General features: G+C 41.7%; 1 protein-coding gene across 1 annotated transcript; it reads left to right on the forward strand.

Moving 5' to 3' along the window:
- The first annotated feature begins 181,435 nt into the window (after nt 1-181,435).
- On the forward strand, nt 181,436-955,624 carry PLXNA4 (plexin A4). The gene is made up of 32 exons (XM_088468696.1): nt 181,436-181,585; nt 284,671-285,908; nt 320,855-321,037; nt 585,530-585,661; nt 650,618-650,718; nt 730,740-730,863; nt 747,412-747,565; nt 767,926-768,025; nt 773,175-773,289; nt 814,483-814,683; nt 823,678-823,774; nt 824,695-824,885; nt 830,251-830,402; nt 831,112-831,229; nt 840,562-840,698; nt 845,508-845,675; nt 849,864-849,957; nt 861,742-861,981; nt 862,642-862,788; nt 867,045-867,279; nt 870,660-870,802; nt 877,172-877,440; nt 879,997-880,063; nt 884,524-884,670; nt 892,286-892,445; nt 899,038-899,141; nt 908,082-908,181; nt 922,286-922,476; nt 930,725-930,894; nt 934,707-934,919; nt 939,644-939,794; nt 949,373-955,624. Exons 2-32 carry the CDS (start codon nt 284,733-284,735, stop codon nt 949,466-949,468), a joined length of 5,676 nt encoding a protein of 1,891 aa, XP_088324822.1. The 5' UTR covers nt 181,436-181,585; nt 284,671-284,732; the 3' UTR covers nt 949,469-955,624.
- Nucleotides 955,625-1,153,433: the final 197,809 nt, after the last annotated feature.

A 1,153,433-nucleotide genomic window follows, 5' to 3' on the forward strand; every position in this document is an offset into this window, starting at 1 on the left:
CATTATTGAAGTGCTGAGGGTACTTGGGATCTGAAAGGCCGTTTGTGTGCCCCTGATGTATAGTTGGGCTGAGAGGAGAATAAAAGGTAGAGGGGGAGTAAGACCCCCTGGAATGGCAGCCTGCAGACAGTGCTGCTTCAGTGCTGCTCAGAGCATCCAAAGGACACGCACCATTCAGTGTGTACAGTACATTCACCCGGAGCATCCGAGCAGCGCGCCACTTTCTCCTGCCAGTGGCCCCATCCCCTTGTGTGATATCACGTGTTTGGGGTGGCATAGGAAGGCTGTGAGCCTTGCAGCGGCAACAAAAGGGTTATACAAAGGGGAGAGATATGTGCATACATACATAAACCACAAATACAACAAATACTATTCAATAACTCATATGTAGTGAAAACTTTCCAGCCCTTTTTTCTGACATTTGAAATGAATGATATGCATAAGTGGGGCCAAGAATGCTAACTCTTGGAATGATCAAGTTACCACCATTAAAATAGTCTTTCCTATATTTTGTATAAACTTTGTATGTTACCAATAACAATTCTATTATTCAATTCTGGATGGGAAAGCTATCTTGGTTATAGCTCTTACAAAATACTACTACTGTATGCTGCTCACATAAACTAATTGGTGGCCTCATGTTCCCCTCCTACAACTACTGTAGCTAATTCCAAGTAGAGCCAGCTAGTATTGCTGTAACTTCCCTGTTATACATATCAGACTCTCTTAGAGGTGTATTTACTAAAGTGTGGGTTTTTAGAAGTGGAGATGTTGCCCATAGCAACCAATCAGATTCTAATATTATCTTCTAAAAGGTGCTAGATAAATGTTAAGTAGAATCTGATTGGTTGCTATGGGAAACATTTCCACTTCTAAAAACCTGCACTTTAGTAAATATACCCCTTAGAGTCAATAGGTTAATGGCTTTAATTGATGAACCCAACTCAAATCCTCCTGTAATCTTTTAAATATTGTATTTGAGTGCCACAAAAAAAACACTATATTTGGAATTAAGTCTAAAGTCTAAACCCTGCTTTCAGGTGTCTTTGGTACATAAATTCAGTAATCTCAATAGTCAGCATGCCTGTCCTCACCAATCCCTACATTTTATCAGTCAATCTAACAAACTGGCATTCCATATAGAAATGCGACAAAATCAGCTATTGCTAAGCACTGAAAGCATTTAGTAATTCCTTCCTTCCAGACTGTTTTGCATAAAATCATTTTTTATTTTATTTTGCTTCTATGAGGAATGTATCCTACTCTGGGATACTTCCCTTTTCTAAATAAGTTTAATCTTTATAAACTTTAATAATGTGTTCCTCTTTACAACCAATGTACCAATCTAATGTTCATTAATATCACCTTAGAGTACTTACTTTAGAATTTAAGGGGTATTTCTAATTACTAAGCAGCAGTTTTGGCTTTTTGGAAGTATTATAATAGTTTCTATTGGTTTTTGGTCAGTTGTACAGGTGCATTTGAACGAAGATTCCATCAGAAGGACAGCGTAAGGCAGGTGCAATCTGACTGAGCCAGTTTAAACCCTGTGGTTATGGTAGCAGTATACATTTAAGGACTTTGATGTTGGTGTCAATCATTAGTCTTAGCCTATAGGGATCCTTGGGGGTTTGGCCTTGCTGGTATATTAGGTCTGTTGTCACGGCCAGGGTTTCTCGGCATGGTACCCACCGGGTATTACCTGTGAGGTCGTTGTGGCGGGGGGTCTCTGGCAGCTGTGCTGGCATTTGGTGAGGGGCATTGGCTGCACATGGTCCTGTGTGGGCACATTGTCACTAGGCCTGGTGAGGTCTGGCGGTGTTTCCGTTCCATTGGCATGGGCGCCGCCATCTTTCCTGCGGCCATGTGATCCCAGCTGTCCAATCCTGGTAGGTCATGTGCTCATTCCAGCCAGTCACAGCGCAGCACTGAGTATTTAGGAAGGTCCAGAGTCTTCCTTCCTTTGCCAGTGCAACGTGTTTCTCAGCTGCGGCTGAGAGAGAGTACCTGTGCCGTATCTGCCTGCATGTCGGTTACGCTACTAGCCTGAACCTTGCTTGCTCCAACCTGCTGGACTTACCCTGCACCCTCCATATGCCTTCTTACCTGCCTGAGTACCTGAACCTGCTGTTTCCCTGCACCTTGCTTCATTTCACTCCCAGCTGGACTTTACTACCTCTGTCTGCATCAGTTACAGCTCATCAAGCCTGCATTTTGTTACAGCTCATCATACCTGCATTCTGTTTTTGCTCACCATACTTATACTGGACTGTTCCTGCCTGTCACTATCTGGAAATTTGTTCATTAACCCTCATTACAGTTATCAAGTGCACTTTAGTGCTATATCTGGACATTTTGTTTGCCATTCCCATGTCTTCTCAGTCACTTATTAAAAACCCCACTTTTTCATTTAAGTCTGCTCCTGTGTCTGTTTCTATCACCACCCTGGGTCCACAACAAATTCAGAAACCTCACAGTTTGCACTGGCCCCATGGATCCGGCCATGGAACAGGAGTCTGGAGTGGATTTATTTCGCTGTATTGCTGGTCGTTTAGAAAACCTGGAAGCTATGCAACATCAAATGGCCCAGTTCCTACAGGAGATGTCTAAATACCAAGATACTCTGCAAACCTTGTTAATCACCCCTGGGGTATCAGCAACCACCTCCTTCTGTGCCTGGTAATACAGGGACCAGGGTATCCCCTCGTCTACATCTACCCATGCCAAGCAAATTTGATGGCAATCATAAGCTCTGTCATGGTTTTTTAAATCAGTGTGATATACACTTTATGGTACAGCCTGATAACTTCCCCACCGCTAGAACCAAAGTGGCATACATCGTGTCCTTGCTGACCAGCTCAGCTCTGGATTGGGCTTCCCCACTCTGGGAGCGTTCAGACTCGCTCCTGGATAATTATACAGACTTTGTATCTTCACTCAGGAGGATTTTCGATGAACCTGGACGCACAGTGTCAGCATCGTCCAGCATCATGACCCTGGGACAAGGAACCCGTCCTGTCAGCCAATATGCCGTACAGTTTAAAATTTTGGCATCAGAGCTTAAGTGGAATGAGGAGGCCCTCACCTCAGCCTTTTGGCATGGTCTGTCCGACCGATTAAAAGATGATCTGATTACCCGCGAGCTTCCTACCAAATTAAATTATATGATCTCACTCTGCAACAAAATTGACCTACGCTTCAGAGAACTTCAGGCTGAAAAGCACAGAACTGACTGGCAAAGGTCATTTATGTCTCCCTTGCCCACCCGTCCACCCCATCCTCCTATAGATGAGGAGCCCATGCAGGTGAACCAAACCCATCTCTCCAAAGAGGAACGTCAGAGAAGGATGTTAAAAAACCTCTGTCTGTACTGTGGAGATTCGGGTCACCTGGTGGCCTCCGGCTCCCGCAAGTCGGGAAATGCCCGTTCCTAACTGACCTTGGGGACATCAAGTTAGGAGTTATTTGCCCGTCCCCAAATACTAAAGATTTCAAGATTTCCTTAGCTTTGGATCTAAAGCCCAACCCTGTCTTTGTCTCTGCTCTATTAGACTCTGGAGCAGCCGGATACTTCATGACTTCCAGTCTAGTTGATAAATTACAGATTCCTTGTTCATCTCTCAAGCAAGCAATTTCCCTGACTTCTGTAGATGGACGTTCTCTAGCTAAAGGAGTGGTCATCAAGGAAACTTAATCAGTATTAGTTCATGTTGGGGCACTCCACTCCGAGTCTTTAAAGTTCTTAGTGATACCAGAGGCTTCTCAAGAAATCATTTTAGGACTACCCTGGTTACGCCAACATAATCCCAGGATAGACTGGTGCTCAATGCAGATTCTTTCATGGGGATCTGACTGTCAGAAATCCTGTCTTCCCAAAATACGACCTGTAAGAAAGACAGCTTCGTTACCATCTCCAGCTATACCCGTGGAGTACCAGATGTTCTCTGATGTTTTTCCCGAGCAACAGGCGAACATCTTACCTCCCCACAGAAAATGGGACTGTCCTATCGAATTGCTGCCTGACAAGATGCCACCCCATGGTCGCACCTATCCTCTATCCATGCCTGAGACTCAAGCCATGTCAGAGTACATCCAGGACAACCTAGCAAAGGGGTTTATTCGACCTTCCACCTCTCCCGCTGGAGTTGGCTTCTTTTTTGTTGGCAAGAAAGACGGAGGCCTAAGACCTTTATAGATCACCGGGGCCTCAATGATATAACGATTAAGAATCGGTATCCTCTTCCCCTGATCACAGAATTGTTTGACAGAGTTAAAGGGTCCATCATATTCTCTAAGCTGGGTCTGAGAGGGGCTTATAATCTCATCCGCATTCGTGCTGGTGATGAATGGAAGACCGCCTTTAAAACTAGAGATGGGCACTTTGAATACCTTGTGATGCCCTTTGGCTTGTGCAATGCCCCTGCCATGTTTCAGGGCTTTGTTAATGAGATTTTCCGGGACCTGTTGTACGTCTCGGTTGTAGTTTACCTGGACGATATATTGATTTTTTCGTCATCTGTAACAAAACATCATGAACATGTGAAGGAAGTATTGTCCCGTCTGAGAAAGAACCACCTTTATTGCAAACTAGAGAAATGTGTCTTTGGGGTTCCCATTGTACCATTCCTTGGTTACATCATCTCTGGCTCCAGCCTAGAAATGGACCCCAAGAAGGTGCAGGCGATTTTGGATTGGTCCCGTCCTCAAACTTTGAAAGCCATCCAGAGATTGCTTGGGTTCGCCAACTACTACAGATGTTTTATTAAAGGATTTTCATCATTGTTGGCTCCCATTACTGCATTGACCCAAAAAGACGCTGCCCAATGGTCACCTGAGGCAGAGACTGCCTTCCAACTTTTAAAACAGGCGTTTATTTCAGCTCCAGTCTTACGACAACCAGATCTGGATAGGCTGTTTCTAGTAGAGGTGGATGCGTCATCAGAGGCCGTGGGTGCAGTTCTCTTGCAGTGTTATGATGATAATCGAGTTCATCCCTGCGGGTTCTTCTCTAAGAAGTTTTCTCCTGCCGAGAGAAATTACGCCATTGGTGAACAAGAACTTCTAGCAGTAAAATTAGCATTAAAAGAATGGAGATACCTGCTGGAAGGGGCCAAGTTTCCCTTCACTGTCTTCGCGAACCATAGAAATCTTCTCTTCCTCAAGAATCTTCAGTGCGTGAGTCCTCGTTTGGCCCGATGGGCAATATTTTTTGCTCGGTTCCAGTTCACCCTGACCTTCCGGTCTGGAGCCCTTAATCAAAAGGCAGATGCCCTGTCCAGATCTTTCCTCTGTGATGACAAGTCAGAGAATCAACAAGATGCCCCTGTTTTGGAGTCAAGAGTCTTTGCCACTGTACAGATACAGCCTCCTACAGGGAAATCCTTTGTGGCCCCGGAGTTAAGAAAGCAGCTCCTCACCTGGGCTCATTCCTCTCGCTTTGCAGGTCACTCAGGTACTCGGAAGACCTTGGAGTTTTTAAAGAGAGGCTATTGGTGGCCATCCATGAAAGCAGACCTGTTGGAATTTATTTCTTCATGTTCTTCGTGTGCCCAGCATAAATCTTCATGTCAGGCACCGGCTGGTGAGTTATTGCCACTGCCTATTCCAACACGTCCATGGACGCATCTCTCCATGGACTTCGTCACAGAGCTGCCGAACTCTCAAGGGTTCACTACCATCTGGGTCGTAGTAGACCGATTCTCTAAAATGGTTCATTACATCCCACTAAAGAAATTGCCTTCTGCTCCTGACTTGGCTCACTTGTTCATTCAACATATTTTCCATCTCCATGGTCTTCCTGCTGAGATAGTCTCTGACCGTGATGTTCAGTTCACAGCAAAATTTTGGAGAGTCTTATGTTCTGTATTGCAAGTAAAGCTAAACTTTTCTATGGCTTATCACCCACAAAGAAACGGTTCCACTGAGAGGGTTAATCAAGATCTGGAGACCTTCCTGAGGATTTTTATGACATCTTCCCAAGACAATTGGTCTGTATTGCTGCCATGGGCTGAATTTGCGCATAACGCCTCCCACCACTCTTCCATGAACCAAACACCATTCCAAGTGGTCTACGGCCTACATCCACGGGTCCCTGAATTTCAGAGTCTGCCCGTCTTTGACGTCCCAGCTGTAGAAGACACTGTACGGAGATTTGCTTCAATCTGGTCTCAAGTTCGTTCTGACCTGGAGAAGGCGTACTCCCCTTACAAATTTCAAGCTGATAACAGGCGTAGGAAAGTACCACATATGCGACTTGGAGACCAGGTCTGGTTGTTCACCCGGAACCTACGACTTCGAGTGCCATCCATGAAATTTGCTCCACGCTTCATCGGGCCCTTCTCCATCATAGAGGTCATTAACCCCGTGGCTTATCGCCTTCAGCTACCCCCTTATCTGAAAATCCCCAATTCCTTTCATGTCTCCAAGTTGAAACCTCTGGTGCTAAACAAGTTCCACAGAGTCCTGCCTGCTTCTCCCCGTGTCCGGACTGAGAGGGGCATAGAGTTTGAGGTCTCCCAGGTCTTGGATTCCCGTCTCCGCAGAGGACATTTGCAGTACCTACTAGACTGGAGGGGATACGGCCCAGAGGAACATTGTTGGACCGATGCCCGAGATGTCCATGCTCCTGCACTCATCCAGAGGTTCCATGCTGTCCATCCGGAGGAGCCTGTTGAGTGTCCTGAGGCCACCCATAAGGAGGGGGGGGTACTGTCACGGCCAGGGTTTCTCGGCATGGTACTCGCTGGGTATTACCTGTGAAGTCGTTGTGGCGGGGGGTCTCTGGCAGCGGTGCTGGTGTTTGGCAAGGGGCATTGGCTGCGCGTAGTCCTGTGCAGGCACACTGTCACTAGGCCTGGTGAGGTCTGGCGGTGTTTCCATTCCATTGGCATGGGGGCCGCCATCTTGCCTGCGGCCATGTGACCCCAGCTGTCCAATCCTGGTAGGTCATGTGTTCATTCCAGCCAGTCACAACGTGGCACTGAGTATTTAGGAAGGTCCAGAGCCTTCCTTCCTTTGCCAGTGCAACGTGTTTCTCAGCTGCGGCTGAGAGAGAGTACCTGTGCCTTATCTGCCTGCATGTCGGTTACACTACTAGCCTGAACCTTGCCTGCTCCAACCTGCTGGACTTACCCTGCCCCCTCGATATACCTTCTTATCTGCCTGAGTACCTGAACCTGCTGTTTCCCTGCACCTTGCTTCATTTCACTCCCAGCTGGACTTCACTACCTCTGTCTGCATCACTTACAGCTCATCAAGCCTCCATTTTGTTACAGCTCATCATACCTGCATTCTGTTTTTGCTCACCATACTTATACTGGACTGTTCCTGTCTGTCACTATCTGGACATTTGTTCATTAACCCTCACTACAGTTATCAAGTGCACTTTAGTGCTATACCTAGACTTTTTGTTTGCCATTCCCATGTCTTCTCAGTCACTTATTAAAAACCCCACTTTTCATTTAAGTCTGCTCCTGTGTCTGCTTCTATCACCACCCCAGGTCCACAACAAATTCAGAACCTCACATCTGTTATCCAAAGGCTTAGCTTCTTTGTTTCTGGAAACTTCCAGCCCAGGAGTCAGGGAAGTGGTCTGTACAATTTCAGACCCTCCAACATGACCCATTCCATTAGGTACAAAGGGCCCCATTTACAAACGCAGGGAAATACCAGCGGGAATTTTCGTTTAGTATCACTGTGATACAAACGAAAATTCCACTGGTATTTAGTAATACTTACCCCTCTGACGAGGTCCCGCGAAGTCCAGCGGAATCCTCGTCCTTGACGAGGTCCTCTTCTGGGCTGCTGGCAGCCTAACGCTGCCAGCGACGGTCCATCTGCGCATGTGCATGACAGGGAGACCTGGCAGTGCCTGGAAGGCTTCGTTGAAGCCGGAAAGGCACCGCCGGGTCTCCATTGCCAGCAATGGGGCCCGCATCGCTCTCGCCATCTTTTAGATGGCAAGAGCGATGCTGTACAAACAGCGGTAATCTTAGATTACCGCTGTTTACTAAATACAGCAAGAAGGTATAACCCCTTTAGCGAGCACTAAAGGGGTTATATTTAGTTTGTAAATGGGGCCCAAAATGCTCTGCTCATGGACTTCCCTCTTAATTTATGATTGCAGACACCTGTGGTGAAACACCTGTCTCATCAATTACCTAGCTCAACACAGGTGGCTGCAATCATTAATTAGGTGGGAAGTCCAGCAGCAGAGTAATTTGTACCTAATGGAACGGGTCATGTTGGAGGGTAGGCAATTTGCTTGTATAAAGTTTGTGCATAGTCTGTTTTTCTTGCCCTTTATTTCTTTTATACCCTTTCTATTCTCTTCTTTCCTCTTGTTCCAGTCTTTTTTGTGCCCAGTCTTTTTGTTATCCTCTTTCCCTTACTCTACCTTTTACCTTTTAGTGGGTTGTACTAAACGGATGATCACAAAAAGGGATGATTAGGATGATTGCATGCAGTTCACCTCCAAGACACTACGTGGCAGGTTTTTTTTACCTTAATTTCAAATGTTACAACCTACAAAACACATATTATATCAAATTATATATTAGACAGACCCCTTAGTGATTTACAATATCCTTATTATTTCAGTAAAAAGTGCATTATCCATAATTTATTATATATTATAGGGGTGAGCGGGTTCGGATTTCTGAAATCCGAACCCCCCCGAGCCCCCCCGATCCGAGGCAGATCCGAGTCAGGCTCGACTTTTCCCGCCTGACTCGGATCTGAAATCGAGGCAAAACGTCATCATCCCGCCTTCCGAGTCTCGCAGGTTTTGGATCCTATATAAGGTACCCGCGTCGGCGCCATTTTCTCACTCGGCTGTGGACAGTGAAGAGGGAGGGTGGGAGTTAGGGCTGGCTGGGCTGTATAGTGTAGTGTAGTGCAGAGTAGTGTTGTGCTGTGCTGCGCTGTGCTGCTGTTGTCCACTACTTCAAAGTCCATAGGGGCTGGCTGTGTTGTGCTGTGCTGCTGTTGTTAATAGGGGCTGTGTCCACTACTTCAAAGTCCATAGGGGCTGGCTGGACTGTGTTGTGCAGTCAGTTCTCCATAGGGGCTGTGTCCACTCCAAAGTCCTGTGCAGTGTCCCAGTCCTAAAGGGGTGCTGTAGTGTTGTCCAGGGGGTGCTCTGTCCATCAGGGGTGCTCCCCCCAAGTGCTAAAAAAATAATATTTTTTGTGTGTTTGTGAATTGTGTGCGCAGTAGCCGCACGTCCATCAACAAAGTAGTGCCAAGCGTGCGCCTGTGTCATAAGTAAAGGGCCAGCTGGCTTGACCGTTAAAGGGTGCTGTAACCCCCAAAGTACACTCCAAACCAAAAAAATTATATTTTCTGTGTTTGTGAATTGTGTGCGTAGTAGCCGCACGTGCATCAACAAAGTAGTGCCAAGCGTGCGCCTGTGTCATAAGTAAAGGGCCGGCTGGCTTGACCGTTAAAGGGTGCTGTAACCCCCAAAGTACACTCCAGTCCAAACCAAAAAAAAAATTATTTTCTGTTTGTGAATTGTGTGCGCAGTAGCCGCACGTGCATCAACAAAGTAGTGCCAAGCGTGCGCCTGTGTCATAAGTAAAGGGCCGGCTGGCTAGACTGTTAAAGGGTGCTGTAACCCCCAAAGTACACTCCAAACCAAAAAAAAAATAATTTTCTGTGTTTGTGAATTGTGTGCGCAGTAGCCGCTCGTGCATCAACAAAGTAGTGCCAAGCGTGCGCCTGTGTCATAAGTAAAGGGCCGGCTGGCTTGACCGTTAAAGGGTGCTGTAACCCCCAAAGTACACTCCAGTCCAAACCAAAAAAAAAATTATTTTCTGTGTTTGTGAATTGTGTGCGCAGTAGCCGCACGTACAGCAACAAAGTAGTGCCAAGCGTGCACCTGTGTCATAAGTAAAGGGCCGGCTGGCTTGACCATTAAAGGGTGCTGTAACCCCCAAAGTACACTCCAGTCCAAACCAAAAAAAAAATTATTTTCTGTGTTTGTGAATTGTGTGCGCAGTAGCCGCACGTGCATCAACAAAGTAGTGCCAAGCGTGCGCCTGTGTCATAAGTAAGGGCCGGCTGGCTTGACCATTAAAGGGTGCTGTAACCCCCAAAGTACACTCCAGTCCAAACCAAAAAAAAAATTATTTTCTGTGTTTGTGAATTGTGTGCGCTGTGGCTGCACGTGCATCAACAAAGGAGCAGCGCCAAGCGTGCGCCTGTGTCCCATAAGTAAAGAGCCGGCTGGCTCATTTCTTAAAGGGTGGTGTAACCCACAAAGTGCACTACTCTCCAGCAAAAATAAAAAAATATTTTCTGTGTTTGTGTGCGCTTTAACCGCACGTATATATCAATATAACATAAATGGAGGACCAAACTTTCTCCGATAAAAATAAAATAGGGAAAGATCAAGAACCACTTCCTCCTAGTGCTGTTGCTGCTACTGGGAGTTGTTCATCATCCCAGAGAGGAAGTAGGAACATCACTACTTTTACTAAACAATTGACCCTCCAACAGTCCCTAGCGATGAGGATGAAGTACGACAGCAGTCATCCTGAAGCAAAACGTATAACTGAGGCCTTGACTGCTATGTTGGTGTTAGACGTGCGTCCGGTATCCGCCATTAGTGCAGTGGGATTTAGACAATTGATGGAGGTAGTGTGTCCCCGGTTCCAAATCCCGTCTAGATTCCACCTGCATCCTCAAAGTGCGCTCCACAAACAATAAAAATATTCTTCTTCATTTTTCTGTCTTTGTGAATTGTGTGGGTTGTAGCCGCACTTGCATCCTCAAAGCAGCAGCGACAAGCGTGCATCTGTCTGTTAAAGGGTGGTGTAACCCTCAAAGTGCGCTCCACAAACAATAAAAATATTCTTCTTTTTTTTTCTGTCTTTGTGAATTGTGTGGGCTGTAGCCGCACCTGCATCCTTAAAGCAGCAGCGACAAGCGTGCATCTGTCTGTTAAAGGGTGGTGACACCCTCAAAGTGTGCTACACAAACAATAAAAATATTCTTCTTTTTTTTTCTGTCTTTGTGAATTGTGTGGGCTGTAGCCGCACTTGCATCCTCAAAGCAGCAGCAACAAGCGTGCGTCTCTCTGTTAAAGGGTGGTGACACCCTCAAAGTGTGCTCCACAAACAATAAAAATATTCTTCTTTTTTTTTTTTTGTGAATTGTGTGGGCTGTAGCCGCACTTGCATCCTCAAAGCAGCAGCAACAAGCGTGCGTCTGTCTGTTAAAGGGTGGTGACACCCTCAAAGTGTGCTACACAAACAATAAAAATATTCTTCTTTTTTCTGTCTTTGTGAATTGTGTGGGCTGTAGCCGCACTTGCATCCTCAAAGCAGCAGCGACAAGCGAGCGTCTGTCTGTTAAAGGGTGGTGACACCCTTAAAGTGTGCTACACAAACAATAAAAATATTCTTCTTTTTTCTGTCTTTGTGAATTGTGTGGGCTGTAGCCGCACTTGCATCCTCAAAGCAGCAGCGACAAGCGTGCGTCTGTCTGTTAAAGGGTGGTGTAACCCTCAAAGTGCTCCAAAAAATAAAAAACTATTTTTTTAATGTGTTTGTGACTTGTGTGCGATGTAGCCGCACGGGCATCAACATAGTAGCAGCGCCAAGCGTGCGCCTGTGTCATAAGTCAAGGGCTGGTTTGGACATCTGGTCCGGACTGAAGGACGTGCCAACAATTTCTGACAAGTCTACTGTCACTGCATATGATACTGTCCTCAAAGCAGCAGCTACAAGCGTGCGTCTGTCTGTTAAAGGGTGGTGACACACTCAAAGTGTGCTACACAAACAATAAAAATATTGTTCTTTTTTTTTCTGTCTTTGTGAATTGTGTGGGCTGTAGCCGCACTTGCATCCTCAAAGCAGCAGCGACAAGCGTGCGTCTGTCTGTTAAAGGGTGGTGTAACTCTCAAAGTGCTCCAAAAAATAAAAATCTATTTTTTAATGTGTTTGTGACTTGTGTGCGATGTAGCCGCACTTGCATCCTCAAAGCAGCAGCGACAAGCGTGCGTCTGTCTGTTAAAGGGTGGTGACACCCTCAAAGTGTGCTACACAAACAATAAAAATATTCTTCTTTTTTTTTCTGTCTTTGTGAATTGTGTGGGCTGTAGCTGCACTTGCATCCTCAAAGCAGCAGCGACAAACGTGCATCTGTCTGTTAAAGGGTGGTGACACCCTCAAAGTGTGCTACACAAACAATAAAAATATTCTTCTTCTTTTTCCGGTCTTTGTGAATTGTGTGGGCTGTAGCCGCACTTGCATCCTCAAAGCAGCAGTGACAAGCGTGCGTCTGTCTGTTAAAGGGTGGTGTAACCCTCAAAGTGCGCTCCACAAACAATAAAAATATTCTTCTTTTTTTTTCTGTCTTTGTGAATTGTGTGGGCTGTAGCCGCACTTGCATCCTCAAAGCAGCAGCGACAAGCGTGCATCTGTCTGTTAATGGATTACATCGGTGACAGCATCCAAGTAGGCATGTCAGACAGTCCGTACCTGTACTGGCAGGAAAAAGAAGCAATTTGGAGGTCCCTGTACAAACTGGCTCTATTTTACCTGAGTTGCCCCCCCTCCAGTGTGTACTCCGAAAGAGTGTTTAGTGCAGCCGGGAACCTTGTCAGCGAAAGGCGTAGGAGGTTGCTTCCACAAAATGTGGAGAAGATGATGTTCATAAAATGAATTATCAACTCTTCCAGGGAGACCAGCCTCCAGAACGTACAGAGGGACCTGTGGTTGTGGATTCCAGCGGGGACGAATTAATACTCTGTGAGGATGAGGATGTACACAACACTGAAGAGGGTGAGGAATCGGTGGATGAGGAGGATGAGGACGACATCTTGCCTCCGTAGAGCCAGTTTGTGCAGGGACAGATTAATTGCCAGCTTGTTTTGTGGGGGCCCAAACGAACCAATCATTTCAGCCACAGTCGTGTGGCAGACCCTGGCGCTGAAATGTTTGGTTTGTTAAAGTGTGCATGTCCTGTTTATACAACATAAGGGTGGGTGGGAGGGCCCAAGGACAATTCCATCTTGCGCCTCTTTTTTTTCTTTGCATTATGTATAGTTTGGGGTCTAGTTTTTCAAACTGCCATCCTGTCTGCCACTGCAGTGCCACTCCTAGATGGACCACGTGTTTGTGCCGCCCACTCGTATCTCTTAGCATAGTCATCCAGCTACCTCGGTGCAACCTTTTGGACATAAAAACACTATTGTGAGGTGTGAGGTGTTCAGAATAGACTGGAAATGAGTGGAAATTAAGGTTATTGAGGTTAATAATAGCATAGGAGCAGAAAAACCCACAAATTCTGTGATTTTAGCTGTTTTTATGCTTTTTTTCCAAAAAATACAGATCCAAAACTCAAAACCCAGAACCCAAAACACGGAAGGGTGGTTTTGGCAAAACCAATCCAGATCCAAAACACGAAGAAAGATCCAGATCCACAACCAAAACACAAAACACGAAAAGTGGCCGGTGCACACTCCTAATATATTATAATATATGTACATATAACATTGAATAGTGTGATATAGCACAATTTACTAATATTTTCTGTTCTGTAAAGAGTATACAAATCTATTTAAATTTACGTGGGATGATCACATTTTATATCTTTACCTGGGAATGTGTTCTATATGTTACCAGTGGGTAGATGGCTGTATCTTTCTTATTTAGGTGGGATGATCACGTTTTTAGTGCATATAACTATACCTGGGAATGTTTTCTATATGTCACCAGTAGGAAAATCGCTGTATCTTTCTTATTTAGGTGGGATGATCACGTTTTTAGTGCATATAACTATACCTGGGACTGTTTTCAATATGTTTCCAGTAGGAAGATGGCTGTATTTTTCTTATTTAGGTGGGATGATCACATTTTTAGTGCATATAACTATACCTGGGAATGTTTTCTGTGTTACCAGTGGTAAGATGGCTTTATCTTTCTTATTTACGTGGGATGATCACGTTTTTATCACATATAAATATACCTGGGACTGTTTTCTATATGTTTCCAGTAGGAAGATGGCTATATCTTTCTTATTTAGGTGGGATGATCACGTTTTTAGCGCATATAACTATACCTGGGACTGTTTCCTACGTGTTTTAGTAGGAAGATGGCTATATCTTTCTTATTTATGTTGGATGATCACGTTTTTAATGCATATAACTATACCTGGGAATGTGTTCTATATGTTACCAGTGGGTAGATGGCCATATCTTTCTGATTTAGGTGGGATGATCATGGTTTTAGTGCATATAACTATACCTGGGAATGTTTTCTATATGTTACCAGTAGGAAGATGGCTATATCTTTCTTATTTAGGTGGGATGATCAAGTTTTTAGTGCATATAACTATACCTGGGACTATTTTCTATATGTTTCCAATAGGAAGATGGCCATATCTTTCTTATTTAGGTGGGATGATCATGTTTTTAGTGCATATAACTATACCTGGGACTGTTTTATATATGTTACCAGTAGGAAGATGGCTATATCTTTCTTATTTAGGTGGGATGATCACGTTTTTAGTGCATATAACTATACCTGGGACTGTTTTCTATATGTTTCCAGTAGGAAGATGGCTTTATCTTTCTTATTTAGTTGGGATGATCATGGTTTTAGTGCATATAACTATACCTGGGACTGTTTTCTACATGTTTAAAGTAGGAAAATCGCTGTATCTTTCTTATTTAGGTGGGATGATCACGTTATTAGTGCATATAACTATACCTGGGACTGTTTTCTATATGTTACCAGTAGGAAGATCGCTATATCTTTTTTATTTACGTGGGATGATCACGTTTTTATCGCATATAAATATACCTGGGACTGTTTTCTATATATTTCCAGTAGGAAGATGGCTATATCTTTGTTATATAGGTGGGAAGATGGCGTTATAAGCGCAGATATGTCAATTTGGGACTTTTTTCTATGTTTTTCCAGGAGTATTGGCTTTTTCTCTTTTATTTACAAAGGATGAGAGCATTTTAAGTGCAGATATTTAGAATACATTACAAACCCATATGTTTCTATGAAATATACAATAATACATACCTCCAGTGGTAAATAATCGATATCCAAGGCATACTGCATCTCTTTCTAATTTATGCTCCAAATTTACAATGCTACCCTCTCCCTTTTTGATCACTTTTATTTCAAGAACCTCATCTCCACCTATATTCTTTTTGCCCCCTCCTCAATCTCTGGCCTTGACTTTGCCATACACTTTACATCTAAAATTGACTTCATGGGGTTAATTTATTTTGGCGTGAGGTTTACAGATGTAAAAAATTTAATGTACCTTACGCATAATTTTGGATTACTGCATTTATGTACACTCCAGATACCATACCTCACAACTTTTAAAGAAAGTGAACAGGAACATTATAGGGGCGTGGCCTATCAATAATGGGTGTGGCCTCACGGGAAAATCTATGCTCCTGTTTTCATCATGCTGGAGTCTTGCCGTGTACTCCTGGACTGTCCCCCAGCCTCATCCAGACTCGGCATATTATAGATGGATGACGCGCACATGCTCTCAATGGTGAGAACCACAACGGTAACAAGGTTGCTTTCGCGGTTCTCACCATTGAAGTCAATAGTGGGAACTGTTCATTGGCTGAGATTGAGCTCCAGCCTCTGGCTGCCGCAGTGGGGAGGGAGCCTGGTGCCCGCTGATAACAAATCTCAGTGGGCGCCTGGCAAATAGAGCCTTCCTGAGGTGCCGGGGTTAGGTGGGCCGGCGGAGGCGGAACTGATTCAGTCTCCTGGTCTGGCCCACATTAACACCGGTGGGTGTGGGGGCACTTAATGTGTGTTAATGTGTGAGGGCCAAGGGACAAATGCCTCTGTTGCCCCCCCCGTTAATCCAGTTCTGCGTCCATAGAAGACAGTACTATTGTCTAGTGACTTGCAAACATTATTTTTGATTTTTGGCCATGTCCAGGGATTGCCTATATGGAACGGGATACAGTCAGGAAGCCGATGGTCGAAATGCCGCCCGCCGGCTTCCCGACTGTGCAGTCCCAACAGGGGACTAATGATAGTTGTCGAAATCCCGACGCCTATCATTATCCCTACCCCGGGAGCCCGACGCTCGGCATACCAAACGAAGGTAAGCCGGGCAGCAGGCGCGGCTTACCCAGGGGGAGGTTAGGGTTAGGCACCCCCCCCCGAGGGTTAGGTTTTAGGCTTAGGCTGTGGCGAAGGTGGGGTTAGGTTTAGGCACTTACGGTGGGTTAGGGTTAGGCACTAGAGGGGGAGGAAAGGGTTAGGCACCCCTAAAGGTGGGTTAGAGGGGAGGAGGTTAGGGATAGTTACTCACTTACCTTGTCGGGATCTTCACTGCTGCCGGTCTTCCGGCGTCAGGATTTGAAAATTCATACCGATCCAAAGAGGTCCCGAACTTTGCATAGGAGACGGTTAGTGTGGTATTTTTTTTTTTACAGGTACCCTATGGATTCTTCTTGGAGAAGAGGACCGATGGGTTACAGGGATACATAGGTGAGTATGCGAGATAGTGTGAGTACGTGTATGTTTAATAAAATTTTACTTTGTACGGTGTGTGTGTGTCCTGTGTTTATTTTAATATTACTTTTGCTGTCCAACTACAGGTACCAGCGAGCCCATAATGCCCCACATGCTGGTACTTGTGTTTCTCCAAGTACATAACATGTGGGGGAGGCTTGCTGGGACCTGTAGTTCTCCAGCAAAAGACAATATTGTTTTCAGGGTCCATAGGGTCCACAGGAATACCATGGGGTGTATGTGGTTGGAGTGATCCAGGCACCAAACAGTTAATACTTTAGCTCCCAGCTTTAGCTCCCAGGATGTATTGGTCCTTCTCCATATATACCCCATTCCTGGCTACAGGTACTCCATTTTTTGTTTGGTGCAGCAGGATTCAGACGCACCGTTTATAACAGAGGACTGCTCAAGCAGTCCTAAGCATTGATTTTATTTAGTTTTTCTACTAGAGTTAGCAGCGCTGGGTGTTCAAATAAGACTTCCTGCACTTCGACTCCATCTACCTCCTCCGGCGCCGTGACACCAGTAACATCACGTGATTTCGGCGGGTCACAGCAGAGCTTGCTAGCGGCATCGCTGGGGCCCGGACTGTGGCCGGATACACTGGATGGCAGGTAAGGTGATTCCCCGCTATTCAGGGAATCGCGTGTGGCAGTCCTTGCTTCTGGTGATGGAGTCGCAGCGGACACCGCTGTAGTGAGGAACCGGGGTTGTCCACTCCACCACTAGACCACAGGGACCTGACTGGCTGGTTGATACAGCATAAGGGGAGATGGGCTCCTACCCGGCAGCCCCTCCCTCGACCCAGACGCTGATTCATTAAAGTGTTTACCGTTTCTGGGTCACTTCTCCTACCCTCCTTGTGCATATGATATGCTCTCAGACCATTATCAGTGCTCTGCTGAAGCTGTTAGGCTCAGGAAGTTTTGGGTCTGGTCTCCCTATATACTTCTCCCCAGGGCCAGGTATACACCAAGCCTCGTGTTTTGTGTAGTTGATCCATAGCCTATTGCAAGTAAATTGTATATGCTTTGCATGTGAGTATTGTTAGTTCTGCTGTGTTATTTTACTGCCTTTAATTCTATACTGTCAGTTTATAACTATCACTGCTTTTTTTCCTCATCCCGCTGTACAGGTGTGTGGGGATTTTGTTGTACTTCACATTTTCTAATATTTGTGGTGTCACATTGTATTTTTACCTTTGTGCTATTGATATGCCTAAAGCTAAGAGTAAACAGGAGGTTGAAGCCCTAGTGCTTTTTACATGCAAATCCTGCTTGTAAGGCTTGTCCTCTCAGGATTTCATACTGGACAGCCACCTCAGGCCAGTGTACCAGCTCATGTAGAGGAACCACCCTGGGTGTCTTCCTTGACTTAGGTTAGGACGCAGCTAGTGGACCACTTGTCTGGTCTCATGCTGCCCCCCCCACCCACAATGGGGTACCCACAGCAGTTTCAGATTGCTTTGTTTATACCACCCCTACATCCTTCCTGGATGGATGCATATGGAGACTCAAGTCAGAGTATGGGTCAATCATCTGTAACTGGTCAGCAAATGTTGCAGACTAACAGACAGGTAGCCAATAAGGCTCATAGGAGGATGGCACCATCAGATCAGTCTGCTCAGATGGGGAATTCTGATTTATCATCAGAGGAAGAGGGCTCTTCTCAGGAGTCTATCTTCAGGGAAGAGGGCCATCTTTCTGTAGTAGTTGTTCCTTCTCTGGTCGGGGCGGTCAAATCTGTCCTTAATTTTAAGGAAGATGGCCAGCCCCTAGGTATAAGGCTCATCGCCTGACTCAACAAGGAGCGCAAGTGAGAGAACGCACGCACTCGGCCAATGTTTCTGCACTGCGCATGCGCGAACTACCAACTGCGATGGGAACTGCGTGAGCAGAGGCTACACAGACCCAAGGCAGAGTGATTGAAAGGAAGTGCCGTCTGTGGGTGGTGACGGGGGTGGTGGTTAGGCAAACGCAGGCGTGCCAGTGCATTGGGATGCTGTTACAGGGGAGTGCATAATAAAGGCAGTGCAGAGGCATATGCAGCCATACCATAATCTGTACACAGGAAGTGGCCATAATCTGGCAGGTCAGGTCAGCCACTAATATGCTAATGGATCCGATGGTTATCGATGTTACTGATGTTTATGCAAACTGATTGCGTACTGATCAGGCTTTCAGTAAAGGGAGATGGGCGGCTTAATATAGGGCTGGGCGTCTGCATCTTGGGCTGCAGTCTCTGGGCCTGATTCAGAGCCGCTCGTAAGCGGCCGCTCGTTCGCTCTGAGCGATGTTCGCACAACTGCGCATGCGTATGGGTCATAATGCGCATGCACAAACCAGTCATTGTGGTCGGAAATCGAGCGCTCGCAAAACAGCGAGGGGCTGCTAATTTGATTGACAGAATGTACCGTTTGTGAGTGGTAACAGCGAAAGGTGCTTGAAAACGGGGGAGTGGAGATCCGAATGCAGACGTGCCTTACGGTAAAAAGGGCGTTTAATGGGAGTGCATAATTAGTAAAGGAGCGTCATCGACCACGTCACTTGGTTGTCTTTTAAACTGAGCTGCTCGCAGTGACTGCGGTAGGACAAACCTACCACAAGCACTGCGAGCAGTTCAGATGCCTTTCGATGTACCCGATTAATCAAATAAATACCGGAGATGACGTGTGATGCGAACGGCAAAGGGGCGGGGCGTCTTTACAAAATAGCGAGCGCATTTTTTGTTCGCTTGCTCAGACATATAGGCGGCAACAAACCGCAATGAGCGAGCGCACAATTTAAATAGCTGGCCCCTTTTTTGAACGACCGTCCGCATATAGCGTCCGGGTCTGAATCAGGCCCTCTGTGCGTATGCATTGATTAGCATATTCTCGCAGTGGACCAGTGCGTGCGTTCTCTCCTGTGCGTTCCTTGGTGTATCAGGCCCTCAGTTGTTTAAACGCCCGAAGGTGGTGAAGACTGAGTTTTCCTGAGTCTGAACAGCTCACAGAAATTATGAAGGAAGCATGGAGTACACTGGATAAACGATTCCATGTTAGCAGTTTAGCATCCATGTACCCTTTCCCATCTGGTGGATGCACAAGTGGGAAGTCCATCCTATTGTAGATGTCCTTGTGCCACGATTAGGTAGGAGTTCTACATTGCCCATTCCATCCGTTTCCTCTATTAAGGATCCTACAGATAGAAGACTTGAAAATTGTCTTAAATCAGATTTTCTATGTCTGGAACTGTGATTCGACCAGCTAAAGCTATATCCTGGGAATCCAGAGCCATGGAGGAATGGATTAGGGCACTGGAAGACTCTTTGCCAGATGATACCAGAGAACAGCTGATATATGATATATATATATCCAAACAAAGGCAAGTGGCACTCGTAGGGCTTTTCATCAAAAGGTACAGACGGTGTGCTGACACCAAATCATCTGCTACTGGTCGTGTAGGTCAGTAGCGGATGATTTGGTGTCAGAACACCGTCTGTACCTTTTGATGAAAAGTCCTACGAGTGCCACTTGCTTTTGTTTGGATATGTTGCACACTTGTGTTTTGGAGGCACCGAGGCAGGATGTTATTTGATTACTATTGAGTGCCGGCCTGCTCTGTCTGATATATATATATATATATATATATATATGTATATTATAAAAGAAGCTGCTTCTTATTTGGGAGAGGCTGCAATAAACACAGGACTTTTGAAGCAAAATTGGATAAGATAGGTGCGACTCTGGCTGCCTCAGAATCTGCAGGTCTGCCATCTATAGCTTCCTCTAAGAGCCGGTATGGTTTCCCTGGACATTCAGGATGCGTATATCTACATGTGCCTAATTTACCACCCCATCAACGATTTGTACAATTTGTGGTTCTGCAGAAGCATTACCAATTTCAAGCACTGCCCTTTGGTTGGTCAACGGCCCCTAGGGTCAAAATAATGGCAGGTATGACTGCCCACCTGGCTTGTCTACAGATGCACGGCTGGATCATGTATTGGATGAAGTCATCCCCTTTTCTAATACAGCAGATGGTATATCTGGGGGCACTCCTGGATTCATGGGCACAAAGAGTATTTCTGCCAGTGGACAAGATTTCTGCCTTACAATTGCAGGTGCACAAATTTATCTTACAAAGGGTCTCCATTCATGCAGCGATGCAGGTCCTGGGATCAATGGTATCCACTTTCGACATGGTGGAATATGGAAGATGGACAACCCAGGAGAGTCACCTCTCCATAAACATCTTGGCACTTAGGGCAGTGGTCCCAATTCAGACCCATTTGCTAAGCTGCATTCGCACACTGCTGGCCGATTATTGTGATCTGCGCATGTGTAAAAAAAGCAGTGTGTGTGCACGAACCAGTCATTGCGATCGGGAAGAGAACGCAGCGAGTACACAGACGGCCCACAAGATTGAGTGACAGAATGTGTCGTTTGTTTGTGGTGACAGGGGGAGGTCGATGGAAACGTGGGTGTGGTGGTGTGAACGCATGCGTGCCTGAGTGTCAAAACGCTGTTTCTAGGTCGTGCATAAATAAGTCACAGTGTCATAGTACACATCACATGTCTATTTAAAACACTGCAGCACTCGCAGTGCTTGTGGTAGGGTATGGTCAACTACAAGCGCTGCGTATGGCTCCGATGGTACTCGATGTTAACGATTGTTGCATACACTTCCTGGAGATGACGTGTGTTACGAAGGGAAAGTGGGCGTCTTAAGACAGGTTGGTGGGCGTCTAAATACACACCACAATCGCACAAGATATAGTGGAAGTGCTAATGTCTTGCCGTGCGATCGCGGGATTTGCATACTATGGCAGCTGATGGCTGCGTGCAAACGCATCTAGCGAACGGGTCTGAATCGGGCCCAGTGTATGAAATGCTCATCCTGGCACAGGACCTCCTCCAAGGCAGATCGGTCCAGATCCAGTCCGTCAACGCGACCACAGTAGCCTACATAAATCATCAACGAGGCACGTGAAGTCGGGCAGCCATGAGGGGAGTGGCAAACATTCTGGTCTGGGCAGAACATAGTTTTCCAGGCAATCTCTGCAGTATTTATTCCTGAGTCCTCAACTGGGAAGCGGACTTCTTAAGTCGTCATACACGCCAGAGAGTGGGCTCTTCACCCGGATGTCTTTCAGCTCCTGGTGGACAAATGGGAACTTCCAGACATAGACCTGATGGCCTCTCGTCACAACCACAAGGTCCCCAGGTACGGGTCCATGACCAGAAACCCCTCAGCCACTTTCATGGTCACTCTGGCAGTAAAATGGGACTTCGAGCTGGCATACCTCTTTCTACCAAGATCCGTCCTACCAAGAGTCCTCAAGTTTCTTCTTCCTCTATGGCCAGATCTGTTAGCGCAGGGTCCCCAGCCTGCATCCGGACCATCCTTATCTGTCTTTGACAGAGTGGCTCTTGAGTCTTCCATCTTAAGAGCCAAAGGTTTTTCTCGCTCTGTGATTCAGACAATGCTTCCATCTGCCCGCATCTATCACAGCGCTTGGTATTCTTATTTTTAATGTTGTTTAAACAAGAGTTTTGACCATACTGTTTTTAGGGTTTCCCGGGTACTTGTTTTTCTCCAGGCTGGGTTATACTTGGGTCTCTGCCTGGCCACTTTGAGAGTTCAGGATTCTGCGCTGTAAGTCTGGTTCCAGCGTAGGATTGCCCCTCTGTCTGATGTCAGGACATTTTTTCAGGGTATTCTCCATGTTCAACCTTCTTTATTCCTCTGGTAGCACCGTGGGATTTGCCTTTGATTCTTAGGATGCTACAAGCTCCCCCTTTTTGAACCACTGGACTCAGTAGACCTCAAATGTTTGACTGCGAAGACAATTTTTCTCCACGCTATCTCCTCTGCCCGTAGGGTCTCTGATTTGGCAGCACTCTCCATTTTTGATTTTTCACCTGGATAAAGCTGTTCTTCGTGTCCGGGCAGGTTATCTGCCTAAGGTAGTACCCCGTTTCATGTGAATAAAGATATTGTGGCTTCAGCCTTCCAGTCTTCAGATCTTTCTGCAGGTGAAGCTTCCCTGGATGTGGTTCATGCTCTCCGGATCTATGTGGAGCGTACCAATGCCATCAGGAAATCAGATTCTCTCTTCGTGTTCTATGGCTATCACAAGTAGGGCTGGCCATCCAGCAAAAAGACTCTGGCTAGATGGCTTTGTATGACAATCTCTCAGGCTTACACACAGGCCGATCTCCTGGTTACTAACACAGTGACATTCTACTCGGTCTGTGGGACCATTGTGGGCTTTTAGACATGGCGCCTCTGCTGATCAATTGTGCAAGGCAGCCATGTGGTCTTCTGTCCACACCTTTTTAAAGTTTTATGCTTTTGATTCTTTTGCACCTTAGGAAGCCTCCTTTGGGTGGCGGATTTTCTTTTCTGCTCAGGAGCATCCTCACCCTTAGTGGAAACTGCTTTGGGACATCTCAGTGGTATCCCTGTGGACCCTATGGAACCCGTAGAAGAAAATAAGAGTTATGGTAGACTTACCTTATGTAACTCTTTTTCTTCGAGGTTCATAGGGCCCACAGGGCACCCACCCTGACTCACCTGACTTCATTGGATAATCTTTTTACTCATGTTCATTGATTCCCTCTTCTGTATGAGAGTGTCTCTGATGTACATTGTTCTTCCTTCTCCTCTTGTCTTCTCCTGCCTTGGTTACAAAAGTGAGTACCTGTAGCCAGGGGTGGGGGTATATATGGAGGTGGACAGATGCATCCTGGGAGCTAAAGCTTTAACTGTTTGGTGCCTGGATCACTCCAACCACATACATCCCATTATATCCCTGTGGACCCTATGAACCTCGAAGAAAAAGTTACCCAAGGTAAGTTTGCCATAACTCTTATTTTATCTCTTTCATTTGCACTACACATACTTATCAACCTGGTACCCACTGGCAATTGATGCTGGGGATAGCTCCCCAGGGATCCCCGGCCTGGGCTGTCTAGTGATCAGGGTTAGTGCTTCGGCCAGGGGATCCGGTGAAAGGGCTTCTCTGACTGTGGCGTTAGCCCCATTAGAAAAAGTTTGGTGCTGGTTATGGTAAATACAGGGGAACCCTACACATTTTTTCCCCTGTATTTCCAGAACCAGTACCAGATCAGAGCCTGGTGCTGGTTGTGCTTAAATACAGGGGATACCTACGTCGTTTATCCCCTGTATTTTGCACAACCAGCATTGGGTCAGAAAGCCCAATGCTGATTGCTCTTTTGTTCCCCGTAATTGTAGGTACCAGGACAGGCTGGCAAGTCCAGGGCTGGTTAAACTTTAGGGGGGGACCTTATGTCATTTTTTATATTATTTAACCCGTTTTTTATAGGTCTTAACACACAAGCAGCTTACACATATCTTACTGATATGTGTAGGATGCTTGCTCAGATGAGTTTGGAAGAGAGAAAACACTGCAATCTCGGGTGAGTAATCTCCTCTAAACTCACCTGTAAACTCTCCTCTAAACTCGCAATTTGGAAGAAACTCGATCTGCTTCACCATCAAAAACTCACTTTTGTCACGGCTGCCGACACTTGAGACTCCTGGAAGGAGTCAGGCCTACTGGGCACTATAAACTGAGGTGGTTTTAGGAATTACCTTTTCATGAAATCTCAGTAACACGGAATGAAAGTAAATAGAATTTATTCACAGGCAGAATATTATAGCAATGTATCACATAAAGTCTCAACAACACATAAGTTCAGATAGGCAGTAATCAATATAGGAGTAAACCCCTATATGTAAATAAAGTCTCTGAGAGTGCAATATGAGGCTAAGACCTCAGGATGGTAAATGGACCTTACTAGGGTTGAGCCCTGTAGTGTAATGAAAATCCGGAACCGGGTTGAGCACTGCAATGTAGTGAAGGTCTGGAACAGGGTTGAGCCCTGAGACGTGGTGAAAATCCGAGGCAGGGTTGAGCCCTGAGACGTGGTGAAAATCCGTGACAGGGTTGAGCCCTGTGATGTACTAAAATTCGGAGCAGGGTTGAGCCCTGTGATGCAATGAAGATCCGTGACAGGGTTGAGCCCTACAATGCAGTGAAAATCCGGAGCAGGGTTGAGCCCTGTGATGTAGTGAAGATCCAGAGCACGGTTGAGCCCTGCAGCATAAATAATCCAGCAGGGGATGCAACCACAACAACGGAGCAGAATAACAATACTTAGGCAATGGCAATGCTGAGCTCTGCAGTGCGGCTGGTAACCAGTATCAGAAGTTTAACCGGAACACAGGCAGGAATATAGCAAAGTCCACAGCAAACCACAGGAACAGCAGAGATCTGGCTGGAGTCCAAGAAAGACCTGAAAGTAACATTGCACAGACACTGAGACACAGTTAGTAACAGGCTTTATACTATAGGTCTGTGATCCATAGTAAGTTCAGAACATGTGACCCAAATGGAATCAGGTTTGAAATAATAAGCAATCAGAAATCCCACAACCTGACAACACCTTTGAGACAGATGATCATTTTAACTTTCTATACCCTGTATGTGGAGAACGCTAGCAACCAGGATAGCTCCTCCAACGACCACAATGGAACTTTGGCAAATGTAGTTTATCTTTACGTACTGAAATAGTCACAGTCCTGACAACTTTCACCTAAACTCACTTCTTAGTAAATTTGCGAGTTGTTAAAGGGAAAACTCATCCAAGTTTTGGTGAAGTAAAGTGAGCTTAAAAACTAAAAACGTCACCAAACTTGATTCTTAGTAAATTTACCCCTGTCTGTGTGTATGTGTGTATGTGTATGAGAGTGTGCGAGCGACGACCCAAGGTGTGTGTGACACCCCCTGTGTAATGAATTCCTCCCCCCAGATGCAACAGTTGGGAGATCTACATCTCCCAGTAGACCTTGCACCAGCCAGCAGCCTTTGCACCACACAGCAGCCTTTGCACCTCCCAGCAGCCCCCAAGACTTCCAACAGCCCACTCCCCAATGTAAAGATGGGAGAGAGACCCCCAGAGACAAGGGGACAGGTAAGTACCTTTTTTTTTCCAACACTGCAACCGTTTTATTAAACTAAATAGCACGGGTATCACATACCTCCAACTGTCTCGATTTCATCGGGACAGTCCCGTTTTGCAGGCACCGTCCCACCCGCAGGCCACAGTGTGAAACACTTGGGAAGGACACCTTGCAATGCTGCTCTTCATAGCTAGCTGCCGAATCTGGATGAGGCTAAGGGACAGTCCAAGAGTGCAGGGCAAGACCCCAACATAATGAAAATAGGAGCCTGGCTTTTAAACAAGGCAACACCCATTATTGATAGTCCACGCACCTGTTTTCAGGCACACAAATGTTCCTGTTCACTTTTTTTAAAAGTTGTGAGGTATGGTATCTGGAGTGTACATAAATGCAGTAATTCAAAATTAAGCATAAGGTACATAAGGTTTTTTACATCTTTTTTAAACCTCATGTCAAAATAAATTAACTTCATGGAGTCAATATTAGATGTAAAGTGTATGGCAAAGTCAAAGGCAGAGAGTGAGGAAGGGGGCAAAAAGGGACTTGAAAGCGATCAGAGAGGGAGAGGGTGGTGCTGTAGGTTTAGAGCTTAAGGGCGGGATGTACTAAGCATTGCTTCCGTGAAGCGGTACATCCCCCTTGACTTCGCGTACATACCACGGTTAAACACCCAGAAGACCTTCTGCGCATGCACAGAAGGCCACGGGGGCTCATGGGAGGGATCCGATCGGATCACTCCCAGCCAGGAGTGTCGCATTAAGAAGCTCATAGGCTTCTATTGGGCAACACCTGAAGGTGGAGTTACCTAGCAACGCAAAGCAGCAGAATGCAGGGAATGCGGTAAAACCCCCAAAAACTGCATTTACTTTTATCGGTGCAGAGGGTAACGCCAGAAAAACCTGGCGTTACCATGTAGAAGCCTATGGGCTTCTTACAGCGCCCTGCCGTTGCCCAGTGCTGGCCCCTACTCACCTGCTCTCCAAGGTCACCGTCCCGCGCTCCTCCTATTCTTCTTCCGGGTGCAGGGAGGAAGATGAGGAGCCCGGGGCTTCCTGCACAGGTGACCAGCAGGAAGCTCCTGGGGCTCAGAGGAAGCGGGGTCCCCGACACACGGCGTCGGCTGCTTCGCAAAGGGCAGCTCTTATTGCAAGAGCTGTCCTTTGCGATATTAATCGCATATGTTAGTACATATGTGATTAGTAAGGTTGCGGTGACTGGCGGAATGTTCACCGCAACCTTAGTACATACCGGCCATAGTGCCAAGTTTACGTATCTGCGCTTATAACTTCATCATCCCACGTAAATACAAAAGATATAGCCATCTTCCCACTATAAAAACATAAAACACATTCCCAGGTATAGTTATATGCGCTAAAAACTTCATCATCCCACGTAAAAAAAAAGATATAGCCATCTTCCTACTGGAAACATATAGAAAACAGTCCCACGTATAGTTATATGCGCTAAAAATCTGATCATGCAACGTAAATAAAAGCATATAGCCAACTTCCTACTGGAAACATATAGAACACAGTCCCAGGTATAGTTATATGCGCTAAAAACGTGATCATCCAACGTAAATAAAAAATATACAACCATCTACCTACTGGTAACATATAGAAAACATTCCCAGGTATAGTTATATGCGCTAAAAACGTGATCATCCCACCTAAATAAGAAAGATACAGCGATCTTCCCACTGGAAACATATAGAAAACATTGCCAGGTATACATTTATGCACTAAAAACGTGATCATCCCACGTAAATAAACAAATATAGCGATCTTCCTACTGGTAATATATAGAAAATATTCCCAGGTATACATTTAACATATAGAAAACATTCCCAGGTAAAGTTATATCCGCTAAAAATGTGATCATCCCACGTAAATAAGAAAGATACAGCCATCTACCTACTGATAACATATAGAAAATATTCACAGGTATAGTTATATACGCTAAAAACGTGATCATCCAACGTAAATAAAAAAGATACAACCATCTACCTACTGGTAACATATAGAAAACATTCCCAGGTATAGTGATATGCACTAAAAACATGATCATCCCACGTAAATAAGAAAGATATAGCCATCTTCCTACTGGAAACATATAGAAAACAGTCCCAGATATAGTTATATGCACTAAAAACATGATCATCCCACGTAAATAAGAAAGATATAGCCATCTTCCTACTGGAAACATATAGAAAACAGTCCCAGATATAGTTATATGCACTAAAAATGTGATCATCCCACCTAAATAAAAAAGATACAGCCATCTACCTACTGGTAACATATAGAAAACAGTCCCAGGTATAGTTATATCCGCTAAAAACGTGATCATCCCACGTAAATAAGAAAGATACAGCCATCTACCTACTGGTAACATATAGAAAACAGTCCCAGGTATAGTTATATGCTCTAAAAATGTGATCATCCAACGTAAATAAAAAAAGATACAACCATCTTCCTACTGGTAACATATAGAAAACATTCCCAGGTATAGTGATATGCGCTAAAAACGTGATCATCCAACGTAAATAAAAAAGATACAACCATCTTCCTACTGGTAACATATAGAAAACATTCCCAGGTAAAGATATATGCGCTAAAAACATGATCATCCCACGTAAATAAGAAAGATATAGCCATCTTCCTACTGGAAACATATAGAAAACAGTCCCAGATATAGTTATATGCACTAAAAACGTGATCATCCCACCTAAATAAGAAAGATACAGCCATCTACCTACTGTTAACATATAGAAAACATTCCCAGGTATAGTTATATGCACTAAAAACGTGATCATCCAACGTAAATAAAAAATATACAACCATCTACCTACTGGTAACATATAGAAAACATTCCCAGGTATAGTTATATGCGCTAAAAACGTGATCATCCCACCTAAATAAGAAAGATACAGCCATCTTCCTACTGGAAACATATAGAAAACATTCCCAGGTATAGTTATATGCACTAAAAACGTGATCATCCCACCTAAATAAGAAAGATACAGCCATCTTCCTACTGGAAACATATAGAAAACATTCCCAGGTATAGTTATATGCACTAAAAACGTGATCATCCCACCTAAACAAAAAAGATACAGCCATCTTCCTCCTGGAAACATATATATGGGCTTGCTGTAGTTTTTTAATTCTCAGATGGTGTAAAAAATATAGTGACATCTATAGCTGTGATTTGGAACTGCAGGCGATCATCCCGATCATCCCTTTTTGTGATCATCCTTTTAGTACATCCCCCTTTTAGTTTGCTGGAGCTTGTTGCATTAACTGTCCCCTATTGTGCAGTCCCTCGCGATGCCCCGCCGTCCATTCAAGCGTGCGGCCCGCTCGGCTTCCTTGGCAGGAGCGAGCCCCGATGAGACCCGCGTGGAGGGTGGTCACGTGGCCCGGCGCAACTCAGGGTCGCGTCGCAGGTCACCGCTTGTGGTATCTGCGCCAGGGTCGGAGGTTGCTTCAGCAGCCCCAGCTCCCGGCAGTGTTATACAGCAGCGATGTGTTCCGTCGCGCAGCATATTGTTGAGGGACGCGGCCCACGCGGCTGCTGTGGGTGTATCCCTGGGGGCTGGCTCAGGCATGGCGGCGGGGGCAGAGGTGCTGGGGTCGGGGGACAGCGGTACCGGTCGCTGCTGTTCCCAGCAGGGGTCAGCGACATTTCAGGCAGGGGAGCAGGGCTAGCGGCCACTGCTGTCATGGCGCATAAGGGTTTTTAGGTCAGAGGGGGAGTAGGGCGGCTGTGCAGGGCTCTGTTGGGCGACCTGCAGGCAGTGCCAGATTAAGGACTACATGGGCCTGGAGCTGAAATTTATGAAGGGCCTATTGTGTGCTGCCACAGTGGGTTTGACTAGCATGGTGGGGGTGAGGTCGGCCGAAAGCAAATTGATTAAGTAAAGAGCATCACCTCCTGAGTCCAACTGGATGTACTGTGCCCCCATTGGATGCTCGTAGTCAACATTGTGGGAAATAAACCATCATACTAATCGTGATGAGCACCTCAATATAATAAACATTCATGGAAACACCAGATACCACCAGAGAGCACGGCAAATCACAGCGTGGAGGTTGGCATCTCATAACATGATGTAACGGTTTAGAATGATCATTGATTACATTATGAGTAAACTGTAAGTTAGAGATACTGTAAACAAGATAATCAGTGTTCGGTTTAGTAACTGGCAAACCAAAGGTTAATGTAATCCTTCACTAATATCAGAGCCAAACAGCCTTTCTTTCTATAAAGAAAGGCAGCATCAAAGTACCCATCGTGGAGGCCAATAACTGATCTGTAAATACAGCAGATCAAGTGGCTCGGCGTGGCGGCCAGTGCAGCACATGTCAATGCAGCATACCATATGTTCATTGACTGGGCACAGCGGCCAGTAACATACCTGTAAGTGCAGAAAGGCGCATTTTAATGCCACACAACACTAACATGGCATGGCAGCCAGCAATTACAGTGTTAAAACAAAGTACAACTGTCACAGCGCACTAGTCGACAGAGACCCAGGTCAACTTTCCAAAAGTAGCCTGTAGTGCCCAGTAAGGAATTGATGGACTATATAAGCATAGTGTATGTGGCACCAAAGCCAATCTTATCATAGATAAGGATAACAAATCTCACAACAGGCAACAGGGTTACTCCACCACTTCAGTACATGTTAGTTCTTTCCTCAAGGATACAGGGCCTGATTCAGTTGTACGCCATCGCTCTTGCAAATATGTACGCAGAGGATCTCTGAATATAGGCTAATGCCGCAGTTGTCTTAATACGTGTTGAAACACCCACCTGCAGATTTGCAAATCCAAGCGTCTGCGTCCATAGATATTACCATTAGCAGCTTTCAAGTAACCTTTTGGCCGCACAGAATAGCCTCTTGAACTGAGATGCCATTGTTACTGCGCATGGGATCACAGTCACAGGCTGCGACCCTTCCCAAAAAGTGCTGCAACACGCCTGCGTTTTTGCCGTCACTCCCCGTTACTTACCCCAAACAGTCCTTGCCTGTAAATTACATTGCGGGTAAAAAGTTGCTGTGAGCGACTACAGTAATGTACTTTTATGCATGCACTGTGAGACTTAGGGTCCTATTTACTACATTCCGCATTAAAATTAGGGATGTTCAGGCTCGGATAGGTTTGAATCTGCACGCCGAGTTCGGATTTTTCCCTCCAAAAATCGGGTCTCAGAAAGAGGCAAAACGTCATCTTTTATGGACAGACATCATCTTCCATGGTCTTTTGTCCAGGAATGATGATGTTTGTCCATGAAAGATGACGTTTTGCCTCTTCCGAGACCCGATTTTTGGAGGGAAAAATCCGAACTCGGCGTGCAGATTCGAACCTATCTGAGCCTGCATATCCCTAATTAAAATGCAGATCTTAGTGTGAAATTTCCAACTGAATTCGCATTGCGAATTCAGGAAATATCACAAATACCACAGGGATTTATTAAAAATCCCTTGCAGGGACAGAGCTTGCGATAAAGCTCTGTCCCTGCGAATTCCCTCCGCGGCCTTATCACTATATTTTTCGTAAAATATACAGTGACAAGGTGGTGCGCATGTACTGACCATACACAGCTACCCCAGCTGTTCTAGCAACTGACCGGCTCACAGTGCAGGATGGGAGACCAGCTGACCGGAGCCACGGAGGATATCACCGGAGCCCCGATCACTGGTCCTGGACTCGGGTACTGTATACTGCATATGTGTTAGTGTATGTATGTGTTAGTGTGTGTATACTGCATATGTGTATGTATGTGTTAGTATACTGTACTGTATACTGCATATGTTAGTATATGTATGTGTTAGTGTGTGTATACTGTAAATGTGTATGTGTTAGTGTGCATGTTATATAAAATATATATGTTTGATATAGATAAATATATATATATTATACGAGAACTGCTGTATTCAGGGATTAATAAAAGATGACACATCCAACGATAGATTATAGACAGATAGATAGATATATAAGAAACCCCCCAGAAAATCCTGCGTTTTCCCCTGGCTGCCAGGGATGGAGTAGTAGGTTCCGTGTGACTTAAGAGGAGAGGGTGGTAGATCCCCTGGGGATTGTGGGGGCCCCCACAAATTAGTTGCCCTGGGGCCCCCACAAGCCTTAATCCGGCCCTGGCACTATGTGACACATATAGTGGGTTACTGTGATCGCTGGTCCTGTATATGCTGGGGTTGTGACGCGCAGTGCACTATGTGTGACACATAGTGGGTTACTGTGATCGCTGGTCCTGTATATGCTGGAATTAATGGACACAATATAATTTGTATGTCGCATGTTAAAGCGGGATAAGTGCTAATTATACTCACTTCATGAGCTGGCCACACTCACTCTAAAATCATGCATTTGGAAACCCCCCTCCAGAAATCCTGCATTTGCCATTGGTGGGGGTTACTTGGTGCTGGGTCTCACCTACACCCCGCCATTAGCACAACGTGTGCGGCCAGCGCGCTTACGCAATTCACGTGTTTTGCCCGGCGGCTTTTGGTAGGTGATGCTTGCCCCACCCAGTTCTCAGCCTTCCCTACCTGCGGCAAGCGCGGATCCTATGGCGGCAGCTAATGCGTTAGTGGCTTTAGCAGGTGCTTTGGCACCTTTGCAGAAGAAAGAGACAGAGATTCCCGTAAGAGTGCACAGTCTTGCAATAAATTTCCGTTAAAACATAACTTTTAACTTCTTATTCATATCCACATATGTGGTTCCTTAAAACACAGCGAAATAGAGAAACAAAAATAAGGACATACAGAAATACACAATATGATTTAAAATAGAGTAGTGCTCAGTCACAATGTCTTTTATTTATACACTTTATAGTGTTTTATTGTGTGTGAATTCGATATATTTAATTATCTAGTGGAGTATATCCGTATTTCTGCACTTCTATCGATGAATGTAATAATAGCGTGACACAGCTCTGGTTTAGCCACTCTTCATATTATCCAGATATCTGTAATGTCTATTTGGTCAGAAATACCTACTAGGTATTTAAATATGAGGCTATTTCTTCACATTCTTCTGTTAAATATCATAAAGCTTATAATGATTCATCATGACTCCTTGTATCTGGAGTATTGATTCATCTATAATAGTCTCTCCCCATATCACACGTTCTGACCTCATATTCAAAGGATGTATGGCTAGAATTATCAGGACCACTATCACCCAGAACGTTATATAAACAGCGTTCCGTTCGTGATGAAATTATGTTACATACATTGATCTCCCCGTTGACATCCCTACAATCAGGTGATATGTCAGCCTCATATTGTACATGTGTTTCACTTTAAACCTTTTGGAAGTGCTTTAACATTTATTTCAATTTCATGGTATTCATAATAACAATTTAATTCACTCCAATTGGGTTTCTATATTATTGCATACTACTACAATCAGGTTAGGTCCGAAACAGGACACTGATTCAGCTCCTCTTATTATCTTTTGTTATTGGTACCTTTGTTGGCAGCGCAGTCCACGTTGGCCTCCCCAGAGTCAGCACTGTCGTCCACACACTTGCAGGAAGATTTGCCCCCCCCTGACAGGTCAGCTTTGGCGTGCTTTCGGTTTGCAAGGGGTTTTAAGCCCTGGTGCTGCGCCTTTGGTTTCTCCTTCAACGTGTGTGAATGTGGCTATGAATTCTGTGCCTGTTATCCCTTCTTCCTCCTCTGCAGGTGTTGCTGCGGCTATGACCTCTGCTGATCAGATTGATGGGGCGGCGTTGCGCACTACGGCCATATCGCGCGGTTTGCGCAAGCGTGTGTGATCGTATCAATAGGGGTAAGTACGTGGATGTATTCACACTTGTCTCTGAAGGCACAAGTCCACAAGCAGACCTCAAAGCAACTGCACGATTGCGACATTGTGGTCGTGCGGGCGTTTGTCAGTCTGTGGTGTGCCTGCCTGAACGAGCAGTCGTTCAGTGTGGTCACATCAATCATCACCTAACATGTTGAACCTGACGATATCATTGGGTTGTACGGCATGTCTGCACGATGATGGATGTCTAAACGGCCAGGGGGAGCGCGCATCGCTGGTCATTTTTGGGCAATTTGGCAAACTTTGCAAACGATTTGTGAGCACTGGTGATATCGTTGTCGTTCGGTTGCTCAAATGAATCGTCTGGTGGATGTGTGCCTTATGGTGTAAACACACGGCCGGATTTGTCAGATCGACGATTGGAACGATTTGAACGACTCCGTCAACAATTTGAACGATTTGAACAATTAACGATTTCAGACAGTAAATCAATGAATGAAATCCTCTAAATAAATTATTGCAGTTTGAAATTCATTTGGTCAAATTGGCGTTTGCAATGGCGTTTCATGGTGCATTTAGGGTTAGTAAGTTGGTGGCTCCTGCGCGCGCTTCGGCATCTGCGCTGCTTCATCTTTGTTGCGCAAGATGCGTCGCTCTAAAACTGACCAGATTGGGAGGGGTCGCTGGCTAGCTTTGCAGAAGTGTCAGGACACCGGGATCTGCCCAGTGTTTTTTGGCGCATGAATATTTGCGACGGCTTCCAGAGTGTGGGGAAGCATGGTTGGTGCATTAGGATGGGGTTCCAGTTAGTACATACCAATTTGGTTAGTTTTTGCAGCAGTGTATTGCAGCTATCGGTCTCCCTTAGCACGAATATGGCGCTCGTTCATTCCGAATCGGGGCTGCCACGTCTGCTGCCGCTTCCGGTTTTTCAACGTCAGAGATTCAGGCTCTGGGTGGGTGGAAAACCCGGAGCATTCCGTCGTTATGTGCGACCGGGCAGGGTGCTTGCTAGCGCTTATTCGGCATGCTAACCAGGGGTTTAGACTACTCGCTTTCAGGGGTTTGGAGAGATTTTTATTTTTTCCTACGGAGGCAACAAATAGTTTCCCCATATAAGTAGAAAAGATCCTAGTAGGTTTTTGTTTTTACCTCCAGCCTGGTTTAGCATGCTTGTGTTTGTCACTAACATCGTTATTGTTGTTTTTATGTTGTCCTGTCTGCAGATGGCAGGTGTGCATGGTGTGGTTTGAGTGTTATATTTTGTTCGATACCTTTCTTAAATAAACTATATTATTTTCTTACTGGATTGTACGATGACAGGCCAGTCTGGATTATTGGCCATTCATTCATTTGGGCCGCTACCTCATCCGCTGCACATGACTTAAGCTCTTTTGTTTAGGCCCATGGTTTAGGTGGTTGGGTGTTAGAGAAATGCTGTGGCGTGAATCAAAGGGGTGTCTCATGCTATGGTGCGAATGTTTGGTTGGCCTAAGGTGTTGATCGTGCACTTAGGTGGAAATGATGGTGGATTTGTGGTTCATCGTGCAGTCAGGATCAAAGACGTTCATTTGTTTAGGTCTGACGGGGACCATTTGTCAGAGGCAGTTTTGCTTCTGTTTGTGGAGGAGTTGTTAAGGTGATAGTGGAGTTGGTTTAGTTTGTTTGGTGGAGGGCTGAGGTTTGAGTTGCCTCGCTTTGGCTGAAAGAACGGTAGTGTGCTTTTAGTTATACAAATTAGATGGGTGCGCTCTCCTTGTTCAATGATAGGCCAGGAACGTCCCTACCGGGAAATGACACAGTCCGTCCGGGCATGCTTTTTGCTGGAGAGTTGAACACCAACGGTGATATGTTTGATCTGTGTGTGTTTTGTGGGAGTGTCCGTTCTTTGTTGTCCACCAACATACTAACTTTATGCTCATAATCAAGTTCAATGGGCAACATCTAATTATCTAATTCAATTGCCTAAATTCAAAATTTTCTTAATTATTAATAATCTGATGTCAAATAAATTTTACCTTTAATTTTAAATCCAACTCCTGTTGTCCGTGTGTTTATTTTAGATAAGTTTTTAGTTGTGTTAAGTCTGTAAGGTATAGTATACATATCAACCATAGGGAGTTTAAAAAGAAATCAATGGGGCTTTTAGACTTCACAAACCGATGACAACTAAAATGCTGATTCTATCTATCTATCTATCTAGCTATCTATCTGTCTGTCTGTCTATCTACTGGTATATTGAAGGGATCATGAAACAAATTATATAAAATAACATGGAACAGAAGCTAAAAATAACCTAGCCCAGATGGGTTTACAATCTGATATGTGTGACTTGATAAATATGGTGTAGAAATAAAAATTGTAGTTGCTAGTGGGTAAAATGCATGTGGTTATTTAGAGCATTATCCGCTAATAATAATAAAGCAGCAATTGGTGACTGGCATTTCTGTTCTGCTACTGGCCGGGCCAGATTAACAATGGGGCGAATGGAGCCCCATCTCCAGGCCTCCAAACAAAAATACACCCATCATCATGAGAGCATGATGACAACCAGCCACACAGCTGGCCATGTGGGCGGCCATGATACTTAAGTATTAAAATTATACAAGTAGAGACAGTGAAAAATAAAGACTCAAAACATCAACCAGTCACTGTAGAAATGTTTAAACAGACATCTCCTGTCATCCATAACTGTCCTTCACCATATTTTCAACAACATCTCTTTTGTCTGGCTCAAGACACCACTTTTCCTTTTGTGTTACATGGGCACTCTTGTGAATACCTGCCAGTGTGAAATAACTGTGTGCCTTTAGTGTTTCTATTTTCCCCAGTATAATTCTTGCTGCTGGAAACAGAAGCCAGGACAGTTGTTTCACAGGATTGGCAGACATCACCAAAGGAGAAACAGTGATGGCAACAGCAATGACAGTTGAAGATAATGACAACTGAACTAATTGGGCACAGTAGCTGCGCTGAGATGGTATTCAGTTCATCTTCTATAACAACTTTGTTCTGGGTGCTATGACACTTGTTAGTACTACCATGAAGTTTCATACTGCTTTCACAAATGTTTAACTGTTAACTATTTGTTGGAAGATGATTGTGCGAGTGGGAGGGCAAAGGGCTAAGCTCATGTGCAGCCATGTTAAATTCCGCATGCGCCATTACTTTTCTATTGGAATATGTGAGTACTTTATGGTGGAGAAGTTGTACACACCAGCGGATGCCCTGAGTCAGTGAACAGCCCTGTACTTAACCAGTGGGGTGGTTTATTCAGCAGTAAAGTGATTGTACAGCTATACTCACAGACTTTCACATCCTGTCCTACTGCGGCGATCCAGCACAGTATGGAACACAAGATGGCTCTGTGTATGTGCAGAAGTACAGGCGGCGACCATCTGGGTTAGGGACTGAAGCCTGTTTACCTTTCACTTCCGATGTGGCCTGCTGTCCCCACACACTAGTGTGGGGACAGAAATTCATCAAGCTCCGACAATACAATTTTTTCAAAACTTGATTGCAGGAGCATTCACCATCTTCAGATGGTGTTTGCTCCCACTTGCAGTGCACATCCCTATGGGAAGGAGTCCCGGGTTGTGAAGAGGGATCCTTTAGGATCTCTCTGCCCCTGTTCGGCTCCTCCTGCATGAACTCTAGTGAAGCCAGCTGATTTTCGGATCAGCTGTCTTCGCACTGTAGCAATGATGAATTGGCAAGTTAGAATGTTAATTATTGGACCCCAATAATTAACATAATGAATAGACCCCTAAGGGGAGCCAATATGAAGTATGTGCAGTAGCGCTCTCCGGCTTCAACATTGTGTTCTAACACTGTTAAGAGAGCATGCTCCTTTCCTCTTTTCCATTTTGTCCTTCCCTTTTGATAATCCTTCCCTACCCTTCTCACCCCCTCACTCGCTTTGTTTTATTATCCCATAAAATACTGTAGTTAACAAATGTGTCATTTTGCTCATTTTAACACCTTCATACAACCATTATGTAATTGTACAATGCCACTTCAGTTAAAAAAAACTTTCTTAACATACTCTGCTATAGAAAGCATAAATTATATAGTAGCAGCCTTTTGTTTTCTCTTGTTTGTTTCTCTTCTTTTATACATTGTGTAAACCTTTCTTGTATGTGTTTTTAATTTATTTCAAGTCAAGGGTTCAATAGCAGCAATCATTTTATTTTTCTGCTTTACTATAGAGAAATCCTTTGAAAGAAATAAACAATTCCACTGTGACACAACATGTTTGTACACTAAGGGCTCTATTAACTACAATACGCATTGCAGGGATTTACTACAAATCCCTTGCAGGGACAGAGCTTGAGATAAAGCTCTGGGCCTGATTCAGAGCCGGACGCTCTGACCAGAGCGCTCGCTCTGAATCAGGGCCCTCCTACATGAAAATGGAGCGGCCTCTTGGACGCTCGCATAGCTGTGGGTGACCACCCACAGCTATTGCGAGCGTCCATGATGATGGTCACGATGGTCAAGACCATCGCGACCATCGGGCTTGCGACGGAGACCCTGCGGTAGGGTCTCGCTGCAGCAAGCCCTGGAGTGAATCACTCCCACTGACATCACTACTGATGTCAGTGGGGCCGGCTTCAGACGGTAGGCGTTCCCATGGGAACGCCTCCATCTGGCAGCAACGCCCCCGGCACGCCCGCCAAAGGGGGCGTGCTGTCAATCAACATCGACAGCACGCCCCCTTTGGTGCAAGACCCGGAGCGACGGCTACCCTGTCGCTAGCCGGGTCTCGCGCATGTGCACGACGCAACTCCCTCCGTCGTGCGCATGCGCAGTAGGGCACCATCGACCCGCTTGTGAGCATCCTGCGCTCGCGAGCGGGTCTGAATCAGGCCCTCTGTCCCTGCGAATCCCCTCAGCACACTTATCACTGTATTTTTGAAAAAAATACAGTGACAAGTGCCGACGCATGCGCCGACCGTTGTGCATTAAGCCCAGCCCCCCGGCGCTAAGCCCCGCGCCCCACGACTCCCCCTTCCATAATTACACTTACCTGCAGTCACCGGTGCTCCGGTGATGTCCTCCATAGCTCCGGTCAGCACTGGGACCTGGTCAGGTGACGAACAGGTACCAGTGCAGGCTGGGAGACCAGCTGACCGGAGGGAGGACATCACCCGGAGCCCTGATCTCCGGTCCCTGGACTCTAGTAAGTTTTTTTTTTTTTGCTTTTTTTTTTGCTTTTTTTTAGCAGAGATCAGCGTGTTGTCTGTTTAAACCACACAGCTGATCACTGGGGCTGGCTCTGGGCTCTGCTCTGTCCATTAGAGCAGAGCAGGAGTCCGGTAACCGGGGAATACCCTGTATAACGCCACCTCCAGGTGGCGTTATTATCACAGGGTTTTCCCTGGTATTTTTTCACAATTTATTTTGAGTAAGTTTGGCCAGTTCACATTTCCCATTACAATTATGGGAAATGCGATCTGCTTACTAAAAATAAGTGATAGGCCTTGGGGTAGAATTTTACGAATTCTACTCCAATTGCCCTGTAATAACTACAGGTGATACTAAAATAATGTGAAAAGGGTCCGAAAACACCCTTTTTCACTTTATTTTAGTAAAAATAATGTTAATAAATAGAGTCCTAAAAAACACAAATGTGTAAACTAATAGTTGCATCAAATTAGTTTTTATGCAATTGTATATGTGAAAAGGTACTGAAGAACGTTCCAAAGCCAAAGTTTCACCTCTAACACTATTATGGATAATCTACAAAATAATCTTAGAACTGACTGTACACACGTTAAATCTGAAATACCTTCCTGATGTTGCACATTAATTACAGCTCTATATGTTTCCTTCTCTTTCCTCTATTTCTCTTCAAAATTATAACATGAAATAACATCTAAAATATAACATGAAATCCTTTCATGGCTGCACAATGGCATACACAAGTCCCCTAATAGTCTTTTGTTACAGACAGTAGCTGCCAATGACAGCCTGAGTTCCTGAGTGCAGAAATCACATTGATTACTGATCATATCATATGTAAGGAATGGGACTGCAATGCCGGCGGCCCGACAGCGGATGTCCGACAGGATCAAGATCCCGACAGACAGGTAAGTACCCTAACCTCCCCTGCCCCCCACCCTCCCTTAGTGGTGCCTAAGCCTAACCTCCCCCTCTAGTGCCTAACCCTAACCTAACTCCGGGGGTGCCTAACCCTAACCCCCCTTACCGTTCCCTAAACCTAACTGTCCTGGGGGGGTGCCTAGCCCTCCCCCCTAAGGGTGTCTAACCCTAATCTCCCCCTGCCCAAACCTAACCCCGGTAGACTCCCTAATCCTAAACCTCCCCCCTTAATGCTAAGGGCGCCCCGGACTTATCTTCGTTCGGGATGTCCTCTGCATTCCGACGTCGGGATTATGATAGGTGTCGGTATTTTGACGTCTATCATAGATCCCTAGCCGGCATTCCGCTGTCGGGATTGTGACCGGTGGCCTTGCGGCTGCCAGTCACATGAGTACATCCCGTTTGAAATGTCAAAATCTAAAAACATCACTGTGTAGTCAGGTAGATGCATTGGAGATATGAATCAAGTATATCCAAAGATGTCCTATTTATTCCAGTCTATCTGGATCTGCTTGTGCTGAGTATAAAATAATTTAACAAAATAATATTTCATCTGATATTGCATTACCTTATTTGTACAGAATGCAAAAAAAATACAGGAGAGACACACATCTATATATATAAAAGGCTAACACTGCTCCTTACCTCTATGGGAGGAATTCAAGTGTGTCGCACAGCCCCCTGAGACCAGGTTACTCACATAACCAACTAAATGAAGGCTCACCCTTGGGACTGAATCCCCATACTAAATCTAATAGGAACCTCTCCCCTAGGATTTTGACTAAGGTAGGTCAGGAAGATCAGGCTGGCAGGATGTGAGGCCTAAGATCCCTAGAAGGAATATAAATTTACTAGTGAATAAACACCATTCCCCAAATAAGCATAATGGTCATTTTTTTAGAAAAGGAAAGGGTGGTAAGAAGGGACGACCCTTTAAAAACACTGTATCCATTGCTAAAACAAAATCGGTATGTAACACTGTTCCAATCTCCCAAAAGAGTCAGAGACCTAGATCAAGAGGTAGACTGGGAAGAAAAGGAAAGAAAGAATTGAAAATGTCATTAGATCCCAAGAGAGTGTTTAATCTCTCCTCTAAGGTGTTAACAGAAGAGGAAATCAGAGTGCTATCTAGAGGTTTGAATTTTGCCCCCACCTCACAACCAAACTTTTTTGAGCTTTTTGTTGAATTGAACCGCTATGTTAGGGGGTAATGCAGAAAAAGATATTTTGCACCTAAAAAATTGTCCAAAATGGGAATTGATCGAAACCCTATTGTATTAGATCAGAGTGACCAGGAAGGGATCGATAAGCTAAATAGTCTGCTAGCTGATAATGGGAGTCTAGATATAGAGAACACACAAATGTTTGATGTTAATAAACCATCTTTGCGGAGGTTTAAGAACAAATCAAATTTTTTTCCGGTTCAACATAGGAGTAGTGCAAATGATACATTATATTTTACAACTCTTGATAACTTTTGGCAGTTATATGAAAGTAAGATACTTCCATGTATGCTTAACCTAAATGCCAATGAGAGAAAGACCCTCAAAACATTATCTAATGACCCTTTAATCACAATTAAACCCGCCGACAAGGGCGGGGGAGTTGTGGTACAAGACTCAGCCGCTTATCTGCTAGAGGCACAGAGGCAGTTGTCAAATGATCACTTTTATAGGGTTCTCCCCTATGACCCTACTAAAAATTATCAAAGAGAACTTAAAATGTTATTAGACAATGCCCATGGTGTGCTTACGGAGGAGATGTTTGACTTCCTGTACCTCCTCCACCCTATCACCCCCATATATTATCACCTCCCTAAAATACACAAGACACTGCACAATCCCCTGGGATGTCCTATAATTTATGGTATTGGGGGACTCACATCTAATTTGTCATCTTATGTAGATTTCTTTTTACAACCTCATGCTGCCTCTCTGAGATCTCACGTCCGTGACACTACACAGTTTATTACTCAAGTTGAGGGCTTTAAATGGAAACCAAATTATTTGTTAGTCACATGTGATGTGCAAGCCCTATATACCAAACATTCCACATGATATAGGTACCAACACTGTAGGTATGTACCTTCTTCAGGACGATGGGATCTCTGAGAGAGAGCGTGGGTTCATTTTGTCTTCTATTAAATTTTTTCTTTCTCACAATAATTTTTTGTTTGATCACGTGCACTACCTACAGGTCCTCAGTACAGCGGTGGGTAGTCGTTTCGCACCGAGTTTCGCTAATCTGTACATGGGCCGTCTCGAACAACAATTTATATGGGACGGTGCCTATGGTGCAAATATAGTACACTACTGTCGCTATATCGATGACCTGTTCTTTATTTGGGATGGGGATGTCTATTCTGTCACAACTTTCGTTAATTATTTAAACACAAATGTTTTTGGTTTATCCTTCACTAGCACACACGATCCATCTCACATTAATTTTTTGGACATTACGGTGGAGGTGGTACAGGAGGTCATTTGTGTCTCCTGCTTTAAGAAACAAGTGGATGTGTGCAGCTACATCCCATTTTCTAGCAATCTTGACAAAAAGTTGCTGAACGTTCCAAAAAGTCAGCTACACCGCATTCGTAGGAAGTGCACATTGGATGAGGATTTTGAAGTATAGGCTTTGAAATTAATTGAGGAATTCAAAAATAGGGATTATCAATTGGATACTCTTGATACGGCTCTTAAATATTCTAGTGCACTGGATAGATCCATCATTTTGAGTGACTGGAATAAAGAGAAGGGTGCTACTAGGGAGGAGAAGATACAGGATTCTAAATTTATACACAAAAATAGGAACAAGCATGTAAGTCGGTGTAATGGTTAGCGTTACTACCTCACAGCACTGAGGTCGTTGGTTTGATACCCACTATGGCCCTAACTGTGTGGAGTTTGTATATTCCCCCTTTGCTTGCGTGGGTTTCCTCCGGGTACTCCGGTTTCCTCCCACACTCCAAAAATATACTGGTAGGTTAATTGGCTCCTAACAAAAATTACCCCTAGTGTGTATGTGTGTGTGTGTGATAGGGAATATAGAGTGTAAGCTCTACTGGGGCAGGGACTTATGTGAATGGGCAAATATTCTCTGTAAAGCGCTGCGGAAAATGTGTGCGCTATATAAATAACTGGTAATAAATAAATAAGTGATTGTGTAATGAACGTTCCAAAAAGTCAGCTACACCGCATTCGTAGGAAGTGCACATTGGATGAGGATTTTGAAGTATAGGCTTTGAAATTAATTGAGGAATTCAAAAATAGGGATTATCAATTGGATACTCTTGATACGGCTCTTAAATATTCTAGTGCACTGGATAGATCCATCATTTTGAGTGACTGGAATAAAGAGAAGGGTGCTACTAGGGAGGAGAAGATACAGGATTCTAAATTTATACACAAAAATAGGAACAAGCATGTAAGTCGGTGTAATGGTTAGCGTTACTACCTCACAGCACTGAGGTCGTTGGTTTGATACCCACTATGGCCCTAACTGTGTGGAGTTTGTATATTCCCCCTTTGCTTGCGTGGGTTTCCTCCGGGTACTCCGGTTTCCTCCCACACTCCAAAAATATACTGGTAGGTTAATTGGCTCCTAACAAAAATTACCCCTAGTGTGTATGTGTGTGTGTGTGATAGGGAATATAGAGTGTAAGCTCTACTGGGGCAGGGACTGATGTGAATGGGCAAATATTCTCTGTAAAGCGCTGCGGAAAATGTGTGCGCTATATAAATAACTGGTAATAAATAAATAAGTGATTGTGTAATGAAATATCGTATGGAACTCAATATAGGAAGCTGTAAGGAGACAAGTACTAGTAGAGTGAATGTCAGAGAGGATGATAATAAAAATAGGAAGAATAATAATAAGAGTGAAGACTGTATGGGGACATATGGAGACTCTCTTTCACATCTAAATATAATGTATCGGCTAATAAGATTACCAGTATAATGAGAAGAAATGATAGATTATTATTCACTGACCCTGTGCTGGGTAATTGGAGAATAAGCCTACAGTTGTTTTTAAGAAAGCTAGAAATGTAAGAAATATGCTAGCACCAAGCTTCTTTATTAATCCCTGTGACCGGAAATTAGGATCTAAACAGAGTACAATCACAGGGAAACAAATTTTTAGTTTCTATAGATGTAATTGTTGTAAGTGTACTACAAGCTTGCATGTAGTTAATAAAACAAAATCTGTCTTTTCAAGGAAATCTAATAAGGAATTTAGAATTGATTCATTCATTCATTGTAATTCGAATTTTGTTGTTTACCTATTGTGTTGTCCCTGACAATTGGACTATGTGGGTCGCACTATGAGAAGTCTAAAGTGTAGATTTATGGAGCATAGAAGAAATGTTCAAAACAAATGTACAAACCATAGTGTTCCTAGACATTTCCTTGGATATCATGAGGGTGACCCCTCTGGATTACGATTGATAGGATTAGTACATATCCTCACCACCAGCAGGGGGGGTGACAGATTTAGAACTTTATGCCGCCAAGAAACAGCCTGGATCTTAAAACTACAATCGTTAAAACCACAAGGGTTAAATGAGACCATTGACCTTGAATTTATTTGAATTGTATCTAGTTCCTTATCCAGTGTGGAAATATATTCTCTCTTCAGGAGATAGAAACATTCTCTGTATGGTATAAAGACTCCCATCTAGATGCCATGTGATTTATTTAACTGTAATATAACTCAGCTTGCTATATATTGTTAGGATCTTATTTGCCATCTCTATGGGTTTACTATAGGATTTGGCACGTCAAGTTCATATTCTAGAGATATATACTCATTTACTGATATATCTAGGTTTTTGAATTTTTAATGTTTATATGTATATATTTCTTTTAAATGTATTTGTTATTACACTAATGAGTATTTGCATTATGCCAAAATGGCACTGTGATTAATGTTACCTGATTCACCTGAGTATATTAATTACTAGCTTTATTTAGTTGAGATTTGGCTGACTGATTGGCTGATTCCGCCTCTTGAAAAAGCCGCCCCAGTGCAGAGAAACGAGTTGAGGGTACGGAGTTATTCGGCTGTGTGGCAGGTTCCTATCAGACTTATTAGACCTGTGGCAGGATTTCATCATCTACACCGGGTTTGTTGCAGTTAACTTCCCTGTGAATTGCAGTTGCCGGCACCCACATGACTCCGTCTAGCCCTGAGGGGGTGTGAGACTCACAGTGCTAGCTTTGGAGTGACCACGGAGAGAGAAGCCGCTACACTGCGCCGGGACATACATCCATATGACCGGAGGATTTACAGCTTAAGAGCTGCTGGAGCGGTGCTCTCACACCAGTGGATTGTGAGAACTGTGGAGGGCTGCACCTATTTGACCTGACCCTCACTTGCCAGTCATTTAAACTCCGGCTGTTCTGACAATTATTCACTGAAATTATTGGAGACCACTATTCTTATCTGCTACAGTGTCACAACTCACCAGCGCTGTACTGCTTGAGAATTGCTACATAATATAATTTCTAACTCTTAAAGGGGTCCATTTGCTAAGCAGTGTTAGGAGACCTAGGGCCTGATTCAGACCCGGTCGCAAGCGCTGAGCGCTCGCAACCGGGTCGATGGTGGCCCAGAGCGCATGCGCACGACGGAGCTGGCTCCGTCGTGCGCATGCGCGAGACCCGGATAGCGACGGGCAATCCATCGCTCCGGGTCTCGCACCAAAGGGGGCGTGCTGTCGATGTTGAGTGACAGCACGCCCCCTTTGGTGGGTGGGCCGGGGGAGTGGCTGCCCAGACGCCTACCGTTTGGGGCGGCCCCATTGACATCACAAGTGATGTCAGTGGGAGAGCTTTCGGCTCTGTTGGAGCCGAAAGCTCTCTGGGGCTTGCGACCACGAGACCCTACCACAAGGGTCTCGTCGCAAGCCCGATGGTCATCCTGGCTGCTCGCAGTAGCTGTGGGTGGCAACCCACATCAATGCAAGCGGCCAGGAGGCCGCTCCATTAAAAAAAAAGACGCCCTGATTCAGAGCGAGCGCTCTGTCAGAGCGTGCGGCTCTGAATCAGGGCCAGAGTGAAAAGTGTTAAGAAAGTGATAAGGTGCCAGCCAATCAGCTCCCAACTGTCATTTTTCAAACACAGCCTGTGAGATGACAGTTGGGAGCTGATTGGCTGGCACCTTATCACTTTCTTATCACTTTTCACTCTGTTTCCTAGCACTGCTTAGTAAATAGACCCCAAAGACTTTGCTGGATAGTGTGATTACCATTACAGGTTTTTTACTCTACTACACAAATTATATGCCACACGTGGATTTCTGTGTGTTGATTTTACTGGATGCATATGCTATTTATTTTATTTAATTCTTTCATCATTAATAAATAAATTTAATTGCTACCCACTTTTGGGATAATTTAATAATGCTGATTAATTGATTACTGAGTATTGTTTTCTTCTAATAAATATCGGTACAATGTCCGTTGCTGTGAGATATAAGCGACGCCTATTATTTTGTTTTTCACCTGTGCTGGCAAGCAGAAATTACCGAAAAAAAGTGATCTGTTTGAGTTCTCAAACGGTACTTTTCATAGGTGCAACAATGTCCTGTCATTTCGAAGGGATGCTAACTGGTTTTCATATAAAATACAATTAGCAACAAATACAAAGTGCAAATGAAACATACCTTGTTTCTCCCGTAAAAAATCAAATGGAAATATATTTTTTCCTGCCGCTGTCCAAAAGGAAATATCAATTAAGTGTAGAGAATGGACAGCAGCAACTTCATGTAATGTATATGATTTAGCCAACTGGAAGCGGCTATCTATTGCAGCCAATTGTCATGAACATTATTGCTCCTTGTTGCACCAGCGCACAGCAAGTAATGTATCTGGTTTGGCGGCCAATTTACTGGTGATATGTGCAGTAGAAAGATCTCCTGGAAAATGGTCACGCACAGTGGACTCTGGCACAGCGCCAGAGCTACTCACTTGTGCCACCAGTTAGCGAGGAGGGAGCCTGGACAGAAACCACACATGGGCCCTCTTCCTTAATACGCCCCTGCCTCCAGATAGAACACCTGATCAGGGCTGCCAAGAGCCGGCTCGGGTGAAGGCGGCGTGGACTAATCGCGGGAGGCATGGCCATGCCCCCTTAAGAAAAGAAAAAAGAAACCCCTTGTTGTAGCGCGCGGGGGGGGGTGCTGTAAGCCCCTCAGCCCAGCGCATATCCGGGGGGGGCGTGATCAGGATGATCACTCCCCACCACAGGCACAGTAGACTGCATGTTGCTGGGCTGCTCAGCTGACAGGAAGGAGGGGGCCCTCGCCTCGTCACCCCCCGAGCCCTCGCCGGGCCCCTCCAGCAAGCATGGGCCGGGGTAATTAGTACCCCCCCCTCTCGGCACCCCTGCACCTGACAGGTGAATATGTGTAGGCGTCTATATTTACCTCTGTCATAATTATGTGAAACCTTACCTCAGCCCTCCACGTGGGTGATAAATCTAATGTGAGGAATATTTTAATAAATTCTTTATAATTCCCTGGTAATTTTCTTTAGATGATTTTCTGGTACAGTTCCTAAATTGTCTATGCATTAATATGCTATACAGTATATACACGATATGGCTAGTATCAGATGGGTGTTTTGTTCCTGTGCATTATTCCATTAAAATAAACCCAGCATTTCTATAGTATAAGTGCTATCCCATTGCAGAAATTCAGACAACTCGCTGAATAGAATTTGCCATTTAAAGCTCCTGATGTTAATGCACAAAAAGTCAGCGTGACACCAGATTTTTTATGCGTAGGTATATAAACCTGAACTTCATACTCCTGGCAGGTGATAATATATCTGTGCCTGGGAAAATTGCTTAGAAAGTTATCTTTGTGAGGAGTGGAGATGAGATGAGAGGAACATTTTGCCAATTTTCTAATTTCTTTGAATTTCAGTGTTTTTTAGTTCACTAATAAGTACGTGAATGTCAAGATGAAAAAGTTCAGGAAAAGTTTTCTAAATAAAGAACAGACAATAAGAAGACAGGGATTTGTCAGGCATCCCTAGATTTCAATAACTTCTTTATTGCAATTCTAGCGTAAAGTAGCAACAGGGAAGCATTGTACTTGCTATTACTATTATACTTTCCTGTAGGCATTTAATTAGCAAAAATAAGTTGGTGATGGTATGAAGGACAAGGGACAGGCCTAGAGGAGGGGGAGTGGGTACTATGGGGTCTATGGGCTTGATTCAGAGCCGAACGCTCTGACCAGAGCGCTCGCTCTGAATCAGGGCCCTCCTCCACGAAAATGGAGCGTCCTCCTGGCCGCTCGCATAGCTGTGGGTGACCACCCACAGCTTATGCGAGCGTCCATGATGATGGTCGCAATGGTCAAGACCATCGCGACCATCGGGCTTGCGATGGAGACCCTGCGGTAGGGTCTCGCTGCCGCAAGCCCTGGAGTGATTTTGGCTCTATCAGAGCCAAAATCACTCCCACTGACATCACTAGTGATGTCAGTGGGACCGGCTTCAGACGGTAGGCGTTCCCATGGGAACGCCTCCGTCTGGCAGCCACGCCCCCAGCACGCCCACCACAGGGGGCGTGCTGTCAATCAACATCGACAGCACGCCCCCTTTGGTGCGAGACCCTGAGCGACGGAGAGCCCTCCATCGTGCGTATGTGCAGTGGGGCAATATCGACCCGCTTGCGAGCGTCCTGCGCTCGCGAGCGGGTCTGAATGACCCCCAATGTTCTAAGCCTTGGAATAAGATAAAGTGAATGGAGATAAAGTACCAACCAATCTGCTCCTGTCACTTTACAGGCTGTGTTATATTATATAAAGACTCTTCAAATAAAGAAGTCTCCTAGAAGGAGATTTTGATGGTGATCAAACATCTTCTAAGGCCAGCGGCTCTGGAACCTGATGGCTTCACAGACCTTTATTGTTAAAAAAAAATGTTATGGTCACCATGCTCCAACTATCTGCTTCAAGGTAATAAGCTTGATGAGGCCACCACCAGAGCCAATATTGTATTTGGACCTAAACCTTTAATAGTGCAGATTCTAGATAATTTGGCTCCCAGGGCGAAGAGTTATAATGTGCACCCTCTCACCCTGGATATTTAGTACCCGCCGCCGATTTAGGAAATCCGAACCCCCCCAAGCTCCCCGGCCCAAGCCGGGAACCAAGTCAGGCTCGGGTTTTCCCGCCTGGTTCGGAACTGAAATCGAGGCAAAACGCCATCATCCCGCTGTTGTATTCTCGTGGATTTTGGATTCTATAAAAGGTCCCGCGATCACCGTCATTTTTCATTCTGGCTGTGTAGCATGTGTGCAGAGGGAGCTGGGAGCTGGGAGCTAGTGTTGTGTGATATACTGTTTGTTCAGTTGCATGATACATTACATAATGGGCTGGCTGGCTACTGTGAAGAGGCTGGCTGGCTACTGTTGTCAATACATAGGGGCTGGCTGGCTACTGTTGTCCATGTAGGGGCTGGCTGGCTACTGTTGTCCATATAGGGGCTGGCTGTTGTCCTGTCCATAGGGGCTGGCAGAGGGAGAGAGCTGGGAGCTGTTGGGTACTAATAAAAATAATAAACTTAGTAGTACACTACTACTTATAGTTATATACATTACAATACTGGGCTGACTGGCTACTGTGAAGAGGGAGGGAGCTGTTGCTGACGCTGGCTGGCTACTGTTGTCCACTCCATATACATATGGGGTGGCTGGCTACTGTTGTCCATATAGGGGCTGGCTGTTGTCCTGTCCTTAGGGGCTGGCTGTAGTGCTGTGTTCAGGTGGTGCTCGTCATTCAGGGGTCCTCTCTTCACCTACCACCCCCACCAGTGTTAAAAAAATATATATATATTTTCTGTGTGCATGCCGTGTTAGCCAACCACACCTGTCATCGGCGTAGGGGTGCTGTGCTCCTATCAAGGGGCTGCTGCCCAAAATTACAAATAATTGTTACAGGTGCTGTCCAGTGTGTTGTGGTGTAGGCCGCTGCCCTTCTTACATTACAGGTGCTGTCCTGTGTGTTGTGGTGTAGGCCGCTGCCCTTCTTATTCTTACATTACAGGTGCTGTCCTGTGTGTTGTGGTGTAGGCCGCTGCCCTTCTTATTCTTACATTACAGGTGCTGTCCTGTGTGTTGTGGTGTAGGCCGCTGCCCTTCTTATTCTTACATTACAGGTGCTGTCCTGTGTGTTGTGGTGTAGGCCGCTGCCCTTCTTATTCTTACATTACAGGTGCTGTCCTGTGTGTTGTGGTGTAGGCTGCTGCCCTTCTTATTCTTACATTACAGGTGCTGTCCTGTGTGTTGTGGTGTAGGCCGCTTCCCTTCTTATTTTTACATTACAGGTGCTGTCCTGTGTGTTGTGGTGTAGGCCGCTGCACTTCAATAAAAATAAAAACTTTTACAGGTGCTGTCCAGTGTGTTGTGGTGTAGGCCGCTGCCCTTCTTATTCTTACATTACAGGTGCTGTCCTGTGTGTTGTGGTGTAGGGTGCTGCCCTTCTTACTCTTATATTACAGGTGCTGTTCTGTGTGTTGTGGTGTAGGCCGCTGCCCTTCTTATTCTTACATTACAGGTGCTGTCCTGTGTGTTGTGGTGTAGGCCGCTGCCCTTCTTATTCTTACATTACAGGTGCTGTCCTGTGTGTTGGGGTGTAGGCCGCTGCCCTTCTTATTCTTACATTACAGGTGCTGTCCTGTGTGTTGTGGTGTAGGCCGCTGCCCTTCAATAAAAATAAATAAAACTTTTACAGGGGTTATTCACTCCATAAAAATAATGGAGGATAAAATAGGGGAAGATCAAGAACTGCTTCCTCCTAGTGCTGAAGCTGCTGCCACTAGTCATGACATAGATGATGAAATGCCATCAACGTCGTCTGCCAAGGCCGATGCCCAATGTCATAGAAGAGGGCATGTAAAATCCAAAGAGCCAAAGTACTATAAAATGACCTTAAAAAATAAACTGAAATCGTCTGAGGAGAAATGTAAACTTGCCAATACGGGGGAGACAGTTGTTGTCTGTGGGATGAAAAAGCCCATCACGGTCATGCCTGGGCAGAAGACCAAATATTCCACCTCTTTGGTCTGGAAATATTTCTGTCCAAATCCAGACAACTACTGTCTTGCCATATGTTGCATATGTAAACGTGTAATAAGTAGGGGTAAGGACGTTAACCACCTAGGAACATCCTCCCTTATATGTCACCTGCAGCGCATTCATAAAAAAAAGTTACTGCCAAGTTCAGAAACTGTGGCTAAGGCCATAAGCAGTCCAGGGACACCTAAATCCCTTTGTCCTGTTGTATCCAAGAGCCTGCAAACCACACCGGAAGTAATCCTGCAGGCCATGTCACTGGCATGACTGACTCCTCACCTATCCGGGATTACTCCGGAGGATCCTGCATTGCTACGCCAACTACTGCCGCTGCTGCTGTTGCTGCTGGGAGTCATTCATCATCCCAGAGAGGAAGTTGGAACACCACTACTTCTTTTACTAAGCAATTGACAGTCCAACAGTCCTATGTGAGGAGGATGAAATACGACAGCAGTCATCCTGTTGTAAAGCGGATCACCTTATGCAGCAACAACAGTAGCGTCACCAGTAGAAGCATCTCAGAAACACCAGCTCGTTCCAAGGCAGGCTATGTTGTGTATCACCGGTTTCAGTAAGAGGCACACCGCCGACAACCTCTTAGAGAAACTAAGGGAAATCATCGCCCAATGGCTTATCCCACTAAGACTCTCCTGGGGATTTGTGATATCTGACAATGCCACCAATATTATGCGGGCATTACATCTGGGCAGATTCCAGCACATCTCATGTTTTGCTCACACAATAAATTTGGTGGTGCATAATTTTCTGAAAAACGACAAGGGCGTGCAGGAGACGCTTTGGATTACCCAAAAAATTTCTGCCCACTTTTGCCATTCAGCGACTGCGTGCCGAAGACTGGAGCCCCAGCAAACACTCTTGAACCTGCCCTGCCATCACCTGAAGCAAGAGGTTGTGACACAGTGGAACTCAACCCTCTATATGCTTCAGAGGATGAATGAGCAGCAAAAGGCCATTCAAGCCTATACATCCACCTATGACATAGGCAAAGGAGGGGGTATGCACCTGACTCAAGCGCAGTGGAGAATGATTTCCATGTTGTGCAAGGTTCTCCAGCCCTTTGAACTTGCCACACGTTAAGTCAGTTCAGACACTGCCAGCTTGAGTCAGGTCATTCCCCAAATCAGGCTTTTGCAGAAGCAGCTGGAGAAAGTGAAGGAGGAGCTAACATGGAGCATTTCCGCTCGGTATGTGGGACTTGTGCATGAAGCCCTTCTTTCGCTTTGCCAGGAATCAAGGGTAGTCAATCTGTTGAAATCAGACCACTACATTTTGGCCACCGTGCTCGATCCTAGGTTTAAAGCCTACATGGTGTCTCTCTTTCCGGCAAGCAGACACAAGCCTGCAGAAGTGCAAAGACCTGCTGGTAAAAACTAGGGGTGTGCACCGGCCACTTTTCGTGTTTTGTGTTTTGGTTTTGGATCTGGATCATTCTTCGTGTTTTGGATCTGGATTGGTTTTGCCAAAACCACCCTTCCATGTTTTGGGTTCTGGGTTTTGTGTTTTGGATCTGTATTTTTTTGAAAAAAAGCATAAAAACAGCTAAAATCACAGAATTTGTTGTTTTTTCTGCTCCTATGCTATTATTAACCTCAATAACCTTAATTTCCACTCATTTCCAGTCTATTCTGATTACCTCACACCTCACAATAGTGTTTTTATGTCCAAAAGGTTGCACCGAGGTAGCTGGATGACTATGCTAAGCGACACGAGTGGGCGGCACAAACACGTGACCCATCTAGGTGTGAAACTGCAGTGGCAGACAGGATGGCATTGAAAAACTAGGCCCCAAACTGTACATAATGCAAAGAAAAAAAAGAGGTGCAAGATGGAATTGTCCTTGGGCCCTCCCACCCACCCTTATGTTGTATAAACAGGACATGCACACTTTAACAAACCAATCATTTCAGCGCCAGGGTCTGCCACACAACTGTGGCTGAAATGATTGGTTCATTTGGGCCCCCACAAAACAAGCTGGCAATTAATCTGTCCCTGCACAAACTGGCTCTACGGAGGCAAGATGTCATCCTCATCCTCCTCATCCACCGATTCCTCACCCTCTTCAGTGTGTACATCCTCATCCTCACAGAGTATTAATTCGTCCCTGCTGGAACCACAGGTCCCTCTGTACGTTCTGGAGGCTGGTCTCCCTGGAAGAGTTGATAATTCATTTTATGAACATCATCTTCTCCACATTTTGTGGAAGCAACCTCCTACGCCTTTCACTGACAAGGTTCCCGGCTGCACTAAACACTCTTTCGGAGTACACACTGGAGGGGGGGCAACTCAGGCAAAATAGAGCCAGTTTGTACAGGGACCTCCAAATTGCTTCTTTTTCCTGCCAGTACAGGTACGGACTGTCTGACATGCCTACTTGGATGCTGTCACCGATGTAATTCTTTAACAGACAGACGCACGCTTGTCGCTGCTGCTTTGAGGATTCAAGTGCGGCTACAGCCCACACAATTCACAAAGACAGAAAAAAAAAAAGAATATTTTTATTGTTTGTGGAAAACACTTTGAGGGTTACACCACCCTTTAACAGACAGACGCACGCTTGTCGCTGCTGCTTTGAGGATGCAAGTGCGGCTACAGCCCACACAATTCACAAAGACAGAAAAAAGAAGAAGAATATTTTTATTGTTTGTGTAGCACACTTTGAGGGTGTCACCACCCTTTAACAGACAGACGCATGCTTGTCGCTGCTGCTTTAAGGATGCAGGTGCGGCTACAGCCCACACATTTCACAAAGACCAAAAAAAAGAACATTATTTTAATTGTTTGTGTAGCACACTTTGAGGGTGTCACCACCCTTTAACAGACAGACGCACGCTTGTCGCTGCTGCTTTAAGGATGCAGGTGCGGCTACAGCCCACACAATTCACAAAGACAGAAAAAAGAAGAATATTTTTATTGTTTGTGTAGCACACTTTGAGGGTGTCACCACCCTTTAACAGACAGACGCACGCTTGTCGCTGCTGCTTTAAGGATGCAACTGCGGATACATCGCACACAAGTCACAAACACATTAAAAAAATATTTTTTATTTTTTGGAGCACTTTGAGAGTTACACCACCCTTTAACAGACAGACGCACGCTTGTCGCTGCTGCTTTAAGGATGCAGGTGCGGCTACAGCCCACACATTTCACAAAGACCGAAAAAAAAAGAACAATATTTTAATTGTTTGTGTAGAACACTTTGAGGGTGTCACCACCCTTTAACAGACAGACGCACGCTTGTCGCTGCTGCTTTAAGGATGCAGGTGCTGCTACAGCCCACACAATTCACATAGACAGAAAAAAGAAGAAGAATATTTTTATTGTTTGTGTAGCACACTTTGAGGGTGTCACCACCCTTTAACAGACAGACGCACGCTTGTCGCTGCTGCTTTAAGGATGCAGGTGCGGCTACAGCCCACACATTTCACAAAGACCAAAAAAAAAGAACAATATTTTAATTGTTTGTGTAGCACACTTTGAGGGTGTCACCACCCTTTAACAGACAGACGCACGCTTGTCGCTGCTGCTTTAAGGATGCAGGTGCGGCTACAGCCCACACAATTCACAAAGACAGAAAAAAGAAGAAGAATATTTTTATTGTTTGTGTAGCACACTTTGAGGGTGTCACCACCCTTTAACAGACAGACGCACGCTTGTCGCTGCTGCTTTGAGGATGCAAGTGTGGCTACATCGCACACAAGTCACAAACACATTAAAAAAAATTTTTTGATTTTTTTGGAGCACTTTTAGAGTTACAACACCCTTTAACAGACAGACGCACGCTTGTCGCTGCTGCTTTGAGGATGCAAGTGCGGCTACAGCCCACACAATTCACAAAGACAGAAAAAAAAGAACAATATTTTAATTGTTTGTGTAGCACACTTTGAGGGTGTCACCACCCTTTAACAGACAGACGCACGCTTGTCGCTGCTGCTTTAAGGATGCAGGTACAGCTACAGCCCACACATTTCACAAAGACAGAAAAAAAAAGAACAATATTTTAATTGTTTGTGTAGCACACTTTGAGGGTGTCACCACCCTTTAACAGACAGACGCACGCTTGTCGCTGCTGCTTTGAGGATGCAGGTGGAATCTAGACGGGATTTGGAACCGAGGACACACTACCTCCATCAATTGTTTAAATCCCACTGCACTAATGTCGGATACCGGACGCACATCTAACACCAACATAGCAGTCAAGGCCTCAGTTATACGTTTTGCTTCTGGATGACTGCTGTCGTACTTCATCCTCATCGCTAGGGACTGTTGGAGGGTCAATTGTTTAGTAAAAGTAGTGATGTTCCTACTTCCTCTCTGGGATGATGAACAACTCCCAGTAGCAGCAACAGCACTAGGAGGAAGTGGTTCTTGATCTTTCCCTATTTTATTTTTATCGGAGAAAGTTTGGTCCTCCATTTATGTTATATTGATATATATACGTGCGGCTAAAGCGCACACAAACACAGAAAATATTTTTTTATTTTTGCTGGAGAGTAGTGCACTTTGTGGGTTACACCACCCTTTAAGAAATGAGCTAGCCGGCTCTTTACTTATGGGACACAGGCGCACGCTTGGCGCTGCTCCTTTGTTGATGCACGTGCAGCCACAGTGCACAAAAGTCACAAACACAGAAAATATATATTTTTTTGGTTTGGAGTGTACTTTGGGGGTTACAGAACCCTTTAACGGTCAAGCCAGCCGGCCCTTTACTTATGACACAGGCGCACGCTTGGCACTACTTTGTTGATGCACGTGCAGCTACTGCGCACACAATTCACAAACACAGAAAATAATTATTTTTTTGATTTGGACTGGAGTGTACTTTCGGGGGTTACAGCACCCTTTAACGGTCTAGCCAGCCGGCCCTTTACTTATGACACAGGCGCACGCTTGGCACTACTTTGTTGATGCACGTGCGGCTACTGCGCACACAATTCACAAACACAGAAAATAATTTTTTTTTTGGTTTGGACTGGAGTGTACTTTGGGGGTTACAGCACCCTTTAACGGTCAAGCCAGCCGGCCCTTTACTTATGACACAGGCGCACGCTTGGCACTACTTTGTTGATGCACGTGCGGCTACTGCGCACACAATTCACAAACACAGAAAATAATTTTTTTTTTGGTTTGGACTGGAGTGTACTTTCGGGGGTTACAGCACCCTTTAACGGTCAAGCCAGCCGGCCCTTTACTTATGACACAGGCGCACGCTTGGCACTACTTTGTTGATGCACGTGCGGCTACTGCGCACACAATTCACAAACACAGAAAATAATTTTTTTTTTGGTTTGGACTGGAGTGTACTTTCGGGGGTTACAGCACCCTTTAACGGTCAAGCCAGCCGGCCCTTTACTTATGACACAGGCGCACGCTTGGCACTACTTTGTTGATGCACGTGCGGCTACTGCGCACACAATTCACAAACGCAGAAAATAATTTTTTTTTTGGTTTGGACTGGAGTGTACTTTCGGGGGTTACAGCACCCTTTAACGGTCAAGCCAGCCGGCCCTTTACTTATGACACAGGCGCACACTTGGCACTACTTTGTTGATGCACGTGCGGCTACTGCGCACACAATTCACAAACACAGAAAATAATGTTTTTTTTGGTTTGGACTGGAGTGTACTTTGGGGGTTACAGCACCCTTTAATGGTCAAGCCAGCCGGCCCTTTACTTATGACACAGGCGCACGCTTGGCACTACTTTGTTGATGCACGTGCGGCTACTGCGCACACAATTCACAAACACAGAAAATAATTTTTTTTTTGGTTTGGACTGGAGTGTACTTTCGGGGGTTACAGCACCCTTTAACGGTCAAGCCAGCCGGCCCTTTACTTATGACACAGGCGCACGCTTGGCACTACTTTGTTGATGCACGTGCGGCTACTGCGCACACTATTCACAAACACAGAAAATAATTTTTTTTTTGGTTTGGACTGGAGTGTACTTTGGGGGTTACAGCACCCTTTACCGGTCAAGCCAGCCGGCCCTTTACTTATGACACAGGCGCACGCTTGGCACTACTTTGTTGATGCACATGCGGCTACTGCGCACACAATTCACAAACACAGAAAATAATTTTTTTTTTGGTTTGGACTGGAGTGTACTTTGGGGGTTACAGCACCCTTTAACGGTCAAGCCAGCTGGCCCTTTACTTATGACACAGGCGCACGCTTGGCACTACTTTGTTGATGCTCGTGCGGCTACTGCGCACACAAGTCACAAACACAGAAAATAATTTTTTTTTTGGTTTGGACTGGAGTGTACTTTCGGGGGTTACAGCACCCTTAACGGTCAAGCCAGCCGGCCCTTTACTTATGACACAGGCGCACGCTTGGCACTACTTTGTTGATGCACGTGCGGCTACTGCGCACACAATTCACAAACACAGAAAATAATTTTTTTTTTGGTTTGGACTGGAGTGTACTTTCGGGGGTTACAGCACCCTTAACGGTCAAGCCAGCCGGCCCTTTACTTATGACACAGGCGCACGCTTGGCACTACTTTGTTGATGCACGTGCGGCTACTGCGCACACAATTCACAAACACAGAAAATATATTATTTTTTTAGCACTTGGGGGGAGCACCCCTGATGGACAGAGCACCCCCTGGACAACACTACAGCACCCCTTTAGGACTGGGACACTGCACAGGACTTTGGAGTGGACACAGCCCCTATGGGGAACTGACTGCACAGCATAGTCCAGCCAGCCCCTATGGACTTTGAAGTAGTGGACACAGCCCCTATTAACAACAGCAGCACAGCACAACACAGCCAGCCCCTATGGACTTTGAAGTAGTGGACAACAGCAGCACTACACTACACTACACTACACAGCCCTAACTCCCACCCTCCCTCTTCACTGTCCACAGCCGAGTGAGAAAATGGCGCCGACGCGGGTACCTTATATAGGATCCAAAACCCGCGAGACTCGGAAGGCGGGATGATGACGTTTTGCCTCGATTTCAGATCCGAGTCAGGCGGGAAAAGTCGAGCCTGATTCGGATCGGACTCGGATCGGGGGGGCTCGGGGGGGTTCGGATTTCAGAAATCCGAACCCGCTCACCCCTAGTAAAAACACTGTCAGCTGAAGCGGAACGTGACACATCAACAGCTCCTGCTTATTTTCTCCCGCAACTGGGGCTGTCAGGAAACAACTTAGATACCAAGTTTGGACATCTGGTCCGGACTGAAGGACATGCCTACAATTTCTGACATGTCTACTGTCACTGCATATGATACTGTCACCACTGACAGAATGGTGGAGGATTACATCAGTGACAGCATCCATGTAGGCATGTCAGACAGTCTGTACCTGTACTGGCAGGAAAAAGAGGCAATTTGGAGGCTCCTGTACAAACTGGTTCTATTTTACCTAAGTTGCCCCCCCTCCAGTGTGTACTCCGAAAGAGTTTTTAGTGCAGCCGGGAACCTTGTCAGTGAAAGGCGTAGGAGGTTACTTCCACAAAATGTGGAGAAGATGATATACATCAAAATTAATTATCAATACTTCCAGGATGACCAGCCTCCAGAAAGTAAAGAGGGACCTGTGGTGGTGGATTCCAGCAGGAACGAATTAATACTCTGTGAGGATGAGGATGTACACAACACTGAAGAGGGTGAGGAATTGGTGGATGGGGAGGATGAGGATGACATCTTGCCTCTGTAGAGCCAGTTTGTGCAGGGAAAGATTAATTGCCAGCTTGTTTTGTGGGGGCCCAAATGAACCAATAATTTCAGCCACAGTTGTGTGGCAGACCCTGTCGCTAAAATGATTGGTTTGTTAAAGTGTTCAGGTCCTGTTTATTCAACATAAGTGTGGGTGGGAGGGCCCAAGGACAATTCCATCTTGCACCTCTTTTTTTTCTTTGCATTATGTACTCTTTGGGGCCTAGTTTTTCAAACTGCCATCCTGTCTGCCACTGCAGTGCCACTACTAGATGGGCAACGTGTAGTGCCGCCCACTTGTGGTGTTTAGCATAGTCATCCAGCTACCCTCGGTGCAACTTTTTGGCCTAAAAACAATATTGTGAGGTGTTCAGAATAGACTGGAAATGAGTGGACATTAATATTATTGAGGTTAATAATAGCGTAGGAACAAACAAAAATAAATACTGTAATTTTAGCTGTTTTTATGCTTTTTTTAAAAAAAAACAGATCCAAAACACAAAACCCAAAACACGGAAGGGTGGTTTTGGCAAAACCAATCCAGATCCAAAACACAAAGAAAGATCCAGATCCAAAACCAGAACCCAAAACACGAAAGTGGCCGGTGTACACCCCTACTATTTACCTATGCAGCACTGACTGTGTATGCCACCTCCTAACACAGATTGTGTTCCACTTATAACCAGCTACCATCTGCATTGTGTGCAAATCCTCTGGGGGTTGAGAACACCACCATCGACGCCACATCAGACGTACATTGACTCTTCAAATGAGTCCTGGGCTGCCCAGATTCTTGATCAACTTTCTTTCTAAATATGGTCTCTGAGACTTTGGTTCTGTGATTGGGAATGCAGCCGCAATCACAGACACACTCCTGGAACTTCAATAACAAGCCCACAGACTGGCCTCTTTTTGTGAACACTGTTGGCAATCTCCCCAAATCCACCCAGAAACGTCCATGGATCAAAGAGGTCAATTCAGGAACTTGCAATCACAAAGACTTGAGATAAAAATCACTCAACTGCGAAGTACAACTCTGAATCAGGTCCAGACCCTTCAACATGACCCCTTCTATCAGGTACAAAATGCTCTGCTCCTGGAATAATGTATGATTGCCGTCACCTGTGTTGAACTAGTTAATTGATGAGAAAGGTGTTTTAACACAGGTGACAGCAATCATAAATTAAGAGGGAGGGCTAGGAGCAGGGCATTTTGTACCTGATGGAAGGAGTCATGTTGGAGGGTCTGCAGGTCGTATATCTTTGTTGTCCCCAATATCATAAAATTGCATTTTCTGGTGAAGATGTTATTCTGACCATCACAAAACCACATCTGTTGCTCCTGAATCTTTTCTGGAAAATACAGGCTTATAGCCTTCTCTCCAATTATATAATTATTACAGATAATTCAGAAATACTGAACTTCAATATACCCCCAGATGTGTTACGTACTCTAAGTGGCATATCCAATTAGCCGCGGGGTTTACCCCGCGGGTAATTGTCGCGCTGGAAGGGATTCAATTAGCGAGGAGTCCCCGCTGTTTGACTTTACCTCGCACCTCATGTAGGTGCGAGGTAAAATCAGCGTGAGGCCGCCCTATTCGGCCTCGCACGAGAGGGTATTACACACTGATTCCGCAGTTCTCGCGGAATCAGTGTGTTCTCGCACGGGAGTCCCGGTCTAATAATGCGGGGAAATAGCTATTTTATTGAATAGCTAAACCCCGCGTCACGGGACTTTTGCCAGTCAAGCAGCCGCGGGTGAAATCCTGCGGCTAATTGGATATGCCCCTAAAAGCTAATTCAGAGGCAACCCCATAAAATTAAGTGTTTGGGGATATATTTGACAGAATTTTAATCACAATTGTATGAGGCCAACTTGCCTTGGCTGTTTGCATCCATGTGACACTCCCATGAAACTCCCACAAGATGGAAATGTTCTGTTCGATTGCATGGTCGCTGCCCAGTTACTGACCAGGCATTTCACTGACAGTTTGGGCCATCAACAGATGGATCAATCTATATACACTAGTGATCTCCCACCATTTGCATATGCCTGATCCAGTGTATGCGCAGCCACCAATTTCTTACTTTGAGGCAGGCACTGTATACTGAAATCCATGAGATCCACTTGTGTTTGACTCAGCATCAGATCCTAAGTCTCTTAAACATTTGCAAAGGGCCACATCTGATTTTATCTGGGCAGCCAGAAGGCCTATGGTTAAAATGAGGGTGTTATCAAAGTAGAAATCCCTAACTTAGTGAAATATGACAATGCCACTTACCTAACTGAGAGTATCTTGTGGCACTCTCCACCCTTCTATAGGTCCTGATCTACTATATATAGGCCTTTCACTTTATTCCACTTACTGTCTATTGTGGTACTGGCCTCATTTCACCCTCCTACGGCGAAACTCTTTCAGTGGGAAGTCTGCTTTTCACGTGCAATTTAGAATTATATTGAACTCACTTATTTGCACTTGTCTAACCCCTCTAAGTTCTATTGTGGAATAAACCTGCTTTCCATCCAATACTAGTCCATAGGGATGTCCACATTTGGACTAAGTATAATATACTTTTTCTCCTTGATCTGGCCTCTTTGCTTTCCTTTCCTGATTTTAGGGGGCTTTGCCCTCAGTTTTCCTTTTACAACAAACTGTCTTATTTCAGTACTTGCAACTGCATCATTTCTACCACTCAATTCACATTTCACTCTCCACGGATTGCTGAAGGTCAAGAGAGAGATCACAATGTTACAGCTTATGAAGCAGCTGGTACTAACAACTAACTGCAAGGATATTTTATCTTCACCACACTTGAGCAATAAAGGGCCTTATTCAGAGATACATGCTAATCCTACCGCAGCTGCAAATATGTACTCAGCACCTGTGTGAAAATATGCAAATCTTGCAGCTGCCTAGATTTGTATTGAGACGCAAATCCAAGCGACGGTGCACACAGCATCGGTTGCGGATCAGTCAATAATCGGGCGTTTGAGTAACCCTATGGTTGCGCAGAATGACTGCCGGAACAGAGACGCCGGAGCCCTTTTTACTGCGAACGGCATCGCTGTCACAGGCTGAGACACGCCCCTAATACACTTATGACAGGCCTGCGTTTGAGTCGCCACCCTCTGTTGCCACCCACAAGTGGTCCCTGCCTGTCAATCACTTTGTGAATAAATCCTCACTGCGGGCTTCAGCGAAAATGAAACTTGTTGCATGCACAGTGCGATTCAGGCGCATGCACAGATTATCGATAATCTTTCTATTTCGTAAACATTTGCGCCCATCTCCGAATCAGGCCCAAAATTCTGAACTTTTTGAAAGTTCCAAATCGTAAATAATTTTACTCACAGTCTATAGGAAATGAGTGAACTTCATGCCAGTGAATAAGAAGAAACAGGAAAATAGGGATTGGTAAAAAAAACTATGATAATATTAGTCACACCAATAGTTTGTGTCTGAATGTGCTTATGAGACACGCTGCTTTAGTCCTTGGAACAGTTTTTCCTGCAGATGCTACTATCATACACATAAGTGCATAAATACAGTGTCAGTGAAATATTGGTCACAGTACATTTTTATATAATTGTCAGTAAAGAATTTTTAATGGCTGCCAACCTGCTAACTGATTTGAAAGTCAGGACCAATTAGGTGAAGTCTCCTACCCTCTCAAACCATACCAGGATTGTCCATGTAATACCCAGTTTTTGAAAGACCATAGCCCATTTTACGACTGTGAAAATCTTTATTTTACCTCTTAATCCATAATTCTTTAAATGTTATGTTTTTAATGTGTATTAAAGATGCTCATCTCAGTCACCGATCTTATTATACCAATGTAACACATTTCAATAGAAATGTCACCTAGTTCAAAAAACAATGTAATAAAAGTATTAAGCTACATCACAGCAGTTTGTAGGTGTCTGTACAGACTGAGGGTCTGATTCCTAGGTGGACGCTATTCATGCGCGGTTGCGATTTCTTGCGGATTTGCCCTTGTGCAGTAACATGTGACGGACTGAATAAACCCTGAAAAGCCCACTTTGCATATCTGAGCAATGCTCAAGTTCGCTGGTGGATCCGACCACTCCACCATAGACGCACCATAGGTAGGAACATCATCTCCTTGAGAAAACTTTGGCTAGCGCAGAGTCTTCCTTTCAGCTTTTTCAAAATATGGCCATTGTGGCGGTTATGCTGTGAAAGAGAATGGAGCCACATGCATCTACATGCCAATGACACTTCCAAAACTCGCTCATGAAATGGCTCCTTTTTGTGTCCACTTCTGGCCACCTTCCAATCTCCACCCTGAAACACCCATGAAGAGTAAGTGCCATCTCTAATCATTGTGATGTTGTACGCAACTCCATACTCCATCTGAATCAAGTCCTGGGTGTGATTTATTTAGATAAACTGCAATTGCACTATGCCCTCTAAAAATCCCTCACTACAAGAGTCAATAGTTTTAGTAACAAAGGGCTAGGCATATTTTAACTTAATTGATAGCATCCTCTACTGCTGTCTGACACTATACAGATCTGCCCAGCTTCAGTGTTGCTCATAGCGCAGCGAATTGCACTATGCATGGCACGAGATACCCTCCCGCGATCGGGGACGTGCAATAGCGTCTCCATTCAATCCTATGGAGACACACTTCCGCGATCGGGGACGTGCAAGTGCGTCTCCATAGGGTTGAATGGAGACGCACTCCCGCGATCAGGGACGCACCATAGTGTAGCGTGGCACATATCGCGATTCACAGGCACGTTTGTGCCGCGATCGGCAATAATGAACCTGGGCGCATCTGTACATGAACTGCCAATTTTTCACCCAAAATAACGTCTAATAGAAACATTTGCAGATAAGTTTAATTCATTATGAAAGACAAATATTGTCCCTTTAATTAATATTAGATGTACAACAAGTAGAAACTAATTTAAGCTTCTTAAATACTGTAAATGTCCTACATTTGGCTGAACTCCAAAATCCTGCTACCTGTGTCTGCTGCTTTGTAGACACCAACCCTGCATCCTCCCACACACCAGGTGCTAGACAAATCATGCTTCTTCTGTATTTAAGTACACATAGGGCTAGTACATCTAAACTGGATGTTTTCAGAATTCTAGGAAAACTTTAATAAAGGGCAGGTTTGAAATAATGGCAAGATCGTCATGTTTTACTGATACGATTGTACTAAACTGAAAACCACCGCAAATCCACAGCGAAAACCATACTTTAGAGAAGAAATCGCCATCCTAATTTCCCCCATTAAAGTATTAAAAATACCACATTTACTAAGAAGTAGTTTTTGAACAAGCTCCAAAAAAATTAGTTGCCCCTGAAAGGCGTTTAGTTCAGAATCACTGAACAGAGGCCCTGATTCAGAGCCGGACGCTCTGACAGACCACTCGCTCTGAATCAGGGCCGTCCTTCCTGATTTTAGAGCGGCCTCCACAGCTATAGCGAGTGGTCAAGACCATCGCGACCATCGGGCTTGCGACGAGATCCTTGTGGTAAGGTCTCATCTGCCGCAAGCCCTGGAGTGCTTTTGGCTCTATCAGAGCCAAAAGCACTCCCACTGACATCAGTGGGGCCGGCCCCAGACGGTAGGCGTTCCCATTGGAACACCCACCAAAGGGGGCGTGCTGTCACTCACCATCGACAGCACGCCCCCTTTGTAGCGAGACCCATAGCGACGGCTTGCCGGGTCTCGCGCATACGCACGACGGAGCCGGGTCCGTCATGCGCATGCGCACTGGCCCAACATCGACCCGCTTGCGAGCGCTCAGCGCTCGCGAGCGGGTCTGAATCAGGCCCAGATTCCCTATAATCTGTGCAGCCTTCACAAGATGATTTTAATATAAAAATGTAAAATCAAAAAGAGAACATCTTTCAGTTTGCCCCCAAAATTCAAAATCAGCACTAGGCCTGTGAGCCTTGGCTGGTAGTGTAAAACTGGGGAAGTACAAATAGCACAGAGACCCTCTTCTAATTCTGACTAAACAACTTCAGACTGCCACCAGGGCTGGAGACACTAGGGGACACATGGCATGGGGTCCCCCCACCATACTGCCAACCAGCTTCAAGCCGGTCAGTACAGGGTTGGAGCCAAGCAGGCCTAGGCCAGACAGTACAAGGCTAGTGCCAACCATCCCTAGGCTGCTCAGCTGCAATCTCTTGGACCTAGACTTTGCCACCAGGGCTGGTGACACTAGGGGACACATGGCAAGGGGTCCTCCGCCATACTGCCAAACAGCTTCATGCTGTCAGTACAGGCTTGGAGCCAACCAGCCCTAGGCCAGTTAGTACAAGGCTGGTGCCAACCAGCCCAAGGCTAGTCAGCCGCACTCTCTTAGACCTAGTGTTAGATATACATTTTTTGGGGGATCCCACATTACTTTTTTCATTTCTTTAGCAAAATCATCTAAAGAAGGCTGCACTGATCCCTCCAGTCAGTGGAGGTTAAAAGATCAAAATGACCTTTAGTAAATTCAGTGAATTTTGCGATCAAAACGCTGTTAATCTGCAGCCATGTCTGAACAAGCCGTTTAGAAAATTTGTACGCTACAGAAGCAGCTATCATTGGTTAATGATAGAGGAGAGTGACAGGATTTCTGGCCAATCCTGTGATAAGCACAGATAGCAATACATCCCCAACGTCAGAGGACTACAGGCCACAATGTCCATTATATAGGCAGGAGGGCTACCAGAGTATGCAGAATCTCCTGGTTACTTCTTTATCAGGATTAATTGACCTTTCTCAGAACACAGATATCACTGTATGGCCCATACATTCAGATGTACAATAGATGCTAAATCAGTTTTTATTCTAAAAACATAGGGCCTGATTCAGACCCACTCGCGAGCGGCTGTCCGCTCGCAAGTGGGTCGATGTTATGCACTGAGCATGCGCACGACGGAGGGAGCTCCGTCGTGCGCATGCGCCAGACGCGACGAGCGAAGGAAAGTCCTTCGCTCGTTGTGTCTGATCAAAGGGGGCGTGCTGTCGATGTTGATTGGTGGGCGTGCCGGGGGCGTGCCTCCCTGACGGGGGCGTTCCCACGGGAACGCCTCCCGTCTGAAGCCGGCTCACTGACATCACTAGTGATGTCAGTGGGAGTGATTTTGGCTCTGATGGAGCCAAAATCACTCCGGAGCTTGCGGTTGAAAACCTCAACCGCAGGCTCCGGCTCGCAGTTTCGATGGTCGCGATGGTCAAGACCATCGCGGCCATCAAAATGCACGCTCGTATAGGCTGTGGGTGGTGACCCACAGCTATACGAGCGTCCAGGAGGACGCTCCATTTTCATGGAGGGCGGCCCTCATTCAGAGCGTGCGCTCTGCTCAGAGCAAACGGCTCTGAATGAGGGCCATAATTTACAGGCTCAACAGGGCATGCCAGAAGGCCATCATTATAAATACCCCGCTTCCTGGTACATTTATGTCTGAAATTGAAAGGGTTGTTTTGCTATTAAAAGCATTTGCCTTTTACATTTTGTGGTTATCTCAAAGTGGTGGCTTTTACATGCCACTTCTTAGTAAATAAACATCTGGAAGTGGTGGCTTTTACATGCCACTGCTTAGTAAATAAACCATTAAGTAGTCTGCCCCCACTGTATCTCTTCTACCTTCACTGTTAAGTCACTGAGCTCTTCATAGAGGGATTAAATGCAAGGTGATCTGGCTGTATTCCACAGTGTGTCTCCTGTACTAACTGTGGGGTCTACATACTAAGCCTTGATGAGAGATAAAGTAGAAGGAGATAAAGTACCAACCAATTAGCTCCTAACTGTCATTTTTCAAACAGCGTGTATAGTGACAGTTAAGAGCTGATTGGTTGGTACCTTATCTCCATCCACTTTATAGAAAAACCACATGAGGTAAGGTTCAGGGGAGGGAAGGTGTGGGGTAGAGAGAGGTAGAAAGCACATCTTACAACAAAGTGGTACACCAAGGTGCTGCAGCGTGTTACTTTCTGAATATTCATTGACCCAGTCACATCAACACATACTTCAGATTTCTTGGGGAAGCAAGAAACAGGGTGGGAGATGAAAAGCACAGGGGTTTCTGGCTGCCAAAGAGGCCGTCACCCCACCCCCATCATGGATTGGCCATCATTGGGCCATGCCCCCTTCAACAGTGCACCTACAGTGATGGAGGCTATTTACAAATAAAGGGTGGCCATGCCCCCATATGACTTGATCATGCCCCCTACCCTACACTCCTCAATATTAGGGCCAGACATTCTCAGACAGCCCAGGCAAATAGGAAGCATGTCAGTTGTGAAGATTGCATTTTGTATGATTGTGGTCCATTTTACAGTAAGAATGCATATGCGGAGTGTCCTATTTAGTATCCCATATATAATTCTCTGTAGAAGAAATTGAATTTTATTGCAGCTTGGCCCATAAACAGCGTCTCCTACTCCCCAGCACATATCATCAGAAGGGGGTAACATTTCTTTCTCCACAGTAATCACTTCTGTCTTGATGCATTAATGTATCCCCACAGGGCCGTAACTAGGGTGGTGCAACCGGTGCCATGACACAGGGCACCGCAGGGCAGGGGGCGCTGTTTGGGCCTGTCAGTTTTCCTGTTTATTATCATCCTCTCTTGTAGCTTCCTCTTTTTTTATCCCCAGCATCTCCTGTCCTCCCCTAACTCTTCCCTGGCCCTTTCTCGTGAGGCCATGGCCCTTTTTCGGGTGTGTTATGTCCCTATTTAATAAATAGGGGGGAGCCATTGATCTTTCTGGCACAGAGCAGCACAAATTCTAGTTACGGCTCTGTATCCCCATACAAACAATTCAAATATGCAATAGTATTTAATTATGTTATAATTGGGGGAAGCTACAGCACTATATTATTCTGTATTCATAGTGATCGTCCTTTAAAAGGATACCTTCTCTGAACCTGTAAAGGATACCTTCTCTGAACCTGTAAAGGATACCTTCTCTGAACCTGTAGATATTTCTACCTTTGCTGCATTTAGGCACCACAAGACAAGTAAAGATTCAAGTTGTCTGTGTTTAAAATAAAGTATCTAAATGACACATTGAAATGTAAAATAAAAGTGCCATCTGGAGTAAATAAACCACAATCTCACATGAGGCTGCAGGAATGATACATTATGTCAATAGCATTCAAGGCTGGCTGCTTCCTTGGGAGACGTAGTGATATTAGAATGTATCCCTACATAGTGATAGGGTCAATTTCCTGCAAATATTTATGGCGCGTGAGACACATTCCATTGTAAAGCTGGATACATTATAACCGGCAAGACTTAATTATTTTGACAGGACACTGTTTTTAAAGATAGATTTATTAGTAAGTGTGATTTCAGTGCATCTTCTGTAGATATCTTCAACGCCTGTACTGGTTGGAAAAAGAAACTAAATACAATTTCATATTTGGAGAAGCCTATCTTAGGAAAAAGAAACTTCATATTTGGAGAAGCCTATCATATTTGGAAAAAGAAACTAAATACAATTTCATATTTGGAGAAGCCTATCTTAAGGTTGCATACTGTAGGTCAAACAGGTACTATGTTGCATGTGTGTGCTTGTGCTAGTCTTTGTGTGTGTTGTGCTTGCAGGTGTCTGTGTGTAGAGTGAATATACCTTTAAGGGATAAATGTTCATTAGGTAGGCTGTTATTAATAAGACAATAATGATTACTTCGGGATGTGAATCATATACCTGACCTGCAGAGGTCTGTCTGTAAGTGATTATGAAGAGGAGTTGTGTGCTTTATTGGTGAGTCTGTTTGCCAACCATAGAGTGTCCAGGGATTTCTACAGATTAGGTCAAAGGACACCAGGGGCCAAGTGTAATAGGGTGAGAGTTTACCAGTAAACTCTCACATTTTTAAACTGGGCCAATGTAATAGAGTCCGAGAACATACAGACTTGCATGTTTTTCAGACTCAAAAAGCTCTAACAAATTAAACTCTCATTCAGATGTTTTCCCATTTTGAAGATACAACTTGAGCAATGTAATAGTGAGAGGTTACTGCTAAACTCTCACATTTTCTAAACTCTCACCCTATTATATTTGGCACCTAGAATCAGACAGGTATAAGCAATATATTGTATACTGGGCTATGTTTTATACAGCAGACTGGACTTTGGACCTCATTCAGAGTCGGTTGCAAGCACTGAGCGCTCGCAACCGACTCGATGTTTTGGTCCTGCGCACGTGCAGCGGCCGCACTGCGCGTGCGCAAGACCCGGAGTGAGAGAGAAACTCTCTCGCTCCAGAGCTCACTACAAAAGGGGCGGATGTCGATGTTGATCGACAGCTCGCCCCATTTTGTAGGCTGGGCAGGGGGGGTGGTTACACAAACGGAGGCGTACCTGATGGAACGCTTGCCGTTTTGTGGGCGGCCGCACTGACATCAGCAGTGAGGTCAGTGGGGAGTTTCCTGCTCGATCAGAGCAGGAAGCTCCCTGGGGCTTGCGGTTGCCGAGACCCAACCTTAGGGTCTCGTCAAAAGCCCCGATGGTTGCGATGGTCTTGACTTAGCTAGTGACCAGGAGGCCGCACAAAAAAAAAGAAGCGCCTGCTCTCATTCAGAGAGAGCGATCGCTTCTTGCGACCGCCTCTGAATGAGGGCCTTTGTTTGATACACTGGCCACTTGCAATGGATTCTATTGTACATTGACCATCAAGTAAAGACCTTTATTTTATACACTAGTCACTACGCATCTGTATAATACTCCCACCAAACCAATTAAAACATGCTCTTATTAATGTGCTCTCCAATATTTCATACACTGTGTTTCCCATATGACCAGCATAAGTGTATGCAAATTAAATACCCAACGGTCCATGCTACATGAACTGGCTTGCATATTTGTCATATGGAAAAACAGCATTAAAATGTATTTCTTACATTTTTTTTAGTTTTAGTAGGTTAGCACAATTGTACACCCCTGAGTTTAATAATATACGTTGCTCTCAACAGGGTAAATAATTTAGGGGTAGTAATTAAGCACCAGACAACATCCTACCAGAGAAAGAAAATAATGGTACCTACAAATAATTGAAAATGGTTAATGAATGATTAATACCTTAAGAAAAATACTGTCACTAAAGGGATAAAAATGGAACAGTCAACTGTTAGATTAATTAACAAATATATGGACACAGCACAAGGAAAGATGCTCTGCAAAGCATCAAGAAAAAACAAGGGAAAAACCTTTAATATAAATATAAGCCATTCACAGTCAATATGTACAGTATCAATTATAAATATATTTTTATAAAAAATGTTTAATAACAATGATAATAACCTACCACATGCCTTTATACTGAATTCAACTGTAACTGCTGCTAGCACCTAGAGCACCTCGGCTAATCAGCTATATATTGGGATTCTGGGAACTGTTAAGGGCCCCATACATCAGGCGGCTGTTTCTCTGATTACTCGATCCGACCGGAAACCACCAATCTGCCAGTCAGAAATGTATATCGGCAGCCACCGATGATTGCCGATCCATCGGGGAATCAGGGAGATTTTTCATGCTAAATATCCCCAATTTGCCTATCCCGATCGTATATTGGTTGGGATCAGCAAAGCAGGGAAATCTACCATTTTGGATTTCACCAATGCCCTGACCACGGCATCTGTCAAACAGGGAATTGCAACAATCCGTCGCTGATGTATTGGGCCCATTAGCCTAAGGGAATGGAAAAAAGCTGCTGGTTCCTGTGGGTGGGGTAATCAAGGCTGGACCAGCTGGACAATCTGATCGACTGTTTTAGTTTAGTGCTAGGGATTGCTAAGAAAGGTACTGGATTGCCTGCGTGAGTTGTCTGCTGCTCTGGCAAATAAAACAGACTATTACCCCAAAGTTACTGTGTGAGTGTAATTTCAAAGTGATGTTAAAAATGAGAAGCTTAATGGGAATGGGATTGAAGTGCCGGTGGCTGTTTAGGCGGTTGAAATCCTGACAGCAGCTGCCTGACAGGATCAAGATCCTGACAGAGGCAGGTAAGTACTCTAACCTCCCCTGTCCCCCCCCAACCCTCCCTTAGCCTAACCCTAACCTCTCCCCTAGTGCGTATCCCTAACCTACCCCCTGGGGTGCCTAACCCTAACCCCTCCCTTACCGCTCCATAAATCTAATCCTTCTGGGGGGATGCCTAACCCTAACCTCTCCCTGGGGGTGCCTAACCCTAACCCCGCTAGACTCCCTAACCCCCCCCCACGGATAACGCTAAGGGTGCCCCGGACTTACCTTCGTTTAGGATGTCGTCCTTGGCGTTCCGGCATTGGGATTATGATAGGCGTCGGTATTTTGACGCCTTTCATAACCCCCTAGCCTGCATTCCGCTGACAGGATTGTGACCGGCGACCGCCAGTCACATGACTCCAACCCACTTTGGGATGCCAAATTCCGCTTCTGACCCCAGAAAATAGATAAAATGGACAATATGCAAAAATGGATTTTGAAAGTTGCTGCTGTCAGTAGCCCAGAAGTAGATCACTAGACTACTGCAAGCACAACCGACCCTATCAATACAGAAACAGCAAGATAAGGGGGTGCAACAAACTATGCATAAAATTATGCCAGTGGATGATGTTGAAGCATATCTGGGGTTGTTTGGAAAGAACTTAAAGTTTACTAAATGGATAGTGGGTAGTTGGTCCAAGATATTAGGATCCCATTTAACAATGAGACATTGTCACAAACCACACTACAGTCACCGGGTCACTTACCTGGTTCCTCATTCCATGATAACCAGTACCATCGGTTCCATTCTGATATCCTGTATCATTGGTTCCACTCCGATAACCAGCATCATTGTTTCCATTCCGGTGATCCAGCTATCTGGTCGCATTCCAGTTCCATTCCGGTGCTTTAGCATTCAGTAAAGTCTAGTGCTATCCTGGCTGTGCTTCTAGCATCCTTACTCATCAGCAGGGGTATAACTAGGGAACCGAGCACCCCTGGCAAGGTAATGGACTGGCGCCCCCCTACCCCATAATTTCAGGAAGTGCCCCCAGTAGTAGTCCCCCCTATGCAGTGCCCCAGTAGTAGTCCACCCTATGCAGTTCCCCCAGTAGTAGTCCCCTCTATACAGTGCCCCCAGTAGTAGACACCCTATACAGTGCCCCCAGTAGCGGCCATCCTCCCCCATAACGTGCCCCCAGTTGTGGCCCCCACAATTCAGTGCCCCCAGTAGCGTCCATCCCCCCATAATGTGCCCCCAGTAGCGGCCACTCCCTATACAGTGCCCCCTAGTAGCCGTACTCCCCCCCTGCTGTGCTGTGCCAGAAAAAAAACACACAGACAGAAAATAAAGCAACTTACCTGATCCCCGCTCCTGCCGACGACCGCCGCTGTCCACTCCTCCGGGCCCGATCTTGCTCTGCACTATGGGATGGGAGAGATATCATGATGTCTCTCCCATCACCCGCTGCAGAGGGAGCCGGAAGATGGAGCTCATGAGTGAGCTCCAGCCGGCTCCCTTCGTGGACGACGCAGCAGCCAATGAGAGTCTGTTTGACTCTCATTGGCTGGCTGCTATAACAAACAGACAGCCACCTCTGGTGGCTGTGTGTTTGTAACTGTGTAGGGCAGACCGCTCTTACTGCGGTCTGCCCTGCACTTGGGGCCCGGGGGACTAGCGGGGCTAGTTCAAGCCCCTGGGGTTGTCCACCCATTGGCTGCTGGTGGCACCGCTGGACGGCACCCCCCCCTTTGGCCGGTGCCCCTGGCGAGTGCCATCCTGGCCAATGGGTAGATACGCCTCTGCTCATCAGCTCCAGATGAGATCCTATGAGCAGAAACTACATCACACCAGCCAGTGTCCAGACATCCACTCCAGATCCCACTCCTGCCAGAGACTCAAGTCCGGACCCACAGACAAATCTGATAATGCCAGTGACAAACATAACTCCTTAAGCATTTGCCAAAGGGGTTATGTCCTCCTTTCAATATTTACCAAACAGAGCTAAGCTTAGTTTATCATTGTTTGCTTCTGTACTTCTTACTCCATCTGTAGATGGTGAGAGTGATACTGTCCCCATTGCCACCAAGTGCGACGCAGCAGCAGACTTTTCAACCTCAGCAAAGCCTTCCATGCATTTCCAGGTATAAGTGTGATGCACGTGCGCAGACTGGCCATCGCGCATAACATGACACAGCAGCCCGTCGCTGACAGGATGCTGCCGAGGAGGGGGACATCACTGGACCTTGCCGGAGGGGTAATTAATGTTAAATACTGATGGAATATTTGTTAGTATCACTGCAATAATAAGCAAAATATGTTGTTAGTAATAAGTCTTGTTGTTAAATGGGGCGCTTAGTACTGTACCTTATTTGTAATATGAAGCTTTGTCAACACCTAAAATGAGAAATTTTGGATTGCACTGGACTTAACAGCTGCTGGGAGAGCCTGACAATTTCATAATTGGTGCTTTAAAAGAGACAACCCAGTAAGATTCCAACTCTCTAATTGGTCTAAAGATCTTAAGAAATGGGGAGCATGGTCAGATTGAGCATGGAGTAGCATGAATCTGGGCAAGCTCCCCAGCTACATTAGCCTTATAATAACCCATCCTGAATCGGTGCATTTCTCTATTTAGCTGCTCTGGACATTGGACCTCATTCAGAGGCGGTCGCACGGAGCGATTGGACGTAGCGAGTGATGTTTTTTTCAACTGCGCATGCGTGTACCTGGCAGTGCGGGTGCGCAAGCCTGTCTTCCCGACCGCAATCCTCTTGCTCGCTAGTCACTACGAGGTCGTAGCTGTGATTGACATTTCGTGCCGTTTGTGGGTGGTAACGGGGGAAGGTGCTTGTGAACGGTGGTGTGGTGGTGCGCACGCTGGCGTGGTTGACCTAAAAAAGGGCGTTTTAAGGGCATGCTTATATTACTGAGCGAGTCATCACACACGTCATCTCGTTGCAATAACGATGCTACTGCTCGCAGAGCTAAGGGTAGCCCAGGGTTTACCTTAAGCATTGCGAGTGCTGGCGATGGTTACTGCCTTAACCGATGTTTGTAGGCAATTAACAATGTAACAGGTGTTAATCGTGCTGACGTAGGTTGCCTCCTGAGACCGACTCTGAATTAGGCCGTAGAGATAGGAGGTGTGCTTTTATTGTTGTGGGTGTTTCCGCGCTTACGATGTGCTTTGCGACTGAGCGCTCATTTTGCATACTCTCGGTCACTTTGGGTGCGACCTATCGCTCCCGAGTGACCGCCTCTGAATGAGGTCCATTGTCTCCATGACTGCTTCCTGAGATTTTTGACTGAGAACCTGCACTTGGGACCTGTCTCCGTGACAAAGATACCCAGCATTTTGTATCCGCTGTGGCTGAAAACTACTGCCACATCTCTACCCAGCTGTACTGGGGATTAGGTGAGACTATTTCTTATGTTCTGGTCCCCCCTGTTCCCCTGCTTCTATCCCCCTATTCCTCACTCTCAATGACTCTGCTGTTTTGTGCCATTTACAGTCTGTTGGTGCTTGCTGTCTCAATTCCTCCTTAATACACAGTCACTAATGTCATGTTTTGGTGATGCTGTAGCAGATCAGCTCCAGGCAGGGGCTCCAGCAGTGGCTACAGATGAGATAGGGGTTTCTAGCAGCCAATCTGCTTACTGGCATCTCCGAACACGAACCCGCCCCATGCCAACAGCCTCAGCAACTGGAGGAAAGATTACTGCAGTTTATATGTTATACATAGCTGTTATACTAGATCCACCCTTGAACCAAGTACATGGATTATGGCATAACCATACCCTGCTCTGTGTCCCTCCTAGTCCAGCCTTCCCTGTCCTGTTCCCTTCCATTAAGGTCCAGCCTCCCCTGCCCTTTACTACCCCCCCAGGTCCAGCCTTCCCTACCGTTATTGGGGGACTAAGGTCCAGCCTGCCGTGTCACCCCCCACCATGTCTAGCCATCCTTGTGCCCCAAATAGGTCCAGCTCCACCTGTCCTGCACTTTTCCTTAGTCTAACCCTCCCTGCCCTGTGCCCCTCAGGTCAAGCCCTCTCTGCTCTGTGTCTCCCCTAGGTCCAGCCCTCCCTGCCCTGCATTCCCAGGTCCAGTCTTCCCTGTCCTGTGACCCTCCAATTGCAGCCCTCCCTGTCCTCCCATATCCAGACACACAAGTCCCATATGTATATTGCCTAAATGTGGATCCGGCTTTTTCAATGTATTTTATGTGAATCCGGGTTTCCTTATACAATATATATATATATATATATATATATATATATATATATATATATAGAATCAATCTGGCTTTCCCTTTATCTTTAGTATATATTCTAGCTTTTTGTGTGTGTGAATTTACAGCAGTTTTCTCTCCTATATTTATATTTTTTAAACTGGCTTATGCACCAATTGATGCTCCACCCCTGCTGTAGCTCCACCCACATTATCAACAGCTCCTCCCCCATGTGTCACCCCTCCAGCCCACCAGGGGGACACTGCCTATTTTGTCAGTACCGGGCCCCAGAATTTCTGATGGTAGCCCTGATCGTGGCCTACCATGTGTGCCAGAAAGTAAATTACATTTATAAAATAGTTCCTCTATACTTCTAAGATTTTGGACAGACACCCTAATATCTCCCTGAAAAGGTATTGTTTTATATCTTTGTGCTTCTCAAATCTGATCTGGTAATCTACAACAACTTAAAGGGCATGCTTCTGGCACAGATTCTTGGGATTGTATTTCATGCAAATACTATCCTACCCATAGGTAAAACCAGGGCAACCATCATGAAGGTACAGGGGGTACATGAGTAAGGGGCCCAGAGTGTTTTGAGGGCCTGCTGGTGTCTGATCTTTTTTCTAAATTATTTTTTTAATATTTCTATTTAACCAGGGGAAAGAGAGTGTGCTGCTGTGGCTCTCCATACCCACCAGGGCCCTTCCTTCTGCAGTGACATTATGCATGACATGAACCTTCAGTCTGCACATTGGTGTAGTGAGCAGATAAGGATAATCTTAAGAGTCTAGCTTCCCTGCTCACCACAATGACGTATAGACTGCAAAGGCTGACAGCTCTGTGTGGCCAGCCAATCTTATTCACTGCTAGCCTGCCTGTCATGCATAAAGTCTCTTCTGAAGGGTGGGCACTGGTGATTAGGGACAGATACCACCAAGACTCCCTCTACCTCGACACTGGTTGTGTGCAGAAATTCTGTATGCAACTCCTTGACCCCTAATCCCCACCCTCTCTCTCTCCCCCCTCCCCATGTGTGAGGCATGTATCTTCCCTTTCTATGTGTGCCTCTGACCACCCTACCATGTGTGATTCAGCCACCTCCACAGAATTCCATCTGACTACCCATTGTGTACTTCCGCCCTCCCCCCATGAATGGCAGCACCCTTCATGTGATATTCAGCCTGCCTCACCATGTGTGCCTCTGCCTCAACTCCCCACCCCTATCTCCCCAGTGTGTGCTTCAGCTTGTTTAATTTGTACTGGGCAAATTCTGATGGCAGCCGTGTATAAAGCAGATATGCTGATAAACTATACTGTTATATGCTCAATATAATAGATAAAGATCTAGATTAGTCTGTTAATTTTAATATCCAATATCCAATATTCTTACATACAGAGTTTGCATTTAAGAGAATATAAAGTTGTTTAGTGATCTTGTCTAATATATGTGCTGACAGCCATTATTAGCTTGGTCTGCAAAGAATTAAAAGCGAAAAGTGCATGCAGAATACCTAAGGATGAGTTTGCAAAACAGCTGCTCGTATCTTTTTATTTATTGCATGCCTGTTCTAGCTTTCTCTGCACTTTGGCTTGTGTAACAAAGGGTCTAAATTAATGTACAGTATAAGTCTTGTGATAAGTACAAAACAGTGTCAGCACTTGGTAGACAGTTTGTTACAAAAATAACATTTTAAATATGCACTGCGCCTGGAACTTCTAATCCATAATCAATCCACATAGCTAAAGACAGAGAACTGTCCTTCTACCATCGCTTACTGTTTTTGGCAGAAACATTCTGTATTTTTTATAAGTAGTCACACATTTTCTTGAGAGAGCTTTCAGGGTGTCTTAAAGCATAGATTACTGTTAAAGAATGTTAAATCTTGACCTACACATTTCTACTATTATTTTGGACCAGTCATTTGCCTGGTCACTAGCTATTGTTCCTGGCATTGCAGGGGTTTTTCTTTCCTCTCAATCTCTGTCTACCCCTCTTCCTCCCAACTCCCCCTCTGCCACCCATCTCCCTCCCATGTTCCCTTTTTCCTCCCATCTCACTATCTCTTTCTTGTTCTTTCACTCTGTCCTTCATATACTCACTGTAGGAGGCGTCATGTTTGCAGATAAGGCGTGGCCATAGTCAGAGCGGTCTGCAGAAGATCGGAGGGGTCTTTACTTTTGGCTGAGTGAATGGTCGGCTGTCGTTGACATAGCGTATAGAAGGAGCTGGTACATGCATGGAAGAGTCTGGTTAATGCCAGAGTGGTGTGGAGATGTTTGGAGAAGGCTTTACTTTGTGCAGAGGGGGTGAACACTGTTAGCTGTGAACATGGCTCACAGTGGGAGGGAGCACATGCTCAGAGGGGGTGAGGTCATGGGCAGCGGGTCTGCAGTTGATTGGAAGGGGCTTTACTTATGGGGGAGGGACAAGGTCATTTATCCACTGTGAGCTTCCTGCAGGTTCCTTTCAGCAGCTTGACTGGCAAGTTAACTTAAGTTTTTATTTACATTGCAGGAGTGGAAGTGGGTGTGTTCACAGAAGTCGGACACATGTCATGGGATAGATGTCTAGTATCGTGTAGGACTCCCTCGAGCCCGGCGAAGTACAGCAACTTGATATGGACGTGAACGGAAGGCCTCTGAAGAGATGATGACCCATGCCATTTGGAAAGCTTACCACACCTCCCTGATATTTGTAGGTGCAAGTTCTTGGGTGCAAATGGACCTCTCCATTACGTTCTATAACTGCTCGATTGGGTTTGTGTCGGGTAAACGTGGAGGCCACACCATTCGTCAGAACTCTTTAGATTGCTTCTCAAACCAATTCTGGACAACTTGAGACCAATGATACATTGCATTATCCTGCTAGAAAATTCCATCGTTGTGGGGCTACATGAAGTCCATGAAGGGCTCCAAATGGTCATCAACCAATGCAACGTAGCAGTTACCAGTCAATTATGTGTTCAGGTGGAACCAGTGCTATGTAACACACCCCACAACATTATGGAACCACCACTTCTAGCCTGCACACTGTCTTGCTGACAATTGGGGTCCATGGTCTCAAGGGGGTCTGCACCACACCCGAACCCTACCATCAGCCCGAAACTACTGGAACCGTGACTCATCGGATCACGTAACATGTTGCCAGTCCCACAGGGTCCAATTAGCAACGTCACAAGCCCAGGTGAAACACTGTGTCCAGTGTCGTAGTGTTAACAGGGGCACTCTGGTAGGTCTTCTGCTCCCATATCCCATAGAAGCTAAAGAACGCTGCACTGACCTGCTAGATATAAGTCTGTTACCTTCTGCGTTGAATGTGGATGTGATTTTAGCCAGTGTTGCTTGTCTGTTATCACAGACAATTTTGGTCAGACACCGCTGGTCATGATCCTTAAGCACCCGTGCCACTGCACTGTCCACGGTGAGTGGTAATGCTTTCCATGAGGTATTCCCGGAACACACGTGACACTCAGGGGTGCTGACAGCCGTGGCAGGCCCGGGTAAAATGGGGTGTGGCCTAATCGGGGTGGCGTGGCCACGCCCCCTTAGAAATAAAATAACTTTTGCAGTGCCGCATAGCTGGAGAGGGGGGCGCTGTGAGCCCCTCAGCCTGGTGCAAAGCCAGGAGGGGGTGTGATCAGTGTGATTGCTCCCCCCCACAGGCATAGGAGACTGCTGCGGCTGCTGTGAGGTAGGAGGGAGGAGGGGAGGTGCCAGACACGGGCCCCTCCAGCAAGCCCCGGGCCTCTCCCCCTCTCGGTGCCCCTGGTGACACTGTAGATCGAAGAATGTTGAATGTCCTCACAACTTCAGAAATGCAATGGCCATCCATCAGGCATGTACTATAATGCTTAGTTCGAACTTCGATAATTCACATTGCCTTGCCATGAGCAGCCTAGCCAGTGTTTAAAGTGACTCACGAGATGTCAGATTACAACTGATGCAGGTTTGTGCATTTCCATAATTTTTACATACTGCTATCCCATGACTTTTGGCACTTCAGTGTATGTTATATTTTATCCTTGTGGCTGGTGAGCACAGAGCATGTTAGTGCCATCGTGTGACATGATGACCTAATTTTAGTTGCTCATCATCTTTATATACTGTGATAGATAGATAGATAGATAGATAGATAGATAGATAGATAGATAGATAGATAGATAGATAGATAGAGAAACTCAAAAGGTTAAATTCTTTGATCAAAACTGAAATCTCGAAAAATCAGACTGAGAGGCTAATTCAGCATTGCAACGTATGTGCAACGCTGAATGCAGGACCCGTTCTGCAAGTGTGATTGACAGGCAGAGGCATTTAAGGGGCGCTGCGGGGTGGGGAAAGCCGGCGTGCCTGGGAAATGGGCCATGTAGGCCCCGTGTTCTGGGAGTGCTAAGGCCAGGGGCTGTGTCAACGGATGTCAACGGAGCAAGAAGCTCACTACTGACATCACTAGTGATGTCGGTAGTGCCGCCTCCAAACAGCAGACGTTCCTTCGGGAACGCCTCCGTTTGGCCAGCCACACCCTTCCCCGCCTACAAAACAGGGCAAGTTGTCGATCAACATCGACAGCCGCCCCGTTTGTAGCGAGCCCCGAAGCAAGAGAAAATTTCTCTCTCGCTCCGGGGCTTGCGCACGCGGCGTGTGTGCACTGCCCGGCCATCGACCCGCTTGCGAGCGCATAGCGCTTGCGAGCGGGTCTAAATCAGGCCCCAAGGCCCAAAATGTTTACTTTTAAATAGGGATTTTCCACAACTTTTTACCTGGTCAGGAGTTGGTAAAAACTAATTTGCTGGAGAATTTGGAATTCTCTATGGAGAATTTGCACCTGCGAATTTTGTGGCTAATGTGATTGAGTAATAAATATTTAGTCACGTCATAAGCCATTTTTCTTGAAAAAGGGTCTTATTGCAGCTAATAGGAAATCCCTCACAGTGTTACAGCTGTACTTCTTAAGCTGGGTACGCACTATACAATGTTTGACCCAGCCAACTGTGTGATGCGATGTAACAATACATTGTGCACTGCGTACAGCACCGTACAGCACAGCACACGGGTCATTCACCACATCGTCCCATCTGCTGTGCAGCACAGCAGACGGGAATATACAATGAAAGTGCAATCGGGTATACACATTATACAATGTGTATGATATATTGTTCAGATTCGCGTCAGAACGCTATATCATACTATGTACAGCAGTGGCAATTTAAAGAATTGTGAGTCGGGGATAAGAATTAAATGACATGTGTTGCACGGTGGCATAGACAGTATATATTGGAGCAATAAGTGGGTCTAACCAACTACACCATTTTACTATTCATATTCTATGTGCTTAATAGAGTCTGGTCAGGGCTGTAACTAGGGTGGTGCGACCTGTAGCATGGCACAGCAGGGCGTGGGCACTGTTTGGACCTATCAATTTACCTGTTTATTATCATTCTCACTTGTAGCTTACTCTTCATTTATCCCCAGCATCTCCTGGCTGCCTCTATCTCTTCCCTGGCCCTTCCCCATTAGGCCACGGACCTTTTTTAGGTGCATTATCTTATGCCCCTATTTAAAAAATGGGAGGGTGGGGGCGCCAATGCTCTCTCTGGCACAGGGCACCAAAAAGTCTAGTTACGGCTCTGAGTATTCCATAGAGGTTTTTTCCTATATTCTAAATAATACTACACATAATAAGTTCAGTTGATAAAATAATAACCTGTCTTATATAAAAAGTCCCGATTTTAATACGGCACTGGTACAGTGAGTGTGTATGAAGCTGTAGTAATTATATTATTTACAGTATGTGACTCGTACCAATGTCTGCCTACATGTTAAATATTTGTCCAAAATATTTAATTTAATAAAAAGGACTAAGCACTTATGGGTAGCAAAGACAAAAAAGTATTTACAAACACATAAACCCATTTTAAGTAAATCTAACCCATCTTTTGCAGTGTCAGGGGAGTGTTATGGCAGTGTGTTGTGGATGTGTCAGTGAATACTGTACTTTCTTACAACCAGAGCCGCAGCCACAGAGGCCATATGCTAGCATCGATGTTGCACCGATGGTGGAATGTTCAGAACCACCAGTGGAGTTGCACCATCCATAGGGGTCTATTTACTAAGCAGTGTTAGGAGACAGAGTGAAAAGTGATAAGTCTGTGATAAGGTGCCAGCCAATCAGCTCCCAACTGTCATCTCACAGGCTGTGTTTGAAAAATGACAGTTGGGAGCTGATTGGCTGGCACCTTATCACAGACTTATCACTTTTCACTGTATCCGAACACTGCTTAGTAAATAGACCCCGCAGTCCTTGAAAGTGGGCCTCTCAGAGCTTGCACTCTGAGGTCTGTGCTAGTACACAAGACATACTTGCCAACTCTCCCTCATTGTCAAGGAGACTCCCTGAAATAGCAGCAATCTCCCTGTCTCCCTGAAGAGTCTACCAATCTCCCTCATTTCACCTTACCCCCATTATGACACTGTTATATAAAAGAAAAAACAGAGATATATACATTCAAATTGAATCATTAGTATAATTTCCCTGCATTGGTTATAATTCACAATGATCCCTATGGTTACATGTATTTTCTGAGAAGTATCAGTGTGTTTTCAATTTTCATCAACAAGTAGATCTTACTAACTGCTTTGGGGCTCACATGTGGATGTAAGTAAATTTTATGACACGCCTCTCAGATGTAGCAGTACACGCCCACTTTACCGCGGCGCCGATAGGTGCTGCTGTCACAATCTCCCTGAAATGCTTTTTCAAAAGTAGGCAAGTATGACAGAAGAGGAGGGCTAAAACTAGCATTTGCGTTATACCACCTCTGCAACTAGCCAAAAAGTCACAGTCGCAGCTCTATAGCATGCATCTCTGAGCCCTTTATATAGTATTTTACCTTTTAAAAGGTATCCTTTTTGGCAAGCTCTGCTGTCTTTTTAACAATGAACCGATGTACATTACTTAAAAGTAGTGAGACTGAATTTTTTTTTTCCATTAAGTTCACCAGCTTTCGTCATTTGTTTAGCATTGCATATACTAAATCTTATTAATAAAATGCACAGGTTATGCATGAAAAAAGTGTTGTTATACACTATAAAAAGTGTAAGCCTCAAATTAAGGGTATATTTACAATCGGTCAAATTTAATCGATTTTTATTGATTTAAAAATTGATCAAAATCAATTAAAATTAATCTCTAATAAATATACCCCTAAGAGTCCAAAGTACTACAATATTAAGAGAGTCATGAGGCGTCATTAGCAATGTCTATATATTATATTATATTATATTATGGGTACTTAATGCTTTTTTTTAACATTGGACAAAGTCCATCTAGAAATGTGCTTCAGATGTTTTTAGTCTAGAACTGCATCTAGGTTTGCAGAAAGATGGAACATCAGAAGAAACACACTGTATACCGGGATGCCAAGGGTGAGAGCTTGGGTCGTTTTCTGGAGGCCTGGGAGTGCAGGTGAAACCTGCACAAAACCCAGGATAGCATGGCCACATCCCCTTGACATCCACAAAGCGTACACAGATGTGGCCATACCCACGAAGTACCATGTCTTAGTGACCCTGACTGTGTAATGCTATCAAAGACGACCAGCAACCTACCCCCATGCAAAAACACAACTTTTGAAAAATAAGCATTTTAATTGCAAGCAGAGCCATTGGATGTCTACCAGTACACATTATAAACATGCATTTGAGGGCATTGATTGTAAAATAGGGCCAACTGCCCAGAGCCAAGAGCTAATACTCTACATATCAACTAGCTGGAGGCAGAAATAACATGTGCATGTCTGATACCCTGCATTTAGCAAAGTATCACTTTAACTCTTTCTCAATGCAAACATTGAGGTTTCAGGGAGCCGTGGTTATCAGAAACTACATGCCCCAGGATGCATTGCAGGATAATAAATGACAGTTGGAGGAAGGACACAAGTAAAGGGGGGAGGGCAAGTGGAAACGTAGAGGAAGCAACTGAGGGGTAGAGAGAAAGTGTCGGACAGTGTACTGGACAGTAAAACAGGGAGTTAAGGGCAGTTTGTGTCGCATGTGAGAGAACAGGGAGACACCATGTAACGCCTTCAGTTTCATGTAATTGTATTTAATTTGTTTATATTCACCTGAGTGTGTTGCATAATATGTTGCCACTTTATCAATAAAAGATAATAAATAATACTGCAAATCTCTCAGTAGTCTATTATATTACAGAGTTACTGTGACGTATCAGTTAAGACAGTTCAGTGTCTACCAGTTTAAATTGCCTTTATTGGTAATTATAGGACTACCAGGGCCAGCCTGACCATTACGCATACAATAGCGTAGAGCGCCAGCCAGCAGAGGGCACTGTGAACAGCTTCCTCCAGTGAGCCACAAGGTCTCAATGTAGTCCCCAGTGCAACCACACAGAGTAGAAAGGACCCCTAGGGACTCCCCTACACTCTGCCTCTGGCCGCACATGCTGGAATATTTCTCATGCCCAACAGAGAGATAATTGGTACTTGGCCATACACTATGCAGTTTACATCCCAATCAGCCAAAAATTGCATGATTGAGATGATAATTGCATACATACAATACATACTACTGCAGTGTATGGCCGCCTTTACTACATGGTGCTTTTGTGTCAGTGAAAAACACTTGGGGCCAAATGTAATAGGGTGAGAGTTTAGAAAATGTGAGAGCTTAGCAGTAAACTCTCACACTTTTTAAACTCACCCAATGTAATAGAGTCCGAGAACATGCAAACGCGCATATTTTTAGACTCGAAAAACTGTCACGATTTAAACTCTCATCCAGATGTTTTTCCATTTTGAAGTTAAACTCGACCAATGTAAGAGATGACTGCTAAACTCTCACAATATTACATTTGGCCCTTGGTGTATAGTGATGCGTTACTGTCAGTGTTATGACAATTAACTGTATAAAGTTATTTTAAACATTACTTTTGACTTATTTATGTTTTTCTACAAATTTCCAAAAGACCTCTTCTCAGCTCATTTCCTCCTTCTACTAGATTCACTATCAACATAGTTATGCATTTTCTCTCTACAATCATTTAACTCCCATGCCCAATACATTTCTGCTTACGCTGCATTGCAGTCCCATTGCAGCAGCTGTTTTCACTCCACTTAGCTGCCGCACTAATGTTTAGTAGTTTCTTTTCTAGAAAAGACTTTCTTTGGCAAAATGTACATTACTATTTTCATTATTCCAAATATTGAATACAGCCTTACTTTATATTAGTTTATTTACAATACAGTAAACATTCCCTTTTGTGTCCTTAGAAAAATAAGAACCCCACCCCCTTGCTGTAGTGTGCACAACCCACGTACCAGTCAGATGACCATGCTGCGTGTGCAGACTGCAATATGGGCGCAGCACACTGATGTTGTGTAGTGACCTAGGTTAGACCTAGTCTACATTATTTATTTATGCTACAACTTTGTATGATTATGTTTAGAAGCAAAAACATAAAGTGACAAGTGCCTCATATTTCAGGAGAAATGATATGCTTCATTAGCGAATAAGCCAAGGGTGTAATGAAGGAGTACAACATGAGCTGACAAATGTTTCTAGGTATGATTTTTTTTTCTTGTTTTGTTAATAGCTTACTAGATCTAGTTGAAGAATAGTTGTGTAAATTGCTACCATGTTCAATAAGTTGGTGAAAAAGTTAATACTTAGGAATGACCATGTGGCCCAGTTATGTGCAGTTAAAATCAATCAGATGCTCACTGACAAAACCACTGCATCAACCAGGCCTCCAAAAAGGAGGAAGTGATATGCAGATTGCAGAGATGAGCTCAGCAAAGTGTCCTACTGGGGCTGGGAAACGGTCAATATTCCAACAAAGGGAATGCCAGTGCTTAGAATACCGGCACAAAAATCTTGACACCTGTCAAAATCCCGGCTAACATCCAGACCGCTGGCATCTTGAAGGTAAGCAGGGTTAGGGGGAGGGCTAGGATTAGGTTTAGTGGTTAGGGTTAGGCACTAGGGGGAAGGTTAGGGGGGGGTGGGTTAGGTTTAGGGTGTGGGGAGGGGAAGGTTAGGTTTAGGCACTAGGGAGGGTGGGGTAGGGGTAGGGTTAGGAAACCTACCAACAGGTGTTTGTATCCTAACCCTGTCAGGATGCCGGTGTCGGGATTTTGACCACCAGGATCCTGAGCGTCGGCATTCTGTATCCAACCCCTGGGGCTAGCCCCAATCGGGGCTGGCAACAGACATCTTGGAGCCCAATGCAATGATGTCTCTGAGGTCCCCCCCCTCCATAGAGAGGTGTGTGTGTGTTCCCTACCGACTGCAGCCAGGAGGATTCACTATAACACAGGCACCAGCACCTCCATTCTCAACCCCTGCAAGGGCCAGGCGCCGGCACTCTCCACAGCAGCAGCAACAGACTAAGTAGCAGACACTCTCATCACCCAGCACCAGCAGATCCCCGTCGGTGACACCACATCCCTGGGCGTGCTCAGGGTTGCAGGCACTGTGGCCCTGTTTGGAACCTTGGGGCCCCACCAAACCTTCGGGCCAGGAACAGGAGTACCCTTTATACCCCCTGCTGCCGGGTCTGGCCCCAATCATGCCACTACTTCAATTAGCATATGTAGGTCCTGCTAACACAATAAAGCAGTGGCTTCAGGAGTTGGAACTTTCCAATGGAATTATGTTGCAAAATATTAAGGGGCATAATATCTAGGGCTGGTGCTAGCACTGGGGGTAGCCTAGGCTCCTTCCCCCTCGGAAATGGCTCCAAAATTTGGGTATTACAATACTTTTCTAAATGTCACCCAAACTACTCAAGTTATAATCTGTACTTAGAACCCCCATTTGTGAACTCCTCTGAGATGTGTGCAGCTGCAAACAGCTATTCCATCAGGCACAATTAGTTCATTCTCAGTAATGCAGCCACTACTATGTGTATTGCGGCATAGTGTACATTCTTCTCCACCACACAGCAAATCTTGGTGAGTTGCCACTAACTTTGCTCTGCAAAGGGATTGATAAGTAAATTGATGACTTCACATTCTTTTTAAAATATGTGACATTAGCCAGCTACTGTACAAGACAGAGGGTGGAAGTTTGATTAGGAAAAAAATAAATGTTATTAAATACAAAGGTTAGCGATTTCACAATTAGTCAATATTACATTATATCGATTTTCAAATTTGCTAAAACCTAAACAGGTCACTGCAAAACTTCAAGATAAGAGTTGGCAAAAGGGCAAATGTAATCAGTTACTGTATCTCATTAGCCCTTAACAGTTCCCATAGAAAACTACAAATACTGTACATGCTAAAATATTGCCTTAAGGTGGACTTTCTGAGCAGCAGATTCTATTAGTGGTGTGGTGTACATAAATTAATGATATAAAATAGCACAATCTAAGCCAGCTAAAGTCCTAAATTCAATGACACAACTATCATGAGAATTGCTTAAACTCCCACTCTGCAGAAGCAAACCTCAAAGTGCCGAGTCATTAGCCTCACCAAGCAAAAGGCAGATGTGTAGGGAAAAGAGGTTTCAACCGTTTCATGTATGTATTTTTCCTTTCTTCAGACATTTTATTATCAGCACAGGACATAGATGATAATTAGCTTTCCAATGAAGTTAGTTTCATTGTAGATACACAGACCGCCTGGTCTCATTCCCACAGGAGAAAACTTTCAAATCTTCTATTATTCTCTATCCCTACAAATGTGGTCAGTCTTCTTTTTTACCAGCCAGAAGTCTTCTTTATGGGCAGCACAGATGGAGTAATGGTTAGCATTACTGCCTCACAGCACTGAGGTTGTGGGTTCGATACCCACTACGGCTCTAACTGTGTGGAGTTTGTGTATTCTCCCTGTGCTAGCGTGGGTTTCCTCCAGGTGCTCCGGTTTCCTCCCACACTCCACAAATATACTGGTAGGTTAATTGGCTCCTAACAAAATTACCCCTAGTGTGTATGTGTGTGTGCATGTGGTAGGGAATATAGATTGTAAGCTCCACTGGGCCATTACAATACTTTCCTCCCACACTACACAAAAGGTTAATTGGCTCCTAACAAAATTATCCCTAGTGTGCATGTGGTAGGGAATATAGATTGTAAGCTCCAATGGGGCAGGAACAGATGTCAATGGCCAAATATTCTCTGTAAAGCGCTACAGAATATGTGTGCGCTATATAAATAACTGGTAATTAAAAAATAATAATAAACAAACTAAGGAAGGAGAAAAGCATGCACTCCAATTTTTGTTTTTCATTTTTTTCTTTACAAATTATTACCATTCATTATTTGGTTAAATACATAGCAGAGACAAAGCTCTACCTTTTTTCACTTTAAGCAGATAGAAAGCAAAAATGTTTTATTAATCGCGAAGCAAACCCAACAATAGAACAGCAAAATACATTAAGCTAACCACTTGAATTCCTGTTTGAGATGCATCACAGTGAAATTACTGTTCAGGGCTGATGCAGGGCTTGTCGCATCTATTACAATATTAATAGCAATACTCAGTAAAAGCAAACATGAACAAAGTTATGTCGTTCAAGACTTCCAGGGAAAGTCTTAGCTTTAAAATTTAAATGCATACTTGCTTACTTTTGAAAAAGCATTTCAAGGAGATTGTGAAAGCAACACCCGTGCGCATGCATTAAAGTGGACGTGTACTGCTACATCTGAGAGGTGTACCATAAATTTGATTTACATACAAATGTAAATGAGCCCCAAAACAGTTAATAAGATTTACTTGTTAATTAAAACACACTGATACTTTTCAGAAAATGCCTGTAGCCATAGGGATCATTGTGCATTATAACCAATGCAGGGAAATTATACTAAAGATTTCATTTGAAGGTATATATCTCTATTTTTTTCTTTATCTAACAGCTTCATAATGTGGGTAAGGTGCAATCAGGGAGAGTACTAGGGGTAAATTTACTAAGAATCGAGTTTGGTCAAGTTTTTTTTTTTTTTAAACACTCTTTACTTTATCGAAACTCGGGTGAGTTTTCCATTTTTCAACTCGCAAATTTACTAAGAAGTGAGTTTAGCTGAAAGTGAGGGTCCCCCCCAAAGTATAACCAGTCCCAGACTTGTCAGCCAGTCCTGGTTCCTAAAATTATGGGAACAAAACGAGTAGGGTTCCACCATAATTTAGGAACCAGCACCAGGCTGAGGGTCAGTCCTGGGTTTAAATATAGGGGAAAAAATTGCGTAGGGGTTCCACTATATTTAAAACCAGCACCGGACCCAAACCGACTGGGGTGTAATGCCACAGGCAGGAGACCCTATTACCGTGTCTCCAGGGCCAAAGCATTCTCACCAAGCTGGTCAGGCCAAGCCGGGGATCTCAGGGGAGGTGGGGACCCACTGAAAAAAGGGCTACCCTCTCCTGAAACCATTGGTTTGGTCTGAAAAACGGGGCTCTTCCCAGCACCTCTGGGCTGTGGGTACGGGAGTAATAAAGTGTAAGCTATTGTATTTTACAGTGGAACTACATGTGCCAGCATGCCTGCCCTTTGGCACTTGTGGAACTACAAGTGCCAGCAGGCAGCTGGCACCTGTACCTCCACTGTAAAATAAATAGTTAAATAAAGACACAACACACACACTACTATTTTCCACTTTATTAACCCCCTACCCACAGCCCAGGTGTGCAGGGAAGTGCCCCGGGCTTCAGACCAAGCCTGGTGTTTTGGGAGAGGGGGATCTTTTATTTTGGGGGGTCCCCACCTCCCCTGACATCTTCGGCTAGGCCTGAGCGACTTGGTGTGAGAATGCTTTGGCGCTGGAGACCCGATAATAGTCTCCGGGCTGTCGCATTACACCTTTGTCTTTTTGGGTCCGGTGCTGGTTTTAATTATAGGGGGACCCCTACGCATTTTTTTCCCCATATAATTAAAACCAGGACTGGCCCTGCAGCCTGGTGCTGGTACCTAAATTATGGTGGAACCCTACTCGTTTTCTTCCCCGTAATTTTAGGTGCCAGGACAGGCTGACAAGTCTCTGGCTGGTTATACTTTTAGGGGGGACCCTACATCATTAAAAAAAAAAAAAAACCTTTATATTAGGTATACAGGCAGAAACATATACAAATCACACTGATCTGTGTATGTTTCTAGCAAACTCGCAGCTCAGGAGGTGGTCTATTTGAGATTGTAAACTCGAATCTTAGTAAATTCATGAGTTGCATCTTTTTCATGAAAAGTACTTCCTAGTTTGGCCAATGGTGAGTTTATTCGAGTTTGCAATCTCACATGAGTTTTACCAGTGAAAACAGAGAACTCACTTCCAAACTCACTTGAGTTTGTCTTTAGTAAATTTGTGAGATGAAAAACATGCCTAAACTCATATGAGATTGCAATCTCACCCAAACTCAATTCTTCATAAATTTACCCCTTAGACTCTTCAGAGAGACAGGGAGATTGCTGCTATTTCAGGTAGTCTCCCTGACAATCAGGGAGAGTTGGCAAGTATGTTTAAATGTTGTCACTGGGAGTCATTGGGCAAAATTTAGTAAGCGGCGGTTTTTAAATTATACCAAAACCGCTGCCTAATAATTTTAGCCTTAGCCCTATTCTATTCTATTCTAAAATGTGTTTTGACTGTGGTTTGATGGCGGTTTTCCATCGGTTTTGAAGCAGTTTTGGTCTTAGTAATCTGTAGATAGCAAAACTGCTACCAAACCGCCATAGTTTAGATGCGCCGGTTAGTAAATTTTGCCTATTGTCTCCGCAAATGTCTACATTTTTTTCAGCAATGCCCAACTTGTGCTTCAATATCTGCTGAGACAGTATTGCCGTTACTAGACATTTTGATGACCTGGGTAAGAGAGAACACTGGCACCACCCCTCAATTTGTAACCATTATTTATACAAAATATATTTTAAATGAATCAATGTGTGAGTTTGTCTTACCATCCTTCTCTTCATGATGGGCTCTAAATGAGCGGTCTGTTCCACTGTTCGTTGATAGGTGATACGTTTATTTCTTCTTCCAAGGTGAACTTCAATATGCATAGAAAGATAAATACTCTATCTGTGGGAACAATAAAATTCTAAAAACATTGCTAGTCTTTAGACTGTTAACCACACTAGCATAACATCACAAACCAGAGAATAATATTGTTGGGGCATTTGGAATGGATTGATGGCACATAAGGTACATGCATAGGGGTCTGATGGCCCATTAGGGGCATGTGCAGGGGGTCCAATTGCATATAATGGGCATGTGGAGAAGTCTGTTGGCATATAAGAAGCATGCTGAGAGATCTAGTAGCACATAAACTACATGTGGGGAGGCATTTAAGGGGCATGTGGAGAGGTAAATTCTGACTCCACCCAGAGAAGTTGAGAGAAAAATCCACATTTTTTATATGATGGGACCAACACTATTATGAAATCAGTGCACTCCTTGGGACACCATGACCATTCTACACATTTATTCTTAATAATTCTAATTATTGCAAACAGTTTAGTGATACTGTAATGTTGTACTATACTGTACTTGTACTGAAGAACTTTTCTCTAAAAATTTCCTTGAGAACTTGAAGTCGGCATACCTTTAACTACATTATGTGTTTAGTAATTTAGGCTCAGTAGGCTTAGCGAGAGTGTGTTATACAAAATAATGCCTTAAGTTTGTTAGAACCAGTGTTAATTTGACAAGGATTTTAAGTTTAGTTTTAGCTGCTTATTTAAAATGAAACACAGATTTCATTGTAATATTCATTATTAAAATGCTTATTTTTGCTATTGTTACAATTTAGTTCTCAAAAAAATGTAGTCGACGACTACTTTTAGTCAAAAGTTTCATCGACAAAATTAACACTGTGCTCCAGTACTACACCGTCAGCAGGGTCGTAGGCTTATGCAACATGTGCCACATGTGCTGTGGGCATTGTATAAGGGGCACTGCTACTCCAGAGCCGTAACGAGAATTTTTGGTGCCCTGTGCCAGAGAAAGCATTGGCGCCTCCCCTCCAGTTTTTAAATAGGGATATAAGATAGTGCACCTGAAAAAGGGCCATGGCCTCATGGGGAAGGGCCAGGGAAGAGATAGGGGAGGCCAGGAGATGCTGGGGATAAAAGAAGAGGAGAATCATAATAAACAGGAAGATTGACAGGCCCAAACAGCGCCCCCTGCCTTGCGGTGCCCTGTGCCATGGCACTGGTCACACTACCCTAGTTACAGCCCTGCTGTGGGCATTGTGTATAAGGGGCACAAATGTGGGCATTGTGTAAAGGGGCACTGCTGTGTGTCATACATGAATAAGGGACACTACTATGTAGTGTAGTGTGAATCGGGTGAATCAAGATTGTACTACTGTGTGGCGTAATTTGAATTGGAAATACTATTGTGTGACCATGCCCTTTCTTTTAAGACCACACCCCTTTTTTTTGGCGCGCGAGCTGTCCCTTTTTTAAAAAAAATGCAGAGGGGGGGGGAGTTCCACCACTTCGCTAGGACCACTTTAAGCACTGGGTGTCAGTATAGGTGTTGTATAAATGTGTCTATATATATATATATATATATATGTATATATGTATATATATATATGTGTGTGTGTGTTTGTGTGTATGTATGCATATCATGTGGTGAACGGAATTGTGTGTATGTGGGGGCACCAATGCTCTTTTTGGCTTAGTGTCCCAAAAACTCTAGTTACAGTTCTGACTGTCAGATGAGCAGCACTATTGTGGGCCAGGGGGTGATGGAACCAGCCGCAGTGTTGCGAACTATGGTTTTTTTGGAGATCATTAGAGCTGTAGATACAGAGTTGTACATTTTTGGGAGTGATCTATTAACGAGTTAAATTCCCTAAATTCTCCAATATATTTAACATCAACTTATTTTAAAATCAGGCACTTTTTCTAAAAAAAAAGTTGCTCCCGTGAGCAATTTCACTGTTTATTCCCATCCATCTAAATAGGATAGAAGGGCTGGCTGTGCAGAGATGGTATCTTAACCACTTAACTGGCTAATATTTTTTCCAAAGACCACTCAGAAATTGTCAGGTTTTTTTTATAATTTAATTAGTTCAGGAACATCTATTTATCACATATTCAACACAATTTTATTTTAGAAAAAGGTGTTTTTTTTTTAAACACATAACATTAACATCATTTTATTAATTATCGGTCAACAATATATCAGAACCTCGTGATATTGCTACTTTGCGGGGTCTGAGTGCTGGTTTGTTTACATTTCCCCGGCAGCTGCTCCTCTCTGGAGCCACTGGGTTGGGGGGTCCTGCTGGGCTGCCCGATCAGCAGTGACACTAGGTGAGAGTACAAGGGGCTGGGAGGTCCCTCTGCCATTGGTGGCTGCTGGAGGATTATGTTACGGTACCCGCCCACTGAGCGTTTCTGACTGGTCTCATTGTTTACGAACATGTCATGTAACACTGTGCCTTGTGTGTTCGCAAACGATGCAACCACGTCAGGCAAGTGGTTAATAGTATTCAGGAAAGGTTACTGTTGCACTGGTTATTGAAGATTGTAGTATTAATGTCAAAACTTCTTCAATTTGACTGTCATTTGTGTTTTGAAACCTACCAAGTTTTGTACTATGTACTAAGCCTTGGAGAGAGATAAAGAGGTCAGAGATAAAGTACCAACCAATCAGTTCCTAACTGCCGCTTTACAGGCTGTGTTTGAAAAATGACTGTTAGGAGCTGGTTAGTTGGATAATTATACTAAAAATTACAGACAATAACACAAACAGAAATATAGAGCAGTAAAATACTAAAATATGAAAGAAAAGTGTAATTGAAATGTGTAGTCAAACTGTTTCAGCTATGGTAGGTGTCCTTATTGTGTCTCATTAATGCTATATATTGGCACTATAGGGCTGATTCTGAGTTGGGAGTAAAGCAAAAAAAAAAAGCAAATAACTTTGCACCTTGGCAAAACACTAGTTTGCAGGAATCTATGACCTGCAAACTGAATTTGTTCTAGGGAACAGGGTTGCCACCTAGCAACAGCAGGTGGGTTAGGCAGCAGGTATACATTTAGGAAGATGGCGGACGGAATGCCGACCGCCGGCTTCCAGACAATTTAATCCCGAGGAGGGACGAATAACAGGTGTCTAAATCTAGACGCCTGTCAATTTACCGACGCCGGTGCCCAGCATCCCGATCGAGCAGATGCCGGGCGCCGAAGCGGACAGCCGCGGGGGGGAGGGTTAGGTTTAGGGCTCTCGGGGGGGACTTAGGGTTAGGCACCCCCCTGGGAGGTTAGGGTTAGGCTAGGGGTAGGGAGGGTTAGGGTTAGGCACCCTCGGGGGGAGGTTAGGGTTAGGCACCCCCCCGGGGGCCTCAGGTTTAGGCGGTGGGGAAGGGGGGGTTAGGTTTAGGCACAGAGGGGGGATTAGGGTTAGGCACAGGGGGGGAGGTTAGGGTCAGGTACCCTAAAGGAGGGTTAGGGTTAGGGGGTAGAATAGGTTAGTTTATACTTACTTATGGGACGATCTGGATTTCCTCCTCTGTCGGCTAGCCGCTGTCAGGGTTCCAGTGGTAATTCATACCGATTCCAGGCAGAAAACTCCTGAATAGCGCTCAGGCAGAGGAGAGTGAAAGAATTAAACCATGAATGCTTCGCAACACAGAACAATTTTATTTAACTGTAACTTACAATTCTTAAGAAGGAAAAAGCTGTATTATTATGTTGAGATCAGAACTGGTTAAGGAGTCTATTTACTAAGCAGTGTTAGGAGACAGAGTGAAAAGTGATGTCAGTGATAAGGTGCCAGCCAATCAGCTCCAAACTGCCATCTCACAGGCTGTGTTTGAAAAATGGCAGTTGGGAGCTGATTGGCTGGCACCTTATCACTTTTTTGTCTACTAACACTGCTTAGTAAATAGACCCCTCAGATAGAAAACTGGGAAGGTAGGATCTGCTTTGAACTTTAGACAGAGGGTTTAATGCTGGGTAGATTACTTCTGTTCCTTATTGGTGGCTGCCTGAGGTTTCTTTGGGTCCCTTGCTGCACCTTGAAGGATGACAGAAAAAAAAAGGTTATAAGTAACCTGGAAGAAGGTCTTCAGTGAAAATAACAGACCTAGCAAATGATAAGGTAGAAGGGTGGGTAAGGTGGTAGCTGTTGCTAGGTGGCAGCCCTGTTCCCTAGAACAAATCCAGTTTGCAGGCCATAGATTCCTGTAAACTTGTGTTTTGTTCTTCGGGAGGCTTGCTGCCTAGCAACAGCAGGTGGGCAGACTACCACATACCTTGTGGTTGCTCTGAGAAACTCAATCTTTTGTAGATTGGTTGGTCTCCAATAGTGTTTTTTGTGAAGGTACTGTATGAATGGAGGACCATCTTGCTGCTAGCATGATCGATTGCAAAGATATGCCTAAAGTTGCTGCTCTTTTCACTGCTGCTCCCCGTAGGGAATGGCTTTTGAAGTGGTCGATATCTATCCCAGCTTCTTTCATGGATGCCACAATCCATCCTCTAGTAGTAGAGGATCTTGCTGGGTGAAATGGTTTCCTGTGAGGAGGAGCTGGGTGATATTGTCTCTTTTTGGCGCTGTGAGGACCAAGGAAGATGATAGGCATGAAGTTTTGAAGAATAGTGTATAACATCGAATTCCACTATTGGGCTATTGAATGAAGAAGTTTGGGTGTGACCAAGGGTGCAGAGAGGGGGGGGGAGAGCGGGTACTATTTACTTATGCCCGGCTTGCTGGAGGGGCTCGGGTCTGACGCTGCCCCCCCTACCTTTTACCTGACAGCAGCACAGCACATGCTGCTGTGTGCTGGGCTGCAATGGGAGACTGCTTGTTGCTGCTCTCAACAAATTTAGGTATACTGTAGTTTGTTATCTGTTAGGTTTTGTTTCATGATGGCAGAACCGTATGACTTTATGGTAGCAGATGCTCGGCCTGATTGGTAATTAGAAGCAAAGAAATCCAAAGCTAAATGGAGTAGTGAAGTTTGGTGAGATGTTGTCTCTAGGGACGACCAGAGGTCGAATTCTTTAAAAATTGCACAGTATGTAGCCCTTGTTTGGGGTTTTAAGGAAGTATTAATTTAGTGCTTTTGGGGGAGACGCTAGGGCAGGGTCTTTTAGCAACCTAGTAATGTTGCCATCCACATGCACTAAAGGAAGTGTTTCCAATATATATGGAGTCCCTTGGAAGGATCTTGGGTCCTATATGTAGCTGACTGATCAGGGGAAACTATTTTCTGGATGGCCATACTGGGTACACTATCACGATTTAGGGTACTCAGGGGGCGATTCAGACCTGGACGCAATGCTGCGCTCGTACACAGCCACCAGGGGGCAGAGTATGCAAATCCTGTGATCGCACAGCAAGACATAAGTACGCCCTCTATGTCTTAGCGTGCGGCAGCAATGCCTTTGCAAGCCAGTGTAATGACGCCCACTTGCCCTTCATTACACAAATAACAAAGGAAAATTCGGAGCGCTACACCATGTGCAGTCAGTGTGTGCTTGAAACAGAAAATCGCTCTACTGGGTTAAATCCAATGGTGCATGTCAATCAATGCAACAGTACAATGGAGTATTTATGAACATATCAATGTTTACTGTATCAAAAATTAAGAACAATATTCCAGCACTAGTGTCATGAAACCACAGAAAAACCTCACTGATGCAGTGACGATAGTGAGTATGTGGTATTGTGGCTCAAACAAAATAACAATAAATCACAAATCATGAATGACATAACATAGGTCAGATGCACTGATGATAATCAGCTGTATGGGTAGTGACCACGGTGGGTCACAGGTGTAGAGGGATTGGGGATGAGGCAAAAAGGGGGGCCAAGCAGTAATAGTTGAATGTTAGTTCCAAAGTCTCAAAAAAACGTAGTAGCGGCGTCCCGCTGGTTGATGATTTACAGGTAGGTGCCCCGGGGGTGTCTTCCCGGAGAGGGAGTACGGCTACACACTCTGGTGCCTGGGGGCTAGGTCCTGGACGTGACTGTCGGCTTGCCGTGTATGTGGGCGCGGGCGTGCAGGCCGGGTGAGCCAGCCGCCCACCCGCGTCACGGGACACGGAGAGAGCCTACATGTCTGACAGGAGGGGACACAGCAGCAAAAGCTCCGGTAAGCCTAAGCAGTCACCGCTGGGCCCCTCCAATATACAGGACACTTACCTCCCTCAGTGGTTGCCAGGCGGCCGCTCCTTCTCCTTGCCGGCTCTTACCTTCCTTCGGGTGTCGTCTGGGATGTACGCGGTCCGGGTAAAACCTTGTGGCTGCCTCGTCATATGCTGAAAAAGCAGGTCTCACTGGTGTGTGATCACACACACCAAGTCAGGCACGTGTCTCCAGCGGTTTGCCCACACCAGTGAGACCTGCTTTTCCAGCATATGACGAGGCAGCCACAAGGTTTTACCCGGACCGCGTACATCCCAGACGACACCCGAAGGAAGGTAAGAGCCGGCAAGGAGAAGGAGCGGCCGCCTGGCAACCACTGAGGGAGGTAAGTGTCCTGTATATTGGAGGGGCGCAGCGGTGACTGCTTAGGCTTACCGGAGCTTTTGCTGCTGTGTCCCCTCCTGTCAGATGTGTAGGCTCTCTCCGTGTCCCGTGACGCGGGTGGGCGGCTGGCTCACCCGGCCTGCACGCCCGCGCCCACATACACGGCAAGCCGACAGTCACGTCCAGGACCTAGCCCCCAGGCACCAGAGTGTGTAGCCGTACTCCCTCTCCGGGAAGACACCCCCGGGGCACCTACCTGTAAATCATCAACCAGCGGGACGCCGCTGCTACGTTTTTTTGAGACTTTGGAACTAACATTCAACTATTACTGCTTGGCCCCCCTTTTTGCCTCATCCCCAATCCCTCTACACCTGTGACCCACCGTGGTCACTACCCATACAGCTGATTATCATCAGTGCATCTGACCTATGTTATGTCATTCATGATTTGTGATTTATTGTTATTTTGTTTGAGCCACAATACCACATACTCACTATCGTCACTGCATCAGTGAGGTTTTTCTGTGGTTTCATGACACTAGTGCTGGAATATTGTTCTTAATTTTTGATACAGTAAACATTGATATGTTCATAAATACTCCATTGTACTGTTGCATTGATTGACATGCACCATTGGATTTAACCCATTAGAGCGATTTTCTGTTTCAAGCACACACTGACTGCACATGGTGTAGCGCTCCGAATTTTCCTTTGTTATTTACCTTTTGGGAGATAGGACATCCCCATTTCTTCGAAGCAGCTCCCCTGTGTAATATACACTTATCTTGAAGCGCAAGGTCCTCTCTTTCTTCTAATTACTTCATTACGCAAGTCATCTCCAGGAAATGTATATCACAATCAGTAACATCGGGAACTATCGGAGGCATACGCAGTGCTTGTGAGTAAACCCTACCCTACCGCAAGCACTGCGAGTGCTTCAGTCAAAAAATAAACCAGGTGACATGTACAATGATACAATGACACAGCCTTGTAATTATGGATGCCCATAAAATGCAGTTTTGCCGTTCAGACACGCCTGCGTTCGCCAGAGACATAACTAGAGTTTTTGGTGCCCTGTGCCAGAGAGAGCATTGGTGCCCCCTCCCCCATTTTTAAAATAGGGACATAAGATAGTGCACCTAAAAAAGGGCCATGACTTCATGGGGATGGGCCAGGGAAGAGATAGGGGAGGCCAGGAGATGCTGGGGATAAAAGAAGAGGCCATGGCACAGGTCACACTACCCTAGTTACGGCCCTGGTGTTCGCACCACCACTCCCCCGTTTTCCAGGATAGAGAGTTGCAAGTTTGTTTAGCTCTCCTGGGACATACGTTGCAATTAGAATTATGTTCCTTTGGAGTACCCAATTCCAGACCTCTAATGTTTCTTTGCATAGGGATATTGACTTGGTACCCCCATTCTGTTTATATATGACACTGCAATCTTATTGTCCAAGCATAGACCCCTCTCGTGTGAGAAGGAACTAGAGCTGTTAGTGCCAGTTTTGCTGCGCGTAATTCTAGAACGTTTATAAACATCCTGGTTTCTTCAGGTGACCAGGTGCCCCTTACTGCTTTCTTCTGTGAGAAACCTCCCCAGCCTGTTAGTGAGGCATCTGAGGTAACTGTCATACAAGGGGTGGAGTCTAGGAGGGGGCGAGGAGGAGGCATAGGAAGACTCTTCCATTTGGACAGTTGTGTTCACCCTTCTGGAGAGAAAAATATTGTCTGTCCAGGCATAACGGGCATGAATCAGAGTTCTCAGGAGAACTTGGAACTCTCTGCATGACAGAGGGGCATTTCGGAAACCATGAGACATTGCAATCATCTTCCCAATAATCTTTGCTAGGGTACGGAGGGATAATCTTTGTTTTTGGGAAGCCTTTTGTATGTATTCTTTTGTATCTAGCCATTTTTCTAGTGGGACTGCTAGGGAGAAAGAATGGGTGTCCAGATCTAACCCTAGAAATTTGATAGTTTTTGACAGGGTTAAAACTGACTTCTGAGTGTTCACTATGAATCCCAGGTCTGTTAGTTACATCTCTGTGTCAGGAGGGTATCCGAGCGTTCCGAATATACTAGTATTATGTAGTCTAGGTAAATAATGCATTGAACACTCTGCTGACGCAGATTGGACACTACAGCTTTCATGACCCATGTAAAGGTATAGCAGGCGGAAGAGAAGCCAAGCACCATAACTGTCCACTGAAATAAGCTGTCTTCCCAATAGAATCTGAGGAGATGCCTGTGATTTGGGTGAACCTACAGTATAAAGAATGGAAAGCTTCTTTTAGGTCTATTTTTATACAGAAGCAATCTCTTGTGAGAAGGTAGGGGATGTCTGGGATACCTTCCATGCAAAACTTTTTTGGTTTCAAATATATGTTCAAAGCTTTGATGCTTACGACTGGTCTTTTGGAGCCATCTTGCCTTATTATAGGGAATAGGTGGCTGATCCAGACCTTCGCAGTTGTGTTGGCCAATTCTATTTTTCCCTGTTGGAAGGCTGTTGTCAGTACCTTGGAATAATAAAACAGCGGTGTTGACAATTATGGCACTCAAATAAATAAAATAAAATGTCATAAAGATAAAAGCATTTAATAATCAATTAATAAGTGATAATATTTGATCATAAAAATAACATATAAAGAACATGTAAAAATCTGAATGCTGGATTTGGTAAAACAAATATACAGAATATGAATAGGTCCTACCCAGCTGGAAATGTGGAGCCACAGGTCTTAATATACAGGGTAAATCCAATAGGCATGTAGGTAGAAAAATCCTTTTAGATAGTACCAACAGCATACACAGTCCACCAACGCGTTTCAAGCTTCTAATCAGCTCTTTTTCAAGGTAGAACTAGTGCATGCTAGGAGCCCGCTATTTATACCCTCTTCCAACAGTAAATTTTTATGACCGGAAGTCCACGAAACCTTGGCTTCCGGTCCGGCAGTCTCCACGTGGTCTGCGAGTGTCACCGGAAGTACGTCTTGTGTGACTTCCGGTACTTGCGAGATGCCCAGCCAGAATAAGCTTTGCGGAAGTGTGTTCTCGGTAACTTTCCGTGATCGTGGTGCACATGGTCAGACAGGGTATTTGGTCTCTAGGGTCCACGATGAGGTTCTATTGCATTACAGGCCGGCCATTTTTCTCATGAAGTACCTCGAGGAGATAAAAATTACATTAAATATAACATATAAAACTAACATATAAAATATTAAAAAAGAGACATATTTTAAGAAACCCCTAAATCAGAATAAAAAAGGGGGAAGTTTAAGAAAAGATTAAAAGACACTATAAAAACCATTTAAATTCAAAGTCCTTGTTAAGACCACCAGGTATAAGAGTTTTCATTTTAAAAATCCATTGCATAGGCCTCTGAGCCAAACGGGGTTCCATATCTCTGTTTTTCCAGGAATCTTTAATGTTGTCAATAGCCAAGAATTTTTTTATTTGATTGGGGGAACAATTATGAGATTTCTTAAAATGCTCTGATAAAGAATGTGTTCCTAATTATTTTTTTATATTGTGTAAATATTCATTCATACTGGTCTTAAGTGCCGTTGATGTCCTTCCAATATATATGAGTCCACATGAGCATTCTATTAGATAAACCACATTGGGTGCATCCATTTGGAGCTGATTGATTATGTGTGGTATAAATAAGCTGGTCTCTCAGAGGAGAGGTACTTTACTGTCTTTTGAAAAAAAACCTGGGAGAGGGGAGAAACGCATCAAGGGTTTAGACACTGTGGACTGCCTTAATCATTATATTTGCCTTCTGCTATTAGATTACAATTACTTGTGGATATCAGCGGCACCACTTATTGCTAAAGACCGTGGAGCACCATAAGCAGCAGCACATTTGTAGCCGTTGGAGACGGATTTTCCAATCCCTGTCTGCATACACTTGGTACCTCTGCAGACGCTGAACACGGAGGGCTGGGAACCACGGCCCAATACTCATCTCACCTGGTCTGGTTGGGAGCTGCTGGTGTGGTGCGACTGTAAGGGAGACGCTGGAGTGTGGAACAAGCCCTGAGTCTTCTAAGCTAAACAAGCTACAGAGGAAACGTGTTGCGAGTATACACAGCCGCAAAGGAGCTACACTACATCGGGGAGCCGTTTGCTGGACCCTCATCACAGTGTCCTCACTTGGTGACTATACATCAATCTATTTCTTGTGTCCTGGAGGTCTTTTTCTACTTATGTGAACATCACTGAATAAGTGTTACAGTCAGGAACAATCCATTAAATTATACACATCTGTCCTTTATACTAATTGGGACTTTTTTTGATAACAGTCACATTGTATCATAAATTGTTACTCTGTGATTTATAGTTTGGAGGCATGGTAACAGTGTTATTTATTGCTAATTTAGTGCATATGCTTTAACAGGTTGAACTGCAGTTCATTTGTATGTTTAGTAAATTTTAAATTGTACTATTAATAGCCTTGGGAATTTATGTATAGATACTAGCGCAGACACTATTTTTGTTTCTAGCGCTGTGTTCCAGCATGCCCAATCTGACAGGATATGCTGGGACTTGAATTTTCTCACAAGACCCCATGACTAGTAACAATGGGCCGACTGGGCTTGCTGGGTCCTGTAGTGTTATACTAGTATTTCGTCTTTTTTTAATATATATTTATTTACTACACAGGGCACATTCAGTTGGTAATGTATGGGCTTTCTTTGCTAAATCAATTGCACTGTCCAGTGAAATTATATAACTCATCTCACTGGTTTTCAGCCAATATTATCCGTCTGAAATCAGTGAGCTTCATGGTGATTTTACAAATCGCCTTTTAATTAGAGATGAGTAGGTTTGGATCTCAGAGATCCGAACCCACCCGAATTTCGGGGATCCGGGCGATCCGAGCTAAGCTGAGTGCATAAATGAATGATTCATGTGATTATTAGATGTATGGCAATTTTTTTGGAGTTGAACCAATATACCAAATTCTCCACAAGTAACATGCTAATTGAGAACACCAGCCAACCTCTATGCTAACGACACCTAAATTAACTTCTCTTCCCCTGATATTTTCCTTCGGTCCTCTCCAATGTCAACTCCTGTCAATCGGCCACCTTCTCCAGACTATCACACTGCTTTCTGAAACTCAGTATTTCAAAAACCTAAGTAATGGTCTTTCACCCTGTCATGGTTCCCTCTCCTCTTTCCCTCTTTGTTGAAAACATATTCTTTAAGTATTAATAAATTAATATGCATTGACAGTTGTTACAGGCTTCTCAAATTTATAACCCATCTGCATTGCGAACAATGTGCAAATAGTACAGGCAAATCCAGACTTATGTATCAAGCAGTGAAAATAGTGGAGAAGTGGAGGATTGCAGAAGTTGCCCATAGTAACCAATCAGCTCCTACCTATTATTTTATAGACTGTACTTTATAAATGCTACATCACAGCTGATTGGTTGCTATGGGCAACTTCTTCACTGTTTTCACTGCTTGATACATAAACCCCTTATACCCCTTTCACACCGGAGCTAAAACCCGGGTTATTGCAGGGTTAACCCGGGCAGCTACGTGGTGTAAAAGGGGAGAGAGTTGGATCGCCGGGTAGTGTGACCCGGCAATCCAACCCAGGTAAATAGCAGGGTTTAACACGGGCGTAGCCTGTGAAACCCTGCTGTGAGAACAGCGCACTCCGGGTCACAATGACCCGGAGTGCGCTGCAAGCTGGCCGATTGGTCCGGCTGCAGTAGCGATTGGAAATGACGTCATCTTCAAGCGTCCACTTTCACGCTGGGAAAGTCGGGTCTATGCAGATCCAACTCCGGTGTGAGTGGCGCCGACTCGAGAATATCCCGAGTCGGTGCCAGCTAAATTCCGGGTCTGATCCGGATAGGAACCCTGTTCCAACTCCGGGTCAGACACGGAATTTTGGTGGAAAAGGGGTATTAGAGTGTGGAAGCTGTGGGTATAAACTATAAATATGGTAATGGTGCTGGGTCAGTCAGAAAATCCATCGTGGAGGAAGTACAAAGGTGGAGTAGATATTGGCAGTGTGATGGCAATACAGGATACAAACAGGTCCAAGGGGGTATCTAAAGGCCTTATGCATTGCATTGGTACTCCCAGCGCAGGTGGTCTCCAAATGTAGATTCCAGGTGGATACATTGGTATCTATTTATCAAGGAACACCTATCAAAATTTTGAAGCAGATTATATCTTTGAATATGTGGCATCTATGAATCTTATGCTCAAGATATGTTTTAATGATTTTTGAATGTGTGGTAAGGTAACACCCTTTTATGATTTACTAAATTTGTTATTAATTTACATGCAGTTGCTCTAGCAATTTGAAAATGCACTATTCAGCATACTTTCCTATGCGCTGTGAAATTTTGTTTAGCTTTATATTTCTCCAAGACAAGTAACTATCCTGCCAGTGACAACTGCTCCTAATGTTACAAGTCTATATAAATTAATTTAACCTCTCATACAAAGCACCAATAGGATTTTCTTTTTGGAAATTTTTAGTTTTTTTATGATTTCAGCGCAAAGACAAACCTGCATCATTGCAATAAGCTGCGATCAGGATGTTTCTTAGTGCTGAGAAAATAAACAGCTTAATATAGCTTCCCCAAACTGGGTGTGAGTGATACGGGAGAACGCCAGTCAAAAGACCGACAGCGGCATCCCGATGCTGAGAAATCCTACAGGGGCTTCGTAAGTATCCTAAACCTCCCCCTTTCACCCACTAATCCCCCCACAGCCTAACCCTACCCATTAGTGCCTAAACCTCACCTTTTCCCCTTGGTATCTAGACCTAACACTCCCTGGTTCCTAACCCTAACCTTTCCACCCAGCAACCAAACCTTAACCCCCCCGGTGGTGCCTAAACATAACCCTCCCTCCCCACGGCGTAATCCCTAACCCTAACCCTCCCCCTCCCTTCACCCCCAACCCTAACCCCCCTCCCGCAGCCTAACCCTCCCCGTTAGTACCTAAAGCTAACCTTCCCCCTTGGTGCCTAAACCTAACCCTCCCCCCTTAGTGCCTGACCATAACCCCCCTAGTGGTGCCTGCCCTCAGCCTAATCCCAACCTTCCCCCCTCGCAGCCTGTACCTAACCCCCCTGGTGGTGCCTAAACCTAACCCTCCTTCCCCGCGGCGTAAACCTAACTCGGCTCGCTATACTTATGTTCTGGATGCCGGCTGTCGGGATTCCAGCATCTGCATCTCAAGTGAGGGGTCGGGATTCCAATGCCGGGATTTCAACAGCCGGCATACCGAATGCCGGCATATTAACTACATCCCCCCACAAACTGCCTACCTCCTTCTTCATTCTGCTAATTACCATGTCATCCCTGATTACCTTCTCCCACTCTTGTCTTCAGGCCTCGTATGCTGCTCTCAACCTCTGGAATGTAATCCCACTCTTAGACTTGTCTTCCAGCCGTTAAATGTGCCTTTAAAATGCATCCCTTCTGTCACAGCACCGTGCCCCAGCCTGCACTCAGAAAGCCAACCTGATGCAGGTGGGCGGTTGTGACGTGGGTTTTACTCAAGCTGCCACCACGAAGAGTATTAGTATAGTGCTCTTGCATTCACCAGACACTTAAATCACACTTAATTCACAATTATTACACAAATGTAGCATGGGCCTCTCCAGGTACAGTATGTGAATTCATAGACCCCATAGGTACACTGAAACATTTTTAGGATTTATTGAGAAAATATCTCCAGGGTAAGTTACAAGGAAAAACAGGTAAATAAACAAGAGATACAGATATAAATGTACAGATTGATTTCAAATAAAAGAAAAGGATTAAAAGTTTGAACCCTAAATTGTCTTACTCTGAAGTATTAGGCGATCTGTGTTTAGGGAGACCACAGGAGACAGAAGATGGGGGAGCACTCCTAGCACGAAGCTGCTCCCTTGTAGAGTGAACACCAAGTAGTGTGGCCTTATAGTTCCACTACTCCTCTCTCCCCCAGCAGCCCACACCCTTTTCAGGCTCAAAAGGACTGGCCCTTTGTTCTCCCAAGGTCTGTGTATATGTAAATAAGAACAGCTACAGGAACCTATGATTCATATAACTCTCTGGGCTCTATTGTAGGAAGACTGATAAGCTAAGGTGGAAAAATTACACTCTAGCAGCCTGTGTGTCTGTGCACCGGCTTGCACAATGGCCCACTAGGGTGAAGAGCAAACACTACTTCCATGAAGCTTTTGTCTTCGTAGCACCTGGCCACTTGGTTCTGAGTAGCTGATGTAACCCAGTTTTGACATACTGTACCAATTCATAGCAAGCAAACATTCCTGAAATATATATTTTAAGGGAACTATAATAATACACATCACACTCATGGTCAGGTTGTTACTCATAGTACCATGATCACACTTTACCCACGGCACACAGAATGCATACAGTCATGACATGTGACTTTGAGGAATCGCCGTAACCCATGGCGATGGTCACACGTACATTTAGCCTACCCCCCTCCTCTTAATCTCCAGGCTCTGTACTTTTCAACTCTGTTCCCCTTACCCTCTTTTTGCCTCCCTACCTATAGCCCCTCTAGAATGTAAGCACTCATGTAATTAGGTAATCTGAGAAGAGCAATTGTGTAATTATGTATATATGTAAAGTTATGTTCTTGTCTGTACCTTTAGACACTTTGTTGTATTACCCCATGTGATGCGCTGTTGAACATTTGTATCACCATATAAATAAAATCGAATATTAAAAGTTGCAGTTTGGCTATAACTTTCCTCTGTTTTAACCAGTAGACATAATCCCATATCAATTCCACTTGCAATTTTTTTTTTAAACACATAGGTCTCTATTTATTAACATTATTTTGACTAAAATAAAGTGAAAAAGGGTGTTTTCACACCCTTTTCACATTATTTTAGTATCACCTATAGTTATAACAGGGCAATTGGAGTAGAATTCGTAAAATTCTACTCCAACCCCTAAGTATCACTTATTTTTAGTAAGCAGATCACATTTCCCATAATTGTAATGGGAAATGTGATCTGACCAAAGTTACTAAAAATAAATTGTAAAAAATATCGGGGAAAGCCCTGCGATAATAACGCCACCTGGAGGTGGCATTATCCAGGGTCTCCCCCGGTTACCGGACACCTGCCCTGCTCTAACGGGAAGAGCAGAGCCGGGAGTCGGTCCCAGTAATCAGCTATGTGGTCTAAACAGACCGCAAGCTGATTACTGTAAAAAAAAGAAAAAAAACTGGTAAAAAAAAATTTACTTACCTGACTCCAGGGAACGGTGATAGGGCCTCCGGTGATGACTCCCCTCCGATTAGCTGGTCTCCCATAGTGCACCGCTGCCTGGTCATCAGGTGATCGGGTCCCAGTGCAGTATGGGAGATCACCTGATCGGAGGCATGGAGAACATCACCGGAGGGCAGGTAAGTGTAATTAAGGGAGAGGGGGGGGTCCGCGATCACGGTGGTGGGGCTTAGCGCCGGGGGGTGGGGCTTAGCGCCGGGGGGGTAGCAGCGGCGGCCGGTCGGCGTATGCGCGGGCACTTAGTCATGGTATTTTTTGTGAACATACCGTGATAATGCTCCGAAGGGTATTCGCAGGAACGGGAGCTTTATCGCAAGCTCTGTCCCTGCAAGGGATTTGTAGTAAATCCCTGTGATATTGCCTGAATTCGCAATGCGAATTCAGTCGTTAATATCACACTACAATCTGCATTCAATATACGGATTGTAGTAAATAGAGCCCATAAACTCACATATTAATGCATGGATTATACAGTAGATATTTGTTTTGCTTGTATGTACATGCCATTGTAGTTTGCCAGAATGATGCATAAGCAGCCTTTTTCATATAACTGGGCTGCAATAATATACTAATGACTCGCCTGCCGTCCAGTGCTTTCAGATGCAGTGGCTAATTTACGCATGCCCTGAATGTTTAAATAGTCAAACACGCATGCAGTTTTCTAACCATCCCCAGTTATCTTCCCTTAAACGCTGACTACCTGTCACTCACTTTGCGAGTGAATACTCTGTGTCTGCGTGATCACAAAACAATCGGTGCAGTGCAGCTTTTATGCATGCGTAAACATCGGCATTATGTGCGGATCTGAATCATGCCCTTGGTTCAAAACATTATGTAGAATCATGCATTTAAAATACATTATGCTAATGTATATGGGGGAGATTTAGAAATTACCTTGCTCACTTTTTCAGCATAGCATTTCAAAATGTTTGTATTTTTCAGAGCTTCTAATGTTGACAAATGACACTCATCCTGCAGGTGGCGCTAGGATGTAGGTTTTCAGAATCTTACATTGCTGCTAAAGTTCCCAAAGCAATGCACAGTTCTGCACAACCAACAGCAATTTGATTTTAACAAGCAAACGTATCTGCTACCAGGCTAAATAACATCTCTGTTAGCTCAGAAAAAACAAACTTGCTTTTGCTTTTCCAATTGACTCCTACACCCAGCAATTAGGAATAATTGAGAAACGAGCTATGAAAATGTAATTTTATGAGCTGTAACCCAAGGTAGAATTGTATAATGAATGATGTGCACTGCACTGCCCTCCCCATAACTGGATCACAACACATAGAGAGAAAACACACCTTTATCTTCAGCAGATTGTTACCCAGTAATCAGACAAAAGTGAAGCGAGAATAGGCATGGCATTCAGAGCCCCTCAATTTATGGCATTTATTAGCAAACTAAACTGTGTGTCTCTTCTGCATCATAAAGATCAGATAACGTGCATGTCGTATCATAGAGATAGACCCCAGGCATACAGATTCATCTTATTACAGCAAAACAAGGGGAGATGTTTATTGACTAATGTCTCATTTATGAAAACCTGGGGAAATCCAGTTTATTAAAGCTGCACAATGCTTATTAAAGAACAGACATATCGATTTTATTGGGTTGTTTTTTTTCTATAAGTGAGGTATACAGAGAGAAGAGAGCTCAGGAAAATATCAGGACCTAATCACAAGTTGTCTGACTTAATTCTAAAATATTTTATATTATTATATCAATTTTAGGAGCTAGTGAGCACTGTACCCATAGATAAAAACAAAATAAAAGGAAAGTATGTGAAATTGATAATATATAAATTATTTGTTTTTATGTTATACTCACTACTTATTTTACTCTTTTCCTAGATAAGCTCATTAGTTACTCACACCTGTTCTACACTTTACCTTGTGGTATCTATGCCAATGGCCATTCTAGTTCTTTAAACCACTTAATGCACAAAATTCTTCAGGAAGCTACACTTGAGGTCCCTATAACCATCTCTGCCGTATACACTTATAGCTGACATACAGTATATAGCTCACAATCACAGCATACTGTACTTGCCAACTCTCTCAGAACCTGCGAGAGAATCACACATTTTTGTGGAGTACCCCTGGCTTCCAGGAGAGTGGGAGCTTCTCCTGCATCCCGCCCACTTCCTACCTAGAGAAGGTGGCAAGATGAGGAGAATAATAATAGGAATTGCGGTCCATTGGCAGGGGGTGGGCCAATATGGCACAATTGTATGATATCTACGTTGTTTGACCCTGCACCCTCATACGTGGGATTCGTTGCATTTTTACCTCGAGGGGGCTGGGCCTAATGACGGTCCCATCACCACCTGCAACGACAAAAAAGGCGGTATTTATGAATCACAGCGCAGATATGCTGTGTATGAAATTATCTTTTGAACACACAATAACTTTAAAATGATGTAAACAATCCATATATAGTAGGGACTGTAGCAAAGTAAAAAAATCAAGTAACTTTGCACCTGGAGAAAGCATGCTGCAATGCAAGGGGTGCACATACATTTTCTCTTCATGCAGGGTAAATACTGGCTGTTTTTACATGTAGCCCACAAATGCTGGACAGCTTTATTGTATCAATGGCAATTTAGTATTGAATTTGGCCCTATTACTGTGAAAATGCGTCATTTAGCTCTGCCCACAGCTCACAGTCCCGCGATTCTCGATAGTTTACCGTGACGGGGGCAGGGCCTAATGACATAGAAGCCCTGCCTCGCCCCCCAAAGTGACCAGCTTTTACTCCTCTCCAGACTTCTCCCGAGAGGAGACATAAAAAGTCAGTCAGTTTGAGATATGCTACAATACTAATGTATTACTCACATATGAGTTTGTAGTCCATCACTGTTCCTTTCCTTCTCTGGTTTGTTTGTCTGATGTGTTTGTTATATATTGTCCTGATAATCGACGCTGCATATTGAGGCAATTAGAAATTCTTTATCTGGGCAATGTATTGAAAAACACCGGCAGGAACATGGGTTCTGATAGGGGTTCGTCCCTACAATGTGTAAAAAGAAAAGTGATTGATAAAGTGATTACTTCCGGAGCAGACCCGGCATAACAAGTGCGCATGCCTGGATGTACCATGTCCATTTTTAATATATTCCCCTGAATAATCATTTCCTATTGCTGAGACATGCAGAAATATAAAAATGTACTGTGGGCAGGGCCGCAACTGGGGGGGGGGAGCTAGGGGGACACGTGCCCCAGACTCTGGACTTGAAAGAGGGGCCGAGGAGATGGGGCCCGGGTGGATGCAAGTGTTGATTTGGAGCCGCACTGGCACTGCAGCCAGCTGCCTGCAACAGCCCTTGTGATTCTAATATGGCACCAATCCAATCAGAGCTCACGGACCTGCAGCCAATTAGCAGTGGCTGCCGGTCCGCGAACTCCGATTGGCTCGCAATCAGTACCACATTAGAATGATAGCGGCACTGTGTCTCTAGTCTCAAGGGCTGCTGCAGGTGGGTTGCTGGCTGCCAGTGCAGCTCCAAATCAATATGTGCTGATGCAGGCACACAGGGTGTTCAAGGTAAGAGGCTGCTGGAGGAGGGAGGGGGAGGGTAAGAGGCTGCTGGAGCGGTTAGAGCATAATATGTAAGGGGCATTACTGTGGCATAATGTGTAAGGGGCATTACTGTGTGGAATAAAGTGTTATAAGGGGCATTACTGTGTGGCATAATGTGTCAGGGGCATTACTGTGGAATAATGTGTAATAAGGGGCATTACTGTGTAGCATAATATGTTATAAGGGGCATTACTGTGTAGCATAATATGTTATAAGGGGCATTACTGTGTGGCACAATGTGTTATAAGGGGCATTACTTAATTACTTAATGTGGCATAATGTGGAAGGGGCATTACTGCATCATGAAAGCACACACCCTTATCGGAGGCACATGCAGAAGAAGGTCTTCTTTGTTTTTTGGGGATTTTTTTTGGTGCGGGGCACCAAATTACTGTCTTGACGAAAATCCTAGTTTCAGCCCTGCTGTGGGACATAATAAATCTGCCCATGTTTGTGTGTCTCTTCTACCATAATGTGTATCTACTTACCTTGGTACGTCCTCTAGTTAATGACATACTGTACTTGCTTATAAGTATTGTTATATTTAAAGTCCTTGTCATTTGTTTACATGGAAAATTACTATTTTGCACCAACATGGCTAATTTGTATTCATTTCACACATTTTTTTACTTTCCTTAGTCTTAGTATCTTCTCATAGATCGCTAAACTTGGACAAAGCTACAATATGCTGCTACTGTTATCTAGGTGTAAATGTCACTCTCGATAGGCTGTCACTGATCTTATTGCCTACTTATCCTCTTTACACATGTTTTATTTATTTATTTTTCTCTTAGTTATGTTTCACTAAAACATGTTCTCTTATGGCACTTGGGTACATTTATAAAAAATGAGCTAATATGAATGATGGATGATACAGTAAAACATATAATACATGGAGTCAGAGGGCTGAGGGATGGTGCGGCCAGATGGGTATTATGAATTATTGAATAGAAAGGTTACATTTTAAAAGTCACATATTACTTTAAATTAATATCATTCATCATTTTATTATTTATCAGCCCTTATCTTCTTCTTCAGTATCTTCTAATATCCTTGTCCACTGTCTGCTCAGTTTCACACAGGTAGCAGGACATTTGCATAGCTGAACCCAATGTTCTGGGGAACTTTTAATTTCCCAGTTAATAAAAAGATTGTTTTTTTTTAGGTCTTGTTATGTTGTGGCTGAAAACAAACACGTTTAAATATTTCTGCTTCTCTATAATACTTATGCTGGGCATCAGTGGCCGTTTCTACCATTTAAAGTCTGGGGGGCTGCCCAGGCTGCAACTTAGGTCAGCGCTAGTCCCTAATCTTGTATTGCGCAGAAGCTGGGCTCGTGGAAGAAAAGAAAAAAAATGTGCATGTGCAGCCCTAGAAGCACTTCACCATCAGCGATTAGTACAGAGCAGACTTTCTGCTGGAATTTCTTACTGTGCTATCACACTCTGGACTGGCAGTCCCACAGGAGGAGGAGTTTCCTCCCCTGAGACTGCCAGCCCTCTGTGAGATTAGCAGGTAGGGCTTCCAATAGGAAGCCACTACATTGCCAATTCTTGCTGGACAGATCTACACAAGGAGACTGTCTCCTTCTCCCTGCTGTGCCTGCACTGCTAGCGATGATCATGCCGGTGAGTGGGGGGTGCCGGAGCCAGGACCGGAGCTCACTAGGAACTTGCAGTGGTGGATTTTTACTGGGGACTGCAGTCCCGCAGCCCCTAGGTAGAATCCGCCACTGCTGGGTATACAGTATACAATTACCTGGGCCGATCGCCCAGATAATTGTACAGTGTATGTGCACAACTAATCTGAATATATTGAAAGGTCCGGCATGTTGAATCATCCAGCATGTCCGTCTGATGCGATATTTTGAAGTTACAGGTCAACCGCATCGGGCAGTATATGTGCTGCCGCGGCCGACCACAGTACCACTGCTCCTTCACTAGGGTGGGATGTCTTTTCCCAAAGGAGGAAGCCAGAAATTGTGGCCAATACATTGTAAAATATCTTACAGTCCATGATATCTGCTGAGTGCAGGGGCATATCTATAATGGGTGCATATAGTTTTATACTTACCCGTCCGAAGTCACCAGAGTGCTGCTCTGCAGCGCTGGGCTGGTGCGGCAGAGCAGCAAAAATCACTGGGAAAATGGTGGCGGTTATTTTCCCAGTGACTCGCGCATGCGCAGTATACTGTTGTTCCTGGGAAAACAGCCAAGGCACCATTTTCCTGGAGACCGCGCATGCGCAGTAGATTCTGGCGCAAAGGGCCATATTCAATTGCCGGCAAAAAGCCATTCCCGGTGAAAAGTTTTCACCGATGACGTCATTTTGCCTGTCATAAACTTTCCGCCGTAATCAATTGCAAAGACTTTTTGCCGGCGCGAAAAGTCTGCGCCTTGTAACCAGCGGAAAAGATTCACCTGTGAATGAAGGCGGAAAAAAGTGCAGAATTAGGGGTTTGGGGTGCAAAGTTGCGGGAACACCCCTGCAGCCTTGGAACAGTTTCCCAAAAGTAACTGCATCAAAAAAAGTAAAAAATGTACTTAAGATCACCCCCAATAAGTACTTTCGTTTTGGGGGCGAAAAAAAAACAAAGTTGGGGGATAAAGTTAAAAACTAGCAAAATAGACTCCAGGGGGTCCGCCAAGTATGCCCAAGCTTTGTTTTTGATTGCTGGTGCTTGCTGAAGGTGCGTTTTTTACGTTTTTTGAAAACATCACTTTAGCGATTATTAACCATGCTTGCACCCATTTTCATGTACACCAAATTTGCTGGGACTACTTATTTTTGCCAAAAAAAAAATTCTAAATGCTATTCTTCATCACTTGTGCAAAGACGCTAAGTAGCACCAATTGAGAGCATTTAAGCACCCCAAATGCCTTCAGCAGGGCTATTCGGGGGTATCCATAGTGATCCCCATGTCAGTGCATCTTTTGGGGTGTGTCAGGATGATTTCCCCATTTCTGACAGGACTTTTCACCGATTTGAGTTCGCCGGGACGTGTTCTCGCATCCTTTGCAATTGAATAGGGCGAAAAAGGGGTGACGAGCGCCATACTTTTCCGGAGGCAAAACAAGCGATGACAGCGAAATCTCCGGCATGCGAAAAGTCAGTGACTTTTTGCCGGCAATTGATGCGGCCCTAAGTCAGAATCTACTGCACTGTGACTTCGCGACACCGCAGGAGAGAGGAGGGGGCCCGCACTGAGTCCCACGGGCCCCCTCCTCTCCCATATAAAATGTCACACAATTATGACCCATAACTGCCCCCTCCTACAATTTTAATTATGTCCCATAACTGCCCCCCTCTGCAGTGCCCCTTATACAGTGCCCCCAGTAGTGGTCCCCCTATGCATTGACCCCAGTAGTGGTCCCCATTACGGCAGTACCCCCAGTAGTAGTCTGCCCCCTGCTGTGCCCCCAGTAGCAGTCCCCCCCCTATGCAGTGCCCTCAGCAGTGCCCCTTATATAATGACTCCAGTAGTAGTCCCCCCTTTGCAGTGCCCCCAGTAGTGGTCCCCCTTATGCAGGCCCCCAGTAGTGCACCTTGCGTGCTGTACTGTGCACTGTGCAGGGGAAGGCTGCCACTGCTGCTGCAGACACCGGAGAGGGGGGCGGGCTGATGTAAATGCCGGAGAGAGGGCGGGCTGATGTAAATGCTGGAGAGAGGGCGGGCTGATGTAGCCGCCGGAGAGGTTGGCGGGCTGATGCAAATGTCGGAGAGGGGGGCGGGCTGATGTAGCCGCTGGAGAGGGGATTGGCTGATGTACATGCCGGAGAGAGGGCGGGCAGCAAGCGGAGCCGTCAGTGGTTACTGACGGACTCCGCAATGGCCTATGGGAGGAGCTGCTGCAGTTGGGCATGCGCAGCAACTCCCCCGTCGGCCATTTTTTTTGTACAGGGGCCTCCAAATTGCCTCTTTTTCCTGCCAGCACAGGTACGGACTGTCTGACATGCCTACTTGGATGCTGTCACCGATGTAATGCTCCACCATTCTGTCAATGGTGACAGTATCATATGCAGTGAAGTAGACATGTCAGAAATTGTTGCCAGGTCTTTCAGACCGGACCAGATGTCCAAACTTGGTCCTGCCTTTCCTGCATCACCGCCAGCGGGTTGCTTAAGATACCTAAGTTTTTTACTGGCAGCCCCAGTTGCGGGAGAAAATGAAGAAGGAGCTGTTGACGTGTCACATTCTCCTTCAGCCTACAGTATTTTCACCAGCAGGTCTTTGCACCTCTGCGGGCTTGTGTCGGCCAGAAAGAGAGACACTACATAGGCTTTAAACCTAGGATCGAGCACGGTGGCCAAAATGTAGTGGTCTGATTTCAACAGATGACCACCCTGGAATCCTGGCAAAGCAAATGAAGGGCTTCATCCACAAGTCCCACATGCCAAGCGGAATCGCTCCGTCTTAGCTCCTCCTTCACTTTCTCCAGCTGCTTCTGCAAAAGCCTGATGAGGGGAATGATCTGACTCAAGCTGGCAGTGTCTGAACTGACTTCACGTGTGGCAAGTTCGAAGGGCTGGAGAACCTTGCACAACACGGAAATCATTCTCCACTGCGCTTGAGTCAGGTGCATTTTGCCTATGTCATAGGTGGATGTATAGGCTTGAATGGCCTTTTGCTGCTCCTCCATCCTCTGAAGCATATAGAGGGTTGAGTTCCACCGCGTCACAACCTCTTGCTTCAGGTGATGGCGGGGCAGGTTCAAGAGTGTTTGCTGGAACTCCAGTCTTCGGCACGCAGTTGCTGAATGGCGAAAGTGGCCAGAAATTTTTCGGGCCACCCAAAGCATCTCCTGCTGGAATTTGCCCAGATGTAATGCCCGCATAATATTGGTGGCATTGTCAGATATCACAAATCCCCAGGAGAGTCTAAGTGGGGTATGCCACTAGGCGATGATTTCCCTCAGTTTCACTAAGAGGTTGTCGGCGGTGTGCCTCTTACTGAAACCGGTGATACACAGTGTAGCCTGCCTTGGAACGAGCTGGCGTTTCTGAGATGCTGCTACTGGTGATGCTGCTGTTGTAGCTACGTAAGGTGATACATCTACCTAGTGGGCTAACACAGTCATATAGTCCTTAGTCTGCCCTGTTCCACTTGTCCACATGTCCGTGGTTAAGTGGACATTGGGTACAACTGCATTTTTCAGGACACTGAGGACACTTTTTCTGACATTTCTGTACAGTCTCGGTATCGCCTGCCTAGTGAAGTGGAATCTAGATGGGATTTGGAACCGGGGACACACTATCTCCATCAATTGTCTAAATCCCACTGCACTAATGGCGGATACTGGACGCATGTCTATCACCAACATAGCAGTCAAGGCCTCAGTTATACGTTTTGCTTCAGGGTGACTGCTGTCGTACTTCATCCTCCTCGCTAAGGACTGTTGGAGGGTCAATTGTTTAGTAAAAGTAGTGGTGTTCCTACTTCCTCTCTGGGATGATGAACGACTCCCAGCAGCAGCAGCGGCAGCAGTAGGCGTAGCAATGCAGGATCCTCCGGAGGAATCCCGGATAGGAGAGTCAGTCATGCCAGTGACATGGCCTGCAGGACTACTTCCGATCCTGACTAAGGAGGAAATTGATGAGGAGGGAGTTGACGGTGTGGTTTGCAGGCACTTGGATACAACAGGTCAAGGGATTTAGGTGTCCCTGGACTGCTTACGGTCTTAGCCAAAGTTTCTGAACTTGACAGTAACTTTTTATGAACGCGCTGCAGGTGACGTATAAGGGAGGATGTTCCTAGGTGGTTAACGTCCCTACCCCTACTTATTTCACCTTTACATATGGTACATATGGCAAGACAGTTGTTGTCCGGATTTGGATAGAAATATTGCCAGACCAAAGAGGTGGAATGTTTGGTCTTCTGACCAGGCATGACTGTGATGGGCCTTTTCATCCCACGGACAACAACTTGTACCCCGGAGCCTGATTTAAACAAACCATATCACCATCAGAATCCTCCTCGCCAACTTCCTCCTCAGCGCCAGCTACACCAGTATCCTCATCCTGTTGTACTTCAACAGTGACATCTTCAATTTTGCATATCAGCAAGTGGACTGTGGGTGCTCCTTTCAGCACTTGCAGAGGGCTTGCAAATGGTGGAAAGAGCCACCTCTTCCCGTCCAGTGATGGGAAGGTTAGGCATCGCAACCTCCACCACACTTGGACTCTCCTTGGGGATTTGTGATATCTTCTTAGAACGCACAGTTCTTCGCTGTGCTTTTGCCAGCTTAACTCGTTTGCTTTTTTTAGTGGGATGAGGGCTTCCACCGTCATGTGAAGCTGAACCACTAGTCATGAACATAGGGAAAGACCTTAGCCGTTCCTTGCCACTCCGTGTCGTAATTGGCATATTGGCAAGTTTACGTTTCTCCTCAGATGATTTAAATGTTTTTTTTAAGGTCATTTTCCTGAACTTTGTCATTTGGGATTGTATGTGCCCTCTACTATGACATTGGGCATCGGCCTTGGAAGACGACGTTGATGGCATGTTATCGTCTATGTCATGACTAGTGGCAGCAGCTTCAGCACTAGGAGGAAGTGGTTCTTGATCTTTCCCTATTTTATTTTTATCGGAGAAAGTTTGGTCCTCCATTTATGTTATATTGATATATACGTCTGGCTAAGGCGCACACAAACACAGAAAATTATTTTATATTTTTGTTGGAGACTAGTGCACTTTGTGGGTTACACCACCCTTTAAGAAATGAGCCAGCCGTCTCTTTACTTATGGAACACAGGCGCACGCTTGGCGCTGCTCCTTTGTTGATGCACGTGCAGCTACAGTGCACACAATTCACAAATACAGAAAAAAAAGAAGAATTTTTAATTTTTTGTGGAGCGCACTTTGAGGGTTACACCACCCTTTAACAGACAGATGCACGCTTGGTGCTGTTGCTTTGAGGATGCACGTACAGTGCAGAAAATTCCCAAAAACAGAAGAAAATGGTTTTTTTTTTGGAGTGCACTTTGGGGTTACACCACCCTTTAACAGACAGACGCACGCTTGGCGCTGCTGCTTTGAGAATGCATGTACAGTGCACACAATTCACAAACACAGAAAAAATATATATATATATTTTGGAGTGCAGTTTGGGGGTTACAGAACCCTTTAACGGATGAGCCAACCGGGTCTCGCGCATGCGCACGATGGAGCTCTCTCCATCGTGCGCATGCGCATTTGGGTACCATCGACCTGCTTGCAAGCGTCCTGCGCTCGCGAGCTGGTCTGAATGAGACCCACAATTCACAAACACAAAAAATTATATATTTTAATATTTTTTTGGGAGTGCACTTTGGGGGTTACAGCACCCTTTAATGGACAAGCCAGCCAGCCCTTTACTTATGGGACACAGGCGCACACTTGGCGCTGCTCCTTTGTTGATGCACGTGCAGCCACAGTGCACACAATTCACAAACACAGAAAATATTTTTTTATTTTGTTTGGAGTGCACTTTGGGGGTTACACCACCCTTTGATAGGCGAGCCAGCTGGCCCTTTACTTATGACACAGGCGCACGCTTGGCGCTACTTTGTTGATGCACGTGCGGCCACAGTGCACACAATTCACAAACACAGAAAATATTTTTTTATTTTGTTTTGGAGTGCACTTTGGGGGTTACACCACCCTTTAACAGGCGAGCCAGCTGGCCCTTTACTTATGTCAAAGGCACACGATTGGCGCTACTTTGTTGATGCACATGCGGCCACAGTGCACACAATTCACAAACACAGAAAATATTTTTTTATTTTGTTTGGAGTGCACTTTGGGGGTTATAGCACCCTTTAACGGTCAAGCTAGCCGGCCCTTTACTTATGACACAGGCACATGCTTGACGCTACTTTGTTGATGCACGTGCGGCTACTGTGCACACAGGGCCTGATTCAGAGCCGGATGCTCTGACCAGAGCACTCGCACTGAATCAGGGACCTCCTACCTCAACTTGGAGCGGCCTCTTGGATGCTCACATAGCTGTCGGTTACCACCCACAGCTTATGCGAGCAGCCAAAAAGATGGTCGCGATGGTCAAGACCATCGCGACCAACGGGCTTGCGATGAGACCCTGCAGTAGGGTCTCGCTGCCGCAAGCCCAGGAGTGATTTTGGCTCTATCAGAGCCACTAGTGATGTCAGTGGGGCCGGACCCAGACTGTAGGTGTTCCCATGGGAACGCCTCCATCTGGCAGCCACGCCCCCGGCACGCCCACCAAAGGGGGCATGCTGTCAAAAACCATCGACAGCACGCCCCATTTGGTGCGAGACCGGGAGCGACAGCTTGGCTGTCGCTATCAGGGTCTCGCGCATGCGCACGATGGAGCTCCCTCCATCGTGCGCATGCGCATTTGGGTACCATCGACCTGCTTGTGAGCGTCCTGCGCTCGCGAGCTGGTCTGAATGAGACCCACAATTCACAAACACAAAAAAATATTTTTTTTTATTTTTTTTGGAGTGCACTTTGGGGGTTACAGCACCCTTTAACGGACAAGCCAGCCACCCCTTTACTTATGGGACACAGGCGCATGCTTGGCGCTGCTCCTTTGTTGATGCACGTGCAGCCACAGTGCACACAATTCACAAACACAGAAAATATTTTTTTATTTTGTTTGGAGTACACTTTGGGGGTTACACCACCCTTTAACAGGCGAGCCAGCTGGCCCTTTACTTATGTCAAAGGCACATGATTGGCGCTACTTTGTTGATGCACGTGCGGCCACAGTGCACACAATTCACAAACACAGAAAATATGTTTTTATTTTGTTTGGAGTGCACTTTGGGGGTTACACCACCCTTTAACAGACGAGCCATCTGGCCCTTTACTTAGGACACAGGCGCACGATTGGCGCTACTTTGTTGATGCACATGCGGCCACAGTGCTCACAATTCACAAACACAGAAAATATTTTTTTATTTTGTCTGGAGTGCACTTTGGGGGTTATACCACCCTTTAACAGATGAGCCAGCTGGCCCTTTACTTATGACACAGGCACACAATTGGCGCTACTTTGTTGATGCACGTGCAGCCACAGTGCACACAATTCACAAACACAGAAAATAATTTTTTATTTTGTTTGGAGTGCACTTTGAGGGTTACAGCACCCTTTAACGGTCAAGCCAGCCGGCCCTTTTCTTATGACACAGGCGCACGCTTGCCGCTACTTTGTTGATGCACATGCAGGTACTGTGCACACAATTCACAAACACAAAAAAATATATTTTTTTATTTTTTTTGGAGTGCACTTTGGGGGTTACAGCACCCTTTAACGGACAAGCCAGCCGGCCCTTTACTTATGGGACACAGGCGCACGCTTGACGCTGCTCCTTTGTTGCTGCACGTGTAGCCACAGTGCACACAATTCACAAACACAGAAAATTATTTTTTATTTTGTTTGGAGTGCACTTTGGGGGTTACACCACCCTTTAACAGATAAGCCAGCCTGCCCTTTACTTATGACAGAGGCGCACGCTTGGCACTACTTTGTTGATGCATGTGCGGCCACAGTGCACACAATTCACAAACACAGAAAATAATTTTTTATTTTGTTTGGAGTGCACTTTGGGGGTTACACCACCCTTTAACAGGCGAGCCAGCTGGCCCTTTACTTATGTCACAGGCACATGATTGTCGCTACTTTGTTGATGCACGTGCGGCCACAGTGCACACAATTCACAAACACAGAAAATATTTTTTTATTTTGTTTGGAGTGCACTTTGGGGGTTACACCACCCTTTAACAGATGAGCCAGCCGGCCCTTTACTTATGTCACAGGCACACGATTGGCGCTACTTTGTTGATGCACGTGCGGCCACAGTGCACACAATTCACAAACACAGAAAATATTTTTTTATTTTGTTTGGAGTGCACTTTGGGGGTTACACCACCCTTTAACAGGCGAGCCAGCTGGCCCTTTACTTATGTCACAGGCACACGATTGGCGCTACTTTGTTGATGCACGTGCGGCCACAGTGCACACAATTCACAAACACAGAAAATATTTTTTTATTTTGTTTGGAGTGCACTTTGGGGGTTACAGCACCGTTTAACAGATGAGCCAGCCAGCCCTTTACTTATGACACAGGCGCACGCTTGGCGCTATTTTGTTGATGCACGTGCGGCTACTGCGCACACAATACACACAAAAAAATATATATAATTTTTTTTTGGAGTGCACTTTGGGGTTATAGCACCCTTTAACGGACAAGCCAGCCAGCCCTTTACTTATGGGACACAGTTGCACGCTTGGCGCTGCTCCTTTTTTGATGCACGTGCAGCCACAGTGCACACAATTCACAAACACAGAAAATATTTTTTTATTTTGTTTGGAGTGCACTTTGGGGGTTACAGCACCCTATAACAGTCAAGCCAGCTGGCCCTTTACTTATGACACAGGCTACTGCGCACACAATTCACAAACACAAATAAAAATACTTTTTTTGGAGTGCACTTTGGGGGAGCACCCCTGATGCACAGATCACCCCCTGGACAACACTACAGCACCCCTCTAGGACTACAGCCTTTATGGGACACTGCACAACACAGTCCAGCCAGCCCCTATAGACTTTGGAGTGGACACAGCCCTATGACTGTAACTGACAGCACAACACAGCCCAGCCAGTCCCTATGACAGCAGCACAACACAGCCCAGCCAGCCCCTATGGACAACAGCAGCACAACACAGCCCAGCCAGCCCTAGTTCCCACCCTCCCTCTTCACTGTCCACAGCCGGAGTGAGAAATGACGCCTACGTAGGGACCTTTTATAGAATCCAAAACCCGCAAGATCCGGAAGGCGGGCTGATGACGTTTTGCCTCAATTTCAGATCCGAGTCAGGCGGGAAAAGTCGAGCTGACTCGGATACGACTCGGATCGGGGGGACTCGGGGGGTTCAGATTTCAGAAATCTGAACCCGCTCATCCCTAGTTTAAATGAGAAGCGTTATGTTTGGAGAAAGGAGAACACTACATTCCAGCATAAAAACATCATACCATCTGTGAAACACGGTGGGGGTGGTATCATGGTTTGGGCCTGTTTTGCTGCATCTGGCCCAGGATGACTTGTCATCATTGAAGGGACAATGGATTCTTAATTATACCAGAATATTCTAAAGGAAAATGTCAGGACATCTGTCCATGAGCTGCATCTCAAGAGAACGTGGGTCATGCAGCAAGATAACGACCCAAAGCACACAAATCATTCAACCAAAGAATCGTTAAAGAAGAATACATTTTAAGTTTTGTAATGGCCAAGTCCATCGAAATGTTGTGGAAGGACTTGAAGCCAGCAGTTCATGGGAGGAAACCCACCAACATAACAGAGCTGAAGCTGTTTTGTGTATGGAGGAATGGGGTAAAATTCCTCCAAGCCGATGTTCAGGACTAATCAACAATTACCGGAAAGGTTCAGAAGCAGTTATTGCTGCACAAGGGAGTTATACCAGATACTGAAAGCAAAGGTTCACATACTTTTGCCACTCACAGGTATGTGATATTGGATCATTATTCTCAATAAAAAATTAGTATGTCTAAGTTTTTTGTCTCATTTTGTCTCCAGGGGGAATCCCTACTGTAATACAATGAAGTGATATGCCATTAACATACAGTATATTATGAAAATTATGCATTTGGAGGTAGATTTACTATCTGTCAAGTTTACAAAGACACTGATGCTCAGCGGTTTTGACCAATGAATTTCAAAGGGCCATAGTAATTAATGCTAAACCACTGTGATCTGACTTTGAAGTATCTGCATTGAAATGGAAGATTTGTTGAGGGAATAGGGAATTCAGGGCTCGATTCAGACCCTCTCGCTTGGATGTGTTCGCACGAAGCCAGCCAGTTGTTTGCATTCTGCGCATGCGTACTCATCGCAATGCGCGTACGCGAACCAGTGTGAGTGATCAGGAAGCGCACACTCGCTGACCATAGACAGCCCTGCAGAATGAGTGACAGGAGAAGCCATTCGTGAGTGGTGACAGGGGCTGGCCACTAGAAACGGGGGAGTGGAGGTGCGAACGCAGGCGTGCCTGAGCATCTTAATGCTGTTGCAGAGACGTGCACAATTAAGAGGCAGCGTCATAGTACACATCACTTGGCTGTATTTCACACTGAAGCATTCGCAGTGCTTGCGGTAGGGTATGGTCAGCCACAAGCGCTGCGTTGGCTTCCGATGGTACTCAATGTACCGATGGTTGTATGCACATGCTAGAGATGACGTGCGCAAGTGGGCATCTTAAGACAGGCTGTTGGGCGTCTACATACACAAAGCGATCGCATGCCAAGACATAATGGGCGTGCTAATGCCTTGGCGTGCGATCACTTGCCTTGCCAAAATTTGCATACACATCTAGCGTGCGAAAGCATCTAGTGAGCGGGTCTGAATCGAGCCCCCAATGCAAAGTATGGAGTATGCACTGTAGTCAAGATAAGAATAAACTGCAACACCTGACTAATATTTGGTGCAATTGATATTCTAGTACGCTATATATAATACCCAGAGCATTTTAGAAGCATGTAAATAATACAGAGAGCATTCTAGTAAACAATACAAAGAACACTCTAGTAAAATCTTTAAAATACAGAGAACATACCATTGACTTACTGTATATACAATACACAGAGCAACCAAGTGACTTCTATACAATAGCATTCCAGTGCCTCAAAACAATATAGAGAGCAGCCTAGTAATTTTGTATTGCAGATAGCAACCTAGTGATTGATATATAATGCAGAGAGCCAAGGCCATCAAATCTTCTGGTGGACGTGGGTGTTGGGGGGTGTGGTCAGAGGAGGCCATGGGTATGCCCCTCGTTTAGTATGTACCAATGGTAGTATGTACTGGAAGCATGGGGATGGCATCACGAGGGGTGGGGTTATGCCTTCCAAACAATCTAGCAGACTAGAAATCTATATTGTATATTGTTTAGAACAATGTAGTGACCAAAATATAATGCATATCTTCACAATACAGAGAATATACTTATATAATAAATTCACAAACTACCCAGACAGCCTGGCCATTTATTCTATGCCATAACCAGTATCAATCCTAGAAATGAGCTCATAACAAAATGCAAACTGAGGATCTAGGAAGCATATCCCCCTACAAACTAATGGGGACAGATTCCTCTTATGAAGATGATTTCCAAAAATTAAAACATGTCCTATTGAAACAAGTGAGACACATCTGGGTCCTTATGTATCTGATAAACTATTTAAAACAGGAAATTGTTCTCAGAGAGTTGAGACCAAAAGTTTTTCTCGCCTTTAGCCTCATTACAGATTATTTTAAGAATGACTGTGAATCCAGTCATTTAAAATGTACTCAAAAAATTGAAAAGAATATTCGTTACACCTAACCATCTTGTGGAGGAGTGCGGGAGGGAGACAACAACATTGTATAAGAAACTTGTTTCATGGAAACAAAAGAATACCTTTCAGAATTGATTGAAAAAAGCATATGAGGCAACAATAATTAAAAGAAAATGGAACAAGTTCACTAAAGATTAAACTATTTTCTCAACAGGGAGAGTCTTCAAATGGAATAATTAGTCATGGAGAACTAACAATACAGAATATACAGAACAATGCACTTCATTTGAAACAGAATTGCCTGAAGTTGAAGATTATCTAGACCCTTGAAGTAAAACTACCTTCTCATTTAGAGGGAAAGAGGGTGCAGGTTTGTCCTTCCCAATGCCAACCACGAGAGGAAAGAAAGGTGGTGAACAAGAAGTGAATGCCAATGATGGGAGTCACAGAAGAAATGACCCGCCGACCTCTAGTCTCAAATCAAAAATCATCAACCTCTCAGAACAGTGCCTAACTGAAGAACAAACCAATGTACTAAGCAAGGACTTGTCATTGTTTTCATTGGGAGAAGAATTTGCATCAAACCTTTGTTTGCATCCACATAAGATATCCAGAGATATTCTTCCACATATGAGAATGCCTGAGGATAACATGAACCCAAAAGATGAACTCCAGGGTCTAACCTACTCCTTGGTGGATACACGTGGGGCTTTGTTGGCTTTGTTGACTAAAAATGCTACAAATGCTAGAAGCTCTCAAAATTTTGGAGTAATTATAAGAGGGATCTGGAGTGAACATAGATCCATGCAAGAAAAGACCAACTTGCAAAAAATATCTATCAGCCTGAGGAAGCAGACAGAGGCTCTGTGAAATGCATTGCTTCACACCCTATTTGAATATTAAGAATTATCCATTTTTTAAATATCATCATGAGCTTTCTATTTTAAATAATCCCGGATTGGGCCAAAGACACCAATGGACATCAGGTTTTTAGAAATAAATGTCCAAAGCCCAAATGATATCCTACAGAAGGTGAGTACAATACTGTACTGGATAATATTTGGCTCGTGAAACACATTGATTGGCACCATGGAAGTGTTTTCAATGTTTTCTCCTCCCCTCACTATTTGAAGACATCGAGCTTAATTGCCAACGACATCATCATTGCAATCTGCAACCACTGCGGTGACTACTAGGTCCAACGTTATACACTCAAATGCAAAGGGTGAGTGTGATTCTTATCTCTTATTCACTAGCATTGCGGATTTACACTATATATTGTTTTTTCTCTTTTTATCACATGAGGGGAACTTCTAAATATTCATAGTCCCCAAGACAGTGCCTGAACCAACTTCTCCTTTTGTTCATTGTTTATCTGAGGAGCTCTGTTGAAAAGTTCCTGTGTGCATGGCTGCACATCTGATGGGATCCTCTCTTCTATGATACTTAGCGCCAGTCAAACATTCCACAAATGGACTAGAGATATGTCAATCACGATCTCCAGTCACTGCCATTGGTGGAACCAGGGTGTTTATCTATCAAGCAATGAAAAGGGTGGAGGAATGGAACAGTGGAGAAGTTGCCCATAGCAACCAATTAGCTCCTACAGATTATTCTATAGACTGTACTTGATACTTGGAAGCTGTTTGATTCCTATGGGCAACGTCTCCACTGGTCCACTTTTACACTCTTTTCACTATTTGATAAATTAACCCCATGCTACCTTACAGGAAACCTGGGAAATCCCTTCAACCACCACAGGGACACCATCAGCATAAATTAATTTTGATAGTGCGCACTCTCATCATGTGAAGCATTTAGCCCCTACAATGTTTTTGATATCAGGGGCAATCCATATTCCCCTGGGGACAGCAGATTCCTGAGTGAAGTGGGTAGTCCAGGTGGCTGTTAATTGTTGACCTGTGTCCTGTTTCACAGTGCCAGTAATCATGGTATTGTATAGCAGGGGGCAAGAACATGATGAATCTGGGGTTCGATGGTGAACAAGCCTGCAATAGGCGAAACGCGCGTCCAGGGACTTTGATGAATTTTGGTCGGGCTAGTGCACTAGCCGACCATCTCACTCCACTCTGACTCATCTCAAGGGTGATTGTATCACATTACGCAGACCTCCGTGCCTGCACCCCAGACTGTCATGACTCTGTTATCATATTTTTTAGTTGGACAAGCATAGAATCCACACATATTGCGGATGTCCAATAATGATTAGGACATACTACTCTGTACATATGTTTGAATAGAAACACCATATAGCGACTGTGTTTCGGAGGTGTGCACTGTATTAGAAATGGAACCCTCTCTTTACTGTCATTCAATATATATCACTGTCATCCAGGCGACTGGACAATTTGGCTTTTAAGAAGTATGACAGAATAAAATCGATTCACTATCATATGCTTATCCATCTATACAATTATACTTAAAATATTGTACTATAGCAGTTCATGCATGAGTTAATCTCAGTATATTGCATCATTATTTGCCCCCCTTTTTTCGAGGGGTTCTAAACATGGATAACTATAGGTAGTTTGCGGATGTGAGAGACAGATGTACATGTGGGTGGATATATACACTGTACATACTGCAGAAATATTTTTCATGGTATTTATTACTGCTGAGCATTTGCATATCCCTTGTCAAAAAAGTATACTGGAGGTCTATGAATATTGTGAACAAACTGTTCTAAAATATGCTCTAATATTTTTGCTCCTCGCTGTATTATTTATGATGTTGCACATATGTCCTAACAGTGATCAACCTAACCAGTAGAAGGAATTTATGTGGATGTAATATTTCTACTGTGTATCAGATAATACACTCCTGTCTATTTGACTAGGAATCTGAACATATTTATATTCTAGGACACAGTATCAATATATTGCGACACAAGATTTTTATGTGTTATGTTACTTGTATTGTAGTGTTTTGTATTGTCTGTGTATACCTTGAAGTTCAAATTTTAATGGATTATATTAAAAGTTACATTTTATGTTACCAAATCATACATAAAGAGTGCCCCCAAAAAAGAGCCTTCTTCTCTCTTTTTTCCTCATTTACAACTATGATACATAGTCTTGATAACCTGTTAAGATTTATTTTTTACACTGCACACCTTTACAAATTTGGCTGGGCACATATACAATATTATTGTGTGCAAATCTGCAGTTTGACAAACAAAAGAGCATAATATATGAGAATGTGTATATATATATATATATATATATATATATATAATGAAAATGAAGAGGCGGCACTGGAGGGCTTAATTGCAAAATGTTTACTCCAACGTTTCGGGGCATATACAGCCCTTTTGTCAAGGTAACCTTGACAAAAGGGCTGTATATGCCCTGAAACGTTGGATTAAACATTTTGCAATTAAGCCCTCCAGTGCCGCCTTCTTCATTTTCATTGTCTACACCACCTTAAGGAAGGCATGGAGGCAAATATACTGAGAGGACAAGAGTGCCGGATCGTGTGGACTTTTTTTATATATATATATATATATATATATATATATATTTATTTTTTATTATTATTTTTTTATTATTTTTTGTTTGTTTGTTTGTTTTGTTTTGTCCGTCCTGATTATGTGGTGACAATAAACGCTGTTGAAGATATCCTGTGAGTGCCGATCTCTTTTTGGACGAGCATATGATGTTATATGATATGGCACCGGGATCAGTTGATTACACTGCAGCAATTTGTGCTTGAGTGCCGGCAGTCTTGGATTGATATATATATATATATATATATATATATATATATTTATTTTTTATTATTTTTTTTAATTATTTTTTGTTTGTTTGTTTGTTTTGTTTTGTTTTTTTTGTTTCTGTCTAGTAAACTCAAATTGTAAAGCAGGAATTTTATACGGGACTGATCATATGACACATATAATTGGTACATATGTGTGAGTCAGAAGTTCTGACTATTATAAGGTTCTGAGGTAACAGTTTTGATTGTTGATTGTGATGATAGCTATGTGTTAGTTTACTCCTAATTATATCCCATTCAGACATAAACCCCATCTTTAACCCGGCTCAGACCCTGGACACTGAACACTGTTTGAAGCCAAGATTTCAGTACTTACCCCCTTTCACACTTTTGTGATGAACCCAGGTTATTCCAGGGTCGTCACCCTTCACATCGGACCCAGGACTTCCAGTGACCTGGGTCTTCCGACTAACAGTGGATGCTTGGAGATGACGTCATCTCCAAGCGCTACTGTACCCATCAATCAAGTCCTTTTAGGTATGACCTGGGTCATGAATTTCAGACCAGCCGGGGCACTGACACGGATTGCAAGTCCCACAAATAACACTGGTTGATTGCACGGTCGCAGATCCGGGACTGTCAGCCTGGGTCAAACCCTTTTAGACATAAGCAGAACCCGGGTTGACTTGCTGTGCCCCAGCAAATTCCCTGGTTTTTGCTTATGTATGAAAGGGATATTACTCATATGTGGATTTTCCTATGTATGGGATACTATATAATGGACTAAAGATGAATAGAAGATTATATCCCTAGACCAGAGGTTCCCAAACACGGTCCTCAAGGCTCCCCAACAGTTTAGGTTTTAGAGATATCCATGGTTGAGCACAGGTGGTTAAATCAAGTTGACTAATTAAGTCACCTGTGCTCAACTATGGTCGTCGCTAAAACCTGAACTGTTGGGGAGCCTTGAGGACCGCGTTTGGGAACCTTTGCCCTAGACTGAAACTTTTATTAGCCCTTTAGTGTTTACATAGTATCTGCAGTATACACGCTCAACAGAGAGAGATGTCAAAACCCTTATCCATGTGATTAAATATCCCCATCACCAGTATAATCTTGATAACTGTGTCAGGTTTGATCTCCTACCCTATTAGGTGTATGTACTTCATTCATTTATTAATTGTATTTCAGAATGGAATATTTCCCCTTCTACTATATTGATTATATTACAGTCTTTAAACTTTATTTGTTTTAAGGAGTGGTTTAATAAAATACTATATTGTGATACCTTTAATTAATTGTATTTAGGATTATAGTATATCAAGTACCACCAAAAGCCTTTATATTAGTCATGTATTTCATTAAAGGTATATTTTAACATTAACAATTAGGCTCGTATTCAAAAAGTTTTGCACCCGCAGTAAAGTTTCGCCTGCCGCACTTTTCGTCTACAACGTGTGTTTTGGCCGTGAAAACTTTTAGTACGTGCCCCCGCTATTCGCCGTATTCAATTCCGAAAGATGTGAAAATGCATCCTGGCGAATGGCGAACAGGTGAAAAGTGCTGTCAGATTTGGGGAAATCAGCCTGACACCCCCCAAAATCTGCACAAACATTAGGGATCAATATTGATGTGCCCGAATAGCCCTTATGAAGCTATTTGGGGTACTTAAGTAGTCTCAATCGCTTCTAATTAGCGTCTTTGCACAAATGGTGAAGAATAGCATTAAGTAGTTTTTTTGGTGAAAATAAGTAGTCCTGTCAAATTTGGGGTACTTGAAAAATGGGTGCTAGCATAGTTTAAAGTCGCTAAAGTGAGGTTTTAAAAAACATAAAGAATGCACCTTAAGCAAGCACCTGCAATCAAAAAAACACCTCACCCATACTTGCAGACACCCAAAAAGTCTATTTCACTACTTTTTATGTTTGCACCCCAATTTTGTACTTTTTCGCCCCCATTTTCAAAGTAATTTTTTAAGGTGTTCCTCACTTTTTTTAGGGATTTTTTGACGCACTTATCCTTTGGGGGACTGTTCCAAGGGTTCTGAGTGGTTTCCCCACCTTTGCACCCCCCAAAAAAAATCCCTTTTTTTCTCCTGCTGTTCGGAAGCGAATCTTTTTCGCCTATTACATTGCAGTGCGTTATCGCGTACGTGGAAATCATTTGGAATTGAATACGGAGATAAGTTTCCGCCTGGCGACAAGCCGCAATCGGCAATACTTTTTCACGGATCTCTGCTTTTTGATTCTAATTGAATAGGGGTCTTAGTTGGAATACAAAAGTGTGCACTAAAAAAAGTTGATTCTTTGCAACCCACCAAGTGAATCATAACTTATTCTACTCTTGGGAACACCTCCAACATTGTTACATTTCCTGATATAAACAGTTCTTATAATTTTTGATACTTCTATATTACTTTTCTACCTATGGGGCCTATTTATCGTCGGGGGCCGTATTAAGTCTTAAAAAGTGGAGGATAGTTTACACCGGAGCAATTCATCAATGCTCCGGTGCGGGGACAGCTGCTCCGAAAAGCAGCTGTCCTCTCCAGAGGCATTTCTAGAGAGGAGGGGGCCCATGTGGAGTCTCCGACACGGGCCCCCTGCTCTCCGCCCGGCAGCCTGCAGGTGGCCGCACACTGAGCTGTGCGCGGCCAGCGCCGGAGAAAAAGACTCTGGGCACTAGAGTGTGCCCAGAGTCTATAGTGTATGCACAGGTCACAGGGAAAATGGCCACAGCGGCCATTTCCCTGTACTGCGCATACGCAAATGATGGGAAAATGGCCGCTGCGGTCATTTTCCAGTCGTTTTACAGCGCTGGCGTGGGACTTCGGAGAGGTAAGTAATATTATGGGTTTAGGGTGTGCGGTGCGGGGCACCTCTGGACCCAAGGGCCTGTGTTCCCCGCACACCCTGCACCCATTATAGATACGCCCCTGGTCCTCTCAGTTAGTATCGCATCTATCGGACCCCTGATGATGAATGGCCCAGTAACTAAAATATGCTGCAACTAGTATTTCCGCATGATTACCAGGTCATTAATCGATGATGAATAGGCCCCTAAGTCTTGTGTGGAATCAAAAATATCCCCAAAACACAGAGCACCCTAATGACTACATTACAGAAGACATTCTAGTGTCTCTATACAACACAAAGAGTATTCCAGTGCATTTATACACTAGAGATTTTTCTTGTTAACTCTATACAATATAGAAAGTATTGCAGCAGCTGATATACAATGCAAAGAGGATTCTAGAGTATATTGGTAATTAATATATAACAAAGAGAGCATCTTATTAAACAATATATAATACAGATAACCATCTATTGACCACTATACAATACAGAAAGTATTCTCATGACCATTAATCAAAACCTTGTTCTGTTAGGCCAGAACAATGCAATTTTTTTCTTCAAGAGAGTGAAAGAAATCCCTGATAATAATACTGACATTATTTATGTATCATGAATAATAGGGGGTGTTATCACTGACAATTATAAAGTACCACAATATACGTATAAAGTGATCAGCAGTGAAATGTGCATAAGCATTCTCCTGCTGTGCATCTCCATGCTTCAAATGTGTATCTGAATGTCTATTTAAGCTTAGCAGTAGTCAGAAGGTGGGTTTAGCCTGAGAGGGTTTATCTGACAGCAGTATATTTGTGTATGGGATGTTTTAATTCATAGGGATATTGAACCAATAATTCAATATACACTTTATGTGATAGCATATCACTAATATATGAATATATCTACAAGGATGCTATTCACTTGAGAATGCTATTAGTCACTCAGCTTGAGATATTAGAGTGGATAATTATTAGATTTTCTGCCATAATTAAATATAATATTCCTCTAATTTGTCTGATATTTGAGAGTGTTAGATCTATATGCAAAATATGTAAGGGACTAGAAGGTATATTTATCAAAGTTCGATTTTACATTCGATTTGATGTTCGATTTAGCTCACCTCAAATCGAATCAAATCGAATGTACAAATCCCTGTCAAAATCCCACATTATTCGATTTTAGAAGGCTTTTCTAAATCAAATTTGATTTGGTTGTATTTTGAACAGTGATATGATGTTTGATTTTGCATGACGGTATAGTTCATGGTTCGGGCTGCTCGTTTTTTTGTTATCAGAAGACCGTGGATGCCTACTTGGAGAAGAGGACTGGTCCAGGTATTGTAGGTGAGTATGTGTGAGTGTGTATGTGTGTAATAAACTTATACTGCCACGGTGTGTGTGTCTTGTCTCTATTTTAACATTTCTTTACAGGTGAACTAGAGGTACCAGCCGGCCCTTAATGCCTCACATGCTGGTACATGTGGCTCTCCAAGTACCAGCATGCAGGGGAGGCTTGCTGGGACCTGTAGTTCTACTGTTAAAGACAATGTTTTTACATCTATTTTTACACTACACTTTACACTATAAACCCGGCATCCACTGCCCAGGGGTGCTGGGGATAGCCCCGGGCTGTCAGCCCAGGCTGGGGGTGCCCTGGTAGGGGGACCCCTTTATTGTGGTGTCCCCACTTCCCCAGGGATCCACAGCCTGGGCTGACTAGTGGTTAGGCGTAATTCTTTGGCCGGTGGGACCTGGTGAAAGGGTTCCCTTGGCTGTGACATTATACCCCCGCTAGAAAGAGCCTGGTGCTGGTTATGGTAAATACAGTTGACCCCCTACTCATTTTGTCCCCTGTATTTCCAAAACCAGGACCGGCTAGCTTAGCCCAGTGCTGGTTGGGCTAAAACACAGGGGATCCCTATGTTTATTGTCCCCTGTATTTTCACAACCAAGACTTGCTCTGAAAAGTCCGGGGCTGGTTGTGCTTTTTGGGGGGGGACCCCACGTCATTTATTTTTTTATTTTAACACTTTTGAAGCATTTTACACACAAATGCATGCACAAGTCTCACTGATCTGTGCATGCATCTGTGTCAATTAGACCTGCTCATGCTAAAATCAAAAGCATGAAGCAGGTCTATTCATTTGGAGATTTGGTGCCAAATGTAATAGGGTGAGAGTTTAGAAAATGTGAGAGGTTAGCAATAAAATACTCACACTAATACATTGATCGAGTTGTATTTTCAATACAGGAAACACCTGGATGAGAGTTTAGCTGTTGAAAGATTTTTTTAGTCTAAAAACCATGCAAGTTTGCATGTTCTGTGACTTTAATACATTGGTTGAGTTTAAAAATGTGAGAGTTTTCTCTCACATTTTCTAAACTCTCACCCTTATTACGTTTGGCCCTTGAAGTTCGATTTCAAATTGAATATTAGTCAGTAAGGGATTTTTTGCATTGGTCTATGTAAAAGTACCAATGTTTGATCTTGAGTGGGATTTGAGTGAAATTCGGTTTTATGTTCGACTTGGCATTTGATTTTGCCTTTAGTAGATGTCCAAATGCAAAATCGAATGAAAATCAAATTTGAAATCACACTAAAATCAAAATCGAACATTAGTAAATATACCCCTAGGAGTTTGTGGTCAATATACTAACTGCCACATGATTCCCTAAGCTGATCAAATACAGTATATTAGGATATCAATTAACCTATCCCTGCCCATAATACCTGGCATTTTCGTGTATTATTAGGTACTTAGCAGTTTGAATGTTTTATATTTTGCGACATGGATACATGGTGTCCGTACACAACAAACTAACATTGTTATCTATAATTGTGTTACTACCTGTCTACCTGTTTACATACAAAGTATTACTAGATACCTTTTTGAAACAGAGTGTAAGTAAACTGTCACGACTGACTCAGGAGGATCTCCTACTGAGAAGCTGAAAGCTGAGGTCCTGGGTTGTGGAAGGAATCGGATGGCGAGGGGCCTGGATGTATGTCTTCCTCATCCACAAGTATTGGATATTGGCATGACCTGACCAAAGGCGCGGACTAACCTGCTGGGAGGTGTTCCACAGTGACCCCTCCAAGTGGGATATCGGTTTAAACTGCACCTAGCAAGCAGGTCGCAGCCCTTTGGTCAGGTATCCGATACAGGTGGGAAATGGAGGGAGGTAACACTGATGAGGCCCAGGAGAGTGTACTTCTGAAAGAACCACTAGCGAGGATTCTGTACTTGGATATTGTACTGAGTGTGCAGGCAAGGTATCAGACGCACCACTGGCACAGGAGAGTAACTAGAAATGACTCGAGAGCAGAATAGCAAGGGAACCTGGAACAAAGTGATGGCAAGCAAACACTAGTAGAAACAAAGTTGTACAGGCAACTTCCTGTTGTCCAGAGCCCTGTAATATACCCCAAGGTAGCAGTCCATTGCAGGACAGTGTCAGCTGACAACAACCCTGTTACCATTGGATGAAGGATCAGTCAGGTGATGAAGACTGACAAGGTTGCACCCATGGTGGCAGCTTTGGTAGCCAAATCACAGAGCAGCACATAGATGTCCAAGTGCACCTAAGGCATAATCCTCAGTGTGTCACTCGCCGCCGCACCTGACGTCTGACCGCACGAGAAGTCAGAGGAAGTTGGCACTGTGGTGAATAACGGCCGATTCTAGGCCGAAACTTGACATAAAGTAACAATCTTCCTAATAGTCTCCCCTGCAGACTTGAAACCACCTTAACCCTCATATATGGCTGTATAAATTACTATTGAAGATATAATTCTACTCATTTAATCTATTAAGCAATTTCGATTAAGGAATATGCACAGCATCTTGTTTTATTCACATTATTCAAACTGTTTGAAACACTTCTATATCTATATCTTTGTTTTAACTATTTTGCTGATTTGTTAATAATCAAACTATTTTAAACAATTTCTGTAAGAATTTAATTGTTTTGTTGTGCATCACCATAAAACTATTACTTTCTTCTTGTATATACAGGTTGAGTCTCCCATATCCAAATATTCCAAAATACGGAATATTCCGAAATACGGAATTATTTTGGCATGACTGAGATAATGAAACCTTTGATTTTTGATGGTTCAATGTACACAAACTTTGTCTAAGCACAAATTATTAAAAATATTGTATAAAATTACCTTCAGGCTGTGTGTATAAGGTGTATATGAAACAAAAATGAATTTCATGTATGTACACAAACTTTGCTTGAGCCACAAAGTTATTGAATATATTGTATAAAATTACCTGCAGGCTGTGTGTATAAGGTGTATATAACACATAAATGCATCCTGTGTGTATATTTGGGTCCTATTCCCAAGATATTTCATTATGATATGCAAATATTCCAAAATACGGAATATTCCATTATCCAAAATACCCCTGGTCCCAAGCATTTTGGATATGGGAGACTCAACCTGTATATCTGTTGGCCAATATAAAATGCAGACCCACAACCGTCATGTAGGTTTACAATGCAGTTCCCAACATCTTTGGTGCTTTTTGCAATGTAGGCCCCCAACTCTCTGGTAGTTTTCCAATGCTAGATACTCTCTGGCTGTTCTCATTGTGTTTATGATAAAGCATAATCAGAATGGACACGGAGCATCCATTGTCTGCCTCTTGGTTGACTATGACCCTAAATTGTGGAGCCAAAGGAAGGCCTGCCCAAAAATATGACTGACCGGAAAGACAGATGCCCTCTGTTTCCCTTTAGCCATTTATAATGTTTTGACAAATATGCTGGATGAGATCATTTATCCATTGCTGTGGCACTTAACCTCAATTACCAAACTACTATTTTCCAAGAGATTGTTAGCCAATAAGAGGGCTCGGCCTCCAAGCTATTTGTTAATAACCACATTCTTTATTACTGTGTTTGTTCATTACTGTAAAATGCTACAGGGTATAATAGCACTATATACGTACATAATAGTAATAATAATACGAAGAAGAAGAAGAAAAAGAAGAAGAATTCCCTTTTTTGTGTTTAAAATGACAACATGATACGAATGTGTAAATTATTATCTTGCAGCATATACTGTATGATTGATACTAATATGCACAACGTGCACATATTTCACTGCATCACAAATGTGTTTGTAAATGCTTGTCTAGGGCTATTCATGAAACCTGTAAGAAAACTAACATTAAGAAATTGTCATTTACATTAATTTGCTAATTGTTTAAAACTGTACTTCAGCTTGTCCCTAGTATAAAATTGTACATATAAAACCTCCCAAATGTATGTAAAGTCTGAACATAACTGTGCGGCTTCAAAGTCTGGTGTGCTGATGACATAATCTCTTAAGAAATCAGATCTAGACATAACCGAGCCGATAACCTCTTTTAATCTGATCATTTCAGTATCCCCTGAAATCCTGATTATCTCTGAGCTGTTCAACAGTCTAATTCTTCATCCAGAATTCTGCTTTGCACTATATTAACTTTTCACGAAATGATGGATTGTTAACCATAACTTAACGGTGTGAATTGTACTGTAGAATGATAAGCATTTAGAATTGATGGTACTGTACATTTTGCCTTGAAAACAAAGCACTCAAATATTTGAATAGCTGATACTGTATAATAAATTGTGTGTTCAATGATTGCATTGATTTATAAATGGCCTTCCTGCATTTTAATTTATTTTGTACACAAATTGTTTTTTTTTCAGTAACACCAGAAGAAACATTTTTTAATTTCCTTAACATCAAAGAAAATAAATGACTGCTTCCACTAATCTATTAAATTTGTAGTTATTTTATAAAATAATATAAAATATGAATAAAGTTTATCCAAGCACGAACATACCCCAGGGTAGAAAAAGGACTTTTATGATTGTCAAAAGAGGTTGCCTTTCCAAATTTACTATCTGAAACATAGTATAGAGTAGACATGGCATTTGCCACTGTAACAAAACACATGTGAAATACAGTATGTTGGCTTAAATCTTCAGGCACAGTTTTCTCCAGTCAATGTCTAACAACCCGGCAGAGAGCGTTCCCCTAATCTACTGTTCCAGCTGTCATGCCAGGAGGTGCATGTGCAGGCTGGCTTAGAGTCCCTGCAGCTGAGGGGCTCCCCGCTCTGAGATCTGTGCAGTTTTTGGGGGAAGGGGAGTTTAGCATAAGCATTTGTAGACCATTATGCACTTTCTCTATTCACTCCTGTTAAGATATTGTGAGCAGGAGCAAGTGTAACAGTGTAGGAGCAGACGATTTTGTGGGATCCAGTAAATAGCCTAAATGTTCACACTGCCATTAAATAACCCGAGTTATTGCAAAAGAACGCGCAGCAACCCGGGTTACTGTGCAGTATGAAAGGGTCCAGTTGAAATAACCCGGGTCGAGCATTTCATCCTGGGTAACTAGCAGGGTTGTACACGAGTTCAAACCGGCTCGCGGTGCGGTGTGAATGGCTCCGCGTTCACTGCATAGGGAGAGCTGGATCTTGGAGATGATCTCATCTCCAAGCGCTGGCTCAGCAGCGATGGCGGTGACATCATCGACCCGGCATTATTGTCGGGTCAGGCCACTAGTCTGAAAGGGGTCTCAGGCGGGTTGCACTATGGATCGACACGTGTACTGTCGGGTCAGGCCACCAGTCTCAAAAGGGGTCTCAGGCAGGTCGCACCCTAGATCAACGGGTGTACAAATCCCAGGTGCGTCCTGCCAATAGCGATGTCAAAGGGTAATTCTTTCGGACTTGGTTTTACCTAATATGCCACCAAAACTGATTTTTCAGATATAGGATATTAGTAGTGGAATCACTTGTAGTTGGCACCAGCTCATTTGGAACATGGTGCCAACTACATCTTGTCTTCTCCCAGTATCTCTGCCAGGAAGTGATGTAATTTGCTGATACCAGCTTTGAAACCTCCATGGTTGCATGTCCGTGTCCCTTTAAGGCCCCACCCTTCTCTACCAGGAACCAACAACTTTCGAGACCTCTCCTATTCCTCTACTGGAAAGGCAAGCTACGAGTAAACATTTTATGCTGCTCTCAAGCAATATACAATTAAGGGCACTGACATTAAATTAATAGCACCAATATTTAATAAATAGTCTTCCTTTCCCCCAATTAGCTCACACATTCAATTATTAGACTTCACATTTAATTCAGACCCTGAATCACATTATCAGCCGTTACAATATTACAAATGCCCCTATCAATCCCACACTACATTAATAGCCCACATATTTAATAAAAATAGACCTCCTATTAAATTATTAGCCCATATCTACTGCCTCAGTATATAAACAGCCCTCACTTTACATAAATAGTGACAACCAGGGGCAATATTACATGAATAATCCACACTACATTCAATAATCACCAATAACCAGATTATATTATAGCCCACATTATATTAATAGCCCAAAATTATATTAATATCCCCAGCAGGGATGCAGTCAGGAAGCCGATGGTCGAAATGCCGACCACCGGCTTCCGGACTGTCTAATCCCGGCAGGGGTCTAATGATAGGCGTTGAAATCCCGACGCCTATCATTATCTATAAGCCGGCAGCCGTCGCCCGGCATACCAAACGAAGGTAAGCCAGGTGCGGACAGCCACGGGAGGGGGGAGTGTTAGGTTAGGGGCTCCCGGGGGGGTTTTAGGGTTAGGCACCCCCTAGGAGGGTTAGGCTAGGGTAAGGGAGGCTTAGGGTTAGGAACCCTCGGGGGAGAGGTTAGGTTTAGGCTGCGGGGAAGGGGGGGGTTAGGTTTAGGCACTTACAGGGGAAGTTAGGGTTAGGCACTTGGGAGGAGCTTAGGGTTAGGCACCCCTAAGGGAGGGTTAGGAGGAGGGTAGGGTTAGTAATAGTATAAATACTCACCTGTCGGGATCTTCTGTTGCCGGTCTTCCGGCGTCGAGATTTGAAACATGAGTTCGGTGGTATTTCATGCCGATCCCCCCCCTCATTACATTAATAATCCCACTACATAAATCTAATAGCCCACACTACTTTACATTACTGTATATTGCATGATGTAGGATTCAGGGGCCTATTCATCATCACTTAATTTTCACCTACTTTTGTAAAAATTAACATTTTCACCTGCAATTGTAAAAATTAAGTTATCGGGCCATTCATCAAGTATGTAAAGCAGGAGATATCGCAGATATCTCTTACTTACCTTCCTTTTGCGGAATGACCCGCTGTCCCCATACACTAGTATGGGGACAGAATTCATCAAGCTCCGAAAATACAATATTTTCGGAGCTTGAGTGCAGGAGCATTATCCATCTTCAGATGGAAAGGAGTCCTGGGTTGCAAAGAGGGATCCTTTCAAATCCCTCCGCCCCTGTCCAGCAAGCGCACTCCCGTCACTGCTCTGAAAAGGAGCAGCGAAGTCGCTTGCGGGGACAGCTGATTTCGCATCAGCTGTCACCGAGGTCGGAGCAATGATGAATTGCTCCGGATTCTGCGGTGAGTTAGAATGTTAATTATTGGGGTCCGTTCGGACCCCGATAACATCATGAATAGGCCCCTTAGATTCATGTTTACTACCTGCATGACCAAGGGAGAAACTTTCCCAAGCATAGGGTAAGGAGAAGTGGTGGACAAGAAATAGAAAGTAAGAAACAGAATGGATGGAAGGAGAAGAGCAAAGGGGAATAAAAGGAATAGAATGGGATCCAGCCAGATCTTAAGGGAGAAGGAGAGGATCAGTCTCTCTGTCCTGACTCGCTTTACACGCTGTCTGCTAGCGTAGGCCCTTGTAAACTAGACCAGGGAACTGTGTCCTCCTATTAACCATTTGCCTGGCATGATTGCATCCTTTGCTACCACACCAGGCTGTTCGTTATCTGATCTGGTCGTCTATAATGCGATCAGTCAGATACACAGTGTGTGCGGCTGCAGGAAGAGAATCTTCCTGCAGCTGCTGCTCTCAGAGGGACCTTCCTGTACCTCTGCTTCCCTGCACCCTCCCCCAGTGTCTGCCGTGCTGTCAATCACTGCGGATCGGTCAGCAGAGCAGGACCCCCCACCCAGCAGCTGCGGAGATTAGCAGCCACTGGGGAAATATAAATTAACCCCCCACCTGGTGGCTGAAGCCGCTGGGAAATGGAAACTCGCAATGGTTGTGATGTTCCCGAAGTTCCTATGGTGGCGATCCCATGTTCCGAAAAGCCGATTTTTTTTACAAATATTTAAAAAAAATACATGTTTTACACCTGATTCACTCATTAAAAAAAAAGCAATTTCTGAGTGGTTTTTAGTTAAGTGGTTAAATGCCAGTAAAAAGGAGTATTTACCTTTTAAAGTAAGTAAGGTACAGCTTGTCTCCAATTATGAAACCAACAAGGAAGGTTTGTTGGCTCTGCTTTTCACTATAAACAATGGGCTGGGTGGGATGAGAGACAGTGTGGTTTACCAGGGATTTCCTTTTACACTTATGGGACAGTCTGAGCCTGGTTATAGGTATGTAGCCACGCAACACTGCACTCAAGTTACAGTCTGAGAACCCCTTTCAGACCGGGTCGCAAGTGCTGCGCGCTCACAATGGGGTCAATATTTTGGTCCTGCGCACGCGCAGTGGCCGCTCTGCGCGTGCGCAAGCCCCGGAGCGAGAGAGAAACACTCTCGCTCCGGAGCTCACTACAAAAGGGCCGGCTGTCGATGTTGATCGACAGCTCGGCCCGTTTTGTAGGTGGGGCGGGGGGGTGGCTACACAAACGGAGGCGTTCCTGAAGGATCGCTTGCCGTTTTGTGGGCGGCCACACTGACATCAGCAGTGATGTCAGTGGGGAGCTTCCTACTCGATCAGAGCAGGAAGCTCCCTGGGGCTTGCGGTTGCCGAGACCCAACCTTAGGGTCTCGTCGCAAGCCCCGATGGTCGCGATGGTCTTGACCATTGCGACCATCACTCTGGTCAGTCGCTAAGCTGTGGGTGGTAACCCACAGCTTAGCTAGCGACCAGGAGGCCGCACTAAAAAAAAGAAGCGTTCGCCCTCATTCAGAGAGAGCGATCGCTTCTTGCAACCGCCTCTGAATGAGGGCCTGAGTGTGGAGTCAGTATGTCTCCATATTCTAACAACTTGCAGTTTTCCACTTCTATTTCCCTAGAGTAGTAGAGTTGCAAAGATTATATAAGTGGTGTAATATCTTCGTTTGGAATTTTAACTTTCTTATATCCCTTTCAGACATAGACAATAACCTGGGAATTTGCTGGGGCACACCGTGTCGACTGGGGTCCTGCTTATGTCTGAAAGTCAGACCCGTGTTGACAGCCCTGGGTTCGCGAAGCTGCAATCGACCAGGGTTAGTCCCAGGGCTAGCTACCTGCGAGAGTGCCCCATCTTATGTCTGAATGGTGCGACCCTGAGTTGGATCTGAGTGGCTGTTCGGGCCTGCCTGGGGCTTTTACTGATGAACTCATCAGCTGCAGAAGGCAGAGGACGGCAGAGGGTGTAAAATAGTCATTGAAGAGATGAGGAGGTGCGGGAGCAGTGGCGTAACTAGGGTATTTGGAGCCTAGGACAAGATGAAAAATGGAACCCCCCTAGCTATGTGCGCATGCACCAGACGCGTGCATTGAAAAAGTGGGCGTGGCCACATGCCAAAAGAGGCATGGTCATTGAAAAACATGACACACCATCATTTCTCGTCACTCTGAGAACATTCCTTTCCATTCCGTATGCACCTTAGTGACCCCAGTAGTAGTGTCCCTAATGCAATGCCCCCAAGAGTAGTGTCCCTTATGCAATGCCCCTAATAGTAGTGCCCCTCATGCAATGCCCACTGTAGTAGTGCCCCTTTATGCAATGTCCCCAATAGTAGTGCCCCTTATACAGTACCCCGAGTAGTGCCCAATATATAGTGGCCCCAGTAGTGCCCTTATACAGTGCCCCCCAGTAGTGCTCCTTATATAGTACTGACAATAGTACCCCTTATTATATAGTGCTACTTATTCGGTGCTCAATATATAGTGCCCCTTATATAGTGTCCCCAGTAGTACTCCTTATACAGTACCCCCAGTAGTGCCCTTTATACACTGCCCCCACTAGTACCCTTATACAGTGCCCACAGTATTTCCCCTTATACAGTGCCCCCAGTAATGCCCCTTTTACAGTGCCCCCAGTAGTGCTCAATATATAGTACATCCAGTGGTGCCCAATATATAGTGCCCCCATTAGTGCCCAATATATAGTGCCCCCATAAGTGTCCCTTATATAGTGCCCCAAGTAGTACCCCTTATGTAGTGCCCCCAGTAGTGCTCAATATATAGTTCCCCAAGCAGTAATGCATTGTACACATAAGACAGAAACACACACAGCACATAATTTACTTACCAAAATCCCCACTCCTGTGCCCGCCACTGCTGTCCGCTGCTCCAGTCCCGCTCGGCACTGTGGGAGAGACGTCATGACGTCTCTCCCTTCACCCAGTGCAGAAGCCAGAAGGTGAAGCTCATAAGTGAGCTCCAGCCCGGCTCCAGTTTTTCTGACTCTTATTGGCTGCAGTGTTAAAACAAACACACCGCCCACACCGGCGGTGTGTTTGTTTTAGTGTGTAGTGCCAGCACGGACCACACATGCCCTGTACTGCGGCCGACATCGCCCAGGGCAAGCACCCTGATCGACCTCCCCACGTTACGCCACTGTGCGGGAGCCTTTGGCAGTGCAGGGAGAGGAGGAGATAAAGGCACTAATAACGAGCACAGTGAAGGATGTCACCATTTATAGCTGCATTAAACTCTCATTTGCTGTGTAAAACATGTGTAGCTCGTCGGCCATGATTACAGCAATGCAGTCTCCACCCTTCCCCAAGCACGCAAGTCACCACCCAATTTGCAGTACCTCATTTTTGTGAGCCAAAGAAGCATCCCCTTTAAATGACTTTGCACTGAAAGCCAGGACAGACATGACTTATGTTTGAAGGGGGTCGACCCAGGAAAAACCCAGGTATGTGGTGTGTGAAAGGGGTTCTCTAAACTGGGACCCGGATTACACCGGCTTTGAAAAACCCGGGTCGAAGCCATGTATTTGCCAGGGCATCTGTCTGGAAGGGGTATTATTGATCTGTTGCTGTCCTGCCTTCTAATGACCTATGGCAATCTAACCATTTTAACCATAAATTGTTTTAGCGGATTCATATTCGGCCAGGAGAACTGTTAGCTCATAAAGACAAGAACCAGTATTATCACTGGATGAGAGTAGACTTGAAAACAAGCAAGCTGTCAAACTAGTTACATGTAAATCAATTCTTATGTAGCTACAGTACTAAACCTGAGCAAACACATTGCATTCATCTATTTTCCTGAAAGATACAAATGACACTATGTGAAATCAGAGAGAGATAAAATCTAATAAATACATTTCATGCACCAACTGAAAAAGGGGTTTTCAGCTCGTATCTATTCATCAAAACACAAAGACGTGTTTGTTAAAGTACAAATACAAGAACACAGAGGGGAAGACATATACTATTTTCTACATGAAATCATACACCCTTTTTGCTTATGGTTGCTTATGGATACTCTGCAAGTAATGGGTAACCACTATACAATCTAAAGCCTGGTGCTTAACTGTATATCAATATACTTATTTCAAAGGACTCTGATGTAGCAGAATAAAAAATTTTCCAAGTCCGTGGCCAATCCCACATCCTTGGAACTATCCAGGGAATATCAATCTTCACTAGATTTCATGGGTTGTGGATTCATCTGAAAATGTGCCTAGTAGAAAGAGTAAAAACATCACTCCAACATCAAAGTCCTATGTATCTAACCTAATACTTTAGGACCACTTCTTTATTAACTGTGACTTTTATACTTTTCTCCTAAACCAGAGGTTTCCAAACACAGTCCTCAAAGCACCCTAACGATCCAGGTTTTAAAGATTACCATGCTTGGGCACAAGTGACTTAATTAGTACCTCAGTCAATTTGATTTAACCGCCTGTGCTCAACCATGGATATCCTTAAAACCTGGACTGTTAGGGTGCCTTGAGGACCAAGTTTGAAAACCTCTGTCCTAAACTAAATAAATCATGGAAGTCAGCGGACATTGGAAATGTATTTATTATGTTTCACTTTTGTGTTTTTAAGTGCCAATATTAAATTGGTTGAAATGGAAAGAGGGCTAGTAAATCATTATGCATCCTCCATCGGTTAATAGTATTTTGGCTGCTGGATAAAAGATGCAGTTATTACTCACTTCACTCCATTGACTTACCTACTCATCAAAGTGTTTCTTCAGGATTTCTAGCTCTGGCACATCCTCCCATCCACTCTCTGTCTGTTGGGGTCCCACACAGCCCTGATTTCCTGATTTTCTTACTGTACATCTCTTCTCTTGGTGAACTAATTCATTAATTTAGCCTCTAGCACAACCTCTACATTGGGGTCGCCATCAGGGAGGTAGAGCAGTGGTGATGTACTGGGCCCAAACTGTTGAGGGGCCCCACCAACACTGATGATCCTGGATGCTAACTGCTTCTCATTCACTGACAGCCCTTTGATTGAGAGGTAGTTGATGACCTACTGGAAGGGATCATCGGCACTGCATGAGTCAGGTGAAGGAGAAGGCACATTTACGGGGCCCTGTGTGGGTGGCCTGCCAAATCAGGTGCACACACTGCCGCCTTAGAAACAGATAGTGGAACTCACTCCAAGCTACCCTACGTGTCTCTGCTTACACACTCCTCCCCCTCCACTACTAGTTCTTCTGATCTAGCTTCTTCTTGTATGGACCGGTCTCTAGTGATGCTGAGGTGCTGATGGTGGTTATATAGACCTTTCTGTAAGTGGAGACACAATATATGGAGCTGCTGCATATGTCTCCTAAATAGGTCAAGGCTGACCATGTAGAGAATAGTCCCATGTGTTTTGGGTAACGATATATGCAATCTGGATATTACACTATATTAATACTAGAAGGATATAGGTTCTACAGTTCTGCACCACGTAATGCTGATATTCCTGATATGATATTTGTTATTATAAGGCATTAATGGCACCTATTAGGTTGATGAGATTAGCGATTAAACCAGACTATTTGAAATAATCATTCTACTGTCTTACTTACTCAGTATATTATTACAGGAGTATGGGTATACTGTCCCACATCATTTAATTAATGTTGAATTTGGCTCACACACAACAACACACTATTAAGCATATAAATAAGAGGCATTGGGACTGAGCACGACTGTAAATGTTAAACTAATCTTCCTACTGTATTCTTTTCTTTATTTTGCTGTATTTTTACGTAACCACTTAAGTAGCTACTAAGTTTCAGAATAAAAGTTATGTTTTAATTACAATTTATTGTGAGACATTTCTGATTAGGGTGGTCTTGCGTACACATTTACTTCTGGTGCGACCCCCGTTTTCCGTTTCCCTTTCCCTTTCTATTTAGAAGCTCCTACAAGATGGTGTCACGCATGTGCAGAAGTAAGGTTGGTGGCCATCTTGGTTAGGGATTGAAGCCTTCATGTAGGAGCCAATATGGGTATGCCATTCAGTGGCGGATTTTGCCTAGGGGCTGCAGGGCTGCAGCCCCCCCAGTAAAATCCACCACCTCAGTGTAGTCAGTGCAGTTTGTGACTGCACTGGCTACACTGTGACTGGCAGTGGTTTCCTATTGGAAGCGCCACCTGCCAGTCACATATACATATACATCTCCACCCCCTGGGACTGCCAGTCCGGGTTGCTATTAGCTGCTACTGGAAGCCGCTACTCTGATTTTCCACTAGCCCTAACCGGCTTCTAGTGGCTGCAGATGATGCAGCCCTTTGGAAGCCAGTGACATGAGCACGCGTGGCTCCCCGCCACTAATGTGCATGCACTGGTCCCAGTGCCTGACAGCTCAATTGCGCAGGTGCCGGGACCCGGCCAGAAGGAGCCGGTGAGTGACCATCTCGTTTTCAGCGGTGGCAGCTCCTTTCATCTTAGAGGGTAGGAGCCGCTGCTGATGCTGTCCAGCTTCAACAGAAACAGTAGGAATACCCAAAATGGGAATGGAATAGAGAATGCCACAAACAGGATAGAAGTAAAGAAAGGAAGACAGTGACAGAAACAATACAGTAAAGAAATATGCCCGTGCTCAATTTTATTCATATTGCACATGGTGCCAGCTGCATAGTCATATTAATGCTATATATTGATACAAACAGAAATATATTGTCAGCGCTATCACTGGTACTGCAAATCTGTGTTTATTCACTACAACACTACACTACAGAGTCTCATTATGAATGTGAGTGGTACAGAACCGGGATTTATCACTAGAGACCGATCCCATCTGCATACACTGTATGATCAATTTAGGGTGTAATGTATATTTGAGTAATTCCACAGACGCTACAGTATATGCTCACACAGGAACCCAACTAGTTGCCTATAGTATACTATGTATTCCGAACAGGTGCAATTAAATCTGTGCCCAACAACAACGTACACACAGGTAAACAGCAATCTATATTATATGATATATGTACACACGTATATTGCCACCTTAGCCCACCTGTAATATACTTTACTGACACCAGATATAGACCCCCATTTACTAACGAGTTTTAATACCAAAACGAGTGATAAATTTCACTGTGTATGATAAATGGTGCTCCAGGGAATCAGCTCCCAACTGTCATTTTTCTAACAGTTGACAGTTGGGAGCTGATTGGCTGGAGCACCATTTATCATACACAGTAAAATTTATCACTCATTTTGGTGATAATACTTGTTAGTAAATGAGGCCCATAATGTGGTGCATATAGACACACACAACCTAGCTGTCAGCCCTTATAATATGCCAATGCCATGTACACATAACCAGTTATACCACTTTAAAATACTATACTGACACCAGATAAAGGGTCTCATTTGCTAACAAGTTTTATCACCAAAGCAAGTGATAAATCTCACTGTGTATGATAAATGGTGCTCCAGCCAATCAGCTCCCAACTGTCAACTGTTAGAAAAATGACAGTTGGGAGCTGATTGGCTGGAGCACCATTTATAATACACAGTAAAATGTATCACTCATTTTAGTGATAAAACTTGTTAATAAATGGGGGCCATAGTGTGGTGCATATACTGTACACACACACAACCTAGCTGTCAGCCGTTATAATATGCCAATGCCATGTACACATAACCTGTCAGTTGTACCACTTTAATATACTATAATGACATCTGACAACCTACTAGTAAGCCCCTAAAACATGCCAATGCTATGCATACACGACCTGCCAATTAGATCACCTATAATATAGCTGATACTTGCTTATAATACTATGTATATACAGCTTGGCGGAAGCCTACTTATAATTAGAGATGAGTGGTTCAGTTTTCCTGAAAACCGAACACATCCGAACCTTGGGGTTCCGAGTCAAACTGAGTCCCGGCTCGGATAACTTTGGGGTTCCGAGTAGAACCAAGTCACTGCTCAAGTCTACCTGTAAGTTTGGATAAAAAAACAGGATCTCGGGTTTTGGATTGCATGTAAACAGGTCCAAATTACATGATTTTAGCACTTTTTATCAATTTTAAAGAAAACCAAAACTGAAACTGAACCAAAACACTTCAGAATGATTTTGCCAAAAACAAAACCATGACATTCCAGGGTCTTTTTGCCAAAACTCAAACACGGAGGTCCGCGCACATCTCTACTTATAATGGGTTATATACATAAAACCAGCTAGTTAGACACATACAACATATCATATATACTCCCTCGTAGATTGACAATTACAATTTACCATATAAGATACTGTACATACTGTATACTAATATGCTTATATACCATCTATACAGAGCCTGGCAAGTACACTCTGTTCCATCCTGGGATCTCCACTTTCTGGCAAAAGGTAATCTCAATTTCCAAAATTGCTGCTGGTCCAGACATCCATACAGATTTTGGCCCTCATTCAGACCCGGACGCAAGTGACCGTTCGTACGTTCGGCGTCCGTAAAAAAATATTTAAATTCAAGCACACGCTCGTATTTTCGCTCGCAGCCAAACATCCTCCCCAAACTCAGGCGACCCCTCCTCTAACTAACGAGCGTGCCAAATAGCGAGCGTACATCCCCGAAGTGGCTTGAAGGGAACGCACGCACTAGTACTACCCGGAAGTTGGACTGTCAGATTTCGATTAACTGCTCGTTTATTCTGCCTACCTCCCTCAATCGTAACATGCCAATCAATATATCAATTAGCTTAATTGTTTTTTTTTTTTTACACAATGCAATAAACTTTATTCATGTCCGTGTTTGTGTTTACCCGCAGAATACGTACGGCTTAAACATTCGCTTTTAATTGTCAAAATACATGTTAGCCCCAATTAAATAATTGTTCTATTTGTTTTTCTACCAGCATATTTCCCGGAGTTCATTTCTTTATGTAAATTTGCTTACGCATGTCACTGCATCAAGCCTATCATAAGTCTCAAAAGATTTCTGGCCCTGTCGAACACATGACTCATACACTAACCAATAGAATTGCTCCTGTTAATTTCCCAAATACATTAGCCAATCATAAAATTTGGGTGCACTTTATCAAAAATGATTTTTAAGAAAAACACCATTGCCATCATGAGAGCCTCCGCATACACCAGGCGCGAGCTGCTGGTGCTTACGGAGGTGATGGATAGGCGGATCACCAGCCAGCCTCCACCCATCACCAACCGCGAGAAGCGTTCCGCATATGCGGAGGTACGGGCCCGCCTGCGCTCCTTCGGCTCACGCCGCCATATCGGGCTGCTGGAGCGCAGGTGGTCGGACCTGCAACGGCGGACGCCCCGCTTGCTGGCATGCTTTCGCATGCAGATCGCAGAAAGTAAGTTTTATGGATTGTGGTTTTCATGTTTGTCTTTGTGGCCCTAACTGCATGTGCATGTTTTCCCTGTATTTCATATTTATTAATTCTCCTCATATCTGCAAGGCCATGTTTTCCCTGTATTTCATATTTATTCATTCTCCTCATATCTGCATGGCCATGTTTTCCCTGTATTTCATATTTATTCATTCTCCTCATATCTGCATGGCCATGTTTTCCCTGTATTTCATATTTATTCATTCTCCTCATATCTGCATGGCCATGTTTTCCCTGTATTTCATATTTATTCATTCTCCTCCTCATATCTGCATGGCCATGTTTTCCCTGTATTTCATATTTATTCATTCTCCTCATATCTGCTTTTTTTTTTTGGGGTGGATTTGAAATTGTTTTGTGGCGCGGATTTGTGTTGAAACTAACCACAATTTGTTTCACATCTTGTAGGGGCCCAGCGAAGACTACGCCGTCAGCGTCCGGCCAGACGTCGATCACGGCCACTCTCCCCAACCCCCAGCCAGCACTCCAACTCCAGTCATTCCCCTATTCCCCACTCCTCCCCAGCCTTCCTACACCCTCAGCCTGAAATTTCGGGCCTCCTTCCCCTCCGTCCCAATTCCCCCTCTCCTCCAACCACCCCTCTTAGAATGACCCCCTCCCCGGAGTCGGTCATTACCCCGCCCCGATCTTTGGGGAATGGAGCCACCTCCGAGGAGGACGATGGAGGACCTTCCGTAGCTGGCGTTGGGTCTTCCGGTATGTTTTTCTTTGCGGTTTTTTATCGACACAAACTGTTTGTATGTAATCATGGGTGGTTCCTTTTTTTGGGTTTTTTGGCTAAACTTTTGGGGTTTTTGGTGATTGCCTTTACCTGTTACTGCTGTTTTCCACATACACATATCACACCTGTCGGAATTTGTACATAGGCCTTGTATTTTTGGCCTACACCATTTTAGTTTGATGAGTTTTAATGCTGTTTTTTTTTTTTTTTTTTTTTTTTGGTGGAGTTTGTTTTTGGCTTTTTTTTTAATGTGGTTTCACTATTGTTGTATTAATCCCCACACTTTTCTCACCCACAGAGGAACAGAGGCGTCGGGCCGAATTATCCGCCTGTGTGGCCCAGATGCACAGCAATATCATCGGGGTGCTGGTGGTCCTTGACCGTATGTCGGTCCTCCTTAGGGATTAGTTGTTGTTTTTTGGACCATTATGTAAATAAATTGTTATTTTTGAAGTAACGTTCTGGCTCATTCGTTTTTTCTAAAGCACAGATTGTTTACCCTGACATAAGAAGACTGTTCCAGCAAGGATTTCCATTTTTTTACACTAAGAGTGTGTGTTGTATTTTTATGTCAAACAGCCACAAGAAACACATAACAGTAACAATCTGAATTCCCTTTTTTGGTGTAGTCACAATTAGATATTTCTACATTTTACAGGTTCCTAGTTGGTGTGCAAGCTGCTTAGGCCAATCTTACAAAGCAAAATGATTGTACAGGCTTCCTTTTGGTGTTGGTTTTGACCCTGAAAAAAAATTACATTTTAGCTCAACTGGCGTCAGTACTGGATTACCCCTTAGTCAAATGTAACGTGTGTAAACCTGGTTACACTTGCTGGTAACGTTCCAAATAAGGTACAACATTTCACTCTCCAAACATTTATTATCAACATAACTGAAAAATCAAAGTGGTCACTCACAAACAAAACACACAGTGATAATCTCAAATACAACACATACCAAAAAAACAACATCACAAAACAAAAATGCAAGAACTGGTTGACGAAGGTCCATGCCAACATGATTCCACATATATAGCGTTGCAGTAAGGGTTCCAGAATATATCCCCAAAATGTTCACATACAGGTTTTGTAAGGGTAGCAGGAAGGAGTCATCGTTGGAGTGCCAAAGATTATGTGAAAAAACAGAAGATGGATAAAAAAATTAGCAAAAAATTTGATGTTCTCAAACAAACCCAACCACATTAGGTATCAACACTGGTTTTTTTCAAATAATTACCTAAAAAATCTGGCCACCACATCATCGTGTATGGCCCCCCCACATACTGACCTCCGACCAACCTCGGGGGGCCATCCTCAGGTAAGGCATCCTCTGGCTGCATTGGGACACCACTCCTTATGGCGATGTTGTGAAATATCCCACACAGGACCACAATTTTCGAAACCATATCCGGCAAATACATGAGTTCGCCACCAGAGCGGTGGAGGCATCTGAATCGGCCTTTTAAAAGGCCGATACAGTGCTCCACCACTTGCCTGGTGGCTGTAAGTGCGGAATTATACTCACTTTGTGGCCCTGGTGTGGGAGCCAAATAAGGAGTGAGCAGCCAGGGCGTGCAAGGGTAGCCACTGTCTCCTGTGAAAAAGAATAGTCAACATCAGGCTCACTCTGTATGAAGCTTAACATTGTTATGTACTAAAGGTCTCCACTTACCCAGAAGCCACGCATCACCAGCTTGTAGGTTGGTTAATTTGTGCCATATCCCTGATTGCCGGATGACGAAGGAGTCATGTGCACTTCCTGGTAATTTTGCATTCAGGGACAGGATCTGGAGGGAGGCATCACATACCACCATTACATTGAGGGAGTGATAGTGTTTCCGGTTTCTAAATATTGCCTCCAGCCGTGCTGGAGGCTGAAGTGGTATGTGAGTACCATCCACAACCCCTATGATGTGTGGGAAGCCAGCTATTTGGTAAAAATTGGCCTTGGCCACACTAAGGGCACCCATATCCAAAGGCATTTGAATAAAATGATGGAGGTGCTTGAAAAGTGCCTCCATCACTGCCCTCAGGATCCGGGAAAAGGAGGATTGTGAGATGCCCGCCACTATTCCCACCGTTGTTTGGAATGATCCTGAGGCACAGAAATGTAACACTGCCATAAATTGCGTAAGTGGTGGAATTGCTGTTGGACTGTCAATTTGCCGCTCAAGATCACTCTCTATTAATGAGAGAGTGTCTATGATGATTTTTGGAGGAAGACGGTATCATCTTAAAACCTCATCATCTGGCACTCCAAAAAGGGTGACACGTGTTTGAAATATCTGGGGCCTTGCACGCCTACGATGCCTATGCCTGGGACGAGATTGAGGTTGGTTGGCTTCCGGGAGCAGGGCCAGAACAATCCGACCCATATCAACCTGAAATGGCAACATTGGAATGTCAGGCTTTTTACCCCACCCATTAAAAATAAATTTTACTTAGCTTGAAAATACCATCCATTGATGCTTACATGCCGGGGTATTGTCATGATATGTTGTAACTGCAAATAATCACATCAAAAATATACATCATTTTATGCTGGCCATGTCATTATCAAAGACATAGACAAAACATAAAAGGGGACACACACACATTTGGGCAAAGAGCAAAATGACGTTGCGCACACTACGTCAAATTGAGGCCAAATGTAAGCAACCAATGCTCCCAAAAAAACACAAACAATTTTAAGGGATGAATAAACATTTCACAAAGCGCTAATTAGTTCGCAAATACAAGTCACAATCGTAAGTAGTAAAAATGCGCTAATTAGTTCGCAAATACAAGTCACAATAGTAAGTAGTAAAAATGCGCTAATTAGTTCGCAAATACAAGTCACAATAGTAAGTAGCAAAAATGCGCTAATTAGTTCGCAAATACAAGTCACAATAGTAAGTAGTAAAAATGCGCTAATTAGTTCGCAAATACAAGTTACAACAACGCCGCGTAAATAAAAAAAAAAAAAACACAGATTTCGAATTGGCAAAAACAAACGTTACATGTGTAAGGCCAACCAAAGTTGCGTAAAGACAAACAAGAACATTTCCAAAACAGTTTAACAAATGAACTTACCAAGAGATAATATATAAGAATCCGGAACAAAATGTCTTTGGGGCAGAGCCAAAATAAAACCTAAGAGAGATGAAATGACGGGAAAAACTTATTAGAAAAATCGACAACAGAATGAGAGACAAATTGACCCAAAGTTAGACTTCCCCAAACTTACCAAAACTGGAAACGACCAAAAAAATTAAAATGGAAAAAAGACGAACGGAAATCCAAAAAAAAAAAAAAACCAAACGCAATCTCCTACACCAGCCAACAATCAACTCCAACCGACGTAACCTCCAACATTCAATAAACGCCACCTCGATTCGAGACGCCCCAAGCCATAAATAGTGTTTCGTTTCCCGCACAAATTAAGGAAGGATCATAGGAACGCACAATCAATGATGCGGCCTCAAAATAAGGACGCATGTATAAATACGTCACGAGACAAAAACACAATTCTGGTGTATTTCTAGTTTGAAGCTCACACATGGCTACAGACCAGGGAAACAATGGACAACAGTCAGGCGGTAAGTATTTAATGCATTTTGACTCAATGATTAATTAGAAACATAATATTGTGCAAGTTGTGAAGTTGACAATTCTCCAAAATTACACACATAGGTGAGGAGGATGACATGGAAGAGGCTGCTGGGCCCAGTATTCCGGGCAAAGTTGCCAAAAAGAAAAGGCAGCCACAATTCACAAGAAAGGAGATGGAGGTTTTGATTCAGAAATGTGTGGACATCCTGCCACAGGCAGACAGGAATATGAGTGCTAGCCAGAAGTGGAGAATGTTGGAAGAGGTAGCCGTGGATGTCAATAGGGTGGGTGATTATGTCCGTCTAGCCCGGGATGTCAAACGGCGGTAAGTAACACTTGACCACCCTATAACCCACAGATGGCAAGACTTCAAATATCGCCTGAAACAAAAAATGGCGGACAGGGCTAGGCATGCAAGGGGGACAGGTGGGGGTCCCACCCCTGTGTCATTGGAGTTTACTGATTTAGAAGAGCTGGCACAGGGGTGTGTGCAGCCTGTGGGGGGCGTGTCCAACATGGATACGGACATGCCAGACTTTGCGGCTCCTCATGTTGTCCCAGGTAAATGTTGTGATGTCACCAACTCTGAAATGTTATTGTGCCAATATGTAGATTATAATGTGAGTCTTTTCTAATTTTTCCAACAGAGACACAGGTGGATGAGTCTGCCACAGAGGGGAGCCTTGGCCACAGAATTTCTGCTGGCTCTGCAGGGGAGGAACCAGTACATCTGGCTGAGGACCCTGCAGAAGCCAGTCCAGGGCAATCCCCCTCGCAGGCAGTGTCCCTCCTCACAGAACTCAATTTTAAATCGGATTTCCATACGGAGATTCTGCAGAGGATGGACGCCAGTCTGGTACGGGTGGCTGAGGCCCTGGAGCAAAATGCTGCGGCCAACGTGACCATTGGTCAGGCCCTGGCGGAAAATACCAGGGCCAACATCCGCATCGCCACTGCCCTGGAGCAGCTCGTTCGCCAGCACATGGTGGAGCCGACCTCCCTTCCTGCCGGAACATCAGGATCCTCCACCTCTGGCACAACATCAGCCAATCCTCCAAATGTGCCTAGCCCTGTGCCTAGTCCAGAGGCCACAACATCTGCCACTGGACAGGCCAGCCCGATGACATCCCGGACCCGGTCTGGCGCCCTCCCTCCCCCAGTCAAACGGGCGAAAAAACGGTGACACCATTGGCTACTTTTCCCACATTCCTTCTGTGCTTGGCTCATATTCCTTTCTGGCCAAAACTTCCCTCTCCTTTCTTGTGAATTGTTTTTAATTTTTGAATTTTCGTTTACCAAAAAATTATTGTTTGCACAATTAATAAATATTGTGGAACACTGCCAAAAATGTTTTAGTTAAATATGTGTATTTTTTTTTGGGTGGATACCAATAAATTTACCACAAATGTACGACTTTGTATTCTGATATTATTGAAAAAATGGGTTACATTTAATCCGGGCACACAAGCCTACAACGTTCAAACTAAAAAATTACACATTGAAAAAAAAGGGCTCGTTAAGGAACGTTTAAAACATTACCTAAGGAGGAAAAATCACCTTGCAAACACAAAATGAGGGACCAAACCTAAACATGATGACATTATTGTTACAATAGTCCAAAAACGAACACATTGCAGCCAAAATACACCCCCACAAATGTACGCTAATTGATTGTGTAATCCAGACATTAGCAGCTATGATTTTCACCTGCGTTCGGTTTTGTGCTATCCAAAAAAACTGCTTTCAAAACACATACCAAGCCGTTTTTCAATCCAACACTAATTGAGTTTCTGACAAGCCGTGATTAATCGATGCTACATCGTGGAGTGCCGGGACGGAGGAGAAGGCCATCGCCACTGTGGTCGAGTTATCCAGCCCCTAAGCTGTGCAAGCATTTTGAAGGGAAAGAGGATCATCCAGTGACGTATGAGTTGGTACGAACACATTTGACGTTCGCATTTGTTAATGTATGTACGCCCAAAAAACGCCTCGCCACGCCTGCGTTTTTCCATCTCCACCCCCGTCAACGCCCAAAAACGGCCTGTTCTGTCAATCACATTTGACATGTCACTTCCTGTACGCTATTTGACGAACGAGACAAAAAAAACTCGCAATCTGCCGTACGGACATGCGCAGTGTAACACCGACGCATGCGTGGCTACTCAACATCGGAAAGCAACGAGCGTACTGCTGTTAACGAACGGCTCTGAATCAGGGCCTTTGTCTTTTCAATTAATCCCCGATGCCTATTTCGAAATACAAAAAATCACTACTTAAACACCTAAATAATGCCGCGAAGGCAGTGATCCCTGTGCACTGGAAATCTCCTCTGGCTCCTTCTATCATAGAGTGGTTCTCCTGCATAGAACAATATAAGGACATGTAAGACATTACCCTTTCTGTCTTAGACAGACACTCTGAATTTATTTGTATTTCTATGGGTACTGATACACACTAATTGCGGGAAAAAAAACTGTGACATTTTCTGGGAAAATCCAATAAACAAATATTAAGAACCTGGAAGCAATAGGTAATTATGACGACCTGTACACTTCAGCTAAATACAAACTTCTAGTATGATATGAATGCAATGCATGGTTGAGTCTGAAATGGAAGAAAAATACATTCTGTGAGATGAGACAATTAGATCAAGTAGCCCTTACCATCCATGTAGTAGAGGTTATTGTGTATCAGTTTGGTGAGCTGACTGGCTGCAGGTGGTGCAGAGAGAGTTTGTTCACTTGTTAGATGCAAAAAAATGTGGAAATTTGGGAAAAATTATGTAACCTGTCATTCCCAGTGATAGTTTACAGGGTAGATGTTTCATGTCTTAGAGAGAGAGAGAAAGTGGTGAAGTTGCCAGAAGCAACCAATCATCTTCTAACTATTATTTCTCTAATACCGTCTTTATAATGACAATCAAAAGCTGATTGGTTGCTTAGGGCAACTACTCCACTTTATCTCTCTCCATGGCTTGATATGTCTCCCCCTATGCGTTTTTCAATTTTCTTAGGACTATTTCAGGTCATGGAAAGGACTCTAGCAGCCCTTTGGGGCTTTGTTACATTGTGGCAAATTATAGATAAAATACAGCATGTGCAGGGCTGCCGATAGTTCTGCCAGGCCCTGGTACTGGGATGGGGTGTGACCAACCAGGGAGCTGTGGCCAGACCCCCTCCTTGCATAATAGAAAATGTATGTACGTGTGAGCCGGTGTCCAGGGGTGGGTCGCGATGGTTATCCCAGCCTGTGACTGTGCTGGGATCGCAAATGCAGCAGGGGGTGTCAGCCACGCATTTGCATATGTGCAAGTACGGAATTGCAAAACTGTTTGTGTGCAGTTCTCCAATTTCGTCCTGCGCTGAATCAGCCCCCCTGTTCAAAGTAAAAACCGCATCCCCCAATGATGGGGGGAAGCTGCAGGATCAGGGCCCCTGCCGGACCCCTCCAACAGGCCCGGGTAAAGAGTACCTGCCCCACCCCCTCTCGGCGCCTCTGAGCATGTGCACCCTAATCTGGAGTCAATACTGCAACACTGAGTTAAAAGGGAAACACAGTGACATCATTGTCGTGCCATCTAAAATTTTCAATTAGGTTGGTCACACAGACAAGTGCCCAAAATAGACGTGATCCAGGCGTTTCATGTACATGCTTCAATTTACTGTTATATCAAAGTTTTTTTTAATCCAAACAAAGAATTAGGAAGAGTGCACAAATCATTCCACTTTGCAGTAACTTTTGAATATAGTAGGCATATCATGTTTCACTGAATTGGAATATTTAATGGAAATGAGTTGTAGAGGTGAAATGTAAATTCAATGCACTATGCTATTGCAGCTACAGGTGCCTGACCTGAATTAATTAATGAATGTTTAAAAATAGCTGTAACATCAATTATAGTAATTATTGTATCACAGGTAACTGCAGTATTATATTAGGTGGGAGGTTCAGGAGTAGGACATGCTGTACCGAGTGAAATACAGTAAGTTCTGTTGGAGGATCTGACAACTATACATATTATTACACACTGGACTCTTCCCAATGCTTGTGTAGACGGGAGGCAATCGAGAAGCCGACTGCCTAAATACCGGCAGCCGGCTTCCCGACTGTCTTATCCCGGCAAGGGTAAAATGCCGGGCGTCTAGATGTAGACGCCCGCATTTCCCCGATGCCGGGAGACCGGCGCCCGGCATCACGATCGTAGTGATGCCGGGCGCCGCGAGCGGACAGCCGCGGGGGGGGAGGGTTAGGTTTAGGGCTCCTGGGGGGGAGTTAGGATTAGGCTAGGGGAAGGGAGGGTTAGGGTTAGGCACCCCCGGGGGGGACTTAGGGTTAGGCACCACCCCGGGGGACTTAGGTTTAGGCAGCGGGGAAGGGTGTGGTTAGGGTTAGGCACTTAGAGGGGGGATTAGGGTTAGGCACTTGGGGGGGAAGTCAGGGTTAGGCACCCCTAAGGAGGGTTAGGGTTAGGGGGGTTAGGTTAGTGGATACTTACCTATCGGGATTTCCAGCGCTGTCGGGCTTCCGCTGCGTCGCACTCTGCTCCTGTCGGCCTGCCGGTGACGGGAATCGAACCGCCGGCCATGCGGCTGCCGGTATTTCATACCAATTCCTGTGTAGACTAATCCTATGCAGTGGTTACACACTTACAGTATAGCATCACTCTATGTCTCCCTATACACTGTCTCATCACTCCAATGATGTGTAGCATATAGCAATAGAGTACTAGGGGCTTCTTCAATCTATATTTTAGAAATCCCGATTGAGCAATATGTTCACCACGTTATTTGTACGTGACTGGCATAATTTTCAAACATATCAGATAGAGTATGATTATTTTTAAGTATTATTTTACACCTTTAATGTCTCTATGGCAACCAAATGCTCTGGAGTGATATTTACAATCCATGTCTAATGTATTTGGTGATATGCATAGAAATTGCTTGTTACAGAAACTTCTCATAATACTTTGCTTTATTAATATTTTTGAGGTTTATTATGACAAACAAAGGAAGGCAAGAACAAACCAAATATAGACTACAAAATAAACAAAAGGAAAAGAGATTGCCTTTGAATATACCCTGCTTTTTTTATGTTAAGCAGAAAAATAAATGAACTTATAAGTATCTTGGAAATAATGAAAAACACAAACAATGTTATTGGAGATGAGTGGATCTCCTGTGGTTTTGTTTGCGGGGTGATTTACTATAATAATATAGTGGTAGCTTTAAGGGTATAAAAGTACAGTACATTTGCTCTGTTTTCCTATAGCTTCTATCTTCTAGGCTACTCATATAACTATTGTATGCTCCTGCTGTTTCCCCATATGTCTGGGTGTATTTAGCCTACATTTATACTGTAACCGAGTTACATTTGGTTATATTGTTTCTCTCCTGACACTTTGGCTTGCTTTAGTGTCTTTCCTGTGAACTTATGTTTTGTGGGCAACTAAATGCATAAAGATTATTATCACAATCCGCATTATTAATGCAGATGTTATATATTTGTTAGTGTAAATTCAAACCGTGAAAATTAATATTTTCCCAGGAATTTACCAATAATCTCTTGCTGGGAGAGTGATATGGCGTCCGTGGTCTATTTGAGCATGCATGTCCGGCGGCCAATGTATGTATCAGTGAAGGGACACAGAGAAGGTTCCGCAGGATCCCTCTCTGAAAAAATCCCCATTACAGTAGCCCACAGGCTACTATAGGCATCTGCAGATTTTATCGGAGCTTGGTAAATCCTAGACACCAATGGGGGCTGCATTATCGGAGATATTTGCTGCAGTCTCTCCATGGTACATCTGGGGGATACTTTACATTTGCGGTTGCGGGTACCCCTCAAAATTGGTGTTTTCAGGGATAGCACAAAAATATTACTTGATAAATAGGCCCTATACCTGAATAGAAAGTGGGTGCTATTATTCTTATAATAATGTGCAATATCAGACATGTCTTTTTGGCCAGTTGCTCTTTCTATGCACATAATTACAATACTTTGTAAACGTTACATAAGTAGGCATAACAATCACAAGTGATCACTAGGCAATAACACATAATTTGAAAGAGTGAATTCTCCTCTTTCAAATGTGGGTGCCCCTGAAATAATTGAATCCAGGATGGAGGAGATCTTTCCCGATCCCTAGACTAACTTGAAAACAAGGGTCCCACATTTTTCTAAGTGCCAGGATAGTGGAAATATTGGGACTAGCAGTCCTTCCCCCTATTCTCCTGCATTACTTAACATACCTTTGCTGGGAACAACACTTGGGGCTCTCTTCTGCAGTTTAATGGTATATGTGCAGGGTTTAAAGCAGGGATGGGGAACCTCAGGCCCTGGGGCCTTATAAAGCCCCCAGAATCATTTGGTCTGGGTCTCGATGCTTTTTTCTGCAGATATCAGAGATAAGTCTATGGAGGGACTGTAGCAGATATCAGAGATAAGTTTATGGAGGGACCGCAGCAAATATCAGAGATAAGTCTATGGAGGGATCGCAGCAGATATCAGAGATAAGTCTATGGAGGGACTGTAGCAGATATCAGAGATAAGTCTATGGAGGGACCGCAGCAGATATCAGAAATAAGTCTATGGAGGGACCGCAGCAGATATCAGAGATAAGTCTATGGAGGGACCGCAGCAGATATCAGAGATAAGTCTATGGAGGGACCGCAGCAGATATCAGAGATAAGTCTATGGAGGGACCGCAGCAGATATCAGAGATAAGTCTATGGAGGGACCGCAGCAGATATCAGAGATAAGTCTATGGAAGAACCGCAGCAGATATCAGAGATAAGTCTATGGAGGGACCGCAGCAGATATCAGAGATAAGTCTATGGAGGGACCGCAGCAGATATCAGAGATAAGTCTATGGAGGGACCGCAGCAGATATCAGAGAGAAGTCTATGGAGGGACCGTAGCAGATATCAGAGAGAAGTCTATGGAGGGACCGCAGCAGATATCAGAGAGAAGTCTATGGAGGGACCGCAGCAGATATCAGAGATAAGTCTATGGAGGGACCGCAGCAGATATCAGAGATAAGTCTATGGAGGGATCGCAGCATATATCAGAGATAAGTCTATGGAGGGACTGTAGCAGATATCAGAGATAAGACTATGGAGGGACCGCAGCAGATATCAGAGATAAGTCTATGGAGGGACCGCAGCAGATATCAGAGATAAGTCTATGGAGGGACCGCAGCAGATATCAGAGATAAGTCTATGGAGGGACCGCAGCAGATATCAGAGATAAGTCTATGGAGGGACCGCAGCAGATATCAGAGATAAGTCTATGGAGGGACCACAGCAGATATCAGAGATAAGTCTATGGAGGGATCGCATCAGATATCAGAGATAAGTCTATGGAGGGACCACAGCAGATATCAGAGATAAGTCTATGGAGGGACCGCAGCAGATATCAGAGATAAGTCTATGGAGGGACCACAGCAGATATCAGAGATAAGTCTATGGAGGGACCGCAGCTGATTTCGGAGATGCAGTTGAAGTGCAGACTCTCAGCTTTATTTAAGGGGGTCAAAAAAATGAAATGTTTAGGAATTGTAACCATTTTTCTACACAGTCCCCTATTTTCTGGGGCTCAAATGTAATTGGACAAATTAAGGAAACCATAAATAAAATGGTAATTCTTTATACATTGTCGAGAATCCTTTGCAGGTAATGGCTGCCTGAAGCAGGGCCGGCTCCAGGGGTAGCCACGCCCTGTGCCTGCTCGGTGTAAAGCGCTTCTAGAAAATGGGGATGTGGCCTAATTACCATATGCCACGCCCCTAAGTGTCATTATTTGGGGGCATGCCCGCATTGCACACCTCCCGTGTAATGTCAGGCTGGGGGAGAGCCCAGCACTCTGTCACTAGCTGGGCTTCCCCCAGGCCTCTCCGGGCACTGAATGGATGCCGTGCGCAGGCACCCAGCATCCATTCAGCTACTCAGGGGTCCAGCACTGCCACACAGCTGTGGCAGTAGGGGTGCCCAACCTCCCAATTTGACCACCCGAGGGACATTTCAGCCCACTGAAATAGGGATGTTGGGAGGGGGAGAGCCCTCTATAGGGTGGCGTCCCTGTTCGACTACACTGGTGGAACATGCCAAGAGCTGGCCCTGGCCTGAAGTCTGGAACCCATTGACATCACTTAGGGGTCCATTTATCAACAATCGCATTTGCAATATGATTTTGGCGTGTTACGAGCACATTGCAGGATATTATCTTACAATAGCTCCAGCATGTATCAAATAGCTCCTAAAGGAGCCCGTCCCTGCAAGGTGGTCGGAGTGAAGAGACCGTCTCTTCACTCTTGTGCCGGGCGGACCACACATGCACAATGGTCATTGCTGAGGAGGGAACCTTCTCATGGTTAGTTTTGCAATGTGTAGCCCGTAGGGTACAGCAGCACAACGCCATCTTTAGATGGTGTTAGTTGTGGGGGCCGAAGCTTGGTAAATCTGACAGCATCTCATCCCCCATAGAAACCTACGGGGGCTGCGACTGCTGTCGGAAATGGAGGGATAGCATCTCGGGATACTAAATATATGCAGCTATTCCCTAAAAACAGGTGTTTTTCGGTGAATATGCTCCTTTGTTATGCTTTGCCAGGCCTTTACTACAACTGTCTTGTTGTTTGTTCGTGGACCTTTCTGCCTTTAGTTTTGTCTTCAGTGAGTGAAATACATGCTCGATTGAGTTAAGCTCAGGTGCCTGACTCAGTAATTGCAGAATATTCCTCTTCTTTACATTGAAAAAAACTCCTAGAATGATTTTGCACTATGTTTTGGGTCTTTGTCCATCCACACTATGAAGCCGATCTATTAACTCTGCTGAATTGGGCTGAATCTGAGCAGACTGTATATCCCTATATTCATCCTGCTACTTCTGACACATCATCAATAAACACTTGTGACCATTGGAAGCCATGCATGCCCATGCTGTTTTCCTGCCTGAACCGTGTGTTAAAGATGAAAGGTATGTTTAAAATCATGAACCATTCCAAGCCTTCTCCATAATTTGTTCTTCCCATCATTCTGGTATGGATTGATCTTAGTTTCATCTATCCAAAGTATGCTGTTCCAGAACTGGCCTGGCTTTTTTAGATGTTTTTTAGATTATTTTTTGGCAGTCTACTCTGGCTTTTCTATTCTTAAGGCTTATAAATGGTAGCACCTTGTGATGAATCCTATGTATATGCTTTTGTGAAGTCTTCCCTTTATGGTAGACTTGGATAATAATATTCCTACCTCCTAGAGAGTGTTCTTCACTTGGCTGGATGTTGTGAGGGGTTTTTCTTTACCATGGAAAGAATCCTGCGATAATCCACTACTGACATCCATGCCATTTTGTGTTGCTGAGTTCACCACTGCATTCATTTTTCTCAGAATGTACCAAACTGTTGATTTGGCCACTCTTAAGGTTCTCACTATCTCTCTAGTGGGTTTTTTTTGCATCAAGAGCTCATTTTGGGTTCAAAGCAACAGCTTCCAAATGCAAATGCCACACTGGGAATCGACTACAGACCTTTTGCCTGCTTAATTTATAAATGAATAGCGAAGGAATCAACCACACCTGTCCATGAAACAGCTTTTAAATCAACTGTGTTATTACATTCAGTCCCTTGAAAAAGAGAGGGTTACATATTAAACAGCCAGGGGTGTATTTATAATGGGTGCAGGGTGTGCGGTGCACACGGGCCATCAGGCAGGGGGGGCCCGCTCCGCACATCCTGCACCCATACTTTTTTTTAATACTTACCTCTCCGATGTCCCTCGGAGTAGAGCTGATGAAAACCCCTGGAAAATGGCCGCTGCAGCCATGTTCCCGGCGTTTTGCGCATGCGCAGTTGGAAATCACGGGGAAAATGGCTGCCGTGCACACTCTAGTGCTCGGAGTCTACTGCTGCTGTAAGTTCACTGACGACAGCTGGGGAGAAAGGAAAGGGCCCTAGACGGGTAGTGAACACGAGCCCCCTCCACTCTTAATACGCCCCTGTAAACAGCTGAAATTCCTAAACTCTTTCTCCAATGTGAATACCCTCAAATTGAAGCTTATAGTCCGCACTTTAAAACCATATCCATTATATAACTGTAACTTGAATTTTTTTGGCAAACAGCTAAATAACAAAAATGTGTCAGTGTCTAAATATATATATATATATATATATATATATATATATGTATGTATGGACTGACTGAAGTATGTGTGTGTGTATATATATATATATATATATGTATATATATATATATATATAAATATATATATATATATAAATAAATCACAGGGGCTCTGCACTCACCATAATAACTAATAATAATAATAATAAAATAATAAACAGTGGGGTTTTGGTTCATGAATTGATCAATGCATTTAAGCTTGCAGCCCATCGTCACGAGACCCCACTTTACTGCAAGTCCCTACTCTATTGCTCAGAATTATAACATGGACATAGCCATCACATTAGTGTTAAACTCAGGGTATGCTATCAAGGTTTAAAGTTCACAGCAACTTTGCTTTTAAATGTGAGACAGTTACCAAGCACACCTGTTGCAAAGCACCTAGGAAAACAGCTGACAGAAGTTAGATAACTAGTTAAAAGGGGTGCATGAGAAAATGTGATCACAAAAATTATTAATTATAAAAATTAATCATAATAAACAAAAAGCACTAATCCATGGCACTCACCATTCCTAGTTTTGGGGTGCAACATGGTATGTGACCACATTGTTTAAATAGAAATCACAGGGGCTCTGCACTCACCATAATAACTAATAATAATAATAATAATAACATAATAAACAGTGGGGTTTTGGTTCATGAATTGAACAATGCATTTAAGCTTGCAGCCCATCATCACGGGACCCCACTTTACTGCAAGTCCCTACTCTATTGCTCAGAATTATAACATGGACATAGCCATCACATTAGTGTTAAACTCAGGGTATGCTATCAAGGTTTAAAGCTCACAGCAACTTTGCTTTGAAATGTGAGACAGTTACCAAGCACACCTGTTGCAAAGCACCTAGGAAAACAGCTGACACAAGTTAGATAACTAGTTAAAAGGGTGCATGAGAAAATGTGATCACAAAAATGATTAATTATAAAAATGAATCATAATAAGCAAAAAGCACTAATCCACGGCTCTCACCATTCCTAGTTTTGGGGTGCAACATGGTATGTGACCACATTGTTTTAATAGAAATCACAGGGGATCTGCACTCACCATAATAACTAATAATAATAATAATAATAATAATAACATAATAAACAGTGGGGTTTTGGTTCATGAATTGATCAATGCAAGCTTAAATGCATTGATCAATTCATGAACCAAAACCCCACTGTTTATTATGTTATTATTATTATTATTATTATTATTATTATTAGTTATTATGGTGAGTGCAGAGCCCCTGTGATTAAACAATGTGGTCACACACCATGTTGCACCCCAAAACTAGGAATGATGAGTGCCGTGGATTAATGCTTTTTGTTTATTATGACTAATTTTTATAATTAATCATTTTTGTGACCACATTTTCTCATGCACCCCTTTTAACTAGTTATCTAACTTGTGTCAGCTGTTTTCCTAGGTGCTTTGCAACAGGTGTGCTTGGTAACTGTCTCACATTTAAAAGCAAAGTTGCTGTGAGCTTTAAACCTTGATAGCATACCCTGAGTTTAACACTAATGTGATGGCTATGTCCATGTTATAATTCTGAGCAATAGAGTAGGGACTTGCAGTAAAGTGGGATCCCATGATGATGGGCTGCAAGCTTAAATGCATTGATCAATTCATGAACCAAAACCCCACTGTTTATTATGTTATTATTATTATTATTATTATTATTATTATTATTATTATTTTTATTAGTTATTATGGTGAGTGCAGAGCCCCTGTGATTTCTATTTAAACAATGTGGTCACACACCATGTTGCACGCCAAAACTAGGAATGGTGAGTGCCATGGATTAGTGCTTTTTATATATATATATATATATATAAATGTATTAGAGATGAGTGTGTCCGGTTCTACGAGAACCGGGCCCATCCGAACATTGCAATTCCGAGTCGGATCCAAGACCGGCTCGGGTTTTCCCGCCTAACTCAGATCTCAAAACGAGGCAAATCATCATCCTCCCGCTGTCGGATTCTCGTAAGTTTTGGATTATATAAAGGTCTCTGCAGTATATAAACTTATAAAGGGGGGCTTCCTTCAGTGGGTGCTGCAGCTGCTGTGTCACTTGTCCTGTCAATTAACTGTGGCTGCTGCTGTGTTGTTGTCCTGTCCATCAGGCTAGGGCTGTAGTCCATAAAGGGGTGCTGTGTTGTCCAGGTGTGGGTGCACTGTCAATTAGGGGTGCTCTTCCCCAGAGTAAAAAGATAAAAGTGCTTTTTTGGTGTGTGTGCATTAGCAACTTAGCTGCGCTATTATTGTTTAGTGACACTGCCGGCCAGACTGTAGTTTATCGTCAACGTATTTGTGACTCTGCACTGGAGGTTGCCTGTCCGGACTCGGCAGAGGTGCTTTCTTGTCCATAAAGAAGGCATGCTGTCTGTGTTGTTCATCAAGCAGCTGCTGCCTCGTTCAGAGGTGCTCTTACCCAGTATAAAAAAAAACTAATATTATCCACAAAAAAAATATATATATATATTTTTTTTTTTTCTGTGTGTGCATTAGCAACTTAGCTGCACTATTATTGTTTGCTGATTCTGCCGGCCAGACCGCAGTTTATCGTCCACGTATTTGTGACTGCACTGGAGGTGGTCTGTCCGCACTCGACAGGGGTGCTTTGTTGTCCATAAAGAAGGGGTGTTATCTGTGTTGTTCATCAAGGGGCTGATGCCTCGTTCAGTACTGAACAACTTGATCCTAGATTGATCTTCCCTCTGAAAAAATTTTAATAACCAAACATTAAAATAAATTAAAAACTAATCAATCCTTCCGTCCTTTCCCTGTCTTCAATCCATAAGTCTATTTCAACTCCGTCGGGCCTCTGACCTAGTTAAGGAAAACATTCTTGGCTATAAAAATTCCTAGGGGTCCTATAGTTTATTAAACTGCCATCCTGGCTACCATTGCAATGCCACTCTGTGCCATGTTGGAAGCTGAACTGCCACATGTTAGTGCCGCCCACTGCTGTCGCTTAGCTTGGTCAGCCAGCTAGCTGCATGCAACCTTTTGGCCTAAACTAGATGAAATCAATATTGTGAGCTGTGAGCAGAGCCGACCCTAGGCATAGGCATTATAAGCAAATACCCCAAGGTGCTCTACCCCAAAACTCTCCCTCCCTACCCCAGGCATTGCCCCCCCCGCATCTGCAGCGATCGGAGCTCAGCTGTGTGTATATATATATATTATATATGTGTATATACATGTACATATATGTGTATATGTGTGTATATGTATATATACATATATGTGTATTTATACAGTATGTATATATGTATATATAAATATGTGTATATATGTATATATACAGGTATATATATATATACACTACCGATCAAAAGTTTGAGTCACTTAGAAATTTCCTTATTTTTGTAAGAAAAGCACTGTTTTTATCAATGAAGATAACATTAAATTAATCAGAAATACACTTTATACATTGTTAATGTGGTAAATGACTATACTAGCTGCAAACGTCTGGCTTTTAAAGGAATATCTACATAGATGTATAAAGGCCCATTTCCAGCAACCATCACTCCAGTGTTCTAATGGCACATTGTGTTTGCTAAGCGCGTTAGATGACTAAAGGATGATTAGAAAACCCTTGAAAACCCTTGTGCAATTATGTTAGCACAGCTGAAAATGGATTTGCTTGTTAGAGAAGCTATAAAACTGGCCTTCCTTTGAGCTAGTTGAGTATCTGGAGCATCACATTTATGGGTTCGATGATACTCTCCAAATGGCCAGAAAAAGAGAACTTTCATGTGAAACTAGATAGTCTATTCTTGTTCTTAAGAATGAAGGCTATTCCATGTGAGAAGTTGCCAAGAAACTGTACATTTCCTACAACGTTGTGTACTACTCCCTTCAGAGAATAGCACAAACATGCTCTAACCAGAGTAGAAAAAGAAGTGGGAGGCCCCGGTGCACAACTGTGCAAGAAGACAAGTACATTAGAGTCTCTAGCTTGAGAAATAGACTCCTCACAAGTCCGCAACTGGCAGCTTCATTAAATGGTACCCGCAAAACACCAGTGTCAACTTCTACAGTGAAGAGGCGACTCCGGGATGCTGGCCTTCTAGGCAGAGTGTCCAAAAAAAGCCATATCTGAGGCTGGCCAATAAAAGGAAAAGATTAATATGGGCAAAAGAACAGACATTGGACAGAGGAAGATTGGAAAAAAGTGTTATGGACAGACGAATCGAATTTTGAGTTGTTTTGATCACACAGAAGAACATTTGTGAGACGCAGAACAAGTGAAATGATGCTGGAAGAGCAGGCGGGCCCGGGTAACAGGGGGAGTTGCCTAATCGTGGGAGGAGTGGCCATGGCCACTTCGGGAAAAAAAAATGATTTTCAGCGCCGCAAAGCAGCGCTGTGCGCTGGCGAGGGGGGCACTCTGAGCCCCCTCAGCTCGGCGCCAAGCCAGGCATAGGAGACTGCTGTGGCTGCTGCTCAGCAGCCACGAGCAGTCTCCCATTGCAGCTCAGCACACGCTGTGTGCTGGGCTGCTGTGAGGGAGGGGGGGCCGTGTCGGACCCGGGCCCCTGCCAGGCCGCTCAGGAAGCCCAGGCCCGGGTAATTTGTACCCGCTTCCCCCCCTCTCGGCGCCCCTGTGGCAGAGTGCCTGACACCATCTGTCAAGCATGGTGGAGGTAATGTGATGCTCTGGGGCTGCTTTGGTGATGGTAAAGTGGGAGATTTGTACAAGGTAAAAGGGATTTTGAATAAGGAAGGCTATCACTCCATTTTGCAATGCCATGCCATACCCTGTGGACAGCGCTTGATTGGAACCAATTTCCTCCTCCAACAGGACAATAGCCCAAAGCACACCTCCAAATTATGCCAGAACTATTCAGGGAAGAAGCAGGCAGCTCGTATTCTGTCTGTAATAGAGTGGCCAGCGCAGTCACCAGATCTCAACCCCATTGAGCTGTTGTGGGAGCAGCTTGACTGTATGGTACGCAAGAAGTGCCCATCAAGCCAATCCAACTTGTGGGAGGTGCTTCAGGAAGCGTGGGGTGAAATCTCTTCAGATTACCTCAACAAATTAACATCTTCAATGTCAAAGGTCTGCAATGCTGTAATTGCTGCAAAAGGAGCATTCTTTGACGAAACCAAAGTTTGAAGGATAAAATTGTTATTTTAAATAAAAATCATTATTTCTAAACTTGCCAATGTCTTGACTATATGTTCTATTCATTTTGCAACTCATTTGATAAATAAAAGTCAGTTTCCATGTAAAACACGAAATTGTCTGGGTGACCCCAAACTTTTGAACGGTAGTGTATGTATATATATATATATATATATATATATATATATATATATACATATATATATATATATGTGTGTGTATATATATATATATATGTGTGTATGTATATATAAGTATGTACATATAAATATATATATATGTATAAATATATATATATATAATAAATATATGTGTGTGTGTTTTATATATATAGATATATAGATATGTATATATATAGATATATATAAAATAAAAATAACAGGGGTGCACTCACCAGTCTTCATAGAAACATAATTATTTATTCCATACAAAAGTGCAATTAACAGCAGCATTGACGTTTCGGTCCTATGCCTGGTGGACCTTTGTCAAGGTATTTTATCTTTGCAAGGACCCTTTTTGAGTGTCCTATATGGGTAGCTACCCCAGCAAACTGGATCATTAAAACGTGAGTGTGGACCTCTTTGGAAGTATATATATATATATATATATATATATGTTGCATTCAGTCCGGCACTGGATAAATTCACTGGTAATCTTGAGGACATGTCCTGATGAAAAGACCAACGGGTCTTGAAAAATAGACAGCATCTACTGAAGAGTACCGCCTGTTTTTCTCCTAAGGGGCTGTTCATCTCGGTATGGGAAATTGTTTATATATATATATATATATATATATATATATGTGTGTGTGTATAAGATTGGTGGTGGGATTATTTGTTAGGGGGAACCAGTCAGAATTTTGACTAGGACACCAAATTGGTTAGGGCCGGCTCTGGCTGTGAGGTGGTCAAAATTGACTGGAAATTACTGGAAATAAATGTTATTGAGGTTAATAATACTATAGGAATAAAAACAGGGCCAAATTATGTGATTTTAGCTGTTTTTATGATTATTTTAGAAAAAAATACAGACCCAAAACCAAAACATGCAAGAGGTGGTTTTGGCAAAACCAAATCCAGATCCAATCCAAAACACGAGGAGATACAGATGCAAAACCAAAACACGGGGGGCCAGCGCACATCCCTAATATATATATGTGTATGTATATATATATATTCATTCATTATTTTTTTATGTATATTTGCAAACATACTCCCGCTTAATTGATTAATAGCTTAATATTACAAGACTCTATCTGCATTGTTCATACATTCAAGAGAAATAATGCACTTGGATCTCTCTCACAAGCTGCACTGTGCACAGACGGCTTTCATAATGACCCAATCTGCCTGCGGAAGATAAATTCCTAAAATCTATAAATTGAAGCCAGGCACGTCTCCTCCAAACAAGCAGTGTAGGGTTTATGGTTATCCAAAGGCAATGCCTTTTTTGGCCATTTTATGCATGAGCTGGCCTGACTGAAATGCAAATGCACTTGAGGGAAAGAGTAACATAAAATTTATTAAGATGAACTCTGACTAATAAAATTAACTACTAATCGCATGAGCTGTTTGAAATTTAAATGAAGGGGTCTGGTTCTCTCTATAATATCCCACTATTTTCCACCTCCAAAGAACATTCTTATTCATTGTACTATATAGTATTAGTAACATTAGGGAATATATTAGGACAAAGATATGAATGCAGTGACTAACATACAGTAACTGAACATGCTTGATATATATATATATATATATATATATATATATTATATATACAGTACATATTATGTTGCCATGCCTAGACCAAAGTAGGAGAACATCAATGTCATTTAATCATTTAGTGGGATAAGATGTTGTGAATATAATTTGCACAAATGAGAAATCAGGTAGAGCAGGAACATACGACAGCAACAACTTATAATGAAGTTATAAAATGGAATATAACAATTAGGTGTTGAAGTGCACATACAACTACATGTCTTAATAAGTGATATTCAGTTTTTGCCAGTGCTATGAAAACTAGTCTTGTTTTCCCACAGACAAGCAAACAGATTGTGACTTTGGCACTAGGCTATTACTATGTTTGAAATATAACAACGTTTTAAAGTCCAAGGCTCCTATTTACTACAATCCGCATTTCAAATGCGGTTGTAGTATGATATGTTTGCCTAAATTCGTATTATGAATTTAGGAAATATCACAGGAATATATCAAAATCACTTGCAGGGACATAGCATGCGATAAAGCTCTGTCCCTGTGAATTCCCTCCGCACACTTATCACTGTATAATCGCAAAAATATACAAATATAGGGAGAAGTGTGCGGACGGGATTTGCAGGGACAGAGCTTTAACGCAAACTCTATCCCTGAAAGGGATTTTTGATACATTTCGGTGATATTTCCTAATTTCGCAATGTGACTTTAGCCGGAAGTATCACACTGCAACTGAAATTTAAATGCAGATTGTAGTAAATAGGGCCCCATAACTACTCCAATTGCCCTTTAATACATTTATGTGATACTAAAAATAATATTGATAAATACGCCTGCATGAAATTTGATATGAAAATGCATACTGTAGATGTAGCGCAGTAGTATAATTATATACAGTTGAAAACTGACAAAGTGTAAACTAGCTAATGGTTAAAAAAGTGCTGTCTGTGAGAGTTTACTGAAGAAACATACTAGGCAAAAATTATAGGCCGCTGAGTCTGATGCTGTGAAATGACAGATCAATGACACTAAGAAGGCCAGTAAATGAGTAATAGGATCATCATTAGGTAGGACTATTACACTGTTACTTTGCTACCGGGCAGTGATGTGATGAGTTGATGTGTCCTCATACATCTAGCCTCAATACACCACGAAGTGCAACTTTTCAAGCATCTTTGCCTAAAATGCAACTAAGTTGCAATGCGATTCAACCAGGGGCGCCGAGACGGGGGGCGGAGCGGGTACTAAATACCCGGGCCCGTGCTTGCTGGAGGGGCCCGGCGGGGGCCCGGGTCCGGCACTGCTCCACCCCCCTCTTACATCACAGCAGCCCAGCACAGAAGCAGCCACAGCAGTCTCCTATGCCTGTGGGGGAGAGCGATCAAGCTGATCGCGCCCCCCACTGGTTAAGCGCCGGGCTGAGGGGGCTAAGAGCGCCCCCCTCCCCAGCGCGCAGTGCCGCTTCGCGGTGCTGCTAAACTTTTTCGTTTTTAACCGAAGGGGGCGTGGCCACACCTCTCGCGATTAGACATCGCTCCCTTTACCCTGGCCCGCCGTGGCTCTTGGCTGGCTTGCATGCGACTAGGACGCACCAGCAGACTGTGCTGATTAATTGAATATGTGACACTTTTATATCTGGGTGCACCTGAGTCTCTATATGAAGCACAACAGAACTTAAAATGTAAAAAGCTGCTGCTGTTACATTGTAGCATTTCGTATACAGATTCAGAGGCTCAGTCGCACACAGATATACAAGTGTCACATATCAAATGAATCAGCACAGTCTGCTGGTGCGTCCTAGTCACATCACATTGCAACTTAAATGCATATTCTGCACAAAAAAGAAGCAAAAAAGACACCTGGCGCTAGCAGAGTCTCACAGGACATGGCGAGCTGAGAGGGGCTTTTTGGTGTGACTGCAGCAAAAATGTGTAAGGACACATCTGTATTGCTCCCTTATTGTCTACCCTATCACCCTCTCAGGTTCTATTAACTTACTTGCACGTATAAAGAGATGTAACTAGATATTTCTGTGCCCTGAGTAAGCGAGAACACTGGCATTCCTCACCGATTGCTCGTTCCTTTCCATGACACTGGACTCCAGGACTGTTACCAACAGTTATGACCTCTACAATAGCAAAAGTCACTGAAACATAATTTAGCACACAAATAACCATTGCAGGAATACTATACATCTAATACATCTATACATCTAATCTGCAAAAATAACATGTTTGTGTGGAGCGACAAGATTTGCACGCCTTGCACACTGACCTGAAAACTACCAACTTGAATAAGATGATATTCAAATTTTCCAATGATTTTAACTAATATGAACATGGAAACCAATGAATTTAAAAAAGTAATTAAAACATTTGTCAATGGGAATAAGGCAGAATGTCTTAGAAATGAAAAACAAATAAGGGGCAAGCTAGCAGTACATTTAAGGAAAACAAACGTAAATTAATGGAGAGAGTCTACGGGGCATATTAATTAATTAACGGGTCCTAGACCCAATAGTAATACTTTTCTATCACTGCTATTCGCGGCAGTAAGAAATCAATTTTCGCACACCCGCAGGAACAGGGGCTCTGAAAGGAACCCGTCACTGCAGTGTTGTAGAAGTGATCAATACTGCGATCACTTCACTTCTCTTTTAGTGCTTCTGTGCATGTGTGGTCACATCTGTTTCAGTGCTACTACCACGGTCAGACTGGCCCACAGGGGTACAGGGGAAATCCCCGGTGGGCCCCACTGCCTGAGGTCCCCATCTACTCTTCTAATGTCAGGTTTCAGACAGTGTACTCAAATTATACATTGTTACTCTATTACAGGGTCAGTTACCTGGCAGAACAAAGACATGGATGAATAGACCATGCACTGTAGTATCTATGTTTTATGCAGGTTATGTCCTCTATAATGGTTGGCCAAACCGCTGTGGTGGCTAACCACAATCTTTAAAAATGGGCCCCTACCACTGCCTTCCCCTGGTGGGCCCTTCATGTCCCTGTCCAACACTGGCTACTACCATGCATGAGTGGAGAGTGCTGGGGAGGGATCCGTAGGATCGCTCTCCTGGTAACTCTTGTGATCTGTAGCCCATGGGCCCCAGTGGCTAATGCCATCCATAGATGGTGTTAGCTACCGGGGCAAAGGATACATTCCAGATCTTGGTAAACTCAGCAGACAAGCAGCCCCTATAGAAATCTATAGGGGCTGCTATTGCAAGCAAAAACTGGGGACCTCATCAGATATATCCATCTGCTGCCTTCCCCCCTTAGATACAGACAGGAGATACTGTAAATTTGCGGATATCCCTCTAAAAAGTGTGTTTTCAGGGGATAGCCCACAAATTTAGTTTGGTCAATAGGCTCCTAAGGCTCCTATTTACTACAATGCGGAATGTAGTGTGATAATTTCACCTAATATCGCATTGCCGAATTTAGGAATTATCTTGATTATGTATCCACATTCTCAAGCAGGGACAGAGCTTGCGAGAAAGCTGTCTGTCAGAGAGGAGCAGGAGTCCGGGAACCAGGGACTCCCACCCGGTATTTTTTTAACAATTCTCCCTTAGTAAATTTCAAGCAGATCGCATTTTCCATTACGAGTATGAGAAATGCTATCTGCTTGCTAAAGAAATGCGAATTAAAGGGCTTGGAGTAGTTTTTCATAAAAACTACTCCAGTTGCCCTCTCATAAATTTCAGTGAAACTAAAATAATGTGAAAAGGGTGTGAAAACGTCCTTTTCACTTTGTTTTGGTAAAAAATAATGTAAATAAATAAACTACTAAGGGGTCTATTGAGCAATGATTTTTTTACATACAAAAATGCAGAAATCATCATATCCGCATTTTTTATGTAAATCCCCTATTCAGCAATGGGTTAATGGAGAAGATAACGCAATTATCTTCTCCATTTATTCCCATCTCGCACTGTAGAGATCAGCCATTGATCTCTAGAGTGCTTTAACGCTTTCTTCTATTCAGCAGAGCAAAAAGTGTTAAATTGCTCAAAAATCATTATTATATAACGCCATCTTAGAATGACATTATATAAAGAAAATGCATTAAATTCCCCGAAAACTGCAGGGACAGAGGGAAATTTTCCCATAAGTCCCTGCAGCATCGTGTAACATTGCTCAGTCTCCGTCCCTGCGTCCCGGTGACCGCTGACAGGTAAGTCCAATTAGAGCCTGTTAAACTTTGCTAAATTGATTGACATGTACACAGGCTTTATATTAGTGTGTATACATATATATTTATGTCTTATTATATTTAACATTTATATCTAAATGTTAAATAGAAAAGCACATAAATATATATACATGTATGCAGACTCATATAAAGCCTGTATACACATGTCAATCACTTTGGACAGGCTGTATTTGCACTTACCCGTCAGCGGTCACCTCAAAGCAGGGACGGAGACTGTTCGGAAGTGCATGACTGAGCATTCGCAGTAGCAGTAACAGAAGGTAGTATTTTCGGAAACCGTTATCGATGCCTTCTGTAACATCGCAGGGACAGCGTGTTACCGCAACCGCTGTCCCTGCTCAAAATAATGCTGAATAGCAACCATAAATATTTATAATTGATAAAAAATCGTGACAATGTTTCCCGATAATATTCTGGGCAACATCATCACTATTGCTGAATAGACCCCTAAGTGTGGTAGTAGAGATGTACGTGGACACCTGTGTTTTGTTTTTGGTTTTTGCAAAACCATCCTCAAGTGTTTTGGTTTTCTTTAAAATTGATAAAAACAGCTAAATTCATATAATTTGAAACTATTTACATGCAATCCAAAACCGAGATTTGGTTTTTAAATCCGAGTTCCAAACTTACAGCAAACCCAAGTCAGGAATAGGTTTTGCTCGGAACCCCCAAAGTTTGGGTGTGGTCGGTTTTCAGGAAAACCAAACCGCACATCTCTAGTTCTTACATATGAGCTCTAGAATGAGCCAACTGTCATATCATTATCTTAGCAGCACTTGGCTGACAGCTAGTCTACCTCACTTTCATGGGACTATTTATTATAAGCCTAAAACCATGCAGAATCGTCTGTTTCCAACTGTTTTTCCAATTTTCAGTGACCCTGCAAATTTAAAAAATTGCCTGACGCAAGAAGTAGTGTGGCTTTACAGCTTATGCCATCTTCAAATGTCATTACATAAGCTACAGTTATGCCTTCTTCTTCTTCTTCTGATCCCTTCCGGTTTCCTGCTCTGTACGCATATGCAATTGGGGTCTGTGCAAGCGCAGTAGGTAAGTCAGGGCAGAACCAAAAATATACTATTTACTCTTCACCACAATGGGCTGTAATTAGTGCTGCTGACCCAGCAGGAGTTTCCATAAATTCTATAAATATATATCATATGGTCTATGATCTGAAGGCCTAAAAAGGGAATTGTGCAATTACATGTGTTAATTATTTTTTGTTGATTGTTGTTATGATCTCAATTGTGACTATATAGGACGTATGTATTAACCTATAGAACATATCAATTGTAACTAATATAGTATATTTATTAAACATTCATGTTTGAAGATTGATTCCTGAGAATATATATAGACTAGTGCATTATTCAGGATTATTGACATATTAATATATTTTTCGCCACTAATTATTCACTAGAATGTAATATTTTAAATAAGTAGGTAATAAAAGTAAAGTTTTAATTAAATTTAAACATTACATCACCATTTAATGAGTGCCCCAAAAAAGGAATTTCTTTTTTTTTGCCCTCGCAATATATTTATAGATACCTATACTATAATTCCAGGGAGCACCACCAACACACTGTTATTTATATGGTTCATAACCAAGAACAATAACATGCTATAGTTGGTCTTTAATTAATACATATCTATATATTCTATTTTCCTGTGCAGGGTCCTTTTTCCCATTCCCCCATTCCTTTTACATAATAAGTTTCCATAAATTGTCTAGAATAATCATTTCAGCAATAAAAAAATAATAATATTTGTGGCCAGAATGCAAATAGACCCCTCAGCTGCCTATTATCAGAAATATAAGCAAACATTGTCAAACCACCTCCTAGAATTTAATTGAAGATATGGCAGCTGGACTGCTAGATAAGCTTTGCACCCTGGTTCTCATTGACAGCCTGCCCCAGGCACTCAACACAAGTGCTGTGGGCAGGTTGTCATTGATGTTCTGGGACAGTGTAGCAAACTTCTGGGAGGCTGGCTGTCAGGGGCGTATCTATAATGGGTGCAGGGTGTGCGGGGCACACGGGCCCCTGGGTCCAGGGGGGCCCCGCACCGCACACTCTGCACCCATAGTATTACTTACCTCTCCGGAGTCCCACGTCGGCAGCAGGGGACGGGCGCTTTAAAAACAGCTGGAAAATGGCCACTGCTGCCATTTTCCCATCGTTTGCACATGCGCAGTACAGGGAAAACGGTGACCTGCTCATGCTTTATAGACTCTGGGCGCACTCTAGTGCCCAGAGTCTATAACTCCGGCGCTGCGGCGCTGGCCACGCACGGCTCAGTGCACTGCTGGCCGCTGGACAGAGAGGAGGGGGCCCATGTCAGAGACTGCACACGGGCCCCCTCCTCTCTAGAAACGCCCCTGCTGGCTGTATAATACAGCCCAAAGACAGCCAGTCTTCCAGCAATGGGAGACACAACCAATGTCATGTGTGGTAAGTTACCTTGACTTATGGCAGGCCAGGCACAACCATAGTCATTAACTTGCACAAAAGTTAGGCATCTATGAATGAATGAATCAGCATTACATGGATAATCAGTGCTGTGTAATTGTTCCTTATGTAAAATGTTGATTCATTTTGCATTGAAAATTATTTTAAATGCACATTATTCATCAAAATTAAATATGATTATCTTATGGTCGTGTTCAATGGTTTAGTCATTAGCAATGTATACATAAATGCACTGCGTGCTATTTGTATAGATGAACCATCCATTGTCCCTGAAAATTATTTTCAGATGTTAGCAAATATGGATCAGGCCTCGTTTAAATTTTACCTTAGGCCAAACATTTTTCTGTGCTGGCTCTGCACATACATACACCGTGACACAAACATTAGTGCCTGTCAGGCAATCACCGGGTTGCATGTGTGATCACTTAAATTACATTAATATAGACTCTGAGCTAGTTTTTCTTTTCTTACATGTTCATTATAAAACAATGCATGAAACATACACAAAGTTGATTAGTATACATAGCGCACCATATACCTCATGAACTGTAATCATCTACAGGAGCTTTATAAGTGGATCTGAAACATAGATATACCGGTATCAAGTCCCCTGCTCTTTCCACAACTCTATTTTACACTAACTAGTATATATTTTACTTATTATATTACTAACTGTATTTTAGCATTTTTATTTTGTATAAAATTCCAGTTTTCAGTATTTGTAGACAATAGTCAAAATTAAATATATTAATAGAACTTTGAAACTGAAGCTGATTCACAGACTTAATTTAAGTTCCGGCTGAAGATGATTACAAAAGCTTCATCTAGAACAGAAGTTGGCAACCTGTGGGTTAGAATGCTAAAACCAAATTTTCCTGCAAAATAAGCCTCTACACAAGCTAAACAATTTTAAGTTAGACTTTTGTTTCAACATTCCAATGAATGTCCCACATTGTGTTTGTATTATTCAGAATTTGTAGCCTATAAATAGAGCTGGAGTGCTTGAATTAAAAATTTTCGGAACACATACAGTAAATCAAGTTTCAGAGAAATGTGCAAAATTCTGCACCCAACTGCGGCACAGTTTAGATAGTTTATCTATCTCTAGTCGGATCTCAGACCCCTCCCAAATGCCCCTCATATGCCATCAGACTCCACATTATAGGCCAACAGACCCCTCCACATGTTGCTTATATACTGCCAGACCCATCAAAATGCTTCTTACAGATATCCCCCATATCCAGTGGCGTAACTAGGGCAGGGCGAGAAGGGTGCGTGCCCTGAGCGCCGTGGGACCGGCGGCGCTGGGAGGCGCCACCGGCCACGGTCCGGCCCGCCCTAGTTAGCCACCAGTGTAGCGCCGACCGCAGTGAGTGCGGTCAGCGCTACACATTTACACAGGACCGGCACTAGGCTTCCAGTGCCGGTCCTATGCTGCACACCTGAGCCCGTTCCCTCCCCCTGAGCGCTTGCCCAATAGCCCCAGGAGGCGGGCTCAGGCTGTGCATAACACGTGCAGTGCATAACAGTGCTGGCGGCGATACGTGTGTTAAACAGCAGCCAATGAGAGTCAGATAGACTCTCATTGACTGCTGCAGCACCCACTGCAAGAGCCGGGCTTCCGTCCGGCTCCTGCAGTGGGTAATGGGACAGACGTCATGACATCATGACGTCTCTCCCATTATGCTGAGCGCGCCAGCCCGGGAGGACTGGCTGGGCGACGGCGGCGGCGGGAGCGGTGTTGCGGTCCGGAGCAGCAGCGTGGATTCAGGCAAGTATGTTTTATATATATTTTTTTAAAAACCTGTCAGCACTACTGGGGGCACAACGGGGGAGGGGGGTGGCTACCACTGTGGGGACCTCTACTGGGGTGGGGGCACAACGGGGGGGCTATTACTGGGGGCACCATTATTAGGAGGACCTCTACTGGGGGGGCTATTACAGGGGACACTTAATTGGGAGGGGGAACCTCAACTGGGGACCACTACTTGGGAGGGGGAACTACTACTGGGGGTATTATAAAAGGGGCCTACTACTAGGGGCACTGCACTGGGGGGACCACAACTGGGGGCAATAACAGGAAGGACCACTACAGGGACCACTGGATAGGGGGGGTCACTACTGGGGGCCTGCATCAGGGGGACCACTACTGGGGGCACTGCATGGGAGGGGGGGAACTACTGCTGGGGGCACTATATAAGGAGCTTACTGCTAGTGGCACTGCGGGGACCACTACAGGGTGCACAAGATAGGGGGGGATCACTACTGGGTGCCTGCATAAGGGTGACCACTACTGGGCAAACTGCATTGGGGGGAACTACTGCTGGAGGCACTATATAAAGGGCACCGCATAGGGGGGGACTACTACTGGGGGCACTATATAAAGGGCACTGCATAAGGGGATACCACTACTGGGTGCACTGCATTGTGGGGACTGCTACTGAGGGCACTGCATTTGAGGGGACCACTACTGGGGGCACTGAGTAAGGGGAACTAATTGGGGGCTGTATAAGGGGGACCACTACTTGGGATACTGTATAAGGGACACTACTATGGGCCTGCATAAGAGGGACCACAACTGCATACTGGGGGTACTGTATAAGGGGTACTACTGGGGTTAAGGTGCATATGGATAGGAATGTTCAGCGTGAAAATAAAGGGGTGTGTCATGTTGACACGCCCCATTTTTAAGTGACCACGCCCACTTCGGTGCGCGCACACATCGGGATGTGGGGGGGCTCCCTTTTCAAATTTGCCCTGGGCTCCAAATACCCTAGTTACGCCACTGCCCATATCCAATTTATAATCTCACCAGACACCTTCATATATCCCTTGTATGCATTCAGACCCCTCCACGTGTCCTTTATATGCCATCAGGACCCTCCACATGCCTCTTATATGCCATCAGACCCATACACATGCCTTTTATATGTCATTAGACCCTCAACATATCTCTGTTAAGCTATCATACTCCACCACATGCTTCTTTTATGCCATCATACCCCTCCACATGGCCCTTATTAGCCGCCAGACCCCTCCATATATCCCTTTTGTACCACCAGCCCCCTCCACATGCCTCTTATATGTAATCAGAACCCTCCACATGCCTAATATGTGCCATAAGACCTTCCATATGACTCTTTTTAATGATCAGACTCCTCCACATGCCTCACTTATGCCATCATACCCCTCCACATGCCCCTTTTATGCCATCAGTTTACTCAGCAAGTTCCTTTTATGCCATCAGATTCCTGTACATTCATACCAACAATCTCTCCACATACCCCTTATATGCCATCATAACTCCTCCACATGCCCCTTAATTGGCATCATACCCATCAAGATGCCCTTTATAATCCATATATGCTCCCATTAACCTATAAAGCTGGAGCACATGCAGGAAGGTGGGAATGATACAGCACACTTTCCTCTTCCCAGCATACTTCACTGGAGTGCAGCCAATGCAGCACTGACTGACAGATTGTGAACTCCCCATGTTGTGCAGGAAAGGAGGTACTGTAATGTGACATATCCACAGGTTTTCTCCCCAGCCAGCAATAAAATAACTGTACAGCTACAAGCGACCTTACTTTTGCTCTCAGTCCCAACCAAATTTCTGCTTCCAGTCCCAACTGTGAGCAAGCCAGTGCTCGATGTGCCCCTTGAAAGAGCTCTGTGTAATGCATCTGGCACTCGTGCTGGTGGTGCTGACCCCTGCTATAGAATATGTGGCTGATTCAGCGTTGTACACAAGTCCATATTGCAGATAGAACTGGGGAGGCTCAATAGCCAAGCATACATAACTTTGAGCAACTATGAGCGAGTTATACGCAAGTCAGTAACATCTTCACTTGTGGGTAAAACTGGGCGTCACTTAGCCATTCACATGTAGGCTGTGTTTTGAAGACATTTCATGGGTGTGTAGCCAGAAATACGAGCTTTTAAAGTTGAACTACGCAGATATCAGTCTAATTTCAGGCAGTACTCTTTCACCAGGTACAGGACAAGTGTAAATGTGTGCTGATAGTCATGACGGCCCCTTTCCTAAGTGGATGGATAGGAACAGTGTGACCGCACAGATGCATACACCCCTGCATCAGGCCCTATAGTGGTAACTAACTTTTCTGGGATTTCAAAACAATAACACAGTTGGGGTGATTCAGATGTGAACGCTATTGCAGTAGCGGCTGCATCTTTTGTTGCAGCAGCTACTGTGTCTATATTTTAATGCCGTGAACGATGGGCATCCTATTGAGATGCTTACTGGCAGAGGCACAAATCTGCCGATGTACATACATGGACACACTATTGGTGCTCTATTGGCAACACCATTAGATATTGCACCTGCCCTATGACCGACTGAACATGGCTGCCGGTGGCAGTGCACCTGCATCTGTAGGCCAATGGCATATCCGGGGGGGGGGGGGCGATCAGGGTGATTTCCCCGCGTGCACATAGCCCTGATTCCCAAAATCCCTGACCACTTATTTGAAAAGATACATCACGCACAGGCTCAGCCGGGCAGCTGTTAGTGCGGCTGCTGCCTGTCATCAGCAGTGCAGGCGCGCAGGTGACCGCGGCCGCCCAGCACCATGATGATGTGCATGTGACAGACTCTCTGCAGCCAGACACTCTGCTAGAGGGTCTGTTACCCGCACGTCACGCTGGTGCTGATTGGCCGTGGCAGGCCCCCTGAGTTACATAGTAGTAGAATCTATTCTCTTCCATGGCTGGTGGCTGCCCCCCCTCCTATCCTCCTTTACGCATGAGCAGTGAAGACAATGAGGAGTGACACTGAAGATCCGTCAAGGCGGGCGCCATCTTGAGCAGTGGGCAAGACTGGGCTGTGATGGACCGGTGGTCTGCTGGTAAAAGCAGATTCTTTGTTGCTGTGAGTCATTGTGGAATGTGGAGCATAACATTAGGGTTCAGTGGGTGGGTCAGGTGCACATGTGGGGCTGGGGAGAGTCTGCTTGTGGAGCATATTATTAAAGTGGGGGGTCTGGTGCATATGTGTTGCTGGAGGGAGCCTGCTTGTGGATCAAATTGTTAATGTGGGGGATCCAGGGTGGGGGTCAGTATTATTCTTAAACCGCCCCCCTAAAAGTAAAGTCTAAATCCGCCACTGCTGTAGACGCAGTCCCCAGAAATGCCCAGCGAAATTGCATGTATCTGCATGTTTCTGTATGTATCTGCATGTATCTGCATGTATCTGTATGTATCTGCCTGTATCTGCATGTAATCGTGATATATTCTTTGTGCGGTAACCATCAGGATGCATGTACAGTACGGCTCGGAAGCATGCACAGAAGGAAACCATCAGCCGTTTGCACCCAATGGCGTCCCTGTGTCCACCTCTGATTCCCCCCCAGTGTGTGCTTGTATGTGTGTGATTATGGGGCCCATTTATCATTGTATATTTGCGGCTTAAAACGGGTGTTTTCGGGGGTTAAACGCAAATATTACGTTTCCCCCGGCAATGGTGGCCGCGCATGTACAGTCAGCGGGACTGAGCATGTGCAATGGCCCCGACAGCACTCCGGGCACATCGCAGAGGTGGGCTCCTTTCTGAGCCCTGTGCCTGCATGTGCAGGATGATACATCGCGGTGATATGACCGCATTTTACAATGCAATCATAGGCTGTAATGTCATGCCCAGATCGCAATGCAAATCCCATAATTCATAAATGGGACCCTATGTGTGTGTAGGCAAAAATAGCATCAGGATCAGAGGGACTACTGTCCACTCATTGATTTATTAAGGCAGCAATACTAATTCTGCAGCTACTGAGACTAATGGCTACGTGCATACCTCAGGTACCTCTATCAGATGGGTTAATTATTAGTGTGCTGCAGTGATTCTACGCCGTTAGAAATAAACTTGATCTGGGGAGATGGTTGGGAGTATTAAAACCCTTATGACATATTTCTGTGAAGCTCTGCTTGTATGCTTATCTGTTTATGCCTGTCTCAAATGATGACACTACTAGATAGTAAAAATGTCAATTATTTTTTAATCATTCCCATTTTATGAACAAATATTTAAAGTTTGCCTGTGGTGCATGCCACAGTGACATAGTTTGATATAACAATTTAGATACAAAATATTGCAATCCTAAACCATTCTTTCACATAACAGGTACAAAAAAAAGAAAAAAGAAAAACATATGCGTCTCCTTTTCCTGAGATCTTGCCTCTGTGATGGCAATAAAAATTTACAATTAGCCCAATCAGGCTGCAGATCCTAGATGTCACTGGTGAGTAAGAAGGAGGGGGAGGACTCTGGAGCCCAAGCCAGGCAGCTGGAAGTTGCAGCAAGCATTGGTAGTATCACTGTGCAAAAGAGCACATACATCCAGACACCACAGTCGCACACATACATACACAGTTCGGTGGCTGCAACACCCTTCCAGCAAACTTTACTGTACATGCAAAATAAAGGAGGCAGCTTGGTCCAGGAAGCTGAATGGGGATCTAGGAAGGTGTCAATGTAAGTGATAGGAACGAGCAGGGAGAGGCGCACCTTGTGCAGAGGTGGGAGCAGGACCTGTCCGCATCGGTGCAGTTGAGTATCCTCATCATTTTATCATTGCAGGGGATCTGATCAGGAGATCCCTGTGTATTTTGGGAAACCTGCGTTTATTGGCTGGATCTACAGTATCGCCCCTGTTGGAAGTAGGAGAGCAGAACGGATCTGTGTGGAAGAGGCAGAGCAGGGGAACGGAGACCAGGCGCTGCGAGCAGCCGCTGCACATGCTTTGAGAGTCGGATACAGCTCCTAAAGGGAGCCAGAGGATCCGGAGCCTCAGGGATCGGCTGCCTACATTGCGATCCGCAAAAAGGGTCATCTGTAACCGCCAAGGGCATTACCTAGTATCCCCTCCATTCATACAGTATATATATCCTGATACACCAAAGGTGTGCTCGTTGCTGCAAGGTTGCTGCGTACAGAAGAGGCACCTGCCTGCTGCTGCTGTTGGTGATCGCCGGGGATCTGGAGATTATATAGCGCTGTTTCCTGGGAGTATGAGGGGATTGTGATGCTGGGAAAGGAACCATCTGCAGTGTCAATGCGGCTGCACTGAGAGAAGGGGAGAACACGCTCATCTCCCAGGTAAGAGCTGGTGGGGATGCGCGGATGGACAAGGTTGGAAACACTAGTCACTATGCCGGCTAAGTACTATCCGGGGAGGGGGGGAGATACCTGCGCGTTACCCTGGCGACCCGGTGCACCTGGCTTGTTTCCCTGGGATCCTGGAGAGACCTCACTCCCCGTGTGCCCTGCTCCCAGCCTCTGATGCCTCGCTAGGCAGGCATGGCTTGCTGTAGTGGGAATTCATTGCTTTTCCTGACCACTGGAGTTACAGAAGCAGTATTGCGGTATTACAGGAGCCCCTATACCATGAGCACAGTGCTGTAACAAGCTTATCACCATCCTAAAAAGCAGGATTTATTAGTATTTCTGTATGACTGTAGCACTCACTGCGTACAAGTATGAACACAACTAAATGAAACAGTGCCTTTAATGTCCCCTAAAAAAATGCATGTCTGCACCCTATCCTGGAGCTACTGTACTGTAGTAGTCAGTGATAATTGCATAGAAAGTCAGTGAGATAACAATGTATAAGTATTGTAGGGGCCTATTCACTATCCCTTAATTGTTAAAAAAAAGTAGGTGAAAATTAACATTTACAAATTTGCCCATCATGTAGACCCATGAAAAGACACAGCTTACTGCAGTGTTATTACATTATAGACTAGCTGTAAGGACTGCATGTGAGTATGTGGTACTGTACACTGTGATCCTCATCCAAGGCTGTGAGCCCAGTGTGGTCCTCTATTATGCAGTGAGTATAGCTGCTGAGTCTACTACATTCACTGTGACTGTATGGAATCCCTGTATTGCCCTGCACATTGTTTGTGCTACTCTCTCCCCAGAGCAGGATAGAGTATTATTTACAGTTTATCTGACCTACTGTAGGTGTAATGATTTTACTTGGAACAGACTGAGGATGGATGTGTCTAGAATGGATGATCCTCCTCAGCAACACCATACATAGAGCATAGGGGAATACTGGTGTCTGGAATCACCCTTTCATATCAGATATATTGAATGGGCTGATTTACTGTAGAAAAATAAAACATACAGTAATTTCTGATCCCTCCCTGGTTCTTTTTTTGCAGGGCAAATGTGTAGACATATTTCCAGGGTAAGATATCTTCTACATAAGTAACATTTTGTCATATTTAGTAATACTTGTAATAGTAACACAGGTAAAAAATATTGGTGTTTCTGTGAATTTGGAAGGTGGAATTCCAGTGCATGCCCCTGACATAAGTGCATGCCCCTGACATAAGATATACCAGCCACATTATATGAGAGGAAAGTTTTATATTGTATTTCCATAGCGCTGGGAGAATCACATGTTCAGATTGTGATTAGAAATGTACTCTACACCTGGAAATACAAAGTGTCTGTACAGCTGTGCCTTAGCTACATGGATACAGTTGCACATAAACATGTGTACATGCTATTTTTGTTGGTAGAACACTGTCATAGAAAAGCATAGTAGAACTTAATTTTTTATGTATTTTATACTATAATTGATTGCATCATATATTTATTTGTTTGTATTTATTAATTTTGGACCGATTGTGAAAATGAGATGTATCTGTGTATGTATCTATATTAATTTGTGTGTGTTTGTGTGTGTATATATATATATATATCTATACATATACACACATAAAGGTGTGTGTGCACGCTAAGGGATTTGTCACTAGCTCCTGGTCATGTTATTTGAATGCCATGGGTGACTATATACTACCAGACCTGCAGTATATGTCTTCCAAAGCATGTATTATATGAGCCCATAGTTAAGACTTCTCCAGAGATGGCTTGTATAAATAGATTGGGGTGTACTTGTTAGTACAGGAGGGAGTATGGACTGTAATGCTATATTGGCTGCTGCTGCAGGATCTTCTGCCCATAGTACAATGCCAGGGAAATGCTGTAGATGGAAGCCTATAGTTCCTGTATTCTCTTTTACTGCGGCATGCTCATTGAGTATAGGCTGGTACAATGTGATGCTGTTTTTCAAACATCCCACAGATCTGTGACTGCTGCACTGGTGGTACAGAAAGCTTCACTTGCTTACAGCTTCATTAAATCCTTCTCTGTATTAAACCTACTAAGCCATGGTGAGCAGTGTGCGTTTTATCCCTCTATTTAGTGTCATACTATATCCTGCTTTATGCTGATTTTCTTATAGATTTCACTCATGAAAGATGATTGCAGTTTAAAGAGAAAATGTATAGAACATATTCACTTCCATTTATATTAGACATCACTGCCCCCTCTCTGTGTATCTTTATTCCTCTCATGCAGTCTGATGTAATAGATACACCAAACCTTCCCTATACCAAAGAGACAATAACACACTGACCAATAGGCAGAACTGAATTCTTTGTGGGTCACACTGGCAGCATTAGGGCATTACATGTGACTATGGGCATTTACCTGTATTTATTGGGGTTTTGGCAGCTTCCTCCTCACAATCTTTGGTTATTCCAGTCAACTGATGTCTCATAGCTAAGCATGGTTGCTGTGTTGAGAATACATCCCCTGTACAGATTAGTTCCATTTACACTTTAGTATGATGTGGATAAAGGCTTTAAGACTGTGCCAGGGACTCAGCAGTGTGTTTCTGCAGTGTACTCTTAAAGCCAATCACCTCTCAGCATTTAAGTTGAACCTGGAATAAATTATTCGAAGGATGTAATGTAAATCTTTAAGATTTGCTTGTTTGTCGGTAAGTGCTTGGCTAATAGATTGCCCCTGTCATTAATTGGAGAATAATGTGTATTCGTACCCTCAGACATGCTTCAGTAGCTCCCCAGCCTCACAATCTATATGATGTGCGATTAGTGGATATTACTGGCAAAGATAGCAAACCACATGTTCGAACCCTGAGCTAAGAAATCACTGTGCTTGGTGCTTCATGCAGCATTAGCCTAGATTAGTTATTAAATCAGTCCATCAGTTCTTAAAATGCAATTAATAAAAAGATGAGCAATAAATTAATTTTTACCTTTTGCACTTCCATTTTTGCTGTATAATTTTTATGTATGTTATTCTTCCTGATGATACTTCAGTGGCTTTCATTTTCAAATACTGTATCATGTAGTCAATCATCTACTTTTATTTTCATTACAGTGACACAAATAACATACCCAGAGCCACTATAAGTTATAGATAATAATTTGTGTCCCAATCAATAAATGTACTGTAGAAAAGAAATAACATATTATAGTAAGTGTAATTGTCCCAAAGACTTTATCATGTGTGTGCATACTGTAGTATTCTTACACATGGTGCTAGCAAACTAGGACCTTTATTGGATTTCCAATAACATAATCCAAATTGCATAGGTGCCATAATTTTGCCATATGCTTTAAGAAACATATACATTGGTGCAAGGTTAGGCCACATTTCTGTGTAAGTAGGTCTGATATAGTCACATTTTCTTCTACACATAAAGCAGAGTTTACGTTTTAATAGAGGCTCTTAATGTGCTGTGCCGCAGTTTAGCAGAGTCTGCATCTCTAGCATGTTGTTGAGAAAATGATCACTGTTACTGCAGTAAAATCTTTGCTACATGTTGGCTACAAAAGGGAAAGACAGAGCACTCACCCTTTCCCATAAACATTACAGTATAAGCCCTTGTCACATGTTTTGCATAAGAAACCATCAATGACATGCCAATGGATGCATAATTGTTCTACATAATCTTATTACTTCTCTATGGTGTCCAACAGTACTCATAGATATTGTATATTAGGACTAAAGTATATAGTTGTTCTGGTATTCCTCGATAGCTTTAGCAGTATGTAATGGGCTTCATATATATTATTCAAACACTCTGTGTTCCAGTAATACATACAGTATACCAAATGTAATATACAGATGTACATTATTTGTATATAATACTTTAAGTTATACTGTGTTCATTTTTAGTGAAAGATACATTTTAAAGTACGGATGGTAATCCCCAGTCTATTCTAATAAACTTCTCAGGAAAGTCAGTTGAAGAAGGGCCCTGGCTTTTTGATAGTTATTTGATCTTTACAGTAATGTTTATACTTAGTATCAATTTTAATGTCTGTAAGTATATAAGTTATACAATCTTTATCATACCTGGATGTTCTCAATCGAACATGCCATCTAAATTACATACACAAAAAGCTTGTTTAGTATGTTAAGGAGCCAGCGCAGGAATCAAATTAAGATGTTATGCTTTGCATGAGAAATTTGTATCTTAAGTTTTAATCTGAAGGATTTCCAATAAATGAAACTTTAATGGAGATCTGTGAGGAGAATACTTAAATATATATTTCTCATGCTGCAGAAAGCGTTGCTGAATAATGCAGTTGAACTTGTTATAAGTCACATTATTTCACCTCACCAAAAGGGATGGGTACAATGGGGATTAGTGTACCTCCAGCTGTAAAATACTAAGCTATAGAGGAGTTCCATGACCATAAAGAGCTAAGAGTTTGTAGGCTGATTGCCTTCTATTACCCTCTTCATCTTATAGCAGAGTTTGTCATTCCTAACAATATATAAGTTTAGGTCTTAATAAGACTAATTGTATGATTTGCTCATATCTGGTCGTACTTTACTAATACTGGTGTTTGCGCTTTTGTTAGACGCTCAGAATGAGTGATTTACACTAAGGATATCACTATTCTTCGAATGAAATTGGTGACTTTGCTGCACTCCAATGTAAGTGATGGCTTTGCTATTTATCAAATGTAAGGACATATTTTGCAGTAGTTTTTACTTATATCAATGTAATATTTTAATGGAATGGTACATCCAACAAGTGAAGTGGTGCTACTATGTGACGCACACTCTCAATAGCTACTATGAATATAATACACATTTAAAGGGAATGTCCTTATATTTCTTGGGTTAACATTGCAATAAATAAAATTCAAATGTTGATACATAACACTTCATGTTCATTGCATTAACTGGTGCAATACAATTGGCCTTATCTGTATGTCTGCTGATCGGGTCATAAGGTCATTAAACAGGATAATGGAAAGTCTGCCTTGTAAATGTTTATTGCATTCTAATGCAGTGTTTTACATTAGCATTGGATCCTTGTAGGCAATCCTTTTCTATAATGAGCATACCTTTAGGTTTTTAAAGTGACGGTTTATTGAGATAAAGGAGTTGGAGGCAGTTTCTAAACAAAATATATGGTCCTGGATTTACATTTATGGTCATGATCATTATTAACAATATCTGTAGTAGAATTAACTTCTGCAGGTTATCCTTAGTCATTAGTCACACTTTTGGTCCAAGGATTCATACTCTGACCTTTATACAGTATTTGGAAAGCATTTTGCATGATAAAATACTAAAACATACTTGGATGTCAAAGGTTGTAATAAACATGGGCCGTCATATGGCAATAGGAGGGATTTATTTAAAAAATATTTTTTATTTCGCCTTTGAGTAATACAGTGCAAGATACAAAAAAGTATTCAGTAAAGACAGCGTTATAGTCATTGCATAAATCATTGTGATAAAATGCATATCAGTTTACTGAAGTTTATATCTGTACTGAGTATAGTGTCTCTTCTGATGACTGCAGATTATCTGCAGATGATTGCAGATACTGTGATTTTATATCATATAGAAGAAGTGCAATAAAGCTAACATAATAACATTAATATACAATTGTTGTTCACCCTGTCTCGATCAGTGATACTTACATGTAGTTTGGCTGTAAATGTAGAGCCTATGTTAGTGGAGGTATATATGGAATTTTCACAGGGGTCTTTATGTATAGGAGAGGTTAGATATTGATAGAGGGTCGGTCTGTAGTATTTGGTAGGACTACCAAAATGTGTGCTGGAAGATTTTCTAATTTCTTGCTTGATGGGAGAGATAGTATAAATTTACCCCAACATTAAATAATCCTAGATGTTCTTTATTGTGTGCTATTGCAAGCCATTATAATTATAAATCCATTATAAATAGATGGAGTAGCCTGGAGATTGCCTTCTCTAACATTATGAGTTCTGTGAATCCATTGTTGGAAGATGGCTCTGCATCATACAGACATTTTGTATCCATTTTCAGAATACTTGGCTGACCTACAAAGTGGCGAAAAATACCTATTATAGAGTGCCCCTAAAATCTATAACTAATATTCTATGATCTAGTCAGTCTTGTCAAATGACCTAATGAATTTCCATTGTCAAAGAGTGGAATTCCGCAATTAAGGTCATACATTTCCGTCTGTAGTCTCTGAAGAGAGACCAATCAGATGAGAGTTATGTATGATATAAGATTTCATGCCTTCTCTTGTTAGCTACATGCTGGCAAATTTTTCAGGGTAAAGTGAAAGAGTTAAAAGGATGTCAAACACTTTTTATTCAGGGAGATACACTTCCCATTTCTTGATTGTTCTCCTTGAAGATTTATTTCTGGTTTCATTTTTGCATATATGGCAGACATGGAGGACCATTCTATATGAAAGTTGAATGCATCCCGCTGCCACAGCACATAATGATATTATTTCAGTATAAAATAAAAATATATTGAGATAAACAAAAGCAAAGATATATGGGTTATTGGCATATACCTGGTCTAGAGGATCATATTGCTTAGGGGGTTCCAAAGCAATTACTACCTCCAAGGACATTCACATTTTATTTCAATGGTGGGATATACCCTGGGACTTATCTTTCCAATTCAGCAGCAGTACAGATAATCCTGCCAATGTAAAACAGACCTACTCCCTTATATGAGCTCTCACGCTTTCGATTATCAGCTGACTATAAACACAGTACTCAGCTTAGAAAGTAATGATAAAGATCAAGCATCTTGAAGCTCCAGCACATTAGTTCCACAGGAGCGATCTGTGTGTGGCAAAATGGGGACTATTCATCAAATTGTTGATATATAATTTTTTTTGTTTTTCAAAATGTTTTTCATTGATACCAAAGCAAACAAAGAAATACAGTGTATTCAACAGATACAAGTGGTGATATGAAATTATAAACCACACCAGTACAGTACCCATGTAAGGAATGATAAAGTATAAAATGGCACCCCACCACCTTGTTGTTTTTTCTTTTTGTATACTCATTGCTGTCCTTAAAAATAGACAGAATAAATATTAAAAGGATAAAGAAGTGTATTACATTTATGAGCTTGCACTAAATTGAGACATCATATTGTAGTACTACAATGTGATATGTCTGTTATCAAAACTTGCTGCACATAGTGCTCACCCCCAAACGCCCCCCCCACCCCAAACACACGCCTTCTAAAAGTGGGTAGGAGGCTCTCTAGTTATGATCCTTAACTCATATCAAGATGTGGAAGGGAAGCATTTTTAGAACTGCACCAATTAATCTTCCATAGCCTGCTTTGCTTTCCGACCGTGGGGTCCAGCCCGGTCAGTCCATGTGAAATGTGAAACTGTACTTCAAACTATTAAAATGAGGAAATCGGTGGCTGTTGACACACCTGTAGCACATTTTCTGCACTTATGGCAAGTAAGAGTCTCCTGGCTTCCTTTGCAACTATTTGTCTCTGAGAATGAACTTCTAGGGGTATATTTACTAAAGTGAGAATTTTTAGAAATGGAGATGTTGCCCATAGCAACCAATCAGATTCTACTTATCATTTAACTAGCACCTTCTAGAAGATAATAGCTAGAATCTGATTGGTTGCTATGGGCAACATCTTCTAAAAACTCTCACTTTAGTAAATTTACCCCCTAGAATTGCCCATTCAGGCATAAAGGGGAGAACATTTGAAAGACTTTCCATTGTGTATCTCCAGAGTCAGAAACCCCTAATCAGGGGACAACCTCATAGATGGTGGAACAGATCTTCCTCAGCTTCATGGCATCTGTTACAGTTTTCATATACTTAAATATTGCTTTATGGTAATGCAGTATCTAGAATACATTACTACCATGCAAAAAAGATTAATTATTTAATTTGTTTCATGAAGAGTAAGTCCCCCTATGGTAAAACACATAACCATTACTAGTTCTATACAACATAACATGCTACAGGATTTACTGTACATGAACATTATCTTGATTTTTGTCTTATTTTTATTTTATTTTTATAACAAGGAATATATTTTCCCTTAGATGAAAAAACTTTCCCAATATTGCACTGAACTGCAATATTACTTTATGGAAGTTGTAGACATTGTACATTGTTGGTATTATTATTACTATTATGATATGTGTTGAATTCTGGGTGTGACAGCCATCGGCAGACGATTGTAGTATGATACAACAGTATTTACTATGTATCAGTTTTGACTAAAGGACTGCACAGACCACTGTGATCTGTACATGTTTTGTTTTAGTAATAATCTATAAAAGTATAAATTAAATGGTGTAGAGTCCCTCCCCAAATCATTAACCAGCCCTGAGCCTCTGAGCTATACTTGCCTACCTTTAGTTTCTCCTCTGGGAGGAGCCTGGAGAGGAGTCGCAGCTAACATTAGTATTTTAGTTTCATCCCCTCGCTACGGACACGTGATATCTCCCTATCCTGCACACTTCACTAGGAAGTGGGCGGGATGTGTGAGACATGGCAACTCTTACGGTGGTGCAGATGACTACCACACAGCGTGTGGTCCCCCCTATTTTCCAATAATAAGCACTAAACTGAACCGGCCGGGGCAGTTTACGCTATAGCAGGGGGACACACAATGACGGGTCCCCCTGTGATAACGACAATCAGCCCTCGACTGGTCAGCCCAGGGCTGGAATCCCTAGGAAAGTTGGGAAACCACCAAAAATGGGGTCCCCACAATCCAAGGACAACCAGCCCAGGGCTCTTCTCCGCAACCTCCTGGGTTTTGGGGCTTTAATAAAAATTATGACTGTGCAGATTATAGTGGTCTGTGCAGTGCTTCATATAAACTCGCCTGGTTCTAAATCTGCTACACAGTAAATTTAGAGTTTCTGTTCTACTAATTAAAAAAATATATACTGAGCTGATGTTTTGTGTTCATTTTCAGCAGATTCCCGTTGGATTTGGCTTTAGTAAATCAGCAGATTGTAATTCCAACGCTTATGAAATCTACCCCCTGGTATTCTTTACAAGTTGTCAAAAAGTTACAAATAATTACCATTTGTGGTGATCACTTCTCTCTTTTTTGTACTAGACAAATCAAGGAATTACAGACTATGGACATGATTCTGAATTGCACACTATGCACACAGCAGCTGCGTCTTTGGATGCGCTTGCTGTGTTCACATATGCTAATTCTGCCGGGGCGTATTTGAAAGAAAAAAAATGCTCCCAGCATCTCAGATCCAGTGCCAATCGGATCAACATTGCAATGTTTACAGCATAAGCCTAAGCTTACTCAGAATGGCCGCCTCAACTGCACTCCCAAAAGATGCCCCTGCTTTCGTGAACGTTGCCCAGTGCCGCCCCTCCCCCCCAAATGGGGCACTGTGAGCGATTTCGCAGTACCCGTTCTGCACATGTGCAGAAGGACAGGTCTTGCGCATGCGCAGTCTCTTGCCTTCAGAGATGTATGGAAAACCATTGGGTTTGCGTACATCTCTGAATTAGGCCCTATACTCGATGAATTTATTTTTCAGGGTTTTACACACTGTTTGAATAAATGCTATACAGTATAGTCCAGGTCACTCACTCCATCCTACTTGGTACCAGAGTTTCTGTGTTCTTCTAATACTACATATGTGGTATGTTTAAAAATCTTTGAACATATTCATACAGTATTTAGCTCATAATTATTGTGTTGACAACTGACCAGATATAATGAGGGGTCATAAACATTCTTTCCGGTGTTTAATTCCTTCAATGAACAAGTATTTTTCTTCATTTCATGAAGAAGTCTGTTTTTAGTAAATCATATTTTTTGCCATAATTACCTTGAACTACTTAATACTGAGTGCGATCATAAATTACAGTATAAAGGTTTATTGATTTTATATGTACTATTTAGTATATACAGTATGTAATGTACATAAGTGTACACCTATAGAACTCCATTTATGCTTTGTTTAAACCTGTTACTTTTCTGTGAAATTCCCAAAGGCTTTTAAAATGGCAGTTTTATTAAAGTCAAAACCCTGCGTGCTCGTGTGGAGAATAAATAAACCAATAACGGGTTTTGCCTTCAATAAAATTGCTATTTTAAAGCCATTGAAAAAAAATCACAGAAAATCTGCGAGTTTAAAAAACCACTGATCAACAAATCAGACCTATAATATACTGTAATAAGTGCAATAATTATTGAAGCATTGTTAAAAACATTTTTTAGGGATCTCCTTGCTGAATAAACCACATGCATCAACATGTGTGCAGAGTATAGTAAAATGTAATAGCTTGGCAATGTACTGCAAGAATTCTCCATATCTAAGTATAAGTTAACCTCTAGGGATACTGGGCCTGATTCAGAGCCAGACGCTCTGAAAGAGCCCTCGCTCTGAATCAGGGCGTTTTTTTTTGGGGTGCAGCCTCCGGGCCACTCGCATAGCTGTGGGTGACCACCCACAGCTATTGCGAGCGGCCAGACCATCGGTTGAGACCATCGTGACCATCGGGGCTTGCAATGAGACCCTTGCGGTAGGGTCTCGTTCCCGCAAGCCCCAGTGAGCTTCTGGCTCTCAGTGGGGCTGCCCCCAAACGGCAGGCGTTCCGTCGGGAACGCCTCCGTTTGGCCAGCCACCCCCCGTGCCCACCTCCAAAACGGTGCGAGCTGTGGATCAAAATCGACAGCCGCCCCCTTTTGGTGCGAGACCCGAAGCAACGGAGCGCTCGTCGCTAGCCAGGTCTGGAGCCGGCTCCGGCGTGCGCATTCGCAGTGGCCAAACATCAACCCGCTCGCGACCGCATATCGCTCGCTTGCGGGTCTGAATCAGGCCCACTGTTACATTTTTCAATTGGTAATTATAGAATAATAATGCTCAAGTATCTAGGATATATTGTCATATTAAAGAAGGACTCCAACCAAAAATATAGTTTTGACTGTTTTTAAAGAAGTTCATATAGACACCAAATACATAGTTACTAGGATGCATGGCACCAGTCCCTAGAGGGTACCACTGAATCCACAGCAATGTGTACAGAAGACCACATTGATGAGGCAGCAGGGAAGGACAGTGATGCTCGCTCACCCCTGGCGCCTGTTTAGCTGTGCCTGGTGATGCCATGGATGTGTGGCATTGCTATGTGTGAGCCTGGCTGTGAGTGCTAGTGCGGGCAGAGGCTGAGCAGTCATACTGGGTCATACTGCAAGCAGCACAGTGGCGTGTCCATTGGAGCACGTGCTCCAAGCACAGACCGAGGTGGAGGGCACTGTCCGGACTGTGCCCTTGCCGTGCTCCTGTGTAGGATGTGCTGTGAGTGTTGGGGAGAGACCGGGGTATTGTTGCTGTGTGTGCGGAGGGTGATCTCTGATCTGTAGTCACTGCTTAGTTTTGCTGCTGCTTATTATCTTCCACAATTTTGTTAGTGCACAGTCATGTTCCCCAGAGTGTGCACCCCAAGTCCGCCATGTGCCCGCTCCACGGGCAGGGGAAGCAATAGGGGCTGCTGTCCTTTGCTGCTATTTTGGCTCTCACTTGTTGCTATGCTTACTTGGGTTGTGTATGTGTACATGTGTGTTACCCTCCTGTGTGCAGGAAGCACATGTCCTTAGTACACAGGGGGGCTTGGCTGAAGCTTTGGCTAGGGTGCAAAGAGAGCTTGCAGCGGCCCTGGGTACCTGATCTGAAGAGTTCCACCTTGGTGCTAAAATTCCCATGTCTATCATTTACATATATAATGTATACAAAATAAAAACTCATGTTGCAGGACTCTGGCAGTTGGATCAAATGCATGCTACATAGCAGTCATAGAAACAGAATTTTACAGCTGATAAGAACCACTTGGCCCATCTAGTCTGCCCCTTTTTTAACCTTATGGCAGTGGTTTCCAAACTGTGCACCGTGGCTCCCTGGGGTGCCTCGAGATACTTGCAGGGTGCCTCAGGTTGGTGTTCCAGCACCAAATCACATAATTTATGGTCAATGTTATGTAAATATGTGGACAAATAGAAGCGCAAACCTGTCCACCACATAATTGACCCTAAGGATGACAGGTAGCACAATTTATTTCACTTTACTACTTTTTTTTCTGAATTTCTCAATATCAAACTTTTGGCTTAGGGGTGCCGTGAAAACAATGCTGATACCCTACAGCGTCGTGGTTCAATAAAGTTTGGGAACTACTGCCTTATGGTAACCTCAAGCCTTATTTGATCCTTAGTTCTTTGTAAGGATATCCATATATATATATATATATATATATATATATCCCAAGCATGTTTAAATTGCTCTACAGTATTAGTCTCTACCACCTCTGATGGGCGGCTAATCAACTTATCCACTAACCTTTCTGTGAACTAATTTTCCTCAAATTTCCCTTGAACCTTCCTCCCTCCAGATTCAGTTCATGTCTTCGTGTTGTAGGACTTCTCTTCCTTTGAAGAATGTTTCCCTCTTGTACCTTATAAAAACCCTTTCTATCATGTCCCCCCACTCCGTTTACTGTTCCAGACTATACATATTAAGATCTTTTAGTCTTTCCTGGTAAGCTTTGTGATAGGCCATGCATCATTTTAGTTGTGCTTCTATGTACTGTCTCTAATGTATTAATATCCTTCTGGAGATATGACCACAAATGTATTTACAGTGAAATCATAAAAAATTTCAGCATGGATAAAACACCACAATGCCTATTTATCACAGGATGAAAAGCACTATGGCTGGCCAATTGTGTGTTATACAGTCTCCTCCCTCTCACTACCCCTGTGACCAAATAATTCTGGTTTGGAATGAGTGCTCCTTGAGTGGCTGGCCTATCACAGTTAAGGGTAATTACTATACTCCACAGTTCAAGGCCTACTTTCCGCTATTGGATGAAATTGGTCTGCAACCTAGAAGTACACGTTAGTGTGTGAACTGGATATGGCCCTATTGACTTCCTTGAAATATTGACAGGAAAGCTTCAATTAAATTCTGTTACACTGAAAAGTTGCTGGATACATACTGTGAATTAGTTGATGATGGTTACTTTAGTATATATGTTGATAGCCATTTATATGTTTTACTCATACTTGCCTACTTTTGGAAAGTAGTTTCAGGGAGATTCTAGATGGTATGAGTGTTCACACGCCATGCAGCTGAGGGGGCAGGTCATGTCCCGCCTAAAGGACATATCCAGCTCCACATATGGGTGTGTCTATTGCCGCTTATTGGGGAGTACTGCAGTGGCAGGTGAATACTAAATCACTAAGTGTAACATGCTGCCAGAGGGGGTTTGTGTATGGGTGGCATAAGTATATGTGCAGTCACAAAATATTGCTAATTTAAGTGATCATAGACTTAAACCAAAATGAGTCCTATTACAAAGTGTTTTTATAATCCCCAGTTTGGTACACACTCAGTACCACCATACACACACAGGGGTCAGTGCCAGTCTATACATACACACACAGGTTAGTACCACCCTACACACACACAGAGATCAGTGTCAGAGTTACCCCGTGCATGGGGAGAGGGGGAGGGATCCGCCGCTGCTGCCATGGTCACTGCCCCTGTAGAAAGACACTGTGGTGTGTGGTCTCCATGCATGCACTGTGGTTGACCACTCACAGGCTCTGCTGGGCTGGGCGGCCGACGCTGCCCACGAACCCGCAGTGCTTGGACAGATTATTTTGTATGCTCGCACCAAACTCCGCCCCCATCGTGGCCGGGCTTGCGCATAAGCAGTCTGGATTTCAGATGGGGCTGAGGATTCCAGGGGATTGGTAGGGCTTTGTGGGGCAGCGGGAGTCTGATTGGTGGAACAGGAGCCTTCCGCAGGATACGGGATGCGGGAGTGTTGGCAAGTATGGTTTTACTATGGTTTACAGCATTGCAAATATTTCATAATTTGCATGTCAAAAAGAGCAACTCAGTATTATGTGCTGCCTAGAGTCAGAGAGCTCTCTTTAATGGGCTCATTACAAAACAATGGATGGAAGTGTATTCAACAGAGTAATATTTCCAACAGCCGCTTTCAGCCAATTTATTCAGAATCAGAAGATGGAAAACTCTCTTTATTAGGCTGCTTCATTTAAATGCCTTTTGTTGGAACATTTTAAGATAATCATTAAGCTGTACTTTTTTAACCCCATCATGACCAGAGATAGTTTGCACCATAATGACCAGAAACATTTTCGCATTTTCATTCTGTGCTGACTTTGTTGAGATGAGCTTTTATCTACAAAATCTAACTAAACACATTTTATGTTGATGTATTTTTTTTCAGGTGAAGTAGGCCTTTTATTTGGAGCATAGTGGAAAAAATATATTATTATTTTAGGTGTATTAGGGTGTTCATTACTGTTTTTTGTTAGAGTTAGGGAGTCTCCCTAACTATCAAGACCCCCGACAGCAAAACAATTTTGACAGATTTTGCCGACTAAAGCTTCCCCATGGCAAGAGAAACCTATTTATAAAGGATCTTAACATTATCACCCAAAAAAATATTTATATAAAGCATTTTTTTACTAATAAAATGTACAGCTTAATTAATATTTCATATTTAAATTATTTTTTTTACATTTTCTTATTCTTGTTAATTTTTTTTTTTGGAGGGTGGGGGCGAAAGTGGAAATGGAAGCCAAAGTCAGGGCTTCCAGTTTTACTGTGCATGGGTGAACCTGCAAAGCTAGAAATCCAGTATAGCCAGAGTGCTCCCATGACATTTTTTTTGTGATAACTGGCTTTCTATCACAATTATAAGTGGTGATAGTAAATCATTGTTATGGTAGTATGTTGATGAAGTCAAAATTGGGCACAATCAGACAACCAAGGGAAAAAACACTTTTAATGCATTCTTCACGTAGTTAATTTTACCCAATCAGCATAGCTTTCACACGTAACCCCAGAGTGTTATTGCCTTTATATTCTGAATATGAGAATACTAGATATAAATATATACTTTTTGCAAGGTTTTAGATAGTTATAAGGCCTGGAAGGACAGTCCCGATATTTAAGGACTATCCCGATTGCCAGGATTTTTTCCTGATTCAGTTACAATTGGGAGGCATGTTGATGATGGTGGTTCCTCCCCAAAACCACCATCTGTTGATGGTGGTTTTGGGGAGGAAAGGGGTCCGGCCAGGCATGCCCACTGAGACATGGCCTTACTACCTGATGGGATGCAGCCATGCTACCTTTTGGCCATGTCCCTCTTTTGAGTTTATAAATGTGTAGGGATATACAATAGTATGATTTCTTTCTCACTAACCTATATTAATAAATAACCCAAAACTAACCTAAAAGGTAACCCAGCAACTAATAAATCCCCAAGATAGATAATGGGTAAAAAATTATATATATATTTTGTTTTATTCTGTAATCATGCACTACTCCAATAGTCAAAGTCTCTGTAAGGATAGAAAGGAGCAACATGGTAATTAAACTTTATATCCATAAGCATCGGGTGATGGGGCGAGGATTGTATAGGTGTGTAACTAGCTTTAATCATAAATATGTACACACTATACCCATGTCACTGTAAATGTTATTACATTGAACTGTAGCTGGTAATTGCCTGTTTAGATGTTTAGAAAAAAAATTATAGATTTGAGTAATGTCTCCAATAATGAATTGCAGTAGTTCCAGGGATACTTAATAGGAAGCAGTTAGATTCTTTCTATCTTTCTAAGTTCAGTTGTCTTCTTGCTACATGATGTAGTATGTAGGATAAGTGTGAGCAAAAGAGACTGAAGATTAATATCTGTAAAACGAATAGTCGGATATCCAACTCCCTCTTATACCAAGATACTACAGCAAAAAATATATCTGCTTATTCCAGTATACCTCAATTACACTTACTAAAGATATTTCTCTATATATATATATTTCACAACCTAATTTATTATATTTCCCACTGCTAAAATAATCTAATAAGCACGCAACGAGATGTTTTGTTGCAGGAGGGACTAACGGCCTCCCACCAGCTGGCTAAGCCTGTTGGTTAACATCAAAGGATACAGAGCTGTGAGCGCACATTGGTCATTTAAAATATCCTATTTATTCTATTATATGGAGCTTTAAATCTGAAATCCGCAGCTTAGGAATATAAATTTTGTAGCAGCTGTTTCCTTTTCAAAAAGTTTGCATATGAGAATTATTACATTAGTAGATAAAATAGTTCTTTGCATTACATGGTTATATATTAACCTTTTATCATTAATTAGAGAACCTTTCAAAATATGCTTAAACTTATGTACCTTGTGTTTTCTCTTCTTTTTATATGAATTTATTTTATTAAGACCTCCAGGATGAATAAGGCAATGAGTTCTTTATAATAACATGCATTGAACTACTACGTTTCTCATCAAATAAAAATGGAGGTTTAAAATCAGTATGATTTCCTCTTCTACTTTTGCACCTTTTAATTATTTTGTATTGAGTACCAGCTTATTAAGTATATCTTCTTAAGCAATTATCTTGTCTGATCAGAAGAGGTAAAATGAAAAACCTTGCACAGCAGTAGAGCAGATGTTTCCAGAGAAGAATGCTTAGATCAGTGGTTCCCAAACTTTTTTGAATCACGGCTCCCTAGAGTATCCACATTTTTTCCACAACACCCCTGGGCCAAATTTTTTTTTGTGAGAAATGCAGCAAAAATTAAATTTAGTAAATTGTGCTTATATGTCACCCTTAGGTTCAGTTATTTGGTGGTTGACAGGGCTGCGCTTCTTTTTGTCCACATACTGTATTTTTTGATTGCCAGTCATTAGCACTGGTTTTGCCTATCACACTAGCTAAAAATAATTTTATTTGGTACTGTACCACCAACCCAAGGCACCCCTGCAAGTGCCCTGAGGCACCCCAGAGTGCCACGGCACACAGTTTGGGAACCACTAGCTCAGAGTATACTGGTCATTTAACTTTTAGGTGTGAATCGGGTGAATCACTTGCAAGGTCCATCTGTATGTCCATAATCACCTAAGGAACAGACTACACCCACTTACATAGAGTTTGGAAGTGAACCACAGTAGTAGGTTTAACAGAATTGGATAAGAAAAAAACAGACGTGGTTAAAGGGGTATTTTCAGTAATATGTGCCTCCCAACAATTTGAATGATGTTTTGGATCTGTGTTTTGCTACCTGGTGCCACTTTAATGGAGGACATAACAGCGGCTACACTGAAGTGACAATTTTAGGGGGCCATCACACTGGTGCCGTCAAGCCTCATCCAGTAAGCAATGAATGTCAAGGGCATGATGACATAATTCACATCATCTCTCAATCCAGGAGAACTGCCTGGGTCTAGCAGGACTCCCCCTAGTTTGTGAGTCTCCTGTTACTTCAGGGATAGTAGGCAACTATAACACATCTATGACAATAGGACAATGTAGGAAATGGAGTTTAAGAATGCTGCATGAAGCATATTTCCCAACACTTACAACTAGCTGGGATACCCGGAGTTGCCCGGGTTGAAGACTGGACCCTAAAGTACACCTACAGCCTTTATTTGTTTACATTGTCCTCACCTATAACCCCATTCCATTGATCCTGAAAAGGACCCCACTGTTTGCTAACTTTCATGCAAAAAGTGGCGTAACTACCGTGGGTGCAAGGGGTGCGACTGCTATGGTGCACGAGCTGCCTCTGTTGTCCTACACTCCCCCTGCACCCAGTCATGCACACAAGGTGGGCCCGGTCCAGTCAGGGCCGTCGGGGGGGGGGCCCAAGTGTCAGCGATGTTGATTTGGTGCCGACCCACCAGCTGATTACAGCTGGTGCACTGGCAGGCTGTCATGGAGAGACAGCACGGCAATCGGAGTTCACGGACCGGTGCCAGACTCAAATGGCACTGGTGCTGTCTGTCCATGTCTGCTGCTGCCTGCCGGTGCACCAGCTGTAATTAGCTGGCGGCCCGGGTGCAATTCCTCACCTGCTGGCTGCTGATGGCACACAGGGGGAGGTAAGAGGCTGCTGGTGGGAGATGGGGAGGTGAGTTGCTGAGGGGGTCATAATGTGTAATGGGTATTACTATTGTGTGGAACAATGTGTGACATGGGGCACTACTACTATGTGGCATAATCTATAAATGGCATTAATATGTAAGGGGCATCACTGTGTAGTATAAGGGGCATTGCTGTGTGGCATTATGTATAAGGGGCAGTACTACTGCATGGAATAATGTGTATAAGGGGTACTACTGTGTGGCATAACCTGAATGTGCTTTGTGTGGCATAACATGAATGGGCTCTGTATGGGGGCAAATGTATGTGTTATTTTTCCTCTGTGGGGGCCCCTATTAAGGTCTTGCTATGTGGCCCACAAAGTTCTAGTCACGACCTTGCATGCAAACACAGAGTGCCTGGATTTAATATGAACTTGCATGAGTCATCAAGTTTGCTCAGACTGAGGTTAAAAGGATACTTTTGTAGCTTTCTCACAGGTTTTTGGCTGACTGCCAATTTACACTGGAGCCAGCCTCGGAACCTGTGTAATTTAAGAGTTTCCACACTTTTAGGGTTTGTGTGAGAATGTGTGGCCCTGACGAAGTTCAAACCTTGGGAAAAAACCTAATCCTGGTCAAATTACACCACCATGCCAAATTTGGTGGAGCTAGGTCCAAAGCTCTGGCCGTGCATAAAAGACAAACAGATGGACAGACAGACACGCTTTCTCGCTTATTATATAGATTTCTAAAATTGAAAATTGCTAGGTCCAAAGCTCATTTGAGGCCAGGGCTGGACTCGGTCTTAATATCGGACCTGGAATTTGAAGCACATAATACATAGAAACATATCATTTGATGGCAGATAATAACCACTTGGTGCATCTAGTCTGCTCTTTAATAGGCCCCCCTGCAGTGGGCTCCATGCACTATATAGTTGCACACTGATGGCGTGTTACCAGTTGGTGGAACAACTCCTTAAATGTTTGTGGCAGTGCTAAAACAGTTTATTACTTGATGAGTAAAGGCCCTTATACGATATTGCTAACGATTTGGCTGATTCCGACGCATCGGAGTGACAAATTGTCAATATTGTCCAGTGTGTCTGCACTACATTGTGTAGTGCGCGCTCCCATGGGGTCGTCAGCCACATCGCCTGATCTTTTGTACATCAGGTGATGCGGCTGACGTTTCCATGCAGTGCTATATGGCGGGGGCCAGCATATCGGGTGGATGGGCACCGGGTTGCCCAGTGTGTATGGACCACCTGATATATCGGCCTGTCAGCGCTGGGATTGTGGGTACCATCACTAGGTACACAATCGTTAAGTGTGTACCCAACTTAAGATGATATAAAAAAGATTTAATAACAGATATAGTCAATGTGTTGATCTTTACTTGTTATGACTTTTTACTTTTTTTGCAACCTAATCTTTGGGAGTAAATCACTTCACTATATTTAAAGCTAACCTTTTCTGGGGACAAAGATGAGCACTATCTGTGACAACCTCTTGTACTGGATTGTTAATGAACAGCTCCAGCAAACTTCTAACTTTAAACCCGGCTACACTTTAGAATAATGTTAAGGCACTGCAAAATAATGACAACTGGGCCGACCCATTATACCATCTGCCCATCTGACATTCTCTATAAGTGCCAGAGCAGAGCCGTAACTAGACTTTTTGATGCCCTGTGCCAGAGAGAGCATTGCCCCTCCCCCCCTCCCCATTTTTTAAATAGGGACATGAGATCGTGCACCTGAAAAAGGGCCATGGCCTCATGGGGAAGGGCCAGGGAAGAGATAGGAGAGGCCAGGAGATGCTGGGGATAAAAGAAGAGGAAGCTTCAAGTGAGAATGATAATAAACAGGAAAATTGACAGGCCCAAACAGCACCCCCTGCCCTGCGGTGCCCTGTGCCATGGCACAGGTCACACTATCCTCGTTACGGCCCTGCCAGATGGACAGTCCCTGGGTGATGCACACAAGGATCTAATTAAGAAACACTGGTGGTGACTCTTGTGAAGTGGATCTACATATGGGGTCTAAAATAAAACATAAGTATTTTTTGTGATATTATTATGACATTATTCATCAGTCCTCAGACAGCCACTAGTATACTGCTGCTGACAGCTGATTCTGAGTCACAGTCCTAATTATGCTAATCTGCCCTTACTGTAGTTGGACTGCAACTCTCCTGACTCTCATATTCAGTCATACATAGGTGCAAGGGTAAAATATGATGAAATCTGCATACAAACATAAGAATGATTTATTTTCTGTGGACATGTGCAGTATCAATTTATGTATTTTACACTAAAAAACAGACGTGCATTTTGTTATGATTTATGTGATCAGAAATCATAATGTTTTTGCTTAAATCCCAATGTTAGAAAATGAAAAAATATATTTTCAAGGTCATTTATCTAATGCTGGGCATACATGGCAAGATAAAATGTCTGTCAGACCGACAGACATTTTATCTGGCCGGCTGCCAGCCGCAGATGTCCGCGGCATACACTGTGAGAGAAATCTCACAGTGTATAGCCCGACATCTGCGCTCCGCCCCCGGGGGAGGAGACATTTCCCTGTTCCTTCCGTAGGAAGGAACACAGGAAATGTCTGTCTGTCGGCCATACACTGCCCGATGCGGCCGACAGTTACCGGGTAAATATCGCATCGGACGGGCATGCTGGACAATCCAGCATGCCCGACCGAGCAATATTTAACCCTCGGTCCCCCCCCCCACGCTACAATTATCACGGCGATCCGCCGATATCGGGCGGATCGTCCCGATAATTGCAGCGTGTATGGCCAGCATTAGATTTACAATATGGAATATTCAGTTATAAATATTATAAAGAGGCACTAATCATAAACAGACACTGAATAGTAGTACCTTACACTGATACACAAACCCAGTGTGTACATACCGTATAGCTGTGACATAATGGTTTGTAGATTGGGCATTATAACTGATTACACTAGTGATTTTATCGACGTTAAACTGTTTGTGGTGCTCAGAAGGAGGGGATGCAGGGCAATGAATTAGCAGTGAATCAAGTCCCAGCTGATGTAATGAGAGCAGGAGCAGTTTACTGTAAATTAAAAATATCTGGCAGGACCGAAGGGAACATAACTCAGGTCCTGGCGTTCTCATAGCTTCAGTTAAGTAGCTCCTCTCAAAGCAAATCCTGACACTGGTAATGATTGATCCGATCTATTATTAGGAAATAGCCATTTAATGCTGCAGTTCCACTTTCATCATTCCAAAATAAAAAAAAGCACAAACCCTTTGCGTGTTTAACATCTAAGCCACACATCAGAGTAATTACTATCCACCAGTGCTCATTTGTTCTGGGTTATAAATGTGTGTTTATTATAAAGTATGACACCACAATATGTAATATAAAAGAAAGTGTTGTCCTTCTTCACTTTATGTTGCTAGGAAGACATAATGTGCATGTGATGCGTTAGGGCTCAGTTACTAACACTGCATGTAGCTCTGATCCCTAGCAACCAATCAGTAATTGGCTTTTATCAATCATTATTAGACAATTAAATAAATGTCTTATTAGCCCCAACAACAAGCTTCCCTTACGGTCCATGTATGTTCTAGTATAGTCATTATTGTATATATATCGCATATAATGCTTTATTCTGCAGGGTTGTTGCAGCCATCAATTTATATAGCTTACAAAATTACCAGTTGTAAAATTGGAACAAAGTATGATTTGCACATAGCATATCCTCCTGTACAGTAGGGAGGTGTGCAATCAGCTGTTTTCACCACAAGGGGGGGGAAAATCAGGATAACTGCTGCAGGAAAGTGAGTTGTTGTAGATGCTCCAAGGGATAGTATCCGGATGGAAGCTGTTGTGGACTATACAGTTACATAATACGTGTGGACATCTCATTTCCTGATGTCAAAGCAATTTAAACAAATTTTGATGTTCCATATGGAATGAACAACATAAAATAAATACAGAATATTAATTAATATAGATAAGGCCAGCTCGAGGTACGCTCAGTGTGTGCGGTCGCACAAGGGCGCAAGGTGGCCGGTGCGGTCGCACAATGCAAAATCCGGCAGCCGCCGCAACCTGGGCAACTCCAGACTAAACCTGCCATCCACCCTCCCGCTGTTGTTATTAGTAAGCTCGGAGATGGAAGGGTTGGGGGCAGGAGGAAGGACGGCGCTTGGTGCAGAGAAAGCAAGCACCATCCCTGAATATACAAGAAAAAATAGGGGGCGATGTATTAAGCCTTGGAGAGAGATAAAGTGCAGAGAGATAAAGTACCATCCAATCAGCTCCTGTCATGTTTCAAACAAACTGACAGTTAAGCGCATTGATTAGTACTTTATCTCTCTAAAATTTATCTCTCTCCAAGCTTTAATAAATCTCCCCCTGAGTTTAATATCAGGATTTGTAATTAATAAATATGATTTTATGTAACTATTGAGACTCAAATCAGAAAAAAATATCCAAGAAGATGGATCTTCAAAAGGGTTTTCCTTTTTTTTCCTTCCATCCTCGAGAGGAATACAGTTCTGAAAAATCCAAATGAAACAATTTTCATTGATACCTCTAGGGGGACAAATAATTTCTAAAGCTGCCCACACACTTAGCAATATTTTACACGATTTGGCCAATTCCGACGCATCGTGACGACAAATCGTGTAAAAAATGCCCAAATCTTGAGTGTTCACTCACGATCACGATGCCGATACGCGTCCCCGCAGGTCGTATATCGCTTCTTCAGATCTGCCGTGCTGTAGGGCCAATTTGCCAATCTGGGACACGATGCACTGGAAAAAGTTACGGATGCAATATAGGTCGTCTGTCACATTGGACACTTTTTACACCAAATCGTGTGCAGGACTGCCGGGGAGCTGCTGGGGGAGAGTTTAAGGGAAACCGTACACGATGTCGGGTCGTGAGCACATCGCCAAGTGTGTAGGCACCTTAACTCCCAACAAATGATTTCTCTCTGGATTAGTCATAAGTATGTATGGTGACTAACTAATCAGAGCCATCCTTTTCTCAGTTTGGGGCCTATTCATCATCAGGGGCCGTATGTACCCTGATGATTAAGTATTCATCTCGCTGCGAGGGATACATAGGTATCCAAGTCGCAGTGGGGAATACTTTACACCAGAGCAATTTATCATTGCTACAGTGCGGTGACATCTGCCCTGCAAAGTAGGAGTCTCCGCGGATGTAGCTGCCCAGTGTTACTTTCATTTCCGTTGTCGGCGCGTCTACGCATGCCTGACCCAGGGTCACGCATGTGCAAAGCCAGCAGGGAGTCAGTGAATAGGCAGCGGAGGGATCTTCTCAGATCCCTCTTCGCATCCCCGGAACTCCTTCCCTTAGGATGGAGCAGGGATCCGAGAACAAGCGCCATCTGAAAATGGTGCTTGTTCTCGCAAGAAACTCTGAAAACTTTCAGTTTTCGGAGTTTGCTGAATATCAGGTGGTCATATTCGGACACCTGATGATGTATGACCCTGTAACCTATATATGTGTAAAACTAGCGTTTCCGCATGGTTACTGAGCCATTTATCGTTTGATGGATAGGCCCCTTTCTGTCTTGTGTAAATATGATATTGGTATGCAGTAGAACGCAGATTATCCAAACACCAAAATAAAAACAAAATATATATGCAATGTGCAATTATCTGAAAACTGATTGTCCAGACTACCCGAGATCTAAATTACTTATCATAATCCGCATTCTACTGTATATTGTTTACTGGGCAGCCGGGGTTGGTGTAGCAGGGGGCGGCGTCTGCGTAAGTGACCCCCCCCCCTTTACAATGCCAACATTACCGGCATGGAGCAGGCTAGGATGACGCAAATCATGTCATGCCCCCCCCCCAGACCGCCCACTTTAGCTTGAATAATTTGGTGCAATCAGGAGGGGATGGGGGGGACGGAGGCAGCGGCCAATCCGGAGAGAGTTGCCTTCTGTTTTGGGGGGCCGGGAGTACCACCCGAACAGGGAGGGTAGGCAACCATAGTTATCTACCTATAATCCAGCTTTGGTTATATTTTGAATTTTCTTCAATGTGCAATTGTGTGTAGGTAACAGATATGTTCAATTTAACAAATTTGTGTTAAATTAAAATAAATAAAAAAAACATTTTGCTTGCAGATTATATCATTATGGCCAATCACAAATATTAATATTATTGAATATACATTTGACATAGATACTGGTCTGAAATCAATTGCTATAAATAAGTTCACAATTTTCACATTTTCCTTTTTTGTGAATTAATTCCTAAAGTTGGATTTTCTGGAATGATAAGAAGATATTTGCATGTAGGGTGGTGTCGGAGAGGCGTTTTGAATGCTGGAACGTTCCCAACTAGAAAAGTGCATACTTGCACAGCTATCAGCTCACTCCATGCTGACACAATGAAGTGAACGCGAACGCTCATCCCCGGTCACATGGGAACGCTTAGACACAGAAAAATATAGCATGCAGCGTTTACTGAGCGTAACTGCTCCCGATTTCTTTAAGCGCGTCATTACGGAGTCATGTGAGCACTATGAATGCTAGCACTTTTCTAGCTGGATAAGTGCCAACATTCAAAGTGCTTGTATGACACCACCCTTCACATGATGAATAAGCTTCCAATTTATGTTTAATGTACAGCTGATAGCTCTTAAGTATTTAAGGTTGCCTCCATTTCCTTAAGTACAGTGCCTTGCTCAGCTGCTTTTTACCTGCACGACAGTCCTCAAGGGTGATTTAGTGAGAGGTCAGGCATCCCAGTTAGTAATGTTATGGCCTCTCCATTATATGAAAGTCCCAGTCCAGTAATAGAGCAGCTGTATTGATAATCATCTGCTGCCATGCCTGGGAATGGGTTAATGTCAAACAGCCTAATTTTTAGCTAACACACACTTGTCTGGGATTCCTCCGAAACAACCATACTACTTCTGTACTTCTGCCCTCTGTGTCCCCGGGGATCTCTGAGTAAACGAGGCTTTTAGAGGAAACGTGGCCTTCCCCTTAGGGAGAGAATAGAAGACACTAAATAATTAAATAATCCTTTTGCTGCTGTATGACTGTGAGCTTTACTATTCTGAGAGAAGCAGAGGAGCCTCCCGCACCATCTGGGCTGACTGCTAATCTTTTGGTAACCCACAAACCCATATTAAACACAGCATGGTACACTGGGGCTCACATACATGCAGAATGGACACTGGATGGTATGTATATGTCTGTTATCCTCTATATGTAATGCTCCAGACTGATAGATTTACAGAATTTACATGAATAAAATGGTACTTATGTAAGTCTCTGATCACTTCATTTACAATGCCAAAAAGCTACTCTATATTACTTTACTGATGTCTGAGGTTACAGTCTAGACCAGCAATAATTTCATATTCAGACTTAAAAAAAGGCATTTTTATAAGATTGGACATGCATAGTTTAATCCCTTTATCTGGATGAAAAATGTATTAAATGGATATTTTTGATTTTCACTGAATACTAAATAATTTTGTGATGATTTCTGGAGAATATCATACCAAATAACCTTATATAACCTATTACTATTATTACCATTGTTAAAGAGAGAGTGAATTATTAAATATCTGTAATTTTAATGAATGAAGGAGAAAACTAGAGTTGAATGCAAATTGTCTGTAATTGCTCCTGCATAGTGTGCACAGAAGAAAAGGTGTACATATTCCCACATGCAGAGGGGCGTAGCTACCGTTGGTGCAGTTACTATGGGGCCTGCAGCGCCTCTGGGGCCTAGGCCCCCTGCTCACCTCAGCGGCATTACAGTGAGAGAAGCCGCTGATGATCCCTTCTGCTAACTTCTTCTTAGTCAAAGGCTCACTTCAGCCTGTGACTAGGCAGCAGTTTATTGCAGGGATCATCAGAGTTGTGGGCCCCTTTCCTCTTATACGGCTCTTCTCACTGATACTGGGAGGAGACATGGTTGCGCTGAGCCTGCTGGGAAATCCCTGAACCACGACCACGCCTCCTCCCAGCATCCGTGTGGAGAAAAGGCGCCCTGGGCTCCTCAGGTGAGTAGAGCAGGGGTGGGGGGGGTTCATAGCTAGACCATTGGGGCCCCGTGGAAATTTGCTATGGGGCCCACATAGCTCCTGCAGAGACGTATGCATCTCTGTGGCCAAATGGCCCATATCTGTAAGCTTGGTTTCATTTCCATCATCATTACCAGAGTGCACTTGCACGGGCCTATCCCTGGTGCAAAAGATCCATCTGAAAACATACATAATTAAACTTACACACTTCATAGACCGCAGTTCCTCTAGATGTACCCTCTCCAGCCCTGGAGAACAACAGAAAACTGTCCACTACAGCTTGCAGTTCTGTCAACACACCCATACTTACCATTACCTACATGAGAACGCCCCATTACAGCCCAGTTACGCTTAATTAGGTACAGTGGCAATGTGATAGAGATGTGTATGACTCCACATCATTGTTGTCCCTCCCTGCGGTGTCACCTGGTGTGAGGAGGGACGCTTGTTTGTGCGACCGAAAAGGGGACGTGGCCACACAGGAAGGGGCATGGTCTCATTGCTCAAACCCCCGTGCCTATTACTTGGATGGGAAGGGGGGGGGGGTGCAGGAGGTCCCTGTGTGGAGTGCTGGTCAGCTCCCTCAGTATCAGGAGCCGAGTGCTGCACGCAATGCTACAGTGTAGCACCCGTCTCCTGTCAGTGAGGGGGAGTCTGTGACACCTGGGTGCGGACTATACCCCCCGAACCCACCTTATGACGCCACTGCTACTTGCATAGGCTTAATTGCGGAGAATACATTTCAAAAACTTGCTGCAAGTCAGAGCGGGAAATATTACAAATCACTTCATGAAGCCCTGCTCTCTAAGTAAGCAAACACTTGATGACACTAATTGTAACTCCGGGATCCACCCGTTTGCTTTCCTACCTCGTCTCTGCATCTCCTGGAAGCAAGGCAGCAAAGTAGGCATAGTTTTACTTTATTCACTTTATGATATTTATGTCCCAATAACATCGATTTTCTGTCGCTGCCGATTTATCAACAAAACTTTACTGGAGCGACACTGGCTGTCAGCTTTAAGTCTGGGTCCCCTTTATAATTGTGTGACCCAGCGTCACTACGTCACTCATGCACTCTGCACAGGAAGCCTGGACTTGGGCTTCCAGTAGTAGTTTCTCCAAAGATAAAAAAAAATAGATAGAAAAAAAAGTATTATAACGAATAACAGAAAAAAGTGTTTTAAAATAAAAAAAAAAATTTTTTATATTATTTTCAAATGAAAAAAAAAAAAAGCTTAATATAAATTAAGAAGCATTTTTTCATTCCCGGCAATGGCACCGGCTATAGGACACAAGCCCGTTTTTTCATGCTTTGCCATTGCAGGCTGCTACTCATGTTAGATAGACAGAAGCCTATTTATGTATTTTTTTCATATTAATAAATAGACCCCTAAAATCTATAAGTTAGTACGGCACAACACATAGTATAAAATGTATGTGCTATAGAGTACAACAATTACAGATGACTATCTTAGTGTCAGGCCACTATATGCCATTCATACCCCAGTCTAACATTGCTTTATAGGAATCATATCTTGAGAGCAGCCAGCTGCCTCATTGGACAGGCATAGGTCCCTTCTGTCATTTTCTTCTGATACTGTGACAGAAAGAGCTTATTCTGTTTCAGATGAAATCCATGACTTATGTGCAGAGGTCAGGCCTCAGATGGGAATAAGTGTAGAAGTGTATATGGACTCTGTTTGTGAGGAATGAAGAGATGGGTATTAGACCAGACTACATACTGTATATATTCTGTATTTCTGTCATTGGTGACATGAATGATAAAGCATCTCCTATTTAGGTTTCAAGTTGTATTATTTGCACAACAAACTCAACTTTACAGCTACAGACACGGTATATTTTTGTTGTAATGCTCCACTGTACCAGCTTTAGGCATCATGTGTTTTTTATAAACATAATTTAGATCTATTGAACAATGCTAATCTGTAATAACCCATTCATTGCCAGTAGGAAGCATTAAACTGCCATGTGCTGCCACCTATTGACCTCGTTTTTCATAGCCTGCAGGATAAATGTAATAGTGATCCATGCACAGTGAATATTGTAAACTGTTGCTCATGGAGTATTAATACTTAAATATTATTTTAACAAAAACATTTCTCAGTACTTTACTAAGATGAATTGTGCACAATCCTTCTATTTCCTCTGAGGGTGGATGAACATCTCTAGTCTCTTGTGCCTACAGTCCAAAATGAATTTGGGAATTGATAAAATACCAATAAGTGCTTCCAGCTGTAGAGTTGTCTGAGGGGACCCAGGGGATATGTAACTTCACGTCCAGTGTTTTTACATTCTCTATAAAACAGAATAGGGTTGATCACTGGTTCCTTTAAACATAGAAGATGTGAAACTTGCTTGACACTCATCTGAAGGGCAGCTTTATAGTATATAAACTTTTCTATTCCTGCAATCATAATGTTTCTACATCCATTACATCATTTGTTCTTGTTGTTTGCGAAAATAGAGGTTCAAATCACATTAGTCGTACCCTTATGTGTTTAGGTTTTCTATTGCACTTATCACAGAGATAGAGGGGCTTATATAATAGGGTGCGAGCTGGATCCGCTGTCGGAATTCATGCAAGTATTCCTGTATTTTTAGAGCAGCAGTCATTTTAAAAGGCAAAACCAAGCTGGTTTTGCTTTCAAAACGATTGCCGCTTTAAAAATACGGGAATACTTGCATGAATTCCCGCAGCGGCTCCAACTTGCACCCTATAAGCCCCTGAAAATCTGTTTTTGCCCAATTTGAGAAGGAAATATTGCCAGGCCGCTGAGTGATAATCAGCTCCTTAGCAATTCTCTTACCACATTGCCATAGAGTCACGGAATCCTCCACTCATGTGTGGCACAGTTTTACCAGTTCACACACGCACAATATCTACAGCAAATAAAAGATTTCTCCTTAAAACACTAATCAACTATTTTTTTGTTTGTTTCCTAGATTAATTTGTTTTCCTTTATTGATTTGCATGTGGTAAGTAGAAAGATAAATATAAAAAAATTTATTTGCTAAAGGATTACAAACACCCATTCTGTCTTATATAGTATAAATTTAAGGTACAGAAACATAAAAAGGGTAAATAAAGAGCATCCAAACATACTAACAATAATATTTTTATTAAAATGACGAGCAGAAAACCCCCCACAAAAGTAGTATATTATGAAAATGTTTTTGTTAGTTTTTAAAAAAAGACAAATACTATTTGGCTCTAATTTTTCTGGAAATTCCAAATTGGGGAAAATTTAGTAGGTGGTGGGTTTGCATCCTGCTCAAACCACCACAAAATGAGTTGCCTTAGAGAGGAGTGTTTGTGTAAAGTGCTGCACAGATCGGGGAGGACAAAGAGCGTGGGGTACCCCCAAACTTTCCACTAACTAGCACTAAACTTTGCCAGCCAGCACTGATGGCACTATAGCAGAGAGGACACATAGTGTGGGTTCTCCCTGCCATAGTGAAAACCTGCCCTAGGCTGGTTAACACAGGACTGGACTCACAAATGTTGGCACCCCCTGAGGAAGATCCTGCCCGTGCTGATAGCACTAATGTTGTTTCACACACCCCTGGTGTGGTGGATGTGGCGTTATTAGATATTGTTTAATAATATAAATAATAGTTTAGTGGCACACTACTGGTACTGGGGAGCCCTGTCATACCCAATTTAAATGGCTTTCAGGCATTCTGACACTTGAAGAACCACAAGTGTCAGCATGTCCTGCAATGCACCTCTAAAAAAAAATGATAGGACACAAACTTTGAGAAAAATCACTTCCCTTGTACACCACTTTATTACGCACATCCATATGGAAAGGGTTCTCTTTGTTCCATGTAGGCATCCGGGAACACAAAAAGATGCCACACTACTATGCCTAATGGACCCCATTGCCATTCAAAGTTCACTCCCGTAAATGCCATAGGAATGCTCTGATCAGTCAGATCATGGGAACATTTATGAAGCGAGTTTATAAACTGATGACCATTCATTGACTTTAGAAGATCAAAATGACCTTTACTAAATTCGATGGTTCTGAATATGAACTCACCATTAATGATGGACTATGCTCATCAAAATGCGGGTGATACTAATGGTTAGTAACAGTGTTCTCCCCAGAAAATGTTGCCAGCTGGGTAGCATTAAGAAGTAGCCAAGTGGGAGCAATGTAATCTGAGTGGACACATACAAATTTTAAAGACTCTTGCTGATGTTGCACACTTGCTTGCTGGATACAGATACAGTGTAATCCACAAAGGCACGCTGAGACACAGTGCATGTCTGCACTCTCCATCTACCCTCTCTGCAATGTTCCCGCTGTCCAAAACATGCCCTGCCCCTTAAAGAAGGGGGGTCTCTGTTACTGTGTCTGTCACAGTAACGGAAGCACAGATAGTGCCACACAGCATGTTAAAAAAAGCCAGGTGTACTCCTGAGAGACTTAATAAAATGTTCCCATCTTCTGCACCCGATTGTTGGGGGGGCTGTGGCTGCAGGGGTACTATGATCCATATCTGGTGGACCTGTCCAATTGTTGTCCCCTTCTGGGACTCGGTTCATGGCCTACTAAATTCCCTTCTGGAAGCTCCGATCTCAAAAGATCCCTGGATATTTTTATTGTGCTACCCACCCCCAAATATTGGCAAGTTTTCTAAAAAATTGGCTGCATAGCAGCGGAAAAATCCCTTATCGCTCTAAACTGGAAAAAGACCTCCCCACCACTCCTCTCTACACTTAAGAATCAGATTTTGGCATGTTGCGACCATGGAGGAAATAACTTATGACCTCCATTATTGAGGACATGTTTTTTCTCAAGTTTGGGCTCCCTGGCTGATTGCTGAGCACAGTCCCCCTCTTTCTTCCGCACACTCTGTACATGGACCCATGGGCAACGACTGATGTTTACCGTCCAGAAGATGTTTGATATGTATTGATTGTTTGGATGATGTGTCGTCTTCTCCCCCCTCCCCCCCTACTTGCCCTCCTCCTACCCTCTGTTTACACCTCTCTTTTCTACCAAGTATTTTGAGTAGTTTTTTCTTTGTCTATTATTGTTTCAAAATTTGGTCTGTATTGGGTTTTTGTGACCCCTTTTTTTCCTGTACTAAACTGTATTTTGATTGACCAATTAAAATAAAGAATTATAAAAAAAAAATGGTGGAGCTGGAGCACCTGCGAATTGGATCCTGGGGAGACCACTTAGTATCTTAGGTAATGGGCGTCTATCAGATCAATTCAATTGTTTGTATGATAGACGCCCATTAGCTGCGACAGCTCTTTGTTGTTTATATTTGCAAATATATGGTTAAGCGCCGGGCCACGTCAAGGCTCCTCTGTACTGGCGTCCCTAATGCTACATGATAATAGCACCCACTCTGGATCATAATTGCATACTGTTGTGCCACATGATAACAGCACATACATAAGTATATTTAAGCTGAGAGCCAACTCACCTAGGAGGTACCCCAGAAACCTCCAAATAGCACTACAGGAACCAGCACACCTTCCCAATGTTGGTCCCATCCATGCCTCTCAGAACAGCAATACAAACAGTGGTTGCTCATATCAACTTAATGGTTTTTCACAGGTGCTTGTAAAGGGAGGGGTTTACTCTGTACTATAGAAAAAAAAAGAAAAAAGTTTCCTTCCAGCAAACTGCAAAAAAACAGCAGAAAGGCTTGAATACTACATGATAATAGAAATTCAGAGGTCTTTGTTGCATGTATTTACAAATATATGGTTAAGCGCCGGGCCACGTCAAGGCTCCTCTGTACTGGCGTCCCTAATGCTACATGATAATAGCACCCACTCTGGGTCATATAATTGCATACTGTTGTGCCACATGATAACAGCACACCCTCCCAATGCTGTTCCCATCCATGCCTCTCTGAACAGCAATACAAATAGTGGTTGCTCATATCAACTTAATGGTTCTCACAGGTGCTTGTAAAGGTTCTTTACAGTTATCTACTATGGGCCTGATTCAGAGCCGAACGCAATTAGCGCTCGCTCGTCCAGAAAATAGGGGTGGCTATTCAAATGAACCGTTCGCTCTTTGCGGTCTGTTCACGCCTCTAGGTCTGAACGAGCGTACAAAACTTGCGGTCGTTTTTTGGGAAACTACGCCCCCTGGCCGCTCGCATCCTACGTCATGTCCGCTATTTATTAGATTAATCGAGTACATCGACCAGGGTATGAGCTGCTCGCTATTCTTGTGGTTGCTTTTTGCTACCACAATTTTGCGAGCAGTTCTGGCTATAAAATAACCCAGTGACGTGGTCAATGACGCTGCTGTTTTAAATATGCACACCCATAAAACGCCCGTTTTGACCTTTAAGCACGCCTGCGATCGGATCTCCACTCCCCGTTTTCAAGCACCATCCCCTGTTACCACCCACATACGCCTCTTTCTGTCACTCAAAATAGCAGGCATTCACTATTTTGCGAGCACATGAATTTCGGCCGCACTGACTGGTTCGCGCATGCGTATAACGATCCGTACGCATGCGCAGTTGGGCAAACATCGCTCAGAGTGAACGAGCTGCCGCTTATGAGTGGCTCTGAATCAGGCCCTATGTTGTTCCCCAAAGACCTGGTTGCTACAAGCTTCAGTGTTTCCCAAGCCATTTTGACATTACTCCGAATGATCAAGTATCTGTTAGCCAATGAAAACACCTTTGTTTCATTTTGGACACCTATAATAAGTCTAGAAATTTTTTCCTTAAGGTATCTGAATGCTGATCCGTCTTGATCCAAGCGTTTACATAAAGCTTTATAAGTCCCATTATAATGTGCAGTAGTGGTTAAGAATCTTTCTTAGCACCCCTAGTGGACTGTAATGGAGACATTTTACCCCTGGGTCTAGTGACTGCCTTGAAGGCCAAACTTTTCTTGTGTAATGGGAGAAAAACTAAAGCAAGAAAACTATAGAAACTCTGCAAAGACTCTCTAAGGGGCAGATTGACTAAGTCGCGGGTTATGTTGCGCTGTATTTTATCCGGATAAATTGCCTAGAACTATTCAATTAGAGTCCCGCAATTAAAATGCAAGCAGCCCAAGGCAGCAGTTAACGCTTATTTCCACTCCCACCCTCTGGAGGTGCGAGCAGAAATAAATATTAGTAACTGCCATGGGTCTCTAACTGAATAAAACTGTCTGTAATAGTGTAGTGTAATAAATAAACCTGTTAGACTATGTCACTACAGATGTGCTCCTAATGCATTTCTAAACTCCTATCTATTCACTTAAACGAGATTCTTAAAAATATAAGCTCATAAACATCTATGAGCATATTTCTTTAGGAAACAAAAGGTGCAATTGTTTTTGGGTGCAACAGGAGGGAAAAATGCATATGGCCAGGGCCGCCATCAGGGGGGGGACTACCGGTACTGGAGTACTGGGCCCAGACACTCGGGGGGCTCGCCCAGCACCTGCTACATACTGCCCGCCACTACTGACCCCTGGCCGCAAGTGGCACAGTGACAAGCCTGGCGGCATCCTCTACTATACACCTGGCCCCGCCGCCGCCGCACATTAGTCACAGTTAAATGACTTGTCAATCACCTCACCCAGCCGCATCCGGCAGCCGTCCTCCCGCTCCGCCTCCCACCTTACTGGATTGGCCAAATAGCAGTGCCCGGCACTGCTGTCAATAAAGTTTTTCTAATTTCTGATGTCACCCCGCTCAACGCTGAATGACAGAGGAGCTGCAGAGGGCGAGTGGTGTGAGGACTGGGGAACCGCCCGGAGAAGAAGTATGGAGCGAGCGAGGTAAGTTAAAGTGTGTGTGGACTATATATATAATATATATAGTATACTATACTATATATATAATATTGTTTATAGGTACGGTAGCGGAGGAAAGGAGGTTGTAGGAAGTGGTGTGGATTTGTGAAGGTTGAGGGGGGCCCTACCTATTATGACAGTCCCGTTCATTTTAAGCCACTTTTAAAAATTTGTTAAAAACACCTGTAACTCCCACCTGCAAGCTTAAAAACACTTTTTCCATCAATACAACACCCGCATATACCTGCCACACATAATTTAACCCATTATTCTCCAGTTTGCAGAATATCACCCCAAAAATTACGTCATTATTGGCCAAATTATTCTAATTGAAAGCTTCTAAGTGCTTACTTAATCATATGGGGGGTGTCCCAAGAGTCCTCAACCAAGCCCCAACATCTTTACCTTAACATAGGGATTTTCCTCAACTTCTCACATGCTCAGGGGCTGCGAACAATGAGCTGCGTTATTATCTATGGAGCGTTAATTGAAGTGAAAATTTTGCACCCAGGCGTGGTAACTTGCATTTACCCGCGTAAATGGGTTAACGCTACCTATTGAATTCCGCCATATATGTCTAGCCTTTTCAACCTGTGAATCATATATTACATTTTTAGAAATAATTCTGTTTTAGTTACTGCTAATATAATATGTATTAGAACACACTGGCATAATTTTGGGAGATCCTCGAAGGAAGGTTCAAGTGGCAATTGCAGTGGGCTTGTCAACAAGATTCATGTCTTCGTGACAATGTCGTGATTTGAGACATCATGCAGTGATGCCCCTTTTTTCACTGGGGGGATAACCCGGTTTATTGCCGGGACAAGCCTGCGGATCCTGACTCAGTGTGAAACGGTTTATCCAAGTCGTCCATCTCGGGTCTGTTATCCTGGCTACCAAGCAGGGTTAATCCCGTTTCCGACCTGGGTAGGCGGCAGTGTGAAAGCGCTATCTGGGTCATCCAACCTGGGTCATGCTAAAAATAGCAGAGAGTTGGATCATGATGCTTGGGAGATGCTGTCATCTCCAAGCTCCAGGTAAGGGACGAACCGGCAATAACTCGGGTCCAGCCTGTGGTGTGAACATGGTTTCAAGCAGCTGTGACACAGCTTCTAAATCATGTTCAATAATCCATGTTGGACCCAGGTTTTAGGTGTGAAAGTGTTATTACAGGAAATTGTGTCATCAAGCCCCAACCCATTCACTTTACTAGGTGTTCAGCTTTTGTTTTTCCTTTGCTGATATACAATCTCTAGCAAGATGCATCTAACATTGCCTAACTAATAAACGTATCCTCTTCTTGGCATACATGCTTTTCCACCCAGTACATTATCTGCCTTACGTCTTAGAATTTGGAGTTCACAGTACATATAGCATTTTTATTTAGTGATTTGAAACCTGCTGACGTTGGAACCTTTCAGGGCTACTACTAAGGCAAATCTGGAAAAAATATTTTTTCCTCCATATTTGCATGGAAGAGGATTTTGGGCATAGTTGTCGAAACTTTAAAAATGCCGTCAGGAGGGTAGGCACATGTAGAAGGTGTGCGAGAGCCCTGGAGAGACCAAAAATCTGTCCGACATTCTGGGTGAGAAGGCAGATATGAGGCCAGAGCTCCAGGACATCCTCCATCCCCTTCTCCATGCAGTATAATCCTTTACCTCTAATTCATTGCATAGAAAAAAACATTTCTTTAATATGGTACCGCTCTGCTTCAAAATTGGAGCACTGTTAAGTCTTATATAGATTACACAAAGGTAGACTCTTTGATATGTACCTGTGTACTTGATATTATCTGAGGACAACATGCTTTGCAGAACTGTTTTAATACACTGTTGCCAAGCGTTATTACAACAAGTTGCCAAAAACTTATTGCGCTCCTTATAAAATTAGCCTCTAATAAGTGTGAATTTAAAGGGGTAAATTTACTAAAGTGAGAGTTTTTAGGGGTGGAGATGTTGCCTATAGCAACCAATCAGATCCTAGCTATTATCTTCTAGAAGGTGCTAGTTAAATGTTAAGTAGAATCTGATTGCTTGCTATGGGCAACATCTCCATTTCTAAAAACTCTCACTTTAGTAAATACACCCCATAGTGTTTAAGCATCTGACATCAGGGTCATTTTATTCATGGATTTTTATCTTATGCCTTAGACTAGTGGATTGAAGTATAAATATAACACCTCTGAAGGCTGTGATGTGTATTGGGAAGCGTGATGTGATAGATGGAGAGGAAGCAATGTTCCTGTTCTGACAATTAAGCCCACATGGGAGATTATCTGGTTCTTCTGCACACAAAGCCAGCAAATAAAAGGGTTATATAGTTAAGTATCGAAATCATAATCCTGGCACTGACTTGTGTAATCTGCATTTGATTTTCTACTTGCTATTCCCTTTCATTTTACCCAGGTTTATTTATTGCCTTAATAACTGCTGTCGGAATCAGAGCTTGCCTTTCCCTGTGTGTTAGGCAAATAAAAGTGTATTTAAACTGTGCACCTTTTAAAGTACAGTCACTAACAGAGAACCAGCACAACATTGCTTTCATCTGCACTAGAGATATGAGTTTTAACAGACTGCAAGGTCTGAAAGTCTGGGTAAATTTATCCAATTTTTTACACCTTTAGGAAAATATCCGCTACACGATTCACTCCATGAGCAATATCGTGTAGTGTGGGCCTGATTCAGAGCCGCTCGTAAGCGGCCGCTCGTTCGCTCCGAGCGATGTTCGCACATCTGCGCATGCGTATGGGCTGTAATACGCATGCGCGAACCAGTCATTGCGGTCGGAAATTGTGTGCTCGCAAAATAGCGAGTGTCTGCTAATTTGAGTGACAGAATGAGGCGTTTGTGGGTGGTAACAGGGGAAGGTGCTTGAAAACGTGGAGTGGAGATCCGAACGCAGGCGTGCCAAAAGGTCAAAACGGGCGTTTTAAGGGTGTGCATAATTAACAAAGCAGCGTCATCGACCACGTCACTTGGTTGTTTCTTAGCCTGAACTGTTCGCATGATTGCGGTAGGAAAATCCAACCACAAGCACTGCGAGCAGTTCAGATGCCTTTCGATGTACTCGATTAATCAAATAAGTAGCGGAGATGACGTAGGATGCGAGCGGCCAGGGGGCGTCTTTACAAAATAGCGAGCGCATGTTTCGTTCGCTCGCTCAGACATAGAGGCGTCACCAGACCGCAAAGAGCGAGCGCTCAATTTAAATAGCCGGCCCCTTTTTCTAAATGAGCGAGCGCAAATAGCGTCCGGCTCTGAATCAGGCCCTGTGTCTCCATCAGTGGCATGCTCAATGACATTAAAGACATTGAGCACCCACACTGAACGATATCAATCACGACAATATCGTCAGGTTGCCCTGCAAGTACGGGCGATGATAGATGTCGTCAACGACCAGCGGGAGCGTGCATCGCTGCTTGTTGGCGGCATATGCACTGGCCCATGTAATGAACGATTGAACAATGATGATATCATTCATTTTATCAGCTAGTGGATACACGGCATTAATGTATTTACTTGCATGGCACAGTAAGGGTTACAGGCATAGACAGACATTTTTGAATCTTATAGTACATAGGGCCTTTAAGAATGCTTTGGGTATAATTCAGAGATGTACGCTAATGCAATCACAGCTGCAATCCCATACGCAGCTGCTGTGGGAAAATATGCTAATGCTGCAATCGGCTGGAAATATATTGAGATCCTTAGAAATACATCGGCTGCTGACCATATCTGTACTGGACGCTGCGTCCACTTGTTATGGGGTGGATGCCTGTGATCTCAAGGTGATTTTAACCCCGCAGAGAGAACCATTGGGTGAGTAACCCATTTTAAACAGAGCTATTGTTATAACAAGGAAAGACTTGCGGTGGACACAGGAGAGGAACTTTAAGGGTCCTGGATAACATTATACTCTTTAGTGTTCCTGAATACTGATATAGCACTGTGTTACATGTTTAAGTGTATATTTTCTATGGATCTATATGCCTGATTAGCTGTGAGCGGATTATTGCGCCTACATTTAAACATGTTTTAATTGATTGTTATTAAAAACATTTCTACTTTCTCAAAGAAGCGCTCCACGTTTTTTGGATTGTGTTTTATTTAGCAGGTTGCAGATCCTGCTGTTGGAGCTGCTATTTTGATTAAGGGCTATATAGTCTGGTTGAATGACGCACCTTTCCATATACTGATTAATATAACCAACACACTACAAAACAAGTCAGCATACCCAGTCTCCAGACCACCATATTAGTCTTTGCAACCATTCTGATGGCCTGCTGGGCATGCACTGTCTGCCCAGGCATGCCCCTATTGTATACATCATGAAAGAGAATGGTTTTGGATAGAACCCCGGGATAAAAGAACCACATTCCTTTCTTTCTCGCCACTGTTTCCTGTTTTTTACTGTTGTATTTTCACTTCAAGGTTTAAATTGCCTATAATGTTCTACAGTATTGTACAAGATAACATTACATACTAACAATTTTACTCTTAATATTAATTACTGTATATAGAAAACTTGCATTTTATAAGAGGCTATAATTAATTTTATACAGTGCTTAGTTTTCATAGCATTGATCATTAAATTTGACAAAGGCTGTGTTATTTTATGACCTATTACTCCTGTATCTAACTTTCTTAGAGGTATGGTTTCCATGAATTGCAATGGCCCACTAGTGAAGCATAAAAAAATGATGTCCACTGGCAGTATGCCTATATAACTCTTCTCCTTGTATTCCTGATATGTATTCTCAAATTTACAAACCCAGCTAATCCCAAAGCCACCAGTACTCATGGCCAAGTGTTTTCTGAAGGGTGCCCGAAGCATTAGAGACTTACTGTAGATTAATATGTCTTACCTCCATTGCTTCAGGTGCCACAGGCTTCTTATAAAAATGGATTTCTTTCTGTTCTTGCTCCAAGTGCTGGGAGGAAGCGTTTATATTATTTATCTGTGACCTTTTAGAGCTCAGTTGGATCCTGTGATTTCTCGCTCCATCTCACTGGTGTGCATGACAATACATGTAGTAAAGAATGTTGGCTGTCTCTTTATGTGCATGCCCAGTATAGCCTCAATCCTCCATCCTGATCGCAACTTCTGGAAATGAGTGGAGAGTTCCCAGCATGCAGTTTTTTTTAAAAAGTGCAAAATACTTACATCTAGGAATTGGGGTAACGATAGGAAAAAGGGCACATTGTATGTAATGTATCTTGCAGACATTATTGTATTGAAATAAATCACTGCAGAGCTATTTATAAAGTCTATAGAGAGACGTTTCAGCTTGGTACATCTCATTTTTAGGAATGGAAGTAAAGATAGGAAAATGTACACATTGTATCGGTCTTACAGACATTATTGTAGCGCAATAAATTACAGCAGATCCATCTATGCAACTTAGAGAGAGCTGTTTCAAATCGTTGTAGGTCTCATTAGAATAAGAAAAGGAATTTAGCTTCTGCAGGTTTGGGATGAAGAAATTAAAAGTATCTAATACTTTTTCAGCGGCCAAAATGTAGTTGTTTTTAGTATAAAGCTACAGTATGTTTAGATAGATGTTTTCTCCACTTCTGATATAGGCCACAAATGTTTTTTACCCCACACTGTGACCTCGATTCAGTTGTTATAGACCCCCCTGCTGGCCGCTTATACTAATCGGCGCCTGACGGTGCAATGAAATTGTTTCTCCATTTAGGGGCCCATTTATCAAAGTGAATTTGAGGTAAATTCCCCGAAAACACCTGCTTTCGGGGGTTTACCTCAAATACTAAGTATCCCCTGGATGTATGAAGGAGGGACCGCAGCAGCTATCTCCGATACCTGCTGCGATCCCTCCATTGCCGCCGACAGCCGCCTCCCCCATAGGTTTCTATGGGGGATGCGATGCTGCAAAATGTATCAATATCGGGAATGCGAAGCATTCCCCATATTGGCCCCAGCAGCTAACGCTATCTAAAGATAGCGTTAGCCGCTGTAGTCTATGGGGACTCACCGCATATCAGCCAGCGGAGGGATCTGCCAGATCCCTCCGCCGGCAATGGGCGCCGCTCATGTGCAGTCCGCGGGACTGCGCATGCGCAGAAGCCCCGACTGCCCTCCGGAGACATCGCAGGGACGGGCTCTTTTCGGAGCCCGTCTCCCTGCATGTCCCGGATAATACATCCGGCAGATAGGATCGCATTTTGCAATGCGATCAGGGGCGGTACTGCATGCCCAGATCGCATTGCAAAATGCTATCATTAATAAATGGGCCCTATTAGGCACTTAGTAGTTATCGCAGGCACAAGCACTGGGCTTAGCCACTCACAACGGCTAAATCCGTCTAAAGTAGTGGTTAGGGCGCCCAAACCACCATCAGGGTGCCCAAACCACCATCAGGGTACCCAAACCACCATCAGGGCGCCCAAAAAAACAGACTTTAGACACATTTCTTTTCGCTCCTCAGCAGGCTCTGAGAAGGTATGTGTCTCCCCACAGCTTTAGGTGTCCAAATGGAGCAACAATTGAATTTCTCTGTCTGGTGTCTATTTGTATAGACCCAGAGCAGGGTGTCTATAACAACTGAATCATTGAATCACCTCCTATATGTCCACTGGTGTAGGTTTTTATCAGCTTTTTTTTTGTAGATTACTGTTAAAATTCTGTAGCATCCAAGTTCTTAAATCTGGATGTAGCCTTATTATTTATTTATTTATTTAATTATTTTTTTTAAAAAAAAAAAGGTTATTACAGTAACCAACAGGTACATTATAGTTAGATTTTTGCACACCTGAATGCTGTAATACCAAGTACATAATGCGCACAAAAGACAGCACTAAAATGCCATGGAAATAAAACAAGTGCAGGAGATTTCAGTATCTTATATGACTATAATGCTTTTCCTGGCATTTTCCCATGAACAGTATAGGAGCCTTAAGATCCTGTACTGTAGCTTTAGAAGTTCTGCAACAAAACTTACTCCCATGTTCAACATTGGAAGAGGGTAAAAGCCGGAAACATAGTAAATGCATTGAAAAAGCCGGAACTCCATAGTAAGTGTATTAGAAAAGCCAGAAATCATATTACATGTATTAGAAAAGCCGGAAATCCATAGTAAATGTATTAGAAAAGCCGAAAATCCATAGTAAATGTATTAGAAAAGCCGGGAATCCATAGTAAATGTTTAAGAAAAGCCGGAAATCCATAGTAAATGTATGAGAAAAGCCGGAAATCCATAGTAAATGTATGATTGCCGTTTCTTTCAATGCATTTACTATAATTTCCAGCTTTTTTAATGCACTTCACAATGATTTACGCCTTTTTCAATACATGCAATATGATTTCCGGCTTTTCTAATACATCTATGGATTTCCGGCTTTTTCAATACATTTACAATGATTTCCGGCTTTTTCAATACACTTACTATAGATTTCCAGCTTTTTCAATATATGTAATATGATTTCCGGCTTTTCTAATACACTTACTATAGATTTCCGCCTTTTCAATACATTTACTATGATTTTCGGCTTTTCTAATACACTTACTATGGATTTCCGGCTTTTTCAATACATTTACTATGATTTCCGGCTTTTCTAATACACTTACTATGGATTCCCGGCTTTTCTAATACATTTACTATGGATTTCTGGCTTTTCTAATACATGTAAAATGATATCCGGCTTTTTCAATACATTTGCTATGGATTTCCGGCTATTTCAATACATATAATATGATTTCCGGCTTTTCTAATACATTTACTATGGGTTTCCGGCTTTTGTAATACACTTACTATGATTTCCGGCTTTTTCAATACACTTTACATTGTTTCCAGCTTTTTCAATGCAGTTACTATGTTTCCGGCTTTTACCCACACCCTTGAACATTTTACATCTCAGTGTGTTTAATGATATACATAGAACTATACAAACTATATAAAGTTTTATGTTATGTCTTGGGATTTTATACTAACTTGTTAATAGTAAAAAGTTTATAAAATCTAAGCAATAAGCTGTCATATTTGTCTTATTTCTTTTTCTTTTTGTGTTTGCATTTAGCTTTATACTAAGATCAATGTCAGCCACATTTTTCTTTCTGTTGCTAATCCGGTCTTTTGCTATAATGGCAGAGTGTTGTTCACCAACGGCATGCTGCCAGTGGAAGTGTGCAGTAGTTACTAGTCAGCAAAACAGTGACTGGTGAATAGAACACACTGGGAACCGTAAAATAGTCTGAACGCTGGACCACAGCTAAGTAATCTTTTGCAGGCGAGTAGGGTTGGGTAGGATGTTTCCCCTGAAACTGAATCCTCTGTTTTGGGTGTAGTTATGTCATTTGAATCTGTCCTTTAGAGTCATGTTTGCAGACATGGAGGTCCCGTGGCTTTATGAATCTATGACACACTTGATGCTTTATTGTGTGTAGAATGTCGCACTGAGTATTGTTTGAGTTGCAGTCCACACTACCTACTTATATATTCCAGCTTGGTGGATATATGAAAAAGATATCACATGCCCACAAAACAAGCCACACTTATATCACTTGCATGCATTTGACACCTGCATCTGCTTGTGGCTGGAGAGGTGAGATATGGGAAGGAAAGTGTGATCTAATATGGGCTGAGTACAGGATGGAACATTTTTACACAGTTGTGAACAGATGCAGATCTACACGGAAATGAATATACGCCTTCAAGTACACGCTGATGATGATGATGCTTGCTGGCACTATCTGGCCACTTGAAAATTGCCTCTTAAGCTAATGCGTAGTTTGTTCATTGTTTGTGCAAATTCTAGAATTTTGTGTGCATATTTTAAAAGTAAATTTTTTGCTAAATTCATTTATATGAAAGAAGAAATATATCTGTAGTATTATAGAGGTTTTCTTTTTTTAAATCAAGACTATAATTTGGTTGTGCGTATAAGTGTATGTGGGTGTATATGGGGGTATTCAATTAGCCGCGGGGTTTTCCCCGCGACTAATTGCCTGCTAAACTCCCCGCAGCGTGGACAAAGGCTATTCAATTAAACAGCCTTTTTCCTGCACCAAAAAATCGGGACTCACATGCGGAAACACATTGATTCAACGTAAACTGCGGATTTGGTGTTTTTCTGCAGACTTTACCTCACTGCTCCATGAGCTGCAAGGTTCATTCCGACTGTGGGGGCTCGCATGCAATGTTAACCTCCCTAATTGAATAGCTCCGGTGTGGCAATTAACCGCGGGGGTAAGCTCCGTTGCTAATTGAATACCCCCCAAGTGTCTGACGTAACCCTGGCACACAGAGCCGGCCCTAGCCAATTTGGTGTCCTAGGCAAAATTTTGACTGGTGCCCCCTAGCATATAATCCCACCACCAAACATATTATTTATACTTGGACGCCAAAAATAACATATTGGTTTATACATTTTTATTGCTTTTAAGTCGTCGAGAGTGCCGCCTTCATCGATGTACATATGCCCTCACTTGCTTAGGAGAGGTAACACGGAGGGCACCGGAGCAAGTTAATATTGAGCAGGTTGGGAGTGCCGGCTATCTGCATATTATATAGATATATATATACAATGTTATATATATATATATATATACACTGTTATATATATATTTATATACACTGTTTTATATATATACATACATATGTGTACACGCAAACATATATATGTCCATACACATATATACACACACACACATATATATATATATATATATGAGTATATATATATATATGTGTATATATATATAAGTATATATATATATATATATATACATATACTCATATATATATATACATATACTCATATATATACATATACTCATATATATATACATATATATATATATATATATATATATATATGAGTGACCATCATATATATATAGCTGACAGCTGTGCTTCATATTATTTGTCCCACCCTGAGTCAGACTCAGTCTTCTTACCTGCGCAGCGACCGTTACAGTGGCTGTTGTACAGTGACTGTGGGCTGTGGCTGGGCCAAGATGGAGGCGGAGGCGGTGCCATGAGTTGTTGCTCACGGCTCTGCTCCGCAAAGGCCCATGGGAGGTGTGGCAGCGGCTGGGCATGCGGAGCATACCCTCCCGCGGCCATCTTAGCTCCTCCGACCTGTACTGTCAGAATGAGCTTCTATGCAGAAGCTCATTCTGACTAAGGGGCCGGGGCCAGGCGGATGCGGATGACGGTCACATGACCGGCCGCCGCCTGGCCATCCGCTGCGCTGCCCGATTGGAGAGCTCCGATCGTGGCAGCGCGCTGGGGGGTTAGCTGTGCCGGCGGGGCGGGCTCTCCCGGCTCCAGGTAGGTGTCGGTGGGACTGGGAGGGAGCAGCGGCTAGCGGCAGTTGCCGGCGGCGTGGGGCAGAGCTCAGCCGGCCCTCAGCCCTGCTTGATGGAAAATGCCCCTAGCATGCAGAGTCGCCCCTAGGCATTTGCTTATCATGCCTATGCCTAGGGCCGGCTCTGCTGGCACATATACTACTGATGCTGAGTTGGATGTTCCTTGAGATGCGTGGCCACTCGGACTTTGCTTACAACTAAAGTAGCATTACAAGTCGGTCAGTGAATGTGAGAATGCTGTATGATCTATTAATACTGGGATGCCAGTTTCTCTTTTTATAATACCAGCTTGCAGAAATAAGAGTGCTGAATGAACTCATTTATTATATTTACATAAAGAGATACATTAGTATCAAAATAGAAAATGATGTGTATTATATGAAACTATCTGGAAACATAAGATCTATTTGCTATATGAGAGGAGAGAAATGCATATACAAATTGGATACAATTTTCAACCTTGCAGTTTTATACATTTTATTGTTGTTTTCTTTTTCTTTTTTATGCTAGTAATGTTAATAAAACCTTTTGTATGATAAAATCAGCCTCCTGTGCGCTATATCAGAGAGCAGACAGCTATTTTTGCAAAGAATTGAATGGCTAATTATTCACCTTGCGCAGTAACTATTCAATTTACTATCCATGACAATATGCTTATTTTCAGATTTGAGTTGCATATCATCCATTTTTTTTTCAATTAATAAAAATTATTAATTAGCATTTATTACTGGTTGGACATTCCTCATTATTGCCATCTCAAAAATAAGGGATTTTGGTTCACATTTTACACAGTGGCACAGACACAATTGCATTACTGTGATACCAGCTAAGGTTTATGAATAAGTATCATATCAGTGCTCGAGAACACTTATTGCATTAGATTATCCTTAGGTTTCTTTTCTCCCATAGGTAGCAGATTAAAGTTCACATTCCTTGGCGCCTTCCTGATTATTGTTCTCACAGTTTATAATCTTGCTGTTTTACAATCCGTCCAAAATGCTGCTGAAATAATTACTGTATCAATTGCTTTTATTGCTTTTCTCACTGTTTCTGCCCCTGATATTCTAAAAATGCCTGGCTTGTTTATATTGACCTATTAAATAATCCTACTACAAATATATTCATTGTTCTGCTCCTTACTACACATTGTTTTTACTCAGTTGTAAAGATTGAGTCGGGCACTGTGGGCCTGATTCAGACCCGCTCGCGAGCGCTCGCAAGCGGGTCGATGGTGCCCTAGTGCGCATACGCACGACGGAGGGAAGCTCCATCGTGCGCATGCGCGAGACCCGCATAGCGACGGCCAAGCCGTCGCTATGGGTCTCGCACCAAAGGGGGCGTGCTGTCGATGGTGAGTGACAGCACACCCCCTTTGGTGGGCGTGCCAGGGGCGTTGCTGCCCAGACGGAGGCGTTCCCATGGGAATGCCTACCGTCTGGGGCCGGCCCCACTGACATCACTAGTGATGTCAGTGGGAGTGCTTTTGGCTCTGATAGAGCCAAAAACACTCCTGGGCTTGCGGCAGCAAGACCCTACCGCAGGGTCTTGTCGCAAGCCCGATGGTCGCGATGGTCTTGACCATTGCGACCATCCTTTTGGCCGTTTGCATAAGCTGTGGGTGGTCACCCACAGCTATGTGAGCGGCCAGGAGGCCGCTCCAATTTTAGGTAGGAGGGCCCTGATTCAGAGCGAGCACTCTTGTCAGAGCGTCCGGCTCTGAATCAGGCCCTGTGTTCCCTTCTCTTAGTGATTCCCCCTTTATTTAGTTTTCCCACATTTCTTTGCATGAATTATATCTTGCAATTGTGCCTTGACCGTATCCTGTAATTTTGTACAGTGTTCCATGTTCAGAGGAGAAATATAAATAAAGCTTACAGTACATACATAATAGACATTTTTTCTAATATTGGCTTCATTGTATTTGAAAGGATAGTGACATGAATAGGGCTCTCTGTTAGCAGAACTAGTACTGTGAGCATGATCAGAAACATTGCTTTACTTTGCCTGAAGCTATGACCAATAAATATCAAATTGTGTCTATTAAGAATAGACCCTGAAAATGTCTTATCACCCGGCAGGACAAAAGCGTCTTTGTGACTCAAGAACTCACAGTTGTCACCATTAAATCACATATATTTTTCTTGTTTAAAAGCAAAATGATGCCTTGATACCTACAATTGTGTTCTTCCATAAGAGAAGGTCTAGATTTATTTAAGAGGGAAGAGGGCATTGACTGCTTAGTTACCCAATAATCTGCAGACATATGCTCTGTATTTAGCATTAACCAGTTAACCTTATTCCTGGTCTTTATTACTATATCATTTCATATTTTGGATTGCAGCTGTCTGGAAACTTAAAATGGTCAGTTTTATGAATTGTTTGCTAATGTGTTCCCTGGCAATAATAACCGATATGGACACTGGGTTTATTTGCTGTCCCTGACCCTGGATATAAACCAACAAACAGGTACTCCAAGAGGGGGGTACTACTTACCCGGGTCTGTTGGAGGGGCCCGGCTCAGTCGGAGGGGCCCGACTCAGTGACGGACCCCACTGCTCTACCCACTACTATGAGCGGGGTCTGTATAATAGTACAGTCGCAGCAGCACATCAGGCAATGAGAGTGCTGAAACTGCTGCTGCAGTTTGGCTGGCGGAAGCAGGCAGATATAAGTGTTGCAAAAGGAGAAAAAAGTGGGCGCTACCAATATAAATCACCAATTACGCCAAAATTTATACCACTCCTGCTGCCCCCACACAGTGGATCTGGAGGTCCACCTATTTGCAATGGGAACACAATAAGAAAGGAAATGGGAGCGCTGGCAGTGGCTGCTGATTTAAAAAATCATTTATTTTAATTGCACATAATACAATCTCAAAAACTTATTGTTTAAAATATCAAAATTAATAAAAAATACAGATGGATTCAATCAATTAGGCTACTAGTGCCTTACTGTTAAAATGCTAAACCGGTTCCACCATACAATATTATTACATATCAATATATAAATCACTCTAGAGGCTAGTATAGAGATCTCTCATATAGACATATATATATTGGAATAACGGAGCATCAATCGAAAATCATTGGTCACAATTTGCCAGCATAGATTCAATAGCTGTCGATATTTTTGTCCACTTATACCCAATTAATAGAAGGTTAAATGTATAAAGAAAAAGCAGCACAGCTCATTCAGCGCGGATTTGAGTGTTAGTATTGCAGTGTTAGTAAATAGGTAGTTCCTAAAATAGGTACATTATCATCCAACCATTTAGGTAGAAAAACAAAGTATATTGTGGCAGTTAACCTCTACCCCAATCCCAGGTGGAGGATGCTTATGTACTGATCGCCTGCTCACAAATAAAGAACAATATCAGCCAAAGATTTTTACCACTTTGTGCACCATGTGGTCCAGAGGCGCTTTGTGTCCTCAGGCAGAGGGACCTCTTATTCCTGAATCCTGGCACTTGTAACCGTTCACGGTGAACCAGTAGGCTGTATGAACAATCTGTTTTCCGCCGCTGCTGCACGCTGGCTGCTACACGCTGCTACACGCTGGCTGGTGACCGCTCTGTCACTTCCGGTGGTGAACTTCCGGTTTCCAGTATGCGTGCCACCTGCGTTCCACGAGTCGCCTGACGCGTTTCTCTGCCCAATGACGCGGCGGTTTCATCAGAGGAATCCAGCCAGCGTGTAGCAGCGTGTAGCAGCCAGCGTGCAGCAGCGGCGGAAAACAGATTGTTCATACAGCCTACTGGTTCACCGTGAACGGTTACAAGTGCCAGGATTCAGGAATAAGAGGTCCCTCTGCCTGAGGACACAAAGCGCCTCTGGACCACATGGTGCACAAAGTGGTAAAAATCTTTGGCTGATATTGTTCTTTATTTGTGAGCAGGCGATCAGTACATAAGCATCCTCCCCCTGGGATTGGGGTAGAGGTTAACTGCCACAATATACTTTGTTTTTCTACCTAAATGGTTGGATGATAATGTACCTATTTTAGGAACTACCTATTTACTAACACTGCACTACTAACACTCAAATCCGCGCTGAATGAGCTGTGCTGCTTTTTCTTTATACATTTAACCCTCTATTAATTGGGTATAAGTGGACAAAAATATGGACAGCTATTGAATCTATGCTGGCAAATTGTGACCAATGATTTTTGATTGATGCTCCGTTATTCCAATATATATATGTCTATATGAGAGATCTCTATACTAGCCTCTAGAGTGATTTATATATTGATATGTAATAATATTGTGTGGTGGAACCGGTTTCGCATTTTAACAGTAAGGCACTAGTAGCCTAATTGATTGAATCCACCTGTATTTTTTATTAATTTGGATATTTTAAACAATAAGTTTTTGAGATTGTATTATGTGCAATTAAAATAAATGATTTTTTAAATCAGCAGCCACTACCAGCGCTCCCATTTCCTTTCTTATTGTGTTCCCAGATATAAGTGTTACAGGTGGGGGCGATCACACTGATCTTCCCCCTACCCTGGAGCCCATCCAATGAGCTGAGTGCACAGCGTTGTGCATAGTAGTTTCTTAAGGATTTTTGAGGGGGTGTGGAATGCCTCCCAGATTTGACTACGGCCCCCCGAGTACCCGGGTCCTTCAGAGCTCTCGATGGCTCTGTCTACAGATCCCTTTAACTTTCCTAGACCAGTGGGGAAACAGTGACAACAGAAACAGACTCATACCATCCATGTGTGGACCCAATCACACTCTTGAAGTCTGCTTTCTTCCCACATTATACTTTAAAGATTACACGCAATGTAACTTATTAATAACGTATTCATATTTATTTATTACATCAGCATACTCCGCATCTCTTTAGAATTGCAATCTTGCAGACTGAAACCTGTTGCGTTATGCATATGCCAGTTCATAAATCATTGTTGTAACCTACTGTATAACACTTCACTGTAGTTAGTCTGCATTTAAATGGCAAATGGTGCTGGATGATGGACCAACTTGATGAGATCTACAAACAAATGATGCTTTGGATGGGACCAGGGCCGGCTCTAGGGGTGTTCGACCAGTGCGGTTACACAGGGACGCCACTCGTAGAGGGGCAGCACCCCTCCCCAGCATCCCGATTTCAGCCGAAGTAGCCCGCGGGTGCCGGACCCCCGGAGTGTGAATGGGCGCGGCAACCATTCACTGACGGAAGGGGGCTGGTGGAAGCCCAGCCAGTGACGGAATGCTGGGCTTTACCCCTAGCCTGACGTTATTTGGAGGCGTGCCGTGCGGGCACACCTCAAAATAACGTCACACAGGGGCGTGGCCTATGGTAATTAGGCCACGCCCCCAAATTCGGACGGCCGGCACAGGGTGCTCTGAACCCTGGAGCCGGCCCTGGATGGGACAGTCCCAATTTTAAGAACTGTCCTGTGTTTTTCCAAATTCATGAAGGGGTGGAGGGTTGGAAGGTGCTCTACTTCTGTATTCTATGAAGGCAGGTATTGAAAAACTGGATTTTTCTTTTAAAAATAATGCTCACAGTGGCTGTGGTCTCACTGCAGAAACCAGCGATGTTGGGAGTCATGTGTTTTTGTCCTTTATTATGTTGTTTTGTGCCGTCTTTTACATTTTTATAATTTTTGGTGAAGATACATGAATGACTTTATGAATCCTGAATTACTTTAGGCAAAAGCTGAAGAATATAAACTGGTGACATTACATTTGTTGATAGCTATAACTTTTTTCAATATGTAATCAAATTATTATAGTTAATCTAACAAGTATTTGGTGCAATTTTATACCCTGACATTTTTCAGCTGACTGTGTTTTGTAGGACCAGTAACTGTTGCTATAAACATTGCAGCCAAAATATCTATTCCATTAATATTTGTGTTCTTTTGAATGCGAAAAATAGCTTGGCTAAGTTGTAATTCATGTATACTTACCCTCCCACAAAGCAATCCGGTATCCAGGTCACCGGCGGTCCTATATTCAGCTATGATCCTCTCTGGGAAGCGTGGAGTCGGCATCCAGATCTTTTCTGCGCATGTGCTAGGTCGCAGTTCAGGAGAGGCTGCAGTGGCTGTTGGGATGTCAAGGGGCAGAGCCAGTGCCGGGCAGAATACATGGAAGTAAGCAACTTCCCTGCCCATTTCATCACAGTGTTCAGATGACACCATCCTGAGATGGCAAAAATGAACACGCAGGAGAAGCGGAAAGCTTGGCCTTCCGTTGTTTAATGAATTGCACTCACCTTACTAAAGTATGGTGATGTGATTCAGCCACAGAACGGGGGGTAATGAACTTCTCACGGGAACCAGCTTTGTGAATAGCAACAAGCAAAACAGGGCTTTTCTCTACTTTATGACTAAACCCCTATAAAATATAAATACACCCTCTAATTGGTTTTAAAAAGTCTCTATCTTATCTCCAAAGTATGTTTAGACCTAACCAGTATGTGTATTTTTGGAAGCTAACTGATTTATGATATTCTGTGTGCTGATGTCGGCCAAGCTGTGTGCATGCATTATATTTATAACTAATATTTTATTTATTTTTCAATTTGTTGTTCAGCCATATGAATTTTAAATAACAATCAGAAGGCATTTCAGAGACCTTAAGCTGTCAGAAATGGGACTGAGGGGCCTATTCACCATAGATAAATGGCCCGGTAACCATGCGGAAACTCTAATTTCCACATCTTTTACTTACCGGGCCATTCATCATCAGGGGTCCGATAGGATCCCCTAAAATTCAGCAAACTGTTTTCGGAGTTTGCTGCCGAGAACAAGCGCCATTTTCAGACGGAGCTTGCTCTCGTAGGAGTTCCGGGGATGCGAAGAGGGATCCCTCTGCCGCCTTCTCACGGACTCCCCGGCGGCTGTGCGCATGCGTGACCTCGGGTCACACATGCGTAGCCAGGCTGACGGGGCAGAGGTAAGTAACGCAGCTACATCTGTAGCTGCGCTACCTACCGCGTGGACAGCTGCTTCTGCTTCTGTCCCCGCACCGGAACAATGATTGTTTGCTCTGATGTAATCTATCCCCCACTGCGAGTTGGATACTTAAGTATACCTCGCAGCCAGATCAATAATAAATCATCGGAGGCCAAATGTCCTTCGATGATAAATAGGCCCCATAATTTGAATAAATGTATACGTTTTGTAACCGTTTGAATTACCGTTAAATATATCACGTTACACCTTATACATGTCATTTCTGGATAGATTCTATGCTACATAATTACAATACTTTTATTTTGACCTCTTTATTTTATATTATTCTTCAATGCAGATTAAATAAAAAGTAATTTAAGAGAGTCTCCAAAAATTAAATTTGAGGACACAGGAATGAGCAGTCTGTGTTTGTCCAGCTGTTGGTGAACTACATATCTCATGATGCCCATCCAGCTATTCAGAACATTAATGTAATGTCCGTACAGAAGGGATTAATGCACCCTGCTGGTCTCTTCCTGATTCTCTCTAATTTCTGCTTGCCAAGCCATTCCTATTGAAATTAGTTTGGACTGATTATTCTATTGTACGCGGGCTAGCAGCAGCGTGAAATTTTGCATATAAACTTTCATGTTGCTCTGTTATTGCTTGCTTGTCGAACTGTCAGTCTAATTGTATGACATCACACGGCTGGCGAAGGCTGCTTTGTATAGTGCTGATTTTAAATTGTCTTGTGTGAGGTATCATTACAGTACTTAGTAAAGCATCTTTCATTTTTACCATATTATTCTTCTTGACTTCCTATTGGTTGGCCATTTCATATAGTGTTAAAATAATCTATTATTGTTGGACACAATCTGATTAGTTTCTGTACATTCAATTAATAGAAATACAGAAGATCACAGTACTTTGTAGTATTGTTAGCTATACTAATATTATAAGATCGTTGTGTCTGTTTTGTTCCAAGTTGGCGCAAAAATTGCTGAACTGATTTTCATGAAAACCGCATAATTTTGTAGTGGGAACTCCTAGAAATAACCTGAACTTTGTTTCCTTTCGATCCGTCAAGTTAAAGGTGATCAATAATAAAAACAAAATCTACAGACATCATCAATGCAAGAGATAGGTGTGGCTCCATGTGCTCGGTCGGTAAAGGGTGGGGGGAGAGATGCTTTGGTCCGGCGGTCACTTGAATAGGATAGGCTACATAGCAGTCTGTGCACAGTGATATGGGTGTGAGTGGTGGGTGAAGACACTGCTGTCACCAGTCTGTATAGCGCTGCTGGTCAATTGGGCCACTCCCGCAACAGGGCACTTATGTAAAGCAATACATCTAGAACACCTCAAATAAAAAAATGTTGGCAGAAGCGATTTCATTGTGGGCGAAGCCGCAGGCAACAGCTTGTTTATTTATAAGACATGTGGTGAGAATCTTTATAGATGCCGTGAAAAACATCTTTAGCAACAATTAACATCACTAGTCATCAAATATATTGATATAGCCTATATTGTTACGATGGACATGGAAGGACAGTTCTCATCCATGCCAGAAAATGACCAATATAATATACTTCGCATTTGATTATACACTGTATTTAAACAAATATACATCTAGGGCCGGTGCTAGGGTGTTCGGGGCCCGCCTGCAAACTATAAATTAGCGCCCTCACTCCCATTTTTTATAAAGGGACAGTGCGTGCAAAAACAGGGTGTGGTCTAATAAAGAAGGGGCATAGCCCAATTCAAATTACACCACACTGTAGCACAATCTGATTCACATTACACCGCACATAGTGCCCCTGATACACCACATAGGTAGTGACCCTTATTCATGTCTCAACACTCAGTTAACACATTATGTTAACAATAGTGCTCCTTATTCACATTATGCCACAATAGTGCCATTATACACCTGCCATAGTAGTGTCCCTTATTGGCATGTGTTGCATCAGAGATGTCAGACATCTCCTCAGCAGAATCACTGCTCAGGCTCTTCCCAGTTATGGGTGCTGGGATACAGGCTCTAAGCAGCAGCACCTGGCTCAGGCCTCCCCTCAGCAGCAGAGACACAGCCACCATGTTCTGTCCTTCATGCAAACCAGGCCAGCTGATGTCAGGGCCAGGATAGTAGGTGAAACCCACCTCACAGGTGGAAAACAGAAGTAGCTGGGGGTGATGATGGGAGGGTACTGCCTCCTCCACCCTCTTTGTTATTGCCTGTGACTGCACAGGGCCCCACGAAAATACCGCCTAGGGCTCCATAACAAATGTATATTTAAATACATACAGCTTATAAAATTCTCACACAGCGCTCCCCCCTCACATAGCTCTCATCCCCTCACTCAGCTCTTCTCCCCTCAAACACACAATGAACCCCCTCACTCGCTACCCCTTCCCCCCAGCTTTCCCCTTCAGCTCATCTCCCCTAAAGGTGCCCACACACATACCGATGTCCTCACGATACGATTTTATGGCCAATTTCCTCATGAACTTTCACTGGAGCTCCTTTGCCGTCGTGATCACGATTTTGGAAAAAAGACACCCAATCTGTCTTACGATCTCACGATCTATCGGATCGTACGCATCGTGAGATTGGCCATAACAAATCGTGAGTTTAATAAAAAAATAAACAGGCTCTTGACTATTGATGGGAAATTTAAATAGCCATAACAATGGGAGGGGCTAGCTTGGGAGTATAAAAAAAGCAGGCACCCTAAACTCTGTGTACATTCTGCTCTGCTACTAGATGAGGCTAGGTGTATTCCTGCTGAATCCTGTACATTGCTACTGTGCTCTTTGTATTTGGCTTGCCTTTTACAAAGTTTATTCTACCTGCAAGTGTGTGCTACCTACCTGCATTCTATCCTGTTCCTGAATTCTGTGCTGCTGCGTCCCTATCAGTATAGAGTGTTGGTCGCTGAAGCTGGGGTCCGGGAGATTAGAAAGAGGGCCCAGCGAAGAAGGACGAGAGCATGCTGGACCATGGAGTGGCTGCTACAAAGGGATACCAAGCTCTCAAATGTCCCTGCTGATGGAGATCAAGGAGAACAACCTGGACGACTATCGGAACTACCTGCGCATGGATGACGCCAGCTTCCAAGAATTGCTGCATCTGGTGACCCCCCACATCGAGAGATAGGACACAAGGTGGCGGAGGGCAATCCCTGCTGATGACAGACTGGTGGATACCCTAAGGTACCTGGCTACAGGAAGGTCACTGGAAGACCTAAAGTTTGGGACACTCATCTCACCTCAGTCCTTGGGCGTCATCATTCCGGAGACCTGCAAAGCCATCGTAAAAGTGCTACAGTACCACTATTGGTAAGTTAAAAAAAAAACACCACACATTGGGTTCTTGTGCAAAGAAAATTTTTTTTTTTTATTTTTTACTCAACATAAAGCAAAAAATTGCCTTCTTTTAGTACAATGTGCACTGACCTGCAGGCAACTGAAAGTGTGCACTAAACTGTGTGCAATATCCTTTTTTTATAACAGTTTTACAAAAGAACATTATCACCAAATTTTATGATTCCCAATAGGTAGCTGGCTGTATGTGATAGGGTGGGTCAGACGCCAGTTTGAACAGGCCAATACACACATGGCACAAGTACACATTGTGGCCCCGGCTTCCAGCAATGTCTACTTGTGCCATGTGCGTAGTGACCTTGTCCAAATGGCGTCATCACCACCCTATCCCATGCAGTAAGCACCTATTAGAAATCATAAAATTTGGTGATATTAAAAGAAAGAAAAAATTTACATCTCTGTATATTGGGGCGACTCATCTGCTGCATCCAGCAGAGCATTACACAAGGTGGTGCTGGTGCTTGGTGGGGGAGTAATATCTAACTGGGCAGGGGGGGGCGGATATACCTATTTGGGGCAGGGGAAAATAGCATTGGATCTGCAATGTATGTAGAATTTGAGATATTTTTGCTCATACAGCGACTCAAGAGGTCGTAGTTTAACCTTAAAAAATTTCTTTGGATATCTGTATCCAGATTTCTCAATGTGCTGTTCACATGAGCTGTGAAATCATCTATTGCATCTGGGGGTTTCTGCAGCAGCCGTTCTGCGTTTTGTAAAAAATGGTCCTCACGTTCAGTAAGATTCTCCTTTCTCCCTTGTTTTTCTTTCTTTTTTGGGGTTGTTGAGAAGATGAGGGTCCAGGTGGAAGTTGAGTTTCCACTTGTGTGCTATTCTCCGCATCACTGTCACCACCGAGCAGACTGAGGTCCGGTGTGGATGCTAAATCAGGGTCTTGGGTGGGAGTCTATATAGGGAAAAAAGATATAAAAAATATTAGTCATGTTTTAACCCCTTTTTTACTATTTTTACAGTTTCCTAACACCGTGGAGGAGTGGACCAGCATCGCGGAAGATTTTGAACAACGTTGGAATTTCCCTAACTGCGGAGGAGCCATCGATGGGAAACACATCCGCATCAACCCACCTGCCAACACCGGATCATACTACTACAACTACAAAGGATTGTTCAGCATCGTTCTCATGGCAGTGGTGAATGCCAACTACGAATTTCTGTTTGTGGATGTCGGCAAGAATGGGCGTGCTTCGGATGGTGGGTCCTTCTAAAAGATGGCTTTCTACCAGAGACTCGCCAACAAAACCCTCAACCGGCCCTCACTGGACTAGACAAAGCACGGCCTAAATTAGGTTTTCGTTGCAGATGAGGCTTTTGCATTACATGAACATGTGATGAAGCCATTTGCACACAGGGGCCTGACCAGAGAGAAAAGGATATACAACTACCGTCTATCCCGGGCACGGCGCATTGTGGAAAATGCGTTTGGAATAATGAGCAACTGCTTCCGCATTTTCCACACCACCATCAATCTACATGTGGAGAAGATAGACTGGGTCGTGATGGCATGCTGTGTGCTGCACAACTTTCTGCGAAGAAAATCTACTCAACGAGGACCAGTCCCAGCTAGACCAGAAGATGTAGGACTCCTGGAGGACATTGAACATTTGACATCTGTGTCTGCACCACCAACTACAACAACATCCACCGCACATGCCAAAGAAGTGAGGGAGGAGTACATGACCTATTTCAATGGACCAGGTGCTGTACCATGGCAGGAGGACTGTCTGTGAACTACTGACTAAATTGGACATTTGGGATTTAACAACAAAAACATTAAGGATTTTGGTTTAAACTGTATCACTACTTACCAAGACTTGTGCAACCTCCTCATCTCCCTCACGCTCAGACATCAAGATGATTGATTCCCTTTGAGGCTCTTGTTCACTGATGAATGACATCATTTGGTAGTACCACAGCGCAGGAGTATAAATTTCATTTGTAGCCGCTCCTGAGTCACCCACCTTCTTTTTTTCTTTGATGTACACTGTCCTGAGATTTTGAATCTTTTGCCATACAGTTTTCAGGTCTGCATCAGATATGTATTTTTTCGTATACACCAAAAGTTCCTCTAGTGCGGCCAACTTGTGCGACTTATTGTGGTACTTCCGAGAACTGATCTTCCACAGACAGTCTTTCGAGTGCAGGATTTCAATGAATCCTGTAACGAATTCACGTTCAGAATCCATGGACATTATCTATGAATAAGAAAAGAAAGGACATTTAAATATTTGTGTATATAGTTTTGTTAAATGTAATGTATTTAAAGGTTTGTTATGGTATTCTAATCATGTTTTCTTTTACAGGAATGTTATGTGTTTATTTCTTGGTAATATAATGTTTTTCTTTGTTTGACAGTATGGGTTTTCCACCTTTGGGCCTGTCGTTGTGGTAGAACTACAGATCCCAGGATGCCCTAAAAACAGTTTCAAAGGTGGGTGGCAGGTCATCCTGGGATCTGTAGTTCCACAACAGCTGGAGACCGAAAGGTAGAAGACCCCCAGCTTTAAATAATGTGTGTTTTTAAATGTAATGTATGGTGATTTTTTTGTAAAATACGTGTTTATTTTTTTTTTTTTTGATGTATTACACACATTGGTGGGCAGTGGGGGAGCTTAATGCATGACCCAGCCACTGCCCGCCTCAATACGGCGGGCGGTGGCTGGGTCATTCATTTATTACCTGGGGGCACACATTGGTGGGCAGTGGGAGCTTAATGCATGACCCAGCCACCGCCCGCCTCAATACGGCAGGCGGTAGCTGGGTCATGCATTTATTACCTGGGGGCACACATTGGTGGGCAGTGGGAGCTTAATGCATGACCCAGCCACCGCCCGCCTCAATATGGCGAGCGGTGGCTGGGTCATGCATTTATTACCTGGGGGCACACATTGGTGGGCAGTGGGGAGCACATATTGGTGGTTAGTGTGGTTGCAAACTGTACAAATACTCACCAAATATCCAACAAAACAAGACTTCAGTGTGCAGGCTCCCAAAGTGCGACTGTCTTGCTCCATACACGATGCTGCACAAGATGGCGATGGGGCGTGTCCAGGCTTCTGTCAGTCAAATTCCGCATTGTGTGATGAATCGTACGATTCATCATGAGGGAAAAAACCCTCACGATCGGCGTCCATCGTGTTCATGGTTGGCTAATCTGCCCTACAGCACGGCAGATCAGAAGATGCGATATACGACGAGCGGAGACGCGCATCGGCATCGTGCTCGTGAGTATAAACTCACGATTTGTACTTTTTTACCCGATTCGTCGTCACGATTCCTTGAAATCGGCCAAATCGTGTAAAATGTCGCTATGTGTGTGGGCAGCTCTCTCCCCCCTCACACATACACAGATCTCACTTGGACCCACCCACAGCTCTCTCCTTCCCTCAGCTCCCATTCTCAACTCAGCTACCCCCTCACACACACACAGCTTTCCTCACTCAGCCACCCCCTCACACACACATACACACACACACACAGCTTTCCTCACTCAGCCACCCCCTCACACACAGTTTCCGCACTAAGGCCCTGATTCAGAGCCGGACGCTCTGACCAGAGCGCTCGCTCTGAATCAGGGCCCACCTCCATAAATATGGAGCGTCCTCCTGGACGCTCGTATAGCTGTGGGTCACCACCCACAGCCTATACGAGCGTGCAGGATGATGGTCACGATGGTCTTGACCATCGCGACCATCGCCAGTGTGAGCAGAAGCCTGCGGTTGAGTTTCTCATCCGCAAGGCCAGGAGTGATTTTGGCTCTATCAGAGCCAAAATCACTCACACTGACATCACTAGTGATGTCAGTGGGGCCGGCTTCTGACGGTAGGCGTTCCCTTGGGAACGCCTCCGTCTGGCAGGCACGCCCCCGGCACGCCCACCAAAGGGGGCGGGCTGTCAATCAACATCGACAGCACGCCCCCTTTGATCAAACACAACGAGCGAAGGAAAGTCCTTCGCTCGTCGCGTCTCGCGCATGCGCACGACGGAGCTCCCTCCGTTGTGCGCATGCGCAGTGCACACCATCGACCCACTTGCGAGCGGACAGCCGCTCGTGAGTGGGTCTGAATCAGGCCCTAAGATTCCCCCCCAACACAGCTTTCTCCCCCCTTACTCAGATCCACCACCACACACACAGATCTCCCCTCCTTATACATTCCCACTCCCACACACACAGCTCCTCCCCTTAACAGAGCTCCCCTCCTTTCACACACACATCACCCCCCTTACTCCGATTCCCTCCCCCCCTCACCTCACTGTAGCAGGGTGCAGCCATGCTTCTGAGCTGAGCCCTGAAGCACATAGACAAGAGATCAGAGTGCCTCCATGCTGGGGCCGTGTTGTGGGCAGTGCCACAAGCACCGCTCCGCCCACGCCTTCAGGCTTAGCTCAGCAGACACTCTGCCCTAGTCGGATAGCTGTTTTCCAGCACCCGATCGCTTACTGACTGCTCTGCATGGAAGCTGTCTGAGTGGGGACTGGTGGAGGCAGGAGCTCGTGGCTCAGTGCTCCTCTGCAGGGCGGGCCACTGACCGGCAGCCTGCCTTTCATGAGGGTGACCTGCTACTGGGGGCGGGGCCATGTGCATCAGACGGCCGCTCTGCCTGACCCTGTCTCTGCCAAACAATCAATTTGACAGGTCAGGTAAGGTGCAACACAGCACAGAGGGGAGAACCGGTAGAGGGGAGGAAGCAGGGGACCCGGCCTGGGAGAACGGCAAGACACTGAGGCAATCATGGTGGGGTGGGTCTGTGTGAAGAAGAGCCGCACAGCAACAATTGTCTCAGCAGTAGCTACGGGGAGAGCGCCTCTCCAGGAGCTTGGCGCTTCCCCACAGTACAGGCTTTGCTGAGTTGGTTGCGCTGGCCCTGTATACATCTTATCCTTTATTCCTGTTATATTCCTTCACATTTAACTCAGTTAGACATTACAGTACATACAGGGGCATCCCATAGGAGGACATCCACCCCCCATACTTGCTCCGACTGCACAACTATCTTTTCGGCGATCGTGTAATAGGAAAGATGATGCACATGCAGAATGAGAAAATACTTGGTGCCAGAGGTTTTGCTCTCTGCTGTTTCTGCTTACATTATCACTGGAAAGATGCCCGTGTTGGCCGAGCAAGTATGGGGAAGGGGCGGGGGACGCATGGATACCAATAAGTCTCTCCAGGGTGCAGGGTGTGATGTGCACGGGGCCCCCCTTGACCCATGTGCACCACACACGCTGCACCCATTATAGATTTGCCACTGAATACATGAGACAACCTTTATACCTGCCCCCAACACATTGGTAATAATAAATTGCTAAAATGATTTATTTATCTGCCATAAACTAATATTTCTTTTAAATTATAATATCTTTCTCACTTGAAATCTAAGGATAACAGAAATCACCAAAGCATTACATGACCATACAGTAAATGATCTTGGATCTCAGTGATGATGTCTAATATCTATAATAACTTATTTTATGTGTAATTTCTCTTCAGTTCGCTCTCTCTCCGAAACTAGGTGCTGTGGCACTCTGGAGTGCCTCTTGGCACTTGCAGGGGTGCCTCAGGTTGGTGGTCCAGTATCAAATAAAATGCTAATTAGTCAGTGTAATAGGCAAAACCAGTGCTAATGGCTGCCAAACACATAAAATGTGGACAAAAAGTAGCGCAGCCCTGTCAACCACCGCACAGCTGACCCTAAGGGTGACATATAAGCACAATTTATTTCATTTAATTTTTGCTGAATTTCTCAATTAGAAACTTTTGGCCCTGGGGTGCTGTGGAAAAAATGCTGGTACTCTAGGGCACCGTGATTCAAAAAAGTTTGGGAACCACTGTGCTAAGGACAAGAGTGAAAAGTGCTAAGGACATAGGGTCTCATTCAGACCCGGTCGCAATCGCTGAGCACTCGCAACCGGATCGATGTTGACCCACTGAGCATGCGCACGTCGGAGCCGGCTCCGACGTGCACATGCGCGAGACCCGACTAGCAACGGGCGCTCCGTCGCTACGGGTCTCGCACCAAAGGGGGCGAGCTGTCGATGTTGAATGACAGCTTGCCCCGTTTGGGAAGTGGGCAGGGGGGGTGGCCGGCCAAACGTAGGCTTTCCCAATGGAACGCTTGCCGTTTGGGGGCGGCCTCACTGACATCAGCAATGATGTCAGTGGGGAGCTTCCTGCTCGATCAGAGCAGATAGCTCCCTGGGGCTTGCGCTTGCCGAGACCCAACCTTATGGTCTCGTCGCAAGCCCCGATGCTCACCCTGGTAGGTCGCTAAGCTGTGGGTGGTAACCCACAGCTTAGCTAGCGACCAGGAGGCCGCACTTCAAGATGCAAGTGGCCGCCCTCATTCAGATCGACCGCTTGCATCTAAAGACCGACTCTGAATGAGGGCCATAATCCCAGTTCAATGAACAGTTATATTTGTTATCTCCTAATCAAAGTAACAACTATATTGTTACAGCTATTTTATAGCCAACTGGATAGTTTAACTACTAACTGACCAACACTTTTTTCCAAAAGCATTGCCAAAATTGGCGATTTTTTTCCTTCAAATTATGTAAATTATAGCTATTAAACTTGATTCAATATAATTTTATGAACAAATATGCAGATTAATAAGTAAAACAGAATAAGGGGTAAACAGCTATTATTAACATAATTTGATCATTTAAAAAAATCAACAATTTTGTGACATTTTTAAAAAAAAATAGCTTTACAAAAAAAATTTTTTTTTCTTTTAACAATATAGAACATCATTTTTTCTATTTCACAGTCCTGCAAGAAGAGCAGATAGCATCAGGGACTGCTGGCTTGGAGGGGTGGATGGCAGAGGGAGGTAGGGCTGCTGCAGTGCAGTGAGCAGCCCAGGCTCATGGGCGATTATATCAGGATCACCCATCACAGCCGCCCCCTAGCAGTGACTGTAGCCAGAGAAGGGAAGCTGCAGCTTCCCTGATCTCCCTAAACTAGGGTTGCAGGAAGACTATCTTCCTGCGGCTCCCCCCTTTTGAAGCCCGGCTGGCAAGAGGGGGCTGAGGAGAGGTTTCTACGGCAACTAAGAGGCCAGCTGAGTGGGCTGTGACTGGCAGTTAGTGGTGGATTAGCTTACAGCAGCTGTCGGCAGGCTCCAATGACAAAGTTGCATCAGATGTGACCGTGTCAGTAAAAGCCCTGTCTGGAGTGGTCGCATCTGATACGACCATGCCAGGCAAGTGGTTAACCTTGATGCTCAACACATATAAGACCTCTGTATGTAAACACAAGTTGCAGGGTTTTTTTAAGGCAACTTGCAGTTGCGACTCCTTACAACAAGGGTGCTGGGTCAGGGTTTGAGGGTGCACATAGATGCAGACAAAATACAGTAGTGTGTTGAAGCAAATTGCTCTCAAGAAGGCATATGTGCCTGTTTAGTGGGTCTAGGCTTGAGGGTACTGACACCCCAATTTAAGTTGTAAACTGATGATGATAATGGCTGCAACCTGTGTTTGACATGTATTATGCATCTAAAGGCGCATATCCACTACACGATTCGCTCCATGAGCGATATCGTGTAGTGTGTCCCCGGCAGTGGTGTGCTCAATGCCCTTAACAACATTGAGCACACACACTGACTCTTATTTGGGAAGGGAATACCATTTTATATTTTCATTCTGTTCAATTAAAATCTCCGATGCTCCAATCAAAGCGGGTACTTATTATCTGCAGTCGCAGGCCACTTACTGTAATGTGTTTGCATTGTGTACTGTGATTTTTAGCATATTTTGTACTCACGTCAAGCCATACCTCCTATCGTATTTCTGGCACATCTACTCCTATTACTTGCATTGAGAAGTAGCTGCATTTGGAACCTATGCAGAGTTGTTTGTATTTTGCGTTTGCGGCCAATTCAGTGGTGAGGATGAGGAGTTGGGAGGCTATCTGTCACTATTCACTGGAGAGAAGGACATAGTGCGTGACTAGCAAGTACAGCATTACTCACAAGGCTACGCCCCTTTGGATTGCCCGATCTCCCTTGCTAAAAATTTGGGAGGTATACTTTAGTCATAATGATGATAAGAATAATAAGATGACATGATGCTCTTTAATGATATCCATAGAAAATAATAGTAGAAAGATTATATTTTGCATGTGTGCTGTTTTATAAATTACATACTGTGATGAAACAAACATATTCTGGACTTCTTTTCATTTATTATAGTAGTGGGTTTGAGTAGGGTGTATGCTCCCCTGGTAGCCAACTGCGATGGGGCTCAGTCCCCTCTCTCTCCTCTCTATCGCTCTGTTAGTTGTGTTGTGAGATGTAATCCAAATTTGACTCCAAGAGGGTTGGAACCAGATTCCTGATGCATGGCTGTGCTGTTTTGACCTTCCAGGACTCCATTGAGTTCTACTCTTGCTCTTGACCTCCTGGGAGTCCCAGAAGGCAACGTTCCTTCAGAACTCTACTGGTTCTTCAGCAACAGTAGGTGGGATACTAATATAAAACCAAAAATGAAAAAGCATTTGTAAATTAATTAGTGTTATATGTTGTGTTTTTAATCTTTAAAATATTAATTAATCTTGTCAAGCGCACTATAAATGTTTTTGGGCTCATTTAGAGATAGACACTTTCGCTATCCAAATTTAAAAGATAAGACCATTAATTGCATTGTTAAGTCAGATGCATCAGTAGCACTTGCAGCTGGTCTTGCAATGTTATATATATATATATATATATATATATATATATATATACACAAACTCATCATAAGGACATATATATACAGTGCCAAAAGCTTACCTTATATATACTATATCACCCCCAAGCGTCTGGCGCGCGTCAACTCTGCTTTCGGCTCCCGTCCACCAACCGCCGATGATGTCAGGGAACAAGGAGTCATCACATCACCATGGCAACCAGACGCCAACACCCGTGAACTTATTAAAACAACTGTTTATAAAATCTAAAAGACAGTATCAGGTCCAATCATAATAGCTCTCATCCCTAGATTATTTTCACCAATATTGTAGTCATCAACTAAGTCAATATAATATCAATATTATATGTCCTACATGTGTCCAGATACTTTTATCAAATGGTATGCTGATGTTTCTAATCAATGCATTGCAACAAAATAAATCAAATACACAGACAATACATCCCCCGCAATATCACAAAAAGGAATTCATATAGTGACAGTCAGTTGTCATCCCACTTTAGGGACTGAGAATTTCTACTTAGAGCGAACACATATCATGATATAATAGTGAAGTGGCAATAGATGTTTTTTTTATTATTCAAGAAATGCAGAGAATGTTAGATGGTCATATAGGCCTCTGGACTTTACCGTATCTAACATATAGATCCTTTTGGTTTCTAATAGGGATGAGCAGTTCGGATTCTGTGGAATCCGAACTGCTCCGAACAGCGGGGATCCGAGTCCACCCGAGCCGCGGCTCGGTGTTCCCACCTGACTCGGATCCCACTGCGAAGCCGAACGTCATCCTCCTGTCGTCGGATTCTCGCGAGAGTTCACCTTTACATAAGACGCTGAGACCGTGACTCGTGCCATATCACTCCCACACTCTGTACGCTGCACACTGCTCTGCTGATAGTGATACCCTGTACAGGGACTCACAAGTGGCTGTGCTGGCAAAGTGACTGTGTAAGGGGAAACACTGCACGCTGATGTATGCTGTGCTATACTTTGCTGATTAAGTGGCTGTGTCCAGAGACTCACAAGTAGCTATGCTGGTAAAGTGACTGTATAGGGGGCACACTGCACGCTAATGTCTGCTGCGCTATATTCTGCTAAAGTGTTGAGACTCACAAATGGCTGTGTGTACAAAAAAAAGTTTAAAAAACTAAACAAAACTTTCAAGAAAGTTAAAAGTTTAAAAAGTAATAAATAAAATAAAAAATTTTGGTGCTGTACCCCACTGTGTATACAGGCACCGTGACTCCGTAGACCTTAGACCTCTGTGTATAAAAGCACCATGACCCGTGGACCTTTGCCCTCTGTGTATAAAAGCACCGTGACTCCTTAGGCAGTAGCCCTCTGTGTATAAAAGCACCGTGACTCCTTGGGTCGTAGCCCTCTGTGTATACAAGCACCGCAACTCCTTGGGCCTTAGCCCACTGTCTATACAAGGAATCAGGTTCCAGACTGTGCACTTGAATTATACATTATACATATGTTACGTTATACTGCACAGGACTATGGTATATTTTATACAATACATTGCTGTTATTAATCTGGTACATTATTAGGACGGCTCCCTCGACACCAACACCCATGATATATTTATTCGCCTGACACTGGCACCCGGGCAGTTGCTTTCTACTACAGTCAGAGTGCCGGACCTCTGCCTGATATATATATATATATATTCCACAATAACAAAGAGGTATGGCTTGTCAGTGTTAAATCCTAAGGTAGCATTACCATTTTGTACACAATTTATTAGTGCAATCATGTGTCATATATACAAGAAAGGATATTGCCTTGACATCTATTACTAAATGTGGCATTTTCATTATACAATGTAATTAAATACAAAAATAAAGTTTGAATTGAATTAAATACAAAAATGTTCTGTTTGCCCTTTTAAAGATCAAATTGTACATTTTCTTTCCTTTATAGTCCAAATATAAATATGAATTTAGTTAGACGAGTAGATGGCTGCAACTATATATAATATAACCACAATACTGCACATCAGTTCAAGGAATTAACACACAATCACCCAATCAGAAGCAGCTAGATAGTGCTGATGTAAGGCGCTGCTATAGCCATCTAGCACAAACAATAATACACCTTTTAAAAGGCATATCTGCTGATATGTCCATGACTGCTTGTGTTGTTTTATGAACACTCCCTTCTTGTACTCAAGCTTTGCATCCCAGCCCCTGTTCCACCTCTCTAATCCTGTGGAGATACACCAAACACGGCATATGGATGTATGAATATGGAAATGCATATTGAACACAAACAAATTGATGTACATCCATCTCTAAATGAGCCCCATTATGCGGTAGTGCATAGACTATGACAAATATGATTGTCCTCTATAAAAGTCCTATAACGAAGCTTCACTTTTCAATGCTTCATGCAGTCTGGCTGTACACAATTTCATTTAGTCTCATATTGATCGGGAAGATTTAATTTATTCATTGAACAGGATAACACAAAAACAAACTATGACCTAAAAGACAATGATTATTCTTCTCTTAAAATCCTAGGTAATCCTTAGAGATCAGGACTAAGGGCGACTAATTATAACTATTCTACAAATTATTTCATAAAATCCTTTTAGCTATGCAGCATTTGTAGATTAAAGTGAGCTAATTGTCCTTATCTCTTCAGTGTTCAGTCCCCTGTTGATTAATTGACGAGCACACGATTTAAACTGATTATATCCTGTCATCAAGGTGAAAAACATGATTAATAAATTGCATATTTACATAGTAGACCCTTCCTATTGTACAGTGATCTAAGTACTGTAAATGTAGTTACTCCTGTGACATATTTTTGAACTGTACATATGAAGACATAGGGGCATATTCAATTAGCTAATTGCCACGCCAGACCTATTCAATTAGCGGGGAATCCTCGCGCATGAGTCCCCGAGACCCCGCACGCAAGTCCCCGCAGTCAGACTTTACCTCTCAGCTCATGGAAGTTCGAGGTAAAGTCGACGTAAAAAACACCAAATCGGGCTCGCGCGCGGGGAAAAAAAACATTGATTCTGCTGTTTACGTGGAATTGGTGTGTTTCCGTGCGTGTCCCGATTCTCCGGTGCGGGAAAAGGGCTATTTTATTGGTAAACCCCACGGTTAATTGAATACCTACCATAAGCTGTAAGTATTTAAAAAGAAAATCTGCAATCTCTTTCGCAGCAATTCTGTTTGCTATATTGTAATCTATTAATACGTGCTACGACTTGAGTAAATAGTACTGTGTGTTCTCTGAACTCCTTTAGAGGTCTATTTATTATCCCTTAGTTTCAACAAAAGCAGGTGAAAATTAACATTTTCACCTGCTTTTGTAGAAATTAAGTGTCTGGGCCATTCATCAAAAAGGTAAAGCCTTTTTGATGAATTTCACTTGCGATGTGGCCCGTTGTCCCCGTACACTAGTATGGGGACAGAAATTCATCAAACTTGGAAAATACAATATCTTTGGAGCTTGACTGCGGGAGCATTTACCATCTTCAGATGGCGTTTGCTCCTGTTTGCAGCACAAATTCTCAGACTGTTATTCCCTACCCTAATCATACATGGCTGAGATGAGACTAGATTGCGCCAAGAGGCGTTGCTTCACTGTTAGCAGCAGCACACACCCCACTAAGGGAAGGAGTCCCGGGTTGTGAAGAGGGATCCGAACGCCGGGTCTGTGTGAACTCTGAGTAAATAGTAGCTGTATGTTCTCTGTACTCTACTAGTGAGTAAATAATACTGTGAGTAAATAGTAACTGTATGTTCTCTGTACTCTGCTAGTGAGTAAATAAAACTGTGAGTAAATAGTAACTGTATGTTCTCTGTACTCTACTAGTGAGTAAATAATACTGTGAGTAAATAGTAGCTGTATGTTCTCTGTACTCTGCTAGTGAGTAAATAATACTGTGAGTAAATAGTAGCTGTATGTTCTCTGTACTCTGTTAGTGAGTAAATAATACTGTGAGTAAATAGTAGCTGTATGTTCTCTGTACTCTACTAGTGAGTAAATAATACTGTGAGTAAATAGTAACTGTATGTTCTCTGTACTCTGCTAGTGAGTAAATAAAACTGTGAGTAAATAGTAACTGTATGTTCTCTGTACTCTACTAGTGAGTAAATAATACTGTGAGTAAATAGTAGCTGTATGTTCTCTGTACTCTACTAGTGAGTAAATAATACTGTGAGTAAATAGTAGCTGTATGTTCTCTGTACTCTACTAGTGAGTAAATAATACTGGAACTTATGCAGAATCATTCTGAAACTTATTGCAATTTGCAACGTATTCAGACCGAGTCTTAAAAGAAATTCTCAGACTGTTACTCCCTACCCTTGTCATACATTACATTAATGGTCAGATAGTGCATCTAATAAGTACCCAAGTACCTTGCAGTATCTAAAATGCTCAGTGAAACAGATGTAAATATAAAAAAAATTATAATTTTCAATTCAACACTTCCCCTACCCAATTGTGAATAAATCAGTCCTTTTATTCTGAAAAAAAAACAAGGAATACTTACAGTGTAAAAATACTTCTTAAATACTGATCCTGCTTTTATGCTATATTTGAGTAAATGGGTGTGTTTTTCACAGTTCAGCACAGTCATTACTATCAAGCGCAGTCATCACTATCAACTTTTACATTTACACCAGGGTCAGAGCTGATGCGAGGCAGACCCCTCCAGGATGCTGTGTTTGAGACTTTTCAGTGACCATGTTATTCTCAATGTTTCCTATTACATGCCCACACCATGCCCTAACTGTACTTTTACTGCGACTGCATGTCCACTGCAGTCACATTCCTGGCCGATTCCTGCGATTCCACAGCCATTACAGCCTCGGTCTAAGCCCCTTGTTGCAGAGGTGCATAAGTCAGATGAGTAAAAAAAAGGTGACTTTTTCAGTAATATATGCAGTGCAAAGCAAATAATATATGAGACATAATTGCATTTAAGACTGACTGAATAAGACCGACTGTGGGTTAATAATAGTAAATGTGTGTTCTACTAGTTCATAGTAGTTTGATATTATACTATCATACTAGCAAATGATTAGACTTTCATGTAGTAAATGATTAGACTTTCATGTAGCAAATGATTAGACTTTGCATAGGAGTTTTTTTCCCATAGGGTCTATTTTCATATTTTACCTCTACAAAAAAAGTCAACCAAGATGGATTTACTTAGTTTAGTCACTGCTTAAGGTATAGCCCATATAGTATTATAAACCAGTTATTTGTATCATTTTAAAATGAACTTTATTTTTACATACATATTTGGGTTGTGATCTTTAGTGCTGCCCATGCTCTGTACCAATGCATAATAATCTAGGTTGTATATATCCACTTGCAGCTGAATGTGGATTATAGCATTGTCAATTGGCATATAGGTTAATCTAAATGAGGGCGTGTCAGGGGGAGGGTGTACTTGGGGCCAGTTTGTGTGCAGCTCTGATTGGTCCCAACACATAGGGGTATATTTACTAAAGTGTGGGCTTTTAGAAGTGGAGATGTTGCCCATAGCAACCAATCAGATACTACCTAACATTTATCTAGCACCTTTTAGAAGATAATAGCTAGAATCTGATTGGTTGCTATGGGCAACATCTCCACTTCTACAAACCCGCACTTTAGTAAATACAGTCCATAGTCTTCATTTTCAATTATACTTTCGTACTAATATTCTGACTTTTGACGTCTCTTTACTCTTAATAACTAAAGTCATGGTTCATGTGTGTCATGTTCATTCTGGGTTGTGTACAGATGTGTCTATATACACCTATACTCAAATTGTCCCCTTTACCATGCCTCGGACTTTGCTACTTGGCCATGACATAATACACTAATCCGGAGTGCCTAGTGCACTATAAACCAATTTAGAATTGAGGAAAAGTACACAATCTAGGGTAAAATGTATGTTATGTGTGTAATCTGCAACTTTATACTAATTCCTGTGCTACAAGAACCTAGTAGAATACCGGCGGTATTCAATATGGGTGCGATAACATCGTTTTTGTGTTAATATCGGAGGTATGATGACATTATCGCAGGTTTTACTTTTACACCGTATTCAATTTCAAAGACTTATCGCAGTTTTGAAAAGTCTTTGATAAAAAACGGGGATAACTTTTCACCATTGAATAGGTGTAAAAAAAAAGTACAGAATTGGGGTTTAGGGGTGCAGGCTTAAAAAAAATAGCCTGCACCCCTGGGAATGACATTTAAAAAAGATCTGTGTCAAAAAAAGTAAAAAAAAAAAATAGGGACACCCCAAAAAATTAATTTAAAAATTGGGGTGAAAAAAAAAAAATGGGAAAAAATTGTTAAACAATAGGGAAATAGGTTCAGGGCTATTCTGCAAGTATGCGGCAGATGTTTTCTAGAATAGATTTATAGCGGCAGGTGCACAAATGCAGAATTTTTAAAAACTTACTTTAGGACTTAAAAATATGCTAGCACCCATTTTCATGTACCCCAAATTTGATGGGACCACTTAAAAAAACGAAAAAAATAACCTAAGTGCTCTTCTGCATCACTTCTTCAATGTCGAGAAAAAAACACCTGCTGCGGCTATTTAAATCCCTGACTTTCAATTAAAGACTAAAATGGGGGTACCCATAGTGTTCCCCCATGTTTTTACTACTTTAGGGGGGGTCTTACAATTATTTTAAGGAAAAATTCGTAACTTTACTCAAATCCAACTTTGGAGTTTCCCGTTTTCGTTAATTTTATATTGAATACGGGGATAAGCGGGAGCGCGCACCATACCTTAACGCAGAAAACAACTCTGATATGAAACGTTAACTTCGACAGTGAAGTTAACGTTTCATATTGAATACCCCTCTATAACTGGTACGGTAACACAGTAAAGGTGCGTATCTACTACTAGACATAGAAACGACAGCACGATTATGACATTGTAATCGTGCTGTCGTTTCTATGCCTGTGATGTGCCTACACTGAACGTTCAGTCGTTCAGTCCTGGCACATCCATCATCCCCGTACATGCTGAACCTGACGTGATCGTCACGTTGACCAGCATGTATGGGCGATGATAGATGTTGGAAACGACCAGCGGGCGCGCGCTTAAATTGCCAGATGCATGAACGATTTGCATGCGATTCAATGATAACGACGTAATTATCGTTCAATCGCCTGCAAATATCGCTAAATGGATAGGCCCTTTAAGACTCAACATTGAGGAACAAGTAGCAAAATTGAGGAAAGGGTATGCAGTGTGTGTAAAAAGACAAAACACAGGTCCGATACAAGTGTCCACCATGCAACGTTCTGCCTTATATGCGACTTTAGTTTATACTAATCTCTTTTCAACAAAAAGAACTAAACCTAAGTACCTAGTACACTACTGTATTTGCAAACTAAGGCCTGTATTCAATTGGTTTCACGTATGTAATAAAGTTTCGTATGCTGGACTTATCGCCTACATCATGTATTTTAGCCGCGGAAACTTATCGTGCGCATACCCGCGATTCGCCCTATTCAATTCCAAAAGACGCAAAAACAGAGAATGTTTTCTTGGAGAAAAGAAACGCGAAAAGCGGATGGAATTGAATACGGAGATAAGTTTCCTCCTGGCGAAAAGTCGTAATTGGCGATACTTTATCACGGATCTCGGCTTTTCGCTTCTAATTGAATACGGCCCTAGGAGGCAAATTTGAAGAAAAAGTGCATAGCACGGGAATCGCACCTGGCGTTTCGCGCCATGCGGCACAAAAAGGATCGGTGTATGAGAACACAGCTGTAGTTCCTATGTACTTATAGATTTTGCATAAATGAAACTATAGCAAAACTGTATTGTTGTTTGCGATGACTATTTGTCTCAATGTGTAATTTGGCCAATTTTGTAACACCACATAAGCTTCCTGGATATGACTGATGATAATAAGTAAATGAAGAGGCTTCTTCGACTGGCTGCTGGTATACACAATACCCTGCTTCTCTAAGCTCCATGTATTTTATTGCCATCTGACATCCCTGGCCCAATGAGAACATTAGATTAAATGTACTTTGTATTGCTTTATGAGATGTATGTGACCATCTGGACCAAGATTCCACTCAGTGTCATTGTTACTTCACCTTTGTTCACCTTATAATGATATACTGTATATATGTGTATGTGTCCGCTCAGCTATAATAGCACACATGTCTACCTGCTCCTGCAGACCCTCTGTGCCATGCATGTGCTTTGTCTTGCTGGAAAAAGAGTTGTTTGACCATTGGGAGCACTCAGTATGTATTTTGAAAATGATTTGCCATGGGAGCAGATGGCTATAGAGATTGAATAGAGGAGCAACTCTCATTTAACATCGATATATTTCAGAAAAAGAGAGATACTTCACATAGAAAACATACTAATAACATTATTCTTATCATATTATTATTGTTTATATATCCTTAAAATACAGCAATTACAAAGACAAAAATAAATATTTGCTAAATCATAAAATGTACGGGTTTTGCCTACAGTTTAATGATGCTCCATGATGTGCTGTCTGCAGTTTGATTGTAAATGCCTGTAGATGCAGTTTTTGGAGCCACTGGAATACATTTTATCTACTGCAGTCAAAATGCAGACAACAGCCTTTGTACCCTGGAGCAGCACTGGACCAGGGTGCCCCTGTGATTCTGCTTGTTGGACTTTGTGTAAAAAAACCTGTCAATATACTTTATTTTAACAATCAAGGAGGTACAAACAAGGCCATCTATTAATCTCAGCACAGCGTCATCACTGGGGATGTAGTTAGCAGAGGCCACTGGTCTAAATCCCGACGGCTGAATCCCGACAAGGGAGTTAAAATATGTTAATCCTGAAGCTGGAAGGCAGAAGGATGGCTGCCCAAAACGAGGTAAGTCCCGGTTGTCCCTAGTGTTAGCCGAAGGGGGGGGGGGGAGGGTTAGGATTAGGTTACATAGCGGGGTTAGCGTTAGGTTTTGGGGGGGAGGTTAGGGTTAGGCACCCTAGAGGGGAGGGTTAGGCACCATTGGGGGGGGGGGTTAGGCACTTAAGGGGGGAGGGTTAGGTTTAGGCATGAATGGGGGAGACTTAGGTTTAGGCACTAACGGGGAGGATTAGGGATATTGTGTGGAGTAGGGAGGGTTAGGGTTAGGCTACAAGCAGAGAGAGTTAGGGTTAAGGGGAGAGGGCAAGTATACTTACCCGACCCCTGTCTGGACACCAACCATCGGGATGCCACTGTCGGTATTGTGACAGGAGTAATCCCGACAGCCGGCATGACATACCCATTCCCATCACTTTATGCATGATAGCATTGCAGCCATTTGCATGCACTTTGCTCTTCTTTACGATACAAATAAATAGCACACAGATGCTAACAGATTGAGAAAAATGCGTACAAGGATAGCAATAGCATGTCAATGTGTGCTGCCTACTGTAGACATTTGTAAAGGATTGCAAGTAAGGTGGATGTTCTACCAAACAGCACGTTCAGGAATTATATTAGTATAAAGATATACTGTGCAATATCCATTTGTCTGCAGATTGCTTTATCCATCTCTCTTAAAGTCAGTGCCCTACCATGTCTTATTATATAAACAGGAGACCATTTTTACACTCGCAGAACTGTAAGAAACAGATGGAGTGTAGCAGCATGAGGGGAAAAACAACAGAAAGATAGAAAGATGTTATAATGCGCTGCACATTTTCTATTCTATACTTTCTATTTCTGTAAACATCAACTGTAAGAAATTCCAAAATGTGATTGCGACTTTTATCAGATGAATGGCATTTTTATCTAATGTAGCATAAAAATCATAAATCGCCTTCTCTATTTTATTAAAGGAGCATTGCACCCTATAATGGGTCAGATACAATATATTGCACTACCTACCACCTATGTATGCTATATCCAACACCATTGTCTGTAAAATATGTATATTTTCTGCTTGAGGTGACACAATGTTCTGCACAAGATATATATTCCTCCTCAGTGACATGTATTCAACCTTGCATATTTAGTAAGATATTCTCACAAACCCACACAAAGCACATTGTTCTTTTCATGTCATGAATACAATTTGCCCAGTATTTAATAGCACTTCCTGCATTATTCTCACTATTTATCATTGATGTTTATACAGAAACTAAGGTCCAGAATCTACACCAGGATAATGTCAGTGGGTCATAAATATGTATCAAATAATTTTTTTTAACTTATAACTAATTATTAGAATTTTTTTAAGCAAATGTTTGTGATTACAGGATACTGATGCTATCAGTGTGGCTAACACTATTTATATACTGTATAACCTTCAGTTATACTAGATGTTAACTTTTTAATTGAAAGGTTGTCATTAATAAGTGATGAGTTTTGTGTTTTTGTTAAATCCTGGGCTAATGGTTGCCGCTATTACTGACATTTATGCATATGTCTTGTTTCAGTAGTAAAATGTGTTCCCCTATTGCATTAAGAATAGTTGAAGAGAAGGAAAATGTGCACACATAGGCCGGTCTCCAATTAGCCCTGAGATTTTTTGCCAATAATCCCCATCTTTCACTGATTTTTTTCTTATAACTGTATCCTATTTGATCAGTCGTACAAATAAGATTATTCCGCTGAAAATACATAGGTTCCGTGATAAGGTCACGGACGTATGTGTTTTCGCCATTGCGGCGGCAAAAACACGGCACTTTTCGGGGATTAATTTTCGGGACACATTATGTCCCTAAAAAAAAAATCCCAGATAAGTACTGGCGTTGGGCCGGACTTCAGGGCTAATTGGATAGCCTCCGAAGGATCCATTAGCAGAGGTAATTTACCGCAGCTAATTGGATACCGGCCATAAACTCTGTTTTTTTTTCCATAATTCTGCTTATTTTTTATTCTATAACCCAAATAAGAGATATGCCCCTAAAAAATTGGTTGCTAGTTCTTTAATAGTGAGAGAAGTAGGAAAAATTGAGAGCTGTACATATGTAATGATGGTAGGTGGTCTAGACCCCTGTGTAATGTATTCCAGTCAGTGAATCAATATTTCCTAGGGCATAATTTAAACATTGTTATTTGCTTCAGGCATGTATTGCTTTATGTAACACCAGCGTAAACTGTTGCTTTAAGCAGTGTAAACTGTGCTACAGTCCCCTTGATTTATTCAGGATTTCCTTTTTAGAATCTCATAAAATTATCAGTGTAGTTTATGAAGCTATTTATATTTATGAAGATTGTAAGTCATCATTTTCATTGACAAATGTTCCAAACGTATCTCTGATAATGATAAGTATGGCAGTGCATGGGATTTGTTCATCTTGGTGTAGGGATATTACACCTGCAACATTTCATCCAGCACAAGAGCCTCAGCTTTTCCCACTTATTTTCCCACAGTTTTAAAGATGCATCAGTTTCAGCAGGAACAACTTAATATTTAAACATTATAATTTGGCTAAACTAAAGCTGGCCACAGACATAGCGATGTACTCAAGATGAGCCGATGTGTACGATTTCCCTTGAAACTCTCCCCGGCAGCTCAGCACACGATCTCAACACTATCTGCACACAATTTGGTGTCCAATCTTCATACGATCTCTCCTGCATCCAGACTTTCACAGTGCATCGGGTCCTAGATTGTCAGATCTGCCCTACTCTACTGCAGATCTGAAGATTCGATGTGCGACCAGCGGGGACGCGCATCACATCGTGATCGTGAGTGGGGACTCACGATCTACTCTCAATTTGGCCATATTTTACACGATCTGTCGTTCCAATGTGTCGGAATCAGCCAGATCGGGTAAGATATCGATATGTGTGTGGCCAGCATAAGTCTATCTATCTATCTATCTATCTATCTATCTATCTATCTATCTATCTATCTATCTATCTATCTATCCGTCTCTTCAGTCTGTCTGTCCATCTGTCTGTCAATCCTTATTTTAATATTTTCATGAAAGATCCTACTTACTGTATCTTGATATCATTTATAATACTTACTTTGAAGCCAGTTCTGACATTATTAGCCCCACTGATCAGCTATTTTTCACTTCTTTATGAATTGTTCTGCTACTCCTAGCAGGCACACAATTGAACAATATATATTTTTGTGTAATCGAAAAATTCTAAAAATCTAATAAAGACTAAACTTAATATCTGCCTAGAAGCAAGATGGAGAATGCAATTTAAACAAACACACAAAAAGAAGAATGTAAGCCAACAAAAGCCTAGAGCATTAAAATCAATGCTGTTAAGTTCTGGGTTTTCTGAGTAAAGTGTGATTTACTAAAGCAAGTAAGTTTTGACAGGTTGGCAGAGACAAGATGACTTCCATCTTGACTAGTCAGACATAAAAAAGGTTTCATTTATTTTTTTAAGCCTGATTTGACAGAATGCTAGTGAGCATTGGTTAGGCCAAACTGCTGAAAATGAAATACTTCGGTAAATCACCCCCAAAGACCAGACAACATTTTCTTAGTTGTGGCACAGCTTTGGTTATATAATGTCTACAAGCACATTATGGAACAATGGATCTCAGTGGTGACCAGTTTCGATTTCAGCCACATACTAACATGCCCAATAATAATTTGGATTATTATTAATCAGTGTGGTGGTTTTCAGGCCACAAATTCTGAGATATGAGGCCAGTTGCCCCATCTCAACTGCGATATTGCAGCATACATCGCAATTATAAGTTATAATTAATGAGCTACTGGTACACACTCCCATGCTTGGTATGATCACCCTAAAGGTGCCCACACACTAGTTGATCTGGTCATGAGCTGATATCGTGTCCGATTTCTCCCCCGGCATTTGTGGGCACAATTTGGTGTTAAAAGCTATTCAAATTGGCCCACGATCTATCATGCTCCCTAACTATTCCAGTGCATCGTGACTGAGATTGTCAGATCTTGCTTGTAGCACGGCAGATCTGAAGATGCGATGTACGACCAGCTGGTATGCGCATTGGCATCTTGATTGTGAGTGGACACTCACGATTAGGACATATTTTCCACGTTCTGTCGTTCCGATGCGTCGGAATCGGGCTGATCGTGTAAAATATCACCATGTGTGTGGGCACCATAATAGTCTGGGCTTTATCTGGCCACGATGAGCTACATGTGAGAACTTTGCTATTTTACATAGAAATATAACCAAAAGACATTAACTCAAATTCAGTGGTGTTAAGCTTTACCTTTGTCTTTTGTGCCAAGTATTATGTAACACAAGAATAACAAAGTGTTCCCTGCATGTTTCAGCTTGTGTGTTCTTTACACAAACCTGCATAGTTCACTAACTCTCACACTACATGTCATGTTAATCTTTCTGGAGCTAGAGATTGTATCTAAAATCTATTGATTTCACAGACTATCAAAATAAAATTGATCATTGTCTAACAGACAGTACTCACTACATTTATAAAAGGGCCACCCTGACAAACTCTGCTACCGCCCATACAGAGAAGGTAAAATGTCCAACATTTGCAGTTTGAACTAATTGTATTTCTCTCTGTCATAATAGCAAAGCTCTCTGGCATGATAAACACTCTGCTTCAAGCAATGTTAATAAAGAAGACACACTCGCAGCTAATGTATATTTATAATTTTTGTTCAAATATAAGGAGATAAAATGGCAAATATGCATAATTTCTGAGCATTATGCACTACTGCTAAATTGCATGCTCCAACATTTAACTATTGCAGTAAACACTCTATTCATATAACTGTGCCTGCGTTCTTCTACACAAAATGTGAATAATTACATTTTTTGACGATTAATTTATCAGACCTTTTTTTTATTAAATTAACATTTATTATCACTAAAAATATATGCCTGATGATTTTATTTATGAAAGCACTGTAAGATATTTAGAAGTCATGTTTCTAACATCAGTATAACCACTGCATGCAGTAGTATACTATTGTTATACATGTCTACAGCTTTTATAGATTTTAAAAAGGAAATATGGTTATGTTTCTAGTAGCAAAAGTTAAGATTGTTATAGGAAAATGTGATACTTGTGATCCCTATGAATTATGTTGTCTCTTTGGCTTCCAAGTCAGTGATGGGTCAAAGGCAAGACAGGAGATGTAAACTGAATGTAGCAGGGCTTGGAGTCTTGCCGGATGATGTGTTTGGAAGAGATTAAGTCAGAAGGTTACAGGTTAGAGGGAGTAATAAAATAAATCTGAGAATTATAGAGTATCTCCCACTTTAGTAGTGGTCAGTGGTATGCCAGATACTGTACTGATGACGTAGCTCTCATTCTGCTCTGGAGCAAGATAGAAAATGTACCTGCTTGCCTAACATTGCCAAGATACTCCACCTAAGACATTTTAGATTTTAATTTGCTACTGCAGAGTCAGTACAGTTCCGAGACCGAATACTACAACCCCTATTGGAAAAACAAGACCACCTTTACCCTGTTTTTCATTGGGTACAAAATGAGAAAAATAATTACATATACAGTTTACATCATCCTCAGTAAGTAAATCTGCATACTTAGGGTTCTTCTTGATTTCAGTATTTCAGATCTGCAAAAAATAGAAGAAATTGGAAAACTGGTGGTAATTCGATATATTTTACTTTATATTTAATCCATTTTTGTTCAAATCTTCCTTCACCACAATAAATGACCTAATAATTCTGTGAACTCATTATTTGCTTTAGTCTAAAGGCCCTTTAATGGCAATGTTGTCAGACTGGCCTGATTCATTTCCTTTGTATTTGTTGGTTATAAAACTTCTCCCAAGACTCTTTGCTATTGTACACAATATTTTTGTGCCCTGTGCACGAGTAAAGTGGTTTTCTAGATGATGCTCCAGCAATGTAGAAATCTAACCGCATAGATAAATGTATTTATCAGTGAGGATAAATGATCTTTTCAAATTCAAAAGCCATTAAAAATATAGACAGCTTAGTAAATATGTGAGTGGCTGGGAGCCAGGACATTCATTGGCAGTGAAAGGAGCTTGCTCCAAGCAGTCTGCAGTCTAAACACAGCAGCCACATCACTGCAGCATCTCCACATTTCTTTTGTTTGGCTTTCACAGCTAATGATACTCTTGGCACATCTGACCTACTGTAGTTCTGTTTAATTGTAAAACAAATCAAGTTTCTCTAGTGTAGTATTATAATGCAAATCATAAAATGAAGATAGAAACATTGTTTTGAAGATGAAATGGACATTTGTAGAAGCTTTTGTTCAGTGGCTGTAATGCTGGGTACACACTAGACGATATGTTGTCTGATATGGCAAATCGGGCCAACATATTGGGCATATTGTTTAGTGTGTACGGACTATTGGGCGCTCCCACAGGTCTGTATTTGCATCTTGTGATCGGCCTGCAGTGCAGCATGATCAGAAAATATCTTGAACAACACCATGCTCCTGGATGTGGCCATTGAACGAGATATTGTTTAGTGTGTACCGCGAACCGACATATCGTTCTGTTGGTCGTGACGTCGGCCGCGATTCAGGATCATGTAGTGTGTACCCAGCTTAAGTATCAGCATGGTGCTCGGCAGCTTCCCTATGCCACGTGTGCCAGCATTTACGTAAGTACAATAAACATTCTGTAAAGTATTCAATATGAAGGTATTCTTTACTATTGTTCCATAAACAGTACTACGTTCCACAGTCTTGTGATAACGGATTAAATAATAATTTCGTATGAGAGAAAATGTGCCCTGATCATGAATACTATCACTAATGAAAATAGGTACTGTAAGTTCATTATTTTCAGAAATGTTGCAAAAGTATCCTAAGTGTTTGTTCTGTGATTGCCAGGCTGCGCCAGGTAGGGTTAGTTTTAGAAATGCAAAACTAATAATTGTATTATCTGCGCTAATTGGGATGAAAAGAAGACCTGACTGAGAATAAAACACAATACAATTTATCAAAATATAAAAGGAAATTTAATATCCTGAAACAACAATATGACCTGTCATAGAATATCACATATAAGACAATAATATTATTAACTACAGAAAATTATTATAAGCTAAATAAATCAATAATACACTACAATGTACTGTATAATAAACCCTAAAGGAGGTGGATCCTAAAAAACCTGGTATTACCAGTATAAGGATTGTATTGTGTGATACTCTAAGAATGTAATTTTACATCAATTGATGCAATATATTTGAAGTCCTGTAGCTAGTTCAATAGAACTCAATCAAGGTCCTGTGGAGTTCTGTGGACATCCGTAATAGTAATGCTGGCTTTGAGGTATAATCATACGCTGTGCACACAATGTATGGAAAGGGGAGACAAAGGGAGGCACTTCTCCAAACGGAGGTACCAGGCATCAACTTTCTGTCAGATAAGTACAGTCCTGTAACTCACTTGTTGTGTCCAGCCTCAACCTTAACTGCAACAATGTGTCAGCTGTGCAGTACACTGTCTAACAGGGGAATTCAATATGGGTGCGAAAACTCAGTTTTTGCGTTAATATCGCAGCTATGACGTCATTATCGCAGGTTTCAGTTTTACACCGTATTCAATTTCAAAGACTTTTCGCAGGTTCGAAAAGTCTTTGATGAAAAACGGGGATAACTTTTCACCATTGAATGGGTGTCGAAAAAAAGTGCAGAATTGGGGTTTAGGGGTGCAGGCTTAAAAAAAAATAGCCTGCACCCCTGGGAATGACATTAAAAAAAGTACTGTGTCAAAAAAAGTTTTTAAAAAAATAGGGACACCCCAAAAAATTTATTTAAAAATTGGGGTGAAAAAAAAAATGGGAAAAAATGTTTAACAATAGGGAAATAGGTTCAGCGCTATTCTGCAAGTATGCGGCAGATGTTTTCTAGAATAGAATTATAGCGGCAGGTGCACAATTGCAGAATTTTTAAAAACTTACTTTAGGGACATCAAAATATGCTAGTACCCATTTTCATGTACCCCAAATTTGATGGAACCACTTAAAAAACCGAAAAAAATAACCAAAGTGCTCTTCTGCATCACTTCTTCAATGTCGGGAAAAAAACACCTGACGCAGCTGTTTAAATCCCCGACTTTCATTTGCAGGCTAAAATGGGGGGACCCATAGTGATCCTCCATGTTTTTACAACTTTAGGGGGGTCCTACAATTTTTTAAAGGAAAATTTCGTAACTTTACTCGAATCCCACTACGCAGGCTACCGTTTTCGTTAGTTTCATATTGAATACGGGGATAAGCGGGCGCGCGCCTGATACTTTATCCCAGGTAAAAGCTCCGATATGAAACGTAAACTTCGACAGCGAAGTTTACGTTTCATATTGAATACCCCTCTATGTCTCCAGGGCTCCACAGTAGTTAGGTGTGCACGATCTTGTAGATCTCCTGATGTGCCCAGTTTCCACTGGGACAGTGGTAGCGTGTCCAGCCGCACAATAAAGTAGCCGAATCTCCTGGTCTCCACAGCAAACAGCAAGTGTCAGCGAGTATACACAGTGAGCCCAGTAATTAGTAATTTAGAAATGGACATTCAAGAAGAGTTTAATTCTTAATTCTGTGAAGTGTGAATTAGTGAAAGAGAGAGTGGAGTCGTAGCACTGAGAATACACACTAACAGGCCTATTTCTCAGTCTGCAGTGATAATGTGGATTTTCTATTGCTGCAACTCATTGGGCATTTGAGGGATATTGAGTTGCCCAAGCTGCAATACTGGCTAGAATTGGTTAGGCTCAACTGACCTCTTCGTTGGGCCTGTTTTGCGTGAGATATGCATGCATGACCCAACTGGCTGCTTCCTTCACACTCAGTGGAACTCAAAGGCCAGACTTGGATTTTCAGGTCCACTGTTTAGAAAAAAATTAAAATAAAATTATATATATATATATATATATATATATATATATATACACCACACACAGTGTGTATCCTGAAGACGGGGACTTGATTATTAAAGACACCTTTTTTCACTTTCTAAGAAGACTTTGAGTGCCGCCCTAATTTTGTGTAATATATATATATATATATATATATATATATATACATATATATCATACTTGCCAACTCTCCCTGATTGTCAGGGAGACTCCCTGAAACAGTAGCAATCTCCATGTCTCTCTGAAGAGTCTAGCAATCTCCCTGATTCTACCTTACCCTCGTTATGAAGATGTTGTATATATAAATAAACAGATATTTACATTCAAATCAGATAATTAGTATAATTTCCCTGCATTGGTTATAAGGCACAATGATTCCTATAGCTACATGCATTTTCTGAAAAGTATCAGTGTGTTTTCATAAAAAATAGATCTTACTAATTGCTTTTGGGCTCGTTTACATTTGGATGAAAGTCCAAAGAGGTGGCACACCTCTCAGATGTAGCAGTACACATCCACTTTAACATCACACTCATAGCTGTTGCTTTCACAATCTTCCTGAAAAGATTTTTCAAAAGTAGGCAAGCATGATATATATATATATATATATATATATATATATATATAAAATATCTTAAAAGAAATAATACAAAAATATATTATTTTATTGCTATTAGCGATTGAAAATAAATAAATGCTCCACTGAGATTATAAAGCATTTTTCATTCATTTTCTCACCATCCTGATCCTTTTTTAAAAGGCTTTTCAGCCCTAATCCTAATACTTACCGTTGGGATATCAGTGGCAGAGGCATAACTAGGGTATTTGGCGCCCAGGGCAAGATGAAAAATGGCGCCCTCCCCAACTCTATGGGGCCAAAAATGGGCATGGACACATGCCACAAGCGGTGTGACCACTGGAAAATGGGGGCGTGCCAACATGACACGCCACCGTTTCTCGTCACTCTAGGAACATTCCTTTCCATTCCAGTTTGAATCCCTGGTATGACTGTATTTTAGATTATGGATAATGTGAATAATTAGAATTCACAGGCTGTCACTGTAGTAACAGATGGCCCGATTGGTAAGGTGACTGAATGCAAAGCATAAAGGTGCTACGTTTGAATCCTAGATACAGTATGACTGTATTTTAAATTAAGGAGACTATGAAGTAGCTTGATATAGTTAGAATTCACAGTCTTCCCTTGTAATAGTAGATGACTCTTTGGCAGGGGTGTATCTAGATATCCAAGCGCCCCTGGCAATGTAATGGACTGGTGCCCCCCTTATGCAGTGTCCCCAATAGTAATCCCCCCTATGCTGCATTGCCCCCAGTAGTAGTCCCCCTATACAGGTCCCCCAGTAATAGTCCCCCCTATGCTGCATTGCCCCCAGTAGTAATCCCCCCTATACAATTCCCCCAGTAGTAGTCCCTTTATACTGTGCCCCCATAAAGTGCCCCCAGTAGCCAGGCTTACACACACACACAGAAGAAGAAAAAATACAACTTACCTGATCCCCGCTCCTGACCAGAGCCAGATTTACACTTCATGGAGCCCTAGGCAAGTAACTGGTCTGGGGCCCCCCACCCGCTCCTACAAGAAAAAAATAAATACAAATTTGACAAACTAAACATATTCTGCTAGGACTAAAGCATTTTTTAAGTGATTTTAAACTGCTGAAAGAACATATATTGTGATGATACAAGAAGCGCCATAATACCTGTGCTGTTCAGGGTTTTCATCAGCAACAGCAGCATTATAGAGAAAAATAATAATTTAAATAGAAGATTGTGCTTATCTGCCATCCTCAGGTTTCTCCTCACCACTTCTGATCGTCGACCAGCAGGACTCCATCACCTTCAGTAGAAAAGGAAGCGGAAAGTAAGGGGTGAAGGAGGGACAAGTGAAAGAAGAAAGGGGGTGGCAGAAGGAGGAGCATGGTGAGGGGAACAGTGGTAGGGGCACATTGGGGGATAGAAGACAGAATTTGGTGGGGGACAGATATAAAAGGAGTCATGGAAGACAAATAAAGAAAGGAGAAAACACAAAGGTCAAACACTGGGGCCTGGGGAAACAGACATACACACCTGTGACTGGGGGAAAAAGGGAACATAAAAAAATACACACTGGTGACTGTGGGGCACATGGAGACACACACACTGGTGACTGGGAGGGACATGGAGACTTACACATTGGTGACTGGGGTGGGGGAAGGGGGACATAGAGACGTACACACTGGTGACTGGGGTGGGGGAAGGGAGACATAGAGAGATACACACTGGTGACTGGGGGGGCATGGAGACATACACACTCGTGACTTGTGGGGAGGAGTACATGGAGACACAATGGTGAGTGGGGTGAGGGGGACATGGTGACGTACACTAGTGATGGTGTGGGGAACATGGAGAAGCACACAATGATGAATGGGGGCATGGAGACATACACTTGTGACTGGGGGAAAGAGGACATACACACTGCTGGTGGGGGGGAGGGGGACAAGGAGACATACACACTGCTGGTGGGGGGAGGGGGACAAGGAGACATACACACTGCTGGTGGGGCAGGAGCACATGGAGACATAATGTTCTGAGAGGGGCATGGAGACATAAACACTGCTGGTGGGGGAGGAGGACATGGAGACACACACAGCTGGTGGGGAGGAGGACATGGAGACACACACTGCTGGTGGGGGAGCAGCACATGGAGACATACATACTGCTGGTGGCGGGAGGGGGACACGGAGACATACACACTGCTGGTGGGGGAGCAGCACATGGAGACATACTTACTGCTGGTGGTGGGAGGGGGACATGGAGACATACACACTGCTGGTGGTGGGAGGGGGACATGGAGACATACACACTGCTGGTGGTGGGACGGGGACATGGAGACATACACACTGCTGGTGGAAGAGGAGGACATGGAGACATACACACTGCTGGTGGGAGAGGAGGACATGGAGCCATACACACTGCTGGTGGGGGGAGGGGGACATGGAGACATACACACTGCTGGTAGGGGTTGGGAGGCAAGGAGACATACACACTGCTGGTGGGGGAGCAGCACATGGAGACATACATACTGCTGGTGGGGGGAGGGGGACATGGAGACATACATACTGCTGGTGGCGGGAGGGGGACACGGAGACATACACACTGCTGGTGGGGGAGCAGCACATGGAGACATACATACTGCTGGTGGTGGGAGGGGGACATGGAGACATACACACTGCTGGTGGTGGGAGGGGGACATGGAGACATACACACTGCTGGTGGTGGGACGGGGACATGGAGACATACACACTGCTGGTGGAAGAGGAGGACATGGAGACATACACACTGCTGGTGGGAGAGGAGGACATGGAGCCATACACATTGCTGGTGGGGGGAGGGGGACATGGAGACATACACACTGCTGGTAGGGGTTGGGAGGCATGGAGACATACACACTGCTGGTGGGGGAGCAGCACATGGAGACATACATACTGCTGGTGGGGGGAGGGGGACATGGAGACATACACACTGCTGGTAGGGGTTGGGAGGCATGGAGACATACACACTGCTGGTGGGGGAGCAGCACATGGAGACATACATACTGCTGGTGGGGGGAGGGGGACATGGAGACATACACACTGCTGGTTGGTGGAGGGGGACATGGAGACATACACACTGCTGGTGGAAGAGGAGGACATGGAGACATACACACTGCTGGTAGGGGTTGGGAGGCATGGAGACATACACACTGCTGGTGGGGGAGCAGCACATGGAGACATACATACTGCTGGTGGGGGGAGGGGGACATGGAGACATACACACTGCTGGTTGGTGGAGGGGGACATGGAGACATACACACTGCTGGTGGAAGAGGAGGACATGGAGACATACACACTGCTGGTGGGAGAGGAGGACATGGAGCCATACACATTGCTGGTGGGGGGAGGGGGACATGGAGACATACACACTGCTGGTAGGGGTTGGGAGGCATGGAGACATACACACTGCTGGTGGGGGAGCAGCACATGGAGACATACATACTGCTGGTGGGGGGAGGGGGACATGGAGACATACACACTGCTGGTAGGGGTTGGGAGGCATGGAGACATACACACTGCTGGTGGGGGAGCAGCACATGGAGACATACATACTGCTGGTGGGGGGAGGGGGACATGGAGACATACACACTGCTGGTTGGTGGAGGGGGACATGGAGACATACACACTGCTGGTGGGTAGAGGGGGACATGGAGACATACACACTGCTGGTGGGGGAGGGGGACATGGAGACATACACACTGCTCGTGGGGGGAGCGGGACATGGAGACATACACACTGTTGGTGGGAGGGGGAACATGGAGACATACACACTGCTGGTGGGGGGAGGGGGACATGGATACATACACACTGCTGGTGGGTGGAGGGGGACATGGAGACATACACACTGCTGGTGGGGGAGCAGCACATGGAGACATACATACTGCTGGTGGTGGGAGGGGGACATGGAGACATACACACTGCTGGTGTTGGGAGGGGGACATGGAGACATACACACTGCTGGTGGTGGGACGGGGACATGGAGACATACACACTGCTGGTGGGAGGAGGACATGGAGACATACACACTGCTGGTGGGGGGAGGTGGACATGGAGACATACACACTGCTGGTGGGTGGTGGGGGACATGGAGACATACACACTGCTGGTGGGGGAGGGGGACATGGAGACTCACACTGCTGGTGGAAGAGGAGGACATGGAGACATACACACTGCTGGTAGGGGTTGGGAGGCATGGAGACATACACACTGCTGGTGGGTGGAGGGGGACATGGAGACATACACACTGCTGGTGGGAGAAGAGGACATGGAGACATACACACTGCTGGTGGGGGGAGGGGGACATGGAGACATACACACTGCTTGTAGGGGTTGAGAGGCATGGAGACATACACACTGCTGGTGGGGGAGCAGCATATGGAGACACACACTGCTGGTGGGGTGAGGGGGACATGGAGACATACACACTGCTGGTGGGGGGAGGAGCACATGGAGACATAATGAGTTCTGAGGGGGGGACAAGGAAACATACATACTGCTGGTGGGGGGAGGAGCACATGGAGACATAATGAGTTCTGAGGGGGGACATGGAGACATACGCACATGACTGGGGGAGACAGACATATAGAGTAAAGGAAAGAGAGCAGGGGCATAAAGGACAGAGGGGAAAAGGAGCACAGCACAGTGCAATCACACTTACCTTAGAGCATGTGGCCAGTTGTGGGTTTTACACTTCCACTGTTCCTCCGTGCTGGGGACGGGACTAAAGGTGATGAGCAGAAGGTATTACTGTGCCCTCCTCCAACTCCTTATCAGCGTTGGTGCTTCTGCCCACACCTCACCCCCCTGCGTGAAGGTAGCAATGTCCGCTTACTTCAGGGGGTGGATTCCCTCCTACCCCACGCACTTTTTATTTTATTTTATATGACTGGCAGTCTGGCAGGGAGAGGACTGTCTCCCTGTGCTCCTCACTTTAGTGTGTGCTGGGGTTGGGCTGGCTGAGCCTGGGCTTGTCTGCACTATGCAGAGATGCCAGGACTCAGTGGCAGTGCGGGAGTGTTGGGTGGAGCCACGTGACGTCATGATGCTCTGCTGGGAGATGTTTTGCAGAGGCTCAGTAATGGAGCTCAGCGCCAGTATTAGTGATATTACTGGCCTGAGCCCCGAATGAAGCCTCTGTAAAACACTACTACATCAACAAGAGAAGCCTGCCTTTCTAATGGTCAGGGCTGGATTTCGGGGGGCCCTAGTCGGGTGCCTAGGTTGCCTAGCGGTAAATCCGGCTCTGCTCCTGACGCGACCGCCACTGTCCGCTCTTCTCTTGCACTATGGGAGAGATGTCATGACGTCTCTACCATCACCCACTGCGGGGGGAGCCGGCAGACGGAGCTCATGAGTAAGCTCCAGCCGGCTCCCTCCGTGGACGACGCAGCAGCCAATGAGAGTCTGTCTGACTCTCATAGGCTGGCAGCTATAACAAACACACAGCCGCTGCTGGCGGCTGTGTGTTTGTAAACTGTGTAAGGTAGATCGCTCTCACTGCGGTCTGCCCTACACTTGTGGGGCCGTGGGACTAGCGGGGGTAGTCCACCCCTTGGCTGCTGGTGGCACTGCCGGATGGCGCCTCCCCTTTGGTCTGTGTCACTGGCGAGAGCCAACCTGACCAATGGGTAGATACGCCCCTGCTCATTGGTAAGCTGTCTGACTGCAAAGCATGAAGTGACAGGTTCAATTCCCAACTATGACTGTATTTATTAAAATGTGAATATGACTGAAGGGGAGGAGATGTGATCAGACGCATAGAGGAAATGCCGGGACTCATAAAGCATGAACATGTTTCTTCTATAACGGCAACACGTTGCTCTGGCCGGCAGCGCCCCCTCTGCTGGGCCTGCCACGGCGCTCAGAGCACATGCCCTGCTCTACCCCACCCCCAGTTATGCCACTGGTCAGCGGTTGAGATTCTGGTGCCAGGATTCCGACTGTTTCTTTTTCAAACTGTTGTCCGGATTTCAGCACCAGTATTCTGACTGCCGGGATGCCAACTACATCCCATTTTAATGGGGCGTGCATCAGTGTACTACAAAGACAACGTAAATAGATCAGCTGTTTACCTGCTCTCCTCATACCCCAAATCTCTCTTCCACAACCTCCAACTCTTCCCACTCTCCCTGATTTGGCAGTTAGGCAACAGGCACAACTAATTTTGTTTTGTTCAAAATAATGTATTGGCTTTGAAGCCCCACAATACTCCAATGTCAGGTAAAGATGGGTACACACCCGCCCTCCTCCTCGCGGCTGCCGCTGTGTGTGTACGGGCAGTCTGCAGACCGCCCGTACACACCTGCCGATGGACAGATATGTCTGCAGATAGATCTGTCCATCGGCTGTGCAGCGCAGCCAATGCGATATGTCTGTGAGCAACGTCGTTCACAGACATATCGCTGGTACACACTGGCAGACGTGCAGCAGATATATTGAACGGCCAATATCTGTGTACCCAGCATAAGTCAGAACAGAGACAGATAAGGAACATGTTGGAGGTAAAGATAAGAGATTATAGCAATTCAAGCCAGACGTAAGAAGAATATCTCTATTCTGTTAGTACTGCACAAAATAGTAGATAGGTTTAGAAAGCATATTGTTTGGAATTTCATTATGTGCATGATAGGTTAATAATTCAGTGTGAATGCATTTTAGATATTGAAAAATATGTAATAAAGTAACATAACCAACTAATATACTCAAATATTTGCTCATGGTTTGAAAAAGGAACAGGCTTTGCTGTATTGGGAGAAAATAAATGAATGCACTTGGGTGTTTAAAAAGCATACCCAGTTGTCAGCTATTAATTCCTTGCTCTTATTACAAGTAAAACTGTCTAGCAGTCAGTTCACCTCATATGAATGAAACTTGACAAGCTTGTATTTATTATAGGTCTTTTACACTTTTAGCTTTAGGGAATATTGCACCTTCTGCTTATCGAATTATTTCATTATTTTTGGCATCTCTTAGACTTTTTCCACACAGCTTTACTCACATGCAATTTTTAACACTAATTCTCACACTATGGTTTTTAATTCATGCTAATAGATCTCTTTGACAGCTGTCACTATATGTTTTGGGCTAAACTTGGTGAATGACAGATTTTATCACTTGGAGATATTGTACATAATTTGTTGCCATAATAATTTAGAGGAGCTTTTAATACTATATTCAATGCTATACACAAGATTGTCAATTAAATATTGTTCCCCCAAGATAGAAAATAAAATGAAAAAGAAACTTTCTGAAGCCCTTAAGAATATGCGATCATTTGTCTAGGCATCCAATCATCAAACATATTTCTTATATATAAGGCCTAGTGTACCCTCCATGATACAATGTTACCTGCACCTTTTGTATAATTTGTAGATACTTCATTCATATATATTTTGTATTTTTCCCATTATTACACCAGAAAGCATGTGATAATCAGTAGATAGAGCTTCCATCAAGCAGCTATAGAGGACACATCTAGTAGGACAGTTAATAAGTGTGAGCCAGTACTAGAGAAACCCTACTTTACAATTCGGTATCAGTATTTTAATGCTGTCATTTTGTTAAAGACCAAACTGTATTGAACGCTATGCACATTCTTCCAACAACATTGTTGCTGTAAAGGGGACTATGTTTATTCCCTATTTGAAAGAGCATATAATCTTTTAAAGTGTTATGATATGGAGAGTAAATGGTTATATATGAAGCTGGATTGTATTTGCAGACATTCAGTAATCCAACTACGGGAGGCGATTATGAGTTGGATACTGTAGCTATATAGAAAGAGTCATGTTATACATATAATAAATATATACAGTATATGTATATATGTGTCTGATTTCTAAAGGGCAGAATGCGCCCTGCCCATCTTGGCGGCACCCCGCGAAAACAGCCTGTGGGTGCCAACCCCAGCCACTGGCTGCAGTGTCCTGCAGGTGGGGAAAATACGGTGCAGCGGTCACCGCTGGTGAATGGATCTATTCACTGAGACAGGTGCGGTTGGGGGTAACCCGCCATGCCCCCAAGAGTAATTGAAAGGGGGAGCGTCTTAAAGAGACACACACTTTTCTCATGACCATGCCACATTTTCGGGCACGCGCGCAGAAGTGCCGATAGAATGAACACTATATATATATATATATATATACTGTATATATATATATATATATATATATATATATACACACTCTGCTCCTGCTAGGATTGAAATGTGAGGCACCCTGGGGCCCTTTCTTTCATGCTTTATGTGGGCATAAGATTACTATGGCTTCCATTCCAAAACAATGGTCCTAAAAACAAAACTGCTTTGCAAAAACTAATCCTCACCACCTGCAGACATGCCACAAATAAACCCTCACACAGTGAAGCCTCTCTTTTGGCGTTCATTAGAGTCAGTTATATGAAGTTTGGGAAGTTTGGCGCTTAAAACAACACTGATTCACACTTTTTTACTTTGTTGGAGTGTGAAAAAGGTTATTTATTGATATCAAATAAAAGGATCCATTGTGGATAAAGACAAAATATAGATAAGAAATTTATACCTTTCTGCTGCCAATTAAAAAATTTCCGTTTTTGTGGTACTTTTGATTTTCTATTTTTGCTTGCGATACAGCAAATAAATGCTGTGACACTGATTGTTTGTGATTTGCATCAATGCTGAGGCTGCTTGTTTGTCTCCTTAGACAGTGATAGACACTCTCATAACAAGGTACTGCCTGGGGTACACAGAGAGATTTCCATTCCAGCAACATGCAGCTGCTATATTCTAGAATGACCTAGAGACACAGAATGACTGAGCTCAGCCCTTAGCACAATCCCGTGGTCCTGAAAGGGCCATCTCATTTGGATGCTATGAACAATCTCTGTTCTTACTGTAAAACTCAGCATGATATCCAGCCTTTATGTTTTTCCCATCATTTTATTCTCAACAGTAAAATATTTTCAGTTTAGTTAAGTGATCTGTCAGTAAAATAGAATTGATTTCTGCAATAAAATAAATACGTACAATTTTATTATATTATATTTTTCATTTATTGGTGTCAAATTAAATGATTCCCACACAAATCAAAATGGCTGCCAAAACTTCCTGCAGACTAACAGGAAGCTGCAATGTCACTGCGATTTCCAGCTGGGCTGGTTAGGCTACATCAACGTTTTTTTTTGCAAACACTATAAGCATTTTTTTCTTTTCCACAACACTTACAGGAGTGTATAAAATGCACTTGGCACTTGTTTAAAGAAAAAAAAAGTGCTCAAAAGTATTTTTAAGCATTTTTATTTAGAATTCTATTTAAGTGAATGGAAGGATGATTCAAAACCATTAAAATACTATGGGGTCTATTTACTAAGCAGTGTTAGGTGACAGTGAAAAGTGATAAAGTGCCAGCCAATCAGCTCCTAACTGCCATGTCACAGGCTGTGTTTGAAAAATGACAGTTGAGAGCTGATTGGCTGGCAGCTTATCACTTTTCACTCTGTCTCCTAACACTGCTCAGTAAATAGACCCCTGTATGTTCTGAACCCATTAGGACTTGCCATTTTGGTATTACTTAGAGCTGTTATTTGCCAATATCAATATTACTATAATTTTGAAGAAGTATTTGTTTTAATAATATATTAGTTTATTTACTTTGAAATGCTTAGTTGCTACCCTATGATCTGTAATTATTTTGCTTTTCTGCTACCCTTCATGAGATTGCAGTGAAGAGCAAACTTTGGCCCAAATGTTATAGTCTAAGAGTTGCAAGCAGTGGCACAATTTTAGTGGTTTAGCCGCTAGATTTAAATCAGCAATAATTTGAAAGAGAAAACCAGGTTGGGTTTGGGCATCCTCTAACCATCAAAAGGGCTACGCATTACCCTTAACCTCAGTAATAGGTTAAATAAGTAGAATTAATCAAAGAAAGAGACACATATCTCTAATAATATTAAACTGATGTTACAAGCTGTAACAAACAAATCTAACAATAAAGCAGGAAGGTTTTGGGGTACACATGTGACTGCTCAGAGTCTCATCAGTGATCTAGTGGCAGATACACAAAGAAATGTTTAACTGGTTTCTATGGAGTTTTTTTTTATTATATTTTGTACATCTGCACTTTGCTACTAAATAAACCGTTCTGACTTCATTATCTGATAGAAGATTAGTTAAAGGATTCAATATCCTCATACACAGAAGTCAATCATCTTATTGCATCAAGATAGCAACTTTATTTCTGAAAGGTGTAAAAACATCCAAACCATCAATTTCAATGAAATTCCTTTCAAATGGATTCGTAGTAACTTTTATAATCATAATGTGCAGTAAGGATGTTGAGTTCTCATACTGTGGTGATATTGTAGGGCTATTTTCCAGCTGTCTGTCTGGCATATATATCTACCACGCAGAGCCGTAACTAGTGATGTCATACGGAGTGGGCAGGGCCACAAACGCCGGGAATTACAGCAATGCCCGGAGCATCTTCAGGATGCTCCAGGGGGCTGTATGGGCAGTGGTGTGCATGCCTGAAGTGTCCTAAAGATGTTCCAGGCGGCATTGCTGCAGAGACTCTGGCTGCAGGGTGCCCGCTCTGTGCGCCAGCACTTCTCGCACACCTCTAGTTATGGCCCTGCTACCATGTGTTTAGCTCAGGTTTGCCGACATTTAGCTCCCTCCTTCTGGGAGGGATCTGTCGGGCTTACACTGCTTGGGGTGTGACAAGGTGAAAGGGGACGGGGCCCAGCCGGTGACACGTCATTGGGGTGGAGCATGGGGGCGTGAAAGCATGATCGCGTCATCGTGGCTCCGCCCCCTCTTCACAATGCCGTGATTAATGGCATTGTGCAGCCGGGGGCTGAGCCACGATGACGCGATTCAGCATGAATCGCGTCACCGGCCCCCCACTGCCGGGGGATTATACTTACAACCAAGGGAGGGTGCGGACACGTCGCCGGGGTCCGGGAGACTTGCCTGCCTTTCTGGGGGGCCGGGTGCGGCAGCCAATTTTCGGGAGGCTCCCGACCAAATCGGGAGGGTAGGCAAGTATGGTTAAGCTACACACAGATGCAAGTGTGAATAAAAAAGTATGAGCAAATGGGTTTTACATCTGTATGCTTTACACATAAAACAGGCACAAGGGGGTAGTACCACCATATTCTTCTAGGGTGTGAGCTGTGTTAAACAGATGTGGGTGGGGCATAGGATGCCAAATGTGCCTACAGGATATAAACCCCTGTTTATTATGGTCCCTTTATTGCCCCTATTTGGCCTTCTCATCTGTCAATAGGGAATTAGGAGATGAAACGTTACCTGAACTATAGAACCATGAAAGCATACAGTTATTGCTAAACCACCAACAGTACAAAAAGGGATACATTCAGCAGCTAAAATAATGACATTCTTGAACTGTGGTATGTTTGTTTGGGTTGGGTACGGGATGCCAGCACTCATTATCCCGGCGGTCAGAATCCTGATGCCGGCATCCCGATAGAGTTAGGATACTGAAACCTGCCTGTAAGTACCCTATCCCTACCCCTAACCCTCCCTACCTGCAGCCTAACCCTAACCTCCCCACTCCGCAGCCTAACCCTAACCCTCCCCCCTGCAGCCTAACCCTAACCCTCCCCCTAGTGCCTAACCCTCCCCCTAACCCCAATACTTACTGTCAGGATGCCAGCGGTCGGGATACTGGCGCTGGGATTCTGACTGATGTCGGGATTCCGGCGCCGGCATTCTGAGCACCAGCATCCCGACAGCTGGGATACTGACTATATCCCGGTTATTTTGTGCCATGCAAAGTAAATAGTGCTGTACAAAATTACAAGTAAAAGACCATTAAGCACTTTGAGGGCACAAAAAAAAGTAGGATTGAGATCCCATCTCTGAAGAAGTTACAATGTAAACCATAAATATGGTTTAGGTTTAACTGTGTGGCTTACCTTAAACTGTGCTTGAAGGTCGTTGGCAAAAGCCAGTCACTTTCACGTATAACCTGGGTCAGAGGTGGATGTGGACGGAAGAGAGAAGGATGGGGCCAGAGCACCCACAAAATACAATTAAAAGATGTATGAGATTTTCCTATATCTCTTTTACCACCAAATGTAAATCTAGTGCCTGCACTCTTGTCCCGGTACTGCCCCCTTACCACTGGCTGCCCTCCTGACGCTGATGGAAATAGAAGCATTTTCCTCTTCTCTCTAGGATTTCTCTCTCCAGTGGGTTGATAAATGATGGCAGAAAAGATACGATGGCTCTTTTGTTATATTGCATGGAGAGACCTGCCTGTGCATTTCTGTGTGAAATTGGTAGTGAGATGTGACTGAGAGAATAGCTTGATCCAGATAAAAAGTTCCGCCTTGAATTTCCCATTCACAGAGCTGTGACAATATACTCAGCCTGTCACTGTGTACATGTCATCTGGGCAGCTGGGAAAACATTAAGTAACAGAAAAAAATAAGTTAAGACTCATATGAGATATAAGCAGGTTTAGTCCCTATGCTCCTAAAACTGAATAAGCTTTGCAGAGTGTCTTCGATAGTACATATACAAGTATGCAAATGTGGGCTTGTTATGCTATACTGTGACTGAAATGTGAGTTATGCAGCTGTATACATGCAGACAAATTGCTATAAGCTTGGGTTATTCATTACCAATATGTTTCTTTAACACTGCAGCAGCTGTTAAAGGTATATTCTTAAATATTTAGAAAATTAAATTAAAACATAAATGCTAAAAATGAATGTCTTATTTATTTTCTGCTATAAGGGGACCTGCACACGCTAAAGCTGGGTACATACTAGTCGATATATTGGACGATTTGTTGTTTTGAGGCGAATCGGAACAATAAATTGTCCACATCGTGTGTACGCACTATTGTGCGTTCCTGTGTGCCGCATCTTCAGATCTGTCTTCAGTGCAGGCAAATCTCAAGATCCGGTGACCAACATCATGTTTGGATGCGGCTGGAGAACGATATACAGATGTTTCCTCATACATCTAGCATCCTTGCACGTTAAACAGCCCTTCTAATCATGCCATGCCGTGGCGTGATTCAGTAGCACCGAGCATCTTTCATGTGACCTTTTACCTTCAAATGTGTCTTATTCACACAGCGAATAACTAGCATAAGCATCTTCTGCTGATTAAAATGATATGCAGCATGCCAATGTTTTCTGTGCGCCCGCGGGTGTATCTGCATTCGAAACGCTATGTTACAGTGTTACAGACACTTTGAACAAGACGCATTTGAAGGCAAAAAGCCACACCGAGGCACACGGATCTCCCGCGTTATATGTGGCGCAACTTGTAGCGCATGGAGGATAGATGTATGTGGACACATCTGTTTTGAGTGGTCGTACACCAGATTGTGCAGTGTGTACGGACCGCCCGATATATAGTGCCACCGCATATGCCGTCGCTGCGTAGACACATTGGCCCTGATTCAGACCCACTCGCAAGCGGCTGTCCGCTCCCAAGTGGGTTGATGTTGTGCTCTGCGCATGCGCACGACGGCGGGAGCTCCGTCGTGCGCATGCGCCAGACGCGACAAGCGAAGGACTTTCCTTCGCTCGTTGTGTCTGATCAAAGGGGGCGTGCTGTCGATGTTGATTGACAGCACGCCCCCTTTGGTGAGCGTGCCAGGGGCGTGCCTCCCTGACGGGGGCGTTCCCACGGGAACGCCTCCCGCAGAAGCCGGCCCACTGACATCACTAGTGATGTCAGTGGGAGTGATTTTGGCTCTGATAGAGCCAAAATCACTCCGGGGCTTGCGGTTGAAAACCTCAACCGCAGGCTCCGGCTCGCAGTTTCGATGGTCGCGATGGTCAAGACCATCGCGGCCATCAAAGTGCACGCTCGTATAGGCCGTGGGTGGTGACCCACAGCTATACGAGCGTCCAGGAGGACGCTCCATTTTTATGGAGGGCGGCCCTCATTCAGAGCGTGCGCTCTGCTCAGAGCGTACGGCTCTGTATGAGGGCCATTGTCTACTGTGTACCTGGCATTACTTCTAAAATCCCTGGATGCTGCCATATTTTTGTAAAAGTGCATATCACATCCATCTTCACTGATTTAGCTACAGCAGAATTACTTATTTTGTCTTTTTTTGAGCTATTGATACCTCCATGCAGAATATTTTATTCATCACACTTTGCACTTTTAATGCACTTGTGATGAAATATTATGAAATTTCTCTTGCTGGGACATCTCTGATAACATCCCGTCCTGGCGAAGAGCTGGAAGATGTGCGATATCTTACACTATCACTTTACTTCAAGGTATGGACCTAGCGAGCGTAATGCGCACTCGCAGCTGTCTAGTTGTGTATCCGCCAGTACGGTCTGGCAGAAAGGAACCAGGAACCCATGGGCCACCATGGGCTAACTCAGTGGTTCCCAAATATTTTCGAATCTCAGTGCCCTAGAGTATCGGCATTTTTTCCACGGTGCCCCTGGCCCAAACGTTTTTTATTGAGAAATTCAGCAAAAATTAAATTAAGTAAATTGTACTTATATGTCACCCTTAGATCATACTTACCTACTTTTGAAAAAGCATTTCAGGGAGATTGTGAAAGCAGCACCTATGAGCGAGGTGGTAAAGTGGACGTGTACTTCCATATCTGAGAGGTGTGTCATAAACCTGACTTACAACGAAATGTAAATGAGCTCAAAAGCAGTTAGTAAGATCTATTTGTTGATGAAATTACACTCATACATTTCAGAAAATGCATGTAGCCTTAGGGATCATTGTGCCTTATAGCCATAAGGATCATTGGGGCAGAGAAGTGATAAAGTGCAGAGTGATAAACGACCAACCAATCAGCTTTCATCTGTCATTTTTCAAACACAGCCTGTAACATGATAGTTAGGAGCTGAGTGGCTGACCGTTTATCACGCTCTAATTTATCACTTTCCAGAGCTTCATACATCTGCCCCAATGTGCCTTATAACTAATGCAGGGAAATTATACTAATGTATATATCTGATTTTTTTTATTTATAACAGCTATATGGGGTAAGGTGCAATCAGGGAGTTTGTTAGACTCTTCAGGGAGACAGGGAGATTGCTACTATTTCAGGGAGTCTCCCTGACAATGAGGGAGAGTTGGCAAGTATGCTTTAGGTTCAGTTATGTGGTGGTTGACAGGGCTACGCTACTTTTTGTCCACATATTTTTTGATGGGCAGTAATTAGCACTGGTTTTGCCTATCTCACTGACAAATTATCATTTTATTTGGACCACCAGCCTGAGGTACCCCTGCAAGTGCCATGAGGCACCCCAGGGTGTCACGCCATCCAGTTTGGGAACCACTGGGCTAACTCCATCTTCATATGCCGGAACTTGGTAAATTTTACAATTTAGCAGCTAACAAATGGGGACTACTTTTGCTAGCAAAAATGCAGGTATCACAGCAGATATTGGAGAACCTCCTTCTTATATCCTGGGGATGCTTACATTTTTGCAGGTATCCCCCAAAAACACTGTGTATGATGTGACTGCAGTAGTCACATGGTGGAAAAGATAGGACAGCAGAAAAGACAGTACCTGTTGGTCTGTCATCATTGTACCACTCTGCCCACCAGCCTTCATTAACTCTCAGCCACGGGATGGGTGCTGTGATCTTGCTTTGGACAAGAGTGTGGGAGTAGGTGGGGGTGGCAGTAAGTCAGTGGCGCCCCTCAGGTCATGGTGCCTTAGGCAGCTGCCTAAAGCAGCTTAATGGAAGTACCGGGTCTTGCTTATTTTACAGCTTTTATAGGACATTTAGATTTGAATTAATGTTCCACTTCTGCTCATTAACAACACACTTCATGTTAGTACGTTCTAATTGGTAAAGTCTTTGGCCAAAATTAACTAAGCGGCAGTTCGACGGCGGGTTCTATTCTATTCTAAACCCCGGTGGTTTGGTGGCGGGTTCTATTCTGTTCTAAACCCCGGGGGTTTGGTGGCGGTTTTGTAGCGGTTTCTAAATGACAGCCCTGTTCTATTCTATTCTAAAATGTGTTTTGATGGCAGTTTTGCAGCGGTTTTGGCCTTAGTAAATCTGCAGATAGCAAAACCGCCACCAAACCACAGTCAAAACACATTTTAGAATAGAATAGAACAGGGCTGTCATTTAGAAACCGCTGCAAAACCGCCACCAAACCGCCGGGGTTTCGAACAGAATAGAACCCGCCGTCAAACCGCCGCTTAGTAAATTTTGCCCTTTGCATCAGTGCATGGAAAGGCTGTGATTTCCAGAAAGAAGGCTGGGTGATGACATCACTGGTCTGCAGTTGGGAATTCTTTAATTGCTAAATCCACAAAAGACATACAATTAATTTTACGGTTTCTAGGTAACTTCAGCTGAGATAAACTATATTTCTTAACAGAAAATGAACACATCAGTGTGACATATAGTTAGTTTAAAATGACCATCCTACTCTGTTTCTCCCTTCGAATAATAAAAACAGAAATGCTGCTATACTGTAGGTTTCTCAATGTTCCTGTTAAATTCTATGTAATTTCCAAATGTCAAATATCATCAATTATGTAATATCTGCCTCCATCAGGACTAAAGGCCCATTCTATGCAGCGGCTATCATTATTGTGTGGAAGTGAGGCTTAAAGGGACCAGTATACTTAGGTGGAAGGAATTAAGGCAGCGCTGTAAAAGGATAATGGAGGTGTATGTGCACATGTGAATATAGTCCTGGCATTCATAGAATTAACTTAAGTGGTATAAAAGCCCAATGTGCTTTCTGCAATATATATTTTTGTCATGAGCTATTGAGGACGTTGTGCTGGGTTTCCACTATGGATAATGAATTTGGCCGGTGTAATTCACTGCATACATTGCTAACTAATATTCAAATGAACCTTTAGGTTCTATAATTACTGCTAACATTAGTGGCAACATATTCTGCATTGCTACTCATAATATATTGAAGGCTATCATTCAAAATCAATTTGTTATTGATAGAGTGACTCAATATCATTCCTATAAGAAATATGTATGTTATATAAATATAGAATATGTTAAAACTAAAAGTCATAATGAAGTATGATATACAGTGTATAAAAAGAGTTGTTTGTGTAAAGACATTAACTTCTGCTTGGTTACACTTGTCTGAATTATCAGTGTCCTCTAATATATTTCTCTTTCTGTATCCCATCCAAATTCACAAATACATTATTCTTGTATTATTCCATCAGACATTTAGATCCATGGTTCCTATGGTCAGGCCCATCAGCATAATCAGCAATTCCCGCGGTATCTGTAGAACTATCATTTAGGGCAGCATAGACGATGTAATGGTTAGCATTACTGCCTCACAGCACTGAGGTCCTGTGTTTGATTCCCACTACGACCCTAACTGTGTGGAGTTTGTATATTCTCCCTGTGCTTGCGTGGGTTTCTTCCGTGTGCTCCGGTTTCCTCACACACTCCAAAAATATACTGGTATGTTAATTGGCTCCCAACAAAAATTAACCCTAGTGTATATGTGTGTGTGCATGTGATAGGGAATATAGATTGTAAGCTCCACTGGGACAGGGACTGATGTGAATGGTCAAGTGCTCTCTCTAAAGTGTTGCAGAATATGTGTGCGCTATATAAATAACTGGTAATAAATAAATACATTTACACACCACACCTATATTCCTGCCCTGTGTGAATAGTCTCTGAAATATGTTGACAGACTGGATTGAGGAAAAAAATATTTTCCCCTGTAGGCCTACTGTATGGATCTGATAAGATCTGCACACTATAATAGTGTCTTTTATCAGGCATCCATTGTGAATGTATAGAGACATATACATGCGTGTCATTTCTGCAAGTCCAAGATACTCTTGCTGAATAGCTTCTGAGAAGTGAATATGTAATAAAAATGGCCCAATGTTCATGTAAAGTAAAGTGACCATTTGCTCTTTACGTTATATTATGTGTGGGAAGGTAATCTAAACAAGAGAGGTACCAATGTCCCATAAGTTATGTTAGCATTGTGTGTTTGCATTGGCAGTAATGACACTGCAGCTGGGACAGAGGTCAGTCAGCCCAGCAATCATCCATTCACTGCCTTCTGTGTCCCAGGAAACTACATAGCTATGCAAGCAGAGGGTGAAAATAAACACTATAATGTACTGGCAGATTAGCAGTAGGCATACTGCTGGGTTTTATTTACTTCATAGCTCTTGCCTTAGGTGTCCTCTGGCAGAGCCACTAAGCTCCGTCTCTATTGCTCGCTGGAAGTGATCTGAAACCGATCCTCAGTGTGCTTTCCCAGGAACAGCTGGGCACTTTCTGGCATTGCCGCTTCCAAATGCAAACTGGATACAATCAATGTTTGGTGTCTTTAGCATCAACGTTTTTATTTCCCATACTGAATAGCTTCAGTTTCCCGGATGTGATTGAATGATTTTTTTTTTTTTAAATATAGCAGTATCTTGGGTAGGTTTTACAGTATCCTCCTGAAAAATGGTTGCATTACATCTTTATGTCATTTTTTAAAAAATATTTTGCATTGTGAGTAATAATGTGTCTTCCATGAGCTTGAATACAGTTACTAATATCAAGTAAATCACAACTCACTGTACTGTCGCTAGAAATAATGTCTAGCCAGATTATAACTGTTTCTGTTTCTTTTTAAGTACAGCAAGTAGCATAAGGCTAAACTTGTCCTGGTGTCACTGCTTGTTTTCAGGGTTTTACTACTGTATTTCTTCAGTGATTTAAAACTCTGACATTTGTTGCTTAGGGAACTGTCTCTTCAAAGTGTGACCTCCACTTTACATGATGTGGTTTTACAGGCCCCACTCGGGACCCCTCTACTGACCCACAGCCATTCTTGACACATAGAAACCCAGGGAACAGACTAACCTTATGGAAAAGAGGGATGTTTTAACTGCGCAATAACAATGCTACAGGGATCCTTGCAGTGATACATAGCCTTAGAATGGCACTCTAACCCTTTCACCCCAATGCCCATAGCATCTGTCTAGAGTTGCCTGGCAACTGAGGTTATTAATCTTTCGTGATCTGTTACATCTAGCAATGTTACCATCTGGTTCCTTAATAATGTACCATCTCTATCAAGAGAAGAAAGGTTAATAAGTTTGCTGAGATCTTTATTACACAACTGAAACCGTCTGCACTTGGTATTTGTCCAATGAGAGGATATATCTTCGCACAAAACAGTAAATTAATGCTTTTTGATTATTATTATTATGTTTAGTGTTTTCCACTGTATATTGTAATAGAACATTTCTATTATGTTAAATATTGACTAATAGTTTCAGTGACAGTTTATAATAACAACTTTTAGGGGTTTATTTATGAAGCTTAGAAAAGTAATTTTTCCTGTGTTTTCACCAGTGAAAGGACTATGCTCACATTCTCTCAATTTATCAAAATGATAGAACTTGAGAAATTAGAGGTTTCTCCAGTGCTCACCCTTTTAGTGGTTTTTATCACTGGGTAATTGCATCTGGAGATGGCATTACCCTATTTCCCACAGTGGGAGACCTGCAAAGCCAGGAAGGCTTTGCTTCATCTTTGCTAAGTCAAACTACTGTCTACGTACTTATTTTACTGTGACACTGCCTCTGTAGGAGAGAAATCCCTTCTGATCAGTACATTTTTGCATTACTGAATCTGTTTTGATACAGATTGTTAGTTAGCGCCAACTCTTGAGAAATAGACCCCACATCAACATCTGCTGCGCCATTAAGCTTTATTAAACATGTTCACGGATATATCCTGCGTACATTATAGACCCAATGTGTTCCACGCAGTCCCCATACTCTAGTATGGGGACATCAAATTGATACAATTCGTCAAGCTAAACTAAGCATTACTGTGTGAACTAACATGGTGTTAGCCCGCTAGTCGTGCTTATTCCTATAGGAAGATGATCCAGAATGTGAAGGGGGATCCATTTGGATACTTCCGCCTCCCCTAACCCTTGCATTGCACATGTGTGACTTAAGGGTGCGCATGTGCAGTAACACAGCTGTGTAAACTTTCGCTGTTACTTTTAGCGACAAATGTGCTCGTGTTAGGGATTCGCGGGACAACTACTTTTCAGAGCAGCTGTCCTGGCAGCAGCACAATGATGAATTGCTCTGACAGATTTTGGGTTTTTTCCCACAAATGGCAGCAAGTTAAAATCTTATGGGCCTTTCAATTTACTGATAAATAGATCCCCTAGTCACTAATAATAGGATATAGTAACAGCAATAATGACCATTTTCTAATTTACAAAAATGTCTTTTAAATTATGGCTAAAGAGTATAATTATATCATTAAGAGCAGTGTTTGTACCAATTATCTTAATTAAAGCCATTTGTTACATTTTTCCACAGAAATAGACAACTTGCTAATTAGTAATGTACATTTGATTAAAGTAACTTCCCTTAGCTTCACTCTCCTTTCTCTAGGAAAAGAAGGTCCCCAAACTTTTAGATAAAATACATTAACTACCTAGGAGCCCCTGATATCTTCATATACTCTGTTCTTTTTATTGATAGTTGTTTTCATATAAATCAGCTTGGATTTTTGCTGTAGAGGTACTTTAAGAACCTGGTATATCTGATCCTGAAGTTGTCTTGAGAATGATGGGCTAATAGGAAACATTATAATTAGAGGAAGCTGTATGGTTACACAAAGTGGAGGGCTCTGTATTGGAAGTTCTCGGGTGTGATTTGTTGCATTTTAGAGGAAGATAAAGTGTAGAGAGATAAAGTACCAATCAATCGGCTTTTAACTGTCATTTTACAGGCTGTGCTAGAAAAATGATAGTTAGAACCTGATTGGTTACTATGGACAACTTCTACACTTTATCTCTCTCCAAGATTTAATAAATCTCCCCGAAAGCCGGGTGCGCACTATACAACTATTGGGCCGATCAGCCGATAATTGTATGATCGGTCTGATAGTTGTATAGTGTATGCAGGAGCATTAGCCGGTAAACAGCTGCAAATGCTACTGCAAGAGTCAGATCGGGAGGTTGGGATCTGATGTGCTGCAAACACTATCTCGTTCCCGACCTCCCGATACCAGTGAAGACATCTGCAGACATTACACACTGAGCTAAAATATGCTCAGTGTGTACTGATGTCCACCGATGCGATAATCACTCTGTCAGGTCATTTGTCGGATCTGCAGAATTTATCTGCAGGTGTGTACTCAGCTTTAGTTTGAGGAAAGGGAGTACAAAATGAAAAGGTGTAGCAATTCCTTTTTAAAATGTATAGTATTACGCACTATTACGCATTATCACTTGCATATTCCCTTGTTCTCCTGAGTTTATTAAAAGTGAATGCATGTTGCTAATTTAATTATGATGATGTGAAAGTGATCAATACCTACAACACTTCTGCACTGTAATTATGTTGATAAATATGGATTTTTGACCCTTTTCCTGATAATACCTTCACATTTCATGTATTGTTCTTATAGCTAAAGATATATTTAACTTAACTTTTATTCTAAATGTAGCAATAACCAAAGTATAGTTTTGAGAAATTAAGAGAAAAAAATAATCTTTGGCAGAAGGGATTACCGAGTGTCAAAAGCTGTTGTATTCGTTTTGACACATTTATTGAAATACACTCTTATTTCTTGGCAGGACAAAAAGGAGCAGACTTATTATCGTGAAGATCACACAAAATAAAACATTTGGTTACAAATATGGCATCTGTGAGATGGAGCTGGATTTGTGCAATTGCCCAATTTACGCTATTAACCACAGTGTCGACTATCTCCCCAAAAACTTCCCAGCAAAAAACCCATTTTACCACTTTCTATGCTGAACAAGCTGACTGGACTTTTAACCACTTGGTAGTTGATGAAAGGACTGGGCATATCTACCTAGGAGCTATTAACAGAATCTATAAACTTTCTGAAGACTTAAAGGTTTTACTGACCCATCAAACTGGACCAGATGAAGACAACCCAAAGTGTTACCCTCCTAGGATAGTTCAGCCTTGCAATGAACCATTGGTGAATACCAACAACGTAAACAAAATGCTGCTAATAGACTACAAAGAAAATAGGTTAATTGCCTGTGGAAGCCTTTATCAAGGTATTTGCAAGCTTCTCAGGCTTGAGGACCTCTTTAAACTTGGTGAGCCTTTCCATAAGAAAGAACATTACTTGTCAGGAGTCAACGAGAGTGGCTCTGTTTTTGGAGTCATTGTTTCAAACAACAATCTTGATGATAAATTGTTTATTGCCACATCAGTTGATGGTAAACCTGAATATTTCCCCACCATTTCTAGCAGAAAACTTACAAGGAACTCGGAAGCTGATGGGATGTTTGCATATGTTTTCCATGATGAATTTGTGGCATCAATGATAAAGATACCCTCAGATACTTTTAATGTTATTCCAGACTTTGATATCTACTACATATATGGTTTTAGCAGTGGTAACTACGTTTACTTCTTGACACTGCAACCAGAGATGACATCTCCACCTGGTTCTACCACTAAAGAGCAGGTCTATACATCTAAGTTAGTACGTTTATGCAAAGAAGACACAGCTTTTAACTCTTATGTTGAGGTTCCCATTGGATGTGAGAAGAATGGTGTGGAATACAGGCTTCTTCAGGCAGCTTATTTATCCAAAGCTGGATCAATACTTGCTAAATCATTAGGAATCAAACCTGGTGATGATGTTCTATTTACCATTTTCTCTAAAGGGCAGAAGAGGCGAATGAAATCACTGGATGAATCTGCCTTATGTGTATTTGTTCTCAAACAAATCAATGATCGAATTAAAGAAAGACTACAGTCTTGCTACAAGGGAGAAGGCACTTTAGATCTTGCATGGCTTAAAGTGAAGGACATTCGTTGCAGCAATGCAGTAAGTAATATTGTTTATTGATTTGTTTTAAGTAACTGTACATGTATATAAGTAAGAAATATGTAAAATATATATGTCAGTAGTAGTCCACAAAATGTATTTAAAGTTCTCTATACAATTCATTTGAAGCCTGGGTAAGATATTATTTTGTTTATAGATCACTCAGGCTGTAATCAGGTAGACATGGCACCTGAATAATTATTACTGACAGTACTTCAATACCCTATTTGAGGAGTTGAATACCTTTACGAATACCATCTTGTTTGTTTGTTTACCCTCTTTTGCCGTCAATGGACAGGACATTTTTAATCAAAACCTCCTAAAAAGCCCTGCTTTCCATGCAAATGTCTGTTTATTTGGCAGAAGTAATACAACTCCTCACACTGCTTATTACAAATGTACTTTAATGAAATATCTGATGGTCATAATAATTTGGCCACTCAGTGTCTGCCTGTCTATCTGTCTGTCTGTCTATCTATCTATCTATCTATCTATCTATCTATCTATCTATCTATCTATCTATCTATCTATCTATCTATCTATCTATCTCTTTCTGACGAAAGTGCCACAAATGCATAGGCACTGAAACATTGCCAATCACCCATTTCTGTGCGAGAGCTTATTTGAAACTGGAGTGCTGCACCTTGTGGAGGTTGTATGTATATATATATATATATATATATATATATATATATAAATATATACAGTCAGGTACATAAATATTGGGACATTACCAGAATTTTCATATTTTGGCCTCTGTTCACCACCACAAAAGCTTTGAAATGAAACAAACAAGATGCAAATGGTTACCATTATCATATACCTGTATCGCATTGCAATCACCATCACGACCATCAACCTGGTCGGTTGTTAAGCTGTGGGTGGTAACCCACAGCTTAACGATCGACAAGGAGGTGGTCGTTCAGGATGCAAGCGGCCGCCCTGATTCAGGGCGACCGCTTGCAACTAACGACCGCCTCTGAATGAGGTCCTATAAGCTTGGGCTCACCCTTTTAAAGTGGAAACCAGTATCAAGCTACAAAAGGTTGGATCAAACATGTGATACAAGGGAAACCCACACTGTGGGTCAGTATAGGGCAGGAGCCTTTATGAAGGAGAAGGGACAGCTAAACAATGAGCAGGCTTCTCCCTGTCAGAGACTTGCGCTTAAAAGCTCTGGGGCTTTTCCACACGGGGTAGTGGAGAAACACTGGGTCCCAGTATATTGGGTACACGGTCTCAGTCTAAGGCATATTCCCATTATAGAAATATAGTTTAAAAATTAAATAACACACATATTTGAAATAATAAAGTTTCAACTAATAAAACAGTTCCCATGTGCTACTTCACTTCTCTTTTACACAACCATAATCCAATAATTATTCTTGAATTTCTGCGCTCACATAGAGGTCAATGGATATTTCCATGTATAGTGACATTGCTCTGAATGCAGTGAAATGGAACTAACAGGTTCTAAAAAACAACCAAGATGCAATGGAAAAACAGCAATATTAAAGTATTTGTGCAAATGGTTCTGAACAAATAGAGGGCTAATTTTAAGGAGTGGGTACTTTAAAGGCGTTGTTGTCCAGTTGTCCCTTCAAAAGGCTGAATTTCTAGGTAGAAAATTCAAATTGCTAGTGATATGCAGCCATGTGTGATAGGTTTGTAAGACCAAGTTCGACGAAGTTTGTCTCAGATTACTGTAAAAAAACTGCAAGCAAAATGGCTCTGACTGGCAAGACTGATATCTGCTTGGCTAGAGCCCAATAAGAATTCATGTTCAACATATATACTGTATTACGCTTTTAATAATACTTAATGAAGGGGACAAAACAATTAATACATATATTTATGGGTACACAAATATTTAATCTATTTAATATTGTGGACAATTTACTAATAAATGATCATTAAAAAAAAAAATAATAATAATGCAGATAATATAATAGTTAAAAATTATGGGGCCAATATTATGTTTTGATAAAATCTCAGCGCACTATGGGCCTGATTCACTATGGATTACTATTGCGATCGCAGCTGTGCTTATGCACGCATACCCGCTGCAAAAATATGCTAATGAATGCATTCGCAATGATGTCGCAGGGCATCATAAATACGCCCACTTCCCCTTACACACATCTGTAATACCTTGCAAGTCTGCGAAAAAATCAATACCATCAGGTAACATTGGAGCCTCGCCCACAATTACACTCAGAAATTGCTAACCTTCCTGTACGCAGTGAGAGCTCATGCTGCGTATGCCATCACAGTGGCTAATTTATGCACACGCCTGTAACGGCGTTCAAATGCACTGGCACGCCTGCGATTTGCAGACCATCCCCTTGTCTGCACCCCAAACGCTTACTTCCTCTGCGACGGGTCTGAGTGGTCTCTGCGATCGCAGTGCAATCACAATGATGCCTTTGCACATGGACACTATGATGCATACGCATGCGCATTCATTACGCAACAATTGGCTGTCTGCGTACACTATCGCAATAGCGATCCAAGCTGATTCAGGCCCTATATTCCTCCATAGAATATAATGGGCTTTATTTTTAGAAGCATTTGCATACATTGCCCATGTAATTAAAACACAAGCCACTGTCAGCTGAATACTAGTGGCTGTGACAGCACTTGTCATTCCAGGTATTTTATCTGTCTACTCACCGTGTTGGTGCCCCCTTTATACTACTGATGACATATTTAATGACACAGACCACTGACATGTATATTATATTTGAATGTTATGTTTCAAATATTGCAGGTAATGAAACAATTTTAAGCCAGAAATATATTTTGTTCACAAAGCAATAGACACTGACTGACGTGTCATTTATTCATGTTAATCTTCAGGCCACACCGCTAAGCAGATAGGTGAGCACCTCCCACATGCTGAAAGCCACTTTTATGCTTTTTAATCTTATAATAGACAAACAGAGGGAAAGAAAGGGAAAGCAATCAGTATGGATACTGACAAGCAAGCCAGGGGATATAAAGATTGGAAGCTGAAATGGAAATATATATGAAACCAAGCAGACATTTGCTTGAGGTTTATTTACAGAATAAAACATGCTTAAGTAAGAAATCAAAGCTAATTTTCCAATGATATTGTCCATTTAATGAAGGCATTACATTTACCTTTGCTTGACTGGAATATTGAGACTCCCAAGAGAGTGAGGATACCATAAATTCACTTACAGACAGTTCCCTCTGGCAGTAAGGGGGTATCGCTATTTAGGGAAAAGATGGACTCTGTTTAGTTTATCTGCTGTCAATTTCTCTGTAATGAGATTATCACCTCTGGCTTCTGTGTCTCCCTGGGGTTATCAAGGTCACATCAATTTGACGATGTGCTAAAGATATCTGTCCATACATTTCAAGTGCTAATATGGAAGGGGTAAGCGCAGCACCACTTTGATAAAAAGCTATTTGTTATTTCAAAACATCCTAGGAAGCACTGAAAATGTTAATATTCCTATCTGCGTAGACACCGATGTGCCGCTAAAAATGGGAAGTTGAATGCAGACAATGATTATAATGACCTGTAATGCACTGTAAGTGGAAGGTAAATGAGGCTGGCATCATAAATGTATTAAAATAAGCCTTGACATGAGTGTAGAAAACACATTTACTTCTTATTTAATGCATTTTTTTTTCAAATAAAAGTCCTTGTGGGATAATGAATGCTACAGATATAAAGTTGGATTGGAAGTGATCTGTCAGATATCAGATTGGTAATGTCTGTCTCTCCCTCCACAATATTAATCTGCAGTTTTGACTTTGGATGCTACAGCCATCTCTATACTATATTCCATCACTGTGCAGTTTGATAGCATGATAAACCACTAATGTGAGTATAGAGTTTTGTATTATTTGGCTTATTTTGTACCAACATTTTATAGACTGAAAGAAAATGGTTGCTTAGTTAGTAAATGTATTGAGTGCCTACATTAAGTTTTCTGAACCATTATCATTGAAAAGCCATTCACCCTCACTTCAGTTGTGCGTGGAACATTGTGCTGATATGCCACCAGGTTTTAAAAGCAGAGTAGGATTGTAATTGTCCCACGTCAATACGTATTGCTTTGCAATGTGTAGCCGTCCCCACTGGTAGATTAAAGGTTACACATAAAACTGCTGTTAATCCCAGTTGAATCTCTCACTTTCATTAATGTCCATTCTTTGTCCATAAGACCTGGAAACTCACAAGGTTTATGTTGCAAAGTAATTAATGATATATACAAAGCCAGTGATTTAACCCTTATGGTCCAAGTTCCTGTCTGTAAATGTTATTCCAAAATGATTAAATCTGTAACATCTGGATAATCTCTTCATCTCCTGCTCTCAATAGGCCTCTAAATTGGTTCCACTGCAAGTTGCCTGTAATAGTTCCAGAAAAGATTGTATGTTCTAACCCATACATACACAATGCACTTTAAAGATATTAGTTATGTGATTTTATTCATTAAATTTGATATCAACGTTTAATGGCAAATATTTAAGAAAATGTTAATTTGCCATTTGTATATAGACAACATTATTATGGGAAAGAGGTTATATATTGTTGTGCAAATGTAGCATCATTTAAATGTAATGCATTTACATGTAGCATACAGTTACATATTTATATAGGCCTAATACCTAATAGAATTATTTATCTACTTTAAATTGACAACTTTTTTGTGCCAAGTGGCACAGTCCTCCGTGGCTGTAATACACTCACTGCAATCTCTTGGCTACACAACTTCTACACCAACACTATTTTCCTAACATTAACATTTGTGTGGGATTTGAGAGGCATGTCTTGTGTCCCCCGACCTAGAAAAATTCAAATAACATATGTGCATAAGATAAACTTACTCTAACCAAAAGATAGCAAACTTCTTTAGCCTCAGATTAGTTAAGTAATGCCATTCTTATGACACATTACACATGTTACAAAAGTGTTTTAAAGGATTTATTAACTTGACAGACGGTTGCTATGACAACAGTGGTTCAGCTGGAACCAAATCAGCAGCTGGCTGTGTAACATATATGCCACTATACCCTAGGCATCACCTGCCCATTTTACTGTTTCTTACATACTGCTTGGATCATTGCAGGCCAAGTTAAATCATTATAGAGCTCTACTATGCCAACATTCTGTGAAATTAACAAAAGTATATGAATTATACTTGTTATTCTGTTTCAACATAAGACATGCAACTCCATTTACTAGTCAGGCATGGAAAGCAATAGAGGCAGCTACAGAAAGTGCTTTGAAAGCAGTTGGAAACATAGGAAATTCTTCTGCAGAAGAGAGATACATATAATATAATTTAACGGGGAGTTGAGTTTTAAGATGAGAAGGTGTCACCTTTCTGCTTGCTAACAGTATTCTCTAATGATGCCTTGTCCGAGTGAATCACGCGTCGGTCATAAAAATGGTACAACAAGTGCACAGTTCCTATTTTTCCAGCAAGAAATCAGGTTTTGACAATTAAATTACTATATTCAAGCCTTTTCTGTTTTCGAGAATGCTGCAGAAATATAGTGAAGTTGTTAAATAAAGGAAGATGGGAAAAAAAGCAATAAAGGCCACGAGAAGAATGGAAAAAGATTAGCATAAAAATAGTAGGAAGGTTTGTTTTTTAAAAATTAAGTTTGTAGGTTAAAAGGCAATGAAAAGAAATCAATCAAGCTTAAAACAAAAAATGTGTACAGAGAACCAGTGACACAACGTACAGTAAAGCAATAAAACTAAGCTGCAGCAATAATATTAAATGCAAAAAAACAGGTGTTTTTTGCTTTTTATATTATTGCTGTATTAATTACGTTGTCAGAATCGACAACAATCGTCAGCTTTGAAAAACAAAACATGAATAACTGCGCTCTTATACTTGTATGGTGACACTAGTAAACACAAATAATATCAGAAAACGGTATTTTTAATAGCAAATACATTACATGCGTCTATTGTCAGAAAAACCTAGCCAATAATGCAATAGGAATACATATTCCTTGGAGTAAGGATGTGAATATCCAACATTAAAAAACAATATAAATAGAAACTACAGCCAACACAGAGCGTTGGTGGAATTAAAAATATGTCCCGTATAAAACAGCTGTATCTGAGCTAATGTAGCTATTGGTAATGGATATTCCAAAGGGTGGTTAGATTGTATCCATACAGCTATTACTGTAGCAATTTACTCAATGGTATTTCCTTTGAGATTCACTCTGCACACAAAAGCACACACTAGCTTTAGATTAATACCCCAAATACTGGAGAATAGCCAGTCACCATAGATTGTTAATTGAACAGGCTGGATGGCTGGACATGCAAGCAGGCGTCCCTTCAGCCTATCTGGTGTAAAGTTCTGTACATAAACAGACTAGTGCACAAGAACGTGAGTAATGCACAGTCAATGGCAGCCTGTATGAAATGATATACCTACATTTGCGGTCCGGTCACTGTGCAGGGAGATGGCTTGATGATGCAAAACCCTGTATGCCAGGTGGCTCCCGTGCCCTTGACACCTGCAGCAGCGTGGATGGGATGTCAGCGATCAGCGCTCACTGGTATCAGCGCTGGTTTCAATCAGCTCCTATCTCCACACTGCTCGAGCCGCGTGGTGCTGCGGTGAATAGAGGCTTGTATTAGTCACCTGCCAGGTTGCCAGGTGGTAGTGGGGGATGAACGGCTGGGCGCTGAGGCAGATAGAATCTCAGATGTTCCAAACAGAGGGAGCAGCAACGCGTTTCGGCTATCTCTATAGCCTTTTTCAAGCTTAAATTCTCACCTGAATCCATTAGCAGTTTAAATAGTGCAGAAACAGACATGATTGAAAAACAACCTCTTTTTTTTTCAAAAACATTTTATTGAATTTCACAAGAAAATGTTCGAACATGTATGGAGGTATAATACATATCTTCAAAAACTTGCAGAAATTGTATGTGCAACAACTCCACATAAAATGTATTATCTAAACAACAGTTTTACATATAATAATAGTATTGTAGAAATAAAATTAACATAAAAAGCTTAGTACAAATGGAGACATATAAGGGAGGGGGGGAGACATTTTGTATTCCGTTATTTATGGCTTATTCCCAACGTCTAAGACGTATGTATATTTCTTTTTATAATTATAAAAATATAGTCCTGAAAATTCCTCCTATGAGGTCTTGGAATCCAATTGTCTATGTATAAACCAAGAGGTGGGTTCAAATAGTTTGTAAATATGAGTTTGGAACGACTCATCCAGGGCTGCGATGTATTGCCCCCCATTTCTTATGGCATCTTATAATGCCATTTTCTATATCAGGAATGGTGGCCCTGAAAACCAACCTCTTAGTTAATTTACCTGCAGGTAATAACAAACAAAGGGTCTGATTCACGTATGTGCAATGCTTATTGCAGTTTCCTGGTTATCGGGAATCTGCACATGCGAATGTGCAGAACGGGTCATGCATGATCGCATGCAATCCCTGCTATGCCTCTGCCTGATTGACAGGCAGAGGCATTTAAGGGGCGGTGCAGGGGCAGGGGCGGGGATGGCCCGGCTGTCCCGGAAACGGGGGCGTGTCCTCCCCATTTTCTGGGAGTGGTGAGGCCAGGGGCTGTGTCCATGGACGCAGTTTCCTGGCCTCGCAAGCCAGCCAGCTTGAGTAAGCTGAGGCTTACTCAGCTGGCCGAGGCTCGGCGCCATCCACCATCATGACCGATGGTCACGATGGTGATACCAGCCTGCGACCTCGTTCACAGAGTAGGGATCGCAAATGCAGCAAGGGGTGTCGTACATTTGCATATAAGCAAGGACAGAATAGCAAATCTGCCTGCGTGCAGCTTTGCAATTCCTTCCTAAACTGAATTAGCCCCAAAGTTTTAAAAGGCTTTGCTTCTCTATGTGAGAATAGGTATAAAGGTTAATTGTCACATAATACATATTGGGCTATTCGGAATGGTGAAAACTGCTTAGTAGACTATGGGGCCTATTCATCATCACTTAATTTCTACAAAAGCAGATGAAAATGAACGTTTTCACCTGCAATTGTAGAAATTAAGTGTCCGGACCATTCATCAAAAAGGTAAAGCATCTCCTGCTTACCTTTCTCTCCCGAAATGGCATGCTGTCCCCACACAATAGTATGGGGACAGAATTCATCAAGCTCCTAAAATACAATATTTTCAGAGTTTGACTGCGGGAGCATTCGCCATCTTTAGATGGCGTTTGATCCTGCAACCCGCTCCTTTCCTCTTTCCGCTGGGTGCCAGGGCTTTTGTGCACATGTGTGACCTGTAGGTTAGGCAGGCGCACTAGTTTCACTGCTCCGAAGGAGCAACGAAGCGCTTCAGGGAGACAGCTGATCTTTGGTTCAGCTGTCTCCAACCCGGAGCAATGATGAATTGCTCCGGCGCTCGTATCGAGTTAATATGTTAATTATCGGAGTCCGTTCGGACCCTGATAATTAACATAATGAATAAACAACTATATGATCTTACAACAATGTTGGTTTGGAGGTCTCTGGTTGTTTGAATATGGAAAGAAAATAAACACGGGTGTATCAAGGAGAACAAGCTATGGAGGTTAAGAAGGTGGTTCTCGAATTGATACACTTGTCTAAAGAGGTGTGCTTTCAGAAAGTGATTGAAGTTGTGAGGGCTGGGGGACAGTCTTGTTGTACAAGGGAATGAATTCCACAAAGTGGGTGTAAGTATATAAAAAGTAATGTAACCGAGAATGGGAGCGAATAATGAGTGTGACTGAAGGTGGGTATACACTGCAAAGATATATCTGTAGATCTACTGATTTGCAGATAAATCAGCAGATGATGGTTGTTTATACACACTGACCAACCGTCATTGCCTCTGGCCAGCTGCTGCTGAAAGTGTATGGGCGGTCTTGTGACCGCCTGTACACACAGCACGATGAGCAGATATATCTGCCATCGGTTGTGCTGCACAGCCGAGGTTATATGTCTGTGAATGACATTGTTCAGAGACATATGGGCTGTACACAACGGCCGACGTGCACAGTGTGTACCCAGCATGAGACTTGCAGATCTTGTGCCGAGAGACTACATATTTAAAGGCTTGTTTATACTACTTAAATGAGTTGTGAAGGTATTCATTTTTAATAAAAGTTAGTTTTGTATGTGCTGTACAACTTATTCTATTCTATCAGCATAACTTTGTGGGTTTGCTAATTGATAATAATCAGCAATGTGATCCATTTCTACATTCAGTCATTCCTATGTGTATGGCCATTTTTGAACCCTAACCAGGGGCGTTAGAACGATTTTATGTTGGTGGGGCAACATTAAATTGTTCTGACGCCCCTGCGCCCCCCTCCTTCTCTCTTACCTGTTGCTGGGTGCGCAGGGACTGGAGAAGTGGCAGCTGATGGTCAGGTGCTGTGTTTTATAGCAATAGGCTGCACAGCCCCTGTACTGCATGGAGGAGGTGTAATGTGTAGTCTTTTAACTTAAAGATCGCACATTACATCTCCCCCGTACAGTGCAGGGGCCATGCAGCTTATTGCTATAAGGCACAGCCCCTGACTATTCGCATCCGCCGCACCTTTCTAATGTTTTTTTTGGGGGGGGGCAGACCACTCCTGTGTAACAGCAGTCTTATAGTTTGAAAAGAAATAAATTGGTTAGAAAGAATACATTACTTATCAATCAGAATGAAGAGATTTGTGTCAGGAAAAGTCATGCCTTGTGGTCTCTAAATGCCAGCATTCATTTGCAGCCATTAAAATTGGGAATGACATGGCTTGCTGGGACCTGTAGTTCTCTAGTAAAAAAAATGTATTCTAATATTAACAAAATGTTTAACCCATCACCCCCAACCCTATGAGGGGGGTTTGCATTTTTATGTGGGTCAATCTGAGTGACAAATGGATTAAAAGTATCCTGATAATACCAATTAGCTATCTCAGCAGACAATCTCAAGCTACAAGAAAAAATAGATAGATAACTGTACAGTGAAAAAATAAATAAAAGGTATTGTATTAAAAAATAATATTTTTTCTCCACACTCCTCTGGATATTTCTCCGTGTTTGATCCAAACCACATATATAAAGTCACAGTCTGCTTATATCATTGACCATTTAATATGGTTGGTAGAAAAATGTATAAAGCAGTGCTTTCCATTCCTTATTCTTTTTTGGAAGGATTTGATCATATGCTTGTGTGAACTCACAAAATTTTCAGTTTATCCACTTGCAATAGAAAAGCCTCTCAGCAAATACTAGGGATCTCCCCAAGCCCGGGCTCTTTAATCCACATCTCCACATACCAAACAGGGCGCTCTGTTGGAACACCACACTGTGTGAAACCGCTTTGGGAACTAGCAGTGAGTACCAATATCTGAATGGCTCTTATTCTTGAAAAGGCTGGTATAAGGACATTGAGATATTTGCATTTGGCTGAAAGTCTTCTAAAGCTTTTGAACGGTAGTGTAATTGCTGTTAAAGGGGATGCAGAACCTCAATAAAATAATTTACCACCAAAGACAAACCATTTTTCAATTATAAAGCTAATAAAATACTCACTGTTTAGAAGATGCAGCTGTATATTTCTTAGCTATGTAACCCCTATAGGCTTATCTGTATTTTGCTCAGCCTTCCCTGGCAACCATCCCCATGGTACAAATATCAGCAAACACCCTTCATTATAGTACAGGTTGAGTCTCCCATATCCAAATATTGCAAAATACGGAATAATTTTAGCACGACTGACATAGTGACATTGTTGCTTTCTGATGTTTCAATGCACAAAATTATTAAAATATTGTATAAAATTATCTTTAGGCTGTGTGTATAAGCTGTATATTAAACATAGATGAATTTCATGTATACACGCAAACTTTGTTTGATGCACAAAATTATTACAATTATTGTATAAAATTACCCTCAGGCTATGTGTATAAAGAACATAAATACATTATGTGTTTAGACTTGGGTCCCATTACCAAGATATATATTCCAAAATACAGAATATTCCAATATCCATAATACCCCTGGTCACAAGCATTTTGGATATGGGAGACTCAACCTGTATTCCAATTGTCTCTACCTCATGCTTGTTATTCTTCATAACCATTAGGAAAGTTACAATTTTCTGTCTGTAGTCAGGATCACTGAGAGTAACCTGGGGCCATGGAGCTTCTGTTTCTTCTGCCCCCACATGCAGCTATCAGACGTAGAGATCACATAGACCCCCAGGCTGCAGCCTGTGCAGAGTTTCACCGCGTGGATCAATAAGAAGCTATTGTTTCATGTAGACACTTTGCCGGCCTTTAATGTGGCGCTGTTGGGGTGGCAGATGAAGCTGGAACATCTGATTTTGAACATCTGATTTTATACATTGATTATTCTCATCTTTTGAATACTTTATGTATCAATGTGTGAAGTAAATTACTATGAGCGCATGGGTCATTACATGATATTACCTATACCATCTATGAACTGTATAAACTCCATTGATATCAGATGAATATTTGTAATTAAAGGTGCCAGGTTTTATTGGTACAGTAGGTGCCAAATTGGACAGTTTACTTAATTCTATGATGTAATGAATAATAAAAATATTAAGACAGGGAATGATAGCACTGAATATTTATTTCATTGTAAAACTCTGCATAATATGTTGGTGCTATTAAAATAAATATAATGAGTATTAATTTCAATACAACTGATTGCATAATTATTGCTGTTTACATTATAGAATTCTATATTGGAAAAATACAGCATATGGTATATTAATTCTTTGCTTTATTTAGATACATTATTAAATTATATTGATTGCAAAAATTGTATCCTACTAGTACTGTAAATGTACAACCACTAGTGTATGACCATAGTCAATTGAGCACTGTTTAATGCTGTATACATCAATTATTTGCATAACATTGTACAGATATAATAAGTCATAATCCAATTTATTTCTACTAATGAGGAAATGATATACAAGAGTCAGAGTGACTGTTTGGGAGGTCAGCCCAACAACCATATAATTTAATTACTGCAGCCACCCTGAATCTAATTATTTCCCTAAAGGCTTGTGTTGTATGTCACAAATGCAACAATAGAAACATGTTAAAAGAAGGGACTGTTCCAATTTGATGCCTGGAAGCCAATAATTATAGTATTAGATGACTCATTAATGCACTAAAACTATTATTAACAAGATCTGTATTTTTTCTTCATAACTTTTGTTACAAAAAAAAGTTTACGGAAATAAAAAGCCCATTATGATGTTGCCACTAAAACAATGATCTGTGTGTTACCTGTCCGACATTATTTACACCTCCACATACCTGTCCCACATCATTAACACCTCCACAAACCTGTCCCACATCATTTACACCTCCACATACCTGTCCCACATCATTTACACCTCCACATACCTGTCCCACATCATTTACATGTCACCATACCTGTCCCACATTATTTACACCTCCACAAACCTGTCCTACATCATTTACATCTCCACATACCTGTCCTACATCATTTACGTCTCCACATACGTGTCCCACCTTCACATACTGTACCTATCCCACATCATTTACACCTCCACATACATCACATACCTGTCCCATTTGAAAATCACCTCAACACTGACATGTTTTTATTGGACAAATTATTCTATTTAAACCCCTACACTCCCATGTGCAGAATTATTCTTGGTGGAGGGGGTGTACCAGAGGTTCTGCACTGTATCTCAACATTTTTCCCTTTAAAATAAAGATTTTCCTTACCTTTTCTCCTAGTCAGGGGAGTGTACACAAAAAAAACACAAATTTCCCCTGAAAAATCAGTGCGAGTTTGGAATTGGCTTGCAAATGCAATTTGGAGTGGGAGCTCGCCATGAGATTGGTTCACAGTTCCCAACTTGCACCTAATAGGATTGATCCCTATCACTGTAATGAAATGTCATACAAATCAATAGAATAGTCTCTGTACAGTGTGATTAATAAATGCAATAGGTACATTTACTATGCAAAATACAATTTAATACATATTCAGAACAAAAGCACAAACTAAGGGCGTGATTCAGCAAGGATCGCAAGTGCAAAAAACGCACGGACCCAGTAGATTGTTGCATTCTGTGCAGGCATATGCATCGCAGTGTGCTTGCGCGAAATAGCCACTGCGATCCAGGACTGTGATCGCAGTGACTACGCAGACCCATCACAGAGTGATTGACAGGACGTAACATTTGGGGTGGTGACAGGGGGGTGGTCGGCAAAACGCAGGCATGCCAGTGCCTTTCAGCGCCGTTACAGGGGTGAGCATAATTAAGCCCCTGCGATGGCATATGCAGCCTGAGTTCTAGATACCAACAGGAGGCTTAGCAGTTTGTGAGTAAGGTCTGACCTGCCTTAATTGTGCGTGAGGCTCCGATGGTACTCGATGGTATCGATGTTTTCGCAGACTTGCCAGGTATTACGGATGTGAGTAAACGGAAGTGGGCGTCTTTATGTTGTGCTGCGGCTTTGTGATCACAGTCATTTGCATAATTTTGCAACAGAACTGGGTATGCGATTGCTGCCGCGATCGCATTAGCGATCCTTTCTGAATCAGGCACTAAATGTAATTAAATACAAACATGCGTTGACTTTCTCTTTAAAAATCAAATGGAAATATTCATAGCTGCCGTGGCCAGAATGCAAATATCAATTATTGCGAATAGATGGCTACAACTTCATATAATATAGAAGCCACACTAATGATATGTACAGTGGGATAGTCCAAACTCTGGCCTGATTCAGAGATGTGTGTTAACCCGATGGTTACTGTACATCCTCAATATTTGTGGGTCTGCGCAGGCGCTTCGGAGGTGGAGCGAACAAACACTCATGACTCTATTCAGGTCTACATCAGTTATATTTGTATAAACTCATCCTTACTGTACTTGCCCAACAATTGCCCTTCTCTTTCCACCCATGTTCCTCCTCTGTAAGTGCAGGGAGTTGTAAGTGTAAGTTACCATGTATTTGCGACTAATCCGTCTTGAAGGATCTATAATGTTGGTAGGTATGGGTCAGTATATATACTGACCTCCATGGCCTCATCCCTGCATTTATAATGGAATGCATTCTGAAATTTCCAGTTGAACTTTTCTATGTGCACTTCGAATATAATTCAAAACCTTTAATGAGGCTAAACCAAGCATTATTTTAGCAGAAAATCAAAAGAGTTTTAATTGTTTAAAATAATGAGAGAAACAGACGGTTCTGGAGTGGAAGGAGGTTGGACTTCAATGTGTAGTAACTGAGTCCTAATAAAGCCATTTTCTCAGGGATGGTACATGAAGCTCAGCAATTGATGGAGTCTATTTTGCATGATATACCAGCAAGGATCATAATCTGGTGGGCATGGGTAGAATTCTATGGCAATAAATCCAACAGCCCTGTAGCAGACAGGTTTAGAAATTGTAAAAAAATGGGTAACCAGGGTCAGAGGTTACAGTAATGGATGCATAAACACAGAGTACAGTCAAGGATAGAAAGCCAAGAGATCAATAGTACACATACTGTAAGTACAATGACTATGGATAATGAGAATCTGTATATAACATCCCATTTCCCCCAGAGACATGTCAGGTGCCCCACAACAACAGTACAGAAGATCAAACAGATCAATTAAAGTTCAAAAGTTAGAGCTACAGTCATGATTGCACTCACTATACTGTCAGGTAGACTTTATTACAAGCATATTACAGTGTTGTGCGGCTGAGGACAGGTGGTCGGCAGTTCTCATATACACTTTTTATTCCTACTGTAACTAATATTTCAGTGGGAATAAGTAATCTTTTTCACATACATAAGTGGTTTATTGCATTTGTACCTCAGAATAAAGGAGAGGACGGTGGTTTATAGTTTGAGAAAACTGCCCACTGCCTGTATGTTTTCTCTTACAGGGGTCTATGTACTAAGCAGTGTTAGGAGACAGAGTGAAAAGTGATAAGTCTGTGATAAGGTGCCAACCAATCAGCTCCCAACTGTCATCTCACAGGCTGTTTTTGAAAAATGACAGTTGGGAGCTGACTGGCTGGCACCTTATCACAGACTTGTCACTTTTCACTCTGTCTCCTAACACTGCTTAGTACATAGACCCCACAGTATTATGTATCCCTAACAAAGAAGTAACTGGACACAGCCTGGAAACAGCACCGTCTCCAATCTTTTATCTTTCTATCCATAGACCTGCAGCTGTAGGCAGGATCACCAATCATTTCATATAATCAACTTGTACTACGTACTCAGGGCCCAATTGGGTAAATATAAATATAGTTAGTGTTCTCTGCATTATACCCAATGGTGTGATATATAACACAAGGTACCCTTGACTGATTATGATGAGTGGTATTTATTGACAATACTACTGTACATCATTCATGGTATTATAAAGGAAATAGACCAACTAGAGGAAAAGGAATACACTTTCATTTCTAAGGCATGTTATATTACTTTGTTTTATATCATTGGCTATAGTAACAACAGAACATACTGTATGTTTTAATATTATACAAATAAAAGTTTTGTTACCAGTGTAATAGAGTTTTCTTTCTCGATTTTTGTAAATGAATTTGTATGACAAGTCTAAGTAACAATAATCTCAGCAAACATAATAAGGGGGTGTAGGCGGCAGCACTCCTGGGGCAACTAATCACAAATGACAATGGCAGTAGTTCCAACGTTTCAGAACATTTACGTTCATCAATGATATATATATACCCAACAGCCATAACATTAAAACCACTTGTCTAATATTGTGTAGGTCCCCCTCATGCCACTAAAAACAGCTCTGAACTGTCGAGGCATGGATTCCAGAAGACCTCTGAAGGTGTACTGTGGTATCTGGCACCAAGACATAAGCAGCAGATCCTTTAAGTCCTGTAAGTTACGAGGTGGGCCTCCATGGCTTGATCGAATTGAGATGCAAATTGAGAGCTGGGGAATTTGGAGGCCAAGTCAACACCTTGAACTTTTTGTCATGTTCCTTAAACCATTCCTGAACAATTGTTGCAGTGTGGCAGGGCACATTATCCTACTAAAGGTGGCCATTGTTATTAGGGAATACCATTGCCACGAAGGGGTGTAAGGGTGTACTTTACAATGTTTAGGTAAGTGGTACTTGTCAAAGTGACATCCACATGAATGCCAGGACCCAAGGTTTTCCAGCAGACTATTGTCCAGAGCATGACACAGCCTTCACCAGCTTGTCTTCTTCCTATAGTGCATCCTGGTGCATTCTCTTCCCCAGGACACAATGCACATGCACCTGGCCATCCACATGATGTAAAAGAAAATGTGATTCATCAGACCCGACCACCTTTCTTCATGGCTCCATGGTCCAGTTCTGACTCTCACATGCTCATTGTAGGCGCTTTTGACAGTGTACAGGGGTCAGCATGGGTACAGCAATGCACTGTTCATTCTGACACCTCTCTATCATAGCCAGTATTAACTTTTTGAGCAATTTGTGCTACAGTAGCCTTCTGTGGTAGCGGACCATAGAGACTTGTCTTCACTCCTCTCGCATAGCAATGAGCCATGGGTGCCCATGACCCTTTCGCGGGTTCGCCAGTTGTACTTTCTTGGACTACTTTGGTAGGCACTAACCACTGCATATGTGAATGGCCAATAAGACCATACACACACACACACACACGCACACATGCACGCATAGCCTGAACTTAGTGGTGGACCCACACCCCAGTGCTTCTAGAGAGATGAAGCAATTGTTCCTTTTATGCCCTATTGTAGTGCCCTAGTTAATTTTTGAACCATTGCAGTGCTTTAGTTAATGTTATGCACTTCTTAGTTCACATTGAACCACACAGTGTACTCCATATGCCACATTGTAGTGCTGCCAGCTCACATTATGTCACGTTTTAGTTCTCCCAGTTGATATTATGCCACACTGTAGTACCCATTATGTCACACTATTTTGCCTCCAGTTCATACTGTGCCACATTACAATCCCCCAGTTCATAATATGTCACATTAAAGTGCCCCCAATTATATTGTGCCACACCATAGTGTTCCCAGTTCATACTGTGAACATTTTAGTGTCATCAGTAAATTTTATGCCACATTACAGTCCCTTCCTCAGTTCATATTATGTAACATTACAGTGCCCTCCAGGAGATGGCTCATGTCAGTGTGGAGCTTACTGAGAGGGAGAGACAGAGATCACCATCTAGTGTAGACAATTCCTCCGTTTCAGACCGGGCAACAGGCCGGAACAAATTGCTCAACAAGCAATTCCGTGAACTTGGTAGATAACTATATGACTTGGGCCCGGGGCCCCCAAAGCCTTATTTTACTTGTCTGTTATTTTAACAAAGCTAACTTTATTTATTTATTGCCATGGAATCTAGAACTGGACGCTTAAATCCAGGGTCTGGTACCAGCATGAATTCTTGACAACTACTTGGGGGGGACCCACAACATTACTAAATAGAAAGGAAATAAAATTAGAAATGACCCAGGCATTGCCTGGTACATCCACTAGTATAATATAAAATGCATCATACATATTGCTCTTTGTAAGTGTTTAAATATTTAATTTTATTAGAAAATTTATTTTAATACAAATTAAAAGTCCAAACTTGGGCTTTCAGTCCAAATGCACGTGCGTAGCAGAAAGCTCCCAACATACAGAAAATATGCAGATATACAGCACATGTTATGTGCTACAGTACTTTAAACACCTTGTACATACATAACATACTCTAAATTTTTGCTTTCAAGAAAAACTACTGTGAAGAAGCTTTGCAAGAATTATATTTGATTGAAGTCCTTCACGTCTTTGTTCTTGGTCCCCCGCTGTTCTCTCTTTATACCTCTTCTCTCCTTGTACTAATATGTTTCTTCAGCGTCCACTAGAAAATCTATGCAGACAAATCTTCCTCTCCTTTCCTCATTCTCTTTTATCCCATCATATTTACTAACTCACGGTTTGTCTAAGCCACTGATGATAGTCGGCTTTGACAAACCGCGGGTTAATTAATATACCCCCATGTGTCCAATTGCCTCTCTGCAATCTCCATGTGGATGCCCCAATGCTATCTAAAGTTCAAATTGTTTAAAGGTTAGCTTATTTTCTTCCCCCTCCTAATGTTACTACCTCTCTTCTAATCTCTTTAATTAATACTATAACTATACTCTGTTTTATAAACTTTGGTGTCATCATTGACACCATCCTCAGCTTCACCCTAGACATTCAGGGGTCTATGAACTAAGCCTTGGAGAGAGATAAAGTGAAGAGAGATAAAGTACCAACCAATCAGCTCCTAGTCATTTTTCATACCCACCACACAAGGGAAAAGGAAAGGGAGCTAATCTGACAGCTCGAATAATTAATATAATTAAACTGTTGCTTCCCCTAGATGAATTGCTAGCTTCTAATATAAACAATAATACCAAAAAGTGTGGGAAGGAAAAATATATATCTCTCCCCCGCCAGGGAAGCGCTGCTCAATCTGAAATGTAAACAATAATATATTTAATTGTATTACAAATACATATTAAAACACAATAAAAAGCATAAAAATGAAAAAATGTAATATCATATATCTATAAATCCATAATGTCATATAATCTTCTCAGTATTCTCAATAATAATCTTGTTAAATCCACGTAAAATGTTAGTATTTGTCCATATTAATGGTTCAGCCATGTAACATTAGTAAAGGAAAATCCAGCCTTTGTTAGTAGTGAGTAACAGAGCTAAAAATAAGGCTTAGTTAGTATAGAGCCGTCATATACCACAGTCAGATGTCAGGCTCAATTATGCAGTCTTCCCCCATAGTGTTCGCTACAAACGTCAACATGTGGCTGTTGATATTCAACTTTGCAGGGAACTCCAGTCTATGCACGGTTCATTGAACCTTTAGTTGTTTCACACATGTACTAAAGAATGGGTCTGCAAACTCCTTAGCCAACGGGGAAGTCAGAATTCAATATAACGCATTTCTCCGCCTTCTATTTTATTAGCGGCTTCCTCAGATTTTTCAAAAAGTCTGTAAAGTGACAGGAGAAAATTGGTTGGTACTTTATCTCTGTCCACTTTATCTCTCTCCAAGGCTTAGTACAAAGACCCATTATTCACTTGCTCTGTCTTGTTGCATCCTCCTTCGAGATATTGCCAGAATATGACCCTTTCTCTTTGAGAACACTATCAAAGCCTTAATTATTCTCTCAATATATCCCACCATCACTAATGCATCTTCCTACTATCCGGCCTCTTCCTTATCTGTCTTTTCCTAACTACATACCATCCTAAATTCTATGGCAAGACTGAACGTCCTCTATTGCAACTCAACATCTATTGCACCACTCTGCAAATCGCTACACTGGCCCTATTTCCTCCAGTATTACATTTTCACTGCACTCATTGACTCCTTCCCTTCATACATCTCTGACCTCATCACAAGATACTGTTCCACTCACCCTCTCCCTTTGATCTACCTACAGTATGACCTATGCCTCTTCTCTTCTCTAGTGACCACCTCTTATTCCCACCATCAAGGTTTCTCCCATGCTGCACTTCACCTATGGAACTCAGACTCTCTTCCTAACCTTCAATCTTTCACGCATCTCTAGTACATTTGTGTGGTGTTTTGCTGCATCAGCAATGCGAATAAGGAGCAAAATTGAAAGAAAACTATGGTATGCTACTCATGTCAGACACCTCATGCTGCGTTTGCATTTAACAAGGACGGAATTGCAAAGCTGCTTGTGAGAGGCTTTGCAATTCCGTCCTCTGCTAAATCACCCCCACAGATATGTCCTCATACACTGAAGCTGCAGTCGCACCAAACAGCCCTTCTCAATGCGATGTGCAACATTTGTATGTCTCTGCAAATCTGAATTTGTATACAAAGTGCTACAATGCAGTGGGCATGGTTTGTTCTCATGCCAAGCGCCAGTTGTCTCGTGCCATATGACGTATAGTTGTTAGGTGTATGAGGACACATCTGTAGGTTATGCTTCATTGGCATTTGCAAATCAGGATAGTCCTGCATCAAGAGGTTTGGAGTGTCCATGGTCATTATATAATGTGGAATAGAAAGTGTTAAATCACTGACTGCAATTCTTCATGATTGTTCTGTAGCGCTGAGATTTAAGTGCCTTTAATATCTCTAGAAGTAAAGTTTGTTTTGATGTGGTGTATCAGTGCGGCACTAGTACTGCTCAGGTAATAATATACAGTGAATACTATAACATTATATGCAGTTACATGTAATTACACTCTATTATGCTACTGAACTGCACGATCTGAAAAGACTGTATGTAGGCTTTACTGTTTGTGCCTGTGAATTCATACTCAATTATGCTGTAATGGCTATAACATTTGTCAGTCTTAACTGCATAGCAATTTGTGGTTACCAATGGAATGAAAGTGCTGCACTTTTAAAAATGTTGTGTAACCTAATGAAGACAAATAAATGCAGTTGTCTTCATGCGTTTCTGAGGAAAACATTTCAAATGCATGCAGAGGAAAGGTTTGTTATGTATGCTGTGCCAGATGATACATACTGTTATAAGTTTATGAGGAGGGTCACATTAATGATTTCCTGGCATACATTCCTTCCTCTTTTGATTCATGAGGATCCAGATCATCACAGTGATTTTGTGAGAATGTTTCAACTTTCCATGTGTCAGCTAAATAAGTGTAAGGCTGCATAACACATGTGTACAAAGCTGAAAGCATGGAAATGGAAGGCTTTGTGGGGCAGTAGGATATTGAGGAGTCTATATATAAATATGCATTGTTTGCAAAGATTTTCTAATGCAGTTTATACAGCAATAGAAGATCTATAGTCGCAATTTAGCAATAAAAGATCCCCGGGGCAGCTGAATGATGCTCAGCTCCCGTAAGGACTATCACAAGAGGTCGCCGACTACACTATAGCCATAATAATATCCGACAATAGCTGTTGCCGGGCGGGGGCTCCTTATATTGGGAGAAGAAACCATATCTCAGGTGTAAACACCTGTTTTCACAGGACTTAGGGGCACATTTATCAATTATCACATTTTCAATGAGATCTGGGCAAGATATTAGCACCCAAAATTACAATGCAGTATGTGATAACAGTAATACCACTGGTATGTATCATATAGTACACGCAGGAACAGGGGTTCTGAAAGGAGTCTGGCTGCACTGGCTGCCTGTCAGATGGCGAATTGTTTTAAAGATTGGCTTACTAACTTACAAAGCCCCACATGACCATGGCCCAAGGTACCTAAAGCAGCTTCTGATTCCTTACCGTCCCACATAAGTACTGCGATCCGTTGACGAAGGGCTATTAACAGTACCAAGAATCTCTCTGAATTCGTCTGGGGGTCGAGCTTTCAGTTTTGGGGCTCCAACCTTATGGAACTTAGGCCCTGATTCAGAGCCGGACACTCTGACAGAGCGCTCGCTCTGAATCAGGGCCGTCCCTCCTTCAGTTTGGAGCGGCCTCCTGGCCACTCGCATAGCTGTGGGTGACCACCCACAGCTATAGCGAGCGGCCAAAAAGATGGTCGCGATGGTCAAGACCATCACGACCATCGGGCTTGCGACGAGACCCTGCGGTAGGGTCTCGCTGCCGCAAGCCCAGGAGTGCTTTTGGCTCTATCAGAGCCAAAAGCACTCCCACTGACATCACTAGTGATGTCAGTGGGGCCGGACCCAGACGGTAGGCATTCCCATGCGCACTTGGGCACCATCGACCCGCTTGCGAGTGCTCAGCGCTCGCGAGCAGGTCAGAATCAGGCCCTTACTTTCCCGCACAGTTCGAGAGGCCTCCACTCTAGAGTCCTTCAAAAATAGACTCAAGACTTACCTCTTCACCCAAGCATTTCACTAATGTCCCTTGTTTAAGCTTATTTTGTGTTTTGTACTGTAAAGGCAAATGTAAAGCACTTTGAGTCATTTAGGAGAAAAGCGCTATATAAATAAAATTATTATTATTATTATTAAGTAACCACAGCGGTCTCTTCACTCCTCTATCGGGACTCCTGTGCTTGCATGGTCTACTGATCACACATGTGCAGTGATGAGAGGTTACTCCGGAACCCTCTCCGGGTAAATTTTGCGAGGTATAGCTTATAGGCTAGCGTTAGCAGTGGTGGCCAAACTTGGTAAATGTGACAACTTTGCAACCTCCATATAAACTTACGGGGGTTGCGGCTGCTGATGGAAATGGAGGGACTGCAGCAGATATCAAAGATACATTGGGGTAACACTTAATATTTGCGGATGTTTTGGGGGAATATGCTGCAAATATCAGTTGTTAAATAGAGCTATTAATGACCAGGAAAAGTAATAAGGTACATTATAACAGACACCATGAGGGCATGATTTGGGGAAATAAATCATACAGTTCAGACAGAGCAGAAGAATGTGGTAGGGCCTCTTCTGCTTTCCCCACTCCATTAACACTCACTTCATTACCGATATAAATAATGTCCATACACCCTCAGTTCCCTTCAGTATCACTCACTAGGATGTTCCTAATTATCTGTGTAACACAAACACGTCCATCACGTTCAACCTTTTCTAAGTTATAGCTGTGTTGTTCCAGAGAAAGGCTAAACAAAGCCCCAGAGACAAAGCTGGCAATATTATCTCACAGGTGGAATAAAATGTCCTGACCCCATAAATGGCATTCTGATTAATTCCTTGAATCAATCATCCCAATAATGATATCCATTAATAAGAGCGAGAGATACCGCGCCTTGCACGAAAGGCATCAAATCCATTTTTAAATCCAATTAAGGAAACTGTCATGACTGCCTCCCTTGGTAGAGAATGAATATGGTGTAACTGTCTTTCCTCTAGTTGCAGTGGATGTCCTCTTGTCACCTGCACAGTTCTGGGTATGAAAAGTTCATTATTCAATATTTGCATTCGCTAGGAATCTATTTATATATGGTAATTATGGTCACCTTTAAAGTGACTTTTTTCCAATATAAGCACAGGCAAAAATATGCTGCCAGCACTTAGTGAAGACAGATATACACATTGCAACAGTTATTTTGCCAGCGCTTGGCCAGGAGAGCTAAATAAGAAACAATCAGTGAGGTACAGCATGACTGCATACAGCCAATCAAGTGCTGTGTGTTATGTTATTCACTCCACCTTCTTCCAAGCTCTCCTGGCCAGTTGCTATATAAACCAGAATTTAGCTTTTAATGCCAAATAACTATATATCCTCTTTAATGATACAGACTGACATTGTCCCCGACACAGCTTTCCCTTATTCTTCTCCCCTTATTTTAACATTACCAACTGTTCAAGTTTTGATGATGCTGTTAACAACCCTGGAGCTTACTCTGCATATTTCACTAGGGAAGCAAGAAGGATGCTCTGCTGTTACTTGTTACTGGAGCATTGGAGGTCTCCCTCGATTCTGACATCCCGGGAGAGTAAGCAAGCATGGTTTGATGTCATACAAAATATTTTAATATTACATGACATATGGTACCTATGATATCACAGCACAGTGTATATCCTGCAGGGCATAAAGGGCCTGATTCAGAGATGCACCCAATGCTTATTGCTTTTGCAATCCTGCATGCAGTGGACTTGAGAACATATGCTACTGACAGCCGCCATCTTTTGCACAGAGACGCCCACTGTTGGCCGCCGCTTACGTACAAAAGTGGAAACATCGGTCGCACATTGACCCTCTGAGCAAGCCTATGCTGTCTCAGAATGAGCATCTCACCTAAGACACCGGACCCCTCCAGGGGCATACAAGTTTGCAGGCTCACTAGAGCATGCCCAGAAAACAGTTCTGACGTATCTGCCTATTCCTAGCATCTCCTTTACTTCCCCCAAATGCTGACTACCTGTCACTCACTTTGCGAATGAATCCTCAAAGTAATCGAAGCACGTGTGCAGTAGCAAAAAGTCCCTCCACTGCATTCCACATCGACAATGTATGTGTCTCTGATACAGGCCTAAGTCACTTCCACACAAATGTCATCTTCAACTGCTCTCCAAAAGAACAACTCAAGGAAACTGTCTAGGAAATGGCATGACATATAGATCTGTTGATATGCTGAGCTGCCTATGCTGTCTATATAAACAGCAATAAAATACACGACTTGGAGGTTACAATAAAATGATGTCAGATTCTGTTTGGAACATACGAGTATCTGGTGTGGATGAGAAGAGAACAACACAATTTTTATTTTATAGTTCAGGCAGTACATTGACGGGGTCCCGAAGGGCACATACAACTGACAGAGGTTGTATGCCTTTATAAGTTATACCCTTTTCTTATCCTTATTCCAATCTCTATTCCAGAAAGTCAAAGCAATGAGAATAATGCACTTGAAAAGGAAGCATCACACAATACTAGCATGTCATGTTTCTTAGATTCATCTTTATATCAGTTTTAAGACGGTATAATGCTATACTTCACTGACAGACTGTTACATATATCATACTGAGCTAGAAAAGATAATAGCAAGAAAAGTATGGTTCAGTGTAACAAATAGTTGTAAGTCTAGCCTCCCTTTGAACACTATTAGCCATTTCTATAGTATATATGTTTTTTATATGCATTTGATTAGGGTCATCTGTATCCCTTGCTTGTCTGCATACCTGCTTATTAGCCAATCAGATCATTGGAATACTGACAGCAGAGAGTATATCAGGATGTAAGTTCTGGTCTTGCGGGAGCAGTGCCTTGCCCAGTCATGGGATAATGTTAGTGATACTTGCATGTATCACAATGTGATGAGGGTGACAGGATCTGTGGTTAGCAGATCATCTTGGTGGCAGTTCCCAGTCATAGTTACTACTGGGACCAGGGCCGAATTATTGGCGGGGCGACAGGGGCGGCAGTCCCGGGGCCCCCACAGATTGTCTTCCAGAGTTATTATTAAAACCCAGAGTAACCGCTCTGGTCTGCGGTCTCCTCCTCGGTGGCCCAGCTGTTCCCTGTGACACAGCAGCCGCCAAGGAGCTTCACATCGGGAGTACAGTCTCGCGAGATGTAGGAGAGAGCAGCAAAACTGAGATGCTCAAGGCTTTCTTCTCTCTGTTCCCTGGCGGGCATATCGTCCTGATGTGAGCTTAGCTACGTAGTAACGTAGCCCGTTGTCCCACTCATTATAAACATATGAGGCATATATATAAAATTGCCAAGGGGTACTGATGATCATTAAGCATTTCGGATTGTCCACTCTGGCTGCTAGAAGAGGAGCAATGATAAGAATTTAGAATGCCAGGTCGGAAATCTGAGACCCACATCTAGAGGTCGGGGAACTGTGAGTGAAGGAAGCATACCTAAAGATACCTACCACATGGGTGTGTAGGAGCACTAGTTTGTGAAAAAAACAAATACAGATTATAGGTAAAACATGAAAATGTAATAACAATAAAATACCTAAAGAAGCAAATGACAATATCAACATAGGTGTTAGATGTACAATGTTCTGTGCAATATTCAGATCATCCATGAACACTATTGTAACCACTGCTAGTAAAATGGTAAGTCTTTTCCAAGTGGAAACAATGTTTTGAATAGAGATGATCCTAAATAGTGTAGCAATGAACAGTATATTATCTTGTCAGTGTGTTTGTCCTGATAACATGGAGCCAGAAATGTTATGATAACTATTGCAAAAAAGGGACAAATTATGTAGAAAGATAATAAGTCTACCGCTGCCAGCAGGAGTATAGTTTGCAAATAGGCAGGATAGTTACCAATGGATCTCTCCAGTGTCCAAATGTCCCACAGGGAGAAGCTGCGGATATAGGGCCTCATTCAGAGGCGGTCGGAGGATGCAAGCAGTCGCTCAGAAACTGGGCGGCCACTTGCATCCTTACCGCCCGCCTCTGTTGTGGTCGTTAAGCTGTGGGTTAACACCCACAGCTCTAACGACCGCTCGGGTGATGGTCGCGATGGTCAGAGACCATCGCGACCATCGGGGCTTACGACGAGACCCTAGGGTAGGGTCTCACTTGACGTAAGCCCCGGAGAGCTTCTGGCTCTGTCTGAGCCAGAAGTTCTCCACTGACATCACTAGTGATGTCAGTGGGGCCTCCCCCAAATGGCAGGCGTTCCCATAGGAACGCCTCCGTATGGGCTGCCACCCCCCCGGCCCGCCTTCCAAACGGGGCGAGCTGTCAACATCGACAGCTCGCCCCCTTTGGAAAGAGACCCGCTACGACCAGCGCTGTCGGTCGTAGCGGGTCTCACGCATGCGCACGAGGGAGCCGGCTCCCTCGTGCGCATGCGCACTGGCAAAACATCGAGGCAGCCGTGCGGTCATAGACCGTACGGCCGCCTCTGAATAAGGTCCATAGTCTCTGGGAGGAGGTAGACTTACCATTTTGCTAGCAGCCGTTACAATAGTGTTCATATAGGATGATCTGAATATTGCACAGAATATTGTGGATCTAACACCTATACTGATATTGTCATTTGCTTCGTTAGGTATTTATTGTTATAACATTTTCATGTTTTACCTATAATCTGTATTTGTTTTTTTCACAAACTAGCGCTCCTACACACCCTTGTTTTTGTCTCCCTTATTTAGCAGGTAGCAGATCCTGCTTCTTAGGAGCTGCCAGTTTGGAATTGCATTGTGTTTTTGGTTAAATAGCGCACCTTTTTCATTTTTTTTATATCTACTACATGCCTACTTATATACTATTTTGGGGTACGCATATTGGATTACTCCTTATATAAAAGTTAAACATTCCCATAAAATAGTACACAATAAGGCGCTTGTTCTCTCACCTTTTATCTTTCATATATACTGTATATATAAATATATATATATATATATATATATATATATACATATCCATGTATTACCCGCACTCTCACTCCAAATCAGTACAGCTGCTGGGGTGCTATCCTCAGTGTTAGTCCCATAAAGATGGGGACACGTGAACAGAACAAAAGAATAGAGTGCACTCTCCAGGGTTTTCACTTAAAGAATTAAAGCACAAGGTTTTATTCCATCATCACATCAGAATCAGTCAGTCAACGTTTCGGTCCTCCTTGGGACCTTTCTCAAGACATTGTCCAATAGAACTGGTACCAATATATATATATATATATATATATATATATATATTTATATATATGTATAGATGTATGTATATATATATTTGAAAATCCAGGTTATCACATTTCCTTTAAAATGTTATAAACTATAACTATATATATATAATCAGAAAGATCTGAGGGCGCTAGAAAGGTGCAAATATATAAATGTAGACCCAGTTTCTGATTAGTCAATTAGTTCCTTGTTGTGGTGAACACGTCTTTAATTGATTCTGATTCCTGAAACCAATGAGGGTGAAGTCTTCTTTTGCTAGTTCCAGGAATAATCTATCAATGGATTAAATGAAACTTCCTGGAATTAGACCCTCTCACCAAAAAAGTCACCCGAAAAATGTCCGAAAGGCCTCTTGTTAGTAAAATACCAATTTGTTTATTTTTGATAAAAAGGTTTTCAAAAATTTTAATTTGCTTACATCCAAAAAAATGGTGACCAATACAAAACGCCTATGTGGGGCAGATGTAACTTCACGCCATCACCCCAAAGGGTGTGAGCTCTATGGTTGAAAACCTCACTGGTGGTGGATGGATTTTGGCACCAAGACAGACCATATGCATTTCGTCCCCAGCATGAAACTTCTTCAGGGGTATAATCTTTAAGCGGGTGATAAATATATACATGAGAGAGTGAATTTTTAAAAACAGTTGGTATGTCAGCTAAATAAAGCATACATACAAATATTCATACATACCAAAATTGGACAAATTACTCCACGGATTCATACAGAGAACAATGCCCCCAAAACGTGGCCTAATAAAAAAAAAACTATACAAACATGCACGAATGTACATCAAAACCATATGTATACATAAATATATAAAAGTCCCAATATTTATGAAAAGTTTGGGGTCACTTTGAAATTTTCTTATATTTGAAAGAAAAGCACAGTTTTTATCAATGAAGATAACATTAAATTAATCAGAAATAAACTCTATACATTGTTAATATGGTAAATGACTATACTAGCTGCAACCGTCTAGTTTTGAAAGGAATATCTACATAGGTGTACAGAGGCTCATTTCCAGCCACCATCACTCCAGTGTTCTAATGGTACATTGTGTTTGCTAAGCGCGTTAGAAGACTAATCGATTATTACAAAACCCTTGAAAACCCTTGTGAAATTATGTTAGCACAGCTGAAAACGGGTTTGCTCATTAGAGAAGCTATAAAACTGGCCTTCCTTTGAGCTGGTTGAGTATCTGAAACATCACATTTGTGGGTTCGATTAAACTCTCCAAATGGCCAGAAAAAGTTAAGTTTCATGTGAAACTCGACAGTCTATTCTTGTTCTTAGAAATGAAGGCTATTCCATGCGAGAAATTGCCAAGAAACTGAACATTTCCTACAACGTTGTGTACTACTCCCTTCAGGGAACAGCACAAACAGGCTGTAACTAGAGTAGAAAGAGAAATGGGAGGCCCAGGTGCACAACTGTGCAAGAAGACAAGTACATTAGAGTCTCTAGTTTGAGAAATAGATGCCTGAGAAGTCCTCAACTGGCAGCATCATTAAATGGTACCCGCAAAACGCTAGTGTCAACGTCTATAGTGAAGAGGCGACTCCGGGATGCTGGCCTTTTAGGCAGATTGGCAAAGAAAAAGCCATATCTGAGACTGGCCAATAAAAGGAAAAGATTAATATGGGCAAAAGAACACAGACATTGGACAGAGAAAGATTGGAAAAAAGTGTTATGAACAGACGAATGAAAGTTTGAGGTGTTTGGATCACACAGAAGAACATTTGTGAGATGCAGAACAAGTGAAAAGATGCTGGAAGAGTACCTGACGCCATCTGTCAAGCATGGTGGTGGTAATGTGACGGTCTGGGGCTGCTTTGGTGCTGGTAAAGTGGGAGATTTGTACAAGGTAAAAGGGATTTTGAATAAAGAAGGCTATCACTCCATTTTGCAACGCCATGCCATACTCTGTGGACAGCGCTTGATTGGAGCCAGTTTCCAGCTCCAACAGGACAATGACCCAAAGCACACCTCCAAATTATGCAAGAATTATTTAGGGAAAAAGCAGGCAGCTGGTATTCTGTCTGTAATGGAGTGGCCAGCGCAGTCACCAGATCTCAACCCCATTGAGCTGTTGTGGGAGCAGCTTGACCGTATGGTACGCAAGAAGTGCCCATCAAGCCAATCCAACTTGTGGGAGGTGCTTCAGGAAGCGTGGGGAGAAATTTTGTTCACATTACCTCAACAAATTAACAGCTAGCATGCCAAAGGTCTGCAATGCTGTAACTGCTGCAAAAAGAGCATTCTTTGATAAAAGCAAAGTTTGAAGGACAAAATTATTATCTCAAATAAAAATCATTATTTCTAAACTTGCCAATGTCTTGACTATATGTTCTATTCATTTTGCAACTCATTTGATAAATAAAAGTCAGTTTTCATGTAAAACACAAAATTGTCTGGGTGACCCCAAACTTTTGAACGGTAGTGTATATATATATATGGGCCCTGCAAGTTTGTTGCCTGGGGGCCCCCACAGTCCTTAATCCGACCCTGACTGGGACACTGCATCATGTCTTGTCCTTGTTCTGGCTGTTTTCAGCTAAGCTGTATCTTACCTGTCTATGTGCAGACTTCAGCTGCTAATAAATTGTCTCTCTGTGCTGATCCCAACTGTACACTAGTCTTTCATTCGGGAGGCTTGCAGGGTTTTTCTCTGATTGGATCCTGCATCTGTTAAGTTACAGCCAGCCCTTCACTCCATGCTGGTTATACTGCTTGACTTCTAGAGTATGTGGTCATGTATTCAGCAACCTGAATTCTAGCCGGTTTACCAAGTTCTGCTGTTCCACTTCCCAGTGCCTGTTTGTCTGATCTGGATCTGCCGGTGTGTCATCCAGCCTGTATTCCTGCCGTGTCTGAGTGCACCTGTCTGCCATCTGGTTCCTGCATCTCAGCCTGCTAGGCCGCATCACAGCCTGCATATCCATTGACTATCAAGCCATGTCTGTTAATGTTCACCAGAGTCAAGTTTGCAGTGTTCTCATCCGCGCTTCTTCCAGTCACTGTTCCTGCCGTGTCTAAAGTTCATCTGTTTACTGTCCTGTCTCATTCGCATCATCTAGTTCCAGTCACGCCATGGCCCTTAAAGCTGCTCCGTCCTGTCACAACAGCATCCCCTTGTTCCAGTCTCACCACGGCCCTCGAGGCCACTCTGTCCTGTCTCAGTCACAGCACCTAGTTCCAGTCGTCACGGCCCACAAGGCCACTCCATCCTGTTTCAATCCGTACTTCGGCCCTCAAGGCCGCATCACCAAGTTCCAGTCACCACAGGCCTCAAGGCAGCTCCGTCCTGTTTCAAGTTGCCCATTGGCCCTCAAGGCCGCTCAAGTCCAGTATCAAGTTGCACTTCAGCCCTCAAGGCTGCATCGTCTATTTCTTGTCTCACAATGGCCCTCCCGGCCGTTCCGTCTTGTCTCAAGTTGCACCTCAGAACTCTCGTCCTGTTTTGCCTGCCTTGTCCTTGTCAGTCCAGTAATGCCTGTTTTGTCCTTGTCAGTCTAGTCTTGCCTGTCTTGTCTTGCCAGTCCAGCCTTATCTGAAATCTTGCATATCATAGTCCTGGTCACTACTGCCTTGCAGCTCATACCCTGTGTCTAGTCAGTCGCTGTCTAGCATCCTAGCTGCATTATAGTCCCTAGACATTTCTCATACCATAGTGACCTGCTGCTGCTTGTGTTGTGTCATCTTTCTGCAGCCTCACTCCAGCTAGCTCCAGTTGTGGAAGGACTGCCACTCCTCTACCCAGTCTTGTCCATTGTCAGCAGTCCTGCGATCTCATCATCGAGTGAGAATCGTAACATTGGGGAAAGGAAGCCACCATGAAGTCACAAACTGACAGATGAACAGTGGAGGAAGCAGTAAAGTGAGGCCACAATGTGCATGTATATAGTGGTGTGACAAACACACCTGTTCGTGAGCCACTTCATACATCCGTTTTATTTTTCAATTTATGTTTTTGCAGTACTTACTCATTGAGTAGGGGTATCTCCCCATGCTTAAAACAACAGTACTTAAAACAGCAGAGTATGCTGCATATCATCCCTGCTCTCTCACTGTGCAGTATTAATATCCCAGGTTGCGCATACAGAATACATACTGTTGTTAGTATTCTGCCCTGAAAGACTACAGTCCCCCAAGTCTTGCACCATGGTTCTACTCAAGACAAATATTTAAAATCCTGAAAGACAAAATAACTTCAGTTTTAACACCTTCTTCTGAATAAATCTAGACTGTAAAACCATCTCTTTGTTCAGCGTAGTTAGGGGTCTAGTATATATCCAATGGGAACGTATAAATCTGTTTTTTTTTCTAAACCTGTGCAATGTATAGGTTCTCAATCACACCATGCATTGCTCAAATTCAGACATGGTTTTTTTAAGGACTAATTTAAGTGATGACTTTAAATCATGCATAAACTTGAAGATGCTGCAGCAAGTGATATAATGTTAGTTGGACTGATGTTTACCAAAGATTTCTTCTATCTAGAAAAATATGGATATATTTTATAATATATGTTTATCAATTGTTTCTAATCTAGTGGATTAAATCTACCATGAGCCCTTGGTGGTTCTTAAACAAATACATTTTGCATAACTGACTCACAAAAATATATTATTTAGTATCCTTATGGAATATATTGTTTTAATAAATATAGCAACTCTGATACTTCAAACATTTTGCAATAAGCAGCAAACAGTTCTCAAAACATTCAGTGCTATATAAGGCAGGCTCCTCTTCCCAAGATAACTGTATTTTTTCATACTTGATTAACACTATGCGGTTTATTTATTAAGACTCCTCCAAAATGAAGTAAGGATGGGACATCGAAAGAAAACATCAGTAGTACCAATGTTTTTAACATTGGTCAAAACACATTGTGTAGACCTAAGCACTGGTGTTAACCAATGTTTCTCCATGTTTGAAGTAAACTAGCTACTTAACAACACTCCAAGTAAGGGATTTGAATATGAAACCTCCTATACTATATTCTGCTGTGTGTAAATATGCTAATGCTGCAGGAGGCATATTGTGTAAATAGACGCCTCCTGCAAGCTTCTGTGATCCAAGGACGCAGCATCAAATCACTTGCGAGAACATAGACCATCCGAGTAACCCTCAGAATGGCTGTCTCACATACATAGCTGAAGTCAGTAAATCTGCATCAGAAGATGCAGACACTGGCCTCAGCACTCCCAGAAAACATGGGCAACATCGCTACCCATTGCTGCCCCCCTCCCGTCCCCAAACGGCCGAAGCCTGTCAATCAGGCTGTAGCTTATGGGGCACTAGATGCGATGATGCAGTACCCAGAACAAGTCATGCATGTGTGCAGTTTCCCCGCTATCAGAGTTGTACACAAACCATAGGATTTGTATATAGCTCTGAATCAGGCCCTTAGTCATATCGCTCAGTATTTATATCTGCATAGCTGCAATGGTTTACTGACAATTACAGCTAGCTTCATATAGTTACAATTACAAGGCTCCCTAAGCAGGAGAAAATAGCTCCATGTGTTAAGTGTCTGCCTCGAGTACATGAGGTTGAGAGTTAGTGCCGTGTATGGTAAGCTGAAAAAGGTGTGTTTTAAATATAGGGTGAAATAACTGAAGGTGCAGATATCTCTTTTACATACGAATACAATTATAGAACATCTGAAAAAAAACAACTTGCAAACATTGGATTGTAACCATTGCAGGGTTGGCCATCAGAACCAAACCATTGAAGGTTCCGATGAAATATCATTCAATTCCCATCCTTAGAAAGAAGATTTTTAGCCACTGCTCATTGCAGATATAGAAAGTATTCTTTGCTACAATTTACAAATATCCATAAAGTTTAAAGACTAGTTCCACATTTTCACACAGTAATCCCCCCCCTTTGGTTCTTCTCTCCCCAATTATGGTGGGTCACCCAACTGCTTTGTGCTACTGGAGTACCTGATGTAATTCAGTATCAACAAGAGCAGGGCCGGCTCTAGGGGTGTTCGACCTGAGCGGTCACACAGGGGCGCCACCCATAGAGAGTGCAACCCTGCCCAACATCTCGATTTCAGCGGGACATTACTGTCCTGCTGTTCCACCCGTGGGCCGAAGTGGCCCGCGTGTGGTTAAATCGGGAAGTTGGTGACCCCCCACTGCCGCAGCTGTGCAGCGGTGCCGAACCCTGGAGACTCTGAATGGATGCTGCGCGCATGCGCGCGGCATCCGTTCAGTGAAGAGAGAGGGCTGGGGGAAGCCCCGTTAGTGAGGCTCCCCCCAGCCTGACGTTATTTGGAGGCAGACACGCCTCCTAATAACGTCACACAGGGGGCGTGGCCTGTGGTAATTAGGCCACACCCCCTTTTTTGTATAGGGCGCACTGGAGGGGGCCAGCACAGGGTGCTAGAACCCCTGGGAGCAGGCCCTGAAAAAGAGATTTCTTGTTATGCAAATAGGCAGAACGTTGTGATTTTGGTCTGGCTCCAGGCAGCTGGAGACAATGACATCATGCTCTGACTTTGAAATGTAACAAAATGTGTTTGTTTTTATCTCATTATATTGTGTTGTATTTATGTAATTTTATTATTTAATCTACTCTTACCTTTCTGAACAATATATTTTGCCACGTTTAAGTAGATATGTATCAAGAAAGGTTTTTTGGGAAAAAAATGTGTTTAAATGGAAAGCCATAACATTTTCACAATAAATAAGTATTGTCAGAATGTAAGAAATCGTTTTGCTATAATTTTCCCATTTTCTCCCTGTAATCAGGCACTTTTATAATTCTGATCGGAAGTTTCTGTTTTGTATAGGAAGTGAGAGGGAATTGTATGTATCATTCTCAGATTGTGAAATCTACCCGATGCTTAATGTGTATTTTTAATGGCAGCTACTGCTGGCATTAATAGGAAAAGACCCTCTGTGATTTATCAGTAGATAGATTTTAATTTGCAAATACTATACAAATAAATAATTAATAATAATTAAATGCCCATTGGCTTGTAATATCTGATGAAAGAGTTCACTAATTAAGGATGTTCCTTTTGTGAAGTACATGAACTACAGCAGATAACTTATTACCAGGAAGCAATGGGGAATTGTACGGAAAATAAAGAAAAAAACACAGAAATTGGACAGAACTAATGTTCACAATTCTATTTCATCAATAAATATTCTAAATATAAAAACTTTGGCACCGCTGATATATGAATTAAAAACAATTTTGTCACCTTTTTCTTATGAAGATTGTGGAAACCATCCGTTCGGTCTGTAACATTCATAGGACGCTGACACACAAGCAGAGCATGCACAGTTCACTTTTCTTTATAGGAATCATAAAACTAAAATGCAATGTTATCACATTTCAGGGAGTTTTTCGCATTCTTATTCCCGATTAAATATATTTGATATACATGACGATAAATTTTACAAATATTTGGAAAAATTTACACAATGTTGATTGGAAAGCCTTGGGGATTTACAACATTTTTGAGACATATCCCCCTTAGTGTAAACATTCTTAATTTAAACACCCCTTTGAGAATCATTCTGTCCACATCTGAGTACAAATCCTCCACACGACCATTTGCACCTAATTTTTCCAACTAATTTAATTAACTTAGTCTAGACGTAGGTTCATGTTTAGGCTTAATATATTGATTAAGAAAAAGTGTTAAGAAACACAAGCATTTTAAAAAAAACTATTTTTATTATATACATTTCTCTCTTTAGAATGTCATAAATATGTACAGTTCCTGTTTCTTTATGTCTAGCAAATGCCTATTAACCTAAAATTATTTTTCATGTAACTGTATTGCCTAACATAATAATAACTCTCCAACTTTCTTATATTTTGTATAGCTCATAACAATTGCTGATGATTTCTGCGGTTTGGACATGAACGCCCCTCTGGGAGTATCTGAAATGGTCCGGGGGTACCCTATCTTTACAGAGGACCGTGACAGAATGACTTCTGTTATTGCCTATGTCTACAAAAACCATTCACTTGCATTTGTGGGGACCAAGAGTGGCAAACTGAAAAAGGTAGGACTGTGGTGGATCTTATGGCATTTTCTGTGTTTTATTCAGTAGATGAAGAAAAAAGAATACAATAAAGCAGTAGGTAACAGAGCCTTGTATGCGGCCTTGTGGTGTAATATAGAAGAGTAATACAGACACTAAAGTTAGGCCAGGAAATATAATGGAGACATATGGGAAACTGATCACACACCGTAATCCTTTTGGCCATAGTGGCTACAATCACAACCATATAAACAACATTCAGTTTTTGACCATATTGACCAGTAAATCTGTCCCACCACTAGTGTTGACAATATTTTTCAATTAACTAGTATTTTAGAAGGCGGAATTTTACTGCCCATTTTCTTACTAATTAATAATATTTCCATGGCACTTTGATTCATTTTCAGTAAGCTCCACATCCTATCTGGCTACTGATATGGGGGCACGATGATTGGGCCAAACAGGCAAATGACACTGTTTGTAGTCTGTGTATGTGTCACCTTAAATCACTGTGGGGTGAATTAATTTCCAAGGAATGTACACTCAGTGCCACCTTAATGGTGGGGCAAAGACCAATATCTAATTTTTCTTTGCACCCCATAGAAGTGTACAGGAAAATGAGTGACGATTGCCTACTGTTTTAAATGGTAATGTACACATCTGAATTGATTCTCCTCCATAGAACAGTGGGGAACACGGGCTTGGACAGTAGAGATCCTCTTGGGACAATTCAATTATCCTCAATGCAGTAGATGTGCCATTGGAACAGAGCAGGAACACTTGTAAGAGTGGCACATCCCGACCACAATATATATGTACATGGGTAGAATCATATCTTGGTATCCTGGTTTCATATTTTTAGTTGCATACATCTCCTGTGTTGGTAAAAGAGATCAAATAACAAAGTGTATGAGTGTTACATGACATTGCAGTAATGTTAATCTAGCATTAGAGGAGTATAATACAATGACAACAATGAGGAGGACACTGTATGCATATTTTATATAAACAGCATTTGATTTTACAAGAAAAACATTTCAACAAGGAATTGCTTGCATTGCCCATATGACAGCCTCTAAATGTCTGTTCAAATGGTTCTTTGTACACCACACCGTTTGGATGTCTCTGATTTATTTTTGACCTACTTTTGGGATAAATTGGCATAACCACTGTATTAAAAAAAAGACCTGCTGTCTAATGAGCTACTTCCTGTCATAATGGGTATTGCTCCAGCTTCACAAACAAGGAAGGAAAGGAAGGAGGAGGTAATTCAATTTACTCTGCAGCTTTCCTCCTGCATTCACAACTGTTTCTCTTTCAACTGATGTCGCTTTGTCTGATACTAAGAGGAAATCCTTCAGTGATTTGTGTCCTGAGTGGATCCATAGTGAAATGTTCTGAAGATGTACTATCCATCTAAATAGGAACAGTATACGTAAAATTTGCTGTACTGTAGTTATACCTTTATTCATTCTCTAGTCAGTGGGATAAATTAGTGAAAACACAAACTATAAAGGAAAAATGTGGTGTTGCCCATAGCATCCAAAGCAACAAATCAGATGTTTGCTTTCATAAACTCTGAAATAAAAGAAATGACAGCATTTGATTGGTTACTGTGTGACTTTAACTTTTTCTTTCCATCATTATTCATAAATGGTTCACAATTTATATTTTCTGCTATTTCTAATAAGTCCTCTTTTGAAGCTATTAATCTTACCATAAGGTTTTGAAAATTCTAATATGATAATACAGTGTAGGTCAATGTTCTAATGACACTCAGCTTATGTATTGGTTATGTCCCGGGATGTTCCTCAGGTTCACAGTGAGCATGGTCATGCCATAGTATATGGGCTGTTCACATTCTCATTACCACTCATGAATATTCATACCTGCCCACATGATGAGCACTTTCATATTGACATGTACAGTGGTGAATATGGAAGAAACTATACACCTATAAACCGGGGTTGCCTTCAGAAATTTTCGGGCCCAGTACAGACAAAATAGACAGGGCCCCATTTTGGGGGGATGGCAGGTGGGATTTCTGTAGGCGCTGGGAGCTGTGTGGGTGTAGGGTGGGTGTAGGTTGCCCATTGGCTGCGTCCACCTCTGAATTACCCCCCCTATATGCTATGCAGAAATCCCCCAACCCCTTCCCATCTCTAAATCTTGACTGACCGTCCCTTAACTGATATTAGTTTTAAGCAGTGCCCCCTCTGCTCTCTTTCAGGGGCAGGCAGCTGTGCATCATTTGTATATACATATATATATATATATATATATATATATAAAAGCAAAAGGAATGGGCGGCACTGTAGTTCTTAAAGTTTGATTTATTGTGTCAACATTTCAGGGCTTGACGCCCTTTTATCAAGGTTACATATATATATATGTGTATCAGTAGCGGCTCCAGGCACGCGCAAGTCAGTCCATCGCCCAGAGCATCACTGTATCTGGCGGGCGCAGGAAACGCCCACCCACCCACCTTCCCGGTGGTACAGTGCATATGTAATCTCGAGGGGAGGGAGCGGAGGAGGGAAGGGCCGGTAACATAGGACGACACTGGGCATACCAAAGCTTAGCGCCTGCCCTAATATATATTTTTATATATATATATATATATATTTTAAATATATACACATTAGGCAGCTGACCATGCACAATAAAACTAGAACTCATTCAATTAAACTAAATAATTTCCCCACATGACAAAGGGGCTTCAGTGTGCCTCACTCTAGGCAGCCTCAAATCCATTTGTCAAGATTGTTTTTCAAAGGGTCTGTCTTTGTGCAGCAGCAAGTGACAGAGGTTACCTCTGTATGACTCACTTACTCATGAGATTCGGCGTCCTACTGCTTCTGTTGATTTTGCACTGCTCCGGCTCCTCTGCTCTTCTTCATGGGCATGTGCCACGCAGTCAGTGAAAAGAACGCACACTACACAGGGTGACATCGTCATGTCACGTGTGTGTCATTGGCAGAAAGCCCATTGATTTGCGGAAGTGCGCAGGGGAGGCGGAGCTCAGGTTGGGAGGGGGCAGCTCCTAGTTACATTGCAGCCTCTACTTACCAAGTGCTCCCGTAAGGTCCTGAGTCTGACCGGGCGGGAGCGGGACACGGAGGTTAGTTCAATTTATTTTATGACTATCTAGGTAATGGGTGGTCCGATGCACTACCGGGCCCCATCATTTCTGACAAGTGTCTGGGCCCGGGACTACAGTCCCGGCAGTCCCCCCCTGATGGCGGCCCTGCCTATAACATAGAGTGAATGTAAACAATTGTTTACATGTCTGCCCAGTTATGTGTTAAATATGGTGTTTTGTGTAGGTAACAACCACACTGTAAAAGCTCTCACATATCAACCAAATTAATCAGGGGAATACAACCTAACTTTTCACTTTTTTCATAAAATCTCATATAATTAAATATCAATTTGACCAAGTCTCTTCCTCCACCAATAATAATACTTTTTGGGGTTCCCTCCCAGGGACCCCTCAGTATTCACTGTATTGAGTATGGTTCATGCACTTGCATACACACTATGTAGACAAAAGTGATTGGACACTGACAGAAAATAGATCAACAAAATTTTATTGAAGGTCGACCACATGCAGTGATTAAAACCTCTATCGTCCTAGGGTCTGTTTAAACTATCGCACTTAATTATAGTGAATAAAGACACAGACAACCAGATTGCCAATTAAAATTGTTAACTTTTATTTTTTATTATAAATAGGAGTATGGTGGCAAAGAAGGGACGGCCTAGGTGAAAGAGTATGTGTGGTAATTTCAAAAATAATACTCATCATAAGAGGATGGGCCCAAGTACCAGCCCAACCTCACCAAACTCTAGAAGGGGGATAAGCGGTCAACTGCAAAGTTGACACCAAATTCAAGGGACAGGAGGGTGGGTCAAAATCTTAAGCAGAAGGGAACCACCCAACTCAGAGTTCAGAGGGGAATTGAGCAGCCATTACAGCATTATCCTTCACACCTTATTGGCTAGTGCCATAAAGCCTGTTCATAACACATCTCCTTCCACCTCAGTGCTCATTCCACACAGACCCATGCCGTACAGTTTTATGCCACTATGGTCATATAAAATGCCATTCCGCCTTAAGTACAGTGACCAACTGTGACACTGAAGAGGCTTGAGTCGCCCTAGAACTCACACGTCGCTCCAGTCTGTCCCAGAGGTTCTCAATGGAGTTAAGATCTGGACTCTGAGCTGGCCAGTCCATCCGGGTTACCAAATTTTCTGTATACCAGTCCAACGTCGCCATAGAAACATGGCAGGTGGCATTGTCATCCTGATAAAAAACATTTGATGTTTCTGCAGAACTGAAAGTGCATGGGCCTCCCTGCGAAGTGTTCTTGTCAAAAGTGCCACATTAGTGGCTATTTGGAACTCATGTGCAATGGTGCGAATTTCACTTGCGTCCAATCACTTTTGTCTACATAGTGTAGCTGGGCTCTTATAATGTTAGACATCCCCGTGCTACGGAGAGCGTAGACTAGTTGCACTTGTAAAGCTGGCCACACATCTAAAGATTATCTGTCCAATTAGCCAACTAGTTGATTGGTTGGAATGAAAATCTGGTAAGGTGTGAAAGCAAATGACAATCGGAATTTGCTCCCAAACATTGGAAAATGGAGAAAAACTGTTGTTTGAACAAATTGTTTAGATCAAACATTCAACAAACTTGTCTGACGACCATTTTCATCTGTTTTCTGGCATTTAGGAGCAAATTGCTGATCATCAGTTACTCCCATACATTACCAGGTTTTCATTCCAACCAATCAACTAGTTGGCTGGTTGGATGCAAGTTGTTCTAGTGTGTGGCCAGCTTAAGACAGCGGTCTCAGTTACAAGTACAGTAAGTGCTGGAATTCTACTAAATATTATGAAAGAGCATTAATGACACTCAGTTTTCAAAGATGTTCCTTGTGCCATGTATAGCGATGTATAAGCTGTAGTTTTACAATATCTTTCTTTAAAAGTTATGAACCAACTTTGGCGTTGTGTCTTTATTTTCATCAGTTACATACCACAGACATTGTATTGCAACAAGTACAATTAGAGGGCACTAACTGATTAAATATTCATTTATGTATTTATTTGTTATAACAAAAGTTAGACAATTTGTACCCACTTTCTACAGTTCAAATAATTTGTCTCTGATTCTAAAATAAAAACTGGATTCCACTCTAGATCAAATAGCTTCTGTTCCAATTTTATACATGATAATGTGTCATAAACTTGTGTCATTAAATTTCTACATGGGGTAAATTTACTAAGGAGCGGGTTGTCAGAGCTGCTGATTACCAGTTTTGACCGATAGTATTAAGACGACAATATGAATAAATGCTAATCAGGACCGGTTTAGCATTTATTCCTATTGTCATTCTAATACTATCAATCAAAGCCAAAGATGATCAGCGGCTTTGACAGATCTACCCCCATGTCTTACTTGTACTGCTTTGTTAATAAAATGCAATATACCTTCCAAGACATTGTCAACTACATTATCCATTGTACATTTCTAAATTTTACCCGGAAAGCCCATATCCATTACATAAGAACCATTATGAAAAAAATATATATAATTACATATTTTGGTACTGTAGGGAGAATGCATTAGCATTTGAAGGTAGAGAGATGATTTGAGGATAATAGACCTCTTGTCATATGTGATAAGAGATGTTGACGCACAGGGAACATTACAACCAGGCTGTTGGGAATCACAGAAGAAAGGTTAATTGACTTTAATGCTTTGTAAATGTGAATGATTTTTCTGCACCCACAAGAGTGCTTTGGATGGGAAATAGTTATTAAATAGTGTGGCAGATCCATAAAGTCCAGTTTATCAGGCAGCTAAATGTATGCACTTTTTTACATTTGGTTAGCTAATGCTTGAACTTGTGCATATTGATCATTGAAGAGTGGGTGTAAAGTATTGTAGAGTATTTGATATAATGCAGTGCTATGAAATTCAGGCAGGCTGAGAAAAATGTTTTATTTTCGAAAGTTGGGATTTTTTTTCCTTAATGTAAATGTTGCATTCATAAGACAAGCTACACAAAGGGCCTGATTCAGTGGTAGACACAATGCCGATGTTTGCTGAGTTGAGCGATTGTTTTTGTAAATGCCCTATGGATGTCTCCCGATGGATTACAAATGGCGTCCGTAGTGAGGATGGCGATTTAAACGCAGGAGTGTTACAGCCATTTCAGAGTCATGTTTCAGCCAGCGACCGCATCTGTGTTTGAAATTCCAATGGCTCCGATGGCTGACCATAGGGTGGCACAGAGGATGGATTGTGTGACCGATATGCGACCAATGGTGCATTTCTGCATGCAAGCAGCTGATCAGAGACACCACCAATGGGCATCTCAGCACAAATCCTGCTGGCTGTAGCATTTGCATATTTTTGCAGAACTGTTGCTTGCAAAGTCGCACCCACAACGGGATTAGTGTTCACCTCAGGCACAATATGAGTAATTAGTTGTCCACTGACAACTTGTCATGATTAGACTGCATTCAGTAGAATGGTCTGTGGTCTGCACTGCTGTTACCTTTGCCGCTTTGCTTATTCACATCACACATTTATACAGTACTTATCATCTGTCCCATCTAATTCCAATCTATATCCTTCCTTCATTTATTGTGTTTTCTATAATGTGGATACATTTATCGATAGACATTTCCTACGTACAGTATTGAAGTCTAGCTTCAGTTTCTCACCCTCCTCTCTGCCTTATTTTTAGTATAGCTGGACATAAATGCTACAATATGGCTATTTACAGTCCCAAGAGGAAGACTGCCTAAAGGCGGGTATCCACTAACTGACAGTGAAAAGACTGAACGATAACGATATCGTTATCGTTCAGTTGTTCACTACACTGCACAGTGCCTACAGTGAACGATATATCGTTCAGTGCAGGCACCCTCCCTCATCCCCGAACATGGTCAACCTGACGATATCGTCAGTTTGACCAGCATGTTTGGGCGATGAGCGATGCCGGCAACAACCAGTGTGAACGCGCACCGCTGGTCGTTGCCGACATTTTGCTACCTGATGTCGTTATCATTCAATCGCTCTGTGTAATCGGGTAGTGGATACGCACCTTTAAGACACATCCGAGATATCTTCATACTACGGTTTACTTTTCTTTTTCAGTTTGCCAAAGGTTCACATCCTCATATACTGTAGGTTCTAGATGTAACTGTCGTACCGTAATCAGGCTATCTGCCAAATATATTCATTGTGACCAAAGCATCTCAGCATGCAGTATCCCAGGAAAGGTCACACATCTAAGGTGCTGTTTTAAAGACAAGAGTTTTATGTTATTTTGATGTTTTAACTGTTTCAATTAGGTTTCTTAGTGTTATGTTATATCACATACACTATAGAGTGCTGAAGACACAACTAGGCTTTAGTGCAGCTGTCAATGTAAGAAGATGATGTCACTTGCAAAGAGTAATGGGTGCAGGGGCACACGTGCCTTATTCAACAACCACTAAAAGGAATTAGCAGAAAAGGCTGAGTTATTATATTCAACATTACATTTGTGGTTGAAATCTAAATGTGCTTATTGCTGATAGCTCCCCGTACTTCGAAAAGTGCTACACTGTTCATAGACTTGGCTTGACTCCATGCTGTTTTATATGCCTTTACAAACTTGGGAGTTGATTGCATTCTAACAAAAGGAATTGATTAAGCAAATATTCACCAGGGATAAGAGCACAAACTGCAGATGGGAATCCAGTGACGTAGGGGAAGAGGTCTTACTGGGAACACCTTGCATGATGAAAGGGCCAAGCACACACCATAAATGTTCGGTTACTGTATAAAAAGCAGACGGGCTGCATTTGTGTAATACATACACGTTCGCAGGCCACACATATATATGTCTTGTAGAAAAATGACAGCTGGTTGGTTGCTAGAAAATCACCTTTTCTGCGGTCACTTACTGTATAGTTCTCATAAATATCCTTGTCTGTGGTCTGCTGTTGTTTTAGAATTGCGAACATATATCACCATTAAACTTCTTAGCAGGTCACAAAATACAGACCTTCAAATATCTACTTTCGTAGAATAATAGTATGGATTATCCTAAAATAAATATATCATTTGTTTTTACATCTGATAATCTTATATCCTATTGGGGAAAAAACTGACTGCATATTTAGTTATGTAATGATTTATTTATCACTTTCATGTCTTTCGCTGTTGTATACAGGCAGGTTCAGAGATTTTACTAGTTATGATAAAAACATGGCATCTACTAAGGCTGTGTGTCGTACTTTCTTGAAACAAGAAAGATGTAATTGGCTCAGTAGTTATATAAATCTGAAATAATGTGTAACAGTGATACTATAATCGTGTGTAAAAGTATCACATTTGTATACATAGTAAGTGAGATTATTTTATTTCTATGTGTACTAGGCACATCAAATGTATTTTATTTATTTATTACCAGTTATTTATGTAGCGCACACATATTCCGTAGCGCTTTACAGACACTATGTAGTCATTCACATCAGTCCCTGCCTAAGTGGAGCTTACAATCTGTATTCCCTATTACATGCACACACACATACACACTAGGGTTAATTTTGTTGGAAGCCAATTAACCTACCAGTATATTTTTTGGAGTGTGGGAGGAAACCGGAGTACCCGGACGAAGCCTACGCAAGCACAGGGAGAATAAACAATACTGTGTATTAATACAAACAGAGAGAGGTTATAGAGCCCTGCTCACAAGCTTACAGTCTATAGGGAAAAAGGAATTTGATTCATGAGATTAAGTGCTTAGTCGGCTGTGTGATCCAGTCAGGCAGCAATTTTGGCCTTGTGTCAGAGGGTTATTTGAGTATGGAAAGAACACATGTAAATTTTGTTTGAGCTGTGCATAGGGGAGGTAATTAGGTAGAATAGCATAGGGAGTTTAAGTGGGGAGTTCTGTGATTTGATAAACTTGCCTGAAGAGGTGAGAATTCAGGGAACTCTTGAAGGTTATGTTTGATGGATTGGAGTATAGTGGAAAGTCTTATGCTCAAAAGGACTGTAGATTGTAAACTGTCGAGTGTGTCCTTTTTACATATTTGCCTGTCTGTTATTACCCAGTTTCATCTAATTACTGTTTTGTTCCCAATTGTAAAGAGCAGCGGAATATGCTGACACTGTATAAATAACTGTTAATAAATAAATACATCATTTACATACATACGTAAATTAGGGCATTCTAAAGAGAGGGCACAGCCCAATAAAAGTCCTATAATTGGGAATAAGGCCATAAGCCGATATTTTGAGACAAGGGAAGTGATATATGTTAGTGTCATAGGCATATTTATTACAGGTGCAGAGTGTGCAGTGTACACTGTTCTAGGAGGGCCCCACACCGCACACCTTGCACCAGCATTACACTTATCTTATGCCGGCAAGCGGGGGCCCTTCTCCACTGCGCCATCTTCCCAGTGACATCTTCGAGAAGATGGCGTCACGCAGTGAAAGCAATGACTCTGACACTGGGCCTGATTCAGACCCGCTCACGAGTGCATTGCGCTTGCAAGCGGGTCGATGGTGGCCCAGTGCGCACGTGCGGCGTGCGCGAGCCCCGGTGTGAGTGAGACCTTCACTCGCTCCGGAGCTTGCAGCAAAATGGGGCAGCTGTCGATGTTGATCGACAGTTCGCCCCCTTTTGTAGGCGGGTAGGGAGGGTGACTGAGCAAACGGAGGTGTTCCGGAAGGAACACCTGCCGTTTGTGGGCGGTCCTACTGATATCATTCGTGATGTCAGTAGTGGACTTCCGGCTCTATTAGAGCTGGATTGCGAGTGCTGAGACCCTACCACAAGGGTCTCCTCGCAATGCCGATGGTCGTGATAATCGCAACCATCGCCAGGCCACTCGCACAAGCTGTGGGCCCACTGTGCCAAAGCTTTTGCTCTCTTGTGTGCATGCAGCTTCTTCCCGTATGTCAATAGAAAGATGGTGCCGCAGGGATGGAGGGATCCGCTTGTCAGCACAAGGTAAGATGTGGAGCTTGGTGGCTCAGAGGAGGAGGCCAGATTCAAACGGGCCCCCACGGATGTTAATATGCCTCTGGTTGGTGTACTCTTGTTTATGGGTGTGTATGTTAGTAGAGAAGCCTATTTTATATTGAATTCTGTAAATACAGGCAACGAAAATAAGGACTGACAGAGCGGATTGTCCATAGTAAAACATTTTTCTAGGAAAATTAGTCTAGTTCCTGCATTCAAAATAGATTATAGAGGTGATATTCTGTTTAGGGGTAGAGACCAGTAAGGAGGCGATTGCAATAGTCAATGTGGGAGATAATGAGTGCATTGATTAATTTTGCAGTGTCTTGTCTGGAAATATTTTTGAAATGTATGTAACAGAATATATTAATTTGTTACAGATTAATGTGTAAACTCATATACTTGTGCATATATTAGTCAGATGACTAATAATTATTACTGTTTGTCTGGAAACAATGTACTCTTAATACATTTATTTAGATGTAAGTTACATAACACACACAAACGTTATAATGGGGACCTAAAAAACTGGCACAAACGGTCCACTTCACAAAAAGTATAAAACAATACACCCAAGGGAGTGCAAGACCTGACAAACACACTCTGCTCTGCTGCTCTGCAAAGGCATCAGTGGAGCCATAAAAAGTTTTATAGATAGACGTGCTGGGAGGGAGGTAAGCAGTCTCCTGCTAGCAACTTTCACAGAACTGTCATCCACAAGGTGTCCCATGAGAGCTATGAAAGGTGTAGGATTCCTGAGTCTCTATATATGCAGGAATCAAGCGGTGCACTTCAATAGTCCGGGATCACTGTGCGTCTCTGCAATTAGCAGCAACCTACAATCTTGTTCTGACAAATTAGAGCATTTTCATGAGCTCATTTTTTACACGCTGTCACTCTCATAGAAAAGAGATGGGGGTGGGGAATGTGCTAAAGTATTCTTGCTATCATTCACTGCTGGGGGGGGGCAGATTGCTTTATGTGAGCTTGGAATAGAAACTGTGTATGACTGTAGTATATGTTTTCAGCACATAATATAAGCATATTAACACAGCGGAATACAATGACTTAAGGGTAGTGAATTATAAAGCGCAACAGAATATGCTGGCGCTATATAAGTAAATGTTAAGATTCATAATTAGTGTTGCTTGGTCTCAAACTAGCACGCTGCTGAGCATATCACTGGCTATCTGTTTCTTAGTATACATTCTTATGGTAATTTGTACGGCAACCTATATTACCTTATCCTGTCCTCTGCTTAGCAGAAGGTGAAGACAACATGAGGGTTTTCATCACAGGGACACTTGGTTATGAGAACTGCACTATCACTACTCCTAGTGCACCAAACACCCGATATAACCCTGGTACTTTAGTACCGTGATTGTTAATGCTATGAGTAGGGATAGTGTAATCCAGAGTTATTGATGATGGGCCTTATTCAGAGATGCACGCTATTGCAGCTGCGATACAGCCGCCAATATATGTAATGAGGAGCCCACCAACGTCTTTGCTAATTCAAGTATCTGCATACAAAGATGCAGCATCGTGTGCGACGCAGTGTGAGCGATCGGGAAGCGTACGCTCGCTGCGCATACACTACCTGGCTGACTGAGTGACAGGAGAAGCCGTTTGTGGGTGGTGACAGGAGTTGGCCACTAGAAACGGGGGAGTGGAGGTGCGAATGCTGGCGTGCCTGAGCATCTTAATGCCATTTTAGAGGTGTGCATAATTAACAGGGAGCTTCATAGTACACGTCACCTGGTTGTATTTCACACTGAAGCACTCTCAGTGCTTGCGGTAGGGTATGGTCAGCCACAAGCGCTGCGTTCGCTTCCGAGGGTACTCGATGTACCGATGGTTGCATACACTTCCTGGAGATGACGTGCGCAAGTGGGCGTCTTAAGACAGGCTGGTGGGAATCTGAATACACAATGCGATCGCACGCTAAGACATAGTGGGCGTGCTGATACCTTGCCGTGCGATCGTCTGCCTTGCCGAAACTTGCATACGCATCTAGCGTGCGAACGCATCTAGCTAGCGGGCCTGAATCAAGCACACAGATCATTTGATGTCAGCAGTCCTGAGTAAGTTTATGGTCATGCAGAATGGCTGGAGACGCCAGAGCAATATTTCTCAGACGATCGGAAATGCAGAATGTGGCACCCCTCCTAAATGGTTGCGATTTTAGCCAACACTCCTCGTTACCTTCCGCAAATGCACCGTGGCTGTCAGTCACACTGCGAATAAATAGTCGTTGTGTGCGACTACGGTAATCTAACTTGATGCATACGCAGAAAGCCGATAATTGCTGGTCTGCAAAAACATCGGCATAGCGTACAGCTCTGAACCAGACCCGAAGTACCTTCATGCTGTCATAATGTACAAAGGGAACTTTTACAACAAATAAGAGAACATTCACTTAAACTATCAAATTAAGTAGATGCAATAAAAACAAATTAATACTTTAGAAATTTTATACTACGAGCCTGTTAGTAGAACATACTACACTATTTGATCTATAAATGCAAGGCCATGTTTTGTGCCATGTGTACTGTGTATGGATTATTGCAATTCCTGTTCCTGGCCTTAGCTTTAAGCTTTTGACTCCTGGGCCGGTGGAATATAGACGTGTACTTAGAATAAGAATGGTTTAGCAGCTGATATGTTTTTATGTGTATAAGCTGCAAGGTAAAAATAAGCATTTTATACACCTAAAAAATTATTATATTGACCTCAATAACTGTTGGAATGTTTATGAGTGAAATTGCAGTGAAAATATATTGTCCCATAGAACCATAAATTTACCTTTTTTTAAGATCATTTTATTGAGGTTTTACATCAAATAGGCAATAGCATACGGAGATATTACAATATGCAAGTGACATCAAATAATGAACATTGAAATCCCCATACAAAAATAGCGTTATACAGTGAAATAGCATTATATAAAAAAATATCAAAATATTTTGAATAGGCAGAGGGGGCAGGTGAAGGTAGAATAGTAGGGTATAAAGAGGAAGGGGAGGCAGGAAAGTAGGGAAGTGTTAGTAAGGGGAGAAGGGAGAGGAACTGTTGACATGTTGACAAGCCATGCTTGTGATGAGGAACTATGGATTGTCAAGTACGAGCCTCATGATAAGAAATCCAGGAGAACCAGATTTCAGTGAATTTATGTGGGCTCTCATGTATGTGGCTAGTGATATGTTCTAAATGGTAAGTGTGCCAAATTGAGTTGTGTAGAGCAGAAGAGGAGAGTGGGTCTACTTTATTCCAGTGGGCCGCAATGGCGCAGTTAGCTGCATTAAGGATGTGTCGAATAAGTGTTTGAGTATGTCTATCACCATTGGGAATGGGCCACGGTAGGAGACAATAGGAGAAGCAACGTGGGAGTGAGATGTTCATGAGGGAGAGAATCAAACTGTGGCCGGATTCAGACCCGTTCACTATCTGCGTACACTCGCTGGATGCGTATGCAAATTTGTCAAAGTGACGCCACGGGAAGTGATCGTTCGCCAAGGCATAAGCACGCCCACCATGTCTTAGCGAGCGGCCACTTTGTGTATACGTACGCCAAATCGCACAGGCAGAGCCGCCCACCAGCAACACGTCATCTTCAGAAAGTGTATTAAAACATTGGTAAATCGAGCACCATCGGATGTGAACGCAGTGCTTGAGGTAGCTTTACCCTACTGCAAGCATTGCGAGGAAATCAGTCTAAAAAAAAGGCAAGTGACATGTACTATGACGCTGCCTGTTAATTATGCATGCCTCTAAAACGGCATTGAAACACTCAGGAACGCCTGCGTTCACATCTCCAACACCCTGTTATTAGTGTCCTGCCCCTGTTACCACCGACAAATGGCCTCTCCTGTCACTCATTACCCTGGGCGAGTGAGAGGGATGCGATTGCAGTGTGTAGTTCGCGCATGCGCAGAACAAAACGTGCACATGCACGTACGCAGAACATCAGGTCGCTTGCGAACGCACAGCGCGAGCGGCTATGAATCAGGCCTTATGTACTATGTCCCAGAAGTTCTTAATTTTAGGGCAGTGCCACCAAATATGAGCAAGGGTGCCCTCTTCACCACAGTCCCTCCAGCATCTATCCGACGACTGGGGAAATATAGTTCGAATGCGGATAGGTACTAGATATCATCTATATAAGCGTTTATAGGTGTTTTCCCAGATTCTGATGCAAATAGAAGATTTGGCAACAATTTCACGAATTTTAGCCCACTCCTCTGGCTCCAGAGTCTCTCCAAGGTCTCTCTCCCAGGCCAGCTCATGAGTTTCTTTGAGGGGGTTGGTTGTGGGCAATCAGGAGACTATAAAAAGTAGATATGAAACCCTCTGAGTCAGTTCTAAGAAGACAAAATGTTTCTAAGGAGGTATACATCGGACAGGATCGAGATCCCAAATGCGATGTATAGAGGAGGCGGATTTGGAAATACTGATGAAAACATTTGGTAGGTAATACGAATCTATCTTGAAGGGCAGAAAACTCAGGGAAGACTTGCAGAGGGGATATGTCTCAAAGAAATTTTATTTTGTGATTAGTCCAGGGAGCAAAAGGTTTGGGATCGAGGCCAGGTGAGAACTGTTTGTTGTAGAGGGGTCATAGGAAGGTGGTTTTGGACCAATGAAAAAGCTCTACTGCAATAGTCCCAAATTGACAAAGAAAAGTGAAGAGTAGGAGGGAGGTTAGCCGAGCGGTGTCTATGCCTAGGCTGCATCCAGTAAAGTGAGTAAGAAGAGAGAAAATTGACATGGCGGGCCTCAAGATTGACCTAATCTCTAGAGCAAAGATCAGCTTGAGCAAGAACCACTTGGGTTAGGTGGGCTGCTAAGTAATACTTATGAAAATTTGGGAGGTCTAAACCGCCGTCTCTAGTGCAATGACATAATAAACGAAATCTCACTCTGGGTCTTCTGCCTGACCATAAAAATGTAGATACTAATTGATAAAGAGTGGTCAAGAAGAGAGAGGGGACTCTGACTGGAAGCGCCTGGAAGAGATATAGAAATCTCGGTAGGACGTTCATTTTAGTGGCGCTAAAGTGGTCAATCCAAGTGCGTATCTATAATGGGTGTGTGGGGCCCATACTGCACACCCTCCACCCATATAGTCTTATGCTTACCTGTCTGTAGTCCACAGTACTGCTGTCCCTGGGAAAAAAATCGCCATTTTCCCAGAGACCTGCGCATGCGCAGTAGATTCTGGCACTAAGCCAGAATCTGCGGCACCGCCATAGAGAGGAGGGGGCCCACACTGAGGCCCTCATTCAGAGGCTGTCGGAGGATGCAAGCGGTCGCTCAGAAACTGGGCGGCCACTTGCATCCTGACCGGCCGCCTCTGTTGCGGTCGTTAGGCTGTGGGTTAACACCCGCAGCTCTAACGACCGCTCGGGTGATGGTCGCGATGGCCAGAGACCATCGCGACCATCGGGGCTTACGACGAGACCCTAGGGTAGGGTCTCACTTGTCGTAAGCCCCGGAGAGCTTCTGGCTCTGTCAGACCCAGAAGCTCTCCACTGACATCACTAGTGATGTCAGTGGGGCCTCCCCCAAACGGCAGGCGTTCCCATGGGTACGCCTCCATTTGGGCTGCCACCCCCTGGCCCGCCTTCCAAACGGGGCGAGCTGTCAATCAACATAGACAGCTCGCCCCCTTTGGAAAGAGACCCGCTACGACCGGCGCTGTCGGTCATAACAGGTCTCACGCATGCGCACGAGGGAGCCGGCTCCGTCGTGCGCATGCGCACTGGCAAAACATTGAGGTGGCTGTGCGGTCGTAGACCGTACGGCTGCCTCTGAATAAGGTCCTGAGTCTGCACATAGGCCCCCTCCTCTTTTAAAACGCCCCTGGGCCAATCCAAGATATGAAGTGAGTTTCCCAAGTTCACGACAAACTTTCTCTAAGAGAGGGTGAAAGTTTGCAGCAAACAACCTGTCGTAAGAGTTGGTGAGCTGAACCCACAGGTATTTCAAGGAGTAGAACCATACATTTCTATTGGCCACCATCAAATAAGTTACTGTAAGTCTCATTCCAAAGAGGTTGGTGAAAAATATCTTTCAGCACCCATGTCGGTTGTGGCCCTGCCAGCCTCTATATCTGTATTAAGTAATGCAATTCTAACTTGTGCCTTTGGCTCCATATCATGTTTTACATATGATGATGTTTATTTATACTGTACTATATGTAATTTCCATTATGCTAAATTCACTTTTTTTTTAGATTCTTTTCTGTTATCTTTTAAATCCAATTTATTTAAAGGTTTTTCTACAAATATAGGGCCTCATTCAGCTTGGATTGCACGACTATGTTTATTTTCACCTATGTATATAGAAACAATATATTTTGTAGTAAGGTTTACTAAGAAAATTGTTCAGGAACCTCAATCAGTGCGCCAGGGAAACGTGCAATCTGCTTTCCTTACCAGAGTAACACAAACAGAGGCACACTAAGGCCAATTTAATCAGAAGTCAGTTACACACTACTACTGGACTGTGGGAAGAAACTGAATTACATGGATAACACCCATGGAATTATTCCCAGGGCTGTGGACAGCTATACTTGCCACTGAGCCACCATACCACCCTTATGATGTCCACCCAGAAACTACAAGAAAATGTTACACCGCGCTGCATATATCCGATCATTGCAGACACCAGAGATTGCACAACACCGACTGCTCCCTGTCCTGCTCTATTTTCCCCATGGCCTTTTTGCTATGCATTCCTTTTGGAGTAGAAATTCTCACAGTGTTTAGCCCTGGTTACATAAATTACATTTAATATGAAGAATCACAATTATTTACATTTCTTTGATAAATAGACACCCTCAATATAAGATAAAATGTTGGTGTAACCTAAAGTGTTGGGTAACTCTATTGTTTTACCATTGTCTCAAGTTGTGTTAATTGCAGCACTTACAGCAACATTTGTCTTTTGTGCTTGTGATGGAAAATGATGTAATTATACTTGCAAGGACTTTTTCTCTTAAGAGAGAATGCCATGAGTTCAGTGTGTCGTAAATAACAAGCTGCACAAAGTGAGAAATGAGCTTTGAAAATACAAGATATTTTATTTCCTCAGACATGCCAGTTGAACGGAGTCTATATCTTCCCAATAGACTATCATTAGCATATTTGATTAAACTTCATACTTATCAGTGAGTTGGAATAGCACAAAGACAGAGATAAAACATCCGTGTCCCAGAGCTTGCTGTGTCTCCTTATCCGTTGATCTGTTTATCCTTGGCTTACTGTTGACTTTCTCGCCTGCTTCTTCCTCACATTTATTTCATTTTTTATCCACTTTAGCACTATTCTAATAAGCTGTATGCTGTTTATGCATCTCTGGAAATGTCTTTCTGCTTGAAGATGAGGCATTTTTAGAAAGCAGCAAACATCTCCGTTATACCCCGGCTTTACCAATAGTTAAAACAAGATTTCATAGAGCGCCATAGGGACTAAATTCACAAAATTTTTAAAAAGACAAACAAACAAGGATCTTAACCGCATTACATAAGGGCATATGTATCAAATAGATTTTTACATAAAATTATGCAGAAACTGCAGTATCTGCATAATTTTATGTATTGTTGCTATGTACTAATAGCACAATGCAGGAGATTTCACAGAAACCTTCAGCAAAGTGCTAATTACCACTTCAGATCGCAGTCCCCATTATTGTCAAGCACTTCATTTTTAGAAAAATAGGTGAAAATCTAAATTTTCACCTACTCTTGTAGAAATTAAGTGATAATGAATAGACTTCTCTTAAACCCAATAGTGGACCTGATTCAGAGTTGCATATAAAATGGTCACAATTGAGGCCACCTGACACTCTCACAATATTGCAACCACTTAATCCGCATCTATTCACTGGTGTAAGTACCAGTCATCATTATCAGCCCTATCCTCGATTTATAGCTGCTGGATCTCTGCATACGCTCATCTATGAACAGACTGCAGTTCCTTAAACATGACGCGCCCATGGAAAACTTATCCTAAATACGAACGCCCCATTGTAACAAGTGGGGATGCAGCTGAGATATGTACTACTCTTCCTAAAGTTTTGGAATTGATCCGATAACAATTATAATACGACAACAAGCATATTGCTATTTCCAGAGCCATAATTAGGGCACCGCAGGGCAGGGGGTGCTGTTCGGGCCCGTCAATTTTCCTGTTTATTATCATTCTCACTTGTAGCTTCCTCTTATTTTATCGGGTGCTCATCTTTAGTCCCTATTTCGAAAATTGTTGGGGGTGCACCAATGCTCTTTCTGGCACAGGGCACCAAAAAGTCTAGGTTACAACTCCGGCTATTTCTCCGTCTGTCTTTTCCCTAAAGGATGATACTGGGAAATAATACATTTGTGTAATCACACATTGTTATTGTATTTTTATTGTGTATGACACAATTGGTGTCACTCTCTAAATGTTTGTCCTTAACAGTCTTGTGTACAATTTCCTTTCTGGATTTTAGGTGTTAATACTAATAAAAGTTATGTTTTAATATATTTTCATTTGCAAGATTGCCCCGACACAGGAGTCTTCTTTACCATCCTGCTATACAATGCCAGTGCGCTGTCTACTTTGATTTCAAACTGACTTGATACATCATCTGAAACCTCCAGTTCAGGAGTATGCAAGTTATAATAAAGCAGAGCCGTAACTAGACTTTTTGGTGCCCTGTGCCAGAGAGAGCATTGCCCCCCCCCCCTCCCATTTTTTAAATAGGGACATGAGATCGTGCACCTGAAAAAGAGCCATAGCCTCATTGGGAAGGGCCAGGGAAGAGATAGGGGAGGCCAGGAGATGCTGGGGATAAAAGAGGAGGAAGCTACAAGTCAGAATGATAATAAACAGGAAAACTGACAGGCCCAAACAGCGCCCCCTGCCCTGCGGTGCCCTGTGCCATGGCACTGGTCGCACTACCCTAGTTACGGCCCTGTAATAAAGTTTAACATTTGCTTAATTTTTTCCCAGAATGCAACAGTAAACTTAATAATAGAGGGCAAATAATCTATTAGCTACCAGGATATATTATTTTTCTATTATTATCCGTAGTGTCCCCTTTTAAATTTTCATATCTCCAATTAATGATCGGTACAATGGTGCTAGGAAATGAGTTCCAGGACAGGTTCATATAGTAGTGCATGGATTAAGGAGAGACAAGTTTCAGACATGTATCCTGTATATCAGGTCCTTATAATGACAGGCTGCTGAGTGTGCAAAGCTTCAGAAACATTTATCAGCTGACATGAGAAAGGCGTTGACGTGGGCTCACAATTTGTATGGTAGGGGCCATAGACAAAGGGAAATTTGACTTCCTTTTAAATGTGCGTGATGACTGCATTCACTATAATATAAAATTCAACCTTTTTTCAGTACACAAATACATGTGACGTGTATAAATGCTTGGAGGTAATGTAACTCTCTGCATGCTCAGATGTTATGGGATGTTATTTGCCCAGTCTTGGCAGATTGCATAAAAATTCCACGATGGGGCTAATTCAGTAGTGCACGCAAGTGCAATGCTGAACGCATATTCCCGATTATCAGGAATATGCGAATGCGCAGGACAAATGTGCAGAACAGGTCCTGCGTGATCGCACACAGCCCCTTCTATGCCTCTGCCTGATTGACAGGCAGAGGTATTTAAGGGGCGGTGTGGGGGCTGAGGCGGTCGGGAGTGGCAAGGCCAGGGGCTGCGTCCATGGATGCAGTTTCCTGGCTTTGTATGCTACCCAGCTTGAGTAAGCTGAGGCTTACTCAGCTGGCTGGCGGCTCAGCGCCGTCCACCATCGTGACCATCGGATCCCAGCCTGCGACCTTGGTTACAGTACACAAATGCAGCAGGGAGTGTCATACACCTCCTGCTGCATATGTATGTTTGCAAAGACGAAATTGCAAAGCCGCTTGCGTACAGATTTGCAATTCTGTCCCAATCTGAATCACCCCCAATATTATGTGCAACTAAACTTATGTATTTCCATTAAAATTGGATAACTGTTGCACTTTCATTAGATTGGAAAAACTAGGTTAATCAACAAACTCTGCAAGAAACTTGCAAAGCACCATGAAAATGCAGAAGGGGCATGCACCTAGGTATGCATAATTTTATACAATCAGTTTTACACTTTGTAAATGACCCACAATTAGAAGAGAAGAGAGGTGGCTGGGGCAGGTACTAACTGCAATGGTCCGGGCTTGTCTGGTAGGCACAGGCCAGCCAAGGAGGCAGAGGAACGCCTCCTAATGATCATCTAAATTTCAATACAGGCCATTTACAATAATGCAGTGCAGTGCACTTACAGTAGCTATAAATAATTCATACACATGGCCCATCTAACATCCAATCATTGCAGTTTTCAGTGTGGAACTTAAAAGCACTTATCTTGTACAAGCAAATACATTTTGCCAACACTCCCATAATTGCTTAAAGATTTACTAGCTATATACTGCTCATTTAACCTTATTTATGTTTCATATAACTTAGGAAAGTTAGGGTACATACAGACTTGCTTTCCAAGAGATAAATATTTTATTGTCCTTTTTTAAAACATTGAACATTATGTGCATATGGATGTGCTTTGTACATGACTTGAGGCAACATTTGTACTTTATCATATGATAACTCCATAGTATCATCTACAATGGAAGGCAAAGAGGTAATTTACAAGTGTATTCAAATGAACTAATCCAGCAATATCAAATTACTGTCTGGGGTGTGCAGGTCTTACTGTACTGAAGATGTGCATGATGGAAAAAAAATCTGGACCATTCCAAAGAGTACAACTCCCTCCCATTAGCAAATTTGTCATTATGCACACTTGCAGATGCTGCCATGTAAAAACAATGTTGTGCGCAAATCACCTATTAGTCCTAACGTACAGCATGTAGACATTAACACACAACCAGTAGTCACTGTCACAACTGAAATATTTATTTTTGTGGTAAAGAGAGCGGTATTGGATACCTTCTCTGTAACATAACCATGGCAGCTGTCAAAGAACATATCAGAGTAGAGTTAGTGTCATACTAAGGAGAAAAGGTTAAGTATTAAAAAGTAACATTGCTGGATGACAGTGTTATTTTTCATGATTTACTGGCTGTCGGCAGATGTTACTTTATCACTGTGTTTGTTACAATAAAAATGGATTGTTTTTGGCTTTTCACACATGAGGGAAGTCATAGCCAGCTGGTATAAAAAAGTGTTACCTTGCAAAGCCACAACAGAGTTCCTGATCACAAATGTAACTGCTTTCTTGGAAAAGAAAAGATTTAACAGCCAGGCTACATCCCCCCTCCTCAAACACACACACAGTGCAAATCCGATTAGAGGGAACGGTTGGAGACAGCATGCCTTCTGTAGGTTGTGGGAACAGAGGGACCTATCACCCTATTAGATAGGTCTCATAGATCAGATGTCAGTTGTGCTCAGGAGCGTGCCATGGCAGAAATGCATTAAAACATATTAGTGGCAGTGGCGACAAAATGACACACTGCCAATAAGCAGATGGTAAGACAAAACAAAGTTAGAATATATATATATATATATATATATATATATATCTTACACACCGATCAGCCAATATATTAAAACCAACTGTCTAATATTGTGTAGGCCCCCTCATGCCGCCAAAACAAGTCTGACCCGTCAAAGCAAGACCTCTGAAGGTGTCCTGTGGTATTTGGCATCGGTCACCGACATGATGTAAAAGAAAAAAGGTGATTCATCAAACTAGGCCACCTTTTACCATTGCTCCATGATCCAGTTCTAATGCTCATGTGCTCATTGAAGGCACTTTTGGTAGTGGACACGGGTCAGCATGGGCACTCTGACCGATCTGCAGCTATGTAATCCCATATGCAGTAAGCTGCAATGCAATTTATGTGTTGACACCTTTCTGTCATAGCCAGCATTAACTTTTTCAGCAATTTGTACTACAGTAGTCTTCTGTGGAATAGGACCAGACAGTCTAGAGGTCGCTCCCCACATGCATCAATGATCCTTGGGCTCTCATGACCTTGTCTCCGGTTCACAAGTTGTCCTTCCTTACTTTTGGTAGATACTAACCACTGCATACCAGGAACACCCCACATGACTTGCCATTTTGGAGCTGCTCTGATCCAGTCATCTAGCCATCACAATTTGGCCCTTGTCAAAGTCACTCAGATCCTTACACTTGTCCATTTTCCTGCATCCAACACATCAACTTAAAGAGTGTTCACTTACTGCCTTATATGTCCTACTCATCAATGTGCAATCAATGTTAATATCATGGCTAATCGGTATATATATGTGTGTGCATATAGATATACTGTATATATATATATATATATATATATATATATATATATATATAGACACAAATTACTGTATTGTATTGTGTCCAGTCTTATAATCTCGACCAATACAAATGTGTGTACCTTCTGCTCAGTTTAAAGTTTGGGTATATTAGTGCACCTCACATATGAGTTTCAGACATGCCCACAAATCAGCTGCTTAGTTTCTATAAGTTATTCTTGCACATGCCAATCATATTGGTGCCACACTCGCTGCTAACGGATCAGTTTGCTGATATCTGTGTGTTTCACCTGCTTCAATATACATTATCATATAAAATAGATACAATCACATCTGTAGAATATCCCATTTTTTAGTTACTGCCAAGCTCTCATCCTACTGTGGGTAGATTTGAATCAGTACCACAAGCATTGGTTGAAAAAATGAGGTCCTAGCGAGTTATGGTTAAAGACTGCATTTCTACACCACTCATACATGTCTGGGCTTCATCAAGTTGTTTTGAGAGAAGTTGAAGTTCATTTAATAAGAAATGCATACACTCTCCAGAGAGGTTACAGGAAAGGCCAGCAGAAATCTCTCCTATATTAATTTTTGCACCTTTCAGATGAAATCTAATTAAAGCTATGACCTAGTCATTTTAAAATCTCTTTGTGTTTGCTTCTCTTGTCATATTGATGGGGAAGGCACGTATGTACCAGGGCAAGGATTAGAGTCTCCAAGATGCTCCAGACATACAATCAATGGACCCGGTGCTATGTCTCTTGTCTGTGATTCTATCTTTGGATGGTAGATCACACACCTTAGGAGACACTGGCAAGAAATAAAATCTTGTTTGTGTACTCAAAAGTCAATATCCAATATCTGTGTGGCAGCATTATGCCAACACTAAGAATGTTATGACCAAATAAAACTTGGAATGATTTCTCACCAATGTCTCCTGCATTATGATGGCATTAAAGATTATCCCAAGGATGTATTAATCACACATGCATACATACATGAACACACACAAATGCAGAGAAGTGTTTCTGCTCATGTGACACCCATAACCTAGATCAATTTAATAAAGCATTGTGATACAATGTACGAGGGCTGATTGAATAGTAATGAGACTGCCTCTGTTTTTCTGTCCCATAGGTAAATGTGGCAGCGCGATGCTGGTATTGTGAGGCTCATACATCGATGTGTCTGGACCTGCGGTTGGACTACCAAACAGGTCACGCTGAGTGGAAGATCTTTGTAGGTCATGGCGGATGAGGAAGACATGTCAGTGAGATTGCGTTAGAGATGTGTGATTGAATTTTGTGTTAAACTTGGAAAACGTGGAAATGTTTCCATACACTGCACTGTTGTTTTATTCTGGATCATAATAAAGAATCTACGATTCGTCGTACGTCATAATCAATGTCAGGAAATCGGGTATCCTCTCCGACATTTGAACTGTGTTTTTGCACGATTTAACTTGTCACCACATCTGCTCTTCTGTGAGATTTCTGGGTACCCACCTGGCACACACGCAATGCATTCTCAGTTCCTTTGTCACAATATGCTGAAACCGGTCGAATGAGATGCCAAGTGAAGCCGAAAGTTTGCATAAAGTTACCCTTCTGTCATTTTGTAACATCTCCGCAGCTTTGGCGATGTTGACATCTGTAACTGCGCCGGATGGTCTCCCAGTCACTCGCATATTACCCTCTCTGAAGTGAGTCCACCACCAAAATACTGCAGCACGGCTAATGGTTTCTCCACCGCATGCTTGCCGTAACATTTCATGAGTTTCATTTCCGCTTTTCCAAGTTTAACACAAAACTCAATCACACATCTCTGACGTAATCTCGCAGCCACGTTTCCTCATCCGCCATGACGAATTGTACGAAAATCTTCCACTTATTGTGACCAAACAAAGAAGATTATGGCAGTCCAACCGTAGGCTCAGGCACATCGATGTCTGATTATTTCTCAATTAGCCCTCGTACATATCTATTATAGATTTTGTTTTACATTCCTTGAGGAAATAACGTATGCCTCCCTTTCATTTACTTGTCTTGTCTTTACTTCACTTTTTCCCTCTTGCCATCTTGTCAGCATAATATGCTTTCTGAAACATGTAATTTTTTGCTCCGACGTGACATTGATTTGTGCTTAATGTTAAAGTGCAGTTTCCCCAGACAATAAATATTTGACAGAAGCAAAGAGACACATCTGCAGCCCTAAAAATCTGTAAAGTACACAGCTTAGCTTTATACTAGCCAGCAGTGGTGCATTCTGGGTAGTGACAAACAGAAAAGATGTGGTTTGAAATATGTGTAAGCAAGAGCAAGATGCTGTGAAATAAGGTGGTTATTCGCACATGTAACTAAAGGTAAATAGCATATTGTTTGCAGGGCTTCATCTGCCCTCAATCCATCACGCTAGAAATGACATCCCAAGCTTTTTCAGGCATCCCATAAATTAGGTTAGGTGCTGGGAGATTCATGTCAGCCTAAACCCTGCACGGCCACATCTGTGCTACCTCCTGCGGTAATGGCTGGGAGAGGAGGAGTAATAAAATCTATCATGGCTATGTTTTAACCTCTCGCCCCTGTTTTATCTTACAATAGAGCTCACTGAGCATTATAATAATCATATAAAATCTTCAGCATTTAAAAGAAAAAAAAATGAAATCATGTGTAAATTTTCCATTTATAGACGGAATTGTCTGCTTAATGTTTCAAGAGGGGGTTTTATTGTAGCACTTACTGTAGCACTGCAGACAGAACAGTCTTTATTTTATCGAAAAGGGAAATTAATATGAAATTGCACTTTTGATCTTTCTGAAAGGGATATAATCTGTGGTATAAATTTAGTTGTGAATATCAGATATTGTCATTAGGAATTTAGCACTCTATACTCTACATTTAACCTATTCACTCACATATAGACATTATGCTTTTTTATATATATACCGTACATACAATACCTAAACAAGGTACTGCAATGGTCTGCACAGTTGTTTACAATGCTGCAAGTGATATATTGCAGGTTATAAAGATTAAAAATAAAGTATCTGATTTACAGCCTCAGACAAACGATGATGGATAGATTTAGAAGTATCTTGATTTGTTAGCAATGCGAAATGGCAGTGTAATCAGCTCACCCACCGTTCTACCTGTAGGGTGTTAATATTGACATCTTCTTTTGGCAGACAGTGTATTTCTTGTCTCTTACAAAACTGAATAAAGTTTGCTTTCATTTTTGACATTTTTTAGACTATTGTCTTATTTAGTACATATATAAATTCATAGCTTCTGGCTTGAGATATGATTCATGCCTCTTTCTGACAAAAAAAAATTAATATTTTTTAAGAGTATCTTTAGTAGTAAAAATCAGTAAGCTATTTATCAAAATAATGTTTCTTTAAACAAATAGCTACTCTGTGATTGGAAACTAGTTATCAGATCATTATTGGATGGCACATATATTGTAACCTTGTGGCACTACTGCACTCATGTGCATTCTGATTCTTGTAGTTATCGGTTGTCAGGGTATGCTTGCACTTATAGTGCCACAATAGTATGACATTTTATTTAAAAATTACCTAGTATCCAATGGTCCGGTGTACTAAGAGGTCCCCAATGCAATAGGTGCCCAATGCAATTCTGCATTGCCACAGATCTCTTTCGGTGAAGGGCTCAATAGTTTTTTCATGCTTCCTAGTAGAGGACCCCCCAACACTGATCAGGCTGTGCAGTTCAATTACTTTAAGTGAGGGGGTCATTTATACACTTTTTTTTCACATTACTGACAGGCGAGAAAGCTCAACCAGCATGTGATTTGTGCCATCTCACTTTTCAGTACCACATATTTTTGTATTAACTATTCAGTGGTGGTTTGCCGAATGATTTGGCATACTGCCACTTGATAAATGGGACTGATTGTATGCCCGTAAAGTGTTCATGTGGTTTGAGACATTGTTTTTTTTATTGCACATCAAATAGCAAGAAAACTGGTGTCAGTAAATTTCTCCATAAGACGTATTTCAAATCCCCTAAGACTTATTCCGCACAGAAATGTATTAAACTCTCAGCAAATGTTTTATAAAACAGGAACATCTGCTTGGAAATAAGGGGTTAACACTTGCCTCTGCATAAAAAATGAAAAGTGCTGTAGAGTTTAGAGGTCGCCCAGTGTAAGTGCTCTGTTATGATGTCAGGTGCCTGCCAGGCTCACCATGAACAAACATCAGAGATGCTCTTTATGACAGCATGAAATATACACTCCGCAACCTCCACACCAGGGGAGCCCCTGGGGAGCTGCACAGCTAACTATGAATGGATGGCAGCTCCTTACTGACAGAGAGGCTGGAAACATTCTCACAATCACAGCAACACTGCTACACTTGTAAGCTGTTATTTGAATAGTTTACCTCAATTTCTATGCAGCAAGACTGTCCAACCTATATGCATTTTTGTGGTCACCTTTTTCCATGAAAGATCCATATATACTGTTAATTAACATGATTTTTTACAATAGTATCTACTTTATCGAATATCTAATCCTATCTGAGGTTGCAAACAATTTAGATGTGTCAATAAGAGAGTGTGACGTTTCCCTTAGCAACTAATCAGTGTCTGACATTTTTCTAGTGCAGTTTAGAAAATGGAGAAAATGAAAGCAAACATATGATAGGTCACTGTAAGCTATATCACTCTTTCCATTTACATCACTATTCGTAAATGTTCCCTAGGGCTCTATTCCTTATGTTAATTATCGGGGTCCGAACATACCCCTATAATTAGCATACTAACTCGATGTGAGCGCCAGAGCAATTCATCATTGGTGCGGTGTGGAGAAAGCTGACCCGAAAATCAGCTGTCTCCTTGAAGCGCTTCACTTCTTTTTACTGCTGGACACTAGTGTGCCTGCGTGACCTACAGGTCACACATGCGCACAAAAACCCCAGCGTCTGCCAGGGTTGTCTTAACAGCAGTGTGGGCCCTGGGCAAAGCAAAGCAATGGGGCCCCTACCCACCCATTCATGGGAAAAAATGTAAATGGTCAATAAAATTAAACCCTCCTGCATGCCCATCAGACCTCCCACACATGCAGAGAGACTCTGTCTGAAAGGTCTGAAGCTGGTGGATGCAGTGAAACTGGGACTGAGGTGAGTACTCGCGGCTGTAGGGGGGCGGGTTGGTGGGCCCCTACAAGCGTCGGGCCCTTGAGCAACTGCCCAACAAGCCCAATGGAAGAGATGGCCCTAGCGTCTGGCTGAAGGAGTCAGACAGGGGCGGAGGGATCTGTAAGGATCTCTCCTCACAACCTGGGACTCTGAGCGTGTTGTCGGAGCACTGCGAATAGTCCTGCAGTCAAGCTCCGAAAATTTTGTATTTTCGGAGCTTGATGAATAATGTCCCCATACTAGTGTATGGGGACAGCGGGCCATTCCGGGAGAGAAAGATAAGCAGGAGATATCTGTGATACTAGTGTATGGGGACAGCGGGCCATTCCGGGAGAGGAAGATAAGCAGGAGATATCTGTGATACTAGTGTATGGGGACAGCGGGCCATTCCGGGAGAGGAAGATAAGCAGGAGATATCTGTGATACTAGTGTATGGGGACAGCGGGCCATTCCGGGAGAGGAAGATAAGCAGGAGATATCTGTGATACTAGTGTATGGGGACAGCGGGCCATTCCGGGAGTGGAAGATAAGCAGGAGATATCTGTGATACTAGTGTATGGGGACAGCGGGCCATTCCGGGAGAGGAAGATAAGCAGGAGATATCTGTGATTTCTCCTGCATTACTTTTTTGATGAATGGCCCGAAAACTTAATTTCTACAAAACCATTTCACCTGCTTTTGTAGAAATTAAGTGATGATGAATAGACCCCCTAGTGAGTTGTCTACAGAGGTTCAGTAATCTTCAGCTATTAGAATCCACTGTGAGATCATGTGGTGATAGGATGAACTGTACTTTACTGCTATTCACACCTTCCTCACCAAAGCACCATGCAGCACAGCAATAGCAAGGGTATTATAAGGCAAAATGGGATCATATGTGTTACCTACTTGCCAATCCTTTTGGTTTAAAGCGTGATAGGTTTAAGTCTGAGAATTATTTTGTAACATTACCTGTATGAAATGGTAGTGCTTGACGTAAAATGAACACAAGTTCATGCTTGACTGTAGCTCTCAGAATATGTAATGTGCAGGATGGAGTAGATGTTACATGTTCGGCAGATAGAGCCTTCGGGAATAACACATTTTTGAAGGATGTCTGTGCTAGATATTAGTGCCAAATCTCACATCTGCCACATTATCCTGTGCTCCATCAAACTTTATCTTCGATCAGTGTAGATTTGTTCGGAGTAGAGATTAACTCTGTCATTGCTTGTGCTACAGGGTACTGCAAAGAGGCAAACATTCTGCTACTACAATCTGCTTGTCAGGCAGGCGATACGGGTGATTATATATGTAGCTATTATCGTTTGTGATTAGCACCAAAGCAAAGTCTGCCTATGTAACTTGTTCAATGCTACAAATCGATGTTGAGCTTTGCAGCCTGTGGTGGCACAATACACAGAATCCAAAGTGACAGTGCAGCATAGCACTTATGTTTTTAGAGAACTTGAGCTTGAGAAAAAACACAGCCACACAGGCACAATCGGCAGCACCATTGCAGACTGCACCAGCTCTATGGCAGGTCCAATTTCTTGGTCTGCACATGGCCGCTTGGGTCAGTGCAACTGCATCTTAAGATGCAGGCGCTAACCGCGACATGTCTGCATCTGGCTAGCCACCCCCCCTGTTATCACCCAAAAACACCAACTAAATTCGCCTCTCTCTGCGTCCAAATGTGTTCTGCGGTTTTCGGCTGTAACCATCGGTAAGCATGCGCAGAGCGAATCGGACACATGCGCAGACTGAAAACATCGGCCTCTTGCTCCTTGTTTCGACATAAAGTAGCATACACTACTAAATCAGGCCCATTATGTGCTACTCATGCCCGAATTCAATTTGGAGCGAAAAGCCATGATCGGCAAAAAAATTTAGCCGATGACATCATGTCGCCAGACGGATAAGTATCGCCGTATTCAATTTCAAAGACTTTCCACCTAGGCGGAAAGTCAATGAAATGTAATAGGCGAAAAAGTTTTGCCTATGAATAGCAGGCGGAAAAAAGTGCAGAATTGGGGTTTTGGGGTGCAACGTTGCGGGTGCCCCCCAGCAGTCTACAGACTGTCCCTCAAAGGTAAACTGCGTCAAAAGTAAAAAAAAAAAACACTTAAGAACACCCCAAAAAATCACTTTCATTTGCTGGGATAAGTTATTTTCAGCAAAAAAACCTCCAGAATACTATTCTTCACCACTTATGCAAAAACGCAATTTAACAACTATTGAGCCCATTTAAAAACACCAAATACCTTCAGCAAGCCAAATCGGGGGGTACCATAGGGAACCCCCATGTCAGAGCATATTTAGGGGGGTGTCAGGCTGATTTCCCCAAATCTGACATGACTTTCCGATTGTTTCAGTTTCGCCGGGTCCCGTTTTTCACGTACTTTCAAACTGAATACGGGGATAAGCGGGCATGCGCGCAATACTTTTCCACCTCCAAAACAAGCGGAAAGTCCAGGAGGCGAAAAAGTATCGCGGGTGCGAATCAAATTGAATACGGCTCTTAGTCTCTGCCTCATGTTTGTTCATTATAGTACGATTAATTATTTAGAGTATAGTAATTGATAAATGCTCTGACAACACAATTCCTACATTTAAATATCTTAAGATCTATTGCCATAGTTTCTATACAATAACCAGATGATCAGTTGTTGGGTAGTTTCCTGTTGCCAACAGTGACAGCCCCTGCACTCCTCCTTACCTATACAACCAACAGATCCCAGTTTCTCCTGCACGCCGACTACACTTGATGACTTGCATTCACACTGAGAACACAATACTTTGTTGAACATTGTGTCCTGGAGAACATTTTGTGGTTGCCAACCCCAGTCATTGTGGATGCACCATTCTGTGTTCAGTAACCCTGCCCCCTTCTTTGTATTTTAATCTTTGCTTGAATTCCGCAATTGATGTCCGAGTTCACATATGTTTACCTGGTATGTACATGAAAATATATGTCATAGCTCATGAAAGCATGTAGTGCGCATAGTACACTTTGTAGTCTAGTTCAGATATTTGCTGCTATTCAGAACTGGTCATGTAAATATGCTGCAGTGAATGCAGTAATGTACTTTTCCCATTAGAATTGAGAGGGTTAAGCTGATAGAACTCCACTGTGTATAGGAATCCCTTAGCTGTGCTTGGCAGACAAGGTAGGGCTGGAGACAGTCCCCAGGTGTCATCACGCTGTGCCTCCTGTGTTAAGCTGTCACATGAGTGCAGTGCAGAGATGCTGCTAGGTGTCACCTAGAATTCACATGCTTGTCACTTGACGTGATTCCCATCTTGAAAGCGCGTGTCAGCTGGATACTGTTGAGGATTAGCAGTAAAGACTTATCATTTGGAACCCTGGAGCACGAGACAGTGTTGGTATGAGAAGATGGAGTAGCAGTAAGGTCACCTCGGCTAGTTGTTTGGGTATCAAAAACAGGGCATGTCATGCCTTAGATGTCACATTTTGCCACTTAAAGTGACGGTATTGCCTTACAAGCTATAAATCAAGTGGGCTTAATATCTAATAGACACAGAATACATGTAATCCTGTGATTGTTTCTAGAACTGTTAGCATTTTATTGCAATACGTCTAACACAATAATCTTATATCCTTTCTACTGTCAAATGTAGTTTTACATGACCATGATAAATATTTATTGCTATATGCAATATAGTGTGAATAAAATGTTTAATCTTTGCCACCTTTTATTTTGTAATTTGCCTTTGTGGGTCCCATTGAAGTGTACGTGTTTATAGTGCCAGAAGTTAGGTGATGTCTTAATATCAGGGATATTTTATACAGCATTCACACCGCATACCGCCTGCTTCCAGTAAATATTGGAAGGTATGATACAATGCACAAAAGGATGCTAAGGACAAAATAGTTGCTGCACCATTGTTTTACATTTCAGCATATTTTAAATGTATTTATCAATGTTTGTTATCACATAAACTAACTAGCCTCTCATCACATCAAAGCTATGCCGAATAAGCAATAGTGTGGTGCTTATTCCTTTGGCAAAGCACCTTTGCTTCTCTTGCAGAACAATAGAGTAATTGGTATTTGAAGGGGCAGTCATACCTTTTAAGGCCTTTAAACAGTTATAGCCAGACTGGGGATTCACTTGGCAGATGGAGATGTTTGGTAATCATAAGCAAAGATGTGAGGTTAGAAGCCCTCTGCAGTAAAGCTATAATAGACACATACAAGAAAATATCATTTTTGGATTGAACAAAAGTTTAATAGAAGAAAACCCATAATTTTACAGTCATGTTACAATACGAGCATCATCACATAGATGTTACGTAGATATATTTGAGAACACAGTTTTATCTGCAGTCTTAAAACAATTATGATTACACTGTAAGATGAAGAAATACTTCATTTGTTTCTTTTCTAAAATAGTCATACAGGTTGAGTCTCCCATATCCAAATATTCCGAAATACGGAATATTCCGAAATACAGAATATTTTTAGCATGACTGAGAAAGTGAAACCTTTGTTTTCTGATGGTTCAATGTACACAAACTTAGTTTAAAGCACAAATTATTAAAAATATAGTATAAAATAACCTTCAGGCTGTGTGTATAAGGTGTATATGAAACATAAATGAATTTCATGTATGTACACAAACTTTTTTTGATGCCCAAAATTATTGAAAATATAGTATAAAATGACCTGCAGGCTGTGTGTATAAGGTGTATATAAAACATAAATGCATTCTGTGTGTATATTTGGGTCCCATTCCCAAGATATTTAATTATTTTATGCAAATATTCCAAAATACGGAATATTCCGATATCCAAAGTACCCCTGGTCCCAAGCATTTTGGATATGGGAGACTCAACCTGTACTTTACTAATTTGAGGTCAAATGACTTCAGAATGTTTTTATTGGTTTTAGTGTTTGAGCTATACTACTTGCACTATGTGTACTTCAGTAATATAGTCATAGTGAAAAGCAAATTTAAAACAATCTGACTTTTTTTTTATATAACATAAATAAATTGTTTCAATTCAGCAGTCGCAAATTAGAACACAAAACGAAAAAACATAGAGCAACCGAAAGTACCATTTCATATAGTGCCCTATTGATGAGAGCGCTCTTTCTTTACTTGTCGCTTATACGCCTCTTCTGGGGCATCTGTTGTCACTGTCCAACAGTAGTCAGGAAGCATAGCAGCGTTCTACCTGCCCTGATATCTTCCTTCCATTGCTGATATGCTCATCACTCACTGTCCCGTAGTTGTCAGGGAAGATATCCAGGTGAGAGTTGAGAAAGTAGATTTTGAGTGACCTGTTGCAGCCTAATTGATGATACTTTTTAGAAGGTTGGTCACAATCTCAACGTTGTTTCCAGCTCTTCTCTTACCCAAGAAGCCATGTACAACACCTTTAAAGTTTTAACAAGCCACGTTCTCATTACCCTGGAGGACTCGGTCAAAGTTTTTATCCTTAAGAAGTTGACGAGTTTGTGGACCAACAAAGATCCCTTCCTTAACTTTAGCATCACTCAGAAGTGCAAATTTTCCTTTCAGCTACTTGAAAGCTTCTCCAACTTTGTTCAATCCCTTTACAAAGTTCTTCATAAGTCCGAGTTTGATGTGTAAAGAGGGCAGAAAAATTTAGCATCGATAAACCAGAGGACTGCAATGGACAAAACATGTCCTACAATGACCCAGCATTCCTGTATTTAGGTCTGCAAACCTTTATATTCTCTAAATGCTAAAATTCCCTAGTATTTAACAAAATACCCCTACATCATCATAAATGGGTTCTACAGTATCTCGGAACTGAGAGCTAGATGAGACTTTTAAAAATCATATTCAATCTTCACATGCTGAAATCAATTAGAAGTAACTATTTTCACTGTTGTGAAGTGTAATTTATCATGAAACAATTTAATAACCTTAGCGTTTCATAAAGCACAACTTTTTACATAAGGAGACATGCTGTAGATGTACTGTACTAAGTTGCATGGCCAAGCTTCTGGGGGGCATGGCCTCATCCCATGGTAAATGCTAGGGTCCTCTGCAGAAGAAGCCCATGCCGCTGAAGGGGACGTGGTCACAACATGGCCCCCAGACTTGGTCTCCCCCCTCTCCCCCACCAACACTGTTTTTCCTGGTTAATGCAATCATTATCTCCTCCTGGAAACTCTCATTAATTAAAGTTTGTGTGACATTGTTGTCCCTGCTCTTGAGATCTTTTTGTCTGTGATGGCAATATAATTTTGGTGTCACATGTTCAGTACAAATTGCAATACATAATAGATTACAAAGCATGTTACTGACCAAACCATTTTTAAAGTTTTGAGCCAGTTAAACTAGTTTTCTTAGTTATTGATTTATCTAAACACCTGTCAGAATCCCGGCATCGGCATTCCGACTGCCGGAATCCCAAAGGTAAGTAGCGGGGTTAGGGGGTGGGTTAGTGTTAGGGTTAGGGGTTAGAGTTATGCACTAGGGAGAGGGTTAAGATTAGGCACTAAGGGGGGAGGGTTAGGTTTAGGGTGCAGGGAGGGGGAGGTTAGGTTTAGGCACTATGGGGGGAGGTTAGGTTCAGGCACTGGGGAGGGAGGGTTAGGGTAGGGAGAGGGGGAAGTTTAGGACATTGACTAACAGGTATCTGTATCCTAACCCTGTCGGGATTCTGACTGCCGAGATCCCGAGCGCTGGCATCCCGTACCCCTTCCGTTTTTTATGATATATATGCTTTGGATTGGATTAGGAAATAATTATGCAAAAAAAATTCTAACCTTCTATTCCATAATTATACTATATTAATACATTTTAATTTCCACAGCATACAAATAAATCTCAATTTGCACAGCATACCAAATAGTTATAGATACAGTAACTGCATCATACAACCAAAGTAAGGGATTGGCTACTCTGTACTGTAGACTATGTGCCAATATTCACAATCAATCTGTGATTGCCTCTGAGAAACAGGATTATCAAATATTAAAGGTGAAGGAAATTAGGTTATCAGGTGAGTACCATTTACATTGTTTCACATATTTACCAATACAATCCACAAATAATTTTATTAAATAAATCAGTATTAAGCCATTTTGACTGAAGTAAAGGTATCTCCTTTTGTATTGTGTGCAATTTTTTTTAATTTAAAATAAAACACCAGTAAGTAAAAACATATACCTATACATTACAAACTGTTGTTTTGCATCCTAATGACAGGTATTTTTATTACAAACTGAAGTAACAAAAACTTAGAGAAATTATTTGTTTTTACGATTGCAGGGGGGTTGTTATAGGTCATATTTTAAAGGGTTTTTTAAAGGTGTCTTTAAATAACGCAAATATATACAGCAGGGCCGGCTCCAGGGGTCGGAGCACCTTGTACTGGATCTTAACAGGGCGCGACCGAAAATGGGGCATAGCCTAATTACCATAGGCCACGCCCCCTACATGACATTATTTGGGGGTGCGCCTGCATGGTACGCCTTGAAATAACGTCAGGCTGGGGGGAGCCTCATTAGCTGGGCTTCCCCCAGCCCCTCTCCCATCACTGAATGGATGGCGCGCGCATGCACGCAGCATCCATTCAGACTCAAGAATGCCCAACCTCCCGATTTGACCACCCTCGGGCCACTTTGGCCCTCGGGTGGAACAGCAGGACCACACTGGTCGAACACCCCTAGAGCCGGGTCTGATATACGTTAGGTATTTTTATGCACTCCCAATTTAAAAACAACATTTATTTTGCCAAGAAAACACTGTTAAAGAAATTTGCATAAAACAGTCATTTGACACAATTTAAGAACCCCAAATACTTTTATTAGAACCACTAATACACTCCTATATTGTTATCCTATATCACATTGCATTTTTTTGAGGTACAGGCAAATTTCCCCATTTTCACTTATACTTATTGCCGGTAAAACCAGGAAGAAGTTTCACAAGAATGCAACATTGTGACTTTTGCATATGGATTGCACGAAAAACTGGAACGCGGATAGATGCGATAAAGCAAAATGCGCATGCGAACGGTACAAAAACGTATCACATTATCGCGGCTAATTGAATTCCCCCCCCCCTATGCTATTTAATTTAGAGAAAAAATGTGAATGGAATGCTTCAGCGTAGAAACGATAGCTACTTGAAGTAAGTGGTACCGCTGTTTAACACTAATGCCAATCATCGATCAGTGTATTCAATGCCTGAGTGCCTCTTGGTACAGTTTTGTTACTTTTTCGTAAACAGTAAAAGTCAAAATGGAATTATATACACATCAAAATAAATATAATAAATATACTCCTGTTTTTACATTTTTCTTTGAAAGCATTCACCTTGGTTCACATACTGTAAGTGCAGAGAACTCTTATGCTGGATACACACTTGTCGATAGTTTGTTCGTTCGGCCAACGAACAATATAGTGTGAGTGCATCGGCTGGTGTGTACAGCGATATTCCTTTGAGCGCAGGGCCTTTTCTGGAAAAATAGGTTCAGGAACTGGGAGGGGAGCTATAAAAAAACAATTATATATATATATATATATATATTATTTAGAAAAGAAGGCACTCAGAAGGGACTTTAAAATAAACTTATCTTATGGAGAATATATTTTGGCCCAGGGCATTACATCATAGTTAATGAGAGGTTCAAAAACTGAGTTCCTGTTTGTTCCTGGTGAAATATAGCACTGTGTGAACAATATATTGCAAGGGCATCGGCTGGAGTGTATCACGATATGTCTGTGAACGATATTGTTCACAGACATATCAGGTTGACCCTGCAGCACAGCCAATGCCGACACTGACATCACAACTGGGTGGGCAAATTTAAGTGAGCGCCCAATTGTGATGTCAGACCAGACACACTGAGCGGCCAATTGGTAAGTGTGTATAGCTTACCAATCGGCCGCTCGGACAGTGGATCAGTCTGCTGACCGATCCATCATGATAGTGTGTATCCAGCATAAAACATGATTAAAACTAACCTGTGCTCTAAATTGGATACAAGTACAGAAAAGTTGCTACATATTAGAAATACACCCATGTTAACCTAATTTAAGTAAATTATGGAAAGACACGCTACCCTTTGCCTGTGGCGCTGTAATCCTATCAGTTTCAGTACGAACTTGATTTGGAAAGTATGCACCCAACATAAAAAGACACATTTCAGAGATTGCAATAATGTAGGAAAAAATATTTGGGCAAGGGAGAAAAATGAAAGGTTATTGTATGAAACCTAGTTACAGAAGACCTGCTGACAGAGAAAACGTAACTGAGAGGGTGGTCGTGAAAGTGATAAAGACTTTGAGACAAATAAGAGACAGAAAGGTCACATTCACTTAGCACCATTGTACAAGGGATGCTGGAGCAGTTGCTGAGGTGGTAAATGGTCGTCAGATTTATGTCTCAGTATTGCAATTCTATTTCTAGAAAAACAGTCATTTTCCAGACAGTCTATTCAATGAAATATAAACATAGTGTGTGCAGAAAGTAGGGTAAGTATGTGGTGCTGATACCAACAGTTCACTAATTATTCACAATGATAAAACATACAGTATGAATAGCAATAACCAACAATTTAATAATTCAGTAAAAGAAAGTCCAATTATTTTCTATATTAAGAACATTTCTCGTAAATAAAGGGTGGCTGCTTAGCCTTGCGTAAATAGGTTGATAGCCCAATAAAATGGAATGAAAACAAGAAAAGAGGAAAAGTGCTTATAAGTGCATATTCCAGAGGTTCCCAAACTGTGCGCCGCGCACCCTGGGATGCCTCAGGACATTTACAGGGGTGCCTCAGGTTGGTGGTCCAGCACCAAATCAAATATTTTATGGTAAATGTAAAGTAAGTATGTGGACAAACAGAAGCGCAAACCTGTCCACCACCACATAACTGACCCTAATGGTGGGTACACAATTAAGCGATATATCTACAGATCAAATGATCAGCAGATATATCTGCAGATGATGGTCGTTCATACACACTGAACAACCATCATCTGCATGCTGCAGTGGGTCCCGGCAACCAGGGGATGGATCAGGGGTGTATGCCGATGGACGGGGGGGCGTGTCCCGCCCCTCTCCCCGTGGCTGCCACTTTGTGTGTATGGGCAGTCTGCAGACCGCCGGTACACACCTGCCAATGTCTGCAGACATATCTGTCTATCGACTGTGCAGCGTAGCCAATGCGATATGTTTGTGAACGGCGCCGTTCACAGACATATCGCTGGTACACACTGGCAGTTGAATGGCCAATATATCTGTCAGTGTGTATCCAGCATAAGAATGACAGGTAAGCACAATTTAATTCACTTTACTACATACTATATTATTTTCTGAATTTCACAATAACAAACTATTGGCTTAGGGGTGCCGTGAAAACAATACTACTAATTTAGGGCGCCGTGATTCAAAAAATTTTGGGAACCATTGGCATATACATTTTTGAGGTGAATGATTAATAAATATGTGTGCCAAAAGAAAAAGGTGATTCAGCTTATCTGTGTGTTTTGGACCTCTTTTCAGTTCTTCGGTGTGTCTGCGGTTACCGCTCTGAGGGGGAGATGTATGAAGGGGAGATATGGGGAAGAAGTGGTATCAGCGCACTTTATGTATGCTGATACCACTTCTCCTCCTTGTACTATTGAGGGCTACGGTGTTAAATGACAGAGGTGCTATGCGCCACTGTCTTTATCGATAGCAGATAGCAGACCCAATGTTTAGGGCAATGTATGGACAATCAGTGGTACTGACTGTTCTGACAGCTGCAGCTATCGATATCAACAGCAGCAGCTGTCTTTGCCCTATCACCACAGCAGTGTCAGAACTGTCCCTGCTGCAATGGCTGCTGGATCCGGGGGCTGCACGCGAGATTTTGCGATGCTTGCAGGATCCCTTGCATGCCCATTGGATCCGGCAGGGAAGGGAGACAGTGCATCAGCACATTAGACAGTGCATCAGCACTAGGCTGATGCACTGTTTGCTCATGCAGGGATCACCGGAGGGGGGGAGTTTTCACTGCCCCACTCCGGCAGATGAGATACATCTCATCGTTAGTGCTTCCTGCTTCTCCTCCGTAAAAATGCGAAGCTGGAAGAGTTATAGCGGCATGATCCCTGCCACTATATACAGTACATCCTCCCCTTTGTCCCAGTTGTCTCACTGCCATTTGCTGCCAGGGGGGAGATGTATGAAGGGGTAATATGGGGAAGAAGGAATATCAGTGCACGTTATGCGTTACGGTAATACCACTTCTTCATGTATTATTGACTATGCACCCCTGTCATTATCGGTGCTGCTAACTGCAAGATAGCAGTGCCGATGTGCAAGATAGCAGTGCCGATGTGCAAGATAGCAGTGCCGGGTTTGCATACAACATACTGTCGTAGCACCGGGTTTGCGTACAACTCTGAATCAGGACCATAGCACATAAAGTACTTACTGGAGTACATGATCACACCTGGGTGAAAATGGTCCCAGGAGAGCCCTGTTTTTTTTTTATTAATAATTCAGAAGTAAAGTAATGAAATGGTGACAGTCCCTCTTTAACAAAACTACATAACTCAAGCTAATCCAGCACACTAAAAGTTGATGGAAGGTTAGAAACCCCTTTAAAAAGTGCATTTTGTGATCAGTGCTTATTTTGTTTCTTCATGTTTGTGCCCAGGAGCTCTTTGATTGTTCAGAGGACCAATATCTCAATCCATTTATCTGCTAGATAGATTCATCTCCTCAATCCGCCCCCAGCCCTACCTCTATTTCTTTGATTACTTCTTAAATGCATCTTATGTTGGTTCTGCCAGCGCAATTCCCTCTCTCTTATCATCTCACCACACATTCATCTTGTAGCTGTAAAAGCATCATAATAGTGTTTGTCATCTGCTTTAATTCCATCACTGTCAGGCCCATCAGATTATATTCCTCCTTCCTCTGTCTCCTGCAAAATTGACCTTAACCTCCATAATGTCGCATTGTAAAATCATGGCTTTATTCAATAGAGGTCTGCTGCAATAATATATAGGACAGCTAATGCTTATATCTTGCTTCTTACAGGATCTTGCATAAATGTATCTTAAACCAAAACACACAATGATTTCATTTGGATGAGCTAGGTATTGGGGAAGGCTCTGAATGCACCTCTCCTATCTAATTATAGCTGTGAGACGTGTATATTACTCAATACCGTTATATACCAGCGTATACCAAATATATGCCTTCATATACTTAATGGTCACTGGGCTTCTTCTTCCCATCACGCAATTTATTCTGTATATACCGTATAATCTTACAGGTTCAGGATTGCATCATTCTATCTGGGAAAGTGTACATTTGTCATATAAGTATGTATACCTTAAAAGTAAAAACGAAATAAAAAATTAGACAAAAGTTTCAGCTAAAAACAGTATTCTGTATAGGGATAGACAGGGTGCAAAGGGGGGAGGGTATTAATTACCTGGGTCTGTGCTTGATGGAGGGACCCGGGTCCACCGTCTGACCCCCCTCAATAACCTGCCAGTGGCTGCAGCCTGTGTCTTCCCAGCCCAGCACACACTGCTGTCTGCTGGGCTGCGGTTGGACCAGGGAGGCTGGTGCCACCAGGAGTGCAGAGAGGGGAGCAGTGGGTAATAATTGGCTTGATGAAGGGGTCCACCTCCGCCTGCCCACCTCCTCCTTACCTGTCAGTGGCAGTGTCTCCCCAGGTCAGCGCATGCTGTGTACTGGACTGTGGTGGTTGCAGGGAGAGGCTGCTGACACTGATCAGCAGCAGCAGTCTCTCCTCTGACTGTGTGTGTGTGTGGGGGGGGGGGGAGGGGAGGGACGGACAATCGCACTGATCACACCCCTCTTGGCTGAGGGGCAGAAAGGTTTTGCGATGCAACAAATGCTGGGGCTTTATTTTAAATTTTTTGTAAGGAGCCATAGTCACGCCTCCTTACATTAGGTCACATCCCCTGGCAGTACCTGACACCAGACAGGCTCTGGGTGCCACTGTTCAGCAGCAGCAGTCTCCTGTGGCTGTGTGTGTGTGTGTGGGGGGGGGTTGGGGTAGGGGGAAGCAATCTCACTGATCATGTCCCCTCCTTCATTTTCCCCTTGCTGAGGGGCACACAGCAAATACTAGGGTTTTTTTTTTTCTAAGGAGGCATAGCCACGCCTCCTTACATTAACCACACCCGCCGGAAGTACCAGGGCCCTGCACAGCTCTCTACAGAGCATTATGCAGTTGCATCACAGTGCTGCCTAAAATTTACTGTAACACATACTATTCCATACTGACACATTTAATTCACTTCACTGACCATGCTCTCCTGTGTATTTCTTTATATACTGTGCAAATACAAAGTCCATGTTTCACAAAATAAAATCTAGAATCAGTAGAAATATAATTCTCTGGTTATTACTGAAATTCACCTCTTCCAATCTCTAGTATGCACTTAAGTACGGTGCTTAGCCGTTTCTGTATTTACTGGGCCAAAGGGCATGCAGTATGTTTTCTAAGAGGTTACACAGAGAGTGATACCAAAAGACTTACAGGACTCATCTTCTTGCGATTGCATCATAGTTCTGTTATAATCCAGGCACAACTATTAGCAGGGCCTGGCTTTGATATTTAGATAATTTCCAAATTATCTGGCAGGGACAACATGACGAGCAATTTTGTGTACAGCACTCAGTACTTTGGAAATGCATTAATAACTGGCCGCAGAGAGGACTGGTTACATACTGTAGACTCTCATAATTATCTGCAAATAGCTAAAATGATCCATGGACCTGTCATCAGGTGTTTTATTTTTAAAGTTGCTTCATTGAAGAATACAGGATTTTCTGTCCACTTACATGAGGTTTGGCCGCTGGTGAAGCTTCGGGAAATGTATTCTAAAAATAAGTTGTACTTCTGTTTCATTTTGTAGCCCTGTGTAATAAAAATAGTATTGTATTAGTTAGCCATACAAAATAGTGATTGGATGGAGAGGTCTATAGGGATATACCGCATGGCTTCCAGTATTTAAAATATTCCATAACAGCTATAGAAGTGGGTCTATAGTAAGGCTTTTTTGTTCATTTAAATTCTGTAAGGTATGATTCCATGCATTACTGTTACAAAGTGTCTGTCTCTGAGCAGCTGATACAGTATGTGATGTTCCAGAAATAAATCTAGGATACCTTCACTGAGAATGTCATTGCTTTGGTCTGCAGCAGAGTGTATTCATTTATTCTCCTATCGTTTCCCTCAATAAAGAAGTGGCTTCTGAACTATCATACTGTATAAAGTTGAATAGATGAAATATTGTAGAAGACATAGCACACAGTAAAGAATACAATAGGCAGTTTAACTCTCCAGCTTCCTGCCTGCCAGGTCCCCTATGGGCACCCTCAGGAGCAGCAGCAGTTTACTGTCATATCTATTTGTTAATTAATTGCATGTTAATTTGACAAGCTGCAGGCATACTCCTTTCTTGTGTTGTAAGACGCTATGGCGGCACTGTATTAAATTGACGGTTTATCCAGAGATCAGCATTTAAATGAATCCAATTAATGGAGTTCATCATTCATTTATGAGGAAAGAAGCTGTCTGTGGAAAAAGTTTTAGGAAGGATGTGATCAAGAGGAAGGGATGATGTAAATGTACAACTATTAGGGATTACATATACATATTTCTGTCATTCAGCAGCTCTGACTGCATATCGCTCTAGAGTTATTCCTTTCACTGAGAGTACCATGAAATCTGTAACATTAGTACTTGCCTTGCCTCTTGCTCTCATTACCAAATTTATACCTCCAGACACAGAACCTGTAGTGCCCTAAGCCCAACAACTGCACCAATGCGCTTGGGTTAAAACATTATTTTGTGCTAGATTTTGTAGGAGAAGACGAAGCCTGTCAGCGAATTGCATGTAGCAGGTTATTGCAGTGTGGTGGAGGGAAGGCTGAGCAACATTCATTTGTTTCCACAGTGATAGCTCTCATTCAGTTTTTCCCCTAGATAGATACCTGACATCCCTCAGGTGTGCAGCTAAAATATTGGCTGAGCAAATGACTGCAGTTGATCTTCTAGCAATTACTATAATAACAGAAAATGCTGCTGGCCAGAGACACGTACGTGTTCCCAGCACAAGCATAAGTTTTTTCTATCCTTGGTGTTCTGTAGTTTTAACTGGGGATATCACAAATCAAGTCTGATAATGTAAGATATTACTGCACATCAAACGTTATTTATTTTCTCTGAAGAAATGAAGCTTATTATATACAGAATGGAAATATGGTTACACAATTGATTATTTGTATTCATATTCCAGAATGAACCATTTAAAAGGAAATTGATATGGGATTGATATGGGATAGTATGATTCCAGTCCTTTTATCTAGTATAATAATAATGAATTCATGCAGCCTAAACGTGTTATTGAGTACAGTGCAGTAGCCATTGCTTTGTAACTGCTGCATCAAGGAGGTATCAGAACGAATTCATGCGACAAACTCTATCCCCCACAATTAGTAGAATCTCAGATGCAAGATTGCTCATCAAAAAAACCCTACATGCATTCTTGGCAATGATACCAAATTTCTCAGGTAGCGCCAGGATTTCTGTTCTAGTCCTTGGTCTGCTGTACTTTGAGAAATGCCCCAGATGACTCAACACTTGTAGTTTAGTTTATATCTAACTCCTCAAACCCAATAGAATAGTTTTTGGAAGGCAAAAGAGAAGTCTCCAGGCGGAACTCTGGTACAGGTGGATGTAACGTGCAACCATTAGTTTCTAATTAGCTATGGGAAGTGACCAGTTAGAACCAGCACAGCATGCTCTAGTATCCCTTCTAGTTACACAGTAAGCAGGTCCAGGACAGTGCTGTTATCAGATATATGGCTTAGGAGAGTGGATTAAGCGGTGCAGACATTAGTAGGTTGGTGGGTACCGTGGCTGATTGTTTCTGGCCATTACCACTGGGCCTACCACCTTTCCTGGAATTTAGTAGACAACTTATTGGTCATAACTAGCAACTAATATATATCTTGTAGGTTGTTACTACTTCCTAGTTATCTAATTAGGCATTAGTTTTACTGCAAGACATATGAATGGCCAATAGGGCAGCTAATGATTATCTTGCTGGTCACTAATGCTACTATTGAGTATTCTACTGGACATCACTTGTGCATTACTGCTATTAAGCACCTGGCCAGGCATTACTTTTACTGATTGTAAACTTATGGGGCATTACTGGTACTAATAGGCAACTTACTGGCCATTGCTGCTAAAGGACATCTTAATAAGCATTATTTTCAGTGATGGCTAACTCTTGGGAAATAACTGTTATTAATGGGTAGCTTACTTCATATACTGGAATTAAATGGCATCTAACTGATCATCACTGCTCCTATTGTATATTACTGATACTTAGCATCTCACTGGGCATTTCTCTTATGGCTGGGCACAATCACGGGCAGTATCACTGGCATATTTGACTTTGCTGGACATTATCATTTACATTATATTTTGGGTTATAATCTCTAGCAGATTAAATCTGGACACTATTAGTAGGACTGTAGATGTTGCAGGGCATTAACAATTATATTAGGTAATGTTGAGCATTGTCTGGGACATATCGGATCTTGCTGGGTGAGCATTTCCACAGACATATAATAATATTGTGGGGAATGTTATACTGTTCCTGACTACAGGGTGTCAGTTGCAGCTCTCCCTGGTTACTACTACAGGACAGTTTCTACTATCTGTGGCTTCATTAAAAGATGCAGATTTGCAACATTTTCACACAGTTGTCTGGTGAGTCACATTTTTGTATAGTCTTCTGTTTTATACACTAATTTACATAACCGCATCCCCATAATTTACCATGTCTGACTTTTGCTTTGACTTCACACCAGAGAGGTGTCCCTGGCATTTTGTCCCCAATGTTTGCAACTAGGAGAATGCAGACTTTCTGTGGGAACCACTGCCTGACTACAAATGGGTTAGAAATGGAGACAAATAATGAATGTGAATGCTCTTTGTCCACCACACAGGCTCCACATTGACCAAAGCTCCTGTAGTTCTTGGATTATCAATCATTGTCATGCAGTAGTGTTATGTGGCAGAGGGGGGAGAGGAGAGCAGATCCGTTTTTGGAAGATCTGTCCATGGAAAATGTAGTCCCTGTTAATACCCTCTTCCGTCTGAGTTGAACAACGACACTGTTAAAAAAATGGATTAATTCGCTAAAATGCCATTTTGAAGGGTTATGCTGAACAGCAGATTCCCAATTCATTGGAGTTCTCATTAGAGTAATCTTTTCATTCTTGATTGACAGGTTGCATAGCTTGAAGGAAAGCATTGTCAAATTGATCAGTATCATCTGTTTGTTTGTGTTCTTAGATGCAGTTTTCAGTATGCTTTCTCACATTGTATGCTGTATAACATATCATTTATTAATAATTAATATTGATAGAATTTTATGCACACAGTGCATACAGATGTTCTAGCCAGATTGCCAGATCAGCCAGTTATTACCAGCCCTATATGGAATACTCATCCTGATGGTTGCACTGACATCAGTTTAGATCAGGGATGGGGAACCTTTTTTCTGCCGAGAGCCATTTTGATATATATAACATTATTTGCGGGCTTGTTTCAGGCCACGCCCCCTCTGTGTGACATCACACGAGGTGGGGCCACAATCACCGGTGATTACAGCAATGCCCGGAGCACCCTGAGGATGCGCCGGGGAGCTGTAAGGGCAGCGATGTGACCGTTTGAAGCGTCCTAAGGACACTCCAGGCGGCACTGCTGCATAGATTCTGGCTGCAGGGTGCCATTATAGGCACCCTACTAGCCAGATGAGGCTAGCAGGAAAAAGCTCAGAGGTCCAGACAAAATGATTCCACAGGCCTCATATGGCCACCCGAGCCTGAGGTTCCCCATCCCTGGTTTAGATAAACACTGTTTTATATATATGGCCAGTTAATCAATTCTATTTGCCAGGTCAGAATTATAAACTGGACACATGTAAAATACAGGATCAGCATGGCAATCCATTTGGATACACATTTGCATAGTAATATCTGAAGTCATGTAACATTCAACTAAACTTGCAAAGATACACAGCAGATAGCAATGGGTGTAACCTTACAGCTTCTGGGACATCTTAGGGAGTTATTCTGTATAGTAAGTAGCAATGTGAGTGAGCATTGGGGGTGTATGAATGTAATCTGATTTGCAGAGCTGCACCTGGAGCTGGAGAAAAGAAACGATGCAGTGAGTGCATGAGTATACTGATGTGATTTTTCAGATTATTACTTTTATTTCCAGGGCTTGTGGAACATAAGTGCTAGGAGCGTTGTTATAACAATAACATTGAAGAGATAGAATGAAAGGGAAATGAGGCAGACTGGGCTGACTGAAATACTTTATCATATTCCCTCTGCCGTAGCTGCAGTTGCTTAGAAGAATTTATTCCTAGGCACGTTGGGGGTGATTACCAGTTTCCATCACTTTCATTGCTCCTGTTCATTCTATTTCTCAACAATAATGCTCCATGTAGTGAATTATTGGTTACTAAATGATCACAGTGATACTGTTATTATAATCATTTTATTATTGTATTGGGCTAATGGTGTGTACATTGCACTTTGCCAATTCTAATATACAGTTAGTAATATATTGAATTGCATGTCAAAAATTGTGGAATAACGGGCACTGTATTATGGGATATTCAGTTATTTATTACTTTTGCTGAAGCATAAAATGTAAATAAATCCTATTGAGTGCAGGGAAGTTCTATAGCTGGGTTCTCTTTAGTGAAGCTAGATTTTGCTAGACATCTAAAGCTGGGCATACACTATACAATTATCTGTCAGATACCTGTCCAATCTGGCTGGTTGGAATGAAAACCTGGTAAATGACAATCGACCATTTTCTCACAAACACTGGAAAACAGCCAAAAATGGTCGTTTAGACAAATTGGTTAAAACAAAGGAATTTAACAAATTTTTGAACAATTGTTTTTTATCCTTTTTCCAGTGTTTTCCAGTGTTTAAGACCATATGATCGACTGTCATTTGCTGCCATACATTACCAGGTTTTCATTCCAACCAGCCAGATTGGACAGATATCTGACAGATAATTGTATAGTGTATGCCCAGCATTAGTGATTTATAGGAGACAGGCTTTTTTTTTTTAAAGGGACCTTTTGCATCACGGAATATCTGGGAAATCCTGCTTGCTTTAGCTTGTACCTCATAGCAGTGTGACCAAAAGAAACGAGAGACTTACATACCGTAGTGGGCAGAAATTGGTGCATCGGTAGATAAACAGAAATGAGTGGTGCAGACATATATAGGATGAGTGAGATGACTTTCATGCTGTGCCATTAATTGGTTGTGCCAAAAATCTTGGTGACCAGTACATTCATGTTATTGGACCAACCCCATTGTGGTAGATACAGGACAGTAGTGGCGTAACGAGGGTGGGTCGAGTGAGGCACATGCCCTGGGCGCTATGACAGGCCTGGTAGAGGAGGGGACCTCCGGCCAGAGCAATGTACACATCAGTAGCTGGCTCTGTCTGGTACAGTGTGTCTCTTCCCAGCACCGGTCAAGGAGCAGGAATTGGCAAGCCAATTACAGTGAGCAGCATCTTTGCTGGCCCCGCCCACACCATCTGACGTCAGACGCCGCTGGGTGAAAGAACCAGATCAGTGGCGGGCAAAGGAGAGGCCAGAAGATGCCAGGCTCAAGAGAGAAGAGCTCCGATGGCGGCAGAAGAATGCGGCTAGTGCTGCAGTGGTGGGAAAGTAAAAGAGCTAATGAAGCTCCCCACTGCAGCCTCTCCCACCGGGCAGGTAGGCTGAGGCCTTCCGATCATTAACTGCTCCCTAGACCTTCAGGTTGTCAGGCTCTAGGCTCTTGGGGGTAATCAGGCCTTAGGCCTGGCACTGATAGATGGGCATTAAGCCCGTGCACCTGTAAGTAACCCTGGGCAATAGGCACAGGTCACATAATTTGGGGGGGCGTGGGCTCCAAAACCCCTAGTTACGCTCCTGCAGGACAGTATTTTCTTACCTATATGGTGTTTCTCTGCAACTGGGAACCTCTGCAGAAATGTATCCTCCCTAGGTATACATTGTCTTCAGTCCTCGTTAAATATTCATGTATATCACATAGTCCGGAAGACACCTGTTTGCATAGTAATATAGCCAATGTCATCATCATACAACAGAGGGTTATCCAGATAATGCATAGTAACAGAAGTTTGAAGCAGTGCACTTCTCTGATCACACAATTTTATTATCAAACTGTGGGCCTGATTCACTGTGGATCACTATTGCGATCACAGTTGCGAGTACGCATGGAGGCCTACTGTGAAAATATGCTAATGAATGCAATTGCAAAGCCATCGCACAGCCAGCATAGAGGCCCACTACCGCTATCTCATATCCGTAATACCTTGCAGTCCTGCGTAGGCATCGGGAACATTGAGTAACATCGGCCCCTCACACACAATTACAGTAGCCCTGACCTCACTCGGAAATTGCAAGTCTCGTTGAGTAGTTAAGTGAGTAGTCAAGCTACGTATGCCATTGCAGTGGCTAATTTATACACGTCCATGCAACGGCATTCAATCGGACAGGCACACCTGCGTTTCTTCGACCACTTCCACGCCACCACTTCCAAATGTTAACCTCCTGTCACTCACTCTGGATGGCTAATACTAACTCACTCATGGGCACTGTGGAGCATACGCAGTACGCACCATCAACTGATATGTGTACGCTGTTGCAGTTTCGATCCATGATGAATCAGTCCCTGTATTTGCTAATTTGCTAAACCATTTGTCAGCTATACACAGCTTAAAGAAGATCACAGTCACTCCAAGCTTTTGTAATCATGCAAGTTGTGGATATTCTCCAGCGCCTTCCTCCAGCCTCACCCCCTGTTTCTTTCCAGCGCTCCCACCTGTGTCTCTCAAGTCTCATCCCCCATTTCTCTCCAGCAGCCTCGTCCCTCTTGTGTCTCAGCAGCCTCGTCCCTCTTGTGTCTCAGCAGCCTCGTCCCTCTTGTGTCTCAGCAACCTCGCCCCTCCTGTGTCTCAGCAGCCTCATCCCTCTTGTGTCTCACCAGCCTCATCCCCTTTTTCTCTCCAGCACCATCCCCCTGTGCCTCAGCAGCAATCCTCCTGTCTCTCCAGCATTATTATCCTGTGTTTCAGCAGCCTCATCCCTCCAGTATCTCTCCAGTCTTATCCCCCTATGTCTCTCCTGCTCATGCCCCTTGTGTTTCTCAAGATCCAGCTCCCCAGTCTCCCTCTTGCTCATGCCCCTCTTTGTCACTTCAGCTCCAAATCCCCTGTGTCACCCTGGCTAAAGCTCTTATGTCTCTTTGTCTCCATCCCACCTGTATCTCTCCATCTCCAGCCCCGCTGTGTCTCTCCAGCTCATGCACCTGTGTCTCTCGGACTCTAGTCACCTGGTGTCTCTCTGGTTCCAATCCTCCTGTGTCTCCCTGCCTCACCCCCTGTCTCTCCAGGTATGCCCTCTGTGTCTCTCCAGCTCTAGCCCCGTTTTTCTTTGGCTCATGCTACCATCCCCTTTTTTTGCCAGCTCCAGCCCTCCTGTGTCTTTTCAGCTCCATCCCCCATGTCACTCCAGCTTCAGTCCCCCCCTCTGTCACTCTATCCCTCCTGTGTCACTTTGGCTCCAGGCCCCCTGTGTCCCTCCAGACCTGTGTCTTTCTGGCTCCGGCCCCCTGTGTCTCTATGTGCCTCTATGCCTCGTGACCCCTGTGTCACTCCGGATCCAGCCCCCCTTGTGTCACTATGCCTCCAGCCACCCTGTGTCACTCTGGCTCCAGGCCCCCTGTGTCACTTCAGCTTCACCCCTCCCCATGTGCCCCTTTGGCTTCACTGTTTGCTCCAGCTCCTTGTGTCTCTCTGGCTCCAGCTCCCCTGTGTTACTACGGCTCCAACCAACAACTTGCCTTCTTTGTCTTTTAACTGATCCTCTTTGCAGGTTGCAGCTCATCTGCCCATCAGTGTCACAAAGTCATGAAGTTAGGTGCGCTCCGAAAAAAAAACTTTTTTGCATCCGGCCACGAGGCGTAGAGGTGAAAAGCCTAACAAACTCATGCCTGCTCCCTACTGATTACTGCAGCAATACAGGAATGGTCAGAAACGAACTGGCCCTAGGGGGAGATATACTGCATCAATGGGCCCCTAAATGGCTGGGTGGATCGCTATGAAATACAGTTGGGATGCTGGCGGTCAGAATCCCGAGGCCGGGATCCCGACAGGTTTAACATACCAAGACTTGTTGGTCAGTATGCTAACCCTCCCCCTCTCCCTATCCTAACCCTCCCTCTTTGGTGCTTTACCCTATCCTCTCCCCAACCCCGTTACTTACCTTCGGCATCCCAGCGGTTGGGATGCTGGTGCCGGGATTCTGACCTGCGCCGGTATTTTGGCGCCGGTAATGTAAGCGTCGGCATCCCACCCGCCAGGATGCCAAATGCATCCCATGGCTGGGTTCTCTTGGAATCTCAGGACCCGTTACAAGTGTTCCCTTGTCCTCCACTGTCACTGAGCTTGTTTTAAGCACATCTTTATATTTCAAAGTACTCGTGAAAATGCACATATAAATCATATTATATAAATATTGCCATAACGTATAACAAGTTGTCAGCAAACAGCAGACATTTATAATATTTTAGGTGTTTAATGTATTTGCCAGAATAGGCAGCCTCTATGTACAGTAGTTTCTATAGTAACCTTCTTTTAGAGAAAATACTTTAATTGTTTTTAATATTATAAATGTCTGTGTTAAAGCAAGGTCATAGTACTTTGATAAGTGACACTTTTTCCCTTCTGTGATTTAGGGGCCAGTGTAGCAGCTGCTCATAGGTGTCAGCTCTTGCCTGTTTTACCACAGGTCAGTGCATATATTGGATATATTAAGGCTGAACATGAGCTGCAGTTGGGAAACAAATACTCCAATCACCAAAGATATATGAGCGTGTCTACCACAGCTGTGATCTGGCAAATTAAGTGAAGTGTTGCACCAGAGTGTTCCTATACATAGATTTTAGGCACAAAGGATCACATTGGCAATTGCTTGATTTTCATTTGAGCCAGCTCAGACGCTGAAATAAGTTATAGACGTATTGCATGAAGTTGGAACGCCCATCAGTATAGAAGCCCAAGAGGTAAAGCAAAAATCCGTCATTTCTATAACTTTACTATTATCGCTTGAGAGATAATGTTCTCACTGGTTCTCATTTTACTTGTCATTGTATATTGCTAATGTTTTTTTTCAATAGAGAGAGAGTTTAAAGCTGGGTACCCACTTGTCGATACTGTATATTGTTCGATAGACGAACAATATATAGCGCAAGTGCATTGGCGAGGTGTGTTCACAGGCATATCAGGTCGCCCTGCAGCACAGCTGATGGAGATATAGCTTGCAGACATATCAGTACGTCTGGCTGTGGGTGGGCGACCCACCGATCGACCGTACACCGGCTGCAGAGACCACCGACACTGTCATCACAAATTTTAATGCCCGTCCAGTTGTGATGTCAGGCCAGATATATCGAGCACCCGATTGGTAAGTTTGTATTGTATGGCATTTTAGGCTTTTTGCTATTTTACATGATATGGTGGGGACCCATAGGCATCTTTATAATGGGTGCAAGGTGTGCAGTGCACACGGGCCCCTGGGACCAGGGGTATCCACAGCGCACACCCTGCACCCATAGTTAATTAATAAATACTTACCTCTCCGCAGATTCCAATGTGCTGCTCCATCGGAAATGACTGGGAAAATGGTGGCAGCCATTCTCCTGGTGACCTGCGCATGCGCAGAAATGATTGTCCCCGGGAAAATAGACATGGGCACATGAAGCCACAATCTACCATGCTCAGTGCGCTGACAGAGAGAAGGGGGCCCAAACGGAGGCTGCACATGGGCCCCCTCCTCTCTTAAAACACCCCTGTGGGAACCAGAACAATGAATGGATTGAGACAGTATAGATCCTAAGCAGCCACTATTGGTTCTAGTTTAAAATGTGTACAGTACTGTATTAATATTTCTTTTGAGTTGAGCTGCTTGCTGTCCTTACCTATGCTTTAAATACTCTAGCTGTGGCTTGGCTTAGCACAGGCAGCCCCAGACTTTGTTACTTTTTAATGACTTAGAAGTGTTCTCCGCTGCATGGGACACCGTATTTTCATAGATGGGATGTGCACTATATACTGTATATATAAAGAAAATCATTACCTTTGTAGTGTACTGATGTTGCAAGTGCATTATTAGTCCTTCCTAAAGGGTTCTGCATACTTTACACCTTCTGATAAGTACCCATTGTTTATCTCTACTCAATGCTCGTTGTTTCTTTGCAAACTTGCGTTGTGTTATTGTGCTGCTTTTTGTGCCTCCTTCACAACTCATCATCATCATCATCTTCATTTTGCCACTGTGCCACAATGTTTGTGTTATGGAACTCACACTGTGGGCGGGATTCTTGACACATCACTATGAATGCGATGCATCCCGCCTCTAATTACAAGCATAATGGCGTTTACTAACAGCATATGCTTGAAGAAAATCACAAAGGACAGCTCTCCCGGTAAGGTTGAGGACCCGGGAGTCCATCTGCGCATGTGTCGAGTGCCTCACACGCCGTGGGGAGTGCTGCGAGGGATTCCTCTCAGGGGGAAATGCGAATAGAAGCCCATAGGATTTTATTGGATAATGCCATCTAAAGATGGCGTTGCCCACCGCATGCAAGCTCTGGCATGTATTGCATTCCGGAGCTTGGTGCATATGCAGTAAGTGGCCAAACCTCCGAAAAACTTCATCTTTTGAGGTTTGACCACAAAATATGCTTTGATGCATCCCGCCCTTTGTCAAGTCGCAGATTTATAAAAATTTTTGGCTGTTTTTTAAAGTGCCAGATTGGACAAAACTACCATAAAATCGCTGCAAAGGGTCATTTTCAGACCCATCACGCTAGAAAAATCACCATCATTTTTTTTTGCATTCAAAGAATACAAATCTTAACTTGCAGTTTTACAAACTGTAAAAATTGCAAATAAAAAAAGAGGTGATTGTGACCACTGAGTTAGCTAATGCCACAGCCAGTTAGAGCAATCTTGCCTGTCGGCATGTGTAGAAAACAATAACTAAACCAATCCGTGCTACTTGAGTTCAGGCCCCCACACCTAGAGATGCGCGATCCAATACCATGTAGAACTGGGCTCCTCCTGGTACCCATGGCCTGTGGGTGCCAGGGAAAGAAAGTAAATATTCGAGCTCCTGTAGATATTGTTGTTAAAAAATAGTGCTCCAATATGTATTTTAATAAATAATGTTGCTCCCATATTCCCATATGTACTGTAATAAATGTTGTCACCTTTTTGAGTATTATAAATAATATTGGAACCATATTGAGTAGTATAAAGGGGATGTAGTTAGCAGACCGGCGAATGACATGCCGCCATTCTAAATCCCGGTGGTGCAAGCCCGACATGGGACTTAAGATAGGCAACAAAATATTGAGGCCTATCTTAATTCCAACGCCGGAATCTAAATATGGGGGGGGAGGGTAGGTTTATGTAGCATAGCGGGGTTAGGTTTTGGTGGGGGAAGGTTAGGTATAGGCACCACTGGAGGGGGGGGGCGGCAGGTGGGTTAAACACCAAGGGGGGAGGGTTAAGTTCAGGCATGAAGGGTGGAGACTTAGGTTTCAGCACTAATGGGGAGGGTTAGGGTGCAGGGTGGGGAAGGTTAGGGTTAGGCTACAAGAAGGGAGGGTTAGGGGGAGAAAGGGGGAGGCAATCACTGTTGTGGAAGTATCTAAGCACTGATTGGTGGATGGCTGGAGCTATCCACCAATCAGAAGAAACTGCAAATGCACTGGGAGAGGAAGAGTCTGAGGGGTATCACAGCATAGCAGGAGGAGATGGCCACCCCCATAGATCTGAGGTCTGAATTTAAATGGATTATTTTTGCAGGGAGGCAAGGAGGGGGAGAGGTATGGGACAGACATTGTGGTTATAGCTGTATAAGGAGGGGGAGCAATAATGGGACAATCGTTTCAGTAGGGGGGCAATTATCAGACATAATTGACGGAGGAGGACGCAGTTATTGGACATAATTAAAATTGTTGGAGGGGCAGTTATGGGACATAATTGTGTCAGGAGGGGGCAATTGTGGGAAATAATTATAATTGTGGGAAGAGTTATGGGACATAATTCCTACCCTCCAACATAACCTGTTCCATTAGGTACAAAATGCTCTGCTCCTGGACTTCCCACCTAATTTATGATTGCAGTCACTTGTGCTGAACTAGTTAATTGTTGAGAAGAGTGTTTCACCACAGGTGTCTACAATCAAATATTAAGTAGGAAGTCCGGGAGCAGACCATTTGTACCTAATGGAACGGGTCATGTTGGAGGGTCTGATAATTATAATTGTGGTGGGGGGACAGTTATCAGATAATTGTGTGAGGAGGGGGGCATTTATGGGTCATTATTACAGTGTGAAGACTGGCCTGTATCTGCCAGGAACCAGCAGATGGGGGGCCCCTAAAAAAAAAAGTGCCCCATGATTTATATTGCCATCCCTGATGCCAGAGGGGTTTATGTTAAAAAGAACAAATCATTTTTTCATGGGGTGCATTTACAGTAATGCCTTTCTGTGCTTGGTATCTTTATTTATTTATGTTTTCAATTAATACATATGAAAAGAATAGCGATTTTTTTTTTTCAAGTATTTTGATTATTCTTCTCAGTTCTGTAGCATTTTGGGGATAGAAACAGCTATAGTTTCCTTACATAAATGACATATACTGTAAGATTTCATAACAGTAAATACGGCTTAAATATAGCTTTTCTTCTCAATCAGAAGATGCAGCTATCTCATCTATCGCTTGCTCTGTAGCATCAGATTCCATGATCACTAAGGCACTGTCTGCTATACCAGCATGGCATGTTTGGTCTCTGTCCCAGACTTGTGCTTGGAGCTAGCACTGAAGTGGGTGTTTAGAAATGTGAGTGTATAAAAATAGCAGACCAACTGTGTGACATCTGATACACAAAAACTGTGGTGTCCAAAAAGCTCCAGATTGTATAATTTAGACCACCATGATCTTGTTTTATAATCCTCCCAATATCTCTACCAATGACAAGATGGCATTTATTACAAGCATTCTGGTTTAATCAATGAAACCGTGATACTTTTGTATAGGTAGATAATATTGTGAGTCTCAAAGCCACATGGGCCTCATTTACAGTTGGATGTCCATTTATGTGGCATAAACATAATAATTTTTGTGCTGCACATGAAAATTCCCAGTATGTAGATTTCAGCATCTTAGACTTGCAGCCCCTCACCCCTGGAGAGCCAGAACGGAGGAGTGTAAGAATACAATTAGTGCAGTAAGGTGCAGTGACCTGCGGTGAGGTAAATGGCTGGGGAGGCTCGGGCTAGTATCAGAGCAAGATTTTTCAGATACATATATGTACCCGAGGGTTCATGTGGGCATTGTACAAAGGAGCAGCAGTATATATGCTGGAAATTTGGTGTGTTTTGATCAGGGATGTGCGGAAAAGGTAGACAGGGGAGGCAGTGCCTCACCTGCCATACACTTTTTACTCCAGAGATTTGACTATAAAAATTATTAGACTAATACAAAGAAGATATAATATTTTCTTTAATTTTTACTATATTTTTTATAGTGAAAACTCTGGAGTATACCTAAGTATGACAGTAAAGGCTCTGCCTCACCTGACCGCACATCACTGGTAAGGTCATGTACACGCAGTTGTAGCACGGCCCTTATAATCAATCTAATGAGACTTGGACACATCCTCAGACACAATACATAGGAGGAGTATAAAGAGCAGATACTGGGGGCCTGGTGTAAATATGTGTGCTAATAACTATTACACCAACTTCACTATTAACCCAATTCTGATTGGCTGCTTTCACATTGATTCCTCCAAGTGTTATTTCATCCATTAATATTGTGGCTATATTATGTCAAGTCACAGTCATCAATTTGGGTGTCATGTTTTATAATACCTATTTGTAAGACAGTAGTGAATAAGATTACATATGAGTTTTAAAGCAGTAAACTTTGCATGGGAGGAGTTTAGTGTTTAATTACATTTTATTTACAAAATACAAATTTCACATTAATTACTAACACTGTCAAGACATTATTCTCTTTTGTATATATAACACCATATGGAATTATTGTGTACTACAAATAGGATAATGCAACTATAGTATTTACTACTAACAGGAACAAGCAACATCTCTATGCTATTGTGAAGCATTTGTATGCCTGGCGGACGCTTGCTGCTGAAAAACTGCTGTGTTTTGCATTGAATGTATTATGAAATACATATGACACAACATACACATACAAGTAGTCTACATGTTTTTTGTAACAGAATGTACATGGTTTTATTTAGGGCGCTAAATTTGTCAAACTCTAAATGCAGCCGTATGTCTTTAAGCATATATTATGGCATTGTATGCTTGTATTTGTAGAAAATATTTGTCATACACATAGACATATAACATCCTATCATGCATAAACTAGCTTCGTGGAAAACAGACTAATCACACTGCAATGTCAATGCAGTTCAGATATCAGAGCAGGCCGAAGCCTTCGTTAATGTGAGAATGAATTGTTGTCATAGCAACAGGTTTTATGGCCTTGTGTTTTGTTTTACTGTACTGTTTTCTCTTTCTTTAAATCAGAACATTAAAAAAACTGTACTTGACAATAGACATAAGACATGTAGCACAAAAGTGCCTGTGTGGAGGTTTACTATTTAACCCTTTTATTTTATGTTACTAAACATTGTAGTCTGCATTTTAATGGCTCTATTTTATTTTTGTTTATAAAGGAGTGAGAACAGGGGCGTTTCTACAGAGGAGGGGGCCCGTGTGCAGTCTCCGACACGGGCCCCCTCCTCTCCGCACGGCAGCGCACTGAGTTGTGCACGGCCAGCGCCGGAGTTATAGACTCTGGGCACTAGAGTGTGCCCAAAGTCCATAAAGAATGCACAGGTCACCGGGAAAATGGCCGTGGCGGCCGTTTTCCCTGTACTGTGCATGCGCAAATGACGGGAAAATGGCCGCCGCTGCCATTTTCCCGTTGCTTTTTCAGTGCCAGACCCTCGCGTCGACGTGGGACTCCGGAGAGGTAAGTAATATTATGGGTGCAGGGTGTGCGGTGCGGGGCCCCCCTGCACCCAGGAGCCTGTGTTCCCCACACACCCTGCACCCATTATAGATACGCCCCTGAGTGAGAATGTAACAAAATCTGTATTAGCTTATACTTGTTAGTGATGGAACGCTTTTAATAGGAATAAAAAGATATTTATTCATACTTGCCAACTCTCTGGCTGCCCCCTCCAGGAGGGGACTGCCAAGGTGAGACAGTAGGGGGTGTGGCATAAGTGTGCAGTGCAGGGGCATGATGGCATGATCGCACCATAGTGGCCCCAGCCCCAACTATACAATGCCCAGATTACCTGCATTGTAAAGTGGGGTCAGGGCTACGATGATGCAATTCAGCGCAAATCGCGTCATTGGCTGCAGGCGGGCAGCCTCAGCTCCATACTTGGAGACTTGAATACTCTTTTGGGCGACCGGGAGCACCACCTGAGATTTGGGAGCCTCCTGGCCGGTCCTGGTGGAGTAGGCGAGTATGTGTTTATTACTTGACTTAAATTCTGCTTAGTTAGGGGAAATGATTTTCATTCTTATTAAAATACATATACTACCATACCTGCCAACTTTCACAGATCTATAGAAAGTGTCACAGTTTCACAGCCTTCATATTAAAAAAAATTCCATACACACTGACACACAATCCATTCTCAATGGAACTTGGAAATTTACAATTACTTGTTTCAAGTAGTGCCAGTGATACCAGTAGGGGAACCTAATATGAAGCTACCAGCTGCAGCTCTTCCATGTCTGTGATGAGCTGGGAGTATGCTGCTTGGTTATGATATCTCAGCCAAGCACTATACTCCCACTCTGAGTGACAAAGTATGCTGCTAAGCTAAGAAACAGGAGTGTTTGGGGCACAACGTCTGAAGATGGTGCATTTATCAGAGGATTTGGGCACAGCCTAGGCTGCAACCAGGGCTGACACAGTCCATGCATTCTAGTCATGTCTTCTGAACTTTATTATTATAACCCCCTCTGCAAATAATTACAATTTATTAAACTTAGTGAATAAGAACAATAATAAAAAATACAAACACTTCCAAGTACAAAAATGTCTAGTAATGTCTGGTCCTGATATTTAGTACAGTATAGATGCCGATTATGTGGTGATCAGAGCTTTTTGCATGGTGAACTCTGATGAGTGATGACATTCCTTTTATATACTTTTTAAACTTAGTTGTCTTGTCCCCACACTCTGTATTGAAATATGTAGAGGCAGGAGCAGGGACAAGTGGACAGAAAGTAAGAGCAACAACTCCAGAGGAGAGGGACGGGTCATTACTTTAGGTCACAGAGGCAGAGGTTAGTAACAGGAGACTATGGGCCTGATTCAGACCCACCCGCGAGCGGCTGTCCGCTCGCAAGTGGGTCGATGGTGTGCACTGAGCATGCGCACGACGGAGGGAGCTCCGTCGTGCGCATGCGCGAGACGCGACGAGCGAAGGACTTTCCTTCGCTCGTTGTGTCTGATCAAAGGGGGCGTGCTGTCGATGTTGATTGACAGCACGCCCCCTTTGGTGGGCATGCCGGGGGCGTGCCTCCCAGACGGGGGCGTTCCCAAGGGAACGCCTACCGTCAGAATCCGGCCCACTGAAATCACTAGTGATGTCAGTGGGAGTGATTTTGGCTCTGATAGAGCCAAAATCACTCCAGGGCTTGTGGTCGAAAAACCCGACCACAGGCTTCTGGTCGCACTGGCGATGGTCGCGATGGTCAAGACCATCGCGACCATCATCCTGCACGCTCGTATGTGCTGTGGGTGGTGACCCACAGCTATACGAGCGTCCAGGAGGACGCTCCATTTTTATGGAGGACGGCCCTCATTCAGAGCGAGCGCTCTGCTCAGAGCGTCCGGCTCTGAATGAGGGCCTATTGGGTCTGTTTACTAAGCAGTGTTAGGAGACAGAGTGAAAAGTGATAAGAAAGTGATAAGGTACCAGCCAATCAGCTCCCAACTGTCATTTTTCAAACACAGCCTATGAGATGACAGTTGGGAGCTGACTGGCTGGCACCTTATCACTTTCTTATCACTTTTCACTCTGTCTCCTAACACTGCTTAGTAAATAGACCCCTATATGTATATATTGATTATGTGTATGTGTACTGTACATTTTAGCAGTGGGTACATATTGGCTATATATTGGTGTGTGAAGCTAAATGAAGGTATATTGAATATCTGGTTGCATGTGAGGCTATATAGAGACATACTGGCTATATGGGTTGGTGATGTGTGAGTTATGTACTATTGGTCCTATAAGGGATATAAGGCTATAGGCCTGATTCAGAGCTGGACGCAGATCCAGTGATTTTTTGTCATCGCACATGCACACAAGTCGCACTGCGCATGCGCAGCAATCGCATTGCGACTATGAACGCACAGGGGATTCCATCACAATGTGAGTGACAGGCTGTCAGCTTTTGGGGGTGGTGATGGTGGCGTGGTCTGAAAAACGCAGGCGTGTCTGTTTCATGGGCGTGCATAACTTAGCCACTTCGATCTACTAAGCAGCTCTGCTTGTCAGGAGAGCTCCCAAGGCTGGAGGCGATGTTACCGATATTAATGCACGTAAGCAACGACATACGCATATGAGGGGCATCCCTATGCTCGGGTTAGCTTTGCAACCATTAGCATATTTTTACAGCTGAGATGCATATGAAATCGCAGCTGCGAACGCATTCATGTCTGTCTCTGAATCCGGCCCAATATGGAGGTTTTGAAGGACATTTATGATGTATCCATGTATGTTAGTGACATTTTTAAAGGAGTTTCCTTTACTTTCACTAACAATTTTGATGAGATTCCATAATATTCATGAAGGGGATGTACTGAATTAAATAACTCCGCCAATTAGGTTGTTGCAGAAGTTTTACGCTACCACTGCACAGATTTCTGTTCAGACTTCCCGTGTAGAGGATGGTAATTATGTAATTATTTCTCGTTATTCTCTTAATTGTTCTCTGCACCAATTCTTAAACTGATTATAAAGCGCCCGCAGCACAGGAAAAGACAGGAACATAAGACAACTGTGGGGCATTGTGCCAGCAGTATACAAATCACTCAGGGGTAGTATATTATCTCCTGATGGCTAGTCAGCTATTTGTGGCATACCAGTGCCACACGGGAGATGGTGAGGCTGGTGCTCATGACTGAATTAAATCCAGCAAATGCCAGATCTGAAAGCTCTTAATGTTTTTGTCTTCTCCCTAATGGCTCAGTGACGTGGTTTGGGTCCTTCAGGATCCCATCTATTGTCCTGAGAGATTAACATTCTAGCCTCTTGCTGTTGTCTTGTTTGTGTTTTCTAGCCAGGGAAATCGGTCTTCCTAATGCCTGCGGGAAATAAGCTATGCAAAAAATCAGGTGTGCCACTTCTGTTCTTCTTTGTTGTGATAATTGATAGGATGGACACATCAATTCTTCTAGGAACAGTGTGCTCAATAGAAGACTGGCAGTTATTGTGCCTTTCATAAATTGTGCTTTCTCGCGATAGGCACAGTAGATATTTACATTTATACTTTTTGTGTGCTTTATCAATATGCACATGCCAGATAAGGAATGATTAATGCACCCAATGTGCACACCTTGCTGAAAACCTTCCAAAATCAACTCTTGAAAAAGATGCTTGCTTTTGGGTGAGCTCTCATAGTGGTTTTGAAAGATTGCTTACTCACCCAGAAGACAAACTGTTTGAGAGGAGCTACAAAAGTGGTCCCTCAACTGATCTGACAAGGATGTGAGAACTTCTGGCACTTTGTTTCATTTTCGTCTTTCCTTCATTTGCTCTACTTTTATCTGTTTTGCTTGTTTGGTTTTGTTTGGTCTTAAAGACTAAAGGTATTCAGTGACATTCACTTCAACTCACAAAAGCAATTTTTTTTTTATATCTCATTGTGTGCACTAATACATACACACACACATATATATTTTTTAACAGTATTTACTTAACATTAATAGTAATATATTTCCGAAAAATAGCTTACCTCTGCCATGTGATACTACTTAAGATAATTTATGCTAAAATAGTCCAACAATAATGCTAAAAAATTATAGTACAACATCCACACTAAATTGGAGGCTGTAACTTACATGAGCTAAACTGGAGAAAGTGCAGTTTAGATACTTTAGAATTTACTATTTAAACATAGTGTTAAATAAATGGAAATACATTATTTGTGAGTCATTTATGCTAAAATAGCAAAATATTATCATTGGCATATAGATCACTTAGGAATGCTACAATTTGAATACTGACCCAGAGAGAGATTTTGTAATTACAGTAAAAATGATTTGTCTAACTGCTTAACAGGGTGTAATGGTCATGCCACGTATATGGCTGGTGACAGAAAGCATTTTAAAGGTAATTGTATGTAGCAGGTTCTAAGTGCAATGCCGTGTATATAATGTAATGCCGTGGACAGCATTGTTCAGAAATACTTACAAGTTCATAAATGGCAAATTGTGAAACTGTTGTATAATGTTAATTAAATATATATGCAGTGAGTAAAATGGCATATTGATATCCGTAGGAAGAGTGATCTGAGCATAAACTAGGTGATGGGACGATCATATGACCATATAATATGATTAATAACTGAGAAATATTTTTTCTGTAAAAAAAAACAAAAAACAAAATTTATTTGGTGACTTTGAGCTCTATTTATTAACATTATTTTTACTAAAATAAAGTGAAAAAGGGTGTTTTCACACCCTTTTCACATTATTTTAGTATCACCTGTAGTTATTACAGGGCAATTGGAGTAGAATTAGTAAAATTCTACTCCAAGCCCTGAGTATCACTTATTTTTAGTAAAGCAGATTGCATTTCCCATAATTGTAATGGGAAATGTGATCCGACCAGAGTTACTAAAAATACATTGTAAAAAAATACCGGGGGAAGCCCTGTGATAATAACGCCACCTGGAGGTGGCGTTATCCAGGGTCTCCCCCGGTTACCGGGCTCCCACTCTGCTCTAACGGGGAGAGCAGAGGCGGGAGCCGGTACCAGTAATCAGCTATGTGGTCTAAACAGACCGCAAGCTGATTGCTGTAAAAAAAAGAAAAAAAAAATTGAAACATTTTTTTTTTACTTACCTGAATCCAGGGACCGGTGATCGGGCCTCCGGTGATGGCTCCTCTCCGGTCAGCTGGTCTCCCATAGTGCCCTGCTGCCCAGTCATCAGGTGATTGGGCCCCAGTGCAGTATGGGAGATCACCTGATCGGGAAGCCCGGAGAAGATCACCGGAGGCCAGGAGGATGCAGGTAAGTGTAATGAAGGGAGGGGGGGTCGCGGGGAGGAGGGGGGGTCGCGGGGGTCCGCGATCGTGGGGGGCGGGGCTTAGCATCGGTGGGGGGTAGCAGCGACGGTGGGTCGACGCATGCGCGGGCTCTTAGTCGCTGTATTTTTTCCGTAAATACCGCAACTACAGTGCGGATGGGATCCGCAGGGACAGAGCTTTATCACAAGCTCTGTCCCTCAAAGGGATTTATAGTAAATCCCTGTTATATTGCCTGAATTCGCAATGCGAATTCACTCGGTAATATCACATTACAATCCGCATTCAATATGCGGATTGTAGTAAATAGAGCCCTTAGAATGGCATACAAATTCCAGCTGTAGAATTATACAAAATAGTGGCACTGAGCATGCTTCAAAAGACAATTTAGTTTTGTGCAAGTGTGGTACTGTACTTGCAGATGCAAATTAAGTGCACATCTTATAGTAGCTTTGAAACATGTTTGTTACCAAGTATTAATTCTGCATCTACATAAGACCAGTGCAGTTTTTGAACTGATGATGATGATTGCTATATATTTGTCCCAGAAAAGCTATTTGTTAAGCCGCACACACTAGACGATTTTTAAGAACGATATGAACGATATCGTTCAGCGATATATCATTCATACTGTTCAGTGTGTATGCAGTGAACGACCAACGATGCGCGCTCCCGCCGGTCGTTACCGATGTCTTTTGTCGTCTGTACGTGCAGGCCAATCTGGTGATATTGTTAAGATTTGCCTGTTCAGAGATGTGGCAGGATGACTTCACTGAAATATATCAGCAATATCGTTCATACAGCACATCGTCTAGTGTGGATGAGCCTTTAGATCTAATAGTAAATGTATCAAAAGCAGGGGCTGGCTGGCAACTTTCAGCCTGGGGGGCAAACATAAGAAAGTGGCCCCGGCTTTTCTACCATTATGAAACTCTCCAGAGCTTGGCCCCGTTAGGGTAATGCCCAGCCAAAACTCCTGGACCTAGAAACATAATGGCCGGCGAAAAAAATCTTGGAGCCCGGCACACTGAAAGCTCTGGGCCCCCCACTCAACAATCGACCCCCCCATTCACACATCCCTCCTTTGCATGTGCCAATAGCCTGTTAAATCTATAGCCACGCTAGCAGTGTCCGTGGCTATGCATACTTGAAAACACATCAGCAGTGTAACAACATTCCAGGCCGAACTTCCGGTGAACGGAACCGTCGCTGAGAACAAAAGAGCACTCCAGATTGGGATGCAGTCAAGAAGTCAACGGTCGAAATGCCGACCGCCGGCTTCCCGACTGTCATATCCCGGCAGGGGTGTAATGATAGGCGTCGAAATCCCGACGCCTATCATTAGCCCTATGCCGGGAGCCCGACACCCGGCATACCGGACTAAGGAAAGCCGGGAGCAGACAGCCGCGCGGGGGGGGGGGGGGGTAGGGTTAGGTTAGGGGCTGGGACTTAGGGTTAGGCATCTGCACGGGAGGGTTAGGGTAGGGCTAGGGGAAGGGAGGGTTAGGGTCAGGCACCACCGGGGGGAGGTTAGGGTTAGGCACCCCCCCCGGGAGGGTTAGGTTTAGGGTGCGGGGAGTGGGGGTTAGGTTTAGGCACCTATGGGGGGAGGTTAGGGTTAGGCACTAGGGGGGGAGGTTAGGAATAGGCTCCCCTAAAGGCGGGTTAGGGGGGAGAGGGTTAGGGATAGCCTAGTTACTTACCTGTCGGGATCTTCACTGCTGCCGATCTTCTGATGTCGGGATTTGAACCACGTGCATAGGTGCAGTGGTCATTCATACTGATTCACTCCAGATTATCAATAAGACACGCAACTCAGTGTTATTGCTTCAACCTTTGAGAACTTTATTCCGGGAACCAGCAAAAAAGTTTACAATATTAACTAAAGGGCAAACAAATCGCTGAAATTAAGAAACAATATATATATATATATTAGGTAAACAAGAGTGCACTTACCAGACTTAGGGCCTGATTCAGAGCCGAACGCTCTGACCAGAGCGCTCGCTCTGAATCAGGGCCCTCATCCCTAAAAATGGAGCGACCTCCTGGCCGCTCGTATAGCTGTGGGTGACCACCCACAGCTATAGCGAGCGGCCATGATGATGGTCGCGATGGTCTTTGACCATCGCGACCATCGGGCTTGCGACGAGACCCTGCGGTAGGGTCTCGCTGCTGCAAGCCCAGGAGTGATTTTGGCTCTATCAGAGCCAAAATCACTCCCACTGACATCATTACTGATGTCAGTGGGGCCGGGCTCAGACGGTAGGCGTTCCCATGCGAACGCCTCCGTCTGGCAGCCACGCCCCCGGCACGCCCACCAAAGGGCACCCACCATCGACAGCACTCCCCCTTTGGTGCGAGACCCCGAGCGACGTATTCCTTGTCGCTCGCCGGGTCTCGCGCATGCGCACGACGGAGCTCCCTCCGTCGTGCACATGCGCATTCGGCAAACATCGACCCGCTTGCGAGAGTCCTTTGCTCGCGAGTGGGTCTGAATGACCCCCTTAGTCCAAAAGAGAGAGATATACTCACCACTCTAATCGTTGCATCTGTATAAAAGACAGTTGTTTTTGGTCGACGTTTTGGTTCACGCAGGGACCTTTCTCAACACCCACAACCTGCCACACAATATTCTGGCTTCTTCATCCCAGTAGCCTGAGTTTGGCACCCGCGCAGATGCGTTATGACAAGTGAGTGCTACTATGCTCCCTACAAAAAAATATATATATACATATACATATATATATATATATATATATATATATTACATATACACATATATATATATTAATATATATATATATACACAAATAAATATATATATATATATATACACACACATATATACACATTATATATATATTATATACACATCATATATATGCAGTATGCATCATATATATAAGCAGCAGCAAAAAATGCACTGTTATCTACTTGCTGCCAGTCAGTCTGCCTCATTCAGTAACTGGGTGTGGGGGGTGGATTTTGTAGAGGGATCGGTGCTATGATGCTGCTGACATTGTGATCGGTGGCGGTTCCATTCCGCTCACCACTTGCCAGGCTGCCTGTTGTTCCCTTCTTATCTTGGTGGCCTCGGCGACAGGGCAGACCAGGAAAGGGCCGGCGCAGTGTCATGTGTCATACACGTTGTTGCCAAATCGTGTGGTGGGGTTACCGGAGGGGTGTAACTGGAGGCGGTGCTGTCGCTCCTCAATGGCCAACGGGAGGAGCTGTGGTTGGGCATGCGCTGCAGCCCTCCCACGGCCATTTCCATGTCATGTATTATGGATGAGCTGCTCTTGGCCACTCCGATTACGTTAGCGGCCATTAGGGGCGCCGGTAAGTCTGTCAAGCGGCAGCGGCACAGCAAAGGGGAGAGGGGACCGGCTGTCACTGGTATATACACACAGAGTGCAGTAGCGGCCCTAGTGCTGCACAATTGTACCGGCCCAGGGGGCAGCTGGCACCCTGCCCCCCGGCCCAGTCCGCCACTGATCAAAAGACACGTGTAACTCAAAATATGAGGAAACTTACCTGGACAGATGCAAACTTTACATCTTTTCCATTGAACTCTATATAACATCCTTAGTGACAATGAACGTTTTGAAACTTTGTCAAAAATGCATCTACAAAACCACACAAAATTAATTTGGAAAATGAGAACAACGTTTGCATAGTACCCTGTTTATTTACATTATAATCACAATTTTAACAGCACTTTTGTATATACCAAATCATTGTATCTTTTTAAGTAGATGCTTTGCTGAATGCTATTGAACTATTACAAATAATTACAATTAACTGATAGAATTAGGTACTGATGATAAATGCAGTTATTGTTTATTATTAGTTTTACTTGTTATAATTCATATGTTATCCTATAGCACTTCTTCCCCATGTTGTAAATATCTACACAGGGATGCTAAGAGGGGCAGGTTCTAAAGTATCCTGTCCTGCTACTAAAAAGATGTCACACCCTCAAAATAGCATGACCACACCCCCTTTCAGCTGCTACCGCCAGCAGAAGGCCTTAGGTGGGGGTACACATTAGGCAATATATTGGACAATATATCGTTCCAACACTGATAGGAATGATGTATCATCCATATTGCTCAGTGTGTATGCTCAATTGTGCATTTACATGCGTCTTCAGTGACGTCGTCCCATCTGATGTACTGCATGTCAGATGGGACGATGTTGCTGTGACCGCATGCAGGTGAATGCAGGATGGAAGGTAATAGCGTGCGGCCATACAGCAGTGTGTACGGCCACCCGACATATGCCTTCTTCGGGATTCGGGTTGGCTGGGATACACGTCATTCTGATGTGTACCCGGCCTTAGTATTTGCTAACAGTTGTGGCCCTCTAACATCTGCCCACATGTTTAGTACTGGAGCCTTATTGGTTGAGGTCCTCTCATATTTGCCTGCACACCTAATACTGGAGCTTTATAGGTTGAGGCCTTCACACATTTCACTACATCCATAGTACTAAAGCCCTATAGGTCTCCCAGCAGCCCGTGCACTACACCCGGATTAAGAATCACGGTTCTTTTTGAACACAGTATTCTACCTTGTACTAATCGGATCAAAAATAACGTGACTGTGCTATATACCCAATGTTATTAAATGATACTCAACACTGAGACCTTTTCTCATATCAGCATTCATATTGGGTTATTTGTCACAGTCATTAGGAGGTCATTGTCCAGTACTTGTATTTAACCTTTTCCTGATATACATCTGTGTTAATCAAACATTGCTGGTGCAGTTCTACAGGCAGAAATGTAATAACAAAAGCTCTACAGTAAGTGCCCAGGTTTTATGATGGATCTCCCCATGACCTTAGCTTGATCCTTGAAAACAGATCATATGCCTACAATATATTTTGTCATATCTTCGTCTGTGACAGGCTGTGCAGTGGTACAAAGCCAGGCCACCTGTCACATTGTGGCAGTAGCTGTGTATGTGTGTTTTTTCTTGTATCAAACTGACTATGGAACAAGCAAAATGTGAGATTTCAGATCTTGGAGACAAACTTAGGATGCAGGCTGGTTGGACCTGACTTTAGGTTCAGAGGCCAAGAAACAAATACATGTTGGAGAATCCAATTAAAATGGAATATGTGGAGAAGCAGGGAGAGAACTTTTTGATTACTATTCACATTTTTTTATGCCAAATTAGATCAATGAATAATGCATTTTCAGCTCACAGAGTGGATATCTTCCTCTGTCCTCAAAGCCTTTGATTTGGGAAGGTATAAAGTGCACAATAGGCAGCATTGTGACCCAGAGCTTTATAGAAATTTTGTGAAGACTACAGGTGCTTAGTTGAAATAATCATAGAGTTTGCACAGGATTTGGATCCCTTCACATTTTCTGTAACAATCTGCAGCAGTACACAGAGACATATATCATGCTCAACTTTAGTAAGGATGGGAGAACTGGAAAGTCTGAACACACCATCTGTGATAAAAATCTACATTCATGTATATTTTTATCCTTCGTTTAGAATGAATGTTTCCATTCACAGATTCACTTGTATATATGTACGGTTGTAGAATTATTTAGATTTTCATATAATTCTATTTAATTTTCATACATCTGTGAGATGCAGAGTGGAAGTTTGAAAAGAAGATATGCTTGTGATTTGATGATGACATTTGTGTCATTAAGTGGCCTGGGTCAGCACACAATGAAGCATACTTGCCGACTTAGAATTTCTCCTCCCCGGGTGAGGCCTGGGGAGGAGAAGCAGGTGTGCAGAGTTAAGCCATGGGAATTTGCCGCAACCATGCATATTTTAATTAGTGGGTGGGGCTAAATGACACAATTCTCATAGAATTGCGTAATTAGGACCCGCCCCCAACACACGGACCCGCCAATCGCCGCTAATAGTCTCCCCACTCTGTCTACTTCACTAGGAAGTTGGCAGAATGTGATAGAAATGCATACCCTTCCGGGGGGTGCGGGGGGTTACCCGAACAATCGTTAGCCTCCCGCGAATTCCAGGAGGGTAGGCATGTATGCAATGAAGGAAGATCCAAAGTACCAAGGTACACACTTCGGCGCTAAAAGACCAGTAACTTCAACACAAAATGTAATAAGCAATATAGAGACAAATAAAAGTGGATCGCAGCTACCTATTGTGAGGTGCTAAGCCCCACCAAACAAAGGACTAGATAAAGAGACACAAGGACCGCTATCCACAGTTATTTGGTATAGTTTAATTAAACATAATAGGTAGATAAAAAATCAGGGAAATCCCACATAAAAATATCTCACAAAATATTCCATAAAAAGATAAAAAGAAAGAAAAATAATATTATCAAATCAAATACATATACTAGGGGGGGTCGGGCAGGGTGCGTGCCCTGGGCGCCGTGGGACCGGCGGCGTGGGGGGGCGCCGCCGGTTACAGTCCGGCCCGCCCTAGTTAGCCACAAGTGTAGCGCCGACCGCAGTGATTGCGGTCGGCGCTACACATTTACACAGGACCAGTGCTAGGCTTCCAGCGCCGGTCCTGTGCTGCACACCTGAGCCCGTTCCCTCCCCCTGAGCGCTTGCCCAATAGCGCCAGGAGGCGGGCTCAGGCTGTGCATAACACGCATCGCTGCCAGTGCTGGCGGCGATGCGTGTGTTAAACAGCAGCCAATGAGAGTCAGATAGACTCTCATTGACTGCAGCAGCACCCACTGCAAGAGCCGGACTTCCGTCCGGCTCCTGCAGTGGGTAATGGGACTGACGTCATGACGTCATGACGTCTGTCCCATAATGCTGAGCGTGCCAGCCCGGGAGGACTGGCGGGCGGCGGCGGGAGCAGTGGCGCGGACCGGAGCAGCAGGTAAGTATGTTTTTATATATATATATATATACATATATATATATATTTTTTTTTTTACCTATCTGCAGAACGGGGGAGGAGGGTGGCTACTACTGGGAGGACCTCTACTGGTGGTTGGGGCACCATTATTGGGAGGACCTCTACTGGGGGGGGCTACTACTGGGGGCACTTAATCGGGAGGAGGAACCTCTACTGGGGACTACTACTTGGGGGGGAACTACCACTGGGGGCATTATAAAAGGGGCCTACTAGCAGAGGCACTGCACTTGGGGGACCACTACTGGGGGCAATAATAGGAAGGGCCACTACAGGGCACATTGGATAGGGGGGATCACTACTGAATGCCTGCATAAGGGGACCACTACTGGGAAAACTGCATGGGGGGGGACTACTGCTGGCGGCACTATATAAAGGGCACTGCATAGGGGGGGGACTACTACTGGGGGCACCATATAAAGGGCACTGCATCAGGGGATACCGCTACTGGGCACACTGCACTGTGAGGACTGCTACTGGGGGCACTGCATAAGGGGCAACACTACATTGGGCACTGCATTTGGGGGGACCACTACTGGGGATACTGTATAAGGGGCACTACTATGGGCCTGCATAAGAGGGACCACAACTCCATACTGGGGGTACTGTATAAGGGGTACTACTGGGGTTAAGGTGCATATGGATAGGAATGTTCAGTGTGAAATTAAAGGGGTGTGTCATGTTGCCACGCCCCATTTTTAAGTGACCACGCCCATTTTTTCACACATCGGGGGGGGGCTCCCTTTTCAAATGTGCCCTGGGCTCCAAATACCCTAGTTACGCCACTGCTAGCAGGGCGCCTGGAACAGCACCATGCAGCCTGGATTACTGCTGCAGTGCCACCGGAGTGTCCTTTAAATGCACTGCAGGCAGATCTCAAGATGCGTTAAACGACTCACGGGAGCATGCAATAATTCGTACACACTGAACAATATGCAATTCCGATTTGCCTCAAAACAACAAAACGTCCAATGTATCGTCTAGCACAGGCATGTCAGGCTCAAAATCCCAACCGGGCTGAATAGTCATGGGCCACAAGAAAAAAAAAAAGTCTTTTATGCAATTTTGAAAGCTTTATTATTAAGAAAAACCAACAATAAAGGTTAAGCAAAGAGATGTCAAGTATCGGGAAGAAACATGGGGCCTGATTCAGAGCCGTTCGCTATTTGCGGTCGTTCGTTCAAAAACAAGGGGTGGCTATTCAAATGATCCGTTCGCAAATTGCAGTCTGTTCACACCTCTAAGTCTGAACGAGCGAGCAAAACATACGCTCGTTTATTTGTTAAAAACGCCCCCTGGCCGCTCGCACCATACGTCATGTCCGCTATTTATTAGATTAATCGAGTACATCGACCAGCGTATGAACTGCTCGCTATTCTTGTGGTTGGTTTTTGCTACCACAATTTTGTGAACAGTTCTGGCTTAAAAAAAACCCAGTGACGTGGTCAATGACGCTGCTGTTTTAAATATGCACACCCATAAAACGCCCGTTTTGACCTTTAAGCACGCCTGCGTTCTGATTTCCACTCCCCGTTTTCAAGCACCTTCCCCTGTTACCACCCACATACGCCTCATCCTGTCACTCAAATTATCAGGCATTCGCTATTTTGCGAGCACATGAATTTCGGCCGCACTGACTGGTTCGCGCATGCGTATAACGATCCGTACGCATGCGCAGATGTGCGAACATCGCTCGGAACGAGCGTACTGCCGCTAGCTAGCAATGAGGGCCATTAACTTTAATGTTTTCTTCCCAATTTGTGACACTGTCGGACCGTATAAAATGTGCATTTGGGCTGCATGTTTGACATGCATGGTCTAGTGTGTACCCAGCTTTACTTTTAAATGTTAATGTACCTTCCCAATAAATTATATAGCAAGAAAATAACTTCTGTAATTTGATTTTTTTAAAAATGAATTGGTTCAAAACAAGATATATGCATACTAAATACTCCTGTGTAATTCTGATTAGTAATATATCTAATTTAGATGCTTATGGCAGTCCTGCATTGCATGTATATAAACTAGTGATGTACTTCTTTCATTTCATCCACAGTCTGGATGTTGTGCAGTGCATGTCTCCGGGGATGTGAGAGTGAGGAAGTTAGGAACGTACATTTCTCACCTTTAATAAGCATGCTTATTAGGGCAGCAACCTTGCAGTTATGTGACATTAAATGATGTAGTGTTAAGCACTGTAAGTTTTTCCTATCTCACTGATAACTGCACTGGTGAAGATTAGTCAGAAAAGATAAGGGTATGTAGGGAATAGGACCACAGACATAAATAGGATATTGAAACTTGAAAATACAGTACATTGTGAAAAGAAGTTGCTGAACAAGAAAAAATGTATCACTGAATGAAGTAATGATCGTGAAATATTCCTACTTGCATAAACATAATACTTTCTGTCCAGTGCCTCTGGGGAATACTGTTATGTTTGCTGCTACAGGATAGCACTGCTGCTACCTCTGTCTGCCAATAACCTGGTATGGTCGAGAACAGGAAGGAATGTGTGCAGGAGCATTGCACATCAGATTGATGGAGTCCCATAGTTTTATATGACCAATTATTTTATATTTTAGCTACAGGCTTTGAGGAAGGGCTTTTACAATTGATTGAATGTTAACTTATTGTTTTTTTCTCTTTCATCCACTAGGGGACACTGGAGGTGCTTACGCTGGGTATAGAGACGTGGATAGCTGGAGCTGGCACTTTAAATAATTTAGAAGTGTGAATCTCCTCCCCCTCTATGCCCCATCAGCAATCAGTTTAGAAAATGTGCCTCTAGGAGCTGGTCACATCATGCTGTGCTCCAGCAATACATTTATTTTATTTTATTTTAAAGCATCTTTTACATTCCTATAGGTACCCTTCGCCACCTATCTGAAAGGTGGGGTCCGGGTACCTGGCGCCCTGATGTTTTGACAAACATCAGGAAGGATTGTACAGGGCTCATTTCCAAAGAGCTCCTGACAGCTCCTTACCGCCACAGCAAGGGGACACGCAGTGAGTAAGAAACTGCACATCCCCCGGCTCCTGCTGTGTTAGGGAGGATGTGTGTAATCACTACACGCAGCTCCCTGCTTCTCCCCTCTCCCTGCTGTCCAGCGCGAGCACATGTCAGCGCTGTGTTTAATTATGCATAGCGCGGTGGTAACAGTGCTACAAGCGGCTCCCTGCCTCTCCCCTCTCCCACTGTCCAGCGCTAGCACATGTCAGCGCTGTGTTTATTTATACATAGCGCAGTGAATCAGCGCTACAAGCGGGTCCCTGCTGCTTCTCCCCTCTCCCCACTGTCCAGCGCTGGCACAGGTCGGCGTAGTGTTTAATTACTATAGCGCAGTTGAAACAGCGCTACATGCGGCTCCCTGCTTCTCCCCTCTCCCCGCTGATACACGCGGTGTAGCGCGGAGGGGGAGGTAATGGCTCATAACAGCCATAATGGTGGCCCTTTGAGGCATGAAGAAGGGGGCGGAGCCTAAATCTGCAGATGCTCTCTCTTTCTCTATACGCGGCAAGCAGCTGTAGAAAACAGCGTGGCTGCCGATCTTTAACTGTTAAATGCCTGCATCTCTCCCTTATACAGGAAGAGTGCAGCATTCAGAAGGCTGGATTCTCTTGCTCCCCATTTCTGGCTACATAATACACTGGGGTTGTAAGTGCAGGGAATCTGATCAGTGGGAAGGGAGTTGGGTGTATCTCCTCCTCTGTGTCCCAAGCCAGCCTTCTGTTTTCATTACTTCTGTTTGTACTCTGTCCCTCTGTGTGTGGTGACTGTGTGTATCCATGCCAAACAGAAAAGGCGTCACAAAGGATGTTTGTCGGTTCTAAGGGTAACAACAAACTATCTAAGCCGAATGCCGCTGGGTCCACGTTATGTGATGCTTGTATAGCAATTGATCCACCTATGGCTAGTACTGCCTTTGCTTGCACCTACATGGGCTGCTGACATGGTAGGAGTAATGACGGATTTAACGTCTGAGTTAGCTGGGACCGCAAGTCTCAGCCTCCCTGGGTTGCTGGGCTAACAAAGTCTATTGACACCCTGGTACAGGTAAGGGGTACAGCTGGGTCCGCACCCTCCACTTCCTTACAGGGACCGACACAAAAGCGTCCTTTATCGGCTATTATCCAGTCAGAAGAGTCTGACGAGGAATTCCTCGCTACGGAGGATACTGAGGAAGGGGAACTGGAGGAATCATTACAAAACGATACCCCTCAAGAGTTAGAGTCCATCTCTCCTGGGGTGAAAATTCTAATTTTGGCAGGCCAGAAAAATCCTTAACTTACCTGAGGATGTAATTCCTACATCACAGGAGTGTGAAAGCGCTCGGCGGTTTTGCCGTTCTCACTGCAGCTTCAACAGCAGTTCTCAGTGGCCTGGAAACAACCGGATAAACGGTTCCAAGTTCCGTGCCCGTTTCCATCTAGCTACCCTTTTCCATCATCCATGATGGAGAAGTGGGAAACTTCCCCCCTCCAGTAGATGCGTCCATCTCCCATCTCTCTAAGAAGCACTCCCAGTAGCCAGGAGCTACAGTACTAAAAGATCCTTCGGATCGTAAATTGGAGACAACGCTAAGATCTATTTATACTGCAGCAGGTGCTCAACTTAGGCCCACCCTTGTTACTACTTGGGTTAACAAAGCGGTGGTTTGCTGGGCTGACCAGTTGATTACAGGTACGCCTACTAGCAGAACATATCCGTGAGTCTGCAGTTTACCTGGGAGAAGCGTCAAAAGATATCAGTCAGATTAGTGCTTGCATATCTGCTTCTGCTATTTCGGGCCGCAGAGCCCTCTGGTTGTGCGCCTGGCAAGCGGACGCAGAATCCAAGTGTGCGGTAGAGGGTTTACCATTCAATGGCGACAGGCTGTTTGTCTGGGAATTAGACAAATGGATATCTCAAGCCACAGGGGGGTAAGTCTTCCTTCCTCCCGTCTACTGCACCGGCTCCCAGAAGACCTTACACTGGACCTTCGTTTCATTCCTTTTGTACGCCACATTCCTTTTGTGGTAGAGCCAGAGGTGCTCCCTTACAAGCAAGAGGAGATAGAGGTCACCCACACACGGTTGCATGTAGACATGAGCCTAAACCAGCTAAAAAACAGGTGGCATGATGGTCTAACGTCCCTCCTGGGACCATCTACAGTGGGAGCCCGCCTGCAAAAAAAAAAAAAAAGGAAAATTATTTTTTTTTTTTCAGTATCTGTGGGAGTTCCGGTTCCAGAACGAGGTATGGGGTTTTTTACTCAGACCTGTTTGTAGTACCTAAGCCGGATGGTTCGGTCAGGTCCATCTTGAACCTCGAGTCATTGAACATGTATCTGAAGATGTATCAGTTCAAAATGGAGTCTCTGCAGTCTGTTATTGCGAGCTTGGAACCAGGACAGTTCCTATTATCCCTGGATATTAAGGATGCCTATCTCCACATTCCCATTTGGGAACCACACCAAGCCTTTCTGCGTTTCGCCATATTGAAAGATCATTATCAGTTCGGGTATTGCCGTTCGGGTTTTCCTCGGCTCCCAGCATCTTCACCCAAATCATGTCAGTCATGATTGCTCTCCTTCGGTCAAAGGGAGTGAACATAATCCCTTATTTGGACGACCTGTTACTCATGGCGAAATCAGCCTTACTGACATATCAGAGTATGATCTTAGATACGGCATCACAGAGGATCTTTCTTCCAAAAGACAAAGCTCGGGATATTCGGTTGTTTGTTCAGCTGGTCCTCAGACCAAAGAAGGTTTCCCTACTTCTTTGTAGGCGACTCCTGGGGAAGATAGTAGCTGCTTTCGAGGCACTACTGTTGGGGCGGTTCCACTCAAGGTTGTTTCAGCTGGACCTACTAACACAGGGATCAGGATCTTATCTGTTTCTACATCGACAGATCCGTCTGAGCCCAGCTACCAGAGTAGCCCTTCTCTGGTGGACACAATCCACCAATCTTTTAGCGGGCCGAAGATTCAGAGTGTTGAACTGGATCATCGTAGCAATGGATGCCAGCCTTCAAAGATGAGGAGCAGTAGTCCTTGATTATCACTTTCAGGGTCAATGGTCCCATCTAGAAGAAAGGTGGCACATAAAGGTGTGGGATAGAAGAAATAAGAATTCAGTCGCGACGGCCATCGCGTACATCAACCGCCAAGGAAGGCCTCTGAGTCGCATGGTCATGCGAGAAGTCAACTGGGTACAGATTACCTAAGCCGCCAGGATATCCATCCTGGGGAATGGAAGCTTCATCCAGGTGTGTTCAACGCGCTGATACGTCGATGGGGATGTCCTCATGGTGTCATGATTGAATCGTCCGCTCCCGGTTTACGTGTCAAGAATTCGACATCCGCAGGCAGAGGCAGTAGACGCTCTGACAGTTCCGTGGACCTACGAGTTCGTTTACCTTTTTCCTCCGATTCCATTTCTTCCTCGACTGCTAAAGAGGATAAAACACGAGTCAGCCTCTGTCATTCTCGTGGCTCCGAACTGGCCAGGGAGAAGTTGGTTCTCGAAACTTCGGTCCCTGTTGTCAGATGATCCATGGTCCTTTCCTCTGCGCCCAGATCTTCTATAGCAGGGTCCTTTCGTACACCCCAGCTTAGCGCAACTGCGCTTAATGGGGTGGCTCTTGAAACCGATATCCTGAACGCAGAGGAATCCCAGACAGTTTTTCCTACCATGCTATGCGCCAGGAAACCAGTTTTGGCTGCACATTATCTTCGCTTCTGGCGTTCTTATATCTCGTGGTGTTCCAGTCGGGATCTTCCATCTTGGATTTTTCAGTTGTCCCGGTTTTCTGTTTTTATCTTCAGACGGGTTTGGATTCTGGACTTCGTCTTGGAACTTTAAAGGTGCAGGTTTCTGCCTTTTCCATTTTCTTGCAACGGAACTTGGCCCTCATTCCTGAGGTGCATACGTTTCTTCAAGGGGTCTTGCGCTTGCAGCCTCCTTTTGTACCTCCGGTAGTTCTCTGGGACTTGAACTTAGTGCTTCTGTTTCTTCAGTCGTCCATGTTTCAACCTTTGGAAGAGGTGGATATTAAGTACTTGTCTTGAAAGACGGTCCTCCTCCTGGCTTCGGCTCGTAGAGTTTGGGAATTGAGTGCTCTGTCCTATAGGCCACCTTACCTGGTGTTTCATGCAGATAGGGCGGAACTCCGGACGGTGGCCATCTTCCTTCCCAGGGTAGTGTCGGCTTTTCATATTAATCAGATTATTGTGGTACCGTCTTTGGTGGAGGACTCTGGATGTTCTACCTTGGATGTGGTTAGAGCTCTCCGCATCTATGTTGTCAGGACTGCTTCCCTCCGTAAGTCTGAGTCGCTTTTTGTCCTCTCTGATGAGGTTCGGAGGGGTTGGCCAGCGTCTAAGCAGACTTTGGCACGTTGGATCTGGCAGACTATTCATCAGGCTTATGTTAGTGCCGACCGTTGACCTCCTTCATCCATTTCAGTTAATTCCACACGTTCTGTGGGTGCATCATGGTCGGCCGGTAGGGGAGCCTCCACGTCACAATTGTATCGTGTGGCAAGTTGGTCTTCAGTTCACACATTTGTAAATTTTTACAGATTTGACACGTTTGCGGATTCAGCATCGTGTTGGATGTCTTGTTCTGCAGGTGCCGCAGAGCGCTCCCGCCCGTGGGGAAAACTTTGGAACGTCCCCAGCGTAAGCACCTCCAGTGTCCCCTAGTGGATGAAAGAGAAAATGGGATTTTGGTACCTACCGGTAAATCCTTTTCTCTGATTCCACAGGGGACACTGGACGCCCACCTCAGCGCTCTCTGCCTGCCTGTTCGGTTGTTCCGTATGTTGTATGTTTTGTTTATTGTGTGTTCTCTTCCTTTTACTCTGCTTGTTCTCCATCTCCTCTCGGTCTTCATTTTCTAAACTGAGGGCTGATGGGGCATAGAGGGGGAGGAGCTTCACACTTCTAAATTATTTAAAGTGCCAGCTCCAGCTATCCACGTCTCTATACCCAGCGTAAGCACCTCCAGTGTCCCCTGTGGAATCAGAGAAAAGGATTTACCGGTAGGTACCAAAATCCCATTTTTTTTATAAACCAACTAATTGGTATAGCTTGTACTGTACAAGGTATTATCTGGATTGGAAATTGACACCAACCAATGCCCGTTTTCTAGCATCCTTAACTACTATCAAACCATATATCCAGACACTAAACTGAATTAAAAAAAACAAACAACCAAACAAACAAACAGCATATTAACAGCATCGCATCAAACAATAAAACCACTCTCTGCATAATTGTATTCATTTTGAGAAAGTCCTTGGCTTCATTGTCATATTTACCTGTGTTTGCTCCCAGTAAACACTTACAGATGCGACCAAGTTGATTTTGGCCGATCGCTATGGGGGGTCCCCGATCACGGGAATGCGTCTCCATTAAGTCCTATGGAGACGCAAATATGCGTCCGCGATCGTGGGAGTGCATCTCCATTAAGTCCTATGGAGAAGCAAATGCACGTCTCCGATCGCGGGAGTCCGTCTCGCGTCTTGCATGGCGTGAGACACTGCGCTACAGACAAAGAAGTAGCTGGGCAGATCTGTACAAGCAGCTTAGAAGCCAGGTTCTCAGTCAGTGGGAAGAGCTACAGAAACAACATAAAGCAGCTTAGAAGTGTGGGAAAAAGCAATTGCTTGTTGTTTGTAAATTGAATTAACAAAACTTATTGTGACAGGTAACAGTTTATATTGTATACACCCATAGATAGTTTTTTATGGGTGCACAAATTGTGGAATTAGCTCTCAGAATAAATTTTTTAGCAAACACCAAATCAGTCTTGTAGCCATATAATTAAGAGTAGCATGCCTCCAAACTGTCCCATTTGTCAAGTAGTTTGGGAGATGTGACCATTCATTGTTGCTCTGGTGCGTGTGCGGCATAGAAAGAGTGCATAGGATGGGGACTAATGACGATAAGCAACATGCCCCCTCTGTGACACAGGAACTCCCTTTGGCAGGGGTTAAAAGGGATGGAACTGCATTTCATCACTTCTAATTGGGAGACAGAACCAGTTATTATTATTATTATTATTATTATTATTATTATTATTATTATTATTATCAGTTATTTATATAGCGCACACATATTCCGCAGCGCTTTACAGAGAATATCTTACCATTCACATCTGTCCCTGCCCCAAGGGAGCTTACAATCTATATTCCCTACCACATGCTCACATACACACACACACTAGGGTCAATTATGTGGGGAGCCAATTAACCTACCAGTATACTTTTGGAGTGTGGGAGGAAACCGGAGTGCCCGGAGGAAACCCACGCAAGCACAGGGAGAATGTACAAACTCCACACAGTTAGGGCCATAGTGGGAATCGAACCCATGACCTCAGTGCTGTGAGGCAGTAACGCTAACCATTACACCATTACACCAGCTTTTCCGCCTCCTCCGGGCCACCTCAGCTTGGCGCCACAGGGATGCTCTATTTCCTGGGCGCCTGCTGAGATTTTGTTACCAGCGCCAGTGGCAGCTGGAAGCTGGAGTTCACTACTGAGCTCCGGCTTCCGGCTCCCGCAGTGTGCACTATGGGAGAAACATCATGACATCTCTCCCATAGTTCCGAGGAGCAGATCGGATGGTTGTGGATGCAGGAGCTGGGCTTAAGGTAAGTTTTTTTGTTTTGTTTTTTGTGTAAGCGGTACTACTACAGGAGGCATTACTATTGGGGGCATTACTACTGGGGGCACTACTACAGGGAGCACTACTACTGGGGGCATTACTATTAGGGGTCACTACTACTGGGGGCATTAGTATTGAGGGGATTACTATTGGGGGCATTACTAGTGAGGGCACTTCTACAGGGGGCATTACTAGTGGGGGCATTACTACAGGGATCACTACTACTGGGGGCATTACTATTAGGGGTCACTACTACTGGGGGCATTAGTATTGAGGGGATTACTATTGGGGGCACTACTACAGGGAGCATTACTATTGGGGGCACTACTATAGGGGGCATTACTATTGTGGGCATTACTAGTGAGGTCACTACTACAGGGGGCATTACTATTGGGTGCATTACTACAGGGAGCACTACTACTGGGGGCATTAGTATGAGGGGATTACTATTGGGGGCACTACTACAGGGAGCATTACTATTGGGGGCACTACTACGGGGGCACTACTACAGGGGGCATTACTACTGGGGAATTACTACTGGGGTACTACTACAGAAGCATTGCATAGGGGGCACTGCATAAGGGGCACCACTCCTGGGGGCACTGCATAAGGGGCATTACCACTGTGGGCATTGCATAAGGGGCACCACTACTGGGGACACAGCATAAGGGGCACCACTCCTGGGGCACTGCATAAGAGGCACTACCACTGTGGGCATTGCATAAGGGGCACCACTACTGGGGCACTGCATAAGGGTCACCACTCCTGGGGCCACTGCATAAGGGGCACCACTCCTGGGGGCACTGCATAAGGGGCACCACTCCTGGGGTTACCGCATAAGGGGCACCACTCCTGGTGTCACTGCATAAGGGGCACCACTACTGGGGGCACTGCATAAGCGGCACCACTGGCTCTGCAAAAGGGGCACTACCACTGTGGGCACTGCATAAGGGGCACTGCCACTACTGGGGGCACTGCATAAGGGGCACTACCACTGCAGTGTAAAAAGTGGAACTACTGTGTGTCATAACATGAATAAGGGACACTACTATGTGGTGTAATGTGAATCATGGGCACTATGTGCGGTGTAATGTGGATAAGATTGTGCTACTGTGTGGCGTAATTTGAATTGGGAATATTATTGCGTGACCATGCCCCTTTCTTTTGAGACCATGCCCCATTTTTACGGCGCATGCTGTTCCTTTATTGGAAAAGCACCCAGGGAGGAGGGGGTTATTTCCACCACTTCTCTAGGACCACTTTAAGCACTGCCCCTTGGTGATTTGACCACATCCATGTGAGAAAGCGGTTCCATAGCATTGTAGAGATGTGAGCATTTTTACAATGATTGAATCATCTCATAGCACCACTTTATACTCCGGGTTCATTTCTTTCACTTTCATGAATGGAAAATTGCAGATTCTATTATAATTAGGTTTGTCAGGTTAACCATTTAAAACAGGACATATTAAATGCACATGTTGCATGGCTGCAGTGGGGTAAGTTCATCCCAGACACACGGAGGCAAGTTATAATTCGGTGCCCCCCCCATCACAGCCGCTGACACTATAATGTAGCAATTTGCGTGCAGACAGGCTATAGATAGACGAAGGCAGCAGCTGATGGTCTGACATGGAGCCCTCCACTAGTGTATGGTGGCTTCTCAGGTGTTGGGAAGAGGTGCCATGTATTGGGCGACTGTGTCGGTACACTCCGGGTATATAGTTACAGCCTTAATTGGGGTGAATATATTGTGGGCAATGGAGGAGTTGCCCCTTCAGAGCTGGAGTCCGGTGGCAGGCGCCTCAATTGTCTCCCATAGTTCTGCCCCTGCGGCTGCACCGCAACTGGTTCACATGCATGCTGCATACCTGCAGTTTTTTAGTGCAATCATGCAGCATGTGTGTAACGAATAGCAGTGCAACCGTGCATTCTGTATTTTGTATGTGTAAGTATTTTCATGACTAATCTGGTATGCATACTCTTGTCTATTTGGGCCTCCCCACCCGGGCAAGTGAAGGAGGTGGCATGATAATGTGATATAATGTGATTCATGTCATCTCTGCCTCAACTTCAGCTACGATTTGTGTCATTGTGCAGTGTTAGGTTGGGCTATTATGATGCAGACACCAAGAATCACGTCATAAGGTTTCTGCCCCATTCCCTTCCCAAGAAAGGGAAGCAGAACTTGGGGTGGTAGCCTATACTACTAAGAGGCCAGAAGGATTCACCAAAATCCATTGACCATAATCAGCATGCTCATATATTATATAATCTGTGCTGCAGAATACTGTATAGATTATTTTAATTAGTAATAAACTAGGCATCCAAGAAAAGCAGGAACTAAAGATTGAATACAGTCAGGTGCTCTAACCACCTTAAAAACACATTATTGGCACACCTCCCATTGAACATCCCTTTATGAAGTAAAGTGTTCAGCTTTCTCCCCTTAGCAGTTTGCTTACTTTTCACAAAGTCTTTTAAAGACAGTTTGAGCGGCACTTTGCTTCTTACAGTGCCAGGAAATGAGTTTAAGAGGTGTCTTTTCTATATTTAGCATTACAGTTCTCTCACGTTCTCTACGGAATACATTTTCCAGGGTCTGTTTACAATTACTAGTTTCTCAGCTGCCTGAGGTTTTAACAGTTCTTTGGGTCTTGATATTACTTATCACAACATCGAAAAACGTATCATAGATGTATTACATTGTTATAAAATAGTTCAGAATTTGGTCATTACTTAATATCACAAAGAGATTAGCAACTGTGTAATACTCATTTTACTCCCATCAGGGTTGGACTGGCCCACATGGGTACAGGGGAAATCCCCGGTGGGCCCAACTCCCTGTGGGCCCACCCCCTCCTCTCTGTGTCAGTTTCCGGACCTCAAATTATAGATTGTTACTCTATTAGACGGCTAGTTACCTGGTGGAGCAGATCCACTGAGCAGCATGGGACTTGGTTCCCTTCTATAGAAACTACACCAAGACTTGCCTAATGGGGCTGGCCTCACCCCTTTCATGCCCCAGTCCGACACTGACTCCCATACACGACACTCAGTATTATATTAGACAGCTACTGCTTGCAGAGATTAGAGAACAAACAGCTAAATTGTCAGGTTATCACAAAAACCGAAATATGTATTTTTCCATGTGTAATATTAAATCATGACCATATTTGAAAAATATATAATTTTGTTGTAATGGAGATTAAGATCAAGGTGGTATTGCTGTGAGGTGCCATTGTGCTTCAAAAATTAAGTTAGTTTGTTTACAATTTATAAATAGTAGTAAGAATTTGGGAGTTAGAATATTTTCTGTGGGTGACACCACCGCTAAATGCCCTATAATTTATGTTATACATATCAAACTTAAATTGCATGTAGAGAAAAATCAACCTTACCGGTGTATTTAATGGGAGCACACCTAAAGATCACATCCTCTAATAAGCAGCGCCATTTTCACCTTCTTTTGTAGAAATTAAGTATTGGGGCCATTCATTTTAAAGGTAGCGCAGGAGATATTACTTTCAGCCCGGATTGTCCCGTTGTCCCCACTAGTATGGGGACCAAATTCATCAAGCTCCAAAAATACATCATTTTTGGTGCTTGACTGAGGAAACGTTTGCCATCTTCAGATGGAGTTACTCTCGCACCCCTGCTCTTTCCCTATGGGAAGGAGTCACGGGTTGTGATGTGGGATTTATTCTGATCCATCTGTTCCTGTCCGGCTCCTTCCACCAAATGCCGGGGCTTTATGTGCCTGCGTGAACCCTAGTTCATGCAGGTGCACTACCACTGCCAAGTTAGACTGCAGTAGCAGTGATAACATTTGTGAAGAACATAGCTGATTTTTTGATCCGCTGTCTCCATGCAGGAGCTATGATGAATTGCACTGGTGCACGCCATGAGTAGGAATGTTAATTACTGGGGCCACCCAACTGCCCATAATTAACATAATGAATATGCCCCTTAGCCATCTGGAGATTGTAAGTAAAACAGAAACAAGAAGTCTCCGTTATACTCTGAATCGCTCTCCCCATACTAGTGTATGGGGAGAGCGATTCAAACACTAATCAGGGGAACCGATGGAAAAATCTTACATTTCTCCACATAAACCCCTTCTCTGAATAAGATGAAGAAGTGAAAAGCCCTATTATCAGTAAAAAAGGACTTTTCACTTCTTCATGAATAGAGCCTATACTTACATATACTCAGTGGCGTAAGTTCATCCCATAAGCCCGGAGGCAAGCTATAATTTGATGCCCCCTAAAACAATAGGGAAATTAAATATGGTGCATATCTATCTATCTATCTATCTATCTATCTATCTATCTATCTATCTATCTATATCTACCTATCTATCTATCTATCTATCTATCTATCTATCTATCTATCTATCTATCTATCTATCTATCTATCCATCACATATGTACAAAAACACTAATATAGAATAGCCTTAAGTAGGGTGAATATATTGTAGGCAATGGAGGAGGTGCCCCTTTAGTGCTGTAGCCCGGCGGCAGGCGCCTTCATTGTCTCCCATAGTTCTGCCCTTGCATATACTTGTATATATTTCATATTTGTCTGATATTTACTACAGCAGGAGGAACACATGGGTCTCTATTTACAGCAGCTATCAAGCAAATTTGTTGTTGTCTATTTTGCACATTAATGGAAAACTTGCATTGTATAACATTTCATTTACTACTGTAGTTATTCTTGAAATGCTGACCTAACATCACAATGCTCCAAGAATTCTTTCTTTTCTTAACAGGAGGCATTTCTTACTCTCATATTGTTTTTAACACTTAACCTGTTTTCTCTTTTCTGTCAAGCTGTGAGCTTTTAGGCAGCAGCATACTAAAATGTATTGTATCTTTGGCTCCAGGGAGTGTGCTGGGTATTTGAGGTACCCTATCAGATCTTGCTGTGCTGTCCGTTATCTCACATGCAACAATACCTATTAGCAATAACTACCACAGCAAGTTAGTAGGTGCTGCCTATCGTTACATTGTTTCCATTTAAGTTTCAGCAGATTGAGTGGGCAAATGAAACCAGTGACAACCACCACTTTGTTTTATATTAAATTGACATTTAAAGGTTGCTATTAAATGGAGAAGTAGACGACAAAGTGTCAGAAGCAGCATAATATTTACTGCAGTAATATACTGGTAAGATACTTGGAAGTAAGCTAGTGGGAGTGATCAAGGCAAATGCTTTGAAAAACTTCCACACTTTAGGTATTAACTATTAATACAAGTTGGAAAAAAATAAAAAACGAAATGATACATACCAGTTAATTCAGTGGGTAAAGGCCGACCCACCGACCTATCTGATGAATGGTAAGTGCATACACACTTACCAATCATCTGCCCGATGTGCTGGGCTTGACAGCTCAACTGGGCAGATGATTTAACTGCCCGCCCATTTAAGCTGTCAATCCCCGCCATGTCCTTGCAGCATGTGTACGGGTGATTGGTGGGTCGCCTGTACATACCAGCAAATGACCGTTATATTTTTCAGATATATCAGCCATCTGCTGTGCTGCATAACAGATCGGATATGTCTGTGAACTACGTCGTTCACAGATATATCCGCTGTACACACCTACCAATGCACTATAGATATATTGGCCGTTCAATGGATCGGGTGATATATCCATCAGTGTGTACCCAGCTTTAGGTTATATGTCCATAAGATGTTTTATGGATGTAATTTACATATAGATTATGATGGACATATTCAGTCACAGGAGATATAAATGTTTGCAAGGCTATCAACAAATGTAATTACATTTTGATCTTAACAAGGTATCGCTCATTACATTTAAATATTTATATTTCATATAGTTATTTTTAGTGTTTCAATCAAATGTTATAGTTGGACTAATACCTAAAAGACTGCAATTGTATTACACTACACTGCTATCTAACAGTTGGTAGGTAATATTATCAATATTTATAGCTATGTTTTTCCAAATTATAGAAACTAAAAATTTTTATTCAAATAATGATCATAGTTAACATTAGTAATTTTATTTTAATTTAGTAAGAAGTGTTAATTCTATACGGAAAACAGATTTACAAAATAATGAAAGTGTATAATATGCAAGATGAAACATCAGTCATCGCCCGAACATGCTGGTCAATCTGCCAATAACGACAGATTGGCCATGTTCGGGGATGATGGAGGGTGCCTACACTGAACGACTAATCGTTCAGTGTAGGTACTGTAGGGGATGGGGAACGACGGTATGATTATGATGTTGTAATCGTACTGTCTTCCTTGGGTCGCGTAGTGGATACGCACCTTTAGGCCCACACAAGTCCACAAATTGGTTTGCGATCCTCAAAAGTAATTGCCTGGCTATCCAAATACAAGGAACAACATATACAAAAATCAATATCAGAAATCTTTCTTAAACCTTTAACAGCAAAAAATAGGGTCATTTTGGTTGACTGGCTGAGATGAATGTTGGGTTAGTTCTGATTCTGTTCGGATTCTGCAGCATATTGCAAGTTGATGAACAGTCATTGCTCAGGTGGAATAAAGTGGCAGTTTTAGTAGAGTTACGAAGTGGAACATCAGTTCCATTGTAGGACTTAAAGCCTAAGTTGCATGCAGGAATAAAATACAGGCCACAGTATTAAAATAAACATTCTATATTGGAGATACAGTTCCACCATACTAGCACCACCACCCTAAGGTCTTCATGCACATATGTTCTGATCAGGGCCAGTGCAAGGTTTATCTGCACCCCAGGCAAAACTTTAGCCTACTGCACCAAACCACCACCTATACCCACTTCCCAGCTCCTCAGGTGAAAGTGCATCTTATAAATTGCACAGCTGCTACCTGAATTAAGTACAAATTTGTGGTAGGCAAACTCAGTGGCACCCTCCAGAACCTGGAGCCCTAGGCAGCTACCTATTGATAGAGCCGGCCTCAGCTCTTATGTACGGTTTTATTTTCTAGACTTGTGTCTAGAAAATAGTGTGTTGAAACAAACTAAAATTGGCAGCTTTTAGGAAACTGCAACAGCTATTCATTTCTTTGATAACATATTAATGGAGTGTGTGTGTGTATATATATTTATATATTATATATTTATTGTTGTGTCAGCTTTCAGCTTTACAGTTTGTAAAGGAGATCTGTCTGGCAGGTTGCTTCTAAGCTCCTTGTTCTCCCTCTGCATGCAGGAAGTCTGGGGTTACTAGAACATTTATAGCTGTCGTCTACTCCAGTCGAAGCGTGTTCAACGCCGAATAGACTATAACAAAGGGGTTGAATTTCACCGGAGCTGGCGTTTAATAGAAATTATAAAACAAAAGCAGGTCTGAAATTCCAGATGGGACCTTCCTTTTATGTTTCCCCCCTTTTTCACAATAACCCTTTCTTCCTTTTGTGCTAATGAACAGGAGCTGGATAGAGATGATTTGGATTATACACATGCCAGGTACCAAGTGCCAGGGAAGAGAGAGAAATATCAGGCGTTTATTGTCCATGTCTTGCTGTTCTTTTCCTAAAGTATTTCTCCTGTCACTATAATTTTTATCAAAGTTCAGCTCATGATAGTAAGGAGGTATCAGGAGTGACTGCTCCTGAATTTCGGGAAGTTCTCACAGGCTCCAGGGAGAGTAGGCCCCCATCCTGGATCTCACCTACGTCTCTAGATGCATTGTGTCATTATGGAGCCACCCCCACCTGTGAGGTGACCCGAATTACAATATTGCACACCAGAGGGCAGGGTAATGGTAATTCACGTCTAGACAGGAGGTCTAAAAGCTAGTAAATTGTGTTCTACTTCTATGAAATCTCTGTTACTGACTCTCTTGTCCATGTTCCAAATGAGTATTTTGCTGATTAAAATGTAGATTTATGAAATATTTCGGAGTGCAAATTTTTAAGCCTGCATGAGGGTTCCTAAAGCTTTATGGAGACATGTAAATTCAGATATATACAAAATCTCCCCCCTTTACTGTACATCTAAATATCTTCTGCATTAATAGGAAATCTCAAATCTTGTGTATACGTATGTCAATCTTGCAATTAGCCCATAGAAATAAGAAATGTCTTGGTCAACCCATAGGAAGTAGCAAGATGTACATGTGCAGTAATGGCTGACATCTGGGCATGCAAATCCATGCATGGTCCTATACAATTATGCAAATTACCTGGGAATGCTGTTCCCATGTGCCACAATGGAAATTGCTGATTTAATGACTGCAGCTGGACACATTTCCACCAATGACTATTAACTGTGGGGAGGAGCAGGAAGAAAATAAAGACAAATCTTTTCATTTTCATATTCACAATGTGACTCGGTTAATTTGGCTTTCTGACTCGGTTACTGTTTTTCTCCTTTGCATATTCACTTGGTGACTCTCAAGATTTATGTTGGTTGGAAAAAAAATCCAAGAATGAAATTAGAGAGAAGATAAATTATACCACTATTTGTCCCTAGTGACCCAGAGATCAGACAGCCTTCTCCACATTATCCAGATTCTCTTATCTGCAGCTCTGAAAAACTAGTGACAATGGGCCTGATTCAGAGCCGCTCGTAAGCGGCCGCTCGTTCGCTCCGAGCGATGTTTGCCCAACTGCGCATGCGTACGGATCGTAATACGCATGCGCGAACCAGTCAGTGCGGCCGAAAATCGTTTTGTTCGCTAAATAGCGAATGCCTGCTATTTTGAGTGACAGAATGAGGCGTATGTGGGTGGTAACAGGGGAAGGTGCTTGAAAACGGGGAGTGGAGATCCGAACGCAGGCGTGCTTAAAGGTCAAAACGGGCGTTGTAAGGGTGTGCATAATTAATACAACAGCGTCATTGACCACGTCACTGGGTTATTTTATAGCCAGAACTGCTCGCAAGATTGTGGTAGCAAAAACCAACCACAAGAATAGCGAGCAGTTCATAAGCTGGTCGATGTACTCGATTAATCTAATAAATAGCGGACATGACGTAGGATGCGAGCAGCCAGGGGGCGTATTTTTTCAAAAAACGACCGCAAGTTTTGTTCGCTCGTTCAGACATAGAGGCGTGAACAGACCGCAAAGAGCGAACGGTTCATTTGAATAGCCAACCCTATTTTCTGGACGAACGACCGCAAATAGCGTCCGGCTCTGAATCAGGCCCAATGTTTTAGTTAGGTAACCAAATACTTTACTACAAGTACAAAACCTGAATTAAAACCCGACTGCAAGGTTCATCAGTTGCATTAAGCATATGAAGAACACTTTGGCCAACCTTTGCGTTATTCGTTGTGTAGTTCTCTTAATAAGGGAAAACATTTTTATGTATAAAGTATAATTAGCATTGTTCTTTCAATTACAGTTTTCAGAAATCTAGCTAATTAGCTGATTACAAAATCACAGTCACAGATTTATATTTTGGTGGCTCTAGATAAGTATTCTGCATGTGATTTAACCCTGTGCAAGCTGAATCATATATTTTTTTGCTGTTGTGGAGAACTTATATACAACATTGTCATTTACATGCTGGAAAATAATCTATAGGATGTAAAAAGCATATGAAATAATATCCCTAAAATATCAGATGAGTTTATACCTAACTATATTTGTCCTGCATGCTACTTGTACTGTCCTTTCATGAAAACTAAAATTACTTTGAGTGTTTCAAGGCAGAGAAGTACCACCCTCCTGAGTCAGTGGAAAGCCAGAACTTCTGTATTTGTCTTGGAGTCTCTGTACAGACTGCATAATGATTCATATGTAGAGCCTTTGTTAGGGAAATAATCATAAGCATAACTGACATGCTATGCTTTAGGATTTTAGCTTTTTGTCTTATGTAAAATCAGTTTAGACATTTAGCTATTTGTAACAAAGGAGGGAGAAATTAAAAATCTGCAGTATTACATTTAGGTTTTAACTGAACAATGTGTCTTACCTTTATAAGATGTTAGCCTTTAAGAAATAGTGGGTAGGGGGGGGATTCAGCCAAAAAAATTCAGTACTTGTCTGTGCACATTTGAGGTCCATCTAGAATATGTGGAGAATGCTATAATAACTACAATCTGAAATTTCTCCAGTGATTGTTTATGAATTTACATTTTAGTTTGTGGTCTGTTAAGAAAGGCACGTCTCAATAGTGAACTAATTAATGCTGAAGATCTTTTTTACTACACTGAGAAAGAGCTCCACATACCCCCCACCCCATCTGTTGTTTTATTTTCTTTCTCCAGTTCATTAGTGTGACTTTATATCGAATGGTACTTTTTTTGGTTTCAACTGTAACAGCTATGGAGCAATCCCTCCTGTGCCGTATTCTGCTTCTCACTTCTAAGGATGGCTAAGATCCCTAATTAAAAGAAAAAAAAGAAGAATAATATGCTATCCATCCCAGCACCGGCTAATGATTCCAACTCGTTTACCACCGTTCGCAGAGTCCCTCTCTAATTGCTGGCAGGAAGCCAGACTTTGTCTGCTGTAAAGAGCAGTTTGTATCACTAACTGAGGGGCATCTGAATTCACCTGCATTAAGAACTGATCCTGAATGAAATGGCTACATGTGCATATTGTATGTACGGTTATAAATGTGCGTAGGCTTACTGTAGACTGTCTTACATGAAATTTGTGGCCTTATATTCAAATTTATAGCCTCCAATCTTAGCAGCTGAAATGAATGGCACTTAAGAATTGCTATATATTAAGTAAAACCTATTGGCAAGTTATTGTGCACAGAGAGCCATATTTCTCTGCATTCAGATGTGTCCCTATTGCCACAGTTGCGCCAAACAGACCTCCTTGGTGTGCCAGGACCCACGAGACTTGGCTTGCACCGAGAGTCTTTTTCACTAGAATGTACATTTTAGTTGCAACGCATTGTGACAAAATCGCTTTACAAGACAGCACTGATTAATGTGATATGTGACACTTGTATATCTGTGTGTGACAGAGTCTGAATCTGTATATGAAGTGCCTAATGCAGCAGTCGCAGCGTTTTTCTACGTACAGATTCAGACTTGGTAGTACACAGATATACAAGATATACAAATGTCACCTATTAAATTCATCAGTGCAGTCGCTTGAAGCTGTTTTGTCGCATTGCGTTGTTTCTAAGATGCACATTTGAGTGAAAAAGACACAAGACTCTACACCGCTCGGCCGCATGGTGTATTGAGGACACATATGTATGTGTAATAGCATAAGTGGATGCTATAGGTACAGTACTGACTATATTAAATACCAGCCATAGACTCTTATGAAATAGCACCCATGGTGACGAAATGATCATTGCACGAATAATAAGGGTCGTGTACTAAAATTAATAAAAGGTGCAAATATGCACTATAGTCATAGCAGTCTATCAGCAAATGTTTATTTTTGCAGTGTTTCCCAATCTCGTTCCTCACGGAGCAGTAATGCCGCGTATCCACTATGCGATATTACTGAGCGATTGCATGATTACGATATCGTAATCATGCAATCGCTCAGTAATCGGGCACACATCGGGGATGTAATGTCGGAAATGACCAGCGATGCGCGCTCCCGCTGGTCATTGCTGACATCAATCAGCACCCGAACATGCTGGTCAACCTGACGATAACGTCAGGTTGAGCATGTTAGGGGATGATTGATGTGCCTACACTGAACGACTGAATGTTCAGTGTAGGCACAGCGCCAGACTGTGAAACGACTGCACGATTACAATGTTGTAATCGTGCAGTCGTTTCTATGTCTGCTAGTGGATGTGCCCCTACACAGTACATGGTTTCCATTTGTCCTAGTTGGTGCACATGTGTGTGCATTACTGGCTGACACATATTAAAAGAGCTACAGGTGTACCTGTGGATCTTTTAAAATGTGTCGGTGAGTAATGAGTACACCTGTGCAACTGCTGGGTGACCTGGAAAATGTGACATGTGTGGGGTCCTGAGGACCGAGTTTGAGAACCACTGTACTACTTAATAGCCCTTTCTGCAAAAGGACATTGATCCTTGCAGTAGATTTGTGCTTAAATATCTATATATGTATGACATAGTAATAAGTGATCATTGTTCCAAACTGGTTCTTGGTTAATAAAGCAATTCCCATAACCAGTGGCGTATCTAAAATAGGTGCAGGGTGTGCGGTGAACGCGGGCCCCCGGGTCTCTCAATGCTGCTCAAAACACCGGAAAATGGCCGCCACGGCCATTTTTCTGGAATTTTGCGCATGCGCTGTGCCCAGAGTCTACTGATTCTGCGGTGGCTGGCCAGCTGCGTCGGCTGCCAGCCGCTGAGGTGAGAGGAGGGGGCCCGCGACAGGAGGGGGCACATGGGCCCCCTCCTCTCTAAAGACGCCCCTGTCCATAACCTACCTTTACGTATACCATTCAAACATTTCTTGGTGTGTTTTTTTTAGATTGAGACTTATGCAATGGTCAATGAAGTCTTTCCCCTGCTATAAAGGCTTAAATGCTTTTTTGTCTACTGTAAAAAGAAATGGACTACTTATTCCTGTGAGCTGATTAGTCATTGTTGTCCATCAATAACATTGAATACTGGCACGTAATGTAATGAAGAACTTTCTCAATTTATAGAACTTCTTTTAGACTCAACTTTGATTTTAGTCAGGACCACCCATGTCCTTATCTGTGATCTGTAGCAGTGTGTAGACCAGAGGTTCCCAGACACAGTCCTCAAGGTTCCCCAACAGTTCAGGTTTTAGAGATATCCATGGCTGAGCACAGGTGACTTAATTAGCATCTCAGTCAATTTGATTTAACCACCTGTGCTCAGCCATGGATAGCTCTAGTCATTGAGATATTCTCTGCTTTACTCATAATTTGGTGACACTTGATAAATATAAAATGGATGAAAGGAGACTTGGAAGATCTGTGAATATAATGAGATACTTTGATGACATAGCTGATACAGAGGCTAGCTGGTAAATCCAAATAGCAAAATTTATAATTTCTTTCTATCACTAACTGCATGCCAAATCTTATTCTATTTATAACTGATGAGACATTAAAATAATGTTATATGTTATATAATATGCAGAGCATATATCACATAATTAAACGTTTGCTTTGTTTACATGCTTGAGTTGAATAGTAGGTATGTGCCATGACAGAAAAATGTTAATGTAGGGTCTTACTTAATGACTTTTCAGAGGTTTCCTTCCAGGTGGTTGGTGTGTGGGGCTTGGTGCTATGAATTACATCATCGTGGCCCCACACTGTGCAGTGGGGAGGGAGGGGGCGGTACCACAATGATCTGATTCGCTGCAGATAGTGTCAATAAGCTCTGGTATAAACCCACTTCACTGGAGAAGCGACCCGGATCTACTGTAGGAGGCTGGTCTACTTGCCTGGGAGTGCGGGAGAACTTCCCTGAATTCAACAGTTTAGAAAAGTATATATATATATATATATATATATATCTCAATGGATGCTAAATGCATATCCATGTCACTAAAGCAAAATGGTTCTACTGAAAAGATAATTGCCATTAACCTTGTTTAGCTGGATATACAGTAGCTGAGTATAGTCTCTGACCTACCTAATTCAGTGCTAGTTACACTTGGATAGCATTGTCAATAAAAAGGTTAATAAGTCTAGATAGAAAACTAGTGTAGGTGTACAGTGTCTAGAGGATGCGCACATTTTTCCTGCCCACTGCCAGCTGTCTGTCCAAAATGCCAGTGGAGTTTTAATGATCTGCCAGACTACTGGAAAAATGCCCTGTCATTAAGCCAGTGTCATGAGCCATGACTGCTGTTCTCAGAGACCCTCAGCTGCTGACTTCTGTTGAGTCTATATTTGGAATGATTGTTGGTGAACTGGGACTGAGTGAGAAAGGTATGGGCTGTTCTGCTAAAAATAGAAGTTGTTATCATAACTAAATGTCTCCCAGAAACAAAAAAAATGAAGTGCTCATCTACACATATAAGAAAATGAAAACATGCAAAAACAAAAGTGCTTTAGATATGTTTCTGTCTAGCATTTGAATGCTTTTTTTCATGCATTTCATCCATTGTACTAATATAGCCTATTAACACATGAGAAATATGGTGTGCTGTGTTCAGTAGCCAGTTCATGTAGAACTGGCTACTGAAAAATATCACTATATATCAAATCACATCGATGTAATATATAGTGATGTTTCGTAGCATTCATGTACACTTACCTCTCTGACGTCTTAGTGCGGTATCCGGGTCCTCCCTGGGGGCAGTGAGAATACAGACATATCGGGTGCCCGATATGTCTGTATGCTCACTGTGCATGCACCGGTGTCTGAGTGCAGCAGGTCACATCAGACCTGCTGCAAAAGACGCTGGGCTACAGGAGCAGAGCCAGCGCCGGGTGCCGGGCAACTTCCCTGCTCTTATCGTCTTGCTGTCCAGATTGCGCCATTCTGAGATGGTGAATCTGTGTGCGCAGTAGAGGAATGGAAAGCTGAGCTTTCCATTATTCTATGAATCGCTCTCCCCATATATGTATGGGGGAGCGATCCAGCCATGGAGCGGGGGTGCCGCTGGAGAAGTCATCCACTTCTACACAGTAACCTACTTCATGAATAGAATGAAGCAGTGAAAAGCCCCTTTTTCAGTTAAACAGGGCTTATCACTACTTCATAAATAGACCCCTAAATATTTTAAGCACAATAGTGTGAACAATACCATTCACTCTTATATGTCATACTTTAATGAGCTTTCCATGCATTAATTAATGCATGAAAAGCATATTAAAAGCAGATATGTGTGAGCATGCCCTCATATTAAGAATGAGATGAAGTTAGAATACACACATACAGTTTATAAATAAGTTAATGACTGTGCATAAATGTTATATATGATAAAGGTACATATTTTAATGTTTCCATGCTCTGGTATATGAGCTTGGCTGGTGGTCTCATACCATGAGCTGGAACTGTATAAATAGGTAATTCTGTGCATCAAGAAGGCAGTGGCCTTTGCCTTCTTGTTGGGTACAAGAAGCATCTGCACCAGATTATTCTCAGCGATCAACCCTGGTTACAGATACTTGTTATTGTTACCTGTAACTTGAGGTGGTTTTAGGGAAAATGTTAGTTAGTTTAGAGGGAATATTTTAAAGCAAAAACATATAGGTATAAGTATGCCAAATATATGGCAATAATGCAAATACAAAACAACAACAATTATTATCAGCATTAGTCACCATTACAGGTCTGTGTTTCTAGCTAAGTGGATGCATGAGGAAGTACAGTAGTTCATATTTCAATCAAAATATTTTAGTTTGCAGTGCATTAGGTTGCCACCATTCAGGGATTACTTTGGACAGTCCAGAAATACGGACATCTGTCTGGACTCTGCAGTGCCCATTCTTCTGCAAGGGCAGCGTCCAGAAATACAATTTGTTTCCCCCACACTTACTGCTGATTCCTCTGTTGCCGCTTGCACCCCTTCCTCAGTTGCCACCTGCCTCCTCTGTTGACACCCCCAGCCTGCCTCCTCTGTTGCCACCCCCAGTCTGCCTCCTCATTTGCCACCTTCCTCCTCTGTTGCCACCCCCAGTCTGCCTCCTCTGTTGCCACCCCCAGTCTGCCTCTTCTGTTGCTTTTTGTTTTTCAGATTAGTGGGAATGTTATATTCAAATGGTAGAAAAGGTGCAACTAGTCTGTAAGGACTAGCTTCCACAGGATTATAGGGTTTAGCATTAGTTTACTCCTAACCAGGTAATCACTTCTAGATGAATTTGACAAGTGTCTGGAAATCTTAAAGGACTGTGACACCTCTTTTCTAGCGATGTTTTGTTGATGGCGGTTAGTGGACGATGGGTGAAATGCTCCCTTGTGCTGCTTCCGGATCTCTTTTATCACATTTTGCCTAAATTACCAAAATCTTTATTTCAGAGTTATAAGCAAGAATCATTAGAGCAGGCACTCATGCTGACTTTGTTAAGGTCACATTCACTTGTTTTAATATTTAGAATTTTGGTAGTAAAAAATATAACTGCCCAATGAATAACCTTGTGGAAATACCTGTCTTTAATACGCTTTTCATTGTTTTACTCACTTGTACTTATTTGTGCCAATATTGGAGCTGTGTTAGGAGCAAAACAAGAAGAGCATGTAACTTTGTTCCATGGCAAAACCATGTTGTACTGCAGGTGGGGTAGATTTAAGGGATTGGTATGTCATACCGCTGTATCTAAGCCCGGCGGATGAAATACCGGTGCCGGAAGGCCGGCAGCAGAAGATCCCGACGGAGGTAAGTAAACCACCTAATCCCACCCTCTCCCCCCTAATCTTAACCCTCCTTTAGGGGTGCCTAACCCTAACCTCCTTCCTAGTGCCTAACCCTAACCTCCCCCCTGGAGTGCCTAAACTTAACCCCCCTCTCCGCACCCTACACCTAACCGCTTTGGGTCGGGGTGCCTAACCCTAACCTCCCCCCAGGGCTGCCTGACTCTAATCCCCACTTTCCCTAGCCTAACCCTAACCCTCCTGGGGGGGTGCCTAACCCTAAGTCCCCCCGGGAGCCCCTAAACCTAACCCTCCCCCCGCGGCTATCCGCTCCCAACGCCCGGCTTACCTACGATCAGGAAGCCGGGCGTCGGGATTTCGGCGTGGGGCTGATGATAGGCGTCGGGATTTTGACGCCTATCATTAGTCTCTTGCCGGGATTAAACAGTCGGGAAGCCGACTGTCGGGCACTTCTATCGCCGGCTTCCTAACTACATCCTGAGATCTAAATATGCAGAAATATTTAGATTTGAGATGTACGTGACTAAACTCAAATCTGAATTGCAGTGTTAAAAAAAAGCTGTCCAGCATTTGTGGGCTACATGGAACAGCAGCTAGTATTGGCATAATAACAATGTTTTTCCCCTCTTGTATTGCAACATGGTTTGCCCAGGTGAAAATTCACTGTTTTTTTTTTTTTTTGCTTTGCTACCAAATCAGAATCAACCCCAATTTGTCTTTATGTATATACTTTCTCATGTTAGTATTAATATATTTATTTATTACTAACTGTAGTGTAGTGTGTTCGCCTGGACTACAGTATCAAAGAACTCATATCAGAAACTAGTAAGGATCATCTGTCATTCATGTGTACAGTTGGATATAACTTTTTCATTTGCCACTTTTTTTAAAAATAGTGTCTCTCTCTAAAAAAGCATCAGTCTTTAAAATGAGCATATTACATGCATATATTATGTTTACTTATATGGGCAGATTTTCAGGCCACAGGTGTAGTCCCTGCAGCTGAATGGGCATTGAGTCAGGTAGAACTGTTGGAAGGTATCTGCAGCTACCCAGAGTCTGATGGCTGATTCCCCAAGGATGTGAGATAAATGAATGGAGAGAGTCACATTTCCTGCAGGAAAACAAAGAAATCTGCTTCTTGTTTGCTGCCGAGTAAACACATCCATCCTTGCCAACTTTACCTACAGTCTGGGACTTGGTTTTAACATACCGCAGCTGCCTGGATCACGTGCTTGTATTCCATTTAACTCACCCTTGTAACTAGGCCGTGTAGAGAAAAATAAAGCGATTTTTGGGGAATTTAGATCAGTATCTTATATACTGCACCTGCAAGGTCCCGGATTATACAGTGCTTTCAGTAATAGACACAACATTTTATATTTATTATTTTTAAACAATATTATATTATAGAAAGCATATATTAAATAAAGTGTTGAATATATAGTATTAGACCCCAGAATATATTATATATAAAAGTTACATCCTGTAGGTTATGTTGGTATCATAGCTGCTATGAAAACACCTAATGCAGCACTGAATGTATGTATGTATGTATGTATGTATGTATGCTAGTTTATCACAAAGTACTAAAGAGTTCCCTGCTGGTGGAGTCTGACAGAATCAAGATATTTTTAATTTGTAAAACAGACTATAGAGATATTTGTATATGTTTATTAACAATTACCAGCTCTGTGGGTTTTTTATGTTCTTGTGTTTCTTATATATATTATTACTAATTAGAAATAAACAAGTACATTAGTTTAAGTTACATACTAGTTAATTCAGACCACTGATGATGTGGTGATTTTACAATGCAGACCCCTAAATCTCAGATGACCTTACAGTACAAATCTCCAAATATCTGGTGATGGTACATTGCAGACCCCAATAGCATACTTACCAATATGTGATCCCATGATGTCTCTCTGTGGTACACTGCAGAGGAAATGCCACTTTGCTATGATACCTACCACTAGACTGATTCCAACATTATTAATACATCATTCACCAATTGCCAGGACCATCTAGTTTTAATGGAGAATCGGGAGGAGGGGGTGTTCTGAAGCATACTGGGGTTATGGCTGCATCATAATTGGTGTGGCCACACTAGTAAGTATACCCTCTTCCCCCTGCCACATATTGCAATGTCTGTACTGATCACAGGACAGTCCCTTGAATCAGGATGGTTGAGTAGTATGAAATATACAATTCTTTATGAGGTAAAAAGCTGCTACTCTCCTCCAATCATAATGCAGAACCCATCTAGCGGGTATCTGTCACTCTGTTGAATTGTTGGAGCTATCCACCATTCAGGGTTCAAGAAGCCATTCCTTGGGTGCAAAGGTTTCATGTCCAACTATCCTTAAAGTCAGATTCAACCCACTGGGACCAGATAAAAAACAGTCCTGCAGTGTCCACCTCAAACATTTGGGTGGGTGCTTAGGTCTTTTGCCCCAATCAACGTAATTTGGTGTTCTCTTATATGCACATTCTATGATAATTATCCTTGAAGGTTTTTAAAAACATTCTCAGGTGATTCAATGTATTTTACATTAAATGCTTGCAAATAGCTGAGTGAGACCCATTATCATTATTTTTAATTGAGGCAAAAATGTGCTTCCTCAGCAGAATAGTTATGCATACCTGTGATATGTTACCATATGCCAGACAGATCAGAGCAGCAAAATTAGCTACATAAAAGTATCCTGTAAATAAATGAACCATACTTCTCATATGAGTTGTTCAGTCAGTGATGCTGGCGTTGTTACCTCTACATGCCTGAGTATTAACATCTATAGCACCAATTGCAGGATGAGGGAACAAGCTGAAATGAGCTCACAGGTGCCAGCTGGCACAGTCGGTAGCTAGGCCAGAAATTCACACCAAGCATATGTTAACCCGTTTACCCATTGTTGATATTAATTATAGAATTAATTATGGGATTACAATTATAACAGGATTGGTAATAAAGCATCGTTAAAAGGAATTTATGCCTTGTTTCATATTAAAAAATAATCATATTATACTTTGAGGAACCACCTTTACTGCCCTCGGAAAATGTTGATCTGCTGCCAGCACTCAGAAGTTTGGTGGGTTTGGTTCAATATGTCTCACAGGAAATTTACACATTGTCCATTTTTCAGTGAAATACAATGTTTTGTGATGTAATACTATATATCCTTACTATTATTCAAGAAATCTATTCTCCTTTTTAAAGTATTATTTACTATAGCTAGAGTTTGTACACCCTTTTAGCTGGGTACACAATAGCCGATATGTAGACAATATGTAGTCTGATCCAGCGGATCGGACCAACACGGCCAGTGTGCATGCACTACTAACGACCAAGAGCGCTCCCGTTTGTTCGTCAGTCGCATCGCCAGGTCAGCCCTACTTGCAGCTGAATCAGACAATCCGACTGATGACTCCATGCAGTGGAATGCGTCTGGTGCCGACATATCAGGCGGTCAGGCACCATTTGTGTAATGTGCACTGGTCGACTGATATCTCGGCCCGTCGGTTGGTGCAGACGTCCGTCGCATCGCTGGGTACACACAGCATTAAGTGTGTACCCAGATTTCGTTTCGGTGCAGTTTTATCAGTTAGTTGTAAGATGTTATAACCATGTAATATAGTTAGTAGGTGATCATTTGCAACAAGTGGTTGATTCTACTTTCTGGTCTTTATGGACCTGATTTTGGCCCTGATTCAGACCCACTCGCAAGCGGCTGTCCGCTCGCAAGTGGGTCGATGGTCTGCACTGAGCATGCGCACGACGGAGGGAGCTCCGTCGTGCACATGCGCCAGACGCGACGAGCGAAGGAAAGTCCTTCGCTCGTTGTGTCTGATCAAAGGGGGCGTGCTGTCGATGTTGATTGACAGCACGCCCCCTTTGGTGGGCGTGCCTCCCTGACTGGGGCGTTCCCAAGGGAACGCCTTCCGTCAGAAGCCGGCCCACTGACATCACTAGTGATGTCAGTGGGAGTGATTTTGGCTCTGATAGAGCCAAAATCACTCCGGGCCTTGCGGTTGAAAACCTCAACCGCAGGCTCCGGCTCGCAGTTTCGATGGTCACGATGGTCACGACCATCGCGGCCATCAAACTGCACGCTCGTATAGGCTGTGGGTGGTGACCCACAACTATACGAGCGTCCAGGAGGACGCTCCATTTTTATGGAGGGCGGCCCTCATTCAGAGCGTGCGCTCTGCTCAGAGCGTACGGCTCTGAATGAGGGCCTTTGTACATAGGACCTGTATGCCATAGAGAAACATTACTTACTGTAAGTAGCCTTCAAAAGCTTATTGTATATGATTTGTGTAGAAAGAACAGCATGATACATGTATTCTACATTATAATTCAAGGGTTTTACTTTATATGAATAAAATATTAGTGGGTGAAAAATGAAAGAACACAAGTGTACTGTGTTTTATTAATGTGTGTTATTAATTCCTTGTATTTATGAGCATGTGAGCAGATGGCTACAATATCAGTGGAGTTGTATTATATCTAGCACCAGAAATCTGAATCACTGCAAATGTAGGCAGTAACCATGTTTAATGTTAGGCATTGCATGCTACCATGTGGTGTCAGCAGACACTCTAGTCCCATATGCTTTTGTTAGCAGGCAGTTAAGTGGCAAGTTCCAGAGATATCAAATGTAAAGATATAGAATGGGGGTTTTAGCCTATTTTTACACCCAGTGTATTACTGTGTGTAGGTACAACTGTGCCTGTTCTATTTTAAAAATCAAAATGCATCACAAGGGACTAACAATGTATGTGTGATTGGAAAAAGGAAGCAACATGATACATTAGAGCTAGTGTCTTGCAAAATGAATGTTGCCCACTTGTGTATTTTAAATGGCTTCAGGGCACTGACATTTTTATTGTATGAGATCATTTCTTTTAAAGGATCTGGTCCACTAGTGTGCATTTCCAATAGGGAAATGATTATCCTGTATTTATATAGTAGCAATATATACAGCAGCACTGTACTATCAGGGGGGAATATAAACTGAATTCAGTGGTTAATAAATACCATAATAATGATGAAATAAAGGTGAGAGAACTCTGGGCCTGATTAAGCAAGGATCGAAGTTGTTAATATGCACGCAGTCAGCTGATTATTGTGTACTGTGCATGCGTATGCAGCGCAGTGCACGTACACTAACCAGACGCTGCGATCACAGTGGTGACGCAAGCCAACGGAGAGTGATTGACAGGAAGTGCCATTTGTGGGTGGTAACCGGGGGGTGGTCAGGTGAACGCAGGCGTGCCAGTGCATTTCAACGGCATTGCAAGAGCCTGTATAAATTAGCCACTGCGATACCATATACGAATGTGAGTAAGGGGAAGTGGGCATCCTTATGTTAAGCTGCGATCGCAAATGCAAATATTTATATATCACCGCTGATGTTCGCAACTGCGTTGCGTGCGTTTTAGCAGAATAGCGATCCTTGCTGAATCAGGCCCTCTGCTTGCTAGGCAGTGAACTGTGTTCTACTGCATGAAAAGAGTTGGACAACTTTCTTTGTGTCTTTAACCTAGATATTTTGCTTATTTTATTTTAAAATATCAATAAATATAATCTGTTACATGTAATTAAAAGTTACTTTCCTGTACAAAATGGAAAAAGCAGATATTGGGATTGCTGGAACAAGTCCCAATGGCAACTATAGTATATGTAGGTGATTTACAGTATATTAAAGGGAGATGGGTACTGGAGATTTTATGCCAAGTCAGATATTTAACAAGTTACCCAGTGCCAGTGACAACATAAAGGCACAAGGCCAGTAAACTAATTCAAGACCACACTTCACTTGCTATGACATTCTGATATGACTTGAGGTGTACTATTTTTGCAAACTAAATTAAGGAGTGTGATTTTTTTTCCTTATATTAGACAAATTTTTAATGTTTTGTTTATATTTTATACGTGAACCACAAACAATATTATGTAGGGCTTTGGTAGAGATATTATATATAATATAAATGTGTCACACATCAACCATCCCACATTTAATATGGAAACTATTCCCAGAGGAGCCTATTCATCACTTGTTATGGGCCCGTCACACATGTGGAAATGTTTTTAGTATGGTCCATTCAGAGGCGTTGTAAGAGAGGAGGGGGCCCGTGTGCAGTCTCCTTTTGGGCCTCCCCCCTCTGGCAGCCGGGAAAATGGCATCCATGCTTTATTCCCGGGGACATCTTTTAACTTCAAAAGATTTCAGAGTTTACCTACAGGAACCTGCTCCATTTTCAGATGGTGTTGGTTCCTGGAGCCCCACTCCTTCCTATGAGAAGAAGGCCCAGGGTTGCAAAGAGGATCCCATCAGATTCTTTCACCGCCTCTGCACCGTGTGCCTTGTGGCGGTACGCATGCATGAACTCAGGCCACTCATGCGTGGTTGGCTGGATCAGTAATGTTATCACTGCTACTTAAGTAACAGTGTTAGGCATACTTACCGACTTTCTGGCAGCCCTCCGGGAGGGGGCTACCAGGTCGGTGTGACAGAGAGGGTGGGGGGCGGCTGACTTGGGCGGAGCGGACGCCCCATCCCCCGCTTTATAATACCGACGCATTTGGAGGTAAAAAGTTGCACCAAAAGCAGAGCGCGGGGCTACGATGACACGATTTAGCATAAGATGTGCATGCAAATGATGGGGCTAATTTAGCATTGCACACAAGTGCAGTGTGCAGAACGGGTCCTGTGTGATCGCACACAGCCCCTTCTATACCTCTGCCTGTTGGTTGTGATGGTTATCCCAGCCTGCGACCTTGGTCGTAGTGCTGGGATCGCAAATGCAGCAGGGGCTGTCATACTCATCCTGCTACATTTGCATATTTACAAGGACGGAATTGCAAAGCTGCTTGCATGCAGCTGTGCAATTCCGTCCCAAGCTGAATCACCCCCTATGTTTTCATCACAAGATGATGTTTTCCTTCTTACTGACCACAGCTGAAAGTACAGTTTAAATGCATTGTATAACTTCATATTTGCATTCTATTTCATGATTGCTGTTGGAATTGCATCCTCAGACTGGCCTGATTATGTGATGCACCACTCTCAGTTCCAATGGCAGCTTGCAGGTGCAGCACCTGATCTCCTTACCGCAGTGTATATCTCCAGACCTACTTCTAGTGATTAATAGCACTCTCTTCTCCATTGTTCTTATCAGCAGCACACATCTCGCTCCTCCTTGTATGCAGACCATAGCAAAATAACAGCAATGCCTGGGGATTTTTTTTCCTTTGCTTCCAGCTATTTTCAACTTATATATTTATTTTACTCTGCAACATATAAAGAGTATGACAATATATTATAAAGATACTTTCTCTGTTTGGTGTTTGATCATTTACTAAATGGCTGCAGAATTGAAGACTGTTATTGACGTTATAAGTCCATACGCATTTGTAGTCCCAAATTGCTGTACAGATATGTCCACATACATCTTACCTACTAGCGCTACAAGTCGCATCACACATAACGCGTGCATGCCGTGTGACTCGGTAGCGCTGAGCATCTTTCTGTGCAACTCTTTCCCTTCATATTCGCACAGTGATGTAAATAGGACGCACAAGCAGTTCATGCTGATTAAAGTGATATGTGGCATGCCTGTATTCTGTGTGCCACTGCGGGTGTATCTGCATATGTAATGCGTAGTGTCAGTGGCTGTGATGCACCTGCAGTCGTGCACAGAATATATACATGCCACATATCATTTTAATCAGCAGAAGCTGGGCGTGCTTCCTATTTGCATCAATGTGTGAATATGACGCATTGGAAGGTAAAAAGTTGCACTAAAAGCCGATCGGCGCTACCGAGTCTCGCCACGGCATGACACGACTAGAAGGGCTGTTTAACGCACAAGGAGGCAAGATGTATGAGGACACATCTGTAAGTTAATTTGACTAAGCTTAGAGTCTGAACGTTTGTGAATCTTGTGCCTACACTGACATAAAAAAGTTCCGCATTCATTTACTTTAACACATCCCTAGTACTGACTCATGCTCCTTCCATAAAGGAGACCCACAAAATGGAAAATGCCCCCTGCCAAGTGATTACATGGCAGGGGTTCTATATCTAGGATCCTAGAGTATGGGAGAAACTCATCCCTGCTGTGCTTTAGTTAAAAGGAGTTCCCAGGCAACTCACATAGATAGAACCAGCTTCAGCCACTGTGCATTACAGCCAAGAGTCGGAGCAGTGCAGGAGAACCAGCTGTGATGGACAAGGTAAGTATAAGGTAAGTATTGCAATGTTTTGCCCACTGAAATATTAAAGCACAAATACTATGCAGAGATTGCTGTGAAGGATAAGCAATTCCTGTATGTGTTACTGAGCTATACAGATACCTAAAATAAAATCTAACCATTGTATACATAAAGTGTATGGGGCAAATTCAAATTTTGCCCGGCTGCTGAATTTGGATGCAGTCACCATGCTGACAGTTATGAAGTCAACATTGTTCAAATGTTGTCATGGAACATGTCAATGTCTGCAAAATGTTGACTTGTCCACAACGTCGACATCTGAAATGTCTGCACAATGTGGATATTAGGGTTAGGCTGCAGGAGTGGAGAGTTAGGGTTAGGCTGCAGGAGCAGAGAATTAGGGTTAGGCAGTGGGAGAGTTATGGTTACACACAAGGGGAGAGTTAGGGTTAGGGAGGGTTATCAACAAGGGGGACGGATAGGGGTAGCATACGTAATGCTGGGTCCGCTTCATCAGATAGATCTCCTGGAACTCAGCTGTTAGCTGACCGCCGGACCACTGCACCATTTAATCAGTGTCAGCATGACGAATGGTGACATGGTCAGTATCTGGTGCTGACATTACGACCATGTCAACAGTCCAGATGTCGAATTTTGACATGATGAATGTCAACAAAACTAGCCAAGCTCACTGAATTTGCCTTATGAACAAATCATTGCAAGAGGTACAAATGCAAACATTTCTTTTAGCCTCTATGGGCCGTATTCAATTAGCAAAAAGCCCATTCTGCGGAAAAGTATGGCCAGTGACATCATTTCGCCAGGTGAAAACTTATCCCCGTATTCAATTCCAAAGACTTTTCGCCGGTGCGGAAAGTCAATGAATTGAAATAGGCGAAAAAGATTAACCTATGAAAGTTGTTGAAAAAAAGTGCAGAATTGGAGTGCAAACTTGCGGGAACCACCCTGCACCCTTGGGACAGGCCAACAAAGGTAAACTGTATCAAAAAAAGATAAAAAAAATACTGAATAGCACCCCAAAATATTACTTTGGAAAAGGGGGCGAAAAACTACAAAGTTGGGGGACAGACTTCAAAACTAGCAAAATAGACTCCTGTGGGTTCCCCAAATATGCCCCAGGTGTTTTTAAGTTTGCAGGTGGTTGCGGCAGGTGGATGTTTTATGTTTTTTAAAAGTTCACTTTAGCAACTTTAAAATATGCGCACACCCATTTTCATGTACCCCAAATTTGCTGGGACTACTTATTTTTTCCAAAAAAACCTGCAAAATGCTATTCTTCACCACTTGTGCAAAGTCGCTAACAACCAGCTATTGAGAACATTTAAGAACCCCAAATACCTTCAGCAGGCCTATTCGTGGGTATATATAGTGATCCCCAATGTCAGTGCATCTTTTGGGGGGTGTCAGGTGGATTTCCCTAAATCTAACAGCACTTTTTCACCAGGTCCGTTTTCGCAGTGTCCCGTTTTCACCGATCTCTAACTGAATATGGGGATAAGTGGGGACGAGCACGATACTTTTTCCCATGGAAAACAGCGTTGTCGGCGAAAAGTCCAGCATGCGAAGAGTAGGGGACTTTTCGCACCTAATTGAATATGCCCCTATGTATTTTACAGTGATTGGCCATTATAAAGGAATGTAGCATTATGAACTATAATTGGATTATGTACATAAATCTGTGAGTCCCGTTGTATCAAATGATGTCGTCAAAATCCCAATATGCCATGGTCCTTTCAAGTATCTCCTGGTCTATCACAGTGAAACACAGCAATTGGCTTTAGAGTTGCCATGTGATTCAAGAACATCTTTAAATGTTCCATTCATCCAGCTGTGATTGACATTTCTTTTGCATTCTCTACATTTCATACATATGATACACAGCTGAGTAGGGCGCCACATAGTGGAGGGCGCCACATAGTGGAGGGCGCCTCAGCTGTGACCATGCAGGCTGCGGGCAGACTGTGTCTCTGTGACACAGCTGCACTGCGCATGTAGCGCTGACCTCACTCATGAGCTCCATCTTCCGGCTCCCGCAGTGGGTAATGGGAGAGACGTCTCTCTGATAATGCAGAGCGGCCCGGCCCCGGAGGACGGACTGAGGAGTGGATGGCAGCGGTGGGAGCAGGAGCCGTAGTGGGGATTCAGGATTACATGTGTGTCTACTCGGGGGGGGGGAAAGGGGGACTACTATTAGGGGCACTACAAGGGGGTGGCTACTACCGGGGGCACTGCATAGGGGGGGAACCTCCACTGGGGGCACAACAACAGGAGTCTGCTACTAGGGGCACTACAAGGGGGTGGCTACTGCTGGGGGCACTGCAATGGGGGGACCTCCACTGGGGGCACAACAAGGGGGGACCACTACAAGGGGGGGCTACCACTGGGGGCACTACAAGGGGGGGGCTACCACTGGGGGCACTGCATCAGGGGACCACTACTGGGGGCACTATATAAAGTGCAATACTGGGGGTACTGCATAGGGGGGAACTACAACTGGGGCCACTGTTTAAAGGGCACTGCATAAGGGATACCAGTATTGGTGGCACTGCATGGGGGGGACTACTTCTGGGGGCACTATATAAGGGGCACTGCATAGGGGGTACCACTACTGGGGGCACTGCATAGAGGGACTACTATTGGGCCACTATATAAGGGGCTTACTACTGGGGGCACAAGGGGCACTGCACAGGAGGGACCACTACTGGGGGCACTGTAAAAGGGGCACTGCATAGGGGGTGCCAAAAAATATACTCGCTTACCAAAAAATTAGGGCTGGGGCCGGCCCTGCACTCTCATACATATTAGTAATATTAGTGTCTCTTCTGTTGTCTTTGTTTGGTTCCTGGCATTGTGTAAAATGTATAAGGATACAGAAAATACTGATTTGAACTCTCTTTCCGTCTAGAAAAACCTGAAGGATATATATACACTTCTAATATTTTTGCAAAACAGTAAAAGCTGTGAACTATTCTCTAAAAGCATTGTTTACTGTGTTTGGGGAGACTCACAATTATATTGCAGATGTTATGTTTTCTGGTCATGATAGCAGGCTTGAGTAATGCGGAATAAATATCTATACAATATCTTAATTTATTAACAATACTATAGCAAAGAGCAAAATAAGAACTAGCAATGGAAGAGGTGTGGAAGGACCCTGAAACAGTTTTAGACCATCTCATTTAAAGATCTATTAATTAAAAAGGTGCACTTATTGTGGTAATACAGATTTTTATTGCACCATAATTTCCCAATCCTACATCTCTTCTAGTTCTAAAATGTGCGACCAGCAGACACACATGCAGACAGTAGCTGGACCCAGCCGAAACAATATAAAGTATTTCCTGCTTCACAAGTCCTCATTGCCAAGTATAGGGTAACGCTATCTCAAGATGGCATTACTCAGCGATGAAATGCTCAGATGTTTATAGCTTACTAAATTGTACTAAGCCTCTGTCCCTATACAAGTGTACAGTATAGAGATGGAGGTAAGCAAATTTAAAGTGACTGGAAGTGGGAGAAAGAATCAGTGCTGGGATCTGATGAATCATTGTCACTCACCAATTTGCTGATAGAAATAGATAAAGGTTATTTTTACAATAATTTGCTGTAATTTGGAGTAGAATTCTGGCAAAGTGAATTTTGGGAGAGTCATAGGTCTATGTATACAAGACTTGTCCTACAATATCAGTATCTTAGTGTAGATTAATTGTAAGCACATTTTGCATCCCACACTTGTTTAAAAAAACATTATTATTACTGAAATCTAATAAAAGCTGAAGCACTGAGAAAAGTGACGTAAAGCTGATTTCAGGCTAAACATGCTGGTATATGAAGTATTGCTCATTCTTACAGACTGTTACTGGAAAACTTAAGAACAGATTTTTTAAATTACTTTTTTCTCTCTCTGTCTACAAATTTTGTCATTGTATTCTCAACAATTAGCTCAACAATCAGAAATCCCTTTTGGCTATGCTGTGCCAGTCACACAGGCATTTTAGAGCTCTGTCTGGCGGCGTTTGAAACTGCAAACTTAGATAGGAAAGGATTATGTAGCCTGGGGTTGAAGAAATATCTTGCTTTCTCAAAAGGTGGTATCCAGATGTAAGATCGATTTTTGTGTTGCAGGGAAAGCAATAAAAGGATAGAGCAAAACTCTGCATTTTTATTGGGAGCTTTTATTCAATGAGCAGCAGGTTAAAAAGCTGTGCATTTACTCTTCTTGGCTCCAGCCTGATTTAAAAAAATAACATCATCCATTTGATGTATGCAGAGCTCTCACATTGACATTAGTCTGTCTGAATGGTTTACTTTCAGTAATTTTATTAAGGGGAAATGAAGGACAAGAAATGTTGCTGAAAAGTCAAGAGACCAATTTGTACTAGTGCCATGACTGCCTATTCTCTATCACCCACAACCATACAAACAAATGCCAAAAAGTTTCCAATGCTTACTTTGTGGTGAAGGACAGACACAATTATGAGCCAAAAATCATTAGTCTTGGATTTTTATGGAGTGACATGGATAACATGTCAATGTCTACATGCAGCATGTGCACAGAGTCAGTCCAGTTCTCCAGGCAACAAACTTTGGAACATCAACCCTTATCCAACATATGGGGGGAATTTTAAATTGATTTTTGGGCGCCTGTTAATAATAGGCGCCCCACGGAGCTATTCAATTGTTGCTCCGATGGGCACAAATGTCGCGGGCACTCAGATTTCTGCTTACACTGTCCTGAGGTAGCAAGCACAAGTCTGCAAAAAAGTTGGCCATTTGGATGACCACACTTCTGTTTGGGCACGTTACACAGTACTTTAGATGGGTTTTAGCTGCTTTATGTGGCTATACTCAGTGCATTTGTCCACTAACCATAGCACTCGTGTCCGATCGGAGCATCGATTTAATAGCTCCATTGGGCGCCCAAAATACAATTGAATTCCCCCTATGGAAATACATAATTTTCTCCTTTAGGAGTAATGTGCAAGACCTAACAATCTGTCTAAATGTTCCTTCTACATCCCAGTCAGCTCCTATCAATAATCTTGTCTGGCAAACTAGTGCACGTCTGGTCCGCATAACTTCCATTGGCAGGTACATATACACATATATACGGATTTCCACAAAACTAGGTACACTTGTGCAAACATAGGTATCTGACATCACAATAGAGCTTGCACTTTTGCACAGCGAGAAATGGGCTTTTTTGTCTTAATTGGTCAAAAATTCCACAAACATGGGTTGTCAATTTTTCTTCACATTACCCACACTGAGCCTATTGTCTTTGTTGGCAAGCTACTTGTAACTCATATATATAATATTGTGTTACAGTATCTATTGCCAGTCACTGCAATGACCCACAATTTCCAATGCTAAATATTTAGAGACCCATCATGTGCAATCTGGTTTTCTCTATCCTACTGTTGATCCATGGAACTTTCAATTTGTCACAAAGATATGTTATAAACCATACTTGCCTACTTTAGAAGGTTGAGCTCAGGGAGGTCTGTGAAGAGGATGGTCTAGATGAGCAGTCTCGGGGAAAGACACCACAATTTGCATCATTGCTGCCTCTACCCCACAATATAATGATGTGGGTAGTGGTATTAATTATACCATGTATGTGTTTCACAGCAAATCATGTAATCACACGCCCTCCTTGCCCACCTCATGGGAGAAGTGGCCTGGAACTGTGAGGGTTGTCAAATATGTTGAATCCAAACTGATTTGAACAACATACATATGGTTTATAATGATCTGTATGTACTCTGTTATTATCAGGGTTGCACGATTTCAATCAAATGATGTAGCTGTAGCTCTGGATCGTGCACAAAGATGCAACAGCACAATCAGTGATGTCGTACAAGTGTGGAAGAAGCTGTTAGATGATCTTGAAGAGATTGGACACCACAGCAATGTAGTAAAGATGGCAAAGGCAATAGCTAAAATTTCACTTGCTGGCTAATCTACTTGATCCTAGGTATAGGGGAAAAAAGCTTAGTCCTGCTGAAATTGAGACTGCTATAGAGTTTGCTCATGCCAATAATCGTCAAATTATGCCGGTCATCATCAACTTTCATGCATCCATTAAACCATTTGCACTATACGTGTTTGAAGTAGATGTCAAGTATCTCCTCTAGCCTGGTGGATGTTCTATGCAGCTCAACTTCAGTTAGACACTTCTGTAGTAAATCTTCTGAAGCAGATGTTCACCACAGTTTCATCAAGTGCAAGAATTGAAAGGATTTTTTCAACATATGGTTGTACAATCCAAAACACGCAACTGATTGGGAAATGAAAAAGCCGCTAAGCTGGTTGCATTCTACAGAGCCTTTTCTGTTGAGGACAAACGTGAGGACGTGGACAAAGACATGTACATGTTTGACTCAGACTCAAACAACTGATTGAGTGAAATTCAGAGCCTAATTGTACTTCATGATGCAACTGTTTAGTGTGTATTTATTCTATCATTGTGTTCATTTTGTTACTGTTCTCACTTCAAAAATTGTTCATTTATTACTAAAGCAAGGTCTTAACCTCTAAAGTTAAACAGTTTACTTCAAAAAAATGTAATAAAAAATCCTATTAAAATCCAAAACAATCTGATTCAAATCAAATAAATCCGATTTTTTTTTATAATTTTTTTAAAAAATGCGATTTTTTTTATGCAACCCTGGTTATTATAGATGCATTGCTCATGGGATGAAATAGATTTTCATATCCGCAATGTATGCAGTATATATAATACACACATATTATCCTGTAGGCGTGAGCTACTCTCATGTCTTCATGGCTAGTATTACTAATTACTTTTACTTCTTACCAGAATTGTGATTCCCATCAAATTATTTCTACAGCATCATACTGAGTTAGTACCACAAATGTTATCTTTTCTGTAAAGTGTTAGCTAGCAGGGGTGCTTTCCCACCAGACGCGTCCTGTTAGATGATAACAGGAGCCTTGTTCAGCTGCTGCTTTCAGGACTGGTAGACGTAAGTCCATCTATAGGTTACAATAGAGATCTATAGAGTCTTATTGTAAATCTACCAACAGTCTGCTCTGCTGTTGCAAGGGATACGGACATGACCTGTGCCGCATGGCCACTCTAGCGTATCTAACAAAGGGGTTCTCCATGGGTGTATGCATGATGAACTTAGTTTGAGAAGTGGACAATGCCTTTTAGATTACATAAGCCCTTATCTGCCTATACTAAGTAACATCTTTTTTCCTTTTCAATAGCCTATGCTGATGCTTTTTGAAGGCAAAATTTGTCATCGCCTGACAGGAATGCCTTAAGAGCTTGGCGTCAAAAGCAAAATTGAAAGAGTTATATTCTATACTCATCTCAAGGTCAATAAAGACTCAATAAAAAAAGTCATGGGCCCCATTCTGAACTCTGCGGCACTCCACTTACAATAGTTGTTTACTTTGAAAAGATCCATCCATTAGTCTGCACTGCATCATTAATCCTGTTCTCCATTCAAATTCAAATAATTACTCAGTCTTCCAGATTTCTTAAGTTAAACAGCAGCACTTTTTTTGCGGCGTACTCCGGTGCTGTTTATTCATATGTGATTACAATAGCGAGGGAAGCTGATGCACTGATCGCCAGCTGCATCTGGACAGATAAACGAAGTTGGGTGTGCAATCTGTGTGGCTTTTTCTTTAGTAACGTTATGGACATCTCATAGCTCTCTGGGTTTTGACTTAGTAATTGAAATAGTCAGATATGTTAACTAGTCTAATGTGTTTGAGCGCAATAGTGAAATTATTCTTAAAAAAAATTATTTATTAGAACAAAATAGACATTTGTGAGAAAATCAGTACATAATGAGTACCTTCCTTTCTTCTAGAAGTGGATTTATTTTATACCAGGAAGACTGAGAAAATGGCAATGTTCTTAAGATGACATAACCCCATCTGTCTATGAACAGTTCTACAGCCAAGTGTTCCCGTTGTATAGCTGTTGTTTATCATATGATGAAACTACCACAAGCATATTTAGAGGCAAATTCAATGAGCAGATAGTTTTGAGGTTTAACTCTAAGAGCTATTCAATTATAAGCCCATTTCCTCCTGCAGTAAGTTTGTGGCTAACGCTTATCAGCCCATAGATTCCACTGTCCATAACTGTCCAGTGGCCGCACTAAGGGGAGAAAGTCTACTCACCGCGGATTTCTGTTTGCTCCTCAGAAGGGGCAAACAGAAATCTGTGACAAGTGCAGCCTGTGGGCTTACTGCGGGCTGCAATTGAGTAGCCCCAGGCACTATTACAAGCCCGTGGTAAGCACTGCGGCTAAATGAATATGCCCCTCAGTTTCAGTAGAATATTTTACACAGTACATAATTCTCAGGACACTGTCTCATCAGTGTTCTGTAATAATATACATGCTTCACTGGGGTACAACTCTAAAACAGTTTGATAAATACCTCAAACTCCTCCTGAATGACGTAACTGATGATCTAGTTAGTAGCTAAAGAGTCAGAACCCTATTCTAACTGGTGAAGGTGTAACAAAGCTTTGTAATGGAAAAAAAATGCTCAAAGCAGTCCTGTTACTGTAGTAGAAAGTGGACATGCCTTTTCTGTCTACTAGAGATTACCAGTGGAGTAATGTCTAATTAGAATGGACTTTGCCTTATAATTCAATGAGCTCAGTCAGGCTAGTGTACAACTGCCATGTATTCTGTGTGGAACATATTTGGGGGTTTTGAAAAAGAAATGCTGACACTGCTATAGCAACAAGACCAGCACTTCTCTTCTGCCCTGTGTTCTCCATGTGTCCATCCACAAGTCATGGCATGCTATGTAGAGTTTGAGTCATTAAATCCTAGCGATCATTGTATGCAAGTGTTTTGTTTAATATCTTTAAGTCACCTTTACATCCCTAACATGGTGGAATTGATATGTCATGATTCTTTTCATCTATTTGGATTTTGTAATTTGATGAACAGATCTAGTAAAAAGTATTGTTTATATGTCAACATATGAGAAATTCTAAATTAAACTTGGAATTTTTTTAGACTTTGATAAATAAAGCCATTACTATCACTTAACATCTAAAAGTGCAAATTGTTTTCCATTCACACCCTATCAAATTCATGTTCTGTAGAAGCAAATATAGATTTGAATAAAAACAAATTTCTCTTTAAGAACATCCCCACCTTCCTTTGGTCGTAGAACAATGCCGCCGTCACACCTGTTATCCATAAACTGCATTGTTGTACTAGTGTTTGTGTCTGGTGCGGCCGGCATTTCTCTATTTCCTAGCATCTTTGTGCTTTTATGAAACAGCTTCTGTAGTTTGCTGGCTGTCTGGTCCAGGAGGAGAGATTGCCAGCTGAAGCTGGCTGGGAACCAGCTCTGATATATCGGACTGCTGACAAGAAGGGCAGCTGAGAAATGAGCAGGCAGGCAGCAGATTGCTATTGTGTTGGGTCAGACATTGCATTTGGCATAGAATTCTGAAAAGGCCTTTGGCAATGTCCTCTCCTTCGTATAACACCCACTGTAATGACTTTCTATGGTCAAATCCATAGAGATTAGATGTGCAGAGCATGGAGGACTTACTGTTCCTGATATCTTAGTTCATTCTTATGTTATTCTTCATGTGGGAGTTCCCATTGAAATTCAATACAATTCTAAGAGACCTGAAGTCTCAGTAGCAGTGTGAATAATGCATATTTTGGTGTGTACTATATAAACCATACTGAGTTGTTATCAGCATGTAGCGATCAAAATACCTTTGTTTTTTTTACTGAAATACCAGATGTCATTCATAAAAGGGCACAAACAGGGGCTTGTAGTGCATGTAAGCCATTGTGTTTTGTGACTTTCAATCTTAGTTCGGCAGCTGTATTCACATTCTACAGATTTAATATGATTTGTATAAATAAGTATGATCTTTATAAGTAATTATCAGATTTATCTGAATTCTGACCTATAGCTTATATAGGCTTAGTTATGTATTCATCTACTTATAGGCGACACATATCCATCCAGCAGAAAAACGGTGACAATATGCTGAAACTACTGTATATGGTAGTATGTGACATAGTAGCTATATAGTCTATATGGAAGATGAATACAAAGAGCGTTAAAGCTACTTTCAGTATATGTAGAAAAGCAGAAATAGATCTACTATGGTGATACCTTTGCTTTAATGTCTTATAAATGATAATGTTGCAAACTTACTATTTCTTACTCAGCCATGCAAAAGTGTACTGTATATTCCTGATTAAACGTTTGGTGACGTCATGATGAGACGTCATAAGAAGTGCAGGGTAATCATTTTTTCTGACACCTAAATGAGCATAGTATTGCATCCTTTTAACTCCCTATATTTCAGCAACATCACTGACACATGAGAATTCAACCTATCACTAGAGCTTAGTCAAGTGATATCACTTAGACATTAGAATGCAGCTGTTCCAACACCTTCTCACACCACTGGAAAAGTGCACCTGAGTATACTGTACCATATGGAATGCAAGGAAGCTTATCCCTAAGCCAATGAGGTCTACTAGTTACTATGATTTTTGATATCTAGGTAAAGAAAGGGCATTCATCTACTCATTCTGGGGGCATTACTACTTGGTCTGGGAACTTTGCATTAGGCTGTTTTCTAACTTTAGAGCATTTTAAGAAATATTGTGAATATTAGCCTTCCAGTTACCTTGACCTTGAGCTTTCATGTTTTCTGCTTGAAGTGACTTTGGAATGGATTTTAAATTTGACTTTTCCCGGTCTGCACCTTGCCTTTGCAGCATAGTACATACATTGACCATTAAACGCACTTCTAGCCAGTCACAAGTGCAGGGGGAATGGTGATGCAATTTGGATCATCATGGTCCCAACCCAGCAGCATAATACCATGAACCCTGGCATCAAACAGTAGTTCCATGATGAATTCATAAAGAATTGCATCATCAAGCCCTGGCCAATTTCTTAGGGAAGTGGGTGGGATCTGGGAAGCTTCACTTCTCTCCTGGGAATCAGGGAGGACTCCACACTATTCGAATAGAGTAGGTATGTTTTCCATATACAGTGACTATCACTGCACCAGGAACGCAGCATACAAGGTCATACCTTGCCACTTACATTAATGTTATGCATACCTCTCAACTTTTAGGGTCCATGAAGAGGGACACTTTGCTCGCCGAAGGTGAGTGCGTCCAAAAAGGGGATGGGTCTTAGCGGAAAGGAGCGGGACCTCTTGAAAACAGGATGGTGCCTCGCAACAATCCCCGTTTATGACATCATAGGGGTCGTGCCCAGCATCTGTTCTCCCCAACTTCCCCCCTACCGTGTGACACTTTGGTCCGCGGGTGGGACAGCGGGACATTTCAAGGAAAACTGGACTGTCCCGCTGAATGCGGGACAGTTGGGAGACGGGTAATGTATGAACGTGCTCATGCAGTTTACAAACTGTATAAATAATATCAATAAATAAAGATAGGAAATTATACAGCATAACATGTTCATTGCAATTTGCTACAGACTTGTTCAACAGAAGGTTTCTATGATTTGAAAACACTTTGCCATCCTGAATGATTTCAAATATGGTGTCCAGTGCAGCTCAGTTCACAAGACTGAGCTTCAGTGGGAAGACTTTGAAGCTCGTGTTCTGCCACTGAACATCTCGTCACAGAACATAAAAACATGACAGCTTATTTTGCAGTGATTTCTGTCCTTTGCGTTCATGTGCTGTGTTGAAAATGAGACATTTGTCTGAATGTGTAATATGCCGGCTCATAATAAATTAACAGACAGAGCAGCCTGAAGGTGGTGGGGTAAAAATCTATATAATCACTTCTTGTTTGCCTTTATTTCAGACTTCATGCTAGAACATAGTGGCTCATGAGAAATGGGCAATTAAAATCAGGGACATGTACAAGAGTCTACAGACTCCAAAATATTAAAAGAACAAAACATGTGAGGTTAACAAGATGTATAAAAATGTAATGTAATGCTCTGTGGGATGTTGTTTTATGAAGTGTGATCTTTTGTGTACAGAATAAATGTAGGCTAGATCAGTCACACATAGAGGGGTAAAGCACAGTAATTGGGGAGTAAATTATTCAAAAGGAATGATATTGCAAAATAAGCATATCTCCGCACATAAGATACACCGAGATGCGCTAACCACTGCATAGGCAGTATATGTGGATATTTGCCGTCAAGTCATCATCATCAGCACATACTTGCGCCTCCATTTTGCTGGTGCAGGAGATACACCTACAGACTAGGCCATTTGCACTTATTTGCAGGTCTGCATTTGTATGAACACGCCCACACGTAACTTTGCCAATTGAGAATATATCTTCCCATCCCGGTTCTGCTTCTTCAGCTGTAAGGATCAATATGTCCAAAATGTGCACGTCTCTGCTTAGTCTCATTTGGCTGCGCTCATTTTCTGGGCATGCACAGAGAGACGAGATATGCTACATAAAAGGATGTGCGTTCAGTTCTGCATCATGAAAGAATGCTGACCCATTCAGTAAGTCAGCATGGAAAGCTAATTGTTTATAAGAAAGTGCCATTGTCATTTCAATGTGTATGAAGCTTAAGGGCTCCTCCCTAGCTCTGATAGAAGTGTGCCTTTGCTATGGATGTTGTGTGTACAGGTTTTGTTGCCTTGTTTCTTACCCCATGCTAATCACATAAACTTTTTTTATAAGGATAAAAAAACATTGCTTTATATATGAATGCAAGAACCATATACAAAAGTTAATGTTGAACAAGCAAACCTGCAGATATAATGTTGGCAAATGATAATGGCACTCAGACCAATCAATTTCCCTTACACATGGCTTCACAGCCTCGTAACCCGCACAATGAAATTATCCCCTCTATTTGCATAATGAGACAGCAAATGGAACCTCAGTTTCTGTTAACATTTCTGCTTCCACTTGACCTTTGGATGTCACTAGAATTGTGAGAACCATTTGCTGTCTCTATACGGAGTAAGGGAATGGATAATTTGCTTGGATAATAATAGTATCGTTTTCACTATACGCCCCTGCGATCCATTGGCCTAACCTTCATCTTTGTTCCATGTATTTTTATTTTGCTCATTAAACAATAATTAGAGTGATATTTATTCAAGCTGTATGAAGTAACCCCACCTTGGTGATATGTGTAGCATTGATTATCCGAATACCAGCATGTTTTGCTTATATACAACTGTGTCTCTGGCAGTTTGTCTTTACATGATATATTCTTACTATTAGTGTCACTGCTGGTGAGTCTGACACCTGTCCTATACTCGGTACTCAATGCTGTTGCATCAGCCAGCGGTCTCCGTGTATAAACCATTTATACCTTTTCGCATCCGCTCATGATGAAATCATAGTGTTCTGAGAGTGGCAGGGTTGAAATATAAAAAAATAAAATTGTACAAACTAATGTTGGGGATTTTTTTCATTTTTTTTTCAATATTTCCATTTTTATTAAAGTCCCTTTCTTTGCCCAGGTATATTTCCCACAAGCTATCAGTCACATGGCCCGAGTTTGATCTGTGACCAGTCACATGACTTGGATGTCCTTTTGAAAATATAACACTGTTTTGATAAACTGTGTGCCAAAAAGTATTCATTTAGAAAACTATATTATTGATAAGAATTAGTTCACATTAAAGAGTCAACAAAATTATTCAAATAATTACTTTTTGTTATAATATTACCGGACGTTTGCGCTTAGTTTCAGTAGGCACGGATCCTTATCTCTGTTATGTGTGAACTTGACCTGTGTGAGTATAATGACTCCAGATCCTGCACACCAATCATTTTTATTCACTGTAGAGCAGTCCTATCAGCTATAATTCCCAACTGCGCGTACGAAGGAGTCGCATGTGCACAATCCAACAACTGAAATGAGGAGAGTGCGTACATGAAGATAATGTACAAAACACTATACACAGGTTATAGAAATCAGACTACAGGCCATTTATTTTCAGAAGCACCTTGGTCTTGATTAATCTCTTGTAATGAAGAGGTCAATTAGATCAAATGACCACAATATAGGGTATCTGCCCACACGACAATAAAGAAAACACTAGAACTATCATGGCAGGCAGAAGTACTGCAAACAAAGAATAATGTGTAACTTTAATCAGTCTACGTACCTGTCCTATAAAATATACAGGATATATATATATATAATGTCAGAAGTGTAAATAAAAACAGCAGACTACAGTATATACAAACTGTTTCTTATAATGTAGGATATCATTAAAAAACAATAAAGCGATACAATATTAGACAATTACTTCTTAAAATATGCTTTCAATGATTCTGGATTCTCTCTGGTAAATATGCTGTAATGTATTTTGTGTATATATTGTTTAGTAAGTAGATATGTATGTGCAAAATACACAAAAGAAGGGTGAACAGCGCTATTAAACTAATGACCATAAATAAATCTAGATAAATTAGATAATCAATAGGGTCTCACAATAAATGAACTAAATATAAAAACAAAATGAAACCAATCTCCTAGTGCATAATATGGAGCTAGAGCCTGATTATCAGGGAGACTCCCTGAAATAGTAGCAATCTCCCTGAAGAGTCCAGCAATCTCCCTGATTGCACCTTATCCCCTTTATGTAGCTGTTATATTAAAAAAGCAAACAAAAAACCAGATTAGAAACGGATCATTAGTATAATTTCCCTGCATTGGCTATAAGGCACAATGATCCCTATGGCTACATGCATTTTCTGAAAAGTGTCAGTGCATTTTCATCAACACGTAGATCTTAGTAACTGCTTTGGGGCTCATTGTATTGAATGTTAATCAAGTTTATGACACGCCTCTCAGATGTAGCAGTACACGCCCACTTTACCGCCGCGCTCGTAGGTGGTGCTCTCACAATCTCCTTGAAATGCTTTTTCAAATGTAGGCAAGTATGTTCTGAGCACCCCACTGGCATCGGCTAATTCATCACTGGGGTCTCATTTGGACATTTCCTGGACCAGCACCAGTCACCTTAGTTCAGTCTTATTGTTTACTTATCCAAGCACTCCATTGCAGCCACACCTGCATGTTTATCGGAACGTGATCTTTCTACACAAGTCTGGTAAATACTTACAAGCTGGATAATATTCCAGATCACTCTATTGAGACCAGTGACTGAGCTTTTACTCTATGTTGATTGCCCACTTGGAACTGAGATTTGCTAACAGTTATAGCTTATTTTAGCATTTTTATTCATATTTATTTCATTGTCTTTATACACCTACAATTTATTAATTTTTTATAATTATTTTTCCGCAACTACATCTATTTATTTTTTCATTATTCCTGGAACTGTATAGCAAATACTTGGATGATTTATCCATATATCCTATATTGCATGTTTTTAACTTTTTTTGTATGAAATTGCAGCAATAAACAGCTTATTTCCTATTCAACCAAGCCACTCAGAGTCATCTACATGTGTTTTATATCTATCTCCATATTATGCACTAGGAGATTGGTTTAATTTTAATTTTGTTTTTATATTTAGTTCATTTATTGTGTGAGCCTATTGTTTATCTAATTTATCTAGTTTTATTTACGGTCATTAATTTAATAGCGCTGTTCATCCTTCTTTTGTGTATTTTCTGTATCAGGTTAACCCCATCCATTTGAACCAGCTGCTTAGTGACAGCGCTGTACTGATCTCTTTCCTCCATTGTAGATATGTGCAAAACCTTCAAATCTGATTTGCAGAGTATTGCACCATTGCAGGAATTCGTTGCATAATTTTGCACGTGGAATCATGTACTAATATCCCAACTACAACATAGAGCAGAGTGATCTGATACCATCATTGTCACAGCTGGTTTTATTAGTTATAAATTACATGAAATGTAGAATTTGCAAATAAAGGGCCTCATATTACAGTTGGATGCATTTTTGTGGTCTGAACGTATATGTAAAAAGACTGCTACATATTTTTGATCTTACCTGTGCATTTTAAGTAGAGATGTGCACGGACCCCCATTTTTTGGTTTTAACAACACCACCCTCAAAATGTTATGATTTTGGATTTGGCAAAACCACCCTCAAGTGTTTTGGTTCGGTTTTGGTTTTGAATTTTTTTTTTTAAGTTTATAAAAACAGCTACATTTGTGTAAAATGGTCCTGTTTTTGTTCCTATAGTATCATTAACATCAAAAAGATTATTTTCCCATCATTTCCAGTAAATTTTTACCAATTTTGGCACCTGAAATATCAAGACAGGGACTTGCAATTAAATAGTGTGGTCCAGTCTTTAAATCTGACTTGCGGGAAGACCCAAGCCAGGATCGCTTCTTCTCTGAACCCCAAAAGTGATCTAAGTCGGGACTCTGTTCGACTAGGTAGCCCAAAGTTAGGGGTTGTTTCGTTTTTAGCAAAACCGAACCGCTCATCTCTAATTTTGAGTCACATATATCTCAACATATGTTCAACTTAAAGCACAGCAGTATTTGTATATCAGGAAAACAAATGACTATACTTACGCTATAACATAGAGATGCAGTGTCCTTTATAAATACAAAAATGACATTACCCTATTCAAACAATTAATGAAGTGTTATATACACGGTAGTGTATAGGGGGCGATTGTACGCTATAAGCATCATTGCTTTATTGTCGAATGCAGCAGCGATGGAAAAATATGCTAATGCAGCAGGAGGCTGAGAACAAAAGATGTCTCCTGCCAAATTCGCATATATACGCCAGAAATGCTCAGCCGGGGCCAGGAAATCTGCATCGGAAGATGCAGACCCTGGCCTCTGCACGCCTACAAAATGGGTGTAACATAGAATGGGTCATGTGCATATGCAGTTCCCCCGCGCATGCACAGTCCCCCCCGCCATTCCATTTGCGTACCAATCTGAATCTAACCCATAGTGTCTTCATAGTTTTATTAATAATTGTGAACATTTCCATGTAAGATGTAATTAAGTACAACACCTCCACATCATTAATTTACTGCTTTATAAATCCAATAGGGATTTTCTAACCTGCAGTAGTCCAAATGGCAATAACAGTAAGAAATCTGAAGAGATGGCTGAAATGTAAAGTCTATGAGCATAAAGTCTTGAGGCAGGCAGCTCCAAGGATCCCAGCAAATATCAGATGTACAGACATATGTATTAACAATAGGCAATAGGGCTGGATTTCAGTCACCCTTTATGGCAGCTCACCTATCACCTTCATTTATCAATAATATGTTGCTAAGACAGCTGAGTGTTCCTAAGCTGCCTCTGTGATACTGGGTCAGTCACCGGGGATATGCACTTGTGTGACCTGAGTCTGACTAGCTAGGACTTGGGCTTTCAGTTCCACTTGCAGAAAAATAATAAGAAAATAATAAAAAAAATCAATAATAAAAAAATCTAAATGTGTAAAAAATGTGTAAACAAAATGTTAGAAAAAAAATCAATGTATTCCCATATGAAAAAATGCATTTTTTCTTAAATAATAATATTTAATTGAATTTCTTCTGCTGTCACCATCTTGTGTTGGAGATAACAGGAGAAAGGATATTTGTGGTACTTTTACTGCTGTAATCCTTCTTAAGTAGGCTTCCCAGTGCTTTGCAAGACTGTGTGTCTCTTTTCTCCGGCATCGGGCTCCGTTTAATGATAATTAGAAGTTAGTCTTGTCTCTGGTGATTTTTATAGGATCAGCTGAACACACAAACAGCCAATCAGAAACAGCCAGATAGTGCTACTGGGGTCATCCTCATCAGTACTTATCTTTACACCAGGCCTCCAGTACCTGCAAAAGATGACTCATCTGAAACTTATCTGGGGATGCAATCACGTTTAATTAGGCAGCATGTCCAGGGGTGTGCTACACGGACTTGATATGAAATCCCGGCAGTCGGGATGCCTGCTGTCAATATACCGACAGCAGCATCCCGATGTTCAAGAACCCGACAAAGGTCGGATAAGTATACTTACCCTCCCCCCTTCTCCCCCTAATCCTCTGTTTCTACATCCTAAAACAAACTCTCCCCCCATCCTAACCCAAACCCTCCCAATTAGTGCCTAAACCTAACCCTCCCCCCTTGGTGTCTAAACCTAAACCTCCCCCATACTGCCTAATCCTAACCCCCCCCCTAGTGGTGCCAAACCCTAACCCACCCCTGGGGGTACCTAACCCTAACCTCCCCCTCCCCTAGCCTAACCCTAACCTCCCCTGTAACACCAAAACCTAACCCTCCCCCTCCCAGCGCCTAAGTCCTAATCATTCCCGCTATACTTCTGTTCGGCATCCTGGCTGTCTGGATTCCTGCATCGGGATGTCACCTTCTGTCTGTATTCCGGCGCCGGTCTTCTAGCCGGGTAGTGGCATCCGGTACCGGGATTTCTTCGGCAGGATGCCGCATGTCGGTATAATAACTACATACCATGCTACACATATCTATATATATATATATATATATCTATACACACCATTACTGAACTAAAATTAGGCCACAAGTCTTAGATAACTCTAGTACAGAAACTTTCTGGTATGCACGCCCAAATCGGAAATACTTATTTTTACACCTGAGAATTGGAATCATGTCCAACTGTAATTAAATAAAGGGCCTGATTCATTATGGATCGCAACTGCAACAGTGTACACAGATCAGTCGATGGTGCGTGCTGTGTATGAGTATGCATCGCAGTGTGCGTGCTTGAGCTAGCATTGCAAACACGCATGCTGAAAGAAATCCATCACAGAGTGAGTGACGGGAGGTCAGCGTTTGGGGGTGGTGACTGGGGAGTGTTCAGAGAAACCCCGGGGTGCCAGTCAGTTTGAACGCCATTGCATGGGTGTGCATAAATTAGCCACTGTGACGGTATATGCAGCTTAAGTACTCACTGCTTGCGATGGGGTTAGCAATTTCTAAGTAAGGTCAGACCTGGTGTAAATGTATGAGGGGCCGATGTTACTCGATGTTCCCGATGTATACACAGGACTGCATGGTATTACGGATGTGAGATAGCGGTAGTGGCCATCTCTATGCTGGCTGTGTGACGGCTTTGCGATTGGATTCTTTAGCATATTTTCACAGCAGACCTGCATGCATAATTGCGGCCGCAATAGTAATAGCGAACCATAATGAATCAGGTCCACAGTTCAAAATGTTATTTAGCAACTCATGAACTGCAATTGCTGCTATCCTTTGCCATCCACTGATATAGAACTGTAAACTAATTGCAAAGGTATTGGTAAATGTTGGCAAAAATATTAGTGTACATAAGTTTCTGCTTCCAGTAGTTTCTTTCATTTCTTTTTTGCTTTAATAAAGGTATATAACTCTATCCTCAGCTTAATTATAGAGAAAACATCAAGGCACTTATTGCTGTGCTCTGTTCTTCTTACACATATTGATCCCGTCTCTTGAGTATCAAAGCATCTGAAGTACAGTACATGTCCTTGTAGACTACAGCTACAAGTATCATGTGTTAAATATAATGCTGGAAGAGGTGCATGGGACAGAACAGTGATATTTCCTTCAAGAGAATATTTTCTAAACTCTTACAACACGTATTCTAGCTTATGAGTCCCCAGTTACTTGCTACAAGGGAGAGGGTTGTTTTCGTATACAGTATATTAAAGCCGTGTTGTCTGAAAGAGCGTAAGTTCTTTAAGGGGTAAATTAACTAAAGTGCGGTTTTGCAAAGCAACATGGTTTTTGCCACTTTGATGTTCTGTTTCTGAAGCATGAGATTTAGTTTTAGAAAATTTTAAACCGAAGTCCTGATTTTTACACATGGAAGTTATAGACAAGCAGCAAATTGCCAATCTGTAAGGTAAATCTCTGCTTATTAGTAAACAATTCAATGGTCAGATAAGAGAGATAACTCAAACCAGAGGCGTAACTATAATGGGTGCAGTGTGTGCGGTGCACACAGGCCCCTGGGTCCAGGGGGCTCACACCACACATTCTGCAACCATATAGTGTAATACTTACCTGTCCATAGTCACCAGAGTGGCGCTCTGCAGGGCTGGACCGGTGCCGCAGAGCCGCAAAATCACAGGGAAAATGGTGGCGGCTATTTTCCCGGTGACTTGGTCGTGTGCAGTGTTGATGTCCCCAGGAATAAGGTGCGGGCGCAATTTTCCTGGAGACCCGCACAGACGCAGTATATTCTGACACCAATCCAGAGTCTACTGTGCTGAGTCTCATCTCTTAAAACACTCCTGACTCAAAACACATCTCTTTGAGCAAGAAAGAAAGACCACTACTCTTGGAGAAATGTGTAGCCCACATAAAAACTCAAATAAAGAGCAACTGAATTAAATAATAGTGCTCCGATTACAGAAATATATAAATAGTCCTGACCCGGTAGAAAATAATAAATTAAGTATTATTGCAAAGTGTGGTGGTTTGAAAACTGCATTCAAACTTGCCCCTTGATAAACCTCTTTCTAAGTGGACTTGTAAGAAACCGCCTGCTGTGCAAAGCAGTATTGTTTAAATATATTTTATATTCTCCTTTTGCACAGAGATGAAAAATGTTTGCACTTTATAAATAATTGATCATTTTAGCAGTTCGATATTTACAAAGATCAATAAAATGTTTTAGTTGGATGTTCACTTGCCCTAGCTATCTTGTGAGAGTAGTGATATTGAATGGAGAAACTAGCAGTGCAGGGTTGCATTTAAGCTACAATTCCCTGGCTCAAAACTGCTCATCCTGGTAATGATGCCAAATGCTACACTGTGGATAATATCAACGCATTGCTAAAGTATGCTTATGTCTTTGCTTTCCATTTCTCTTGCATTTGCTTCATACAACAAATGTCAAAAAAATGTAAGCAATCAACTTTCTTTATAACTAGTAACTTCCGTAGTGAGTAGGACTCACTGAACCGCTTTTCACTTATCACACCAGCAATCTCACTAGTTGGAGCAATGGATAATGAAATCAAACAGGTTGCCATTTACATCTCAGATTTCATCTCACTTCACACTCCTGCCCACCCACTTCACTTAACAAATGTATGCCGCCTTTCTTGCCAATTGATTGCTTCCTCCCACTCCCGCCTCCGAGATTTTGCCCGTGCTGCTCCCTACCACTGGAACCCTCTCCCTGTCAGACTCTGCACCTCTCTACATATCTTCAAATGGGCTCTCAAGTCCCACTACTTCATCAAAGCCTTCCAGCTCTCACCCGCTGCTCCATGCGTCTTCCTCACTCTGTCTACCCCATCTGTGTCACCCCTGTCTGTCTGCCCCTCCCCTTTAGAATGTAAGCTCTCATGAGCAGGGTCCCTCATGTGTTTCTCCTTCCCTCACTTATACGATCGTCTACTCAAAACCCCCACAAGGGCACCTAACACTTGGTTCATGACACCCTGCTGCTTTTTTGAATGTTATGATCGCTATCGCAGCAATGTGTATAAACTACGTCCTTGTCCTGCATTGATTTGGACTATAAGTAGCTGTTATCTTGTTTGCGTGTTTGTTTATACACTTTGTAAGACGCTACGGAACCCTTGGTGCCATATAAATAAGGATAATAATAATAATAATAATCACAGAAATATTACAGGTGCTTTGAAACTCCACCTCTCATTAAAGTATAAATATGTTGTGTTGCTCTAATTTTTACCACTGTAAAACTTATTGTTAGTGGACTTTTCCAGAGAGGAAAATGTACAGAATCGTATAGAATACATATATTTTGGTGAAAAATATATTTGAGATGCACACTGTAAAACTGTTGCAGGTAATGTTGGGCATAGTGTTCTATTTTTTTTTCTTCAATTTGTCTGTAAACTGCTTTTTTATGACTTATCTATTTTTTTAAAGCACTCACATAAAATACTGTGAGCAAAACCAAAGCAAAACGAGATGAGGAAAATGGAAAATGTTCCTGTTGGGTGTTTTAATACATCACATGCACAGAATGGGATCATTGCTGTTTTATTACAAACAGCATCAGCTGCAGCTCACAGAACTGGAAAACCAGTTAAGGCAGAAATATGCTGCATCCATCTTCTGTGACTGGGGAAGAGGAGTGTCAGCCGGGGCTTAATATAGAGCCCATAACCTCTGTTTCTATCCATGCAAAAAATAAAAAATTTAAATTAGAAAATAGCTGATTTTCTGCATTCCTAAGAATGATAAACAAGGGGGGAAACACAGATCAGGAATGGATGTCACCTGAATTTGGTATAAATGAGAAGGTTCCAATACTGTATATTTTGATACCTTCCAAGGGATTATGGGGAAAGGCTGAATGCACCTATAAAGCGTTATTATGAACAGGGATGGTTCTAGACCAAGTGGAGCCCATGGTGAAAACTTACATTGGTGACCACCCGCCCTTCCCTCTCATTGACCAAGAATTTAAATCTCAGGACAGTGCTTTGGCCAAACATAACAACCCTTCCCACCACTACATAACTGAGGTGCAGCTGGGCTCCTTTTAACAGACATTGATATGTAAATGTTTAACAGATCTTCCAATTAGTCATTTAAAAAAAATATTTAAAGCACTTTGGACCTCATTCAGACCCGGTCGCAAGCGCTGAGCGCTCGCAACCGGGTCGATGTGTAGGCCCTGCGCACGCGCAGCGGTCGGACTGCGTGTGCGCAACCCCCGGAGCGAGAGAGAAATTCTCTCGCTCCGGAGCTTACTACAAAAAGGGCACCTGTTGATGTTGATCGACAGCTCGACTCGTTTTCTAGGCGGGGCGGGGGGGGTGGTTTCACAAACGGAGGCGTTCCTTAAGGAACGCCTGCCGTTTTGTGGGCGGCCGCACTGACATCAGCAGTGATGTCAGTGGGGAGCTTCCTGCTTGATCAGAGCAGGAAGCTTCCTGGGGCTTGCAGTTGCCGAGACCCAACCTTAGGGTCTCGTCGCAAGCCCCGATGGTCGCGATGGTCTTGACCATCGCGACCATCAACCTGGTCGGTCGCTAAAGCTGTGGGTGGTAACCCACAGCTTAGCTAGTGATCAGGAGGCTGCACTTGAAAAGTCAAGCGGCCGCCCTCATTCAGAGCGAGCACTCGCTTCTTGCGACCGCCTCTGAATGAGGGCCTTTGTCCTAATGCAAAATCACATAAATAAGAAAATATTAAATGAAAGATATTAAATGATATATGAGATGAGGTACAAACCACTTGAAACAAGACATTAACAATAATTAAGTAGTGAGGCATAATTAAAAATAAGGACTAATTAGTTTTTTGCAATTTAAGGTTTACTTAAAAAAACAACAACACATTAATATGCAAAATTAAGCAAATAACAAAGTAAAAAACCTCACTCTGCTGAATGTACAGTATAAGGCATATATGTAACATACAGGACTTCAGTAAATAAAGCCATGTACTCTTGTGCTTACACCACAGAACCACTTTATACACCCATAACAAACACAGTATATTAGGCAGTGACACAGAACAGCAGCAACACTAAGCTTAGAAGCACTGCTGACCACATCATCTACTAAATGCCAGGTTAGGTCACTCGCCACTGGAATAGTTATTAACCAATATGATATTGCCAATATCACCTCCTGTTACAAACGTTACCCTACACTTTACATTAGGAGTCCTAGAGATTGATATACCTTACCTGGCTGCTGTAACCACCTGGTGCTGGAGCCAGGAGTGAGTGTGACCATTCAGTCAGAACAGCCAGGGATGCTGCGGTCACCGCAGCCAAGTCTCCTGCAGCACTTTCAATTCCTCCCAAGTCCCTCCAGGGCGGCCAGCTCTAGACTGTCCCACTCCCTCACTGAGTCTGTGACTCACAGTATCAGACTGTAATGGTGCATACACACGGTCAGATGTGTCAGATGAACGACTGAACGATTTGAACGATTTCAGACAGTATTAAAATGAATGGAATCGTTGAAATCTGACTGCAAACACATGAAATGTCAGATATCGTTATCTGACAAACGGGAAAGCGCATCGTTCATCGCTGCAGGGACACATGTCAGATTTTCTTTCAGATATGAACGATTGAATGTTTTTTACAATTGTTATCGTGCAGATCTGACAGAAAATCTGACCGTGTGTATGCACCATAAGACACATGGCACACCGGGCACTTAGGCACGGCTCTTCTCTATGCAATCCTCACGAATGTCGGGAGTAATGATGTCACGTGGCACGAAGTCATCACTCCTGACATTTAAGGAGAGAGAGAGGAAGATACCTTCTCCCCTTATTTCTGGGTTTGACTGGGGAAGTACAGCTGCACCCCGGCCGCTGGCTAGTACAGTGCTGACTAGGTGACTACGGCTGTGCCCCCAGGCCACATCGCCCCAGGCGAGTGCCCTGTCATCCCACCCCTTGAGCCAGTCCTATCTATGAACACAGCATGCAGTATTTTATTCTGTCCATTTTGTACTCACTCTCTTTTGTATGCATTAAGTCCATCAATCAGTGATCACTAGATTTATGTGGCTCTAAGCACATGGCATCAGTTAGAAGGAAAAAGCTCATGGATAATAGCTTTTAGGGCCAGATTCAGATGTGCAGGCAAATCCCGTTGTGACTAAAATTCGGTATGTAGCAGTTCTGCAAAAATATGCTCACATCCACTGCTTGTGCACAGAAGACGAAACATCGAGAACATCGGTCACACATCGACCATCTGAGAAACACTATGCTGTCTCAGAATGCTTGCCTTACCTAAGATGCCGTGGTTCTAGAATGCATAAGAATTTGCAGAGGCTAACTAGGGCACACCCAGAAAGTGGTCCCAACACCCCTGCATATTTGTAGCCACCCCTGTTACCTCCCCCAAACACTGACTACCTGTCACTCACTATGTGCAAAAATCCTCAAATGCGACCGGCATCTCAAACCCATCACTGAGTGTGCACAGTGGGTTATGGAGCATGCCTAGTGTCCAAAAATTGCTTAACTGTGTCCGATATTGACACTTCGTCCATCTCAGAATCAGGCCCTTAGTTTCTGCCCTCAGAGCTTTTACATACTCCTTAATGGCATAATGTAGCACTACACCTGTACATGCAGTTACTTCACTCTGCAGTACGTAATAATGGAGTTATATTAATCTTTCAGTGCGAGAATAAAAACACCACAGGAATGTGATACAAAAATGGAAGTCTGTAATAACGCGTTCTGTTTCATTTGTTGGCACAGTAATCACAAAAAAGCTTCTTGGGTTTCTCTGAGGTGACAAAACTTCCCGTGGACATGATTCTGCTAATAATGCCTATTCTAAATTATTAGACTGATTTAACAGGAGCAGGAGTGATTTTAAAATGGTTTTATGTAGGGTCATGTTAAACACCCTTCATGAGGGTCTCTCTAATAGTCTTGAACATTCTATCAAAGCTAGGTTCATTATGTCCTTTATAAACAATCCTTTCCTACAATGATGTGACTTGTTTTATTTGACATTGGCTATGTCTGTATGTGTGTATGTCTATGTATGATATATGACATTGGCTATGTCTGTTTGTGTGTATGTCTGTGTATGATATATGACATTGGCTATGTCTGTATGTGTGTATGTCTGTGTATGATATTTGACATTGGCTATGTCTGTATGTGTGTATGTCTGTGTATGATATATGACATTGGCTATGTCTGTATGTGTGTATGTCTGTGTATGATATTTTACATTGGCTATGTCTGTATGTGTGTATGTCTGTGTATGATATATGACATTGGCTATGTCTGTATGTCTGTATGTCTGTGTATGATATTTGACATTGACTATGTCTGTATGTGTGTATGTATTTGTATGATAGATAACATTGACTATGTCTGTATGTGTGTATGTATTTGTATGATAGATAACATTGGCTATGTCTGTATGTGTGTATGTATTTGTATGATAGATAACATTGGCTATGTCTGTATGTGTGTATGTATGTGTATGATATATGACATTGGCTATGTCTGTATGTGTGTAGGATATATGACATTGGCTATGTCTGTATGTGTGTATGATATATGACATTGGCTATGTCTGTATGTGTGTATGATATTTGACATTGGCTATGTCTGTATGTATTTGTATGATAGATAACATTGGCTATGTCTGTATGTGTGTATGTATGTGTATGACATTTGACATTGGCTATGTCTGTATGTGTGTATGTCTGTGTATGATATATGACATTGGCTATGTCTGTATGTGTGTATGTCTGTGTATGATATTTGACATTGACTATGTCTGTATGTGTGTATGTATTTGTATGATAGATAACATTGGCTATGTCTGTATGTGTGTATGTATGTGTATGATATATGACATTGGCTATGTCTGTATGTGTGTAGGATATATGACATTGGCTATGTCTGTATGTGTGTATGATATATGACATTGGCTATGTCTGTATGTGTGTATGATATTTGACATTGGCTATGTCTGTATGTATTTGTATGATAGATAACATTGGCTATGTCTGTATGTGTGTATGTATGTGTATGACATTTGACATTGGCTATGTCTGTATGTGTGTATGTCTGTGTATGATATATGACATTGGCTATGTCTGTATGTGTGTATGTCTGTGTATGATATTTGACATTGACTATGTCTGTATGTGTGTATGTATTTGTATGATAGATAACATTGGCTATGTCTGTATGTGTGTATGTATGTGTATGATATATGACATTGGCTATGTCTGTATGTGTGTATGATATATGACATTGGCTATGTCTGTATGTGTGTATGATATTTGACATTGGCTATGTCTGTATGTATTTGTATGATAGATAACATTGGCTATGTCTGTATGTGTGTATGTCTGTGTATGATAGATAACATTGGCTATGTCTGTATGTGTGTATGTATGTGTATGATAGATGACATTGGCTATGTCTGTATGTGTGTATGATATATGACATTGGCTATGTCTGTATGTGTGTATGATATATGACATTGGCTATGTCTGTTTGTGTGTATGTCTGTGTATGATATTTGACATTGGCTATGTCTGTTTGTGTGTATGTCTGTGTATGATATATGACATTGGCTATGTCTGTATGTGTGTATGTCTGTGTATGATATATGACATTGGCTATGTCTGTATGTGTGTATGTCTGTGTATGATATATGACATTGGCTATGTCTGTATATGTGTATGTCTGTGTATGATATTTGACACGGAATACAGAGCCTGATTCAGAGGTGGACATAGTGTCGGTTTTGGTTGCAAGTGGGCAATCTTTGCAGTCTGCACATGATTTAGAGTCCCATTGGTTACCGCTGGGGACGCAGAACAAATTTGGATGCAGAGAGAGATAATTCAGTGGGCATTCCTGGGTAGTAACAGGAGGGTGGCTAGCTAGGCGCAGGTGTGTCGCATCCAAAGACTGCAACTTTTTTTGCAGTTGCACTAGCACCAGTGGCCATGTTCCAAAGGGCATTCTAAGCAACCATTGTGCTGCTCTATCGTCCGATAGTGCGACTGTTTTGCGTCCAATGGTGCAACTTATTACACAAAGCGGTGGATTTGCAAAGCAGTCAGTGGCAGTATTACCGTCCACCTCTGATTTAGGGTTAGGCCCATAGTTTATTTGGCATTGTATATACATTTGGATACTAATAAGTAAGCATTTTAATTGAATGCATTCTTATCGGATATGCTGGCTTTCTAATTTGACGTTCTAATCTAGGCAGTTAACTGGATCTTTATTGGAGCCTCATAGCATTATAAAATAACAGTGATACTGTTTCTTTTTCATACAAAACAACATTTGAATCATGCCAAATTTACAGCAGATCCAAAAGGTTAAAAAACAGAATTCATTAACTTTGCAAATGACTAACATCAAAGACCATTACCGTTATTCCATTGAAATCTAGTACTAATTAAAAATGTAAGCATTGTATATTAGTAATGTTGTGGTACAAAATTGTAGAACAATATTGCATCTGGTGCATTGGATAACACTGTTTTCATGTAGCACTTTGTTAGGACCCTTACATCTCTACTTTGTGTTGTTTGGGACCCTTCTCCACCGACTATCTTTCAGTCTATATATTCCCATCACTGCCATATACATTACTGACTTTGATTATCAGATCGCCTAATGCCTGCAGTAGGTTTAGGAACAGTAACCTATGTAATATTAATTTTCATTCCCAGCTGCTTTGTTTCCACATTAGTCTATTTGGTGTAAATAATACTTCTGAATGGACAGCTAGTTCTTTGAGTTAAATTCGGTACATACCGTACCTGAAAGATTTTACTCACAATTCTTGATTGTTGAAACAATCTTGATAACATTGGATTTCTGTTCCTATCTAACGATTATATGTCCTAAAGGTTATCAAAGGTGATGTTTTTAAATGAATTATGTTGGACAGATCATGTACACACTACAAAATGTGATTGCTCGTTTCTGGCAAATGTTGTGCAGCAGGCCAAATCAGATGAGTTTTACTTTTCGGAGTTTGGCCCCATAGGTTTACATCATCCAAGGATGGCGTAAACTGCTTTAAGCCTATGGAGGTATATTCACAGGAGAGGGGTCTTCGGATCCCCCTCCCGCAGCCTCCAGCCAGCTCCTGAATCTGACACTGTGTGCATGCACAGTGTCAGATTCCCCAGAGGAGTCTTTCAGAAATGTGGAAAACTCCTCCAATATGCCCAGGGATGTAACTTGCAGGGACAACGGTTATCAGTACTATTGTCCTTGTGAGTTAACTTTAGTACATAGCAGGGATATTCCTTCAAAAGGAAAATATCCATTGCGTTGCGATACAGACTGTTAATAATTGCAGCAGTGCCCACATTATTACTAAAACATTACACAGATTAGAATTTCAATGAATTTAATAAGATATTAATGTTATTTTATGGGAATTTGCTGTATTTTATATTATGTTATATAAGTATAATATACAACAGCTGACAAATTAATCAATGGGAGAAGTTTGCTAAGCAGGGGGTTTTGCATGCAGTTTGCAAACAGCCACGCATTGGATGTGGTTTTCACAGCCAAAACCACATCCAGTTTTTGCAAATTAGCAATCCATATGCGGTGTAGAGCAAAACTTTCAGTGTAAAGCCACACATCAAAATTCAGAGTTACCTTTGCATGACGTCTTTGTAAAGCTCTACATTTTGTATCTAATGGTGCATATCCACTTGCCGATAGAGGAACGACAGTACGAGTACAACATTGTAATCGTGCAGCCATTCCTCATCATGTATAATGCCTACACTGAATGATATGTCATTCAGTGTAGGCACCCTCCCTCATTCCTGAACATGCACAATCCGTCGTCATTGGTAGATTGATCAGAATGTCCATGCGATGATTGATGTAAAAAACGACCAGCGGGAGCACGCATCGCTTGTCGTTATTGACATTAAACTGCACAATTATTGAACTATTAATGAGCGATTGAACGATTACGATGTCGTAATCGTTCAATCGCTCACTTTAATTGTCAAGTGAATATGCGCCTTTACACTGAAAGGTATAAGTATTAAAAATTATTCTTTAGCAGCAGAGCCAGCTCTAGGTATAGGCAAACTAAGCAAATGCCTAGGGGTATCCAAGCCTGCCTAGGGCCGGTATAGGTTTGGGGCCGTGTAACCTACTGTTTGTTGGGCAGAAACTCTGGCAGTTGCTACTGCTGCTGTGCATTATCCACGATCGGAGCTCAGCTGACAGCTCTGATTGGGCCCTGCAGCAGCAAACAATGAGCGGGCAGTGGTGAAACAGTAGGCGGCAGTTTGTGAGGACGGGGCATCTTGATGGCGGCTAGTGGTTAGCGCCAGGCTGGCTCTGGGGTGGCATGCACTGGGTCGATGGATGGCGGTGGCCACGTACCGTGATCAGAATGAGCTTCTGCGCATGGGCAGAGGCTCATTATGAACTATGAGTAAATGGTGGTGGGAGTGCTGCTGCACGTTCAGCGGCACCTCCCATGGGCCTTTGCTGAGCTCGGAGTAGTGAACAAAGGTCCAGGCTGGCTCCAGGCTCCGCTTCCAGCAATCATCACACACAGCTGCAGCCTGCCAGCTTGAGTCTGGAAAAGTGGGAATAAGTCTGGAACTGGGAGAGGGCCGGGGTGCTGTGATGCTTACTGCTGGGAGAGAAGTGCTCTACTGGTATAGGGGTAATGGGAGAGGGGTGCTGTGAGCATAGCACAATGGGGGAAGGGGCCACAGCAAGTGAGACCACCTCCCTTCCATGAGGCCACACCCCTTTTCAGGATCCCACGAGGGGGGGGCACCTCCCAAAATTTTGACTAGGGCACTAATTTGGCTAGGGCCGGCTCTGTTTAGCAGTATATTAAGATTAGACAAAATGTACATGTGCACATAAATAGACAACCGCAAAGAGAAACAAAATACCCTGGAGCTGATGCTGAGTAAGTAGCTCTCCAGTTTGCAAAGTTTAACTGACATGAAATTGCTCTGTCTATGCTCACAAAGCAAATAATCGCATATGCTGAAGTGCAGACCCGTGCATATCTGCCATTTGTGACTATGTACCACTGGAACTGCGGAATGTGGGAGGGAAAGGGTGGTCTGATGTAGACTGAGTTCATGCTAAAGATATGGGTCATACAGGCCTGCAGAAATACACATATGCGCAAGTTAGAAGGTATATCTCTACACTCTGACGATAATGTCTTCTATAAACCAGGCACAAATACTGCCAATGTGGAGCAGGAGACATCTCAAGGTCTGTACAACTCTGCTTCTGGAGTGAACCACTTATTTGTACAGTACATGTACTTTTTCTCAGAGTGTCTATCCTCTCATGTATATCAGATAATGATTTTCATTGTTTCTCACAGTTTCTAAAATGATGCAGTAAATCGCATGGTTTACCAACTGCACATAAATTGACAAAAATCATACAGTTTGGTGAAAACACACTTTAGTAAATCGCCTCCAAAGTGTTTTATTCCAATACTGGTGCAAAACAGCTGACTTTGCTTTATCTAGTATACTTGCTCTCATTTTTTACATTAACATTAGATGTTTATGTATTTTCAATATTAGAACTAGAACTGCGCCAATTATTATATTTCTAACATTTAATTTATTACATATGATTATTCTTTTCTGTGGCAGTCTGCAGCTAAACTGTTTATATTGCAACATTAAGGAACTAGAAATTCAAAATGAAGTAATGGTCTTTGTATATCGGCTTCCTAAAGAAAGAAATATTTTGATTAGCTTATGTGTGTATCTCTGAAGTCTGTAATTCCAGTGACTGTGTGGCTGAATAAAAGTGTAGTGGAAACAGATGTAAGAATGGTAGATTTTAAAAATGCAGTGTAATGGTTTGGTGAGGCTTCGAAAACAAGACAAACAGTGACAGCAGCCTGAGCGCAGGCCTGGAATACCACGCTCGGAAGGACCGGTGCAAAGTGATGCTAATGCGGTAATTGCAAACAGTTTGATTCCTCTAAGCTGACTCTTTAATGATTCATGTGGCACAGGAGAGCTGCAAGCACAATGCGATACATACCATCTTGCTGGCATTAAGAAGTATGAGAAAGACACAAGCTCTTACTGCAAGAGCATATTAGTATTTCTAAAGCTCCTGCACAGTTCATTAGTATTTGCATTGCAAAGTGTAACATACTTCTCTCAGCATCATCGTTTTATGTGTGTTTAAATATATATATATATATATACTCTGGCGTTTTAAGAGAGGAGGGGGCCCATCTGCAGCCTCCGTTTGGGCCCCCTCCTCTCTGATGGTGGCTCAGCGGCACTGAGCGCTGCAGATTCTGGCTTCATTCGAGAAACTACAGCGCATGCGCCGGTCACCGGGAAAATGACGCCCGTGCCTACTTTCCCGGGCACATCTTTTCTGCGCATGCGCAGATCATGGGCGCCGCCATTTTCCCAGTGTGTTTGCTGCTCTGCAGCGCCAGTCCGGCGCTGTGGAGCAGCACTTCGAGAATCGTCGGAGAAGTAATTATGATTACCTGTGGATGCGGGGTGTGCGGTGTGGGCCCCCCTGGACCCAGGGGCCCGTGTGCACAGCACACCTTGCACCCAATATAAAGACGCCTATGTACATACTATATATATATAACTATACATATGTTCACAGTACTCCTCTTATATACCAATACCTGATACTTTCTCAGCAGATATGTAAATGATATCTATCTATCTATCTATCTATCTATATTTATACATACATACACAAGCACGTGCACACTAAAATAAAAGGTTTTAGAACACTCCCATTTTTTATTGAAATGTGTGCAGTTTAAATATCTTAGTGTATTCTGAAATTGAAGGATAGAAATAATAAATAATTGGAGATAAAAAAAATAAATCATACATTCATTATGTTTTACAAAACCACTTTTATGGCATTCTTTCTACAATAAAAAATCACAGCACTGTTGCAGAGTTCCCACTTATGTGATGCATTTGCAGGTTGCTTTGCCTTCACCCTTCTGTCCAGTTCATCCCAAACCAGCTCAATGGGGTTTAAGCCTTAAGACTGTACTGGCCATTCCATTATTTGAAGCCTATTGTCTTGTTATTTTCCTCAAAGGTAATTCTGACAGAGGCTGGAGGTTATGTGTTGGGTCATTGTCTTGCTGTAGGATGAATCCTTGACCAACTAGATGTAGAACATAGGATACTGCACAGCACTACAAAATGCTGTGGTAGCTCTTTTGGTTCAGTGAGTTCTAATATTGTAATTTTCTCATAAGTTATATAATGCTGATAAAAGATTAATAAACATAATTATTTTTGTGCTGTAAATGTGCTTTTGGGGAAAGAATAGAAAGATAGAAGAGTTACATAGGTAAGGGGGACACATCGCTGGCTGGGAGAATTCTGTATCTGTAAATGTATGGACCATTTATAAAAGGGTGACGGAAATATGCTGAAAGGGTGCTATAAGAAGTGTGATAAAGTGCAGTATATGGAATTGGCAACCTTAGGTGTATTTGCTGCAATGAGATGTCACTTGGAACAATGGGTCACTGCCCTGCTGAATCCACTACCTCTGATTGAGTTACAGACATGATGGCAGCCCTGTAGAGCCACATTGCTCACATTACCCTGTACAACTGCCACCAGTTCTATAGGAACATCTGAATGGCCACCACAGTTTGAGTAAATAATAGTGTGTACTTGAAGTGGCAATCTGTTGAATCTTGGATTTTGGTGGGCCAGGAATTCAGCCGCCGATAGTCTACCCTAAACATACTACTATGCAGTATTATATTTTGTTAATAATATGGCTGATAGTAATATATATGTGCTATGTATCTGTGACATCTCTTGTGACTATTCTAGTCCACTTGAAAAGCTAAAAATACTATTAAAAGCCTATAACCAAGGAACATGTATACAGATGTGTCCTTTTATACTGTGGCTTAAATCGCACCGAATAGCCCCTTCCAGTGCTCCAGATCCTGGGTGACTTGGCCACGATGAGTGTCATTTTCACTCAAGATGTGCATCTCATTTACACAAATAACATTACTGAAAGCAGCAAGCTTCATTGCTGGCGTATGCAGGCCACTGGAATTTGTGACATTTGTACATCTGTGTACGATTGAGTCCAAATCTGTGCAAAATGGACTCTGATGCTACAAAAGCACTGTGTGAGGCTTTTGCCCAGTTTGCACTGCGAATAAGATGCAAAATTTAGAGAAAAATATGCTACGCATCTCAGAGCATCAGGAGTCTCATGCCGCATGGTGTAAAGAAGCTCAGTATATGAGAACACCAGTATAATATTCTTTGTGAGCGGTATATACAGTGCTTATTGTGCCAATAGGAAGTGTGAAGAAAGTAACCTCCGAAATTGTTGAATCCGATTAAGTGCCCCAGAGAAGAAAATCTAGAAGTCAATACATTCTATTAGCTCTTCAATGGAAGCCATGCTACCTTATGAGGATGGAGTAGATACAGTGGTGAATGATTTGGGGGGAGATTTATCAAACCTTTTAAAGAGGACAAATGGAGATATTTCCCATAGCAACCACTCTGATTTTACAGTAGCTATAATGTATCCCCAACATTTATCCATTGGGGGCCTATTCATCATCACTTAATTTTTACAAAAGCAGGTGAAAATGCATTTTCACCTGCAATTGTAAAAATTAAGTTATCGGGCAATTCATCAAGAGGGTAAAGCAGAAGATATCACAGATACCTCCTACTTACCTTCCTCTGGCGGAATGGCCCGCTGTTCCCATACACTAGTATAGAGACAGAATTCATCAAGCTCCGAAAATATGATACTTTTGGAGCTTGACTGCTTGACAGCTTGAAACCCCTGGGTTTCGAAGAGGACAGGGGCGGATCCCTCCGCCGTAGGTCGCGCATGCGCAGTCCCGTCACTGCTCTGAAAGGAAAAGTGAAAATATTCACTGCTCCGAAGCATTCAGCAGCATGGCATCGCTCACGATATCCCCAGATTGGGCTGCATGTACAGCCAACTGGGGATATCATTAACGACCCACGGGAGCGGGCATCATTGGTCGTTCAGAGTATAAACTAGGGATGTGCGCCGGACCATTTTTGCCGGATTTGGATTTGGTTCTAATTCGTCGTCCGGCTTTGGATTTGGATTTGGATTTGCCAAACTGCGGTGACTGGCTTTGGATTTGGATTTGGATTTGGATTTTTTTACAAAAATTGACAAAAAAAGCTAAAATCACATAAATTGGTCTTTTTTTTCTTCCTAGAGTATTATTAACCTCAATAACATTAATTTCCAGTCAATTTAGACCATATCACAGCTTATAATATTGTTTTCAACATTATTGGCCAAAGGTTGCAGTGAGCTGACTGGTTACTAAGCGACAAAGCAGCGGCACAACGACACAGACACCACAGTATAAAGCACATCTATGACACATTGCCACACAGCAGTGGCAGAAATGAAAAGTAGTGCCCCCACCCAGTGGGGTACGGCCAGCAGAGTCACAGTACTTGTTTACAAAGTGGGCTACGGCCCTAGGAGTCACAGTGCACAATCTTATTAGCATTACACCGCACATAGGGCCTGATTCACATTACACCATAAAGTAGTGTCTCTTATTTATGTTACGACACACAGTAGTGCCCCTTTTACACAATGCCCACAGTAGTGACCCTTTTACACAATGCCCACAGTAGCGGTGTCCCTTACACAATGTCCCCCAGCAGTGGTGCCCCCTATGCAGTCCCCTTAGTAGTACGGTCCACTATGCAGTGCCCCCAGTTGAATGCTCCCCAGTAGTATGCCCCCCATTAGCAGGCCCCCCCAGTAGTATGTCCCCCATTAGCAGGCCCCCCCAGTAGTATGCCCCCCATTAGCATGCCACCCAGTAGTATGCCCCCCCAGTAGTATGGCTCCCCCAGTAGTAGGCTGCCCCAGTAGCAGGCCCCCCCAGTAGTAGGCTGCTCCAGTAGTAGCCCCCCCTGTAGTATGGGCCCCCCCTGTAGTATGGCCCCCCTGTAGTAGGCCCCCCCAGTAGTATGGCCCCCCCAGTAGCAGACCCCCCCCCAGTAGTATAGCCCCCCCCAGTAGCAGGCCCCTCTGTAGTATGGCCCCCCCAGTAGTATTGCCTCCCCCAGTAGCAGACCCCCCCCCAGTAGTGCAGACCCCCCCCCCAGTAGTATAGCCCCCCCAGTAGCAGGCCCCTCTGTAGTATGGCCCCCCCAGTAGTATAGCCCCCCCCCAGTAGCAGACCCCCCCAGTAGTGCAGACCCCCCCCCCCCCAGTAGCGCCCCCGGACCTTTGACAAGTAAAAAAATAAAAAAAATAAAACTTACCTGTATCCCCGCTCCCGCGCCGTCCGCTCTGTCACACGCTGAGGAGGGAGCCGGAAGACGGAGCTCATGTGTGAGCTCCAGCCGGCTCCCTCCGTGCAGCAGCCAATGAGAGTCTGTGTGACTCTCATTGGCTGCTGTAACAAACACACAGCTGCCGCTGGCGGCTGTGTGTCTGTGTCTGTGTAGGGCAGAGCGCTATCACTGCGCTCTGCCCTACACGCGAGGAGACCTGATGTCGGATTCTCTAGTGAGAATCCGACATCAGGCGGCCGCCGTTCGGCCCCGAACGGGGATCCGAGTCAGGCGGTGAACACCCGAACAGGGTTCGGGTGGACTCGGATCCCCAATGTTCGGAGCGGTTCGGATTCCACAGAATCCGAACCGCTCATCTCTAGTATAAACACGATATATCGTTGAACGATGTCGTCATCGTTCATATCGTTCAGTTTTATCGTCTTGTGTGTATGCCCCATTATAGAAAGGATGCCCGCTCCCTTTAGCCCAGCTTCCATTGCAGCAGGTCTGATGTGACCTGCTGCTCTCAGACGCCAGGGCATGCACAGTGGGAAGCAAACATATCGGGCTCACGATATGTCTGTCTTCTCACTGCTTCCCAGGATCGCGGAGGGGCCGGATACTGCACGAAGAAGCTGGACAGGTAAGTCTACATGAATGACCACTAAACATCACTATATATCACATCGATGTGATGCAATATCATACCTCCCAACATTTGCTGGGAGGGAGTCGGGACCTGCGCGCGCCCGAATAGGGGGCGTGGCCTAATCATCAAGGGAGCATGGTCAGATGACACGCCCCGTTTACGTCACTAATGGGGCGTGCCCAGCATCTCCAAGATCTCCCCGGGCTTCCCCCCCCGTACTCTCAATAGATGCTGTGCGCATGCACACAACGTCTATTCTACCTCTTCATACACGCTGCTCTGCATAGCAGAGCAGCGTGTATGCTTCCCCCAACTTCTCCCCCACCGCGGGACACTGCGGCCCGCGGGCGGGACAGTCCCAGAAAAACGGGACTGTCCCGCTAAATGCGGGACAGTTGGGAGGTATGCGATATATAGTGATATTTTTCAGTAGTCTGTTCATGTTCTTTATGAAAAAACCCCTATATATCACATCATATTGATGCGATATATAGTAATGTTGTGTAGCCATTCATGAAAAATTATCTGTCCGGCGATATTCTCCAATAAATGGCCCCTCCGTGACACACTGCACATGCATCGGAAGTACTTAGCGATCCAATGTCTGCCCACATCACAGGTTGGACACTGGACACAAGGGGGTGGAGCGACAGAGAAGGAACAGGATCAGTGAACTTCTCCGTGAAATTAAATTGAAAAGCGAAACGTAAACATGAATTTCCATTCTTCTCTGAATCGTCTCCCCATACTAGTGTATGCAGAATCCATATTTAAACTAATCAGGGGCATTGCTGGAGAAATCTTCGACTTCTCCATGGTATACCCCTTCTTGGATACAAGGAAGCAGTGAAATGCCATGTTTTTCTGAAGTGCTTTGTGAAACAGAGCTTTTCACTGCTGCATGAAAAGACCCCTTAATGTTCATTTTGCCAATAATGTTATTTTTGCTTTCAGTAAAACAAATGGAGACATTTTGCAGACCTATAATGACGTGGAAACCTTGATCTAATTCTGCAGCATATGTACATTTTAAAAGTTCTGAATAATATAGGAATTCCGAATCCCAGCTGGCTTAATTCAGTAAAGCAAACCCAGTTTCTAGGCAACGGACCCTACTGACCTCCATCTTGTGGTAGAAAGTCATTATATAAAATGCAGCAGAATGAGCTAATATTTAGCTGTCCCCACACATTTTTATTGTTAATTGCAGGCTGTCTTTGCCAGACTTGAATTGCAAGGGCACAGGTGCAAGCAAGTTTTCAGAGACGGCGAAACTTAGCAGACAGGAAGATTTTTATAGTATGTTTTATGGTGTTGAAAATGGCACAGTAAGTTATGTTTTCAAATCATATAGCATAAATGTGTTAGCAAGACATTAAGTCTGTAATAAAAATGTTAGTACTTAACATACCTTAAAATCCACAGTAATATAGTTGGAATAATTCATTTAAATTTTATTACACTCGTTTACCAGAGGGTTTACTAATAGAACTCTGCTAAACTAATCTCCATTTAAAACATTCTCGCAAACAAAATGATGATAATTGATACGGTACTAAGGGGGGGATGTAAGTTTTGGATGGAGATAAAGTGAACGGAGATAAAGTACCAACCAACCAGCACCTAGTTGTCATTTTTCAAACACAGCTTGTGACATGACAGGAGCTGATTGGCTGGTACTTTATCTCCATTCACTTTATCTCCATCCAAGGCTTAGTAAATAGACCCCAAAGAGCACCATTTACAAGTTTTAACACTCATTGTGAAAGATAAAACTCGTTGATAAATAAGGCCCTTAATAATCTAACAAGTAAATGTGGAGGTATCAAGTCCGATTCTAGCTATCATTCTATATATTAGATAAATGATAGTTAAAGTCTGATTGGTTGCTATATTCCTTTTTTAAATATCTATTAAATCTACCCCTTTATAATGTTTCCATTCCACTCAGCTTTCCTCTACTCTATTCTATTTCTGGTCTTTACTTCCTATCCATCAATGTCCGACTGATACAATTTGAACAGCTAGACAAATACTGTAATACATTTAAATGAACGTATATATGATCTTCCACCCACACAGCACTGACTTTCCTTGTAATAACCATATATTATAATTCCAGATTTTTCATATTTAGATTGCCCTTAGGTACATGCCATATTATATTCTTTCACTGTCTAATCAGTGTCTCTGCCTCTTCTAGCCTTGGGCACATTAAAGCACATATGTATAGGCATTTAGAACAATTGTTGACACAATGTGGCAAGCTCATATTAGCCATGAATACTCTTTAGCATATTTGTCATACATGTCCCTAGAGATTGCACACCGTAGACGTGTCATTATTTTCTGCATGTTCTTCTTAATAGTGTATTCTAACAGTTGTTGTTATAATTATTATTATTATCATTATTATTAAATTGGGACATTTATTTTATTTATTCTAAACTATGTAGGATAGTTGTTCTTGGCTTTAACTACAGTAGATTGAGAAGCGCATAAGCTTTTTCCTAAACATTTAATGGGGCAAGTAGCTAATAGTACACATGTTAAAACAGCAGGGAGCAAATGTGACAATCATAGACAATCGTGAGAATAGAATGAGGGAGCAGAAGGCCACAGCATAAATAATATAATTAAGCCTTCGCTGACACCAGTTCTGGTAAAGGAAAGCTTTGTGTCAGGTGATCTGCACCTCCATGCTCTGCCTGTCACTGACCTCATATTAAGAGCCGACATTTGCCGATGCGTGGGCTTAACAAATGTTCAAATGCATATTCCCCAGTTTTGAGCAAGATATGTATGTATTTTAATTTAGCTTTTCTAAAAGACTTATCCACACAGAAGGTAATGTAGATGAAAGGCATGCTGCTGTAAAGGCACTGCATCTTTTAAATGGAGATGAGCGGTTCCGTTTTGGCTCAGGTCTTCTTGCCAAGTTCGTATCTCAGAACGAGGCAAAATGTCATCTTTTGCAGACAATTGTGCCGAGATGTCCATAAAAGATGACTTTTTGCCTCATTACTTTTAATGCATGTGACACATGTCGAACTACAGTGCAGCACCTAAAGGGCTCATACTTGTTTTTCCTGCATCACTGGTACCTTTACTCCCAGCTGCTTTTACTACTTGCCACGACCAGCTTAACGCATCAGTGAGTTCTTTAAACCCTATGTATAAAGTGCAGATTGTTCAGAATGAACGTCATGCACTGACTGTTTGAGGAAACGTATTGCATTGTGTTACCAAAGTTCTGGCGAGGATCAATTGTCATTTCCTACCTGCATTACCCTATTTCAGCCTCCAAATGACAATCATGAAGCAACAGAACTGCACATGTGTTAAATGTATCTATGACAAAAACAGGGAGCGTTGTCTTGCGGATGCAGCAATTTCTGAGGCCACGCCCCTTGTCACAAGGCCATGTCCCTCTTTATGGCATGCACAAATGTCCTGACCAACTGACCACAAAGGTTAGGAGGTATTATTTTTTTTTACTGTGTTGTAAACCTGACCTCTGTCTGATCCCATTTATGATGTGACTAACCAGTCCTCTACTAAGAAGATTGGTTTTGTATTTTTTTTTTATTATTATTATTATTAATAATAATAATAATAATATTGTTCATCATAATAATTGTCACAAATTGACAGCTGCCATCTGAATATGGCAATACACTAGTACTGGAATAAAATAGTTGCAAGAGAGTAGTGTTGATGGATACAGGGAAAGAGATGGGCAGAGCAGAGACACTCCCAGGAACAGGCACAGAATTGAGCCTCATTTTACAGAGCATAGCAGAAGCAAAACTGGATGCTGTGGCTGGCATATTATAATGTGAGGGTGTAGATTTAGGTCCGTTTCCTACAGTATTTGGCCATTACCGCTCTGAATTCTGAGCCAGTTGAGTGATAACGGAGATCAGGTCTCATCTTGTACTGTTAATAGGACAATAAAGTCCCCCCACAAGGTGAAATGTGTAAAATAAAAATAAGTAAAATAATAAAGTGTGACTCTACCCCTCCCTTCCAAATCTTCAATCATTAATCAAGTAGATTCCTCTTCCATAGTTGTCAGCACATGTCGGCTGCCCTAAGACCCCTGCCCATATATGCTAACTGTATAAAAAAAAAAGACCTTCGGGAGACGAATGCATTTCTCCATGCACTCCAAGTGTAATTATAAAATAGTTCAACTGTCCCCTCACACGTGATTTATTAAAGCTGTAAATAAGGCTAAACCAAGCAGTTTTTAGGTAAAAAAAGTACAGGGTAGGAGCTAGGACTTTGATATGATATTTACCCTTTGTATAGTGTGTTGCCTTCCACTGAGGCACATATACTGTATACTGTAGTTGCAGAGCCTGTTGCAAATTGTAGATAAGTATGCACTTTGAGGTACACCTCTTGTGAGCTTTGCAAATGGCCTCTAATGTAGAGTATTATCGTCACTAATAAGTCCAATGCAAATTGGATTTAATAATAACTATTACAACAACTACTATTACATCCATTTTGTAAGGATCTATTAGTAATACTTTACATGCGTGGCTTGATTTACGTCTCGACTCCCATGCATTTAATAGTGCTCAGAAAGCACTGTTATGCAATGTGATGTGTAATATAGAGGTGTCACTGTTTCTACTTCATTGTTGTGGCAAGAATAAAGGTAGAATGTTTCCTATAGAGAACAGTAGCAACAGTTCCATCTGTAATGTTCTTCAGTCCATTACAAAATACATTTTACATTTTACTTCTGTTTAATTAAATAAAAATATTTAAAAATAAAGTTTTCATGAAATTGTGTTGACACCACTGAACCTCACTGACCTTCACTGTGTGAAACAGGGTTATCTGTACATACATGTTAAACTTTGAAGTCAGCGAACAGACACTGCTAACTACAGAAAATAGGACTGACATGCTGCTCTGCTGTAATCACCCTATCAGCGTAATCTACTATCACAAGAGAAACATCAATATTTCCCTTTCTGATTAGTGGAAGAAACCAATGATGAAACATAATGTAAAGACCAGTGTTCCTGTAATTTAGGCTTCATTTGTTTACATCTAATGCTCATTGACCATCACCATTGACTTTCTGTGTGCTTGCCTGACACTGAAGCTCATGAAATCACATTACTGCTCCCTGTAATTGACCATGCTTTGAAAAATCTCATTTAAAAAGGATGCTATATGGGACACAACAAGCCATTGTCTTTAATTACTGTCCATCATTACAGTATCCCAAGAGAAAGTACATTGTTATCATAATAGCTTATGTCTTATTAGGTTGGTGGAAACCAGGTTGGAAGAATGTGTTAAATCAGTGGGATCACAAATTTACAGTTCACTTGTTAGAAATGTCACCAGAAGGGATCATTACACTGTGACAGTGAACAGCATCGTCACGTAATCCCTCAGGATATTTTATTGTACACTTCCAAATGACATGTAACAAGCTTCTTTTTAATGTGGTGTTGTTTACAGCTAACAACTGTTGCCAAAAAAGCAGCTTTTCTAAATGTTTACACTTCACTATTTCTGTAAAGAAAACATTCCAAGAAACTACACAATATAATGACAACCAATACTACAACACAATAAATACTGTGTAATAAATAACATCTTAATAAAAGATACCATGCATTACTGTGCACACCCCTTTCTATACATGTGCAGTACTGTTCTGCTGTGTTTCACTGTTATTGTTGTTGTTTTCTTGCTACTAACTTTTAAGTAAACCTAAGTTGTCTAAAATCTAGATTAAATATAACAAATTTATGTATTGGACACTGTATGTGGATTTATACTGTAAATAAAAAAAGAGTTGCTTGTAGTTTCAGATAGATGGCCAAGAATGTAATATGTAGAGGTATTGATCACGCTGTGTTCTGTTTCAGAGTGTACCAGTGACAAGGATTCCATACAGGATTTTCTCTACATTAAGAGAAGCTGCATTAGCTCTACCCGCAGTGCTCTGCACAGTATTTCTAATGGCAGTGGTTCATCAAAAAGTTCTTGAAGTGCATAGGGCAGACAGTGTGTCTGAAATGCCAAGTGAATTGAACTTTTTGCTCTTTATGCCCTGGCCTTGCAGTTTTAATTGCAGTGGATTTAGTTTAATTGAACATCTAGGAGCCAGGAGTGCCATAGATAATTAGACAAATTAATGTCAAACCATGTAATGCCAAATGCCAACTGAATCTACTACTTGAAAGGATAGTTATCCTACTTATACTTGACAAGATGAAAGAAGGTGCAATTACTGCTTTGCATTAAGTGGGTTTGTCAAAACATTTGGGCATTTTGTGAATGCTTTCTCAATAAATAGTATTTTGATGCTGTTCAGACCAATTGCAGGTGTCAAGCTACAAAACCCACTGCACAGCTGAACATTTTACATGAAAACTCATTCCAAATACATGATATGTACTTACATTTCTTATCCATTGCATTTCTTCAGTATTGCGAAAGTTACTGAAAGTCACAGCATTGACAGGTGCATTGTGACAGGTGCAATGTGACAGGTACAATGTGACAGGTGCAATGTACAGGTGCATTGTGACAGGTACAATGTGACAGGTACATTGTGGCAGGTGCAACGTGACAGGTACATTGTGACAAGTGCAACGTGACAGGTGCAATGTGACACGTGCATTGTGACAGGTACATTGTGGCAGGTGCAACGTGACAGGTACATTGTGGCAGGTGCAACGTGACAGGTACATTGTGACAAGTGCAACGTGACAGGTGCAATGTGACAGGTGCATTGTGACATGACATGTGCAATGCGACACTTTAGTCGGAGAATGCCAGTTCTCACGACTAAACACCCAGGTTAAGTCGTGAGAACTGGCATTCTCCAACTTAAGACACACTAAGTAATGCCCCTTATAACACATTATGCCACACCATAATGCCCTTATAACAAACTATGCCAAACAGTAATGCCCCTTACACATTATGCCACACAATAATGCCACGTATAACACATAATGACACACAGTAATGCCCTTATAACAAATTATGCCAGGCTATAATGCCCCTATAACACATTATGCCACACTGTAATTCCCCTTACAACACATTATGCCACACAGTAATGCCCCTTACACATGCCCCTTATAACACATAATGCCACACAGTAATGCCCTCTATAATACATTATGCCACACTAAGTAATACCCCTAATAGCACATGGTGCCACACAGTAATGCCCCTTACACATTATGCCACACAGTAATGCCCATTACATCTGACCCAATCTACTTCACCAACCCTCCTCTTTGCTCCTGCCACTCTGTCACCTCAGCTCAAGACAAGTTGCACAGTTTATATGTCCGTGTAGGGCCATATTATTTGGAACAAAGCTTATAACCTGTAAACTCTGCATGTATCAAGTTAGTACCACTTATACAGTGCCCCCTGTAGTTGTGCCCATTATGCAGTGCTCCCTGTAGATGTCCCCATATGCAGTGTCCCCTGTAATTGTGCCCATATGCAGTGCCCCCTGTAGTTGTGCCCATATGCAGTGCCCCCTGTAGTTGATCCCATATGCAGTGCCCCGTGTAGTTGTGCCCATATGCAGTGCTACCTGTAGTTGAGCCCATATGCAATGCCCCTTGTAGTTGAGCCCATATGCATTGCTCCCTGTAGTCGTGCCCATATGCAGTGCCACTTGTAGTTGAGTCCATATGCAGTGCCTCCTGTAGTTTTGTGCATATGCATTGCCACCTGTAGTTGATCCCATATGCAGTGCCCCCTGTAGTTGAGCCCATATGCATTGCTCCCTGTAGTTGTGCCCATTTGCAGTGCCTTCTGTAGTTGAGCCCATATGCAGTGTCCCCTGTAGTTGAGCCCGTATGCATTGCTCCCTGTAGTTGTGCCCATACGCAGTGCCACCTGTAGTTGAGCCCATATGCATTGCCCCCTGTAGTTGTGCCCATATGCAGTGCCCCCTGTAGTTGTGCCCATATGCATTGCCCCCTGTAGTTGTGCCCATATGCAGTGCCACCAGGGGCGCCGAGAGGGGGGGGGGAGCGGGTACAGATTACCCAGGCCCGGGCTTCCTGATGGGCCCGGCGGGGCCCGGGTCCGGCGCCGCTCCCCCTCCCTCACAGCAGCCCAGCACACAGCGTGTGCTGAGCTGCAGTGGAGACTGCTCGTGGCTGCTGAGCAGCAGCCACAGCAGTCTCCTAAGCCTGTGAGGGGAGCGATCACACTGATTGCGCCCCCCCTGGCTTTGCGCCAGGCTGAGGGGGCTCAGAGCCCCCCCCTCCATAGCACGCAGCGCTGCAAAGCGGGCCTGAGTGCCACCTGTAGTTGAGCCCATATGCAGTGTCCCCTGTAGCTGTGCCCATATGCAGTGCCCACTGTAGTTGAGCCCATATGCAGGGCCCCCTGTAGTTAAGCTCATATGCATTGCCCCCTATATTTGTGCCCATATGCAGTGCCACCTGTAGTTTTGATCATATGCAGTGCCACCTGTAGTTTATCCGATATGCAGTGCCCCCTGTAGTTGAGTCCATATGCATTGCCTCCTGTAGTTGTGCCCATATGCAGTGCCCCCTGTAGTTGAGCCCATATGCAGTGCCCCCTGTAGTTGAGCCCATATGCATTGCACCCTGTAGTGGTGCCCATATACCGTGCCCCTGTAGTTTTGCCCCTTAAAGTAGTGCCACCCCCAGTACTTACATTATGCCAGTACTTACCTGACTCCACGCTGCCATCATCGGGGCTGTCACTCGCGCTGCCATGCTGACTGGATGGAACTTGATCCAGCAGGCGTGGCCGCTAAGGCTCCTCACATTGCGGGTGACGTCACCCGCGCACTGCATCACTGAGAACGCTGGCCTCTGAAGTGATCTGAGGCTTCCTTAGCCTACGATCACTTCAGTGACCAGCATTCACAGTTGCAATGGTGAAAGAACGGCCCCCAAGCAACCTCAGGGGCTGCGGGGGCTGTTGTTATGCCACTGGTCTAGTTTGTCACTAACTTTGGTCCTACAGGGCTTCCGTAGCCCTGTAGGACATAAAGTAACTGAAAGCCGCCCACCGGTTACTGTAATGTTAGGTTACGGGAATGTGTGTGATGCAGCAGGATCGGGCGACCGTAAATGCCGACAGTCACAGTGACAGTCGGATCTCGGCCGCGACCACATCAACCACTGGTTCACCAGGGTTTTTCTGCTGGGGAGGTGGCCTGGGACACCAAGTGATGGTGCGGCGGGGGGCACATGGCACCCTGCCTCCCGGTCTAGCCCGTCCCTGAGTGCAGCATGGTCACAAATCCGATGTCCTTATGTAGACAAGGCTTTAAAGTTCCAGAACTTGGATGGGTCCGCTGGTTAATGAAAAAAGAAAGAAACAGACCTGGAGTTTTTAATATTCATGCCACAGATTATTTCCTTTCTTCATTCAGTTGTACTGTGCAATGAAGATTCTGATCTCCTGATGTAGATGTTAAGAAGTTGTTAATGTTATGATACACCAGTTCAATGTTATAGCAAGCATTAAATAAACTGTGTACAGATGTGTCCACATACATCTATCCTACTACTACTGGGGGCATAACTACTGGGGGCATTGAATAGGGGGCACTGCATAAGGGGCACCACTACTAGGGGCACTGCATAAGGGGCACCACTACTGGGGGCACTGCATAAGGGGCACCACTACTGGGGGCATTGTATAAGAGGCACTACTACTGTGGGCATTAAGTGTATTAGGGGCACTACTACTGTGGGAATTGTGTAAATGGGGCACTGCTGTGTGTCAAAACATGAATAAGGGATATAATGTGAATCAGGGGCACTGTGTGTGGTGTAATGTGAATAAGATTGTGCTACTGGTGAGTAATATTTCATGTGGGTGCATATATGTGTTTTTTTTTTCTGTGGGTGTATATTGTGTGGGTGTTTTTTGTGTGTGTGCCTGTGGTTTTTTTTTCATGTGGAGCCCATGGGCCCGATTTCTCAATGAGACATAACTCCTTTAGCACTCACTAAAGGGGGTAATGTCCTCCTTTCAGTATTTAACAAACAGCGCTAAGCTTAGCTTATCGCTGTTTGTCAATGTACCGCTTACAAGCGATACAGTCCCCATTGTGCATACCCCCATTTCGTCCATATTAAATAGGGGCCCCCACATGTTTGTTGCCCAGTGGCCGCCACAGACTTTAATCCGGCCCTGTCTACAAGTCGCATTAGACACAACGTGTGATCACCATGCGTCTCTGTAGTGCCGAGCGTCTTTTCGTCCAACTTTTCCCCTTAAAATGCATCTTATTCACAAAGCGATGTGAATAGGAAGCACAAAATAAAATGATATACATCATACCTATATTCTGTGTGTGACTGCGGTTATATCTGCATGCGAATTGCTATGTTACAGTGTCAGTTACTGTGAGACTATAATGTAGCGTTTCGCATGCAGATACAGCCCCAGTCACACAGAATATAGGCATGATGCATATCAGTTTAATCAGCATTTTCTGCTTGTTTGTCTTATTCACATCACTTTGCAAATAATACCCATTTTAAGGGAAAAAGTCGCACGAAAAGATGGTCAGCACTACCGAGTCTCGCCACGGTATGGGGTGACTAGAAGGGCTGTTTAACGTGCAAAGAGGCTAGATGTATGTGGACACATCATGTGTGTCTTGTCCCAAAGTATAGTAACCTGATGTAGATAAACTTCAGGTTCCAAAACTTGTATACAACTTTAAGATATGGTTATTGGTCAATTTATTTTGTCTTAATTTAGGTAAATATTGCTAACTCCAAAATAGTTGACTTTAAGTGACAGATATTTACATAGTACAATAAGAGCCTTATTGTAATATATAATTGCAATCTATTTTTTAACACAAATTGCATCAACAGTTTTTTGAGAGATCAGGGGGAATTGATACTTTTAGAATGTATTCTGCTTGAACAGCCCCATTTTACACAATGCTGCATATGCAAAACTGTTCTTTCAAAAGAAACACGCGTTCTTCCGCACACAATGGGCATAATGTACATCCTTCTGCACACAATAGAGCCATAATTGCAGCAAAGGACCTGATAAGTGGGAAAGTGAACTTCAAATTTAATCTGAGTCATGAAAACGTACCATAGATATTAAAGCCACCTAACTACACTGTTATGGATTCTACGAACATTTATTTTATTTGTTTGAGATTCCAGTTTACTTCTATTTACCTTTTCCACTCTTCTTAAGAAGGTCGGTCTAGCTACAATTATAAATGAGCTACATTCTATCTATTAGTACCTCCACTGGGACATTCAAACACTGATGCCTCTCCTCAACCCAGCACAGAATGGTGCAGTTTGAATTACCATTTAAGTCCTTCACTGTAGACAGGTCTAGATTCAGATATGGCCACTAAATGCACAGCTGCTGTGCGGAAATATATAGCAAGAAAGTGGGGACAAAGCTCATTTACTGTTTTATTTTATTGTACTGTAGGTAGTGTCTCCCTAATCTGCATCTCTGTACCCACAAAATCTCCCTAAATAAGCATCTTCTCAGATAGCTATAGACTGCATGAGCTTCGCTCCGGACTTTAGTAATAAAATACATGATTGAAGAACTGGGTTTGTAATTTTTGTCATGAAATATATGTGGTGCCGATGGAGTATTCTGCCGGCATTGAATGAAGTGTACTTTATAAAAGCACTGTTATACTGCAGTTCTGAGGGCAGTGTTTGATGCTGCTTACACATCAGTGGCAGATTATCACCTGCAATGGACAATTGACCTGTTGGATGCAGCTGATTATAATGTTCATTGTGCATTCACCATACAGAAGTGTAGACCAGGTTGGAAGGGAGGTAGATTTTTTTCTTCTCCTTGGATATGTTTTGATGTTCACACTCTGCAAAGTTATGCAGTCATCTTTAGTAGTGTAACTAAGTCATATCATTCTGTTTAATCCTAATAACATATACCTTTAATGTATGTGTGTCTAGCATGATCACAATAACATGAGTTACAGCAAATAGTACTTTTTATAGTGTGTAATCAGTGGAGCTACTAGTAGGACTACTGTTTTGTAGGATAGTACTAGCTATCTAGCAATCAAGCATCAGTCAGGGTATGTGCAGGGGAGTATTCTAATAGCTTTAATGCTAATAGCTGTAGTGGAATCCAGACATATGTTTCAGTCAGGAACATTGTAAGACAGGTCACGGTCATTATCAGGAGTAGATACAGTATGCAGGAATTCTGAGAGCAATCTCAGGCCCTGGTGCGAAGATTCTTGGGCGTTTCTCTGCAAAAGTCAGCTACAACCTGGGGGGGAGGTTACATTGTGGACACACCCAGGGAGCTTGTGCAAATTTGTCAAAAGTTATTGGCCCAAACATTAATTTACGCTTGCCCTCAATTGTGCTAAAGTGTGGGCAAGATTATCACCACAACCGGGCTCTAAAGATATGATCGGGTACAGATACTTTTTGGGGGGAGATTTAATAAAGCTTGGAGAGAGATAAAATTGGAGATAGATAGCACCAACCAATCAGCTCCTAACTGTCATTTTTCAAACACAGCCTGTAAAGTGACAGTTAGGAGCTGATTGGTTGGTGCTATTTATCTCCAATGTTATCTATCTCCAAGCTTTATTAAATTGGTACTGCAATGCTAGGGAAAGAAAATTTTAAGCCACTTCTTAACCCTATATAGGTATCTCCAGGAATTCACAGTGATTGATTCTGATGGGTGACCTGGGCATTAGTCCTCCCCACCAGAACAGGGAAGGAGTCTGACTGCAGTCAACCTCACCACCAGGATAGGGAAGGAGTCTGACTGCAGTTGACATCACCGCCAGAACAGGGAAGGAATCTGACTGCAGTCGACATCATCGCCAGAACAGGGAAGGAGTCTGACTGCAGTTGACATCACCGCCAGAACAGGGAAGGAGTCTGACTGCAGTTGACATCACTGCCAGAACAGGGAAGGAATCTGACTGCAGTCGACATCACCACCAGACCAGGGAAGGAATCTGACTGCAGTCAACCTCACCGCCAGAACAGGAAAGGAATCTGACTGCAGTTGACCTCACCACCAGGATAGGGAAGGAATCTGACTGCAATTGACATCACCCCCAGTACAGGGAAGGAGTCTGACTGCAGTTGACATCACCGCCAGAACAGGGAAGGAGTCTGACTGCAGTTGACATCACTGCCAGAACAGGGAAGGAATCTGACTGCAGTTGACATCACCGCCAGAACAGAGAAGGTGTCTGACTGCAGTCAACCTCACCACCAGAACAGGGAAGGAATCTGACTGCAGTTGACATCACTGCCAGAACAGGGAAGGAGTCTGACTGCAGTTGACATCACCCCCAGTACAGGGAAGGAATCTGACTGCAGTTGACATCACCCCCAGTACAGGGAAGGAGTCTGACTGCAGTTGACATCACTGCCAGAACAGGGAAGGTGTCTAACTGCAGTCGACATCACCACCAGACCAGGGAAGGAATCTGACTGCAGTCAACCTCACCGCCAGAACAGGAAAGGAATCTGACTGCAGTTGACCTCACCACCAGGATAGGGAAGGAGTCTGACTGCAGTTGACATCACTGCCAGAACAGGGAAGGAGTCTGACTGCAGTCGACATCACCGCCAGAACAGGGAAGGTGTCTAACTGCAGTCGACATCACCACCAGACCAGGGAAGGAGTCTGACTGCAGTTGACATCACCACCAGAACAGGGAAGGAATCTGACTGCAGTCAACCTCACCGCCAGAACAGGAAAGGAATCTGACTGCAGTTGACCTCACCACCAGGATAGGGAAGGAGTCTGACTGCAGTCAAACTCACCGCCAGAACAGGAAAGGAATCTGACTGCAGTTGACCTCACCACCAGGATAGGGAAGGAGTCTGACTGCAGTTGACATCACTGCCAGAACAGGGAAGGAGTCTGACTGCAGTCAACATCACCACCAGAACAGGGAAGGAGTCTGACTGCAGTCAACATCACCGCCAGAACAGGGAAGGTGTCTAACTGCAGTCGACATCACCACCAGACCAGGGAAGGAGTCTGACTGCAGTCGACATCACCACCAGAACAGAGAAGGAATCTGACTGCAGTCAACCTCACCGCCAGAACAGGGAAGGAATCTGACTGCAGTCGACATCACCCCCAGTACAGGGAAGGAGTCTGACTGCAGTCGACATCACTGCCAGAACAGGGAAGGAGTCTGACTGCAGTTGACATCACTGCCAGAACAGGGAAGGAGTCTGACTGCAGTTGACATCACCCCCAGTACAGGGAAGGAATCTGACTGCAGTTGACATCACCCCCAGTACAGGGAAGGAGTCTGACTGCAGTTGACATCACTGCCAGAACAGAGAAGGTGTCTGACTGCAGTTGACATCACCGCCAGAACAGGGAAGGAGTCTGACTGCAGTCGACATCACCACCAGAACAGGGAAGGTGTCTGACTGCAGTCAACCTCACCACCAGACCAGGGAAGGAGTCTAACTGCAGTCAACATCACCCCCAGTACAGGGAAGGAGTTTGATTATGGCAAGTCCATTGCAAGATGCTCACAGCAAACTTCACCACACTACCTAGCACAGTGGAATCTGGCAGTTCCTCCTTGCCAGATTTATGAATTTGGATAAATAAAGGTGCCTCATATGTTGATTATGTGCACATTATGGGGCTGATACTAAGTTAGTAACAAATCAAAGAAAGCAAATAATATTTTATCTAAAACAAACTACATTGCAATGCAAGGGGTGCAAATACATTATTTTTTGCATGCAGGGTATATATTGTTTGCTTTTGCAGTTAGTCCACAAATACCGGGCTGCTTATTTTTACACTTTAACTTAGATTTTAATTCTTTGCACATTTTAAATCTGCCCCAAATGCAGTGCAACATGGTTTTGCCAAGGAGGAAAGTTGCTTGCTCTTTTTTGCTTTGCTCCCCCCACAGAATTAGCCCCTATTTGCTTTGGCTAGTACATGTATATCTCCTACCACCGACCTCTCCTTACACACGATTAGCAGAAAAACCTGAACATTTTAAAACATATAAATGGCATTTCAATAAAAACAATAAAATGACAACTTTTAATGATGGTGTTTTGGATCTGAGAAGTCAGTGATTCTTTCCTCACAGTTGGTAACGCTACTCAGAGCATTACCAGATTCATTCAATGTAATATCCTAGAGGTATTATTGCCATCTGGAGGTGGTATGTTTACCCTCTGCTGACAGAGTGACAAATGATGACACTGGTGATGAGATGTTGACAGCTGCTTATCTTCGTATGCCCAATAATTTCATTACTACACATTAATTAGTTTGCATCTGTTTTTATAACTGCACAGCATCTGCTCCTGGTTACTGGCTGATGCTGGACTGGCAAAGATGAAGAGGACAGACAACTGGAGCAAATGTGGGTTATGAGCACTAAATGTGTTTCTGGATTGATTCGTAATTATAGCAGGCCCACAGGAATTGTGGGACACTTTTCCAGGCAGTCATTATACAGGAACATTACCATGAGCATCACAAACATTCCTTGCTGCCATTTATCTTGCTCTGAACTCATTCGGCATTGGAGATGCAGTCTGCCTAGACCAGAGTCAACTGTAATGGACCGTGTCACTTCCTCCTAGCTACAAGTTTGCTATATCCGGGAGCCAATGCAGAGAGTTTACTGCACAAACAGTTTTCAATCTGTAAGGAGTCAGGGACTGATGTGAATGCTTACATCTTCTCTGTAGAGCGCTGTATAACATGGTGGTGCTATATAAGTAAACAATAGTAACAGAGTTATTATTAGAATTGTTTTACTTTCTCCTATGTATTTTTGCCGACATAAGACCCGTGTTGACATTCTCATGTCAGTTTTATGAATGTTGACAAAAATATACCGAGCCCGTTCAAGGAAAATACAAAAAAGTAAATATTTAAAGAGACCGTTTAGTTGAAAAACTTTAAAATATTTTATTTCCTTAACATCTTTAAAACATCACTGTGGCGGAAGATTGACGCATCATTGTTATCACCTTGATAGTGATAGAGAAACTTTGTAGGTTCATGTGTCCTGCTGCCCACCATTAATCTAGAAAGTTTCATATTGTACGTTCACTTCTAACTATATATTATGTTAACCTAGACATATTAAAACAATCTGCGTGAATGCAGAGTGCCTCAGCCCTCATCAGTGGTAGTATTGTAATATGCACTGTCCTTTGAGATAAGGCAGGAATTCAATTAACCGCGTGGCTTCAACTCCCGGGTTTAATACCTGGAGCTATTCAAATAGCAGCTTACTTTCTCACACGGTAAGCTCAAAAGCTAATGAGCGGTAACCCATAGTTTCTGGGTTAAGTGCCTGTAGCTATCGGTTAACCGCTTCCACGCACCCACAAATCCCCCAAAGCCCTACTTACAGCAAATTTCTGTTCACATCTCGCTTACCGTAGGCTGTAATTGAATTGCCCCAAGCACTTAACCCAGAAGCTTCAAGCCTGCGGTACGTGCTGTGGGGTAATTGAATTTGGCCCATTGTCTATGGAACTTTAATAGCCTTGTCAGGGATGTACCTAATAACTATTGGGAATCTGTACCTGTAGCCATTGCAGTCCATGACATTGTTCCAACTAGCACAGGAGGCTGCTTGGTAACACTTAATATGGCTTCATAACAAATTTATCCCAGCAGTTACATATGCTTTGAAAATAGTAGGGCTAGAAATGGCTGTACAGTATGTATTAATTAGACTAATGCTCTAGATTGCTACTAATGTAGTTAGTACTTTCCCATACTGGGAACTGACTAAAGATGTGGGTATAACCTTATGATGGGCTGTGGGCTCATTTTAGTATATTGTCCAGGCATTTCTAGTTACTCCGCTGACCTCTGATTTTGGTTTGCACAGTTGACAACTGATCCAATGCTTACAGTTTGTTTTATAATGTTTTGAAGTACATGCCAAAATATTTAATATTGTATCTTTTTTTGATAATCCTTGCCACTTAAAGGTTGAATATTTGCACCTGGACAAACCAAGCAACAGTGAAAATTTCATTTTTTTTAATTGTTTGCATGTAATAGGGATATAGTCAAAAGGTTATGATAGCAACATTGTCTAAATGTCAGCAGGTAACGTGTCGACATGTGAAATGTTAACATTGTCAGAATTTTGACATTAGGGTTACACTGTGAGGGGGAGGTTACTGTTAGGCTGTGGGGGGATTAGGGTCAGGCACTAGAGGAAGGGTTAGTGTTAGGGGTAGGGACTAGGGTTATGCTGTGTACACACTGGATGATATATTGGCCGATCAATTTATTGTGTGCCCGTCAGCCAGTGAGTACCAGCGATATGTCTGTGAACGACGTTGTTCACAGACATCACGTCGGCTGTGCTGCACAGCCGATATATCTGAAGATATATCTGTCCATCGGACAGTGTGTACGGGCGGTCTGCTGACCACCCCTACACTTGCAGCAAAGGCCGCGGGGAGGGGGGCGCGACACGCCACCCGGCCAGCGAGACCCGTGGTCAAAAGACAGATGATGGTTGTTCAGTGTGTATGAACAACCATCATCTTCAGATATATCTGTCAGGTGTGTGTCCAGCTTTAGGGATAGCAGAAAATTACTTACCCAACACCAGAGTATTAAATGTCTGACCAGGAAGTGACGGTCATATGACCGCTGAGACTTGGAAGCCACACTGGAGCTGCTGCAGCTGCCCTTAGCAGGTAAGTCACCTCTGTATCTCCCCTCTGGACTTCTCACGGAGGGGAGAAATCATATGTAGGCAAGTGTGATTTACATGTAGCACATAAATACTGGGCAGCCTAACACTGTGAGTGAGTGTACTAGAACATGGCCCTTCCCATCTCTAAATCGTCTGCACATCTGACTCCTCAGCAGCACAATAGGATTTTGCCAAGATGCTAAACTTCACCCTCTGGCTGGATTTTAACTGTAAATGAGGCACTGTATTTCTTAGAGTTATGTTGGTTAATCAATATGTCTATTATGTTACTTAGAGTAATATTATTACACTGCCTGGTTTGTACACACAGACATAAACTGTGATATATGATGATTGCTATTGACAAACTCATATGGAAGCAGATTGCCAAAGGCAGAGCAAAATCAACATGTGATGAGATGAATTAGAATCTTCAAGTTCTCCTATTAGGCTGCTGGTCCCCTGATCCTCAGTTCTAATGCAGAGGACAGGAAGATAATGTTGGCAGAAAATGATGAATACAACATTGGAGTTATTTAAGAATCTTTGATGCTGATTTTGTAGAAATGTTTATAGAAATATAATATTAAAGTTTGTATGTTACTGCTCCACTAAGGTGCAAGCATTGCATGCCAGATTTTGTTGTTGATTGTATCTGTGCAGTAATCAATGCAGTGCCCCGAAATATAGTCAGTTTGCAACTAAAGATTTGCTTAGTAATTGTCTGGGACTGAATGTCCAGCATATGATGGTGTGTTATGGTTAGAAACCTAGTAAAATAACAACTAAAGACCATGTTAGGTTAGTAGTCCTACCTGGGACAACTATAAAATTAAATGAAATGGTAACTAGCCTACTACATTTCCTTTTCTTAACATAGAAAGCACCTGATAGGAAATAGCCAGTGGGTTATAGTAGTGTGCTTGTTACAGGTCCTGGTACCGCTCTGTTATCCTGGGAAGTGTTGTGGGTTCAGGTGAATGAACTGTGAGATTTCCCCTAAATGATGAATAGAGGAGATGTTGTGGGCTTCAAGAAGTCCTTGTGTAGTTGAAGGGGAAGGAGAAGTAAGACCGGGCTGAGCAGCATCACGTACAGCTCTGAAGGGATAGATAAAAGCAAAAGGCATGCTCACTTCTCCCTCTTTACAGTAAATGGTCATAACTCCACCCATTCCATCCAGCAAGGAGTATGGAGGTAGAGGGAGGCTTATTATATGCCCCTGGAAAGGGCTGTAACTATTTGGATTTATTTGGGGGTAACCTCGCACAGTGGGCTTAGGGGTTCCTTCCTAATGTTCTGGACAGAGCGTCAGGCAGACAATTGGTTGATCACAGTATATGTGACCTTTCTAAGTTGGAAGTTAGGCATGGGATCCATGGCCTTGGTTGCCTGATACCGCCCCTTCACTTAGTGTAAAAAGGTTGGAAATGTAAATAAAGGCTGTGGCCATCATCTCTCCACTGTTTAGTGTTATATCTTTATTTCTAAGTTGACTTGACACAGTAAAGATAATTTTTTGTGGTTGATAACTTCCCTGTCTACTGTCATGCGTATTGCACAATACAGTATGTCATTTTCCAGATATACTAAGTTAAATCATTATTAGATATATTTACTCCCACTTTCTGCATATGGCATGTCAGATTCCTGAGGGCATAAAAATGTTAGAAAGTAGCAATTGCTGCCCTTGTCTTGTGTATAGACATTGTGGTGGGGTAAACAGCAAAGGATGGCTCGATAGATATTTTAGGGTTTATCTTTGATGCTTCCTGAAAGTACCTGTATATGTCATCATGATTATGCAGTAATCAATATCACAAAATAATATTTTTTTCTGGTTTTAATAGAAATATTGTATTGTTATTATAATTGCTTCACAAAAGAAAAAAATATGGTCGGTAATGGTCTATTTATGTAGATGCTGTACTAATTGCAAATCCCTACTGACGCTTTTTGCGGCAATGCAGATTTTTGTTAATTTGCTTAACGCGTATGCGCTTTGGGCTGTGACCCAGAGGGGATCTTGCAAAGCCTCTCTGGCTTCATCAGTCCTCCAAAGACAGGTATAGGGTAATGTCATCTCTAGATAGTGTTACCCACTACTGTATGACCCCGTAGAGTTCTATGGGGTTAGAGATAAACAGCAGGTGCTAACGTGTTGGTGCACAGAGAGACACTACAGGGGCAAACGCAGGATTTGTAAGGGGGGGGGGGGGGGTTTCTGCATATGTATGTATGTATGTGTATACAATTATATATATTTATATATACATACTGTACATACCACCCACATGCCTCTCACACATGGACAGTTACATTTTTACAATGTATTGTGTAAGTATAGTTGTATGCCCTATTTGAACTGCCCCCTCCTCCCCTCCCATACACAGACACTCAAAGCAGATTACACAGACACTTACACTGCAGATTACACACACTACACATTACACACACTGCACATTACAGACACTTACACTGCACATTACAGACACTTACACTGCACATTACACACACTTACACTGCACATTACACACACTGCACATTACAGACACCTACACTGCACATTACACACACTGCACATTACACACGCTGCACATTACAGACACTTACACTGCAGATTACACAGACACTTACACTGCAGATTACACACACTGCACATTACACACACAGACACTTACACTGCACATTACACACACAGACATTTACACTGCACATTACACACAGACACTTACACTGCACATTACACACACAGACACTTACACACATAAAAACACTGCACATTACACACTGCACATTACACATACACAATGCCCATTACACACACAGACACACTGCACATTACACACACATACATACACACACTGTACATTACACACACAGACACTTACACTGCACATTACACACAGTCACACTGCAGATTACACACAGACACACTGCACATTACACACGCACATTACACACACTGCACATTACACACAGACACTTACACATTACACACAGACACTCAGAGCACATTACACACAGACACTTTGCACTGCACATTACACACACTCGGACTACAGACCATCTCCCCCCACACCCATGGTATAAAAAGAGCAGGCAGGTACCTGTGACGATGTTTGTGGCCGTCCTAATTACATGCTGATCAGCAAGTCCGGACTTGAGCAGGTGAGGAGGAGAGCAGTGAGTGACATCACTGGCACATGGGAGCTGTCAGGGAGGAGCTGCAGCCACAGCAGCTCCCCAGTACTGCAGTGCTTAGCCATCTCCAAAGCTACGCGGAAGCTGCCCAGTCGGAACTCACAGACCGGCCTGATGAGACAGAGACAAAGCTCTCTGTCTCACTTTGGAAAGACAAATAATACTTATGCTCTGCAGGGATTGATTGGCCTGGCAGGGGGGGTTTCTAGGTACTCAGAAACCCCCCCTGCGTGCGCTACTGCACTAAGAAAAGCCCTTTCTCCAGTGAAAACACTTTTTTTTCAATAATGATCTTCAATTAAAAAATATGGGAAATCAGACCTTTGTATAATTGGAAACTGCTCATCCTCAGAAAGGAAAATTAGGCCAGATTAAAATATCTTTGATTGATAAAAACATATGGAAATGATTTCCGATTGCACAAGACAAAAAATAGTTATAATAATAATCATACGTTGAACAAGCAGAACTCGGACATCTTGAACTGAATTATTTGTGCATGAGTAGGATTATCATGTTTGCTGTTTCCACGGAAACAGTATTTTTCACTTTTAAAAGAAAAACAAATTGTAAGCTTAAACAAAGCCTAGTGTGAGTCACAGGCCTTCCACACAGCATGTGTCTCAGTTTCTTTAATTGACTTCCCACAACTATATTAAATGCTCAAAACCAAAACGATATAAGTAGTATGAATATTTTTATATATTATGGGCCTGATGCAGTTGGTAGCATATTGGGCATAATGCAGTGCAATGCAGGGCAATTTATGCTAAAAATTTAATATATAAAATGATGTATTTATGCCAATATCCCTGCTGTAATGTATGCATCATAAGACGCGCACAGATCTGCACCAGTAGCATATGCATCTGGTAATGCCAGGGATATGTCATATTCACTTATGCCCATGTTTTTAAACATTTGTTTTGCTTGCAGAAACTATTAGACAACAATAAACCTTCTAAAACCCTATGTAATAGATCAGAAACAACTCTCCATCTTGTTTACAGAAAACAATATTATAAAACATGCACATACTGTATATGCCTGAGAACTGAAAAGAGCTGCTATCAGCGTCAGTGGTGCATTCGCAAATAGCTAATCACTAGCAATTCATCAGCACTGGTGACCGCCACCATCATTATCAGCAACTATTTGCATCTGTACTCTAGCAATGTTAGAAAGCCTCTTCCCTCCCCTTTCCTGCCTCTCCAGGTACAAGCGTACATGAATGCCAGAATCAAAGTCTGCATAGATGCACAAGTCTGTACCCTTTTTCTGGGCATGCACAGAACAATTCCACTCAGGATACACTCCACAGACTGTTGTTGGTCTCACTCTGCTCCAGGTCCTATATGTGCAATAGAAGTGTTACAGAGGCGGTATTTCCATGTGCTGCACAACAGCTTTAATCCTAATATTGCAATACCAATTTTTGTTAACTGTTTTTTTTTTTTTGCCAAAAAGAAAGCAAATAATTTGAGATTTCCGTTTAGAGGTATGCCAAGCTCTTATGTATTTTTGAAGCACCAAAATAGTTCGGTATTTATAAATGACCAATATACAATACATGGAACATTCTAGTGACCCTTATACTATACAGGGAGAAATTTTTATTACCAGTATATAATATAGAAAGATATATAGAAACATAATAAACAATATACATACACAGAGCATCTTGATGAATAATACACAATACAGAAAACCATTCCAGTGACCATTAGTCAAAGCACAGTGCCCATATTAGTTATTATTATTCAATGCCAGCCCTGTTCTTGAGCCTACTATAATATGCAACCCCCCATATCTGTTATAGTTTAGGAAGGTGGGTCCTCCATATTTTTGGTGGCTTTACTGTACAGACCCCAGTTCACTGGTGCTTTCATGTTACAGACCTCTATAGCACAGTAGCCATAGTTCCCCTCCCCTTAATCTCTAGTGGCTTTCACTGACCACTATAATGCAGACCACACCCATTTCTCTTAGTGACAGCATCAGACCCTAAATATCTGTTGAAAGGAACTCAAATATATCACTTACCCCTCCTCCCAGTATTCCGGCATAACACAATAGACAGCTTCCTGCATTCTGATTGGTGGATTGCTACAGCCACCCACCAATCATAGTGTGTGTGTGTTTAGACTTGTTAGGTGCTGTCTGCCATATTTGTCAGAAGACTGTCCAGTACAGTGACTTCTTGAGCCACAGCCACACAGGCTACGTTCATGTTGTCCTTGCAGCCTAGTGGTGTGTGACCACACTGTCCATTGAAAATCCATTTGTCTATGCAGCTAGCTTCCCCCAGGAGGGTGCCTAACAATAAGTCCCCCTGGGAGCCCTAAAACCTAACTCCCCCCACGGTTGTCCACGCCAGGCTCACCTTCGTTCGGTATGCCGGTCATCTGGCTTCTGGCATAGGTCTAATGACAGGCGGCAGGATTTCGACGCCTGTCATTAGTACCTTGCCGGGATTAGACAGTCGGGAAGCCAGTGTTCGGTATTTAGACCGTCGGCTTCCTGAATACATCCCCTTGCAAATTGTAACAGACTTTTGCATTCTCTGAAACATAATAAACAATAGTATTGAGGATGGCCTTGTATGAATATTATAACATTACATTATAAATACAGTATATCTGATTGTATCCAGTGTTGGTTAGTTGTGTTAACCAGTTTAGAAGTTAGAGCTTTTCTTAACATTTACTTTAAGGAAAAACATATATTATTGTTTGACTGAAACTATATTTCCATCACTATAATAGATTATATTTCTTTGTTTGTCTTGCGTGATTTAATAATGGTCACAACTGAGCACAGAACTGATTGGTGGCATCTACATTGATGCGTCCTAACAAATAAACATGATATTATATTAATGTCAGTATAACTTCTATTATTTTATTGTATCCTAAGTAATGGATAATCTTTGTGCTCAAATTTACGTGGGCATTATAATGTAATAACTCATTATAGAAACATTTGAATGTAAATTTTAAAAAGCTGTTGCATGTGGTTAGATAATCTACTCTGTAGAAAACCTTTGTTTATGTATTACTAGATAGAGTGATTTATGTGTGTTTATTCCAGTCTTATGTTTCACCTTTTTTGGTGATTATATTTCTCTTAGAATCCTATTACTACAGTTCTCGCTTCTTATATTGACTATATTGAGTCTGGGTCAGATATTTAAAAGCAAAGACCTTGCTTGGCTGCTTTCCAGTTAGTTCAAATATGTGTTACAGGGCTGAATCTAAATTCCAATACAGAAATGTAACATGTGTAATCCATATGCGTCTGGATTTAAATTGCTAATAAGGCACACCTTATGGGTCATCTGGCAACCCTAAAGCGCCCATTGTGCAAAGACTAAATGTAGTTCTCACCCAGGTTCCTCTGCAGAGGCTGCTCAAGTGGCAGTTTCTGTCTGACCCCTGGAGTGTAGAACCGTACTGCCTAAATGATGCGCCTGGGGCCAAAAAAGTTTACAATTTTTTATGTCCTTTAAATTGAAGACTGTTGCTAAGCATATACAGTATGCTGTACTGTATGCTTCTTTTGAAAGTTATATTTCATTTTTCTAATTCAAGTAAAGTTATTAAAGACAAACTAACCATAACTAAAACAATAGTGTTCTCTCTCTCTCTCTCTCTCTCTCTCTCTCTCTCTCTCTCTCCCATAATCCATATGTTTTTCCTTATTTAACCTGTTGGGACACTAAGCTAATTTTTGTTCAGCCTCTCATAAGGTAGAAGTGTGGAATACAGCCTGCAGCAATGTTTGTTTAAAGAATAAATCTTACCGCATGTTCTCTATTCATCAAACATGAATGTCAACAAAACCTCAATTTCCAGACTCATGCATTTTGCAAGCATACTTTTTTCTTCCTTTTTCCCTGTAGAGCTACTCATATGAAATCTTGTATGACTAATAGACATAAATGCATATGTTTTAAATGAATAAAAACTGTGTAATCATGATACACACTTGATCATCAATTACTAGTCACATAAGTCCATATATATGATAACCCCAAGACCAGTTTTCAGATTTCAGCAAAGTGCCAATGTCACAGATATATCTTTTCTTAGTGTTTTTAAAAGGCCAGCAAATATTATACATGCAATCCCATTTTGTGAAGGTATATAAAAGAAGTGAGTGGCTCATATCAATGTGGAACGATAAAAAATGATTATCTGAACCAATGAAGGACACTCTGGCTAATGGTCTCTTTGTACATTTCGAATTGTAGCTCAAAAAGAAGTAAAGCTGACCATAGAGCAGTATGTTTAACAAAAACACCAGTTTAATAGTTTAATAAGAAATAGGTAATGCACGTACACTGTAATAAAATAGATTATCTGTATTTAACCACAAATGCAAAAAGTTCTTTAGAGGCCATGCAAAAAAATGTCAATAACCCTTGGGGTGGGTGCATTTTGACTGTTTGCACTGGGAGCCATATCGTCTAGAAACATATTGTCTAAAAACAAATTTCAGTTATAAACAACAGCGGCTTCTCAGTCACAAAGCAGTACAGTAGGTTACGCAAGCTTACAAAATGGGACAGCTGAGTGTGTTGCAAAAAATCAACTATCCTCGGGTGCTATACTTGTTACCTAGTTCCAACCTGCCTCAGGAAGCAATATCAGCACAAGTACTGTTTGCCGGGAGTCTCATGATTTAGGTTTCCAGAGCCAAACAGCTACAGATTACTATACACAATGCCAAACGTCGACTCAAGTGGTTTAAAGAACACTGCCACTATACTCTGGAGTGACGAATCACGCTTCCCCACCTGACAGTCTAATGGACCAATCGCAGAGACTATGAGGATGCTTTCCTGCCTGAATGTATATTGCCAACTGTAAAAGTAGGAAGATATTATAGTGAGGAGTTTTTTTCAATCTGAGCTCTGTAGTTACAGGGATGGAAAATCCTAATGCTACAGCATACGGTGAAATTCCATAGATTTCTCTGCTTCCAATTTTGTGGCAACAGTTTGGGGAAGGCCCTAGTTGCTGTGTTTGGAGTGGAGAAACTTGACTGGCCTGTAAAAAGCACTGATCTCAACCACATAGAACCATATTGATGGAAGTCACCACTCTATGTTGGTGTTAATGGTTACATGCTTGGATTGGCTACATGTTGGCCTAGTACCTCTGACTGCCAATGTGCTTAGATATGGACATGCATAAATTGGCTGAGCTGACATTTTCCGTACCATTATTTACATTCCAGTGGCTATAGGTTGTTATAACTCCACATGTATCATCTCCTTATTTGTGTCACCAGCTTTGATAAATTAATGGAATAGGCAATTAAGCAAACCTAAAAAGACATAATGAAAATAATGAAATGGGATCTAGAAATGACAAAATAATTGCAAATTAAATCAATCTGGTACCAAGTTTACCAACTTGATGTTTGACCTTCAAACTATCTGGGATCCCTGACCCTGACACACCTGTAATTGCCAAATTGCTGAACTCTATCCTGCTGATTTTTATGTCACACTGAAAGCTTGGGTGAGTATGCCGGAGCAGAGAAAATACCAGACAACCTGAATGTGGACCTCAGGTAAGTATCCTTATAGTATCCTATAACTGCATTTAGAGCCTTGGGAAATGAGCGGGGGCCTTTTGATCTTGATGTAAATCTCGGCAATAATAGTTTGTAGTATTTGAATGGTCACATCATATTGTAAGTAGAGATGTGAGAACACTACCATATTTTGGTTCTAAATCATCACCATGTTTTGTTTTTGGCAAAACCACCCTCAAGTGTTTTTATATTGGTTTTCTTTAAAAATTGATAAAAACAACTATAATCATGTAACTTGGACCTGTTTGTGTTCCTATGGTATTATTGACATCAATTGAATTAATTTCCAGTCATTTCTAGTCAATTTTGACCACCACTCAGCACCTGAAACCATGAGGGAGGGACTTAAATGCAATCTAAAATATGCAAGATCTGTTTTTTAGATCCAAGCTCAGAACTTAGTGAGAAGACCCAAGTTGGGACTTGGTTCTACTTGGAACCCCAGAGTGATCCGAGCTGGGACTCTGTTTGACTTGGAATGCCAAAGTTTGGTGTGTTAGTTTTTCAGCAAAATGGAAATGCTCATCTCTAAATGAAAGCATACAAACCAATAATAGGTAACAATATAAACCATCCTTAGATTTACACTCATAGCCTTTTCCACACAGATGAATTCAATAAGCAGGAAGTTCTTCAACATCTTGATTTTGTTTATTTATTGCTGTAAACCCATTGAAGCCTCCCAAGGTATAATATCTCATGTCAGACCCTGAGATAGGAATGGAAGAGCTACATTTCCTACCTTCAAAGGCTGCAGTTTGGTTTATGATGTAAAAGCTTTGAACGCCATTTATATGTTTGAGCTGAGCTGACATCTCTAAAGCATGTGTCCATCTGAATCATGTTCTCAATAAAACATTGAAGATACAATGATAAAGGGGGAAGGATGGTAGAAATAGAAGCCCATGCCACTTGTTAAGTAGCTTAACCAATCATGTCAGCTACTGTGGCTGTGCCTAGGAAACTAATAGGGTGTAATGTATGTGTAGTATAAATGGCATTCTAGTTTGTGAAAAATATTCACTATTAACAAATATTTATTTTTACTTAAGTATACAGTATTTCTCCCTCCATCTTTCTCTCCTTTCTCTCTCTCTCTCTATCTCTCCTTTCTCTCTCTCTCTCTCTCTCTCTCTCTCTCTCACTCTCTCTGTCCTTCCCTTTTCTCCCAAGTTTCTATTACTCTCTTTTTCATTTATTCTCCCTACCAACCTGCACTCCCTCCCTTTACTTGTCTCTCTCTACCTCTCTGTACGCCACTGTCTCTCAGCCCAGACCAGAAAGTGCAAACAGTCACTTATGAGGAAACGTTTGTTCAGCCTACGTCTAGTCTCACATATGTGAGTGAGCAGAGCAAATGCAGAAGATATGGTGTTTATCCTTTACTCTGACAGCAGATTGTTCCATCTGCTCATAAGCCTATTGCTCCATGTACATGTGCATCCATGTTTTTGTACATTAATAGATTATCTGGGAAGATAGAGGTCATAAATACATTTTTAGAGGTTAGCCTACAGTAATGCTAACTTATACCACTTTTCCCAAAAAATCCCTGGTCCAGCCTGGGACACTGAACAAGGGTTTCAAGCCATGTCACAGCGTCTTGAACCCCGTTTCCACCGCAGGCTGGACCCAGGATATTGCAGGGGCTTATCTCTGCCGGCGCTTGGAGAGTCCATCACCTCCAAGCCCAAGGAAATGTGCTCTCCCTATGCTGTGAATGGGACCCTGGTCGAATGAACCGGGATACTCGTTTCCACTGAGCTTTACCCGGGTTTTACCCGCACAAAATCCTGCTTTAGACCTGTGAAGAAGTGGCGGGTCTGGCGACCAAGGATTTTTTCCTAGGAGCCGCGACCCGGGTTGACACACCAATAACCAGAGTTTTTGCGGTGGTGGAAAAGGGGTATTACAATACGCAGGTTATGATGCAATATAAACATTTAGAGACTTTACATATGGTTCCTGTAATTGACAAGTGTGGAATCGCCCAGTGTTTTGCTCCTTCGTCTAATGCAAGACATTGAGAGCACACATAGTTTACAAAATACAAATGTGACTACTGACAATATTCCCAATAAAACAACAGTGGTCTCCTTCCCACAAATACCAATGATGCCTAAACTATGACTTTAGTAATGTGCTCTGATACACAGTTTTAAACCACTTGTCTTAATTGTACAACAGTACATGTACATACTGACCTTGAAAAACATTCTCCTGTTATTGCAGGATCAAGCTCTCCTAGACACGCCAGCAAGTTTACATTGTGGGCAAAGTATTTAAATGAACCTGCACAGTGGCGCTTTAGTGGGAATTATAATCAAAGAGGTGGATTATTGTGGAGATTAGTTCAGTCTGTGCAACTGATTTTGCCTAGGGGAGAAAAGGGGAAGTTGAAAGAAGCTGCAGCAGTCGCAAACTGTGGAGAGAGATTTCCTTCTCTTTGGAAAACCTTTCAAAGATGGTGCTACATTGGGATCACTTACACATCAAATTGTCACCGCTTGCTAAGAATCTTGATGTTTTTTATTCCAGAAAGAAATATATTGCTGAAATGTATGCTAAATGTGATACAGTATAATGAATACCTCTCAGTTATATCTCTGCTACTCTTTTTTTTTTCTTTTTAATAATTAGATGTAGTAGTTATACCTATTGTTTATTGAATAGTATACCATATGTAGAATGCAGATTCATAGAGTAGCAAAAGGTCACTAGTGGTTCTAGAGTAGGAGAAGGCGGGTTAGCTGTTACAAAACTACAGAAATTCAAATATCTCTAATATCTTTGATCACAACCAAACAGAAAAATGTACAAACAAAACAGTATTCTTTCTTCTATTTATTTTCGGTGTAAGTTACTTCCAATAATTATTATTAACAATGAAAAACATGTTTTTCGGAACAAATATAATCGTAAAGGGGTTGGGGCAAATTGTTACCGATTAAAGAATCTATACAAAATCTTAATATAAAAAGCGTTCATTAGAAAACTTTGTATGTTTATCACAAAATCACATTTGGCATATAGACATCACTCATCGTCTTCACTAACGATTTCTGATTCGCAATCAGTGTAAGTAAATGCTACTGCATCACCTCTTACACAAGCAATTTGAGCCCTCCCTTTACATGCAATACACTGGACCCACTCCTGGCCAGGTTTCAACAGCAGCCCTGCTCTGCTCCATCCATGTAGCTCCGCCCCCTGCTCACAAGGAAGTCACTCTCCCTCTCCTGGTAAACAAAAAAAGTCTCGCTGCCCAAACTTATTCCCAGTCGCAGGAGCCGTGGCGTGACGTGGGCGTGGTTTTAGATTCATTGTAACAGCTTGCCTCTGTAACAACTAGCCCTGCCTTCCCCTACCGATAAATGCTTAAGTCCAACTTTAATACATTGAATACCATATTATGTTTGCATGCACTGTACTGCCCATTTCCTGCGTATTAGCCTATTCATGGCTCTTTGTTGTGGTTGGTAAGAAATATGTTCTGCCTGTATTATTTTGTAAGAAACGTTAGTGGGATGACTAAGTAGACAACATACGGAAAGATCAGAGAGATTGCTGACAAAGTTCATCTAATAAGCATCTACCATCTGAATTCGTAAAAAAGAATTTTAAAGTAGAAAGCAGTCACACTTAGATCTGAAATAACTATGCCTTGTTCTCCTGGGAAGGGATAACAGTTTTACTGACAGATTTCAGGCTAAGTTTTAAGAAAAATATAACAGATGGTTCCTGCATGGAACTTGAAGCAGATATTCCTCTGATTTCTTTCACAATACAGGCACACTGAGTTGTTATGCTGGATGTGGGTATAGAATACAACTTGAGCAGCAGGTACACATAGCATAGTCATGTTGCTGACCAAATTTCCCTGTGTATATCTAACATTCCTGTTCATCTAAAACATGTTATCCTGTCCAACAGGTAGTGTATAGCAAAATACAGAGATGCTTCACAGATCTGAAATGTACATGATTGGAAAACAGCAACTTCGAAAGGAAAATTATTACGTAAAATGACTTTATATATTAGTGTAAATATTAGTAATAATAATAACTACATAATGTTATTTGATTTAAAAAAGAAAAACATGTTTGGTGTATAATGTGCTTCAGAGCACACAGAAAGGCTGGTGTTGCCCACGATAACCAGTTTGAGGAGTGTCTCCAATTTCAACATAAATCTGCATAAATCACAGATAGAATCGGGTTGGTTGCTTTGAGCATCTGTGCTTGTCTTTGTATGCATTTGTTTTCAGAAAAGTATGTCATTGGGGGAAACCATACTTGCCTACTTTCAGCTACCTCCTTTCGGGAGTCCATGGCAGGGGGGCATGTCGCATCTGAAAGGGGGCGTGATGCGGCGTTCACGTCATCATGGCCCTGCCCACTCTTCACAATATCGAAATTAATGGCATTGTAAAGCATGCCACTGCCCCTCCACGCTGCGGGGGTTTCTAGCGTAACCGCGCAAGGGGGGCTGGACGGATTGGCTTGCCTGCCTTAACGGTGGGGGGGGCGAGAGCAGCACCTGATTTTTGTGAGGCTCCCGGCCGAATCAGGAGGGTAGGCAAGCATGTGTAAAACAGTATATAATAATAATAATAATAATAATAATAATCTTGAAATGAAAAATGAAGCTCATTTGGGAAGTGCCATTTTTACTTTCTGTTTCATGTCATAGCATGTAAATTGTTTGTATAATAAAAATAATAATAATATTAATAAATAAAAAAACAAATACAATTATACTAGAAAATAGTAATACAGCCGGATAAAAGGGTTGTCAATCCCTAAATAAGTCAATAAAAAGAAAAAAGAAGTGTATAACCAGCATTAGAGAACAATGAAAAGATGATGGATGGTTTTAAAATAAATAAACAAATGTTTAATAAATCATATAAAAAGTCATATATAACCTATCATATCATGTACTGATAATCTGACGGTGTAGATGCATCTAGAAAAATACACAGTTTAGAAAAAATTATAACAAATGAAAAACATACATAAAAGACACCATTAAAGTCTGCTCCTGTAACAAATGATTGTTGGAAAGGGAAATTCTCTTTTATCTGTCCCCAGGGTGATAATTATTAGCAGCAAATAATTTAGCCACTGATGGCTAAGGTAACTTTAAGGGAAATCCTCTGGCATCCAGCAAGTCCAACAGGGAGGCTGAAGCACAACCCACAAGGAGTAATCCAAGAGCTGCAACAGATGATGGCAAAGGGGATAGAGAGTCCAAATAGATCCAAATAAATCCAGGAGTACGGATAGTGTGTCAGGAGACATTATCCGGATTCCTGGAATTATTTGGCTCTATTTGGATTTGGAAGTCCAAAAGTCTAGCCATCCCTGAATTATGGCATAGTAACATAGTGGCATTAGTGGTTCAGAATAGGGCTTTTCAGAGCCATAACTAGACTTTTTGGTGCCCTGTGCCAGAGAGAGCATTTGCGCTCCCCCATTTTTTAACTAGGGACATAAGATAGTGCCCCTGAAAAAGGGACATAGCCTCATGGGAAAGGGCCAGGGAAGACATAGAGGAGGCCAGGAGATGCTGGGGATAAAATAAAAGGAAGCTACAAGTGAGAATGATAATAAACAGGAAAATTGACAGGCCCAAACAGCGCCCCCTGCCCTGTGGTGTCCTGTGCCATGGCACAGGTCGCACTGCCCTAGTTACGGCCGTGGGGCTTTTGGTGGTTTTCTGTATAAAAATATGGCTACCACAATCGTCCAATCAGGATCAGGTAGAGAGCCTGGCCAATACAGTAATACATTCCCAACACTGTTACTGGTGACTAGTGAATATGTTCTCTCTTCTGTGTCTGAAGAATGGCATATATACCAGGGAAGAATGGTTGTGCTATAACAGCTATTGAGGTGAGCATCCTTTTAAGGATGACCACTATTCCTGCATATTTATTGTTACAGTGCATTTTAATTACCAATATAAATAATATAGCTGAAATATAAGTTAATTAAATATAACAAAAGTATGTTGTACAAAATGTATTGGTATGTACATATATATAATGTGATGGAATTTAAGATATTTGGAACTGCATGTATTCTGCAATGTGTCTGTATAGATGAAATATTTAGGTACTATATATTTGTTGGTTTGTAAGTTGCACGGTTTAGTGATTTTAATATATAGTGCATTTTAACCAGGAAACTAGCGGACTGACAATTTGTAAACACCAATCCATGGCATTATTATGAAAGCAGGCCTCCACACACTCCAGCATATGGCATTTAAACCACCTTCCTGCTGATATTTGCAGACGGAAAGGTCAAGGAATTTGCAGGATTTCTCTGTTCCAAGTTAGGATTTTCTGATGTCTGCTGACCAACTGGAAGCTTTCTTTTTTGTTGTTCTCTGACTTTAATCTGCTTTTTGTGTAACCAAATGAGTTTTCCCCACGTTTGGTTTATAGAGAGTAAGCTACATATAATACATTTGTACCCTATCACCACCACCAGGTTGTGGCTACATCACAGCACCAGTTCCTTTTAGCTTTTCGGCATGTCATATATTAGTGCAATGTTTTACATCACAGCGCTGAGCAGTATGCTTTGTGTGATTAATGGGCACACACAGACCACTCATATTTGGGCTGATGCAGAGTTGGAAGTAAATCAGGCATACGCCGTACGCGGCCAGCCCCGGAGTTATAGACTCTGGGCACTAGAGTGTGCCCAGAGTCTATAGTGTATGCACAGGTCACAGGGAAAATGACCGCGGCGGCTGTTGATGTTCGCTCGTTCCGGGGCTCGCGCACGCGCAGTCGTGCGCACTGGGCCACCATTGACGGGCTTGCGAGTGCATAGTGCTTGCGAGCGGGTCTGAATCAGGCCCTGTGTCACACAGCAGTAATGCCATCTGTTTCATGCAAATGATGTTAAGCACTGATGCTACCCTTGATGGAGACCATTGATGGTTAACCCTTCAATGACCATCTCTAATGTCATATGATTTTCGATACACAGCAGCAGTCGTGATCTTTGTTTTTACTACTATAACTAAAATTTCTCATCTGTAGCACATTTGTAAAAACTCCTAGCCATGAAATTATGTCAGTTTTTAAATAGGTTTCTAATTAAACTATTAATCTATAATATTGAGGACGTAGAATATAACTCACAAGTGGATTTAACACTAACCCATGACTATTGTTTGTAATTGCATTCCATGCTTTTAATTTTAATCAGTTTAAAATTAAATAAAATAATTTTTTAAAATAAATAATTTCATAAGCACACTTTCTAATTTTGTTTTCTTTTAACCTTTTACTGTGCATTCTGTAGGTGCCCATGACAGACAGTATAGGATATAATATAGTTGCTTTGGTTTTTATACAGGAGATATCGATAGCATTCCGCTTTAGTATTTTTTTTATCAAACAATGGCATTAAATTTGTTAATTAATTGTGAAAAAAACAGGGCCGGCTCTAGGGTTGTTTGACCAGTGCAGTCACACAGGGGAGCCACCCATAGACGGCGCACCCATCCCCAACATCTTGATTTCAGCGGGACAATACTGTCCCGCTGTTCCACCCGTGGTGGTCAAATAGGGAGGTTGGGCACCCACCGCCGCAGCTGTGTGGCGGTGCCGGACCCCGGAGACTGAATGGATGCTGCGCGCATGCACGCGGCATCCATTCAGTGACTAGAGAGGGGCTGGGGGAAGCCCATCTAGTGAGGCTCCCCCCACCCTGACGTTATTTGGAGGTGTGCCATGCGAGCACCCCTCCTAATAACTTCACATAGGGGGTGTAGACTATGGTAATTAGATCACGCCCCCATTTTTGGTCGCACGCGTAAGGGCGCCCTATTAAAAGTCGGCACAGGGTGCTCCAACGCCTGGAGCCAGCCCTGGAAGAAAACATATTCATACCCCTTGTTTTAATACTTGGTGGAGCCAAATTTAGCTGCAAATACAACTGTGAGTTTATTTGGGCCTCTGCCAGTTCTACACATCTGGACACTGCAATTTTCAACCCATCTTCTCAGTATTGTTCAAGCTCCATTAGGCCAGATGGTACCGTCGGATCCATCTGACCTGGAATATAAATCTTCCCCCAAGTCCTACAGTAGGTCTCTTGCAGACTGCAGCAGATTTGTCTATATCTACATACTTATCCAGGGCCTGAAGCAGAGACTTTTTATGCTAACACCACCATACATCATGGTAGGGATAGTGTTCTCTGGTTGATGTGCAGTGTTAGGTGTGTACTATACTACATATGGGCTGATGCAGAAAAGGATGTAAAATTGGTGTACATTACTCAAGAGAAAAGTGCACGTAAAAGTAGTATATTTATTTATTTAGCGACTGGGGCGGGGCTTAGCAACAGCCGTCGTCGCATTCGCGGGCACTTGTCGTGGTATTTTTTTCGAAAATACCGTGATAAGTGTGCGGAGGGGATTCGCAGGGACAGAACTTTATCGCAAGCTCTGTCCCTGCAAGGGAATTTCAGTAAATCCCTGTGATATTGCCTGAATTCGCAATGCGAATATCACACTACAATCTGCATTAAAAATGCAGACTGCAGTAAATAGAACCCTTAGTATTTTCAGGTATGTATTTTGGTTTGGGTACGGAATGCCGGCGCATGGGATTCCGGCAGTCAGAATCCTGAAGCCAGGATCCCGACAAGGTTAGGATACCGACACCTGTCGGTAAGTATCCTAACCCTACCCCTAAACCTCCCTTCCCGCAGCCTAAACTTAACCTTACCCCCCCCGCAGCCTAAACCTAACCCTACCCCTCTAGTGCCTAAGCCTCCTCCTGGTGCCTACCCTAATCCTCCATCAGTGCCTATCCCTAAACCTAACCCTAACCTTGCCCCTAAACCCATTACCTACTGTCGGGATGCTGGCGCCGGGAGTCTGACTGGTGTCGGGATTCTGGTGCCGACATCACAACAGCCGGGATTTAAACTACATCCTTGTATTTTCTATGATTCATGTTCCTAATGTAGTCATAGGTTTAAGATTAAGGAGATGCTGAGATTGCTCCACAAACTCCTTGGCAAAGTTTGATAGGAGTTCAATAATGGGCGGCTCACATAGGGATATGATGCGAGATATCTCAGGGTTGGGCAATAACTATTATTGTAAGAACTTAGATTACAAAAAATACTTTTGATAAAGAGGTTTATGACTCAAAGTATCCACCATTTGTTTTGGCCACCCCAAAGCTTAATTAATTATTGCTCTAAACTTAATTTTATTAATTAAATGATTAAACACCTACACATCTCAGCATCAAACTCACAAAGAAAATCTGGATGAAGAATTGTTGGTGGTCCGTAACTCCTAATGTATGTTCAACCCTGGTCCAGTATATTTCAACAAAAAATGAAAGGTAATAAGAATTCTTAGTTGAGTGTGCAAGTTTCTGCGTGAGTAAACATATCACCCTCTGCTTGGAGCCAAATAAACCATTAACTGTCATTATTTTGCTGTGATCTACAATATCTAATGATATGGATCAGGGGAGTGACTTGATTCTGTTCACTGAAAGCTCTGAGATTTTTCCCTCTGGATCAGCAAATGTGATCGAACAAGAGCCAAAAGACTGAACTCCATTAACCAAGTGTGTTCTTTGGATCAAGTTACAATATTGCTAAAAATCAAAAGCCGTAATCAAAGACCCAAAGCAACCTGTGCCAAAAAGGTCTTTCTAGGGGTAAAGAACTCCCAGTCTGGGCTCTTGTTCAAACTCATAAACCATACACAAAGCATAAGGCAAATGCAAGTAAGGAAAAAGAGCTTGTCATAATAACATATAGAGTGTCTGTCTTTTGGCTATATTGATTACCACCACCAACAGATTCTCTTAAGTATTCACTTATTTTGAATGTGGGTGCACCCATCTAATGTAACTAAAGGTATTATACAGTCAGGTGCATAAATATTGGGACATTGACAGAATTTTCATATTTTGGCCTCTCTTCACCACCACAATGGCTTTGAAATGAAATAAACAAGATGTGTTTAACTGCAGACTTTCAGATTTAATTTGAGGGTAATTACTTCCAAATCAGGTGAACGGTGTAGAAATTACAACGGTTTCTATATGTGCCTCCCACTTTTTAAGGGGCCAAAAGTAATGGGACTATCAACTTAAAAGCTATTTCATGGACAGGTGTGGGCTATTCCCTCATTATTTCATTATCAATTAAGCAGGTAAAAGGTCTATAGTTGATTCTATGTGTGACATTTGCATTTGGAATCAGTTGCTGTCGACTCTCAATATGAGATCCAAAGAGCTGTCACTATCAGTGAAGCAAGCCATCATTAGGCTGAAAAATCAAAACAAACCCATCAGAGAGGTAGCACAAACATTAGGTGTGGCCAAATCAACTGTTTGGAACATTCTTAAAAGAAAGAACGCACCGGAGAGCTCTGCAACACCAAAAGACCCAGAAGAACATGGAAAACAACTGTGGTGGATGACAGAAGAATTATTTCCCTGGTGAAGAAAAACCCCTTCACAACAGTTGGCCAAATCAAGAACACTCTCCAGGAGGTAGATGTATATGTGTCAAAGTCAACAATCAAGAGAAGACTTCACAATGAATATAGAGGGTTCACCACAAGATGTAAACCATTGGTGAGCCTCAAAAACAGGAAGACCAGATTAGAGTTTGCCAAACAACATCTAAAAAAGCCATTACAGTTCTGGAACAACATCCTATAGACAAATGAGACAAAGATCAACTTGTACCAGAGTGATTGGAAGAGAAGAGTATGAAGAAGGAAAGGAACTGCTCATGATCCAAAACATACCATCTCATCAGTGAAGCATGGTGGTGGTAGTGTCATGGTGTGGGCATGTATGGCTGCCAATGGAACTGGTTCCCTTGTATTTATTGATGATGTGACTGCTGACAAAAGCAGCAGAATGAATTCTGAAGTGTTTTGGGCAATATTATATGCTCATATTCAGTCAAATGCTTCAGAACTCATTGGACGGCGCTTCACAGTGCAGATGGACAATGACCCGAAGCATACTGCAAAAGCAACCAAAGAGTTTTTTAAGGCTAAAAAGTGGAATGTTATGCAATGGCCAAGTCAATCCCCTGACCTGAATCCGATTGAGCATGCATTTCACTTGATGAAGACAAAACTGAAGGGAAAATGCCCCAAGAACAAGCAGGAACTGAAGAAATTTGCAGTAGAGGCCTGGCAGAGCATCACCAGGGATGAAACCCAGCGTCTGGTGATGTCTATGCGTTCCAGACTTCAGGCTGTAATTGCCTGCAAAGGATTTGCAACAAGGTATTAAAAAGTGAAAGTTAGATTTAGGATTGTTTAGTTTGTCCCATTACTTTTGGCCCTTTAAAAAGTGGGAGGCACATATAGAAACCGTTGTAATTCCTACACTGTTCACCTGATTTTGATGTAATTACCCTCAAATTAAATCTGAAAGTCTGCAGTTAAAGCACATTTTGTTTGTTTCATTTCAAAGCCATTGTGGTGTTGAATAGAGGCCAAAATATGAACATTCTGTCAATTTCCCAATATTTATGCACCTGACTGTATGTTGTGGGTCATTTCTTCAGCTGTACATCATATCTCTACTTTTGAATAACCTACAAGAAAGAAAGCCTAAACTGCTGGTACTCTACACAGTTCTGATGATCTCAGCCTTAGGTAGCATGTAGCTTCAGCAGACTGATAGGGATGCACTTCTCGCACAAGTCATTTGCCCATTAACTTTTGTTTTAATGTATTTTTTATTACAGTCCTTTTTATTAATTTAGTGAATATGTATGCAGTATTTTTTGAGGGTGACAGATCACAGGAAGCTACCATTCCAATGAAACACTGACCTGCAAGGTTAATGGTCTGTAGATGCTGAAACCACTGTACTGCTACCGTGCATGTAAATGTATGCCTTAGCATAGTCCTTTTTTATTTATTGTTATCAATTACCATGTAAACTTAGTGGTGGCATTATACTGTATGTTGCTGGGGGTGAGACACATAACATGCCCATAGTACCAAATGTCAGATGCTTATTTACCAATGAGAAAATGCACACAACATATTAGACACAGTTACTGTAAATTAAGTATTTAATGTATGATTGCAGTATACATCAACTCATCAACACGGATTTGTTTTCAGCTTATCATAAAAAGGAACATGACATTGTTGCTCTAACAGCAGGTAGATTGGTCATACATATTATACAGGAAATAGAAGGACACGGTTTTAAAATTCTGATATATAAATAGAAATTCCCCATTGAAATGGGCAGGACAGCGATAACGCGATTCACAGTGAATAGTGCCCCTTGGTCATCTCCTCTGGGAGATACCGGAGGATAGATGTAAAAAGTAGCCAATCGTCACCACCTATGCAGCATATCAATTTGCTAGGAAATAGGATATTACAGAGGTTACTAATACCTTCATCCATACCGCCCAACAGTGCCATCATCCTTTCCCTGGACATGTCTGTCCAATTTTGGGAGGTATGTCCTGGTCTTGCTCTGCATAGCAGTGGAAAGGTGTTTGGATGGAGGAAAGGTTATGCACACCCACCATGTGATGAACCCACACCCTCACTGCAATGTGACCATGCTCCCACCAGTCCCTATTAATGGATCTAAAATGTTGGTAGGCATGCTTAACATTCTGTAATGTCATTACAAGTCAATTGAAAAGCCACAGTAGCAGCAGTGACCCCTACGTTCTAAAAACAGATGTACATAAATACTAAAAACATGGAGCATCATTGCACACAATTAAAATGCAGAATGTTATCAATCCTATTAACCATTATCTCTTTTGTGATATCTGAGAATGTTCCATGTACAGAATATATCTTTATTCCAGCCAGATCAATTCATTTCATTTTGAGATCATGGAAGTGGCATATTTGAATATATATCCCTCATGGGAATGTGTTTGCTAAACATTATAATTAACCTCCAGTGATGAATTTCTCATCTCATAAATCCACAATGGTACACATTACCATGTTTAGGATAGAGTCTATCATTTACATATGACACACAATTATACATCTTGATTAGGTCACTGCTCTCGAGAGGCTGTCTTTATTAACTAGGGTTGGCAAATAATGTTACAGCTCGTATACAGTAAACATGAAAATGCGTTACAGTTTTGGATGACTTGAAACCACTACCATAATTTGTCTTTTATGCCTGTAAAGCAGGAAGTGTCATTTGTACTGCAAAACTCCTATTAAAGTAAAGATCTGGTCTCAGCCTTCAGCACAAATTTACATAGTTTATGAATACTCCAGTTCCACTTGAATCAGTCTGAGGGACCTCCTTGCAGGTTTGTAGATATCATTCATTTCAATAGACATTGAGTCACTATAAGTTGCTTTAGAAAGGGTGTTTAAAATTTGATTATGAGAGAAAGTTTATGGATCATTTTGCTATTCATACGGCACTTAGTAGTGTTTACTATAGTATAATTGGCATCATTAAGCTTAGGTGATGTTATTAATATTACTAATTAAAATGCTGTAAACCTCACCAGCAGACAGAAACTTTTTTACGATGTTACATTTTGACTAAGAGGTGTCTGTTGTTATGGTAACTGGAGTGAAGCACACTAGGGCACTCCGAAATGTGACCACAGGGATGAGGAATTGTGACAGGTCTGCTTGATATCGGTCATCCAGAGCACAAGAGCTTGAAGCTGTGGTTTCTGATCATTAAACCATCACTTATGGGCAGGGTAATGAGTTATTTTCACTTGGTGGGTGGAAATCAGTACATGGAGGATGTTTTTACTGTGTGTTGCTGTATTATAATAAACACCAATGTCTCTTGAAGTGTGATACTTTATATAATTTATTACAAGCCACTTTGGAAAAATATAACATTGTAATATATTTATATTACTGTACTGGAAGAACATTTTGAGTAGGTACAGTATATGTTTTAAGAGCTGTCACAGAGGTTAGAGCGTCTTGGGTGTATCTACTGTATGATGGTTCTCTGGGTCCAGGGGTGCCCATCTTCATCACCTTACACCCATAGGCTATATGTACATCTCTGGTGACACCACGCAATATGCCAGGAAAATGCACAGGTGCCATTTTTACAGAGATCTGCACATAAGTGGTAGAGAAATAACAGGCAAATGAGGTTTTGCATGTGCAGTAGACTCTAGCACAGTGCCAGAGGCTTCTTGGTTGAACGAGCTGGAGAGAGGGTGGGCCAGCAGAAAATCTACCCATGGGCCCCCTCCTCTTTTAAACTGCTCTTGGATAACTTAGCATTGCTGTCTGGGCTTGATTTGAATGAACTGTGTGAATTTAGTATGTTCTCCCAATGTTTGTGTGGGTTTCCTCCAGGTGTTCCAGTTTCTTCCAACATCCTAAAAACATTCTGTTCGGTTAATTCTTTTTGAAAAAATTAGCACTAATAGATATTTATATACCATATACTGTATTTATATGGAATCGGTATGAGATCTTGGTGCTCGGGATCCCGGCAGTTAGAATCCTGATGCCGGCAACCTGGTGTCGGGTTGCCTAACCCTAACCCCCCCCCCAGTCCCTGACCTAACCTCCCCCTCCTCGGTTCCTAACCCTAACCCTCCCCCTAGTGCCTAATCATAACCCTGCACCCTAAACCCCCCATAACACCCCGAGACTTACTTTCGGTATCCCGGCGGTCGGGATGACAGTGCCGGGCCTCTGGCGCCGGTAAAAGGAGCGTCGCCATCCAGGCCGCCGGGATGCCGAACGCATACCATTTATATATTTATGTTGCATTACTGTGTGCATGGTATTGCCTGCAAAAAGGGGAAATGCTATCTATTGTATAATCGTTAAAGTCACAAGTTGACTGCCTGCTCTGTGTGATGGTATCAGGTACAGCCATATACAAGAGCTGGTGTCACGCTGCATTAAAGGATTGCATGTCCTTTTTCCCGGGTATCAGCGAATGTTATTTTTGTACATTGAAAGTATTAGACATGTTTACACAATGCTTTATACTTTTTTTTATTACATGTTTTCTAACACTTTTTAAAATACTACATAAAAAATGGGTAAAATAAATAAAATACTACAGTATCTAATTTTTGGATCTGTTATCCAAATTTTTTTTGTGGGTTTTTTTGTTATGTGGTTTTTTTTTTTTAAATCTTTTTGAAATACATCTCAAAAGCATTTTTTTAAAGGCAGTTAATAGAGGTGCTCCACTTTATGAATGTACACTAACCACTATACTGTACACACCATCCACAATAGCAAATACAAGCCCAATTTAAGACAGTTCATTAGTAATAGATGAGTTCCACAAGATCAGCGTAAGGTCAAACCCACCTTTGCAATATGCCACATATCCACCTCTTCATTTTTAATAAGAACCCAGTCCAGGTCCATAAACTACATATATTTTCCTTTTAGCCTCAGTATTGGTCAATTCCTCTAAAATAATATTCCGCCATGAGCCACATTGTTCCTTACATACAATCCCCATGCTTCTAGGTCCATGGACTGTTATGGCTATATGTATGTATGTACAGTCTAAGGCTATATGTATGTCTGTAGACCAATTACAGTTTGTCACCTTCTTTGTAAAGAAACAAAATAAAAAGTGTAAGCAAGTTTTTAATTATTCCGTTTTCATTATGCTTTTTCATGTTTGCAACAAGGACAGTACAATTGGTAGTGGTTTAAATATACATTATAACATGTTTTTTTTTAATTATTATTATTATTATAGTCCAAATTTTCACAGGATAGTCCTGCTTGTGAAGTGGCCAACAAAAATGTAGTCTGTCTTGAAGGGTATAAATTGGGTATGACATGGGCAGATTGAGCAAGGCTCCATTTGTCCTTATCTTATAGTGTAAAATGTTTTATGGTACATTATTATTACCTTAAATAGTAGAAAGGTGGTATTTTCACATATGGAAAACTCACCATGCCTGTGCAGAAGTTCATACTCAAGAACTCAGTTTCTAAGGACCTCTCTATTCATAGAACTTGTGATGTATTTTAAAAAAATGGGACCTATCATGTTCATTTTGCACAATGTTTTTTTTTATTTTATTCTTTGGGCCTGATTCTGTGTTGCATGTTATGCAGTTGCAAATCTGGTTGTCTCCAGCGATAGGAAGTCCTGTGTGACTATTTGCCTGTATTCTGAGTCACATGAATCCATGCAACAGCAACGACACTCCAGCCGTAAAAGCAGCTGTCATCACCACATTCTGAAAATGGCTACTCTCTGTATATGCACAACTCAGAATACGCCTGATGGATTCACATGTATTTAATTTGTGCTCCTATACGTGGGATATTTTTGTTATTCAGATGATGGAAAGATAGTAGATAGTGTCTGTAGACCAAAAATGTTAATGTCAGACAGAGAATTCTTTGTCTTTAATGTTAATTCAAGACAGAGAATCTTTGGCTGTCTCCTGAAAAATCAAAAGATTTTGGACCCATCCGTTTGGCAAAATATTAGTTTTACAGGGACATTATTTATTAGGCCACAGTCATGCTGAAACAGCTGCATGATTAAGGCAAATTTTTAGAACTGTGGCTATCTAACTGCTGAATGTAGCGTTATGAAAGATATCAGGGACATCTCCTACATTCAGCTTAGTACTGCAGTCCCCATAATTCTCAATAATTTACTTAGGTGTGAAAAGCAAACTTTTTGGAACTTGGCTACCAGATTGCTAATGCCATTGTAGTCTGTTCGCTACTTTTTCGCAATTTTTTTAGAGATCTTGGAATCCCTTCCCAGCAGGCTGTACTTGCACATATGCCACCCAACGGGAGTTTATGCACTGTAGTTAACCTGGGTCTGAAGTCTGAACCTGGCAGTAATGTGTAGCTATATTGATAAATTACCACCTAAAATTATTTCCTATCACCACAATATGTGGTTATAAGAAATTATAGTTTACAGGGCCCCACGGTGTCTGGTAGATATTTCTATTGCATAGTCAAATGACGACCTGGATATCAATAAACCTTGTAAGCTCTATTGTGCATAACTTTTCTGGAATGTTTTTAATTGCTCTATTTGGTACAGTATTAATCAATTGTCAGAAAAATGGCATCATTCTTCACCAGAAGCTTGCAGTTCTATATAAGTAAATTGCTGGTTCAGCTCAGCACTGGAGGAAGAAAAGACCTTTTGAAGATTTTTTTGTTCTTCAAAAATAAAAAAAACAAGGACAAACTAAAATAGAGAATATGTAAGAATTCCCTTGTGTGTTTTCTTGTGACTGCAATGTGATTAAATAAACAGTCCAAGTCATATAATATGGAACAGCTCTGTTATGCATTAGTCTTGCCAGTGTACTCTGTGGTTTCATTATGTAAGGATATAAGAATTAACTAGCTAGACAGTTAATGTAATCATATGTTAAGGTAAATGACATCATTGCATGTCCTTCTCTTAATCATATTTCTGTCACATGCAGGAAATTTCTGCAATTAAAATAAAGCAGATAAACACATTAATGTCCTATAAGAGTAAATTGTATATTTTGTTGTCAAATTATTTTATATTATTTATCTTACAGAATACAGATTATATATATATATATATATATATATATATATATATATATCTGTTTTAATTTAATTAGTAATTCAATTACTATAGTACTTTTATCTTTCTGCACATTACCTTTTGTTTCATTGGTATGAGAATTGGTGTAAAGGCCTGTAGCTACTTCCGTATAGTCTGTAGGACTGAGGTGTTATTATCACTCTTTTGGAAATATACCGTACGTTATGAGTAAATAAAGAACAATGGAGGTTTAACCTACTGTATTTGAAGTGTAAAATCAGTAGCTCCAGGGTCATACAGTTCCTCCTCAAACTAGGCTATAGCTCCAGTACTGGCATATCCAAAACTGGTCTCCTTACAAAGTCTTAGCTCACACTTCGGGCTTAGTAAAAACATGGTTTTCAGCCACACAATACTGTAGGAAATGTCAACATGGAGTACAACACAAGTTAGCTGAAATCAGAACCAACAGCATTGGAGTTAAGAAATGGAAGTTTCTTGTAGTAGTGTTCACTAAGTTAGTGAGAACTTGTTTGTTACCTTTCATTATTTTTGTTGTCCTAAAACTGTCCTGCCAACTCTGGGCCTGATTCAGCAAGGAACGCACACAAATTAATTCGCACTTCACATGTGTATGCATCGCAGTGCGCGTTCGCAAGCCAGACGCTGAGGTCAGAACTGCATATGCAGAGGCTACGCAGACCCATGTAAGAGTGATTGACAGGAAGTGCCGTTTGTGGGTGGTGATGGAGTGTGGCAGAGTGAAGAAAGGCGTGCCAGTGCTTTTCGACGCCATTGCATGGGCGTGCATAATTTAGCTACTGCGATACCAGACGCCTCCTGAGGTATCATAGCATGCACAGAAGTTAGCAATTTCTGAGTGAGGTCTGGGCTTCCTTAACTGTGCGTATGGGTCCGATGTTACTCGATGTTACCGATTGTTTCGCTATGTTGCCCTAGTATACAGATGTGAGTAAGTGGAAGAGGGCGTCCTTATTTCAGGCTGCGTGCGCAATGTGAATGCACACATTTAAATAGCACCACTGATATTAGCAACTGCGGTGCATGCGTATACGCAGAATAGCGATCCATGCTGAATCAGGCCCTTTGATGGATGATTTTGGACCATTGACTTTCTACCTTGCACTTCACTAACACAGCTTATGAAATATATCCACAAAAGCATCATAAAGTAATAAATACTTTGTTTTGTATAGATTATAATAATTGTTTTCTATTGCTGCAATACCCAAACTGCCTGTTCCAGTGTGTGTGTGTGTGTGTGTGTGTGTGTTTCACATAACCCACAAATATGTGTATTCTGTTGTCATAAAGCAAATTGGAAAGAGTCAGTAAGTGTACTTGCCTACTATCCTAGAATGTATGGGAAACTCCTGATTTCTCCTGCTGGACCACATGAAGAGTGGGTGGATCTCCCACATTCTGCCCACTTCATAGTGAAGTGGGCAATACAGGGAGTGTAATGCCAGGAATTAATATGCCCCCTACCTAGTCTCCAAACTCTCCAGTCTCAGATGGTAGTCCTGCTTAATTTTTGCGGTGACTGGCCACTCCCCCAAGTCCAGCCACCATTGACCAGTGAACCTTTCAAGGCAGCCTCTCCTGCTCCTGGCTTCCTCTATCCTCCAGGACACAAAATGACAAAATGTGCTACTATATGTGATTGCGCCGCTAACGGTGCGTACACACTAGATGATTTGCTCCATGAGCGACATCATCTAGTGTGTCCCCGGCAGGGGTGTGCTCAGTGTCGTTAACGGCACTGAGCACAAACACTGAACGATATCATGAACAATATCATTCAGTGCTGGGCTCCCTCCCTCATTCCCGAGCATGCAACAACCTGACAGTATCATCAGGTTGGCCTGCATGTTCGGGCGATGAACGACAAAGACAAACGACCAGCGGGAGCGCGCATCGTCGTTGGTCATTATCGTTTATCCTTTTTACGCAAAAAATTAACAATATTTTGGACGCCTGAACGATAACAATATCGTTATCATTCTGTCGTCCAAAATATCGCCCAGTGTGTACGCACCTTAAGGGTGTGAATATGTGCCCCCCATGTGTTTATGTGTACCCCTGTGTGTATATGTGCATCCCTATATTTTCTGTATTGTGCTTCCCCCCCTTTGTCCCGAATAGTGCCTCCCTTTCTGTATTGTTTTTTTTTGCTCTATCCGCTCCCATCTGTAAGTTATGTAATGTGCTCCAAACACAACCCCTGAGCTATGTATTTTTTTCATTGCCCCCCCTCCCATTGTGTTCTGTATTGTGCTCCCGTCTGATTTGTTAACTTCTTAAATGTGCCCCATGTCTGCAAATTCTTAAATGTGCTCCACACAAATACCTACACCACCCCTCTGTATGCTCTGTATTTAAATGTTTCTCGACCCCAACTCTCTGCCAGTTCTTAAATGACATCCACATCCAGCTATGCTGTGCTCCAGCACCAAATGTACTCGCCCATCACTGTACTTCTGAGTCTCTGCGCTCGCTGACTCTTCTCTCTGTAGTGTTGTGTCGTCGTTAAGCAGTTGCCGGGAGCAGAGCAGTGTACAGCCGGCAACTATCAGCCGGGATTAGTGCCCGTGGGTCCTCTATCAGTGTGGGCACCTTACTACTGTATCCCCCTGATGGTGGCCCTGCCGAGCAGCATTGAGGACATGATGTAGTACACTGCGATACTGCTGGAAACCAGCCAGGGAAGGTTCAGAGGGCCGGGTCGGGACAATGTTTTCCGCAGTGTGCGGGGCCCTGGTCGACTGCCCCACCTATAATATGCCCAGGAATTGTGGATGTGTGGGGAGGGGATATGGTCAATTTGATACATTTCAATGAGAATTGCTTAATGAAACAGAACTAGGGATAAACATCGGAAGTCCGGCATCAAATGGTTGCTGGGCTTCCGACATCAAATACAGTGATGAAATGGTTACTAGCGATTGCTTCATAACCATTCGATGGTATAACCATTGATGGCTATACTCTGTACATGTGAAGAAGCAGTCAAAGCTTCACGCATACGCACTTTAACTGAGCTGCGGACACCACTTCTGGGTGTCCGCATCTGAAAAAGAATAACCAGCCACTGGATGGGCATTGGCAAGCTGCATCCAATGACAACCATCAAATACCTGCAATTTGATAGAAAAAGTACTTCCAATGAATCGGGAACATTGGTGGTTGCTAACCATTGGCTTTCAATCTCCATCCCTACACAGAGCTCCTACCAACTCAGTGGCCACCTGCAGCTCCAGCTTAATTGCTGGATTGCTAAATAGCGCCTCTACTAAAATCTGTATTATGACAAAAAGCGTTGCTTCAGATTTGCAGTTAGTATAGGGTCTACAAAAATAGACCCTCTTTAAGTTTAATACGTCCAAATATTCATGGTGCTTATTGTAGTAATATATATGTATTACCGCTATAACTATGCCAATTATTCAGGCAACTATGCAAATAATACAGTGTTTCATATAAAACAGTAATTAAATGTGTTAATGCATTTAACAGATATGTACATTATGTTTATTAAAGTTTGATTGTGTTGTCTCTGTTCTTTTTACTTCACTTCATATAATTGACGCCATCATCTAGTTAATAAAGCATAAAATATCACACTTTTGAATAAAGATCATTTGCATTTATATATGCATATAGTTTACATCTCACTTGTTGTGCTTGGAAATCATGGATCTGTAGAATAACCATATGGAAAGTGTATTACGTCATTTAGAGAGTTTAAAAATGATGAATCCATTAAGAGAGAAAATAATAGTGTAAAGCAGGGGTATTCAAGAAGCAGCCCTCCAGCTGTTGCGGAACTACACATCTCAGAATGCCCTGGGATGTTTGCTAAAACTGTGGCAGGGCATGCTGGGATGTTTAGTTCCACAAAACCTGGCGGGCACCATTTCGCATACCCCAGGTGTAAAGTAAATTATAGTACAGTTTAATTTTCTCTTTACTAATGCTATTAAATGGATATGATTTTCTAGCATAAACTGCTTTGTGTCTCTGCACATTATAATGGTAGCTGGAGAAAAGTTTAAATTCTCTATGGCTAGTAGTATACAATATGGGTACACGCAAATAGCTGGCAGCTTTGAATTGCACTGCAGTTAATGATCATATCAGTGCTTGTTGAGAGCTACTGTAGGTAATCTTTATTATCCATGGTTTGTTCAGCACTGCAGCTGTTTTAGTCCCAGGCGATGAGAGATGAGATGAATTTTCATTGTTAAAGCTCCTTCTTTATGCTTTCTGTGAGCAGCGTGTTAATCACTGATGACAATGTATTGCATGATCTCATCTAATTCAATGTATAATATCAGCTAATGTAAGGTCAAGAGGAACCTTGAATATTGATACCAATACATATTAAAATATCAATTATCCGCGCATATCTGTGCATCATACTTGTCAACTCTCCCTGATTGTCAGGGAGACACCCTGAAATAGAAATCTCCCTGACTCCCTGAAGAGTCCAGCAATCTCCCTGATTGCACCTTACCCCCATTATGAAGCTGTTATATTAAAATAAAAAGCAGATATATACATTTAAATGGTATCATTAGTATCATTTCCCTGCATTGGTTATAAGGGACAATGATCCCTATGGCTACATGTATTTTCTGAAAAGTATCACTGTGTTTTCATCAACAAGTAGATCTTACTGACTGCTTTGGGTTTCGTTTACATTTGGATGTAAGTCAGATTTATGACACGTCTCTCAGATGTAGCCGTACACGTCCACTTTACCACCACGCTCATAGGTGCTGCTTTTGCAATCTCCCTAAAATGCTTTTTCTAAAGTAGGCAAATATGCTGTGCATATTATTTCTACTTCCTTGTATAAAGAATAGATTCAATGAAAAATAAAAAAAACAGGACATTGGGAAACAAGAACCAATTTTCATGATATATAAATTGATAGATAGATAGATAGATAGATATAGATAGATAGATAGATAGATAGATAGAGGGGCATATATATAATGGGTGCAGGGAGTGCGGTGCAAATCATTTTTTAAATAAACATAATTGTGCTCTTATTTACAAATAATAGAAAAGCTACTTGCTAGGTAGATTATTCAGATACACTAACAGTCCGCTCGCAGTGTCTTCCAGCTGCAACCTGACTGACAGACTGCAGCGTTTGGAAGGCGGAGCGGGCGCATTCCCTTGCAGCGTTCACGGAAATGGGGGCATGTCGCCCACATTTTCCTGGAGGGACGAGGCCAGAGTCTGCATGGGTGCATGCAGACTTCCTGTCCTAGCAAGCTGCCAGGACCCGGCCAGGCCGCAGGAAGCTTTAGCTCCCGCAGCCTGGCCAAAGGAATATCGGCAACAAGCGCGACCGGTGGTCGGGATTGTTCCGATGGTGACCTCAGGCTGCCATCTCGGTCGCAGCGCTGGGATCACGCAAATGCAGCAAGGAGGTGTGTGACACCGCCTTCTGCAATTGCATCTTAAATGGACGGAATTGCACTGCCGGTTGTGTGTGCTTGTGTGTAGCTGTGTAATTCCGTCTATCTCTGAATCAGGCCCTGAGTCTGCACACGGGCCCCTTTCTCTCTTAAAACACCCCATGATAGACAGATGATAGATAGATAGATAGATAGATAGATAGATAGATAGATATGAGATAGATAGATAGATAGATAGATATGAGATAGATAGAAAGATAGATAGATAGATATGAGATAGATAGATAGATATGAGATAGATAGATAGATAGATATTGATTGATTGATTGATTGATAAATACATAGGTAGAAATACATTTTTGTAGATTGATATAAACAGTATATTACATATATAGTTATATAGATAGATAGATTAGATGAATAGATAGATCCATGTCTTTGAAAATCCTAATAAAACCATCATGTTGTCCCCAATTATTTATACAAACTAGGTGCACTATACCTCAAAAATGCACCATTAATAGTGAAAGCAACAACAAAATGTGACAGTATAATTTTCACATTTTACAGTTTTTACAATCTTTTCATACATTTTGATTCATTTATACAATTTTTCCTCAAACATATATCTATTATTGCTTAACTCCCAAATGTCTCCATTTGTCTGAACAGTCCAAATTGGCGGACAGTGAAAGAGGTGAAACTTAATTTAAAAGTGGTTGTCTCCAGTCAGGCAGCGTTTGGATACATCTGGGCGTGGGTCCTGCTTTTCAATATGATAAGGGGTGCCCAACGATATGACTTAAAAATGGCATGCATAGACATGAATAGTTACAGCACAAATATCAGGACATGCTGAAGCACCCAGAGCACCCGCAGAGCTGGCACCTATGGATCTGCGGGCGGGGGTTATTTTGTCCCGATTTCCCATATCTAAATGTTGGGAGGCAGGTTTACTGTTTATAACATACTGTTCTTACATATCTTAGAAAGGTGTGATCTACCCGCTCTTGTTTTTTACTGTTTTGTTCCCCAATGTAAAGCGCAAAGGACTATGCTGGCTTTATATAAATGATTGTTTGTTAATAAATAATACACTAGTAATCATTGGAGATGTACAGTTCGGTTTTCCTGAAATACGAATACCCAAACTTAGGGGTTCCAAGTCAATAGAGTCCCAGTTCCAAATCCCTTTGGGGTTCCAAGTGGAACTGAGTCCTGGCTCGGTCTGCAGTCAGTTCGGAACTAGGATTTTTTTAGGTTTTTGTATTGCATGTAAACAGGTCCAAATTACATGATTTTAGCTGTTTTTATCGATTTTTAAGGAATCCAAAACCGAATCCGAACCAAAACACTTGAGGGTGGTTTTGCCAAAACCAAAAAACTATGAAGAATTAGAACCAAAACCAGAAAGCGGGGGTCTGCGTACATCTCTAGTATTTATTAGTGAAAATTTAGCTTAAGGCGGTGTTCTGAATAAATTAGTTTGAAACAATTGTATTGACTACAAAAACCCAGTTCTCCAGGTTATTTCTTCCTGCCCTGAATAAAGGCCTTTCACGACATTTACTCTGCACATTATGGCTTATATAACGTATACAGGAAATCTTGTGCAATGTATACTAGAATCTACTGCACAAAATGAGGCCAGGATTAATTTGTTGCTATTGTACTGACAATATTTGACAAGTGAACAGGCTTGCTAAATGGAGTATAAATTGAGTTTCTGATATAATGCAGACACCTCCTGAAATTAGGGGTTAAGAACTGATTGGGCTTAAATGAAGCTACTCTAGCTCGTATTCCAATTAAGCTTCTATATTATGTCAGGAGCAATGTATGTCAATCCTAATATAGTATAATAAACCTTAAAATAGAAGTCTGCTATTAAAAGCCACAAGGTTTAATTGGATTTTCAAGATCAGTAAGAGTGTAATAGGAGTGAATTAACCGCTTTTCTCTGTACTGGTCACTATGCTGATAGACAAGGGCAATATCAAAGTTTTGTATTGTGCAAGTGTTGACAAATATATTATATACAAAAGACAAAAAGAATAATAAAAAAGTGAATCCATCCATTCATCCATCCCCAAAAGTTATATAGAGTAAATCCAGTGGCCTTCTGTAATGTTACGAGTGTGTGAGTAGATTTCTACCTTTTGTTTGGCTGCTCACAGAATATATATGCAGAGTATGAATACATATGTGTTTTATGAAAACAGGGTGGAAAAGGAAACGCGCCTAATTGTGCAGTAGATGTAAATAATTTTATGAGAGAGTTTCATATATTCTGCGTACCATACATTCACTTGTGCCAAAAGCGTATCACCAATTTCTATCATCCAACTATGGTGCTCCATAAAAAACCACCATCACTTAGAACCTTGTTCTAAGGCCCTGATTCAGAGGCGGACGCTCTGACAGAGCGCTCGCTCTGAATCAGGGCCGTCCTTCATTTTTAGAGCGGCCTCCTGGCCGCTCGTATAGCTGTGGGTGACCACCCACAGCTATAGCGAGCGGCCAGGAAGATGGTCGCGATGGTCAAGACCATCGCAACCATCAGGCTTGCGACGAGACCCTTGTGGTAGGGTTTTGTTGCCGCAAGCCCTGGAGTGCTTTCGGCTCTATCAGAGCCGAAGGCACTCCCACTGACATCACTTGTGATGTCAGTGGGGCCGGCCCCAGATGGTAGGCGTTCCCATGGGAATGCCTCCATCTGGGCAGGCACGCCCCCAGCACGCCCACCAAAGGGGGCATGTTGTCACTCAACATCGACAGCACGCCCCCTTTGGTGTGAGACCCGGAGCGACGGTTTGCCCGTCCCTATCCGGGTCTCGCGCATGCGCACGACGGAGCCGCATCCGTCGTGCGCATGCGCACTGGGCCAACATTGACCCGCTTGCGAGCGCTAAGCGATCACGAGCGCGTCTGAATCAGGCCCTAAGTCTCCTTAGCCACATATGCTCACAAGCAACCATACTAAAATAAAGAGAGTACCTTCATAGCACAGTATGTATGTCTAAAAAAATGGGTACATTTATGAATACAATACAAACTACAGACAGGTAACAACGTACAGAAAAAAAAATGGTGCTTATCTGGTAGTAGCAGAGAAAGTCCAAATGTGTAAAGGTGCATACACACGTAACAATATTTTGAACGATTTGTCGATAACGACGTTGTTATCGTTAAATTGTTGAAAAGAATCGTTCAGTTTATGAGTTATAACGATAATCACAAATGCGCGATCCCATTTGTAGTTTGTAGTTATCGTTCATCGTCCATTTCAGACTGTCACACATGACGATTTTCATTAAGGGAAGGAACATTATTCGTTCATCGTTCAAAAAAATCGTTCATTAAACTTCAAAAAATTGTTCACTTTTTCAAGGGAAAATCTGACAGAAAGTCTGACAGAAAATCGTTGGTTACAAAATCGTTAGGTATGTATGCATCTTTAGAAAGTGCTTAATGCCGGTGGAGGGTAGTGGAGGCACTGTAAGTGGTCCTAACGTGTTTCACCTATTTGCAGGCTTCCTCAGAGGTTAATATATGTATTGTAGTATATCCCTGTGCAGGGGCGTCTTAAGAGAGGAGGGGGCCCGTGTGCACTCCCCTTGCAGGGCCCCCTCCTCTCTCCCCCGGTGGCTGGCAGCCGACTGACGTGGCTGGCCAGCCACCGGAGCCTTAGTAGACTCCAGGCACTAGAGTGTGCCCGGAGTCTACTGCCCATGTGCAGTACACCGGAGAAATGGCCGTGGCGGCCATTTTCTGGTGATCTGAGCAGCGCTGATGTCCGACGCGGGACCACGGACAGGTAAGTTTAAAAATATGGGTGCAGGGTGTGTGGTGCGGGGCCCCCCTGGACCCGGGGGCCTGTGTGCCCCACACACACTGCACCCATTATAGATACGCCACTGTCCCTGTGACAATACCCACATATTGAAGGGTTACAGTATCATAGGTATACTGTAGATAAATGTTTGTCCCTTAGTGATTACAGAGTCACTAATCAGCCAGTTTGACCCTTTGTGGTACAATAGTAGCAGATACATAAAGTACCTTATTTCAGCAAGGGATCCCAATCATATCAGTAGTTGATGAAGAATATATTAGAAGGGATTAATTTGTTAAGGCAGTGGTTCCCAAACTAAGTGCCATGGCACCCTGGGGTACCACTGGGTGCTTGCAGGGGTGCCATGGGTTGGTGGTCCAGGAGAAAGTTACATTATTTATGGTCTATATGATAGGCAAAACCAGTACTAGTAGTTACTAATAAAAAATATGTGGACAAACAGAAGCGCAGCCCTGTCCTCCACCACATAACTGACCCTAGGGATTACAGGTAAGCACAATTCACTGAATTTAATTATTTCTGCTGAATTTCTCAAAATTAAACTTTTGTCCTAGGGATGTCGTGAAAACAAATGCTAATACTCTAGGGTGCCGTGATTCAAGCAAGTTTGAGAACCACTGCCTTAGGGAATGAGTTTCACCATTTTACAGGAGATTTTAAAAACAAGTTGATTACACTGGTCTAGCCAAACATACACAGGGTGAATATATACATAGTAAGACTGGCTTTACTCCTGGACTCAATACCCACTGATTCACCCTCTTATTTATCTATGGTATGGCAATGGATAGAAGCAGATATCTCCCTGCTTTTGGTAGGCTAACACCAATAGTCAGACCTATGAACTAGCACTGATTAGGTCTTGACGCCTGAGTTTTTTATAGTTAGATATACATTATTGCTTGATCTAGCAGTATATTTCTTTCAAAGTCAGTTCCTTTGGGTTGAGATCATCATACCTACTCAGATTGCCTCCATTTGGCCTTCTAAATTTTGAGCTCAGATTCCCATTTGTCAGGGACCCTAGAATGTGTAACCTCTCAACTTCCTATAGAGTCAGTTCCTTCCAATAAGTATGTTAGGTAGTTTCAGAGGACAATACAGAGTAAATCAGGAAGACAATAGCCACATAATACCAGGAAAGGGGATAAACTGCATTGGATGACTGTTAATGGAAATGGCTGTTCTTTCTGACAGCATACTAGGTGTACACTTTAACATGCTGATTGGTTTTGACAAGCTGACACAAACATAAAACATGCTGTGTTCATTATAAAGAGACTTATCAACCTGACAATGAAGCACTGTGATACCACCATTTAATTTGCAAAAGGGGGTCCCATGTGGGGTGAACCCGTATTGACCATGCCTGGTGCTCAACCTCTTGCCACATTCCTAAATATCTAAAGTTTACACAAACTTTTGACAGTTTTAGACCTATATTCAAGAATGTTAAGAGGTCCTACAGACAAAGTGTTGTTATTATCTTTAATTATTATGCTCTATAAACAAAACATACTATAGTTATCCTCTCTTAAAAATATACTTATTGGAGGCTAAGAATGAATCTAGTTCACTTGCTGTAATAGCCATAATATGACATTATTGTTCCCTACATATCAATCATTTGCAAGCATGTTTAAAATAAACTGTGTTCATTTAAACTGGTATGTTTAAATCTATAGCATCCGCATGAGTGTTTAATGTTATAACTCCTGTGTCGGGCTCATGGACCCGTCATTGACATGCTCGCTGTACACATAGTGAGTGTCGAACTCTCGCACCCACTACAGTTCAGCTTTGGGACAACATCCCAATACAGGTTAAAAAGCTGCCATTTGTGATACTGTGATATCACTGATCCTCTGCTGTGTATGAATGGAGAGTAGGTCTACAAAAGTGACTTGAAAACTGTCTGCTCAGTTAGAGAAACATAGTAAACTACTGTAGGTGGATGAAAGAGAGCATGGTTAAATATAAATACTCCAATTATTTAAATAATTTTAGTATTATGCTGTGTTAATGTGCATAGTTAATCTTTGAATTAATATGAAAACAAAGCTAATTTTCTACTGCATCCTAAAACCTGAAAAGAGTCAAAGATGTTCAACCAAACTAGAATTATCAAAGTACAAATCCAATGGAACATAACAAACTGTGGAAACAGGTGAAACAATAGTAGCAATTCCATTTGTCACCATGGCGCCATGGTGTGCTGGCCCTCCAACATTTTGTTGAAGCTCTTCGTATTAGAGACTTAAAAATGTGTTTCGCTATCAGCAGTGTAACACATCTAATTCAGGTTGTAAGTCCAAAAAGGCAAAAGAGAAAAATGTTCGCATTGGCCAATTATTCCATGTGGTGACAAGTAGAGAAATGAATTAGATGTAGCTATGTAATCTCAGTAGTACATTTCTTTTGTAATCCATGCTCAGCTCAGCTGGAGATCAACAAAAATATATATTTTTTCGCTTTCTCCTTTTGGTGTTTCTCATGTTTATAATAATGTCCTTCAATGCCTAGTCCTTAATTTCTTGCAGTTCAGAGCAAAGCAATGGCTGTCAGTGTATCTGAATAATCTACCTAGCAAGTAGCTTTTCTATTATTTGTAAATAAGAACACAATTATGTTTATATGATACCATTTTTTTTTCTGTATATTATCTGAGTGTGGAAAACCTTCCCCTATATTCTTCTGAAGATCTCATGCCTTTGTCCCCTACCCTACTGTATAGTCATCCTTCCATTCTGTATACATGTCCTTATACAGTCAGGTCCATAAATATTGGGACATTGACAGAATTTTCATATTTTGGCCTCTATTCACCACCACAATGGCTTTGAAATGAAACAAACAAAATGTGCTTTAACTGCAGACTTTCAGATTTAATTTGAGGGTAATTACATCCAAATCAGGTGAACGGTTTCTATATGTGCCTCCCACTTTTTAAGGGGCCAAAAGTAATGGGACAAACTAAACAATCCTAAATCTAACTTTCACTTTTTAATACTTTGTTGCAAATCCTTTGCAGGCAATTACAGCCTGAAGTCTGGAACGCATAGACATCACCAGACGCTGGGTTTCATCCCTGGTGATGCTCTGCCAGGCCTCTACTGCAAATGTCTTCAGTTCTTGCTTGTTCTTGGGGCATTTTCCCTTGAGTTTTGTCTTCATCAAGTGAAATGCATGCTCAGTCAGATTCAGGTCAGGAGATTAACTTGGCCATTGCATAACATTCCACTTTTTAGCCTTAAAAAACTCTTTAGTTGCTTTTGCAGTATGCTTCGGGTCATTGTCCATCTGCACTGTGAAGCGCCGTCCAATGAGTTCTGAAGCATTTGACTGAATATGAGCATATAATATTGCCCAAAACACTTCAGAATTCATTCTGCTGCTTTTGTCAGCAATCACATCATCAATAAATACAAGGGAACCAGTTCCATTGGCAGCCATACATGCCCGCACCATGACACTACCACCACCATGCTTCACTGATGCAGTGGTATGTTTTGGATCATGAGCAGTTCCTTTCCTTCTCCATACTCTTCTCTTCCCATCACTGTGGTACAAGTTAATCTTTGTCTCATCTGTCCAAAGGATGTTGTTCCAGAATTGTAATGGCTTTTTTAGATGTTGTTTGGCAAACTCTAATCTGGTCTTTCTGTTTTTGTGGCTCACCAATGGTTTACATCTTGTGGTGAACCCTCTATATTCACTCTTGTGAAGTCTTCTCTTGATTGTTGACTTTGACACATATACACCTACCTCCTGGAGAGTGTTCTTGATTTGGCCAACTGTTGTGAAGGGGTTTTTCTTCACCAGGGAAATAATTCTTCTGTCATCCACCATAGTTGTTTTCCGTGGTCTTCCGGGTCTTTTGGTGTTGCTGAGCTCTCCGGTGCATTCTTTCTTTTTAAGAATGTTCCAAACAGTTGCTTTGGCCACACCTAATGTTTTTGCTATCTCTCTGATGGGTTTGTTTTGATTTTTCAGCCTAATGATGGCTTGCTTCACTGATAGTGACAGCTCATTGGATCTCATATTGAGAGTCGACAGCAACTGATTCCAAATGCAAATGTCACACCTAGAATCAAGTCCAGACCTTTTAACTGCTTAATTGATAATGAAATAACGAGGGAACAGCCCACACCTGTCCATGAAATAGCTTTTGAGTTGATAGTTCCATTACTTTTGGCCCCTTAAAAAGTGGGAGGCACATATAGAAACCATTGTAATTCCTACACCGTTCACCTGATTTGGATGTAATTACCCTCAAATTAAATCTGAAAGTCTGCAGTTAAAGCACATCTTGTTTGTTTCATTTCAAAGCCATTGTGGTGGTGAATAGAGGCCAAAATATGAAAATTCTGTCAATGTCCCAATATTTATGGACCTGACTGTATATCCCACAATAATCCATGTCCTCACTACTATTATCCTGCCCTTATATTCTTCTTAATGCCACATATCCTTATTTCATTCTCTGCTCTATACAAGTCCTTATATTCCTCTCAATACCCCTGTAGTGGGGTAGTTTTAAGTAGAGTCTTGACACAGTTGAAAATAAACACTATGGACCTTTATAAAGTAGTCACAGCAGCACAGTAGTGTTTCAGCAGTAATTAGGCATGTTAGAGCATCAGTTTACAGTATTGCAGCATAGTATTGTCAGGATAGTAGTATCACAACATAGCAGTATTGTATCATAGCAGGGATTACAGCATACCACATAGAGGTTCACAGATATAGGTCCTTCCTCCATAACAGAACAAACATCATTCAATAACCAGGCCTTTAGTAGGCCTTGAATTTACAAGAGGGAGGGGTACAGTCACCACCTGAATCCCAGAAGATTAACCCCTTCCTCACATGGGGCAGTCTGTCACTTTTCTACAAGTCCTTATATATATCTCAATATCACATATCCCTCTACTGTATACTTGTCTTTACAGTATATGCCTCTCAGTACCCTACCTCGTTCTTCCTTTCTCAACTGTATACCTGCCCTTAAATGCCTCTTAATACTCTGACTCTTTCTTCTATTCTCTACTGTATACATGTCTTTATATGCCTCTCAATACCCTACCTCCTTATTTCCTTCTGTACTGTATACCTGTCTTTACAGTATATGCCTCTCAGTACGCTACCTCGTTCTTTTATTCTCCACTATACACATGTCTTTATATGCCTCTCAATACCTGTCAATTAAATTCAAGTATTATTATTACCTATTCATTGCTCGTTATTGCTTGTGCATTTGTGTAAAATACTGTTGAGTCCCATTTATCTGGATTTATTGGAAAGAACTCTTTCACACATACATCAATATTGTAGATTTAGTCTCAATTCTAGACTTATATGGGAATACATGTAAAGTATAATATGTAATCATTTTGTGGACTTCAGAATGTTGACACCAGGATGTACATTATGCCGACAGTTTGAATGTCAACAGTCAAATTGTCGACAATACATGTCAGTGTTAAGCTGCATGCACACGGTACGATCTGTACAATGAATGATATCGTTGAAGGATTTCCCTTGAACTTTCTGTAGAGCAGGACAAACAATAATGGGTGTACACACTGAGTTATATCTATCAGTGAAGTCACCCTGCCACATCTCTGAACAGGCAATTCTTGACCATATCATCCAGGTTGGCCTGCATGTACGGATGACCAAAGATATCGTTATCGTCTAGCTGGAGCACGCATCGTTGGTCGTTCACTTCATACACACTAAACGATATATCGTTGAACGATATCGTTATCATTCATATTGTTCAAAGATATCATCTCATGTGTATGCCCCTTTAGGTTTAGAGTTAGGCTGCAGTTAGAGTTAAGTTTAGGGCTTAAAGACTGTAAAAAATTGTATGCCAACATGCCGACCATGTTGCCATAACATCAGTGTCGACACTGTGAATGGTGACATTCAGACCATGTCGACATTCTGGTGCTGACATTCAGATTGTTGACATTTTGTAACACACCTGTGAAGTATATGTAAATGGGTAAAAATGTATATCTAAGACCATATGTACACTGTTTAATATGGAATTGTACAGTAAGGGGTGTATTTACTAAAGTATGGGTTTTTAGAAGTGAAGTTGTTGCCCATAGAAACATCTCCACTTCTATAAACCCGCACTTTAGTAAATACACCCCTAAGAGTCAAAATTCCACCACTGCAAAAGTGCGTATAAAAATAAATTGATTGGATAGATGCAAATTTCTATATATCTATTTTTAAAGAAAATTCATCTCTTTGGAGTGAATACAGCTTTACATAGTTGTTTATTTATCGCCATATAAATGAAAATAAATCCCTCAAAAAAACAATGGGACTCTTTTGGAGAGAACCAGGTTTTTCCTGCTTGTACACTTCATACACAAGGCACTATATAGAAACAAATTTACTTCCACGGGACAAGATCTTGATTACCATTCTAGTTATTTCAAGTTCTTAAATGTATAAAACATTACTATATATTCTGTGCGCCGTCCAAACTCATTACATTTATCATTTTTAGAAGAAAATTGCATTCTTATACCTGTATATGTTTTACATATGCAATACCATGCACAATAAAATATAAATGTTACAATAGCTCCTAAATGCAAATAAAATAGCTATGAATGAGTGCAATATAATGCTAGCTTAAGGTGTGTTTCATTATTGACCTATATTAAATAAACATAAATAGAATGCATAAAAAATAATCCATACAGTATACTCAATAACACTACAAATTAATATCATGAAGTCAGTACAAATGAAAAGCACAGGGAGGCAAATTAATTGCTTAATAAATCTATTTTGCCATTTACTATAGTAAAGATATATCAGTTCATTTACTATAACATTGTGTTTGCTATTGTATTTTATTTTTCCTTTTACATAAGCATATTCTGTTAGATTCACATATAATTTATTTAGTTTGGTCTTTTAATTAAAAAAAAATGTATAGCTTTCTGAAGAACATGTATTTGGTAATTCCAATGAAATGGTGCAAAGATTCCTACTGTATGTAATTTTTTTGTATCGAATCAAGCCCCATCATATTGATATATATATAACGTACACCATTGAAGGCAATAAAAAAGAAAGCCATTTTAATTGATTGGCAAGTAAAGAATGAAGTATATGGGCCATATTCATTATGTTAATTATTGGGGTCCCCAATAATTAACATTCTAACTAGCGGCGAGCGCCGGAGCAATTCATCCGAAAATCAGCTGTCTCCCCAGATGTTTTTAATGCTCATTTCGGAGCTGTGAAACTTAGCACTGCCGAGTCTGACTAGAGGTCACGCAGGATCACAAGGTCCCGGCGTGCTTTGGAAGGATCCGGACAGGGGTGGAGGGTTCTAAAAGGATAAATAAATATACGTACTGCGCTCAGCTTAACCTTAATCTAGGCTAGGAAGATGGTCTCGTGTGGACTGATATATAAACCGTGAGAATCAGTATGATTATGAAACAACGAGGGGTTTTAATGCAAAAAACGGGGAAGGTGATAATATATATCACTATTTATAACAAAGACAAATAGATGGGTAGATAAGTGATAAACATTAATCAAATACAATGATCAATAAAGATGGGCATGCATAGGAGATCATGAATGAGACATACTGCTGTTTGTACAGATGGTTCAATATCAAAGCTCAGAATGTGTCCAAAGTCATGTAGTTGGACAGATCGGTCTTTAGGAATGGGGTTGTAGCGGCGTCCCGCTTGTGATATGGTATAGTATATATATTATCACCTTCCCTATTAATTTATTTGTTTTTGTACATTTTGTGATATATACATATGAATTGTATATGCCCCCCCGTTTTTTGCATTAAAACCCCTCGTTGTTTCATAATCATACTGATTCTCACGGTTTATATATCAGTCCACACGAGACCATCTTCCTAGGCTAGATTAAGGTTAAGCTGAGCGCAGTACGTATATTTATTTATCCATTTGCCTATTTACAGTGTCAGCTGTACCACTTACTGCAGCTCGCCAACCATACCCATTCTCAGTGCGCAGATATCCTTCCTCCTCTTCTTCTAAAAGGATCCCTCTTCCCATAGGATAGTAGCGGTGTGCGGGAGAAAACGCCATCTGAAGATGGGAAATGCTGCCGTAGTCAAGCTCAGAAATTTTTTTTTTTTTTTTTTTTTTTTCGTGCTTGATGAATTTAGGTCCCCATACTAGTGTATGGGGACAGCGGGCCACCTCGGGAGAGAAAGGTAAGCACAGACAGACATCTCCTGAGTTATCTGTATGATGAATGGCCCCAAAACTTAAATTCTCCCAAAGTAGGTGAAAATGTTCATTCTCACTTGCTTTTGTAGAAATGAAGTGATAATGAATAGACCTTTATATGATTTGTCTTATCTCCACTACTCTCTATTTATAAGAGGTTAACACTATAAATCAGAGATTCAGGTGCTAATATATTCTTCGCTCCTTACTGCTGATCCTATAGACCTCTGTAGGTAATACAAATAGGAAAAGCGGAAAGTCTTTGCTTGATCCCTGCTGTGTCAAACTACTATGCGTCACTGACCATCATGTATGATCATTTTCTTTAACCCTTGTTTGTATAAGAGGAGCCTTGGACTAGTATATACTGGTGTAACTGCATTATGTATCCCGAGCGTCTTTTTGTGCGATTTTTTACCTTCCCAGCCGCTGACACTGTAACATAGCATTTTGCATGCAGATACACCCGCAGTTGCACACAGAACATAGGCATGCCGCATATCATTTTAATCAGCAACATGCATTTGAAAGTAAAAAGTCAGCATACATAGGCATATCTCCCAATATTATACAGTATATAGTTTGGAAATTTCGATAGGGAGTATGTAGAAAGGGGTCATGCCATGCTTAGTGTATGACCATGCCATGTTGCTGGGAAGCATGTCTAACAAATTGAAAAGACAAGACCATCTACAAGTCCCTCTTCTCCCTTAAATATATCTTTTTCATTATAGCATGCACCAGTCCTGGCAGTTCTTGACTGTTGGGATGGCATATTATTCCCCTAGATCAGGGCTGGGGAACCTTTTTTCTGCTGAGGGCCATTTTGAGGGCAGACCACGCCCCCTCATGGGCACACTTGGGCAGATGTCACACAGGGGCGGGGCCACAATCGCCGGTGATTACAGCAATGCCCGGAGCATCGTCAAGATGCTCCTGGGAGCTGTAAGGGCAGCGATGTGACCGCCTGAAGCATCCTAAGGACTATCCAGGCCGCACTGCTGCATAGATTCTGGCTGCATTGTGCCATTCTAGGCACCCTGCTAGCCAAATGAGGCTAGCAGAAAAAAGCTCAGAGGGCCAAACCAAATGATTCCAGGGGCCTAATACGGCCCCCGGGCCTGTGGTTCCCCATCCCTGCCCTAGATTATGAACTGTCCTACCTAAATTGATACTGTTGGGAGTTTAGTATGAGGAGAATAGAGGAAACTTGGAGGAGATGTATGAAGCCTTGGAGATAAAGTACCAATCAGCTCCTAACAGTCACTTTGCAGGCTGTGTTTGAAAAATGACAGGAGTTGATTGGTTGGTACTTTATCTCTCTCCACTTTATCTCTCTCCATGATGTCATACATCTCCCCTTTAATACCTAATACCTAGACAACCTACACACAATAAAGAGGGGCAAAAAAGTCAAGACACGCTGGTTAATTTGAAAATGATTTGCCTGAAATCAACTGTTTTTTTGTACTTTTAACATTACCCAAACAATGAAGACATCATCCATAATCTGGACTTTAGTCATATTAACAATTATTATATATTAACACTGTATTTCCAGTTACCATGAACTATATTAGTTTCTAAATGTGGAATCCGAACACAGTCAAGTGTCTGTGCTGTGTCCCCGGTCATTCTGAAAAAGAATGTCCTGTAGCTGTACAGTAAATGACTGACATTTTTACAACATTAGTTTACAACTTTATATTCTTTCCCTGTCATTCTGGAACAAAGATCAAATGGCAAAATATATAAAAACGTAAATACATTGAGAATAACAAACAGAAAATATAAAAACTGCTTATAGACATGATACTACAAAACAGATTTTAATGTTTAATTTGGATGTTAACAATGTATTTAATTTTTGCTATATCCCATATTTTTACTGTATTTTGGCAAAGAAAGCAAACTGGTGCGCAAAGTGCGCAATGCCAGACAACCTCTGTGTCCTTAGAGACATGACCCTAAATTCTGCTCTGATGATTGAATATCAAATGGCAAATATAACAGCTGAAGACATATCTGCTTTCACTCTTCTCCCTTCTACTATTGTGATGTGACATTACTTATCACAATATTGTTCACTGTTGATCTAATGTTGCCATTGACAGTAATTAAATGCATTACTTATAACATAAAAACGTCAATAAAATCATTGGAGTGTAAATCTAAGTGTATGATAGGTTCAAAATGTAATTCTACATACATTTCTATTTGGCCATTGCCAACAAGTGTCATACAGAAAAGAACCCTGTGTACAGGGTAAAGTTTAGCATCTTGTTTTTCATACTATTACCTGAAGACATTATTATTACAGCCCCTGTTTGCAGGTGTGCATTTAAAGAGCGTGTTCTGCGTATCTCCTATTAGGTATTCTACTTAAGTTGGCTATCTGGCCAGGGATGGACTAGGGCTGTAGAACAACCTTGGCAGTTCCCCCTGTGCGCATGGCATAGGCGCATGTTTGCTCGCAAAAGGGGCGTGGTTAAGTTTCACAGGGGCGTGCCCTGAGTCATAGTGGCCTGGCCTCGTGGCATGCCCTCGTCACACTCCCGGATCAGCCCATCATGTGCACCGGTCCATCACGGCTGCCACCCCTTCCCTCCCCCTGAGCTCATACCATGAACTCCAGTGGGGGAGAGGGGGATGGCGGGGACACCTCCCGATTCGGGCAGGTGACTTCTGCCCTCTGCAGCAGCAACCGCACTCCTCAAGCCGGCCCTGAGGCCATCGGCCCTCCTGGCATTTGCCAGAAGTGACAGATGGCCAGTCCGGTCCTGTAGCTCAACCTCTCCCTACAACATGTTAGTTAAAGTTGGTAAACAGGTGTCCCTGCATATGCAGGTTTGATATAAGTAGAACAGGTGTAATGCAGATGCAGCATATAGGGTAGACACAACTATGATAATAATTGCTATCTGGACATCTTTTTCATCTTCTTTTGATAAATAACTATTGTAGATTGACTGCTGTCGGGATTCCGGCACCGGCATTCTGATCGCTGGGATCCTGACAGCCGGGATATAAACTACATCCCCTAACAGAACCAACCAAATACCAAATTAGTGTCCTGCTAAAACAGCCTGCTTTCTGCCTTTGTCCCTGCCTTCTGCCTTTGGACACGCCCCCTCTCCATTCAACCACGCCAACTTTTCTGGCGCACGCGTCTTTTGGCATGCGCTGATACTCAGTCCCCGGATTCTCCCTGCTCTGCCGCCAAGTGGGCCTGTGTGCTATAAATGCCAGGGCCTATTTTTAGTCCCAGTCTGGCCCTGTGCTCCATAGATGGTGTTGCCTTATATAATCTAATAGGTTCCCTGCAGTTCGCGCATGTGCTGGCTGATGGGAGCACATGCACAGAAGGACTTCTGGGTCATAAACCTGGAAGCCCTCACACCACAAAGGACAGATCTTATTGGAAGAGCTTACTTTTGCGGTTTTAATCTCAAATCCACTTGCATGCACCATTAATAAACACCGCTATGCATGCAGTAAGTGGTGGAATGTATCACAACATCCCACCCCCAGCGTCACTGTTTTCTGTTAGTATTGGCAAGGCCAAATTAAAAGTGGGGCGGATGAAGCTGAAGCTCCAGGTCTCCACGTACAAATAGGTCCATCATCAGGGCAGCATGATGATGACCAGCTGCCTAGCTGGCACACAGTCGGACATAAATCATCCTTGCCTCCAGAGCTAACACTCACTTGTTTGCTGACTGCTCTCTATCAGCTTATCTCCTCTCACTCGTGTACTGGAGCTTTACAGTATTCATGTTTTCCCTAACCCTGCTTCTGGAATAGACGTGGCTTATCATACTGGTAAGGGCAGCATGAATATCCTTACTCACTGACATGTACTTTCATATTGATAATTCCCTTACACCCATGGTGTAGGACTCTCTCCTAACTAGTACACAACTGTAATTATAGAACAGTTAACTGCAGACAATGTTTAAATCTCTCAGTTACTTCTAGCATGCTCCAGTGCTGTAGTTCAGTTTAGTCGATACATGCTCTCCCTTCAATTGTTGGCCATTCAATTGTTTGGCCGGCAGTTATTTTATTAAGACACTCCACACGGCTAAACCCGGTCTAATAAGGCGTGAAAAGGTCGATAATTAATGAGTGCCCAGAACTATTGAATTGCAAAACTGGGCGCTCATTAATTATCACAGCCCACTCAACAATTGAATCGCCCCAATTAGGATCTTAACATTTTCGTAGTGCTCCTTCTGGGAGCATTGTCTTGAACCCTTACTCTTGAACCATCTACCTCAGTGCTCAGGCATAAATCATCTAAGCTATACTCCACAGGTTCTCAAACTCCGTCCTCGGGACCCCAAACAGGTCATGTTTTACAGGTCTCCTCACACAATCACAAGTGAAATAATTAGCTTCACCTGTGGATCTTTTAAAATGTGTCGGTCAGTAATGATTACACCTGTGCACCTGCTGGGTGACCTGGAAAACGTGAACTATGTGGGGTCCTTAGGACCTAGTTTGAGAACCACTGTTCTACTCAGATGAACATGACTTGCTTGATTGTGGAACTAACAAATCCTCCCACATGAACTGTCACACAAACCTATGTCCTCAGGGGGTGGGTGCTACTTTAGTTATGCCTGACAATGTGTATCATTTATTGTTCTAATATAATTGATTTTCTCTTTTTATGCCCTGTTATGATACTTTGGAGCAGCAACAGACTGGAATGAGTAAGGTCATTAACACCAACATCTGTAGTTTCTCTCTTCCTCCAACATATTTAGCTTGGCGGAATGGAACAAGTTAGACTTGAGGACAATTAAACACAAGGAAATAATATAATGTCTTGTGGTTGGATGCAAGAAATACCAGACAATGGTCTGACATAAATTAACAGTAAACTGAGCCAGATGTATTAAAAAGAAGAAAAATCCTGTTAATTTTAATTAGATTTTTAATATGCTTTTTATTTGCTTGAATGTCTTTTTCTTATTTTCCTATTCATGGAAACTTTACAGATAAAGGCCCATTCACACTTGAGGTCTTTGTTTGGTTTTTTATACAGCATACTGGACTCAATTTTTGATGCATTGTGTTTCTTCTGGAGATCACGTGAATATATGTACTATAAAAACACCACAGTGTAAGAATCAAATGAAACTTGAAATGTGAACATGCCTTGATGGAATAATGTAATTGTTCCTATGTATTCCTTACACACCATTTTTATAGTTGATGGAAAAATGAAAGATTAAAAATATTTATTATGTAACCAATGATTTATGGCTACTTTATGTAAACAGCTACTTTGGCAGAAATGATAGGGATATTTATCTAGGAGTTATTTATGTAACGTGTATACATCTGTTCTGTACACATACTGATATGGGTTATCGGATACCTTCATACGGCTACAGGAAAATAATTGAGGAGCAACTTCTGACTTGCGACCTCTGTTCACATGATACATTTTATTATCAGTACAAGATGCTATTGTCATGTATCTAGTATTGTTACATGTTTCCCCATCTCTCACACTCTTCTGTTTGCTGCACTGCCTCTTTCTTATAACATTAGTGTCTCTAGATGGAATAAGACTGGGAACATTTACTGCCCCTTAGTTCCTCTTAGTTGCCAAATATCCCTGAATCCTTTGGGCCTATAAATTCCTGTCTTTCCTTCTAAATTGTTTCTTTTTCAGTCTGTTTGTAAAACAATAGTTCACAATCTGCTTTCTAAATGCAATGGTATGTCATTTATCTCTCTGTGCAGAGAGCCGATTCACCACATTGGCAACCTGTTTTTAGCCAGCTGCCAAAATTCATGTGCCAGTCTTTAAACGCAAGAATAAAGGAGTTTGTTTCCACTAGTCTTAACCCTAGTGAATTCCATGTATCCTTGACAAATATGAAACCACCATTACTGGCTTTTCGCATTACATCAAAGAAATTATATAGCTACAATAATTCATGCTAATAATACCCCTTATTTTGTTACGTTGCTTCTAATGCTTACAGGGGGCCTTACTATAGTGGAGTTCTATATGACTGTCTGCATTATTATTTTTATTTTGGAAAAACACTAGCTTTATTCATTTATTTGATGTTAATAAAATAAACAGGTACATCACAGAGTTGTTCCTGTTATATGTGGCACACATTTGAAATAAAGTACTAGGTAACTTAATGACTGTCTATAAACTTTCTGGAAGTTGTGCTATTAGACGAGTATATATACAAGGTGTCCTGAATACAGTAAGCACAACATATCCCGTCTATCGGTGGCTGTTAAGTACCCAGCAGCTGCCTAGAAGGAAAGGTGTGATGTTGTAGGCAGACCCTGTGCTGGGCTGTGTGCTTTTTCATGTTTGTAAGGAAGTGTTAGGCTGCTGAGTAAATGCATGCATTTGTCATTGTCAGGACGATTTATTGTCAAAGCAGAACCATTCACAGGCCTCCTCCTCTTCTCCTCCTGCTTTTCAATTAATGCTGCAGTCAGAAAATGGACTTAGCCAAAGTCCTTTGGGAATAAAGTGTTACTGTCCCTGATAAACCAGCTTTTCTCATTTTCTTGTGCAGAATCGTGTGTGTTAGAAAATATGTGTAGGGTGGATTAACCATGTAAGGTATTTGGTTGGTTGCTAAGATATTTTCATTTTTTTTTCAATTTTGTTTTCATGTGTATTTTTTGTTGATGGAAATAGACATTGTGCCGTAAATATAATGGATATTATAGCAGCAACTATATAACATTATGAGTTTGTTTTTACACTGGCAAAGCAGTAGTACATTTTTTATATTCTTATAAATAGAGTTAGTAGCAACATATTCCAACAATAGGTATTTAATTACCATATAGCGATGGGACTTACATGATCTGTTCTTCACCTAAAATAATCAAATGTAGTCACAAAAACCCATCAATTAAAATATGTGCTTGCAAGCAAAACTGTGGCTGCTCATGAGCGTCTTCTTATTATAAGAGTAATGAGAATATTTATACTTTTTATCCTTTTATTGAATTGGTAATCTAATTGTTAACTAATTTATTTTTTGTAGCTTCAGTTTAATGCAATTATTGAGAAGTATGGCTCATTCAATTGCATCTGCTCGGGTGCTTTACAGATCAATGGCACATGTAGAGAACCTTCCCTTAGGTGACATTTTAATAGAGGTAGCAAGAATACACTTCATCTTGCTTCTCCTTATTGCTGTCCACCTGGAGTGGGGAACAATTAACTAAAAATACTCAGCCACTGCAGTGAGGCAGTTGAGGAGACCCTCTCCTCAGCACACAGTATGTAAACTGAAAGGGTATGTCATTATGGAAGTTTTAACAATGACTGCTGAAGGCAATTTGAGTGGTTATCAAAATACTAATTCATTGATGGCTATGACAATTCTGCATCTATAATCAAGTATGTTACAACAGAACCTGGACAAATCATAGATACAGCTTATTTGAACAATTTTGATGTATGTCTTGGACCACTGTACTAAAACACATATAACATGGGAATAATAATTGATCACATTATTTACAGCTTGTGTGTTCCAATGGATCAAGCCCCAAAACCGTGCATGCAGCCCAAGTTAGCTGTCTTGTCTGCCGACTTACACCTAGCACCAGTGGTAGCTATTATGCCTGCAAGCTGTGTTATTTACAGGATAGCACACTCTGCCAGCAATGTTACACAATGTCTCTGTCATACTGCACTGATGTAATATTCCTAAAGTCTGTTACAACGGAAATATCCACAGTGCACATCAAAGGCTTCTAACTTCCTGGCCTTCACAAGCACTTCTAATTGGTTTAAAGACATGTAAAAGGCGATTTGTTTCCATGAAATAAATGATTTGATTTAATGTCATGTGTCTGCAGCAGAGGATAGATTATGCTTCTCTTAGGGATTGTGTGTGCGCCTGAGGGTCAGTGTTATATTCAGCCAGAGACATTAATAGTTTCTCTGCGGCTTTCATAGAGCGCGAGAGATCACTTAGATTTTCATGAACAGTGACCTTGTTGCAGTTGTGCAGTAATCCCGTGTGACTCAGCCAAGGATATTGCATTAGTATGCTGGGGAACTTCAACCTTGTGTTTCTTAAATCCCATCTGAAATGAGAGGTTCAGCTCTAAACAATCATTGTGTGAGATATTGAGAGGGTAAAGGAGAAAAGCTATGTATCTAAAGGAAGATCAGAGCAGTATTGCCTTTGTATTCCTCTAAGTGATGCAATTGAGGTTTGCAAAAAAATAGTGCAGGTGGCTCCCCCCCCCCCTCCCCCCCAAACATTTGAGAGGTGCCAGTCTGAGGAGCGGCGGCCACGGACGGTCAGGGGCTGTGCATTATAGGAATAAGCTGTATGGCCCTTGCACCGCACAGAGAAAGAGGTGTAATGTGCGGTCTTATAACTTAAAAGATCGCACATTACACCTCCTGCGTGCAGTGCAGGGGCCATGCATCCCATTCCTATAGTACACATCGCCTCCCTCCTGCTCCGCTGTGGTCCTGCCCTCATCTTCTGTGGTACTGCCTTTGCCTCCCCGGTGGTCCCGTCCTCCTCTTCTTCCATGGCTCCGGCCTCATCCCCCCCCCCATCCCATGATACCGCCTCTGTGACAGAAGACCCAGGACCAAGTAAGATGGAAAAGGGGGCCCTATCTATCTTGCCCTACAAGCCAAAACCTTTCTGATGCCCCTTTTCTCATCTATAGAAAATACAGCATTGGAAAACTACTAGTAATTGTATACATTGACCCTACAGTTTATTAAATATCTCTGCTGTACATGGCTAAGCAAATACATTGTGAGAATAGGTTTGCTCTGCATTATCTACTCAATTTTCCACTTATATCAGGCCTGTAACAGGGAGGAACTGCGCCCTGTGCTGGTCCTGCCCCCTGAGAGCGTGATATCATGACATTGCAGTGAGGGGGGGGATCGCCAGCACCGGGAAGTACGGCACTCCAGGCAACTGTACAGACTGCAGGGTGCATGGCCGGAGTGTCCAGGCGGTTTGGGCGGTACTTCTGCAGTGATACTGGTTGCAGGATGCCATTTCTAGATGCACATACATGGCATTGACTAACATTATATTTTTCTAATTCTCATCCCCCTCCCAGAGGATGTTCATTTACTATACGATAGTAACGATGCTCACCTTGGAAACGCAGCCCAGTTCCTCGCTGTAAGCTGTTTTACTTACAAGATTTGTCTTGCAGGGTTTGCTTCACCATGTACTCTTGTCAGTTAGAATGGTTTAAATGATAGACTATCGTAATGAGTTCTTATAGTAAAGCACATTGTTATCATTTATAGGTGGCAGAAGACTACAGTGACATGGGAAGCAGGGTCGAAACTAGAATTTTTGTCACCCGGGGCAAGGCAGTAATTTGGCGCGCCCCCCCCCCATTAACTATAGAATCTGTCCTTCCAGACTTCCAGGCCCCCCCATGTGCAATATACTGATATAGTGTTTTAAACTATATTATATATATATATATATATATATATACACACACACACATATATATATATATATATATATATATAAAAAAAAAAATATATATAATATATATATACAATGTATATATATATATATATATATATACATACACGTACTTGCCCCATGCCCTCCTTAATCCAGCCCTGCAGTTATATACATAGGGGGTGGGGGGCTCAGCTAAATATATAGATGTGGGTCAGCATTAGTTGTATACATTGGGTGGTCAACTGTATAGGGGGGTTTCGGCTTTATACATAGGTTGTCCCAGCTGTTTATTATACACAGAGCAGGCACTCAGGCACTTTCCAGCTCCCCAGCTGATGTGGTACTACATGACCCAGCATGCCGTGGCACGTAGATTATGTTAGGACATGCTGCTCTGCCTGCACCCGGCCCTCTGACAACGCACCTGCCCACAGCCTCACACCAGATAAACATCCAGCTCCAGCAGTCACTCAGTGCCTTTCGCTGGAAAATACACTACACCCGAGGCCACTGCGTCCGGGAGTGCCATCAGCAGTCCCTGCCGGGGGAGGCGTCAGGGCAGGAGACTGACAGTGGGATAGCTGTGGTTGTTATGGCCACCTGGTTTCCCTTTCTGTCTGGGACTCTCATGCCTGTGCGCTGCCAGTGAGGAGGAGGCGGGAGAGAGGGGAGCGCTGTCATAGACACGACTCGGAGCCGCAGTAGGAGTGAGTAGATGTCATTGTTCACATGACATTTCCGACCATCTCTGCTCCCCTCAAATCTGGTGCCCGGTGCCCTCCTAGCCCCCCCCCCCTAGTTGCGGCCCTGTGGAAAGACACAAAGTCTGTCAGTGTTCTACATTAGCGCTATGCCACAGTTGTAAAATAAGTGTCTCTAATTGAGACGAGGGGAGAACAATAGAGTAAAGAATCTCTAATTACAGAATAGGGGGTCTATGTACTAAGCCTTGGAGAGAGATAAAATGAATGGAGATAAAGTACCATCAAATCAGCTCCTGTCATTTTATGCAGTCTGTAAAGTGACAGTTAGGAGCTGATTGGTTGGTACTTTTTCTCCATCCACTTTATCTCTCGCTAAAGCTTAGTACATAGACCCCTAAGTTTTAGTTGGTCTGCTAATTTTTATTCTATTGACATAATAAGAATATGTAATATGGTAACTTTCAATACTAAGGACCTTAAAGTTAGGAGTACACTTAGCTAAAAGTTTCAATTTTGCACCTTGGCAATACTTTTATTTGTGCTGTGGCGGTGAACCTAAAATGTGCATACAGACTTAGAGATGGCAGAGGACAGCATCATAACTAAACTCTATTTATCTTTTAGCACAATCTATCAAGGGATCAATACCGGCGGTACCCCCACCTACGATAAGCATGGGAAGCCTGCTAACAAGGATCACAACAGATGTCAATAACATAATAAAAATGAATTAAATAATGCTTTCATATTTGTATAAAATATTTTTTGGCGGAAATAATTTTCTAATATTTTATTATATACATATAATTTGTGTGCTATCTGCAAAAGCAGAAAGTATTCTCCATGTACGCAATATAAACTCCATTCGCACACCTTTCATCACAACATGGTTTGACAAGGTGCAGATTTGTACATTAAGGAGTCTGGCCTCCATGTGATGCTGTGTTCCTGTGATGTCGGGTTGGAGTTTTGGTGAAATCCAACATAGGACAGAGCAGACACTGGGGAAAGGAAAGGATATGGGGGACAGGTCACAGCAGCAGGGAAAGGAGAGAGGTCACTGGGAGGGAAGGTTGGACAGAACGGACACCGGGAAACGGGACACAGCGGCAGGGGGAGGACAGAAGACACTGGGGGGTGGGATAGGACAGAACGGACACCAGGGGAAAGGGACACAGCAGCAGGGGGAGGAGAGAAGACACTGGGGGGTGGGGTAGGACAGAATGGACACCGGGGAACGGGACACAGCAGCAGGGGGAGGAGAGAAGACACTGGGGGGTGGGGTAGGACAGAACGGACACCAGGGAAAGGGCCACAGCAGCAGGGGGAGGACAGAAGACACTGAGGGGGTGGGGCAGGACAGAATGGACACCGGGGAACGGGACACAGCAGCAGGGGGAGGAGAGAAGACACTGGGGGGTGGGGTAGGACAGAATGGACACCGAGGAACGGGACACAGCAGCAGGGGGAGGACAGAAGACACTGGAGGGTGGAGTAGGACAGAATGGACACCGGGGAACAGCACACAGCAGCAGAGGGAGGAGAGAAGACACTGTGGGGGGGGGCTTGGACAGAACGGACACCAGGGAAAGGGACACAGCAGCAGGGGGAAGAGAGAAGACACTGGGGGGTGGGGTAGGACAGAACGGAGAACGGACACTGGGGAATGGGACACAGCAGCAGGGGAAGAGATGACACAGAGGACACGGGGGATGTTACACACTGCAGTGATGTTAACGGGGGGCACAGATGTCAGCGGCTGCAGGCTGGGGGCACAGACACCGGCGGGGAAATCCATAGGAACACAGCAAGTGTAGAGGTAAAAGTATCACTTTTCCAAAAAGCTGACTCCGCAAAAAGACCAACTTTTCGGAAGTGATACTTTAGCTAATGAGGTATGATGAATGCCTACAAACAGTTTTTTAAACTTGCAGTGAGATTAAAACATAATTATCACAAGTTATAATTATGTAATGATCAATAGACCCCATCTCTCACCTTGAACCAGTATGAGTTGGCTGCTTGTGATGCTGTCTTCTCTGGGTCATAGAGGATCCAGTTTAGTGCTAGAGAGCTATACCTAATATAGAATTTGATGGTAGGACATGCTACCGTATACTGGCCCCCTTCGCACTTCGACCACTGTAAATATACTGTATGTCAAGTCTGAATGATTCTCCAGGCACAGCAATCACTCCCCAGCTGCAGTCTGCTCATTCGTGTGTCTTTGCTTAAAGCAATTTCTTAGTTTCTATTTTATTTATTTTTAATGTATAAAGATGTATCTATAACTTAATTAGAAACAAATGCATCATCATATGTCCTATTGATTTGGTTGTTAGAGCAAATATTTCATATTCTACATGTAAGCCTTAAAAGGAGCTATTTCTACAGGAGGAAATCAAAGTATCCCCTTACAGAGCTGCTGAAAATAAATTGAGTTTGTGTCTGCAAGGATATGGTTTATAGTAGTTTATTGGTGTAAGTTAAACATTCTCCATCTGGGAATTATTAGTTGCAATAAAAAAAATCTTCACTTCTGCCCTTTTCTGTTGGTTAAGGGGGGGGGAGGGCACATTTCTAAATTAAGATTCAATTTGCAAAATAAACAATGGAGAATCACATAATAAGTTACATTTGTAGAAAGCAATGTACACATAAATAGATGGGATTTTGTTTCCGGAAGATATTATTAATGCCTCTGTTTTGTCACATTCTTAAATTTATTATATTTTAAGGGAAGGTAGATGAAATGCCAGCTGTCGGGATACGGGCGCTCAGAATGCCGGTGCTGGAATCCCGACACTAGTTGGAATCTTGGCGCCGGCATCCTGAACGCAGGCTTCCCGACGGTAAGTAGTGGGGCTAGGGGAAGGGATATTTAGTGTTAGGCTCAAGGGTGAGGTTTAGGGTCAGGAACTAGGGGGGAGAGTTAAGTTTAGGCACTAGTAGGGGAGGGAGGGTCAGGCACTGGGTGCGGGGAGGGAGGGTTAGGTTTTGGGGTAGGGGTTGGGTTAGGGTATTTTAACCCTATTGAGATGCATGTGTTGGGATTCTGACAGCCAGGATCCTGAATGCAGGCATCCAGTACCCATCCCCATTTTAAGCCATTAGCTGGACAAGAAATGGAACACTGTAATATTTAATTTTTTTTAATGTTATACTGTATTTATGAGTTCCTACTCACACCTGTCTTGCACACTTCATAAAATCATCTTATGTTAAGGTGCATTATTTGCATGATTGAACTTGCTAGATGATGTTTTTAGGTAAGTCTCTTTTTCTAACAATTAATTTTATATTATATAAAAATCATGTTTTGCAAGTTGACATAACAATATCAAATAATATTCAAAGCAGTATAAATATATATATGAATGATGGAACGTCATCACCGAAATGACCAAAACTTCACAAACAATGTAAACATGAAATGATATTATTTGTATACATAAGATCAACAATGATTATGTAGGAGACTGCTGAATTTTGGGGAGTTCTCAAGGTCTCCTAGAAGACTAGGTCACTCTCCTGGGTCATGTCATCATGACACAAATAATGACACAAATTGCGGCACAACAATGTACCGGACGTCTGTACTTACACGTGCATGGCTTAATCTTTGAGACAAGCATATTCTACTGGCAGGATCAACCAGGTAGCTCTCGGTCTGTGTTGTTTAACTCGAGATGAGGTGGCACCATTTGTATAAATAAGGCAGCACTCATGGTATAAATGAGGCAACACCCGTTGTATAAATAAGACAACGCTCAATGTATAAATGAGGCAGCATCCATGGTATAAATAAGGCAGCACTCACTGTATAAATGAGGCAGCACTCATGGTATAAATGAGGCAGCACCCATTGTATTAATAAGACAACACTCATTGTATAAATGAGGTAGCATCCATGGTATAAATAAGGCAGCACTCACTGTATAAATGAGGCAGCACTCATGGTATAAATGAGGCAGCACCCATTGTATTAATAAGACAACACTCATTGTATAAATGAGGTAGCATCCATGGTATAAATAAGGCAGCATTCACTGTATAAATGAGGCAGCACTCATTGTATAAATAAGGCAGCAATCACTGTATAAATGAAGCACAACCCATTGTATAAATAAGGAATCATTCACTGTATAAATGAAACTGCACCCATTGTATAAATAAAGCAGCACTCTTTTGTAGCACTTGGAATTTTTTTTTTTATTATTTATATAAACATCAGTTTTTTCTTGTCCTTGGGCGCATAGGATAAATATAATATGCAAAATGTATGCTTTTACAAAACATTAGAAGCAGAAGCATGTACATTTTAATTTCAATGCAGTTTTCCTGTGGGAACATTTGTTCTTTCTTTATGCTGCAATAGTACTGTAGGGATACTGTTTTGCCATGGGTTTCTCTTTACCTGATGCACAAGCATATTTGTTGCATTATTGTGCCTCAACTTTATTATGACACTGAAAAACATGGAACTTGTAGTTTGCTTTAGGCTTATTGTTGTTAAGAATTGAGTCTAAAGTGAATTGTGTGGTAGAATCATTTGGGATATGTTGTCAATCCTGGTCAACAATGTTATCTTGGAGACTTGCTGTTTATCCAGCCTGAAGTGCATGCAATACAATTCCCTAAGTCTATAAAGTAGAGTTGTCAAGGGATGTTGAACAATTAATACTTGATAAAAAGCCATCATGAACATTTTTTCATAGTTAAAGAGTTGTATATTCCCCATATATGATTATGATCACAAATAAATTCAGTTTGCAGTGTAATCCTGTATTTCACAGCTTGTGATATGTAGGACTGATCTCACTGAAACTGATTTACTAGATTTTACAGTATTATGCCACTAGGCACACCTCGGAATTGTCATCTCTACTTTCAGGCGTTGCATCAAGGCTCCTTAGACTTGAAGTTTGACCCTTGGCTGTGACACAATAGCGAAGTTGTACACTTCCAGCATTACACTGACATGGAGGAACAGCAGTCATCAGCTTCACATGTAAGAAGCTGCCGGCTGCTTCAACTTAATCTCATTGCTCAGTGTTCTGTGTGTTGAGTTAACATGGTGGTATTAAAAATACTGGATGAGTGATACCAAACAATTGGTGCCCGAGACACACACCTAGATTTACCTAATGGTAGCTCCGGCCCTGACCACAATAGACCTGCATCGGTTTGACAGGCGCTCTTGTGGACTTGCTATTTCTGTTATATAACATGTGGCCTCTTGCTTGTCTCCCCACACCATGACACTACTATTGTCAGATGTTGCTGTGCTCTCATTAACATTATAACACAAATGACAGGTTACTGACTCTCACACTCACACCAACACACTTAAATCCTAGAATAATCTGTTCTGCTATTAGCAGTGTGATCATTTGATTGGTTACTAAGCGATACATAAATTAGGTCTACAGTCACTATGGCAATATGAGTACGCAGACACCAGAATGCCAGCGCCAGTATCCTGACATGGTTGTAATGGTCCTTAAAGCATTTTTAACACTGCTGGCGTTATGAAATACAACTTTAGTAAATGAAGTAAACAAAGTAGCTCCTGGATGTAAGAAGGAGGGACTGCAGTAGGTATCTCTGATATCTAGCGTGGTTCCTCCATTTTTGTTTGCAAAATTAGCTCCTATAGGTTTCTATGGGGACTGCTTGTGTTACCAAGCTTCAGTAGCTAAAGCCATCGTCAGTTGGCGTTATCCCATAGTAGACTATAGCCTACTCAAATGCATTTTATTGGAAATGGATCCTTTGGATCAATCCCCACTGTCCCATTCTGATGTATATCAGCCCAACAGGCACTCATGCGTATTACGCTGGCTATTAGGCTGCCTGGGGCCAAACCCAGAAGCAAAGTGATAGCACACCACAGCCACATATTAAAAGCAGTTTGTGGTAAATATGCCCCATAATTCTTTTCACTTACTTAATATATGATCGACCACTAATTTACAACCTACTAATTTTGTTAAATGCATGAAAAAATATTTTATCATTTGTTATATAACATTCATTGCTTCAAGTAATGTGATTGTGGTCTTTCCATTTCATAGCAGTATTACCCTCTACAGATACTGGGGTCAAGAATGACTGTGCAGAACTTCTCGCTGTTTGATGATAGGCTTCAGCTAGTACTTTTTATCAACTCAGAATTGGCTGGCATAGGCAATGCTGGCAGCGCTCCAAGAGAAAAGGTTTGATTTATACAACACGCAGGGCAGGCAAGCAGGAATATGGAGTGCTACAGAGAGAATGTAGCATAGCCGAAAGGCAATATTTTCTCTCTCACACTGAGAAGTCTTGGATTTATCCTTTTCTGAAGAAACTATATATATATTTCCCCTATTGTTTAATCTCTTGTAGGATCCTATGCTTCGTATATATTGCAGAACTGTATTCTTTTTCAGGGCACCGGAGTGGGTACTGAATCTGTGAAAATGATTACTTTTGTAGATGATCTCTTGCTATGTCTGTACAGTCCAGCTTCCTTACTGTGCACTACATCCTCTTATGAATCGGATTGCGGATATAAATTGGCATCAGGATTTCAAATACATTTTGACAAATCTGTAACAATGTTTTTAAAACCTGGTGTAACTTGCCCGTCTTGGGCTGTAAGTCTCCCCCTGTCCTAGTCACCCCAATCTCTTTCCTAGGCATACAAATCCCTAAAAACGTGCTGAATTTATATAGATGTAATAACACCATGTGTATACACACGTTGAAATGGTGTTTGCATGGTTGGAATTGTCACTGCCTTAAGATGATGTATTTTCCCCCTTCAGTCTCTGCCCCTCTTGCTTACGAACTATGATGCTCAGTTAGTTGATACCTTGTTTCGTTCCTTTATATGGCAAGGTAAATGGCAAAGTATTAGCCTCATTAAATTGCAAAAACCATTCACAAATGGATGGGTAAATCTTCCCCATATTGTGAATTATGGTTATGGTCCCCAATTGTGATACCTCTGCTATTGGCTTTTCCATTGTAATATATATGCAGATACAAGTTTGGAGATGTATTTTTTTGTCCAATGTGAGTTTTCCAGCTTTCCTGCACCTACAGGGAAGGAACTCCCCGATAATATTCTTGAAAATCCTTTACCAATGCCTGTGCATTGCGTTTGGTCTATCTTCCGTTGTAAATATTGGTTAAACCCTGATAAATCCATTCATATGCCTCTTATCAACAGCCTTGATTTTCAGTCTGGCATGGCGGCCCTTCCCTTCACTTTCTGGGCTACTCAGGTATTGAGGTCTGTAGGTCATTTGATAGATTAACACTCACAATCACCTCTCCATTACTCTTTAGCTGTAGACCAGTTCCGCTGTATTGGTTGCTCTACTTTTGCTTTCCTTCAAACCCAATACTTTGCTCATTCTTCAGTTTTTCTCAGTAATTGATTGGGACAATCCTTTTGACAAATTATTGTTACAACCCTCTCCCACAAATAGGTCGTAGCCTTAGGGGCCAGCTCAATACATGTCCCTAGAGGTGGTTCCTGTACAGGAGTAGTGGCTCAGTACAACAGAGCTGATGTCCAAGTGGCAGAGATCACCAGAGTGCAGTCCATTGAGGGAGGGCGCCGGCTGCCTATGAAAAGACAGATCTCCCACGTACCCTTTTATATTATTCCCAGTGAGAAAATAATTAATTTTCAATTAGAAAAATGTATATAAATTCTCAATTTAGTTAATGAAACCTAGCAGTAAATGGCCAATCATTGCCACACTGTACTCTCCTCTGTCGCATGCTACAAAACATTCTTGTGTTTTGTCTACCAGAGTCTCCCTGACAATCAGGGAGAGTTATATGGTCAGTGTTGAGTCATAAGAGAAGTGACTCAAAGAAAGAATTTTCCTGTGTTGGTGCACTCTTGATATTAGATAATTATAACATTAAATATTAATACAGCATAAAACTTAACTTTTAATTAATTAAACAGACAAACATAAAAAGACATACACAACAGATCTGCTCGCAATTGAAGCATATGATGCTGCAGATCACTCACTCCCATTAGGAGCATTGAATGTAAAGCTGGCTCAAAAAATAAATGTAGGTATATTATATGTGTACCTTCTAACAGGGGTTAATTATGAGGATGTAATTAGTCTTGCTGTATATAAACCACACCCATATTTGGACTACTAGCAAAGTCTAATATAGGATTGATTTATTGGAGTGGTTCTTTTACTGATATATTTCACTTTTGCTTTTCTTGTTCAAAAGATGGTCTATCAATTTGGAATTAATGCAACGGATAATTGTGTATTAAACAATTAGCACACATTATGTCACAGCCTAATGGCATAGTTATAGTCCCACATTTATTTTTTGAGCCAGCTTTACATTCAATGCTCCTAATGGGAGTGAGTGATCTGCAGCATTATATGTTTCAATTGCGAGCAGATCTGTTGTGTATGTCTTTTTATGTTTGTCTGTTTAATTAATTAAAAGTTACGTTTTATGCTGTATTAATATTTAATGTTATAATTATCTAATATCAAGAGTGCACCAACACAGGAAAATTCTTTCTTTGAGTCACTTCTCTTATGACTCAACACTGACCATATAAGTACTATTTGTACTTTTCCAATGGTGCACCACCAGCAACCCTTAGTGAATTATTAAGAAATTATATTCTATTTTCATTTTAAAATATGCTGGTTTTTGATTATTATATCACACTGATTGCTTTAAATAATTGATTTCTCTGTCCTGTGCGGTTTCAAATAATCCCCCCCCCTCTTTCCCTGGTTTACTAATCAGGGAGAGTTGGCAAGTATTGGTGTAACCATCTTCCCAAACAGCACATCCGTTCAGATTGTAAAAGGAAAATTTTTTATACAGTTCCATCAACTTTACACAATAAATAAATATATGCTTAAACCATTCTGGATCTAGAATGTATATTACTTTGACTATATTTCAGTGTGTGGGGCTGTTTTTTGTTGTTGTTGTTGACTGTGCAAAAATCCCAGCATCTGTTGTTGCTCGAATTAAAGATCTTTGGAAATCTACTTACGTTTGTTATAACTTCCTGAATCATACTGCAGCACCTAATTACACCATAACCGTTACACAATCTTCCTATTGTGAGAGAGGAAGACAGATCCATGATGTCATGTAGGAAGCAGGGATAGATGACTGCAGTATAGTCAGTAGAAGCATGCCGTGATATAGCAGGAAGTCCTTGGGTTCTTTACTATGATAATTCTATGCCTATGGCTAAATATTTCTCTTTCTATATTGTGGTCTATTTTTAACTGAAAATCTCTAGTACTAAAACATTTTCTGTCTTTGTGATCTGCATGACCCGTTGTCTTAAAGGGAGATTCAGTAATATTTTGTACCATTTGGTCTGGAGTATGTTCAATGAAGACTAGAACAGTGTAGATGTTGTTATCAATACTAATCTAGATTATCACAAACTAATTTTTAAATCTAAAGTACAGCAGTGCTATAAACCCTTTAACCTGGTTGGCCTTCAATATTATGTTTCACACAAAACATCTATAGAACATCAAACCAATGCTTGTGTAACTACCTTCTTTCTTCCGTACAGTGACATCACTGACACTTCTCTATATGGGCAACATTTATAAAGTGACTGGAATAATACAATATTGCAGAGAACAATCACATTGTGTATAATTCCTCAGAAAACCTGTATATAGTTAGGGGGGAGATTTATAAAATCTTGGAGAGAGATAAAGTGGAGATGTTGCTCACAGCAACCAATCAGCTTCTGTAATTTTTCTAGCATAGCCTGTAACATGTTAGAAGCTGATTGGTTGGTACTTTATCTTTCTCCGAGTTTTGATACATCTCCTCCTTCATGTTTAATTATCTGTTGATTCCAAAAACAGAAAAATTCTACTTGCAGATTCTCCCTGAAATAGTGGTGATCTTCACCAGTTCCGGGAAACTCTATCAGTCTCCCTGATGCCGAGCCAGGTGGGAGCAACACAGTGACAACAGGGTTAAAATTGGTTAAAAGCACAGCCTTCTGTCACATGTGCACTTTGCTCCCATTACCTAACTGTTGTAAAAGTTGGAAAAGCTAGAGCTGTTTGTTTGTGCATGTGGGTCTGCACGTGTGCATCACGCTATGGGGGAGATGTACTAAGCTCTGTAAAGTGATAAATTGGAGAGTGATAAACTGCCAACCAATCAGCTCCTAACTGTCATTTTTCAAACACAGTCTGTAAGATGACAGTTGGGAGATGAGTGGCTGGTAGTTTATCACTCTCCAATTTATCACTTTCCAGAGCTTAGTACATCTCCCCCTATTTAGCTAATTTGGTGCTTATTCCTCAATGCCGTGCACATAGGTGTTACTTTCTCTCTTGAAATGCCTTTTTCAAAAGTAGGCAAATATGATGTAAATGTTACAAAGAGGGATGAGGATAATTTCCAGGCACCCCTTGACCATAGCTAGAGTACAATCAGATTACTCTTCTATTTAGGTGTCTAGAAAAATAACAATGTACATTGAAAGACAGCTACTGTACTGTTAATATTACATACTGAGCTCAGGTTTACACCCCTAAAATAATTGGAAATAAGAGTACATTTTACAATTTGCAATTTCTATAAACAAGTTTCCATTTTGCTTTAATCTTTTCTATAAAGATATGTAATGTGTTTACACAGGACTCCTTATGCCAGTCAATATATATCACTTACAGATAATCGCAAATGCTGTGTAAATGTTACAATGTGGCAATGGCACGAAGCTGTATTAACAGGCCCCAACTTTGCGTGGTGTCACAGGAAATCTGCGGGCATGTAGTATAGACAAATATTTATTAGGTGGGAGTTCCTTTTTACACAAAGTACAGCATCTTGGACTTGTTTGGCTTGAAGAAAAAGCAAAAAACTTTACATAACATTTCTACACTTACCATGTGTACAACATATGTCCACAGCTAAGCCCAGTAATAATGGCCACCATTTCTGCTTTACACAAAAGTTTAACTTTGATCCTTCCAGAAGATCTCATATGCTTGGTAAACTTCTCATCTGCCAGAAATACAGTACATGAACTTTATCTAAAAAAATAAAATTAAAATAAAATACAATTCCTACTACTTACGTATATGCTGCTTTGCATGTGTCTAGCTGACTATGGGCCTGATTAAGAGACGGATGGTAATGCAATCGCAACTGCATTCTCTCATGAATCGCAGTTGCTAAAATATGCAAATGCCTTCCAAAGCACAGCCATGCATAGGGACACCCACTGCTGCCTTCTCATATCCGTATGACAACGTGCAACAGCGTAAACAACGCTACTATCGACGCGCATCGGGAAACTATGCAAAATATGCGACAGGTCTGACTAACTGCAAACATTGCAGCTCTCATGACACCAAGAGAGCTCTCATTTTGTACAGTAGATTGCAATGGCTAATTTATGCACTCCCATGTAACAGCGGTCAGACACACCTACATTCTTCTAGTAACCCCCCCCAGCCCGTTACCACCCCCCAAAGGCCGAAAATAGCATGCATGCCAGCATTAGCAACACTTGTATGCATGAAGAACACTGCAAAGGACCGCTCTCTCTGTAAGAGATGCCCTTTACAATGGAGGGACTTCCGGGTCATGCACAGAAGGATGCAAGCGCCGTGGGGGGTGCTGGGAGACATCCGATTGGATCCCTCTAACAGCACTCTCCCAATAGAAGCCCATAGGCTTCTATAGGGTAACGCCAATCACGCCCTCACACCCTTTTCACATTATTTTAGTTTCACTGAAGTGTATTATAGGGCTTTTGGAGCAGTTTTTGTGAAAAACTATTCCAAGCCCTTTAATTCCCATTTCTTTAGCAAGCAGATGGCATTTCTCATACTTGTAATGGGAAATGCGATCAGCTTAAAATGTACTAAGGGGGAATTGTGAAAAAATACAGGTGGGACCCCTGGGGATGGCGTTAAGTAGGGTTTGCCTCGGTTCCCCAACTCCTGCTCTGCCCTAACAGGCAGAACAAAGCCAGGAGCCGGCCTCCTGTTATCAGCTTTGTGGTCTAAATAGACAACACTCTAATTACAGTAAAAAAAAAAAGTTTAAAATAAACAAAAAAAACAACTTACCTGCAGCCGGGGGTCCGCAGGTCATGTGACCCCTGTCAGCTGTACTGTAAACCGGCATCTCAGTTTACAGCACAGCTGACCGGGTTCACAGACCAGGAGCCCGGAGACCAGCTGACCGGAGAAGAGAGCTCACTGATCACCGATCAATGGGCAGGTAAGTGCAAGGGCAGGGGAGATGGGTGGGTTCGGGAGGTAGCGCTATACAGCGTTGGCGCATGCGCAAAGGCACTCTCACTGTATTTTGTGCTAAAAATAAAGTGAAAATGGTGCAGTGATGATTCGCAGGGACAGAGGAGCTTTTGCGGAAGCTCTGTCCCTGCTTGAGAATGTTAAAACATTCTCGTGATAGTTCCTAAATTCGCAATGTGAATTTAGGTGAAATTACAGTATCACACTACAATCCGCATTTGAAATGCATATTGTAATAAATAGGGGCCTAGCACGTTTATCATAACAATAAGACTGATATGGTCAAAACAGATATTTTTTTATAAAATAAATTAGCTATTTACAATCTGCTTCCTTAAATAGTAAAAGATAAGTGAAACGGGAACTAATGGCATCGATAGGTCAAATTTTTGCTACTAATACCAAATGTCAGAGACATATCACGGGCACGTCTCCCATCTCACCACAACAAGGTGTGCAAGTTACAATGGCTTACTGACCTGACTAGGTGCAGATTTACCTTCCTGGCACCACTGGCCTTCTTCTCTCACCTTCTTGTTATCCATTCATTGCTGATGAGCTCCATGGCTTCAACTTTCACTTTGTCCTATCTGTGATAAAAATAAATAAATACACATATTTTACCACAAATTATAACAGATTATATGAATTGTATAGCATGGCTGCAATAGATCAGAAAATAATGTGGTAGGATGATGAAATGTTGCCCCTGCAATTCTGCCACCCCAGACCTACGTGCCCTGTGCCGCAAGTCCGAGCCTGGATGCGACCCTGCTTCTCAGACTGATGACATCTTCTACCAGCCTCCTGTGCACTCCACTCTGCCCATCAGCACATTTTTCACATACACTTGGCAGGTGGGCAGTACAGTGCTTAGTAAATTATGCTAATAATCTCACAAGAAACCTGCTCTGTGGTCTTCATGTTTACATTTTTTTTCCTCTACCTAATTAAAATGGACAAATTAAACACAGGGGACCAGCCAGCATTAAGGCTGCTACAGGCCAGACATGAAAAACACAGTAATCTGCTAAACGTTAATGGCACAGAATAAATTGATATATGTGTAATATTAATAAGTTATCGCCTATTATCTTCCTTATAATAAAGCTATACTTCTATACTAAAGGGTCTCTTAACAAAAAATCTTTTTATTGTAAGTGGCGCTTACAACATCACACGGGTAGCGAGATGCACCTTAAATGTTTGATCATTTAGACCAAAGCAAGCATTTACAATCACACTATACAATTGGATTACGATGCTTTGCACATTTAAGAGCATTAACCTCTGGACAAGCATTACAAAGCCTTAAAGATGGTAATGAAGCTGAGCTTACCATGCATTCACTAAGAGCAGAGGAAAGAGATTTTGTAACACCTAATGCTGTCATTCACATAGAGTGCAGCATTTGTGTAGTCGCATGCCTTATAGTACATTTGCTGTGTGACTTGGTATATAGATACATCTACAGTAGCATGCATTAGGATATGTAACATACAGACTTTTTGTGCCACAAAGAATTTGAGAGAACCATTCATTTACATTTCATGCTGCAGTAACACAACAGATGCACAGTAAGCTGAATAAACAAGCATTTCGGCATAGCAAATTAGAATGTCAGCACCTACTGTAATTATTATTCAGGCCAGAGATGTTTGTGTTCCTCCACTTTTGATGTCTACATAGACAGGGTTGTGCGTGCTTCATGTTTTGAGCATGTCCCTTTAATTCATACATGCCTACTCTATGGCCTGGAGGCTCCCAAAATCGGATGTTGCTCCAGGCCACCCGGAACAGTAGCCAAGACTCCCGTAACCGGTTGCCCCACCCCGCCATTGCATCATCATAGTCCCACCCCCCACTTTACAGTGCCTGTAATATTGACGCTGTACAGTGGAGGTGGGGCAACGATGACATGGCTGAACTGCCACGCCCCCTGCACTGCCCACCTATTGCCATGCCATGCCCCCCTGTTGTGAAGAGGAAGCCAAGCTGGCAGCCCCCTCCTGGAGGGGGCAGCCAGAAGGTCGGTTAGTCTGCTTTAATTCCATCAAGAGTACACCTCAGTGCATGGAAAGTGTGTCACAAATGTACCTGCAAAGGATGGCTGTGAAGGCTTTGAAAATGTAACATAAATAGTGTAATGTTTTACTTGCATAAGGTACATAATATTAAGGGGGAGATTTATCAATTATCAGGTTTAGGTCAGATAATTGTAATTTCTTATTGCAGCTATTTTGCGGCATTAACAAATGAAATACTGTCTGAATGTATCAATATACAGCCGCAGGGACAGAGGCCCCAAAAGGAGCCCATCCCTAATATGTGTTCGGAGTGAAGTGACCCCATCAGTGGTGTCTTCACTCCTCTCTCGGGACTCCTGTGCATGCGGCGGCCATTGCCAGGGAGGGTTCTGGTGATGCCTCTCCCAGTAATTTTTGCGAAATGTAGCCTATAGTCTACTATAGGATAATGCCATCTGAAATTTACTTAACTATCTGAGCCATCTCGGGAATGCTCCACCTTCTAGACCTTGGTAAATCTGGCAGCTTAGCAGCCTCACTAATCAAACAAAGAAGAGGAAAGTACCTATGGTGGCTGCGACTGCTAACAAAAGTGGATGGACTGCAGCAGATATCAGAGATATCTACTATGGTCCATCCATGGTACATTCAGGGGATGCTTAATATTTGCAGGGAATATCCTGCAAATAGTATTTGATAAATAGGCTCCCAGTGTGAAATTGCACATAAATGACATTACATTACATACATTTACTGCAGTACATATAATAGGTAATGATCAAAAAGTGCAGTAGGAACACTTCTAGGAGCTGGCACATTTGAAATGTGCTTTGTGGAGCTAGCAAAATGGGGTGTTTACAAGGCGGTGTATAATACAGCTGTCGTGACATTGGAGGTGAATGGTGCAAAGTCAGAAATGAAGAGAGTTGGAGAGCACTTGGAAATACAGAAAGTGATTAAACCTTGGATATTATGTGAGGCAAGAGAGTGGATATTTTTCAAGGAATAAGTAGCAGCACTGGTACATCGCCAATGCAAAATAGCAGAAGGCTGTAATACAATTTACCAGATGCACAATCAAATTCTCCATGTTTTTACATTCTTAGAAACCAGCTGTACCGACAAGCAAGATATCAGATTTCCTGAGCGAGTGGGTTTTATTATACTGCTTACATTTCACATTAAGTAAGAGGAACCATTCTTGATCTAAAGGAAATTGAGCATCATCCACAAATAGGGTGTGACACCTAATACTGATATCTGTGCATACTGCTTATAACAAATTCTGGGCAGGAAAATTTTATAAATAAATACACTCAAATAAACAACAAAGTAAAGCATAGGGAACAGAATCGTATTTCCTGACAGATTCTTGTTTATTAATATATATACTGGAGATTTCTGGACATTTTTGAAAACTTTTGTGTAACTTAGCCAATGCTTAATGCAAATCCTGTTACTGCCAAATAAGCATTTGTTTCCATCCGGATCCGGTCAATATATATCGATGTGCTTTGAATGCCGGCGCCGGAATCCCAACACCTGTCAGAATACTGGAGCTGGCATCCCGACCGCTGGCATCCAGATGGTAAGTACTGGGGTTAGGGTAAGGGTTAGGGCTTAGGCATTAGGGGGAGGGTTAGCTTTAGGGTGCAGGGAGGGAGAGGGTTAGGTTTAGGGTGTGTGCGGAAGGGGAGGTTAGGTTTAGGCACAAAGGAGGTTTAGGCAGCAGGGATGGGTAGGGAGAAGCTTCAGCTTGGTCGTGATGGTTGCTATGATGACCCCAGCCTGTGGCGTTGGTCGCAGTGCTTTGATCGCAAATGCAGCAAGGAGGTGTCTGACACCTCCTTCTGCATTTGCATCTGAGATGGATGGATTTGCACAGCAGCTTGTGTGCAGCTCTGCAAACCGTTCTTCTCTGAATCAGGCCAATAGTACTAGTGTTCCGGCTATGCTGTTTTAGCGGGGCGCTTCGCCCTGTTCAATTTTAAAGTGGCAAAATGCACCCTGCCCTTATAGTGTTGCACCGCTAAAACAGTGTGGTTTGTGTCTTCCCCACCTGCGGACCGCAGTGTCCCGTGGGTGGGAAAAGTTGCCGCTACCGAACGCTGCCGGGTGAATATTCACAGTGAGGGGAGAGCTTGAGGAAAGCCTAGCACCTCCGTAAGTGCTGTGCACATCCCCAAGTGTGACAAATAGGGGGCATGTCACAAGGACATGCCCCTCCCCGGTTGACCACACCCCATTTTTGGGAGTGTGCGGGCTGAGCATCTCTGCCCACACCGCCGTCTAGCGGGAACACTATAGTATCAAACACTAAAAACTCGTACTGTTCACAAATGAACCTCTGAACCATTAGTTTGATTTGCTATGGAGTAATTGGATGGATTAATACTGGATTTTTCACTGTGTCTCTCAGTAATTAAACACATACTGAGGTGGTCACCTCAGGGTTGGATGTGGGCAGATCACATGATGCTTACATCCAATCCTGGGATGACCTTCTCAGCCTGATACATCCTGCCAATGGCCAGTCACCATCCGTATCGCTAGAAATGCTGCGAGAAGGCTGGGGGTTTCCTACCCTTTAAAAAGAAAGCATTATTTATGAAATTGTGGGTAATAAAAACAGTATACCTTGCAGAGATTACAGGTTGTTATTCAAGTACATGATCAGGAGCAGCAGCAATAATAATCACTTGTAATATTATTATAGCATGCTTGCACTCCATACACATAGGTATCCCCATGATCTTATAATAACACACAAGCACTTGGCATCTAGTTGAGAAAAAGGAGTTTTATCTTGAAACATTATAGTGACGTATACTGAGAGCTGGCAGTTATCACAGGAGGATGCAACCATTCTTAGAGCGCCTCTGGTTGAATGAAGAAAAATATACATTCAAACTATGTGTAAATTGTTGTTTTAATGCCTGAATTCTTTTCATTTGTGGAAAAGAGAATCAAGTAACTTTCAGAGAAAATATGTTTTGTATGGAAACCTTTGGGCTCTCCATGTGAAATTGATGATGCAATGTTTGTGATACTGTTCACAGCACAGAGATAAATGAGCTTCATAGATGTTGTGATATATGAGCTCTGGTGTGTGCGAATGCCGCATCGGAGAATGTGATAAGTTAGGGACAGAAGGCTAGTGAATGGGACCTGTGAATAAATGGTTCCCACAGCGCGAGTCTGAATCACTGTCAGCTGATCCCATATATCTCCAGCACAGGCTTTCTTTTCATGCCAGGTTATAAATTTCCAAATTGTAAGAAAAGTGAAGAGGATATTATATTTCAATGCTGACTGCATATTAGGTTTTTACTCACCTTATGGGATCAAGGGAAGTGATAATTCCCAGTATGCCAGCTTCAAGAGCAATCCCATTTATAATAGTGAGTTAATTGTTGTTCCAGCATATTGAGGTAACTCGGCCATGTAGAAATATAGTTATCCTGGGAGCTTGCTGCTCCCACACACTAGACAGGATGTGAATGAGATGGACACAGAATTAAAAATTACAACTATTACATAGTCTTTCACTAAACTGGACAAATGCTTTGATTCAAGTGATAGGCTCACATCCTGACCTGGTGACGGGTGCAATTCCCTGCCAGTCTCTTGGCCGTAGTGCAAAAAATATTGCAAGATGGTTGTATTGGGTTTCCATAGCAAAAGTTTGTAAGGGCCCCTATGTACCACCCAATGATGAAACATGTATAGAACACATGTAACTTTGACAAGGAAGATGCCCCCCCCCCCCGTTAGCTCTGTGCCCCACAGCAGCTGCACCCCTTGCACATACGGTATGGTAGTTACACCCATGCCTGTAAATAAAATATATATATATATATATATGTGTGTGTGTGTGGTTGAGGTCAGAGAAATAGAGCTATTGAATGTTGTGCAGAACTGCTTATTGCAGAATAGTAAAAGTAGAAATAGTAAAGGCTACTGGAGAGGAGTGCACTCCTGTGCTGTCTCATTCTCAACTGTGCAGTGATCCCAGCAGGATGACGTTACAGCATATGTGCGACCCTGTGCATATTACTGTGTTGAGTGTCATGGTGCTGCATGGCTGTACCTACTGTAGCTCCTGAGAGCGATTATCGCTGAATACTGCCTGCATTATCGATTATACAACCACTGCTGTTATCACCACTGTGTACAGCTGTCACCACTGTGTGTGTTATCGCTGTAAAGTGCCTGCATTACCACCAGTGGCGGATCTTACCTAGGGGCTGCGAGGCTGCAGCCCCACCAGTAAAATTCGCCACTTCATTGAGCCAGTGCAGCACTGGCTTCACTGTGACTGGAGGTGGCTTCCCATTGGAAGGGCCACCTGCCAGTCACGCTGAAGACAGGCAGACAGGGGGAGGTGTCTCATCCCCCTGGGACTGCCAGTCCGGGCAGCGATCAGCAGGGAGCGGCTTCCAGTGGAAGCTGCTGCTCTGCCTTTCGAGTAGCCCTACAGGACTTCTCGGGACTGCAAACAATGCAGCCCCGAGAAGCTGGTGTTAAGCGTGAGCATGCGCAGCGACACCGCCACTCATGCACATGCGCTGGTCACGAAGCCTGCCATATTCATTGAGCAGGTGCCGGGACCCAAGCCAGCAGCAGCGGCAGCCCCCTTCAGGTAAGAGCGCAGGAGCCGCTGCTGATTACCACTTATATAGTCACCACTGTGTGTGTTATGGCTGTATATTACCTGCATTACCACTGAAATAGTCACCGCTGTGTGCCTATGTCACTACTGTGTGTGTTACCGCTGTTATTACCTACATTACCACTGATATAGTCACCGCTGTGTGTGTTACCGCTGTATGTTACCTGCAGTACCACTGATATAGTCACCGCTGTGTACATCTGTCACCACTGTGTGTGTTACCGCTGTATATTACCTGCAATACCACTGATATAGTGACCACTGTGTGTGTTACCGTTGTATATTACCTGCATTACCACTGATATAGTCACCACTGTGTGCCTCTGTCACTACTGTGTGTGTTACCGCTGTATATTACCTGCAATACCACTGATATAGTGACCACTGTGTGTGTTACCGTTGTATATTACCTGCATTACCACTGATATAGTCACCACTGTTCGCACCACTGTGAACCTCTGTCACCAATGTGTGTTACCGCTGTATATTACCTGCATTACCACTGATATAGTCACCGCTATGTACCTCTGTCACCACTGTGTGTGTTACCGCTGTATATTACCTGCAATACCACAGATATAGTCAGCTCTGTGTGTGTTACCGCTGTATATTACCTGCATTACCACTGATATAGTCACCACTGTGTGCCTCTGTCACCACTGTGTGTGTTATCGCTGTATATTACCTGCATTACCACTGATATAGTCACCGCTGTGTACCTCTGTCACCACTGTGTGTGTTATCGCTGTATATTACCTGCATTACCACTGATATAGTCACCGCTGTGTACCTCTGTCACCACTGTGTGTGTTATCGCTGTATATTACCTGCATTACCACTGATATAGTCACCGCTGTGTGCCTCTGTCACCACTGTGTGTGTTATCACTGTATATTACCTGCATTACCACTGATATAGTCACCGCTGTGTACCTCTGTCACCACTGTGTGTGTTACCACTGTACAGCATATTACCTGCAATACAACTGATATAGTCACTGCTGTGTACCTCTGTCAACACTGTGTGTGTTACCGCTGTATATTACCTGCAGTACCACTGATATAGTGACCGCTGTGTACCTCTGTCACCACTGTGTGTGTTATCGCTGTATATTTCCTGCATTACCACTGATATAATCACCACTGTGTGCCACTGTCACCACTGTGTGTGATACCGCTGTAGTGTTCACTCTAGCTCCGGCGGCAGGCAGGGCGCCGGAGCTAGAGAGGGCAACCATGTGTGCACGCTGAAGGCGCGCGCGCATCCGAAAAGGGGCGTGGTCATTAAAAGGGGGCGTGTCTATAAGACGCGTCCACTTTTCGTAATACTTGGGGGCGTGCCCGGCACTTACGGACACGCCGGGCAGCCCCCAAGCGCTGCAGAAAGGGAGAATAGATGCTGGGCACATGCGCCCGGCGTCTATTCTCCGGCGGTGACCGGGTCACCGCACATTTTTCCACCCGTGGGACACTGCGTCCCGCGGGTGAAGATGGCACCCGCAGGCTGTGAGGGCAGGGCGCTTTTTGCCCTCCTTCTGGAGGGCAGGGTGCTTTTTGCCCTCCAGAAGGAGGGCAGGGCGCCATGCCCCGCTAAAACAGCCTAGCGGGAACGCTACCGCTGTATATTACCTGCATTACCACTGTTATAGTCACCGCTGTGTACCTCTGTCACCACTGTGTGTGATACTGCTGCATATTACCTGCATTACCACTGATGTAGTCACCGCTATGTACCTCTGCCACTACTGTGTGTGTTACCGCTGTATATTACCTGCATTACCACTGATGTAGTCACCGCTGTGTGCCTCTGTCACCACTGTGTGTGTTACCGCTGTATATTACCTGCATTACCACAGATGTAGTCACCGCTGTGTAGCTCTGTCACTACTGTGTGTGTTACCGCTGTATATTACCTGCATTACCACTGATGTAGTCACCGCTGTGTGCCTCTGTCACCACTGTGTGTGTTACCGCTGTATATTACCTGCATTACCACTGTTATAGTCACCGCTGTGTAGCTCTGTCAACCACTGTGTGTGTTATCGCTGTATATTACCTGCATTACCACTGATGTAGTCACCGCTGTGTGCCTCTGTCACCACTGTGTGTGTTACCGCTGTATATTACCTGCATTACCACTGATGTAGTCACCGCTGTGTAGCTCTGTCACCACTGTGTGTGTTACCGCTGTATATTACCTGCATTACCACTGATATAGCCATTGCTGTGTAGGCTCTGTCACCACTGTGTGTGATACCGCTATACCTGAATTACCACTGATGTAGTCACCGCTGTGTACCTCTGTCACCACTGTGTGTGTTACCGCTGTATATTACCTGCATTACCACTGATGTAGTCCACGCTGTGTACCACTGTCACCACTGTGTGTGATACTGCTGCATATTACCTGCATTACCACTGATGTAGTCACCGCTGTGTACCTCTGTCACCACTGTGTGTGTTACCGCTGTATATTACCTGCATTACCACTGATGTAGTCCCCGCTGTGTACCTCTGTCACCACTGTGTGTGTTACCGCTATTAGAATTGTTTCTCATTTCCACATGCATTACAGCATATTTTTCAGAAAGTTAATTGTTCCATGTCTATGTATTTCTGTGCTTTATTATAATAGTAAGTCTAGTCTACAACACTGGTAAATATGGTAAGTACTGTATGTCGAGCACTGAATTAACTTGTTGCATATTTCAAATCATTAAAAAAGCATGTAGAATGAAAATGGTATAAAGCCTTAGAGATCAGGGCCATCTCTTCCATTGGGCTTGTTGGGCAGTTGCCCAAGGGCTCGAAGCTTGTAGGGCCCACCATACCCACCCCCCTGCAGCTGCGGCCAGTTGGTAAATTTGTGATATTTTTATAAGCCGGCCACCGGTGCACTGTATACTGATCTAACTTCCTCCACCACCCCGGTGACGAGTACTTACCTCAGTCCCAGTTTCACCGGCTTCAGACCTGTCAGACAGAGTCTCTCTGCATATGTGGGAGGTCTGATGGGCATGCAGGAAGGTTTAATTTTATTGACCATTTACTTTTGTTTCCCGTGATTGGGTGGGTAAGGGCCCCAGCGCATTGCTTTGCCCAGGGCCCACACTGCTGTTAAGACAACCCTGTTAGAGATAATGATTATATGAATTATACCTACCAACTTTTAAGTTAAAGTTATTAGGACAAACGCAAACATGCCACTTCTCATTCGTGAGAAGGAGCATGATAACAGCAATCATGTCGTCCCATTCACCCTCCCCTAAAATAATCCTCTGATATTTGTTGTGAACACTATGGCAGGTACCAGCAGCACACATGCAGAACAGCAGTGAACGAAAATTACCTACCAAGCTTTCCACTCGATCAGGACAAAGCAGTGTAGATAGGGATGGAGTTCTCAATCAGGACTGTCCTGCTGAAATCAGGACAGTTCAGAGATATGTGTAGTGAATAGTTACAAAAACATTATAGCAGAACATTATTATGAGTTTCTGCATAATCCTGCTTTCGGTATGTGTTGCTAAACCTTGCTTTGTTTAGATAGATGGACAGATATTGTAAATACATTTAAAACTTTTTTTTTACCCGACAAGGCTAGGTTCAAAGTACAATATATAGAGAACAATTTCCTGTTTATTTACTTGAACATCTTTTTTTATGCTACAAACAATATGGAAATATTACAGGAAAGCAACAATGCAGCAAAAGCCTCTCTTTCCATAACTAACATTCCTTTTGTGTACTGGAAGAAGCTTTTTCAAAGAAATTTAATTACAAAGCCTTTGATCAATTTATTTAAATCAAAGGAAAGCTAAGGCAATTTAGACCATTTTATATGCAATTAATAGTATGGCAGCATTACCCAGGCTTTGCCAGCCCTGTGTCAAGATAACAAATTGAAGAGCTTTTTGGGGGCAGCTTAAAACACTACCATGTTTAGTAAATACCACTTTTAGTTTTATTATTATTTTAGTATAAATATTTTAGTGTCAACTGCTTCTGCTTTGTGACTACAGGCATTTTTCATCTGTTTTTCTGCTTGAATGTATGGTGGCAAAGGGGGTACTTTGCCACGTTCTGATGTCCAGAGCAGTACTCATTCCTCAGGAAAAGGGCCAGACAGGAATTCAGATACTGCTGTTACATGCAGGAAGGTTTCTACACACAGGTGCACAAATGTCCCGCACTCTCGTCCCATAATATCAACAGCGGGGTGCAGCCTCTAAGAACACCGTGGGTGTATGTATATATATATATTTATATATATATATATATATATAGTCATAGTTACTAAATAATTACACCAAAATTGATTTGGACTGTTTACATGAGTGTACTAATAAATATACAGTACATGTACTTTACCCTGGAGCCATCAAGAGCCAAGCTCTAGCAACATTGCAGCTGCTAATTGGGGTGCCCCTAGGTTGTGCACACAGCCTTGGCAAGACCTTGATCTGCTCACGCACAATCTGACTCAGTTGTGGCATTTGATGGGCAGGAGAAGCCACAGACCTCATTGCAACGCCATGACCCAAAAACACTTTGTATCTGCTTCTGTTCTTGGCACTCTTGTTATACTGACATTTTAAGCCAGTTATAGAAAGTCGAATAAAGTACTGAAATTTTATTTTTGTTCACTATTCTCTAATATTTATAAAAATGTTATTCTACTAAGCATGGTTCCTAATTCTTCATTATTGTCATTTTGTATGTCAATAAATAACTTTATAATTTCTTGAGTGTATCATTTCTACTATTGAAAATGCTTAAGAGGTTCAATGTTAGGTTATTCTGTGATTTGCTGGTCATTTTCATGCATGAGCTGAGCATTTGTATCGATGATGGATATCCATTTGCATTATCTTTGTAACATGCATCTCAAAAGGCATAATTCAGTAAGAGGAAGGTCATTCAAACATTTTAATTTTAAATCTATGCAGTGGATTAAACATATTTTATCAAAGAAGCCACACAAGACACCATTGTGTTATGCTGTGCGATTTCTCATTATGGAAGGAAGCTATTCTCCATAGGATACATGGTAAATTTGTGGTAGAGCTTCAAAGCAAAAGGGTCAAATACCAAAGACTAAAAGTGAAACGGCAAGTTTCCAAAAACTAATATGGAATATATCATGACATCACTGCATGCTTCCTACATATCTCACATCTCCAACATGCTTGTGTCTTGTTGTAATTTTAACTCTCTCTATACCTAACTGGGCTTTTGCCTCAATGCAAAAGTATAGTAGAACTAGAATAAATGGTGGAAGTTAGCATCTCACCTCCTGCATGAAAAGTGGGTGGTGACAGCCTCTGATTTCAGCACAATTCAATAGATTTATTAAAGGATACACAGCCCTAATAACGTCACCGGCAGTAGAGCTCATTTTCACTCTGCCCAATAAAAAGAAGGGGTTACCACTGGTAATATGATTGCCTTTGCATGAGAACCCTATTTAGTATTATTATAATTATTATGAACTTTTATTTGTAATATGCCTCAAAGCAATGCTATACAGGGTAAAAGAAAACAAAAAACATTAAGTGGGTATTAGAGCAGAAATATCATGCACAATGGGAGACCAAAGCATAAGTGCCAAATATTAATATCACACCACAGACTAGTTAGGATAAATAACAGGGGCACCCAATATACAGCAGCCAAGCAAAGTCAGAGTCACTGAAGGAAAGTAGAACACATGGAAGTACAGCACTGGGAGTAGGTATAAAGGGAGGTAGAGACAGAAAAGGAGCATTTGGTGAGGTAGTAGTTGAACCATGATAGCACAGAGCCATGGAGGCCAATGGAGTGAAGAGTGTGGACAACACAAGGGTGATCAGCAGACAGACCAAAGAGGAAAGGAGAGAGAAGTGGCTCTTGAATTTGGCTGCGAGAAGGTCATTGGTGACCCTGGGGAGGTCATTTTCAGTGGAGTAGAGGGAACAAAAGTATGACCTGATTAAGGGTTCTGAACACCCAAGGTAATGCACTTGTAGCACCCCCTGTAATGCTTCTAAACCCTCATACTGCACATGTGCATATAATAAGGGTTATAAAACTGACATTTTTGATCTTGGCATCTAATAAACTAATGATGTTTGTGGACTTTGGATTTTGGGGAATGTGTGTCAGGGGTGTATTTACTAAGCAGTGTTAGAGAAAAAGTGAAAGGAGATAAGGTACCAGCCAATCAGCTCCCAACTGTAATTTTTCAAACACAGCCTGTGACATGGCAGTTAGGAGCTGATTGGCTGGCACCTTATCTCATTTCATTTTGTCACCTAACACTGCTTAGTAAATAGACCCCTCAATCTCTAGAGATAATTGCATGTAGCTCTTCAGGCTACCCAACTGGTGCTGTAGTGTAATGTATATTGAGCAATGTTACATGGTCATATTGGCAAAGACATCTGATTGTCACTTTAAGAATTTCCCACAATACTGCATCGGGATAGCTGGATAACTAACATGCTTTTTACATACAGTGTAAGCTGTGCAGATGCCACCAGCATGGAATGCATTAGATCCCCAAATTATTCCCCCGCTATATTTGTCCCCCCCGCTCCCCCCCAAAGAACTTGGGCCCTAGGCTTCTGCCTTATCAGCGATTGATCATGTAGTGGATGGAAGCCAAATTAAAGAGGGTCAAGAAGTGAGTGGATGGAAAGGAACAAAGTGAGGCAGATATAGATAATCCTCTTCAGGGTCAAGGTCAAGTGAAGGTTTCATAAGGATGGATAAGACTAGGGCATGTTTAAAGTTATTATTGCAGCACTATGTGTATCATTTTGCTATATCTGTTTCGTTAGCCACATGATAGGATGGTGATAACAGAACAAATGTATGTAAAATTATGCTTTATTTCTAGAACTACACACTTTTTTAATCCCTGAATGTTTTAAAATATATTCTGTTAGACACAGCTCCTTTAAGAAAATACAGTTTCTTATATTGTGTGCTTGCAGTGTTACTAATTGCATTCCTCTTTTTGACTTAAGCAACCAAATAGTGATTAATTAGAAACACACCCACAGCTGTCGCCTGACCACATCTGAGTGTAATCGAAATGTTCTGCTTCTCTGGCACATTGGTTGTAAGACTTAAAAGTAATAACTGCTAACAGACACATACCATATAACCAAACACAAATGAGCTGGAGAAGGCAATCCGTAAACAGTGAATAATCTTTAAGAAACTTCTAGCTAGTGCTGCTTATAGTGGTCATCATCATCAGCAGCACCTATATTACACCATGGCTGAGTACCTGTTAGAGATATGCTTCAGTAGCATTTACAAGACCAGTGCCTCACTGTATTCGCCCTACGCATGCCTGCCTTTCTCTCCCCATTCTACCTCTCTAAGCATAGAGCTGTAAGTGTCAGATGCAACCTAATTTGCAGCCTGACTAATATATAGAACTCTGAAGGGGCCTATCCATTACACGACTTTATGCACAATCTGACCAAAATCAGGAGGTTTTGGTTGCATCGTATACAACGTGTAATGGATAGCCGGCAAGGAACAGCGATGCACATGTACGCTGGGTCCTTGCCGACCCCGACTACGGAACATGCTGGTAACCTGATGACGACCATCAGGTTCCACATGTTCCCAGATAGGAGGTTGGACTCCTTCACTGAAAGACTTCCAGTGAACGTCTTTCAGTGCGGGGTCCACACCTCGGCGACCTGAAGGGCTGAACGTTAGACATTCAGACTTTCAGGTCTGCTAATGGATAGGCCCCTTTAGGTCGGTATCCTATTATCCTATCTCCCCAAAAAAACCTGCCTTTTAACACGATTTTTGCCTGATGACCATTATAGGTTATCTAATAGAGCACGTACTCTAGCGAGAAAAATTACCTGTTTTCATCTGTAAACACACAGGGACCGTAAAACCTGTGTGTTTTCGAGATCACAACAATGAAAATAGGGCTGATTTCAGGGATTTTGTTTCGCCTGCCTGAGGCAGGTGAAACGCAATCCCCGATAAGTACCGGCCTTCGGGTCTAATTGGATAGCCCCCGTCGGATCAATTACCAGCCTACGTGAGCCCCAGAGTGTTTATTGTGACCGCCGTTACCAAGTTCTAACCATATACTATATATGTTTCTTCTTTCATACCTCTGTAGTGACAGATAACGTCAACCATCATTTATATGATTACTACAGGATTGTTACAAATACATAAATTGCTGCTTCCCATTATTATGTCAATATTTCCCTTGTTATATCCTTCATAAGTCCCATTTAAATAATTTAAGTATTAGTGCTCTGCTTGTGTGCTCGGCACTATTTATTAGTCATTGTGGGCAATTCAATTCAGAGCGAGGTGAATAGCGCAGGGAAGTTGGTCCCAGAGCTATTCAATGCACCTCGCAGTTTAGTCTGACCATAACAACTTAATTCAGAGAATGTCGCTTCTCGCAACTTAACCTGGGACTAGAGACGTGCTCCTCACTGAGAATTTTTAGACACCTTTTTACCACAAATAGTACAGTATAACATTTACCAAAGTATTCCATTTTTCCACTATTCCCTTATTTTTATTTTTATTGTTGCAACAATATTTTTTGTCTAGGTACCAAGCATGTGAGCAGTGCTATATTACTCTACATCCACAAGATATATGTCATTATTTGATATTAAATCATTACCCTGTGAAAGTTTTTTTATTGCTGTACATCATTTGTATAATATGCTTATGTTTTATCAATGTTGTAATTAAATAGTATGTTTTTTAACCTCAGAGTGCCTGGGTAATTGTTCACATAGATGCATGTATGCACTAGCACATGTAATACTTCTCTAAAATGAGTCGGTTCTCACGACTTAAGCTGAGTGTTTAGTCGTGAGAACAGTGCCAGCCGCGAGGCTGTTAGTGCCGCGTTAAGCAGGCAAACGGTGGGTGGGTGAACTCAGTAAACTCAGGAGGGTACGAGAAGAAATCTTTTAGTCAACCTAACAGCGCCGTGAAATGAATAGCTCTGAGAACTCCTTCCCGGCGCTATCAACAGCGCAGTGAATTGCAACGGCCCCATTTAATTAAATCAATAGATAAAAAGTTAAATGTGTAACTTTACACCACATAGCCTGCGCGGTTCTTCCCACCTTTCAGTACACAGGTTGGTACTGCTCTCCATTTCCCTCCAGTGAATGCACTCATTTCAGGCAGGAGGGAGCACCTTTTTACACCAATCACCTTGCCCCCCTCCTGCACCCACTCCATTGCAATAAGAGGTGACTGAACTTAATAACTGTCTCCTATCTATTTCTCACCAGTCCTAACATTTGTTAAATATAATCTAATTTGATGACTAACCCCTAAAAGATGTTACTCTGTCATTATGTATTAAATACAATATATGCCAATATGAAGAATCCAGTTGTGCAAATAAAAGTTATAGCAGATGTCTAATTGACCTCATTAGAAAGAGTTTATACCCCTCCAATTATAAAGTAAAGTGGAAAATAGACTATAAAAACTGTAACTTTAAGGCAGGAAGTATTATGAGCAAAATCTATGGAATTGGTCAAACAATTGCATTAATTAGGTCAAAGATCAAACAACTTACTAATAGTAATAGCCAAAGAACGAAGTGTTCAAAATATCTAATCCACTATATGTAATTAAGAGTAAATGTAGATATAGGTATATAATAACAACAATTTGATGGTCTGATATCCACTGTGAAGCTATATTATTGCTGTTTGATACAAATTGGTCTTTATTTTTTGCATCATAGAAAAATATGTGGAATCACTCCTAAAATATTGCTATCTAGAAAATAAAGTAATAGTTCAATAGAATGTACTGTTTTGAGGTAACGTTGAAGATATAAACCACAGTTATGAATTTTAAGGTTTTCTATTGTAGCATTTTGCAAACGGGCTTGCTCAACGTTATACATTTTCATATTTGTTTGTAAAGCTTCCTGGATGTACTTAGCATGCATGCACAGAAACGTTTTACTTGTGCTGGACATCTGGCATATGTGAGACCTCTAGTGGTCAGACTATGGAAAAAAACATTTGCACACTGAAAGGATTATTAGTAGATTTTGTATTATAGACAGAGCTTAGATTTCTAATGATTTCTATATTTGTGTGTTTTTAATTTTTTTTCCCAATGTCAATACAGTATATCCCATTTTACACTGCTGTACTTTATAATGCTAAACAGCGGAAGTCCTTTACCAGCACAGGTGTAAAGTTTCTGTAAACAATAATGAATAGCAACCAATTACTCTGTTGCTTTCTATAAGCCATGCATTGTTGTAACGCACATGGTCGGCGGTTCAAATCCTGGCAGCTGCAGACCGTCAGAGGAGGAAATCCTGATCGTCCTAAAGGTAAGTATAAACTAACCTAATTTTACCCCCTAACCCTCATTTAGGGTGCATAACCCTAACCCCCCCTTCCCCTTGCCTAACCCTAATCCCCCCTCTAACTGCCTAAACCTAACCCCATCTTCCCCGCTTCCTAAAGTCCCGCGGGGGTGCCTAACGCTAACCCCCCTTCCCCTAGACTAACCCTAACCTCCCGGGGGGGCGCCTAACCCTAAGTCCCCTCCGGGAGCCTTAAACCTAACGCGGCTGTCCACGCCCGGCATCCCTTCGGTCTCCCGGCGTTGGTAAAATGACCGGCATCTAGATTTAGATGCCTGTCTTTTAACCCTCGTCGGGATTAAGTAGTCTGGAAGTCGGCATTGCGTCCGCCAGCTTCCCGTACGTATACGGTTGTAAGATAAGCGTGTCATAAACAAATGCATTGTTGTTAACTGTTACTTGCATTTTTGGATTCAGAAGGCCAATGGAGATCATTCCATGGATTACAGTGCATGTAACTTGCAATAAACACATTTAATAAAGTAATGTTGGGTACACACTGGCCGATATATTGGCCGATCAATTGATTGGCCAATATATCTTCTGGCCATCGGCCAGTGTGTACAGACGATATGTCTGTGAACGACGTCGTTCACAGACATTTCGCATTGGCTGTGCAGCACAGCCGATGGACAGATATGTCTGCAGACAAACAGTATCTGTCCATCGGCAGGTGTGTACAGGTGATTAGCCGATCGCCCGTACACACACAGCTGCAGCCGCGGGGGAAGTGGGCGGCCTCGCCTCCCGGCCAGCGGGACCCACGACTGTCTGCAAGATGCTGGTCATTCAGTGTGTATGAACGACCATCATCTTCAGATATATCTGCAGATCACTCGATATGCAATAAACTGCTAACCCCCAATAAATGTAAAAGGGGTTTGTATTTCCCGCATTGACAGGCCACACTTACATGTAGTGTCATCACAACGCATTTCACTCATTATTTGCTACATTTTAATAAAACAATTACAGAAACATTCTCATGTTTGGCAAACGAAGATGTCCTTAAATGATGCAGCAGCTATGTGCCTTGTGCCTCATACCCACTTCTGTTTGTTTTTCACTAAAAAAAAGACAGATATAAATGCAAGTGAAAAACTGTTTCAAAGGCTTTATTTTTGACATTTGTTCACTATATTACTAGAGCTCAAATGCGGCTGATATATGTTTACTCTCTTCGGTGTCTGTGACATAACAGGAAGTTTCCATCTTTCTGTAGCCAAGCACATAAAAGAAACACATTTGCAAATGCAAGTGTTTGTGTTCACTGTGTGTTCCCATTGCAATGAATGGACTTTTTCTAGTGTGTTGATAGACATTGAACCTATTTAAACAGAGAAAAAAAATGACCAAAAAAAACCTGCACAAAGCAAAACATCTGAAGTATTGTAGAAACATTTAAAACGCAAATGATCTTGGTCCCATTGAATATAATGGTTTTTATTGTTACATACATCTACTGTACAGAGTGCAGAGAGCTATTGTCATTAGAATGGAGCAATGTGTCGATTGTAGAGCTATAGTACAACTTGTAATTACTGTGGAATTGTGTATACAACAAAACAAAACACGGTTATTTATGGATACAATTACACCTCCAAGACTTGTTCACATTACAAACTGATTCTATGTCAATAATGCTAATAAAGACTCAAAGATAATGGAGGAACAGCAGAAAGTGCAGCCTAATAAACAATGAGTGGCAGGTAAGAACATTAACATCCAGAGTCTACATTTACATCCTTTCTAACAGTTGTCACTTCAACATGCAAAATGTAATTGTAGTGTACTTATTACTGTGTATGCTGAGAGTGCTCTTATGTGGAATACATTATGTTTTAGGAAATGCCAAATGCTTCTTTAGAGTAACAATGTGGCAAGTGGTATGCACTAATGCAAGCGCAGCAAAGAGCTTCTCTAGACCCTCAGTCATATCAATAAGATAATAGAAATAGCCAAAAATATCAGTCTGCTTTATTTATCTGGAATCCACAAATGGATACACAATCACGGACATTTGCACAAAGGCACAGAGGCAAAACTTCTGTCACTTTAGATATACTGTACATATCCATAAACAGTAAATATTGGCGCACATTTACAGGGGCACAGATAATAGGAAAATAACACACAAAGATTGTTACTGTTACAGTTTATTGCTGTCTTACTCCTTTCAGTTGCAATTTTTTGCAGGTTTTTTTAAATCTCTTTTGATATAATAGCTTCAGGAATGACCATATCTATTCTATTTGTGCTTTGGGGATGATGTGGACATAAATACAAGTCCATTTCCAGAGCATATCTTGCATATTTTTGCTGTGTACCAGGACCAAGCATGTACAATTACAGGCATATATGCGTATAACACAAATTCACTTGTCACTGATGGGGCGTAACCATGCAGTAATTCATACTGCATTCTCACATAGGCTGATGTCATTAGGGGATAGGCAGATCCTTTGCACCTAGGATAGGACTGGTGCAAGTGTGCATTGATAATGGAGATGGCTATGAAACCATGCATACGAATGAGAGCGGTCCAGCCACATGCGTTCAATTTTGCATATGGATAATTATACACAATGAAAGATTAATTATGGCCACGTTGCGTTCAACCCAGCATCAGGGATATATTTGAAAAGCAGCCAATTGTTGCTGGTTTTGTCTGCAGGATTTAAAAGGACAATATTATTAAATGCAAAACACTCATGGTTTTGCATTTAATATTATTGCCTTTTAGATATAACCATATGTGTTTATTTGAACGTATTTACCTATGGTTCTATTATCCAACATTTTCCAAACAAAAATAATACTATCTGTCACCTGATGACCTCAACTCGACACTCGATCACAGATTGGGTTTGAGTCCCACTGGTTCTTGGAGTATCAGGGATTCCCGCTAACCGTCAGTGACCGCCTGTCACTGACTCTGCCCAGTGCACCGTGAGCGTATAACAATGCTGCCACCACCAAACTCTACAATCAGCATTTGGAACCGCTTCTTATGTACTCAGGCTCCTACCTCCAGCACCTGGAACCGCTTCTGCTGCGTATGTGTCGACTAGCTACGGCCACACCTCCTGAATAGTGTCAGCTGATTCCTCCTGATCCCTCACAATGGACTGGGCTCTGTACAGTAGCTGGCAAATGGCTTGAGCTTTGGAGACACTTGGCTCAATTCAGAATAGCAGGAGAAAAGAATAGCGTTTTGCGCAATTCTGTTGGTCACAGCATGCAGATGCAGTCGAATAGGCAAAGGTGTTTATTGCTCATGGTCTTTAAAAAGACCCTTCCCTCAGCTTTAAGGGGTACAGCATACAGAAATCTTAACAGCATTCTTGAGCTTCAAAAGCTATACAAGGATGTACACATACAGGGTTCACATGCCCTTCTTTTATGCCACTCCAATACACATTACCACAGGGGGTAAGTCCGCCATGGGTTCCTCTTAGCCAATCATGCTAGCTCACAAATCATAAATAAAAACATCTTACATTTCACAGAAATTAACTAAATTTCCTCGTTACCACCCAAAAACATTTGGCTTTCCTAAAACACACAAACGTAACATAGACTGTCTCTCAAACAGTAAATATAACATTTCACAGGAACTGATAAACTGCATTAATTCTTTCAAATACAAGGAACAATGCATAAAACCAGTTTGGCTTTCCCTGTCTTAACACCTCTAGTTCTTAGGAAGTTCAATCCAATAATAGCTTCTTAAATACAAAAAAATTGTTTTCCCCAAACTTGCTGGGTATATTACCCAGAGACACACAGTTCGCATTTCAAAGAAAAAGCTTGTTCAGTCAACACCAACCCTCTGCTGCCAGGCTAGGGCAATTACCATATCAATTCCTAGGTGAAGATGTCTAAAGAGCAGTTTGTCTCCTAATTACATTTCTATAAGTGCATAGCCTGTACATTCAAACACGTTTCCCCAATTTCAAAACTACGCACAGCACTTTAAATGATAAAATGCAAAATCACCCATAAATCTACAGTACATGGCATCCTGCGCCTGCATTACATTTAAATGGGTGCCTAGTGCCTATAACCATTCAAAGATGGCGCCTTGGCACAGGGTTAACCCCTTCATTGCCGTGGCCGCTATTGACCACAAGGAGGGGACGGTGCAGGCTACGGGACTGTGACCCGGCCACACTATTAATAAGACATTATAAATTCAAAAATTGGCCACACACCATACTTATGGTAAACATTTAAAAACTGTACAATGATCAATACACTGTTACTGTAACAGTATAACTTGTACCACTGCACAATGTTCATACGTTGTTTGCCATACAATATAGCAGCTACTCAGTTGAAAAAAGCATCGCTATGTACAGAAATTGACTGTACAATAGTTTCATGTAAAGTGCACAAAAGATCTAAGATTAATAATGTAAGTAAATAGTTGCAAATGTATCTAACACTTGAAAACAGTCTCACTGGTTTTCTTTTAACTTGTTTGGAACCTCTCAGGCCTCCATTATTGGCAGTGCAAACAGTATATAAAAACAGCTGTAAACCATTAGATCGATGGAGAGTAGACCTGAGACAGACCTCAGTTGCAATTCCATAGGATGCTGTACATTGGAGGAAAAGGCTAATGATGTCACTATAGTGACAACAACATATTTCAGATAATCAATAGGAAGGTCCACACTTCTTTATTGAGTTATACATAATGCTCACTTTTTGATTACTATGTGCAGTGATCGGATGGGCAGGAATCACAGGAAATAGTTCCTGGTCACTTACATGTAATCCAAGGCTGTCAATTACTGCTGGCACCTGGCATCCATGTATTAGGCAGCACGTCATCATATTAAGCTGACACAATGGCTTGCTCAGCCCAAGGGACCCATCCGTCTCAGAAATTTATGTAACAAAGGTGGGTGGTAAGGGGTTAATCCTCTCAGATGTAAAATACAAGAATGAGGCCCCTAACAATGGTTATGATATCTAAATAAGGGAGGCTTTGAACTTGGCTTTGGCTAAGATCCTGCAGCTGAGTAAGTTGTAGTAGCCGACATTATAGTTACAGTCTGCATTCAGGCACTAATGCAGACAATCTGACGTTTCTACTGCACTTAATAAAATGTACCTGTTAACCCTTATTGTATGCTAATGTTATCTCTGTGACTTAAGCTGCTATTAAAATAATATTATTGTAACATGAAACTTTAAAGTACAGGTTGAGTCTTCCATATCCAAAATGCTTGGGGCCAGAAGTATTTTGGATATTTGATTTCTCTATATTTTGGTATATTTGCATACCATAATGAGATATCTTGGGGATGGGACCCAAGTCTAATCACAGAATGCATTTATGTTTTATATACACCTTATACACACAGCCTGCAGGTCATTGTATACAATATTTATAATAAATTTGTGCTTCAAACAAAGTTTGTGTACATACACAAAATTCTGTTATGATTCATACAGATCTTATATATACAGCCTGAAGATCATTTTTTACAATATCTTTTATAATTTTGTGTATTAAACAAAGTTTGTGAACATTGAACCTACAGAAAGCAAAGGTGTCACTCAGTCCTGCTAAAAAATGTCCGTATTTGGGAATATTTCATATTTCAGAATTTTGGCTATGGGAGACTCAACCTATACTGTATTGTATTTTTTGCATTGTAGTTTGATGCTATAGTTAATGTGCAAACCTCACATTTATTTAATAGTGTGATAACAAGCCTTTAATGGGGAGAGAGTGCTGGTTAGGATGTCATTTACTGGTCTTCAGAAATGGGCTTTTAAAAGCCGCACCATATATCTGTAATTAATGAATAGTGCAGAGAAAGCACTATAGCAGGTATAAAACACATCACAGAGTAAAGATCTTTTGAGTGATCTAGGAAAGGTTGTAGCCACCATACTGAATACATCAATTAGCTCGCATGTCAACAAACTGCGCACAGGCATAAAGCTTTGAATATTTTCTATGTGCAGCCGAAAATGTAAAGGGCCATAAAAGATGTATTGCAGGATAAAGCTACTGGTAATATCTAGTAATATATACATGCTACAGCTTACATTCTGTCTATGCCTGGAATCTTTACCATATATATTTATATATCTGTAAATGGTACATTTTATGCATTTATATGGTCATTTCTGCATTTCCCCAATGAGATATTTGCTGCGATGCCCCATAAGGAGGGAGATTACAGCACTTGCCTCTGGCTATGCCATTTAAGGGAAGACAACACCATTTTTTTAGTGGCTACTCTGTTGGTGATAGATATCATTTTGAATAATGAAGTGATTTAATACCTTGTTTCCCTGAATATTTCAAGAAAGTGTTCTTCAAGTCTGCTAACCCTTGCCAGTAAGAAAATAGTAGTATTTATAACATACATACATACATACATACATACATACTGTACATACATAAAATACATCTATACATGATTTCTACTTTCAGTGTGACAGAGGAAAGTCAAACGACACTGCTAAGTGATGCTGCATACTTTACAAGGAACAGGATCTGTGGCTGGGGATTTTACAAGGTCTCCTCTGCTGTGGCTTATGTAAAACGCTGGGTGAGGGGCCATCGATAACTGATAAATATACCCCCCTGTGACAATCAGGAGTTCAGCTCTGCCCTATGTCAGAGAACTTTCTTGGACAGTGTATGTCCTTTTAGGTAGTAGGGGTACAGTTAACCTACTATATTACCGCTCTTAGTAGCAATAAGGATTTGTTTCACAATTTTGTATATAGACCACAGCCATCCAGAGGTTCATGTGCACTGGAGTTGATTACTGCTCATTTGCCTTTAATAGGAAACATCATGATGACTGTAGGACACCCCCTTATTATACAGGCTTAGCTATTGGATATCTCAAAGCCACATGTCTAGGGATGGGTACGGGATGCCAGCGCTCAGGACCCGGCGGTCAGAATCTCGATTGCCGCATCCCGACAGGGATAGAATACAGGCACTTGTAGGTCAGTATTCTAACCCTCCCCCTCTCCCTACCCTTGACCGCATCCCCCCGAAATACATGATAGAAAACTTAGCTTGGATAATAAAAAGTTACAAAATTATTCCTGATAAACTCAACACACCTGAAATAGAGGACAGTGCAGCAAACTGGTACTGCAGACCAAGACATATTAGATAGGCAGCACGTTGTCCTTCTGCACATGGTGCCTGCAGGTGGGGGAGTAACAGGACTCTGAGATTGTAGTTGTTACATCTCAAAATGACTGAAGATGACCTCTGAAGTGTTCCATTAAACACTCAGTTTGGAGTTTTGGTATTTTTTTCTAGAAACAAGTGCAGTTGAAGAGCCAGTGTCCAAGCAACTACTGTAGGGTGTGTAAGAATGAGTTTATTTAGAGAGGCCCTAAGTGAGTGATGGAAACATGTAAGAAAACTGCATGAGCCAGGGACAATCTGAAAAGTCTCTTATGGTAACAAAGTCAGCCATTAGGTGTAAGACTAAAAACCTTTTCACTTATAGGCAGCATTTAATAGGTGTATTCAATCCTCCCGAAGCCTTTGTACAAGAGTTACTTGTGTTGTCTCTGAACTTCTGACCTTGCCTTGTCTGTCTCTGACCTCATGTTAAAACCACTTTGTCTTCAGTTACACTGACCGGGTTACTTCAATGGCATGTCTGATAGAGGATCTCTGCCTTACCCAGGGTTCACTCTGTAACATATACTTCAGTTGCAATAAGGTGAAAGCATTTGGATATTTAACACTTTCTCTAGCAGTATTAATTGATGCAGGTGTAAAATGTCAGATTGCTATTAGCGGCATAATATACTAGCTACAAATGTAGACAACATACAGTACATTACTTGTTGTTGATATTGCTGTAGAATCGGCATGGTAATTTAATGTGATGCTGTTTTTAGATTGTCTAGCCCCTTTAGACAAAAATCAAATTTTTATCTATTGATTTCTATTGGTTTTATACCTTTTATCCACAGCCCTCCTAGAGTAAGCACACATTATGTAGTATTATTAATTTGTGTGTAATTCTGATTTGACATGAATTTGCACAGGCAATTCCAATCTTCTCCAGCACCTTTAGCATACAGTATTTGACATACCTGGAACTGAAGAACAGACACCAACACTTGCCTGGAAGCAAATTGGCCACAGCATTTATCTATAATTGTAATAAAAAAAAAAATAGCAATGCATATTTGTGTAATATATAAATGTCCACAATATCAAAGGTGTAATTGTTAATGTCAATAGCCTGCTGCCTTCTGTTTTCCCGAATGTCCAACCAGCACTGGACCAAACTAAGAACAACCTGTAAAAATAGGACAGAAGGGTGCACATAGTGCACTATCAAAATGGATAAGGTCAAATGATACTCAGTAATAATGCACATACATCAATGAATATATATAACCATCAGGGCCGTAGCTAGGGTAGTGCGGCCGGTGCCATCGCACAGGGCACCACAGGTCAGGGCACACTGTTTGGGCCTGTCAAATTTCTGTTTATTATCATTCTTGCTTGTAGCTTCCTCTTATTTCATTCCCAGCATCTCCTGGCCTCTTCTATCTCTTCCCTGACCCTTCCCCATGAAGCCATGGCCCTTTTTGGGGTGCATTATGTCCCTTTGAAAAATGAGGGGGACGCCAATGCTCTTTCTGGCACAGGGCATCAAAAAGTCTAGTTACGGCTCTGATAACCATATCTCACTACTTCACATGTTGCCTTTTGTAATAACATTTTTATTTTTAAATATTTTCTTATTTGGGGTTGTACTTGGGGTTTGTCTGAGAGGTCAGCACCAGTAAACACCACCATGTATGTGCTTTATTAATTGCCCTTCCCTCAAAACTTACCTTTGGAAGTACCTATTCCGTAACCATCATCCCCTTCTGACTTTGACATTGAAGGCACCTCCTCCATATCACTGGACTCCTTTACCAACAAAGGGATTGCCCATCCAAGTCCTTAACACAGTATGGCTCTACATCTTCCCATACCAGACTTGTTCAAACAGGGAAAATGGCGAGCTATTATCTAAGAACTTCTCGTCTGTTCTCTGTATATAGCTCACCATGTGCGTATATCTGTACCTACTTACCTCAGCGAATATCTGCAATGCACCTTTTCCAATTAAACCCTTCCTCACCCAAGTATTTCAAGCTCAGTAGTGTGTATAAGGTCTGCATGTACCTTGGGGATCTTGTATATGATCAGGCATATCCTATATGCCAATGTTGGATGACATCCAACTGTTTTGGAAGTGTCAATGATTTTCCTTTACTGTACAATAACTAGCTGAATAATTCCACTCATAATTATGATTTATCAAACGGACAATAGTGCCTTTACTGCTGCATAAAATACAATCAAGTCATCAAAAACCAAGAATTTTACTGTGTCCTATTCATCCTCGGAAAGTTGTTGCATGTTAGTTTAGGGTGAGACTTCTTAAGAGCTGTAACCTGCTAAACAACATTAATAATATTTGAACGGGATTAGGAATGTGTAGAATTTCCATTTAGCTGTTAAGCCGCCACAATCTCTATGAACGATATGGACGATAATGATAATGATAATGATATATTGTGTGTATGCAGTGAATGACCAACGATGTGCGCTCCCGCTGGACGATAACGATATCTATGGTTGTCCGTACATGCAGGCCAATTTGGACGATATAGTCAAGAATTGCCTGTTTAGAGATGTGGCTGGATGACTTCACTGAAAGATATCTTTAAAGATATCTTTAAGTGTGTACACCCAATATCGCTTGTCCTGCATTACAGAAAGTTCAAGGGAAATCTTTCACCAATATCGTTCATACAGCACATCGTCTAGTGTGTATGAGTGTTAAGGCTTGTAGCGGTTAGACATGACAGAGGAAAGGGGATGTTTCTTGTGATAGTATTTCACAGTTAACAGCCTGTGGAACCTATATAAGTTCACTTAGAAATCAAAATCATTAAAAGGTATAAAAGGTATAAGGGACCATATAAAAGCCTCTATGGGAGGTGTGTTCCTTATTAGGGGGAAGTGTATGATGTCTAAGATTAGAAAGTTACAGTGTGGTGTATATGTATAAGAATATTCTGTACATAGGAGGAGGGTTGTAGATAAATAAGAGTATTGCAAGTCAATATAAATGTAAAAATGTAAATTGTGTAATAAATCACAACATCTTAGAAGGCTAAGGCTCCTTTAAGTTCTTGTTCAGTTTCGAGTCACCTTTAATTAGACCAGACCAGATTGTGACATCATGTTTTCCTGCTAGTTTAAATTTCCAAAGACAAGGGCAATGAGGGAGAAACAGTATGCTGGGCTTGACTCTAAAGACGTCTTGTGTTTTGAGATTTGGATTGAGTGACGGAAACACGATCCCAGTATTCACGGAGTACCGCATAGTGCATTAGTCTTATACCAGAGCACACTGTGGATCCGCTTTTGAGTTTGCAATGTTTTCTTCACAACACATATACTTTATATGAATCCTAAAACTAAGGTGTTTGCTTTACAAAGCTGTTTTCAATGTTAAATGCATCTGTTTTAATTAAACACATTTTAATACCAAAGTTATAAGCATAAACACTGTTTAATGGAATTTTAAGCCAAGTGCATCTTTCCTTCGCTGAGAAATTACTGAATGATAATAGTTATTTTATGCTGTTTTTTTGCATGTTAAAGATGTTGTCCACTAACTATTATTAAATACATTGATTGATTATCTCTAATGTATGTCACCAGTTATTTAATAAACTTATATAGTAGAACTGATAATCCAGTTTTCACTTGTAGCAGCCCCTATTTCATATAGAGGTGGTCACCGGTATTCAGTTGTCACAGGTTTTATATACTAAACATTAGTATCCTGAAACATGCTAAGCAAATACCTCATGTCGGTAAGCAAACTGAACATAAAAGGCAGAATAGTCAAGTGTAATTAAAAATAGTAGCATGTGGTAAAGAGAATAGCAGGGGTCACAACCCATGGTCAGGGCAGGCAGCAGACACGGATGGTCAAAAACTAGCAGGGTCATCCAAACGGATATTAAATATGCTACTGACAGCCTCATAAAGCCATCTGGAACCAATCCTGATGTTGAGCAACAGAGTCATTACAGTTCTGATAAGTGATGCTAAGCACCTGAGTGCCAGGGATGCTAAATTATATCACGGCAGTGGAAGCATTGGAAGTGGGCTGACATGTAGAGGAATGTCTATATTTTACAATCCCATAGATGGTAAATTTGCAAGCATCTCTAAGTCTTGTTTTATTACTGTAATTGCTTCCAAATGGAAAACACAATGAAATATGCTGGCACTATATAAACAAATGTTAAAAAAAATATATAATAAATAAGGTTTTCCCCTCCCACATACGTCTTCTATCAGTTGATGTCTATGTTGAACCTACATGTAGCTAAACATTGTTGGCTGTGTGGGCCTGAACCCTTACCAAATTTTACCAATAACCAGCTCATAGCATAATTAAAGACACTGACCTGATTCAGCAAGGATCGCAATTGCGATTATGCACATAGACGGCTGATGGTTGCGTACTGCGCATGCATATGCATAGCAGTGCGCATGTGAGAAGGTGCCACTGCAGACGCCACGCAGGGCCATCACAGAGTGATTAACAGGAAGTGAGCATTTTGGGTGTTGATGGGGGAGTGGTAGGAGGAACACAGGCATGTCAATGCGTTAGAATACTGTTACAGGGGCATGCATAAATTAGCCACTGCGATGGCATACGCTGCTTGTGCTCTCACTGTGTAGCAGAAGGTTAGTAAATTCAGACATGTTGTAATTGTGTGTGATGCTCCTATGGTACTCCATGTTACCAATAGTTTTGCACACTTGCAAGGTATTATGGATGTTAGTAAGGGGAAGTGGGCGTCCTTATGTTGGGCTACGACGGCATAGTGATCGCAAATATTAGCATATTTTCGCAGTGGGTCTGCATGCGTAGTCGCAGCTGCAATCCGTAGTGAATCAGGCTCACTGACAACAGCATTGGCATGAAAAGGACACATCATTTATTGATTGATAAAGAATGAAATAAATGTGACAAGAAGGTACTAAGACCGCCATCAACAACCTCTCAATAGTACCAAATGGACGAGGGGCTGCACTTCCTGTGTGAGCAACTTATTAGTACCTATACGCCCCACCCTTGCACTAAAAAAGCATTACCAGGTCAAACTCATACCACCTGCAAGTCATTACCTACAACAAAGCAACACCTATTCACAAAACTAGGAGCTTATAGCCGTTTGCTCCTAAATGGCCCTAACTTGCTCACTCAGATGGCCAAACCCTTATAAAATGTATTATCTATATTTATTGCTGGATTTATAGTGTAGGACAGTATTTCCAAAATACGGTATGTACCAGGATACACTTTGGTGTCACAGTGCTTGGCTCAAAAAAGGTCACAATAAATAGGTGCGAGCGATAAAAGTTTAATAATAAAAATATAGCAATATGCAATGGGGACGGCTATAACAAAGATTTGCTGTAATCATTCTATGATTTAAATTCTATGTTTTACCGATATTTTAAAACAAGTGGCACTGCATCCTGCCGTGTAACACATCTTGTGGAGCTATACAGATGTATCGTCATATAATTAGCCTCAATATGCTATGTGGCACAGGTCGCCTGGTATGAGTAAGCCGCACCCAGTGGTGTAGCGTAGCAACTTTATCTTTACATTTGCATCTTATTCGCCCGGCAGATGCAGCAAAACACCACTCAATCTGTAGCAGAAATGCTGGGCTGCGACTTTAACTGAACAAGAATTAGTTTTAAATATGTACAAAGTCACAGATGAAACACAATGGAACCTGGCTGCGGCTGCTGCATCGTGACACTTTGTATACAGATTTAGACACACACAGATGTGTTTATCAAATTAATCAGTGCAGTGTCGTTAAGTGGTTTTGTCTCATCAAGACTAACATGCACATTCTAGCGAAACAGATGCTAAAAAAGATGATAGAGGACATATATAGTGATAAAAGCACATGAAATTTGTAAATGGGAGCTATGTGTGCCCTAGGTTCTTTGCTTCTGTCAGGCGGACAGAAGCTAATTGGCAACATTGATTGCCAGAGCACCTGTGAGAGGCTGATATAAGGTGTGTAAGTTGAAAGTCTCAGGGGCCTATTCATCATCACTTCATTTTTACAAAAGCAGGTGAAAATGCACATTTTCACCTGCAATTGTAAAACTTAAGTTATCGGGCCATTCATCAAGACGGTAAAGTAGGAGATATCACAGATGTCTCCTGCTTTCCTTCCTTTTGCGGAATGGCCCACTGTCCCCATACACTAGTATGGGGACAGAATTCATTAAGCTCCAAAAAAGCTCCAACCCGCTCTTTTCCTATGGTACGGTGGTCCAAGTTTCGAAGAGGGATTCTTTTGGATCCCTCCGCCCCTGTTCGGCTCCTTCCACTGGATGTCGGGTCTCTTGTGCGCATGCGTGACCTGTAGGTCGCGCATCCGCAGTCCAGTCACTTCTCCAAAAGGAGCACTGAAAAGATTCACTGCTCCGAAAAGGAGCAGTGAAGCTGCTTGCGGGGACAGCTGATTTTGCATCAGCTATCACCGCACTGGAGCAAGGATGCATTGCTCCGGCAGCCGAGTCACATATTGAAACTGTTGTAATTCCTACACCGTTCACCCGATTTGGATGTAATTACCCTCAAATTAAATCTGAAAGTCTGCAGTTAAAGCACATCTTGTTTGTTTCATTTCAAAACCATTGTGGTGGTGAACAGAGGCCAAAATCTGAAAATTCTGTCAATGTCCCAATATTTATGGACCTGACTGTATATATATATATATATATATATATATATACAGTATATAATTATTATTGTGTTGCTACTAGCTTTTTGGCTCAAAGTTTTCTTTCTTTTCCCAGAGCAGTTACTTATGTCCAGTTTAACAAAGAATATCCCAAACAACATATGAATATGATACATTCTCTTTAGCAATAACATCCTCCATTTCTATCATGAGAAAGTACATCTCTTTGTCTGTATTGTGGCCAGTAGCTTACCACCTCAGTTAGTGATAATATGAGATGTGCGGTAAGTACATGTATTTGGAAGTTAGGGGTCAGGCTAGTTTATACCTTCTAGCATAAATCCACCACTATCACTGTACTGTATTTGAGATGTTTACATTAGAGGGTATAGAGGACATTTGCTGAGTACTATCCCTTGGCATACAGCTGTCTTTTTGTCTTAAATACAATATTAAAGAGATAAGCCCTTTGCTAACAGTGGCTAAGCACATATTACAAAAGGTTAAGAAGACTTCAGTAAATGTATTTTTTCCTCAAGATCTGATATTTAATGATAGTAATAGGTCACCTTGCACAGTTTATTTTAGATCATGGGGTTTTTTGGGAATTGGAGCACATTTAACCTTTTCATTGTTTGAGTCTGAACAAAGACACTTTTATCCTATTTCCAGTGATGGCCACTATTGTATAAACATCTACTATATTAATCATCTCTCATTTACTTCTAAACAGGTTTGTTAAGCCAGGGCCATAATTACTGGTTTGCTGCCTCACTGTGAGTCGGGGTATGCAAGATATATTTGGCTTTAAAAGTTACCTTTCAATGTTTGACCTTTCATGTTTGATGTGAGTTGGGGTACGCATTTCCCATTGGGTTACAAAGATACCTTTATAGACCTTGCATCTTCATATTCTGTGTGAGTTTGGGTATGCCATACTAAGTTACCTCGAAAGATACCTTGATAGGAATATGTGTGCCCCCCCATTGCAAGTTGGGATACGCCCTCCTTAAAGATTGTTTTGAGGACTTTCACTGTAATTTACTACAAGTTGTAAGAAAGAGACCTTCATGTGTTGATACACCTCAACTCCATTGTGAGTGGGGTACGCTATTATTTAAATATTGGAAGAACATATTTGTCTCATCAAAAGACATTACTACACACCGTGGAATCAATTAACGGAAGAGCCTTCAATTGACATCTCAAAACCAGGACGTCATATAACTAAGGGACTTACCAGTATTGTGTGTATATTTCTGTTCATCAGTGCCGTTTATGGTCTTTTCACATTTTTATTTACTTCTAAAGAAGGCCAGGTACCCACCTGAATTAAGATACATTTATTTATTACCACTAGTAATATCTCAGGTCAGGAGCAAACACGTATAATATGATTTTGCTAGCATGTTCATTATCGTGTGGCGCTCACTGTTGGGGAGATGAATCAAACCTTTGAAAGAGGTAAACCGGAAAATTTGGTACATCTCCCCCTCTGAGCTCACTGTAAGCTTCCCCAATGCATATACCTGTGGTAAATGCAGATGGATTTAACAAGATGTGTTCTGAAAACATTCATACCCTTTTACATGTGTCTTTTTAACGTTAATTATTGCATGTTATTAACATCAATGGCTATGATATCTAATGTGTGATATGACTGAGTGAGAAGAAAATAATGTATAATGGTGTCTGTACCAGATTAATATATGGCGACATAGCCACATAAGTTTATAGTTTTAGTTACCTTTTTCTTGGAAATATTAAAATTAAAAGTTTGAAAATTGAGCCTATACTGTTCAATTGTTCTGACTATGGGCTGTTTCACACTTGCCAGTTTTGGCCGGCCGGCAAAAAACCGCCCTGTTTTTTGCCGGGGGTTAAAATTATTTAATCATGGAAGCGGGTGGCTCCTTTCAGATGCCCCGGGGCACGGCACAGTCGCCGTGTTACAGCCGGGAATATCCACTGAGAGGGACAGCTGCCGTGCCGTGCCCTGCAAGCCAGTGGTGTATAGGAAACAATGTTTCCTTTCACACTCGCCGACAGGCTTTTCTCAGTTTCCTGCTGCTGCCCATGCCCAGAAAAAATCAAAACCTTAAAAATGTCTCAAAGCTGCTGCATGTGAAAGGCACCGAGTGCCTGAAAAAAAATGTCTGGCTTCTACCTGGTTTTTTGCCGGCTGGGCAAAACCGGCAAGTATGAAATAGGCCTATGAGAGTGTTCTGGCAAAATAATCTTAGTGGACTTTGCATAACAATCTCCAGGCTGAGGAGGAAAATTGGGCATAATGGTTGGATCAATAGTAAAAGAAAATGGAACTGAAATCAATAAAGCAGCATGAATTCATCATCATAATAATAATGTTCTGACATTAGATTAGAACACAGTTTTGTTTCTCGTAGCCCATTGCTCACCTGTTCTCATATACACGGAAGTAGACAATAGCTAGATTGGATATTTTATAAAAAAAGGCAATTAACTGAAGAATGTCTGATTTCTACATGTAGCTGCAAGATCTTAGTGTAAGTTACACTATGTTCAGAGCAAAGATGAGCAAATGTTATGTATTTCCTGCCAAATCCAATCACATATTAATGCTAGGACTAATGTAATTTATTTTTTTTATTTTGGGAAGGCAGTCTGTAAAAATTAATAAAAGTTTTTGTTTGTCAGTATAAAAATATTAAACAAGCTTCCTAAATCCATATTCTCCAGTCGCCTGTCCTAGACATGATCTACATTTTTTATATCATATATTTCCATATTACGTAGCTGTCAGTTGATATTTCTAAAATTGCCCGTATGAGTTTTGCTCTTTTAAAAGTTAGCTTTTAAATAGCACATTTATATGTATCCTATACTAAAATGTATACTGTAGCAACCAGAGACTCCCGAATTGTAATCAGCTAACAGCTTAAATCAGTAATCTATTAGTTGCGAGTAAAGTGCATACTGCAGTATACATAAACTGTTTCCATTACAATCACCTAGTAGACATTGACACCTCTTATTGTTCTCTCAAACTAAATACCATGATTATGATCAAAATATTTTAAAATGTTATTGTGTCTTGGCCATGTGCTGTGATCCATTGGTTTGCCCATGTGTATTAAGAAGCAGGCTGCACCCAACTCGGTACAGTAACAACTCAAGAATGCAAAGCACTTAAATAAGAAGTCCATCTCATATTAGAAAATTGTATTATTTAATCAATGATATGAAATGTCGTGCCTCTTTACTTTTTAACCAAAACAAGGGTGAATACTTTTCTGGAGATCACATGAGGTTGATTTTCTGGTACTTTTTAAAAAAATACTTGTTAAGTTACCTAGAACCTGTAGAAATTCACTCCTAAATGAACCCAATCGCTGCAGAGGACAAGTGGCGCTCGTCATCCACATATACCTTAAAATTACGGATGACAAGCCCCACTCGTCATACGCAGTGAATTGCCTCCCAGTTCACTTACGTTCTCTCCGCTAGCACTAATCACCGGTGTGGAATCCTGAGGATCAGTGGGGCTGGTCCAGGAACTGTGACATCACCTTTTTTTCTTCTTCAGACTTTAAAAACATTGCCAGAGAAGTTGGAGAAGTCTATCTATCTCCCAAACCCTTGCATCTAGAGATATGGGAGCTCCCTTGGTTTGAAAGAGGGAATCCGCTTTTTCAAACCGTGTGTCCTATAGAGATTATTGGCTGGTGATCAGTGTGATCACCCGGCAAAACTCCCTGCACTGCAGAAAAATAATGGAGTCCAAGGATGGGGCATGGCATCCATGAAATCAGGGGCACCCATTATAGAAAGCGGGGAGTTCCCTTTTTAAAATTATAGGTCCCCTTATTGCTTATTGTCTGGTGATTACCTATGATCACTGTAGAAATTTAGGAATGCGCTAGGGAAAATATATGTGTTTGTGTATGGGGGGAGGGCACTGCATGCCCTTTCACACCCATAGTGACATTGGCAACTTTGTGGGCACCTACATTTGAAAAATGGGATTCCACAAGCAATAAATCTAAAACTTATCCCACTCACTGCAAAAAGTCAAGGTATTGAATGATTCAACTCATTTTATCTTTATCTTTATCTGTGACAGCGCTTTGACTTAAAACCATTAGCCAAAGGGACATGTCCTTACAGTCACTATTGTTTTCCATAGGCCACTGTGAAATCTCATCACTGTCTTGCTGTAAATATGTCACAATCTCTTACTTGAAGGACACATGATAAGGAGACAACTTTGATGCATAAATCGAGTGAGGCAGGAAATTATTGCTACAGTATCTGTTGAAACTCTAGAGTTCAATTACGAGAAAGTAGACTGACAGGACTGTTAACTTTTTGAATGGCCTTTTCCATCATGGAACCTTTAATTAACAGTCATATTAACCTTTTTCCGAGACTGAAATAGCTGTAAAACAGCGGTGCCACTTAGTCATAGGTAGAACATTCATTCATGCATAGTCTACCTGCTGGTGTTACCATTTAAGATGCAATAGTATATAACATAGCAGTAAATGGTTAAAACAATCTCAGTTGCTTGTCAGTGATGTCCCTGGCTAAGAAATGAGCATTTGGTTTGGAGCATGTTACTCAATTTTAACAGTATCATTGTAAATAGATGTTTTCATTAAAGGCTTAAAGGAACATTTGGAAACTGTGATACACGAGCCCACTGTTACAGTAGGTGGCCAGGGTATAGGAGTGCCATGCAGATTCTTTTTATACTACTAAAGGTATGCACACAGACGCTGCTCCACCTCATCCCTCTCCACACCCTCTGTCAGCTGCTCCTCGGCTCTTCCCCACCCCCGCTCTGTACCACTTGTCCAATCTCTGCCCGCCCCCTGCTCTGTCCCGCTCTGCCATGCTATCTGTCCACTGATCTGTTCCATTCTTACATATGTATGCCAATTCTTTGCATTTTCCTATATGTAGAGATCTGTGGATTGTTTCGAATGTTGAATTTGGATCCATCAGAGTGCATGAACAAATTCTGCTTTTCATTCTGTTTTGTCAGTTGTAGGTACATTTTTCAAATAACACTCCTTCATATTTTACCTTCAGCCCCATTAAAAATAAAACTTTTAACTTAAACATCAGTAAGAACAATTCTCTATTATATACCAGATACTGGCACCATCCACAAAACAAAGCAGTGTAACCATGACTGGCAGCAGTGAGGCGGTATTCAGGTCAGAGACCCCGGTCTGGTTCACTAGAGGCAACTTGAGAACACAAAGCGAGACGCAGAGCAGGTGTTCTCTCAATGGGCACATACTTTTTCTTCTGTTTTCATCAAATTCTGAGCATTTCCCACAGCTTATACAGCTCACAGAGTTTTATGTATTATTGTCCTTTCATATTTATTTTACTGCATGGCTTACAGTGCGCTGATGAGCTGTATCAAGGCATAGGCGACTCAAAATAATCATGTTATGTACTCTAATAATGCAAATTACATCGGTAATTGTCACAATGCAGTAAAACATCCATTATCCAGCATTCACCATACAGGCTTAGGATAATATGTAGTCAGCAGTTGGTACCATAAGGCAGAGTGAGGTGGCAAAGTATAGCAGCATATCGAATGCATGGTTTACTAAAAGGTTAATTGGCTACTGCACCCTGGCTTATAAACAGTTGTTTCAGACAGTGACTTTATGATAAGTTTAAGAGTAACATGAATGACATCAAGCTGAACCAATCACATTCCACTTTGTAATTTCCCTCCCTGTAAAATCTCTAATCAATAGCAATTGGACTTAATATTGTCAGGGTAGCATGCACTATGGGGTACATGAAAACAGTGTATAGATTCATATGAGAGAATACAATATGTATATTAATTCATCTGCATTTCCCAAGTGGGTTGTGAGTGATCCATATTTGTTTAAATACATGTGGAAGCAGCTAAACCAAAATGAGCCCGATAAACCAAATGTTCCATACAAGCTGCGTGTTCGAATGCGATATAAAAACCACACACTTTGTTATGTGCTGCTGACAAGTTTGATTCTTCAAAATCCCAGTTGTGTTATGAAAATCACATTTTTTAAAATTCTGCATCATTTACTTTATCACATTCCCAGTGTTGATCTAGTCTAAATGTAACAGTATACTCTACTCCATTGAGATCTCAGTAACATCATGACTTACCTAGGAAAAGAAGATAAGTAGTCAAAAACCCTGAAAGATTTTGCCCCTCATGCATTTATACCAAAGGGATAATAGAGATGAGTCTACAGAAGCAGTTTGCAATACTTCCCCATGGATCACAAAACAAATCACAGGGCGCTGCCTCATTGGCGACTGTTCCGTAACTGCCGCTTATACAGTAGACATTGCAATGTAAAATGGCATTTTTAAATTTAAAAAAGTAAGTTAAAAACATCAAAATTAACATAGAATGTAACATTTTCCTTATAAATGTCTTTGTTACAATCATTTTAAATAGAAAGCATGGTGGTCGCTAAAATCAGCTTAATGATATTGCCCAGGTGCTTGTAAAGGGCGGGGTTTACACTGAACCAGAGAAAAAAAAAAAGGGATATTCCTTCCAGCACACTGCAGCAATATTGGAAAAAATACTTGAATCCTACATGATAACAGAATTCAGAGGTATTAGTTGCATACATTTGCAAATATATGATTAAGCGCCGGGCCAACGTGAAGGCTCCTCTATACCGGCATCCCTAACATTAAGGGGTTCACGTCCGAGGCGCAAGGCACCCCAATAGAATCCAGCCAAGGACCATTCCCAGGGCATCACACAAAAATGGAAGAAAGGTGATAGTGAAGTGTAAAGTATACATGTGTAAAAGATAAATCAAAAAGTGTTAATATAATAAGAAAGAATAAAAATTACATAGATAATAAACACATGTATACTTTACGCTTCACATATTGCTGCAGTGTGCTGGAGGGAATATCCCTTTTTTTTTCTCTGGTTCAGTGTAAACCCCACCCTTTACAAGCACCTGAGCAATATCATTAAGCTGATTTGAACGACCACCATACTTTCTATTTGTACTTCTGAGAGGCATGAAGGGAGCCAGCATTGGGAGGATGTGCTGGTCCTTATAGTGCCATTTGGAGGTTTCTGGGGTACCTCCTCGGTGAGTCAGCTCTCGGCTTATATATGTGCTGTTATCATGCAGTACATTAATTGTAATTATATGACCCACAGCGGGTGCTACTATTTGGTAGCAATAATTATTTTGGGGTGAGCGTTTGAGCGTGGGGCCCCCAGGGTTATTCTGGCTGGGCCTTTTTCAGGGCATCACCACTTAATTCACATAAATACTTTTTCATCACTTTTCTATTTGTTTGTTTATTATCTATGTAATTTTAATTCTTATTATATTAACACTTTTTGATTTATCTTTTACACATGTATACTTTACACTTCACTATCACCTTTCTTCCATTTTCGTGTGATGCCCTGGGAATGGTCCTTGGCTGGATTCTTTTGGGGTGCCTTGCGCCTCGGACGTGAACCCCTTAATGTTAGGGACGCCGGTATAGAGGAGCCTTCACGTTGGCCCGGCGCTTAATCATATATTTGCAAATGTATGCAATTAATACCTCTGAATTCTGTTATCATGTAGGATTCAAGTATTTTTGCCAATATTGCTGCAGTGTGCTGGAGGGAATATCCCTTTTTTTTTTTTTCTCTGGTTCAGTGTAAACCCCGCCCTTTACAAGCACCTGGGCAATATCATTAAGCTGATTTGAGCGACCACCATACTTTCTATTTGTACTTCTGAGAGGCATGAAGGGAGCCAGCATTGGGAGGATGTGCTGGTCCTTATAGTGCCAATTTTAGGTTTCTGGGGTACCTCCTCGGTGAGTCAGCTCTCAGCTTATACATGTGCTGTTATCATGCAGTACGTTAATTTGTAATTATATGACCCAGAGTGGGTGCTACTATTTGGTAGCAATAATTATTTTGGGGTGAGCATTTGGGCATGGGGCCCCCAAGGTTATTCTGGCTGGGCCTATTTCAGGGCATCACAACTTAATTTACAATCATTTTAAACCAGAAATAAAATGTATGTAATGTGGTTTGACTAAAATAGAACTAATAAATCAACAAAGCGAACAGAAGTAGAACCATTATCACTACTGATTACTTGATAAATGCTTTGTAGTCATAAAGCGTTCTTACACATTTTACTTAACAGACTTTTAAAATAGCTGAGTACCTGCAGATTGCTCGCTGTTTCTATGTGATTCCTGTCCCACTAAATAACCTATTTATTGATTTGTAGAATAATTGCTCTCTTTTCTGCAGTAGCATCATACTGTATAATAATGAATGAGCCAGTGATGCGCTTCTGTCAGAAGCTTTATTGTGCTTTGACCACAGAGCTTCAGAGTTCATTTACATTTTGTAATCAGATAGTTTTACCTGCTGAGTTATATTCATATGACTTTGGATTTTACCGCTTATAAACTTATTAAGGGACTATGAAACATTTGAGTCATGCTTTAAAGTGCTGACAAATTATTTTGGCTCCAACAGTAAGAAGTGACCTCTCTAACTCTTTAAGAGTTGACATGAGTTTGACAGTAATTCTTTTTATGTTGCCAAGCACAAGGAGAGCCAATGAGAGCTCAGTGCAGTGAAAATGCGGTACCTATTTGGCATTCTGCAAGAGCTGCCAAGTTAATTTATTCACCTATTATAAAATACTGTCGATGAAAACGTATTGTGGAAAGGTATCAGTGTCACCTCTCAACATTCAACTATTTCTGTATTTTCTGTACAATTACTCTTTGTTAAATATACTCTTTGTTCAAATATTCTAACACAGAATGCAATAGGCACAATCCCAGATCACCGAATATAAAGGTCAGCACAGACCGGCCTCTGTGTCAGTTGAATTGTACTAAAATGACAAATACCTGGGATATAGATACTTCTGCTGTAGATAATTCAAGCAGTGTATTTCTGCCTTGTCTGCAATGGAGTTTGCTTAGGATACCCTTGTCACAATGCTCTTATCTTCTGTAACAAAACTTTTCCAGCACTTTAGGTTTTATTTGTAAAAGGGTGAGAAGCCTTGTCTTCACCTAAAACTATTTGTTCTATCTACCCTTTTGATTTGCTTATTCTCACTAGCAAAAGCATCCCCGTGCTAACAATGGGAAACTTATATAACAAGCATCAGGGTGGTACAAGTACATTTGCAATCCTTATTGTGATTGTGCCATCTCAGGATGGCCATGGCAGACAAAAAGCAATAACAAAAATGCCTTTTCATTTAAATAAAGCATTTTTTTTTACATAGCAATTCATTTGCATTTTTTTACATATTATTCCACTTTTTGTTTTGTTTTACATTATTTCTCAACAAATGGAACTAAAATCATATGCTCAACCCTTCATTTCCATGTATGAATCGATTTGCCGGTCATGCATGCACTTATTCCCTGTGACTGTCCCAGTGAATCGGGAATTGAGGCCTTTCTGCTATGAGCCAGTCTTGTAGAGACAGCTGAGTAGCAAGTGGCAAAATGTTATTGATACATTATGGCCTCATTATTGTGTATTTTTTAATCACTTTTATAACCAAAGGTGGAAAACCATCTATATCACCATATATTAATGAATAGGCCACATTATAATCAGGGCTGTAACTAGGGTGTGCAACCTGTGCCATTGCAGGGTCCTCGGGAAGCAGCGTTGCTGCCCCAGAGCACCTGCATGTGGCTTGCAGGGTTCCGTTCCAGGAGTGCTACTGCAGAACCACCCGGAGCATCCAGAGGACACTACAGAGGACTACAAAGGACACTCTACAGGCTGCAGGGCAGACACCCTGCAGCCTGTAGAGCGGGCAGTGCTCTACTTCCCCGAGCTAGCGGCCCTGACTCCTAAGTGTGATGTCATGATATAACAGGTTTAGGGGTCTGTCACAGGGTGCACTGTCGTCCTGTTATGTCGCTGATTATAATGCATGGTTTGTGCAGGTTTAACAGTTTCTCTGACACTTAGATCTAATACTGAGATGTCTGTGTATTTTGTTGTATTTTAATATGAAACAAACTTAATTTTCATATTTCTTTCTCTGTTTAGATCCGCGTAGATGGTCCTATCAGTGGAGCTCTGCAATATGAAACTATCCAGGTGGTTGACTCTGGTCCTATTTTGCGGGATATGGCATTTACAAAGAATGAGGAGCAGCTTTTCATCATGTCTGAGAAGCAGGTTGGTTCTGCATTATGCATTTTGGGGTGCATGATAGCACATGCACTGTATGATGTTACTGTTGCCATGTTCTTTAGTTGCTGAACTTCTCTGTGTGTAGAAACATACATGATTACTGATGAACAATTATATGGTGTTGACCCCTATGTTCTGGATTGGTGTTTCTCTATTTTTTTTTTGTAGTCATTTTGTCCTTTGCCAGATGCTTGTGGCTAAACATAACAAAACACCATGTGCTGGGGAGAGTCTGCAGCTGGCAAGAATCCAGCCATGCCTTCTGTACTAGGGCTAAGACACATGGTTTTACTCTTATCATCTGCTTAAAACTCCAAACAAACATGACAGCTGATCTCCTGGCACCAACAGTGTTGTCATTGATGGAAGCTGATGGGTAGGAGCTCTTTGCCCTACTATTACAGAAAAATTCCAGCTCAGGTCAGAGAGCCAGGATTGGGAATAGTTTGGACACTATTGCTAATGAGATGTTTGGAGCATATGTTCAATAGGCTATTTTACATTGTACAAAAAAGTCTAATTCTTCTGTGAGAGTAATGGCTCTTCAAGTATTGCCATGGTTACTACACGCAGTCTGGTGAGAGGAATGATGAGGTGTCAGGAATGGGAAGGACACAGTGGTGTGAACAGTAGGGAAATGTAACAGAATGTGTTGCATCCAAAGAAGTTTTAAAATTAATGAGGACCTCAGAGTGGAATAATTGCTGCTCTGTATTCTGGCTCTTTTTCTCTTCATAATTAATAATGAAGGGACCCTTCCTACCTGTGATATACAAAGTACACTGATGGCTCACTGTGAGCCCTTTCTACACAGGATCAAGAGAAAATGTTGTTCGTGATTTACAAACAGCATTGACTATAGCAAAAGCAAATGTATCATGTTTGATGATTTTATGCATTTCAGGGGCCTAACTGTTTTTAGTTTCATTGAAGGCAAAACCTCAGAATTTCTCTCCAAAGTCTGAGCGTTTTTCACTACGATGCTCAAAATCTTAAAGCAATTTTCCTTTGCAAAATAAATCTGCTTCTTTGTAGTAATAGGCTATGTGTTATGTACATTGTACAGTATTATATGGCAATTTGTTAATTAAACTAACAAAGCCATGAAGATAAGAAATAAATGCAAAAATTATAATATCATAGAAAAAAAGAATAAATATGTGTGTTTAGATTTGCATATCTGAATAGTTTCAATTGTTTAATTGTAAATATGTTTTCAACCACTGTAAACCTCAACATACAGTACTACTGGTGGAGGGCCAACTTCATAATCATATAGTGGAGTAACAGAACCAGTGACTCACCAAACATACATGATACTCTCACCTGTGTATACAAAGAAAGTACATGTCATTGATGGAGTAGAGTACAATACAGTATATGTTTGGTATACATTTGTTCCTGCACAGGGAAACTTGCTCCTCTGCAAGATCATACCCAGTTGTAGAGCTCTATATGTTCAACTGAGTTGTACTATCAAGAAACGAATCCAAAGCCACACAGTGAAAATTGTCAGTTCTATTCTTCCCATGTTATGTTATGGGTTCACGTCGCAGATAAGTGTCCAAGATAAACAGGCATTTCCCCGATAGAATTCTAGAAACTAATCAGCTTTGACATTGTTTGTTCTGCCCTCAGGATTAGTTGATGTTACAGACATAAAAAAATAAAAATATATAAGGATATTGCAAAAATGTACTGTTAAATCTCAGGGAAAAGAAGCATTGGGAATTGTCCAGCAATGCTTATATTTAATATCCTCCTTTAATTGTTAATACAAAAATATCCAACTATGAAGTTAGTTTTTATCCTATGAGAACAGTCTGCAGAGAATAAAGATCTGACATAACCAACCTGTTAGTGTCACTATTTAGTTCACATTTTATCTGTAACACCACTTTTTCCTTTCCTTAAACTCCATTTCTGTATACACGTGCAATGTTGATGAAACAATGGAGAAATGATTTAAAGGGAAGTCCATTTCATATGATGGGGTAACGAGTATAAAGGTCTCTGTCTAGTGATATAAAATTACATGGCTTTTTCTTAACATGAACTTAGCCCTTCTAGGAGGTGTATGATGGTCGACTATCCCTTGGAATCTCAATACTTTGTAATACGGGGATCCCTGATAAAATAGGCCTTCTCACCATGCTGTGATGCCCGCCTGCTGTGCCATGATGCCACTCTATGGGGTCCCTTTGAAGTAACATAATGCTGTTACAGTGAATGGACCCTGCATGCTACAGACTCTGAAGATCAAGCCTCCTACATTATCAGGGGTCTCCTCAGTGCAGGGTAAGGTGATCCCAGAGGAGGGACCCCTACCAATTATCTACCATAGAGGGCTTTGTCCATTTTATTTACACAATATAAAATACTATAAAAGTGACAGTAGATACAATCAGGGCAGCAAGTTCAACTGAATAAAGAGCAATTTCATATGATGGGGTAACGAGTATAAAGGTCTCTGTCTGGTGATATAAAATGACATGGCTTTTTCTTAACATGGACTTAGCCCTTCTAGGAGGTGTAATGAAAATTCTTAAAGAGTAACTAAGTGGTCTATTTATAAAACCTTGTATGGAGAGAACGTGTATGGAGATAAAGTACCAGCCAACAAGCTCCTAACTGTCATTTTTCAAACACAGCCTGTGACATGGCAGTTAGGAGCTGATTGGCTGGTACTTTAACTCTGTTCACTTTATCTCCATCCAAGAAATAGACCCCTTAGTATATTATTGTGTCAAATTAAAATCTTTATAATGAGATTTACTGGAATAACTGCTGGTACCTGAAATAGGAGTCTGCCTGAAAAAGTCTGTTGAAATCTGAGAAACGCACTGTTATTACTATCTAACACATTACCTGTGAGAATCTGACATTCATTATCAACATCTGTAAATATGCAAACAAATTGTTGACTGCAGTTATTTCTTTATTTACATACAGTATTCATAAATGTACTGTTAGCACCTTGCACTCTTTGTCAGTGCATTTGACTAGGATATTGGCCCATTTTTCCATGGAATATTCAATTGGGCAGATATAGTGAAAAAGTTAATTTAGAAAAATGAACACAGGAGCAAATGAGTGTACTGATCTTGTGGCAGGCACTCTCCTATTATTGTTGGTGAGGTCAGGGCTTCATTGTGTCATGGTGTGATGGTGTGATGAGGGGAACAGAGACAAGCAGTGTCACAGAGTGAGAGTTAGAAAGTGGTTCTTTAACAGTGTAATGATGTAAATTACAACATGCATGGACCACTGGATTGTATAGATGCAGTCATTTGGCACAGAAAGGTGTTTGGTTGTTCAGAGCAGAAGTACAAATTGTGAGTTTGATAGGCAAATTGAACATGTGTGTCCAGCATCAAAGTCTATATTTGTAACATCTATGTAATTTTAGAATACTGACCAATATATAAGATATTAATTTACCTATACAGCCATTGTATTAGTTAATGTATGGTAGTTTCTATTTGCTGTTTGTAACAAAGGAAATGTAATAGTATATGACATTATGGAGATCAACATTTTAAGGTCAAGGTTAAGATAACATTGCATTTTAACTCATTTTTATGTTTAGCTGCATATATACTGGGCTTCCATGTTATGTATGTAAATTTTGCATTTAGTTGTTAATGGTTAATGTTTAAATATAAAGGCCAGCTGTCCTAATGTTTAATACAGCTCATGTGCAACTCTATGTTAAATTTATATTATGTGGCAAGTCTTAATAGATATACTTAGCTCCAATCTGAAATCAACAAATATAAAATGAATGACCACATTTCTCTCTTTCCTGGCAGACAATTATCTCTTCACACGTTTTTAGGATGAGATAATCCTGATTCTCAGCAGAAATTTCCCCTCTTCACCTTTTTATTTGCCCTCAGAGAGTCATCATAAGGGACCCCGCAGGCTTGATTTATCATATTGGACGGTCATGGTGTGATAAGATATGCCTGATTAATCTTGTAGAGCCAAAATCTAATAATTAAGCTACAGAGTTTCAATTCCATTCAGAGAAATATGCTAATGTGTATTGACTGCAGACTGGGCCTTTCATTTTATTAGCACATTGTGAGTAGAGGATATGGAATTTTAATTGATGGAAAAGCATAATAAAATGACTAGGACAATGGGTGTGGGGTAAAAACAGGCACACATGAAGTCACTTTTGGAATCACTTGCTACTTATAACACTATTGGTATATCTACAGAATTAACATGGGGTATTTATTGTTAATTCTATTTAGTTATTTCATCAGAAGGCTAAATGCACAATTGGTGATATCCTTGTGTTAAGAGAATACATTTTCTTAGTCTTTATTACAATATTTAACTTTAACAAAAGAAGGATCCATTGGATTTTTAAAGCTAAGCCAGTGCAACATAACGGGATTACCGTGCTGGTTTAATAACATACAATACGCAACACATGTTACACATGTTCCATTTCTCATGAATCATTTCCTGCTAATTCAGTGGTAGTGCTATGTAACCAGTTTGAAATTCTGTGTAAGTGATCTGGTTACTGCTCTCCCTGCACAGACAGCTCCCAGGTTTGCCAATGAGACTCAGCTTTGATCTTACTCTTTCATCTTGATATGTGACTACTGATTTCATATATCCATGGTGTACAATGTGAACAATGCTAAAAGATAAGATTAATTTACATTATTCACGCAGAGCTCAATTCAGTCTCTCTTGCTAACCTGCAGAGAACATCAGGGGAAAGGTGGATTAATTGATGGATTATAACTTTTTTACATACTGGTCAAAGTAGTGGAGGCGATGTGTTAAATTTTAAACTAGTGGCATAGTTTATTCTTAAAGAGGTTTTCTACCTTCAGAGCACTTTTGTTAATATATACACAAAACTTTTATTAAATACTTATTTATGGCTTCTGTCTGTACTTTTCAGACATGTATTCAGATCATTAGGAAAAGTTGCGTATTGTTTTTGGCCTATACATTACTGTGCTTTACTGTGCATACGATTTATCCATGGAGCAGCTTTGTAAAACTGACCCTGATGATATAAATACATGACTAAATAGCACAGAAGTTTGCTAAAAAATAAAACAATGTATTTAGGAAAGCTGCAGGGTGATATGTAAATATAAAAAAATAAAAGTCATCTGAAGGTGAAGTTATTTTAGAAGACACTGACATTTTGTGATTATGCTTTAGTATTGAGTTGTGTGGAGAAGTGTAACAGAAAAGTGAGTGAGACATCTAATAGACATAGCAATTAAATAATCAGTAAAGAGTATGTAAGTATCCCCAATGTAAAGTTATGTAACCGAGGTACTATTTATCATTGAAGTCATTTCAGCACCTTAACTTCAGGACAGCTCCTAGAAGTCCTGGATCATGGGAAGCTCTGTATGTGTCATATTTTTTCTGTATGTCCATTTGTAATACGTAGACAATGGAAAATACCTGGAGATGAGCCTTATACAGTGAAATCTATGCCTAATATAATTTATGTTAGGAATTATTTCACTGTATGTTATTCTTATCTGTTGGTACCTGCATGTTTTTAGCTGTAGTTTAACTAAAACTTCTGAGTGTTTGCAGGAGAGAGCTTGTAGAGCATGTCAATCATTGCAGTTTAATCACTATAGTGCTAGGTACACACAACTATATACATTGTTCAATCGAACAATGAATGATATATCAGTAGCGGATGGGCAGGTGTGTACACCTGATATGTCTGTGAAGGCATGCGGTTAACATCCCGACAACCAGGATGCCATCTGCTGGAACCCCAGCATCAGAGTCCTGATCGCCGAGACAACACCTTCACCAAAATCCCGACATGACTTGGGATGCAACTGCCCACCCAGTTGTGATGTCTGGCCTGACCTATCAAACAGCCGATTGGAAAGTCTGTATAGAGTACCAATCAGCTACTCGGTCCGCATGACAGACAGTTAGCCGCAATGTCTTTAAATTGCGTACCCAGCTAAAGATCTTTATGATTTTTAATGATAAATAACCTATGAAACCAAAAGTGTTTTTGGACAACAAATCAACACTAAAATAATGCAAAACTTAGTAGGAGATATAGAAGAATGTATGCCTTTTTGTAAAACATACCTGGCATGTTTTCTCACCATGAATGCTCCACGACTGCACAGTCATATGCTTTTATAACCACATAAAAGTGTACAACTTAGAGCTGTGAATTAGCTGTGATGGAGCGATCTCAGTTAAGCAGACTTCAGTGAGGACACATCGGGAGATATGCAGGGTTTGACATAAGTATAAATATGGGTGTTTGAAGGTTCATATTTTTGCACCTAGTATAGGCTGGTGCAAGGTGCTCGTTTATGATTGGTAGATAACCAAATTTACACATAAGGAATGGGTGCACTATAAGACAACTCTGTATATGGGAGAATATACTGTACTCACTGTTGTCATGCACGCAATGCAGAAGCACATACATTCTTCCGATTTCTGTCCAACTTTGTGAGGTCTACAGTTCACAATTTTACTGTCAATTTGGTGAAACACAGAGTAGGACTTTCCGCTATTGTAAGCTAGAAATTGCATATTCCACTTCAAATCAGAAACAATTATACCATATGGAAAGACCATAGACTGCAAGTTCTTCTGAGCAGTGCTACCTAGTTTTGCTAGTGTGTGTATTGCCTGCCTGCATCATATTGTACAATACCCAGCTTACGTTTTACAGACATACTGTATTACTGCTAGAACACTACCCCTGTAAAAACAATATTCTGTTTATAAGTCCCTGTCACCACAAGCACTCATGATAAATTGAATGTTTTTATTGATTGGTAATTTAACCCCGAAAAATGTCTCAGATGCAAGAAACCTAATGCTCTGTGTATGATTTTTATTGATTTTCAGTTAACAATATTTAATGTTAGAGAAGCCACAAAATAGAAAAACATTTTTTATGTATAAAAAAACAAAGTCCCTGGGGGCAGATATCGTTGGATGCTATTTTTACATCAACTCGATGCCCTGCAAACGTCTTACAGCTTACATGAAGGAGCAATGCTTTTTTTCTTTGTTACGTACAGTCATGCATTATATTCAGGCAAACTGTAGTAACAGGGGGAACAATTCACAGTGTTGTCTATTTAAATGCACTTCTAGAGAGGTGATTCATGCGTGTATACACAGGGAGAAAGTAATAAGTGAATCCGAATACAATTACAAGCATGGCATTATTAGGACAATCATCTTGCGCCAGACTATAAGGAGCAGGTTAAGCTATTTCTGGCTTTGTTCTATTCTGTTACATTTTACCTGGGGGGAAACTGCAGCAGGTTCTATTGAAGATAATTGTTTCAAAATCAGGATGTGAGCAGCCTAGCACTGCTAGTCATACAGTGATCAGATTATCTGTATGTGAACTTTGTAACACACATTACAGAATGGTGGGTAATAGGGTTATTAAGTTAGATAGTATAAGCATACACATAGCAATACACAAATGATTAATGTATCTGTATAAACTTCTGTAAATAATATCTGTATAAATGGAGAGTTCAGATTTCATTGCTTATGCTTGATGAGTTCTTATGTCAGCACTTTAGTGTTCATTAGGAAAACTTGTCTATTGCAATAATGTGCCCACTGTTCCCTACTATAAATTACAAATAGTAGCAGTTACCTCACTTTTTATGTGGCTAGAATAAAGGATTTGTGCTTTTACATGTGCCTTGGATACAATATTTAACAATATAATTAGTATAGAACATGGTTGTTGTCCACCTTCAGATCACTTCAATTTCTTGGCTTGTTCAGTATATACAGTACCCACCATTACAATCACAAAACAATGTGTGACCCTACTACAAAATGACAGTTAATTAGTTCTTTTGTTACCTTCAGAAGAACTGCCTGTAAGAGAGGTTGCTGTCCACCTTCACATGATGTTAATAACCTGGTTTGTATATAGCCTCCTTTGACTTTTACTTAATACATTACCTTATATTTCAGGTTCTGTCTCACATAAGTCTTAAGTCTTTGGTTCTCATTTAGAATTGTACATTAGTGTATTTTGTGCAATGTAATCTTTTGTGTGAATATGCAAACTTCTGCCTGCGCTCTAAGGTGCACTTACAGCCCTTATGCATTGAATGGCATATCAGAGGTATTTATGTGTAACTGCATACAATAATGTTGTGCAGGCAGATGATAACCACAACCTGTTGATAATGTGGTTCTATTTTGGGTAACATGTGTATTTAGCAGGGGCGTATTAGAAGAGGAGGGGGCCCGTGTTCACTCACCATCCGGGGTTCCCTCCTCTCTCCCCGTTTGCAGTCAGAGAACTGACAGCAGCAGTAGACTCCGGGCACTAGAGTGTGCACTGAGTCTACTGCGCATGTGCAGATCACCGGAGAAAATGGCGTGGCAGCCACTTTCCCAGTGATTTCCTACTGTGCATGCGCAAAACATGGGGGAAATGGCTGCGGTGGCGTTTTCCAGGCGTTTTCTGTACTGCTACTCCGTGGGACATCGGAGAGGTAAGTATAAAACAAAAAAAAGTTTGGGTGCAGCGTGTGCGTTGTCTGCTGATGGGTAGAAGATCTTTGGTGCATTATCATCTGATCCACTATGTGGATAATTAATGTTGCATTGCTGCTCAGAGATGGTGATCCACTGTCTCTAGCAGTTACCTGTATTAGAAACTCCTTATGCTGCTCATAATCCATTGATCTCTGAGCATAGAGAACTCCAGTCTCTATATTGATGGACGGATTAGAGGACACTGGAAGATCTTCTATATTATTGCTGGAAAAGTGGGGGCCCCTGTGCACCGCACACCGTGCACCCTTTATAAATACGCCCCTGATATTTAGCTATAATCTTGATGTGTCCTTAAGCCATGTACAGGTCTCTGTGTTAGAGATGATCAGGGCCATATTAACAATGGAGTGGATGGAACTACAGCTCCAGGCCTCCACATAAAAATAGGCCCATCACCATAGCAGCATAATGATGACCAGCCATCCTGCTGGCCTCATGAACAGTCATGAATAATTATTAACATTTTATTTCTATTTTCCACACAAAATTATGTAATTTTTCTATTTCTACGTATTTAGGGAGACTTTGGGGTTGTTAGTGTATGTGGTGTATACACCCACAAGGCACTGCCCACAGTTGCACAGCACTGGTCATAGTTCATCCAATTCTCATAATAAGCCTTTGATCATTTTAAACTCCAGACATAATCGGCCCTGGAGATGATGGCATGTCTTTTACTCTCTATGCATCTATGCTCTCTATTTTAGGGTGCTACTGCTAATATATTAAGGTACATGCAACTCAAAATACAGATATCTTTTTTGATACACTTTTAAATTAACACTTTTACATACAATTTTAAATGACGCGCATTATATCATCTTGAGAGAGTAGTTTAATTTAAGCTGCTGCTTTTGCATAAATAAGGGTGATATTCTGCAGATGCATAGCCAGGAGAAAGAGAGGCAAATTAGTCTTAAAATAACAGCAACATATTAGAATATAGATAACCCCACCACCACTACCTCCATTTTCCCTCTAATTCAGAAAAGTGAATCTGACTTGCCCTTAAAATGTTTGTAAATTAACTCCATATTACAAGTGTATATATATATATATGGGATCAGTATGAAATACCGCCGGACGGTTCAAATCCTGACGCTGGAAGACCGGCAGTGAAGATCCCAACAGGTAAGTATTTTTAGCATTCACTAACCTAACCCTCCCCCCCTAACCCTAACCCTCCCTTAGGGGTACCTAACCCTAACCTCCTCCCAAGTGCCTAACCCCCCTCTAAGTGCCTAAACCTAACCCCCCCTTCCCCTAGCCTAACCCCAACCCTCCCAGTGAGTACCTAGCCCTAAGTCCCCCCGGGAGCCCCTAACCTAACCCTCCACGCGCGCCGCATGGCTTAACTTTGATGGTATGCCTGGCGTCGGGCTCCCAGCATAGGTAAAATGACAGGCGTCGGGATTTCGACGCCTGTCATTAGACCCCTGTCGGGATTAGATAGTTGAGAAGCCGGCGGTCGGCATTTCGACCATCAGTTCCTGACTGCATCCCTTTATATCATAGGATAAGTCTCAGTATGTGATAGTGGGTGGAGCTAATGCACAGTAGTGTTACTGGATACTGTGCAGCTTGAAATATTACACAGGCAGACTCTTTGTGCACAGTGTGTTTTACTGTACATGAGTAATCCCTTATACTGGCAGTCACTATCTTGAGTGATTTCAGTAGGCTTTGTGTCACAAGTCTGCTGGTTCAAGAATGCTTTTATGGTACTGCGAGTTTAAATTATTTTAATTACATGATTTGGTAGAATGCAATGCCAGATACAGATTTTTTTTTAATTTAATCGCAGAGAAAAGGTCAAGTAGATCATAGCTAATTCTCCTGTCAATCTTATAACAATTCTTGTTTTGTATCCTGCTATGCCCTGTTTTGAAGTGAATAGATTCTGCATTTCATCATGAGATAGCTAATGAGAAAGGGAATGAGGACTCAGAAAGTTAGCACTGGTTATCCAAGTCAAGGAGTTAATGAGTGTAGGATAAAATGATGTCCAAGATGATGTGCTGTCAAATACTCCACTCAAATGAAGTGGTTTATTTATTTACGACAAGAAACTTTCCCTTATACAGTACAGGAGGTCATCACCGGCAATAGCAGTGCTGTCACTGGCGACAGCCCACCGGGCAAAGCATGGGTAAGCTTAGTTAACAAGAATCATGGTGGTATGAGTACCCCCCGCAATTATTATTGCCATCTCAGGAATACGATAATAAAAATATGCTTTATTTTGTGGTTTGTACAAAGTGGAACTGAAAGACCCAATGTGAGCTTATGTTTCCACAACACATGCATAGACTGGTTAGCCAGATCATGCATGGGCAGATCCCCAGAGACTGGCTCAGTGCAGAGGTGTAGCGTATTGCTCAGCTGCTGTATGGCTTTAGACAGTTTAATAAATAGGCCCCATACTGTGTAGGGAAAAACAGATCGAAAAAATATGTATGCAATGAGTTACAGTATATGTTTCAAAGTGTGGAAGAGTGGAAAATCGCATTTGAAATTGAGCAAGACAGGTGGTGGAGGAGAAAAACTTCCAGTCAAAGAAAGTAGAGATGCTAATTATCAGGGTACTTACATACATGCTTATTATAAAGCAGGATCTCACCTGAAATCCCAAACATACTCCTATAGCACTGGTTGCTCCCTAGACGTAAAACCCCCTAAATACACTTATCTTAAAAAATGCATGACTAATTGTCTACATTAGTCATGAGCCTGCCCATAAATCAAAACCCAGGCAAACTTGGGCATACACACTGTAAACAGCAGGTCTACAATGTCCATTGTAGTTAAGGCACAAATAGGAGACCATACTGAGCATCAAATCTAATATTTATGCAGAAAAATGATAATGAAATGAAAGGTAGTAGCAGACTCTAGTCCTGTAAAATTACTTTTTTTTCTATGGCTTTCCTTCTCTTTTTTTTTTCCAGTAGTTTTTAATCTGATACAGTAAGTGTAATAATAATGCATATTGATAAACAGATCAGATCAGAATACAAACAATGCCTAACACCCTAGTCTGGTGATTTCAATAGCAGGAGTTCAGGTATCTGGCTTCCTGACAGTCATGTATGTCATCTCTTCTACATGACTTTTCTCAGAACCCTCACTGTAGTGTCCAGCTTGCCACCTCCAGGGCAATAACATACAAATGAAAATAAGAATTAGAAATATGGAATTACCATGCATTTGTAAGAGAAATCCATTGTAAAAAATAAGGAACAAAAATGAGACATAATGAATAACCTGATAAATGTGTATGCCCATGTATTAACTGTGCCAGGAAAGTGCAACAATGTGAGGAGCTGAGTGGAAGGAGGGGACTATGAGTACATTCCAAATGATCGGTGTCCCATATGGCTTATGTATAGTTTTAGTGAAATGTCCCTGTAGGAAATTTCTTTTGAAGCCCTTTTTCAAAATTTTCTTGCCAGGGCAGTAGCTCCAAATAGAGCCTGTCCTAATGCAGACTAAATAGCAAAGTGATAGCTTACACTATCACATTACTCATGTAATCAGAGCTGGGGTATGCCCTGGCATTCCTCAGTCTAAGCATGCTGGGTGTGCAGGGCGCCAGGAAGCAGGGCTGCTCGGCCAGGCCTTCTCAAGTCTGGACCAGCCCATCTGGCCATCTGGCAAATGCCAGAGGTGTCAGATGACCAGTCAGGCCCTGCAAGGAGGAATCCAAAGATCCCTTTCTGGCAAAAAAATAAAATGGCCTTCACTATCAGGGAAAAGATTGATAAATTCATTGAGACACTAGTTGTTTCATTATGACAAATGAGGACTGTGATATTCTGTGTTACTTAGTTGAATGCAAGCAATATCTTTGATATATCATGTGCTCAGCCTTTGGTAAATTGATATCTCAGCCCCATGTCCAGAGGGAGATAATGAAGTCTCTGAGAGAAATGTGTTCTGGATGTCAAGTTCTGTATAGCAAATTATATCCCTTATTGTTTATTATGTACAGAAAGGGATTTACTTGACTCACGTCAGTATCTAATAATCATCCAAACTTTACACTGTACTGTTATTGTATTTATCATCATCATCATCATCATCATGGTATCATTGTATTTGAATACAAAAAAATGCCACACTAGTAACACATAGGTTAGCCTAGCTTCCAGACTAGGCATGTATACATCGTCAACACCTTTTAATAGCTTTGTGGGCTTCTATGCCCATAAGTTGCCTAGCACTTTAGGACTTCAAGAAAGTACTAATGATAACCAAACTAGGACTTAAACTATCAAAATAAACAAAACGAACACAATATGAAATTATAAAGTCACAGTTTTTATTGATTTACAACATCTGAATGAAAAGGTGGCCAAAGAAAGTATTGCAGCTCCCAGCACTAGCATTGCTTCACATATGGGGGGGCAGACGTACACCCCTGACACAACCGGAGGTGCGAAGACCACCCCACCTTTTATTGGTTTATTACTACTGAGCCCAACCTCAGGGAAGAAGCCAAGGTCCTATTTTAGTGCACAGACAGCTCGTCCTGTAACTACCAATTGCAGCGGAGAACCAATACTTTCCAGCCTTGCTGAGTCTCTACTTAAAAAAAGTTTAGGACAAAAAAAATCACAAACATATACCATGAAACCAAACAACAGAAAAACCATTGTCTCCAGCTAAACTGATACCTTTTCTCAACCCAAAACTCATGTTGCCTTCAGCTAACTTAGCTACAGTATGTCACCACTTGTGCATACAACAATGAATAATATATTATATATAATATAATTAAAATCCATGGGATAAACATACAGTGATATTTTATTCAATATATTTTTTCCAGTGCCCCTTGACTTTTATTTGACCTTCTTCTTGAAGACAAACATTTTGAAGAAAATAATATATTGAGGTAAACGCTAATGAAACAATCCACATAAATCCCTGAAAGCCTTTAGTTATATTTTATAGATAACCAACTCTTCTTCCTGAGTGGCTGTTCAGCTAGTCTAATCACATGTTTACGCTTTTTCTCTTACACTATAAGCAATAGAACATTCCTGGTGCATTTTAGTGGTTAAAGCAATACATGGTTCTCATTTCTACAAAACTCTTCCTCCAGAGCACTGAAAGAAAAAACATATTTGTTGGCAAATACACTATATTACTGTATTGATTTTTGTTGTTGTTAATTTTCATGTACAGCATTTCCTTGTGAAAATTGCTGTATTCAATGTATTTCCTAAACTATTTATGAAAATCATGTGTTAAATGTTTATATATATATATATATATTAAAGAAGAGTGGTATAGGGTGTATCCCTTTCTGCTAGAGTGGTATGCAATTAATCCTATGATGAAGATGATGTTTCTGATTTGGGGAAATAGATAGTGTTTCGAACGGGTGGCACTCCCTCAAGTGTAGGGTGGCTGCTATTCTCCATTTGCCTGTTGTTCAGAAAGTACCATGTAAATTTCTTTAAAAAAAGGTGAGAAAAAGAGCGCCTCCTAGTGCAGTATCTTAAATATTTTTTGTTCCCGTCACCAGGTGATAACACCCCAATATTGGAGGTGTACCTATTATGGTAGCATATATTACCACTTTCTTAACCACTGTAGAGATTTTTCTCTCAAAATGGATTTTCCACAACCGATAACCGCAAAGAATATCACCGTCAGGGGGTCACTCCATGAATTCCATTCCATGTAAATATTGTTATAGAATATGCCATAAAAATAGAGAAAACATTTTGTAATATAATTAACACCATTTATTTAGACACAAAAAGTAAATATAAAGTATAAAAAAACAAATAGAGCTTATCTGGAGGAGAACTGTCCAAATTCTCTATGATTCCAACATCAGAGGGATAGAGATAAAACTTCAACGCGTTTCATCCATTCGCTATCTGCTGTGCTCAGATTGTCATTAATCCTCAGCGGGACCCGCAGGATGTACACCAGGAAGAGCATAAAGAAGATAGCGCAAGGATGGAACAAGGAACAATTTAATCACACATAGAATGTAAGCTCTCACGAGCAGGGACCTCTTCCCTCATGTGCTTCTCTTTACATTTTCTTCTACTCTTTACTCCCCATAAGGGCACCTAACAAGTGACTGCCAACTCCCTGCTGCTTATTGTGAGTGCTTTAATCGCTATTGCAGCAATGTATATAAATCGTGTCCTTGTCCTGCACTGTAATGTACTGTAAGTTACTTGTTTCTTGTTCACTTATTAGTTCTATGTAATATGTAAGGCGCTGCGGAACACTTGTGGCGCCATATAAATAAAGGATAATAATAATAACATAGGTACTTTTTTGTTGGATCAGGCATTGCTATACCAGTTCAGGGACATGGCTTAAATTGTGTAAGTTTTCCAATTAAGGGATAGGCTAATTGAGTTACAGCACACCCCACATCCCTATGGCTCTCTACCCAACACCAGTGATGTGGTTGAAAGAGATGTGGCAAGAAAACAATAATGAATTAGGAAGAGTAAATCATATCAATATAAAGCCATTACTACAGTGTCCCCTAATTACTGCTGCTCTGGGCATTTGTCGTGTGTGCTTCTTTAGTATTACAGTTATTACAGTCCGTTAATCTAACACATCAATACAGTTTACCAAATTTCACTATTCCAGTCCAGGTTTTAAGGCTATCCATGTTTCACTCCAGATGATTAAATGAAATTGACTGAGGTACTAATTAATTAACCTCTTAACAATCATGGATATCCTTAAAACCTGTACTATAATGGTGGAGTTTAGGAAACTTTGCATTAATAGGTGTCATCATTATAATTAATTTCCTGCATAAGCACATGATTCATAAATTTAATGTCTTGTCTGCTACTGTCACTGTGCACTTTATACCGTATTTTGTTTTTTCTTTTACTGATTGAACAGCTTTTACATTGATTTGTGTTTTTATTTTTATATTTATATTTTTCTATTATAAACACCAAGGTAAATAAGTAAATATCTATCTTAAAATATTTTTTGCAGCACATAAATAGTAATCCATTGAGCTCGTTAACTCTCATGGCCAGGGCCTTTCATGTTATTGTTTTCACTTAAGAGACCCTTAAAACTCTTTAAAGCCTTGAAAATTCTCCTTTAAAATTGGAGGAGTACTTCAGTTTTATTCTCCATTCTTTTTCCTTTTTGTAATTTGGCCAGACGGAGACTGTAATATGTTCCTAATACTGACAGAACTGATGAAAACCTGGAAATTGACCACTTGCGATGAAAATATTGCTTGCCCAGAATAAAACCTTGAAATCAATAAAATCTTGAACTGGCTTTTATTGATTTTTTGATCATCCTCCGGTTAGAAGCAAGAGTCGGGGAAGAGAAATGATGAATGGTGTCCTTCTCTCTCTAGTAAAAGTTGTGTGCAGTGTAGAAAGATTGCTATAGTGCAAAAAGCTAAGAAAGCAATAAAGAATAGCATTAGGGAAGTGTGGGGATTTTCATGTGATTGGGTATGGATAAGAATATTATTTGCTGTTAACCTCTTGAGTCATGGTTAAGGTTCTAGCTAGCTCTTTTGAATGTAGAACATATACAAATATGTAGGAGTGCTTATATTGTGGGTGCTGGCTTGTTGTGTGAAAAAGTGTTCATGTCTATAGTATGTGAAAATAAATATTCTAAAAAATAAAAATAACATGTAATATGATACATATACAATATACAATAAATATTTTTTAAAAGTGTTAAAAAATGTAAACATTAGAATGTAATGGTGCATACACGTGGTCAGATATGTCAGATGAACGATTTTACCAACGATTTGAACGATTTTACCAACGATTTGAACGATTGAACGATTTCAGACACTATTAAAATGAATGGAATCGTCCAAATCTGACTGCAAGCACATCAGATGTCAGATATTGTTATCTGACAAACGGGAACACACATTGGGGGTCATTCAGACCCACTCGCGAGCGGCAGTACGCTCGCAAGCGGGTCGATGTTCCCCACTGCGTATGCGCACGACGGAGGGAGCTCCGTCGTGCGCATGCGCGAGACCCGGGGAGCGACGGGCTTTCCATCGCTACGGGTCTCGCACCAAAGGGGGCGTGCTGTCGATGTTGATTGACAGCACGCCCCCTTTGGTGGGCGTGCCGGGGGCGTGCCTGCCAGACGGAGGTGTTCCCATGGGAACGCCTACCGTCTGAAGCCGGCCCCACTGACATCACTAGTGATGTCAGTGGGAGTGATTTTGGCTCTGATAGAGCCAAAATCACTCCAGGGCTTGTGGCAGGGAGACCCTACCGCAGGGTCTCCATCGCAAGTCCGATGGTCGTGATGGTCAAGACCATCGCGACCATCTTTTTGGCCGCTCGCATATGCTGTGGGTGGTCACCCACAGCTATACGAGCGGCCAGGAGGCCGCTCCATTTTCATGGAGGAGGGCCCTGATTCAGAGCGAGCGCTCTGGTCAGAGCGTTCGCTCTGAATCAGGCCCATTGTTCATCGTTGCAGACACACATGTCAGATTTTCTTTCAGATATGAACGATTTTTACAATTGTTATCGTTCAGATTTTACAAAATCTGACCGTGTGTATGCACCATAAGTGTGAAATATACATATTTAAACTTTTTTTTTTAAATATATATAAATAAGAATAAATGTGGGATTAAATGTATACATAAAAAATAGTAAACTAGAATAGAAGATGTAAAATGGACAGTAGGCATAATGAGTATAATGAGAACTATGGGCCTGATTCAGAGCTGCTCGCAAAAAGTGAGCGCTTGCTCTGAATCATGGCGGCCGCTTTTATAAAAAAAAACGGCCTCCTGGCCGCTCGCTAAGCTGTGGGTGACCACCCACAGCATCGGGCTTGCGACGAGACCCTCGTGGTAGGGTCTCATCTGCCGCAAGCCCCAGTGAGCTTCCGGCTCTAATAGAGCCGGAAGCTCACTACTGACATCACTGGTGATGTCAGTAGGGCCGCCCTCAAGCGGCAGGCGTTCCTTCGGGAACGCCTCCGTTTGGTCAGCCACCCCCCCTCCCCGCCTACAAAAAGGGGTGAGCAGTCGATCAACATCGACAGCTGCCCCGTTTGTAGCGAGTCCCAGAGCGAGTGAATTTCTCACTTGCTCTGGGGCTTGTGCACACGCATTGCGCACGCCACACGTGCGCAATGCACAACCATCGACCCGCTTGCGAGTGCATAGTGCTTGTGAGCGGGTCTGTATCAGGCCCTATGTGTATATAAATATGTATCTTAAATCATACACATATTTGTATGTAGAGCATGTTTCTGATGAGTTCTCTCACAGAGGGCTCTATTTACTACAATCCGCATATTGAATGCGGATTGTAGTGTGATATTACCGAGTGAATTCGCATTGCGAATTCAGGCAATATCACAGGGATTTACTATAAATCCCTTGCAGGGACAGAGCTTGCGATAAAGCTCTGTCCCTGCGGATCCCATCCGCACTCTAGTCGCGGCATTTTCGGAAAAAATACAGCGATTAAGAGCCCGCGCATGCGCTGACCGACCACCGCTACTACCCCCCTACCGACGCTAAGCCCTGCCCCCGGTGCTAAGCCCCACCCCCCGCGATCGCGGAGCCCCGCGACCCCCCCTCCCTTCATTACACTTACCTGCATCCTCCTGGCCTCGGTGATCTTCTCCGGGCTTCCCGATCAGGTGATCTCCCATACTGCACTGGGGCCCGATCACCTGATGACCGGGCCCCAGTGTACTCTGGGAGACCAGCTGACCAGAGAGGAGCCATCACCGGAGGCCCGATCACCGGTCCCTGGATTCAGGCAAGTGAAAAAAAAAATGTTTAATTTTTTTTTCTTTTTTTTACAGTAATCAGCTTGCGGTCTGCTTGGACCACACAGCTGATTACTGGTACCGGCTCCCGCCTCTGCTCTCCCCGTTAGAGCAGACTGGGAGCCCGGTAACCGGGGGAGACCCTGGATAACGCCACCTCCAGGTGGCGTTATTATCACAGGGCTTCCCCCGGTATTTTTTTACAATTTATTTTTAGTAACTGTGGTCGGATCACATTTCCCATTACAATTATGGGAAATGCGATCTGCTTTACTAAAAATAAGTGATACTAGGGGTTGGAGTAGAATTTTACTAATTCTACTCCAATTGCCCTATAGTAACTACAGGTGAAACTAAAATAATGTGAAAAGGGTGTGAAAACACCCTTTTTCACTTTATTTTAGTAAAAATAATGTTAATAAATAGAGCTCAGAATCTTTAAGGGTGGTTACTGAACAGCATGAACCATTATCATGTAGAAATTTACCCTGCAGCTGCACTGTGTTTAGGGGTACAAGTTAAAGAAGTTTAGGTAAGATGCCATGCTAGAAGGTTATTCTTTGTATTAGAGATGTGTGGTTCGGTTTTCCTGAAATACGAACACACCCAAACTCAGGGGTTCCGAGTTGAATCGAGTCCCAGTTCGCAATCACTTTGGGGTACCTAATCTAAAAGAGTCCCAGTTCGGTTCTGTAGTCAGTTCGGAACTCAGATCCAAATTACATATTATAAGAAATAGGATGTAGGTTATTAAGGCATAAATCCTACATATATAATGAATATATACAATGATACTGTTGTTGTGATAAATTAAAATGAATTTATTATGTGAATTCATATTACATGATTTTAGCTGGGTTTTTTATTGATTTTTAAGGAAGCCAAAACCGAACCAAAACTAAATCAGAACCAAAACACTTGAGGGTGGTTTTGCCAAAACCTAAACTAAAATAAAATGATGAATGTGTCTGTGCACATTTCTACTTTGCGTAAAGTCTGATTTTAATTGCTTGTCATATTTCATATACATTTTTTTGCACTATGCTTGTGATCTGAGCACTAGTTAGAAATCATATTTATATAAGCTTGAGAAAGTAGTTTGGATTCTCCGAAACGTCGCTGCTGAGCCTTCACTATATTTAAGATACTGTAAGTCCTCAACAAGTCCAGTTAGAGTGCCTACTTATTTTCTTTATAAACACATCCTTTGTTGGGTATTTGCTGTACAGGGGCCATTACTTACAGGGAGGTTTGTGACTGTCTATTATTTGCTGATATATACTCATGTATATGCAGGGCCGGATTAAGGCCCACATGGGCCTGGAGCTGAAAATGTTCAAGGGCCTATATTGAGAAGGGGAAGAGCTGTGATCAGTGCTGTGTGGCTGTGGTCAGAGTCACCTTGGTGTGTACACCCCCCTACACTATGAACACAATGTCTCCCTAACTACATAGAAATAGAAAAATTGCATTTTTTTTTTTTGGGTGGGGGGAACTAGAAAAACAATTTAAATACTTAAAATGTATGGCCAGTTAGGCACCTGGTAATCATGCTGTCATGTTGATGGGCCTATTTTTATGTGGAGGCCTGGAGCTGTAGCTCCATCCGCCCCATTGTTAATCTGGCCTTGTGTATATGTATGCTGTATATATATATATATATATATGTATATATATATATATATATATACTGTATACCTCCCAATTTTTGAAATTGCAGACTTCAAAAAGGATGTGTATCCTCATGGCGAAGGGGCGTGGTCTCACAACACATCCCCTTTTCAGCACTCTGGGGGCAAGACCATCATCCATGGAGATGCTGTGCTGCCCCCAGGGCTCTCCCCGAATAAAGAAGAGATGCCGTGCGCAGAGCAGCAGTGAGATTTATTTCCCCCAACTTTCCCCTAACTGCGGCCCGCGGGTGGGATATTGTGGCCTGCGGGTGGGACGGCGGGACAGTTCCTGAATAGAGGGACTGTTCCACCAGAAGCGGGACAGTTGGGAGGTATGTATATATATATATATATATATAGAGAGAGAGAGAGAGATGCGGTGTCTGTTAAAAAACAGCAACAGGCGGCACTCCACGGGCTTTGTTAATGAAGAAAAATGACTTTATTATATATATATATTACATTCAGAGTAAGCCGGCACTCAATTATGTTATAGGTCCATCTTGCCTAAGTGCCTCCAGACCAGGTAGTATACAAGCAGGAACAAATTCAGTGGCACTCACAGGATTTGAAAAAGTGGTACTAGTGGTGTATTAACGGGATGCAGTCAGGAAGCCGATGGTCGAAAAGCAGACTGCCGGCTTTGTGACTGTCTAATCCCGGCAGGGTACTAAAGACAGGCGTTGAAATCCCAACGCCTGTCATTAGACCTATGCCGGGAGCCCGACGCACAGCATACCGAATGAAGGTAAGCCTGGCGGCAGGCGCGGACAGCTGAGGGGGGGAGGGTTAGGTGTCAGGGCTCCCACGGGACTTAGGGTTAGGCACCTCCTCGGGAGGGTTAGGATTAGGCTAGGGGAAGGGGGGGTTAGGGTTAGGCACCCCCCCTGGAGACTTAGGTTAAGGCTGCGGGGATGGGGGGGTTAGGTTTAGGCACTTAGGGGGGTTGGGGTTAGGGTTAGGCACTAGGGGGGAGATTAGGTTTAGGCAAACCCTAAGGGTTAGGGTTAGGGGGGGGCAGGGTAAGTAGTACTTACCGAAAACCTCTGTCGGGATCTTCACCCCTGCCGGGCTTCTGGGGTCAGGATGCGGCCGGCGGTAATACATACCGATTCCGTATTCCGTATTAACACCTAACACCAAATGGTACCACGTGGAGATAGTTCCACTCTTTCAAGTCCTGTGAGTGCCAATGAATTTGTTCCTGCTTATATATATATATATATATATATACACATATACACATATCTGTGGGGTGATTTCATAGCAATCTCTAGTGTGAGTTGCATTATTCTTTGTAATGTAAATGTTTTTCTTACGAACACTGCAGCAATGACATCAGGACTCACAAAAGCAAATACTGTATATATATATAGTGAAATCAGGTATAGTGGCACTCTCAGGACTTGTAATCCAACATATCCATGGTGTAATGACACCTAACACACAACAGGTACCTCCGTGATGTACCTGTTGTGTGTTAGGGTGTTAGGTGTCATTACACCACGGATATGTTGGATTACAAGTCTGATTTGACTATTTGTGAATTTTCTTTGGAGGCACCCAGGCTGGATGGTGTTTATATTGCACTGATTGCCAGCGCAGCTTTGTTTGTTTTATATATATATATATTCATATATATATAAAATATATTTGTCCTTAACCGTTTGCTTACCAAAAAAAATTATTTAATAAGCACATTTACACAGTTTAAAATGCCATACTTGCCTAACCTGTCGATTCGGGCGGGTGCCTCCTGAAAATCGGGAGCCGCTTGTGGCCCCCCAGAAAGGCAAACAAGCCTCCCAGTAGCCACCGCTCCCTCCGTCCCCCATGGTTATAAGAGATTCCCCCACAACGAGGGTGGGCGGTGACGTGATTCACGCTGAATTGCATCATTTTGGCCCCAAAATATCGTATATTCAGTATATCTAAATCATTGGTTTTAAGAGGTGAGTCAAGCTACACTATGGTAATGATAAGGGTTTGTACTTGTAGTCACCAATTTTTTTAAACTCCATCAATGGAAATCAGTAGTCATGAAGACTGGGAAGCGTTTCTTACCATGGAGACCTAATTTTTGAATCTCATTGATCTTGTTGATTCTGATGAACTAATCTGTGATAGTTTTGGCTGGTATCGAAGCATTGACCACATTCAGTGTAGCAATTTAATATAAAGTAAATAAACCATCAGTATATTGTAAAGGATGCAAGGAATAAAGCTTTGACTAAGTCCACCATGTATGGAGAATTGTGCCTCTATATGTCTTACTTCACCACCACAATGGCTTGGTTCCAGGAGCAGTGTGTACTGTACTGTTGGCAGGGCCGTAGCTAGGGTAGTGCGGCCGGTGCCATCGCACAGGGCACCACAGGTCAGGGGGCGCTGTTAGGGCCTGTCAAATTTCTGTTTATTATCATTCTCACTTATAACTTTCTCTTATTTCATCCCCAGCATCTCCTGACCTCCCCTATCTCTTCCCTGGCCCTTCTCCATGAGGCCATTCCCCTTTTTTGGGTGCATTATGTCCCTTTGAAAAATGAGGGGGGCGCCAATGATCTTTCTGGCACAGGGCACCAAAAAGTCTAGCTACGGCTCTGACTGTTGGTGTCCTGCACCACTGTTATAGGATACATAGGGGGAGGGGCCCTAGATTGCACACCCTAAGCACAGTGTGAGGTGCTACCTGCTGAGACTTGTAGTGCTGCAAGCATAAAGAGACAAATGCAAGTGCACACTCTAACCATGCGGAACCTAATAATATAATTGCTAAATAGCATCAAAGAGGTTCTTTGCATAATAATGGCCATAATTATGGGCCTGCCCACCGCGTCCAGGTGACCTCTATCAGGCAGGTCCCTAACACTCCTATGGAACAAATATAGGGCACGGGACCCCCCAGGCCAACCCAGCAGAACCGTCCCATGGCATCACACTAGTGTGAGATTTAAAGTGAGGGATAAAGAATAATAAAGAAAGCCTATGTGTTAAGTCCTACATAAGTAGGAGGTTATAGTAAAAAGTGTATGAAGTGCTACAGATATAAAAAACAAACTAAGGAAGTGAAAAAGTGTACATTATGATGCCATGAAGCAGTCCAGCCACACCAGCCCAGAGAGCCCCGCACCCCAATACCAGTCCCAAAACTGACACAGCATATATATAATAGGCCTTACCCTCAATGTGCCTCATTAGATGTGCAGTCTTGGAGTGCAAGGACTCCTTGCTAATTAAAAACACCCAGGAGCAAGTGGGAGGGGTGCTAATCAAGGTGGAAGGAGTCTCGTCCTTCCAGTGTACATACATACACATAGTACAGAATACATAGGGGGAGGGGCCCTAGATTGCACACCCTAAGCACAGTGTGAGGTGCTACCTGCTGAGACTTGTAGTGCTGCAAGCATAAAGAGACAAATGCAAGTGCACACTCTAACCATGCGGAACCTAATAATATAATTGCTAAATAGCATCAAAGAGGTTCTTTGCATAATAATGGCCATAATTATGGGCCTGCCCACCGCGTCCAGGTGACCTCTATCAGGCAGGTCCCTAACACTCCTATGGAACAAATATAGGGCACGGGACCCCCCAGGCCAACCCAGCAGAACCGTCCCATGGCATCACACTAGTGTGAGATTTAAAGTGAGGGTTAAAGAATAATAAAGAAAGCCTATGTGTTAAGTCCTACATAAGTAGGAGGTTATAGTAAAAAGTGTATGAAGTGCTACAGATATAAAAAACAAACTAAGGAAGTGAAAAAATGTACATTATGATGCCATGAAGCAGTCCAGCCACACCAGCCCAGAGAGCCCCGCACCCCAATACCAGTCCGAAAACTGACACAGCATATATATAATAGGCCTTACCCTCAATGTGCCTCATTAGATGTGCAGTCTTGGAGTGCAAGGACTCCTTGCTAATTAAAAACACCCAGGAGCAGGTGGGAGGGGTGCTAATCAAGGTGGAAGGAGTCTCGTCCTTCCAGTGTACATACATACACATAGTACAGAATACATAGGGGGAGGGGCCCTAGATTGCACACCCTAAGCACAGTGTGAGGTGCTACCTGCTGAGACTTGTAGTGCTGCAAGCATAAAGAGACAAATGCAAGTGCACACTCTAACCATGCGGAACCTAATAATATAATTGCTAAATAGCATCAAAGAGGTTCTTTGCATAATAATGGCCATAATTATGGGCCTGCCCACCGCGTCCAGGTGACCTCTATCAGGCAGGTCCCTAACACTCCTATGGAACAAATATAGGGCACGGGACCCCCCAGGCCAACCCAGCAGAACCATCCCATGGCATCACACTAGTGTGAGATTTAAAGTGAGGGTTAAAGAATAATAAAGAAAGCCTATGTGTTAAGTCCTACATAAGTAGGAGGTTATAGTAAAAAGTGTATGAAGTGCTACAGATATAAAAAACAAACTAAGGAAGTGAAAAAGTGTACATTATGATGCCATGAAGCAGTCCAGCCACACCAGCCCAGAGAGCCCCGCACCCCAATACCAGTCCGAAAACTGACACAGCATATATATAATAGGCCTTACCCTCAATGTGCCTCATTAGATGTGCAGTCTTGGAGTGCAAGGACTCCTTGCTAATTAAAAACACCCAGGAGCAGGTGGGAGGGGTGCTAATCAAGGTGGAAGGAGTCTCGTCCTTCCAGTGTACATACATACACATAGTACAGAATACATAGGGGGAGGGGCCCTAGATTGCACACCCTAAGCACAGTGTGAGGTGCTACCTGCTGAGACTTGTAGTGCTGCAAGCATAAAGAGACAAATGCAAGTGCACACTCTAACCATGTGGAACCTAATAATATAATTGCTAAATAGCATCAAAGAGGTTCTTTGCATAATAATGGCCATAATTATGGGCCTGTCCCCCGCGTCCAGGTGACCTCTATCAGGCAGGTCCCTAACACTCCTATGGAACAAATATAGGGCACGGGACCCCCCAGGCCAACCCAGCAGAACCGTCCCATGGCATCACACTAGTGTGAGATTTAAAGTGAGGGTTAAAGAATAATAAAGAAAGCCTATGTGTTAAGTCCTACATAAGTAGGAGGTTATAGTAAAAAGTGTATGAAGTGCTACAGATATAAAAAACAAACTAAGGAAGTGAAAAAGTGTACATTATGATGCCATGAAGCAGTCCAGCCACACCAGCCCAGAGAGCCCCGCACCCCAATACCAGTCCCAAAACTGACACAGCATATATATAATAGGCCTTACCCTCAATGTGCCTCATTAGATGTGCAGTCTTGGAGTGCAAGGACTCCTTGCTAATTAAAAACACCCAGGAGCAGGTGGGAGGGGTGCTAATCAAGGTGGAAGGAGTCTCGTCCTTCCAGTGTACATACATACACATAGTACAGAATACATAGGGGGAGGGGCCCTAGATTGCACACCCTAAGCACAGTGTGAGGTGCTACCTGCTGAGACTTGTAGTGCTGCAAGCATAAAGAGACAAATGCAAGTGCACACTCTAACCATGCGGAACCTAATAATATAATTGCTAAATAGCATCAAAGAGGTTCTTTGCATAATAATGGCCATAATTATGGGCCTGCCCACCGCGTCCAGGTGGCCTCTATCAGGCAGGTTCCTAACACTCCTATGGAACAAATATAGGACAAGCCTCCCAGTAGCCACCGCTCCCTCCGTCCCCCATGGTTATAAGAGATTCCCCCACAACGAGGGTGGGCGGTGACGTGATTCACGCTGAATTGCATCATTTTGGCCCCAAAATATCGTATATTCAGTATATCTAAATCATTGGTTTTAAGAGGTGAGTCAAGCTACACTATGGTAATGATAAGGGTTTGTACTTGTAGTCACCAATTTTTTTAAACTCCATCAATGGAAATCAGTAGTCATGAAGACTGGGAAGCGTTTCTTACCATGGAGACCTAATTTTTGAATCTCATTGATCTTGTTGATTCTGATGAACTAATCTGTGATAGTTTTGGCTCGTATCGAAGCATTGACCACATTCAGTGTAGCAATTTAATATAAAGTAAATAAACCATCAGTATATTGTAAAGGATGCAAGGAATAAAGCTTTGACTAAGTCCACCATGTATGGAGAATTGTGCCTCTATATGTCTTACTTCACCACCACAATGGCTTGGTTCCAGGAGCAGTGTGTACTGTACTGTTGGCAGGGCCGTAGCTAGGGTAGTGCGGCCGGTGCCATCGCACAGGGCACCACAGGTCAGGGGGCGCTGTTTGGGCCTGTCAAATTTCTGTTTATTATAGGGGTGAGCGGGTTCGGATTTCTGAAATCCGAACCCCCCCGAGCCCCCCCGATCCGAGTCCGATCCGAGTCAGGCTCGACTTTTCCCGCCTGACTCGGATCTGACATCGAGGCAAAACATCATCATCCCGCCTTCCGAGTCTCGCGGGTTTTGGATCCTATATAAGGTACCCGCGTCGGCGCCATTTTCTCACTCGGCTGTGGACAGTGAAGAGGGAGGGTGGGAGTTAGTGCTGTGTAGTGTAGTGTAGTGTAGTGCTGCTGTTGTCCACTACTTCAAAGTCCATAGGGGCTGGCTGTGTTGTGCTGTGCTGCTGTTGTTAATAGGGGCTGTGTCCACTACTTCAAAGTCCATAGGGGCTGGCTGGACTGTGTTGTGCAGTCAGTTCTCCATAGGGGCTGTGTCCACTCCAAAGTCCTGTGCAGTGTCCCAGTCCTAAAGGGGTGCTGTAGTGTTGTCCAGGGGGTGCTCTGTCCATCAGGGGTGCTCCCCCCAAGTGCTAAAAAAATAATATATTTTCTGTGTTTGTGAATTGTGTGCGCAGTAGCCGCACGTGCATCAACAAAGTAGTGCCAAGCGTGCGCCTGTGTCATAAGTAAAGGGCCGGCTGGCTTGACCGTTAAAGGGTGCTGTAACCCCCGAAAGTACACTCCAGTCCAAACCAAAAAAAAATTATTTTCTGTGTTTGTGAATTGTGTGCGCAGTAGCCGCACGTGCATCAACAAAGTAGTGCCAAGCGTGCGCCTGTGTCATAAGTAAAGGGCCGGCTGGCTTGACCGTTAAAGGGTGCTGTAACCCCCGAAAGTACACTCCAGTCCAAACCAAAAAAAAATTATTTTCTGTGTTTGTGAATTGTGTGCGCAGTAGCCGCACGTGCATCAACAAAGTAGTGCCAAGCGTGCGCCTGTGTCATAAGTAAAGGGCCGGCTGGCTTGACCGTTAAAGGGTGCTGTAACCCCCAAAGTACACTCCAGTCCAAACCTAAAAAAAAATTATTTTCTGTGTTTGTGAATTGTGTGCGCAGTAGCCGCACGTGCATCAACAAAGTAGTGCCAAGAGTGCGCCTGTGTCATAAGTAAAGGGCCGGCTGGCTTGACCGTTAAAGGGTGCTGTAACCCCCGAAAGTACACTCCAGTCCAAACCAAAAAAAAATTATTTTCTGTGTTTGTGAATTGTGTGCGCAGTAGCCGCACGTGCATCAACAAAGTAGTGCCAAGCGTGCGCCTGTGTCATAAGTAAAGGGCCGGCTGGCTTGACCGTTAAAGGGTGCTGTAACCCCCGAAAGTACACTCCAGTCCAAACCAAAAAAAAATTATTTTCTGTGTTTGTGAATTGTGTGCGCAGTAGCCGCACGTGCATCAACAAAGTAGTGCCAAGCGTGCGCCTGTGTCATAAGTAAAGGGCCGGCTGGCTTGACCGTTAAAGGGTGCTGTAACCCCCGAAAGTACACTCCAGTCCAAACCAAAAAAAAATTATTTTCTGTGTTTGTAAATTGTGTGCGCAGTAGCCGCACGTGCATCAACAAAGTAGTGCCAAGCGTGCGCCTGTGTCATAAGTAAAGGGCCGGCTGGCTTGACCGTTAAAGGGTGCTGTAACCCCCGAAAGTACACTCCAGTCCAAACCAAAAAAAAATTATTTTCTGTGTTTGTGAATTGTGTGCGCAGTAGCCGCACGTGCATCAACAAAGTAGTGCCAAGCGTGCGCCTGTGTCATAAGTAAAGGGCCGGCTGGCTTGACCGTTAAAGGGTGCTGTAACCCCCAAAGTACACTCCAGTCCAAACCAAAAAAAAATTATTTTCTGTGTTTGTGAATTGTGTGCGCAGTAGCCGCACGTGCATCAACAAAGTAGTGCCAAGCGTGCGCCTGTGTCATAAGTAAAGGGCCGGCTGGCTTGACCGTTAAAGGGTGCTGTAACCCCCAAAGTACACTCCAAACCAAAAAAAAAATATTTTCTGTGTTTGTGAATTGTGTGTGCAGTAGCCGCACGTGCATCAAAAAAGTAGTGCCAAGCGTGCGCCTGTGTCATAAGTAAAGGGCCAGCTGGCTTGACCGTTAAAGGGTGCTGTAACCCCCAAAGTACACTCCTGTCCAAACCAAAAAAAAAAATATTTTCTGTGTTTGTGAATTGTGTGCGCAGTAGCCGCACGTGCATCAACAAAGTAGTGCCAAGCGTGCGCCTGTGTCATAAGTAAAGGGCCGGCTGGCTTGACCGTTAAAGGGTGCTGTAACCCCCAAAGTACACTCCAAACCAAAAAAAAAAATATTTTCTGTGTTTGTGACTTGTGTGCACTGTGGCTGCACGTGCATCAACAAAGGAGCAGCGCCAAGCGTGCGCCTGTGTCCCATAAGTAAAGAGCCGGCTGGCTCATTTCTTAAAGGGTGGTGTAACCCACAAAGTGCACTACTCTCCAGCAAAAATAAAAAAATATTTTCTGTGTTTGTGTGCGCTTTAGCCGCACGTATATATCAATATAACATAAATGGAGGACCAAACTTTCTCCGATAAAAATAAAATACGGAAAGATCAAGAACCACTTCCTCCTAGTGCTATTGCTGCTGCTGGGAGTTGTTCATCATCCCAGAGAGTAAGTAGGAACATCACTACTTTTACTAAACAATTGACCCTCCAACAGTCCCTAGCGATGAGGATGAAGTACGACAGCAGTCATCCTGAAGGAAAACGTATAACTGAGGCCTTGACTGCTATGTTGGTGTTAGACGTGCGTCCGGTATCCGCCATTAGTGCAGTGGGATTTAGACAATTGATGGAGGTAGTGTGTCCCCGGTTCCAAATCCCTTCTAGATTCCACCTGCATCCTCAAAGCAGCAGCGACAAGCGTGCGTCTGTCTGTTAAAGGGTGGTGACACCCTCAAAGTGTGCTACACAAACAATTAAAATATTGTTCTTTTTTTTTCTGTCTTTGTGAAATGTGTGGGCTGTAGCCGCACCTGCATCCTTAAAGCAGCAGCGACAAGCGTGCGTCTGTCTGTTAAAGGGTAGTGACACCCTCAAAGTGTGCTACACAAACAATAAAAATATTCTTCTTCTTTTTTCTGTCTTTGTGAATTGTGTGGGCTGTAGCCGCACTTGCATCCTCAAAGCAGCAGCGACAAGCGTGCGTCTGTCTGTTAAAGGGTGGTGTAACCCTCAAAGTGCACTCCACAAACAATAAAAATATTCTTCTTTTTTTTTCTGTCTTTGTGAATTGTGTGGGCTGTAGCTGCACTTGCATCCTCAAAGCAGCAGCGACAAGCGTGCGTCTGTCTGTTAAAGGATTACATCGGTGACAGCATCCAAGTAGGCATGTCAGACAGTCCGTACCTGTACTGGCAGGAAAAAGAAGCAATTTGGAGGTCCCTGTACAAACTGGCTCTATTTTACCTGAGTTGCCCCCCCTCCAGTGTGTACTCCGAAAGAGTGTTTAGTGCAGCCGGGAACCTTGTCAGCGAAAGTCGTAGGAGGTTGCTTCCACAAAATGTGGAGAAGATGATGTTCATAAAATGAATTATCAACTCTTCCAGGGAGACCAGCCTCCAGAACGTACAGAGGGACCTGTGGTTGTGGATTCCAGCGGGGATGAATTAATACTCGGTGAGGATGAGGATGTACACACTGAAGAGGGTGAGGAATCGGTGGATGAGGAGGATGAGGATGACATCTTGCCTCCGTAGAGCCAGTTTGTGCAGGGACAGATTAATTGCCAGCTTGTTTTGTGGGGGCCCAAACGAACCAATCATTTCAGCCACAGTTGTGTGGCAGACCCTGGCGCTGAAATGATTGGTTTGTTAAAGTGTGCATGTCCTGTTTATACAACATAAGGGTGGGTGGGAGTGCCCAAGGACAATTCCATCTTGCACCTCTTTTTTTTCTTTGCATTATGTACAGTTTGGGGCCTAGTTTTTCAAACTGCCATCCTGTCTGCCACTGCAGTTTCACGCCTAGATGGGTCACGTGTTTGTGCCGCCGACTCGTGTTGCTTAGCATAGTCATCCAGCTACCTCGGTGCAACCTTTTGGACATAAAAACACTATTGTGAGGTGTGAGGTGTTCAGAATAGACTGGAAATGAGTAGAAATTAAGGTTATTGAGGTTAATAATAGCATAGGAGCAGAAAAACCTACAAATTCTGTGATTTTAGCTGTTTTTATGCTTTTTTTCAAAAAAATACAGATCCAAAACACAAAACCCAGAACCCAAAACACGGAAGGGTGGTTTTGGCAAAACCAATCCAGATCCAAAACACGAAGAAAGATCCAGATCCAAAACCAAAACACAAAACACGAAAAGTGGCCGGTGCACACCCCTAGTTTATTATCATTCTCACTTATAACTTTCTCTTATTTCATCCCCAGCATCTCCTGACCTCCCCTATCTCTTCCCTGGCCCTTCTCCATGAGGCCATTCCCCTTTTTTGGGTGCATTATGTCCCTTTGAAAAATGAGGGGGGCGCCAATGATCTTTCTGGCACAGGGCACCAAAAAGTCTAGCTACGGCTCTGACTGTTGGTGTCCTGCACCACTGTTATATGAGTTGCATTCTGGAACTTTGCTACGTATGGGGCATTTGTGTATCAATAGGAAGATATTATACTATTTTTTTAAAACAAATATAGTTGTTCTTCCGGATATTTATACTGTGCTCTTGCTCCATAAGAAAGACATTGGGGCTTATGTAATAGGGTGCGATCTGGTTGCCGCTGCGGGAACTCCTGCAAGTCTTCCCATATTTTTAAAGTGGCAATCATTTTATAGGCAAAAGCATCTGGTTTTGTCTTTAAAATGATTGACGCTTTAAAAATATTGAAAGACTCGCAGTAGTTCCCGCAACTGCACCAGATTGCACCCTATTACATAAGCCGTATAATATTTCTATTCCTGCAATGTCATATATGGAATAAATTATTCTTGGATTTGAAAAAAAAGACCAAGGTGGTCCGCAGTATTTTTGTACCTGTGTTTCTCATAGAATACACAGTGAGACTGTGTGCAGCAAGCCTAGGAATCATTGTTACACATAACAGATGTGATTCACACAAACACATAAGAAAAACTGAGCTGAAAGAACTAAAATTGTGCATGATTAAGCACACGTTCTGTGGGGACCAAATATTTCGCATTACATGCGGAATTCAATCTGCAGTAGCTGACAAGGGCCGCTTCATACACATTCATATGAAAAATCAGTTTAGCAATCCTGCAATCATCAGTAAACAATATATCTGTGGCATTTACTGATTTGTAATATCAACCCTGCCTGGAAGGAGCCTCCTTTTTATTAGACTGATTTAAAAGGAATAAATCACAGATGACGGACAGGACAGCCATACAGCATTTTAAATAACAATCCAAAAGCGTTTATCTTGAAGATATTTTTAGGTTGGACTGGAGATCAGTTGCTGCCAGGGTAGTTACAATGTGATAAATCTAAGCGCATGAAGATGGATCTGTATGTACATACTCTACATTGCAGTGTTTTCCTGTTGTGGCCTTATGCAGGCTGTGCTAGCAGAAGATTGCTTTAGCCATTAGAATACAAAACCTCTTGCAATAAACAGAAAGGTTTTGACGTAGATTTGTTTATTTATTTTCCTTTCTTCCTTACTTCTTGTTTCCAAGTAAAAGTCTGAGTTTAGCATTATATTAGACCACTGTGTTTTGGTTTTGGATCTAATTCTTCATTGTGTTTTGGTTTTGGCAAAACCACCCTCAAGTGTTTTGGTTGGGATTCGGTTTTGGATTACTTAAAAATTGATAAAAATAAATTTTAAAAAATCAATAAAACAGCTAAAATCATGTAATTTGGACCTGTTTACATACAATCCAAAACCTAAGTTCAGTTTTTAAATCCGATTTTCGAATCTGACTACAGAACCGAACTGGAACTCCGTTCAACTTGGAACCATAAACTGATTTCAAACTTGGACTCAATTCGAATCCCTTAGTTTTGTTTGAATGTGTTTGTAATTCTGAAAACCGAAACACACATCTCTACATTATATACAGTAAAATATTTGCAACTGTTTTTCTTAAAGCAATATTTTTTAACATATCACTCCATACTGTACCTTCTGCTGTTCCTGATTTTAAAATATCGGGATTCTTCATGATACAACCGCTGATTTATACAAGTCACGTCTGTCTTGGGCCCTTTTGTGGTAGGCCTTGCCTCTATTGTATACTGCAATGCAGGCCTGTCCTGGTGAAATTGTAAATGTTGTCAAGTATGCATTGCTAATACAGATGTGTGCACATACATCTATCCTCTGTGCTCTACAAGTTGTGTTACACATAACGCATGAGTGCCATGTGACTCAGTAGCACCGAGCAACGTTTTCCCTTCAACTGCGTTTTATTCGTACAGCAATGTGAATAGGACACACAAGCAGCTTCTGCTGATTAAAATGATAAGTGGCATGCCTGTATTCTATGTGCGACTGTGAGTGTATCTGCATATGTAATGGTATGTTACAGTGTCAGCCGCTGTGACAGTGTAACATAGTGCTTCACATGCAGATGTAGAGTAGCACAGGACATGGCGGCCCACTTACACCAGGTAAGTCTTGCTATGTGGCATATTGAGGCTAGATGTATGAGGACATATCTGTAGTTACAATCTATATTATGATATTCCCTAAACTGCTGCTTTAGCTATTTGTTTGGAGTTCCATCTTGACATTATGTTTGATAAACACTTGTAGGTCTGTATTGTTAAAGTATGGATGGCCAATAAGTGAGCTTGGATAGGGGAATGAGTTACATTGGTTAATAGCACTGTGGGCATGAGAGATTTGTCTATAATCGTAGAAAAAATATAAATTTGAAAATATTTCACACAAGTGGTTGGACTTCAACTACTGTATGTAACTGAACAGAGAGTAACCTGTGATTGTAAAGACCTATCCCGAAACCTTGCTGGAACTTTTACATTTGTTTTATGCTATAAGACCAGTGTCTGTTTGTTTTGTTTCTTTCTTTCTTCTTTCCTTCATAGGGTCATATTCAATTTGAAGCGAAAAGTCGGTTGCCGGACTTTTCGCTGTCATCGTAGGTTTTGCCTGCGATAAACTATCGTGCTCGTCCCCGCGATTCCCCATATTCAATTTCAAATCGGCAAAAACAGGAGCCGGCGAAAAGGAAATCAGAGAAAAGTCCTGTCATTTTTGGGGAAATCAGCCTGACACCCCCCAAAAGATGTTCTGACATAGGGGTTCACTATGGCTACCCCCGAATAGTCCTGCAATAGGTATTTGGGGTTTTTAATCCACAGCATCCACAGCGTTTAATACTATAACGCCACTATACAGCTAAGCAGGCAGTCAGACCAGCCTGAGACCCGGGGACCGCGTGACCTCGCGGGATCGCGGGCATCCCGGAAGTCTCGTGGCAAGTCGGCAGCCAGCTGTGATCCTCAGCGTGTACCGTCGGATACACGCTGCAACCCAGAGGCAGAGCGGAGATCAGACGGCGAGGAGGAGAAGACCAGAGCGGACCACTCTCCAGGAGGAGAGTGAAGCAAGTCATCGAGGGTAAGTTGTGCACCTGGGGGATACGGGACGCCGCCCCACCAGACACAGCGCTCATACCCTAACTTTACAACAAGACTTTGTTTTTTGCTGCAACAACCAAGACTTTCAACCAACCCCCCCATCCATACCCATCCACTTCACTAGCCAGTACCAATATCCTAGTCAACAAAGACTTTGGGGGTCATTCAGACCCACTCGCAAGCGGCAGTATGCTCGCAAGTGGGTCGATGTTCCCCACTGCGCATGCGCACTACGGAGGGAGCTCCATCGTGCGCATGCGCGAGACCCGGACTGCGACAGCCAAGCTGTCGCTCCGGGTCTCGCCCCAAAGGGGGCGTGCTGTCGATGTTGATTGACAGCACGCCCCCTTTGGTGGGCGTGCCGGGGGCGTGCCTGCCAGACGGAGGCGTTCCCATGGGAACGCCTACCGTCTGAAGCCGGCCCCACTGACATCACTAGTGATGTCAGTGGGAGTGATTTTGGCTCTGATAGAGCCAAAATCACTCCAGGGCTTGTGGCAGGGAGACCATACCGCAGGGTCTCCGTCGCAAGTCCGATGGTCGCGATGGTCAAGACCATCGCGACCATCTTTTTGGACGCTCGTATATGCTGTGGGTGGTGACCCACAGCTATACGAGCGTCCAGGAGGACGCTCCATTTTAATGGAGGAGGGCCCTGATTCAGAGCGAGCGCTCTGGTCAGAGCGTCCGGCTCTGAATCAGGCCCTTTATGTGCATTCCAATCAGCAACAACTCTCACCTGATACTTTTGTACGATCTCAGTTACTTTTAATCTTTATACTACATAGCGGTTCATAGACCACACAATTAGTGGTAATTACATTTTAATTGTCTATATAAATAAATATACTACATTTCTAAGATTACACGTTGGCATTTGATTTCTTTTGATTTCAATAATTAGGTATATTCACCATTAGCGCGGACTACCTCTATACCTTTTGTTGATTTTATACTCATAGGGATTGGTTACTCCTTACTTGAGGTCCCGCAGCTGTAACTAACACCCCAGTAGAGTACTGAGCGCTGAACCAACCTAACCCTGTGTATTTGGGGTTTTTAAATGGTCTCAATAGGTGCTATTTAGCGTCTTTGGTAAAGTGGTGAAGAATAGCATTTTGCAAAACTTCATTTTGGAAAAATAAGTAGTCCCATCAAATTTGGGGTACATGAAAATGGGTGCAAGCATATGTAAAAATCGCTAAAGTCAAGCATTAAAAAGCATACCTTCAGCATGCACCTGCAATCATAAAAACACCTCCCCCATACTTTGGGGGGCCAAAGGCTATTTCGCTACTTTTTTTATTTTGTACCCTCATTTTTAAAGTGCTTTTTTGGAGTGTCCTTTGTGTTTTTTAAGCATTTTTGGATGCAGTTACCATCAAGGGGGTGTACAAAGGGTGCAGAGTGGTTTCCGCACCTCTGCACCCCAAAACCGCAATTCTGCACTTTTTGCTGCCGGGTATTCTTAGGTGAAACTTCATCACCTATTACATTACAGTGCATTTTCGCACTGGCGAAAAAACGTTAAAATTGAATACGGGGATAAGTGAAAGGCAGCGAAAATGATGTCATTGGCGAAATATAAGCGGCGAAAACAGTTTTTCGCCGCTAATTGAATATGGCCCATAGCTGCCTAATATTGTATAATAGTTACGTACAGTGTGTGTACTATGATGTGGTATTATATGCTAAGTCATGTTCTGTAATGAGTCTTTGTAATTAAAATAATAATATATATATATATATAATTATATATATATATATATATATATATATATGTTGTATTTATAATATATATATATATATATATATATATTGTCTATTTGAGTGGTGATACAGAACTCTGCTGCGCTCTGGGGCTGCTGGAAATTAAATTTCTAAGTAGAACGTAGTGCTTAATTTCGGTTTGTGTGCATGAGTTTGCCGCATTGACTTGTTGAAAGATGTTTTCACACTTTTAATAGACTCAATAAAGTAACACAGGAACCTTGGTACACTGATTCCTAGCCTGTGTGTCAAGACACCTTTATTCTTTAGGCTGGATGTGATGCATCAAATTATGGGTAACAGGGAAATAAGCTAAAAATTAGTTTGATACGTTAAATGTGAACTGTATTCTAATTGTACATGTAAATTAACTTTACTGTACTTTGGTATTCCAACATATTGATATTTATTTCTGAATATGGATTTATTTATATTCTGCAATAATGACAGAGATAGGATTTCTCCCCCGAGATAGGATTTCTCCCCCGAGATAGGATTTCTCCCTCTCTATTAAACCCTCCCTCCCTGTGATTGCTTTTGTCTTATCGCCAGACTTTCTAGTGGAAGATTCCCAATGCATGAGGAAGCTAATATAACAAATACAGTGGTATGCATGGCCGATGGAATGACCCCGGTGTCACTGCATGGGAGTGTGCATAGTGCATACACACTAGATGATCCGAACGATGTGTTTGTCCAATTTGCCATATTGTCCAAGAAATCATCTAGTGTGTACCCAGTTTTAAACCTTTTTTTATAAATACAAATTTTGAACAGAGTACAGTAATTATACAGAAGTGGTGTTTGGAAGAGAATATCAGTGTTGAAATGAGGGACATATAGGCACAGCTCTGGAGATTTCCTTTCTTACAGATTTTGTTCACTGTGAGAAAGCCTTATTCTGCCCAGCCATAACATATTTTTTTGCGCCATCCTGTAGGTGTGAGAGCCAAAAATTAGTATTATTATTGTATATTATCTACATAATAAGCGAGGGAGCCTGTCTGTTTGTCCTGTATGCATGGCCAGAGTTTTGACCCAACTCCATCAAATTTGGCATGGTGTAGTTTGACCAGGATTAGGTTTTTGCCTAGGTTTGAACTTCACCAGGGCCACACACTGTCAGACAATCTCTTAAAATGGGGACATTAAATTACAGAGGTTCCAGGGCTAGCTCCAGTGGAAATTGCTAGTCTGACAAAAACCTGTGTGAAAGCTACAAAAGTTTCCTTTTAACCTAACAGTCTGAGCAAATGCAAACTTTATGACTCATGAAAGTTCATATTAAATCCAGAGTGACCATATATATTAGTCAGCCCTCTGTGTTTGCATGCAGGGGCGTAATTAGAACTTTGGGAGCCACATAGCAAGATCTTAAAAGGGCCCCACCAGAGGTAAAAAAAAGCACATACATTTGCCCCCACACACCACCCATTCAGGTTATGCCACACAGAAGTACCCCTTAAATATATTATGCCATGCAGTAGTAGTGCCCTTTTTACATTATGCCAGAAATGGACAGACAGCGCAGGTGCAATTTGAATCTGGTGTCGGTCGCAAGCCAGTCGGCACTCGTGGACTGGCAGCAAATCAGGAGCTGCCACTGCTGTTTGGCTGCCAGTCCGCGAGCTCTGATTGCCACGCGATCGGTTGCGCTGTCTCTCCGTGCCTGCCTGCTAGTGCGCCAGCTGTAATCATCTAGTGGGCCAGCACCAAATCAACACCGCTGACACCTGGGCCCCCTTTGGAGGCCCTGACTGGACCGACCCACCTTATGTGGTGGGCTGGTCTGGCCCACCATAGCAGATGCACCACTTGCAACCACAGTAGTTATGCCACTGTTTGCATGCATGTTAGCAAACAGTGGGGTCGTTATCAAGATCAATGGAATGGGATTATAGCCGAGGACAATGTAAACAAATAAAGGGTCCAGTCTTCAACCCGGGCAACGCCGAGTATCCCAGCTAGTTTATAATAGCACTGCATAGCGTCCTTATTATACAACTCAATTATATAACAGTACATTGGAAAACAACACAGCAATAGGCCTAAATGCATGGAGGAAGTGAAGGGAAGGGTAGAGCGACTCAGTATGGCTAGAAAAAGCAAGTAATAAACCACAGAATCAGAGTCACTGGTGAATGACAGAACATCAATGGAGGGGCTGAGAAATGAGTTATGAGGAGGGCTTATAGACTTTTATGAAGAAGTGAGTCTTAAGGACTCATTTGAAGATGTTGATGCTGTAGAGCAGGGGTATTCAACTATTATTTTAGTAGACCACTTTGAAAAGTTTTGGCAGATTGGACATTTGAGTTTTACTTAAAAAAAAGGTGCTGAAAAAAACAAAACAAAATAAGGAAAAAAGTATATTTTAAAGTTCATGTAGCTTTATTGGTTTGTGTTCTCCATCTACAGTATTTGGCTTTATTGATTTTGTCTCACCCCTTTGTAAGGCTTCATTTATTTTGTGCCCTTATCTTTTATATAGCTTTATTGATTTTGTGGCCCTCCCTTTATATCATTTTATTGGTTGTGTGCACTTTTTATAGAGTTTAATTGATTTTGTACCCCACTCTTTATTTAGCCTTATTGACTTTGTGTGTATATTCTCTTCTTCTGATTCTTCTTTTTAACTTCCTGGCTGGACAATTCCTCTCTTTGAGCTCTATTTACTACAATCCGCATATTTAATGCGGATTGTAGTGTGATATTACCGAGTGAATTCGCATTGCGAATTCAGGCAATATCACAGGGATTTACTATAAATCCCTTGCAGGGACAGAGCTTGCGATAAAGCTCTGTCCCTGCGGATCCCATCCGTACTCTAGTCGCGGCATTTTTGGAAAAAATACCGCGACTAAGAGCCCGCGCATGCGCCGACCGACCACCGCTACTACCCCCCCACCGACGCTAAGCCCCGCCCCCCGCGATCGCGGACCCCCGCGACCCCCCTTCCCCCCCCCTCCCTTCATTACACTTACCTGCATCCTCCTGGCCTCCGGTGATCTTCTCCGGGCTTCCCGATCAGGTGATCTCCCATACTGCACTGGGACCCGATCACCTGATGACCGGGCCCCAGTGCACTGTGGGAGACCAGCTGACCGGAGAGGAGCCATCACCGGAGGCCTGATCACCGGTCCCTGGATTCAGGTAAGGAAAAAAAAAAATGTTTAATTTTTTTTTCTTTTTTTTACAGTAATCAGCTTGCGGTCTACTTAGACCACATAGCTGATTACTGGTACTGGCTCCCGCCTCTGCTCTCTCCATTAGAGCAGAGTGGGAGCCCGGTAACCGGGGGAGACCCTGGATAACGCCACCTCCAGGTGGCGTTATTATCACAGGGCTTCCCCCGGTATTTTTTTACAATTTATTTTTAGTAACTTGCACACAGATCACATTTCCCATTACAATTATGGGAAATGCGATCTGCTTTACTAAAAATAAGTGATACTGGGGGTTGGAGTAGAATTTTACTAATTCTACTCCAATTGCCCTGTAATAACTACAGGTGAAACTAAAATAATGTGAAAAGGGTGTGAAAACACCCTTTTTCACTTTATTTTAGTAAAAATAATGTTAATAAATAGAGCCCTTTGGGGTTGAGACGTCATGATGTCAGTCTCATTTGCTTAACAAAGCCCAACAAAACCACAGCCCAAAGCATGGCAAAACAAAAAGCCAATCTGAAGATTAGCAATTCGAATTTTGCTTGGCAACTATGTATTAGCGGAGTAAGTACTCTGTCTTATGGGCCAGTTTGCATCATGTCTTGGTCTGGTTTTTTGCTCCAGGTTGCAAGTTGTATAGAGCTGCTATAGATATTTTGAAAGGGCGAGTGAGCAGTGGGGCAGCATGCCCAATAAACATAAATCCCATGGTCTTAAATCAAGGGGGCTTACAAATACTGGCTTTTCTAATGATATGTAACCTTCAGATTAGTTTTAAAAATACAGTTGCATTATGCATTCTCACTAGAGTTTTTAATTTGATTAATCATGTCAACAATATTAATATTTGAAATATATATTTTTCACTTTACAGTATGTGTTATATTATTGGATTACCCTTTTATTTGTCGTTTGAATTAAATAATCTACTAATTGTATTATTATAACATAAACCTTTACGTGTAGTATTATTTCAATAACCATATATGTGTAGTATTGCTGCAATGACCCAGGGGCATTTTAAGAGAGAAGGGGGCCCATGAGCAGACTCAATGCGGGCCACCTCCTCTCTCTAGCAGAGCTGTGGCGGTTGGCGGGTGCAGTATATTTTGGCTTAGAGCCAGAGACACAGCATGCGCGAGACACCGGAAAATGGGTGCCGCCATTTTCCCAGTGTTTTTTGCTGCTCTGGCCCGGTACTCTGGAGGCAATGGACAGGTAAGTGTAAAGACTATATGGGTGCAGGGTATGCAGTGTGGGCACATCCTGCACCCATTATGGTATGCAGTCGGGATGCCGACGGTCTAAATGCCGACTGCTGGCATCCTGACTGTCTAATCCCGGCAAGTGTCTAATGACAGGCGTCGAAATTTTCGATGCCTGTCATTAGACCTACGCCGGGAGCACGACACCCGGCTTGCCAATAGAAGGTAAGCCGGGCACTGGGCAGAGGGGGGAGGGTTAGGTTAGGGGCTCCCGGGGGGGACTTAGTGTTAGGCACCCCACCCCGGGATGTTAGGGTTAGGCTAGGGGAAGGGGGGTTAGGGTTAGGCACCCCCGGGGGGAGGTTAGGGTTAGCCCCACTCCCCCCAGGAGACTTAGGTTTAGGCTGCGGTGAAGGGGGGTTAGGTTTAGACACTTGGGGGGTGGTTAGGGTTAGGCACATCTAAAGGAAGGGTTAGGGTTAGGGGGGAGGTTAGGTTAGTAAATAGAAAATATACTTACCTGTCGGGATCTTCACTGCCGGGCTTCCGCTGTCGGGATTTGAACCGCGGCCGGCGGTAAATCATACTGATCCCCCAATTATAGATACGCCCCTGCAATGACCTTATATATGTATTATTATTGCAATGACCTTATTTCCTTATATAGTTAGTATAATAGCAATGGCCTTATATGCAATGATCTAATTTTTTGTAGTATTATTACAATGACCATATGTATACATACAGTATTATTTATTAGAACAAGAGCACTCAGCGCTACCTCTGTTCATGGCCAAGAGCCGGCGGCCCTACGTGCCACTACTGCTCTTTCCCAGAGGATTGACCTCCGACATATGCTACTGTGCATGTGTGCCTTTACCACATGTATTTCTCCATTGGTGTACATGCTGTATGGACATACCCCTGAGACTCTCCACTCCATAGAGGGCTCCACAGTGTGCCCCAATACTCTGTGCCACCACCGCTTACAATAACACTCCACCAGGGTATAGACACTAATATTAGCCGATGCACTAGAATACCCAACATATCTTATCTGCTCAAGGCTGTATCTGGCACTATATCTGCAACCTGTACCTGTAATAAACCCTGTGTCTAACGCCACCTGTTTCTACATGATCAATAAACCTTTTATCTGGTTTAGTTACCTGTTGTGTGGGCTAACCGCCACTCGCACATCCAATGCGCATCCAATTCAGCCCAGAACCCCAGCACCCTACTAATAGGTTCTGAGCCCCAGGTTACTAGTGCTATCACTCTTAGAATATTATTGCAATGACCTTATATTTGTTGTATAGCAATTACCATATAAGTATAGTATTATTGCAATTACCTTATGTTTGTAGTATTATTGCAATAAAAGTAAATGTGTAGTATTATTGCAATAAACGTAAATGTGTAGTATTATTGCAATAAACGTAAATGTGTAGTATTATTGCAGTAACTTGATATGTTTAGTACTATTAGAAAATTCCCTTTTCTAGTGTTATTGCAGTGACCTTACAGTATATTTGCAATATTATTACAGTGTTTTGATTTTTGTTTAATTACACTTGTATTATATGCAAAATAACTGGTTCACTAATTATAGCATTACATGCTGTCTTGCACCTAAAACATTGAACAACCCCCTCTATTGCTAAACTTTTATCTGTTACTGCTGTTATTGTGTGTGTGTGTGCGTGTGTCTGTGTGTGTGTGTGTGTGTGTGTGTGTGTGTGTGTGTGTGTGTGTGTGTGTCTTTTAAGCTGTGTTAATGTCTCTTACGTGTTAATAGAATTTTAGATAATACACTTTTGCACATGTAGTAATGGAATATGAAATATTTTGAGATTTTAATTATAAAGAATAAAATGTCGGTTTAGGATTTCCATTGTAATTCTCAGGTACCTTGACTCTTGATTAACCTACAATCCAAATGCACTGGGCATATTGTTAATCACAACAGAGGTGTAGATAATTTCACATATCACATAATTACCATGATTGTTCCTGATATCCCTGTCACTCATAAAAAAGCATGATTTATGTTCTATGTGGTTTCTCTGTAAGAAAATGGAACTCCCCAATCTCTGGGTCCCACCTGGGAGTACATTAATTTGCCTGGCATTGATTTATTATCAAGACATTAGAGAGTGTAGGAGAGCTGTGGGAGATGTAATGCTATAAGCTCATGTAAGAGGGAAGCATGAGAGAACCAGAAGCAGCAAGGTTGAAGGCTGATATTGCAGCAAATGACTCAACTGCCTAGGAATGGAAATAAGAGTCCCACAATAGATTACATCAGAGGGATGGACAACCAATAATCCTAGTGATAAAAGTGTTGACCTATACAATGAGGCACGCTTTCTGTGGGGTCAATTCAATTAGTTACGAGTTGGATCCTGCAAATCATTCTCATGCCGAACTCACACTGCGGATTTCATTTGTAATCCAATTACAAACATGCATTAATTTTTAAGAGGAAATTAGCGTTTTTTTTGTGTGCAGCCCCCTGAGCAGGCGAAAAGGTATGGAAAATCTTTATTCTAAGGTACAAACAGGGTCACAGATGTACAGGGGAAATCTCCGGTGGGCCCCACTGCCTGCGGGACCCAACCACTTCCTCTAGGGGTGGAGCAGGATCATGGATGAACTTCCTCCTTTATAAAGTGGCCTTGCTCTTTGCATGTCCTCTGTAATGGTTGTCCAAGTCCATCTGTGGTGGCAGACCACGCCCCTCATCTTGAGCCCCTACCACTGCATTCCCTGGTGGGTCCTTCTTGCCACAGCACAACACTGGGTACAAATATTGGGACACAGTGCAGAACCACTGGTACTCCCCTCCTAATGCTCTTGAAGGGGATTAATAACCATAATTTGGCCAATAAGGACATGTCAGTTTTCATGTGAATTTCTCTAAAAAGCTCAGTAATGGATTACATGATGTTGGACATGTATGTGGAGGTGTAAATAATATGGGACAGGTATGTGGAGGTGTAAATGACAAGGGCCAGGTATGTGGAGATGTAAATGATGTGGGACAGGTATAGTGTGGTGTAAATGATGTTGGGTGGGGTGAGATGTAAATGATGTGGGACAGTTATGTGGATGTGTAAATTATGTGATAAAGGTACAGTATGTGGATGTATAAATTATGTGGGACAGGTATGTGGAGGTGTAAATTATGTTGGACAGGTATGGTGAGATGTAAATGATGTGGGACAGTTATGTGGAGCTGTAAATTATGTGATACAGGTATGTGGATGTGTAAATGATGTTGGACAGGTATGTGGAGGTGTAAATGATGTGGGACAGGTATGTGGAGCTGTAAATGATATGATACAGGTATGTGGAGCTGTAAATTATGTGATACAGGTATGTGGAGATGTAAATGATGTGATACAGGTATGTGGAGGTGTAAAGAGAAGAGAATCAAGAAGAATCAAGTTTTTTCAAGGTTTGTGACAGTGATGCAGGACAGGTATGTGGAGGTGTACATGATGTAGGACAGGTAGGGTGAGGTGTAAATGATGTGGGACAGGTATGTGGAGCTGTAAATGATATGATACAGGTATGTGGAGCTGTAAATTATGTGATACAGGTATGTGGAGATGTAAATGATGTGATACAGGTATGTGGAGGTGTAAAGAGAAGAGAATCAAGAAGAATCAAGTTTTTTCAAGGTTTGTGACAGTGATGCAGGACAGGTATGTGGAGGTGTACATGATGTAGGACAGGTAGGGTGAGGTGTAAATGATGTGGGACAGGGAGGGTGAGATGTAAATGATGTGGGGCAGGTATGTGGAGATGTAAATGATGTGAGACAGGTATAGTGAGGTGTAAATGATGTTGGACAATTATGTGGAGGTGTAAATGATGTGGGACAGGTATGTGGATTGGTAAATGATGTTGGACAGGTATGCGGAGGTGTACATGATGTGGGACAGGTATGTGGAGGGGTAAATGATGTGGGACAGGTATGTGGAGGTGTAAATTATGTGGGACATGTATGGTGAGATGTAAATGATGTGGGACAGGTATGTGGAGGTGTAAATGATGTGGGACAGGTATGTGGAGGTGTAAATGATGTGGGGCAGGTATGTGGAGGTGTAAATTATGTGGGACAGGTATAGTGAGGTGTAAATGATGTTGGACAGGTATGTGAAGGTGTAAGTGATGTGATACAGGCATGTGTAGCTGTAAATGATGTGATACAGGTATGTGGAGGTGTAAAGAGAAGAGAATCAAGAAGAATCAAGTTTTGTGACAGTGATGCAGGACAGGTATGTGGAGGTGTAAATGATGTAGGACAGGTAGGGTGAGGTGTAAATGATGTGGGACAGGCAGGGTGAGATGTAAATGATGTGGGGCAGGTATGTGGAGATGTAAATGATGTTGGACAGGTATGTGGAGGTGTAAATGAAGTGGGACAGGTATGTGGAGATGTAAATTATGTTGGATAGGTATGTGGAGGTGTAAATGATGTGGGACAGGTATGTGGAGGTGTAAATGATGTGGGACAGGTATGTGGAGGTGTAAATAATGTGGGACAGGTATGTGGAGGTGTTGTATTGATAGTAGAGGGGTTTTAGACACTGGAGATGAGAGGTAAAAGTGTTTATTCCATCATTTTACAACCTTGTATAAAAACACTGAAAAACTGCTATATAGACAACATTTTCTGTTCCCCAAAATGCTGGAAAGACTTTAATTTGCTGAAAAACACTTTTAATTTTTCAACCATTATTAGAAAGTGCAAAAATCAGCCATGTGACACCTTTTAACCAATTAACTGACACATTTTTTTCGTCAAAACCGCACAGAAATTGGCGTTTTTTTTTTTTTAAATTTAATTACGTTTAAAAAGTATTTTTTTTAAATATATTAAAATATTTTAATTTAAAAAATATACCTAGGGGATGTTTTGCATCCCCCTCAACTCCCCTGTCAATAGGCCCCAATTGCAATTTAACATCCCCCTCTCTTTGTGTCACTATATATATGTTAAAACATATATTTTTTTGATAATCCCACCCTCTCCATCTAAAAAAATATTTTGCTGGCCTGCATAACTCCCCTCCCTCCCCCCAAGGGCCAAAAGATGCAACCCCCATTATCCGTGCCTCCCTGATCTAGCCCTACCCCCTCACATTTGCAGAGCGCAGTGGAGCATGGGGGACCGATCATCAGTCCCCCATGCTGCAGCTGATCTCTGCACATGCAAAGATCATGCGACTGGTACTCGGGGGGGGGACTATGCACCCTAGAGCACTGTTCTCACAGCATTCTGGGGCGCGATTCTGGCAGTGATGTTAACGATCACAGACCATCGTATCACTGCAGGGGAGTTCGGGGAGACAGAGGGGATCCGTTCTGCACTTGTGCAGAATGGATCTCCTCTGTTGAAGCTGGGGGAGAGAGCTGGATGGCATGGTCGCATATGATACTTTCCTTATGGCCACAAACATCCTGCTATATCAGTTGTCACATTTGTGGGGTTCAGGATGGTTTCCCCAATTTTTCATGCACTTCGTCCAGGTTGCATTTTGTAGAAAAGTTGCGCAGACTCGCTGTAAGTTTGTAGTTGGATCTCGTATTTCTCGGGTGCTCGCATTCATGCAATGTATCTGAGTTTCATGAAACATACTCACTTTTGCAAACTCGCTCCTAATTGAGCCCTTTAATTGATAGTCTATGTTTTTAAAAAACAAACCACTTTTTTTTTAAAGATATCTGCCCCCCCCAAAGAGTATTTATATTTGTTTTATAATGAAGATTCAAACTACAAGTTAAATGTTATCGTATTCATTGAAAATAGTTTATGGATCATGAAGGAACCACTAATGTGTAAATCTGCCATTCGTAACGTAAACGCTGTTCTTAAAGGTGTCACAGAATAGTCTGAACTCTAGATAACCTCAGAGCTAGACGAGCAGATAGTATGGGAACGTTGAGAACTGATTGAGTAATAAAATTGCATTTAATAATGTTTAAGATAAATAATAAAAGTCTGCTCCTGAATTCTGATTAAGTAGCTTAGTTAGTTATGTGCTATACCATTTTTATGATTGCCTGGATTTCTTTCTACATCACTGTTGTCTACATACAGTTTTGATGAGCTGCATATATCATATTAATAAAACATATTGTATTGTTTTATATTAATAAAAATACATATCATGCAACATAGGCTGTGGAAAGGGGGGCTGACAGATGAGGGAACACTGTAAAGGAAGGATAGCTTGTAGTAAAATGCTATAATATGCATTAGGTAAGAACTTGTTATGGAGTACATGTGTAATTTATTTTTTGTACAGTACAGTATCTCAGCACTGAGACGCTGAATGAATGTTCTGTTTATGGGGTGCTTTATGGTGAAGATTCTGGCATGCATCTACAACATTCATTTAATAAACTTAGTAAATGTACCTTCTGCTACATTAAATATTGAAATAAGCTGTCAAATCACCCCATACGCTATAGACCGCTTGGGTGTTGTGTTGTCTATTCTGCAGTCATGGTGTGGATGTGTTCTCCCCCTTTGAAATTCTGTCTTGAATTATTTTGTTGCATTTTGAATTTCTGCACCATCATTCCTGCCCCCAGTTTTGTATTCCAGATTAAATTGCAGGTGCATTTCCTATTTCTGGAAAACAGCAGTATAATTTCTTTGACATTTCCAAAGTCTATTTCAAAGCAATAGTGACTTTACCAATCCAAATGCATATGTTTATGCTTTCATGACCCTAATTTATTTCTACTCAGGGCATAGTTCCTTTCTTATTTTGCAATTCAGCTTTTATTTTGGAAATGATTAATGCTTCTTACAGTTTACTGAATGGAGAAAAACAACAAGAAATAATTGGAAATCTTCAAACCTTCTGTTAATGACTTAATGCAGCACACTGAATAATAACTCTTTACTGTACAGTATAACATAACAGCGCTCCATTACAACAGGGCACGTACTGTACAATGGAATCACAGTTGGAGGACAATTTACTTTTTTGTTTACAAAAAAACCAAAAACAACTAATGATTATAGCGATCTTTTGATTCCACCAAATTAATTGCATATTAGCAAATGTAATATATGATGAAATTGGGTGTGGTGTATTTTGTCAACATTCATTCTGTCGACAAGACAGGATGTTGACAAGTCCTTATGGTAGTAATGATGACAATCTTGGCATGCCAACATTGACCACGTTGACATTCATCATGTTGACACTGATGAAATGTTGACATGATTAGAATGTTGGCAAAATGTCCCTGTTGGTCTAGTGTTGACTTACCTGGTCCGGCAGGTCCGACGCCTCTAGCGGTGTCTTCCTGATCCAGTAGTGATGTCAGGATGACTTCCAAGTGGAACTTATGTTGCTTCCAGCAGTAAGATGACTATTCCTAATGGCGCATACACACGGTCAGATTTTTCCTTCAGATCTGAACGATAACGATTTAAAAATCGTTCAGTCGTTCATATCTGAAGGAAAATCTGACATATCTGACATGCCTGAACGATGGACGATGAACGATGCGCGTTCCCGTTTGTCAGATAACGATATCTGACATCTGATGTGTTTGCAGTCAGACTTGGACGATTCCATTCATTTTAATGCAGTCAAAAATCGTTCAATCGTTCAAAACTTTGGTAAAATCGTTCAATCGTTCATCTGACAAATCTGACAAATTTGACCGTGTGTATGCTCCATAACCTCTAACACTCATCCTAGTGCCTACACCTTACCCTCTCCTCCCGTAGTGTACCCCTAACCCTCTCTCTAGTGCCTAACCCTAACCCTCCCCTCATGTAGCCTAATCCTAACCCTCTGCTTCTGGTCTGTGTAGAATGTCGACATTTCACATGTCGACATTCATATGTCGACATTGCAAACATGTCAACATTTAACACATGTCGACATTTCAACGATGTTGATGCTATTATGGTCAACATTGTGCTACATCCCAATTAAATTGTGTCAGTCTGCTCTGCTTCCTTAGTGATCATGCTAGTGGTGCTGCATTGTATGGCATCATACACTTTGCCCATGCCACAAACTGCATAATCAAAACCTGCCCTGCCACTTTTCATACCTTCTCCTAAAAGTATATATGACAAGTAGGTACAGTAAGTATTTATATATCATACTGTACAAGTACTTTTTGTTAGAGTCTTCCAACTGATATGCCTATCTCCTTGTGAAACTCATTTCTTCTTTTAAAGTTTAGGTATAGCATTAAAATGTTATTTCTCATCCATACTAGAGTGATCTTCACAGCTTAATACCAACAAAGGTGTCAAGTATTCCCAACAGTGAAATTATATTATAATATCTATTACTCGGACAAAATCATAGTGTGAAATTATGAAGTTGTACAAATCTTATTGTAATACCAACCAAAATGTGAAAAACTGTAAATATGGATAAAATAAGTAACACCCGCCCATTTAGCTGTGCCCACATGTACTATTCATTAGACCACTCCAACATTTGACTGCCATAAATAGACAGTCCTGTGAAAGGTGTGACAGTTTGGGTTACACATTGTGATTGCACCAGGCTCATGCAAAGATATCACAAAAACTAGTAAGTTAGGAAATATTTCTGAGATCTCCTTCTATCTAATATGGTTTTCTGTCATAAGCAGAGTGGGTTCTTGTAACCCTGGAAATTCATCATCATATTACACTATTCATGTATAGGTAAGATGAGCTTCTGTGGGAAAAAGATGCAATGTACCTGTCCTTTTTGTGCAGTATATGCACTGGATTGTAATGCAATAACCCTAGCCAACAACTAGATGTCAGTGGTGACGGGGTTAAGTGCAGTTGGCACAATCAGTGCGCCATGCAGCAAGTGATTGATCTCGCATTTGAGAACCCAGCCTCACCACTTAATTTTTGTGTTCACATGACCACTATAATACACTGTCTGGGTAAAAAGTTTCCATTTGTGGACACAAGGGGGTGTACACACTAAGTATAACCTCAGTGGCAGCTAGTAGTGTTCACAGCACAAGATATACTGCTATAACACCGACCATATAGATCACATTGATCTCTACAGCAAATGCAGCCTTCACACTTACTGCACAGCCAATAAAAGTACTACTCCATTATAGGGGCATTCTGATGGTTAGTGAGTATGATGGTCATGTTTACCATTAAAATCACCATTGACCTGTACAATCATTGACCTGTATAATGGCTATGTTCTTAAAGGTCATGACACAATTAATGGAGCAGACTTCACCTAAAGGTAACATGCTATGGTTTTACACTGCGTGTTCAGTCTCAGGTAGTGACTGTCAGCAGAAAAAGGCTTTTTAGATATAATAATATAACAGAGCTATAGATTATTATATATAATTAGATTATCTAATTAGATGATAACAATATAAGCAAGTATAGAATAGTAAGTTCTATGAGACAAATTGACATTATAGATTGAGTTTTCAGTACTGTTGAATCATTGTGACTGGCCCACTTCAAAGTACAACTGACACTGCGTTGTGAGTAGATTTGAGAAAACACCATCATCCATGCAACATTGGACGTGCAACGACTCCTCCAGTAAGTCCTTGGCTGTGCAGATTCAGGTACATCTCTATTTCTAAATATGGCCTCTGAGATTGTTGTTCTGCAATTAGTAACTCATCCGCTATTGTAGAAACACCCTTGGAACTTCCATAACACACACACAGATCGGCCTGTTATTTCATCCACTTTCGGCCACCTCCCCGACTCCACCCAGGAACGCCCATGGATCGCAGTGGTCTTCTCAGGATGTTGTGATTACGCACACTTTGCGAATGCTGTCTCAAATTTCAACTAGCATGTGCGCAGTAAATCTTTCTTCGCCGTTTTGCCCATGCGCAGTTGCAAAACATTGCTCAACTGTGAAAACATCGGCCTAGTGTACAACTCTGACCAGGCCTTATTTTGAAACTGAAGTCTTTACCACGCAGTCACTATACCTATACTGTACATGTTCATTCATATGCTGGCCAAATATCAGAACATTACAACTGATTTCCTAGTACTGCAGTAACGATAGAAAATCCTTGTTATCGCAACATAATAGTGAATAGGCCCCTCTGTGTATTTGGCACTGCTTTACTGACATTTATTTTCACAGTGAGTAACTTATGACTAAAGTACCTTTACTGCTGGGCCTCGCGGAGCATACTTTCCAAGCTGGCAGACTATTCAGTAGCCTTTCCCAGGCTGACACCTGGCTCCAGTAAATACCATTCTAAGTTAACGGCTTTGCCGACTGACTAACCAGAGTTGCAGCCGCCCCAGCACCATTGATGCGGAGAGCTGCAGGCTGTTTTCATGTGATAATAAAGAGATTTGGGTACTAAAATGCGCCCTAACTTTGAATTACTATCTTTATTCAGAAGAGACGTCTTTAGACTGGGAGGGATGTTATATACACTATTTTTCTTGGCAAGCATTGACAATATCTGCTTGGGAGAAAAAGCAATTATTCTCATATGTTAACATTATAAAACATTAATGAAGCTTGCTGAAATGACTCAGAGAACAGAAAAAGATTAACCCATTTTGAGAGCATGTTTTCTTTTACATTGTACATAAGTAAATGCTATATTCAATTGATGCTGTGATAGGATGATACTTGTGTGGCTTGTAAAGAGACTGTCACTGTATTTTTCTCTATTTAATATCTCTGTGTTGAAGAATTCCCCGTGCTGAAGGGCTCAATCCTGTTTGTCATGTGTGGGAGTAGCAATTCCCTTTCTGGCTCCCTCTCTGCCCTTCTGTAGACAAGCTAATTAGATGAACCTGGCTTCTGGCCTATGAATTTCCAGGCGATTTTCACCCTGGTTACTAGAAACTACTATATGTATTTCTCCAGCCTGTTCCATCTACTCTGTGTGAGCCTTTTAATACATTGTCCACTACGTTTTGATGGCAGGCATTGCTATGGTATAAAATGCAATGCTGCAGAGGATACTTTTCTCAGTGCTCTTTTTCTAGAAAAACAGGTTCAGGAAGGAACACCTTGGGGGGAGTGACATGGAGGTGAAGCTGTTGGCAGAGCTTCAAGGGGTGGAGCCATACTTGCTGACATTCAGCTCCCTCCTTCCGGGAGGGAGCTGAATGCCTGCATTCTGTGGGGGGCGTGGCCGGACTGTGATGCTGTTTTGGGGGTGGGGCTAGGGGCGTGACCGCCCGATTGCGTCATCATGGCCCCGCCCCCTCTTCACAATGCCGGAAAAAAGGCATTGTAAAGCAGGGGGCGGAGCATCGATGACGCGATTCAGCGTGAATCGTGTCATCGGGCCCTCCGGCAGCGGGGGTTTTTACTAGTAGTCTGGGGGGGTAGGCGGCAGCCGGGAGGCTTGCCTGCCTTTCCGGGGGGTCGGGAGTGGCACCCGATATTCGGGAGGCTCCCTACCAAATCGGGAGCGTAGGCAAGCCTGGGTGGAGCATCATTGGGGGTGTAGTCCAATTTTATCTTTATTATTATTTTTTCATTTGTGATGGAGGGTGTTAATATAACATGTCAGTATAGTAGAGAAAACTTCTGTAAATTCACACAAACACCCACAGAAATCCATACTATATATAGGGAAAGCAGCATCGATTCTACATATATTAGAAAAGCAGGATCCATATTAAATATATTGAAAATGCCGGATTAATAGAAACTAGGGATGTGCGCCGGACCATTTTTGCCGGATTTGGATTTGGATTTGGTTCTAATTCGTCGTCCGGCTTTGGATTTGGATTTGGATTTGCCAAACTGCGGTGACTGGCTTTGGATTTGGATTTGGATTTTTTTACAAAAATTTACAAAAAAAGCTAAAATCACATAAATTGGTCTTTTTTTTCTTCCTAGAGTATTATTAACCTCAATAACATTAATTTCCAGTCAATTTAGACCATATCACAGCTTATAATATTGTTTTCAACATTATTGGCCAAAGGTTGCAGTGAGCTGACTGGTTACTAAGCGACAAAGCAGCGGCACAACGACACAGACACCACAGTATAAAGCACATCTATGACACATTGCCACACAGCAGTGGCAGAAATGAAAAGTAGTGCACCCACCCAGTGGGGTACGGCCAGCAGAGTCACAGTACTTGTTTACAAAGTGGGCTACGGCCCTAGGAGTCACAGTGCACAATCTTATTAGCATTACACCGCACATAGGGCCTGATTCACATTACACCATAAAGTAGTGTCTCTTATTTATGTTACGACACACAGTAGTGCCCCTTTTACACAATGCCCACAGTAGTGACCCTTTTACACAATGCCCACAGTAGCGGTGTCCCTTACACAATGTCCCCCAGCAGTGGTGCCCCCTATGCAGTCCCCTTAGTAGTAGGGTCCACTATGCAGTGCCCCTAGTAGAATGCCCCCCAGTAGTATGCCCCCCATTAGCAGGCCCCCCCCAGTAGTATGCCCCCCATTAGCATGCCACCTAGTAGTATGCCCCCCATTAGCAGGCCCCCCCAGTAGTATGCCCCCCATTAGCATGCCACCCAGTAGTATGCCCCCCCAGTAGTATGGCCCCCCCAGTAGTATGGCCCCCCCAGTAGTAGGCTGCCCCAGTAGCAGGCCCCCCCAGTAGTAGGCTGCCCCAGTAGTAGCCCCCCCTGTAGTATGGCCCCCCTGTAGTAGGCTGCCCCAGCAGCAGCCCCCCCCAGTAGTAGTAAGCCCCCCCAGTAGTATGCCCCCCCCCCAGTAGCAGGCCCCTCGGTAGTATGGCCCCCCAGTAGCAGACCCCCCCAGTAGTATAGCCCCCCCAGTAGCAGGCCCCTCTGTAGTATGGCCCCCCCAGTAGTATAGCCCCCCCAGTAGCAGACCCCCCCAGTAGTATAGCCCCTGCCAGTAGCAGGCCCCTCTGTAGTATGGCCCCCCCAGTAGTATAGCCCCCCCAGTAGCAGAGCCCCCCAGTAGTGCAGACCCCCCCCAGTAGTATGGCCCCCCCAGTAGCAGACCCCCCCAGTAGTATAGCCCTCCCCAGTAGCAGGCCCCTCTGTAGTATGGCCCCCCCAGTAGTATAGCCCCCCTCAGTAGCAGACCCCCCCCAGTAGTGCAGACCCCCCCCAGTAGTATAGCCCCCCCAGTAGCAGGCCCCTCTGTAGTATGGCCCCCCCAGTAGCAGACCCCCCCCAGTAGTGCAGACCCCCCCCAGTAGCGCCCCCGGCCCTTGCACAAATTAAACAATAAAAACTTACCTGTATCCCCGCTCCCGCGCCGTCTGCTCTGTCACACGCTGAGGAGGGAGCCGGAAGACGGAGCTCATGTGTGAGCTCCAGCCGGCTCCCTCCGTGCAGCAGCCAATGAGAGTCTGTGTGACTCTCATTGGCTGCTGTAACAAACACACAGCTGCCGCTGGCGGCTGTGTGTCTGTGTAGGGCAGAGCGCTATCACACGCGAGGAGACCTGATGTCGGATTCTCTAGTGAGAATCCGACATCAGGCGGCCGCCGTTCGGCCCCGAACGGGGATCCGAGTCAGGCGGTGAACACCCGAACAGGGTTCGGGTGGACTCGGATCCCCAATGTTCGGAGCGGTTCGGATTCCACAGAATCCGAACCGCTCATCTCTAATAGAAACTACATTGAAAAATATAAAATACATTAAAAAGCCAGATCAGTATAAAATACATAGAAAAATCCAGATTTGTAATAAATAAATTAAAATGCATGACCACATAAAATCTGTTAAAAAGTATGATCCTCATAAAATACGTTAAAAAGTATGATCCATGTAAAATACATTGAAAAAGTATGATCTACATAAAATACATTGAAAAAGCTGGATCCACACTAAATTCACAACCCTAGAAAAGCAGGATACACACTAAATATTTTTTTTGGCTTCCTCATGTTTTTCTTTAGAGGCCAGAATGTGTGACTAAATGTTTGGTGGTTATTTACTTACTTTTTTAAGCTGCCTGCTGTGTGTAACTTTCTAAAGACAAACTTGATCATCCCAGAATCTCTCTGGAGGATCTCCCATCTCCAGCTTTCCACGGGCAAACTTAAGGGCAGTCTGTCTGATTGGAGGCATGCCAATCCTTTCTGACACTGCACAGTGACAGGACTCTGAGCAGTAATGAGCAGATTCCTTAAGATGGTTGCAGTCAGAAATAGCCAATGAATAGCTGCGGCCAAAGTCACTATAATTAATGCCGCTTGCCCTCCTCATGTTCAGCTGACAGGCAGGTCCGGAACGCCATTCCCGATGATGTAATTTTTTAAAAGACATTCGTTGCTGTACTTTCCACTTGAAAAATAGCCCTGGATATAAGTATATATGAATGAAGTTACTGCAGACCTATCAGCAATTCAAGTTTTGTTGGAGAACATGGCACTTCTCAAGCTTTTGCTATGTTATTCTGCACCGTATTTGTAGATACAGGTAGTAGATAAACATATAGAGCCATATTCAATTAGAGGCGAAGTTTTCGCCTGTCCGACTGTTCGCTTTATTCGCCTATTTCAGAGGCGAATTTATTCCGTGCTCGTCCCCGCTTTTCGCCTAATTCAATTGCAAAACAGGCGAAAACGGAAATAGGCGAATGCGGAACAGGTGAAAAGTACTGAAAGAATTGGGGAAATCAGTCTGTACCCCAGAAAAAAGATGCTCTAACATAGGGAATCAATATAGATGTGTACTAATAGCCCTAATAAAACTATTTTGCGTACTTAAGTTGTGTAAATTGCTTGCTATTAGCGTCTTTGTAAAAGTGGTGAAGAATGGCATAAAGCTGTATTTTTTGGTGAAAATAAGTAGTCCTGTCAAATTTGGGGTGCTTGAAAATGGGTGCAAGTATGTTTTTATGTCTCTAAAGTGAACATTTAAAAAACGTGAAAAACCCACCTGCTGCATGCACCTGCAATCCCATAAACACCTGACCCATACTTGTGGACCCCCAAGAAGTCTTTTTTGCTACTTTTAATGTTTATCCCCCCACTTTTTAAATTTTCACCCCAAAAATGACATGTCTTTTTTGGGGTGTTCTTAGGTTTTAGTTTCTGTTTTCTTGCGTATTTGTCCTTTGGGTGGCTGTCCCAAGGGGTCTGAGTTGTTTCCCCACGTTTGCACCCCAAAATAAAGATTTTGCATTTCTTTTCACCAGCTATTGATTGGAGAATCATTTTTGGAGAATTGTTTCCACTTAGGCGAAATTGTCCTGGAATTGAATTTGGCGAATTTTTTTTTAGGCAAATTTAAAAAAAAACAACTGGCGAATATGGCTTTTCGCCTCTAATTGAATTCCCCTCATAGTTCATGAATCAAGCTGGGAAGATGACAGTCAATTCATTCTGCTGTGTTGTGTGCTTGAGGTTTGGACTGGGCCAAATTCCACAGATCAGATTTACAAAAAATTGCTGCCAAATGTGTAATGAAGAAAATATTTTAAAGAACAGTTTCAAAAATGTTGCTTATCTTTAGATATAATAAGGAATGCAGGGTTAGCATGCAAACTGGTTCGGCACCACAAATACAGTAGCATACTGTACAGCTGCCCTGTACACCTTGATAGTCTTCTTACTGCACTTAACATGATTTTGATTGGAGGAGGGTAAGGAAGATGTTCACTATGCAAAATTGTAAATATCAACTCAAAACTATTTATATAACCTATTGGGCGAGACCTGGTTGGTCACAATAGGTGTCAAATGGAATGTTAAAGTGGATGTTAGACCACACAGATGTCCCTTAAGCAGGTTTGCAGGTTTATTAGTAACAGCAGTATACAGCAGAAATGAAGGAGTTAACAGCGATAACACAGTGATATCTGTGGAAGCGGTAAAATTCAGGATAACAGCGGTATATGCAGGATAACACCTAAGTTCTGTGACACTCTACACAGTAGCATGCATCAGACCACATATGTGCGTGTCGGAGGTCGCACCTCCCACAGGCTCCAGGTCCTAGTGCTCCAAGGGTATAACAGAAAGGAGACAGTCCCGGAGTGTACTACTTTACAACAAAAACCTCCCACCATGTTAGAACCACCCCTATCATTAAATGTAACTTTTTACTTTTTATCTCCTGCTTTTTAGCCTTGTTAGAGGAGTGATACTTAATTCTTTCTTAAACATGCACAAGCAGCTACAGTACTTCCTCAGACTTAATTTGATAAATTGGTCCTAGGTGAGCAAAACATTTTAATCCCACCCTGCTCACATAAATTAAACATGTAATCATGTTAAATTGCATTTTATAAATTTTTAGAGTCATAAAACCTGCAACCGCATTTATTTAATTGATGTACTAAAAATGTTTTTAAACAATGTGTCTTAAAACCATGAAATGCATTATTATTCTTCTGACATTTGTAGAACATAACATATTTTGGGGCATTTTTTTCTGCTTTACAAATTCTCTGGAGCTTTTTTAGGAGAAGAGAAACGTGCTTTGTAGGAGTTTTGAAAATAAAATTGCAGCTGTTCACCTTGGTTTTCCCCAGCTAAAAGATCTGCTGTTTAGTTTAACATAACTCCAGGAGCAAGAGACTCTCTCGCAGGTACGAGAGTAGACGGAGTAATGTAGAACTCAACAGAAAAACACTTTGTTCAGTAAATCCCAAAAGAGACTATTGCCTTGGCAATCTGATGTGTATGCTGTTCATCAATACACCTTGTCTAGAGGATGTCTGAATGAAATGCTTTTTGAACTGACCAATATGCTCTTTAACTTTATGGGTTATTTTTGGGCATAATTGAAAGTGCCTGTTTGTTTTTCTTTTCCCTTTTAAAACTGCTGCTATAATGCTGTATCCATTTTATGTTAATTAGATCCAAATATAACAATCTCGACAACTTGAAAGACAATAGTGGGCGGTGGTTCTAACACTGAAATAGAAAATATGTAGTCCAAGGTATGACATATGTAAGTGTATCAAGTATGTGAAGTTTAAGTGCTCCCTGAAATAAAAATTACAGTAGCAAAAAGAGAAGACAGTGTGCCCCAATCTTAAGTACGTTTCACTGTCTTCTCCTTTTGTTAATGTGTACAACTTGCAAGAGGTTCTATGAAAGCTTTTCGGATTTGGGAGCAATCTGTTCTCTCTCCCTCCCCTTTTCTAAGAGTAACTTCTTCTCCATACCAATGTTATCCAGTGCAGAGGACAACAATGGGTGCTACACAACGTCAGCACGTGACGCATGATTATCACAGCACCCTGCAGGACAGTGAGCAGAGGAGGAAAGAGAGCTCAGGAGGCCCATTTAATGCAGCTCTGCCAACATTTGGGCAGCAAAGGCTCTCCATGTAAATGGCTCACACGGACATCAAATCGCGACAGCAACTGGGTATTGCTAGTAAGATAATATGCTTAAAGTATACTTCTGTCAAAGTATTACAATTCTCTCCTACAAGCTTTAACTACGTATAATGTTTTACACTATGTTTAGAAATGGGCAAATTTAGATATTCTTTAAAAAAAATTAGATGACTAAATAATGCCTAATGGAGAATCAGGACAGTCACAGTGTATGTACTGTAATATAAAGAAAGAAACCAATCAACATTTAACAATTGTCACAGATCTATAGTAATTTTAAAGGACATTTCAGCCCGCCTTGACATTAGAGGGTCTAATTATCATTATGTGGCAATTGAACAAATGTTCTACTTCCTGTGAGATGCAGGCTCTGGCAAGATTACAGCGAGTCTGACCATATTTTTGAAGCGACAATCGTTTAAAAGGCAAAACCAGGTTGGTGTTGCCAGGGGCGCAGAGAGGTGGGGGAGCAGGTACTAAATACCCGGGCCCGTGCTTGCTGGAGGGGCCCGCTCCTCCCTCTGGGAGATTGCTCGTGGCTGCTAAAGCAGCAGCCGGAGAAGTCTCCTATGCCTATGTGGGGAGCGATCACGCTGATCGCGCCTCCAATGGCTGTGCACTGGGCTGGGGGGCACACATCACCCCCTCTGCGACGCTACAAAAAATATTTTTTTTATTAAGGGGGCGTGGCCACGCCTCCCGCGATTAGGCCATGCCCCCTGTCACCGGGGCCCAGCGCGGCTGTCGGCGGCCCTGGGTGTTGCTGGTTAAATGATGGCCGCATTAAAAATATGGGCAGAATCTCACCAGAGCCTGGCAATTACATAAGCCCGTATGTCTGAAAATGTGATAAGAATCCAGGAATTCTGTAATTTATGGTTAGAAAATGAACGCCGCATACCTGCCTGAATTCCTATTAGTACCTCCACTTGGTAAGGATTTGCAAATGGTGGGAAAGAATGAACAATAAATTGTAAGTGTACACCACCACACACACACAAGGTTAGGTTTAGGCTGCGGTGGAGGGGTGGGAGTTAGGTTTAGGCTGTGGGGAGGGAGGGCTTGGTTTAGTGTTAGGGTTAGGATACTTACCTGCAGGTGTCGGTATCCTAACCCTGTCGGGTTGTCTGGATTTGTTAGCAGAAAACTGTAAAATCCTTCCTGGTGACATTACATACCTCAATCTCTTCTGGTCATCTGGTTTTGCTACCAAAGAACATGAATTTGCGGGGAAAAATGGAAAGCAAGGGTGTCTAGTTTTAAAAACCAGAGCAAAAACAAGATTTCATTTGTAGAGTGCGATAATGATATGGAGGTAAAGGGGTCAAGAGTTCACATGTTTATCAGTGTTTCTTGCTCTGCAGAAGGACACAGAGACATTTTCACTCCATAAGAACTTTAATTTTACTGGATAAATAAAAACACAATTTGTACCTTATTAGTGGAGCCTATAGAAACCTTTTTTGCTAGAATCCCAGATCTGGTGGTCAGCTCTAGACCACTGTGGAGAGGTGACATTTTTTTTTGTATAATTTAACATTGCAATTTGACCATTCTTGAAATCAGCGAGGGGTTTATGTACTCGGATCATTTTTAATTCTTATACTGGGAACAGAAACAGAAATAAAGCAGTGAAATAATTCCAGAAATTAACATTATATGAACTTTTGAAAAGTATGGAAACAATTGTAAATTTTGTATCAGCTTGTAACTTTAGGTGAGTAGCAGTACCTTTTCTTCTGAATACCGGTAACTCTCTTCATAGAAAAAAAATCAATGCTTAAAATGTACCTTAAGGTATAAACTTAACAATACAATTGTGTCATTATTTAGCATTATTTTGTGCTCTTTATATTTACAACTGTAATGAGATCCTCTGGCATAGTTACCAATCTCCCTAAATGTCAGCTAGACTTCCTGAAATAGTAGTGATCTCCCTGACTCCCTGGGGTATAGCAATCCCTATGAGATCAGGCCGGGTGGCCGCAACACAGTGCTAATATTATTTCTTCCTGCTGGTATCGGTATGTAAAGCTGGCTGCCGAGATGCCTCCTCTCAATATACCGACAGCGGCATCCCGATGGTTTATTTCCTGACACGGGTTGGGTAAGTATACTTACCCTCCCCCCTTCTCCCCTTAACCCTCCCTTCTTGTAGCCTAGCCCTAACCATTAATGCCTAAACTTAAATCTCCCCCCTTCATGCCTAAACCTAACCCTTCCCCCTTATGGTGCCTAACCCTAACCCCGCTATGCTATCTAAACCTAAAACCGCGGCTAACACTAAGGGCTCCACCAGACTTACCGCGTTCGGGCTGGCGTCCTTCTGCGTTCCGGCGTTGGGCTTAAGATAGGCATCTGTATTTCAACGCCTATCTTAAGTCCTGTGTCGGACTTTCAGCATCGGTATTGAGACTGGCGGCATCGCGGCCGCTGGCCTCATAACTATTATTATTATTTATTACCAGTTATTTATATAGCATGCACATATTCCGCAGCGCTTTACAAAGAATATTTGGCCATTCACATTAGTCCCTTCCCCAGTGGAGCTTACAATCTATATTCCCTACCACATACACACACTAGGGTTAATTTTGGTGGGAGCCAATTAACCTACCAGTATATATTTGGAGTGTTGGAGGAAACCGGAGCACCCGGAGAAAACTCACACAAGCACAGGGAGAATATACAAACTCACACAGTTAAGGCCGTAGTGGAACTACATCCCCTTCCTGCCCACCATGGAGGAAACACTGGGGAGAAGAATACAGAGGATGTGTGCTAAAATAAAATGGCTTCCGTTCTCCAAAAGACTGTTGGCTACATGAGTGGCTATGTGCCCAAGGATGTGTAATGAGTTACAGGTGATTTGTAATCAAGAGAGTGAGCTGATTTACTGGAGATGTGTGCTCCATTACAGGCATGTGTGTTGCATTAGAGGGAGAGTGTGCTTCATTACAGTGGGTGTGTGCTGTATTATTAGTGATGGGGGATGTGTGATGAATTACATGAACTAATGGAAGGGAGAAAGTTACATGTGATCATTTAAGATGCAAGAAAATAGTAGAGTGCAGCCCATTTTTATTGCACATTTACACCTAAGGTGAAACATCTCGAGTAGACTTATTGCCCATCTGTAACCTTTCTGATTGTTTTGTTTTTACTAGTGCATGGTTTAGATATGCCAAACTCTGTAACTGCTTTGGGGCTTATTTACAGTTGGATGTAAGTCAAATGTATGACACGCCTCTCTGGTGGAGCAGGGCACGCCCTCTTCATAGGCGAGCTGTCACAATCTCCCTAAAGTGCTGTTTCAAAAGTAGTCTAGTATGTCCTGTAGAAAAACACTGAAAAATACAATTGAAAACATATGTTGGCCATGGTTGAATATTTGTCAAGCTACAGAATTTACTTATTGTAATTTGGCAAATAATAAGGGTCCCCATTGTTTTAGCCTGTTGTGCTATTGCAGTGGATCTGTCTGCAGAGGAGAATGGGAAAAAGTACAAAACAAAAGAGCAAAGACTAAGGGGTCTATTCATTATGTTAATTATCGGGCTCCGGGGGGTCTGACTCGGTAATGCTAGTGCACCTGTGCAGAGTTCACACAGGCACACAAAGCCCCGATGTCCAGTGGAAGGAGTTGGGCAGGAACGGGTGTACGGGAGCAAATACCATCTAAAGATGGAGAATGCTCCCGCAGTCAAGCTCTGAAAATATTGTATTTTCGGAGCTTGATGAATTTAGGTCTCCATACTAGTGTAAGCAGGAGATATCTGTGATGTTTCCTGCGTTACCTTCATGATGAATGACCCCAATACTTAATTTCTCCAAAAGTAGGTGAAAATGTTCATTGTAGAAATTAAGTGATGAATAATAGACCTTCATGGGGCATATTTATATATGACTAAATTCACAATTGAATGCAGCAAAAATCTCTTGCATGGACAGGGACTCCGGTATCACTTCTAGATACATATGGAGACGCACGCCCCATAGATGCGTAGATGCATCTCACTGCGTTAATGATGCGCTCCCATTGAGATGAATCTAAGCTTTCAACTGTGTTGAGTTATGCTGTTACTGATGCTGGACCATAACATACTAGCTGCTAGCTGAGTGAGCGTGGCTTCATTAGAAGATAGATACTTTTTGACTGTGTAGTCATTGAAAGGATATGTACATGCAATGTATAAACATAGCATAACATGCTAACAGTATAAAACTTGAGGTCTATGATCGTAGCCTCAGTCTGTCCATCATTAGAGCTTGGGTTACTGGGAATAACAGGAAACAATACAAAGTATTGACAAACTGTTATGTAGACCACTCTATAACTGCTCATGCACATAATGCTAATACACATTATATATATATATATATATATACACACAGGGCCAGGCTGGTCCACAGGGGAAATCCCAGGTGTACTCCACTGTCTAAGGGCCCAGCCTCTCCTCTAGGGATCAGGTTCCAGACTACACTTGAATTATACATTGTAACTCTAGTAGGGGGGTCAGTTACCCGATGGAGCAGGACCAATGATGAACATGAGTGCTTAGTTCACTTCTATAGAACATACACCAAGATTCGCCCTTCTGCCAATCAAAGTGGGTGATCACAACACAAACCTCTCCCCTCCTCTTGTTGGCCATTGGCATTAACATAATGAACATGGGGCCTGATTCAGATGTGGACACAAATGCCATTGCAGCTGCGATCTCTCATGGATTTGCAATTGTGAAAACATGCTAATGAGGTACTCACCATCCAGTGCTTGTAGACGCCTACTGAAAGCATCTCACATCCGCTGCTTGCGAACAAAACAGGAAACATTGAACGCAGATCAGGCGGCCATCATCGCATCATTGCATCTCTGCCCAACACTATACAATGCTGAGATTCAGTGCAAATGGCGTCAGGGAATGCGGGAGGAAATTTTCTCTGGTGGCCCCCGAACCAGGAATCTTGCCCTCTCTTGCTGGGGGCCGGTAGCGCCCATTACGGGAGAGTCGACAAACTCACGCAAATACTGTCTACCTGCCACTCACTTTGCGAGTGAATCCTCTGTGCAAGCATAATTCTATCACCGCGCATGTGCAGTGCGACATACAAGCATGCACAGTGGCTCAATCTGCATAAATTTTGGCATTGCGCTCACATCTAAATCAGGCAATAGTTCCTGCCAGTGATTGGAATAGCACTGAAGCTCTGTATTCATCACTAACCCAGAGCTTCTGAAATCCAATCCTCGAGCCCTAGACCATGCACTCTTAAATGGTTAACCAAACCTCTGCGGTGGCTGACCTCACCCTTTAAGCATGGACCCTATCACTGCATACCGCTGGTGGGCCCTTCATGCCCAAGTCTGACATATATATATATATATATATATATATATATAGCGGAATATGACCGGCACTTCATCTGTTAATAAAATATCTTGGTGCCCTCCCGGGAATTATAGGTTCCAAACAATATAGACAGCAAATATTTGGCACTCCACGGTTTTCAAATAGACACTCTTGCAAGTGGCATAAGTTACTTATGCCACTTACTACAGTGTTTATTTGAAAGCCGTGCCACTTGCAAGAGTGTTTATTTGAAAGCCGTGGAGTGCCACCTATTTGCTGCCTATACTGTATTTATATATATATTTATATATATCTCAATCACAAAAGAGGCGCGCCAACAGAAGACGCAGAAGTGATGAAGCTCAGAAGATCTAGGACAGTGTTTCTATTGATTGAGTAAAAATTCCTCATAGACTAAAATGTGACTGGATGCAAGATCACAATATCTCTCCACACGAAGCATTGTGGATAAAGCTGAAGCTCCCACGTTCTGTCCAGGCCCTCAGCCAAGGGGAATCTAATCAATACAGACAGACAGAGACGAGCAATGGAAATTAGAGCAGCCAAATAATAAGATGGTGGGTAAAGTCTGCTATCTGCTTTCAGCACGAGCTGGGACCTGAAAATACATTCCTCACTTGGTTTTAAGAAATCCCATCCATTATTTAGTCTCCAATAAAGGAGATGGTGAATGAGAGATGCAATATAAAAGATATATGGCCACAATGCTGGCTTCTACATATGATGCTCAATTACCAGGTATTAAAGACTTGTACTATGAGGAGTACATTACAAACACATCACAAATCACTGGCTATACAGAGCTATATTTACTAAGCTATTTGATAAAACATGTTTAGTCAGATCTGAAATATAGATGAAGAATAAGCCAGTATTATAAACTCACCACAATTGTCACATAATATTCTAATTAATATTTGATTATGATACATTATGCCACTGCAGCTGTTAGATTCTCCATGCTTTGTATGGGGAAGTTATCTAAGGAAAGCCCGTGATGGACACCACTGGTGATACCCATTGATGGTTATAGTAAGCTGCAGGTATTCATACTGTAAATAGGGAAAATCCCTAAATCCTACAAAATTGGACAACTTTTCCTAATTCCAAGGTCTAGACTTTTCCTAATTTCCAGGGTCTAGACTTTCTTCACAGTCTGCTGTGATCAATGCTTATATGTGCGTCTCGTGAGAGCGTAGAAATGGTCACTAATGTCCACTAGGAGCACAGGTGCAAATCCAAAACAGACTATGATGTACCCAGTGTATATAGCTAAAGGATTCAGTATGAGTTACCGCCGGCCGCTTGGTGCCTAAACTCTAAGTGCCGCCCCCCTCTAAGTTCCTAAACCTAACCCCCCCTTCCCCGCCGCCTAAACCTAAGTCCCCCAGGGGGGGGGTGCCTAACCCTATCCTTCCCCCAGGGGTGCCTAACCGTAACCCCCCCTTCCTCTAGCCTAAACCTAACCTCCCGGGGGGGTGCCTAACCCTAAGTCTCCCCGGGAACCATTAACCTAACACCCCCCCCCCCAGCGGCTGTCCGCACCCGTCACCTGGCTTACCTTCGATCGGTAAGCCGGGTGTCGGGCTCCTGGCATAGGGGAAATGACAGGCGTCGGGATTTCGATGCCTGTCATTTAACCCTTGCCAGGATTATACAGTCGGGAAGTCGGTGGTCGGGATTCCATCCATTGGCTTCCCGACTGTTTCCCATAGCTAATACCACAAAAATTACATCTGAAATAAATATATACAGTGTATGTGCATTTACTTTTCTGAGTCAAACAATACATTACTTAGGGTCAAGCAAGCAGTTTTTTGGAAGAAATCATTATAATTTAAATACATTTCAGTTTGATGGCGGGAATGGGAAGTCCAAATAGGCAGTGCTCTGATTTTTCACTCTTTCATTCTCATGCACAGGAGAGGAATAATACACAGAGATGTGACAACACTATCTGGCCAGTTCTTTGTGTATAAGTGTCTGAACAAGATGTACATCTTTGTATTGTGACGCTCATTTGTAAAAGGACTTCCATATAGTACTGTCTGAGGAATTCAATGGCTTCAATGTCCTATGTTTCGAAAATATTGTCAGTTTGATTTCCATTCTCTAAAAACCAGTTTGTTTTCTTCAGTACTGTATGTGTTTATGTTGTGTCATTTTTTTATTAGATATTTAAATTCCTAATATTATCTTTATCTGAATGCAGGAAAATTGGACCGTTTCTGACGTGTTTCCCCATCTTACTTTGCAGCTTACACGAGTACCAGTTGAGTCATGTGGTCAGTATACTACGTGCGGCGATTGTCTGGGCTCCGGGGACCCGCACTGTGGCTGGTGTGTACTTCATAACACGTAAGTAAATGATCAGCCTTTTCACATATTGCGTTAAAAAATCTAGCCGTCTAAAAATCGGTCATCAGGTGACAATTTACACATAGTGGTCAGATATAATTGTGTCATGGGAATAACAGTGAAGGGTTATTATGACAATAAAATTGTCCACACTGTACTTAGAAAAGATTAGTTCAAAGTATTGACATTCTGTGATAAATAATTTACAAATAGATTGTTTTTCCATTTATTGTCAACAAATTTAGGATGTGAGAATGGTGGGACTTGGGTAAATTAGTGTCTGTTAATCTTCTTTTCAGAACAGGATAAAAAAATTGATTTGTTTTTCACCAGACAGGAAATTGTGCCCTAGAGCTGGCTCTCAGCATGGTGTCAGTTAGTTTTCTTCTACACTACCGATAATGCCTTGTAGCTGGTTGCATGCACTATCCATATGCGTCCTACCTCACATGGGCCTCACTTATCAACAAGTTTTATCATACGCAACAAGTTTTAAAACACGTTGCATATGATAAATGGTGCTCCAGCCAATCAGCTCCCAGCTGTCATTTTTCAAACATGACAGTTAGGAGCTGATTGACTGGAGCACATTATCATATGCAACGTGTTTCAGAACTGGTTGCGTATGATAATATCCGTTGATAAATGAACCCCTTAGTGTCCCCTTCAGTAATCACCAGCTCCAGTGGAATCAATTCCTGCTGACTGTTGTCCCTGTCTAGCTCTTGCTTCTGAATGTTCTATGATCTCATGACAGTTGTCCAACAAAGCTTCAGTATTCTTTGACTATTGGGTAAAAGTGTAACAGTCAATCACAAGAGTAACAAGACCCATAAGAGACTAGTGATTATGGAAAGGAAGACAGTGTGCCAATAGGATACAATAAATTCAATAATGTCCAATGCAGCCCTATATTGCAGTAAGGACATTGGATCCTTGTACAAACATCTACAGGCTCCTTATTGTTAAACACACACACACACACTCACTCAGGGGTCCGCCCAGGTAACAAATCAAGGCAACAGATATGCACACTGTATTTGGCTGCTAAATAGGCACCTGGTGTGCTACAGTTTTTGCCCCTGAGGAAAATCCCACATAATGCTGGGATAGGACGTCAGGCATAATTTTTCAAACAGCCTGTAAAATGACAGTTAGGAGCTGACTGACTGGTAGTTTATCACTTTCCAATTTATCACTTTCCAGAGCTTTGTACATCTTCCCCTTTGAGGCTGATCCTGAGTCACACGCAAAGTGGCTGGAATTGTGGATAGCTGTGTATGTCAGATTTATTACCCTATGCTAATGTGAGAATCCATAAGCTAATGCAGGGATTCATGTGTCTTTCTACGATGTGATATGGGAGGTTAGTAGAGATCACCAATGTATGGAGTACTCCCCAGAAAGATTATAAGTATAGTTAACTGAAATCCCATCACATAAATATAAAAATATATATATACTGTATATAGCAAACCCTCAATGAGCTATTGAACATACAAATATAAATAGATGACAACAAAAATTGTATAACGCTGCTCCTCTTGTGCGATCCATGTCAGCCAATGGATCTAGAATGGAGATACAAACGACAAGACAAGAAGGCGCTGATAGTGTAGTAAATCAAAACCCGTTGGTTTTTAGGTAAGTATTGTGCGTACATTTAGTAAAAATACTCAAGCCTATCTGAATTCCACTTCAACCTGTTGTTTGATGAATCAAGACCCGGAACTTCTTAAAGTCTCCGATTTAGGAATGCAGCCCAGCACTGTGGAGCTGGATGTAAGCTACCAAGATGTACCAGGATTATGGAAAGCAAACTGGAATTGGGTTGAGCTGCAGAGTCCTCTAGGAAAGACAGGCACTGAAGTACAGTGGAGTAGTACACTGGAGTTTTAAACAAAGTCCAGAACAGTGAAGTTTGCAGAAAGCGGGATCCAGTAACAGACAAATTATAATGACAGGCTCAGGCACAGTGAGTTACTAATGACATGAAGCAATAAGCATACCCTCTTGCTGAAGCTGCAAACGTGACTAGAAACATGACTTGATAAATCCAGGGAGCATGTAAAATCAGGAAACAACAATAATGACCAGCCAAATGAGTGATTTGCTTTCATCCTATAGAAGATGAGAATATAGGAGGCACAGTGCAAGTTACAGGTAAACGTGTCACATGGCTGATCATTGGCGGTAGCGGTAATCTGAGAGCGCACATTTATAGACATGCCGGAATCATGTCAGACTCATTTACCTTGCTAGCTGTGCTGCACTTCTCCTCTCATAACTGCGCCTCAAAATCTCTGTGTTTCAGAATCAATTCTCACATAATGCACTTAACAAAATACATATGAATATAGTTAATAATTACATTGCAGCATACATATTGTATTCTACACCACATCTTTCCCATTTACTGTATGTGGTGCAGAGTACCCTTAAAAGAATAAACATTATGTTAATCATTATGAAATTGTATTGTATTGAAAGACAACCTGTGGAGAGACATATATTAAGTGAAGGCTGGGTGCCAGGGTTATTAGAAACTGACATAAATATGTAATTTTAATTAGCATTTAAATACATAAGGGTATACCATTTATAGAGAGATTGCCACCTCAGGATGGGATAGACAAATCAGCAAGATGGATAAGACATTGTATAGTGATAGTGATGTTCGTTATTTTATGTGGCCAAATTGGTTTTCCTCTTCCTGGGGCCCATTTACAAACTGAATTCTGTCCTTAAAACATCCGGTGATGCATGCATAGGGCAAAATTACGTGTCTCCACTATTTAACAAAGATAGAAAGCAGGATCCAAACCTGGAAGTAAAGTGGTAGCGTTAACGCTGAGACAAGATGTTATTGGAGCCCATGCCCCATGGATGGGCACCTAGTAAATTGTACCGAAATGTAATTCCAAACTGCTGTGATATGCAGCAATAAGGAATGTCTATATTCAGAGTTGTATAACAATGTTTTATTAATATTGGAAATCATTTTCTCTCCATAATGATCAGAAAAATGGCATATTCAAGCCCATATGCTGAGGTGTCTGTACCCATTTTATGGCAGGCATACATTACTTTTCACTTACCAAGTTTTTAACCATTAAGTTTGGCTGTAAAATGTAATTTCTAATACAGCACGTACAATTAGCCATGTGGTGTACAAGAAATATTGCTTAAACATGCACATAATAACATAATGGCTGTGATTCACAGGTGCGCGCAGCGTCCATGCTGCACACAAGCAGCCATTGTTTTTCAGTCTGCGCATGCGTCAAGTCGCACTGCGCATATGTCCAGATGGTTACCGTCGGGAGCCATGGGACAATTTTGGACGAAGAGAGAGACAATTCCGGTGGGCGTTTCTGGGTGGTAACAGGGGGGTGGCTAGCCAGATGCGGACATGTTATGACATAGTACACTGACACAGGTGGCCCTTTTCAGATGGATAATCTGCGTTTAATAGGGCTGGTGCAGTGTTTCGTGATGCGGCGGATGGTGCATCTTAATACGCACAGTGACGTATTAGCACCACAGCTGGTGGACGTCTCCGTACGAATACCACTGGCTGCAGCATTAGCGTAAAGACACAGTCATGCTGCGGCAAAAGATGCAGTTGCGGCTGCAATAGCAAGCACCTCTGAATCAGGCCCAATATATAGACACACAACAAAGAATACACCTGTCAGCTTCAGAGATATAGTCACCATCAGCCAATCTGAATCAATTATGTCATTGTCATCTGTGTGGATTTGCACCAGCCCTCAGACATAGGAAATTGATATGGCTTTTGGATCTGTTTGCAATTATGCTGACATGCCCTTACTGTACTCGGCCAATGTCAGAACACTCCTTCCATCCCACATCATGCTTCTTCAGTCACGGGGTGGGGGGGCGACATGCAATTGTCGGACAGGAATTTAGCTCCCAGGCTAAGAGCCTAGAATCTTCTAGTGGATTATCCAGTCCTGACTGTAATCAGTGTGTTGGAAGCTGTCTACACATGTGGATATCAGCTCCCTGCAGCTCATTCTAGTGGCCTGCATGTTGGTGGAAAAGGCACAAGTTGCAATGACTCACACAGGATAATTGGAATTATAGTATACTGTACTTGCCTACTTTTGAAAAAACATTTCAGGCAGATGTGAAAGCAGCACCTATGAATGTGGCGGTAAAGTGGGTGTGTACTGCTACATCTGAGAGGCATGTCATAACATTATCTTATATCCAAATGTAAATTAGCCCAAAAGCAGTTAGTAAGATCTACTTGTTGATAAAAACACACTGATACTTTTCAAGAAATGCATGTAGCTATAGGGATCATTGTGCCTTATAACCAATGCAGGGAAATGATACTAATGATCCAAGTTGAATGTACATATCTATGTTTTTTTTAATATATAACAGCTTCATAATGGGAGTAAGGTGCAATCAGGGAGACTGCTAGACTCTTCAGGGAGTCAGGGAGATTGCTACTATTTAATGGAGTCTCACTGACAACACTGTAAGAGTTGGCAAGTATAAATTATAGATTGTCTGGAGTGCAGAAAGTCTGCCACAACTTTATTTAAAACTGTATCTAAACAATCAACAGAAATACTACTTTGTTTGATTCTCATTGAAGGGAGCCTATACATAAATTAATATTTGCGTGATATCCCCCCAAAACAGCTGGGGGGTCCACTCAAATATTAAGTTTCCCCTAAATGTATGTATGGGGGACTGCAGCAGATATCAAGAGATACATGCTGCAGTCTCTCATTTTCGCCAAAACAGCCCCGATAGGTTTCTCTAGGGGCTTCTTTATTGCAGAATTTACCAAGCTCTAGAATGCTTCACATTCTGGAGCTTAGCCTAGATAGCTAACACCATCTTTATATGGCATTAGCCATTGTAGTCTAGAGGCTATATATCACAGAAATTACTGGGAGAGGGATCCGTAGGATCCCTCCCCGGCAATGACCGTGCACGCATGTCAGTAGTCTAGGGCAGTTGCACTGCAGGGCCCCGAAGAAGGGATGTGATTGTATTAGTGATCACATCCCTTATTACACACCGCAGGGAATGGCTTCTTTCGGAGCCCCTGTCCGTGCGGGTGGATTTTAATACATCCAAAATATCTATAATTTCATATTGCCACGATAAGCAATGATATGAAATTTTAATTATTGGGTCTAAAACCTGATAATTAATAAATATACCCATAAACCTGAAGCAGGAGATATTTGTAGAAAGTATTTCTTACTATGAAATCTAGTGCTAAGACGGTAGTGTACCCTGTGCTTAGATTTTACCTTTTATGTTACCTACAGAAATATCTGTGTTTGTTCTCAATCTCTTTCACGAGTTCCAAGTGGCTGCTGGATTCAATTGTTCCTGTGCGCCTTTGCGGCAGGACGGGGGCACAGGGCAGGCTTTCTGGTGACGGCTGTGCTGCTTTCATTTGAACTGTGATACTGGGTTCTCTGTGTGAAGGCTCCATGCCAGGGAGCTGTCATTGATTTTCACCAACCTTACTCTTGTCCTAACTCTACAATAGGAAACCTGACTCTAATGAAAGAAAACAGCAAAAGGGTATTGATTCCTTTATAGTAAATTATACTTGGGAACAGGAGTTTGAAGGGGATCCATTTATTTAATTCTTAAATCCTTAAAGCCACCGAGTTTAGACAATTATCTACTGGAAATATATCATAAAATATGTATAAATCATGATGTTTACTACCAGGCACAATCATACCTGGGAATGTGAGAATGTAGTTTGTATAACATTCAAATAGCCACAAAATTAAACCACAAACTAATCTAATCTAATCTGAAACACCCACACATCAAAAAATGTAAGGTGGCGCACACAAAACACATCAATTATTTTATTGGGGATCTGACCCCTTATTACACATGTATAATGATAATTACTGCTTTGTCTCTTAATCTAGCCAGCATTACCAGAGGATTAAGCAGATGCTGTACACCAACCAGATTACTGTTTATGTGGAAATAATCTGATATGTTTATAGAGCTGCCTTTCCTGGGACCTCTCCAGCCTCCCTGCTACACTGTAATGTGCAACATGTGCTGATACGATGTAGTGATAGGTTGTGTCACAGGTAGGATTATTATATAGTGCTAGTTTGTGTCACAGGTAACATTAGAAATAGCATATTACCACATAGCAGGATTGCCTGGAGAGTTGCATGGAAACGTGGGTCTGCAAACATATCAGATTGTTTCCTGCCAGGCTGAGAGCAGGAAACAACCCTGAACCAAGGGCTGGCAAGGCCTGCTTGTAGTTCTAGTTTCAGCCGGCGAGTCACAGAATATCTATCACTTACGAACAAATGTATTCCAAAGCAAAATAGGAGTGGTCATAGGACAAGGTATTTTACTTATACCAGAGTCGTTACCTTGAAATAGTCTGGATCGGGGCCATAACTAGGGGTGGGTGAGTGGTATCAACGTCCAGGACACAGGGACAAGGGGCAGATATGGTGCAGTGGCACCTATTTTGTCATGCAGTGTACTGAAACGTTACCCTGCAGCCTAGAAAGCTGCCTCCTGGAGCATCCCAAACTCCTTACTGGCTACAGCAGTTTGATGCTCTGGGCACTGAACCTGTGTCTGGACACAGCGGCAAGCTGCCGCAGAGACACCAGATCATCCTGAGGACGCTCAGATTCTCTTTTGTCCCAGCAGCCCTGCCCTTCGTTTTTCTGCAGGTGGGGCTGGCACAGGGTGTATTTTTACTTGGTATGGCTCTGTACTGGATAGAAACTCCCGTACCTTGCTAGCCAACTCTATGTTACTTCTCAGGAATACTCACTGAAATATCCAGCTCCTGTGTCTCCCTGCGGTAACCATCAAGATGAATATGCACTGCGACTAGAACGCAGGCGCAGACTGAAAATATTGCCCACTTGCGTCCAACATCACCACTGTGTGCACCTCTGAATCGGGCTCATTATGTCTGTGAGTGTATCACTGAGAATATTGCAAATTGTCGTTTTCACCACAAAGTAGTGGCACCATCACATTGAGGTTTAATAATGATGTAAACGTGATTGAAAAAAACTGCTCCCTTTATGTCTCAAATGCCTCCCTTTATCTCACAAACTACTCCCTTTATCTCATGAACTCCTCCCTTTATCTCACAAATTCCTACCTTTATCTCACAAACTACTCCCTTTATCACACAAACTCCTCCCTTTATCACACAAACTCCTCCCTTTATCTCACTAACTACTCCATTTATCTCACAAACTCCTCCCTTTATCTCACAAATGCCTCCCTTTATCTCACAAACTCCTCCCTTTATCTCACACTCCTCCCTATATCTCACAAACTCCTCCCTTTATCTCACAAATGTCTCCCTTTATCTCACAAACTCCTCCCTTTATCTCACACTCCTCCCTATATCTCACAAACTCCTCCCTTTATCTCACAAATGCCTCCCTTTATCTCACAAACTTCTCCCTTTATCTCACACTCCTCCCTTTATCTCACAAACTCCTCCCTTTATCTCACAAATGCCTCCCTTTATCTCACAAACTCCTCCCTTTATCTCACACTCTTCCCTATATCTCACAAACTCCTCCCTTTATCTCACAAATGCCTCCCTTGATCTCACACTGCTCCCTTTATCTCACAAACTCCTCCCTTTATCTCACAAACTACTCCCTTTATCTCACAAAACCATACAAAAAAGCAATCAAGTGATACAATCTAAATAAAACCATTAATTGTTCCCAGAATAGTCTGAGCTTGGTCTCAAAGTATTTAATACAACATTTTAATATTATAATGCATTGCCCATCTTGTTCACAAGCATCCCGGCAGTCTTCATTTACATGATCAGCCCTCCCAGATTAGCATTGCATCGTCTAAGACTTTGTGCTGTACATATACATTATTTCAAAATAACACTAAAGTCTCCTGCAGGTTTATAACTGAAACAGTTAATTGAAGTTGTGTGGACACAAATGGCAAAGCATCGAAATGAGCCAAACTGAAGTTCTTTTCTATGGGCCCTTAAAAGCAGTTCTGAATCCTGGCCCATGCAATGACTCTGATAAATCATTTAGATGGTGTGAAATGAAATCGTGGAGCTTGGCTGCTGCTGGAATCTCTTGGGATTTACTGGAGACTGCCAGGTCTAAACATTAGCTGGCATGAAGTAGAGGCAATGCCTAGGACTTATACAGCTGGCAGACCAAGGATAGTGTCAAGGACAAAAGTATATCACTGAACCTGACCACAAAGGTTATGGCTGGCTGGCAAAGAATAAGAAATCAGGAGCAGAGAGTGCCTCGGAAAAGACACAATCAATAATGGTTTATAATGAGCGGACAGTGCCTAAACAGTGTGTGATAAGATGACAAATGTCACATACATGCCACCATACACATGTAAACTATTATATTACAATCATTGTCTCATTGCACAGCACAGTATTTTCATTTATTTTACATGATCTTCATAAAAACTATTGAAAATATGACGCAGAAATTAGAAATACTTGTCATGCACTATTTCCAAAACCTACTCTGCTTCTTAACACAATGTAATAGTGATAGCTTGAATTTATGTTTTAAACAGGCTCAGTAACTCTGCATAACAATAACTGCTTTTCTTCTTCTTAGTGTTAGCTGAAGACTGCCATGACAGTTGTTTAACCTAATGGATAGAATTGCTGCGTGAAAAAAATAGATGAATAACAATAGCTCAAGTTAAGCTTACTGCTAGCCATTTAACCCCTTTCAATCTGAGCTACTGCCAGCACTGTAAAATGTTGTAGGCAGCTAGAAAGTTGTATATAACAGGAACAGAAGACAGAACTTTTTGTCTTCTCCCATTCTGGTCATGTTCACAGGCTGCTGAGAGCCGCAGACACCATCTCTTCTTGAAACAAATGTGCTGGCCTTTTGTGGCGTTCTCCAGAGTGCACTAACTAAAGGTTAAGTCTTTGCACTAGCAGAGAATTGGGACGGTGCATTGCAGAGCCCTCTGGCTGTGTGCAAGTTGAATTCCCTGTAAGGAAAAATCCCCTTAACTATGGCTAAGATGGTTTTATCATTTTGATTGAACTGATACTGAACCATTTAATCCCCCGATATCAGTGCTGCCCAAGTATATACTTGAACGGGACTGTTTCCACATAGTTTTAGCTTTAATAAATAGACTTGATATTATAAAAACATACAGGTAGGTTAATTTAGCTTCTGACAAAGGGGAACCTAGTGTGTGTGTGTGTATTTGTTGTAGAGAATTTAGATTGTGAGCTCCTATGTGGCAGGGACGGATGCAAATAATTACTTATTCTCAGTACAACACTATATAATATGATTGGCATTATATAAATAATAATAATTGTCATCATCATAATAATATTAATATAGGGACACTTCTGAGGAGTAGATATTCTTTATACCATAATTTTTTTTAATACAAAGGTCATAATAAAATCTTTCTTTAAGCTGGCTACACATGTTGTGTAGTACTAATGTAATCCATCACAACACGATCAAATTATCAGGCATGCTGACCTGAAGATGACCATTATTGCCATCTCTCCATTGCATATACAGACCGCAGCAAAAGGGACCAAGCACCAAATTTCTGAATCCCCCACCACATATCCTCATATGCCCAAGGGCAGAACCAGACCATTCTTTGCCAGTAATCTCTCTCCACTGTTATTCTTGGGATTTACATTTTAGATGTTACCATCTGTGTACCCATGCCCCTCACTAATGACGTTATACCCAGGCTAGTGGATACCTGCTCACTCTGGCCAGAGCAAAATAATCCATTCACTTAGGTACGGTCTAATTGATTGACCCTGGGTTTACCTTTCTTAGTGAAAGTCTTCTGAATTATAGCTAATAGATCTTAGGTAACTCAAGACGCCTACAGAGAGCTAGATAGAATCTCACTCTCTATTTAACCATGCTGCTTGGTTGACTTTCAGCCGGCATAGAACAGACACTGTCTTTCATTTCACCTTTTTTCTTTTTTTTAAACTTCTTAGCTGTTACCAGAGAGGAAAAGAAATATGTGATGCATGATTGGTTGCGGGAGAATTACACAGCCCTTTGTCTGCCTCTTATGTGGGTAAGAGGCTGGGTTTAGAGGCCAGCTTAGCAATCTATCCGGTAGACAAGCAATGAGATAGATATTGCAAATGCTTATTGTAGCAAAATGTCAGCGTGTGCTTCACAAGAACAAAATGACCAACTATCTCTAGCTGAGCCTGTTACACGTGTGATCAGGAGCTTTCTAGTCTGTCCTCTAGCAAGATTTTATTTGGAAAGCCTCATTAGTACTCATTTTACAAAAATAAATAAATACTATAAATTACGATTGTATATCAGTGCTTTTAAAAAGGGAACTTAATTATATCCACCTATTTGTTACTTTTTAAAGTGTACCTGTCATGGGGAAACACATACATTTCTCCTAGTGAGTGTTACTGTATGTGCGGTAAAAATACTTTGCAGGCATTATATACTGAATGACCCGCCTTGTCTGTGCATCCTTCTCTGCAACATAGAGCCTGATTCAGAGCTGGATGCTGCTGCGTCCGCTGGTGAGTCTGCTGTCGGAGTTGCGGCTGTGGTAATACGCAGATGCTAGTTTCAGCCTCCCCCTGGTGTAGTAGCCTGTGTCTGAGAACAAGCATGGAAGTGCCCACTGTCAGTGTGTCTGCACACTGTAACACCACCGGTGATTCTTGAACTGCCACCATCAGGGCACCATCGACACTTGCACCAGACCTATGTCAGGGGCAGTTTCTCCATCTGTCTATGACCTTTATGGCTCTGCATCTGAGAATGCAGCCGCTTTCACTGACGCACCCGCGACACTCCCATAGCACACCCGTCAGAGGGATTGGCGTTCGCTTCAGGTCACCTCCCAGGAAAGCCCATCACTTTGCCTCACCATATCTGATACCATCTGTCCCAAACCCAACAGCACCTTTGTGTGTACACTCTGTGTAACGTATGTGGTGTAGGTATTTTTTTAACTTTTTGCGCATGCGCAGTAGCAAATAATCACTCAACTACATGAACATCTGCATTGTGTTCACATTGTGTGCACCTCTGTATCAGGCCCACAAATATCATGTGATGTTCCAAACTGTCACGCTTCTTCATCTTCAAGCAAGGATCCATCAGCAGGTGATATACATAATATCTGAGGAAGAATCGATGGAAGCACAGTCAGTGAGCAAAACAAGAACAAAGTCACTTACGTACAGTACAACCCATAGCAGGACATGGACATGGTTTATAAACATTGATGCATCAACAGTCATACTACCCAAGGGAAAGGTTCCCTTATAGGCAGTGGGGAGGAGATGATGGTATAAGTGAGGGATGGCAAAGTACATGAGGTAAGAGGGCCCTGCTCGTTAGAGCTTACAGTCTAGAATTTGCATATTAAATGGTGTAAACTGCATAGCAGGACACTTTCAGCCTAATTTAGAGTTGCATACAAGCCCATTTAGCAGATGGATCTTGCGATTTTTTTGGATTGCGCATCATCTAAGAAGGAAATACGCACCTTTCAGGAATTATTGGCAATTCAGAGTAGCATGCACCTATACAGTCAGTGAGTGTAACTGGGTGACAATTGAATGGTCACTTGTAGGATATGTTTTCTGAGCGCTTGTCATCGTGGGCATATAGGTGGAATTCTGGGCTGTTCAGAGCATACCCAGAGATCTGTGTGATTTTAGGCAGATCACTTAGGGCTGGTACAAATGTGTGCTGATTGCCATGACGGGTGCTTTCATAAGCGGATGACAGGAGCGGTACAGCGGCATAGATACAGCCAACACTGAATACAGGCAAAGATGCAAATGTACTCATGAGCATGCAATGTGGCCGACTTGCGTTCCGCCCTATCCCTCTATGTATAGTAATGGATTTTCTATTCAGAGCTGGTGTCTCTGTAATTCTGAAAGAAAGCGAGAATGGCCACCCTGATTTTAGATTGTTTATTGGAACTCTATCAAGAGAGAAGAAACGTATAATGGTTCCCATCTAAGAATGAACTTTGTGCAGAAATATCCTGGCTGTTCAAGTAAATTACACAGCAAATATAATGATATAAAAGAAGTACAAATGTTACACTGATTGTTTTTGTTTATGTTGTACCAGAAAACCTGATGTGTTTCAAAAGCGTCTCCTAGAGATGTAAGCTGGCGTACTGGCCAGTATGAGAAAATGGCAGATTAAATGAATTTTCCCTCAGGACTCGTGTCTTGGCTGGACTTAGTTACTGCTCCTGACATTTATCTGTTACTGGTACCAGCAGTCTGAAAGATTTCTGCAGGAAATGGTTTTCTATCTTGAAATATCATGTGTGATGTTGACCTTTAGTAAGTTTCATCAGTGTGTTAATGAACTTGTTCTGGGACAGTGGCTTGCTAAATACCTCACACAGCTACATGAAATGAATAGTGCCCATGAATATGTTACGATACTTATTTTCCTTTAAAAGTCATGTTCTTAAGTAAACTTGGATTTATAAATTTAGCATTTCATACATACTCCAAGTAAGCTGCAGTTTGCAAGCTGAATCATCTATGGAAAAATCAGTGGCCATTATGGCATCCAATACCTGTGTATATATTTGAGTGAGCCGTTGTGTGCTCTGTAAATCGTGTATCAGTAATAGCCAATAGAGCTTATGCTGGAACTATTTTGTAGTAAAAAATATCAGTGGTCTGGATAATATATGTTTTCTGCCCCACTGAGCAAAATCTCTCTGCGGCAGAGATACCACATAGAACTTTAGCTATTGCTATGGGCATGTAGTTACTATGGGCCTCATTTATCAACAAGTTTTTTCATTCACAACGAGTGATAAAACGTGTTGCATATGATAATGATGCTCCAGCCAATCAGCTCCCAACTGTCATCTGTTTGAAAAATGACAGTTGGGAGCTGATTGGCTGGAGTACCATTTATCATACTCAACGAGTTTTATCACTCATTGTGAATGATAAAACTCAACTTTCACGCCTTGTCGACATTCTTGTGTTGACATCCTGAACGTCACACTCGTATACCACAGGCATTGCTGAGCTACAAATACAAGTATGTCTTAATGGTAATCAAATTGTATGCTGGGATTTGTAGTTCAGACAAGGCCAAACTTACTAAGCTTTGTTTCTGTGTATGACAAAATAGTTTATGGGTGCTGCTTATTGATACAAGCACTGTATCTACAATACAAATACATTTCTTATAAACTGTAAAATACATGATTGAGGATGTGGAATAGGAAGCCCATGGGCCATTTTCTGTAAGATGGCTTTCACCAATTTTAATTCTGATTGTTGTATCTGACAGCAGGAAATCTCTGTGCATGCCAGACATGCATAAACAGGATTAGTAACCCACATTATTTTATTTGCTAGGGCGCAGACCCTTATAACAGCATACAGAGATTAACGGTTTGCGGACAAGTAGGCTGTGTTTGTGGTGGAACAGAAGCATCAGCCAATTGGAGTATTTAGTGAACATATTGGCATATTTTAATGTTCTATAGCATTAAATACCATGTTGTATAATAAAATATGTGAAAGTAATTCTGGAACCAAACAATTCAGTACTTGAAGGTCAAAAATAATAGAAAATAAAACTATTACTTGGTAACCATCATCAGAGCTCAAATGTAACCATTGTACTGCTGCTTACTCCAGACTTTTACTCTTTAGAACATGCGAAACAGCCAAGGGGCAATGCAAAATCCTCTTTAATGAAGTTACAGTCTCTGTACTACAGCAGATGCAGTCAAGCTCCACCCAAGTACCAGAGAGCCATAATGTTTACTGTATTTGACATACATGTGTGTAGATGCTCCCGGTGGGAGGTGCCGTGAATCGCATCATTGGGGCTACACCTATGCTATACAATGTTGCAAATCCAAAATCAAACACCTGGACCACTTACTTGGGGAAGTAGATGAGACCTGGGAGTCTGGTTTATTCTCCCTAAAGTCCAAGAGACCTTCCCGAAATTTGGAAGCTTCTGGACCTTCCAGGAAAATAGGGGAGTTTGTATAAGAGATGATGAAATACATCAAATTCTAATTTCATTTTCACAGTTGAATGATAAATTTACTCCCAACCATTAACCTTTTTTTTTTAATTTATTTTATTTTTTTATTTACACATGTCACACATACTGGCAGATTTCCTATACCATGGAGAGAAATTAAAGACACTTGCACTCATTCAAGCTAATGTCCTCCCCGAAGAGGCTTTTTTCCCAAAAGACTTCTTAAAATCAGTGTTTGCAATATTTTAAATGTAGTTTTTGTCAAATTACCGGCTTCAGAAAGATTTTTTCCTTTTATGTGAAATGTATGTCTTCAGGTAATGTAGGGCCAAGGTAATTTGCATAAATGAATGTAAGTATATGTGGCACGTGCATTTAATTTGCTGCCAATGTTTTCTACAAGGCATGGAGAGCACACTGAGAGAGCATCTGCAGGGAAGTCAAATACAATAAGGAATACAGCAACTTGTGCCACAGTGTTTGAAAAGCTACAGTGACAATTTGGGGCTTACATTTTCCAGTGATCATTTCCTGATAAGTAGGATGGTTCTGGTAGTTGGTGTGGTATAAATTGAAATTATACTTACAGAGCTTTTAGCTTGGACAAAAATAATCCATCTTTTTGTTATGAGAATTGTTGATAAAGCATAACTGTGAAAAAATCAACTCAATGAAATTATCTATGATATTTTTATTCCCTACCCAATAGAGCTTATTGTCTAATTGAACTGTATAAGGTTACATGGATATAATTTATTTTTAATCAGTACTTTATTTAACAAAGATAAATGGATTTAACAACAAGAGTGTATCAGTCACAGTAAAAAACAAGGAAACATAACTCTTATAAGTCAGGCCTGTCATACGGGTATCTTTTATGTATGCTTCTTTGTTGCTGCTAGCTTTCATGGAAACCCACATGGTGTCTATTGTATGGAATGTCCTGATATGCTCTGAACTTTTCTCTGCAACAGTCGTGCAGCTTTCATGCAATGACCTTATGAAAGCCATCATTGGTGACTATTAGAATTAACTATTAGGGTAGTTTATAAAAGTATAAAATAGGTGCCTCCAGCAATGCAGTGTTGTGATGTCACATGCCTATTGTCTCAGTAATGCTCCTGTTTGGATTGTGTGCCCAGATAGTTATGTCTGCAGGGGAATAACATTCAGTATGATTAGCTGCGAGGAGCAGGATGGATCTGGGCATACATTGCTAAGGGACATTTTACACATTTATGCATCTAGTTATCTACATAGCACATCATTCTTTAGATGTCATTGAAGGGTCAGATCAGGCACATCATGGGAAGGACGGAGCAGGCACATCATTGAAGGAGTGGAGTAGGAACATCATTGAAGAGGTGGAGTAGGAACATCATTGAAGGGATGGAGCAGGCATATCATTGAAGGGGTGGAGCAGATATATCATTAACGGGGTGGAGCACGCACATCATTGGAGGGGTGGAGTAGGCACATCATTGAACGGGTGGAACAGATATATCATTAACGGGGTGGAGCACGCACATCATTGGAGGGGTGGAGTAGGCACATCATTGAACGGGTGGAACAGATATATCATTAATGGGGTGGAGCACACACATCATTGGAGGGGTGGAGTAGGCACATCATTGAAGGGGTAGAGCAGACACATCATTGAAGGGGTGGAGCAGACATATCATTGAAGGGGTGGAGTAGGCACATGTAGGACAGCATTGTCTGTTTGGTAGGAGATACATCTCTGGCTATACTATTCATGGGATACCATACTTTACAATCTTGAAATATCATTTGAGGGAGATTGTGATAGTGGTTGAAACACTGCACCTTCTTTATCCTTGAATGACAAAACAATGATATCCCTTTTTATTTACATTACAGTTACAGCAAGACATATGGATTATAATACAAGTATAAAATTAATAAAAACGATCATTTAAATCCTGACACAAAATCGCCGAAAAAGTTGCCACAATTCCCATTTCGACACCTATTGCATCTTGCACTAATCTGGGCTGTTCTTCCCATCTGTATCTCCTTCTTTCTTATCTGAAACTAGCAACTACTATTTTATGCAATTTCAATATACAGTAAGTGAATCTTCCAGCTCAGTCATCTTAAAGGCATCACATCCAAAGTACATGAAACATTACACATCACTTCTTAATAGAAAACAAATTCACAACATGCAAAACAGTCAGCATATCTCTAAACGTAATTTCAAATGCTTCTATTCTCCACATAACATTTAAATACAATTTACAGTGTGTGGGGAGGAATTTGATAAGGAGACTTGTTGCTGTACATCACTATGAGTAATCCGCCATTAGGTGGAATTTCTGTCAAGCCGCTTATGAGGACATTTTGGACTACCTTAATACACATCAATATGATGCTCCACTTCACTTGTTTAGGCACCTATTACTTGCGAATCAATGTGTTTCATGCGTTAGTCAATTTTATTCTTGACATCTAGAAAATGATATAATAAAAGTTATTTGATTTATTTGGATTTGTTAAGACCTGAATAAATGTGCCCCAAAATACATAGTATTTCCCTTTTTTTGAGCAAATGCACCAAGTGATTTTTTGTGTATACACATACAGAACAAAGAAATACACACAAAAATCACAAGAACACCAATCATTAGACAATTAATGTTGCATATTTTTTACAATTTAATATACGAATACTCATACTTTGTAATTATTATTGTTTTGTATTGGCAATGTTAAAGTATTAACAAAATCAGTGATTATATTATAGTAAGTTAGACAGACCAGTCAGAGCACATGTACATGTTTCACTCTATTGTGATTCATTGTGTAATACAATATACCCCAAATTCTTTATAATAGTTAATATGAAGTGAATGTACATACTGTACAGATATATATTTCATGGCACATTATAGAACTTAGGACAACATGTACAGCACACAGAAAACCTACATAAAGATAATTTAAAGAATTTGTTAAATAGGCTTTTATTTTTGTTAACATGATGTATCACAATAGATGTAGGATTAATACATGTTTGATATTAAATAAAAATGCACCAACACATACAAAATTGTTTGAGACTCATATATATAATATACCAATAGATGCCTGGGATCTTCTACTTTCAGCAGGGGAGCACAGTATGAAGAGTTGTGCAGCAGTGAAAAGGTTAATCCAGCTCTGTGCTTTGTGTGGTCGCTTGTGCCTAGAAGGGGGAAAGGATGCAGGTCAGGGTCCATACACTCACTTATTGAGTGGCACACTTAATACAATATTGATTTTGGCATGTGTAATGAAACCATAAATAAGGCATTTTTCCAAAGCAAATAGATAAGACAAATAGGAGGAGCAGGTCTCTGTAGCATGCAGACTTGGCAAGTGTGCTGCTAGCGTAAAGAAGGAATTGAAAAATCAATGTGTAATAATAGTAACTATTAAACCCATTATGAACTGAAGCTTTATTGGTCTGGAAGGGATAGGTAATAAAGCTTCTGACATGATTATGACATTATCACTATGATATAAGAAGAGATTTAATCACACCATGCTTTTTCCCTGTAGCGGGGATTAATCAATAGCCTCAGAATATTCTCAGTAAATGCTGCATTTTTGTCAGTTTAAAGACTTTCAGTACTTGCATAACATGTGATAAATGGAAACAAAATGTCAACTTTTTAATAATACTTATTACCTTTATTACTGAGAACTCAACGCTGACTCAAAAAAGAGAAATTGCTGCTGTCCTTTAACCTGTAAAACAACAGCAGAAAGAAAGGGAAAAAGTTTCCCAGCTCTAGTCCATGTTCTCCATGGGCTGTGAGTTATGACAAGCTAGTAATATCCGGTGTATATTTCGTGCAAAAAAGTAGTGTGCTGTTTTGCATGGAAGAGGATGGCAGTCATTTATATACAGTAAAATGTTAATAATGAGTACAGTTTATCTTCACAATAATCCATACTTCCCTACTATCTCAATTTCAGCATGGTAATCTTGATTAGCGGAACTTGCAAAGGGTGGGCCTTACAGAAGTTGCACATGGTTACATGGAAAGTGGACATGATTGGACAGATTGTGGTGAGGTTAGCACGAATTAGTGGTGTAGCTTAGCAAATCAGAGCATGGTTTATTGTGTCCCATGTTTTGATGGGTAAATGTTGGTATGCATACATAACCACTTTTGCAGTTACTGCACCTTCCTGAGCCTGATTACAGAGGAAATGTATTTGCCTGTTATAATCAGTGCCGGCTCCTACCCCTTTGGACCACGGGGCTCCCCTTACCAGTCTGGAATTCCGACTGCCTCCAAACTGCCATAGTCACAGCGCCTGCCAGGTCTATTGCACATGCGCAATGGACCTGGCAGGAAGGTCTGACAAAAGAGAAAAATACCCCAAGCGCTAGTAATATATAAGAAAAATGATATATCATGAAAATATGTATAATTAATATATATATATATATATATATGAGTGAATTTTAAATACAGCAGCAGAAAAGCACAGTGTGCTTGTGATAGCACACCCAACTAAGCACCTGTAAAACAGGTGCAACACAGACTTCCAATTTAATTATCTGCGCTAATTGGAATGAATGGAAAATATGGCTAAAAATAAAAATAATTTAATATCAGACAGACATTAGTACAGTATATCAATTTGACCGATCAAAATAAAACAAAAATATATATATATATATATATATATATATACATATACAATTAAATATTTTAAAAAAGAACATCAAAGTGTCATATACACTATAAATACTATGAAAAAATCACAGATAATAGCTTCAATATATCTAAAGGAGGTGGATCCTACAAAATAACTGGTATATACTAGTAATCAAGAGTTTATAATCCGCACCTGCAGTATGACCAGAGTCTCATTCAAATAGTTATGTACTTGGTAGTATGCAGGGCCGGCCCTAGCCCAAATTTTTTGGTAAGCAAGTATATTTTTTGGCGCCCCCCTATGCAGTGCCCCTTTTACAGTGCCACTGGTAGTGGTCCCCCCTGTGCAGTGCCCCTTGTGCCCCCAGTAGTATTCCCCTTATATAGTGCCCCTAGTAGTAGTCCCCCTATGCAGTGCCCCTTTTACAGTGCCCCCGGTAGTGGTCCCTCCTGTGCAGTGCCCCCAGTAGTATTCCCCTTATATAGTGCCCCAGTAGTACTCCCCCCTATGCAGTGCCCCCAGTAGTGGTACCCACTATGCAGTGCCCTTTATATAGTGCCCCCAGTAGTGGTCCCCCCCTTGTAGCGCCCCCAGTAGTATTACCCCCTGTAGTGTCCCCAGTAGTATTCCCCCCCTAGTAATCCCTCCTTGTAGTGCCCCCCAGTAGTATTACCCCCTGTAGTGTCATATGTAGTATTCCCCCCCTAGTAATCCCCCCTTGTAGTGCCCTCCAGTAGTATTACCCCCTGTAGTGTCATAAGTAGTATTCCCCCCCTAGTAATCCCCCCTTGTAGTGCCCCCGCAGTAGAGACATAATGAAAATTAAAAAAAAAACACAACCTGAAACCCGCTCCTGCTCCTGGTCCCACCGCCGATACCAGCTCCTCCATCCGCCGCTTTGCATTATGGGAGTGACGTCACGTCATGACGTCACTCCCATTACCCACTGCGGGAGCCAGAAGATGTCCGGCTCTGGCAGTGGGAGCAGCAGCAGCCGATGAGAGTCTGTCTGACTCTCATCAGCTGCTAAAGCAAACACACAGCTGCCGGCGTCGGTGGCTGTGTGTTTGTGCTGTGTAGCGCTGACCGAACTCCATCCGGTCAGCGCTACACACGCGGTGCAGCTGTGTCACAGAGACACGGTCTGCACAGCGGCCCGCATGGTACGCAGCTGAGGCGCCCTTCACTATGTGGCGCCTTACGCAGCTGCGTACCATGCGTAACGGGAGAACCGGCCCTGGTAGTATGTCTCTACATGTCATACATAATAATTGGATGGATAGGCTTCCAGACCAAATCACATGAAGTCATGCACTCAGGAGAAATAGAGAAGATTAAATTAAACACTGTCACTTCTCCGGTGGGAGGTATCCGACAACAATAGTGGATGTTGCTAGTGGTAACCGCTCAAGCTGGACATAAATGCATATGAGGGAGGCAATATCTCCAATGGGAGGATCGGGGGCCGCGACTACCTTGCATATGTGAAAAGTCTTGTAGATCGCGTCTGCATCCCCGCCTCGACCTCAGTGCAAAGTGAGCGTCCAATAAAGCTGTGTGGTGTAAGTCTCTCCAGATCTCCTGGGGTAATGGCAGGTGACCGCGGATAACAACTTTGGGTCCAGTGTCTAGTTTTGCACCGCCATTTGGGGGCTTTTTTAATTGCATTCAAGTATTTTCCATTCATTCCAATTTGCGCAGAGAATTAAATTGGAAGGCAGGTCTGACGCCACCATTAGGCAGCTTTAGGCAGCTGCCTAGGGGCACCGGCCACTGGAGGGCGCCGCTCGCTGCCCTGTTGTGTAAGTGAGTAGTGACAGACAGTGATGGCCCCTGTGTACAGTCTGAGCGGTGGCCGCGGCACCCGCTCTGTCAGTGACTGAGACAATGTGTAGCAGCTGCGCTGTACACTGTCTCCTCATTTCCTGCAGCTTCTGGTGGGTTCAGGCTGTCTGCAGTGCTATGGCACTCACAGTATCAGCGTCAGCACTTCGCTCGCCCCCCTAGCTCTCTATACTTCCCCTTTTGCTCCTCCTCTCTTCCTCTCAGAGATGAGGAGCGGGGAATGGATACCACCCAGGCAAGCTGTGTCCCACTGGGGTCACATCTCTCAACAGTGCTGGCTTGACCGAGCATCGGGAGACAGGTTCCAGAACCAGGACAGATGCAGCGGCAGTTCATACCCGTTGTGTAGCTTTGCCTAGGGTGCCTGCAAACCTTGCACCGGCCCTGCTGGCAGACGTTTGAACCAGTGCATCCGTACAAACAGCAGTGGTACCAGCGCATACACCCAAACACTGGCTTCTGCCCCTAGTAGCTGCGTAGAGCTGTCGGAAAGGCACAAGAGTGGCTTCCTATTGGGAGCACTCTCTCTGTTAATTGCTGCCGGTGCTGACATTAGCACATAATGCTTCCAATGGGAAACCACAGCCAGTGCATTGACTCCAACTGGCTCACTGGAAGTGGTGTATTTTAATTGGGGCCTGTAATCTTGCAGACCCTAGGTAAAATCGTCCACTGGTTATAATAGTGTAAAGTTTACACCAAAGTGTGCTCAAATCTCAGAAGTAGGTGCAGTCAAGCTCTCTAAAGCATGGGCATCCACAATGTGCCACCCAGTCATGAATTACACAGTAAGTCAGAGTCGTATGCATTTTAGCTATATCTCTGCTACTGTTGAATTAGTGTTTCTGGGTGGTAAGTGAGCAGCAACAATGCAAAAACATGCAATATAAGGAATGTGCATTGCGGATTCCAAATTCAATTGCATTCAAGTAACACGAGATAGGTGTAGGTGGCGATGATAATGATGCCGGCTGCTCTCTCGTACAGAGGAGTGGAGAGGGTGCAATTGCATAGATGTTTGCGACTAGGAATGCATGAACATTAACATTCATCCAGAGGGAATCCAGAATTGCATTTGTATTGCATGTTACTCAGAATCAGGCCCATAGTCCGAAGTACTTCACGTGAGTTTAGCATGGTGCGATCTATAAGAGTTTGTAAAATCCCATTCTTTAATTGGGAATGTATTTAGTAGACCGGCAGGCGTGATGCCACCGGTGTCAATACTGACAGCTGAATCCCGACAAGGGACTTAAGATAGGTGTAGAAATACCGAGGAAGGTTAGTGTTAGGCACCACTGGGGGGGATTAGGGTTAGGCACTAAGGGGGGAGGGTTAGTTCTAGGCACGAAGGGGGGAGGTTTAGGGTTAGACACTAACGGGGAGAGTTAGGGTGCAGGATGGGGAGGGTTAGGGTTAGGCTACAAAAAAGGAGGGTTAGGGGGGTTAGGGTATGTATACTTATCTCACCCCTGTCGGCATACCAACCATTGGGATGCCGCTGTCGGTATTGTGACAGGAGGCATCCCGACAGCCGGCATTATATACCCATTCCCTTTAATAGTAGCAATAACTGTTCAAATAGATATGTATAGTTTGTTTTACTTTAAAATAAAAAGCCAAACTGTAAAATGTATTTTATAATTGATAATAAGATGTATCAGCTTGCAAAGCACTTTATGTTGCTAACCTATATACCGACTTCCAATAAGCCATTTCAGTTTAAGATCAATGAAATTTGTCATAATGCAAGACATGAATGGACAATTAAGCCTTGGTCGTATTTTAATTAAAACAGACTTTCATTACCAATGAACAAGCAATCTTCCTTGGATATATGCTTTCTTGTCGCATAAGCCAATATTCTCTCTGTGAGACTATCGACCCTAACTTATTGATTTTCATCTTCCCCTCTTTTTCATCTCCTCCCAAGATAATCACTAATATTCTGTATCAGCACAGCCATAAAGAACTGTGAAATAATGTTGAATTGGCTTTAGGACTTAGTATAACTGAACAAGAGGCGGCATAAACAGCAGGTATTAATGAGTGATCATGAACTGGTGCTTGTTTTACTCTGATCTTCTCTGTTTACCACTTAACATTACTACTTAGTGTCCAACACAGACAAGAAGAGAATCATATTTTAGCATGGAATCTTTATTATTTTATTATGTAACATTAGCAACACCCTTATTTAATCTATTTTCATTAGAATCACATATCACTGTAACATTACACTTCAATACGCACTTTTATGTTTTAAAATGAAACCATTTCAGGATACAATGCAGACATTTATGTCAAATTAAATTAAGTTGAACTTTGCAATCTTGCAGAAAAAAACTATACATACACATTTAAAATACATTTGAATAATGTTAACTTTAATAAATAGGGCCTGATTCGAAAATTGGTCCTACAGTAGATGCTCCAGCATTGCCTTCATGGGAATAAATATGTATAATCACCCATATGCAGAGGTGAATGCATTATTGCGGTGCACCTGCCTATCTATATGCTGTATTTACTCATCATCATCATCATCATCAGTAGGGCAGACTTAAACCAGTTGATTCTTATGTTTACATCCAACTCTCTATAGCCTGCAGTTGCATCACTAGCCATTCCCTGAACTTTCCCCATTACAGTTGCAAGTGGAATTGCCCATGCTGGCACTCACAATGTTTTGGAGTGTGCACATTGTGAAAACTTGTAAGATATGTTCTGCAAACTGGCCATTCGTTCAACTCAGCGGCAGGCTCATTGTGTTATTCTCTTACAACATTGGCGATGCGATGCATTCTGCCAGTCATCGCATGCATGCTGGCGTTGCATGACGATCCTTACAAAGGACCCTTCTGTCCAATTGGATCCCTCTCTCGGCAATCTCTCAATAGGCTTCTATGGGTAACGCCATCAGTAAGATGGCGTTACCCACCGCAACCAAGTCCCAGAGTGCATCGCACTCTGAAATGCTTCAAACCCGCATTTTTGGGGTTTTACCGCATTTCTCGGCTTGCTGCATCCCGCCATGGGTCTTGCTCGGCTGTCGTACATGACACGCTTGCACATGCAGTATGGAAAGTAGATTAAAGGAGAACACTAAGTATAGTGAATGAAGATAATTAAAACAAGCAGCCCCAAAAAGACACAAGTGCGCCTGACCACAGGCACAGGAAAAGTAGGACAATGGAGAGCACCCATTGTTATCAAGAGAAAAAATAATGCAGGCTTCAGAGTCACCACCATTTTACAAACGCTCCCAACCGTGGGCACAAGTGCATATAGTTTTGTTCTATCCTAATACAAATATAAATGCTTTTAGTAGTATTGAAAACAGTCATAAAAGGTATGATTTACAGTATGACACCAGTGGGCAAGGGGCCATAGGCGACTGGCACATGTGCACCATTTATTCTCTGTATTTCAATGTCCTTCATTCATTGTTCCTGTCACACATTTGTTTGGAAGTAACACTGTGGTGTTTTGTAGCTCATGTAACACAAGTCCTAGGGGCAGGGCCGACAACAGAAATCTCGGGGCTCGGTACACTAATGTCTCTGGGGGCCCCACTTTCTCACCACCACCCCGATCCGGCACATCCCTCCTCTGCATGTGTGATATGTGAAGCATTATAATGTTAACTGAAAGATATGCCAGCCTTTAAATAAAGTAAAAATACACTATGACTTACCACACTGTCTCTCTGTCACTAACGAATGCAGGCTGTAGTTCTTGTCTGCCATCTCTTGCTACGGCTTCTTGATGACAGTGCTGTGGATGCCTCATGGGTAGGAGGTATGGTGTCTGCAGCCAGCCATCTTTAGTTGTCAGCCCCTCAACACCTTCTTCAAATTCAGCCTCTCATCATCCTCAGCCCAGAAGCCCCCCTATCACCTTTCTCCATCCTCAGTCCCCAGCCCCTATCACCTTCTGCCCCCAGCCCCCCATCACCTTCCTCCATCCCCAGCCCCCTTCATCTTTCTCTGCATCCAGCCCTTGTCACCTTCCTCTGCCCCCAGACTCCTTCATCTTTCTCTGCCCCATTCACCTTCATCTGTCCCCAGCCTCCTTCACTTTCCTCCATCCCCAGGCACCATCACCTTCCTCTGCATCCACTCCCTGTCTTCTTCTGACCCCTTCACCTTCCTCTGCCCCAGTCCCTGTCACCTTCTACACCCCACCCCCATCATCTTCCTCTGTCCCAGCCACCATCACCTTCCTCTGCGTTCAGCCCTGTCACCTTCTGCTCCCTTCATCTTCCTCTGTCCCCAGACACCATCACCTTCCTCTGCTCCCAGCCCCTGCCACCTTCTGCCCCCAGCCCCATGACCTTCCTCTGCCCCAGCATCCTTCACCTTCCTCCATCCCCAGGCACCATCACCTTCCTCTGCACCCAGCCCCTGTCACCTTCTGCCCCCTTCATCTTCCTCTGCCCCCTTCTCCTTCCTCTGTTCCAAGGCACCATCACCTTCCTCTGTGTCCAGCCCATAATCTTCTGCCACAACCCCCATCACTTTCCTCTGCCCCAGCCCCGTCATCTTCCTCCATCCCCAGGCACCATCACCTTCCTCTGCGCCCAGCCCCAGTCACCTTCTGCCCCCTTCATCTTCCTCTGCCCCCTTCACCTTCCTCTGTCCCCAGGCACCATCACCTTGCTCTGTGTCCAGCCCATCACCTTCTGTCACAGCCGCCATCACCTTCCTCTGCCCCTATCTCCTTCATCTCCCTCCATCACCAGGCACCATCACCTTCCTCTGCTTCCAGCCTTTGTCACCTTCTGCCCACAGCTCCCATCAACTTCCTCTGCCCCCCAGCCTCCCTCACCTTCCTCTGTCCCCTTCACCTTCCTCTGCATCCAGCTTCTGTCACCTTCTGCCCTCAGCCCCCATCACCTTCCTCTGCCTCCAGCCCCCATCACCTTCCTCTGCCCCATCCCCCATTCCCCTTCCTCCATCCCCAGGCACCATCACCTTCTTCTGCACCCAGCCCCTGTCACCTTCTGCCCCCTTCATCTTCCTCTGTCCCAAGGCACCATCACCCTCCTCTGTGTCCAACCCATCACCTTCTGCCACAGCCCCATCACCTTCCTCTGCCCCCAGCCCCCTTCATCTTCCTCCATCACCGGGCACCATCACCTTCCTCTGCTTCTAGCCTCTGTCACCGTCTGCCCACAGCTCCCATCAACTTCCTCTGCCCCCAGCCTCCCTCACCTTCCTCTATCCCCTTCACCTTCCTCTGCTTACAGCTCCTGTCACCTTCTGCCCCCAGCCCTCATCACCTTCCTCTGCCCCCAGCCTCCTTCAACTTCCTCTGCATCCAGCACTTGTCGCCTTCTACACCCAGCCCCTGTCACCTTCCTCTGCCACCTTCACCTTCTTCCGTCCCCAGCCCCATCCCTAATGGCATCCTCAACTCCTTCCAATAGAGATGGCGCAGCCTGCCTGACAGCCAGCCGGGGGTCTATTCACTTCCGCCCAGGCCGGGAAGAGTCAGATGTGCGGCGACGTGACCTATGACGTCACTCTAACGCGTTGCAGTTACAGGTCATGAGCCACCTGGAAGAGCCCAGCGCTGGCCGGGCCATGCTATAAGTAAGGTGGGGCTGGTCAGCAGCTATGGGTTTCGGGGGCCGCGTCTGGAACAGTGAGTCCACCGTCCATGCCCGTCTGGACCTTGGGGCCCCTCTGGACCTTGGGGTCCATTATGGGTGTCTCCGTGGTCCCCCCCAGTTGCTGGGCCTGCCTCGGGGTAAATTTTCTAAAGTGAGAGTTTTTAGAAGTAGAGATGTTGCCCATAGGAACCGATCAGATTCTACTTAACAGTTAATTAGCACCTTCTACAAGATAATAGCAAGAATCGGATTGGTTGCTATAGCAACATCTCCACTTCTAAACACTCTCACTTTAGTAAATGTACCCCCTAGTCTAATGTGGCTTGCTATTATCTGCAGACCTGTACATCCCAGGAGCACTAGCAATTCCCCAACAGCTGGAAATACACAGGTTGCCTTTCTCCGGTATAATGATATCATATATAGTCACCGTACCTCTGTACTAGCCTGTTTCATTTGCTTACTCATCAGTCAGTACCAGCTTTTCTGATCACAACTCACAAAAGAAAATACAGCTGTTTATGACTTTACAGTAAATATGCCTCTCACAGCACAAAGTATTTTTACGTTAATGTTGTTCTTGAAGCCTTGATCAGCATTTCTGCCGTTGTTTGAATAGTCTGCCAGTGCTGTGGACTTCTGTGTGGATTGGGTTTTAGCTAATTAGTTTCATTGAAGTCTAATTATAAAGCTATGGGAATATGGGTTTTCTTTAAATCAAATAAGCAACAGAGTGAATCAAATTTACTTTCCAGGGGACCAGTGAATCTCATATCAAGTAATGATGTAAATGAAGAATATGTTAAATTTTCTCCCATTTGAGACTCATTTTTCATTGAATATCTAGAACGTTTTGGAGTAGAATGTAAAATAACCTTCTGTTATAGTGACCCTTAACTTTAAATGGAAGCTTTACTTGAACATTGATATATATATATATATACTGTCTGTAATAATGTGTAAGCAAAACATTTGAATTAGCATGTATATGTGTACTATTGGACAACTTGAATTACAGTTCTCTCTTATGCCTTTAAAGCAAACCTTCAGTCATTGTGAATTTGCTTTGGAGTTTGGGCAATGCAGGAAATATACGTATTTGGCTTTTATAACTACTATTGTGCAACAAAAACAATAATAATACTATAAGATTGAAATAATAAAAGACATAACAGAATATAATAAAAGTTGTTCAAATAATATCATTCGTCTTTCTTTTATTTTACAGTATGAATATCTTTTGTCCCTACTTGGGACTATTTAATATTAATTACAATCTCTATTAAGGGTTTTTTAAAACTACTGAGAATCTTCTAGCCTCTCAGAAGATGAAACAGCACATAAACACAGCTCTGTAGAGCCTGGCTGGGAGTCAGTCTTTCTATATTACTATAAAAATTACACTTTAACAAGACTTAGGGGTCTATGGGCCTGATTCAGACCCACTCGCGAGCGGCTGTCCGCTCGCAAGTGGGTCGATGGTCTGCACTGAGCATGCGCACGACGGAGGGAGCTCCGTCGTGCGCATGCGCCAGACACGACGAGCGAAGGACTTTCCTTCGCTCGTTGTGTCCGATCAAAGAGGGCGTGCTGTCAATGTTGATTGACAGCACGCCCCCTTTGGTGGGCGTGCCGGGGGCGTGCCTCCCTGAAGGGGGCGTTCCCACGGGAACGCCTCCCGTCAGAAGCCGGCCCACTGACATCACTAGTGATGTCAGTGGGAGTGATTTTGGCTCTGATAGAGCCAAAATCACTCCGGAGCTTGCGGTTGAAAACCTCAACCGCAGGCTCCGGCTCGCAATTTCGATGGTCGCGATGGTCACGACCATCGCGGCCATCAAAATGCACGCTCGTATAGCCTGTGGGTGGTGACCCACAGCTATACGAGCGTCCAGGAGGACGCTCCATGAAAATGGAGCCCGGCCCTCATTCAGAGCGTGCGCTCTGCTCAGAGCGTACGGCTCTGAATGAGGGCCTATGTACTAAGCAGTGATAAGTGACAGAGTGAAAAGTGATAAGTCTGTGATAAGTACCAGCCAATCAGCTTCCAACTGTCATCTCACAGGCTGTGTTTGAAAAATGACTCTGTCACTTATCACTGCTTAGTACATAGACCCCTAAGGGCTCTATTTACTACAATCCGCATATTGAATGCAGATTGTAGTGTGATATTATCGACTGAATTCACATTGCGAATTCAGGCGCTAAGCCCTGTCCCCCGGCGCTAAGCCCTGCCCCCGCGATCGCGGACCCCCCTCAACCCCCCTCCCCCCCACGACCCCCCCTCCCTTAATAGCACTTACCTGCATGATCCGTACCTCCGGTGATGTCCTCCATGCGTCCAGTCAGGTGATAGCCCATACTGCACTGGGACCCGATCACCTGATGACCGGGCTGCAGTGCACTATGGGAGACCAGCTGACCGGAGGGGAGACATCACCCGGAGCCCCGATCACCGGTCCCTGGAGTCAGGTAAGTAAAAAAAAATTTTTACTATTTTTTTTCTTTTACAGTAATTAGCTTGCGGTCTGTTTAGACCACACAGCTGATTACTGGGACCGACTCCCGGCTCTGCTCTCCCTGTTAGAGCAGAGTAGGAGGCCGGTAACCGGGGGAGACCCTGGATAACGCCACCTCCAGGTGGCGTTATTATCACAGGGCTTTCCCTGGTATTTTTTTACAATTTATTTTTAGTAACTTTGGTCGGATCACATTTCCCATTACAATTATTGGAAATACGATCAGATTACTAAAAATAACTGATACTTAGGGGTTGGAGTAGAATTTTACGAATTCTACTTCAATTGCCCTGTAATAACTATAGGTGATACTAAAATAATGTGAAAAGGGTGTGAAAACACCCCTTTTCACTTTATTTTAGTAAAAATAATGTTAATAAATAGAGCCTAAAGGGCTTTATGTACTATACCAAGCAGTTAAAAGCATGGAGAAGTGGACCATAGCAACCAATCAGCTTTGATGTAGCATTTATCAAGTACAGTTTATAAAATAATAGGTAGAAGCTGATTGGTTGCTATGGGCAACTTCTCCACTGGTCCACTTCTTCACGCTTTTCACTGCTTGATACATAGAACCCTAAGGGGTCTATTTACTAAGCAGTGTTAGGAGACAGAGTGAAAAGTGATAAGGTGCCAGCCAATCAGCTCCTAACTGCCATCTCACAGGCTGTGTTTGGAAAATGACAGTTGGGAGCTGATTGGCTGGCACCTTATCACTTTTCACTCTGTCTCCTAACACTGCTTAGTAAATAGACCCATAATGGTCCAGTGTAGACTGTAACCATTGTGCCTTCTGGTCACGCCTGAAAAGTCATATCTCTCTTTCTAACTTGAACTAAAACTGGTTGATAAATTAACTCTAAGATGATGGGCCTAATTCAGAGATGTGCAAATTAGCAAAAGCCGCTGCATCTTTGTACATTGCGAGCGATGATGCTGCTTCTGCACATGTGCAGATCTAAAAAACATTGGAGATGTGCGTAAACATCAGGTTACCTAATCGCTAAATTAGGCGTGCTATTGGCAGAACCTATGATGTTATTAGTTGTCAGCAGTGTGAAATGGAGTTTAGTGCACACTTAACCAGGGATTGGTTTATTAACTGGTAGTAAGCAGGTGCAGAGTAACACAGGGTTAATAAGTATGCAGCAAGTACACAATGCAGTATCTCCAGGTGGAACCAGGAATGTATGGGGTTACTGCAAGTGGTATAGCTCACCCCTCTATGTATATATATATCCAGTGATGGCAGTGGAGTATATAATATAGCTAGTGGTGGTGACAAGTTCAAGTTCCAACAATATGTACGGTGGTGGTGTTGCCCCTCTAAGGGTGATACAGACTTCAGGTTAAAGAGAGTGAACCAAAATATACAGGGGGATATGTATCAAATCTTGGAGGGATATAAAGTAGAAATAGATAATGTACAGTACTAACCAATCAGCTCATCATTGTCATTTTATAGCTTGTGTTTGAAAAATGGCAATTAGGAGCTGATTGGTTTTACTTTATCTCTCTCCACTTTATCTCTTTCCAAGGTTTGATACATCTCCCCCCAAACAATCTGCCTTTCTTTCCCCCCACAAAAACAGCATGAAAACAAATCCAGCACAAAACAGGGAGGGAAGGGCAGTGTCGGACTGGTGCATGAAGAGCCCATAAGGAAATTAAATTGATGGAGCCTGCTGAAGGGGCGTTACCAGCCATTAGGTAGGTGTGGTCAGCAGCTAGAGGGGTGTGGCCAGATAACTAGCAAATTGAAGATGAAAAAATTATGAATAAAGGCCAGTTTGTTGCAAACAGACTCCTCCACCAAACCCCTTCCTTTAAAAAAGTTTTAAGTGTAATTATCCAGCTATATGTGTGTGTATGTGATATGTACACTACAAATAAAAGTGTTAGAAATACTACACCATGAGAGTATTTGCCTCTCCTTCTCTATTATGATTGCTGAAGCTCAGTGACTGTACACTATGGGCTCTATTTACTACAATCCGCATATTGAATGCAGATTGTAGTGTGATATTATCGACTGAATTTGCATTTTGAATTCAGGCAATATCACAGGGATTTACTAAGCTCTGTCCCTGCGAATCCCCTCCGCACACTAGTCACGGTATTTTCGCCAAAAATACCGTAACAAAGTGCCCGCGCATGCGTCGACCGGCCGCCGCTTCTAACCCCCTCCCCGGCGCTAAGCTCCGCCCCCGGCGCTAAGCCCCGCCCCCGCGACAAAAGTCCAGGAATGATGATCTTTGTCCATGAAAGATGATGTTTTGCCTCTTTCTGAGACCCGATTTTTGGAGGGATTAATCCGAACCCGGCGTGCAAATCCAAACCAATCCGAGCCTGCACATCCCTAATATATATATATATATATATATATATATATATATATATATATATAGTAACAGTTTGTTATATAATTTGAATCGATGTTAAACATCATATATTGTTCACAAATTATATTTCTTCACCTTGAGGAGGAAAACAGGCATTGCACAGAAGCTGGAATAGAAAGCTACCAAACAAACACCACACTGTTAGAGGGCACATGCCAGCTGCTGCAGTGTAGTTTCTCACCCAGTCACTCGTCTCACGCTGATTTACATCTAGATGGACCCTGCTGCCTGCTGCATTCCGCCCGCAGCTGCTGCTATATCAGTCAATCCCTGCAAGCAGCTGTTACAGACTGAAAATTGCTGCCGGTGATCTGCGCTAGGCCACTGGGATGTATCTACCCAATCGCCAGGGGCGCCGGCCGACAGTCGGAGCAGTCCGGCGGTGCCACATGCAGCCAGAGGCAGAATCAGGATGGGACTGCCAAGACTGGAGTCCTGAGTACGCCCCTGGCTCCTACCCAGGGTAGACGTCCAGGGGCACGCAATCACTTGCACTTGATGGCAGCTGCCTGGTACAATGAATAAATAAAGTTGTTTATTTTAGACATGGTACGATGTTACACACGCCGGATTGCTGCACTGAGGAGCCGGCCACAGCCGCAGCCAAAAGATACAAGCGATGGTAATTATCTGTGGGCTGCGGGGGCTGGATGCGGGGGGCCAGGGTTTGGAGCTGGACAGACAGAATGGGGGCTGGCTGGGGAGACAGAAGTGGGGTGGCTGGGGAGACAGAAGGGGGATGGCTGGGGAGAAGGAAGGAGGATGGCTGGGGAGACAAGTTGGATGGCTGGGGATACAGAAGGGGGGTTGGCTGGGGAGACAGAAGGGGGATGGCTGGGGAGAAAGAAGGGGTGCTGCCTGATTAAACTGAAGGAGGTGCTGACTGATGAAACATGGGGGCTGGCTGGGGAGAAAGAAGGGGGCTGGCTAGGGAAACGTTATAAGTACAAAGTGCAATTATTCAGAAAATAGGGGGAGGGGGGCACTAGTCCATTACTTTGCCAGGGGCACTCGATACATGCTAGGCCATGCCCTCCTGCAATAGAGATGTGAACCAGCAGGGCCCACCAGTCATTCCACCGAATCCCTGGTGGCCCAGTCTGAGTCTTCAGGAATAGTCCCATGGTCTGAACTGCATAACACACCTCTCCCCTCTAACAGGTTAACATCAACCATGTGACCTCCTCTCAACACACCCCTAGCCTTGTGATTTAATCCGTATTCTTCCTTCTGTTCATTTTCACTTTCTGCAAAGATGGCTTGTCAAATCTTAGGGTCATTATGCTGAGAAAGGGCTATCTGAAGTAACAATTTTCTGTGTTTGATTTTGTATTTGGTGCATTGTTGTTCCTGCTTGTTTGGTACACAGCTCCAATGTGCTAATACAAAGTCTACGTGATGCCTGCCGTTGTCTTATTGCCCCACCACATCATCAGTGTGGTGATTATAGCTATGTATTATTATGTTTTATGTGAATTTATTTCCATACATCTGTTTTGACACGTGAATTAACGGGATGTAGTTACGCCAGTCTCAATACCCACAGCTGAAATCCGACAAGGGACTTAAGATAGGCGTCTAAATACTGACGTTTATCTTAATAATCCTGACGCCGGAACGCAGAAGGACGCCAGCCCGAATGAGTTAATTGGGTGGGGAGGTTAGGATTAGGCACTCCTAGGGGGGAGGGTTAGGGTCAGACACCCCCTGGGAGGGTTAGGTTTAGAGTGCGGTAAGGGGAGGTTAGGGTTAGGCAACAGTAAGGGATGGTTAGGGTTAGGCTGGGGAGAGGGGTAGGGATAGGGTACTTACCTGCCCTGTCGGGAACTTCTCCCTTCGGGCTGCCGGAGCCGGGATATGAACGCCAGGACTTCATACCCATTACGAATTAATAATCTAAACAACAAATTGTAAGTATATTCTTTCGCCTTTCCATATACTTCAACAGCTATCAGTTCTATTATAATGAATGAGGTTTTCCAGATAGGAGTTTTACTTCTATAATTGGAATACTATTCCAAAAAAAACTAAATTCAATTTAAAAATGACCCCTGTGTTTCTGCACACTGTCCCTGGCATTCCCCTCCAGCAAACATAAAAGTTATTATAGAAAATAAATATTCAGGAAATAGTTTTCCTAGTCACAGGAGGTGAAGGGCCTGATTCAGGGGGGTTATTATGAGCAGATGAGCAATGTGTTTTATACTGCACATGCATCTGAGCCGCACTGTGCATGGGTTGGGATTGGTTACCGGTGACAGTCATAGTGAGAATTTGGATGAAGAGTGATTGACAGTCAGTGTGCGTTTATAACATGGACGTGGCTAGTCAAACACTGGCATATTGCGAGTGTTTCATGGGCATGTCACAGCCAACAATTGTGTCTTTGTATGCAGTTTCACTGGCCCTGGAGACTTAGGACCTCATTCAGAGCCGGTCGCACAGAGCGTGCGGTCGGTCTGAATGAGGGGAGGACCTCTTGAATTTTCAAGACGTCCTCCTTTGCGGTGGTAAGGCTGTGGGTTAACACCCACAGCCTTATGACCGCCTAAGGTGATGGTCGCGATGGTCAAGACCATCGCGACCATCGGGGCTTACGACGAGACCCTAGGGTAGGGTCTCCCTTGTCGTAAGCCCCGGAGAGCTTCTGGCTCTGTCTGAGCCGGAAGCTCTCCACTGACATCACTTTGGATCGAGACCTGCTACGACCGGCGCTGTCGGTCGTAGCGGGTCTCACACATGCGCACGACGGCGCCGGCGCCATCGTGCGCATGCTCTGTGGGGGGCCATCGACCCGGTCCGAGCGCATCGGCGCTAACTGCTGGGTCTGAATGACCCCCTCAGTCCTGCTGGACTTTCTGAGCAACTGTTGGGTTGATTGTGCGACCGATGGTGCGTCTTTGTACAAAAGTGGCGGATTAGAGACACAGCTGGTGGGCATCTCTGTATACATTTCTTTTGCTGCAGCATTAGCATATATTCGCAGTACCTCTGTGTACAAAGGCGCAGTCACAAGTGAAATAGCGGAGGAAGGGGGGACGGGAAGTATACTTACCTGTCCCCTCTCGGGATACCAACCATCGGGATGTCGCTGTCGGTATTCTGACAGAAGGCATCCCCACAGCCGGCATTACATACCCATTCTATCTCAGGGCCTTATTCGGAGGTGGACGTGGTGTCAGTGTTTGCACAGTTGAGCGATTTCTTGCTACTGTGCATGCGGGAAAGTCCAAGAAACTCCTACAGGGCATGAGTACCCCTGAGTGTACGCAGAGACCGCTATTGTGAATTGGGTCAGTTGTAATAGAGCTGGCAGCGAACAGCCATGGGCATTTCTGGGAGGTGTCTGAAGTGACCACAAAAAAAGGTTGTCTCATGGGCGTGGTATGGGAGTGTCACATGCATATCAGTGAACAGGGTTGTATTGTCAAATGCAGAGCCACAGCTAAAGAGGCTATGATTAGAGAAAGTTCAGAAGGAGACGCTGCGCCAGACATAGGGTGTCATAAGTGTCGATGTTCATCAGGACGGTGCGCCGATGGTGGAGCGTTTGAGTTCAGCGGTGGATTTCCACAGTCCACGGATATTGAAAGTGGTATCTCAGGGCTTGTAATCTATGGCGCTCGCAATTACACTAAGGGAAGGCTGACACTAGCATTTGCATATTATTGCAGCAGCGAATCCTAAAGAAACCGCAGCCGCGACAGCATTAGCATCCAGCTCTGAATCAGGCCCTCAGGCACATAATGTTTCAATATAATTATTAACCCACAAGATACACAAACACAACAAGACTTGCATCTGTGTAGATTCTCAACTAATGAATTTAACATTCACACATTCACACGTAGGTGTCTGAGTATTGTTGCGGTAGTTATTCAAAGCCTAATGGTGATGTAAGGTGCTATAGTTTATTTTGACACATGCAATCTGAGGTGCATTAAAGAACAAAAAAAAAATTCTTCTCCAGCAGAATTGCAGAGTGGAGAAAATTGCCTGTGATTGGTTTATCATTTGATTAATATGCTTCAGGAAGTTGAACAATTTACTTTAATATTTTATGCAAATAGTTTCAACTCAAAGTTGTTTTGTGCAGAGTTGATAAAATGACCTGAAAAACAAACACCCACCAGCTTGTCATACCACTTTCAGACCTAAAATCCTAGGTTCAACCCGGCTCAGACCTGGGACACCGAGCACAGGTTGAAGCCGGGCTTCCCCTTTCACACACAGGAACGACCCGGGTTATTCTGTCGTCACCCTTCACACTGGTCAAGGGTCTTGCAGTGACATTCAGTAGGCGCTTGGAGATGATCTCATTTCAAAGCGCCACTGTCCCCAGCCAATCAGTTTGTTTAAGGCGTGACCCGGGTCATCAAGACCATGGTCGCACCTTTCACACTTGAGCCGGGCCGTTGACCCAGCTTGCAAGACCCGGGAAAAACCCTGCTAGTGAGTAGGGTCACGGACTCGGTACTGTCAACCCGTGTCGCACCTTTCAGACTTACGCCACACCCAGGTAGATGCATGTTCGCCCGCAAAATCCCGGGTTTTAGGCTTAAGCCTGAAAGGGGTATTAGTGAGATGCAGGGCAACAGTGATGGAGCTGTTGAATGGAACCAGGCTTTGTAGGCCTATTAAATAATACAGAAGCTTGTTATTTTAGGGGTCTCTATAGAGCCAAATTGTAGATATATTTTAGATTTGCATGAAAATTCTGGGCCCAAACTCGGATGAGAATTTGCAGAGAAAAAAAATGCTCCTCTTTTCAATTTACAGTAGTAAGACCGACAGTAGTATGGTCTGATCTAGCATGGAATGAAGTGTGGGCAAAAATCTGTGCAACTGTTTCACAAGATAAGTACATCATTATAAAATCATATATAGATTTGAGACAGGCAACTATTTTATCTGTAATGTTACAAATTCCTAAACCTTGTGCTTTTTTATCTATGAAAAAAAGATAGCAGGACTCAGAGAAAAGGTGTCAGCACTCACCTAATGCTACATGTGGATACAAGATTTAGGGGTCTTTTTACTAAGCAGTGATAAGAGACAGAGTGAAAAGTGATAAGAAAGTGATAAGGTGCCAGCCGATCAGCTCCCAACTGTCATCTCACAGGCTGGGTTTGAAAAATGACAGTTAAGAGCTGATTGTCTGGCACCTTATCACTTTCATACCACTTTTCACTCTGTCTCCTATCACTGCTTAGTAAATAGACCCCTTATAGTCCTTGCGATGTGTATGAAGAGAAGTGATCGCAAATGCAATCACTTTGCTTCTTCTTGATGATCCTGGTGCGTTACCACGCATGTGTAGTCTGCTGTCCATGCCTGTGTGGGTGCTCATTGCCAGGGAGGGAGTCTAAGGATCCTTCTGGTAAATGCTGCAGAAAGTAGCCCATAGTCTACAATGGGGCATTCTGGTGCTCGGTAAATTCAACATTAATTCCAAATAACTTCAGAAATCTACGGGCTGCTTTTGCGGACGAAAACAAAGGACTGCAGGGACCTGTCGTCCCCAGTACATATATACATACATTCCACGGATACTTAATATTTGTGGATATCCAGCAAATATTAATTGATAAAGGTAGTAATGCTTAACTGATATACATTAGTATAGAATTGTCATCTTACGTCCATTAACAAAACATGCACAATCTAACAGACTGAAGAGACAGTTTTTAGATATTGGAATATACTGTATGATATACATATACAGTAGTTGCAATCAAATTACAGTCACTGTGGAAATGCTATGTTTTAAGGGTAGTCAGAGATAGTCCATGAGGCATTGATTTTCCAACCTATATCCTAAAGCCACATAAAATTAGTTTCTCGGTACCAGGGAAGAGAATCCAGCTGTTTGGCTGCTTAGCTCAGCTGTTTACTTGCCTAGACCTCCCCAGTGATAGTTTTGGCAGTGTTGTGTTCCAAGCTTAAATACAAACACATGAACTGGAGGCAACATGAAGGCTGTTTACTAAAACATTCAATTTAACCAGCTCACTGCCATTTGATTTGGCAATGCTGTGCAGATTGTGTTGCTTAATGTATGGATGTTAGGTATTGTTTTAGAAGGTTGATGATAATAATAGAAATAAATCACTCTGAGGTGAATATGGCATATAAATCCAATGTACTGTTTGTCTAGTTATGTGGATTTCTGATTGTTTATCTATACATGGTATCCTATTCTACAATCTGAATAGCTGATTTATACAGTATATTTGTTTTGTTTTGTTTAATTTCAGGTTGCATTGTTTTTTTATTACCCACCACTAGAGGGTGATGTCTGCGCTCAATATGTGTTATTTTTCAATCTGTTTTCTGGTGTATTATTCTGTATTTTGTTTACCCTGTTCTGTATAGTTTGCTTGAAACTCTGCTGATTAGCTAATGATTTGTTGGATTTATATGAGCTTATCTTGATTCATTATATTTATATGTAGGTCTCCCATATTCTCAGCGGTGGCTTCAGTGTATGGGTTTCCTGGGTCTGTTTTCTTTTGGACAGCATTATGCATGCTGCATACATTGTTATACATTGTTGCTTTAAGTAAACTAATTGGTATGCCAGTTAGGCTAGACCTCTGTTTAAGTAGAGATGTGCGTGTTTTGGTTTTGGTCTTGGATCTGGATTCATCTTGTTGTTCTGGTTTTGGATCTGGATTTTTTTTTTTTTTAAATAGATAAAAAGTTTTTAAAAACCGCTAAAATCATGTAATTTTTGTAATCCAAAACCTGAAATTCGGATTTAAAATCCGAATTCCGAACTGTGAAAAGATCAGAACCGCGACTTGGATTTATCCGGATTCAAAAAATTGGGGTGGATTTGGATTTTTGGAGAACCAAACTGCACATCTCTAGTTTAAAGTATGTGGAACATGTTTTGATATGCATCAATGCAGCAATTACAACATGCACTGTGTTATTTGGATTGTGTCTATGACAGATAATGCAGTCCTATCATGTTTGCATCTTTGTGTTTTCATTGGTGGAGGGTATTTGCACTGTCTCCATAGTTACCAAGCATGCCATGGGGTGATGTCTGATGATGTCAGATGTGATGCACATCAGAGGGCGTGGCGCACGCTGATGATGTTAGCCCAGTCCCAGGGGGAGTGGCTGTCTGTTGTGCACATAGTGTTGCTGCCTATTTATGGTAAATGTTTGCATTTTTTCACATCCCTTAAGAAAACATATATATAAATCATGCCATGAGGTGGCACTCCGTGGACTGGAAATCTTTGAGCATCCATTAAAAACATTCCGGGCCTGACATACTGCTGTGGACGCAGTTGCAGCCGTGACTGTGTCTTTTTGTGCAACAGCGTCTGCTTCTTTATGCAAATGCCGCAACCAATTCTCAGACTACTGAGATGCCCACTGGCACGTACTAAGAAGCACCATCATTGCACCATCAGTCTCAACATTGAATTTTGCTCCTACCCTATGGCAGGTGCAATTTTGCCATCTGAACATGGCCACTGGTGTCAGTGCAACTGTGTCTTTGAACACAGTCTCTCACCATGACATGCCAACATCTAGCTAGCCAGGGCCATTTCTAGGGGCTGGGGCTCCTAGTGCGAACAGTAAAAATGTGCCCCCTCTCCCCCAAACAATTATAAGATAATTTGTGCGCTCCAAAAGGGGGCGTGGCCTCTCTGTAAGGGGTGTGGTCTCACAATAAGGGAAGTGGTATCAAATGTAAAGACTACCTTACAAATAAATGATGTTAACATAACCATAGGATTAGGGACAGCAAAACCAACTGCTATTTCCAGTTTCCTGTTCTAAGGCACATCAACAGTTTTCCACCAACCCCACAGGAAAAAGAAACACATTGCTTTCCCACAATGTAAATAACATTGCTCCCCCACATAGGAAATAACATTGCTCCCCCACATTTATTCCTATAGTACTATACTCACTAAGATTTGCACTTGGGGTTGGAGGTTTTATTCTTGGGCACAGTGTTTCCAATACCACCTTCTCCATTTAGTTGTGCTCAATGCAAATTAGCACATTGTGATCAAATGAATATCCTCTACAGAACCCCCAACTGTAAATAAAAATGCTCGTTAATAACCACATGTCAAACACAGTCACAAATTCAAGTGCTTATTAACCACCGCATGTGAAACATGATGCCCTAATATGCTACACACCTGACATATTGCCATGCAACAGCGGCCTCTCCCTTCTTTCTCTCTCTGGGTTAAATTTACTAAAGTGAGAGTTTTTAGCAGTTGAGATGTTGCCCATAGCAACCAATCAGATTCTACTTAACATATAACTAGCACCTTGTAGAAGATAACAACTACAATCAGATTTGTTGCTATGGGCAAAATCTCCACTCCTAAAAACTCTCACTTTAGTAAATTTACCCCTCTGAGAGAGAGAGACTGGCTGCCTACCCGCTCCCTCCTCTCTCTGCTGGGTGCACTGTGCCCGGCTGGCGGTGGCATCTCTCCCGTCCAGTCCTTCTCTCAGAAATGGCGCGCCAGCCCCTCGACATCCAGACGTGCAACTGCCTTAAATAACTTTTTCATCTGCGCGGCTGCTCATGCAATGGGTGGGATCAGGCCGGGATAGACAGGGAGGGGAGAGCGAAAAGCGCAGCGTGACAGCAGAATGCTAGCTGAGCTAGTGTAACTAAAGTGACAGTATGCAGCCTAGGGGTCGTCCACCCCTAGAAACGGCCCTGTAGCTAACCACTCCGTTACCTTCCTGAAACATCCAGCAAAAATGCACCTCTCTGCATGCAACTTCCATCTGCGTCTTCAAGCGGTAACCATCTTGACGCATGCACAGTGCAATTCGAACGCATGTGCTGACTGAACTCATTGGCCTCTTGTGGGCGCCATCGACATTACGTGCACCTCTACATTTTATTTTTCTTGGCATGGAGGCCCTCCACTCAGGGGCGTATCAACAGGCGGGCCCCTCTCAGTCACACAACTTACCTTGTGCGCCGGGCGGCAAGCAGCTCCCTACTGCGCAGGGTGGGGGCCCCCTGAACCCAGGGGCCCGTTTGCATTGCACATCCTGCAGCCGTTATACTGTTAATATGCCTATGCCTTCACCCCATCACTGCTAATATTAGCTATGCGTTACTTTACAGTGGTTGCTCTTTTGCACTACAGCACAACATTTACTGCATAACGTGAGATCTTGTTGACAGGAAAAATGTTATGCAAAACTTGATTGAAATCAATCAACATAATTGCTGCAAACTGGGAAAGTAATAGAAAAAGGTTTTGGTTATTAGTGGCCCTTTTATAGAGTGAAAGGATTAATCTGTGTATTTGGCAGTCTTGATGGCAGATAATATACTGACCTATCGTACAGTGCATTAATGCCTTGGCTGGCTTTGCAGGTAAATGGCCAGTAGTAATGGGGGAAACATGCTCACACATAGCAAACATCAGTAGCAGCTTGTACAGTTTATAGAACAAAATTGTACAATTTCCATTCTTGATCAGGTCTCAGTTCATGTTTTTAAGCTCTCTTCTCTGGTGCTCATTAGCAGTGTATTTCCATGGAAAATACACTACATGAAGATTTATAAAGCCAAGTCAGGATCGCATAGAGGCTTTATTTCTCATTTCATTAAAGTAAACTTGTCATGCCATTTTGAAAGCCGTAGCATAAATAATATAGAGCGAGAAAAAAACGAATACTGTTTAACTAACAATTAGCTGTAAAACTGTGCTCCTCATCTCCCTAGTATTTCCTGTAATATTGCCTTCACATTATTTAAAGTGAACCTTTGACTTTGATCTAAGAAAAATAACAGTGTGTAGTTGATAGAGGTACAAGTAGGAAACAACTTTGATTTTAAAAGATGCCCTTCGTATTCCCACACACCCCAAAAATATTTCACCCCCTCTCCCGCCATATCTGCTATCCTAGTATTTTCCCAGCACAAGCTAGGAATTAGGACTGTCTCTGATTGAGATCTGCAATGGACAGACTGGGTAGGTATTGCTCTACTGAAGGGCAATGTTACTTGTGCTGGCAGTCTTTCTCTTTCTGTCAGTGTGGAATAAATGAGTAGAGGCATGCTGAGAGGTAAATTGGGGAGGGGAAGATGAGCATGCTGCTAGGAATAGGAATACACATAGGCATAACTTTCTAGAAAATGAACATTCTACTAGTAAATAAATACATGTAGTATAACTGTCCAAATGATGAGCATGAGGCGTGTCATAACATTTACTTACATCCAAATGTAAATGAGCCCCAAAACAGATAGTAAGATCTATTTGTTGATGAAAACACACTGATACTGTTCAGAAAATGCATGTAGCTATAGGGATTATTGTGCCTTATAACCAATGCAGGGGAATGATACTAATGATACCATTTGAATGTATATATAGGGCAGCACAGATGGTGTAATGGTAGCATTACTGCCTCACAGCACTGATGTCATGGGTTCAATTCCCACAACGGCCCTAACTGTGTGGAGTTTGTATATTCTCCCTGTGCTTGCGTGGGTTTCCTCCGGGTACTCCGGTTCCCTCCCACATTCCAAAAATATACTGGTAGGTTAATTGGCTCCCAAAAAAATTTAACCCTAGTGTGTATGTGTGTGTGCATGTGATAGGGAACATAGATTGTAAGTGCCACTGGGGCAGGGACTGATGTGAATGGCCAACTATTCTCTGTAAAAGCGCTGCGGAATATGTGTGCGCTATATAAATAACTGTTAATAAATAAATAAATAATAAATAAATAAATAAATAAATATATCTGTGTTTTTTTATATATACTGTATAACATCTTCATAATGGGGGTAATGTGCAATTAGGGAGATTGCTAGACTCTTCAGGGAGTCAGAGAGATTACTGCTATTATTTCAGGGAGTATTACTGACAATCAGGGAGAGTTAGCAAGTATGATATACATCTAGCCTCCTTTCATGTTACACAGCCGACTCTGTAGCTCCGAGCGTCTTTTTGTGGGACTTTTTCCCTTCAAAGGCGTCTTATTTGCAAAGCGATGTGAATTAGGGATGTGCAGACTTGGATAGGTTCGAGTGTGCACACCCAGTTCGGATTTTTCCCTCCAAAAAAACGGAACTCAGAAAGAGGCAAAACGTCATCTTGCATGGACAAACATCATCATTCCTGGACAAAGTCTACGAGTGATGATGTTTGTCCATGCAAGATGACGTTTTGCCTCTTTCTGAGTTCCGTTTTTTTGGAGGGAAAAATCCGAACTCGGCGTGCAAACTCGAACCTATCCAAGTCTGCACATCCCTAATGTGAATAGGCTGCACAAGCAGCTTATGCTGATTAAAATGGTATGTGGCATGTTATTTGCACAATTTGTGGTCTAAAATTTTTAACCTGCCAACATTAAAAGTCATTATGTTAAATTATTGTGGTCTATTTACTAAGCCTTGGATGGTGATAAAATGGACGGAGATAAAGTACCAGCCAACCAGCTCCTAACTGTCATTTTTCAAACACAGCCTTTGACATGGCAGTTAGGATCTAATTGGCTGGTACTTTATATCCATTCACTTTATCACCATCCACGGCTTAGTAAATAGATGACCTAGTCACCACAGTTTGCATAGTTTTACCCTTGCAGAAAGACACTATGGCCCTCATTCAGAGCCGTACGCTCTGAGCAGAGCGCACACTCTGAATGAGGGCCGGGCTCCATGAAAATGGAGCGTCCTCCTGGACGCTCGTATAGCTGTGGGTCACCACCCACAGGCTATACGAGCGTGCATTGTGATGGCCGCGATGGTCGTGACCATCGCGACCATCGAAATTGCGAGCCGGAGCCTGCGGTTGAGGTTTTCAACCGCAAGCTCCGGAGTGATTTTGGCTCTATCAGAGCCAAAATCACTCCCACTGACATCACTAGTGATGTCAGTGGGCCGGCTTTTGACGGGAGGCGTTCCCGTGGGAACGCCCCCGTCAGGGAGGCATGCCCCCGGCACGCCCACCAAAGGGGGCGTGCTGTCAATCAACATTGACAGCACGCCCCCTTTGATCGGACACAACGAGCGAAGGACTTTCCTTCGCTCGTCGCGTCTGGCGCATGCGCACGACGGAGCTCCCTCCGTCGTGCGCATGCTCAGTCCATAACATCGACCCACTTGCGAGCGGACAGCCGCTCGCGAGTGGGTCTGAATCAGGCCCTATATTTTCTATAACCATTTAAAGCATAACACTTGGGGATGTCTTTTACCCTATCTGTAACCCGTGTTAAATATGGGGCAAGACCTGCTTATTCTTCTAGAACTATAATTTACTCTGCAATTTGGATTTAATTTTTTTTGCTTGCTGTTCTTATTGAGCTATCTCCTCCTTATGGCATACAACAGATCAGCAATACTTTACCTACTAATGTCAGCCAAGCACCACTTGTATAAAAAGACTGTCATTTACAACACAAGTTAAATTACTTTAGACAAAAATGGAGAATTACTTATATTGCACAGATATAGCTGAAAAAATGTAAACATATTATTGTATTTTAGTGCATCACTTGTGTTTGCTATTTCTTGCTTATGATTTTATAGCACTCTGTTTATATGGCACTGTGCCGCTGACATGAATGAGCCCATTAAACCAGTTGTAATAGTAGTAAACATAATAGCTATGTGAAAGCATTTTTTCCTTAGCAAAGCATTATGGACCACATAAACCAGATAATGTATATTCTCTGAGCCGAGCGATTTGCCCATGCTGCACACAAATGAGATAGCTTGGGCACTGTGGAATGCCAAGGTGGAACAAAACTAATTGGCTTCATTCTGGAGGCTATCACATTTGTTTCTTCCTGGCTTTTCATCTTGGCACCATTACTGTAGACTGTAAATAAGCAGTAGGGTCATTGAATCCTTCAACTCATCTCAATAGGCAGTAGTTGAGATAGCTTGTGTTGAATTGTGGGAATAAAGATTACTTTTAGCATCCTGTCCTATGTTAATAATATGTGGTAATTCAAGTGAAAGTAAAGGCTGTGCCAACATCCAACAAGACATTAATATACATACTTGCCAACTCTCCCTGATTGGGGAAGACTCCCTGAAATAGTAGCAATCTCTTGACTCCCTAAAGAGTCTAGTAATCTCCATGATTGCACCTTACCCCCATAATTTAGCTGTTATATACTTGGAAAAAATGAAATAAGATATACTATATATACATTCAACTGGGATCATCAGTGCCATTTCCCTGCATTTATTATAAGGTAAATAAGGAAAATGCAGGTGCACACTCTAAGCACTAAGTGATTATCAAAATATTTATAGTAAACTGCAACAATTAACATGTTTTTTTTAAGTAAGGTTCTTAGTACATATTTGTCCAAATATGTTTGCCCACCTACCACGTCACAGTGAAGCTCATAAGGAGGGTCCCTAACATCCCTAATACTGACACATTAAATACATTTATGCAGAATTTACCTTTAATAGAGCCCATTTAAATATGTGTACTGCAATGTAAAGGACCTATCCCAATTAAAATCACCTGGGGCAGGTGAGAGGAGTCCTAGCCCAAGAGAAGGGGTCTCACCTTCAAATGTACCTTAAATACACACATACAGTACACAGAGAACAATAAAAAAACAGGGCTGCACATCCTAATCTTATACATAATAAGAGGTTCTACCTTACTGAGACCTAATAGTAGTTCTAATTCTAATACAGAAAAAAAGGAAAATGCAGATGCACACGCTAAGCACTAAGAATTCTGATGATCAAAATATTTATAATAAACTCCAACAATTAACATGGCTTTTTAAGTAAGGTTCTTAGTACATATTTGGCCAAATTATTATTAAAAGGTACAATGATGTATCAGTATGTTTTCATCAACATATAGATCTTACTGAGCAACAACTGCTGCTTTGGGGCTTGTTTTACATTTGGATGTAAGTCAACCTTATGACACGCCTCTCAGGCGAAGCAGGACACGTTCATTTTATCGCTATGCTCATAGGTGTTGCTTTCACAATTTCCCTGAAATGTTTTTTAAAATGTAGGCAAGTATGTATAAATATATATAATGCAAGTTGCCTAACATTTTAGCTATTATCTTCATCTGTACTGTACTGGTGAAATTATACAATAAGGTAAGCTATTACAGTAGAACGATATAAAATTAATCAAGGGTATCAATTCTCGGTAGGGAAAGGTTCAAAATGTGATATGTCCTTGAGATAATTATACATTTCTAGCATTTTCTAACTAAAAATATACTCTGCTTTGCAAGTACAGTAATTAGCAAGGATACGTATGCATGCTACTTGTTGACATTAACATTCAAGAAATTCTAAAAGTCTTTTTACAGCTAACTAGCTAGCTAGATGTATGAACTTTGATTCATATAGAATTTAACTTGATATCATAATTCCTGCATCAATTAGACAAAAGCCTCATATCAGTACTGTGTGCTATTGGGGCCCTGTGCCTTCCTCTAACACATACTGTAATGCCTGATTCAGAGATAGAGAATACAATTTTTACGCAGATTGAGTGGTTGTTTGCCATTGCACATGCATGCACGCGCTGTGATTGGTTTGCAATTACACACACAGAGGAAAGGAAAGGACGTTGGTTAATAAAACGCAGGCATGTCGGGAGAGTTTAAATACTGTTACATTGGTGTGCAGAAATTATCCATTGCTATCTCCTAAGCAGCAGCATGAGAGGCCTTTGTGTATCAGGAGAGCTGCAGTGTTTGCAGCTGGTCAGACCTGCCACTAGGGCAAGATGGCTGCTTGATGTGCCTCAATGTTACCGATATTTACGCAGGTAATTGACGTTGTACGCAGATGAGAAGGCAGCAGTGGGCATCCCTGTGCTCGGGTGATCTTTGGAACTATTAGCATGTTTTCTCACCTGCGTACCGTGCAAAAACGCAGCTGCAATCGCATTAGCGTCCATCTCTGAAGCAGGCCCATAGTCTATAGCTGGAATCGGTATGATAAGCCGGTGGCTGAATAGCCTGGTTCAGAATCCCAACAACGGTAGGTAAGTACCCCAACCTCCCACTTCCCCCCCTAACCCTCCTTTGGGGGTGCCTAACCCTAACCTCCCCAGGAGGTACCTAACCCTAACCTCCCCCGGTGGTGCCTATCCCTAACACCCCCTTCCGGCACGCTGAATCTAACCCCTCCCGGGGGTTGCCTAACCCTAATCTCCCCCCAGTGATGCCTAACCCTAACCCCCCCTTCCCCTAGCCTAACCCTAACCATCCCCGGGAGTGACTAACCCTAACCTCCCCCCGAGGGTGCCTAATCCTGACCACCCCTTTCCCGGGGACAGAGCAGTGACTTACCCGTCTGGACGATCAGGATACCTGCTTTTCGAGATGCCGATGTCGGTATCCTGTTCACCTTCAGGATATCAGCGTCGGCATATTGCCAGGTGTCAGGATTCCGGCATTCCATCTGCCGGCAATATGACTACATCCCTTTGTAGCTTGCTGCTTTCCTTCATTACTTACCCCACATCATAACACTTCTGCTGTGAAATGCAGCGCTGTCCTCATTAACACAATTATATGAGTGGACACATGTCACTGCCTACCACACATTCTGCCCACTCATCTCCTGAAGTACTTTGTGCTGCTGTGAGCATTATAATTGCCTGATCGGCTGCAGTTTTTCTATTCTTGTCAATCACATAACTAGAGGCAAATGTATGAGCAGGGGAAAAAGATTCAGAAAATGTTTAATTTGATCTTTAGTGAAATACACATTAAAAAGGTTTGAATCTTTTCAGATAAGAACATTTAAATAATATATGTGTTACATTTTATTATTTCTAAGTTTGTAATTACGAATATTGTAGTCCTGCGTATTCTCTCAGGAGCTTGCTGTACAAGAAGTACTGGAAAACTGTCATACACACTATAATGGCTGGTGGATATGGCTGGACATTCTGAGTTTTGGACTTTGCCTTGTGGCTATACGACACTATTTGGTGGCTAGTGGCAGCCATTCACAAATCTAAGAACTGGAAACCCATTACGTGACTTATGGCACTCTGCTGGATAACACTAGGTATTCATCAGTCACGTAGTGAGAATAGATAAAAAATGGGCGCTAAACAATATGTAAATAAATCCGACTTAGGTATTAAATTTGCTTTGACGGCTGACCCTCTCAACAGTAGGTCTGGTACCTGCTAATAATATATAAATATGTAGAAAAAAAAGGGGGCACTTGAACACAGCAAGAAATTAGTAGATGTAATTTAATTTAATATATAAGACACATAAATATAAAACAATTAAAAAATGCATAAAGGAATGGGTATGAAATCCTGGCAGTCGGGATGCCTCCGGTCAATATACCCCCTAAACCTAACCCTCTGTTTGGACATTTTAACACTAACCCTCTCCCCACCCTATCTTAACCCACCCTGCTAGTGCCTAAACCTAACACTCCCCCCTTGGTGCCTAAACTTAACCCTCCCCCTTACTGCCTAAACCTAACCGCCCCTCCCAGTGGTGCCTAAACGTAACCCATCCCGGGGGGTACCTAACCCTAACCTCCCCTAACCTAACCCTAACCGCCCCTGTGACACCTAAACCTGTCGGTATTCCGGCGCCGGTCTTCTAGCTGGGTAGTGGCATTTCGGGGCCGGGATTTCTTCAGCCGGGATGCGCATGTCGGTGTTATAACTACATCCTATGTATACACTCATAGACAAGCACAATGGATGCAAAATGAAAAATATATAAAAGTCTACTTGACATAAAATGTGTATATAAACTGCTTTCTGTGGCCACAGGTTAAATTATAGTCCAGCAGCATGCATGGTTGGTGAAGTTACATAGGCATATGGGTCAGTCAGCACTTAGCAGTATATTTGGTAGCAAAGCGCAGTAAGATGGATTTTGCAGCAAATTAATAAACCACAGCTTCAATTTGAAGGAAATAATGACTCCCAAAAATATATGGGGTTCTTTCTGATGATCGAGTGAATCATATAAGCTGTATCTCAGCACTTATTGCTGTTCAAGCAGAGCTCTTTAAATGTCCACCTGCTACTTATGACGCTACTTATGACGCTTGGTGGCCGTATAGCACAAATATCCGGCTGTACCCACTGGCGCAGGTGGGTGAGTGGAGCCCCGTAAGGTAGAGGGACCTCTTCTCTCACGGGTCACCAATCCCACCCTCCAATGTTTGCGGCCACACACGCTGCTTCCACTGCCGAGGACTTCCAATAATTAACTTCTGGTATCGGCGTGTGTTCCACGTGCCTGACAGTGATGTCACAGGTCACCTAAGTAGTGAGAATATCTGGTGAGCATATATCATTCTGAATTGCGTGCACTATTCACCAATTCATTGGAAATCATTTAGTGATTCAAAAGTGATAGGCTGACCCTTATCTGCCTCTCGTCCACCTCCTATCACCCTTTAACTGCAGCACACTAGTGTTAGGTGTACACGCCACCCATTTACTGCTGAACATACCTCCCCAACTGCCCGGCAAATGGGCAAATGCAGTCCTGATCGTGACAACAGAAAAGGGCCTTCAAATCAGATTTGTCCCAATAAACTTATGTGCTCAGACAAGCATTGGGGTATGGAGAGAAAACAGCAGATGGAGTTAAAGTGAAGAAGATAAGGGAAAACACAGGGTGTGCACACATATTTACACCTGCCTTGCACATTTTAAACAATTACAAATTTGCAGGGCAAGGGAAATATTTGATGGGGAGCTCCCGTAAGAAAATGACTTATCAGTGGGATCTATCTAAAAGGGAAAGAATTTAAGTGCAGAGCATAATGAACATACTGCCAAATGGGGTGGCTGCCCCTCTGGTCTAAATAACTGGGAACACCATGGACACAAAACATCAAGTTAAAGTCTCTCGTCTGCCTTGTACTGATCTTATCTCTGGCGCAATGCAATGCTGTAGACAAATAATAATACATTCAAACACTATTTCATGGCTCTCAGATCATAGCAAGAAAAACATTAACGTTACATTTCCAGTTTTATGATCCACAATACCAGCCCATCTCCTCCGCTCCTATGCATCTCCGACACACATTCCTACAGACCTCTATCTTTAGACTGTGCAAAGCCTTTTTCAGTGGGTCAAAGACCGCCAACCTAGGCATCAAATCAATGGGTGGCATGGTTTTCTGCTTGCACATACAAGAATCAATGCATTAGTTCTATGGATTCTTGCAGCCTTCCGCGGCTGCCCGCACCTACAGCCATTTTAAAAGCGACTCAGAATCAGCCCTCTGAATCTGTGCCCTTAACCATTAAGGGCCTGATTCAGTAAGGATCGCAGCTGCGATCACAATAGCGATTACGCACGCAGTCTTACTGTGAAGATATGCTAATGTCTGCGATCACTATGCCATGGCAGCACAACATAAGGACGTCCACCTTACCTTACACACATCTGTAATATTTTGCAAATCTGCAAAAACATCGGTAGCACCGAGTACCATCGCAGTCTCACTCAGACTCGCACAAGGTCTGACTTTACTCAGAAATTGCTAACCTCATCGCACGCAGTGAAAGCCCAAACTGTGTATGGCATCGCAATGGATAATTTATGCACTCCCCTGCAACGGCGTTCAAACTCACTGGCACACCTGCGTTTTGCCGACCACCCTCCCGTCACCACCCCCAAACGATACTTCCTGTCAATCACTCTTCGATGGGTCTGTGTAGTCACTGTGATCGCAATCTCTATCGCAGTAGAGTGTTTGCGCACATGCACTGCGTTGCATACACATGCTCAGAACACAACAATCGGCCAATTGCAGGTGTGTAATCCCAGTTGTAATTTTACTTTAGTCAGATACAATAAAAAAATGTAACTGATAGATCAGTGTCTGTGGAGTTGGCTGAGAGATGAATCAGTCCAACGTCACTGTTTCTAGCAGTAAATAAAATATGCTGTTATTTTGGCTTCATTTTAATAAAGATTTCAATCAATCTCTGTATGAAACACCATTAACCTTTAAAACTGAATTAGATTTTGCACAGTACAGGAGTAATAACAATTTGCATTTTATGAACCTAGACTATTTTGAGTAGAAAAATCTAATATATTATCTCACTAGAAAGCTGTCTAAACTGTAAATCCAATTGTGCAAATCTTGTTGTATTGATGAAATACTTCTTTGAAAATACAGAGATTAATAATTGTTACAAATCTGCTTAAAAGCACAATGCTAAGTTAGTAAAATAAACTTATTCCATTGAAATGTCTTTATTATGAAAACAGTCTACTTAAAATACAATTTTAAGGATAGTAGAACAGTTACCAGGAGCGGATCAGCCATACCCCTTACCATGACGTTTCCAAGTAGGCGGTATATATACTACTTGGTGGCAAACAGGTTTAGGGCAGAGAGAGAGGAGATAAATGGGAGGTCGAAGGCCAACCAGATGCCATACTTTATCCTTCCCTGTAGGGGCTGTATAGCCCTTTGTACTCTCTGGTGACCCCTCGTCCTCATACAAGCCACCGCAGAACCTGCTCCCTTCTCACTGTGGTGGCACTGTTTGGCAGCACCAACAAGAAAGATGGATTAGCAACAGCTAAGTAGGGTGCAGGTAGGAAGAAGTATAATTATGTGAGTTAATGTAATAAGGAGGTCAGATAAGAGAATTGGGTTTTATATCTTCTGAGCGCAGACATTTAGGGATCTTTTCTGCTGTAATGATCGGGACTGCATTTTCAGATTGTAGATGAGGAGGTTGTTTAATACTACTAGTGCATTTTGCAGGTGGATATGAAGGGAACAGGATTAAGATATGAGTCAGCCCATCACTTTTTAGTTACTAGGCCCCACTCTGGACAGGTGAAATCCACCTTTCCATGATGCGAATATGCCTCCTCAAAATGTGGCCATGCCCACTAATTCTCTGACCTATTATATTGGGAAATATGTAAATGGGTTGATAATCTTAAAGGGGTTAAAAATATGAAGGGGTTCTTTTGATGAAACTGATAGAGGTAAATAGGGGGTTAATGAATATGAAGGGAATTAACTGATGATGAAGGAATTATATTGTATGGTAGTCACTAAAATGCTTTCTATTATATATCGTCACTAGGGTGCTCTCAGTATTGTGTAACAGTCATTATGATGTTCTCTGTATTGTATGGTGGCCAATGACAGGCTCTTTGTGTTGTATATCCATTATTAGGATGTTTTTTGTATTGTAAGGTGGTTTCTAGGATGCTCCATGTTATATATATATATATATATATATATATCTCAGTCATTATGATGCTCTGTGTATTGTTTTGCAGTTACTAGGCTGCTCTATGTACAATATTTATAACAATCACTAGGATGCTTTCTGTATTGTATAATGTTACTAGGATTATCTCTATATTTCAAGGCAGTCAGTTAGATGCTATCTGTATTGTATTGTAGTCTCCAGGATGCTCTCTGTTTTGAATATCAGTCTGGGATGCTTTCTGTATATGGGTCATTCCATGGTAACTCACATTACAAAGTGATTTGGCAAGCAATTAGCAATTCCTGTACACAGTTTTTTAAAGCATGACCTAATTATTTTCTCAGTAACTAAATTTAATTTCACATAAATTCCTTTTGTTTTTGATCCATGCAAATACCTTGCTATGTCACTTTATAATGCGAGTTACCATGGAATGACCCAAAGAGGTCTCTAATATGCTGGCCGTTATTATGTGCTATATGCCTCAGCCCATTGAGTAATATGTGGCTGCAGTACATCAAAGCTGTCAGGGGTACTGCTGTCACACACTAATCAATCTACCTTTGAGTGTCCTTGATTAACTGACCTACCAGTTCAATTTTATCATTATATGGGCCAAATGTAATAGGGTGAGGGTCCATAGGAAAACAACTGTATATTACCTTACTCAACGTTGCTGATTTAAATGTATCTGCTAACTTGCTGAAATCTTGGCACCCTATTACATTTGGCCCTTTATTTGTTGGTTGCTTTCATCACGGTTGTAGGTCACTGTTAGGGACTGCAGTAAATATCTCTGACAGGTTGAACCCTGGCTATGGCCAGAGTGCAGTAATTTAAATACCTAGACGGTACCACACTTTCTTTTACTGCCACTACCGATAGCAATTACTCAAAAGGGCCGTCGGACCCCTAACTCTATAACACAATTGCGGAGGCTCGAAAATACAACTCCCACACAGTTAGTCGGTCGCCCCCTTTAATATTATTATAGCGTTCCCTCTATCACAAATGTGCTGGCTTGGCAACACAGACTACCACACAGTGAGCTGGTCTACCCCCATTTTCTAGCAGTTAATAACAGTTATGATGTCCTTTTATTGCCACCACCTGTGGCAATAACCCACTTAACTGACAAATTGTGTAACCAAAAACTGCTCATAAATTGTCGTTTATTAATTTTTTTAAATTCAATAAAGTTTTAAGTGTATTTTTAAAATACATTAAAATATGTTATTTAAAAAAAAACATACCTAGGGGGTGCTTTGCACCCCCCAGTGTTCATAGGCCCCCATTGTAAAATCACCTCCCACCCTAAATCAGAAAGAGCCCCCCAGTGGTAAAAGATCCCCAGTAATATCACCTCCCTAGTGATTATAGACTCCCCTGGCAGAGCACTCACCCCTGTTTAGTGGCCCCCCCTATAATTCTGAGTGATTTCCAAATACATTAACTTTCTTTTCTTTTTTAATATATCCACTCCAAGACAAAAAAAAAACAACCTTTTTTGGGGCAGAGCCAACCCCCTTCCCCAAAGATGAACCCCAATTAACCCCGCCCCCTCCCCCATGAAATAGCCCCTCCACCTTTCCTTATTGCAGAGCGCACACAGAGATCAGCTTACTTGTGCATGGAAAGTAACTGTTTTCACACTTTTAGTATAGGCGCTTGCGACTCGGGATGCCATTTGCACTGCATGCTGGGGCTCGATTTTGGGAGTGATGTCGGTTGTTACAGACAGCCCCACCACTTCCTGGGGGCTTGAGCAGCCGGAGGAAACCTGCTTTGCACGTGTGCAGAACGGATCTCCTCCATTACAGATGGGGGATTGGGGGAAAGAGTAGCAATACATGAGATGCGATATTGTCAGGTAACACACTCCTGGCTGTGGTCACATCTCATCTCAGTGCCAGGCAAGGGGTTAAAGGAGCCACAGGTCCCCTAATTCTATAACACAATTCTGTAGGCTCGACGACACAGTACCCATGCAGGTAATTGTTTTCCACATTGCTTCTAGCAATTAATAACAGTTTATAGCATAACCCTAGTGGTCTAATAGTCTCCTCTGGAGCAGATATGAATTATACTAATACAGAATACTTTATTTACAAAAAGGCATACAATTATTAGTTATAATAAATTGTTATAAAGAAAATGATTACAACTTCATACATGAGTTGCACTTTCCAATAGAAAGGGAAACTTACAGATTTAACAGGTAATAAATCTGTCCAGGAGGAAAGGAAGGAAAACCAGGAAATGCAGGTTACAAACATTAAAGCAGACATTAATCCCCCAATGTGAACAGAGAACAAGAAAATCCAATACCTTTTATCCCCTGTGCCCTCACCCTCATAACCAAGTCTGGAGCTCTCCCAGAACTGCCCAAGTCACTTTTAACTTAAATCCAAGTAATTGTGCATTACTTCCCCTTTGGAATGATTACCTAAAATATGGGGTATTCACATTAATCTCTGTTATTTTAGCTGCAATATAAATATGATGCATTGTGACGTGTCAGAGGTTAGATACCTCACATCTTGGAAACTATAATTCTGAGTGACTTCTAAATCACACCACACCTGCGCTCCGACTACAGCTACTTGTATATAAGTTTTCAAGCCTCCAGCTACAGTATAATTGAAATATAAATTTTTCGTCATAAATCATATGAAAGATGTGGAGACTTTTGATCTCTGCATATATCGGAATACTGAGTTGGCAGATAAAATACACTTGGAGTTTTATTTCCCCCATACTGTGTTGGCTTCCTTTCGCTGCAGACAGACAAAGGCCCAGGATATTATCAGAATATAAACACTTAAATAACCAATAATGCTAATGAAAAACCTTCCATGGGCTAACAAAGGTTTTCCTGTACCATTTTTTTTTTTACTTTTAATTAACAAAATTAGCATCCTATGAGTCATAGAAATTAACATTCTAATGACTCTGGGCCTGATTCAGAGCCGCTCGTAAGCAGCCGCTCGTTCACTCCGAGCGATGTTTGCCCAACTGCGCATGCGTATGGATCGTTATACGCATGCGCGAACCAGTCAGTGCGGACGAAATTCATGTGCTCGCAAAATAGCGAATGCCTGATAATTTGAGTGACAGAAAGAGCCGTATGTGGGTGGTAACAGGGGAAGGTGCTTGAAAACGGGGAGTGGAGATCCGATCGCAGGCGTGCTTAAAGGTCAAAACGGGCGTTTTAAGGGTGTGCATAATTAAAACAGCAGCGTCATTGAGCACGTCACTGGGTTATTTTATAGCCAGAACTGCTCGCAAAATTGTGGTAGCAAAAACCAACCACAAGAATAGCGATCAGCTCATACCCTGGTCGATGTACTCGATTAATCTAAAAAATGGCGGACATGACGTAGGATGCGAGCGGCCAGGGGGCGTAGTTTCCCAAAAAACGACAGCAAGTTTTGTTCGCTCGTTGACCTAGAGGCATGAACAGACCGCAAAGAGCGAACGGTTCATTTGAATAGCCACCCCTTTTTTTTGAACGAACGACCGCAAATAGCGACCGGCTCTGAATCAGGCCCTCTGTGTGGTGCTGACTCATAATTCACATAAAAATAAAACTATAGCTTGCAATATCCTAATAATCTATATTTCTCTATAGTCACATAGTAGAAGATGTATTAATGTGTCCCTTTTCTCAGCAATGTAGAATGTATTAGCATTGCAATTTATTAAAAAGAGAGTAACCAGAGAGCTGTATAATTTGTCCCTCTGACGATCTCTGTTCAGCTGATGCGATGTGTTATGGCTCCTGGGCAGCCCTAAAATGCATGTGAGATTTCGGAAAAGCCACAAGATGTTACTATGAATGTACGGTGTGTGAGCGAACACACCTGCAAAGCCCCCAAAGATAGTATCGGAAATGTAAGTACCCAGATACCGTCATGTATTACTTGACAAGTGATGAAAATCTCAGCTCTTCACGTTTGGTAATTTGCAAGTACACTTTGGCTATGGCTGTTAATAGGAGAAAACAAAGGCTGCCTTTTAATACATGTGAAAAAGTAGTGTATAAAAAAAGTGTTACCACCACTTCATACATTTCCCCCCTTACTCTGTTACAGGTTGCAGCACCGATATCAGTTTGCTAATCCTGTCTGTTTGGTTTGGATTAGCATAGCACTTGCATTACCAGTTTCTCCACCTATTGTACACACGCAAATAAATGCACATGGTCAGAGATGGCACACTACCCAGTGCCTGCACTCTTACTGCTTCTTAGCTTAGTAGGTGGGAGCTTGGAGTGGCATCATCTGCTCCTTATACTGGGAGTTTGGTGCTGGGCTGTGATATCTTTGCACTCCCACTATATAATTTACTTAGAGGAAAAGCCACCGTCAGCATGGCAGGCAAGAAGCCGATCACTGTTCTCTGCTATGTCAGCGGCCAGTGCACCTTGTGGGACGCCATTGAGGCACACTTTTAGTTTGTGGATGCTGCTTCCTTGATGTGTTTTAGGCAGATCCTCAAAAGTTTTTCTACATTTTCATTGGATGCACTTATTTACAGTAGCTCTGTTTACTGTTCTGCCAAAAATGCAATAGCCATGGCAATATAGCTTTACTTGTTGCCGCTAACTACAACTCCAATGTTTATTGTCTCATGTCAGCCATAACATACAGTAGCTTGCACTGCACTGTATTGCACAGTAGGAGGAGTATATACTTACATAAATATACACTATCTCAAGTAGAAGGAGCCTGAATGTGCTTCATACTACAACATGTACATATGATAGGGATGCTAACACTCAGACATTTGAAACTTGATTACAATAGTTGAAATGTATTTACATTTTGACATCTCCAATACAAAGTAATGCTGTTTTCAACCTTCCGTTCTATACATACATTTAAAGAGTAATGGGCCCTATCCATTACATGACTTTGTGAGCAATCTGACCAAAATTAGGAGGTTTTATGTCGCATTGTTCACAAAGTCGGGTAATGGATAGCCGGCAAGGACCAGCGATGCGCGTGCACGCTGGGTCCTTGCCATCCCCTACTATATACTGAACTTGCCCGTCAACATGACGACGCTCGTCAGGTTTGGCATGTTCAGAGATAGGAGGTCGGGCTCCTTCACTGAATAACGTTCGGTGAACGCCATTCATTGCGGGCACCGCACCTCGAGGACCTGAAGGTCTGAACGCTAGATGTTCAGACTTTCAGGTCGCCTAATTGATAGGCACCTTAAGTCATCTCACGCTTCACAAAATGTTTAAAGGACCCTGCAGTGCATTACCAAGTACAATTGTATCTGCTAATATTTAAAACACACTTCAAATGTAGTTATGATCTCTCTGCAAGCTTAAAAAGCCAATAGTGACAACCATCTACATATGAATAATATATGTGTGCATGTAGGCATAAATGCCATTCCTCTCACAGTGGACACTCCTGCCCTGTGATTCTGTGCTATATGTAGGTAGGTAGGGTTCATACATCAAGTGCTAAAGGAAAATTGGTCCCTTCCCTTGCTGTTACTCTGACAGTGTTGTCAAGGGAAGCAAGATAAATGGGAATGAAGCTTGTAGCCTCAATTTGCATTTATATCCACTCATATCCATTCCATAAGTATTCCAACGCAGAGTAAATTTAAGGGTAGATTTATATTTATTTCATATCCTTAACTGTAAAAATGCTGAAAAACATAATAAATTCATTTTATAAGAACTATTTTGCCCCATGACAAATGCCAGCTCTTGACTTAACCAGAGTTGGTCTAAAATGAGGGTGGAATACCATGCACTATGATTCACTGTTCCTTTGTATTCCATCGGCATTGTCTGGGCATAGGGTAGTGTGGTGCACATATTGTAATGATCCATGATCTAAGTTCACTCAATATTTCACAACAGTCTGGGACTGGGGGAGATTAGATAATGAGGCAGGAGAATGGCTGAACTGAATGTGCAGCTTCTACATCAGGCATGTCAAACATGCTGCCCGCGGGCCGCATGCGGACCCGTATAAACAATTTCTGCGGCCCCAGAGTGTGGGCTCACATATATATAATATGCGGCCCACACCCCTGCCATTAGCACAGCTCAGATCAGGCAGTGTTTACTTACCAGGCTGGCAACGCTGGGTCTCTGAATCGATCAGAAGCCTCTGATCGCTTCAGAGGCCAGCGTTCCCAGTGATGCAGTGCGCGGGTGATGTCATGACATCACCTGCGATGAGCGGAGCATGCGCTTGCTGCTCTGGATCTGATTAGATCCAGTCAGCGGCAGCGTCTACGCGGGACGGCGAAGACTGGAACGGTGCCCAGCGGGCGTCATGAAGAAAGGTAAGTATTGCACAGACAGGTGAGTGGGGTGTGTTCTACACTGGGAGGGGGCACAGCATAAGGGGCATTACTGGGGGCTCTGCATAATGGGACATTACTGGGGGCTCTGCATAAAGGGACATTACTGGGGGCTCTGCATAAAGGGACATTATTTGGGCACTACTAATGGCATTACTAGGGGCTCTGCATAAAGGGGCATTACTGGGGGATCTGCATAATAGGCTTTACTGGGGGCACTACTATGGGATTTCCTGGGGGCTCTGCACAAAAGTGCATTACTAGGGACTCTCCATAAGGAGCATTACTGGGGGTACTACTAAGGGCATTACTGGGGCTCTGTATAAAGGGGCATTACTGGGGGCTCTGCATAAGGGGTATTACTGGGGGCTCTGCATAAGGGACATTACTGGGGGCTCTGCATAAAGGGGCACTACTAAGGGCATTACTGGGGGCTCTGCATAAAGGGGCATTACTGGGAGCGCTGCATAAAGGGGCATTACTGGGGGCTCTGCATAAGGGGTATTACTGGGGGCTCTGCATAAGGGGCATTACTGGGATCTCTGCATAAAGGGGCACTACTAAGGGCATTACTGGGGGCTCTGCATAAAGGGGCATTACTGGGAGCTCTGCATAAAGGGGCATTACTGGGGGCTATGCATAAGGGGCATTACTGGGGGCTCTGCATAAGGGGCATTACTGGGGGCTCTGCATAAGGGGCACTACTAAGGGGCATTACTGGGGGCTCTGCATAAAGGGGCATTACTGGGAGCACTGCATAATGGGGCATTACTGGGAGCTCTGCATAAGGGTCATTACTGGGGTTTCTGCATAAAGGGCATTACTGGGGCCACAACATAAGGGGCACTACCAAGGGAATTACAGGGGGCACAATATAAGAAGCATTACTGGGGCACTGCATACTGGAGCACTGCATAAGGGGCATTGCATAATGGGCACAAATTCAGGGGGCATTGCAAAAGGAGCTGTAATACAGGGTAGAATTGCATAAGGGGCACTACTACAGGGGGCATTGCATTGGTTTTTATTAATAATAAACCTTTCAAAATTGCATATAAGACTTTTTTTTGTTGCAGCCCACATACTCGTAGACCTTGAATATTCGGCCCGGTTGGTATTTTGAGTTTGACATGTCTGTTCTACATGGTTCGGAGACATGTGGAGCAAATTTCAGCTGTTAAAAGGCACTAACAATGATACATTACAAGTTACAATGTTTATTGGCTATCATTTATATGCATGCATTCAACCACATAGCTTCATTTACCAATTACGACTGACATAGGGTGTCATGAGCAGTTTGACCTTTCTTACATAAAATATGGAAAATATACAACGCATTTGCACAACTTGCAGATCTGGTCGTATCTTTCTCTTATGCCTCCCTACGCATAGACTGGTGGAAAGGGGGCATACAGCAATATGGCTTAGTACAGAAATGGTGTGGTCTTGTAGATATGACTGAAGCAGACCTGGATGCGGTCACGTATGCACTTGCCAGCAGTCATGTCTTTTGCAGGTGATCATCCCCTGGCACAAAATCAACACTGATGAGATCATGACTATCAGCAGCTTTAGCTAGACTCTACTCTGGGGCCGGATTAAGGGACACATGGGCCTGGCTGGGCTGAATATGATCAAGGACCTATTCTGAGAGGCATAAGAGCTGTGACTATGGCTGTGTGGGTGTGGCCAGTGCCATGTGGGCTTGTGCACCCCCTACATTTTCAACCCCAATCTCTCCCTAAATACATAAAAGTAGTAAAATGACATAATTTTGTGAGGAAAATAGAAATACAATTTTATAATTTATGAATTATGTTCGACCATGTGGCCAGCTGGGTGGCTGGTCATTGTCATCCTGTCATGACGGTGGGCCTATATTTATGTGGAGGTCTGGAGCTGTAGTCCCGTTTGCCTCATTGTTAATCTGGCACGCTCTTTTCATTGGCTATTAAGAGAAATAAATTATCTATGTGAACAAATCTTTACTTTCATTGTTAAACAATAAACCTAATCCAGTCCGTTATCCAACTTCTAATAGATGTAGTTAGGTGAGTTCATACATATACACCAGAAGCTTGTGATCCAAATGATAGATTTAGTCATGTTGCTGTCGGTTAGTGCGCTCTTGCCGAAAGTGTACAATCCATCCAAATATAAATAGTGGCTGCTTACTTTGGAGACAGAAATATATGTACAATCACATTTATATTGCTTCTTCATTATTTTATTCATTTTTTTTATATTTACAAATATAAGATTTTCAGCGCCAAAGGTGCTGCCCTATGACAGGCTGATTGTCGATTACCTTCTTTAGCTCATTGACCATGATTATTTAGCATTGTGCTATATGATATGTCTGTTTGCATGTTGTACTTTTAAACCTTACAACCACTGTGCCAAAGAATCAGGACATTCCAATTATACTCAGATGTGGTCAGGCGACAGCTGTGGGTGTGTTTCTAATTAATTGATATTCGTTTGTTTGAGTCCAACAGCAGAATTTAAATAATAACACTGCAAGTACACACTATACATATATAAAAATAAATAATAATTTTCTTAAAGCTGTTCTCCTGAAATTCCCACATATGGAACACTATTGTGTGTTTTTTTGGGTACTGCAATAGCATTTCACTAGTAATACTGCTAGTGCACGGCCATATCTTGCCATGGTTGCATACACCCACGTCCCGCGCACACAGGGGGGTTTCCAAGTAACCTAGAAACCCCCCTGCCCGACCCGGCGAGCAGCGCCGCTGAACAAAATATTTATTTATATATTTATTTTTTCAAAGATTGACACTGCCTGGGCTGGCTGTAGGGGGAGCTGCAGCGTGCAAGCTCCTCCCAGTCAGTCCCCAGGCCGGGCACCGTGATCCGGATGACTCAGCGCCTCATGCCGCCCTGGACATACTGTCACTGCCAGCGGCTGTGGAGTTCCGGGCTGTCAGCCACAAGACGTAGGTGGCTGCCCCGGGAGGATAATATTTATTGTTTAAGTGGCTGATGACTCAGACAGACTGAGTACTGCTGTATGTCGGGGGAGAGCCGGGGGTCTTGCGGGCGGCGGCGATGGGACGGGACGGGGGGGAAATATTTTTTGAATGATGGCCATTTTCTACTGCTCTATGTATGGGGGGGGGGCAGCCAGGAGGGGATAATATGTATTAATATAATTCCATTCGACTGCTCCATGTATTTGCGGTGGGGGGATGGAGGGGGGAGGATAATATTTATTAGATTATGCCAGCTGTCTGCTGTATGTTATTCCCGGGGGGGTGGGGGAATGGGAGGAATCCTCCCATCCCCCCACACTCCTGGAATAGCTCGGCATAATTAATAAATATTATCTTCCCATCCCCCCGCCCCCTGGGAATAGCAGACAGCTGGCATAATCTAATAAATCTTATCCTCCTATTAAAACACTTGAAGTACACAATAAAGTGTATGTTGCAGGCTTATTCTGGACATTTTTGTCATTGGGTCTGTAACCAATTATTTGGAAACCCCCCTTTCAAAATCCTGCGTTTGCCACTGGCATATACAGAAGTGAACTCAATTATGTTTAACATCCGCTGACCTCAACTAGGTGCACACAGAACCATTGCAGATCTAGACACATCTTGAGATATGTCCTAGTCAACATACACGTCATTGCATGTTTTTTTCAGATGCACTTTACAACTGAGTTTTATACATAAACGTGTCCAACTGTACATGAAACCCCTAGGGGCATATTTATGACAATCCGCATCTCAGCTACTGTTCCATGACTGCAGTCAGCTGCTCTGTGCTGTGAACCACCATCTTAGTTTATAGCACAAAGCAGCTGATCGAGGATCAAGGAGCAGGAGCCCAGCGATCAGCTGACAGGAGTCATGGAGGAGCTCACCGATCACTATCCTTTGATGCAGGTAAGTGTTATTATTTTTTTATTCTCATTTTATTCTTTCTTTGTAATCAGCCTGTGGTCTATCAGACACACAGGCTGATCACAGAAACTTACTCTGCTTTCCCAGGGAAGGCTGAGCTGGAGTAGATGAAATGGGGGGAAACCCTGCATAACTCCCTCTGTGGGGGCTGCGGCTGTTAGAAATAGAGGGAATGCTACATATATGGAGATATCCACTGCAGTCCTTCCTTCATACATTTGGGGAATCCTTAATATTTGCGGTTACCTCATCCAAAAAAGTGTGTTTTTGGGGGATATGCTTTTCATAAATAAACCCCTAAGTGTTGTGTATTATAGAACGCAGTTATTGTAATTAGCATTACTGACTCACAACACTGAGGTCTTCAGTGCAGTATCCCCCACGGCCCTGTGTGGAGATTGTATATTCTCTCCGTGCCCGCGTAGCTTTCCTTCGGGTACTCCAGTTTCCTCCCACAATCCAAACATATACTGATAAATTAATTGGCTCTCAACAAAAACTAACCCTAGTTAGTGCATGTGATACGGAATATAGGGCCTGATTCAGACCCACTCGCGAGCGGCTGTACGCTCGCAAGTGGGTCGATGGTCTGCACTGAGCATGCGCACGACGGAGGGAGCTCCGTCGTGCGCATGCGCCAGACACGACGAGCGAAGGACTTTCCTTCGCTCGTTGTGTCCGATCAAAGGGGGCGTGCTGTCAATGTTGATTGACAGCACGCCCCCTTTGGTGGGCGTGCCGGGGGCGTGCCTCCCTGACGGGGGCGTTCCCACGGGAACGCCTCCCGTCAGAAGCCGGCCCACTGACATCACTAGTGATGTCAGTGGGAGTGATTTTGGCTCTGATAGAGCCAAAATCACTCCGGAGCTTGCGGTTGAAAACTTCAACCGCAGGCTCCGGCTCGCAATTTCGATGGTCGCGATGGTCACGACCATCGCGGCCATCAAAATGCACGCTCGTATAGCCTGTGGGTGGTGACCCACAGCTATACGAGCGTCCAGGAGGACGCTCCATGAAAAAGGAGCCCGGCCCTCATGCAGAGCGTGCGCTCTGCTCAGAGCGTACGGCTCTGAATGAGGGCCATAGATTGTAAGCTCCACTGATGTGTGTGTTCTATAAATAGGCCAATTTATTATTTCCAAGTTCATAATATTACCGTATATTTTTTCCTGACTTTTGCGTGACTTTCATGACTTTTTTACATTTGGTGGTTCAATATTTAGGATGTATCTGTCTGTGAGTTGGTTTACATTAAGGAGAATATATTTTCCTTTGGTGGCCTTTGAGCAAAGTGGAATGTCCCCGCAAGGAGAGAAGATGGTGGAACAGCTGTTTCTCATTTCCTTAATGTTGTGCAAAAGCAAAACAGATGCAGAGCAAGCGAGCATAATCCTGAAACATTGCCGTCTTAATACATTTAGAAATTCTGGAAATGCCATGTCAGTTCTATCAAGCATTATTTCTCTGATATAAACTGAGCTGTTAACCATTGATCAAAGCACCATTACAAGTTTTTAGATGTAGTAAAACAGATAGACACTTTGTTGCATATTGAAGGTTGTGTTTTGCAGTGTACAAAGGCACTAATGATCTGGGTTTTTTTTTTCATATTTTAGTGAATAATATTTATACAGGAAAAAAACAGATGTTTACTTTCTATTGTTTTTTGTGCATTTTTCTGCTGTACAATGGAATATATTTCCTTTCTTAATTTGATATACAGATGTTTCCACATACATCTATCCTCCGTTACAAGTCACGTTACACATAATGCATGAGCGCCCAGCTTCTTTTCGTGCGACTTCTTACCTTAAAATGCATCTTTTACGCAAAGTGATGTGAAAAGGATGCACAAGCTGCTTCTGCTGATTAAAATCAGCGGCATGTACGTGTGTGTGACTATGCATGTATCTACATGCAATATGCTACGTTACAGTATCAGCGACTGTAACACTGTATCGTAGCATTTCACAGGCCGATACAGCCACAGTCACACACAGGATACAGGCATGTCACATATCAGTTTAATCAGCAGAAGCAGCTTGTACGTCCTATTTGCATCTCATGGCGCGCCTAGAAGGGCTGTTTAATGCTAAAGGAGTCTAGATCTATATGGACTCATCTGTATACTATGTAACATTACAATGTTAAAATATTCCCATTCCCACACTTTGGGTTAATGCAGGGGGATATTTATCAAATCTTGGAGACAGCTAAAGTGGAGAAGTTGCTCATAGCAACCAATCGGCTTCTAACTGTCATTTTTCTAGAACAGCTTGTAAAATGGATGGCAGTTAGAAGCTGAATGGTTGGTGCTTTATCTCTCTACTTTATCTATCTACATGATTTAATAAATCTCCCCCATACAGTTGGACTTATGTCCAACTGTATAGCACAATGTGTGCATTTTCATACTGCAGATATACAGTAAAAAAAAAAAAAGCTTATGTCTCAGTCTGTATGCAGGCTGAAACACGTCTACCATTGCACTTGCCTTAGAGAGGCACAACACCGCAGCCTCCAAGTAATGGTGGTATTGAAGCTGGACACCCAGAATAAAAGTGAAAGAGAGAGGTTAGGGGCGGAGAGAGAGACTTGGAGGTTACCTAAATAGAGGTAGTAGTAGCCAAGGAGCATATTAGATCCCCATGATAGTAGTTAGGAAGAGTGGAAAACTTACTGCCATCTGTTTTTTGCCTAAATAAGTTTCTGATTAATTTAGTAATGTAATAATGCAGACAATATCATGGATAATTATGCTCATATTAATCAAGCTCCAATAACTGAAAGTTTTTGGAGCTTGACTGCAGGAACTAACGCTCTCTTCAAATGGCGTCGGTGGGCTGAGCCCTGCTCCCTCCTATAGGAACAGGGTCTGATTAGCAACAAGGCATCCATTCTGATCCTTCAGCCTTTTCTGACCCTCGCAGATGACAGGACTTCTGTGGAGGGTTGCATACTGCTGCTTTATAATCACTCCTGGGCTTATGCTGCTTTTTTCTTTGACATATGAATATAATGAGTTGGGTATGGGATGCCGGCGGTCAATTTCCCGATGACGGCATCCCGACAGGGTTAGGATACAGACACCTGTCGGTAGGTATCCTAATCCTTCTCCTACCCCTCCTTCCCCGGTGCCTAAACCTTACCTCCCCGCTAGTGTCTAAACCTAACCTCCCCGCACCCTAAACCTAACCCTGCCCCCCTAGTGCTTTACCCTAACCCTCCCCCTAGCCCCGATACTTGCCTTTGGGATACCAGTGCTGGGATTCTGACAGGTGTCATGATTCCGGTGCTGGCATTCTAAGCGCCGGCATCCCCTTTGCCGGGATTGTGACCGGATCCCGAATATAATATATCGCCAGAAAAAAAATAATTGTGGGTTTTGTTAAGTACTGTGAGGGTATGCTGGGTGATAATTCACTATACAACATTTAGGGAAAAGAACTTTGGACTTGTGAAGAACATGTTTCGCATAACCCCTTTATGTCAGGCCTTCCGGACCACTTATCTCTGAGTTTACGGTTGCAGTGTCAACAGTTGTTTCTCAGCGTCTAGAGGATGTTGGGAGAATCAGCAGCCCCTGAGTTCAATGCCTGTAGGTATTTACAGTATGTGTAAATGGATGAATTTTTAAACCTTAAAGAAGGCTGTGATTTCTTAAATCTGGTTCAGTGCGTAAAGGTGACTTCAGAGGATCTTCAGCTTCCAATACATGTGTTGGGATCACCACATTATCCCATAAAGCTGAAGGTTAATGATATCTGTATCTCAACATTTATGGCGCCATTTGAGCTTCCCAAGAAGACCGTAAATGTCAAAGTGTTGTTGTAGCTGACTTTAAATGTCAATAATGCTGCATTGCTCATAAGACTCTATGGTCTGTTTCTCAAGTAATGAATACTGCAATACGTGATAATGCAGCTGCTTTGTGATTTCTGATATAAAATCCACTTGACTGTAGCTGCATAGATATTATATTGTATTCAGATTTAAGCATAAAAATGGACAAATGATTGTTCTGTTCACAGGAATCTGTAAACATCTTATATAAAAGCCTAAATTAGCAGCCATTTACCCGTTATCCATAGCCCAGTTTTTGTACATTACATGATTTATTTTCTTCCCCTATAACAATTGCGCAGTAGTCATGACTGTACAATGACAACAATGCACGTACTATGTCAGTAAAGAGAGATGGGTAGGCCCAGAGCGATGAGAGTGTGCGGTATGTCTTATGTTTGATATGACTGCTTGTGTGTGTATTTATGTGTGTGTGTGTGCGTGTATGTATGTATGTATGCGCACAAGAACAAAGAAACGTGGAGGAAGCCAACAATGAGTTTTGTCATTTCTGAAATAAGATGCATACATGTAATATAATTAAAAATTTCCCTGACTGTTCTGAGAGTTACAGTCTAGCCCCAGGTGAGCTAATGTTAGACATATTTCTAATGCGCAGTGAAGCAGTACTTGCCATGGTTTAGTTTTCTTAATGGAAAAGACAATTTCTGGAGACAGAGAAACCTATCAGATTGCATTCAGAGCCATCCTCGGCACAGTGTTTTAATATTCTCAGCCCCTTGGGCTGCAGCACTTTGGGTGAAGAAAATGTGACTCCTTTTTAATAGAACTTCTCCTTCAGTGTATGTGTATGTGTTGTGTATAAAGCCTTGGATTTGCATAATTCTGTGTGAACATTACAATATCTGGTTATTCACGCTCCCATGGCTAATGTTTAACTTTAGCTGAACAATCCTAAATGAGCGGAGAATGTAAAGCTTATTATATGTCACTTTTTTTTTCATGCATTTTAAATAAAATACAGTACTTAATCACTTTATGTACTATATACAAACCAGCTACACCTAAGGCTTCTATCCTCTTCAGAGAAAGAAAGTGCACAGATAAGAGTACTATGGGGCCGGGCATTACCTCAGGTCAGTTGATGAAAAATGTTCTCTAAAATGATATTAGACATATAACATCCTTATAAACAGTAAGTTTTGATTGTTTCTCATTGGCGAGTTCTGATGTCATTTTCTTTAAGTGGAAAATATATTTATAATAGGAATAACACACAATATAGTCCTTAAATTTTTGTGGCTGTTAGAAGTCACCTCAGATTTGTGTGACCTGTATAACATATAGGCCATATATGCCTCTAAGCTACAGTAAGGCGTTCATTATTCCATATATCAAATCAATAAAATAATCAATAATAATAATGTTCTATAATATAGTGTTTCTTAAAATCTATACAGTAGTGATACTACAGATGTGATCTAAGATCTCATGATCACAATGCAGCTTGTACTTGTACAGGGCTGTTGAGACATCCATGGGGCTCGAGTCCTCAGAGGGTGTGGCCTAATCCAGGAGGCATGGCTATGTCCCCTCACAAAAACATTAATGTAAAAAAGGTAGGAGACGTGCACTGCAAAGGGGGGGATGCGTCCTCTCAGCAGCTGAATTAGGCCCCTCCGGTGGAACCCTCCAGCAGGCCCAGTCCCATTTAATCAGTACGCGCTCCACCCGCTCTCTGCGCCCCTACAACTACACTACTATATATACCAAGGCGGGTTGTTATACTGTAAGACTCAGCCAGGTGTTTATTTGTTCCCAAGACAATCCCTGTATTTGTCACTGTCCTTTTTTTTTCAACTCAGAATGCCTGTGCTCCTAGAATTCAGACTTTGGATTAATAGGAACAATTGTTGGAATAATATTCTATACTGTAAGTATTTTACTACTTTAATTCCCTATATATATATATATATATATATATATATATATATATATATATATATATATATATATACACATCATGGGGTGTATAATATGGACTGAGTGATGGGCCCTGTGTTCAGGACCTTAGTGAACAAGCAAGATCTTGTGTCAGCTGGGTCTTTGAGAATTAAAGTTTGTGCTTTTTTTTGGTAACAGAATTTTTTTGCATAAATTCCACCTCACAGCTGTCCTTGCTATGAAATGACCTCCTGTCCCGATAATTATGTTACAGACTGTATTGTGTATATATATATATATATATATATATGTACAATATTTCTTAAAGCCTTTGCACGTAAGATGGCAACTATCATTCTACAGTGCCAATTTAGTGCCTGATGCTGAGGTGCATGCAAGTTCAAACGTGCATACTATACATCTAGCGATTTCTAGCAAACTGCGCATGTGCCGTACCATACATACACATGTATATGCACCTTTGCAGAGGCTCCATGTGCAGGCGGTTCTCCCTGTCAGTGAGATGGGTGTTTCTGGGTGTCAATTGGATGGCTACCTTGTGGAAGCATCCAAGAGATCTATACTGTGGGGGTGTCATGGGAGTGTTGTTGGCATGTAGCCAGAGTTCCGTGCTGTTCCTATATGAAGGTCGCCTGTTTCTGATGGCTCTCTTGCACCCAGAGTTGGGTAGTGGCATGTGCCAATACTAAAGATGACGATTGTGGCTGCGGACAGAAAGACAGTGGGTGGCGTGACTCAGAATCAGTCCCTCAGAGGCTACAGTATAGTGCTTCACTGTCACTTTTTATTTGGGCACATGACATCCAAGAAGCCATTGGCAGGTCACTGTACTCCATGACAAAGGTCTGTTGTTGTAGTATGAGTAATATATGTGCGCTGATATTAATGCTCTGTTCTGAACACTCTTTTGTTATGGAAGAATCACATAGTAGTCTCTACACTGCAGTTTGCCAACATTATTATTCTTCCTTTCCCTTTTCAAAGTTAAACTGTCTCTGTAATGAAGAAATATCCTTTCTTTCATGTAGGCGCTGAATATCCACTTACAAATCACAAACCTGTCATAGGCTAGACACAAGATTAAAGAAGCAATATGGTTTGAGTTGAGGTTTAATAGGTCTAGAGCTTATGGTCAACCGAGAAAAGGAAGCAGTCATTTTTGTAAATAACCTCGGTCACGTTTCTATCGAGCCTGGAAAATATTGAACAAATCCAGAGTTTTAACCATGTGTCAAGATTTTACACCTCCAATGTGTAGCTGCCAATAATTCATCTCACTACATGCTGATGTCATTCAGGTTACAAACTGATATAAGAAACAAGTAGGGAAAAAAAGACACATTTGTTGGATGATGTGATTACAGCATGTGTGGGAGTATCTGTCTGGCTGGCTGAATTGGAGAATGCACAATGAAATTGTGATTACACTGTACATGATGGCGTTTGCTTGTGCTTTGTAAGGATTATGATTTTCTTTCTTCTGAATAAAATGGGAAGACAGAATTGTACTGCTTTACCTGTTACTTTTAATGTTTCTCTAGCAAAGCGTGCAGAAATCTCAATTATGATGCTCATATTTGACGTATGGACACAAATGACACAGGTGCACAAGTACACAATCAGTATGCAAACAGACATGCCCAGTGTTCTCTGCCATGTGAGATGGGACTGGACACTCTACCTGCAACATCCAAACTCTGCCTCGCTGTTTTCCTAGCCAGCACACCTTATTAAAGCAATTTTACAAATCACTGTCATTTTACTGCTCGTTTAACTCTCATATTGTGATTACGCGGGACTGAGGGTACAAAGAGGCTGTGTGTCATTTATGTATCTGGTCTGTCAGTTTTAATGACATTGCTTTCTCATGCACATATCTGTTCATTGCGTGCTTTGTATGCATACTATATTGCTATATGCCATTGAGTTGTAAATGTCTCCCTTTTTAATATTAAGGAGGGTATTTATCAAAGCTGGTAGAGAGATAAAATTGTAACAAATAAATTACCAACCAATCAGCTACTAACTATCATTTTTTTAAACATAGCCTGCAAAATGTAAATTGGAAGCTGATTGGTTAGTACTTTATCTCTCACAATTGTATCTCTCTCTCAGCTTTGATAAATACCCCCCAAAATCATATAAGTGGTATACAACTGTTTTTGAATAGTTAATGTACCATTAAATTATTCATTGAGTAGTTTATTTACAAAATGTATATCAGCTATTGTCAATGAGAAACCATTGGAGAGATAAATGGAAATATACAATAACTTAGGAAAGATATGGTTCTAAATACATTTAACAAGCCGTAGTAAATAATAGAAATAAAACCTACTTAAATACTGTTTCAGCTTAAGGCAAAATCTGTGCAGTACATGGCACCAAACTGCCTCACTCATCCTACTTTCCATTTAATTCTGTGGGGTAGAATTGTGCAGTCAGAGCCTGCCCCCTAGTGACACATATGGAAGGAAATGACATGTATAGAAAATCAACCATGTAGACATGACATGTCCTCAGTCTAACCTGATTTTATAAAGGCACAATGCTATTGTGTGTGGCTGTGATGGTTCATGAGCAGTTAAAGCAGAAATTTCAGAAAAAAATTACATTCATAAAATATTTTAATCTTTATTGATTCTGGATAATTCAGAGTAGAGTTTCTAGAGTGCATTCAGTCATCAGTCAGTGTGTGAATTCAGTCATATAAAGTCAAAAGAACGACCGGTTTCGGTGTTACTATTCCATATTGTCCACTGTGATAACAAATCATAAATGACATATTAAATAGAAACAGAACAAGGAACATTAGCTACAAGTAATTAACAAGTTGGGTCTATGGACTTTGTTTCTAAAGCACTTTGTAAGTGATCCATAAGCATTCCATGTCATTTAAGGCACTTTTAGAACTCCACTGATTTGTATCCAAAATGTGCAGTTCAAAAGTGCAGATATATGAACATAACAGACTTAAAAATTATGATAAGCACTGACACCCAAAAGCAACATGCGTAAAAAGGTAACAAAATGGAAATAAGTAGAAAGTACAACACACAATACACCTCTGGCCAAAGTCACGGAGACAGTACAAAAACACAGGCTGCAGCAATTATACTTCTGTGTGATGTCTTTCACCATTTCTGTAGTTATAGTGTTGTTTTTTATACAGACTGTCAGAAGATGTAAATACCACGAGTGAGGAAGATACTGGCAACTAAAGCCTATTCAGGTTGCCACTGTAATTCCCCTTTTCTCCCATATGAAATTTCAAAGATGAAGTTTTGAGCATTTTTTCTTTTGTGTAAAAATAGTTTAAAAGAAAATGAAATAGTATTTAATTTGAAGACCACTAACAGGTCTGCATGTAGGGTAGGTTTTCTCAAGTAGATAAGGTGGCAGGACAGATTGCTAGGGCTCGGAGTCCCGCTTCAACATTCTTATACACTTTGTTGATAGAGTTACCTATTTCTTTTTTGGACAAAGCATGAAAGGACACACTAACTGGAGATTTCTGAGCTTGCTTTATTCCCTAGCTGCAACACAACACTATTCCCATTCAAAGAGATTTGCTAAGATCTAAGCCCTCACATTCTTTGTGAGTTTAGGGCTATTTTAAATGGACACATATTGAGGGCTATTACAAATGACGCGCCAGTGACCCCTCCGGTCAGCACGCAGGGCACTCGCACAAAGATGGGAGTTTTCTGGGATGGACTGCAGGCTGCACACTTAAATTTCGGTGACATTTATGCACAGTATGGGGTAGTGGAAATCATGAGCCTAGTGTTTTGTAACATAAAGTTCATTTTAGAAGATGAACAGAAAGTTAAACTCCTTGCAAATAAACATTAAGCTAATAGTAAAGTCATTTATTACAGGTAAATCATTTGTTGGCAAGATCTGCATGGTACAATTGGAAACTGAGCTCTCCAAGCTAATAAAGGCTATGCACTTGCTTCTTAATAAGTATTCAGTTACCAGCAAAATAACATTTAAAAGGGTTCCCTGATATCATTTGTTCATGGCACATAGCATCAAGCTTACTACAGCCTGCTTCTAAATATAACTGTCACTTAGGAAATTGTCAATAATTCCGAAACACAATCTGCATAGTTTATATTTAATTATAAATATATATGTATTCTACAAGTATAAAGTCACTGTCGGACCCCAATTGTTCCCCTGTTCCCCTCCATATATAAAAACTAATCTAGATGCCTAGTGCTAGCAGATTCGCACAGGACCTGACATGCCAATAGGGGCTGTTTGGCACGTCTTCTTCAAGTACTGTATGTATAAGGACATACCTGTACAAAGAGAACATACAACTACATTTGGGCTATTTTGAAGTGTACATGATCCTCATGAGCTTCACTTGCATTATAGACTAGTCTCACTCCTTTGAGTTTGGCACTCTAATTAGTGTAATCACCCTCCTCTTTGAAGATACAGGGGTACGTCAGTATAGCTAATTTCCTCTAACCAGGTCTCATTCACCCTTCCTCTGCCACAGGCCAAGCTTGGATTTAGTGTTATATCTATTATGGGTGTAGGATGTGTGGTGCATACAGGCCCCATGCCTCACTGATTCACCACTGTGGCTGTCCTTCCCATACTGTACTTATCCAGCAGCACCATCTTTCCGGGGATATATTCGTACAGATGGCTTCGCACAGGAGCAGCAAAGACTGTCACTGCATTCTGTCACTTATTGCACATGCAGCATTTTCTGACTTTACCACTGGAGAGGTGGCACAGATGAAATTTGTATCGGAGAGGGGGGTGGCGGGGGGTAATTGTCCACTGCACACAGGACCCCCATCCCTTAAAACAGCCCTGCTGGGGTTGTCTTGATAGAAAAGATGCACATAAAATAGATTGTTCTAGGCACTTATATTAACATTGCACCATGTATTGAAGAGTCTTTAAAACACACGATATAGCAGCCCATATAATTAGCTGTCAGAAGTTGACTGTAGTTATAGCGTTGTCTACTATTTTTTTTACTTGAGAAGGATTCATTTTGTCCTTTAACTTTCATGAACTTTGCACTTCTACTTAGGTAGGGCATAGGAGGCCCATACACGGTAAGATTTTTTAGACGATTTGCAAGATTTCGATTGATCGCAACGATCAGTCGTGCACATCGTGTGTGGTTTGGCATGCTGTACGATGGCCTTGCGCGTCCCCGCCATCGTACATCGGCATTGTAGAACTTATGGAAAAACCCTAAGATCTGCGACCAGTCATGCTGTTAAATAGATAACCGAAGCATCTTGTAAGATGCATCGTTTACCATTCACAGCAGCATGCGATGCATCGGGCTGAAATTGAAAATGTACCGAGGTGTTGTATGTTTTCAAATCGCCCCATGTATGGTCCGTAATAATGTCAGACCAGCTCTTTATTCTTTATGAATAAGGAATCAGTGATCAAACTATCTGTTTGTGCTGTACCCCTACCAGCAATCTTGTGTAGCATACATTCATACAAAAAGCATTGCAAACAAAACCTATGATTCAAAGTATATTGATAAAAAAAGACAGCAAAGCAAATCACAATATATAGTGTTTTCAGATGGTGGTGAATTCATTTAATCTGTAGCAATTTGATTACTGTTTGGAATAACTCAATCTTATAAAGATGCTAGAAGAATATTGCATGCTAGCTCAACCTACTACTAGACTAATGTTTTAAAGCAATTCTAGAAATCTGGTTGCCATGGTGTTAGAAATACAAAGATGCCATGGTGTTAAGAGTCACATAAGGAGTAGAATAAGTAATTGCTGGTGTAACTAACACCATTTTAGCTAAGGGCTTTATAAAGCACAATTTACCGGGAGAGGGATCTGTGCTCAGAGGTCCCCAAGCAGAACCCGTATGCGCAGTAGTGCGCCAAGGTCTCTTAAGGTGCCCATACACGGTGCGATAAAGCAGCCGATCCGATGGATTGGTACGATTTGGCTGCTATATCGTACCGTGTATGGGCATGATATCGGACAGAGAGCACACCCGTGGGGTGGTACATCGCACTCCCAGATCTTACTGCAGGTTCAGTCGATCTGGGGATGTGATGTGCGATCCCATTCATTGTTATGCAGGTGGGGGAGACGGCATATCGGGAGCTCGGCCACCCGAACGCACCGTGTGTGGGGACCGCTCGATATGTCGGACATCAGATCCCCCATCACGTTGCACGGTGCATATCGCACCGTGTATGGCCAGCTTAAGTTGTGTAAGGATAACAATATAGATGACTTTGCTTCTAACACATAGCAGGGGTGGGCTCCTCTCAGAGCTCCTGTTCATGGATGGAATTTTTGATACATCTGAGCGATGTATATTCGTATTAAGTGTCAATAAGAAAATTATAATTATTGGGTCTAAACCTTGATAATTAATAAATATGCTCCATAGAGATAGTCACAAAGCCCAGGTTGGACAATATGTATATTCCCTTATCCTGTTTTACATTTTACTTAAACCATTTCATGTGTTGGAGATACATTCAGGTGCATAAATATTGGGACATTGACAGAATTTTCATATTTTGAACTCTATTCACCACCACAATGGCTTTGAAATGAAACAAACAAGTTGTGCTTTAACTGCAGACTTTCAGATTTAATTTGAGGGTAATTACATCCAAATCAGGTGAACGGTGTAGGAATTACAACGGTTTCTATATGTGCCTCCCACATTTTAAGGGGCCAAAAGAAATGGGACAAACTAAACAATCCTAAATCTAACTTTCACTTTTTAATACTTTGTTGCAAATCCTTTGCAGGCAATTACAGCCTGAAGTCTGGAATGCATAGACATCACCAGACGCTGGGTTTCATCCCTGATGATGCTCTGCCAGGCCTCTACTGCAAATGTCTTCAGTTCCTGCTTGTTCTTGGGGCATTTTCCCATCAGTTTTGTCTTCATCAAGTGAAATGCATGCTCAATCGGATTCAGGTCAGGGGATTGACTTGGCCATTGCATAACATTCCACTTTTTAGCCTTAAAAAACTCTTTGGTTGCTTTTGCAGTATGCTTTGGGTCATTGTCCATCTGCACTGTGAAGCACCGTCCAATGAGTTCTGAAGCATTTGACTAAATATGAGCATATAATATTGCCTGAAACACATTCATTCTGCTGCTTTTGTCAATAGTCACATCATCAATAAATACAAGGGAACCAGTTCCATTGGCAGCCATACATGCCCACGCCATGACACTACCACCACCATGCTTCACTGATGAGGTGGTATGTTTTGGATCATGAGCAGTTCCTTTCCTTCTCCATACTCTTCTCTTCCCATCACTCTGGTACAAGTTGATCTTTGTCTCATCTGTCCATAGGATGTTGTTCCAGAACTGTAATGGCTTTTTTAGATGTTGTTTGGTAAACTCTAATCTGGTCTTCCTGTTTTTGAGGCTCACCAATGGTTTACATCTTGTGGTGAACCCTCTATATTCACTCTTGTAAAGTCTTCTTTTGATTGTTGACTTTGACACATACACCTAACTCCTGGAGAGTGTTCTTCATTTGGCCAACTGTTGTGAAGGGGTTTTTCTTCACCAGGGAAATAATTCTTCTGTGATCCACCACAGTTGTTTTCCTTGGTCTTCTGGGTCTTTTGGTGTTGCTGAGCTCTCCGGTGTGTTCTTTCTTTTTTAGAATGTTCCAAACAGTTGATTTGGCCACACCTAATGTTTTTGCTATCTCTCTGATGGATTTGTTTTGATTTTTCAGCCTAATGATGGCTTGCTTCACTGATAGTGACAGCTCTTTGGATCTCATATTGAGAATCGACAGCAACTGATTCCAAATGCAAATGTCACACCTAGAATCAACTCCAGACCTTTTACCTGCTTAATTGATAATGAAATAACGAGGGAATAGCCCACACCTGTCCATGAAATAGCTTTGGAGTTGATAGTCCCATTACTTTTGGCCCCTTAAAAAGTGGGAGGCACATATAGAAACCGTTGTAATTCCTACACCGTTCACCAGATTTGGATGTAATTACCCTCAAATTAAATCTGAAAGTCTGCAGTTAAAGCACATCTTGTTTGTTTCATTTCAAAGCCATTGTGGTGGTGAATAGAGGCCAAAATATGAAAATTCTGTCAATGTCCCAATATTTATGCACCTGACTCTATATAGAATTCTTGTTCTTTGTTCTTAGATATATTGTGATACCATTTTTAATTAGCTGTTGGATTCCTCCCCAGTTTAGTGTGGGCCACAGATGTTTCTAGATATGTTTTAGATGTATTGCTTGAGAAAGTTTGTGATTATATTTAATTTTCTCCTTAAAGGAGCTTAATATGTCTAGTTAAATACTTAGGTGCACAATACTGAAGAATGGACTGTTGTGTCCTGGATACATGCAATGCAGCGTGCATGACCTCAGCCCGCCACACAGTGTCACATTTATGCCGCATTTATTGTCTTCCACTGCAAGCTTTCTGTTTTACACGTAGCAAATTACTTCATGGATGGCTTTCCTCTTAGATTAAATGGTAGTAAAACAGATCTGCTGATATAGAAAGACGTCTTATTGTTACACAGTATGAAACATTCATCTGTTTCTTCAAGCAATATTTTAAAATAAATAAATAAAATAAACATTTCCATTAGCATAGATTAATTGACCAGGGATTCCTAATGAGTTCTTCATTTGAGGAGGCATATACCAATAATGCATTCCTCCGACTTTCTGCTAATTAAATCATATCTGATTGGTAGAATTTCGGTGGGTGTCTATGCTGTGCCAAGCTCCCTTTTCTCTTTGAAAGATCTGATGAGAGCGGTTTTGTTTTCACAGCTAATAGCTCCCCTGCCGCACTATCGGCATCTGCCTCCGTTTGGAAGAGTTTTATACACTTAACCCAGTGCAGTGGATGCATTGCCTCTGAGAATTACTATTAGTGAATGTTGCATATTTATAAAATATAGCTAGAGACACATTTTGCTAAATCAAGAATTTAGTGGAAAAATTAATTGGTGTGCTGCCTGGTGCCTCATGCAGTCCCATACAGCAATTAGTACCTGCTGGATGTACATTTCTCACAATGTCGGTGAGTAACAAATGAAACCTACCTGAGCACAGTGTCACGGCCACCTCGTACACAGCATCACCCCAGAAATATACAGTACACGCGTGGCTGGACCTATAATGAGGCAGACTTAAGTGGCTGCCTGGCAGCAGGATTTAGATGATAGCAAATGTTTCAAAATGTACATTTTCTTGTTGCCATTGAGTTATTAAGTAGCTAATTGCATTCAATAGGAAATGTGCACTAAATAATAGCTACCAATCATCAGTGAGCTTTTATCTGTCTAGTGCAAGTTAGAGATGAAGTGTAGTATAGTCTAGTGCAGATTTGAACTTAGGGCCTGATTCAGAGAGGGAAGCAATGAAAATGTTTTACGCAGCTGAGTGATTATCGGTGGTGTGCGCATGTGTCTCTGGGGTCTATTTACTAAGCAGTGTTAGGAGACAGAGTGAAAAGTGATTAGTTAGTTATAAGGTGCCAGCCAATCAGCTCCCAATTGTAATTTTTCAAACACAGCCTGTGAGATGGCAGTTTGGAGCTGATTGGCTGGCACCTTATCACTTTCTTATCACTTTTCACTCTGTCTCCTAACACTGCTTAGTAAATAGACCTGAGTCTTGTTGCACATGCGTCAAGTGTCATTACCGATGACGCTCGCAGTTAGGATTTATTTGCAAATTGATTGACAGGGAGGGACAGTTTGTGGCTGCAACAGGGAGGTGGTGACTCAAACGCAAAAGTGTCACAAACATTTTTGGGGCGTATCTCTGCCTGCGACTGTAATCCCAAATGCAGTGGAAATAGCTCCGGTTTCTAAATTTCGGCGGCTATTCTGCGCAACCATAGGGTTACTCAGGAGTCCGTCAGGAGTCCGATAATTGACAAATCTGTGGTCAAGCTGCATCTTTGTACGTAGCAGTTTGGAATGTGAAGCCGCAAGTGAGCGCCTCAATACAAATCCCGCAGCTGTGACATTTGCCTATTTTCGCACATCCACTGTGTACAACTTTGCAGCTGCTGCGGCATTAGCGTAGTCTCTGAATCAGGCTCTTAATACATTGGGGCTGACGTAGAGTTGGAAGTACATCAGGCGAACATTATTCAACAGTAAAAGCAGAAAAATAGTGTATTTCCGTACATATGCAGAGTCGTACGCATCTTCAGAGTGTATGCCTGTGGATTGGCAGCATATGTGACTGGTTACTATTTATAATCATCATGATCATCTTCATCACCAGTGTGTGCTTGCTGCAGCCCTATAATTGATGCAAACTACACTCCTACTAACAGGCTTATACTTTTTTTTGCTGTTCTGCATGCACATGCCCTTACTAAATGTTGTCTACATGAGAATGCCCATCACATTTCTGATCCACCTTTATATTTGTGATGTTTGATAGGTGTAGAATGTTTGCGGTTGTCTGCATAGTCACATACTGTGCAGTACATGCGCATTTGCTAACTGAGCTTGCACAGTTTGAATTTACTCAAGAAATGCTGGAAAAGTTGGCGACTGTTCAACATCAGCTTCAGTATTAGTAGTTATCCCTCACTGTCCAAGGTGGACCACCACCTTGGACAGTGAGGGATAACTACTAATACTAAGCTTATAATAATCAATCATTTCATTTTGCTGGTTGCTACAGGGGCTAATACTGAGTATGGAGCAAAGCAAAAGAACACAAGTAATTTTATATCTGAACAAAACATGTTGCACTGCAAGGAGAGCAAATACATTTATTATTTTTGCATGCATGGTAAATACTGGCTGCTTTTGCATGTAGCTCACAAATACTGGACAGCTTTATTTTTACACTGCAATGTACAGTTCAGCTGGGATACTCCTCTCCCAAATCTAAATCCCTCTGCACATTCTAAATCTGCCCCACCTGCAGTGCAGCATGGTTTTGCCAATGTGTAATGTTACACCTTTTTTTTTGCTTTGTTCCCAACTCAGAATCCAGTCCTCAGGTAGCAAACTGATTTGTTTCACTGGTGAGTGCATTAGAAAATAAATAGGAATCTCTTAAACAACGTGACCGCAATGGAGAAGGTAACTAACAACTCATGGCCCCCTGGCCCAGTCCACTGCCTGTATTTTTGGGACCCAAAAGAGTCCAGTATCCCTAGTCCCGGGTGAGCACCTACCACTGGTGCACGTGGCATTGAGGGAATGTTTCAGGAGACTGAGTGAGGTTGTTAAGGGTGGCTTACTGCTTCAGAAGCACTGTATGCCCAGGGGGTATGTGGCATGACCCAGCATAATGCAAAATGCCCCAAGCATTGGGTGGCCATGTCCTGTTTCTTTTGGTACATCCATGCTTTCCACTGCTTTTGGCATAAGGGGTAGCAAACATGGAAAAATAGGCTTCTAAGGTCATCAGACAGTCCACGTGGCTCCCCATCTGTATGTCCTTTTTTGTTATCCCCCTCACCTGTTTGATCTGTATTATGTTCTATATCCTCCCCCTGCCCCCCCCAAAAAAATCACAACTGTATATCCTGTATTGTGCCCTTCCCTTCCTCTTATCTGTTTGTCCTGTAGTGTACACTTTGATTTCGTATTGTGACTCCAGCGCCTCATCTATAAGGCCTGTTGTGTGCTACCCTTCCATTCCTTCATCTCTTCCAGTTTCATCCGGGCGTCGAACAGATACAGCACCGACAGTCAGTGCAGTAACTAGCAGTAAGTGTAGTGCACTGCTGACCAGCATAGGCATCGATTTTTAGCTGGGGGAGTGACCCTGCTGCACCCACCCTGGCTATGCTACTGATGTTATACTGCTTTACACACTTACAATGTTGGGAGGTATGCAAAAGCAGTGTAAATAAATGAAACAGACTGTATTATTGAGGTTATCCTTGTACATTATTTTTTTGCCTTTTTTGCTTCTCTGACTGACTAATTAGAACAGTGAAGGGAAGAGGAGAAAGCTGGTAAGATGGGCATGATGATTGGCACTGAGAGGTTCACATGATTTTCTTAGTTTGGCACATAATACACTGAGCAATAGTGCATTTACTGTATGTGGCTTGCTTATTAGATAACATTTTCTGCTTCTTTTTATATAAGAATCTACCTTCTTCTGATTACATTTGTTTTGTATGACACTTCTGTTTAGTATGCACCAGGTTATAGAGACATTGTAGCCAGTAATTTATAGCAATAATAGCAGTGACACAATAGTTTTCATAATGAAAGTAATATATTTAATAAAAGAAAAACCAAACCCTCAATTATATTATTTTATATCTTGCTTGCATAGCGGTCATATTGTCTAATGGGATATAGAGTCCAGTTCATTTTAATTCTTTGTGATGATTGTTAATTACATTGTTTATTAAATGATATTACTTTAGTCTCTATGATTGATTTAGACCAGATGTGGGAACCCTGTGCTTGACCAGCTCGGTGCATGCTGAGATGCAATTCCACAATGGCTGGTCAGTCACAGGGTACTACACCTGAATGCACAGTGCAGAATCTGCTGTTCAGGTGATTTGCAATGGTGTACTGTTATTTATATAAATTATAGTAAGTGTGCTTTCCCCTGTATTTCAGGTGTACAAGAAAGGAGAGATGTGAGCGATCTCATGAGGCTAGAAGATTCGCATCAGAGATGAAGCAGTGTGTCAGACTGACTGTCCACCCTAACAATATATCTGTCTCTCAGTACAATGTGCTGGTAAGTACAGAACTTACACTTTTATTTTACTTACTTTAAATGAGGAATAACATTATATATATATATATATATATATATATATATACACACACACTGTATATATACATACTTATATACATACAGCCATGGCCAAAAGTTTTGAGAATGACAAAGTTTGCTGCTTCAGTGTCTTTAGACCTTTTTGTAAGATGTTACTAAGGAATACTGAAGTAATATTACAAGCATTTCATATGTGTCAAAGGCTTTTATTGACAATTACATTAAGTTTATGCAAAGAGTCAATATTTGCAATGTTGACCCTTCTTTTTCAAGACCTCTGCAATTCGCCCTGGCATGCTGTCAATCAACTTCTGTCCACATACTGACTGATGGCCGCCCATTCTTGCCTAATCAATGCTTGGAGTTTGTCAGAATTTGTGGGTTTTTGTTTGTCCACCCGCCACTGAGGATTGACCACAAGTTCTCGATGGCATTTAAGGTCTGGGGAGTTTCCTGGCCATGGACCCAAAATTTCAATGTTTTGTTGTCCGAGCCACTTAGTTACCACTTTTGCCTTACGGCAAGGTGCTCCATCATGCTGGAAAAGGCTTTGTTCATCAACAAACTGTTCTTGGATGGTTGGGAGAAGTTCCTCTTGGAGGATGTTTTGGTATATAAAAATGTGTGTATATATATATATATATATATATATATATATTTGACCTGATGTACGATGAGCACTACATCAGTTGAATGCATGTTGATGATGATGATGATGATGATGACTTGCCACAAGCCACACATATACTGAGAATACATACCTATACACATCCTGAGATGTGTGCGGGGATACACAATATTTGAATACACTATTTTTTGGAGTCATTTGTGCCCATTTTGCTACTAACTTTGCATCAACGGATATAGGGTAAAGACTTAATGAGTAAAATGTAAATACTCTATATGACAGCAGTGGTAGAATCATATATGTGTACGTCATACTTGCTGACAGGGGAGGAGGGGGTGGTCTGGTGCCACAAATTGTATCATAGTGGCCCTACCCCAGCTAATCAGTTTCTCTTTTATGCATTGCATGGTCACTAATAAACATTTCAGCCCTGTGCATCAATGTCACTGTTTTTCTATAGCAGGAATGTTCTTATCAGAAGTGTTCTCTGTAAGTGTTGGAAGCAGAAATATCAGCAGTGTCACCAGATCATGCAGAATAGGTATTGATGCGTACCTGTCATCTTAAATAGTTGGAAAATATTCTGCTCCTGCTATTCCCCAAATCTAGGTGCCTGGGCTGAATTAAATATTTTACTTTTAAAACCTTTTTACAGAAATGATTTAATACAACCTAGGTAATGCAATGGAGAAATCTGCTGACAGATGGGGGATTTACCAGCTAGGGAAGGCAGTTTCTTTTTTGTAAAAAGATTTGTGTAATAGCAAAACAATTGCTTCTAAATTGAATCTAAAGGAAGAGAGACCTATTATCCTGTGTATTAAGGCTGCAGTTGAGACTAGAAATTGAGGTAAACCTCATGGGGTTAAAGCAACTCACAAGTCATTAAAAGCAGAGGAGGGATCACCTATCACATGGCATGTATACCACATCAATTCATTACTACTGGACAGGCTGCAATGCACTTGCATTTGAGACATGAGCCTCTTGCAGACTGCTAAATCTGCCTATTTTCCCTTGCTGGAGACCTGACTGCTTAGTAACCCATACTCATACTTTTAGATACACTTTTCTATTTTCTATAGAATTATCAAGGCCTCCCTTATTGTAATGGCTAACTCAAAGGTGCTCATCTATTTTAGTCAATGACTCCCAAATGCTATATTCCACATTGTCTGGGATCTAATACCCTGCAAAATCACCCTGAACATCGAATACCACCAGAAAAAAACAACACATGGTTTGAAGAAAGCGCCAAAAAAGGAAAACACTGATATGTATTGTTTAGTTAAAATGATGTACTTAACGGGTATTTATCAAAGACTGGAGTGAGAGAAAATTGTGAGAGATAAAGCACTAACCAATCAGTTTCTAACTTACATTTTACAAGCTGTGTTTGAAAAATGACAGGAGGAGATTGGTTAATACTTTTTCTCTCACAATTTTATCTCACATCCAGCTTTAGTACATAGACCCCTTAGAGCACTGTCTGTGCATTGCATAATGTTCTCGTATAAAGATAAGAATGTTTATACTGTATAAATTGATGAAGTAGTAATTACCATCCACAACATAGTCCCATATCCCGACCACACTATTTGTAGCTCCATAGTAGCATTATAGACCTATACTCACCATATACAGCTTACATGTCACCTTACAGCCTATGATATAATACACAGTACCGTGCCACCAATATGAGTAGTCATTCCAAGTCCCACCACCTACTGCTACAGACATGATCTGTCTCCGATAACAATCAGTGGTTGGATACAGTTGCTTCCTGTTAACAGCATGATGAAGCACATACTTTATGTAATGACCATGGTTCTGTTCTTGCCTTCAGCCAAGGTGACATTGTTTATTAAACTTGCCAAGAGAGCGACATTAAAAAATTTTTTCTTACACCTTGGGGCTAAGTTATAGTGGTAGAGTACACATGCTCTACAATGGTTGTGGTCAGGGGCGGATTGGGATTGAAAACCAGCCCGGGAAATTTCTGAAGCAGCCCTAAATGGGGGGTGGAGTCTGTGGAGGTGAGGTCTGAGGACAAGTTCACTTCACTGTTATATTGTCTCCTGCTATAAGTACCTAGCATAATGCTGATGTGAGAGGCTAGGGGGTAGATTTGCTAAAGCTTCTAAAATTGAAAAGTGGAGGTGTTGCCCACAGCAACTAATCAGCTACTATTATTTCTCTATTGCGTAATAGAAAATTATAAACAGAATCTTGTTGGTTGCTACCCTTAAGTGTCCCTTCTCATAACAATACCATGAATCCTATAGCTCTGCAAGCCACGTCCCCCCCTACACTCTCATCTACCTCGAAACATCAGCTCTCGAAACCAATGTAGCATCATACTTATTATTATTAGTATTAACTACTTAACATTAAACTCCATCCTGTGCGCTCTGCGGGGTCTATGTACCAAGCCGTGGAGAGAGATAAAGTAAATGAAGATACAACCAATCAGCTCCAGTCACTTTGTTTGAAAAATGACAGGAGCTGATTGGTTGGTACTTTGAGCCATATTCAATTAGAGGCGAAGTTTTCGCCTGTCCGACTGTTCGCTTCATTCGCTTGTTTCAGAGGCTAATTTATTCCGTGCTCGTCCCCGCTTTTCGCCTAATTCAATTACAAAACAGGCGAACACGGAAACAGGCGAATACGGAACAGGTGAAAAGTATTGAAAGAATTGGGGAAATCAGTCTGTACCCCAGAAAAAGATGCACTAACATAGGGAATCAATATAGATGTGTACTAATAGCCCTAATAAAGCTATTTTGTGTACTTAAGTTGTGTAAATTGCTTGCTATTAGCGTTTTTGTAAAAGTGGTGAAGAATGGCATAAAGCTGTAGTTTTTGGTGGAAATAAGTAGTCCTGTCAAATTTGGGGTACTTGAAAATGGGTGCAAGCATGTTTTTATGTCTCTAAAGTGAACTTTTAAAAAAATGTGAAAAATCCACCTGCTGCATGCACCTGCAATCCCAAAAACACCTGACCCATACTTGTGGACCCCCAAGAAGTCTTTTTCGCTACTTTTAATGTTTATCCCCCCACTTTTTAAATTTACACCCCAAAAATGATATGTCTTTTTTGGGGTGTTCTTAGGTTTTAGTTTCTATTTTTTTTTCGTATTTGTCCTTTGGGGGGCTGTCCCAAGGGGTCTGAGTTGTTTCCCCACGTTTGCACCCCAAAATAAAGATTTTGCATTTCTTTTCACCAGCTATTGATTGGAGAATCATTTTTGGAGAATTGTTTCCACTTAGGCGAAATTGTCCTGGAATTGAATTTGGCAAATTTTTTTTAGGCAAATTTTTCACAAAAAAACAGGCGAATATGGCTTTTCGCCTCTAATTGAATTCCAAGGTTTATCTCCATCCACTTTATCTCTCTCCAAGGCTTAGTTAAGAGACCCCTGCATCTTCTTTACAGTCCAGATGACAGCTCCTCTACACTGACGTGCCAATTCCACAGTGGAACGAAGCTGAAAGTACTTTGAGAAGCTGGGTACATGTCAAAGTTGTCCAAGATTGCTCAGGCTATACCCCAATAAGGAGGATTGGTGCTCACTTAAGCCCTAGGCTGCAGTCTGATCTACCTAATGGCTGATCAGTTACTAATCCTCCTCTTCCTTCACACCCCAGCCACATCCTCTCCTCCCCCTCCATCACCCTCCTTCCCTCACACTCCAGCCACATCCTGTCCTCCCCCTCCATCACCCTCCTTCCCTCATACTCCAGCCACATCCTCTCCTTCATAATCCTCCTTCCCACACACCTTGACCATATCCTCTCCACTAGCTTCCTCCTTCCCTCACACCCCCACCACATCCTTTCCTCCATCATCCTCCTTCCATCACACTCCCACTATACTATCTCCATCATCCTCCTTCTCTCACACCCCCACCACATCCTCTCCTCCATCATCCACCTTCCCTCATATCTCTCCTCCATCATCCTCCTTCTCTCACACCCCCACCACATCCTCTCCTCCATCATCAACCTTCCCTCATATCTCTCCTCCATCATCCTCCTTCTCTCACACCCCCACCACATCCTCTCCTCCATCATCAACCTTCCCTCATATCTCTCCTCCATCATCCTCCTTCTCTCACACCCCCACCACATCCTCTCCTCCATCATCCTCCTTCCCTCATATCTCTCCTCCATCATCCTCCTTCCATCACACTCCCACCATACTATCTCCATCATCCTCCTTCCCTCGCAGTGGTGGCTTAATCAGTGTCAGAGAGCTGGTGTGCTGTCACATAACTCAGTTAATGTATGTTGATGTGGCTGACTGTTTGGTAGCTGCCCAGTCAAATGCATGAATATCCTTCCTTATAGTGTCAGCACAATTTTTATCACCTTGCAAAGTAAAGGTGCCAATCCACTAGGCGATTACACTGAGAGATTGCACGATTACGACATCATAATCGTGCAATCACTCAGTAATTGTGCACAAATCGGGCATCCAAATGTCGGAAACGACCAGCGATGCCCGCTCCCGCTGGTCGTTTACGACATCGATCATTGCCCGAACATGGAAGCCCATCTGCCGATAACAACAGATTGGCCATTTTCGGGGATGATTGACTGTGCCTACACTGAGCGACATATTGTTCAGTGTAGGCACTGCACCCCCTAGAGAAACGACGGTAAAATTACGATGTCGTAATCGTGCCATCTATCCCTGATCTTGTAGAGGATGGGCACCTTTACACACATTTCAACTATATGAGTGTGAAACAATAGCTGGGAAGGCTCACAGTCCCCTTCAACATGTTAATATTCAGCAGTAAAATGTGCATATGATTAATATGTTGCAACACCAAAATGACAATGTAAAGGGCTCTATCCATTTAACGACATGAAAGTCTGAACGTCCAACGTTCAGACTATCATGTCGCTGAGGTGCGGGCACTGCACTGAAAGACGTTCACTGAACGTCTTCAGTGCAGGAGCCCAACCTCCCTATCTATTAACATGCCGAAACTGAGGACCGTCGTCAGGTTGACCGGCATGTTCTATAGATAGTCAGGGTCAGCAAGGACCCAGCGTGCACGCGCATCGCTGGTCCTTGCTGGCTATCCACTAGCAAACTGTTTGCACGTTCCGACCAAAACCTCCTGGTTTTGGTCACATCGTGCAGAAAGTCGGCAAATGTATAGGCCCCTTTATACATGCAGTATATATGTAATTGTCACAAAGTATAAAGAAGGCCTGTACTTACATCTAACAGTCAGTTGCAGCAATTATGTCAGAGAAGAGAGGCAACCAATGCACTGGCTTGGGGTGACATTCTGTTCCTGATTGAATAGGAGATGTCTAGTGTCAGAGGCGTAATTTCATAAGAGGCATCCAGAGGCAAAATAGCGGCCGGTGCCCCCCAACCTGTACACACATGCATTAATTCATTAATTTGTTCATTACCAACACCCCATCAGCACCCAGACACTTCCCTCATTCACCAATGACTCCCCTCCTCCCTCATTCACCAATGACACTACATCAGCACCCAATCACCCTCCCACATTCACCTCCAATGCACAGCCCACCTCATTACTACCAACACTCCTGCAGCACCAGCGTCATACACTACTAATATCTCTTCTGCACTCAGAAACCCCCTTTATTCACTACCGACACTCTAGCACTGCAGCACCCTCCTTCATTTGCTATCAAAACCTCCGGAGCATTCAGACACCCCCCCTCCTACATCGCCAGCACTCAGACATCCCCATCCTACACTACCAGCACCCAGACACCCCCATCCTACACTACCAGCACCCAGACACCCCCTCCTATACCACCAATACCCAGGCACCCCCATCCTACACTCCCAGCACCCAGGCACCCCATCCTACACTCCCAGCACCCAGGCACCCCCATCCTACACTAGCAGCACCCAGACACCCCCTCCTACACTACTAACACCCAGGCACCCCCCTCCTACACTACTAACACCCTGGCACCACCCTCCTACACTACTATCACCCAGGCACCCCCCTCCTACACTACTAATACCCAGCCACCCCCCTCCTACACTACTAACACCCAGGCACCCCCTCCTACACTACTAACATCCAGGCACCCCCTCCTACACTACTAACACCCAGCCACCCCCCTCCTACACTACTAACACCCAGGCACCCCCCTCCTACACTACTAACACCCAGGCACCCCCTCCTACACTACTAACACCCAGCCAGCCCCCTCCTACACTACTAACACCCAGGCACCCCCCTCCTACACTACTAACACCCAGGCACCCCCCTCCTACACTGCTAACACCCAGCCAGCCCCCTCCTACACTACTAACACCCAGGCACCCCCTCCTACACTACTAACACCCAGGCACCCCCCTCCTACACTACTAACACCCAGCCAGCCCCCTCCTACACTACTATTACCCAGGCACCCCCCTCCTACACTACTAACATCCAGGCACCCCCCTCCTACACTACTAACACCCAGGCATGCCCCTCCTACACTACTAATACCCATGCACCCCCTCCTACACTACTAACTTCCAGGCACCCCCTCCTACACTACTAATACCCAGGCACCCCCCTCCTACACTACTAACATCCAGGCACCCCCCTCCTACACTACTAACATCCAGGCACCCCCCTCCTACACTACTAACACCCAGGCACCCCCCTCCTACACTACTAACACCCAGCCACCCCCTCCTACACTACTAACACCCAGGCACTCCCCTGGACTCACCGTCTGTTGCTGAACTGAGGTCATCTGGCTGTGCTGCTAGCCTGCTCCATGGTGCTCACTCAGGTCACTGCTTCCAAAGTTCCACCTGTCCGTCCAGAGCAGAGGAAGCAGGTCCTGCTGGGGGAGGAGCCGATAGAGGAAGTAGGGACACGTGCATCAGCTTGCCCACAGTGTTCCAGCTGCTGCTCCTCACACATAGGAGACGCGGCCCGCCTCTTTCTTCCACTGCAGCCTGTGCGGGCACAGGTGCTCAGTGTGTCTGGTAGTACTAGTGCACCAGACCAGACTGCACTAATTGAGGCAAGCTGTGCATACCTGCGCCGCGGCCGCTGGCCACAGTGATGCACTGAGCGCGGCCGCGGCTCTGATAGAAAGGGCCGCCGCTGCTCTCTGCACTGCACTGACAGTCTAATCGGTGGCGGGCGGCCCTGCCAGCAAGGTTAATTTAGTGAGGTCCGGGCCGGCCCAGCGGGAAATCTCCCACTGTCCCGGTGGCCCAATCCGCCCCTGGTTGTGGTGTAGATGAGACACTATGGGCCAAATGTAATAGGGTGAGAGTTTAGAAAAGTGAGAGTTTCTGACACTTTTTAAACTTTGCCAATGTAATAAAGTCCAAAAACAAAGTAACAGAGTGAACTTGCATGTTTTTTTAGACTTAAAAAACTCTCACGATTTAAAATCTCATTCAGATGTTTTCCCGTTTTGAAGATAAAACTCAACCAATGTGAGAGTTTACTGCTAAACTCTCATATTTTCTAAACTCTCACCCTATTACATTTGTCCCTATGGGCCAAATATAATAGGGTGTCTGTTTTGGTAAATTGCGAGTTTGGTGCTAAACTCGCAATTTTTCACAACTCTCCAATGTAATAGGGTGTCTGTTCACTAAACCTCGCATTTTTCAGAGTTACTAAAACTCTCCATTCTCAAACTCGCATCCAGATGTTTTCACATTGAAAACAATCAACTCGCCCAATGTAATAGAGTGTCTGTTTCAGACTCGCAAAAAAAAGATTACCAAAAGTCCCCAAATAATAGACCTGCTTCAGGCTAGCGAGTACATCCTGAGCAGGTCAGATTAACACAGAAACATGCACATATCCATGAGATATATACATGTTTCTGTGTGAACTTATGTAAAATGTTTTTAAATAAAAAAAAATGACGTGCACCCCCTCCCCAAAAGCATAACCAGCCCCGGGCTTTATAAAGCCTGTTCTGGTTCTAAAAATACAGGGTCCAAAATGTGTAGGGGGCCCCAGTATATTAAGAACCAGCACAGGGCTTTGTTGAGCTGGTCCTGGTTCTGGAAAATCAGGGGACAAAACGAGTAGGGGTCCCCTGAAGATTCCAGAACCAGAACCGAACTCTGTCTAGCCACAGCCAGGGAAAACCTTTCACCGGTTTCCCTGGCCAAAGCATTATCCCTGACCGCTAGTCAGACCAGGCCGGGGATCCCTGGGGAGTTGAGGACCTCCCCAATAAAGGGGTCCCCCTCTCCAGGGCACCCCAGGCCTAGACTGATAGCCTGGGGCTATCCCCGGCACCCTATGCCCGTTGGTGCCGGGTTGATAGTGTTAGTGTAAAGTGTAAAAATAAAGTTTGCATATTGTCTTTAGTTGTAGAACCACAAGTACCAGCAAGCCTCCCCTGCATGCTGGTATTTGGAGAACCACAAATACCAGTATGCGGGGCATTACGGGCCCGCTGGCACTTGTAGTTCCACAACTAAAGAAATACGTAAATAAACAAACATACACCGTGAAAGTATAATCTTAATAAAACATACATGCACACTCACACTCACACATACTCACCTAGTATCCGAAGTAATCCATAGGGGTGTACCTGAAAAAAAAAAAACCATACTCACCTCTCCTATGCGTAGATCGCGTCCACTTCTCCAAGTAGGCAATCCAGGGGTTAAAATAAAAAAACGCTAAAAACCCGATCCATGCCGACATTGTATCATTGATGTAACCACAAGATTAACCTCAATTAATCTTGCGGCTACGATGTAGCGGTTCCCACCATAGACTTCAATGGGGATTTCTCACCATAGAAGTCTATGGGAGTCACAGGCTGGCCGCATTCAGCTAATCAGGGAGCTGCTCCGACGGAGATGCTCCCTGATTGGCTGGCGGCCCCGTCACTGACGGGGCACACGTGTGCCCCGGTCATTTACGCGGAGCAAAGGTATGTGTACACACATACCTTTGCTCAGTCCGGCATGGATCAGGTTTTTAGCGTTTTTTTATTTTAACCCCTGGATTGCCTACTTGGAGAAGTGGACGCGATCTACGCATAGGAGAGGTGAGTATGGTTTTTTTTTTTCAGGTACCCCTATGGATTACTTTGGGTATTAGGTGAGTATGTGTGAGTGTGAGCAGGGGCGTAACTAGACCTAGGGGGGCCCCATAGCAAAATTTTCACAGGCCCTCATAGGTCCCCGCCTCTAAGGCCCCCCCCACCCCCCAAGCAGGACCGGACCCAGGTCGACTTTCTGGAGCCCGCACCTTGTCATTGAGCAGTATATATATATATATATATATATATTTGCAAGTTTGGCTTACCAAGTTACCACATGCCTGGAGTGTGTAGTCTCTGGGGAGTAGTTTCAGCCGTCCCTGCACTGTTAATCATTGTTTATGGTGCAGTCAGCTGCAGGGAGAAGGGTGGATTCTGGCTGCGGTAGAAGATCGATTTTGGGCTACAGGGGGAAGGAGGCATTTGGGTTGCATTGCAGTGAGAAGGATTGATTGGGGCTTAGCTGCACGGTGACGGAGGGATTCGAGTTGCACTGTAGGCAGCACAAGGAGCAGGAGCGATTGGGCCTACTACACGGTGAGGAACGGATTTGGGTTGCACTATTCTTCACTGCAGGGAGGAGTGATTGGTTCTGCGCTGCAGGGAGAAGGAGGATTTGAGGCTGCGCTGCACTACGCGGTGAAGGAAGGATTCGGGCTGCGCTGTTCTCTGCAGGGAGAAGGAAAACTTTGGAGCTGCATTGCAGGAAGAAGGAGGAAGTTGGGCTGCACTGCTCTGCCAGGAGAAGGAAAAATTTGAGGCTGTAGGGGGGCGGGGAGTCGGGCTGCGGTGCAGCATCCTTGAAAGAAAGCAAGTCTTGCGAGACCCATACTGTTTAGCTCTGCGGTGCTAAACTGTCAAACAGACCAGAGGCAGGGAAACACTGCACTCATATTATAAGCTAGCTGTGGGTAGCTGCCCCTGTTTGGCCACTCCACTCGAACGTCCCTTGAGCTGGCCATGCCCCCCCCGCACCCTCCTCACTACCCTCTTCTCTACTTACCTGCTCCGTGGTTGCGGTGCGCAGGGCAGGCACACCACCACTCACGGTCGGCTTCCTCTCTCATTGACTGATGCTGGGAGGAGCCTCCTCCCAGTATAAGTCAATGAAGGGAAGCCGAAGGCGTAGACGCTCAAGAGGACGTGACCACAGAGGGGGGGGCCCGCTACCAACGAGCAGGTAAAGCGAGAAGAGGGGAGGGGGAGAGCACAGACCGAGGCCTGGCACTGTAGGTGCAAGGGGAGGTCCGGGCCCCGGGTAGGTCCGGGCCCCATAGCAGCTGCACCCCCTGCACCTACGGTAGTTACGCCACTGAGTGTGAGTGTGCATGTATGTTTTATTAAAATTATACTTTCACGGTGTATGTTTGTTTATTTACGTATTTCTTTAGTCGTGGAACTACAAGTGCCAGCAGGCCCGTAATGCCCCGCATGCTGGTATTTGTGGTTCTCCAAATACCAGCATGCAGGGAAGGCTTGCTGGTACTTGTGGTTCTACAACTAAAGAAAATATGCAAACTTTATTTTTACACTTTACACTATCAACCCGGCACCCACCGCCCTAGGGTGCCGGGGATAGCCCCGGGCTATCAGTCTAGGCCTGGGGTGCCCTGGAGAGGGGTACCCCTTTATTGGGGGGGTACCCAACTCCCCAGGGATCCCCGGCCTGGACTGACTAGCGGTCAGGGATAATGCTTTGGCCGGGGAAACCGGTGAAAGGTTTTCCCTGGCTGTGGCATTAACCCCCCGCTAGAAAGAGTTCGGTGCTGGTTCTGGAATTTTCAGGGGACCCCTACTCGTTTTGTCCCCTGATTATCCAGAGCCAGGACCAGCTCAACAAAGCCCTGTGCTGGTTCTTAATATACTGGGGCCCCCTACACATTTTGGACCCTGTATTTTTAGAACCAGAACAGGCTTTATAAAGCCCGGGGCTGATTATGCTTTTGGGGAGGGGGTCTCACTGATCTGTGATGGCTTCTCTAAAACTCGCACCTTTTAATGCCACTCGCATTAAAAGGTGTCAGTTTACATAGTCCTAAACTCGCCTAAACTCTCAAATGCAGTAGCCTCGAGCTGAAAAGTTCACAGGCTATTGAATTTGCGAGTTTTAGTACAAACTCGCACTTTTTAAAAGTGCGAGTTTGTACTGTTACTAAAACAGACTACCTATTACATTTGGCCCTATAATTGCAGGGATGGCATCTTCTCATATATTTAGACAATTTAGCAAATTATGCAAGACGCATCTTTAAAACAAAACTTTATTTGTTTACATAAATAATTGAGGGTTGTGGGTAAACAAAAAAAATCATTGCACAGAAATAAGAGGTAGCAGTAGCACATATTAGATAGGCCGATACTATTGTGTAACCATGCTGCATTGCCTTTTGTATTTGTTTTACTGACCAACTACATTAACTAACTTGAAATCACCCAAGAGTAGAGTCTTTGTTTTGTAAGTATTACTTCTACTCCGGATATCTTGTAATGCTAAAAAACTCCAAAAAAGTCCTTTCCACTAAAGATAATTGCACCACTTAATAATAACCGACCTTTCTGCCTTTAGGAATTGTGTTTTTCACCAATCTACAGTTTTAAAAAGAGTAATTGATTTTCTTTTGCAAAGATGCACTTGATTGCAGTCTTCTAGGGTAATTATTTGCAGCAGAATTATTTGAAAGATTTACAAGATCTATTTTGAATGGATCTTCTGCTCAGAGCAGTGGAGAATAACAATACTATTTCAGCATAATGTGCTCATCCTTGAAATCATCAATTTCTCTGAGCGTCTCTTCTTTTCTTCGTCTGAGCGGCCCAATTGTATCTACATTGCGTGAAGCATCGGCTTTTTGCAAATAATATTATTGTGCTTGTTGTATTCTTCAGCAAAGAAAAAAAAAATCACATTCAATATTGAGCGATATTGACCAATCTCTATAGTGAAACAGAAACAATATCAAGACTTTTAATCGTGCTTCTATTAAACTTCCCATTCTTTTTTCTTTTATAAAACAAGCTATGTTTTTAACGCAGACATGATTTTTATTGTACTTTCCAGAAATATTTGAAAAAGTTTTTTCCTCGAAGGTTGCATAAAAGCGAGCAAATATCACAGAAAAATCATATACAGTGTTTAAAATAGCACTATAGGCCTGATTCGTCATGGATGGCAATTGCAACAGTGTACACAGATCAGCTGATGGTGCGTTCTGCGAATGCATATGCACCGCAGTGCGTGTGCGCAGGTCAGCATTGCAATCGCGCTGCGATCTTGTACGTATATACAAAGCCAGATTGAGTGATGGGAGGTCAGCGTGTGGGGGTGGTGACAGGGGAGCGGTCGGAGTCGGTTGAACGATGTTTCCTGGGCGTGCATAAATAAGCCACTGCAACGGCATGCGCTGCTTGAGTACGTACTGTGTGCGACGAGACTTGCAATTTCTGAGACAGGTCAGATTTGCTGTAATTCTTAGGGTCCAATGTTACTCGATGTTACTGATGTATACGCAGGACAGCGAGATATTACGTATGGGAGAAAGCGGTAGTGGGTGTCTCTTTGCTGGCTGAGCAGTTGCAAACATTAGCATATTTCCACAGCAGATCTGCATTCGGAATCGCAGCTGCGATCGCAATAGCGATCTATAATGAATCAGGCCCAATATTAGGTATATTTCCTGCAATTGATTGCTCACAAGTACTACTAATGCATCATCTGTGTGGGAATTCAAATTGCAAATGGACAATAATAAAAAGAGTTAAGTGCTTTCAGATTATTTTTAGTGGCGTTTGCCAAGTATTCAACATTTTCTATTTAAATATAAATTTAAATATTATTAGTTTGAACGTGGCATGGAAGTGGCCATCAGATGCACTGTGTGTATCATGGACAATATCACTCCTCGGGACTTTATACATGTCAAGAATCAGAAAAGGTTGCATTAATGAAAGGGGCTGACATAACTTATGCTGAGTAACACATGACCCACAGTGAGTCTGGTAACGGCTGAGGAGAGGAAAGAAGCACATATCCCTGTGTGGAAATACAGGATGGTTCCATTGCTTTCTATGATCTATCCTATGAATTTGTTTCAAAGTGTTCTCGATGTATTCAGAGTAGTGGCGTATCTATAATAGATGCAGTGTGTGCACCGCACACCCAGCACCCATATTATTTTAAACTTACCTGTCCGTGGTCCCGCGGCTGGTGTCAGCGCTGCTCAGAACACCAGAAAATGGCCGCCGCGGCCATATTTTCGGTGTTCTGCGCATGCGCAGTAGGCTCCGGGCACTAGTCTACTAGTGATCCGGTGGCTGGCCTGCCACGTCAGTTGGCTGCCGGCCATCGGGGAGAGAGGAGGGGGCCCCGCACGGGGAGTGCACACGGGCCCCCTCCTCTCTTAAGACGCCCCTGATTCAGAGATATGTAAAAAACAGAATGCCAATATCATATAATACCGTCAAAAAAAGGTTTCTCTTTTAAGAAATATAAACGCACTCACCATTTACCACACATCCCTATTCTACACATCACTGTGTACCGATCTGCTAAGGATCTTTTTCTTTTAGATGCTATGTCTTACCACAAGGATAGGAAAGTCATGATATTATTCTAGGACTATGACAGTAAAGTCACTTAAATTAGCAGCTTCCCCTGCCATCAGATTACATCCCTGTTACCTCCCCCAAACAATGTCAATCACTTTGCGAAGAAAGCTTTTCAGAGAGCATCGCAAAAGTAACTTGGCACGTGCGCAGTACGACCGTGACACATTTGCAATCAACCAATAATAATTGCTCAACTATGTTAATCTCAGAATAGAGCACATCTCGGAGTCAGAGAAGCCGCAGAAGTCAGATTTACTACATTCTGCTAATGTAAGATTCCGTACAGCTGATGTGAGATTCCGTACATCTAAAGTGAGATTCCGTTTAGCTAATGTGAGGTTCCGTACAGCTGATGTGAGATTCCGTACAGCTGATGTGAGATTCCGTATAGCTGATGTGAGATTCCATACAGCTGATGTGAGAATCCGTACAACTAATGTGAGATTCCGTACAGCTAATGTGAGATTCCGTACAGCTAATGTGAGAATCCTTACAGCTATTGTGAGAATCCTTACAGCTGATGTAAGAATCCGTACAGCTGATGTAAGAATCCGTACAGCTAATGTGAGAAGCCGTACAGCTAATGTGAGATTCCGTACAGCTAATGTGAGGTTCTGTACAGCTAATGTGAGATTCCGTACAACTAATGTGAGAATCCGTACAACTAAAGTGAGAATCCGTACAGCTAATGTGAGATTCCGTACAGCTAATGTGAGGTTCCGTACAGCTAATGTGAGAATCCGTACAGCTAATGTGAGATTCCGTACAGCTAATGTGAGAATCCGTACAGCTAATGTGAGATTCCGTACAGCTGTGAGATTCCGTAAAGCTAATGTGAGATTCCATACAGCTAATGTGAGATTCCATACAGCTAATGTGAGATTCCGTACAGCTGAGAGAATCCGTACAGCTAATGTGAGATTCCGTACAGCTAATGTGAGAATCCGTATAGCTAATGTGAGAATCCGTACAGCTAATGTGAGATTCCGTACAGCTGTGAGATTCCGTACAGCGGGAAGCCGCTCATCCCACTGATTTTACACCAACTGCCACAGCCGTCATTATTAGTATCTGCACTTGCATCAACCCCATGCTAGGTGCAAGAGACCAACTGAAACAGGCTCCCCTTCCCTGTATGTAGGACTCAGAATGCATGGAGCTTTAGCTACACGCTGATGATACTCCCATGACACTGCCACAAGACAGATCTTTGTACAGTATGTTAGCACCAGTTGCAGTCCATTCACGTAAAGCGAGATAAGGCAGAGATCTGTCAGAATCAATCGTATTTACACCGAATGCACAAATTTGTTTCTTTGCATGCACTATTTGCTATCATGAGGAGAGATTCGTCCGACTCAGAATCAGGCCCTATATGCGCAAGAGTGCTTAATCTAGGGTTCCCATAGGCAAACGCAGGGGGGGTTTCCATCTGCCTGGAAACCCCCCTCCCCAGCCCACACCATAACCACAATATAAATAGTAATATAATGGAATTTTACTAGCGCTGCATGTTCTTCTCAGTAACATAAATGATATAAATAGCACCACCTGTGGATTTTTTAACATGTATCAGCCAGTAATAAATAACCTGTGCACCAATTAGGGGATTTGGAAAACATGCACTGTTAGTGATGCACTGCTATAGAGTCCAATATATACATATATGTCCAGGGCAGTGCTAGGTTCTTCTGCTGCTCCCCCAGACATCCCCGGACTTGCTCCCATGCCATGGAATGGAGCCCAGATCTGAAACAAAAACATTCAGTTCAGGCAGGATGGTCCTACTGCCGCATTTAATGCTTATTGTGATCTCTGGTCCTGTATATGCTGGAATTATGACACACAATACACTTTGTATGATGCGTATTAAAGCTGGTTAAGTACTAATTATGCCTTCATGGACTGGCCATACTCACTCTAAAATCAAGCATTTGGAAACCCCCCTCTAGAAATCCTGCGTTTGCCACTGGTTCCGATGACATTCAAATGAAAATCAAGGACATACATGTCACCCATAGTTTGTTCAAGCAATAAATTCCACCCTGCAGTATACTTGGTTTGGGGTGCCAATGAGGTAAAACAGTTTTAGGAACTTGTTCCAGCTGATCATTTTCATTCATTGAGAATCTGAGTTCTATTAAAATTGTGATTGAATTTAAGATTTTGGGTGAAAATAGGGGAATGACTTGCGGAAGCTATATTGTTCATTAGTTTATATTTGTGTATTACAGCTGGTGTTGGAAGCCTATAATGTACCAGAACTGTCTGCTGGTGTCAACTGCACTTTTGAAGACCTTTCAGAGATGGATGGTCTTGTGGTTGGAAACCAGATACGATGTATTTCTCCAGCAGAAAAGGAAGTGCCACGCATCATCACAGAAAATGGTAAGGCCAAATACTCAACTTTTATTTTTTTTTATTAGACTTTTTTTATTTGGGGATAACTACTTCCCTTCTCTCAAGAGGTAGAACCGAGGTAGAACCTTGTCTGGGTTGCCCGCAGTGCTATAGAAACTCATCGCTGCTGCTGTCAGTACTATTAAGTCCCCCAGTGTTCAAAACCCTGGATAATTTTAATTGCATATCCCCTCACAGTGTTTTCATATAACTTATTATGTGACTGCTGCCGAGCCATGAATGACCTCTAGTGTTATCAAATGCTTATGCTATGTGCTGTACTCATCAGCAAAGGTGAGTCCTTGTAGACTGACCAGGGCCCCATGCTCCTTCCACTTATGTGGAAAATGAATATGAAAATGGAGCTCTTTATTGCAAAATTATTCTTAGAATTAAAATTTCTGTCTGTACAATATTTTATAAGAGGATCTCTCACCCATCTCCCTACCATCAATTAAAGCTGATATACAGAGCTGCATTAAGGGGGAGGGGAGATGACACGGAGGGTAGGTGCCCCGGGGCACCCCTTTCTCAGGTAGCCCACCCAGATTATGAATACTTACAGTTGCAGTGGTAGAGTCCGAGCAGGGGGGCAGGGCTACATGGCATTGTGCAAACTCCACCTGCATGATGTCTGCTACAGTGACCTGCTGGTAGGTAAGAAGTGTCCGCCCTTGACTGAGTTGTGCGTGGCGCCCCCCTGTGGAGTGCGCAATGCCGCAAAGTTAAGTATTTTTAACATTAGTTTTGGAAGGGGGCAAGGACACACCTCCTGCAATTTAGCCACGGCCCCCCAGTACCTCGGCCCTTCCACGTTTTCGATAGCCCTATCCATTGGTGATTTCTTCTATGTCTGCAAGCATGGGTCCTTTCTTTGGATAGCTGAAGCAGGGGGTTCTAATCATAGATCTACAGTAAAAAGATCAACAGTGTCTAGGTAGACACCAACTGATAGACAGTCAATAATGAATGAAAATCAACAGGTACAAAAGTTCGTCATGGTCAAAATGTTGACATTGGAATGGTTGACAGAAAAATGATCAATAGATTTATTTATTTTTTAAGTTAGGGTTATGGTTAGGCACTTCTGGAGGGTTAGGATTAGGCTCTAGTAGGGGTGGTTAGGGTTAGGCACTTACCCCGATGGTTAGGAGGCACTAGGAGGGACGGTTAGGGTTAGGCACTAGGAGGGACAGTTAGGGTTAGGCCCTTACCCCGATGGTTAGGGTTAGGCACCAGGAGGGAAGATTAGGGTTAGGCACCAAGAGGAGAGTTGGGTGAAGATTAAGGATAAACAGCAAAAGAAACCATTGTGTTGACTATTTTTGTGTTGACCATCCCAATGTCGACCTTTTGACCATGGCAATCCTTTGTACCGGTCGATCTTTATCCATGTCGACCTTTTATACCTGTCGACTTTTTGTACCTGTCGACCTACTGCCTGTCTACCAGTTGGTGTCTACCTAGACAACCTGTCAACCTTTTTCCATGCTGAAATGCATTTAATTTCTAGCTATGATTGTAGTAACTCAAAAATAATGTTTGCATAGGATCTGTTAGTTTATCCTGGTAAACATCTATATAATAAGTGATAAAGTGTGTGTGTCTGTCTGTTTGTCTTTTATGCACAGACAGAGTTTTGTACCTAGCTCCACCAAATTTGTAAGCCCCATAGCAAAAGTTTGTAAGGGCCCCTATGTACTGCCCAAAGGTGATAAATTTATATAACACATGTAACTTTGACAAGGAAGGTGGGCCCCCCTGAGCTCTGGGACACATAGCAGCTGCACCCCCTGCACCTATGGTAGTTACGCCCATGACTGCAAGTGTACTTCAACGTCCAGTCTTCAACCTGTGCAACACCGGGTATCCCAGCTAGTCTAAAATAAGTTATATTATTTTATTACAAAGTACAAATGCTACTTGTATACAGAGAGAAATTAAAAATGTCACCTACTGTATCATAGAAATGTAAGCTGCCTTCAATATATCAATATTTACATTGAATCATTCTCCGGGAGCTGGACTGATACGCCCAGATTGAGTGCATTGATCAAAGTGAAAGAGAATGTGAGCTAAGCAACACTAACTGTATGACAGGATAATGATGATACCTGATTTAGCTTTCATATTGGTTTCCATTTATCCTTCTGAAGCTAGTTTTTAAGATGCCATTCAATTCACTAGACATATAAAAAAAAAATACAACAGCAATGATAATATAATATACAGTGTATACACCATATATACCGGTAGCGTACATATATTTGTGTATATATATATATATATATAATGTGAATTTAAGTAACTAGCAGTATTGCAAGAAAATATGTTGATTTCATGACATGAGAGAAAACAGAACAGACCATAGCTTGAAATGTTCTTGGGCCTTGAAGGTATATTGAAGCTTAATCGAGGTAAGAATGTAAGTTTACAAAGTGATGCCTTTATTATCTTCCCTCTAAACTCCTTCTTTGACTAATGATCAGTTGAAATAAAATCAAATAAATTACACCGATGGTTTAGTGTGTTGTATATACTGTAAGTAGTACACAGACAATTATGCTCACAGAAGAAGCAACAAGTGTAGAAACAGAGCTAAATAGTTGCAGGAGAAATGTATATAGGAGAAAAGTGTATATATGGGGGCCAGATCACTTGTAATGATCCAGGCCAGCACTCCTATTAATCCCCCTTCTCCGAAACATGTAGAATCCACACTATTACCAGGAGGAAGATACCAGCGGAAGGAGATCTATCCATCCAGCCACCCATGTGATCCGTTGTCTGCAGCATTGTGAGCGGCCGTCCGTTTTCGTCTCTTTTTCTGGCCGGGACCTCGGTACTTATTTCTCCTGATGAACTGATTGTTTTTATTTGGGAAGAAGTGTTCTATCCATGAGAAGACTCTGTGGATTTTTATGCTGATTTTTGTACCAATAAATCTGTTGCCTTTTAAAGGACTGGACGTTTCTGCATACCAAGAAACCTTGATGTGTACGTAAGATAGCATTTAAATGTAAGTACCTTTTCAACAGGAAAGAGTATTCTGGGGGATATCTGACTCTACTATCCACAGGACAAAAGATACCGTTATGTGCATATGAGCCAGAACCTGAATGTAAGTTTTGGCCTGACAGTTCGGGAAGGAGAACGGGGATTAATAGAAGTGCTGGCCTGGATCATTACAAGTGATCTGCCCCCCATATATACACTTCTCTCCTATATACTTTGCTACTACAACTATTTAGCGCTGGTTACCTCTCATTTGTATTATTTTCATGCTATGTGTTGGAGTTAAAATGTACAACAAAAGAGGGATACAAGCAGCTGATATTATAAACAGAGGCGCAGGGTTAACGTTTTTTCATTTTTGATTAAGTGTAGAAACAGGACAATAATTATTTGCATGTCTTAATGTAACTTTGTACTAACTAAAAAGGATATTAAGTGTAAGTGGTGCATGTTGGTAGCAAAAACATGCTAGATACATATAGACAAGGCCCTGCAACATTATTTCTTACTTAATCTGTTACTGCAGTACGTGTTGTGTGATAACTTGTCACCTAACCATATATCACACACAGTATTTCTTGTTTTCCTGTCACGCTGAGGGTGAGAATATAATTAATATTTGTGAAAAAAACTTGCAATTTGTAGTTCTCAAATTAACATCAATGATTGTATGTCATTAATGCATGGAAATAACATGATACCTTCTTTTTTTTTTAACAATAACATGACAATTTATTGTAGCCAAGATAAACTGGTCTATTAACTAATAGGGGACATAACAAAGATTTTCTATGGCTCTTGTCACCTCAATTTACTAATAACATTATACTCAGCTCAGAGCCGTAACTAGACTTTTCGGTGCCGTGTGCCAGAAAGAGCATTGGCTCCCCCCCAATTTTTCAAAGGGACATAATGCACCCAAAAAAGGGCCATGGCTTCATGGGGAAGGGCCAGTGAAGAGATAGGGGAGACCAGGAGATGCTGGGGATGAAATAAGAGGAAGCTACAAGCGAGAATGATAATAAACAGAAATTTGACAGGCCCAAACAGCGCCCCCTGACCTGTGGTGCCCTGTGCGATGGCACCGACCGCACTACCCTAGCTATGGCCCTGACTCAGCTCCCCGTTGAGATTCCTCTTAGTGGCAGCGCAGTCTTTGTCAGCCAGTCCTGTATGTATCTGCACCTATAGATTGCAAGCGCTAACTGCTTAAAATGAAAAATAGAAAAACAATTATAAGGCAAACGGCTTTTTATAAATAAATAAATAAATAAATAAATAAAGCATTTTTTAGGTGGAATGCGCCTGCCTTCCTGGGATAGTGAAGGGATAAGAGAGGATCGCAACATTACATGTACAGCAGCCATCCTTCCTATATAGGTTTCCCCATACTTTACAATTGAAGCTTTCAGGAGAAGCAGGTAAACAGTTTCTCTGGCAGATTATTCTTTCTCACTGACAGTAACCCTTTAGTAAATAGAGAGAGACACTAACTCTAGCAAAAACACCCTCTTTTTTGAAAAGAGATGATCTCCTTAGTAAATAGGTCCAAAGACCTGTTCGTAAACATTGCTTATAAATGCATATTCTGTCCAAAAATACTGAAAAGGTAAAAATACTGCATCTCTGGTAAATTGAGTAGATAAGATAATAAAAGCACGTTTTAAAATAGAACTCCATTCTGGACTATGGCAGATGTTGGAGAACGTTCCTCACTCCTGATTAGGTGGCTTTTATTGTTGGCTTGTTTGTCATTGCTAACATGCTGTTGACTGGATGGCGGATATTAGCCAGTGCTCCAGCCTGAATGGCACATAGTTAAACAACATTCTGCTGTTTTATTTACGGTAATTTATGGGATTCCACCCAAAAAATTTTTTTTTCATATTTCGATTACTCTTAGACAGAGACCTTTTGTAAAATATGTATTTTGTAATATGGTAATATTTGCAACTGTGTCCAACATTTTTCAGTGTATTTATATTTTATTTATATGTCTACTTGAGCATGTTGGTAAAATGTCAGTGTCGGCTATGTACTTAAAATGTTCAATGAAAAGAGTTTGTTCAGCCTTCTTCATATTTTGCACAGTGCTTAATAACATGTTAGATTCAACCTTCCTTGCTCTCCTTGTTGTCGAAAGATGGTTTGGTTTGAAGGAACTGTTATCATACAGCTCTCAGATGTGGAAGTCCTATGTAAGAGCTTACTGGGAGAAGCAGCTACACATAAATATATAGGAGGAGCAGGATCAGAGATTTGGCAGGTTCATAAAAACTAGTACAGGTTGAATCTCCCATATCCAAAATGGTTGGGACCTGGGGTATTTTGGATAATGGAATATTCCGTATTTTGGAATTATTGCATATCATAATGAAATATCTTGGGAATGGGACCCAAATATACACACAGAATGCATTTATTTGTTATATACACCTTATACACACAGCCTGCAGGTCATTTTATACCATACTTGCCAACCCTCCCTGATTGTCAGGGAGACTCCCTGAAGTAGTAGCAATCTCCCTGACTCCCTGAACAGTCTAGCAATCTCCCTGATTGCACCTTACCCCCATTATAAAGCTGTTATGTAAAAGAAAAAAACAGAGATATATACATTCAAATGGGATCATTAGTATCATTTCCCTGCATTTATTATAAGGCACAATGATCCCTATGGCTAAATGCATTCCCTGAAAAGTATCACTGTGTTTTCATCAACAAGTAGATCTTACTAACCGCTTTGGGGCTCGATTACATTGGGATGTAAATCATTTTTATGACACTCCTCTCAGGTGTAGCAGTACACGTCCACTTTACCACCACGCTCATAGGTGTTGCTTTTACAATCTCCCTGAAATGCTATTTCAAAAATAGGCAAATATGTTTTATACAATATTTTCAATAATTTTGTGTCTCAAGCAAGTGTGTGTACAGAAATGAAATTCATTTATGTTTCATATACACCTTATACACACAGCCTGAAGGTAATTTTATACTATATTTTTAATAATTTGTGCCTAGAGAAAGTTTGTGTACATTGCACCAATAAAAATCAAACGTTTCATTATCTCAGTCATACCAAAATTATTCTGTATTTCGGAAAATTCTGTATTTCGGAATATTTAGATATGGGAGACTCAACCTGTAACACAGTATGTATTGATGATTCAAGTAACTTATTTCATTTTAGGGATGGTTAGAGAAACGGCTCACGTTTAAATAGTAACCCAAGGGTTAGGGGAATATGTTACATAAAATGCAATATAATATATGTATTTTAATATGAAATGAATATGTTCCAAGGCCAAATAAATATGATTATATAAAATAATACACTGGACAATTTCCCTATTTGCCATTTTGTGGTCAAGGATGAATCAATCAATTGTTGGGGGGAATTTAATTGTTTTGCACTGCCTGCTGCAGCTACTGTCTAAAGTGACGGGATAATGCCGATGTGCACCCATTATTTCTGCTCGCACCCTCCTGCTGTGGTGAGCAGAAATCGGGGAAAAGTTGAGCTATTGGGTGCCTATATGCAGCGTGCCCAGTAATTTGCATGGGTTTAGTCACATTACACATCTAAACCCGGTGCATTTGGGCGTGACATGAGTGATAAGTTATAGGCACCCATGAACTCGCACCTGTCGGCACAACAATTGAGTATAGCCCTGTTACTCTAATTGGGAGATCGTGAGTGAGAAAACAAATGAATTCCCCCCTGGAGATGCGAAAATAATTTATAGCATTAATTACTCTTAGTCAATAAATATAATGTTTCATTTGGTGCATCAATGATATAAGCACCCAGATACCAGAGAAATCAATTGATGTACAAAATATTTGGAACTACGGGGGTCATTCAGACCCGGTCGTTAGCGCCGATGCGCTCGGACCGGGTCTATGGCCCCCCACAGAGCATGGCGCTGGCACCGTCGTGCGCATGCGTGAGACCCGCTACAACCGACAGCGCCGGTCGTAGCAGGTCTCGATCCAAAGGGGGCGAGCTGTCGATGTTGAGTGACAGCTCGCCCCGTTTGGAAGGCGGGCCGGGGGGGTGGCAGCTCAAATGGGGGCGTTCCCATGGGAAAGCATACCATTTAGGGGTGGCCCCACTGACATCACTAGTGATGTCAGTGGAGAGCTTCCGGCTCAGACAGAGCCGAAAACTCTCCGGGGCTTACGACAAGGGAGACCCTACCCTAGGGTCTCGTTGTAAGCCCCAATGGTCGCGATGGTCTTGACCATCACGACCATCACCTTAGGCGGTCGTAAGGCTGTGGGTGTTAACCCACAGCCTTACCACCGCAAAGGAGGACGTCTTGAAAATTCAAGACGTCCTCCCCTCATTCAGACCGACTGCACGCTCTGTGCGACCGGCTCTGAATGAGGTCCTATGTGTCTGCTACCTCAATGGGCAAACCTCAGTTCTACTCCTCCTGAGACTGGCAGCTGGTAGTACTGTAATAACTGTAGTGTAGGGCAACATCTTACATGCACCAAGCATGGCTGCAATCTCTTTCTTACATGGCAAGATCATATGTACCTACAGTATTACTGCATATATCTAAAAATATATGATCTCACTGTTTATATGTTTTTGTTTACACCTTACTCAAATCGTCAACAAAAACATATAATTATATAGGTAAAAATACAAAATAAATATCTGTTGTGCCACCAAGTTTTACTATTCTGTTACATTGCACATAGTTACACAATATTAGACACAGAAAATATGATAACGTAAAAATAGGGGGGAGGTAGGGACAGGAAGAATGTTGCGTAAAAATAAGGACGGGTGGGGTACTACAAGAGATATCCATATGGGTAGGGTCCTAGGAATATACGAAAAGGCTCTATTTTGACTACAAAGCTTGAGAAATTCTCAGAGCCTGGTGAGAGGAGTGGAAGAGAGCATGTTATGTTTATTCAGTTATCTCATGTGTAGTATTCAGCTCAGTAACACATACAAGTTGATGTATATTAATATAATATAATATAATATAATATAGTGACTTTACGTGTTTCTTCTTTAACACTTTCCGTTAAGGCTGACAGTCATTTAGCACCACTCAGTTTGAAAGAATGTTTAAAGGACTTGCATTTAGTAATACAAGGAAGGGAGAATATATACAGTAGCTTGTACTGACTAATTCATTATTGTTTTGTTTTAAACATTTTTTGGATTATCACCAAGTACTACAGTACTCAACTTTGTACTTTATTACATCTGGACTACAGCTATAATTACTTCCAATCTCATTGAATAAGGCAGTATCTTTTATTTGCTTTCTGTTAACAGAATTGTTTAGTACAGTGTTGGAATGTGGTATGTCTGTAATTAGACAATTTGGGAGTTACAGACCCATCTCCTACTGGTATATGTTCTGAAACAATAGTTCCTCATTGTTTACATTGTTTACCAGTGTGCCTTAATGTACTGCATAGTGCATCTACAATCCCTGACTTCACTTTTCTGTCAAATAATAATATTTGTAGTCAGTCATCTGAGCCATTAAATGAGAAACTCTTAACAAGCTTGTCAAAACAACAAGTGGCAGATGGACAGCATTGGACTAGTTTGACAGGTAAATTTACACAGTAAACTTCTTCTAGATAGATTAATTGTCAAGGTCAATTTGCAGTGATTGATTAATGAATCATTTGGAAGAGAAAAAAAAACTAATTGGGGTGTGAGGTCAACTAGGTCAAAAGCTTGCATTTAATCATGGGCTGCATTATGAAATCATCATCATTAATTAACTCTACACATTATTTGCAGCTAAGAGTGTGGGGAATCATTACAGAACATGTTTTATCAATCTTTTGAAATATATAAGTAAAATCATGGTGTACAGAGATATTTTAAAAAAACAATGGTACCAAATTATAGTTATATTTGCCATTCGTCAAGTTAAAATGTATTTTTATCTGCTGTTATGTATGAAGCAACAGCCTTTTAGATGCGGGGGTAAGCTACATTGCATAGTTGGAGAGGTTACAGTTATCCAACTTCCCAGGCTACACTTCTAGGTACTGCTAGTTTTTATACATACGTGCCTATATTTTGAACCTGCCTTCTAGGATAACCTTGAAGGGTGATCCAAGGGGAAAGTGCGTGGGGAATATTGGCGCAAATTAACATAATCATGGCCTACACCCCACTGCAATTATTATTGGTTATGTACTGTATATAGAGCACACATATACTGCATCTTTTTACAGAGCATATTTAGTCATTCACATCAGTCCCTGCCTCGGTGAAGCTTAAAAAGAATAGCGAGATGTGTCATGATTGCATACTGTCTTTGAAGTCCAGGTGTATGGACATTCTAGGAGAGTACACAAGTACGCTCAATTCTGTACACTACCACAAAAGTAACAAGCTCTAATCAGTTAGGAGTCCATTAAATAATGGACTATTGGAAATGTTTGGTAATGTTCACTAAATATTTATGGTTTATGTGAAAGTTGGATTCTACATACATAGGCACATAGGCAAGCATCAAAGGTGTAGAAGGAAGCATAGGAGCTGGTAAATTATGCCCGAGATAAGTGAGATGGCTATAGCAAAGCAGTAGGCAGTGTCGGACTGGGGCATGAAGGGCCCATCGGGGGAATGCAGTGGCAGGGGCCTATGCTTAAGGGGTGCAGTCAACCACCAGAGAGGGTATGGCCAGCCATCACAGAGGTTTGGTAAATCATTAGAGAGAGCATGTTATGGGTCCCTTTATAAATATACGTGGTTCAATAAATAAGCTAACAAGACATCTCATTCTGTAAATGTATTCAACTCGTACATATATGTATAATCAATAGTATGGCCTTGGTACAGATTATTTTTCCACATAGTCCGCATACTTGCCTAAGCATTTGTTCTAATAGTACACCATGGCTTCTATCCTGGCATAGAAGAAATCAGTGTCAAGCTCCTGTAGCCAAGACATGACGTCACTGTCAGTTGCGAATTGCCATCCTCCCAGGTGCTTCTTAAATGGTCCAAAGAGATGGAAATCACTTGGTGCCATGTCAGGGCTGTAGGGAGGATGGCCTAGTACCTCCTAATGGTAGCGCTTTAACAACTCACATGTGCGGTTGGCTGAGTATGGCCTGGTGTTAACATGCAGCAATACGAGGTCATTTTCAACACATAGCCCTCTTTAACCAGCTCAATGTGCAACAATAACGGACAGTATTCACAGTATCTCCATTGGTGAAGAAATTAACAAGAAGCATGCCCCTGTGGTCCCAAAATATGGTCGCCCTGACCTTCTTTGCTGATGTAGTTGTTATAAATTTCCCGTCTTGGGTGTCACGTGATGCACCCATGTTTCATGGCCAGAAAAAAATTGCACTGCCTTCTCATGGTACCGCGTCAAGTGCACAAGAGACAATCCCGTCTGATTGGTTTTGGAAACTTCTGTGAGTTGCTACAGTACCCAGCGTGAACACTTTTTCCTATGCCCCAGTTGCTCATAACCAATGTTGTGCACAGTACCCACTGAGATGTTCAGTTTATCAGCAATATCACTAACTCGAATGCCTCCTGAATCAGACTTTCAATGCAGCACAAATTATCTATTGTGGACATGCTTGGCCAGCCGGATCTCTGCTCATCTTGAACGGCTGTCCTGCCGTTATCAAAGTCAGTGCACCAAACCCAAACCTGTTTCCGTGACATGATGTTATCACCGTACACCTCAACAAGTTGCCGATGAATTGCAGCTGCTGATATGCCCTTAAACGCATAAATCTGATCACACTACGTACCTCAATGTGTGACCATGTTTCCGCCAGCCCCAGCATCTTACAACTGATGTTAGGACCGTGTGACTGATATGAGGTGCAGTGTAATGGCCGTGAGAGGAAGCAGTGGTCTACCTGCTCTGGCCTTGTGGGAAATTAGAATGAAATAGAGAACATTAGACATGTGAGAGGCCTTGTTACCTTACTTATTGAGCCACCCTCATATATAGTAAATACTGATAGTGCATGCATAACAGCAATGCACTGTAGTAAATACACCATAGTCCTGGGAATGCAGTATAATGTAACATATGCATAATAATTAAGTACATGATGGAGATCCTATCTATATATATACCACATTAATGCACTGTACATGTAATAGGGGACTCCAGTACAGTGCTTCTCAAATCCAGTCCTCGGGACACACTAAAAGTGCAAGGTGCATGTTTTCCCTATCTTATTGGCCTAATATAGGTGTATTCATTGCTGACTAACACATTTTAAATGCTCCACAGGCGGTTCTAATTATTTTGTGATTCTGTGAGGAGACCTAGAAAACATGCACTGTCAGTGTGTTCCGTGGAATGGATTTGAGAAGCACTGGGTTAGTGAATGAATGCAGCACTGCAATGCCATATCAATCACGGGCAGGAATTATGTTCGTTATGTTGAAGCCCACAGTCAATAAGAAGAGGGACAGGTTTGTGTTGTAATCCTCCACTTTGAGTGGTGCAGTTTCTATAGAAGTGAAACAAGCACCCATGGTCATCTGTGGTCGAGCTCCACCAGGTAACTGACCCTCTAATAGAGTAACAATGTATAATTTGAATGCAGTCTGGGACCTGACCTCAAGAGGACAGGGTGGGCCCTCTGGGATTTCTCCTGTACCCCTGTGGGTGAGTCAAACCCTGGTATTAGAAGAGAGACAGTCATAGAGTCATACAGAGGTAACGGATCTCAGAAGGAAGCAGATAGACAAGAAATGGACAGAATTGTAGAACAGAGCATACTACTAAAATCCCTGTAGGCAAGAAACATATTGGCTCAGCTATATGAAACCTACAAACAACAATACATGAACTTATACATACTAGACAGGCCATAATATGCTAGCCAGAACCTGCTAGCCAGAACCTGTCACTTGCCAGGAATGGACTAGAAAAAAGCAATCACTAGGAATAATTAAAGATGAGATACTAGTTGCAGCCAAAAGGAAATGCAAAACAGAAACAGCAAGGACCCATAGAACTATCTGGGATAGCATAGTGTAAAACAAAAGTTGGCAGATAGGTAAAGGACGTGGGCATAATGGTTGATGCCTGGATTAAAGGATTCAACAAAAAAATATATATAAATATATTGAGGCTGAATCTGATTTTAAAATAAATAACCAGTCGGTGCTAATTATCAGAGAGTGAAAAAGGACTTGATGCAATAAGATTGATACAGCTGCTGTTCCAAAGAAACTCTGTAGTTTCTCCCAAGAAAATTGTAACCATAAATATAAATAAGGAACTGCACTAGATCAATCAACATGTATAATCAATCATTAAAATTAATTTATTCCATCATATAGGAATCACATAAATACATGGGTCCCAGGATAATAAAAACATAATATACACATGTAATGAACATATCAAATTCTTATTAGAAAAATGTAAAAGCAATCTTTCCTACAGGGAAAGACAGTGGCTGGTAAGTTAAATAGTCTCAATGACAAAACTTGATGATCCCGAAAATCCTCTATTGTGGAGAATATTGTAACATAGTTCCAATGTGTATCAGAAAAAAGAAAAAATTGATGCAGGTTGCAAACTATGTATTCCTGTAAAGATGCAACAGTGTCTCTTATTATTGAGCAATATACAGTCAGGTGCATAAATATTGGGACATTGACAGAATTTTCATATTTTGGCGTCTATTCACCACCACAATGGCTTTGAAATGAAACAAACAAGATGTGCTTTAACTGCAGACTTTCAGATTTAATTTGAGGGTAATTACATCCAAATCAGGTGAACGGTGTAGGAATTACAACGGTTTCTATATGTGCCTCCCACTTTTTAATTGGCCAAAAGTAATGGGACAAACTAAACAATCCTAAATCTAACTTTCACTTTTTAATACTTTGTTGCAAATGCTTTGCAGGCAATTACAGCCTGAAGTCTGGAACGCATAGACATCACCAGACGCTGGGTTTCATCCCTGGTGATGCTCTGCCAGGCCTCTACTGCAAATGTCTTCAGTTCTTGCTTGTTCTTGGGGCATTTTCCCATCAGTTTAGTCTTCATCAAGTGAAATGCATGCTCAATCGGATTCAGGTCAGGGGATTGACTTGGCCATTTCATAACATTCCACTTTTTAGCCTTAAAAAACTCTTTGGTTGCTTTTGCAGTAAGCTTCGGGTCAATGTCCATCTGCACTGTGAAGCGCCGTCCAATGAGTTCTGAAGCATTTGACTGAATATGAGCATATAATATTGGCCGAAACACTTCAGAATTCATTCTGCTGCTTTTGTCAGCAGTCACATCATCAATAAATACAAGGGAACCAGTTCCATTGGCAACCATACATGCCCATGCCATGACACTACCACCACCATGCTTCACTGATGAGGTGGTATGTTTTGGATCATGAGCAGTTCCTTTCCTTCTCCATACTCTTCTCTTCCCATCACTCTGGACAAGTTGATCTTTGTCTCATCTGTCCATAGGATGTTGTTCCAGAACTGTAATGGCTTTTTTAGATGTTGTTTGGCAAACTCTAATCTGGTCTTCCTGTTTTTGTGGCTCACCAATGGTTTACATCTTGTGGTGAACCCTCTATATTCACTCTTGTGAAGTTTTCTCTTGATTGTTGACTTTGACACATATACATCTACCTCCTGGAGAGTGTTCTTGATTTGGCCAACTGTTGTGAAGGGGTTTTTCTTCACCAGGGAAATAATTCTTCTGTCATCCACCACAGTTGTTTTCCGTGGTCTTCCGGTTCTTTTGGTGTTGCTGAGCTCTCCGGTGCGTTCTTTCTTTTTAAGACTGTTCCAAACAGTTGATTTGGCCACACCTAATGTTTTTGCTATCTCTCTGATGGGTTTGTTTTGATTTTTCAGCCTAATGATGGCTTGCTTCACTGATAGTGACAGCTCTTTGGATCTCATATTGAGAGTCGACAGCAAATGCAAATGTCACTCCTAGAATCAACTCCAGACCTTTTACCTGCTTAATTGATAATGAAATAACGGGGGAATAGCCCACACCTGTCCATGAAATAGCTTTTGAGTTGATAGTCCCATTACTTTTGGCCCCTTAAAAAGTGGGAGGCACATATAGAAACTGTTGTAATTCCTACACCGTTCACCTGATTTGGATGTAATTACCATCAAATTAAATCTGAAAGTCCGCAGTTAAAGCACATCTTGTTTGTTTCATTTCAAAGCCATTGTGGTGGTAAGTAGAGGCCAAAATAAGAAAATTCTGTCAATGTGCCAATATTTATGCACCTGACTGTAAATGTTCACATAGATTCAATAGTTGTTTGCAAAGATAACTAAGGTGGACAGCCGCTGCTTGTCAATTGCAGCATGTATGGTGTGGAGCTAGTAAAGCTATCCCAATATTGAAATGACTCACCCCCAGGTCCTTGCTGGATGTCAATGCCGATGCCTCCGTACACCCCATCTGATGAGACCGACGACTCTAATGGGTAGGGGGCAGTGTCCGTCCGACACGTCCCAGACGGAACTCCCGTATCTCCGATAGTTATTGCAGGGGAGCGGGCTGGTAGCCCAAATCAAAGTGCTGTAAATGGGTGTTCTCTGACGCGTTTCACCCTAATTTAAAAGGGCTTTATCAAAGAGTAGATTTACAGCACTTTGATTTGAGCTTAAGACACTGGAGTGTCGTGCTGAATACTAACTTTACGGAGGAAGCTCAGCAAGCGCACAGGAGTAGATCACGGTGTTTCAATAGGCCCCAGTGGACGCTAAGTGGCTAAACTGAGCTGGAATACACGGGAGCCAAACAAGACTGCTGGAGCAGGGCTGCCCGAATCAGGCTATCTCCCTGAGCAACCCCGCAGTTCAGGTACACCAAGTGCGGTCAAAGGGCCTGATTCAGAGCTGAACGCTCTGACCAGAGCGCTCGGTCTGAATCAGGGCCCTCCTACCTTTTTTTGGAGCGTCCTCATGGACGCTCGCATAGCTGTGGGCTACCAACCACAGCTATAGCGAGCGTCCATGATGATGGTCACGATGGTCTTGACCATTGCGACCATCGGGCTTGCGACGGAGACCCTGCAGTAGGGTCTTGCTGCCGCAAGCCCTGGAGTGATCAGAGCCAAAATCACTCCCACTGATATCACTAGTGATGTCAGTGGGGCCGGCTTGAGACGGTAGGCGTTCCCATGGGAACGCCTCCGCCTGGCAGGCACGCCCTCGGCACGCCCACCAAAGGGGGCGTGCTGTCAATCAACATCGACAGCACGTCCCCTTTGGTGCCAGACCCGGAGCGATGGAGAGCCCGTCGCTCGCCGGGTCTCGCGCATGCACACGACGGAGCTCCCTCCGTCGTGCGCATGCGCAGTGGGGGAACATCGACCCGCTTGCGAGCGTACTGCCGCTCACGAGCGGGTCTGAATGACCCCCAAAGTTTGTCACATCTAATAAGCTTCACAAACATTATCTTATGGTTTCTGCCTATTTGGATCTGTCTAATCATATGTGATCCCACAGAGCATTCTGCATGGAATACTTTATACATACACATGCAAGTGGAATACCATTTAATCATCAGTGAACATTAGATACAATTCTTTCTTGTTCCTTCAACAGGTGCCTTTCTTGGGACTATTTTATTCAATATACTGAATGTTGAAATCATATAGATCGTTTTATCCATAATGTGATCCCAGCATTATAGTTATTCCTTATTATATTTATTGTAATGTACTGTTATATATGTATATTGCTATTTTAGTTTAAATTTGTGATTAAATTATTATCATTATTGGGAAACCTGACTGCTATTTAATTATTTTCTGCCATCTCACTACTTTGGTTCTAAATAAGCGCAGTCCCATCTTTAGTATATAGTTTACCACATACACAAGTAGCTAGTATTTACCATGAAGGCAAAACAAAATATATATAGTATTATGGTTTGTCTAGGTGAAAAGTTTCTGTACCTGCTTTTTTTTGCTTTGATCCAAACTGAGAATCAGCCCCACTGTGTATTTCATCTTTTGTCCCTCTAGAATATATTATTCCAAAATATAAATAAAGAAAACTTTCATTATTTAACATATCCAGGTCTATAAATGCTGCAGGAATATAGCTTGCTTTGTGATAACTGGGAGTCTTAGGGGTAAATTTACTAAAGTGAGAGTTTTTAGAAGTGGAGATGTTGCCCATAGCAACCAATCAGATTCTAGCTACTTTCTAGCAGGTGCTAGTTAGATGTTAAGTAGAATCTCATTGGTTGCTATGTGCAACATCTCCATTTCTAAAAAACTCTCACTTTAGTAAATATACACCTTAGACTTATTCTATATGTTTTATTTTATAAGAATATTATTTTATATTAATCCATGCAAAATAAAATTCCCTATTAACCCCACTTCCAACAAACAGATTTGTGGGCTACCTACTCCAGGAACACAGAGGTTTTTTGGATACTCGCCCCCTGCAGATGCATCTCTGGGGCTAACAACCCTGAAACATCTTGGGGCACTGACAGGAGCTTCTCCATCCTTGCAGGGGTCTTTTTTTTGGTCCTGCTAGTTTAGGGTTTGAGGGTTTCCCAGGTAAATAATAGTTTTGCATGCAGTTCCCCTTTATTTTCTTTTATTGAATGTAACATGAAATATATTCTGCATGCAGTAGCTAATTTATCTAAAGTCACACTATCTGCCTGGTCTAAATAACTATTCATCATAGGGAGGTCTCACACTTGGCTGCCCTTAGTGTTTTGTTAAGATGTCTTTCTAAGAACCCGGCAAAGCCTCTCGGGAGGAGTTACCAAGAGCAGGGTCAGTGCCTGATAATGATAGAAAGTTGGCAAGTACAGACTCTCTGTTCCCTGTGGTAAGAGAAGCTGTTGCTCACAAAGCAAAGGATACAGAGGAATATGTGTGCTGAATAAATTGGAAACAAAACTGAAGAACACACCATGTGGCTGATAAATATGCGCTCTCTTTATTCATTTAACTTGCCAACCTAGCTCTAAATTGTCATTATTCTAGCCCCAGTGTATGGCCGCTGACTTGTCTGTGCTGTGTAAATAATGTATAAGGTGAAGTTCAGAGCTGTAAATTTGGTAGAACCATAATAATAAATCCATTACCATTATCTTCACGATTTGCACAGCATCCAAGTCATGTTGGGAGAATGGTGAAGTGATCTGTTGGTAGTCTTATTGTTTCAGTCTGGCTTATGCATGGTCATGTAGCTGTTTTTACCTTACTTTTCTCTGATCTAAGGTAAATGTCTTAATGTAGAAAGAGACAATATTGCCAAGTCAAATCATATTTCTTTGTTACTTCTATCTGTCTACATTTGTGTCTTATTTATTAATTTCAATGTGAACAACAGACAAATAAAAATAAGTGTTCCCACATGTCCAATGTTTTGATCCCATTTTTATCCCAACTGCAGTTAGTTTGCAGGATTCAATGGCTTCTCTTGGCCACCACAAATTGATAACGAAATCAGTGGCATAATGAGAATAACAGACCAGTTACCTTTCCCTGAAATGAAATAAGATTTTAAGATATTACTTACTACAGTGCCATTCCTGGCTGCTTAATGTCCTAAGCATGCATATGTGATTACTTGGAAGTCAGCATTTGAATATCAGTCATGTGGACATAATCAACTCTCTGAACTTCATGTCTTTGCAATTAAAGTCATATATACTGTTATAATTGCAAAGTGTAATTATTTAGCATTACATTTTTTGGGGCTTTTCATAGAGTAAAGTATTGCCATGTATTTATTTTTAATTGATATGTTGTCAGGAAAATACTTATTTGTGGGGAAAGTATAGAAACAGGATAGGGCTCTAGAAAGCAAATAATCAAATGGGAGATCATGGAAGGGCAACTGGACCTGATATCCTGTACGGCCTTTGTAAGCCTTCTTATAGATGAGGGGCTGTTTGAATATTAAGAAGATTACATATATACATATAATATCGGTGTGAAGTCTTCTCTATATAACTATTCCTAAATGGAACCTACTTCCTGTGTTGCATGTGATGATCAGCAAGCAGATAAGATGAACAAAGTCTAATGTAGTAAGTTAGCGGTGCCTGGAGTCTAGCACATTGGGAATGCCGGAAAGGTGAGGTCTTCTGTTCAATGTTCTTTAGGGAGTTTAAGTGATATGGAGGCATATTGAAACAAAATAAACTTTATCATAAGATTCCCCTTTCAAGCTGTAGTTTCTGAGTATATTTTAGGAATAATTCATTTCAAATAATCTGACAAAATGGGTCAAGTCATTGCTATATGCTAAATCAGGGGTTCTCAACCTCAACCTTCACATTTTACCAGCAGGTCACGGTTTGAGGATTGCTGTCTGTGGAAGCAGGTGGGATAATTACAGACCCTGAAAAATAGATTAACTCACCTGTGCATGATTGAAGAAATCCACGATACATGACCTGTCAGTGGTGCTTAAGTACAGGAGTTGGGAACTACTGTGAGAAGTAAACCGCCATAGAAATCTTTCATCAAGTACCTTCACCGTTACTTTTAAACATTCACTTTACTTTTAAACATACATTTGCTTACTGATAAGATATTGTGTTGCTAAATACTGTAAGTTTATCAGTATTAGATCATTTAAGTAAATTACTAGTTTACAACAGGTACAGAACTAAAATGCATCCAATGTAATATGAATTTATAGGTCATTGTTCTTAGTAACCATCTCAGAGAGCCTATAGTACTGTAGAAATAATTTGGCATTATTGGAATTTTAAGGGCATTGGTATGAGAAACTCAGACTGGCACTATGCAAGATGCTTTCTAGTAAATTCTAGAAACGAGCTTCTGTGTGAAAAAATAGTTTGAGACTCTTCCCCAAAGTAATAATTATTCTAAAAATATGGAACTTCCAGCTGAGGTGACTTTGCATTGGTTTAAAGTTAAATAAATACTCTGAATGTGTAAAATGATTAAACTCCTCATTCAGATCGGGGTACTGGAAATGCTGTATATCACTAAAGAGGTTTTCAAAATACTGCATACTGTGAAACATTTCCACAAGGGATATTGCTGGAAGAGATTGTATTATTCCAGCTACATTATAATCAATGGTGAAAATAAGGGGTAAATTTATTAAGCCATTGTGATAACGTAGATCGTTTATCAATGGTTATTGCACTGATAGAAAATCTAGTTTCATCCAAATTTATTAAAAAAATAATGTCACAAGAGTGATACAGGCTGGCAGGTAGTCTATGTGCACTTATAAATCAGCATTGCCGGTTCACACATTCATGGTGGAACTGAAGGTATGATTTGGGCTTCCAGTTCCACTTTCATTTAAAAGAAAAATAATGAAAAAGTACTATGATAGAAATTAAATAAATAGAAAATAGGGTAAAAAATATTTAAAAAGTTTAATGTTGTATAGAAGAGCTTTACATACTGTACATGCGATTGAAGCCCGATGTATACGACATATTATATACTGTATACTAAATAATATTATATATATTATTAACACTGTATATTATACAGTACTGTAAGAACAGCCCATGACTTAGTTTCTGGTATAGTATTAATATAAGCTGGTGACAGTACTGTGTAGAGTCTCTGTTATTTGTAAATGGCAGATCAGTGTCATGTATGAATATAGGTTTTCCTTGTAATGTTGCTTTTAAAAAAATAACATGGTGCCCAGGGGATGGGTAGTTGGCTAAATTGATTGCATTTCTAAGTGGTTAGCTAGCTTCAGGGAACTATAGAGTTAGAGGGTGTTGATAGACAATGGGGGGGGGGGGGGCGCTGAATACATTTTTGAACCAGAGCCCATAGTCTCTTAAATCCTCTCCTGTTCCAGGTCATTATAGGGGATCAAATTAAAAAATCATATTACGGTAAGGAAAGGAGATTGATTGCTTCTGTTTTGCACTTAATTTCTACTTCTATATTAATTAGGCTACTTTCATTGTGGTTTGGCAAGCATCACAGGAATTGTACTGTAGTGGTTATATAGGTAATAGATTAGTGGTTATGGTAACAGATGAGTGTTCTGGGGTTAGGTAATATGCTTATCTAACCCCAAAACACTCATATGTACTTCCAGCATACAGTAGAACAACATGCTGCAGTATGTCATGTATAGAACTGCATTGTGTGTATACTGTATTGTGTGGTGACTGCCACTTTTATTTTGGATTATTCACGCACCCAATTTCAGTCACTTTGATAGTAAAAAAGAATAAGTGTGTGTGAATATCACCATGATCTTTACTTTAATGTTAATATTGGACAATGCATGACACTGACACTGGGTTTCTTTAAATTGACTGATAGCAACTAATAGTAATATAATTGTGTTTGACTCCTAGGTGACCATCACATTGTCCAACTCCAACTTAAGTCCAAAGAAACTGGAATGACGTTTGCCAGTACAAACTTTGTTTTCTACAACTGCAGTGTCCATAACTCGTAAGTACTACTTTATCCATATACACCTACTTCTTTATTTCATGGGAATTAGAAGTCCAGTCAGTGGTTTTATTTGTTAAAATGCACAGCAATATTGACACATATGTATGTGTATGCAGGGCCATATTTAGAGTTTACAATGCCAAAGGGATTGTTAGTGAATACACCCTAAATTAGTAATAATGTAGATTATGTGTTCTACGTGTTCTGTGTTCATTTTTCTTTTTCTTTATTATTTTTACTGGAAAAATAGATGGGTGGTAAAGTAGCAATAAACAGAGTAGGGTACAATAAATAGAAAACAATCAGTAAATAAAATTAAAGTTACATTACATCTCAAGTGCGCTCTTGCATATTGAATACAGCTTGAGTTGTTTTCTTCTTTCTGCTGTAGGCAGTTATATTAGTTCTGACATTTTGGTACTGGAATACCTGCATTTATTGGGAGCAATTGATTAAAAAGTGAAACTGTTATGTCTAATAAAAACCACTGTCCTGTGTTGCTATTTCCACTCTAATAATAAAAGTGTGCATTTTTCACTCTTCTGATCGAACTGTATAAATGAAACAGAAACATAAGTTGTGTCCCACTGTACGAAATCTAACACATTGCCACTTATTGCTGGTTTTGCTGCACAACTCATAATGCACTGTACTCATCATAACAAAAAGGTTTAATTCTATAAACATTGTGACTATTTTTCGTGCAATGGTATTGGCAAGATTCTCACAAGATTGCATTTTGTAACAGTGTTAGCAAATGTAATTCCATCAAAAAAGTATGCCGTCTACAGGGACTTCAATATGATACAATACTGTTTTATGAACTGTTTATGTACAGTCCAAATTTATAAACACTGAAAAATAGATAAACATTACTTACGATTTACCAAACAACAATGCGACTATAAAGTAAAAAGTTGTTAGTCAGCTTTGATTAGCTATGATGCTCCAACAGAACTTTGCATTATGGATGGCTTCACACACATCTCGTTATCATGGTAGGTAAAACCTTGCTTATTTTTACTCACACCTCTATTTAGCACAAGCAAAAAGAATCAACCTGAATATCCTGCTTAGCATTGGAAATTTGAGAATAACTGAATTAGCCCTTTAATATCCAAATAAAATCCCTCCACATTAGTCAGATCTAAAGTTTGCCAACACTCCAAAAGGCTATCAGGGTATTGGATCATATAAAATAATAATAATAATAATAATAATAATAATAATAATAATAATTACATAAAAATGCATAGGATGCTAGCCTTTGTGATTGCATTCTTTAGCCAAGGAGACATTGCATAATGCAATATCCTTTATCAAACCTTTGTTATTTTTTTCTGTATTGCTTGGTTTTGTCTATATCTTTGGTTTCTATGACAACCAGGTATTCTGTGATTTCCTGTCAACCAGGAACCAAAGGGGAGTTATTGAGTATGATTTTCTGCCCAAACACTCTGAACCCCATGCAGTTCCCTACTGTTCCATTCATGTTGCCAGCTGGTGTTTATATAACAGGAACCAGGGCAGTTAAAACCGTTTTACCTGTAACTGACAGTTTTTAATTATCTGATATAAATAAGACACATTTCAATAAACATCCATGAAAATATCTAATACACATGGAGTTAGGTACAAAATTTGTGCAGCTTCTGATTATTGAGGTTTTTTCCCTATGGTTGTAGCTCTTGGATTAAGAGAAACAAGTTTATTTTGAATCTAGAAACAATAAGCATAATTTTTCATTTCTGAAAACATCTCTTATGTTATGGTGTTTTAGACAGCCCGGCAATCCGACATGACTTTATATGCTGACTTGAATTGTAATAAGTACTTTTTATTTCTCTGTTTAGCATTCTCATACATCGCCTCTCATTCACGGTGATAATTTCATTACAAGTAGTTCTGTGTCCCTGCTTCCATGTTCTTCAGGAAAAATAAAGATAAAAAAATTAAATATTCATGGCAGTCTATGTTATGACTTGACACAAAATGATGCAGTATACATTTTTAATTGTATTTATCAGAGAGAGTGCTTGCTATCAATTTGAATAACAAGTATTTCATTGTAGCTACATTCATTGGGTCTTGTTTTGTATCAAGAAACCCAAGAAACCCCCTCCCCCTACAGACTGCGGGATAGCTGCTATATTTCCACATATTCCTTAGCAAATCAGTGGGACATACTTGTGCTTGTAGAATGCAGATACTGTAGTACACTAGACAAAACAGGTAGGGGCTACTTCTGAGTTGGGAACAAAGCAAAGCAAAAGGAGCAAGTAACTTTACACCTAGGCAAACCATGTTATACTGTAGGTGGGGCAGATTTAAAATGTGCAGAAAAATGTAGATATGAGAGGGGTGTGAATAAACTGAAATCTAAATTGCAGTGTAAAAATAAAGCTGTCCAGTATTTGTGGGATATGTGCAAAATAAATACATGTATTTGTACCAGTGCCACTTCCATGCGGTGTACCACAGGGTCCTATACTGTCTCCCATGCTTTTTGCAGTATACATGCTACCATTGGGTGAAATAATCAGACATCATGGCCTGGTCTACCAATGCTATGCAGATGATATACAACTGCACCTGTCCTTTGCTCCAGGTACTAAGAACCCCATAACAACCCTAAATGGCTGCCTAGCTGAGCTCCAGGAGTGGATGAGTGCCAGTTCGCTGTGTCTCATCCCTGATGAAACAGAGGTCCTTATTATAGGTCACAGAACAAGGCTACAGCATAGCCAACCAACAGGACTAACGCTTGGGGGTTCAGAACTACAAAATAATGAACATTTGTGGAATCTTGGTGTTGTCCTGGATAGTGGTTTGACACTTAAACATCAGTAATAAGCCACAATCAAATCCTCATTCTTTCATCTGAGGAACATAGCCAGAATCAAGCACTTAATTCCCTCAGAAGATCTGCCTAAAGTCATACATGCATTTATATCATCACGCCTAGACTACAGCAGTGCCCTCTACCTTGGTCTCCCAGCAAAACTATTGCAACACTTGCAGATGGTACAAAATGCATATGCCAGGGTATTAACCAACCAGCCCTGTTCCAGCCACATAACACCCATTCTCTACTCCCTTCACTGGCTGCCTGTCAGATGGCGGATTGTTTTCAAGACTGGCTTACTGACTTTCAAAGCCCTAGATAACCATGGCCCAAGGTACTTGATGCAGCTTCTGATCTCTTACTGTCCCACTCGATTACTGCGATGCGTTGATGAAGGACTATTAACAGTACCTAGAATCTCTCAGAATTCATCTGGGGGTCAAGCTGTAAGCATTGTGGCTCCGCATCTATGGAACTCGCTTCCCCGCACAGTTCGAGAGGCCTCCACTCTAGAATTCTTCAAAAATAGACTCAAGACTCACCTATTAACCCAAGCATTTCACTAATGTCCCTTGTTAAGCTTGTTTTGTATTTTGTGCTGTAAAGGCAAATGTAAAGCACTTTGAGTCCTTTAGGAGAAAAGTGCTATATAAATAACATTATTATTATTATTATTATTATTATTATTATTATTATTGTTATTATTATTGTACCCCCTGCATTGCAACATGGTTTGTTCCAGACACAAAGTTATTTTCTTATTTATTTGCTCTCAGTTCAATCAGCTCATTAATGTGCTGGAGTGATCTAGGAATGTCCATTTCCTAGATATTATATTCAGGGACTTAGAGAGCCTGGTCAGACCCGAGTGCTGCCAAGCGGCCTGGCCTTGCCTCCTTACCAATAAATTTAACAAACAGTATTTGCGGTGTCATGAAGCGACGTGTGTTCCACAGGAGGGCGCCGTTGTGACCCTCAGCCAGGGTTGTGAATATTTAGAAAACACATTTGGGGAACTGCTGGTCCGACTTACAGATCTAATTGATCAGTAGTGGCTGTAGGATTTGCTCAAGATTTGCTGTTAATAAAGTGATGTATAAATATTGCATTTTAAAAAAAGCTTGCATTGCATGTAAGGAATGTAAAATGTTGCTGCATCAGAAAATAGAGTGTAGATTTTGGATCTCCTGTTTATTGTTTGTAATAGGTTACATAATTCGAGGATAAATCAGTTTTTATTGCCATACACAACTGTAGGTGGAAGCTGAGCAAGCCCAAATAGATTCTACATTTGATAGAAAACAAGAAAACACATCTGAGGTTCACCTGATAAACTGAGCGAGTTATTGAATTAAGATTTTCTTATTAGTTGCTGCAGTTTCTTCACTGAAGCAACCATGAATTTAATAATGTTTTCACAGGAAGTTATTCCTATATAATAAAACATATTTTCTACATTGCTCCCAAAACTGTGTAAAAGGGAACCATATGTGAACTGACTGAAAATATACATAGTTGAACTACCAAACTCTTTTTATTTTCCATTTCTGCATCATATATCTGGAATCCATTGTGTGTTATATATATTAAGTACAATTTCTATAAAATATATTTGAAATTAGTACTCTTTTTAAAAGGACCTCCACACAGTTTGATTTTAATGGGACTGTCACTTTACGCATTCTATCTAATTCATCTGTGCAGGCTGTAAGCAAACTCATTGGGTTAAATATAGTGACAAGTATTCAACCCTTTGCAGAGCACCATGAACAAGATATACCTCCCGCCTGGCCTTGCAGTCAGGACAAAGGGGGATATTTAGGAAAGTTTGGAGAGAGATAAAGTGAAGAAAGATAAAGTACCAAATAATCAGCTCCTAACTGCTATTTTTAACACTCAGGGGGAGATATACTAAGCCTTGAAAAGTGATACAGTGGAGAGAAATAAAGTACCAAACAATCAGCTCTTAACTGTTATTTTTCAAACACAGCCTGTAAAGTGACAGTTAGGAGCTGATTGGTAGGTACTTTATCACTCTCCACTTTATCACTTTTCAAAGTCTTAGTACATCTCCCCTTCAGTATGTAAAATGACATGAGCTGATTAGTTGGTACTTTATCTCTCTCCAACCCCCAAAGACCTGATTTCACAGGATGATCCCCCAGTATCAGTATATATGTGTGTGGGCCACTCACTTGTCATTTATTTCCTACTACACTCAGTTCATTCCCACTGAAGATGTGTCTAATCTGAGCTGGTAAAGGGTGAAATTACATTATAGAATGTACTTTTTGTTTTCAGATGCCTGTCCTGTGTGGAAAGTCCATATCAGTGTCATTGGTGTAAATATCGCCATGTGTGTACCCATGACCCCCAAACATGTTCCTTTCAAGAGGGAAGAGTCAAGATGCCAGAGGTAAAGAACTAAGCAATATGATATTATTAATATGTTACTGTTTAGAAATGTTTACGCTCTCTCAAATGCTGTAAAAATGTCTCTCTTTGGAGTATCACCATTCAAGAGGCATCCTCACCACAATAATATTTCTTATTCCTTTCTGTAGCACTTGCCTCATTCACATAAGTCTTAAGAAATCTTGATAAAATCAAAGTCCCATTGAATGTTGTGCATCCTTCCTAACAGTCCATTGGTTTCATAACTTCTCCCTACATATCGGTCACCAAAGCCATTTCATTGGTGGAGCCTTTCAGATAACAAAAATATTGGTGACTATATAAAAATTTTAATATAGTAAAAGAAAGTAATAAACTATTTTAAAGTGGTACCAGACAATTTTAAAATGCTGGATAAGGGCATTATTTAACAAATATGTCTAGTAAAGTGGGTGAAAAAGTTGACACTTCTCGGTGAACTAAATATACTAATCACCTGGCCTTCTGTGGTTTTAAATAATTGCAGCCCTTTGACCTGTAAAGAAATAGGCCACCAATTGCATACCTCCCAATATTTAGGCAAAGGAAATAATGACAAAATTATCCAGCCCCCCTATATGGCATACCCCACCCAAACCAGTCTGACCTTGTCACCAGTCTCCCAAAAGTGCAAATTTTTAGTTGAAATTCTGTCACTTTTGAGGTCCATGAATCGGTACCATCCCTCTAAAATCATGACAGATTGGAAGTATATAAAATAATAATTTGATTTGTTAAATATCAGATGGCTATACTACCTTAAACCTTTCTCCTACACCTTTACTAATCCATGTGTAGACTGACAGGCAACACAACACTGATTGATATTATCTCTGTCCTCACTTGTCATTGTGATAAAACACCCCTCCTTTTATCATCCTGCTGAGAATATGCTGCTGGTATTAGGTAGATAGTGCTCCAATACTTAACTGAATTTCAGCCCAGTCCTTCTTTTGTGCTGTCACACTGGATGGTGTTGTGATTTACAAATAACAAAAATTATAGAAACAGAATTTATAAAGAACCTGTTATTTTTAGGTAATACGTACTATATTTAATTATCTGACATTGCTGCAACAGGGTAGAAGCAGGAAGAAGGCACAGAGCTACTCACACTAGACAGAACTTTTAGTTTATATTTTTGAATGTATTATGTATATGACATAAAGTACTAGTACTTTGTCCTGTTTTATAAAATAAAAATAAATAAAAGCACAGTACAACAAAATGCAACTTAACTTAATAATGCAACTTAACAATAATACAGGCCATTATCAAGAGCACTTCCATAAGAGAGATTGTAACTGTAATAAATTCATGCAGGACATACTGGGGTAGATGTATGAAGCCCAGAAACGGTATCAGTGCACGTTAAGTGCGCTGATACCGCTTCTCCCCCATGCATGATCGGGGGTCTGGGCGGTAAATGACTGGGGCGCTATGCGCCCCTGTCATTATCGGAGCTGCTATCTACAAGATAGCAGCGCCGATAGCCTGGGCTATGTACGAACGGTCAGATCGTCTGACTGTTCGGCCGGCTGTAGCTGTCGTTATCGACAGCTACAGCCTAGCGCTAGCCTATCCCCACAGCAGGGACAGCGCTGTCCCTGCTGCGGCGGCTGCCGGCTCCAGGGCTCCACGCGGGGATCTCGCAATACTTGCGAGATCCCGCGCATGCTCAGTGGAGCCGGCCGATACAGAGACACAGCGCATCAGTGCTAGGCTGATGCACTGCTGTCTCTAACGGGTAGCGCCGGAGGGGGGAGTTAACGCTCCCCCTCTCCGGCCGATGAGATGTTCTTACATCTCATTGGTAGTGCTTCCTGCTTCGCCTCGGTAAAGAGGCGAAGCAGGAAGTGGTATAGCGGCACGTTAAAATAAACTGCAATTTCTACGGGTTATATATGTATAAATACATTTTCTGCATTTGTATTGGTTCACTTTGATGCTTCACTATAGGCATATAAATATTGCAGCCAAGAATAAATGTGTCCATTTGATAATGTTAGCCCAGCTTCAGATAAAGTGACATATTTTTTGCTAATAGCTCTTATTGGCACATATGTCAGTCCACTACACTTGATGAATTGGACGTTGAATATGTCTCTGAGAAGTAAATGGCCTTTGTGGCTGATTTGAATTGACTAAAAACATAGTGGAAAAGCAATGGTTTGTCATTTAAAAGACAGGTCCTGTAAGGAGCATGCAGCCTGTCACCACAAGAATATGTCAGCTGCGACTCATTGCTGCTGCATTTGCATCCACAGTTTCCCGTGTCATTTTTTCCTCTTTCCTTGCCCTGAAAACGTAAAAACCTGGTAATATTTTCAAACAGACACTCCTAACTCCATGTGTTTTGTGCCGTAATGACTAAGCAATATTGCCAAGTTTTAAATGTCTATTATCTATGTGATAACAGCTCTGTTGTGTTCTGCGCTTGCCTTCAATGATTCTCTGTGGAAGCTATTATTACTGTCATAAACTGCAGCACAAAAAAAAAGATAAGTGAAAAAAACAACAACTTTCAGCACAGGTTTTTTCCTTTTAATTCTTTCTTTGCGGCTTTTAGTTTTGTCACATGAAGGCGTTGCCATGGTAACAGGTTTTGTTACTTTCCTTGGGCCTCAGCAGAGGGATAATGGTCCCTGCAGTAGGGTCATGCTTGTGGTTTCATTATTATTATTATCAATTGTAAGGGAAGAAAACAATGCAACATATTGGAGCCGCCTTACTGTTTTTTAGAACACAGTCTTTGCTGGCTTATTTGTAAAGAATGAACGCTGGCAGCGGCATACAGTAATATCCATATGGTTGTTCCTTAAAAATTTATATCATATCTACCTACAAAGTGCAATGATTAGCCTGAATAATACCCCAGCATGGATCTTTATTTAAGAGTCAATGAGTACCATCCCCAGATGTTAGGAAAACGTAAAAATAATTGCATTTTAGAAACATACACAATGGCCATAGATCAGGAGAATGACAGTTGAAAGCTTGGTAAATAAATGTGTGAAGGTTTTCATTGCTACTGTATATACAAATATTCTACGTATTGATGCCTTAGTGGTACAGTCCACCTATAGCTTCATTGGGTGTGTGGTGCACATTGGCCCCTGGGTCCAGGGGGGCTCACACAGAACACCCGGCACCCATACATTTTACTTACCATATTTCCAAAGATCTCTGTATGCGCAGTAGACTCTGGCACAGTGCACTAGGGAGTAGATTTACTAAAGCTTCTAAAACAGACAAGTGGTGGTGTTGTATACAGCAACCAATCAGATTCTGCTCATCATTTTCAAGAATACAATAGAGAATTCATAGACAGAATCTGATTGGTTGCCAAAGGCAACATCACCACTTGTCTATTTTAGGAGATTTAGTAAATCTGCCACCTAGAGTCTACTCAGCAACCTCATTGTCAAGAGAGGAGGAGGGCCCACATGGATACTGCACACAGGCCCTCTCCTTTCTTAAACTGTCCCTGAATAGCATACAGTCTACCAACTGTTGTGTATTCTATTGCAAGTGGTCTACCAACTGATGTGATGCCATTACAATGTTGTTGGAAGATTTTTACCGAAAACAGTGCAGTTGGGTATATAAGTGAACATAAACTTCTAGAGGAAGCTGAGCCTTGTCATCGATGTTGTGCTGTCTTGCTATAAAACAAATGTGACAGCGATTTCTAATATGGGCTTGTACTTAGCTGTTCTTGAAAAGGGTAACAGACTTCATGATCTATTTGTAAAGACAATTCACTCTTCTATTATACAAATAGTAACAAAAAGTATCATGCATTTTTTAAACTGATTTTATTTTTGGTGTTGGAAATATTGATGATTATATCAATGATACTAAATGGCAAATCGAGCAATACTATAACTGACTGCTACAATATGTGCTGAGTATGTGGATCCATTGTTGTCATGTTGCACAAGGTACGATGGTCGGCACAGCGGGTAACCCCATACAAACTGACAAAGCAAGATTTGCTGGTCGGTGAAAATATAATCATGGAAGATTGCCAACTGATGACCATGCACCTCTGTTCAATGTGTCTGAGGCACTTGTAAAAAACAAAAGACCATGAAAGTAGAATTGATGGCCCTTTGATTTTTGCTCTCAAACAAGGATCATATCGCTGCTATTTTCATGTGCAGAAATACATTGACCCCAATAATCCAGCAATATGTGAATCTAGTTCAGTGATTTATTCAGACAAATGGCCTGCATATGACCATCTAAATGGCAAGAGTTATTGCCATTCTACGTCACCCAGAAGGAAATTACAGTACATGGATCCTGGTATATAGGCACATACGCAAGCGATAGAGAACTCATGGTTGGATGCCAAATTTTGCATTCGAGAGAAGATGGAAGGGGTTGGTCACACCTTGATCTCTTTTGCTTGAACATTCTAAGAAAAGATAAAGATTATTTACTTTCACTTTTAAATGATATACAAAGGGTAAATTGATGAAAAGTTGTCATTTAGATAATTAAATTGTTTTCCACACTACATTCCAGGTATAGTATTAGTAGAAATGTTCCTGGTAGAAAAGTTTCAGGCAGACTGTATGCCAGAGTTTCCCAAACTCCGCAATTATAGTCCAGGTTTTAAGGATATCCATGCTTGAGTCAAGATGGTTAAATCAAATTGACTGGAGGTACTAATTAAATCACCTGAGCTCAAGAATGTATATCCCCAAAACCTGGACTCTAATGTCATAGTTTGGGAAACTGCTGTACGCTAATGTAGAAATGTTATGGTAGACTGCATGTTATAGTAGCACAAATTCCTTTATACAATTACATTATACAACTTCATTGGACATAGTTGTCTCTTTAAGACCCTTTGCAAATATTCCCATGTAGTGAACATCTCTTATTGGCGCTATTTGTGATGATAAGAGATAAAGTATTGTGACTATTTACTATCACTTTCATGCTGAGACAGCAACTTTCATAAGTAGTGAATGGTAAAACCTACTCTTTCACCACTGTGATGGAAGATTACAGTGACGTGTTCTGTCCCAGCTGTTTTCTACTCATGCGCAACCTCAGGTCAGCACATGTGCACAAAAGTATTTGAAGAAGCAGAGGAATCAAACGAGATCTCTTTACACTGTCCTACAGCTCTTTAGGAGAGATGACATTAGCTATCTGAGACATGCTCCAGAAGCCAAGCTTTTTGGAGCTTGTTAAGTCAGACTGTTGTTCCCTTACAGGACAAGTTGACATTTCCACGGCAAATAAACCCCAATATGCAGCTGCATCATTTTTCAGTCAAAAGAATCATAGTGTGACAGGGACACCAGGTGCCACTCCATAGCTCTTATAAAGGAGAAGAGTAGCACATTCATAGCTGCATCAGCACTCCTCAGCAGAGATCCATCTGTTAGCAACACTATTTCACATGGCTCTATCCCAACTGTTTGATGCATTTGATCCAAGAAGCTGCTTTGGCATCTCCTGTTTTGGTGTACAGCCATACAGCTGTAGGCTGGTATCCACACTACACTCACTACTGTGTCTATCTTTATAATAACTGGAGAAGTGAGGTAAGTTTAGATTAGAGATGAGCGTGTCCGGTTCTCTGAGAACCAGACCCACCCGAACTTCCAGATCTGAGGCGAGAACCGAGCTAGGCCTGGGTTTTCCCGTGTGACTTGGATCTCAAAACGAGGCAAAAGAGAGAATATAGCAGATGTAGTCAGTCACTGTCAGTCACTCAGTCTATGTGTCCAGTCAGGTTCTTGGCCTGAAGGCTGCTGCTGTGAAGTCCAGAAAGGGGCTTAGGCTGCAGTACATAAAGGGGGCTTCCTTCAGTGGGTGCTGCAGCTGCTGTGTCACTTGTCCTGTCAATTAATTGTGGCTGCTGTTGTGTTTGTGTCCTTACATCAGGCTAGGGCTGCAGTTCATAAAGGGGTGCTGTGTTGTCCAGAGGGGTGCTCTGTCAATTAGAGGTGCTCTTCCCCAGTTTAAAATAAATGAAAGTGCTTTTTTTGTGTGTGTGTTAGCAACTTAGCTGCGCTATTATTGTATGGTGACACTGCCGCAGTTTATTGTCCACGTATTTGTGACTCTTCAGGTGGTCTGTCCGAACACGGCAGTGGTGCTTTGTTGTCCATCAAAAAGGGGTGCTGTCTGTGTTGATCATCAAAGGGCTGCTGCCTCATTCAGGGGTGCTCTTCCCCAGTGTAAAAAAAAATATTCCTCTGTGACACTGCCGGTCAGACCGAAGTGTAAGTTTGTTGATATGGAGGATGTTCAAATGAGAGGAGAGAAGGAATCACATACCAGTCTTGCAGCTGCTGCCAGCAGTCATGATGATGATGCAAGGCTGACAACATCATCTACAAAGGCTGATGCCCAAGGACTTAAGGCAAAATAAAAAAGCAATGTTTTACAGTGTTAAAGAAAAAAAATGAACAGCTAAGTTAGCTGCAGAGAAACAAAAAATTGGCAATATGCCATTTACTACACAAAGTGGCAAGGAAAGTATAAGGCCTTGGCCTTTATTTATGACTGGTGGTTCTGCATCTTATGATGATATAAGCCCTTCTCCATGTAGAAGTGTCAAAGAAATTAAAATCGCTAAGGCACATGAACCAACTGTGTGCTCAGAAAAGTCACAGATCCCAGAGGAGAGTCCAACTGTGTCCGCGGTTGCCATGTGTGAGCGTGACCTCTCTAATACTGTACTTGAAGAGGATCCTCCTTCCACCATTTGTGTACCCCCTGCAATTGTGGGGATAAGCAGCACAAGTAAACATGCTGACGTAGAAATCGAGGATGCTTCTGTGGAATTGCGCCAGGAGGATGAGGAGGATATTTATGTAGATGGCACTAACAAGGCTGATGAGGATGTTGATGATGAGGATGTTGTTTGTGTAAATCAGGCAACTGTTGTTGCCCATGGTATGAACCCATTGTTGTCATGCTGGGGCAAAAGACAAAAAATCCACTTCTCGTGTGGAATTATTTCCACCCAAATCCAGACAACAGTTGTCAAGACATCTGTAACCTTTGCCAAGCAAGAGTGAGTAGAGGTAAGGACCTTAACCATCTAGGAACCTCCTCCCTGTTATGTCACTTGCAGCGCATTGATCAAATTCAAAAGTGTTTTTCAAATTCAGAAACTTTGGCTACAAACGTAACAATCAGTCCAGTGTCACCTAGCTGCTCCTTTCTCTCTGTTTGATCCAAGCACCTGCAATCTCCACCACCAACACCTGCATCATCATCAACATCCTCAATCATGATCGGAAGTAGTCCTGCATCCAATCTTATAAGAATGACTGACACCTCTCCTATCCGTGATCCATCAGAAAGATCCTTGAGTGCTATGCCTGTTGCTGCTGCTGCTGTGAGTGGATCTTCATCCCAGAAGGGGACCAGGAAGAAGACTACTTTTAGTAGTTTAGTAAAACAATTGACTGTCAAACAATCCTTTGCATGGGGGAACAAGTATGACAGCACTCACCCAGTTGCACAGCGGATTACTGACGCCATAACAGCTATGCTGGTATTAGATCTGTGTCCAGTATTCACCATTAATGCAGTGGGTTTTAGACAGTTAATTGAGGTCCTGTGTCCACCGCTACCATATCCCTTCTAGATTCCACTTCACTATAACAGCAATTCCCAGTCTGTACAAGGACATTACAAAAAACCTTATTAGTGTCCTCTGAAATGCCGTTGTGCCCACTGTCCACTTAACCACAGATATGTGGACAAGTGGGACAGGGCAAACTAAAGATTACATGACTGTGACAGCCCACTGGGTAGGTGTATTGCCTCCAACAGTGCAAACAGCAACAGCAGCAGCATCTAACAGATGCCAGCTCATTCAGAGGCAGGTTACTCTGAATGAGGCATACCACTGAGAACCGCTTAGAAAAACTCGGGGAAATCATTGTAAAATGGCTTACCCCACTTGGACTCTCCTCGGGATTTGTGATTTCTGACAATGCCACCAATATTGTGCTACCATTACATTTGGGCAAATTCAAACTTGTCCCATGGTTTGCTCACACAATTAATTTGATGGTACAACATTTTTAAAAAAATGACAGGGGCATGCAAGAGATGCTCTCGGTGGCCCGAAAGATTTCGGGACATTTTTGACATTCAGCAACTGCGTGTCGATGATTGCTGCACCAGCAAGTACTGTTGAATTTGCCGTCATCAGCTGAAGCAAGAGGTAGTAACTAGGTGGAATTCTACTCTCTATTTGCTTCAGCGGATGGAGAAACAGCAAAAAGCCATCCAAGACTACACAACAGTCTATGACATAGGGAAAGGAGCGGGAATGCACCTTAGTCAAGCGCAGTGGAGAATAATTTCCATGTTGTGCAAGGTTCTCAAACCCTTTTGAACTTGCCACATGTGAAGTTAGTTCAAACACTGCCAGCTTGAGTCAGGTCATTCCCCTAATCAGACTTTTGCAAAAGCAGCTGGAGAAACTGAAGGAGGAGCTGATATGGAGTGATTCCACTTAGTATGTCGGACTTGTAGATCAAGTCTTTCATTTGCTTCGCCAGGATCCAAGAGTTGTCAATCTCTTGAAATCAGATCACTATATTTTGGCAGCCATACTTGATCCTAGGTTTAAGTCATACCTTGTGTCTTTCTTTTCGACAGACATAAATCTGAAGAGATGCAAAGAGCTGTTGGTGAAAAAATTGTCAGCTCAAGCGGCGCGTGACACAGCAGCATCTCCTTCAGATTCTGTGGCTGCCAGGAAAAAACTTAAGTTTTCCTAAGAGACCAACTGCCGGTGATGCAGATCAGTCAGTAAAACCTAATGACATCTGGTTGAGAACTGCCTACAATTAGTGACATGTCTACCATGACTTTATCTGATACGGTCACCATTCAGAGAATGGTTGATGATTATTTTAGGGATAGCATCCAAATAGGCATGTCAGATAGTCCATTTCACTACTGGCAGGAAAAAGAGGCAATTTGGAGTCCCTTACACAAACTGTCTTTGCTTTACTTAAGTTGCCCACCCTCCAGTGTGTACTCTGAAAGAGTTTTCAGCTCAGCCGGGAACCTTGTCAGTGATCGGCATAGGAGATTACTTCCCCAAAATGTGGAAAAGATGATTTTCATCAAAATTAATTTCAAATTCCACAAGGAAGACCTTTACCAGCAATTAAGTAAAAAAAAACAGAGGCGCCTGTAATGGTGGATTCCAGCAGGGACGAATTAATATTGTGTGAAGAAGAGGATGTACAGTACACACTGATGGGGATGATGATGATGACGACATCTGATCTTACCTATGTTGTAAGCCAGTTTGTGTATGGGATCATTGCCACCAATGTCCACTTCGCATTGGCAGCTTGTTTTGTGGGGGTCCAAACAAACCAATAATTTCAGCCACAAGTGGCAGTCCCTGTTGCTGAAATGATTGGTTTGTTAAACTGTGAATGTCCTGTTTCATATATCCAACATAAGAGTGAGTGGGAGGGCCCAAGGACAATTCCATCTTGCACCTCTTTTCTTTGCATTATGTGCTGTTTGGGGCATTGCTGCCTGACATTTTAATTTTATGGTTTATGAATGTCCAGAAATTGTAATGGCCACAGACAGCATCTCCTGTATGCCCCTTTCATTTAAAAAACAAAAAAATTCTAAACCACCAAGTTGATGAGGTGGGCAAATATGAGCAGCAGCAGCAGCAGCACAGTGCATCTTTCTGCCAGGATGTGTGCAATAAAGTTCAAATATGTTTAATGCAAAAAATAGTTGTGTATATTGGTCACATACAAACACATTTACATGGTACATACAGTGCGTAAAGCAAGCTGAGGTAACCTGAAGCACGCCACCTGTTTTTGATAAATAACTTCCAGTAGGCCCAGCAAACATCAAAGATGCTGGGAGTTCTAGTTCAACCGAAGAAATACAGGCTGCTTTCCTCTGATGTAAACAGCAAGTCTTGGTCCCATTATCCCTAACAACCTCCCTGAGTACAAAGTAAACGCTAGCAGCACCTCTACAAGCAAGTCCACCTCATTTCTGTTAGATGTATAAAAAATTAAAAAACCTCCTCCAGATCAAAGATATATTTTAGGAACTGAAGAACTCGATCCTAGATTAATCTTTCCTAATACATTTTTTTAAGAAACAAAATGTTAAAATGAATAAATTAAAAACTAATCAATCCTTACGTCCTTTCCCTGTATTGAGTCCATAAACATATTCCAATTCCGTCAGGCCTCTGACCTAGTTAAGGAAAACATTCTTGGCTTTTAAAATTCCTAGGGGTCGTATTATTAAACTATCATCCTGTCTACCACTGCAATGCCACTCTGTGCCTTGTTGGAAGCTGAACTGCCACATGTTAGTGCTGCCCACTGCTGTCGCTTAGCTTAGTCAGCCAGCTAGCTGAATGCAACCTTTTGGCCCTAAACTAGATGAAAAAATCAATATTGTGAGCTGTGAGGTGGTCACAATTGACTGGTAAAAATGGAAATAAATGTTATTGAGGTTAATAATACTGTAGGAACAAAAACAGACCCAAATTATGTGATTTTAGCTGTTTTTATGATTTTTTTAGAAAAAATACAGATCCAAAACCAAAACACGCAAGGGTTTTTTGGCAAAACCAAATCCAGATACAAAACACAAGGAGATACAGATCCAAAACCAAAACTAAAACACGGGGGAGGCGCACATCTCTAGTTTAGATAATCAATCTGTTCAGTATGTTAAAAAAATAATACACAGTATGGGAAGGGAGAAATGTGACAAGGTTGCTCTTCCCAGAGATGAATCCTCCTGTGCTGTGATAGCCAGAAATGGTTGTGATTTTGACACCTTGTAGCAGTAGTAGAGGGTCCAGAGACCACTTCTATATATTCAGCACATCCTCACCTTTCCACATAGCAGAGCAGCTTCCATCCCACATTTTTTTTCTTGGCTTTTTTTAAGGATTTAAATGCTTGTAAGATATTTCTACATCAATGTAAAGGTGGCCACACACATGGCGATCTGCACACGATCAGCCGATGTGTATGATTTGTGTACGATTTCCCTTGAAACTCTCCCCGGCAGCTCTACACACGATCTCCACATGATCTGCACACAATTTGGTGTCCAATCTTCAAACGATCTCTCCTGTATCCAGACTTTCACAGTGCATCGTGTCCTAGATTGTCAGATCTGCCCTACTGCACGGCAGATCTGAAGATGCGATGTGCGACCAGCGGGGATGTGCATCGCATCGCATCGTGATCGTGAGTGGGGACTCACGATTTATTCAGGATTTGACCATATTTTACATGATCTGTCGTTCCAATGTGTCGGAATCGGCCAAGCCGGGTAAAATATCGCTATGTGTGTGGCCAGCATAACACATTGTAATCTTTTCTTTCTATATTAAAAAGTCCCATTATTTTTTGTTGATAAAATAAAGTTATGTTTATTCAAATTTGCCATCAAAAGCAATACTCTACAAACAAAAAAAAAATATCTATCTATCTATCTATCTATCTATCTATCTATCGATAATACAGTTTTTTGGGGTAGATTAATAAATACTCTACAATAGTGAAACTTAAACATTTGAAAACAGGAAAATGATCAGGTAATACAAGGGTTATATACTAGCTCATCACCCCGTACATAGATATCATAAAGAACTCACAGATACAATGGTAATTTGGAGACGACACAAGTTCAATTCTCAGTGGGTAGTGGAAGACTCAATTGAAAGCAATACCCAGGCCTCAAACAAGGTTAAACATACAGAGGTGTATAACATCTTTTGACAGATGATTCAGGTCATGAAAGAACCCTGCTGCGAGTGTTACTTGCTGTCCTGTGCCATACTACCACCCTCAAAAACATACTGTAGCTGTAGTTCATTATGGTGATAAACATGCTGCCAATATTAAAGCCTTAAAATCTCAATTTCTTTCCTGTTTATTATCCACTGATGCTGGCACCTGTCTATCATTAAAAGGGGAGATGAGAGCTGAGTGCTGTTGTTATGGAAACCTGCAGACTTCCTGCTGTGTTTAGGGAAGAGAAAATGGATGGGTAATAGTGTTTGTGAGAGACTTGTTACAGCTAAAAGGAAGTGAAGTTATATTGGAGAAACAGAAGTCACTCTACAGTATATGTCTTTTAAACACACTGGCAAAACTGGGTCATTATCATGCTACTTTTATAACTTGATGGTATTTACTGACTAAAGATTGGAAATGGTTTGATGTCTCCCAGGAACACTCTGCTGTCCTCAGGACACTTGGTTTCAGCATATTTTGGATTGAATGGATATATTATAAGGAGGGGGTGATGCTGACCTCGGAAGTTCTGGTACATATTTTTAACAAAGACACGAATAGATTTAGAAGGATGGTTAGATTGATGCTTCTCAAAAAAGTTCATGGGATTAGGTTGTAAACTTTTAAAGCAACTGAACAACCTCTAAGGTAGTATTTTGTGTAAGCTGCCTGTGCCACATGCTACACATAAAAGACAGTATTGGTTTAGGAAGGTTAATGAGAGTTTGGTACAAAAAGGAGGTTTTGTGACTTTGGAGAATTAAAGCCGGGCATACATTATGCAATGACTGTATCGGCCCAATCTGCCGATTATTGGAAGATCGGGCTACTAATTGATAGTGTATGGCTGTGACCGAACAAAATTGATTGAAAGTTGGGGATGAAAAATCTACCAACATGCCTGACTGATCTAATTTGATCATCTGACAAACAATATGGAAATGTTTCCTCCCCAGGAGAGGAACCTAGATATCATGTGGCCATACACTGTGATGTATTTCACAGTGTATGGCCACAATATCTGATGGTTTTAGGCTGTCAGATAATATGTCTGTCAGTATGACAGACTTTTTATTTACCAATGTATGGCCAGCATTAGAAAGATTTCTCTCCAGGCTACTGGCTGTACAGTAGGGACAGTGGCACCTCAATTTATAGGGTATAGCTGTGCTGGGGGAAAAGATGACTACATGGCTGGAGGAGATTTTGAATTAGAAACCGGGGGAGTCCGAAGACAGAAGTATTATATATTTGTGTAGACAGGCATCAAGTTTTAGTCAAGGGAACTGGGAAATGAGTGTGAGGCATAGAAGAGATATTAAGGAGAAGCATACAATTAAATGTTGCAGTAAAAAAGTCTAATGTATGGTAATAAATATTAGAAGTCTTCCAAAGAAGGTGAACTAGAATCAGTGATGTTAGAAGACGATTATGATAGCATGCATATAACAGAAATGTAAAATTTAGAAGGATACTGCATGTGATCTTGCATGGATATTCAGGGTCAGACTGGCCTGCCAGAGGGCTTGGTAAATCTCTGGTGGGCCCCTCAGCTTCAGAGCTCCATCCACAACATTGGTGGGTGGAGCCTATACAGGGGTGAGCTGGTTGTAATAGTACTGCCTTTGGTTACTTTTTGGGTCACCTTTTGGTTACTACAGCTGCTGCTGTGTGCCAGTAACGCTGAGGAGGAGGCAAGAATTTTCTGCTCAGCTACACACAGTCACTCAGCCAATAGGAGCATAAACATGCCCCCATCCTATACTGCTCTGAGCTGGCTGAGAGAGAGATGAAGCTATGTGGCTTCAGGGTCTTGCTCCTTTGCGTCTGGGTGGTGTCTGTGGTGATTCACACTGCATACTGGAACATCTCCAACAAGGAGTGAGTGCATGTCCTGCAGCCCTGGGAGTAATGTCCTGCAGTCATACTGGTGTAAATGCAATGTTCTGCAGCCCTAATTATATAAATGCAACCTCCTGCAGCCCTGTGAGTAATGTCCTGCAGTCATACTGGTGTGAGTGAAATGTCCTGCAGCCCTGGGAGTAAATGTCCTGCAGATATACTGGTGTGAGTGCAATGTCCTGCAGCCTTGGGAGTACATTTTCTGCAGCTATACTGGTGTGAATGCAATGTCCTGCATTTATACTAGGGTGAGTGCAATGTCCTGCAGTAATACTGGTGTCAGTGCAATACCCTACAGTCATTGGAGTAATGTCCTGCAACTATACAGGCTTGAGTACAATGTCCTGCAGTCATGCTGGTAATAGTGTAATGTCATGTAGCCATGGTAGTGATGTCCTGCAGTGCTACTCAGTGCAATATCCTGCAGTAATTCTTATACTTTTAATAATACTATTTCCCGCAGCTCTAACATTAATGTCCTGCAGTGCTACTTTTGGTTATGCTGTTATTACATGCAATGTTCGGCAATACTTTCACAAAAAACTGTTTTTTTATTTTGTTATTTGATTACTTTGGTATTAATGTCCTGCAGTATTGTGTACTTGTGATATGTTGTGTGCTGTATGATGTATTATATCATATGTATGAATTACTAAATGTATAATTTGGTATAATTTGTTATATATATGGTTTTTTATGAAATATACTAAGCGGGACATTATATTTTTTATATATTATACAGTTGAGGACACATTATTCAAAAACTAAAGGGGGGATTACTTGTCTAATAAAGTGGCACATATTATTACTATATTATTACTACTATTCTTTTGAATGGGACATATATTATTTTGGTAGACTAAAAGGGGGTACAGATTATATTATTAGACCAGTGGTTCTCAAACTCGGTCCCCACACAGTTCATGTTTTGCAGGTCACCCAGAAGCTGCACAGGTGTACTCATTACTTACTGACACATTTTAAAAGATCCACAGGTGGAGCTAATTATTTCAATTATGATTCTCTCAGGAGACCTGCAAAACATGCACTGTTTGGGGTCCCGAGGACCGAGTTTGAGAACCTGTGTATTAGACTAAAGGTGGCATTATTATTATTCTATGAAAGCGACCACAGAGGATTGTTAGTAGACTAAACGAGCACTGATAAAATGTATTAGGCCTAACTGTGCAGGGGAATCTGAGGCTGCTAATAATATGCTGTTTCCTTTGTAGGATGGCCTCGCCCCCCCAGTTTACCACCACACCTACCCAATGGCTGGTCACACCCCTTCAGCGAACCCCTACCATTGTATTTCTCTGGTGAGCCGCTAAGGCCCAGTCCTTCACTGTAGATATTGCATGTTTCGGAAGGATAGGGAAGTTGCAGGGGTTTGTGTATATGAAAAAAGCCTATTTAAGACCTGCCCAGGTATATGGGAAGTTTATGAAGTCCTCATGGTAGGGCATATATGAGGATGAATAGACCAGTAAAATACTGATTGGTGTTTGTCAACTGTCATATATGATTGTACTTGAATCTTATTATAGTCACAAATTAAAAGGGCAGATAAGAAAAGTGGAGTCCTCATAATGGGTGCTATTAGCTGTCCAGATACAAATTGGGAAATTAAACAGATACAGGTTGAGTCTCCCATATCCAAATATTCTGAAATACGGAATATTTTCAGCATGACTGTAATAGTGAAACTTTTGCTTTTTGATGGTTCAATGTACACAAACTTTGTTTAAGGTACAAAATTATTAAAAATAAAGTATAACATGACCTATAGGCTGTGTGTATAATGTGTATATGAAACAAAGTAATTTCATGTATGTACACAAACTTTGTTTGAACCCCAAAATTATTGAAAATATTGTATAAAATTACCTTCAGGCTGTGTGTATAAGGTGTATATGATTCATAAATGCATTCTGTGTTTGATTTGGGCCCTATTCTTAAGACATTTCAATATGGTATACAAATATTCCAAAATACGGAATATTCCGATATCCTAAATACCCTTGGTCCCAAGCATTTTGGATATGGGACACTCAACCTGTATTATATCTGAGGTGAGAGGGCATTTAGGCAATAGTGAACAAAACATGGCAACATGCTCTGAAACACTTTGGAGTCTGATGCAAAGCTGAACGTTAGCCGTTTTTGTTGCCATACAGTATATTGGCACTACATATGCTCTGGAACTGTACACAAGTATGGGACATGCAAGAGTCCTACGCAACTCATTCCCTTCTGCATTTGCAGATGAAGGGGCATAACTGGGTTGCAGCAGGGAAATTTCATGTGAGCAAACTTCAAAGAGGACATGTCAGTGGAATTGCAGGCTATGCACAGTTGTGCTAATATAAAGAGACGCCTGGCTTCAGAAGGATAAGATGACAATAGCGATGGCTATGGAACCAAGTATACAGATAGGATATTTCAGCCTCAATATATGTATATATATATATTTTAAAAAGTAAAAAATAAATTTTCAGTGTGGATCTACAAGTGCCAGCAAACCTAGCCAGCCACCAACTCCATGGAAATGCCGACAAGTGTGTGGATTAATGTGTGATAGCAAGCCATGTCATCCCAGGCATGCTGGAATGCAGTCAAAGAACTACAGGAGACAATGAGGCTGTCAACTCCATGTGGTAGCCCTATAGGTATCACACCGACCTCCTGTATTGTCCCTAATTCCACTCTATGTGCCCCAGAGTTTGGGCTCTGGACCAGATCTCCAGGAGGCACGTTGAAACATTGATGCACTGCACATACTGTATAATGGACAGGCACAGTGTACTTAAACAGGAGATCACACTAGGCCCCTACCTTCTTTGTCTGCTCCTCCCCTCACATATGCAGCAAGACCAGTTCTCTCTGCTCTGGCTGTGATCGGAAGAGCACAGAGCATCAAAAAGTCATTTCTAAATCCTTGCAGATCAGCAACAATGAGTGGAGGCACACTGGAAGTAGGAGGGGTGTACTTATATAACATTTTTTGAGTGCTACTATGAGCTGGGTGTGTGTTGACTGGGTTGTTGGTAGCGAAAGGGGTTGGGTATAGGTGCTGCTGGGATGTTGAAGGTGAATGAGGGAGTTTCTAAGTGCTGCTGGGGATAGTGAATTAGGGTGGTGGGCGCTTTTGGGGTTTTGGTGGTGAATGAGAGATGGATGGTGTGTTGGTGCTGCTGGAGTGTAGGTAGGGGGGAGTGCTGCAGAGGTGTTGGTAGTGAATGGGGGAGTGTATGGGTGCCACAGGGGTGTGGCAGGTGAATGAAGGGGGGTCTGGATGCTGCCAGGTTGTAGATGGTGAATGAATGATGGTGTCTGGCAGCTGTTAGAGTTTTGTTGCTGAATACGTGCACCCCCAGGGGAAGGGGAGGGTGCTGTCAACCTCTATTTCACTTCTATGAATTTATGTCTATAATGGAACATTTCCATAAAAAATTTAATTTGCCATCTCCAATGCCATCTCCATTGTTATCTGTGGGGCTGGAGGTCGGTGTCTGCTCAGTTCATCAGCATTTAAGCATTAGCTGTGCATTTCACATTAATTTCAACTGCCAATTTTGATGCATTGAAAAGTATTGCCTTTCCAAAGATAAAGTGAGCGGAATTGCCTGATTTTAAAATAAATTGATTGATAGTAGGTTGGAGAGCTTTTAGGATGAATTAACTATTTATTCATGGCTAGTTTTGGGTGATATCAATGTTTGACAGAAATGTTAAAAAATATTATAAATTCTATTTCGATAACATACTTGTACTAAGCTCTGAAAAGTTATACATTGGAGGTTGATAAACCACCAGCCAATCAGCTCCTAACTGTCATTTTTCAAACACAGCCTGTAACATGACAGTTGGGAGCTGAGTGGCTGCTCGTTTATCACTCTACAGTTTATCACTTTTCAGAGCTCAGTACATGTCCCCCACTGTATGAAGTAGATGCACAAACCAGCCCCAAGAAAGACCTGAGGATTGCAAGATCCATTTGTTTGAGCCCACCCGGGGCAGGTTAGATACAGGGGACTATAGTCGTATTCCCGACCATCTCCTGCCATTGGTTATATTTGCAGCTGCAGTGAGGACAGTGACAGTCTGCATTAATCTCAACTACCTTTGCAAGATTTTCACGTAGTTCTAGAGGGTGCATGGCCACACCACAATGCGGCATGACTGATGAAATAGGAGTGCGCTGCTGCACAGATTCCAGTCTTCCTTTCTCCAGGAAGGCTTCATGCCCTGTCACAAGATAGCCACACTGATCACTACTGAGCATGTCCAGGACCAACTTGTTTTTTACTGTGTGGAGTGACATGGTGGGAGACAGAAGTCTCCTGCTTAGCTCCTGTAGAGAACCTGGTTATTACCTGCTATAAAGCTGTTGCAACAATCCTGTACCACTACTCACCGGCTGGTGAACTGTATGGAACCCCGCTCCACTCCATCACCAGTGTGCATGTAACAGTGAGTACAACTGTACCTGCTATATCTATCAATAAACCAACACCACTGGCTAAGTAACTCGGCTGTTCATAGTTTGAGTTATCCACTGGTGTGTGCCTACATAACTCTGCAATATCAACACCTGCACACACATTATTTCCAACAATGGCCTCATTGCATGGTTACTTCACTATGGGTATGTGGCCACAAACGTGTGGTTCTGCTTAGCACTTCTCAAGTGCTGAAATCCAATACTGAGATCCAATTTCTAAAATGTACGAGCACAAAAAGCACCTTAGTGCCTCTAGCCTTACTTAGAAAGTATTGCAAGCCACCGTAGACATGACTTCACTAATAAGTGCAGGAAGTTTCTGACTCACCTTCCTGTGCTCCACCATTATTGTTCCAGATATTCTGATTGCTACTCTATATTCTGATCCATCTTATTTCCTGACTGTGCTTCCTGTCTGCTCCTTGGGTACCTAAGCTGCAGATTCTGGTATTCTGAATGCCCCTCTGGTACAGCCTCCAGCATGACCTGTTCTGGCCCACAACTTGTCTGACTACTCTCCTACAATTGTTCTGGTCACCAGTTGTGGGCGTTCCCAGCAAAGACCACCAGCACAATAGACTCCTCGACCCTGTCTTGGGTATTGCCAAACACAGAGTTTGTAACAGAAAGCTTTCACAGGCATTGGCTCAAACCTTTCTTAATAAGTCTTTCCATTGCTTTGTACATACATTCACTATTTGTCTGGACTTAAAAAAAAACAACTTAGTATAGTATAATGCATAGGTTCTCAAACTCGGTCCTCAGGACCCCAAACAGTGCATGTTTTCCAGGTCTCCTCACAGAATCACAAGTGAAATAATTTGCTCCACCTGTGGATCTTTTAAAATGTGTCAGTAAGTAATTAATACACCTGTGCACCTGCTAGGTGACCTGGAAAAAGTGAACTGTGTGGGGTCCTGAAGACCGAGTTTGAGAACCACTGGTATAATGTATAATGCTCTTTAGCCTACAGTACATTAGATTAGATGGGGGGTCAATAACATAAACTTCCTACTGATTTGGTAGTCCAGGTAAGGAGTACATTTACTTTCGGAACTCAAATAGACTGTGCACACTGTTCTGTTTGTCCATCTTGTATTCCTTTAAGCCTCTTCAATAACAGTGAGAAGGAAGAGCTGCTGGCAGAATCCCATCCATTATAGACTCCTGTTGAGTCTCATTGAGGATAATAAGAGGCTGATTAAAAGCTGGCTCTCATGTAAGGTATGACTGCAGACAAGCAGCTGCGATTAATTTCTGTGCAGCCCGCTGAGACAGACAACGCTCCTGCTGCTTTGTCCATGGGACCATTGAAGGGACTTGTACTATCATTGAACATGTAAAGGTGTCTCAAGGATTTTATTGATATAAATCAAAAAACTCTAACCCCCCCCAAAAAAAAAAAAAATTTTTGGACACAGCATCTTTCAATTGACGAAGCTAACATACGGTGCATTATAAGCCATTAAATGGCTAATCCATATTGAAAGAATAAAGAATCAAAGGAGGTTGTAGAACAAAGATACAAACCTGTGGATGGAATAAAGTATAATAGAGACCATTAAAGCTGGTAAAAGGATGCACACGACAAGGGGATTTCGTGAAGATGTCCTCATATGTTTAAAGTTTAAAAGTGTAATCAGCTATATTGTACCAGTAAAAATAATACAAAACAGCATTAAAGAAAACGTAGCTGTGAACATGAAAGGCTGCTGAGCATGGGTACTTGTGAAGTCAGCTCTTATACTGAGCTTTTATACTATATGTTGAATAAACAGTATTTTCTTGGATGGAAAAGTAATTCTAAGAAACTGACATTTTCTTAGAACAGAACTTTAACAGAAGAAATGTTACATAAATGGATAGAACTAGGACATGAACATTTTCCAGAGGCCTCTTTTCTTCAGAATAATCTCTTATTTTCTATATATACTGTGTTGTAACTTTTTTTTTTAATTAGATATCAGTATCTTATCATTAACCAGTTGGTTACCATGTGATCTGTTTGGCCATCTCTCTGTCTGAGGTACCTCAACACCCTTCCTTATGCTGTTGTCTTCCTGTCACCACCTCTTTCTTATGCCGATAGATGGAAACCGTCATATATCAGAACTGGTAAGACAATGACCAAATCACTGTGCCTTTCTTCCTACCAGTGAATAAAAAATACATAGGTGATGTCACGGATAGGGGCAATGTGGAGGGAGGTGATGGGATTTCTAGTCCTGCCAATAATGATGTAGATAATCAGTGGTGGAGTATGTATAGAACCATTTACATTTCCAGGGCTACTGAAAAGCCTACAAATACAGGTATAGTACTATTTCACCGACACCAACTAGGAAATTTAGGCAGAGACTTCAATTTACAAAATACAGTAGTCCCTTAAATATTATTGAGATAAATGCATGATAATATTTATGTGCCCGTATTTAACTCGATTTAATGATAAAATATTGGATATTTTTTTATCTTGACTTGAATCATACTTGCCATTTCTCCCTGATTGTCAGGGAGACTTCCTGAAATAGTAGCAATATCCCTGACTCCCTGGAGAGTCTGGGGGGAAAATTTACTAAGAATCGAGTTTGGGTGAGTTTGCAATCTCACGTGAGTTTAGGCATGTTTTTCATCTCGCAAATTTACTAAAGACAAACTCGAGTGAGTTTGGAAGTGAGTTCTGTGTTTTCACTGTTAAAACTCATGTGAGATTGCAAACTCGAATAAACTCACCATCGGCCAAACTAGGAAGTACTTTACATGAAAAAGATATAACTCGCAAATTTACTAAGAATCGAGATTACAATCTCGAGTGCGATTGTAGCAAACTCACTGATAAATTAAAGTTTCAAATAAACCACCTCCTGACCTGCGAGTTTGCAAGAAACATACACAGATCAGTGTGATTTGTGTATGTGTCTGCCTGAATACCTAATATAAAGTGTTTTTATTTTCTTTAAAATGAGGTAGGGTCCCCCCCCAAAAGCATAACCAGCCCCAGACTTGTCTGCCAGTCTTGGTTCCAAAAATTACGGGGAACAAAACGAGTAAGGTTCCACCGTAATTTAAGAATCAGCACCTGACTGCAGGGCCCATCATGGTTTTAAATATAGGGAGAAAAAAATGCATGGTGTGTGTGTTGTGTCTTTATTTAACTATTTCTTTTGCAGTGGAGGTACGGATGTCAGCCGTCTGCTGGCACTTGTAGTTCCACAAGTGCCAAAGGGCATGCATGGTGGCACCTGTAGTTCCACTGTAAAATACAATAGTTTACTTTGTTTTGACACTTTATTACCCCCTGCCCACAGTCCAGGGGTGTGAGGAAGAGCACCAGGCTTCAGACCAAGCCTGGGGTTTCGGGAGAGGGGGGACCCCTTTTTTCGGGGGTCCCCACCTCCCAAGATCCCCGGCTTGGCCTGACCGGCAGTTGGGGTGAGAATGCCTTGGCCCTGGAGGCCGGTAATATGCTCTCCTGGCTGTGGCATTACACCCCAGTCGGTTTGGGTCCGGTGCTGGTTTTAAATATAGGGGGACCCCTACGTAATTTTTCCCCTTATATTTAAAACTAGAACTGGCCCTGCAGCCTGGTGCTGGTTCCTAAATTATGGTGGAACCCTACTTGTTAAGTTCCCCGTAATTTTAGGAACCAGGACTGGCTGACAAGTCCGGGGCTGGTGTTATGCTTTTGTAGGGTGGGGCCCTACGACATTTTTTTATTATATTTTATCCTGTTTTTTATAGGTATAACACACAAGCAGCTTACACATATCTCACTGATATGTGCAGGCTGCTTGTTCGGGTGAGTTTGGCAGAGAGACAACACTGCAATCTCGGGTGAGTAATCTCATCTAAACTCGCAACTAGGGGAAGAAATCTCGATCTACTTCACCATCAGAGAACTCACTTTCAGCAAAACTCACTTCTTAGTAAATTTGCGAGTTGAAATACTGAAAACTCACCCAAGTTTCGTCAAAGTAAAGTGTGTTTAAAAAAAACAAAACTCGACCAAACTCGATTCTTAGTAAATTTACCCCTACTAATCTCCCTGATTGCACCTTACCCCCATTATGATACTGTTATGTACTGTACATAAAATGATATATATATATATATATATATATATGCAAATTGTATAATCAGTGTCATTTCCTTGCATTGGTTATAAGGCCCAATGATCCCTATGGCTACCTACATTTTTATATAAGGTTTCTATTGGTCTCTTATATGGAACCATTTGTAAAACACAATAGATGAGCAAACCCTGAAAAGTATCAATGTGTTTTCATCAACAAATAGATCTTAATAGCTATGGGGCATGTATACATTTTTACGTAAGTCAATTTTATAACATGACTCTCAGATGTAGCAGTACATGTCCACTTTACCACCGCGCTCATAGGTGCTGCTTTTACAGTCTCCCTGAAATGCTTTTTCAAAGGTATGACTTAAATGCAATAGCCATAATTAGGTGTGTGTTAGGTATGCAGTCGGGATGCCAACGGTCTAAATCTCGACCGTTTGATCCCAGTAAGGGTCTAATGACAGGCATCGAAATCCTGACGCCTGTCATTTGACCTATGCTGGGAGCCCGGCATCCCGATCGAAGGTAAGACGGGCGCCGACAGCAGCCGGGGGGGAGGGTTAGGTTAGGGCAGAGCCGTAACTAGACATTTTGGTGCCCTGTGTGAGAAAGTTCATTGGTGCCTCCCCCTCCCCCTCCATATATATATATACACATACATATATATACAGTGGGGTAAAAAAGTATTTGGACAGCCACCGATTGTGCAAGTTGTTGCACTTTAAAGAGAGAGGTCTGTAATTTCCATCATAGGTACACTTTAACTGTGAGAGACAGATTCAGAACAAAAAATTCCCGGAAATCACATTGTATGATTTTTAAACAATTTATTTTTATATTCTTGCGGAAAATAAATATTTGGACACCTACTGACCAGCAAGAATTCTGGCTTTCACAGACCTGTTACTTTTTCTTTAGGAAGCTCATCTATCCTCATCTCGTTACCTGTATTAATGGCACCTGTTTGAACTGGTTAACTGTATAAAAGACATCTGTCCACACCCTCAAACAGTCAGACTGCAACCTCTCCACCATGGCCAAGACCAGAGAGCTGTCTAAGGACACCAGGGACAAAATTGTAGACCTGCGCAAGGCTGGGATGAGCTACTCGACAATAGGCAAGCAGCTTGGTGAGAATAGATCAACTGTTGGCGCAATTATTAAAAAATGGAAGAAATACAAGATCACTGACAATCTCCCTCGACCAGGGGCTCCATGCAAGATCTCACCTCGTACCAATGATGTTGAACGGTGAGGGATCAGCCTAGAACTACATGGGGGGGCCTGGTCAATGACCTCAAGAGAGCTGGGACCACAGTCACAAAGGTTACCATTAGTAACACACTACGTCATCATGGATTCAAATCCTGCAGCGCCCGACTGGTCTCCCTGCTTAAGCCAGCACATGTCCAGGCCAATCTAAAGTTTGCCCGTGACCATCTGGATGATCCAGAGGAGATTTGGGAGAATGTCATGTGGTCAGATGAGACCAAAATAGAACTTTTTGGTATAAACCACACGCCGTGTTTGGAGGGAGAAGAATGATGAGTGGCATCCCAAAAACACCATACCCACTGTGAAGCATGGGGGTGGAAACATCATGCTTTGGGGATGCTTTTCTGCAAAGGGGACAGGACGACTGATCCGTATTACGGAGAGGATGAATGGGGCCATGTATTGTGACATTTTGGGGAAAAACCTCCTTCCCTCAGTAAGAGCATTGAAGATGCAATGTGGCTGGGTCTTCCAGCATGACAAACACACTGCCCGGGCAACTAAGGAGTGTCTCTGTAAGAAGCATTTCAAGGCCTAGCCAGTCTCCAGACCTCAACCCAATAGAAAATCTGTGGAGGGAGTTGAAAGTCTGTGTTGCCCGGCGACAGCCCCAAAACATGACACATGTAGAGAAGATCTGCATTGAAGAGTGGGCCAAAATACCTGCTGCAGTGTGTGCAAACCTGGTCAAGAACTACAGGAAACGTTTGACCTCTGTAATTGCCAACCGAGGTTATTTTACAAAGTATTGAGTTAAAACTTTTTGATTGTCCAAATTTTTTTTTCGCAAGAATATACAAATAAATTGTTTAAAAATCATACAATGTGATTTCCGGAATTTTTGTTCTGATTCTGTCTCTCACAGTTAAAGTGTACCTATGATAGAAATTACAGACCTCTCTCATCTTTTAAAGTACAACAACTTGCACAATAATTGGCTGTCCAAATACTTTTTTGCCCCACTGTATATACATAAACACCCCCGGAGGAAACCCATGCAAGCACTACTGTAAGCCAGCCGGGCGCGCTCACCCGCAGCCCCTGGCTGGCTCCGGAACCTGACACTGTGCGCATGCACAGTGTCATCCTCCCCTGGAGAAGTCTTTCACTTCTCTGAAAGACCTCCTAAATGCCGGGGATATAACTTGCGGGGCCATCTATGGAGAAACAGAGGAACCTGATCTATTCTGCCAGCATACAAAGGCAGACTTACCGCGGCCAGCAACGCCCCCATGCCCTCCTGTGACTCTTGCTCGTAATCTTATCCAGAACACAGAGAGGCAGAGATGGGCACTGCCCTGATCACAGCCGCCATTACTGCACCACATTACAGCAGGTAAGTTGCTCACATGTGCTCATCATATACAGTATTACATCAACACCTGATGTGTACCACCTACATCCATGTGTGCAGCACTGCTCATGTGTCCTGTCTACACGCGGAGTACAATGGGGCAAATGCATCACACACACAGCCATTTCACATTAGGAACATACTAAGGCCTACAAAGCTGGTTCACCTACATACATACATTACAGGACTCTATGTAAGCAGAGATGCCCTCATTTCAGCAGGGATACCAGGTGCCCTGGGAGAGCCGGGCAATTCCCCCTACACATGTACACACCATGCTCGGCGCTCACCTTTGCCTTGCTCGCCTCTCTCTGCCTCCATCCTGCTGCTGGATCTCCTCCTCCGAGCTCCGATGGCCCAGGTACCATTACAAATATGGTGCCCGCCGCGAGCCAATCACAGCTCGCGAGACGGTAGTCAATCAGAAGTGGTCGCACCTGATTGGCTGCTGTTTTGCGAGCTGTTATTGGCTCGCACTCAGCACCAATCAAGGGATGCCGCTGGCGCTGTTTCATAGTGCCCAGTGGCAGGCGGCCCAGGTAAAAATAGGATGGCACTGTCTGCTGCCTTCTTGTATATGACTGTCTCCCTCTGTGCTGGGCGCCGCGGACAAGCAGCAGTGGCCGCCCGGCGCTGGATTAAGAGTGAGAGAATACTATTATATGAGATGGTGGGCGGTCGGTGTTCCGCCCTCAGCAATGTTGCGCTCTGTGTGAAGGCACCGACCGCACCACCCTAGCTATGGCCCTGCGTTAGGGGCTCCCGGGGGAGATTTAGGAACAGGCAGCACCCCGGCAGGGTTAGGGTTAGGCTAGGGGAAGGGGGGGTTAGGCACCCCCGGGGGGAGGCACCCCCCCGGGAGACTTAGGTTTAGGCACCGGGGAATGGGGGGATTAGGTTTTGGCACTCAGAGGGGGGTTAGGGTTAGGCACTTGGGGGGGAGGTTAGGGTTAGGCACCCCTTAAGGGAGGGTTAGGGTTATGGGGGGGTTAGGTTAGTTTGTACTCACCTTAGCTGCTGTCGTGATCTTCACCTCTGTCGGGTTTGCGGCAGGCGGTAAATCATACCGATCCCGTGTGTTAACCTATTATGACAGTGTGCAATGTAAAAGGAAAATCATAAGGTACATAACTTATTATAACATACTTATCAGTTTTGAATTTGTATATTAGTCGCAGGACATCTCTCTTTTAACAGGACATATGGTTTTACTTATTTACATGAAGTATAGTGTATAACAAGCAATAATGCACTGTATACATTACATGCTGTATATACTTCCATATAATTACTGAGCTTTCATCTCCCCTAAAGCTCACACTTCCCATAAATCCCAGAGATTTTCCTTAGCAGGAACTTCCAGTCATAACCTCCCATAACTAAACCTGGAGATTTGTGTGCAATCTATCAATATAATGGTATTGTAAAGTTCAGGAACAGAGATAAAATATATGATGCATTCTGCAATTGTTGGCCACTTGCATGTCCTAGTGGTTTGATTGCTTGTAACGGTTATGTAAATTTCATTGGGGAGGAAAACGAATATGTGCTGAAATTTATGGAGCTTGGAATTCTGCCTGGATTGCATTGACCTGTTCTGCTTTACAACTTAATAACATCTCTGATTCCATGCTTGTACAGTTGTGTGTGACTTTATGGTAACAATAATTAATGATGTTATAATGTAAACACCCAGAGAAAAATATTGCCATGCAATTTAATATAGTGTAGTATGCATGATTGTTGTTGCATTTGACATGCAATGCATTTTTAATTAGGCACTGCATGCAGTAATTCTCAATCTTAAAGTGTCCCTTCTTCTTTGTGGAATTCTTGTAGCATGTATATTACTGCATTGGTAAAATGACATATTCATTATTTATAATATGTTTAAAATGTACAAATGATAATTAAAAATCTATATATTCCAAATAAATATAGGATGTTACACAAAAATATATATATGTGTATATTTAAATTTTATATTTAAACTGTTGGATGGCAACAAGGTTTGCAGATTACCTGTTTACCAATTTTAGTAGGACAATAGAGTTAATGGGAAGAGATACGGGTGTGAGCGAGGGCAGGTCAGGTGGAATATACGTAGTAGTGCAGAGGCTGGACAGAAAAGTGCAGACTGGCGATCTCAGTCAGTGTCAGGGTCAGACCTAGGGATACATGATATACCTCAGCTGTAAGTTATGCAACCAAGTGCTGTGCTGGAAGATGCAATAAAATGTATTATTTATTTAATCAGAAGGATTGTCTGGTACTCATTAATTGTCCAACTGCAATTGCACTTGCATCGACATCTATTTATGTAACTACATGCAGTAATAGTGTCCAACAGTGGGCTCCACTTTGTGGAAATGAGAGTGTCTTAATACAACAGATGCCCACACACATACCGACTTTTCATCCAAATTGGCCAATTTCGACGAATCGTGACGACAGATCATGTAAAAAATGGCCAAATCGTGAGTTTCTACTCTTGATCACGATGCCGATGCTCGTCCCTGCTCGTCGTACCTCGCATCTTCAGATCTGCCGTGCTATAGGGCGGATTAGCCAATCTGGGATACAATGCATTGGCTGCAAGATAGATCTTAGGTCAGATTGGACATTTTTAACTCCAAATCGTGACCACGACTGCCTAGGGAGAGTTCAGGGAGAGTTCAGGGGAAATCGTGTACATCGGCTGATTGTGAGCAAGTCGGTACGTGTGGTGGCATCACACGTCTGACCAAGGCAAACATTTTTGTGGGGCACTGTGTTTGGGTGCCTAACCCCAACAAAGGTTCCCTGCCGTGGTAATGCCCCACTAAAGCACATTTTAGAGTTTCTAGTGTCAGATATATTTTAGTCTGGAATCTGGATGCAAATGGTGTTTACTTTGCCTGCTACACTGGACCAGTGTGCTGTTACATCTTTTATTCATTTCTGAAATGATTTCATTGATTTCTTCCTGTTTCTGGAATTAGGTATAAGAAATAAAAATTAGACCAACAAGAGGTGGCGCTTCTGTGTACCCCTGAGTACCTCCACAAACAACCAATGGTTTTATATTGCAGAGAGCATTGTAATGAAAATTCAGAAAGCTTTCTACTGTAGTAACCAAAATATATCGCAGACCACATTTTTATAAACGAAATACTGTACATGAGGTCATTTATGATGCACATAATGCAGCCACTGAGCTACTGATGATAAAGCCCAAAATCTCTGGTAGCTATAAAGAGAGGATACCAAAGCTCTGGCTTTACAATGAAGACCCTAAGTATCTGGTAGCTACACAATGAAGACCCCAAATCTCTGATGGATATACAATTTGGTCCCAAATATCAGTTGATATAGAATGTAGGCCACAAATATCTGCGGACTGTACAATGGAAACCCTGGATCTCTGGTAGGTATGCAATGCAGAATTTAAATGTCTAGTAGCGATAAAATATAGACCCCCAGATCCCCAGTGATAAAATGCAAACTTCTATTCTTTATTGGTTATTTACATTTAAAGCAGATGCCATGAGAGCACTACACTGCTCCATCCTCCTTTACACTCACTTTGCCCCACAAGGTAACCAGTGTAACTGCACAGGCCATTCAGAGCAGCCACAAATAGTAAACAGAGCAGCACGAGAGTCTAGGACAGGTGACCAATCATGGGTAACTTTAGTTTATACTGTCCAATGACATCAGGTACCATTCCTAGGTCTGTACGGCAGCAAGTATCCTGTGCCACACTGGCCCTACTTATCTGAAACATCCATGCAAGCTGTCACAGATTATCTGAAACGTGGTGTGTGACTTTATAAATCTATTTATGAGTGGACCACCCTTCCGGTGGCTGATCCTCTGAGACCTATACCTGGGTCATCTGATAACATGAAAATAATGTTTTGCATAATTAAATAAAAAAGTGGGTTGGAGAGAATGTTTAGATGAATATAGAGGCATTAGTGAAAATGCTCAAATTTGTCCGTCTCTAGTGATGTCTATGTCTCTTTACAGCATGCTGAAAGAATGCGTATAGAGCTGTAGAAAATGAATCCTTACTGTCTCCATGCTATAGGCATTACATATTTTTACATGCCTTGAAATTAATACTGGAGAGGGAGGCAAATCTTGCACCACATGTTCCACAATGCAGCATTGTTACTTGCTATCGGCATATTATATACAAGCCATAAGTCTTCATCTTGCTGTCAGTTTCCAGCCTTTAAAAAAATGTCCAATCTGTGGTTTGTGATCTGAAACAGATGAACTTATTAAACAGATGCTGACACATAGAAAACAAGCAAATGTGATCAATGTCTGTATAATTGTCATTAATATAAGAGATTTTCATTACTCACCTGAAGCTATGAGATTTTAATAGATTGAAGGTGTGTCAGTGCATAAAAGGGGAGGCAGAGGAATATGGGAAACAGACAAGCATTATACTCCCTGGAAGGCAATTTATAAATTAGAATAGATTTTGTAATTGTTGTCTTATTATTCCTCTAGCCGTTCTGCCAAACATAAATCAATTTTCAAAGGGTATAAAAAGTAGAGCTGTGTGTTCTACACCATATTGTAATTATAATAAGCTTTTGAAGTGAAGAGTGAATACATACCCTTAGCTCTCTAAGGGTGAATGGGGCAGGACCGGGAATTTGTCATGCGGTAAATCATCTAAAAGATTTACCCATAACATTTAATTAGAAGAACATTAGGTTAATCAGATAGGAACATAATGGAAATGTACATTTTTAATGAAGCTCGCCTCTTCAATTATCCACCACAAACTTCTTAACAGAGTTACAGACCTTTTTCTATTGAATCCAATGTGGTTTGTTTGCAATCAAAGCATGTTAATGAATTAGATGCAGAATTTTCATAGTAGAACTCAATGTGCCAAGCAGTGATGTCGCTTAAGGCCCCTGGCTCTGGTGCAATATATGAGCTGGGCCCCCTTGGACATGTAGAAGCACAATTTGTGTATTAGTTATTAAAGACTTTTTAGTTCTAATTTTTCCTTGTACCACTGTTCAGTGATGTCATTGCTGAGTTAGCAGGCCTCATATGTTTGCTAAACTAGCCATCCTGGTGCTTCCACTTAAAATAATGACTGAAAGAACTAGTTGGATCCCATTCCCATATTGGGTATACTGCAGCCCTCTCAGCTTGCAGAGTCTTGTCTATGGCTTATCTATAATGGGTGCAGGGTGTACAGTGCCCATGAGTAAATGAGGTCCCATGCTGTCCATCATAACCTGCCATTTTCCATTGCTGCTGCCTGCCAGAAGAATTACTTCATGAAGTCTGCTTCACCTTACCGCAGTGGCCGGGCTTTGTGATATCGTCCCTACCTCCTATACTGCACGCACTATTCCTCCTGGACCTGCAGCTGATGACACTGTCATTCCTCCCTTATTCCTGTCTCCTCAGGACTTGACCATCATGTGACAGACTACAAGATGCTATATTCATATGCCTGCATCTAGCTGTCAAACATTGACAGTCAATGCACAGCATGGTGTCTTGTGGGCCTGCTCAGGGAGCCAGAAAGAAAGTAAATTTACTGTACACTGTTAAACATGTGGCCCCAGATTGGGGTAGCTGCAATCAAATGACCCTGTTGCTCCTTCTTCAGTGAAGCCTCCTCCCCTTATCAGATCATCCCTCCTAGTGCAATAGTATTAAGTGTGAGTGCATTTATTCTATTTGTCCCCAGAATATTTGGTACCAATTAACTTCATTAGTAAGAGGAGTTCATTTAAATTTCCTGCACACTGAATGACAAAATCTCAATTGTGCAATTTGGGCTTTGCTGTTTTCAAAGCTGGCGCCATATTTCTTTGGGGAAAACTTGCACAATGGTCCTCTCATTTATTAAAACAACCATGCATCTTGTGGTAGCTATTTCTGCTATCAGTAATGCTTCCTTATTGTAATTAATAGTTATCTATTTATTAATCAATTCTGCCCTGAAAATATGTGGAAACTGCTGTGTCCGTTTGTTTAAGGGCAGAATTAAGTATCCAATAAATGCACCAATAAAAAAGCAGGAGATATTGGAGGTATCTCCTCCTTTCCGGCCGCCAGCCCCCCGCATCAGCAGTCCCCATAGTTTTCCATGGGGAGCGTATTTAATAAGGATCATGCATGTTTGGGCTAATGCCATCTTCAGGCATTAGCTTATTAACTGCAATGGGGCTGCCCTGCCAAAGAGGGTTTTTGGAGGACGGTAGAAGATCTCAATGGCAATCCTGGTCTTTTCTGCTTTGTGCATGCGCAACTGGAAAGCCACGCATGCACAGAACCTGCCCAATGTCTGTAGTTGCAAGTAAAGAGATCGCATATGCAATCACTTTACTTGTAACTGATCATTGGGACAGGCTGTTATTGGAGCCCATGTCCAGACAATTAAATTGATACATTAAGTGGAAAAAGAATCCTTATTCCTGCAGTATGCAGCGATACAGATTCTTAATATTCAGGAGCAGTCCTCACATTTTAATAAATATTCCCCCCTTGTGACATGTTAAAGGTGCATTAGTCCATGAAAGCCCCAAAATATGATATACTGATCAACATAATATAGATGCTTCTTTGAATACACTTTGCATTGTAAAATGTAGTTTACTTTGATAATTTTAGTTTTTAGTTAATTAGCAGCATTAATATTATTACAAAAAATTCAAAGTATTAACTACGGGAAAACATGTACATTTCCAATTTCTGTGGCTGATCTTATCTCCACTAGAGGCCGATATATATTTTCATTTTGAATGTAGAAATGTGCTCTGACCTTAGGTGCTCTAACACCTTAATAGATGTGGTGAGGTCTCCTGTACCTGTGGGGGCGGGGAGCAATCACACTGATCATGCCCCCCCTTGGATTTGCGTCGGGCTGAGGTGCTCACAATGCCTCCTTTGCGGCGCTTCAAATACGTTTTTTTTCCTGAGGGATGTGGCCACGCCTCCTGTGATTGGGCCACCCCCTTCTATAGTACTGGGGCCCACGCTTGCTCACGACAGCCCTGCTTGAGAGCCTAATTCATGTTCTTTGGAGCTGTTCTCTAATCCAGCCTTTGCAGGCTGAGTTTTTTGATTATAGCTTGGGTTATATGATCTAAGCTTTCTCTTAAACCCAAAAGAACACTTCTTCACCACTATCCTCCACAACTTCTATCACATAGCAAATATGTTACCAGCTCTTATTGCTACTAGAGCAACCTTGGCCCAGGATTAGCCCAAAATTGGAAATGGTCAGTTCCTCCACCTATCTCTTAGATTATCTTCAATGTCCAAAGGAGCCACGGCATGGATACCCTGGATTTCAATTATACCCCTTTTACACCGGAGCTAAAACCCGGGTTTTTGAAGGGTTAACCCGGGCAGCTCCCTGGTGTAAAAGGGAAGAGGGTTGGCAATCCAACCCAGGTAACTAGCAGGGTTTAACACGGGCGTAGCCCATGAAACCCAGCTATGGGAACAGCGCACTCCGGGTCACGAAGACCTGGAGTGCGCTGCTAGCCGGCCGATTGGTCCGGCTTCAGTGGCGCTTGGAGATGACGTCATCTCCAAGCGTCCACTTTCACTCCGCAAAAGCCGGGTCTATGCAGACCCGACTGCGGTGTGAGCGGCGCTGACTCGGGAATATCCCGAGTCAGCGCCGGCAAAATTCCGGGTCTGATCCGGATAGGAACTTTGTTCCAACTCCGGGTCAGACCCGGAATTTAGGTGGAAAAGGGGTATTACTGAACATCAAGCTCATCACCTTTGCACAAATAATGACAGTGGAAATATTATTATGCTGATTGCTAAGCACCTTTCTCCACCAAGTTCCTCCTCCAATCCATAAATCTGCTGTTTACTTATTCTTTTTTTTATAAATCCTTTTGGCTTTATTTGACTTTATATTGTAAAATTTTTATATATTCTTCCTCCCTCTTCCTTCCACTAGCTGTCGGTCCCACAGTTTCCTCTATTTTTATTTCTTTCATCATTGTTGTTATTGTTAACACAAGCTACAGTCATAAAGTTAAAAATTTTTTTAAAGCATACATTAAAAGCATCATGTGGATGTGGCAATTAATTTTACGTTCTCCTCTGCCACTACACTGGCACATTCCCAGAAATGTGAATAGTTGGATTCTTTGGCACCACATGGCACATGGGTGACTACAGTATATCTAAACAAAGGCAATACTGCTTGTTAAAGTCGCTTTCTCCTGTTTATGGGCTACTCGTTCTAGCACAGCCTGCCAGTGGCTCTAGCTCAGTTTTATGCCATCAATATTAGTCTAAATATTTCCTGAAATCGCTCCTTAAAAAATAGATTTCTTTGCAGTTTATGATATTTTTTTTATTTCAAAGGGTGAAAAGGAAGTAACCTTTTTTTTGCTTAGGTTTAAAGAGTTGGCTCAAAGGATCCATCAATAAAAGAGAGCAAAGCCTTGTAGGAGAAAAAGCTTTTACTCAAGGAATATTGAGCTCTAATCATGACTGAGAGCTTTGCCACCACCTGACTTCCTGCCAGCTTTCTATTTCTTTCTCTTAAATTGCTCTCAGGGGATAGAAGACCAGGTTGGTTCAATATCACAGACTTGTGTTAGAACATATCAACAAAGAGCTACATTTCAAGCAAATTAAATAATGTTTAGAAGAAGCCAGATCAGAATGTGCACTCACCAAGTCGTGAGGTTGAGAATTACATTTGAATTGAAAAGCTATGTGGGTAGATGGCAGGAATTTACGGCTAATGTGCAGATTCATTAGGTAGCACAGTTTTCTAAGAGAATTCCCCTGACATTTAGTTAAAGTTAGATCACTTGTAGGTTTCTGGTGTCTTTTGTGTTAGCAATATCAAAGTGCACGTTTGTCCTAGGTATCCTATTATGTATTTGTAGAACCAGTAACTGATTAAAACAAAAGAAATTCCAGTGATATACTCGCGGATTAAAACTCTGTTTTTTTTCTTCATCCTGAAGCGTGTTTTACAAAATGTTTTTGATTATTTGATTTAATTTGATAGATTTTACATTACCGAGCATTTTTGAATAATGCCAGAGAAAGTACATTAAGAAAATATAGTTAATAAGTTGTTAGGCCCAGGAGTTGGTCAGTGTTTCCTGTAAACTAAGTGATCTGGAACTAAAACGATAAAATGTTACCTTGATGAAAAGTTCCCATATATACGACAATGGCATTGAGAATCTGTATTGGTTGTTTGCATTGGGCTCTTTCACACATGACTTTATTCTCATATAAGTTGTTTTCTTCCCCAGTGCTTTGCAGATTGTCACACCTGACATGGCTTCAGTTATTTTTACAATGTAATATAGCACACAACTCACCAAACATTCGGCATCACTGGTGTAGTTTTTTTTCTTAAAGATATCTAAAAAGCCTATTTTTACTAGTTAATTTACAGACTATGCAGCTTATATGAAACATTTTGTCTGATGCGTTCAAAGTTCTGAGCAAACACAACTAATCACTAGTAAAGGAACACCCTATTATAAAATCCGGGAGGGTAAAACTGCTACAAAAAAACGTATTTGTTTACCATTTCTTGAAGTCTAAAGCTGGGTACCGACTAAGCGATATATTTGACGATATATATTGTTCCGACGTGGATCGGAACATTATATTTGCCACACCGCTCAGTGTGTACACACTATTGAACGTTCACGAGCGTGGTGGTATGCATCTTCTGATCTGCTGTGCATGCATGGCAGATCAGAAGATCTGACAGCCAACACCATACCTCTGGATGCGGCAGGGGAACGATATATCAGGCGGTCATACACCAGATTGTGCAGTGTGTATGGACTGCCGGATATATCGTACCGCCGCATCTGCTGTCACTGGGCACACACAAGGTAGTTCCACCTACTACCATTCACAGGACAAATATAAAAACATATAGTGTTTTCCCTTTATACTTGCTAGTCAGATAAAGCCCAGGAATTGGGTAAAATAATATTAGACTAATGCATATGGCATACAAAGCATCATAGATTTGATGGGAGATTTCTCCCATAAACAATCTCCCCAGAGTATAAAGGTTCCCATACACAGTGCAATTTTTTTTTTTTAAACAATCTATCGGCAAAACGCAACATTGTGCCAATAGATTGTTGATGTGTTGGCCCAATTACAGAGTCTTAAGAATACATAAATGACATGTCTGCAGTGAAACTTACTGTATGTACATTCTTTGTTACTATTTAGAATTTTTACTAGTCATCATTGCTTTAAAAATAGATTCCCACCAACATTATTACCCAGTCAAAGGAATTCACTTCTATTTTGCAGAGGTGATTTTCTATTTTGCAATAAATTGCTGAAATACATTTTTGACAAAATGTAAATGTAACTCATAATAAGTTCCTGTTGCTATCACATACGTTTCCATTACTGTGCTGTAATGCTATCTTCTGTTAAATACAATCTATTCTCTTGACTTATCACATTTCATTTAAAATGTTTAATTACATCTTCCATAGGTAAAAGATTATAGCATGGGCCAGTTTCATGTGTGAAAATTGTATAATTGTAGCATTTAGAGACCCAATTATCTTCTCTATTTGCTGGTTATAATTGTTTTCCATGTGGGGATGAACTTATAATCATAACACCTCTATTGAAAGATAGCAACACAGTTATTATGGTTTGTGTTGTGATGTGAAAAACATTTTCTACAAAGTAGAGCATGGTAGAAATATTCCACAGATGCAGATCTATTCAGTATGTTATTTTGTGAACAGATCTGCCAAGTGAAGAGCTCATAGATGTCATCCAATTACGTTTATTTTTCTGTCTTGTAACCTGTCCATAAAACCGCTCTATCATATTCTGCAGTAATGTATCATATGTTATATAATACAGGCATGGAATAACTGAAATGCTGCTACCTCTTGTTGATAATGTCATAGGGGGAGATTTATCAAACTTTTTAAAGTGGACACGTGGAGGTGTTGCCCACAGCAACCAATCAGATTGTAGCAATCATTTTACTAACCAGATAGATAATTTATAGTTAGAATCTGATGAATTGCTATAGGCAACATCTCCACTTGTTTTATTTAGAAGGTTTAATAAATCTGCCCCATATCACTTATATAGTCACCAAGGTCCTCTTCCTACAGTCCTTGTAGGGAACACTCTTAATGCAGATGGGGTATAATAGAGGAAGGGTGAGGGACATTACTAAAACATTCCTTGTCATAAAATGATGGCTGACGCTGGTTGTATTAAATGTGAGTTTCACAGAAAGTATTACAGGGGTATTCAATATGGAGCGAAAAGTAATTTTGTGCGATAATTTCGCACCGATGACGTCATTTTCGCTGGTTTTGGTTTTACACCGTATTCAATTTCAAAGACTTTTAGCAGGTTCGAAAAGTCTTTGAAAAAAAATGGGGATAACTTTTCACCACTGAATAGGTGGCGAAAAAAAGTGCAGAATTGGGGTTTAGGGGTGCAGGCTTTAAAAAAAATAGCCTGCACCCCTGGAAATGACATTTTAAAAATAACTGTGTCAAAAAAGTTTTAAAAAAAAATAGGGACACCCCAAAAAATTTATTTAAAAATTGGGGAGAAAAAAAAAATGGGAAAAAAGTGTTTAAAAATAGGGAAATAGGTTCAGGGCTATTCTGCAAGTATGCGGCAGGTGTATTGTAGAATAGGTTATTAGCGGCAGGTGCATAGTTGCTGGATTTTTAAAACTTACTTTAGGGACATAAAAATATGCTAGTACCCATTTTCATGTACCCCAAATTTGATGGGACCACTTAAAAAAACGAAAAAAATAACCTAAGTGCTCTTCTGCAACACTTCTTCAATGTCGGGATAAAAACAGCTGCTGCGGCTATTTAAATCCCGGACTCTCATTTGCAGGCTAAAACGGGGGTACCCATAGTGATCCCCCATGTTTTTACAGTTTTAGGGGGGGTCCTACAATTTATTCCAGATAAATTTAGTTTTTTTTCGCAGATCCCACTTCGCAGGTTCCCGTTTTCCTAGGTTTTATATTGATTACGGGGATAAAGCGGGCGCCCGCCCGATAGTTTATCCCAGGAAAATCTCCGATGTGCAGCGAAAAGTCCAGCACGGACTTTTCGCTCCCATATTGAATACCCCTGTTTGTATTAAGTCCATTGATCCCAGAGCAGTCTATGCCAGTCAGATAACCTAACCATGGTACACATACATAAAAAAGTGGTAATAGAGGAGCAGGTAGAGATGTGTCCTCATACAACTAGCGTCTATACACCATACAGAGCAAAATGCCAGGCACCACTGAGATGCTCTGAGAAGAGAGGAATAGCGTACCCTCTGTAAATTTAGCTTCTTATTTGCTTTGTAGATGCAGACAAACACCATTGGCGGTGTACTAGAGACCCTGGGCTGCAACTTTAACCGCACAGAAATTAGCTTTAAACACGCACAAAGTTAGGGGGAGTGGGCCTGGACTGCACACCTTAGCTACTTCTAATGGGATGTGCTACCTAGCTGAGACTTAGTACTACAACATAGAGGGGAGAGCAGCTGCACTATACAACCATTTAATAATTATACATTATATATGAGGTTTTTGGCTTAATTTTGGCCTAAATTATGAGCTTACCCACCAACGTCAAGGTAACCTCATCGGGTAAGACCCTAACATTTTAGGGGTTCATGTCTGGGGCGTGGGGCATGGATTATGGTGCACATGCTCTCCCCTTCCTTCTATGTTGTAACACGTACAAAGTCGCAGATGAAGCACAATAGAACTTGCTGTGAGAAAAAGCCGCGGCTGCTCACATCGGAGCCCTGCTTACACAGATTCAAACTCACACACAGACGTACAAATGTCGCACATCAAACTGATCTGTGTAATCTAGCAAAGTAGTTTTGTTGCTCCCAGTTGTTTTATTTATGTGAATTAGATGGTCATTTTACTATAAATAGGGCCTATATATCTCAATTACAGTGCAAACATAGGGTAACTGATGAAACTGAACAATATCCCAATCAATGTTTAATAACTTTTTATTCTCTCTAATCATCCGGCCAGATCTTCTCGCATTTTTGTGTGCTAATTTTACCAATTAGGACTAATTATATTACCTCTTCTCACAGATATGTCACAGTAACCAGGAAGGTCATTCTGTTGCATTGGACAAACGGCTCCTCATCCACTCATGGCAGGGTGAAGGCTCGGATGTTAGAATCACTTCACTTTGATAGATGTGTGACATTGCAACATGTAGAACACTTTTTAGTTTTTATAATAAATATGACCTCAGCTTAATATATGATTAATATGCTACAGTATATCCCCCTCCCCGCTCGCTTATTGCAATATACTGAGATTCTCCCTTCATCTCTTCTCCTTATATGATTTATAGTTTAAATCATCCCTTTCTTTCCCTTCTCCCCTTTTCTTACCCTTCTGTTTAGTCCCGTCCTGTTCCCCCCTATTACAGTTGCCTCCCTCTCTTTTTAGATTCTGATTGATAAATTCAGGCAGATTATTATCTCAGTTTTTTCTTTTAGCTTGAGTTTTTGGATTTATCTTTTTTTTTATCAAACTGTATAATTTGCTTTGAATTGTTATCGATTTACCCTATTGTTTGTTTTATCATTGTAAAACTAATACTAAAATTTTAATAAAGAGATCTTAAAAAAAATGCACATTTTGAGGGGAAAAGATGTTCTGAGAGATTGATTCGCACAGAACCAGGCATGCTGAGAGAGACTATTTGCCATGACTCACGACTTGAGCAACAGTGTATAAGGAAACATCTGTATTAAAATTATGACATTTACTAACAAAGGTATACAAACAGATACAGGAGCAGGACAAGAGCCAAAGACACACAGGGAATAAGAAACAAAGGGGGTCATTCAGACCCGTTCGCGAGCAAAGGACGCTCGCAAATGGGTCGATGTTGCCCCACTGCGCATGCGCCAGACGGAGGGAGCTCCGTCGTGCGCATGCGCGAGACCCGGACTGTGACAGCCTAGCTATCGCTCCGGGTCTCGCACCAAAGGGGGCGTGCTGTCGATGTTGATTGACAGCACGCCCCCTTTGGTGGACGTGCTGGGGGCGTGGCTGCCAGACGGAGGCGTTCCCATGGGAACGCCTACTGTCTGAAGCCGGCCCCACTGACATCACTAGTGATGTCAGAGGGAGTGATTTTGGCTCTGATAGAGCCAAAATCACTCCAGGGCTTGCGGCAGCGAGACCCTACCACAGGGTCTCCGTCGCAAGCACGATGGTCGCGATGGTCTTGACCATCGCGACCATCATCATGGACGCTCGCATAAGCTGTGGGTGGTAACCCACAGCTATGCGAGCGTCCATGAGGACGCTCCTAAAACAGGTAGGAGGGCCCTGATTCAGAGCGAGCGCTCTGGTCAGAGCGTTCAGCTCTGAATCAGGCCCAAAGTCCAGAATAGGGAACCAGAAGCAGAATCATAAACAGAGGTTGTGGAACAAATGTAACTGGACAGAATGTACTAAGTGAAGGCTTAGGAGGGATTTACAGTTTATAGAGATGCCGGCCTTGTAAACAGTGCAGCAGCTCATTGCAAAGAAAAAAAAAACATGTACTACCAAACACCCAGAACTTGTTCACTGAAAAGATGTCAAGAATGAGTCAGGCTATAGAAGGCCTAGGATTCAGCCAGGTGGCTCATGATAAATGATAAAGCCAGTTCATTTTATTATTGTAAGAATAAGAATAACGTCTACTTTTGACATGTTGAACAAAGATATTTTTCACAGGTATTGAATCCCTGCTCTTAGCTCACCAAACCATACCATATCATACCATACTATACCATAACATACAATACCATACCATACTATACTATACCAAACCATACCATACTATACTATACAATACCATACTATACCAAACCATACCATACTATTGTATACTAAACCATACCTTACCATACTGTACCAAACATTACCACATCATACTATACTATACCATTACATACCATACTATACTATACCAAACCATACTATACAATACCATACTACACCAAACCATACCATACTACTTTATACTATACCATACTATACCAAACAATACCATACCATACCATTAACAGGCATTAAGCTAAGTAAGGTGGCATCTTTCTATCTGAGCATATAGCAGAGGAGTAAACATCACATTAATAACCAGTGATCCCAGAGAGACAAAGACCTAGTTGGGTAGAAACTCGTCGGTGCAACAGATGGACATGGCCTTGATCATTTGCTTCAGCGTGGGTTAATTATCCTGATTAAGATCAGTGTCGGACAAGCGGAGGCAAGTGAAAAGGTTAGCGGCTGCAGACCCCTGAGACCCGGGATTCTTATATTAGCCAGTGTTCTCATACTGTCACTGATATCGCTATACATTAAACTGCTATTTGGCTGGAGTTGACTGTGACATATTCTATGGGGATGTAGTCAGCATCCCGACATTCCAGCCACTAATGTGTAAAAGTACTTTATGTGAGATTATTACCACTATACACAAAGCTGCTATTTACCGGTTGTGACTGTGATAGATTTTATGGAGTAACCAGCCAACACTGCTTATTAGAACTTTGTGTGTGTTTTTGGCTGAAAAAGTTTTTATTATTCTTTTATTATTCTTTTTGACGTGGATTGAGAGTTATTGCTAATAAACGTGGAAGATTTTTACATTTTTGCCTCCTGCATATAAATTGAGAAGATTGCCCGATTTCGATTGAAGGAAGTAACAGTGAGACTTATTTGTTTCAATGTTTCTGGAAAATCGTCTGAAGAGTTGTCTTGAACACTACATAGTATAAGTAACATACTGCGTTTTGTTGGTAATTAAATAAGAAATAGACTGAAGTCCATACATATTTTTATCATTTATTCAGCGCTGGATGACACACTTTCTTTAATATATTAACATTCTAACAGAAGGTTTAACTGTGTTCCATGGTGTGGTTTTCGGCTGCAGAATAAGTAAAGCGCCTGGCTATAAAACTGTTCCCTTGGATTAATAATTACCCCAGAGAGAGTGTTTTCTTACAGTCTACAGTGTTGTGATCCGTAGGGAGATTAAGATGGTAAAGAGTAACTCCTATTGCTTCTACTGTATATATAGAAGAATTTACAAACTTTTATGTACACATATGTACTGAAGTCTTCATTAAACTAAGCACGTTGTTATGACTGTTTGAATACAATAAAGATTTATGGAATTGACTATGTTTTCATTTTTGTCCTTATCAAGGAATGTCCTCAGCTACTTCAGACTGAGAAGATCCTGATTCCTGTTGAAGTTGTCAAACCCATCACACTAAAAGCAAAGAATTTGCCGCAACCCCAGTCAGGCCAGAAAGGCTATGAGTGTATTCTGCATATCCAGGGAAATGAGCAGAGAGTTCCAGCACTTAGATTCAACAGCTCCAGTGTACAGTGTCAGAACACCTCTGTAAGTATATGTTTTTGTTTTGTTTTGTGGGTGTTGAATCTTATATGTGTTCATTTGTATGGCGTCACCAGATCTGCATGATAATTCCACACCTCTTTGTAATTCTGTAACTGTATAAATTCTGACCACATCTCCTGGGAGATTATTCCATGAATCCACCAACCCACCCCCCTTTGTATAAAGAAATGATAGCAGATAGTAATAAGATATAATAATATACATATACATAAAGGAAGCATGGCAGAAAGTCTGCTAGATTTCAAAGGACATGGGTTTCTAAAGCAAGATATCAGCATTTGTAGAAGAAGAGGTGTGTGCAGCGGTCAGTAGGAGGTGTTGGACAGAATGATGGCTTCTCTTGCTAACAATGGAGTTGGCACACTGGTGCACCTAGTTTTGTGCACTACTGAGATTAATATCAAAGTGAGATTAATAAAATGAGATAAATGGCTGGAGAGAGCACATTTCTATGCATGTTCCTTGCTTACAGAAGGTCACAAAGATATTTTCATGGCACAGGGAAATGCAGAGTATGCTGCCACTATATAAATACATATTACTAATAAATAATTAAATCTGTGTTTCATGCATGCTATACAGTGTATTATTTTTTAATATTAATGTTATATATAGTGCCAGCATGTTCTGTAGTATCCTAAAATTGCGACTAAACACTGGAAAAAAACCCCAAAGGAAACAGGCTGGATATCAGAAAACTCTCATACAGGTAAGAGGGTCCTGTGTTATGAGACTGCACTTGAAAATAGGCAGAGAAATGTACAGATTAAACCAGGGCCGGCTCCAGGGGTCTGAGCATCGTGCGCGAACAAAATTTGGGGCGTGGTCTCATTACCATAGGCCATGCCCCCTAAGTGACGTTATTTGGAGGCGTGCCTACATGGCACGCCTTCAAATAGCGCCAGGCTTGGGGTAAAGCCCAACCCTCTGTCACTGGCTGAGCTTCTCCCAGCCCTCTCTCGTCAGTGAATGAATGGCGCGCGCATGCTAGCTGCATCCATTCAGACTGTGGGGGCCCGGCACTGCCGCACAGCTGCGGTGTTGGGGGTCCCCAACTTCCCGATTTGACCACCTGTGGGCCACTTCGGCCCATGGGTGGAACAGCGGAACAGTACTGTCCTGCTGAAATTGGGATGTTGGGGAGGGGTGCACCCTCTATGGATGGTGCCCCTGTGCGACGGCACTGGTCGAACACCCCTAGAGCCGGCCCTGGATTAAACGCTTCATTCCTCTAATATCTTCTATCTGGTTCCTCCATACAGTATGTTTTATTTCATTAAATTATAAACTATGGCTGCGTTACCAAAAGGCAGCTCTCCTCTAGGACAGCTCTAAGGCAGTTTTTATGGTCCACACATCATCACAATGCATTATTCATTATTAACACTTTTATAATTAGAACATTCTAGTAATTCTCTATTTACAGTTGTTGAAAGATTATGTTAAAAATGGTTAATACTTATCCTATTGTAGTAAACACATTATAACAATAGAAAATCAAATCACTGAATTTTATGAGCTGATACAAATGAGGATTTGAGAAAATAAAATCCAGTTACATTCCAGGTTATTGGACTGTGAACATCATGTGAAAATTCATAAGGGTTTATGGCTTGAAAAATTAAGTACAAATGACATTCTTTCCATAGCATAGCCTGCAGGCAGAGGGGAATAGCGAGACAAGGAGGATGATTATCTTGCTCTGGTTATCCTACAAGTGACCAGCTTACTGTTGTTTTATTGACTACATGATTAGTCTGTAAAGATTATTGAAATCCTAATCATTCAGTAGTTACTGGCTTATTGCTGATAACCTAATTGCACCTGAAAACTACTACTTTACATAGTGTTCATTCTATCATCCTGCAACTGTCATAACCCATGCAGTCCCTCATTCCTGCCTGGGGTGTTGCTCTCTGCTCTGGTACTGGTTACATTTATACTTTCCTACTTATAATTCCCCCCAAAAAATTCCTTAAATAGTCGTTTACAAACATTTTCTTTTGTCTAAGGGTAATTAAAAAGCATTGTATAATATATAGTACAGGACATGAAGTGACTGATTGCTCACAACGCACAACAAGCACCAAATTGCCTTCAAAGGATCAGCTCCGGGTGAAATTCTAACACGCACACCCTTTGGTCACACTAACACACCAGACACACGCATTTACTGAACACAACAAAGCTATCTATCTTAGTTATTCTATCATCCTAGTGGAGTAAAGGGGATGTAGTTATGAGACCGGGGGCCGCAATGCTGCCAGTCTAAATCCCGACGGGGCAGTCCGACAAGAATTTAAGATAGGTGTCGAAATACCGATGCCTATCTTAATTCCGAGATGCCGGAATACAGAAGGACGCCAGCCTTAATGAGGTAAGTCCGGGGCGCCCTTACTGTTAGCCGCAGGGGGGAGGTTAGGCTTGGTAGTGGGGTTAGAGTTAGTTTTTTTGGGGGGGAGGGTCAGGGATAGGCACTCCTGGGGCGGGTTAGGGACCCCTGAAGGGGAGACTTAGGTTTAGGCACTATCGGGGAGGGTTAGGGTACAGGGTGGGGAGGGTTAGGGTTAGGCTACAAAAGGGAGGGTTAGGGGGAGAAGGAGGGAGGGTAAGTATACTTACCCAACCCCTGTCGGGATACCGACCATCAGGATGCCGCTGTTGGTATTGTGAGGCATCCCGACAGCCGACATTACATACCAATTTCGAGTGAAGGGTTTTAACCTAGCAACAGCTTTCTGAAATAGCAATATTGCGATTCTAAGCATTGACAAGCTCATACTTTCAAGAATGAGGTATGACATGCAAAGAACACGATGTGCGAGTCAGAGCGCAGTTATTTGAAAGACATATTTCAGTTAGACATTGGTTAAATCTGGATTCTGCAAGTTTTGCTATTTCTCACAAAAATCTCAATACTCGGCCAATCATACAATCTCTTTGTGACCTTTATTTAATTTCAGTTCTAATTTCAAATGTCAGCTGAAGGCTATTTTCTTCTCTGCGTAATCATTTCTTCTTTGTGCTATACATGGTGAATGCAACATAACTGAATAAGAAATAAATGCGTAATTAGACATATCACATGAATTGTGGGGAAATCATGGTATCCTGCCTGATGGGAGAGACTGAGAAAATTGTTTTTCTATAACTCTCACTTTAGTTTACTTTGTGTAGTAGACTTCAAAGTATGAATAAATAATTATCTTTAGAAGAAAATACACTTTCAGTGAAGTAAATAGAAGATATTGTAGTTCTTGTCACGCGTCATATAAGATGGTTTTATTAAATCTACTCACTTGGTGTTATTATTTAACACATTTCTTTTTAACATCACATCCATGTACACTTTATTATTATAACTGTCATATAGCACCTATATATAACAAAAAGTCTTACATAGAACTTGTAATCATTTACATACATTTCTATTGGAAACACCCAGAGGATACCCACACACAAACACTGTGAGAACATAAAAAATCAACCCAGATAGGGCAGTGGTTGGAGTTGAACTCATGACCCAAGTGTTGTGAGGCAGCAATATTAACCACTAGGTCATAGCACTAACCACTGTTCCACTTTTAGACATTGTAGACAATTTTATTATTTTAATAGATATCTAACTATTTACTTATAATATTTAGATAATTACTGTTAGTGAACGTCATGCATCCATGTTATCACAAGCAAGTTTGCTGGTGTAAAAACGCACATGGAGCATGGGCAGAGGAAGCTCCCAGGAAAGCAATGATATGGAGCATAAACACAGTACATATGCCAATACAATGTCATTTTCTGGAAATGTGACAATACCATATAGCAGAGAAGGAACACTGTTAATTTGTAGACTAGGGGCCCTATTCATTAGGCTCAAAGGGAATGTTACACATGTGGAAACACTAGTCTCTTCATGTTTTCATTAATAGGTGCCCAATGCGGCTTCCCTGTATTCAAATAAGTCCAAAAATCTAATGTTTTCAGAGTATGGTTGTGGGAACTGATGTCATCCTCACACAACAGACAAAAAAGAAAATAACAACATAAAGTGTTACATATGTTTCTTCCTCCAGTCATGAGTATCATTTTTTATACAAGAATCAGCAACCAGTATTGAAGCATCTCGGCTCCATTTACAATACATCCCTCAGATATTTTATTTCAGTTTGATAATAACCTGCATTGTAACTGTGAGTTAATATGCAAGTAACTAGTGGATTGGTAGACAAACTAGTTGTGTAATCAACGCACTGTGAGGAGGGGGCACAAGGTGGACACAATTATATTCCCCTGCACACCAAATACTCCTCCTTCTCAACCAACATACAGCTATTGCACACTAATATGCACCCTCTGCACACCTACATACTTCTTCTGCACACCAACATGCCCCCTGAGCAAAAACATGCTCTGCTGCACACCAACATGCCCCCGGCACAACAGCATGCTCTGACCAACACAACTATGTGCCACAACTGCCCACCAACATGCCCTCTGCACACCAATATGTTGTGCTGGCACACTAACATTCCCCCCAGCACAACAACATGACCCCAGCCCACCAACATGCTTTCCCAATACATTAATATGCCCTCCTGCACATCAGTATGTCCTACTTGCACACCAGCATGCCTTCTGCACACCAATATGCCCCCCTGAACACCAACATGCCTGTTTGCACATCAACATTCTCCCCTGCACACCAACATATCCTCCTGCACACCAACATGCCTCCCAAGTACACCAAAATGCCCCCTGTACAGCAACATGTTCCCCAGTACAACAATACGGCCCCCCACATCCATTTAGTCCCCACATTACACTGTTAATTACCTTATTTTCAACAGTGCTGTCTGCCACATAGGACCTATAACAGCAGCCTCTATGTAGTGTGTGTACTGACTGCATCAGTCACATGACACAACAGCAGTAAATAATATGCTAATGATCAGGAATTACTAGGGTTATTTCCCTTGCCTGGCTGTCTGTTAACAAAAAATGTGCCCAAGATGGCACCCTCTACTAGTCCTGACACCTGGAGCATGAGCTCCACCTGCTCCACCCACGCTATGCTCCTGCACGGAGCCAGCTCTGTACGTGCTTGAGCACCAATATTATTTGTGATGCCACTATACTTGTCTATGCATGCTATTAGGAAGAAACAACTGCATGAAAATATCTTGACTTTAATCTGTCAGTAGTACATATGTAGCTCCATAGATATAATCAAAGATTGGATCACACCCAAGCCTTACCAGTATGTTATTTGTTCTGTACTGAGTTCTCTCCTGACCGTCTTGAACAGTTGTACTTCCTGAAAAGTGTCTTTTGTTACATGAGTAATTTGCTAATATAAAGAGGCAGCTGGCGGCAGATTCCCTGTGTTAGCCTCAGTGAGCATTAATAGCAAGATCTCAGAGTGTGAGCAGGTTATGTATGGCTCCCTTCTAAATCAGCATAGTTACACAGTCACTGGTTACATTGCTTCAACTCTGCGTCTTCATAGAAAGATAGAGCTAGTGTTAGGGAAAGAATTTTTGTTTCTTTGTTTTTTTTCCTTTGTCAATTGAACTGCTGTACAATGCTGAATAAATACTATATTGCTACATATATACTACACTAATATGTTTACTTATGTGAATAACCATCATCAATCATTGTATAGATTTTTGTAACTCTCTTCAGCTTTACAGATTACACACATAAAAGGCCTTGGGTCTGTTGGCAGGGTTATGGGAGCGATAATATGCAGTCCATCACTGCCGCTCCCCTTCTAATTTTGTCTGACCCTACTTTTGTGCATGCACTCAGGGTAATGCATGTAGGGTTTTCTGACGTTTTCACGCATGTGCAGTTGCAAATAATCGCTCCACTGTGTCCGACATTGTCAGTGCTTCCACTTCTGAAGCAGGCCCAAAGGAGGCTCTACCTCCAGAATACTTTCATTTATTGGCTTGTACCTGTAATTCTTCTTTTGCTAAGTGGATACATTTGTCTTTGTTTGTTTGTTTTTGTTTGTTGTGTTCTTTATGATACTATAAGCGGGCAAATTTGCTTATTTTAGTTTATTTGCCTTGCTTTTTTGCTCAGCTAGAGTTGTTTATTTTTTGTTACCCTTAGATATGATACAAAGTTGTTTTCTACATGAAACTGTATCTCCTTTAGCACCATTACATATAGGGGCTGATGAATATTACGCCTGTGCGTGTAGCATATGTCGTGAGAATTCGCTATAGACAGGCCCACAAAGCAAGTGCACACATATGTGCATGTACTGACGTGATCTGGATGCCCACCCGCATCGGAAAAGGGAGAATAGAGGAGGGAAGGGCATCCTAACATAGGCTAAGTACAGTACTGACATGCTCATACAATAGTTATCAGATGCAGACCAGAATATAGATCATGCATATATACACCTAAGCTGTATTATTTGTGGATTGTAAGGTTAGGTGCAAATACCGGATAATGACAGGGCTGCTGCAATGTGTGCTTACTTAAACCAACAGGTATCTTGCATCCTGGGTATAAATAATTTTTTTTATTTTTTCTATCACTTTGGGCCCATCTACACTACGCTATCTTGTCATAGGGAATAAACTATGTTTTATGCTCTGGCTGAAAAAGGTGTTGCTGTACAGCTGACCTGGTAAAGGTGATGTGCATGGGACGGACTATTTTCATTTGCTTCAGTGTACTGAAAATAGTGACCAGTTTGAACATGGCATCTACATTTTCCAGTACAAAGCTATGTAAGGGCAGTATTTTATAGCTCCTTTCCTTGCTGTTTTTGAACTGCATTTTCACATTTCACAGAAGAGCATTTCTGTACATAGCTTGTGTATTTCTACGGGATGAAATATTCCCTTCCTCTGGGGCTGATATGGCTTCATGGCTTTGCAATGACTGAACTAAACAACATAGCAGCAAATAATGGCAGCCCTCCGGCAAGACTAGTGTGCACACTCCTTGTCATTAGACGTACATGAGTTTCTGTTGTTCCTGTGCAGGCCAGTAATTGTATTAGATGCCATTTATTTTTAAAGGCTTTCACTCCAAGCCTAATATTTCTTAGATTTATCCACTCAACAACTGTTTTGTCCTTAAACATAAAGGAAAAAAAATACATTTATATCCTCATATTTCATGCTTTGTGTTCTGCATGTTTGCTTATTATACTGATTATACTACACAAGGAAAAGGAGTATATGTTCTGTAAATATGTCCTTATGTAAAATGCTGACAATAGGGAATGCAATACAGCGCACTGAAAAGGTAAGTACTCAAGTCAGTCCTCTAGTGAGTCTATTTTCTATCACCATGATCACCTTTACTCAAAATATGTTGGGTGAGCTGGCAGGAACAAGGAGACTGTGGGCTTGATTCAGAGTTGTACGCTAATCCCCTTGGGATGGCGAATTTTTACACAACTGTCGTATGAAAATATACAAATGTCGTAGCTGACGGAAGATGTATTGATGCACACACCTGCGGCTTTGCAAATCCAAGCATCTGCATAAAATGTTGCATAAAATGGCTACTCAGAATGGATGACGGAACTAAGACACCGATACACGTGACGCTGCATACAAAGACGCGGTCGCTGGATCCGAAACTACTATAAAACGGTTGAGACACGACCGTGTTTTCCTAATCACAGCTATGTTACCACTCACATACGGTCCCTTACTGTCAATCACTCTGCGTCTGAATCCTCTTCACCAGTGACATAGCAGAGGCATGCCCTGAGCGATTTAGATGCATGCACTGTAATAAAAACATCAGCCAACTGCGTAAATATAGGCATAGTGTACAACTCTGAATCAGACCATGTGTTAGATGATATTGATTAAACTACTGTATTTATTTAAAACTCCTGAACATTTCATGACCCTTATTCTGATCAAGAACAAAGGACTTTTGCATATTCATTCATAGCTATTTGGATAAATGTAATGACTTTGTTATCTATGTATATAATAGAGATTTCGGGGAGAAAGTACCTTATATATAGTGTACAGCTGCAATATATTTATTTAATAAGTTATTTATATACATATTTTACAATGCTTTATAGAGAATATTCCAAATCAGTCCCTGTCCCAGTGAAACTTACGATCTATTTTCCCTATCTCGTGGACAGGAATTAACACTAGGGTTAATTTTTGTCAGAAGCCAATTACGATAATCTGCCAGTATGTTTTTGGAGTGTGGAAGGTAACCCAAGCAAACACAGGAGAGCATACAAACTTCACACCAATAGTGCCTTGGTTTAGTATACACCTGAAGTTTTTTAGCTTCCTCATATGGAATCCAATTTTTTACTGGATGCAACAATATTTTAGAAGTCAAAATATTTATGACATTTTTGGTTCCCAACAGTAATTTTTTTTTTACTTTTATGTCAGAAAGTGTTACTAACTCCAAAGGATTCAACAACATGTCTCATAGCATTGTGTCCATGCACAGTTCCATCCAAACTGCTGTCCTTCAGACCAGTCCTTTAATTCTTCCTCTATTGTCCTTGATGGGCTGGTGGGCCTGATTCAGAGTTGGAAATTGAGGAAGATATAGCAAGTAACTGTGTACCTGTCCTGGACAAACCATGTTGCAATGCAAGGGGTGCAAATACATTTATTTTATTCCATGTGGGGTAAATACTGGCTGCTCCTGCATGTAGCCCACATATACTGCACAGCTTTATTTTTACACTGCAATTTAGATTTCAGGTTGGACACCTCCCTCCCAAATCTAAATCTCTCTGCACATTTTACATCTGCCCCACCTGCAGTGCAGCATGGTTTTACCAAGATGCACAGTTACATGCTCTGTCTTACTCTATTCCCAACTCTGAATCAGGCCCTGTGTTCCCAAAAGAGAATGGATTTATACTATTCTGTAGCATCCTTATTAATGGAAAATAAATATAGCTCATGAATGTCTTAATTTCATATTTACATTTTGTTCTCTTCTAAGTATTACTACGAAGGAATGGAGATTGACAGTCTCCCGGTGGAGCTGACCGTGGTTTGGAACGGGGATTTCAGCATTGACAATCCAGCTCTGAACAAAGGTAAAGGGGAACTTTGGTATGGGCTAGAAAACAGTTTCCATGGCAATATCACTTATCTACTGTTAAGTATCATAGGCCTAACCTTTTCAGTACTAATTTTTTATAACTCTCAATGAAACTGAAATACACATTTCCATATCATTTGTTTTCTGTGACTACTGTTAGTATAGCCACACACCATCCAAACACTCAATTACATGCTAAAACGTATTCAACAAAAAAAGATGTTAACATGTACAATCTTGTGTTTATAGAATGTAATGTGTGATATGTTATAAACTAAAAGTATTTCTACATACTGTACCAATATAGTGCTGAGTGCCAGTCTACCTGGTTATGTACGTATAGTAGCTATTAGTGGCGATTCCTACCTTTATGAAGGAGGGGACTGTCTAGGAGGCAGTTCAGGTTGGCAGTTGTGGTCAGTCCAGCAACTGGTATGCATTGCACATGCATCAGCTGCAGCCCCTAGAAGCCAGATAAGGCTGACAGAAAAGCAGGGGAGTGGCATCCAATTGGAAGCACTGTATGCTATTTGCAGTCTGTTTCGGCAATCCCAGCGGGAGAAAATACTGCCCCCTGGGATTGACTGCCCACAGTGTGATTAGCAAAGAGCGCTTCAATGGGAAGTCTAAAGTCTGACAGTGCACAGACTGGGGGCTCACTGGGGGGGGGGGGGTGGATTGGGAAAGGTGGTGGGGCAGCCCGTAGGTAAAATCTGTCACTGGTAGCAATATTGTTAGATATATGGATGGATCCTTGTATATAGTTGTATTTTTTTCTGTTGCCTTTGGAGAGAACAAAGTCTCATTTTATTCTGTAGAGCCAACCTATTGTACTGAAGCTTGCATATAGAAATAATGTACTGCACATTAGCAAGAGTTCTTGATCTTACATCTAATGTGTTCCTTTGCCCCCAGTGCATCTGTACAAGTGCGGTGCTAAGAGGCCTAGCTGTGGCTTGTGCCTTAAGGCTGATGCAGATTTTGAATGTGGCTGGTGTGTGGCAGAAGGCAAATGTACTCTCAAGCAGCACTGCTTACCTCCAGAAAACTCCTGGCTTGAGCTATCAGTAACGCATGCAAAGTGTGCAAATCCCAGGATAACACAGGTAAGTAAGGCATGGTTCTCATTCATGCTGCAATTGCCTAGATACAACCTCCAGCATTATTGATGATTTCCCTGATGCTTTAAAGTGTACATTAAATGTGCTGTGAATCTATTTTAAATGGATACAAGTGTTTAGATATGTTCTCTGCACCATTAGAATGGAAGTGATCTTAAATTGATATACTACATATATGCTGCAACTAACACAAGATCTGGATAATACATTAAAGTTTTTTATTAGCCTCTCACCAAAAGAATTACTGTACATGCGGCAACGGAATGGGAGGAGATAAATATAATCATTTAAGGTTATTTACTGATGACTACATTTATATTGGCACTCTGAAATTAGAGGACTATAAAATTGCCTACATGCAAAATACTTCCCGTTGATGACAAGCAAAGCTAAAACATTATGTTGCTCTTAGCAGCGGGTGTAAAGTCTGACAGCTTGTTATGATCTTTGTATTTATTTCCATGCTATAGCTCTGCTGCAGTCTTTGTATCTTTGTAGACGCCTACTCCGTGTATTTCATAAGCTCTGTGTTTTAACTGTGATTCACTTCTCAATTAGAGTACAGGATTGCACATTTAATCTTGTTTTTTTTTCCTTCAAGTAATAATTGTAATTTATTCTTATATAGCTTTAACTACACATTGCATGCTATCTGTATCCAGTGAGTCACTATGCTGCTTGCAAGGAAATGTTTGTATAATACCTGTGACAAAAGAAAATGACATTTATTTGCATTGGTGGCACACTGTAATTTCAGTCTGTTTGTAATACTTACTGTAGACTAGTTCTCTCTTTTTGTTGCATTCTATTACAAATTAATTTTTTTAAGCAGGTTCATTTTCCAAAACATGTCATGGCCAAAACCTCGGATTCTCCAGTTTGCAGTCCACAGTTGTGAGGCATAGAGTATTTATGCTGTAAATCAAACTGTATTATAAACATGTGTCCACGTGACCATAGAAATGCTGTGTTTGTAGCCAAACCCCATGACGTCTTTATTAAAATCACCTACAGTATACAACTATCTAGAGCAGTTGGTCCATTAAACTTGCAGTATATATTTCAAATGTTACAACACCCATTCCTACCCTACCCTCCCAAGTAGGAACAAGACAACCTGAGATTTACCTTGACAGAAGATCCAGTTCCCAAAATAAAATATTTTTTACACCTCCTCTCTGGGTGAGATCGGAGGGGTGGGCCAAGGGGGTAGGTCTATAATAATGCGATTTGCTGCAAATCGCGCCAGTGAAGTAGGCGGGATCCATGCAGGTGATTTACTGCCATGAATACCAATACTTGGGCACTCCAGGAGAATAGGCAAGTACTGGTGTGTCTTCATACACTACTGCTGCAGTTGTGCCAAACTGCCCTTCTAGGAACACCAGCTCTTGTGTGACTAAGATGCACCACGAGACTGCACTGATTAATTTTATGTGCAACACTTGTATATCTGTGTGCAACTGAGCCTGAATCTGTATATGAAGTGCTACGATGCAGCAGCTGCAGTTTTTGCATGTCAAGTTCCATTGTGCTTTGTATATAGATTCAGGGTCTGATTCAGACTCGGACGCTAAGCCACGATCGCTCGCTGCCAAAAGGGGCCGGGTATGCAAATTCCGCTTTCGCACTGTGTGGCGTAAGGACGCCCTCTATGTCTCAGAGAGCGACGGCAGTGAGCGAACGCTGGTGTATATGCCCGCTTATCCCCGTATTCAATTTGGAATTGGCAAAACGGGACCCGGCGAAACAGAAATCGTCGAAAAGTTCTGTCAGTTTTGGGGAAATCACAAAACCCCACAAAAAATGCACTGACATGGGGAATCACTCTGGGTACCCCCGAATAGCCCTGCTGAAGGTATTTTGCCACTTTAATAGGTCTCAATGGGTGCTATTCTGCGTGTTTTAAATAGTGGTGAAGAATAGCATTTTGGTGGTTTTTTTGGAGAAAATAACTAGTCCCATCAAATTTGGGGTACATGAAAATGGATACTACCATATTTTAAAGTTGCTAATGTGACGTTTTAAAAAATGTGAAAAATCCACCTGCCGCAACCACCTGCAATCAGAAAAACACCTGCCGCATACTTGGGGACCCCCCTGGAGTCTATTTTGCTAATTTTTTTACTTTGTACCCCAACTTTTGTGGGGTTTTTTCACCCCCAAAATGAGAGTACTTTTTTGGGGTGTCTGAAGGTACTTTTAAATTTTTTTTTGACACAGATTACCTTTAGGGACCTGTCCAAGGGCTGCAGGGTGGTTTTTTGAAGTCTGCACCTCAAAACCCCAATTCTGCACTTTTTCTCGCCACATATTCATAGGCGATACTTTTTCACCGGGTCTGATGCATTGACTTTACGCACCGGCGAAAAGTTGGCCAATTTGAATACGGGGATAAATTAAATCGGCCAAAATTACGTAATCGGCAATAAAGTATCGGCGAAACAGACTTTTTGCTTCAAATGGAATACGACCCTAAGATGCATTTTCGCCCAAAATAGACACTCAGCACTAGCAGAGTCACATGGGACCTGGTGACTTACTCGTGCCACATGGAGTATTGAGGCTACGTGATTGAGGATTTATCTGTATGCTTTACACCACAGTTCATTATCTCACATTAAAATACAAAGATTTTGTAATTTCAGCAAAATAAACAATACAATAGATCAGGTCATGGCTACACACGGGACAATTCAGTTATCCTCGATGTGCCTCTACAGTATAGGTTCACAGGAAAATTATTAAATTTTGCTTACTACGATAAGCAGTATTGTGCACAGCCAGACAATACAGGGTCATTGCGGAGAATTCAATTACCCCAAATAATGACACTTTTGTTTCTTAACTATACCTATAAATGATATTCATGATGCTTTAACTTAGCAGATAGAACTTCAGACAGTCACAATGCAGCAAGATGATACCTTTTCAGATTTGAACTGTTATTATACAAATAATGGTGATCCACATCCGTTGTTGGGATTCCATTCCATTGTTTGTCTAGTTGACACTCTACATGCTGAGCCCCCCCTTTCTTAAATACCTCTATCTTATCTTATACATACTATACCATCTGCTGAAGTTCTTTATTATCTAAAGCCTGACCTACTTCGCTTCCACGATTTTTATGATAATGGGCTGTTGATTTCTTTGTTAATTAACTCTAACTTATAGCAAATTACCTATTACACTAACAAGTAGATCATTCACACTGCATCTTCTACTACTTGCATCACTCCTGTTCAAAAATACACATCACTAATGGTACTTTAATATAAGAACTGATCATTATGCATTGTCAGCTGCCTGAGGAGTGCTCTGAGTATCTTGTAGTGAGGCCACTTCCATTATTGCCTCCATAGATCAGTCCACTGTTAAAAAGAGAGCTGTATTCTAGGTATAGAATATATCCTGCTAAATATGTGACTGCTCAACTTTCACTGATAATTAGAAAATTAATGCCAATTAATTTCCCTATTAGAATTGATTTGATATAATAGGCCTCAATTAATTATATTCTACATAATATCCGGCAAATGCATGAAAAATGGTCCACAATAGGATGAAATAGGGGAATATGATGTGTTTTATGAAATGTTTCATGTAACTAAAATCCTATTCAGATACACTATGAATGAATCAAATTAGTTTATTGAATAATATATGATATTGGATAAGCCTTCTCTTTGCCCATTAATAATTAAACTGTAACTTACATGCCACATTATCATTAAGCCAGCAAGGCATTAGCATGGAAATGTCTCTTAATTAAACAGTACTTTCTGAACATAGACGTGGCATTTAAACTAAAGTTATTACACTTGTGAGCTTTTTCTGTCTCATGCGTGCTAAATATTTATGTGTTGAGAAATAAGGGTACAATGCCACAGGTTACCAGAAGGGCTCAAAGGGTTATACAGATAAGGTAAAGCACTGATATGGGGAGGGATTCTTGTAGCTCTTCAGAATGTGCATTTAGCATGGAACCTACAGTACACTAACCAATATCTGTAATCACAATGCAGCTTTCTCCACATTTGTTCTTAAAATAGCCACAAACAATGCTAGCTATTATTAAGGATACAGCAGGTGGTCTATCATGTAGTGCTATCTCTATACAAAGGATAAAAGGGCACTTTTTGGTCCCATGTTACAAGATTTTCATATACACCATCCCTGTTATTACTATCCTTACCGACTGGGTATTTTTACGTCTCTGAACATTTTATTTTGAATGCTCCCATATTATTTTTTAAGCCTGACCCCACCTTTTCGTGAAATGGCAGAATTCTGGTTGGGAGTAATTCATAATATATAATCACTACAAAACTGGGTTGCATTACGGGACTTAGAAGAATTAGTAAAAGTATAACACGGTCACAGACTACATCATTTCGGCTTTATTAAAAAGTTGTCTCTCCCTCCGTCCATAGTGTAGTAGCAGATACTGTATATGGCTAGATTGCAAAACTTATTATGTCATTGCTGTTACATTGAAGAGAGAGTAACAAATTATTTAATAGAGTCCTGTGTTATCCAAATCCAGACATAATATACAAGCATTTTGCAGAGTAGTTTGGTTGCTAGATCGCCATGGGAGACAAACTTTTTAAAGACTATCCCAAATACCTTTTAATTCCACATTAATCCCATATTGTGTAGGTTTGGAGCGAACCTTACTAATGTTTTACAACTAGTATGCAATGCAGTGATATAAATATGTGAAAAAAAGGTTTGGAAACTCCACTGGTTGTAGACTGAGACCAATATAGTTACAAGCAGAACATATTATTAATAAGTGCACTAATTTGGAGCTGAAAATCCAGTGTTAAAGGTGTAACTAATAATGTAATTTAAACACTACAAGTATATACCAATGCAAATTATTTATTTCTTTTACGCATTTCTCTCTTGTTATAATTAAAGCATAAGGAGAGAAGCAATCCATCAAAGTGTAGTGTATTCAATAACATCCCATAAAGGTTAGAATGCTTGGAGAGCTGTTGGAGGCTACAAAGCTCAATAAAAGCTTATCACAAGTCTCTAGGGCAGCAGACTCCACCAGAGAGCTCATTATACATTCAGTGCTTACACCTACAAGGGTTTATGTTTGGCTTCAGGCAACCAGGAATGATGATGTTACAAAATCTACATCGTCTCCACAACCATTACTAATACCAGTATGTTTCCTATTCATGAAATGGAAAGTTTATTTTATTATTTCAGGTTTATTACTAATTCTAGCTTCAAATCATAATATCCTGTCTACTAATAAGTACATAAAATTATATGGTAGATCAATAGATATTTCACTAAAATGACAATATTACTTTGTGCTTTCTTCCAGATCATTCCAGTAACTGGTCCCCGTGAAGGGGGCACAAAAGTAACTATCCGGGGTGAAAATCTGGGCTTGGAGTTTTGGGAAATTGAGAATGACGTCAAAGTAGCAGAAGTCAAGTGTACTCCCTTGATTGAGGAATATATCCCTGCAGAGCAGTGAGTCGTTATGGCTATTATATACTGCTGTGCTTTTCAAAGACATCTAACCAATAAGAAAATCTTATTTATGTAACAACAATTTCCTGATCATGGTACTCTCCTACTGAATGCTCCTATCTAATTGCTAGTATTTATTGTATGTGTGTTTGTCATAGCTTAAATTTAACAAAATATAAGTGAGTTTATGCAACTTCAATGCTAGCAAACCTGCGTTTCAGTTTGCAAATTTTTAATTTGTGAATACTGTGCTTGTGATATCTAAAAAGTTGAGGTACTGTAGTAATTGGCCTAAAAATGTATACAGTTCAATATAACAGTCTATAACAGATTCTCCTTTATTACAATTATAACTGACTAATTTGTGATTTCAGAGGTTTGCCAATTTGTGACATTTAAAAAAATGGGATTTGATGATATTATTTGTATTGAATTGTGTCATTGTGGTCCTGACCCCACTGAAAATAAATGGATATGGTTGCCCATCTGGCACTCTGCTAGAGGGTTTGTTTGTTTTTTTTTAATGATTTTGAAAAATTCGTGATTAGGAAATCTTCCTGTAGATCACTAAAATAACAGATATGTTAACACTATTTCTGTAAATTGTGCTGTAGCTTTACAGTATTCCTCAGTGAAGACAACTGCTGGTGTTTCTAGCTCTAAATCACTGTGGGTACTAATTTGCTTTTTCTTTCTTCAATATTTTCAGAATTGTCTGTGAAATTGGGGATGCAAAGCCCAGCCAGCATGCTGGATTTGTGGATGTCTGTGTGGGAGACTGTAGGCCGCGTTTCATGGCAAGATCCTCACTGCTGTACTACTTTGTGGTAAGTTCAAATGCAAACTCAGAAGATTATTTAATAACTACATTACAGGCTGTGATAACAATATCCAAATTAGTCATATGCCAAACAATCCATGATGTATAAATGCTTAGAACTGATACTATTTAGATTTGGATAACCTTTTCCCAGTGTTAATAAGCTAGCATTAAATGTATTTGCTAAGGGATTAGAAAACAAGTTTACAATGCAGTACATATAGTCTAGGTTGCAGGGCTAATAGTATCACTAATGATGCTATTGGCCCCTGATATTTAAGTATAGAGCTGGTGCTGTGAGAATAAATAAGCCACTAATCGCTGCTGTTTTCAAACAAACCTGTATCCGCTCTATTCTCTGTGATGTGCAGCCAGCTCATCCCACAGAGATTTCAGATGGTTGAGAGGAAGTAGACAGGACAAGCCAAAGTTTGCAGTGTAGCGAATAGTGATTTGTGAAAATGTACTGTAGCTGCAGTTTGCAAATTTTGAGCTGAAAAGTGGACAAATCATGGCAAACAGAATTTTTGGAATAGGTGATCGAAAAGAGACAGAGGAGAATGGAACATGTTAGTTTATTGTTCCATAGCGGTCAATGATCTCCATGCAATAATCTGTTTATCCTCTATTTTACTGCTAAAAACTGGAATGGAGTGGACAGAAATAAAAAGAAGTCTCCGTACAATTAGCCTAAATTGCTAGTCTATGCAATATTACCTATTTAAACATGATTACATGCTTATGTTATCTGTTAAGAAATTGTTACAAAATTTCATGCAAATCAAGTTTTGCACTGGAACAAGCCATGTTGCGAAGGTTACAATCAATGCAGTCTTTAAGCCCTTTTGCGCTGCCATTCCATTATGCAGTGTATTTGTACAATTCACATGATGTATAGAGGGTGATTCAATTCAGCATGATGCTGAATAGCCCTGGGAAGGAGTTCCTGGAGCTATTCAATTGATGGTGCTGTTAAGTCTGACTACAGGATTATTTCTCGGATCCTTGAGGTGTGAGTAGAAATCCAATTTAAGTGTCGGCTGCGATGCTGTTTTCCAGCTTAGTGCAGGGCTAACAGCCTTGCGGCTGGCACTTTAATCAGAGGATGGCAGTTATCGGGACCAAACACCCAGCTTTAGGCACGGTAAGCATCATTCTCCGACTTAAGTGGTTTTAGTCGGACCTAACAGCGTAGTGATTTGAATTGCTCCGGGCAGAGGCGTCATTTACCTTACTGACACCTGGTGTGGGTTCTCTCTGTGTCCTTTTGTGCGCCAGAAGCGTGCTCCCAATAGGGGATGTGGCTTTGCAAAAAGTGACGTGGCTGCTACCGCTAAGCCACACCTCCTTGTGCAGCGAACTTGGGATGTTACCGCCTCCTGTTCTCAGCACACAGTGGGCTTCCCCAGCGCTCCTGCAGCTGCTGGGGAAGCCCACAGTCTCTCCCTGCCTGTCTCCGTGTGCTGGCTTCATGGTGACACTATCTGAGGGGGTGACACCAAAATAGCAGAGCAGCTCTGCTATTTTGGTGTCACCTCCTCAGATGGCGTCACCCAGTGCGGCCCGCACCCCCCTAGTGACGCCAGTGGCTCCGGGAACCCCTTCCCGACACTATTCACATTGCGCTGAATTGAATCACCCCCATAGTTTATGAACAGAGCTAGAGTGACAGCATTCCATTTGTTTTTCTTTGTTGTGTGGCTGCCATAGGTTTGGGAGTACATGAGGGGAATTCTGTAAGATTGTGCAGTCAAATGTAGAATAACTCAAATATTTTTTGGAACAGTTTTGAAGATTTGTCTCATCTCTAGTCATGGATGAAAGCGATTTACAGGTGTCTGTGGCACAGCAGAAACTGTGTTAAAGATATTGAGAGATCTATCTTTCAGTGCATAAATCTTCCTATTCTACAGTAAATCTGGAGCATTTGAGAAACGCATTGAATAGAAGACTGATTTTTTTTAATGTAACTTTATAGTTCATCACATCTATTGTTGCAACAACTTAATCCGGAAGTGTTTTTAAGTGTTCATTGACACTAAATTACATTGGAATGCCTATGGGAAAAGCATGTAAGATCTGCACAAGCATCTAATGAGTTTGTAATGATGGAACATTTCAAGTGAAGTGTTACTGAAAATTCACTGCATTGCACACTTTCCTTAATTATTTCATCTGAAAAGGGCACATTAGGAAAGAGAGTTTATCTCTCATAGAATTTCCCTCTGCCTCTTCATGGTGATGGGTAATGCAACTTGAGTTGAGTAATTTGTTTCCTCATGAATAGCACTAAACTTGAGCTGGATTGGCACCCAGTCTATATGCTGAGCTCAGCAATGTTTCACCTGCATTCACTATTTCTCTTGAGGGAAACTGGTTAACTCTAATGGTGCTGGAACCTAAGCCTCTCCAATAACTGCTCTCATTCTAAAATGCACAAAGTAAATAGTTAAACAAAAAAAATCTTGCTAAAGATAATAATAATAATAATATTAATAATAATAATAATACAGCTAAAGAGAGCTGGATAATTAACAATTACATAATTGTTCTGGTTTTTGCATATACCAACTTCCCTTTCTTTTAAACTAAAGAATAGCATTGCTAAATTCTGCATTCAATATATTACCTCTCTGTTTTCATCAAAGTCCTCTTTAGCAATTAAAAATCTCTTAGATTTAATTGAAATAATACCTTACTTTTTACCAATTTTATATTTATACAAGAGATGAAATATATGGGGAACTACTTATAGATGAGGATGTATTGAGACATATAACATATATGTACATATACTGTAATTATTATTTTGAGTTAATGTAAAATTAATAACTGTCTTATCTGGTGCTTCATGATTAGTTTATCATGGGATAAAACTTAAAAAACTTCTAATCACTGACATAGTATGGAATGATCTTCTATTTGTATTCCCTTAAGACAGTCATAGTAGTTCTACTGTTGTCATAGGTATGTTCAATACAGCAGAAAACAGAACTACAAAACTGAATTCCCACCCACAGAGAAACATTTGTACTGCTGTGAATTTCCGTCATTTTTTTAAATCACCTTTTTAATTTTCATTAAACTCAAAGTGATTTTATATTTTATCTACCAATTCTGCTAGTTCTATTATATAACTTTGGAGCCAGTTCTCTTGCCATAGTATGTTCTTACTACTAGTGAAATGTAGCTGTAAAATGAACTTAATTGCTACACAATTCTGTGTATATCTGGTGTAAGAAAGGGGCGTAAAGTCTTTGAAGTTGGGAATACACTACTTAACTTTGGTCTCTTGTAAGTTTCAAGAAAAGGACTTTAGTGTTGATAATATCTTTACTAAAAAGTTATCAGCCATGTTGGAATGAGTACTCACCTATAAATAAACATTTTGTATTTGGCATACATATACAGATGTGTCCTGATAATCTAGCCTCAATAGGCCATGCAGCACAACTTTCCTGGTGTGAGTGAGCAGCCAGGTCCTGTGCTACTCTGCTAACGTCAGGCATCTAGGAAGCACCAGCAGATCGTGCTCATTAATTTAATATGCAACACTTGTATTTCTGGAATGTGCTCAATATCCTGACCGTGGGGAATCCGGCACTCAAAATGCCAGCGCCGGAATCCCAACACTTGTCAGAATCCCGGCACCGGCATCCCGACCGCTGGAATCCCGAAGGTAAGTAGAGGGATTGGGGGGAGGGTTATCATTTGGGGTTGGGTTATGCACTAAGGGGAGAGTTAGGGTTAGTCACTAAGGGGGGAGGGTTAGGTTTAGGGTGCGGGGAGGGGGAGGTTAGGTTTAGGCACTAGGGTAGGAGGTTAGGGTCAGGCACCGGGGAGGGTTAGGGAGAGGGGGAGGGTTAGAATACTGAATGACAAGTGTCGGTATTCTAACCATGTCAGGACGCCAGTGTCTGGATTCAGACCGCCCGGGATACCGAGCGCCGGCATCCTGTATGCATACCATATATCTGTGTGTGACTGTATATGAACCACAACAGAATTAGGAATGGAAAAAGCTGCAGCAGCTACATTGTAGCACCTTGTATACAGATTCAGAGGCTCAGTCACACATATACAGTGTATACAAGTATCGCATATCAAATTATTCAGCACGGTCTGCTGGTGCATTGCCCCCCAAAAAAAGACACAAAACAGATGCCTGGTGCTACCAGAGATTCACTGGACCTGGTGCACCGAGAGGGGCTTTTTAGCGTAACTGCAGCAAAGGTGTAAAAGGATACATTTGTATTATACCATCTGAAGTACATTTCTGATAAGATCACATTTTTTCCATCTATTAAACATGCTGTAGTGGCACACATTGGTTTTTGCCATGAAGATCATATGTTTCTACCCATCAGATCAGGAGATTGTCCACCATCCTTTAATGCAGTGGTTCTCAATCTTAACCCTTAAATATCCCCAACAGGTCACATTTTGAGGATTCCTGTCTGTGGAAGCAGGTGGGATAATTGCTGCCCCGGTAAAATAGATTATCTCACCTGTGCATGATTAAATATATCCACAAAACATGACCTATTGGTGGTACTTGGGGACTGGAGCTTAGAACAGATGGTTTAATGTGTATTAATTTATTGCACAGGTTTTCAAACTCAGTCCTCAGGACCCTAAACAGTGCATGTTTTCCAGGTCTCCTTACAGAAATACAAGTGAAATAATTAGCTCCACCAGTGGAACTTTTAAAATGTGTCAGTGAGTAATGATTACACCTGTGCATCTGCTGGGTGACCTGGAAAACGTGACCTGTGTGGGGTCCTGAGGACTGAATTTGAGAACCACTGATGTATTAAATAACCTGATCCTGTTTATACTAGACTTTAACCCCTGTATAATTACTGAAGCAGGTTGTGGTAAGCGTGATAGAGTTTTATTTTTTGGTGAATTCCTGTGTATTTTAGAACCCATAGGGTCTCATGTACAAATGGAGTTTGCATCCAAAATGTACCTGCTGAAAGTGTGCCATACAAATGCCTCAATATCTGGTTATGATGAGTTGCACATAACTTAAGGGGTGTAGTATGTATTACCACATCTCGACAGCAGAAGCCCGGCAGGGGTGAAGATCCCGATCTCTAATAAGGTGAGTATAATTAACCCTATTCCTCCACCTTAACCCTCCCTTAGGGGTGCTTAACCCTAACCTCACCCCTAGTGCCTAACCCTAACCCCCCTCTAAGTGCCCAAACCTAAACCCCCTGTCCCTGCAGCCTAAACCTAAGTCTCCCGGGGGGGTGCTTAACCCTAAGTCACCCCGGGAACCCTAAAATCTATAAGCAGCCCCCCCCCCCCGCAGCTGTCCACGCCGGACACCCGGCTTACCTTTGTTCGGTATGCCGGGCGTCGAGCTCCCGGCGTAGGTCTAATGACAGGCGTCGGGTTTTCGATGCCTATCATTAGTACCTTGCCGGAATTTAGCAGTCGGGAAGCCGATGGTCGGCATTTAGGACGTCGGCTTCCTGACTACATCCCAACTTAAGATACATGCAACTCAGCATAGTGTGTATCTTCATGTGGCTGCACACTGGAGAAGCCATTCATCATCATCAACTTGATGATGATGACTGGCATCTCAATATATATCTAAAAGAAAAAAAAAACACCAATGCTCATTTATTTATTTATTACCAGTTATTTATATAGCACACATATTCTGCAGCACTTTTACAGAGAGAATATTTGACCATTCACATCTGTCGCAGCCCCAGTGGAGCTTACAAACTATATTCCCTACCACATGCACACACACTAGGGTACATTTTTTTTATGAGCCAATTAACCTACCTGTATATTTTTGTAGGAGTGTGGGAGGTAACCGACGTACCTGGAGGAAACCCACGCAAACATGGGGAGAACATACAAACTCCACACAGTTGGGGCCAGGGTGGGAAATGAACCCATGACCTCATTGCTGTGAGGCAGTGACACTAACCATTACACCGTCTATGCTGCCCCCAATGATCATGACCTAGCAAATGATGGGGGTTCCCCTGTAAAAGCTCCAAACTGTACCATGTTATCACAGGCTGAGGTGGTCACAGGGTAACCTGCAGGATAGGGTACCCCTGTTATACTGTGAGTCAACCCCAGCCTGTTCATTATGGGGATAAATTCCATGTGGTAATCAGCAACCTTAGTCAAATAGACCTTAAAAAATAGCTGTAAATATGGCTCCTGAAATGACAACCTCAGTGCCTGCTTACTTTCATTACTTCATAATCCCCATATGAGATTGAAAGAACTTGAAAGAACAGTAGGATAAGAGAAGTTTAATCGCAGACAAATTGTGAATACTGTTCTATTCATGTTCAAGGCATTCAAATATGTGCATATATACACATTATATACTCTATGCATCTGCAGTTTTTTATGGACCCTTGTTTGTCAATGTACATTTACATGCCCTAAATTTCCAAAATAGAGCAAATTTGTTCTTTAAATTTCCATCCATTCTACTATGTATTTGGTTTTCATGAATAAAGCAATCAAGCAAGAGATCTCCCTCTCTGATCGTACTACAAATAGGAAAAAAACATTCATAACTATAGCTTTGAGACTTTTACATTTTTTGCATCACTTAACTTTTGTATAGCTTTTCTACCTAGTGTTTTCATATCTGGGCCATCAGAAATATTTACTTTCTAGCTGTACTATATGTGACATTTCAGCTGATTCCCCATAGTGCAGAACTGTGCAAAATATGGTGAACTTACTGTAATCATTTAGAAGGGGTGCGGTTAAACATAACATTATAGCAGCAGGGTTTTTTTTTATCCCCTTTACAAATGATGTTGCCACAGTAATCCAGTATTTCACTTCTTTCACATAAAACAACCTCTTTTAGGGCTCATGCTTTGAGTCTTTGCTAAATAGCAATGTGTGCACAGATGACCTTATGGTAATTAATCTTTTATGTAAATCTATTGGTCGATGCGTCAAAAACAAAGGCAGTGATTCAGCAAGGATCGCAATTGCAAAGCTGCACGCAGGCACTGAACTGTGGTGGTCTATGGTCGCGATGGTGGACAGCGCCAAACCAGCAGCCAGCTGAGCAAGCCTCAGCTTACTCAGGCTGGCTGGTTACGAGGCCAGGACACTGCGTCGACGCAGTCCCTGGGCTTGCCACTCCCAGAAAATGGGGCGGACAAGCCCCCGGGAATATCGGCTGCCCCCTCCCCCATGCCGCCCCTTAAATGTCTCTGCCTGTCAGTCAGGCAGAGGCATTGAATGGTCTGCGGGTGACTACACAGGACCCATTCTGCACACTCGCAGAATGGGTGCTGCGTAAGCGCAGATTCCCGATAATCGTGAATCTGCGATCATCAGTGCACTTGCGTTCACTGCAGAAAAGGCCTAAAGTGCGCTGGTGTGTGTTCCCAGCTTTCTGTATACTCTGTGATCAATTAATAGGCAATATAGTTAGTAGTTTAGTACTGTATGCTACCCCCTATTGACTTGTGTGTCCAGATGTCTGTGTGAGCAGAAACGTTACACACAATAACATCAAACTTATTTAGGATACCATTATCACCACATTATAATGGTGAGCTTTAGATAGACCAAGACAGCTAACATGACTATTATGTGAAACCTAGATGATAGGCATGGCCATCACAGTAAAGCTTTGTGCCTTTCTAGCAGTGCCATTGCTGTGATTTTGTAAAATGTAAATTAGCTCTCATTTTAAGGGTCGGTTCACATATTGGCCAGTTCAGTCCTTAGTAAGGCCATCTCTTGAACAGATTATTTGCAAAGGTCTTATTTTTGCCGTCACTTGGTTTAAAGTGAATGTTTAGTAGAACTGGAGCAACCTCATTAAAGCATATTTACCATTTCCTGAGGTACGTGTGTGCTGTTTCCAGGAGACAAACCCATACAATGGATAACTGATTACAAAGAAATATATGCCTGGTCTAACTGATTGCAACAGGAAGTTTAATGTCTTGTCTTTCTTATGCCACAGTAACGTTGTCTACTCATTCTGTATTTTACAAGTTGTAAATAGCTTTTTAGGACAACAGTCCATTAAATAAAACTTAGATAGTGCCATAGTGAGTATGTAATGTATTCCACTAGTTTATGTAAGTCATTTTAGGCACTGCTATAGCCATTTGGTTACCAGATGATTTATTTGTAGTTTAGTGTGCAAATGCAAATACAAACAGTATACACTGCTGGCTGACAGCTTATGTTTCTTACATCCTGGGGGGTGTTATGATAGATACAGGAGCAAGGCATATTACACTGTCTGTTACCTTTGTTTACTGGACCTATAAATGCCAACCTAAATCAGTTTTCCACATCACTGTGATTACCTTTACGTAACAAATATCACCATACACTAAGGCTTCTTTAACAGATATACAATGGCAAATTTTCAGTGTCTAGGAGAATTTAGCATAATTTCCATAAATTTCTGATGTACTTTTGCACTAAAGCGAGCCCATAAAATGGGCCTTTTAGGCTTTGTGATAGGAAATACGTTGAGAAACACATGCTAATTGACACGTTGCGGAAAAGAGTATGACATGTGTTATTGTATGTGAGCAATTATGTAATATGATATATTTTTTTTATTGCTGCTCTTGGTTATACTGTACTTGCAGCTACTAAAACTGCCAATTACAATTGCAGTTAAGATGATTTTTCCCAGATCAGAATTTAGTAACTTAGCAAACAGTCACGCAATGCCGAGTTCAGCTTTCATATAGCCATTTACTCCATTGTTTCTGAGTATCCTGTCGTCCCTGCATAACTCATCACTTGAATGCAGATGTTCGCTTCTCCTGCGGTCCTTAAGAGTTTTTCCATTAAAATGCTAATCTAAGTATACACTCTACATTTTAATTTCGGAAATAGACATTTTTATGGTTTATTTTTGTATCATTGTGATCTTCTGTATCAGATTGTACTTATATGTTATCATGTTCTATCTAGAAAAAAAAGAATCCCTTGAGGCTTATCATTTTGGTGGCGGTGGCAAGGTTAAATCCACAATTGCGTTACAAAAAACTGCAAAAGAATTTATGTTTTAACAGAGATGTATTTTTGTCTAGGAGATACAATGAGACAAGAGTTAACCCATTGTATGAAAATCATGCTCAACTGAGTGAAATGATTAGAAAATAAATCTCTCTTCATTCTTACATTATGTTTAGATTCCTCCAGTAATGGTGACTACATTTTATGCTACAAAACACATCTATTGCCCAGTTGCTATAAAAAGAAAACTGACTGATGACACTATGTAATACTTGTCTTTTCAAACAATATGCTTCATTAATTATTTTCTTATGTATGGCTTTTATTTTAAAGACATTGGCTTTGTCTAAGTTAGAACCGACCCAGGGACCCGTGTCAGGAGGGACACAGGTGACAATCACTGGAACTAACCTGAGTGCGGGGAGCAGTGTTAAAGTGATGTTTGGAGGACAGCCCTGCATTTTTGACAGGTATATAAACTTTGACTTTTCCAATAATTTAATAGCTGTGACCGCTGTTACATTAATTTCAGCTATGACATTGCTTTATTAGTGAGGTCTGCTCAGGGATCTTGAGACTTCTAATGGGTGCGAGAGATACAAGGGGGTGTGGACAAATCCAGGACGTGCGGTTGCACAGCTTGTCAGCCCACTTAGACAACGCCAGGCCTGGGTAATCAGTTGCTATAGTGCCGCCTCCATCTACTTCTATTGTATACCGTAGTTTCCTTCAGTGGAGCACTAGCCATTCAGCAGTTAAACTGTGGTCTGCATGGCATGAACCCTCTCATGTCTTAGTGCGATGAACCGCACCTTTTTTACAGGTTCTTTGCGGGAACAGCGATGCCTGTTTGGTGCAATTTGAGACACAGTGTTTGAGTACACATCTGCAGTCAGGGCAACAAAAATGTTGTCCATTCCCAATGTCCTGGAGTTCTGGTTAATTATCATTCATACATTTTTGACTGCCACCAGTTACTAGTTTGCTAAATGTCTGTCTTTGAGAGCTTTGAACACTTGCAATGATTTTCACTACAATTAGTTATTGTAGACTTTCCAATAGAATTATTTTTATTATTTTAACTTGCAAAAAGTACTCAAATCCCTCATTTATTCAACAGTAAAAATATCATACTTTCTATATAATTCACAATGAAAAGTTCTTATAATTGGACATCTCTATAAACTTTATCTAAACAAATACAACAACTTGTATTATGGTATGTTCAGGGGCGGTTTAAGAGAGGAGGGGGCCCATATACAGACCACTCCATTCGGACCCCTCCTCTCTGACAGCGCAGTAGACTCTGGCTTTGTGAGTTACTTGTGTGTTCTTAGGGGTTCCATATGTATTTTAGACAATCACAATGTCAACATGAGAATATTGACATGGTTGGAGTGGCATGTGGACACTGATATGTTGACATTGTGAGAATGTTGACTTAAGGTGCCCATCCACTAGATGATTAAGTTGCGCGATTGAATGATAACGATCGTTCAATCGTTTGCAAATCGTTTGCAAAAATGTCTAAAACAACCAGTGATGCATGTTCCCGCTGGTCGTTTAGACATCTATCATCGTGCAAACATGCTGGTCAACCTGACGATAACGTCAGGTTGAGCATGTTTGCAGATGATTGATGAGCCTGCGCTGAACCACTGCTCGTTTAGTGCAGGCTCAACACAGACTGACAAACGACTGCACGATTACAATGTCGTAATCGTGCAGTCGTTTTCATGTCTGCTAGTGGATGGGAACCTTTACTGTTTTTCTTCTCATTTTGCCCCATTGTGAATATGGACCTGATGACTGGTGATACAGATGTGTCCTCATACATCTAGCCTCCATGCGCATTAAACAGCCCTTCTTATCGAGCCATGCCATGGAGTGACTCGGTAGCGCAGAGCATCTTTTTGTGCAACTTTTTTACCTTCAAATGCGTCTTTTTCATGCAATGATGTGAATAGCTAGCACAAGCAGCTTCTGCTGATTAAAATGATATACCTATGTACAACTGTGGGTGTATCTGCATGAAAAATGCTATGTTACAGTGTTACAGCCACTGACACTGTAACGTAGCATTTCGCATGCAGATACACCCGCAGCTACGCATAGAACATAGGCATATCATTTTAATCAGCAGAAGCTGCTTGTGCTAGCTATTCGCATCACTGTGTGAATAAGACTCATTTGAAGGTAAAAAGTCACACAAAAAGACACTCAGCGCTACCGAGGCACACGGAGCTCCCGCATTATGTGTGGCGCAACTTGTAGCACATGGAGGATAGATGTATGTGGACACATCTGTATTGTGACTGCATATCGTTTTAGATAAAGTTTGACAGTCAAACATAAACGGTAGCTGATTTAAAAATTTGTGGCACACCAACTATTGTGAGTTCTCTCTAATATACAATTGGATGGACAAATACTTTTAAGAATTGCTCCCCTCCTACTTAGCATATCTTCAAAATTAAAAAAATATATATCATAAATGCCCTGTCTTTAAAATTTTATCTTCATCAAAAATTTGTGATAGACCGCTTTACTAGTGGCTTACAAAGGATCTCAGCAGGTCTGAGAGAGAAATATTATATACAGCATTTATTAAGAAGAGCAGAAACACAGCTATCCTTTATCCATATAAATGTGTGTGTAAAGCCTTCTAATAAAATGTTACGCATTGTGGTCTGCATTTGTAAAAGTGATTTAGAAGATTAAAGCAATGACATCAGATAGTCACAAACTGAGTGTTCTGGCTTTAAGTAGTTTGATTTGTCAGATAATGCTTTTCTAATGTAGTTTTTCTTCAGAATGTATTATAAGGCAAACATAATACATTCAGATAAGGTTACAGGCTATTTCATAAAGTGCTTTAAATATGCATACAATGGTCATGTTCTTATTTAGAATGTACAAAGAATCCACCAATAAGATTAAAAATGATTATTTTTCTTTTATGGTATTTAGTAATAGATATTTATTCCAGCCTTTTAGGTTTAAGTAGGACTACATACCTGACCTTAAAAAAAGTGCAACTCTGCATTTAATATATACTGTAATATTTTCAGCCGTTAGTTTATTTACAGTAAAATGTATGTTTTCACATTCATCTTGGAAAAATACATTGCAGAAGATAAGATGGTTATCTCCTCATTATGCTATAAGGTGTATGTATATACACTATGTAGACAAAAGTGATTGGACACCCCCGCAAAAGCAAAATGGTGTGCTCCTGGACAGTGGAACGGAATCGATATGAAATACCGATAGTCGGGATCCTGGAGGTCAGAATCCTGATGCCGGGATCCTGACAGAGTTAACATACCGACACTTGTTGGTCAGTATGCTAACCCTCCCCCTATCCTAACCCTCCCACTTTGGTGCCTAACCCTAACCTCCCCCCCCTAATGCCTGAACCTAACCTCCCCCTGCCAGCACCCTAAACCTAATCCTCAGCCCTTAGTACCTAACTCTAACCCTCCCCCTAGTGCCTAACCCTAATGGTTACTTACCTTTGGCATTCTGACCGCCAGGATGCCGAACGCATACCCGTTGAACAATTGTGGTGAGTGTTATGGACTGAAGAATCATGATTTACACTTTTCAGATCAGATGAATGTGATTGGGTTTGGTGATTGCCAGGAGAACATGCGAGAGTACAGTACCTACAGTAAAGCATGGAGGTGGTGGCGTTATGCTTTGGGGCTGTTTCAGCTGGTTTGGCATGGGCCCACGGCTCAGACTCTAGATCTTGACCCCATTGAGAACCACTGGAACGAATTGGAGTAACGGGTGCATTCTAGGCCGACTTGACCTTCTTCAGTGTCACAGTTGGATACTGTACTTAATGCGGATTGGCAAAACATACCACCTGCTGTTGTCCAGGAACTTGTGGACAGTTTGGCAAGAAGGGTGTCTGCAGTAATCACTGCACGTGGTGGTCCTACAAAGTACTGATGTCAATAAAATCTTGTTGATCTATTTGCTGTCAGTAACCAATCACTTTTGTCTATGTTGTATATATGGGTTGGGTAAGGGATGCCAGTGGCTCGGAAACCTGGTAGTCAGAATCCTGATGCCGGCATCCCGGCTGGGTTAGGATACTGACACCTGTCAGTAAGTATCCTACCCCTACCCGTAACCCTCCCACTCTGCAGCCTAAACCTAACCCTCCCCCCTGGTGCCTAAACCTAACCCCCCCAGTGCCTAACCCTAACCCCCTCCCTAGTGCCTAACCCTAACCGTCGCCAAGACTGAGATTTTTGATGGTTCAATGTACACAAACTTTGTTTAAGGCACAAAATTATTAAAAATAAACTATAAATTATCTTCAGGCTTTGTGTATAAGGTGTATATGAAACATAAATGAATTTCATGTTTATACACAAACTTTGTCTGAGCCATAAAATCATTGAAAATATTGTAGAAAATGACCTGCAGGCTGTGTGTATAAGGTGTATATAATACATAAATGCATTCTGTGTTTATATTTGGGTCCCATTCCCAAGATCATTATGGTATTCAAATATTCCAAAATACGGAATATTCCGATATCCAAAATACCCCAGGTCCCAAGCATTTGGATATGGGAGACTCAACCTGTATACACAATTAAGGTAGGGCGGCACTCCAATAAATGAAGAAATAAAGTTACCCGGTGGCCTCCATTAGGACTGCCAGCTGGAAGTCCAAAATATGTGGGGTTAAATAAATCCAGAAACAAGCAGGTACTACCCAACGTTTTGGAGCCCTTTATTGCTCCACAAAAGTCTGAATTAGTACACTGTACTTCATGTACTGTATAGCTCTATTGATGATTAAGGTAACAATGTTTGTCTTTGACAATGTTCGTTACTGATGTACACATTTTGTATCTATGTTAGATTGAGTAAAGAATTAACAGGGTACTGTTTCATTTGCTGATTGACAAAGCACAGACCTGATTCAAACATTAACCCTAGTCCTAAATCTGATTATTTACATTTATCTCTGATTTATCTTCTATGTTGTAGAAATCAGTAATGACATAATCATCTCTCGCATTGGGAAAATCCTATACTAACATTATTTGACACAAACGCCCACCACTCTCACAAATGAGTCTTTAGTCATAACTACTCTTAGAACATCACAGGGTCAATAATAATCCTTTGTTTTGTGACTCAGTTTTATAATATTGTGTAATATTAATCTTGAACCTTTGCAAAAACTTTACTCAACTTCATTGTGTGGTGCTTGTTTTAATTTTAATTAGTGTATCTGCATTGCATTGGCAGGAGAACAGCGAGTGAGATCTTCTGTAACACTACAGCTTCTCTTGATGGTTTGGAGAAGGTGAAAGTGACTGTACAGGTAGACAAAGCCAAAATCCCCCAGGAGTTGCAGTTTGAGTATGTGGAAGATCCTAAAATTGTGAAAATTGAACCAGAATGGAGTATTCTCAGGTATAGTAAAGATGTTGCCTAGAAGGGAACAAGATGCACTGGTCGTATCTATGTAAAACATAACTTTTATTATCTCACATAAAATAATTACAGTTTCTTTAAAATCATGGAATATACAAAAATTACAGGAGAAATATCAATTTATTGAAGTGAAATAAAATGAGTCTCGGGACTGTTCAGTAGGTAAACCAGAGAAATAACACAGGTGTAGAGTATCAATACTGTATCTATATGCACATTATAATCTTCCACAGTGAATCCTGGTGTCTGTCAAGTAGTTACATAATATCACTTTTAATACTTATCAACTGGCAAATGTTTCCAAATACTGTGGTCAAAATGATACAATGTGTCACAAGGTCTGTACTAGCTTTTCAAGCTCTTTACGATGTCACAGAAGGTAAATACACTACTAAATTTATTTGAAAAGGTCCTCAACACCATTAATACATTTTTATTCTACTGGTGTTACTGTCTTACTTTTTTTTTTTTCTTGCGTAGCATAGTAAAGATGTTGGAAATCTACAGGTTGATTATTACTAGATTAATACATAACAATACTTAATTCCATTTCAACAGCATCTTGTTTTAAAAACTGAAAGTTTACATTTTGGTAAAATCCTTCTAGTCATTTTCATAAAGAGGATGTATCAGTATCAAACTGTTGTTTTAAATTATGCTGTAATGTAGCAGGAACATGAAAACAATGTTTATTTTATTAAGAAAAAATAACAAACTGACCATAGCATTTTAATTTTAGAACAAATCCTACATTATACACTGCCTATTACATATATTGTAGGTCGCCGAAAAACAAATTTTGCGACCAAAAAAACCCCCATATAGTGACTTTCATTATTAACGGATATGTGTTTAAACACATAGAATGGCATTTATAGATATATCTTAAGTTAGTATCCAAGTTAGTATTGCAGTTAGAAGGTGCCTGTAACAAGATAGTCAACTACATGCATACAGTGGGGTTTTTTTGCATTCAGAATATAGGCATATGGACATTTTGACCAAATCAAAATATAGAAAGTCAAAAAGTTGACATTGACACTATAAGCATTTCTACTGTATATTTTGCATGTCGACATTTTGACCAAATGTTATGAACCCCCTGAGTGTAATGAACAAGAAGTCACCGTGTATGGTAAAATATATGAAGATATTTATTGAGGGATGATAAAATGACAGTGGAATGCAGGTAAGCTTGATAAAGCAGACAAACGTAGCAATATAGATGAATTTGTCAAAGCAGATTAACAGGAGTATTGCAATAATAATGGCAGAAGCAAACAGAGGGCCTGATTCAGACCCGGTCGCAAGGCTGTGTTTGCACAAAGCCTGTCGATGTTTGCATTCTGCGTATGCATCGCAGTGCGTGTGCGCAAATCAGCTGCTGCGATCGTGAATCAACCACAGCGAGCCTGCAGAGGCTTCATACAGTGATGGACGGGAAATGACAGTTTGAGGGTGGTGATGGGGGGTGGTCAGAGAAACGCAGGTGTGCCTGGGCATTTAAACGCTGTTTCAGGGGTGTGCATAATTAGGCCCCAGCGACGGCATACGGATCCTAACTTCTAGTTACACACACATTACCACTGTCTGCGATAAGGTCAGGTCAACCACAACTTGTCCATGTGGGTCTGATGGTTCTCGATGTTATCAATGTTTTTGCTGTCTTGCGAGAACATAAGTGAAGGGAAGTAGGCGGCATTATGCGGTGTTGGGTGTCTACTTATTGTGCTGCAGTTACATTGCGTATGCGGTCATAAGCATATTTTCGCCTCGACAGGCTGCGTGCGAATGCAGCCTTGCGACTGGTCTGAATCAGGCTGTGAGTCCAGAACCAAACAGCAGGATAATAATATGGTGAATGCCAGTTGCTTGCTTGGCAGACACATACCACGGGAACAAATAACAACACAAGTCCAGAAAAAATGGTAATTAACAGCAGAATGGTAACCTGATGAATGGCAGAAGATCCTTTGCTTAGCAGGCACAGAACACAGGATCAACAGGACCGCAAGTCCAGAAACAATGGTAATACTACACAGCAGGAGCATAATCTGATAAGTGGCAGAGTTCCCTTGGCTTGGCAGGAACAGAAACATTATCAGCAATCCAGAGATTTTGCAGGAAACATTACAGGAACATTGCGAGAAATATAGCAGGAACTTTGCGAGACACACATAAGCAGGAAACATTAATGACCCAGCAATGAGTGCTGAGTTCTGGAAGACTAAATAGGCAGGTGTCAGGTGTAGTCCATACTGGTGATTGAGTCATATATTACATTACACCTGGGTGCAAAACAGAGTCAGAGGAGCAGCACCTCTGGTAATGACCAGTACTGCAGCTCATATAACAAAAGGCCTGGTGAAACCTACGAGCAGTGAATGGATACTGCCAGGTAACATTATAGAACAGAGCAGAGTTCTAACACCAAATCAAAATATAGACAGCAAAAATGTCGACATTATAAGTCACTGCACATACTGTAAGCTGCAGTTAAAATATAGGCAGTTGTACATGCTTTGATTGTCATTTATTTAGCGCAACTAAGCAGGGGATTAAGGCTACTGTTCATGTCATTTATTTAATGTATTATAAGATTAGGGCATAGGCAGCCACAGCAATTACGGCCGCGGGAATTAAGGTATTCTGCTGTCTGCAGACATATCTGTCCATCTGCAGACCGCCTGTACACACACAGCGGCAGGCGCGAGGAGGGGGGCAGGACATGCCCCCGACCCCACCACCGGGTCCCGGGCCGCCGGGACCCGCGGGCACAAGCAGATGATGGCCGTTCAGTGTGTATGAACGACCATCATCTGCAGCTATATCTGCAGATCACTCGATCTGCAGATATATCTGTCAGGTGTGTACCCACCTTAAGACAGTGCTAGGTACTATGAGAAAGAACTGTATTGGTTTATGCATATTGCATTGTCCTATATCGTAACTTTTATTTTCATAGTGATCATTAGTTAACTCAGCATCAAATGCTGACAATTTTTATATTGTAAATGCTAACTATAGAAACCTTTGAAGAGCTAAGTAATGAAAAAACTAAAACCAGACTTTATTAATAAGGCTGTATGATATTTCACACAATTTTTTTTCTTTATACTTGTCACTTCTTACCTTTACAAATGAAAACAACCTAAAAGGTATTTAACGTTGCGCGCCAAACTGAAGATCTAAGCAGATAAATGTGTGACTTGGGTAAAACAGCTGACATCTGTACAAATCCTTCCAATTAGTGCATCATGTACACAGAATATCCTAGGAATATATTTATATCACGTTATCTAGATTCTAGAGGCTGTAGCACACTTGGATTCTGTTGCATCAGTGTAGTGATATCCAGCCAGGAGGACAGCTGGCTCAGTACAGGATCACAGATCTGGAGACAAGCACTAAACAATATTGTATGCTGCTGAATTTCTTTATTTCAAAGGAATAAACCATTTAGATACATTAGATGTGCTATGGTAAACTAAATGCAATTTTGCTTTGCAATGCAGTTTTTCTTTTCATCACCAGAGCAATGCAATTAATAGTATTAGATTGTTTTATAATTGGTGAGTAGTAATTCTGTTACCATGACATCTATCCTTATTTCATGAGTTAGACTCACATAATCTATATATGTTTATCAGAACAAACAACAGTACATACTGATCTTTACTCTTGAAAGATGCACTAAATTAATCTCTAATATGCCTTTATTTTGTGAATTTGTGTGCAAGAAATATGGTTAACCTTAGATCTCATATGTAATAAAGCATGATATTCTTGTGATTTGTTTAAACAGAAGCATCCCAATATGTTCCAAAGAAAGCATTAGAGATCAGAAATACATTTTCAGGTCTTATTGTTTATTAAAATTTTTAAATAGGAGAATGATGGATTTCACTATAGTCCCTCTACATATGATATACCCTACTGTGAAAATAGAATACTGTATATATGATCCCCCTGTTACCCTTCTTTTAATATCCAGAATAGCATCCAGGATTGCACAGATTGGACACCTGTAGTATGTGAATATATACCTGATATACCACTTAGCAGTACTCCACATTGTAATACATAGTTAGGCATCGCCTAGTAATATATGCACCATTCCTATTACCTATGTGACACTAACACCAGTCCTCTATATTTGTATTTTAGTGGGAATACTCCTATATCAGTATGGGGTACTAATCTGGACATTATCAGAAATCCTCGAATAAGGGCCAAGCTTAATGGAAAAGAACATATTAATGTAAGTGGTAAAATAATGTATTGTTTACTTTTTAATGATTTACTTAAATGTGTGTCTGTTGTCAACTGCTGTCACTTATCAGGTCTGATGTATGGGGATGGCTACCTTATATTTATCTAAGATTTACTTTTTGCAAATGTTATCTTCAAAACACAACTGCTAAATAGCAAAAAAATATTGCCATTGATTATGCTAACATGAAAGGGGAGAATTTACCTTTTAAGTATTAGGGATGCTGGCCTTAAATGTGTTCAATGATAATGTCACTGTCTTCAAAGGGGAACCAAGTTCACATCCCTGCCTGCTCTTTGTGCTAAAGAAAATCATTGATAGTATGTGGTTATATTAGATCTGCTTCACTTGTAAAATGCACTGAAAACCGCTACATATTTTATATATTGGGAAAGTTTATGTATAGTATGTAATATATATGTGTGTGTGTATATGCAATTTTAAATTTAGTAAAATATATAACTGCAATTTATTTTTAGAAAGTTGCATGGAGTAAATGTTTGCTACAAAGGCAGTTCCTTCATACTCAGTCATGGCTGCTAGTGCTACCCATTCATAAATTTACGGCCAGTCAGTAAAAAAATATTTTCAATGAATAAAGATAACTAAAACTGACACCACACCAATGGCTTCCAAACTGGCTTGTGCTATAGATGTTTTATTTAATAATTCTCAGGCCCTGTATTCTATACAATGCAAGTAATACAGTTTTTTACAATACTGACACGCATGCTTTCAGCCCCTGCCTGTTGTAGCACTTATAGAGGCTCCACTGTATGTTTACCTAGCAAAGAGCAGACAGTGTATGTGTCAGGTTTCTGGCACACTAGCGCTGATAAGTTCTTTGAACGTTGCGATCAAAGAAATATTTTTCACAGTGTCTGTCTGCAGCAGGTTTATGTGGACTATGAATATTTGGAACAAGTGTTGATAACTATTGTTTTTTTTATTGGCAGTTATCAATTTGTTAATAAAACCGTGCCAAGGCAGCTGGGTGGGTAATACTGGCCTGGAGTGACAAGGACTAAATTGGGCTTTCATTTCCAGCCAGTTACAGTAAAATAGTACTGCTGCAATCCTGGTTAAATACACTCCGCCACGCTATTCATGACTGTAACCCATTGATGTAAGGGCCTTCCACACTTTGATAAATATACCCCAGGTTATTTAGAGCTAGTTCCTTCATTCATTGCTGAGATCATACTGTGAGCTTTATATTAACACCAATACAAATACATCCTCATTGTGCTAGCTAATATAGGAGAGGAATTTATGGAGGCCAGCCATTAGCAGCAATTGTTCATGGAAGCTGACTCACAACTCAATGAGAGAAATATGCAAATCAGTTTGTTTCTTTGGTTGGTATCAAATCAGTCAATAAACCTTCTGATTACCCATTACTCTGATGGTCATTGCTCAATCATTTCTCTTCAACTTAGCTGTACCTCCCCTATGATCACTCTATCTTGGTCTTTTACAGAGAAAACTGCATACATGTCATACATTTGTCCTGGATAATGTTACAAATTAAATCTCTATTAATAGTTATTTGTTAGTATTAATATTATATACATTTATGTAATTTAAAAATGATAATACAAATAGTACTATTTATATGAGGAATACAGACATCAGTTGGAGACTTTTTAGGATATAATTGTTTTAGAACTTGTTAAAATAAATACACATACAGTAATGTACATAATATCTAGCTTTATAAGAGATAAATGAAGATATTAGTTTATAGACCCTGCACATTTCTGAGCTGTGATTCTGATAATAATGCCATAAGACTGTGGGATAAAATAGGTGTACTGCATACTCTGGATGAGGAGATCCATGCTAATTCGCTGATGGCAGTTCAACTGGAAAAACATTTCAATACTGAAGCCAAAAACCTCATTTACAAAGCACATATTAACATAAAACATCTGTTGTCACATGTTAGAGGCTACTTCTTTCCTTCTATAAAGATACAGCACATGTGGAATCCCATCAATTCCAGTCCTAAATAAGGATTTCGGACATCTTATGCTGATACACTTGTACCACCTCCTGTAATGCTGCTAAACACAGAGTGCTCAGCGTGCTCAGGAAGACACTATTCATACTGCACATGTGCAGGTAATGAAGTACAACTGACTTATATGATCTTGGAATCTATCTAATGATACTGTAAAGCAGGGATGGGGAACCTCAAGCCCGGGGGCCGTATAAGGCCTGCGGAATCATTTGGTCTGGCCCTCTGAGCTTTTTTCTGCTAGCCTCATCTGGCTAACGGTGCCTAGAATGCCACCCTGCAGCCAGAGTCTATGCAGCAGTGCAGCTTGGAGCGTCCTTAGAACTCTTCAGAAGGTCACACCGCTGCCTTTACAGCTCCCCAGAGCATCCTCAGGATGCTCTGGACATTGCTGTAATTACCGGCGATTATGGCTCCGCCACGTGTGACGTCACACAGAGGGGGCGTGGTCTACAACAATCCCGCAAATAATGTTATATATATCAAAATGGCCTTCGCATACATAAGTTTCCCCACCCCTGCTGTAAAGCATGTTTAAAATGGGATGCAGTCAGAATCCCGACCGTTGAGATTCCGGTGGTCAGGATGCCAACGCCTGAATCCTGACACTTATTAGAATACTGGCTCCGGCATCCCAACTGCCGGAATCCTGAATGTAAGTACTGGGGATAGGGGGAGGGTTAGGGTTAGGCACTAGGGGGGAGGGTTAGGCTGCATAGAGGGGAGGTTAGGTTTATGGTGCTGGGAGGGAGGGTTAGCATTAGGCACTAGGGGGGAGGTTAGGTTTCGGCACTGGGGAAAGAGGGCTAAGGATAGGGGTTAGATTAGAGTACCTACATTTAGGTGTTGGCATTGTAACCTGGTCGTAATGCTGACGTCGGGAATCTGAAAGCCGTGATCCCAAGCACCAACATCCCGTACCCAACCCGTTTAATACAAGTGCTACACTTTGCTATGTTATTGTAAGTGTTGTGCTATATAGGCCGGTATATGTCATATGTTATGTGGAAGTTGCTGAAAGATACTCACCTGATCTTCGTGGTCTCTGGTGGTCGTGGTTGGAGCAGGGTGACATTTCTTAAAGTAAATGTTTTAGACGATGATGTAATCCAGATGTCACAGCGATAACAAGAGTCTCTTATATGAACAGTGGAGTTTATTGTTCTGAATTTTGATAAATCACTAGCAAGGAAAGTAAGGGGAGGGGAACATTGGTGGCACAGGGAAATGGGAAGGTGGTTGGAGAACTGTTGTACAGTAGTGGGGGTGAAACTCAAAAGTTCAAGTTTGGTGAGCTGAAATATTCTGTAAATGTTACAGAGTCTTTGTTGTTCCTAATGTGAAAGTTTGGAGTGTAGGTGTTATGTGGTGGATTGGACAGTTGTCAGAAACAGCCAAGGAGGTGTTATGACTGAAGGAGACTTTGTGCTAAATAGGTTTTCTGAGTCCAAATTAGATTAGCATTGCGTGCGACAACAAAGGTGCAATAGACTCAGTGGCGGAACTAGAGAGTGGTGGGCCCAGGTGCAAGAATATGCTTTGGGCCCCCCTGCTCATTCCTGGCACCCTGCACCCCAACATTTTTTCACCACCCCCCACTCCCCCCCCGTAATTACATTCAGTGTCTGTCCTGCTGCTCAGCCTTGTTTTTTCACCACCCCTCGCTGCCCCGCCAGTCAGTAAATCCAGTCTGTCCAGCCCCACTGTGTCAGCCTAATTTTCTACCCCAGCCCCAGCGTCTCAGCTTCATTCTCCCCCCCCCAGCCTTAGGGTGCCAGCCTCATTCTCCCTGACAGCCCCAGCCTCATTCTCCCCCCCAGCCCCAGCGTGTCAGCCTCATTCCCCCCCCGGCCCCAGTGTGTCAGCCTCATTCTCCCCCCCAGCGTGTCAGCCTCATTCTCCCCCCCAGGCCCAGCCACAGCGTGTCAGCCTCAATCTCTCCCCAGCCCCAGTGTGTGTCCCAGCCCCAGCGTGTCAGCCTCATTCTCTTCCCCAGTCCCAGCCCCAGCGTGTCAGCCTCATTCTCCCCCCCCAGCCCCAGTGTGTGTGGTAGCCTCTTCCCCCCCCAGCTCCAGCATGTGTCAGCCTCTGTGTCAGCCTCTTACCCCCCAACCCCAGCGCGTGTGTCAGCCTCTTCCCCGGCCCCAGCGTGTGTGTCAGCCTCTTACCCCCCACAGCCCCAGCGTGTGCTTCAGCCTCTCCCTCCCCAGCCCCAGCATGTGTCAGCCTCTTCCCCCCCAGCCCCAATGTGTGAGTCAGCCTCTTTTCTTCCCCAGCTCCAGCATGTGCTTCCCCCCTCCATACTACCGCAACTTGCTTACCTTATTTCCTTCCTCTTCTGCTCTTCTCGATCCGCGCTCCTCTCTATCCTTTCCAGCATCCCGGCCCCCTATTATGACATGGCGCACGTGACGTCATGACATCACGCGCGCCGTATCTTAACAAGGGGCCGGGCCGCGGCGGGTGTCTGTCATATCGGAGCTGGAGCGGCCGAAGCCTGCCCACTCCGGCTCCAATTTTTATTGACGGGGACAAGGTCAGCGGGCAGCGGCACTGTTGGATGCAGGCGGCCATGGGCCCCTGCACCATAGTGGGCCCCGGTGCAAGGCACCGGCTGCACCACCGCTAGTTCCGCCCCTGAATAGACTTATCTTCCAGCACCAAAGATCATGGTTGGCCTAAGCACATTGCTATAAAACACCATTTTATAAGTGAGCTGGTAGATAGGACTTTAGTCAGTGTAAAATATGTGGCAAGTGAGGAGAATCTTGCTGATATGTTTACCAAATGTCCGACGTCACATGTACTAAAGCCTTTTTTACAAAAACGTGGACTGAAAATTTTATATATCACCCTGTGTTTTTGGTTACAGGTGAGTCATCAAAATGTGGAATGTTTATACTGTTGTGTAGCTAGAGACAACCTTGAACAAGAGGGGGTGGGGGGTTTGGGAGGTGAGTGCGCTCTGCACTGTCTCTCCCTCTGTCCACATTCACTGGGTCCTAAGCTACTCCATATTCTGGACGGAGGTGCATCACAGACACGATTTCCATCCCTGACGGAAGTGTGCTACTGGGCATGTGCGGTTTCTCCACTCGTCTTGTCTCCTACATCCACCATCACAGAGAACATGCCCTTGAGCTTCTCCTTCGAAGAAAACTATATTACACAGTGAGACACTGCCAGTGTATGCTATATCACTACCACTGGCTATATTCTATAAACCACTGGTTGTATATACAGGTGCTACACCACACGCACATTACCTGCATTAATGGGCTGGAGCTTACTCATGAGCTCCGCCTTTCCAGCTCCCACAGTGGGTGAAAGAAGAGACGTCATGATGTCTCTCCCATTGTGAAGAGCGGGACGGGAGGAGTAGATGGTGGCGGGTGCAGGAGCGGAAATTCAGGTAAGTATAAATTTGTGCTTTGTGTGTTTGTGTGCGTTATGTGTAAGGGGCACTATTACTGGGGGCACTTTATAAGGGGCACTACTACTGTGGCACTGTATAAGGGGCACTACTACTAGGGGCACTGTATAAGGGGCACTACTGGGGCCACTTTATAAGGGGCACTACTAGGGCTACTGCATAAGGGGCACTACTGGGGGCACTGTATAAGGGGCACTACTGGTGGCACTGCATAAGGGGCACTATTGGGGCACTGTATAAGTGGCACTACTGGGGGCACTGTATAAGGGGCACTACTGGAGGCACTGCATAAGGGGCACTGCTACATGGGGCACTGCATAAGGGGCATTACTACAGGGGGCACTACCTAGGGGGCACTACTACTAGGGACACTGCATAAGGGGCAGAACTACTGGGGACATTGCATAAGGGGTACTACTACATGGGGGCATTGCATAAAGGCCACTTCTACAGGGGCCATTGAATAAGGGGCACTACCAGTGGTGTAACTAGAGGGCAAGAAGAAGAACGGCGCCCCCCCACAAATAGACACAGACAATATTTGCGCGTTGTTGGCGCACTGCAAGAAATGGGCGTGGTCAAATAACAGAAGGGGCATGGCCACTTAAAATGGGGCGTGCAAATATGATGTGCCACCCATTTCTCATCACTCTGGGAACATTCCTTTCCATTCTATATGCACCTTACCTATATGGTGGTTTCTCACAATGTGGAACCTCTGAAGAAATGTATCCTCCGTGGGATGACGGCGTCTTCAGTCGGTATTCACTATTCATGTAGGTCACATCGTCCGGAAGATGCCTGTTTGTGTAGGAATATTAATAAGGTCATCATCATACAACAGCGGTTCAACCAGATGTGTGCCCCTGTGTAACCTCCTAACCACCTACATCTCTCAGCCACACCATCTCTCCCTGCGTTGTCTCTAAGAACACCATCATCTGGACCCCCCACGTCGTCTCTCGGTATTTGTACCCTGCCGTCATCAATTACTATCCTAAGTAATTCCCTAATATCCACGTAGACATAGAGGGGGAATACAACCCTGTGGTGAGTGAACAAATGTCTTCTTTTTGTGGACTATATGGGCATGGTACTGTACTTCAACCGTCACTGCACCTCACTCCCAGGTACAAATACTAAAGGGGATCTCTACACCACCATGTGTATTTAGTGGACACAGACATGCACACAGACACACACTGACACAGATACACATGCTGACACAGACGCATACAGACACACACTGATACAGATACACACACACAGACACAGATACTGTACACCCACTCTGCCAAAGATGCACCAATGCTGAAACAGATGCACCCACACTGACACAGATACATACACGCTGACACAGATGCATACAGACACACACAGACACATACATACACACACAGACACACACCTACACAGGCTGACACAGACACACACTGACACAGATACACACACACTGACACGGACGGATACACACACACACTCACACACTGACACAGATACACACACTGGCAAAGATACACACACTGACACAGATGCATACAGACACACACTGACACAGATACACACACACTGACACAGATACACACAGACACATATAAACACGCTGATACAGATACACACACGCTGACAGACGCATACAGACACACACATACACAGACACACACATGCACACGCTGACACAGATACAGATGCACCCACGCTGACACAGATGCTGACATAGATGCACCCACACACGCTGACACAGATGCACCCACCCACACTGACACAGATACACAGATGCTGACACAGATGCACCCACACACGCTGACACACACGCTGACACAGATGCACCCACACATTCTGACACACCCATGCTGACACAGATGCACCTACGCTGACACAGATGCACCCACACATGCTGACACACACACGCTGACACAGATGCACCCACACATGCTGACACACCCATGCTGACACAGATGCACCCACACACGCTGACACACACACGCTGACACACACACTCTGACACAGATGCACCCACACATGCTGACACACCGACGCTGACACAGATGCTGACACAGATGCACCCACACACACGCGGACACAGATGCACCCACGCTGACACAGATGCTGACACAGATGCACCCACACACGCTGACACAGATGCACCCACGCTGACTCAGATGCACCCACACATTCTGACACAGATGCACCCACATACGCTGACACAGATGCACCCACACACGCTGATACAGATACACACACACTGACACAGATACACACACCCTGACAAAGCCTAGTACACAGACATACACATACACCTCTTTCAAATGCAGCGAGCCTGAGCCAAATAAATATAACAGATGCAAAAGTCATCCCCTCCCCCAATCCTCCCTGCAGCTTCCACTCCTCCACACTCCCGCCGGCACCTACCACTCCCCAACCCCCCCTCCACTGCTGGCACCTTCCACTCCCCAATCCCCCCCCTCCCGCTGGCACCACACACTAATACTCACCTTTGGTGCAGCTCCAGAGTGCTGGGGAAGGAGAACTCACTGACAGGTGTCACCAGGAGCTGGCGGCAGCTCTCGGGATCAGCATGCAGAATGATAGGAGGGCTGCCTTGGAGGAGCTGCGCACTTCTGCTGCAGCCGCCCCTACAGTCAGCCCCAGCACCAGCAGGCAGAGTTGCCTGCTGCTCAAGTCATTACAGTAGATCTCGTCGGTCAAAGCACAATGGTGCGGGGGGGAGCAGGGAGCAGGCGGTGTGGGTACAATGCCCTGGCTAGCAGCGCCCCCCTCTGCTGGGCCTGCCATGGTGCTACAGGAGGCATTTCATAAGGGGCACTACTACAGTGGGCATTGCATAAGAGGCACTACTACTGGTGGCATTAAGGTGCATATGGAATGGAAATGAATGTTCCCAGGGAGACAAACACTGGTGTGTCATGTTGATACTCCCCAATTTTTCAGTGGTCATTCCCCTTGTGTCATGTGGCCACGTCCACTTTTTTTTGCGTCTGTGCCCTCGGCGCATGCACACAGTTCGGAGGTGCCATTTTTTATATTACCCTGGGTGCCAAGTATTCTACTTACGCCACTGTAAACCACTCAATCTGGTTACGTTAACTACCGTGTGGACTGACCTGTATCGCACACTGCTGACACCTATTACCGTCATAGGTTCTACTAATATAACTAAGATTCTCTGGGGCTTTTGCAGAACTTTTATGACCTCACCCAACAGTACTTTTAAGACTCACCCCCATCACTGTACCACAGTGGTCCAACCACCTTCCCATTTCCTTGTGCCCCTTCCACCTTTCATTCCTTAAGGGTCCTCACTACTGCTTTATCCACATTTAGAACAATAAACTCAATTGTTCTTCATCTAGGAACTTCCTGTCATCATTGTGACACTCTGGGTTATGTCACCTTGTACAATATACCATTAATTAACCTTACCATGTAACATATGATTTATACACATCCTATACAGCACAACATTCACAATAACATTATTATTATTATTTATTTATATGGCGCCACAAGGGTTCTGCAGCACCTTACAAAGTGCATAAACAAGTGAGCACACCAGAACAGTTATTAACAATACAAAACAATGCAGGACAAGGACATGGTTTATAAACATTGCAGCATTAGCGATCATAACACTTAAATAAGCACCAGGACATCAGCAACCAAGTGTTAGGTGCCGTTGTGGGGAGTTAGGAGTAAATCATAGTAAGGGAAGGAGACGCACGTGATAGAAGAGGGCCCTGCTCGTAACTTGTTTTGGTAAATACAGTAAGCTGAGATACTAAGGCAACCTCTGTGTTATTCTTAAAATGAAACTGTAACATAGATTTTGGGAAAGACAAAAGAGCATCAACTCAGTTTACATATATAAAGTACTGTAATGTCTTAATTCAGGCTAAACATGTAAATGGAAAAATATAATTTGTGAATATGAAATTTCATTTAAGCACAATCTTTATTAAATAACTCTTCCCTTTGATAATCTTAGCCATGCTGGCTACATTTACAGTATACTGCTCAGAAATTAATTGTGATGTTGTGTACACCTGGAATATTCATGAATAAGGACTAGCTGGATGGTAAAACTAGTAATGGAACATATACAGAGTAACCACATAGCATTTCACCAGAGCTGCCTTAAACTACAGTATATACAGATGGAAAGTTGTTGTTAATCCTTAAACCCTTGCACAGGATTACAGCCACAGTAATGGAGGCCATTAGAATGCTTTGTATGTCACATCTGTCTTATCACTCTCTTGACATGTGAGCCAAATTGCTTTACGTCAGAGTGATTTTTGCTGGATTGATTCCAGCATCTTCATCACCCATCATCCTTCTTTACGAGTGTTGTATGAACATATATATGTGGTTAAAGATTAAGGGGGGATTATAGAAAGAATTTTTCATGAATACTGATTCAGTGTGTACCACATGTTTGTCTTGAAGTTGTGTTAAGGGTACCTTAAATTTATAAATATTGACTCTGCATAGGCCAAGCAATATACTTCATGTATTTATTCTTGTGCTCTCAGTGTGCGCCACATTTAGAATGCTTGTAGTAGCCAATCCAAGGACATAAGGGAGTTATGCAGGGAATAGACCTAACTCACATGAAAGAAAGGACATATTCTGTTCTAGTGTCACATATTATAAATGTATTTATGTGTACTAAATAAATAAATAAATATATATATATATATATATATATATATACACTGTATAATGATATCATTGTTTAGAAATTCAAGGTAACGATGTACCCAATATATATCAGATAATATTCTGCCTACTCTGAATTATAAGGCCAATAGACTAGGACAGAGATTATCGTTTTATTTCACTACTGTAAATCCAGTTACAAGCTACTTGTGGGTGATTTTTACTTATTTCTTGTAATATATGAGAAATAACGTATGTTCCAATTGGAATTAAGTCCCCTTAACATTAACATTTACCAAAAGCTATCTCTTTGCTAAAGCCCAGTATCTTCACTGACACAGATTCTTATTGGAGGCTCTATCCTTCCATGAGATTTTTTTATCAACTCAGATGGAAAATAATTTCTGGAAGAATGAATTATGAGACTGATTCGTTATATAGGTAATACACAAGATAACACTGATATCACCAACTTAACCAGCAGTCCACATGTGGCCCACTGCCTTCTTAGTTTGGGGACCTATTTTCGTAAAATTCCAAAAAACATTCATTTTTCAGAGTTTGATTGCAGGAACTGTCTTGAGATGGTGTTAGCTCCCGGAGCGCCACTACTTCCTATGGGAAGGAGGTCCAGGTTGCGAAAGGGATCCTTTCAGATCTTTTAACTCCCACCGATGCTGCACCCCCTCCAGCAGTGTGCATTCATGAACTTAGTTCACTCACCGCAGTCACACTACCGACGAAAGTGTTAGTTATATGGTTCGTGGGGAAGGTGCTTTTTGGAGCAGCGGTAGAAGCATCGGAGCAATACTAACTTGCACTGGTAGTTTGGTATCTGCAGAGTTTTCTTTCACATGCTTTTCAAGCACATATTATTGCATGCCTGCCTACTGCTCCTTATGTGGCACCAGCTCCAATCCAGCATGTTCATTCTTCATCAGAGGGGTCATGTCACAGCATCGGACTCATCACACACAACATCTATCATAACCAATGTATCTTTTTTCTGCTTCACTATTTTTTAATGAATTGCAGTCAATTGTTACTGCAAACAAGAAAATATTAATTACAGATGTGTCCACATATACCTGTCCTCAAATCACACCAAATAGACTTTTAGGGTGCGCCATGAAATATGTGACTAAGCCATGCATTGCTAATGCTCTGCTCATGCAATAAAAGCAAATGAGAGATCAGGGACCGATATGACTGAGCCGTGCCATTCATCCTGCCAAGCTGCATTGTGCAATCTGCACTGCAACAATAGAGAAAAAAGTGCCAATGCTAAGTCCCAGTACAATACAAGTCTGCGGTGAGCAAAATACGCTATGTGTGGTAAAAAATATGCTTACATGAAAAAGTACAAAGCAAGCTATCACTGGCACAGTCTCTATGTTGCGCCAAACATCTCCTGCCATATAGCGCAAAAACGCTAAGTGTATGAGGACACTCCTTTATACTTAGGTATTTATTTTAAGCGTATTATTGTATAAGGAAAACAGACTACATCTGATATGTATAGTTCCCTGCAGTATATAACAATCATTAATTGATTGCACCAAAGCTGAAGGTATATGAATGCAAGTTAAATTTGATGGACAAGAAATACACAGTCATCTTCTCCCCTATTGTCTCCTAGAACTGTACTGTACTGAACTCGACAGAGATGACCTGCCAAGCTCCAGCTGTAGCCATTAATTCCAACAATCATGTTGATGTAACTGAGCGACCAGAGGAGTTTGGCTTCATCATGGATAATGTTCAAGCATTGCTGCTTCTTAATAAGACCAACTTTACCTATTATCCAGATCCGGTGTTTGAGTCATTCAGCCCTTCTGGCATATTGGAACTAAAACCTGGTAGTCCCATAATATTAAAGGTAAGTGGACTGGTGCAAGGAACCCTCTTTTTAAACATAGATATTAATATAAAAGAAAATGAAGGAGAGATATTTATCCCTGTGAGCCATCTATCCTTGTAATTTGTATAATATGCCTGGTTAAACGCAAGATATGAAAGAAAGGATATATCCTGCTCTAGTGTTACATATTATAAATAATAATAATATCCACAGCCCCCTTATCAGAATAATCTGCCTTAGCACTGTATTACTGATTTAAACGAGCTAAACTGTTTAAATGGTATACAATGTTGATGTGTTTATTTTGTTTTTTACATTTTTTTCTATCAGTTTTTGTTTAACAATGATAAATTAAAAAGACAATTTTGTACAAAAACAACTATTTCTCAGCACAAACTTTGTAAAATAATGTCATTCTGAACCACTGCCTTTTGAAAAATATCAGACTTTGACAAATATTTTTTCTCATCTCTACTAAACATTTAAATCCCATTTATATTTATCTAGTCCAATTTATTGCACGCATTTATGCTTTAGGAAATGCTGCATATCTTTCTTTAACATTATTTGAAAGTGAATGATTATTTTGAGTTTACAAAGAGTCTTTTATACATAGAACCATCAATAGTATTTTCAGGGATGTAAAATGCTCTGTATCCTTATCTGTTATCATTGTAGGGGAAAAACCTAATTCCACCAGTTGCAGGAGGCAATATGAAGCTGAAGTATGCTATGTTCATTGGGGAGAAACCATGCACAGTCACAGTGTCTGATGTCCAACTACTGTGTGAGTCCCCAAACCTCACTGGGCGTCACAAAGTGATGGTAAGTCCTGTAATGTATCCTCAAGGCTTCTCGTTTTAACTTCCCATCCAACAAACTATAAAGTGGGACACAGAAATGCTTTTATGGGGTTTTTTTGTACATAGCACTGAGGACTCATTTAAATAGGCATATACTTATATGCTGTGAAATTCAAAATGCAAAATGATCACTTGTACTGCCTCTAAGTTTTCAGGGATGTCCAGAGATCAGCCCGGGTCATGGTACTAGGAATGTATGACTGCACATTAAGGAATGGTTACTCCCCATTCATGGACCGTTGTAGAAGTTGTACTCTGAGAGTGCATTAACATGCCATCTTGGCGGTATGGTTAGGCCTCCTTTGCACTCCCAGGGTCCTAGAGAGGCTTGGGTCTGGGTACTTTGTACCTGCCTACACCCTCTCATTGTCGCTGCTAATTTTATTAGTCCATTTTCCCACACACTTTAATTAACAGACACAAATATATTGCAAATGTATTGCTTGATTTCCTTCTTTGATTTTGCAGAATAGGCTTGGGAACTTCAAGCCTGAGGGCAAACACAAAGGGCTTGATTCAGAGGTAGACGCCTTTGCATCAGCGATTGCCTCTTTTCCAGCAGCCACTACTGTGTTTTTATGCTAATACCATGGTCAGTGGTCTTCCTACTCAGATGCCCTCCAGCTGTGGCGCTAATCCACCGCTGTGCCTATTAAGATGCACCATCCATTGCACCATCAGAGATTGCACCAGCCCTATGGAGGTGCAAGATCTCCCTCTGAACATGGCCGCCTGTGTAAGTGCAACTGCATCTTTAATTGCAGTCACTAACTGTGACACGCTCCCTGCTGGAGTAGCCACTCCCATGTTATCTCCCAGTAATGCCCACTGAAGTCCCTAGCTCTTGCGCCCAAATGCTTAGAAGTGTAACCATCAGAACGCATGCACAGTGCGACTCGGACACATGCGCACACTGAAAACATTGACTGCTTGTGTGCTGCATGGACATTACCTGCACCTCTGACACATGCCCTAAGTGTCCCAGGTTCAACCAGTTGCAATATAGAAGACATCTTAATAACATTTTGTAACACAGACAGCAGCTAAATAAGACATATACAATGCAAATAACAATCTTGTAACCACTGGATGCAGTATACTGAGATGCTTACTGCACTGTGATTGGTGGTTAGTGCTAGCCATTAACCAATCAGCTGCTAGGTGCCTTCCACTGGGTATGACAGTTACCCCAGAAATTGTGCGGCAGCACAGTGCATGGCCCATGTTATAATTGTGTTTACAGACAGAAAGCTGAGAACATGCATGTGCCCATCTGACTGTGTGCCCTTAAATGTAATCAGCCCATAAGAGAAGGAAAAATAATGTAGAATATATAATAAGGTTATTGAGCACTTCATTGTAAATAGTTGCAATTAATTCCAACAATTGGTCTGCAATGCTATCAATGATTTCCTATAACAAGTAGTTCTGGTTGCGTAATTTAAAGTAATCTTGATAATCTCTTGAAAAATAAATTAAAAGTTCACAGTTTGGCGCCATACTTTTCTGTATTATTCTTGTCCTGCCTCATATTCTTATTTTTTTTATATACTTATATTTATTTAATCGAATTAGACACTAGGAAGATAAAGTATGCAAAGTTCATTTGTTTTCAGGTGGAGTTGTACAAGTAGAGATTTCACTGTGCAAGTAATCACCTCTGTTGCCACAGAAAGACCCAACCCTTTGTAAACTATCTCAGTTTATTGAAAATTGGGTTTAGCAGCTGGAAAAACACAACTAACCCATTATTTTCTTTTTCCATGATACAGTAGCTGTTTGTGTAAAGAGAAGACAAGACAGTATAGAATATCAATTAGATCCATGCTCCAATGCTGCTGTATGCTTGTTTTTAAAGTCTGAACTCAGTTTGCGTAAATAGCTAATGACAAAAACAAACATATGTCTGACCTCTGTGATGGTGTGTGTGTGTGTGTGTGTGTGTGTGTGTGTGTGTGTGTGTGTGTGTGTGTGTGTGTGTGTGTGTGTGTGTGTGTGTGTGTGTGTGTGTGTGTGTGTGTGTGTATATATGTGCATACTGTTTAGTTCAATGAATTCAGCACATAAAATAGATTAAATCATTCCATATGAGGCAATGTACTTATCAAAGATCCATATGTAAAACATGCCCCGGGCACCTACTTACAGTATTACTCAGCTGTAGTGTGGTTTATACTGCTGGAACTTATATATAGCATAGAAATATATATAAATGTTTTGCTATCTCAATCTTTATCTAGCTTGCTAGTTAGTGGGGACACCCTATTCACCCAATATTAATGGCAGTGATATAAAACCCCATTGCAGATAAATTATGCATAGTCTGAAGGCTCAGTAACAACATTAAACGACTGTCATTAATATGACATGCAGTATTCAGTGTGAATTAAAGAGTTGCTGTGAACGTAGATATAAAACCATTGGAGTGTCAGAGTGTTGGCTGAAAATCAAAGGAGACAAGGTTATCAGTGAAAAATGCTGGTTAAGGGAAGACAGATAAGACTGGACAGATTTCAGCTTACTTATTGTATCTTGTCTCTGATATACAGCCACACTGTCATATCCATCCCAATGACTTTCTGTTATTGTCCAAAGGCCAAAACTGATTTAATCCCCAAAGTGCTAGAGGACAGATGAACTTTTCTGGTTAGCTATAAAATAGTCTCTTGCTATCTCAGTAAATTGTTTAGGACAACTGCGGTTTATTTCAAGGTGTAACATCTGAAAAATAATCTCTACTTTTTAAGTTTATGGAGAAATATTCCCTGTTTCAGTGTCGTCCAAGCTTTTCACAGAAGAAAACAATAGGGCCATATGCATATAAATCTATGCATTGTTCTCGGGATAGCTGGGTACCAGCTTCTTCGTGCTACATGGTCTATATGGCCCATGTTAGATACTGTCACCTACCATCATGTACCATATACTGTACGATAAGGATGTTTTGGTAAACGAGAATTTACAATCATGTGTTATTATGCATAAAAATATCTGAAACTGTCAAATAGATTAACAAGGCAACATTAAGTTATCATCCATACATATTAATAAATCAGTACACCTATTCACCACATTGTCATTAAAATAATAGTTTGCTTGCTTGGCTTTACCATTTACTAGTCAACATGATGGTGGGGTGCACAGATGTGTCCTCCTTTAACTGTCCTTATAGCCCAAAATACTGTGTTATAAAGAATTACTAAAAAAATTTTTGATATTAAAATATCAAACGTTAGTGTTCATTGTTGTGCATGTAATTCTGTTATATTGGTACATAGGCCACCCAGCAGATGCTGTACCTACAGTTGGTGTGAGTGGATGTTAATATTTGTATCATATTGTACTACACAGGTGTCCTGGATATAATTCAAGGATAGATAAATAAGAACACATATTTAATATGAGTATTCACAAAATATAGACATAACCATAGATGTATATACACTAATATAATTACATAATGTAGCTATACTTATCAGGACTGGGCACCCAGAAGAATAAAAATGTTTTATACTGTTTTTTGTAACCTACACAACTGGTTTCATGGGTGTAATGTCAGACATGCATCTACACTTTGTAAAGAGTCCCAACATATTTTATTAGAAAGAACAATGAATCTGTGTAATATACTTTATGACGCTCGAGGGATATTTGCCTGTACTATTGACGTAGCATGTCATTTTGTCATAGCTCTATTCCTGTACTTCTTGCTGCCTGGTGGACTGCAGAGGGCTGACTCAAACAATCCCTATTAATATCATCTATTACTTGCTGCAGTGAAAAGTTTGTATATAAATATCCATTGTGTTTATCAGGCAGTTGCAGCTCTAAGATACAAGCAAACATTGTGCTTTTATAGCATGTCAGAGACTACAGTAAACCAACTAATCAATAAGCCTAAAGCTTTTATTTTGTTTGTGTAATGTGAGCTTATGAGAAGGGAGAGCTGCTATTTTTATCATACAGTTTGTATTTTTGTGTCTAAGCCATACAGTATTCCCAGCAGAAACATGAATAGAACAATCACTCTTACAACAGAAAACTAAATACTATTGGATAGTAAATACTTATGTTATACCATTCACCTACTGTATAAAAGTAAAATTGTGCTTTTGTGATAAGTACATTATATGTTAATGGACATTTATCTGTTGTCAGTATGTGGGTACAGACTCCTATATCTGTTTTTATAGTCTCTGATGTGTCATTACCATGTAGGCCCGCGTTGGGGGAATGGAATTCTCACCTGGAATGGTTTACATAACTCCCGACAGCCCTCTCAGTGTCCCAGCCATTGTCAGTATTGCAGCAGCAGGCGGACTGCTGATAATCTTCATTGTGGCTGTGCTTATAGCCTATAAACGCAAATCCAGAGAGAGTGACTTAACTCTGAAAAGGCTGCAGATGCAAATGGATAACTTGGAATCCCGAGTGGCGTTGGAGTGCAAAGAAGGTGAGACAAGGGCTGTAAATCTGTGATGGATCTTTCTTGTCCATCTTTTTCCATGAGTCTATGGTCAACATAATGCAAAGAGAAATGAAGCACATTGTTATACTTTAATGTACCATTTACTTGCAACAGATATCAATACAGCATGACAATTATTTTGGGAAATGTGATGTTTATTTTAATACCTTGGAATAAGTTCAAATGGAAAAATCAGGAAGGCAAACATCAATATAATTAAACTCAAAGTCACAGATTAGAGACATTCTATGGCTAGTCTCGTATAGGGGTAGATGTACTAAGCCTTAGGGGTCTTTTTACTAAGCAGTGTTAAGAGACAGAGTGAAAAGTGATAAGAAAGTGATAAGGTGCCAGCCAATCAGCTCCCAACTGCCATCTCATAGGCTGTATTTGAAAAATGACAGTTGGGAGCTGATATCACTTTCTTATAACTTTTCACTCTGTCTCCTAACACTGATTAGTAAATAGACCCTTTAGAGAGAGATAAAGTGGCTGGAGATAAAGTGCCAACCAATCAGTTCCTGTCACTTTTCAAACACAGCCTGTAAAGTGACAGAAGCTGATTGGTTGGCACATTATCTCCAAGGCTTTAGTGCTTTTCCCCCATAGTCTGCTGACAGCGATAGAAATTAGCTATTTCTCACTGAAACATTCACCTCATGGTAACATCTCAATCTCTGGGTGTTTTATACTACTGGTATGCAGTCAGGAAGCCGACAGTCAAAATGCCGACCACCGGCTTCCCGACTGTGCAATCCCGATGGGACTAATAATAGGCATCGAAATCCCGATGCCTATTATTATCCCTATGCCAGGATCCCGACGCCCTGCATACCTAACGAAAGTATGCCAGGCGGCGGGCGCGGACAGCCGTGGGGGGGGGGTTAGGTTAGGGGCTCCCGGGGGGGACTTAGGGTTAGGCACCCCCCCAGGAGGATTAGGGTTAGGCTATGGGAAGGAGGGTTAGGGTTAGACACCCCCGGGGGGAGGTTAGGCTTAGGCAACCCCCCGGAAGGCTTGGGTTTAGGCTGCAGGGACAGGGGGGCTAGGTTTAGGCACTTATTGGGGGGTTAGGGTTAGGCACTAGGGGGGGAGGTTAGGGTTAAGCACCCCTAAGGAAGGGTTAGGGGGGAGAGGGTTAGTTATACTTATCTTAATTACCTATCGTGATCTTCACTGCTGCCAGTCTCCCGGCGTCGGGATTTGAACCGCCGGACATAGGTATGGCGGTCATTCTTACCATACTACTAGTGTTATATTTATCTACTGCCATTGGATACAATAACATCTATTAGTCCAGTTACATCTATTAAGTTTAATTGTTGTGTTGTAGCAATATTGCAACTGATTCTACACAAGCACAATTGTTATCATACAGCTATTGTGATAGCTATCTGCTATGTGATTTGTATTGACACATCCTCATAGAAAACTGTATTTGGTATTGTAATATACAGTATGTATACATTCATATTCATAATAACTGTATATGATCTTACACAAAGGTACATTGTCATGACTTCAGTGTAATGTTGCACACGGATTATAAAACTTACTGACTTTGCACCATGTACCAGGTTTATCAGAGCCACACGTGCCAGCTGTAAGCGCTTTGTAAGTCCCATAAGAGTTTAATCAACTTCATAAAATAAAGACTACATTTCTATACAAACCCTTCATTCCCTGATAGTTTATTAGTTCTAAGCATGCTAGAGAACTGTGCTGATTGGGCACTATGTCATTAATTTAAGGCACATGTTGAATTTTTTTTTTTTAAATATATGTTACTAAAATGCTTAACAAATTCATATTTTCAAAATGAGTTCAATGTGATGACCTTTAAGTGTTGTACCTAAAGTGTTTTATTATTATTCCACAACCTGTTTTCAATTGTATTTTCAATGTTATTAGCAAGAGTAAAGCTGACAGGAATGTGTTGTCATGACAACCTGGTGTTGGGGAGGTAGGGGGAGGCTTTACTTGGCTTTATGGACACCGTGAAGGTTAAAGTGTTAAACCCAGGATTTCTATGTATCATTTCCATTTCTCTTGCTTACATTCTCTCACTCTTCTTTTTTGCATTAATGTCAAATAGGATTTCCTTAGTCTATACTCAGCAGACATCTCAGTGTTTCGCCATATTATTATGTATTATTATGCATGGTGCTATGGATTATTATCTAAATAGCAAGATTTACATATTTTAGTACAGTAAATACATGAAATTGACTTTAGTAAGGTTTGACATACACTATGAGCTACATAGGGTGAATCGTCCAGTGAATGAACGGTTAAGGGGATTCTCATATTTAAGGGGATAATGTATGTAGAAGATACAACATAAAACCTATTTGGATACATTTGCCATCATTATTACTATGTATACTTTTAAAATACATTTTTGATTTAAAGATTGAAGGAATACAGTAGTTAGAATTTTACAACCAAGAAACAGAAGAGGTATAGAAATGACCAGTGAATGAATGCACAATGCTAGCAAATGAACACACAAGTCCAGTAATGAATAATATGACTTACATCAATAAAATATAGTCAATAGATCTAATCTAAGATTGTATGCATTAAATGTAAGATTACTGCAATAAACCTGAAAATGTTAATTCATTGGTAGTGTTCAATATTCATTCACTGGCTGAATCACCCTACTCCTCATAGAATGTTCACTTTCTAATGTGTAGGTCATGTTGTTGTTGTGTGTGTTTGTGTTTGATTGTGTGCTTGTAATTAACTCCTGTGGCATAATGGGGACATATTTGTTTTTTCAGCACTTATAATGAATTCTTCTTCTTTTTTGTAATCCTTATACTTAATAATAACTACAAAGATAAAGTACTTGTTTTATGCACTTATTGCAACAGCCAATCAGATTTTAACTGTCATTTTTTTCTAGTGTTCTAGTTGTAAATGAAAGCATACATCTAATTGCTTGCTATGGGCTGCAAGTTACGTGTATTGCAATTTCCATGTATATTCCCACATATATTTTTTATAATATATAATTCATATTTCAGAGACAATTAACAATATTATATTAATCTGTTCCTAAATATATTGTGTGGAGAGAGATAAAGTTACAATTGTTGTTAACTGAATCATAATATTGCATCTCACTGTTGCCCCCTGGAGGAGAACACTTGCATTTCAGTGTAATCCTATTGAAATTCTTAACAATGGGGCACTAGCATATAATTAGAAATGCCAGAAGCATCCACCAAACAAAGGTCAATAATGTATTTTCTTCACAGATAAAGAGCACTTGGTAATTACCTTTCAATATCTAGCAGAAAGCCATCACATATTCCTAAGGATCATAACTGACTGTTATTTTTCTGCTTCTCTTGTAGCATTTGCTGAGCTTCAGACAGATATTCATGAGCTGACAAGTGACCTTGATGGAGCTGGCATTCCTTTCTTGGATTATCGTACCTACACTATGAGGGTCCTGTTCCCTGGCATTGAAGACCACCCTGTATTGAGGGACTTAGAGGTACTATATGCATTGCAATTATAATGGCATAATTGTATTTAGCATTAATTATTTAGATTAAGCTTATACACCACCTTGGATATTCACATTTATAAACTACAGTACTTTTTGGAAGCTGCTAAATTGTTACCACAATAAGCATAACATGAATGCATAGCATGCAATAGGAAACAACTATATGCAACTTTTTTCAGCAAGTACAGTACATTTTTGAAGAAAAATTAAAGCAGTACTTAAAAGTATGGTATAAACTTAGACACCCTAAAAGCTGTGACATAGGGGGAGATGTAGCAAAGCTTGGAGAGAGATAACATGGAGAGAGATAAAGTACCAACCAGTCAGCTTCTGTTCTTTTACAGACAGTATTTGAAAAAGGACAGTTAGGAGCTGATTGGTTGGTACATTATCTCTCTTCACTTTATCACTGTCCAAGTTTTGATAAATCTCACTTATAATTGCCCCTCAGACATTCTGTAATGTTATATGCAGGGGGAACTGATGCAAAGGCCTTCTAAACAGTGTTCCTGCCATTGAAATTAACAATGGTTTGCCTCCTGTGGAAGGAGAATATGACTGTTAGTAATCACCAATGGATTAAAAAAAAGTTGGATTCCTAGACACTGTATTCCCACTGCTACTGTTTGAGGTTTGGGTTTTTAATGAGTTAGGGGTTGATCACAGGACTGCCATGCAATACAATTGCAAAAGCCAATTGCTGCTTTATTATTAGTGACTGATAGTCTTTGCCTTACAGTAGTCACAAACACTTTCTCCATCAACAGCTACACTTGTTTTTATGCTACCTATGTATCAATTGTTCCCCACAGTTTTTAGATAATGCATTAATTTAGGCTCTCTTTACCTTCTGTTTCATGTCATTATATATAATATTTATTTGTATCATGATACCCTCAATGTACAGTGCTATATAATACTGTGCTTTAGTGCTTTATACATAAATGGTAATAATTTATGTATGACTATACTTCTTATTAAATTACCTTTAAGAGAGTTGGAGTCTACAAATATTCTATTATCACCGTATTGTCATCATCGTATCTCAAAACAAGTTGCTCTCACAAGTAGTAGTATGCAAGATGTTAGCTGATTTACCAAGCAGTCTTTTCTGGCACTGTGGCTCCTCCTAATGTGGTTTTGTTTATAACACAGAATATCAAATCCCAAACTCAAGTAACTGCAAATTACTAGAATACAAAATTACATTAAATGCAGCTTTATGCTAATGATTTAAAAATTATAATTAATTTATTCATGTCAAATTGACTGATACTGTAGCTGGTGATACCACACATGCTTATAATTAGTAAAACCCAAATGATTTACATAGTTCTTGTCCTTGAAAACCGTTATATACAGATGTGTCCTCTTGCATTTTTGCCAATCGCTCTACAAACGTGTGCACACATCGCACCATGCAATCCTACGGAATCACAGGTATGCGACTAACGCCATGCGTGGCGCAATTTTTTTGCGAAAGCGGCAAAGATGCAAGAGCACACATCTGTAGGTGTATCAGTGTAGTTCATATAGATTAATACAAAATATTATAATATAGTGCTTTTCTGCAACAGACCCAGTGTACTTTATAGTTTACACAATCAATCACATTTGGAGACCACATAGGGCTCTATTTATTAACATTATTTTGACTAAAATAAAGTGAGAAAGGGTGTTTTCACACCCTTTTCACATTATTTTAGTATCACCTATAGTTATTACAGGGCAATTGGAGTAGAATTCGTAAAATTCTACTCCAACCCCTAAGTATCACTTAGTTTTAGTAATCAGATCGCATTTCCCATAATAGTAATGTGAAATGTGATCTGGCCAAAGTTACTAAAAATAAATGTGAAAAAAATATTGGGGAAAGCCCTGTGATAATAACGCCACCTGGAGGTGGCGTTATCCAGGATCTTCCCCGGTTACCGGCCTCCTACTCTGCTCTAACAGGGAGAGCAGAGCCGGGAGCCGGTCCCAGTAATCAGCTGTGTGGTCTAAACAGACCGCAAGCTGATCACTGCAAAAAAAAGAAAAAAAAATTGGTAAAAAAAAAATTTACTTACCTGACTCCAGGGACCGGTGATCAGGCCACCGGTGATGTTCTCCCTCCGGTCAGCTGGTCTCCCATAGTGCACTGCTGCCCAGTCATCAGGTGATCGGGCCCCAGTGCAGTATGGGAGATCACCTGACCGGAGGTATGGAGAACATCACCAGAGGCCCGGATCATGCAGGTAAGTGTAATTAAGGGAGGGGGGAGGTCACGGGGGAGAGGGGGAGTCACGGGGGGTCTGTGTTCGCAGGGGCGGGGCTTAGCACCAGGGGTGGGGCTTAGCACTGGGGGGCGGGGCTTAGCGCCAGGGGGGGTAGCAGCGGCGGCCAGTCAGCACATGTGTAGGCACTATGTCATGGTATTTTTTGCGAAAATACCGTGATAAGGCTCCAAAGGGGATTCGCAGGGACAGAGCTTTATCGCAAGCTCTGTCCCTGCAAGGGATTTGTAGTAAATCCCTGTGATATTGCCTGAATTCGCAATGCGAATTCAGTCGTTAATATCACACTACAATCTGCATTCAATATGCGGATTGTAGTAAATAGAGCCCATAGTCACAGTTACAATAAAAATATTGAATGAAATGTGATGGTAATAGAGCAAATATTATGTTTTATACTGTATCTATAAATATAGAATTCTGGTATCCCACAATTTTTATTTATTTATTCTAAATCCAAAAGGAACTTTTTTTGATCTTCAGTATGAAAGGGAGTAAACATCTTACATACGAACATACTGTATTACTGTATGGTTTGTGACAAATGATTATAGAAAAGTGCATAATTTCTCTCTTTCCCTTGATACGACCTATGCTGACAGTCGGCTTTGATTTCTGTAATGACCCTTTCCTTATTCAGTGTAAGTGATTGGAGATGCCAAAGCAACAGGGTTTGCAAAAGTCCAGTCTTGGTAGTTAAAAATCTATAATGAGTTTATATAAAAGAAAATCCATTGGAAATTATTTAGATATACTGTAGAACAACTCTAATGGAAAATGTTTTGTTACAGTCTTCTGCTAATTGCCTTACAGTAATTGGTATAAACAAGAATAGTTCCCTAGAAGGGATGTCTTTTGAAGTTAATTGTTGGAATGAAAGGCCTCTCAACAACTAACATTGTACACAGGTTATGCAGCCCACACAATTCTTGTATATGTTCTAATTACAGTAGCTTCCAGCAGGCATGCATTGTGCAAAAAGAAACTTTACTCTGGTAAACAAATGCTCCTGGCTTCATTACTTTCAACTTAAGTTTAGTGTGCTGTTTTGGCACTCTTTCCATAAGCAGCCTGCTTTCTTACAAAACATGCAGCCTACAAATAAAAAAATGAAGCACCTACTGAAAGAATATGTAATAAATCAAATAGATAACGTGGCTGGGTTCTTAAATCGAATTTGCTGTAAACAGGATCTTAAGACTGCTTTTCAAAGCAGTTATCAGCTTTGTGAGACAGAATCTACTTCCTGATGAATACAGAAAACACAGACAAGGCAATTGTTTTTTTCACGTTAAATACATATGTAGCAAGATTAGGCAAGTAATCTGTACTTACAACTAGACACAGTTTTATATATTTAATATAACCTCTAGGTGTTGCAGCCTTATTAAGCTCAGTACCTTTAATGCAGGAGCATAAAGAGCATTTGCCCAGGGTGCACCAAGACAAGAGGCCCACTATTAGATTTCCTTACAATTTATCATAGATGGAAATAGAAAATAGTAACTTACTGTATATATTTGCTTCTTGATGTCCTAGGTTCCAAGAAGAAAGCCATTGTTTCACAGATTCGCTATATCAATGAGATGCAAAGAGCTCCTAGATCAAATAAAAAAACATAAAATAAAAACCTAATAGTCTTAATCTTATCATCCTTATATTACCATAATATTAGCCCAATTTGTGAATCTAAAAAGACCCCAAGGTTTAAGGCTATAAGTATCATTTCACCAATACCTTAATATAATTTCTAAAAAGAACTATATGAAATGTAAAAAAAAATTTTTTTTTAAATCAAAGCAAGTTTTTCATAGCTATTTCATAAACAAATGGAAAAATGTAAATCTTTTTTTATTATTAAACCCATTACTCTCAACATTTCTGGATTTACAGTTCTGACTAGGCAGTTGCTGGTGTGTGACACGATCAGCCACTTAATCAGAAGCTAAGTTAGGAATGCTGTAAGTATAGGGTTTGTAGCAAGTATGAATTCTACATTTTCTTCCATTTGTGTTTTCTAAGAATGTGTGAAACTTTTACTCAGCATAATTTGTACCAATGTAGATAATAAAATGGACATGCCTAACCCTCTTTAGAAATGTTTACACATTTCTTCATACGCTACTTTATGGATGAAAATGCAAATAACCCTTATACAGTATGTAAAAAAGGAGTAGGATGGTCCAGTAATACTAAGTTTGACCTATGACCCCTAAAGCAGTGCTGATACAATCATTACAATAGTCATTGCTTTTCCTCATATACAATGTCTAAGATTAATTGTAAAATAGAACAATTCTCATAATAAAAGTCACAAAAACCATATACAGTGTGTATTGTTTGAGTTAAAACATTAGAAATATTGTATACTTTCTCTTTCTCATTTGGTACAAACTTTGCTGACTATTGACTTTGATGTTTCCCTCTTCCTGTAAGTGACTGGCGATGCCAAAATTAGAGCTATATCATCTGAAATGGGTGCTCAGTAATAGGAACTTTGCCATGAGCCTAAAAATAAAACATCTCAAATTTAATGCATCTACTGTGTGAAAGTGTTTATACTATTTTTCTATCTTTCTACTTTTGTTGTCAGTTTTTGACTATGTTATGAACACATAATTTGTTTTGAAATGTATGATGGTTTTGAATTATGACATTGGCAGGTATATTATTTTTTTACTGTAGCAATAACAGTGCAGATGCATAAACAGACCGAAACACAAATTTATAACTTTTATTTTATAAGCATATAAATAAAGCTTTATTGATTTAATACATCAGTGATGGTGGGGAAGCAAACACCTACCTGATCATACACAGTTGAGTCACATTATTATGACCACGGATAGCAGCTAGACGGACTGGGAGTGACTCAATATGGTGCTGGTAGGTTAGCACAGGTATCTGTAGCCATGCTGACTGCAGTGCATCCCACAGCTGCTGGAAGGTACGTGGTGGAGTATCCATAGAGTAAACACAATGATTGAGGTGGTCCCACAGATGCTCAATTGGGTTCAAGTTCGGGGAATTAGGGGGCCAGGGAAGTACTTGGAAGTATTGGTCGTGCTCGTCAAACCACTGTCGGACATTTCTAGCTGTGTGACATGTCACATTGTCTTGCTGGAAGATCCCATCCGCCTCAGGGAAGACAATCAGCATGTATGGGTGTACGTGCTCTGCAAGGATGGATTCATAACCAAATCGGTTGGGGGTGCCTTCCACATGGATGAGTGGGCCTAGAGAATGCCATGAAAACATTCCCCAGACAATAACGCTTCCACCGACACCTTGTGTTCTTTCAGCAATGGTATGAAGGGTGTATGTAATCCGATGTTTCTCGCCTGACATGCCAATGTCACTCAAATCGATTAATCAGAAAACGTGACTCATCAGAGAAGGCAACCCTTCGCCAATCAGCGGAGGTCCAATTCCAATACAGGCATGAAAACTGTAGCCTTTTTTGATGATGCAACTTTGTTAGAATAGGTGCAGTGACCATCCGTTTGCTTCAGAGCCCCATACGCAGCAGGATTTGCTGAATTGTAATTTTAGACACATGTCTGGTGGCCCCCAGGTTCGTTTTGATGGTGAGCTGCTCAACTGTAGTGTATCAGTCGTCCCTCATGCACCTTCGCAGGCAACATTCACCTCTCTAATCAATGGCACGTGGTGCTCCACAGTTTCCACATTGGTTATTCACAATAATGCCATTTGTCCAGTCACGATACACCTTCACCACAGCAGCACGTGAACAGTTCACCAACTTTCAGAAATACCGCCACCCTTAGCCTGAAAGCCAATAATCATCACTTTTTGCAACTCAGATAAATTGCCCCTTTTACACATGACAGCAACAAGTGATATGTGTGCAAACGGCTTATCGCACACCTTATATACCCACCAAGCCAGCACACGGCACGTGACGTACTTCATGAGCTATGTGCTGCCAACGTCAACTGTAGGAGGTGGTCATAATAATGTCCATTGACTGTATATATATAAGCACACATTAAATCTTGACTTCTCTTACATGGGCATACAGTACCATACATGTCTGTACTTATTTATGTTACTACAGGTCCCTGGCTACAGACAGGAGCGTGTAGAGAAGGGTCTCAAGCTGTTTGCCCAGATGATTAACAATAAGGTATTCCTGCTCTCCTTTATCCGGACACTTGAGTCCCAGCGCAGCTTCTCTATGCGGGATAGAGGAAATGTGGCTTCTCTTATCATGACAGTTCTGCAGAGCAAGTTAGAATATGCTACGGATGTGTTAAAACAACTGCTATCTGATCTCATTGATAAAAACCTTGAAAGCAAGAATCATCCTAAACTATTGCTGAGAAGGTAAGCATGGCAATATTTTTATACTGTACATTAAATATGAGCTACCTAACTAAAAAAATGTGTGTTGTGCAGAACTAAAGGTACAGTTTAACTCACTGGTTCTCAACTCCAGTCCTCAAGCACCACCAACAGGTCATATTTTGTGGCTTACAGGTCATGTTTTGTGGCTTTCCCTAATCATGCACAGGTGAGATAATCTATTTTGCTGAGACAGAAATCCTTAAAACATGACCTGTTGGGAAACGTAAAGGTTGAGGTTGCGAACCACTGATTTAATTTGTCTTTAGAATCTTGAGTAATAATTCTGATAACTGTGAAATGATAATTTTCATTTTATTCAGTCCTATAAAGCAGTCTCAATAAATCTTACCCTTATTTTTCATGATTCACATAAACAAAATCTACATTCCATGAAAACAGAAATGGCTGTACAGTATTTACTAAAACCTCAAAATTATTTTTTAGTTATTTAATACATTTTCTTTATATTTAACAAGACAAAATAAGAAGTGTATTTATTTATTTTTAATAACAATAGTGGGGGAGTTCAATTAGCCACAGGGTTTACCCCACAGCTAATTGATCGCACTGCCCAATTCAATTAGCTGAAAGAACCCCCTGCACTAATTACGAGAGCCAGGATTTTTCCTTGCAGCCTCAGTGGCTGTGAAGAAATATCTGCGTTAAAGATTCCGCATTTTATATGGAATCAGTGGGTTAACCCAGTGTTTACCATGCAGGGAAAAGGCTAATTAAATGAAAAGCTATTCTCCATGTAGCACGATCAATTAGCTGCTGAGAGTATCCCGCAGCTAATTAAATTCCCCCCTATGACTGTCATAATTCTAGGTATATTATATAACTCGCTATCTGCTGGGTTTTTTCACTTCAGTCTATAAAACTTTATACATTTTGTTCAGTCGCAGTCTTGCTCCTGTCTCTTTATTTATTAACAAAAATAGTTGAATAAATAATAATAATTTGAATTTACATTCTCAGAAATGTTACTAGAAATTAGCCACAGGTTGAGCTGTCCTTGGTGCTGAACCGCTTGTATAGTGACATCAGAGAAATCCAATTCTTGTCAAAAGTAAACAAGCTATTAGATGATACGGAGTCTAAAAGTACCATTCTAAAAGCTTTTGCATCCAGCAAAATTTTGTAAACTACGCATGCACCACATCATGCATACACAACTTGGCAAGAGGGTCCATTTACCTCCTGTTCTCTCGTTCATGGAAAGTGTGTTTCTTGGTGTTAATTGGGTGGCTACCTTGTGAATGCATAGAAGAGAGTGATTTCATGGGAGTGTTGTAGGAGTGTAGCCAGACTTCTGTGCTTTTATGAGGCGTGTGTATGATGAAGGGATGCTTGTTTCTGCACCTTTGGCATCCAGCAAGAGGTAGGTGTAAGTGCCAAAACTAACAATGATGGTTGTGGCTGTGAACAGAAAAACAGTGGGTAGTGCCACTATTCTCAAGAAGCTGTATGGATTAGCATAAGGTTGTAAATCTGACTGTCGCATATGCTCCCACTTTGCATCTGACTCAGAACAGGTCCTATAGACATAACCGCTGATAACCTTTTAATAGAAAGAGTGAGATGGCTTTTTCCATCTTTGCAGTAGTGCAAGAATTAACAATACACTTATTGTACACCAGCAGTCTAAACATTGGCTTGATCATTTTCACAAATCCACCTGTTATTAACGTGGGGTGCCCTGAAAACAGAACACTTGAAGCTACTTGAGGATACAAGCTCAAAACACACGTGGTGGAAGCTAATGTTAGGATTTGTCTTCTGCATACTGTGCAGGGAGAACTGTAAGAGAATTTTAAACTCTTCATTTTAAAAATTTTGGATCCACATGCTGTAGAGCTCTGTGCTGTCTGTCTTGTGTATATTTTGTTTTGCATCATTTTACAGAGACTGACTTGTTATACTAATAAATAATAATGTGGTAAACAAACAGCCATGTACTTAGTAATTAGTAATTACTGTTACAATTTTACAACACAGAAAAAAAGCAGATATTTGAGGATTGGTTATCAAGTAAATGTTGCTTTATCACATACTTTGCTACCACTGTATTATATTGTCAAGTTTTGTTGTTGTAATTTATAATGATGTATTTTCAGCTCTTATCTCAAACATACAAATGAATAATAGGCATGCTATATTTAATCATAAATTCAAGTTGTCAGCAAACACATAAAATTATAGTACATACGCATAACCCTTTTATAAATGGAAGTGTAAAAACATTGGTCCAAAATGTCATCCAGGTGATTGAATGAAAGCAATACATTTAAATATGAAAGGGGTGAGTGGATCTCTTTCATTTTCTTCCATTATTCACAAAAATGTAATTTACACAGATTAATATGCAGAGTGCCAGGGAATTTATAGGGTAAATACAGATTTGTTTGCTGCTTTAAATCCCACTGAAAAGTCTCTGAAAAATCTTCACGTTTGCTAAACTGGAAATTATTACATTCTGCTCACTGTGTTATTTTATTGATAATTAATTGTTCAAATGTTTCTTTTTCATTGTAGAACAGAATCAGTTGCAGAGAAGATGTTGACCAATTGGTTTACATTTCTATTGTACAAGTTCCTTAAGGTACACACTATACATGTTGCTATTTATCATGTTAATGCTTTTTAAAGTATGTTATTTATCTATATTCAGGGCCGTAACTAGGGGTGTGCGAGCGGTGCGGCCAAACAGAGGCCCTGATTCAGAGCCAGACGCTTTGACAGAGCGCTTGCTCTGAATCAGGGCCGGGCTCTTTTTTTTTTTTAGAGCGGCCTCCTGGCCACTCGCATAGCTGTGGGTGACCACCCACAGCTATAGCGAGTGGCCAGGAAGATGGTCGCGATGGTCAAGACCATCGCGACCATAGGGCTTGCGACGAGACCCTTGTGGTAGGGTCTCGTTGCCTCAAGCCCCAGAGAGATTTCGGCTCTAACAGAGCCGAAATCTCTCCCACTGACATCACTAGTGATGACATCACTAGTGATGTCAGTGGGGCCGCCCCCAAACGGAGACGTTCACATGGGAACACCTCCGTTTGGGCAGCCACCCCCCTGGCCCGCCCACCAAAGGGGGCGTGCTGTCACTCAACATCGACAGCACGCCCCCTTTGGTACGAGACCCGGTGCGACGGATTGCCCGCTGCTATCCGGGTCTCGTGCATGCGCATGACGGAGCCGGCTCCGTCGTGCGCATGCGCTCTGGGCCACCATCGACCCGGTTGCGAGCGCTCAGCGCTTGCGACTGGGTCTGAATCAGGCCCAGAGTGCAGAGTTCTGTGGGCGGCACCGCCACTCACCCACGGTCCCTGTATCTGGCTAGCAGGGTGCCTGTCATGGCACCCTACAGCCAGAATCTCTTACAACCTAAAAGGGTAATGCTTTTACTAACAAAATGCTGCTCGTAAAAGCATTGCCCTTTTAAATTTTAGGCATATCGGATTGGAAGCATCGGGTTTTAGAACTCGATGTTTAGTAAATAAACCCCTTCATGTCTACAAACATTTTTTACTTTCCCAAACTGTAAAGTATTTTATGTGGTTTTTATTTTATTATTTATTTATAAAAATGCTGAAATGCTTAAAATTAAATATCTTAGTATATGTAGTAGCAGGGTTATTTCTTGTATACAAATACTTTAAGAGAACATGTTGCACACAATGGGGCTCATTCTTAATATTACATTTAGAAGTCACATTTGTACTAAAGCAGACCAACCAATCAGACATTGTTTAACCTGCATGAAAGTTAAAAGGCAAGTGCTGATTGGTTGCTGTGATTGTTATTGTAATTTGGCCTATTTGGTGTACTTTCCTTTGGATTAAGTTGAGGGAATATATATATATATATATATATATATATATAAATATATATATTATGCATAATCATATAAAAGAGAGATGTATACATTTATGTAATATATTATAAGTTCCTTTTTATTGGCTGTTATTTGTTTATGAGGAGATTTTAGTGTAGTTTGGTTTATAAACTGCAACAGCAGCAGTAATACATGCTAAAGAGGGATTATTAACCTAACTGATATAAACAAATGTGTGAATCTTTTCATAGTGAAGTCTGAAATACACATTTTCTCATACCTCCCAACATTCACACACACAAAATATGGGCAAAATAAACCCACTCCTGATTCACTCAAACCCCGCCCACATTTTTCCCAAAACGCGGCCTGATTTGCCCACTCCCTGACCCAGTCCAATCGGCCAGCGAATTGGGACTGTCCCTAGAAAATCGTGGCTTATTGGGAGGTATGTAGTATGTGTTAGAACAATGTACTTATATGACAATATGATGTCAGAATTTTTCTCATTTGTCTGCTTTGTATTCTTAGAGGACTGTTATTTTCAGACCAGGGTTATATTGAATATTTAGTGACACAATCTACAGTAAAGCTAGACATATTGTGTGATTTTATCCACTTACACATAAAAAGGCAATGCTGAGACACTCATTTATATACTACATTCAGAAAGGAATCAGAAGGATAATTTTAACGATAGTTCCCGCTGTTGTAATTTTCCTATAGTTTCTGCTGCAGGATGATCTCACATTGCTCAAACTCACAGCATAAGCAGAGTCACTTCTTTCTATCCCCTGTATGCTTGCTGAGTTGTTGACAACTTAACAAATTAAAAGTAAATGAAAACATGGTAACATCGCCTTCTTTATTTACACCATCCACCAGTGTGGAGCATGCAATAATATGACATATACACTCTCCAAACTGCTGCGATTAAGACCATGAGCAGTCTGCTATTTGTCCCTAGCACCTGCAATGCTAATGTATCTTATTTTTCTGTCTGGCTCTTCATACTATTAGTTGCAAGCGGGAGATCAGCAAACAGCTCAGGATCTCATATAAGCTGGAATATGCTTTCTAAATAGGTTTACTGAGTCCCACTGTGCCTGGGCATTTCTACAGCTTTCACGCTTATGTAAACAGCATACAACATGTAATTATCATGTAATTCCTGTCAGTACACTGTAATTACCATGTGGTAACTGGGCCACACTTCTGCAGAGATCTGGGCAGATTATCCTACTATTAATTTACCCTTCTAAAGGCAGAAGGTTTTTCATGTTATAAGGCATGTGTCTATAAACCTACTGTATGTCCTCGGGCCCACAGTGTGCTGAAGCTGCTTCATCTGAGAGCTGTGTCTACTTGTATGTGAGATTTTATATCATTGCTTATAAGTGAGCTGGGAGGTCAACAATTAGGAAACTTGTGTATTATAGGGAATATCACACCACCAAAATTAAAATCAAATAACTCATCCTCACCTACAAAGCCTTCAGCAAAATTATTTCAAGCTGCCTCTTAAAATACTCTCTGTAACTCCCTCTCTGGCCCGTGGCTAGCTGCATTGTCTCTGGGACTAATTACCTCACTCCCACCTACAGAATACTCTCATACTTCTGTTCACGTATGGAAGTCTCTGTATCGCCTGATCAGATTCTCCCCCAGCTTTCAAATCTTGAAATGCTTTCTGAAAACCTGTTTCTTTATTAGAGCCTACACCTACCACATATTCTACCCAGACCTGTACACCCTCGCAACTGTCCCAGGGCGGGATGTACTAAGAGCAGAAATGTGGTCAACACCCGAAAGTTTTTTAGGGTTTGGCTGCATTTATCATATGTACTAAGCTCCGGGAGAGCTGCCCTTTGTGATTTTCTAGGTACATACTGGCGATATTATCGCCGGTATGTACCCGATAAGTGGCGTAATATACAGCATCTCGGATGCAATCCTTAGTACATCCCGCCCCCAATCTCCTTCTCTGCCACATACCTTCCTCTTTCCTATTACATTGTAAGTTTTCTCATGTGAAAAGGACCCTCCCTTCCTTATACTTTGTTCTCACATCTGCATTTATTGCCCTGTTTTATGTATGCTCTGAAGTCTCCACTGCCCAATGCTGCGTAGCACTGTAGCTTTTTACAAATATACAACAATAATAATATCAACCCCATAATGTAACTTATTATGAAAATTAGAAGTCACTTTAAGTTACTTTGACCTGTTTATAAGCATGTGGCTCAGCCTTTACATGGCCTAGGAATAATCTGTGCATTATAATATACTGTATCTTTTAATAGGGATGCATTGCCCCATATAACATTATTTTCTCAAGTTATCTTGTCTTTGTTGCATATAAGTATATAAATATATATAAGTAATGCTATGATAGAAACAACCAATATTTCTGCTTGACTGAATCATTACATACAGATAGACATAACCGACAAGCACAGTAGATGTTTCTGCTCATCTAATACAATAAAAATGTTTTAAAAATACACCAGCAGATGAGTACATACAAACAAATATTTGATAGTAAATGAGCTAATGTTATCTTATGTGTAATAATGAATACAGGGGGAAACGCATGTCAGACATGCTAAGGTGTCATATCATTCCAATCCAAACGGGTTTATTTAATAAAATGCACAAGTCTATTCATTGCATATTCTAACTCCCACCACAACTTATACAAACAATGACAATATTATTTTTATGCATTTGTTTACAATAACTCACTTCACAAAACTGGGTTATTGCTCTATAGACTTGGGTTAAGAATATTATACTGTAGTGCATATAATATACAATACTTGCTTTTTTTGTCACGTCACCTAAACACAGTGAAGGCAGCCATTTTGTAGGTTGAACAATAGTTATGAGACTGTAGAATGCAAATTTAATAAGAACAGGTGATAGCGCTACAACGTGAATCACATGGTGCTTAATTACAGTATTGCCATTAGTTCTTTTTGAATATATAGGCACTATATTGGTGCACCGCACTAAAATGCCTACCTCCACTGTGTGTATGTGACAGACACCCTTACCCTTTGGTATAGGTAACCATGTACACCTTAATTACATTACCTTTACTTGTTCTTAAGCAGTTTGCAGCTTCTTATTAGTACATACTATCAGGCAAAAGTAGCTCTGTGCTCACTGGTTGATGATCAGAAATGATTTATAAATCATTTTGTAAAACAATGACTTTTGTTTGTTAGGAGTGTGCAGGAGAGCCCCTCTTCTCCTTGTTCTGTGCCATAAAGCAGCAAATGGAAAAGGGTCCCATTGATTCGATTACAGGAGAAGCACGCTATTCACTGAGTGAAGACAAGCTGATCAGGCAACAGATTGACTACAAGACTCTGGTAAGTTACACAATTATCAACTGAATTATGGTAATGTACTCTGTTCTACCATACATTTCCTTAAGCAGTTTAAGATCATTATAGGAAACTGTTTACAATAAAATAATATTTAAAAATATGTTTCAAAGTTATTTATGTTTACTGTAGAAATACATACACTAGATCAAGTTGCACTTATAAACTTTGTTCATTAAGTGATGTATTTGACGCCACAATCATCTTCTATCAGTGTGACAGAAGAATCATGTCACTATTCTGTGTTGTTGGGTACCCTGCTCTAACCATTATCTAACGCTCATTCTTTGGTTCTTGCTTGTCTCCTCGCACATCTCACTGCTCCTATGAAATGCTGTCCTCATTAACACAATCACACATATGGACTGGTCACTTTCTCCCATAAGACCAGCCTGCTCATCTTCTGCTGCTGTGAACATATCCAAGATTAGCTAATAAACAGGGGTACACACGTGCCAGCATGAGATGAAGAGTGGGCCCTGTCAAGGTAAATTTATCACAACTCACTCTACTGCCTAGATCAAACTCTTTTCTAAATATACTGTTAATATATATATATATATATATATATATATATATATATATATATACACATACACAGTATATAATGCTAGCCACTTAAGCAAGATCCAACACTTATTATAATTATCCTTTATTTTTATGACACCCAAGGGTTCCGCACTTAACCATTATATTGTCCACCAATTAATGTGTAATGTTTTCGACAATGCAATTGTCTTGTCCTAAAAGTAAGTTTTTGCTAATTCCCTTTGTTCTACTCTCAAATGTTCCCTTATCATTTGTAATTTGTTAAAATTAACGTGATTAGTATAATTGTTGTTAATTCCAGTGTATCTTCAGAACATCTTATTCCTGCAAAAAAAATTCAATATTGGTTAAGTAGATTGTAGTAAAAATAATTAAAACTGCTAATTGCATGTCATTTTGTGTTTAATATATTTTTAATAATCTGTTTAGTAGATGTTGTTTGATTCTGAACCCATTACAGCACATTTCTGCCTAAATTTACCATAGTGGGTGGTCAAATCAAATATTGATTTGATTTAGATTTCTATTCTGTTCATTCACTTTAGATTTTGTTAATTGATAAAAATAAACTATTAACACTTCTATTTTTTAAAGCATTCTTACTTTGCAGCATTTTTCCACACCTGCCTGAACCTTTTGCACAGTACTCTATTCTATCTATCTATCTATCTATCTATCTATCTATCTATCTATCTATCTATCTATCTATCTATCTATCTATCTATCTATCTATCTATCTATCTATCTATCTACACACATTTACATACAGTACAGCATGAATCCTACATATAAGTTTGATCTGTAATTGTAATACTTGCCAGGTTTCCTTCAAACACAGTCCAAAAAAAATCCATAAACTAACAATACTAAATGACGGCACTCCGGGCTCAAAACAGTTTAAACAACACACATAAGCCCTGGAGCGCTGCCATTTTGTAAAAAATAATATATATATATATATATGTATGTATATATATATATATATATATATATATATACAGTACCAGTCAAAAGTTTGGACACACCTTCTCATTCAATGGTTTTTGTTTATTTAAATTATTTTCAACATAGTAGATTAATACTGAAGACATAAATACTATGAAAGAACACATATGCAAAAAAGTGTTAACCAAATCAAAATATGCTTTATATTTTAGATTCCTCAAAGTAGCCCCCTTTTGCTTGGATGACAGCTTTGCACACTCTTGGCATTCTCTCAATCAGCTTCCAGAGGTAGTCTCCTGGAATGGTTTTCCAACAGTCTTGAAGGAGTTCCCAGAGGTGCTGAGCACTTGTTGGCTGCTTTTCCTTCACTCTGCGGTCCAACTCATCCCAAACCAGCTCAACTGGGTTTAGGTCGGGTGATTGTGGCAGCCAGGTCATCTGACGCAGCACTCCATCACTTTCCTTCTTGGTCAAGTAGCCCTTACATAGCCTGGAGGTGTGTTTGGGGTCATTGTCTTGTTGAAAAATAAATGATGGTCCCAGTAAGCTCAAACCAGATGGGATGGCATGGCGCTGCGGAATGCTGTGGTAGCCATGCTGGTTAAGTGTGCCTTGAATTTTGAATAAATCACCAACAGTGTCACCAGCAAAGCACCCCTACACCGTCTCACAAAGACACGACGGTTGGAATCAAAAATCTCAAATTTGGACTCATCAGACCAAAGTACAGATTTCCAGTGGTCTAATGTCCAATCCTTGTGTTTCTTGGCCCAAACAATTCTCTTCTTCTTGTTGTTCATCCTCAGTAGTGGCTTCTTCGCAGCAATACGACCATGAAGGCCTGATTCACGCAGTCTCCTCTGAACAGTTGATGTTGAGATTTGTCTGCTACTTGAACTCTGTGAAGACTTTATGTGGTCTCTAATCTGAGGTGCTGTTAAGTAGCGGTTTCTGAGGCTGGTAACTATAATGAACTTATCCTCTGCAGCAGAGGTAACTCTTGGTCTTCCTTTCCTGGGGCAGTCCTCATGAGTGCCAGTTTCATCATAGCGTTTGATGGTTTTTGCAACTGCACTTGAGGATACATTCAAAGCTCTTGAAATTTTCTGTATCGACTGACCCCCACCAATGACCTTTTCATCACCAACTCTCTGAATCTCCTTGCCATTACTGAAACCTGGATTTTACCCTCTGACACCACTTCTCCTGCAGCTCTCTCCTATGGGGGCCTCACTTTCTCCCACATGCCAGGCCTGGGGGTCGCCATGGGGGTGGTGTTGGGGTCCTTATATCCCCTGGTTACTCATACCAAATTATACCCTCAGAGCCATCCCTTACATTCTCCACATTTGAAGTTCATGCTATACGCCTCTTCCAACCAGTACACCTCAGAATAGCTGTCATCTACCATCCCCCCGGCCCTCCCTCCAAGTTCCTTGACAACTTTGCTTCCTGGCTGACTCACTTTCTCTCCTCAGACCTTCCCTCTATTATCCTAGGTGACTTCAATATTCCAATTGATATCCCAACAGAAATCGCTGCCTCCAAACTACTCACCCTCACTTACTCACTTGGCCTCACCCAATGGACCTTCTCACCCTCCCATGCAAGTGTGGCATTTGCTCGATCTAGTATTCACTCACTGTTGTGATATTTCTGCCTACTTCAATTCCCCATTCCCCCTCTCTGATCATCACCTTCTCTCTTTAAGCTATTCCTTTCTCCTTCCCCTCCTCTACCTCCCAGAGCCACCATCACTAAGCATAACATTGAAGCTATCGACACTGCTTTATTTTCTTCCCTACTGGACTCACTTCTCTCCCCTATCCTCTATTTCTCCTGCGCTGAACAAGCTGCTTCCCTATACAATGCCTCCCTTACTTCTGCTCTTGACTCTGTTGCTCCGGCGATCACTACTCACCCTCGCAAATCCACACCTCAACCCTGGCATTTCAAATGCACCAGATACCTGCAAAAATGTTCACGAACCGCCGAGCGACAGTGGAGAAAATCACGCTCTCAGGCAGATTTTCTCCATTTCAAATTCATGCCGTCATCCGTGCTGCCCTTTCCCTCTCTAAAGAGTCATATTTCAAGAATCTCATCTCCTCCCAGTCCTCAAATCCCCAGCGTCTCTTTTCCACCTTCAACTCCCTACTCTGCACACCCCCTCCTTGTCTCCCCTCCTTGCTCTCTGCCACTGACTTTGCTACCTATTTTACATCTAAAATTCATTCCATACTGTACGTCCGGACATCATATCCAACCAGTCCCCCAGCTCTCCACCTCCTCCTTTCCCGGATCACCCCTACCCATCAATTTTACCGACTCTGACATCCTTCTCCCCTGTGACTGGAGAGGAAGATAAGGCCCTTATCCAGTCCTTAATCTCTCCCTCTCTTCTGACACTGTTCCTTTTGCATTCAAGCATGCCCTTGTCTCCCACATTCTTAAAAAACCTAACCTTGATCCTAACATTCTCTCTAACTACCGACCAATCTCTCTCCTCCCTTTTGCCTCCAAACTCCTTGAACATATTGAATGTAACCGCCTCACCACATTTCTTTCCTCCCACTCCCTCCTTGACCCTTTTCAGTCTGGCTTCTGTTCGCTCCACTCCACTGAAACTGCCCTCACAAAAGTCAGCAATGACCTCCTTGCTGCCAAATCCAAGGGCCACTACTCCCTGCTCATTCTCCTTGACCTCTCTGGTGCTTTTGACACTGTTGACCACCCTCTGCTGCTGCTTATCCTTCACTCCCTTGGTCTATGTGACACTGCTCTCTCCTGGCTGTCCTCTTACCTCTCTGACCACTCCTTCTCTGTTTCCTTTCACGACAACTCCTCCCCACCACAGCCTCTTACAGTAGGTGTTCCCCAATGTTCTGTTCTTGGACCTCTCCTTTTCTCTCTATACTTCCTCTCTAGGTAAACTCATCCACTCTTTTGACATCCATTATCATATCTATGGTGATGATACTCAGATCTACCTTTCCTCACCTGATCTTTCCCCCTCTCTACTGACTCGTATCTCTAACTGTCTCTCTGCTAGCTCTTCCTGGATGTCCCAGCGATTTCTCAAACTTAATGTCTAAGACTGAGATGATCGTCTTCCCACCCTCCTACATAACATCATGTCCCACTATTTCTTTATCAATAGATGGCATAACTATCTCATCTAGTCCCAAAGTGCATTGTCTTGGAGTCATCCTGGACTCTTCCCTCTCCTTCAAACCACATATTCAGAACCTCTCACAGTCCTGTCGTTTCCATCTCAAGAATATTTCCAAGATCAGACCCTTTCTCACCCAGGATGCCACTAAAACCCTCATATATTCACTGGTCATCTCCAGTTTGGACTACTGTAACCTCCTCCTATCTGTACTCCCCAAATCCCATCTCTCTCCTCTCCAGTCTGTTCTCAACGCTGCTCCTCGGCTCATCTTTCTCTCCAAACACTCTACATCTGCCTCCCCTCTCTTACAAGCCCTCCACTGGCTCCCCTTCCCTTTCAGAACCCAATTCAAGGTTTTCACACTCACTTATAAAGCCCTCACCCATTCCTCTCCCATTTACATCTCTGATCTCCTCTCCCTTCACTCTTCTGTCCGCTCTCTTCGTTTACTTAAAACACTCCGCCTTTCATGCCAATTGATTACTTCCTCCCACTCCCGCCTCCAAGATTTTGCCCGTGATGCTATTCACCTTTGGAACTCCCTCCCTCTCCCCATCAGACTCTGCACCTCTCTACAATCTTTCAAACGAGCTCTTAAGACCCACTACTTCATTAAAGCCTTCCAGCTCTCATCCTAACTTGCTGCTACATCTTCCTTCCTCCCCGCCTACCCCATCTGTGTCACTCCTGTTCATCTGCCCCTCCCTTAAAGAATGTAAGCTCTTTCAAGCAGGGCCCTCTACCCTCTTGTGCTTCTCCCTACTGTAATTTAATTTATCTCTATGCCCCACTAGGGCAACCAACACTCGGCTGCTTATGTGGGTGTAAAGGTCGCTAATATAGCAATGTTTATTATACATGTCCATGTCCTGCATTGTATTGTAAGTCACTGGTTACTTATTTGTTCATGTACTTTGTAAGGCGCTGCAGAACACGTGTGGCACCATATAAATAAATAATAATAATAATAATAATAATAATAATAAAATAATTCAAAACCATTCCAGGAGACTACCTCATAAAGCTGATTGAGAGACTGCCAAGAGTGTGCAAAGGTGTCATCCAAGCAAAAGGGGGCTACTTTGAGGAATCTAAAATACAAAACATATTTTGATTTGAATAACACTTTTTTGTTTACAACATAATTCCATAAGTGTTCTTTCATAGTTTTGAAGTCTTCAGTATTAATCGACTATGTTGAAAATAATTTAAGTAAACAAAAAACATTGAAAGAGAAGATGTGTCCAAACTTTTGACTGGTACTCATATATATACACACAATCTCTTTCAAAGAAAAATTCTACATTAGTTCTATGCCTCATGATTAAGTGATGCCATTGAGATATGTATATGTATCCTAGAATAAGGCCATAATATAGACAAGTGTTTTTGTCTCTTACAAACTTTTTCAAATAAATGCTATAGAGCAGTTTTCTGAGGTGATTTCAGGTGATTCACTCTGTCACCTGCCATGCATTAGAATTGCAGAACACATTTCAAATGATTTTTGTCACATTCCAGAGTTTTTTGTACTGTGTGCTACACAGAGTACATTTCAGATCTCGGTGACTAATTGAAATCCCACTAGGCTCTTTAAATGAATAGGTCAAATTACAGGGAGCTGGCTGTGACTGAATTGATGAATAGGATGTGCTGCTGTAGATGATAGATACCCACCTACAATGGAAATGAATGAACAAGAAAACACATGAAGCCTGAGGGAAGAAAAACCAGAGCTATCTTTTAAATATTAACATGTCATTTACAACTGTTACCTAAATAAATCAGAAAGTAGTTGGAATGGATGAGATCTATGAAGCGTGGGCTCTTTGCTAATATCATTCTTATAAGCCTGTATAGCATTAAAGAGATGTTTTCATGATGTGAAGTTAATATTGTGCAAGGTAAAGATGTAGAGCACCTTTTACCTTTTACATATTATGCACAGAGGGCTGTAACATGCGGTGTGTGACCTATGCCATTGCCCACGGCATAAAGCTGAGGAGATGGCTGCTCCAATGGCACCCTCTTACATATCACATCACTGCACCCGTCTTCTTTGCTTTGTGATATCATGATACCGTGTGCGCTGGCGGCAGGGGGGTGACAGCACTAGGCACACATTTCTGTGCTCAATTGGGGTTAAATCCCATAGACTTTATTGTATGTTGTAGAGTTCTGGAACTGAGGGCCTTATTTATCAACAAGTTTTATCACTCACAACGAGTGATAAAACTCGTTGAGTATGATAATGATGCTCCAGCCAATCAGCTGCCATCTGTCTTCTGTTTGAAAAATGACAGTTGGTATCTGTTTGGCTGGAGCACCATTTATCATATGCAGTGAGTTTTATCACTCATTGTGAGTGACAAAATTTGTTGATTAATCAGGGCCAGAGTATAATATAGATTGAGATTTCATTAGAGCTCTGATGAAAATTCACATACAACTGGAGCGTTCATGGTTGGTGTAGTTGTTAGCAGTACTACCTTATAGATCTGATGTCATGAGTTCAATTCCTGACCAAGACATTGGGGTCTATTTACTATGCCTTAGATGGAGATAACGTCAACAGAGATAAAATACCAGCCAATCAGATCCTAACTGCCATGTCACAGGCTGTGTTTGAAAAATGACAGTTAGGAGTTGATTGACTTTATTTCCGTCCACTTTATCTCCATCCAAGGCTTAGTAAAAAGACCCCATTATCTGGGTGGATTTTATATGTTCTCCGAATGTGTGCATGGGTTTCCTTTGGGTGCTCTGGTTTCCCATCATACTCCAAAAAGCATATATAGATTGTAAGCTCCCCTGGGGAAGGAACTAATGTGAATTACTTAAATATTCTCTGTAGAGTGCTGCATAATATGTTTGCACTATATATTACTAATAATAAATAATACTAAATTCACTTATGTCTTTTATATTTAGGTTCTTAATTGTGTTAACCCAGATAATGTGAACAGTCCCATGATTCCTGTGAAAATACTCAACTGTGACACAATCACTCAAGTAAAAGAGAAGATCCTGGATGCCATATTTAAGAACCTGCCTTGCTCCCATCGACCCAAGGCAGCAGATATGGATTTAGGTGACTAAACAGCCTATTTATTACTCTACATATGAACAATTACAATAAATAGCAGTTGTCATGGTATTATGATTTCATGTGCATATGCCACCCAGTGGCCCTGAAGCAAGTTGGTTCCATACACCATATCATTGCTGTGCAGCATTTATGTGCATGTGCCTGGATTCTGATCTCCTAAAGACTCTGTGTTGTTGAGCTTTTCCTTTGTTTGCATTCTGATTTCTTCCTAAGCATGGAAGGAATGAGATGAAGAGAAGTATGCTCTCTTATTCCCATTTTGAATGGCATTGATGTCTCTGGCAATGCCTCTGGAAGGATAATTTAGAGGCAGAAAACTTGTGTAGCACATTATAAATAAGAACATATATATGAAGTAGTGAAAACCATTTATATTTGTTCAGAAGTTTTGTAAACCAGATTCCTGGGGTTGTGACACATTAAAGGAAAAGCTAGTGAATAATAAAGCACTTTTTTTAATAGAGTCCCTTATTCCCAGTAGGACTCAAAGCACTTTACGTATTTATAAAGTGTGAGGCAGCCATATTGGGCTTGCTCAGTTGCTGTTCTATGTAATCATTCACATCAGTCCCCACCCCATTTGAGCTTACTGCCTATATTCCCTACAGCACACACTAGGGTCCATTTGTGTAACCTACCAGTATGCTTTGATTACTAGAGTGTTCATTGGGCTTTCTTACTTCAAGTAAATGGCATCTCATTAAAAGTTGTTAATGAGTAATGATATACAGTACATCTCTCTCCGTAATTATACTCAGTTTAAATATTTGCAATCTATATTCACAGCAATTCATTTGACTATCTCAGGCACCAAAGGAAATCTCATTGTACACTCCATAAAGCATTTCTGGTGCTCACAGGACCAGGCAGTATTGCCTACAATCATGAGCAAGTATTTCTTATTCCTCTCATCTTGCTGCACATATCAATATGCAGCTTTGTAACTATAGCTTCATGGGCAAAAACTAGTAATTGGTACTTGCCAGTATAATCCAAACCAGTTACTGTACTCTACCCAGTTGTGGAAGTACTGTGCGCACAAGTTGTGGAGATATTACTAGACACCCTACCTGTGGTCCCTGCACCCTCCTTTGCAGTGGGCGCATATTTAAAAAAATCTATGTACAGACAGGTGCAGAAATATTTCGACATTGACAGAATTTTCATATTTTAGCCTCTATTCGCCACCACAATGGCTTTGAAATGAAAAAAAACAAGATGTGCTTTAATTGCAGACTTTCAGATTTAATTTGAGGGTAATTACATCCAAATCAGGTGAACGGTGTAGGAATTACAATGGTTTCTATATGTGCCTCCTACTTTTTAAGGGGCCAAAAGTAATGGGACAAACTAAACAATCCTAAATCTAACGTTCACTTTTTAATACTTTGTTGCAAATCCTTTGCAGGCAATTACAGCTTGAAGTCTGGAATGCATAGACATCACCAGACATTGGGTTTCATCCCTGGTGATGCTCTGCCAGGCCTCTACTGCAAATGTCTTCAGTTCCTGCTTGTTCTTGGGGCATTTTCCCTTCAGTTTTGTCTTCATCAAGTGAATTGCATGCTCAATCGGATTCAGGTCAGGGGATTGACTTGGCCATTGCATAACATTCCACTTTTTAGCCTTAAAAAGTCTTTGGTTGCTTTTGCAGTATGCTTCGGGTCATTGTCCATCTGCACTGTGAAGCGCCGTCCAATGAGTTCTGAAGCATTTGTCACATCATCAATAAATACAAGGGAACCAGTTCCATTGGCATCTTGTTTGTTTCATTTCAAAGCCATTGTGGTGGTGAATAGAGGCCAAAATATGAAAATTTGTCAATGTCCCAATATTTATGCACCTGACTGTATATGTTTATAGTTAAGGTGTGTGACTATACAGATCCACAGTGCAGAATTATAGTGTTCCATTATACCTCCAAGAGATTAACCATCACTTTAATCAATCAATAGAATAGCTGGGTCACCATTTATTAATCTGACTCTTAGGATGGCTATTGAACTCTAGTCTTCCTAGGTTGACAATCCCAACATCAGTCAAATGGAATTCTGTAGTTATAATTATGGCCTACTGTAAGCTAATTGCTTAGCCCTTCTGTACCCTCCATTCCAAATGATGCTGACCCATCTACACATAAGGATATGTCAATGTAACTTTACAGTCTCTCAAAATAAAATGACAGGAGATATATTAATTCTTACACTACTGGAGTGCTGCTCTCTCCTTCCTTGCTTCCATACTTGAGAAACTGACTTTGATCAGGAAATGCCAGCAGAAAAGCTGAAACAGAATAAAAACATTAAGGATAATATATATTATGAATACATTTGCATACTATGGAATACAAAATGTAATTTAGGTGTACGCATAAAATAGGTAGTAGTAACTGCTTATTCATCCATCCATACCAAATTATGCAAAAAGATATTTAGCTTTAGTGGGCTTTATTTATAAAACAAAAAAATGGACAAGGCACTGGGCCTGATTCAGACCCACTCACTATCTGCGTACGCTCGCTGGATGCGTATGCAAATTTGTCAAAGTAACGCCACGGGAACCGAACGCTCGCCAAGGCATAGGCATGCCCACCATATCTTAGCGAGCGGCCACTTTGTCTGAGCGTACGCCCAATCGCACAGGCAGAGCCGCCCACCAGCACACATCATCTCCAGGAAGTGTATTATATTGAGCACCATCGGATGCTAACGCAGTGCTTGCGGTTGCTTTAACCTACCACAAACATTGCGAGGAATCAGTGTAAAAAAAGGCAAGTGACGTGTACTATGACGCTGCCTGTTAATTATGCACGCCTCTAAAACGGTGTTGGAACACTCAGGTACACCTGCGTTCGCATCTCCAACCCCCCATTATTAGTGTCCTGCCCCTGTTAACACCCACAAACGGCCTCTCCTGTCACTCATTACCCTGGGCTGCCTTTGCTGGGCGAGCGAGAGGGTTGCGATCGCAGTGTGTAGTTCGCGCACACACAGAACAAAGCGTGCGCATGCACATACGCAGAACATCGGGCCGCTTGTGAACGCACAGCGCGAGCGAGCAGCTCTGAATCAGGCCCACTGTGTAAATTCCTTTTGATGGTGCGGTACACTTAAGTTTCATCCATCCAGTTGCACTTATTCTGAATCATTAGTACAACTAAAGAACGCTATATTGTCTCGATCATTAACTGGGATGGCCACAGGAACCAACGACAATGATGTCACAACTGGTTTCTGCTGGCAGACATATCGATCAACCAATTGTTAAGTGTGCATGTACAGTCACACACTTACCAAATCAGTCAGTCATCGGCCGGCTGATCCATTTACAAAGTATGCAGACCCCACATTAGGGGAAGAAGTAATCTCTTACGTGGGGTACATACTTGGCCGACCAGTTGTGACGTCATTATCGCTGGTTCCTGCAGCCAGCATATGGGTCGGTCGGTCGGTCGTCATACACACAGACAGATGTGCACAATATATCATTCAGATATATTGCATCTGCCATGCTGAATGATGTGAACCACAGATATATCGTGTGTACACACCAGCCGAAGGCTGGGACAACATGACATTCATCGGTTTTATGAATGATGTGTACCCAGCATTACTGTCCACTTCTCTCAGGAACTTGTTGTTTACTGAGGCATGGTGGTAGTTGTGTTATCTGTGTAGCAGTAATAAATCTATGGACTGCGTCTGCCATCGTGGAAAATGGCACCCCATTCTATAGAATTGCAACTGCTCTGTGATACAGTAACAAGATTCACATTTATGTGAACTTATTAGCAGTGCACAGCTCCAATTCTATGATTACTGTAATTTTAATAAGCAAGGTACAAGGCTCACAATAAAATGTGGTGTCTGTCCATTATATTTTCCCAACGTAAATAGCAATGGGTAGGCTTGTTATTGTCAGTGCCCTTGGTTTTTATTCAGGATATTTGCTGAATTGGAGCTTCCTGCAATACTTGAGGTAAAGAAATTCAACAATTCATGTATGCAGTGAAAGATACACTATCTTCTGAATGAAATATAAAGAGTTCACAGCTGCTGTCTTCTGAGTTTGCATTCACCGGCACTTCTGATTGGGAAGAGAGATAAAGATAATGGGATTTTTACTTACCTCTCTCTACAAGGTAGAGCTGAAACAGATTGGATTGGAGAGTGTCTGTCTTTAGTGTTCTCGCTTAAAGGAGCTCACTGATCTGATGACAATGTACGGGACAAACTTTCCTGTTCTTATACTTGGTGAATGTGAATACCTGCTGGAGGTCACCTTTAGCTGAGGTTTTCTGAGCGGTTTATTGGATCATTCATTAGGAAGAAAGACATTATAATAAAAAAAAAATAGGTGTCTTTTTAAGCGTTCCACTACAATAATATCTTTTTTAATCAAGTCTCAAATACATTGTCACCTTGAAAGTAAAGCTAAGAGAATCTTTAGCCATTTTCAATAAATTCTAACAGTACATCCACTGACCTTAAGTAATTAGCATTGAAAATTTTAGTTGGTCAGTGTTTTACTCTAGTGTCACGACAGCCTTACAGTATAATGTGTTTTGATAATATAAAAATGTATCCTTTATAACATACATTTAGCCAAAAGACATGCTTGCTGAGCAACATATTCAATATATATAGAAATATAGACATTAAAAATAACAAATTATTTACTATTTTCACTACTAATTATGCCTGGTATGGAACCGAGGGTGGACAAAAAAGCAGGGTCACATGGGCATGTATAACATAACAAAAGACATCTTCACTTTAATCTTTATTAGATCTTCCAACAATGCTAAAATACAACAACAAATATGAACAGCACTCACTTGGTCCAGTGCATTTGTACATGCACTAGGTTGTATATCAAATCTAAATGGCATTCTAAAAAGTTCTCCAGCACCTATGTCATCTAATAAACAAGGTGTGCCTAATGGCAAAGCGAATTTCTCATATGGTGGTCTATGGTGGTCTATTTATCAAACTAATTCTGACTTTAAAACATGCAGAGATGCCTTTTAGCACATATTTTAGACAGAAAAAAGTCCCATACAGATTTGTCTGAGCTATAAAGGAGGAGATATTGATGATAAATCCTGCTTTGTGAGTAACAGTGCTCACAGCACATGTCCCCATAGTTTTCTTTGGGGACATCCATTTTACAAGCTCCGAAAAGCTTTTCTTTTCAGAACTCGCTTGCGTTGTCTAATGCTGTTACCTATGGGGGAAGATTGGCCGGAGGAGAATCTTGCTATTATGCTCCTGTGGGCTGAAGTGACTTCATTGACTATGAATCTTTCGTTCTGAATGTGTGACTGGATGGGTCTGAACCTGGGAGTAAAGTGATATTGTAACATAAGCTCTCACATTACTTCTCATGGATAGTCAGGATGGGCTCTTATCGAATCTTGTGTCCCAAAAGTTTTTACATATTCCTTATAGTTGCATATTGTGGCAATAAGGAATATTATTTTGGGGGTATTAGCCATTGTAAAGTTGTTGGGATCAGATAAGCGCCCATTCAGGCAACTTCACAAGGCAAATACCCACCAAAAAATATTCCTTATTGCTGCGATATACAACAGTAGTGATTTTAATTTTCGTGGGCATACTAGATTTTTTAATAAATAGCTTCCATGGAATGGAACTGATTTTTTCACAAATAATTACCTCTAAAATTCCCAGCTGTCAACTCTGCATGACACCTATGAAAAGTTATCTGTGCCTGTTGGGATTTCTGGAAGCCCATGATCAAAGGGATATTTTGTAGAATCTAGAGTTTCTGGGTCTGAGTTGAACGTACTTTTTGCCTGCTGTTGAAGTGTATCTTGCAGGTCAATCACATCTACACTTGCAGAACGACTGAAGAGGCTTGACTGGGTTGTAACATTGCATTCCCAGAGCAGAGCTCAGTGAGGGTGTGTCAGCGCAACTGCGGTCAATGCATAGTTGGACGTAATCCTAAAGACGCCTGCTACCAGGTGTATCTTTTGCACCTACAGTATTATAGTATAGGGGCAGGATAATGACTATTACCAAATCAGGCATACGGATAGGGGTTGGTCAACCGCAAGATGCATATTTTCATCTGTGCACGCAATGTGGAAGGACATACTTGACATCCAATCTCTGTCCAATTCAGTATTAGGTCCTCTTTGTGTAGTCAATACTTTTAGGAGTCTATTAATTATGTTAATTAACGGGGTTTAGAACGAAGCCCGATAATTAAAATACTGTGGCAGGTGGGGAGTTTGACTGGGGCGGTACACCTGTCAAACCGTAACGCAGGTGTCCTAAGGCGAGCTCAGGGAGGACAGAAACCTCCCGTGGAGCAGAAGCCATCTCCTGCTTTACCTTTTTGTTGAAAGGCCCCAAAACTTAATTTCTACAAAAGTAGGTGAACGAATAGACTCCTAAGCCTCTGTTTTCTATATTCACCTGATATGAACGTGTTTTTCCCTCTTAGATCTCAGATGCATTTATTAAGTATTTATGAATAATGTATACATGACTACAAACCTGTTAATAGTCATAGGCAATTTTTAGATATGATTTATGCTTTACAGAATGGAGACAAGCAAGTGGAGCACGAATGATACTGCAAGATGAAGATATTACAACAAAAATAGAGAATGACTGGAAGAGACTCAATGTAATTGCACACTATCAGGTAGGGGAAACATGCTGCTCATTTGCAACCTTGTAAAAAATGTTTATTTCACGTGTATTAAAGAAAATGTTAGCACCTCTGATCAAATACATTTGTTTCCATATTTCTTTACATTATGTTTGTTCATATGAAATCTGAAAATGTATCTTTACCTTTGTCCTTTTTTAAATTTTTATAAAATCTTTGTTATCTGTTTCTTATAAACACTGAAGAACCATTTTCTTAGCTAATCAAATTCTTGTCCAGTCATTTTTTATCATACTGTATAGTAAGCTTCATAATCTATTGTCTTTGCTAATTCTTTAAAAGAATGTAAGATACATTTCAGTGCCCCCATTTTTTACACCATGTAGTAGCTTTGGGTGTTGGTTTGTTATATTACAATCAAATCCACTGTGTATTTCTACATCTGTGGACCGACAAGTAGTTAAGATCGATCTCATATCTGTTGTAACATGTATGTAGGTATGTATTAAACTGTATGTTGTCTCCACCAAATTGCACTAATTGATCTGCATTGGAGTTGCTACTCTGCCAGTGCACCAAACATCTAGATCACTTTTGTCAAATTTGACTACACATGTGCTAAATTTTGCATATGTAGGCAGTCTGTTTGGGCTACTCTACAGTCATATTTTTCAAGGTCTACATTGGGTCATAACAGCAAATCAACTCCATTTATTGGAGGGGGTGTGTGAGCAAGTGGACCAATGAACAGCCAGGAATTTGTGATTGATCCCTGGCTTTTGATTTTACAGTACAGTATGTGTTAATGCAGCTTTAAGGATGGTAGTTTTATCAAACATAACTCATATTTTTTTTTATTCCCAGCAATTAAAAAACAAATTTTTAACTTTCTCATTAATGAGACCGCATACAGTATATATGAGCGTAGGTGTACAGAAAAGAATATTATTGTCAACTTTCCATTAATTTAAGTAAAAGAAGCTAAAAAAAACCCCTACAATACTGTATTCATTTAGGCACGGTAATAAACCATCAAATTATGTTATTTAGAAGTTATTTTGGTTTTCCAGAAAGATAATTAAATGACCTGTGTCCAGTGGCGCCTCCCAGTCCAAAATTCAAATAGGGGATCTACACTAACTGCCACCCCAAATGCTGCCAACATCACTGGCCGTGACTTAAGGTGCGTACACACTGGGCGATAAAGTGGACGACTGAACGATAACGATATCGTTATCGTTCAGTCGTCCACTTTATCGTCCATTTTTAAGCCCAAAAAGATGAACGATAACGACGACGCGCGTTCCCGCGGGTCGTTCGTCATCATCGTTCATCGGGCTGACATGCAGGCCAACCTGACGATGTCGTCAGGTTGCTGCATGTCAGGGAATGGGGGACAGAGCCCGGCGCTGAACGATATTGTTAATGATATCGTTCAGCGGGTGTGCGCAATGTCATGAACAACATTGAGCACACCCTGCCGGGGACACACTAGACGATATCGCTCAGGGAGCATATCGTCTAGTGTGTATGCACCTTTACAGGCAGTTGGTGTGACTCCCCTATTTGGATATACTACGCTACAGCCCCACCTCTTTAGCCACCACTGCCTGTGTCTCTCCAGTTATTGTCAAGCTATAAGCAGTGCTATTTTCAACAGGAACTCAGGAGCTCATTCAGACCCTCTCGGTAGATGCATTCGCTCGCTCCCAGCATATGCAAATATAATGCACGCCCAGCAAGGCAGGCGATCGTACAGCAAGGCAGTAGCACGCCCACTAGACTTTTGTAACTTTAATGTCCCTCCTGTCTGGCTAGGTGTAATATAACTGGATATAATGCCCTTTCTGTCTGGCTAGGTGTACTATAACTGGATATAATGCCCTTTCTGTCTGGCTAGGTGTACTATAACTGGATATAATGCCCTTTATGTCTGGCTAGGTGTACTATAACTGGATATAATGCCCTTTCTGTCTGGCTAGGTGTAGTATAACTGGATATAATGCCCTTTCTGTCTGGCTAGGTGTACTATAACTGGATATAATGCCCTTTCTGTCTGGCTAGGTGTACTATAACTGGATATAATGCCCTTTCTGTCTGGCTAGGTGTACTATAACTGGATATAATGCCCTTTCTGTCTGGCTAGGTGTACTATAACTGGATATAATGCCCTTTCTGTCTGGCTAGGTGTACTATAACTGGATATAATGCCCTTTCTGTCTGGCTAGGTGTACTATAACTGGACGTAATGCCCTTCCTGTCTGGCTGGGTGCAATAATGCCCCTCATGTGTGGCTAGGTATAATATAACTGGATGTAATGCCCCTCCTACCTGGCTAGGTGTACTATAACTGGATGTAATGCCTTTCCTACCTCGCTAGATGTAATATAACTGGATGTATTGGCCATCCTGACTGACTAGGTGTAATATAACTGGATGTAATGCCTCTGCTACCTGGCTAGATGTAATGTAACTGGATGTATTGCCCCTCCTGACTGGCTAGGTGTAATTTAACTGGAAACAATGCCTCTCCTACCTGTCTAGGTGTAATATAACTGGATGTAATGCCACCCCTGCCTTGCTCGGTGTAATATAACTGGAAATAATGCAAGTCCTGCCTGACTAGGTGTACCAGCAGCAGAGCCGTAACTAGACTTGTTGGTGCCCTGTGCCAAAGAAAGTATTGGCAACCCCCCCCTCCTCATTTTTTAAATAGGGACATAACATAGTGCACCTGAAAAAAGGCCATAACCTCATGGGGAAGGGCCAGGGAAGAATTATGAGAGGCCAGGAGATACTGGGGATAAAAGAAGAGGAAGCCACAAGTGAGATTAATAATAAACAGGAAAATTGAAAGGCCCAAACAGTGCCCCCTGCCCTGCGGTGCCCTGTGCCATGGCACTGGTCACACTACCCTAGTTACGGCCCTGACCAGAAGTAATGGCCCTCCTGCTTGGCTAGGTATAATTTAACTACATGTAATGCACCTCCTGTCTGGCTCGGTGTAATATGACTGGAAATAATGCCCCTCCTGTGTGGCTAGGTGTAATTCAACTATATGTAATTCCCATCCTGTCTAGCTAAGTGTAATATAACTACCTTAAAAGGTCTCTCATGCCTGGCTAGGTGTATTATTATAATGTACATGACTGACAATTTATTAATATAAAAGCTTAGGGTAGTAAAGTTAGAGCGACAAGTGAGGAAAATGAGGAGAGCTGTGGAGTTTAGAATAGACTGAAGAGGGGTATAGCAGGAGTTCAGCTGTCCGGGGAGGAGTAGGTTACAGTAGTTGAGGCAATAGATTATAATGCCCCAGATGAGAGTTTTGGCGTATTGTCTAGGTCAAAGTGATAGTTAATAATGTAAGAGGTAGGTTCATTTATTTTTTAAATCCCGTTCTAAAATATGGAATTATACTTTACCCACTGTAAACACTTTAAATCCTAGTATGAGAAAAGTGTTATATAAATATTATTATTATTATTATTATTAATAAAGATCGATTGAAGGATTATGTTCTTGATTTAACCATGACACAAATATATTAGATTAGAGCTCATGTAAATATATGCATTTCTCTCTTATGATTTTTTGATAAATATTATACAAAAATATATATTTTTTTATTCATTTACAAGGTGTATCAATCTATGAAGCTATAGTGTAAATGGGAGCAACATGCCTTTAGGATGGTTGCATATTAAAGAAGATTGCTAAAAATTAAACCAGTGTCCAAAGATGGAAAGAAAATGGGATGCACAAGGGCAGTAGTTGAAGGAGAGGAACACGGACAATTTTTGCTATATAACAGAGATAAGCTCTCCCTTGTTACCCAGCTGCCAATCATCCACAATGGCCTCTCTTCCACATACTGCTGGCATTGTCTGTCCACTGCCTCCGGCAGCCTATAGACTGATACAGATCTAACTCTTTTCATTTACGTGCAAATAACTTTAGAGATAAGCTAGCCAGCCTCTCAAAAAAGAGCCCAGGGTTCTCTTTAGGCACTACCACTAAATTAAATGTCAGGGTGTTTTCTATTGGCATAGGGTGGAAATCTAGGAGAGAAGATTAGAAAGTGATTACTGTCAGATGTGAATTTATAAGGAATTATGGTAATTCCTTAGAGGTTCAGTGGAGTATATTCTCCTTAACAAAACTGATATTACAGAATATTACATTAATACTGTATGACATAAATGATCTCTATAATAAGCTAACCAAATGTATAATCATACATTTAATTCCATAGGAGCATGTTTGGACCTCTTCTATCATGCAAACAACTATACAACAAACATGTATGATTGCTTTTTATCACCCATTTTTCTGTAATTAAAACAACATACAAAACTTTGAGCCTGTGTATACAGTATGTGTGTGTGTGTGTGTGTGTGTGTGTATATATATATATATATATATATATATTAGGGATGTGCAGGCTCGGATAGGTTCGAGTTTGCACGTTGAGTTCGGATTTTTCCCTCCATTATCATCTTACATGGACGAACATGGACGAACATCATCATTCCTGGATAAAAGTCCAGGAATGATGATGTTCGTCCATGTAAGATGACGTTTAGCCTCTTTCTGAGTTCCGTTTTTTTGGAGGGAAAAATCCGAACTCAACGTGCAAACTCGAACCTATCCGAGCCTGCACATCCCTAATATATTTATATATGTAAAGTACATCAGGGACAGACCAAGGGAAATGTTTTTACAATGTATTATTATTAAATAGTGTCCACAGTACTGTGTAGGATAAATACAAAGTAACAGTCAAACTTGTAATATCATAAATAAAGTACAGTAAATGTAACTTGACACAACACAGATCAATAAACCAACTATACCCAATAAAAGTCAAGCATAGAGTTTCAGAGTCTCTGAATAGGACTTAGACAAGGGATAGGGAGCATGGGTAGTTCTAGGGGTCAAACATGGGGACAGAGAGCCCTGCTGTGAGAGCTTTTAAAATACTACGATGAGAGATGAACGTTGGAGAGTGAGCTGGAGAGGAGAGAAGGTCAGGGGAGGAGATAAGAGTGGAGATTTAGGTGAATCTTTTATGTCAGCAGTTCTTCCCTCCATTAACAGCCTTTTGGTCCAGCCTCACTCACTGCTAACCACCTTCATCACTTGAAAATATAAACTACTATGCTAATTAAAATAATCTTTTTTTCTTTTTTTTCTAGTTCCTATGTTATTTCTGTATCAGCAGTAAGCATTTTTTTACGGTACATTTGTTACAAATACAGTTTGTATTCTAGAGCAGTTATCACAGTGATCTATTGATCATTATTTTTAGAAGCCTTCAAGTTGACATCAGGATCCACAGAATACACTGGTGAGGAATGCACCTCTGCTCAGTGACATTCAGTACAGCCCCTTAATGTGCATATGCAGTTAAGCAGTGCACTTTGGTAGAACATATTGTGCAGCCTTATGTACAGTATGTGATGATGGGATTCACACACAAGGGTCTGAAGTTATTTGACACTTGTGTGGCATCCTCTGGAGACATACATATTTTCCCATCATGATAATTTTAGTACATTACTGAAAAGAAATGGTGTATATATACACAATTTCTTTTTTCAATATTGTATTTGTAGTTTGGCAGTAAAGACCTTCCAGTATCCAGGAAAGCAACATAAACAATCCTAGACACACTGAAACATCCTAGGGAAAGGAGCGCAGTGCATCCCATGTCTATGCTGCTATGATCATTTTTGTGTATTACTGTAGCATCTTCAAGGCTAAAATAAAGTTTGCAGATGGTTAGTAGGACCCCAAGATAATAACCTAAGATTCTAAATATACAAAAGTTATCCAGTGATAAAATATAACAAAGGTTCTGATTGATGTTTGTGCCATACAAATATGTTGGTGGAAAGATATGTCATATAATAGTGTGATTAAAGTGTACAGATATTTTGAAGAATGTAGAAAAAGCATAAAGGGCTTCATTTTACTCTCATGTTGCCATTAGGGATCCAGATCCTTGTGATAGGTCGGACCGGGTCAGGGTTGTCTTAACAGCAGTGTGGGCCTTGGGCAAAGCAATGCACTGGGGCCCCTACCCACCCATTCACGGGAAAAAATGTAAATGGTGAATAAAATGAAACCCTCCTGCATGCCCATCAGACCTCCCACACATGCAGAGAGACTCTGTCTGACTGGTCTGAAGCCGGCGGATGAAGTGAAACTGGGACTGAGGTGAGTACTCGTCACCAGGGGGGGGGAGGGGGGAGGTTACATCAGAATACAGGCCGGCTTATAAAAATATCACAAATTTACCAACTGGCCGTGGCTGCAGGGGAGTGGGTTGGCAGGCCCCTACAAGCTTCGGGCCCTTGGGCAGCTGCCCAACAAGCCCAATAGAAGAGATAGCCCTGCACTAGGTCAACGGGGTCTGACAATTGGTTGGTAAGTACATATACACTTACCAATCATCCGCCCGATGTGTTGGGCCTGACAACTGGGAGGGCATTTAAATTTCCCGCCCAGTTGAACTGTCACTCGTCGCCTGGTCCCTGCAGCATGTGTACAGATCAGCAGGTTGCCCGTACACACCAGCAGTGCACCGATATATCTGCAGATATATCTGCCATCTTCTGTGCTGCACATCGGATGTGATATTGTATGTCTGTGAACCTCCACAGACATATTGGAGGTGCACACCCGCCGACGCACTCTTGATATATCAGCTGTTTGATTGAACGACCGATATATCGCCCAGTGTGTACCCAGCTTAAGTAGACATGATCCTGTGGCTGTGATGGGGTTTTTACTGTGGTTTGTCTGTCTTTTGAATTGCTAATAGCACAATCTCCTGTACACCACCCATTGCCCTCTGATAACATCCTGTATAGAACATGTAAAAATTGCATATTTAGAGGACTTCAGGGGGTAAATTTACTAAAGTGAGAGTTTTTTAGAAGTGAGTTTTAGAAGAGATGTTGCCCATAGCAACCAATCAGATTCTAGCTATTATCTTCTAGAAGGTGCTAGTTAAATGTGAAGTAGAATCTGATTGGTTGCTATGGGCAACATCAATTCTAAAACTCACTTCTAAAAATTCTCACTTTAGTAAATCTACCCCCAGGAGTCAAAGCAAAAGCTGATTCCTGCTGTGTGTCAACCTCTGGTACCAGGCCTAATACAGCAGCATAGTTCAGCAAGATTAAATGTATTACTGCTTTCAATCAATGGGATTATCAGTTAAGCAATAATAACATCAAAATCACATTCTTTAGCGGTCTATTATTTTGACATTTCCCTTTATTACACTGTGCTATGGCTGAGACATTTTGTTATACAGAACAACACATAAACAGGTTATAATTTATTTTGTCATTGAACACCTTGGCAATATTCATTTAAATAAGATATCTGCACAATATACAATTGTGTAATAAAATGTACATTTTAAGAGCAGTATATCCTATAAATTCTATCTGTTTAATTAATGTGCACCTGTATCTTGGAAATCAGTAGACATACTATTTTTCATTACTATATATACCAATGACTTTCATGTAATGTACACACTGCTTCTTTTAAACTAGCTCAGACTGCAACCATAATACATATGCCATTACTCATCTACATTGGGGAAGGGGGACATCTGTACTAGTGACTAATGGTGATAGCAAATTCATTTCTTTATAGGACCTCAATTTAATTGGCACTATTCTCACTCATGGGAAAATCATAATCCACATGGTCTCAAAATATCTATTCATTCCGGTTAAATGTTTAATAATTGCCATGAAACAAATAGTAAATGAATAGTAACCTTGTGGAATAATGCTTTAAAAAAGCAATAGAACACTTCAAGTCCCATCGATATGTGGTGTTTAAATGACTAAAGGTGCATACACACGGAGCGAAAAATCATTACGATATGAACGATAACAATATCGTTCAATGATATATCGTTCATATAGTTCAATGTGTATGCAACCAACGATGCGCGCTCCCACTGGACGATAACGATATCGTCCATCGGCCATTCAAACATGCAATATCGGGGCAATATCGTTATATTCCCTATAGGGATCCACGATTGTTGGTCGTTGGTAATATCATTGGTGTGTGGATGAACAATATCGTTCATCCAGCACACCAGGAATTTCAAGGGAGATCGTTCAGCGATATCATTCGCTGAACAGATCGTCCCGTGTGTATGCACCTTAAAGCCACACAGTGTAATACCATATAAGAAATTACTAAAATTAGCCTCAAATGTTTATCGGAAAACCTAGGCATTCTCTTGTCACCAAGCCTATATAAGCTGAAACACATATGCAACCCAAAGTGATCATTTTGAATTTTCATGACAGGTCAAACTTGACTCAAGATGGGAAATCTTGTCAACCAAAGACCATATTTAGGGGCGGTTTTAGGGGAAAGCTGCCCCTAGGCACAATATTATTGGATGTCTGCTCTCCTCTTTTTTCTCCGGATTCTGGCGAGGCTTAACCCCTTCCAGCTACCTGGAGGTTTTTTTTGTCCTTTTGCAGGCGTCTCATCATGGGCTAAGAAATTCCTTTTCCGTACTCCTGGATTGCACATGGAATACTCCTGAGACTCTCCCTAATACAAAAGCATTCTTAAGGGTTCCTGGACTGCATATGCGTTTCTGAGACTCCTCCTGGTTTATCACAGGGATGTAATCTCTGTTCTGTCTCAACAAAAATCTGTGGCTGAATTAGGGCACTGGAATACTCAGGTGGACTGCTTGCCGCCTCCAGCTAGTGGCACCCTCACATGCCTATTGGGAAATCCAGCACAGACCATATTGAAATAAGTTTTTGCCCATTACTGGACGGATGAGATTGAGTCCTCATGGTCCCTTTGTTCTGCATCCCCACCCAGTAAACACCAAATTGTACTGTGAATCTGGTGAAAATAAAGTAAGATAACAGTTTGCTAAGATTCACATATATGTTTATTTTTCAACAGGTCCTAGATGGCTCAGTGGTTGCATTAATATCGAAGCAAGTCACAGCTTACAATGCAGTAAATAATTCTACAGTATCCAGGACATCTGCCAGTAGATATGGTGAGAAACTTTTTGTGGTCTTGAATATAAATGAGCGATGATTACATGGTATGGATAATAATATGTACAAAAGAGAAAAATGCTTGAAGTTCGCAAACAGTATTTTATTTACATATCTTACTTACGAATTGTATTTAAACCTTTTAGTGTCCAAATTTGAGTCTACATTGCTGACCACGGAGTCTGACATGAAGGACAAACATCACTATTATTTTATTTTATTAACATTGTATGTGTGTTCTTTTCATATGTTAAAAAGTGTCTGACTTTAGATCTATGGTTTATACTGAAACCTGAATTTCTGTTAATTTAACATAACAGAAAATCTACAATTACAAACTACTAATTTTTCCGAGGAGTCGGCTGCGTTAAACTATATGTTTAAGATTAATAAATGATGTGAACTTCTAGAAAGGAACATGTAAAATCCTACCCATGACTGAGTTCTTGTCACACACTATTACACTGAGCAATTTTATTTTATCTTTTTGCTGTAAACTGTGCCAGGCATCATTATTTCTTAGCATCACACAACAGACTTATCTGCTTGAAGCAAAGACACAATTACACAAGCTTGGGTGATGTTTGTATTAGGATCAGGGTGTGAGACATTGATTCAGTGCACTTTGGTTGTTCTTGTTGTGCCACGTTAAATTACCGGGAAGAGGCACAAACTGCCAGGAGAATACCCATCAGATGCCCAAACCAGGCTCAGTTTGCTGGAATATTAATTGACTATGACAGTAGCTATTATCCACTTTGATTTGTTATACAGTATGAGTGTAATGCTCGTACAGTGGATAGTAAATGTCAATTTCAATGCAGTTTTCTCGTATGATAGCTAACACAAGTTTTATGTCCTTTACTACTCATGGATAAAATGAGTTTGATTGCAGAAAGCAATATAAAATGTGTGCACCGGTAGCTTTCATTTACATTGTTGTTATGTTTTCCATCATAATGTTTAAGATCTTTTTACACAATAAGAAGGGTGGACCATTTTTCTAATATCACATTTACAACATGGCAGCAATAGAGGTGGTTCTGTTCACAGGTACCAAATACTGCAAGTTACTTTCATACTTAAGAATATGTGGTGGATGCCACAGTTGTGGTTATTCCATGAGCTGGCTATCGTATTTCTGCTGAAGATGGAAGAGATTTTATGGAAATGTTACTCAGGGTGGAGCTTACTTTAACTGTACTGGCACACATCCACTTGCAGACATGAAAACGACTGCACGATTATAACATTGTAATCGTGCAGTCGTTTGTCAATCTGTGCTGTGCCATATACTGAACGTTCAGTCATTCAGTGTAAGCACATGAATCATCCACTACCATGCTCAACCTGACGTTATTGTCAGGTTCTACAGCATTTTCGTGCGATGATTGATGTCGTTTTCGACATAAAAGTGCACGATTATTGAGCGATTGCACAATTACGATGTCATAATCGTGCAATCGCTCAGTATTATCGCTAAGTGAATGTGTGCCTTTAGTTTTGCTACTTATACAGTAAGGTGAAAATGGCATTGCGTGTTTTGTATATATTGTAAAGTCTTTGGGGTTTTTATATACATTTGATTATATGTATTGCTTTGTTTGTTTCAAAAATCCATGAAAAGCTTTGGTTAAGTGTGTAAAGTAGTGAAGACTTAGGGGGTCATTCAGACCCGCTCGCGAGTGGCAGTACGCTCGCAAGCGGGTCGATGTTCCCCACTGCGCATGCGCACGACGGAGGGAGCTCCTTCGTGCGCATGCGCGAGACCCGGGGAGCGACGGGCTTTCCATCACTCCGGGTCTCGCACCAAAGGGGGCATGCTGTCTATGTTGATTGACAGCACACCCCCTTTGGTGGGCGTGCCGGGGGCGTGCCTGCCAGACGGAGGCATTCCCATAGGAACGCCTACCGTCTGAAGCCGGCCCCACTGACATCACTAGTGATGTCAGTGGGAGTGATTTTGGCTCTGATAGAGCCAAAATCACTCCAGGGCTTGTGGCAGGGAGACCCTACCGCAGGATCTCCGTCGCAAGTCCGATGGTCGCGAATGGTCAAGACCATCGCGACCATCTTTTTGGCCGCTCGCATATGCTGTGGGTGGTCACCCACAGCTATGCGAGCGGCCAGGAGGCCGCTCCATTTTCATGGAGGAGGGCCCTGATTCAGAGCGAGCGCTCTGGTCAGAGCGTTCAGCTCTGAATCAGGCCCTTAATGCTCTCAATTATTTGTATACCTCCCCTACAGAAGGAAGACTTTATCACTTTTACACTGCCCCTGAAAGTTTGCCATTGTGTGTCGCAAAGTCTGCAGCACTGCTCCAACAAGAATGGCTCCCTATATTTCTTTAACACAACTATTAAATTGTTTGTAAAAAGAATCCAGGAGAACCTACAAGCTAGCTATTACTGACACACTATGTCTGAAAACATCTTAAGGATCATTAGGTTCTGCTTTTAAACCCCCAACCTCTTTGCTAAGACTGCCACTTACAAGACCAAATGTAATGAGGCATTCGTGATGTCAACATATCTGCACAGAGAGCTTGGCTGAACTTTTCAATTAATCTCCTCTGGTACATTAACCCACTGACTGAAACAAAGTTTTTTCCCTATTTACTAAGAGAGCTACTGAACAAAATATTGGTCTCTTGCCTTCTTTCAGTATCTGCCACGTGATGAGTCAGGGTTCAGTGCCAACTACTGTATGCTCCCATTCATGAATACCATTTTACAATTATATCCACTGTCTATGGGAGGTGTAGGTTGCATTCAAAAACATTACATCTAGGAGTTGTTTACAGTTTTGTACATAACTGCAGAGTTTAGTAGTATAATGTCATGATTATTGTCCTAAAAATTATTTGTTTGTAAAAGCTGATTTGAACCTTGCATCACTGGGATTGTTTATGTAACAAAATGATTGACATGCAATACCCATGCTAGTATAGGTATTTCAGCTGCATTACAGTACATAAAACATAATAGGGTCATTTTTAGTGATGTCATAGCAAGCTTAAATAGCACCCTGTTCATTACCCCTAACAGCTGTCAATGAGTTTCTGCTTTTTGCAGTAGAGGGAGGAAATATCTATCTATCTATCTATCTATCTATCTATCTATCTATATATATATCATCTATCTATCTATCTATCTATCTATCTATCAACATACACAGGTGATTGACACTCACTCCTAATAGTCCATAATATAGCGCCCGGTGCCCTCGTAATCCATAGGATCCCTATATAGACAGAAGTGGTGCGTGCAAATATTGAAGCTACGCGTGCCGGAGCACTTCTGTACATATTTATTAGTGTTGGATTACCTCTTTGGGCCTCATTCAGAGATGTACGCAAACCCAATGGTAACACCACCGACAATGGGAGCACTGCGCATGTGCAGGATGTATACTGAACATGTGCAGGCCTCCACCTGCGAGTTCGCTCACACTGCTCCCTAACTGCAGCATGATTGACATGCTGCAGCTATTTGGGGGCAGGGGAGGGGCTGGCAACGGGGGGCATTTTACAAATTGGAAGCATGTTGCCCCTATATTGTAGGATTGCCAAGGCCAGGGTCTACATCTTACAATGTAGATTTCCTAGCCTTGTCTGAGCAGTTCCGTTGTCCATTCTGAGTAAGCTTAAACTTACTCAGGTGGGTGATGACTGTGGCCAATCATGATCCAATGCTGCATCAGACGCATCACTTGGCTCTGCAATGATGGCCTCCTGCTGCATTAGCATATGTTAGCATCGCTACTGTGGTCAAAGACGCAGCAGTGATGCTAACAGCGTCAATCTCTGAATCAGACCCTTTGTCATGAAATATTATTATATATAGTGTCTACAAAAACTTCTGCCATAAACATCTGATATAATTAATATCCTCACTGTGGCAGCTAGCACAAGTTATTTACGATGGAGTTGGATAAAGCATAGGGTCTGTTCCCCCTACTGTGATATAATTTCTTGGCTACCCCAAATTTATACTCCATTAGTTCAGCAGCAGTGTAACATGTAAACAATGCTAAGTTGGTATTAAGTAACAGTGTGTCAAGAAAACATGCTCCACACAAAACATACCCCACACAATTACAGTGACACAAGGCAGGATGGAGCCATAGTTTCCCTTCAAGGTTCCATAAGTTTGTTTGAAGATGGTCTTTTACATACCACTTTTGTCAGGGCCATAGGGAGGGGCAGCACAGTCATTGCACCACAACCCCTACATCTAGTTAGCAAGGTGCCAGGAACGGTACCCTGTGGCCAGTGGCGCTGCCTCAGTGCTGCCTGGAGTATCCAAATGATGCTCCAGGCACACACGCTGCAATGTGTAGACACCCAAAGCATCCAGACAGCTCTCCGCTTTCTAGTGCCACCACCACCGTCTTGTGTGATGTCACAGGATTGGGTGTGGGGCCGGCACAGGGGGCAGTGAGTCCTGCACAGTTATTTGTGTTACTATCTCTATGTGAGCTTTATTAAGAAATGGAAGGGAACATTCTTTGCAGATTAGTTGGGCCTGGTTCTGAGTAACATGCGGATGTGAATATATTGCTAAGGGCGTGCTAATGTGACTATGCACATGTATTTCTGCATACAGTCGCACACCTACTGTGTTTCCCTCATGCAGGCACAGCTGCCATCACTAGTATTAGCACTTACACCTACGCTATGCTGGGTGCAAGAGATACACCTGAAACAGGTGCCTTCTCAGTATACTAACAACTCAGAACATGACACAACTCTAGCAACATGCCATGACACTCACATGACACTCACATGACACTCACATGACACAGTTCTCTCCCTGCAAATGTCCAGTTTCCACCCAGTTGACACCATGAAATGCCCATTTCATGTCCATATAGAGGTGTATGTATGCTGCTATGGCCATGTGCAGTTGATAAGAAGTGGATACATAATTTGCAGTAAGTGGTTTTTTTTTCTTATCAGTGTAATAAATGGCAATAAAAATCGGTCTTATCACTACATATTAAATGCATAGACCCCTTACTGAGCAGTTACAATATGATTGTGATACAAAGGAAAAAACTATATGACGATATTACTGTGAAATACTGCAGAACAGGACATCAAAAATTAAATGCAATTTGGCTTAAGAAATACGTTTTAATGAATAATTAGATTTTCATAGTCTATTTTGCTTGTTGAACATCTTTTAATTTAGTGCTTTCTCACTCATAAGTGCACTCAGTGGGCTCAGTTACATTTCATACATCAGTTGCTTTAGAATGTATCAAGGCTATAGCTTGGGAAATGACTTATTTGTAGTTGTGTACAACTAGCAACATATAGTACAAACGCAGGTTCCTTGTTACCACTTCTCCAGGAACACGGACATTCTAATTCTTCCCCCGATGCAGATAACAGAAATACTGCAGTCACTTAATCTCCTGGGGAGCAGCAACCACTGATGCGAATGAGCCAAGAAGTCTCATTAATATTAATTTCTGAAGTGTTACTGCAATTAATGAAAGACACTGTGACCTTTTCAAAGATATTTTCCCCTTACAATCCTTGTTATTGCCAAGTTGGGGAAAAAGTTGGAGGATGAGAAATAATCATTAATTTCCATATACAGCAGTCGGTGTGTAAATGAACATGACACTTACCCGGTAATTATAATGAAGCTCAGGATGCATTAACAGTGCACTTTAAGTCAATGTGAGAATCATCAGTAATGTTGCTGTGTGTTAATAACCATATAAAATACATCATTAAACATGGTTAAACTTTACAGGAGTGTAATTAGCAGTATTAATTTTATTCAGCCGAGCAGTGCCATAATAAATACAGCAGTGGGTGCTTCCCCATTTTTGTATAATGACCTCGCTGCATTGGGATGTACTGTACTGTATGAATCCTTCAATTAGGCTATAAGTGTCTTCTTGTTTTATTATTGCCCTTTTGAAGGTCTGAGGAAGGAAAGTGTTCTGAAATTATGAATTGTCATACCTACAGTTGTAAAGAAATGTAGAGGTTATATGATTCAATGGGGTTAAAATCGCATCCAGTGCCTCATTTATAATGTCCTCACTAATCTTGCGCAAATCAGGACAGCCATATATTGTACTGTAGCACAGGGCTTTCCTAAAAATCTCGCACAGGTGTGGTCATTTACCAATAAATAACAGCATTGTGCAAATGCTACATTGTGTTCCCTGTCATCATATAGGGGTAGATGTATGAAGCAGTGAAAAGAGTGGAGAAGTGTGAGAGTGGAGAAGTTGCCCCTGGCAACCAATCAGCATCTACCTATCATCTTTTAGAATGTACTTGATAAATGCAACCTGTATTGAGCCTTTCATTATGTCACATGTTTGTATAGATCTGAATAAACATATTTTGAAAAATAGATAGATCAAGTGGATGAAGGTGGCCCATATGCCAGAGGTCCCCAAACTCCACCATTACAGTTGGTACAATTAGCTTTAGTTATATGCACAAGAGGAAATATAAACTGTGAATAGGTGAAGCAAAACCTTTTCACTGTATAAAAGGCCGTGATTTGAACACAATCTCAGCTGTTGGCTTATCAGCTACTTTAATGGGATTCTGTTTGGTTAACCCAGATTCTCAAACTGTGGTTCATGTATTCCAATGGATACCTGAGATAAATTTAAGGCGTACTTCAGTCTGATGAAGATAAATTAAAAAAGACATTACAGGAAGTTTTTGCATTTAATATGTCATTTTAAATTTCATGGTCAAAACCACAGAAAAGTTAGTAAATATAGTTTAGCGGCTCAAATAAAAATAGCAGCGCCATGCTAGTGAACTACGGTACAGTACAGTGGCGTCTGTGTAACTAATTAGAACCTGTCTGTTTTCAGAATAAATACAAATTATTTAAACATCTGAGAATGGCATTACCAGATTCAGGTGTACTGCCTAATTGCTGGGTAAACACATACCTCAATGGGGTTTACTGTCTGCACTTTTGTATTTTGATAAATCAGCCCCTGACTTCTATACCTAAAACTGTATTTAGCTGCTGCCCTTGGGCCAGTGCTTTGTGCCTGATATTTACCATACAGTGCCTCCCTCCCAGAGTTTAAGCATGTAGCTGCTTATGTTCATAAATAAGTAAGATACAAAATTACAATCCAGAAGAAATGTCATAACCAAAAGACACATGGAAATGAGGGAAAGATGGCAATGCACAAATGAGCTTAGTTACAGTCTACTGCCACGTATCCACTACCCGACAATGAACGACTGAGCAATAACGATATCGTTATCATTCAGTCGTTCATTGTACTGTGCAGTGCCCACACTGAATGATATGCTGTTCAGTGCAGGCACCCTCCCTCATCCATGAACGTGGTCAACCTGACAATATCGTCAGGTTGCCCGTCATGTTTGGGCGATGAGCGATGTCGAAGACGATTAGCGAGAGCGCGCATTGCTGGTCATTTATGACATTTTACTGGACGATCTATGAACAATTAATGAGCAATAACGATGTTGTTATCGTTCAATCGCTCATTTTAATCACCAAGTGGATACGCACCTTAAGAAGTGTAGGGAAGAATTGATTCATAAGATACTGTAGCAGAAATATTTTTTACAGCTGTTGGTGAGGAATTCCTTGGCAACTATAATAGTGAGTGACTGTGCTGCATGACCATCAGTGTATCCTTGAATTTACTGGGCTTGTTGATGCATTCTTCAACCCTCAACTGGTTTTCTACCATCTTGGATTAGTTGCCTGTCCTTTGTATTACTTTGGTATCACACACGCTAATATATACTGAGCCACTTGTCATCAATCTTCACATACAGGGCCTCATTTATCAACGAGTTTTATCACTCACAACAAGTGATGAAACTTAGGCCCTGATTCAGAGCCGCTCGTAAGTGGCAGTACACTCGTTCCGAGCGATGTTCGCACTTCTGCGCATGCGTACGGTTTATAATACGCATGCGCGAACCAGTCAGTGCGGCAGAAAATCGTTTGTTCGCTATATAGCGAATGCCTGCTACTTTGAGTGACAGGAGGAGGCGTATGTGGGTGGTAACAGGGGAAGGTGCTTGAATACGGGGAGTGGAATTAAGAACACAGGCGTGCTTAAAGGTCAAAACGGGCGTTTTATGGGTGTGCATAATTAATACAGCAGCGTCATTGACCACGTCACTGGGTTATTTTATAGCCAGAACTGCTCGTAAGATTGCGGTAGGAAAAACCAACCACAAGAATAGCGAGCAGTTCATACGCTGATCGATGTACTCGATTAATCTAACAAATAGCGGACATGACGTATGATGCGAGAGGCCAGGGGGCGTATTTTTCAAAAAAACGTCCGCAAGTTTTGTTCGCTCGTTGAGACATGGAGGAGTCAACAGACCGCAAAGAGCGAATGGTTCATTTGAATAGCCACCCCCTTTTTCTGAACGAGCGAGCGCTAATTGTGTCCGGCTCTGAATCAGGCCCTTATTGCGTATGATACATGGTGCTGCAGCCAATCAGCTCCCAACCGTCATCTGTTTAAATAATTACATTTGGGAGCTAATTGGCTTGAGCATCATTTATCGTACGCAATGAGTTTTATCGCTCGTTGTGAGCATAGGTGTAAAGTCATACCAGGAGCCTGGAGGTGAGATAGTTGTTGGTGACCCCCTCTGCTTGCATGCACTACTAACACTCCAGTCCCAGCAGCACTCACACAACCCCCCCCAAACCCACATTCACTACCAACACCACAGCAGCACCCAGTGACACACTCTCCTCCCACTGCATTCACTTACAACACCCCAGTAGCACCCAGACACCACTCCTCCCCCTGCTTTCACTACCAACACCCCAGCAACACCCAGACACACACCCTTTCCCTCTACATTCACTACTAATACTCTAACAGCACCCAGACACACACTCTATCCCCTGCTTTCACTTCCAGCAGAAGCCACACACAATCCTTCCTTGCATTTGCTGCCATGCCAACAGCAACTAGACACCCACTCCTCCCACAATTAACTACCAACACCCCAGCACACAAATACTACATGTTTCTGAGCAGGATTTTCCATTCTTGCTATTTGCTACTCCCACAGCAACAGCAGAAGGAGCAGGTCCAGGATGTGTGAGGGGGAAGAACCAACAAATGAGGGAGGGGCCATGCACTCCAGCCTTTGCCTCGACTCCTTTATGTACTTTGGTATGGTTCCTTGCTGGAGGGCCATTAACAGCAACCCAACTCCATGGTGGGGGTCCTGGGAGAGGGAGGACAGTGGCACATGTCCCCAGGGCTTCCTACTTATTCCTGTGCATAAAGCAGACCCTGGAGCAATGGAGGAATTCAGTGTGCCCCCTTCAGGACTGGTGCCTGGAGGCAACCACCTTCCATTGCCTCCTGTATTTACGCCCCTGGTTGTGAGTGATAAAACTTGTTGATAAATAAGTTGTGGCAATAGCTGCTGCCATCAAGATATCCACGAAGATCGCTATATTATTATTATCCTTTATTTATATGGCACCACAAGTGTTCCGCAGTGCCTTACAAAGTACATAAACAAGTAAGTGAATAAGAAACCAGTGACTTACAGTACAAAACAATGCAGGACAAGATCATGGTTTATACACATTGCTGCATAAGCGATCAGAACACTCAAAATAAGCAGCAGGGAGTCAGTAATAAAGTGTTAGGTGCCCTTGTGTCTTTGTGAGGGAAGCGGGCCCTGCTCGTGAGAGCTTACATTCTAAAGTAAGAACATAGCCACCCTTGGGTGACTTGTTCATTAAAGCACCCAGAGAAGAAGGTACTTGACTGACGCTGTATAGATTGGGACCCAGGATTGGGAAATTTGCTATGGAGCAGAATGGCACACTTGATGCTCAGTGCTGCAAACCAAGCACAGGCAGTATGCTAAATAATTGGTCATTGACTACTATGCTGGACATTGCTAACCTCCACTGGTACTTTCTAATTGATAGAAGGTAGGTACTGTAGGCTGGTCTAACATATCAAAATTATGTATAGTGAGACTGGATTAAACTGGTTGGTCCATATTGTCTTTCCATATATACTGTATTGTATGGAGGCTTAGTGTGTCCAGACCCTGAAGAGAGATGGTATTACAGTTGAAAATTCCTTGAAACAGCCCTGTCTTGGGTGCGATGACAGTCCTCAGCACCACCTATCTCACTGCTTTCACACATTTTTAGCTGTTTTATATTTGTCAGAAGAAGATTATGTGGGCGATAGGACATAGAGCTGATCTAAAGTGGAGCCATCGCAAACTGCCATCCACATGCCAATACATATATAGTTTACACAATCACAACATGTTTTTATAAAAGCAGATCAGTTGGTTTCAGACTAATTATACTACATTTTTAATTCCTTACTATAATTATTTTAGAATTCTTTTATAGTTTGGCATTAAAGCTACCATTGTATTTTTTCATGTCTGCTTATTATTTTCATTGAATTGTAACCAATAGTACAGTAGTGCAGCACTACAAAAGAAGTGGTTTATGATTGTCACTTCTATACAGAGCTCTACCTCTTGCTCATATGTATGCTGTATTCTTGCAGTGGCTTAGATTAAAATAATAAGTGCTATTAACCATTGTGTAAGTCAAACATAACAAAACTACAATACCAAGTTTAGTTAATAGGTTTTAATTGCTCTTGAAGACGTATTTCTCTTGTCAGGAAGGTCACCTTCATACACACAGTAACTGCTAAATTAAGCTATTCCCTAAATTAAGCTAATACCAATGAAACAGTCTAATTTCAAATCAGTATATCTGTTATACGAGTTGGGTACGGGATGCCAGCGCTCATGAACCCGGCAGTTAAAATCTCGAAGCTGGCATCCCGACAGGGATAGGATACTGACAACTGCAGGTAAGTATCCTAACCCTACCTCTAAATCCCTCCCTCCCCGCAGCCTAAACCTAACCCTCCAGTCTAAACCTCCCCCCAGTCTAAACCTAACCCTCCTCCCTGCAGTCTAAACCTAAACCCTCCCCACTGCAGCCTAACCCTAACTCTTTTTATATGATTATTATTATTATTATTATTATTATTATTATTACTTTCCTTTATTTATATGGTGCCACAAGTTTTCTGCAGTGCCATACAAAGTACATAAATAGAAACAGTAAGGACAAAATAAGAAAAATGTGACTTACAGTACAAAACATTGCAGAACATGGACAAGGTTTATAAACATTGCTGCATTAGCAGTCATAATGCCCAAATATACAACAGGGTGGAACTCAAATGTTTGGTGCCCTTGTACTGTAGGAAGTGTGGAAGAAATTATGGTATATGGGAGAAGAGGGCCCTGCTCATGAGAGCTTACAATCACAGCATTGTTTACCCACATATGTTGGATTTATCCCATCTTTACTTCCTCATGCATTTTGCTGCTTCTACCTTTAATTACACTGCTGCAGCAACATACTTTGGTTAGATATATAGGACCTGATTCAGACCCCCTCGCAAGCGCAATATGCTCGCAAGCGGGATGATGGTGGCCCAGTGCACACGCGTGGCGTGCGCAACCCCCATAGCGAGTGAGAAATCACTCACTCCGGGGCTCGCAACAAAATGAGGCAGCTGTCGAACGACAGCTCGCCCCGTTTTGTAGGCGGGGAGGGGGGGGGAGGCTGAACAAACTGAGGCATACCTGAAGGAACGCCTGCCGTTTGTGGGCGGACCTACTAACATCACTCGTGATGTCAGTCATGGACTTCCTGCTCTACTAGAGCAGGAAGTCCACTCGGTCTCCTCGCAAGCCCGATGGTCACGATAATCGCAACCATCTCCTGCCCGCTCGCACTAGCTGTGGGTGGGCACCCACAGCTTTGCGAGCGGACAGGGAAAAAAAAAAAATTCCTCCCCGCCCTGATTCAGAGCGTGCGCTCGCAAATAGCGAGCGCCTCTGAATCAGGCCCATAGTATTTAACAACGGGACGACGCAATGGATCGATACATATCGCCGTCCATAATCACTGTACGATGCTGTGTATGATGGAGCAATGTGCCGTTTTATGCTGCAATTAACAGCATGGTGTTGTTTATTGCATCATCCTATCTGACGTGATGGGAAGATGCAATGAATGAGGCACACACAGATGAGCGTACGCACTATGTGATGTGAACGATATATCATTACAATTTGCCTCAAAACAACATATCGCCTAATGTGTACCCAGCCTTAGATTTAGTAGCTGATACTATTCTGTGCTTCTTGTCCTAAGGATCGATCCTGAAAAGAAAACAATATACACCATTGCAATTATTATTTCCACATATATGCAGTGTATTTACTTTCATTTCAGTTAGTCATTCCACTCTGTCATGCTTTATTCTCTGTGAATTTAACCAGAATGGATAGTTTCAAGCTTAAAATCTATAATATTCTAGCATTCATAAAGAAATGTGTAAACGAGGACTGCATTTTGTTTTCATTAGATATGATGAGGATTGATTGCTCCATGTTAGATTTAGTATTGATTAGCAGATACGGTGACCATCCCTTTACAGATCATTCGTAAAGTGAGTGACCTTGTGATGTTCACTTTGGGGATCATCTTCAAACTGTAATTTGTATGTAAATTTTCACAGAACATTTTGTTACATCTTTTTTAATAAACTAAGGAAATTCAGCAATCGCTCGAATTCTTCAAGAACAACATAATGCCAACAGGTAGAGATGAGTGATTAAGGAAATCAAACGCTCCATTATGTCGAGGTATGAAGTTCTAGTCTTAGAACAAGCACCAGTATAAGAAGGATAGGTCCCTAAGGATTGCCTAATTGCACTTTGCAAGGTACAATATATTTCCCAAGCAGGAGGTGGCTGCTAAGAGGGAGTGTGGGTCTTTCTGTTTTTTGAGCAGGACTTATTAGAGAATGAGCACACCGTAGTACATTAATTAAATGCTGTCATATCTTTTAAATTCTTCTCCGAATGAGAGGTGGATCCGTGAACAATAGTATTCAGGTGGCCCATCATTCTTTTAGGCAGCCCTTGTGGCCAGAGCTTATAATAAGATAACACGTTCCAGGGAACCATGATGTTCTTGTCCTAAAAACAATTGACATACAGTATGATTTATATATATATATAAACATATATATATATATATACATATATATATATATATATATATATATAACAGTCACTAGTGTCCACACTCACGCCATCATATTCAGTTAGTTGGGGGGCCACATCAATGCCCTATTGCCTAGGGATTAAGATAGTGTCCAGAAAGCGGTGCACTCTCCAGTCTTGAAGTACATAATGTCTTTTAATGCAATAAGATCAAACACAGTCAGCCATCAACGTTTCAATCCTCACACCATCTTGACAAAGATCCGTGTGAGGATCGAAACGTCGATGGCTGACTGGTGAGTGCACTTCTTTCTGGACACCATACAGTATGGAGGGATGTAGGACAAGGAGAAATAACATTGTAGTGTTAGCTTGGGAAAGTAATTTATGTCCTCGGGTAGAATATATTATATCTTATTACTTCTAAGTCATATCTGCAGTATATGCTGTGCTATCTGTTACTTTCCTACACTGTACTGTATATGAAATTATTCCAAATGTATAAAATCTTTAGATTTTAGTTTAGGGTGATTTAATTTAAGCTCTTCATTTTATTTTTAAATTTAAATTATTTTAACACTGTTTCATTTTAATTTCATTGTGTACTTGCTTACATTGCTTACATTCTTATATGGAATATATTCGTTTTATGTATGTTAGAAATGTAAGTAAAAAATATATATATTTAGTAGGGGTACTACATCCTTTTAGTAGTCTTTTTAGAGAGTCCTTTTGGGTTTTTACTATACATTGTGCAGATTATTACTTGGATACCCTTTTTGGAGCATTTCTTTGCTCCTGCTGATATTTTAAATTACTAAGTTTTCTTATTATTAATATGTTGATCGCTTAATGTATTCTTTGATAGTTTTTCCTTTGCTTGCACCACTCTTCCACTATCAGCTCAGTGGTGATGCTGGTACATACTGTATAAAATTAGTTCTGCATGATCCCAATAGTATTCTTTCTCATATATAAGTTATAATTGTTTCTGTCTGTTGCAGAGAATATGATCAAGTATACTGGAAGTCCTGACAGCCTCCGTTCTCGTACTCCCATGATAACACCTGATTTAGAGAGTGGGGTTAAAGTTTGGCATTTAGTGAAGAACCATGAACATGGAGACCAGAAAGAAGGAGACAGAGGAAGTAAAATGGTGTCAGAAATCTACTTAACAAGATTACTAGCTACAAAGGTACGTAAAGATATCTGAGGCATAGTCAGGAAAACCATAGAAGTGTTCATGGTAAATTTCGATGTACAGAGATTTCAAGGATTCACTTTACACTGTTTGACATTTGTTTTTCACACATTTTTCTTTCCTATTGTTTATTTCTAAAAGATTAGGTAAAGAATGTAAAATGCAACTGGGTAGCCTGTGTATAAATAATTACATTATTGTCTGCTCTAAAAGAGAGAGGCCCCAGCATATTACACAGCACTGTACACTGAGGGGAACATTGAACAAATCAATAATATACAATGATATGAGACTGAAGGCAAAGATGACCCTGCTCAATTAAGCTTACATCTAAAGCTGGGTAAACATTAGACGATATGTCGCCCAATCCTGCAGATTGGAACGACATATGGAGTACATCATCTAGTGTGTACCGCAGGTCGTTAGCAACATCCCCCGGTAGCCCTACTGCAGTGCCGACGGGGGATGTCACTAACAATGCCATGCTGCAGAATGCAACATGGCGCGCCCCTACCCCTGTGGACCCGGGATTGGCAAGTGCGTATTGCGTCGCCCGCGAAGTCGGTTTGGGTACACATCATCTGATATGTACCCAGCTTAAGAAGTGTGAGTACCAATTGATGCATAAGGAATAATAATTGTAGGTGGTGGTAGGTAAAATGTGTGGCTACTATAAGGCAGAAGCATTAGTAACCACCAATGCTAAAACAGTTACTGGCATCTGGTATATGTGCAGCACTTGTTGGAATGAGGACTGAATCGGCATAAGAAAAAGTCTATGTAAGATAAAATACTTACTGACCTAAAAGCAGCGGTGTCAAAAGTACTATTTGGAGAGAGGGGACTGGGATGCGGTCAGAATCCAGACGACTGGGATTCCGGCGTTCAGAATGCCGACGCCGGTATCCTGGCACTTATCAGAATACCGGCGCTGGCATCCCAAAGGTAAGTACTGGGCTTAGGCACTAGGGGGAGGATTAGATTTAGGCTGCTGGGGGAAGTTTAGGTTAGTGCTCTGGGGAGGGAGGGTTACGTTTAGGCTCTAGGGGGAGGTTAGGTTTAGGCTGTGGGGAGGGAGGGTTAGGGGTAGAGTTAGGTTAGACTTACTTACCTCTAGGTGTTGTAACCTGGTCGGGATGCCGGCATCAGGATTCTGACCGCCGGGATTCCGAGCGCCGGCATCCCATAACTATCCCCTGAAAAATAATGCAATACTGTATATTTTTCATAATGTATGCCCAATCCTGCATTGTGTTTTGTCTACTCTAATGAACATAATTTTTACAATCTCTGCCAATATTTTTAATCACTACAACTGAGTGTGGTACAGATAAATGTAAGAGGGTTTCATAGCAGAAATATAATGACCTATAAAGATCAATCAGTCCTTCTATTCTGCTTATTCTGCTTAACCAGGGCTTCGTCTGAGGACAGACCTGTGTTTATACCAAGCTAGTTAAATAATACGTCCACTTTTTTTGGACTATTTTAGAGGTTTAGCTTTCAAACTACCCCCAGGTCATTTTGTGTATTTAGCACTTATCTTTACTTCAGATTCTTCATCTTCAGGAGTCTGCTTAAATACAGTTATTGTAACTGTGGCTGCGCCTTCAGCATTACAAGCTTGCCTGCCACTGTGGGTGTATTTCCATCTGCTTTGGAACTACTCCTGCAAATGTCATTGCATTATTAGGTCCACAGTGGCTTAAAAGACTAATAAAAAAAATATGGACTTGAAAATACAAAAAGCATTATCATATTAAATAATAGGTAGTAAGGTGCACTGATCATTTCTGCCCAGCTTTGAGTGGTGATTGGCTGTGATGCATGTTAGTGCATACACTGTTATGTACAATATGCCAGAGAGAGCACTTTGCTCATGGAAAAGTCCCAGCATTTGTGTAGGTAAATGGAAGATGACAACAGTCCTGTGTGATTTGCACATTTTCCCAAGGCATGGCATATCTCTCTCTGTCTCTCTGTCTGTCTCTCTCTCTCTCTCTCTCTCTCTCTCTCTCTCTCTCTCTCTCTCTCTCTCTCTCTCGTTCTCTTTCTCCCCCCCCCTCTTTCTTTCCCTTGTTGTGTCAGTCAAACATCTTGCTTATACTTGCACTTTTAGCTAGTAAAACCATGTAAATGGGTATAGGATTGGAACCTATTGACCCCTCTACTGGCAGTTAGGAGTTGTTTCAGACAATAGCATTTTCTGGGAGCTACCTGATCTATTTATTTGCTCATTGGGGTTAATGGAGTTTCCAGCATTGACACCCACCCCTTTGATGGCAAGTACAATTGCTGGTTTCCATAGCATGTCAAACACAACCACAATTGACCTGCAGTATCACTAGCATTTCACTATCACCAGTGAGTAAACAGCCTTACTCTCCTGTTCCCGAAGTGTCCGCTTTTGTTATAACTACAGTACAAGGCATTCTATGGTAGTCTGAATGCTATATTTTTCATATAAACATACACCTATTTCCCCTGTTCCTGTCTGTATTTGCATTTATGTTTTGTTACCAAATCACTTACTTTGTCTTTTGTTATGTTTTAGTGAATGGAAACTGGCAGATAAATATAAAGAAGCTCTGTTTTCTTTATAATCACAAAGTAATAACACAAAATAGTGACTGACAGGGACAGACCTTTCATAAAGCACTCAGAAAGCATTCAGACAAGTAAACGACATATTTTTGAAGTAGCTTTGTCTCTCTTTATAGAAATCCCTACAAGACGAATGATTGCATGACAGCTCTATAACTTTACTCATTTCCTAAATGTCAGCAACAGAATTTCACATCAGCCACGCCCCTGACATTATTTTACCAGCACAGGATTGTGACCAGTTCTGTATTGTAGACACACTGCAGTAGAAGCTGCTGTTTCTTTACGATGAGGGGAGAATTCAATAAAAAATGTTATTTACCTCAATTAAAGAACCTATCGTGCAGTAATTTTCACTATGCACGCCCTCACTTAACACTCAATCCATTTGTAAAAAGTGGTCGCGTGGTAATTTTCTATGATGTTAGCCACATTAAGGCCCTCATTCAGAGGCGGTTGGAGGATGCAAGCGGTCGCTCAGAGACTGGGCGGCCGCTTGCATCCTGACCGGCAGCCTCTGTTTCGGTCGTTAGGCTGTGGGTTTTCATAGACCATCGCGACCATCGGGGCTTACGACGAGACCCTAGGGTAGGGTCTCACTTGTCGTAAGCCCCGTAGAGCTTCTAGCTCTGTCAGAGCCGGAAGCTCTCCGCTGACATTACTAGTGATGTCAGTGGGGCCTCCCCCAAACGGCAGGCGTTCCCATGGAAACGCCTCCGTTTGGGCTGCCACCCCCCCGGCCCGCCTTCCAAACGGGGCGAGCTGTCAATCAACATCGACAGCTCACCCCCTTTGGAAAGAGACCCGCTACGACCGGCGCTGTCGGTCATAGCGGGTCTCACGCATGCGCACGAAGGAGCCGGCTCCCTCGTGCGCATGCGCACTGGACAAACATCGAGGCGGCCGTGCGGTCGTAGACCGTACGGCCGCCTCTGAATGAAGCCCTAAGTGTAGGAAAAAAAGAGGAATTCAGACTGTACGTCAAAAAAGTGCAAACTAACATTGGATAACAGTTTAGAAGTGTGTGGCCAAAAGCAAAGTAATTGGGGCTCTTAAAAGGTATCAAATGGCTAATATTTGCATTTTTTTTATAACATTGAAAAAAATGATAGATAGCATGTGTTTTTCAGCAAATTAAATGCTCTAGATTCATTTAGGGTGCATACAAATGCGTGTAAGTTGATTTTTTTTGTCAATATAAGCCACTTTTAAAGATTTGTTAAAAAAAACTCTAACTCCCACCTGCAAGTCTAAAAACACCTGTCCCATCAATACAGCACCCCCATATACCTGTCCCACATCAATTAACCCATTCTGCATTTTGCAGAATACCACCCGGAAAATTACATGTCATTATTTGTCAAATGAAGCTAATTAAAAATGTCTACGTGCGTAATTAATCAATAGGGGGAGAAGTGTCCCAACGGTCCTGAACCAACTTTTCACCTGCTATGGGGCATTATTTCTATGGAAAGTTAACGTGCATGGCTAATTGGATAGCATTGCGGCCAGCCGCAATAAGTTGCATAGGGGCTAATTGAATTCCCCATTTGTGTTTATTACAGGTATCATTCTAATACATGCCCTCAAGACCCCACACAGTTCACGCTTGCCAGATCACCCGGCAGCTGCACAGGTGTATTCATTACTCATTGACACAGTTTAAAAAGATCCACAGTTGAAGCTATTTATTTCACTTGTGATTATGTGAGGAGATCATGAACTGTTTGGGGTCCTGAGGACCGAGTTTGAGAAACTAGGTTGGAAGTACTAATGGGAAAAGGCGGCCAAAAATTTGAGAGAAAAAAGAGTTTTTACCGTGTTTCCCATATGTACCAAGCTGCGTTACCTCTTGGAGCTTGGACCTGGTGGGCAACATCATCTGTAGATGCTTTGCCCAATAGAAGCTGATGGGCTTCTTTTCGCATTGTGTGCTTAGAGGGATCCAATTGGATACCTCCCAGGTTCCCCTGCGGTGCCTGTATCATACAACACATGCGCAGAAGGATTCCTAGGTCATAAACCCAGACGTCCAATCATCGCAAAAGACAGAACTGTCCTTTGCGATTTTAACCACCATTCTAGACACAAACTGGCATTATTAAAAACAGTATGTACCCAATAAGTGGCGGGATGTACCACATCCAAAATGCAATGCATAGTACATCCCACCCCCTATGTGCTAATAGAATAAGGTAGAGGTAAACAGCACCACATACAGTGGGTATGTAGAACCAGGTTGTGAAAGTTATCTTATACTCTCTTATATATTAAACATAACCTAATAAGTAGGCACCCATATAGTAACTTAGCTATAACTTATAATATATGAATGTGTAAAGAGTAAAGACATGTTAAAAGGTTAATATAATTTTGTGTAGGTTTGATGGCACTTTCGGTTATACTCAGAAAGACTCTTTTTACAATGATTTCCTGCATTCCGTTTACACCTAATCCTGTAATTTCCACCTACTGTATATATCATTGCGGCAACAAGGAATCTGAATATTTGGGGCATACCGCGCTCTTATGAGATCTTCACTGCTTGCAAGTTTGCATTCTTAAAATGTGCCCATAAATAAGAACTGCAGGAACATTTTTTTCCTTCAAATTGTGGGTGATATGTGGGTAATTTTCCCCCTAATCCAATTCTGTGTGTGGGTTACTTTTTTGCTGTTTCTGTGTGTGGGTTACTTTTTTGCTGTTTCTGTGTGTGGGTTACTTTTTTGCTGTCAGAACCCTGCTTTCTCTTTTATTCAGGCCCTAGACTTTATCATCCTTGGTGTAGGATACTATGTTTCTTTTTTCTAAGGCCCTAGACCATGTCACTTGGGAGTTATTCATTTTAAGTGGCTCTGAGATCATTGTGTCAGGGTTGTTGATAAAACGAGTCACACTTTTTTTTTTTTTTTAGTAAATTGCTAATCCTGATTAATCCTCATGTCTCACATGAGGGAGGAGGAGTGTTTTCCCAATGTGTGCCTGCTTATAACTATAAATTGCTCCGTATGTGTATGTCACTGCCTGTAAATTACCCAGGAAGTTGTGATTCAATATTTTCTTGGATACTATCTTAATGATATCATTCACTTATTTAGTAGTGTAATATTTTATTTCGTACAAACTGTCTGCAGAAAAATGACTAATGATCTGTGTAACTATTAATATACAGGATAAATAAATATTTTCAGTTTCTATTAAATGACAAACTGCTTTCGATAATGTGTTTAGTACCTTGAATTCATATTTCAATATTTATGGTACTAAAAATCAGAAGAAGGCACACATGTACAGAAGACACGCTAACAGCAGCACTGTGTAACAGTGGTAATCATTGTTGCCTCACAGTGCTGGGCCCATACGTTAAAGTCCGACCAGGCCCTACAAGTTTCAATGTTCCATATTCTCTTTTGTTTTTCTGGATTTACACAAGGTGTGCCAGTTTCTTACCACAGACCAAAAACATTCTGGCAGCTGACCACTGGCAAAAAATGGCCATTGTGTGATTGTGTGGTAGGGAATTTGATTTTAAGCTTCAATGGGGAGACTGATATGATTATATTATTTTACAGCACTGCATGATATAGTGGTTTTTATATAAATAATTGTTTAAAAAATAATGGTATCAGAACTCCATATTATTACTTTGGATGGTAGCCAAAGTATCTTTGTGGTGTCCTGAACTAAGTAATGTTATCATCCAGTTATGAGTAGAACCGTGAAGAGAGTAGACTTCATTTTGATAAAATACATTCCCAAAATATATGCGCTAATAAATAACAAATATTTCTGTTACGCATGCTGTTTGTTGAATGGTATGCAAAAGTAATTCACAAAGTGCAGGTGTGTTCAGAACTAGAATATTCATATCCGTAAATCTTGCATAACGCAGGCAGGTGTTGTCAAAATGCTGCTTTGATTAAATTCATTCCTTCGCTCTACCCAAAAATTATATTTCATCTTGGTAAAACAGTTTGATTACCATTTTTTGTTTAGAACATAATTTTATTTTAGTTTTTATTATGCCATAACATACATATAAATCTCAATTAGCATTCAAACATCGTACCGGAATAAAGCTCATGTGTGATTAAAATTTTTCCTGGTTTTTGTTAATATGGTTGAGAAACAGCTACATAACATAAAATACACATAAGAAAAGAGTGGGTGCAAAGTAAGTGACTAAATGCTTCACTTTTCCCCCACACTCCAAAAACATACTGGTACTGTACGTTCATTGGCTGCTGACAAGAATAGACCCTTATTTATGTGTTTGCATGTGTGCTTGTGTGTAATTTGCTGGCGCTATATAAACCACACTTGGTAGCTTAAAACAGACAGTAAGAAGATTTAGCAAGGGTGGCTTATGTACTATACATAATTATACCTGTGCAGAGACTATAATTAGATGTAAGGCTCTGCCATAAAAAGAGCACAATTGAAGAGAAAGGGGTTGATGCAGTTGAACACAAGCCAGCTATAATTACACCTGCATTGCATGCAGAACACAAAATGTCTGTATGCAGAGTAACCACACCAACCCTATCCATAAGCTTGGAGTCATAGCTGTCATCACTAATAATGCACACTTACACAAGCCATAACCAGAGACATTCAGGGGAGGCAGAGCCTCCCCTATCATACTCGCTGTCATGCTCCAGAGTTTTGATATAAAAATTGTACTTTTATATGTGTGCCCTATCCTTGGTGCAAGAAATCTATATGTAATGAGGCTCAACCCTGCATAGCCCACTGTTGTGTTGATATACCTTCGACACAACCTTACTAAACTTTACCTACCTGCAAATGTCAAATAATCATCCAGTTATGTCCCTGCAAATGGAGATGCCACTGGGATTTGCAGGACTCTGAATTGCCCATAGAAGTATACGCTTGGCAGTTCAGTATATAACACACACGATCTCTCAAAACTGACTTACTGCACGTCCAACTCTGCTTCAGCCTCAAAGTGCTTGGTGTGTATTTGCTAAATATTTGAATTAAAATTTAGCTTAAATGGAGAGTAAATTCAAAACTGTGCCACATTTAATTATATGTATAAATATAGATGTAAAGAGGGTATAGTCATCAGTTTTGCTTAGATAGAATTTTGCATGGGAGTGATCTCCTACCTTCGGATTGTGTTTGGTACGGGATTCCGGCGGTTGGGATGCTGGTGGTCACAATACCGTCAGCGACATCCCGACAGAATCCCAACACTTACAGAGAAGTACCCCTACCCTCCCCCTCCCCCTAGTGCCTAATCCCAAGCCTAATACTTACCATCGGGATGCCGGTGGTCAGGATTGTGGAGCCGGGATCCCAACCGCTGTTGGGATTCCAGTGCCGGGATTGTGACCACCGGCATCCCGACTGCCGGGATCCACCTACATCCCTTTGGAATAAGTGCTCGTCATTAGAAAATGTAGGATGTCTCTGTGTAGTGTATGTCTTTGAACTTTTTGGTCCTCTGTATTAGTTCCCCAGGTACCATTGTTGATTGCGGTGTCTGTAGGTAACTTTCAGAAGCCCAAACATGAATAGAGCAACCTGTATCACCAGAACTGAGAAGGGGGAAATGATTAGTCCATGTTATTGATAATGTTCTTATATTGTTTTTTTTCTCTTTTTGATACAGGGAACATTACAGAAGTTTGTAGATGATTTGTTTGAGACCATATTTAGCACTGCACATCGAGGCAGTGCTCTTCCCCTTGCCATCAAGTATATGTTTGATTTCCTGGATGAGCAAGCAGACAAGCATAATATTCATGATCCCCATGTTCGACACACCTGGAAGAGCAATTGGTAAGTGGGGTAGTCTGTATGTCTCTACACTCTCAAGGACATTATTCTAAATAAGTAATTAATCTTAATGGAACTTGGAAGTGAATAAACTGTGACACATTGGGGCTTATTTACAGGTGATCGCCTTTTCTCAGCAAACGTATTTAGTAAAAGAAACAGTAAAATTATGCATACTGTATTTATGTGTGTACATTCAGTCAGACCCATCTCAAACTGTGTCCAGCTAAGAAGGGCAATAGCTTTTGATCCAGGAGTACATCAGACATAAAAAGTGTCTATAAGGACCCCTCATGATAGCAGTGGGATGTAGCATGACAGTGTTAATGCTAAAGTTGCAATACCCTATTTGTACAATATATAACAAAATTAAAAATACTTCCAACTAATACTGGGGCTGGTACCTGGGGCTCTTATGTCTTATGTCTATGTCTTCACATTATCAGTCATCATGTCTAACATGGCCAGTAAAAAGGATCCCTGTATTAAATCACTGTCAATCAAATTTGCTTTCACATTTTGGGGCCTACTTATTTATTAAGCTACAATTCCTGAACAAATGTCCCTTAGTTCTAAATGGGATGGCGATGTGGGACTATTTAACAAACTCTAAAAAGCTAAGCTTGGCCCTGATAGCTACAGTAACACAGTATTCAGATGGCTAAAGGGGCACATCCACTAGCAGACTATGAAACGACTGCACGATTACGACATTGTAATCATGCAGTCGTTTCACAATCTGCGCTGTGCCTACACTGAATGATTAGTCATTCAGTGCCGGCACCCTCCCTCATCCCCTAACATGGCCAATCTGTCGTTATCGGCAGATTGACCAGCATGCTCGGCCGATGATAGATGTCAAAAACAACCAGTGGGAATGCGCAGTGCTGGTCGTTTTTTACATTGAGTTGCCCGATTTGTGCCCGATTAACAAACGATTGAACGATAATGATGTCGTTATTGTTCAATCGCTCTGTTTAATCAGGTAGTGGATGTGCACCTTAATAGCCTATTGGATACATTTATGCCAGAGAGGGATATTTAGTACTATCTCAGACAGTGTCTACTGTGCACATGCACAACTTGATGGCCACACGTGGGTTGTAGTCACAACCCAGAAGAGTAATATTTTGCTGCATGGATCAGAGGTGAAACAGTACTTTTCATCATTTGTTGGGACAGTATCCGAATAGAAGAGATCGACAATGAAAAGATTGACAGTCAATAGGTTGACACCAAATGGTCGACAAGTAAGCTCCTTTAAAACTTGCTTTAGTCCTACAAAGTATAATTTATGTGTGAATACCCCTTATTGCATATAGTATGATCTGCAATTATTAACTCATAATTCCTAAATTGCCCTGTTGTGTGTATGATATGATCTACTTTCCGATAATCAGAATTGTTAATTTGTAGATGTAACTGATTGAACACAATGCCTAAATTATATTACAATTTATTGCATGCACCAATAGTAGATATGAACTATTGTGTCCTGTACAACAAACAGAATAATTTGCAGTTAGGGAAATAGGGGCCTATTCATGATGTTAATTATCAGGGTCCGACGTCCGGTGGAAGGAGCCGGATAGGGGGGGAGGGATCCAAAAGAATCCCTCTTCACAACCAGGACCTCCTTCCCATAGGGAAGGAGTGGGTTCCGATCCACAAGTGGGAGCATTTGCCATCTGAAGATGGTGAATGCTATCACACTCAAGCTCCGAAAGTGTTGTATTTTCGGAGTTTGATTAATTCTGTCACCATACTAGTGTATGGGGACAGCGGGCCATTCCACAAAAGGAAGGTAAGCTCTCCTGCTTTACCTTCTTGATGAATGGCCCGATAACTTTAATTTTTACAATTGCAGGTGAAAATGTTCATTTTCACCTGCTTTTGTAAAAATTAAGTGATGATGAATAGGCTCCAATAATCTCAATGCAATATTATACAGAGAACCTTCAATACACAATTAAGGATTTGGAGGTTATAATCTAAAAAATACATTTACACATTACACATAGTAAGGCTGCAGATCAGGCTGCTGTAGCTCCTTATCCAGCTGTCACCCCTTAGCCTGGGTGCAGCAGCTCTGGGTACTGTCCTACCACCTCAATCCTATTTAATATAATCTACCATTGAATGTGACACAAATGAAAACATGAAAATAAAAATAAAAAGCATATGCAACTATGATGTTACACCAAATTTTGCACTCTATAAAGCCGCTTTTTGTGCCTTGGCTATAAGGAGATCATCTGTAAGATCTACAGGAGCAGTAAATTTGATGCATACTCTATAGACATACAGTACTTATTATTACAGGAATCCATTTCTTAACAAGTGTATCATATCAGCTTGAAGGTGGAACTGTGATTTGGTAATATTTAGTTATGCAAGATCTGCATCTCACACGGCCAAGCACCGTCATTCATGTAGTGATTGAGGATGACAGTGTATTTTCTCGTATGATCAAGGGCTTACTGAAACCTGTATTGCAGGCTCATTGATGAGGAGGTCTATAAGAAGCGAGTCAAAGTTAATTTAATCTGATTGCAAGGAGATAATTTCTTCATTTCCTCTCTCCCCTCCCTCCACCCCTTCAAATAAACCTCCTGCTCATTTAGCCTGAGTGGCTGCAATCAGTTTGAGATTAAAAGCGCAGATAATGTTAATAATATGCTAATGCTTCATTAGTCAGACACTTATTGGTGCCCAGGCTGTGTGTACATGTCACTGTTATGTACTGATCCAGCTCAGTGTCACTAGCGGCAGGAGGAATCCCACAGTCCCATTGTACTGCTTGTCGTTATTGTCTGTAGAGGCTAGAAAGTCCCTGTTATTAGCTACAAGTTGGATATAGATAGATATAGACTGAGGCATGTGGTTAACCTATATTTTACAGGCCAGAGGGGATTTACATAATGCTTACAATGAATTAAGCATTATGTAATTCCACTCTGACCTATATTTATAGGTGGGTATATTTTTTTTGTTTTGTTAAATAATATATTTCTTTATCTTCCTAGGTTATAAAACTGTCTCACTTCTGAAAATTAACACATATAACACTAATTACAGCAACATAAAAAATAAATAAAACATTTGTTTTTGCTAGTTAATTATTCTAGTTAATCATTAAAATACATTTTTACATTCTGAGGTATGGCCCAATATGATTTCAGATATCTGTATTCATACCTTTGGCTTTTTTATTGTTGTTATCTAAATATTTAAATATCTTGCATGTCCTTGCATGTAGGTGTAAAATGAGGTTCACAAGTGCAGCTAGCCCAACTTTAGGTATCAACACTCCCACCTGTGCGTTCCTTTCATCAGTAGTGTTCAATCTAGCATCCTGCACCTGTCAAAACCCCTGCAGTTCCTCTTTCCTGCCTGGGGTGTCGCTCTCTGCTGTGGTGCTTCTGGCACACTCAGCTAATGCAACAAACTGCTGAGATACAGACCAGAGTGTGCTAGAAGCACCAGAGCTGAGAGTGACACCCCAGGCAGGAAAGAGGAACTGCAGGGGTTGGTGACAGGTGCAGGGTGCTAGAATGAACACTACATCAGAATATGCAAACTCTGCAACTGCACACAATCCATGAAAATCAGTGCACTTCTCCATACACCCCGCAAACGTGTACAAAAATAGTCCTTAAAGGGCATTTGCGCTTACATATATGACCTTAGCATTTCCATGCAAAGTGTTAACTGTTTGAACCTATATGAATCCATAAGCACTAGCTCTAATGTTTTTAGAATTGGAAGTAAATAGTGATTTACAATATATTTATATGGTTTGTTTCTCTTGCTAGCTTGCCGTTGAGATTCTGGGTGAATGTCATCAAGAATCCCCAGTTTGTCTTTGACATCCACAAGAATAGCATTACAGATGCTTGTCTCTCTGTGGTGGCTCAGACCTTTATGGACTCATGCTCAACTTCAGAGCACCGTTTAGGCAAGGATTCGCCTTCTAACAAACTTCTCTATGCCAAGGACATCCCAAGTTATAAAAACTGGGTAGAAAGGTGAGTCTGTGAGGAGGGCTTGTATGTAATTGCACATTTAATCTGTATCTAGATATGACAATCATATATTTTTAGAAATACTTTCAAATTCAGTTATTTACTGTACACACTAATAGTGAAATAATCATGCTCGCAAAGGTGTATGACCAGGAATGCTATAAGCCAGCTTTCATGCCACATACAGTAGTAAATTTGGTGCTGTTTATAATGAGCAATAATGCATGCTCAACACGTAGATGTTACTTGTCTGCCTTGGTGAAAGTGGAGATGTGGCTACCAGGGCTGGCTCTAGGGGTGTTCGACCAGTGCGGTCGAACAGGGGCTCCACCCATAGAGGGCACACCCCCTTCCCAACATCCCTATTTCAGTGGGACAGTACTGTCTCCCTGTTCCACCCGTGGGCCAAAGTGGCCCGCAGGTGGTCAAATCGGGAGGTTGGGGACCTCCACCATCGCAGCTGTGCGGCAGCGCCAGACCCCAGAGTCTGAAAGCATGCTGGGCGGCATCCATTCAGTGATAGGAGAGGGCTGGGGGAAGCCCAGCTTGTGAGGCTTCCCCCTCCCAGCCTGACGTTGTCACGTCTGCAAATAACGTCACATAGGAGGCATGGCCTATGGTAATTAGGCCACACCTCCATTTTTGTAGGGGCGCTTTAGAGACAGCTGGAACAGGGTGCTCCGACCCCTGGAGCCGGTCCTGGTGGCTACACCGCAGCAGATGCCCCATTCAATTCAACTGTCTATGGGGACCCAGCCAATCAGCTCCTAACTGTTATTTTTCAAACACAGCGTGAGACATGGCAGTTAGGAGATGATTGGCTGGTACTTTATCTCCATTCACTTTATCTTCATCCAAGGCTTAGTAAATAGACCCAATTGTCCCTGTCTGACTGACACTGTACATAAGAGCTTCACTGATTGCGGGAGGGTGCAAGTTGCTAGGTAACAAGGCCATATGCGTAGCCGATGACTCTGCAAGTGTGTAAGTGATCGCATATAAAAAGTGGTAGAGACCCTTTCCTGTGTTAAATTGCCATACATAAGGACTTATAGTTAGCATGCTGATTATGTGAATATGTCACAACTGCTGGTCTGATAAAAGGTGTGGTATAACATGATAACCCATCTGTCGTTGCTTGGGTGTCTAATATGGAGACAGCATTTGGTGCAGTGTTAAACATATTGTGTTGGCACATACAGTACAGGCACGTGCAATCCCATTTTGCTACAGTACATCTATATATGTAGTATAAATTATTCTCTACATTCCGGTTGATAGGTTCCTGATAATAATACAGGCAAACTTTCAACACAGCTCCATGTAATAGACCTGTCTTGTTATTGAATGAACAAATCACAGTTGGCATTTATTACATTTTACATTAAAAATAGAAAATAGTGATTTTTCTTACTGCTGTTTTCCAACCTGTACAAGCTATCACAGTATCAAAGTGCAGACTGCTAATTCCAGCATGGGCTTAAGCATGTCTGTGTTTTCTTAAATACAAATTAACTTTCAAACCTGTGATTGCCAGACTAGTGTTTGTGAACTGCACTGGAATTCAATATTTTACCTTCCAGAACAGCAAGCTACAGTACAGCACAGCAAATGCAGCTGTCAACAAGGCTTAGAGAAATATTCTTGTGAAAGTAGCAGCAGTAAATAAAACAATGGCAAGTTTACACAATAAGAGATGCCATTTTGCTTGCCACAGCAAGGTCAAATTAAAGACCAGAAACTCCAATGAAATGAATGAAGTTGTGAAGAATTCATTTCTGAACACTGCATCTATCAGATACAAGGCTGCTTTATTTTATTTAGCAAGGATAGATCCAAATTGTGCTTGTGATATATACTGTTCTAGTATAATGTCCCTTTACTTGTATATATTTAGTACATGTCAGGTTTTCTATCCTGCTTCCTTCATCTACTCTCAAGGGAGCTGTTAGACATCTGACTTTGTTGCATTGTCTTGTGATAATTGTGATCAGTTGTTCTGTCTTGGTGACATCTGCTTTATTAAAACTTACAACAGTTAAAGTTAAAATAAGTATTGTAACTGCATTTATCGCAGTGATCAATTAATCAATATTTTGATAAATATTCAAGCAGTGATCAGCCTCACCTTCTATATATACAGGGTAACATGTCAGAGGCCGATGTTTTTACACCCTCCCAGCGAGCACTCAGCATAGGCACTTGTACACTGACATTACACTCGCTGATACCTCTCCTATTTATATGGAAACTATATACAAAACGGAGGATGAAGCTCATTCAGTATTATTGGTTGAGCTGTCATATTCTGTATTAGAAAACTATGGATTCCTGATGAGCATGTTTATTTACTGTACTGCATATATACTGTATAGATGTTCCATTCAACAGGTTTAAGTATAGACATTCCATTCATTTATCCTGAATAAGAGCTGTTCTTAGTCCTTACATAGAATATGCTTAAATACAATTAGAAATGTACTTGTCAGAATTAAGTCAGACTACTTTTATTATAAAACAGGTCCATGTCCAATTATTATACAGTACATGCTGTAATGTCTATATACTCAGCAGGTGCCACTGTGATGTTTATAGGACACCTGTCAACTCTTCTAGTATATAAACCTATTATTCATATTTAGAAATTCATGTACCATGTTACATACTGTACTTCTTTGGTGCCCAGAATGTCAAAATGAAGAAATTAAATATGTAAATGATTGAGTCTAATTAGCTAGTTGACAGCAAAGCACAGATGTGAAAGGCAATGACTGATTGATTGCCTTCCTCATGGTACGTCCGCTCAAACTGGAATTACACCAGGGATGAAGGACATAGAGAATACAATATTCCTTAATGAGTCAAAAGATGTCAAAATCTTAAGGGAATGTAATACAATATAGATCAAATATTCATGGTTGAGAGTTAGATTCCTTTCATCTACTAATAACGTTTGCTAAATGAATAATTAGTGTAGTTTCTTTAGAATAGTGATTGAAATAATTATGTCACATGTCCTGTGTACTGTATGTAGCTGGCTAGGCCATCGTGAAAATGCTACCATCTCTGAACTACCTTAGGAAAGATGTTCCAGAACGTGACCACAAGGCAACCTTCAAAAGATAGAGGGGGCTATGTACTAAGTCTTGGAGAGAGATAAAGTGGATGGAGATAAATTAACAATCAATCAGCTCCTAACTGTCACTGTACAGGCTGTGATTGAAAAAGGACTGGAGCTGACTGGTTGGTACTTTCCGCCCACTTTATCTCTCTCCTAGGCTTAGAACATAGGCCCCTTAGATATATAGATATACAGTCAGGTGCATAAATATTGGGACATTGACAGAATTTTCATATTTTGGCCTCTATTCACCACCACAATGGCTTTGAAATGAAACAAACAAGGTGTGCTTTAACTGCAGACTTTCAGATTTAATTTGAGGGTAATTACGTCCAAATCAGATGAATGGTGTAGGAATAACAACGGTTTCTATATGTGCCTCCCACTTTTTAAGGGGCCAAAAGTAATGGGACAAACTAAACAATCCTAAATCTAACTTTCACTTTTTAATACTTTGTTGCAAATCCTTTGCAGGCAAATACAGTTCACCTGATTTGGATGTAATTACCCTCAAATTAAATCTGAAAGTCTGCAGTTAAAGCACATCTTGTTTGTTTCATTTCAAAGCCATTGTGGTGGTGAATAGAGGCCAAAATATGAAATTCTGTCAATGTCCCAATATTTATGCACCTGACTGTATTAGCAATGTAATAGTGCATTATGTACCATTATTTGGCACTTCGTAGGAGTAATCTAATAAGTAGTAAATGATATGATTAATAGGCCCAGATTTATCAACGACTGATATTCTTGTTTTCACTCATTACTAATCTTAAATGGTGCTCCAGTCAATCAGCTCCTGTCATTTTTCAAACACTTGACAGTTAGGAGCTGATTGGTAGGAGCACCATTAAAGATCAATAACGAGTGATAAAAAGAATATAATTCATTGATAAATCTGGGTCATAGTCAGTATAGATCTATCCACTCCAAGAGGTCCTGATGGTAAAGTTAGAAATACTAACAATTTATGATAAGAAGCCCATATGTTATTGCTGTATCAAGCTATATAACCTAGGAATGTAACAAAATAGAATCAGTTTTTTATTCATTAGAATGTTACTGATTTATAATTACTAGAACATCAATTTTATGCAACAGTTCTATTAATATCAAAGCAAGTAATTAGTGTTGGCACAAAATCAACTATACTGTATACAAAATGTCTAATCTTTTAACAAAATGTTAATTGCTTGAAATACATAATAAGTAAATAAATAAATAACAAACCTGCTATTAAATGTATCTGTTCCAGTTTACTTGTGCTAGTAGATTTGTATTTGTACTCTACACCTTCTGAGTAACCTGTAAATGTATAGTAAATGCACAATGCAAATGAATAACTTTACAAAGTACATGTTAGAAAATGTTATATTATATTGCGGTGTTCATTATTCCATTCAGTTCACTACAAAAAAATGCTTTTAAGCAAAATTACATTGTGATCCTTACAAAACTCCAGATATAGATATAAAAGAATAAGTTAAAACAGAATGTTATAAATTCAATCTAACCATCACCGAAGGAACCATGTTCTACTTCATCTGTTTTTCCCTTGTCTATTCCATTGATTATAAATGTATATTGTGTGCTTTTTAATTTTGAGGTACTATTCTGACATTGCCAAAATGCCAGCTATAAGTGACCAAGACATGAACGCTTACCTGGCGGAGCAATCTCGTATGCACATGAACGAGTTTAACACCATGAGTTCACTCTCAGAGATCTACTCCTACGTTGGGAAATACAGTGAAGAGGTAAGATTATTGATGGTATTTGGTGTAAGATTTGTTGTATACCATTATGATTCCCATTTGTGATTATTTTTCTATGGCAAAATATATTTAACACGTAAATATATTGTGGAAATATTTTTATATGTATATTTCTTTTTCTACAACTTAGTCTATATTGAAATATCCTAGTGCATGTCAATCAAATGTTCGGATAATGTGTTTTTGAGCAAAGATTATGCCAAATTAGTATTCTGAGCCCTTTGTATACTGTAAAGAGTTAGATTACTCTTATCATGCATGCAGTGGTAATTATTCTAAGAATAATTCATGCTTTGAAGGTGTTTAAGTGGTTTAATAATAAGCTTTATTGGTAGGTGTGAGATAGTGAAGTATTTTAGAATACAGCCTTTGATATTTATAAAATGATCACAAAATACCCATATGGGTAGCTGGAATACTATATAACTGTACCCACCTGGTTTAGATTAATCAATAAATAGTACTTAATCTTTTTATTTCTTTTTAATTGGCTATCCCCATCGCACAATGCTTATACGTTGTAAAGTATCGTATACTTACAAAGTAAAATAAGTGTGGCTGCTTTGTAATATAACACTTGAAAATACAAAATCATATGATATTAAATCTAGGTTTGCACATAAAGTAAAATAAAAAAAAAATGGAATCTTTACCTTCAGTATCAAGACTATTTGTGATTTCATACTAAAAGAGAAGAGTAGAGAATTTTTGGGGCTGATTCAGAGCCGCTCACGAGCGAACAGTGCTTGCAAGCAGCTCGATGTTTGGCCACTGCGCATGCGCCGTGTCCAGCGTACGTATGCGCGAGCCCCGCCCCGCTGAACTTCAGTCGCTGCGGGGCTCGCTACAAGACAGGGTGGCTGTCGATGGTGAGTGACAGCTCGCCCCGTTTTGTAGGCAGGTAGTAGGGGTGGCTGCACAAACGCAAGCGTTCCCTTAGGAACGCATGGCATTTGTGGGAGGACCTACTGACATCACTATGGTCTCGTCGCAAGCCCGATGGTCGCGATAATCACGACGGTCTCCAGCCCACTCGCACAAGCTGTGGGTGGACACCCACAGCTTTGAGAGTGGCCTGGAGACAAAAATTTTTTTTTTTAAATATGCCCACAGACCCTGCAAGCGGCAGCGAGCAGGTCTGAATCAGGGCCTTTGTATCATCTTTCTTTTCTACCTCAGTTTTATTGATCTATAAAATAGTCCTTGGCTTGCAATGAATTTTACTATGTAAGTAAAGAATAAAGAGAAAGGAGATTGTTCTTAAGGTCTGTGACTATTTAGGGCATACCTAATGATCATTTGTGGAGTCATTCTGCACCTTAAACACCAGTCTCATTCGCCCACACTGCTGATCTGGGGATGATAAAGCAAAGATCAATGTACAGGGCATCTGTTATTGGTTAATACTGTATCTGGATTTGGGAAAGGAGACAAACTTATGAAGCGGTGCCAGCTCTGTGATGAGCATAGCATCAGAGACTGACATGGAACATCTGGGGAGCCATCGATATATCAACAAAGAAATTAAGAAAACATATGGACGCTGTTCAAAAATATGCTTGGATACATACTGATAAAGCAACACAGGCAGATAACAGTACATATTGTATCCTTTATGATAATGATTCTCTGGATACTAAGTAATTCATATGGTGGGATCATTTCTTATGCAGCTTGCAAAGTCAAATCTAACTTGAGAGTTTTAATCCCTGAGCGTTAATGGCTTTCCCTGCTTATGGCAGGATACATCTCATTGCACAACACATCTCATTGCTCAGCCCATCTCAAATCTAGCAGGAAATTCTTCATTCTAATTAAAAACTTACTTAATTATTGGTTGAGGGAAAGTAATTGGCTGCTGATATGCGTTTGCCAACTCAACAGCTGACAATAGCAGAGCAAACTGCATAGCATTTCTTTGTACATGTGCACCCTCTGTGCATCCAAGATACTGCCTGATATTGGGTTACTGTAGGTACATTAACACTGCAGCACAGTAAATCCAGCTAGTTGAAATTAATGTAACTATCATTAAGTAATAGCTGGTATTTTGATGACCTTTCATGCACAACTGTAGCTCCATAGTCTGGTTGTGTAACATTTTCATAGTGTTCCATTGTGATTTTACATGATAGAGATAGCTCAGTGATAATGTAGAATGTGTAGCATAATGGGGCTGATTCAGCCGTGTGCTGCTGATCACAGATTCTTGATGGTCGGGAATCAGCGCATGCGCCAGATCCATACTGCACATGTGCAGTACGGGTATGCGTGACCTCACGCAGTTCGGCAGCAAACTGTCAGTGATTGACAGTTTGCTGCCATTTGTGGGTGGCGATGACCTCCGTTTCCCAAAAAGAAGGCATGTCGCCGCCATTGGCAGGGAGGAAAGAGGCTGGGATCTCTATCGGCTGACAGAGGTTTCTTGGCCTCTTTTCTTGAACTGTGATGGCCGGCCTGCATGCCCCCATGGTCACTCAACTGGCCGAGGATCACACAGATCATCCAATGCTGCTTCCAAGGATGCAGCTCGGATCATTAATGCATGCAGGAAGCATGACGCCTTCTGCTGCATGATGCGTCCTGCTGCTTGTGTGCAGTTTTGAAATTCCGTCCTGTGCTGAATCAGGCTCAATATACCCAGCACCCATTTGGCAAATACGGCTTTAGTGGAAGGTATCCCTATTGTATAGAGCACACATAGTTTTGTTTAAACAGTAAAATCCAGTCTACCAGATGTCGTATTACCATCAAGCCCGAACTGCCACAATTCAAAATAATACTTTTCAGTGAGCATGGTTAATAGATAGCGTCCACCTGGCCCACTGGGTGATAGTGGAAATCCCCGGTGGGCCCCACTGCCTGAGTTGCCCTATCCCCTAACAAAGGTTCCAGACCATGCACTCTATAAATACATTGTTGCTTTATTAGAGGGTCAGTTACTTGGTAGAACCAGACCATGGACTGGTGGCTGGCCACACCCCTTAAGCATGGACCCCTACCATTACATCCCCCGGTGTGCCTTTCATTCCCCAGTCCAACACTGTTAGTAGAGCACAGTAAGCTGTGCCACGTGCAGCTCTGAGGTTCTCAGTTGTACTGTTCATACAAACCTATCATGTCCATTTGCATTGTTTGGTGACATAACCTACCCAAAAATTTAATGTGAATACTTAATTTAAGCTCATATTTAATTTAAATATTGTAAACAGATGAGGACCATCCTTCATAGTGCATATGTGATGATAAATTCATATTATATTTACATAAAGCAATATAATATGAGTTTCTCAGAGCCTGACCTAACCAATTTAATGCCCTAGGCAAGACTGTGGCTGGTGCCCCCTAGCACCCCTGGCCTCATCCAGCACCTCTTTGCCAGCACAGCACTTCTCATCCAGCACAGCACAGCACCCCTGGTTTCATCATACACCCCTGTCCCAGTACAGCACCCCTTATCCAGCACAGAACCCCATGCCTCATTATCACCCCTCATCCAGCACACCATCTCTGACCCCATTATCTTCCCCTTTACCAGCCAGCACCCCTCACTCATCCAGCACCCCTCTCTTCACGAAAGGCTCTCATCAGAGCCAGGCAGCTGTGGTTGCCCCTGCTTGTTTTTTTCCAAATCCTTGGACTTAGTGGATATTGGCTGCTGGATTCGGAGCCGCGAGGTGTGACTCACGAGCTCCGCAAAGATCCATAGGAGGATCTGCAGCGGCTGGGCATGCGCAGCAGCCCTTCTATGGCCATTTTACTTGTAGACAGAATGAGCTAATGCGAAAGTGCAGAAGAGAACTCTCATCTGCGTGATCATCATTCTGTCTGAGCTCCAATCATTGTAGAATATGGCTAAGGCCAGACCTGGAGTTTGTACACAAATGGAGCTGGAATAAAATTCATACCATCAACTAAAAACTAGACAAAAAAATGAATGGAACTTACTTTAGGTATTATGTATAGTTGATTATTATATATAGTAGACCTTATGTATAATAAAAAATATAACAGTTTATTAGGCGTTAAAATATATAAAAAGATAAACAAATCTTAATGGTGCCAGAGTATATAAAATGTAGAGCCTACAATATATCACAGATTAGTGTGGCACCAAAACTGTGTAGAAAAGATAATAAAATAATTGGCCTGGAGAATAATGGATTTGAATATAAACATATATTATAAATGACATTTAGAGTGCAGTATCAAAGCGGAGTCAGCTAAGGGAAATCATTATAATAGAAAATGAAATTCAGTGAGAGTCCACATAGCGGTTATTTGAAATGTCTCATAATGCAAAGATATCCAGCTGGTAGAAACTATTTTTTTCCTACTGCCATGGGTGTAGCCAGAACTTTGTGGGCCCCATAGCACTGTCCCAATGCTTTTAGAGTCACAACTCTTCGCAGTAGCTAAGTTTATGCCCCATAATAATGCCCTAGTTCCTTTCTGAACCATAGTAGTGCCCTAATTAATGTTATATCCCTGTTACGGTTGTCTGGGGGTCCAGACGACCAGAGTACCTTAAGGAGAGAGACACCAGGAGACATAGGGTGAAATCAAAGTACGTGACTTTATTGTCACAAAAAACAGGCAAGAACGTATAAAAGAATAGTTCAAAGTACAAACGGTGTGGCTGAACGGCGATGGTGCGGCTGAACGGCGATGGTGCGGCTAGGGAGCTGATGGTGCGGCTAAGGTGCCGATGGTGTGGCTGGTGAGCCAGTAGAGTAGCCGGAGGCCGATGTTGCAGCTTGGGAGCCAATGATGCGGCTTAAGAGCTGTTGGTGCGGCAAGGTGCCCATGGTGTGGCTGGTGAGCCAGTAGAGTGGACGGAGGCCGATGTTGCAGCTTGGAAGCCAGAAGATAGTCTGTGCATTGGTGCAGCTTGGAAGCCAGGAGATAGTCTGTGCGCTGGTCTGGCTTGGAGGCCAGGAAACAGTCTGTGCACTGGTGCAGCTTGGAAGCCAGGAGACAGTCTGTGCACTGGTGCAGCTTGGAAGCTGTGCAGACTGTGTACTGATGTTAGACAGTATAACTGGCACAGAGTGCAGGGCTGCTGTAATTTAAGAGAAGCAGGACCCAATCAGAGCCGTCTCCAGCAGAGAATAATTCTTGATCACAGGCTGGTGTGCACCTGAGATCTGCAGAGAGGCAGATGATTAGTAGCACCTGAGAAAAACAGACAGACAGACAGACAGGAATGACAGGCTATGAACTGAACACAGACAAAACAGGATTAGATGCAGTCTCCAGTAGTAACCAAGACTGGGATCTGCCACCAAGATGATCCACTATCTGCGGATCCTAACAATCCCATAGTAGTGCCCTTGTTTATTTTATGAAACATACAGTATTAGTGCCCTAGTTCACATTAAGTCATATTGTAGGGCTGCTTGTATGTACATGTTATGCCAAACAATTCCACAAATTCACATTATGAGATACAGTGTCCCCAGTTCATAGTATGCCATATTTTAGTGCCCTCTGTTCATATTATGCCACACTATAGTGCTCCAGGTTATATTGTGCCATATTTAAGTGCCCTCCATTATAAATTCTGCCACATCACAGTGCCCCCAATTAATTTTATATCACACTATAGTGCCTCCACTTCATATTGTTCCACATTAGTGCCCCAGTTCATATTACATCATAGTACACTCCAGTTTATATTATACCACATTACAATGAGCAGGTCAGATTATGCCTCATTACAGTGTCATCCAGTTCAGGTGATACCACTTTACAGTGCCCCCTTACCATTATAAGATCCACTACACACATCTCTCACCAGTGGCGTACGTTCATCTGAGACGCCCGGAGGCAAGTTATAATTTGGTGACCCCCCCCCCTAAAAAAGGGAGAATAAATATGGTGCATCTCTATTTATCTGTCCACACGCAGAAAAAACACTAAAATAGAATTTGTTTCTATTAAAGTAAAATTGCAGGATATCCCCCCAAAACACCCTTTTTCGGGGAGTTGTGGGTGAAGGGGGGAGCATCGTATGTGTCACACTGGCTTAAGAAGCTGCTGAGGGGCAGTGACACCAATAAACGGAGACAGGCTATAGATATACGGAAGCGGCAGCTGATGATCTGACACAGAGCCCTCCACTAGTATATGATTATGGTAGCTTCTCAGGTGCACTCCAAGAATATATTTACAGCCCTAAGTGGGGGCAATGGAGAAGGTGCCCCTTCAGTGCTGGCGCCTGGTGGCAGGCACCTCCATTGTCTCCCATAGTTCTGCCTTCCTGTCACTGAAAATGGAATGTCACCCCATTCAGGCCGGGCAATGGGTCAGACCCAAATACTTAGCAGGCAAATCTGGCAAATTGGTATGCAGTGTATATATACAGTATATAACCTGGGTCCAGGTCCCCCTAAGGCTCTGAGCCCCATACCAATGGCACCCCCTGCACTCACTATGGCTATGCCCATACCTACTGCTTATTCTCAGGTTGCAGGGATAGACTCTGTGCCTTCTACCATCACTACTGGTTGAATTGCAAGTTAAACACGACTAGAGATCCAAGTTCAGATAGATTATTTGAGTGTAGATATAATATTTCATATCATACAAGAAGGTAAAGTATTTCTGCTATCATGTATTGACTGCTCATATTTGGTGGAGTTCATTTCAGAAGCCCCAAAGTGCATGACAACACACACTGGGACATTTGCACCAGTGTGTGTCTTGGTAGTCCGCCCAGTATATATCAAGGTTCTTGCTCCCTCTCCACACTCAGGAGCAGCCTCCACTAGCTGAAAGTGTGCTTCATTGTGCAGGGAGGGAGGACAATCTTCAGGAGGTGCTCTATAATCATCACATCAATACCCAACTTTAGTACAATTGCTTTCAATTAAATAACCGTTTCCATTTTGTTCTAAAATACTGCTTGGTTCAGCCTAAGTATGGCTTAATCCATGGGAGTGATTTGACAATCGGGACTGTTTTTATTTGATGCATCACTTTAGTGTGTGAAGCTTTTTTAATCACTTTGCTCAGTATACACCTAGAATAACATCTCTCCACAGAAGGTCTGTGCTTTACAGGGTCCCATTCAGCAGAGAAGAATATTTGTAAGTGAGCTTACCATCTCTATTAAGATAATCACCATGTACAAAAGGAAAAAAATGGCAGAATGCTCCCAACCCAAATCATCAACTAGCTTATTTCACTAAAGTAATCTTACATTGCTAAATTATATCTAATTTCTTCACTGATTCACTTAATGACGTGTGCCAGTGGGGATCTAGTCAAAAGGATGACAATCACAATGTCGACATTAATAGTGTTGACACCACAATGTCAACAAGGTATGATGTCGACAGACATATCGACATTCTCAGAATGTTGACAGGTGATAAGTCAACATTGCCAGAATGTTGATATTATGGTTAGGCTGCAGGTGGGAGGGTTAGGGATAGGCGGTGAGGGAAGGGGGAGGTTAGGATTAGGTCTGCCAACCTGTAACTCTCCAGCTGTCCCAGCATACCCTCCCATCAATCAACTGGTAAAGCATGGGACTTGAGAGCCACAGGTTGGCCAGACCTGCACTATCGGGAGGGTTAGGGTTAGAGGTATGAGTTAGGGATAGAGGATAAATACTCACCAGAATGCTGCAGCATTGGAAATCTGACCCGGAAATGTGACGGTTACATGACAACTGGGACCCGGAAGCCGGGCTGGACTCTCTGTAGTTATTGGGAGCAAGGTAGATCACTGCTGGGCCATCAGGGATGATATGTTGACATTCTAACATTTCATCACTGTCTACATGGTGAATGCCGACGTTATGACTGTGCCAGTGTGGCCCTTTCATACTTTAGTGGGAACACTTTTGCTCCCCCCCTACATGTAGCAACTGTCTGTGCTTTACAAAGCAATGTGTGCCATGCAGAAATCCCAATGCACTATCAAGGCAGGTCAAAAACTGTATTTGTTATGAGCAGCCATTTAGCCCTTTGCAAATGACCTCCAATGTGTACAGTAGTTAGTCTTTTTATTGTATTTATTATTTTGTAGAACTGTAGAATGATTTCTAAAAGATTGTACGTTTGAGTTTTCACATTCTAATTATACTAGCAATAAACATTATGCTAACATATCTTGTAAGAAATCCAATTGAAACTTACACTGTAAATAGCATGCCATTTTATTTTTTACAATTCATAAACTGTAACTATTATCATGACCACATAATCGGAGTGACAATCTTAATAACAGAGGCTGTGTAATTTGAACAGACTTGTAAATAAAAAAAAATATGTTCAAAATACAGCAATGAAAGCTGCACATAGGAATATAGAAACATTGTTATAATGAATATTTTGTGAATCTTAAATACTGTAATTAAAAAAAACATTGCAAACCTCTAAAAACATAATTATTTCTTTTTACTAGTTGCATATTTTAGCATCCTATAAACATGCACATAAGACTGCTAGAAAGTTGTTTTTATAATTCTGTTATGTGTTTAGTGTTTTATACAATAGCATTCATAGACACTGACAAAGATTCTTCATTGTTTTACTTCCCCACTGCAAGTCGGATTGCAGGACATCTTGTTCTGAAGCTTCTATCTGGGTGTTGATGAATTAATCTCATTACTACCAGGTCACAGCGTTGCTTCTCTATCTTTGTGAGCCACTTGTACTCCCTTTGAAAACATTACTGTCTAGTCTTGCTAGACATTTGCCACAAAATAATTAGTCATTACAAACTGTGCTTTTCATTAGCTGATATCTTCCACAGTTCTAATTTTTTGGAGAAAAAAGCATGTTAACTTTAGTTAGTGATACTACAATACAGCACTTTTGTTTATAATGTTTTAGTGCATTACATATAGTTTTCTAAAAATGTCCATTTTCAACTGCTGTATTTTAATTAAGTTATATCCATAATATCTATTTAATAAATATTTTAAACATATTTATGTGTGCAAATCTGAGAGACCACTAAAGCCTTGCTTTTGATGTGGATGTGGTTCTCATTTTATTCCTTATTCTTCACTTTTTAAGTTCTTTGCAGGGCAAATAACTACATACATGAATAATAAATACATGCTTTTGCATGTAGTGCAGAAATGCTGAAAAACTTTATTTTTACAATGCAATTTAGAACATGTGCCCCCCCATATCCAAATCTCTCTGCACATTTTAAATTTGCCCCCCCCTGCAGTGCAACATGGTTTTGCAAGGTGCAAAGTTATTCTTTTGTTTGCTCCTATACCCCCATACTCCATAAAGCAGCCACCTGGACCACTGGACAAAAACAGCCACTAGAATATGTTAACTAAAATGTGATGATAATGATGTTGATGTTAATTATAGCCGTAATCATTAAACCAGAATATCTGTAGATCAAACTTTTTAATTCAACCTAAAACATTAGTTAATAAATATGTTTTATAGATAACCATGTTATCTTAATAAGAATATCTGAACCATATATACTGTATTATAAGTATCTTGTCATTATGTCTCTTTGTCTAATAAATGCTATATAAAATTGTGTATCCTAAATAACTTTTATTTTTTATTTTACAGATTTTAACAGCTTTAGATCAAGATGACCAAGCTGGAAAACAAAAAATTGCCTACAAATTAGAACAAGTCATTGCCCTGATGAGTATAGACAGCTGAAAACTGTTCTTCCAGGTCACCCTGGAAGGGATAAACCAAGCCGTGCCTCAGTCAAGATTGTCATCTTTACCAAGTGCAAGTTCTGGTTGTCTGGATGCAGGGTCTTCTGCTTCCTCTTCTTCCATCTATGAACCTCATGGATACATCAAGATGTCCAGTGGATTAAGGGAGAATAAAGTGTGGATAACATTGGAATGCAAAACATTCTTGTTATTTACAGATAAACTTTCACACTCATCCGTATCAGTATGGGAAACTAGAAGGTCCTACCTGCTGTGCTGCTTGTAGCTTCTTTCCTTGCCATGACCTGGTATGGATGGAACATTTACCTAGTATTAATGCATTTTAACAAATAACACACACAACGGAGTCCTTCTTTGGCAAAACAAGGCAATATTGATATCCCAACAAAATAACTTGAATTATGACTCCATACAAACCTTCAAACATGGAGCATGAAAAGAACATGTGAAAATCCTTCTTTAATATCTTAGAGGGCATTAGAAGAAATAAGTTATTATTTTAAGGTCTTTTAATTTTCGCCTTTTTCTTCCTTAGATAAAACAAGACTAAGCTGCTACTGCTCTGTAAGTTATCGTACATGTAGTTAAAAGTATTGGATACGATCTAAGTTCAAATGTACTAGCAAAAGTCACCATGTAGATTTCTTTCTATATGCATATTGATGGATTTATAAGCTAGTTATAAAGAAATACTACATTCTAGACCGCAGTGTTCATGGTACCATATACAGAACATTGATTTTATGCACTAACAACTTTTGTTTGACATGTCCATCGCAAACCCCAATAGGTCTCCTATTGTTAAATGTGCAGCACGTTTCATTGGGTTTTTAATTGGTGTCCCTTAAATGCCAGCATTCTAAACAAGTACATAAAGCTTCAATGTAAATGTACTTTGCCTGCAGTTCACGATCTTAGCAGTAGGTAATAATTAAGTCTTATTTCCAAGTTATACAAAAAGCAGAAATCTGTGACTCTTGTTTCCAGAATATATTAATCAAAAACAGTTTAATATTTGTTAGCACAATTCACTGTAACTCTGAAAAATAATATAAGATAGTAAAAAAATAAACTATTATAGATTTTGGTGACAAAAGGTTACCATTAATTTTTAATCATTCCGCCTAGGAAGGATAACACATGTTCTGAAGCTGTGGATTATAAATGATCATCAAAAGTTTTGAAACTGCCATTTGGAATAAGGAGCACAAAATTACAAAAATCATGCAAAAAATAATAATAAATAAAAACAGAATTATCAGCACAATTTTTATTCGGAATGACAGAAGAAAATGTCACCTGTTGAAAATGTTAGAATTGCTTGTAAATGCATTCAACATGAGTGACAACAAGTTACTCATTTTAAGGCTACTGCACTGTAATTCCAAGTTATTCCAACTTCTTACCAATGTAATTCTGACTTCTTTTGTAATCTTATGGAATTGACAGTTCAGTATTTTAGATGGTAAAATTCAACTTTCAATGTGAGATGATTACAAAGCGTTACAAATCTTCCTATTATGTAAGCATTAATAAAGCCGTTTATTTTAAGTAAAATAAAGTACATATAGCTCAAATAATGGAATACGCTAGAATGGATTTAATTTGGCACAAGCTGAAAGCCGATAGAAAACAACCATTGGTTCATGTTTATTTTTGTTGAGAGCACTTAATCCCTTATGCACCTTATTTGAACATTTTATAGCATTTGCTTGGAATTGGCTGGTGGCTTAGAACTATAAATGCCATTAACTGGAACCGGAAACATTGGTTGGCTACTACAATTAGCAAGGGGAAGAAGAAGCAACATACTCAAAGAATTGTAGACAAAACCAAAGGTTATGGTGGCATGACACTGTCACAACTCAAAGGCTTTCTTCTCACCCTCCCGAGGATAATAATGGCAAGGACAAACGTGTATGCATTTGTGTCTGATCCAGTCCAGATGTTTCACATGAACTTTTGGAAGATGAGTCAATAATGGAATTTGCACAGCTGTACAGAGAGAATACAAGTAGACCACTATGCTATCTAATTCAATCAATTTTACCTTATATTTGTTTGTATGGTACATATTTTTTCATTTTTTTTTTAAAATGGCAACCTCAGACAAATAAAACTATAAAAAACAAAATAAGTACATATAGAAAAATGTAATTTTTCGTGTTGACCATCGTGAGCTTCAAAGCTGCCCATCTTATTCTCTTTACTTTTTTTCTGAACTCTTCTTTCCTGCCTTGGGATGTGCCAGGCTTGTGCTGTGAATGTGTAGGGTATTTGCCCTGGAATTCCAGAGGTACATATCTTAGCTTTCAGTTTATTTTTTATTGAAAATTGCGCATGTTAATACAGTTAAATCTGAGAGACAACTAAAGCCTTGCTGATGATGTGGCTGTGGTTCCCATTTTATTCCTTATTCTTCCCTTTTTAAGTTCTTTGCTTTTTTTTTTTTTATTTTGTCTGCCTGAAAGCATTGATCTGAGTGGTTTGTCATGTGACTATATTCTGTGTTAAGGTGGAAACTTTATCAAAGACTGTAGAATAAAAGGGGTTTAAGAAATGAATCTATAGTGCAGTTTCACTGCTGCACTTTATTCCCTAAACCCATTGCTGGATATTAACCTTATCAAGAAGAATTGTATGGCCCATAAATATATACAATGGTTGAGGTCCTAATCTAGGCTACATAAATAACATATTGGTTAAGCTGCTACTCTTTGAAAGCTGGTGTTCAATTGTTTTCCTAAACTGGGGATGGGACCATTGAAGCCTATTGTACAAAAAAGAGAATGCATGGGCATCACAAAACTAATAGTAACTAGCAGGGGTAATAAAAATAGAATAATATTTGTATTATGTATCCTGGTCTCAAAATGTATCTTGATTTTTTTGTTCACCAAAATCATTATTATTCAAAAGAAAAGTTGACTTAAAGGACTTATATACTAGGCTATTTGCTGAAAGTTTAGGAAAAACTTTATGTAGTAATTTTCAAAATATGACATAAAAATGTGTTTCCTGGTATATATTCATCTGTGTATGAGTGAGTATGATAGACTAGTGAGCTAATGACTGGGCTAACTTAGGATTTGAAGGCACAATCTATTGCAGCAATTAGAATATTGTGCCCTTTAAAATACTAATAATGCTGTATAAGGAAGAACACAGTATTTGTCTGAGCAGGTTTGATTTGATGACAGTTAGCAATTAGACAGTCATCAGGTCGCCATGAAAATGCCGACATGGTCAAACTGTCTACATGAAGCATGTGGACATGCTTAGCATGCTGATAGTATCCATGTTGACATTCATGATGTCTACATGGATTATATGTTGACCAACCGTCACTGGTGGCCTAGTGGTGTCTGGTGTCTTACCTTCTCCAAGTGGCAGCTCCAGCAGCATCTTCTGGGTTCTTGTAGTCATTAGCAGGGAGTTTTGGTGCAGGTATCTGAGGAGCAGTTAGGTATTAGGGTAACCCTAGCCCTACCCCTAGTTACTAACTCTACTACCCCCCTGACAGCCTAACTCTAACATCCCCCTACAGCCTAATACTAGCCATCGGCATCCTCAGGATATCGACATTTCACAATACGACATTTTAGATGTCATCATTGTGAACATATCGACATTCTGAGGATGTTGGCATGGTGCCTGTAGGCAGTTTGAACCATGTCGACAATCCGACGTCAACATTGTAGTATCAACATGATACAAATCAACATGGTTACTGATGACCTTCTGACCAGATATCATCAGATCTCCGTCTTTCACAGGAACGGCTGCAGCATGTCTTTAGCTATGTAAAGCCGCTACCTTAATATTAAGCTGGATAATTTCACAGAAAAATGTGATAAGCAATTGTACAGCATGCAGAATCAATTTTATTGTTCTGATGAATTTGTCCTAGTGATTAAACACTTACAGGGCTTAGGACAGGTGTTACACACAAGCAACCATTTACAAAAATCACATAGCATAACATTTTAATACACTACTGTTTAGCGTGTAATCCCAGTTGAGTAAAAAAAAAAAAACATAAAAACTATAATATGTCATCTGTAACTTAAACAAAATGTTTTTGCTGTATTGTTTTTAAGACATTTACTAAGGGTAATGTATTAACATTCAAAGCAGAGTGTGAAAGTGCCTAATTACACATGTAGCAAATGTGTATGTGCAAACTTACATCCCAGCAGCGCCCAAGCAAAGCACCTCATGCCCTGCACCACCCCCACCCCTGACCACGTAATGTCAAACAAGGGTGCAGGGCCATTGGCAGAAGAAATTGTAGAGCTGTGCAGACGCACCGGCGGCTGTACACACTGCAGGGTTCAAAGGACGCTCCGGGCTGCAGTAAAGCAGCATTACTGGCCACAGGGTACCTTTCCAGGCACCCTGCTAGCCAGATGCAGAGGCCGTGGGGCAGCGATGGTGTCGCCCTCAGGGCCCTGCACCCTGGCTGACAGCACCACTTACACACCCCTCACTACAGCCCTGCATCCCGGTATTTGAAATATACACCATGTATTTCAGTTTCCTAATTTTGCTAAACTGAAATACTGTATAAACCCACACATTTAATTTATTTCAAGTTTTCCACTTTTTGCCTAAGATACTGCTCAGATTAGCTTTATTCTTATCAAGTGACTATGTGACCATGTTTGATTACCTTGATAGAATTTCGCTAAAGTGCACCTGAAAGGTGTATAAGGTTTGCATCTATTAAATAATCATTGTTTTGCATGTAAGTGCATCCTTATACCTACCCTATGCCCAATAAGGAACTACCCTGATCCATTGGTTTCTCCCTTCACAAGAAGGAAAATTTGCATTCGCAGTGTCCACTAGGATTGTATCTGGAAACACATAAGCTATGGGCTTTTCCCTGTGACATCACAGAACCGTATTGGCACTGCACTTTTGCATGGTAATAAATTACCTTTTCTGTCCTTTTATTATGTTTTCTGAATGCCCCCTTTAGGCCCTAACAGTAATATCAGCTCACCGTAACTTCATCTCCTCCCTAATACTTACATTGATATGCACATTGTTTTTTGGGTATTTAATTTATTTAACCACTGCCACAAATTCTGTTAATAATATTAGCAAGTAAACACTTATGGAATGAATTTTCAACTTTTAAAGTATAATGTATATAATTAATAGTATACATATAAATATATATATTCATACGAGAATATAAGAAATACTATAATTAACATGTACAATATTAAGCTATTTCCCAAATGTTTGATGCAGTGCGTTAAATCTTACACTACAGAGAATAGAGATATTTGCCATTTGTTTGATCAAATAATTGTTGGAAACAAATGTGCAATATTGTGTCATGTTATTTTATATGAATTAAATAACAGTGTTGAATTATGTTACCCTGATATCATTTCATATCATGTTTTATATTGATTCATGAAGTTAACAGCCAAACTACATGAATCCATAAAAAAATTATTTTGCTTAGAATTAGCTCTATAATCTAGTCCTTGTTCATAATTGCTAAATAATGTGAAAGTTCCTCAATGCACATTGTAACTGTGCTTCATAGCACTTCTCCGTTCAGTGTGGCAACAGAATCATTGTATGACCCTTGGTAAGTGGTTGGCTGGTCAGTTACATTTGAGCTACATGAATGAACTGTATTCTCTCCTAATTAAGCCCTAAAAAACGGGCAGAAAAATAATCAAAGCTTTTAGATTTGGCCAAATGAAAAGATAATAATTACAATTTTGATCCTAACAATCAATTTGTTATCCTTACTTGTTGTAAGCTTGTATCATGCATGTCTACATTGGTTAGCCATTGACATAATGTTGTAGGAACAGATAAGTCTGGGAAATGGGATAACATTCAACTAAATCTATATTTTGTATAAATTAAATTATACAAATTACAGAAAAAGCAAAACACGTCAAATCAAACCCCAAACTTGTATCCAAAAGTACTGTCATGAGGGTTTGAAATGAAAATGACATTTCACATAACTACACATTGTACTATGTGGTCAAGTGATTTTGAGTCTATTTGGCATTACTCTCTCTCTCTCTCTCTCTCTCTCTCTCACTCTCTCTCTCTCTCTCTCTCTCCATGGAAATTGTCCTAGAGATTAGCAGATCATGCTACAACCTTTTCTTGTTCACAAATTACATGTCAACAGTGCAAGTTTGGCATGCCTATGGCTAGACATAATGAAGAAACTACTGTAGGATGCCCCCATGTAACTTTATACGTGGCCAACTTCCCTATACTGCTGTGCTTAATATAAAATGTGATATTAACGTCATATGTGAGATGGGTAGTGCTCATATTTACTGTTGTACATGGTGTCTGTTAAGTTGTAACGACCCGTTACCGTAGTATAAATATAGACATAAGCTAGAGCTTTTAGGGAGAAAAACCAATCAACCTTTTCATGTGTATAATGATATCTACTCTAGAATGATAGAAGCTCTAAGAAGGACTGTATTCATCAAAACACTTACTCATTGGCTTAGTGAAAATTTCCTTTTTTGGCAAATTTTGAGAATGATCTTCTAAGCATCTTCCAGCTTGAGAGGTGTCTCATTCAAAATTCAGTGCCCAGAATTTGAAAGTATTCATAGAGTAAATAGATATATTTAACAATGTGTCTATCAATGGTCTGTTGTCTTCCTGCCATAATTTATTAATTGACATTATTATTGTACACAGAATGTACAGATGCCCTGTCTGTGATCCTCCTTACAAAGTATTGTATGTCATATATAAATTTGCTGCATATTAGTACTTACAAAGACCTATGCACATCAATTTCTCACCAGGAATTCTTATGCACACCTGTACAAACTGAAGGTATCCTATGGGCTATTATGGTTTTTGATAAAGCTTCCACCTGTATAATCATATCTTTAGAGTCCAGTGTTACTGAGAGCCTCAAAGAGATAAAAAAAATGCATATTAGAATGGAGGTTTAAATATACTATTTAAATTGGAAAAAGAGTTGTAACTTGGTAAAGGCAAGCTTCTGTAACTTTGTTATAATTAATTGTATACCTGTGTATGTAAATATAATGCATTCCTATTTTGCAGTCCAAAACAAACAGAAAAAAAAACTATTTGTAATATAGAATAAAGTTTATTTAAAAAAAATGAAAGCAGTTTCCTGTTTGTTACAAGCATTATAAAATGTTTCCTCTAGTAGACGTGTAAGTGCACCAGGGTGTAGGAAGTCAGAAATGGGCTACACTATCGCACTGGAAAGATTAGGGGAAACAAAGCAGGTTAAAAAAAGAAATATAATTAAACCAATTGATAAATTAGTCTATACAATATGGTGGGCAATGAAAATGACAATCCAATTGTACAACAAAGGTGTAATTTCCAGCAGCTTCTCATATTGTACTGTTATATATATTATATATCTTTCCAATCGCTGTAATAGCACATTTTACTATCACCTTTGTAGTAACACATCTATAACCCGTCACTTCTGTAGTTACCCATTTCCCAGCACAGCAGTGGCGGAACTCCTGGAGACAATGGAGTCATTTGCTGCCGGGCGCCAGCCCTGTAAGGGGCACCTGGCTCCATTGTCACCCGGCCGTTCCTGGCACTGCTGAGGATGGAGGAGCTGCATGGAGGAGGAGCGCCGCTGATCGGCACTCCACCTCCATGACCTGCTGCTGCCTGAGTGCTCTATGGTCGCGGCGGTCACATGCTACGTGACGTCCGCCGAAGCACCCGATGCGCACGCAGGGGCGGCAGCTGGGGCTGGCATAGGTGCTGGGGGGGAGGTAAATTTTAATTTGGGGGGGTGGGCACCAACATTTATCTTGCCTCCGGGCTCCTGGGATGAAGTTACGCAACTGCAGCACAGTTTATATAACTTTTAATCAGCAAAGCATTGAGTATAATAGATGTAAACTTAATTCACTCGCATACTTCACATATTGCGAATTTGTTACAGTGAATTAAGGAGAGTTCAGAGTTAAAGTGAACCATGTCCGTGAGAGTCTATTTTGAGAAAATAGACCTCAAAGTTGCAGCGCTGTAATTAATTAACCATTGAGTTTTAATAGTACCATGTTTAATTGTTACTATTATTTTGGTATTTGCATACAGCTATTATTATTATGTCATCACAGAGAATTTGAATGCATGACGTACTTGGTTTAGTTGCCCTCTGAAATTTTATACATAATGTACTGTATGACCAACCAGGTAAAACACATGTAATATAATTGGGTTGGGTACGCCATCCTGGTGCTGATAATGCCGGCGGTCAGAATCCCGGCAACATAATCCCGATGCAGGTAAGTATTCTAACCCTTCCCCTAACTGTAATCCACCTTCCCCGCAGTCTAACCCAAACTGTCTCTCCCTCGCAGCCTAACCCTTCCCTCCTGCAGCCTAACCCTAACTGACCCCACCCCGTAGCCTGACCGTAACCCTCCACTCCCATAGCCTAACCCTCCCCCTAGTGCCTAATCCAAACCCCTAACCCTAATGCTCACAGTCTGACTCACAGCCATCAGGATTCTGGAGCTGAGATTTTGACTGCTGTTGGGATTCTGGTGCCAGGCTTCTGTCCGACGGCATTGTGTACCCCGGCATCATGACTATATCCCATATAATCAGATGGTTTCGTTTATTTTGCTGGATATTAATAGAAATACACTTTTGCTATTGGCACTAATAATAATATACTTATATATTTCTTTGTGTATTTAGCAAATAAAAGCATGGGGATTTTGTTCATATTTTGATCAAAACATTTAAGCCTGCAGCCGTTTGTCAAGGGACCCCAATTCTCCTCCACTAGCATATACTGTCTGCCTAACACACCATTATGTTCATTATGTTGCAGTTAAGTGCACTCACCTCTCAGGTACAGAGGGTGACATCTAGACGAGAGCTGGCTTGTGAGCCACATCCAACTGGGCCTCTTATAGCCTTGATTGGAAGCAGCCATGATAGGATTGTATGTTCCTCCTGGATAAGGAGAATCTATCACCATATTCATCACCTAGTCAACCTTCCAATAAAATAGGGTAATGCATGTATATACATTCACAAGCTGCAAGGTATTAGAATTAATTAAGTCTACATCTATTATACTCCATGATGTGCTGATTGAGTGATAGACCAAGAATACATTACAGTGTTAACAGCACTATATACTGTACTATGTTCTGTTCAGGAGTATAATTGATAAATTCAAGAAAATGTATTTGATTGGATTTTACTATCTTGGGAAACTCCATTTGCACCTGACTTATGTGTTTGCACAAAATATGTACGCATACATCCATAAGCAGAGTTAGTTACATTGTACACTTGCTACAACAGCACTTATGCCTGCAAAAGCTTAGTGGGGGATGGTAGCGGTAGGCAAACGTAGGCCAATTATGTTAAGGGCTTGTTCATGTAAGTGTGTGTCAAGGACCTTAGTAAGTATCCCTGATAGGTTGCACCCTGACTATGAGCAGAGTGCCAGAATTTGCATACCTAGACTGTAGCACACTTCTTTTACTGCCACCACCGATGACAATTACTCAAAGGGGTCTCCGGTCCCCTAATTTTATAACACAATTGCGCAGGCTCTGCTACACAGTTGGTTGCCTCCTTCTAACAATTAATATCGTTATAGCATACCCTCTATCACAACTGTGCAGGCTCTGTGACACAGACTACTATGCAGTGAGCTGGTCTACCACTGCCTTCTAGCAATTAATAACAGTTATGACAATATTTTACTGCCACCACCTGTTATAATTAAAGGAAATTCCAAATACAAATAGGTGCCGTATAATACCATATATAAAGAATACAAACTACCAATAGGTAATACTAGTAGGATCAACTACAAGAAATCCTAGGGGGATTGTGTACATGAATGCTCCCAATACCGACAACAGAAACAATATGCAGAAAGGGGGACTGTGCTTAATCAGACTACTTTAGTAAATTGACATGGCAGAGAGGAGCAGAGCAAATTTTTTTAAATGGATGGAATAAACCTATATTTAATGACCTATTACATAATGTTAATGAAACATTATCATAGTACAGACTTACTGTTAATCAGGTTGCTACACTTTCTCAGCCATTTCACTGGCTAAGGATGCGTATATATCACCATCACATCCTGGATGCTTTAGTTCTGTCTATTATCGCCGATCACACACAGTGTCACTGTGAGGTGATGGAAGTTCTTAGTTTTGAAGTCTTAAGGGACTATCCATTAGACGACTTTTTTAACGATCCAACCTAAACCAGGAGGTTTTGGTTGGATTGTTCAGAAACTCATCTAATGGATAGCCGGCAAGGACCAGCGATGCGCGTGCATGCTGGGTCCTTGCCAACGCCGACTATCTGTGGAACATGCTCATCAACCTGACGACGATCGTCAGGTTCCACATGTTCACAGATAGGAGGTTGGTCTCCTGCACTGAATGACGTTCAATGAACGCCGTTCAGTGCGAGCACCACACCTAGGCGACCTGAAGGACTGAATGCTAGTCGTTCAGTTTTTCAGGTCGCCTAATGGATAGGCCCCTTTACAGTGCACAATCCCACATTAGCTGAAGTGTGGACTGCATTAACATAATAGTGTGATCTCTTACTTGCTGTACAATCTCCGTATTACCTAATCAGACTTCTGATCTCTGGTGTGTTAGTAGTATGCCCTCCTTAGGAGTTGATCAAGTGGTGAATGCTCCAGGAAATGTCCATAAAGTTGTGAAGGCAGAATGCTGGATACTTGTAATACACATGTGCGCCCACTTCTCTGATGCGTTTCAACTCATGTGCAGAGCCTTTCTCAAAGAATATGGTTGTAACTGGGTTCTTCCATTTCTAGACCATATAACTAGCCTGATTTGTATACACTTGTATATATATATATATATATATATATATATATACATATATATACATGTGTGTATATAAACAATCTTTGAATCGCCACTCACCCTTCACGAAGAACTGGCCTTGGTGCACAACCAAAAAGTAACTTAAACATACCAAGCAGCAGGTGGCACTCCAGGACTTAATAGTACAATAAACAAAATGTTGTTTATTGTACTTATAAGTCCTGGAGTGCCACCTGCTTCTTGATATATATATATATATATATATATATATATAATTGACATGTGTCCAATATGCGGACCGTCCTTTATATCTCTATCAAACCGTTAATATTTACGGTTGTGACCCATAATACAGTGTTGTAGTTAAATATACATACTTTAAAAAAAATTCTGCTCTTAAAACATTATATAGTTAGCATAAAAGGATTTTAATTTGATAGAGACATAGTTCAACATGTTAAAATATATCTATATATTATAAGACTGTACAGAAAAGATATATTAGATATTTGTGTAATAATAATTGTATACTCTGTATATATAGAGGTACTAGCAGTTATATTATGGATTCAACAACAAAAAAAAGAATATATACAAGACAAAAAAAGGAGAATTAAAGGACCCACAGGCATCCTAACACTATAATGCAATTGTGCAGGCTCTGCGCTCCAATTTCCACACAGTTAATTGGTCAGATCCTGCTTCGAGCAATTAAGTACAGTTTATAGTGTAACCCTAGTGGTCTAATGGTCCCCTCAAAGACTGATTTCTGGAGCAAATATGAATTAGTCTAATAAAGAATACAATGCTTAATTTAAAAAAAATGTTACAAAGATAATGGTTACAAATGGTTACATGTATTGCAATTTCAAATAAAAAGGAAATACATTTACAGAGTTAACTCGGAGGTAATCTGCCCTGAGAGGCATGGCAGAAAAATGCAGGAAATAATGCAGGTTACAAACATCCATGCAAACATTGATCCCCCAGTCTGAACTCAGAAGAAACGGTGCTCAACTTTTCTGAGCTTACTTCCCAAATCAAATCGTAATGTCATAACCAAGTCTCTGCTGACTGGCTAATTCAATCTTAGACCTTTTAACTTAAATCTAAATAATTATGCATAATGTCCCCAGTGGAATGATTACTTACTAAGATAAGGGGTGTTCACATTAATCTCTGTTATTGTAGGTGCAATATATGTGTAAATAAGATGCATTTGTGATGTGTGAAAGGTTAGCTACCTCATATCTCTGAAACCATATATCCGCAGGTTTTCCATATCGCATCGCACCTGTGTATCAACTTCATACATTCTTATATGATTTTGCATGCTCCCTATTATTATGGATATATTATTATCATGTCATAAACCAAATGAAAGGCTTTTTAATCTCTGCTTATGTCTGAATTACTTGGTAGTTTCATTACCTCCCACTGGGTTTGCTTCCTATAGCTGCAAACACGTCCTGTCAGGTAATTGGAGTGGCCTGGTCCCAGGATGTTCTTAGCGGTGCCAGAATCCCGAAACCTGTCAGAATCCCGGAGCCAGCATCCTGACAGTAGGTGCTGGGGTTAAGGGGAGGGTTATGGGTTAGGGTTAGGCACTAATGGGAGTGTTACGTTTAGGCACTAGGAGGGGAGGTTATGTTTAGGCACTGGGGAAGGAGGGTTAGGGGTAGGGAGAGGGGGAGGGTTAGGATACTGATCGACAAGTGTCGATATCCTTACCCTGTCGGCATGCCGGCATTGGGATTCTGACCACCGGGATCCTGAGCACCAGCATCCCATATCCAACCCAGTGGCAGAAGGTGCAACAATATGCTTTCGGCCTCCAAGCCCGAGCCCCAAGTTTGAGACTTTAGCGCGTGCCAAGGAAGTGTGCTCAAAAATGGGTGTGGTCCCATGGTAAAGGGGACATTGGGCCTGATTCAGAGCCGTTCGCTATTTGTGGTCGTTCGTTCAAAAACAAGGGGTGGCTATTCAAATGATCCGTACGCAAATTGCAGTCTGTTCCCACCTCTAAGTCTGAACGAGCGAGCAAAACATACGCTCGTTTTTTTGATAAAAACGCCCCCTGGCCGCACGCACCATACGTCATGTCCGCTATTTATTAGATTAATCGAGTACATCGTACAGCGTATGAACTGCTCGCTATTCTTGTGGTTGGTGTTTTCAACCGCTATTTTGCGAGCAGTTCTGAGGTAAAAAAAACCAAGTGACGTGGTCAATGACGCTGCTGTATTAATTATGCACTCCCTTAAAATGCCCGTTTTGACCTTTAAGCACGCCTGCGTTCTGATCTCCACTCCCCGTTTTCAAGCACCTTCCCCTGTTACCACCCACATACGCCTCATTCTGTCACTCAAAATAGCAGGCCCTCGCTATATTGCGTACCAACGATTTTCGGCCGCACTGACTGGTTCGCGCATGCGTACTAAAAACCGTACGCATGCGCAGATGTGCGAACATCGCTCGGAACGAGCGTACTGCCGCTAGCGAGTGGCTCTGAATGAGGGCCTTTGTCTTGTAACACACAGGGTATCGGTTTTATTTATTTGCAATGCAAATAGTCTTTAATCCAATCACATTAATCCTGATTTGAGTGAAGACTATTTTGCATTGTACATGAATATACTACATATATACTATGCCATATAATACAGACAGCATTAATGTCTATCATATACTACATTGTGCATGAATATACTATGTATATACTATATCATATACTATAGACACCATTAGTGACCAACATATACTACATAGCAAATAAATATACTACATATATACTACGCCATATACTACAAAGCATTAGTGACCGTCATATGCTACATTGTACATTAATATACTACGAATATACTGCAGACAGCATTAGGTATGGCCATATTCATTATTGTACATGAATATACTTTATATATACTATGTCATATACTACAGACAGCAGTAGTAACCCCCATATACTACATTGTAAATTAATATAATATATATATATATATATATATATATATATATATATATACTACGCCATAGTCGATAGACAACATTAGTGACCACCACATAATCACATAATACAGACAGCATTAGCGTCCGCCATATACTTCAGACAGCATTAGTGACTGCCATATGCTATAGACAGCATTAGTGGCTACCATATACTACAGACAGGATTAGAAACTACCATATACTATAGACAGCATTAGTGACCACTACAGTATATACTGCAGATAGCATTTGTGACTGTCATATAATACCATATACTACAAACAACATTAGTGACCACCATATTCTACAGACAAAATTAGTGACCACCATATACTACAGATAGAATTAGTGGCTGCCATAGTGACCACATATACTAAAGTACATACAGCATTAGTGACTGCTATATAATACAGACAGCATTAGTGGCCACCATATAGTACAGACAGCTTTAGTGACTGCCATATAATACAGAAAGCCTTTTGTTAGACAGCCTTTTGTTTTTATGTATATATATATATATATATATCTATATATATATAATATATATACACAAGTGGCACAACTAATGGGATAGCAGTATGTAATGGTAGAAAATTTCACAGTACTGTGACATCTTGGAAATGCCCAGATCTGCATCAGGTGTAACCTGACATCTCATGAGTCAATTTGAACACTGGCTAGGCTGCTCATGGCAAGGCAATATGAATTATCAGATTGGAACGGGGCATGATAGTGTGAGCCCGATGTACGGGACATTTCATTTTTAAAGTTGTGAGGATATTCAACATTCCTCAATCTATCGTATCACATGTGTACCAGGATTACCTCATGGAAGGTATTAACACCCATAGTGGACAGCACAGTGGCCTACCACAGGTGCTTAATGATCATGACCAGCAGCATCTAGCCAGAGTTACCCATGGTAACAAACAAGCAAAACTGTCTCAAATTAATTCCACATTCAATGCAGGAGATACAGGATGCATATCCAGCAGGTCAGTGCAGCGTTCTTTAGCTTCCATGGGACATGGGAACAGAAGACTCACCAGAGTGCTCCTGTTAACACTATGATACCAGACACAGTGCCTCACCTGTGCTTGTGATGTTCCTAATTGGACCCTGAAGAACTAGCTATATGTGGTGTGCTCCAATGAGTAACGGTTCAAGTTGTTTTGGGCTGATGGTAGGGTTTAGGTGTGGTGCAGACCCCATGTGGCCATGGACCTCAAGTATCAACACAGCTAGTGGGGTATGTTCACATGGCATGAGTTGGGTTCACTGGTTTGCTTGAACATGTCAGTGACCTGTAACTGCTATGTTGCATTGCTTGATGACCATGGACTTCATGTACCCCCACAACAATGGAATATTCCAGCAGAATTGTGCGCCATGTCATCTGTCCCAAGCTGTCCATTATTGGTTTGAGGAACACACTGGAGAGTTATGACAATTGGTATGGCCACCACGTTGCCCCAACATGAACGCAATCGAACATTTATTGGATGTGGTGGAGAGGTCCATTCACACCCAAAATCCTGCACCTACAAATATCAGGGAGCTGTGGGAAACTATCCAGAGAGAATGGTTCAACATCTCTCCAGAGGTCTTCCATCCACTTGTGGAATTGATGTCACCTCGGGCTGCTGCACTTCACCGGGCTAAAGGGGGTCCTACTTGATACTAGGCATCTATGCCATGACTTTTGCCATTTCAGTGTGTGTATATAAATATATATATATATATATATATATATATATATACACACACACACACACACACACATACGTACAGTGCTTCCGGAAAGAATTCACAGCGCGTCACTTTTTACGCATTTTGGTATATTACAGCCTTATTCCAAAATGGAATATTTAATTTTTCTCCTCAACATTCTACACACAATACCCCATAATGATGAGTTTTTTTGAGATCTTTGCAAATTTAATTAAAAAAAACCCCTAAGAAATCACATGTACATAAGTATTTACAACCTTTGCTCGATACTTTGTTGATGCACTTTTGACAGCAATTACAGCCTCAAGTCTTTTTGGATATGATGCCACAAGCTTGGCACACCTATCTTTGGGCAGTTTTGCCCATTGCTCTTTGCAGCATCTCTCAAGCTCCATCAGGTTGGATGGGAAGCATCGATGCACAGCCATTTTCAGATCTCTCCAGAGATGTTCCATCAGATTCAAGTCTGGACTCTGGCTGGGCCACTGGGCCATTCACAGAGTTGTCATGAAGCCACTCCTTAGATATCTTGGCTGTGTGCTTAGGGTCATTGTCCTGCTGAAAGGTTAACTGTCGCCCCAGTCTGAGGTCAAGAGCTCTCTGGAGCAGGTTTTCATTCAGGCTGTCTCTGTACATTGCTGCATTCATCTTTCCCTCTATCCTGACTAGTCTTCCAGTTCCTGCTGCTGAAAACATCCCCACAGCATGATGCTGCCACCACCATGCTTCACTGTAGGGATGGTATTGGCCTGGTGATGAGCGGTGCCTGGTTTCCCCAAACAGAATGCCTGGCATTCATGTCAAAAAGTTAAATCTTTATCTCTCATGGTCTGAGAGTCCTTCAGTTGCATTTTGGCAAACTCCAGATGGGCTGCCATGTACTTTTTACTAAGAAGTGGCTTCCGTCTGGCCACTCTACCATACAGGCCTAATTGGTGGATTGCTGCAGAGATGGTTGTCCTTCTGGAAGGTACTACTCTCTCCACAGAGGAATGCTGTAGCTCTGACAGAGTGACCATCGGGTTCTTGGTCACCTCCCTGACTAGGGCCCTTCTCCCCTGATCACTCAGTTTAGAGGGATGGCCAACTCTAGGAAGAGTCCTGGTGGTTCCGAACTTCTTCCATTTATGGATAATGGAGGCCACTGTGCTCGTTGGGACATTCAAAGCAGCAGATATATTTCTGTACCCTTCCCCAGATTTGTGCATTAACACAATCCTGTCTCGGAGCTCTACAAACAATTCCTTGGACTTCATGCTTGGTTTGTGCTCTGACATGCACTGTCATGTGAGGGACCTTATATAGACAGGTGTATGCCTTTTAAAAATCATGTCCAATCAACTGAATTTACCACAGGTAGACTCCAATTAAGCTGTAGGAACATCTCAAGGATGATCAGTGGAAACAGGATGCACCTGAGCTAAATTTTGAGCTTCATGGTAAAGGCCATGAATACTTATATACATATGATTTCTAAGTGTTTTTTCCTAATTAAATTTGCAAAAATAAAAAAAAAAACTTTTTACACGTTGTCATTATGGGGTATTGTGTGTAGAATTTTGAGGACAAAAATGAAATTATTCCATTTTGAAATAAGGCTGTAACATAACAAAATGTTTAGTGACGCGCTGTGAATACTTTCCGGATGCACTGTACTGTGTATGTATGTATATATATATATATATATATATATATATCTGGTGGTAAGGGTCCTGCCACTCCTTTAGTGCATCCTTACTCCACACACAGATAGCTCAGATGCTTCCTCCCTTCTCCCAGCATTCAGTGCGCACGTGCAGCCAATGTAGCCAGAGAGAGTCTGACAGCAGCAGCGCCGACTTGAACTGTCTCCCTCTGTCTCATGTGCCAAACCTTTGTTTAGTTCTGCAATGCACTGGCGTGTGGTGTATAATTAGTCTGACTCATTTTTAAGCCAAAAACTGGGCCATTTTAATGCAGCAGTTGATTTAATGCACCAACTGTACTGCTGCTACACCCCTGATAATACTGTTAAGCCAAATCTCTATACTAAAAAATTATAGTATAGAACCTGTGCTTACTCCTGTGGGTGTTGGGCTAGCTGTGGGCACTAGGAGATAAGTCCGGTCTACTCAGTAGACAATATTTATGACAAGTATATGCCTGCGCTGAGCTGCATGGTGTGGTTCAGTAAATAACATAATATACTAGTATGGGTTGAAGTAAAATTGATATTTATTGATTAGTAGCATGGAATCACAGTGCTTCCTTGAATTTAAAATAAGATATATGTATCTTCATATTACAGTCAAGTTAAATAATGCTTCTTAGCTGGCTTATTTAGGTATATGCACCAAAAATACATCCTCCTTATAATGGTGTTGGTAGAAAGTCTTATGGGTGTTGCAGTCTGGAGGGGCGGCATCCCGTGACCCCCGGTCCATCAACTTACCCTTAATTCCTGTTGGGTGATGTATTTGTTCCTGGATGTGCTCTCCTTTTTTTTCTAATTTGCTGGTAAGTCCCTACCCCTCCTCTTTTTCTTATCGTGGTATTCCTATTAATGCTTAACCCTTTAGGAATGCACTTGTGTACCACGGAACATTGCCCAGCCACATACAGTTCCTAAGTCTCCTCACCATCCGGGTGAGTAGTGCGGCATCCAGGAAGAAATGCATCACCCAACAGGAATTTAGGGTAAGTTGACAGACTGGAGTGCACGGGATGCCGCCCCTCCAGACCGCAACACCCAACACCGACTTTATACCAACACCATTATAAGAAGGATGGTTTCCAAAGTGTTTTTGGTGCATATACCTAAATAAGCCAGCTAAGAAGTATTATTTAACCTGTCTATAATATCAAGACGCATATATCTTATCTTAAATTCAAGGAAGCACTGTGGCTCCACGCTACTAGTCAATAAATATCTCTTTTACAGTACTTCACCCCATACTAGTATATTACGTTATTCACTGAACCACACCACTCTGCTGAGCGCAGGCATATACTTGTCATATAAATCTCTACACTAGACTTGTTGCTTAGGTTACAGATCCTTATATATTTAACATTTTAATATAATCGCATCATTTTATATGTATAGAAAATCACAATTTCTTTGTATTAGTTTATTGTTTAGCTATCGTGCTACAGTATTGTCTTTTTAAAGTAGTTACAGTACCATGAATTGGGATTCCACAATCCTTTTGTTATTGATCAGCAGTCACCAACTGATCGTTACACATATAAAATGAATAATTAGGCTAGTAAATATCTTTTATTATATAAATCAGATTTATATTGATTCACATTTCTTGTGTAGATGTGGAAACACACAATAGACATTTCTATTACATGCATCATCATACCCACTAATGCATTTCAAATTTTCTTAGAATTAATTTATTATGCTTCTCTAAATATAAATGTTGTTTTTTTTATTTACTGTTAACAATAGTTTATGAATCTTAATTAATTTCCTTAATAAAATATTGAACTATGGCAACTCTGGAACAGAAATAAACATAGAAGGAACTTGAATTCATCTTTGAGATTAGAGTTCAATAACTATTGGAAGCAAGTGCTGTGACGACTGAGTGTGGCTGCAGTCTCCCACTCCATTCAAGATTCAAAAGTGGTTTTGTCTTTTCTCTCACAAATTGCTTAAACACAGCCTTAACACACTGCTATTTATGATGCACATCTCATACACAGAGCAGTATAACATTCTAATATGTCTGCATTTGTAATAAAAACAAGATTGGAATCTTTTTGAACAATGATGTTAGCATTTACACATTCCTGGAGAACTTGCCAGTATATGCAACTTTGACCAACTACAGGAGATTCAAAGTCATACCCAAATCAGCTGAGTGGATGTAAATGGTCAACATTTGGACGTTCACATGGGGATGTAGTCAGCATGTCTCCACATGGCATGCCGATGAACTATATCCCAGCGCCGGAATCCCGTTAGCAGTCGGGATCCCGGCTCCAGAATACCGACCTTCGGCATGCCGAAGGTGTCGGGGATTAGGAGGGGTGGTTAGGTTTAATGTTAGGGGTTCGGGTTAGGCACTAGGGGGAGGGTTAGAGTTAGACACAAAAGAGGGATGGTTAGGGTTAGGGTAGGGAGAGGATGAGGGTGAGAATACCGACCATATTGGGCATAATGGAGCTAGCCTGTGATATGGTGTTTTGTTATTAGTACCTAGAATAAAAAAAAGAGAAACAATATTATAATAGCGCTATAGACAATTAATTCAGAAAAGCTACATTTATTCAGTACTAAAGCTTGTAGACTGCTGTTTTGTCCTCTCAAGTAAAGGCACATAGACTAATAGGTCATTAAAAAAAGTATAATAATTATACACTTAAGGAAAAAAAGCGCTAGAAATAAAAATAAAGAAACCAATGAGATTAATTAGGAAAGCATTATAACTGATACTGAGAAAAAAGAGAAGGCTGAATTTTTTAAAAGCAAAAAGAGACTAAATGTCATTATGTAATTACAAGGATCTCAGGAAAACATTAAAATGCAATAATAGTATCTAAATAAATAATTGCAAAAGAAAGCAATGCTAATCTCATTGCAAATATAAATGCAAAATAAATATGTATATATAACAAAATAAAATATTTGGACAGCAAAGATATAAACTGAACGATTGGTAAAGAAGGAAAGTTTAATTCCAGAACAATAAAATTAATATACTAAGCATTAATATTAAAAACTGATTAACATATATTTGTATAGCACAAAAAATTATGGTAAATAGAACTCTGACCTCCTGAATACTGTGGGTGCCACATCATTTGTGCTCCAAAATGATGTAATAAAACATGTATGCAAAAAAATATGCATTTACGTGCATCGTTTTTGTCGGAAGCATCTCAAGAAATGTCAGTATGTCCAGCTGTTAAATAGTAGAATGTTGGTCAGGCATATGTCAGGCCAAATATCAATTATATAAGTTTGCATATTTAGGGCCTGATTCTAAATGGGACACAAGTCCAAAAGTGGACACTATTATCAGCAGACTGCTCATGCGCTGAAGAAAGCAATCTAAGATTGTGCATGAGCCACACCATGCATAAGAACCTTGATGGAAGATATGAGAGTGGACAGTTTACCCCTTGTGTAGCTGCTTCACTCCTAACATGAAATGGGCAATTATGGGTGGCAGCTGGGTGGTTACCATAAGGATGCACAGAAGAAACCCTTCTTCTGGTGAGTGTCATGGGTGCGTGCTTGTTTGAGATATGTGGTCAGAGATGGGACGTCGTTATCTGATGGATCTGTTGCACCCAGGGAAAGTGGACATCACTTCTGGCGCTAAAGGAGTATCAAAAATGTAGACTTATATACAGTAGCAGCTGCCAAAAAGAACAAAGAGTGCAACTTTCACAAAATAGCAAATAAGAGTAGCCAGCACACACACACACATATATACTGTATATTTTTTACATATACAGTCAGGTGCATAAATATTGGGACATTGGCAGAATTTTCATATTTTGGCCTCTGTTCACCACCACAATGGATTTGAAATGAAACAAACAAGATGTGCTTTAACTGCAGACTTTCAGATTTAATTTGAGTGTAATTACATCCAAATCAGGTGAACGTTGTAGGAATTACAACAGTTTCTATACAGTCAGGTCCATAAATATTGGGACATTGACAGAATTTTCATATTTTGGCCTCTGTTCACCACCACAATGGCTTTGAAATGAAACAAACAAGATGTGCTTTAACTGCAGACTTTCAGATTTAATTTGAGGGTAATTACATCCAAATCAGGTTAACGGTGTAGGAATTACAACGGTTTCTATATATGCCTCCCACATTTTAAGGGGCCAAAAGTAATGGGACGATCAACTCAAAAGCTATTTTATGGACAGGTGTGGGCTATTCCCTCGTTATTTCATTATCAATTAAGCAGGTAAAACGTCTGGAGTTGATTCTAGGTGTGACATTTGCATTTGGAATCAGTTGCTGTCGACTCTCAATATGAGATCCAAAGAGCTGTCACTATCAGTGAAGCAAGCCATCATTAAGCTGAAAAATCAAAACAAACCCATTAGAGAGATAGCAAAAACATTAGGTGTGGCCAAATCAACTGTTTGGAACATTCTTAAAAAGAAAGAACGCACCGGAGAGCTCAGCAACACCAAAAGACCCGGAAGACCACGGAAAACAACTGTGGTAGATGACAGAAGAATTATTTCCCTGGTGAAGAAAAACCCCTTCACAACAGTTGGCCAAATCAAGAACACTCTCCAGGAGGTAGGTGTATATGTGTCAAAGTCAACAATCAAAAGAAGTCTTCACAAGAGTGAATATAGAGGGCTCACCACAAGATGTAAACCATTGGTGAGCCACAAAAACAGGAAGACCAGATTAGAGTTTGCCAAACATCATCTAAAAAAGCCATTACAGTTCTGGAACAACATTCTATGGACAGACGAGACAAAGATCAACTTGTACCAGAGTGATGGCAAGAGAAGAGTATGGAGAAGGAAAGGAACTGCTCATGATCCAAAACATACCACCTCATCAGTGAAGCATGGTGGTGGTAGTGTCATGGCGTGGGCAGGTATGGCTGCCAATGGAACTGGTTCCCTTGTATTTATTGATGATGTGACTGCTGACAAAAGCAGCAGAATGAATTCTGAAGTGTTTCGGGCAATGTTATATGCTCATATTCAGTCAAATGCTTCAGAACTCATCGGACGGCGCTTCACAGTGCAGATGGACAATGACCCGAAGCATACTGCAAAAGCAACCAAAGAGTTTTTTTAAGGATAAAAAGTGGAATGTTATGCAATGGCCAAGTCAATCCCCTGACCTGATTCAGATTGAGCATGCATTTCACTTGATGAAGACAAAACTGAATGGAAAATTCCCCAAGAACAAGCAGGAACTGAAGACATTTGCAGTAGAGGCCTGGCAGAACATCACCAGGGATGAAACCCAGCGTCTGGTGATGTCTATGTGTTCCAGACTTCAGGCTGTAATTGCCTGCAAAGGATTTGCAACAAAGTATTAAAAAGTGAAAGTTATGGTGCATACACACGATCAGATTTTTCCTTCAGATATGAACGATAACGATTTAAAAATCGTTCAGTCGTTCATATCTGAAGGAAAATCGTTCATATCTGACATGCCTGAACGATGGACGATCAACGATGCGCGTTCCCGTTTGTCAGATAACGATATCTGACATCTGATGGGTTTGCAGTCAGACTTGGACGATTCCATTCATTTTAATGCAGTCAAAAATCGTTCAATCGTTCAAATTGTTCAAATCGTTCAATCGTTCAGTCGTTCATCTGACAAATCTGACAAGTCTGACAAATCTGACCGTGTGTACGCTCCATTAGATTTAGGATTGTTTAGTTTGTCCCATTACTTTTGGCCCCTTAAAAAGTGGGAGGCACATATAGAAACCGTTGTAATTCCTACACCGTTCACCTGATTTGGATGTAATTACCCTCAAATTAAATCTGAAAGTCTGCAGTTAAAGCACATCTTGTTTGTTTCATTTCAAATCCATTGTGGTGGTGAATAGAGGCCAAAATATGAAAATTCTGTCAATGTCCCAATATTTATGCACCTGACTGTATATAACTCCATATGGGCGGCACTCCAGCAATAATATTCAAAGTCCCCGGTGCCCTCCGCAAACAAACCCAGCCTGTGGGTCCGTAATACATGCCCTTGAACGGCGGCACTCAGGTCAATAAAACTTCGCATATGCAGTGATCAATGTTTTGGTGAATTTAATACTCCATCATCAGGATACAAAAGACATATAAACATCCACTTACTTATAACACCAGCACCACCCTCCGTGTCATGTGCGTCACCCGGTTTCCGGCAGGACAGCGCATCCAAATGACATAAGCACCGTTCGACCATCACCAAGGGAACCGCACAGACAATACAAACATACAGATGGATCGGGACAAGATGATCATAGCAAAAAGCAATACAATGATATACAACAGTCATATAGATATACCTTATTAGAACATAAATAGTAATAGTCCCACAAACATAGTATAGTACACATCATGTAATAAACTAACCTCAATTAGTAAAGATATTAGGCTGCTGTCAATGGCAACAACAATAGTTCTTAAGTCAATCAAAAAATTAAATCAAATATCTAAATAATCACTAACATACACCTAAAATAAGCATATAAGCAAATAATATATATAAAGAAATCACTGAGATCGAATAAAAAAATACATAAATCTACAATCAAAATACCAACATAAGCATAAATGTAAAGGTACAAGAGGTATACTCCTTATTACAAGAAGCAAAAGAGTCCCAAATGTTTATTGAGGCCCTTGGGTGCTAGCGTCTCAAGTCTAAAATTCCAACAGGACTCACATTATAGGAGCTTGAGTGACCTATCACCACCCCTTGTCAATTTAGGTATATGGTCTATAATGATGTAGCGCAAAGCCAATACATTATGTCCAGCACGTACGAAATGGCGCGCCACCGGCTGGTCACTGCTGCCACTATCAATGGCAGCTTGAATGGCTGACTGATGCAGCGCCATATGCTCATGGAGTGTCCTACTGGTCTTCTGGATATAGACAAGACTACAAGGGCAATAATCATATACACAATGTATCTAGTAGTACAGGACACCATATGCCTAATAGTAAATCTCTTACCACTATGTGGTTGACAAAATGTAGTGCCAGCAGTCATGTACCAACATGTAAGACAATTCAGACATGTATAGCAACCTAATTTAGGCTGTAGAAAATGATCTGTGGTACTCTGACCCCAATTGGTTATATCAGTCCTTACAACCCAATTACCGATATTGCGACCTCTCTTATATTAAATTAATATGGCAGTATCATGAAGATTTAAATCACCATCAGACTTGACAATAGGCAAATTTTGTTTGGCAGATTTGATGTCACTTACCACATTAAATTGTTGTACTCAAGGGATCCTATCCTTGTTCCTAACCCTTTGTACACTTTTAGACAATAACTCGCTTTGTGATATAGACAAAGCTTTCCTTTTGGCCACCTCAAGATTGACCAGATTATAGCCTCTCTCTCTGAATTTTCTCATCATAATGTCAATCTGCTCCTCAGCAGATATATCATCGCTGCAGATTCTATGTGCGCGGATAAACTGGGAGTAAGGTAACCCTAATTGAGTGATTTAGGATGAAAACTATCACAATGAAGGATAGTGTTCCTTTCTGTGGGCTTGTGGTATTAGCAAGTCATGACAACATCCCCATTCAATTGAACCCACACGTCAAGAAAATTCACACTAACAGGATCAATTTATGTAAACTTGACAGGGTTTTCAGTAGAGTTATATTGGTCCATAAATGAGATAAATTGCTCATGAGTCCCAGTCCAAATCAGAAATATGTCATCTATGTATCTGACATAACATAGAAGTCTGTCAGATACAAAGACATTCTTGAAAATAATCTCAGATTCTGTCACAAACATAAACGCATTGGCATACGATGGGGCCACCAATGAGTTGCAAATACAATCTTCTATCAAAAAATAAAAAATTGTGTGTCAAAATCATATGTAAGAGATCAATCACCAGATCAACATTCGGACCTTTATATTCATGACTCTCAATAATCAGCCTACATACAGCAGCCTCACTCTTCTGGTTGGGTATAATTGTATATACAGTAGGCTTTTAATATCTATACTGCAGAGGAAACTATCTGGGGGGATCTTACCAAGATTCTCAATCCTATTAAAAAATGACGTGGTGATTAAAAGAAAATTTGGATAGCTGACTGCACAAGGCTGCAAGATGGCATCAAGAAAAACAGACATTGTCTGGAACAATGACCCCCAGGCAGAAATATCTGGTCTACCCAGGGGGTTGTCCAGGCGTTTGTGTATCTTAGGAAGGGTGTACAACAATGGTGTCACAGGATGCTCGGGAACCAGAGCTGTACGTAAATCCTGGGATATCATTCCCTCCAGCACTGCCAAATCCAATAAAGCACAAAGCTCCTTCCTAAATATCTCAGTGGGATCAGAATCCAATCACTTGTAGATAGAACAATCAGCAAGCTGTCACATTATCTCTGATTTATAATTGGCAAGATTCCGTTTAAATGTCTGTTGTATTCTGATGATGGAGTACTAAATTCCCTGAAATGGCTGGAAATAAATGTTATTGAGGTTAATACTACTGTAGGAAAAAAAACCAGGCCCAAATTATGTGATTTCAGCTGATTTTATGATTTAAAAAAAACAAACAAACAACAGATTCAATGCCAAAATGCGCAAGGATGGTTTGGTAAACCAAATCCAGATCCAAAACCTTGAGGAGATACAGATCCAAAACCAAAACACAGTGGTCAGCGCACATCCCTACTCATTATACATTCAATTGAGGTGGTGGCAGTTACAAGTTCAAGTACAGTAGATTTATTCCTGTCCTGGTGTAAATCAATCATGAATCAGTCTCTAGAAGAACAGGACCAACCCAGTACTAGGGAACTTCAAATCTAGACAATGTTTGGCAAGATAAAAAAAATCACCTCTAACTATGAAGGGAAAAGTTACTGCTGAAAAAAGTAAAATTGCCAACATGACATAAACCAAATGTTATTTGTGGATCTTTTACTGCTCTTTATCCGCTAGAATGCCTATTGCAAAAGGCAGGGCCAAACACAGTCAGGCATCTTCTGTAACCTTGTATGCACCACCATTTCCCTCTGTCTAGATGTGTCCTCTCTAAAACAGGCAAATCAGTGCACAAAAAGAACACTTAGGCTGAAGAACAAATTGTCTGTTCACAAGCTCCCCAGATTGCTGAGGAGAGTCTAGCGGTGTCCACAAGTGCTATGTGTGATTCTGACATTTCTGATTCTGACACTGTAATCTTAGAAAAACCTTTTTCCACAATTTCTGAATACTCTGCAAATATGAGGATGAGTAGTAGTAAAACAATGATGGTTTAAACATATAAATTGAGGATCCTACTGTGAAAGTTGTAAATGTACAACAGAATGAGGTAGATAATTGTGTATCTGACACTAATGAGGATGTTAATGATGAATGTGTTGATGAAGAACAAGTTGATAAAATTCAATAGGATGATGTTTGTTTCAAAGCAAATCAGCCACCACTGGCAGCAGTTTGTCCTGCCTGGGAAAAAGACAAAAAAGCCACCTCTTCCAAGTGAAATTATTACCCAAATTTTGTTAACATTTGTTAAGGCATCTGTGGCATTTGTAGTGCTAAAGTAAGTAGAGGTTGGTATGTTAACATTATATGCACCGCCTCCCTGTTACATAATTTGTAACAAGTTAATTCAAGTTGTTTATCAAAATCTGAAAAAATCATATACATTCACAAGCAGTCCAACAACAGCTACCAGTAGCATTGATATATACCAGCACCCTCACCAACACTTTCATAATCAACCTCCTCTTTAGCAATCAGAGGTAGTCCTGCATCCAATCTGCAAATGCAAACTGACTCCCCTATCTATGATTCCCAAGAAGAATCCTTGCATGCTAGGGCTGCTGCTTCTTGGGAGTGAATTTTCCCAGAAGGGAACCAAGGACAATAGTAGTTGCAAACAACAACAATTGTCTGTGAAACAATCATTTGAAAGAGGAAGCAGTATGATAGCCGCAATCCTGTTGCACAGTGGATCAATGAAGCCATAACAGCTATGTTAGCTTTGGATCTGCGTCCAATATCTGCCATCAATGCATCTGGCTTTAGATGATTAGTTGAGGTCATATGTCTGCACTATTTTACCAGAACAGCAATTACTGGGGCGTTAAACAAAAAGTAATTTTTTGCCTAGAAAATGACGTTGCACAAACAACCCACTTAACTATAGATATATAGACAAGCAGTACTGGTCAAACTAAAGATTATATGAATGTAACAGCCCATTGGATGGGTGCATTGCCTTCAACAGCAGTATCTAGCACACAATGCCAGCCGATTCACAGGCATGGTATTATCTGCATCACTGGCTTCACTAATAAGCATACCAGTGTCAATCTGTTACAAAATCTAAGGGATGAGGCCAACCCCATTAAAAGTCTCCGGAGGACTTATCATTTCTAAAAATGAAGCAACATTGTATGAGCATTACAACTGGGTGAATTTCAAACATGTTTTGTGCACACTATAGTATTGGGGTTTCAAATTTCTTAAAAAATGACAAACAAATGCAGGAGATGCTGGTTGTGACCCATAACATTTCTGGGCATTTTCGGCATTCAGCAACAGAATGGAGAACATTGCAGCAGCTGCAAGAACAGTTCAGTTTGCCATGCCACAATCTGAAGCGAGAGGTAGTAACTAGGTTTAATTCCACTCTTTATATGCTTCACTGACTAGAGCAGGCCTAGCAAACCTGTGGCTCGTTAGCTGTTGTGAAACTACAAGTCCCAGCAAACCCTGAAGCCAGTCAGGTCATATACTCAATTAAACTACTGGAAAAACAGCTAGAGAAGCTGAAGGAGGATATGAAACAAAGTAATCCCGCTAAGTATGTTGGACTTTTAGATCAAGTTTTTTATTTGCTTGGCCAAGACCAAGGGGTTTGCAACATCTTGGAATTGGATTACTAAATTTTGGCAACCATGCTAAAATTTTAATGATGAAGAAATAGATATGATGGACGACAACATGGAAACTGCTATGGACTGCTTGGGAGACTGGCTTTTAAAAAAAAAAACTATGGTGGGAAGTATTAAAGATGAACAAGTCCCCCACATATCAAGATGCCACAGAATCCTTTTTAACAGAATGAAACATAATTCTAAAGACCTGTTCCTTTTCACTTATGGACCTAATGTTAAAAGACAGGAGAGAAAAACTCAAAGAAATCAATAGGGGGATTTAAACTTTACTAGCAATAATCCAACCTTTTAGTAAGTTGCCTTGTTTTGCACTTCTAGAAAAAGAGATAACTGATAACATCGCAAAGAACACTTAATTTTTGATAAATAAAAAACAAGGAAAGCTACAGAGAGATTACGATTTTTATAAATTTGGCATTATTAAGAACAAAAGAAGAGGCCCTAATACCCATTTAGTTTCTATCACTCCAACCAAAGGTACTAGAATTTCCGATATCAAACTAGAAGATATTACATTTCAAGATAGACAATTTAGACATAAATGGTAAAGAAGAATATAAAAGAATCTCTACCGCAACTCCAAGATAGGTCACCATCTGAACAACATGATTTTATCCAACAGTATACCTAAAGGAGAGGACCATGGAACAATAATAAATTCCAACGTAGAGATTATCAATGGAATTGGAGAAACAGGAAAGAGATCCTAACTCCAAAAGAAGATGGAGAAACATCAACAGAACAAAAGTATTATAGGAAAAGAGGACTAAACTTTAAGCCAATTCATAGAAGGGAAACAGAGAGGAAAACAAATGACCCTAAGGAATGAAAGGTACAACCACCAATATGAATCACCATTTGAAAGAAGAACTAGATATGAATCACATTCCTACTTTAGACATAATGAAAGGAATTCCCCTTCAAGAACCACAGTGCATAAACCAATTTCTGCTAAAGATGATCCGGTTACAGAAGAGATTTGCTCCCCAAGTTCACTTTTTTTAGAAGAAGGAGTTTTCTTAAGGGGACATCAAAAATCAATGAATAGAACCCCTATAAGATTAAGAAAACATCTAATAATAAAAAGCAATCTAGCAGTAGAAAACAGGAGAAATGTTCAAATAAAAAACCATCATTCAGAATAAGAGTAAGTAGAGGAGGGAGAAACAGAAAAACCAGGATTTTGAGAACTAAAAGAGATATACAGAATAACTCAGACAATCAGGCACCCAAGAAAAGGGCTACATTTTTAACTTTAGAACCCAGATTCTCAAGGAACTAGAAAAAAAGGATTGAAATATGCTCCAACCTTATTTATGGATAGATTTAAAAAATTTATAGATGTACATAAATTTGTTAGAAATATTGCATTAAAGAATGTTTTCACTATCAAAGAAGCAGAAGCAGATGCAACATTTAGAACCAACCCCACCTCCCCCAAGGAAGAAGGTCCTTAACGGAAAAAGAAGAAATCTACTTTTTAACCAATACATGTAAAGGTGAATTTTATTGAAACCTTTAGTAAAATAGTTTTGGATGAGTTGCAACACCTGAAAAAAGCAAAAGTTAAATCCAACCTAATGAAAAAGATAAGAGAAGTCATACTAAGACTCAGTAAGGATGATAATATTGTCATCAAGCACTGCGACAAGGGAGGGAGTATAGCAATCTTAAATAAGAAATATTACATCAAGGAAATATACAGACAATTGTCCAACCAAGAACTTAGTCAAAACTTAGGGTTATCCATAAATCCTGCATCGAGAATAGTTTTCAGAAACTGATATGTAGACATTTGTAAAATTGAGGTATTATAAGGAGGAATATGATTACCTTAACATAGAAAATGTGGTCACTCCAATAAAATATAGATCACTCAAAGTCCATAAAAGCACTACTAGTCCACCTGGCAGACAGATATTAATGGGGACTAATAGCCTGACCTCCAACCTTTCATCATTGATAGATTTTACCCTACAACTCTAAGTAGTAATGAATCCTTCTTACTTAAAAGACATGGGGGATGTTTTAAGGAAAGTAGAAGATCTTGAATGGAAAACTGTTTTGTCAATAGCAACTGTAGATGTAATGTCACTCTGTACATGTATCCAACATGAGCAAGGTTTGGAAGCAGTCTCTTGGCTTTTGGATAAATTTGAATATACACCACAGAGAAAAGACTGCATAATGGAGCCATTAAATTAATTTTGGAAAATAACTGTATCTATTTTAATGGAGATTTTTCTTACAATGCAAAGGAATACCGATGGGCACTAAATTGCCCCAAGTTATGCCAATCTCTGTATGAGTTTCTAGGAAGAAAAGTACACATATATTGGCGTAACTTGGGGTACCAGTCTATTGAGTTGGTACAACTACATTTTTGATGTGCTGTTAGTTTGGGGGTGGAACAGATCTTAACAGACTTAATCAATGCCGTCAATGAGAACAATATGAATATTGCCTTCAACTTTACCCATAGTAAACAAGAAATCCATATTTTAGATTTAACCATTTATATTGAAAATAATACTATGCAAACTAAAACCTTCAATAAACCAACAGATGTGAACATGTACATTCCGACAGATAGCCAATACCACAACTTGTGGCTAAAAGGGGTACCAAAAAGTCAATTTCACAGGATTGAGAGAAATTGCAGTGACAAGAATGTATGTAAACAACATATGCACAAAATGAAGGAAGATTTTGTTGAAAAAGGGTATAAAGAAGATTTTGAAAATGTTATTGACAAAGTTAAGACTAAAGATAAATCTGCTCTAATTAACCCAGTGAATAGAAAAGAAAACCAAGGAAAAGAAATGATCAAGTGGTCATTCATTATGATAAATAAGTTGAAAGGAATTTCAGAAAACACTGGGGCATGAGAAACCAACATTCATATATATAGTAAGGCAACTAATTTAAAGGATAATTACCATCGATTACGAAACTTTGAATTCGACAAAAGCTGACTTCTCGTGCGGTCATACATCAGGTGTGGCGGCAAGTGATGCGCTGAGGATTATGCTTTAGGTTCACTTGGACATCCATGTGCTGCTCCGTGACTTGATAACCGAGGTTGCCGTCATGGGTGCAGCCATGACAGTTTTCATCACCTGACTGACCCTTCGTCCAATGGTAGCATGGTTGTTGTCAGCTGTACTCCAATGGACTGCTACCTTGGGGTATATGACTGGACTCTGGACAACAGTAAGTTGCCTGTGCAATGTCATTATTACTAGTGTTTGCTTGCTGTCACTTTATTCCAGGTTCCCTTGCTGTTTACTCTCAAATCATCTCTAGTTCCTCTCCTGTGCCAGCAGTGCAACTGGATACCTTGCCTGTGTACTCTGTACATCCTCCGAGTACAACTACAGTGTCACTCTCCTGTGCCAGCAGTGTGTCTGATACCTTACCCGCATTCTCAGTACAACATCCGAGTACAACTACAGTGTCACTCTCCTGTTCAAGTGGAGCATTTGATATCTTGCCCACATTCTCAGTACAACATCCGAGTACAACTACCGTGTGACTCTTTTGTGCAAGCGGTGCATCTGATACCTTGCCCATGTACTCAGTACAACACAGAGATAAATCTTGCAAAGGCCAAAATGAGATGGATTTTTAAACTAAAAACCCTCAATCCCAGGGGATTAAGGTAAGAATTCAAACTCAAATAGTTTTTATAATCCCGCCCACATTTTGTATCAAATATACACACCGTTTATTTCCCAGATTTATCATAATATATAGCATGTAAAACACATGTTTTTATATGTAGAACTTTACATGTTTTTATTTATTATCTAGCAGACTCTGATGGTTAATTCCCTAGGGACCAGGGTTCGATTCCTGGTTATATCTATTTTTACTTTCATGTTTTATTATTTTTTTAAATACTTTTTCTGTCTAAGATATTGATTTTTTGTTTATACCATATAATAGAGAAGTAGTCTTGAATATGAAAGACAAGGTTTTGATAACCAAGATGCCAGTATATGTATATGAATGTTTTTGAGGAGATAATGTGCGTATTGTTTTGTCAACTCTATTCATGCATTTATTAACTAAGGACCATTTGAAAACCCTGTTGGAGCAGGTGAAAATCTTTTACTAAATGAAGTTAAGGAAGGCAGGTATATATATGATGGATCTTTTGAGCCTCAGATATCCATGCTCTTTGATAAAGCCTCCTCAAACAGAAGTGAAACGCGTCAGAGTACCTGCCACTTATCTTACCGGACACTCTTTCAACTATAGTCGGTTGTTCTTCCATTATAACAAGCGGGAGCTGTTTTGCTGTATGCAGAGATGGAGTTCCTACTACTCGGACTGAGACAGCGGCTACACAAAGGCGGTCACGAGCTGACTGAATTATTGTCTCTGGAGCTGCACAAACTGGAATCATCGGGCTAGTTGCCCATAAGCCGGGACTCCCTATTTCATCTCTTGTAAGCACCACTATTTTACCGATGCTACAGACATGGGGGTCTGATTAATGAGGAATAAAAGACTCTATATTCTCTAAAATATGAGTCCGGTGAGAACTGTGATTTTGATACATATTTAAAATAAAATTGGTGTTCTGTAAGGACAAAATTATTTTTTTACACTGACTAGTCAGTAATTTTTATGCAAAGATTCTATATTTTTGGTCTTTATTGAGACTTGTTACTTGTGCATGATTATTTATTATTATTATTGTTTTGCTATTTTGTATTACATATATAAAAATGTATGGATATATATTAGATTGGCGTTTTGGTAATAATATCTCCTGCTTACCGTTCAGCCCCGATATGTCCCACAGTCCCTTATACAATAGTATGGGGACCTAAATTCATCAAGTTCTGAAAATATAATATTTTTGGAACTTGACTGCAGAAGCATTCAGCATCTTCAGATGGTGTTTGCTCTAGAACTCCTGCTCATTCACTATGGGAAGGAGTACCGGGTTACAATAGAATGCATTTATCAAATGAGATTTTAATATTTTAATATTGATGGTGCAAAAGTATTTATTGGTTACAAATGGAGAAGTCACATAAAATTGGTAATGATAAATAAGTAGAAATGGTGTAACAAAAAGAACAAATCTAACCATTAGCAAAGAAACATATTTAGTAACATGCAACACAATAGCTCCTAGCCTTATAAAATAGTGCCTATGCAATCTCCTGCTGGTAATAAAGCATTTACTTATCAGTCTATTGTTACTATCTTGAAACAATAACTAACCACATCTGAGATTGTTTTAATTCACATCACAAATAAACCCAAAGAGTTCATGATGGGGATGTGGCAGTACACCACACATATGCAGTATAAATGTGATATTTGTGTCTTCCTGTAGACCGAGGCAAAGGTTAAAATGAGATAAATGTTAATTGCAAATAGTGTTTAATCACTAATGAGTGTAATTGGTGAAATAGGTGCATGTACATTCTGGTCTAAATATGCCTGCCTCAACCATGGCGTACAGCATATGCTTATAAACAGAGTTGTACACTTTTGAGCATAAAGCCATAAATAAGCTATTTTGCATGGGATCTGGTCACATGGTTGACAGTGAGCATATTGCCATTCATAATGTCGACATCACAATGTTGAGTATAGAATGGTTCAACATGTGTCAGAGTCTACTGCGCATGTGCAGGTCTCCAGAAACATGGTACCTGTGCTATGTTCATGGGGTCTTCTCTACTGTGCATGAAATCTCCAGTAAAATGGCATGTCAGCCATTTTACCGGAGATTGGCACATGCACAGTAGAGATGTGGTTGACATTAGAGATGTCATATGTGTGGACATGATGAATGTTAAATGGTGACTGTTGTCATGCTAAGCTATTTCAACCATGTCAACATTCTCAAGTTGACCACGATAAATTATGACCTAACATACCACACCCTTTTGGACTTGGTGTAAATTTGATGCATATGGTGAAAGTACGGAATCAGATACACCTCAAGATGTGTACAGATCTGCATATAGACATAAATATGCTCTGTACCTTTGTATGCATTCAGTATGCATCCAACTAAGCATCCGACCCAATGTTTAATATAAAATGATTTATAAAATGTAAATAAATATAATTCTGGCAAAAGTATGTTCATAGTAATTTAGTAATGCTAACTAATGACACTGGAAATTAATTTTGTCCTAAAGACACAACACAATATATCATCTAAAACATATATCACAACAGCATATCAAATCACAATAAATATTATGAGATGTTTATTTTCTTTCACTTTGTGGCCTTCTATTTATTAATTATTGTGATGTTTAACTATTATCATTGCTATATTTCTGTGTTGTTTTTTCCTACTGATTACATTCATTAGTAACTGTGTTTTTATGATGCTACTTATAAAGGAAATTTATATTAAACAGTTATGCAAAAACAAAAACCCCTCCAATTATGAAATGTTTCTTTGCTGAATCATAATTTGCTACAGTAGCTGTAATGGCATTTTAATTTGGAAATATAGTAATAAAACTAAATTGCCTTTAAAACATATCCACATAAACTTTAATTCTACAACAATATTTGATTTACACAATTTCACAGGACACCAGCTGTTTTAATCGAATAATGTGTTCACATGAATCAGTTTTGTTTCTGTAGGGTTCTCAAAACTGTCAATTTACTTAGCAAGAGAGTAGTGAGCTGATGTGGTAATTCTGCTGGAATTTGGTGGGAGATATTTTTGTGAAATGATACCTAATGATTAGTGAGTGTTATGTTACTGAGTGTTTTCAGTGTCTTGTTATTATGTTAGTGTCTTTTGATTTTTCCTGCTGTCTTGTAATTTTTCTTGTCTGTAGACCTTTTTTACTGGTGTCTATTTCTTTTTAAAGTCCTGTCTGTGTATTTGTGTGTGACTGTGGTATGCTTGTGGTTTGTGTTAATGTTGAGTAGATTTGCTTTTTCTGTGTTTGTTTTCATATCTGTTTGTTCCTTCTGTGTTTTATGTTATTACAGAGTGGGTGAGATACATATAGTGGTGAGGAGGAGAAGGAGCTAGAAGGGGCAGAGGAGGCACATAAGGTTCAGCTGGAGGCAGCTGAGGAGAGCCAGCCGTTCAAAGTAAAAATTGGTCGTATTTTCTGGTTCTCCTATGAAAATGAGGCACTAGTCATCAATTATAGTTCCATGTTACATCCAAAGTTTAAGGGAGCCAGACAGCCAAAACTTCAATCAGGCAGAAGCAGCAATTATTGGCATGCAGGCAGTGAATGCAGTAGGACCATTGAAGAGTTTATAGGCCCACTGTTGGAAGAGGTTCTCTGACAAAAAAAAAGACAGAATGACAGAGGTGACGAAAGTCACAGCAAGGACAGGTAGTGGCACCTCCTTTGGAGCTGATTCTGAATCGTATGCAGCCATGTTCATGTGTGTGTCTTTTGCCACTTTATATTAATGCCATTGCAAAGCTCTTACCTGGTGTATAGCCATGCGTAGAAATAAGCAAGGACTGAGACATCCACTTTGAGTGTCGTTAGATGCTCAAATACCACTTAATGTGTCTTTAGACACCACCATTGGTCGCACCATCAATACTTGCACCAGCCCTATGCTAGGTGCAGATTCAGCCTCTGAGTATGCCGCGATTAAGCCCCACCTCCCGGTGACATAATCTGCCATTAATCAGGAGGGTAGGGGGAAGCAGACTGCACAGGGGGGGCATGGCCTTGTGGGTGATCAAAGGGGCGTGGCCTCATGGCAGCCACGATCATGTCCTGGCTGTGGCTGCAGCCTGTGATGTCGAGCCTGAGTCTATAAAGACTCAGGTTCCCAGCGGCCATGTGGAGTAGGTCAGCCATTTTACACCATGGCTGCGGGACAGGAGGAGGGAGGTCCTGCTTTACCCTGGCTGTCCTAGGGGAGGGTGCATGGCAGCTGTCATGAGCCACAAGTTATAATTACAGGGAAATGCCCCTGTAATAGAGTAAGATGCCCCTAGGCAATAAGGGGTTTTAGAGAAGCCCCTGGGTACAGACAAGGTGGGGAGTCACCTCTCCCCACAGAGTTGCAAGGGAACTGCAGATAAAGGACAGCCCACTGATATTGAGCCCCTTATAAGAAGAGAATTCGGGAGTGCTGCAGAGGTAGCAGCTGGAGCCAGAGTGCCTGTGGAGTGAGGAAGTCACTGCAGAGGATCTGAGGGGAAGTGCTGCCTGGTGCCACAGTGGAATATGAGAGATCTCCTGTGAAGAGACAGCCCATGTGTTGAAAGGGTGAGTGTCTGTGATGTGTAATGCTGGATCCCTGGTTGATAGTCCCTGGAGAAGTGTCCCATAGTGAGGGAGGGTTCAATGAAAGATACCAGCGTGGCTAGAAGGGAGTCCTATGGAAGAATCCAAAGTCCTGAGTAACCATGTGCTAAAGTAGATAAGCCCAGCAGTGAAAGGGTTAATGGTCTGCATTAAGTTGCCAGTACGTCAGATGAAAGGTCCCTGGAGAGTGGGATGAGTACTACAGGCAGAGTCCCGGGACATTCAGGGACATCAGTATGCCTGAAGGTGTATGCGGGGTGATGGAAGGAGAGAGGGTCCCTGTGTAATGAGGATGCCGCACGTTAGCAGTCTCTCTTGAAGATTGAGATGAGTGCAAAGAACTTCAAATCTGGAGTCCCCTGTATGCTGTATGATGTATTTGTTGTACTGATTTGGACTGAGCCCAGCAACCCTGGGTATGTGCTACCATTTCATTGCTGTGTCACTTGTGTAAGATTGCGCTGGAGGTATTCGTTTGGAGTGGAACATAACTAATCTTCTGTAACCATTAAGCTTAAAATACAGCATTACCATCTGCTGCAAGTATTGTGCTGGAAGAAGTTGGAGAAGCTTGTAACTTTTATTGAATTACAAAAGAAAAGAAGGAAAATATTGGTGCGCAAATATTCCCAACCTAAGAAAAATTTGATCTACAAATAGCTGCTACAATGTATGGGAACTGCAGCCCACCAAAATCAACATAAGAAAAATGGGAACAATAGTAGCGCTTGTAGAACAAAATACAAACAATTTAATAACAATGTTACAAACAATTAAAACAATGTAAACGTGCCAATAGACAAGTACATTCATCAAAAATAATGCAGGTATGTTACAGATGAATGGTCTCTCTAGAGTGGTAGATACATTTAAATAGTGGAAGTCAATGTCAGTCGAGAGAATAAACTCAAATGTCCAATGGTAGATTCCACTGAATATATATTCAAGCTGATGAACGTAAATACACCATGCAACAAAGCTGATTATATAACTCTCCAAGGAGGCTGATTGAATGAAAACCATGAAATGAGATGGATTTAGTGGCTCACCTTAGCCTGGATCAGTGTCCAAAACTCCAATGAGTGCACCCAGTCCGTATACGTTGGCCTCAGTATCTGTTCTTGAATTGGTCTCTGATGCAGGGATATCCGCTATGTGCACCCAGTCCATGCACACTGACCACAGCTCCTGTGAAGAGAGCTGAAAGTCACGACCGCTGACAGTACATGCGGGTCCCAGCTCGAATAGGTGATCTATGGAGAAATCGCCACTGTGAGCGCTCAGCCTGTGAGCAGAAGACTCGTCCAGCCACCAATGGAGCTTCTGCTGTTGGGGCAAACGTGGAAACAAAGAATCTCATCTGGGACTCTCCAAGTCAGAAATGGACAATGAATAGGCAGGTGTATATATGGCAGTGTACAGCCCAAAAAGCCTTAACGCGATTCTCCAAGACAGCACTCCCGGTTTCTTCAGAAGGAGTGCTGTCCCGGCTGTCTGAAGAAACCGGGAGTGCTGTCCCAGAGAAACAAATATAGTCAGTCTGTATAAAATTTATATAGTTTATTGGAAATGTTAAAAATGTATTACGATATAAATACAGTGATAAAATTAATGGATGGATAAAAGGATCTAATACCGGTATACAACATAAAATATTACATGTACAAAATACAACATATAACATAAAACATATACTATATGTGCAAGTTTGCATGATGTATCTGACTTGTGAAGGTGCAGTTTATTATTGGGCACCACTGCAGAGTGATACGCGTAAGACATTTTACTCACTCTGACCTAGAGGTACATGTTGCCCAATAGGTAATTTTCCTTATACCTCCAGAATAAGTTTGGACTTGCGTTCAAATGCCGCCGAGAATTTATAGCACACACTCCAATAAAATCCATGCCCTGAATTAGGGGCTTGCGGTCAGTGCCATTAGGGCTGTAGGGAAGTGGCTCCAATCATTTTCAGCCAAGTCTGTACCTTAGTGCTTAAAAGCAGTGTCCGGGTGTGTACATTACCTTTTCTTCTCAGGTGAAATTCCTCCATGGGGCTTATGTGCATGTTTGCCTTACTTTGCATTGCATTACGTCCTATGCTGAGGTGGTATAAGCCAAACCTGTGCAAGTCTATAGCTCCCAGGACATTAGGCATTTCTGCTCATGGCATTGTGACTCCTAGCTAGGGTTGCAGATTAAGGAAAATAAGACTCTTTTGGACAGCCAATATCTGGGACAGGTTTCATACCACCTGACACAGAAGTGCTGACAGTTGAACCAGCAGTGGCTGGGCTGCGCACCGCAATCACAGCTCTCCGAGAGAGAGCTAGAGAGATGGAGGATCATCATGGCCACCCAGTAGCAGCCTGGCAACTAGGGTGTGTGTAAGTATGCTATGTGTATGTATGTATGCTGTGTGTGTGCTGCGTGTGTCTCATATATAAAAATCCTGCGTTTGCCCATGGATGCGGTACATCCCACCTGTCTTCTGGTACATATCGTGGTAATCAACTAGAATATCGCAAAGGACAGCTCTCCGGAAAAGAGCTGTGCTTTGCCATGGCTCTGGAAAGAGGAACTTCCGGGTATAACACCCAGAAGTCCCTCTGGTGTTCTTCAGCACATGCACGGAAGGCCGCGGGCCACAGGGGATGATGGTAGGGATCCTATCAGATCCCCCCAAGGGGGAGCTTCCTGATAAGAAGCCCATAGGCACTGGTGCTTTATACATATGGGAATGTGGTAAAACCTCCATACACTTAATTTTTGGGGGTTTTACTGCATTTTCCCCTTTAGTACATCTTAGCCCTAGTCTTACATAACTGGTATGGAACACGTGCCTGCTGCTGCTCCTCTTCTGCCTCCTAGTTCCTCTGGTTAATTTTCAGTGGTAGACTGCATACATGCAGTATGAATGTTATTGAACAAAACCACCAAATTTCCTACAGCCACAGCATACTGTAGCATGTTGGTGTCCCTATTTATAGACATCAAAATGAAGCCTAAAAGCAATTGGCAGTAAAATTTTCAGTGTCTTTACTGTAACCTATTCATTAAGTCAGTTTTAAGACAAGAAATTGGCACATTGAGGTGTAGTGAATTCAGAGTGGTTTAACCTTTGACCTTCAGTGGATTACTAAAAAAGAGCACATTATGAAGCTATGACCTTCTGACCCTTACAATTTTTAAATCAGTTTGGTGTGCTTCTACTGCCATCTGCTGGAAATGTAATAACTATTCTTTTTTAATTATTATTTATGACTAGAAAAAGAGGAGGAGCTATTATGTTATACACAGTGGACTGTAAGAACATCTTCAGAACAAATGAGTCACATGTAGATGTGAAGTCTTTGCACAGTGGGTTTATAAACTTATTTTTGTATCCAGTTCTAATCTCCTTGTCTTTACAGGAATTTTCTATCATTAAGGAAATTGAGTAGGAAGTGCTCAACCCAGAGGTGTGTTTGTGTAGTGTGGATAAATGAGAGATGAAATAATTGCCACAGCTTGAATGCTTTTATTGCAACAATTACCCACATGCAACATACCATGCAATTGCAGTACATTAACAGTGTAACAATTAGGTTGATTAGGTTGAAAATTTGTAGCAATAATAGCATGGTTGAATATAGCACAATGCAGTACATTAACAGTGTTACAATGAAGTTGAGAATTGTGACAACAATAACAACAGCGAATGTTGCAAAATGCTAAAAGTAAAAGCCTGGCAGTAGTCACTATCGGTTTTGGAATAAAATGCAATGTATATAAAAATAAATAAATATTATCAGCAACACAAAAAATTAGTTCTTGAAAGATAGCATTGGAGTGGATGTACATTCTCTGATAACTAAACAATAAAGATAGTTTATAGAAGGTTTATTTAACTGTTTATTAAACATTAAAATAAATGACAGTAGTACTGTAATTGTCTTTCAGCAAATTGCAGATAAGCCTTCCAAAGGGCCCTCTGATCTAGATGAAGTGGCCTTATAAGATTACTTCAGAATAGCCCCTATTGAGGTGGATTGCATATCAATGGTGGATATACAACAAGCTTGTAAAAAGAAAGCATGCAGGTCTTTTTGGTATACACACCTCTGAATCTCAACACAATACGGTGTTACCATCAGCTTATTGTACTTTTCACACCAGTCACAAGTTATCAAACCTCGGCGATAAAGTACCAACCAATCAGCTTCTAACTGTCACTTTTCAAAAAAGACAGTTAGGACCTTATTGGTTGGTACATTATCTATCTCCACTTTATCTCTCTCTGAGCTTTGATAAATCTCCCCCTTAATTCTCTTAAAATAGGTACTTTACATGTCATGACCACAGACAGGCTTATTTCAGTCTGTGTGCTCACAAGTGTTAGGCAATGTTTTCATGGGCCTCTTAATGCACTAAATGACTGTGGCATACAGTATATCTGCTTCCCTAGTCAACCTGTTACCAGACCTCGAGAATTTTAGAAGGGAAAAGTGTCTTATATTATTATTATTATTATTATTAAATATCATAAATAATCTGTATTTTAAAAGTCAGTATTTACTAGCTATGTATATTCAAGAAGAAAGTTTTATAAAATGCATAAACTTATTACAGAAAGTAGGACTCCTATACAACATTAAGCATTGCAATAGAATCCCTGGTGGTTATTGATCCAAGTAAAGAGTGTTCTCAGTGCATAAATGGATTCACAGGAGTCAATTTCAAGACCGTGTATTATCACATCATGCTCTCTTTTCTTAACGTGTCAGTTACTCAATTCATAATGTTAGAGGAGGCAAAGTTAAATCAGATTTTCTGGTATCTTCTTCTACAATGACTCCATTCCTATTTGTTTTCAGTGCATCTTATGAAACATAGCCGATGCCAAAGAAAGCAAGATTGATGGCTTTTCAGATGATGGTACAAATGCAATTTGTGAAGGTCTTTGGGAACAATGGCTTTGTATTGATCTCTAGCCTACATCCACTTTATTCCGTATTAAAGACGAGTTGCGGGACTGTTTGATAAAGAGGAGATAAAAAAAATAGCCAAACAAAAGAGAGAACGGTGAAAAGGACTCAGTTTGAAGCTCAGCCAAAGAGCGTTTTTTGAGCCTAACAAAAGCTGACATTGAGGATTTGGATGCTACACGTTCTTCCAACTTTACAAGAGAGGAAAATAGCACTTTCCCTGTTGATCACGTTTAATTTGGGTTAACAAAAGCATTTGTGAGCTACCTGACACAAAACCAAGTAAGAACAGCATAGGCTGCATTTTCTTCCTCTCTCATTAAAATGAAAAGTAATTGGAGGTCATGCATTTTCTCCTTATTAAAAGGCAATGGAGGATAAATCATGACTTAAAAATCATGCAGGCAAGTTCAGTGCAGTAGGCAATGTCTGCAGAAAAGTAGGGATCTCGTTAATTGCTTAACCCCTTGAAGACTGGAGCTTGTTTGTGCCTGACTAACCAGATAATTTTCCAATATTTAATTGCAACATACCCATTTTTTACTGGACAAAAAAAACATATTAAACGCCCTATCGTCTAATATTGTACCCTGCCCCCAGTGCAATTTAAACAACTTATCCAATACCGATAATAAAATAACAACAATGAGACTTTTTAAGGTGAAAAGAAAGGTCATCTTATTTTTAATCTACTATTTAAAAGTGAAAATTTGTCCTTCTGTCTGTCTTTCTATACAAATCCACAGTTTACAAGCCAAGATTGTGAAATTTTACATAAAAGCGTATTAAAACACGGCAGAGGCAACTAAAATTTTTTTCAATCGAAATTAATTACTGTTAATTTTTAATTAAATAAAAAACACAATTTTTGCATAGCATTCGCCCTCTACAGGTCAGGTACGGAATTAGAAAAGTATTTAGCCCACAGTTTACAAGCCAAGATCTCTCATGGTTCTACACCTAAAACACCAAAGAAGAATAAAAGCATTGTCCTGTTTGCTTTATTGTTAGATGCAGATTTGGACACCATTCTTCTTTGGCCATCTGCAAGGTCAATAATAAAAAATATTAAAATGTTATTTTTGTTATCATTTCATATTTTGATTTTATAACATGCATTTTGCTACATACTAAGGAATTATGGAATTTTATTTTGTAGCATATAATCTAAGCCTCTGAACATCATTTACTATGGCTCTCGCGTGGAGTTTACAGTACCTTTTAAATGCTGTATGCACTGCCAACATCGCCAGCAGCCTGCATTGAGAACACCCCTGCACTGCCAACACAGTCAGCAAACCTGCACTGAGGACACCGCTGGCACCCCTGCACTGCCGACATCACCGGTACCCTTCACTGAGGACACTTCCAGCACCACAGCACTGCCATTCCATGTACTGAGGACATCGTCAGCAACCCTTCTCTGCCGACACTGCTGTCACAGTAAGTGCACTTTTGTTGTATCCAACCCACACTGTATAACACAATGTATCTGTGTTGGAAATTGGAAGCTGAACTGCCACATGTTAGTGCCACCCACTGTGTCGCTTAGCTTAGTCAGCCAGCTATCTGGATGCAACATTTTGCCCTTAACTAGATGAAAAAAATAATATTGTGAGGTGGTCAAAATTGATTGGAAATTACTGGAAATAAATGTTATTGAGGTTAATAATACTGTAGGAACAAAACAGGCCCATTTTATGTGATTTTAGCAGTTTTTATAATATTTTAAGAAAAAATCCAGATCCAAAACCAAAAAACAAAACACCAAGGGAAAAAAACCAAAACCAAAACCAAATTCAAATCCAAAACCAAAACCAAAACACGAGGGTCGGCGCACATCTCTAGAATTTATAACCACTATTGATATTAAGCCAGGCTTATTATGAGTCTGAATATGGTAAAAATTGATATCTGCATCCATGTGGAGAGATCCATATGATTTACAATCAGGCCCATAAAGATGGCAACTATACTGGGATGCAAAAACGCAGCTCTGCAGCACAAATTTTTATTTATACTTGCTCATGCATCACCTTACACAACTAGATGGTGTCAACAGTGGCAACCAAACTTTTTTGTCTACCTCCTTGGTTGCTGGACCGCACTATGGAACGCACAGAGGCTACTTCCGGTTCATTCCTTTATCAGCCTCATTAAGGGTAAAACCGATTGGATGAATCTTATACACCGTGGAGACCCTAAATGTCGGAAACAGCTGCACAAGGAACTAGAAGTAGTTGTTGTGCATTTCATAGTGTGATCCAGCAACCAGGAAGTACACAGACATCCTGGTATCAGAGCAACAGAAGCTCTTGGACGTGTTTACACTGTACATCCGACAAATTTTTAATGCTTCTATCTCCCAAGTTTGCTTTACACTGTTACAGGTCCTACTTCCTTCGAAGACCTTAGGACTGTGGATGGGGAAGTTTGTCACACTTTTCGTGAGACCTGCCTAAGGAGAGGTTTGTTGGAGGATGATGTGTAAACAAACATTCTTAAAATCCCGAGCAATGCCGGGTACTCCAGCTAGTGTTAAATAATTAAATGACTAAATAATTGGGCATGACGGAAAAGAGGACATATAAAAGTATTTGTAGCAAAGAAAGAACAGTCCCACTAAGCAATATCACTGTCTGTTATAATTCCACATTCGCTTAGATGGGAGGCCATCTGCCAACCCGCCTCCACAACTCGATCCACCTCCAACAATGGCACAACAAAGACCTATCGTGACCATTGGTGCCACTGACCCCAGCAGGGTAGAATCAGCCTCAGCCATAAATTGTTTGGGAGAGCACCTCAAGATCTAAAGCAACTGCTACCATTCTTTCCTGCCATGGATAAAGCCAAAACTAATGAAAGACAAAGGGAGGGTGGGTGAGACATTCTACAGTCGATGGAGATTGAAACCAAAATGGCCACTAGACTAAAAACACAAAATGTCTCAATAATAGATACAGCCTGACCTCCTATAAGAACCACCTACCAAACACCTCACAAACAATTGTAACTCATGCCTGGCCAGGGGCAGCCACACACAGACTTGGGGTTTATTTTACTACATGCATATGGAATACATTCCATCCCTCTACTTAGTTTACCCAACACTGTAAATTGTTCTTCAGTAAGACAGAGGTTTTTTGTGGTTGCATACTGAAATATTTAGATTTTACTGGCAACGTAGTCAGAATGAAAAAAAAAATATATACACTTTTATTGTGTTTCTCCCATGGTTACAAATATGGGGCTGATGTATAGCTGTTGTCACAATGGGTGTAAATGACTTAAAAAGTAAACAATGAAAAAAAAGAGAATGGAAAAATAGTGCTTTTCCATTCATATTGCCCTTGCACTTGGTGTAGAACAAATCATCATGATCAGTAGTTACATGCACCTATAGAAGGTACAAAATAGAAGCCTTCTAATGGGCATAAAGTCTGTATGAGCCGCCCTCCTCTCCTCCATCCCAGTTCTCAAGTTGTAGGCAGTCATATCAGAGCTATGATCTGCTATTACACATATGTATCCATTCACTTACTGAGCATGTGCAGAGCGATAACACGCAACATACGGTACACTAACTGGTGCAGCAGTCACTGTGCATTAGCCCCAATTAGAGCAAACTCACACATTCAGCCCAAAAAGTAATTCTTCTGTATTGCGAAATAATCTAATAGCCTCAGCTTTTGTTATTTGCCACATATTTACTGAGGGACGTATAACCACTGTGATAGAGCATACCTTGGGACTTTTGATGAGCAAGATCTGGCAGTGTGCTTCTTAATGTAACCGCCAGACAATATCACCCCCTCATCATATATTAACCACTCCTCAGAATTCATTAACTCCTTCAGCATCATTGTAACTACCCCATGCAACTTGATTTATCCATTTATAATCAATGCAGTGCACAGCCACTACAAGGGGAGAGACATTAGGAAGTCTGTTAAAGGTGAGTGCTTGCAAGGAGCAGAAAAACAAATGATTCCTGTGGCTGATTTAGACGGAGTGCACAAAGTGTCACTATACTTAGAGAACTGTGCCTACAGAAAGGATGTTATTGTATTACAGACAGAAAGCTCCACGGCCTATACTAGCGCCTTATGTGAGATAATAGCTTGGGAGAAAGGTTACCATGATAGCTTCCTGATTGAAAAGTATAAAGTATATTTGCAATATTCAGAGATATTCTGTAACTCCTCTATGATTTGGATTTGTCTTATCTGCTAACAGCTGGTATACATCACTGGTATACGTCCATCCCATTAATGGCAAAGTGCAGCTTGCCACCTTTAAATTCCAAAGTCATTCCTGATTTTTAGTGAATGATGTATAGGATATGAACTTTTATAGAGTCCACACTAGAATTATTTGCATGTGCCATCCTGTCCAATTTTTAACTTATAGATTCTTCTTAATCAAGTTGGAATAGGTAGTATATAGTATATACTGGAAGCCACTGGCAATGGTGCACTCCAGAATAATACATAATCATCTATGTAGCTAAGAGAGCGGAAGGGCAGTATTCTAATGGGAGCACTTAAGGGGTTGATAGATTCAAAATATGTAAAGTTTACTAGTATGCTTTAAAATAAGTATAACCAAAGAGGAAAGGTAGTGGTGAGTGGAGTGACACGATAAAGAAATAAAAAATAAAAAATCTCTGTAGTACATGAACAATGAATACATTTGATTTCACTTTTCATAGTTCTTATCATGTCAGATCTGATATATGGTAGTGCACTGGTTCTCAAACTCAGTCCTCAGGACCCCAAACAGTGCATGTTTTCCAGGTTTCATCACAGAATCGCAAGTGAAATAATTGGCACTACCTGTGGATCTTTTAAAATGTGTTAGTGAGTAATGAATACACCTGAGCACAGGGGTGTATCTAGGGGTCCGAACTCCCCTGGCAACGTAATGAACTGGCGCCCCCTCCCCCCATAATTTCTGAATAATTACATTATACATTAAATAAGTACTTATAATGTCTCCCCAGCCATTCCCCTCTGTTCCCCCAGCCATTCCTCCTTCTGTTTTCCCAGTCACCCCTTCTGTCTCTCCAGCCATCCTCCTTCTGTTTCCCCAGCTACTCCCCTTCTGTCTCCCCAGCCATCCTCCTTCTGTTTTGCCAGCTATCCCCCTTTTTTCCCCAGCCATCCTCCTTCTGTTTCCCCAGCTACCCCCCTTCTGTCTCCCCAGCCATCATCCATCTGTTTTTCCAACCATTCCCCTTCTGTGTTCCCAGCTACCCCTCTTCTTTCTCCCCAGCCAGCCACATTATGTCTCTCCAGCCTCTGGCCACTCACGTACAGCCCGCAGCCCACACATATACTTAACAGGCATATCGGGTCCTCCTCTGTATAGCCTAGATTTTGCCCTGTCCTATCCTGTATATCTATCATTCTGTCCCTCCACCCCCTGTATGTTTTGTTTTTTGTTCCCCCCCAATCCCAATATAAGTAACTCACCTGCTCTCTTCTGATCTTCCCTGCTCCTCTCAGCAGCTCAGTTCCTCTTTGACTCTCAATCTTTGCAGCTGCAGGTCTGAGCCTAGGTCTCCTCACTAGTCCTCAGCCTCAGCTCCTCTCTCCTGCTCAGTCAAGGTTGGCTGGCACAGCACACTGACTGGCATACAGGAAACCTCACAACATCATAACATCACATCCTCGACGTTGGCACTGCACTACCGCCGCATTAGCTATTTGTAATGAGCGCCATGCTCATCATCTGGCAGCCACATATCGCTCCCTCCAGGGCAGTGGTGTGCAGCTGCGGTGGTGCAGTCTGTGGCCGGCTACTCAGTGGAGCAATGCGGCGCACATGACGTCATGCACGCCTTGTGTAAAAACCCAAAAACTTTATTAATTAATTGTACATGCCAGGCAGCCGCCAGCAAACACCAGCGGCTACCCGGCCCTGGACATCTGGTCCGAATAGGAGCCAGGGATGCACCCAGGAATGTAGTCCTGGTAGTCCTGGCCTGATTCTACCTCATGGCTGTGGGTGGCACTGCCAAATGGTGCCCTCCCTTTGCCGGCGCCCCTGGCCAGTGCCATCCTGGCCAGTGGGTAGATATGCCCCTGCCTGTGCACCTGCTGGGTGACCTGGACAACGTGACCTGTGTGGAGTCCTGAGGACTGAGTTTGAGAATAACTGTGGTAGTGTACAACAAGAGAATCATATAACAATGGAGAATATATCCTCAAGGCTAGCATTTAGGATTAAGATCATGAAAAGATTTACCTTATAAACACAGTGTGGACATTTTGACCATATCAACATTTCATCATGCTGAATGGTGACATTATAAATGTCAACATTGTAATCATGTGTATTGTCATCTTAACAGTCATGTCAACATTCTCATGTTGACATCTTGAATGTTGACATAATATACCGAACCGAACCCCTTCACATTAGTACAGTATATACCACTGGACTTGTTACATACTCTGTAAACCCTTTGAATAAAAATTTACTGTGTTGCAAATACTATTCCTTTTTATAGCAGACCTACAATTGCTGTTTTCTAGAAATTAGCTGGATGGTAGACCCCACAATAAATTAATTCTTGAAAACTAACATCAGACTGGATGTACATTCTCTGATATATTAACAAAGGAGGTCCCCAGAAGCTTTTTTAGATATTTATTAAACAAGAAGATTAACATAACTGCATCCTATTAAAAATATAAGATGAGACCTAGGGGTATATTTAAGTGCGAGTTTTTAGAACTGGAAATGTTGCCCATGCAACCAATCAGATTCTAGTTATTATCTTCTAGAAGGTGCTAGATACATGTTAAAAAGAATCTGCTATGGGCAACAACTTCATTTCTAAAAACTCTCACTTTAGTAAATATACCCCCTGGTCTACAAACTCTACTATCAAGAGAATGAGAGACTGAGGTGGATGTTCTACCAAGAAGAGAGTTACCCAGAGAAGCAGCTAGAGTTAGTATCGTGTAGCCCAGTGATCCACACCAACTGCAGGAGAGCAGATATTCATCACAAAAATGAAATTGTAGCTCTGTAACATCGGCCACTTTTTATATTTTTTGTGTAGAGAGGCTACAACCCTAGAGAATTACAGAAGACTAAACTCTAGATTTTGTCTAAACCTAGGAAGGATACCTTCATTTTAAGATCCAAAAGGGATATGTCTAAAACTACGGTATGGGTAAATGACTTTAACAGTACCACACTAGCAGTGATGAGATCAGCGAAACAACTTTGGCCTTTAGTAAGTTCAGATAAGGATTTTCCACCATCATGGAAAGAATATTGGAGACTGGTTGGTCCGAAAGGACATCTCCAGCTGGAAAATCAATGAAGGTTTACATTTCCTTTTTTGGAAGAAGGGTTATTTCAAATGTCTGGGATGTACCACTTGCAGGTACATGGAAACCGGAGATACTTTTGTACATGCTCTTTAATTTAAGATTAACTATACTCTAACCTGCATAAGCTGTTATGTCGTATATTACATCAAATATAACCATAACAGAACGATCCCACAACAATATCGTGTGGACATCTGTATGTGGGGAAAACTACCCGTAAATTTAAATAAAGAATAACGCTACACAATTCAGCAATCTGGCAGGCTATTGGTGGTAAGGATTTCGACCAACCGATGGCTCGCCATTTCAAAGTATTCAAGCACAATTGGTCTTCGCTAAAATATAAAATCATTGATTTTGTCCCTCCCAATCCAAGAGGAGGTAACAGAGATTGAGCGCTTCTGCCTATGGGATAAATGAAAATCTATCTTTTAGTTTCTTTATATGAAGTTTTTTTGTATGTGCCAGATTCATACTGGGCAATAATGTAGTCCTTAGGACAACTTAGATTATTGTATTGAGTGAGGCTGATCGCGCAGTTTGCATATAGCATATTTTTTTTCCATATTTAATAGGGAATGTTATAAGGACATTTATTAGTGCTATGTTCACGGAGCAGATTGTTTTTATTTTGGTGGTGGTGGCGTCTGTTCCCTTAGCAACTGCCCTGCTGGTGATGCGTGAGATTGCTGAGGGCACCCGGGCTGGCACGCGCAGATGATGTCATCTGGCTTGGACAGTCTGCTGGGACGAGACACCCGATGCACATTGGGTGTACCTATATAAGTGTATATATATATATATATATATATATCTAAAACCACTGATGGACAAGACATCACACTTCCCACTCACGAGTTGAGCCGCCTGTTTCTCAAGCTGAATGCACATGCCACGACATGCGGTAGCTGTCACTGAATAGTGGGCCTGATTCAGATATGTACTCTAATGAAATTGCAGCTGTGATCCCATACGCAGCTGCTGTTCACAAATATGCTAATGCATGCACATAACATTTTTAGATGCATTTGCCTGCTATTGTATGTGCATATGGCGGAATGTACCTATTCTACTTTTTGTTGTTTAGATACTTTGCAAATTTTGTATATTTTTGATTTGTGAATGAAATGGTAATATCAGAAAAAAAGAGAACATGTTAATCAAAGAATTATTTTGACCAGCTCTTTTTCACATGAAATATAAAAGTATAGGGCCATAGGGGCTGCATTTAAATCAACTGATTCCATTTTAAGTTCTTATTTACAAAAGTTTATATACATATATTAATATGTTTTTTCTGTTCATTGGAACAAAAGCATCTAGTTGAAGATGGGGATGGCCAATTGGCAGCCTGGCATCAACCTTTTTGATCAATGCGGAATCGCCATGTCTGCATTTAATACATAAGAAGATCACTAAAATGATATCAATCTCCTCTGAAATCTATATTGTGTTGGCGCATGCAACATTACCTTTTATATTAGTACTGTGCATGTGCAGTTTAAAAAACAAAAAATAGTTGACTCATGCACACTGTAATGGGAGCTTCGGGGTATGTGCCGATGCATGCACAGCAGTACTAGAGATGCCAGGGACCAGGTAAGAATATCACTGCTGCAGCATTTTTCTTTGTGGATCAATTCTATAAAAACATCACGTCTACAGAATCGATCCAAAATTCATCTTGTATCAGTTCTAAAAATAGATATGTACAAAAGATCAGAGATTGATGCCCATCCCAAATTGAAAGTAAGAACACAGGATCAGATTACTCCACCTCTGTGGTATTATCATTTACTGTACTGTATATAACTAAAAGGTTCTATGTGGAACTCCCTGTAACTGTGCACCTCCTCTCTGACACCTCTCTGATCAAGTTAGCTTATGTATTTGTACATGAACATGCAAGGTCTGGGCTACCACAGGTCCACTAGAAAATATGTGCATATATGTGGAAAAATAATTAATAAGGAGGATATTTGTGACTCAAGTGAGTCACCATACGGCTTCTGTTACAAGTAAGTCATTTTTTATTGTTAGTTTTATATATTTATTAATTACATTTTAAGTAATATATTAAAAGTCTAAAATGTATTTGTTTAATTTCGCTAGAGATTTTTGCTACATAAATAATTTGCGACGTACCTAACAAGCCCTATGAAAGCGAATATATATATATATATATATAGTACAATATGGTACTAAAATAGTGCTCAAACCCATATATATCCATGTAGATGCGACTGTCTTAAATAGATATATACAGCAGCTATATGTTCTCCAAAAAAAACAGTTGTTGTATGATCCCGAATTTATGAAAAACAGAAAGGTGAGAACAAACGCCTTTACAGTGTAGTCATTTTTACAATATGGCACACTATAAATAATTAAAAGCATATTCTATCAGCCCAAAACAACAAGCATTGCGTAATAAGGCCCTGATTCAGAGCCGGACGCTCTGACCAGAGCGCTCGCTCTGAATCAGGGCCCACCTCCATTAATATGGAGCGTCCTCCTGGACGCTCGTATAGCTGCCCCTTGGGTATAGAGTTTTTCCAAGGTTGGTAGTGAGCGCTTTTAAAATGTAAATATGATTGTGTATCCACCTGTTTGATGATACCCAGCTTATCTAGTCCCCTAGGTAGTCATATGTTTACTATCCCATTTATCTGTATTTTTTATTTAATCCACTTTCATTCAGGAATTTAGTATTTGATTGTTGTTTTTTTCCCTTGTTATTTGCTTTTATTATCTTGTTTAAGTATATACTCCGTGCGGATTCTCTATTAATAAATCAATAATTAACACGTCTATTCATCAACATGCTCACATCACGTGACCGCCGCTATTGGGTGGACGTGAGATAGAGTACTGTAGAGTGGCATGTAGGGATATATATCCACTGACGCGAACACCTCTACGTAGTGAGCCATATCACGTGACCGCTACTTTCAGCGGCCAGTACACAGATGCACATGGTTTGTGTTTACACCACGTGATCTGTGACAGATTTAGACCACTATTACTTCTGGTGACTCGCACGAGTACATCATATTGTCTGAGTCACATGAACTGGAAGTAATGGAGCGCGAGTGCGCTATTGAATCTGTAAGTATTGTATTATTTTGTATATTTAGAACTAAATATGCTTTTCAGTCTCACTGGAGTTCCCATAGAATTTGTGTATAGTGTTCTATATAAATATATAGACGGCTTGGTTCAGAATGATTACGATGTACGCAGCTGCATTGATTTTATAATTACTATCAGGGTATATAAACCCATTTTGAGAGGATCACCTCATTGAGCTACTGACAAAGTTGTGGGGGGTTCCACAACGAAATGCGTTTAGCACCCCAGGATTTACAGCACCCCAGAATACCAGGACTGATTTGGAGACGCACTCGGGAAGTTCCGGACCAGCATTACACACTTTTCACCATCCGCCTCAAGTGGTGGCCCTCGCTGGCTAATTGGACCAGCCACTAACTGGATCATCTCCACAGGCTGGTAATATACTGACAACTGCTGGATAATTGTCCGGATTGCCTCAATATTCTCCATCTCTTTCCATGTGGGTTGCCCCTTTCTTGTGACATTGTGACATTGCACTTGATTTTCACTATACCAGTGAACTATATGGACTTGAGACTCCCATAATTTGAGTCCGTACATGCATCTTATACGCTGGAATATTTACCATATGCGCTATTACTTTTTACTTTATGTGTGATTATTAATATTATACATATTTTTAATTATTTCATTATTAAATGTTTTGAACTCTGAACCAAGCCGTATTGAGTATTATTCAGGGAACTAATTTTATTATCTGTTATTTATTTAGATGTTGCTCCACTAGATTTGGAGCCAATTAGTGTTAAACTATGTTTATATTGTCTTAATATCAGCGCTGTTCGATCCCCCTTTTTTTTCTCCTTTGTATTCACTGGGGTTTGACACACCCCTTTCGAACCAGCTGCTTTGACAGCGCCCCTTCCATCTTTTTTCCATTTATTGCATTTACCTGTATTTTGTCAATAGATTGGGGGCTGCAGTCATGTCTAATTTCTCAGATAGAAAACATAGAAGACAGACATATTTGACACAATGGGAGACTAATGTAGATTTTATAAATGTATCACAATACACTGATTTACATAAAAAATTCTACCAATTGGAAGATCTTATGAGAGCAGAATCCAAACATTGGTTGGATTGTCTGCATCTCCAAAAACTTGTAGACAAGGGACTGATCCCCCGTGGTCTGAGATTGTTCAAGCCATCCATTTTCCCCAAGGAGTCAGGCTTTCAATCTGAATGGGAAAAAATACTCGATGATTGTTCTATGTCCTTGATGAAAATGGTCATTAAATACAGATCACATAAAGTTCAAGAACTAGAGAAGGAAATAGAAGATTTGAAAATCTCTTTGGACCCTGTGAGCAAAACCACTGAATTTATAGATAGGGACAAGGTTGTATGTGATAGAATAGAAAGATTTGAGAAACAACTTTTTGAGAATAAACAGAAAAAATATAAGAGGGACTTGGAAGACTACAGGGAGAATAAGGTTAGATCCTATAAAAAGAGGGAGGACCTGAACCCAAGTACATTTCATGATCCTTCTTTCAATAGGATAAGAGAGACTAGAGACACTACATATAAAAGAGATACTGGATATCGATTTGTTGAAAGATCCAACTATACAGGATCTCACTCCAATAGAAAGAGCACCAATAATTTCATGCCAGAGACCCATGGATCTCCCCAAGTGAGGGATCAGGGAGCGAGTTCTAAGAAGAGATTCATTAGAACCCACCCAAGGAGATCACGCTTTGAGTCAGAGGATTTTCAGGAGGAGGGGCCTCCTCCGAACCACTGGGAATGGAGACACAGGGCTCCATCCCAACTAGGGACCACCAAGAGATCAAGAGATATAAGCCTAGAGGTAGAAGAGGAGGCCTACGCTCCAAAGAAAAATCCAAAAAGACAATAAAAGATAAAAATAAAGAACATCAACATACTAATGATGCTAAGAATCCCCCAAATGTATTCAATTTGTCATCTAAACAATTAGATGAGAGTCAATTAACTTTACTAAGTAAAGGATTGAAGTTCTCGCCCACTGCCAATCCCAACATTTTTGAATTGTTTGTTGACTTAAATAAATTTATTCGCGATCTGTGCCGCAAAAGATTTTTCGCGAACAAACAACTCAAAAAGCATGATGATGATTCGATTCCCGTTATATTGGATTCCACTGACTCTACCCCTCTCTCCATATTGGAGGATTTATGGGTAGAAGGCAATGTAGTTTCTCCTAATCGATCTACTGATGTACAAATTTATGACATTAATACCCAAGGATTGAATAATAAATTGAGATTAAAATCCGAATTCTATCCATTATTTGCCAAAAATAATACTATAGAGTCATTCTATAAAATTACGTTGGAGGACTTTAAAGCATTATGCTCCAGATCTCAGACCACCAGAGTACCATCGAATCTCTCCAGAAAGGAAAAAAGAGCCCTCAAGACACTCACTCAGGATACCTCTATCATCATCAAAGAGGCAGACAAGGGAGGTGGGTTGGTTGTCCAGGATAGAGCCGATTACTTGAAGGAGGCCCTCAACCAGTTGGGCAACCGTTCATTTTATGAGGTTCTGTCCCACAATCCGACCAGTACCTTTCTCTCGGAGATTAAGATCCTCCTGGATGTAGCACTGACCAAGGGGGTCATATCTAGGGAAGTCCATCGGTTCATTTTCAATCCACACCCGGTGATCCCCATCTATTACCACCTTCCCAAAATCCACAAATCTTTAGTTTCACCCCCAGGACGCCCTATCATTTCGGGCATCAATTCTCTCATGTCTAATTTATCCTTTTATGTAGATACCTATCTTCAACCCTATGTCCCGGTTTTGAGGTCGCATCTTCGGGACACTACACACTTTCTTCAACGTATTCAGTCTATTCAATGGAAGCCTTCTTATGCCTTCCTTACTATGGATGTTAAGGCTTTGTATACGCATATTCCCCATCAGTTTGGCATAGCCAATATTTCAGCCTGTTTGTCCCGAGACGACGACCTCTCACCGGAACATAGGGACTTCATTCTAGATTCCATTTCTTTTATACTTTCGCACAATTATTTCTTGTTTCAAGATACCTTTTATCTCCAAGTCATGGGGACGGCCATGGGGACCAGGTTTGCACCGAGCTACGCGAACCTATACATGGGAGAGTTTGAGGACCACCATGTGTGGGGGAGCGGGTTCGTTGCGAACCTGGTCTTCTATGGCCGTTACATCGACGATCTATTTTTTATTTGGGATGGGGATCTCTCTTCTGCTTCTGATTTTGCTTTGTCTCTCAACAATAATCACTACAATCTTTCTTTTACTCATCAATATCATCCGTTATGTATGGACTTCCTGGATGTGACCCTAGAGGTTCGCGATGGTAGTATCCACACCTCGAATTTCACCAAACAGGTGGATACACAATCATATTTACATTTTAAAAGCACTCACTACCAACCTTGGAAAAACTCTATACCCAAGGGGCAGTTGATATGCCTACGGAGAAATTGCTCCAACTTGGAAACCTTTCAAGTACAAGCATCCAGAATGATCTCTTCTTTTGAGAGAAGGGGTTATCCCCCACATATTTTGAATAAAGCTTTAGAGGTCTTGAATTTAGAGAGACTAGACTTACTATATCCAAAAAGAAAAGATTTACATAGTAATAAAGAGAAATCATTTGGTAGAAATAATTTGCCATTTATATGTAAGTTCAACAATAAACATAAAGAAATTAAGGAGATTATTTCCAGAAATTACAGAATCTTACAACAAGACAATACTCTGAGAAATGTCTTACCTTCTAAACCAGTTGTGATCTATAGGAAGAATAAATCCCTTAAATGTATCCTAGCTCCCAGTTATCTAAAGACTGGTAAAAAGATCAACTCAGAGAAAGATGCCTCTGAATACAGAGAACAATGGTTACCTTCCAGACCCCCAGGTTTCCACCGGTGTGGGAAAGTGAGATGTATGATGTGTAGACACACACAGAAGAAAACAACTACGATTTCTGTAGGCGCAGGACAGGATACATATACATTAGCTAGCTTTATGAACTGTGATACAGTCTATATTGTCTATCTCATTACCTGTGGTTGCGGCCTGCAATATGTGGGCCGCACCACAAGATCACTTAGAACGAGGTTCATGGAACACCGCCGGAACATCATTAAGGGTGTGAGAACACATAGTTTATCATCACACTTCCTAGATAAACATAATAAAGATCCCCAAACTTTAGGGATAGTTGGACTAGAGTCCACCACTATGACATCTAAGGGGGGTGATAGATTTCGGACATTGTGCAAGCAAGAGGTTTATTGGATGTTCAAACTTAACTCACTGTATCCGAGTGGTTTGAATGAATCAGTAGAATTTAACTCCATTTTTTAGTACCTTGTGTAGATATACTATGTATAGATGGGTTGTCCATCATTGGTTTTTTTCCATTTCTTTCATTTTATTTGAGATTCTTATGTGGACACTAGGCGTGGTATTAGTTTTATTTCATTTATTATTTTTAAATGATACCCAGCTTATCTAGTCCCCTAGGTAGTCATATGTTTACTATCCCATTTAGCTGTATTTTTTATTTAATCCACTTTCATTCAGGAATTTTGTATTTGATTGTTGTTTTTTTCCCTTGTTATTTGCTTTTATTATCTTGTTTAAGTATATACTCCGTGTGGATTCTCTATTAATAAATCAATAATTAACACAGGTCTATTCATCAACATGCTCACATCACGTGACCGCCGCTATTGGGTGGACGTGAGATAGAGTACTGTAGAGTGGCATGTAGGGATATATATCCACTGACGCGAACACCTCTACGTAGTGAGCCATATCACGTGACCGCTACTTTCAGCGGCCAGTACACAGATGCACATGGTTTGTGTTTACACCACGTGATCTGTGACAGATTTAGACCACTAACTATTACTTCTGGTGACTCGCACGAGTACATCATATTGTCTGAGTCACATGAACTGGAAGTAATGGAGCGCGAGTGCGCTATTGAATCTGTAAGTATTGTATTATTTTGTATATTTAGAACTAAATATGCTTTTCAGTCTCACTGGAGTTCCCATAGAATTTGTGTATAGTGTTCTATATAAATATATAGACGGCTTGGTTCAGAATGATTACGATGTACGCAGCTGCATTGATTTTATAATTACTATCAGGGTATATAAACTCATTTTGAGAGGATCACCTCATTGAGCTACTGACGAAGTTGTGGGGGGTTCCACAACGAAATGCGTTTAGCACCCCAGGATTTACAGCACCCCAGAATACCAGGACTGATTTGGAGACGCACTCGGGAAGTTCCGGACCAGCATTACACACTTTTCACCATCCGCCTCAAGTGGTGGCCCTCGCTGGCTAATTGGACCAGCCACTAACTGGATCATCTCCACAGGCTGGTAATATACTGACAACTGCTGGATAATTGTCCGGATTGCCTCAATATTCTCCATCTCTTTCCATGTGGGTTGCCCCTTTCTTGTGACATTGCATTTGATTTTCACTATACCAGTGAACTATATGGACTTGAGACTCCCATAATTTGAGTCCGTACATGCATCTTATACGCTGGAATATTTACCATATGCGCTATTACTTTTTACTTTATGTGTGATTATTAATATTATACATATTTTTAATTATTTCATTATTAAATGTTTTGAACTCTGAACCAAGCCGTATTGAATATTATTCAGGGAACTAATTTTATTATCTGTTATTTATTTAGATGTTGCTCCACTAGATTTGGAGCCAATTAGTGTTAAACCTATGTTTATATTGTCTTAATATCAGCGCTGTTCGATCCCCCTTTTTTTTCTCCTTTGTATTCACTGTGTTTTGACACACCCCTTTCAAACCAGCTGCTTTGACAGCGCCCCTTCCATCTTTTTTCCATTTATTGCATTTACCCGAATATTGTGATCTGCCCGGCGGATAAGTGGGGGTGCTGTGGTGGTACAATATCTGTCACAATACAAGGCTGAAATATAAAGACAGTTATCTAACAATGAATTATATAGAGCTTTGCATGTTGACCCTACATCCATTTATGAAAAAACATTGAGGAAAAGATTGATCATGGTGGCTGATTAAGGAATTATTTCTAAAGAGCTTTGTGATGCTTTAGTACCAGAGTATCCAATAACACCGGTACTATATACGGTACCTAAGATACACAAGAGCCTGTACAATCCCTTTGGTAGGCCAATTATTTTGGCCAGGGGGTCATTGTTTCAGGCTATTTCAGTGTATCTCGATGCTATTTTACAACCCTGTGTGGTGGGACATCCTAGATTCCTACACGATACAACCATGTTCTTAAATAAAAGCAAAGACCTGGGTAGGATTCCAATTGATAGCATACTATATGCAGTATAGACATTAGTAGCCTATATACTGTTATCCCAAATGGTGATGGTTTAAAAGCGGTACGCAAATTGATACTGGAAAGTGGTGAATACTCTGGTCCTGATGTGGAATTGGTCCATGATCTACTGGAGATGATCCTCACGCATCATTTTTTATGTATGATGGCAAAATGTACTTGCAACTCATCGGCTGTGCGATGGGGTCCAATGTGGCCCCATCGTACACCATCGCATATATGTTCATGGTAGAGGAGGATATCTTCTTTAAGGTTGTCTATGTATCTGACAGGATTTTATTATATGTCAGATACATAGATGACATTTTTTTGAGTTGGAGGGGGACTATGGATGGACTAAGTGGGTTTATCGATACACACAATGAAACAAGCAGTCCAGTCAAGTTCACATTTAGTGCTAGTGAGACAAATATAAATTATTTGGATGTGGAAGTACGAATTCAGGATGGAGAAATATCTACCTCTCTATATAATAAACCAACTGACAGAAATTAAATTTTACATTATAACAGCTTCCATCCTAAATCAACCAAAATGGGACTGCCTTACTCCCAATTCATTAGGGCACACAGAATTTGTAGTGATGATAATGTAGCTAAAGCACATATGGAAAGTTTGAAGCAAAAATTTTTGTCACGAGGTTATGATGTTGGTGTATTGGAAGCTGCCATGAAGAAAGCTTTTTCTAAAATGCGTGAGCAGTTATTAAGACCTAAGAAATTGAGTAAAATGAGTGATGTACAAGCTAAGAGAATACCATGGGTCAAACATTTTAATATATACAGTGGTGAGATTGAAAAAGCAACTAGGAAACATTAGCCCATAAATCTGACCAAGATTTATAACTACAAAATAGCAGGGTTATGCCTTGTTATACATGTGCCCGTAATATTAGGGACTGGCTTGTTAGGACAGATATTACAGGTTTTGATGCAGACAATAGAAGTCCCTTTCTGTGACCCAAGAATGGGTGTTATAAATGCCTGAACTGTCTGACATGCCAATACCTAACTGCCAGTTATAGTTTCCATCATACGTTTAGTGGCAAAAAATTCACCATTCAAAATAGGGTCACTTGTGCTACTAAGTATATTGTCTATCTTCTCACCTATCCATGTGGCCTAGCCTATGTGGGCAAGATAGCTAGGGAACAAATGGCATTACACTGGTCAGCTATTCGCGCTGTCCATTTCTACTGGCAGCAGCGATCAACCGGTGGCACACCATTTCGTACAAGCTGGGCACAGTGTGGCGACTATGAAATATATAATCATTGACCACATTCCCAAACTAACTAGGAGGGGTGGCAGATCCCTCAGATTATTACAATGTGAGACATGGTGGATTCACCATTTGGGCACCATGGCACCAAGGGGCCTTAATGAAAACTTAGATCTACACTGTTCTGTATAAAACCTATATCGAATAGATTGGGGACGATATTGTTGTAATGTGAATAATTTTGTTGTGCAAGTAATGTCATTATGTGCACTATGTAATAATAGTGATCCTATCTGAGGAATAATACCAATGTGATTAAATGCCCTGTAGGGGATGGATTAGATCTATGGATATTTTTCCCTGGTACATTATTATTTAATTCAACAAAAGTATGGGGCATATATGAGATTTATAGAGTTACCTAAATCAGATAGGAAAATATTTTGTGCTATATCATTATAGTACATGCAACTTACTGATGCTATTTAGACATAATATTATGAAGTTGCAGAAACACAGGTTGCAATATGACATGTTGTTTATTATTGATACTTCAGTAATTTAGGCACTATGTTTATGTTTAGCGGTGACCATGGTTACGGACGCAGACGGATGACATCACTTGTGAGCGCCATCTGTCTGATCATTGCCGGAAGCCTGGAGCCGCGTTTCACGTGGTGAGGTGCGGGTGATATAAAGTAAGTGATTTTATGTATGATCTTTTTGTTCCTTGAAAATGGAGGAATAAACAGTACTCTGAAACGTTGGAGCAAAATGTACCTGCTTGAATAAGCATTGATTTACCCGATTGCCGCCGTTCAAGTTACATATTACTGGGACTCCTATTGAGGTCCTAACACGGAGGGCAACAGGGACTATTTATATATTTGTTATTGGAGTGCCACCTCATTGGAAACATATATATATATATATATATATATATATATTTTGAAATAAGAATAATCTTCTCTTTACCTCTGCTACACTATTCAAAGCCGTTGGTAGTGTATATACTCAATCAGCCTTTGACAGTATGACAAGTTCCTCCTGGTCATGCAGAACACGTCCCTGGGAAGTACTAGGTATGCCCATGGGTGGAGCTAGGACTGTCTCTTCATTAGAGCAGTACACACCCCCTTTCTGCCTTTTAAGGTAAGTAGGTATGTCCAAAAACCATTTCTATGGTAAGCTAGATCTATCAAAAAAATGAAGAATATGTTCCCCTTGCAATAATGTGTTGCAGCATGTATGGGTGCCCATGTCTGTAAAATAATGCATCACTCCATTAAGTTATAAATCAGAAGAAATGGCATTTTGAGTCGCAAACTGCTGCAACCTCTTTTTTGCGTCTTTTACCTTAGGTGCATTTGCCCTCCCGTGGTGTACAAGCATGTGACTACATTTCTCTTAGAGTGTCCTTAAATGCAACAGTCTGCTTGGTGCATCTTTAGATGCTGTCATCGACACTTTCACCTGCCCCATGATAGGTGCAGATTCTCCGTCAGAATATGGCCTCCAATGTAAGTGAGTTCTGAGTCTGAGTTCTCAACCAGTTATGCGACACACACGAGACACTACCGCAAGATGACCATCAGATAGTGCATCTCTGTGTCTGAGTAGCCACTTCCCAGTCATCACTCAGAAACACCCAGCAAATTTCCAACACATTTCTGGACCGTATGTGTGTACACACTGTGAGACGCATGCGCTGTGTGAAAACATTCACCATTTGCGCGTATATTGCAAATACGTGATACTCAGAATCAGGCTTTTTCTACACATTTTTTCAGTTACATAAATAATTCCCACAAGCGCTTATTTGCGGATCCTATTTGGCTGTACATAGCTGCTCTTTATCCACATGCAATGAAATAGTTCAATAGAAAATGTCTAAGTAGTCGATCAAGTACTGAGGGAAGAAGTAACGCAGAGCAATTAGAGATCACATGCTTTCTCCGGCTGTGCAGATGTTCCAGTCTTATCTGTCTTTCCCTCAGTGCATAAACAATAAGCTTAGTTTCTCGTACACTAATAATATTACATTGTATACTACAATATAGTCTACTAAGTCTACTAGTCTTTTCCCTAGTTACAGTATACAGGAAGATTATGTGACCCATCTGTTTATTAACCCTACATATTTTAGCACTGACCACTGAATATTAATTGAATTTAATGCCTGATAGTGTATGTAAATGTGCTTATGTTACATTCCACTCTGCTTCTGAATCTTCAGATCTTCCCAAGTGATTTGCTTGCATCCCCAGAAATAAATAAAGACTTGGTTGTTTACTATATCTGTTGACTCAGTGTAGTCTAAACTGTGATGATAATATGCTTCTGGGGCCAGCTTTAAAATTTTTAAGCATGAGATAATTAGCATTACACTGTGTAAAAATGGCATGCAACTGATGATAATAGTGTTAGCTTACTATGCAGATTTCATAATTGCTTTATGTTTTGTTATTGACACTTGACTAAAGCATCAGGAGTCTTAACGTTTTCATCTTTTTTGATAGACCTGTATACATACAAAATCTTTACATATTTTTGTTGGGTTTTGCACATATTAGAATATTTCATATTAGCTGGGATACCCGGCGTTGCCTGGGTTGAAGACTGGGCCTAAAACCCCATTGCATTGATCCTGAAAAGAACCCCACTGTTTGTTTACATGCATGCAAACAGTGGCATAACCACCGTGGGTGCAAGGGTTGCGGCTGCTGTGGTGCCTGAGCTGCTTATGTGGCCCACCACTCCCCCAACACCCAGTCACGCACACAAGGTGAGCCGGACCAGTCAGGTCTGTCGAGCGGGAACCCGGGTGTCAGCGATGTTGATTTGTTGCCAGGGCACTAGCTGTAAGCAGGAGAGACAGTGTCAATCAGAGCTCGTGGACCAGCAGCCAATCAGCAGTGAAGGCTCATGATTGGCTGTCGGTCCGCGAGCTCCAATTGGCTTGCTACCGGCGGCAGATTCAATTTGTGCCGGCTCTGTCTGTCCATGTCTACTGCTGCCTGCCAGTGCTCCAGCTGTAATTAGCTGGCAGCCCAGCCCCAAATCTACACCTGCTGGCTGCTGATGGCACACAGGAGGAGGCAAGGAGCTGCTGGAGGGACACAGGAAGGTGAGTTGCTTGGGGGGGGCATAATGTGTAAGGGGCACTACTAATGTGTGGAATAATGTGTTATATGGGTTCTACTACTATGTGGCATAATCTGTAAAGGGCATTGCTGTATGGAATAATGTATAAGGGGCATTACTGTGTAGTGTAAGGGGCATTACTGTGGGGCATAATGTAGAAGGGGCACTACTACTGTGTGGAATGCTGTGTGTTAGGGGTACTACTGTGTAGCATATATTGAATAAGATCTGTGTGGCATAACCTGAATGGGATCTGTGTGGCATAACATGAATGGGCTCTGTGTGGGGGCAAATGTATGTGTTTTCCTTTGCGTCCGGGGGGCCCTTTTAAGATTTTGCTATGTGGCCCTTGCATGCAAACACAGAGGCTCTGGATTTAATATGAACTTGCATGAGTTAAAAGGTTAAAAGTATACTTTTGTAGCTTTCTCACAGGATTTTGGCAGACTGTCAAATTCCACTGGAGCCAGCCCCGGAACCTGTGTAATTTAAGAGTATCCCCATTTTTAGGGATTATGTGACAGTGTGTGTCCCTGACGAAGTTCAACCCTTGGCAAAAACCTAATCCTGGTCAAACTACACCACCATGCCAAATTTGGTGGAGCTAGGTCTTTAACTCTGGCTGTGCATTAAGGACAAACAGACAGACACGCTTTCTTGCTTATTATATAGATTAAAAAAGGACATATTTATGGTATTGCTTTAGATTCTCAAACTCGGTCTTTCGGACCCCAAACATATCACGTTTTCCAGGTCACCCAGCAGGGGCACAGGTGTAACTATTACTCACTGACACATTTTTAAAAATCCACAGGTGGAGCTAACTATTTAACTTGTGATTCTGTGAGGAGACCTGGAAAACATGCACTGTTTGGGGATTGAGTTTGAGAACCTATGCTTTAGATGTTAGTATTATACGAGTATAATGTAATGTGCATGTTTACAAAGTAGAGATGTGCACAGATCCCTGTATTTTGGTTTTGGTTCTAATGTCATCATCATGTTTTGACTTTGGCAAAACCATCCTCAAGTGTTTTAGTTCGGATTCGATTTTAGATTCCATAAAAAAACAATAAAAATCGATAAAACAGATAAAATCATGTAATTTGGACCTGCAATCCAAAACCCGAGTTCGGATTTTAAATCTGAGTTCCGAACTGACTGCAGAGCCGAGCTGGGACTTGGTTATACTCGGAACCCCAAAGTGATTCTGAACTGGGATTTGATTCGATTCGGAACCCCTAAGTTCAGGTGTATTTCAGGAAAGCCGAACCTCATAACTCTAATACAAACGTTTCATTTCTTGTTTGCTGTACATTAACTTATCATGTAATAAATCTAGTTTTGACCTACAGTAGTTAAACTCGCAACTATTCTGTATATTAAAACAATTTTGTCACCACAAATTTTAATGGACATTTGCAGTGAATAGATTTATGTTGTATTAATATTGTTTGTTATAGGTGAAACAAAAAAGTGGTTATTTTGCACAAAATGTCTGCTTTTATGGGAATCATATAGTACTGTACATCAAGTGTTGCTCTTAAGGATGATGCTGGATGAACTTTTGCACTGAGTATTTTTTAAAAGTGTGCATGGACAAACACCTTGTTATGTATGAGGTAAACAAATAGGCACATTTATAAAATGATCTTATCAATTGCAACACAATTTTGTTTTGTAAAAAAATTCAATTTTTAACTTATTCATATTATGAAATATACATCTACATTGATAACCTTTTGTTCTTCAGAACATACTGTCTACAGACCTTTGTTACACTTTCCTACTTTTCCTACACACTACCAGTATCCCTATCTCTAGCACATCCTTCCCACCACTCCCACTGGGTTATACAGAGCTCTGTTCTGATAATCACCTATTGTCTTGTGAACTATAGTAATTAGGTCATTTGAACACTTGTACCATCTATACACAGACGACACCCAGATCTACCTTGCCCTCTCTTATTTACCACGTCTATGATATCTTGTGGTGACAACTTCTCTCTGCAATCTCCACATGAATGTTCCAATGCTACCTAAAGTTCAATATATCCAGAAGATCATTTTCCCTTCCCTCCAAAGTGACCACTGCCCCTCAAAACTCCCTCACCACCAATAACTCCACAACTTCCTCACATTCAGTCACCTCCACCTTACAAATATTTCTAGAATTAGCTCTTTTAAAAGCCAAGATAAAACCAAATCTTTTATCCAGTCTCTCATTTCCCATCTTAACTACTGCAACTTTATTATTATTATTTTTTTTTAATTATAATTATTATCTCTTATTTATATAATGTTACAAAATGTACACAGTGCCATACAAAGTTAAGGCCCCCATACATTTACGACAGAGTGGGGCAGTTCCCATTGCTGCCGAATGGCTGGTATGCAGACAGGAAAAATCCAACATGTTGGATTTCCCCGGCCTGCCGGTGAGTGTGAGATTTTTTACCTGATCTGCTGGTAGATCGCTGAACATCGATGGCCACCGATCAAATCAGGGGGACAAAGGGGGAGATGTGTTATTGCAATACTTTTTGTGCCGTTATAGCTCTTCCTGCTTCGCCACTTATCGATTAAGAAATTGACCTTTAGTCAATTTACCCCCAGAAGTCTGAATTACATGTGAGATGTGGGAGTGAATTGTTCAGATACTGTCAAAATAGCCAGAATACTCCATGGGACTAGTAGATTAGTACATAGTAAATTTCAATTCTAGACTTAGATTGATTATTCTCTGAATATATGTGATATTATCATCAATGTCAGTCAGAGAAACATTGGCTACTGTGGTTGTATTTGTAGGACACAATAGTGGTCAGTATAGTCGTGTTGCAAAAAGTAGTTACACAGTTACATTTGGTAGGGACCCTTTTTAAATAAAGTTCATATCATTATTTGATGTGTAAAATGTATTGTTAAAATATGTCAAAAACAAAAATGTTGGTGGCAGTAATTATATACAGGATATTTTTTTGCAGTTGGTGTAAAGAATAATATTTTCTACAGCTTGTGGGTAAAATGTTGACAGATAGTATCCTGTCCTGTGCACTGAGAAGGTCTATATGTTAGTCACATACAGTATCAAAAACAGCCAGACTGTGTATGTTCTGAGTGAGGTATTAATACTAATCTTATTACCTGCTAGGGTAAGCAGGTTGATGATTGAATATAATGGAACATACTGTATAGGTGCAACAGACATGTGAATAAAGCATGTTCAGAGGATTTGTGGATCTCCGAAGACCCAAAGCGTGTTACACAGTAATGTTTGTTCACAGACAAGCAAAGCAGGATGGAAGACCTTGTTTATAAGTGTCAGATGACCAATCATATTGGTACAGGATTCCAGACCTGTTAACCTTTTCATTAGTCATTTAGAGTTACCACTTTAATACATATCCATTATTAATAAACGTTATTTAAAGTATATATCTACACATGAGACAGAGATCAAAATTGGTTCGCTGATAATATATGATGTTGATGTCCATCGTATCCAATATTTGATAAAGGAGGATTATATAGCAATGTCCATAATATCCAATATTAAGAGTAATTTTGGTTCTGGTAGATAGAATTGCTTTAATATGATAAACTTATATCATTTTATAAGAAAGGGAAGGAGGATATACAGTATAATGATGTTATAATTTGAGACATTGTTTTATTCAAGGTGCTGATGGGGGCTGGAAATATAGGGCCTGATTCAGTACAGATCACTATTACGATCGCAATAGCAATTCCGCACGCAGTCTCACTGCGAAGATATGCTAATGAGTGCAATCGCTATGCCATACGCAGCCTAACATAAGGACGACCACTTTACCTTACACAAATCCTTAATACATAGCAAGACTGCAAAACCATCGGAAACATCGAGTACAATCAGAGCCTCACGCACACTTGTACAAGGTCTGACCTTATTTAGAAATTGCTGACATCATTGCATGCAGTGAAAGCCCAAGCTGCATAGGGCATCGCAATGGCTAATTTATGCATGACCCTGCAACGGCGCTCAAAACCACCGGCTCATCTGCATTTCGCTGACCACCCCCCCATCACCACCCCCAAACGGCACTTCCTGTCAATCACTCTGTGATGGGTCTGCAAAGTCACTGCGATTGCAGTCCCGATGGCAGTGGAGTTTTCGCGAACGCTCACTGCGATGCATATGCATGCGCAGAATGCAACAATTGTCTGATTGCGTGCATGAGCGCAGTTGCGATTGGTAATGAATCAGGCCCATAGTGTATAACAAAGTTCAAGAAATACATTTAATAAAATTAATGACAATGTCAACATTCATAATGTTGACACCACAATTATGACAGTTAAGATGTTGGGGTGGGCTGTGTTCCTGCACTGGAAACGTAACATAATGTCTCACGACATAGATACACCAACAATGTATGATATTTGTATTGTTAAATGTCACATGGAAAATTGCAGAAGTTGGTGCTGCTCCCCAGGGTCAAACATCTGACTGGGGCTGTTTTGTAAGAGAACAAAAACAAAGAGAAAAAACTCTTTTTGGGGGCACTCAAACTTAAAAATTAACTTTTATTAAATATTATTTAAAAGATTATATAGTTGCAAAAAAATGTTCTGTACAAAATAGACTATCTTTAGGGAAGAAACTGAAATAATTCTTCCTAATCAATCACAAAAGATTATATAATAATATTTTAAATATAATAATGAAAATGAATATAAATGGATTGCCTCTCAGAAAATGCTGATGCCATTCAGATGGAAGGAAAGATAAAGCATTTCTGTTGTCAGGGTTTGCACTGAACTGCTGCCCCTCACCACTGCCGAGTACACGTGGTGTGCACACACATGTGTCTCTGCATCCAGACACTGAGGAGATAGCATGGAAACTACATCCATCACATCCCTCCTGCAGATACATTTGCACAGCATTCTCTTATTAGGGAAGTGTTCTGAACTGCTCTGTAATGTCCTCTGACAACAGGGAAGCAGATCAGTGCAACCCCTGACAGCAGAAATGCCCTATCTTTCCTTCTATCTGGACTAGCCAGCTGCTCTCTCACACTCCGTACACTGTATCACACAAACGGAAGGACAGCAGAGACAGCTGGATCCCTAGTCCCAGACCTCTCGTCTAAGACACTTGCAGACACAAGCACAAGTTCAGTGGATTTCTGCATGTGACCTATATCTATGTCCAGCAAAATGTGATACCTATTGAATCTGGGAGTTACATATTGTGTAAAAGTATTGTTTGATAACAATGTTCACAATAGGTCTGGATAATTTGGATTTATTAATGTAGCCTTTTTTGCACTGAAGATGTAATTAACAGATGTTACTTTATTGTTTATATATTGCTACTATTTGCTTTTTAAAGAAAATATTGCTGCAGGCAATTTTTAATTTTTCTTGTTATTAGCAAGGAATGTTTCCCTGTTATATAATATCTTTTTAATATCTTGGAAACAATTTGGAATACAGTATATGCAAATCAAATTACGGGATATATTGATATTTAAATCATCGTATATTCGCACTACCAGTGTCTGTTGCTGCCAATATAAGTGTAATATTTATTACCTATATTTTGTGTAGGAGTATTTTATATTTCATATTTTGCCATTTTGGCTTTTTAATTTTTTGAGAGACAATCCATTCATTTTCTTTTTCATTATTACATATATTCTTTTGTGATTGATTATATATAATGGAGGAACCAGACTGTTTTAAGCACCCTATTAGGAAGAATTCTTTCTTCCTTAGCGATAGCCCATTTTGTTCACAACAATTTTTTCCAACAATATATTCTATTAAATAATAATTGTTAAAAGTTATTTTTTAAGTAACAAGAATGCTCCCAAAAAGAGGTTTTTCTCTTTATTTTGCTCTCTTGCAAAACAGTCCCCTGTTGTTGTTAAAATGTCGACAGGCAATGTGTCAGCATTCTCAAAATGTTCACAGGTGAAATGTCGACATCAGAATGTCAACATTCGGGTTAGGCTGTTGGTGGGAGGACTAGGATTCGGCACTAGGGGGAGATTAGGGTTTGGCTGCAGGGCAGAGGATGAGGTTAGGCACTCCAGTTAGGGGTAGGGATTACTGTTAGATAATAAATAGTTACCCGAATGCCAGAGGATAAGAGGTATAACCCGGAAGTCACAGTCACATGGCCATTGGGACCCGGAAGCTGCGCTGGAGCCACTACAGCCTCAGGAGAAGGTAAGTCACCGCTGGGCCACCAGGGACAATATGTTGACATTCTAACATGTTGAAATTTCATCACTGTCTACATTAATGTTTACATGGTCAGTGCCAACATTATGACCATTTAGACATTCTCGCGTTGACATGATAAATGTCGACATTATGACTGTCAACATATCATACCCAACCTGTGATGGGAGTTGTATGCATTAGTTGTCCTAGATACCTCATATTTTAAATATCAATAATGTGATAACTGAGAAAATAGAATATGTAAAATGTGTGGTAATATACAGTATAAGTTAGTGTCATACTCAAACTCATGTTCTAAAAAATATTCCAGCCTCATAATTGCTGGTATTATCGAGATTAACCAAAATCTATAATACATTTAAGTAAAATAGAGATTATGAAATGTATTCATCTAAGAAGTCTCTGATTTAGGAATCAGCAGATTATACTTTGTACTAGAAATGTGTTTTTAGAACAAGGATATGTTGAGGATATTTTCTCTAGAGACGATCTAACATCAGAACAGACCCACAAGAGTTACGTAATCTCACATTTACTCTAAGAACTAGAACCATATTTATTATTAAGAATCTGTTAACTGTAATCTATGAGCAGCTTTGAAGGAAGCTCCATCAATCTCACAGTACCACCGCACCTATAAAAAACAAAATTAGAGTAGTATAAGAGGCAATTGGTCCATTCTCCCCTGCCAGTGGTTCTCTGCATATCAGAACAACTGGTGGGCAAATTGTATCTTTTTGCTCTTAAAACAAATACATGTATGTGTAATACAGATAATATTCCAGACAGTGTAGATAGTATGGCAAATATCTGTATTGAGTGTTGCTGTTAAATGTAAAGTAATGCTCTTTGGCAAAAAGAAATGTTATGTAATATTGCTGGCATACTGGTAGTTATAGGGAAGAAGCATTCAGGGATGGATATTGCTGAGAATTATAAAGCAAGTATACAGGCCAGACAACATGAATGTCTAACAGAATGAATGGTGTAAAGCCATAGAGACCTCTATCAAATAATGTAGATAATTGGAAAACTTCTGTTTCTGCAAATTTAAGGGAAAATAAATGGAGGCTATATTTAAAAATAATGGAACCAGGAGACATTAGAGTTCTTTTCAGATGCGATACCTCATAGAGCTTAGGCAAAGAAGATATCAGGAAACATTTTCTAATTTTGCAGTTAGGTGTAACATTTTCATTAAACCATAAACAAATGCTGATTGGTTTGCTGAAAATTTTGCGCCTAAATAATGTTAATAAATGAGTAATTTGTTGGTAGTTATTTTCATACTTGCTAATTGTCCTGGAATGCCCATCTCACTGCAGAAATAGTGAGTGACATCCCAGACTCTGGCCAGAGAAGCGGTGTCCAGAATATTAAGGGGTCTATTTACTAAGCAGTGTTAGGAGTGAAAAGTGATAAGGTGCCAGCCAATCCGCTCCTAACTGCCATCTCACAGGCTATGTTTGAAAAATGACAGTTAGGACCTAATTGGCTTGCACCTTATCACTTTTCATTCTGTATCCTAACACTACTTAGTAAATAGACTCCTATGTGATGTCATCACTCGCAGCGCACCACGGAGAAAACACTGGGAAGAAGACAATGACTACATGCCTGAATGTCTTTTGTGTTTGGCTTTTTACCTTTTTTTTTGGTTCAGCAAAGCAGAAATAGTAATTATATGATGGGGTGAGCAGATTAGAAAGGCTTCACACCTTTATCAATTACTTTCATGCCTTTGACAATTATTTTAGAGAAAACTGCACTGTAATTGTTAAGATTTAAAGATGCTAGACCTTTCCAATATCTGATATCATTTTTTTCTCTGCCAGCTGACGGTCTATGTATCCTTTTCTTGTTTTGTGCAGGAACATTTAATGACATGTTCTCTGTACTGAACTTATAGAAGAATCCAAGTACAATGATAAAATGTCAGACTGCAGTTAAATGTGTGTCACAGAATACTGGAGCAGTGACAGAGCCCCAGACAGTACTAGATGTACTGAAGCGAAGGGTCCTCTTCTAGAACAAAATTGTTACATGTTCCCAGCAAGATCTTTATCACCATCCAGCTGCAGCTGTTTTTTGTCAACTACATCTTGATAAAAATATACTGTATGTGTGGTATGACAGATTCTACAGCACAGCTCACTTATTAGATGGTAATAGATCCACAACATTTAAATATATTTAGTTATTGAAAAACTTTTGTCAGTTTATTTTATATACTATGAAATACATCCATGTCCTGTTGAGAAATGTTTCACATCAATGGTAACTGGAGTCACATGAAATAACAAATAAGTCCCGGACTAGTTTATTCACCATTTAAATGTGGCAGATTCTTCAGAGGGAATTGGTATAAATGTTTGCTCTCGTTGGTGTTCAATATTAGAAACATCTAATCTGTGGTGGGGCCTACCTTTTTTCTGCAGGGGGCTGCCTGGGCTCCAGTCCAAACCCCCTATATGACGGCAGCAGGCAGCCATGCGCGGTTCTCATTCCATGTGAATGCACATAAAAAGAAGAAAAAAATTCACACACAAAAATGTGCATGTGCAGAAAAATGGCATCGACTAGAGGCTGCATCTGCTGCAGCCCTAAGAAGCTGAATAAGGTTGCCATAATAAAAGCAGAAGCACTTCCTATTGAAAGCACTTTTAAAGACAGTCCGGACTGGCAGTCCCAGAGGGGAGGAAACTTCTGTCCCCGGCACTGTCTGTCTGACGTGTGATTGGCAGAAAGCACTTCCAATGAGAAGCCGTTACTGCCAATTCACATGCAGGGGGACTGTGGTGATTACAGGGGAGTGGCGGATTTTACTTGCCCTAGGTAAAATCCGCCATGGCTTCTATTTAATGTGTTCGGCTATTTTATACTGACCTACTACACTATATGAGTATTTATTTTTCCACATATCATATAAGGAAGAATTTGTAGAAGTGCATTCATTAGTTGGAAACTCTTTCTGATTTCTTTAGGTGGTTCACTTTTGATTGGGTTTTAAATGTTTGTATATGAATATTGTACATGCTATCTTTGGTTTAATTTTAGTGGTGCCGGAATAGGTTACCTATTTATCATGGCATTTATTCTATATTGTGAGGTGACACTCCTTGGTTAACCCGGTCCAGGCAGCCTGGACATTCAGTACTCTTGTTTTATGTGTCCATTGGAGGGAGAGGTTGTTAGCAGAGATTAGGCAGATCACTGACGGTGTGAAGAAAACTGTTTTGAGATAAGGTGTGAGGTATGAAAGTTTGTTTTTTTCTAGGGCTTTTTTTTTTTTAATTAGGAGGACAAATGGGGTCAGTCAAGGGATTTGCATTGTGGAGTGGCAGAACACCAGCTTAAAGGACGTTTGAGTAACTGAAGGAGATGATGAGAGAATGAATAATAGTTATTATTGCATATTGGATAAGAAAGGATATAATGTGGAGGTGACAGGGCTGTGAGATATAATAAATGTGAAGAATAAAGCAAAGGTGGAGTCAAAGGTGACACCAGAGAAGCAGACTTGGGAGACAGGACATTGTGGCTATGTTGACATTAAAATAGATTTGAAAGGAGTTGGTGACACTGGAAGGAGGATCGTTTTTCTTGTAGACATGTTCAGCGTTGAGACATCCATGTGGAAATACTGTAGAAGTGTTATATCTGTACTCGGCTGGTCAAGTCTGGACTGAATCATTGGAATGGTTGCTGACTTGTTCACCTGTTATGATGATGCCAGCCTGGGCGTTGGCCTGGTCTGATGTGATTGGTTTGCCAGCAGTTCTAATCAATTGCTGGCTCTTGGGCTGTGTGGGTTGTTCTGTTTCTGGCTGAGTCTCCCACATGATTCCTTTGTCTATATTTTGATACCTGTGCTTCCTGCACTGTTATTACTTTATGTGCAAAGTCCAGAGGGTACCTACGAACAACTGTGTGTTCCGGGAAAGGGGATTGTTATTGGCAAAGGGCACTTTTTTTAGGTTTTGGCAGTGCAGGAGTTCAGCATCATAACAAGAAGATAGACAGTGGCTCAAGTAAAAGAGAATGAATGCTAGATTTGTTTGTCATCATCAGAGATTTGTTACTTTAAACTAGGGGTGTGCACTGGTCACTTTTCGTGTTTTGTGTTTTGGATCTGGATCTTTCTTCGTGTTTTGGATCTGGATTGGTTTTGCCAAAACCACCTTTCGGTGTTTTGGATTCTGGGTTTTGTGTTTTGGATCTGTATATTTTTTTTAAAAAAGCATAAAAACAGCTAAAATCACAGAATGTGTTGATTTTTCTGCTCCTATGCTATTATTAACCTCAAAAACCTTAATTTCCACAAATTTCCAGTCTAATCTGAACACCTCACACCTCACAATAGTGTTTTTATGTCCAAAAGGTTGCAACGAGGTAGATGGATGACTATGCTAAGCGACACGAGTGGGCGGCACAAACACGTGGCCCATCTAGGAGTGACACTGCAGTGGCAGACAGGATGGCAGTTTGAAAAACTAGGTCCCAAACAGTACATAATTCAAAGAAAAAAAAGAGGTGCAAGATGGAATTGTCCTTGGGCCCTCCCACCCACCCTTATGTTGTATAAACAGGACATGCACACTTTAACAAACCAATCATTTCAGCGCCAGGGTCTGCCACACGACTGTGGCTGAAATGATTGGTTCGTTTGGGCCCCCACCAAACAAGCTGGCAATTAATCTGTCCCTGCACAAACTGGCTCTACGGAGGCAAGATGTCGTCCTCATCCTCCTCATCCACCGATTCCTCACCCTCTTCAGTGTTGTGTACATCCTCATCCTCACAGAGTATTAACTTGTCCCAGCTGGAATCCACCACCACAGGTCCCTCTGTACGTTCTGGAGGCTGGTCTCCCTGGAAGAGTTGATAAATCATTTTCATGAACATCATCTTCTCCACATTTTGTGGAGTAACCTCCTATGCCTTTTGCTGACAAGGTTCCCGGCTACACTAAACACTCTTTTGGAGTACACACTGGAGGGGGAGCAACTCAGGTAAAATAGAGCCAGTTTGTACAGGGGCCTCCAAATTGCCTCTTTTTCCTGCCAGTACAGGTACGGACTGTCTGACATGCATACTTGGATGCTGTCACCGATGTAATCCTCCACCATTCTGTCAATGGTGACAGTATCGTATGCATTGACAGTAGACATGTCAGAAATTGTTGCCAGGTCCTTCAGTCCGGACCAGATGTCCGAACTTGGTCCTGCCTGCCCTGCATCACCGCCAGCGGGTTGCTTAGGATACCTAAGTTTTTTCCTGGCAGCCCCAGTTGTGGGAAAAAATGAAGAAGGAGCTGTTGACGTGTCATGTTCCGCTTCAGCTGACAGTGTTTTCACCAGCAAGTCTTTGCACCTCTGCAGGCTTGTGTCGGCCGGAAAGAGAGACACCACATAGGCTTTAAACCTAGGATCGAGCACGGTGGCCAAAATGTAGTGGTCTGATTTCAACAGATTGACCACCCTGGAATCCTGGCAAAGCGAATGAAGGGCTTCATCCACAAGTCCCACATGCCTAGCGGAATCGCTCCATCTTAGCTCCTCCTTCACTTTCTCCAGCTGCTTCTGCAAAAGCCTGATGAGGGGAATGACCTGACTCAAGCTGGCAGTGTCTGAACTGACTTCACGTGTGGCAAGTTCGAAGGGTTGGAGAACCTTGCACAACACGGAAATCATTCTCCACTGTGCTTGAGTCAGGTGCATACCCCCTCCTTTGCCTATGTCATAGGTGGATGTATAGGCTTGAATGGCCTTTTGCTGCTCCTCCATCCTCTGAAGCATATAGAGGGTTGAGTTCCACCGCGTCACAACCTCTTGCTTCAGGTGATGGCGGGGCAGGTTCAAGAGTGTTTGCTGGCGCTCCAGTCTTCGGCACGCAGTCGCTGAATGGCGAAAGTGGCCAGAAATTTTTTGGGCCACCCAAAGCGTCTCCTGCACGCCCCTGTCGCTTTTCAGAAAATTCTGCACCACCAAGTTTATTGTGTGAGCAAAACATGGGAACTGCTGGAATTTGCCCATATGCGAATGCATATGGGTCGTAATGCGCATGTGCCAACCAGTCATTGCGGTCGGAAATCGAGCGCTCGCAAAATAGCGAGTGCCTGCTAATTTGAGTGACATGATGAGGCATTTGTGGGTGGTAACAGGGGAAGGTGCTTGAAAACGGGGAGTGGAGATCCAAACGCAGGCATGCCAAACGGTCAAAACGGGCCTTTTAAGGGTGTGCATAATTAACAAAGCAGCGTCATCGACCACGTCACTTGGTTGTTTCTTAGCCTGAACTGTTCGCATGATTGCGGTAGGAAAATCCAACCACAAGCACTGCGAGCAGTTCAGACACCTTTCGATGTGCTCGATTAATCAAATAAATAGCGGAGATGACGTAGGATGCGAGCGGCCAGGGGGCGTCTTTACAAAATAGCGAGCGCATGTTTCGTTTGCTCGCTCAGACATAGAGGCCTCAACAGACCGCAAAGAGCGAGCGCTCAATTTAAATAGCCGGCCCCTTTTTCTGAACGAGCGAGCGCAAATAGCGTCCGGCTCTGAATCAGGCCCATTGTCCACAGGCAAAAAATTCTTATGGAAATGCTGTCCTGTAATTTACACAAAAAAACTATTTTGTGAACATTTTAACCAAACTTATTATATGCATTTTTTATAACAAATAGTTGCCAGCACATCACATGGGAAGATGTAAGTACTCTCTGTAATGACAACAAATACAAAAATATTTAATACAACCATACATGGGTAACATATCACTATTTACAGATTTATAATATCACAAACTCACATGTGAAGTAGTTGTGTATGATCCTTTCATGAACCTTTGTTTATTTACAATATACCCACATGGAAGCTCAACAGGAACCCCAGGAAACACAGGGTACATTGTACAAAGCGGACATTGCTCAACACCATGTAGGTACAATCTATGGCTCCTAGAATATTTGGGAATCCTGCGAGCTTATAGAATTTGATCTTCAGGTCCTGCCACTCTGACTTAGAACTGGGTAACGAGATATGTGTATTGTATGCAATATTTTCTTCAAGGAACATAATACATGAATTAAATGCCTAGAAAAGGTAGACTGTGGAATCCCCAACACCCTAAAGCTCACTGACTGACAAGAGCATGTTGCAAAAACGTGCAGGGCACATAATAATTTATGAAGGCCAGACAAAGTTAGTAATTCATAGTTTTATTTATTTTTTATTTATTATTATTTAGTTTTTATTTGTTATTATTTGTATTTTAGTGTTGTAGTGAACACATATATTGAGGACAAGGCTTAGTATCATGCTACCTTCCTTAATATTTATTATTTGCATGCTATTACATACGGCTAATTGAAACTCAACAGAATCATGCCAGTACCATGAGCTTTAGTAATTTCCCCTAATATCATGATTGCCAAATTTAGCAATTAGGGTGATGTTATCATTTAATCAAGATTGGCTGTTGTCCAGTTTTTCTAAAGGCAGGATGGAAGACACAAATTTTCCTTGTCTTGTCTATAAGTCATTCAGGTGCTTTGTTCTGACCAATTATATTTTGTATAGTGGTAAAATTGGGCTATTCACTTAACAAATCAGTGCTGATTACGGGTACAATGTAGTGTGCCAGAATGTTGGCTTTTGTAAAAATGGGCTGTCCTTCCCTCCCTTTCTTACTTAGAAGTTTTTGAGCCCTGTCTATTCATATTTTTTTAATTATTCCTGATGCTTAGTTGTGGTTCTTTGTGACCCTCTGTAATCTATCCTGCTAAGCTTCTCATTTGGGACTGATTATAAATATATTTTATTCCTGTAGATTTTGTACCTCTTCTCTCTTTTTCTTTTTTCTCCTGTCTTTTTCTTATTTATTTTATCTCTTTTTTCTCCCTTTTTTTCAGTATATTGTTATCACTTTACTAAATCCAAATTACTTCAGTTCACTGATTTGAGATCATGTATAAAACATAAAACTACAGCAGTTTTTGCTACATAGAATTTAATGTAAAAATATAACATAGTCATGGTATTTCCTTGTGTGATCTTGTTTTACATGTTTCTATGGTTAGACTGTTTTTGTATTGTCCAATACTGTACAATAAACAGACTTTATTAAAAAAAAAAAGCAGAATGGCATTCTGCACTATATTTAATTCTTATAATCACACGCTTTAGGGCTGCTGCAGAGCTGGCCCCAGTTAAATTTTGTTTTTAAATCATTAAAATGTGACCATATGAAAACTGGCAACTATATTAAGATGCATGTTGGCTGGAAACAGTAGCATATTGTCAGGATTCAGCCTGGGATTGGCTGTTACTCACCGCGGCTCAGGCTTCCCATGACTAGCCTTGCGGTCAGATGCCAGGTGCAGCAGTGAGTATTCTCCCTGGAGCCCTGTTGACTTCAACACAATCCTCCATATCGGAGCTCCCGCGATGGCGGTCATGGGCACAGCCATGTTGTCTTTCTCACCTGACTGGATCCTCCACCAATAGTAGCCTTGCCAGCTCCCAGCTGACTCTCTCCTCCAATGGACAGCTACCTAAGGGTATAAAGCAGGCCTCCAGGAAACAGGAAGTTGCCTGAGCAACCTCGATTCTCCAGTAGCTGCTTGTTTTGGATCGCTGCACCAGGCTCCACGCTGTTGTTTCCTCAGTGCGTTTCACCAGTCTTTGTTGTGTTACTCCAGTGTGCTACATCAGGCATTACCGATATTCTCCAGTGATATTCATCATTGGTCACTATTGATATTCACCAGTGATAATCAACGTCGGTCACTACCGATATTCTCCAGTGATATTCAACATCAGTCACTACCAATATTTTTCAGTGATTTTCAACATCAGTCACTACCGATATTCTCCAGTGATATTCATCATTGGTCTCTACTTATATTCTCCAATGATTTTCATCATCGGTCACTACCGATAGCCTCCAGTGATATTCATCATCAGTCCCTACCGATATACTTCAGTGATACTCAATATTGGTTACTACCAATATTCACTAGTGATGATCCTCAGCCACTCTATTGTCTTCCTCACCTACCTGTCAGTTGCTAATTCCTGGGTCACTGACCAGGGGCTGCGACTTGCTCATTGGGTGCAGCTAAGCCCATATCCCATTTGGAGGGGTCACTGGCAGAGGCATAGCATGGAGCCACAGCACCTGGACCAAGTGCATGTCATGGTGACCCCCCCCTATTGGTTGTTTGATACCACCCTCTGGGTGTGTCTCTAGAAAGTCTCGTCTGCATTATCCCCTAATCCTTGAGCATTTTTTTAATTATTTTTCAGAGAATTCCCTTTAAAAAATGACCCCCTCTAATGATATGTTCTCACCCCTGTGGCTTATTCCTGCATTCCCAGTAATATAACTCCTCCCCAACCACAGTGACCATAGCTGCCTAGGTGACACCACCTCCCCTTCATTGATTACAGATCCCCCAATATAACCCCTACTCCCTCCAACCCCCCATGTTCTCCCTCCCATCCCATACAGTATATACACAGCAGAGTGCAGTGGAGCATGTGATAGGCAGCTCAGAGGGGACCTATCAGTCAGTCCCCGCTGAGCAGGAAGCAGCACTCAGAGGGGCTGATCATCACACATCAGCCCTCAGAGTGCCTTGCTTAGTTCCCCTCTAAGCACTTTTGCAGTGCTGAAAACTGCACCTCCAGAAAGCCAAATGCAAGGCATTCTGGGGTGCAGAAACTACATGTAATGTCAGTGGTCACAGATCACTGACACCACAGCCCGGCCCCTCACTGTAGTCTGTCTCAAAAACTGTATGGGCCAGCCGTGAACATTATGCATTAGTTATAGAATGGCCAGACAGAGGAGCAGAGAAGGGATGTGACTGCGGTAGGCAATAGGCCCTGCTGGCGCCACCAACAGATTCTGGTGCCTGGAGCATGAGCTCCACTGGCTCCGCCCTCGCTGCAACCCTGGTCACTGGTGAAAACCACCAATGAGTTAGACCCCTCAACTTTTGTCAGGTCTCATCAACACCTGAATTAGCTGATGAGGAAGTCGTATATGCTTCCTCCTCGTCTACTGCTGCCTCCCCACCTAGTCACCATGACTCCAAGTCCTCTGACTGGAAATCTTAAGGGCCAGGTCATGACACATATGCACATGGTTTTCTCTAGGCATATGTCATACACATTTGGGTTCCCAGGGGCACCGAGAGTGATTGGTGCTAGTACAAATGACCAAGGCCAGGCCTATATGAGGGGTCCATCAGGGCCCAGCTCAGCCAATGAGAGGAGCAATGCCTCCTTATTGGCTTGCACGTTAAAATCAATACATATAATTCAGAGCGTGGGCATGGCCATGCCCCCAGGAATTGGTAATTTCATTTGCATTGCTAAAACTGGTAAAACCTTTCTCAGCAACTTTCCTATGTACGGAAAATAAAAAAACATTATGCTTAAACACATTTACAAAAGCATGATAAATGCCTGAACTAAGATGAATTAACCAATCACCATCAGCGGAGCATTCACAGACAGACATTTGCAAGCAGTTGCTAGGGCTGGGGGCCATTCTAATAATTTTCTATTTGCACCTGCCAATGACCACCTGCAAATATTTTGCCTTTCTCAGGCACATGTGTGCCATGTCATGGTCTGCATGCATTTGTAACTGCCTCCAACATTAGATTGCCCCCATCACACCCTTTCCCACCACCTATCCTGGTGCAAGCAGGCTCAAGCAAATCTACATGAGCATATATTAGTATGCCCATTTTTGGGGGAATTCCCAGAGTGAAATCATGCAATTTACAATCTCTGCATCACCCTTGAGTCTTTCAATTTAGCATGCAGTTATCAGAGATTGCCTTTCCTAGATAACCTCTATACAGCATATAACAAGAAAACTGTGTAGCTAAAATATAATTTATGACAATCACAAAGAATAATAATTTTCAGAGTACTAGTTAATTAGAAAAATTATGTTTAAGCACTTATAGGGGATAAAAGAAAATAGATACTGAACATTTCCTGTGTTTCTATTTCAACCATATTTCTTGAGGCAATATAATAGCAATTTAGAGGAGTTAATTTATCTAATTATGGATTTTTGTGCTATCATTAAAATTTGAATGAGAGAGAACAATGCTATCTGGAAAGGTTTTTTTCTTCTTCTTAAGTTACTACAGACAGTTGGTGGCACTAATCTCCCTCATCCAGATGTTCTACCTATCAGGCATGTCAGTTCTAATTTAAAACTCACTCTTTTGCTTTTTGATGATTAATTTGTCTTAGGACTTTTCATGTTAAGTGTTCAGTTTTTTCAAAGCATATATATCATTCATATAGTTGGATCTCATATGCTTATAATGTAGCTAGACTTAATTTGCAAATAAAAAAAATGTATGAACTCGAGGCTAGGTGTTGACTATAAAAATACATAAAACTACTATACATAAATGCATAAAAAATAAACAGGGCATGTAAAAGAGAGCATACAGTAGATAAATAATGCATACAGCCTAAAATGACAAAATAAATCTACTTTGGTTGCATTCCCATAAGTTTATTGTACAGATGTATTTATTGACACTGTGCTTCAGTCGCGCCAAACAGCCTCTCTTGGTCACAGCAGCTCCCGGGTGACTCAGCCTGGCCGAGCAACTTTTTCACTTAAAATGTGTGTCTTGTTTACACAAATAAAACAACTAGAAGTTACAAAACTATCTGAGCTCAGTCACATGGGCGCGTTACACGCCTTATGGCATAAAGATTGCTAGTGTATGAGGACATATCTGTAATGTAACAATATGACATATCTAGGATTCAGAGAACCTTCCAATCCAGGAGGTTCCTCAATGCCTGGAGCAAACGGGAGACTTTTGGTACCTTAAGGTTGCTAGGAGCCTCCTGCATCCCCTCTGGTTGCGGTCAGATGAACGTTTCACCTCAATGTCAATTCATTGCATAGCCGTGACCCTCTCCAGCTGATCACCCGGCTCCTAGCAACCTTAAGGTACCATTTCTTTTATACTGGCCATGTTGGCGCAAGCAACAGGCAGCCTGGGGACAAACAGTATAACGATTTGTCCTGTACACTTATGCTCCTTAGGGGGTAGGGACTGGGACTGATTTTGCTTGCCCATAGTTCATTGCACACATTTAAGGCATTAGCACTCATACCCATTTTTCTTCCCTTCCCCCACTATCTTACATCTACTATTCTGATACTCTCATTGAGCCCTGGACTCAATACTCTCTGTCTGCACTACTCATTATCAGACAAACGTTTGTAGGATGGTTCAATAGCAGATGTCCATCTCTTTCTTATTTTACCTCCTACCCAATGATAAGTCCACTCACACATCATCACTGTATTTCACATATGATGTGCAGCAGCCACTGTTATCTATGGGAGTTATAGGGGTAACTTATCTTTCTCTCCTCTTTAGATATATCTGATCATACTGATCTTTATTTTGAGACAGGCATTATTATGCATACAGGGATGTATTTACTGACTACATTAGGGGTGAGCGGGTTCGGATTTCTGAAATCCGAACCCCCCCGAGCCCCCCCGATCCGAGTCCGATCCGAGTCAGGCTCGACTTTTCCCGCCTGACTCGGATCTGAAATCGAGGCAAAACGTCATCATCCCGCCTTCCGAGTCTCGCGGGTTTTGGATCCTATATAAGGTACCCGCGTCGGCGCCATTTTCTCACTCGGCTGTGGACAGTGAAGAGGGAGGGTGGGAGTTAGGGCTGTGTAGTGTAGTGTAGTGTAGTGTAGTGCTGCTGTTGTCCACTACTTCAAAGTCCATAGGGGCTGGCTGTGTTGTGCTGTGCTGCTGTTGTTAATAGGGGCTGTGTCCACTACTTCAAAGTCCATAGGGGCTGGCTGGACTGTGTTGTGCAGTCAGTTCTCCATAGGGGCTGTGTCCACTCCAAAGTCCTGTGCAGTGTCCCAGTCCTAAAGGAGTGCTGTAGTGTTGTCCAGGGGGTGCTCTGTCCATCAGGGGTGCTCCCCCCAAGTGCTAAAAAAATAATATATTTTCTGTGTTTGTGAATTGTGTGCGCAGTAGCCGCACGTGCATCAACAAAGTAGTGCCAAGCGTGCGCCTGTGTCATAAGTAAAGGGCCGGCTGGCTTGACCGTTAAAGGGTGCTGTAACCCCCGAAAGTACACTCCAGTCCAAACCCCAAAAAAATTATTTTCTGTGTTTGTGAATTGTGTGCGCAGTAGCCGCACGTGCATCAACAAAGTAGTGCCAAGCGTGCGCCTGTGTCATAAGTAAAGGGCCGGCTGGCTTGACCGTTAAGGGTGCTGTAACCCCCGAAAGTACACTCCAGTCCAAACCAAAAAAAAAATTATTTTCTGTGTTTGTGAATTGTGTGCGCAGTAGCCGCACGTGCATCAACAAAGTAGTGCCAAGCGTGCGCCTGTGTCATAAGTAAAGGGCCGGCTGGCTTGACCGTTAAAGGGTGCTGTAACCCCCGAAAGTACACTCCAGTCCAAACCAAAAAAAAAATTATTTTCTGTGTTTGTGAATTGTGTGCGCAGTAGCCGCACGTGCATCAACAAAGTAGTGCCAAGCGTGCACCTGTGTCATAAGTAAAGGGCCGGCTGGCTTGACCGTTAAGGGTACTGTAACCCCCGAAAGTACACTCCAGTCCAAACCAAAAAAATAATTATTTTCTGTGTTTGTGAATTGTGTGCGCAGTAGCCGCACGTGCATCAACAAAGTAGTGCCAAGCGTGCGCCTGTGTCATAAGTAAAGGGCCGGCTGGCTTGACCGTTAAAGGGTGCTGTAACCCCCAAAGTACACTCCAGTCCAAACCAAAAAAAAAATAATTTTCTGTGTTTGTGAATTGTGTGCGCAGTAGCCGCACGTGCATCAACAAAGTAGTGCCAAGCGTGCACCTGTGTCATAAGTAAAGGGCCGGCTGGCTTGACCGTTAAGGGTGCTGTAACCCCCGAAAGTACACTCCAGTCCAAACCAAAAAAAAAATTATTTTCTGTGTTTGTGAATTGTGTGCACTGTGGCTGCACGTGCATCAACAAAGGAGCAGCGCCAAGCGTGCGCCTGTGTCCCATAAGTAAAGAGCCGGCTGGCTCATTTCTTAAAGGGTGGTGTAACCCACAAAGTGCACTACTCTCCAGCAAAAATAAAATAATATTTTCTGTGTTTGTGTGCGCTTTAGCCGCACGTATATATATCAATATAACATAAATGGAGGACCAAACTTTCTCCGATAAAAATAAAATAGGGAAAGATCAAGAACCTCTTCCTCCTAGTGCTGTTGCTGCTGCTGGGAGTTGTTCATCATCCCAGAGAGGAAGTAGGAACATCACTACTTTTACTAAACAATTGACCCTCCAACAGTCCCTAGCGATGAGGATGAAGTACGACAGCAGTCATCCTGAAGCAAAACGTATAACTGAGGCCTTGACTGCTATGTTGGTGTTAGACGTGCGTCCGGTATCCGACATTAGTGCAGTGGGATTTAGACAATTGATGGAGGTAGTGTGTCCTCGGTTCCAAATCCCGTCTAGATTCCACCTGCATCCTCAAAGCAGCAGCGACAAGCGTGCGTCTGTCTGTTAAAGGGTGGTGACACCCTCAAAGTGTTCTACACAAACAATTAAAATATTGTTCTTTTTTTTTCGGTCTTTGTGAAATGTGTGGGCTGTAGCCTCACCTGCATCCTTAAAGCAGCAGCGACAAGCGTGCGTCTGTCTGTTAAAGGGTGGTGTAACTCTCAAAGTGTTCCAAAAAATAAAAAACTATTTTTTTAATGTGTTTGTGACTTGTGTGCGATGTAGCCACACTTGCATCCTCAAAGCAGCAGCGACAAGCGTGCGTCTGTCTGTTAAAGGGTGGTGACACCCTCAAAGTGTGCTACACAAACAATTAAAATATTGTTCTTTTTTTTTTGGTCTTTGTGAAATGTGTGGGCTGTAGCCACACCTGCATCCTTAAAGCAGCAGCGACAAGCGTGCGTCTGTCTGTTAAAGGGTGGTGACACCCTCAAAGTGTGCTACACAAACAATTAAAATATTGTTCTTTTTTCTGTCTTTGTGATTTGTGTGGGCTGTAGCCGCACCTGCATCCTTAAAGCAGCAGCGACAAGCGTGCGTCTGTCTGTTAAAGGGTGGTGACACCCTCAAAGTGTGCTACACAAACAATTAAAATATTGTTCTTTTTTCTGTCTTTGTGAATTGTGTGGGCTGTAGCCGCACCTGCATCCTTAAAGCAGCAGCGACAAGCGTGCGTCTGTCTGTTAAAGGGTGGTGACACCCTCAAAGTGTGCTACACAAACAATTAAAATATTGTTCTTTTTTCTGTCTTTGTGAATTGTGTGGGCAGTAGCCGCACCTGCATCCTTAAAGCAGCAGCGACAAGCGTGCGTCTGTCTGTTAAAGGGTGGTGACACCCTCAAAGTGTGCTACAAACAATTAAAATATTGTTCTTTTTTCTGTCTTTGTGAATTGTGTGGGCTGTAGCCGCACCTGCATCCTTAAAGCAGCAGCGACAAGCGTGCGTCTGTCTGTTAAAGGGTGGTGACACCCTCAAAGTGTGCTACACAAACAATTAAAATATTGTTCTTTTTTTTTTGGTCTTTGTGAAATGTGTGGGCTGTAGCCGCACCTGCATCCTTAAAGCAGCAGCGACAAGCGTGCGTCTGTCTGTTAAAGGGTGGTGACACCCTCAAAGTGTTCTACACAAACAATTAAAATATTGTTCTTTTTTTTTCGGTCTTTGTGAAATGTGTGGGCTGTAGCCGCACCTGCATCCTTAAAGCAGCAGCGACAAGCGTGCGTCTGTCTGTTAAAGGGTGGTGTAACTCTCAAAGTGTTCCAAAAAATAAAAAACTATTTTTTTAATGTGTTTGTGACTTGTGTGCGATGTAGCCACACTTGCATCCTCAAAGCAGCAGCGACAAGCGTGCGTCTGTCTGTTAAAGGGTGGTGACACCCTCAAAGTGTTCTACAGAAACAATTAAAATATTGTTCTTTTTTTTTTCGGTCTTTGTGAAATGTGTGGGCTGTAGCCGCACCTGCATCCTTAAAGCAGCAGCGACAAGCGTGCGTCTGTCTGTTAAAGGGTGGTGACACCTCAAAGTGTGCTCCACAAACAATAAAAATATTCTTTTTTTTTTTCTGTCTTTGTGAATTGTGTGGGCTGTAGCCGCACTTGCATCCTCAAAGCAGCAGCGACAAGCGTGCGTCTGTCTGTTAAAGGGTGGTGTAACCCTCAAAGTGTGCTCCACAAACAATAAAAATATTCTTTTTTTTTTTCTGTCTTTGTGAATTGTGTGGGCTGTAGCCGCACTTGAATCCTCAAAGCAGCAGCGACAAGCGTGCATCTGTCTGTTAAAGGATTACATCGGTGACAGCATCCAAGTAGGCATGTCAGACAGTCCGTACCTGTACTGGCAGGAAAAAGAAGCAATTTGGAGGTCCCTGTACAAACTGGCTCTATTTTACCTGAGTTGCCCCCCCTCCAGTGTGTACTCCGAAAGAGTGTTTAGTGCAGCCGGGAACCTTGTCAGCGAAAGGCGTAGGAGGTTGCTTCCACAAAATGTGGAGAAGATGATGTTCATAAAATGAATTATCAACTCTTCCAGGGAGACCAGCCTCCAGAACGTACAGAGGGACCTGTGGTTCCAGCAGGGACGAATTAATATTCTGTGAGGATGAGGATGTACACACTGAAGAGGGTGAGGAATCGGTGGATGAGGATGAGGATGACATCTTGCCTCCGTAGAGCCAGTTTGTGCAGGGACACATTAATTGCCAGCTTGTTTTGTGGGGGCCCAAACGAACCAATCATTTCAGCCACAGTTGTGTGGCAGACCCTGGCGCTGAAATGATTGATTTGTTAAAGTGTGCATGTCCTGTTTATACAACATAAGGGTGGGTGGGAGGGCCCAAGGACAATTCCATCTTGCACTTCTTTTTTTTCTTTGCATTATGTACAGTTTGGGGCCTAGTTTTTCTAACTGCCATCCTGTCTGCCACTGCAGTGTCACTCCTAGATGGGTCACGTGTTTGTGCCGCCCACTCGTGTCGCTTAGCATAGTCATCCAGCTACCTCGGTGCAACCTTTTGGACATGAAAACACTATTGTGAGGTGTGAGGTGTTCAGAATAGACTGGAAATGAGTGGAAATTAAGGTTATTGAGGTTAATAATAGCATAGGAGCAGAAAAACCTACAAATTCTGTGATTTTAGCTGTTTTTATGCTTTTTTAAAAAAAAATACAGATCCAAAACACAAAACCCAGAACCCAAAACACGGAAGGGTGGTTTTGGCAAAACCAATCCAGATCCAAAACACGAAGAAAGATCCAGATCCAAAACCAAAAACACGAAAAGTGGCCGGTGCACACCCCTAGACTACATTTAAACATTCTTTATGTGCCTGCTTCTACTCATATTATACATACTTAGCATGTTTTTTTCACATGGTACCTATCACCCCAGTATGAGATTGTTTATTTACTTATAAGCTGCACAAATTGTCTGGATCAACGATTTATTTACCAGAATACTGCCGCGGTGACTGATGATGACTTTTACTCAGGACTGTTTCCTTTTGCACTACATTTAATTAATATCTAATATATTATTGCCAGTGGATGGTGGTAAATTTAATGCCACCTTCGACGACTTTGATGATTTGTATTACATGCATCATAGTTTATTATGATTACTTTTGACTGTTTTTTTATCTCAAATTTTGTTGAATACTCAGCATATGCAAATATTTTGCATAGCCCTTTGTGCAAGATAAGGGTTTATTTTGAGTAGCATTTTCCAACTTTGTGGGATCTGGAACATCCTCACCAGACAAAGATATTCAGTTATGACCACAATGTTGTGTTGATCTCACATATAGTATTGCTATAATACAGTAGGACTCTATATCAGAGAGGACTTATTACAGTGTATTATTTCAGCACTAGAGGACCGGTAGAAATCCTCTGAAAACGAGCTATGAACTATGTATATATGTTATGTCCTTGTCATTTTTCTTAGTTTTTCCTTCTCACAAATTTTATATTTTTTAGTCTTAATAGTATTAAAAGTTACATATCAATTTTGTGCAAATTACATTTATGTATGATGGACTAGTGCCCCACCAAAGGGAGTACTTTCTTCTTTCTCTCCTGTATCCTCATATACTGTATCTATTCTCATGGGAACACCTCTGTGAACCAGTTATATAGATTATTATCACATTCATCTATCACAAGAGTATATCCATAATCCTCATTTTTTCATATTTTCCTTCATAAGGTCATGTCGCCAGTGCTCATGTCACACCCCTCATTTTGCCATCCCCACAAATTTACCAATTAAAATTATCAACAAAAAAACAGCTCTAACTAGTACTGCATCAAATAAAAAACAGGGTGCTTATATTTTCTAAAACATATTCAAGCATTCAAATATTTATCTGTAGCTGTAGAATCGTATGTGTGAAGTTTTCTGTATATACCCTACTTCCCCCGTCGGTTTTTGAATTTACAAATCTAATAAACATCTACTAGGTTTTGGTGAACAAATAAATTGTATTCCACGTATATATAAATATATATATACATATATATATATATATATGGGATACAATTAATTTGTATATATTGGTTTAACCAAAACCTAGTTGATGTTTATATAGATATATATATATATATATATTTATATATATATATATATATATGATTAGGGGTAAATATATTAGTTCACATTACATATTAACTTTTACTAAAGAGGAGATCATAAGTACCTACCTTAAATTACATCATGATCCATGTTCTGATTAACAACCAATAGGTTAAGAACAGCTGAATTTTAAACAATTTATCTAGATAAAATATACAAATACATACAGAATATGCACAGCGTGGAGCTCATTTATAGTGGAGGCTGATTTTTGCAGTAATCTATTGCTTCAAGAACAAGCTTATGTTTGTTTTTGTGGAGGAGCATTTTGCAGGGGCAAAGGGTCAGAGATACAGTGGGTGGGGTGAAGGCATACCTAGCACATGTGCTGCACCATGTAGAGGGAAGCAGGACTATCTGTACTATATAAAATAATTTCACATTTATTCCAGCTATGAACTGGTCCAGATTGGCTCTTCTCATATATATGAAATGGAAATGAAAAGCTTCACACACACACTCAAAATTGCCGCTTGTTATAAAGACAGTTTCCATATCCCCCACATTCATGATTAGTATCATCCATAGTGGCTAAACATCTTCCCACCTCTCCGCAAAGTGAGGCATACCTCTAGTATATGGAGATGGCTCCCGAGACTTTGATGCATGCTCAGCAGGTAGAGAGGTGCCAAAGCAAAATGTTTTGTGTACTTCCTACATGAGTGTAAAACTTTTACATGAGTATACTGTTGAGATGAATGATTGGGTCTTCCAAAAAAACAAAAACACCTGAACTTAGGGTACCTGAGTCAAATCAAGTCCCGGTCCGAATCATTTTTGAAGTTTTGAGTAGAACCAAGTTCCTACTTGGGTCTGCTGTAAGTTCGTAACTCTGAATATCAGTTTTGGATTGCATGTCAACATTACAAATTACATGATTTTAGCTGTTTTTGCCAATCTTAAAGAAATCCAAAACCAAATCCAAACCAAAACACTTGAGGGTGGTTTTGCCAAAACCAAAGCCATAACATGGGGGTTTGCGCACATCACTAGTATACTGATGCCTCTAGATTATTTCCAAAATATGTTTCCTGTGTGCACTATGAGTAAACCCATCCCTTGCAAATCCATACTTCAGTTCTTTATAAGGACAAGATTTAGGGGTCTATTTACTAAGCCTTGGCTGAAGATAAAGTGGATGGAGATAAAGTACCACCCAACCAGCTCCTGTCATTTTTTAAACACAGCCTGTGACATGGCAGTTAGGAGCTGATTGGCTGGTACTTTATCTCAATTCACTTTATCTCCATCCAAAACTTAGTAAATAGAATTCTTAGTACCATATGGCCTGCAAAAAATACATTACAATTTCTATATGGGGAATTTTGAAATTAATCTATATTCCTAAGTTATGCAGTTGAACAATAGCGCATTCGACAGGCTTCTTTTTGTGATTTTCTCTTTCCTTTATTATTTTCGCAACAAAGGAAAAAAATAATATGAATTTAAAATATAGTAGATGCTCTGTGGTGCTCTACTGAGAATACTGAACAACTACTTTAGCATTCCTGTTAGTTCTGACCAACGTTAATATAGTATTGGGATACATATTGTGTGGTGAGCACAATGACTGCTGAAATCAATACCTGGCATTATAGTAGTGTCTAAGATGGATTTTAGATCATTATGGTTCATGAGGTAATGATATTGAAAATTGTGCCAGTTCTTGATTCTTTAACCATCTTGATGACTGCATGACACCATATAATGCAGAGGCTTATTTAATAAATTAATGCAAGCAGAACACATGTACTAAACCCATAGAACCAAACACATACTGACTGCACTGAACAACAAAAAATATGCAATCTGATTTGATGGCTTAGAGCATCTGATTATTTGATGCATCATATTATTATAGAACCTCTTTAATAAATACAGTTATAATACATTGCGTTTTGGTGGTGATTTAAAATAAATAAAAACATTTTTTTCAGAAATTCTAGTATGAGCTAAACCAGAGAAAACTAATTATGATGCTATCGTCTCAGCAGACATTTTGGCAATTAGTATTAGTGCAATTGTGGGCACTAGTCATAAGGGTTTCATGGATGGTGCCATGGCCTAGGAAAAATATTATGTTCTCAGATTAATAATTTATGATTTGATGAATAAATTAAGGGAATGTTACAATCTGAATCTATACCACAGTAAGTGTTGGAAATAATTACAACCTTGCATGGAGTTCAGAATATGCATTTAATGCTAGTTGTCTAATTATCAATTTTGTAGTATAATGCTATAGCAGAGGAGAAACATGTACCTGGAGAAGCATTCACAATGCCTGCACCTATGTGGTCTTTACACAAATCTGGGTCTGTCTATGCTCTTACTGATACATACTACACTATGGTCTGTGCACCACGTTATTGGTATGTCCCAAACTATAAAATACACTTTGCTGCTGGTTTTGGGGACCTTGTAGATATACTTAGATGGCAAGAGCAACTACTTTAGCAACAGGGTATTGGGACCAGGCTAGTTATATTCAGGCCAGGATTCTGGTTTTACTGATAATCCTCATAAATGTGCCATTTGCAACCTTGGTTACATAGTAGGTGGAACAATGGTGAGACCTCTATTACTTGAACATATTGTAGGCAAGGTAACATTCCAGTTGTACTTTTTTAGTTGAGACACTATAAGTAGTACATTGTCACAGATGCAGATAATTACAGAAAATATACAGTCACAGCCAGATCAAATACAATATTTTTAAAATAGTACAATATGGTTATCATAATAAGTATAAATCTTGCACTGAGATTTGAATAAAGTCAGTAATGATGTTATTACCAGTGAGTGCTCCTTAGTACTGTATGACTACTAGAATCTCTTACACATAGTGATAGTAACCAGGGCCGTAGCTAGGGTAGTGCGGCCGGTGCCATCGCACAGGGCACCACAGGTCAGGGGGCGCTGTTTGGGTCTGTCAAATTTCAGTTTATTATCATTCTTGCTTGTAGCTTTATCTTATTTCATCCCCAGCATCTTCTGGCCTCCCCTATCTCTTCCTTGGCCCTTCCCCATGAGGCCATTCCCCTTTTTTGGGTACATTATGTCCCTTTGAAAAATGAGGGGGGCGCTGAGGGGGGTGCCAATGCTCTTTCTGGCACAGGGCACCAAAAAGTCTAGCTTCAGCTCTGATAGTAACTATGCAGTATGTAGAAGCAGACATACAAAGCATTACGAAACACTGGTGGATATTACTATGCACAATCATTTTAATTTCTGAAGAACCTAGTTCTAGTACTGGTGGAAGATGTTTAACAAGTCACTGTGTGATTTAGACCAGAAATTAATGGCAGAGAAACTGTTCATGAATATAATTGTTTGTAAAATACTGAGTGAAAATAGCACGTTATGTAAAAATTATTCTTAATAATAATAATAATAATAATAATAATCTACTTGTTAACATGATAAATAAAAACATTTCTCTACAGTAAATATATCATGAATAGTATTCAAATAGCTTTAACATCGAGAGATTTGAGTAAAAACATTTACATAATTTTATTCAGATACTAAAGGATAAGTTACTGTTTCAGAGATGTCAATAAACATTGAGTCACCAGTGGATTCATATTATTTTTTACCTGCCTCTCCCCCCAGTTTAATGGCATTAAAAAACATGGATAATTAGCCCACTAGTGACCAGGGGTTAGATGACATCTCTCCATTAGACTACCTGCTAATTAGGGATGCAAAATATGTAGTATATTAGTAAGCAACAATGAGAGCAGTTTATGAATTATCAATATTTCAGACTAATTAATTCAACACCAAGAGCTAGTATAATGTGCGGTTAAAACAATCCATAAAATGTACTATACCTGTGCCCTTATATACTATAAAAGAGCACAAAAACTCCTAATGAATATGTAACACTTCTTGAAACAGCTGACGTTTCAGCAAAAGCTTGCATATATTTGTTCTTGTGTGACTTTTATTGTGTGTGAGTTTAAAAGGCAGTGCAGGCAATGAATAAAGAAGATTCAATTATTCTTAAAATGCAAGGTATAGGAGGTAAGTCTGCTGGCTAAGATTGCTTTAGAAGAAAATCTGTTAACTACTGTATTTCCAAGTCAGCTGTGTGATTATGATAAAGTACTGGGTTGTATCCTGCAATGCTGATCTGTTCAGAGGAATGTTTACAAACGCTTTGCATATTTCATTTAAAGGGATAAATTTACTTTCTAAGGGAAGCTTGATATACTGAGGTTATAAATAATATAAAATGTTTGGCTACTTATCATCAGTTCTGGATAGTGTCGCATTTAAAACTGTATTTAATATAATAGTATACTGTGACAACATATGAACTAATAATTGTCTAAAAACAGTTTCTCCTCTCTTTAGATAATGCCGTGACGTGATTTATTAGCCATGGCTGTAATGCAAACATGCTGCAGTACCTTCATTTTACCCAACAGCTGTCCTTTAGAATGTAAGCTCTTGCGAGCAGGGCCCTCTACCCTCTTGTGCTTCTCCTTGCTTTATTTTCATCTACTTCTTACTCCACACTAGGGCACCTAACACTTGGTTGCTTATGCTATGTTGCTTATTAGGGTGTTATGGTCACCAATGTAGCTATGTGTATTATCCATGTCATTGTCCTGCATTGTATTGTATTGTACTGTAAGTCACTTTTTTGTTTATGTACTTGGGCCCTCATTCAGAGCCACTCGTTAACAGCAGTACGCTCGTTGCGTTCCGATGTTGAATAACCGCGCATGCGTCGGTGTTACACTGCGCATGTGCGTACTGCAGATTGCGAGTTTTTTGGGACTCGTTCCTAAAATAGCGTACAGGAAGTGACATGTCAAATGTGATTGACAGAACAGGGCGTTTTAGGGTGTTGACGAGGGTGGAGATGGAAAAACGCAGGCGTGGCGAGGCGTTTTTGGGGCGTACATACATTAGCAGATGCGAGCGTAAAATGTGTACGGACCGACTCCTACATCACTGGATGATCCTCTTTCCCTTCCAAATGCTCGCACAGCTTAGGGTCTGGATTACTCGACCACATTGGCGATGGCCTTCTCCTCCGTCCCGGGACTCCACAATGTTGTTGCGATTAATCGCGGGCGGGCAGAAAAGCAATTAGTGTTGGATTGAGAACCGGCTTGGTATGTGTTTTGAAATCAGTTTTTTGGGATAGCACATAACGTACGCAGGTGGAACTCAGAGCTGCTAATGTCAGGATGACACAGTCAATTTGCGTACATTTGGGGGGGTTTATTTGGGCAGCAATTTGGTGGTTAGGGCCTATTGTAACAATAATTTCATCATGTTTTCAGTTTCGCACCATTTTATTTGTGCCTCTTGAATTTGCCGAATTATATGAATTTTTAAACGTTCCTTAAAGAGCACTTTTTTTTTTTTTTGGCCGAGTTTTTGCCTTTTGGCCCAGGATTAAATGTAACCCATTTGTACAATAATTTCACAATCCAATGTCATTGTTTAATTTCCAATTTATTGCTCAAACAAAAAAACTTATTTTAAAAATTTTGGGGACATCTTTTTTGCCCAAAGATATGTTCCCAAATCAGACAAATTGGCCCAACATAACTGTTGACATAAACATACATCAAAAAAATAAAAACATTTCACAAGAAAGGAGAGGGAAGTTTTGACCCGAAAGGAATATGAGCCAAGCACAGAAGGATTGTGGGAAAAGTCACCATTGCTGTCACCGTTTTTTCACCCGTTTGGATGGGGGAGGGAGGGTGCCAGACCGGGTCCGGGATGTCATCGGGCTGGCCTGTCCAGAGGCAGATGTTGTGGCCTCTGGACTAGGCACAGGGCTAGGCACATTTGGAGGATTGGCTGATGTTGTGCCAGAGGTGGAGGATCCTGATGTTCCGGCAGGAAGGGAGGTCGGCTTCACCATGTGCTGGCGAACGAGCAGCTCCAGGGCATTGGCGATGCGGATGTTGGCCCTGGTATTTTCCGCCAGGGCCTGACCAATGGTCTCGTTGGCCGCAGCATTTTGCTCCAGGGCCTCAGCCACCCGTAGCAGACTGGCGTCCATCCTCTGCAGAATCTCCGTATGGGAATCCGATTTGAAATTGAGTTCTGTGAGGAGGGCCACTGCCTGCGAGGGGGATTGTCCTGGACTGGCTTCTGCAGGGTCCTCAGCCGGATGTACTGGTTCCTCCCCTGCAGAGCCAGCAGAAATTCGGCGGCCAAGGCTCCCCTCTGGAGCTGACTCATCCGCCTGTGTCTCTGTTAGGAAAAAAGAGAAAAGCCTCACATTACAATCTACATATTGGCACAATAACGTTTCAGAGTTGATGACATCCAAAGATTTACCTGGGACAACATGAGGAGCCGCAAAGTCTGGCATGTCCGTATCCATGTTGGACACGCCAAACACCTCCACAGGCTGCACACACCCCTGTGCCAGCTCTTCTAAATCCGTCAACTCCAATGACACAGGGGTGGGACCCCCACCTGTCCCCCTTGCATGCCTAGCCGTCCGCCAGTTTTTGTTTTAAGCGATATTTGAAGTCGCCCCATCTGTGGGAAAAAATGGAAGCCATTATCCTTTGGTTTAAAATGGGGTTTGTTTTTAGGGGGGGCAAGGGTTTACTTACCGCCGTTTGACATCCCGGGCTAGACGGACATAATCACCCACCCTATTGACAGCAACGGCTACCTCTTCCCACATTCTCCACTTCTGGCTTAGACTCATATTCCTGTCTGCCTGTGGCAGGATGTCCACACACTTCTGGATCAAAACCTCCATCTCCTTTCTTGTGAAATGTGGCTGCCTTTTTTTTTTTGGCCGCTTTGGCCGGAATACTGGGCCCAGCAGCCTCTTCCATGTCATCCTCCTCACCTATTTGTGTAAATTTACAGAATTCACAAAATCACAACTTGCCTAATCTTATGTTTCAAATTAATCGTTGATAGAAAATGCATGAAAGACTTACCGCCTGACTCTTGGGCATTTTTTCCCTGGTCTGTCGCCATGTCTGAGGTCCAAACAAGAAATACACCAGAATTTGAATGTGTTTTCGTGACGTATTTATACATGCGTCCTTATTTTGCGGCCGCATCATTGATTGTGCGGCCCTATGATCCCTCCTTAATTTGTGCGGGAAACGAAACACTATTTATGGCTTGGTGTGTCTCAAGTCGAGGTGGCGTTTTTGGATTGTTGGAGGTTATCTTGGCTGGAGTTTATTGATTGCGTAGTAAGGAGTTGGCGGTTGTAGATTCGTTTGTTGGTTTGATTTGCGTTTTTTTTTCCCGTTATCTTTGTTGGTTTATATTTTTGGGACCTCGTTTCTTGATTTGGTAAGTTTTGTGAAGTCTAACTTTTGTTCAATTGTTGTTTCATTGTGTTTCTTATTTTTTTTAAATTTTGGATCCATAATTTCTTCTATTTTAGATTTTGTTTATTTTCGACCCAAAAGACCTTTTGTTTTTGACTCTTATATATTTGCTCTTGGTAAGTCCATTTTTTATCTTGTATTTGCAAACTAATTAGCGCATTTTTAGTAGTTACTCTTGTGACTTGTATTAGCGAACTAATTAGCGCATTTTTAGTAGTTACTCTTGTGACTTGTATTAGCGAACTAATTAGCGCATTTTTAGTAGTTACTCTTGTGACTTGTATTAGCGAACTAATTAGCGCATTTTTAGTAGTTACTCTTGTGACTTGTATTAGCGAACTAATTAGCGCATTTTTAGTAGTTACTCTTGTGACTTGTATTATCGAACTAATTAGCGCATTTTTAGTAGTTACTCTTGTGACTTGTATTAGCGAACTAATTAGCGCATTTTTAGTAGTTACTCTTGTGACTTGTATTATCGAACTAATTAGCGCATTTTTAGTAGTTACTCTTGTGACTTGTATTAGCGAACTAATTAGCGCATTTTTAACAGCGTAATAATCATTCTAACTTTTTGGTGGTTTCTCTTTCGCTTTTTGTGCCAACATTTCGACCCATTTTGATGTACTGTGTTAAATGTCGCTTTGCTGTTTTGCTAAATGGGTGTTTGGTATATTTTAACTTTGGTCTAGCACAAAATTTGTAAACAAAAATGCACAGAGTGAAATGTGTCAAGTAATTTTGGTGTTTATTTTCAGTTTGGACGTATCATGACAATACCCCGGCATGTAAGCAGCAATGGATGGTATCATCAAGCTAAGTTGTTTTAATATAGTTTTGGGGTGGGTCAAAAGCCTTACTTTAAAATCTTTGAATTTCAGGTTGATCTGGGGCGGAAGGTTCTGGCCATGCTCCCGGAAGCCGACCAACCTCAATCTCGTCCCAGGCGTAGGCATCGTAGGCATGCAAGGCCCCAGATATTTTGAACACGTGTCACCCTTTTTGGAATGCCCGATGATGAGGTTTTAAGACGCTACCGTCTACCTCCCAAAATCATCATAGACACTCTCTCATTAATAGAAAGTGATCTTGAGCGGCAAATTGACAGTCCAACAGCAATACCACCACTTACGCAATTTATGGCGGTGTTACATTTCTGTGCCTCAGGATCATTTCAAACAACGGTGGGAATAGTGGCGGGCATCTCCCAATCCTCCTTTTCCCGGATCCTGAGGGCAGTGATGGAGGCACTTTTCAAGCACCTCCATCATTTTATTCAAATGCCTTTGGATATGGGTGCCCTTAGTGTGGCCAAGGCCAATTTTTACCAAATAGCTGCCTTCCCACACATCATAGGGGTTGTGGATGGTACTCACATACCACTTCAGCCTCCAGCCCGGCTGGAGGCCATATTTAGAAACAGGAAACACTATCACTCCCTGAATGTAATGGTGGTATGTGATGCCTCCCTCCAGATCCTGTCCCTGAATGCTAAATTACCCGGAAGTGCACATGACTCCTTCGTCATCCGGCAATCAGGGATATGGCAGAAATTAACCAACCTACAAGCTGGTGATGCGTGGCTTCTGGGTAAGTGGAGACCTTTAGTACATAACAATGTTAAGCTTGATACACAGTGTTCCTGATGTTGTCAATTCTTTTCCATAGGAGACAGTGGATATCCTTGCATGTCCTGGCTGCTCACTCCTTATTTGGCTCCCACACCAGGGCCACAAAGTGAGTATAATTCCGCACTTACAGCCACCAGGCAAGTGGTGGAGCACTGTATCGGCCTTTTAAAAGGCCGATTCAGATGCCTCCACCGCTCTGGTGGCGAGCTCATGTATTTGCCGGATATGGTGTCGAAAATTGTGGTCCTGTGTGGGATATTTCACAACATCGCCATAAGGAGTGGTGTCCCAATGCAGCCAGAGGATGCCTTACCTGAGGATGGCCCCCCCGAGGTTGGTCGGAGGTCAGTATGTGGGGGGGCCATACGCGATGATGTGGTGGCCAGATTTTTTAGGTAAGTTTGAACAAAACTGTGTTTTAACCTAATGTGTTTGTGTTTGTTTGCGAACATCTAATTTTGTTTTCTTTTTTTCAACATCTTCGGTTTGTTCACATAATCTTTGGCACTACAACGCTCACTACTTCATGCTACCCTTACCAAACCTGGATCTGCTCATTTTGTGAATATATTCTGGAACCCATATCGCAACGCCATGTTTGTGGAATCATTTTGGCATGGTCCTTCCTCAACCAGTTCTTGATTTGTTTTTTTTTGTTTTTTTTTATTGGGTATGTGTTGTATTTGAGATTCTCACTGTGTGTTTTTTTTGTGAGTGACCACTTTGATTTCTCAGTTATGTTGTGAATAAATGTTTGGAGAGTTAAATGTTCTTCCTTTTTTTGGACGTTACCAGCAAGTTTAACCAGGTTAACACACCTTACATTTGACTAAGGGGTAATCCAGTACTGACGCCAGTTGAGCAAAAATTAAATATGTTTTCAGGTTCCCAACCCACACCAAAAGGAAGCCTGTCCAATCATTTGGCTTTGTAAGATTCGCCTAAGCAGCTTGCCCACCAACTAGGAACCTGTAAAATGTAGAAATATCTAATTGCCACTACACACAAAAAGGGAAATGACATTGTTACTGTTATGTGTTTCTTGAGGGTGTTTTACATACAAATACAAAACCCACTCTAATTTTTAAAAAATGCAAAACCTTGCAGGAACAGTCTACTTATGTCAGGGTTAACTATCTTTGGTTTTGAAAAAACGAATGAGGCAGAACGTATATTAGAAATAAACAATTTATTTGGAAAAAGATAAAAACAAAAAAAACTACTGCCGAAGGATGCCAGACAGCCGGTCAAGGGCCACAAGCACCCCAATTACATTTTGGCGCATGTGTGCCACACAATGTTCGACCTCTTGCCGACGCCTCTGTTCCTCTGTGGGTGAAAAAAGTGTGTGGATTAATCAAACAATAGGGAATCCACATTAAAAAAACAAAAACACAACAAAATCACTCCAAAACCAAAATTTAAAAAAAAGGGGTGCTGCAAAAATTACAAGGCCTATGTAGAAATACCCACAGGTGTGATATGTGTATGTTGAAATCAGCAGGAAGAGGTAAAGGCAAACTGCTAAATCACCAAAAAAGAACCCAAAAATCACGAATAAAGGAACGACACATGATTACATACAAACAGTTTGTGGTTAAAAAAAACGCGAAAGAAAAACATACCGGTAGCCAAAACGGCAGATCCCGAAGTCCCTCCATCTTCATCCTCGGAGGAGCCTTCATTCCCCAAAGAACGGGGCGGGGTTATCACGGACTCCGGGGAGGGGGTAATTGGAAGAGGGGTGGTTGGAGGAGAGGGGGAAGGGGGACGGAGGGGAAGGAGGCCCGACAGTTCCGGGAGAGGCTCTTGGAAGGCTTGGGAGGAGGGGGGAATAGGGGAATTATTTGGGGTGGAGTGTTGGCTGGGGGTGGGTGAGAGTGGGCGGGACCGCCGTCTGGCCGGACGGTGACGGCGTAGTCTTGCCTGTCCCCCTAAAAGATGTCAAACAAATTGTGGTTAGTTTCTGGCCAAATCCTGCCCAAATAACATTTTAAAATCACCCACCACCAACAAAAAACATGCAAATATGAGTAGAATGAATATATCAGAAATAGAGGGAAAACATGGTCATGCAGATATGAGGAGAATGAATAAATAGGACAGACATAAAAACATGCACACGCAGATATGATGAGAATGAAAAAATAGGACAGACATGAAAACATGCACACGCAGTTTGCCCCACAAAGACAAACATGAAAACCACAATACATAACACTTACTTTCCAATATCTGCATGCGAAAGCATGCCAGCAAGCGGGGCGTTCGCCGTTGCAGGTCAGACCACCTGCGCTCCAGCTGGCCAATGTTGCGGCGTGAGCCGAAGGAGCGCAGGCGGGCCCGTGCCTCCGCATACGCGGAACGCTTCTGCCGGTTGGTGATGGGTGGAGGCTGGCTGGTGATACACCGATCCAGCACCTCCGTTAGCACCAGCAGCTCGTGCCTGGTGAATGCGGAGGCTCTCATGATGGCAATGGTGTTTTTCTTAAAAAAATATATATTCTGCGCTATGGATGTTATTTTGAAAGCAGCTCCTAATAAAATAATTTCAATATGTAACAAATAAAGAGCGCTTGTGAATAAACATGTATGAATGTAACGCAATACCTGTTAAAAAAAAAAAAAAAAAAAGGGATTAGTAAAAGATGTTTAAAACCCTTTTTTAATTTTAGGAAAGTCCATAATTGACATCAGGGTTCCGATAACATGCCTTGCAGTGCGGTGTGATACTGGAGTCAGACATGAAAAACTAACTGTCTCTCCCTATATCTGCCTACCTTTAACGGCTTCCGCTCCGTCCGGCTGGTTCCCTGCACGGGGTGATCGTCTTCTTCGTCCGTGTAAACGGCCCGATGCTGCAAAGGTGCAGTGTGATGACGTCACTATGTCTCTGCTGTGTGTCAGATGTGCGCTAAAACCAACGCGTTTCAGGCTCCTGGCCCTTTTTCAAGGATAGCGTTCCATCCTGTGTGCTCCATTTTATTGAAAGATTTAATTGATTCAATTAAAAACCTAATTCTATAATTAGGTATAATTAGGTATAATTTCCTTTTAGAAATAAATAAAAATTAAGGTATTGCGTTTTTGTGTTTTTATTATGAGAATGGTATTATATTATAAAAAGTGATGTAAAAATTAGAGAAATTTAAGCAATGTATAGAATTAATTGATTAATAGGTATTTAAAGGAAAGCATTTATCTCTATATCCATATTTAAACCTGCAGGTTGCAAGGTTTGCATCCAGAAACAAAATGGATTTTCTGGATGCAAACCTTGCAACCTGCAGGTTTAAATATGGATATAGAGATAAATGCTTTCCTTTAAATACCTATTAATCAATTAATTCTATACATTGCTTAAATTTCTCTAATTTTTACATCACTTTTTATAATATAATACCATTCTCATAATAAAAACACAAAAACGCAATACCTTAATTTTTATTTATTTCTAAAAGGAAATTATACCTAATTATACCTAATTATAGAATTAGGTTTTTAATTGAATCAATTAAATCTTTCAATAAAATGGAGCACACAGGATGGAACGCTATCCTTGAAAAAGGGCCAGGAGCCTGAAACGCGTTGGTTTTAGCGCACATCTGACACACAGCAGAGACATAGTGACGTCATCACACTGCACCTTTGCAGCATCGGGCCGTTTACACGGACGAAGAAGACGATCACCCCGTGCAGGGAACCAGCCGGACGGAGCGGAAGCCGTTAAAGGTAGGCAGATATAGGGAGAGACAGTTAGTTTTTCACGTCTGACTCCAGTATCACACCGCACTGCAAGGCATGTTATCGGAACCCTGATGTCAATTATGGACTTTCCTAAAATTAAAAAAGGGTTTTAAACATCTTTTACTAATCCCTTTTTTTTTTTTTTTTTTTTAACAGGTATTGCGTTACATTCATAAATGGTGTTTTTCTTAAAATTCATTTTTGATAAAGTGTGCCAAAAATTTCTGATTGGCTAATGTAGCTTGGAAATTAACAGGAGCAATTTGATTGGTTAGTGTATGAGTCATGTGTTCGACAGGGCCAGAAATCTCTGGAGAGTTATGATAGGCTTGATGCAGTGACATGCGTAAGCAAATTTAAATAAAGAAATGAACCCCGGAAAATATGCGGGGATCCACAGCAATAGAACAATTGTCTCATTGTGGCTAACATGTTTTTTGAGCAATAAAAGCGAATGTTTAAGCCGTACGTATTCTGCGGGTAAACACAAACACGGACAAGAGTAAAGTTTCTTGCATTGTGTTGAAAAAAAAAAAACATTAAGCTAATTGATACATTGATTGGCATGATACGATTGATGGAGGTAGGCAGAATAAAGGAGCAGGTAATCGACATCTGACATGGCCTCTTCCGGTTTATACTTGTGCGTGCGTTCCCTTCAAGCCATTTCGGGGATGTACGCTCGCTATTTCGCACGCTCGTTAGTTAGAGGAGGGGTCGTCTGAGTTTGGGGAGGATTTTTAGATGCGATCGAAAATACGAGCGAGCCCTTGAATTTAAATATTTTTGTACGTACGCCTAACGTACGTGCGCCCGCTTGCGAGTGGCTCTGAATGAGGGCCTTGGTAAGGTGCTGCGGAACACTTGTGGTGCCATATAAATAAACAATAATAATAAGAATATATTTATAACTTAATGTCAGGTGGTGGAGAATCCTTTATTTTTTATTTTTTAAACAATATTTTTATTGAGATAAACCAACATAAAATAAACATAGATATAAACATAATGTTTTGTTCTTAATGAATGGTAAGATGGAAAAAGGAGTATAATCATCCTGTATCTTATTTTAGTGTTGGAGAAATATGGAGAAAAGAGGGGTGAAGAAGAGGGGGATGAGGGAAGTTAGAGGAAAGTTGGGACGTAGCTGTAGTCGTCATAAGTGTATAGGGGAGAAGTTGGGAGGGGTGGGTGGATGCAGTGAGCCAAGGACAAAGGAGCAGTTAAGGTCCAAAATAATTTGACACGTGGAATTAGTTAAGTCATGTATTATGTAGTAGGGAGTTGTCAGATGCTAAATGGGATTGCAGCTATTGTGTGTGTTGGAAGCATGTACAGTAATTATAAGATTTTTAATGTCAGCAGGTTGAGAAGAGATGTAAGGTTCCCAGTTGCTGAAGAATTTTTTAACTCTGAGTTCTTTTTCGAAAGAGGCCTCCATACAGTCCATTTTAAATATGAAAAAAAGTTTTTCTTTGAACATACTGAGCGATGGTGGATGGGGAGATAACCATTGCTGCAGGATACTCTTTCGGGCAACATTGGAAATTATAGTAAGGATTTTTTTGTTTTCTAAATTTAAACGAGTACAGGGATAAATAAATCCCAAAACTGCCCAATCAGGGGTCAGGGGGAATGGTTAAGAGATAGTAGGTGACACAAAACAGAACTTTTTTATCTGACCACATCTCCAAAGGCAATGAAACAGCGTGGCAGGAGAAGTTTTGCATTTGAGGCAAGAAGAAGAGTCAGACACACCAATCATGTTTGCACGTGATGAGGATAGATGACCTCTGTAAAATATTTTATATAAAATTTCTCTGTATGTGGTCGCTGTTAAAATGGACAGCGAGTATGAGAAGGTGGCCAATATTTCAGGTGCCTGGAGGTGAAGGAATTGCTCCTGCCACATCATCATACCTGTGCGATATCGTAGGGTGAAGGAGGGTGAGCATACAAGGGAATAATAATAAGAGATCGATCTATCTGGTTGGTTAGGGCAGAGAAATGCTCTTTCAGAGCACTCGCTCTGAATCAGTGCCCGTCTATTGTATTTTTATCGCGACCATCATCCTGGCCACTCGCATAGCTGTGGGTGACCACCCACAGCTAGTGCAAGTGGCCAGGATGATGGTTGTGAAAGAGCTCCAATATTAACTTATCTCAGTGCCATCATGCAAGGGCCAGAAGACTTAGATTTTAAATAGCTCAAAGCTTAAACAAAGGAACAGACATGGTTGTAATAGGAGCTAAACAGGATATACCACCTAGCAGAGCCTCTTGTTACAGACAATGTGGATGTGTGGGGGTTTGAGGTGTGCAATGCATGATGGGAGGAGGTATATAAATTGTAACAGCCAAAAACAACAGTCTCTCTCTCTGCCATTCCCATCCAAGACACAGACACACACCTGGCTCACTGGACCTCTGACTGTACAAGGTACTCTGTCCTCTATAATAACTTGTCTTCTATAATAACTCTATTGCCTAAACTTTCCTTTCCTGTCTATGTAAAAGAGCTAACACTCACACTAGATAAGACAATGAATCTTAAATCCTCTCTCTCTCTCTTTGTCTCAGCTACAGCTCACAGGCTATCAGGCCTTGCCATGAGGTTTTACTCCACATACATAGCAACACAAAGACACAAGGATGACCTCATGGCTACCATGCCATGAGGCTCTAACACATAGCACACTCTCTCTCTATACTCACACACATGTATTTTCACATAATCACATCCATACACACATAATTGTTTTCTCTGATAGATTGCCCTCCACAATTTATCAATAGACTAGTAGTCTCGCCGGATGTGCAGGGGCAACAATTTACCCTTAATTATAGTATCACCCCTACACACACACACACGCATGTACACTTCTCACATACTTCCAGCCATGTGCTTTTTTATAACACATTCTTATACACACGTACACAGAGGATAGCAAAATATATATAACACATGCATACAGTTTCCTACATACACACATACATATAAACATATATACATATATTTGCATGAACAAGGTTATATACTAGTGAAAGATTAAATCGAATCTGCATTGAAGTTTATTTAGCAACTGCATAGGGTTAATTCATTACTGGGATTAAAGTTAGAAAATCACTTCTGAGGTTATGTACTGTACTGCATACTATATTATCATTTGTATTATTCATATGTAAATCATCTATTATCTTGCAATTCTCATTTATGGAGTAAAATACTTTTTATATCATGTATATGGTGTATAGATAACTGAGTATGATTTCAAGGTTTAATTAATATGCAATGATACATTATGGGTAAGATATGCAGGGGACTTGATAGATTTGTCAAGGAATATTTGGGTGGCATTGGCCCGGTAATAGCTTGCATGTTTAGCTCACATGGAGCTTTGGTTGTTATGCATAACATAACAATGGCAACTCTCTGTCTGGGTGTTTTATGGTAAAGGACGGAAAAAGTAAAAAGACTGTATGGAAGATTAATAAAGTAATCTAGGAGGTCACAGATGTAGCAATATCAGACAGAGAAAATGGATTAAAGAGGAGAATATTGTGTCATATTCCTATAATTAAGTATAACCATCACTATGGATGAGGAGGAGATTTTGTGTAACTATGAGACCCTCAGAGAGGAGTGGAGGTGGCGCGGACACCGGAAAAACTCACTCTAACATATGGCGCCCGAACAAGCCTGTTTAGAATTGTGATCTCCAAAGGCCACGGAGAATCACAATTAGAAACAGAGAATTTTTTATATTTGCTATAATGGTTACATAAAAACATCTTTAATATCTTAGTGAAATATTCTTAAGGGAAAACGTAATAGTATTCTGCCTATGGTTAATGCTGTAACATTTCTTTCTCTAGCTGGACTAGGGAACTGAGAGTTAGTTAGCACTAGGTTTGATTGATTACAAACTTGAGATATTTTATAAGGAATGTTATAACACATTTTCTAATTTTTTTTCTCTTCTCTCCTTAACTGAATATCTACTTGTGACCAACTCATGTAGAACACTTTATTCTGGTTATTTTGTTTTTGTTTTTTTTTCAGGGCAGCCTCCTACTGACCCTGTAAAGAAAAACATTTCTAACCTGTATTTCCTACAGAAGCACGTCTTCGAAAGTTGTCTAGCGGGTACGGCGTAAGCGGCGCAGTAAGAATTTTGAGCAGACAGCGCGCACTGGGAATCTCTAGTAAGGCGTAAGTTTGCAACTTTCGCTGTATGATCTCAGGTCTGTAAGATAAATTCTCCAATCTGAACCAGGATTGAGGACTTCATTTCCATTTATACAGACAGAAATAGTAATACACTGGTCATAACTCAGGTAGATATGGATTTTCTTACCATTAAGAAGCTAGCAAAAGACAGCATGTTTAATCCAGTTTTACCAACTAGCTACACATCAGCTGAGAATCTGTGGTCACAATTGTTAGATCAGGTTTATAGTCAGGATAAACTTTGTAATGATAGATGGAATGTTAATAACAAATCTAAAAGATTAAAAATGTTAGCTAAGCTAATAGAAGTTTATGAAGACATAATTTGGACACCAGAGCATGCAGAAATGTTAGCTAGAAGCATGTTGACTAAGAAAGAAAAAATGCTAGATCAGAAAGACAATTGTAAAGAATGCACAGAAAGAGAAATTGAAATTGCGCAGTTATGCACTGAACTTAATACTGCAGATGAGAAAATGGCTACTACTGAGGCCCATATGGCACAGATGCAACAAAATCTGGATAGTAGAGCCCAAATGATGATGAATATGCAGGGTTTAATAACTGATCTTTCTAATGCAATCAAAAATTTGTCTACAAATAATCCACGGATTGATCTCACCGGATCAATACCCACAAAACAGGTTTGTGTATATAACAGGGAAAGTAGTGGTGCAACAAGGAACCAATCAAATTCATCGGATATGGCACCTCATGCAACACTACTTGATATCAGGGATGATCAGCAGGGTTTAAGTACCCCTATGATTTATCCTGCATTACCAGTGGTACGTACACTGGAATTCCCATTAACAACGGGGGAAAATACTATTGGTTCAGGGGTACAAGAGAATAGAAGTGGATGGGAAGTATTAGATGCCACTTCTAGCTCTGTACAAGCCCACAATAGGAAAAAGGATTTGTTTTCTTTTAATCAACCTCCTCAAGGAAATGATATAAAGAGAACAAAAATCCTGTTAGATCTCAAAAGAGAATTTCCACAATATGATGGTAATTTAGATCCCTTCACTTCATGCGATATTTTTGAGGGACATTGCACACAACTTAGTGTAGCCCCAGAAGATCGCATGGATTTGTTCAAATTGTGGTTACCCATTCATCTCAGTCAAAGGTATAACATCACTGGGGACTCTGCCCCCAAAAATGGCTGTTACCATGATAGAGAGGAAAGACTTTCTGCACTTATGATTTTAACAACAGGTCATAAGGAAGTAACTCCCAACATCCTTGCTAACTTTAAACCCACCATACAGCATGAGCCATTAGCTCTATGTGGTAGGTTTGAAGCCATGTATAGGACTATAACCAATGACCATAGATCCCATACTCCACCAGGCATGATTCGCGCATTTGTGGAAAAATTCACATACACAAATGTCAATCTGCGCACAATGGCGGAAAGGGAAACCACAATTGCAGGTGCAGCCAGAATAATTGAAGACTTCAGAAAAGAACTATTGAGTTCTAAGAAATCTGTCCAAGTTAGGGAACATGATATGCACGGAGGCATAAGGAAAGAACGCCACCATGCATATCGTGAACATGGTCAAACAGTATTTCAGTCTTCGGCTCCACCAGCGGAGACTGAGAATCTGATTTGCTACAGGTGTAGACAGAAGGGACACATAAGAAGAGATTGTCCTAAACAATTCCCTGTCCAATCAGGAAATACTAATGGCTTCAAAAAGCGATATAGTAATTCCGTATGGACAAAACATTTGCCCATCCCACACTTACAGAAAAGTGTGGCAACTTTAAATGTGCAAGCAGAAAAGAATTCTGCTCCACAGGTAAAGACCGCACAACAAAAAGAAGTAGCAGTCTGTACAACAGATGTTCCTACAGGAATTCTGATGCAGATGGATTGAAGGTCAGGGATCCCAAAGGATCTGTCACCAATATGTAACCTCATATTGGATCCTTCAGGGAGACCCCATATCATGGCAAAAATAAAAAACATTTGGTTAAAAATCATGCTCGACACTGGAGCTGAAATTTCAATTACCAATGTGGATCATGATATAGACCCAGATAGCCCTCAGTGTATCGTGATCGGCTTTGATCACGAACAAGGGGGGGTGAGAGCTCATAGAATTAATGAGGTCCATGTAGAAATCAGCAGTGATTTCTCATTAAACATCCCAATGTGGTATTACACAGGATCCGATAACATCATTGGAACTGATGTAATGACACAAAATGGCTGGATTCTGGATCTGGCAAATGGTATGGTATGGAGGGGTCCCAGAAAATCAAAGGTTTGTGTCATACAACGGCATTTTCTGAGCTCACCCATACACATAAATGTCAAAAACAACATGCTTGTCCATAAATGGCCAGAGGTTTCTCACAACAAAGACCTTGAACCTATTGTGTACAAGTATCCAGAATTATGGGCACAAGATAAAAATGATTGTGGAAGAATGGTTGATGTCCAGGTAGACATTCAAGGGCCAGATCCACCGCCACAGCGGCAATATCGCTTCTCCCCTGAAGCTATGGAATCTGTTGTAGAATCTGTAGCAGATTTAGAAGATAGGGGAGTGGTCATAAAGGGAAATTCAAAGTGCAATAATCCTTTATGGCCCGTAAAGAAGAAGGATACGAACACGTGGAGACTCACAATTGATCTCCGGGTTATGAACAAATACACCCCCATGTCAGCACAGGTAGTTGCAGAAACACCAGACATAATGGCGAGGATAAATGGCAAAAGCCAAGTGTTCTCAACCATTGATGTGGCTAATGGATTTTTTTCCATAGCTTTGACTGAAAGTTGCAGGTACAAATTTGCGTTCACTGTACGTGATACGCAATACATGTTCTGTGTCCTACCCCAAGGGTTACATAGTAGTTCGACTTATTTTCATCAGGCATTAGCAGCAGTGCTGAGTGTTTTCTCACGCCCAGAATGCCTGTTACAGTATGTCGATGACCTACTCCTTCATACAGAGACCATGGAGGAACACATAACCCTCTTACAGGAATTGTTAGGCCTCCTGTCACGTGCAGGACTGAAGCTGAGTCCTCACAAGGCAAACCTGGCTAGGTCAGAGGTAACATTCCTAGGTGTTAAGATTGCCCACGGAACAAAGGGTATCATGGCTGCCCGCGTGGAAGCAATGATAAAACTACCCAAGCCAGGCACTCTGCAGGACTTACGTAAGTTCCTGGGTGTTGCAAACTTCATGAGGGAATTCATAGAGGACTTTGCTACCAAAGCAAAGCCCCTCTATGAATTACTCAGAGGTGAAAAACCATCATTGCAGGGATGGGCGGAAACACAGGAGCAAGCTTTCACCACACTTAAAAGAAGTTTATCCTCCGCCCCAGTATTAGCTACCCCACATCCAGATGGCGATTTGGCCATCCAAGCACATGCTGGTTCAGAGTCTATATCAGCGGTCCTCCTTCAAGAGGTGGGAACAATGATAAGACCTCTTGGATATTTCTCAAGACTCCTTTCACCAGTTGAAAAAGGTTTTGATGAGTGTGCAAAGCAACTTGCAGCCATTCATTATGCTGTCAAAGTGACTGAGCATATTGTAGGGTTCAGGCAGCTCAATGTGCAAACACTACACTCTCCATTAACCCTCCTACTTCGGGACACACTACCTGGAGTCTCTCAACAGAGGTTTGGGAGGTGGATAATGGACCTCAGTGGAAGGAATATCAAAATCTGTCACAAGGCTAAGTATGTCCTTTCCCAGTTGTTAAACACAACTGGAACAGAACATGATTGTGGTCAGGTAACACATTCCTTTACTACACCATTCTTTAGACAGGTAGTGCACCCTGATGACAGAATCATCTTTGTTGATGGGTCACGTTTTCATCTTGATGGGTCATATGTGACAGGATATGCGGTCTTGGATGAGACCACAGGAACTCAGAGTCTGGTTAGACTCCCAGGTCACCTGTCAGCCCAACGTGCTGAATTGGAGGCAGTGAAGGAAGCACTCTTCATCCACCCCCCAGGGAGACGCACTATATATAGTGACAGCTCATATGTAGTGCGGTCTCTCACATTCCATCTTGAGACTTGGCAAAAACGTGGATTCGTGGACAGCCAGAATAAACCTCTGGCACACGTTTCAGTTTTAAAGGAACTTTGGGAATGGGGTAAGACCCATCCCGATGATGCAGCAATCATCAAAGTGTCTGCACACCAAAAAGGGAGCGATCCCCTAATCATGGGTAACAATGCAGCGGATGAAGCGGCAAAAATGGCAGCAGTATCTGGGATCTTTCGGGATCCAGATGCTGAAACTTTGCCCTCAATCCAGGTGGCAGCACGTAGAAAAGTCCTTGAAGAAGGACTGGTGTCATTTGAAGAGGAACAGGCAAAAGATGCTGTTCTTATGACTCACAGAATTTCACCACAAGATCCCTGGTCTATAAGACAGGGTATACTGTGCCACTCACCAGGAGAAGGATTAGAACCTCTCCCTGCAGTACCCTCACATCTTCAAGTGGAACTGACAAGGCTTAATCACCAGCTCCTTGGACACCCTGGCCGGGATAAACTTTTCTCTCTTTTAAAGAGCAAATTATACTGGTCAGGAATGTTCAAAACAGTAGAAAATGTCACCCAACAGTGTTTGGTGTGTGCCCAAATCAACCCTCGGGCACCAGCACTTAAGCCAGTGTTACAGCGTGTGCCTCTTGCAGAGGGGCCCTGGTCATCCTTACAAATAGATTTCATAGGACCACTACCAGCTGGCAGCCGAAATTGTCGCTATGCCTTGGTAGTAGTAGACATGTTCTCAAAGTGGGTAGAAGCCATTCCTACAGTGAATGACTCAGCGTCCACTACAGCACGGGTTCTATGGGAACAGATTTTGTCACGCTGGGGTATCCCTAGGATCATAGAATCTGATCGAGGGACCCATTTCACTGGCAAGGTCATGAAAGCCCTTTGTGAACTTCTGGACATAAGGCAGCGCTTCCATGTTCCTTATCATCCCCAATCAGCCGGGGTCGTGGAACGTATGAATCGGACCATCAAGGCCCGGTTAGCTAAGTCACTGTTGCAGAAGGGCTCCTCTTGGGTAACAGCCTTACCCGCAATACTCATGGGTATTAGGGCTACGGAAGCATCCACCACAGGGATCACTCCGTTTGAGCTCATGACAGGTCGCAAAATGCCACTTTGTTTCCCTAATGAGCCACAATTGTCAAACCCAATGAAAGATGCTATCGCGAGAGATGTGTTCCTGCAACAGGTACAAGATAATATCAAGGGACTGTTGCCTTATGCAGCTATGCGGCTGCATAAACCCTATCTACAGGGGGAGACACCCATGCCCTCTGTAGGTGAGTTAGTAATGGTTAAAGTTTTCCGTAAAGCAGGTCCTTGGGATGCAAACTGGGAGGGACCATATCAAGTCCTTGAAACAATGGGTGATACCATGTTGAAGGTCCAAAGGCCAGTAACTACAAAGAGAGACTCTCAAAGGAGACGCAAGGTTCTCTGGGTCCATATACACCAGGCAAAGACCACCAGGACCTCTCCAGCCCAATAAGGTGCCATGGTACTCAATCAATAGGTAGGGTAAGAGGAAACATAAAACAGGAGACTGGTCTTTTTGAAATTCCACATAGGGTTATACCTAAACTGCCTTAAAAAGAACTATACTCATGCCTTCTCTCTTAGCAGATCATGGAACCAGAAAGAGAAGCTGTTTCCCCAGTTCCCAAAGGACACAATTACAAATCTCATTCAGCTTTAGGAACCAAGAGGTGCAGGGTAAAATGCCCTCTAAAAAAACTAAACTTACAGATACTGGTACTACTGGTAGGTGTGGTACTGGTAGGATCCGTAACCCCTCCTAATAACAAGAGCGAAAAGGGGGAGTCAAATATAACATCGCAAGTAAATGATATGACATCTGAACCTATTAATCAGTCAGGTCTATTAACAGTAGAATGTAAGGAAGGTAAAATCCAGACGCCCTACCATAATTACACCTTTGTATCAGGCCAATGGTATTTATATGGATTTTGGAGAGAGGGTTTTGCTGATGGTAAAGTTCAACACTATACACCAGTAGAAAATGTGTCTGCTATTCAATATGAATTACATACATTATGCTTGAAAGAATACACCCACTTTAGAGACACTGATTCAGTGCCCGTTAAATCCATCCGATGGGTTTCAAAGGACCCACATTTACATCCATATAGGAAAACAATTAGTAATGTCACTGAAGTTGTGTGTACTAGAGATGGTGTCTTGTACCCTGAAGACACCACAGGGGGAGAATATGATGGCTGGTATATTCTTAAAGCCACCTTTATAGGATCTTATGTTCAGGAAAAGTTACGTGTTAGAACATATTTCGATAGACCCATACCCATTATAGGTACTATGAAAGCATATTGTATGTTAAGAGATTCCAGACTGTTAATTACAAGGGAATCCAAATACGCCCAAGGACACATCCCCACAGATTACTTACAAACCAGTGTCATGATGCTGAAATTAAACTGCAGCAGCACAGGCCAAGTAATATGGAACGATCATGTTGGATCAGTAGACATGGAAGGTTTGTACAGAGCAGTCATTTTGAAAATCAGAACCGATGCCAAAAGCCCTAAATACACTCAGATAGAGGGATCACCATCCATACGATCTTTTATGATATCCATAATGAGAGATAGGTGTACAACAGAAGTTACTGGGTACTATTTTATCACCTATGCTCATTGGGAACTAGACAAACAAATGGTAATGTCTGACGTGAATCCATGGAGATGGGATATAGTTTGCAATGGTATAGACACCCCCATAATTGATGTATGGATGGATGGTACCCCTATGACTGCGGAGTACAGGAATAGATATGTGTCCTTTGATTGGAAGGACCCCAGTGGTAGAGATATCAATTTTGATATCAAAATAGATGGACCTTTCAAATGGCCATTCTGTGAAGCAGTAGATGAAGGGTGTTGGACGTTTTCACAGTGGGTTTACCTCTCCAAAATAAAACCTATAAAATTCCTTTCCTTACAACCAGGGGATAGTGACCAGTGGTACCTGTTTGAAGGGAGAGGACAGATATGTGTAACTATAGTCAGAATCCCTTATGAGACAGAAAATCTACAACCAGTGAAACCACACTTAGATGCCTGTAGAATCCCTGCCCATAAATTAGCAGATGTAATTGCTCCCCAACTCTCTTCTCCATGGAAAATAATAACAGATGTTAAATTTGTATTGTATACCTGGAGGATTTCAGTAGAGGATTTCAGAGTAGATCACTGGGACCATAGATGTGAAAGGTTTGTGAGAAACCAAATAGACATGCTAAAGGGTTGGGTAGAATCTGGACAAGAAGCAAGAAGAGATGGCTTGAAACTTAGGAAAAGTAGGAACAAAAGAGATATCATTGCCACATTCTTGGGAGGAGGGGCATTAGGATTAGGGACTCTAAATACCATGGACTTAGAAGTTCTGAGGAGTAAACTTGGGAGTCTGGCACAACATACAGGAGAAGGAATAAAGACCCAATTAGATGTAGATCACATCCTTCAAAACTTACAGCATTCTCACATAGATGCCACAACTTCTCTATCTTTAGCCCTTCGAGAAAAGTTTAGGGGTTTGGTAGTGGGTTTAATTGCAGAACAAGATGGAACACACTTAGCTCTGGCATGTACACAGGTTCAGAGTGAACTCTCAGATAATCTGAAACACACAATATCTTCCCTCCATAATGGTCACTATCCATTCAACCTTAGACAGCGGATAAAACCATTTGTTCCTTCATTTGCATTGAATCACACAAATTGGTGGCTCACTCAGTGGCATGGTTGTCAGAACCTGACATGTATTGCCTCTTCCCTAGCTCCTGTTTCAGGTATGGAAAAGCAAGGATACACTGCAGTGAACTTGGGCATTCTCATGTCTGGAGAGACAATTCTCCATCCACGTCTACCATCTGACATTTTAACATATGAAGGATTGAATCCGTATCTATTTGATACAGATGGTTGTTGGAGACGAGAGGATGCCATATTGTGTCAAGGAGATCATGAAAGGGTTCTCAGACGTCAGTGCTGGGACTCTGAAGGATCGTGCTTAATGGATGCTAGTCCAAAACCATCATCTAACTTAAAATACCTGGGACAAGGATACTGGTGCTGGTATCAACTACAAAATGACTCATATACTGTATATGCTACTAACTGCACGCAAAGAGGAACTCTCCTCCGAGGAGTGTATTGTACCCTTAATCCCATTCTAGGTATTGATGTAGCAGATGAGAGAGGAAGAACGCCAGTGACCCCAGAGAAGCGACTAGACATTCGCCCAGACACCCCAGTGAGGCTTCAAAAGATTCCACTCGGTTTTGGTACAGAACTCAAGAACTGGCTTCTCGACTTCGGGAAAGAGGATGACATCCTGAAGGAACTAAAGAAGAATGAGAACCAAGCGACTATCAAACTGGACCATGATGCCACCAAAATAACAAATATTATACATGCATTAGAAGAAGACTCTAAAGTATCTTGGTGGGAAAGTATCTTTGGATACAGTCCAAAGGCAACATCATTCTTCAACCTTCTTATACACCCCATAATAGTTCTCATCTTTTTAGTATTGATTATGTACATTGGGTTAATAATTGGCTACCGGAAGATAAAAAGACTGAATGCACAACTACAAGACACAGTAAAACTATACAAGGAAGATCTTTTAAAGACTAAAAGTCGACAAATGAGGAACTATTAAGGGTGAGGGGGGGTAGTGGACCACCAATATACCAACATAATTTCCTGGACTATTTTTTTTTATTACTTTTTTTTCTCTTCGGGGGGGTTTTTCCTGCTGTGAACAACAAGGAATACACAGAGGTTTTTTTTATCTCCCCATAACTTTTGAAATTTTAAAGAATTGTTTGAAATTTTGACTAGAAGGACTTTGAGATATATATATATAGTTCTATGTACTATGTAAGGCACTGCGGAACACTTGTGGCGCCATATAAATAAAGGATAATAATAATAATAATAATAATAATATATATATACACACACACACACACACACATTTTTAAGAATATGTTGATTAAAAGATTGTATCTGTTTATTGTAATGATGTTAACTCCTAAATGGTTGTTTTTGTTTAATATGTACAACTACAGAAGTGAATGGGAAGGTAGGGGGAAGTAATGTGAAGTATATTCCCAATTTGTAGTGTCGGATTTCCGACAACAGGGGGACTGTGAAAGAGCTCCAATATTAACTTATCTCAGTGCCATCATGCAAGGGCCAGAAGACTTAGATTTTAAATAGCTCAAAGCTTAAACAAAGGAACAGACATGGTTGTAATAGGAGCTAAACAGGATATACCACCTAGCAGAGCCTCTTGTTACAGACAATGTGGATGTGTGGGGGTTTGAGGTGTGCAATGCATGATGGGAGGAGGTATATAAATTGTAACAGCCAAAAACAACAGTCTCTCTCTCTGCCATTCCCATCCAAGACACAGACACACACCTGGCTCACTGGACCTCTGACTGTACAAGGTACTCTGTCCTCTATAATAACTTGTCTTCTATAATAACTATATTGCCTAAACTTTTCTTTCCTGTCTATGTAAAAGAGCTAACACTCACACTAGATAAGACAATGAATCTTAAATCCTCTCTCTCTCTCTTTGTCTCAGCTACAGCTCACAGGCTATCAGGCCTTGCCATGAGGTTTTACTCCACATACATAGCAACACAAAGACACAGGGATGACCTCATGGCTACCATGCCATGAGGCTCTAACACATAGCACACTCTCTCTCTATACTCACACACATGTATTTTCACATAATCACATCCATACACACATAATTGTTTTCTCTGATAGATTGCCCTCCACAATTTATCAATAGACTAGTAGTCTCGCCGGATGTGCAGGGGCAACAATTTACCCTTAATTATAGTATCACCCCTACACACACACACACGCATGTACACTTCTCACATACTTCCAGCCATGTGCTTTTTTATAACACATTCTTATACACACGTACACAGAGGATAGCAAAATATATATAACACATGCATACAGTTTCCTACATACACACATACATATAAACATATATACATATATTTGCATGAACAAGGTTATATACTAGTGAAAGATTAAATCGAATCTGCATTGAAGTTTATTTAGCAACTGCATAGGGTTAATTCATTACTGGGATTAAAGTTAGAAAATCACTTCTGAGGTTATGTACTGTACTGCATACTATATTATCATTTGTATTATTCATATGTAAATCATCTATTATCTTGCAATTCTCATTTATGGAGTAAAATACTTTTTATATCATGTATATGGTGTATAGATAACTGAGTATGATTTCAAGGTTTAATTAATATGCAATGATACATTATGGGTAAGATATGCAGGGGACTTGATAGATTTGTCAAGGAATATTTGGGTGGCATTGGCCCGGTAATAGCTTGCATGTTTAGCTCACATGGAGCTTTGGTTGTTATGCATAACATAACAATGGCAACTCTCTGTCTGGGTGTTTTATGGTAAAGGACGGAAAAAGTAAAAAGACTGTATGGAAGATTAATAAAGTAATCTAGGAGGTCACAGATGTAGCAATATCAGACAGAGAAAATGGATTAAAGAGGAGAATATTGTGTCATATTCCTATAATTAATTATAACCATCACTATGGATGAGGAGGAGATTTTGTGTAACTCTGAGACCCTCAGAGAGGAGTGGAGGTGGCGCGGACACCGGAAAAACTCACTCTAACAATGGTCGTGATGGCCAAGACCATCGCGACCATCGGACTTGCGACGAGACCCAGGTGGTAGGGTCTTGTTGCCGCAAGTCCCAGTGGCCTTCTTGCTCTTACAAGTGATGTCAGTGGGGCCGGCCCTAGACGGTACGTGTTCCTATGGGAACGCCTCCATCTGGGCAGCTACGCCCCTGGCCCGCCCACCAAAGGGGACGTGCTATCACTCAACATCGACAGCACACCCCCTTTGTAGTGAGATCCGGAGCGACAGCTTGCCCGTCGCTATCCGGGTCTCGCGCATGTGCACTGAGCCAACATCAACCTGCTTGCGAGTGCTCAGCGCTCGCGAGCGGGTCTGAATCAGGCCCAGAGAGAGGTACAGATTTAAATTCCAGGATTTTCTTATTTTAAACCAGCAGATCTTATAGAGGTTAACATGGTTTTTTTAAAACTGCAGAAGGGATGTCTTTTCCTGCCAAGTGCAGAAAGGTCTTTAAGTGTATATAAGGTATAAGCTGATGTTCTATTTCAGTGTTAGCATAGTGATTTGTAGAGTGGAGCCAATCTTTTATATAGCGACATATAGCCGCCTGGTTATAAAAGGCTATGTGAGGGAATTATATGCCTCCTTCTTTTTTATTTTCTTTGTAGGATTTTGAGACAAATTCTTGGTTTATTACCGTTCAATATAAATCGATAAAAGATTGTGATCAGAGCTTGTTTATCTTTATTAGATAACACTAAATGTAGAACCTGTAAAGGATATAAGAATTTGGGGAAAAATTATTTTTATGAGTTGTGCTCGTCCTAGGAAAGAGAGTTGCAAATGTTGCCAGTTATTTAAATCTGTGGTAATTTTAGATATTGTTTTAGTAATATTAAGTAAGTATAATAGGGATAGTTTTTTTGGTAGTTGGATTCCCAGATAAGGGATGCTAATGGCGACCCATGTAAGATTTAGATCTCTTGCCCAGCGAAGGCACAGTTCTTGGGTTAAGTTCATGGCTACTGATTTTTGGATGTTGATTGTAAAGCCAGAGATTTTTCCAAATTGTGATATTTTGGGCAATACCTCTTGCATGCTTTCTTGGGGATTGTAAAAGAAAAGTAATAAATCGTCGCCAAAAGCCAGAATTTCCAAAGATTTGGTGCCTATAGAGATACCCCTTATACTGTTTAGAGCTTGCAGTATGCTCAGCAGAGGGTCTAGGGCCAAGTTAAATAGAAGGGGAGACAAGGGGTATTCCTGTCTTGTGCCTCTAGCTAAATTTACAGATGTGCCTAGTAAGTCACTAAAAACTAGTTTGGTTTTGGGGACAGTATAAAAGCAATTAATTAAATAAATTAAATGAGGGCCGATTACTCTTTCCTCCAGTACACGATAGAGGTGTGACCAAACTATTTTAACAAAAACCTTCTCCACATCGAGGCTCAGTAGTACATTATATGTGGTTTTAGAGTTTTTAGTTGCAACGATGGCAGAGATAGCTGATCTAATGCTGGACACTGAGTGGCATGAGCTGGTGAAGCCTAGCTGATGGTGAGTTTGAAGTCTTGGTTTAAATGTGTGATGGGGCGATATGACTACCAGTTCTTCATCTTTATTGGGTTTGGGTAACAGTATTGTATGGGCATCATTAAAATCCGGGTATCGTACTTGGCCTTTTAAGATAAGTTGGAAAAGGGGGGTGATGGGAATAAAGAGTTTATAATATTCGCCACTGAAGTCATCCGGACCTGGGGATTTGTTAAGTTTAAGGGTTTGGATGGCATTGTGATTTTCTTCCACCGTTAAATCAGCTTCCATGAGCACTCTGTTTCTAATTTAGGTAGATTTTCTTTAGAAATAAAGATGATGACAATTGGGATGTGTCCGGTATGGAGTTTAGAGAAGTATGAGTGAAAATGATATGCTATATCTGACTGGGAAGTGACATACCCTCCTGAGTGTTTTAGTCTTGGAATGAATTTTCCCTTGGTTTGTTGACGGACCATATATGACAATAGTTTCCCTGCCTTGCCACCTCATCTAAAGTACCTGTTTTTTGCATAGGATACTTTCATTTGGGCTTCATTGGAGAGAAAGGTCTCAAAAAGTTGTTTACGTTGGATATAAAGGGTTTTATTTGATTCTTTCGGATCATATAGGTAAGTATGATAAGCCTCGCTTAGGTTTTGGTTGAGTTTTTATATTTTTTCCCTCCTGTCTCTATTTTTTCATGATAGGTATGTGATGACATGGCCACGCATAATGGCCTTTGATGCTGACCAGAATAATACAGGGTCATTTTGCTGTATATTATTGGTGACTATATACTCCTCCCATTTATGTTTCAAAATCTTTTTTTGAGTATAAATAAGATGGGAAGCACCAAGATATATTCTTGTTCTGGAGAATGCAAAGCGCAATGTCTAAATAGATAGGCGCATGGTCAGAGATAAGGATGTTGCTGATGAATGCTCGTTGTAATCTAGGGAGTAGTGTATCTTCCGCAAGAATATGATCTATTCTAGTGAAGTTATTGTGTACATGGGAGAAAAAAGTGAATTTTTTGTTATTATGATTTAGTAGTCTCCAAGCGTCTATTAAATTATGGCATGAGAATAAGAGTCGTAGGCAGTCGCGCTGCCCTGGCATGTGTGTTAGTAGTATGGGTAATCTAGAGATGCATCAATGACTAAATTAAAATCCCCATCTATGATGAGGTTTGGAGTATCAATTTTGATTAGTAAGTTTGAGATTTTGGTGTAAAAGTCAAAATTAGGGGCGTTTGGAGCATAGATATTAAGTATAGTGAAGAGTTCACCAGATATTTTGATGCTTAATAATATATAATGAAATGGCCTTTTGGGTCAATAATAGATTTTATAATGTTATACTGTAGTTGTTTATTAAGTAGGATGGCTACCCCTCTTTTCTTTCGGGTATAGGGGGCTGCTATACAATCACCAATCCAAGGACCTGATAACCTGTCGTAGGGTCCCTCTACCCCGTGAGTCACTTGCAGCAATACAACATCTGGATTATAGGATTTGAGATGTGTAGTCACCTGAAAGGAGGGAGTGAGAGGAAAGAAAAGTGGTATGGCATTTGTAAACAATCCGCTCAAGGAGTTTGGAGGCAAAAGGGAGGAGAGAGATGGGTCGGTAGTTAGAAAGAAGGTTAGGATCAAGGATAGGTTTTTTAGGAATGGGGGAGACAAGGGCATGCTTGAATGCAGAAGGAACAGTGCCTGATGAGAGGGAGAGGTTAATGAGGTGGGCAAGATGGGAGCAGGCAGAAAGAGAGAGGAAGCGGAGGAGGCGGGAGGGGATAGGATCAAGGGGGGAGGTGGAAGGGGGGGAGGACCGGATGAGGTCCATGACTTCCTCTCCAGATACAGGGGAGAAGGATGTTAGAGTTGGTAAAGTTGATGGGGAGGGGTTACCTGAGAAAGGAGGAGGTGGAGAGCTGGGGGACTGGTTGGATATGATGTCCTGACGTATGGAATCAATTTTAGATGTAAAGTAGGTAGCAAAGTCAAGGCCAGAGAGCAAGGAGGGGAGACGAGGAGAGGGTGGGCGAAGGAGGGAGTTAAAAGTTTTGAAGAGACGCTGGGGATTAGAGGACTGAGAAGAGATGAGAATCTTGAAATATGACTGTTTAGAGAGGGAGTGAGCAGCACTATAGGATGAGAGCATAAATTTGAAATGGAGAAAATCTGCCTTAGAGCGTGATCTTCTCCACTGTCACTCAGCGTTTCGTGAACACTTTTGCAGGTATCTGGTGCATTTGGAATGCCAGGGTTGAGGAGTAGATCTGCAAGTGTGAGTAGTGATAGCCGGAGCAACAGAGTCCAGAGCAGAAGTAAGGGAGGCATTGTATAGGGAAGTGGCTTGGTCAGGGCAGGAGAGAGAGAGGATAAGGGAGAGAAGTGAGTCAAGCAGGGAAGAAAAGGAAACTGTGTCGATAGCGTCAATGTTACATTTAGTGATGGTGGCTTTTGGAGGTAGAGAAGGGGAAGGAGAGAGGGACAGGTTAAAAGAGAGAAGGTGATGGTCAGAAAGTGTGAAAGGGGAATTGGAGTGATCAGAAATATCACATCGGTGAGTGAAGACCAGATCAAGCAAATGGGCCACTCACATGGGAGGGTGAGGAGGTCCATTGGGAGAGACCAAGTGAATATGTGAGGGTGAGGAGTTTGGAGGCAGAGGATTCTGTGGGGATATCAATTGGAATATTGAAGTCACCTAGGATAATGGAGGGAAGGTCTGAGGAGAGAAAGTGAGGGAGCCAGGATGCAAAGTTGTCAAGGAACTTGGAGGGAGGGCCAGGGGGATGGTAAATGACAGCTACTTGGAGGTGTACTGGGTGGAAGAGGCGTAAAGCATGGACTTCAAATGTAGAGAATGTAAGGGATGGTTCAGAGGGAATGGGTTGGTATGAGTAACCAGGGGATAGAAGGACCCCAGCACCACCACCATGGCGAGAAGAACTGCAGGAGAAGTGGTGTCAGAGGGTAAAATCCAGGTTTCAGTAATGGCTAGGAGATTCAGGGTGTTGAGAGATGAAAAGGTCATGGGTTGGGACTAGTTTATTACAGACTGACCTGGCATTCCAGAGGGCACAGGATAGAGAGACAAAGTTTGTTGTAGAGATTTGAATGAGATTATCAGGGTTGCTGTAGCATGGAGGCGAGATTGATTTGGGGGACTGAGCTGAATTAAGTGTAGCGATGGTGCGGTCTTCAGTGCTAGAAGGGGAGCCAGTATAAGGTGGGCAGGAAGGGAGTTTAATGATATGTGGATGGATGTGGGGTGAAGTGACATGGAGAGTGGGGTGGGAGGACGGATTAGCAGTGAGGTAGTAGGATCCTGGTGGAGTATAAGAGAATGAAAGTGGAGTAATGGGAGAAGATGGGGGGGAAGGTAAACAGAGGAGAGGAGATAAGGGGAAGAGGAAATGGAAGAGACAAGGGGGAAAGGATAAAGGTGGAAGCAAGGGGCAGAACAAAAGATTAGGTAGACACTGAGTGAAGGTGGGAGTTGAAGAAAACATGGTATTGAGATAGGAGATAATGGGGGTTGGCAGTCAACCAATTCCATATTTGATAAGGCCTTTAGTAAGTAATGCATTGGGTAGTGAAGCGATTGTCCTGTCTCAGAAAGCTGGACAATTCAACTCATGTGTGTAAGTGAAATGTCGAATAAAAGTGGTAGCATAAAAAGACCTATGATCTTCCAAGTCCCTGGCCAACTGCATGGGTAAATGAAAGGGGTAAAGAAAGAGGGGGAGTACAGTAAAGACATGAAAAGGGAAGACATTGACAAAAAACATGCAATAACATTTTTTTAAGATATATAACCACAAAGGATCAGAATATTGTTATTACACCAAAGCGTAATACCTTGGGAGTCTTAAACTCAATGTAACATACAGTAAAGAAGTACAACATATATCCCCAAAATAGGGTTATCATATTTCAGCCATTAGGAGGGGACTGATATATTCCAGATGAGACCTAGCTGCCTGCGTGGTGTCAAAGACAATTGGTTTACCGTCTAGTATGACTCTTAATTTTTGCTGGATATTGTAAGATGAAGTTGTATTTCTTTTCAAAAAGAAATTTGCAAATGGGGCTAATGTAACCACAGCTGAGAAATCCTGAAAGATTAACACTGTAAAATCGCGGATTTGAAGGGATTTGGCCCTACGGTGTGCTCTAAATACATTCTCCTTGTCATGGATATCCAGAAATCTGGCTATCACTTGTCTAGGGGTATTATTATTTGAGTTACATTCCGGACCAATGCGGTGGAAATGCTCAATAGCAACAGTGCCTTTGCTAATGGGAACCTGGAGAGCTTTAACAAGATCCACACTAAGTAGATCATTGAGGTCCAAGCCTTTACTGGTCTCAAGGATTCCCAAAAACCTTAAGTTGGAGCATCTATTGCGATTTTCTTGGATGTCTAGTTTATCAGTTAATTCTTTAATTGCCTTGCATTTTAAATCTACAATGTTTTGTAGGGCAAGTATGGCATCTTCATTTTTGCTAGTCCAGTTATTCTTTTTGTGTTAGACTCTAAACTTGAAAGAATTGTGTTCACGGATAATTGAATAGCATCAATTTTTTTGTCCATAGACATCTGAATATTATCTAGTTTTCTATCCATCTGTTGGAAAATAGGTGAATCTTCTTGAGATATATCAGAATTGGGGGAAGGGCGGTTGGTTTGTATTAGAGAAGAGTGAGGCTCATTTGGTGAAACCATGGTGTGGGTTAGGGGATTTTTATATTGCTGAGATTTGTTTCCACCTTTGTTATGTTTAACCATTCTCTGGGGTAGTGGAGCTGCCTTGTATAGGAATTTCTCCATACCACGCAAAGAGAAATGGATAAGAGAGTAATTGTTTCTAGATAGATGTGAACTCAAAAAGCTCCTCCTATATAAAGTAGTCATATTAAGTCAAGACAGGTAAATTGAATATTTGCATGGGTGTCACATTTTTAACAAGTAAAAGATATTACAACATTTTACATTGGGGCAGAACAAGCTAGCGTATCCTGGTCTGTGTCTCAAACAGTAAAACAAAGCATATAAGAGATTGTGATTACCCTCAAAAAGATAATTATCCCTTTTTTTTACTTCTTCTAATATTCTGCTTGGTGTATCTTTGTATCTTGATTATACAAAGACCAGCCACAGGATGGCAGTAGTAATACAGATTTATTGCCATCAAGATGTAGCTTAGGTTATAAGAAGGTACTGGTAGTACACAGGAATAACCGCAAAGTGGCGATCGTGTTACAGATTTACCAAAGATAAATTATGCAATGAATTTATCATTGAGTTATAATCCTAAAATAAAACAAGTAGGCAGATAAATGAAATCAAATATAAGTGTAAGTAATATAGAATTAGGGGTAGGGGGAAAGGGTAAATAGGTAGGGAGAGAAAGGAAAGTAATAAGATTGAGTGGGCTAAAGGGGGGAAAGGAATGTTAGTGTGAAGGTGACAAATACCGGGTAAGTGGGGTGTATAACCCATTTTCATTAGCGAGCACAGTTATGATCCTAAGGAACCGTTGATCGATCCCTCGATCCCTCAGGTAGAGGGGCTGGCTGGCTGACCATGGGTATCATGTCTTGCACACATGGTGGTGATGACTGCACTTGCCACACCTTAGCCTCATAGGACCTGGTCACAGTGAAGCAGAACCGGATAGCTTGCTAGGTGCTCTGCTTGTCGGGGTGGTCTTGGACGAGTCCACAGGTGAGGCCAGGACGAATGAAGTATCACAGGATCAGCAGATTCTGAGACCATTGGATGAATGCTTTGCAGCTGAGCCTTATAGTTGTATCTGTAGCCAGCTCAGGGAGCCGCTCTTCCACCTCTCACCCGCCGATGTCCAGAACGCTCTCCCCGTGGAGTGTCATCACCTTCAACAGGATAAACACCCAGTAAGTAGCAGGCGGGAGTTATACAATTCATCAGTGAGGTGTCAGTCAGTGCTTTGCGTCTCTGAAAGGCAATCTGTGTGAATGTGCCTCCAGATATAATGGCAGTCATCAGTTGAGGTATGTCATGCAGATGATCACAGGGACTAATACAGCTCTGCCCCTGTTCCACTCGATCTGCAATAATGTGTAGAGAAGCTGATCTGAGGCTTTATGTGGATATCAGGGAGATGGGCAGCAATGGCATCCCACGTCATCAGTGTGTTGGTAGGCCTCAAACTTTGCAGGCTGGGCTCCAGTGGAAGTACAGCTCCAGTCACCCCGAAGGGCAGTTCACTGGAAAGAGCTAATCTTTCTCTAGACAATTCTGTTCCACTGTCTACATCAGGTCAACTTTAGTGGAGAATGAAGAGAGATCTAACAGTGGGGAGATGGAGGTAGAAATAAAATGCGGCCATGACGATGCTCCGCCCACCGGAAGTCCGAGTACCCTTTATTTAACAATTTACCAAGGCCCCTTTCTCTGGTGATAAGTCTAATTTTTCCCTTATCACTGCAATTTGCATAAACAATATCACCAAATATTAGCTGCCCAATAAGTAGGACCGTGAAAGGAAGAATATTTTAGTTAATAAGTAGATTACTGTAGCATTATTATTAATATTAATAATACGTTTTTATTAGGGAGGCAACATTTGCGTATACTTTAAAAAAAATAATAATTACTTATAAAGCGCCAGCATATTTCGTTGTTCTTCAAATTATGGGGGCAATAACGATTTCATTATTAAGGCAGCAATAATAATTTATTTTTGTAATATGGGTACACCTCTTTATTATTTATTATACACTCTTATTTAGTACATTGTCAACTCTCATGGGATTTCACTGTATACTGGCACATGCAGTGCCACATGTGCTAACAATATTAACCTGGTAATCAACGTGCACAGTACTATTCAACATTGGGCCAGTACTGTCCACATACAGGGGTACTGGGACTGATGCTTAATAGGCTGGGTTCTTATTTATTTTCTTCAGTTCTGACAGGCTTGTATGACAGCAGCTCTGAGTGCGTTGGGCTGGTGCAGCTGCCTGCTGATGCTGGGCGAGGAGCAAGAAGTGAGGAAAAATTTGCCCGATCTCCCAGCATGAAGACTGGTCCCAGTGAGGGAGATGTTAGTACTGCTGGGAGTAGTGAGGGGGATGTTAGTGATGCTGGGAGTAGTGAGGGGGATGTTAGTACTGCTGGGAGTAGTGAGGGGGATGTTAGTGATGCTGGGAGTAGTGAGGGGGAGTTAGTGATGCTGGGAGTAGTGAGGGGGATGTTAGTGATGCTGGGAGTAGTGAGGGGGATGTTAGTGATGCTGGGAGTAGTGGGGGATGTTATTAATGCTGGGAGTAGTGGGGGGTTGTTAGTGATGCTGGGAGTAGTGGGGGGGATATTAATGCTGGGAGTAGTAGGGGGGATGTTATTAATGCTGGTAGTAGGGGGGATGTTATTAATGCTGGGAGTAGTGGGGGGGTTGTTAGTGATGCTGGGAGTAGTGTGGGGATGTTATTAATGATAGGAGTAGTGGGGGGATGTTATTATTGCTGGGAGTAGTGGGGGAATGTTAGTACTGCTGGGAGTAGTGAGGGGGATGTTAGTGATGCTGGGAGTAGTGAGGGGGATGTTAGTACTGCTGGGAGTAGTGAGGGGGATGTTAGTGATGCTGGGAGAAGTGAGGGGGTGTTAGTGATGCTGGGAGTAGTGAGGGGGATGTTAGTGATGCTGGGAGTAGTGAGGGGGATGTTAGTACTGCTGGGAGTAGTGAGGGGGATGTTAGTGATGCTGGGAGAAGTGAGGGGGTGTTAGTGATGCTGGGAGTAGTGAGGGGGATGTTAGTGATGCTGGGAGTAGTGAGGGGGATGTTAGTGATGCTGGGAGTAGTGTAGAAGGAGGGGTTGTTAGTGATGCTGGCAGTAGTGGGGGAAGTCCCAAGGGATGTCCCCATTGATGTGCAGCCTCTGCTTCATATAAATGGGCTCTTTGTATATATAATATCATTCCGATGGGAACCAGAAAAGGTCAGGTAGGACCCCAATTTAGTAAAGTGAGGGGTCCCAGGGACCCACAATTTTTTGGCTCACTGCCTTCGCAGCACGTGTCGCCACAGACACAGGTCAGCTGCTTAGCAGTGCTGCTGAGGGGGGAATATGAGCAGTGCATAGTATTTTTAAACTCTTTGAAGGGGACATGGTGATGCCACCCGGATTTGGCCACGTCCTCCAGTATCCGGGCTGTCCCCACTTATCATGGCCCTCATCCTACTGAAGCTTCTGGGACTTCAGTTGGCTGTGAGCAGCAGGAAGGATTGATAATCATTCAGGAAGATGAAGAACAGAACAATCATACACTGAGTGCTGCTATAATGTCTTCAGGAGGCACCCAGCTCCCAGTTCAGGGAGGAGGACAGTATCTAGCTATTTGATACTCAGGAGATAGTGGATGAGTACTGTCTGCAGTGTTGGACTGGGTCATGAAAGGATCACAGGGAGAATGCAATGCTGGGGGCCTACTGAAAGGTGATGGTGTAAAGCTGACAAAGGGGTTTGTCTAACCACCATAGGGGTGGAAGGAAAGAAGTGCCTTTTGGTACCCTGCGGTGATGAGGGCATTGTGATGGAGGTGTGTACAGCTCTACAGTATCTGGGTGCAGTGGTATATCTTGGGCATAGTGTTGGTAGATGGAGTGCGCTCCTGCGTTATCTGCATGATGCTCCTTTAGTTAAGCATCAGTCCTTTACCAAGATGGTCACCGACAGTGCTACTGCGCATGTGCGGTGCAATCTTGTCACTGTGTTCTAGCACCACAGTACTAGATGGAAGTGTAATACTTAGCTCCAGGGAAGACCATGATAATTCTCCATATACCACTATCATACAATACTGGACAGTCCGCTGTATGCTGCACTGTCTGTTGTTGTTACTGTGTGTATGGTGGCTGTACAAGGGGGACATGTTAGTGGGCAAGGGGGGCATGTTAGTGGGCAGGAAGGGGGCATATTGTGCAGGAGTGAGGCATGTTCTTGTTGTGCAGGGGTGGGGCATGTTGTTGTAGTTGTGCCAAAGGGGGGCATGTGTGGTGCAGGGGGGTATTTAAGATGTACAGGAGGGCATGTTGGCATGCAGGGGGGTATGTCATGCAACGGGGGGGATCATGTTGTTGTGCAGGGGTGGTCAGTCTCTAGTTTTTATGCTGGGGATGGTTATGTTATTGTGCAAGGAGGGCATGTAAAAGGTGTATGTTGGTGAGCATGTAGGTCCATGTTGGAGTGCAGAGGAGCATGCTGAAAATGTTTGAGAAAAGTTGGTACTAGTACTACTATCTAGAGATGAGCAAACCAAACACATCAAAAACTTTGGGGTTCCGAGTCAAACTGAGTTCCAGCTTGGAACACTTTGGGTGTTCAGAGTAAAACTGAGGGCCTGATTCAGAGCCGGACGCTATTTGCGCTTGCTCGTTCAGAAAAAGGGGCCGGATATTTAAATAGAGCGCTCGCTCTTTGCGGTCTGTTGACGCCTCTATGTCTGAATGAGCGAACGAAACATGCGCTCGCTATTTTGTAAAGATGCCCCCTGGCCGCTCGCATCCTACGTCATCTCCGCTATTTATTTGATTAATCGAGTACATCGAAAGGCGTATGAACTGATTTTCCTACCGCAATCATGCGAACAGTTCAGGCTAAAAGACAACCAAGTGACGTGTTCGATGACGCTGCTTTGTTAATTATGCACACCCTTAAAACGCCCGTTTTGACCGTTTGGCACTCCTGCGTTCGGATCTACACTCCCCTTTTTCAAGCACCGTCCCCTGTTACCACCCACAAACGCCTCATTCTGTCACTCAAATTAGCAGGCATTCGCTATTTTGCGAGCACACAATTTCCGACCGCATGCGTATTACAACAACCCATACGCATGTACAGTTGTGCGAACATCGCTCGGAGCGAACGAGCGGCCGCTTACGAGCGGCTCTGAATCAGGCCCTGAGTCCCAACTCGGATCTGCTTGCAAGTTTGTAACTCAGATCTAAAAACCAGATCTCATGTATTTTGCATTGCAGTTAAGTCCCTCTCTCTTGATTTCAGGTGCTGTGAGGTGGTCAATATTGACTGAAAATGATTGGAAATTAACGTTATTGATGTTATAATACTATAGAAACAAAAACATGTCAAAGTTACATGCTTTTAGCTGTTTTTATAAATTTTTAGAAAAATTCAAAACCAAAACCAAACCAAAACACTTGAGGGTGGTTTTGCCAAAACAAAATGATAATTTAAAACCAAAACCACAGGTGTCTGCGCACAGTTCTCTACCACTGTCACCCATAATAAATGGAAGAGGAGGGGAAGAAAAGGCACAGTAGCATACACTTGCTCTGGGTGCCATAGCTCCATGCTACACCTCTGCCTGGGTGTTGGTTGGTCTGTTGTGAGGGGTGGGTGCAGTGCAAAGCCTGCTGCCATGCAGGTGTACGTCTGTTACTTACCTTGCGTCGCACCCTCTCACCTTCAGGCCGTGTGTTGAGCAGACGGTCCTGGAACCTCCAAATAGAACACGGACGCAATGACCTAGGGGGAAGGAGACGAGGTGAGTACCGTCCTTCCTCACGTCGACCGACGCGCCCTACCGAACCGGGGGATAAATTCAGGTTTTAAGTGAAGATCATCATTGGCACTTTTGGCCTCAGATCCCGAATTTTCACCTATCAGTACTCACGCACCAGGTGAAGATCCGTCCTTGCACTGGGTTGCAAGGTTCACCGTCCGCCCAGAAGGAAGGAGAGATAGATAGTGACAAACACACAAAGAGAGACAGTACACACAGATATTCCTCACCGTGTCCACACTTGCTCTTCGTCCGTTCACTCGCCTACAGGTCCCTGTAAGGAGATACATAACACAGCCGTGCAGGGCCTAAACCTATGTCAAGCAACTACACATACTAAAATGGCATCACCCTCAACCTATGGTGTGTGTAGTGCGACAGATATAACAACAACTAAACATTTGCCCTGCACGGAACACCAATCACAAACTAAATATACCAGAGTCAAACACAGTACTGTCTCTTTAAATGTCTGCCACCTACCTATCCAGAGCTGGCCAGCTCCTCTTCTCGGTGACTGGGGAAACCACTACCTCATGGGTGGAAGCCGTACAGCTCTCCACCACTGCTCACACCTCTCATCCGCCTCTCTGTTAGCGCTGCAGCTAATGGGCTCAGGGCCCTGGGCCTAACGCCCAGGGTCTTGCATGCGGCTCAGGCCTAGGTCCCTGCCAAACGGTGGGCTCTGGTAGTGGTCTGGGCCTAATGCCCAGACCACTTTTTATGGGGCTCAGGCCTATTTGCCTGCCTATCTGTGGGGCTCATATATAGGGCCTAGTGCACTCCTGTTTGGGTACAGGCCTATGCCTGATTTATGGCCACGGGCCTGGTGCCCGCCTACTTTATTGAGTAGTGACCTGGGCCTAGTACCCAGGCCACTTATACCTAATTAAGAGGGGATCCTTTTATGGGGCCTAATGCCCGCTACTGTGCCCCGGGCCTTGTGCCCGACTAATTGCCCACGGGCCTAGTGCCCGACAATGCTCCACGGGCCTAGCGCCCGACAACCCTGGCGGTCTAGGGAGGGGGATATATGGTGGGCCTCATGGAGGGCCTACCTGCGACGTTGGAAGAGGCTGCGGGGGGGAACTTCGGGACGCTCTTTCACTTCCCTCCCCCGCAGTCCTCTCCGGTCCTCAGCCGCATTCTCTGGCCGCAGGCCCGTCCTGGCCAGCGGCGCCGCCTCTTCCTCTTTTCTTTCAGCCGGCGCCGCCTGTCTTCTTCCTTGACAGTGGCGTCTTCTGGCCTCTTCCGCGGCCGCCGCCCCTGTTGCCACGCCGATCCTCCGCTCTTCGGGAGGTCTTCTCTCCTCCCTCTCTGCCGCCGAACTAACTGTTCCCGCTCGGCGCCGTCTAATACAAGACGGTGTGAGTGTGCGGGGCTATGATGCGGCGAGCCACGATTGGCTCGTCGCGTCCACCTCTGATTGGCTGCTGGCCCGCGAGCCAGGTTTGGCTCGCGGCCAGAGCCAAACGCCCGCTGCACTAAACGCCGCGCCCAACGCCTGACCAGCGCTGGGAGCAGGTACTCTGTCCCAGCACCGGCTACCCGCCGCTTCTTGGCTGCCGGGCGCCAAGCTCCGCTGAGCTTGCGCCCGGAGCCAAGCTTCTCCCGGCGCCAAAGTACCGCCGGCACTGGTGAAAGGGACCAGGCGGTCCCTTCACCAGGTGCCCGCGGTATCTGCACCGACGCTAGGGACATTACTGTCCCAGCGCCGGCAACGGATGTGTCCCGCAGAGGACACATCCCCTCTGCCTGCCCCTGCACCTCGGCTGATGCTGGGATCAAACACGTGATCCCAGCACAGCCTTCCACACTGTCATTAGCAAAGAATGACTACTTGCTGGACCACGCTTTGGAAGAGAGGTATACAATTCCCCCAGAGCAAATACATAGAAATGCAACAGTTTGGATGTAAAAGAACATCAATATTTATTCTGTAACCTGGTAATGACAGTTACAGCTTGTTGCATATACTCTTTGGTAATAGTATTTACAGACAAAATTACAATACATTTCCCAAACATTTACATCATATTCCAATTTCAGTGTGTTGCCCGCATTCTCTACCAATTGTGATGAGAACAAGGTAGGGGTGTCCTCTCCTCACCAGGAAACAGCACGCCAGTCCAGGGTTTTTGTGTAATTATCTGAAGCTAGTTTTGTTGTACAGTAGAAATAAAAAACTAAATCCTAACCAATCCAGGTTCTAACTAAACAAACAGGATCCCTCTCTTAACATTGGTAGGGCCTAATGCCCCTTCCACACACATATGCACAGTACTCACTGTCATTGAATTACAATGTCTCTTAACAGGCCTGCTGAGACCCTGAGTAAAACGCCTGATGCCTGTAGTCCTGATGAACAGATCTTAGGACCTTGAAACGTCGACTTATGTTTTTACATTTTTGATGATTTGAATACACACTATCTTATCAAATTCAGGAGTGCCACTTCTTTTCCTTATTTTTTGCAGGGCTGCTATGCAATGTTATAGGAATATAATGCATGTCTAATTAGGAGGGCACCCTGACTTGCATATTCATTCTTAGTGCCGAACCATTAGGACTTTGTATATATAACACATAGGAAACCCAGCTGTAATTGTATGTACATAAATTAACTTGTGCCTGCGAATTCTTAATTTATTTGATTACGTGCCCCTGTGACCTCAGTTATGTGGGAAAGACAGATAGGATACTCAGGGAACGAGTGACCATACACCATTCGTCGATTAAAATGGCTCTTGAGAATAAACATAGTGACCAGCCAGTGGCACGTCATTCTTTACTTGCGGGACATGCTCTGTCTACCGTACGATACATGATTATAGACCATATACCACCATCTATATGCGGTGGCAACCGGTCTTTAAGATAAGTGAGGTGTGAATCCCAGTGGATTCATAGGGGCATATTTAATTGGGTGCGAGAATAGCAAAAAACCTGCACCTGCGAGGTTTTTCCTGCAGGTGTAGGGTTTTTGGTATTCAAATAGCTGCAGATTTTTTCTTTTTTTATGCGTCGGGAGGTTTTTTCACGCACCTCCAGAGCAAGTGTGATTTTTCCTAAAATCTGCATTTTTAGGAAAAATCAGCAGGACTTGCTCTGGCACTCTGACGGTACCCCCCTGCAGACTAATTAAGCAATTGGAAGTTACCAATTAGCTTAATTAGTCCTTAATTACTTACCTTCTGAAGCGGTGTCTTCTTCATCCAGCGTCAGAAGCCGGGTCTTCTGCAGCAGGGTGAGTATGTCAGTATGTGTGTGAGTGTAAGTGTGTGTGTATATGAGTGTGTGTATGAGTGTTTGTGTGTAACCCATATTTTGTGTGGCCCCCCCCAGTGTCTGTGTGGTCCGCCCGGAATGGACGCTGGGAGAACTACATCTCCCAGCAGCTCTTGCCCCTCCCACCAGCCCCTGGAGCCTCCTAGCCACCCCCGGGACTCCCAGCAGCCCCCTCTCCAGTGAAAAGACAAGAGCGGAGGCCACCGGGAGCCGTGGAGACCACAGGTAAGTGCCAAATTCTTTTTTTCTTTTTTCGGCACAGGGTTTTCAGAGCTGAAAACCCCGCAACTACTTTTTTTATTGGATACCGCGGGTATCGGGAGCATGCATATCCGCAGTGTTCCAAAATTGGGCGCAAGGGGCATGAGGTTTTTAACCTTGCGAAACCTCGAGCCCAATTGCAATATGCCCCATAGACTAGGAACTTTATCTCCCCGTGGCATGAGTGAAACCATGGGACTTCATTGATTTATGTAGATTATATCCTCTTTGTGTAGAAGTATTTGTCTTATTTATTATGCTATGCCTATTTATTATGCTATGCAGATTAAATCATGTTTTCATCTTAATTATTCTCATTAAAATCAATTGTAGCACTCTGGGTATGTGAGTAGGAGCTGCCAGTTTAGTGATGGTGATACCTGACATTATTAATGGCTTTGCTGGTGAAGTTCTTTGCCAGTTCATATTTTGTAGGCAGACTGTGACATTAGATGTTTCTCTGCATTTATTACTCTATGTGGTAACTTTATTACTAGATCGTATTTCTCTATGATGACTATACTATGATGCAGTTTTGTGTATGTATCTATTATACATTTTTGAATTACTAGTGATTATGTCTCAGCAGCTTGTAATATTGTTTTTATGTATTGTGTATCTTTTATATATGTTTGTATTGTTTACCACGGAAACCGACACTGGGTGATGACTGCAGTTGTGGACGTCCTCTTCTGGTTCAGGAAGGCGCCAATGCATGTGGTGGACCAATCAATAAGGTCAGTGGTGTTTGTGATACTGTTTTACCTGCTGCTGTTTGAGTATTTGGCCCTGAGTGCCGCCTTCCATATTTGCTATATTTGCTATATATATAATAATTTATATATATATATATATATATAATCATTTTATTTATATAGCGCTTTTCTCCTAAAGGACTCAAAGTGCTTTACATTTACAGTGCAAAATACAAAATAAGCTTAAACAAGGGACATTAGTGAAATGCTTGGGTGAATAGGTGAGTCTTGAGTCTATTTTTGAAGGATTCTTGAGTGGAGGACTCTTGAACTTGTGCGGGGAAGTGAGTTCCAAAAGGTTGGAGCCACAAAGCTGAAAGATCGACCCCCACACAAATTCCGTGAGATTCTAGGTACTGTTAATAGTCCTTCATCAACGGATCGCAGTAATCGAGTGGGACAGTAAGGAATCAGAAGCTGCTTCAGGTACCCTGGGCCATGGTCATGAAGGGCTTTGTAAGTTATTAATCCAATCTTGAAAGCAATTCACCATCTGACAGGCAGCCAGTGAAGGGAGTAGAGAATGGGTGTTATGTGGCTGGAACGGGGCTGGTTGGTTAATAGCCTGGCAGCTGCGTTTTGTACCATCTGCAAGCGGTGTAATTCTTTTGCTGGGAGACCGAGGTAGAGGGCATTGCAGTAGTCTTGGCGTGATGATATAAATGCATGTATGACTTTAGGCAGATCTTCTGAGGGAATTAAGTGCTTGATTCTGGCTATGTTCCTCAGATGAAAGAATGAGGATTTGATTGTGGCTGATACCTGATGTTTAAGTGTCAAGCCACTATCCAGGACAACACCAAGATTCTGCACATGTTTAGTGTTTTGTAATTCACTCCTGAAGCTCAGCTAGGCAGCCATTTAGGGTTGTTATTGGGTTCTTTGTACCTGGAGCAAAGGACAGGTACAGTTGTGTATCATCTGCATAGCAGTGGTAGCCCAGGCCATGACGTCCAGTATATATATTAACTTAAATCTTATTAGATAAAACTGAGCGATTAAGCAATACATACAGTAGGAATGTAATTGTATGTACATAAATGTAACTACACAAGTGTCTGTTTAGGCTTGTTACTGCAGTTTTTATTGCTTCATTCCTAAATCGAGTATTTGCAAATCACCCTGCAGAAATTCTGCATTTGCCCCTGAATGTGCCCTATACCCTTTAGCTCACTGAAATAATCCTGCTCTGCAAAATAAAATCTTGTTTTTCCGTTTGCAAAAGTAAATCTGCACTTTAGTAATGACACTTAGGGCCTGATTCAGAGGTAGGTGCTATTGGAGCAGCGACTACATCTTTTTGTGCAGTGTAACTACAAATCTATGCTAATACTGGAGCTGATGGATTACCTACTGAAACATGCACTGGCTGAATCTCTAATCTGCTGCTCTGCCAGAAAAGTCACACCATTGAACTCACATTGGTCGCACCATTGGACATATGGTTGCTCGGGGTGCCCGTCGGAACATGGCCACAGATGCCTTACTACTGCATTTTTGGATGTAGTCGCTGCCCGTGACAAATCTGCCTCTGAATACCCTCCTTTCTTTTACTTCTCAGGAACACCCACCCAATTGTCTCTCACTGTGGCCCTGATTCAGAGCCGGACGCTCTGACCAGAGTGATCGCTCTGAATCAGGGCCGGGCTACCTAAAATTGGAGCGGCCCCTTGGACGCTCGCATAGCTGTGGGTTACCACCCACAGCTTATGCGAGCGTCCATGATGATGGTCGCGATGGTCTTGACCATCGGGCTTGCGACGAGACCCTGTGGTAGGGTCTCGCTGCCGCAAGCCCAGGAGTGCTTTTGGCTCTATCAGAGCCAAAAGCACTCCCACTGACATCACTAGTGATGTCAGTGGGGCCGGCCCATGGGAACGCCTCCGTCTGGCAGCCACGCCCCCTGCACGCCCACCAAAGGGGCTTGCGACGAGACCCTGCGGTAGGGTCTCGCTGCCGCAAGCCCAGGAGTGCTTTTGGCTCTATCAGAGCCAAAAGCACTCCCACTGACATCACTAGTGATGTCAGTGGGGCCGGCCCATGGGAACGCCTCCGTCTGGCAGCCACGCCCCCTGCACGCCCACCAAAGGGGGCGTGCTGTCAATTAACATCGACAGCACGCCCCCTTTGGTGCAAGACCTGGAGCGACAGCTTGGTTGTCGTTATCTGGGTCTCGCGCATGCGCACGACGGAGCTCCCTCCGTCGTGCTCATGCGCATGTGGGTACCATCAACCCGCTTGCGAGCGTCTGCGCTCGAGAGCGGGTCTGAATGAGACCCAGTGTCCAAATAGTTCTGCCACCACCAGCAGGCACCATCAGGACGCATGCGCAGTGCGACTTAGACACAAGCGAAGTACAAAAAATATAGCACAACTGCACAAACATCAGCCCTGCATCTCACTTAAATCAGGCCCTTATTAGTTTGTGGGCTAAATCCACCCACTTACCAGCATAGGGCCATATTCAATTTGAGACAAAAAGTCAGAGGTCGGACTTTTCGCCATCATCTCCGTTTTTTACTGGGATAAAGTATCGGGCGTGTGCCCACTTATCCCAGTATTCAATTAGGGTCCGGCAAAAACGGGACCTGGCGGAAAGGTAAGTATCGAAAAGTCCTGGCAATTTTCGGGAAATCATCCTGGCACGCCCCTAAAGATGGTCTGACATGGGGGATCACTATGGGTACCCCCGTTTTGGCCTGCTGAAGGAAAGTCGGGTTTTTAAATAGCCGCGGCAGGTGCATAGAAGGGGTGAAGAATAGCACTTAGCTTTTTTTTAAAAAAAAACTATGCCCATCAAATTTGGGGTACATGAAAATGGGTGCAAGCATATTTTTAAGTCCCTAAAGTAATTAAAAAAAAATCTTTAAAAATGCACCTTCCCGCTACCAGCCGCATTCTAGAAAACACCTGCTACATACATGGGAACCATCCCTGAATCTATTTCGCTACTTTAAAACTTTGTTCCCTAAAAATTTTTTCTTTGCCCCCAAAATTAAAATACATTTTTCGAGGTGTCCTGAGGATTTTTTTTAACATTTTTTTGACACAGATTACTTTTAGGGGACATTAAAAAGGCTGCAGGCTATTTTTTTTTTTATTCTGCACCCCTAAACCCCAACCCTGCACTTTTTTTCACCATGTATAACATGGTGAAAACTTATCCCCATTTTTTAACAAAGACTTTTCGCACTGACGAAAAGTCTTTGAAATTGAATATGGGGTTAATTGAAATTGGTGAAAATGACGTCATCGGCGTTAAATTATCGCCGACAATGGACTTTTCGCCCCATATTGAATATGGCCCATAGTTGTGAATGCTCTTCTTTTTTTGCTAGTAACAGTTCTTACCAAAAATCCCTACTTGATAACGATAGCAGTCTGAACATTGTACTTGTTACAATCATTGCTACTCTGTTAAGCACTGTAACTGAAGCTGAGAAAGGTTGTTTGCTAATTACAAATGAAACAGACAAATGTCCTTTTAAACATATTTAAAAAAAAAATATATAACATTATTAATGACCCCATAAAAATGAATATATGAACATATAAAAAAATTATGTAGTTATAGTAAAATTAATATAATGACCATATGCTACATAACAAAGCTACTTATAATTTGCTCTCTTAATGTAATTAAAAACCAGGTTTCCAAGACAACACATTTTATTTAATCTAAAAATATGTAAGCATTTGACATATCATTTTACAATGTGCTTAACAATGTGTTCAAATATAATTTTAGTAGAACATGCAGATCTTTTTTTATAACAAGCAGCCCCCTTATTCATTTGCTGTTTTCACAATATTTATTTAGGAATTATTTTAAAGTTTTTTTTTCAGCTAGATACAGTAATACTCATTTTGCCAACCAATATTGGAAATAATTCAGTTATACTTACCTGCCCAATGATTTGTGCACTGATCATCTGATGTGCAGACACACATTGTTTGTCCACTTTGTAGCACTGTGAGTGGCGTCTTGGGGGTCTATGTACTAAGCCTTGGGGAGAGATAAAGTGGACAGAGATAAAGTATCCACTAATAATCGTCCTAACTGTCATTTTCCATACACAGCCTGTAAAGTGACAGTTAGGAGCTGATTGGTTGGTACCAGTGGTGGCTCCTCCCTTTAAACTTAAGGGGGGCTGCAGTTGCCTAGCTACTGCTGGTTGCACGAGGTACTCCATATACAATCTACTTTAAATCACCGTAAGCTATGGCATACAGCGACACTCTCATAACACGCCCATAAGACAGTGCATCTCTGTACGTCTGAATAACCCCCAATACATATCCAGTATATTTCTGTGGCCGTGTGTCTCAACTATGCCTTTGTGCGCACACTGTGCTATGCATGCGCAGTGCGACTTTTTAGTGACTTAGACGAATGCACAGTTGACAGACATCAACCATTTGTGTGAATATCGGCATTGCATGTGACTCAGAATCAGGCCCAATGTGCTTATGTGCAACATAGATAGGGTAGTTCAGGGTTCAATATATATCATACTGCCCACTTTCTAGCTGTGCCCTCCAGGTGGGGGCAGCCAGGTCAGTTCTGCAGGTGACGTGACAGCAATGGTGGGTGGTATTGGAGTAATGGTAGGCAGTGCGGGGGAGAGTTGGTAAGTATGTTGAATAGATGCAGTATAATAAATAAATACAGTATATTCTTATGTGTAAAATGGACAGTGTTGTCTCACTTTGTATGTTTTCAATGGTTACAATGTTAAAACTTTTAGTCACAAATAACTGAAACATTGTACAGTAACATGTATATAACCGCAGTATTTACATTTCTCAGAGAGTGTATATATGACAATGCAATTGGGTTGATGCCAGAAAGAACTTTTGAAACTACAATAGCTGAATAATTCAATTGTCTCACAGTATTCCCATATCATCCAATATAGTGAGGGTTATATACAATACCTGTGTGCTGATGCTACAGTTATATAAGTCACTGCATCATATATTAGCTTCCTCCTGAGATGATAAGTACTGTATTAAAATTATTTCAGGCTAATAAAAGTGAGGTGCAGTACACACCTATAACTAAACATGTATGTGGTAGCAGGATTTGAACTCTCCCATATATGTATTATCTGTATTTTGACTCACAGAGATCCCATATGCTGACTGCACTGTTTCTGTTACACATACAAATATAACTTTGGATTAAGCATTGTAAATGTTGTACATTTAAATAAACAAAGTACACAGCGGACACATGTTGGCGCCGACACGTGTTTCCCTATACTGAGTAGCTATCGCAAGGCTAAATCGCAGGAGGATTATCCTGTCATGGTATGTCATGCACATTAATATTTGACCCATAACCTAATATTATAAGTATGGGATATCAAACAATTTCATATTAGTTGGACAGCTGGACTCTATATGTTTCTCCTGTGAGCTTCAATTATATATGAAGGAACCATACTCCCTTGTTATTTATGGTTGAATACAGCTGAAAAATTCCAATCGTACAAACACAAGCAAGATAATTACAACACACTCAAGTATTAATATACTATAAAAGAAGTACACAGCGGGACACCAGTTTTTAATCACGACTTTATTTTTCTTGCACTATCAGATACAAATTTTTAGTAGTAATCTCTCGCTTTTAACATGCGCCTTGTAAAAAAACAGCCCCTTTTCCTCTTTTTTGGTGTATATAAAATGGTGTTGAAGGGAGCTGGAATGTTGGTGACACATGAGAGGAGAAATATCTAGGAGGGTAGTAGAAAAGTATATCAAGTGCAATCAGGGACAGATTTTCCAAAAGCATCACTGGGAGTGTTCCCATTTGACCAATGGACCAGGGGACAGCTTAATTTATTTATTTTACACACTGATTTTTGTCTCTGGTCAAAAAAGTAATTGAGGATGATGCTGTTTTTTTTTTAGTAACTAGCCATAACATAGTTATGCTTTCAGGTTTAAAAAAATAATAAATCAGCCATTTGACACCATTTAAAAACCTACAGTACCTTTCTAATGCCCACAAGCAGCCATCTATACAGTCCTGCTAACAAAATTATCCATTTTGCGGGTCCAGGATGGTCTTCCCACTTTTTCATTCACTTCTCTCAAATCTCATTTGGCAGTCAATTCGCACCCCTCCACTGCGAGTAGTGCAAATAGGCATTTTTAATTGGATTGGAGAATTCTTGGAAGCGCGCATCGATGCGAAGTCTATGAGTTTCAAGAAACAAACTCGCTACTCGTAATTCGCACCTAATTGGATTGACCCCAAAGTATGTAATAGGATCAGTTTCTTACAACATAAACAATTCTACCTGACTAATATAAATGTATTCCAAAAAGCACAAGCACAATATAACTAAAATAAAAAAGTATTTAGTAATACTTGTAGGAAACCTATACAAATTATTAAATACATCTACTGTACGGGTGCTTGCCACAACTAGATGTGCCACAAAGCAGCTTAACACTAACCTACTGTAAATTTGTAAATTAATATTCAAAACATCTCTGAAAATTACTATAAGGTGAATAAAATGTTAAACTGCAAATTATTGGCACAAAACAAAATAAAGAAAATCTGTAAAACAGATTCTGAAAGTCAATTCACAAATAAATTCTGTACATACAGTACATATACTAAATTATGTTAAAAGAACATTAATTAAATTCTAGATCACTTTTATTTTCAATAGAAAAGTATCACTGTCTTCCTAGTCTGGATGTTTTCTCTCTAATAAAGCTGAGAATAGTGTAAACTGAAACAAAATGAAGTAAAAGTCTGTACTGTACTTTATCCAATAAATTCACTATTGTTTAAAATCACTTGTAAGAGAAAAGACTGTGGGGGAAAGTATCCTGATAAGAGGTACCTTTACAGAATTAGAGGTAGATGGATCAAACCTTGGAGAGAGATACACGGCCGTAGAGAGCCGGCCTGGGCCCCATTACTATTGGCCTAATCGCAGGAGGCGTGGCCACGTCCCCTTAGAAATAAATAAAAATAAAAACCTAATGTGCTGCTCTGGGGAGGGGAGCACTGTGAGACCCTCATCCCAGGTATCTCAGTGGAACCTATATGCTGGCTGCGCAGAATGTCACCATAAGTACTTATGAAGACAAATATGAACCTTCACATTTCTTCATAATTCTTGCTTTGAGAAATACAGTACAGTATGTGGGCCAATCTAAATTCACAAATCGAAATGCATGAAATGTATGAATTCTAAACGACCAACCACTTTGCAGAGAAGCTACATAAATCAAGTATCTTCTGGAATGTGCTTTTTAATGTCACAAAAATATTTCATATGTAAATGTGCTGGAGATTGTGACCTGTTTAGGTATCTTTAGAAAACTGTGTATGTTTGAGATAACAGAGGAAAGATTTTGAAGGTTAAGGAGTGAGTGAATTAAAAAAAACTCCTACATAATACTAATAATAATGTATGTACATAAGTATAACACTTATAAAGTTCATATTTCTATTTGCTTTAACTGTATTGAAATTTTGTATGTCTTTTTTATTATATGCTCTTTATTATATCCATTGCCTTGTACATTATTATATCAAATCTAAAATGTTACTCTAACAAAACCATTGTGAAGACAAAATATTCCTTGGCGGTACTGTCCCTGTGATAGCTTAACTGTATTAACCTCTTGCATTCTAGGGAAGACTACGTTAACCCTTTGAATGCTGGAGTATGAATGTGTGTGTGCAGTAGGAATATTTGTGTAACTGAGTTGTTGTAGGACCTACTGTTCCAAGTGCAATTATTATTATTATCATTTATTTATATGGCGCCACAAGTGTTCCGCAGCGCCTTACAAAGTATATAAACTAATAAGTGAACAAGAAACCAGTGACTTACAGTAAAATACAATGTAGGACAAGGACATGGTTTATACACATTGCTGCACGATCATAACATCAAAATAAGCAGCTGGGCATAAATAATGAAGTGTTAGGGGCCCTTAAGGGGAGTAAGAAGTAGATGAAAGTAAGAAAAAGCACACGAGGGAAGAGGACCCTGCTCATGAATGTTTATATTCTAAAGGAGAGGGGCAGACAAACACGCGTGGCACAGATTGGTTAGACAGGGAGGAAGGAGCATGTAACAGCGGATTAGGAAGAGAGCTGGAAGGCTTTGATGAAGAAGTGAGTCTTGAGAGCCTGTTTGAAGATTTGTAGAAAGGTGCAATAGGCGGAGGCAGCTGAAGTGTTTATGTATTTAAAAGATCTGCTTTGGGCTGTGTTTCCGGTGCATGAAAGCCTGACTTTAGCATCCACATTACATACACTGGGAATGTGTTTCATGATAGAAAGTAGTAGAACATTGAGTGTCAGTAACTTTATTGGAACAATTACTGGACCTCTAATGTGAGGCAGTTGTGTCCTGTGGAGAGCACTTTGCATCTGTTAATATTACAGTTATGAGTGGAATTTCATCATATTTACTTTTATGTTTACAAGTTGAATAGAACCTGCTAAGAAAATTGCAAAAGTCACATGATTACACAAACTGATGTATTCTGCTGTATCATACATAAATCTGATATACATTTTGTTCAATGAAAAAAATATGTGGATAGTGATGATCACATTATGATGAGGATGATGTAGATATGAGCAGGACATGTTGAAAGGCAATTTATTCTTCTTCAGTTAAGTTCTAAATAGTTAATGTCACTCAGGAACTGCAATAGATGTCAAAAGCTATGACAAGTTACAAGCAATGACATTTACCTTTTCAAAGCGGCTGCTTGTCAGCAGTTCTGGCTGTGGTATGTAATAGGGCAATAATATTTATTGCAAAACCAGGAGTGTGTTCCGTTATATATTATTGCCCTTTTATTTCTGTGACAGATCACTGTGAAAAGCCAGATCCATAACTAGGGGTGTGTAGATGCTCCAGACATGCATCATGTAGCCAGGAGTATCCTCAGGACGTTCTGGGTAGTGCTGCACTACCTGGTGCTGGCGGCCCCGCCACTTCTGAATGATATCATGACGTCATGTGCTCAGTGGGCGGTTGCAGCACTGGGCACACTGCGGCCCCGTTTTGCCACTAATCATTGGTGCCCTTCCCATGGCCCTTAGGGCAGCACCAATGCTGCACCACCTGCAGTTGGCTTGCAGCATTCCTGGAATGCACCCTTCAGCTATTGGCGCTCAGGGCAGCACAGGGTCCTCTCCCAGTAATGCACCACTTAATAAGTATTACCCCTATGTCTTTTAAGTGTAGCATGACTCCTCTGGAATAACAGTAGTGTGGCAGCTTATGCTATGCAATACTTTACTGTAACATGTAATAAAGAAGGAGCAGATTGCAGGAATACAGATTGCCTCAATACCTTTTACTCTGTCAACAACCTTGATAAACCATGGTTGATTGTACCTTCAAACTCCTCCGTCATACGTGATTGCCTAACTCACCATATGGATAACTCCACTGATTGCAGATTGGGAAAACTGCACAAAAGGTCATCGACATAATCTGCACAAAGCACAACCAATCTGCCAGTAACACAATTTGTCTTCACTAGGTCATGCTCCTTATAACCTCTAAAAATGTAGTCTATACTCGGAAAATATGGATTGTTGGACAGTATGTCTACACTGGAACCCAGTTAATATAACTTTACAGCATTTACTAAAACCCAGAATTTATACTTTTCATAGAATAAACAGACACCCAACATTAAAATTCATGATTAGTAAAAAAGTCTTTGCCAGTGCAACTTCTAAGTCATTGATATGCCTATGGCTAAGAACAAACACCTAATCTAACTGACATTAATGCAGGTACATGTCTTGCAGGAAAACACATAATAGCCTGCTATAAAAGTGGTGAACTATACCAGTTACATAAAAACAGCTAAATTAAATTGTTTTTTTATAGGTAAAACTCCTTGCTAAAATTATTTGTTTGGCTTTTGCTAATGCTAGTATGTTAAGAACAGCGAGTAAGGTTAATTTTATAAATGATACAAAACATGGGTTGTACAATTCGAAAAAGAATAATGAATTATGGATTTGTACAGTTAACATAATTAGATTTAAAAAAATTTGTGTAATCACTTTATTGTTGAGATCAGTTGTATTGTTGAGAAAACATCTTATGTACAGTATTTCAAACCCTTGATACATCTATAAATATAGAAATAAGGCGCACGCTGGGCGTGATTCAGAGATGGATATAAGAGTGATTTTTCATGCGTCTTGCTACAGTATAATAGAGTGCAGTCACACACAATATATAAATTATAAAAAAGGCCATTTTTGTTAATGGAACATCACTATCAACAGTAAACTATTAGCACTTCATCTGCACCTGGTGACAATCTACACTTGCATCTATCACCCAGGCTATATGGGGGAGATAAAGTACCAACCAATCAGCTTCTAACTGTCATTTTTCAAACACAGCCTGTACAATGACAGTTAGAGGCTGATTGGTTGGTGCTTTATCTCTCTCCACTTTATCTCTCTCCAAGGCTTAGTACATCTCCCCCTATGTCATTTATAGGGATAGGCATGCACACATACAGTCCAAGTTGTACCCAGACACACCCTAATGTCAGATGCTGTTTCTGTGCTTGTCAGCAAATTTACCAGGGCCACCACCACCATTCCGAAGAGATGTTTCAGAGAGTGAGTCACTTAATGACTCTCAAAATAGCAGTGCCCCCCATTCACTACTCTTATATATCTCCACCACCTTAGCTACAGATGGAGCAGCAGTAAATTGGATATGTACTGTATAAAATATATTGTCCACTTGTACCTGACATAATATGAATTGGGGAAACTACTGCATGGCATAATATTGTCACAGGTAAGTGAGGTGAAGGAGTTGGGGGAAATGATGGGGGAATATGATTAGTGGGGTGAGATTGGATGACAGATGATATGTGTAAATAGAGGCCTCTTACCAGCTTCTGTAATGCGCTGCTGTGTCCGAGGACAGACCATAGGGTCACCCTGGATAACCATCGGTAATCTGAGTAACCTTCAGGTTGCTTAGGACGGCCAGTGTTTTCACACAGCTAAATCCAGTGAAGCTGTGTACAAGGTTGCAGCCACTGGCTTCAGCAAAACCAGAAAATGAGACCAACAAGCTCCTATTTTCTGTGACACTGTCTAGCGTCTTCCCGGCCCTGCCCTTCCATGGCTGCCGCCTATCAATCAGGCTGCGGTGTCCAGGTACTCTTAGCGAACTCATAGAAAGAGATGTGCACATGCGCAGTACAGGTCCTGAGCATGCACAGATCTTCAAACATCAGAGCTGTACACCCCTAAGTCCCATACAGAATCTAAATGAAATGCCAGCATCTGTATTCAAAATACCTGTGCATTGTACTTTAATCGCATTAATGATGTGATTAAGAAGTATATTTTCAAAGAAAAAGTCTATGGCGGGATATTTGTCGTGGCTAAGATGCAAAGTCCATGGCATGTCAGGTGGGGCCATTTGGGCTGCTAGGTGTATTTCTGCTTAACTGCTGGGCAAGAATGTGGTAGACAGAAATAAGTTTGGCTCATACCATAGGAGATGGTAGTAGCCACACTAGCAAAAGTATGAAGGAAAAATGCTTCTGAATATACTAGTACCATTTGAATAAATGTTAATAACTGTTAATAAATAAATAAGGTACTGTGTTTAAAAAACACTAAATACAAATAGTTTTCTCCTTTTGCGTACGATGTCCTCTAATAAAAATAAAAAATATATTTTCCAAGAGTTCCCCCTATTCCTTGCTTTGATCCTTTACTATCTGCATATGAACTGTCTTATCTATAAAATATTAGCAATGTTTAAAATTGCATCTGTACAATTTTATTAACATTATCTTTTAGTATTTGCCTGTCCTCCCCCTCTCCCCTCCATTTCACTTGCATGTACACTTGTTTCATCATCTCCAACTGGTTCAGACAAGGACCTTTTTTTTCTCCTGATTATCTCATAAAAACTGCCCCTTTCCCGGTTCTGTGGAAACCTGCACGTGCTATTACATACCTTAAGAGTCTTGTCTCAAGGTTAGTATACTGTATCTGTGATGCAGCTGTTGGGCATGCTTCTCTTAGCTCCTTTAGGGCTAGATGTACTAAGCCTTGGAGAGAGATAAAGTACCAACCAATTAGCTCCTAACTGTCATTTTTCAAACTCAGCCTGCTACATGGCAGTTAGGAGCTGATTGGTTAGTACTTTACTCTCCACGTCATCTCTCTCCAATGCTTAGTACATTTCCCCATTACACTGGCAGTGTCAGAATATCATTAGTAGAAGTCCTCAATATATACAGGAACAGCACCCACTACACAATAACTTTTTTTCCTCTTCTGCTGGTATTCGATTCAAATGGTTGTCTATGGTAGCCCCAGAAGAGCTCACAGTCACCCTGGAGGTGCTCTCGATCTGGATAATCTCAAAGCTTGGTGGTGCCACAGGGTATGCCCAATATTCTCATGCCCTAAGATGCAGTACATTTTTGTTCTTGGGATAGGTGCCGATACCTGTTCAAGTTCTGCTTAGTAACTCTTCACAGGGTTCTACAGTTTGGAACCCTCAGAACACAGATTGGAAGAATCTGGACTTAATTGGATACATTATTTTGATTTAAAAGTTTACCATTAAACAAATATATAGATAAAGCTCCACCACACTACCAACTGCAGTAAAGAATGGGAGAGGATGATAAAATTGTAACATAGGAGTTGTATCATTATTCAGCAACCTTTTATGTTGAGATTACTACTTGCGAATTAAAGAAATACCAAATGTTTTAGTTGTACTTTTCTCTGAAACAATTTTGCACAAAGCTCAAGGCATCAGCTCCAAGGGCTGACGTGTCTTCCTCAACTTTACAGTACACCTCTGCCCCGCCTATACCCTCCCCCAATCTGTCTTTCTCAATTCTTTCCCCCTTACCACCCTCCCACCTGTCTGTCTTTTTCATTTCTGCCTTCACTCTCCTCTATTATCTCTGTTCCCCACCTCCCTCTCTCTTTCATCCCCATCTCCCTCCTCTCCATCATCTCAGCTCCCCTCCGCTGTTGGTGAAGGTGGTGGTGGGGGGTTGGGGGCATGAGTGGAGCAGGGATGATCATTAGGGGGCTGCAAGTGGGAGGGGGGAGCATTCACTTCAGATGCTGACAGCACTGACTGGGAGAGAATTGAGACTGTGGCTGTGTCTAGTAAGCAGCCAGTGAGAGCTGTGAGGGGAAGGAGAAAGCGGAGTCTCCCAGCAAGTCTCTAGTGCACAGCTGCTACACATACATATTGTAGCATTATATAATAGTACTGACAGTGTTCTTGATTAAATGCTTGGTTATTAAATAGCTGGGCTCACTCTGTGTTGGGTGCTCTTCTGGATAAATCAAAAAATAATTTATGGATTAAGATGACAATATTATTTTATCCTTTTATACCAGGTGGCATTACTATATATTTGACTTGCTTCTTGTGACAAGTTATTGTACCCACTACAGGGGGCACCACTAGTGGATTATTTGGTAATGGACATAACTTGATTGTAAACTCTTGTAGTACTACAAATGCACAGTTTTTTATATGTTGAGTTATTTCCTATACAGACAGGCAGGGCCGGTGCTAGGGTGTTTGGCGCCCCCTGCAAACTATAAATTTGCTCCCTCCTCCAATTTTTTATAAAGGGAAAGCATATGCCGAGGGCACGCAATGAAAAGAAGGGGTGTGGTCTCAAGAGAATAAGGCATGGCCACACAATAATACCCCCAATTGAAATGATTCCACACAGTAGCACAATCTTTTTTACATTACACAGCACATAGTGACCCTGATTCACATTACACGATTAGTAGTGTTCCTTATTCATGTTACGACACACAGTCCTGCCCCTTATGCACAATGCAAACAGTAATGCCCACAGTAGTAGTGACCCTTACATGGAATGCCCACAGTAGTAGTGCCCCTTATGCAATGTCCACAGTAGTGGTGACCCTTACACACAATGACCACAATAGTAGTGCCCCTTATACAATGCCTACAGTAGTAGTGCCCACCATTCACAATGCCCGAAGCAACAGTGCCCCTTATACAATGCCCACAGGGGTAGTGCTCCTTACACATAAAGACACAGATACACGAACACAACACTGTACTTACCTGAATCCCTGCTCCTGCACCCGTCCGACAGCTCGCGCTCGGCACTGTGGGAGAGATGTCATGATGTCTCTCCCTACACCCACTGTGGGAGACAGAAGGCAGAGCTTAGTAGTGGGCTCCAGTCTTTGGCTGCAGGAAGGCACCCGGCAAATGTAGAAGGTGGTGGCACCTCTCCAGCCCGGCATCTCCATGCTGTGCAGGGTCGGCTGAGTGTTTCGCACTGTCTGCGATAACCTATCTTGCTGACAGGCAAGATAGGTGATCAACATGCAGTTTGAGTTGTCAAGCCAGTGAGAACCACATTTTTTTTTTTATCTAATAAGCAGTAATTTGCCACGAAGTTTGGAAAACTTTTGTTAATTCATTGCCTGATCTCAATTTGAAGCATTGCATTTGCAGTCGGGGCACTTTTGGTTGATGCCCTTTAGACCATACTTTAGTAACTCACCCGGTAAATTTAAATTGAGCAAATCGAGTCTACCCACTCCTTTAGCGGGGCAGATCTAGACTGTTCTATTAGGGGGGGCGATTTAATGATTAATTATGACTCCTCCTCTTTCCTGTATTGGCACCACCCCTTTCTGGTCCCAATGCCTCCCCTTTACAGGTTTTTTTTGTGGCCACATTGATTATTACAATGTACAGTGTATATTTATGTATTCACTATGTGAGTATACACAGTTTTAGCACCAGCAGCCATCTCCCTGCTCCCCCCTCCCCAGCCATCTCCCTGCTCCCCCTCCCCCAGCCATCTCCCTGCTCCCCCTCCCCCAGCCATCTCCCTGCAACCCCCATTCCTGTTCTAGAGCAAAAGCCATCCTCCCCTTTGTGCAGGGGCAGGAGCAGCCATTTCCCTGCTCCCCACTCCCCCAGCCATCTCCCTGCTCTCCCCTTCCCCAGCCATCTTCCTGCTTCCCCTCTTCCTCTGCCCGAGCGTAGCAGGAGTCATCCCCCCTCCCCTCTGTGCAGGGCAGTATAGCAGCGGTGTAAGATGGAGGCTGTAACGTCTCCCTGCACAGTGTCAGTAGCGCACAGACAGCGCCACTGTGCAGGCTTGACAGCTTACTCTCCGGTCAGTCCTGCAGCAGGGTGTGGGGAGTCGGCTGTGCTCTCTCCCTCCTCAGCCTGTCACTGACACCCCCCCCCCGTATCATGGACTGAGCTGACCAGGCTGTGTTCAGCCTGTGCTGTGATCGGAGCCTGTGTAATGCAGATGAAGTAGAGTAAAAACATTTTGGAAACTTTGAAAACAATAGAACTGTTAAATACACCCATCTAAATAGCACATCTAATAAAGAAAATGAGACGGTTAGAGTTCATAATTAGCAAATCTGACCCCTGAAAGGTCAGTAAGTAAAATATGAAGATTTACCAAAAGAAGAATAGTTATTTAATAAGTTTCTATAATATTCTCAGCAAAATCTACATGTTATAATGTTCTGGAGCACAAACTGTTTATATAGTGTGTGTTTTTATTTACTAATTAAGTTGTGTTTATATTTAGCAGTCATAAAGAATAATTATATAATTTTAAAATTTGTACAGTATCTGGAATGGATAATTATTATATTTATAGATGACGCATGTCATAACAATGCTTAATGGAGTAACTAGCATAAATTATGATGTATTTACCACAGTGTGAAATGAAAGCATTTTTATCTAGAAGATGGTCAGTAATAATCTTCAATGGGAAATTTGGATTCAAAATGTAAGTTTGCTTCGAGAAGCATTAAATATATTATGATTTTCCTTTGCATTTTTCTATGTAAATGTTAGTGAATGAGTGTATACAATATTCTTATTGCAGAAAACGTAATTAAGTTTTGGTGAAAATGTTAGTACTGTACGTCTTCTTGTGGAGCTCCTTGTCCAGTACATGCAAATTGTTTGCAATACTTTCTCAATAATACCTTTATCTCACCTAAATAAGACTGACAGAAGGGATTTATGTTTGATAAGCATCTCACAATAGTATTTCTTGGGGACATGGTGAAGATTCTAAAGGTGGGTACACACTGCAAAGATATATCTGCAGATCGAGTGATCTGCAGATATATCTGTAGATAATGGTCGTTCATATACATTGAACAATATCATCCTCCAGGCAGCCGCAGGTCTCGCTGGCTGTGGGGTGTGTCCCGCCCCCCTCCCCACAGCTGCCGCTACATGTGTACGGGTGATCGACTGATCGCTCATACACACTTGCTGATGGACAGATATATCAGTCCATTGGCTGTGCAGCACAGCCGACGTGATATGTCTGTGAACGACATCATTCACAGACATATCGCTGGTACACACTGGCAAACGGGCACCAGATATATGGCCGATTAATTGATCGGCCAATATATCTGTCAGTGTGTACCCAGCTTAAGGGGCCTATTCATCATCACTAATGGGTCCATTGCACATTCAGAAACACTACTTTCCGTATGGTTTAAATAATGGTCTCATTCATTATTGGGGGCTGGATTGGGCTGCTTAGTGTTCAGAAAACTCTGATAACTGAAAGTTTTCTGAGTTTCTTGCGGGAACCAATGCTATCTTCAGATGGCGTTGATTCCCATTGCCCTGCTCCTTCCCATGGGAAGGAGGTCTAAGGTTGCGAAGAGGGATCCAATAGGATCCCTCCACTGCCTCCGCAGTGAATACCCTGCAGCCATGTGCATATGTTGCCTCAGGTCGCGCATGCGCACAAGGCTGGCATGGAGGTGGCCACCAAGGCTACTACTGAGCATTTGCGGGGCCCCACTTTTTACTGTGAGATAGTGGCACAGTGGAAGACGATTGTATTTGGCCAATGTTAGTCATAAATCAGATTAACACAAATCTGCATATGCAATATATGTATGTAGCCAGTAAGTTCAATTCAGCATCAGACCTTTTGGACTTAATTTTCTGAGACTCATGTAATGCGAACACATTTCTGTGATGCAAACAAAATACCAATGCCCATATTTTGAGTTCTATGTGATCACAATGCCCAACTCCTCCCTGCACAAGAGCCGCTGTGATCACTATTAACAGCAATTACAGCCGTGGCCAAAAGTTTTGAGGATGACAAGTATTGGTTTTCACAAAGTTTGCTGCTTCAGTGTTTTTAGACCTGTTTGTCAGATGTTACTATGGTATAGTGAAGTAAAATTACAAGCATTTTATAAGTGTCAAAGGCTTTTATTGACAATTGCATTAAGTTTATGCAAAGAGTCAATATTTGCAGTGTTGACCCTTCTTTTTCTTTTTTTTTTTTGAGAAATACTGTATATTTATTAGAGCCACACAGAACATCAATGATAGAACATATAAACATAAACACAGTATCAACAAACATATAAATAAAGGCAAACAGAGAAAGTATACCATAATATGAATGACTCTATGCGATCCATTTTAAGAAAAAACAAATAAACCAAAGAGAAAATTAAAGGATAAAATATGGGGAGAGAATAAAAAGAAGAGAGAAAAAGGAAGAATGGGAGAGGAAGGGTGACCACGTGGCTAAGACCATCCAAAAGAAAGAAGAGGGAGAAATAGAGAGCAAGAGAGAAAGGGGAGAATTAGGAGAATGGGGAACGAGCATTAAAAAAAGACATCCATGGGCTCCAGACCTTGTCAAAAGATTTAGAAGAATGTTTAAGGATTTTGGTCATAAATTCCATACACTGGACCATGCAGACCCTATTAATAATTGATTGAAGGGAAGGGGGGATAATTGCCTCCAATCAGCTGCCAGTTGACAGGTGGCCACTGAGGAAATGTCTAATTAATTTATTTTGGTGAAAGGTGGCAGTGAGGATAGACAAGGATAAAAGGAAACATTTAGGATCCAGGGGGGGATCGGGAATTGGAGAATCGAAGAAATCAAATTCCTAATGTCCGCCCAGAAATCAGCTTTGGACACTCCCACCAGATGTGGAAAAATGTACCCTCTAACATGCAGCCACGCCAGCATCTATCAGATACATCGGGAACATCTTTTTCAATCGGGAGGGGACCCGGTACCATCTGTATATGATTTTGTATACATTCTCTTTTGTCCTCATGCAAATAGAGCTAGAGGCAGCCCTCTCTCTAATCTCAGCCCGATCATCAAGGTCAAGAAATTTACCCAGATCTCATTCCCAGGCTAATTCATGCGGATCTCATGATGGTATTAAGGCTAAAGAAAGCTCAGTATATACAGACGATATCAGAGCAGTGGTGGAGGACTGGCATAGACACAATAATTCAACAGATGTCAGGGGATAGAGAGCAAGATGATGTTTAACTGAGCTATGGAAGTTTCAAAGTTGTAAATATTGAAAAAAGTTTTTGGTTGGGAATGGATATGAGATTTAGATTGAATATCAGGGAATAGAGGAAAGTAGGCGTCATGGGTCAAATCATTCAGATATCTAAGACCACCTTTTAACCAAGTAAGGAGTCATACCAGGGGGAAAATCCGGAGAATTAAACAGGGGGATGACTGAGGTGGGCGAAGGAGAAAGGCAGAATTTACAGACAGCAGTATCCCATAGTGACAAGGAATGGGAGATAATGTGGTCTCAGAAGCAGGGGAAAGCAGGCCCAAAACCTTCGCCTCAATCTGAACCCACACTCTACCAGTACTGGAGCCATTCCATAAGATACATTGAGCATGTTGCGCAGAGAAATAATAGTGCTTAAAATTAGGGATACCTAGACCACCATCTCGGAGACGAATCCGAGGATGCATACCTGCCCAAATAAAATGTTAGGAGTGGAATTGGAGAAATTTTAAAACATAGGGGGGAACATAGATAGAAGGGAATATTGTGCCCTGGATTGGAGCTAGATGTGCGGGGTAGGCTGCTCTTGTAGAAGGGTGTCTAACCTTCTAAGATATATAGAAATACAGTAGTTAATATAACAGTTAAATGCACTCTATACCCTAATAGTGATGGTGTAAACCAGATGTCGGTAGGAGTGCTGGCTATATGGACTAGATTTTATTGCAGCATCCTGCTCTATTTATCTAACTTTTTACTTTTGTATTATTTTTGTTTTTGTTTTACAATCTAGGGGCCTGATTCAGAGCCAGACGCTCTGATCAGAGCGCTCGCTCTGAATCAGGGCCCTCCTCCATGAAAATGGAGCGGCCTCCTGGCCGCTCGTATAGCTGTGGGTGACCACCCACAGCATATGCGAGCGGCCAAAAAAGATGGTCGCGATGGCCTTGATCATTATGACCATCGGACTTGCGACGGAGACCCTGCGGTAGGGTCTCCCTGCCACAAGCCCTGGAGTGATTTTGGCTCTATCAGAGCCAAAATCACTCCCACTGACATCACTAGTGATGTCAGTGAGGCCGGCTTCTGACGGTAGGCGTTCCCAATCGACATCGACAGCACGCCCCCTTTGGTGCGAGACCCGGAGTGATGGAAAGCCCGTCGCTCCCCGGGTCTCGCGCATGCGCTCAACGGAGCTCCCTCCGTCGTGCGCATGCGCAGTGGGGAACATCGACCCGTTTGCGAGCGTACTGCTGCTCGCGAGCGAGTCTGAATGACCCCCTATATCACCAATTGAGTACAGATTTTCACACTGGACTCACTGGCATAGACTAACTACCCTCAGTGTCATATATGTCCATATGCTTGGTATCAATCAGTAGCCGACACTCCTACCGACATCTGGCACACACCATCACTATTATGGGAACATAGATAGTAAGGGTCTGGAAAAGGTAGAGAAGTCTAGGAAGAATGTTAATTTTAGTAGCATTAATTCGACCTATCCAGGATATGAAATGATGGACCACGAAGCAAAGTCTGACTAAATCTGGGAGAGTACATGATGGAAATTAGACTGAAAAAGTTGGTAGTAATGTCTAGTTATAAATACACCAAAATATTAATCTTTTGGAGTCGCCAATTAAATGGGAAGAGACTTTCTAAAGAGGCTTTATCAGTTTGTGAAATATAAAAGTCAACGACTTCTGTCTTATCAGGATTAATCTTGTAGCCAGAAAAGTGACTGTATAATTCAAGTTCAGTCAGGGTAGGAGAGAATGAAGTAAGCGAGTTTGTAATGGATAACAATATATCATCCGCATATAAAGCCACTTTATGCTCCATAGTCCCTACAGACACCCCAGATATCTCTGAATTAGCATGGATTCTGGCAGCAATGGGTTCTATAATAAGAGCAAAAATAAGTGGTGAGAGGGGGCAACTCTGGTGCGTACCATTAGATATTCTAAACAGGGCAGAGGTAAGACCATTAGCTGAGATGGTGGTAGAGGGAGAGCAATACAGACCCGAGATACCTTGGAGAAATTTACCAAAGAAGCCCATCGACCCAATCACCCCATACATGAATGGCCATGATATACGGTTGAAGGACGGAATTTTGCCATCATGAATGGTTGGATCAAGTCAATGGTCCGCCTGGTGTTGTTAGGGGCTTGTTGCCCTGGAATGAAACCCACCTGGTCAGGATGAATTAAGGAAGGCAGAAGGGTATTTAATCTAGTGGCTAGTATTTTAGCATAGAGCTTTAAGTCTATATTTAGTAGGGAGTTCAACCTATAACTAGAACAAAGCAAATGGTCTTTCCCGGGTTTTGTTATCACAGTAATATTTGCTTGCATTGTGGTGGAGTCAAAGGATGCCCTGTTCAACACTTTATTAAAAAAAATCTGTTAAATTGGGAATTAATTAAGGTCTCAGCAAATCTTTTATAATATTTTGCCGAGAAACCATCAGGGTCAGGAGCAAAGGAACCTTTGAAAGATTTGATGGCTGTCTGGACTTTGTCTTGTGTAAAATCAGAATTAAAGTTGGGCCAAAGTAAGTTTGGGGAGGGGGGTGCCCACTAAATATGTCTCTAGGTCTCCAAACTGTGGTGAGTCAAGAGAGGGGGACCAGGAGATTATAGAAGGAGGTGTTTGTCGTAGAAACGTTGCTGATGTTTTTGTAAAGTGGTAGCGGCTCTCCGAGAGAGCAGAGTTTTTAGCTGACCCCGGACAGTCGATCTGAGTAAGCAAGTCAGCAGTGGAATTATGTTTATGTCAATCAAGTAGTGTAGAGAGCTGTTGTTCAAGAGGATCACACGTTGTTCAACAATCACACGTTTTCAGTGGCTGAAGCTGAGCTAATGAGTTGGCCACGAATGGTAGCCTTATGGGCTTCCCACACAATTCCTGGTGCTGCATCTGTGGACGAGTTGATAGTAAAATAGTCAGATATGGTCTGCTTAATAGTGGAAAGAGTTGTTGGATTAACTAAGAGTGCATCATCTAGATGCCACCTACAGGGAAGACCCTTCTTTTTCAAGACCTCTGCAATTCACCCTGGCATGCTGTCAATCAACTTCTGGGCCACACACTGACTGATGGCTGTGTTCTTAGGCAAAATTGTGAGTGATCTCACTCCCTTGGTTGAGAAGCAACCCCACACATGAATGGTCTCAGGATGCTTTACTGTTGGCATGACATAGGACTGATGGTAGCGCTCACCTTTCCTTCTCCGGAAAAGTGTTTTTTTCAGATGCCCTAAACAATCTGTAAGGGGATTCATCAGAGAAAATAACTTTACCCCAGTCCTCAGCAGTCCAATCCTTGTACCTTTTGTAGAATATCAGTCTGTCCCTGATGTTTTTCCTGGAGAGAAGTGGCTTCTTTGCTGCCCTTATTGACACCAGGCCATCCTCCAAAAGTCTTCATCCTCTGTCATGCCAACAGTAAAGCATCCTGAGACCATTCATGTGTGGGGTTGCCAAAAGTCTCTAAACCATCCAAGAACAGTTTGGTGACAAACAATGCTTTTTCCAGCATGATGGAGCACCTTGCCTTAAAGCAAAAGTGATAACTAAGTGGCTCGGGGAACAAAACATAAACATTTTGAGTCCATGACCAGGAAATTCCCCAGACCTTAATCCCATTGAGAACTTGTGGTCGATCCTCAAGAAGCGGGTGGACAAACAAAAACCCACAAATTCTGACAAACTCCAAGCATTAATTAGGCAGAATGGGCAGCCATCAGTCAGTATGTGGCCCAGAAGTTGATTGACAGCATGCCAGGGCGAGTTGCAGAGGTTTTGAAAAAGAAGGGTCAACACTGCAAACATTGACTCTTTGCATAAACTTAATGTAATTGTCAATAAAATCCTTTGGCACTTATGAAATGCTTGTAATTTTACTTCAGTATACCATAATAACATCTGACAAAAAGGTCTAAAAACACTGAAGCAGCAAACTTTGTGAAAACCAATACTTGTGTCATTTTCAAAACTTTTGGCCACAGCTGTACACCTAGACTATGCTAGGTTCTAGAAATCAGTCTGAATTTGTAAATACACCACTCAGAATAGTGAGTAACTTTGGCTACATGCCCACAACACACCAAGAAAAGGGTTCTCTTTGTTGCGAACTCCCAGTTGCCACCCAAAAACATCCATTCAGCCATCACAGAGAAATAACTGAGATTTGTAAGACTCTGAATTGCTCATTAGTTCTCAAAGATACATGTGCAGCTTACAACGCATGCATATTTTTCTAAACATCGCTAGATACGCCCACATTTAGACTTGCCTGCAGCTGAGAATGAGTCCCTTAATGAAAAAATGAGAAAATAATTTTTTTTCTCATTTGCTGCTTAAATCTGTACACTGGGAGAGTGCATTTAAAGTGTAATTTAATAACTAGAATAAATTGATGACAATAATGCAAGAAACAAAAAACATAAAATAACTAAATAATGCTGTATAAAACCTATAATTATATACAACCTAAAATAGTATTTTAATATATGAAGTTATAACATATTTTTTCACACATACAGTAGGAGAGAACATAAAGTAATATCACATCTTGTAGGGAAATTTTCTATAAACATGTTTACACTTTTTAAAATGTACTCTATTGTAGTTCACACATTGAATTCTATCAAGAAAGTATATTTTGGAATTTCTAAACTAACATGAAAATTGCCGTTATTACATCCTCTTTCAGCTCTGTAAAAACAAATGACTGTTTAGATTTATTGCTTGATGCATTTTGAATGCAGTCTGCCTTACTGACTCCACTGCATGACCACTCCAGTGTTTACACATTCATGTGTACTGTTGCCACTGTTCTTTATAGCAACCCTCAAGTATCCACAACAGGTCTTGTTTTCAGGATTTCTGTTTGTGGAAGCAGGTGGGATAATTACCGTCCCAGCAAAATTAGATTCACTCACCTCTGCATGACTGAAGATATCCCCAAAACATGAACTGTTGGGCATACTTGAGGATTGGAGTTGAGAACCATTGCTGTGAGCCCTAGTTGAAGTTCTGGTCTGGAGATGTTCACTAAGTGGCAAGAAGGGCTATACTCGGGCAGATTGGGAACTTATAGTAGCTCTGAAAAAATATTAATGTGGCCTTGTATAGGTGGATTAAATCATTTGAAGTTGGAGCCAACAAAAAATGGGTGGGGTTAAAAAGATATCCACATTTCCTCTGTCTATATGTACCCAAAACTTACAACATCCTAGTGAAATACAATACATGGCGTCTTTTTGACCAATAAACAATACAGGTAGCATTCTCATGTAAAATACAGAGTGCAAACTAGTTATTACTATACAATACAGAGCATATCCTAGTTTCAAATATGAATGCATCCAAGTGACCACCACACATCACAAGGAGCATCCTAGTGCCTGCCAAGCAATACAGAGAGCATCCTAGTGCATGCCTGCCAAGCAATGCACAGAGCATTTTTGTGACCACTACACACAGTATCATCCCCAAATAATTAAGTAATTATTCCTCAAATATCATTAACTACTGCAGCAGCATCTTTATCATACCAACTCCATTCAACATAATTAAATCCAGTTATAATCATTGACTCTCTCATCCCATTATTACTTGTTATCCAGTAATTAGGAATAATAAAGTTCATGCCATTAACTATTCCCAGGAACAGAGTTACATGAAGACGTACATATCTTCAAGCAAAATACTACATGCAGTTTCAGCAGACTTTAATGTGTCCATGGATAAACTCTATGGGGTAAATTTACTAAAGTGAGAGTTTTTACAAGTGGAGATGTTGCCCATAGCAACCAATCAGACTCTACTTAACATTTAAATAGCACCTTCTAGAAGAATAGCTAGAATCTGATTGGTTGCTTTGGGCAACATCTCCACTTCTAAAACGTCTCACTTTAGTAAACTTACCCCTATTACTCTGCCTTGTGGTGAATTTGTGCGCTAATGACAATCCTGTTTGCATATCTTTCAATGCATTAAACTACAGGGTGTGCCAACTTGGTACACTTGTCAAGCAATCCCATGAACACAATTTTCTTGAGACTTGTAATACAGATTGGAAAAAAATAAAGGTGTCCAGTATTTGTCGGCTATACACAAAAGCATCCAGGCAGTGGCGTCGCTATGGGGGTGCGGGCCGCACCAAAATGCCGGCTCCTCCTCCTGTGATAGGAGCCGGGTGCAGCAGTGTGACATTCTCCTGCAGCACTTGGCTCCTGTCACAGAGGAGGAGCTGACAGTGCAGGCACTAGCCTCCAGGGCAGCCCAGCATCACCCGAATTGCTGAGCATGCCGACGGAGGGATTTCCTGTAATCTAGACCATGCCCCTTTATGGGCTCGCGTGACATAGGATATGGAGTGTGCATCAGGTGTCACCAGACCCGGTGACACCTCTGCAACCAATATTTACTCTGCATACAAAAATATTCACCTCTTGCATGGCAACATGGTTTGTTTCAGATACAGAGTTACTTTCTTTTTTGCAAAGCTCTCAACTCAGAATCGGTCCCCATATATTAATAATTCAGCTTTATTTATGGATTACAATAATCATAAGTGTACATCTGTGCTGCCCTTATCACATGTGCCAATTTTGTTTGTGTGAAATTTTTTATCATGTTGCTTGAAGTGCATCTGACAGTTCCTGTTAAAAGTGTAAGATCAGATCCGAAAACACACAGCTCAGGGTCTGATTCAGAGATGGACGGATTTGCAGAGCCGCACACAAGAGGATGTGAATGTCCGTCCATCTCTGATGCAAATGCAGAAGGAGGTGTCAGACACCATTTTCAGGGGTTTGACCGCATTTCTCATATGCACCAAGCCCTGGAATGCGATACATCTGTGGCAGAACAGGCGGTGTAATGGTTAGCGTTACTGCCTCACAGCACAGAGGTCATGGGTTCGATTCCCACCACGGCCCTAACTGTGTGGAGTTTCTCCCTGTGCTTGCATGGGTTTCCTCCCACACCCCAAAAATATACTGGTAGGTTAATTGGCTCCTAACAAAATACCCCTAGTGTGTGTGTGTGTGCATGTGGTAGGGAATATAGAGTGTAAGCTCCACTGGGGCAGGGACTGATGTGAATGGACAAATATTCTCTGTAAAGTGCTGCAGTATATGTGTGCGCTATATAAATAACTGGTAGTAATAATAATAATACATTCTGGTGCTTTGATGCGGTGTGCAACACCATCTACAAATAGCATTGACAAATAAGAAGGCTTCTGCGTCATACGCAGAAGGACGCCGTAAACGTCATAAACCCATAAACGTCATAAGTCCCTTTCTTGCAAAGGACAGCTGTTATTGGGAAAGCTGTCCTTTTCATTTTCTTCATGCATACTGGCGTAATTAACGTGGACATGCATGCAATGAGTGGCAGGATGCATCACATCCAAAATGCAATGCGCCCATTGTGGCCATACACTCTGAGATACAATATTTCAGAGTTTATGGCCCATCATAGCTGCTTTCCTCCCCTAGGGTGGATACATTTCCCCATGTCCTTCCCTGTGAAGGAACTGCCAGATGCGGCCAACCGATGATCGGATCAGTCGGGCATGTTGGGCTGATTGGATGCAACCATATATTTTGCTATGATAATCTGTGGATGGGGCCAATAATTGCATAATGTATTTTAGATTTGACCAAGATAAATGTGTCTTGTTATTAGAATGTAAACAGTTTTACGGTGTATCCAATATTAGACTCCATTTGGAATGACAGCCTGTCATCATTAGAGAGCTGTTATTCATAGCGGATGTAGTCAGGAAGCCGACAGTCTAAATGCTAACCGCTGGCTTCCCGACTCTCTAATCCCGGCGTGGTACTAATGACAGGCTTTGAAATCCTGACGCCTGTCATTAGCCATACGCCAGAAGACCGACGCCTGGCACACCGAACAAAGGTAAGCCAGGCGCCAGGTGCGGACAGCCGCGCGGGTGTGGGGTGGGTTAGGTTTTAGGGCTCCCAGGGGGACTTAGGCACCCCCCCGGGAGGGTTAGGTTTAGGCTAGGGGAAGGGGGGTTAGGGTTAGGCAGCCCCAGGTGGAGGTTAGGGTTAGGCACCCCCCCGGGAGACTTAGGCTTAGGGGAAGGAGGGGTTAGGTTTAGGCACTTAGGGGGTAGGTTTAGGCACTTAGGGGGTAGGTTTAGGGTTAGGCACCCCTAAGGGAGGGTTAGGGGGTAGAATTAGGTTAGCTATACTTACCTTTGACGATCAGGATTTTCACCCTTGCCAGGCTGCCGCTGTCAGGATGCGGCCGACGGTAATACCTATTACACCCATTCATAGAACTGAGATAAAAGCACATTAACAAAAGGAATTTCTTTGTGAAGTAATAATATTAATGATGTGAAACTATATGAACAGATTGCTGCCAACACTATATTCTTCACAGGTCCAAATAGCAAATATATGAGCCCATAAAACCAATATACTGTACCAGGGGCAGAACTATGGGAGACAATGGAGGCGCCTGCCGCCGGGCTCCAGCTCTGAAGAGGCACCTCCTCCATTGTCCGCAACATATTCACCCCACTTAGGACTGTAACTATGTACTCAGAGTGTACCGTCACAGTCGCCCAATACATGGCACCTCTTCCCGGCACCTAGTGGAGAGTTCCATCAGCTGCCGCCTTCGTCTATCTATAGCCTGTCTGCATGCAAATTGCTAAATTACAGTGTCAGCGGCTGTGACGTGGGGGTGGGGGCAAATTATAACTTGCCTCCGGGCATCTGGGATGAACTTACACCACTGTACTGTACATATGTAAGAACAAAAATCGATGTCCATTACTTTGTGCAGCACTGTAGACATGCTACTGTATATTCATTCACTATTCAAGGAAGAACAAAAAACCCATCTTCCATGTATGTAGAGAGATTGGAGAGATAATAAGGAGTATATTTAATAAACTGCATTTTTACAAATGGACAGTTTTTGCCAGTTTTGCCATGAGACTGAAATGGTTTTAAAATGCAATGCATGGCTTATATTAACTTTAAAATAATAACCATTTTAAATATTGCAGTGAAACTCCAGAAAATCATTTGCAAAAATGCTGTTTAGTTATGGACTGGAAATGCATGGTAACTTCCAAATGTAAGAATCTTTTTTCAAGATTGTGATTCTTAAAAGGAAGGCACAAAATAAAAAAATACGTGCATATGGATGGTGGACAAATCATTCTGTCAGAGTGTTGTACTGCCGACAGTACAACACTCTGACAGAATGTGTCAACATTCTGGTGCCGTCAATAACAGTGTCCGCGACATAATGCACCCAACCCGCCAGCATAGACAATTCAGAATGCTTTATTTAACACTAGTACTGTAGGTAAAATAGCATCCCTATATATACTACCCAGTGTATCAGTAATATACTGTTTCCATAATGGCACCTAACCACATAATACAGAAGCTAGCATTTTACCTGCCATTAACTTTAAATAACTACATAATTTTATTCATATATTCTATCTACCATATTTGAGATCACACCATTTAAGTCCAACAAACACATAGGAAAATCAAGCAAAAACAATGCTTCTATGAATTCCAAAAAAGTATAAAGTTTAATACTCATAGTAGTAAATTGCTATTTAATAGTGTATAGGAGTATATAGGGCCTAATTCAGAGATGTACACAAATCCCATGGTTTGCGTACATCTACGATGGTGGTATGAATGGGCATGTGCCAGAGCTGTGCCAGTACACATGTGCTGCCATGCAGCTGCAGCTCTGTTTGGCAAAGACAGAGCGAAGATGGCCTGCATCCAAGAAAACAGGCTCACTCAGATGGTCAATGGCCACCCGATGGTGATCCGATGCTGCATCCTTGGATGTGGCAGTGGATCACAGAAGCCAGCATTAGACATCTATTTACACAAGATGTCTCCTGCAGCATTAGCATATGTTAGCACAGCAGCTTCGTACAAAGGCACAGCAGCAATGCTAACAGCGTACAACTCTGAATCAGGACCATAGTTGCTATAACAAAAGACAGCTAGAATTTCATTGTAACTTGAAGGTTTAAAAATGTAATATTGTGCCATGTGTTTTACATTATGGGGTATAGTTACTATTGTGTGGGTTTTTAGAAGTGTAGATGTTGCCCATAGCAACCAATCACATTCTATTTAATATTCATCTAGCACCTTCTAGAAGATAATATCTAGAATCTGATTGGTAGATATGGGCAACATCTCCACTTCTAAAAACCCTCACTTTAGTAAATATACCCCTTTTAAGTGTAGTAAGTAGATCATTGTATGAGATATACATATTACATGCTCTTTTTGTTTGCCCTAATGTTGTAACCACAAAGATCTATAAGGAATATAGGGATGCAGCAGTGTATGAAATTGGGCTTCATGAGAGCAGCACAACAATGGGATGCTATTTACCACATGCATATATTTTAGATTGTGAGATCATTTACTACAAATGAGCCATAAAGTCATGCCTCCATGCCTACATTTACACTTTTTTGTGCCAAATGTGTTTATATGCTTCCTCTGGATCCACTAACAATAATATCTCCAAATAAAAACACTTCCACAAAACCTGTATTAAACATAGAACGACATAATGTGCATAATAAAAAAACATTAGGTAACATAATTAACTTAGTAGAATATGGAGTTGATAAATCACAAGAGGGCGCATATGAATAATGTATTATTTTATTACCAGCTATTGTCAATCTCAGCTGTTAACTGCATCAGAATAGGCTTTGAAGTCTGATTATATAAATCTTTGGCGCAGCACAATAAGCAACAAATTAATGGCACATGGCTAAAAGTAATGGAGTGAGACTCTGAACATTCCTTCAGCCCCATTCAGTAAACATTGAAGATTAGATCAATTACTATTGAAATAATGAGAGAATAACTCATTCTGCCCTCTATGTATCAAGAAAGATGTGTTCATTTAATAAATACTTTATTTTATTTTAACATAACCAGCATACACACATACAGTATATACATCCACAAGCAAATAACAACATGCAATATATACATATGCCATGTAATACATGCATCACAATACAATGACAAAACATGATATTAAACCCAACATAATATAACTTTACATGAACTAATATAACCTAACAAGCATAATGGCTCATATGGATGATGTAGATGATGGGATACTCGCAAAATGTAAAAATTCCCCAGATATCTGATGCAGTTCCCCATTTCCAATCACAAAAGCAGCCCGATAGGTTTCTATGGGGGCTGCTATATTTTGTGAAATTTACCAATGAAAAGTAGCTTTACTTGTGATTGTATTGTATTACTAAATTACGGAATGCTCTCAATGTATTTATATTGTTTATAAGAATATAATTTCATATCCATATTCCTTGTGTGTGATATTTCCATGACAAGAGGAACTGAGATTGACTGCATAAGAGTAATGGAGCATGGGAGCCCACAGCTCGTGAGAACTGGGAATATCGCTAAGAAGGGATGCCACAAGACGTCTGTATGGCAGATGCAACTAAAACTCTTCAGGTGATGCATTTAGCAATTGATTTACCTGTTCATTAAGTGACTTTCCCCCATGTCCCTAAATGTACCCTTGCTGGGGCTCATTTACTGAAATGTGTGTTAAAGACTATACTGTACTGGGCATCAATATCCAATATTTTTGTTTTATCAATATCTTAGACCGATACTGCGCAATATTTTAGTTGTATCAGCTGATTGAATCTCCTGCTACAATATATTGTTCCCATTCCTGCTCTCATCTCAGAGCAGCACCTGTGTGCCCCATCCCTACTGCAGAATACAACAGCACATGCACATCGCATCAGTATTTACAAATATTTATTGACTTTATTTTAAAGATTTTTTTTATGCATCACTTTGGATATGGCAATCCCCTATCAATCCAGAATATCAATGCGGAACTGGCCATCCCTAGAATGAACTTATACAGCTTATACTGCACAGATCCATGTAACCCACAATTAGAAATCTCACCTTTCTCTTACTCAGATCTTCAAAGAGTAACACAATTTAAATACTTTTGCCATTTTCCAGTATTTTTAGGCTTTAGGTTGTGATGTACTGTAGCAGACTATTCATTATTACATAAATATCATTAGTGATAATTATGTTTTGAACTCCCTGCAAGTTCAAAGTACCATTAGGAGGCATTCATCATGCCTCATTAACTAAAGTATCAGTTCTGAAAAGACGCTCTTTTTGTGGAGCAGCTTTTTGGACTTGTGCTACTTTTCCCCTTTATCTACTGTATGCTGTCTCCCTCCTACCCTGCAGCCTCTGCCCCGTGTCTACCCCTCTTCCTACCCTCAGCCTCTGCCTCTATCCTCTCCTCTGTTTTGTCCTATCCCTGCGCTCCCCTGCCCGCTGCCTGTCTCCCTTGACCCCTCCCCCTGTGCTCCCCTTCCTGCAGCCTGCTCTAGTGTCCATGCTCCCTGCGCTCCCCTGCCAGCGCCTGTCTCCAGTGTCAGTGGAGAGTCGCCGACAGTGCTGTAGATGGAGGCAGGAGCAGTGACAAGTCTCCGGAGGGGCTGCGGGTGCTGTGGAGGGGAGGGGGGTGGGAGCTGTAGCTAGAGGCCCGCAGTCTGCCTCTATCCTTGCCCCCGGTGTCCCCTCTCTCTGCACTCAACTACCTGCAGGAAGTCCAAAGTCCAGAGTGTACCCCCCTCCCCCCCAAGGGTGTCCGATCACCTCCCCCCCACACAAGAGCACGGGTGTCTGATCATATGCAAAAATGCTTTTTTTGGACTTGATGGCCCTGACACTTATTTTTTACAAAAGTATGTGAAATGTTAATTTACACATGCTTTTGCGAAAAATAAGTGATGATGAATAGGCCCCTGAGGGCTAGATTTACTATGTGGTAGCTGACAATTCACTTAGCGGTTTAACCTCAAAATTTTCAATTACTATAATACTAAATACAATACCAGGTGGGATATCCTTGTAATATTTTTGCCATTTTACATATCGGGGTCATAAGCGTCAAGAACAGGTGGCTTGCAAAATCCTCCATTTAGTATATGTATTCCTTTAGATCAAATAAGCAATGCAATTTATTTATCCATATTTTCTGCAGATATTTTACTTATTTCACATTTTGGTAAATATACACACTATGGCCAGGATGTACTAAAGGATAAATGCGGTAAAAATCCAGTTTTCGGGGTTTTTACCGCATTTCCATATGTACTATACCACATCCCCCACCCAACGCTTTGCCGCCGCCTCGCCGCCCCGCAGTCGCCTAGCACTGGCCCCCACTCACCTGAGTGTCCTGGTCACCGGCCCGTGCTCCTCCTTCACCTCCTCCTCCTAATCTACTTCTGGGTGCAGGGAGGAGGAGGAGGAGCCTGGGACTTCCTGCACAAGTCACCAGCAGGAAGTTCCCTGGGCTTGGAGGGGGTCCCACGGAGACCCCCCTCACCCGGCGTCGGCTGCTTCGCAAAGGGCAGCTCTTACCACAAGAGCTGTCCTCTGTGATACTAATTGCATATGTTAGTACATATGTGATTAGTAAGGTTGCGGTGACTGGCGCTATGTACACCACAACCTTAGTACAGCCTGCCCTATATTAGTGTCTATATTTTTATAATATTTATATTATATATGGGAGATTAAATTACTCTGTTATGTGCCACTATGATGTTTATCACTATATATAACCAGACATTGCAAAATTTCATGTGTACCTCTATAGGGTGCGATGGAAAATCAGCAATTCCAGAAGGTACTTTGCAGCCATTGCTGAAAATTTAATCTACCCCTTATATTGAATTTATGTCAAATTTTACAAAATGTTATTATTTGTAGAACCAGCTTGCAATGTACCAGATAAAATGGATTATTTATTGTAATTATATCACATAGACTCTAGCAAAATTGGGTGCATTCAGTGGTAGTTTTCACAGGGTTATGAATATCTGACAACCAAGAAACAGGTGCAAAAATTATATAAAAATCAATCAAAGTCAGGTATTATAGGTAATTGCTTATTTAGTGACATAGTTCAAATCAGAAATTCAGCATTGTTGAAGTTAACATACAACTACGTGCTGTTGTCTGCATGTCTATGTGATAAATAAGGAATAGAGGGCATGCACAGATTCAAATAAAAACTTGATTCAGTTAAAAACGCCTTACCCCAGTGGCCTACTGTAGCTAAGAACAGGTTACTAGCCAACAGCTGTTTCAAGCCACCACATGTACTGCACTTTCACAAAGCAAGTCAATGAGTCTGCATGTTTTGTAATTGTATATCTAAGGGATAAGCATTTAGAAATCCCAACACATTATAGAGATTGTTATGTTCATCTTAGCTTTTGGTTTCTTATTTTGTTCTTTATAGTTTATTATGTAAACTGCATAGATATAAACACTATTTTTTGTGTTGTATTCAGCAAAGTTTAAAATGTTGTTATTCGTAAGAAGTTTATTTAGTTATGTAATACAACTAAAGCTGGGCATACACGTCCAGATAAAATGCCTGACAGACAGACATTTTATCTGGCAGCCTGCCACCCGCAGATGTCCGCGGCTTACACTGCCCGATGCGGCCGACAGTTTACCCTTAAATATCGCATTGGATGGGCATGCTGGACAATCCGGCATGCCCGACCGAGCAATATTTAACCCTCGGTTGCCGGCACACACGCTACAATTATCGGGGCGATCCGCGGATATCTGGCGGATCGCCCCGATAATTGTAGTGTGTATGGCCAGCTTTAGAATAGCTTGTCTCAAGAAGTCCAGTGATGTCACCCCAGAGAGGTGATACTGTGGATGGGGTTGACCATTTGTATGCTGACGTTACCTTTGTGTTTGTCTTATCTTCCCAGACTCCTCATATGTAATTTAGAACAGCTCAGTTGCTTCTCACTAAAGGCAGAATGGGCGTTACTGACCAGAAAAGGGGTGTTCCCACATAAGACAGGCCCCTTAGTGAGTAGCCAGAGTTGTGCATATGGATTATGCACACCATTGTCAGTCATATCTTCTGCACTAACCATGGGATAGGTGTAAGTGCTGTTACTAGTGATGATGGCAGCTTTTAGGGTTGAAGCAACAGCATAGATGCATAAGAATAGTGACGGATAGTCGCATATGAGTTATGATCAATGACTTGCACATTACGTGCAACTCAGAATCAGTAGTGTGAAATGGGGCCATGGCAAAGCAAAAGTGTAACCGGATGATTTTATTGCATAATACATCTCTTTCAGACGGCCTTTTCTGCCAAATAGCTCAATTTATCTAAAACCTTTCCACACCTCATATCTATTCACAAGGTATAATACTGGAGGTTGACCACCTATCTGTCGCCAGCCTTTGTATTATTTCTCCAAAATAACTTACAACAAGACAGTCTGAAAAGAGTGACATGCCAAAAAATGATGAATTATTGCAGAAAATAGAGAAATAGCAGGTGAGAACTGGTAGGTTTGCTGATTGCTATAATATGATTGATGAATGATGACATAGAATAACATTGATGTAATTGTATTGGTTTTTTCAAGCTAGGTTGCCACCATGGAGCAGCATGGAAGTGATGATTTGATAAATGTAGCACCTGCAGAAATATATTTACTGCAAAATGGAAATAAAACTACATGTAGATGAGAGAGAACACTTTTTCATTATGTCTAAACTCACAGTAAGGGATTATTTAGACTCTTGTGGTCTTATCTGGTTTCAGTGTGGTAATGTAATGTATAGGCTGTTGTAGCTGGAAACAAATCTGTGAAATATATTTATATACAGTATATTTTTTTGAATCTCAGAAATGTTCAGTAACAATGACTGTGTACAGTATGACGCACAAGAAAATCTGTATGGCTGTATCATACAAAAACCAGAGCTGGATATATTTGGATCATCAATTTAAGGTAGCAGATCTTATGCACAATCATTATACAACATTAATAATTAGCAGAGGTTACTTTAGAGACATTACATTGATAGTAAATGCATGTATTTGCACAGCTGACAATAAAATCAGCTAAAAACTGAGCAATGAAATTTCAAGCCATTTAGAAGAAACCTTTGGATGAGAAGGGGGAGACCACAAAAAGTGAAAAAGAAAAACAAAAGTGATAATTAAAATCAGTGGCGGCTTCAGAGGTGGGGCTGCAGGACAGTCAAAAATTCAATAGGGGAGCCACACCATCTGCCCTTACAAACATCACTGGCCGGGACTCACTGGAAATTTGTATATCTCCCCTATTTAAATTTTGACCTGCGCTGCAGCTGCACCTCTGGAGCCGCAACAGATTAAAAAGATTATACAGTAAATATATACAGTAAATATATACAGTATAGCACAGTGGTTCCCAATCTTTATTGAATCACGGCACGCTAGAGTATCAGCGTTTTGTTATTTGGCACCCCTGGGCCAAACGTTTCTTATTGAGAAATTCAGAAACAATTATCAAATGAAGTAAGTTGTGCTTCCTTATAATCCCTTAAGGTCAGTTATGTAGTGGTAGACAAAGTTATACTTCTGTTTGCCCACATATTTTATGATTGGCAGCCACCAACACTGGTTTTACCTATCACACTGACCATAAATAATTTGATTTGGCCCTAGACCACCAACCCGTGCCACGTAAATGCATAGGAGGTGGTTTGATAATTACATTTTTTTTATTTAAAAAAAAAAATAAAAAAAAATATATATATATATATATATATATATATATACATAAATGTAAACACATAAATAACACTAGTACAGTAATTAAATAGCTGAAACTAATACATTGAAGCCACAATAGCATTAATATTTATATATATACAGTATGCCTTGTGTATTGGATGTTAGGTCCTTTCCATAATAACTGATGTTAGTAGCCATAATGGTACTTAAGCTTAGATCAATGTTGTGCATCATCTCCACTGTTACCAGGAGGGTATATTCATTATTTTCATTCTGTCACATACCTAAAATGTAACAGATTTATATGATAAATAACATTTTAGAAGATGGGGAAAAATTTGTGTTTTTACTGCAGTACAGTAATAATTCAACATATCACAGCTCATAAATCTGTATCTTTATGTGGATACTTAAGAAAACAACCAAGGGAAATGTCACTGTTCCAGAAACTATTTTGTACAGATCTTTATTTGTTCCCAGACAAAAATTAGTTCTGTTTCATAAAAAAAAGATAGATAGATAGATAGATAGATAGATAGATAGATAGATAGATAGATAGATAGATAGATAGATAGATAGATAGATAGATAGATAGATAGGTTTCTCAACTCAATTACCTTCTTACATGCATTACTATTTTACTACCAGCAGATGTCATATTGAAGCAATGAATCTGCCCCTTCACTGGAAATACCATTAAAATTAATAATTGAACTGAATGGCTCTTTAATGTATCAAGTTGCTGCAATTTATCTTCTGGTAAATAAATTGTTATATTTTTTTTATACCAACAGTATATAATAAGTTTTGCATGTTTTTCTTTTAAAGTTGAAGTTTATGGCAAATAAACAAATTACTTTTTTATCCTTATAATACTAAATAAAAATATAAATAAAAAAGTCTAACCCATTATCAAAGTTCCCCACCAATAATAACTAGCCACCAATAACTAACCACCAATAACACTACCCTGTACAAGAATCCCAACTTCAGCATGAAAAGCACATTGCGTACATTTAGTCTTCATAAAACATGCCATATCTCCAAAATATGAAAACATAGATTTGTAGTACCAATAAAACATCAGAGGTTTTTAACACGTGGAGGATATATTTTTTTAGTGGAGATCCTTCTGCAAATGAGGCCCCACTGGCAGGCATTAAAATTAAGTATCTTGCTTGCCCTTTATTATCTATTTATCTATCTATGGAATCAGTATGTATGACCTCTGGACCTCAGCCCGATGAATGAAATCCCGATGCCGGAAGGCTGGCAGATTAAGATCACGCCTGAGGTGAGTAACTACCCTTATCCTCCCCTCTCCCCCCCTAACCCTCCCTTATGGGTGCCTAACCCTTACCTCCCACCTTAGAGCCGAACCCTAACCTCCCTCCAGGGGTGCCTAAACCTAACCTCCCTTTCCCCTAACCTAACCCTAAGTCCCCCCGGGAGACCCTAAACCAAACCCTCCCCTCTCCGCTCCCGACACCCGGCTTACCTATGATTGGTATGTCGGGTGTCAGGATTTCGGCGTGGGGCTAATGATAGGCGCCGGTATTTAGATACCTATCATTAGTCTCGTGTCAGGAATTCACTGTCCGGAAGCCGGCAGTCGGCATTTCGACTGCCGGCTTCCTGACTACATACCCTATCTATCCAGTGTCGGACTGGGGCATGAAGGACCCACCAGGGGAATGGAACCACAGAGGCCCACTAAGGGGCGTGGCCAATAGCTGAGCAGGGTGTGTCTATCTGACTAGAGAGGAGTGGCCAGCAATTATACTAACGCCATAGTATAGTATATAAAGAAAAAAACTGTACATTTCAAATAAGGCCAGTTTCACATTTACTACTGTATTTAATCCTATGTTGCATTATGTTTTGGGGAGACACACTGACAGTGTATGTCCCCAAATATAATACAAAGGATTATCAAAACAGCAATTTAATTCAATAGTTTGTGTTAGCAAGCATAGACAGTGTGATCTGTAATGCATCTTCATAACACTGACACTGACAGTTTTATCTATAATCAGCTGAGTAAATTTAAAATTAAACATTTCCTCCTGAGTCCACTCTCTCTTTATTACCACCACACTAACATTGTTGGCTTAAGGCTCCATGGATCCACCTCCTTGCTGCTTACATAGTATAGTACACTGAGACTCTGTACTGTGGGCCTGATTCAGCAAGGAACGCAGTTGCTTATACACATGCAATCGGTCAATTGTTGCGTACTGCAAATGCGTATGCATCACAGCGTGCGAACTAGCCACTGCGATCGTGACAGCGATCACAGAGGATACGCAGACCCATGGCAGAGTGAGTGACAAGAAGTGCCATTTGTGGGTGGTGACGGGGGTGTGGTCGGGCAAGCGCAAGCTTGCCAGTGTGTTTCAACGGAGTTGCAGGCGCGTGCGTAAATTAGCCAGAGTCCGTCTGAGGCCTCATAGCATGCTCTGAAATAAGCAATTCCTGAGTAAGGTCTGGGCTTCATTAACTGTCCGATGTTACCGAATGTTTCTCTATATTGGCCAAGTATGCAGATGTGAGTAAGGGGAAGTGGCCGTCCTTATGTCAGGCTGTGATCGCAATGCGAATGCAAACATTTAAATAGCACCGCTGATATTAGCAACTGCGTTGTTTGCATATAAGCAGAATAGCGATCCGTAGTGAATCAGGCCCTGTGTACACCACCCGCACTCCAAGACAGACGGGTTAGTCAACAGTGTGGAGCTTCTGGTGGTATTGATATTCTGTGCTTAAGCATGAAAATCTAGTCACTCCTGTGGCAGAAGCTGCTGTAGGTTAGGAGGCAACCAACTTCCCTATAGAATTAGTACTGTACAGTATGGTATACCCAAGCGCTAAACCTTTAAATATGTAATTAACACAATGGATGCAGATGTAAAACAATGATTTTATTGAATAAACATTTGTCACACTGAAGTTGTATTAAAGGCTAATATGTATCAGATAAAGGGATGAACATCCCTCAGATATGATAGGAGGGTATTGGATTTGTATATTCATATACACATCAGCTGGACAAACAAGTAACAATAAACATAACAATGGGAGGATAGGAGTTTGTGAATGGGAGTGATGGACGCAGGACAAATGTGCTATAATGAAGAAGTGGGAAGGAGGGAGGGGAAGGTGGTGCGCTATTCTTCACTATGCCAGATATGGGGTGCAGTACAAGTGTCCAAAGTCTTTGAGGTTGCCAATAAGCTGATAGCTGTAAATATTGACACATCTGTGGTGTAGTGCTCGCTTCTATTGTACTTACCACATCCTGATGTGGGCCGGCAGAGTGTTTCTGTTCACAGGGATGAGGCTGTCATCAGCACTCTCCAACCAAGGGATGTATGTGCTGCTCTCCTTAGTATCCGCATTCTGTCCTGGTAAGCAGTGGACATTTTGTAACTGGAGTGTGTGGGTCAGGAGGGTGATTGGTCCTAATATCTAGTATTATATGTCCTGGCTAACGCGTTTCTGCCTGGTTTGGCCTTTGTCAAGGGTTGTGAAATGCTGTCCCAAGTCTTTTATTTATACTTCCTGGATTGATTATGTCAGCCATCTTATTTGGTTATTTGTCCTTGCAGTGTCAGCAAGCATTGACAGTGTGATCTCTAATGCCTACCCTCCAACCTAACCCGTTTCACCAGGTACAAAATGCTCTGCTCCTGAACTTCCCACCTAATTTATGATTGCAGACACCCGTGTTGAGCTAGTCAATTAAAGAGACAGGTGTTTCAACACAGGTGGCTGCAATTATAAATTAGGTGGGAAGTCCAGGAGCAGAGCATTTTGTACCTTGTGGAACAGGTCATGTTGGAGGGTATGCTAATACATCTTCATAACACTGCCACTGCCTGAAAATGGTGGACAATCATGTGAAGGGAGTACAGAGGGATAACAAACAGGTTGCAATATGTGGTGTGTAATGTACAGTAAGCCTAAAGGGAAATCTTTGCAGTTGCATAAATACAAAGCGTGAGATCGTATATATTTGTCTTGTAGTGAGGCTTTTCTACGTTGTACTGGCTTGGCAGAGGATGTGCTCTAGGTCAGAGGTTCTCAAACTCGATCCTCAGGACCCCACACAGGTCATGTTTTGCAGGTAACCCAGCAGGGGCACAGGTGTACTCATTACTCACTGACACATTTTAAAAGATGCACAGGTGGAGCTAATTATTTCACCTGTGATTCTGTGAAGAGACCTGCTAAAACGTGCACTGTTTGGGGTCCTGAGGACCGAGTTTGAGAACCTGTGCTCTAGATTATGCTGGGCTTTTTATTTGTTAATGTTAATTTGAGCTGTTTCATAACATTTGTATGAGGGGGGTTGGGTATGGGATGTCGGCAATTAAAATTCTGACAGGGTAAGGATACCAACATCTGTCGCTAGATATCCTTGCCCTCCCCCCCCCCCTGTGCCTAACCTAACCTCCCCCCTAGTGCCTAAACCTAACCTCCCCACACCCTAAACCTAACCCACCCCCCTATGCCTAAACCTAACCTACCCTCTCCGCACCTTAGACATAACCCTCCCACTTAGTGCCTAACCCTCCCTCCCCGATGCCTAAACCTTACCTCCCCCTCCCTGCACCCTAAACCTAACACCTCCCCCCTAGTGCCTAACCCTCCCCCTAATCCCGCTACTTACCTTCAGGATTCCATCGGTCGGGTTGCTGACACCAGGATTCTGACTGGTGTCAGGATTCCAGCGCCTGCATTCTGACAGCTGGAATCCCATGTGTCTGGATATTGAACATATCCCATATAAGAGGTGTTTTAGCGATGCTGTGTTAGTGCTAATTTGATTTTGATAGTGAGCCACTGGTAATAGATAGTTTTCTAATCATAAGCCTGAACAATGTCTAGTGTATATTTATGATGATTGCTTCAGAGAGAGTGCCAGCTTCCAGACAGATTGCAGTTTGTGCTGGTCACCTGTTCTGTATGACAGAATTGATGAGAGAATGTTTTAACTACATATGCACAGTGGAGATATGTGTTAAGTTTGCATATGGCAGGCTAGGCGATATGACTTAGGGGTGGGGTATGTGTTTTGTTCCTAGTGGGAATGTCAAGATGAATCGGAGTGTACTGACTAGTTAGTGTGGTATGTTTGAATATGAATAGTTTTTAAGTTGGACCTGAATAATAAATTCTACAAAATGTATTTATTTTTTTAAAGTGTGGAGCTTCTACCCAACAAGAAGGGAACTGTCTCCTGCCTGTAGCAGCCTTGCTAAGCCGTTTCCCCTCCCCCTTCCCATAACATCACCACTGATTCCGAGTGGTGCACGATCAGAGCCATCCGCCGTCTGCAGCTGTCAACGGTGACATGCGCTAAGCCCCACCCCCATGACATCACCACTGATTCCGGAAATGGAATCAGTGGTGTTACCGCTAAAAGGAGCCGCCGGTTCGTACCCACAGCCTGCAGCTGCCACCAAGTCAGTCATAGCCTGACTGCCCAGCAAACATCTAAACAACGGCGCCGGTGACATGCGCTAAGCTCCGCCCCCATGATGTCACCACTGATTCTTTAATTGGAATCAGCGGTGTTACTAATAAGGGAGATGCTACTGATAAAGGAGCCGGTCGCCCGTCACCACCACCCGCAACTTGGAGCTGCCGCCAGGTTAGTCAGCTGTATGACTACCCAGCAAGCAGCTAAACGATGGCGCCGGTGACATGCAGAAAGCCCCGCTCTCCTGCTATAGAGGGTGTGGCTATATTACACTGGGGCCCACCGGGGAATTTCCCAAATCCTCGGCGGCCCAGTCCAAGCCTGTATCTATCTAAGATTAATAAAAATAAGAGAAAGGTGGTTTCTTATAGTACATAACTACATAATAATATTTTATTGCACAAATCATGTTTTGATCACATTAAAATGCATATATAGTAAATAAAGGCAGTAAAATATTGCTTGTTTTCTGCAAGGAATACTACTTTTCACCAATTCATTTTGTATTACCTGGATTCATGAGGCTGAAATGATGAACAAAAAATAAATTTATTGAAATAAGAGTTGAGACATTCATTAAATGTTCAACATGGTGACAGGGACAGAATGATTACAATAACATAATCAACACTCATTTTATATTCTCATACATTATGAAACAGCAAAACCTTCAATATATATCTACAACAACACACAATAATTTTACTCACATTCATGCAGGTATTTTAGTCCTGTCACTCATAAGGACAAACAATCAAATAAGAACTGACCTGAATTTGTCAAATAGTTTATTTACCTTTCTGTCCCTGCATGTGCTGCTAAACTAGCATGAAAACATTAATTCTGAAAAAAATCATCAAAAACTAGATAGAAACATTGCCAAATTCACCTAACTGATTATAAAAATAATATTGAATAATAAAAAAACAAATATTAAATGAAAAAATTAGACAATCATTTGTAACCCAGAGTACAAATTCAATATGTTTCACATTGAGCCAGTTTAAAGAGCCAGTCATCCCCTCTATTATCCAACTTAACATGTTTAATTGCCTTGAACTTTAAGCACCCTGGATTTAAATTATGAAATTTGGTAAAATGTATAGTCACACATTTTATTTAAAATGTTCGTCGTATGTTTTACAGTTGAAACTTTTAGTATACGAGGTGCGGCTATTAATTAATGAGACTAGTGCTATAATTTATGTTTAAATTTTATAAAGCACATTTTAACTCCTTTCCCCTTCTATGTACACCCCTTCTGCATCCACAGACAGCTGCATTCTTATTTTCCATTGGTCAAAGCCATGCTGTAGCCCATTATCTGTCAGCTGTCTTAACAACTTCATCATTTTCTTCTTTACCTCAGTAACTGAAAAACGGGTTCCATGAGTACAGATTTGACTTTAGGGAAAGGAAAAGGCACATGGTGCTAGGTCTGGTGAGTATTGACAATGTTCTAGCACTGCAATCTGTTTCTCGCTTCTCGACCAAAAACTGCATCACAGAGAGAGCTGTGTGGGCTGGTGCGTTGTCCTTATGGAGGATGAAATCATTTTGCCACAACTCCGGCCTCTTTCTTCTGATTCTTTCCCTCAAACTTACTACAACATTTTTGTAGTAATGCTGATTTACTGTTGCACCTTCTGGTACCCAGTCTTCCAAAAAAACACCCTTAATATCAAAGAAAATAATTAACTTGGATTTGCTTTGACGTGCTTTCTTCATTCTTGCTGATGATGCTGTATTGGAGTTCATGGACTGGCATTATGGGCTATATTTACTAAAGTGCAGGTTGTTGAAGTGGAGTTGTTGCCCATACCAACCAATCAGATGCAATGTATCATTTATCTAGCACATTCTAGAAGATAATAGCTAGAATTTGATTGGTTGCTTTGGGCAACAACTCCCCTTCTAAAAAACCACACTTTAGTAAATATACCCCTATGTCTCAGGATCATACTGGAAGTTTCAAGTTTCATCACAGGTAATAACTTTATATGAAAAATTAAAATTCCCTTGAATTTGTTCCAAAATGTCTGTACAAATTTGCTTTCAATTTTCTTTCTGAGAAGTACTGGAACCATATTAGCACAAACTTTTGTCATGTTAAGATCTTGATGCAAAACTTGCCAAAGGCACAATAAATTGATTTTGAGGAAAACTGCAGGCAACAGCACAGAGACCATGAAGCATTTAAAGAAGTGGTGCAGCATCTAGCAGCCTTGTCTGGAAATGCTTCCACGGATATCACAACTAGCTCCTGCTCCATACAGGCTAGTCCTTTTCTGCAAAAGATGACAAAGAGTAATGATGTTGAATCCTATTTAATAACTTTTTAAAGAAAAGTTGAGAAGGAATGGTGACCTAAAAATCAATGGGCAGGCCTTTTGTCACCCCTTCTGTCAGGGTAACCGCATAAGGCATATTTTGACTTGAGCCTTACACTCATTCCAATGACTATATCAAACTAAATACTGAAATTGTAATTTGTTTTGGTATCACAATGTCTGTTTGAGCACAAGTTCATTGCTGGGGATACCAAGTGGTTAAACCTCCCCACTCTCGAATGCATGACCTCATCCAGCTCTCCAAGATGTGGCTATAGCCAGAGACTCTAACAGGGCCACAGATTGTGGAAAAGGTAATTATGGACAGATATCTATGGTTCCTGTCTTCAGTTCTGCACAAATGGGTGAGTCATGTGGACCTTAAAACAGCAGACCAGCTTGTGAAAATGGTGGAGAGCTATGTGGCAGCCGAGGAACTGTTGAGTATTCCTCAATGGCCCCTAGTCCCATAACGGCAATGTCGAGTGGCTTTTTGCAAGACTGTTACATTGGAAAAGAATTCTGGGTGGTGGAATGAACTTAAACATCCAGAGACTCTAGGCTTGGAAGGTTGGCTAGCTGTTCCCACCTTGTATAAGACTTGATCAAAATATGATCAGATGTTTTAGATGTCGTGATTTTGGCCATGTTGCTGGTAATTATCCACTTAACTATGAACCAATGCAATATGATACTGCTTATGTAAATCGCAGTACCATGCTCTCAGGCCAAATTGTAGAAGTTCACTTATTCCATTATTGTGGTGACATTTGAGAAAATAGCTATGGATTTAGTTGGACCTCTAATAAAATCTTCTCGGGTCAATCAATATATTTTGCCAGATACCTGGAAGTGATAATATTGCGCAATATATCAACAATTACAATTCCAAGCGAACTAGTACATGTCATTAGCAGGGTGGGAATACCTAAAGAAATCCTTACTGATCATGGTATCCCATTTATGTCAAGAATCAAGAGTTGTGCCTTAGGTTACTCATCTAAGGACTTTTATGTATCACCCTCAGACTGATGATTTAGTGAAGAGGTTTAAAAAAACTTTAAATAATATGCTAAAGAAAGTGGTGGATAAAGATGGGAACATTTAGATTATTTGTTATCCTATTTATTGCTGGCCATTAGAGAGGTTCCACAATTTTCCACGGTGTTCTCTTCTTTTGATTTGCTGTATGAAAAGACATCCAAGGTGATTGCTGGATATTGCAAAAGAGACATGGGAGGGGCAACCCAGTCCTTAAGAGATGGTTACTGAGCATGTTTCTCAGACATGGGAAAGAATAGCTACAGTGGTGCAGATAGTGAGAGAACACTTAGATTAGGACCAACAGGAACAACAAAGAATACACAATTGTAATGCCCAATTGCACACTTTTGCTCCTGGGGACAGAGGGCCTGATTCAGAGCCGGACGCTCTGACCAGAGCACTTGCTCTGAATCTGGGCCCTCCTACCTAAAAATGGAGCGGCCTACTGGCCGCTCGCATAGCTGTGGGTAACCACCCACAGCTTATGTGAGCGGCCAAAGAGATGGTCGCGATGGTCAAGACCATCACGACCATCGGGCTTGTGACGAGACCCTGTGGTAGGGTCTCGCTGCCGCAAGCCCAGGAGTGCTTTTGGCTCTATCAGAGCCAAAAGCACTCCCACTGACATCACTAGTGATGTCAGTGGGGCCGGCTCCAGACGGAAGGCCTTCCCATGGGAACGCCTCCGTCTGGGCAGCAACGCCCCCGGCATGCCCACCAAAGGGGGCGTGCTGTCACTCACCATGGACAGCACGCCCCCTTTGGTGCGAGACCCATAGTATGCTGGTCTCACGCATACGCACGACGGAGCTCCCTCCGTCGTGCGCATGCGCATTAGGGCACCATCGACCCACTTGCGAGCGGGTTTGAATCAGTCCCTGAGTGCTTATTTTGGTTCCCACAGTAGAAAGTACATTTTTGTCCACGTGACAAGGACCATTTGAAATCAGAAAAAGTGGGTGAGTTTAATTCTAAAGTGTAGCAGCATGGGAAAAGAAATCCAGAACAGATCTACCTTGTAAATCTTATAGAAACTAGGAAGCTTTGATAGCTACCCCGGTTCCTTCTGTAACCATAGCACATTTGTTTCCAGAAGTAACAATATCCAAAACGCTCTCAACTAGTCAACAGCATGTGGCTAAAGAATTTCTTGCAAGAAATAGAGATTTGTTTTCTGACATACCTGGCAATCCACAACAGTCAATAAACATGACATACAGTAATCACTGAACCAGGGGTTAAGGTTAACCTAAAGTCTTATAGAATACAGAAGTGCAACGGGAATCAGTATCTAAAGGAATTAAAAAATTGTTGGAATTACTGAATATATAATTGAAGAGTCACATAGTGAGTGGTCAAGTTCCATTGTAATCATTCTTTAAACCCAATGGGATCTTATGCTTCTGCAATTATTTCGATAAATTGAATATTGTGTCTACTGTAGGTTTGATGTCTACCCAATGCCTTGTGTGGATGAACTCATTGAAAAGCTGGGAACAGCAGGGTACTTAACCACTCTAGACTTAACCAAACAGTACTGGCAAGTGCCTTTGACAGACAATTCTAAAGAAAAGAAAGATTTTTTGAATAGGAAGGTCTGTTCCAATGCAAGATGTTGCCATTTTGTTTATATAGGGCACCCAACACCTTTCAGAGGTTGATGGATACAATACTAAGGTTATATAGATAGTATGCTGCTGCTTATCTTGATGATGTAGTCATCTATAGTCCTGTTTGGCAGTCTCACTTACCAGTACAAGCAGTGTTGGACACCATCCATGAGGCAGTATTGATAGCCAACCAAAAAATGTATTTCTTAGGGATGGAAGACGTGAAGTATCTAGAATACACCATAAGCAGAGGTTTGATAAAGCCCCAACTTAATAAAATTGAGGCAATACAATACAATACAAAATTGGCCACAATTCCTAATTAAGAAGCAGTTAAGAGCTTTCTTAGGAATCACAGGGTATTATAGAAGATGTATACCAAATGTTGCCACCATTGCTTATATACCAAGGGTAAACAGTCAGTTATGGAAAACTGGTTTGGTGCACAATGCTACCTTTAATGCCTTAAGAATATTTTCTGCCTCAGGATTCCACCTGACTTTAAAAATCAATATGCAGTGCAGACAGATGCATCGGTCACCAGGTACAGGTAAGTGTGTTAGCTTAGTGGAGCGGAACACGTGGGCGGGGAGGTGGGGTAAAGCCAACAGTGCAAGCACAGGCACACTCTCTGGGTATTTATTAGGAAAAATACCCTGAGAAGTGTGTGTGTGTGTTGGGGTGGAGGGGATTCGCTGGGACAAATCTTCCTCGTAAGCTCTTTCCCTGCTGTGATATTTGATATATTCATGCAATGTATTCAAATATTGCATTTCGAGTTTGACATCTTATCCTCATCTGAGATTGTGATAAATATGCCCCATAATATTTTTATAGGCTAACATACTCCAGCTTAATTTTGCTGATCTTGGGGTCTCAATTCGGGTCAGTAGTTTGTCAGAGATGGTGGTCCTGATTCCTGGTGGGCTGTTGCTGTGGTGTTAAAAAAGTTTTCATACATAGGGCACTCACAGATTAGATACTGTCTATAATTAACAGTTCGGGTGTTGTAGTGTTATATTAAATTAAAACTTAACTTTTATTAATTATTAAATTATATATACACTGTAGGGCGAATTAAACACAACATATGAAGAATAAACATGAATTCAAAAGGACAAATAGTGATAAAGTAATATTGTCATAAATGACCTAACCTAATGTGTATTTAGGATTAATAAAAATTATAGTAGAATCCTGTGTGCATAATTCCACTTATTTTTTTGCTGTTGCTGCAGTGTACAAGTATTGTATTTGGCCACAGTGATCGGGACACCGCAGCTTTTATTGAAAACACAGCTGCTTGCAGCGTGCCGGAAGGGGTTACGACTGAGTGCCTGATCACTGTGGCCAGCAGTGATCAGGGCACAAAGGAGGGGGAGACGCGAGTGTAGAGGGACCAAGAGGTCCCTCTGATATAGGTGGCTGCGGGAAGATTAGCTTCCCACAGCTGCCCAGTGGGCATTTCTGCCTGGTTGTACCAGATACGACCATGTCAGGTAAAGCCCAATCTGGTATGGTCGTATCTGATACGACCATGCCAGGCAAGTGGTTAAAAAAAAGTTAAAAGACCACGCATTACACCTCCTCCTACGTGCAGTGCAGGGGCTGTGCAGCCTATTGCTATAATAGGCCCCTGCCTACTGTTCTACTGTGGTGCCGCCTACTTCTCCACGGTGGTCCCGTCCTCCTTTTCTTCTGTGGTGCCGGCTTCCTCCCACGTGGTACCGCCTCTGCTTCCACCCAGCAGCAGGTAAGTTTGAAAGGGGGGTGGAGCACCAAAAGTAAATTATATCTTACCCACCCCAACATAAAAATGTTCTGATGTCCCTGTGTTTAGCTCTGCATTTTCCCCAGAAGGTCTACCTTAACCACTTGTCTAGTGTGGTTGCATCAGATGTGATCATGTCAAACTGGGCTTTCCTTGACATGGTCGCATCTGATGCAACCATGTTAGAAACGAACTTTGGTGGATGTTGAAAGGTAATCTTCAGACAGCCACAAGGTTCTGCATACCAGACCAGACCCTATATTCCCTAGGCAACCCCACCTCCAGTCTTCTATTATCAGCAGGATACACTAAAATTGGGGCAAGTAGTTTGTAGACTGTCCCTTTATGTATTCAAAAAAGTTCTTACCATGCTGTTTGGCACTGATGTTAATGTGAGCTGTGTACAGGGGAGGCGGGCCTCTTAATCTTCTGTACTCCATAGCAATGGCACCCCCTTCAACCACACAGTTATGCCACTGCCTGTACTGTATGTCTTTAGTGTGTTAATGAAAACTGGAAGAACCGGAGGAAGCCCATGCAAATCAGTGAGAATATATAAATCATCATAGGCTTTGTAAAACATAATGTCATGTCTCGGATGATAGAGAAAGAATGCTAGAATAAATATTCTAAATATTACCTTCAACATTTAAAGCAGTTCTAACCGTTTTTACCCTACTCAGAAATAGCAAGGTTTTGACAATATGGTCTGAGGCCTATAATGTGTGAAATTAGTGCATCACTAACAGGCATGCCAGACCAAACATGCTCATTACACATCACAGGCTACTGGCTGGAGGAAAAAACCCATAACACCTGTGGTACGTTTAGACGGTCCTGAGTTTACAGCGTTTATTAAGGCATGGAAAATGGCTGCGGTGTGGTAGAGGCAGCAGAGGAATGTTTGGGAAAGTGACAACAGTACCATGGGGTAAGAGATAGCAGCATATGTGACTATACATTATGACATTCAGTAGGCAATGGAGAAATATTGACCTTGGAGAAAAACTGTGGACCAGATGCCTGGAAAAGATAAAAAAAAAAGAGAAAATGGTTTGTACTGCACTACTAAAGAAGGATTTGTGTACTGTGTCCACCAAACTGTTATTTTATCAGTATGGCACTATGGGGTCAATTCAAACTGGCGTGAGTTGAGTCCTGCAAGCCATTTCACAGCTAATTTGCACAGCAAATTGCATTTGCAATTCAATGCCAAACTCGCATTGGATTTTCCCTGCAAATTCTAATTTTTTTCTGTGCACCCCCCTTTCCAGGTGAAAAGGTAGGAAAAAATCTTTATTTTATTTGGCATCGGTATCAAATATAGGCGGACGCAAATCCCAATGCCGGAAGACTGGCACCAGTGAAGATCCCGACAGCAGCTAAGGTAAGTACTAACTAACTTAACCCCCCCCTAACCCTCCCTTAGGGGTGCCTAACCCTAACCTCCCCCCAAGTGCCTAACCCTAATCCACCCTGTAAGTGCCTAAACCTAACCCCCCTTCCCCACAGCCTAAACCTAAGTCTCCCGGGGGGGGTGCCTAACATGAACCTCCCCCTGGGGGTGCCTAATCCTAAACCCCCCTTTCACCTAGCCTAACCCTCCTGGGGGGGTGCCTAACCCTAAGTCCCCCCAGGAGCCCCTAACCTTGCCCTCCCCCTTCACGGCTGTCCACGAACGGAAATACTGAGGGGCCCATTTATCAACGAGTTTTATCATATGCAACGAATTTTAAAACTCATTGTGTATGATAATGGTGCTCCAGCCACTCAGCTCCTAACTGTCACCTGTTTGAATGAAAAGTATGGTAGCAAATAAAGGACATCCAAAAATCATGGATGCTATGCCCATTCAGAACCAGCAACATGCATTGCAGGCGGATACCGCCCAAGGTGCACAAACACAACTATAAAGCCCTTAGAAACAAGGAAGCTATTTACTCACCTTCTAACTTGACTACCCACCCGTTTGGGTGATGATACTGCCCCCCATTAGAGTGGTACAACCAACTACCAAGGAGCGCAGCTCAATAAATATTTGCACCCAGATGGTGATCTGCTGTTATTTCCCGCCACAACATAGCCAACACAACAGCGCCAATCCCACTTGCTCAAAGAGAAGAGAAGGTGGAAACAAAGAGGCTTTAGCCTATAGCCCAAGCCCCTTATATCAACTCCATATTAAAATACGCCCCTGCAATACCATAAGCTGCGAAGACTAGTGATCATTACCCATGCCAGCCGTTATCCTAGAGGTTTAAACCACCTATTTTATTCAGACATTTGGTTTCTCACAACACATTATTTCATATTTATACATTATAACACAGGAATAAAAATGAGGCTGAAGGAAGAGGGTTTACACTATAGCATAATGCACATGTGGATATCATGCAGTTGTATAGTAGACATTGAAGCATATATGACTTGAGAGAAATATAGTACTGTAATAAGGAAATGATAGAGGGTGAAACAAGTGCATGAGTTTATTCATTTTTCATGTTACCATAAAGTCAAAATCCTTACTGTAAGCACTATATATACTGTACTATATACCTATACTTCCTGGACAATATTACAGTACATATAAATTTACAAACATTGACAGTATCTGTTTTCTCTCCCTTGTGTTCAGGTCACTGTTATCAAATTATGGTATATCGATGGAGGGAGGTTATTGGGGGGAGCTCAAAAATAGTTCATCCATCATGAAATTTAGTTTTGTTCAATGATGTTCACCAGGGCAAATAAAGGTTGGATTCATTGATCATTTTCTTACAGTAAATTGTATAAAAAAACAATGCTCTTAATTGCTGTATTTGAGAAGTTAAGACATTGATATGTATTGCTGGTATTACAGTCTACATGCTTAATCATCAGGTTCTGAAGACTAATCACCTCAATTCCACTTGCAGGATTATAACTGAGATAAACAACAGAGACTGATGAAACAGAGTGCAAACACAATGTTTGTCTTCATCTATATGTTATAGGAAAAATAATTATCTTCTCAACAGTCTGACAGCAGCTGACAGTATGTATTTAGACTACAGATGGCTTCTTTCAAGATGCCTGACATCCTGTTACCCCTGTGAAGCCCTTACATGAATCCTGTGAATTTTTCTGGACACTAGACTTGTAGTTTTGCATCCCAAAATTGGTACATAGAGCTATAATTCGTGTTCCTTCTATGTGTCCTGGTGACAGTGGTGTATTTATAATGGGTGCAGGGTGTGCGGTGCATACAGGCCCCTGGGTCTAGGGGGGCCCGCACCGCGCACCCTGCATCCATATTATACTTACCTCTCCGGAGTCCCACGTCGGTGTCAGTGCTGTAAAGATGAGTCTATCAGTGCTGCGCTTGCTGCAGTGTGCTGCTGGTCTGAGAGAAAGGGGCCTGTGACAGAGACTGCACATGGCCCCCTGCTCTCTTAAACCCTGGTGACATCAAAGAATAAAAAAAAATAGACCAAGAGTGTGAAGGATTTGCAGTAGGAGAGGTTGGTCTACAGTGTCAAATGCAGCAGAGAGGTCAAGGAGAATGAGCAGAGAGTAGTGGCCCTTGGATTTGGTAGTATGGAGGTCATTGCTGACTTTCGTGAGGGCAGTTTCAGTGGAGTGGAGAGATAATGTAAGCCAAATTTAAATGAGTCAAGGATGGAGTGGAAGGAAAGAAAGGTGGTAAGGCGGTTGTAAACAATACGCTCAAGGAGTTTGAAAGCAAAAAGGAGGAGAGAGATGGGACGATAGTTGGAGAGTATATTAGGTTTTTTAGGAATGGGGGAGACAAGGGCATGTTTCAATGCAGAAAGGACAGTGTCAGAAGATAGAGAGAGATTGAGGTGGTGAGCAAGATGGGAATAGGCAGAAGGAGACAGGTAATAGAGGAGACGGGAAGGGATAGGGTCAAGGTGGAGGTGGAAGGAGGGGAGGACCGGATGAGGGCCATTACTTCCTCTCCAGAAACAGGGAAGAAGGATGTCAGATTTGGTGAGACAGATGGGGAAGGGTGGTCAGGGAAAGGAGGGGCAGGAGTGCTGAGGGTCTGATGGGATATTATGTCTTCATGTATGGAGTCAATTTTAGATGTAAAGTAGGTGGCAAAGTCAAGGGCAGAGAGTGAGCTGTATACTGCTGCACCTTTGTATAATGCCCACATGAACCCTCGGGTTCATATATGTATCTGTAAATCTGGCTCTGATATTAGCCATTGTCTCCCCAGTCATTTACCTCACCGCACATTATTGCTGCATACAGAGAGGGTCACACATAGACATAAACACATACAGGGATGTCACATATATAGACACACATATAGAGTGAGGGTCACATATAAAAACATATACAGAAAATGACACAAATAAAGGCACAGTAACAGATTAGCACCACAGATGGTGGGCGTCTCAGTAGGAAAACCATTGGCCATGGCATTAGCATAATAACACACTTGTGGCTGCAATAACATGCACCTCTAAATCAGGCCCGAAGACTGCAATGCAAGGAAATCATGATGCACCACTTTTAAAGCTTCCTACATCTGTAAATATGTGAGGATACGGGGTTCTCTCTATCACCCAGACACCGAGCAGATGAAACCAACGTGATGGTTTATTTTTCCACAGCACACAGCAACAGATAATATGTAATGGCAAGGGGTAAATACAGAGAACAGGCAATAAACAGGTAGCAGTCCAGACAGAGGCAGTCCCAGTAGAGTACAATGTCCCAGAACAATTCCACGAAATAGCTAGAGACCCTCAGTCCTCACAGTAGAAACTATCACTGATCACACAGCAGTGAATAGTGCATAAGTCCACTCAATCGTTTCCAGGACCCCACACGTAGAAGCTAATCACAGAACACACAGCAATGAATAGCGTATAGGTCCTTGCAGAATTTCCAAAGTATAAATCCACAGAACTGGTGATGCGTTCCACTAGCACCTTAGCAGAGCGAGGCCTCTTAGCCAAAGTCAGCGACTAACATGTGGAGTTGCCTTCGGTGACATGTTTTAAAATCTTCCAATTTCCCACGATATTGTGACCACCCATTGGGGTTGCACCGTTTCCTGATTGGTGCGGGTCCCTTATGCTGTCACTTTCTCCTACCTCCTCCTGATATTACTTCCCTGACGAACACCTGCTGGGATGGTTCCGTTCGGGCTACCAGATTCACGTGAGACACAAAACAAGCAAATGGAAGGAGGAGTAAATCCTGAGCGTCCCCTGGGGAGGTGGGAATTAACTTAGAGGGTCTTTTGTTCTGGGAGGTGTCACCTTGCTCTAGTGGTTACGAATAACACAGACATATGGACCAGGCTAACATCAAGGCTTATCCAGTATTAAACATTACAATTACTTACATTATTACAGTACATAATATACATGCTAAAGGAAATGTGTGTCCTGAGAATGATCACACATACACTAGGAGACGGATGGGGGACACAAAAGGACTAAAAAGTAAATTGATCTCTGCAAGGACTGAGATGCTGCCAGTAAATTTGTAACCCACATCCCATGTCCTCACAAAATATATAGATATAAAGTAGACTACTACATCTGTAGAAGTAAACTTAAGGTGGGTACACACTATACAGATATATCTGCAGATCGAGTGATCTGCAGATATATCTGTAGATGATGGTTGTTCGTACACACTGAACAACCATCATCAGTGCCTGCCCACAGGTCCCGGCAACCAGGGGCATGTCCCGGTGGGCGTGTCCCGCCCCCCTCCTTGCGGCTGCCGCTGTGTGTGTGTACGGGCGGTCTGCCGACCACCCGTACACACCTGCCGATGAACAGATATGTCTGCAAACATATCTGTCCATCGGCTATGCAGCACAGCCAATGCGATATGTTGGTGAACGCTGATGTTCACCAACATATCGCGGGTACACACTGCCCAACGGGCAGCAGATACATTGGCCGATCTATTGATCGTCCAATATATCTATCAGTGTGTAACCAGCTTTAGACAGACAGACAGATATGCCACCTACAAAAATAGTTCCTTTAAATTGTATAAATTTCAGACATTGTTCTTGCAAAAAAAAAACTACAAAGATTTAAAAATATTTATGTCTAAAACATAAAAATAAACAAGAAAGATAATGTGTACTTTACAATTATCGTATTTGTGATATTATCATCTCAATTTGAACTTGAATCAAATTAATGATATAAACTATAAAACTATAACAGTCACCATCATACATACAGTCTATTTTATAATGTAAATCATTTTTACAACAATTATAAAATGTGTTAATTTGATCTTCAAGTGATAAAAACTTTCCACTGCCTCATTATCTTAAATAGCTTTTAAGTAGACATATTGCCTGGTTGAGGCTTTCTATAACATTTTTGCCTGTCACCAGCTGCCATGCATGCAGATGCAGTTTTACACCTACAGTTCACCTGATTAACAATTTGCTGAAATACTGAACAAAATATTCTTCTGGAAAAATCTTAATAAACATCTAAAAATATTATAAATTTGCACAATAAAACAAAAAAACTGTCTGAACTTCATACAAAAAATGTTTTTTTAAACTAAAAAAAAGCCACCTTATGCTTTTACCCCTCCTTGTCCTGCCTTCCAATCAGTGAATTAGGCACAGTTTCATAAAAGATGGGTTTGCTTGACTGACAGGCAAGTTAGTTAAGAGGGTAGATATTAAGGTAAAACACAGTGTCTACATATAGCACAAAACAATGGAAAACCAGTCGGCACTTGTGTGCCCAGAGATAAATTGCAGAATAAAAATATCGAGGTTGACTAAGCAGCTATCCCAAAGGAACTCTGTAGTTCCTCAAAAAATAGACAACAAAGAAAATAAAAAAGGAACTGCGCTATATCAATCACAACAGAAAAATTTAAGAAAAATATATATTTATTCAGTCTGTAAAAGCATAAGCAGAAATAATTTGCATAAAATGTAAATAATATAAAAAGCAGAGTGAATACAGTGAAAATATATAAACAAATAGAATAATGAATCCCAATAATGTAGAGCGATCCAAAAATCAATTCTCCAAAAATAAATGAAATAAATGTTCCATGTGTATTGCAGGGAAAGAAGAATATACAATTGTATCCGGTCAGGAACATAGATTTAAAATATGAAACAATGTCTCCATCAAAGTGCAGTTAGCAATAATCACAGATGTTCCATAGAAAGAACCACTCATAGATGGTAATGACACACTGTTTAACACTGCAGTGTATAGGGTTGAAAATTATGAACTATAGAGAAGTTAACAACATAGAGCTTCTTATCCGTGCTATAAGCTGTGATTGAATGTCACAGATAGTAATAATAGTGGATAGCTTACCACTTGGAGTTGGTATAATAATAACAACACTGAGGCTGTGGCTCCTTTCACAAAGCTCAATGAGACCGACGTCTCTACTAAACCCGGAGCGGTGCACGTCAGCTGCACAGGACAGTCGGTTTGACCGTTACTCCTCCAGTGATAATTGGAACTAAACTGTCTACCGTGGATGTTCAAGCGCAATAGCCAGGTGGTGTGTCCAAAAAACGAATAAAGGTGGTTAGCTGCAGGCATCTTGAACAGGTCCCTGCAATCCAGTGTCTGTTTGGGGCATGCCGGGCAAACAGAGGGAAACAATGGTAAGTGTCCACATAATAGTGTGTTTGTCAACTTTAGTCTAAAAACAATCTGTACCCCCTTTATTTTTATAATTACACCCTTTTGTTTAGTCTAATAATAATAAGGAATTTGTATGAAATACCTACGGCTGAATAGCCTCCGGTTCTCATATAGACGCCGGAAGCACCAACAGGAGGACATCTCGACAGGGGCACATAAGTACCCTAACCCTCTTCCCCCTAACCCTCCCTTGGTGGTGCCTAACCTCCCTGGGGGGTGCCTAACCCTAATCCTCCCCCCCCCGGGGATGCCTAACCAAAACCCCCCTTTCCCCTAGCCTAACCCTCCCCGGAGGTGCCTAAAGCTAACCCTCTAATTGTCCCCGGCTTATCTCGTTCGAGATGCCGGGCATCAGGATTTAAGCGTGGGGCTAAATATAGGTGTTGGCGTATTTAGTCCCGGGTTGGCCTTCCGTCTTTGGAATGTTGGCATTCCGGGCGGCGGTATGTTAACTGCATCCTTAATAACTGAATAATCTGTGACCCCTTTAGTCTACTAAAAACAATATTCTTTTATTCTTTGATTACTTTTTAATAGGTTGTTAACAATCTGTGCCAATTTACCATAGTAGAACAATAATAATGTGTAATAATAATAATCAGTACTTAAAGTGGTCCTAGAGAAGTAGTGGAACTCACTGCCACCCCCCTTGGTGCTTTCTCAATAAAGGGACAGCATGCACCACAGACGGGCGCGGAAAAAGGGCATGGTCACACAATAGTATTTCCAATTCAAGTTACACCACACAGTAGCACAATCTTGATTCACATTACACCACATAGTAGTGTCCCTTATTCAGGTATGACACACAGCAGTGCCCCTTTAACACAATGCCCACATTAATAGTGAGCTTTATACAATGCTCACAGCAGTAGTCCCCCTTACACATAATGCCCACTATAGTGGTGCCCCTTATTCACTGCCCACTGTAGTGGTACCCCTTATGCAGTGCCCCACAGTAGTGGTAGTGCCCCTTATGCAGTTCCCACAGTAGTGGTGCCCCTTATGTGGTAGTGCCTCTTATGCAGTGCCCACAGTGGTAGTGCCCCTTATGCAGAGCCTGCAGTAGTGGTGCCCCTTATGCAGAGCTCCCCTTATGCAGTGCCCCCCGGAGTGGTGCCCCTTATGCAATGCCCAATTAGTAATCATCCTGTAATAGTGCCCCCAATAGTAGTGCCCCTAGTAAATGCCCCTGTGGTTGTGCCCCAATAGTAATGCCTCCAGTAGTAGTGCCCCTAGTAATGCCCCTGTAATAGTGCCACAATAGGCACACCCCCAATAGTATTGTCACCTGAGTAATGCCCCCAATAGTAGGCCACCAGTAGTAGTGCCCCCTGAGTAATGCCCCAATAGTAATGTCCCCTGAGTAATCCCCCAGTAGTATTTCCCCCTAAGTAATGCCCCCAAATGTAATGCCCCCTGTAGTAGTGCCCCCAATAGTAATGCCCTCTGAGTAATTCCCCCAGCAGTAGTGCCCCCTGAGTAATGCCCCCCAGGAGTAGTGCTCCCTGAGTAATGTCCCCAGCAGTAGTGTCCCCTGAGAAATGCCCCCAATACTAATGCCCCCTGTTTTAGTGCCCCCTATAGTGAAGTCGCTAACACAAAAAAAAAAAATGAATACTTACCTTAAGCTCTGCTTCCGCATCCACTGCCATCTGGTCTGCATGGCTGCTCCTCTGAACAATGGGAGAGACGTCATGACGTCTCATATAGTGCCCATGGGGGAAGCCGGAGCTGCAGGGAAGGAGCCGGGCACCAGCTGGTAACAAAATCTCAGTGGGCACCCTGCAAATGGAGCCACCCTGCACCACCGGGCTGAGGTGGATCGGAGGAGGCGGAACTGGTTCTGTCTTCAAATAGAAGTGATGGAATGCAGTTCCGCCCCGTTCTGGCTCTTTAACTCCTAATAATAATACTAAAAATATGTTCTCTTTGGTCTACTACTACTAATAAAAATATAATGTGTTTCGTATAGTAGAATGATATTATTCAGTTCTCCCTTAGTAGTAGAATACTTCTACTACTACTGCTTCTACTGCTGTTACTACCACCACCACTACTACTACTTATATGTGCTCCCTTTATTAGAACAGTAATAATCTATGCCCCATTTAGTTCTAAAGTATAATGTGTCCTCATCACTATAATATTAGTATATTACTATAATGTGTGGAACTTTTTTAAATGAACATTGCCACCATTATTATAATAAATAATTTTCCGTACATTTTCTGTAGTGTAGTGAATCCCCCCTGAGTTAAGTTGGACCCTTACAGTAGTTTATATACCTTAGAGCAGTGCTTCCCAAAGTTTCCTGGTTTATGGCAACCATAGGAAGAGATGTATTAAACCTGCTAAAGACTGGAGAAGTTGCCCATAGCAACCAATCAGCTTCTACCTATCATTTTATAGGAAACTTCTCCACTTGTCCCCTTCTCTACTCTTTATAGAGTTTAATACATTTCTCCCATAGTGTCTCAGGTATTTTTTGCAGCGTCCCTAGACCATTTAGTGGCGAGGTTCTCTCAGGTGAGGTTATCTACCATAATAATTTCCTATGGGTGCAGTTGCAACTCGCTCTCAATTAAATCTCCTCCAAAGGTTTCATAAAGAGATACTTAGTAAAAATTATGAAAATCAGAAAATAGTGTTTACCTGCCATCATCCGGTTCAACTGTGTTGTGTTGGACTTCTATTTGTACACATCTATTTTGACATATACAGCACTGGTTGTGAACTTTGAGCAGAAGAGGAGGAATGAGTAGCATGAAAAGTGGAAAATAAGGTGGGAAAAGGTGTGGATAAAGTGGGCCTGTGTTTCAAACACAAAGATTTACTAAACGCAAACACAGGTGACAAAACACGAATCTCTGTGAAAATGACTGCGCTAATGCATGGTATATCGGTATAGCTGCTTAATTTAATAACTTACAATAATATAAAAATAGAATCAAGCACTTGTATCTGTTTAAAAATGTTTTGAATACAACCAAAGAAACTGGTTTTGGTGAACAAAACCAAACCGCATATTTCTAAGAGCTCATGAACAATATGTAACGCAAAAGTAGAATGTAAAAATAAAAAATTATTGCCCTCAACTGTTCAATTTCAGCCAAAATATTTTAATTATGTAGTGTTGTCCAATAAACAATACAAAAGCAGTTGTATTGCATCTTCTAATTAAGACTGACATCCACTACATTAGCAGGTTATGACATCACACACATTAGTGTGTATTTTTATAGACTATACAGTAGGTTATTAAGCTACCAATACATGAATACCAGTTCAGATATGAAACAACAATGGTAAATGGTCAGCCAGAATTTACGTATGTGTTAATAAGAATACCAAGGAATCCTATGATGGCCTGTGTACTTACACTCAGTATTGTTGCCTTTGTATTGCTCCAAATTGTGTTATTACATTACTATATATTGACTATAATGCTCAGAATAAACCCAGTTTAGGCAAGTTTAATAAATATTAAAATAAAAATATTGGTCCATGTACATTGTAACGATGAAGCAATACTTCTATCCCAATTAACTTCAGAAGATGTTTCAAGAAGCCCACAAGCCGCATTTCCTGATGATGACAATCCTGCTGTGGATGATGAAAACATCCTTACCTTGATCATCATCCCACCAACACCAACCATGCCACCCACACCCATAGTCCCCTCTTCACCACCACCGGTAGCCCCTTACCCTCCTCCACCACAGCCAGACCCATTGTATTGGTTACAAATTTTGGATCACCAAAACCAACAGATTCATCTTCTCCAAAGCCAAGTTAACCGAAAAACAGTGTTCTCCAAATCTCGGCATAGGCTCAATAGAAATATAGTTGGGCTATGTGAGGAAATTACATGAGTGGCATACACCCTGAAGTTAATGCAGCAGGACAACCTTAGGCAGGAATTTCTCAAACTCCTCCAGTGGCCATACGTGAGCATAATACCACACTTCAAAATTTTGACATTCAAATATTAGGGCAGTTACCTAACACGAATGCCAGTGTCACCACCAACAGTACTTCACACACACCTACACCAGTGTCCACACCACCCAGGCAGACAGCCCATACTTGGGGAGGCAAACAACAGTCCCGTAGTGGAAGGGAATCTAAGCGGAGAAAAATGTAAAGCTAAATACATTACCCCCCCACCAAAAAAAAAAAGTTGATCAACTTTTGCATTGTTTTCAACAACAATTTCTATGTTTGCAGCCGAATGATCTAACTGATTTCTGACATTTGAGCCAAATATTTTAAGAGGCTGATTTTATTGTTATCTATGTAATGCTTTTAATTATGTGTTTGGCACATGCCAAAGTATTCATCATAAAGAAAAAACTTTGATGAAATATTATATGTGTCATTAATGTCTTTAAAGTAGCATATGAAAGTGTGTGTGAAACAACTATATTGTAGTAAATGTTTGCAATTGTGAAGTTAGCTGCTTTAAGACCTTGCAAACTAACAAGCAAGTGGGCCTTCAAAAGAAAGCATGCACACACTATATAGCGCTATTGTATTGTGTAAAATGACTTTGCTTCAAGGAGGCACATAGTTAATGTTAAGAACATGCTGTTTTTTTTGGCAAATTAGCACATTATGGTGGACTTACTGTACCATGTGAAAATGACTGACTTAACACAAGCATCATACAGTATGTCAGACCAGAAGCCCATTTTTCAAACCAAAGGGTAAGTGAAAAAAGAAAACAATTACAAATAATTGTAAAAATTAGCATTTTGACAATAAAACAATTCCAAAAAACCTTTCAGAACATATGCTATTTTGGCACAAGGTTTATACAGTAGAAATCATGAGGTGTTTTTTTTTTAAACTTTGTAAACATGTATATAGCTGTTACACAATGAGAAAAATTGTCATGTCATAACCTGCAGTGCAAATGTTTGGTCATTACTACATTTATGCAATTAGCCATCCGAAATCACCACATTTGTCGCTAAAATCAAAATGGTTATATTCCAAAAAATTGCTTAGAAGCACGGGTGGTGAGGGAGTTTCCCTCCTGCTATTGTTGAAGTACCAATGTCAGCATGCCTTGGTAGAGTTTCTGCATGGCCAAACAGCATAGCTTTGCCAGGGCATGCTGGGATGTATAGTTCTGCAACAGCTGGGGTGTGGCTTATTGCCCACCCCTAGTTTAAAATGACACATTATGTCCTACTACCACACTTTTACTGAATGACACCATTTACAGGCTGTCAGTTGTCATTAGAAGGCCATTGAGATATAAAAATCAATATTGGCAGTAAAAACCAAACAAACAACATTTACATTGACCATGGTTATAAGGATACTTACCTGAGAAATGTTCTGTGATGATCTGCAACCTGACCTGCTTCTCAATTTCAGTTGTCAGACTGTCACCTGATGCAACAAATTCTCCTGCCTGCTCACTGTCTAGAGCATAATCATCTGGTAAAGGCTGCTGAAAACACATATAATGAAAAAGACAGCAGCAGAGCACAATGTTGGATATTTTACATTGAGAATACAGCAAAATGCCCCCAGAATTGTCAAGACAGTGAAAACTAGATTTTAATAAGCCAAAGGTACATTCTGTCGCTGATCTGGTGGCCTTATGCACAGAATTTGGAAGCAACAATGGAGTCAGAAGCCAGTGAACACAGTCGTAGCCAGAATCCCCTGTAGGGAATGAAAATAAATACCAGTAGTGAAATATGTGATTGTGTTTGTCAAGGTAATAGAAGTGTTAGGAACAAACTTACCAACAAACCATCCTTCAGACATTTCACCAGCCTCAAATTTGTTCTGGAGGGACAACTGGCTGAGGACAAAAGTATTGTGACCTGAGCCAGTGTAGCCAACTACAACACTCATGATTTTAAGTTTTGCATCACAAACCACCTGAAAGTTGGTAGAGTGGCCATGATGGTGATTTAGATCTCGAATTATACATGCGCTCTGCCCTGAGGTGGTCTCAGCGCAATGCGTGTGCAGTCTATATAACATTTGGCATGCCTGCAATGCTATAAAAAGCTACCTTGACTGCATGTCACTGTGAATCCTGGCTACGGAAGCAAATACAGGTGTCTATGAGAAGCTCTAATGCTACCATGACCTGAGTGATGTAGCATGAGAAGGTTGACTGTGAGATATTGAGAACTCTACCAGTTACACTAGAACTTTCCAGTAGTAAAAAAGGCAAAACACTCAAGCTTATGCAGGCCTGAGACAGTCTGTGCGTGTCCTTTTTTCAGGTCTAGGTCCAGTTTGACTTGGTCATACAGATGGAATATGTTGTTACGATGGAGCCGGAACATCTGTATGACCTCACCATCGGCCAATGCGTTCAGGTTCAAATGCCCCCAAGAACTCACTCCCAAGTTTGTTTTTGGTGAATTTCCGAATGATAAAAAATGGCCAAACTCTCCAGAGAATGCTTACTCAACCAAACTCAAATCTTAGTAAATTTACCCCTTAGACTCTCCACAGGGATTTGTTAAGTTGGTGAACACACAGTTTGTTCTTCAACCTTAAGGCCTGATTCAGAGCCGGACGCTATTTGCGGACGGTCGTTCAGGAAAAGGGGGTGGCTATTCAAATGAACCGTTCGCTCTTTGCGGTCTGTTGACGCCTCCATGTCTGAACGAGCGAACAAAACTTGCGGTCGTTTTTTGGATAACTACGCCCCCTGGCCGCTCACATCCTACGTCATGTCCGCTATTTATTAGATTAATCGAGTACATCGACCAGCGTATGAACTGCTCACTATTCTTGTGGTTGGTTTTTCCTACCACAATCTTGCGAGCAGTTCTGACTATAAAATAACCCAGTGACGTGGTCAATGACGCTGCTGTATTAATTATGCACACCCATAAAATGCCCGTTTTGACCTTTAAGCACGCCTGCGTTTGGATCTCCACTCCCCGTTTTCAAGCACCTTCCTCTGTTACCACCCACATACGCCTCCTCCTGTCACTCAAAATAGCAGGCATTCGCTATTTAGCAAACAAATGATTTTCGGCAGCACTGACTGGTTCGCGCATGCGTATTAAAATCCGTACGCATGCGCAGTTGGGCAAACATCGCTCGGAATGAACGAGCGGCCGCTTACGAGTGGCTCTGAATCAGGCCCTTAGTTTTGCTTTGGTGAACTAATTTGTCCTTTTTTAAAGGTGGCACGTAGACTAAGAGTGAGAAGGTGTTGCATGTGAGGTTTTAGAAGATTCATGACTATGTTTCGAATTGATTTCCACAATAGGCATTCTAGCACATGACATATCAGTAGCAGGACCACCACTCAGAAAGTAAGGCCATGACCTAAGCCTTTCCTTGCCTCTGCTTGTGGTCTAAGGAATGTTTGCAATTTTATGTTTTTTGGCAGTAATTATTTATTAGAGGTGATGTTTTCTTTAACATTGTTAAATATTGTTTAGATTTAAGGTGCCCTTTCTTAAACTTTATTTCCTTTGGACCTCCTTTTGTAGATGTTGAAGTACTATCATCACTGCTGACAGCAGCGACAGCACTAGTACTGGGTTGCTGCTCCTGCTCTTCTATCGACTGATCCATATTAATTCACAGCACTCCCAGTATACGGGTAGCAACCTAATGACAATATTTTTTTTATCACACAAGTTGTATACTATTAAACATTTTTAATATTACCTCAGGGCCCTAAACACACAACAAATTGCCTCACAGCGCCACTAGTATAACACACAAGTTTTATATTTTTAATTTTTTTTAACTGTGCCTGAAAACACAACAAACTGCAGCACAGTTCTCCTAATATAAGGGTAACACTCTAATGACGTTATAATTGTTTTTTTTTGTTTTAAAAAAAATTGCAACACACTACTGCAGTCCACTCCTCTTGTGGTTTTTGTGCCTAACATTGCCTCTAGAGGCACACAGTGCTTCTACAGTGCCCCTTTAACATAGTGCTTCTAATCTTTTTTTTTTTTAGAAAAAAGTGCCCCAATGGGCTTTTTATGTAACAAGTACAGTGATGCAGTCCACTCCTATTGCATTTTCTTTTGTGCCTTACAGACTGCAGAAGACAGTCCACAGTGCCCCTGCCTTAACAGTGGTCCTAATTTTTTTTATTTTTTTCGAAAATAAGTGGCCTAGTAGGCTTTTGTTAGTAACAAACACAGTGCTGCATTTAACTTCTATGGCATTTTTGTATGCCCCTCAGAGTGCTGCAGCCAGCCCACTCTACACCTGCCCCTGCCTTTAACAGTGCTCCTAATCATTATTTGTATACAAAGTGCCCCTATACTCACACCCTCTACCTCCAGTCTCCAGTGTGATATGGTACCCGATGTAGAGGGAGAGACTTTAATATGCAATCTAATACATGCAAAATCCGACATTGGGAAGATGATATTTTGCATCGTTTTGAGATTCGAACAAGGTGGGAAGATCCGAGACCCAGTTCGGTTTGGGTGTGTCCATATTCCAGAATTCTGACTCCGCACATCTCTGCTACAAACACCATTGTATCAATATCCTAGACATTATAAGTTTCCAGTTCTTCAAGATTCTATTAAAAGGCATAGAAAGATTATCTCAAATTGAATAACAGCAGCAGAGTCACAGTAATGACTTTTAGAAGCACTTCAATCGCACTTTGCAATGTGATGATTCAGCACTCAGTCATATCACATTACAGAAGGTCAATGTAATTAATTTATAATACCACTGCCATCATTTTTTTTAAGCAAAGAGATTAATGAAGGATGATCAAACGAGTGCTGTGATTTCGGGCTTGCATACACCAGCATTGAAATACAGTCTAGTTAAAGCCTGGACAAAGTCCTGTACATTGACCTCACATTTGACAGAGCTATATAAGTGAGTTCATTAATGCATTGCAAAGGCTTCTCTCCTTCATAATGTACCATATACCTAATGAGCTTTTCCCAGAGAACTTTGTTGTTTTTCATTGAGGCCAAACATTTCTGAATGCTACTACCAATGTTGAAATTAGAGTTGTGCTGTTCAGTTTCCATGGAAACTGAACACACCCAGGGAGATGCATTAAGTCTTGGAGAGTGAAAAAGTGGAGAGTGATAAAGTACCAGCCAATTAGCTCCTAAATGTAATTTTTCAAACACAGCCTGTAAACTGACAGTTAGGAGCCAATTGATTGTTTCTTTATCACTCTCCACTTTATCACTCTCTAAGGCATAGTGAATCTCCTCCCCCCCACAAATTTAGTGGTTCCAAGTCAAACAGCTGCTGCTTGGGTTTCCCCACTCGTTTTAGATTCCAAAATGAGGCAAAATGTCATCTTCCTGCTGCCAGATCTTGTGTGTTTCGATTGCATATAAAAAATTCCCTCCCTCAGAGTCAGGCGCCATTTCACATAGGAGAGATGAGGGAGAGTTAGACTCGAGCTGGAGCCCCATGTTGTATTTGTGAAGCCAGTAAAGTCAGGGACAGGACACTCTGGCATTGTGTTTATATTGAAGGGGCACTGTGCAATGCCAATTAGGAACACTGTTTAACTTAAAGGGGCACTGTGTAATTTAAAAAAAACCCTGTGGACTGTGGGATGCAGCACTGTGTTAAAAAAGTAACATTTAGTAAGTGCTGTGCCATCATCACTAGAAGTACTCAAGTAGCAGTGTGTTAAAATAAATGAATAACAATTGTGTGTTTTCAGGCACTGTTAAAAAATGTTAAATGATAGAACTTGTGTGTTATAAAATATAATGTCATTAGGGTGCCACTATTACTAGGAGTGCTGTGAGGCACTTTGTTGTCTGTTCAGGCACTGTTATCAAAAATTAAAATGATAAAACTTTAGTGTTAAATAAATATAATGACATAAGGGTGTCACCCTTATACAAGAGATGCTATGAGGCACTGTGTTGTGTGTTCAGGCACTGTTGTTATTACATTTTTTTTTATAAAACTTATGTTAAAAAATATAACATCATTAGGGTGTCATCCTTATACTAGGAGCACTCTAAGGCACTGTGATGTGTTATCAAAAATTAAAATGATAAAACTTGTGTGTTAAAAAATATAACATCATTAAAGTGCCACCCTTATACTAGGAGTGCCGTGAGTCGGTATGGATTAGTTGTTATAAGAGCAGAAGTGACCCAGTACTAGTTCTGTGGTTGCTGCCAGCAGTCATGATAGTACTTCAACATCTACTAAAGGTGGTCCAGGGGAAATAATGTTTAAAAAATGGCACCTGAAAGCTAAACAATATTTCAAAATGTTATTGAAAGCATCACCTCTAATAATACAAGAAAAATATACTGTCAAAAAGTGTAAATTGCTAACATTCTATACACTACACACAGTTGCAAGGAAACAAAAAAAGACCACAATGGCGCTTTCAATCAGCAGTTATTCATAGGAGAGTGTCAATCTTCTGGTGATAGATACAAGTAAAATAGAGAGAACAGCAAATGAGGGTATGAAATCACAATATCCTCAAAAACTAAATAATTGAAAATTGAGATATATCCAGTGGCTTGGTAGATACAATATCGAATATTTAATACTGAATGTTAAAATATGCTTTAAATATATATAAACAGTAAGAAGTGAAAAGAAATCATGCACTCAAAGTATTTAAAATTATACCAGTTGCAATCATTAATGTGGTTACTCTGGAACTATTATGACATGTAAAATTGCAGCTGAGTCCAAATAATTATCCAACAGTCCAGACAGTAATGTCCATATATATATATATATATATATATATATATAGACGATTTTCAGCATCGGACAATTACCTTCTGCAAGGACTCTTAGCTAATTGAGGTTTGCATGGACCAGCTTTACCATCAAATGGGTAATATTCATCAACTGACTGGACATTATAACGGAACTGATTATATTAAAATGCAACTTATTATTATCATCTTCATTGGTGCCTAATAACTGAGCTATATATCTATGGACATTATTGTCCAGATTATTAGATATTATTTGACCTGAAATTTTACTTATCATAATAGGTCCACAGTGACCACATTACAACTGGTTTAATTGTGTTTTATCTGCCAAGCCACTGGATATAGCTAAATTTTTAATTATTTCATTTTTCAGTTTTTTTGGGATTTCATACCCTCAAGTGGTGTTCTCTCTTTTCTACTTGCAGTGGCAAGAAAGGCTCAGGCCATGGCCTTTCTTTGTGAGTGGTGGTCCTGTTACTGCTGTTTCATGCACTAGAATGCCTATTGTGGAAGCCGGGGCAAACACAGTCAGGCATCTTCTGAAATCTCACATGCAACACCTTCTCACTCTAAGTCTTCATGTGTCACCTTTAAAAGAGGCAAATCAGGTTACCAAAACAAAACTAAGGCTGAAAACCAAACTGGGTTCTCAAACTTCACAAATCCCTGAGGAGAGGTTAACTGTGTCCACTAGTGCTATGTGTGCATCTGATATATCTGACACTGTACTCCTAGAGAAGCCTCCTTCCACCATATCCACATCCTCTGCAAATGTGGGGATGAGCAACAGTAAAAGTAAAGATGGTGATGGTGAAATTGAGGATACTACAGTGGAAGTGTAACAGGATGAGCAGGATATTTGTGCATTTGACACTTATTATGAGGATGTTGTTTGTGTCAAAGTAAGTCAGTCACCAGTGGCAGCAGAAAGAAGAAGGCAATTGTCATGCCTGGGCCTAAGACCAAAAAAGCCACCTCTTTCATGTGAAATTATTTTGACCAACATTCTGACATTTGTCAAACCTTCTGTATCATTTGTGAAGCTAAAGTAAGTAGAGGTAGGGACATTAACCATGTAGGAACCTCCTCACTGTTACATAATTTGCAGCAAGTTCATGCAATTTGTTTGGAAAAATCAAAGAAATCCTGTAAAAAATAATAACAAACAGTCCAGCATCAGTTGCTAGCAGCATGGATAGATCCCAGCACATGCAATCTCCCACAACAACACCTTCATCATCAATCTCATCATTAGTGATTTGAGGTATTCCTCCTGTATCCAATTTACAAAAGCTAACTGACACCTCCCATATTCAGGGTTTCCCAGAAGAATTCTTGACCACCACGATCATCACCTGGCCGCTCGCATAAGCTATGCGAGCGGCCAGGAGGCCATCTTTAAAAAAAAAGGGATGCCCTGATTCAGAGCTGGTGCTCTCAAAGAGTGTCCAGCTCTGAATCAGGCCCCATGTTTGAACCTAGATTTTATGTTGTTAATAATGTTTTTCTTTCCAACTGAGATGCGAAGAACCCCTTGCCAACAAGTTGTCAGCTTAATTGGCACAATGACAACTCCTGCTTCAGTTTCTCCTGCAAATGCGGCTGCCAGAAAAAACTGACCATTTCTAGTCAGGCTTAAAAGAATTCCCCACAACTATTGACAACTCCTTCCATCTAGTACTCAAGTTTTATGCCAATTACAAAGAAAAAATATATATTTGCTTTTGCAGATACAAGTTATATAAACATTGAGGCATATGTAATAATATCACAAAAGCAGTGCTGACTAAATCCAAAGTTTTGGTGCTGTTGTTGGCAATGGGAAGGAGATGATGGTATAATTCAGGGAGGTAAAAGTGCAGAGGGAATGTAAATTAGATCTTGCCCCAGTAGCTAATATCATCTTTAAATGGTGTTAGTCCACAGTACCCTATGAGCTACTCTTCCATATTTTATAAGCATCTTCTTGCTGTAGAAATGGGGGAACCACAGCAGGTACTTCCATTTTTATTCTCATCATATGGCTGCTGCTAATTTGTAAATTTAACCAAGCTCTATAATGCTTCATCTTCAGACCTTGTTAGCACATTGTAGGCTATGGTCCACTGCATTGCATTTAGTTTGTGCCAGCACCTGTAAATCGGCCCATACTGGTGCATGTGCATTACACTTGCTGAGTCCATAACTTTAGTGAAGTGATAGCAATAGCCCTTTCCTGGGATAGGGTTTTCTGAGAAGCTCTGTCTTAGTGCCCTGACATTGTCCCATCCAAATAACCCTCACTATTGTTCTCCATTCAGAAGTGCCAGATACAGCCACAAGTGGCAGTTAAGTATCAAGATTGCTCCAGTAGGTGGAGATTTTGTTTTTATCCTATGCTGTCCTGTCATGACAGAAAGAAGAGTTTAAGGGGCATATTTATGAATGTAACATTATGGGAAACCCCTCTAAAACAGCCATTTTGGGGTATGACCACAAAAAATGTAAATAGGATGCAGACAAACAGAATGGGGCAGTGTTATATTAAACCTGACATGTCTCCATTGTATTAATGCAAATTACAGCATTGTAACTGTAACAGTTTTAAATCTTTAAACATAATGATAAAGACACTGTTACAAATTCTGTAAATCTCATTACTACCATGTCGGCATGTTAGGTTCAACATAATGCTGTCCCCCTTCTCATTATCGAAAACTTTAACATGCATCAATGACAGTATCAGAAAAAACAAAAGTAATGGCTAAAGCACAATATTATTCTCTCTCAGCTCTGCACATAAATCAAAATGCAACAGTCTATAAGTAGAGATGAGCAGTTCGGATTCCTTGGAATCGGAACATGTCCGAACTTCTGGAATCCAAGGTGATTCGAACCATAACTTGGATCTCCCTGTCTGCCTTGGATCCCTACCTGAGCCAAAACCTTGAGATCCTGCTGATGGATCTCATGGTTTTGGCTCGTGCACCAATTTAAAAAGTCCCATTGAAATCAATGGGCTGACCGCTGATTGGCTGAGAGAGCCATCAAGGCTGACATCACCAGCACAACCTAACTGCCGACACCTCCAGCACTCCTGCACTGAGGACACCACCACCACCCCCGCATGGCTGACACCACCGGCACCCCCACATGGCCAACACCAGTAGCACCTCCGCACTGAGAACAACGCTGGCACACTCTGTCACAGTAAGTGCATTGGAATATCCAACCTGCACTGTATCCAACTCACACTGTATTTGACCTGCACTGTAACCCGAACTGTATCTGACCCACAATGTATACGACCCGCACTGTATCCAACCCACACAGTATCTTGCACTCGCACTGTATACAACCTGCACTGTATCCGACTCGGAATTGGTATGAATCACCGCCGGACCTAAGCCTGGCGGATGAAATACTGATGCCAGAAGGTAGGCAGCTGAAGATCCCAACTGGGAAGGTAAGTAGGCTATTGCTAACCCTCTCCCTCCCTAACCCTCCCTTATGGGTGCCTAACCCTAACCTCCCCCTCTAGTGCCTAACCCTAACCTCCCCCCAGGGGTGCCTAAACCTACCCCCCCTCCACACACCATAAACCTAACCCTCCCGAGGGGGGCGCCTAAACCTACCCTCCCCCCGGTGGTGCCTGACCCTAAGTTTCCCCAGGAGTCTCTAATCCTAACCCTCCCCCCCATGGCTAAGTGCTCCCAATGCCCGGCTTACATACTATCGTTATGCCGGGTGACAGGATTTCAGCGTGGGGTTGGTGGTAGGTGTCAGGATTTAGACGCCTATCATTAGTCCCATGCCGGGATTTCACAGTCGGGAAGCTGGCAGTCGGCATTTCGACTGCCGGCTTCCTAACTACATCCCATCCGACCCACACTGTATCCAACCCCCACTGTATCTGACCCACGATGCATCCAACTCGCACTGTATACGACCCACACTGTACCCTGCCTGTACTGTGGGGGTGATTCAGCATTGGACGGAATTGCAAAACTTTGCAATTCCATCCTTGCAAATATGCAAATGCTGCAGGAGGTGTCATACATTACATACATTTGCAATTCCAGTGCTGCAATGGAGGTCACAGGCTGGGATCACCATCATGACCATCAGTAGCGTTGGTGGATGGTGCCGAGCCACCAGCCAGCTGAGTAAGCCTCAGCTTTCTCAGGCTGGCTGGCTTGTGAGGCAAGAAAACTGCGTCCATCAACGCATCCCCTGGCCTTGCAACTCCTGGAAAATGGGGCAGACATACCCCCGTTTCCGGGAACGCCGGCCACCCCCGCACTGGTTGCAAAAATGCCTCTGCCTGTCAATAAGGCAAAAGCATCGAAGGGGCTATGTGTGATTACGCAGGACCCAGTCTGCACTCTGGCAGAATGGGTCCTGTGCATGCACAGATTCCCGATAATCGTGAATCTGCATTCCAGCATTGCATTTGCTTGGATGCTGAATAAGCTTCTGTATCCAACCCATGCTATATCTATTTCATGTCAGTGTCCTGGATGTGTATGTCAGAGAGGCTACAACAGCAAAGCACTGGTATAGACAGTTACCATTATGACATCACAGCATGACCTCTCTCCACTCACCACACAGGCCAGGACTGGTTATTTCTGGTTTGAGGCACCTGTTGTCTCCTGCATGACTGAGATAACTCCCTATATTAAACTATTGCATTCACAACAGGATATTATCTAGAATTTTTATGGCAGGGTTTCCCTATATCATTGACTATGTAAGGCCTTTAATGAAGCCAATTTTCACTGTAGTTACAGTTTATCAGTAATGACCTCAATTAAGGATAAAACACTATTTTTAGCACCATATTGCCCTTAAAACTCAACACAACATTCTATCCCTTCCCCTAAGAAAAGTGTTGGCCATTTATCAAGTAGGCTTTCTGTTAGGTGTCACCTGTTACCTGCACTGACATTGGGTGAGGGCCCGAAAGAGTCCCAAAAAAGGAGAATTCTGAAAAAAAGTTGAGATGAGAAGCAGATTTATCATAGAAGATGGTATATAAGAAAATAGGGTGCCTGTTATTTTTCAAAATAGTATTGTGAAACATTTCAGAAATATTTCAAAACAAGCATTATTTTAAAGGATATAAGTCGGTGAACAATTTTTTGTTTTAAAAAAATGCATTTAAAAAAAACAAACAATATTTTAATATTAAATAATTTAGTTGTAAAAATCCACAAGGGCAGCATATAACAGACAAATATAAAGGTCTCCAGACCAGGTCGCTGGCCGTCGTTGGTGGGTTGGTGGTGTGCAGCATGATCGATATCGATTTATATGGATAGTTTCCAGAGTGCTTACCCAGACCCTCCAATGGGCACCTAAGGAGACAGAACCAGGAGCACTTAGAACTTTATAATAAAGTCTATTGGAGACAAAATGCCAAAATATGTATATACTTGCTCTTAAGAGTAATAAAGGAGATACTCCTAGCAAATTAGAGAGATACAGTATTTAAAACCGAATGCACTATATTTAAGAATAATGATGTATGGGGTTGTACTATAAAATATATGATGCATCAGTTTACCAATCCATATAATTAATAATACTTTAAAATATAATTTGAAATGATTTATTGTTTTTAGAACTTCAGTATTTTGTTTCCAATAGCAAGGTATTTATTGCAGTGCTGTCACTACGGGGGTGTGGGGGGTGAGGGTCGCACTGGGTGACACCATCCTAGGAGGTGATACCAAAATAGCACAGCTGCTCTTCAGACGGTGTCACCGAATAGCACAGTAGTGATGTGATGGATGAGGCGTGCGCATACATCATCCACACTAAGGGAGGTTGAGGGCTTCCCAGCAGCTCCCAGATTGCTGGGCAAGTCCACATGGTGACTACGACAGGTAAGGTAAACACAGTCATGCCCCCAAATTGCACACACCTGTGGGTGAGGGTTTGCACCTGTGAGGACATGTCCCCTTTCTAGCACACTACCTCTGTTGCTCGCATGGGGCCAGTGAGTGCCACAACAGGTGTCACGACACCGAGTGACGCCTCTGAATTATTGGTCCAATGTTTTTTGACAGTTGTGTTTATATTCTCCTACAATATATAAATTATCTTTTATCATTAAGTATAAGTGAAACTCTAAGCGCTATTAGTTTCCTTTTTTTGGATTTGCTTTTATCTATATTCTAAAGGTGTTCGTAGTTTCCTTCAAACAGCTGCTGTTGTCACTCAGGGGTAGAGCGCCTACAGTATATGGTTGTTTGTTTGCTAGTATCTTACATGAAAGAATGTTCTGTACAGAATTAGATTATAATAATTGCATATAATACATTCCATCTCTCTATAGTATAGTATTCATCAGCCAGAAACCGTACAATGGACTGGCATCATTTGGTTAAACTAATAGTGCAAAAACTAACTAAATAAATAGCTTTAGGATGATTTTCTACTAA

The sequence above is a fragment of the Taudactylus pleione genome, unplaced genomic scaffold (genome assembly GCF_031769625.1).
Source record: "Taudactylus pleione unplaced genomic scaffold, aTauple2 ptg000086l, whole genome shotgun sequence".
In the NCBI taxonomy this organism is placed as follows: Eukaryota; Metazoa; Chordata; class Amphibia; order Anura; family Myobatrachidae; genus Taudactylus; species Taudactylus pleione.

Bases quoted from the DNA above. Each gene is read 5' to 3' on its own strand.
- PLXNA4 (XM_088468696.1), top strand. From the start codon at position 284,733: ATGGCATCTGTGAGATGGAGCTGGATTTGTGCAATTGCCCAATTTACG. The intron at 845,676-849,863 runs GTATAGTAAAGA...TTTGTATTTTAG, and splicing joins CCAGAATGGAGTATTCTCAG to TGGGAATACTCCTATATCAG. The intron at 862,789-867,044 runs GTAAGTCCTGTA...ATTACCATGTAG, and splicing joins CTGGGCGTCACAAAGTGATG to GCCCGCGTTGGGGGAATGGA.